Here is a 1096754-nt window from a genome sequence, read left to right on the forward strand (position 1 = left end):
ATACCTGTGAAATACTAGTTGGCAAAAGCAAACACTGAATAAAATTTAGCTATTATAATAATAATAGTTAATGCTTATCTAGCACTTGTTATGCCAAGTATTATTTTAAGCGTTAGTCCTGTGTTACAAATGAGAGAACTTGAGGCCGAGCAACGTGATGTGTCCTGACCAGGATCACACACCTAGTTAGTGTAGACCTTGTGTTTAGACCCAGGTAGTCCGGTTCTAGACAGAGGCTGGACTCTTAATTACCGCACATTAATGTATCCCCACAATAAGAATATTTATTGTTATTGCTATCACTTCAAATGATTGTGTCAATCAAAAAACGTCTATTGAGCACCTTTTAGGTGTAAGGCACTAGATTAAAGAGGTATAAAAAAGAGGTGCCTGGGTGGCTCAGTTAAGCATCCGACTTTGGCTCGGGTCACGATCTCACAGTTCCTGAATTAGGTTCCTGAATTCAAGCTCCCGGCGGGCTCTCTGTTGCCAGAGCAGAGCCCCCTTCCAGAGCCTCTGTGGCCCTCTCTCTCTGCCCCTCCCCGACTCGAGCTCAGGTGTGCACGCTCTCTCTTTCTCTCTCTTTCTCAAAAACAAATAAACATTTTTTTAAAGAGGTATAAGAGGGGTGCTTGGGTGGCTTAATCCGTTTAGTTAGGTGTCCGATTTCAGCTGAGGTCATGATCTCACGGTTCGTGGGTTCGAGCCCCGCATCAGGCTCTGGGCTGACAGCTCAGAGCCTGGAGCCTGCTTCAGATTCTGTCTCTCTCTCTCTCTCTCTCTCTCTCTGCCCCTCCCATGCTCACGCCCTGTCTCTCTCTCTTTCTCAAAAATAACATTTAAAAATTAAAAAAAAAAAAAGGTATAAGAAAATGCCTAGATTTAAACACATCTATGACCTCCTCAGGATCCCTCCGCTTCGCCTGTCTCTAGGACACTCGGCTACCATGGCAACGTATTTGGTGCTCCTCCCACTGTTCCTGGGCCCTGCACAGCTTAGGACCTCACCACCCAGCATGTGCTGAGATGGCCAGGTGACCTAACCCAAGAATGCAGGACGTGTTTCCCCCATGAATGTGAGAAGGACATGGAAGAAGAGCTCAACAGATTTCCTTCTCCTTCCCTCCACCCGGTGGCATGAGTTTTCGGTAAATCTTATCTGGAGACGTCCCTGGTGACGGAACAGGAGCACCTGTTGTGTGACCAGCTGTGACCTTGCGTTTGTTTCCCGACTTTTCCTACCACGTTTCCATTTTCCCTCACTCTCACCTGGAATTGACTTAATTGCCCCAATTTCTGTTTACCAGAGAGACTCTAAACATAAGGACTTATGTTCATAAAACTTTAGAAGGATCAGACCTACCTCTACATAAAATGTAAGTAACAATACAGATAAGTATGTGATAAATACTGAGTGAGTAGGATGCACCAGGGCACAAGTTTGAGTCCTCACCTGAATCTGAGCTACGTGATCTTGTATTTTCTATGCCTCAGTTTCCTCATACGTAAAATGGGGAGAATCATCACTGTCCCCAGTGTATGCACTTTCATACACTGATGGTGAGAGTAAAAAATGGTACAGCCTCCAGGGAAGAACATTTGATGACATTTATCAAAATTTATTGTGATTTTGCCCTTGGATCCAGTGGTTCCAGTCTTAAAACTTATCCTACAGATGCTCTTGCACTCACGTAAAATGCTGCATGTAAGGCCCATTCGTCGCAACATTATCTATGACACATTGGAAATAGCCGGAGTGTCCATTACGAGGAACTATATCCACACAATGGAATAGTATGCCGCTGAGAAAAGAAAAAAAAGACACTCTAGATAGCTGCTACGGAAGATACTCCCGATTCTACCGTTTGTGACAACACGGATGGACCTTCATGCTGAGTGAAATCAACCAGACCCAGAAAAACAAATGCTATATGATCTCACTTGTATGTGGAATCTAGGTAACAGAACTCATAGAAGCAGAGAACAGGTTGGGGGTTACTGGAGATGGGGTTGGGGGTAGGGGGAATTGGGTGAAGGTGGTCAAAAGCACAACCTTGTAGTTATTAGATAGAGAGGTCCTGGGGACGTAACACACAGAGTGGCCACTATGGTGAACAATCCTGGCTTGTGTATTTGAAAATTTCCAAGATAGTAGATGTTAAGGGTTCTCATCATAAGAAGAAAAATTATAGTTATGTGAGGTGATAGATTTTAACTTATTGTGGGGATCTTTTCACAATATACCCATTTATCAAATTGTTATGTTTTGCACCTTCTACTCGTACAATGTTATATGGCAATTCTATCATAGTAAAACTGGGGAGGATAAAAGTACTCTAGGACACATCATGAAATGGAAGAGAGGGAGGGCGATGTAAATGCAGAATGGTGTATATAGTGGGGGCTCAGTTGGTTAAGCTTCCAACTTCAGCTCGGGTCATGATCTAACGGTCTGTGAGTTCAAGCCCCACATGGGGCTCTGTGCTGACAGCTCAGAGCCTGGAGCCTGCTTCAGATTCTGTGTCCCCCTCTCTCTCTGCCCCTCCCCAATTCACACTCTGTCTCTCTCTGTCTCTCAAGAATGAATAAATGTTAAAAAATTTTTTTTTAATTAGAAAAAAAGAATGGTGTATATACTGTTATGTGCTATTATGTAGAGTTAGGAAGGAAAAACTAGGAATATATATTTGTATTTACTGATCTTTTGCATAAAGAACCACGGGAGGGATGCAAAGAATAACTTAAAAATGATTAGCTCTGGTGGAAGGTGGGTAAACAGTATTGACAGAAACAGAGATAAAATTGAGGCTTTTAAAAAAAAAGGTTTTTTAATTTATTTTTGAGAGAAAGAAAGCAGAGGAGGGACAGAGAGAAAGAGAATCCCAAGCAGATTCTGCGCTGTCAGTGACGAGCCCGACAAGGGGCTCGAACTCAAGAAACTTGAGCGTGGCCTGAGCTGAAATCAAGAGTTGGATGCTTAACCTACTGAGTCACCCAGGTGCCCCAAAGCTTTTTATAATATTTTGATTTTTGAACACGTAAATAGGTTACTTATACAAAACAAAAATTTAATATGAAAATAGTATCTGTCTTTCAAGGCTTAAACGAGATAATGTGTTGAATTCCTAGCGTAGTAACTGAAGGACAGTAGGAGCTCAGTAAACGGTCACTACAAAAAAACCCCCACCAAAACCAAAAAAAACAAAAAACAAAAAACCAACATTCAGCTGAAATGGAGAAATAAAGGCTTCAAGAAGGAAAGAGAACTTAACCTCAGCTCACAGGCTGGGGAATACTCAGAAAGAGGTAGAGAAATGGGGTCCATGCCCAACGAGGAAGTGCAGGGGACAATGGAACAAAGCTATCAAATCAAGGTTGCAGGTAGAAGACTCTAGATAGGGGAGGGCCCGGGGGACTCCAGCAGAGGAGCAGTGAAGTTAGTGAAGAAGTTAGTGAGACAAATTGGGGCCACATAGGGGAGGATTTGAATTGTAGATAAGACCTTTATTCTTGGGTACTAATAACTAATTGTATTGTATCTTACGTCAGGAACTCAAATCTTAGTGTCTGGATCCAATACCAGCTCACATTAATGTTATAAGCCTCTAAAATATCCTTGGGCTGGGGGTGCCTGGGTAGCTCAGTCAGTTAAGTGTCTGACTCTTGATTTCAGCTCAGGGCATGATCTCACAGTTCATGAGTTTGAGCCCCACGTCGGGCTCCCCAGTGGACAGTGCAGAGCCTGCTTGGGATTCTCCGTCTCCCTCTCTTCCTGCCCCTCCCCCGCTCACTCTCTATTTCTCTCTATCAAAATAAAGAAATAAACACTTAAAAATAGAAAAAATATCCCTGAACTAGAAACAATCTAAAAGACATTGCAAAAGTGAAAAAGTGTCCCTTTTGGCAACAGCAAGATTGGTCAAAGTGGATCATCATCAAGCTGGCTCAGTCTGTTGAAGGTTTGCCAAGTAAAGAGTGATTTCACATGTTTTGCTTTGGGTCATGGCTTTGGATTTTATGTGATCTTATTTGCATAAGAAAAACATTAATCCATTTAAAATTGACAAAGAGAAGGGAAAATGACCGTCTAAAAGTCAATTGGTTTAAGGCCTTTCTCTTTACTCTCTGCTAAGGGTTCCAAAGTTCAAAACAGCAACTAAATCCCCACAATAAGCTGGACCCAGAGGGTTAAATAATAACAGAAGCCGCTTGTTCTATTTGGATAATTTCCAAATTTATACAACAAAGTTCCCATTAAATATGCAGGAAGTTCTAATTATTTATGATGTAATTTAATATTGACATGCTATTAAATGACCTGACCCTCCCCCAGACTTTCAGAGTTTTACATCTGAGGACTGCAAGGTAAACTCTCTTACCATGACCAGAGGTTGGTAATCAACAGTTTGGCCCTGCGAGGTATTGTTTTCTTCAAAAAGAAATTCCTACAGCTTGACTGTATTCTCACTGTCTTATACATTTCCTGAATTGTGTGCAAGAGGATTTCACGGAGAGGGAGAGTTCTATGGCCTTTTTTATGCTGAACAGGCTAAGCCCCGGAGACTCACCGCCTAAATCCATTACACACAGATCACCTAACTCTGTGACTGGGTTTGTGATGCTAGATTAACTTACCCACACACCAGGACAGAAGAAAATGACTTTACACTATCTTCTTTGCGCTAGCAAAGAATGTGGAGATCATTTTACGGAAAATGGAAAGACAGGGAGGCGCTGAACAGATATGGATGCCACCTTCCATGCCATTGAGTTACATGCGGCAAAGGAGCGCCTGTCTGAGATGTGAAAGAGAATGACCAGCCGGGGATATTTGCAGAAGCTAGCAGCTAACGAATGAGTTATTTGAGGCTGGATGGCCTCATAGAAAAAGTTATTGAACTAAGGAGTGGGAAACCTGTTCAGTACAATTTATTCCCAGATCCCTCATCCTCCTGTCCACTGTGTGAACGTGGGGCAAACATTTCATCTCTACGGTAGAATTTCCTTCCTTTCTCTCAAAGAGGAGAAAGGAGCTACAGTGCATCAAGGTCTCTGAGAGCCTGGCATTGTCAGAGCAAATTCTGGCAACTTCAAAGCTCTAGCATGAGTTGGAACAAAAAGATTTTGACATAATGTCTTAGCTGCTGCTGGAAGGATTTGGTTTTGAGTCTCTTCCAGACATCAAACACCTAGGGCAGTCTAACTGGGCTAGTCTCCGGGGGTGCTGGAGGCCTTCTTATCAGTTGTGAATATTCCTTATGGCAGCAGCAGAAAATGTTAGGAAAATTAACTTGCACTTTGGACAAATTACTTAACATGCTTTGTGCATCCGTCTTCCCATCCAAATAGGTACGATTCACAATGAGAAACGGGAAAGGTACCATTTGCTAAGACTGTGGTGGGTTTAGTGACATAATGCATACAAAGAACTTGGCCCAGAAACAAGGGCATAATCAAGAGTAAAGATGAATGTTATTTTGTAGGGGTTTTTATTTGTTTTTTTATTTTAGAAAGCGAATGAGCAGGAGGGTGAGAGAGGAGAGAGAGAATCTTATTTTTAATGTTTATTTTGAAAGAGAGAGAGACAGAGCATGAGTGCGGGAGGGACACAGAGAGAGAGGGAGACACAGAATGAAGCAGGCTCCGGGCTCTGAGTGGTCATCACAGAGCCTGACGTGGGGCTCGAACCCACAAACTGTGAGATCATGACCCGAGCCTAAGTCAGACGCTTAACCAGCTGAGCCACCCAGGCACCCCAAAGAGGAGAGAGAATCTTAAGCAGGCTCCACAGTCATGGGACTCAATTCAGGACCTGGGATCACGCCCCGAGATGAAATCAAGAGTCAAATGCTCAACCGACTGAGCCAGCCAGGCGCCCGGCCTGTTACTATTTTTATCATCATCATCGTGGTAAAAATCATTCCCTCCTACAGACCAAAGTTGTCTCTAATTGCTTTAGCTGTGAGCACCTATCATGTTAGGCAATGAAAGAGCAAAGCACACATGACCTACTGGTTTGTGTGACGGCCTTTCACAGATTAGTAATAAGGGTGATGCTTGCTGTGTATACCGTATAGGTATTTATCCACAAGGGGCATCAATTTGGAAGACTGGTAAGGATCAGAGAAGCTTGGCGCTCCGTAAATATTACATTGTGCTTGTTAACAAAATGAATGCAAACGTGTATTTTAAAAGGGAATCTCATTAATCATTACTTTTACTCTTGCTTTGCCTTATGTAACAAGGTGTTTTCTTTGGTTAATTAAAAGTACTTATAAGGGGTATCAGTGCTGATACCCTTTAAGACCAGGGTTCTGAACGGAGTCCTCTGCACTTCCGCATTGCCATCCAGCCAGATGGATTCCCTGGGGGCTAGAGAGACACCCCCCCACCCCCCACCAGGGCCCCGCAGGGAGAGGATGCCATTAGAGGGCATCTGGACTCTGGCATGTTGGAGCAGAGTTAACAGACTAAAGAAGCTAGTGGCTCACGTCTTGGGTGACTCTCCTCCCAGCGGTTTTGGGTACAGCCTGTACGTTCACATTTATGCCAGCAAAGTGGAGTAGGGGGGGAAGCAAAGAGGGAGAGAGCACCTGGGAGCTGATACCTGAGTGAGGGAGGCTTAGGAAGGGGCAGCAGGGATGGAGAAAAAATGAAATCAGGGGTCATTTCCTTTCTCCTTCCAATCCACTCCTCCCTCTCTTTGATGAGCCATTTTGCTGTTACGAAATTACATGGTGCTGTTACTCACTGCCCCTGGCTTCCTTGCGTGGGAACTGTTAATGAAGGGAAAGCAATCGAGGAGACAGGTTTTCTGCAGGTTTCTCCAGGTTGGAGATGACACTGGCTATGGGCTTCCCAGTGTTTTGAGGCTGCAAGACTTGAGTGAACTAATTCAATCCAAGGTGTCAGTGACTGATAGCTTTATAAGTAGTTCTCCCAGCATGTAAGGAAATGGCTCTCCGGGAGTAGATTTTTGGATACTGTAAGTAGATCTTAGGGAGATGTTTTGGATTTGGGGGACCATCTATCTCCTCCGCCTCTCAGGTAGCCGCTCTTTCAGGTGACAAGCAATGCTTTAAGGGCAGAGATTAGCAACCATCCCAACCTGGTCCCAGGCTGGGAGGGGGCACGGGAAAAGCTGGAGAAGAGCCCATTCACATGGCCGCTCCCATTCTAACTCACACCCCACCTGCATCAGGAATACCTCTTTCCCCTTTCCTCTGTGGTATTCATTTCAGGCTTTTTTTAAATTTTTTTTTAATGTTTATTTATTTTTGAGAAAGAGAGAGACAGAGTGCAAGTGGGGGAGGGGCAGAGAGAGAGGGAGACACAGAATCTGAAACAGGCTCCAGGCTCTGAGCTGTCAGCACAGAGCCCGACGCGGGGCTCGAACCCACGAACCGTGAGATCATGACCTGAGCCGAAGTCAGCCGCTTAACCGACTGAGCCATCCAGGCGCCCCTCATTTCAGGCTTTGTCAAAAGCTCAACACTGAGACAATTAGCCTCTGCCCACAGCCGGCAGCCAGCTCTTGGGCCCCTTCACCTTAATGGTGGCACTGTGCCTGAGGAGATACTCTGTGTAGCATTCTTCACAGATGCCTGAGGGGGAGGGCGATAGGCCTTTCTGTAGAAGAAAGGAATCGAAGTGGGGAAGTTGAGACTTAAAACTCAAAATCAACCAAACCAACACAAAATGTCAGGACTCCAACTTTTTTCCAGAGTGAGATAATTTTCTTTATTACCTAACCATAAGCCATGACTTTGGGGATTATATGTGCCCTCTTAAACTCAGCAGGCCCCGGCCCCTGCCCCCACGCATAAGGATGGCTCAGAGATGGCTTGCTCCTCTCAGCAAAAGCCTTAATTTACCCCCTCGCAAGTCAGTGCCTCACACTCCTGACCAGGAGGCGTGTAATCTCAGGGGTCCTTTCCGGACCGAGAAGGCTGGCTGCATAGTCCTCTAACATGGGAAATGTTTCAGGACCTCTTTGAGATGCTCAGGCCATCTGGATTCCTGTCTGTGAGCCATGTGATCTGTCTGCAGGGGAAAGTCACCAGTGAGACGGTCATTCCCAGGCTTCTCCTCTATCAACGTTTGCAGCCACAGTGTGGAAAGTTAGCCCTTTGTTTTCCTCCAGTGCCGGGATCTGTGCATATTTCCACCCTTAAGGTGACCTTAGAGATGGCTCAGAGGGTGCCGAACTTAATAAGCCCTTGGCAAAGTGAGCCAAAGGCAAGAAGGAGGTGGAATAGATCACTGTCCCTCTTCTCTCTCTTCCTGTAGTTCTCTCTCTACCTTTATTGTTGTTTTGAATTTTTTAAATGTTTATTTAATTTTGAGAGAGAGAGAGAGAGAGCACGCGCACACCAGTGGGGGAGGGGCAGAGAGAGAGGGAGTCACAGAACCTGAAGCAGGCTCCAGGCTCTGAGCCATCAGCAGAGAGCCCGATGCGGGGCTCGAACCCACAAACTGTGAGATCATGACCTGAGCCGAAGTCGGTTGCTTCACTGACTGAGCCACCCAGGCGTCCTCCTCTCTCTCCCTTTAAAATGCTGACATTGCCATAGCTCTCAGGGTTAAAGTTCACTGATTTTTAAATAGAATAAATGTATTTGATGACATTTACTAAGCTATTACTAAGCTATATTGTCAAGCAGAACATAATGTTTCTACGCTTGGTTGTGTCTGCCTCCTATTTTTGCTTTCCTGGGAGAGATCACCATATATTTTCCTACCTTTTTTTTTTTTTTTTTTTTTTTGAGCCACCAAAGACCCAGGCAAATCAACAAATGCTTATCAAGCTTTTTCTGTTTGTTCATCACTTGCCTGTAGAAGAATACAACAGCATTTCAGCTGTGGAGATAAAATACGATAAAATACGCACTTATGTAGTCTCTATTAAGCGCCAGGCACAGAGTGCTAAGCATTTTTTATAAGCACTCATTTAATATTCCTGTGAGATAGGCATTATTTTTTTTAAGCTTATTTATTTACTTTGAGAGAGAGAAAGAGCAAGAGAGGGGAGCAAGTGGGGGAGGGGCAGAGAAAGAGCAAGTGGGGGAGGGGCAGAGAGCGAGGAGAAGAGAGAGAGAATCCCAAGCAGGCTCCTCGCTGTCAGTGCAGAGCCTGACGCGGGGCTCGAACTCATGAACCATGAGATCATGACCTGAACCAAAACCAAGAGTCGGAGACGCTTAACCGACTGAGCCACCCCAGGCACCCCGAGATGGGCCTCAGGGTTCCTAACTTTACAGGTGAGGAAACCAAAGTTCAGAGAGATTGAGTAACTTGCTCAAGGTGACACGACTAGAGAGGATAGAGCTGGATTCGAATCCCAGTAGCTGAACTTCAGAATCCACACGCATAACTCAGGCTATGCAGCCTTTCCAACGGGTCTCCGTGACGGTGAGGAAGCCACGCAAAGCAGCGTATAAACGAACGCTCGTTTGCTATGGTGTAGACTGAGGTTATGGGTTCAAAAAGCAGGAAAGCAATGGTTCTTGGGAAAGAACCACAGAAAGAGCTGGGTTGGCTGATGGAATACATTGTTCTCAGGCAGCGTGAGGCAGACAACCCAGGGATCCAAAGAGAAGCTAAGAAAGACAGAGGGTGGGAACCTTGCCTGACTTCAGAGTCAGGAAAATAGCAAAGTTCTTTTCCACAAAGTGATGGTAAGAATAGTACCTCCCTCCTGGTTTCGTGAGGATTAGAACAATGCCGTGCACGTAGCAGGCTCAGTGTCAAGTGTTGGCTATACTATTACTATTATTGTTCTTGGATGAACTTTCACTTCGAGCCTGGCTACAGTTGGGGAGAGGGGAGCCTGGCTTATATTATGGTGTCTTAGGTTAGTGACTGGAATACACTGAAAACCTTTGTTCCTTGGCAAAGCAACGCCGTGCTCTCATTTCAAACCCACTTATAAATTCTGCAATGGAAAAAACGAGGCTGGCCCTTCGGGAACTCACTGTAAGGGCCTGAGGCTCGCGCCACAGTCTCACTAAGTCCACTGGCAGAAGACCTTTGGGCCACCCAGCCCCACCTGGAGGAGGAAGGCGACGAAACGGGTGATCTCACCACGTCCCCTTTGACCAAGGAGAGGGCCGGAGTCTGTGATCCCGTAAACAGACTCCTAGGCCTTGCAAACCATGGGCGTTTTTGTGGATTGTTCTTTGTTCAGAAAAAGCCAGAGCAGTCTCGAGAAGCCTGCAGAATGTTAGAGCTGTCGCTTCTAGAGTAACGTAACTCTGTCTGTTACCCAGCCGATCAGCAAAGCAAAGCAAAGCAAGGTATATGTCTCCATGAGTCTCCATGAGTCATTTAATATTTAATATTCACAGTGCTGGCAGTTTTTTGACTGATGCAAATGTTTTGCAAACAGAACCCGGGCCTGTTTTCTCCACGCTCCCCCACCCCTGTCGAGTGAGAGGTTGGCAGAGGCAGTGCTAAACTAGTAGGGCCGATGAGATACTATCTCTGTCTCCTTGTAACACAAAACATTTATTTTGCAGCGAGTGAACACAAAATTGAAAGGGCTCCAAGATTTCTGGGAGCAAGAGGCTTGATCTCCCCTTAGCTGGACCGCCTGGTTTGTTGACTTTCTGCCTTTTGTCTCCCCCGTGGCAGTGATCAGCTCCACCTGAGACCTATGCAATTAGGAAGGCAGTTCTAGAAGCACCAGATCGTCCCCCACCTCGGGCCCCAGAAGTTAGGAAAACTGTCTAGGCGGCTGAGAGGATGAGAAACGTACAGCAGAAGAGATGAGCTCTGATGGGCAAAACCAGGTTTGGTGATGGCCTCCCGCTTCTCCGGCTTCTTCCTAAAGCCCAGATGCACGCGTGGCCGGGCCCACACAGCAGCCTCAGCAGTCACACGGGGCACTTTGTGGAGGGCCTCACTTCCACGCAGCCGGACCACAGCGCCTCCAGATCTGTGACCACCGAGGCAACGTCACGGCGGACTTAGTTCCCTGGCTGTACCAGCCTCAGACGCTGCCTCAGTTGAAATCCCGGCTCTTACTAGGCATGTGCCCTGGGCAAGTTATTTAATTTCTGTGTCTGCAAAATGAGGATAATAATTGTACCTACCCCCGTGGGCTGTTGTGACAATTAGAACGTAGGCTCAATATAAGTGTCGGCTACGCTATTACTATTATTATCGGTGGGGAAGGGGGAGTAAAGTCCTGCTTCGCAGTCCGAGTCATGAGCACCTGCTCTCAGCGGCGTCATTGTGCCCACAGGCTGGGCCCCGGTGCTTCTCCCAGGGCTCTCATCTCGAAGGAGCACTCTTCTTACCTCCCAGCTGGCTTTGTGTTGTCTCTGAGGCTCCTGGCTTTCAGAACCAATTTCTTCGCTCCTGCTTCTTACATGGGGCTTCCAGCACCAGCCTGTATCGCTCAGTCTGTTCAGTGTTTAAAAACACTGTCTTGGGGCGCCTGGGTGGCGCAGTCGGTTAAGCGTCCGACTTCAGCCAGGTCACGATCTCGCGGTCCGGGAGTTCGAGCCCCGCGTCAGGCTCTGGGCTGATGGCTCGGAGCCTGGAGCCTGTTTCGATTCTGTGTCTCCCTCTCTCTCTGCCCCTCCCCCGTTCATGCTCTGTCTCTCTCTGTCCCAAAAATAAATAAAAAACGTTGAAAAAAAAATTTAAAAAAAAAAAAAAAACACTGTCTTTGTCCAAGGTGCCTTAACCAAGTGGGTTAAGCATCTGACTCTTGATTTCGACTCAGGTTATAACCCCTGGGTCATGGGATCAAGCCCCACTTCGGGCTCCACGCTGAGCATAGAGCCTGCTTATATGAGTCTCTCTCTCTCCCTCTGCTCTTCCCTGCTCTCACTCTCTCTCTTTAAAATAAAATAAAAATATTTTGAGGCCACCTCAGTGGATTAAGTGTCCAGCTTCAGCTCAGGTCAAGGTCTCGCGGTTCATGGGTTCGAGCCCCGCATCAGGCTCTGTGCTGACAGCTGAGAGGCTGGATCCTGCTTTGGATGTTGTGTCTCCCTCTCTCTCTGCCCCTCCCCCGCTCATGCTCTGTCTCTCAAAAGATGAATAAACATTAAAAAAAATTAAAAATAAAATAAAATAAAATATTTTAAAAAAACAAACAAAAACACAACGCCCCCCCCCCCCAAAAAAACCCCCCCCACAATCTTTGTCTAAACTCTGCTTTCCATGGGCAGGGGGAGATGGGTGGCTCAGTTGGTTGAGTGCCTGTCTCTTGATTCTGGCTAGGGTCATGATCTCAGCTAGGGTCATGATCTCGCAGTACATGAGTTCAAGCCCTGCATCGGGCTCCGCCCTCTCTCCCTCCCCCCTGCACCCCCACCTCATGCTCTCTCTCTCTCTCTCTCTCTTTCTCAAAATAAACTTAAAAAAATTATTTTTTAAACTCTGCCTTTCAAGAAAGGAGAAATATCTAAAGGGTTTGTCCCCGGAGGTGATTTATAACCACACTGCCCCAGTCTTGCTCCAGAAAATGCACCATCTCCCCGTTCAGTTTTTCATTTAACTCAGATTTATTGAGTGCTGTTAACATCAGAGTTTCTCAGCCTGAGCACTCTGTGATATTCTGGACTAGATAATTCTTTGTTGAGGGGGCTAGCCCGTAAGACATTTAGCAGCATGGCCCCGGTCGTGACAATGCAAAATATCTGTAGATTTTGCCCATGTCCCCAGACATAAGGTTATCAGAGTTAGCAAATGAATATATAAAGATTTTCTTTTTAATCTGGCAGTTTTACTCTGGGGCAGATTGCCATCGGTCGAGAACTACTGGGCTAGACAGACCCTGTGCCTGGTGCGTTCATAGCCTCGCACCCACATGAACCCTGGGTAAGGCAGTTATTAGCGACCCATTCTGAAGATGTCGAATCTGGGTCTTGGAGAGGGACGTTTCGCCAGGGTCCAGATGCATGAGTAATTTCAGTGTGCTTTCCATTGTATTCCAGCAGCTGAATGGGGCTTGACCTTTTATAGCTTCGTCCGTGTTTATGAGCCTTGAGGGGCCCCATTCCCACCTCACTCCACCCCTTCTGTGCTGATGCTCTGATAATTGGGACATTGACTGTACAAAGGGCCGAACTAGACACTGTCCTACAAACCTCTCCACCCCACACAGCTCTGAAAGCCTCTCTTGGAGAGAAGGCAGAGGAAGGAGAGGAGGGTCCCTGCCTCCCACAGCTCTGCAGCCAAAGCCCGGAGAGACAAAAGGCAGCGCGGGGCTGTGCGGCCGCCGTGATTATTTCCCTTGCTCTATCACCCAGCTCAATGGGGCATTCTGGATCCCTGCCCTCCAATACTCAGGGGCCTTATTAACAGAGCTCAGCTGTTGTCCAAAGCCCTTACCTCACCCAAGAGGGCTGTATTTGCATGATAATGCCCTCTTTGGGGGAATTATTGCTTAATTAAAGAACAGCAATCCCTTTAATTAGCATGTCTCCTTGCTCCCTGGTACTTTCAGGGATTCAAATGAGCTCCTCATTAGGTATTGGCACTTGGACAAATCTGGGGCTTCTGGCTGCGCAGGGAGGCTCCCAGGGCAGGCAGCCCCAGCCGGGACCTCAGACACGGGGAGGCCCAGCCCTGGCGGAGAGCACAGCCGGGGCTTTGTGAGAAGGACAGACCGAGGCCGGCCAGCACCCTTGGGGCCGCAACCCAGCGCGCAGAGAAGGGCCGGGCCCTGATGGTGCTATCTGCAGGCTTTCTCTCTACCTCAGTTTCTCCGCCTGAGCTATGGTCCTCTTTTCAGCTCATTTGCCCAACACATTTAGCTGCTTTACCCATTCTTCTCCCCTGGTGAATGCTTTGAGGTTCTTTCTATCACCTTAACCCATCTCTGTCTCTGTCTCTGTCGCTGTCTTTCACACACACACACACACACACACACACCACACCCGAACCTGTTGTAATCTCAATGCATTTCAGATTCTTCGCTCTCAGCTTGGGAGTGCAAGTTTCTCTCTTAACTGGTAGTGTACAGGGTTAGCACATGAAACCAGACACAAACAGGCAAGAAAAACCACCTGTCTTGATCCAGAAATGGCCTCTTTCCCTGGGCAAGATCACTACCTTTCTTTAGCTTCTCTTCTCTGACATCTGGAAAGCTCTCCAGGGAATACTTCCGTGCCCCTGAGTAGATTTCCAGAAATATGGACCGATGTGGGTTCTTACTTGCCACAGCTCACCCTTTCCTATTAACAAAACAAGTTTTTTTGTAGGTCCTACGGACAACCACTTTCTATATGCTACAAGTAATGTCAGCCTAAGAATGCTTTGTTATTTCTCTTCATCTTTTCTGGGAAATCTTTTCCAGAATAAGGACAATTATATCCCTTCCAGAAAAAAATAATCTCTTTTGCCTGGATGTCAGTGTGCCAAAAATCAATGACCTTTATCCTCCTTCCTACATCACACGCATTCTCTCTGTCTCCCCCACTCCAAGACCTGTATCTATAATATTCTGTTGATTGCAAATAAAGGCAAAAGTACACGTTTCAAAATGTAGGTAGAGGTAGATAGAACCCTAGATCTGCACTCAATAGACCTGTCTTCCTGGCTAAGCTTAGCTGCATAGCAGAAACCTCTCTTTCACCGGTTTTCTGGGACTCTCGAGAACTGAGTAAGAACACTTCCAGGGGCCAGCCTCCCATCAGTTCGGGAACATCTTCCGCCACCGCCTGGCATTCGCACACCCAGTCTCTCTGCCCCCATCCATCACACTTGCCTCTGTGCCCCCAGCGTGAGCAGCCCGGGGCTCCCCTACCTGCGGAGTCCCCAATTTTGCCTTTGTGGGAGGAGAGTACAGGGCAAGGAAAAGGTGGCTTGGAGCTCTTTTGGGGACTCAGGCTGGAGAGAGATGGGGGAGGGGTGGGGTGTCTGAGGAGAAAGGGACTCACTCGCTGGCCCTCTCCCTGGGCGTCACCCTGCGGGGAGAGTAACAACAAATCAGAGGTAAATCCACTTCCTGGCAGGAAGCTGAGCCTGAAACTCGATGAAGCCACAGCAGTTCAAAGGGAGAGTGACACCCAAACAAGAGAGCAGCTCTTAATCCCCCACAGAAAGATGGGAATGGAGAGCTCAGGCCCAGGGGGGGAGACCGCGGCTTTGTTTAACCAGGATTGAAAAACACAGCCCTATTGAGAGGCTGGGACTTGAGACACAGACCCCGAGGAGCACTTGCCAAGTTGAAGGCAGCCCAAGGCTGCCAGCTTTCACCTTTTTAGTTCTGGGCTTGGCAGTAATGAGGCGAAGAGCCAGGACTTTTAACTGGCGAGGTCAAAAGGTTTCCTTATTAGACAAACAGGGGTTGAGAGTGGCGGGGGGGGGGGGGGGGGGCGGTGCGCCTCTCAGTCTCAGCTTGGAACCATGATCGTCCAGAGAAGAGCCCGAGCTGGAGGTGTGATGGGCAGTCTCCATCCACACCCAGCCCCCACCTCCCACCCCGAGCCCCTGGGACCTTCGTCTCTGCCCAACCCCACTCCTGCCATCTCACCACACCCTTGAAGAGGTGTCAAGTGGGCCAGAAGAGGCCCCGGTCAGACAGGAAGTGACAAACAGGTGGCCGCAGAGGCCTGCCCTGAGGCTCGTTCTTGACCTGTGGGTCAGCGCCTGGGATAAGGTAAACTGAAGAGGGTGGCCCTGTATGAGAGGAGGGGTCCCTCCCTCCTGGGTGGTATCGGAATAGCTTCTTATGCAGCTGCTGTGGCCCAGCCCTGGCCCCGGGGGGTTCTGAGGCCCTTCACCCTGCTGGCTGCTCACTAAGGCTATTTGTCAACCCGTGCTCTGCAGAGACCTCAGGTTTAGGAGGTGGTGCCCACGGGCCAGTGGGAGATGGGGAAGGGGAAGGTCCAAGTTGAGCAAAGGGTGTCCCCCCCGCCCCCGCTGCCACCCTCTTATCCACACATCTCAACCAGACAGTAGCTTTTTCATTTACTTAACATATATTTCACATGGCATTTCATTTTGAAGAAGCGATCATAGAGCCCGGAGAATTTGAATAGCCCTGCCCTAAGGAATAAGAAGACGTTGCAGAGGGGAGATTCATACGTTAATATTTTCATAACAATATGTCTGCATCGTTGGCATCCAAATGTGATTCATTAAATGAATGCTTGCAAGGCACCTTATTTCTAGGACCACTAGCTCCACAGAAGATTTGAGGTTGCTTACAAAGAGATGTGTATAATAAAATAGAGCTAAATATAAATGGGAATAAATTACCAAGACCGGCAAAAACACACAAGAAGTGAAATCAAGACTAGGGGAGAGAAACACATATATGCAGGTGATAAGGTTCTATGTATTTACTGTTATTGGACTCCAAAGTGGCTTCTGAGCTTCCTGGAAGGCAGGGGAGGGGAGGGAGAGAGAGAGAGAGAGAATCTCGTATCTAATTCTCTTTACCAGAATAGAAGAAATACACCAGCTTCTGAGGCTAAGCAAAATTCTTTTAGAAAAATTTTCAGAAAAAAATTTCTCACAACGAACCCCTATAGGAAGGGCTGTGTCACAGAACTGAGTCTCTAGCTGGCTCCCTATGGAAATAGACTTCTGTGGCCGACTCTGGGGTTGGCCAATGAAAACCAAAGGCATAAACATTACAATGCAAAGGTAAAAACAGGTTGGTGAAGACACAAGATAAAGCAGTCCCAAAGAGTGGCCTGGTGCTGCTTTAGTTTGCTCCTAGTGTAACCCATCTGTTTGAATTTGGGTTCCCCCACAAATAGACCTTAAGTAAAGGATTCAAATGCAAGTCATTGAGATACCAGCCCAGTAAATAAACACTGGTAGGGGAGTGGGCGAGTGAGACAGAGAAGGAAAAAGAAAAGATGTGTTATGTTATCAGATGTGTATGTTATCTCTTACTACTAAGAGATATGAGAGCTTACCCCACGGGGGATGCTAGGATATTAACAAGCCTGAGTTATCCTACATGAGGGGTGGGAGCTGGGGCATTTATACTCCCACCAGTCAGTGGCTGAGGCTGCTGCTAGGGAGCATTAATTCTCCGACACTTCAGTCGGCATGCTGGACATTGACACCCTTTCCCTTCAGAGTGAGACAAGGATCTCAGAAGCTCTCAGAACACCACACTGTGCTCTCAACTGGAAAACAGATAATGCCCTTCTCGCCACTTAGGTTATTTTCCATCAGAGGTCCACTAAAGCAATACAGTCTTATGTCCTGATATCGACAAAGATTGCAATTAAAACAACTCTTGATTGTTGTAGGAAGCTGCTCCTTTTTCTTCTTTAGGCCCAGAAACGGCAAGGAACAAACCCCAAAAGTATTGTGCACAAGCTTATCCCTCCCCTCCAACAAGTTATATTCAGAAATACTCTCTCTTCCCCTTCAACACCAAGATTTGTTGCTGGGTCAAACCTGTCACCCTCTCTTTTCCCTTGGGATTATTTCCTGGAAGTCTCTTGGTCACTCATGCAGATATACTTGTCAAGGACTTAGTCCACCAGTTTGCCAAATTTGCTTAGACATATCCCAACTTGCAATGGTAGATATAGCTTAGAACACAACTGGAACCCTTGCTTGAAAAAGACAGAAATTTTAGGGGTGCCTAGGTGGCTCAGTCGGTTAAGTGTGTGGTTCTTGGTTTCAGCTCAGGTCATGATCTTGCTGCTCGTGAGTTCGAGTCCTGCGTGGGGCTCTGCACTGGCAGTGTGGAGCCTGCTTGGGATTTCTCCCTCTCCCCCTCACTCTCTGCCCCTCCCCCACTCATGCTCGCTCTCTCTGCAAATAAATAAACTTACAGAATTTTTAAATTTGGAGAAATGGATAAATTCTGTGTTCTTCAGAGAAACTGTCACAAATGTGATCTTTGATGACAGCTAAATAGCAGATTGTTCACTATTATATTCCATAAAGAGATATTCTTTGTTGATGACTGAGAATAGGTCCGTATGCACGGAAACCAGTTGAGTGGCGTATAATTTTGATATCGTTTCGAAGATGTGTAACCAAGACTCTGACCCGTGTGGAGGGTCTTTCCAGCTCCTCCAGAGGAAGGCTGGAAGGGTGCTTGCAAGTAAAGACAGACTTTTTCTCAGAAACCGATCTCATTTTGTGATAGTCCACGAACAAGTAGTCAGTTAATTTCCCAAAGTTCTACACGATGGAGTGCTTTTCCACCTGTCCCGCCAAGACATCTTTCATTTCAAAAGCATGTATACTGGAGTCTCTTTTATTTAAGTGTTTCTGAGCCCCTATAGTTTCTAAGGCTATGTAGGGAAGAAAAATGTCATTGAGGTGTGAAAATATTCTCTAGCACATGGACCACTTATACAATTAGCCTCCTGGTTCCACCTAGCATTCAACTCTATACCCTGTCCCCCAACCCTGCCTAGCATCCTTGTCTGGCAGGCTCTCCCTGGTGGTCTGAGTGGTAGATGGGGTGAACACTTGACAAAACGATGCAAAGACAATGGCAAAACGTGCACGCAATGCAGGATTTCATGAAGTCAATGAAGCAGTGTTCGGTAAACTACTGAAGCACCCACAGAGCCCTTTTAGAATGACAGATCACGGTTGATTGCAGAGAAAATTGACAAAATTGTTGCCTGGATAGGTGCTCTGAAAGAGAATTTTTGAATAACGAGGATTTAGCTCCCCTGAGAACATGGATGGACCTTTGGAACATTTTTGTAAACATTACCATTTTTATGATCACGCTGGGAAAGTCAAAAGGGAAAGAATGATGCGGTACCGTGCTGCAGATTTGTGTATCGTGTCCTGCCAAAAATCCTCCCAAAATGTAAATCATTCTTTGTTTTTTGTTTTTTTTTTTACTAAAAAAACTTTTTTAATGTGTCTTTATTTTTGCTTTTTTTTAATTTTTTTTAACGTTTACTTATTTTTGAGACAGAGAGAGACAGAGCATGAACGGGGGAGGGTCAGAGAGAGGGAGACACAGAATCTGAAACAGGCTCCAGGCTCCGAGCTGTCAGCACAGAGCCCGATGCGGGGCTTGAACTCATGGACCACGAGATTATGACCTGAGCCGAAGTCGGCCGCTTAACCGACTGAGCCACCCAGGCGCCCCTTAATGTGTCTTTATTTTTGAAGGAGGGGGAGACAGAGTGTGAGCAGGGGAGGGGCAGAAGAGAGGGAGACACAGAATCCAAAGTGGGCTCCAGGCTCTGATCAGCATAGAGCCCAATGCAGGGCTTGAACTCACAAGCTGTAAGATCATGACCTGAGCCAAAGTCGAACGCTTAACTGACTGAGCCACCCAGGCTCCATAAATCACCCTTGTGTTTTAAAGAAATATGGCATTCCTAACTTAAATTTTGTTAAACTTGGGGTAAAAATGAACTTAGTTGTATTTTTTGTTTATTTTCAATATAAAATTCTAATCTATACCTTTTCTCCCTACTATTTATTATGAAATGCTTGGTCCCCATTTTAAGAGGATTCCCTTTCAATGACTATTTTCCAGGATCCTATGGCTTCCAATAACGAGACTCTGCCTGAGGACTGAGACAGGCACCTGAAGCAGCTTGTCATTAGCATGAAATTCCTTTAAAGTTTCACATTTTACCTTAACATTTCATGAAAATATATTTATACTCTGTAACGTACTCCTGAAAAATTACTTAGCTGTTAAATTACACTTTTCACTAAAAGTCTTCAGTAAAAAGGATGTTCTTAGAAGAAAGAACCATATTGATCCTGTGGCTTTATCTACCCCTATGGCATGTTGCATATCTTCCTCAGGATGAATGAACTCCATTTGAAAAACCTGGCCATAAAGAATGAGCGAAATCACTTGGGCCTTGACAATGCCCAGAGGGAAATGTTGCCAGTCAACTACTATCCCCAGCCACAGAAAAATCTCAAAAATGCCCCCTTAGAGTATCTAGCTTAGAGCAATGATTTGATCACTCTATAAGGAAAATTAATTGCAAACGTAGTCTTAAACTGCTGGATTGATTAACCTGATCCATGGGATTATGTTATGTGAGCCAATTCAACTTTAGAGGATGTTGTCTGCCAAAAATAATAATTCTGTCACTCTTTCTGAGCATGGTGAGATACCAGAACCCTTGAACCCCTGAGCATAGATCATGTCAAACAGAAGGCATATTGTATCTCCATTTAGAGGACTCCTCATCCTCCTCTTTCTGAAGCAGGAATATCCATCTATAGATAATCCTAATCCAACATGCATTTTTTATTTTTATTTTATTTTTTAATGTTGATTTATTTTTGAGAGAGACAGAGACAGAACGCGAGTGGGTTAGGGCAGAGAAAGAGGGAGACACAGAATCCGAAGCAGGCTCCAGGCTCCGAGCTGAGCTGTCAGCACAGAGCCCAACGCGGGGCTCGAACTCACGAGCTGTGAGATAGTGACCTGAGCCGGAGTCAGACGTTCAACCTACGAAGCCACCCAGGAGCCCCAGGGTATACATTTTTTAAATTTAAAAGGTGGCGTGGGACAAAGGAGAATAAAAGAAAAAGGAAAGGCATCGGCATGGTGTTTCAGTTTAGAATGTTCTAGATTGTTATTTGCTCTACCAAGAAATGATTCCTGTGGACTTTGATTCTCATGGTGGTATCAGAATGCCGGTTTTATATGAACACCAAGAACTAGGGATCTGTATTGTTCTTATGTGGTCTGTTTCCTGTCCACTGAGTCAAGACAATGAAAGTCTAGTAAAAACATCACACAATCTGATAATGGCTTTGCCAGATTCCTTCACAACCATAGAGAGAAAAATCAGTGATCAACACGGAGTGGCTGTGCCTGAGAACTCCAATTCCCCCCCATCTCCCACATAAAATATTGGCCTGGGAAACACAAAACTACAATTTGCTAAGAAGACAGTGCACAATTTTTGTAAACAATTTATTTTATCATATTTCTATAACAGAAAGGATATTCTGCATTTCAAATGCTGCCGGAAAAAAAGAAAAAAAAGTTGAGTAAGATGAAAGCAAAGACGAACCCACAGGCTTCAATTACAGGAGAGAATCTGAGGGGCATCTGGTGGCTCAGTCGGGTTGAGCGTCCAACTACGGCTCAGGTCACGATCTCGCGGTTTGTGAGTTCCAGCCCCACGTCGGGCTCTGTGCTGACAGCTCAGAGCCTGGACCCTGCTTCGGATTCTGTGTCTCCTTCTCTCTCTTACCCTCCCCTGCTCTCTCTCTCTCCCTCAAAAATAAATAAACATTTACAAAATTAAGAAGAAGAAGAAAAAGAAGAGAGCACCTGAGCCATGCACACTCATGTGGGAGCTGAGCCTTGAACTGCCATCCACTCCCTCTGCACAGCCTGCCTGAGACCATGGATGTTCAAAGAAGATGGGCTAAGGGGCATGCTTGTCACTCATACTCTAAACCTAATCCAGCTTAATGTGATCTGTTTTCACAGAGAGGAAATGAGCCTTATGTGGATTCCACAACCTTCTGACTGCGCGACCTTGGCAAAATCATCTACCCTTTTTGTCTTCACACTTGTAAAAAGACAATAGTAACACCTACCTTGCACTGGCCATCAGGAAGACTAGAGATGATGCATGGTCCTATTTCTGATGAAATCGAGGTAAAAGAAACCATAGTTTTCATCACTAGCAGATGTTTCTAGACTTCATTTTCAAGACTCTCTAGTTCCCAGAGAAATGCCTTCATTACACAGTGTTTTAAGGTTTTGATGTCAATCTTTTTCGAGGAATATCATAAGAAGGTATCATAAGAATTCTGCCTCGTTTGCAAAATGCTAGTTAAAGGTATCGTTCATTATGTCGTCCGTTTAGAATCCTTGTGACACTTTGCTTGGATACTGCAAATTGCTCTGAAGTTAGTACCACAAAGAGGTTTTCTACTTTTCTTTGCTTTTTACTGAAAGAATCATTGCTTTCATTTTTGTTTAGTGGCCAGGAAGTCTATCTAGAGCTAAACTTAACTTTTCTTCTTCCTTCCTATATGGTTTTTCGTTTTTTATTTTGAGTTTAAGCTTTATTTCATACTATTAATACTTTTATTACTACTGCCACTATCCCATCTCCATTTAGAGGACTCCTCACCCTCTTTCTGAAGGAGGTACTTTTTCTAAAGTACCTGTAGTACATAGCATTTGGATAGTGACAATGTCGAATTCTACCTGAGCCCTGTGATCCTGGAAAAGAGTGAAGGTTGAGAAATCTCCCCCAACTTTCATGTTCCAGAAGATGGTTTGCTGCAAAAAACCACCCTTCCCTGTACACTCAGCAAAGGCTGGACATAGATCCTCAAAATTCTCTTTCTTTGCCTGATAAACAATTATGTGAACCGCTTATCCCTGCTGATCAATCAGAACACAATGCTTCTTCATCAAACTCTGGTTACATTTCTGCCCCTTCCTCCAGGCCCCCGAACTTTGGCCCACCCTCCACCAGCCTACAATTGTCCTGAGAATAGGCTGGCCTGGGGGGTGGGCAGGGAGGGGCGGGGAGGGGAACTTTCTCTGATCTACTGTCCCTTATGCCAGCCTTCATCCGTCCCAGTCTCCTGCACCTCCCTCTTTCTGGCCTTGTTTACTTCTCTGTATAAAAGAAGATCCCTTTTTGCTGAACTCTTGAGATGCTCGCAGATCTATAGTCAACATTGTTTTTCCTAGTGCAAAGTTCTTTCTCCGAGACAGCAGAGAGCCCAATACGGGGCTTGAACCCATGAACCTTGAGATCATGACCTGAGCCAAAGTCGGATACTTAACCAACTGAGCCACTCAGGTGCCCCAAGGACAATATTCTTTTATTATCAGCTTCGATTTACTAGTGAGGAAACAGAATCTCAAGAAATGACTTGTCAATAAGTGAAGTGAGGATCTGAAACCAGACTTTCTGTGCTTAAGTCCAGGGTTACTCTTGCTACAGATTTACTAATCTTTTTGGAAGTGGACGAGGTATAAATAGATGCCCTGCACGGAATCGTGAAGAGTGTTTCCTCTGGGCTTTCTGGTCTTTTACACTTGCCCAGATGTGATTACTCACATGCATTATGATAGCTGTTGTTTGTTTGTTTCAAAACATACAGCTGTTCTGGTCGTTAAGAACATTCTGCCTATTAAGATGAGAGGCATTGCCACGCGAAACGTCTCACACAGAGAACTGCACCGAGGAAACTATACACGTCACTGGGCACTATGTTGGATGTGTTACTGAAATCATATTTTGCCTAGTTCCAAATGAATTTGAGGCTTTACTTTGTTACTTCATTTAATTTCTCAACCGTTTAATGAGGCGGGTAATTATCTTCATTATCCAGATGAGAAAACTAGTTTTAATCCTTTGGTGGTTCCAATAATGATAGTTACTAGCTATCAGAGACAAAAAAGAACTCTGCGAATGAAGAACTATTATCCTCATTTTTTGAGGAGAAAATCAGAGAAATAAGATAATGGAAATAATTTGCCCAACACACTGCAGAGCCTACTCTTTACCAGACTCTTCTGAGGTCTCTCTTCTTTTCTCCCACCTTCTGTGTCTCCTTCTGTCTTTTATCATGTCTTTTGTCTAATCAAAATTTTTATAGCACATAGTTTAAAGATACCGAGAGTTCTGCGAAGCTTGGTAAGAAATAGGACCCTGCCACTGCCAACCCCTGCTTCTCAGAACTAAGAACCTCTTTAGCTCTTAAAGACTGATTCTTGGGGCACCTGGGTGGCTCAGTGGGTTAAGCGTCCAACTTCGGTTCAGGTTATGATCTCATGGTCTGTGAGTTCGAGCCCCGCGTCAGGCTTTTACTGACAGCCTGGTGCCTGTTTCAGATTCTGTGTCTCCCTCTCTTTCTGCCCCTCCCCTGCTCATGCTCTGTCTCTCTCTCTCTCAAAAATAAACATTAAAAAAAAATTAAAAAAAAGACTGACTCTTTACCTTCAGGATGCTAAATAGCAAGCATGTAGTGCTCCTACATTTTTCAACGTTGGGTGTTTCTTAAATTTCCTTAATTTAGACAGTTTGAGTCCGCATTATGGAAGAGAAAGATTTCTCTTTCACCCAATCTCGCTGCTCCCACCCACATCCCCACCACACACACATGGTTCCTGCCCCACTCGACCTGTCATTCCCCCAGTGTACTAAGATCATAATTTTGGTTAGATCAACATTCAACATTTACCTTATCATGAATATATAAGTACTATTCACAGCCAAGTCTTAAGCATGTGATGATTATTTTCCTGTTTCTGCAGAATTTTCCTCCTGGAATTAAAGATCATTTTGATTTGTTTTTCTTTTTGGTTCACTTGTTCCATTTTCTGTGTGTATGTCACTAAGTCTCAAACTCTCCCCAAATCAAGCCATCGCCTCTCAATCATGTCAAATGCTGAAACTCGTCAGGTATTTTATCTCTCTCATTTTCTTGGAGCATTTTCTTGGACCATTCTTGGAGCTCCTGGCTGGGCCAGGCTGGACTGACTGGGTGCTTCCCAGGCCTGACTGCAAAGCTGTTGCGTTGGGACCTCCCTTCACTAGCTAACTGGGGCTCACCTTCCCTCTTGTACAGGGTCCCCTTTTTCCTGGGTGCCGAGTATTCTTTCTTGGTTTAACTCCTCAGTTTTTGGTGGAGCATATACTTAACAGTAGCGTCCTGAGACAGAGTGCATGGCAGATAAAGTTGGGAGACTTCTCTGAAAATGTCTTCATTCTATGCTCACACCTGATTGAGAGTTTAGGTGAACAGAACATTCTAGGTTGGAAGTAGTTGACTTCTCCACTGTCCTCCAGCTTCCAGCGTTGCTGTCAGGAAGTCTACTGCTATCTGATTCCTTCGTGCCAAATTTCCTTGTCCTCTCTGGCTCATGCAAGATGCTCTCTTTGTCCCTATTATGCTGAAATGTCACGATGATGTACCTTTCTGTGTTTTGTGTGTTTGTTTTCTTCATCGGTTATTCTGGACATTTCAGTGGGCTCTTTAAGTCTGGAAACGCATATCTTTAGGAATGGAGACTTTTTTTAATGAATTCTACTTTTTATTATTTTTAACCTCCACCTTCTGTACTCTCTGCTTTTAGAATTCCTAGAGTTCAGATGTTAGTTATTTTGAATGCATCTTCCAATTTTCTTTCTTTCTTCTCTCCTAACTTTTCCCTCTACTAATTTTTCAATCATCTATTGATTTTTAAAAATTTCTCCTATTGTCTTTAATTTCTAAGTGCACATTTTTTGTTCCCTGAGAATTTTTTTTAAATATAGCATCCCATTCTTATTTTTTTAAGGTTTATTAATTTATTTTTTTATAAATTTTTTTAATGTTTATTTATTTTTGACAGAAAGAGAAAGACAGAGCATGAGTGGGGGAGGGGCAGACAGAGAGGGAGACACAGAATCCAAAGCAGGCTCCGGGCTCTGAGCCGTCAGCACAGAGCCCGACGCGGGGCTCGAACTCACAGACCGAGAGATCATGACCTGAGCCGAAGTCAGATGCTCAACCTTCTGAGCCACTCAGGAGCCCCAAGGTTTATTAATTTATTTTTGAAAGAGAGACAGCACAAGCAGGGGAGGGGCAGAGAGAGGGGCGGGGGGGAGACACAGAATCCAAAGCAGGGTCCAGGTTCTGAGCTGTTAGCACAGAGTCCAACACTGGGCTCGAACTCATGAACCATGAGATCAAGACCTGAGGAAGGCAGACAGTTAACAAACTGAGCCACTCAGGTGCCCCTATAGCATCCCATTCTTATCCTTTAGAGGCAATATCACTTTTTTCTAAGTATGTAAATTCTCCTTTTCCCTGCATATTCTCTGTTTTCTCTAAGATATTTTTGTCTTTTATGTGTTTGGGCCTTTGCTTTTCACGTTAGAAACTTTCTTCAAAGATCTAGTGCTTTGTGGCTTGCTGCTTATGACAGAACACCAAAAAGCTGTATAATGGTGCTTATCTGTGCGTGGACAGGGCTCGGCATTGCAGATTTCACTGTATGTTCACTGCGTGTTTTTTTTCTTTTTTAGTTTCTTTCAGTTTTCACTTTAATGGAGTTCCAGGAGAAGCTGGCTGGGCCATTCCCTTGGGAAACTCTTGAGGTCACTTGACAAAGTTTCCCAGAGAAGCTTTATCTGGTCTCCTGCCTGGAGAGTAGAAGTCTGGCTTTCACCATTCAGGGGAAGGAGGCCAGGGGTCTCAACATTCAGTGTGTAAACTTGTACTTAATTCCCCTGTTTTCAGGTACCTCTGTGCATGATATCCCCCAGCCTAGAAGCCATATGTTTTATCTCCCCTAGAGAAGGAGACCTTTCCTAAGAGAGGTCTAGTCTTTGCTAGAGATGGGAGCAAGGAGTAGGGGGAAGGATCTGGGGCTTACCTGCTTTCAAGCAAAGCAAACTCTCAACCAGTCTTTTTTTTTTTTTTTTTTTTTTTTTTAAGTAATCTCTACACCCAGCACATGCCTCGAACTTACAACTCTTGAGATCAAGAGTCATATGTTCTACCGACTGAGCCAGCCAGGCGCTCCTCTACCAATTTTCTTGTCACTTCTTACTTTGTCCTTTCCCCTTCCAAAGATTTTAGATCACTAATTCCTGAGTCTCTGGGGGTTCAGAGGTATAAGGTGGGGTGTTTGTGTTTGAGTTGGGATTTAGCTTTCCCAGACCTGCTTAGACTGTGACCACTTGCTACTATCCCATGTATTAAACATGTTTTCTAGCCTCCAGAACTGTGTTGCTGTTGTCTCCTTTTCCATGTTTTTGTGAGGTTACGCTTTTTTTCCTTTTTTAGTTTCCCTTTAGTTTTCATGTTAATGGAACTCCGGGAGGAGTGACGTTAAAGAGTATGTTTAATCTGTTATTTTTAACTGCAAGTTCAAGCCAGTGCTTGAATGTGAACTCCACTGTTCACCTGCCAAGAAACAGGCCCCCCCCCCTTGAACCAATTAATGATAACAATTGTTAAGCTTTTATGATGTGTCAGATACTATTTTAAGCATGTGGACATTAACCATATGCTAGCTGGGGTCGCTGTGAAAGCGTGGCGGCCCCCTAATTTTGGCTTTATCTCCAGTAGCCGTTGAACTAACTTCTCTCTGCCTCGATGCCCACATCTGTACAACGTAGCTGCTAAATAGTACTTACCTGCCCTTCGGGGTTATTGTGCAGATTATACAACACACGTACAGCTCTCAGTGCTGTGTCCAGCAAGTAGCAAACATCCAGAAAGACAAAAACACACTAGGATGGAGGGAACAGAAGAACCCTCCCCACATGAAATCACGTGTGTGTATGCGTGTGTGAGAGGTGTGACTTTGGCGACCCTGTCCCGGAGACAGACGTGGGCTGGGAGAGGAAGCTGATGTTCTGAGCCCCCAGGAATTACCCTGAGATGCCCACGTCTGCACATGTGTCCCCCTGCCCCTGTGATCTAACATTCCTCTGTATGTCTCTCTGTCTCCCTTTCTTCATAATTGTACCCCCTTCTGTGTCCCAATCCCTGGGCCAATATCTTTCTGTCTCTAGATGCATTTGCTAATTTAACTAGCATGGATGCCTTATAAAGAAAGCTAGCTCACAGGGCACCTGGGTGGCTCAGTCGGTTAAGCATCTGACTCTTGCTTTCGGCTCAGGTCAGGATCTCACGGTTCGTGAGTTTGAGCCCCACATCAGGCTCGTCACCGACGATGCCTACTTGGGATTCCCTCTCTCCTTCTTTCTCTGCCCCTCCCCACTTGCACTGTCTATCTGTCTCAAAATAAATATAAACTTGAAAATAAAAGCGAGCTTCCTTTGCAAACCAGGAAACTGAGGCACAAAGAGGCGCCATGCCCCAAATCGCAGGACTCAGAGCAGTGAACCTGACCCGGGGTCCCTCTTCATGCAGCCTGGCCGCACCCTCCGGTGTCTCACTTGTCTGTTTTTTTGGCTCATTCTCTCCTCCACCACCAGACCTACTGTTTCGTTTTCATTGACAGTAGATTTTTTTCTCCTCCATGAGCCCTTCTCAGGCACAAACCTCCTGCCTCATCACTTTGCCTTTTCTCTTGATCCCAATGGGGTTTTCAAACGAGTTGGGCTCAGAGGAGCCTAATGTGTGGATGTGGACAGGGCTGGAGGAAGAATCTTTCTCGGGGTACAGTTCGAAGACTGCTGTCCTGGAACCAGTGCCTCATTCAGCCCCTCAGAGGAGACAATCAATAAGTTACTTGTCCCAGGTCATGCATGGGTACATGGCGGAGCCCTGCTCTCCTACCATTTCCCCATCCTGTTTCCACTATGACCCGGGATCTCAAAATCCTCACATTTGTCCTAAGGTAGACTATCTGCAGAGCTCGTGACTTGGCCATGTCAGCCATAATCAGGTTCAAGGTATGCCTGTCTTCCTCTTATCTTGGGTAACTTGCACCTATTTTAAGACCAACGCATGGGGCACCTGGGTGGCTCAGTCGATTAAGCGCCCAACTCTTGATTGTGGCTCAGGACGTGATCTCATGGTTTGCGAGACTGAGCCCCTCATCGGGCTCTACACTGACAGCACAGAGCCTGCTTAGGATTCTCTCTCTCTCTCTCTCTCTCTCTCTCTCTCTCTCTCTCTCCCCCTCACTCTCTGCCCCTCCCCCACTCATGAGCTCTTTCAAAAATAAATAATTAAAAACTTAACAACAACAAAAAAAGACCAACGCATGTTCTTATGATCTTGTATTCCACTGCCTGGCAACTAAGAAAATTGATCACATCTATGGGGAGAGCTCCTGTGCTGACCATTCACCTGCCTCCTCTCTCGGGATAACTGGTCTACGGGATCATGGTAAACCAGAATTCCTGCTTTTTCTATCAGTAAATGTCTTCTCATTTAAGTTCCTAGTGGTCTCCTCTCTCCAGTTACTTCCCTGTCCGTTAGCAGATTCCATGATTTCTTTGTTGACTGTAGGAATGAGGTGCAGAGGACCAGGTTAGGGGGTGTAATGCACATCTCGACTACACACTGAGCTTTATATACATGACTTTATTTCTTCCTCGATCCAATCTCCATTTTATATTGTGAGAAACCAAAGCCCTCAAAGGTTTATTAAGAAACTTGTCATAATGCTGCCAGGTCACCCAGCTGGAAAATGCTGGAACCAGAATTACCCTCACATCTGATTTCAGAGCAAGGGAGACTGGATAAAGAGATAGGATGCTGGCAGTGATTTGGAGGGAAGCTTATGATGAGGAGGCTCAGAAGAACCTAGAAAAAGTGAAATAGTGGAGAGGTAATGGGAACAAAACCACATTACTCTGGATGGATGGATGCTGTAACCTGAGCACCTTGAATTGTAAAAACATGGCAGCGGGTGGGGTGGGGTGGGGGGGGGAGGGGGAAGCCGGAATCTCAGGCATTTGGGATTAGTGCCAGGGGTTTCTACTCCAGCAATTACCCAAGCATCTGATGCCCATCAGAGCCTCCAAATCTCTGGCCAACTCCAGGATGCCAGGCAGAGGCTCCGGGGCTAGCAGGAGTTAGCACGGGCACAATCTGGGTACTGGGGGGTTAGCGTCAGCAGAACCCAGGAGCAAGGAAGGGGACGGGTTGAACTGCTAGTGCTCCCCACACGGGGCAGAGCCCTCCTGGAGCAAACAGCTGTGGCTCCACAAGGAAGCTGCTCCAAAGGCTGAATTGTTCTCTTTCCCATCCTCTGGGACTCCAGGACCAGGACGAGGGGAAGGGGGCATTCGGTCAGGAACCTGGTTTACATTTCAGAAGGAGACTCTAATTGAGTCAGACCTGGGCCTCTTCATTTCTCATTACCACCCAGAGCCACTGAGTGCCTTTAATTTTCCAGGGGAGCCAGCTCTTTCTCTCCAGCAAGGCTCTGGGTTAACCCATTCCGGCCCCTCAGATGTACGTGTCAGTGCATGATGCGGAGTAGGTGGTGGGAGGGGGCAGTTCACAGCATCAGCCAGATGCAGAGAGAGTGACCACCCCTCCATTCCTCTGCTTCAGGCTTGTACTTCTTCCTCGCGGACGCCATCTGGCCTGGATGCCCCTTGTGTCCCCACCACTTTCCTGTCCCTGCAGCTAGACTGACAGATACTTAAAGTCCATCTACTGGACGAGTTGAAGATCAGGATTCTAAACACCACTTATTTTCCTGCGTGTGATCTGGTACCGGTCATGAAGTTTCTTTGTACGGTGTATTCCTGGACCTTTTCCTTCCCACGTATATTCATTTGTTTGAACACAAAAGCAGTATATGCCTTTGGTAAAAAATGTTTTTTCAATATGTCGGTACATAGAGGTCAACCTGTCAAATTGTTAATACGGTTTGGTGTATTAACACCAACTTTGCAACTTTCTTAGGGTGAATTTTAAATATATAAATACATAGAACGTTCTTTTGGTTTGTTTTACATAAATGAGATACTACTCTACAGACTGTTCTGGAACGTGCCTTTTTTTTTTAACTTAATATGTTATGAATATTTTCCATCTAGGGATATCTTCTAGAGAACTATTTATCGTTCTACTTCGAGCTTTTAACAGCTGCATAGGATTTCATAAGAGGCACTGTAATTTATTCACCTGTTTCCCTATTAATAAATGCATAGGTTGTTTCTAAAATTTCATCACTACAAGCAATACTCTAATGAACTTCCTTTGCAGTAGACTCAGCTTGGGGGATTGCCCAGCTCATGATTCACACAGTGGCAATGACTGTGATATTCCTTTGTCTTGGGGAACTGTTCCCTCCTCCTGCCGCCTTTTACCTAGAGGCAGAATGTGCTGGGTCTTTCTGTTTCCAGGGCCACCATGATCTGTCCTAGGGTGGTGAGCTCCCCTCAAGCTGAAGCAATGCAGAATCCCTTCCCAGAATCTCTCCTATAGTATGCAGGGCAGGGTACCCCTATTTTCTTTCTGCTTAGGAAACTGGGCTGGCAGAAACCCGGGAGCTGCCAGAGAGCCTGGGTCACCCACAGAACAGCAGCGATAAGAGAGACTTTCTTTTTTTTCTGACCAAATAACTATGTCATTTCTAAGGTCCTTCGGCTCCTACTGTTCTATGACTCCGGGACAGTGATTACGGAGGGCACGCCAAGTCTCCTCAAGGCTGATTTCCGTTTCATCAAATCTCCTTCCTGTGAAGCCTCACTGGGGGCTTCTGAACCCTTGGAAGATGAGAGATTTCTCTGGGAAAGTCGTCTCCCCTGTCCTGTTAGTGACTTTTCTCACCGTAGAGATTCCCTAGTATCTCCTCACTGAGAATGCATCTGTAACATGAGCACTACCTTCTCTGAGAAGCACCATTCTTAAGCTATTATGGTGATTTATATCTCCGTGTGGCTTTCTAGGTCTTTCCACGAGAGCAAACACAAGGCAGGGGAGATAACTCAGGAGAACACGGGACATAGGCAATTTGTTAACATTTATTGAACACCTGTCATGCTCCAGACATAGGGATAGGAAGTTCCTACGTTCCTGGTCCCCACATCATGGGGACCCGGCTCCCTGACATCCTATCCATCTCTACCCCTGCCACTGTCCACAGTGACTGTCATATCCACGTGAGCATTCCATCCAACATCCTTAAACTTCTTGCCTCCAAATGTCTCCCCCTCCTCCCTTCTTTCTTCCATTTCTGCATAAAATAGGGTAAGAGTACCTACTTCACAGGGCTCTTCTAAGGATCAAATGATTTAGCGTGTATAAATGTCCTCCCTAAATGGCACAGCACCGCTCCTATTAACACGTAGGACGAGAGAAAGTGCAGGAAGCGTAGAGGAGGCAGGAGGGGAGGGGACTGTGGATAATTGGGATACAGAGGAGGGCAGGCCCGGAGGACCCCACACTGATAGAACTGGCCAGTGGGAATAGATGAAGGGCTGGGGAGGGGAGGAGAAGAACTTTGGAATGCAGAAGGCATCCAGCCTTCAACCCAGGAGTCAGACCCCCCTCTCCAAGCCCAATATTATTCATCTCCCTGGAGGGGGTGGCCTCAAGAGGTTTCCATGACCTGTTCCGAGCAGCATCTGCCTGAGGCCTGGCATTCTCTCCCATGGGACATCTGTCTGTCTATGCATCCGTGTCTGCCGGCCCTAAGGAGCAGGCAGGAGGTTCGGCGGGGGCTGCCTTCTCTCCCCTGCCTATCTCTCAGACTTCTGCGATGGACAGAGATGCCCGAGGAGATGCTGGGAACACTGCTGGGGTTGGTGGGGGGTGGATTTGGACCCTCCACTCCCCACCCCACCTCCACCTCAGGGGCCACAGCTGGGCAGTCAGGGCCAGGGAGCTTGGGGGATTCAAGGCTCCCCCAAGGCGGGGCTGGGATATCAAAGCTGGAAGCGCAGGGGCATGTCAGCCTGGCTTTGTGAGCCGGGCTCCATCAATGCATGAAAGCCTCGCTGTACAAACTGCATTTGCTGCGCTCCCAACCTGCATTCCCGATTGGTCACGGCCTGGCCCCAGCTGCATTCCTGGGCTAGAGGAGGCAGAGGGGCCTGGCCCCTTTGTTCTTCCCAAATCAGAGCTCAGAACCATGACAGGCTGATCACATTACCCAGCTGAGGTCAGCCTGGCAGGAATGACCCCCTCCTGGACCGCCCCCACCTCACCATGCACCTCACCCCACCTTGCTCCTTACCTGTACCCTTTAAACACGCCGCCGTGGGTCTTGGTTGAGGAAGGAAAAACTCCCAAACCACAGCTCTGTTGCTCCAAGGACCACTCCAGATGCTTGGAGCAGTGCCCAGACCCTCACTCCAGGGTCTGTCCGATTTCGGGCCATCTCTGAGGGCTTGCAGCTGTTCTGGGGTGAGCCCAACTGCCCTATTTATTGTTGGACTCCTCAGAACCCACACAACGTGAAACCAGGTGGCATGTGAGACTCAGGCTTCGTATCCGAGCAAACCCAGTTTTCATAGGTAAGATGCTATTCTGTCATAAGCCCCGTTTCAACCAAAGCTCACTTCACCTGGCATTGCCATCTCGCCACCCCCCTCCTTTCCTAGGCCTCACGCGACCTTGGATGTCTCACCCAGCTGGCTTGCATCCTGACTGTGCCACTTATCTGTTGTGCAACTTTGGATGGCCCACTTAACTTCTCTGGGCCTCAGTTTCCTCATTTATAAAACGAGGGTAACTGTGAAGTTTTAAAAAGATATTGTCTGATACGTTTCCGTATCAAAAGCCAAACGTTGCTTTTCCTGCTCTATTCTCTTCCCCCTGGAATGAGTGGCCTTAAGCCGAGTTTTCACGAGACAGCGAATACCCTTTTCTCCTTACTTGGAGTCCCTAGAGCCCCAAAAGCGAGGGTCGAGCTCTCTGGAAACAGCTGTACACAAATTACCTGTGTGGTTCTGAATAGTTTTATATGCCAGTCTTTGTCTAGCCGAAGAGCTTGTTGGAGTAACGGGAAAGCCTTCTCACTCTGTTATTCGTTCAACAAACATATATTGAAGGGAGCTGGGCAGGCCACTGGGGAGCTGGCAGTAGAGAAAGCAGTCAAGGCTCCCGCTGTCCCAAAGCCCCCCCATGGGACGGACAGGCCCTAATCCATCCTGCATGGAGTCCCAGTGACTTTTCTCCACAGATGTGATGGAAAAATCTAGGCCAGCGGGAGAATGTATCCGGGGGGGGGGGGGGGTGAGGGAGGGCGGTCACTGAGAAGCCTCCTCTGACTAAATGACCTTTAAGCTGAGATCCAAAATATGACAGGGGACGAGTGGGAGGAAAAAAACAGTCCCAGCCCAGATCGGAAGTATGGCTGCGAGAGGGGTGGGTATAAGGCCCTAGATCATATTCCGAGGGAAATAAGGAGCCAGTGTGAGGTTGAGAGCAGGGGGACAGCATACCCTAGTGTGAGTGGGCAGAGAAAAGAAAGAAGGAGGTGGGGTGGCCAGGAATGGAAGTTGTAAGATCTGCCAGGCGGCTGGAACAGCAATCTGGGCTGGAGGTATGATACTTTTTTTTTTTTTTTTCCATTTTCATGGTCATCCTAGTTTTACAAATGGGGAAACTGAGGCCCAGAGAAGTTAAGTAAGTCATCCAAAGTTACCCAGCCGGTAAACAGCAGCGCCAGGGTTCAAAGCAGGCAGAGGAAATACCTAAGCCTGTGTTCCTGTAAGGAGGCCTAAGACACGAAGGGGGCGGTAAGACATCACTCCTACTCCTAGTGGGCTGTGGTTTAAGAGGTATAGACTAGTAGCTTGGGCGTCACAGGGGCAGCGGAGACAGAGAGAGGAAGACAGGCCCATAGGGAGAGTCCCACAAACACCATGTGTCATGGGGACCTGGCTGGCGGGGAGGACCACGCATTGGCCTGGTCTGAGTTATACAACAAACACGAAGACCCTTAGAGGGGTCCACCCGTCATAACCCATGAGGTATTTTCAGAGCTTCTCAGCACCAGGACTCCTTTTATTCTCTCACCCTATGGATTGTTCTTAAGGATTTTTGTCTACAAAAGAAATCGAATTCATTAAATGGCTAATTAACTTGTTGCCTCATGTTTTCCTAATCAAGGCCTAACTGGGGATCCGGGCTTCTGATTACAGGAGATCATGGCTGTTGTCACACTGAGATGATTTAATTCCAGCCAAAGCGAGGAAATGTGATGTTTTCATCGGTCCGAACCACCTTGTTATTTGTCTTCCCAACGAACTTTGTGGAACACATGTGAATAAACTGCGTCTTGTAGCAGGTGCAGACAAGGAAACAGCCAACACAATAGGGTGTGATAACAACATCCTGTGGGCAAGCACAGGTGGGATGGGAGGTCCAGGAGATATGGAATGCAGCCTTGGGAGGTATAATGGACTGAGTGTGGCCCCCAAGTGTGTACGTTGAAGCCCTAATCCCCAGTGTGATGGCATTGGAAGTGGGCCTTTGGGAGGTGATTAAGGTTAGATGAAGTCATGAGGGTGGGCCCTTCGTGATGGGATTAGTGCCCTTAAAAATGATTTTTAATGCTTATTTATTTTTGAGAGACAGACAGAGAGGCAGAACGTGAGCAGGGGAGGGGCAGAGAGAGGGAGACACAGAATCTGAAATATGTTCCAGGCTCTGAGCTGTCAGCACAGAGCCCGACGCGGGGCTCGAATTCACAGACCTGATCATGACCTGAGCCAAAGTTAGATGCTTAACTGACTGAGCCACTCAGGCGCCCCTGGATTAGTGCCCTTAGTAGAAGAGACACTACACCCACTGGCCCTCTCTCCATGCACATGCACTGAGCAAAGGCCATGTGAGGACACAGTGAGAAGGTGGCAGTCCACAAGCCAGGAGGCAAGTCCTCACCAGGAACTGAATTGGCTGGCTCCTTGATCTTGGACTTCCAGCCTCTGTGAGAAATAAATTTCTGTTGACCGAGCCACCCAGTCTATGGTATTTTATTAAAGAAGCCTGAACAGACTAATGCAGGAGGTGTGATAGATATCCTCCCTCTGCCCTTCTAGATCTGCTCTGCACCTAGATCACCCTGCTCTGTTCCCCAAGGTCAGACTCAAAGGACTGCATCAGTGGGGCTGCCCTTGTCTTGAGCTTCCAGATGGGCTTCCCACTGGGCTCACCAATGGGAGACCCTGGCCCTAGGAGGGTGAGGTCAGCTCCTTCCTGGATTGACCACCATAGGTGGGCTGAGGCTGCCATCCTCTCCTGAAGGCCACGGTGCCTCTCAGGCAGCCCTTTTTATGGCTACAGGCCTTACAGGGTTCCAGTAACTGCCTAGGGAGAATGACCCTTGGGATGCTATCTCCAGCTGTATCGCCACCCCTAGTTAGTGTCCCTTAATCGCGCCAAAGGCTTTGTCGAATAGCCTTCTTAAATTCTCCTCAATTCCTGGGTTTGAATGAACCATTTTTCCTGCCGAGTGCCTGACTCATACAAAAAGTCAAGGAGAGCTTCCTAAGGCGTGATATCTAGGTTGACATCTGAAGGATGGGTAGGAGTTAGCCTTATTGCAGAAAATCCTATGAGGTTTTTGATAAACCTCCATTAATAACTCCAGGGACACTTGGGTACTTGGTGTGTCCAGGCTGGGAGTCACCAGCCCCAAGCTCTTTAAAGACTCGCAGATTCGGGGGCACCTGGGTGGCTCAGTTGGTTAACCGTCCAACTATTGGTTTCGGCTCAGGTCATGATCTCATGGTTTGTGAGTTCAAACCCCACATTAGGCTCTGTGCTAACGGTGCAGGGCCTGCTTGGGATTCTCTCGCTCCCTCTCCCTCTGCCCCTCCCCCACTCGCTCTCTCTGTCTCTCTCTCAAGAATAAATAAATAAACTTAAAAAAAACTTTTTAAAAAAGGCGCACAGATCCAAATGCAGGGTCTAGGCATTCTCCTGTCAGTCACACCTTAAGGCTGGAAGAGAGAAAGTTGGGGGCTGCACCCACCATAGGTGGTACCCTCCCACTTTCCCTTGAGGACTCCCTGGGATATGAGTGGGGCCCCTGCCATTCCCACCCCCGTCTCTAAGTCAGCTCCCATCCTTTCAGAGGGTTGGCCCTGGTGGGAGGCTGGTGGAAATGATATCTTGGGAAGGAACAGCCCATCCGTCCCCTGTCCCCTCCCATGGTCCCTCAGGCTGAGGGGACAGCTGCCTGAAAGATCAGATTTCAGGCAAAACTGGCCAGCTCCTCCTACATGGCAATCCTGGGCATTGGGACACCTGCCAAGGACCCACCCCCATCCCAACCCCCTCTGGTCCCGTGACGGGGAAGAGCTGTGTCTGTCCAGCTCTTCCCTCCCACCCGCCCGAGGCTAGTCTCTCTCCCACTCCCAGTCACCACCAATTAGATAATTCATGTTCAGGCTTCTCTGAATCCGGCCTTCCCACCAGCCTGCTTCGGCACCTGCCCATGCCCTCCCTGCTTCCCCAGCCGCTCTGGGCTTCACTCAGTACGCCTTGGTGGAGACCGCCCTCTGCTTATTCCTGCCTGTGGACTTTTGCTGGGCCCCACCACCCTTCCTCCTCCTGATTCTTGCCACCTTTGGAGGCTAGCCGATGTCCCCTGCCTCATGGAGTTCGCGGCCTCTGATACCATCGGCCGCCATTATCCGCGCTCCTAGATGAGTAGCTGAATGCTACTGAGTACCATTCATTTGATAATCACATCAGCTACTCTCTTTTTCTGTGCCAGGCACTTAGTGATGAGCCAGTCTTCACAATAACCCCATCAGGCAGGTCTGGTCATTATCATGTTACTGCTGAGGTCACTGAGACCTCAGGAACTTTCTGGGCTGGGAAGTGGCAGAGAGCAGACTCAAACCCAGGTTCTTGTGTCTTAAAGCCCTTTCCTACCGCTGCTTCCTGTTATGTCTCCCCAGGAGAATGTACATTCTCTGTGGGTAGAGACCTTATAACGTCGCGCTCCTGTATTCCACACACTGTGGGGCAGCACAAGGCACAAAGTGTCCCCCCTCAGACCGGCGGTGGTTGCCACTGAATACTTCAGTCAGATCATGTCGGTGCTCTGCTCAGAACCTATCGTCTTCCCTGCTCCCTCAGGATACAAGCCAGCATCTCTGATGGCCTACAAGGCCCTATGTCATCTGACACACACACACACACACACACACACACACACACTCCACCAATTACCTACTCTGCTCAAATCACACTGGCTCCTTGCTGCCCCTCAATGTTCCAGACGTGGCCCAGAGTCCCTCCATGAGTAATTGGCAAAGCCGGCCCCCAGGACTCCGGGCTGGCAGGTCAACGTTCTGTCCACCGTGTGAGGCCACCTCCCAACGGCCCTGTCAGAGCCCTGCTTGCCACCAGAGACAAGGCAGCAGCATCGTTTCCATTGCAGCTCTGTTCCCAGCTGCGCACTCCAGGGCTTGAAGACCCCTGCCCACACCTGCTAATGGAGATTTCGAAGCTTCCAATCTGACTCCTGCCTCCCTCGTACACTGTGCTCCTCTCCTCTGGTCCCGCAACCCCCAGGTGCCCTGTCTTCCATCTGCGCCTCCCACTTCATCGCGCACCAGGATCCTTCCCCACCTGGCTTGCCTTGTGCTGTCCCCTCTGCCCAAAACGCCCTCCCGAGTTTTGCCTAGCCACGTCTCAAAGTCCTGTTGAAAATGCACCTCATTTGGAGCTTAGCCAATCTCCCCCGTCCCTCTCCATTCTAAGAGCAAAGTCCCTCTCCCTCTGCTGTTCGCCAAGGTATGCTGGTTATCTGTCTCCCCCACCAACGCCATGTGGTACTTTTCTCAACCAGACTTTAACCTACCAGCCACGACTCACGTGTATGTCTGTCTCCACCTTTACTCTTGAGATCTGGCCAAGGCAGAGAGAGGCTCTTGTCCACGCTGTGCCGCGTGGTGGCTGGCGCCCAATTCATGCATGTGGATTTGAAAGAATCCCGTTCTCGGAGAGGAAACTGAGGTTGAGGAGAGAGGCGAGCTGACCCTGGTCATGAGGCAAAGTCCACAGCAGGTGCGACCCCACTAGGCTGCCAGCAGCTCAAAGGACCCCCCGGGCAGGTGTGAATCTCAGAGAGACAACAAATACAATTTTAGCATAAGTGTGGTAGGCAGAATTTAAGATGCCTCCATGACTTGCATCTCTCGGTGTCACTCCTTGGACTGTGATGTCGTGTGGCACAAGAGCTATGGTCGCGATGAGCATCATCTAATCACAGTGAGCCCCTCAAAAGTAAAGTGTTTTCTCCAAGTGGTGGCAGAAGGGAAGTCAGAGACTTGAAGCGGGAGAAGGGTTTCACAATCGTGTGCTGGCTTGAAAGCGTCAGGGGACACATGACAAGGAATGTAGGCGTTCTCTAGGAGCTGAGGGCATCCTCTGGCTGACAGCCAGCAAGGCAACAGGGACTTCAGCCTTATAATCACGAGGAACTGAATTCAGTCAACAACCCACCTGAGCTCATCCCACAGCTTTAAGAGCACCTTGATTTCAGCCTGGGAGACTTTGGGCAGAGGACCCGGATAAGCCATGCTGTGCCAGCTTCTGACCCACAGAACTGTGAGCTAATGGGTTTGTGTTGGATAGCTACCTTTGTGGTAATTTGTTACATAACAATGGGAAAATAATATAAGTATGTCCCAAATATTGAATGGGACATACGTATACTAAAAACAAAAAAACAAAACTTCATTTTTTTTCTGTAAATCGAATTTAAGTGGGCCTTTTGTATTTTTATTTGCTAAATCCAACAACCCTAAATCCCAGTTAGGTCACCAGGACAGACCAGTTCAGAGCTGGGCCATGGAGCCAATAGAGATTTCCCCTGTAGGCACAGAGTCCCACGGGCTGGAAATCGTCTGCACGCTCTCTACCACCAAAGCAAAAAGAGAAGTTTTCTAGGGGGCCTGCCCAACACCCTGCACACAGGGTAACAACATGCCTCTAAAACAAGGTTTCCTTTTTTTTTTTTTTAATGTTTATTTATTTATTTGAGACAGAGAGAGTGAGAGCATGTGAGTGCAAGCAGGGGAGGGGCAGAGAGAGAGGGGGAGAGAGAGAGAATCCCAAGCAGTCTCCACACTGTCGATGCAGAGCCCAATGCAGGGCTCGATTCCACGAACTGTCAGATCATGACCTGAGCTGAAATCAAGAGTCAGACACTTAACCGACTGAGTCACCCAGGCAGCCCTAAAGGAAAGTTTCTTAATCTGGAGTCTAGACCCCTGGGGCATCCATAGATAGAATTCCAGGAGTTTGGGAACAATGATGGGGGAAAAAAATCACACCCTTATTTTCACTGTCCTCTGAAACTTATTATTTCCTTTAATTAAGAATATAGGTATTATCAGAGCTTCCGGTTTTATCACGGATAGAAATCACGTTGAACTCTTTGGTAATATCACAAAATAGTTTTTGTATTCATCACTATTTTGAAATGATAATAGTTATTCAATATTGCTATTTAATGGGTTAATACAGAAGCATATAGACTGCCATATCACCCATTTTTAATGTTTTGACAACTATGTTTTGATATAATCGGTTGCCTTTGTAAATCTAATGTATTTTTTTAAAGAAAAACATAATTCTGAGAAGGCACCCATAGGCTTTCCCAGACTGTGTCCTTAGACGAAAAGTCTAGAGCCTGGTAGAAGCAAGCAATGGGGCACAATGGACAAGGTATCAGGATATCAGTTAACTTGGGTTCAAATGCCAGCTTTCATGCATCGTTGTTGTGAAAACCTTACTTAACCTTTCCGAGCCTCCATTTCCTCCTCTTTAGAACAGAGGTTCTGAGAAAGTGAGAGAAGTAATAGACGTGAACCACCTAGCACAGGCTGGTCCTCAGTAAATGAATGCTAGTTGCTGCTATTAATGACGATTATGACCAATAACTATAATCGCATCTGTGATTATAATATAGCATAATACATTACAATGACTACAATTACGTATCATTGGTTCCTCCCTTCCCCCTGCGCCCCCTCCCTCCCCGTATCTTTGCTTAGTTGTTCTTGGACTCCTGCATGAACAGTGGTTTCCTGTGGCCTCCAAATAGCTTTGCCCCTTATGGCCTCAGCCCCCGCCCTGGGTCCCACAGACCCCGTGCCTGGCTCAGCCCACACATCCCTACTGCTATCTACCCATTGCTCTAGCAAATAGGACAAAAATGCACATCCCCTCGGTGGTGGTGGTGGTGGTGACGTCCTACACTTTGCTAATGAGAAACAAGTGGCCTGCTGTGCTCAGTGCAAAGCCAGGAGGACAGATCCCCACCACAGTCCAAACTACATTCCTGAGGCGGCACAGGGTGACATGGCCGGAAAGGTGCAAAGGCATTCTTTGCCTAGGCCTTTCTTTGCACACCAGGGCCCTTGACCGGGGGGCTGCTGGAGCAGTCCCCCCACCCCCACCAAGCACCCTCACCACAGCCCTTCCTGTTATGGGGCACTGGACCCAGCCTTGGGTGTGGGCAGGAGGGCAGCCAAAGCCTGAGTCACTGGGAGGGGACAGTTGAGTCTTGAGATGTGGTCTCCGTGGGGACGACTGAGGACAGAGAGGGGTGGAAAGCCCCTCCCTCAGGCCAGCATCCCTTCCAGCAGCACTGTGGGGTGAGCGGGAGCCCTGTGGGGCCTCAGCCCTCACTGCCCTTCTTCTGTCCTCTGCGCTCTGTCTCCCAGGCCCACCACCTGCTCTGGAAGCACCAGACTGCCCTTCTTCACAACTCACTTCTCACTTACCCAGAGTCATTGGTCCAACGGGAAAACAGGCCCACAGAGGGCTGCTGACTCCAGGTAGCAGGGCAGCATGAGGAGTTAAGTCTATTGCCTTGGGCTTTAGGCGGAGCTGGGGCTCCTGATTCTTTGGGACTCTAACTCAGTGGCCCCAGATTGTCTGTTGGTGGGGTAGTATCTTCTAAAGCTCTGGGAACTCCCTTTCTCATGTCATCCACAGAGCCCTCCATACGGAGGCTTGCACAAACTCCATACAGAAAGGGGTGGATTTGACCCTATGACTTGGTTTCCAGCACGCTGGCAGGGATCCCACCGAACTACTCTCACAGCCGCCCTCTTGTGTTCCCAGGAGGGACCAGCCATCCCACCCCTTTCCCCTGCTTTCAACTCACAATCCTAATATCTTCTCTTAGCCAATAGTACTAACATTTCCTGCTGTAGAGCCAGACAGGGTTAAGACCAGTCCTGACAAAAACAAGAAGCCTATTAGTCTTAGGAGGAGGGTATGGAATTATCCTCTTTCCAGGGGAAGGAGAACGCTATCAAGTACCTTCCATGAGATCTTAGACACTGTTCAGGGAACTTTCCAGAGAACATCTTAGTTACTCCTTACAAGAACCCGCAAAATCAGTATTTTCTCCATTTTATAGGTGAGAACACTGAGGTTCAGAGAGTTCTCTGTTCTCTAACATTCCCAAGGCCGAGGAGTGGAGCTGGACATTAAGCCATGTCTGTGTGGTTCCATAATTAATGGTTTCCCCCAACAGTAGCTGTTCTTACGTCTGCCAAACCCACTGTCTCCCCTGAGTCTCTGCCCACTTGGTCCTCCCTCAGTTTCCCATTTGGCTTTCCAATTTCCCACTGGGACTGGAGGTCATCTTGAATCCCTTCCCGCATGATTGGAGCCCCAACACGCCACCTAATTCTCGGCAGTCCCTTCTACTGGGACTTCTTTGGGACCCCAAAGCTCACAGGACCCATGCACCCAATTGGCTGACCTCTCAAGCCATGCTGCTGCCATTCTTTTGGACTGTTTTCCTGCTGCTCTGACCTATGCATAGGATTGAACCTCCTTGGAATGACACTGGCCCAAAAGAAGGTTGACGTGCCGCACCCTTATGGATACCGCCCTGGGGCAATAGAGTACTGCTCTCAGGGCCCAGCCCCACAGCTGCCTAGCCCAGCCTCTCCCTACTCTATTCCTCCCCTCTCCTCCCTCCAAGCAGTCCCACGGGGGTGCTAGCTCTGCCCCGAGATCTGGGTCCATTACAACCTCCGGGCCCACCTTGCTCAGTGAGTAGGGTTCCAGCACGATGAGAAACAGAAGGACCAATGTGCAGGTTGGGAAGGTGGTCTGGAAAAGTTGCTCCAAAAGGGTGTAGATGCAGGAAACCTGGTAGAGAGAAGCTGACAAGAGGTGTCCAGGTCTGGCTTCCTGGGCATGAAGGGAATGAGACCTGGGGTGGAGAGGGGGCCAGGAGACGCCTTCAACTCCCGTGGAGCTCCCTGTTTACATTCTGTCTGCTCACATGGCCTTTTCCAGACTGCTGGCCCAGCTGCCTCACACACTGTTGTTGTCAACACCCTCCCCGTTGCCTGATGCCCCCACGGAGGGACACGGCTGTCTGCCATGGCTCCGCCACACCCCGCAGGCCTGGGAGAAATGACTGGGAATGGCAAGGGCCCCAAGGAGCCCAGAATTCCTAGACACTTCCCAGCCCTTTAGCTGCTAAGCCTCTCCCTTCTTGGGGGCCCCTTACCTTTTGCTTGTTTCTCTCAGGTGACTTTTAGCTCCCTTTCCCGTCTCCTGCCGTTCTATACCTATCTCTTCCCCAAAACTCTAGGGAACGAAGACTTTGAAAGGTGAGGACACTGCAGGCTCCCACACAGGGAAAGTCGGATCAGAAGCCCCCAGATCCTTGTAACAAAGGTTTCCTAGACCGAAGCCCTCCCTTCCTGCAGGGCCTTCTGCAGGTAGCCTGTGTAAGCCTACTTCAAACCAATAGCCCAGGCTGGCTGAGCCCTTTCTCCACCCAAGGCCGACCTCCTGCCTTTCCCGTGTGATGTGGTTTTCCCATCCATTCTGGAACACCAAGGATTGCCAGGAGGGGCTGAGGGAGGGTCTAGGGTGGGCAGAGCAAGGATGCAGGAGCAGTATTTCTGGGAAGGAGAAAACGGAGAGGCCCAGAGACAGGCTGAGGACAGACGGAGACGAAGATGAAAAGACAGACAGGAGCTGGGGGAGACGGACAGAGAGACAGAACAGCACCAAGAGGTCCAAATTGACACCACATGGCCGTTATGCTGGACCCCAGGGCCCAGCAAACAAGGTTTCGTGCTGAGTCAGTTACCATGGTGACAAACATGCAGGAAATATCCAAGATAACTAGAATCGTGGCAATAACATGTGTTTTGTATAAAACTTCCTCCCTCCCCGCCCCCCCCCCCCCGGCCCCCAATGTATTCGTTGCATTACTTGGGATAAACTTGGCTTTTGCACAATCACCTTCCCCGAGAGGCCTGGCGTAGGGGTTTCTAAGGTCATGGGGTGAGAGGAACAACGGCCCTAGGGGACAGATGGGCCTGGGGGAGGTTTCTGCTCAGGAGAGTAGGGTAGTTTCATACCTTTCACCTCACTTCCGCCTCTCTGAGTCCAGATTTAGGTTCCCATAGCCTTGTGCTCCAGAACACAAAGGTCCAGAAGAGTCTGAATTTCTGTTCGAGGTCTCATAGTAAATCTGAGGGTTGGGGAGGGGGTGTGTGGAGGGGAGGGGACCTTCTTGGCAAGCCCCAAAAAGCATCCCAGCAGAGATGGGCATCCCAGCCAAAGCTTAAGGGAGGGCACGTGAGACAGCATAGGAGCCAAGTGCCCTGAGCATGTTGGCACTTCCATGGGGTCAGCCCTGCCCTCACTTCCAAAGCAAGGGCAAGGGTATCTGGGGGGAGAAGTAGAGAAGCAACAGAGGAACAGGGGCTCTTGCGGGCAGGGGATTCTGGGGAAGAAGAGAAGGATCAGCTTTGGTTTGGCCGACACACAGGAGGACAATCTGGGGATGGAAGAAGGTGGGAGGCATCCCAGAAGACAGAGGTGCCTCTCCGAAAGCCCCCCACTAGCTCCCTCTGCTCCCGAGGCCACCATGAAAGGCCCAGCTAGAAGCCAACCACGGCGATCCCTTGTCGCCAGCTCCCCGCGGTGAGAACCCAGGGTTTCCAGGCAGGTCCTGCCACGCCGATTGCACAATCTCAGGCCGCCCGCACGACTTCCCTGCGCCCGAGTTCTCGCTTCTGTTGGGTGGAGCTAACAAGAACTTATCTCGAAGGGCCTTAGGAGGCACAAATGTCACGGTGCACATGGGAGCACTTGGCACCTCGTAAAGCTCTGTGCTCACGTGGCTGGTGGCTGCCGTGACTCAGGCAGAGGGGAGTGGACAGGCCAAGGCAGCAAGGAGAGGTTGCAGGCAAGGTTCATGTGAGGAGACTCTCTGGTTTCTCTAATGACATTACACCCAGATTTTCCGATCTAAACAACCCACTTCGGGTGTGATTTCCCATCTCGGAAACTTTCTGGGAAATGATCTGCGATAGAAATGGTTTGGGAAGGGTCCACCTGGACACAGTGGACCTTGCGTGGTTTGCAGCATCCCCCTTGGGAATGCCAGCACCAAACTGTGGCCTGGGGGGACCCAGCGGGCTGTTATCTGCCGACCCTTTCTCCGATCCTCTGCAATGACCATAGCACCAGCCCCTCCTTCATTGGCAGCGCTGAGCCAGGCCTGGAAGCCGCCCTTAAATGACCTCCTCGGGTCAAACGAGGCGGACGGTTACCAGCTCCCTTCGGAACGCAGCGATCTCTCAAACCGAGACCAGAATTGCTTCCTCTTTGCTGTTGGGAAGAGTGCAATCCGCCCCACTCACATCCCAAATTCAAAGCCTTACTTTGGTACCATGCTGTGAGGGATGTGGATGGAGAGACGGGAAGGGGAAAGCAGGAAGAACCAGGCCCTTGATGTCTAGCTCACCCAGTGACAGCCAAGCATGGCTTAAGGAGCAGGAATCCTATTTCCTGGATCCAGGACCAGGGCGGGACTACTGAAGGAGACGGAGCCTGGTGGCTCCTCACAGGGGACATGCCAGCTGAGGGAGCAGAGAGAAAAGCAGACCAAGGCTGGGCCTCGGCGTGGGCCCCCCACCCAGCCCCTGGTTCCCCAGGAGGACAGCGGGAGGTCTGCTGGGCAGAATACCACCTCCCCAGCTGGCCGCCTTTTCTGTATCTGGTTTCACTCTCTCCCAGCTTTTTCCATATTGATTCTCTTTGGCCCTGGGGCGATTTTTCCAGCTCTTCATCTGTTTCTATGTGGCACCAGTGAAACAGGCAGCCCCAGGGACAGAAGGCTGATTCTGTGTGTGTGTGTGCGTGCGCGCGCTGGGGGCAGAGGTGGGCGGTAGAGTGATGGCATAAGAAATTGGTGGCCCTGAGCCTGGCAGTTCTGGTTGAGTCTCAGAACGTTGCCGGACAAGTCCAAGGGCTAACAGGAGCCAGAGAAGGCTGGGGCTTGGAGGGGAACAAAGTGCCCGCTTACCCTCTTTCTTCCTAATTCCTCAGGGTTTTCAAGAGGAACAGGGATGAGGTGTAGGGTACAAAAGAGCCTTACCCTGGGAAGGATGAGCCCAGGCTTCCTTTCCTCCCTCGCAGGCCCAGCTGGGATCCCAGCCCAAGCATGCTGGGGGTGTGGGCAGAGCACTGAGGCACCAGGCCTGCCTGAAAGACTCTGGGGTATGGTGTTCCGTGGCCCTGGGGCAGGAGGCAGCCACTCCTCTCTGTTAGCCAAGGAGCCTTCTCCAGGGGATTAACAAGGCCTTCCTGCCACCCCTCCTGGCTGGTGCAGGAGCCATAACACCACACCTGGCTGCCAGCCAGCCTGTGTCTGGGGAGCCAGTGCTCTCTCAGAGACTTGCAGACACACTGCTGGGGCCCAAGGGCGGGAGGAAGGAGGTGGAGGCTTCTGGGGAGTCCCTGGGGCCACCCAGCTGGGAAGTACTGACCCCAAAGGGCAGCCAGCTCTAGCTTCTGGAAAAACAGGCCTTCCTGGCCCACGGCTGAGGGGTGGACGGGGAGTCCGGAGGGTCTCTTGTTGGTCTGCCCCTGGCCTCTCCCCTGACGACAGGGAACACGGAATCAATACATAACCTGGGAGACCAAGAGCAGGGGTCTAGAAGGCTGTGAACTTCTCTCTTGCCCTGATGTATCGCCTGTTGGGAAGCTAAGCGTAAGCCAAGGGGTGGCCATGCTCTTGGGCAGGGATGAGAGTGGGCTGACGTTAGGGGGCAGGGCACGTGCTTCTGGGCTCAGTGGGACGAGAAGAAACAAATCTGTATCTGCAAGGCTTCTCGAAAGAAACCATTGGGTAGCGGCGAGGAGACTCTGAAGTCGCTCTGTAGATGAGGAACGGGAGGCCCAGGGAGGTTAAGTGACCCGCCACAGGCCATCAGTGACTGGTCAGCGGGGCCCAGGTTCGAATCCAGTGATTCTGTCATTACATCACACCCCTTCTTTTTATCCTCCACCTTCTCTCGGGGCCTGCAACCAGGAGACACCCACCCCCCCACCCACCGTCCCGCCACGCCGCCCTCCCCCGGCATAAAGGGAAGACGGGCCAGCTGCCCTGGTGGGGAAGCAGGCCTCTTTGGCCAACAGTAGCCCTACCCTGTGTGGGAGCAGGGTCAGGAGCAGAACAGCTGCTGAGGAAGGCAAGCCAGAGCCTGTGTCCCTGGGCCGGGCGGCTCTGGTTCTAGAACCAGCCGTGCCCGTAGAGTGGGACCATTCAAAGTGGTCCCCAGACCAGCTCTAATTCTACGGAGCCTGCACTTGTCTCTGCCCTTGTCCTTCCCTGCACTCTGCTAAGTAAACAAACACAGCTCTCAGGCAGCTCTCTGCTGGCAAACACCCCGACTTAGCAACCGCCCCTAGAATAAATAAACACTCCCTCACTGCACGCTTACACACACTCATTCACATACGCTCGCCCGTGCTCCCCGCCGGCCATGGAGCCCCCACTGGGCCCCAACCTCACACACACAGGCGTGTGACTGAGACTGCCACCCGCCACCGGGGTGCTGGGGACGATCGGGGACCTCAGCTGCAACGAGACCCTGACTCCAGGATCGAGGCTCGCTCTGGCAGTCCACAAGCCCGCGGGGGAGGGTCGGGGCTAAAAGCCACCCAGGGTAGGGAAATGAGAAGACCTTTAGAATGACAAAGTAACCAGTTCAACAAACGGAAGCCCTGGGAGGGAAGGAGTTTTGCCGGAGATCTTAGCAATGGGCCTTACAGAGGCAGCGGCAGCGGCAGCACTCTTGACCAGGACCCTTTCTGGTTCCCCACCAAACGCCCCTTCCCCTGCCAATCCTTTGTGGTCAGTTTAAAGGGGACAAGCACCGTCCAGATGGCAGAATGAAGAGATGACGCTTGGATGGTGAAGTCCCTGCCTCGTTCTGGACCGACGTTCTCAACAAGGCCTGGGCCACATGGGGGAGGAGCCCTCTCACCGCGTTGTCACCACGGCCTTTGCCTTGACCTTGGAGCTTCCCGGGAGCTGCCCGTCTTCTCCTTGGGAAGAGTGACTTCCTCTGGCATCCAGCTCACAGCTACGCCCCGGGTACCTCTTCCTCAGTCAGGGGGGAACGTCAGTGTCTGTCCCAACCAGGGGAATAATAAAGGCAAAATCATCCTAGGCCAAAGGCACTGGAGGCTAGCAGCAGGAAGCTGTGTTTGATATCTAAGAAAAGCAGGACAGCCGAGGCGTGAGTAGGTGGTGGTGTTTAACGCCGCGTTGAAGCCCAGATCACAGCGGGAGACAAGTGGTGACAGCCACAGACACCAGGCCTCGCGCGGGGTAGGGCGGCCCAGCAGAAGCATGTAAGCGTCAGCATTAGGCATGTCTTGTTTCAGGTCCCAGCTTTTCCATTATTAGCTGTGGGACCGTAGGCAATTTACCTAACTTCTTCTGTCTCTTCAATGCCCAAAGGCTACATACAATGTCTCTAGCACGGGCAGTGTTGCTTTCAACAATGGTGGATGCATGTGGCATGATTTTGTTTTGTTTTATTTTATTTTATTTTATTTTTTATAAAAATTTTTAAGTTTATTTATTTATTCTGAGAGAGAGAGAGAGAGAGAGACAGTGCTAGTGGGGGAGGGGCAGAGAGAAAGGGAGAGAAAGAATCCCAAGCAAGGTCTGCACTGTCAGTGCAGAGCCCAACGTGGGGCTCGATCCCATGAACCATGAGATCGCGACCTTCGCGGACACCAAGAGTTGGAGGCTTAACCGACTGGGCTACCCGGGCACCCCATGTGGCACAATTTTAAATCCCAGCTCTGCTCTCTTCATTGTATGAAAAATACGTACATATTAACCAGGTTGGGAAACAAGATAATATGTGTAAAAGTGCATTCTATTAAAAATGACGTACAGGTGGGGCGCCTGGGTGGCTCAGTCGGTTAAGTGTCCGACTTCGGCTCAGGTCATGATCTTGCGGTCTGTGGGTTCAAGCCCCGCGTCGGGCTCTGTGCTGACCGCTCAGAGCCTGGAGCCCACTTCAGATTCTGTGTCTCTCTGTCTGTCCCTCCCCTGCTCACTCTCTCTCTCTCAAAAATAAATAAAGATTTAAAAAAATTAAAAATAAAATAAGATAAAAGTGACATACAGGTGCACCTGGGTGGTTCGGTCGTTTAAGCATCTGGCTCTTGATTTTGGCTCAGGTCATGATCTCATGGTTTGTGAGTTCGAGCCCTGCATCAGGCTCTGTGCTGACAGTGGGAGGCCTGCTTGCGATTTTCTCTCTCCTTCTCTCTCTGCCCCTACCCTACTTGTTCTCTCTCTTAAAATAAGTAAGTAAACTTTAAAAAAAAATTTTTTTAGGGGCTCCTGGGTAGCTCAGTCGGTTAAGTGTCCGGCTTTGGCTCAGGTCATGATCTCATGGCTTGTGAGTTCGAGCCCCGCGTCAGACTCTGTGCTGACAGCTCAGAGCCTGGAGCCTTTTTAGATTCTGCGTTTTTTTCTCTCTCTTTGCCCCTCCCCCACTCACACTCTGTGTCTCTCAAAAATAAGTAAACATTAAAAAAAAAAAGTTAAAAAAAATTTTTTTAAATGACGTACAAAATTGAGCCATTATCATTTAAAATAGTTTCAGATCAATCTGACCCCAGTATATTTCTAAAGTTCAAGTCTTATTCCTCAATGACTGCCTATATTAATTAGAATTAGAATTAGTTACAGTCAGGCACAAATGATCATTAATATAGCAATAAAAACCGAGTACAAAACATTAGTCCTGTTAGTCGGGGCATGTTACTTGTGCATTCACTGCAGCTTTGCCATAATGAGAAACAAACAGGGATTGAGAGCAAAGCTCGGAAGTGGGCCTGCGGCTCCGGAATTCAAGTGTGAGCTCTCCAAGCCTGGATGTGGGGGGTGAGGACCCCCAGGGTAGCTCCACCTGTCCATCAGCCTCAGTATAACCCTCATCGGCACTCCTGGGCCTTCCTTTCTTTCTGCCTGTCTTTCTTCTAATTTTTTTATTTTAGAGAGAGAGAAAGAACACAAGAGCAAGGGAGAGGGGAAGAGGGAGAGAAAGAGAGAGAGAGAGAGAGAGAGAGAGAGAATCCGAAGCAGGCTCCATGCTTAGTGAAGAGCCTGACTCAGGGCTCCATCCCACAACCCTGGGATCATGACCTGAACTGAAATCAGGAGTTGGATGCTCAACCCATTAAGCCACCCAGGTGCCCCACTCCTGGGCCTTTCTAAACATTCCCTCACTTCTCAGCCTCCTCTGACTCTGGTTCCTGAGCTGCTGGCAGCGTGAGCAGATAACGAGGTCTCAACTCAGGGCAAGGAGACTCAGTGCAAGGCAAGGAGGGTGCCCCAGTTAGGGCCTGAGGTGCAAGAGGGCTGGGGGTATGCGGGAAGCATTCAGATCAGAGATAGGGGTATAGACTGGGGTGCTCACCGGGGCTGCCCAAGACAGACCTAGCAAGCCAGCCAAGTCTGAGAAACCAAGCACTGTTGAGCGTTGCTGGCTCAAAGTCTGCAGTGGTCAGGAGGCAGAACTCTTAGCCAGGAGACCAGGAAACCGGGCATCAGATCTGGAAGAGTCTGGGCAGGGCTGTGGGACTCTCAGTAGTAGGAGAGGATTTGGACACAGGAGAAGAGACCACTGACCCAGGAACACCAGAACCTTACTGGCCAAGTGAAGGCCTCAGGGCCCGAGTTAATATGCAGAGGCCCACGCGAGCACTGGCTGGATGGGGGTGTGCTGGACACTGTGTGGGGCAGAGTCCCTCCACTGAATGTTTATCAGTGCCAATGACTGCAAACAGTCGCCTGCATTAAGGGCATGGCTTGCCCCTGTTCTGTGCCACTTCCTAGCTTGGGACAGTTACCTAACCCTGTAAGTCTCAGTATTGGCCTCCTTAAAATAGGGATAACGACTCCTACCTCGTAAGGTGATTGTAATCGTATAAACTAAACAGCATAATGGACGCTGAAGTGTGGAACACTTTGCCTGGCCTTATCGAAATTGCTCCATAAAAGCTGGGCATTATTGGGACGCCCGGGTGGCTCAGTCTGTTAAGTATCTGACTGTTGACTTCAGCTCAGCTTGTGATCTCACAGTTTCTGAGATCGAGCCCCACATGGGTCTCTATATGCTGAGTGTGGAGTCTGATTGGGATTCTCTCTCCCTCTCTGTGTGTCCTTCCCCTGTTTGTGCGTGCTCTTTCTCTCAAAATAAATAAACTTTTTTTTTTTTTTTAAAAGCTAGGTATTATTGGGGCACCTGGCTGGCCCAGTTGGATAAGCATCCAACGTAAGCCCAGGTCATGATCTCATGGTTTGTGAGTTCGAGCCTCTCATCAGGCTCTGTGCTGACAGCTCAGAGCCTGGAGCCTGCTTCAGATTCTGTGTCTCCCTCTCTCTCTCTCTCTCTCTCTCTCTCTCTCTCTGTCTCTCTCTGCCCCTCTCCTGCTTGTACTCTGTCTCTCTCTCTCTCTCAAAAAATAAATAAACATTAAAAAAAATTTTTTTTAAGCTAAGCATTCATCTCATTAAACATTTATCAAGCACCCATTACGTGCCAAGCCCTATACTTTGTATTGGAGGCACAAAGATGGAAAGATATGGGCACTGCTCTCGAGAGATGTAGACGTAAAGAGGTGAGCAGGGGCTCCTACTTCAAATTAGCAACTGTGGTATAGTAAGATGGCTATCCCACCGGGGGCAGATGCCAAGTGCAGGGGGGGTGGGGCGGGGGAGAGGGAAAAGGCATTCAAGTTCGCCTTGAGAAATCTGGGAGAGCTCCCAGGAGGAGACGGCATGAGCTGCACCTGGAAGGAAGAACAGGTGTCTTCCTGGCAGACGAGACAAGAAACGGGAATGGGGGCAGAGGAGGGAGTGAGTGCAGAGACACAGAGGCATGAGAAAGCCTGCTGTGCTCTGGGAGAGAACAATGGATTTCAGTGCTGCTGTAGCATGAAGACGAGTGGGAACGAGAAATGAGTTCTGGCTGGACCAGCAGACCCAAACCAGATCATACAGGCTCTTTTTTTACACCATGCTTTAGAATTCAGATTTTATCCTGAGGGTGATGAGAAGCCACCGAAGAACTTTAAGTAAAGGACTGATGGACAAGATTTGTTTCATAAAAATATTGCTCTTGCTGCTATGTGTGGTGTGACTGAGCATGGTGAAGAGGTGAAGAGTGGCTGAAGGGGTGCCTGGCTGGCTCAGTCAGTTGGGCGTCTTCAGCTCAGGTCATGGTCTCGTGGTTCGTGGGTTCGAGTCCTGCATCAGGCTCTGCACTGACAAGTCGGAGATTGGAGCCTGCTTCAGATTCTGTGTGTCTCTCTCTGTGCCTCCCCTGCTTGTCTGCTTTCTCTCTCTCTCTCTCTCTCTCTCTCTCAAAAATAAATAAAAAAGAGTGGCTGGTTATAATCAGGAGATTATAACCACAGCCATCAAGAAGTGAGGCAGTAGAAATGGGGCTAGAACAGAGGGCACGGGTACTTCAGGGGTTAAACTGGCAGGACTCGGTGACTGATTGGACGTTGGGAATAAGGCAGAGCCCCTGGGGAAATGTTGACACCCATCTCCTAGATGGGGGCCCTCAGAAAAGTGAGCAGTTGCCAGGGCAGAGACAGTCCTGCTAATGAGCCCTGCTTTATCCCTGAGAATTTAAGGTGGAGTCCAGAAGAGAGACAGTCGCTGACAGTGCAGATGTGGGGTCACGGGGACAAGGGTGCAGCTTAGCCGGAAGAGGGAGAAGGCGTAGATAGTCATGGAGCCATGGGCAATCCCAACCAACATTTACGGATCCGGTGGGGGCGCGGGTCACAAAAGAGATTAAACAGAATCTTCCAAAGTAGCAGAAAGAGATTCAGAAAAGAGCGGTATCACACAAACCAGAGGAGCAAAGTCTATCAACATTGAGAGAAGGGTCGATGGTGTCAAACGCCACTCAGGAGCCAAGTCAGAAAAAGGCTGCAAAGTGCCTGTGGTGGTGATTTGGAAGAGTGGCCTTCCAGTGTAGACTGGATGCCTGGCCGCAGCGGGTCGAAGAATGAATCTAAGATGGAGGGAGTCATTATGGGTCACTCTTTTGAGACGCTTGACCGAAAGGGAAGACCTATGGGATGGTAGCTAGACATGGACTTCAGGTGGAAGGAAGGTTTAATTTTGTGTTGTTGTTGTTGTTGTTGTTCTGTTTTTTACTATGGGAAAGAATTAAATAAGTACCTATGCTAAGGCGAGATGGCATTTGAAGATTCAGGAAAAAAGAGGGGATAAGGGAACAAGGTCCCAGAGGCCATGGTGCCTCTACCTGAAACACTCTTGTCTCAGGTCAGGTTCTCCAGGAGACAGACTCTGAGATTTTCATGCAGGAGAAATGGCCGTGATTGAGGAGGAGCAGTGCGGAGGCAGATAGGCTTGTCAAGAGTGACAGACAAGGGAGGAAATTCCTTCCTGATGGACTCTCTTTTCTCTGGAAAACAGAAAACCGTTGAGAAAGAGGGTTTGGGGCCTCTAGAAGAGTAGTGAAAGTCTGGAATGGCCTTGGGGACTCACCTGTTGGGACCTCGGTGTATTCTTGGGGGTGCAACAGAGATCAGAGGCCATAAATCTGTGGTGATGCCATCTTTCAGGCCCGGTGACTGTCCTTAGTAGGACTCAGCATATCAGAAGTATAAGCAGAAGGGGAGCTGGGGGTTAGATGAATTAAAGTATGTTTCTGAGTTTGTGGTATGTTGCCTTCCCCGCCGTGCCTCCCTTCCCAAGGTGGGCCTAGGGGAGGAGTCTAGGGTCATGGCCTCTATTTGAAGCTTCCTTCCTTCTCTTGGGGTGGCTGTTTACTTTGTCTCGGCCAACTTGCCAATCCAAACGTTGAAAAAAGGCAGAGTACATATCAAGCCATTCCCAGAATCAAACTCTAGTATAATTTAGAGACCAATGAGTCAGATACATGTGGATTACATTTTCCTCTGACTACATACTTGGTTAGAAAATCCTAGACTGGGGTTTGGGAGTGAAGGATCCTGTTTGGGACACCCAAGTCATTATCAACGGGGAAATGTGTGTTCCTACCCAAGTTCCTGATCATCAGACATGGTCTGAACACCTCTGCTCAAGGTGGCATAAATTCCCATGACCGCAGACCACTGGAACGGACTTCTGGGAGGCAAGACTTGGCACCTTGGAACAGCCCAATGCAAATTTGATGCGGCCAGCCTGGGGTAAAACTGGCCCTGGATGGCTGGCTTCTGTTACCTTCACCCACCCTTTCTGTTTAAGTGGGGGCAGGCTTGAGACCACAAGGCAAATGCCAACATGCCTCAAGGACCTTAAACTCAAGATAAGTTCAGATCACGTTAGTGTTGAGAGGCCCAAAAAAAGAGGATCCCCAGGTTAAGTAAGGGGCTTTTCTGGAATGAATGGGTTGAAGGTGATGTGGGGAAGAGGAGGCCAACATTTTTTCAGGGACAAAATAGTCAAGAGACCCTAGTCCTCGCTCTCATTCTGTGATCTTGTGGAGGTCACTAAAGTCACTATCCCCTGGGGGTTTTGGTATCCCCGGAAAAAACAAAGCTTTGGATTAGATGATGACTAGGGCCTTTCGGATCTCACGTATCTAGTTCTGTGTCCTCTATGCCTCAATTCAAACTCATTCTTGTCTGCCTCATCCATCTTCACTTTTCTCCTTCCCAAGGGGCGTCAGGGTGTCTGGTGAACTAAACAGTCTTGGCCTTTGTCTTTCTGTTTCTTGCTTAAAATTCTGTCAGTCTTCTGTCATTCATCCATCTATCCATCCATCCGTACGTACATGCATACACTCCACAAAAATGCACTGACATCAATTTCCCCCCACCACTCCAGCTAGAGCTGGGCCACATTAGACCCATGGCCACCTCCTGGAGAAGAAACCAGGAAATCCCCTGGGGGCCTCAGGTTAGAGTTTAGGTTAGGTTAGGGGCTGGCCCACTTGGACCCCAAACTTCCTCCTACCCTGCCATGTAAGGGAGAAGCCTCTTTTTCCAGCCCTCATTTCCCTGCTCTTACCTTAGGTAAAAGGAAGGAGTGACCCACTTCTTGACCCCACAGTGAGGATGGAGAAGGGAAAGAGATGGGCCAGGGTGATGAGGCTTTGTGTCAGGTGGCTGTAGCTGGCAGCTCTCCATTCCTTGATCTCAAGGCCACATCCTCTCAAAGGAATGATGGTGGGAGGGAAGCCAGTAAGAGAGCCTTGAAATGGAATGCTAGAGCTTTCGGGATGGACGGGGTGCCACAACAGCTGTCTTGCAGATGGGGAAGAGCATTTGAACCTTGAGTTTATATTTCTAGAAAAACTTCCCCCTCCCCCTCTTCTTCTCCACTCAACTCCCTTGCTGTATTATGGGGCTTTTGTGAGGTTTAGAAAAATAAACAGAATCTAACCATAACTGTCTGAAAGTGCTAAATTACCAAGAAAGACATAACAGATTAGCAGTGCAAATTAATCCTGGGTGGGAGATGGCCAGCACACCGGGGAGCTGAGAATTACCCACAAAAGTGGTGGTTTCCCTGCTCTTGATCCGCCCCCCGCCCCCTGGGATGAGCCACTTTGCAAACTGGATCTTCTCGGGTGACTCTGAAGGCTGAGTCAAATTGTCTATGGAGATGAGGTTTAGAAATGGGAGGCTGTATCCATTTTGAAACCAGACAGCCTGAGACTTGAAAAGCCCCTGCTAATGGCCATCTAGTCCCTTCTTGCCTTCGGGTAAGACAGCCCCTAACCCATCCTGGCTGGGGGCCAAACTCTCTTGCTAATGATTCAAAATTCATAGTATGTTAAGAGTTGAAAGAGATATAAGAATACTCATCCAGTCCTTCACTTTACAAATGAATTCAGTGAGCCTCATGGACAGGAAGTGACCTGCTCAAGGTCCCTCAGCTGGTAAGGGACAGCTGGGACTAGAAGCCATGTCTCCTTGATCCCAGTGAAGATGTTCGTTCTTTCTTTCTTTCTTTCTTTCTTTCTTTCTTTCTTTCTTTCTGTTTATTTATTTTTGAGAAACAGAGAGAGACAGAGTACAAGCGAGGGAGGGGTAGAGAGAGAGGGAGACACAGAATCGGAAGTAGGCTCCAGGCTCTGAGCCGTCAGCACAGAGCCCGACACGGGGCTCGAACTCACGGACTGCGAGATCATGGCCTGAGCTGAAGTCGGACGCTTAACCGACCGAGCCCCCCAGATGCCCCGAAGATGCACTTTCTGTAAGAGCATCTCCAAGTCCCCAGCTGACTGCCCATTTCCTCCCTCCTCAACGTGCCTGTCCCTTCATTAGCTTCCCTGAGTTCTGCTTAATGAATCTGTATACTTTCAGCCAGTCTGCAAATACAGCTTCTATGGTTTTGAACCCCTAAACTTACAGTTTCCTCAGTTCAAGTCAGTTGCCTACATTTGTTGAGCTCCTACTATTTGATTAGCACCAGCAACACACAGATGAACAAGGCCCAGTCCAGGCCCTTAACAATCTGCATACCGTCAGCAAGGAGCATAGAGAGTTCTTTCTGCAAATAAGCCGAATTGCCTCCTGCTAGCTCCCGCTATCTTCCCCCTGAAATCTTCAGGATGGATGCAGACTGGGTTAGGAAGTGGAGGTTACTGAATTAGGCTGCCATCTGTAGGGTGCAATTCTGGGTCTGCAGGAGAGACCTCCCAGGATATAGGTAAAAGAGAGGTTTCTAGTTTACTGACAGAGGTAGGGTCAGATAACCTGGATTTGAATCATAGTTCTACAACTTCTCTGCTGTAAGACCATAAGCAAATTATCTCATCTTTCTGAGCCCGTGGAACCCACTTCAAAAGACTGTTATGCAAATCAAGTCAAGTACGTAAATGCCTTAGCTCTAGGCCTGGCACACAGGCCTCAATAAATGCTACTGGCCTTCCTTTCTCTCTCATTAAAAAAAAATTTTTTTTAATGTGTATTAATTTTTTGAGACAGCAGAGCAGGGGAGGGGCAGAGAGAGCGAGAGACACCGAATCCGAAGCAGGCTCCAGGCTCCGAGCTGTCAGCACAGAGCCGGATGCGGGGCTCACACCTACAGACCGTGAGATCATGGCCTGAGCCAAAAGGGGACACTTAACTGAGTCACCCAGCCGTCCCTGGCCTTCTTTTCTCTTGAGTCTTGGTCTTATATGACTGTGTGTCACCCTACTGATGCCTCCTAAAGGGTCCCAGTGCTTGTTTGTTGAGAACCTACTTCACCCTTGATTCTCTTCCAGGCACAAGAAGGGGCTGACTTCCCACCTTCTCCTTCTAAAGGTGGCTTCTCACCTCAAATGTACCTAACTCAGGTCCTCAGGCCTTGACTCAACACCGCGCCCCTTCCTGCTGGCCATGCTCCTTCCCTCGGCTTCCCTTGGGCAGCCAAAGTGTGGGCTGCCTTGATCTAAACCTGTAAGTCTGTTTTGCAGAAGTACAACTGAAGGGAGGGTGTGGGGAGACACATTCCCCCAAAAGATAAAACTCTCTCCTCCTTGATGTTTCAGGAAAGACGCAAAGGGTTTCACCAGAAGATACATGTCGGACACTCAACCCTTCATTTATGGTCTGTGTGACCTCAGCCTTGTTGAACCTCAGTTTCCTTACCGGTAAAGAGAAAATACAAAAGCTGTTTCGTTTAGTCATTGTGAAGATTAAATTTGAAAAGATATGGGAACGATCGTCACAAAGAAGAAAGTACGACGTGGCTGTTGCCACTATTGGTTCTCCTCCCACTCACCTAATGCCTCTCAAGCGAGGACAGGCCTGGGCCAAATCTGGGGCGCGGCAGTTTTATCCTTGTTCAGCTGCAGAGTCCCCCCCTCAAAGCGTCCTCCTCTCTCCACCTGAGCTGGGGGAGGCCGGAGGTGAAGGGCGGATCTAAGAGCTAGCCCAGAGCCGTCTTGTCAATCTGTCTTTGGTGGGGAGGGGACGGGGAGGGGAGGGCGGGGCACGTTGCTCTTGGCAAGGAGCAGTGCTCCAAATGCCGAAGGTGAAATCCATCACCGGGGGCCCAGTGCTAAGATAAGATAGAGGACCGTAAATCAAGTCTCCCTGAGATAAGAAGGCAGCCTGGGGCCTAAAAAATGCAACTCTCCTGCCAGCTGCCCACTCTGCAAAGTTACAAATCCAAGGGATGTGCTAGGTGGGGAAGGAGCCCAGACCCCAGGCCTTTTCCTAGAAAAGGAGGAGGAACATCAACCTCAAGCTTCTGTCTTTCTCTTACCAAAAGTCCCAGCCTGAGAGGAGAAATGGGAGTTTTTAACAGAGTCCCTCTCCACCAACAAAACAAAACAAAACAAACAAACAAAAACACAAATGCAGGACAAACAAACAAACAAAAAACCTGTGAGGTTAACCACTGGCATCAGAGATTAAGGCCAGAGTCCTGGGATCATGCAACCTGGGTTCAAATCCTGACTCTTACACCTTCTGTGTAATCTTTTGTGTAATTTTAATGTTTATTTATTTTTGAGAGAGAGAGAGAGAGAGAGAGAGAGAGAGAGTGCAAGCAGGCAAGGGGCTGAGAGAGGAAGACACGGAATCCGAAGCAGGCTCCAGGCTCTGAGCTATCAGCACAGGGCCTGATTCGGGGCTCGAGCTCACAAACGGTGAGATCATGACCCGAGCCAAAGTAGGCCACTCAACCGACTGAGCCACCCAGGTGCCCCTCTCCTGTGTAATCTTGAACAAGCTACTTCATCTCTGTGAGTTTCATTTTCCAGTAGAGATCATCTTAATTTATCCCTGTTTCGAAGACTAAACACGATCATTTTCGCAGAGCATTTGGTAAAGAGTCTGGCACATAGAAAATGTTCAGTCGGTAGTAGCTATAGTTACATATGAGACTGGTAGAGATTAGGGGAAAATCAACCCCTCTCTGACTTCCTGTTTTTCTCATTTGCATAGTCATCGCCTTAGAATTCACCGAATGATGGCCCCAAAATAGAATGCGGTCGCGTCAGTCCCATTAATGAGCGTTGTTGAGGACTGGACCCTGTCCTCGCCATCCCTTGCCTGGTCTTTGACATGAGTATTGCCACATGTGGAGAATTCCTCCACGTCCCCCCAAATGCGTGTGTTTAAGCATGCACGTCTAGCTGAGGAATTTTGACCATGCTTAGGTCACGAAGAAAAGACAAAAATCATTAACAGACCCCTAGAAGCTAAAGATAGGGAAGGAAGTGGCCCAGAGACACGCAGGGAGGTGAGTGAATAATGACAGAGGCAGGAGGCCCCTCAGCCAGAGGGATGGTTTCTGCATCTGAGAGGGGCACTCGTGCCCGTAGACCTCCCCCCAGCCTCTCCGTCTTCCCCTCTTTCATTATTAGTCAGGGCATAACTGTTTACTTTGTACCCGGGTCCAGGTGTGGGGTTTGGGGGCAGAAGGCCGTATCTCGGTGGCGGATCTAAAAGTGCCTACAATCCGTCGGGGCTGGGGGTGGGGGCGGGGAACCGGGCCTTACTGCCGCAGAAGCCCACAGCAGAGTTGACATGGGTTCATGGAGGGGAAGAAGGGCAGGTCCTGAAGGACCCTGAGAAGTAGGGAAAGGCATGTGGACAATTGACACAGTGGGCGAAAGGGAGCCTCTGTGGCCTCTTGAGCAAGGATGTGATGTGATGAACATGGTGTGGGGGTGCGGCAGACGGACAGGGACAACACAGCGGGAGTTCTGTCTTGGCTCAGCCGCTTCCTAGCTGTGCAGGTGACGCAGGGTGAGTCACCTAACCTCTCTCCTGGGTTTCTTATCTGGAATGGTAAAGCCTAACTTTCAGGTTTGTCATGAAGCAGGAGGTGACATCTGTGAGGCCACTTCATGCCCACGCTCGGATTCGGTGGCTGGAAGGGGTGGGGGGAGGTGGGCACTGCTGGAAGGGGGATTGGCCCGGGGCACCTGCGGCTCTTCGAGCAAGGCAGGCGGGCTGTGATGAGGACGGAGATTGTGGACCCTTGTTGGGATCATCTTCCTCTTTTTTGCTTTCCTCCCGCTGCCCACCTGCGCCGGGGGGTCGCGGACAAAGAGTCCCTTAGATGTAAACCCTCTCTTGGCCTAAAACCGACGGTAAGAGGCAGACAGCTAAGGAGATCAGGGAGTGACAGAACATGAGTGGATATACAAATAGACAAGATTAACTATTCCCCTTGTATACACAAGAGGCTTTGCTAACACTCAGCCAATTAGAAAACTAATCTAAACAGCCACGGCTTCCATATCTCTTCAGAGCTCTTTCAAACAGCTGTTCGGTTTGCACTTGCTGCTGTTCCTAGCAAGTGCCCGGAGACTCTGCCTTGGGTCTGGTTCCCCACTTGAGCCTCAGGCCTCCTTAAGCGCATAAAGCCAGGTCAAGTCTATTACGGGCTTCTGCAGTAGTGAGGTGAGGTCAGGTTCCCTGACTCCCTGAATCACACTGCAGGCACCTTTAGATCAGGGACCAAGCTAGGAACTTCTGCCCCCATTCTCTGAACCTGGGTACAAAGTAAATATTTATGCCCTGCTTGATAATGAAGGAGAGAAGGATGGCGACAAGGTTGGGAGGAGGTCTAAGGCTAGGAAGGACCTCTTTCAGATGCAGGGCCCCTTCTAGGGTCCAGGTGCTATGATGTTCACAGCTCCTTCTACGTCGCCACTTGTGAAAGCCTGCCCCAGGCCCCCAAACAGGGACCGTTAAAGCAGTTTCCATGTTATATTGCCACTCACCTGGGAAGTCTAGAATGAAGGGGGTAAGAACAAAGCCTTTGAAGTCTGACAAGTTGAAGTTCCAAAACGTCTGTATCTCTTGCTACTATGAGACTCGGTTCTCTCACCTCAAAAGAAGATAAGCATTGTATCTACTTAACGGAGATCAGGCACAGTTCCTGGCACACCGTGAGCCCTCAGTACGTCGCATTTGCCATTGTCGTTAGAACGACTGTTATTGTTTAGTCTGAGTTACCTGCGCTCGGGAGACAATCTGACTTTTGCAGACTCTGGGGCGGTTCCTGATGGGCCCTGTATCCTGGTTTTCATTACCTTGTGATATCTCTTCCCCTTGAGCGTGGGTGGGACCTGCCTTGCTTCTAACAAACAGAATATGGCCAAGTGATGATAAGATGTCACTTCTGTTATTAGGTTCCATAAAATCGTGACCTCCGACCTGCCAGCAGGCTCTGTTTCCTCTCAGCCTGCACACTTTGAGGAAGCAGGCTGCCATGTAGGGGAGGCCCAGGCAAGGAACTGAGAACAGTCTCTGGCTAGCAGCAAGGTAGGGACCGAGGCCCTCCGTGTGACAACCTTCGAGGGACTGAATTCTGCCAACTACCATGTGAGCTTGAAAGTAGAGCCTTCCCCAAGCAAGTCTTCAGACAAGCCCCCAGCCTAGGTCCAAACCTCGGTTTCAGCTTTGTGAGCCGCCCCGAAGCAGAGGACTCAGCTAGGCTGTGCCCAGCCCCCTGGCCCACGGACCCTGTGAGAGATGATAAACGTGTGTTGTTTTAAACCACGAACTTTATGGGAATTTGTTCCACAGAAAGAGATAACTGATACAACTTCTTTGCATTCCTAGCACAGCACTTGGCATAGAGCAGGAGTCAAGTGTGGTTTGAGTGGATGGATGCATGATTGATGGTAACAGGTAAACTCATCAGGATCTGAGAAAGACCTGGCAGGGCTGGACCCCAAACAGGACTCTTGCCAAGCCCCCGCTGCCTAAACCTTTTGTCTCTTTCTCTCCCTCACTTAAGATCCCAGGTCCCTCCTCCCTTCTCCGGCCCCCAGGACCTTGCTCTGCTCTGGTTCCTGCTTTTGGTCATTCTCTTCAAATTTTTATTTTCTTTCTTAAAAAAAAGAAAAGAAAAGAAAAGAAAACAACTCAGCTCTCTCTGAAATATCTGACCCTGGTGAATTGGACTAAGTTTTGATGGAAAGCAGTCTTGTCCAGAAAGCGTGTTACCCACCCTGCTTAGGAATGTGGTTGCTGCAGATATTAAAACAGACCTGCAGGCGTCTGCAGTGAGTGGGGAGCTCGTGCCAGGAATGACCTCAGCCTGCACAGCAGGGCTTTTACCTATGAAAAGCTGCTGCTCTGGGCTGGATCCCTCCCTTCCAACAGGACCCTCCCTTCTCCAAACCCTTCCCCTTCTAGGACCCCATGCTGCACCCTTAGTTTAATGCCTGAGCCATAACTTCCCATCCAAGGCTGGTACCAAAAGGCAGGAGGGCGACACCATCAGGCCTGCTCTAAGGATGCTGGGGGTGACTTTGTCCAAGTGGCTCCAAGTAGCTTTGGCTGAAGCGTGTGGGCCTCGTGGCTGGCAGTCCCCTTCTCCACTCCTCTCTTTCCAACTTCACCCCTCCCTCCAGACAGCTGAGAGGGATCCCGTTCAGGTCGAGAGGCCTCAGGCGTCATTCCTTCTGCAAAAGACTCATCTCCGGGAAGGCTTGGGCACTTGGGGCAGAAACCAGAGCTGCCACCATCACCTGGAAGGTTCCTCACCGTGTAGCTGAACCTCCACCCAGGCCTTGGATTTTGCCCTACCTAATTCAGCTCCTCTCGCTGAACCTGAGCATGTCTGAGAGGAAGGAGAAACTCTGGTCAGTTATTGGATTTCCCTCTTCTACTGAGAAGCTCAGAGAACTAGGAGAGCCCCAACTCTAACTATTCCAGCCTCCAAACTCAACAGCTAAGCCCCTGATAATCCCAACCACCAGAATAACGGTGAATCTTTGCCTGACCATTCCTGTATGCAAAGTACTTTTACATATGTTATTTTTCACAAGAATCCTACAGTTTTAGTTCCCATTTAACAGATGAACAAACTGTGGCTCAGAGAGACTAGGTAATGTTTTCCCAGTTACATGGTGGCTGAGTTGTAGCGTAAGGACCTAAACCAAGGTCAGTCCAGATTAGTGACGGACTGACCGCTGGCCTTCGAGTCAGGAGATCCCAGTTTTAAGTTCTGGCTCTGACACCAATGAGGGTGCACTTTGAGTGGGTTCCCTCACTTTTCTAGGCACTGGGATGTGAAACTGATACATTAAATGATCTTTGAGGTCACTTCTAGCTCAAAACTCTGTGGCTCTTGGATTCAGTTCCTGCTTAGGCTCCCTCTGGGGGAGGGACAATTTCCCAAGCGGTTTTGAAAATTGGCCTGTCGCACTGTTAATGCCACCTGCAGCTTGGGCTGGGAGTGGGGGGCACTTGGCTAGTTGGCTGCTGCAAAGATGATAGGGGGACCCTGTCCCCCAACTCCACCCGACAGGTCCCTTCATTCCCGGCTCCTTTTCCCAGTCTTCTACAACATGTCACTGCGACTCTTTTAGGTGAAACTATGAACTCCTACAGGCCTCTGTCCTTGATTCTCATTGGCCAATGGTTACTGTCCAACCCCAGTAACCATACCAGACAGACTGGCACTTCATTGATCCCACAGGATGTCTGCAAGCCTGGGCTGAGGGTTACTCACAATCCCCGTGCTCAGGGAGACCCAGGGGCCCCACAGCTGCTGCCAGCTGTCCGGCCGAACAATGCAGATTCTGTCAGGTCTCCGGGCTGAGCTTTCTTTGAGGGGGTGTTCCAGTTGCAGTATTAATTGGAGGCATCTCAGCTGCTTCCTGTTCCTTGGCTCCCAGCATGGATTCCTGAGCAAAGACAATCAGTCCAGCTTTCTGCATCCGACCGCAACCCCCAGCAGTTGGGGGTGGGGCCTGAGGCATTTCATCTATACATCTCAGAGCAAGCAGTCAAGCTTCCTGGGCTGGAAGGAACCCCACGGCCCAAGTGTACCTGGGTCTCTGCTTCCGGGCACCGAGGAGGGAGTACACGCAGTTTTCAGAAAACTTTGGGTGACGTGGTGGCCTCCTAGGTGGCATCTTTCAGTGTTAACCACTTTAACAGGGATCTTCTAACAACCGTCCTTCCTGCAGCCAAACCATTTGCACAAACTACTTGTACTACTTGTACCAGATTGAACTCTCCAGGAAGACACCCCCTGCTGTCTGTCTCCCAAACTTAGCTGTCCCCCTCTATTACCTTGCATGGTGAATGCTGTCACCTCAGCTCAAATACCATCCCCTCCCCCATTTCCACAGCGACCCGAAGCCTTCTCTTGGCTTTAGATCTCTGCCGCAAGATTTATCATCTCCCCAAAACTGCTGTGAGTGATCCCATGAGCCAGTCTATTCATTCCCGTCTCTTTCCTTCCATCTTCCTAAATACTGAGTACCGGTTCGATCATTTCTGCCCCCACACTTACCTGTGCAGATATTTTCTCCCAGTTTTGTTTTCACGGTCATGCAGTGTCTCTCCCGCCTGCTCCATAAACTAGGGGCTCCTCCAGTATTTAGACCAGGTCTCCTCCTCCTCTCCTGAACTATTGTTGGTGCTCGCATTGCTGATTGACGTCAGGAAGTTCCACCTGAGAGCTAACCTTCTGACTACAGTTGGAGCCCCCCTCCTGTTTGCTGGGGGCATGGAAATGTGATAAGGCTTTGGCTAGCTGCCAACGGACTGGCTGGTCCCCAAGGCCAATTTGGGGAGATGAAGGGGCAAGCGACTCCTGTTATGTAAAAAGTGATTCAGAATGCACCCGATTCACTCTAACCCTCTTCGTTACACCAAGCATCCTAGATCTGCCAAGGCTGCGGTACTAATAAGACATCCCCAGGAGGAACTTTATTACTTGAGGGCAGTCAGACCCAGAGACGTGTAGAAGGGAACTGGCTGGGCAGGAGACACACAGGAGATCAGCAAAGGCGAGACATGAGCCAGGCGTCCAGCTCCACCTCTGCCACCCCACAAAGAGACTGGTTTCTTTAAGGCTTTTCTTGAGTTCTAATGAGAAACAAGTTGGATCCGTGATGGGTGGGGGTGGGAGGCGTTTGCAGAGCAGAGTTTATAGGCCCTTGCATTTTCTTAACGGCTCCCTCCTCACACATTCCTCTGCATTTTTCCCTTTTATTAACGTGGCATCTTTCCCAGGCCACTTTATGGAACCGTGTGTGTTTTTACTTATGCCCTGATTGGGTCTGATCGTGCTCCTCCCTATGAAGAACCTTCAGATCTTGTTCAAGCCTCCCCTTACCGCCCCCACCCCCACCCCCTGCAAGGATGCTGGCATTTCAGTCTCTGTGGGACTCCTGGGCTCATCTCTCAACAGAACCCCACTCACTGTTTTCAGTACTTTTCTGTATTGGAGTCACAGCTCATTTGGACCCCAAATAATACGAGTAACGATACAGCCCAGTTTGGTTACTCTCACCCAAATCTGAAATGTCTGACTTCTGGCTCTTGCCCCAGAATCAAACCTGCCCCAGAAGATGTAGAGAAAGATTTCCCACAACTGGGGATTTTCAAAGGAATGTGCGGCAAGCCCTGAAGGCCGTTGTTAAAAAGGAGCTGGAAAACTGTTTTGAGCAACAGCAGCTCTGCTAGAACACAGCTTTCCAAGAGGCCTGTTGGTAAAGGCATGTCATGCGTGTTTGGATAGTCAAGCTTTGGCGTGTTTATTAAAAAAAAAAAAAAAAAACACACACAACCCAACACCCACTCATGCTACTTTCAGGAACTGTGCTCTTAGCCTTTCTTGTCTCTTTAGACTATCAGTTCCAAGAAAGCCAAGACCAAGGTTTGGAGTTGACTTCTCTTTGTGCTCAAGTTTGATCGCATCCCTGCATTGGTCTTCCGGTATCTGGAAGATGGCTCTGTTGCACTCACACATGAAGCAGCAGGCATGGTGGCAATCCTGCGATCTTCGAAAGCCTACTCACCCTCAAAGCGGGAGTTTCTTCCTCCCTAAAATGAGGCAAGTAACACATGTTCTGCAGGGTTTGAGAATTCAGTGGAGTAATGTCTGTAAGAGGCCCGGCACGCTGGAGTTACTCTGTAAATGGTAGGGACTGATGTTCCAAAAGAGGTATGGACCTCTTTTTTGGGAGAACCTGCTTTTGTTTCCCCGTCTCTCACCGCATTGGTCCTGGCCCTCTCCCACTGTGGCAATGTCTGTGGACAACATCAAGCTCCCTGTTCTCAAGGGCAAGAATCTCCCCCGAGTCTCTTGGGAGACGTAGTTCTGGGGTCACTTTCCTGTTGTCAGCAGGCTCTGGAAGAGGCATTAGCCCCACAAGGCTTCATGTGGGAAGTTTTTACAGGTACCGCTCATCTGGCTGACAGATGTAGCTTTGCAGCAAGACACAGCTCTGTCTTCCAGATGGGAGGGTGCTTGGGAATCCTGAGGTGGGACTGGTTTCTCTCCGCTTGGAGCCAGTGTGGGACATGCTTCTGGGTCTGTCACCTCCTTCCCAAACCCTGGAGTCCTCGAGCCAACTTTCGTGGAGCTGTGTCTTTATCCCCTCAAACCCACATGCTGGCAATTGGTTGGCCATCTTTCCATTGTCTTCATCACCGCCAGTCTCCTCTAACACACACACACACACACACACACACACACACAGACACACAGACACACACAGACACACACAGTGGTATTTCTAGAGGAGAGGAGGAAAACACTGGCTGCTAGCAGTGTGGATATACTGGATGTACAAGTTACAACAGTCTCAAGGAGGTGAAATAGCAGACGGAGGGATTGTCAGCCTAAGGCACCCAACTGCATATGAGCATTTTCCCTAAAGGAAGATGGAGGGAGGGAAGGACAGTGACTGGATTCTCCTTCCCTCATAGCATCACCTCGGGTAGGAGCAGCCTCTAATTCGCCACCCTGCAATCCCCATCACTCTGCCTTGACAGAGAGGGAATGTGCCTTGCCCATTAGCAGCTGTTTTCGGACCTCTTTTGAGGTGGGCTTGTTTGGGGACTTTTACGCTAAAGTGCTCCTCTGGTCAAAGTGCTTTTGCTCACGAGGGGCAGACACCCATTCACATAGAGAAAGTAAATACAGAGAGACAGAGCTGTATAGGAACAAAGAGATTTCAAATAAATCAAGGAGCAGACCCCGTGGTTCTCTCTCTTCTTGGGCCACTGTCTCAGCTTTTCTCTGTGCATAATTCTGCGTTGCCTATGGTTGTATTTGATGGCCCTATCCCAAGTCCTCATCAAACACGAAGGTGTAGTTTAGCTCCCTCTGACTACATGGCCGTTTTATGTCAAACTTTTAAGAGAGAAAAACGGAATGGCTCTTGTCCAGCCAATGCCTCGGGCAGCTCTTCTTGGTTGAATTAACTGTGGCCGAGCGGTGGGACTCATGGCACAAGAAGCGTGTAAGGTAGCAGAGGCTGAAAGAGGGGAAACAATTCTCTGAGCAGCAGACATATCCCTCCCGGGCTAGGTCTAATCCTCCCCTGTGGTTCTGGGGTTCACCTGAGAGGCAGGTAACAGGCTCCCTCCGTGAAACCATCCATCTCAGCACAGGCTGGGGGTGTGCTCAAAGCCGGGGGCGTGGTGGGGGGGGGCGGCAGGAGCTCTACTGAAGCAACTACGACCCTCGTGGCATTCTGGGGACGTGGGGAAATGTCTCAAAAGAGTGCCTAAAGGGGTGCCGGGGTGGCTCAGTCGATTGAGCTTCTGACTTCGGCTCGGGTCATGGTCTCACAGTTTGTGAGTTCAAGCCCCGCATTGGGCTCTGTGCTAACAAACAGCTCAGAGCCTGGAGCTTGCTTCGGATTCTGTATCTCTTTCTCTCTCTCCCCCTCCCCTGCTCATGCTCTGCCTCTCTCTGTCTCTCAAAAATAAATAAATGTTAAAAAAAAAAAAAAAAAAAGAGTGCCGAAAGAGATAACGTCCTGCGAAAATGGCACCAGACTGGGAATCCAGAATCCTGGCTTCTGATTCCGGCCTCGCTGCTAACCCACAGAATGGCCTAGGAAAATCACTTTCACCCTCTGGGTCTTAGATTCTCCTATAAGTTTATAAACAAACAAACAAACAAACAAATAAATGGTGTTGAATTAAATAATCTAAAGATCCTTTCCAACCCCTAAGAATTTCCTGAGTCTATCTCCTTGCCCCTTGCCCCCAAATTTCCAGAAGTGCACAGAATGGAATTCTTTGACCCATGACTTTGGTGGGGTCTCTACCAGCTGCCTCTCTCCCATGACAAGTCAACCATCCCCGGTGATTAGTTCCTGCCAGAGGTTTTCCAGCCTGGCCCTACAGCCATCCAAGAAAGTCAAGACAGGGACTTCCTAGGAATTCTGATCTCGAGCAGCATATTTATTTCTGAGCTTCCTAGAGGCCAAGGACAGGGCCTGCGTACTCGTTCTCTGGCTATACCAGAGAGGGAAGGCTGGGCACCGAGGACTTACTTCCAGCTGTTCGGTCAGGGACCCTGAGGACAGGGGAAGCTATAGGAGGGGGATCAGCGACAGCCCTAGGAAGGGCAAGGACAATAAGTCACATGTTGTTGCAGAGGAAGAACAGAAAATGTGGGCTCCAGGGGGAAGATGGCAGGGGAAATCGCTTGTGTCTTTTGTCAGGAAATGAACAACATTCAAAGAATATGCAAAATGCCACACTAATCAGCACCTGCTCACTTTGGAGCCGGTGGCTTGGGCCTGTGGCATCCGAGACTGAGCCCGGCTTTGGGTCTCCCCAGGGGAGGAAATACAGTACATTGGGATCCACTCGAGGGTTGAAAGAGGCACTGGTTCGAAGTGGGGTAGAGAGAAAGACGGTGCCCTCGGCTTCCATTGCTCCCTCCTGGCCCCAAATGGTCTGTTACACACCCCAGCTCAGCCCCAGGCAGATGGCTGCAAATTCTGTGGGGGCCTCGGCGCATTCCCTTGGCTAATAGCCACATTCCAGAGCAGCATATGTTTCATCTCAAGCCCAGAAGGTTTGCACTTCCAAGTGGAGCCAAAGAGAAAACCTTGGCTCAGGCTGCAAATTTCTTAGGAGAGGTGGGGGCGGGGCTGGGGTGGGGGGAGGCCGTCAGGGAGGCTGGGGCTGTCATGTTGAGGAACATCTGAGTTCATGCAAAGCTGGGTCCCAAATCTGTGACACCCTCATTACTAACTCAGAACGCCTCAGGGCACCTCCCGGGGAAACCGGGGACCAGGGCCCCCGCCTGTAGCTCTCATCTGAAAGCCTCTCCTGCCACCTGCCTGTTCCTCCAGTCCCCCGATGCCAGCTCCACACCTTTGCCGATCTGCCACCCCTCCTGAATCTGTGGTTCATAACCCAGAGGGAGGAGGGAAGAAAAGAGGGTGACTCCTGATCTCTCTCTGCTCTTTCAAACAAAGGTGCCCAGACCTCATCTCCCCTTGCCCCCGTCTCTGCCCGAGAGGAGGGAGCTCCTCTGACCTCGGGCCGCTGGAGGACGCCGAGTCCAGGGGATGACTCAGGAAGGACCAGAGTTGGATGGAAAGGGGAGGAGGAGAGGGGGGCAGACAATAAGAAGGAGTCAGAGATAGAGGTTAGGGTGGGGGCCGCAGGAGGGTCTGGGGCTGGAAGGGGAGGGAGGCGGGTCTCCTCTGGTGGGCGGGGAATGAGGAGGGCCATGGTGGGGGTCCTGGCCCTCTGGGGGTTCTGCTCTATGGTAAGCTAAGGGATTTCTGACAGCAAAGTAAACTGTGGGGTGCTGAGTTTACCCGGTTCCAGTAAGCACTGTTTGCAGTGTTTAATGTTTCCCTCGCACTGAACTGCAGTCAGCCCCTGCTGTCTTTGGGGAGGTAAGGGATGCGGAGGTGAGGAGAGGGCTGTCAGCACAGCCTGGTCCCTGACCCCGGCCCAGGACGTGGAGACTCAGATGGGGACTGGCAAGTCCCGCCGTCATAGGCCCGAAGTTCCCCATCAAGAGAAACTACCAGCCATCCCTCTCTGTCCCACCTCCTCCCACGTGGGTCCCAGCCCAGCCCACGAGCACACAGCCGTCCTGTTTACTTTTCTCATTGTAGTCTATTAAATGCCCGCCTGCGGGGCCGCACTCTCCGGCCGACCTGCCTATGTGGACAGACGCGGAGGACACACAGACCACAAAATAAATCAGGAAGATACCGGCACTCAGCACCCAAGAACAAAATAAACTAACCCTGGCATGATGCCTAGCACAGCGTGCCAGTGGGCTTCGGGCTAAGTGAGGATGAATGAATTGAAATATCAGGGAGAAATAGCTTTACTTCCCTTCAATCCAGGGAGGCTCCTGGGAAGAGAACGGCTTCTGAAAGTCTCTTAATATGAAATGGATGAGAAAAGTTTGGAAAGAATTGCATTTCAGGGAGAGCACAGAGCAGGGGGCAGGAGAACCAGGCAGGTGTGCATCCTGACAGTGAGCAAGCATCCAGGCAGGGAACGGCTTAGGAGACAGGGGAGGCGAGGAAGGACAGAGTGGGCTTTGGTCACAGAGCTTGTCCAGTCCTGGGCTGCTATTGCCCCCTTCCCTACCCCCCAGGCAGAGAATCAGAGGTAACTCTGGACCTTCAGAACGAGGGGAGGTGGACATGTGATAGAAAAGAGGAAGGGGCCAAGGATACCAAGAAGGACACGCAGACCACAAGAAGCAGTCCAGACTGAGGACCAAGACTTGGGACCCCCAGCAAGCTGTGTGTGTAGAGAGGAAGGGGGAGTGTGGCCATATTATCAGGGTGTGCACTGGTGTCAGAACAGCCCGGGTGAGAGAGGTGGAAAAGAAAAAAAAAAAAAAAAGGAGGCCCTTCACTGCTTGGGGGCCAGGCAACTGTAGGGTTTGAGGATGCAGGTCAGAGTAATGGTGGTTATGCAGATGTGTAAACGTGTCATCGAGCAATTAACCCAGACTCCTGGATTTCGATTCCTTTACCTCTCCAGAAGTATTTTAAAATATCCTTCTAAAAGCAGAGAGGAGTGTGGGGCGCCTCGGTGGCTCAGTCAGTTGAGCATCCAACTCTTGCTTTTGGCTCAGGTCATGATCTCACAGTGGTTCATGGGTTCGAGCCCTGAGTCGGGCTCTGCGCTGACAGCAGGGAGCCTGCTTGGGATTCTCTGTCTCTCTCCCTCTCTCTGTCTCCCTCTTTCTGTGTCCCTCCCCTGTTCACCGACTCTCTCTCTCTCTCTCAAAAATAAATAAGCATTTTTAAAAAAAGGCGGAGAGGAATATATTAGGAGCTTCACATGGGTTCCAAGGAGCCTAAGTTGTTCCTGGGAAGCAAGTACAGGGCAGGGAGGTGGGCGTGACCTGGTCAGCAGGTGGGCGGAAGGAAGCTCCCAGCAGGCAGGGCTCTTCGCCCACTCCCTGTTTCAACCAGAGCAACCCAGTGTCATCTGCCGTATTTGTTTTCACTTCCGTGGAAGAGCTTCTTGAAGGCAAGACTTAACCGTTACAAACCTGTAAAAGGGGAGTTCGCAAACCGCGAAGGTATAATTTCTCGTGGAAGCCCTCCCCCCCACTGCCACCGGCTTTCAGAACTACAGTTCTATGAAGGGACGTGCAGTGAACACATGGAACAACATCTGGGCACAGATCCCAAATTCAAGTATTCTGGCCTCTTGTCAGATCGTTTGTTCTCATTTTTTGGTTCGGAAAATATATGATCAGCAGGAATATTTGCAACTCGCTGCTCTTTTCATTTGCTTCAGGGAGAAATAGCACAGACCCCACCGTTTCCCCAGCTGTGCCTGGGGCCAGCATCACAAGTCAATAACAACACTCTTGGAATAACAATTAATAATAATAATACAAGAACATAGTCTCGGGATCTGTCTAACAGAGTGCCCCAGGCAGCTACCCCCACGTTGGGATGAGGTCGTACAAAAGCTAAACCTCGGTGCCAGTTGTCTGATTCCAGAAACGCCAAGCTAAAAGGACCACCGGCATTACAACCCACCCCAACCTCCTGTCTGGCTTCCTGGATCTGGAGGACAAGGTGCCGGCCCATATTTCCAACAGGAGACCGGGGCCGGCCTTGACTTTCGAGGAAAGTCCTTCAAGCTCGACTGTTAGCTGCCTGGGCCCTGGAGAGGGAGGCACGCAAATGTGGGGAATATGGCCACTCCTGTTACTGAAGAAAAGACCCTCAGGAAAAAATTTTAAAGGACTTTGAACCTTGTTTCAAGGGAAAGTATAGGGGCCCCGGGTGGCTCAGCCCGCCGAGCACCTGACTTTGGCTCAGGTCATGATCTTGCAGTACATGGGTTCAAGCCCCACCTCAGGCTCTCTGCTGTCAGTCTGTCAGCACAGAGCCCACTTTGGATCCCCTGTCCCTTTCTCTCTGCCCCTCCCCTGCTTGCACTCTCAAAAATAAATAAAAACATTAAAAAAAAATTTTTTTTAAAGGGAAAGTATAAAGGGGGGCAGAGACGGAACCAGAGTCCAAATCCAGAGCTGGCTTGGGAACAATCAGTCTCCCTCCACGGGAGGCATCCAGCAAGGGGGCAGGAAGCAAGTAGCCTTGGAATGACCTGGGAAGGGGGCATAGTAAATGCAGCAAGGCAAAAAAGATTAAAATGGGAGAAAGGGATTTCGATGGGTGGTTTTCAACTTTTTAAATATGCAGAGCTGTCTTTTCAAAAGAAATCAAACTCAGATTCCCCAGGATGGATATAAACCAGTAAAGGGAGCTGCTCTGCTTGAATGTGGAGGACAGATTCCCCCACCCCCACCCCATCATGGTTCACTCCGTCCCTCCCCGGACCGAGAGGGGTGCTGTTACTGCCTGGGGTCAGCAGGCTGGTGAGCGGGCTCCGCCAGGTTTAGAAATCGCACGTGTTTCTTGGAGACCTGATGCTCCTATAGTTCCCTGCCCCATCACCAGCAAAACAGACCACCGCTTTGCTCCCCATTTAGGTCCAGCGTCTAGAATCGTGTCTGGCACGTGCCAGGCCCTCGGTAAGTATTTGTGGAATGAGTGAATCTACCATGGCTATTCTTTACACTGACTCAGAGCCGCACGGTTTACAAAGCACTTTCATGGGGGGGTTTCGGTGCTGATGTCTACCTTTAGCGGAAGGCTTTTGTGAGCTGCATCAGCCCAGACCAGTCCTTGGGGAGGTGGGGGCGGTGGGGGGCAAACTGAGTCTCGGCAGGTGTGATCTCTTACCTCTCCGTGGCTGAGGGGCTCCAGATCCCGGAAACTTGAGCCTGCCTCTGAGAAGCTTCATTCCTTCCCTTACTTGGTCACTGAGCTGCGATCCAGCCTAGAGACCCTCCAATTCCTTGCCTCCGCCCGCTTTCCTCTGTGTGGACCTTTAGTACAAACACTGGAGAGATCGGGGAGAGAAGAGTCCCAGCCGGAGGCAGAGGGTGGCCTGGGGGGGCTCAGGGAGAGAAGGCCTGTGTCATTTGTGGGGGTGAAGGGCCTCCGGTCCCCCCACCCCCATATTCTCCCATGTTTTCTGGGAAAAGAGGAGTGTATTCACTGCAGTTCCTCCAGGACCCTCTGTCCCTTGCACCCCACCTCCTGTCCCCTTGTCCCCCCCCACAGGCCTGCCAAGTTTGGGACATGAGAACCGGCCAGGTTCCCCTTGGGGAGCCCGGGGGGCGGACCCAGGCCTGGCTGGGCCTCCAGGTCGACTTGCCCTGGCCCCAGGGTTTAATAAACTCCGAGAGAGGTTTTCAAAGGCCACTTGATCTTCCCCATCAGGCAGCCCCTGTCTCCCTTTCAGAGCCGCGGGACTGGAAAGAAAAAAACCCTCAGTGAACAAGGCGGCCAGAGAAAGCCGAGCCGCGGGGCACCTTCTATGAATTTCTGATGAGCACACGGCACTGACTCCTGGGTCCCAGCCCAGTGCCGTCAAGGATGTTAGTTTAAGTCATTTCGCACGGTTCACTGGCTCTCTGAGAGCGGCTTGTCTCCAGCCTGGCCTTCTCTAACAAGCTCTTTTTACTCGGGGCTTCTCTGAGCAGAGACCTCAAACAATAGCAGCTTTCAAGGGGCTTGGCCCTCCTCTGGCGGCTTCCCTGTCCCACCCCCAGCCCTGCTCTCGAGCCTTCTCTCTGGCCTCCCTCCGCCTGCCCACCTGAACGTCCCAGCCCAGAGCCTGATGCGGAAGTTGGTGTTCAGGGAAAACTTGCCCCTTCTTTCCTCCTTTCCTTCCTTCTTTCCTTCCTTCCTTCCTTCTTTCCTTCCTTCCTTCTCCACTGTCCTTGCCGGGTCTCCCTGTGAGCAGGCAGAGTGGGTAAGGAGCCATGCCCTCAAGGGCAGGGCACCATGAACACTTTGTGACTGGCAGTCCCCGGAATTGTGCACTAGAAGGGCGCTGGTCAAGAGCATCTCGCCCTGGTTCTCTTAGGCCTATTAGGCTCCCCTTGACACTTTGAGAAATGTCTTCCTCCCTTGAACCTGAGGAGGGTGCCGGCTTCCTCCACATTCGGGCGCTGTCAGCCTGCCACACAGGCTCAGGCCTGGCAGGGTTGGTGGACAATCTCAGGGAGGACACCACGTGTGGTGCACCTCACCCACAAGCCAGAGAGGGGGGCGAATAAGGAGCAGGGTCCCTCTGCTGGGGTGACTCCTGTCCAGACACAAGGCGGGGGGCATGTTTCCGGTGAGTCAAGGGCACTCTCTGTCGTCCCCATTCCTGTTGTCCCCTCTGCCATTCAGGGCCATGAAGAGCCCACTTCCAACCCACCCCTACCTCTGGTCTCCTCCCTAGGGTGACAGGTCTCCATGAAGAGACTCCTGATTCATTAATCAGAGATGAGAGCCACTTACACATTTACAACAAATCTCTAGCCAGAACAAATCAACAAACAAAGTTCATATCAAGAGAAGTCGGTATTTTGGCTTAATGAGAAAGGTCACGCTGACTCACAGTTGGCACTTGGATCTTTTGATGGTGACCTTTGACCTGGGGAGCTCCAGAAGGCTTTGAGCCACCATTCCATTGACATTCCATTCTGGGAGAGGCTCTGCCTCACTCCTAATGCACCTGCCAGCAATTAAATGTCCCCGCCCCAGTGACCTGGGCACTGCCTTTGGACCCAGGGTCTTTCACCTTTCAAGAGCCCCAAGCAGCCTGACTCTACGTGTCCCTCACAAAGCTACCTCCCTTACCTTCCTTGCATCTCACACCTGTCACACCCCTACCCCCACGTTTCATAACCCACCTTCTTCAGGAAGTGAGTCTGGCCAGAAATAGCGTGGCCGGCTGAGAGAACAGTGAACTGGCAACCCAGGACTCGGATTCCAGCTCGACCTCAGTCACTGATGTGCTGTATGGCTGTGGCGAGGATGTCCCTTCTCCACCATCACTTCCTCGTGACAGTATTGGACTGGACCAGTGTTTCTTACGGGACGAGATGCTCTTGACCAGGGCCTTTTTTCCACTGTGCAACTCCAGGGGGTGCTAGCCACAAAGCATTCGTGGCACCCTGCTCTTGAGGGCATGGCTCCTTACTCACTCTGCCTGCTCACCGGGAGACCCGGCAATCCCCAGATGTCCATGATCAAAATCCCCTGAAGGATTTGCTAAAATGCAGGCCCAAAGCCTCCAGCAGAATTTCTGGGCATTAGGCACAGCCTGCATTCTAACACATGCCCCAGGTGTGCCTTAGGCCCACTGAGGGTTGAGACCCACTGTCCTGGTCTGTTCCAAACCATGACTTTCACCGAGACTCCACCTCTGCACTCGGTGTGAACTTAGTCTCTGTTTGGGGATTGATTTTCCAGGAAGTGAGAGATCTTTACACAGGCTCCTGGTAAGGTCTTGGGAGGAGTCCTGGTAACTTTGTGATCATACTTGTGAATTCTTTTACTTAACAAGAACCCCACCACTACCGCATAATAAAAGATCAGGCCCCCCAAAATGTGGCCTGGCCCTTGTTGAGCTAGTTGACGGGTGACTTGTTATAGGGTGAAGCCTTGATCACCCCTCTCCCTCTGGTGACAGGCCCGTCCTGTCCTTGGCTTCTCTTGCCTTCCCCAATATGTTCAGCACAGTGAGAGCTAGGACTTCACCTTTGACAATCACTACGGTAATCCCAGAGGCCAAATCCCAATGACACTTTGTGGCCAGAGGTAGAAATGATTCCAGAAACAGAGGTGTGTCCCAGGCTGACTGATGCCTCCTAAGTCAAACGAGTTTCATGCTCATGTGTCGGAACAAGGTCAGAGGGAGCCAGGTGGAGAAGGCAGGCCCAGTTTTTAAGCTAATCAGCTATTTTGCACATCAGACCAGAGTTGGGCTCAAATCTTTAGTTGGCCTTTATCAGCTAAGTGCTGCTGGAGACTCTTCTGTCCCAGGACTGAGGAGAGGGTGGCTAAGACTGTGGATATAAAGGCCTTTCATAGCCCATAAGTACTAACCATTTGCAAGATATTGTTAATCAGGGAGGACTTGATACAACCCACAAAGAGTTTGGGACATTTAACGTTGTGGATTGTGCCCCAAACCCTCCAGTGCAGCTGTACTGCAGAGGAGACCAGGGCCCCGTGTTGGCTAAGCTCCCAGGGGTAAGATTCCTGTCCAGCCTCGCCCACGACCCCTCACTGTTGGCACTAAACAGATGTCCTGTCATGCACTGCTCTCCCACTCTTCCTTGGCATGGGCCAAAGAGCTGGGCAGGGAAGTGGCAGGGGGAGAGCAGGATGTGGGTGAGGAGCCTCTCTTCCCCTCCCCCCCCCACCCCCTGCAGACCTTGGAAAATCAGGGGAAGGAGGAGGAAGAGAAGGAGGAAACCACATCTGGTTTGAGTGAGGTTCCCAGCAGGGAGAGCAGGACCCTGGGATGCCAGAGGAGATGGCCGGCTGGAGCTGGGGAGGAAGGGAAGCAGGGAGGGCTGGCATGGGCCCCAGCCAATCTGGGAGAAAGGAGGGAAAGTCATTGGGGCCAGGGGAAAGCAAATAAACAGAGTGGTTGGGACAATAATAATAAAGAAAGGAGTCATTAAAGAATGGAGATGGTGTCACACCCAAGACAAACAGAAAATAAACGGCCAGTAGATCCACTCTGCAGATGTTTGGCACTGAAGGGTGACAGATTCAAGATGCATGGAAGACACAGCAGCAGACCAGAGCTCCACCAGCAGCTGGAGAGCAGGTGGACAGGAGCCCCAGCCAGAGGGGTCTTCAAGGCTGGAGGGGAGCCAACCCCAGAGACCATTTCACCCTCCTCCAGCCTCGGGCAAGCCTGCCCCTCCCCTGCTCCTGGCACAGCACCCACAGGCACAGGGTGCAAGATAGAGGGGAAAGATGTCCTCCCCGGGGCCAGGCTGGGTCTCTCTGCCAGGGCGGCCTCTTTCTTCCCAGCCACAGATCCCCCCTTCCCGAGAGAGGCATCTGGAGTCTCTGCGTTTTTAGTTGGAATAAGATCTTCAAGTGGCCCCAAGGAGATAGGCCTTTTTACTGGTTGGTCAACAGCTTGCCGCCATGTTCATTTTAATGACTCTTTGGGGACTCGGACTTTTCCTTCCTGACATCTCTGGCTTCTGAGCCGACCTTTGACCTGTACTCGTGTGAAGGGTGGGGGAGTTCCGTGGGTAGGGTATTCACTCCCTCATTTACTCAGTAGTCTATTTTGTGCCTGATACTGCAGTGGGCACCTCAGGGGTTAAAAAGATGAGTAAGACACCATTCTTCCCCTAAAGGCATTTACAGGCCAAAGATAAAGGAATGAACATTTTTTGAGGGTCCATTCCATAATAAGCACTCTGCTAGGTGCCTTCCAATGGCCTGTCTTATTTATTTTTCACAGTAACCCTGTTTGGTAGATATCATTACAGAGACGGAGGCGGAGGACCACCGTGATTCAGTGCTTTTTCGACGGTCGCAAAGCCCGGAAAGGGATCATCTGGTATTCAGACCCAGGTTCATCGGGTCCCAGAGCCCCCTGCTCTTTCGCTGACACCATAAACAACCATTGGTGGAGCAGAATTTGACAACCGCCAAATAAAACCGCGTGCTCTCAAAAGATAGAGGAAAGGGGTCTCCTGCCTCCTCTCCACCCTGCTCCCTGCCCCCTTAATTGGAACCAAATTTCATCTTTCTGTTCTGTGCTCCAGCAGGGAGGAGTCAGCACATCCCATCCCCAGCCAGGGCCAAGTGCCTGCAGGTGTCTGAGGAATGCTAATGGCCATGAATTGGGGGAGGATCCGCACCAGGCTCTTCTATGGCATTTGCTTCCCATTAAGCCCTCTCCCCTTCCTCTGCAGACCCTCCCTCCCCCTCCAGCAACGTGCAGCTTTCATGAGCCAATTACCATGGCCAGGTTTTTCTGTTCCTCTGAAGCCACTGGCACTGCTAACAAGTCACAGATGCAGGGGCAGGCCCCTGCTGTCCACTTCAGAGCAGGGGCCTTTTTTTGCCCTGAAGGACCCCAAGTAGACAGAAGGAAGGTTGCAGACTCCAATTGCAGTCCAGCCCCCAAAGGAGGGGGAGGCCTCAGTGGGCAATCTGGTTACGAGTGGCCTCAGGAAGATGAGAGGGGGTGGCATGCACCATGTGGAGTCATGGTGACCTCAGAGACAGAGCAGGGGACCCAGACAGGATGAACAAAGACTAGGTTTGAGTGAAGGCACAGAGCAGGGAGGGACCCCCACACCCTTTAGTTAACAAGTATCCAGAGTCTAGGTAATTTTGTTCAAAACACAAGGGGTTAAAACCTGCTCAGAAACTAGGCAGGCAGGCCGGAACCCCATATTTTCCTACTGCTTTCCAGCTCTCCTTGCCATATTCTCTGCCTCTTCCTCAGCCACGGGTCCTCAGTGATCCATAAACTTTGCCTGACATTCCTGCACAAAATTGAGCCCTCCTTTCCCTTAGTCTCTCGACACATTGGTTGTGCTTCTTTGAGTCCAGTTTCACTGAGATAGCATAGCTGAGTGTGAATTTATTCTTATGCGTCTTCCCCAGAACTCCGAAAATTTCTACAATCTAAGGATGAATGTCTTCCATCAATTCTGGAAAATTGAATATTGCCATTCCCCCATTCTCTCAAATCTCCTGCAAACCCCTGTAGGGGTCGTTTGGAGCCTCTTAGCTTCCTTTTAGCTTCCTTCATATTTTCTATCTTTCTGTGCAGCCTTTAGGGTAATTTCCTCCGATCTCCCTTTCAGTTCACTGATTCTCTGTTTGGCTTTGTCTAATCTGCTATTTGACATATCTCATGAGCTTTTGTTTCAATGATTATCTTTTTCCCTTCTAGAAAGCATTATTTATTTGCTTGTTTTACAAATTTGCCTGTTCTCTTTCAAAATATCCTATCTTGTATGGTTTGTATTTCTTTCTCATCTTTTTAATCATCTTAAACATAGATGTTTTAAAGTTTCTTCCAGATTGCTCTATTATTTTACGTTGTGAGAATGCTAAACCATTTTAATATGGTGTCTGACTTTCCCTAATGACATCCTCATGTGGTTTGCAATTTGTTTTCTTGTCAGTACAACTTCAAAGGTGACTATATGTTGCTGTGAGAATGCTGTTGTTCTGGAACACATTCTTCTGGAATGGTCTTGCACTTCCTTCTCTTGATGCTCCATGAGTTTTATTGGTCTGCAACCTATTTTCACTTTAATTTCTCAGCTTAGGAATTCCAATAGTGAAAATTATGACACTCTAGTTACATATGGTTTGGGCCTGGAGCTTCCATTTCTCACTGGAGATGTGTTTCTAATCAGAGCCCTTCAGTGTCCTACCTTAAACCTGTGAGTGATATTTTTCTAATCCTGATTTCTTTGAGGATTTATTTCTTCCAGGATCCCAGCTCTGGCAGAGGTTTTTTAGCTGCCTGCTAAAATGAACTAGAAGATGACAAACTAAAGATCATGTCACCTGACCCTATTTCAGCATCAGAACCCTAAGTCCCTAGCACCCAGGACTGTATCTAACCTGATATCCCCCATGGCACCATCATCATGGCTTTAGCTCATGGAACGTACCAATCAGACTTAAGTTCTGTGTTTCCCTGCTGGCAACTTTTTCATTGTGTTTTGTGTTCTTTTTTTTTTTTTTTTTCAACGTTTATTTTTATTTTTGGGACAGAGAGAGAGCATGAACGGGGGAGGGGCAGAGAGAGAGGGAGACACAGAATCAGAAACAGGCTCCAGGCTCTGAGCCATCAGCCCAGAGCCTGATGCGGGGCTCGAACTCACGGACCGCAAGATCGTGACCTGGCTGAAGTCGGACGCTTAACCGACTGCGCCACCCAGGCGCCCCGTGCTTTGTGTTCTAGTTCATGAGTTTTTGCAAACAGATCGAGCCTGTCTAATTCATCTTTGTTTCTCCTGTAGCATTTAGCACAGTGCTCTGTCAGAGGCTTCTGGCTTATGCACTGAAATATACATACCCTTTCCTCTATGCAGGATCCCATGAGCCAGGTTGGGGCAGGAGATCGGAGGAGGAGGAAGGCAGCAGTGAGTGCTGGCCCTGGAGTAGGACACTTCCCTGCTCTCGTTCAAATTCCTGTTTCTGGGGCGCCTGGGTGGCTCAGTCGGTTAAGCGGCCGACTTCGGCTCAGGTCATGATCTCACGGTCCGTGAGTTCGAGCCCCACGTCGGGCTCTGTGCTGCCAGCTCAGAGCCTGGAGCCTGTTTCAGATTCTGTGTCTCCCTCTTTCTGACCCTCCCCCGTTCATGCTCTGTCTCTCTCTGTCTCAAAAATAAATAAACGTTAAAAAAAAAATTCAAATTCCTGTTTCTTTCCTCATAGGTAGTGTAGGTCATAAATAGAGATTTCAACCAAGAGTTAGAACTGGTTCTAGTCTCATCTCAGGCACTTATGAGCCAGGTGAACTTGGGAAAGTCACTTCAGCTTTCTGGAGCATCAGATTCTGCATCTGTAAACTGGAGGCAGGGGGTGGCCTGGGTGACCTCCAAGACCCCATCCAGGTCCAACAGCCCATGAAGTTGCAAGGGTGAAATGGTCAGGTTCTCACTCAGGTGTCTCACAGTTTTTCCCCACCCCCCAATCACCCCCAAAGGACCCTTGCTCCTTTCTACCCAGCCTCCTGTCACCCAGCCCCCTGCTGCCACACCAGGGTACTCCCAGCGGAGGCCTGTGTCTGTGTCTTAGGAAAGGGGGGTGGGGGCTGTCATGGTGATGAGTATTGCCCCCTGTCCCGCGGTGGGGTAATGAGCCTTGGGGGGATCCGAGGGGAAAACAGAAGACAGAGTGACCTAGTGCCTGGGTGTGCAGAAGCCCCATCTACCCCCTGCTTTAGGGGTTTCCTGGGCCTTGGACTGGGGACCCTGCATCTTAATGAGCTTCTTGAGTTGGTTCAGAAACAATGAATCAAATCCAGCTGGAAGCTGCCCTCCGACCCAGCTAATGACTTGTTTATTGTCAGAGCAGCAGTGCGTCATATAAGGGAATTTCAAAGTGTCACTAATTGGCAGAGGGCCAGTAAATAGCACCATATAAATCTCAAGGCACGTCCACTACGGCTGAGGGTTGCAGACCAGATACAGAAGAGGCAAAAGGAAGAAGGGTACCCCCCGGGCAGGTTGTGGGTACCGTATGCTGCTGCTGTGCAACCCTGGGGAGACTGGGGGGCTTGTTCAGTGATTGAGGAAAGGAAAGAAAAAGCCCCGTGACGCATCGAGTCCTATCTTTGGTGACACAGTACTGCACACCCCCAACCTCAAGACGCTGCGCTAAGAGAAGATGCCCTCTTTCTGAGGAAAGGACCGAGGATCTCACTTCACGGAGGATCAATGGGTTCTGTAGACATAAAATTCAGCCACGACACAGGAATGTTCCACTGACAGAAGAATCTCAGCCAGACCCTTACTCCAGTGGGCCTCTTAGTGACAGATCTAGGAGGACCAGGGTGGAATGACGGAGAGTATCAAAAGGAGCCTCTCCTCACTCAGCACAACCCTTGAGCTCCTACCCGGAGCAAGGCCAGAAGTCAGGTCAGAGATGGGTGGTCAGTGAGAGAAATGGATGTTCCTTCCATGCTCACCACCTCTCCTCACGTACACATTCCTGCTGCCTGTCCCTCATCCATCGACAGATTCAAGCCCGTGGACGATTTGGAGAAGAGGAAAATAAGAGTGAAGGAGAAAGGAGAGAGAGCATCAAGCGGGCTGTGGAAGGCAGGTTGGAAGGGAGGCATGAGGTCAGCCTTTCAGAGCGACCTTACCCTGTTCACGGGGGTGCGGGGAGAAGGGGCCCAGACGGGCACACCTGTAAATACTTTGCCCCGACGCCCCTCAGCAGACAGGGCAGAATCAGGCCGCTTTGCCTCGAGGCCCTGCTGGAGAGCGGTGGGGGAGAGGGACCGAGGGCTGATGTCTTGGGGTAACTTCTGTCTGGGGTAATGGGCACTGAAGTTAGGCCCAGCCAAATGCCGGCTACATTTATGACCTATGGCATCAAGAAGCCACGTGGAGAATAGGTAGAAAGGCAAAACCTGTACGCCGTTGAGCTGACAGGAAGTCCGAGGACACCTGAGGTGTCAAAATGAGAGGTAGCACAGCCCAAATTTATTGGGCATCCATCAGGGCCAGTGGGGCCCCTGAGAATTCCTGGTACAACCTAGCTGACCTCTCACAGGTGGGTTCCATGATTACAATCCCCATTTTACAGATGGAAAACTGAGGCTCAAAGAATCAGGACATACCAGGGCCCATCTGGGAGGTCCTGAGGCCTAAAAGCTACTCCCCACCTCCCTCCCTCATACAAGTATCTCATGTTCTGGGCACTGGACTAGGAAATCTAGAACTCATGTGAGCCTTGCTCCCTGTCCTCAAGCGGCTGCAAAGCTAGTAGTGAGGACTGGCACCCAAAAGCCCAAGGATAACATAAAACAGGATGGGGGAAAGAATTAGAAAAGAGGAGCTAGCAATAGCTGTATGAGAGGAGTTGGAGTGGATTCTGACTTGGCAGGAACAAGGAGGGCTTCACCGAGGTGGGATCTTGGCTAAGCCTGGAGAAAACACAGACTGTTAGCCAGTGAGGAGAGCCAGCAGGGAGGGCTCACTGAGGCGGCCTCCAGAGGCACTGGCTGCATCTTCCTGCACAGCCTGGCCCAGTGCAGCACTCACAGCCCGCCGACGCTGAGGGCCGGTGTCCAGCTCCCGGAGGAGCCCCTGGGACAAGGCACTTGGGCAAAAGATAACCCTCTGAGGAAGTTACTCCACACAGGTCCACGGGACCTCCCCACGGCCCTGACCTTGTATCCCAGGTCCCCCAACTTTCCTCTTCTGGAAGAACCCTTCACGATTAGGCCTTTGTCTAACTTAACCAAGCACCTTGAGTTGGGGAATTTAAGAAAGCTTGGGAGGGGCGCCTGGGTGGCTGAGTTCGGTTAAGTGTCTGACTCTTGATCTCAGCTCAGGTCCTGATCTCACAGTCGTGAGGTCAAGCTCCGTGTCGGGCTCCACACTGGGTGTGGAACCTGCCTCAGATTCTCTCTCCCTCTGCGTGCATGCACACTCCCTCTCTCTCTTAAATAAACATTTCAAAAAAAAAAAAAAAGAAAGAAAGAAAGCTTGGGGAATTTCTTTCCCACTGTGTCTCCTTTTAAATATTTTTAACATTTAAATTTTGAATTTTATTAATTCTTTACCATAGGTTTTATACGAGGTAGACATAGAACAAAAGAGAAAAAAGGACATACGATGAAAAGTATCCCTCCTACCCTGCATCTCACCCTGAGTTCCCCTTCCTGTTCCTGGTGTTACCAATATTCCTAGGGTCTTGTGGATCCTTTCAGAGCCTGTCTACCTGCACATCTTCTTAAAAAAATTTTTTTAACATTTATGTATTTTTGAGAGACAGAGAGAGACAGAGCATGAGCGGGGGAGAGGCAGAGAGAGGGGGAGACACAGAATCCGAAGCAGGCTCCAGGCTCTGAGCTGTCAGCACAGAGTCCAACACGGGTCTCGAACTCACAAACCAGGAGATCACGACCTGAGCCAAAGTCGGATGCTTAACCGACTGAGCCACCCAGGTGCAACGCCCCCCTTTTTTTAAAATTATTATTATTTTTTTTTAACATCCTGCACATCCTCTTTAGAAGACAAATAACCTTTTTCTGCTGAAACAAACTTTCTGGGCTCTTTTGCGACTCCCCTGCAGGGGGGTAAGAGGGAAGAGTATGTAATTCCCAGCCCATGTAGAACAGCAGCAAAATCCTCCCTGGGACTCTATACACACAAATGCACACGGCTTGTCCTTGGGATGATAAAAGCTAACTTGTGTGTGTTCCCTGCGTTCTCTCTTGTAACGTTCACAGGAACCTTATGGTATTACCTTCATCACCTCCATTTTTCCGACGTAGAAACTGAGGCTCTGAGGGGTTCAGAAATGTCCCCCAGGTAGTGAGTGGCAGCATTAGGATTTGAACCCAGCCCTCTCTGACAGCACATCTTTGATGCTTAACCACTATACATCTACTTCTGGAAAAAAGGAAGTAGAAAAGGAAGTGGATTTTGGAGACTGAAGTCTTTGGACGGTGCAGGGTGTGAGGAAGCTACACAGAGAGATGTTCTGGGAGAAATTCACTGTTAAAGAACAAAAGTTTAGGGGCGCCTGGGTGGCTCAGTCGGTTAAGCTTCTGACTTCAGCTCAGGTCATGATCTCACGGTTCGTGGGTTCAAGTGTTGGGCTCTGTGCTGACAGCTCAGAGCCTGGAGCCTGCTTCAGATTCTGTGTCTCCCTCTCTCTCTAACCCCTCCCACGCTCTCTCTCTCGCTCTCTCTCTCTCCCTCAAAAATAAATACTTTTAAAAATTTTTTAAAAAGAACAAAAGTTTAACTGAGTAAATTTGAAGATCTGACAGGCTTTATTAAGTGATACACAAGTGGGACAGCATCCCATCTAGCAAGTAGAAGGGAGCTTTTGGAGGAGTTGTACAAAATAGAAGGTTTTGGGGGCACCTGCATGGCTCAGTCGATTAAGCGTCCAACTTTGGATTTCAGCTCAGGTCATGATCTCACAGTTCATGAATTCGAACTCTGCACTGACAGTGCGGAGCCTGCTTGGGATTCTCTCTCTCCTCCTCTCTCTGCCCCTCCTTGGCTTGTGCTCTCTCTCTCTCTCTCTCTCTCCCTCTCATAAAATAAACATTTAAAAAAATTAAAAACAAAAAACAAAACATAAGGCTTTTATAGAAAGGAGGCTGGGGCAAGAAAATTATTAGCAAAAGAAAAGTAAGGTTTGTTCCAGGCAAGGGTCACCTTCCCTTCGGGGGAAGGGCAGGGAGGTCTTAGTAGGTAAATTACCTCATCTTCCTCTGAGGGATGGAGAAGGTCCTTGTGACAGATTACCTCACTGGTGCCGATCAGAAAATTCCTAACTGGCCAGTTAAGACATACATTTCTAGGGAATGTTGTCCTTGGGAAAAGTATTAAGCCCCAATTTGGCCTAAGCGACGCCATTTTGGGCCTGCAGTTTTCTTTTTAAGGCCACCTGCAAAGAACATTCCAAGCCTCTTCCTGAGATTTTTTTCCACCCAGCTCAGGTTTTGCACTGAATTTTTGGGAGGGAAAGAGCTGCGACAAGGAAAGGAACCCGCGCACACAGAGAAATATACCTTCTGGACAAACCGAGTTTACAGGTCTCCCATGGGCAAACGTCAGGAGGAAAGGGATCCCTTTGCAAAGGTCAGCAACAGCTTTTTGGGAGGAGGTACCGAGAGACCCACCGACCTCGGATCTGACCCAACAGTAGCTGCATCCTGCATCCGTGGACCCTGAGAAGACCTAGCTAATCCTCGCCACCCCCACAGCAGGGGAGAAATGCCCTGCTCAGTATGAGGACACAAGGCAGTGTTTTCCAGTGGCCTCACAAGGGCCTCTGTGTAGACAGGCCTCCAGGAGAAGCTCAGGCCATCACGCAGGACAGAAATGATTGCACTAATAAGGAGGAAGGTGGTCTGCAAGGACCCTGCCTTGGCCCCAAGCCTCCAGTTAATGAGACTTCACAGGGAGAAAGAGACTCTAGGGTGAGCGGGGGTGGGGTCCAAGGGGCTGCAGAACAGCTGGAGGCCAGCAGTGGCTGAGGCTGTTTATTAGGGGACAAAGAGAGGCCTCTGCTCCTCACACCGAGGTCAAACTCAAGGTATCCTGGGGAAGTGGCAAGGGAATTTATGAAGTGAGGAGGCGGCTGGTTTGACAGCCGTCTGCTGGCCCCTGCCCCAACACTGTTGCCTCAACCCCTGAACTATCCCAGAGAGCCTTCACCTTGAGGAAGCAAGATTCTCACCAGCAAGTGGGGCAGATCCCCAGGATTCCAGTCCACGCGAGGGGCCTCTGGGAGATAGTGCTCACACGACGGCACAGGTTGTAGAATGGGCTGGAAAGGGAGAAGACAGTGACCACTGCTCCCTTTTGTGTTCCCAAAAAAGTCCGGAACCACCACGCACTCCCTAACCCCCTCCAGCTCAGACTCGAAGATCGCCCCCAGCTCTGGACACCCTGAGAGATGGGACCGCCTCTGGTAGGGCTGGTGGCAGTCTCTTACTCCTGAGGACAGGCAACCGGGTCCCAGGTTTGTGGCCACGCGGTAGGAATGGGCAGACTGCTCCCCATCCCCACCCCGCAACTGTCAGACATAAAAGGGGGGTGGTGAGCTTGCCTCAGAGGAGAGGGTGGACTTTCTGGGACCGAGCAGGAGAGAACTCGAGCACTGTATTCTGGAGCACTGGAAATACAGGTGGGAGGAGAGACATTATTTGACATTCAAGAATGTAAATTCACACACTTCAGTTATGTGGCGAGGTTTCCATGGAAAGCAGATTCCTTTTCTAATGAAAGGAAGGTGTGTGTGTGTGTGTGTGTGTGTGTGTGTGTGTGTGTGTTTGGGGTAGAACAGAAGATCCTGACAAGAGAAGTAGTTATCTGCTTTGTCTACAAACTACATCTAGACCCCATCCTCCTCCAGCAGACACCCTGATATCTACACAAAACACATGCACATGGGTCCTTTAGGAAGACTGAAAACACAACTCAACATGGTCCTCTCTGACCAAGTTCCCCCACCCCCAGAGTGTACCTTAATCACCTCCCTGCAAGGGACCTATTCTTCCTTGCCCCCCCACCCACCCGACTTGCTTCTCAGCTGGGAAATATCCTGACACCCACCTCCCATCACCAGTCCTTCCTAGCCGCCCCCACTTTGGGCATTTTGGCTACCAGGCGCTCCCTCCGCCCTCAGCCTGACCTTGCTGTGCAGAGGCTGGGGCCCCCGACCCCGCCGCAGGGTGGCTGGAGCTGCTGCCGCCAGGGCCCATTCATCAGGCTTGCAAGACCCGCCCTCCCCGCCAGCCCCCTGCACACCCAGCCTGTAAATGTCAGTCCTGCCGTCAGAGGGCCCACCAGGGGGGACTCCCAGGGTCTATCTGCCGCCAGTCCCCATTGGCAGCTCCTTCGGTGTGACAGCTCCTGGGCAGAGGAAAGGGATGATTCCTCCCCTCCCCTCCTCCTTTCTCTGAGGCTCACAGCCCCCTCCCACCTGGTGACCCACTGGGACCTACAGAGACCAAAGCTTCCAGTCAAAGATAAAAAATGCCTGGCTATTGACTAAAACACAATAAAGGGCCAATTTGCATGTTATTTACGTAACCAGTTAGTGCCCGAATGGCCTAACGAAGGCCCCCATTCCCACTGCAGCCTTCACTGTGGCCCTCATCCCCAGCCTCTTCTCCCCTTCTCTTCGCCCCCAGCTTCTTCAGCTACTCTGAACAGAGGGCTCAACCCGTGTCTAAATTCCCTGCTGCCCTGTTTCCTCCTGCCCCACCCCGTCCTCAGGGTAGGGGTCTGCTCCGAGTATCCCTGTGGATGGCCGGGCTCTGGAAGGTGCCTCTCCTCTGGCGTGTTGTCACAGCACCGTGCGAACAGTCGGATCGCCCCTCTGGGCCCCTACAGACCTGCTACGTTTGTGCGGGAGTTGGAGGACGCCAGGACAGGCTGATGCTCCTGCAGCTGGGCTGTGTTTGGGCTCTGACAGGGGTGAGGGGAGGGCAGCAGGGCAGGTCCGAAGGGTGGAGGAGGGCGAGGGGGCAGCAGAACAGTTGGGGCCCCACAGTCACCGCTCACACATGGTTTTTTCTCCCCACAACATTCTCTGCTCCAAGCCAGAAGCTTTCGTTTATACACAAACAGCTGCATTTTCCCACTACTGTTGACTGCAAAGGGAGCCAGCCCCACTACCCTCCCGGCTCACTTGGCCTCATGAGTGGGTTTAAGCTCGCTCCGCTGCATAGCCCATGCACGGGTCCATTACTCAGTCTCCTCCTTGTTTTCCCATCCCCCTGCCCCCCAGTTTTCTCCAACAACCCTCATCCCACTCTGAAACACACACAGAGAGGTAAAGAATGGAGACCGGTCGCTTCAAATTCAGTTCGACCATTTGTCAGGCGAAGGAACCACGGATGATGTACTGGGGGCTCCGTGCATTGTCACCTCCGTTCTAGGGCTGGTAACCCACAAGCGCTGCACACCCTCCACGCGCCCCTATCACCAAGGCCACTGCCAGCGCCCTACGCCTGGGGACTGCTACAAGATGCTACAGACTGAGCTCCATTGGGATGTGTCAAGGAAGCTCACTGCCCTGGGATCCTGGCCAGCGAGTCAACCCTGCGGCTCGCAGGCCCCGAGGGCCACCTGAGGACGATGTGCGGCTCTCTCTCCCAGGCAGGTCTAACCTTGTCTCTTCTGATCTCCAGCCTGCCAGGAGCTAAAGGGAGTGATACTACCCCCTGGGGACCAGAGAATGGTGACCTTACCCTTCTCGCTCCCTCTGACCACCGCATAGACCCCTTGGAGAGGCAGTGAGGTAGCAATGGAGCTAGCTGGAAGCATTCCCCTCAGGCTTCTCAGTGGTTGCTGCCAGGTCCCTGGACCTCTGGCTCCCTAAGTAAACATGTTTCTTCTTCCCTCTTAAAATCGGGTGAAGTTGGGGTGCCTGGGTGGCTCAGTCAGTTAAGCGTCCGACTTCAGCCAGGTCACGATCTCGTGGTCTGTGAGTTCGAGCCCCGTGTCGGGCTCTGGGCTGATGGCTCAGAGCCTGGAGCCTGTTTCCGATTCTGTGTCTCCCTCTCTCTCTGACCCTCCCCCGTTCATGCTCTGTCTCTCTCTGTCCCAAAAATAAATAAACGTTGAAAAAAATTGTTTAAAAAAAAACCGAGCGAAGAACCCCCTTCCCATGGCTGTGACAGGACTAAACACGTTACCCACATAAAGTACGTACCGTGGGCCTGGCACATAGTAGGTGCTCAGTGATGATGGCTGTGGATATCTCAAAGCAGGCCGGGCCTCAGAGGGCGGACAGGGAGGAGGGGGGTGGGAGGTTTGAAGTGGATATTGCTGCTTCCACCACTGCTGGTGACTGAGAGTCACCTCTAGGAATTCCACACCTCCCTTCACAATCTTTCTTCAGAAAAAGAAGAACCAAACTTTCTGGTCTCTGGCCCAGCCCCGACGCCTCCACCCCTCACCCCTTGATTCGACTTCTCGGTACGGCATGAGGGGAACGTAGACTTTGGAACATAGGTTGAAATCCCAGTTCTGCCTGGAGCAGGCTGTATGGCCTTAAGAAAGTGACTTATGTGACCTAATTGTCCTCGGCTATAAAATCATGGCCGGTAGTATCTGTCTCACCGGTCAAGACCCTGTACGTGAGTGCACCTGAGGGCCAGCAGACCCTTGCTCTCTGTGACCCAGGGGCAAGTCGCCCCGCCTCTCAGAGACATAGGTCTCTCTGGAATCTGCTCCGAGAACAAGCAGTAATGTTCATAAAGGCCTCAGGGTGAAGGGCGGGACCAGAGGACTCCAGGATCTGGATTCATGGTAGCTCTTGCTCTGAAAAAAGTTGGAGCCCCATCAATTCCCTGCTCCGACTCCTCCAAGGGTGAGCCAGATCAAGAAATGACAGGTCCAGCCGTGAGGACCACGGAGATGAAGAACGGCTCAGGGACAGCATTTCTCAGACCTCAGTAAAATCACACAGTCACATGGCCAGCTTAGCCACCTGGCAGGCAGGCTCTGCAGTCACTAATGAGGCATCTCTCTCCTGTGTGTGAGGCACACGCACTTGGCCAAGGGCCTTGAACCATGCCTTGCCTGACGTGACCTGCACACACACACACACACACACACACACACACACACACACACACACACACCTGTGCACTCTGTCCTACCTCTAGGCGGAGCTACGGGTCACCCCCAGCTCCCCAGACCCAGGCTGGGCCCCAGAGCCTAGAATGCCCAGTGGATGGCCCTAAGGCTAAGCCCTGCTCTGTAGGGAGAGTGGGAGAGGGAGGGGTGGCTCGGGGAGAAAACAAACTTCAGACCCATTATCCCCCAGCCCCACTCTCTGCTCTCAGCACAATTAAAGGTCTCTAATCCGGAATGAAAAGCCAACACAACTCTCCTCTTGTCTCCAGCTTCCTCTAATCAGGGCCATGGGCCCTGGCTCCTGTTTTCAATACAAATATTCAATTAAACTTTCCTGGAGGTTCCAGTAATTGGGTCCCAAAGGGGGAGGTTCTCTCACAGAGTGAGACCTGGAGACAGTGAGGCCCAGGAGGTACAGACAGAGAGCCACAGCAGAGGAAGAAAGGGCGCCCCCCTCCCAGAGGGGGTTCAGGTTTGCCCTAATGGTCAAGAAACAGTTTTCTAGAACTCTGTGCCCACAAATTTTAGTTTCCTTTGAACCAGCCTGAGAAAGGAGATGAATCTTTGGGAAGGAACAGAGCTGGGATCTGACTGGACCTGCTGTGGACGCCATGACTCTCCACACGTCCGTGTCATAGCAACATTCTGTCAGCCACTCTTGTCCCCCAGGGCCCACATCCTCTCCTTGTTAAAATCACCACACCACAGGCCAGCTCCACCTCCAAATCCTTGTAAGTCTCCTCTGTCTCTGACACAAATTGCTGCTAGTAATAATCTCTTCCTTTCCCGCAGTTGCTTTTCTGGAGTACCTTCCAAAGCAGAGGTAATTCTCTCACACCTGTGACAAAGAGGGTCCAAGGTCACCCTGCAAGTTACAGCCTGAGCCTGACCAGTCTCCTGGGCTCCTGGTGCCCTCCAGGTTATTTCCACCCCGTTGGCTCCAATCAAGGCTGCACCATGGATGCTTGGGCTCCAGCCCCAGCCCCACCGCTGACCTGCCGTAACACAAAGGAAAGAAACCTCCCTCCTCTGACAGCTTCCAGGAATCCATTTCCTCCAGCAGAAACTTTTCCCTGCAAGTCCTGAGGACACTTAAGGACCCAAGACCCCAGGATTCAAGAAGAAAGACCCAGGACAAGGCGATTTTTAGAACATAGGGGAGAGGTGAGGGTTAGTAGTTTTTATTTCTTGTTTTCTTTTTTCTTTTTGGTTCCATCTCCAGCCAGGCTGGGGGTGGGGGAAAGGGGGAGACTAGAGAAGGAGCCCAGCTGGCCCTCCTCATTACAAAACTTAAAGTCCTCTTGACAGATCTGCCTGGCAGTGTGGGATTGATTCCTCTTCTCCCAGCACTGGCTGCACCTGGAGGCCTCTGCTCATGACCTCTAGACGAAGGACAAGGTTGACTGGAAAAGGAAGAGGGGAGAGGAGGGGCTAGGAGCCCCCTCATCAGAGTGGAAAAGACAGACTCCTGGGCAGCTGACTGGAGCTGGTGCGGGATCAGCACCTTGGGATGGCACCACACGAGGAATGGAAGGCCCTGGGGGCTGAGGCCTCCATGTAAGGTAACCGTGGGTAGATTTCACCTAAACTTTTCTTGGTTTGTGGACTGTCTGAGACTTCTTCAAAGCCTAAGCTATAAGACTGTCCCCAGGATGCTGGGTCAGCATCTCTGGATCCAGCAACCCCAAACTTTGGAAGGATTTGAGGGTTATGGTTCATCCCAAAGACACTCAACCATCGTGACCAGAGCAGGGCCGAGGCCTCCAGCCAGACGGGTAGAGGCTGCCCCACCAGAGCCAGAAGTCAATGTGTGAAGTCTGTTGGGGGAGAGGGAGAGTGGGTTGGGAGATGCTCCCCGTGGCAGGGAGCCCGGGAGGCCGGGGCTGAGCCAGGAGCTTCTAAGGGAGTCTGGCTTGGGGATTTACGAGTCTCTTGTTTCCATTAAAAAAGACTGGAGGCCTCAAGTGCTCTGGAGAGGATCGTGATCCGGAGCCAAGGCACAAGGCGAGAAGAAAGCCGGCTTTCTTGAGAGGCACCATCCTGTCCCTTCTGAGGCCAGATTCAGGCCTCAGATGCCTGACACTCTGTCCCAGGCTGGGGCTTGGAGTTTCTCTATGACTCGGGACAAAGGACGTACAGAAGAGGAGGAAAGTACCTTGAGCCCAAGGTTCTTGAAAAGTGGCAGTGAGGGTCAGATGTGCTGAGATCCTCAGGCCATCGGACTCGGGATGGGAGAAGTCACCATTTGTAACCTTGCTGTCTCTCCAGGATCACTTTTCTCAGTTTGTTCCAGAAGTTTCTCCTCTGTGACCCAAACTGTGCTCCCGTTTCCCCTCTCTCTACAACTTCCTTTTTCACTTTCCATGCTAGGATTTGGGTCTCACGTCAATCCCTTGGTTCAGATTCCACACACATCCCCATTTCGGCATCGGATTGTCAGGCAGGAAGACACTGAACTCTATGGTGGCCAGCGTGACCTGTGTGCAGGTGACACTGACTGTGGCTGCTCCTGCTGATGTATCTTGTATTTGTGGAAGTCTTTTTGTTCTTGATTCTGCTTAGGGACAGTCCCAGAATGACTGGGACTCTAAAAAAAGAGATGAGAAGGGCCCCAGTGACCAGTTACATCAGGAAATGAGCTACAATGTTGGTGGAAAGAAAAGAGCCCTCCTGAAAGTCTCTAGGCTAAAAGTGAGAAGAACATTTCTGGGATCTTATGGGGGCAGGGAGAGGAGCCAGAAAGAAGCAAGCAATGACACTGGTGTGTGTAGATTAAGAGGCTCACAGCCATGGTCCCATTAGATAAGGTGCAAATCCAGCAGGAGACCAGAACTATTGATTGAGGTTCTCTTCAGTGGAATAAAAATGCACTGGAGATGGCTGAAATCCAGCCCGTAATCAACAGGCATACCGACTGTAAGATATTTACAGCAATCATCTTCTCTGTGACAGAGAAAAAGAATTGCAAGGAGAAGTATAGAGACCCCCCAGACTCCATTTGTGCATGGTGCCTCCACACCTTTGCACAGGTATTCCACCCACCTGCAAGCCCTCTCTTCCTTTACGTGCCTGCTCTTTGCTTCCCACTCTCCACTAAGTTAGCTGGTCCTTCTCTCTGCTCACAGGGTTAGCGTGAGAATTAAGTGGATTGAGTTATGTAAAATCTTTGGACAGAATCTGGAACCCAACACTCAAAGATTATTGTTTTTATTGTTATTCTAGCACAGTACCCTTCACCTACCTCTACACGGATTGGTGGGTTGGTAGTCATATGCTTGTCTATTGCACCCACTTGACAGTGAGTTCTTGGGCAGTAGGAACCATTCATTAAGTGTTCTCATATCCTAAGAACCTGGGATAGGGGAGAGTTCAGAGCCTGGTATATAGTAAGTGACCAATAAATGTTGAATGAATATATAAATGAAAAAATGAACACCTATGCACTTTGGAGATGTGTGATGAGCAAAACACGTGCCTGCTACCAGAGGTGGTCACATTCCCTTGGGCGTGTGTTCCTTCACCCCTCACCCACTGGTTCAGGCTCTCCGCCAACAGCCCGTGGTCCACGCTCTTAGGGGAGAGTTCATTTTGCTTTTCTCCAAGGCAGCCAACATCAACAGCAATGTGGAGATGAAAAACAGACCAGGACCAATGAAAGCTGCTCCTTCTCCAGCTGAGGTTCTAACTGTTTTAATTCTGCTAATGAGACCCAGCTAAGAGTAATCAGGAAACATCTAAAATTAGCTGTTTTAATTTGAGCAAGAGGGAAAGGGACAACTCCGAAGGGGGCACAGTCTCTAGTGGAGAGACTGGGATCCCAAGAAACTCCAGAAAAGCCAGAGCAACATCTGGTGCTTCCACACCCAAGAGAGTGCCCCGGATGGACTCGGGATCTCCATGACTCAGCACTCACCCACAGATTAGAACAATTCACTCATCAATTTTCCCAGAATCCATTGTGTTTCCAGTTAGCGGCCATGGCTACAACCTGGAAAAAATTAGCCGGAGTTTGGTTATGGGAGACCTTCCTCCAACTCAACTTACCACTTTCTACTGCATCATTTTGATTCTCATTTGTCACCAGTAAAAGTTAGGCACATGGTAGGTGCTTCACTGCCTTTGTCAATTTTGTTTTTTTATATCTTCTGAATCCCTATGAGAAACTTACTGTCTACCATTTATTTACTAATCCATCAAGCATTTATTGAGCACATGTTATAAGCTAGATACTGAGGGAGGGACAAGGGCTTCACACAAAGAGGAAAGAGACACAGTTCTGCCTTAAGAAGCTCAGTCCGCTGGGGAGACAAAATGGAAACAAACAACCGCGCCATCATGGGATAATCGCTACGTGGAAGTAAGGTGTAGACCGGGAATAATGGGAGCACAGGCAGAGACCAATCCCGGTCTGCCTAAGAAGGAGTTGGAGGAAGATTTTGCTTGGCACTTAGCACACATTGCCTTGTGTTACTAGTTTCCTTTTTTCTTTCCTAACTCCCCAGATACGAGCAACTTGCAGCCAAAGAATGTCTTCTAATTATTGATCTTCCCATCTTCACAGAACCTTTCACACAGTGAGTGTCCAATAAATGTTTTTCCTTGGAGATTGCTTAAGAATGTGGGCAAGTTGCATTATAGCAAATGGTGACTGTTTCCGTTCCTTTGAGAATCTAGAAAAGTAGTTGCAACTGCAGGGGAAAAGAATTAGGGCTCCTGGACCAACTAATGGATGACCCAGTGGGTTACAGGAGCTCCCTTCTTTGAGATGCTGCGGACACAGGAAAACTGTTTGTGTGTCCACGGCAGTTGAGATCCGGTACCCCCTAAGGACATGACAATGGATTAGATGAACTTCCAAGGGCTTATTGGCCCCGAGGATTCTCTTGTGTTCCGAGGCCCCCAACAAAAGGCAAAAGACAAGTCCTATGAGGAGGAGAATTTACATGTTAGGGGAATACAATCCAAGTCCTTTGTTTCCACAGCGCTTCTCAGCCCGTCCCAACCCATCCCTCCTATCTCTTCCTGATTATTCTCCCTGACATGCCCAACTTAGGGGCCATGGTGTCGCTGTCACTCTGAACTGCCCACTGTTTTCCAGGCATAACGGCTTCTTCACAACCCCGTGCCCTCTTACGTGCCTGGGACATCGTCTTTCTTCTTCACCTGACCACACTTACTGATCAACTTACACGTCACCTCCTGAGGAAAGAGTTCCCTGACTTGCCCCTGCAGAGCCAGCCGGTTGGCTCTCTTAGCTCCTCCAGCATCTTATATCTCTGTTGTGACACTTACTGGGTTATACTGGGAGCATATTAATTAGACTGGATTACAAGGACAAGAGTGATCTTGGCTTCAAAGCCTGGACAACCTCAGGGAGCTCACATACTCAGAAAGGAGCTCTGGTGTTAATAACAGTGTCAGCACGGAGTTATTTCCTAAAAATCCAAGTCCCTGGACCCTCTGCTGGGAACTCCCCAACAATATCACTTGCTGTTCCTTCTTCATTCTCAATAAAATCTCCCTCTTCCCTCGCTACCATGCAACACTCCAAATCCTATAAATTGAAGCCCAAAGTAGTTGTCAACTCTGTCCACTTTGCCTTGCCTCAGCTGCCACAGCCTTAGTTTCAGGAGTTCGTGCCCTGAATGCACGGGTGCATCACCTAGAGAGCTTTCACCACCTTCCAGCGGTTTCCCTCTGCTCTTAGCTTAGAGACCACATCCTCGCCTGGACCCCAAGACCCTCGCCAGCCACTCCAGCCTCGCGTGGGCCCCTCCCCTACGCTCACCACGCTGCCCTTTCTGCCCCTTACATGGGCCATGCCCTTTCCTCCTTGGGGTCTTCTCAGAGGTTGTATCCTCCAGCTGGAGAATTCTTTCCCTTTCTCCCCACCTGAGGAACGCCTTCCCCTCTTCTCCAAGAGGCACTAGAGGTTAAGAGGTCTGGATTCAAATCCTGGCCCCAGGACTACATCCACAGCGTCGGTGGCCTCGAGCATGTCACATGCTGTCAAAGCCACGCTTTCTTCATCATCGTGTTTAATGCACACTTTTTTGGTTTATTTTAGGTGAATCCAAATGTCTCTGTCTGGGTTCCTAAACAGACCCCTGCCTGGAGCCTCCTCCCCTCTTCCAGTGTTTGGGGCACTGGATCACCTCCAGCCTTCCCCAAACTGGGCGATTTACAGCTAGAGAATCGTGACTTCCTCTCTCTCTGCGACCCGCCCCCCCCCCCTTAAAAAAAGCAGAAAGCAAGTTGGACATCAAAAGCGTCTTTAAAACCAACATTTTGATGACTTAAGAGTAAATGAATGAGAACCATACGGCTTGAATTTCCTTTATGATACACAAGGGCTCTTTCTGGACTCACTTTCCATCGCTGCCAAGCTAATGATGAGAGTGCAAGCGGCCCAAGCCCCACATCATCGACAGATGGCTCCCCATATTTGGAAAATCTTCACGTGGCCGAGGGAGGAAACTGCCAGCCCCCCCAAATCAGCTATGCGCCCAGTGGTGCTCTTGCCTCTGCTTCTACGCTCCATCCCCGTCAGAAAGAAATTCCACGCCCAGTGGCCCCAAGGCCCCGGGGCAGGCGGGGATGCCTTCCTGGAGCCGGCAGCAGAAAGAGCACAGGACCTCAAAAAGATCGAGAGGCCTGGATGCCAGGCCGGATTTACCACTGGCAAGCCCGTATTATCTCCCGGAGCTTTTGTTTTGTCACTCGAAGACGGAGATAATGATCCTGCGCTCTGATAACGTAAGGATAAAAAAGATGACATACGACACATTGTCACCCAGCAAATAGCCAACACTAATGGATTCTAAACACAATAAGGGCACCAGAAGTCTTGATGTTCTATGGGTATGTAAGTCAGTAGCTGGCTTCTTCTGTTCCCTGCCAGCGGTGGGGGGGGGGGGGGGGGGTGGAGAGGAGACCCCAGCTTCCGAGGATGGCGGAGGAGCCCAGGAGACTTCGCCCTTGTTTTGACGCTGTGATCACAGAAGAACCATTGTGGAGACGCGGAGTTGCAGCGGTCAGTGCCCTTATCCTCAGAGCAGTGACGTCCTTCCTTCCCAAGGTCCAAGCTCACTTTCAGAGTCACAGGTGCATGGCTGTGACCTGACTGTCATCTTTAAAACCCTTCCAACCCTGACTGGCTCTGGCAGATAAAAATATATCTGAGTCACAGCTGGACAAAGCTGGCCGAGCTGGAGGCACGAAGCTCCAGACATCCCACAGCAGAAGAAAGGCCCAGCTGCATTTCCGTGAGCAGAGCCAGGCCCAGGTGGGTGCTGGCCTGAGCTCTGTGGGTCCTCCCTTCCCACTAACATCGGTCGGTGGTGAAAACCAGTTCAACATCAAGCAAAGCCAAGCAAGGGCGTAGGGGTGAAGGCTGGAGAGAGGTGGCATAAAATGGTGAGTAGCTGCAGGCAGGGTGGCTTAGGAAAGGCTTGAGAGCCGCCTCCTTCCTTCTGCCTCCGCCTACTGTTTGCAAAATCCACTCACTGATTTTCTAACCGTCCGTTCTGGGCCAGGCTAGGAGCCTGGAGACTAGGAGCAGGGTCAGAGTGGAGAACACGACAGCTGAGGCCCCTGTCTTCCTGGAACTTCTAGTCTAGCAGAAGTCTGACAAGAAAGTGAGTCACTTGGGGTGCTTGGGTGGCTCAGTCGGTTAAGCCTCCATCTCTTGATTTCGGCTCAGGTCATGACCTCACACTTCATGAGATCGAGCCCCACGTTGGGATTCTCTCTCCCTCTCTCTGCCCCTCCCTGACATGCATGCATGCCTTCTCTCTCTCTCAAAATAAATAAACTTTAAAAAAAAAGAAGAAAAATGAGTCGCTTCGAGGGTACTAAGATCAAGGAGATGGGCAGGGTGCTTCAGGAACACACGCCTACTGGGCCTAATGGGAATGGGTAATCAGGGGAGGCTTCCTAGAGGCGGTGATAGTGAAGCTGAGACTGAAGGATCAAGAGCAGTTTGCTAGGCAAAGGGGTATGGGAGGGTGAGGGTGAGAGAAGGAGCTGAGAGTGTTAAGAGCTGTCTAGGTACAGGGAACCACATGTGCAAAGGCCCTAGTCAACACACTGGCTTCAAGAGATTTCTTTTTTTGGCTCCCTTTTCCCTCCCCACATTCTCAGGTTTGCAGATGGATACAGACTTGAGTGTCAATGTCTAAGTTATTCTCCACGGGGTTCCTGGTCACCTTGCAAACTGGTCCATGCGGCAAGATACAGTTGGGATAGACGAGGTCACCTCACCTCACATGTTAGAATTTTCACTCTGACACAGGGAGATCCCTACTTCCGTATGTTTCTTCGTGTTTATTGCTTCAATCGTATTATCCCCATGTCTTTCCTTCCATAATTTTAAGGATTGATTGGGATGAAGACATAGGGATTATATACCGTCATGGTTAAAAGCATGTGCTGGAGTCAGATAGACAAGTTCAAATCCCTTTTGCACAATGTATTCATTCTTGTAACCTTGGCAAAAGGAATTAATGTCTCTAATGCTCAGTTGCTCTGTCTGTAAAATGGAATTAATAAGAGTGCCTACCTCCTAAATTGTGAGGATTAAAGAGGGAAATTTCCATGTCAAGTGATCAGATTCGTGCTGGCACATGCTGAGTACACAGCATGTGTTGGCTCTTTTGGAGAAGGTCAGAGACTCTTCGATGGGGCTGAGAACAACTGAAACTCCTTGGTCAAAAAAATCTGTGGGTGCCTGAGGGGCTCAGTCGGTTAAGTGTCTGACTTTGGCTTAGGGCGTGATCTTAGGGTTCACGAGGTCGAGCCCCACGTCGGGATCAGTGCTGACAGCTCAGAGCCTGGAGCCTGTGTTTCCCTCTCTCTCTGTCCTTCCCCTACTCGTACACTCTCTCTCTCTCTCTCTCTCCCTCAAAAATAGATAAAACATTAAAAAATTTTGTAATAAAAAAAAGAAAAAGAAAGTCCAGATCTTAGTAGGTTGGACCTAGAGGGCAAGTAAGGCAAGATAAAATTTAGTAAGAGGAAATGCAAGGTCCTGCCCTCAGATCTCTCTCTTGATCTTATGCGCGTACACATACACATCCCCCCCACACTATACCACACACACACACACACACACACACACACCCCACAGACACACCCCACAGCCCCCCGCCACACCTACCCCATATACACACCCCACCCCCCATACATACCACTACCATGGACACACTACCCCTCCCCCCACACACACACATCACAGAACTTTATAAGGGTAAGAGAAGGAAGCCAGCAGAACACATGTGGGAAGAAGAACTTCCGGATTTTAGTAGGTTGTGGGAACAATGGAAGGCTGCTGCTAAAAATCTCAGGTTGCATTCTGTGGAGAAAAGCAGCATCTAGCCCAAGGAGTGTGCTAATGCAGCTCTGCTCCGTGGGTCAAGCCGCCCTGAAGTCTTGCTGTAAGCTCTGGGGGTCACATTAAAAGAGATCTACTCCAAGTAGACACCGGGATGGTGCAAGCAGTGCAAATCATGGTTCGGGAAGAATGTTTCAAGGCTCTGGCATTGGAAGCCCAGAGAAGAAAAGGTCAAAATGCTGTCTTTCATTTACACATTCAAGTATTTATGGAATGGCCCTTAAGTGCCAGGTAATATCTATGTTACCATAAACGTTACTGTGGCAGTCAAAAAGCTTCCGTCTTCAAGGTAATACTCTGGTGCTCAGCCCAGGTCCCCTGTTCAAGGCTGACAAACCCACCACCCCCAGCTGCTGGGAATGTGGGGCACTGGTGGCCTCTCTGGGAAATGCCCCAGTCAAGGTCGTGCTTCCTCCCTGGGGCTGGCCTAATGTGGAGAACGAAGGGCCCGGCCATCTTGCTGCAGCAGGGACGGCTTCGAAGAGGCGATGATGAGGTTGGCCTTCTCCCTGCTCAATCCCACCGTGCTCATTTTCTTGCAGGGGTGTCTCGCCATTAGAATCTGGCCAGTGGGTGAATGCTGACAAGGAAGCAGGCCGCGGTAATAGTTGACGGAGCTGGGAATAGGGTGCGGCACGGAGTGCTACGGAAGTACCTAGGCAGTGCACCTAATCCAGACTTGGGGGGTCAAGAAGGCTTCCCAGAAGAGATATTCTGTGAAACGAGACCCAACATGGAGCACGGCCAGGGTGGAGAGAAAATGATTTTGAACCTCCAGCAAGTCCCGATGCAAGAGCAAAGACCTAGGCTCTTCATTGTGAGCCCGAGGCTGGGAGGAAGGTCTCAGGGGAGCGGCCCCGCTCAGCCTGTGCTCCTCCGGGGTCTCTGCCCAGAGCCGGGGCCCCTTGCTTGCAACTGCCAGCCTCACCAGCTCATCCGAGTGCCCTGGGACAGGGAGGGGGCTCACTTTTTGAGGATCCAGTTTTCCCGTCCCCAACCCCCACCCCATCCTAAGTGAGGCTGAGCTCAGAGATTAAAAACTCATTCCCTTACAGGAAATGAAGAGCTGTTGCCAGGACCGCCCAGCCGAGAAAATATGAACAAGATGCTTCATGCCGCCGATGAACTCCCAACTCTTACAGCTCCAGGGAAGGCAGGGAGATGGGCCACTGTCCCAGGCACTCCCATATTTGTTCTCAGCTGGGCTTCACCCCGAGTGTGGGAAGTCCCTGGCTGTGGTTGCTATAACGTCCTGGCTCTCATGGCTCTAAATTGCCCCGTTCAAGAGGCAGAGCGGCATGGGAGTGATTTGGAAAGGGCGCTGGGTTCTAGACCAGCCTTGCAACCAACGGGTTGTATGACCTTGGGTGAGTCAGTTCACCTCTCCAGGCCCAGGTAATAAGATTGTTGGATTCCTGGATTTCTAAGATTTCTTCCATCCAATTCTGATTTTTGAGGAAGGAAATGGAAAAGTTTACCGATATGACCGGAATCTCACAGCCCACCAGCTGAGATGTCCAACCCCCCAGTCCAATTTCTACTTCTCTTCTTCCAAGGAGAGGGGAGGACCCTGGGGAAATGAGTGAAATGTCTCTTCAAAACCACTCTGGTGTTTCCCCCGGCCCACAGGTCAAGGTGAAGACTCATGAAAGCTTTAGACAGACAAGGCAGATTTTTCCTTACAGGTTGGTATGCTTACTTGGGTAGCTTCCTGCCCGGATTCTCTTGCCCAGACTCCTGTCTACATTCTCAGTACCACGAGCCCTCTTCAAAGGTCCCACATTGCTCTCGCCCTATGTGCCAGATGAACCGTCCTAAGATTTAGGTAATAGATGTCCTTGATGGTGTCTGGCATTTCTTCATCAGGAATTGGATCAAATAAGTTGGCAAACACTTATTAACTACTAACTGTAAATCTACATGCTAGAGACTATGGGGCTAGCCAAGAATAGTCTAGTCCCTACTATGAGTGGGGCATAGACAATTGGGAAACGTGTGTTCTCTTGTCCTTTATTGTCTCCCCACTTCCAGTTGTCAATTACTAGGTGTTATCCCTTAAATTAGGGGTGTCCAGATGGCCACATTTCCCAGGATGGGTGAGAAGCTCAGCTAGCACAAGGCTCCCTCAAACATGTGCTCCCAGGCTAAGATGTAGACTTCTGTAGATGATAACAGACAGCTATTATAGCCCTCTCATGAGTGACTCCAACAGCATGATGCTGTGGTTGAAACTCACAGGTTCGGGAGCTCACAAATACCTTAGGAAGTGTTGAAGTTGGCTTCCCTCTGTCCTCTAAGTATAAGTAGGACAACTACTAATGTGCAGGTTGCGCACTGCACAAGGGCACCAGTTAAGGGGTGAATGTGGCTTAGGCTGCACTGGACTAGAAGAGTGTTGAAATTCACCCTCTGGAAATTCACAGGCAGACACCATGTGGGCTATATGCAGCCCTGCCCCCAAGTTCCATTATGACCTCGAGGTCACCATAGAGGCCAAGTTCAGCTAAGACTACAACCAATCACTTGCCCTTCATCTTTAGAAGGGTCTTAAAGTGACATCATACCTGCTTCTGAAGGATTGCAGAGACAATGCCAGCTAGAAGATAAGAGTCAGCTCTTTACTTCGAGAAAAGATCCCTTCCCAGGAGTGAGCTCTTCCCTTCCTTCCCCACTTCCTGCAAGTTCTCAGTCCAGCCCTCACCCTGTCGTCCATACTCCTAGCCTCAGTGTGGAGCTGCCTACTAGATCAGTCAGACAAGTAATATCATTGTGTTAGAGATAGATAGATGGTCACAAGAAAGCCCCCAAAGAATAATCCAGATAGATAAAGGACAGAAAACCAGAAAAGAATAATATTACCCACCATTGACGGAAACATTTACTTTATTCAAGTTATGATCCAAGTGTTTTATAGAACTGTTTCATTAATCCTCACCACTACTGTGAGGAAGTTAATCACATTATCCTCATTTCACAGATCAGGAAACTGAGGCTCAGGGAGATGAAGTGGCCTGGCCAAGGCCCATAGCTAATAGAAAGGTGGTAAGACCAGTACTTGGCCCAATGTCCATTTTCAACCTTGCATCTTTGTAGAGACCTCCTCAAATGGAAACAAGGAAGTTCCAGCTCACCCTCTTAGAAACAAGCAAGGAAACTGGGAGTCACCCTTGTATCTCCCCTTCCCAATCCACCACAAGTCCAGAGGTCCAGAGAATTTCAGCTGCCCCACTAGACCGTAAGCTGTACTTGAACAATTCATAGCAAGTGATGGAAATAATCTGACTAATTAATTGGCCGATGGAGTCGGTGAAGGGCAAGAAGAGTAAGAGAAGGTAGAGAAGGAGGAATCTTGGCCCAATGAATCCCCAAGACTCACCTCCAGACTTCATAAAGCGGATGTCTCTGCCTGAACTGTTTACTTCTCCGTGCCTTTCTGAATAAAGTGCAACCCTCTTATTTATAAAAGAGATGCTTCAGCCCACCGAAGTCCCCCTGAACCTCGAACAATCCCAACCCATTGGAGATTATTAAAAAAAAAAAAATCAAAAGACTGCCTCACCTCATGCCTGGCTGACTCAAGACAGAGCATAAAAGGATGTTCTATTGCTGAGGGAGGGTACAAAAGAGTTAAAAGTGGAAGGGGCCAAGGATGTGCATATAAAACAAAATAAAAGGAGCGGATATGACAGGGAAAGCAGAGATCTTTCTATTCGTCAAACACGACGGTTCTACACGTGATAATAAGTGCTCATGAAGTTTGTTCCACAGCTTTGTCCATCATCTGGATTACTCCTCACAGCGTGTTCTTTGAGACAGTAGTTGTGGAGATCCTCATCTCACACATTGTTAGAAAGGAGAAAACTAAGATCCTGAGACATGAGGGGCCTGGCCAGGGTCACGTGACAAATCAATGACCCCCCCCCCCCACATTCCTTGCTCAGGAGTGGGGACATGGGCAGAAAGAGAGGAAAAGGAAGACAGAGAGAGGAAGGGAGCTTTTCAACAAACAGCACCGGGAGAGCTGGATGTCTGCATGCAAAACGAAGCTAGACCTCTACCTCACATCATATACAAAAATTAACTCAAAATGGATCAAAGACCTAAATATAAGACTTAAAAATAGAAAACTCTTAGAAGAAAACACGAGCATAAATCTTTGTGATCTCGGGTTAGACAATGGTTTTTTAGGTATGGCGCCAAAAGCACATGTAACAAAAAAGGCAGAGAGATAAATTGGACGTCACCAAAATGGAAAACTTTTGTGCCTCAAGGGATGCCATCAAGAAAGGGAAAAGACAAAAAAAAAAAGAAAAAAAAAAGAAAGAAAGGGAAAAGACAACCCACAGAAGGAGGTAAATTTTTTGCAAATCATATATCTGATAAAAAACAACTTACAACTCAGTAATAAAAAGACAATCCACTTTAAAAATGAGCAAGCGATTTGAATAGACGTTTTTCCAAAGAGGATATACAGTGGTTGATAAGCACATGATAAGATTCTCAGCATCATCAGCAATCATAAAAATTCAAGTCAAAACCACAATGGGATACTACTGCACATCCACTAGGCTATCTTGAATCAAAAAAGACCAATAATTACAAGTGTTGCCAAAGATGTGGAAAAACTGAAACCCCCCTACACTTCTGGCGGCATTATAAAATGGTGCAACCTCTTTGGGAAACAACCTAGCATTCTGCATAAAAGTCAAAAAGTGGAAACAATCCAAGTGTCCATCAACTGACGAATGAATAAACAAAATTCGGTGTATCCATACAATAGGATATTATTCAGCAAGAAAGGGAAATCAAGTACTGTTACATGCTACAGCAGGTTGAGCCTTGAAAACATTACACTGAGGGGCACCTGGGTTGCTCTGTCTGTTGAGCGTTGGACTCTCGATTTCAGCTCAGGTCATGATCTGGAGGTTGTAGGATCAAGCTCCGTGTCAGGCTCTGCTCTGATGGCACGGAGCCTGCCTGTGATTCTGTCTCCCTCTCTCTCCCTGCTCATTCTCTCTTTCTCTCTCTCTCTCTCTCTCTCTCTCTTTCAAAGATAAATCAACGAACAGTTTTTAAAAATTACACTAAGTGAAAGAAGCCAGTTAAAAAGGACCACATACTACATGATTCCATTTATATGAATGGAATTCATTGGTCCACAATGGACCAATCTTTAGAGACAGACCATAGATTAGATTAGCGGTGGGCTGGGCAGAAAGGGGGCTTTGGAGGTGATGAGTTAGGGTTGAGCGAGTTCTTGTCGGAGTGTTGAAAATGTTCTAAAATTAATTGTTATGGTTGCCCAATTCTGTGACTGTACAAAAAAAAACCCATTGAATTGTACGCTTTAATTAGGTGAATTTTACGGCATTGTGAATTCTCAATAAAGTTCTGTGAGTGTGTGTATAAGAAGGGGAGAGGAAAATGAATCCCCTGGCATTGCAAAATATGATGTGGGAGAGCATTTGTGCATTTTCTAAGAATGCCTTTGGCTTTCAGCAGATTCTGCAAGGGTTCAAGCACCAAAAGACGGCCTGTTCTCAGGCTGACCTGGAGTGGGGACTCACATCTCCCCAGCTGCCCCGCACCTCCCCTGTGGGGCCCATCCGTTTTGTTCAGTCTACTTAAGCCCCGCTCAGCAGTGTAGAGTCGGGTTCGCCGCAGCTCCCAGAGCAGCCACACGGCCACGGCCTGGAGCCCAGCTTTGAGCCCTTCCAGCCCCTTCACCTCGAGGACCCCTGTCCCCCCCACACCCCACCCTGTCGCCCTTCCCTCCAGGGCCAAATCTCCACATCCTGCCGCTGCTGCTCACTCCAGCCATCAACTGGAAGTGGGAACTCACGGCTTCCAGCGTCCCCAACTCAGAAGGCAGAGTGACCCAAAAATAGGGCGACTACAGTCCCGGTTGCTTATGGACAGTCCTGGTTTAAGCCTGTTGTCCTTGGCAATTATTGAGCGCCCTCTTGCACTCTCAACAGCATCCCGGTTTGGAAGAGACGTTTAATTGTCCCTCTGAGGGGGAGATGGGCATGGCTTCCTGGGGATGAGTGCCACTTCAGGGGCCCCCAGGCCATCCCCTGCCTGCAGGGTTCCCTAAGGGCCTCGGCAGGAGAGGACAGGTCAGGGCCTCACCTCCCATGCCAGCTGTCTTCAGGGGAGGGGGCATCTCCGCACAAATCTCTTCAAGGGCAGAGACGCTGTTCCTCTGTTACCCGGGGGGGGGGGGGGGCCGCAGTCTTCTCCCTCAGTCCAGACTGAAAAATCCCAACTCCTTGATGTTTATGTCTCCTACCTGTCATCAGCGCCCAGTCTTCTCTGTTCCTTACGATCCCAAACCCTGTCCCTTCCACTTTATATTGCTAGTGCCTGGCTAATGTAAGTGCTCCATAAATGGTTACTTTCAGTAAGTCATTGTCAAGAGAATGAAATACTGGAAAAAGTACGGGCCTAGACCCGGGAACGGGCAGCTCTTGATAACACCCTTTCTGGAAGGGCGCAGGGGGTGGGGGTGGGGGGCAGATCCCACTTAACCCCTCCGGATGCAGGCAGGAGGTTGGTGGGGCAGAGGGAAAGGAGCCCTTCTCTTTCATAGCTGTCCCTCTCTCGAATTGCACGCCTGTCTTACCCTTTTTAGCTACCCCCACTTACCTGCTCCAAAGAGAAAGGAAGAAACTCTTTTGTTGTCTGAACGGGCACCCAGTGAGGAAGGGGATGCTGTGTACTTTCTACTGAGAATCCTTTTTTTTTTTTTTTTAAATAATATTTACCAACCATTTGATAAGAATTAATCAAGCATTTTTTACAAGCCAGACCTGTGCTAGGCCCCGGGGGATACAGTCATGAATAAGACAGACAGGTGTCTCTGCCCGGGAGGGGTCTTTAACCATGAAGTCCAAAGCTGGCCCCAGGACTATATTTACAATGCAATGAGACAATGATTTCTGGGTTCCTGGATACCAGACCCCTCAATGTTAATGGCGACCTTTACGTAGGTCCGTAAAGGCAATGGGCTGGCATCTGCTTAAAAACAGAACTTTTCGGGGCGCCTGGGTGGCGCAGTCGGTTAAGCGTCCGACTTCAGCCAGGTCACGATCTCGCGGTCCGTGAGTTCGAGCCCCGCGTCAGGCTCTGGGCTGATGGCTCAGAGCCTGGAGCCTGTTTCCGATTCTGTGTCTCCCTCTCTCTCTGCCCCTCCCCCGTTCATGCTGTGTCTCTCTCTGTCCCAAAAATAAATAAACGTTGAAAAAAAAAAAAAAACAGAACTTTTCGAGTCAGAACCGTTTTCAGATCTCAGCTCTGTGTCCTTTTGGGCAATCTTTTCCATCTTCAAGCCGTTATTCACACTTTGTCGTGTGGAATGTAGATAATGCCATCTACCTTGGAGGGCCCAAGGGGCCAATGGCTGTAAAACACTTAGCACCGGAGAACCTGAGAACCGGAGTTTCCTACCACCGGTGAGCTGAAGGTTCCGTAGCTCAGTGACATTCTCGTGTGTTTTGAAATGGCATTTGCTGAACTTGGCTGAGCAAAAGAACCACTGTGGGAGATTTTTTTTTTTTTTTTTTTTTAATACAGGTTTCCAAACTCCAACCCACACCTACCAAAGAAATGACCACAGAACCTCCGGGGATGGGGCCTGGGAATTTGCAGTTCTAGAAGTTTCCAGGTTTGCCATGGACGCCTCTCAGATCTAGCCTCCTGCTTCTGTTTTCCGAAGCTCCTGTTTAGGGAGAGCAGAGGTGCAGGGCTGCGATGAACCTAGCCTTCACCCCTGACTCCAGCTCTCCTTCTCTCCACCCTGGGGCTGAGCATCCCCAGTCCGGCCTTCCCCAGGCTGCATGCGGTGGGTCCCTTCTGAGTCAGGCGCCTGCTCGTAAAGCTCCCGTTGAAAGGCAGGACAGACAAGAGAGGTCAAAGTTCACACAAGCTGCTCCGCCTTCTGTTTCATTTACAAGTGGCAGTCACCTCATTAAACCCAGTCCCCCTCCACCCCCGTCCGCCCCCCCTCACCCCACGGCCCACCCCACACATGCCCACGTCTGCCCTCCTCCATTCAGCCCTGCCCGGGCGTCAACACAGACCTTGGTTGGAGAACAAGTGGTCAGACGCAGACAGGTGACTTCCTGGAGATGCCCGCTCACACCCATCTTGGCAAGTTCAGGCCCCCAAACTAGCCCAGTGGCCGGTGTAGAGATCGGACTTGACGAGTGTTTGTGAAACTCGAGAATTTGTAAGTGCATGCAACGGGCATCTTAGCAGCCACGGCTCAACCCGCACTTGGCAGTCAGTGCCGATGCCTCAGGCAGAGTCCTGAGGAGGAGGTGGGTGTGGAGAAAGAGGGTCGCACATCTGGTGCCAAATCCCAGCTTTGCTGCTGTGTGCCCTGGGCTGACTTTCCGCCTCTCTGATCCTCAGTTCCTTCCTCTATAAAGGCAGGGTTCCTGAGATGATTCAGTGAGGTAGGCCATCTGAAAATCCTGGCCTAGCAGCTGGCATGCTGTAGATTTCCAGCAAACATGGTCTCCCCGAGCCCGTGAAGGCCACAGAGTTAGCTTCAGTCATGTCAACCGCATGACGGCGTGGCGGAGGCGGCCAGACCATGGAGAAGGACCAGCAGTCGTGTAGAGGGTTGGCCGGTATTCCCTGAGACAGGGATGGTCAAGACGAGGTCTGAAGGAGAGACTGCAGCCAGGCCAAGGGGCCTTGGGGGCGCAGAGGAGCCAGACCGAGGAGAGGCAGACACGTGCGAGGCCAGATCCGAGTCAGGGAGGAGCCTGGCCCATGTGAGGACCAGGGGGAAAGAGATGAGGTGACCGTGAGTGGAAGCAACAAGGTGAGGGCCCAGAGAGGTGAGCAGGATGCAGGCAGGTCTCCTCCAGGACACAGGGAAAATTCCAGACTATCTGAGGAAGACTGGAAGCTTCTGAGGAAGTGGGTGATGACGTGGCTTGGTGTGCCCCATCCTTCTTTCTAGTCTTCAAGCTGCTGTGTGAGCCATGGAACGAACCCAGCTTGCAGGTCAGACCCCAGGATTTCCTCAAGATCCCAGCAAACAGAAGCCCCTGCTGCCCGCCCCTCCCCCATTTCTCCACGGCAGAGGGCTGGCAGAGGGCTGTCTCCCCACTGCCAGCAGGACGCTTTGGGTGTGGGGCCTCAAGTTGAAGACAGCCTTTGGGTGATGGAGGTGTCAGTCCATCCTGTGCTGGAGGGGCTCAGGGGAGGCAGCCCTCCTGGAAGGGGAGGTGAGGGGCTGGTCTGGAACCATTTATAGAGCAGCACCTTTTGTCCTTAGGTTGTTTATCTGGGTGGAGAGGGGGTGGGGACTATCAGGGGCTAAAGCCTCCCCCCCGCCAGCTCCCCAGCTTCGGGGGGCCAGGGAGAAGAGCGCCATGCACGCTGTGGTCTCTGTGAAGGGAAGGGTGTCCCAGGGCTAGGATGGACGGGGTGAGGCTCCAGGGGAAAGGGGAGGCTGGAGAGAGCAGGCAGCCGCCACCCAGAGGAGGGAAGGGCACTCACACAAAGGAAAGACAGACCTCAAGAGGCAGAGAGCCGGCAACAGAGGGGAAAGATCCAAGTCGAAACAGAAAGGAGAAGGTACTAAATAGAGGAAACAGCAGAGGGATGGACACATACAGAGGCTGAGAGAGAGAGACTGAAAGAGGAAGAGAGAAGGATAAAGAGAGACCCCGGCAGAAGGTACAACAGAGCAGAGAAACAGGTGATGGGCAGCCTGTCGTATCTCAGAGCCTGAACCTGTTAGGACAGTTCTTGACCTGGATCCTTGGGGTCAGGACAGAGGCGTGTGCCCTCCAATAGACACCTTCCTCTCCCTTTCTCCCACTGGAACCCTAGGGGCAGTTTCAAGCCTCCCCATAGTCTCTGTGAGATCCGTTGTGCGGACAAAGACTCCCCCGGGGCAGTCCGGCTGGGGCACTGGGTCTGTGAGCAGTCCACCCGAAGCCAGCCCTGGGCAGCAGGGGAGGCTGTTTGTGGGGTGTCAGGAACCCCCAGAAGGATCCTAAGTGCTGCCGATCAAAGAGACTCCTCAAGGCCCCTTCCAGGCCCACCTGGGACACAGCGGGGCTGAATGGAGACCTCGGACCCACGAAGAGCCATGTCCTTCAGTCACCAGCTGACAGCATCCAGGGGCCTCAGCCTTCCAGTCCCCCACAGCACTGGCCCACGGCAGCCCCTGCCCTACCCACCACACTAGGCTTCCCTGGCCTCTGACCCCTTGACTCCCCCATCTGCGGGTTAGAGTCCGGGCTCCTGAACCCAGCCCACCAGGCTGGAGCTTCCTCCCCAGCCCTGCCCCTTCCTGCCCCAGGCCCTGCCCTCCAGTTAGACCACACTACCTGCAGACCCAGCCGTAAACCTGCCCTCTTTCCTTCGGATGCCCTTCCCCACCCTCCACTGGGCGACCCCACTGCCCGGGCTGCACCTGCATTTGCTGGTGATCTCCTAACACCCCGGAAGCATCGCCCACAGTGTCTGGAATGGAGACCCAGGACAAGGCTGAGCATCGTGTGTGTGTCCACCCCTGCCCAGCAGAGCCCAGGCCCTGTAGGTGTCGGGGGGATGGATGTGGGGGAATGATTATAAGCCACAGCTCACCAGTCACCCCGGGAATTGGTTCCCACTTCATGTTTGGCTTTCCAGCTAGACTGCAACTCCCTTGGGTGCAGGGGCTGCGTCTCACTCTGCTTCTGCCCCTGTCCGACTTTAGACACTCGTGGACCAGAAGAGGAGTGGAAGCCACGCTGTGGCCCCGGGGGCCAGGCTGAATTCAGGGCATCACTCAGAGCTCACAGGCACCAGGAAGGTTCTAAGTTCACCTGGGGTTTCACCCCTTTCCGGGAAGTGCAAGGTCAGAGATGCTCCCTCTCCTTCCCAATACTCTGAACCCTGGCCCGGAGCCCCCCTCCAGGTTGACCTGGGGACAGGCCAGAGGAGAGGATAGAATTGGAGGCTGGTGATGAGGGCACTTGTCTATGGAAAATACTGAGGCAGTTAGAGGAGGCAGAGAGCCACTCACATGCACATTTCCTGCTGAGGTAGTGCCCACATTCCCCCAACACGCCAGCACGTCGAGAGAGAGAGACCGTCCACAGCTGCTGCCCAGGGAGGTGGCCCGTCTTGCCCTGCCCGTGGGCATAGTCACTTGGCCTGATGCCTTTGGAATGAGCTGGGCTGAGGCCCAGGGCTTACAACCTCGGTCCCCAAAACTTCCCCCACAGAAACCCAAGCCTGTTAAGGGCTCTGCTTGATGAGGGTGTCAGGCCGTAAGGCCCAGGAGGACTTGGGGACCGGCGAGGCCTGGCCTGAGGTACTTCTGCTCCTCTCTGCTTAGGGCTCAGCTCCCACAGAGGCTCAGACTCCTCCCAGGACAGGCCCGTGCGGGGCGGCTTTGGGGGTCACCCGGGTGCCCGCCCACGAGGACACCTCCCACCAGCTCACACACTTCCCAACTGGCCTCCAGCGTTTGACAGGCTGGTTGGCATCTGCACAGCAGAAAACAGAGAGGAGAGGACAGGGAGGGCAGACACCAGACCGATGCCAAGATGGTCGCTGTCACCAGCTTCACCTTGAAGCTCGTCCCTGTCCTCATCAGGACGAGCTCTCCGGTGGAGTTCAGTACCTGGCCCTGAGCAGGTGCCAGGCGGGGGTGGGGGAGAGACACAGTGTGCTGAGTCCAGGTGTGGGGACGCAGGACAGGGACAGAGCCCCCTGACAGGAAGCAGCCCGTGACCAGAGCTGGTCAGGTGCATACAAAGGTTGCTGTGTCCCCACCTGCCCTCCTCCCCCTGGCGGGCCCCGGGCCCTGCTCTTCCAGTCCTGTCTTTCCCAGGTGTCCTGAGCTGCCTGGCCTTGTCAGCAATTGCTGAGACAGGATACCAGCACTGACAGCTCTTGTCACAGGCCCCCCAGGCCTTATCCATGCCGCAGAGGCGAGGACAGCTTAATTCCCTGACCCAGACACAGGGCGCTTGCCAATAAGTATGGGGCCACTGCTGACCCCCGCCCCTCCCTCCCCAAAAGTGGGCGCAGGGACAATGCTTCTGGTGTCCCTCATGCCCCAGGCCCCCCCCCGCCCCTGCTCTCCCTCCTCCCCTGCCTCCTTTTACCCTCCCTCTGCACCAAATAGGCACTGGTGTCAGCTAAATGGCCCAGGGATGATTGATGCTGGGCGCTGGGCTCCGTTCGACGGGGAGGAAAGAAAGCTTTGACATAGCAACCTCAACCCTCCCCTCACCCTGATTTTGGGACAGGGAAAGGATGTGGGGGTTCCCGTAGCCCTGGTGTGCGGGGCTTCTGACCCTCGAGTCGGGAACCAAAGAACCCTGGCTTCACGTGAGCACTTCGAACCACCCTACAATCCTCAAGGAGCCCAGACCCTTCAGAGGCTGCGGGAACTGTGTTCTCCTGCACGCCTGCACCCTTCCAGCCTGGGGACTGCCGGGCTACCTGCCGCATCCTTCCCTCCCTGTGTTCTGGTCTCCAGCTCCGTCTTTGGTGGACAACCCCATCTGGGGGACACCATCAGTGCACCCTGTTTCAGGGTGATCTCCCGAGCTGCTCCAGAGGCTCCTCACATTGGCTCCTGGGGTTCTGACCGCTCAGTTCCCAAATCAAGGCCTCCACACGTCCAGCTTGGACGGCCAATCTCTGTCTGCAGCGGGGAGGACACGTCTCCCTTTCTCTTCCTACTTCTCCCCAAAACGTAGTAAGAATAGCATAGTTGGGGCTGTTTTCACCTCCTGGAGACTCTAGGAAAACATACTAGTGGTCCAAAGAGTCTAACATGACACCCGCCTCCTTTCTAGAAACATCGTTGAGAATCCAAGGCTGCATCTGAAGTCGGGCAGCAATGATGGGTAAGAAGGTGGGTTCAAATCCCAGCCCCTCGCTTCCGGGCCTCAGGCAAGCTGCTTCACTTGATTTCCTGGTCTGTCAATTACCTACTTTGGGGAACTATTCTGAGGCTTTAATAAGATCTCACAGATAAAGTAGACGGCAGGGTGGCCGCTGCACTCTAAGTGCTCAGCGAAAGGGAGTGGCCGTTGCTCTAACTGTAATGGCTGGTATGATCACTCACCACCCAGGACGGTGGCAGTTGCCACTGGGGCTCCGGGAGGCTCTTTTTCCAATGACAGACAAGACTCCTCAATGGCGTCCAAATATTGAGTTACTACTCTGCCCTCTCTGAGACACAGAACATTCTCAGGCAGAGACTGTGTGGGGCAAGGGGACGAGGGTGATACTTCTCCCAAATCCATAATCTCGGCATAATCAGACTCAGGGTCCTGCAACCAGAGGGGTGTCAGAGATTGTCTTAGTTAGAGACGGAGATCGTAGGCTTTGTCTCCTCCTGCCCATTTTACAGGTGAGGACACTGAGGCCCAGAGGAAATGGGACACACCCAGCTCATGTTGCAAGCCTTGCTCTCTCCTCGGGGCTGTGTCCATCCCATTGGGGACCTGGGAAGGGACTGCTCTGGTGATGTCTAGGACACCTGGTCATGGGGGGGAGATGCAGACTGAACGCAAGGGCTCCGAAGTTAGGCTTGGGTCAAAACCCAGCTCTGCTGTGGAAGCAGATGTGACCTCGGGGAGTCCACTGACCGCTCTGGGCTTCATGGTCCTTGTCTATAAAAGAGAAATGAAAATTCAGGAGAACAGTATATTCCTCACAAGGTTATCATTGGGGGCTTTAAGTAACCTCAGGTAAGTAAGAGGTTCTGGGTGGGCAATGAACATCGAATATTGCAATTACTGTTACAGTCAGGTTTCTGGAACTCCCTGTAGGAGAAAGGGAAGAAGGATAAACCTTGGGTTTGATCGTGGGCCCTCTGTCTTGCTTTCTGTCCCTCTTTGGCTTTTCTTTCCTAGGCTGGAGAAGTAAGGGGATAGGGGAAATCTGATTTATAACTCCAGGAAAAAAAAAGAAAAACAAAAACAAAACAAAACACGGGGAAACTTCTGGAAAATTCTGTAACTTTAGACAGGAAAAAGGCCAGACTCCAGGGCTGGGCCAGGATGAGCTGGCAGCTTTTCAGGCCTGCCTGGAGGAGGCCCTGGTGTGTGTGTGTGTGTGTGTGTGTGTGTGTGTGTGTGTTACTCAGAGAACTTTGGGGAGCTCAGAGGGGGCAGTGGGCCTCTCCTCCCTGTCCATCCTTCCGTCTTCCTCCTCCTCCCTCCCTCCTGCTCTTGACCTCACTCTCCCCCACCAGGGAGGTAGGAACCCTCAGGAGTTGGTGAGTTATCTGCAGTGCCAGCGTGGGGGACCAGGATAGGCAGCACCTGTTGGGAATATACTTACGGTGGAGCCAGTGACCTCTGAGGCCCCTCCCAGCACTGGACTCATGGCACCCAAGGGAAATACTCTTCCCTGACTTTCCTGCCTGAGGTAATTACCACAGGCTCCGTAGAGTCAACTACAGACCGAGTAGGTGGGTTTAGCCCCCATCCTAGGCACCCCCACAGTCCCTCCTCGCACCCCCCCCCCAAAGTGGGCATGTGAGCAGGCCCAGGACACCATGAAAGGCGGGACAAGGAGCTACATGCAGAACACGGGTTTGGGACAAGGAGCCCAGAGCAGCCCAGAGGCTTGGGCAGAGACCTGGCCCCAGACAAGGGAGAGATGAAAGGGGCGACAAGACAAGCTGGCGTCTTCCCGGGGGAAGGCTGAGATGGGAGAGGAGATTGTCTCCGGCAGGCCCTCCCCGGGGCCCTCACCTCCTGCTCCCTGCCTGACCTCGTGGCTCACATCAAAGAGGGGACCTCTTCCCCTTGCTCTGCTCCCTGAATGGGTCCAGACCATGCTGCCTGGGTCCTTGGAGCTGCTGACAGACAGGCGGTAATCGCTCCCAGAGCGCTGAAGGAAGGCTTGGTGCGCACGGGCCTCTGCAGTCAGAACTGGCCTTCATTGGCTCCCTGCAAGGGAAGGCTGCCATGTCCGCTGTCCCGCTGCCCACCGCCCCCCTTGCCACCCTCGAAGCTCTCCTAGGACAGTCTGTGCTGGGAAAAGGGGTGCACAGTCAGCCTTGACACCCAAAGATGCAGGCGGAAGGCACAGGAGGGGCAAGGGGTCTGGGGCTCCTACATCAGTGTCAGGAAGGCAGTGGAGGAAGAAGGGGTGAGGCTTGGCTCTGAAGGAGCTTATCACTCAGGAGGAATGGGGAGGGGAGACCAGCAGTAGAAGTCACTCACACTTCTGATGTGCCCAAAGTCCATTATTGTCCCAGAGGCTGCCAGACTTGTTACCCTGATTTTTCCTCCATTATTTGTTTATTGTCTTTAAGTTTATTTATTTTGAGAGAACAAGTGCAAGCAGGGGAGGGGCAGACAGAGAGTCCCAAGCAGGCTCCACGCCATCAGCATGGAGCCCCGTATGGGGCTCGAACCCACGAACCGTGAGATCGTGACCTGAGCCGAAATCCAGAGTCGGACACTTAACTGAGTCACCCCGGCACCCCTTCCCTCCATTATTTATTAAATAGTATGACATCAGCCTGTTTTTATTAGTCAGAATCATACATAACCATCAATCAATGCTTCTGATCAACAAAGAGATTGCAGCGTTTTCCTACAATTGAGCCAAAATAAAATCAACAAAGACCTAAGAACTCTTGTCGTTTTAGCTAAGCGGTGCGACCACGTGGTGGGTAACTGTATTTCCAGTAGACGTTTTGGTAGTTGAGAACAACTTGACTATGCATTCTACATTTCTGTAATGAACCTGTCGTGCTTTTCTGAGTGTTTATGAATCAAATTCTATTTCAAATTCACCAAGGGAGCCCAAACCACATCCTCCCCCACTGTCTCTCTCCACCAGAGAGCAGAAAACTCCAGATTTTCTACAAAAAAAAAAAAAAAAAAAAAAAAAAAAAAAAAAAAATTAGGGGACTGAGATTTACAAGCCTGGGGTAACCAAAGTCAGGGTTATCATAAGGTTAAAGAAAGACAGCAAAAGACTTCTGGAGGATACTTGATCCTTGATGAAAACCTGTTCCCCCTTTTTAGAGCTCAGCCGGAGAGGAATAAAATCTTGGCGACTGCTGCCATCTGGTGGCCTAACCAGAAACTGCAATTATTTTTCTCTTTTCATTTAGTACTGTACTAAAACTAAATTGTAACCTGTGAGATTATCTAGATTCCACCAAGGACGACTTTCAGAAATGGAAATTTACCACAACAGTTCTATGGGGGAAAGAATAATTTTTCTTTTTTTTTTTTAATTTGAGAGAGAGAGAGCGTGCGCATGTGGGAGAGGGGCAGAGGGGGAGAGAATCTCAAGCAGGCTCCACACTCAGCATGGAGTCCGATGCGGGGCTCGATCCCATGACCCTGGGATCATGACCTGAGCTGAAATCAAGAGTTGGATGCTCAACCAACTGAGCCACCCAGGTGCCCCAAGAATAATCTTTTCAACAAATGGTGCTGGGGACAACTGGCTGCCCCCACGCAAAGCTGGACACCTTCCTTAGATCATATACAAAAATTAACTTAAAATGGATCAGACCTAAATGCAAGAGTTAAACTAGAGAACTACTAGAAGAAAATATAGGAGGAAATTTCCCTGATTTGGGGCTAGACAATGTTTTATTATATATAAAACGCCAGCAGCACACCCAACAAAAGGAAAAATGAATTGTACTATATCAGAAAGACTTCTGTGATCTAGGTGATGTAATCAAGAAAGTGAAAGGACAACAGGAGGCAAGAAGACACTTGCAAATCATAAGTCTGATCAGGGACTGGTACCAGAATAAAGAACTCTTGCAACTTCGTAAGAAAGGACAAATAACCTAATTTATTTTTATAAGGAGGCTCCATGCACAGCAGAGAGCCCAATGTGGGACTTGACCTCACAACCCTGAGATCAAGACCTGAGCTGAGATCAAGAGTTGGATGCTTAACCAACTGAGCCACTCAGGTGCCCCAAATAACCCAATTTTAAAATGGGCAAGATGTTTGAAGATATTTCTCCCAACAAAATGTATAAATGGCTAGTAAACACACAAAAAGATGCTCAATATCATTAACCATCAGTGAAATGCAAATCAAAACCACAATGATAACGCCAACATATGGAAACAACCTAAGTGTCTATCGATGGATGAACGGATACAGAAAATGTAGTATATATACACAGTGAAATAATGCCCTGACATTAAAAAAGGGGAAAATCTTGCCATCTGCAACAATATGGAAGGACCTTCAGGGTATTATACTAAGTAAATGAGTCACACAGAGAAAGACAAACACTGTATGACCCCGCTTACATGTGGAGTCTAAAACAAAACAAAGAGCTCATAGATAGAATAGATTGGTGGTTGCCAGGGGCCAGGGCCGGGGGGGGGGGGTGTGTGGGGGGGTGAGTGAAATAGGTGAACAGGGTCAGAAGGTAGAAATCTGCAGTAATGAAATAAATCCTGGGGATGTCATGGACAGCATGGTGACCATTGTTAATAATAACTGTATTGCATAGTTGAAAGTTATGAAGAGGGGCGTCTGGGTGGCTCACTCAGTTAAGTGTCCAACTTCAGCTCAGGTCGTGATCTCACGGTCTGTGAGTTCAAGCCCCACGTTGGGCTCTGCACTGACAGCTCAGATCCTGGAGCCTGCTTTAGATTCTGTGTCTCCCTGTCTCTCTCTCTCCCCCAAATAAATAAATAAACATTTTTAAAAAAGAAGAAAGTTTCAAAGAGCGTAGATCTTAAAAGTTCTCACCACGAGAAAAACATGTATTATTATGTATGGTGATACATTTTGCCATACACAGAAAAATCGGATCGTTATGTCATACACTTGAAACTCGTATGTTATACGTCAGTTGTACTTCAATTAAAACACAACACAGGAAATCACTTCACATCTACTGGGATGGTGATAATCAGAAAGACAGGTAATAACAAACGTTGGTGAGAAGCTGGAACCCTCATCCATTGTTGCTGGGAGTGTAAAATAGTGTCAACCCCTTTGGAGTACTGTCTTGGCAATTTTGCAAGTATTAAGCAGTGTTACCACGTGACCCAACAATTCCACTCCTAGATCCCTAGGAGTACCCAAGAGAAATGAGAACATACATCCACGTAAAAACTTATAAATGAATGTTCCATAAGAGCCCAAAAGTGGAAAAAGCATCAACTGATAAACGGATAAGCAAGAATTGGCAAACTTACATCATGGAATGCTATTCAGCGATAAAAAGAAATGAAACGCTGATATATGTTACAACATGGATGAGCCTTGGGAACATTACGTTGAGTGGAAGAAGCTAGGCACAAAACGCCATACATGACATGATTTTATTTATAGGGAGTATGCAAACTAGGCAAATCTCTAGAGACAGAAAATAGATGAATCGGTGGTGTCGCTGGGTGTGCGTGGGAATGAAGAGTGCCAAATGGGTGTAAGGTTTCTTTTTTAAGAGTGAAAATATTCTAAAATTAGGTTAGATGGTGATCCAATTCTGGGAACATAAAACTATTGAGTTAAATGGGTGAATTTTATTGTATTGTGAAGTTTATCTCAAAAAAGAGGTTTTCCACATGGCAAATTTAATCCGTTTCAACCTAACCTATTACATTAATTGGGCTCTTATAATATGTCAGGAACTATTCTGGAAACGTACTATAAATTCATTTAATCCTTAAGACATCTAATAAAGGTACTATTATTTGACCCATTTTGCAGGTGAGTGAACTGAGGCTCAGAGAAGTTAAATAAATTACCTACTGTCATAGCAAATAAATAGCAGAGCCAGCATTTTAACCCAAAGACCATCTGGCTTCAGAGCCTGAGGACTAACTTCCCCCCACCCTCCAGTGCTACAGCTGCCTCTGTTCACTAGTCGCTTTTGGAGGGTTTACAAGTATAGGGCTTGGAGGCCAGAGACACAAATTTGAAGGACTTGGTGACTGCCCACAAGACGGTCGCATCTGGGAGGAGGCAGACAGAATTACAGGCAATGATTAAGATGCTCTGTAGTAAGTGTTCAATGACATGCTCATGGTGCTTTGGGAACACAGGGTAATGACCATCTTCCGGATCTCCTTCTGCACATGCGTGAAAGACATGGACTTGGGAGGGCTACCCCCAAACCTGTTCCCTCCCTATTTATTGCTAACTCACCTCATCTCCTTGGTTGCTCAAACAGACTCCCTGGGAGTCTAGACTCAACCTCTACCCCATATTCAATCATTTCTACTCATTGGTCTTCTGGGCTGCATTTTAAACCTGTCTAGTCCACCCCAGGGCCTCGCCCTGGTGCAGGCAACTGTCGCATCTCACCTGGACTGTTGCATGGGCCCTTTACCAGTCTCCCTACTCCTCTGCTTATCTTCCCCCCAAATATTCTGCACACACCAACTGACGAGTCCCATAGGGTGATCAACAGGCAAATAGCCCTGCAGGTGTGAGAGTGGGAATCAGTCTGGGGTGGGGGGTGGGGTGGATCTTAAAGAGAGCTGATATGAATAGTGCGGGGCTTCTGATGTGTCGACACGTCTAGGGTGGAGTGTTTGTGTGTGTGGACGTACCGATGGGAGCTAGAAGGCATGGGTTACTTGTGCATTTAGGACATGTTTGGGTACAAGTCGCTGTGACTGCATCTACACAGCAAGTGAAAAAGCCCATGAAAGAAGGGCTTTGCCCTGTGTGATCAGCCCCCATTAAAATCCATTTTCACCTCTGGACTGTAGCAGGTGGCAGTGTGCTAAGTGGGATGCAAGGAAGTGAACAGAAATATCTCAAGGTCACTTGCCTAAAGGACCCTAAGGGTGCAGCAGATGGAGGCATCTACATAGACAGGCCACCAAGACTGTCACTCACTAAGGGACAGAAAGGTGAAGGGATCTGGAGGGAGCTGGGGTGGAGGGGGAAACTGAATGTTGGAAGGAATTTGCCTGGCCTTTGTCCTTGGCTCCTTCCTGGGAGGGACCCTCTAAATCCACACAGAGTTCCCCAAGTGATAGGAGTGGCTTTGTTATTTGGGATGGGCCCTGATAGTATGTGCTAATAAGTGACCCCGTGGAGCTTCCAGAATGGGGCTGGCCTTGTGAAAAGCTTAACCTTGTGACTGGAGGGTTGGGGCTTTGAGACGGAGAAAAGAGCTAGATTGAGTTCAGTCATCTGGCCACTGCTCTAATCAGTCCTGCTGAAGAGCTGAGCCCCAATGAACACTCAACATGGTTCCTTAAGTGACCTTCCTGGCTGAGAACACACATCCATGTGCCAAGAGGGTGCCGTGTCCTGATTCCTCAGGGAGGGGACATGGTAGCTTTAAGTTCAGAACCTTCCCAGACCTCGCCCTTTCCTCCTTCTGGCTGTCCCGACTTGTATCCTTTTATTGCTACTAATAAAGCAGTAAGTATAGCACTTTCCTGAGTTCTGGGAGTTGTTCCAGTGAATTATTGAGCCTGAGAAGGGAACGGGAACCTCTGAATTTGTGGCTGCTAGGCAACGGGGTTCAGGACATGCTACCCCAAAACAGGTCCCCTGGCACACTGAATATTTTAAGCTGAAGAAGCTTGAGAAAATGGCAGAACCAGGAGGGTCGCTTTGACCTCTCACCCCTCATTCACATGAGGTCATGCCCTCATTTGGGAGGTGCCCTCTCTATACCCAAGGAAAGGAGAATCTCCTTTGTCCAAAGACAGAGAGACGCCAAGAATTCTAACATGCTTTGCTAGGTTTTCCCTCGGTTTACGATGACCTCACATTTCTTCACCTACCATATTCCATGACCATCCATCCACTCCTCATCACACCCAGCATAAAAATACACAAGTCTGGGGACACCTGGGTGACTCAGCTGGTTAAGCAACTGACTCTTGATTTCAGCTCAGGTCATGATCTCACAGTTGGTGAGTTCGAGCCCGGCATCTGGCTCTGTGCTGGTGGTGCGCAGCCTGCTTGGATTCTTTCTCCTCTCTCTCTCTCTGCCCCTTCCCTGATCGCTCACTCTCTCTCTCTCTCCCTCTAAATAAACAAACATACATTAAAAAAATACCACCACAAGTCTCATTTTTTGGATCTTCATTTCCTTATGAAGACCCCCATGCTGTGTAAAACTCATTATCACATAAACTTGTTATGTTTTTCTCCAGTTGTATCTGTCGGTTTAATTTTTTAGATCCAGCCAAGGACCTAGGAGGGTTTGAAAGAGGACTTCAGCTGCCTCCATTTTGATCTCAGTCTGTACTTCCTAACTGCTTAAGTTCCTTCTAGCTTCTCTCTTAACTCAGGCCAAAGATCCCAAGGGCAACGCATCCCGTGATGGGAACTGAAACTACCCCCTGAAGCAGTAACAGCTGTCCTGACACCAGCAAGACCCCACGTGATCAACTCCAAGACAATGATGGACCTGACCTCTACTGCCCACCTGCATGTACCCACCAACCTTTGCCCCACATTTTCCTTCTATCAACCTGGGAGTATTTTTGGCACCTTGGAGATGGTCTTGGAGACGCTGGTCTGTGGTCTTCCTGGCGTTGGCCTCGCTGAAATAAATTCGTCCTGTTTCACCTCCACCTTGCCTTTGGGCCGGACCTGGTCTGTTTGGGACCCTTCCAGCCGTGAGCTCGTTTCCCTTGAGCCCGTTAGAGGCTGACCAAAACTTATCCCTCCCTTACGTTGGTCAGAAGGGTGGGGGATTGTCTGGGATTCCAAGCCTGCAGCTGGTGTCTGGAGAGGAGTCTAGGGTGGGGGGGTCACTGCACTTAACTTGTGGAGACTGGCCTCCTCACCCTGGGTAGTCAGTATCAGAGTTACACTGCACCAAGCCAGCACTTTCCACCCCACTGAGGAAAAGGAGTCTGCGTCCCTAAGGCATGCTTTGCGGCAGCAGATAAAAGGTTGTGTCTTTGTATACCCTAGCAGGCACTCTGGCTAAAAAGGAGCCCCGAGAGCCCAGGGCAACAGATGGGGCAAACATAAGAACATGTTTCGTGATGTCCCTGTCCTAGTTGGAACCACCCTACCCTCTCTGACTTTAGGGAAACTTAGGGACCTGGGGATGGTCTCGACACTCCCGTCTGCATTTGGTTACTGGTGGGAACTATCCTATCACAGTCGGAGGGAGTGGAGCCAGTGCTCAGGAAGACGTGGTGGGATTAAAGAGGAAAGCACATCTCCAGAGAAGGGGTTCTAGAGCCAAACAGGGCACCACGTTTGTGACCACCTGGGTTTGGGGACAGGTGTTTGTTTACAAATCTTATTTAGTGAGCGATATACTTGGAGATTTCACATAAACACAGCTGATCTGCAAAGAACATGGGTTTGCACTGCATAGGCCACTTACACACGGATTTTCTTTGATAAATACAGTACAGTTCTGTAAATGTATTTCTTTTCCTTATGATGCTCTTAATAACATTTTTTCCCTCTTTATTGTAAAGAATACAGTATAGAATACATACAACATACAAAATATGTGTTAATCCACTGTTACCAGTGAGGCTTCTGGTCCACTGTAGGCTATCAATAAAGTTTTTGGGGAATCAAAAGTTATGCGTGAATTTTTTACTGTACAGCAGAGCAGGGGGTAGGCCGGTGCCCCCAAACCCCTCAATGCTGTTCAAGGGTCAAGTGTATCTGGGTTTCTTGGAAAAAATTAGAAAATCTGTTTCCACATTGCAACACCCAGCTGGAGCTAACACTTGCCCTCTCTGGATGGTGCGTGTGCTCCCTACCAGGGCCTCACACCTCGCCTGCCATTTACATCTGCTTTTCTTGCTTATCAAACACCCCTTCGCAGGCTCCAGTCACTCCTGCAGCAAGGCTCCTGGGCTCCAGCAGCAGAGCGCCCTGCATTCTAGGACACGGGTCTACAAAATGCAAGACTAAGCAAATGGAGCAGAAAGGTTCTGCTCCATTTGTCCATGAGGACAGTAACTCGCTGCTTCTGAATCTATCAGTTAGAGAACCATTATATGCTCTTTCCAAGCACAGGAACCTTCCCGATAGATCAAGAACTTTATTGTTGGACGTAACCAGTTTCTGAGCACAGATTCCGTGCCGTAGTTCTCCTTTTCCAATCATTGACCCAATCGGCCCGGTCCCGGGCTATCTTCTATCTTGGCAGGGAGACTTCCCGCAAGCTCTTCCAGAGAATGGCCAGAGCATTGGTAAATATTCAGTGTCCAGTAAAAGCCCAGAAGCAGCTGGGTTTCTTCCACTTATAGCACCTGACCCTTCTGGAGTCTGTCCCCGGCGAGAAGCTAGCAGAGTCCACTAAACAGTGAAGAATTCAGGGGCCAAACTGCCCAAGGGTCTTCACTGTGCTCTCAGATGTCCAGCTTCATCATCCCCACTTTGATCCTGACTTGGCATCCGTAAGTCCAGACGTCTCAGGGAGCACAGAAAGTAGCGAGGAGGCTTGCAGACCAAGTTGAGTTCCTCCTTCCTGGACCCCAGGGCTGGCAGGACCAGCTGGCGGGCATGCAGGTGAAGGGGGATGTGGTGGGCCTTCGCCTGTTTCAGCCCCAGCTTCTTCAGGGTACCAACAGACAGCTTCTGTACAAAGACAAAAGAGCTTCTTGAGAGCCAGGCTAATGGCTCATCCTTGAGCAGCACGCAGGGCCAGAGGCCTTCCACCTAAAGGAACCAACACTAACTCCCCCGGAAGACACAGTGGTGGACAGCCCGTCAGGGACATTGCCAGGAAGGTTCAGAACCCAGGTAAGAGAAAAACCACACCAGAGAAGCTCGTATCAGCCAACGCTCTGGCCTTCCTAGAGAACAGGCTGTAACATCAAGAGATAAAAAGCTCTTCAGCAATAGCGTGAAAGGCTGCTCAGAGCCTTCAGAAAGTCTGCTCCCCCTGCCCCCGACCTCCTAACAAAATCTGAGACTAAGGAATAAAGCACAAAGGTTTTGCTAACAGATGGTGCAGCTCCATAAGAACAGTGGCTGCTTCTCTATAAGCTCGGGAACTTACACAGCTTTGTGGTGACTCACTTCAGGGCTTAACAAGGGGAAAGCATTAAGTTCTCCCCCTTATCTGTTGCACCTTGGGTCAAACCAATATCACCTGGGGGGCCAGCTTATTCCAGTCTGAGTACTTGTGATCACCGAGGATTGGGCAATCCAATCCAAAAGACAGGTGAACTCGAAGCTGATGTTTTATGCCTTTAAAAAAAAAAGAGAGAGAAAACTTGAGGAGCGACAGAAACCATACCACCACTTCCAACCATGTTAAATCAAAGCACAGTAAAACTGGCAAAGCCCCACCTACAATAAAGTATAAAGAACAACAACAAACTGTAAGCTACCAGGGAGCAAACATTATACATACTGTTGAGCCTCTAAATTCCCCTCTCCACCCTCCACGGTTCCCCTTCCACCACATATAACCTGGGCTTTTTTTTTTTTTTTTTTTTTAGCTTTATTACATAATGCTAAATAGTATTGCTTTCCACATTTTCTCACTGTAGCAAAATATACAGAACAAAAAATGTATCAGTTTAGCCATTTTTAAGTGTGCGGTTCTGTGGCACGGAGTACATTCACTGTGTTGTGCAGCCATCACCGCCATCCCGCTCCAGAACTTCTTCCTCCTCCCACACGGAAACTCTGAACCAATTAAACAACAGCTCCCCATTCCTGCCCCCACTCCCCCAGCCCCTGGTAACCACTATTCTACTTGGTCTTTGAATCTGAGTATTCTAGGGATCTCATACATGGCACCATACAATATTTGTCCTCCCGTGTTTGGCATCTTTCACTTAGCACGAAGTTCGTCTATGCTGTAACACGTGTCAGAATTTCCTTCCTTGTCAAGGCTGGATAATATTGCATCGTATGTATAGACCAGATTTTGTTTATCCATTCACCTTGTCCGTGGACATCTGGGTTGACTTCACCTTGTGGCTACTGCAAATAATGCTGCTATGAACACTGGTGTGCATGTATCTTCTCGAATACCCGCTTGCAATTCTTTTGGGTTTATACCCATGAGAAATGCCGAATGGTAATTCTATGCTTAATTTTTTGAGGAACCATTTTTGCAAATTTTTAAATAAATGTAACCGAACTAATTATATCCCTCTGCTACCTAGTGTTTTTTCTTTCTTTCTTTCCTTTTTTTTTAAACAACAATCATCCCCATTGGAGCTCCCAGCCTCAGATTAGCACCAGAAGCACACTCTTAAACATGCCAGCTGCAATCCCAGCCCTCCCACAATACCAGCTGCTCAGAAGAAGGGCAGAGTCCAGCACAAGGCCCCGGACAGAGCTGAGCGGCCCTGGGGTTTCGCTGTCCCACCGATCCCACTGCACAACAGTGGCGCCTCACCGGTAATTGGCTGGAGCTCTAAGAGGGCGGAGGACAGAGTGCTGCTTAGCACCTGGTATTGAGTCACAGCTACATGCGCGTTCCGGCTCGTTCGTGCTCTCACCATCTTCCCATTGTCCATGCGGTAGCCTGGGGACAGCGTCATCTGAAACCAAAAAAATCAAGATATGTCGCAAAGGAAGAGCAGAAAACCCATCCCTCTGGGCCACAGCTCACCCACCTTGTAGTGCTGCTGCGGGCCTTGCACCTCCTTCTCAACGATGGGGATATCCACAACTCCCGCTGAGGGTACCGGGACACGCACAGCGATGGCCCTGGGAGTGACACACAGACCCTCACTTAAGCCACAAGGTGAAGGGAAACTCCTAGGATTTGGCTAGAGGCGTTAGCACTGGACCTTCCGTGCTCAGTTCTTAAGACGGGAGCATCCCAAATGACCTCTCATGATAGCACTTAGCCTGAGAGCTTGATACAAACACATCCGTTTTTCTACCAAAGTAATATTACATATATACTAATTACTAATATCTACTAATTACAGAATATTTGGGATAAAACAATAGAAAATTTATCATAGTAGCATGCTCTTTCATTCTAGCCTTTAAAAATGAATATTTATAGTTTAAAACAAAATCGGGGTAATATGGTTTTGTATCCTGGTTTTTCTTATTATCTTTTTTAAGTTTATTTATTTATTTTGAGAGACGGAAGGAAGGAAGGAAGGAAGGAAGGAAGGAAGGAAGGAAGGAAGGAAAGAAAGAGTAGGGGAGGGGCAGAGAGAGAGAATTCCAAGCAGAGTCTGCACTGTCAGCACAGTGCAAACTCACAAACTGTAAGATCACGTACGACCTGAGCTGAAATCAAGAGTTGGATGCTTAACCTACTGAGCCGCCCACGCTCCCATGTATCCCAGTTGTTTGGGTTTTTTTTTGTTGTTGTTTGTTTACCATTTACAGCTTATTTACTTGTTTTTAAAGAGAGAGAGAACGGGGGAGGGTAGAGAGAGAGGGAAAGAGAGAATCCCGAGCAGGCTCCACACTGTCAGTGCAGAGCCCGATGCGGGGCTCAAACTCACAAACCATGAGATCACGACCTGAGCCGAAATCAAGAGTCAGCCACTCAACCGAGTGAGCCACCCAGAGCCCCCATGTATCTTGGTTTTTAAAAGATGGCTAAGTTCTGGCTGCACGTGAAGTGGATGAACAAGTAAACGAATTCACAGAACCGCTCCTGCCAGGTTTGCCAGATACACAAAACCGGGGGAACTGTGCTCTGTGCTCAAGGTCACAGAAGCAACTACCACCACGAGATAACCATTCCAGATCACGTTTGTTGGAGGTCTCCTTTCATTACGGGTAGAAGACTCTCTAATCTGTCCCTTTGCTTACGCATCTTCCAGGTAAATCACAAAGGAATCCTCCTGGGCACTTGGTGGCCTATCACTGACTGCCCCTCATACATTTCACACCCTGGACTCCTCACGTTGGGTTGGTAGCAGTTTGGGCTGTTCTCTGACATAGTTTATCACACTTAGACTGAGTTTTAACTGCTAGCTCACTCTTCCTAAGGACCTAACATTACTAATGTTCGCTCACTCCACATTCAGTGAATGTAAAGAGGCACTGATTTAGGTAGGTACTGGTTCTGTACAGAAGAGCAAGACAAAAATCCCTGCTTTCAAGGAATTCGAAATTTAGTTAGAAGATTCAAACAAGTAACTGTAACAAGTCGCTATCATAGTTAAGTCAGCAAATACTAATTGGTTGCCTACTATGTTCTAACTCCTACTTCCTGCACTTGGTATTTAATATTTAAGGTCAGCATTAACTGTGTTCCAGTCAACTTTCCAGCGTTATCTGTCACCATTCCCCACTCCAGACTAGACTGCATGTTCTATCCTTTTGTGCCTACCATTCGTACAATCTATAACACGTTTCTCCATCTTGTCTTTCAAATCCTATTCATTCATCAAGACACAATTAACTGATTTCAATTCCTCCATGAAGCCCGATCCTCAGAATGGTTAGTGATTCTAAACTCTCATAAACAATTTTCACAAATAACATAACACTTTTTGATAGACTTAACATCTGGATTACTTATATGCATGAGAATAGCCTCAATTTTCTGCCTTTCAGCTTTTACTATGAGTTACATACTGGGTCAAAACGCTTTACATGCATTATCTCACTTAATTCTCTCCTCAACTCCATTATTCTCATTTTTCATATACAGACAAAGCTTAGAGAAGTTTCATAACCTGCCTAAGGACTCCCGCTGTTAAATGGCACAGCTGACAGGCGAACACAGATCTTGCTGAGCTCTGAGCTACTCTGCTAAACTTCCTCCATTATCTATAATCTCTTTGTACAGCAGTTCTTACATTTAATTCCTCATCAGAGTCACTTGTGGAGCTTCTGTGGGTGGGCCTCAGCAGAGATTTTTTGAAGGTTCCCAACACCACAAAGTAGCTGCGAAATCTGTAACACCAAAAGAACTAATATCCAAAAGATAAAAAGAATACCCATGAATCAAATAGAAAATAATAAACAATCCAACAGAAACTGGGCAAAAGAAATAAACAGTTTGCTCACAGAAAAGGAAACTCAATAAACATGAGAAGCCAATAAACATGCAGGCATAACATTGATGGTACACAAGAAACAGAAAACTTTTTTTTTTTAAACTCATCAGAGTGGCAAACCTTTGAAAAATGAGCTGGTCAGCTATAAGGGGAGGTGGGTACTCACTACCCTATTGGGAGGAAAACCTGGCCCACCTAAGGGTAGTAACATTCAAATATTAAATGTTTCAACCTAGCAATTCCATCTTTAGGAATCTGTCCTAAAAATATACTCACATATTCTTTGCAATAGGCTCAGAAAAATGGGAAGTTAACCAAACATCCATTAATGAGGAAATTATGATATAGCCATACAACAGAATACTATAGAGCTCAGAATGTACACACAGGGGTATCTGGGTGGCTCAGTCGGTTAAGCTTCAGACTCTTGATCTCGGCTCAGGTCACGATCTCATGGATCGTGGGTGTGAGCCCCCATCATGCTCCCTGCTGATAGCTCAGAGCCTGCTTCAGATCCTCCCTCTCTCTCTCTGCCCCTCCCCTGCTTGTGCACTCTCTCTCAAAATAAATTTAAAATAACTTTAAAAAAAATAAAAATTAACTAAAAGCACACACAAAATGCTCTCCAAGATATATTTCCCAAGTGAAAAAAAGCAGGATCCAAAGCAGTGCAAAATATATTGCCATATAATAATTCATTTATACATGCCCGGTATGACTCTGGAAGTTTATACAAGATAGTAGAATACTGGTTGCCTCTGGAAGAAAATTCAGCAGACGGGGGACAGGAGTAAGTTACAGTTTTGTTCATTTATCTTTCCTCTATTAAAAAAAATGGAGGTGTGGCTCCTGGGTGGCTCAGTCGGCTAAGTGTCTGAGTTCAGCTCAGGCCATGATCTTGTGGTTTGTGAGTTCAAGCCCCACGTCGGGCTCTGTGCTGACAGCTGAAAGCCTGGAGCCGGCTTCAGATTCTGTGTCCCCCTCTCTCTCTCTGCCCTTCCCCCCACTTGTGCACACATGCTCTCTCTCTCTCGTTCTCTCTCTCCCTTTCTCTCTCCAAAATAATAAGTGAATAAACTTAAAAAAAAAAAATGGAGGTAAAGTTAAATGTACTAACATGGAAAGATCTCCAAGACAGTTAAGTGAGAAAAGTAAAGTGTAGAGACGCCTGGGTGGCTCAGTTGGTTAAGCGTCCAACTTCAGCTCAGGTCATGATCTCATGATTCGTGAGAACACTGCCCGTGCTCTGTTCTTTCTCTTTCTCAAAGATAAATAAACATTAAAAAAAATAATAAAAGTACAGCGGACACTGTACAAAGTAATACACACAATCACACTGTATATACTAGACATGTACATAAACGCATCGGGTGAGGACCAGGGGAATAAAAACCAAACTATCCCAAGGGAAGGGACTAGAATGACAGAGTGGGTGGATTCTCCAGGAGTTTTTTTGCTTGATCTTCGATTATTTCACCACAGGAATGAAATCATGTGTTACTTGTGTAATTAATTACCAGTAATTTTTATGTACAACCGTAATTAGGAACCGCTATTCTATCAGACTCCAATAGGCTAAGCACTTAGTCTGTTTCCTACACTCCTCATATGCCCACAGGTCCTAGCACAGTGCCTTCTCCTAACAGGAGGTCCTTCTGTACGAATGGACAAAGAGATAAAAGGATGCCCTCATTGATACCAACTCTACCACCAGCGATGGCCTTCATACCAGTACTTCTTTACCACCTGACGGGTTCTAAACAACTCTTGAACTTGATGTGCCATTTCCTTCTCCCATGCCAACACCATTACACCTGTGGTTTCCTTGTCCAGCCGGTGGCACAGATGCAATGGCTCTGCCTTGTGGCCACGAAGCATTTTTGCCAGGATAGGCAATACATCGCTGATGCAGAGCTGGACCCCAGGACCACCTAAGAAGGGGAGAATCAGAGGTTTTAGTGGCCAGTAAAAGATCCCACCAAAGAACTCTGCTTGGGAAAAGAGTCAGCGCTTTCTAGAACCTTATTACTGAAATGTGGGCCAGGAACTAGCAACATCAGTATGCCCAGGGAGCTTGCTGGGAAGGAATCTCAGGTCTCCAACTCAGACTATTAAATCAAAATCTGCATTTTAACAAGATGTCCACGTGACTCACACTCATATTAAACTTTGAGAAGCAATGTCCCAGAGCATGTGGCTTTCTCCTCAGACATATATATACTTATTAACCTACTTGAATACTCGCAATAAAATCAGCAATCAAAATGAGGAAGTCGCATATTTCACTATATAAACAAAGGCTTGAGACTCTGCCAAGTAAACTCAAGTGATACATACAAGACTGTGAAGCTCTTCTGGGGTATTACAGGCATCACATCTTCCCGTAAAGAAGATGGGACTTTACGTGAGACATTTCTCGGAACTATTCTATGCCTAAGTAGCCGTTGAGCTTGAACAGATTATTTAGTCTTTCTAAGGTGCAGTTTTCTCATCTATAAAATGCAAATATCTGTATAATAATTATCTAATGGGGAATGAGAAGGATCAAGAGTGAAAAAGAAAACACACAAAACACATGGCAATGTCTGACTTAATTCGTTCTGTATGCTTTTATCTACACCTCCCCAAAAAGCATTCTTCTAGTTCAACTATGCTTTTTCCTCCAGCACATCCCTTTCCCAAGTGCATTTTTTTCGTATCACTCTCCACTGGTCACACTCCAACTGTCTCAGACAACTACATTCAACAGTTATTCAAAAACATTTCATTGTCCATCGAGTTCTAGGCATCTTGGGGTTTTGTTAGGCATACTCTGACACACACACACCTCATATGTTTTTTAATTCCTTTTTAATATATTATGAATGCATAATTTATTATGTATTTTTTGGCACCTGAATTTTATAACAACATGAGTATCTTCTATATTTTGTAATTTCTACATCTTTAAAGAAAGTTATCTTCTACACAGGTTTATATATGTCTTTGTGGGTGCGTGGGTCCTGAGTATGTTTTTAGTAGTGGAGGCCCGTCTACAGAGCAGTTTAATTTCTGCTTTGGCTGGAGCTCCATTTTCTTATCGGTTTTCATACTGGTTTCTGTGACTGGAGTTTCTGCATGTTTAGGTGATCCCTATTTGATCCTTGCCATGCATAGTAAAAGATCTGATTTGTCTAAGGCTATTCTGTCTCCACTCAGGGCTTGAGGTGGGTGACTGATTTATGCTGCAGTTTTGGGCTCCTGGATTGAGATTTTCTGATCTTTGTTCAATGAAGACAGAATGCTTTTCTTGATCTGGACTTAAATGATGAAATTATTGTCTGGATCATGTGAACAAAATTGTGCATTAAATCAACCTGGTTAAAAAAAGACAACTGAAACAAATTCAGAGCCACTATATTGAAATACTCCTACTTACAGAGGTAATAAACTATCAGAATACATGACCCATAAGAGATTTACAGGATGAAAATACAAACAGTATTTATGAAAATTAGTGAAAGTGGGAAAATTGTTAACAAAGACTAAAATATAGTGGTGTCACTATCGAAAGGGGAAGTGAAAGGAACCTTAATATATTGTCCTGTTTTTTTCTTATGTCATTTCTTTTCTCTCAGTTTTTATAGAAAATAACATGAAGACAAGAACCACACAGCCTTAGTATCTCTCTATAAAAATCCCTGTGGAGGTCTACACACAGCACATTCCATATATCACTGCTGACTGCCAAATGTTTGGAATGCAGAGACTGACCTATATATCCCAGTATCCTCAGTAGTGCCTCATACAGGACTATATATATATGTAGTGTCTTACAGAGTACTCCTCCAAAGCTTAATTATTTTGAATGCAAGGCTTCAAGAAGCCCCACAAGTAATGTGTCCAAATTGTCCATAGGTGTAGCGAAAACACAACCAGCAGCACCCCTCTCCTTCCCACGTGGTCCTTACCATGCACGGGGAGACCGTACGGTTTATTGATGACCACGAGATCCTTGTCTTGGTGCACAATCCCTCGGCTCAGTGCCTTAGCAAGCACGTTGGGGTGGACTCGTTGCAGCTGCTGTGTGAACCGCACGAGTTCCTGCACTCTCCGCTGAACAGGGTTTGTGGGCACCTACGGGGAGAGAAGGAGCGACAGGAAAAGCCTGGCGAAGATCTTCAATAAGCCTGGGTGAGAATCTAGGTTGGGAATGACTATCTCTGCATTGGACTCGCGCCTTCCCCGAATAATTTGAGAGCAGCGGTGCGCGTCTGTGTTAACTTGTCCCATCGCAGTGCTCAGGAGCGAGGCCGGGAGAAGCCAAAGACACAGCCCGCAGGAAGACACGGACCTCTTCCCTTTCCCTTTCTCCCCATTCTCCCACATGTCCTCCACATTTGCTTAACAGCTGTCAGAGGACCCTCCTACCTCACTCCCAGCCCAGGAATCCAATTAACGCGCGCTGCCTCTTGGGAGTTGTGGTCCTTTCGAACTCACCGGTTGCTTCCTCGTCTTTTGTTCCTGTTTCTGGGATCGGAGTTTCTCCGCCAACCTCTGGGCATTCAGAGTCCCAGACGCAGCAGCGGAGGAACAAAATGGCTGGCAGGCGAGAATGAAACGACTCCCTAAACACTGCCCGGAACCCCTCACCCAAAGGCCCAGAGCATTACAGCTGGGCGCCGCCATCTTGTCAAAAAGGGAGGGGCCAGCCAAGACCACGTGCGAAATAGGGGCTTGGGGGAGGAGGGGATGGGCGGGCTCTCGGGATCACGTGGGCGTGAGGCGGGCTCTCGGCCGAGTCACGTGGGGCGGTGCGCGCAGAGTGCGGCTGCGCCGGCCGGTAGCTGCAGCTGGAGCGGTGGCGTTTGGAGGAGACTCGGTGAGTGTGTTGGGAAGCCAGGCTAGGGCTGGGAAATGCCGGTTCATCAACGCTTTAACGTTTTCACGACTCTGGGGTTTCTGTTCTCGGAGAGCATTGCACTGGGAACCGTTTCTCCCTTTGCGAGAAGATCCCACTCACGAACACCTCCCCGCCCCCGCGCCCCGTGGAAGCGATGCCCCATAAACGCTCGCCCCAGAGCCTTCTTGGGCGCTTACCTCGTCCCTCTTGGCAACCACATCCCTCGTGCCCGGCGAGTCCCCTGAGGGACGCGTCGTGTCACCTCTCATTTCCTTGCCGTTCGACCTTCGGAGATGCCCGGATCTCTGTAGCCTCTCCACCCCTCACCTCCTCTTTGTTTCAGGTTGTAACCTGTCCTTCTCTCCCGGGGATGATGGGGAGCCCCTCCGTTACCCAGGGGCCCCAGCCCGTATTTCCTCCTTAGGGAATACCTTGAGTTTCTTATGTTACTCTTCAAGAATTCATTTTTTGTTTGTTTGTTTTGGAGTCTCCTCTCCCCCTACGCTCTCCCTGCTCCTTCCAAAGACTGAAAATACAGTACAGAGCACGCACCTTCCTTTCCCTTTGCTGCTTCCTTCATTTTTTTCTCCCCTCCCTACTTTGCAACCGCCCTAGACCCTCTCTCCCTCTCTTAACAAGGTGCGGTGTTGGGACTCTCATGCCCAAACTGTAAGCGACTCCCTGTGACTTCACCCCGGGGGTGGCCGAAAAGATGAACATCTGGTTGGGGGTGATAATGGGAAAAGTATCTCGGGACATACCTGCCATTTGTTAAGAAACCTAGTGGCGAGTTCCGAAGAGCTGTTTGTAAAACCAATGGATCTGTACCGACACTAGAGGACACAATTTTTAAGACTGCTTAGAATGAAGGTTCCCTGAGGAGTTAGTGTAGGTAGTGGAATTAGGTTTGCGATTACGCCCCTTCGAAAGGGACGGGCAGAAGGGAGCCATATTGGGCATGCAATAAAGTTGAACAAGTAAGTGGAGCTAACCTATGGAAAACTTTAAGTTGAAGAAGAGTTTGAACTAGATGTGATAAGTATTGAGTGTTTGAAGCTTCTTGAGCAGGAGAGAGACTCCTGGAAGTTGGAATTCTAGAAATGAATCTGGCAGTTGAATGCAGGACAGATTAAAGAGAGGAAGGCTTTGATAGCAGGGAAATCAGCTGGGATACTTCAATCTAGACGATCAGTAAAGAGGTTATGCTTCATCCGGTGGTCTTTTCCCCTACACGGTACTGTTCTTTGAGTTTGAATTGCTTTTGAATACAGGTCAGGATGTATCATTGGCAGCTGCTGTTGAAGCCTGAGTCCCTTGAGGATTGCTCATGTTTTCTTTGTGAAACCCACATCTGGCACAGAGTAAACTAACAAATATTCATTCTTTAGATGGCTGCATGCATCACAGACATGGGTTAGATGTGTCTGAACATTCGAATTGTCTTCTTTCTGTCAGTTTTTGACCTGAAGAATGGAAGTGTGGGAGTAAATGTATGAAGAATGGGAAGGAAGGCTTGTGTATGTTTCTGTAATAAGACAGGTGATCACGATATAAATTTGAAGAATCCTGAGGGAGGTTGGAAAACAACTTTTCTTCTTTTTTTTTTCCTTCTTCACATTTGCAGGTAAGACATAGATCTGTAAAGGGTGAGAATTACTATCTTTTACTGATATGCTCCAGATGCAGGTTCAAATTTTATTAATTTCAATTAGGGACATGAAGCCTCCTTTTCCAAGGACTCTGAAATATGGATGCCAGGATTTAAATTCAGATCCTTGTGTTAATTATGAACTTGTTTTAGGTATAGTATTTTTATAATTTTGTGTAAGGGCTGTTTCTGCCTTAACCTCTGCTTGGCATTCAAGAAATGACACCTGTTCTTGCAGAATCGGCATTCTGTAGCACGAAACAAATGAAGAACCAACTCAGATGTCAATGCTGGTGACAACAGAGCTTGTGTTCTTGGGTTTCAGGGTAACCCAAGGTACAAACTGTAATACTGAAGAATAAAAAAAAACTGGTCACTTTTTTTCTGAAGAAGGAACTTGCAGGTTTTTCTTTTTGTAACTGTAAGATATTTGAAGAGTTCAAAGGTTTTGTTTGCTTGTTTTCACAGTACAACTTTAGCCTATATGGGTACAGAAGTTAGATCTTAATGCTTCTCCTAGGAGTCTAGGCATTTGGTCATTTAAAGTAGAGCCGCTCTCTGCATATACAAGAACTTATGCAAATATATTTTCTGTCTTTTGTTTTTGTAATGCTATATTGTATCTTAATGCTATATTGCCTCCTTTCTGTACAGACAGGAAGCAGTCTGTACTGTTTTCTCAATACAAGGAAGCAAATTCTACTAGAGGGGTGTGGTGGTATCTTCATTCTTAGAGAGTACAAACATGACTTATTTGCATAGATTTTGGTATGTCATAATGTGTTCCCCCAAAATAACCATTTAAAGAAGCACTTGAGGGGCACCTGGGTGGTTCAGTCGGTTAAGTGTCTGACTTCCACTCAGGTCATATTTCACTGTTTGTAAGTTCAAGCCCCGTATCAAGCTCTGTGCTGACAGCTCAGAGCCTGGAGCCTGCTTCCGATTCTGTGTCTCCCTCTCTCTCTGCCCCTCTCCCTGCTTGCATGCTCTCACGCTCTTTCTCTCAAAGATAAATAAACATTTGAAATTTTTAAAAAAATATAAAGAAGCACTTGATAATTCATTTTTGAGGGTATTTCCTGCTGTGCAAGAACATGGTCACCTTTTTATTTCACAAATATAAACAAAGAGTGACTAACTAATAAAGGAACTTGTGTTTAAATATCACAAAGTGAAGATTGATTAGTGGCATGAAGGTAGATTCTGGCTCCTTAAACAGGGATTTGCTAGTTGCAGATTAACCAGCAATTCAGTTCCCTCAAGAGCAGGAAGTATGTGGGTATCATTTTATGGTTTTAGATTCAAGGAAGCAATTAGCAGGAGCTCCCTGGAGGTGTCCAGGAAAGTGAAGTTGTTGGCAGCTGGGAGATCTGGGTACTAGTCCCAGCTCAGATCCTGTGAACCAAGTCATTTGGGCTCTAAGCTTCGATTCGTTGAAGATTTTCCATTGACACTTAAGTACTTTCTTAACAAACGGAATTTATTTCAGACTTGTCTTGCATACATTTAGCATAAGCACAAAGAATCAGGATTCTGCTCTTGTCGCCAGAGCCACTGAGCTAACATTTATATTTGGGGATCACCCACCTCTTTGAGTGGTGCTGGAATATACCTTAAGATTTCCTAAGTGGGGCATAAGAGAGAGTACAGATAGAGAAAAAACAAACAAACAAAAAAAAATATATATATATGTATATATATATATATATATTAGAAAACAGTGGTTTTCTAAAACATTGTGTTATAACCTATACTCTGGATGTTAGTTCTTTTTTCCATATCAGCATTTTAGAGATTCCGTTATCCTCCTACCCCTCGTTGTACTTTTATTCGGCTCTTTAATGATGCTCAAGACAGGTCTGGCTTAAACTAGTCTTCCCAAACTTTTCCATATCATGGTATGTGTGGAAATAATTGTTTCATGGAGGAAAACTGGAGGTGACCCACAGAGGACAACTGGCCTGGGTCCTGAGGCTGACCCCACCTGACTCCACCATAGGCTGAGGAGATCCCTAGCCTGTAGCCTGTTTGACCATTAGGAAGGTCAGCGTTACAAAATCAAGGGCTTGGACCCAAACTCTATTGGGAGGAATTGTATTATCAGTTATGTTTGTTAAGTCCGCTTCTAATTTATTTCTCTCTTATGTGCCTTTATGCTCTTAGCTAGTTTATATCTAAGGATCATACTTATCCTTACAAAGTGGCCCTTCTAAAAGTTTGTAAAAAGTAGTTAATTGATGAAGAGATGGGGAATGCTTTTGTCACAATGTTTTGACCTAATTAGATTATGGGCAGTTTTGCTCTGCCTCTTTAGAAGATAGAGAATTTCTTTAAAAAGTGTATTTTATGTTTTCCATTATAAAAGTAATACAAAAAATGTGTAAAATAGTAACAAAAAAAGATGGGAAAAAATCATTCATAGCTCTGTTTCCCAAATATGGTTAAAATGTTTTTTCTCAGTTTTTTTTAATCTTGCATTTTTTTTTCTTAATTGTAAATTCACACATTTATAGAAGTAGAGAATATAATGAACCCCATGTTTCCATCTGCCAGTTTCTACAACCGGCCAATACAGGGCCACTCTTGTTTTCCGCCCTACCCTGATCTCCGAGATGGTTTTAAACCATTGGTAAACACGTCAGTGTGTATCTATAAAAGGTAAGCACTGGTTTTTACCAAAACCACAACACCATTATCACCCTTTCAATATATTTCTTAGTATCATCAAGCAAGCAGTTGACACATTTTCAGTTGGGTTTCTCTTTTTAATAGTTAATTTGTTTGAATTGGGATTCAAGAAAAGTCTGCATATCATGCATATTCTTTTAATTAGAAGAACGAAACTGTGGGCATTCAGAGGAGACGTGTGGCCTGTACCTTAAAGGTGCTTGGTACACTGGCTTAGAGCTTACACTTGGGAGTCAGAAAGATGGTTTCGGAATCCTGGCTCTGCTACTTGCTGGCTGTGTAACCTCGTGCAGGTTACTTCTCTTACTTTAGATTTTTTTACCCTGTGAAACGTGGATGATGCCTGCCTTAGGACTGCTGTAAGGAGTAAGTGAGTTAATGTGGGCTAAAGCACTCGTGTAGAGTTTAGCACATAGTTAAGGCTCAAAAAATATTAGGTATGTCCTGCATACAGTATAGCACCAGGTTTATAGATTTGTTTAAAAGGTCTTAAACAGGGTAAGAATCAAGGGGTATGGAATTTAGTCTAATTCTGCCACTTAGGTGATACACTTCAGTGTTTTGGCCCTTACTTAAATTGCACACCCCAAAAAGCAGGTGGGGTGAACAATGATGATTTCTAAAATCCCAGTGCTTGCTAGAAGTAAGGCAGCTTGGTATTTTTAGAAAGAGACTGAGGTTTGCATCACACTTTGCCATTTATAAGTGTTAATTCTCCTCAGCTTCAGTTTTTTCATATGCGTAACGGAATTAATACTACCTAACCTAGTATTGTTGCAGTAAGTGCTGAGATCAATATATATATATGGTGCCTAGCATGTAGAAGATATTCAAATTATTAGCATTTCATGATTATAAGTTAAAATAAGATCATTACGTTAGAGTATTTTCAGTTGTGAAGAAATATGTATTTTGTGGTGTTTATATAAATGAAGATGAACAGAGTATCTTAAGGGAAAAGGAATATACATTGGAAGGGTGAACATGGAAACCATGTTTCCAGAACATGAACAATGGAAAATTGAGGGACTGTTCAACCTTTGTGGTTGGATAAAAGCCGGAGGATGTCAGGGTCCCTAGACAAATTTAAGAAGGTATTTGCAACAACTAGTTGCTTAAGTTGAATAAACCTATCTTCTGCATTATTTGAAAATTTGAACAATAAGTTAAAGAAGTAGATTGTTGTGTGTTTTTCAGTTGTTAATAATTGGAACATGCTGTAAGTGTTTAATAATACTGTTAGGGTAATGAAAATAACCTCCACTAGCAGTTAGTAGGAGAGCTGTAGTGTAACTGAGTTAGAAAACCAAATACAGGGGTGCCTGGGTGACTCAGTCGGTTGAGCGCCTCTGACTTCGGCTAAGGTTATGATCTCGTGGTTTGTGAGTTTGAGCCCCGCATTGGGCTCTGTGCTGACAGCTCAGAGCCTGGAGCTTGCTTTGGATTCTGTGTCTCCCTCTCTCTGCCCCTCCCCTGCTCGCTGTCTGTCTCTGTCTCCCTCTCTCTCTGTCTCTCTCTCTCAAAAATAAATAAACACTAAAAAAAATTTTAAAAATTAAAAAAAAGAAAGAAAACCAAATCCACGCTGGAGTCTACCGATCCCAGTATACTAGGCAACATTTCCCCATTTTAATTGTTTTTTATCAAAGTAATTCACGTGTATGGTTTAAAGAGTCAGGTAGTGCTAAAAGACTTAATGGGAAAAAAAGCCATTCCCTCCATTCTCCCCACCTCATAATCTCATTCTTTAGAGGTAGCCCCTCAGTTATTTTTTTTCTTTCCTTAGGTATTCATATTTCTTTCTTTCTTTCTTTCTTTCTTTCTTTCTTTCTTTCTTTCTTTCTAAATGTTTGTTTATTTTGGGTGAGAGAGTGCGTGGCTGTGCACGGGAGGGAGAGAGAGAATCCCAAGCAGGCTCCGTGCTCAGCATGGAGCCCCAGCTCGGACTCAGTTTCACAACCCTGAGATCACAACCTGGGCCAAAATCAAGAGTCGGACGCTTAATGGACTAAACCACCCAGGCACCCCTCTAAATCATTTGATATGTTATTTCTTGCTTTTTTCTCCCTCCAGTGTTTGGCCTGTTGAGCTAGATGATTTGTCTCAGCTCCACTCTTGTGTGTAGGTTGACCTTTGCCTGTTTTTCCCCCACATACCTACATACCGTTAATTTTTTTCCAGATGCTCAAACATAATTGTCACATTCTTACCAGTAACCTTTTCTGTGAGCTCAGATGTGTCACTTGATGTTTCCTATGGAGAACTACTATCCAGGTATATCATTCAGGAACATGGGCTGTCACCCATGTCCCATTTCTTGGCTTACATCTTTTTTTTAAATTTTTTTTTCTTTCTACGTTTATTTATTTTTGGGACAGAGAGAGACAGAGCATGAACGGGGGAGGGGCAGAGAGAGAGGGAGACACAGAATCAGAAACAGGCTCCAGGCTCTGAGCCATTAGCCCAGAGCCTGACGCGGGGCTCGAACTCACGGACCGCGAGATCGTGACCTGGCTGAAGTCGGACGCTTAACCGACTGCGCCACCCAGGCGCCCCAACTTGGCTTACATCTTTATTTCCTAAGAAGTATTTGCCCACACACTTGTTTGATAGTTTGGAAATGTTGCAGAATTCTAGGTTGGAAGTAATTTTCCCTCAGAATTTTGAAGGCATGGCTGTACAATCTGGTATCTGTAATTGCTCTACAGACATAGCAACTCAAATCCTTTTTTTATGAGACCTCATTTTATTGGGTTTTTTTTTCCCCCTCTCTTACTGGAAGCTTTGAGAATATTCTGTCCCTGATGTTCTGGAATCTCTTAATGACATACCATGGTGTGAGTCTTTCCTCAACTGTTGTTCTGGGTATTCAGTGGACTTTTTCATTCTGGAAATTCATGTCCTTCAGTTCTGGGACATTTTCTTCTATTATTCCTCTGATTTCTGTCCCTCTCCATCTCTTCTTTTTCTTTGATTCTTTTTCATAATATCTATTCTTGCTATGTGGATAGGATAACTTCAAAGAGGACCCATTAAAGTTTTTCACTTTTGCTCTCTGCATTGGAGTAGGTTTAAGATCTATTGCCAGAATGAATATCAACCCCCAAATAATGGCAAGCCCTGCATGTGAGAAGAGCTTAGTGCTTCACCCCTCAGTTTTGTAGATTGCATGAAGCCATGTGCTCCGGGACTGGGCAGGATCTAGCCTTCCTCACACTCCCTCCCAGTTCCCATTCACCCTGATTTCCTCACTGCCCTCAGGCACTAGGAATGTACTGCTGCTTTATTCTGTAGAAACCTCTACTGCTGCTCTTTTGATGAATCCGTGAGCTATTTGAGTACTGTTCAAAGTTCATTTTACAGGGGCGCCTGGGTGGCGCAGTCGGTTAAGCGTCCGACTTCAGCCAGGTCACGATCTCGCGGTCCGTGAGTTCAAGCCCCGCATCGGGCTCTGGGCTGATGGCTCGGAGCCTGGAGCCTGTTTCCGATTCTGTGTCTCCCTCTCTCTCTGCCCCTCCCCCGTTCATGCTCTGTCTCTCTCTGTCCCAAAAAAATAAATAAACGTTGAAAAAAAAAATTAAAAAAAAAAAAAAAACAAAGTTCATTTTACTAAGATAAATGAGGAAAAGTTGAAAGAAAAATAAGATAAATGAAGAAAAGTTGAAAGAAAAATAAACGAAAAGAGGGGCTGGTGTGTAATATAGAAAATTTACAGTGTAAAAGCAACTGCAGACTCTAGCAAAGTTTTTTTTGAATTGATGAGCGTGAAACCAGGATGCTTGCACTTTCTCTGAGAGTTTCTCTTGAAAACTGCCAGAATATCAACACATAAGCCAAAATGTCAGCAGTTGTTATCTCCAGGTAGGATTATGGGGTGGTTTTCATTTGCTCTTTGTACTTTACTGTACTTAACATATTTCCTGCAGGGCCTAGGGGGGACCTTTTCCTCTCTAGTCAAGGAGGAGGGGTGCTTTCTTATGGCAGATAAAGTGTCCATGTCCCTTGGGCTCAAGCTGCTCAGCCCACTCTTGCTTCAACCTCCAGGTCCTCCCTCCATCTAGCACTGACCTCCTTTGCACTTTTAACAAAGTATGTTTTTAGGTCTTCCTAACCTTTTTTTCTCTCACCTATTTTGTTTCCTCAGTTTTTTTCACTGCTGCTTTTTAACACTGATGCTACCTGCTCAGCAAAGCAGTGCTTTTAAAGCTGTTTCTTCTCCCTTAGCCTGATCTTTCTAGTTGTTCTGGTGGCCTCTGTGGCAGATGATACCTTTTCTTTTTTCTTTTTTCTTTTTTTTTTCTTTTAGCTTTCAGATTCTTGGTTCGGGTCTAAATAATGCTTTCATCTTGGAGTTCATTTCCAGATCAAAGAGAATATTTTTGAGTTAATTTTTGTTAGAAAAAAGCAAATATCCTGAAAAGAATATCAAGCCAGATTAAGGTTAGAAGCTAAAACCACTTTCCTGAGTTGCCTGTCATTTATCATTCTCTTGTTCTTAAGGATGGTTGAAATTGCTTTCTAAGTACATTCCTAAAGTATATAATAGTTCTTTCAAAATCAAAAAATAATTGTGTTGGTGCTTGCAACAGAAAGAGGGAAATAATCACCTGTAACCCTGTGACCCAGAGATTACTTCTACGGGTCATAGACCTAACACCACATGATAAGGAACAGATTGTTGAACTGTTTTTTGACCTTTAAGTTTGAAGTATGTCTTAAAGTACCTTAAAGTATGTGAAGGACTGTGTAACCCAGGTATCTCCTGGGTCTGAAACACAGGAGAGATCTAAGCTGAAGATTGAGATGTGGGAGTTGCTAGCATTTAGTTGGTATTTTAAATCATTGGAGTAACTGGAAGGGGAGGTGAGGGAATACGTGAAGTGATTATATGGAGAACTGAAAGCAGTTTGCTGAGGACCCTCAACATTTAGGGATTAGATGGAGGAGGAAGAAGAGCTTCCTCTAGAGGGACAGGAGGAAAATCAGGAAAATCCTATGTCCAGAAGAGAATGGAATTAAGTGTCAGATGTTTCCAAGACCTAAAGGAAGATAAATACTGATTATTTCACTGAGTTTTGCCATGGAGGGATCTGTGTCCCCTTTTCTTGATCTTCCTTGAACACAACTGTTAATCTTTACTGTAACACATACAAACATATTAAACTTAGCACCAATGTGTCATAAATAGTTTACAGTTCTGTTTCCCCTAAAAGGTGGAGACTTTTGAAGGGTATGGCCCTTCAGGGTATGGTCTTAGTCACCTTTGTGGAATAGTGTTGCATTGTGTGTTCACAACATGGACTCTGGAATCAGCCTCCCAGTGTATTAATAGCTGTGTGACCTATAGCAAGTTACTTAACATCTCTGATTCAATGCCATCGTCTGTGATGTCTGTGGTGTGTGATGATAGTAGTGTCTGCTTCACAGAAGAGTGAACATTTTAAGGTGTAGACACCAGTGCCTGGCTCATTGTAAATATTATGTAGTGTTTGGTGGAGGGGAGCTGGATGTGGTGGTAATAACATTGTTAGCATAGTGCCTGGCATTTAATGGACTTTTGAATGTGAAAATTCAACAACTTGGGACTAATACAATCCCTGTCATTTTCAACTCTGTAAGCATATACAGAATGTAGCCATAACCAGCCATAGGAAAACTGTAGAATAGATAGAATAGAATAGGAGAATAGAAGTGGACAGAGTTCAGTGCATGTAGCTTTGTTTTATAAAACAAATCTATAGACTTTTTACAAAAGTACTCAGTTTCTTTTCATGTGGTGGGGAAGGAGAAAACTGAAAGACGAAGATTTCCAAAGCAGGTGAGAATTTTTATGTGTAGTGCTGAACATTTGTTGTAAACAGGTAGCCGGTGGATATCAGTCACAGAAGGTATTTGTGTGGCATAAAATAACACTTCACCCATTCATTTTGTTTTTACAGCTTATAGAATTAAAAGTATCTTTTAGACCTTAATTTGATCCCTTAAACCTTACATTAATTCATGGTAGGTGCATACTCATTCAGCCAGAAAATATTTGAGCATTTACTGCTCTGTATAGACACTTAACTGTATAACAGAGATTGTGCTAGGGGCTGGGGATAGGACTATAAATAAGACCAACTGTACTTGTCTTTAAAGAGCTTTAATTCTTAAGGGAGAGGCCAATAATTGCAGGTGTTAGAGATGCCGATAAGGAGCCAAATGGGGTGAGGGGGGGCAGATGACCAGCCCCTGTAAAGTAACAGGTAAGCTGAGGCTTCAAGGATGGGATGGAGCCAGAAATACTTGTAGAATATACCACCCTGAGCCGTGCTCGGTGTGTGGGCCAGGACAGTGTGTGTCCCATGTGGCTCTAGAGCCTGGTGAATGAGGGAGAGGGCTGGATGGGATATTGTGAAGAGGGCTGCAGATGTCAGATCAAGCCTGTCTTATAGCCTTGATGTAAGGAGTTTAATGTTATTAACCACAGTGAGAAGCCATTGAATGGTTTTAAACTATGACTTAATCCAATTTGTGTTTTGAAATCCCTTTTACTGCTACATAAGCTTTTCTTCTTCTCTAGTCATGTGTAAAGAAAGTACTTTAGATAGATTTAATCTATAAAATACAGAAACTGATATCTTAGCCAGAAATACTGATATACTGATGTCCTTGAGTCATTTGCCAGAAAGAGTTCTTGCCTTAAGAATCCACCCTTAAGAATCAGTTTACATCTTAGATATCAGAAACTTGAGTTATAAACATAAAATGATTCATGTATAAAATTGTTCAATTAGTGACAGAGGATAGTCTTGAAACCTTAAGTCTGAAATCCTATTGCCTGCTAGAATCAGATTACCGTCCCTCATTGCCATGTCTGGAAAATGATAGTCTGAATGTTGATTTACTGTGCACACAAGTGTTCACAGGAATGTGACTTTTCCCATGTTTCACTTAAAAAAGAAACGGTCTTTCATGGTTTTTGCTGTATTAAAAGCATTAATGGGAGGGACGTGCACCTGGTTATCTCAGTTGGTTAAGCATCTGACTCTTGATTTTGGCTCAGGTCATTATCTCATGGTTCACGAGTTTGAGCCCCACGTCAGCCTCCACACTGACAGTGTGGAGCCTGTTTGGGTTTCTCTCGGTCTCCCTCTGTCTGCCCCTACCACGTGCTACCTCACTCTCTTTCTTTCAAAATAAATAAACTTAAATAAAGAAAAGCATGAATGGGGTGGGTATTTCTCTTAGTAGGAAATGCTTTTTCTGTCATGGGAAATTCTTGTAGTTCTAATCATGAGCAGCATTTTGCATTTGAGTTAATTCATTCAATAAATATCTGAATGCCTACTCTGTTCCAGGTACCATTCTAGGATCTTGGGGTATATTGTGAACTAAACAAAGATTCCTACCTTTGAAAAGCTTACTTACCACTGGGAGGAGACAGATGACCAAAAATAAACATAATTAGTGTATTTATTATACTAATCATAAAAATAATTAGTACGTTAGAGGGTGGTATGTGTTTTGAAATAAAAACTAGAGCAGTTAATGCGTTGAGTGGAGAAGTTGCACGTTTGTTTGTTTGTTTGTTTATTTATTTATTTATTTATTTTTAACGTTTATTTATTTTTGAGACAGAGACAGAGCATGAACGGGGGAGGGTCAGAGAGAGAGGGAGACACAGAATCTGAAATAGGCTCCAGGCTCTGAGCTGTCAGCACAGAGCCCGATGTGGGGCTCAAACGCACCGACTGCGAGATCATGACCTGAGCCGAAGTCGGACGCCCAACCGACTGAGCCACCCAGGCGCCCCAGAAGTTGCACTTTTAAATAGGGTGGTCGGGGTAGCATGATTGAGAAGGTGTGATTGGAGCAACGACTTGGAACTTGGGAAGAGCATACCAGGCAGAGGGAACAACGAATACAAAAAAAAGCCCCAAGGCCAGAGTGTACCAGGCCTGTTTGAGGACCAGGAAAGAGGCCAGTGTGTCCAGAGGAAGGGAGGGAGTTCCTTGGCTTTCTAGGAACAAGTTTCTCCTCAATTTCAAAAAAGTTCATAAGCCAAAATAAATGAATAAGAGGGCATAGAATTTCCATCCTTCAAATGTTATGTAGATGGTAATTGATGAATACCTAGATTCATGTCTTGAATCTGGTAATTCCAAAGTAACACAAAATTTAAGTTAATTTCATAGGGCAGCTAAACAAAAAAAATCTTTTTCTATCAATAAGAAATGATGTTGGATCACATGCTTTTAAGACCTAGCATTTAGTAGAAACTGAAACTTAACATTCCAGTTTATACATTTCCAGATTAAAAGCCAGAAGGCTTTGTTTTATAGCAAAGATGGCAAGGGTGCCAAATGTTCTTGTCTTTAAGAAGGGCAGTGATAGCCTTGAGGTTTGGGCTTAGGGAGAAAGTGCCCTTTAAGAGCAGATTTGGTTTACTTCCCTGATTTCTTTCAAACTCAGTAGCTCTAAATCCTTTTAACATTTTTTTTAATGTTTATTTTGGGAGAGCGCACAAGAGACCGAGGGACAGAGAGAGGGGAAGAGGGAGAGGTGGGGGATGGGGAGGGGCAGAGAGATAATCCCAAGCAGGCTCCTTGCTGTCAGCACAGAGTTCAACAATAGGCTCAAACCCCAGAACCTTGAGATCATGTGACCTGAGCCTAAATCAAGAGTTGGATGCTTAATTGACTGAGCCACCCAGGCACCCTTCCTTTTAACTTTTTTAATTAGGTGGTCTAATTTTCTGTTTTGACTCTGTGCAGTTTTCCTTGTTTTTTCTTAAGTTTCCAGTCTAAATAAATCACTACATTCATAAGGTCCTCAGCAATAACAATCTAATAGAGTATAGCTTATGTCCCATGCATACCAAGTGTATTACATTGGTATATGTATTCAGTGTCCTTTTTAAAAAAAAAAATTAATGTTTACTTTTGACAGAGAGTGCACACACGCTCACGAGTTGGGGAGGGGCAGAGAGAGGTGGGGACAGGGGATCTGAAGAGAGCTCGGTGCTGACAGCAGAGAGCCCAGTGTGGGGCTTGAACCCATGAATGAGATCATGACCTGAGCTGAAGTCAGATGCTTCACTGAAGGGGCCACCCAGGTGCCCCCAGGGTCTTTTGTTTCCGAAGCACAGTGCTTTAAAAAGAACCAGTTCATCCAGGACAATCCCTGGAGTTATTCTACCCGTACTTGCCGTAATCTTTTCTCATGTTTCTGAATTTTGTTTTTCATAGAGTATCTTTGTGTACTTTCTTAAACTTCTTTATCATCTATTCTTTTCCCAATGTGTCATGGTTGTTTTTTATATTCGAGTCCTGTCTGTGAATTGGTGTTCGTTGTTTCTAGCCTAGTTTCCCCTGAGGTTGAAGTTGAAGTAAGATCACTGAAGAAAATGCTCAGAAGCATGGGTCTTTGACTTTCTGAAGCAAAACATTCTGCAGTTGACCCTTGAACAACACAGGTTTGAACTGCATGGGTCTCCTTATATGCAGATTTTTTTTCATCATGATAAGTGTACTCTTTAATCCCCTCCCTGCCCACCACTCCTCTGGAAACCATCAGTTAGTTTTCTATAGGTAAGAGTCTGTTTCTTGGCTTGTCTTTTTTTTCCCCCTTTGCTCCTTTGTTTTGTTTCTTAAATTCCACATATGAATGAGATCATACGGTATTTATCTTTCTCTGACTGACTTATTTCACTTAGCATTATACTCTCTGGCTCTATCCATGTTGTTGCTAACCGCAAAATTTCATTCTTTTTTTATGACTGAATAATATTCCAGTGTGTGTCTATCACTTTTTCTTTATCCATTCATCTATCGATGAACACTTGGGCTAGTTTCATAGTTTTGACTATTGTAAATAAAGCTGCAATAAACATAGGGGTGCATGTATCCCTTTGAGTTAGTGTTTTTGTATTCTTTGAGTAAATACCCAGTAGTGCAATTCTTGGGTTGTAGGGTAGTTCTGTTTTTAATTTTTTGAGGAACTTCCCAACTGTTTTCCACAAAGGTTGTACCAATTTGCATCCCCATCAACAGTACAACAGGGTTCCTTTTTCTCCACATCCTTAACAACACTTGCTGTTTCTTGTTTTGTTTATTTTAGCCATTCTTCCAGGTATAAGGTGATACCTCATTGTAGTTTTGATTTGCATTTCCCTGATGATGAGTAATGTTAAGTATTTTTAATGTGTCTGTTGGATGTCTTGGGAAAAATGTCTGTTCATGTCTTCTGCCCCCTTTTAATTGGGTTTTTTGGTTTTGGGGTATTGAGTTGTACCAGTTCTTTATATATTTTGGATACTAATTCTTTATCAGATATGTCATTTGTAAATATCTTCTCTCATTCAGTAGGTTGCCTTTTCGTTTTGTGGATTGTTTCTTTCATTGTGCAGAAACTTTTTATTCTCATGTAGTCCTAATAGTTTATTTTTGCTTTTGTTTCTCTTGCCTCAAGAGACATATCTAGAAAAATGTTGCTATGGCCAGTGTCAGAGAAATTACTGACTGTGTTCTTTTCTAGGATTTTTATGGTTTCATGTCTCACATTTAGGTCTTTTTTTTTTTTTTTTAAGTTTATTTATTGTGAGAGAGAGAAAGAGAGCGAGGGAGGGGCAAAGAGAAAGGGAGAGAGAATCCCAAGCAGGCTCCTTGCTGTTAGCAAAAAGCGCAGCTCCGGACTTGAACTCGTGAACCATGAGATGATGACCTGAGCCAAAACCAAGAGCTGAACATTTAACCAACTGAGCCACTCAGGCACCCCTCATATTTAGGTCTTTAATCCATTTTGAGTTTTATTTTTGTGTATGGTGAAAGAAAATGGTCTAGTTTTATTCTTTTACATGTGTATGTCCAGCTATTCCAACACCATTTGTTAAAGAGACTGTCTTTCTCCCATTGTGTATTCAGTCCTCCTTTGTAGAAGATTAAGTGGCTGTATAATTGAGTTTCTTTCTGGGTTTTCTGTTCTATTTCATTGATCTATGTGTCTATTTCTGTGGCAATTCCATACAGTTTTAATTACTTCTGCTTTGTAACATAACTTGAAATATGGAACTGCGATACTTCCAGTTTTGTTTTTCTTATACAAGATTGCTTTGGCTATTCATGGTCCTTTGTGGTTGCGTACAAATTTTAGGATTGATCTAGTTCTGCGAAAAATGTCATTGGTATATTGAAAGGGATTGCATTAAATCTGTAGATTGTTTTGGGTAATATGGACATTTTTTTTTTAATGTTCACTTATTTTTGAGAGAGCACAAGAAGGGAAGGAGCAGAGAAAGAGGGAGACCTAGGACCCAAAGCAGGCTCAGCACTGTCAGCATGGCCCCCAATGCAGGGCTCAAACTCATGAACCATGAGGTCATAACCTGAGCTGAAGTGAGATGCTCAGCAGATTGAGCCACCCACGTGTCCCGGGTAGTATAGACATTTTAACAATATTTGTTCTTCCAACCCATGGGCACGGAGTGTCTTTCCATTTCTTTGCGTTGTCTTGAATTCCTTTCATCAGTGTTTCAGAGTTTTTAGAATACAGGTCTTTCACCTCTTTGGTTAGGTTTATTCCTAGATATTTTATTGTTTTTGGTGCAATTGTACATGAGATTGTTTTATTATATGCAGATTTGTTTTTGATAAATATAGGACACTACTGTAAATGCATTTTCTCTGCCTTGTGATTTTCTTACCATTTTATTTTCTTTAGCTTACTTCATTATAAGAGTACAGTACATAATACATAAAACATACAAAATATATGTTAACCAACTGTTCATTTACTAGTAAGGCTTATGGTCAACAGTAGGCTATTATTGGTTTGGGGGAGTCAAAAGTTATGTGTGAATTTTCGACTGAGCAGAGGGGTTTGGGGTACCCCCCATTGTTCAAGGTTCATCTGTACTTTATGCTCACTGAAAAAAAGGAAAATGGTATGCATTCATAGAACTGCAAATTAGAAGTGCTTTTGAAAACATTGCAGGGCTTTTTTTCCTTCTTCCTCCAGATAGGACTGTATATGAATCACCCAAGAATTTAGCATTCTTACCGTCTTTTTTGTTAAAAGGAAATATCACAATCTCTTTAAGCCACCAATCCATTGCCATTCTAAGTGGGAAGTTCAAGAGCCTAGCATTTTGGTAGACATTATAGCTTTATTGTATGACAAGATTAAAAGAAATTGAATACACTCAAAGCGAGCTTATTCTTAAAATCACTCTTTCTTGGGCATTCTGATAACTGAGTTTTTAACATAATTAACCTAAGATAGGTGTCTAATCAAATTTTTCTTATGTTTATTTATTGATTTTTGAGAGAGAGAGCGAGCACAGAGGAGGGGCAGAGAGAAGGAGATAGAGAATCACAACCAGGCTCCAAATTGTCAGCACAGATCCAAACACCAGGCTCAAACTTACAGATCCTCACAAACCGCGAGATCATGACCTGAGCCAAAATCAAGAGTCTGACACTTAACCGACTGAGCCACTTAGGTGCCCCTATTCAATTATTTTTTATCTGCTATATCTGTTAAAGTTAACTGTGCACTTGAACATGAACTTGAAAGTAATGAATAAGTTGAACCTCAGTAATTTTTTTTATCTTAATGTTGAAGAACATTTTCTTTTCCTTTTAGTTAACTCTAAGAGTAATTGTAAAACAAATCTACTTTGTATCTTATTTTCTGACCTTGTTTTTGCTGTTTAATGGAATTTGGATTACAAACCCACAATGTGGGGACCTCTGAGGTGTTTCACCTAGTGTTGATGTGAATTCACTTAATCATTATTTTTTATTTTTTAAAGATTTTTTTTTAACGTTTATTTATTTTTGAGACAGAGAGAGACAGAGCATGAACGGGGGAGGGGCAGAGAGAGAGGGAGACACAGAACCGGAAGCAGGCTCCAGGCTCTGAGCCATCAGCCCAGAGCCTGATGCGGGGCTCGAACTCACGGACCGCGAGATCGCGACCTGAGCCGAAGTCGGACGCTCAACCGACTGAGCCACCCAGGCGCCCCAATCATTATTTTTTAAAAAAAATTTTTTTAATGTTTATTTTATTTATTTTTGACAGAGACAGAGACAGAATGTGAGTGGATCAGGGACAGAGAGAGAGGGAGACACGGAATCCAAAGCAGGCTCCTGGCTCCGAGCTGTCAGCACAGAGCCTGATGCAGGGCTCGAACTCACGAGCTGTGAGATCATGACCTGAGCCAAAGTCGGATGCTCAACCGACTGAGCCACCCAGGCACCCCTATCATTATTAACATTCAATAGACTTAGGGCTTTTTTTTAATGTTTGTTTGTTTATTTATTTATTTATTTATTTGGACAGAGAGCGAACCTGAGCAGGGGAGGGGCAAAGAGGGGGAATGAGAATCCCAAGCCGGCTCCCTATTGTTTATATCAGTTATTTTCAATTATAAAACCAAAGTAGCATATCACGTGTAAGGAGCAAAATTGTTTTTTATTTTTGTTTTTTTTATTTTAGAGTGAGCATGGGCAGAGACAGAGAATCTCAAGCAGGCTCTGCGCTCAGCACAGAACCCAGTGTGGGACTCCATCTCACAAACCGTGAGATCATGACCTGAGCCAAAATCAAGAGTCGGATGCTTAACCGACTGCATTTGCCAAACTTCATGTTGTCAAAATAGAACTTTTTTTTTTAATCGTCAAACTCAGTACTGTTTGAGTCAGAAATCCTCAAGAAAGTAAAAAGCAGCAGGGGGTGGAAATTAGGTGGCATAATCTTAGTAAACGTTTTTATTTTTATTATGACAGAAAAGTCTTCCCTTTAAGACTTGTCAAATTAACTCAAAAAGCAACACTCTGTAATGAGAATATCTTCTGGGGTCGCCCAAACTGGGATGAATCTACATTTGTATGCAGCAGTATCATGTGTGCTCTTTTGGCAAGAACAGTAAGCCCTTGAGGGTTTCTCCACACTGTCTTCAGAGGAGAAACTTAGTTTTCAAGGACTCCATAGAACATAAAACCTTGCCCTTAAAGATTTACTTAATCTCATTTTCTTTGAATAGCCTGTGTCATTTGTGATGAAATTGTATGATTGTACTATTTGATACGTGGAAAATATTTTATTAAAATGTCTCCTTCCAGGGCGCCTGGGTGGCTCAGTCGGTTAAGCATCTGACTTCAGCTCAGGTCATGATCTCACAGTTCAAGAGTTTGAGCCCAGCGTGGAGCTCTGTGCTGACAGCTCAGAGCCTGGAGCCTGCTTCGGATTCTGTGTCTCCCTCTCTCTCTGCCCCTCCCCTGCTTGCCCTCTGTGTGTCTCTCTCTCAAAAGTAAAATTTTTTAAAAAGTCTCCTTTCTTAGCAACACGTGTTCTTGTTTTCAGGATATACCTTCTCAGAAGCTTCACAGGAGAGAAAGCAGTGACAAAGAAGGAAGTTATTTTTTGCATGATAAAATCATCAACTTTAGTCACCAACTTCTAATTCAAATGAAATTTGAATTTGGGTGTCTTACTATTCCTTCTTAAAACAATTTTGGGGGCACCTGGGTGGCTCAGTTGAGCATTCAACTCTTGATTTTGGCTTAGGTCATTCATGATCCCAGGGTTGTGGGATTGATCCCCCACATCAGGCTCCATGCTGAGTGTGGAGGCTGCTTAAGATCCCCTCTCTTTCTCATTGCCGCTCTCACCACTCATGCTGGCTCTCTCTAAAATAAAATTTTTTCAAAAATTGAAAAAGAACAATTTTATTCCTTATATATATGTGATGTGTTACTTTGGTTTTATAATTGAAAATAACTGAAACAAATAACATCTGAGCTCTTGAGCCTGGAATACCAATGTGGTTGATTTTAGGACTTGAATAAAAAGACCATAGAATTTGGGGTAAACCTCTCAATTCCTTAAAGTTTTTCAGAAACCCTACCTCTGATGAGGTCGTTCTCATATTGCTCATATATGGGTCATTGCTTGGTAAAATACCAACAGTAAGTAGTGTCAGTCTGGCATTTTATCAGTGACTACATTACAGCATATTTTCAGGAAATAAGTGTGACAGATCTTATGTGACAGAAGATAGAGGATATCAGGCACATACAATTTAGATACAGAAGTAAGCAAACTAAGTTAACCAGAGGTAGAAGAAACACTTCAAGACTGGGGGGTACACAGAGGAATCCAGTCCTCACATATAGTTCTTATATATCAGTTTCACCTCTCTGTGTTATTAGGAAGAAATGGAAAGTTTGTTTTACACATTGATAGGAAGGGGTGCAATCTATGTTATAGAACTGAATTTATCAACTACTTTAGTAAAATTAATTTGTTAATTGGCAATAAGCTTGTTGCTTTTGTATTACTTTTGTAGTACTTTATACTGGATATCTTTTCCTTCATTCCTCCCCCATAGTTACTGAAAACCAGATGTGTTGGAATTAGTCCAAAAGCCACAACTAGAAGGATTTGGTTTCTTCCAAGTCAGAGGGTGACTATCTTTTTCTCTTAAAAACTGAAGTTAAACCCTTTTCTGTGTTTATGCTAGAGAAATAAGCCAGTCTTTATTCTAGTCAAGGTTTTATATATTTAATAGAATGGGGGAGAGCTTACTGTAATTACAGCTGGTCTTTTATTTTTTTTAAGTTTTTAAAATTTTGTTTATTTTTGAGAGCGAGTGAGTGGGTGAGGGGCAGAGAGAGAGGGAGACACAGAACCTGAAGAAGGCCCCAGGCTCTGAGCTGTCAGTACCGAGCCTGATGCAGGACTCAAACTCACGAACTGTGAGATCATGACCTAAATTGGATGCTTAACCCACTGAGCCATCCTGGCACCCCAGAGCTGGTCTTTTAAGGCAAGAGATGTACCACTTCCTCAAGCTAGTCATTTGTAGATTTTTTTATTTCCAGGCAAAAATGCCATCATTAGAATTTTTCTCTCCTTTTGATTTGTTCTGTCTGCCCATATACCAAAATGTATTATCCTGAGTTCCTTTTGGCCTGTCAGTTGTTTGAGCTGAAGATTACACACTGGAAGCCTGGGGAGAGACCACGAGGTCAGCGTGAAGAAAGCAGGCTGGGAGACCTCACTCTCATTCTTCAGGGAACTAGATTTTGCTGTCATTGTAGCACCAAGAGCAAGTGCTACTGCGATTTTTCACTGTTTTCAAATCTACAAGTCCTCTAGTTTATATGAAGTTAATTTCAGCCCCCTTTCCACTTGTCCTTTTTCTATGTTCCTTAATGGATTTTTCCAAGGATGCTCGCCTTGATTTTTCCCTTTCATTCACGAGATAGAAGCATTCTATTTCTTGCCAAGCTGATGGGTTTCAAAGTGTATGTGTTCTATATGAAGACTTAGGCCTTAAAAAATTGTTAATGAGGTTGCTGTTACTTTCCTCAGCATTTACCAAATATCTGACTTTTATTTTGCTGAACTCTCTTGGCCTTGAAGGATTTTTCAGTGGCTTTAGCAGTAATTATAGTAACAAAGACACTGCCACAGCTGATTGCCTTTGTCTTCTTGTGGCAGAAAAGCTTTTCCCCCCCCTCTGTTGTACATAGCAAGTCCCCCTAAAATGAAAACTCAGTGATCACATAAATAAGTGTGTGAACTAGTTGATGCATGTTAAGAACTCCTTGTCGGGGCTCCTGGGTGGCTCAGTCCATTAAGCTTGTGACTTCAGCTCAGGTCATGATCTCACAGTTTTGAGTTCGAGCCCCAGGTCAGGCTCTGTGCTGACAGCTCAGAGCCTGGAGCCTCCTTGGGATTCTGTGTCTCCTTCTGTCTCTGACCCTCCCCCACTTGCTCTCTCTGTTTCTCTCTCGCTCTCAAAAATAAACAAACATTAAAAAAAAAAAAGAATTCCTTGTAAGATTTTCGTAATCATTGTGAAAGCTCTTTATGGGTAACTGCATGTTGTTTAGGGTAAACATTAAAATGGGTTTGTTTGTTTTTTTTACTGAAACAGTACTCTAGAAGAAATAGGATACGGTTTATGCTCCAATGCCACTAGAGTGTATATGTGAGATTGTATGAGGCATCCTTTTGCCTGAAGGAAAGATGTTATCCTGTTAGAAAACAGGATGTGTATATGATTACATCTAATGTGGCCATATTGAATTTCTTCTCATTTAGTTCCTAAATAAGAGGACCCAAAACATTGCAGTAACAATTCTTAGGACCCGTTGGCCATATTCAGTTCTCTTAAATTATGTAGATAGAATGGACCTTAAGAATAGTTGACTCTGGGGCACCTGAGTGGCTCAGTTGGTTAACCGTTCGACTTCAGCTCAGATCATGATCTAATGGCTCGTGGGTCTGAGCCCCACACTGGGCTCTGTGCTGACAGCTCAGAGCCTGGAGCCTGCTTTGGATTCTGTGTCTCCCTCTATCTGCCCCTTCCCTGCTCATGTTCTTGTCTCTCAAAAATAATAAATAAACGTTAAAAAAATGTTTTTAAACAAACAAAAGAATAGTTGATTTTGTAAAGAAAAAAAGAAAGCTTAGTATTCAGGTGTAGACACCAAGAATTTACCATCTGTTAGAATCCAGGGAAAGTGGCCTAGCATATTTTCCAGGAGAAAATGACACGACCAGTCTATGTAGATTAGTGGTGGTAGGGGGTACATAACAAATGGCATCTGTCACCAGAAAAAGCTGTTTCATTCAGCTTCGGAATTTAGGTGAGTGCCATGATTATATCAGCAGAGTGCCTGGTCATATAGCAGCTATCAAGCATTACCCAGAATTATTTTGTGTAAATCTGTCTGGAATGTGGGCTCTCCTTTTTTGATAGTTTTGGTGTGCAAATTAAAAACAAACAGGGGCATCTGGGTGGCTCAGTCCATTAAGCATCAGACTCTTGATCTCGGCTCAGGTCTTGATCTCAGGGTCATGAGTTCAAGTTCCACATTGGGCTCTCCCCTGGGCATAAAGCCTACTTAAAAAAAAAAAAAAAAAGTGAGTTGCTAAAACTTGGAGGACACTTTTAGGTTGTAATAGAGTGGTTCAGAGAATGAACTTGGAAGGCAGACTGCCTTGGTTTGAATTATGGCACCCAGCCTTTCTGTCCTTCAGTGTTTCTCATCCCTAAAATAGGATAATGTACTTAATAACTCTAAGCACTTCTCCAGTCTAGAGCCCAGGCTAGACTTTAGAGTAGAAAATGACTTCACATAAATGAAAACTTAATGGAAATATTTCAGTATGTTAAATGGTAATTAACTTAGTAAACTGGGAAGGTGTTGACTAACAAATGATTTGTACATTTATTTATTTATTTTTACAAATGATTTGTACATTTATTTATTTTTTATTTTATTTTTTTTTTTAACGTTTATTTATTTTTGGGACAGAGAGAGACAGAGCATGAACGGGGGAGGGGCAGAGAGAGAGGGAGACACAGAATCGGAAACAGGCTCCAGGCTCTGAGCCATCAGCCCAGAGCCCGACGCGGGGCTCGAACTCACGGACCGCGAGATCGTGACCTGGCTGAAGTCGGACGCTTAACCGACTGCGCCACCCAGGCGCCCCGATTTGTACATTTAAATGAAGGGAGGATGACATCTGGTATGCTTACATTTAACAAAATAGCTGGATTGTAGAAAAATTGCATTTCATTTGGTTGTTTTCTATTTGCCTCATCATAAGAATTTCCTGAAGATTCTGGAGATTCTGGTTCAGTAATTTGGGTTTGGATCTTGAGAACATACATTTTTTTAAGTCAATTGGATAGATTTTTATCTTTTAAAAACATACATTTAACAAACCTCTCAGATGATTATTAAGAGACAGTTTACAGAGTTAAGTATTGTGTGTCTTCTCTGAACCCCAGCTTTCTGACCAACAGAATCAAAGATTTGACTAGAAAGATGGTCTGCTTCCTAACTCACTTTATGATTTTGAGATTCCTATCTATTGATTATGATATCAGAGAATTCCATTACATGTGATGCAATATGGGGTGAGGAACTGAGCCTTCTATTTACCAGAAAAATTAATTCAGCAAACTTTAAAAAAATGTTTCCATAAAGAAAAAAGCTTTCTAATAAAATAATAACCTTGAGATAATTTGTATTGATTCAGTTAATTCTAAATATCGATAATGAAGCAATAATAAAGCACCCAAAACTCTGGTAATGTGTATTGTCTTTTGTTGGGTGTGTGTACACACTATTTAAAATACTGCTGTTTTAGAATTACTGGTCCTTCGATTTAGCAAATTTACTAAAATTGTGAGCAGTTAAAACTTCTCATTACAATCTTCATTCTAATCCATGGCAATTCTCTTTTGCTAGTTATCCCATCACCTGAGCACAGTCTGTCATTTCTCATGCATCTTTGCTTGATAATCCATACCTTTCCCATTTATCACACTGTCTCAGAGTCCACACTGTTGAGCTCGGGAGACATGCCTCACTGCCTGCCAGGACACACTTGTTCAGCAACAAGGAATGTCTAACAATCAGCAAATTAGTGTTGATTGTTCTATTCTTGACCCAGTGATTTCTTTAGCTGATAGTAGTAAGTAGATAATTGGGGGCTATTAGCACACTTATCCATGTGTAGTTTTTAATCCCCTAAATCTTCCCAAGCCTATCTCATGGGAGAATAACAGGTATTTCTTAGGCTCCACAAAGTGATGGCCAGCAATTGACATGAATTGACACAGGTTTTTGTTTTGTTTTTGCAGGGTGGTGGGAAGGGTTGCAGGGGAGCCTTCAGGAACAGAAACAAGATGACAGTATGGAGCACCAGTCATAATTTCAAGATGAATTGAGTTCCTGAAGTTTGGGATGCTCATTAATTAGTGGATTTCTCTTGAGCAGGGGATATCTCTAGAGCACCTTTAGGGTATACAGCTCATTAAAACTGTTTAATGTATATGCTATTTTGAATGGTATATATTACAGATCTAATTGTGGTCTGTGGTGTTTAATCTATTTTAGAAACTGGATGGCTTCTACAGGGAGCCAGGCCTCTGATATAGACAAGATTCTTGGATTCTTCAGTGATGGCGCACCCCCCACCAAAAAGCCCAGGTAAACAAGGGAGGGGAATCTGAGGAACACAGTTAATTACCAAACAGACTTGCCCCACATCCCAGTTGTTTTCAGAAATTAATATTGGTCTTCATATAAAAATTAAATTATTTTTATTTTGGATTCAATTTTTATTTTTATCCAGGTCATAAATGTACATAATTTTAAAAGTCAATACCTGAAAGCTTATAATGCCTTGTCCCTCTATAGAGATAATCACCTGCAGCCTTTTAATTGATTTCTTTAATACTTCCATTCATAGTTTTAAATACTTTGTATGTACTGCTGGTTTTTAGTGTTTTGGTTTTATCTATTTCCAGTTAAGAAAGATGAGGATTAGGCTTGCTCTTCTGGAGCCTCTCCTCACATGTTGCCCCCCTCCCCAGTGTGTTTTATATCATAATTTTTGGCTAAGTCAGTTTTTAATAGTTACATTACATGACTGTATAAATAGTTCATAGGTGAGCCTAATCGTGTTTTGAAATTACACTTTTTTGTCCATTTTTTCCTCCAAGTTATTAAAGATTGTCTCTCTCATTTTTTTTTTTTTTGTTTGCTTTGTTTTCTACGTACCTATCAATTTGTCTTCAAACTCTGTGACAGAAGAGTAAATCTCTTAGATATGCTGGCACTCGTCAGTAATTTACTAGTTTAAATTGTTTCGTGGGGTTTTCCTTTTGGACCATATTCTGCTGAGGATAGTTCTCCAGGCCTGCTGAAAATGGCTGATATTTGCCATTTTCCTTCCCCATGACCTCAAGGATTCCTCTTACATCTCTCCTGTATTGGAGCCTCTCTTTCGTAGATACCATGTCACCTTTTTGGTGTAGTCCTTCATTTTGCTGAAAACTATTTTCATTAGCTTCCTTAGTAAGGATTCACATGAGAAGGGTTTTTGGAGACGTTTGCAAATGTCTTTATCATATTTGTACATTGATTTGATGATTTGGCTGAGTGTAGAATTTTAGGGAGGAAGTCATTTTCCTTAGAGTTCTGAAGTTACTGCTCATTCTCTGCTAGCAGCTAAGTCTTCTGCCAAAATAGGGACTCTGTGCTGATTCCCAGTCATTTGTGTCATGTGGCCTCTTCTTTTCTCATTAGAAGCTTGTAAGGATAGTTATTTTATTCTCAGCAACCTGAAATTTCATGGTGATGTACCTTCATATGAGTCTAGACATCAGGTGGCTCTTCAGAGCTGTCTACTGATAATTCATTTTTGAAAATTTTTTTTCTTATTTGATAATTTCCTTTACAGTTTTTTCTGTATTGTGTCTTTGTAGAACTCTTGGTATTCAGATATTGGACCTTCTGGAGTAGGACTCTAGTTTTTTTATATTTTTCTATTGCTTTTGTTTTTATCATTCTGCTGTCTCAAGTAATTTTGTTTTCTTCCAACCTTACAAATTTTTTATTTGTTATATTTTTAATTTCCAAGAAATCTTTTTGTTTGCTCACCCCCCTCCTTTTTTTCTTAAGTTTATTTATTTATTTTGAGAGAGAAAGAGCAGAGGAAGGGCAGGGAGAGAGAAAGAATCCCAAGCAGGCTCTGCACTGTCAGCGCAGAGCCAGATGCAGGGCTTGAACTTAAGAACTGCAAGATCATGACCTGAGCCAAAATCAGTAGTCCGATGCTTAACTGAGCCAGCTGCCCAGGTTCCCCATGCCCACCCCTTTTATAGCATTCTTTGTTTGTTTGTTTGTTTGATGTTTATTTTTGAGAGACAGAGTGAGACAGAACGCGAGCTAGTTCTGGGGGGGGGGGGGGGGGGAGAGAGGGAGACACAGAATCTGAAGCAGGCTCCAGGCTCTGAGCTGTCAGCACAGCCCAATGCGGGCCTCGAACCCACAACCGTGAGATCGTGACCTGACCAGAAGTCCGACACTTAACCGACCGAGCCACCCAGGTGCCCCATACAGCGTTCTAATGTTCATGTTTCATAGATGCCTTTTTTTTTTTTTTTTTTTTTAATTTATGGAGATAACTGTTTTCAGTTTTTCTTCTTTCTCTGGTATTGTCCCTTGTTTCCTGCAGGTTTCTTTCTAGGTACTAGTTTGTTTAGATGTAACTCTCACATTGGGGGCTTTGTTCAAATGTAAGGTGACCTTTCTTTGTCTGCTCATATTTAAGAGAAGACACTAAAGAGCCAGTTGGAGAATCTGTGTGTGTGTAAAGGACTTGGTCTCTCGTGCTTCATTGGGGGTGTCAAGCATGGTTCTGGAGCTGAGGAATCGCCGCCTGTCAGAACCTGTGGGTCTTTTCTCTCATGCTGGCTATTATCCCCAAAAGAAGATGAGTGGATGGGGAATAGCGTGCAGGTATAAGGTTCACTGCCAGTGTCTGAGAGTCTTCCTCTGGGAGAAGGGGGCAAAGGAGAGTCTTGCATTTCATATGCTGACTTTTACTTAATCTCCTTCCCCAAGCTGTGCACAGTGTTCTCAAATACTCAACCCCTCTGGAGAGCAAGCCTCCAGTCTTAGAATTCTAACTGCTTCTAAGACAGCCTTGCAGTGACTTCTCTTATCTTGGCCCCACCTGCCCCTCTACCTTCAGACTTATTTGAACATTCCCAAGGTTCTGTCGAGGGAATCAGCTCTTACCTTACAACTTCTAAAATTTTGTGGGCCTGTGTTTTCTGCTGTCATCTTTTCCTATTCTGTTTTTTATGAACTTATGCCTTCTAAAAAAATTACTTTATAATTACTTAGTGGTTTTAGGAAGAATCAGAAACGAAAAGTGAGGCAAAATTACACCTCAGACCTATAATGGATGAGGTAAAAAATTCAAGTAATACAGCACAATCAAGTGAGAAGTAAAAATCATTGTTCTCCCCAATCCCCAGAGCTAATCACTATTGACAGTTCTTGTGAACCCTTCTAGAAATTTTCTGTATGTATTTTTTTATGTTTCAATATCTTAATTCCCTTGAACTGAAACTTATTTTTCATCATCAGTTTCTGATATCTATTGTCAAGTCTTTTCCCATAGACTAAACTTTTGAGATTGGGGACTTGATTTTATTCATAGGAACATCATCAGTGCCTACCCTTATGTCCTAGTACTTTGTAAGTTTTTCATATTTGTTGAATGACTGAATGCAGGAGTTGGGGATAGGGAAGGCAGTTCTAAAGTTTGGTTTCCCAAAACAGGTTTACCAAGGCTGTTTCTTACGTTATGCCAAAATGCGAATCCTTTTTCTATTTTATTATTTTGACAAAAGATTGAGAAAGGCAATTTCTTGGAAAACACCTACCATTAGCAAAAATTAAAGTGAATAAACATATTTCAAACACATTTTAATGTAGTTTCCAGATTGAAGGGGGGGGGGGCCAAAACACAAAAACTTGTGCCCCTGCTATCTCTTCAAAACAGAACTCTGTGGTGCTTCTCATGATAAGAAAGGAATGTTTTCTCTTCTTGTCGTATCTGTTGAATAGTTTTTTCTTTGTTTATTTAGGTAATGTGAAGGTCCTGTGTTTCACAGTTCTCTTAACTACTTTTTTTCTTCCTTCCTTCCTTTCTTTTTTTTTTTTTTTTGCCTCAAGATAATCTAGAACAAAACCGAAGTGGAATTTGTTCCCATATTTGACTGTCTCATTCTCAATTTTATCTTGATAGTGTGTATGAAATCTGAGCTTAAATTTGGCTTTCTTTCATCTCTTCTTTTATATTTGCCAACAGTGGGAATTTAATTTGTATGGATTTCTTTTCTGTCTGGTGTCCATGTTTTTTGAAATTCAGTGTTGGTTTAAAATATAAATTAGTAAAACTCAGCTGGGCTGTAATGTGATCAGATCTTTTCCTACTGTTGGTGGGTTTTTTTAGGTTGAGAGAACTATGAGGGAGAAAATTGATTTTAAGAGTGCCTTTTAAGATTCCTGAAATAGGTTTTTCAGCAAGTCTTGGCACAAAATTCTGGTCTTTTTGCTTAAGATACTCAGGAGAGGATGGGGCACCTACCTGGCTCAGCTGGTTAGGTGTCTTGACTTTGACTCGGGTCAAGATCTCACGGTTCTTGAGATCGAGCCTCACGTCGAGCTCTGTGCTGACAGCATGGAGCCTGCTTGGGATTCTCTCACTCCCTCTTTCTCTGCCCCTCCCCCCCCACTCATGCACGCACATGTGCGCTCGCTCTCTCTCAAAATAAATAAACAAACATTAAAAAAAAGATACTTAGGAGAGGTATCAGAAACTGGTACTTTATCCTCTTTGCAATTATGAAAGTGATAGCTGAAAACCGTGATTTTCAACAGTCCTTCCGTGTGCCTCCTCTTATCTGTTGGATGTTCCAATCCTCTTCATTTGGTTGACTTTTTCAGGAAGCTGCTTCCAAGCTTAAAAACTAAGAAGCCCCGGGAGCTCGTGCTGGTGATCGGAACAGGCATTAGTGCTGCAGTTGCCCCACAGGTTCCAGCCCTAAAGTCCTGGAAGGGGTTAATTCAGGCCTTACTGGATGCTGCCATTGATTTTGATCTTCTAGAAGATGAGGAAAGCAGAAAATTTCAGAAATGTCTCCATGAAGACAAAAACCTTGTCCATGTTGCCCATGACCTTATCCAGAAACTCTCTCCTGTGAGTACCCTCCTGTGTACCCTGGGATTTGATATTTTTTGAAACCATGGCACATATGCCAAATGTAATAAGAATATTCATTTCTAGTTTATAGATTTGCATAACATTTTGCTCTTTTACAAAATGTCTGTTTATGGAGCCTATTCAGGGTAGTTATCTTGACCCATTTGTGTGTGCGTGCGTGCGTGTGTGTGTGTGTGTGTGTGTGGTGGTGGTGATGATGGTGATGATGATGTTGTTTCTGAGTGATGTGGAAATGTTAGAGTTCGGAGCCAATGGCCAAGAAAGAATTCTTGAGACATCTTTGGTGCAAAAAGGTGGTTTTATTAAAGCACGGGGACAGGACCTGTGGGCTAAAGAGCTGCACTGGGATTGTGAGGGGTGACTGATTATATATATACTACTTGGGAGTTGGGGGAAGTAAAGATTAGGAGAAGTTACCAAGGGGACTTTCATATGCTAAAGAAGACTCACAGGATCCTGAATGATAAGGGCCTCCTTGTCTTGTATTGTCTTCAACATGCCTTCAAAATCAGGATTCATTTAATATATTTATATATTTGCAAATAATAGAGTAGCCAAAGCATATTGTAAATCTTTTCTTTTAATTTTATTTATTTTTTAATATACGTCCAAGTTAGTTAGCATATAGTGCATTTTAACATTTTTATTTTTTAATTTGCATGTTGTAAATCTTACTAAGTCATATTTTTGAAGAAAAAGAAGAAACATTTTGAAGAAAAATGGTTCATGACTCATTTCAGAAACTTAGTATGTTTTACATCCTCTTTTCATTTCCTTATCCTTAGTTGTGATAAACTGTTACTAACCTAAAATAATGTAAATAAATAATAGGCTTTTAAAGGGCTCATGTGACCTCTGTCCGGTACCATATACAGAAATGAACTCAAAATGGATTAAAGACCTAAATATGGAGCTAAAACTATAAAACTCTAGAAGAAAACAGATTTAAAACTTAATGACTTTGAATCTGGGAGCAGTGTTTTTAAACATGACACCAAAAAAGCACAAATAACAAAAGATAGATAACACTGCACTTTACCAAACATAAAATCTGTTAGGCTCAACGACCACTGTCTATAAGAAAGTGAAAAGAGAGCCCCCCAGAATGGGAGAAAATATTAGCAACTCCTGTATCTTCTAAAGGTGTACTATCCAGAATATATAAAGAAGTATTATAACTTAACAATAAAAAGGCAAATAATTCAATTTTTAAATGGCAAAGGACTTGAATAGACATTGTTCCAAGGGAAACGGCCAATAAGCACACGAAAAGAGGCTCCACATGAGACGTCATTAGCAGAGTGCAAATCAGAACCACCTGAGGTGCTACTTCACTTGGGCCAGGACGGCCAGAGTCAGACAGTCAGACAGTCAGATAATTAAGTGTTGGCGAGGATGTGGAGAAATTGAAATCCTCATGCACTGCTGGGCTTGTGAAATGGTGCAGACAATGTGGAACACGGTCTGGCAGTTGCTCAAACAGTTAAATATAGAGCTACCATCTGACCCAACAGTTCCACTTCTGGATACACCCAAGAGAAATGAAAACATGTTCAGACAAAAACTTACAAGCAAACATTGATAGCATTATTCATAATAGCCAAAAGGTGGAAGTAATCCAGAGGTCTGTCAGCTGTCAAATGAATAATCAAAATGTGGCATATTCATACAATGGAATACTACTTGCCAATAAAAGGAAATTCAGTACTGATACATGCTGCAGCATGAATGAATGACCTTAGCATAATGTATGCTAAGTAGGAGCCATTTACAAAAGACCCCATACTAGATGATTCCATTCATACAGAATGTCCAGAATAGGGAAACCTGTTAGAAAAAGTATAGTAGTACTTGTTGAGGGCTGGAGCATGGATGGAGGGCAGCTGGGTGATATTTAAAGAGTACCTGGTTTCTTTTTGATATGATGAAATGTCCTAACATTGACTGTGGCGACAGTTGCGGTATCTGTGAATCTAAAAATTATCATTGAATTTACACTTCAAATAAGTGAATTGTATGTCATGAAAATTGTATCTCAGCACAGCTGTAGAAATAAAGGTAAAAGGATAGAAAACAGGTATGATTCAAACACTGATCAATAGAAAGTGAGAGTGGCTATATTAATATCTGATAAAGTACACTTGAGAACAGGGAGGAAATAAAACATAATTTCTTAATGTCTAAAAAATAATCCAAAATACTGTCATATAAGTAGTCAATTAAAGAGTATAAAGCCAGAAAATACAAGGGAAAATGTTACTGGAAATGTGTCAGCTAATTAATTTAAAAAATGTTATCTTTCTGGGGGAGAAAAAAAAATGAAGGAAAAAGAACTCATGAGGAAAAAGAGTACTGTGTCCGACTAGGAGGATTGGTCTGTGGATGAAGAAGTTCTGTTTCCAACTAGGATGTAGTGTTGTCATGCCCTCTATTATCTTGACCATAGCCTTCTCTAATCCATCACCATGGTCTCCTGAGAACAGAAAACATGATTTTGCTAGCTGGATGAGTTATGATTGAAAGTAATGAGATTTAAAGTCAGTGTCATTAAGTGTATACCTACCAAATGTACCAGACTGGGGTCACTAATTATCTTTGGATGAAGATTTATTATTAGCCTGAAAGTGTAGTTGTGGGTTAGTGTCAGTTGCATCAGAGGAGCAATTATCAAACCTTTTGGTCTCAAGACTTCCTTTATACGCCTAAAAATTTTTGAGAATCTCAAACAACTTTGTTCTTGTGAAGTATATCTGTCAATATTCACTGTATTAAAAATTGAGAAATGTTTAGGGGCACCTGGGTGGCTCAGTCGATTAAGCATCTGACTTCAGCTCGGGTCATGATCTCACCGTTCGTGGGTTCAGGTCCCGCATCAGGCTCTGTGCTGACAGCTCAGGGCCTAGAGCCTGTTTGGGATTCTGTATCTCCCTCTCTGTCTGCCCCACACTCACTCATGCTCTCTCTCTGTCTCTCAAAAATAAATAAACGGTAAAAAAAAATTGAGAAATGTTTAAAATACTAATTCACTTAAAAATAGCAATAAACCGGGGCGCCTGGGTGGCTCAGTTGGTTAAGCATCTAACTCTTGATTTTGGCTCAAGTTATAATGTCACAGTCCTGGGATTGAGCCCCACGTTGGGCTCTGTGCTGACAGTAAGGAGCCTAATTGGGATTCTCTCTCTCCCACTCTGTGTACCTCTCCTTTGCTCAAGCTCTCTTTCAAAATAACAAAGTTTAAAAAAAAGTGACAATAAACCTATTACATGTTAACTAACATGTTTGTGAAAAATAATTATATTTTCCAAAACAAAAATAAATTAGTGAAAAGAATAGTATTGTTTCACATGTCTACAAATCTCTTTAAGGTCTGGCTTAATCAAAAACAGTTTGAGTCACATATCTGTTCTATAGTGTGTGTTGTTTTGGTGTAAGTATGTGGAAAAAATCAGGTCTCACAGATATGTAGTTGAAAAAGAAAGTATTTTAATAGTCTTTTTAGATAATTATAGATATTGTTGATACTACACTAAAAACTAGGTAAGTAGTGGCTTCCTTCCTTAAGATTAATAGCAATAGGGAATCTGAAGTCAAATCCATATTAATAGGAATATGGAATCTGAACTTCTCCTATTTTGTTGCATTAAAATCTGTGATCCATCTTGCATTTATTTATTTTTTTAAATTGTTTATTTTTGGGAGAGAGAACGAATGTGAGCGGGGGAAGGGCAGAGAAAGAGGTCGACAGAAGATCCAAAGTGGGCTCTGTGCTGACAGCAAAGAGTCCAGATGCAGGGCTCAAACCTGTGACCGCGAGATCATGACCTGAGCCGAAGTCAGACACTCAACTGACTGAGCCACGCAGGTGCCCCGCCATCTTGCATTTAGGATGAATCTTTCCCCCATCTTTCACCCTTTTGCAATATTGTGCATTTATCATTTGGAAAATATTGGTTCGCTGAGTTATATATATCTTCTAGATACTGACACATTTCACTACAGAGTCAACAAAATTGCATCCGTTAATGACACCACCCATCCCTCACAGAGGTATCTGGAAGCAGTCGAGCTCATGGTGGCAGAATAAGGTTTTCTAAAATTCTGGTTTTTGCTTGAAAGCTCAACTTTTGTCATTGGCAGCCATGGCAGCAGTGCTCCGTTGTTTTCCTCGAAACGGCAGGCTCACTTTTTTTTTGCAACATTGCCTGAGAAAACCCAAATCTGAATAACTGTAGTGTGTCTGTCATTCATTCAAGTAAAAATAACGTTTGATGAGAACAGGTGGCCAGTTGAGTTTACAGCTCAGCCACACAAGTGTTTTGCCTGGAGACAGCCATCATACTTCAGTCTGCAGCACCTGTGCTCTGTGCAGAGCTCCTGTTTCTTCACACAGACTCTTAAGCAGACATGTGCTCAAGGAGCAAGGTTTAATACAGTTAGTAATTTTTACTGTTTCGTTAAGGGCATTCTTAAGGGAAACTGAGGTTTTTTTTCTTACTGTAAGTCTTTGGTAGTGAAGAATACAGTGATCACTGGCACAGCTTGGTTCCACTGTCTGGATTCACACTAAGGCACCAACAGTTTTACCCACCATTGCTTTTGTACCATCAGTGCAAATATCAGCACAGTTTAAAAGACAAAAATCACCTTAATATTATTATGAAAATAATTTTACTTTTCAGACTCATTAAAGGATCTTAGAGATCCATGGGGTCCATGGGCCACATTTTGAAAACCACTTTAATAGAGGATATGTAAGAAAAAAATAACAGACAACCCAGAGGCTTTAAGAAAAAGATACACTGGGGCGCCTGGGAAGCTCAATCGGTTAAGTGCCCGACTTCGGCTCAGATCATGATCTCATGGTTCCTGAGTTCGATCCCCCGCATTGGGCTCTCTGCTGTCAGCACAGAGTCTGCTTTAGAATCCTCTGTTCCCCTCTGTCTGCCCCTCCCTCACTCATGCGTGCTTTCTCTCTCAAAATAAATAAATAAACTTAAAGCCAAATTTTAAAAAGACACACACACAAACTTGGAAATTTGAACACTAGGTATTTGATATTAAGGAATTCGTATTACTGCTTTTTTTTTTTAGGTGTGATAGGTGGTATTGCAGTTTTGTTTTATATGTAAAGGGGAGTCCTTATCTTTTAGGGAACTGTTGAAGTATCTGCATGAAATGATGTTTGGGAATCGCTTCAGAAGAAATTCCACGAAGGGGAGAAGGTGGCAGGGGTGTGGTTAGAGGGGAGCTTAGATGAAATAAGATGGGCCATGTGTGGTAATTGTTGAAACTGGATGATGGGTCTACAGGGGGCATTATGTTCTTTTTACTTTTACATGTTTTGAAAATGTCCTTTTTTTTTTTCTTTCTTTTTTTAAAGACTCTAACAGCAGTAACATGGCAGAGTTAATAGACCTGTCTACTGGGCCAGTTTTTTGTAAGGCGGTGACATTGTGTATTCAATGCAGAGAACTTGGGTTTCAGAATCAGACTTGGCATTTAAATGAACTAGGACCCTGGGAAAATCACTGAACTTCTCAATCTATTTTTGCACCTGTAAAAACTGGGCTAATACTACTTAACTCATGTGAAGAACAAGTGAGATAATGTACATGAAGTGTTTGGCACATAGTAAATGTACTATAAATGGTCATAACCTTCGTTGGAAAGAGTCAGGATTTTGTTTCTTACTGTATCTGGTATCAGAAAGATGCGAGTTACAGGGTAAAAGGAAATGAAGTAGCACTGGATTCAATTCACTGTTTTAAATGAATGAGAACATGTCCTTAAAATTGTGTGGGAGTTTGGCATTTCCTTTGGACCATGGAACCTCCTTGTTTGTTTTCATTCCTTTGTCTTTGCTTAGACTGCTGGTGGGAAACTTAGTTCTAGGGTCACATGCTTTCAGGGAGAGAAGTGTTCGTTTTAAAGTCTGAGGAAATCAGTACAGCTGCAGAAGTCTCTCTCGTTCCTCTCAGTGTTGATATGCAAGATGTGATAACTTAAAGGAATAGAACTAAGAGATAGCTGAAATAAATGACCTATAACATTTATTCCCAGGCTTTAACCTTTTGTATTTCTTTCCTCAGAAGCAAGGAACTATTCCATACCCATGATTACCTACCTGATTGTATACTCAGGTGTTTTTATCTGTGTGCGTAATGATTAACTGGCTCTAGAATATACTATTATATGACTTTGTATGAATCAGAGTACAAAATGAAGATATAAAGCACAATAAGGACGTTTTTAAAATCAGTATAGTTTTTATTTCATTTGAAACTTAATTTTGCTTTTTTGAGTAGGTATTATGCACATTGCAGAAATCAAAATGATGTAAAAAGGCTTACATTATGTTGTGACATTTCACTCCCACCATGTCTTTGTCTATCTCCTCTTCCCACATTCACCCCTCCCCCATAGGTCACCACTCTTACTAGCTTTTTGAGCATCCTTCCAGTGTTCCTCTTTGTAAAACAAGCAAATATTCTTACCTCACTACCTCCTCCATCCCCCATGTCAACAGGTACATTCTTTTTTTATTTTTTTAATAGATTTGTTTTAAGATTATTTATTTTGAGAGAGAGAGAGCACACACACAGGGGGGCCAGAGAGAGAGAAAGAGAATCCTAAGCAAGCTCTGCATTGTCAGCACAGAGCCTCATGTGGGGGCTCATACTCACGAACCATGAGATCATGACCTGAGCCGAAGTTGGGTGCTTAACCAACTAAGCCACTCAGGCACCCCAGCTACGTTCTAAAGGTACTGTTCTGCACCTTGTTTGTTTTACTTAACAGTATATCCTGGAGATCTTTCCATACCGGCTTCCTTTATATGGGTTCTTGGCCATATCCGTCTCCTACATGTGGATACTTCGCTTGTTTCCAGTTTTTTACTACTACGGATAACAGAGCAGTGATAATCTTGTATATGTCATTTCATTTGTTTGAAGTATATCTGTGGGATATATTCCCCGAGATGGAACTGCAAGACTGTAGGGTAATTGGGTTGTAATTTTGGTAGGTATTACAGGGGCATCATATTTTTGGTAAGTGTGATTATAGGTTCTTCACAGTTTCTGATCAGATCGTTCATTCTGATAAAGTGTTAGAGTCCCCAATTGGTTGTCTGTGGGTTGCTAGTATGTGATGTAATTATTAATGCCATTATGTAATGAAAATGGACAAGTTGAAAAACATGACCCACATTCTTAGCCACATAAATGTGGTCTATAGCATCTAGTTAGCCCTAGAAGAGGATCTTTGAGCACGCTGATGAATGAGAAGCCTGTCTAGTGGTAGATACAGCATGGAATAGTGATTGATAGACAAGATAAACTTCAAGGTGTCTCACCATCAAATACAGAGGTACTGTTTCACCCCTGTGCTCCAGTTTTTCTACAGTTTAAATATTTACCATTTTTTGGTAGGTATAATTTTTAAAGAATGGATAGTTTTTAAAAATACCTGGAAAAATTAGGAAAAGAATTTGGCACATGGAAGTGTATTTTATGAATCTGCTTATGTGGTTCCATGGAAACGGATTTTTCTCTGAGCATTGTGCTATTAGAAAGATACACAAAGGAAACCAGGAAGGTAGGGGGACTACTTTGAGGAAAAGCAGAAGGAGCTCATTATCTACCTGTCTAGCTGCTAATGGCAATTGCTTGGAGTTTGAATGGGAAATATTGGCGCCTGTATGAACTAATTCTTGCTCTGATATTATCTACTGAAATAGTATTGCAGGAACAAGATAGGGATCAGGCATTTGTTGTAGCACATTACATAGTTAACCTTCCCATTTGAAATTCCTGTGCCCCAGGGCCACTTTGTCTTTCAAGTTATAAAGCCACCTTCCTGGGGCGCCTAGGTGGCTCAGTCGGTTAAGCATCTGGTTAAGCATCTGACTTCGGCTCAGGTCATGATCTCACAGTTTGTGGGTTCTAGCCCAGCGTTGGGCTCTGTGCTGATAGCTCAGAGCCTGGAGCCTGCTTTGGATTCCGTCTCCCTTTTTCTCTGTCCCTCCCCCACTCGTGTTTTTTGTCTCTCTCTCTCTCTCTCTCTCTCTCTCTCTCTCTCTCTCTCTCTCTCAAAAATAATAAACATTAAAAAAAAGTTTTTTTAATGAAAAAAATAATAAAAATTACAAAAAATAAAGCCACCTTCCTACCTGAGGTTTGTATTATAGTTCCTCATTAGTTCTTGACATTTACATACATTCAGAATGAACCTGGGAAAGCACTTATTCAGATAAACCATATGTAAAGAAGTAGGATGTCTTTTTTGAATTCATTAGTGTTTGGTATTTTTAATAGTTGCAAAATGCATAATTTTGATAACCTTTGTTATACCCTAAGTATTTTTCCTAGCATACCTGTAAGTGAATTCCTAAATTATACTAGGGGAAAAAAACAGGCAGAGAGAAAAGTAAGCAGTTTTTCTTAGATCTATAAGCATCTGTAAAAAGCACCCAGGATTAGAAAAAGAGACAGTAAACCACATTTTAGAGCTGTCTTTTAATCTATGAAAATGCTTATTTAGAGAACTTTTTTTTGCATATGATGTAATAGTACCGATCACTTATTATGTGCTAGGCATTGTGCTAAGCATTTGGCATGTATCATCCTATTTTTCTTATAACTCTTTGAGGTAGACAGTATTTTATCCTTATTTTAAGTACAGAGTGTTCTCTTCAAAAATTTGCTGTATAATTGTAATTAAAACAAATTAAAACAAAACACCTAGAATTAATTTTTCTCTTTCAAATCCCTCCCCAGAGAACTAGTAATGTTCGATCCACATTTTTCAAAGACTGTTTATATGAAGTATTTGATGACTTGGAGTCAAAGATGGAAGATTCTGGAAAACAACTCCTTCAGTCAGTTCTCCACCTGATGGAAAATGGAGCCCTCGTATTAACTACAAATTTTGATAATCTCCTGGAACTGTATGCAGCTGATCAGGGAAAACAACTCGAATCCCTTGACCTTACTGATGAGAAAAAGGTAAAAAGTAAAGGATTAGTCTCTTCTTTGGGCTAATGGGTTGTGTCTTCAGAAAAACTATTTTCTAGTTGGTATATTATACATTTACTGGTATTTATGTCAAGGTAGAAAGGAAGATTCTTGTCTTTGGTTGGATTTTTATTTTTTTGGTTTTTGAGATAAAATCAACATGAAGTAAAATACACAGACCTTAAAAGTGTTCAGTTCTGTGAGTTTTGACAGTGTCACCAAATTTCAAAGCAAGGTTATAAAAAGTCATTAGAACTGTAAGATCTCTTTAATGTTTACGAACATCAGGTGAGTGTAATACTGATTTAGATATCTTAGGATATATTCTTCATGACATTATTGGAAATGTATGAAAACTACTTTATGATGTCTGGAGAGCAACTTTCAAGCAAAGTGATAGCTGGGTTAAAGTTAATGTTCAGTGGAAACCTTGAGAGCCTTTTTTTATTATTATTATTAATATAGTTCATACTGTACCCAAGCCATTTACCATGATATTATGTTGATCTAGGTCAACTAATAAGATGAGGCTTTTTTCTTAGACTGGTCACTTGAATTTGTAATTTGAACTCTAGCACCAATAGGAGATTCTGTAGATACACCAACATTTACCTAATTGATGAAATACGGTGAAGCCATGAAAGGGAAAATATTTTTATCGCCATAAAAAGATGTCAGAGACATGATCAAAGAAGAAGAAGGAAAAAAAAAGAAAAAACCAGGTTGTAAAATGCCACCAGGTTTCATGTGCCCTGCTTTGTATTTTTGTAATTTTCCTTCTACACTTTGTTTTCCAAGGAACCTGTCTTTGTGTCCAACCTAGAGCCCAATAACTAGAGTTTGGATAGAAAAGTGTTTCACCCACTGGCATTCATTGTCCCAGTACACTGTCTCTGCCAGAGAAGTAGCTACAATATCATTCTTGAGATTTCTTGTGATTTTGCTGACCTTGAAGTCAGGTTTTGAAAGGAAATCAAATGTTAAGGCTAGTATCAGACTTGCTATTTTCTTTCTCATTTAAATCTTGGAACCTCAAGATTTGCTTTGTATTTTTAGTTCACACGAGGGCCATATTGAAGTCTAGTGGTTAAAGCCATTGACTGGTAGTCAGAATGGGGCCTAGTGATATTCAGATTCAGTATCTCTCCACCTGTTTACTATTTTTCCTAACCCATACCTAATTTCTCTAGAATGTTAAGAGAATAAAATTATGCTTTCTCAGGGTCTTGAGTAAATGGAACCATGGCATCCAGGTGGCTATTGTTATCATTGTCCCTAAGTGACTGTTCTTCACTGGTAACCTTTTAGGTAACTCAGGCGAGACCGAAGTGATTCTTGTGTTGCTTATCAGCTGCACAAGAAACCACCCTAAACGCTGGAGCTTCAAACATTTTATTTTCACATGATAATGTGAATGAGTGATCTGAGCTGGGCTTAGAGGCTCAGTTTGGCAGTCCTGCTGGTTTTACCGGTTCCCCACATGGTTGCAGTCATCCGGGGGCTAGACTAAGGCTGGGTGGTGTCAGGTGGCCCTTGTTTCCATGTCTGGTGGTACAGGCAGTGGCTGGGCCACACATCTCTAGCTGGCTAGCCAAGGCTGCTTCACATGGTAGCTTGGGTTCCAAAAGCAGCAAAAGAGAAAGGAGACCCACGCCAACATTTTTCAAGTTGCTGCATGCATTGTGTTTGCTAACGCCACGTTGGCTGAAGCATGTCAGTGGCCAAGCCTGGAGTAAGTGCGAAAAGGGACTACACAGGGCCTGGATACAAGGAGACTTGATATCTTAGGGATCATTACTGAAACAGTCATCCGTAGCTGTCATGTATATCACCAGTGGTAAGGGCCCTATCATTTCTGCAACTGATGACAAGTAATACCTAATTTTTGATGGCTACTTTCAAAGAGAAATCGCCAGACGTGCTTCTATCAGTCCTAACAGCCACACCTCAAATGGAAACTGAGGCCACATTGGGTTTTGCGTTCTTGCCCTGTGATATAAAGAGTTATGTCAGCAGCCTGATCCATCAAAACAGTCTCTTACCCATGGGGACCTTTAAGCAGGTGCTCAGCCCTGCCGACCTGGTTGAGCTATATTTGTGTTATATAGGTTCTAGAGTGGGCTCAGGAGAAGCGGAAGCTGAGCGTCTTACACATCCATGGAGTCTACACCAATCCTAGTGGCATTGTCCTGCACCCAGCAGGGTATCAGAATGTGCTCAGGAACACTGAAGTTATGGTGAGTAGTGCTGATCTTGCTGGTCTCAAGAAGGCCTTCCTGGGAAACCTCTAAATATACTGTTGGTCTTCATGGGATGACATTTTCCCTATGAGTTAAAACTGGAAGTTCAGACATTCTTTCTGTGCTTCTTAGCTTGTGGTTGTGCAGGCCATCTTAGGAATTTTGGAACGTCTCTTCAGGTATCAAGCCATAGGGTTTTACTTTATTCCTGATTGACAGCCAGCAGATGGCACTCTGTCATTGGCATCATCCTTGCATACAAAGAATACATTATTACCCTTCTTCATCCTTTGGTTTGTTATAGTATTAATAACCCTCTCTCTGCCAAAAACAATTTATGTACCTTTTTGCTGACCAGTCACTCCTAGGACATACATTCTAAGAGACTGTGTGTGAACAGGGATGGGCTTATATTGAATTAACACACTTATTCACACTGCTCAGTGCAAAAATTGAAAAAAATTAGGTAGCGTGATAAAAAAGCTTTGTGGAAAAGCTTATTGCTTTTTGGGGACACAAATTTTAGACTTGTTTATATGTATGTGTGAACACCAGAAACACTCTCTGGCCAGGGATATGTGGGGAAAATTCACTGGCCCCCAACTCTCCAACTCTGAGACTGGTATATACTGGCTGTTTTCAGGGCTGGATGATAGTATCTTTGCATGATGCAGCAAAAGAAAGACCAGGAAAAGCATAAGGGACTCTTTTCCACCTGTACTTTCCCTGACGTTGGTTTTAATTGCATCCATCATTGACATTGAGTGATCCATAAACAAAATCATTTCTGATGTTTTTATATGTACGTATATATACATATATGTACATATACACACATATTGATGTTCTAAGTGTCTTAGCTTTTTTTGAGCAAATCTGGTAATGGAGTGATCTTCTCTGGTGATCCATGGTTCAGTTTGTAAAGCAAAAAAAGAAAATATGATCCAGAAAATGGAAAGAGTAAGATATATTGAAAACTTCTCATTGCTTTATGGCCTCTGGGCACATAGGTCTGACAAATAAACTATATAGCCATTTGACCAGTGCCAACCCAGTGAAAGCCTGAATAGAGAGTAGTAGAATGCTAGGTAAAGATAAAATTTTGGACTAGTCATCAACTTACAGGAATATACAGGATCAGACTCCTTTGTGGAATGAATAAACCTTCTTAAATTTTCATTGAGTGATCATCACAGGCTGCTAAATGTAGTAGTTATGAGCCTGTTGACTTCTTTGTTTTTGACATGCCTTGCGTGTGTCTTCACAGTGTCATTTAATATGTCGTTTCTTTTCCTGCAAGAGAGAGATTCAGAAACTGTATGAGAACAAGTCATTTCTCTTCCTGGGCTGTGGCTGGACTGTGGATGATACCACTTTCCAAGCCCTTTTTCTGGAGGCTGTGAAGCATAAATCTGACTTAGAACATTTCATGCTGGTTCGGAGAGGAGATGTGGATGAGTTCAAGAAGCTTCGAGAAAACATGCTGGACAAAGGAATTAAGGTCATCTCCTATGGAAATGAATATGCTGATCTCCCAGAATATTTCAGGCGACTGACATGTGAGATCTCCACGAGGGGTAGATCAGGTAAGATGTATTTTGACACTGAGAATAACAGCTCCTTTTATGTATTTGTGATGAGTAAAATCATTACCAACACAAGGACTATAATCCCAACCATATTATGAAGGGAGATCATGGTTAGTCTTTGCGTTAGACTAAGCTGCCATTTGGATATTAGGAAAGTGGACCAAGACATAGTCAAGCAGTTTAATATAGAAGTGGGAAGAATAAAAAAATCAGCCTAATTGTCAGTGAAATGCAATTAAAATTTAGATTGCAGGGCGCCTAGATGGCTCAGTCAGTTAAGTGTCCGACTCTTGGTTTTGGCTCTCAGGTCGTGACCTCATGGTCTCATGAGTTCAGGCCCCACATTCTGGCTCTGTGCTGTGCTGGCAGTGCAAAGCCTGCTTAGGATTCTTACCTTCTCTCTGTCCCTCCCCCAACTCATGCTGTCTCTGTCTCTCTCAAATAAACTTTAAAAAAAAAAATAGGGGCACCTGGGTGGCTCAGTGCATTAAGCGTCTGCTTTCCTCAGGTGACATGATCTCATGGTTTATGGGTTCGAGCCCCGCATCGTAAGCCCAGAGCCTGGAGCCTGTTTGGGATTCTGTCTGTCCTTCTCTCTCTGCCCCTCCCCCATTCGTGCTTTGCCTCTGTCTCTCTCACAAGTAAACATTAAAAAAAAGTTTTTTAATAAAAAAGTAAAATAATAAAATTTAGATTTCGAAATCAAAAAGAATGATAGATAACTCAGTTTTGGCTACAGCTATGAGGAAAGAAATGTATTCACATCATGTTGGTGGGAAGGTAAAATTAGTACAGCTTTTCTGAAGGGGAAGTTTTGGAATATTGCTCAAAATTTAAAAACTTTTGACCTAGAAATCCCACTTGATGCAATTTATCTTACATACTTCTTCTAAGGAGATAATTAGACAATTGCACAGTTATACTACATAATTGCATAGAGATAACAGGTGCGCGAATGTAATCAGTTTTGAATATAATGGCCAAAAAAAATAAAAAGAAGCAACCTAAAATATTCCAGTTAATATGGAATTTGCAAATACATCAGCATTTTTTAATTGATGAAACACAAGCCATAAGAGGGAAAATTTTGTTGCCCAAAAAGACATCAGACACCTAATACTGTGCATAAAGAACAGCAGGTTGTAGAATGCCATGGTCCGTCCTATTCATACAGAATTGTAGATGTATTTCTATTTTTGTTTGTGTCTGTATTGAGAAATATCCGGAATGATGTTTATTAAATTAACTGGTTTCTTTTTGGGGTAGGATTTAAGGTGTTTCTTTTTTAGTGTTTTTCTGTTAGCATTTCCAACAGTGATTATGTATTATCTTTACAAATAGAAAAAAACACCTAAAATATTATTTGGAAACTGTTATGGTGGTATTACATATAGAGGGTTAGTGGTACCACTCGTTATTTTACCTCCAGCTTTTTTTTTTTTTTAAGTTTATTTATTTTTAGAGGGAGAGAGAGCGAGTGAGCACGCAGGCCCATAGGTGCGGGAGCGAGGCAGAGAGAGAGGGACAGAGAATCCAGGAACCCCTGCCTCCAGGTTCTGACAAAGCTAAATGGGGATAAAAGGTTTGGTTTATTAATGGCTCCAGACAAGCTCCCAGTACCCTACAAAATGCAGAACTTTTTGGTATCAGCTAAATTGGAGAATGCTTTTTAAAACTTTGCTGTTGTGGGGCGCCTGGGTGGCTCAGTCTCAGTCAAGTGTCTGACTCTTGATTTCAGCTCAGGTCATGATCTCGGGGTTATGGGATCAAGCTCTGCTTTGGGCTCCTTGCTGAGCCTGGAGCCTGCTGAAGATTCTCTCTTTCTGCCCCTCTTCCCCACTCATGTACACTCTCTCTCTCTAAAATAAAAATCCCACAAACAACCCACTTTGCTGTTGTATGTAGTATATATTCTGAAAAGTGTATGTTAATATATATTTTCATTGTCAATCTGAATGCATCTTAGGGGACCTAAGAAAGTACAGGTAATTTAACATAGAGAGGAATTTTCCTAAATCTGATATTCCCTGATTTCTTTTCTGAATCACATTGTTGCAAGTGGAATTCTCCTATAATGAGAATTCCACAAGCTCTTAGATATCAATGGCTATGCTTTGATGGAACCAGATTTGTAAAAGGCATCACCATAACTGAACACCAAAAACAATATCAACCCTTTTTCCCAAAGACTTTAGAACTGTCCCCCCTCTTTTTTTTTTTTTTTTTTTTTTTTAAGTTTACTTATTTTGAGAGAGAGAGAGCGGGGAAAGGTCAGAGAGATGGTGGGGGGGAGAATCCCAAGCAGGCTCCACACTGTCAGCACAGAGCCCAATGTGGGGCTTGAACCCACAAACTGTGAGATCATGACCTGTGCTGAAACCAAGAGTCGGATGCTTAACAGACTGAGTCAACCAAGTGCTCCCAGAAAACCTTTTTTTTAACGTTTTTATTTTAATTCCAGTTATATTAGTTTCACATGTACAATATAGCAATTCATCACTTTCGTACATCACCTGGTGCTCACCACCACACATGCATTCCTTAATCCCCATCATCTGTTTACCCATTCCCTTACCCACCTTTCCTCTGGTAACTCTAAGTTGGCTCTCTCTAGTTAAGAATCTGTTTTGTGATTTGTCTCTCTCTTTTTTTTTTCCTCCTTTGTTCATTTTTTGTTTCTTAAGTTACACAGGTGAGATCCTATGGTATTTGTCCTTTCTCTGACTTATTTTGCTTAGCATTATACTCTCCAGCTTCATGCATGTCATTGCTAATGGCAAGATTTCATTCTTTTTTATGGCTGAGTACTATTCCAGTATACACACACACACACACACACACACACACACCCTCACATCTTTATCCATTCATCAAGTGATAGACACTTGAGCTGTTTCCATTTCCTGGCTATTGTAAATACTCCTGCTACAAACAGAGGTGCATGTATCCCTTGGAATTAGTGTTTTTATATTCTTTGGGTAAATATCCAATAGTGTGATTGCTGGGTCATAGGGTAGTTCTATTTTTAACTTTTTGAGGACCCTCTATACTGTTTTCCACAGTGTGTGTACCAGTTTGCATTCCTACCACAGTGCACAAGGGTTCTTTTTCTCTACATTCTCGCCAACACCAGTTGTTTCTTATGTTGTTGATTTTAGCCAATATTACAGGTGTGAGGTGACAGCTCATTGTAGTTTTGATTTGTTTTTCCCTGATGGTAAGTGATGGTGAACATCTTTTCATGTATCTGTTGGCCATCTATAGGTCTTCTTTGGAGAAATGTCTGTTCATGTCTTCTGCCTGTTTTTTGTTTTAATTTGTTTGTTTATTTAGTTTTTGAGAGAGAGAGAAAGCGCGCGAGTGGCGGAGGGGCAGAGAGAGAGGGAGACACAGAATTGGAAGCAAGTTCCAGGCTCTGAGCTGTCAGCACAGAGCCTGATGCGGGGCTCGAACTCGCGGACTGTGAGATCATGACCTGAGCTGAAGTCGGATGCTCACCTGACTGAGCCACCCAGGCACCCCTTCTGCTGGTTTTTTAATTGGATTATTGGCGGGGGGCGGGGGGGGTTGGGGTGTGTTGAGCTTTATAAGTTCTTTATATATTTTGGATACTAACCCTTTATCAGATAGGTTATTTGCAGATATCTTCTCCTGCATTTAGTAGGTTGCCTTTTAGTTTTGTGGATTGTTTCTTTTGCTGTGCAGAAGCTTTTTATTTTGATGTAGTCCCAATATTTTATTTTTGCTTTTGTTTCCCTTGCCTCAGGAGACATATGTAGAAGAAAATTGCTACGACCAATGTCAAAGAGGTTACTGCCTGTGTTCTTTTGTAGGATTTTTTATGGTTTTTAGAAAATCCTTTCAAAAGACAAACCTTTGGGTTTGTCTCTTGTGAAAAACAATTTGCTATTCTTTCTTTAGGGATGCATTTTCTGCTGTCCTGCCATGCTTCAGATTCTTCTGTTGTTGGCCCACACTTAGGACTTTTCAGTAGGCTTTTCCACTGAGCATATTGTATTGTCATCAAACAAGAGGTACCTACCCAAGCTCTGCATATTTCTCTTGATCTGCATTTTGAGACCTTCTACCCAGGGATGATGCTAAAATTAAAAGCAATAACAAAATCCCCCTGTTCAGCTGTTCCTGTTAAACAAAATCTTTTCTTGACAAACATCATTAGAAGTGTTGTAGAGTGGCACAAATCCTGTTGGCTACATGGGCTTCCTCCCAAAGGGGCTTTCCCCAAAGTTATCACTCAGTTGGGCATTCTGAACTTCCAAAAATGAAGGATTCTCAGTATGAGAATATTTATTCGAGTGGTCAGCTTGAGTTTGTGATTTGAAATCGAGCAGAGTAGTTTTAGGTTAAAAACATTATTTCATTTTGAGACCAGTCAAGCTTATCTTCCATGCTTGCTTATGATTTGCGTTTTTGTAGATACATCCTAATAAGAGGTCTTTTGCTGTTAACACTGAAATTTGCTATGTTCCTGGCATTGTGCTGTGTACTTGATTTTGCATAGTGAAAGTTACTTGAATTCAAATGATTCTGTAGGACCTAGTACATTTATTTCAGAAAAATCAAGTAATGGGGAAGGAAAAAATAATTCTTTTATAATTCATTATTGTAATACAAGCAGTTATTTTGGTATATTTCCAATTAACAATTTTCCCTGTGGATTTTTTCATAGCTGTAAATGAAGTATACATAGTCTTGGTACATTTTTTATTCAGTGGTACATCTCATACATTTTCCCACATGGCTAGTTTTCATAACCACTATTTTTAATGACTCTGTTATACTCCAGTGTGGATGTTAGTTTGCCTAATTTTTGCCCTGTGTTAGCCATCTTCTACTTTTTTCTAGTTTTTTTTTCTATTGTAAGTACTGTTATGGTGAATTATATGTTCATCCTTGCAAGTTTTCCTTTTGCCAGTAATTTCCTTAGGATGGGTTCTCAGTATAATTACTAGTCAAAGGGAATGAGAATTTTGGTGGTCGATAACTGTTGCTAAAGTTTTTTGTTTTTTTTTTTAACATAAGTAGGGGAGACGGGTTTTGGGGCGGGGGGAGACTCTTAAGCAGGCTCCAGCTCAGCATGGAGCCCGACATGGGGCTCGAACCCACGACCCTGGGATCATGACCTGAGCTGATATCAAGAGTTGGACGCTCAACTGAGCACCCAGGCATCCCTCTAAAGTTCTTTTTAAGATGGGGGAATATCAATACTAATTTGTATGTATGAGTGTTTTTATTTATTTATACTCTAAATGGTCATAATTCTGACTAGGGTTTTCTTCCATGTGTTCAAACTTTTTTCCTGCGCTATTATCTATCTCAGGGCTGTCCAATAGAATTTTCTGCAGTGATAGAAATATTCTGTTATCTTCCCTGTCCAGTATTGTAACCACATGCCACATGTGGCTGTTGAGCATTTGAAATGTGGTTAGTGTGACTAAGGAACAGAATTTCTAACATAAAAGCGTATAGCCACGTGTGGCCAACAGCACCTTCCTGGACAGCTCAGATTTAACTCATTTTGTGTTGTCGGAGCGTCTGCTCCTTTTCACTCTTCTACTTGGTTGAGTTTGCTCACTTGCATGCTGCTCCCCATCTCCATCCCTGGATTTTTACCTAAACTTGGCCTTTTTGAGGAGTTAGGGACAACATGCACACTTTGCCCATTTAATGTTTTCTTTACAGACAGCGTTAGTGCAGACTTACTGCTGCCCTTATTTGATGTAGTCTGAAGACTAATCCAGTTCATTCTCTCCACCTCCTTTATTTTCCTCTGTGATATGGTCATTACTAAATAATGCCATTCTTGTTAGACCATATGGTTTTATTCCCCATTAGTTGCTTGGTTTTCTTTCTACTATTAAGAGTTGGGGTTCTGGGTGGCTCAGTTGCTTGAGCATCTCTTGATTTAGGCTCAGGTCATGATCCCAGGGTCATGGAATTGAGCCCCGCATTGGGCTCCACACAGCATGGAGCCTGCTTGGGATTCTCTCCCTCCCTTTGCCCCGTCTCCCATTCACATGCTCTCTAAAATAAAAAAAAAAAATTTTTTTTTTAAAGTTTTGGCTTCCCAGTCTAATGCTGATTCTGATGTGCATTCTGTTTAGCAGGGATGGTGAGAGAAGGTCAGCTCAATGGCTCATCCACAGCACACAGTGAAATAAGAGGTATACTATTTCCTGGTCTGTTTGTCAGTTTTCTTGGCAGAAAATGTTTTCCTGGGGTTTGGTTAAGACCTTGGAGAATGACTTATCTCTCCTACCTGTTAAGGAGTCTGTATTTTCCTATCGAGTCTATCACAAGATTCCTAGTATTTGTGATGTCTTGTCTTCTGACGGGTTAAGCTGGACTTAAATATTTATCTGTATCTTTAGATGTACACATCAGTTTTGTGAGACTTCATTTTATTCTCTTTTCTTTCTTTCCACAGACTGTAGAACATGAGAGGGCTAGAGAGATCATCACCATTAGACCAAACCGTCAGGCCTGACTGTGGAGAGTATTTAACAAGTAAACTTACAAGAACCCAACACAGCTCCATGAAAGTACCAAAACCCAGCGGTTGAAGGTTGGGGGAGAGAGTTGGGGGTAGGGGGTGTTCCAGCTCAATCCTTCATGCCCACTGGTTCTTGATCTTCTGCGTCCTATTCCAGTTCAAGAATCCCCAAGTGACAGTGGGACCCAATGCAGCTCCCCCACCCCTGGGTGGACATGCCTGTGTCCACACAGCAGATCAGTGCAACACCTCCACTGACCGTGGCTACAGCCCTGCATGAAGGACTGGGGATCTGGATGCCGTGGGACCGCCATGGCCCTTGTTGCAGTTTTGTACTCTATACTTGGTTTTTCAATTAAGCTCAATGGCTTTTTTAAAACATGACTCGAAGCTCTAGTTTTCTAGACCTTTTACAGTGTACAGTATTTTACATAACTGAGCTGTATTAAAAGCTTGTTCATTTACTTCCCAGGGCCCTGGCTCTACTTTTAGAGTCCCTTTAGAAAACAAACCTGCAGAGGCATTAGAGGAGCCTAGTTTTTGTCCCTTAATTTAAAAGTGCTCTCCTTTCACATTGAGGTGGGTGATCTTGATCTCTGGACAACCATTCGTTACCAATTCTTGTTTTATTTCCCTTCGTACTACAAGGCCCAGAACCATAGTTAGCATGATGTGAGATCTTAGCTTTAAATCCTATGTAAAAGAATTCCGAGACATAAAAGGCAATTTATTTATGAAATTTATTTTCTTATATAAATTATGTATTTCTCTGGGCAGACAGCCTTCACCTTATTGCACTAATAGCACATCTGTAATACCAAGCTACAGGACAAGTCTTAACAAGAGGTTTGTATTCTTCAATGTAGCACTTGTCTACCAGGCACTGTAGAGAGAAAGAAGAGGAAAAGGCAGGATCCGCTCAAGTGGAGAGTGGGGTGGGGGAGAGGGGCAACTCGTCTACCCTTCTGACAGTTGGTTTTCTCCCAGGAAAGGGAACATGCAAAGCTTACATCTGGAGTTTGGGAGCGGGTAAGAGTTGGAAGGCTGAGAAGCCCAGTGCAGCACTACAGCTCAGCTCCCTTTAATTTTGAGAAGCAGGAACTCCTTTCGTTCATTTGTAACAACTCACTCTGGCCTCTGCTGATGCTTTGAGGAAACAATGGGGATGGGGTCATCATCAGAATTAGCAGCAATTAAGAACAGGCCATACTCTGCCACAGTGTGGTGGGTATCATCTTGGTCCCCAGGGACCTGAAAGCTATGTATCCAAGGGAGAACCCAGAGTTGGCTCTGGAAGTCTCTTAACCTATTCGAGCTGGGACTTCAGACTGCTCGTTGTGCTCAGACATCCCTGTGACCGTACGAATTAGCAAAGCTCTGATGCTGGCTCTGCCGACCACTGGCCAGAGCTATAGTGAGGCTGAGTGTGTAGGCAGAGTGAAGGGAATGCCTGGGGGTGGGGGTGGGGGGCTGTCAGGGAAGGGGGTGATGGGCAGTGACTGTAACATGATTAGGCCCTCCTTGCAGGTGGAGGCTGGGCTGCCAGGGAGTGGGGCAGGGGAGCTGCAGCCCCTGGAGCTCCCCTCACCCTGCCTCTGTACTACACTGAAGAGAAGTCGCTCACATACTCTAAAGCACATTCTTGATGCAGGGGGCGCTTTGGGGGGAAGCAGTGATTTGGTTTTAGGCAAGAGCCACATTAAGCCTTCATGAGGGCAGCCACCACAGCCTTAGCGTTGAGACTGCGTAGGTCACAGTAGGTCTGGCCAGTGCCCACAAAGACGATGGGTTTGCTTGTGATGTAGGTCATAGAAATAGCAGCTCCCACCTGAAGTGGAGAAAGGGGATACCCAATCAACTCAAGGCCGCTTCTTTTTACCCCCTCAGTAACAGGAATCTTTGGAGCCAACAACATACCCTTATAGCATCAGCTCCCTTGGAAAGGCTGCCCTTCCTCCCCCATCTCACTCTATTCTGTATCATCCGTATTTACCTTGTCATCAATGGTATCAAATTTGGTAAGGACGATGCCATCAATGAGCCGAGGTGTTTGAGCCATAGAATGGTCAGCCAAGGCTCTGTTGAATTTGACCTGTAAGGGAGAAACATGATATAACTGTAAGAAGCACCCAACTGTCCAAAGATAAGGCTGGGAAAAGAACTAGGCCCTAGCCCTCACCAGCTGGTCCACGGCCTCATTGCCTACTAAGGCCTCCCCCACAAACAGCACCAAGTCGGGTGTGTTGACAGTAATGAGCTTAGCCAGGGCAGTCATCAGAGGGGCATTGTCTTGCATGCGGCCAGCTGTGTCCACCAGCACCACATCAAAGCCTTGGTTACGTGCTAAAGAGAAAAAAGTGGTCAACTCAAAACATCTGGAATATCCTGTTCATTCTCAGCTTTCTCTCAAGAAGTCATAACCTGGCTGTATTAAAAGCCTATGTGTTTACTTTCTTGGGCTCTGGACCTGGCTGTAAGGTTATATGAGCAAAAAACTATTCTGTGCTTGGCAATCAAGAACATTCAGGAAAAGATGGCAACAGGATAGAGGAGAGCAAACAGGTTTCTTTGGTGGGAATGTATTTTGCCTGCAGCTAGTACTCCTGTTACCCAAGGCAGAGCACTGCAAGTTCCCAATCCTGACTTGTTACAGAGCAGTAAGTTGGTAGGAGGGTAACCGTGACCTTCTGCCAATCCCAAGGAAACCCAAGGAGGAACGGGGCCCACACAAGCTCCCCCACGCTTTCTCTGCGCCATACCAAAGGCAATCGCTTCCATGGCGATTCCAGCAGCGTCCTTGCCGTAGCCCTTTTCAAACAACTGCACCATAGTGCGGCCACCGTGATTCTCTGGGGGGTGTAGGGCACTCAAACGCCGGGTGTGTGTACGCAGCTGCTCCACGGCCCCGGCACGAAATGTGTCACAGGCCGCAATGAGGACACTGAAGCCATTCTCTAACAGCCAGAAAGAAATCTGTGGAAAAAAAGCAAAGAAACCAGTCATCTAGAACGAGAACTGCTAAGACACGGAGAGTGAAGAAAATGGGGAGCTCTACTGACCTTGGCAAGATTAGTAGACTTCCCCACTCCATTAACACCGCAGAAGGTGACAACATAAGGGCGCTGATGACGCTGGGCATCCATGATATCCCGCAGCATGTCAACACGACGCTGTGGCTGCAGAATCTGTACCAGGGACTCCTGTAGGGCTTGCTTTACTGTGGAAGTCACCGCTAAAAAGGGAGGTGGATCCATGAAACCCAAGGAACGTACTCGAAGAACACCCAACACCTAAGGGAGCTGGGACCTTGTCCCAGGAATCCACACCATAAGTGATCGTGTTTCATGTTCCAAGCACTTAAACTCATTTAGTTGTGATAACTCTTAAAGTCTAAGTTCTGTAATAGCCGTTTAGAGGTGAAGGAGTTTGCCAGAAGCCATACATCTAGCAAGAATGGAGAACAATGCTCTTCACCTCCTAGTAAGTGTAATCCCTTGAGCACTTTCTGGTTTAGGGAGATACTTACTGCTGAATGTCCCCATCACCTTCCCTTCCAACTTGTTGGCCACAGATTCACAGAGCTGGACTGCAATGTCTGCTGCCACATTCTTAGCTGGAGAGACAGGAACAGGTGTGAGTGCCACGTCCACAGTAAACAACCTGTGGTACAGCTGAGAGTTCTAGGTGGTTCTACTCTCCACCATCTCTGTCCCGTACACACGAGTCCACCTGTTCTCAGAACTTACCAATGAGATGATCACGCATCTTGTCCAGCACAGATTCCATGTCTGCACGACTCAAGCTCTTGGACCCCACAAGGCCCTTCAGCATCCCAAACATGCCACCCAGAGTTCCCTTGGTAGCACTGCAGGCACAGGAAGTGATGGATATGTATAAAGCCAGCGGGCAGGAATGAAGTTTCATCTCTTCTGGAGCCATACCTCCCACTCACCACCTGAAATTCCCCTACCTAGGTTTGGTGGAGTTTTGAGTGGCCCCCTCATCCTCTGAGCTGCTGCAGTCCAGATCCTGAAGCTGCCCCCCAGGCCCAGTACCTCGAATCTGGAGGGTACAGGGAAAGGAATAAGAGGGGATCAGGAACTCTCGAGAGCTGAAGGGGAAGAAGCCCAGGATTTACCCTGTCCTCATTCCATCTCTGATTTGGAAAACTCCAAATGTAACCCACCCCTTCATTCAAAGCAACCAAAGGTACTACCTTCCTAGTCTCTACCTCCTCCCCAATTGCTTACTAATGGTAACTCTCACTGGCCCCTATTGCCTCTTACCAAGTTGATATCCTCAGGTGGGGCAACCTCAGGGGCTCCGTTGGTGGTGGGGGTGCTATAATCCAAGACTTCCTTGTTTGCACAGCCACCCAGAGCCCACACCCGGGGTGCTTTTTTGCCCTTCTCCTTTGGAGCATCTGATTTCATGGACTTGCTGTAAAGGGTTACAGCACAAAGGGTTACGGTGAAGTAGGAAAGGAAACATCCACTCAAGAACCAGGGATAAGCGCTCCCTTGCCCCACTGTGGCTAGATAACGACATTTGTGGTGAAAGTTAGAATGCTCACCTGGACTTCTCCATACCTCTCCCATGCTTCTGAATGAATTCCTCTCGCTTCCTACGTATCAGCTCTTCTTTGGAAAGTTCTACCCCATTCTCAGGCCCCACCAGGAGACCTGACTTTTCAGTAGGGACAGCTTTGCTGGTAACCAAAGGGCCATCAGAACCTGTTAGGAGAAAACTCACTGGAGAAAAACAACCAAATTCCTACAATGGGAAATAAAGTCTTCCAAATCCTTAAGAGGAAACTAGGGGCAAACACCTTGGGGATCACAAGGACGGGATGATTAGGTGACGGGCATCTGAGCAAGGGAGGTAAGCAACGACCAAGGGAAAGATGAAACAATTTCAGTCCATACTATCACATTAACTTTTCATGCCCTGCTATGTCCAAGGAGCCCAAACTCACTCTCCTTCTTGGCCCCCTTGTTTTTTTTGCTGTTCTTTGCTTTTTCTTTGGGTTTTTCACCCCGTGTCTCAATCATGGACCTCACAGGTTTCTTGGCCTTTTCAGAATCTTCAAATTTCTTCATGGTTGTGGGAGCACGGATCTTACTGCTCTCCTCTGCTTCACTAGAAACAAGAGAATGATCAAAGTCCAGAGAAAGGACTCTCACACCAAGAGGCCAGTTACAACTGGACAGCAAATTCCGTGTGTTCTGATAAACAATTTACTCCCCTGGAACTGCCCTCAGGAAGGAAGGGAGATTACCAGCTCATGGAAATCAATTGTGCAGAGGGGAGGCCTCTCACCGAAGGAGCCGCAGGAAGTCATTTTGGAAATCAAAAGTGCCATTCAATAGACTTAAAGCACTTTGCTGTTGGATCTCTGTACGGTACTTGTCCCGAAACAGCCGGTGCACATCATCTATCAATTTGTCTACATACGTCAGCGTTAGGATCTTCTGAAAACCAACCTGTTCAGGGAGAGAAACAGAGCCAACAGATCTGCTTACAAGCCAACTCACTCCAGGCCTCCAGAGACTGGCTCAGCAGCCTGGCACGTTTCCCCGACCTGAGGGGCAGCCAAGGTCTCTGCCTGGGCTCAGGAGCGTCTTCCCTTTCCCCCTCCACTGTCTGTCTTCTCAGTTACTTCACCGTATACACTGGGCTCAATTAATGAGGGTTCTCTTAATCAGGATTAAAGAAAAGTGTAATCATTATCGTTCTAAAATAGCCCCACTTACCACAAACACCAGCTCAAACTGGTTGTCCAATTTGTACTTGAGTGTGAGTGCCTCATGGGTGAAGGAGTTGTTACCTCCCCTTTCCTGGAAGAAAAAAAAAAAAAAGAGTTCAGACTACCCAGAAAACCCAGACTTGAGCCCCTCAAGGATTACCTATGGGAAAGAACCAGACACTTCCCTCAAAGTCAAACCTGTCGTCCCCAGGACAAGAGGATGCTGGGGCACGGCTCTCTAGCAGCATCCCATCAGGGAGAAAAGGAGGTGCCAAGTTGGGGGGAGGGGGACGGTTAAGAGGAAAAGAGGTTAGAGGGAAAGAAAGACACGTGGGAGCCAGAAAGAGAGAATCACACAATCAGATTTACTAGCAGCTGTACGCTATTTACAGCTTTTTAAAAGCGTTTTTCCATTATCTCGCCCAGCACCCAGCCTTCGACACAACAGAAAATTAAGCTGCTAGGGGGTCAATGGAGGGAACTATGGGAAATCTCAAGAGACGCCGGGATTCGGCTAGAGTCCCAGAGACGGAGGGGGAGGGGGCGTCGCAAAGTTGCTAGAGGTCCCAGGGGAGCGGGAAAGAGAAGCGGAATACTGGCAATGAGTGAGTGGCCAGTTTGGGGTAGGCGGAGAAGGTGGGAGAGGGGCGTGGGATCAGTTGAAGGGGCTATGGACCAGTTCAGGGGGTCGAGCCCGTAGTTCTGATCCCGAGGGGGCTATACCTGCAGCAGCACAGAACGAATCAACGCATTAACGGGCCCGGTGCATGAGTCGCTCACGCCCTGGAAGCACCAGAGCACAAGCCCGCCTTTGGAGAAAATGGTGAAGAAGTCGAGCATGGCGGCAGCGGGAAAGGAGCCGGGGCCGGCGCCGGGAACTCAGGCCGCGATCGCCGCCGCTTCCTGCTGCGCCAAGCTCGGGACACGTCACACCAGCGGTCCCGGAAACCGGCTCAGCCGCACTTCCGCTCCGAGCTGCTGTGTTCTTTCTCCGCCTCCGCCCGAGGGCGCGCAACACTGACGTAGGCGCCAGGCTCGCCAATGGCGGGTGGGGGCGGACCTGGGCGGGGCTCTCAGAGAGGACGGCCTACAGCGCGGAGGGGCGTGGCCCTCAGGACCCGCTGGCCAATGGGCGCGCTCGTCTGAACGACCTGCGGCGCGGAGAAGTGACGGCAGAGTGGGGCTGGCGTCGGGAGGTGAGGTGGGGTGGGGTGGGATGGGGGGGTCTCCCAGAGGGCCTAGGCTCTGAGTGGTCATGCTTCGCAGGACGTTGCTTTTGGGCTTGGGCCGGGGCCCCTTGGGCCGGGGTCTAGGCACACACAGAGGAGGCTCTATTCTGGGTAAAGTTGAGGGCCGCGGAGGGTATCGTGGTTCTTGGATGGCCCCAAGCTCCAGCTCTGTGACCTTCCGGACTCAGGACCCGGCCCACGATGTAAAGACAGTGGGTCGGCTGGGAGGAGGGGGTAAGCTTTCCTGCCGGAGCTTGTAAAGGCTGGGCTTCCCAGGAAGCCCCTCTCAGGTGACAAATTCCAGATCGTTCTATGCCTCAGCTTGCCACCAGCATAACAGAGAGCCAGGTTGATTGGTTGCAGAGCTAGCTGTGCCTTAAAGTCCTGCTCGCGTGCAGGATGCCGCACTTAGCGTGTGGCTGTTAAGGAGGGAAGAGAAAGAAGGTTCAGTGTGCGGCCTGGAGTGCAGCCGGAGAGTGAAGACTTCAATAGACCAGTTCAAGACTGGATAGAATCCAACTTGGACAAATGCCCTGCACTGCTAGTCCCCGAAGCTAGTGTAACTGGAGAAGTACAGTGAGCAGATGGGAACTGAGATCAGCCTTGATGGATATCGTTTACTGGCTCAGGGAAGGTGTGTGTTCCAGGTTGCGGAGAACCCAGCGAAAATTAGAAGTATTGGTTTTGTGCAAGAATCTAACAAAAGCCACGTAGGTAGAGAGCAGAGATAGGAAACGTAGTGTGGATGGATGAGGTAAGCCTAGATCAAAGAAAGATTCCAACATTGCCGAGAAGAGTTTGAATTTTGTATTGGAGTCGGTGAGACGACTTGGAGATTTGTGTGTTAGGTGTGAAAGATGAGAGGATTCATTGATTCAAGGCACTGATGGCGTACCAGGTTCTGTGCTAGGCTGAAGACTCATTGGTGAAGAAGGTAGGCATAGTACCATATGAAGCAATGACACTTAAACTCAAAATTGCAGATGTGTTGCATGAGGTAATGAGACCATGTGACAGGAGATTCTGACAGTCCACGGAGTCAGGAAAGACTTCCCTGAGAAAAATGAGAACTGAGCTGAAAGCGAAAAGAAGCAAGGAGTTAACCAGGCAAAGAAGCGGACACGGTTTCAAAGTTGAGAGAACACCTGTGTAGATTCCCTGCCACCATTGAGGTGTCGAAGGGGGCAGAGTGGGGGAGTGGGGAGAGAAAAAGGTAAACCAGAGCCAGAGTGTGCTGTGCCTCATCCATGTTGAAGATCTTGGACTTTTATTCTTAGAGTGATGGAAAACCACTGGAAGGTTTTAAGCAGGAGAGTATGTGATTGAACTAGTGCTTAGAAAATATTCTAGCTGTGATGCAAAAGAGTCAGGTGGTAAGGGGAGGATTAGTGGGAACAGTAAGGCTTTTGGGTTAGTCCAGGTGAGAGGTCATGGTAGTTTGGGCTAAGGTGGTGGTGGCGGAGATGGGGAGGAAAGGGGGACAGATTGGAGAGATCTTTAGGAGGCAAAGACATCAGGACTTGACAAGAAATAGGACATGAATGTAGCTTTGTCGGTGGTGACGGATATCCAGGATAAGGTGCCACTCAGAGGTATCATGCTTCAGAGGACACTGCTGCTTGGAGTGTGCCAGGACCTATTGGTCCAGGAGCCTGGAACCCTCCTCTCCGAGAGGAGAGGGAAATGCAGTTGAATATAGGAGCCTGTGATTCAAGGGAAAGAGCAGTCTGCACAGGAGATAAGCACGCGTAAGTCACCTGGCCTAGGGAGAGAGTATAGAGTGTTCTTTTTGAGAAGTTGAATCTTGCAGTGCTGGGCATGATGCGTGAGACGGGAAGAGAGCCTGATGGCACACAGACCACATGGCGAAGCTGTGGAATACTGCTGGGTGCAGGCTGACCTTATGAGAGGGGATGACCGTGGGAACAGCCAGCTCAGTGTCCGTTTCCGTTTAGCCAACCTTCTCCTGTGCCCATCCTCTAACCCCCTACCACCTGTAAAGAAAATGTATGGCCTTCTGACCATAACTGCGTCCCACAGACCGAGATGGAAAGATGTCCGAGATCAAGAAGAAGATCCGGTCAATCCTTCCCGGCGGGGACTGGAATCCACTGTACGACACCAGCTACCTGCCCCCTGAGAGCTCGGATGTGGTGATTGTGGGGGGTGGGGTGCTTGGCCTGTCTGTGGCCTATTGGCTGAAGAAGTTGGAGAAGCCACGAGGTGCCATTCGAGTGCTGGTGGTGGAACGGGACCACACGGTGAGGTGTGGGGTAGAGCAGTGTCATGACTGGGGCACGGACTCCTATTTTATTAAGGGGCAAGGGGAGGGGAAGGGAGGAAAGACTTCGATCTTTGGAGGTCTAAAGGGCAGGGACTGTACTTTGACTCTTGTTGAGAAACAGTCCCGGGTTCTTCCTTCAAATTAGAGACTTTGGCCATAGAGTTTTTGCTTGTAAAAGCACATTTCACAATGTCAGATCTTTTGGGCGCCCACAGGTCCATCTGAGAGCCTGCATTCCGGCTGGAATCAACACAAACAGCTATCCCCTCCCCCTTCCAGGTTCCTTTACTTCTGAGTTTTTGCACTTTAGTTCCGATTAGCCATTGAGAGTTAGCCACGAATCTTACTAGTTTGGTCATATTCCTCTATTTTCCAATTAGTAGATGAAGTGTTAATCTCCCGCCCTTGGACTTCAAGGCCATTACTGTTTTGTGCCACAGTGCCCAGCCCTTTTAGATGACTGGCTCTCTCTGCTCTGCACATCTGCTAAGAAGGATTTTAATAATTGTTGTCCTCTTTGGGTGCTGGTTGACTTGCATACAGGTTTATCCACCTCAACTCCTCTTAGATTATAAATGTGCAAGTAGGACCCCCCATTACCCCTAGGGGCTTCCGTTCCAGTATTCTGCTCCCAGGTGACAGGGTACTGGTCTCCCTCAGTTACTTTTGTCTTTCCACAGTATTCCCGGGCCTCCACTGTGCTTTCCGTGGGCGGGATTCGTCAGCAGTTCTCGGTGCCTGAGAACGTCCAGCTCTCCCTCTTTTCAATTGACTTTCTACGGAACATCAATGTATGTGCAAAGAGATTTGGGGACTGGGGTGGTGAGCACTCCTTTAGCCCAGAGAGAGGAGCAGCCCAGTTGGCCAGGGGGATCAGGGAGCGGAAGCAGTTCGGGCCACTAGGAGTTGGAACCACCAGTTTTCTCCCCAGTGGTGGTACCCAGAGGGGCGCTTCTCTGAGCCCTGGGAGCTGTTGGTGAGGAGGCCAGGGAAGCTCTCCCTCCCTCCCTCCTTTAAATCAGCTTCTCTAAAGAACTTTTTTTTTTTTTTTCTTTGCACACACACAGGAGTACCTGGCTGTAGCTGATGACCCTCCCCTGGACATCCAGTTCAACCCATCAGGTTATCTCTTGCTGGCTTCAGAAAAGGGTGCTGCCATCATGGAGAACAACGTGAAGGTGCAGAGGTGGGTGGGGTGCCTGGCACGACCACCCAGCTGCTGCTCAGCTGTGTGCACGTAGCAAGCTCCGACACCAAGTTAGGAACTGAGAAACCCGGTGGGGCGGGGATGGGGAGGGGGGTTGATGAGACAGGTCCCCGCTGTGTAGGAGCTCTGACAGGAGTCTGTCAGGAAGCACAGACACACGCAGACCTCCAGTACCCTGTGCTAAGTGCTCGAACATGGATACAGACAACACACTGCTGCGGTGGTTCCTAAATCGGCCAGATCACAAAAACCACCCGGGAAATCCCAGACCTAATAAGCCAGAGGCTCTAGGGAAGGGCCCAGGAATCTGCAGACTTTTCCTGCAAGGGCCAGATAGTACACATTTTAGGCTTCGGGGGCCATATGGACTCTGCTGCCATCATTCAGCTTTGTAGTTGAAACAGAAGCAGCCAGGGACAAGATATAGGCAAAAATAGAAATGAATCAGTGTGACTCAGGTACAAAAATGCAGCAGGCTGGTTGGGGCAAGCCCTCTCCTAAGTGAGTCTCGTGATCGGTCAGGAGCATGTGTCTATAACAGTCTTGCGGGTCTCACTAGGGACATCGGGTAATGTCCCAGATGCAGTACTTTTTCATTTAGTCACCAACACATCCCCATTTCACATGTGGGTAAACCGAGGCACGAGGTAGCTAGCAAGTGGTGGCACTGGGATTTGAACCAGGCAGTCGGGCTTGCGAGTGTGTTGTTTTAGGATCTGTGTTGCTGCCTTTCGAGGACAGTGTCCCATAGGAGATAATTGTGCTAGTGAGCAGGACTGTACTAGAAGGTAGACAGGAAGGTCATTCCAGGCAGAAGGGAAGGAGACAAGCAGAAGGGACACAGTGGTCTGCCCTGTTGTGAAAGGATACAGGATAGTTAGGGGATGAGAGGGAGTTTAGTGTGGTCAAAGGGATACCAGGGGGTAGGAAAGGAAAGAGGGGTCAGCTGAAGAGCCATGACTAGGACGCTTGGCCTTTACACGTTCAACAGGGAGGAAAACTTGGGGGTTTGGGGCAGAGAAGTTACGTGAATGAATCGGAATCCCCACTTGTGGAGTCGGGGTCCATACTTCGCCTTCTCTGCACAGTCCTCGCCTCTGACACACAGGCACACAGTCACGCATTTCTCTCAGGCAGGAAGGAGCCAAAGTTTGCCTGATGTCTCCTGAGCAGCTTCGGAACAAATTTCCCTGGATAAACACAGAGGGCGTGGCTTTGGCATCTTATGGTAAAACGTGCTTGCAGAGGGGATCAGGGGTTGAGGGGCACCTCAACGTTGGAAGTCTCAGCATCCTGTAACCCGCCTCTAGAAGCAGTGCTTCCCCCCGGGCCAGCAGAGCCTCCCTCGGACCCTGCTAGCTCTCTGTCCTTCCACAGGATTTCACTCTGGTACACTTGGTCAACCTGAACCTTCCCTGGCTTCCCTAAAGAGGAGTTGGGGGCACAGGAAATCCAACAGGAGAGGAGGGTCCTAATCCCACCTCCTGAGTCCTCTTTCTTATCACAGGGATGGAACACGAAGGTTGGTTTGACCCCTGGTGTCTGCTCCAGGGGCTTCGGCGAAAGGTCCAGTCCATGGGGGTCCTCTTCTGCCGCGGAGAGGTGACACGTGAGTCTGAGGCCCCGTGCCCACTGCTCCTTCCCTCTGCCAGCTGGGGCACAGGCCTAGATGGGGTCTTATCTTCACTCACGGGCTAAGCAAGGGTTGGTGGGGAATGGGGTTCTCCCTGCGGCCTGGTCCTGAGCATCCTGACTCCAGCTCCTAAGTAGGCTTTCTCAGGACTCGTGTTGCACGCGAAGGTTTCAGCTTGCTCCCATTTTGCATGCAGTCAAGGTCATCTTGGTTACCCCATATCTGTTTGCGGGAAAGCTCCGGTCTTCCAGGTTGCTTTCCTAATGAAGTCCACGGAATCCCAGTCTCGTCTTCTTCAGGCCTCGGGCACTTCTTTTCTTTTTCCTGCAGGTTTCGTGTCTTCGTCTAACCTCATGAAGACTGCAAGTGGGGAAGAAGTGAATTTGAAAAGGATCCACGAAGTTCATGTAAGTTGCCAGCCTGTGCATCTTCCTTACCAAAGTGCAAGGGTGGAAAAGGTAACGGCTGTCATTTTGGTCTTTCTCTACCCACTTCCAGTCTGAGTAAACTAAGGCTCGGGAAGAAATGTACCTCTCACAGGGCCCGGTATGTGGGCCAGGCCCTCCTTCCCCTCCCCTTCTGGTGCCTTCAGGTGAAGATAGACCAAAGCCTGGAGTACCAGCCCGTGGAATGTGCCATAGTGATCAACGCAGCAGGGGCCTGGTCTGGCCAGGTTGCAGAGCTGGCTGGCATTGGGAAGGGGCCACCTGGCACCCTCCAGGGCACCAAGCTACCTGTGGAGCTGAGAAAAAGGTAACTTCCCTCAGGGCAGCTGAGGAGGTCGGTGAGAAAGGGAAAGAAGCAATTTAAGAGTTTGGTAAATGTGCTGGGAAGGGGATTTCCTAACCTGCTGGTTGTGGCAGGTACGTGTACTTGTGGCACTGCCCCCAGGGACCAGGCCTGGAGACCCCGTTCGTTATAGACCCCAGTGGAACCTATTTCCGCCGAGAAGGATTAGGCCATAACTACCTGGGTGGCTGTAGCCCCACTGAGGTAAGCTAAGCGGGGTTGGGGTGCTGGGTAGGGGACATAGGCCACTGTCATCGAAGAGTCAGGCTCTTTGGATGGCCCAGCGCTCTCACTGACGTTGAGCCTCCTCTAGGTTTGAACTGGGATCTTTTCTCCCTGTCCCCTCCTACTGAGGGGCTCAGTGAGGTCTGGGTCAGCCCTTGTGTCCCAGGCAACATAAGCCATGTCCCCACCTCTCACTGTAGGAGGAGGAACCGGATCCAGGGAACCTGGAGGTGGACCATGATTTCTTCCAGGACAGGGTGTGGCCCCCTTTGGCCCAGAGGGTACCGGCTTTTGAAACTCTGAAGGTAACAGGAGACCCGTGAGCCTGGAGCACCCGGGTCGGCTTGGAAAGCTTGTCCACTGCCACTCGCCCTCTGCCTCACAACTGCTAAGGACTCTTGGTCTAGGGACCCATCCCACTGACCCCTCGGGGGCTGGGAGAGGGTACCGCGTCTGTCCCCAGAGCAGGAGTGAGGGTGGCACGTGTCGGCACCTTCCCAGGCACGCCTGTGTCTTGTACACCCGCAGGTTCGGAGCGCTTGGGCCGGCTATTACGACTACAACACCTTTGACCAGAATGGCGTGGTGGGTCCTCACCCACTGGTCATCAACATGTATTTTGCCACGGGCTTCAGTGGCCACGGGCTCCAGCAGGCCCCTGCCGTGGGGCGAGCTGTGGCGGAGATGGTGCTGGAGGGCCACTTCCAGACCATCAACCTGAGCTCCTTCCTCTTCAGCCGCTTTTACTCGGGAGAGAAGGTCCAGGAGCACAACATCATCTGAGCCTGTAAGCTCTTCGCTGGGCCCCGCCGCCCTGTCCGCCCCCCGTGGCCTCCCTACACTCTCCTGTCCCCACAGGGCTGGGCGGGCAGGCCGACTACAGGCTGTGAGGCCCAGGCCAACAGAGAGTGTTGGAGGGAGAGACCCCAGGACTGACGGCCCGGGCTGAGGCCACCCGCCAAGGCAGTGCAGCCGGACAGAATACCTGAGCACGTGGCCCAAGACTGCCTTCTTCCTGGTTCTGAGCCAGCAAGATCACCTATGCCCCTCTTGGCAGGCTACCCTGGAGCCTGGGCAGGGAGCCTTCCAGGGCGGCTGGTGCAGATTTAGTGACCGTTTACCTACTCATCAATCAATAAATGTTATTACTCTTTCCACTCAGTCTTCTGCCCCTTCTCCTTTGACCTCATGGCAGTTGCTTCTGAAGCACCGGTAGCCTTTGGTCCCAGGCCGCACGGCCTTCCCCTCCCGGCAGCATTCTCCCGTCCTAGGTGTAGGCAGCTTGTTGGCAAACTAGTGCCTTCCCTTCCTGAGTTGCTGCAGAGGGAAGGGATGGTTCATTCCTTTATTCAGCATTTATTCGGTTCCAACTCTCGGCCAGGCCCAGGGCTACATATCAGAGATCTACCACCGGGCGGGGCATCCTCTGCATCCTCACTGGAGCGTTCTTGTCTGTGCCCGCCCCGCAGCCCAGAGCAGACCGAGTGCAGTCCCTGCAGTGCCAGGAAGAAGCGCAGGTCACGGACACCTCATCTCAGCTGTGTCTCCACAGAGCTCCCCCGGGGAAGCCGACCTCTGAGCTGAACCTATAGGATGAGCGGTTGAACACAGTGAAGGCACAGCAGGGACCGGGGGTGGGGTGGGGACCGCAGGCTGTGGGGAAGATTGTATACAAATGCCCAGGACCAGGACTTCGCAGGATTTGAGGGAGGATAAGTGATGTCCTGGCTAGATCATGGAGTGAAGAGGGGTAGTAAGGAGTAGGGCAGGGCCAGGGGCTGAAGAGCCAGGTGTGGAGCTCAGGCTGTATTCCGTGGGCTTTCCGTAGGGAAGTGACATGCTCAGATTTTCCTTTTTTTTTTTTTTTTTTTTTTTTGAGTTTATTTTTTACTTTGAGAGAGAGGGAGAAAGTATGCACATGAGTAGGGAAGGGGCAGAGGGGCGGAGAGGGAGAGACAGAGAGAGAGAATCCCAAGCAGGCTCTGCACTGACAGCTCAGGAACCGTGAGATCATGTCCAGAGCTGAAATCGTGAGTCAGCAGTTTCACCAACTGAGCCACTCGGGCGCCACAGATTTTCCTTTCAGAAAAATCACTCTGACTGCCTTGTGGAGAACAGATTGTGGTGTCAAAGCAGGAGGCCAGATGGGAGGCTTCGCTGCAGTCCATGTGGCAGAAACAATAGTGCCCACGCTGTCACGGCAAGAAGCTTGTGTATCCAAAGAGGTGACGGTAGTAACAAGAAACGGGGTCAAGCATGACACTCAGGCATCTGGCTTGGACAACTAGATGTATATCTTGCTTTCGTAGAGGTGAGGGACGCCAGGGAGGAGCCGTGTGGGGGACAAAATGAAGCAGTTTGAGACCTGTCGAGTCAAAGGTGCCTGGTGGAGACGTCTAATGAGGAGTTGAGTTTATTGTCATGGCACTCAGGACGATCCAGGCTGTGGATACCATGGAAGAGAAGGGCATCACCCCCACGAGGGGAGAAGAGTAGGGAACCAAGGGGGACACTGGACACTGACGTTTAAGGGATGAACCAAAGGAGAGGAAGCTGAAGAGGTGGCCAGAGAGGCAGGAAAAAAGCCAGGAGCATGAGGTATCCTGGGAACCTAGAAGGAATGGGCGATGATACCCATGCACGTGCACTGGCTGGATCGGTACCAAGTAGGTCAGTGGGGACCTGAGGGAGAGCAGTTCTGGGAAGAAGGTGGGGTTTGAGGTGACAGCTGTCCAGAAGGGAGAAGCGGGTGGGAGCAGAAATATCTAGGAAAGTGTTCATTCCCCCTGAAAAGCGGCCTTTGGGGAGAAGAAGGAACACAAGAGATGGACGTGACTGATTATCGGTTGTGTAAGGGAGGGAGGCCAGGGGAGATGCCAGTGAGGTAACAGGAGGAGCCCCTGTGGGGGTGGGGGTGGGGGACAGCCAGGACTGATCAGGTGAGCAAAAGAGGAAGAGCCACCAGTGCTGAAAGACAGGAAGGAACTTGGCCAGGGGCACAAGGCAGTGACAACTCAGGCCAAACCCAACATCTGTGTTAACCTGTAAGCAGGCCTTGTCAGGTGCCTGATATTCACTCCCCCTTCCTTCGGTACAAATACCCCCATCTATGGGTCAGAAGGAAAATGGGCTTCATCTGACTCCTCACCCCGAAGCGACATCAAGATGACAAATACTGTACTTCTTTATTAAGAACACATTGATGAATCCTCCATACTTCCACAGGTCGTTTTTTTTTTTAATTTTTTTAAACGTTTATTTATTATTGAGAGACACAGAGAGACAGAGCATGAGCAGGGGAGGGGCAGAGAGAGAGGGAGACACGGAATCCGAAGCAGGCTCCGGGCTCTGAGCTGTCAGCACAGAGCCCGACGTGGGGCTTGAACTCACAAACTGCGAGATCATGACCTGAGTCGAAGTCGGAGGCTTAGCCACCTGAGCCACCCAGGCGCCCCCACAGGTCCTTTTAAAGTTTATTTTGAGAGGGAGGGAGAGAGTGTGAGCAGGGGAGGGGCAGAGAGAGAGGGAGAGAGATCCACAGGGCTTTATTCAAGCTTGTAGGAGAGCATTCATTCCATCTATCAAACTGTACGAGAGTTGGGGCCCAAGCCTTCTTCACCTGTGTCCCAACACCGAGCTGTCCGTGTCTCCTGGAGTAACTCTGCTCTGCACCCGAGCCCGAAGGGGATCCCGGGCCTCCGAGACTTTTCAGTCAAATGGGAGGGCTAACCCTCATCAGCCCAACTCCAGACAACACGAGGTTTGTAGGGAACAACACAGGGATTGTAGGGAAAGAGGCCAGAGGGGCAGGGTTAAGAAAGGATTTCCTTTGTAAGTTGCAGAATTGAGGCTTGCCACAAGAGGGGCGTTTGAGGATCGCAGCACCGAAAGGGGGGACCCCGCGGGTGGAGGGAACAGCAGAAATCAAGCACCCAGCAAGGAAAGCTGAGGTGAGTTTCATAAAGAGTAAAAGAAACCCGGAAGCCCTTCCTGTACCTCCTACCTACTTTATCTCATGGACTCCTCCCCACAGCACCAGGAACCAGATCCTAAAATTCGATGATGAGTAAAGTGAGCCTCCGCAGGCTGCACACTTCCAAGGTCGGAGGGCTAGTAAGTGATGAGCTCTGGATGCGAACTCCAGCAATCTTACTCCAGAGCCCTCCTGCCCAGCTTAATACTACACTGCCTGCCGGGATTAGCCACTAATTCTCTCTGCTGGCTGGTGAGAAAAGGAGGAAATCAGACTGAAAGGGAGATGGTGAATCTTCCACTGGCCCTGTTAAACTACCGGCATCCTCCAAGCATTTCGTGCGCACGGTTGTCGGAGTGTTTCCCAAACTGGCGTGCCATGGACCCCTGCTCAGGAAGACCCCGATATTTCTCCTACGGTGAAACAAGTTTGGGAAATGCTACATGTTGTGTTCCCTCCCCCACCCAAACCGGGTTCATCACGGTGCAAATGGGCAGGTAAAGAAATCCTGCACCCTGTTTAACCCCGGACTCGGCCAACGTCTTGCTCACCACACTTGTGCGGCAGCTCTGTCACCCTGCAGAGCAGCGCTCCTCGCGCCCTTTCGGGAATCGCAGTGGGGCGCAGCGCAGGGGCCGGCATCGGCTTCCCGCCCCGGCTTCGGTGTCCCGGGCGGCCCCCTTCGGCATCCGAGAGCCACGTTCCCTACCTACCGTGCGGCCTCTGGACAAGTTCAAGCTCCGCTTTTCTTAACTGTAGAAAAGGAAAAAAAAGGTATGGGGCCTTGCCTTGCAGGGTGTCAAGAGGACGAAATGCGTGGAACACGGGTTTCTTTTCCTTCTCCCCGACGCGGGACAGTGTCGCGGCGGGTTTCCGGGGGACGCGGGAGGACAGCCTCTTCTCCGGGTTTCCGCCCGGTTGCGGGCTCCGGAGCTCCCAGGGCCCCGCTGGCGGGCAGCAGGGAGACGCGGCTCCCGGGCCGGGTGACGCGGCGGCGGGAGCTCCTCGCAGAGTCAGGGCGCGGGACGGGGAGGAGGAGGGGCCGCGGGCCGGGCCGCCTCGCCGCTTCCGGCGGAGCCGGGGGAACCGGGCGGACGGCCGGCGGCCAGGGGCCTGCGCGCCGCACTTCCCCTCGCCGGGGGCGGCCGGCACCGCGCGGGAGCCGGAGCCAGCCTCTCCGCCAGCACCGCGGCGGGGTCGCCGCCACCCACGCGCTGGTGAGCGCTCGCGGGGACGCGGGGACGGGGGCGGCGCCGGGTGGGGGTCACTGCGGGTGGTGGGCGGGGCGGAGGAGGGTCCCCGGGGACTGCGGGGGCCCCTGCGCCGGGACCGGCCCTGTCCCTGTCCCTTGGCCGGGACGCCGCTTTCCTCTCCCCTGCCCCCTTTTCCTGGCTGCTTCCAGCACCCCGAATACGGAAACTGGGTGATCAGGCTCTCCGAGAAAGTTGTCACCTTCTCCGTCGCAAAGGAGCTCGTGCAGGGAACCTCCCCCCACCCCCACCCCCACCCCCGCGCCCTTTAGTTTGTGTTGAACAGCCCGGCTCGGTCAGGTTGTTTCCATCTTTAACTGTAGAGAGAGGGTCTCTACCACTGTCTCCTCGCATCCTTCTTTGCTCTTCTGATGGGTCTGTGTGTGGGTGTTCCAGCGAGGAGATGGCTTTAGTTAGGGTTCATGACCTACGGAGGCCTTTCATGAACATCTGTCAAGGACTGGGATACCTGTGCAGTGCTGGAGTGACAGCATTGGACAGGAAAGGTTCAGCCCTGTCGTCTCCCTGGAGACGGGTAAATTAGAAATTACAACTCCCCCTGCTAAGTGCCACCGAGAGAGAGGGGCAGCCCGGAGTACTCTGGTAGCTAGGACACCTAAGCTGGGGGGCACCTAGGGTCAGGATTCACTGGCTGTCCGAGAGAGTCGCATCTAGTTTGGTTGCTTGTGTTTTAAACATTATTATTTTTTAATGTTTGTTTATTTCTGAGAGGGGGAGGGGCAGAGACTGAGAGAGGGACAGGGGATCAGAAGCGGGCTCTGTGCTGACAGCAGAAGTCAGACACTTAACGGCTTAACCGACTGAGCCACCAGGTGCCCGGTTTGTTGTTGGTTTGTTTGTTTGTTTGTTTGTTTTTTAACTTAAAAAATATATATATTGCAGTGCGACCTTACAGCTTACCCAGTTTTCACACAGTGGATTTCCTGTGCAACCTGCATCCAGAATAAATAAAATACCACTAGCATTCCAGAAGCCCTCAATGTCCACTTCCCACGGCTACTTTCATCTAAGGGCAACTATTATCCTGGCTTCTCACATCATAAAATCGTTTTACTTGGTTTTGAACTTTTGACACGTGGACAGTATGTGAGATGCAGCCGTGTTGCATTTAGCAGTAATTCATTTACTCTCAACTGATGCATAATTTTGCACTGTACAGAGAGAGCACAATTTATTTCTACTTTCTGCTGGACACTTGGATGGACGGACATGGGTTGTTTCCCGTTCGGGTTGTTTTTTTTATTTTTTGAAATAGTGCCACGAGGCATTCTCGTACTTGTCTTCAGGTGAACATCAGCAGTTCTGATAGGAATGTTCCTAAGTGTGGAATTGCTGGGTGTGTTCAGCTTTAGCATAGTTTCGTGCCAAATGGTTTTCCAAAGCGGTTGTATGAATTTACACTCCCATCTGCAGTGTGAGTTCCTATTCCTCCACACCTTCACCAATACGCGATATGGTCCCTCTTTTTCATTGTAGCCACTCTGCTCAGTGCATGGGCCGTGGTGTTGCACTGAGGTGTTAATTTGCATTCCTCTTATGACTAATGAATCTGCATCTTTTCATGTGTCTGCTGGGCATTTGGATAGCCTTTTTGCAAAGTGTTCAGTTCTTCTACCCATTTTGTCAGTAGATTGTCTCTGTTTCTTCCTAGTTTGTAAGACTTCTTAAATATTCTGGATATTATGGCATATGTATTTTTTTAATGTTTATTTATTTTTGAGACAATGCGAGAGACAGAGTGCCGTCAGCGGAGGGGCAGACAGAGGGAGACACAGAATCTGAAGCGGGCTCCAGGCTCTGAGCTGTCAGCCCACAGCCCGACACGGGGCTCGAACTCACGAACTGTGAGATCATGACCTGAGCTGAAGTCGGATGCTTAACCGACTGAGCCACTCAGGCGCCCCTATGGCATATGTATTTTTAAAATATCTTCTCTCTCTCTCAGGAGGTTGCCTTTTCACTCTCTTAATGATATCTTTTGATGAACAGAAGTTCAGTTTAATGTTGCCCAGTGTATCTTTTTTTTTTTTTTTTCTGGATGGTTGTATTATTTATGGCCAGTTGAAAAACTCTTTACTTACCCAAGGGGTGGTGGGTGGGAAGAATGAGTGAAGGTAGTCAGAAGGTACAAACTCAGTTATAAAATAAATAAATCCTGGGGATGTAAATTTACACCATAGTTACTAGAGTCATAAAAACTATTGCATATTTGAAGGTTGCTAAGAGAGTGGATTTATTCTCGTTACAAGAAAAAAATGTGTAATTATGTAGTGATGGATGTTAGCTAGATTTATTGCGGTGACCATTTCATAATATACACATACGTTGGATCATCATGTTGTGCATCTGAAACTATTATGTTATATGTCAATTATATCTCAAATTTTTTTTTAATTTATTTTTGAGAGAGAGACAGAGAGAGCTTGTGGAGGAGGGGCAGAGAGCGGGAGAGACAGAGGATCCAAAGCGAGCTCTTCATGCCAGCAGAGAGCCCGATGCAGGGCTCGAACTCACAAACCGTGAGATCATGACTTGAGCCAAAGTCAGACGCTCAACTGACTGAGCCACCCAGCTGCCCCCATGACAATTTTAAATAAATCAGAAGATAAAGTCAGGAAGATAATTTCCTATATTCTCCTCTGAAAGTTTTATGGTTATTCTCACTTCTATCTACTTGAAATTAAGTTTTTTGTGTGGTGTGAAATAGGGTCAAATTTATTTTTTTCTACAAGGCTATCAAAATTGATGCAGCACCATCTGTTAAAAAGACAATTTTCCCCACTGCATGGCGGTGTCAGCCTTGTCATAAATCAGGAGACGGTAGAGATGTGGGTCTGTTTCTGGACACCCTGTTCTTCCATCATCTGTCTGTCCTTGTGCACATTAGCACGCTGCCTTAATGGTTGCTTTATAATCTCTATTATTCTGGTGGTGGAAGCTCTCAGCATTGCTCTTCTTTAAGATCTTAGGTATTTTTTATTTAACTACTCCTCCCAAAGCCTTTTTAAGAAATATATAAAAAGCAGTCATTTTGTAAGCTCAATAGAGTACTAATGTAAAAGGGTATGTAATTGGCATAATTTGTAAACTGTATCCATCCACCGATTTACTGCTGACACAATCTATGTTACATTCAATGCCTGCATATTTACATCAGATCTACAGCAAAGTAAATACAAAATAAATTCACCTTATTTTAGTTAAAATGGGCTTTAGTACCTATATGATATAGTTTCAAAACAAAGAGAATTTTTTAAAACTAAGAAACTGGTGTTTTCCCAAGAGCGAGTTGCTACTTTTTGCAAAAGACATTATTATGTTTCCCACTCATGTTTGATCAGTAAGATATGTTCCCACGTGGCTGAACTTCAGCTAAAGTTTTAGATTTGAATAACCAGTTAGAATACTTTTGACTTGTAATTAAATTTTTAAAAACAGGTGCTTTTAAATGCACACACACGTGCGCATATATGTACTTTTTTGGCATTTTTCAAGTCTTCCGAAGTTACTGTTTAAAAATCAGTTTCCCAAGTTTTACACCCAGAGATCTAATTCAGTAGATTTGGGGTGGGGCACAGGAACTGGCATTTTAAACCATCATTGTATTTGTTTTCTGGGCTGGGTAACAAATTATTACAAGTTCAGCATTTTAAACCAACACTTATTTATTACCTGGTAGTTTCTGTGGGTCAAGGGCCCAGGCAAGGCTTGGCTGATTCTTCTGCTGGGGTCTCACCTGGCTTACCTCCAGGTTTTAGCTGGGGCCACAGTGCCACTGGGGATTCAAATGGGGAAAGATCCACTACCAAGCTCCCTCAGGTTGTTCTTTGTTGGCAGAATTCATCTCCTTGCGGTTCTAAGACTGCGGGTCTAAGGTTTTCTTGCTGGCTGTCACCTGGAGATCACTTCTCTTCTAGAGGTTAATTGTAGAGATCACTCAGCTTCTAGAGGCTGCCTGCAATTTTCTGGTAAATTCTTCAAAGTCAGAATGGGAGTCTCTCTCTAGTCTGCTAAGTTACGATTAAACACGCACACGTATGCACATACGTAAGTATGACACAATATTCATATACATGCTACATTCACGTGTACATATTTTTAAATATCTTTTTTAAAGTAATCTCTACACCCAATGTGGGGCTCGAACTCATGACCCCAAGATTAAGAGCTGTACGCTCTACCGACTGAGCCAGCCAGGCACCTCACATGTACACATCTTATATGGTAAATATACGTAGTGTGTATATATACTTATAAATGCATATACAGACAGTACACATCATATATAAAGTAACTGCTCTATAAATCAGATAGAAACTGCTCTATAAATCAGAGAAACACAATATTGTGTCTATCAAGCTATTAACAATTTAGTTGAGCACTTTATTGTTGTTTTTGTTTCTTTTTAGAGAGAGTGCAAGCAGGGAAGGAAGAGAGGGACAGAATCTTAAGCAGGCTCCACGCTTAGTGCAGAGACTGATGTGGGCTCGATGTGGGGCTTGACATGGGGCTCGACACACATACATGTGTGTGTGTGTGTGTGTGTGTGTGTGTTTAAGTGGGATCATGACCTGAGGCGAAATCAAGAGTTGGTTGCTCAACCGACTGAGCCACCCAGGTGCCCCGTTACACTGAGCACTTTTAAGTGACAGTGTCCTTTAAGTCCTAACAAATCCTGCCCGACAAGTGTTTTAGCAAATGTTTGAGAAGCAAACTTAGCCTTTGAAACCGATATTCTTTATTTAAAGTCCAAATCAAGTGAAATGTGATGATAATTTATTCATCAAAGAAGTGAAGAACTCAAACAATTTAAACCTTTAAACAGACCAGTCTTAAGATTCGACGCTTGCTCCATTCACGGCCTGACATACAATCAAGGATAGTGCAGTAGTTTCCGACTGCTCTGTAACAAATCACCAAAAACTTAGTGGCTTAATACAACATACATTTATTAGCTTACAGTGGCGGCAATCAGAAGTCTAAAATGGATCGGCAGGGCTATGTTCTTCTGGAGGCTCTAGAGAAAAATCCATGTGCTTGCCTTTTCCACTTCTAAAGGCTGCCTGCATTCTCCGCCCATGGCCCCATGTCACACAGACCTCTGCTTCTATTGTCACTTCTCCTCTAACCCTCCCCCCACTCCTGCCTTCCTCTTATAAGGACCCTTGTGATAACATTCAGCCTTCCCCTCTAGGGTCATCCAGGATACTCTTCACATCTCAAGATCCTTTTTTTTTTTTTAATGTTTATTTATTTATTTTGAAAGAGAGAGGGGGGAGAGAGAGAGGGGGAGAGAGAGAGAGAGAAAGAGAGAGCGAGAGAGGGAGCAAGCAAGGGAGGGGCAGAGAGAGAGAATCCCAAGTAGGCTCTGCACCATTAGCACAGAGCCCAATGCAGGGCTCTGATCTCACCAACGGAGATCATGACTTGAGCTAAAATCAAGAGTCAGATGCATAACCAACTGAGCCACCCAGGCACCCCTCAAGATCCTTAATCTAATCTGCAAAATCTATTTTTGCCATGTAAGGTAGCATATTCCCTGGTTCTAAGGACTCGGATGTGGACATCTTTCGGGGACCATTATCCTGTCCACCATAGAAAGTGAGTCCAGCCTAACAGAAATGTAAGATACATATTGTAATCATATGTCTTCCTATGTTTCAGTACATTCCCTATACCAATAGATATTGGAGACCCAATAGGGTATTGGATAATACTTAATACACTTTGTATTTTGTACAGTGAAACTTCATATTTTTCCTCACATAACACATTCTACATATAACGTTGCAAAAGGATTCTAAGAAACACTAAAGGGAAGGGGGGCTGGGTGGCTCGGTCGGTTAAGCATCCAACTCTTGACCTCAGCTCCCGTCATGAGCTCATGGTTTGTTGAGTTCAGGCCCTGCATCAGGCTCTGCGTGGCCAGCGTGGAGCCTGCTCGGGATTCCCTCTCTCCCTCCCTCCCTCTCTCTCTGCTTCCCCCTTGCTCATATGCTCTCTCAAAATAAATAAATATACTTAAAAAAATAAAAATAAAAACCACTAAAGATATAATACCGTTGCTTTTTTAAAAGAAGTTTTCACTAATTTTTTTTATCAAGACTTTGTAATTATCTACAAGGTAGGTACTTAGGTGTCTATCCTTTTGTGAATTTTGTAAAAAGCACAAGGGAAAGTGACTACATGTAAGACAATACAACCAGTCCCTAAATAGACAGAGCTAGTGATTAGACCCTCCTTTTGGAGATTTGGGTTCGTTATCTGCTCATCTGTTTGACGACGATGTCTCCTCTATCTCAATATATATTACTAGTACTAAATCTTGTAAAGATTAAAGCATATTTAAGTGTGATAGCCTCACCACTTCAGCTGCACAAGAACTGAAAGGTAACAAGAAAGGTGTAGTGGGGAGTTAGATTCCAGGAAGTAGACAGTGTATAGGGTTAAGGGAACTTGTCTGCCATCTTGCTGAATTATCCTGTGTCAAAGATGCTGTTATTTCCTGTGTTTAAACTTGTCCATAACATTAGTCAAAGGGCTTGTGCCAACCCACTTACAGTGGCATATGCGGTTGGGCAATTGGATTTCTTAACCAAGCAATGAAAAAAAGGCAATTACCAAAAATCAGCATGTATGGCCAAGTCATGTCATAACATGAGAAACTGAAACTTTTAAATCTACATGTGTTAAGATTAAAGCATTATGTTAATTTCTAACCTTTAAGCTATCACTAAAAATATCAAATGGTTCTCTAGTTTACAAGTCTATCGAGGCCACATAATGAATTTTAAAATTAAAACAAAATTGACAAACTGTTGAAATGATATAAAAGCCCAGAGACATTTTGTCTACTACTGCGGGAGAGAAAGGACCTCTGGATTGGTTGAAATGAAGATGTTGCGGGACAGCAACCCCAGACCTGGAAAAGGACTTCAAAATCAGTGGCCATCAGGCACTGCCTTAACCTCAGTGCACCACTGAGGCTCTCTGAAATCCGAAGAATATGAGGTAGCAAAAGAACCACATATACATGCCAGACTTCACCTTTTTTGTGTCCCCTTGGCTAGCTTAGCAGCCAACTGCTCTTCTCTTTCGGTATGTCTCTGGTTCCTGTGCCCATTCCACTTCTTCTTTCTGCCCCTCTTGCCGCAGGCGTTTAAGTTCTCCCTCTCTTTTTTGAACTTTGATACAGTTTCATGAATCATTAGTATCTTGTCTGATAGTCACTGGCTTGGCATAAAGGTGTTCAGCATTTAGCAAGGAACAGAGCATCATCCTCAATATTGAATAACATCCGTTCAATTGGGAAACTTATCTTCTACTTTGTGTTTCATAGGACAAGTTCTCTTTGATTTCCCAGGAGTCTGTTTTGACCTCTGCAGATAGGTTGGAGTGAGAAAGCAAGCCTCTGCTTTTTTGACAATCCCAGGAAACATTGAAGAGGTTATAAATCCTTTGCATATCCCTTTAAATTTAGAAGCAGACTGACAATCCCACACCCCCCTCCCCCACTCCCTGCTGCAAATTCCAGAATTTGGATAACACTGATCTTAAGATTAGTTTGGGGAAAATTGATTACATTACTAAGTCTTCTAAACTGTGAACATCATGTATCCCTCCAATATCTGGATTGTTTTAAATACATGCTAACCCACACTATTTTCTGAACATTCTATGCCATGAACCATTAGCACTTTACAAAAATTGTCTCATGTGGTCTTCACAATAAAGCTGAGCAGTTCTAGTTTTATTTTCATTTCACAGATGGAGAAGCCGAAGCTTAGCAAGATTAAGTAGCTTGCCAAAGGCCACGGTTAATAAGAGGTAAGCATCCAGGCACTCTACCTGCAGAGTCTGTAGACTTCACCACTATGCGACACTAGCTCAGGGAGTGGGGAAGGAAGGGAGGAAGCAGGGGGGAGAGAGGGAGGCATGGGTGTTTGGATGGATAGGTGGAAGGAGGGAGTCATTCAAGGGAAGGCAGACTGGCGGAAAAATCTCCCAAGGTTTCTTGCATGTGCTCTTTCTCTGCTCTTCAGCATCTGCCTACCTGGATGCATAATTACTTGTCCAAATAGCACCTGTCCTTCTCCCATTTCAGCACTGGCACAGGAAGTTCTTGTTTGTAAAACTTACTTCTCCTTCTATTTTGAATGTTAGCCTTGCTGGATAGAGTATTCTTGGCTGCAGATTTTTCCCACTCAGCTCTTTGAATATATCATACCTTCTGGCTTGCAGAGTTTGTGCTGAAAAATCTGCTGCTAGCCTTATGGGTTTTCCCTTATAAGTAACCATCTTCTTTTGTCTTGCTGCTTTTAAGATTTTTTCCTTATTGCTATATTTTGCCAGTTTAATTACAACATGCCTTGGTTGATTTTGTTGGGGATTTTGTTGGGGATTTTCTCTGCCTCCTGGATATGGATATCTGTTTCCTGCTCCAGATGAGGGAAGTTTTCAGCTACTATTTCTTCAAATATATTTTCTGCTTCCTTTTCTCTCTCTTCTCCCTCTGGGATCCCTATTATATGAATGTTATTATGTTTGATGAAGTCACTGAGATCCCTAAGTCTGTTCTTGTTTTGCATAATCCTTTTCTCTCTTGTGTTCAGCTGATTACTTTCTACTACTTTATCTTCTAGGTCACTAGTTTGTTCTTTTGCTTCTTCCATTCTGCCGTTCATTGCATCAAGCGTGTTTTCAATCTCATTTATTGCGCTTTTTAAAATATCTGATTCTTTTTTAACTCTCTTCTCTCTGTGGTAAGGGTCTCCTTGAAGTTTTCCATTTTCTCCTCAAGTCTACCAAGCACTCTTATGAGCATTACTTTAAATTCCCCATTAAACAGGTTACTTATACCTGTTTTTCTTAGATTTCTGGCTCTGGCCTTATTTTGTTCTTTCATTGGGGATAAATTCCTCCATTTTCACATTTTGTCTAAGTCTCTGCCTTCTTCTCTGTGTTAGAAGAGCAGGTTATGTCTGCTGCTCCTGAAAGCAATGGCCTTGTGTAGAAGAGGTCATGGAGTGCCCAGGGCCTGGGGCTTCAGGGAGGGTCTCTGGTGCGTGCTGCATGCACTCTGCTGCTGTGTTTTGGCTGCTGTGTCCTTCAGGCCAGTTGTCTGCAGAAGCTCTCCTTGCCTGCAGTGGGCAGTGTTTGGTCCTGATCTGAGCTTGGTAAGTTTTAACTAGGTCTGCTTGTTAAATGAGACCTGATGCTACTTCTAATAGAGCCGAAGCCAGGCAGAACTCTCTGGTCAGGAGATGTGGTGTGGGCAAGGGTTTGTGTTGGTCTTCTGGGACAGGGGCCCTCTGCCCCCTGTGCTGGGACTGAGTCATGCTTGCTGGAGTGGGGCAGTCCCACCAGACAGCAAGGGAGGAGCAGGAGAGCGGGGCTAGGCATAAGCAGGTTAGGCAGCCAGTGTCCCTCTGAGCTGCCTCCCCCAGTGGTTCCCTGTTTACGCTGAGGTAAGGGGGAGGGGAGAGGAGGAGGGAAATGGTGCTGGCCGGCTCCTTTGTTCCAGGAAAGTTCTCTGTGAACTGCCTCTCAGGAGAAGAGCAATGATCTCTCTTGTGTGCCCCAGGCCCTCTTCAGATCACTTTTCCCTATTGCTCTCCTGCTTACTTGCCCACTGGGAGCAGGGCAGCGCCCTCCGGCTCTATCCCAGCCAAGCCCTCCAACCTTTACAACTCCAGCCTTTAAGCCCTGCTGGTTGCAAAATCTCATGAAATTCAGCTCCTCTTGCTTCAGTAGCCAATGGCTTTGGGGAAACCTTCAACTTGTCTCCTGACACTCATCTCCTAGAACTTCTCTCTCTCTCACACGGTTCTCCGTGACTGCAGCTCCCTCCCCTCTGCAGCAGCCAGGATCCCTTCCCTCCCACCCCAAACCACATCTCCATGCTTCTTACCTTCTTCTTGTGGCCTTTTCTCCCCCTTTAGTTGTGGAGTTTGCTCTGCCAGTCTTCAGGTTGATTTCTGGGGTATTTAGGATGACCTGAGAGTTATGTGTTCCTATGAGCCCAGGGTCCTCCTCCTCCCATGCCATCTTTCCCCGCTCTTCCAACACAGGAAGTCCTTACCATGGCGGCTTCGTGCCAGCCACCCTTTCCCACATCCCCAGGGTGCTCCTGGCCAGAGGCAGCACAGGACAGTCCCTCAACTGGTCATGCTGAACTCCTTACTCTGTAAGTCTCACCACATCACACAGATCTGGGATTTTTTTGGAAGCCAGCTCCAGTCACAGTGGTGGATAAGGGATAGGGATGAGGTCTAGAGAGATTGAGCCTCTGTCGGGCATTAGGAGAGAACATCTAGAGCCCACACGCTGGGACTAGGAGTAAGGTAAGACCAGTTTTTGTGATCCTCTCTCTCTGTCTCTTATAGGATGGCTGTTCCATAAGATCAAGACTGAGTCCCCTCCCTTCTCCCACTTTACCAATGCCTGGTCTCATGGGGTTAGTTTTGAGCCCAACACTATGGCATCATCAACCTCCTCAGCTCCTCGCTCCCGGTCCAGGAAGCCTCTGGGCAAGATGGCTGGTGAGTGGAAATAGACTCCTAATTGTGTTCTTGTTCACAGCTATGAGTGTTAGCGAGGTGGAAGGCTGCCTGGGCCAAATGCAGCAGGAAATGCTAGGGAGGCTGAAGATAGAGGCCTCCTGCCTTGACCTCAGAGCCCAGAAGCTTTGTGGTGAGTGAGGAGAGAGGCACGCATCATAGAACATTCAGTCCTATGGGCTCACAGCTTTTGCACGCATGCTCGGCTCATTTCCTAGCCTGGAAACCATTGTGCTGAGCACCTAGCATCATGTTTCTTGTCATCTAAGTCTTTCAGAACCTATCAGAAGAAGGAGCCAGGCAGAGTGAGAAAACAAATCTCCAGAACATTAAACTTTCTGTCCCTATGAAAAGCTGGAGGGGCGCCTGGGTGGCTCAGTCGGTTGAGCGTCTCCCTTCGGCTTAGGTCATGATCTCGCAGTTTGCAAGTTTGAGCCCCACGTCGGGCCACAGCTCAGAGCCTGGAGCTTGCTTCAGATTCTGTGTCTCCTGCTCTCTCTGTCCCTTCCCTGCTCTTGCTCTGTCTCTCAAAAATAAACAAACATTAAAAAATAATTTTTTTTAAAGAGTCTGGAGAAGCTGAGCTGAAATCATTATGGAATACTTACAATATCCCAGACACGGCATTATCTCCATTAATCTTCAACAGCAATTAAAATGAACACATTTTCCAGGTGAGGAAATGGAGACAGAGACTGACTTGTGTAGGGTCATGTAGAAAGCAAGCAGTAGGTCCACAATCAAATCTACGCCTGGCTCCGAAGTGTAGGTTGTGAATCACTAAGCCCTCTGCTCTTCAGGAGCTCTGAGTAGTAATCCTCTCCCATGCTTTTGTTTTACCACTTAGCAACAACACTCTGGGATTCCTCCGGGCCAGACAGATGCCAATCCCTCCCCTCCTTCCCTCCCATAACGGGTTGCCCACCTTAATCTAAATCCACCTCCCCTCAGTGCAGAGAGTGGGTTTGGGAACTGATTGATTCTTCCCAGCTTAACACAGCTCTACTTACAGACTAGCAGCAGACGGTTGGCTAGTCAGCGCTAGCGGGAAGTTCTGGGTAGCGTAAGCGGAGGGTACCAGAAATCGAAGGGCCTGGAATAGGGCAAAGCCATCTTTCCTAATCAGGTGGGTGAAACAGTCAGAGTTATTTCCTTTCCCTTTTTAATTTTCATATTGTTGTTATACAAAGGATTTTTTTTAATTTAGTTATTGAAGTATAATTAACATACATTATATTAGTTTCAAGTATACAACATAATGATTCAATATTTGTACATATTGCGAAACGATCACCAGAAGTCTCGTTAACATCCATTACCAGTGATAATTACAGAACTTTTCTTCTTGTGATGAGAACTTTTAAGGTTTCCTCTCTTGGCAACTTTCAAATATGGAAGACAGTATTATTCACTAGTCGGCATGCCGTTCATTACATTCTCATGACTTATAAAAGAGCCAGAGTTTTCGTGACTTCCAAAACGTTTGAAGATAATGGGACCTTAAAGCCAGTCCTGCAGGATGTACGAAATAGAGCAGTAGGTCTCTGAGGGCAATGTGGCATGGTGGCCAGAGCAGGGCGCCGGGCTGGGCTCTGTCCAGGGCAGCCTGGTGAGAATACCAAGCCTGAGTGGTGTTTCTCTCCCCACAGACTGGTTCAGGCAGGCCCTGTCGAAGAAGCCCAAGAAGATACTGGAATCCTCAGACGGCCCCTCCAGTGACGTCTCACAGCCGAGCTCCCAGGACCACCCCCCACGCCTGGGCCTCAGCTCAACCTCGTCTCCAACACACGTGGTCGCCAGCAGCAGCGGCCGCTGGAGCAAGGACTACGATGTCTGTGTGTGCCACAGCGAGGAGGACCTGGCAGCCGCCCAGGAGCTGGTCTCCTACCTGGAAGGCAGCACCGCCAGCCTGCGCTGCTTCCTGCAGCTGCGGGATGCAACCCCAGGCGGCGCCATCGTGTCCGAGCTGTGCCAGGCACTGAGCAACAGTCACTGCCGCGTGCTGCTCATCACCCCAGGCTTCCTGCAGGACCCGTGGTGCAAGTACCAGATGCTGCAGGCCCTGAGTGAGGCTCCCGGGGCGGAGGGCCGCACCATCCCCCTGATGTCAGGCCTCGCCAGAGCCGCCTACCCCGCTGAGCTCCGGTTCATGTACTTCGTGGACGGCCGGGGCCCCGACGGTGGCTTTCGCCAAGTCAAGGAAGCTGTCATGCGTTGTAAGCTATTAGGGGTAAGGGAGAATGGGAAGGTGGCTTCGGCCACAGCATCTGATCGACTTCGGCTTTTAGGGGACAGTCACTGTAGCCCAGTAGCTCAAGATGCAGGCTCTGGAAAAGGCTGGAAGTTATTCCAAGTCCTCCGTACTTGGGTTTCCCCACTGGTAAAGTGAGGACGGTATATACCTAAAGGAGTATATACACTAAACAAGTGTTCAGACTATGGCCTGGCGCATGTAAAGTACTCATAACGGGCAGGGCCTAGCACCTGTCAAGTCTTCAGAAAATAGCCATTATCATTATAGGTATTAATAGTAGTAGGTATTAATGGTTTCTCTCTCTGAAGTCACGTTGGAGATGTTCCCCCAGACCCAGAAAAATGCCAGGAGGGCCAGTGGTACAAAATAATAGGAAAGAATTGTGTATCTGGGGGTGGGGACTTGCTATTACGGTGGGTTTGGAAAGTGAAATAGATAAAAGGTAGAAGTGGCAGGACCCACTGCGGGAAACAGATGCTGGGGTCTGGGAAGGGTGACAAGCCCTGCCATTCTGTTTGGTCTCTTTCAGATCTGCAGACCATCAGCTGACACTTCTATCACCACGGGACCCAGAAAGTTGGAGCAAAGCCGGAAATCGAGTTAGAGAGCCCAGGGTCTCACAGGGTCTTGGATTCCGGCAGCTGTGACGAGGTGTAAGGCACCAGTCTGTGGCACTTTGTATGTGATCCTGGGCTCAGATTGCCCATCAGGCACCCATTACCGGGGACTCCCCCACGAAGGCCATGGGGAAGCTGGGGACTCCCCCTGAGGAAGGCATGAGGAAACTGGGGACTCCCCAGGAAGGCCATGGGGAAGCCAGAAATTGTAGGTGGTGGGAGGTGCTGATACCACGATGATCACCAGTGTTTTGCCTCCGGCCCAACTGGACACATGAAGCCCCGGCACATGCCTACATCTTCCCCTGGAAAGGTCACTAACCTGATTCATGGGCTAGAAGCCTACACCGCATGCTTCAGAGGGGATGGTGTCCCCAGTTGCCTGGCATCAGGAGAAAGCAACAGGTACCGATCCTTCACACTCACACTACTGCCCTTCTCTTTCCCAGGGACGTTGTTCACTTCAGAAATCTACACGAAAGATGCATTCAGCGCTGTCCTGAATTTTTATTGCACGTGTCATTAAGACACATCTAGAAACCATTCTGAATAGACAGGAGGTGGCAGGGAGCAGCAGGGGTGGAGGCAAGGAGAAGCTCAGACCCTGCACCTGGGTCAGAAGCCCACCCACCGATGCTCTGACTCATGGGGGCCTCATCAAAGGTCTGACTAGAAGCCAAGCTTTTACAAGCTTCTTAACATCTGCACTGAGAGAGATGAGCTGTCTTCTTCTGGCAGATGACTGTGGGCCTTGTAGGACAAGGTTTCATTCACCTGTTCTCAATAAGTCTGTTGTTGAACCGAAATGAATTTCGAATACATCCCCTGATGTGTACTTTTGTGCCACTTCTCTCACTTCTCCCTACCACGTCCCCTCCTTTTACTGGAAAAATTCATATATGTATGTACACACACATATATATACGTATATATATGTGAGATATAATTAATATATTAACATTAGTTTCAGGTATAAAACATGATTTGACATTTGTATATATTGTGAAAACATTTTCTATTTTCATTATGCATTATTTTATTACATACAAAAAGACTCAAGAATATAATGTACATTCCTGTATATTCCACTCAGCTTAAGAAGCCCAACCTTACAATCCCTATGGTACTCCCTTTGTGCCTTTAATTACATTCTCCTCCCTTTTCCCATCAGAAGCAATCACCCTTCTGAATTTTGAATTCATCATTGTTAGCTTTTCACGTATACATCCCTGAGAACATATTTACTTTTACATGGTTTTGTACTGTATCTAGTGGTATTATAATGTTCGTATTCTACAAATTCTTTTTTTTTTTTTTAACCATGTTAAGATTTATCCATGTGGATGCATGTAACGAACACCAGGAACTTCACTATGGTTCTATTATGTAAACATACCACGATTTAGTCACACATTCCTTTACAAACAGACATTTGGTTGTTTGCCATTTGTTGCTAGTAAAAACAATGAGTTTATGAACATTTTTGTGCGTGTTTCCATGAGCAAGATTTTCTAGGACTTAGCCTAGATGGGGAACAGCTGGGTAGTAAATACACATCTTCAATTTCGGTAGAAAATGCCAAATTTTCTTCCAAATTGGTTGTGTCAGTGTATGTTCCCACCATTAGTGTGTGAGATTTCCCACTTTTTCATGTTCTTACTAACACTTAGAATTATCGGATTGGAAAATGTTTGTTGACCTGGTGGGTGAAAACTGGTATCCTATTCTTTTCTTCTTTTTAAACTGTTTTGGTGTGTGTGTGTGAGAAATTCTTTGTATGTCATAAACCGAAGAGAAAAATTTGACCAATACCCATATACCCATCACCTGGCTTCAACAATTACCAACTCAGAGCTAAGCTGATATCAACAATCACCCCATTCATTCCCTCCCTACTAGGTCCCTTTGAAGCAAATCCCAGGCATTATTTTATTCCTACACATCAAACTATGTATCTTTTTAGAAGTTTTCCAAAAAAATGTATCTTTTAAAGAACAGAATGCTTTATTTTTTAATATAAAACCTTTTACCTATTACTTTGTAGGCTGTGTTTTTGTATCTTATTTAGGAAATCCTTCCCTATTCCTGTATTTTCTTCTGGAGCTATTTCACATTTAGGTCTTTAATCCACCAGGATGCTTTGTTTGGGTTTTTGTTGTTGTTCTGGGCTTATAAGTCAAAGGTCCAATTTCTTTTTCCCATTTGAATGGCCATTCTTTACTGACTACGAGTCTGTCCTTTCCTCCCACTGATTGTGATGTCACTGCTGTCATTATATTATCATGTGTGGGGGTCTCTTCTGTGTGTTTGTGAATCCCTGCATCAGTGGCACACTGGCTCACTTACTATGGTTTTTAAGGAAGTCACAGGTCACCTGGGTGGCTCAGTCGGTTAAGCGTCTGACTTCAGCTCAGGTCATGATCTCACGGTTTGTGAGTTTGAGCCCCACATCGGGCTCTGTATTGACAGTGTGGAGCCTGCTTAGGATTTTCTGTCTCCCTCTCTCTCTCTCTCTCTGACCTTCCCCCAACTCATGCTCTTTCTCTCTCTCTCTCAAAAATAAAATAAGTAAACATTTTCAAAAATTCTTGATGTCTATTAGTTTTTTTACTAGGCTTATACTGAGCTGAGAGATTCATTTGGGAAGAACTGATTTTTCTTACATTGAATTTTTCTCTCCATAAAAATGGTGTGTCTCCATTATCAATCTCTTTAAATGTATTTCAATAAAAGTTTATAATTTTTTCCATTTTGGTCAGTCACTTTTACTAGATTTATTCCTTAGTACTTCATATTTCCTGTTGCCATTGTAAATGGTATTTTTATATTTTTTATCTATTACCAATAGGAAGGATCACAATTATTTTGCATATTGATCTAATAAGCAACCTGCTGAACTACTTATAAGACCATAGACTTTGCTGGGTTTCTATAAAGACAGCCATATAGTTTGCAAAAGAGAAAAGCTTTAGTTCCTTGTCTTTCTGTGCCGCCTAGGATAACCAGCAAAGTGTTGAAAGTGACAATAGCGGCCATCTTTGTCTCACTTATGCTTTTGTTTTCATTTATTTTTAAATGTTTACTTATTTTTGAGAGAGCATGAGCGGGGAAGGTGCAGAGAGAGAGGGGGACAGAGAATCTGAGGCGGGCTCTGCCCTGACAGCAGAGAGCCTTATGCAGGGCTTGCACTCATGAACCGTGAGATCATGACCTGAGTGGAAGTTGGACGCTTAACCAACTAAGCCACCTAGGTGCCCTTGTTTGTTCTCTTTGAAGGAGGCTCCATGCCCAACATGGGGCTTGAACTCATGAGCCTGAGGTGAAGAGTTGCATGCTCTACTAACTGAGCCAGCCAGGTGCCCCTAACATTAGACTTTCAAATGTTAAGCCAGCCTTGTATTCCTGGGGTAAACTCAATTTGGCCATGATGAATACAATATCTTTGTTATAAATCACAGGTTTCAGATTGCTAACATTTTCTTTAGAGTTTTATATCTGTTCACATGTACAATAGGCCCATAATTGTCTTCTCTTATATTAACCCTCTCTGGTTGTGTTACCAAGGTTACACCAGCTTTATAAAATAGTTGGGGAATAGATGAAAGGGGTGAAGGGGATTAAGAGGTGCAATTGCCAGTTATAAAATAAAAGAGACCCAGGGATATAATGTAAGGCATAGGCAATACAGTCCATAACATTGTTAACAACTTTGCATGGTGACAGGTGGTAACTAGACTTACAGTGGTGACCATTTTATAACGTATATAAATATCAAATCACTTTGTTGTACACCTGAAGCTAATACGATATTGTATGTTAATCATTCATTTAAAAGATAGCTGGGGAGTGGTCCCTTTTTTCTATTCATTAAGAGTTTAAGCTTGGAATTTATTAGTCCTTGAATGTTCAGTAACCTCATCTGTCAATCGATTCGGGCCTAGCATTTTCTTTTTTAAAAAAATTTTAATGTTCATTTTTGAGAGAAAAAGTGTGAGTGGGGGAGGGGCGGAGTGAAAGGGAGACAGAGAATATGAAGAAGGCTCTGAGCTGTCAGCACAAAGCCTGATGCGCGGCTCAAACCCACAAACCGTGAGATCATGACCTGAGCTGAAGTCCGACACTCAACCGACTGAGCCATCCAGGTGCCCCCAGGCCTAGCATTTTCTTTATGGGAAGATTTAAAACCCCAATTTCAATGTCTTAAAGAGTTATAGATCTATTTAGATTTTCCGTTTCTTCTGGAGTCAATTTGGCATAGAGTAAAACAGTAAATGAAAAATACAAGACCAGCTTGAATAAGTTTTTAATTTCAATTTCCTGGACCAAGTAGACAGAACAAATCTGAATTCTAAACCTGCATGAAGACTGGCCTGTGGTTATGAATATTCAGGGGATTTTTTTTTTCTTCCCACCACATCCAGATGTCGAGGCAGATAAATTTAAGTATCTCGTCTCCTTTAGGGGGACAATTTTTATTTAGTTTTTAATAGTTGGCCCTTTCACTGAGGTGGTGGACCTTAGAGATTTTGGCTCTAAGGGAAATGCTCTCTTCCAAGCCCCCGGGTCTTGTCTTCTGTGCCTTAAACATCACATTGAAAGCCCAAGGCTCTAGATTTCCAGAAATGACCAATCACTCTTGGAACTTAAGCTTCAGTGTCCACTTATCATCTTATAGATTCATGTTCCCACATTTTTTGTTGCTGAAAATTTTATTAAGACAGCAGCAATGTAACCAAATGGATGTTTTAAATTTTGCACCCAGGTGTTTTTAGCTGACCTGTTTTTAGGATGTTTTGTCTATCATAATGCATGAAATGGAAATGTCTAGTCTTTTTTTTTTTTAGTTTTTTTTAATGTTTTATTTATTTTTGAGACAGAGAGAGACAAAGCATGAGCAGGGGAGGGGCAGAGAGAGAGGGAGACACAGAATCCGAAGCAGGCTCCGGGCTCTGAGCTGTCAGCACAGAGCCCGACGCGGGGCTCGAACTCACGGACCCTGAGATCATGACCTGAGCCGAAGTCGGACGCTCAACCGACTGAGCCACCCAGGCGCCCCAAAATGTCTAGTCTTTAAAATAAAAAAAAAAAAGACTTGGGAGAGGTTTTGAGCTTTCTCAACAAGACTGAAGGACTGATGCTTATAGACAGATGAGGGCTCTCCAGTAATAACCTTCTAATACAGCAGTTAAACCTTCTGTTACGGTAGAAACAATCCGTATCTGTGCTAGCCAATGTTGTAGCCAGTAGTCATAAGAGGCTATCAGGCACTTGAAATACGGCTGTATGACAGGGGAATTGAAATTTTAATTTATCTCAATCCAGTTAATTTAAATGTAACAATCTACATATGGCTAGTGGCTATTAGGTGGGACAGTGCAACGCCTTCTAATGTTTACAAACAAGAGGAACTAAAAAATCATCAACAGACAAATGCCTCTGTGCCAAGTGAAGACATGTGCTGCCACCATAAAGGTCTGCTGCACTCTGCTGTCTGGTATTCTAATCGGTCCTTTGACGGTTGAGGCTTTCTAGAAGTTCATTCTTTCCTTCAGCCAGGACTTGTAGGAGTGGAATTCTAACCTTAATGGATATTTAAATCAAAATCACATTGGTGTTGATGAATTTGCTTCTAATGAATAAACCTCTCTAAAACTTCATTTTATATTTCTCCTTTGCTTGGGGCACCTGGGTAGCTCAGTCGGTTAAGGGGCTGACTTCGACTCAGGTCATGATCTTGCTGTCTGTGAGTTTGAGCCCCGTGTTGGGCTCTGTGCTGACAGCTCAGAGCCTGGAGTTTCCTTCGAATTCTGTGTCTCCGTCTCTCTCTGCCCCTCTCCTGCTCACATTCTGTCTCTCTCAAAAATAAACATTAAAAAAAAATATATATATATATATATATATATATAAAATCTTCTTTGCTCACTACATTCCAGCCACAAGAGCCATATTTGTTCCAAAAAAATGTTAAGTTCATTACTGCTTTAGGGTCTTCAGCATCTGACATCTCTTCCTGAAATACACTTTCCCTGGTCACTTCACATGGCTGGTTCCTTCTCATCATTCCAGTCTCAGCTCAATGTCACCTCCTAAGAAGCCACCCCTGAACAACTTATCTCCTCCCTATCCCCAGGCTCTATCACATTGTCCTGTTTTATTGTATAAATAACACTCAATCACCTACAATTATCATATTTGTTTACCTCATCTCCATTTGAATATGAATTCTATGAAAGTAGAGATCTCCCTGTCTTGTTCAAGATACACAGTGTCTGGCACACAGAAAATGGAAGCCTAGAGAGGGTAAGTGACTTTCCCAAAGTCGCACAGCTGGTCAGTGCTGGAGCCAGACTTCATGGCTCCCAATTCAGGGCTCTTTTTGTTAAGACATAGCTGACCTTCTTTTGCTCTGGTCTTGCACACAGTTTATGACTTCTGATTTTATATTCCGAGAAGGTGGGGATGTTATCCAGGAAACTTGTGGACAAGCAGCATATGTTTTTGGTTGAAGATAATTATTCCAGATCCTAAGACTCCCTTACTAATGGGCTCTACTTCACAGAACAATTAGACTTTTCTCCAACTCATGATAGTATTTCTGGTAGAAATAACCCCAAACCAAACTGTCATTGACATACAGAATACTGTTATTGACTGATTGGAAATTGCAAAAATTGCCTCCCCCATTAGATTTGTCTGAAAAAAAAAAAAAAAACCTCAAAATAAAACTGACATTAGCGAAAATAGCACAATTTTTGATGGACTGTTTGATAAAATTTCTGTCAAATTATCTAATCCATCAAATGGACCAGCCAGAAATAACAGCCACAAAGGAAACTTACAAAGGGAGAAATGGATGGTTCAGTTGGTTAAGCAACCGACTTCCACTCAGGTCATGATCTCTTGGTCTGTGAGTTCGAGCCCCGCGTGGGGCTCTGTGCTGACAGCTCAGAGCCTGGAGCCTGCTTGGGATTCTGTGTCTCCCTCTCTCTCTGCCCCTCCCCAGCTTGTGCACGCGCTCTGTCTCAAAAACAAATAAACATTAAAAAAAATGTAAAAAGGGAGAAATAAATGAAAATTTTATATGGCAAAAAAAAAAGTAAAGAAAAGAAATTCTGATAGATGATTCATATTCTAGCTGCAAATCACATCTCCAGAATAGCATAGCAGACTTACGGGCAAACTAGGTAACACAGGAGGCAGAAGCCCCTAGCCTGGTAGAAAAGAAGATGGTGGACATGCATTTCTGCCCTGTTCACTTACCTTTCTTTTCAGCACTGAGTAAGATGAAAATTTCTGTGAAATGAAAATGGGTGGAAAATGGGTGAAAAATGGAAATGGTTTAATGGCTCTCCTATCGAAAATCGACCAAGAAGTACGATTGGCTCAACAGCTCTGTTTCAGAAACATTCCTTCCACGCTACGCAATGTTGGCATAATTCTTTATAAAAACGTCAGTATCCAACCCACGGTGTGTCAGGTGTCAAAGCACCCACAGAGTCCAAAGGGTGTTTTCTAGCTCTGGCACCCGGGGCGGCGAGTGCCCCCTCCTCTGCAGCATCATTAGCCGGCCTGGTTAGGGACTCGCTGCCTTCTTTCTCTTCCCTCAGCACCAGCCTCAATCCCGCCCGGTCAGCGCGAGGGGACAAAGGCCAGCAGCCTTAATTAAAAACGCTCCTTGCAGACAGATCACACGAACCAGCACTCCGAGGTTCCCTAGGGCCGGGACTATGGCCGGCTTCCTCGCGGAGCACTTCGGGAGTTGTAGTCGTCACGCCCTCGCGGAAGAGACAAGCTGCGGCGGCCTCTGCGCCGAGAAGGGCGGGGCCGCGGCTGGGGTTTGCGCAGGCGCACAGCTCCAACCAGGAAGCATGGCGGACTTAGCGACTCAACCCAGCAAGAGAAAGCGCGAACTGGACGCCGAGGAGGCGGAAGCTGCCAGCACAGAGGCAAAGGAAGCGGGCGTTGAGAATGGTACCTCCGCTCCTGTGCGCTTACCGTTCTCCGGCTTTAGAGTGAAAAAAGTGCTGCGGGAGTCCGCGCGGGACAAAATCATTTTTCTCCATGGGAAGGTACCATTAGGCAACCCTGGGTTGGAGTGAGCCAATCAATCATCGCCTTGGAGGCGGATTTTTTTTTTTTTTTTTTTTAAACCCGGGCTCAGCCGGAAAATACCAATCGCACTCCTGGAGGCGGGGGGGGAAAAGTGTACCACTAGACTGTGTGTGTGGGGGGGTGCTACGGGAGACAAGTTTACTCGTAGAATCAAGGAAATCAACAGGCGTAGGGTTTTCTTAATAACTCCTTTACCAAAAGTAACTAACACTTGTATAAAAATCACGTGTCGAGTTCTCCAAGCCAGTCATCCTGTATTCTCTGAACGAATTAGAGGTGCTAGGAACGCAGTGTTGCTGGATCATCTGTGGAACGACGTAGAGACGTAGGAGATAGGATCCCAGGTGTGCAGGATTTCAGACCTAACAGAGGAGACAGTTTATTAAATTGCGAATTCAGTTGCACATATCATGCACTGACAGCACTGAGCTAGGTGCTGGGGATGTAGAGATGTAAGTTACTATCCCTGATTTTCAGAATGCAGAATATCTGGTAGATAGCTGTCCCTAATACCATGTGCTCAGCTCTACAGAAGGGACTGAGAAGAGACTGGAGACCATCCTGGGAACTAGTGAGGAGGCGCAGCCAAGGGTAGGTTACTAGGATTCCTCAGAACCCCTAGCAGGAGCTCTCACTTGGGGAGGATCAGGGGGACCTTGGCCTGGGCTACCATGCCTCTCTGTGTCTTATTTTGTTTTGTTTTTTTACAAAGGTTCTGTCTAGTTCTCTCAACCCCACCTGTCTTCAGTCTGCAGCACTTGCTGAAGATTTTAGCCATAAGAACCTTTGAGCTAGGAGTTAACTGGGATACCCAGATTCTAGTTTCTCTCTCTCTCTCTCTTTTAATGCTTATTTATTATTTCTGAGAGAAAGTGTTTGCAAGTACGCTCAAGAGAGCTGGGAAGGGGCAGAGAGAGAGAGAGAATCCTAAGCAGGCTCTGCGCTGTCAGCTCAGAGCCCACCGCGGAGCTCGAACTCATCAACAGTGAGATCATGGCCTGAGCCAAAATCAAGAGTCGGTCGCTTAACTGACTGAGCCACCCAGGCACCCCTCTAGTTTCTTTTTTCAACACTGACTGTTCATGTGACCTTGGGCAAGTCACTTAATCTCTCTAGACATATTTCTTCATCTGTGAAATGGGGAGAATTTGACAAAGGCCCTCCAAGTCTGAAGCAGAAGAAAGAGAAGTTTTGCATCTTTGAGAAGAAAGATGTGAATGCACAAGCATTTGGGTTAATGAGATGCCTGCTCTGGGAGAAGGAACGGGAGGCCCCAGAGCTACTGTTTCTGTTTCTGGGCTCACCGATGGTGTCTCTGCCTCCAGGTAAATGAGGCCTCTGGGGACGGGGATGGAGAGGATGCCATTGTGATCCTGGAGAAGACACCATTTCAGGTGGAGCAGGTGGCCCAGCTCCTGATGGGCAGCCCTGAGCTCCAGCTGCAGTTCTCCAATGATATTTACAGCACCTATCACCTGTTCCCTCCACGGCAGCTGAGTGGTAAGCAAGTGGTGTCTAAAGTGGCTTCATGTGGGGAGAGGGGTTTGGTGGGAAATTAGGGGGTGCGGTGGCTACTCTGCAAAACTGATTTGCATATGCTCGTTCAATAGTTCTCTGTGGAAGGCGGAGGAGATTTGGTGCAAACCGCCCCCGCCTCGAGACACTTGGCAATCTCTGAAGACAGTTTTGGTTGTCAGAACTGGGAAAATGGGGGAGCCGCTGGTACCTAGAGGGTAGAGGCCAGGGCTGCTCGTGAATATCCTGCGAATTCCAGAATGGGACCTCATAACAAAGAAATGTCAGTGCTAAGGTTGGTGTAGTGTATTTTGGGGAGGTAGTGTGATTCGTGGTGTAGAATGTCTACTAATTGAATGATAGTGGTCGTCAACACTTAGTAAACTCTTAACTACTGTGCCAGCCACCATTCTAAGTGTCCTATATGTATCATTGTATTTAGTACTCAGAATAGCCCTGCTGTGATAGGACTGAGGGAACTGAGATTTTGAAAGGTTAAGTAACTTATCCAAGATCACAGCCCATGGGGGGCAGAAAAACTCAGATCTTTCAGTAGACAGCGGACTCACGCACCATGAGCAGTGTGTGGGGTGCTGCAAAGATCAGTTATTTCCCTGAAAGAACTCACTTTCTAGTCCCTGAGAAAAGGAGTGTGATCGAGGGGGATGGACTTGGGAAGGGAAGCAATTCATTGGTTAAAAGGCAGAGATTTGTTTTGGATTGCCAGGATTTTTTATTTACTAAGAAGAGGAAGAATTTATTTCAGCTTCCATGTCAAAAGCCAGGCACGATGTGGGCTTTTTGCCTTTAGCTGGTCAGGTTTAACAAGCAGCTTTGTCGGAAGCATGAAGGACACAGGTCGACCTTGAAGGTTCCTTCCAACCAGGAAATTCTGGGATCTGCTTTGTAGCATGTGGTGGTTCTGTAATATCCTTCTATCTTTTTATTTGTCCTCCAGCACTGAGGAACAATTTGCCTTTACAGATACCCTGCTGCAGGCTTTTTGGTAGGTTTGATCTTTTCTGCACCCCCAAAAAAGGGTGCCGTTATTTGTTGTCCTTTGGAGATGCATGTGAACACTCGATGAGAAACCAGCAGACCGTTCACGACTGAAGGCAAAACAGCCTGGTCCTCCGCAGAAAGCGAGCCAGATTGATTGGTGCGAGTTGATGGGAATGGACAGCTGTATTTACTTTCTCAGGAGCTGACATTTAAGCAAATGTAGTCCTCCACACGGGGTGGCAGAAGCATGACAGAAGGTTCTGTAGCCAAACACCCCTCGGGGCAGTCCCCAAACTATAGGCTCCGAGGTCATTATCCTGCTACCACCCCTTTCTCTCATCTTCCCCAGTGCCTCTCTCTCTCAGCCAAAATACAGAAGGTTCTGCTGCACAGAGAAACCCTGTGGAATGCCCAGCCTTTCCTTTTCATGTAATTTTTCCAGTACTTCTGTGATCTTGCACACAAGTGGTGGTGGCCACTGCCCTGTCTTTCTGTTTTTTGTCTTTTTTTTTTTTTTTCTTCCTGAGCTAAAGACTGAAAGAGGCAGTCAGTCATCTGCTCGCTACAGGTCTTCCTCCCCACTGACAACCCCAAATGTCTCTCTGCCTCTTCTCCAGTGCTGCCCACTCCCACCTGGCGGCCTCCTGTGTTAGCTCATCCTTCGCAGGGGTCTTGGCAGAAACATTAGCATACATGGAGTGCATTATACTTTTATTTTCTTCCCCCAAACTAGGCATGGTGATCAGAAGTTATAAAAATTTTTTCAGTGTTCAGAACTCCTCTCTCTTGTAGAGCCATACACCCTGTCCCTGGATGGTATTCTAGATCAGGGTTGACAAACTTTTACTGTAAAGGACCAGGGAGGAAATATTTTAAGCTTTATGAGCCCCATAAATGGTCTCTGTCACATATTCGTCCTTTTAAAAGTTTTTTTATTGTTATCTATTTAAAAAACATTTTGTTAATGCTTATTTTTTTTAATATGAAATTTATTGTCAAATTGGTTTCCATACAACACCCAGTGCTCATCCCAACAGGTGCCCTCCTCAATGCCCATCACCCACCCCCCATCTACCCTCAGTTTGTTCTCAGCTTTTAAGAGTCTCTTATGCTTTGGCTCTCTCCCTTTCTAACCTCTTTTTTTTTTTTTTCTTCTTCCCCTCCTCCATAGACTTCTGTTAAGTTTCTCAGGATCCACATAAGAGTGAAAACATATGGTGTCTGTCTTTCTCTGTATGACTTATTTCACTTAGCATCACACTCTCCAGTTCCATCCACGTTGCTACAAAAGACCATATTTCATTCTTTCTCATTGCCACGTAGTATTCCATTGTGTATATAAACCACAATTTCTTTATCCATTCATCAGTTGATGGACATTTAGGCTCTTTCCATAATTTGGCTATTGTTGAGAGTGCTGCTATAAACATTGGGGTACATGTGCCCCTATGCATCAGCACTCCTGTATCCCTTGGGTAAATTCCTAGCAGTGCTATTGCTGGGTCATAGTGTAGGTCTATTTTTAATTTTTTGAGGAACCTCCACACTGTTTTCCAGAGCGGCTAATGCTTATTTATTTTTGAGAGAGAGACAGAGAGCACGTGAGCGGGGAAGGGGCAGAGAGAGAGGGAGAGAGAGAATCCCAAGCAGGCTCCATGCTGTCAGAGCCCGATGCAGGGCTTGATCTCACAAACCACGGGATCATGACCTGAGCCGAAATCAAGAGTCAGATGCTTAACTGAGTAAGCCACCCAGGCACCCCTTTTCTTTTTTTTTTTAAACTACTGCTTTAAAAATGAAAATGCAATTTTCATTCAGGGTGCAGCGGCTGACGAGCCGGGGCACCTTCATAGCCACCTGACTGTGCACCTCCTACTCGCTTGCTGTACCCAGCCCATCCTCGCCGCCCCCTTGGCCCCCTGAGCTCACCCTCTCCCCACCCGCAGGCACGTCCAAGGCCAAGAATGGCCCCAAGTACACCTCCTTTTTCACGTTCACGGGCACCTTGGCTGCCATGGTCTTCAGCGCCCTGGGTGCCGCCCACGGCATGGCCAAGAGTGGCACCAGCATCGTGGCCATGTCTGTCATGCGGCCAGAACCGACCGTGAAGTCCATCATCCCCACATTGTCGCTGGTATCATCGCCATCTACAGGCTAGTGGTGGCGGTCCTTGTCGCTGATTCCCTGAATGACGGCAGCAGTCTCCAGAGGAGTTTCCTCCAGCTGGGTGCTGGCCTGAGCGGGCTGGTGGCTGTGGGGACGCCGGTGTGCATGGCATGGCCCAGCAGCCCCCGCTTTTCATGGGCATGATCCAGACCCTCATCTTCTCCGAGATACGCAGCCCCTGCGGTCTCCTTGTTGCCCTCATCCTCCCCACAAAGTAGCCTCTCTCTGAGTGCACCAGCCACAGAAGGCGATGTCAGGACCACCCCCTCATTCCGAAACGAACAGCCTGACACACACGCACGGGACAGCCACCCCCCAGTAATCAGTCTTGTAAAAGTTCAGTGTCCTGGTGCCTGTTGTCTGCTACCCTTGGCCTCGCCCCTGCTTGCCCGGTGCAATATCCCGGCCCACTCATTACCCACCCAGGCCAGACACCCCCACTCATCTGCCCTAGAGTGCTGTGTGTAGACAGGTGAATTAAATTGTCGTTTTCTCTTCACTGGATGTTTCTTACAAAGATTTGATCTGTTCATGTGTCGTGGTGCAGCCCTGTCTCCCAACTAGGTAATCTTAGGTAGAGTGTTGGGTTGTGGGGTTACCGTTCGCTCTGAGACTCGTCGGATGGAATCCCGTCCTCCAGCTCTGGCTGCCCGGAGCTGCGGCCCAGCGTGCTGGGCCTGCAAGGCTCTCGAGCTGAGCCGAGTCCAGTAAAGTTCTCCATTGTGACTGGGGGGAAGGGGAAAAAAGAAAGAAAACGCCACTTTTAGCTTGCTGTATGTGGAAAAACAGGCCATGCAGTGGAGTTGACCTTTTGGCCACAGTTCGTTAACCCGGTCCGGATTTTTCCCACTCCCAAGTGTGGTCTATGGACCAGCAGTATTACTGTCACCCAGGAGCTCGTTAGACATGTGGAATCTCAGACCCAGCTTCGGAAGTCAGCATTAGTATCTGCATTTTAGCCAAGCCCCCAGGCGAGTCGTAGGCACATCGGACTTTGAGAGGTGCTGGTCTTTAAACACCATCTGTGTGCGGTGCTGCCCGTGTTTGTTTCTCCACCCCTGCCCTCTCCACGAACCTCAGGCTCATTGCAGTAAGCGCCTACCTGACCTCTCTCTCCGGAGCTCCCACATAGGTAAGCTGTTTGAGACTCAGACACACAAATGTCTTTATTCATTTATTATTTATTTTAATACTCATTTATTTAAAAAAAAATTTTTTTTAATGTTTTTTATTTATTTTTGAGACAGAGAGAGACAGAGCATGAGCGGGGAAGGGGCAGAGAGAGAGGGAGACACAGAATCCGAAACAGGCTCCAGGCTCCGAGCTGTCAGCACAGAGCCCGATGTGGGGCTCAAACTCACGAGCTGTGAGATCATGACCTGAGCCGAAGTCGGACGCTCAACCGACTGAGCCACCCAGGTGTGCCAATGTTTTTAAAAACACTTAACCCATATTAAATAATAGCCGCTATGGTTATCCTCATGTGCTGCGTTCTATGCTGGTTTCTGTAACTTGCAGTGAATAGGATACCCTTTCTGCTCTGCAGTCTTGTTTGGGGAAGGACACCCTACAAGTTACTATGAAAGAGGGAAGTAAACTGAACAAGGTTTAGTCACCACCTGGATGTAGGGACAGAGGTCCTGGAAATTTGGAGCCATGTCAGACCCATTTCCGGTCCCCAGCAACCCGATCCATGTTAGGTGCTCAATAAATGCTGCTGGAAAATGAACCCACAAACTAACTCAGCCGGGTTTTTTTTTTTCCTATGGGCAAAGCATCCCACAGCCACAAGGTGGCGGCATTACCAAAGCATTCCCTTGGCCAGCTCCTTTGGCCTGTGTGCAGGAGCCTTCTCGGCCCCACCTCTCCAGCCTCAGAGTCACCAACTGCTAACACTGCCTGTAGAGGCCTTTAGGCAGGGTTCCTGCGGCCTCAGCCCTCTGAGCCCCCTGCACAGTTGCTGCTTTGAGTTTTTCTGCCAACTCTGGCTGTTCCTCCAGACCTCCTTCCCCACAATATTGCTTGCGTAGGGAAGCCCTTCTCCCTTCAATTTCTTTCTTTCTTTCAGTCTTTTTTCTTTTCTTTTCTTTTCTTTTCTTTTCTTTTCTTTTCTTTTCTTTTCTCTTTATTTTAGAGAGAGAGGGAGAGAGCATGCGAGAAGGGGAAAGGAGCAGATGGAGAGAGAGAGAATCTTAAGCAGGCTTCATGCTCAGTGTGGAGCCCAACATGGGGCTCAGTCCTATGACCCTGGGATCATTACCTGAGCCGAAATCCAGAGTCAGACACTCAACAGACTGAGCCACCCAGGCACCCCTCCCCTCGATTTCTGAGCTACCTGCTCTCTTGATTTCTTCTGTTATCTCTCTACTCATTTCTTCCCTACCAGCCTGATGATTTTTGCATTCTCCCCCCTTTATCCCTTCCAAATTCTCAGCTGACTGTAAGAGACTGCCCCTTTGAGCCACTCATGGCCCCCCACCCTGTTGACACAATAGAGCATGAGCGTTGGAGTTGGACGTGCTCGAGTCCTGTCCCAGTGCTAACGTTTACTTACTAGCGGTGTGGCCCAAGGCAGTGTTGTGCTGTTTCTGAGTTTTAATGTAGTGCAGAGGTTAAGAGCAAGCCTCGAGTCAGACATAATCTGTGCTGGAATCCTGGCTTTGTCCCTTTACCAGCTGTGAAGACTTGGTAAGTTTTTGTATTCATTTAACAGAGACAGAGTGCCTTCCGCATGTTTGGTGCTGTGCTAGGTATATATCGGTGAGTGCATCAGATACTCGCTCTGTCCTTGGAGTGGTAGCTGGGGGCACAGAGGCAGACAGCAAACAAGGAAACAAGTGTTACATGGCCACGGGCAGGAGAGGGGCTGGCTCTCTGCGGCCATGACACTCCAGCCGAAACCTGCAGGATGGAAAGGAACCAGCTGTGCTAAGAGCTGGTGAGGGGGGTGGGAGAATGTTCAGGGCACAGCATGTGTTCTGGACGAGGAAAGAGGAACAGAAAAGAGGCCATTTTGTCAGGAGCTTGAGGGGGCAGTTGATGTCTGTGGTGTGTGATACAGATGTAGTTGGGGAAGTAGCTCCAGTTATTGTTAAATTAGGTTAGTTCAGGACTGTTATGAAATAAATGACATAAAATGTTTTCGCCTCTGCCCACAAGGAGAGATACATTCTACGTTGTGACCCAGTACCTGTGAATAAATGTAAGTGGATTTGAGGGACACAGAAGGTTCACACAACAGTACTTAACCCTTACTTTATCGGCCAGTCACCAGTATTTCCAACTTAATTCCAGTCTTGTTTGTTTCCGTTTAAATGCTGGTCTTAACTTCCTAAATTAATTTCGTCATCACAGTCATGGGTTATGGCTCATGACACAAAGCACATATGGCCCGTGACTCGCTTATCTGTGTACTTGGTAAGTATTAGTCATTTTCTATGATTACTTTTCTACCTTTAAGATTGTATGGGCCTTAAATGGAAATAGTGTACATTAGGTGCCTGGCCCTGACCGTGGGCAGGCCTCCTTTCTTCCCCCCGTGGCCATGTGGCAAATGTGAGGGCCGGGTAGGCCAGATGGCTGGCATCTCCATGCTTCCCTGGCCATCCATGCAGGGCAGAGCCTGGATCATCTGCTTTTCCGGCTCTCACGCTCTCATACCCGTGGCCTATCAATGGAGCCCTTTCATCAGGATCTCTGTTCTCCCTTACCTGGGGGAGAACGGGGGGGAGATAGTAGAGAGAGGGGTGTGACTCAGAAATCCAGACTGTGTCTAAAAAGGCCAATTGTTTTCCCCGATGTAGAGCAGGGGTGTGGAATCTCAGGTTCAGAGGAGGAGAAGGCGTCTGTGTGGGAGTGAGGCCAGGGCAGGGTGTGGAGAGAACCTGGGAATCACATCGTCTTTCGGTTGCAGAGAACTCTGCATTTTAGTATTTTAGCTACAGGCACGGTTTTCCTCCCTGTGCTCCTTACAGAGGCAAAACCAGGACCCCTGGAGTCCAGAGTGAGGGCTTGTTTGGAGGGAGCATTTTAAAAACTAGCTATTCCCTTCGAGGGTTCGAGCCCTGCCTGGGGCTCTATGCTGACAGCTCAGAACCTGGAGCCTGCTTCAGATTCTGTGTTTCCCTGTCTCTCCCTCTCCCCTGCTCATGCTCTGTCTCTCTTTCTCGCAAAAATAAAAATAAATAGTAAAAAAAAAAAAAAAATTTTTTTTAAACTAGCCATTCCCTGGTAGCATTGTTCATGATAGAAAAATCTAGAAACAATCCAGTTATCAGCGAACAGTAGAATACATAAGTAAATCAAGGTGTTTTCCTGCACCAGACTGCTTCTTCCGGGCAGGGGAAATGAATGAACTACAGCTATACATGTCAAGAATCTCACCATGTAGAGCCAGAAAAGCAAGACACAGAATACACAGTGTGATTCCAATTAGATAAAGTTGAAAACAAGCAGAGCTGAACAATATACTGCTTAGGGATACATGCATACGTAATAGAATTTAGAAGATAAAGAAATGATTAATGCCTGATTCAGCAAAGTGATTATCGCTGGTGGAGGCAGGGCAGAAAGGATGTCAAAAGTCTGGTAAGGCTCTGTTTCTTGGACTGCACGCTCCATGCACGGGTGTTCTTTTGTTTTATTTTAGGTCTTCAAATGGTACCTATTTTTTTTTTTAATTTTTTTTTTTAATGTTTATTTACTTTTGAGAGAGACAGAGACAGAATGCGAGTGGGTTAGGGGCAGAGAGAGAGGGTGACACAGAAGCAGAAGCAGGCTCCAGGGTCTGAGCTGTCAGCACAGAGCCTGATGCGGGGCTCGAACTCACGAGCTGTGAGATCATGACCTGAGCCAAAGTCGGACGCTCAACCGACTGAGCCACCCAGGTGCCCCAAATGGTACCTATTTTTATATTTATTTTTATTTTATTTTATTTGTTTAAAAATTTTTTAATGTTTATTTATTAAGAGACAGAGCATGAACCAGGGGAGGGGCAGAGAGAGAGGGAGACACAGAATCGGAAGCAGGCTCCAGGCTCCGAGCCGTCAGCACAGAGCCTGACGCGGGGCTCGAACTCACAGACCGCAAGATCATGACCTGAGCTGAGGTTGGACGCTTCACCGACTGAGCCACCCAGGCGCCCCTTATATTTATGTACATATACACACGTGTATAAATGTGTGCATATGTGTACACCTGTTGTTTTACACGCGTGTGTAACAGCTGCTGTTAGCTGTTGTCATATAACGTATTGGCCAATAAAAGGTAAGAAAAACTAGTAGGTCCTTAGAAGAACTAAGAACACTCCCCCATTACATTTTAGGGCTCTGCTTTCATTCTCAAATTTGGTTTCTAGACATGGTTGCTGAAATTAAGTGTTTGATTAAAGCCTCCTTCCTCTGGGTTTTGGGCACTAGACTTCTGTCCTTCTCTCTGGGGCAGAGAAGTGGCGGAGCCTGGCTCTTTTGTCTCTTGTGGACAGGGGAGCCCGTGCTGTGCTGGAGCACATGCCAGGACGGTGCCGGCCCCGGCAGAAGAGGGCAATGTGGGGAGGTCCTCCAGCACCTGGAAGAGAAGGCTTGGTACCAGGCTCTGTGGGCTCTACTCCAGCACACGCTGGCACAGGCCTGTCGCTCCCTCCTCTGTGGGTGTCCTCGGCAGGCCTCCCGTTGCAGCTGAGCTGAACGACCAGAGTTCTGTGAGCAGTGACCCACAGGGAAAGTCTCACCAGACGGGTTTCCACCTGAGCGGGGGTGTTGAAGAGCCCATGCCGGGTGACACCAGCGCAAGTCATGGAATTGCCCTGGGACTCAGTTTCTCTGAAAGATAAACGAGGAATCCAATAGCTGGCTAGCCCACCTCAGTGGACTTCTGTATCATATGAGATCGTGGAACCACAGTCTCTCGGGTTTGAATGGAACTCGACGTTTATTTAGTAATGTGATTCTTAACTGGAACTTTTCATCAGGATTGCTTAAAGAGCTTTCTCGAATACAAATCTGGACCTACTGAATAAACCTCTGTGGTGGGATTAGGCCATTCATCACAATCATACAGTCCCATGGTCAGCTCATCAGATAGCCCTGAGGGGCTTATCTACATGGCCAGGAACAGGCTCTTATACTGCTCTGCCCACCCTGGTCCTGCTTTCCAGAAGCAACTACCATGAAGAGAATTTCTGGGTTTGGTGCTTCTGGTAATTTCCTCCAAACACTTAGCTGAAAAATAAGGTCATACAACTTCTTGATTTGTACAATTTTGACCCTATCAGTCCTCCACAGTGGAAATTGAGAGGTTTAGGCTTCTTTATACTCTCCTTGCCCTGTCTCCCCTCTCCTTCCAATATTTATGTTTATATTATTGCTTTTAGAGTCTTAAAAAATTGCCTCTGGAATCGTACACATACTGAAACCTGTAGCCCTGCGTCCCTCTTGTCACTCTGTCGGGTAAGAACACCCATGCCTCTGGCCTTTGCTGTCTCCCAGCTTCTCTGTCAGCCATGCTTGTACTTCACACTGTCACGGTATTTTCTGTTGCATGATTGTAATCAGGTCTTGTGTGTTTTCTCTGATTCTGAGTTGCCAGATGGTATGGTGGCCAGTTTAATGTGTGCTACACACTCACACAGAGTGTGTTAGGGCTCTGGTTCCTCTCCTACCTGCCCTGTGCAGTGGACCCTCATGCCCCCGGGATGTGTCTGATGTATAGGTCAAACAGATTCTCTGTTCTCACATCCCAACACATTCTTCCAAATCATGCTGTTTTTAGTTTATTTCCTATTTGAACCATTATTTTATGCTTTTCCTTTTTCATTTCATAAAGTTTCTAGTTGTCCTGCCCCCCCCCCCCTTTTTTTTGACTTGTGGCAGGAAGAAGCCTGAGCCTTTACTCTGTTTTTGAAATTATCCAGCTACTGGTTTGATGATTCATTACATGATAAGTCCTTCCTTCCTGGAAATGTTGCTTCCAGAATACTCTTTCCTGCTCCTCCAATCTGGACAGCTGATGCTTTCGGCATGCTGCATGGCTGTCAACTTGAGACTTCCTTTCACAGCTCTTCTGAGTTAGATACAATGTTTTCTGGATTCAATGTCTTTCTCTCTGGTTTTAGTCTCTTGTTTAGCTAAAGTGTAGTCTTTAAGTACTTCCTCAGAAAGAACACATGAAAGGTAAACCTTGAATCCTTCATTTTGCCCTCACTCTTGATTGATGCGTGGCTGAATACAGAATTTAAATTTCTTTCCCTCAAAACATTGGAGACACTGATCTGTTGACTTCAAGCATCCACTGTTGTTAACAAGACATCTGATGCCAGTTCGATTTTCACTTCCTTACAATTAACTTGGTTTTGCATTTTCATTCTTTTTTTTTTTCCCCCTGCTTTGTCAGTTTCCTTTTCTGGAGCTTATGTTAGTATGCTCTGTTTATCTTAGGTGTACTGAAATACGTAAGGCCGTGTTCAGGTTGGATTTTTTTTTTTTTTCATTCATTGTGCTCGGTACTTTTGGACCCTTTTGATTTAAAGGCTTATGTCATTCTTCCGCTCTGTACATTTTTTTTCTGTTATTTCTTTGATGATTTCCTTCCCTGCTTCCTTTATTTTCCTCTTACTGGAAACCCTCTTAGGTGTGAGACTCCTAGAGTGATCCTGTGTATTGCTCCTGTGTTCTCCCGCTTTTCCCATCTAGGTCTTTTCTTTTTACAGGGCAGTAGATTGTCTTAACTTTATCTTCCAGACCTCCTGGTGGAGGTCTTAATTTGGCAGTCATATTTTTAATTTTCTTCCTTCTGATTCTCTGTTTCATTTTCTTAGCATCTTGCTCTGGCTTTACAGGGTCCAAACTGGGTTGACTTTCTCTGACCCACTAATTAGAATAGTTTTCAGAATTATCTCTTGACCCTTCCCTGATCTCATTTCCTCTGGGATCTGGTTCTGGTTGTTTATTTTGGTCATTCTTTTTCAGGCTGCTGGTTTTCTCTTAACGTCTGGTGAACGTTAGCTCATCGATGTTTACAAATGAAGAAGCAGGCTGATAGTCTAGTGAGTTGATATGGGCTTTGTCTGCTATCCACTTGGTAGGTCTATTTCCACAACAGGCCTCTCCTGGATGAGTATCTGGCCCATTGCCGTGCGGATGGGGAGCGGGCCTTTTCGGCTGGCTGGCTGGCCATGCCTCAGGGTGCAGTTTGAGTGGCATTCCAGACGTACCAGCACCCGCTCTGGAGCCCTCAACGCTCTCTTGTCCACTCCAGCTTATGGGCCAGATCTGGCCTGCTGCTTTTCGTATGGCCTGTGAGCTAAGAATGGTTGTTGCATTTTTAAAGGGTTGTTTTAAAAAACAAAAAACTAAGAAGAAAATGAGAAAGAGACGGCATGGCCTACAACACCTAAAAAACTGCTGTCACGTTTTCCAGAAAAGCTTGCCTACCACTGCTCTGGTTTGATGCCTTTGGAGGACAGCCCTCCTGTTTTCATCTGGCATGAAGTGGCTGCCCCTGGGGCGGTGTTGTGGCACAGGGTGAAACGAGTTGGTGCAGCTGTTCTCTAGATAGCCCTTTGGTTGATTCCAGCTTCCAGCTTCATTTCCCCTCCTGTCCTCTGTACCTGGTTGCTTAGAGCCAGCTGGGTATGTAGCACGGAGGGGTGCATACTGGGAGCCGGTGGGTTGGAGTGTGCGGACGTGGTTTCTCCCATAGCTGGGGACATGGTAGCCCCTGGGATGGCTGGACTTGGTGATGGGAGCATGAGAAGTAGAAGGGGTATTCTGGGTGAGGGTAATAGTGTAGACAGAGCTGTGGAGTGGGCTCCTCACATTAGCTGGGCTTTGAAATGAGGTAGGGGCAAAGGGGTATTTGCTCCTTTGGTTTCATCCCTTGAGGCCACCTGACAATGGCTGATTTCTGCCTACTTTTCTCCCTGGGTGCTTTAGAGCTTGTGACACCAGTGAACCAAGCCCCTTCTGGGGCTTGGAGAGACGGTAGAATGACAACTTTTCATTTCAAGATGGAAAGGTTTCTTTCTTTTTTTTAATTTATTTTATTTTATTTCTTAAATTTACATCCAAGTTAGTGTATAGTGCAACAATGGTTTCGGGAGTAGATTCTTTAATGCTCCTTACCCATTTAACCCATCCCCCCCTCCCACAACCCCTCCAGGAACCCTCTGTTTGTTCTCCATATTTAAGAGTCTCTTGTGTTTTGTCTCCCTCCCTGTTTTTATATTATTTTTGCTTCCCTTCCCTTGTGTTCATCTGTTCTGTGTCTTAAAGTCCTCCTATGAGTGAAGTCATATGATACTTGTCTTTCTCTGACTGACTTATTTTGCTTAGCATAATATCCTCTAGTTCCATCCACGTAGTTGCAAATGGCAAGATTTCATTCTTTTTGATTGCCGAGTACTACTCCAGCATGTGTGTGTGTGTGTGCACACACACATACACACCACGTCTTCTTTATCCATTCATCCATCAATGGACATTTGGGCTCTTTCCATACTTTGGCTATTGTTGATAGTGCTACTATAAACATTGGGGTGCTTGTGTCCCTTTGAAACAGCATACCTGTATCCCTTCGATAAATACCCAATAATGTAATTGCTGGGTTGTAGGGTAGTTCTATCTTTAATTTTTTGAAGAACCTCCATACCATTTTCCAGAGTGGCTGCACCAGCTTGCATTCCCACCAACAATGCAAAAGATCCTCTTTCTCTGCATCCTCGCCAGCATCTGTTGTTGCCTGAGTTGTGAATGTTAGCCATTCTGACGGGTGTGAGGTGGTATCTCATTGTGGTTTTGATTTGTATTTCCCTGATGATGAGTGATGTTGAACATTTTTTCCTGTGTCAGTTGGCCATCTGGATGTCTTCCTTGGAGAAGTGTCTATTCATGTCTTTTGCCCATTTCTTCACTGGATTATTTGTTTTTCGGGTGTGGAGTTTGATAAGTTCTTTATAGATTTTGGATACTAACTCTTTATCTGATATGTCATTTGCAAATATCTTCTCCCATTCTGTCAGTTGCCTTTTAGTTTTGCTGATTGTTTCCTTCGCTGTGCAGAAGGTTTTTATTTTGATAAGGTCCCAATAGTTCATTTTTGCTTTGGTTTCCCTTGCCTCCAGGGACATGTTGAGTAAGAAGTTGCTGAGGCCAAGATCAAAGAGGTTTTTTTCCTGCTTTCTCCTCGAGGATTTTGATGGCTTCCTGTCATACATTGAGGGCTTTCATCCATTTTGAGTTTCTTTTTGCGTATGGTGTAAGAAAGTGGTCCAGGTTCATTCTTCTGCATGTCACTGTCCAATTTTCCCAGCACCACTTGCTGAAGAGACTGTCTTGATTCCATTGGATATTCTTTCCTGCTTTGTCAAAGATTAGTTGGCCATACGTTTGTGGGTCCATTTCTGGGTTCTCTATTCTGTTCCATTAATCTGAGTGTCTGTTCTTGTGCCAGTACCATACTGTCTTGATGATTACAGCTTTGCAGTATAGCTTGAAGTCTGGGATTGTGATGCCTCCTGCTTTGGTTTTGTTTTTCAAGATTGCTTTGGCTATTCGGGGTCTTTTCTGGTTCCATACAAATTTTAGGATTGTTTGTTCTAGCTCTGTGAAGAATGCTGGTGTTATTTTGATAGGGATTGCATTGAATATGTAGATTGCTTTGGGTAGTGTCGACATTTTAACAATGTTTGTTCTTCCTATCCAGGAGCATGGAATCTTTTTCCATTTTTTTGTGTCTCCTTCAGTTTCTTTCATAAGTTTTCTGTAGTTTTCAGCATATAGATTTTTCACCTCTTTGTTTAGATTTATTCCTAGGTATTTTATGGTTTTTGGTGCAACTGTAAATGGGATCGATTCCTTGATTTCTCTTTCTGCTGCTTCATTGTTGGTGTATAGGAATGCATCTGATTTCTGTGCATTGATTTTATATCCTGCAACTTTGCCGAATTCATGAATCAGTTCTAGCAGTTTTTTGGTGGAATCTTTTGGGTTTTCTATATAGAGTATCATGTCATCTGCGAAGAGTGAAAGTTTGACCTCCTCCTGGCCGATTTGGATGCCTTTTATTTCTTTGTGTTGTCTGATGGCTGAGGCTAAGACTTGCAATACTATGTTGAATAACAGTGGCGAGAGTGGACATCCCGGTCTTGTTCCTGACCTTAGGGGGAAAGCTCTCAGTTTTTCCCCATGGAAGATAATATTAGCATTGGGTCTTTCATATGTGGCTTTTGTGATCTCGAGGTATGATCCTTTTATCCCAACTTTCTTGAGGTTTTTTAGTAAGAAAGGGTGCTGTATTTTGTCAGATGCTTTCTCTGCATCTGTTGAGAAGATCATGTGGTTCCTGTCCTTTCTTTTATTGATGGGATGAATCACATTGATTGTTTTGCAGATATTGAACCAGCCCTGCATCCCAGGTATAAATCCCACTTGGTCATGGTGCATAATTTTTTTAATGTATTGCTGGATCCAGTTGGCTGATATCTTGTTGAGGATTATTTCATCCGTGGAAGTTGGTGTATAGTTCTCCTTTTTAGAGTGGTGTTTGTCTGGTTTTAGAATCAAGGTAATGCTGGCTTCATAGAAAGAGTTTGGAAGTTTTCCTTCTATTTCTATTTTTGGAACAGCTTCAAGAGTATAGGTGTTAACTCTTCCTTAAATGTCTGGTAGAATTTCCCTGGAAAACCATCTGGCCCTGGACTCTTGTTTTTTGGGAGATTTTTGATTACTAATTTGATTTCTTTACTGGTTATGGGCAAGATGGAAAGGTTTCTTACACCTGGGTAAAATTCTTTAAAAAAAATTTTTTTTAATGTTTATTTATTTTTGAGAGAGAGACAAAGCACAAACCAGGGAGGGGCAGAGAAGGAGACACAGAGTCCGAAACAGGCTTCAGGCACCCAGCTGTCAGCCCAGAGCCCGATGTGGAGCTCGAACTCATGAACCATGAGGTCATGACCTGAGCCGAAGTCGGACAGTTAACCAACTGAGCCACCCAGGCGCCCCAGCCTGGGTAAAATTCTTGACCCAGACCTTGGGTTCTCCCTTTCCCTTGGCAGTCTAATTGACTCATTCTCTCCTTCCCCTGCCACCTCAGCTCAGGGAACCCTTGCACACTGCCTCCTCTGTGCCCCCGTCTCCTCCCTTCCCTCTGTTCAATTCTCCATTTAGACACCTGGCTTCCATGAAGCCAGGAGAAGCCATGTCATTCAGAAATGAGTAGAAGTGAGTAGATCCTGAACGACTGAGATGCAGTCACCGGCACTAGTGGTGTTCTCTTTCTCTCTGTCTCCCAGATGGGGCAAGTTCCCAAGACTCTGTGGCAGTCTTGAGGCTCAAGTCAGCAGAAAAGTCAGCTTACTCAGGACCAGTGGGCGAAGGCGGATTACCCACAGGATAGCTGGTTCCACTTCATTGCTTGGCTCCAGCTGTGGCTGCCGGCCTGCGGCAGCCTGGTTCCGTTGTCCCCTTCTGATCCATACTTCTCAGTGAATGATAACCTAGAATTCTGGTAGCCTGGACCCATCTTGATGGGGGATGTATCCTGTGCCTTGGGCTTTCTCCCTTCCCACCAACACTCATACTGTGGCAGTGTCCATTGATGTTGCCCTGAGACTGGGTACCTGTGCTCCTCTCGGAGTGAATAAGGAAATGCCTTTAGACAGGAATTTGAGAGAGGGGCCATGTTTTGGAACTCCGAAGTGTTTGGTCCAGTAGCTTTTGCAGTCTGATCTGCTTATCCCCAGAATAGCTTCTTCCTGTGTGTGGGAACGTGGGGGATCTCACAGCCCTAATGGTGGGACTGTCCACCAGTGGCTCCATTATCTCATTAGATACCAGTTCTCAGTTCTTCTATTCAAATGGAACTTTGTGGAATGCAGTAAGTCCCACAGCCATCCTGTAGCAGCACTTCTCATTCCTAAAGGACCACCTCTGATACCGTGTAGCCAAAGGCCACCTCAGGCAGCCCTGGGGCGGCATTCAGAGTCCCCGGATTTGCTTGTATTTGCTTGTGGGCCACTGGCTGTCATATGTCCTTCCTGGGCCTTGGAGAACTGAGGAGAAGGAGGGAAGGAGCCTGTCACATCCAGGGCCTGGCTAAAAATCAGTATTTGCCTCTCCCCTGCTTCTAATAGCATCTCTGCTTTCATTGAGACAGGTCATTAGCTGCTCGAAGGTTTGCTGTGGGGTGGCCAGAGCTGCCTGCAGGACCCTGCCCACACCCTTCACCCCGTTTTTTTTTTTATCTGGAGGTCTCTCCAGGCCTCCCCTGGAGTACTTGCAGCATGCCTGCTTGTGCAGGACAATGACCACCGCCTCTCCGGCCTCCAGCCCGCTCTCCCTGGACACCTCAGGGGAGATCCCCAGCAGGAGGGAAAATAACACAAGTCCCCAGGAGACCCTGCAGCCTCGCTCCCTTGCCGGCCTTTCCGCCAGCGTTCTTTGATGGAGCGCCCCGCCAGTTTTGGGCATCTGCCCATCACCTGGGTGGCTCTGCCCGGGCCCTGGTGGAAGGGGACGTGGGAGTGGGTGTCACACGCAGATCCTGCTTTGCTGTTGCTTCTCTCCAGGCTCCCCCGAGCCGGCACATCTGGGTCAAATAAGTTGAAACTGGCTCATCATAATGAAAGGAGAGCAAAAGCCACAGACTGAGCCATAGGAATTACCTCATCGTGTAGAAGTCATCAGTAACGGCTGGAAAGCAGTCTTGTTTGAACATGTGTATGGGAAGGAGAGCAGACTGTCTGTGGTTTGCATTTTCATGTTTCATGTGCAGCAGCGTTTTCCTGGGGATTTGGCTAAGCCAGCTTTGGCAGAGAGCAAGAAAGGCAGCTGCTCTTTTCCTCTCCGTAGCCCTGCCTCCCCGCCTCTGAAGGCAGTTGGGCGGAGGACAGGGGGTGGGCTTCTTTATTGGAGAAGGCCTTTCAGGACACTCTTAGGGGTCTTTTCCGACAGCACAGAGCTGTCCTAGCCAGGAGCACAGCGACCTGCCCTCCTGCGCTGCAGAGAGAAGGAACATGCGTGTATAGGGCAGTGATTCATCTGGGATGCAGATGCCAAAACATCCCTGCCGTCCCAAGCCCTGCACGGGCTGCGGTGCCACCACAAGGCCCCTCTGCTCGGACCGCACGCAGGCCTCCTTCCCTGAGAGCCAGCGCCGTCATCTGGTGGGGGGCAGTGGGGCGTGACGCGACGCACATAAGCTGAAACGGCCGTTGTCCCCTAGTGCGAGCGGGGTCGTCTTCCATCCCTCCGTGCACCCCACCAGAGCCCGTTCTCGCCCAGCGTCCGGCCACAGCGTACCCTGGCTATCAGTACTTCCCGAGTACCTCCGCATCTGTGCCCCTGCCCCACTCCCTCCCCAGGAAGCACAACAGACGGACACCAGTGCTGCTGTTGGTCCCGTGCGTTGTGATGTGTTTCCAGACCTCCCAGTCTGCAGCCCCAATCTCTCTGGCACCTTATTATGCCCTTTGGTTCTGCTGACAGCTGTTTACATGTCTTTGGGAGGGACTGGAACTAATCACGTTTCTCCCATCTGATGGGGCTGCTTTTTGGAGAACACGGAGGTAGGACAGGCTTCTTAGGGAAAGGTCTGAAAGGGAATGGCCCTCTGCCACTGGGAAAGCAATGTTGCACAGAGGAGCCAGACTGCTTGGGTTCACATCTCAGCTCTGCGCCTTCTTAGCTGTGTGGCCTTGGCCAAATCACTTAACCTCTCTGGGGCTTATTTAAGGAGGGGCTTATTTTTCAGTTTTTAATGTATTTGTTACATAAGTGATCCACATTTGTTTTGGAAAATGTAATAAATCTCCCCCCCCCAAATTAATTTTAAAAATTACAGTTATGTGTAATTCCACCACCCAGTGGTAACCGTTCCACATCTTGGACCATGTCCTGAAATTCAGGCTTTTTTCTGTGTGTGTTTATGTGTATGCAGTTATGCATGCATGCACACGTTCTTTAAAAAGTAAAATGGCATAATATATATTCTGTTCTGTAACTGCATCGTAAGGACCTAATACATATGAGGTGCTGCTTTAGGCTCTGCACACACAGTATGTAAAACAACGCCTCTGCTCTCAAGGAGCTTATGTCCAGTTGGAGGAGATGAACCATAAATAAATAAATAGGTCAAGTGGTAATAAACAGCTAAGAAGAAAAAGAAAGTATTAAACAGTGTTACTACCGTATTATTGACTATGTCCTTGATGCTGTACCTTTCCTCTTCGTGACATTTTTTTTTTTTTTTATAACTGAAACAGACTTTTGGGTTTTTTGTTCATTTGTTTTAGTTTTTAGATTCTACATGAAAATAAAATTATATGGTATTTGTTTTTCTGTAAGTGACTTATTTCATTTGGCATAATATACTCTAGGTCCATCCATGTTGTTACAAATGTCAAAATTTCTTTTTTTTTTTTTTTTTAACGGCTGAGTAATGTTCCAGTGTATGTATATACCACTTTTTTATCCATTAATCTATTGATGGACACTTGGGCTGCTTCCAGATTTTGGCTCTTGTAAATAATGCTGCCATAAACATAGGGCTGCCTATGTCTTTTTGAATTAGTATTTTCGTTTTCCTTAGGTAAATACCCAGTAGTGGAATTCCTGGATCACATGGTATGGTGACAGATGGTGACTACATGTATCTTGGGGAGTGATGAGTAATATTATAGAATTGTCCAATTTGATGGGGCGCCTGGGTAGCTGAGTCGGTTAAGCGTCCGGCTTCGGTTCAGGTCATGATCTCACAGTTTGTGAGTTCGAGCCCTGCATCAGGCTGTGTGCTGACAGCTCAGAGCCTGGAGCCTGCTTCGGATTCTGTGTCTCCCTCTCTGTCTGCCCCTCCCCTGCTCATGCTCTGTCTCTCTCTGTCTCTCTCTCTCTCTCAAAAATAAATCAACATTAAAAAAAAGAATTGTCAAATTTGATATATTGTACACCTGAAACTAATAGAACATCGTACATCACATACACTTCAAAAATGCATTTTTGAAAGTAAAGCATTATGGGGGTGCCTGGGTGGCTCAGTCAGTTAAGCATAAGACTTTGGCTCAGGTCATGATCTCACAGTTATGGGCTCGAGCCCCGCATCGGGCTGTCTGCTGTCAGCACGGAGCCTCCTTCAGATTCTCTGTCTCCCTCTCTCTCTGCCTCTCTCCTGCTCCCTCTCTCTCAAAAATAAATAAGCGTTAAAAAATAATAGTAATAAAGCCTTACGGGGTACCTGAGTGGCTCAGTCTGTTGAGCTCATGGTCTGTGAGTTCAAGCTCCACATCGGGCTTGCTGCTGTCTGTGTAGAGCCCACTTCAGATGCTCTGTCCCTCTCTGTGCCCCTCTCCCGCGTGTGCTCTCTCAAAAATAAACAAACATTTAAAAAATAATAAGAAAGCACTGTGGGGCACCTGGGTGGCTCAGTTAGTTAAGTGTCTGACTCTTGATTTTGGTTCAGGTCATGGTTTCAGCACTGTGAGATCCAGCCTCACGTGGGACTCCGCAGTGCGGAGCCTGCTTAAGATTTTCTGTCTTCCTCTCTGTTCCTCCCGCCGACCCCCCCCCCCCAACACACACGAATAAAAAATAAATAAATAAAGCATTATAAGGGAGACAGAAGGACAGGGACATGGGCTTCCAGTTACAAGAGGGCATTTTGCCCACCTGTTTCCTCTAAAACCCTCACTAGAAATGACATTAAAGAAATTGCCTTACAAAAAGTTATCCTGCAGTGACTAGAGAAGGAAGAGGAGACAAACCTAGGAAGTGACGGGAGGAGTGACTGACCTCACGGATGTGGGAGAGGGAAACCTGAGCCAGCAGGTCCCATAAATTCTGTCCCACTTCACCCAACTGGTAACGGCCCCTCCCAGAGATCCAGCGTCTACAGAGGTTCAAACAAGGTCTGGAGGTTCTCAGTGCAGTTGAGGGGGGCTCAGGGTACTGAAATGTAGAGGCTTAAGTGGAAGCTTACCTATTCAGTGTTAGTGCCCACTCCCCCTGCCCGCCAACTGCTTCTCCTTCCTGTCACTCAGAATGCTGTCAGCCAGGCTTGTACTCCATGTACGAGATTGGAAGAGTCACGTGTGGAGAATCTGACCAGCGCAAGAGAGAAGACAAACCTTTGGGGATTCCGTCATGCAAGGGCATAGCCTGACCATCCTAAAATGAAGCTTCAGGTGAACACACGTATGTCCACAGAGCTTCCCATCAGCTTTGTAGTGTTCGGCCCTCCGATATGAGTGAGTGGACAGGCAAGGGTGACCAGACTTGAGGAAAGTGTCAGTTGAAAAAGAGAGGAAGGAAAAGAAAAGAACTCGGAAGAAACAGAAACTATGTGGGGAGAAGAAATTTGCAAAAACTGTCGTTAACGTCCAAGACAAATGATATATCAAAGGCATAAGAATAAGATACCATCAACAAGGAGTTTTTTTAAGAAGCTCTTGGAAATTAAATGCACAGTAGAACTGAAAATTTCAATACAAGAAGTTAAAACTTCCTTAAAATTAGAGCGGTAAGACACAGAGGGCATTCACTTTCTAACATCCCCTCTGTAAAGAGAGCTTTCCTACTGTTCTTACTTTCTGATCTTATGCTCTAATAAACTTTTGCCTGCTGCTCAAAAAAACACAAAAACTAAAAAAAAAAAAAAAAGACACAGATTGGAAAATGGGAGAGAAAAGCAAAGTGGAAGATGGATCTAAAAAGCTAAATATTAAATATTCAGATAGGCATTCTAGAAAGACAGGGTGGGGAAAATGGGGGAGAAAATAATCAGAGAAATAACAGGTTTTCCCGGACTGAAGAACGGGATTTTCGAGATTGAAAGTCCATTTACCCAGATCAGGGGATGAATAGAAACCGCTCAGAGACCCATCAACATGGTTGGGACATTGAGGACAACAAGAAAACGGGTCAGTACAAAGGTATGGGGATCAGAAAGACCTCAAACTTCTCAACAGCATCATCGCAATCTAGAAAATCGTGGAGCTTTCGTATTTTGAGGGTCACTGCTTTGCATCATAGAATTCTTTTGCCAAACTTTTTTTTTTAATTTTTTTTTTTTTTACGTTTATTTATTTTTGAGACAGAGACAGAGCATGAACGGGGGTCAGAGAGAGAGGGAGACACAGAATCTGAAACAGGCTCCAGGCTCTAGGCTCTGAGCTGTCAGCACACAGCCTGATGCAGGGCTCAAACTCACAGACTGTGAGATCATGACCCGAGCCGAAGTCGGACGCTCAACCGACTGAGCCACCCAGGCGCCCCTTTCACCAAACTCTTAATTGTGACAGTAGAACACAGACATTTTCAGATGTTCCAAGTCTCTAAATGTATCTCGCTTGTTCCACAGCTCTGGAAGCAACTTGACTTTGTGCCTTAGTGTTGTGGTCCTTAATGTGTGGTCCCGGAACCAGGACCAGTGGCAGTGGCTGCACCTGGCAACTTCTTAAAAAAGGCATCTTGGCCCGCCCCAGATGTCCTCAGTCAGATGGTTCTGGTGCACAGTGCAGTTTGGGAACCACTGCTTTAGCAAAATAAAGATGCAAACAGGAAAGAGGAAGATAGTGGGGATCCAGGAAGCAAAACGTCCAGCAGCAGAGAGAAGGGGAGACGGCTGCCAAATGGTGGTGCATTAAGCTCCTGGGCATAGCTCCTCACAGACACCTGCTGGAGTGGGTCAGAGGCCCCGGGAGGACACACTGCTTGTGTTCTTCTGGGTTTGAACATTAAGAGATTTATATAGGGGCACCTGGGTGGCTTAGTCAGTTAAGTGTCCGACTCTTGATTTCGGCTCGGGTCAAGATCTCACAGTTTGTGAGACGGAGCCCCACGTCAGGCTCTACACGCTGATGGTTCAGAGCCTGCTTGGGAGTCTCTCTCGCCCCACCCCTCTCAAATAAACTTAAAAGAGATTTGTATGAACGGAAATGGATGTAGGGATGAATTAGTGACAAGTTAATAGAAAAGTGAGCAGATAAAAGAGTAATGACTAACTACACATAGCCAAAGTTGTGCTGAAAAGGAAAACTAGTCGTAGTATTCAGCAGTGAAAGCATTTATAGCATCATGGTAGTGTTACCATTTTATTCTGACTTCTCCAAAATTGTACAATAGTTGTATTGTGAGATTAGGGGGTAAGAGAGAAAAGAGTGTGCAGCGAGGGTCCCCACATGCACACATGCTTTTGATAGCTGGTAAAAAAGCTAAATCCTTACCTCTGTAATGGGAAGTTAATAAGTAATAGTAAAAGTGAGAAGTCAAGGGGGAACAAGATAGAAAAATATCTGTAATTAAAACTGTGGAAGTACACGAGCAAAGAAACGGCATGAAGAATTGAAAGTGGTGTGTGGGGAAAAGCAGGAAACTTCTGGCTTCATGTGACTAACCTATGTGCCAGCATGCCTTGAATTAAAAATAAAAGCAAAGTTTGAAAAAGCACAATAGGTGGAGTGGTTTCATAAGGAGTATCAGGGAAGTCCTCTTAACGTACAATTATCCCTTGAACGGTGCGGGGGTTAGGGGTGTCAGTCCCCCGTGCAGCTGAAAATCCACTCCCCTCTAAATTAACTCCCGGCGAAAACTCCCTGAAAACTTAACTCCTCCCCCCAAACTTAACCGTTCATGCAGCTGAAAATCCACATACAACTTTGAGCTGTCCCCAAAGTTAATAACCTGCTGTTGACTGGAAGCTTTGCCGATGGTAGAAGCAGTTGATGAACACATATTTTGTGTGTTGTATGTATTCTGTACTGTGTTCTTACAGTGAAGTAAGCTAGAGAAAAGAAAATGGTGTTAAAACCATAAGGAAGAGAAAATACATTTCCAATACTCTGTTGTATTTATTGGGGGAAAAAATCGCTAAGTGAACCCATGCAGTTCAAACCTGTGTTGTTCAGGGGTCAGCTGTACTGTGAACATTATCGAGAGATGGGTTTTGAGGGGGTTCGAAATTGTTCCAAGCTGTTATTTTAAGAATGCCAGTAAGTGAGTTCGAGCCCCGCGTCAGGCTCTGGGCTGATGGCTCAGAGCCTGGAGCCTGTTTCTGATTCTGTGTCTCCCTCTCTCTCTGCCCCTCCCCCATTCATGCTCTGTCTCTCTCTGTCCCAAAAATAAATAAACGTTGAAAAAAAAAAAAAAATTTAAAAAAAAAAAAAAAAAAAAAAAAGAATGCCAGTAGGAGGGCAGGATTGGGTGGGGGGCTCCTTGTTGTTTCTCTAGCCACAGGGAAATGCTGGGTGGGGACGTGCCAGGTATGCTTACCCTGGACAGTCAGTTTGCTAAGCGGAGGTTGGCAGAAGGCACCAGGAAGGTGCTCAGGCCTCATGTGTTGACCTACGGGGTTGGCACCATGATGCCACAGCTGAAGCCCAGTCCCGAGCCAGATGGAGCTGTGGGATCGAGGGCACCCGTTTCTTTCTGTGTCAAGTGGGGATCCTAATAACACCCACCTCACACTGGTTGTGAGGAGTGAATGAGTTAATGCACGTATAGGGCTTAGAACAGCGCCTGGTATGTCTTTTCGCAATTAGCGCTGAGGGTCCAGAGGATATTGACACTTTTTTGTTTTTTACTTTTTATTTTGAAAAAACAAAAACAAAAAAAATCAACCTTACAGAAAAGTTGTAAGAATACTGCAAAGAACTCCCTTGTAAAAGCCTTACTGCTAACATCTTACCACTTTTGCCTTTTCTCTCTCCGTATGTACCTATATGATATTTTGCTCACTCTTGTTATTACTGAAAAGTAAGTTGCAGACATTGTAACCTTCCTTGCTAAGCACTTCAGTGTATGTTTCCTAGGAACCAGAGTAAAGTGGTCAATTTTGGGAAATCTCCCATGTATACCAAGCTAGTTTGCAACGTAGACACCATTATGAAATTTTACCGCTTGTTCCAATACTATCTTTCCAGCAGGACACCTCTCCCCCATCCAGGATCCAGTCCAGTCTCTAGTGTCCTTTAATCCGGAACAGCCTTTCTGCCTTCCTTTATTTTCTCTTTGACCCTTTTGAAGAGTTATCAAGCCACTTGTTTTGTAGAATGTCCCTGGATTAGAGTGGGCTAATTTTTCCTCGTGATCCGATTCGGAGCATGCATTTTGGGCCAGAATACTACGGCACATCCCTCAGGAGGCTCCTGATGGCAGTGTGTCCTGTTAGGAGTGATGTTAACTCTGAGCACCTGGGCCCTTTGTCATTAATAAGTAATCTACAGGAAGATACTTTGAGACTGTGTGTGGACATCCTGTTCCCCAACATATTTTCACCTGGTGGTTTGAGCATTTATTGGGCATTGACACTTGACCAAAATCCTCATGAAGTTCACTTGCAGGTCAACGTCTCGATTTGGCATTTAGATAGACGCCAAAGTTTACTTTTGCTTGCCAATAAAAAAACTTAGCATTGGGAAGCATACTGATTTTTATCAGAGAAGTTTTAATCTATTTGGCTCAAAAATGCCCTTCCTGGGGCTTAAGCCTAAAAGGCTAGATTCATTTATCCACTTGTTCAGTCTTCGTTGAGTGCCTCCTGCAGGCCAATTGCTATTCCTGGTGCTGGGGATAAAATGATTAAAACAATTTTTAAAGGTAGACAAAAACCCCTGTCCTCCTGGAAGCTGCATTCTAATGGGAGAATCAGACAATAAATCTGTACTGTACTGTCAGGTGGTAAGGAGTGAGGAAAAAGCAAGCCATCGGTGAGATAGACAGGGATGAGGTAAGGGGAGCTCCTTCAGCAGGGCTGGTGGAGAACTCCAACCTTGACTTAGGTGAGAGCAGCTGGTCAGAGGCCTAGAGATGGGATGTGAGTTAGCGGAACTGTAAAGAGGTCTGTGTGGCCGGGGTGGAGACATCGAGGGGGTGATGGTGGTGAATGAGGTTGGAGAAAGGGCTAGAGCAGGGTGGCTGAGGGCTGTGTAGACAATGCTGGGAACCCAGGGGAACGGTCCACGTTTGAAGGGGGGCAGCCCCCACCCCTGTCAACAGCATGTGAAGCCAGCCCACTCCTGCCCGGGGCTGCTGGTGGTGGCCTGACAGAGGCCTGGCCCCAAGAGTGACTAGCTCTGAGGGGGTCCAGGGTCCAGCAGTGGGGCTTCTGCATCTACATCCAAGCAGGAGTTTCTCAGAAAAGGAAGAAAGATGGCAGGAAGTAAGGAGCTAGAAAATGCCTTTTTCTGTTTTCCCTGCCGCAGAAGGGGAAGGCGGGAGGAAGGGGAAGGCGGGAGGGGGCTGGCCTGGGGAGGCGCCCGCTTCCCAGCACCCTGGGTGGCTGGGGCGGTCTCTGACAAGCCTTGGCAGACAGGGGCGTGCTCCTGGGCCCAGCGGCTTTCTGATCTGAAACAGCCAGGGAGCCCCAGGCTGTGAGCCCGGGGCTCGGTGGTCATTGCCAGCAGGGCGGGCTGTTCTCCAACGTGAGTGTGGCCTTTGTCTCCGTCCGGCTCTCCCATACGGAGGGAGCTCCTCCACTCACGGCTTTTCTCCCCGCTGCCCAGCCCAGGCTACCAAAGTAACAGCAAACACAGCAACAGTGAGAGCTAGCCTGGGAGAGAACTTCTCTGTGCAGGGGGCATGGGGGTGGGGGTGGGCACCTGCTGAATGCTTCCCACCTACTGCTCACTGAGTTCTCATAACCACCCTATACAGTAGGTCACCCGCGCCCGGTTACACAGCTGAGTGCAGAGCCAGTATTTGAACCCAGGCCGACTGGTGCTAGAATCTCCGTTCTTCTCTGCAAAGCTACTCTTGGATAAGGGATTTTCCTGGAGCACACTGCAAGGGTCAAGGCAATGCCATTGGGTCTATTTCTGGCAGTTTCTTACCTCTTGGGACCTGGTGTACTTGACCTCTGGCCTTTCGCCCAGGGCCATTAGAGGGTTTTGGGAGTGAGGAAGTACTTTTGCTGCCACCTCGAGAGTTGTGAGGAGGCCTTTGTGCCTCCATTTCAGGGTCAGATCCAGAGATTCCCAGGAAGTGGAGGGGACATGGTGCCCCACACTGGTCCAGGTGACATGTTTCGTTTAATGTTGACAGCAACTCTAAGGGCAGATTTTGTGACCAGTCTTTAACAGATGAGGAAACTGGGGCCCCGAGAGGTTAAATAACACACCCAAGGTCGGACTGTCTGTAAGCGGTGGTGGGGGGGAGTGTGGTGTCAACTCAGGTCCAGAGCCTGTGTCTTTGCGCTGAGCTGCTGTGCCTCCCAGAGGTGAAGGACTGGTGTTTGATGCTCACTGGAACTTGTGTGCTGGGTTAGCACCTCGGTCTGTCCCCACTGGACTGTTGGAATAATATGCGGCCAGCAGGCAGGTGTTTGAAGAGCACCAGCTTTTAGGGTAAGGAAACCTCACGTTTGGCGTTGCCTCTGCCACATCTCGAGGCAGAAGTCCTGAGTCCTGTGAACCCACTCACCTGTGAAACAGGGATTCAAATTGCCTACGTCCTCAGACCACGTATGAAAGTGTAGGTGCGTGCGGGAATTTCTGGAGTTTTAAAGTGTGCCTGCTGGGCTTCCCTCAGGTTACCCTGGGTGAGCACTCTGAATCGAGAGTAAGAGAGTCGGGCAGGACATGGGTCTGTTGAGAAACATCCTGAATTTGTTTTTTTTTTAATTTTATTTTTTATTTTTTTAAATTTACATCCAAATTTGTTAGCATATAGTACAACGATGATTTCAGGAGAAGATTCCTTAGTGCCCCTTACCCATTTAGCCCGTCCCCCCTCCCACAACCCCTCCAGTAACCCTCAGTTTGTTCTCCATATTTATGAGTCTCTTCTGTTTTGTCCCCCTCCCTGTTTTTATATTATTTTTGTTTCCCTTCCCTTGTGTTCATCTGTTTTGTCTCTTAAAGTCCTCATATGAGTGGAGTCATATGATTTTTGTCTTTCTCTGACTTAGCATCACACCCTCCAGTTCCATGCACGTAGTTGCAAATGGCAGGATTTCATTCTTTTTGATTGTCAAGTAATACTCCATTGTGTACATATATATGTATACATGTATACATGTATATGTATGTGTATATGTACACATGCATATATGAATATATGTATGTATATATATGTGTATACATATATATACATATACGTATATATACATATGTATGTATTTACGTATATACATATATATGTACATATATATACACATGTACATATATATACATATGTACATATATATGTATACATATATACACCACATCTTCTTTATCCATTCATCTGTCGATGGATATTTGGGCTCTTTCCATACTTGGCTATTGTTGATAGTGCTACTATAAACATGGGGGTGCATGTGTCCCTTCAAACCAGCACACCTGTATCCCATGGATAAATGCCTAGTACTGCAGTTACTGGGTCATAAGGTAGTTCTATTTTTCATTTTTTGAGGAACCTCCATACTGTTTTCCAGAGTGGCTGCACCAGCTTTCATTCCCACCAACAATGCAAAAGATCCTCTTTCTCTGCATCCTCGCCAACATCTGTTGTTGCCTGAGTTGTTAATATTAGCCATTCTGACAGGTGTAAGGTGGTATCTCATTGTGGTTTTGATTTGTATTTCCCTGATGATGAGTGATGTTGAGCATTTTTTCCTGTGTCAGTTGGCCATCTGGATGTCTTCCTTGGAGAAGTGTCTATTCATGTCTTTTGCCCATTTCTTCACTGGATTGTTTTTTTTGGGTGTTGAGTTTGATAGGTTTTTTTTATAGATTTTAGATACTAACCCTTTATCTGATATGTCATTTGCAAATATCTTCTCCCATTCTGTCGGTTGCCTTTTAGTTTTGCTGATTGTTTCCTTCGCTGTGCAGAAGGTTTTTATTTTGATAAGGTCCCAATAGTTCATTTTTGCTTTGGTTTCCCTTGCCTCCAGGGACATGTTGAGTAAGAAGTTGCTGAGGCCAAGATCAAAGAGGTTTTTTTCCTGCTTTCTCCTCGAGGATTTTGATGGCTTCCTGTCATACATTGAGGGCTTTCATCCATTTTGAGTTTCTTTTTGCGTATGGTGTAAGAAAGTGGTCCAGGTTCATTCTTCTGCATGTCACTGTCCAATTTTCCCAGCACCACTTGCTGAAGAGACTGTCTTGATTCCATTGGATATTCTTTCCTGCTTTGTCAAAGATTAGTTGGCCATATGTTTGTGGGTCCATTTCTGGGTTCTCTATTCTGTTCCATTAATCTGAGTGTCTGTTCTTGTGCCAGTACCATACTGTCTTGATGATTGCAGCTTTGCAGTATAGCTTGAAGTCTGGGATTGTGATGCCTCCTGCTTTGGTTTTGTTTTTCAAGATTGCTTTGGCTATTCGGGGTCTTTTCTGGTTCCATACAAATTTTAGGATTGTTTGTTCTAGCTCTGTGAAGAATGCTGGTGTTATTTTGATAGGGATTGCATTGAATATGTAGATTGCTTTGGGTAGTGTCGACATTTTAACAATGTTTGTTCTTCCTATCCAGGAGCATGGAATCTTTTTCCATTTTTTTGTGTCTCCTTCAGTTTCTTTCATACGCTTTCTATAGTTTTCAGTGTATAGATTTTTCACCTCTTTGTTTAGGTTTATTCCTAGGTATTTTATGGTTTTTGGTGCAACTGTAAATGGGATCGATTCCTTGATTTCTCTTTCTGCTGCTTCATTGTTGGTGTATAGGAATGCAACCAATTTCTGTGCGTTGATTTTATATCCTGCAACTTTGCCGAATTCATGAATCAGTTCTAGCAGTTTTTTGGTGGAATCTTTTGGGTTTTCTATATAGAGTATCATGTCATCTGCGAAGAGTGAAAGTTTGACCTCCTCCTGGCCGATTTGGATGCCTTTTATTTCTTTGTGTTGTCTGACTACAGAAGCTAAGACTTGCAATACCATGTTGAATAACAGTGGCAAGAGTGGACATCCCGGTCTTGTTCCTGACCTTAGGGGGAAAGCTCTCAGTTTTTCCCCATTGAGGATATTAACATTGGGTCGTTCATATTAGAAATGTCTCCTGATTTTAGAACACCATTTTCCTCTCCTGCCCTTAAGATCTATGTGGAAGCACTATGTATAAATGATAACAGTTGTAGCAGATGTTATTAGAAGTAGGGAAAAGGATTTAACCAAAGCCAGGTGGTGTCGGACTAGAACCCTAGCCTAGTGTCTGTTTAGGAAAACTATAAGACTTCCTGCTGATGAAAACAGCAGTTCTCAACTGGGGGCAATTTCATCCCCCAGGGGGCATTTGGCAATGTCTGGAGACGTTTTTGGCTGTCCTAGCTGGAGACAGGATTTTACTAACATCCTGGTAGAAATCTGCTGTTCTGGTAACCGTCCTGTAGCATACAGGACAGTCCCCATATGACAAGAATTATCTGTCCAAAATATGGACCGTGCCAGGGTTGAGAAAGGCTGATTAAAAATAGCCAGCACTTACATAGTATTTGCTTTGTGTCAGACAGTGTTCTAAGTGCTTCACAGGTATTAACTTGTTTAATCCTCCCAACTCTGTGACATAGGAGCTATTATTATCCTCCGTTGACAGATGGGGGAGTAGGGGCTTGGGAAGGTTAAATAACTGGACCAGGGTCAGGGTCCCGAGGAAGGAACAGGCAGAGCCAGGACTTGAACTCAGTCCAGCTCCGGAGTCCACGCCTTTAACCATGGTGCTCTGCTGCTCTGCTTTGCATGAGGGAAGGCTACTTAGCTTTAAGTCAGATCTTCAGCTTTGGGTCTAGAAAGCCACATACCAAGAAATTTGCTATGTGACAAGAGTCAGAAACCTTTCATTCCTGTGCCTAGAAAACAGAGTGGGGAAGGGTGGTGAGGGGCCCAGCGACCCATCATCAGTGAAAAAAAACCCTGTGACTCCCAGATGCTGAGTGTGATTCAACTTATGAATTTATTGGCGTGAGGCACCTCATGGGTCCCGGGTGACTATAACCTCTTAGCCTTCCGCTCCTTTCGTTGGGGAATCAGAGATGGGGGTGGGGGTCACCTCTCTGTGCTGGGGACCAGAGTGTGACAGGACTGTGCAGAGCGTGCACCTAACTTTGGAGTCCCGGGCTGTGTTTGTCATTACAGACGTAAAGACAACCGTGGTTTACCCTGCCACAGAGAAGCACCTAGAAAAGTACCTGCGCCAGGACCTCCACCTGGTCCGAGAGACGGGGGCCGATTACAAGAACGTCACCTTGCCCCACCTGGAGTCCCAGAGCCTCAGCATCCAGGTGACTGGCCGCCGCGCCTCAGACTGGCCCCAGGGGGTGCGGACACAGAGTGCTCCCTGTGGCCGGAGTCTCTGTCTCGAGGATCTGGCAGGGCCAGCACAGTTCCACAGGTTTGGGGTAGCACAAGCAGCACTGTGGAACCCCTGCCCCCTCCTTGTGCAGGAGTGAATGCACGGATGTGTAAGTAACTGCACAGGACAGGAGAGGGTGGGTGTGCTGTGGGGAAAAGCAACCAGGGTGAGTAGCACGGGAAATGCTGGACTGGGGTGGCCGCTATTTTATCCAGGATGGCCAGAGGCTCGACCCTGGTCCTGGGCGTGCCACTGAGGCTCTGTGGGACTCTCAGAGCAGCCCAGGCCTTTGGAGAATTTGTATCTGCCTCAGCGCTGATACTGTCTCAGAATGACTGTGCCCTCACCTGGGTCTATGAATGGGTCAAGACTGACGCCAGGGTAGCCACCCCACCCCGTTCCAGACTTTTTATTCCTGGTTCTGCCTGTGCAAACCCGCCTCTGGGAGTGGAGTCCCAGAGTTAAAAACTTCATTCACTCGTTCCCCTTGCATTCGTTCCCCAGAGAGCAGGGTCCTGATGTGCCTGGTGGCTTAGCACAGGGCCTCCTCTCCCAAAGGCTAATGTGAGGTTTGGCGGTGTCTTCAGCCACTAGACCAGATGCAAGGCCATTTAGCGAAGAGATCCCGAGTTCGTGATGGGCCGAGGCCCAGTGCCAACCAGCGTCTGTGCCTGCAGTCGGCCCCGAGTGAATGCTCAGCCTTAAATATGATGGATGAGGCGTTTCCTTGCTCACTTGCTGGCTCTCACCATCTCTGTCTCTTCATCATTCACCCTTGTTCTCTTTGAGCGTTTCTCACCCACTCTGCCCAAGATCCAGGTTGTGGCTTTTGGGGGTGGTCAGACACAGGGCACTCATTGCCATGTCTCCCGGGCCAGAAGAAGGGAGGGGGCCCTTGGCTGTGGGGGCCAAGGGCTCCGCCAAGTCAGTTATACATGGGAGAAGTAAGGAAAGGGTGGTTGGCAGGTGTGCAGGAGGCCGTGTGGGGCGACAGCCCGCTTTCCTACTTGGGAAGACCTGGCTGACTGGGAGTCTTCGTCCCCCTGTGCCACATTTGCACTAGGTTCCTCTGGCTCAAGCTGGCGTGATTTTTTTTTTTTTTTTTAAGTCCCTATACTTGCTCTGTCTTCTACATGGAAAGGAGATATGTCTGCATCTTGCTAGATGGCTGCTGCCATTCAGGGTCCCAGAGGGATCTCCTGGAATATATGTTCTGTGGCACCAGTTGCACAAATATGGGATCCAAAGGAGGATGCTCTTAAAGTCGGTGTGACTTGTATGTGTACTGTCTTATCCACTGCCGTGTACTTCCTCTTGGAAAATAATACAGCCAGATTCTCCTACTACTCCGCCAAGTTCTGTTTGACGCAAGTATTCGTGTATTCTTTCTTGACCGTTTCTAGTCGGTTTACAAAGCACTCAGCTCAACTGGCAACACTCATTGTATTAATTGTGCACCTACTGTGTACCAGGCCATGTACTAGGCTCAGGCTCTGGAGGGTCACCAGGGTGAACACTTGTAATGCCCCCAGAGTCTTGTGGGGAAGGCAGACATGGAGTCTGACCGGCACAGTACAATGGGATAAGTACTCCCCCGCGGGTGGTTTGTATCCAAGGTTCAGTGGTGACACAAAGGGAGGTGATCAGCCTGGACAGTGGGGGGCTTTACAGAGGAAGGGATCCTCCAGTTGGGTCTTAAGGGACAGATGGAAGTTTGCCAGGTGGACAAGGCAGAGAAGGGCATTCCAGGCAGAGGGAAGAACAAAGATAGGCCCCGAGAGCTGGAGGGTCAGCAGGACAAACCAGGAGCAGACAGGCAGGGGCCAGAAGCAGGTGTGTGCACCTGTCAGGACACCAGGAGCTCCCAAACCTGGCTGATCATCAGGATGGCCTGGGGAGATTTTTTAAAATACAGAGCATGGGGCCCTACTCCATGTCTACTGAATCAGGATGTTCAGGGAGTGGAGCTGGGAAATCTGTATTTATTTCTTTTATTTTGCAGAGAGAGAATGAGCAGGGAAGGGGCAGAGAGAGAGGGGGACAGAGGATCTGAAGTGGACTCCGTGTTGACATCACGGATGTGATGCAGGGCTCCAACTCACAAACCGTGAGATCATGACCTGAGCCGAAGTCGATGTTTAACCGACTAAGCCATCCAGGCGTCCCATGGAAAATCTGTATTTTTTTTTAAGGTTTATTTATTTATTTTGAGAGAGAGAGAGAGAGAGAGAGAGAGAGAGCATGTGGACAAACAGGGGAGGGGCAGAGAGAGAGGGAGAGAGAGAGAATCTCAAGCAGCCTTCACGCTGTCAGAGCAGAGCCCGACACGGGGCTCCAGCCCACGAACCATGGGATCATGACCGGAGCCGAAATCAGGAGTGGGACAGTCAACCCACTGAGCCACCCGGGCACCCCGGGAAATCTGTATTTTTAAAAAATATGTTTCTAATGATCATCAGATTTGAGAACAGTTGCCACAGGCAATGAGGGTCCCTCTAGACGGGTTTGAGTATATGGGTTCCACGAGATTTAAAGAATTGCTCGAGTTTGGTGAGTGTGGAGGGCTCTAAAGACCAGCGTGGGCCCCGGCCGAGGCCGAGACAGTGGGGAAGGCTTCGGTAGTGATTTGAGAAGTAGGGCTCGAAGCTGGTGGATTCGAGAGGCGAGCAGAGTCTGGGGGTGGCTCCAGGTCCAGCTTGGATGGAGCATGGATAGGTAGTGGGGTCACTAACCAGGACAGGGGTTGTGGGCAGCGGAGAGGGTTTATGTCAGAAACAGTTGAGTTTGGGACTTGGGTGTGCTCACCAGGTGCCCGGGACTGTTTCAGCTTTCTCTGTGCATTCCCTCATTGACTCTACTCAGCAGCAATTTGGAGACGAGATTCACAGCCCGTCAGTGTCACCCGGGTGCCCATGCTGTCAGCCGACCACCCTATTTGGCTCCTCAAATTTGAGGTTCTTGTAACTCCTCAGTATATAATGCCATCAGGGGCGTCTGGGTGACTCAGTCAGTTAAGCATCCAACTTCGCCTCAGGTCATGATCTCACAGTTCGTGGGTTCCACTCAGAGACTGGAGCCTGCTTCGAATTCTGTGTCTCCCTCTCTCTGCCCCTCTCCCCCTCCCCCCTCAAAAAGAAATAAACATTAATAAGTGAATGAAAGGAAAGAAAGAAAGGAAAAGAGAAAAGAGAAAAGTACTGCCATCTGACATCTGGATCCCGAGCGTTAGAGACCATCAGGCTAAAAGTGTTGGTCTGTGAGTCGTCAGGTTGAGGTCAGTGTCCGTCCAGGGTTTGGATTCCCATTCTGCCATCTCCGAGCAGTGTGAGTGTCCTGCCATTCTGAGCCCATTTCTTCGCCTGGAAAATGCAACTGGGGTCCCAGTGGGGATTGAGAGGGGCACCACAGATCACGTCCCCGCTGTTGGTTCCAGCACAGGCTGGGCACCAGGACGGTAGCTGCCGTTGTGCACACGCAGGTCCCATTCCGAGGACAGGGGAGGTCAGGGGAGGGCAGTGCCGATACAGCGGAGGTGTGGACAGGCGAGGGGTGGCCGGAGGAGAGCGGCTAGCAGGGGGGCGAGCAGAAAAGCAGGAGGAGAGCGAACAGGGAGTGAGGTATCCCACGGGAGACTTGCCGGTGTCACCTGCCGCAAGGAAGCTATGCCAGGTGCCTGCCAGAAGCCGGGGGTGGCTGAGTCCCCCGGGCTTGCATCCTGATGGGCTCGCTCCCCGTTACAGGCCCTGCCCCGCCCCTCCCCCCCCCCCCCCCCCCCCCCCCCCGCCATGATTTGTGTGAATTCTGTTCCCTGGCCCCCTCCCTTTCTCAGCTGGGCTGCTGGCCTGGGACTTCACGTGGATTCACACCCCCCGCCCCTGCTCTCCCAGAGGCCTGCTCCCGTGACCTGAAGCCGGAGCTGTGGGGCCGGACTCGGTTGGAATTGGTTGGACTTCCTCATGCTTGCTTTTTCCTTACAACGTGAGGACGACAGCGACACCAGCTTGACCGGGTTGCTGCGCTCGGTAGTCCCTGGGAGGCCCTGAGAACAGGGCCCGCACGTGGGAGAGCTGCTCACCACCACGAGGCCTCTGCTCTCGGTGCAGCGGCCTCCGGCAGAGCGCCTGTTGTCATCGCCACGAGGCTGCGGCTCGACGCCCCGTCTTGCTGGAGCTTTCTGAGCACTTCCCTCTGCCTTTATGGGGCCTCCTCTGTGCCAGGCGCTGTCAGTCACTTTACACTCCTCGCCACTCTGTGCCGTGCAGGTATCGTCTCAGAGGGGGAGACTCCAGTCCCCTCTCAAAGGGGGAAACTGAGGCTCAGAGAGTACACCACTTTGCCCAAGGTGTCAGCTAGTTAGTGAGGAGGCGGGAGAGGACACCAGGACCAGTTTGTTCTCTCTACGACTACACAACTTTCCAGTCTGCGGGGGCTGCTTATCTGGGGGCAAAAGACAGCCCAGGCCCCAGGGAGGCTGCTCCAGGGCTCTCCACAGAGCGTCATCTTTCACCTCCCTCACCTTTACCGTTGGGGCACTTTGGGTCACGTTCCGGCTGGCTTTTTTTTCTGCCGCAGCACGTTCCCAGCGAGACTTCCAGCAGGAGAGGAAATGCGTCCGTGGGAGACCCCGGGGCTGCGTGGGGCAGCCACTGCTGGCTGTGCTCCAGTCCGCTCCCAGGAAGTGGCGGGAAGGCCCCTCTTTTGTAGTGGGCGGGCCACATGGTGACCGACCCGTTGGCCTTACCAGGGGTCTGGGAACCCCAGATACTCCCAGGCAGGTACCCTCTGCTCTCTCCGTCTCAGACGGTCGCGTTTGACCTTGGCCGCACCGGCCGAGAGTGAGGATGTGGACTCAGCAGATCAGCTCCCACGGCCCCCTGGCCTTCGCGGACACGCTTGTTCTAGAACTCCCGGGAGCGGGCAGAGGAGCCCTCCGCCGGCCTGGCCGTGTCTGTGCCCGGGCCTCTCGATCCGCCCCCTCGGTGAGCCGGAAGGCCCTTCCCAGGCGCAGGCCCAGCCGCTGCCCTCTGTCTGGCTCTGCAGCGGCCTTCTGTCTCGGATTTCAAGCTGGGAGTTGACTCAGAGCTCTGGGGAAGTGAAGAGAGGAGGTCTCTGTGAGCCCCGTGAGAACAGGGGCTTTCTTCTCTTAACCCCCCTGCAGGCTGGCTTCTTCACAGAGGCCACCAGGACCCTAAAGGTAAAACGACATCTTCGGGATCCACACAGTACTCAAGGAAGGGTCCTCTGAAGACTGCCAGCAGCCGGTAAAAGGGTCTGAGAGGGGCTGGAGGCCCTGGCTTGACAGGAAAGGTCCGTGTAATTGCTGTCTCCCAGCTGTGCCTATTCTGTGTTGTCACACAAGGGCCGTGTCAGCGGAAGCCGCTGTGGCTGCAGGTGGGCAGAGGCGCCAATCCCACCACAAATGAGAGTCCCACCCAGCAGGGCGGGAAACCCATACACATCCACGTCTAGGCCCTGAGCCTTTCCTGCCCTGGTGTGCAGCTGGCTCCCTCCGCAGAAGGAAGTCCCACCCTGTCTTTGCCTGTGGTCCCGAAGAAAGTGGGAAGGGGCCCACGGAGACCACTGTTCGCGAGTCCCGCGGGCAGGAGCGGGGATGGATGCGCACAGGCTGGTGAGGCCACGGCAGAGCATGTACATGGCCTAAATGCAGGAAGGACACAAAGAAACGGCCCCATCCGAGCTGCAGTGGCCCCCGAGGGGACGGCTGTGGTGGGAGAGGGGAAGTCTCTTCTGGACCCCCAAGAGCAGATCGGCGGGGACAAGGCAGCCTGAGTGTAGACCCCCCCCCCCCTGAGCTCAGTGACCCTATATGGCTTGGCTGTCCTTCCTGGAGGGGCCGGAGAGCTTAGCTAGCCTGGTCTGTGGTGTTTCCCCAGAGGTTGTGAGTAGCTATGTGACCCCCCCCTCCCCCTCCTTCCAGTGGGTGTACAACATTCTCGATAAGAAGGCTGAAGCTGACCGGATTGTTTTTGAGAACCCAGATCCCTCTGATGGCTTTGTCCTCATCCCCGATCTCAAGTGGAACCAACAGCAGGTAAAAGCTTTCTTGCTGGGGCTCTCTGGTCTCCCAGTACTTGCTCTAGGTTGTTGGGCCTCCTTAGTCCTGCCCTTCTTTCTCACCTTGGTTCCTCTCTCTAAGCCGATTTTAATTAACCAACAACAGAAACCTGAGCTGTGCGCAAACATTCACACCTTAACGTGTCCACTTGAAGTTCTCTCTGGCTGTCCTCCCACGCAGGGGGGAAAGAATGGCATGATGTTTGCGCCCATAAGCATACGGCCATTCTTTAACCAGCCAAGTGGCTCAGCTGCCACCCTCCCTTCCAGGAGCACCTGGAGCCCTAAAGAGGACTGTTTACATTCTTTCCATGCCCCTGCATACCAGCAGATCCAGGCGGGCCTAAGACCTGAAGCACTGATAGGAAGGAGCCATGGCAACCAACACAAAGGGTCCCCTCCACTGCCTGAGACCAAGAGGGGGCTTCCAGTGGCCCAGGCTTCCACTCGGGCCTCTCAGCTGTTTCCTGCTCTCCGTGCCCCTCGCTTCCACTGTGCCAAGGAGCAGGTTTCCAGGGTGAGCTGACCTCACTCACCCTCTCTGTCCGGTTCTCCGTAGCCTCTGTCTCTCTCTTTTTCGCCTCCCTTCCTCACTGCCACCCCAGCCCACCACCAAAGCTGCAATGGACCACCACCTCTTTGGGTAGACTGGATACCCCTGGCATCAGCAGCAGGCAGAGAACCGTGTTGCAGGAAGGGCTGTTCACGTCACGGACTGGAACGTGGACCTGGGCCGGGCTCAGCCTATGGCGGGCCAGGGGCCACAGTGAGGCCAAGGAAGCCAGACGTGGGATTGCTGGGTAGGAAGTGGAGAGGAGGTAAACTCTCTCTTCTGGTTTAGATCTTTGAGTCACCCGAGCGTGGGTTTGCCGCGCTGCCCTCCGGTGGACCCTTCTGGTTCCTGGGCTCCTCACACAGGTGGCGTTCTAGAGTCCGGTCAGTCACCTCCCCACGCACACCTTCCCTCCCGCTTTCTCAGTCATGGCCTGCCTTTGGGTCCTAAACTGGGCTCACCCGCAGTTTACTTGGTTTTGATTTGGTGATTTCTAGATCTACAATGCCACTCCTTCACTACCCAGGAAAGGGGGGCGAGGGCCTGCGGTTGGGGTAAAGGGACAGGACTTCAGCTCAGAGGTACACGGGCAAGTGAGTGCCAGCTGCCTCTCAAGAGCAGCTCCTGGGAGTTACTGAACTTGGCCTGAGGGGTGGTAGAGAATCTGAAGGGATTTTCAGAAGTTGTAGCACTGAGTGATGATTTGTGTGAGGCAAGTGAGACGGAAGGAGATAACTGTCCACTAGTGGGGTGTTATGGCAGAGAGAGGCTGCAGGGGTTCCTGTGTCCACGCCCCTACCCCCTGCCCTTCAGCTTATCTCCGTCTCAGGCCTTGAGGGAAGAAGCCAGGTCTGGCCCTGGAGTCGTCTGGGAGCGGGGACAAGGCCACAGAGCGGGAGTGCAGCTCTGCAAACCCCGTCTGTCCCCTTGGGCAGCCCCGTGCCTGGAGGCCCCGGGTCACAGACTGGGTCACGGGAGATGGGATGTGAGGTGGAAGGAACTTCTGCTTCACGAGGTCTTTGAAGACTAAGGAGCTTGTGACTCGTAGGAGGTGGTGGTCTGAGGGCCAGGCGGGGACAGCAAAAGATTGACTCCTGCATCTCCATTCAAGAAGCCCTTGAACACACTTGAGCCCAGGGCCCTGAGAATGAAAATCCATTGTCCTTTTGACCTTGTGCTGGCAGGCATCCCGCTGGGCCTGCCGGTGGAACTGCCCTGTCTCTCCGTTCCCTTTAAGACAGAAAAGTCTTCAGGAGCTGCACTGGGCTCCCAGCCACAGGGCTGGGGCGACTTGCCCTTGGGGGTTGTGAATAGGCCAGCTTAAATGTCACGTTTCCCTTAATGGTCATACAGGTGCAATTGTTCTTAACCTTTCCTTAATTAGCACTTGTCTCTTAGTGGTGCCATATTTCGTTGTCTTAAATCCTTGGCTTGTGACAGAACACTGAAATTGACTGCTCCCTTAGAATTTGGCAGCGTGGCCAGCAGGCGAGACAGACCGGGCCTGGACTTCTTTGTCCTTGTACTAGAGGAGGGTTGAGGAGAGAGGAACCCGCCATATTTGCCCTAAGGAGCCTTCCTAGCCACCCAGGAATCTCCTCGCCTCCCAGCTGCTGGCCCAGGATTAAAGAGACTTTGTCCGTATGTCCATCCATCCACCCATCTATCCATTCCACAAGATTTATCAAATGCCTAATGTCTGTTAGAGAATCTTGCCTCCCTGGAGTTTATAATATCCCTTCCTCAGTTCTTTTAAGAGATCACTTATATATTCTCTTTTATTTGCTTTTTTTTTTTTTTTTAAGGTCTAGTTAAGACATGCACGAGGTAAAAGTGCAGAATAGAATAAATAGTGCGGTGAAAGCAAGTTCCCTCACCCCACATTCTTCCACTTCCGTTCCCCAGAAGGGACTGTTTCTCAAAAGAGATTATGTCTTTGTCTCTCCTTCCAGGTATCGTCTCTGCATGTTGTGTATATAAGTATATAGGGTGTGTTTCTATGGACACAACATGCACTTTCCGCTCATATAATGTAGGTTCTTTGATCTAAAGGGCTCAGACCAAGAAACTCTTCCTCTGGGTCGCTCCAGAGGTGGAAAGATGGCCCTCCGGCCATTCTCCACCGTGCCCCTTGCCAGGAAGCTGTTCCTTTGACTCTGCTGTCCTGCCTTGTAAAAAGAGATCAGTGGTGACTGCCTGCCCGAAGTGACCGATGGGCCAGCTTGAGGGATACCAGCCTGAGACCCTTGCCAGGTCCTTGTCTGGCTTTCTTCATGCCATTTCTCTGGGCCGGGGGCCCTTGGGCTGCCTGCAGAAAATCTGGGCTCACGTCTGCCTATCACAGAATGGGTTTCTTTCCCTGCCAGTGGAGCAGAGAGGTGTGATTTAATGCCACGTTTGTGATTTGTCAGCAGACATCATCTAAAACAAATGCCACTGTTATTTGAGAGTCTGTGACAGTGACATATAAGAACGGCTGGAGACACTGACAGGCACATGTACACCCCGAGTTCAAGCAGTTCTGTTTCCTGCTTCTCTTGGGCTCCTCACGAGGGACAGAGCAAATGTCCTGGGCACAGGCCATGAGAAGGGAGAGTCTGGGAGAGCCCGATGGGCAAAACTGAAGCCTAGGTAGGCACAGCTCAGCCAGCTGCTGGGCGGTTCCCACGGGGCTGGTCTGTAGCCGGCCTGAGGCAGAGAGCCCGGATTGTTGGAACTGTGCAGAGAAGAATGTGGTAGGAAGAGACTCTGTTGGCCTGAAGGGGCACAGTTGGACACCAGGCACCATATGGAAAACCGTCTTCTCAGTTTTCAAACTGGGGCCCTTGGGGATTTGGTTGGTGACTCATGGTCCCCAGATTATGTCCTTGAGGGATCTAGCAGCTCACGCTGCCTGGCTGAGTGCTGCCGGCTTCCTCCTGCGTCTTGCTCCTTGGAGCCCTGGTGTCTGGGGCCTGCCTCGCACATGGATGTGATAGTCGGCCAGGGCCAGTGTGGGTGAGCAGGGAGGGCGGGAAGGTTTTCTGGGCAGAAGAAGAGTTTATTTGCTCTCTGGCACAAGATCTTGTTGACTTTGGTTCTTTACACTGTTGTGACCTCCAGGTTTTCGGCCAGGCGCTGTTTTCAGGAAGGACAGCCGGAAGGGTTGGCCTATGAGCCCTGTGCATTAGGGGAAGAGAGGAAAAGGTTAAGCGCTCTGGTGGTGCTCATTGCTGAGCTGGCCCCGGGGCCCCTTTCCACCTTTCAAATCCTTCTACATCCTTCCCCTACCCTGGACTCCAGACAAATCGAATTACTTACTCTGCCCCTCACATGCTGTATACTTTCTTGTCTCTGAGCCTTTGCTGTCACTGTTCCTTCTAACCTGAATGCTCTTCCTCTAAATGCTACCCCTTCTTTAGGACCTGGGTCCCCTACCTCCTCTTCCAGGAAGCATGTCTGGATCACCCTAGCTAGATAGTCTTTCCTTCTTCCTCCTGTACTTTTATCACTTTGTGTCTTGTAGTAGTTACTCACCTATATGCTATTAGATTTTAAAGTCTTGGAGGGAAAGTTGTCCTTGGCACTTCTTTGAACCTTCTCCTCCCACCCCCTCGTCAGCTCTGTGAGTATATAAATATTCCTATATGGTACTCTTTAGCAGGAAGAATAAACAGAAGTTCTATCCTTAGACTGTCCCACTCATCCCAGGCATGTGGAGGCCCCCACTGCCCAGGGATTGGTCCTCCCGTGGGCTCCCCGGGATCGCCTGTGGCTGGTGCTACAGCAGGCCTGGGGGTGGGTACTTCCTGGCTTCCCTGCAGAATTCCAGGACTGGCAGCCTCCCCTGGCTCTGTCCCCTGCTGAGCCTGGTTTACCCGTGCCGATCTCTGCGCAGCTAGATGACCTGTACCTGATTGCCATCTGCCATCGCCGGGGCATCAGATCACTGCGGGACCTTACTCCAGAGCACCTGCCGCTGCTCAGGAACATCCTCCGGGAGGGGCAGGTGAGTTGCCTTGGCCACATCCGTACTGAAGCCCAGAGGAATCATATTCCAATTCCAGTGTGTTCGTGGCCGCTTTCCTCACCCTTTCCAGAAGTCCATCTGTGAAAGGGGCCTGTCTCTGGATGCCAGTCCCAGGACCTCACGAAGGTCCTTTAGATGGACTCACAAGGCCCTTGTCTCCTGGTCCTGCCCTACCCTTCAGCTCTACTTTCAGCCACCTTTCCTCCGCCAAGGTTCCCCTCCCATCCCAGGATCACCTGTGTCTGCTGATGACAGCCACATTGCACCAGACATGTTTCTTGGGGAGATGGGTCCCCTATGGCCAGAGACTGAATTTTGTAGCACCTGGCATTCTGGGGTGCTTTATACTGGGATATTTGTTGAATCACATGAAAGTAAAGAGGAGCCCTGGGGCGCCTGGGTGGCTCAGTCGGTTAAGCATCTGACTTCAGCTCAGGTCATGATCTCATGGTTCATGAGTTCGAGTCCCACATTGGGTGAGCTCAAGCCCCATTCTCTCTCTCTCTCTCTCTGCCCCTCACTGACTTGCACCCTCCCCCTTTCAAAAAAATAAATAGTAAAGAGGCAAAGGAAGGTGGGAGAAGTGAGTCTAGAATCCTGAGTTGTGGTCTTGATTCTGACATTTTGATCCTAACCACCGGAGAGACTCTGGGCAGGACTCTTCACCTCACCTCTCTGGGCCTCAGTATCTGGATGCAATGCTGCTAAATCCCATTCTGTGATGTCGTTCTCAGAAACATTCAGAGATGTTTCAGAAACAATCAAAGATGCAGCCCCCGTGCCAGGGCCCAGCAGTCACCAGGGTGCCCGGCCAGGAGAGAAGCTCGCCACCTTGCTGCTCAGAGGCTTTGCCGCAGGCCTGGGGGAGGGGCTCTCGTGGGTCCACTCTCTGCTGACCTCTAGACCCCAGCTGCCCGGCCTTCTTCTTCCCGCCTGCCCACATCACTGTCTCTCTGGCCACCTGTCTCTTTTTGGAGTCATTTGCTTCTCTGCTAAAACGCCTGCGGATATCAGAGAGTGGTGTCTTTCTCTCCGGGAGATGCGGGGCCTACACTTGGACTTGCCCTGCAGCTCAGGCAGCCTCGCCCAGACAGGCCAGCCATACGTATCCCCGGAAGGCCTTTGGGTGCCCCGGCCTTGACCTCACACTGCTGCAGAGATCCCCAGGCGGAGTTCCAAGTCCAGGATGTAATTGTGGCGTGTATTCTGAGCCCACTGAGGCCCTAGTCTTTTTCTCTTCACCTCTGACCTCCTCAGGGATTCACCCAGAATGGAAATCAGAGTCTCCTGTCAATGCCAAGCCTAGGAGGCTCCTGAAAGGGAGTTCGGTAGAAAAAGCCCTAACCCCTGAGCAAGGTGGAGGGTGGTCAGAGGGAGCCAGGGCCAAGGTCCGTGTTCCCTGCTTCCTCCAGGAGTCCAGTGAGACCTTCCCCGGATCTTCTAGGGGCAGCCCTTCCCATGCACCCTCCCCCACCCTCTCTCTTCCACCAGGCCTCGGCTCAGCCCCGTCCCTGTCACCCTTGTTCCCGGCTGTGCACTCTTCCATGCTAAGAGGGGGTACAAGCCTCCCTCCCACTTACCCGGTGACTTAAGCACACATCGGTCACCTGGGGGGAGGATGGTCCCCATAGTCTTGGGCATCTGGGGCCTGTCTCTTGGCACTGGGACTTCCTAGATTCCCAGTAGCGACTGTCTGAGGAGCCTGAGTGTTGTGTGCAGGTTGGAGTGTGGAACCCCAATGGAGGCCACCGTTCCCTTCATTTGGGAGAAGGAGCCTCCCCCTTGCGGCTGTCACCTGCTTTTGTTGACTCCCTGGAATGGAACACAGAGACCCGCAGCAAACCGTGGGCAGGGAGCTGTTTGCAGGGTTTTATCAGACGTCCGGAGGCTAGTCGGGGATTGGGCCTAGAGGAGGGTTCTGGCGCTGGCCCGTGGGCAGCACGGTAACCCGTCCCGCCGCTACCCTTTCTCAGGAAGCCATCCTGCAGCGCTACGGGGTGAAGGGGGATCGCCTCCGAGTGTACCTGCACTACCTGCCTTCCTACTACCACCTGCACGTGCACTTCACCGCCCTGGGCTTCGAGGCCCCTGGCTCGGCGGTGGAGCGGGCTCACCTGTTAGCAGAGGTGATCGAGAACCTGGAGTGTGACCCGGAGCACTACCAGCGGCGCACCCTCACCTTTGCCCTCCGGGCCGACGACCCCCTGCTCCAGCTCTTGCAGGAGGCCCAGAGGAGCTGAGTGTGGCCCAGGGGCCGTCCCCTGGGACAGGAACACAGATGTGCGGGCTGGGGGGCGGGGCGGGGAGGGACGGAGGGAGTTTTTGCACCGAGTGGATTTTTCAAAAGTGTATTTTGTACCGGCTTATTTCTAGTATGTGAATAAAGTATTGGTCTCCTTCGGTGTGGACTGACGCCAGGGCCTGGGGAGGCAGGTGGTGCGAGAGAGCGGGGTGGGCAGATCCTGAGAAAAGAGCAGCCAAGTCGGGGGGCGGTGGCTTCAGCTGACCTGGGAGCGTGCCGAGGGCTTTCTGCAAATCCCTGGGAGCGCCATCCCTGGCGATTGCCGAGTCCCGAATCCGACAGCACCTCTCCCCGTCTGCAAGCCTTACTCCGCCATCACGCCCCTGTCCCTCCTTCCCATTTTCGACATCTTCCTAATGGTTTTCTGGGCCCACATGTCTGGGAGTTCCCCAAAAAAACCAAATACAAAAACTCTCTGGAAATAATCTATAGAGGTTTTTTTGACAGCGCTTCCTCTTTCCCTGCCCAGAATTGAGATTGCACCTCCCGTGTGTGAGTCAACCCTGCTGATAAACTTCTTGTTGACAAGGATGAAGGATGACCGCCTGGAAGTGGGAGGGCTTTAATAAGAATCAGATGAGGCAAAAGCCCAAAAAGCCTGCCTTTGCCTCTGTTACTCGGTCGGCGAGTCCCTGGCCTTGAGTTTATTATCTAGGCAGGAAGACAAAACAGACTTACATAGAGCAGCCAGGAGATCACATGCAAAACCATATCAACAAGGGCAAAACGAGGCTTTTGCAGTGGAGGACAAAGCTCTGAGGGGCTCCGGTTCGAGGTGGGACCGGAGCGTCACAGGTCCCCTGTCCATAGAATCTGGAGGCCAGGAAGGGACTTCAAGGTGTCTGGGGCTGGTGGCCTGTAGGGAGCCTTCGGGTGCTTATCTGGGAAGGGTGACATCTACCATGGCTCCAGCAGCACAGGGACACAGGCACGCATGCGAGGGCACGCGGTTGAAGACAGAAGGCGCTTGTATCGGCACAGAGGACAGCTCTGTCACGCCGCTACAGAGGGGCTGGCATTGCTGGTTAGTCAAGCTGGGGCTGAAGGACACCAGGTTGCACCTCCTCAGGGGGCTTTCTCGGGGGAAACGGGATGTCGGGTTCCACCAGGTGGTAAGAGGGAAGCATAAGGCAGAGAGGGGCGGCTCCTATTCTGCAATCCCTGGACTGAGAAACAGAATCAGATGTTTATTGAACGCGTGCTGCTGGCCAGGCACTGCCCCAGAGACTGGTAAGTGGTGAACAGACAGAAGTCTCTCCTCCGGGAGCCGACCTTCACCCCCTAACGTTACACCAGCCCTAACGAGTCCCGAGCCTGTTGCTTTGTGAAGGAGAGCGGGGATGAGGGTCCATGAAGCGTCCTGCCGTGTAAACGTACCGTGTGCTAATGTTGCTTTATGCTAAACTTTGACTTACCGATCAACTCTTGAGCCAGACGGTATTTTAAGTGCTGGGAAAACAAAGCTCCTACCTACCCTCCAGGCTACTGGGGCAGACAGCCAAGGAACGTAGGAGTAAAAAGGCAACGCCCGGGTAGTTATCTTGAAAACAGGTATGTGAGACAGGCTCGAGTAAAAGCTTCCCCTAGGAAGACACGCGGGGGATGCTTTCAGAATCCCGACAGTGCTCGGCAGGGCCGCCGAACTGGAGCAAGGTGATGAGGGTGGTGAGGCCGGAGGGGGCTGGTTACAGGGAGAGAGGTGTGGCCCGCACCTTCTGCAGGTGGAAATGAAGGCAGCTGGTCTTTCTCCCATGCGTCAGAGCTGTCGTAGGGGGCGCCTGGGTGGCTCAGTCGGCTCAGCATCAGACACTTGATTTCAGCGCGGGTCATGATCTCAGGATTCAGGAGTTCAAGCCCCACGTCGGGCTCGGCACTGACAGCACAGAGCCTGCTTGGGATCCTCTCTCTGCCCCTTCCCTGCTTGTGCTCTCCCTCGCTCTCTCAAAATAAATAAACTTAAAAAAAACAAAAACTGTTGCAAAGACAAACGAGGCGAGCAGAGGAGTGGAGGGAACACGAACCCAGAGGCCCCTCCTCGCAGACAGAGTGGAGGGACCCAATCCTGGGAGCGTCCTCTTCTCCTGGGCGATCAGTTGCTGCCGGTGGGGCACAGAGGGTGCGTGCTTAGAGAAGACCAGCAGGTGGCCAGTGCTGAACCAAAAAGGAGAGCACTCAAGAGCCTCCCAGGGGACAAGATCTCTAGCTCCCTGGGACTAAGCCCTGTGAAGGCATTCCCAGCCTTGGCTCCCTCGCCTGATCTGTCCCATCCCTCCTCCTCCCTCTCGGGTTTACTCACCCTTCAAGTTTCTACCAAACATCCTGCATGGGCCAGGACTGCAAGGCGCTGACAGGAACAAGAAGGTCTTGCGGGTCTGTACCCTCGGGGAGCATGACTCAGTGGGGCAGGGGAGCATAGGACGAGACAGTAGGTAAAGGCTGTTCTAGAGGGAGGTTCTAAAGGCTGTGCTCCTTTGTAGTGCCGGGAGGTGCTCCTCTGTCGGGACCGATTCTGCTTTCCGAGGGGAGGAGGGGGTCAGTTCTCCCCTGGTGCCTGGAGTAGGAGTCATGAAGGCCCAGAGGGCAGCCCTGCGAGCTGGGAGAAGACCTCAGGAGTTTGGCCTCATGCCCCCAAAGGCCCCAGCAGGGGCCGGTGTCACTGCGCACAAGAGTGTTTGCTGCTTCTCTCCAGGAAACAGCTGGTCAGATGTGTGGTGAGCCATGAAATGGATCCTGCTGAGTCTCTTGTCGTATACCTATTTGCCCCTGTAACCACACGAGACTCCATCTCACCTGAATCCTGGGGCCTCAAGCTGCAGGGAAGAACTGACTGAGTCAAGGGGCCCATCTCTCTGTTACACCTCACTGAAATCCCAGAGGGCCTGGCAGGACTCTTCTCTAAGACCCACGGTTTCTGACCACACATGAATGCCACTTCCTGTCGTTTCTAGGGAGTCTGTTCCCAGGGGCAGCTCACTCCACGTTGGGGCCCGTGGGCCTGAGGCAGGTGCAGCAATTTGCCACCCCCACCCGCACCCCCACCGCAAGGGCTGTCCCCTCCTGTAAAGGAGCTCAGTCCAGGTCTCTTGGTTTTCCGGGGGATGCAGAATTAGAGCTACCCCTCTCTGCCCCAGTTTTCCCCTTGATGACACGTTGCAGTGCCCAACATCCTGCCTCCCCTGAGAGAACTTCCTGAGCATGACCAGGGTTTCTCGGCCCCACCTTAACTAACTAGCAAATGCCACCTCCCCCCCACCCCCCTCCGGCAGCATAATCTGTCCTGCGTGCTGCAAAGAGTGCCTTCTGTGTTTGATCGCGTGTCCTCGGCATACATGCCTGTGTCCCTGCTCTGTTGGAGCAGTGGTGGATGTCACCCTTCCCAGAAAAATCCTGGACACGTCCACAATTGGCTGTCAGCCCCGGTGCTTGGCCCACTATCCCCTTGGCGTGTGGCTGGAGAAGGAAGGAAGCAGTTGGAGGCATGACTGCTATTGTTTCTTGGCTCCTTTCAGTTTGCCTAAAAGTTTCCTCCGAGAGCAAAATTGCTGAGTGTTCTGGATTTGTCAACATTCCTTCATGAATTTGAGAAAAATAACAAGCTGGACACTGAGGGTCTACTCTGCATGTCCCTGTTGAACACCCATCCCCGTCCTGAGAAACAAATCAAGAGATACTTACATACAAAGTAATACTTGAAATTGTTTCTCTTGTAATACTTCCATATCCAAAACAGGTTAGCATATCTATTTTATTTCTAGCCAGACTGATGTAGGCCGGCCAACCCTTGCTTCTCAGGAAGGACAAAATCGTTATTCTAAACATGTATGTATAAAGTGAAAGTGTCTTTTTTCTAAGAGGAAGGTGGTGATAATGAAAGGTAGTCATTTTTAAAATACCCTCATTTAGCAACACACGTGTCGGCAACCCTGTGTTTATTGTATTGTTATTATTAGGAAAATTATATTGGATTCTGAAATCTACATAAACTTGAAGTTCCCATGTTTTAACCACTTAAAAAATAAACATGGACGGAATCTGTTTAGAGTGTTTCAATTCAATTACATTGCACTTCATTAATTGCAAAGTAATTACAAGAGTGGTGAATGCCTTCAAAAAGGCAGAGGGGGCTGTGAGACCTTACGCAAGAAGACGCCACATTTCTAGGCTAAGCTTGATAGCAAAGGCCCGCACAATCGTAGGCCCAGCAGTTGGAAAGAGCATGGCTCAGCACGCTGGGGGGCCTCGACCTAAGCCAGCTTGAGGCACGCGTGCACAATTAGAACGCCAGCCAGTTTTTCCTTCAGGACTGTGCGAGTGCCTAAGAGGCAGTGGGGTCTGATGGTTCCGTCACAGAATCTGCCCCGCACCCAGGTATGACCTTGGGCAAGTTACATAACTGCTCCTAAATTAGGAATGATAATAGTGCCCACCATGAGGGGTTTTGTCGGGATTCACTAAGAGGATTTTGTGGACGTAGTGGTCACTCGGTAAACGTTAACTATTGTCCTACTGTGAGAAGGCCCAAAGAGGAGGTAACCGGAGATATTTGGGCTAGATATTAAAAAGAACTAACTGATCCGAAGGGCTGTAAAATCCTAGATGATTCAGCGGAGGCATAGCAACCAAGTGACTTTAAGGCAAAAAGCAAGCCATGAACGATCTGTGGTTAATTGATTGTGGCCTTAAACAGTCAAGCACTGCACGCAGTGACTTCTTGGGATCTCTTCCAGACTAAAGGTTCCTGGAATGCCTTGGCCTACTGGCAGGTTTCTAAGACTACAACAGTGATGTCCCCTGCTATTGAGAACCCTGGGAACAGCTCAGCTTCATGGTCCAGTCATATAAATCTGATAAAAATAGGAGCTGAAATACCATCCCAGAGTTGCTATTTTTAAAAGCATCTGAGATGCTGGATTGGGTTTATTTCTTCCTCACACGGCATCTTGCTGTTCCCTCCTCCTGGTGGGCAGGATGCTAACGTGGCACATGTGAGGGACAGGAGCCAGAAGCCTGTGAGGCACATTTGTCAAGCGGCAATGTGCCTCCTACCCACACCCGCGGCCTGCCAAGGAGGGGTCTCCGGGGCCAGGGCTCCCCAGCCCTACGTGCACCTGCCCCTTCAGGGCCCCTCACTCCTCTGCCTCTTCCCTCTGCTACAGAGGCCCCTCTGGTTGCCCCAGCAGAGGTGTCCTCCAGTTCCTCCACCGTGGAGACAGAGCCACAGAGCTAAAGGGAGGCAGAGGAAACAGGAACGGAAGCAGCGTGGCTCAGAGAGGGACTGGGACCCAGGTTGCCGTCCGTCAGGTTGTCTTGACCTGAGCTTGGCAGAGCAGAGCCAGCTTCCGGGAAGAACCTTCCCCCAGGAGCCAAAGCCCTGCTTGCTCCATCACATAGCCTCTTGCCGAGCAGTGTCTTGCAAGGGTGCGAGGAGCTGGGAGGTGCTCAGATGGCTCCAGAACCCCTCACCTGGGGTCGAAAGGCACCCGAATTGCTTCCCTCCTGCCCCACTGGTGATAAGGCTTCTAGGCAGCTAGCAAAGCATCTGGTTGTGCCATTAAGAAACTGAAGGGGAAAGAAAGATCATGAGTAAGCACATTGTGGCCGAAGGGGAGGAGTCAGAATTACAGTTGGCTTCTGGGCACCCAGTAACCAGGCCCAGGACAAGCTGGGGGAGGGGGAGGGGAGGGGACCCGAATACTCTTACAGGTTAGAGAAGGGAAGCCGCCTGCATAATAGAACGACACACACTTGCAAAGCACAAGAGCTTGAGAGCAAGTTCCTATCCATTGCCTAATTTAATACCTTTAACTAAACACAGTTATTTCCTTTTTTTAATGTTTATTTCGTTTAGAGAGAGAGGGAGAGAGAGAGACAGTGCATAGGCAGGGGAGAGGCAGAGAGAGAGGGAGACACAGAATCTGAAATAGGTTCCAGGCTCTGAGCTGTCAGCACAGAGCCCGACGCGGGACTCGAACTCACCAACCACGAGATCATGACCTGAGCCGAAGTCAGACACTTGACCGACTGAGCCACCCAGGCACCCCCTCCATTTTTTTTAGTAAGGTTTTTTTTTTGGGGGGGGGGTGTTTGTTTGTTTAGTAAGAAAACTAAAGCCATGTGATGACAGAGGCAGATTTGGGAATCAGGTCTCCAGGAGTGAGAGCAGGCCCTTCAGTTCTAGTCTCTGGCAGAGCAAAGTTTACATGGTTCACAGCAAGAACAGCAAACTGTGTTTAGATCTCATTCGTCAAAGAGTTAGCAAAGTTTAGAACTGGGCAGATTCTCAGGTCAGCTTGGCCAGACTTACCCAGGTGCTTCTGGTAGTTGCTCACTCTCTTTGGACCAGTTTTCCTATGTGTAAAAGGAGAGCCCCCTGTCCCCTGGACTTGCTCAGGGCAAGGACTTTAGTCACTGGCTTCTTTCCACCTAGGTTAGCTCCAGGCCTGGAGCTGACGTGCAGTAAGTAGCTGTTGAATGAATGCTTGCCTGACCAAGCCAAAGGCACCATTCAAACGTAATGATGTTAGACAATGGGGAAACGCAGGAAAAAAACACCTTTGTGCAAGGTGTGACTTAGGACAGAACGGTCACTTGTGGAAGAACTTGGAGGCCCGCCTCTGTTAACCCAAGCCTTCTCCACTTTGCTCCTGCAGAGCCGAGCTTCCCGAGGCACCTGTTCTCAACAGATAAGCCCTTCAGTTTCATCTGCAGTGAACCTGGAGTTGGCACTTCTCCGAATCCCCTTTGCATTTACCCTCAGTGACTCATGCCCTGACACTTAGTCACATCCTCTCTTGCCTTCTTCTTGAACAGAAGTCCTTTGTAAGCTTTCTCTCCGTGGCTGGATGGTAAGCTTCTTGGAGGCAGGGACTGGGTCTTAGACTTTCCCTGGAGCTCCTGGAGCCTCAGGCACCAGGCTGTTCACACTGGGGGCTCGGTAAATACCACTCACCTAGGAAAAGGAGTGCCTCGGGGGCTGGGGGCTGGGGGTTGTCCTGGCCGTGACTTCTGGACTGCTGTTTCCAGGTTTGATTGGGGATGTCTGAGCCCAACCAAGTAGGGTCAGGAGCCTGATGGCGACAGGATGCCTGACGCCTTCAGTAAGGAACAGAAACTGAGAGGCTTTCTCAAGGCCAAAATAGGTGTGCAGAAGAGGGGTGCAGAGAGCAGTGTGGGAGCTGCAGGTGCAGACTAGGGCAGAGAAAGGCCCAGGTCTCGGTCCAGGGCACCTCACCGCTGTGCCCTGGGGGAAGGGGGGGAGGCTCCCGGAGCAAGGCCCTCCCTCTTCCGTGCCTCACTTTCCCCAATGAGGGAAGGACGCTGTTCACCACGTGGGAGAGCCGAGAACCCTTTGTTGGGTCTCATTGTTCCCAGGAGGGTGTGCGGAGGCTGCGCTGGGCACATCCAGCCTGGCGCCACTCACACGGAGGCAGCGCCCGCCGGGCTCTACCCTCACCCCATCCGGCCTCCCCTTCCGCCCCTCCGCGCCCCGGCCCCCTCCCCCGCCCCCGGTCCCGCCGCCTCCCCCCGCCTCCCCTCCCCTCCCCTCCCCTCCCCTCCGTGGCCTCCGCTGCTCCCACACAGTCCCCGGCCGGCGGGCGTCGGCCCCGCCCGCGCGCGGCAGCGCCCCAGCTCTTCCTCCTCCTCCCCGCCCTTCCTCCTCCAGCCCGCCCGCTCCCCGGAGTCGGCTCCCCGGCCGTGTGCGCAAGCGTGTCCGGCCCCTTCCCCGCCCCCCGCCCGGGCCCGGGCCCGGGCCCCCGCCTCCCCGCAGGCGGACTTGCCCGCTCCCAGGCCGGCCCCGCGCCCGGGACAGGGACCCGGCGGAGCGGAGCCGCAGCGCCAGCGCCGCGCCGCCAGCCCGTGCGCCTAGCGGATCGGAGCTGTGCGCGAAAGTGTCGTGCCCCGCCCCGCTCCACCCGCGAGGGTGAGTACGCGGCGGCCGGTCCCCGTGGGGCCCGGGCGGGGGAAGGGAGGGCGGGAGCGCCTCGAGGGCCCGGCTGCCGGGCCCCCGGCCCCGCGCCGCGGCGGCCGGGGAGGTGGTCGGCCCGGCACGTGGGCGCAGCGCGGGGCCGGCCCGGGTGGGGCGGCCGCAGCCCCGGGATCCCTTTCTCTGGACCAGATTTTCGCGGGAAGCCGGTGCTGCTCTCTCCCTCGGAGTGAGCGAACGGGATGGTTCTCTTCTCCGGAAACTTTCTAGCCCCCACCCCTGAGCCCGGGCTGAAGAGGCGTCCCCACCTTCAGCATCCTCTGAGCCAGGGTTTCTCGCACCACTGCCCCCATCGAGTCCAGAAGATCGGGTGGGCTGGCTTTGCTAGAGGTGACAGGCTTTGCTGGGTCCATCTGTGGGCAGGACTCGCAAGGTCGCCCAGCAGAGCCCGAAGGCGGGGGTTGCTGGCTGCAGGCTGGCAGTGCCCGGGATACCAGGTCCACCTTGTGGGGGGCCTCTGGGCCTAAGCCACGGTGCCTCAGAGCTGCTGGGTGGTGGGCAGTGGGAAGGGGTGGGTTTGCGGTGAGGGTGGGGCCCCAGGGTGCGACAGGACCCCTGGGCTCAGCTGTCTGCCCCGGGTGCCTCCCTGGGGCCCGTGCTGGCAGGGACCTCCTGGCCGGCCCAGGGTTGCCAACATGTCCGCCCGTGCTGCCCCCTCCATTTCCAGTCTTGGGGGGAAGCTCCGTCTGGGCCATCTAAGGCCTCATGTACTTCTGCTGCTTCACACGTCCTGAGGGCCTGGCTTGGGGGGCTGCTGCTGGAAGACAGGGGGGAGGGGGCGTGTAGGCAGCGTTCAGGTGCTCAACTGTGCTTGTCTGACCTCATGACCACCCACAGGCTGGCACCCCCACTGGCTTCTCAGGGAAGCCTTGCTTTCCACCACTGGAGGGAGGCACAGCGTTGAAGCCAAGTTCAGGCTGACTTATTCTTTGTAGAACCTTGGGAACGGGCCTGGTAGGGGCTAGGGTGTCACTAGAGGCACAGACCAATACTGCTCTCTCCTGAGCTGCGTCCTCCGCCGGGCCCTGGCCCTGGCATTTGCCAGGGCGATTTTAAATGTGTTGATATGTGCTAAGTGCTTTGAAAGCTGCCTGCACAGAGGAAGAGGTATGTAAGTGCTGTTAGTGATGTTTCTGCCACACTTACTCTGCAAAGCTGCCCCATAATTCCAGAGAGGTTGTCTGGGAGGCGCCAGCTATTGGGGCCTGGAAATTACCTCGTGGGGGCTTTTTCTCTTTGCTGGAAGCTGGTCTGGGCATACCCTCTGACCTTGCTCTGCTCCTGTCTCCACTCTAAACCCTCTCTGTGCCCTGTCCCTCAGCATCGTTAGGCTGAGTGGGAGATCTTAGGCTGTCCCGTGGGTCCTGGGTTTCATCAAGCAGTTGTAGGAGAGGCAGGAGTTGGGGCCAGTCCTCCACCGACCAGTCCAAGTTGAGGGGTTAGGAGGGGAGCATAGCTGAAAGAATGTAGGAAGGGAAAGTAGGAATCGTCTGCTTGGACTGTGGGCTAAGAGGGCTTCTGTAGTTCAGGTGTGGGTTACTGCTCAAGACAACAGGGACCCCCTTTTCTGAGAGCAGAGACCCCGGCCATGGAGCCCGGCCGTGTCTTCTGGGCTGTCTTCTCTTTCCTCCCTCACCTCCTTCTCTACCCAAAGCACTTCCCACTCCTCAGAAACCGAGTTTTTTGTCCCCTCCACCCTCTCAGCCCTTTTAGGATCCAGTTTTCCGGGTAGAACCAAGAATCTGATCCTTTCTGGAATTGTAACAGATCTTGGAAGGCCCCCCCCCCCCACACACACCACTACCACCCTCACCAGCAGGAGCAGAGAAGTTGGACCCCCTTTCTCTGTTCTAGCTTAACCTGTGGTCATCCCGTAGTGACCCTACCCTGGCCTGGCCTCTGCCCTGCATTGGGTCCCCCCTCGGACCCTATCTGGGCACATTCTATGGGTCTCGCCTCAGAGAGGCTGTCCCGGTGGAGCTATGAATTCCTCCTCTCAAAATGGCTCAAAAGTTTACACCCTCTGTCTTGGCGAAGGGGTCACTGTATCTTAGAATAATACAAAATGGTTCCAGCTCACAGGAGAGGGAGAGGCTCAGCCTCCTGAATAGGACCCTCCAGATCAGTGTCACAGAACATTCCAGAGTCTGAGGGTCAGGTCTACAGATTGAGATCGAGGCAGGCACCAGAGCCCAGTTGAGCTCCCGAGCCCCTGGAGATGGGCCCTGGGCTCTGGAGGGTGGGGGTGGTCAGGTAGTGAGGGGAGGGCCCTCAGGAAAAGGAGAGCACTTGCTCCCTCCCTGCGGACTCCTTAGCTGCCCTCTGGTCAGACATTTCCCCTGTGGCAGGCAGCTGCTGTTTCCCTGACCCCCAGGGCCCTCCTTCCTTCTCAAGACCTGGGACCTTGATCTGAAACTTTTGGTTGCCTTGACAAAACAACTAGGCTAGGCAGGTTTTGGAGCTGTAGTCACTTGTTCCCCCATCTCTCCTTGGTTGCCCCCTTCCCAGAATGCTCAGCACTTCTGCATATGTGTGTTCTGAGGGACCCTGGGTACGCTGCTGGCCACCCCTGGCCTCAGAAGCACCCCTGACCTCTACCACATTCCGTGTGTGTGTGTGTGTGTGTGTGTGTGTGTGTGTGTGTGACACTATTTGTGCTACAGATGGAGGAAGTGGTTGAATGTAGCTGTATGTGATGCCTGGACCCCAGCCAGTTCCCCTGGGGCCCCTGATGGGTACCCCTTGCACCCAGCAGGGGCTGAACTCTGCCAAGGGGTTGTGTGGGGTCGCTTGCTTTTCAGGGTGTGAGGGCCATCGGTGTCCAGAACTGCAGGTTTTCGTCTGATCTTGGCCCCTTGCCTGGGACCAGCAGACAGGCGGCTCCTGGCACTATCTCACTATCTCTGCCCACCCTGCCCCCTGCAAAGCTGCCTGTAGAAAGATGATGTGACTGCTCTAGAATCCGAGGCCCTGGCTTCTGCCCAGCAGGGAAGAGATGCTGCTGCTGGGGCTGAGGGGAGGTGCGGGCCTAGGTGAAGCCCTCCGTGTCTACCTGGGCCTTGAGCGGGAGAAGGCCTGGCTCTGCAAGCCCAGAGGAGCTGTTATAGGATAGTCCCTTCCTCCTGCCTGGAGCTTCCCTCCAAAGCCCAGCGCAGTGGCTCAGCGGCTCCAGGCTCTTGCTTTCCTGTGTGGGGTGGGGAGGGTGGTGATGGCTGGAGAGGACAGGGACCGCTTTGCAGAGTGCTGGGCCCGCACACTGTTGTTCCTGCCTTGGATCCCACCCCTCCTCCAGGGCGTGGGATCCAGGGGGCTGCCGCAATGCCCCCCAACCCATGCCCCCCACCTGCCCTGTGTCCTCTGCCCATGCAGCCTCTGTAAAGACCTCCTTAGAATAAAAAAGACTTAGCAGATAACAAAAGTAGTTACCATTTGTCAATCAAGCACTTTTTAAAAGCCTGGCCCAGTAAACTTACAAGAAAAAAAAAAAAGGTGCGCTATACACTTATTTAAATCACGTAAGCCTCACACAACCCTTTCTCTCAGCCCATTTACAAACGAAGAAACGGAGCCTGGAGAAGCGTAAACGGCATGGCCACGGTCACACTGCTCGGGGAGCAGCTGAGCGGAGACTTTGTATCTAGTCCTGTTTGGGAAACCTGCACTTGCCAGTTGAGTCCAGCACTGCTGCCCCAAGCTCCTCCTCCCCTTTCCTGTGATGGCTGAAGAGTCTCAGAGGTGTGAAGGGCTTTGCTCAGGGCCGCAGTGTATCGGTGATTAAGGCCGACCACAGCCTCCGCCTCCTGATTCCCAGCCCAGAGCCCTTGCGAACCCCACATCTCGCCCTGCCCATTTGCCCATGTGGCCCCCTTCCTGTGAGTGCAGGCACTTTGCTTGTCAGCCCCCTGTGGTCCGGCAGGGCGGGGCTGTCCTCTCTCCCTCTCGTCCTCCCTCCCCACCGCTGGCCCTCCCAGCCCCTCCTAGCCCCCACCTCTCCTGCTTTCCCCCGTAATTGCTTCCATCTGGCCCGCCTGCAGGCTCCTATTCCTTTGGAAATGCAGCGGCTCCCCCAGCTGCCGCCCACAGGGCTGCAAGGCCTCATCCGGCAACGGTGGCCACACGTGGAGATGGGGAGGGGCCCTACAGGTCCGAGCAGGGGGATCTGGGCCAAGGCGGCTGCTCCGGGGCCTGGCATCCCCACATTCCTGCCAGACGGGAGCACCTTTGCGCCAGGGTCCTTGCTTGACACCCGCCCTGGCCTGGCCCCGGCCTGGAGAGGTCCTAGTGGCGGGCTTCTCCTTCTGCCTCGCAGCTTCCACAGCCCCCTCCGCCCTTTGCAGGTGCACAGGTCAGGAGGAGGGAGGCCTGGCTGGAAGCGACGGCAGGAGAGAAGTGGGCACCAGCGCGGGCACGCTCTGGGGACGACTGCTGGGGGGTCCTGGGAGGGAAGCTAACAGGGCAGTCACGGTGGCAGAGGCTGAGGGGCCCGGGAGCTCTGGGCAGGTGAGAACGGGGCTGACTCATTTCCCTTGGTCCCAGGCCATTGACTCAGAATCAGCAGAACTAGCAAGGAATCCTTATGTTTTGTGTTGATATAGAATAAAACCTGCACATTCTAACAGTGCATTTGACGCTCTGTTGACTCCCTTGCCCCAGGCTCTGCCTAGGCTGGGTGGGGAGGGACACCAGCGGGGGTCTTCTGGTGTGGCCATCTGGAGGCTCTGGAGCATGCTCCTGCCTGTGGAGGGGACACGGTCCCTATAGTGAAAGATGCGTACGCATCGACTGGTGACCTTGACGGGGACAGGCCAAAGGAGATGTGGGCATAGCAGGAGCACGTTTGTGGTGTGGAGCAGATCTGAAAACTTTTAAGGCATTTTCTCGCTGAGATTTTAGGATTTTAGTGTAAAGCTCCCGGAACTTGTCTGTCTTGTTTACTGCTACATTCTTCATGCCTGGAATGATGTCTAGCAAATAACAAGTGCTCAGTAAATATTTGTTTGATAAATGAATGGAAGACATAGCTTGGGTTTTCTGACTTTGTCTTCACTGCGTTCCTGTTTTTCCTTCCTCCTTTTCTTGGGGCAAAGGCAGTGAGCAGACAGGTGAGCTGTTGGTCAGAGAAGGGCCTGGCCTGGCTGCCTGGGGTCTCCCCCTCCCCCGGGGGTCTCTCTGGGCACCCGGGAGGCAGGCAGGAGCCCCAGGTAAGGATGGGCAGGCTTCTGCCCCCCTGAGGAGAGCAGGCCCCTCCTTCTACCTGCCCTGGGCTCAGTGGGTCCCCTCCCTGTTCCTGTTTCACCTCCTCAGCCCAAACTTTAAGACCTTGCACAGACTGGCCCTAAGGAGCCTCTCTCAGGTGTCCTCTCGGGAGGCACGGTTCACCCCTGTTCTTGCTTCTACCCAAACAACTACACTTCTCTTCTTTCTCCATATTGGGTTTCCACATAAAATTCCCTTTGAAAGTAGGACGGAGGGTTTCTTGGCTCTAAAGAGTTTTATTTGAAAGCCCCCATCCAGCCACATTAAGACTTTTTTATTTTCCCAGGAGCACGCCATGTGTGTTCTCACCTCCTGGCCTTTGCTCTGGCCGGCCCCCCGGGTATGGCCCGGGTGCCCTCGGTAGCCATCTTCCTAAATTGCAAGTGTCCATGGGCATCCAGCCCGAGGCTGTGCACTCGGAAGCCTCCCCGGCCACCCAGCACACTGCCACCTCCCCCTGTGCCACCCCGCTCCCCTCAGCTCCCACGCTGGCCACGTTGTGCAGGGACGGTGGTGTGGTACAGGGAGCCACGGCTTGACTCCTTTCCCGGCTGCCCAGCTGTGGGCCCGACACAGAGCCTCGGTCTCCCCCGAGGAGCTCGCACTTCTGAACGAGAGAGCGTTTCTAGTGACATCCCAGTGCGCGGAATCCAGCACTCTGTAAATGCTGGCTGCTGTGTTTTCTGTGGTTCCAGGTGGGGCCCAGACACTGACAGGTGTCTCCCTGCCGGCCCAGCAGCCAGGGGCAGGCGGCCGGGCAGGAGCCGGATGGCATCCTTGGTCTCCTCTCTGTCTACTCCCCAGGTCTGTGACCTCAGGCAGAGCCGTGGCCATTATTCGTTCTCCATCAGCACGTCTGTTAATTGGGCTAATAGTATCTGCCCCACCTCCCAGGTCTGTGAAACGCAAATGAGGTAAACAAGCTGGCAGAGGCCTCAGAGGTCACCATAGGGCAGGATTGTGACTGCCTTACCCTGGTGTCCCCAGCACCTGGCACCGTGCTGGCACACGGTGGCCTCTCAGTAACTGTTTCCTTTTGCAAATGAGGGAGCTGAGACTCAGAAAAGTAACTCGCTGGGGTGTTGTTGTTTTTTTATTGTTGTTGTTTTAGTAACTTGCCCTTGGAGGTCACAGAGTGTCTCTCCCCACAGGTAGGAAGGAGACTGTCTCAGGAGTGACCCCCGCTCTCTCTGCCCCTCCGTCCACCACTGCCTCTGTCTCATCCCTGTCTCTGAGGTCCTGACGTTATTCGGGCTTTCTGTTCTCCAGGCCCCAAAGACCCAGGACTGGGGAGGCTGAAATCCCCCGGGGCATGGCTGGCGGAGGAGCTGGTGGACTAGGACACCCCTGGAAATGTCCACTTCTGTCCTGCTTCTCCCAGGCTGGCTCTGCCCTCCCAGGGGCTTAGCCAAGGCCTGGCTGGGGAGAGTGCGTTCAGGGAGAGGGGGAGCCCGTCCTCCTGGGCTGTTGGGCCCTTCTCGCCATACTCACTGTCCCCCCACTCTCCTCTGGTCCGCTCCTGGGTCCTGTCCCTCTTTTTCTGTCTTTTGTTGACCGTTTTCTGCCTTCCTTTCTTCCCTTTTCCTCCCTCTCCCTTCGTGTCTGACATCTGTTCTTGCCCCCGGGGTCCTCACCCCCCTTGCCTCAACATCCAACTTGTCCTGACACTGGCAGCCGGACTTCCGGTGGCCGGGGAGGTGCCCTGCTGGGCTGTGGAGGCTCAGGAGAGCCTGCTGTTCTTGGCAGCTCCAGCATTTTCTAGTGAGATGGTTCTTCCAGCCCCTGAGCTTGGTGAAGGGACGGTGCCAGCCCAAAGTAAACTCAAAGTAAACTTCAACTCAGCTCCCTGGCCCCCCCCCCCCGTCCCCCCCTTCTTGGACACTGCCCTGGTAAGGAAAGTGGGACCTTGTCCTGGAGCCTGAGGGTCGGCAAAGAAGAGCCTGGTGGTGGAGCTTCTCTGGCTTCTGACCTCTGCCCCCCGCCCTCCTCTCTCCAGAGCTCCAGCTCTTTCTCCAGAGGTACCTGCTGGGATGGAGGAGGCTGGCCAGAGCAGGGAGGAGATTTCCATTCAGACACCTTCCAGGTGAGCACACACGGCGTGTTGTGCTTGGGCCGATGTGTGTGTTCATGCGCGCGTGCGCTGTGTGTGCATGAGCGTGTCCGTGGGTTGTGTGGGAGAGAGAGAGCATAGGCATGCATCCGTTTGTGGACAAGAACACGGGTGGGCCTGTGGGAGGTTGTGTCCTGTCCACCACCCCCCCCCCCCCCCCCCCCCCCCGCCTTCTAGGCCTGCCACTATCCAGGCCTGCTTCTAGCCTGGCGCTCTCCTCTCTGTGGTCTGTGTGACCTTGGCTTTGCACTGGGACTCCCTTGTCTTGGGAGCCGGCTGGTCCCCTGCTGTGGTCCCACGCAATGGTGACTGATCTCTGGCCACCCGTTTAGCTGCCCGGGGGCCCTAGGGCCAGCGTTTGCCCCCCACCTCCCAAAATGGAGGCGTGTGGGGGCTTCCTGCCCAGCATCTCAACTCTGCCAAGGCGGAGGGAATGGGGAACAGCTGCGTTGGCCGATTCCGGCTCCGTATGGATTTGGTTTGACAACAAAGCTCCCTCTGTGTTGTTCTCAGGCCCCTTACATAACCCGAGGGTGGGGGGCGGGGGGGGGGGAGGGAGGCGATGGGGGGAGGTGGAGATGGGGACAGGGAGACACCAGGACATGATGGTTGGAAAGGGGACAGGGACCGGGAGGAGGGGCAGGGGAGTGAGAGAGAGACCGTCGGGAAGCAGAGAGAGGAGGAAAAGTGTGCGTCTTGGCCCTACTGTTCTACTTCCGGCCTCCTGATCGGGAAGGAGCTGGATTTCTGGGTCTTCTGACTTTTGTCCTGTAGCTGCCTTGTCTTCCCCTCCTTGCACCCCACCCACCAGCCCTGGATCTGCTGGGGATCTGCCTGGGAGGAAGGGTTCGGGGCTGGGCCGGAGGGCCATCCTTAGCCCCACCCTGTAGCTGAGTGCTTTCGTAAAGAAGGGAGTCATTCTCCTCCCTTGCTCTCGGGCGTCCATTCATGACTCCAGGTCCCAGGCCTGGCTCTAGAAGCCCCTCTTGCTACCCTCTGGATGGCAGCCGTTCCCTGTACCCTGTTGGGCTGCTCAAGGCCCCACCTAGGTCCCTGGCCCAGTCTCCTGTCTGGGACCTCCCCCTAGCTCCAGACCCTCTGGCCACCCCGTCGGAGGCCCTGTGGCCCTGTCCCTGCACTGTCCCCTCCCTCAGTAATCAGACCTTCTCTTTTTGCCATCACTGTCCCTGCAGCTGTCCAAATAGAGGGGGAAGAAAATGTTCTCTTTCCGGAACAGCTGGACTGACAGCCGGGAAGGCCAGGTGAGCTGGCCAGGCTTTGGGGGTGCTTTCGGGGGTGGGAGGTACCTTGTCCCAGGGCCCTGATCCTGCCAGCTCCTAGGCAGGAGCAAACAGACACTGGGAAGAGGGCAGGAGGACCAGTAGGGCCAGGGCCCCAGTGACGGCGTGGTCTCCTGAGTTTTCTCAGGTTTTCTTCCCTGTGCCTCAGTTTTCCCCAGTCCTTTTCTGGCACAGGCTTCCTTGAAAAGAGCCTCTGGATTCCATTTGGCCCTAAAGGGTAGTGCTTGTCCCCAGGCTGCAGTGGATTAACAGGGCTGTATTCTTCTAACCTGAAAACAACAGAGGGGGGAGGAGCTGCTGGCAAGGCCCCAGATTCTCCCGGTTCTGGCACTTGGCTTGACCCCTAGCACCTCCCTCGATTCGATTTTAAGGTGTCTGCCCAGGAGGTATCCTATAGAAACCAAGCCATAACTCTGCGGAGAGATGGTGTGGGCGAGGCCCAAACCTGCTGAACGAGCCCTAGACTCTGGAATCCTCAGTCCCCAGGCCCTGACCAGCTTGTAGCTTGCCTCCCACCACCTGCCCCAGGTCTGGGTGCTGGGATGCTCCTGCAATTGCTAATGCCTCAGGGCTTGAGACAGAAAGGTCTGCTTGGGGAAGGGGGATGGCTAGGAGAGGGCTTAGGAGTTTCCCGATTTGTGGGTGGGTGGGCCAGGAGGATGGCCCCTCTCACACGAATCAGGGTTAGGTGCCTGGGCAAAGAGACCAGGCCAGGAGGATGGTGAGTGAGCGCTATGAGGGTGCCGGGTGGGGGTGTCCTCTGTCCCGTGTGTCACTGAGGTCCCCGGCTGCCTTGGGACACTCCCTAGCCCCACTGGGGACATCCCTTTGAGGCTATGTATCTTCCTGTCGTTCACTTTCCTGTAGCCCTCCCCCTCCCCCAGTGCCCACCTCCCCAAGAACCTCTGAGCATAACCGGAGTGTGACTCTGTCGCTGGCAGCCGGGCTTGGCCAGGCCGGGGGCCAGAAGTCCAGAGTTTCTCTTTACCCAACTTTCAGAGGTGAAGAGATCCCCAGAGGGCTGGCTTAGCCACTCCCTGCTCTTGAAGTGCTCCCTGGCTGATAGCTCCAGGGACCTGCAGCCTGACAAACAAACCGGGCTGGAGCGGGAGCTGAAGGTGAAGCCCTGTGGCCCGTGCCCTGGGCCGCAGGATGGGGGAAGAGAGCGCCCTGGCGGAGGGGGCTCAGCAGACCTCAGAAGCTGTACGTTGGGGGTGGGTGGGGTGGGGTGGGGTGGGCAGGGAAGAAGGAATGAGGGGTGTGTGCACGTGTGTGTAGGGGTCACTACATTCCTGCGTGTTTCCAGGGTTGGTTTGGGGGTGTGCCTGTGGGTGAGCAGAGACGGGTGTGTTTTTGCACAGCGATGCCTTTGGAGGTTTTTGACGCGGGAGGGTCGGAACGGACCGGAGCAGGGTGGGCTTGAGAAGGGTTTCAGAGTGTCTCCCTGGTGCCTCCTGGCTCTGGGTTATGGATGGGGCTGTGAGCACTTGGACGGATTTGCTGGACATGTCCCCCGTGGAGGAGCCCCAGGGGCAGAGGTGGTCCTGGGGCATCTTTGATAACCTGAGCATCAGCTGGCCCTCCAGCCTGCATTCCCACCTGCTCTGCTCTGGCCTCTGCCCCCAGGGACCACTGCTTGCCCTGGAAGGTCTGCACCTTCCCCAGCAGCACCTAGAATGCTAGCCGCCCCACCCCCTTAGCTCCTCATCAACCTTTTACTTGGAGGAGAGTCGGTTCATTGAAAGCCTTAACTGATGTGAAACCTTAAAAGGGCCTTGCTGGCTTCGCTCTTCCTTGGGGACAGCTACTGCAGGAAATGGGGTCTTGCTTTTCCTTCTTCCTGGTTTCATTTCTCAGTTAGAGCCCCCACCGCAGGTGCTACGTTGCCACAGAGCACTTCCCTCTTTTCCCTACCCCCACCCTCAGCTCCCCTAACTCGGTTGGGCTCCTAATAGGAATTCAGGAGCCGGTCCTCCCCCTGTTGACCTCCTGAAACCTCCATGTTCCAGAACCACCATGGCAGGACAGCTTGGATAGACAGGGGAGAGCTGTTTCCCTGCTATTCCCAGATGTTCCCAAACAGCCGTGCTGATAGCCACCGTTCTTGGGTCAGAGCTAGAATGTTTTTCATTGCCCTGCACTGTCCCTGCCTGCGGACTTTGGGAGTACCTGCCCGAGACAGGGGAGAACCAGCAGAGGGAATATCACTTTGGAAATAAGTGAGGAGGGTACTGCTTCTGGAACTGCTATGGAGAGGGGGCGCTGCTCAGGGGAGGGGGCCCATCTCTATGCCTGTGGGATGGGACTGATCGGGGGTCTGGGCACCTTCTCTAGAACATGCTATGCCCAGAGACAGTGGCTTCTGCAGTGAGGCCTGCTCCCTCCCTCCTATCCCGAGCTTCTCACGTGACAGCAGTGCAACTCCAGTCTGACCAGTACACAGGACCTGGGTTTCGTGCAGGGCAGAGCCTGGGTGGCACTGCTCCTCCCCCTCTGCCCGAGCAGCTGCGTGTGCCCTCGTAGTTTGTGCCATGGAGACAGCAGCTGGGAGGAGAGGGGAGTATGGTTGTGGTTGTGGACCCCTCCCATGGTGTCCGCCTGGCCTATACTAAGGCTTTTCGATCTCAGGATGGCTTTCAAGGATCACACACCTCCCAAAACTTGCTCTTGTGACCTGAATTTCACAGATGAGGAATCTGAGGTCCTGAGAGATACAGGAGCTTGTTCAGGACTGCCTGGCCTGTGACTGCAGAGGTGGGATTGAACCTCAGGTTTGTGTCCAGACCCCTCTCCTCTGCCTCCAGGATGCCAAAGGTCCTTTGAGGCGCAGGGAGGGGTGGCTGAGGTTTTAGCCTAGGCCGGCCCTCTTGGGGAACAAATAAAGGGGATGTGAGGTAATAGGGCATCTTTGAGGCTCTCCTGGGATCTCGATAGGTCTGTTGGTTGACATCAGCTCATCGTGTGGTCCAATAGCCCTGGAGCTGGTGGTGATTAAGGTGAGTCAAAGGTGGTGCAGAAGCCACGCCTTCTTGGTGATAAGGGTATGTTTGTGAGCGCAGCCACGTGTGTTTGGCAAAAGTTGTGACACTTGGTGCGTCCGCCAGCCCGTGAGCCCAGCCTCTAGCAGGCTCCTAGCGCCTTGTGTGCTCAGGTCTTTGCAAAATAAGGGTCTGGGATGCTCTAATCTGACGAAACTTTTCTGTCCATGCTTGTCCTGCTCATTTGCTCGTTCATTTAGACATGTGTTCATTTCAGTGTTTGTCAGTTACCTACCACGTGACATGTATTAAATTTGGTGCGAGAGATACTGTCGGCCACAAGGAGTCCCTGCTTTCTTGGGGTACGGGAAATAGCGTGGTGTCACTGCTACAAAGGAAGCAAAACGGAGTGAGGAGGCAAGACTGGGGGCCGGGAGGAGACTCCTAGATTGGGTAGTCTGGGACCCTGGCTTGAGGGGCAGCATGAAAGGGAGAGTGGCCAGGACAAGGGAAGCCAGGGACGGAGGTCTGGGCTTGTGATTCCAGATCCCACACCATTTATCCTGCCGTCAGCCCCTGCCAAGACAAGGACTCAGATGGGAATCTTTAGCCCTGTCTCCATTCTCAAGTGGGGGTCAGGTGTGGAGGGGGCGTGCAAGCTAAACTTCTTCTCTTTGGGGAGGGGAGGGTGTGTTTAGGAAGTGCTGGGGGAAGCGGGAAGCCCAGGGGTCATCGGGGACTTTCTCTGTTTGGTGGACAGTCCCATGGGCATCACGTAAGGTTCGGTGTTTATTTCTTTGCCTTTGGTCGCACAACAGACTGAGGGAAAAATCGTGTTTTTTTTCATTTATTTTTTATTATTTTTTTAAAGATTTTTATTTTTAAGTACAACCCAGAGATCAAGGGCGGCACACTCCACCGACTGCACCATCCAGGCGCCCCACCAAAAAATAGTGTTTTTAAAATGATGTTTTAATCCACCCTGCATTCCACACAGCCACAGCTTTTGGATTTCACTTAGCACATGAAGAAGAAGTATGGCTAATAGTTGCTATTCGCTGAGCGTTTCCCATGTGTCTTTCCTATGTTATCATGTTAACCAGCACAGTGGGACTTGTGGCAGGGGCTCTTGGCCTCCATTCTACAGATGGGGAGACCAAGGCTTAGGGATGCTAAGTGGCAGAGGCAGGGTTCAGGCCCAGTGGCCAGTGCCCCAGGCACAGCTCTTGGCCTGAGGAGGAGCGAAGGTTCTGGCAAGACAGTTCCATGTGACCCGCTTGCCAACCTAAACATGGCTGCCCACGTGGACCCCGGGAGGGTGTGGCATGCGAGGCGTAGCCGTGAGGCCAGTTCTGCTCAGGCACTGGGGCGAGTTGCCAGGGTCAGGAAGACGTTGGATGTGGGCAGAGCGGAGATTGGGCTGGTGTGCCAGGTGCCAATGTCACCTTGAACTGTGGCTGTGCATCCAGAACCCTGACAGCCCAGGAAGAGGGGAATGGATGCTGGGGAAGAGTGGAGTCTTCTCAACTCTGACACTCCGGAGACCTTGAGACAGTGCTCACTGTGACTGTCAGAGTGACCAGGGCCCTCTGGAGGCATCTCGGACACTCTGATTTAGCCTTCCTGAGCTGGGGTCCAGGAAGTGTGTGCAGCTTAATGTGCTCTACAGGTACTTCCAGTAGGATCTCAGAGATTGCCTGGTCCAGCGCTGTCCAGTGGAAATGCACTGGGGGGCAGGCGCCTGGGTGTCTCAGCCAGTTGAGCATTTGACTCTTGATTTTGGCTCAGGTCATGAGCCCAAGGTTGTGAGATTGAGCCCGTATCCAGGTCTGCTTGATATTCTCTCTCTCTCTCTCTCTCTCTCTCTCTCTCTCTGCCCCTCCCCCATGTTCTCTCACTCTCAAACAAAACAAAACAAAACAAAACAAAACAAAACAAAAAAACAGTGGGAACCACAAACTCAAGCCACATAGGTAATTTTAAATTTTAAAAGAGGTTAAGTTAGGGTTCCTGGCTGGCTCAGTTGGAAGAGCATGTGACTCTTGATCTCGGGGCTGTGAGTTTGGGCCCAACATTGAATATAGAGATTACTGAAAATAAACATATTTTAAAAAATGTTAACTTAGGGGCGCCTGGGTGGCTCAGTCGGTTAAGCGTCCGACTTCGGCTCAGGTCATGATCTCGCGGTGTGTGAGTTCAAGCCCCACGCCGGGCTCTGGGCTGACAGCTCAGAGCCTGGAGCCTGCTTCGGATTCTGTGTCTCCCTCTCTCTCTGCCCCTCCCCTGCTAACAGTCTGTCTCTCTCTGTCTCTCAATAATAAATAAATGTTCAAAAAAAAATTTTTTTTTTTAATTTTTTTTTTTCAACGTTTATTTATTTTTGGGACAGAGAGAGACAGAGCATGAACGGGGGAGGGGCAGAGAGAGAGGGAGACACAGAATCGGAAACAGGCTCCAGGCTCTGAGCCATCAGCCCAGAGCCCGACGCGGGGCTCAAACTCACGGACCGCGAGATCGTGACCTGGCTGAAGTCGGACGCTTAACCGACTGTGCCACCCAGGCGCCCCGAGCTACATTTTTAAAAAGCAAAAATAAGGAGGTGAAATAAATTTTGAATATTTTAACCCAGTATAGCCAAAATATTAGTTCAGTGTGTGATCAATCAAATAGATTTTTAAGGTGATAGTTCACTTTTTTTGGTACTAAGTCTCTGAAATCCAGCATGTTTTTTTTTTTTTTTTTTATTGTTAGTGTGACTTTATTTATTGATGCATTCACGTATTTATTTATAATTTACATCCAAGTTAGTTAGCATGTAGTGCAATTAGGATTTCAGGAGTGGATTCCAGTGATTCATCCCCTATGTCTAACACCCAGCGCTCATCCCAACAAGTGTCTTCCTCACTGCATATGTTTTTCACTTGCAATACACTCAGTGTGAACCAGCCACACTGCAAGTACTCCATAGCCACATGTGGGATGGGGCAGGGCTGGTGCCATCCACCGTTTTCAGAAGAGGAATCTGGAGGCCAGAGGAGGAAGGAGACTGGCCAGATTGGTGGGGAGCTGATTTCAGGCCCCAACTCCGGTAGTGCCTTTAGCCTTGGCATCTTGGGGCCAAATTCGTCGACTCCTGGGTGAAAAGTCTGGGGAAGGAAACATACCCTAAGCCCCTGCCTGGGACCTGGGGCAGGTCCACAGCCACACCATACTGTTCCTTTTTTAAACCCTGGCTATGAGTCTGTACCGTTGATTCTCTACCCTGCCACAGCTTCAGCTTTCTGGAATTCAAAGCTTCTGCCCCACCCAGAAAGACACCAGAAGTATGATTTTCAAGTGGTTCCCCGTGGTGTCTTGTGACTGGCAGCTGATAAAGTGGATGATACAGTGTTTCTGTGCAGGAGGCTGCAAGTGCTGGGCTGGTTGGGGTGTCTGATGGGGGCGCGGCAGCCTGTGGACCCCACGAGTGGGGAACAGAGAGCCTTCTGTGCTTCAGTGGGAAGCCTGTCAGGCCCCTTTCCCTCCAACCTTGGATGGCCAGACAGATGCCCCCATCTGCCCACTCACGGGCCTTGAGGCAGTTGGTCAATTACGCAGCCCTGGGCTGTCTCACATGAGCTGGGGCCAAGGCAGGCCTCACTCCCCATTGGGCGTGCCGTGGTCATGCTGTGCTGTTCAGTGATGGAGAGAGGACACAGTCTGCAGGCTGTGTCTAGCCAGGGGGTGAGCCGGAGGGGATGAAGCGAGTATGGGACCCACTGTTGCTGCTTCCTCTTCTCTTGGTCCAGTGATGTCCCCGACCAATAGATCCATTTATGAATTCAGTGAATTTGTATTGAGAGCCTACTGTGTACATACAGGTCACTATTCTAGACATTGGTGATACACCAGCAAACAAAACAACAACAGAATCTTTACAAGCAGGGAAGGGGGATCGGAAATGTTGGGTGTGCATGGAACTCTCGATGGCAGGTAGAGAAGGTGAATAAAGAGATCAGTGAAGAGATATCAAACCCATGTCTCTCTGGGTAGACAAGGAGCCCATGGAGCGTTTTTGAGCTGAGAAGTGTTGTAGGTGACTGATCTGTTCGGGAGAATTGCACACACTTAGCCATCTGCACCCAAGAATGACTGATTAAAGTAGGGTATAGTCCCACAGAACCCCAATGGCGTGTGTCATCTCGCCTTAGCGAGCAACAGCGTCGAGTCACGTGGACTTCATAGTCCAGCTTGAGTCCCCTCTGGAATATTAGCAGAGGACTCCGAGCTGGGAGGAATCATGGTGGGCTGGCTGGCACCACTGAGATTCACTCACTTTGACAGGTGGAAATGCGACCCCAGATTCCTAAGATGAAATGTGCATGAGCAGGTGTAGAACAGATCTGCTCTTAGGTTCAAAAGGGTAGCCACACAAGTTCAGGAGGCCTGGCTGAGGGATTTTAGTCCCATGCCACGGGCGTGTTGTGGTGGCAGGAAAGTGAGCGCGGTCTTAGCCAGCATTCATGGAAGTCTGGTGTCCAGATGGAAGGCAGTACTAATCCTGTGGATACAGTTGTATGCATTGGAAGCCTGCTGGAGAGCTTCCAGAGGAGCCTCGGGCTACGGGGAGGGGGGTGGGTGGCAAATAGAGACTGTGTCTCATAAGAAAGCTGCCTGAGAAGGAGCAAGGAAGGCTGCTGGTAGCTGCTGTAAGCGTTTGAAAGACTTTGATCTGGTAGAGGGCTGACTTCCTTTACTTGCTCGAGGAAGTAAAAGAATCGAGGGAGCCATTCCTTCACAGGAGAGTTTTTGAGGCAGTAGAGGGTCGGGCATGTGGGCTCCAGAGCCAAGCAGCCTGAGTCCCAGTCCTTCTCACTAGCCCTTCGCCCTTGGGCAAGTTGCTGACCCTTCCTGCACATTGGGTCCCTGTCTCTGTGATGCAGGTCGTCATGGTGTTTAACTCCTAGGGTTGAGATCATACTTGGACAGCCCCTAAAAGTGTCTACCAGACTAGTTCTCAACATCTGGTCATGTCTGGAGACAATGTGGTTGTCACACTGGGGAGTGGGGTTCCTACTGGGGAGTGGCATCTGGTGGGTAGAGGTCAAAGATGTTGCTAAACACAGCCCCTCACAACAGTGACTTCTCTGGTCCCCAAAGCAATGGCGATGGGGTAGGAACCCTCCTGATATCCCACATGGTAAATGCACCATACATTTTAGCAATTAACAAGGGATATAACACATGTTTAATCTCATCTTATTACTTGTGTGTCGGATGTTTACAAAACATCTGCTACATTTTGAACTCTATAATAGAGTCTGAAAATATAATGAAGTCCCAGACCACAGAGGTCATAGTCTCATGGGCAAGATACAAAACACATAATATAATATAAAATTATATTATGTGATACAGCATCTTCTGTAATCCAGGCACTCTGATAGACTCTTGGTATAAACAAGCCTCCAATTTCAGAGGTCAGGAGATAGTGGGCAAAACAGGAAGAGCAGTAATTACATAATATGAAATTATATTACCTGTGAAGTGCCAGAAGCAAGTTACAAACGATATTTTGTGGGAAGAGAAACATCAATTGCTTAGAAATGTCCGAATAGATTTCATAGAGGTGGAGCCCTTTGAGATGACACTGGAGTGAGGTGGTTCCAATGAATGGGGCGGGGAGGGGCTTAGGGTGTCCCACCGGAGGGAAGTCTGCAGAGGAGGTGATGTGCTTGGGAAGAGGATAGCAGGTGCACCTGCAGGGCATGTGACCCGAGGGTGAAGGGTCCTGGTGGCCACTAAGGAGCTTTGGCTTTTCATTTAAGGAATGGGAGCAACTGAGGCAGGAGGGTGCTTTGATCCAAGTTATTTCTTAGAAGCATCCCATGTTGGCAGTTCCAAAAGAGGGGGTTGAGTGTAGAAAGACTAATTGGGCAGAGACCAATTAGGAAGCAGGGAAGGTGGGGTGGGATCTAGACTCTATGTGTCTCAAGAAGACATGGAAGGACTGTATTCTAAAGTGTTTCTGAGGCTCTAGACCATGTGACCTTTGTGCCGCAGCCAGGTTTTTTAAAGCTTCACATGCCCAGTGCCTCCCACGATGCCGAACATTCAGTTCATTAGGAGCCCAGAGAGCACTGGTTGGGATGAGGAATTGGAGTAGAATCAATCATATTTAGTAACTGTTCAGTAGGGATGGCGTGAGGGGAGGCAGATGTTGGCAGGCTGAGTTTAGGATGATGTGGGGCCTGGGTGGGGGGGCAGCGGAGAGTGGGGAGAAACGGGTCCAGTTTGGGCATGTGGAGTTTGAAGCGTTTATGATCATCTGGGTAGGATGTGCAGCAGACAACCAGAAATAGTAGGATGGGATCTGGGGAGGAATCAAAGGGTTTGGATCATCAGGGTAGGAGTAGTGGTCAGTCGTCTGATAGTGAATGCACTTGTCCTGTGAAAACAGGCAGGGGAGAGCAGAGGGTCAAGGATAGATCCCTGGGGAACGCCAGCACCTGACTGAAGTGGGGTCAGAACAGACTGGCACAGAGCTAGGAGGGAAACCTGGAGAAGGTCTTGACCCAGAAGCCAAGAAGGCGGTATCAGCGGACTGTATCAAAGGCTTCAGAGTATGAGGGAGAGTGAAGACAGTCCTTCCTCAGGTTGGACAGTTACGAGGCCGCTGATGGCTTTCGCAGGAGCTATTTCCGCATAAAACGTGGGTGGTGGTGTAGGGCTGAAGGAGTGAGTGGAAATAGCACAGATACAGAAGTGTGACCACTGGAGGTAAGGGGGCAGATGCAGGGGTAGCTGGAGGAGGAGGTAGAGGCAAAGAGGGAGGAGGGAGATTTAAATATGTTTATTAGAGAGGAGTGAAGGAGAGAAGGGCAAAGGGGACCACTGATGGGGAACAGTACTGGCAAGGTGAGCGGGGATCGGTGTCCAGGTGGAGGGATTAGGAGGGAACAAGAGGGGTGGGTGAGTCTAGAGGTGGCAGACAGGTAGCTCCAGTTTTTCCCTCTAGAACTGAGGGACGTGTATTACGTGACTCGCTCAAGGTCTGCGAACCAGTAAGAACAGAGCCGGTGCCTCTGCCCCCACGGGTCTTCCTGGACCCCTTCTCAGGGACATTACACCATATCCGTTTGATAGGCCCCAGGGCTCGAGGGGCCTGGCATCATGCTGTGCCCTTAGGGGGATACTGTCCCTCCTGGGTCAGCAGGTACAGTACCTGCTGGGTACCTGCTGTGTGTCAGGCTGTGAGTGTCTGTGCTGCATGAGACACGGTTGCTGCTTCCATGGGGCCTTAATTCTTCACCCTGTGCCCCTGGTTCTGCCCTTTCTTGATGTCTGGGGCTGTGCTCATAGCCTCACCTCTGCAAGGGACACTGCTACTTGGCCAAGCATCTTAAGAGCACACGGCCTTCCTGCCCTGGGGTCACTTTGCCTAGTGGGTTGGGCGAGCTGGTTTCCTCGGCAGTTGGTGGTAGGGGCTGGTGCACGTTGGACGTGAGCGGATCAGATTGCCGCTGTTCTACCCAGGTACTCTACTGTGACTTTTTCTCATGCCTGATCAGTAATGTGGGACAGCTGCTGGGAGAAGGCTATCGGTTGACCTGAGGCAGGCCCAAGAAGCCTGTGCTCCGGGATTGTCCGGGGCTGCTGGTCCTCGGCTTGGCCCAGCAAGGGGAAGGGGTGGGCTGATGAAATCCCTGATTGGGGATCTTGGAGCAAGCTCAAAGACCGGGCAGTCTGCTTCACACGGACCAGCACAGTTTGGGAACAAAGACATACCAGTGCAGACTTTCCGGGGAAGAGGTCCAAGATGGCTAGTTGTCTTGTTGCTGGGGACCTGGCCTAGGCAGCTGTGCTCACCTCCCGGTGCCAAAGGTCTCCTCCATCCAGGTGGGGCCTGGAGGGTGGCTAGGTATGCGTCTTTCAGTTACCGTGGAGCTCGGTATGTGGGATTTTTCATCCCGGCTTCCTGTTGGAATCACCAGGGAGGTGGGGGTTTGTTTTGTTTTGTTTAGGAATGCCTGTGCCCTGCCCTTAACCAATTAAACAACAATCTCGGAGAAGGGGACGTGGACATCTATATATTTTCGTATTTCTCAGGTGCTGGCCTTGTGCCAGTCAGGTCACCGATGTCGTGACCTACTGATACAATAGGAGATGAAGTGAAATGGAGTGAATCCTGGTCATGGAAGATTGAGAGGGAGTAGAGGGTAGGAGAGGGTGTGGTTCCTCAAGTCCTGAGCTCTCAGGATCCTGGCGTGGAGCTCTCGAACACAGAGTGTGGTCCTAGCCCAGCAGCAGGGCACCACCTGGGAGTTAGTTAGAATTCATACCCAGCCACACCCACTGAGTCAGGATGTACACATCAAGGTTGAGCAGCCTGCTTTGGTCATTCATTCGGACATCCTCATTATCCTCCCCTTCCTCCTCCTCCTCCGCTTCCCCCTCCTCTCCCCTACCTCCTCCGCCTTCCCCCCTCCCTCCTTCCTCCTCCTCCCACCCCCTTATTCTTCCCACCCTCTTCCTCCTCCTCCTCCTCCTCCTCCTCCTCAGTAGTTCCTTTTATTTTAATATAATTTATTGTCAAATTGGCTTCCATACAATACCTAGTGCTCATCCCAACCAGTGCCCTCCTCCCTTCCCATCACCCACTTTCCCCTCTCCCCCACACCCCATCAACCCTCAGTTTGTTTTCTGTATTTAAGGCTGTCTTATGGTTTGCCTCCCTCTCTCTCTGTTTGTAACTGTTTTTTTTTCCTCCCCTTCCCTTCCCCCATGGTCTTCTGTTAAGTTTCTCAAGATCCACATATGAGTGAAAACATATGATATCTGTCTTTCTCTGACTGACTTAGCCTAATACCCTCCAGTTCCATCCACGTTGCTGCAGATGGCATGATTTCATTTTTTTCTCATTGCCAAGTAGTATTCCATTGTATACATAAACCACATCTTCTTTATCCATTCGTCAGTTGTTGGACATTTAGGCACTTTCCATAATTTGCCTATTGTTGAAAGCGCCGCTGTAAACACTGGGGTACACGTGCCCCTATGCGTCAGCACTCCTGTATCCCTTGGGTAAATTCCTAGCAGTGCTATTGCTGGGTCATAGGGTAGATCTATTTTTAATTTTTTGAGGAACCTTCACACTGTTTTCCAGAGCGGCTGCACCAGTTTGCATTCCCACCAACAGTGCATGAGGGTTCCCGTTTCTCCACATCCTCTCCAGCGTTATAGTCTCCTGATTTGTTCATTTTAGCCACTCTGACCAGTGTGAGGTGGTATCTCAGTGTGGCTTTGATTTGTATTTCCCTGATGATGAGGGACGTTGAGCATCGTTTCATGCGTCGGTTGGCCATCTGGATGTCTTCTTTGGAAAAGTGTCTATTCATGTCTTCTGCCCATTTCTTCACTGGATTATTTGTTTTTCGGGTGTGGAGTTTGGTGAGTTCTTTAACAGATTTTAGATACTAGCCCTTTACCAGATATGTCATTTGCAAATATCTTTTCCCATTCCGTCAGTTGCCTTTTAGTTTTGTTGATTGTTTCCTTTGTAGTGCAGAAGCTTTTTATCTTGATGAAGTCCCAGTAGTTCATTTTTGCTTTTAATTCCCTTGCCTTTGGAGATGTGTCAAGTAAGAAATTGCTGCAGCTGAGGTCAAAGAGGTTGTTGCCTGCTTTCTCCTCTCGGGTTTTGATGGTTTCCTGTCTCACATTCAGGTCTTTCATCCATTTTGAGTTTATTTTTGTGTATGGTGTAAGAAAGTGGTCTAGTTTCATTTTTCTGCATGTTACTGTCCAGTTCTCCCAGCACCATTTGCTAAAAAGACTGTCTTTTTTCCATTGGATACTCTTTCCTGCTTTGTCAAAGATTAGTTGGCCATACATTTGTGGGTCCAGTTCTGGGTTCTGTATTCTATTCCGTTGGTCTATTTGTCTGTTTTGTGCCAATACCATACTGTCTTGATGATTACAGCTTTGTAGTAGAGGCTAAAGTCTGGGATTGTGATGCCTCCTGCTTTGGTTTCTTTTTCAGTATCACTTTGGCTCTTCGTGGTCTTTTGTGGTTCCATACAAATTTTAGGATTGTTTGTTCTATCTTTGAGAAGAATGCAGGTGCAATTTTGCTTGGCTGCGTGTTAGAATCACCTGAAATGCTTGCACAAATTCCAGTGCTGGGCCAGTCACATTAAGTGAGAATTCCTAGGTGTGGGACCCAGATACTCTTAATTATACTTTACTTTAAAAATTATTTAGCACCCCAGGTGATTTTCCTGTTCAGCCAAGATCAAAAACACCCAGTTTAACTAGTGTTTCTTAAACTTGAATGTACCTCTCATTGATCAGGAGATCTTATTCAAATGCAGATCCTGATTTTGTAGGTGTGGAGGGGCCTGAGATTATGCATTAAAATTTTTTTTTAATGTTTATTTATTTTATACTTTTTAAATGTTTGTTTACTTTTGAGAGAGAGAGCGTCAGCAGGTGAGGGGCAGAGAGAGAGAGGGAGACACAGAATCTGAAGCAGGCTCCAGGCTCTGAGCTGTTAGCACAGAGCCCGACACGGGGCTTGAACCCACCAACTGTGAGATCATGACCTGAGCCGAAGTTGGATGCTCAACCGACCCAGATTAATATATTTCTGATATGGTCCCTAGTGATGCCCATGATGCTGACCTGATAAGTATATTTTGAGCTGCAAGCATCTACTAAGCTAACTTCCCAGTTTTATAACCAAAGAAACCGAGGGTCAGAGAGGGAGATGTGACTCCTCCAAGGTAACCCAAGGTGTTACTTACTCATTCAGTACTTCCTGAGCACTGGTTCTGTGCCAGGCAGTGTGCTGGATGCTGGGAATAAGACTGACCTCATTGCTACCCTCACAGAGCTCATATTCCAGTGGGGGAGACAGACAGAAAGTAAGTATCTAAGCTCATTACAGATCAGGAGAAGTGCTCTGGAAGGTGCTAGGGAAGGTATGACTTGGCTGTGGCTGTAGGTAGGTATGGAAGAAGGCATGTCACTTTCGGGATAGTGGTCAGGGAAGTTACTAGAACCATGGCTTTCACTGGTGTCTTTTTTTTTTTTTTTTAAAGTTTATTCATTTTGAGAGAGAGAGAGAGAGAGAGCAGGTGCACAAGTGCATGAGCAGAGGAGGGGCAGAGAGAGAGGGAGGAGAGAATCCCAAGCAGGCTCCACACTGTCAGTGCAGACCCCTACACGGGACTCAATCTCATGAACTGTGAGATCATGACCTGAGCCAAAACCAAGAGTCAGGTGCTTAGCCAACTGAGCTACCCAGGAGCCCCCTTACTGGGTCTTCTAACTACAAATCCAGAACTTTTCTTTTTTTAAAAATTTTTTAATGTGTATTTATTTTTGAGAGAGAGACAGAGACAGAGTGCAAGCAAGAGAGGGGCAGAGAGAGACAGAGACACAGAATCCAAAGAAGGCTTCAGGCTCTGAGCTGTCAGCACAGACCCCGACGTGGGGCTCGAACTCATGAGCTGTAAGATCATGACCTGAGCTGAAGTCAGGCGTTTAACCGACTGAGCCACCAAGGTGCCCCAGAACTTTTCCTTACTGGGCAGGGTCATCTTCCATCTGGGGTTTGGGGATGGGTGCTCATGACTCTATGGAGGATGTCTGTCTCTGGTCCCCATCCCTCACCCGCCCCCTACCCTGCTGTCTCCTCCCCCCTCCAAGACTAAAATTCTTCCTTGGTGTTTGTGGACTCAGAGCGGAGCCTGGGGGCAAAACATCAACTTCATAATAGGACAGTGTTCGGGATAATTGATTTATGATTTGTAACAAAACCCAGCTGTCGTCCTGAAGACATAATTTGAGGTTTTCCAGGTCTCTGTGAGAGAGCGCAAACACTAGAGATTCCCTCCCTTTCCAGGTGGATCACAAGAATCACCTGGGCTGCTTGTGAAAATGCCTGTCCCCGGGTCCCACCCTGGCTGACTCAGCAATCCCCGGGAGGGGCCCTGGAATCTATGTTTTCAGTAAGTGGCCCAGGGCAATTCTTCTGATCCAGGGCACTGAGGAACACCGTGTGGACGACAAAAAAAAAAAAAAAAAAAAAAAAAAAAAATGCTTGGTGTCCTGCTCCCCTTCGTGTGGCTGGGCAAGACGCCGAAATTTCTTCCCCAGTGACTCTGCAGCATAGCCCTGGCTGAGTCTGTGTGTGGGGACCTCTCTGCTTATGTGCATGTAGCAGCTGGCCCCTTTCCAGAGCCCTGTCCTTGCCACGCCCTTTGTCCTTTGCCCTTACCCAGAGGGGTCTCCTGTCTCTTCGTCTACCAACCAGACCCTCCTCCCTTCCTGCACTCCCCTTCAAACACTTGCCTTCATGGACTTCCCGCCCTCCTCCTCCCCCTCCAGCACTGGGATGCTAAGGGTTTGGGCACTGCGTTTTAGTCAGAGTGCAGAAGATCTGGAGGAGGCTGTACGGACCGTCCCATGGTGCATCGTCGCCCCAGTGTCTGGCCTGAGAGGACCTGTTTGGCTTAGTAGTGGGAGACTGAGGATGGAGAGGTGGGCGGCCGCCAGAACTGAGGGAATGCTTTGGATGGCGGAGGATAGGTAAAGCTCAGCAAAGTGGGTCGAGGTGTCCGTCTGTCTCCTGGAGCTGGCCCTTCCCAGATCCAAGTGAGGAAGAGGACACGGAGCCCCGAGAAACCACGCCAGGGAAGCTGGAAGAGGCCAGTCTGGCTTGAGACCTAATCTTCGAGGGGTGGGGCTTGGTTTCCCTTTCTGTGGCATATGCCCCACCTGGACCCCTGATGCCGCCCTTGAGGGATTAGGAGGATGTCCGCTCTCTGGATGGCCTCCCCGGAAGCAGCTCTGTGCTTTCTGGAGAAGGGAAGGCAGGCGCGTGTGTCCTACTCTAGTGTCTAGGCAGGAAGTTTGCGGAGCTGACCACACATGACTCCTACCTCCTAGGTGGCCCGAGGCAGCCGGGATGACAGCTCTCCCCAGGAACCCTGCTACCCGCTGAGAAACATGATCAGCAAATCCCGTGAGTGTTGTCCCAGGGCTCCCCCGCCCTGAAGGTTGGGCCCCCCAGAAGCTGTCTTCAGCGTCATCCTGGGTCCCCCTGGGGGTTGTGGAGGGACAGGCAGGGAGCCCAGGGGGCCCTCTCTTCATCTTCAAAGACCGTGGAAACACTCAGGTCCAAGCCCTCTGCTGGAAAACTAGGGCCAGGCCAGGGCCAAGGACTGGGTCTGCTTGAGCTGGAGGTTGTAAGGGCCCAAAACAGGGCAGGTGGACTGGCGCTCTACCCGCCTGTCTCAGCCTCTAGCTCCTCTGTGCATGTGCCCTGCAGGCTTGAAGCTCCTGGCCATGTTGACGCTGGTCCTAATCGTCATGGTGTGGTATTCCATCTCCCGAGAAGACAGGTACATTGAGCTGTGAGTCCAGTTTCCATGTCCTTCCATTGGTTCTATTCAGGCGTGGGCTCAGGGATGGGGCGTCATGAGGCGGCAGACCTAGCGGGGCCAGGAGGGTGTTGAGGGCCGGGGCGTGACCCCTCCCTTGAGCTACTAGCATGAAATGCCTCCAGGAGGGCAGGTGGTGGGTTTGGCGGGTAGGGTCTGGGATGGCTCCCCAGGGCCCCCACCTGGGGAGTTCAGGAGAAAGGAAGAGCTGGATCCAGAACGAGTTGGTTTCAGGGCGAAGGGCGAACTTGGGTTGACAGGATTGTATGCTGCTATGCCCCTGGGTCCTTGAGGTGTGACCGGAGCTCCTGCCTCCTCTGCTTTTCTGTCTCCAGTTTTTATTTTCCCAGCCCAGAGAAGAAGGAGCCGTGCTTCCAGGGTGAGGCAGAGAGGAAGGCCTCTAAGCTCTTTGGCAAGTAAGTACTTGAGGCTGAGGAGGGACAGGGCATGGCCAGGGTGAGGTGGATTGAGGGTTGCACAGGGTGGGGGCCTCAGTGCCGGCGAGGTGGAGGGGACCGCGTTAGCGGACATGGGTTAGGTCACGGGGTTAACCCGTGAGGGGAGGAGAGGCCCTTGAACATGTCAGCACAGAGCTGTTTCCGGGGAGGCCGTCCAGAGAGCGGACATCCTCCTGATCCCTCATGTCAGTCCGGGGCCTGACCTGACCCTGATTCGGGCTTCAAGATTAATCCCTTTCTCATCCCCACCCTGCTTTCACCTCCGTGCAGCTACTCCCGAGATCAGCCCATCTTCCTGCAGCTGAAGGATTATTTCTGGGTCAAGACGCCGTCTGCCTACGAGCTGCCCTACGGGACCAAGGGAAGCGGTAAGACGTGCGGGGTTGATGGGAATGGTGCGCTCAACTTGGCCACACGGCTTCTTGTTCTTCGCTGCCCGTGGTCCCAGCGCCCACGTTGTGAGCCAGGCTCTGATGCTGAGGTCAGGGGAGGAAGAGGCAGCCAAGCCTCTGGGGAGCAGTGGAGGGACAGTCTTTAGCCTTTGCAAAGCTACTGCTGTCATCACCCCTCCCTATCCTCATCTTTTTGTAGAGGACCTGCTTCTCCGGGTTCTAGCTATCACCAGCTACTCCATTCCAGAGAGCATCCAGAGGTAAGGAGCCGCTCCTTGCACTGGGTCTGAACGCCTTTCCCTTCCTGCCCCCAGGTCCCAGGTGCCAGTCGTGGGCCAGCTTCTCCCAGTGAGCCTTCCTGTCTCTGGTCCCCTGTGGCCAATTTGACCCTTCTTCCTGGCCTGCCTGTCTCCAGAGGAGGCGGGGACGCCAGTGTCCACGGCAACTGAGCCCGAGCATCCAGGGGGCTGTAGCGGGCAGGGTGTCGTCGTGGCAACGGGCAGGCCTGGGCAGCAGGCGAGGGGGCTTTGAAATGGGGCTTCTTATTAGTCCCCCCAGCCAGGGGTTTCCCTCCGTTCCTCCTGTGTCTTCCGTGCTCTGCTCAGTCTCCTCTCCTGTCAAAGCCCAGGGCTGTGGAGTCAGCAGGAGCGCGAAAGCAGGACCCACGGGAGACGCCTGGTCCGTGGGGATCAAGGGCCGAGGTGGCCTGGAAAGGAATCCTAAGCCAGGCCCCAGGCAGACCCAGGGCAGGGGTTGAGTGGAGCAGGAGCAGGGGTCACTCCTGGGGCTGATCACCCTCTCCCGTTGGCAGTCTCAAATGTCGCCGCTGCGTGGTGGTGGGGAACGGGCACCGGCTTCGCAATAGCTCGCTGGGAGACGCCATCAACAAGTACGACGTGGTCATCAGGTCTGTGGGACTGGCCCTCGCCCCTTCTGCTTGGGAGTGACTGTAGATGGGCCAGCGGGGCTCTGGGTGACGGGCGCCCTCCACCCCGCCTCCCAGATTGAACAACGCCCCAGTGGCTGGCTATGAGGGCGACGTGGGCTCCAAGACCACCATGCGGCTCTTCTACCCTGAGTCTGCCCACTTCAACCCCAAAGTGGAGAACAATCCAGACACACTCCTTGTCCTGGTAGCTTTCAAGGCAATGGACTTCCACTGGATTGAGACCATCCTGAGTGATAAGAAGAGGGTGAGTGGGGAGACTGGGAGGGGAGGGGTCGAGGCCCAGGGATGGGACACTGCCTGTCTCAGGATGTCATGCTCCACCGTGTCTGCCCTGTGGTCCTGAAGAGGCCAGGAGGGGAAGGCGTGAACCCCATGTTCTGTGGGGCTTCTGAGAAGCCACCCCAGCAGCCGGGGCCTGACGGACTGCAGGAGCCAGGTGGCGGTAGCCAGGGGCACCCCAGGCTTGAGGCTGCCTGGGACACGGAAGCTGCCAGAATATGTGTGAGAAATCTGGGGCAGAGGAGATGGTCGGTAGTGACCTCCAGGCAGGGTATAGGTTAGAACAGGACATCTGCCCTTCCGGGTTGGGTCCACTGTGTCTTTTTTTCCATCCAGTCAAATGCTGAATGGTCTCATCTCGCATTTTTGCCAGATGTTTCGACAACCTCAAACTCAAGCCCCTTCCACCTGTTTGGATATCCTTGGAAGTGGGCAGTGGTTGGACCCCATATTCTAAACACTGTGTCACCTGGCCTCCCCTTGGGAGTGCCCTCCTTTCTCTCTCCCCCTGATTCTCTCCTCCGGTCTCCCTTCCCCTCTCCGGCGCTGGCCTCCACCTTCCTCCCCTTCTCACCCCTCATTCCCGAGGGCCTCTGCCACCTCATGGACCCCACCTCTGATGACCACCGGGCTGGACTTGATAAAGGTTCTCACATCCTCATATCTCCCTTCCAACCCTGTGCCCTCTAGGTGCGAAAGGGCTTCTGGAAGCAGCCTCCCCTCATCTGGGACGTCAACCCCAGACAGGTGCGGATTCTCAACCCCTTCTTCATGGAGATCGCAGCTGACAAACTGCTGAACCTGCCCATGCAGCAGCCTCGCAAGATTAAGCAGGTGATGGTGGGGCTGTGGGCAGGGAAGCCAGAGCGTCGGGCTGGGACATTTCTAGAGGCCTGGGAATATCCTCGGAGGACCCTGTGAGAGGGGAAAGTAACAACAGAGACGACAGTTGGCATTTGAGCAGCACCTGTGACGGCCTCTGGACCACGCCTCCAGGTGCACCTCTGTATTCAGTCTGGTTTGTTTGAAGTCTGCAGGAAGGGAGAGTGAGCTCTTTTTAGAACCATGGGGCATCTGCAGAGCGGGGAGTGAGGGAAGGGTCTGTATACGGCGTGGGGCCGGAGTTCGAGGTTTTGGTAGGCACTGGTCAGAACTTATAAACTAGGGAGTTGCTGGGACCGTCCATGGCCTTGACTTTGGAGCAACCTGAATCTGTGCAGTTGCTGTTAGGTCACTTTATCTGTGATCTTAACATTGGAACGTATTAGTCAGAATGAATTAAAGGAGCTTCAGTTTGTCTTGGCTTGGTGCGACGTGTCAATTTTGGGAGTCATGGTATAGTTTTGCAAGTTACAGTTTAGCCACCAGCTCGTACCTTCCCAAGGACTTCCGCACATGTCCTCTGAGCCCGCAGAGAGGCTGTGTGGGATAGTTTCAGAGGCAACCAGCAAACACAGATGGGACTCGGCTGTCCTGCTTACTCTATGGCCTTGGGCAGATCAGCCACTTTGAGCCTCGCTCTCCTTATCTGTGTGGTGGGGACAGTATTAGGACTGACTTCTTAAGGCCCTTGTAGAATTAAAAAAATATGATTCTGTAACATGCCTGTTATGGAGCTTGGTACACAGTGGTTGCTCACTCTATGTGCCAAATTTTGAATAGATAATTTTATTCTTCACTGAACATCTACTATGATTTAGCTCCATATGTTGAATGCCTCCTTTTGTAGCCGGTCAGTTCCAGCCCCAGTTTTGCATGCTTGGGAGGGGTAAGGCCTGTACCTTGCCCTAAGGACACTCAGGCCAGCAGAATAAACACACGGGTTGCAACATGGAGTGGCAGAATGCGCTAATAGAGAGTCGTTTCAAATGTTGTAGGATCTGGGGGGAGGGGCAGACCTCTGCCTGGGGCTGCCTGGGAACGCCCCCCCCCGGCCCCACCCAGAGGAGGTTGGAGTTGGGCCTTGAGGGGTCATGGGGCCCATCGGGCAGAGACTTGGGGAAAAGGTATTTCTTTTGGCAAGACCAGCCAGCTTCTCCAGCATTGAGTTCTAGTGCAAGTGAGGTTGGAGGGGAGCAGCAAGGTGACGTTTTAGGGCCCTGATGGGGTGTGGGGCAGAAGGGGAAGGCCGGAGCCAGGCATGGGAAGGGAATGGGAAGAGATGTCCCTGATGTAGTCATTTCCCATTGCTGCCCACCTCACAAACCACCACAGTTGAGTGGCCTAAAGCAATACCTGTTGATGGCCTTCACAGTTCTGGAGGCCAGAAGTTCAGCACGACGGCTGGCTTCTCTGCGCAGGGTGTCCAAGGCTGAAATCCACTTGGCAGCTGGACTGAGTTCTTACCTGGAGGCTGAGGGGGGAGAATGCGCTTCCAAGATCCTTTTTGTTTACAAATATTTTTAAATGTTTACTTATGCATTTTGAAAGTGAGAGAGAGTGAGTGGAGGAGGGGCAGGGAGAGAGGGAGACAGAATTCAAAGCGGGCTCCGAGCTGTCAGCGCAGAGCAGACGCGGGGCTCGAATTCGCGAACCGTGGGATCATGACCTGAGCTGGAATCAAGAGTTGGAGGCTTAACCGACTGAGCCACCCAGGCACCCCCGAGATTCTTCTTGTCAGAGGAATTCAGTTCCTTGTGGTTTCAGGACTGAGGTCTCGTTTCCTTTGCCGGTTCTCAGCCTTGACACCCTCGGGTCTTAGAGATTATGCGTGTTTCTTACGATACAGCCCCCATCCGCCTTCCAGCCAACAATGACATGATAAATCCTTCTTGTGCTTCACACCCCTGACTTCCTCCATGGCCCCCCTCTAGACCCAGAGGCAAAAAGCTCAGGTGATTAGGTCAAACCCACCAGGATTCTCTCTCTATCTTACAGCCGATGGCACCTCTGGAGTAGTATAATGTAATATATCTCAGATTTGTAGGCACTCAGGGGTCATTGGGGGTTATCTTAGGGATCTCCTGCGACACCATTTATTTCTCAGTGAAGTGGAGAGATTTATAACAATTCTAGGTTTCCGGCTTAGACAGCTGGCTGGACGGCAACGTGCTGAACCAATAGAGGGGGTTCGGCGGGGAGGGGAGAGTCTGGCAAGTTTCAGGAGCCCGTGTCTAGGCAGAGCTGGCTCGAAGGCCATGGAGATGGGGTTCGGCAAAGGTGCGAAGTGGATAAGATAACGCAGTGGTGGTGGAAGCAGCAGGGGTGGAACAGAAGGCCCAGGCAGGAAGGGACAGCTGAATCAACAGGAGAGCTCGGCAGGGACACCAGGAAAAACCTGGCAGTGGGAGGCCTGACAAGGTCTAGGGAGTGGTTCCTAAATGGGAGCGGGCAGCTCAAGTGGTCGGCAAGGCAGGTTGCCGGAGCTGAGGAAGGCAGGATTTGCGAGCCTAGGGTATCAGGTTGCCCCTCCCCATCGATGAATTAGGGATGGAGAAGGTAGGTCCCCATAGCAGCCCAGAGGGTGCTGTCCCCACTTCACGGAAGGGGAGAGCCCACCCCACCCTCATCACGAGGCCCACGGCCCGTGAGTGAGAGAGTCCGGGTTTTCTGAAAGAGATGAGGTTTTCCGAGGCAGAGAGCAGAGCCTTTCCACTCCTTGAGCAAGTTTTTTTTAACAGTTGTAAGCCTCAGTTTCCCCATTGGTAAAACGGGGCCCATCATAAGGTCTACCTCAAAGTGTTTTTGTGAGAATTGGAGGCAATAATATATTATACTGGGTAAGATGCTTAACATAGTGTCTGGCACACAGTAAGTGCTTAAAAGGTAATAGATGTTATTATTATTATTATTATTATTATTATTATTGTCATCATCATTATCATCCTGAGTGCCATCATCATGCCTGAAAGGCCCAAACCTCCCTGCGACTCGTTGGGTTATACTGTCCAGTCTGGTAGCCATGAGCCACTTGTGGCTATTTAAATTTAAAAAGTTAAATTAATTAAGTGTAAAATTAAATAAAGGAAGAGATCCAGCTCTACTGCCGCTGCACGAGCCCCGCCCCTATGCCCAGTAGCCGCACGAGGCTGGTGACTGCTGTATAGACGGGACATGAAGAAAACCGCCGAGATGACAGAGTCTGTTGCAGAGCGCTGGCCTAGAAGGCGGGGAAGGCAGAAGGGCTCCCTCTAATATTTCCCCACCCCCTTGTCCCTCAGAAGCCCACCACAGGCCTGCTGGCCATCACCCTGGCACTCCACCTCTGCGACCTGGTGCACATCGCTGGCTTTGGCTACCCAGACGCCCACAACAGGAAGCAGACCATTCACTACTACGAACAGATCACGCTCAAATCCATGGCGGTAAGCGGCCCCTGCTTCCGAGCTGGGTGGGGCGGGGCTGGGGACACTGGGTGAGTGAGAGTGGTGCCAGGGGCCCAGAGGTGGCTCGTGGTGAGGAACTCAGAGGGTCAGAACTGGAACCGAGACCCCTGGACTCCTGGCCGGAGTCCTCTGTGTCTGGCCACACGGGTCCTTTCTTCCCTGTGGGAGCCAGCACGGGGAAGGGAGGTCCTGGAAGTGCAGAGCCGTGGGGAGCACCAGAGGCACCTTCTTGGGCCAGGGAGGTCCCTGGGAGTCCTTCAGTTTGCTTCCTTGGCTGTCTCCACAGGGGTCAGGCCACAACGTCTCCCAAGAGGCCCTGGCCATCAAGCGGATGCTGGAGATTGGAGCAGTCAAGAACCTCACCTTCTTCTGACTTGGGCAGGAGTTCTACCCAACAGTCTGCCTGCTCTGCCACCTGAGCGGCCCCATCCCTGGCTGTGGGGGTGCCTGGCACCAGCAGGACCTGCCTGGACTCACCGTCCCCTGTGTGGAGAGGGGTCCTGGTACTGGCCAGATCTGAGATGAGGCCGTGCCCCGGGCTGCTCTTGTGGAGGCCCGATCCCGTCAGGGTGGAGGCCCTGGGGTGGTGGGAGGCCGTTCGAGGCATGGGGTCTGTTGGCTGTGGCATCCCTTCTCCACCAGCACCGGGAGGTTATTTAATGGGCTATTTAATTAAAAGGTAGGAATGTGCCATGGGCTGGTCCCATGGCATCTGGAAGAGAGGGCATAGTACAGTGTTCTGCCCGCTTTTTATAAAAAACACGAAAGTGCTGGGCCCACCAAAGCCTAGACCCAGAGCAGGCCTCCCAGGAGGGCAGGGATGTCTGGAGTGGGTGGGTGCCCTCCAGAGAGGGGCTGCTACCTCCCAGCAGGCATGGGAAGAGCACTGGTATGGGGGTTCCACGGAGAATGGGACCTCGTCTAGAAAAGAGGTTTGAAACCTATCATTAAACTATTTTTCCTAAAACGGAAGGAGTTGTGATACCCTGTGTCCTTCAAGTTGGGGAGAGCATGGATGGGGCAGTGGATCACGGCAGGGGGCCCCCTGTCCCAGCAGTAGACAGGGTTGCTAAAGACCGGCAGTGGCTCTGGGACCCCGTGGGACCCAGCGTAGGCCATGGTCCTTCCGGAAATGGTTACTGGGTTTGGCGCTCGGTGCCAAGTCATACGTTGTCATCCTGGTGCAGCCAGGCGAGCAGGTGGGGCCCAGAGCAGCCCGTCTCTGGACAGCCAACCTGGCGTCTTGCATCCTGGTTTAACGTTCCAGAGGTAGGAGGGGGTGGGAGGATGCCAGATGGGAGTGGCAGAACCCTCCCCCCACTCCCTGTCTTTCCCTCTCCAGCCTTAAGCTTCTAGAACCTCATGCTGGGAGGTGTGCGTCTGAGGGCAGGGGTGGAGCCAGACAAAGGAAGCCAAGTTTCCTTTCTCAGATTAAGTGGGAATCATAAAATGGAGTTTAGAGAAGGTCTTGCCAGTGGCCCAGGCTGCCAGGATGGGGATGGGCAGGACTCAGGCAACGTCTGAGGGATTTGGCAAGGCCCATCCAGCCAGTTGCCGGGCCAGGGGACAAAATGCTGTTTTCCCCGAGTCTCTAGAATTACGAGAGCCCTGCCATTTGCCTGTATCTCCCTGCTTTGTTCTCCATCTTCCCAGGCCCCACTTAGCTGCCAGCTAGGCATCTTGCCACCCCCACAGCTGTTCCTTTACATCTGGAGCCAGGAGGGAGAGCTGGAACTCCCCCACAGGGAATGGGACTCACAGCTGTGTTCCTGGCTTTCTCGGAAAGAGTTGCAGCTTTGAGGTTTTGAGACAGCGAGGCTGGGTCAGGACAGATAAAGAGGGGCAGAGATTTGGGAGAAGCAGAGGCAGATGACATACTCCTGGACCGAGTGTCGGAGTAGCCTTGAAAACACCCAACCTCGTGCCACGGAACGGTCCTGAGGACTGTCACTGGCAATGGAATCGCCTGGTGTAATTGCTTGGCTAGCTGCTCTCCCTCCAGGGGAGAGGGGAATTCTGAAAGCAAATAGGTCCCAGCATCTGCAGCCGCAAGCCCCCTCCCCTCTCTACAGGGGCAGGCTTTGTCTCCCAGGCTTTGACCTGGGAGGAGATGGGGGACAACCGGCTGACTCTAGCAGGGGTGCGAACCTGTGCAGGAATCTTATCTCTGCTTATCCCTGATGCTTCCCCAGCGGCTTCTCAGCTTCTCGTGAGGGTATGCAAGGGAGTGTCCATTTCCCCATCCAGGGCCATTGAAAGTGGCTGTCAGCACATATGATCCAGCTGTCCTGGACTGGGGCCACTGCCTGTTACTGAACACGCCTAAACTTGAGCCAGAATCCAGCACACTTGGATGGGTCAGACCCTGCCCCCGCCTCCCCCGCAACTCCACACACATGCATAAAGACACGGGAGCATTTTACATTCTTGTTGGGTTATGCCTCTAATGCCATATGCAGAGTCTTTCACACTGACATACTGACAAGGGGTGTGTACGGGGAGGGAGCGTATACACCCAAATTGGTCACCGTTCCCTCTGGTGGGCTTAGCTCTCTCCAGGATGCCCCAACCCCAACGCAGGGTGAGTCAGTACTGGCCCAAGGTCAGAGCCAGGAGTGGAGCTTTGATGTGGAGTCGCTGGACGGGATTCTTTGGTGTTCTGAGAAAGGGACTGTCATTCTTCACTTAGCTCAACCAATGGAAATGAACTGCCTTCCAGCCTGCCTGGTACTTATTAAACATGCCCTGAACATGAGGCAGGAGGGGAAGGACGGAACCGGAGGGGAAAGCACTTGAGTGCGAGTCCACAAATTTGGGACACCAGGCTCTGCCACTTCATTCTGTACGATCTTGGGCCAATCGTTTCTTTTTTTCATTTTTTAAACGTGTATTTATATTTGCACGTGAGAGAGACAGAGCGGGAGCGGGAGAGGGGCAGATAGAGGGAGACACAGAATCCGAAGCAGGCTCCAGGCTCTGAGCTGTCCCCACAGAGCCCGATGCAGGGCTTGAACCCACGAGCCGGGAGATCATGCCCTGAACTAAGTTGGACTCTTAACCGAGCCACCCAGACGCCCCTGGGCCAATCATTTCTATGTCTATGATCCGACTCGTATACTCATTGAAATGAGAGGGTGGGCCAAGCCAATGACCACTTATGCCAGAATTATCTGGAGGGTGATGTAAAGAATGGATTCTTGGGTCGCATCCAGGCCGCTGGGGATGAGGCCCAGGAATCTGGAATTTTAACAAGCACCCAGAACCACTGCTCCAGCAGTCTAGACTTCAGGATGATCTCATGGCCTCTTTCAACTCTAAGGTCTGCGCGCACAGCCCATCCTAATCCCTGGTGTCCTTGAGCTGTGTTAATTAGACACGCGCGCCTTTCTCCCGCGGGCGGGTGTTCGGGCGCCACGGCAACTGCAATCGGCCTGCCCCGCCCCCAGCGCCGGTGGCCGAGGCTGGGGCGCGCATGCGTCGTGGGCGCGGGCTCGGGGCTGGCCTTGGCGGCCGTGGGAACCGGGTGGGGGTGGCCGAGGCGGAGAGGGGACCTCCCGCAGTCCGCCCCGAGGCCTCTCGGGGCGCCCGCCGACCCCAGCGCCCCGCCTCGTCCTTGGCCGGCGCCTCCCTGGCAACCCGCTCAGGCCCCTGGCTACGGCTGCCGGGCTGCAGAGGGATGACGGGGCGGGCTACGGGGTCCGCGCCCTTCTGTCCCAGTTTGCTCAGGAAAGGCAGACCAGGGCTCCTCTGCCTCCCGCTGGGCCTCCTTTGCGTGACCTACGTTGAGTTCACCGCAGAGGCCGGGGTGAAACAGGCTTGGACAGCAAGGGAGCGGAAGAGATCTTCATCCAGTGTAGACTCTAGGACCAGCCCTCCTCCACAGAGAGGGAAACTGAGGCCTGGAGAAGCGAAGGGACGCCCAGCTCGACCACCTAAGTGGGCAAGACAGAGTTTAGGCCTTTTACGTAGCTCAGGAACCCATTTAAATGATACTCTATATTCACATCACATGGCGTTGCCTTCATTTTGGACAGTTCGGGTTTTTATTTACACTTTCCGAAGACATAAGTACATCCAGTTGTTTTACCCCAGAGGCTGTCTAGCTTATGAAAAAAATTGAGCTTGGAAACAGTTCTGGCTTCGAGGCAGCAAGGTGTAGCACACACAAAATACGGGGCGGTGGTTGGATCGTGGGTTCTCCCTGCTGGGTCATGTAATGAGCCAAGCACCCCTCTGTCCCTCCATCTGTAAAAATGCATGCCTATCTCACAATGAGGTTCTAAGGACCTAATGGGAATATGGTTGGGAAAACATTGTGTAGACTGTAAAGTATGATATAAATATTAGGTTGGAAAGCTGCCTTGCATGGTGAAAAATACCAGAAAGCCTATGAAACAGGTGAGGTACACACATCTGGAAGGCCAAATATTTGCCCAGGTACTGAGTAACATGGCCGGTTAACAGAAAAGCCTTTGTCTTCAAATCACCCACAAGCTAAGTAGGAGAAAGTAAGACATTGGTGAAAATGACTCAACTGCAGGCTTGGCCTAATCACACAATGAACAGTGAGTTCAAAGGGTTCTCTGGTAGTGGTTTTCAAGCTGAAGTCAGTTGCCTTCCGGGTTTTTGGAGAGTGTGGTTTCTTGGGCGACAGGATCCATTTTGATGGCATGCGGCATACGACAGGAGGTTCCTAAACTCAGGTTGAGAAGGACAGTGTCAGAGTTGGGACGCTCTCCTCTAGACCCTCTGACCTTTTTGATGTCTTAATTATAGCTTCAGAAAACGATTTGTTAGTTTTGAGTATCCCCATGGTTCTGTACCAGATGCGGAGTCAGGAAACCTTTCCAACTTAAAAGTTTAAGGAGGGACGGACGTGTGAGTGTCTGTAGTGATAGCCCGTTTTCCCGTCCAGTTCCTTCTCGGTGAGTTTACCTCTCCTGTGAGAGATTTTGGGGATCCTGTGCCCGAGCAGTGACCCTCGAGTCTCATTAGGTGTCAGAGCTGGGAGCAGGTGGGAGAGACCACCGTCCTGTCTAGGAGGGTTAGCACAGAGGATCTGACAGAAGTCTTAGGGGGAAAATGAACTTTTGGGGGTTGATTTCAGGGTCCCAAGGAAGACCAACAATTAAAGCCCACCCACCCCTCAAGAGAGGCATGGCTTTCTCTCAAGACTGGGAGGGTGGAGCTGGGTGGACGCAATGATAGAAGGCTCAGATGTTGAAATCACCCCAGGGGATAGAAGTTGGAATTACTGAACTAAGCTATTCCAGAACCATCTATTATTCTGAGGCTTCCTAAAACACTGTTTACATACATCACCAACTTTAACACTTAAGGAGTATCTTCTCTTGCTTAAAAATGTGTTTCTCTCCTGGGGAAAAAAAACTCACAAGAGTAGAAATTAGAGTCTGGTAGGGAGATTCTCTCCAGTTCAGTTCTCTTTTCTCTGTGGATTTATGTCCCACTGATGGAGACCCTGCTTGGCAGGAGAGCTAGAGAAACTTTTAAATTAAAAGTCAGAGAGGAGGTTTTCATCCAAAAAATCCCTTCTCCAATTCAGTATTTCTCTCAAGTGCAAGTCCATTAGTGTCATCAATACGCTGCCATTGGGCAGCAGGGCCTTTTAATTTCCTTACCAAAGGGGTGAAAGTCGTTTCTTTTAATTTAATCCCCCTGACAATGTCTTTGCCTAATCGAGGGTGACCTTCAAGGGGATGAATCCCCATATTTAGCTCCTATCCCGAGTAGCACTTTTCCCCTTGCATAATTGGGAACAGATTTCAGAGAAGCCCCAGTTAATTAAGACCCAAATTCTCCCAAAGAAGACCTGTTTCCTGAGACTTCATTTCCCTTGTCTTTGAACATTAATACTTTAGAGTCACTGCACGGAGGACAGTTATAAGTTATAAGTTATAAGGGAGCATTAACTGAATGGTCTCATAGCGTTCCAAGATACTTACAAGGGTTAAGAAGCAGTGGAAACATCCACTCTCACCACTGTTATTCAACATAGTGATGGAAGTCCTAGCCTCAGCAGTCAGACAACACAAAGGAATAAAAGGCATCCAAATTGGCAAGGAGGAAGTCGAACTTCCACTCTTCGCAGATGACATGATACTCTATATGGAAAACCCAAAAGATTCCACCAAACAACTGCTAGAACTGATCCATGAATTCAGCTAAGTCACAGCATATAAAATCAATGTATTGAGGGGCGCCTGGGTGGCGCAGTCGGTTAAGCGTCCGACTTCAGCCAGGTCACGATCTCGCGGTCTGTGAGTTCGAGCCCCGCGTCAGGCTCTGGGCTGATGGCTCGGAGCCTGGAGCCTGTTTCCGATTCTGTGTCTCCTTCTCTCTCTGCCCCTCCCCCGTTCATGCTCTGTCTCTCTCTGTCCCAAAAATGAATAAACGTTGAAAAAAAAAATTAAAAAAAAAAAATCAATGTATTGAAATTGGTTGCATTTCTACACACCAATAATGAAGCAGCAGAAAGAGAAATCAAGGAACTGATCTCATTTACAATTGCACCAAAACCCATAAAATACCTAGAATAAACCTAACCAAAGAGGAAAAATCTATACACTGAAAACTGTAGAAAAATTCTGAAAGAAGTTGAAGAAGACACACATACACACAAAATGAAAAACATTCCATGCTCATGGGGTGAAAGAACAAATATTGTTAAAATGTCGATACAACCCAAAGCAATCTACATATTCAATGCAATCCCTATCAAAATAACACCAGCGTTCTTCACAGAGCTAGAACAAACAATCCTAAAATTTGTGTGGAACCAGAAAAGACCCTGAATAGCCAAAGCAATCTTGAAAAAGAAAACCAAAGCAGGAGGCATCACAATCCTGGACTTCAAGATGTATTACAAAGCTGTAATCATCAAGACGGTATGGTACTGGCACAAGAACAGACACTCAGATCAATGGAACAGGATAGAGAACCCAGAAATGGACCCACAAACATATGGCCAACTAATTTTTGATAAAACAGGAAAGAGTATCCAATGGAAAAAAAACGACAGTCTCTTCAGCAAATGGTGCTGGGAAAACTGGACACGACATGCAGAAGAATGAACCTGGACCACTTTCTTACACCAGACACAAAAATAAACTCAAAATGGATGAAAGACCTAAATGTAAGGCAGGAAGCCATCAAAATCCTAGACAGGAAAACAGTCAACAACCTGTTTGACCTCGGTTACAGAAAGTTCTTACTTGACATGTCTCTGGAGGCAAGGGAAACAAAAGCAAAAATGAACTATTGGGACCTCATTAAGATAAAATCTGTTGCACAGTGAAGGAAACAATCAGCAAAACTAAAAGGCAACCAATGGAATGGGAGAAGATATTTGCAAATGACATATCAAAAAAGGGTTAGTATCCAAAATTTATAAAGAATGTATCAAAATCAACACCCAAAAACCAAATAATCCAGTGAAGAAATGGGCAAAAGATATAAATAGACACTTCTCCAAAGAGGACATCCAGATAGCTAACCGACACATGAAAAGACGCTCAACATCGCTTATCATCAGAGAAGTACAAATCAGAACCACCTCACACCTGTCAGAATGGCTAAAATTAACAACTCAGACAAGAACGGATATTGGCAAGGATGCAGAGAAAGAGGATCCCTTTTGCACTGCTGGTGGGAATGCAAGCTGGTGCAGCCACTCTGGAAAACAGTATGGAGGTTCCTCCAAAAATTAAAAATAGAACTGCCTTATGACCCAGCAATTGCACTACTGGGTATATATCCAAAGGATACAGGAATGCTATATCAAAGGGGCACATACACCTCAATGTTTTTAGCAGCACTATCAACAATAGCCAAAGTATGGAAAGAGCCCAAATGCCCATCGATGGATGAATGGATAAAGAAGATGTGGTGTACACACACACACACACACACACACACACACACACACACTGGAATATTACTCGGCGATCAAAAAGAATGAAATCTTGCCATTTGCAACAACGTGGATGGAACTAAAGTGTATTATGCTAAGCGAAATAAGTCAGTCAGAGAAAGACAAATATCATATGACTTCAGTCATATGTGGAATTTAAGATACAAAACAGATGCACATAAGGGAAGGGAAGCAAAACTAATATAAAAACAGAGAGGGAGACAAGCCATAAGAGATTCTTAAATACAGAGAACAAAATGAGGGTTGCTGGAGGGGAGGTGGGTAGGGGCATAGGCTAGATGGGCAAGGGGCATTAAGGAGGACACTTGCTGGGATGAGCACTGGGTGTTATATGTAAGTGAGGAATCACTAAATTCTATTCCTGAAATCATTATTACAGCATACGTTAACTAACTTGGATTTAAATTAAAAAAAAAAAAAAAAAAAGCAGCGGAAGGAGATTCCTTTGCATAGCTCGGGCTCCCTGATCGGGAAGCTCCGGGGTTGAGGATGTCCCAGACCTGGGGGTGGGCTGAGTAGATTGTTCCAGAGAGGAGCTCTAGGAACATGGAGTGGCACAGGGATGTAGACCACAATTCAACCATGTAGCTTGTGAATGGCGTATATTCACAAAAGGCCATTTAAAGACGAGGGCCGGGTAGGAGCTAAAAAAAAAAAAAAACCAAAAAAACACAAAAAACCCCAAGACCCTAACAACCTACAGGGCCTGTAATAATGAAAGCTTTTAGTGTATGTCAAAGACTTCGCCATTAGAGAGGAGCGGGGAGATGGACCCAGGAGGAATAGCAGTTAGAGAGAGAAGGGATGATCCTCCTCTCCTTATGACAAAAATGTATGCATCCAGGGAAACAAATCTTTATTTTTAGAAAGAAGACTCGCTTGAAATTTTCTCATTTCCCCCAGTTTATGACCTAGTTAGGAAGAATGAGACATAGGGGGTTGGGGAAAAGACGATTGGAGCCTTACTGTTAAGGAGAAGTAACCATCGGAGTGAGAGCTCTTTCTCAGTGATTCTCGAAGACTGCTGCTAAGTTTGAGGCTAAAGCTCCAAATGGCTGGTGTACAGTTACATCTCCTAAAAACAACTTCGATAAGAGGCTTTTCACAGACTTTTGTAAAAGGGAAGTAAGATGTAAGATTTAGCTGAGATGCCATTGGGCTACGTCTAAAATGTTTCTTTAAATAGGCACACCAAGTGGTCTTTTAAATAAAAATCTATGCGGAAATACAGTTTCTATTTCAATACGTATACTTCAGTTTTAATAACGTTTATCGTGTGGAGAAGCTTCCTAAAGCATAAACTAATGGCGGGACTCCCCTGGGTCTTTTTGTCTGGTGCCCTCCTAAACCGCACACACGATACCTGGGCAGAGCTAACGGAACTTGGGGTGTGTACCTTGTGATTTCTACTCTGATTCCATAATAGCAAACGCCCTGCGTCGCCTGTACGCCTCCAGTGCAGGCAGTGAGAGACGAATGAATTCCTGTTGGCTCCTTTTCTCCAGGTCTGAGAAGCTTCCCAAGCACTGCATCATGTTTGTTTTCTTTTCCCTGGGTCCTCTCCACTCCGGAAGCGCAAAGGCAGCTTCGAGGCCTATTACTTAAGAGCACTTGCTACAATCAGCGTCATCAGAAACGGATTTGCTGTGGTATTCTAGCTCACCACGTGAGGGTGCTTCCTGTTCCATGAAAGTTGAAGAAGTACTGGAAATGACCCCGGGCTTTCCAGACTGATAGCGAGCCTGAGAATTAGAAACCGGGCTCCCATCCAGGGACTCGGAGCCAATAATGAATTTTAAAGCTATCAGAAAACTGGATACTGGCCTTGGTAGGGGTGGGGTGGGGTGGGGGGTGACTGGATACACAGCATAGCTTTGTTTCCCAGGAGTTGAGGTCTTTCCAGGTCGCCTGGGGACTTGAGGTGGAGGATGCCGGTCCCCCCCCCCCCCACCTTCCTAACGGAGCTGTGGTCCGTCCTTGCTTAGCCTTCCCACAGCAGGAATGAGCAGGTGGCCTTTAGCGTCGGCCATTTTCATCATATTCTGGGATGACAGTGGCCTTGAGTTTGCGCTTCGGATGGAAACATTTTGTCGCGGAAATCACGTGTGTCTAAATGTCACCTTTGCCGCTTGTTAGCCCTGTGACCTTGGGCAAATCTTTTGGCTTCTTGAAGCCTCATTCCCCCGTCTGTAAAATGATGATCCTGTGTAGAATTCTCAGGGTCAAGTATGATTACAAATGTAAAGTACTCATTTCGGTTAATTTGAAATCCCCTACAGGAGAGTTCAGGGCTTCCCTCTGCCTGAAAACTTTTTTTTAAGCCCTCCCTTTACCAGTTTCTTACAGCCTCCCTCTTCAGCAGGAAGTAAAGGCGGCTGGGGACAACCGAGGGGTGTACGGAGTGCAGCCTCGGCTCCTTCTCAAGGCCCCAACTTTCCAGAAGCTCCAGGCTTCTGTGTTCTTCTCTTTCACCAAGGCCTGACTTGTGACCTCCTGGCCCTTCAGCAATTCTTTGCTGTACTTGTGCACTGGAGAGAGCTTGTGGGGTTGGGCCCTGCATGGCTGAGTCTTGACCACGCAGCCCCTGTGCTCCCTGTTTGCCAATGATCGTCCATGTTCTTACCCTGGAGTACCTGATGATCAAGAGGGAGAGAGCTCTTCCTGTTCTATGGGAGAATAGGTTTCTCACTTATTCTTCCGGTTATTGTCTTAACCTGGGGTTCCAGGACAGAATGGGTATCTCCACCTTATTCTGAGAACTGTGGATTGGGTGTGTGACAGGGGCAAGGGGTCAGGGGCCGGGTGGGTGTGGTGCGGTTTAGCAGGTAGATTTGCCACCCAGGTTGAGGAAGGCTGGGAGGATTAACAAACTAATCTTGAGTCATCTTTTTATATACCATGACATTTTGCATCTGGTTTTAGATCTTTGTTTCTTGTTGGCGGGGGCAAAACATGTCCGGGAAAGGAGAAGGCTTGTCAAGGTTAACCTCGAACACGCGGGGGCCAACATCCTGGCCTCTGTGTGCGGCCAGAATGGTACTAGGAGCAGGATGGGGACTGGGATGTACACCGACATTTCTCCTCAGTTTCCACCCTCTTGGGCTTGGGGGCTGCAAAAGAACTTATCTAGGGAACTGGAGAATTTTGAAGCAATAGGAAATATGGAAGAAGCAGAACACTCCTCTGGATGGAGGTGCTATGAGAGTCATATAGAGAACCTGTGGTTGGGGCCATCCAAGGAATCAGTGCATGGAAGGAGGCACAGACTTTTGAGATGAAGGTTCTCATGATGGGTAAGGATTACCGGGGAAGGTTGGAGAAAGAGGGTCTAACCTAAGAGGAACCTCCCCCCGTAGGGACACTGGGTTTTCCAAAGTTCCATTTGGATCCTGCTTCTGAACCAGCACCCTAACTTGCCCGTACCTCTCCATCTGACCTGGTCGGCCATCGCTACCTCCAGCCTTCCATTCAAACAAGGCCATTCTTACAGTATTGGAATCTCAGAGTGTTTGGTGACATAGACTCTTTGAAGAGGGCCTCCTGCCCCGAACCCCTAATGGAAGCAGCTTCCCTTGCAGAATATTGCTGAGAGACAGGCCTAGAATGACCCCTTCAGAGCCCAGTATGGCCACGTTGCCTCTGAGCTGAACATGGCAGGGGTCCTGTGTCTGCACGCCCTCTGGCTTGAACCCGACCACAAGGAGAGGAGCCTGCTGTAGGTGTTATTGCCAGTGCAACCAGAGCCATCACCTGCTTTCATTATCTGGGAAAACCGAATCAAAGAAGGGCAAAGAAGCGTGCGATCCCAGAGCATACCCTGAGCTCTTGGCTTCTTCCTGTGGCTCTGCAGGAACAAAAGGACAGAATGGATTTGTTGGAGTAACGGCCCTAACATTTCTTTTCAGGTGGTGAGTAGGTGGGGTGATGTGTAGATACACTCTCTCTTGCCCGTGGAGTCTTACTAAAGACAGGACCATTGTTCCTTGTGTGGATCGAGGCCCCTGGAGATTCATCAGATGAGAAGGGGAGTCTCACCATTTTAAAGACTTGACCTCTGGTCCCCTCAAGGCCCAGGAAACACTCTCTCCAATGACTATTTGAAGAACCCTGGCCAGAGAAGCTCTCACACTGCTTATATTAACTCTGATTGTGCTGTAGGGCAGTACACGAAGCAGGGGTGGGTGGGGAGGCTCTGAATCGCACAGCCTGGCAAGGGGCATGTCCCGAGAGTTTCCCCAAGTGTTCCCATGTTCCCTCTTGCCCCTCCCTCGCCCTCCCAGGACACCAGTCTCTGACTGGCCCAGTCCCACCTCAGAGTTCAGAGGCCTCAAGTCCAAGGACAGAACTGCAAGAGTATGGACACGAAACACCGAACAAATTGGGGGTGGGCCCGCGGCCAGTGCGGTGGGAGAGATGCTCCAGGGCCATTTTCTGACTTCTCAGCATCCAGGGTCTGGGCTCTGAGCAGCTGGGGGCACTGGGGTCTCTGGGGCAGCTGAGTGCTGGGAAGCGCTTCACCCCCCTTTCTCCCCAGGGTTGTGGAGGAACACAGGCACAGGGGTAGGGCTGTGGGGCAGCAATATAGAGCTCAAGGGGAGGCCGGAGAGCAGACGGCAGTTTCATTAAAGCAAAGTTATAGCTGCCTCTAGAGCCTGTGGGAGGGGCCTCCGGGAAAGGGGTGGGGACCAGAGTGTCCGGTAAGGAGCACAGCGCACTCGTAATGTACTCCTCTGACCATGTAACCCCCCCTCCCCCCCCCCCCCCGCCCCTGGCACGCTGCAGCTGGGGACCCGAGTTTGTGCTTGATCAGGGCTTCGGAGGAGGGTGGCGGCAGAGGCGCTGGGGGCGGGGGGCTGTCCTGGAGGCCGCCGCCTCTGGGGTCCTCTGCGCAGCCCCCGCCCCGCAGTCTCTGCGGAGCCAGCAGGTGGCGCGGCCCCTTCCCCCGCCCTTCCCGGCCCCCGGGTCTGGGATCCTCAGACGTGAGTCTGCATCCTCCGCTGCAGGGGTCGGCTGGGGTCAGAGTTTTGGGAGGAGGACTGGGAGTGGTGGGAGGAGGAGGCGGAGGCCTTGCTGGCCTTGTCGAACTGCACGTAGCCGTCCTGCTTGCCGCTGCTGCTGACGCTGCTGTCACACTGCGTGTCCAGGAAGGAGCTGCTGTCGCTGAGAGAGCCTCTCTGGAACTCCCGCTCGCAGAGCTCGATGGACGAGCTGCCCATGCCCAGCACGAACCTCTGCCCGTAGTCGTACAGGCGGCCCTGGCCGCTCAGGGTGCTGTAGATGTTGGTGAAGGACATGCCTGTGGGCACTCGCTGCTTGCCTGCGGGACGCAGGTCCGGCTGGCAGCTGCTTAGCGAGATGGTGGGCGTCGAGTGGTGCTCTTTGAAGGTGTTGACGCTGTAGTAGCCGTTGGTGGGGTCCTGGGAGGGGGCCAGAGCGAGAGCGGCGTCACTGGGTGGGCAGTGACCGTGAGCGGGGCTTTCTGGGCTGAGCCAGTCCTCTTTCACACAGGAAGGGCTGAAGGAGACACAGGAGGAAGGGGACAGCTGGGGACATGGGGGGGGGGTGTTGCTGGAAGGAGCAGCCTGGTGCCCGAGGGGAGGGGGCTGGAAGGTGTTCAGGGGCCAACAGGGAGGCTAGACCCCAAAGGGATGCAACCCGTGGCTCTCTCCCCTGGCTATGTGTCACTATGTCAGGGCAGTGCAAAGCCATTTGAGAACCAGACTCTGTTTCTTGTTTTTGTCCAGAGCATGGATACTTAGTTTAAAATTTTTTGTTTGTGAGGAAGCTGTAGGAGAGAACAGTGGGACCCCAGCGTTAACTCTCTTGCCTCCTTCGGCAGATGAGTGTCTTGGCTTAGGCACCTGTCCCCACGGTAACCTCTGGCCTCTCTCGGTTTCCTGTCATTGTTTGGATCTGAGGCTTGGGCATCGGAGGAGCTCCGAAGACCGGCTTCCACAGCTGGGACTTCTAACCTGCCACTATTCTTACCTTCAGGTTCTGAAACTCCTTCTCCTCCTCTTTGAGGACCTCCAGCTGCTTCAGTACTGAGTCTTGTTGGAATTCACCCCGGTCCATCTACAACCCAGAAACGGCCGCTCAGTGGATTGGAGGTGGGCTAAACGTTTGCTTCCCCCAAGGAAAAGATAGAGAAATGAACGCAAAAGACGCTGGTCATCTCTGCCTCCCCTCCCCACCTCCTCTGGCTGCCTGGCCCACGGAAGGCAGGTAAAGGAGGCAAGAGGAGACCCCAGATGTTGTCATTGTTCCCGAAGCCCTGTCTTGAGAGACAGAGAGAGACAGACAGGAGGGGTAGGGGTAGGGGTGGGGGCCGAGTGGGGGAGGGGAGGTTTGCTAAGACCACACTTTCTTCCCTTGGGCTAGATAGAGCATCTCACTTGGATGATTCCATTCAATCCATGGAGCATGTACTGAATTGTGGGCCAGGCGTACGCAGATTGAGGTGCATGAAGATATAGGTGTACACATCAGGGAGCTGGATCTGTAGATAATTATAGGACCTCGACTGCTGGGCACTGAAGGCTTAATGAAGGTTTTTGGAAAGAATCACAATGCATAACTACCTGTGAGATGCTGGCAACAGGGGCCACACCTGTTATTCATAGCAATGACTTGAATGTCCTAAGGGTTATCTTCTTAGCAGAGGCCAAAGAACCTAGGGGCAAGGATCACTTCCTGCTTCTCTTTGGGTCCCCAGCACACCCGGTACAGCGCCTTGTATATCGTGGTCATTGACCAGAATGCTTTTGGAACGGAATCATAGGCAATCATCTTGATTTGTCATGCCTAGCGCAGTGCCCAGTATATGGTAGGGCCGTCACAAATGTCCTGTTTCTGTTGGATGGATGAATGAAATGGCATAGCTCTAAATGACTGAAAATTAAAATAACAGACTGAAGGTGGAGAATGAAGCATGCTTGGCACACAGTGGGTACATGAATCTGAATAACCACAGTGATGCTTATTTTGTGGCACACAGATGCCTCCCCGGCGTCCCTTCTGCACGTGACATGATCTAGGACAGGCTCCCACCCACTCTCTGAGCTGGGACGTTTCTTGTTCCTTGTGACTCACTTTCTTGGTCTCTTTCTGGAGCCTCATGAATCAACCAGAGGGCTTCCATACTGTTTCATTCCAGCCAATGCTCTGGTTCTGCCTGGATTAGAGTTCTTTCCTCCCAGATTCAACTTCTAAGCCTGCCCCCCCATCAGGCTTAGAAGATCCATACAGGGGCCTGGGGGTAGAGGGAGTCGGGGAACTAAGGTCTCCCCAACGGGAGGCTTAGGGACAAAGCCCTCAGCAGGTCCCTCCCCCTCCACCCCACCCAACCACACACACCCTCTTAAGTGACTGCTGAGCAACCCGCACTCTTTTAGAGACAGTCTGAGGCGACCAGAAGTGAAGGGAATTTAAGGCCCTGTTTGGGATGGAGGACAGGCCAGGGTCCTTCCACACCAGCCTTGATGAAACCCATCTACGGAGACCCCCGTCCCTTCCCGGATCTAGGCTCTGGTTTCCACTCTTGTGACGTCAGGCGTCAGGCACTGTGTTAGGCCTGGAGGAAAGAGACATGCAAAGACTTGGGAACGTGCCCTTGGTGGAACTCCGAGAAAACTGGGGGGCTGACACGTAAGCAGAACGATGCACTATAAAAGAGGAGCAGGCAAAGTGTTGGGGGGAGAGCAGGAAGTGCGTGGCTCTTCCCGCAGGGGGAGGACAAGGACAGACAATTATGGAGGAGGTGACATTTGAGCTGATTCTCATGGGAGAGTGTGAAATCCAACAGACAAAACCAACAGGCAGAGGGAAGAGCCTGTGGAAAGCCTCCAAGGTAAAAAAGACTCAAAGGCCAGGAACTGCAACGTTTTGGAATGTCTGGAGGGCTGGGTGCGTTTCGTAGGAAGACGGGGCTGGAAAGGCCAGCAGCCACCTCTTGATGAAGGAAGGGCCTGCTGACACGCTTGGTGGTCGGACTTTAGTCGACACGGGGAGCCACCGAAGGATTTTAAGCAGGCTAGTAACAGGATGCGATTTGCATTCTAGAAGGACCCTTTTTGGGGGACTCTGGAGGGTGGGCTGAATCAGGTGGTAAAAAAAATAAATAAATAAGGTGGTGAGACCACTAAGCCGTTGTAATAGTCCAGGGGGCCACGATGAGGCCCTAGTAGGGAAGTGATGGTGGGATAGAGGCAAGGGCACATATCTGAGACAGTTTTTTGAGGTGCAGTTGAAAGGACCTGAGAATGAGAATTAGAAAGAAAAAGACCAGTGAGGAAAATGTCTGTTCGATTCAATAACGGTGAGCATCTACCAGGAACTGTGAGGCTCTGAGACACAGGGACGAACAGGCAGCTCGCTCACCGTCTAGTGGAGACAGATAAGGGAAGGGGTGATTTCAGAGCCACACGGTGGCTCCCGTTTCTTGAGCACTTAACTGTGTTCCTTGGGCTCCAAGCCCTTTTTGCGTTTACCCATTCAGCTGTCACCACCTCCCTGTGCTCTATGACTTTCATCCCCACTTCACAGATGAGGAGACTGAGGCACAGAGAAGCCCATGCTCTCCACGCCCTTGCCTGCTGCTGCAACTCCAAGGTATTTTAACCATGACATAGTATGCACTAGAGTTTTCTAGCACGGCTTTCCAGATTCCTGCTCGTATAACTGGGTGGATTACCGTCTATCAACGGGAATCAGGAAGAGGAGGGGCAGGCTTAGGTTTGCTGGAAAAGTTATGAGTTTGCTTCTGGTAAGCAGTCTAGTTTCCGAAGAGGAACCTATGTTTCTTGCAGACTTTTTGGGGGGAAGGGGTGGGGGAGGGGCAGGGCATGTACCAAATATCTATAATATTCATGTGTGTATAGAATTATGTATAGAATACATATGTATTCTATACTGCGCCTGGGTGGCTCAGTTGGTTGAATGTCTGACTTCGGCTCAGGTCATGATCTCACGGTCCGTGAGTTTGAGCCCCGCGTCGGACTCTGTACTAACAGCTCAGAGCCTGGAGTCGGCTTCGGATTCTGTGTCTCCCACTCTCTCTGCCCCTCCCCTGCTCATGCTCTGTCTCTCTCCGTCTCAAAAATAAATAAAAACATTTAAAAGATTTAAAAAAAGAATTATGTATTACGCAACAACAACGTTATGGCAATTTATGCATATGTCTTGTCTCTCTACCGAATAGTCAGGTTCTTTGAAAGCTGGGACTACATCTTCGAGTCTCCCAGAACACCAAGTGCAATGTAGTAGACGGATGATAACTCATTGTTGGCTGAGGAGTAGGTGTCTGACCTATTATGGGGGGGGGAGGGCACATCTTGACCGATGCTCTACTTCCGGAGAGCATCCAGGTGACCAAGAAGCCTCTGGAACCAGGACCTTCAGGGTATCGAGATCGGGGTGGGGTGGGGATAAGATGGCGTTCTCACCATCAGCTGCTTGATGGTAGGGTGTTCCTCAGCCTCCCGACCAGACGCAGGCTCCTTGTGGACAATCTCCACTCGGATGTCATTCTTGGCCGACACAACCCCTTTGAGATCTGGACGTAAAATAGGCAAGGACAGATGACAGGTTCAGTCCTCATCCTCAGGTGTTAGGGCCTGAGATGTCGAGCCCCTGCCGCCCCCGCCACCCCCAGGGCTTACCCTTCAGTCCCTGAACTCAGTGGCTTCAGGCTCCCCGCACCCCCCCCCCCAGTAGAACACCCGTGTGGACGTGCTGTGGGCTGTTGGGGCCTCAGCTCTCTTCCTCTGTTGGCCCTACTGCATGCATTTTGGCCTCTCGCTGCTGTTGTCCTGGCTTCAGACGCCATCCACATCCATTTGCTTTACAGAGCTAGGTGCTTTTTATCCCTCTCAATTCTCACCTTCTTCTAGAAGTCTTCTCTGGCCTACTCTACCAGGCTCTGATCTCTCCACGTAGAGAGTCACAAATCTTACTGGTAGAAAGGACCTCAAGGTCCTGGGGCCAACCCCCCTTGCCCAAAGCGGAAACATCACATGGACCACATGGGGTGGTCGAGTTCCTGTGTCAGTGTTTTCACAGTGGAGGTGTTAACGCCTTCTAGAGGGGGCGGCCCATTAATCGTCTGGAGAGCTCTGTCAGAAAATTCTTGCTAAAACATTCTCCCCTGTAATTTCCACTGAGAAGGGGGTGAGGGAGCTTCTAGGACCACCTCACTGGGGGAAGTCAAGAGGGCCAAGGCTGCGGAATTTGCAACGGAGGAAACCTCGTGGAGGACATCCAGCTTTCTTCTAGTACATGAGAGCTGCCCAGCGGTGGAGGGAGTAGGCTTACTCTGATTATTCATTGTGTGCCTTAGAATCATAGAACATTAGAGCCAGGGGGGCCACAAATGTCACACCATGTCATCCCTTGCTGTTAGACATGAGGAAACTGAGGCCTAGAGTAATGGTGGCTTGCCCAAGCTCACATGGTGGAAAAAGGTAGGGCTAGAAGACCATGTCTCCACTGTTTTCCTCCACTCAGCCATCCCGTCGGATGCTTCCACGCGTGTGTCCGTCGCACGAAACGTCAGAGCTACGGCCGGGGTGAAACTCCAGGCACACGTGATTGTTCAAGAGTGCACCCGTGCCAGAATTTTATTGCTAGTGACTACAGACCTTTAAAAGTCTTCACAAAGGGATTCCTCGAATGCTTCTCAGCACCCCGCCCCCCCAACCCCATGTGTAGGTGACCTGCCTTTCTGGTTAGACTAGCAGAAGTCGGAGGGGGCAAAGATCAAACGACCTCTCCCCCTCCCCGCCCTCCCAGATTTCTCTGCCTCCTATGTAGCCGCACATATTCCATCCAAAGTGCTGGCTGACTGCCTTGTCAGAGTTCCAGTTCGGTCCAGTTCCGCATCAGCTGAGAGCCCACTATGTGCCAGACAATACACACAGCACTGCACGTACAGAGGTGCAAACAAAGACCCCATCCCTGCCCCAGCAGCTCACAGCACCGTTAGGGCCCCCTGCTCGTTGCACTCCTGCTTACTTGCTCTCCGGGGCAGTCTAAGCCTGGCCTTTTTCTCTGTCCCCCTCCCTGAGATCCCGGGGGTCCCTCCCGTACTTCTCTGGGAGCGCGCACAGCAGAAGGCCACGATGGTTGCCATAAGGACGAGGAAGGCCACGCCGGCTCCTACGGCCACCCCGATGATGACGGCCATCGGCACAGACTCTGTGGGAGAGAAGCGGGCGGGGCTGATGAGAAATCCAGGGAAGCCGACTCTCCCCGCGGGGGCCTTACCCAGGGTCCTGGACCACTGCGCTCAGGCCCTCCTGGGCAGTGCCTCGCGGGCCTGGGCGGGCATAGGCCGAGTCCAACAGGGGTCAGCTCCAGCGGGACCCAGGGTGGAGGAGGGGTGGGAGGATAGAGGGAGGGCAGGAGCAGGGGCAGGTGGGGAGAGAGGCAAGCAGACACGGGGCGGGGCGGGGAGGGCTACCCGGAGATGAGAAGCAAGGCTGGGTACTCTTTAGCTCCCCTCTGTACTAAACCAGGAATACTCTGTCGGGCAGTGGCTGCAGGGGCCTGCTGGGCATCGGGGTAGTAGCCGCCAAAGGCCCAAGTCTGAGGTGCTGGGGTGGAGGGGCTTGGGGGGTGCACGGGATCGCATCTCCCCCCTCCCACCTCTCTAAGGAGAAACTATCCTTTTCCTCGAACCTCCCCACCCCCCAGTCCTCTTGGGCCAGTGCTCTGGGCATCTAGGCAGCCCTCCGGGAGAGAAGCCTCCAGCTAGGCAAGCCCTCACTCCCTGCTGAGTTTCTTTCGCAGTCTAGCGCCCTAGCCCAGTAGAGATGCAGAAGGGGAGGGGCAGGTATGGGGGGAGGGGTGTTCCAGATAGCCCTGGTCCTTCTGTGGCTGCATATGGGCCAGAGCACGGGATTTGGAGCCCTGAAGAGTCCACTGGGAATAGAATCAGAAAATGCGGGGACAGGAAGACCTTACAGCCTGCTGAGTCCAAGCCTCCCATTTGTAGATGGAAACACCGAGGTCCAGAGAAGTCACTTGACTTGGTCAAGGACACACAGCTACAGTAGAGCCAGGGCAAATCCAGGCTTCCTCTTGCTCCCTACCTAGCTCTGTCTGCTGTATCACACAGCATCCTCTGAAGTTCACGTGCTTGGTACAGCCCAGACTCCATCACTTCTTCTGAGAAACTTACTTCACCTCTCTTTTCTCTAAAATGGGATAATTATAGTACCCACCTCAGGGGGGTTGTTATGGGGTTTAGATGAGTGAATGCAGGGGCACCTGGGTGGCTCAGTCAGTTAAATGGCCAACTTCAGCTCAGGTCACGATCCTGTGGTCCGCGAGTTCGAGCCCTGCATCGGGCTCTGAGCTGACAGCTGAGCCTGGAGCCTGCTTTGGATTCTGTGTTTCCCTCTCTCTTTGCCCCTCCCTTAGTCTCGCTCTGTCTCTGTCTCTCTCTCAAGAAATAAACATTAGATGAGTGAATGCAGGTAAAGGCCTTGGAACTGAGCCTGGCTCCAGGTCTATTCAAGTATTTTCTCCCGTTTCTGTATGGGAAGAAATGTAACAGGTCAGAACCTTAGATGAGAAGAAAAGTCCTTTTAGAGCCTCCCTGTCCCCTAACCTGTCCCACATCGTCAGTGTGGATGACTGCAGGACGTCTAGGGATTTGTCTTGGGCTGGCGGTTAGCCTCTCATTGCTGTTGTCTGCTTTAAAGCAAGGAAGAGAGGAAGAAGCCCTCAAGCTCCGGCCTCTGGATGCAGCTGGGGGGCGGTGGCGGGTGTCTTCCCCCCAGGGGGAGCAGGTGCCGGGGGATGACAGTACTGGTGATGATGCTGGTACTCTCCTTCCACCCCAGGGTTATGCACAGTAGTGCACTCATCACCTGCCTCTTGGTGGCCAAGATCACTGGTAGAGTGACAGGGGAGGGGACAGGAGAAGGTGGATGTGGAGAACACTCAGGGATGAAAAAAGGGAAGTGTTTGGGTTGGGCTCAACACTCAGAAGTGGAAGAGGGGACCAGAGCTCAGTAGAACTCAGACCCATGAGCTTGCTTTGGGCAAATAAGATGATTCTATCTCCAGGTCTTAATTCTTTTAGGAAAGGAAAGCTCATTGGTTCTGTACTTTTGACTTTTATTAATTTGCGTTTGATTTAGTTCCTCCTCGATTCCTAGTGAGTCTCCTTGGAAAAACTGGAGTCTTGTCTCAGACGAGCTCAGAGCCAAAGGATGACCATGAAAAGTTCCTTAAGCTCTCCATACCTCAATATTCTCCCATAAAACTAGAGAACCAGGCAATGAATGGTATCTAAGGTGACTTTTGACTCTGGCATCCTGTGAGGCCACCTTTCCTCGACTTGTTAACAGCTGGGAAGGCACCGACTTATCTGGAGAACTGTTCCTGAGTGGGCAGGCAGGGGCAGAGAGAGAGAGAGAGAGGGGGGGGGTCTGCTGGGAACAGGGGGACCACCGGGGTGGCATTCCCTGTGCAACCCGCTTGTGTATTTTCTCCTTGCCTGGCTCCCTGAGGTCTGCTCTAGGCCACCTGTGCAGGTTTTACTTCTCGGATGTCCCCTGGAGAGGGCCTGGAAGGAGGGGTGGCCTGCTCAGCCTCTCCTCCTTCCAAGGAGGGGGACTGGACTCTGCCATGAAGGAAGGTGTCAGGGACTGCAGATGAGTGTGAACAGACACAGGTGAGATGGAGACAGGAAGGCGACACCACCTCCAGCGCTGGGAGTGGCTCTGAGGGGTGACAGGGAGAATACAGCAGGAGCTCTACTGTGCTGCCTGGGAGTTGGCCTGTGCCAGGGCTGATGCTCTTAAAGGGGCATGTCCGCCTAAAGGGGAGGTTGTGTGGGCCCCACAAGGAGTCTGATGAAGGAACTGGCAGGGCCTAGCTCCTTCAGGGTCCAAGTGGCAGAGGACTCCCCACATCTTCCTTATGGTCTTTGTCGGGCCCCGTGGAGTCTGGCTTGCAATGCCCTGATTCTCCTTTTGGGTTCCCGCTTGGACAGTCGGGGCAATGGTCCTCCTGTGGGGTCCCAAGACAGAGCCACTGAATCCTGGGAGCCCGATGACCGCTTTGCCGCTGGGAGCCTAGAGAGGGAGGCACTGCCCAGCAGCCTCAGCAGGGTGGGTGCGATGACAATTCCATGGGGAGCTGTGTTGGGGAAGGGGGGCAGAGGCAGCTGAGCAGAAAGCATGGATTAGCATGGATTATGCAGCCAAGGTGCTGGGAGGCCCTGGCATCCTGGGAAGCACGGCCAAGCTGGTGATGATGTTGAAAAGCAGGAAGAGTCAGGGAGAGCCTGGACACAGAGGAAGCCAGGCCTGGGGCGAGCTGACCCGAGAGGGGAGGAGTGGGGCTTCCAAGAAGAGAAGGGATGGGAGGGACAGAGGGGGAGGAGCAAGAACCAGTGTCCTGGGCTGCGAGGAGCCTTTGGGCTCTGGTGGCAGTGACAGAGGGGACAGGTCTCTGGAGTCCGTGGACCCAAGCTGGCTGGGAACCCCTCTCCCTGCTCTGGCTGCACTAAAGCCTGGAAGCGGGGGGAGGGCAGAGAAGTTAGTGGCCTGCGCAGGCCTCCCTCCCCCTTTTAGGGTCCCTCCCCCACTAGCCCAGAGGTCCCTTCCTCCCCGCCCAGGGAGCTCTCATGTCTCCTTCCGTACCTGCTTCCAGCCCGGCTCCCGACTTCATTTCCGAACCTGTTTGGAAATAAAGCAAGCGTCCACAGCCAGGGCCTGGCTGGCCAGGGTGGGGTGGGACTGGGGCCGGCCATCTGGTGGGGATTGGGATGAGGGGCTCCCTCCTCTCTCACGGTTCCGGGACCATCCCACAGACCCAAGCTAACTGAACTGAACTTGGAGTTCTTTCAGACTGACTTAGAAGAGACTCCAGAGCGGGGGAGGGACCAGAGAGAGAAGTTAAGCTTGGGAGGGTGGGAGTGTCTGGAGAGGTTGGGGTTTGAACACTAAGGGGAGGGCATGGAGGTGGGGGCACTGAGGGGAAGACATGGAGGGCAAGCAACGGGGAGGGGGCGCTGGGAGGGTTTAGGATGATGTGTAGATGATAGTATGCAAATTATGTGCAAAGCATTATGCAAAGCAGCACCTATTAGTGAGGAGGTGTAGGGAGACATTGATCCACAGGGTAGCGCTGAGGTCCAAAGGGTCCAGCTGAGACCACCTGCTGGGCCCAGAAACTCTTGCCGGGGCCTGACAGCCTGTGGGTGAGCCTTCATCTTGGAGGAGTCAGACACCGCCAGGGCCGAGGACCCTGGACCGTCCTGTCTGCCACAGACCGAGTCCCCTGGCAAAGGGGCAAGACGTGCCGCCCGTCCCAGGACCAGTGTGCCGCTGGCCGTCCGCTGAGCTTCTGGGAACCGCGCTGCCGCGCCCCTCTGAGGCTCCCACCCTCTGGTCCACATGAGACCTTAGAGCAGACACTGGAGTTCTCAGCATCTCCCTGACCAGGAGCTGGGCAGTCTGTACATGGGGCCACAGTGGGGTGAGCCTTGTTCCTCCCCCTTCTCCTCCTCCCTCTCACGCACCCAGCAGGTCTGAGCCCTCCTGCCCAGCGCTGCTCTCTGACGGGGGGGAGGGGGGGCCCTTCAGAGCACAGTGGTGTATATGTCTCCTATGTTCCTGGAGGAAGTGCAGGTGATCTGAACCTGACCCCCCAAGTTCCGGGGACTGGGGCAGCTCCAGTGCTGCCGCTCAGCCTAGCATGTGCACTTTGGGGGACTTTCAGGTAACCGGACTGGCTTGTCATCTTAACAGGCTAGGCCAGGCTCCCCAACACATCGCTTCTGGTGTATCCCCGCAGGGACAGTCCTCAGTGGATCACACACCCCTAAGGGCACTAGGGAAATGCCAAGTGCACAGAAGCCAGGGCCCTTAGAAGCTGCTGGAAGGCTGATCATGGCAGTCAATTTGGCTTGCTCTGTGGTCGGTCACCTATCCCTGAAACGTTGCCCTGAAGAACCATCATCCTCAGCAGCTTTCTCCCCATCTCCTTTCCTGGTGTGGGATAATGGCTTTGCCTTGGGGGAACTGGACCAAAGAGGGCCCCTTCTGTGACCTGACCAAGGCCGCGTAGCACGTTAGGAAGAGCGCTGTGACTTGTCCTTGGGCTCAATCTGCCTGTAGCCTTAGCTGGGCTCTGTCCCCTCAGGACCCCGGAAGACCTCGCCTGGGGCCCTGCCCTAGGTGGGGAGGGGGCCTGCTGTTCCCATCACCCCCTGGTGGCCCTGGAGGCTCCTACCTTGCTCCTTGAGCCGGATGATCTCCGTGTCAGAGCCGAAGCTGTTCCAGGCGGTGCAGTTGTAGATGGTCTGGAAGTCAGCCCGAACGATGTTGCTGATGGTCAGGGTGGAGATGACCCCCTCCTCGGTGCTGACCGTCTCCACCGTGTAGCGCCCCGACGTCCCGGACTCCAGCACGTTCTCCTTCCAGGACCAGGCCTGTCCGAGTTGCTCAGTTAGGAGAAGATGCCTACCAGAGCCACCATGCCGCCTCCCAGACGGTATTTCCATCGACGGGAAGCCTTAAGTGGGTCTGCACTGGGACATTTTCCAGGCAAACAAGGAACGCTGTGACAGCGATTGGAGCCCTCCCTCGGCTGGCCTGTGCGGGTACCCCTGACCCTGTGCTGCCCTGGCAGATAGAGGCAGAAGACCAGCCCCAGAGTGACTGAGCCTCATCTTGTGAGAAGGTGGTCAGTGCAGGCAAATGCTTGGAGGGCACTGGGGAGCCAACAGTGCTTTCTCATGCTTAGGGTGGGTGACATTTTGGACTGGTTGTGGGGGCTGTCCCACGCACTGAGGGAAGTTTGGCACTATCCCTGGCTTCCACCCACTCGATGCTGGTGGCCCCCTTCCAATTGTGACAAACAAAAATGTCTTCAGACAATGGTAAATGTCCCCGGGGTGGAAGGGGGGGGGGCAAGATTGTCCCAGTTGAGAACCACTGGCCAAGAGTCAGAGCTCTATGAAGAGAGAGATCAAGAGTGAGTCGACTATTCTGCAATGGGCATGTGTTACAGTTATCATTTAAAAATTTTAAACACGTTTACTGATTTATTTTGAAAGAGAGAGAGCGTGTGGGAGAATGGGGGGAAGGGCAGAGAGGGAGAGAGAGAGAATCCCAAGCAGGCTTCACCCTGCCAGCACAGAGCCCGATGCGGGGCTCGATCTCACAGAGAGTCGAAACCAAGAGTCGCACGCTTAATTGACTGAGCCACCCGGGTGCCCCTCATTTTAAAATATTAAAGAGTGAAGCGAAAGGGGAGGTGTAGGTATGAGTTCTATGGGTGAATTCTTGCAATTTTTGTGTGAATTTTTGGATGGTGAGTGAATTGGATGCCCGAGAAAGTATGTAACAGCAATAATACTCTGATAATAATCGGAGTTTACAGAACGACATCTTTAGCTTTAAAGCCTCAGCAGCCCAGCCTCTGGCAGTCACAGGCACCTGTTGTTCAGTGCGCGTCCCCTACGCCCTCCCTGGCACCACCGCACTGTGGGAGGGTCGAACAGCCCTGTGGAGCTGACCCTGGGGCAGTCTTCTGTGTCCTGATAGAATAGATATCTGTCCTAGGCAATGGGGGTTTACTAAAAATAGTATCTGACTCCCAGGAATGCTGGAAAATGCTCATCTTTGTTTTCGTGCCTGGGCTTGCACCAGTTTCCGATGGACTTGGGTGAAGACCCTTGCTTTTGCAAACGCAAACACCCAGCAGGGCCAAAGTGTGAACTCTTCAGGCTGCCTTAGCTGCACTGCGGGCGTGAGTTTTGAGGAAGGGAGGGGAAATGGAATGATACTTTTAGAGGCGAAACCTTGATAAGTGGGGTAGGGCTCTCCGTGGGCATTAGGGCAGTGGAGGCCAACATAGAAGGACTCTAGGGCATGCAGAAAGGGAGTCTGCGGACTATAAACCATACTCTTTAAGATTTTGCCAAAGTTTGCCTTGAACCCAGGAAAGGGAAGAAATCACCTGGCTTTTTTTTTTAAGTTTTTTTTTTTTTTAATGTTTATTTTTGACAGAGAGAGACAGAGCATGTGCAGGGGAGGGGCAGAGAGAGAGGGAGACACAGAATCAGAAGGAGGCTCCAGGCTCTGAGCTGTCAGCACAGAGCCCGATGCGGGGCTCGAACTCACAGACCTCAAGATCATGACCTGAGCCAAAGTCGGACGCTCAACTGACTGAGCCACCCAGGCGCCCCTCACCTGGCATTTCTTCCAGCCAACCTCGCTTGCCCCTCTGCTCCCAGCATGCAGATTTTGCTTGGAAGCTTTACTATTAGGGCACAGCTGGACAGCAGAGTTAAATGCACTTGCAGATGAACCCTGGGATCACCTTGTCTTCGTGATGCCTTTCCAAGAGAGACAAGGCAGGTATACTTTCCCCCACAGAAGACAGGAAGCTTGGAGGTTGTGCACTGACTGGCCCAGTGGTTACAAGCTGCGGGCTGAGGTGACCCGCCAGGCTGCTGGCTGTGCTAGCAGAACCCCAAACCCTCCCCTCCCGGCCCCAGGGCACTTACAATTCGGTCGGGGGGCGGCGTGCTCCGGATAAAGCACTTGATCTGACCCTTCTCCCCGTGGAGGGCATGCTGGGTCTGGGTGCTGGAGATGATGGGGGGTCCTGTGGAGGAGACAGCATCACATCAGGGATTCAGGAAAGGCAGATTCCCTGGCTGGACCCTTCTTGGGCTTGTTCAGAAGTTGATCCATTAATTTAAGTATTCAGCAAACATTTACCGAAAGCCTGTATGTATAAGGTAAAGTGCAAGGCAGGAGACTCGAAGATAAATTAAGCGTTCAGTCATAAACCTCTCAAGGGATGACGAGTGAACGCTTCTAAGTCAGAATGCCCAGAAGACATAAATAACTGTAATAAAAGGTGGTGAGTGTTCGTACCATGGAGCAGTATGGATGAAGTGCTGACTGACTTCAGAGGAGAGAGAATAGTTCTGCCTGGCGGATGGTGGGGAAAGCTTTATGAAGGAGGTGGGAAACTGAGAAGGGAGTAGGGGAAGTGTCCGGGAGGAAAGCCACTAAGTAATGCTGGCTCTAATGTCACCTCCGCCTTACCCAGGGGTTTCCATTTTCAAGCCATTTTCCCCCACGGCCAGGAGAGGGTGCTCTTGCCTAACAAACCAGGAGTCCTCGCAAGGTTGGGCAAGCCCGGGAGGAAGAGAAATAAATGGTGGGATGTTGTTCCTCTACCAAGGGGAGATCACATTGGGGATCACCAATGGCCGGACACGTTCACAGCTCTCATCTCTTAGGTGTCTTAGGAGAGCCCGTGGTTCATTGCTTTGCCTGCTTCCACTTACACACCAGGTGAGACCACGCTCCAAAGCTGATCCTGACATCCCATCTAGTGTGGCGGGGGGAGGAAGGGAGAGAGAGACAGAGAGAGGGAAATGTTTGTCGATGTCTCCAGGAGTACCTGCCTTATCCACCTCATCCCACAGCCTAGACAGTCCACCTGGAACCTGAAATCTAAGAGTGCTTCCCGTCCAGTTCTGCCTTTTATCTAACCTAAGTCTTTCCTACAGGACGCCCACCCGGCAGGGAGAGGGGGAGGGAGGAGAGGCTAATTCAGCCATTTGTTCAGCTAACTTCCTGGCTGGATTGGGCGGTTGAACAAGGGGCGTAGGGATGGAGACCTTCATGCTCCCTTCCCAATCCCCGGGGCAAAGGTTGGAGCTCTGGTGGCGGAAAAGCGAGGAAAAAGAGCTGGAACAAGGGATCTGGAGGACAGGCAAATTTATGCTGGGAACAAAACAAAAATCGCGCAAACATAATTGCTGTTTATTAGCCACGTTAATTAAAACAGATTTGCATTTCTATGAGTACCTCTCAGCCAACGGGTTTTGGGGGGGGGTACTGGGAGACACTCAGGTGACTGCTACTGAGTTCAGGACGGCTAACAGCTGGGACCCTCCAGAATAAGGGCTTCCACCCCGGGGTGCCTCTGAATGTGGGTAGGGCTAGTTTCTCTCTTGGATATTTATGTTCCAAGAAGTCCTTGGCCAAAAAGGCAGGAGGGCTGGATGTTTTAGGAACTTGGAGGGCACTTTGTTTCGCTGTTAGCTGAAAGTAATGATACCACAAAACTGTTTCCCTTCACCTCCCAGGAGCTAGGAGTTCTCCGGGGGTGGTCCTCAGGCATTCTAAAAGCCATCAGGCAAATGCGTGTGTTTAAGGGCTTTTTAGAGGAAAAAAGAAATCAGAACAAAGGTAGATGGGGTTGGGCAATCAAAGCACAGCGGGAGTGTGGTTTATCTCCCCTTGCCCATAGATCCCGGGTTGGAGCCAAACCAGTTGAGACATGTGCCAGTTTGCTCCCCAAAGGGCAACCAACGGGACGCAGTCGCCCACCAGCCGGGATCTGCCGTGAGGAGAACCCCAACTCGTTTTGGATCCTTTCATACTGTCCCGTCTCTTGAGCCCTGTGCAGGCCCCTTTCCAAAAGGCTCCGCCATCCCTGCACCTGTTCTCTAGACAGTTCCTCTCCTGTGCCCGGCTGGCAGGCTCTTCCCCCTGGGCCACTTAATCCATCCCCGGGCATCAGGGCAAGATGACCTTAGTTTGGCAGAAACAAACGAACGGCTTCCTTGCTTCACTCTGATCCCTTGGGCGTTTCTCTTCCTGGAGACCTGGGGGAGCTGGTGCCACGACTGGAGGCAGAGGAGGGGGTGTAAACATGATCCCTGGCAGGTGCAGATTAAACCCTGGGTAGGTGCCAGGGCACAGGCTGGGACGCCCCTTCCAAGAGAAATGTCCCTCCAATGTGTGCGTCCCCCTCACCTCCCCCACCAAGAAACCACTTTGAATCCCTATTGGGAAATGCCTGAATGTGTAAAGTGGCAATGGGATGTCAGTCCCTCCTTTAGCCACCGTTTTCCCCGGAAACGAGGATGTTCCTTGAACAGCTTCAGGCCTGGGGACCCTGGAGGCCACGTGGGAGTCTGAAGGCCCCCAGCCCGGTGGCCGCAGTCATGGGCAGGGCAGCGGGGGAAGCTGCTGATTTCACCAGGGCCTGGTGCCGGAGCTGAGTGTCAGACTCCAGAGCAACAGGAAAAGGCTGCAGCCTGTGTTGCCATGGATATACGGAGGCGCGCGATCAGATGCTGTTATTTTTAGCCCTGCAGCGCCAATTTATTGGTGGCGTCCTGGGGACACAGAGGAAGGCAGGAAGACTCCTGAGTCAGGGTTCTGCCCAGGACAGGCGGCCTGTGAGTGCCCCCGGGGTCTGAGCAGATTCACCCTCCCTCTGGGGCTGCCCTGGCTCTTGGGGAGGAGGAGAGGAAAAGAAATCGACGGAGCGGGTCTGGCTAATGAAGAAGTCAGAAGGGGATGGCTGTGGAGGCACCAGGCCGGTTTCAGTTTGCCAGCGAAGGGGGAGAGTAGATGAGGCTGCCTGCGGGCAGCTTCCTGGATCGAGATGAAGCCGACAGGGCAGATTTCTAGAACATGACTCAGCCCCTCCTCAGGACCCCCATCTGGGGACAGGACCCAGAGGCCCTGTACGTGTGGGTCTGGGGCTCGGAGCCCCAGGACTTTGACCTGAGGCATGAGGCAGACTACGTGGGGCGAGGGGGCTTGAAAAGGGAAACCAAAAGCCCGGTGGAGAGAGGAAGTTTGGAAACACCAGAGGGACTTGGCCTCAGCTTTTCTCGCTCTCTCAAACCGGCAGCTTTGGTTCCCCACCACGGCCCAAGCACGTATCGTGACAGGGACGTCGGATTTCCATCTTGGTGCTACAGGCTTCTCGGGTCTGACCCAGCTTCTCTGTGACCTTCTGCATCCCACCATCCGAGCCTGGTTCGACGCGCCGTCCCCTAAATGTGTCATTTATCTCGTAACCCGAACTGTGTTCTTGGAGAGATATGAAAACGCTCTCCTGCTGTAATGGTTTTATCATGTGTAATAAGACACGTTCTGTGCCTTCAGGAGGACCCCCTGAATGCTTGGTCTTGTGGAAATTGTGGCAGGTCTCTCTGCTTGAGCAGCTCTAATGCAATGGGAAGGCGCCAACCAGGAGTCACGGAGATGCTCCCTTAAATGCCCTGCAGGGCCAAGGTCAAGGTCAAGGGTAGACACGGGACCTAAATTGACTGTCTAGTGACCCTCTGACCCTCTCTGCCTGGCCAGGATAAAATTCATTAGCTACCACTGTTAGGGCTGGGACCCCTTAGGAGTAACAAAGAAGGAGGAAGGTGACCCATCTAGCCAGGTCCTTCCTCCTCTCGGGGCTGGGCTTAGACACAGGCTCGAAGAGGTGGACAGAATTGCTATGGATCCAGGGTTGGAGGTGGGAGCAAGGTCCAGAACCAGAGACAGCCCCTCTGAGGCAATGCCCGGGACCAAGATGACTTGGGCCCCTCTCTGCTCCCTCCCACCCCCCCCCCCCCAGCATGAGTGAGGGTCTTACCATTGACTGTCAGGGTCACCTCTCGCTCTCCAGCTCCCACCCGGGGCACCACGGCTCTGCACACATATTTCCCAGCATCCTCTTGACGGACGGTTTTGAGGGTCAGTGTCTTTTCATTGCTCAGGACCTAGGAGAATCGGGGGAGGATCAGATACAGAAAACGGAGCCCGGCTCTCTCTGTGTCCACAGAGAACCCGAAGAGCTGAGAGGCAGGCCTGCTGGATGTGACAATAGTCTCCAGCACCTCAGTAAGAACCAGGGGCGGGGTAGGAGGCAGGGGGGCCACTGAGCTGTCCAGAGGAGGTCCACAGCACAGACGCCTCGGTGTCGGTGTCGCCGAAGATGTTACGCACCAGCCCGCAGCCCCTGAGGGCCGGGCACATGGGGGAAGGGGTGAGTGTGGAAGGGGGAGGGGCACCTCCTGGCTGGGGTCCTGAGGCTTTCTCACACAGGCAGGGCTCCCCACCAGCCGGTACCGGGCTGGTCCCGCTGAACTTGTTTGGGGGTGCCTGCACCTGTCTTTTCTGAGGCATTTTCAGTATCCTTTTGAGATAGAGTTGGGGTGACCCAAAGACTTTGGCATTAGCTAGCTCTGAGTTCGAATCTTGACCTTGGCAGTGACCACCTGGGTGGCTTTCGGCAGTTACATATCTGCTCTGCTGAGCTTTCCTTATTTCTGCAGTGGGGGGCAGTCGTGCTCATGGGGTGGTGCAGTGCCGGCACGCACTAGGCTGCACAGAGGTCGGTTTCTATCTGCCTCTCCCTTTACTTCCCTCCCCAAGGCTTTCGCCGGTCCTCCTGAGGGGAGGGACGTCTGATAAACATACACACACTAAAGAACACATATATTTTAAGAGGAACACAAGAAGAAAGCAGCATTTAACTCAAAAGCTGAAGGATTACTTAACTATTTGGGGGAAGTTGAAAAGCCTTTCTAGAGACTTTTACTCCCAGCATTATTGGTGGCCGCCAGCTTTTTTTTTTTAAGTTTATTTATTTATTTGTGGGGAGAGGGGCAGAGAGAGGGGGACAGAGAGAGAGAATCCCAGGCAGGCTGGACACCATCAGTGCGGAGCCTGATTCAGGGCTTGAACTCATGAACCGTGAGATCACGACCTGAGCCAAAATCAACAGTCGGACGCTCAATTGACTAAGCCACCCAGGCGCCCCCACTTGCTTTTTCTTTTTCTTTTCTTTTTTTTTTTTAGTAGAGTTTGTGATAGGGCAAAACTGTAATGGTTCAATGTGTTTAGGGTTATAGGGGTTCATGTGGGTACTGGGGTCCCTCTCCTCTTTTTTTTTAATTATTTTTCTTTATATTTGAGAGGCAGAGAGAGACACAGCGCAAGTGGGGGAGGGACAGAGAGAGAGGGAGACACAGAATCCGAAGCAGGCTCCAGGCTTTGAGCTGTCCGCACAAAGCCGGATGCAGGGCCCCGAACTCACAAGCCGTGGGATCATGACCTGAGCCGAAGTCAGATACTCAACCAACTGAGCCACCCAGGTGCCCCATCGCTCTCCTCTTTCTGGGGCTCTTCTCCCTTCAGCTCACCCTGGAGGCTGATGTCCCCAATCTAAGAGTGTGAGGGGCCCCAGAAGGCAGTTCCCATGGTCAAAGGCCCTGTGGGGTCTGAGTTGAGGACTTACCACACCAGAGCCCCGCTTCATCCAGACGATGGTCAGGGATGGGTTGCCTGTCCAGGCACAGCTGAAGACAGCATCAGAGCCCAGATCCACGAGCAGCGATTGGGGCTCCGTGGTCATCCTGGGTCCAACTGTGAAGGGAGGAAGGGGAGACAGGGCTCTTGATGGGTTGGGAGCTTGAGGAGAGGGGTCCCAGAGAGGGACAGCGGAAGTAAGAAAGAGACCCCTGTCCTCCAGCCTGGCCTCCCTTGGGCCCACCCACTGGCAGCAACAGCCCTATTTCTGCCACGATTTGCCTCCAGGGCTCTCCCATCTCCTGCCCTTTGTCCTGGTTCTGGGAAGTCCTCTCCACCCCTCCCCCCACCCCAGCCCCAGTGCACAGGCAGAGGGGACTTCCTCCTGCCCCAGAAATCCTGGGCATTAGGATCTTTATGTGTCTGCCTTCAGGGCAATTGCCCACCTCCTCCATGCTCCAGTTCTGTGCCCTGGAGTTGAGTTACCCTGTGCACCGGGCCCAGGTCCCAGAGTCCTCCCAGGGTCCTCCAAGGGGCTCTGAGATAAGGAGTACAAGGTAGCCTTCCCAGCCAGGCCTCTCCCTGTATTCTCCGCTCCCCCGGGCCCTCAGGTTATCCTCTGTTCCAGCCCTGCCCAGCTTTTTTCTAACCCCTGGGAAGTAGCTGGGCCTGGTCCAGTTTCCCATGCCCCTGCTAAGGGTTGGTGAGCGTTAATGGAAGCTCCTCTCCGGTTCCCTAGCACAGAACACCTGTAACCAGAGCCTTCTGCAGACCAAGACTTGGTCCCCAGAGTGGGTGCGATGGTGGAATTGTAGGCGCAGTGAAGGGAGGGTGTGCAGGGAGCCGCTTAGCTGCTTTGGAGGAGCAGGAGAGTGTGAAATCCAGGGTCAGGAGACCGGAATTAGTCCCTTGACGTAAAAAGGGAGTAATAGCACTTTCTGTTAGGGCCACTGGGGCAAGGGGAGGGGTCAGATATAAGAAAGTTTGTCAAAGTGCCTTTAAAATCAGAAAGTGTAGTAGATGAGCTAACGCCTATTGCCGTGAACACATCCGGCCTGCCGGTCAGCGATGGGCTGGTTCACCGGGGTCCCTCCCAGGCCGTTGGAAGGGATGTGTCCTCGGGTCTCCAAAGGGAGGGAGCAGATTCCCAAGGAGCCTGGCCTGAGTTCTCCTTTTGCCACTTGCTCACTGAGTGACTTTGGGCCTCTATCCCCTCATCTGAGTGACGGGAATAATAATCCTTCCTCCCTGGGTTACTACGAGGGTCAAGGTAAACCCAAAACAGCACACGAGGAAGCTTTTCTTAAAGCGGGGAGCGCTGTGAGCTTGTGAGGCGTTGTTATGTTGTGTGCGTTGGGTCCAGCAACGGTCCCTCTGGCCCAGAGCAGAGATACCCCAGGGCCGGCTGGCCTGGGGAAACCCCCAGCAGCTGCACTCACAGTAGACGTCCACCGTGCGGCTGATGTTGGTGCTGCCCAGGGCGTTGGTCACCTCACAGGAGACAGGCTCTGAGAAGTACGTGTAGTCCACAGCTGTCCGGTACACTTCTCCGGATGCTTCCTTGATGATCTGGCCCCTCTTGGCCCACCTGCAATACGGGCCCCGCATGCGGCTGTGGACCTCCAGTGGCCAGGGTGTTCCTCCCACCCAGGGGCATCTCTCTGGGAGCTGGAAACCCCGATCCCTCAGGAAAGTGAGTCACGCATGGGGCAGGCCCCCCTAGGGGTCCCGTGGTGGGGGCAGGAATCTCCACAGAGGGATACGTGACAAACAGGTTGTTCTGGAGGGAGGGGGGTGGACTACTCAGTGGGTCAGCCCGGCTGGCTGGCTAGGAAATGGATAACCCCCCTTGGTCCCCCAACAGCTTGGCCATCCCGCCCTGAGCTCTACTGAGGGTGCTGTCTTATTGGGATCCATGCTGGAAAGGCCGAGGTCTAATGTCATGTGCCCATACATGCATGCACACCTGCACCCACACACACACCTGCACCCCCCCATGCACATGCATGCACACACACACACACACACACACACACACGCACATGCATGCACACACACATACAGAGAAATTTGATTTCCAGACAAGGTGAGGAGTTGTGGGAGGGGTATCAGCCAGGGGTCCCGATGGCCCTTCCTTGCACTCAGCCAGCTCGCTACCTCTCCTGCCTCGACCCCTGTCCCTAGGGTAGGTCCCCTCATTGTGCCCTCTCTCCCCTCCCATGGAGGGCACTTGCTCTTTTTCCTGCCCAGTCTCTACACTCCCACCCTGGCTTCGCTCCCCAGGGCCTTGGCTCCTTCAAGTTTGGTCAGACAGGTGGGAAGAGGGCTGTGCGGACATCTGTCATCTGTCATCGGCCAATTGGTCCCACCGAGGGGAGAGACTGAAAAGCCCTGGGCTTGACTTGGTCCAGGCCCTGGGGCGGTGATCTCTGCATTGGACCAGTGACTGGGCAGCTAAGGCAGTGCTAGGAGCCCCCAGGTGTGTGTGTGTGTGTGTGTATGTGTGTGTGAGGGTGGGCCTTTCTTTACAGATCTCCAGGGAGAGAGTTCAATAGCTTCCTCTGGTTTAACCTCATTGTGGACAACACTTACTTTAAAAAAATTTTTTTTAACGTTTATTCATTTTTGAGAGACAGAGAGTGAGCTGGGGAGGAGCAGAGAGACGGGGTGACAGGATCCGAAGCAGGGTCCAGGCTCCAAGCTGTCAGCACAGAGCCAGACGCGGGGCTTGAACTCACTGACTGCGAGATCATGACCTGAGCCGAAGTTGGATTCTTAACCGACCGAGCCACCCAGGCGCCCCGACAACAATTACTTTTTAAATCACAGAACCTCCAACCAGGCTCCTCCTATTCCAAGCCTATTTTGGGGGGTGTTTTTCTTTGTTACCCCATGATCGTGACTCCCGGTACCCACAGCCTCCCTGCCTTCTTCCCCTTCCCCTTCTCGTGTTCCTGGAGCCTTTCCCAGCACCACAGAGAACCATCTCTTGCCTTCTCTCCCCCGGCTTCATGCTCAGTCCGGCCCGGCCAGCCCCGAGAGACGGCCACGTCTTGGCATCGCATGAGGCGCCCAGGCTGGCACCATGTGGTTATTATCGTGAGTTAATATCACATAATTATTAAGAACATGATTAATAATAACAATTATAGTTTAACAACAGAGCGAACCATAGCTCCCCGAGAGCTTAAGGAGCTTCCCAACAAACTATTATGAGTTATTCATGAATCATTTCAATTTCTAACTTTAATTTAATGACCAGACTTCACAGTCAGGCACAGCCCCTGCCTGAGGCAGATGAATTCAGTCCCAGGCACGCGGTTGGGGATCTACATCCAACCTCTGGCTCCTTCGGCCTTGCTGAATGAAGGAAGCGTGGGGTCAGGTGGTGGGAGGCTGAGGGGGGCTGCAGCTGGCCGGACCTGGAGGAGGGGAGTGTGAGCCTCTCCTGCTCTCCCAGGCCTGCCTCTGGCAGGGGGCAGGGAAGCTAGGGCCCAGGCCAGCTGGTTTCGCAGGGCCATTCTCTTCTGTCATTGGAGTTCCTGGAGAAGATGGGGCTTTCTCCTCTTCTCTGGGGCCTTTCGTGGTGTAAGTCACAGAGGGAGAAAGCTCCACCTGCTTAGCCCTGAGAAGCTTAGAACTGCTGGGACTCCCATAGGCCTGGAGCCCAGCAGGATGGCTGGGGGACCGAGCTTTCTTGTTCCCAGCTGTGCTGTGCTGTGCGAGCCTGCCCCCCTATGCAGCGGTTACCCTTAGCCCCCTAAGGCCTAGGCCTGGCCCTACCTCAGTGGCAGAGTGGGGCGCAGGGGATTTCCTAGACTCTCCTGTCCCAGGGTTGCGGGCAGGAGCTGGCTGTGGAGGCTGGGCCCTTCGCAGCCCCGCACCAAGGCCTTTTGGGGACACCCCAGGGGTCTCCTCCTAATCCTGCTCTGTCTTTTTCCTCCCTTCCTCTATATTCCCCTCCCACACCAATAAAACCCTCTGTAGGGATTTCTTCCAGAAGCTCAAACCACTCCTTCAAGCAGTTGGCCACAGGGTCAGGGGTGATCCAGGAGCAAACCCGCAGCTCTCCGCCCTCCCCTTTCCTCTCTCTCCTTTGGCTTTGCTTTCTCCTCCTCCTCCTTCCAGTTGGATCCTGTGCACTCCCCCTCCACCCCACCTCTGCCTCCACTGTTGTCTCCACCGCCTCCCTGAGCCCCTCTGAGAAGGAGTCAGATTAAGCCTTTCCCAATCAATGTCTAATTTGGCCGGAGTAAATGTAAGAGGATTAATTATTTATATCACAGAATCAGGAGGCCTGGCTGTCACAGCCGACAGGCTGTCCTTAAATAGCCCTGCGTTTTACGCTGGGTGGTGGTCCCCCCTCCCTGGTACCTGCGGGGGGCGTGGGGGGCATGGGAGAGCCTGGAGGACAATACCGAGAAGCAGGTGGGGAGCCACACTTCATGGTGAACTCGGGCCTGTTCTGCCCGCCTCGGGCTCCTGGTCCTGGGGGGCAGCTGCACCTGTTCCCATGCCCACCCGTGTCCCCTTTCTGGGTGCAGGGGTGGAGGGAAGCCTAGCTCTACTTTCTGAGATCACAGCCTCTTCGTGGAACAGGAGGAAGCAATCAAGATGAATGGAAGTAAAGAAACACAGATCCCTGCAGTCTTGTCAAAGTCAGTTGGGGAAAATCGATGTACTTATGTGAGGAGATTTGTTTAAGGCTTTGCCTCTTGGATCCCAACACCACATCTAGAAGGACCATCTGCCCGCTGGGCGAGCCCTCTCTCAGGGGGCGGAGCCAGCGTGGGTGGGTGCAGGGCGGGGCTGCCCCCGCCTTTCTCCTCCTCTCCCTTCTCTCCTGAATTTTCCTAGTGGCCAGAGGGGTTCCCTAAAAGTCTCTGGAGTCCCGAAGGGAGCGTGGTCCACACTGAAGTGTTTTCAGGGCCTTTGGCTAATCAGAGGGCCGTGAGGGGGAGTGAACATTTGCAGGGAGGTCTGTCCCTCCCTGCACCACACAACTGCCCCTCTGTAACCAGGGGCTGACCAGTGACCAGGGAGCTGGAGGCCAAGAGAACCTACATGCTCTGTGTTTGTTTGTTTATCTGTTGACTTTTTAGTTAAAAAAAAAAAAAAAACCAAAACATTGTGGGGCACCTGGGCGGCTCAGTCAGCAAAGCCTCTGACTCTTGGTTTTGGCTCAGCTCATGATCTTGCGGTTCGTGAGTTCAAGCCTCCGGTTGGGCTCTAAGCTGCCTGCTGCTGGGAAGCCTGCTTGGGATTCTCTCTCTCCCTTCTCTCTCTCTGCCCTTCCCCTGCTCATGCTTTCTCTCTCAATAAACAAAAATGACAACAAAACTACAACACACACACACACACACACACACAACCACTTTGAAATTGTAGAAAAGTTGCAAAAGTAGACCAATTAAGTGCCATATTCCCTTCACTTAGATTCACTAGTTGTTAATATCTTGTCATATTTCTTTATGATGGATCATCTCTCCATACGGAGATTTGAACCTTATCATCCACATCACTGGTGTTCTGCCTTTGGAGAGTGGTGCCCCTGACAATCAGGCCCAGCAGCCTGATTTCTTGGGTGTTTGCTCACCCTGTCCTGGTCAGAGGGCAGGGGTGGAGTGGGGGACATCGCTGGGTCCTAGGGCACAGCCCTGCCCTCTGCCCAGCCCTTCATAACCTGGCAGATGACCCAGAGCCTGGCCGCGAAGAGAAATGGAAGTTGTATGCTCTGGTCTCCTGGGTCCAATAGGCATTCTTGGGATGGCTATGAGGGTGAATGTGGGATGTGTCTGCTTGGGTGCCTGTGGGGGTCAAGGGCTGCCCAGGGGAATGGGCATTTGCGGGCCCTAGTGTTGAGGGATTGCAGGAAGATAGCTGGAGCAGACAGCAGAGAGAAGCTGACCCTGCAGAGAGGAGCCCAGGCATCGCAGGTGCAGGGTAGAAGCCCAGAGAAAGGGCATCTCTTTGGGTCTTTGTTTTGCATCTGAAGACAGATGCCGGATCTCAGCCAAACCAGACCTGCCCTCCAGACCTCCAGGGCCGCACAGTCTCGGGGATCCTTCTCCTGCCTCTAGCCCAGTGAATGGTTAAATTGGACAGGACAGATGGGCTCCAGCCTCTCTTAAAATATCCTCAAGGATAAAGTCTCCATGCCTTTCCTGGTTTTTGGTTCCAGTGTCGTTTAATTATCTGCACTGCAGGGAGCTCCTCTTGCTTCCAACCTGAATCTCTAGCTGCCTCTTTGGCCCATTTCCTCTTATTGTGCCCTCTGGGCTGCACCGCCTCTCGTCTCCCCTGTCCTCCACTCCCACTGGCCGGCTGATTATCTAGTCTGGGACCATTAGCATCCCTGGCACCGGCTGATGCTGCAGCTTAATAACCCATCTCCATGGCAGAGGCGACACTCTGGGCTCGACCATCAAGGCTGGGCTGGTGGGGAAGGACCGGACAGAGTTAGGGCCGCTGGGCTGGTGGGGAAGGACCGGACAGAGTCAGGGCCGTGGCGAGTTCCACACGGCATCTCAAGGAGGTGAGTGTCTGCCCTTGAGCGTCTCCGAGGGCACGCCATCCCCTGAAATCTTGTGCGGTGGCGGTGCACAGGCAGGAAGGTGCCCCGATGAGTCAGCCCGCATTATGAAGTGCCTGCTATGTGCCCCGCGCTGTGCTCCACGCTGAGCGCCCTAAGTGGCTAAATTACAGTTCTTGCCTTCGAGACGCTCCATCAACAGGGAAAGATAAGCGTGTAAAAAGCAGTGGTGCTTTTATCAGTGTTGCGAGCAAGGGGCGCGCAGGGGATAAGGGTATAGACGATCCTAGGTGCCTGCTGGATAGGGCCAGCGGCCCCGGAAATCTTACCCCACGCAGGTGAACGGTTTGGCAAGCACGCGGCTAGAATCTGGGTTCTGATCTTACTGCTCTTTCTGGTTGTTTTGACTTTTTTTTTTTTTCCCTGAGCTTCTCTGCCTCTTTTCAGAGAGAAGGGATAAACAAGCGATCCAGACAGAAGGGGGAATACCTTCTGTTTCCAGTGGAAGGTACGTGCGTGAAATTTCATGGGCGTGAGAGAAAGGAAAAGTCTACCTGGCCAGGGGTTGGATGGGTGTGCGGGGAAGGGAGAAGGATCCTGGACACCGGTAGCGAAGCAAGCACTGTGCTGCGTGCCCAGGGCCATAATCGACACCTTCTGTGATAGGCAGCAGGGGTGGGGAGGGGTCCAGTGGCCAGGCGGTGCCTCCTTAGCAGGACTCTTACCTGTACTGGGTGACAGCTGGGTTGGCCTTTGCGGAGCAGTGGAACGTGACGACGTTGTCCTCCAGCACCGGCTGTGGTTCCACCGACAGGTTGACGAGCGGGGGGTCTGAAGAGAGAAAAGATTCCCTTGCAGGCTGGGCAACTGTGGCCATGGTTTGGGGGAAAAATGGGGCAGGAAGTTTCCCAGGGTGACATGGGGGACAAAGGCCAGAGATTCTGGCGAGTGGCCACCCGCTGGTGGGCCCCCTAGAAAGTTGGGGCCCTGAGCAGAGGGCTCCCTTGCTCCCTGGGGGTGCCTGCTTCGGCACTGCTGGTGGTGGTGGGGTCTGGGCTCCCACTGTGGATTCAAGGCCTGGTGCTTAAAGGAACAGCCAGCCAGGAAGCACAGTTGTCTGGGCCCCCAGAAGTCTGCTGCCTGCCCATCTTCCATTTGTGAGAGGGAGCAAAACACTTCAGACGGGAGAGGTGGGCAAAGGGGGTGCAGGGGGCACACAGAGTGGGGGGTGGTGGGCACTAAGCCCCATTTAAATACACTTTTTTTTTGTCTTTGAAATGTCTGTTTCATATCTGTCTGTGAAAGGTTCTGGTGTATCTGTTAACTTCAAAGTGGCATTTACACCCTTTCATCAGCCTAATCATCTCTGCTGGGCCCTGACTGGTGTCACCCAGCCCTCAGCTCCCCAGGCTGGGCTAGTCTTTCTCATTCAATGTGAGGGGAAGCCAGGCTCTGAGGTGCTAAATGGTAGGAGGTGGAGTAGGCTGGAAGAGAGGGAGGGAGAGAGAAAGGGGGAGGTGGAAGAGGGAGGGAGCGTGGGAGGGGGGGAGGGAAAGGGAGAGGGAGGGTGGGGGGAAAGGGAGGTAGAGAGGGGGGAGGAAGAGAAGGGGAGGGAGAGAGGGGGGAGGGAAAAAGAGAGGGAGGGAGGGAAGGGAGAAGTAGAGAGGGGGGAGGGACAGGAAACAGAGACAGAGAGACCAAAGAGATGGGAGGCAGGCAGGGTACTAACATAGAAGAGAGACATGGAGATGAGAGAGCAACACAGAGAGACAGACAGACAGAGACTGAGAAATGCAGAGGAAGAAGAAGAAAAAGAGACAGAGAGAAGCAGAGAGCAGAGAAATGGAGAGAGATGTATACACAGGAGCACATAATCAGACAAAGACTTCAGACTAAAAGCGAAAAGACCAGAGGAGACAAGCAGACAGAAGGCGACAGGGTGTTGGGGACAAAGACCACACAGTAATGAGAACTAGAGAAAAGGGACGGGGAGAAAGACGCAGAGAGATGGAAAGGTGGAAACAGAGACCAGAACCCATTCTTCCTTGTCACGGTCTACGGGATTCAAGTCGGGGGTGAGTGAGGAGGGCAGCTTGGTGCCCGCCACCCAGCCAGGGTCCTGGGCTGCATCTTTGGGCTGGTCCTCACCCATGAGCACAGCAAACTGCCAGAAGGGCATGTGAGCTTCCTAGGGGTTCAGTCCAGCCTATTTTCAGGAAAAGAAGAAGGCGATTTCTCAGAGACCATCGAGAAAAATGCTGACCCCTCTAGGGCGCGTGTGAAGGGCACCGCGAGGGGAGCAGGGCTCCAACCGGCCCGGCCTGAGCCTCTGTTTGGGACCACAGTTGGGGTTCTGAGACCCTCAGAGAGTCACCTGCTGGAACTGAGCCTAGCCCACCGCAGAGCTGGGAATCATTTGAGCCTGTGGCCCCGCTTTGTCCTGCCGGTGCCCAAGCTGGGTCTTGCCTCCCTGCACAGAGCTGGGGCCAGGGAGGTGGCCCGCAGGGCTGTGCTGGTATCTGCAGATGGCTTGAGAGATGCAGGGGCGGGGGTGGTGGGGAGAGAACTCTGGTCCCTGCGCAGCAGGTGGCTGACTGTTCTGGGGACCCTGATCTCCCCACATGAGCCCCCAGTTCCGGAGGCTGAGCACGATCCTGGGAGCATCTGCTACTGCAGCAGTGGAGGAATTTCATGGAGAATTACAAGCGAAGTGACAGGTATTTCAATGATCTCAGTCTTCGTCTCTAAAGCGTAATTCAAGTAGTGACGAGTGCGGCAGGGACTTAGCCATGAGAGCTCTCCTCCCACCCCCTAGGAGAGCTGAGACCCCCCAGAACCCTGTAGCGTCTACCAGCTGCTGCCCATCCGCTCCGTGCCACTTGCCCCAACCCAAGCTGAGGGCCGCCAGCTTCCCACGTCATGGCAGTCAGGGGCCCTCTTTCTGTGCAGGGCTAGCCAGCTAACCTGGGCACCCCAGGGCTCTGATGGCACCACCCTAGAGATGTGGAGACCTAGGGAGGAGCTTGCATCTTGCTGTGTGTTCGAGAAGCATGTTCTGAGGCAGAGGAATCTGGTGCTCACCATCTGGAACCAAATGCATGGCTGGCCTGTGTCCACCCAATCCTGGGAGGCAGAGTGGAGTCCCTCAATCCGACTCTTATTTGAGGAGGCGATGGTGCCAGTTGGGTAGAATCTAGAATCTATCTGCCACAGAACTTGAGGGGGTAGTTCCAGGAGGCCCCTCCCCCCCTGGATGTCCTTTATAGGGTTTTGAGTCCTGGGGAGCAGGGCAATGGAGCATATGCCTGTTGTGGGACCCATCCTGCTGCCCGTTCCCCTTCTCCATTGCACACCTGCCATGCTGAGCTCATCCTGTGCGCGCCTCTCTCCCGAAGCTTCCTTACCTCTGCAAAATCCTCGGCACCCTCCCCCCTTTCTTGAAGGGCCCCAAGAGAACGGGTCCCTAGGCGGCTTATACACTTGCTAGTCTCACCTGCACCTCCACCCCAGACCCCGAGGTGCCTGTGTCCCTCTGTCCACCTGTGCAGGGTATGAATTTTCAGGAGTCTAGCAGGCTCCCGAGGTATAAATAGTGTATGTCATATCCAACTATTAAACACGATTTTAATCCCACTTGTGATGTCGGTTGCATTAACTTGCAGGAGGGCAGCTTTGATGTAGCTGGTGGAACTGAGATCATATTGAACAGATGTTACAGCTGAGAGTCTGTTAGTGTTTCCATCAGCAACCTGTGTGCGCGAGTGTGTGCGTGCGTGTGTGTGTGCGCGCGCGCGTGTGTGTGTGTGTGTGTGTGTGTGTGTGTTCAGGGGAAGCATTACATCGAGGAGGGGGTGGAAAAGAGAGAAACTCCATGACTCAGTGATTTTATAGCACATTCATTTGAAACTTGGCAGCTGGATGGCAGCGTCCAGATGTAGCGAGACTTTGGGGGTGTTAAGCTTTCTCTCCCATTACTCAATCTGGGGGTTTTGTCTTCCGTTGGGTAACATATAAAGACCAAGGGAAACAAACAACAAATGCGCTTTTGCTGAGTTTGGATGCTTCTTGGTTGACTGAGAAAATGAGCAGGTTTGCAAAGGCGGCTCTGATCCGGCCCATGGTGTCCACGGTAAACAGCTGGACGCTTACTAAACGAACAAATGGAAAAATGGAGGAGGAAGGAGTCTGGGGGAGGTGGCGGAGGGAGCGCGTGCTTTTGCTGGCAGGCCCACGCAAGCACCTTAGGAGAGGGCGCAAATGGACGGAGGCCTGTCCCCTGTCAGGGCTGGGAGGGGCACCGCACACGGGGACACTCGCGGGTGTGGAGTGCTCCCCCTGTGCCTGGCCCTGTGCTCCAAATGCCACCTGAAGGACTTAATTTGATCCTCACGGCCACCAGATGAAGTCAGCATTGCCACTTCCACATACAGATGAGGAAACTGAGGCACAAAGAGGTTAACTAACCAGGCCAACATCCTTCAGTAGGGGGCAGAAGCCAGAATTCAAACCAGGAAGAATGCTGTGGCCTTAACCACTTCCCTGTCCTGCCTCAGACGGGGCCCACCTAGGAACCGGGCACCTGGGTCCTCGGCCACTCTCCGATCTCATTCCTGATGCTTCCCACCTCCTGGGGCTGAGGTGTCCTTGGAAAGACAGCCAGCCAGGGCGCAGAGACCCGGCAAGGCTGGCGTCCTCACAGACCGTCATCTGTGTGCCCTGGTGAATTGATCGTCTCATTAGAGGGCATTAGTAATAGTTGGTGGGCTATTAGGATGATGCCTTTCTTGTTGACAGGAGAGCTTCTCCTGGTGTGATGGAGAATGGCCTGGAGGGGAGTGTGGCTGCCGCCAGGTGTCCCCCTGCCGGGGCCAGGCTGCTGCCGTGGGGGGCTGCCGGCTGGCTCCTTTTGTGCGGATTCCGTAGCTGGCGTGGGCCTCCTGACCAGGTTGGGGCTTGGCGGGGGGCACACCGGCAGCCCAGCAGTGGGAGGCTTGGATGTCTCTTGTCCCCCACCCACATGCCTCCCAGATCTGGCTTGTGTTTGAAGACAGCTCTGATCACGGTCAATCCAAGGGCAAGAAGAAACTCTGGACATCATTCGGTCACAGGACAAGGAACGGGTATCCCCAGAATAAAGTGACAAGCTTAGGCCCGCACAGCCCATGGTGGTGTGGCCTTTTTTGCATGCTGGACCACCTGATCCCCGGAGTATTTTGCTTTTTCTCAAGAGCTGGGCCCACAGCTGCTGCTCAGAAGAAGCTGGTGGGTGTGGACAGCCAGGGCTGGGGCAGGACAGGCAGCCCCCTCAGGGCAGCCCCGTATTCACGGGATCCTCCGAGTGAGCGGCTCCCTCCCCTCAGCCTGGTCCTGGGTCTGGCAAGAGCCCCACTGTTCTTGGCTCTCATTAAATGAGGAATAGAATAGTTGGTGGTGATGAGGGAGTAGGGGTTACTAGCCAGTGAGGACAGAGAAGATGAAGCCTTCTCCAAGAACTCCGCTGTGTCTGAGTCTCTAGAGCGAGACTGAGGGTTATAACTGTTTCTTCTGCCCTCTGGGATCTAAGTGGCAGCTGCCAGGATTCTAGACAGAGTAAGGACTTCGGCTCGCTGGGCCCCGCCCCTCTGGACTCCAGATCCCCGCCTGCGGAGCCAGGTGGAGCTCAGAATCCAGAAGGCTGAGATGAGCCAGGCTGTTGGGAAAGGTTTGTAAATGAATTTGATTTAAAATGAATGAAATAATAAGAAGGAGATGAATGCTAGCCTGTAGCGCTTAGCGTAGCACCAAAACAGCCCCCGGCACATGGTGGCCTCACGCTCCCTGGCAGGGAGGGGGATTTAAGAGAAGAAAAGTCAACTTTTGAGTGCTGAGACCTCAGACCTAAACTAGTCCGGTACCGGGAGGGAGGCCGCTGGACCACCTTGTTGAACATTTTTGTTGTTGTTGTTGTTGTTGTTGTTCTCTGGGGCTGACAGAAAATTCAGGGAGGTTTTAGGAGACTGTTAAGGAGTCTTTTTAGGTGACTTTTGGAATAGGATTCTGGGGGAGTTTTAACGCATCAATCCTGTTAACGTTAATCGTGAGGACAGACGCTCGCTGAGGGCCCGCTGTGGGGAAGTGTAGAGGAGGGGTTACCAGTGCCGGCTCTGGAAAGCAAGGCTGTCTACGTTTGACAATTATGTGGCTTTGGACAAGCTGATCAACCTCTGGGTGCCTCGGTGTCCCCACGTAGGGACCACTGTCACACCTACCCAAATGGTTGTTGTAAAGATGAAATAATACGTGGAAAGTGTGGGCTGACTGAATGAGCACTCTTCTTCTCTCCCTGACTGCCCCTTCCACGAGAGGGGCCCCTGGGTCCCCAGCTTCTGTAGGGTATGTGCTGCTCACCCACTCCAGGGCCCTGAACACCCTGTGGCCCCCAGTATCTCTGCTCTGGCTTCCTCTTCAAGAAGGGGCCCCCTGGTGAAAGCAGACCCGGGGACTGACTCGGATATTTACTGATGTGGAAGTTCTACCTCATACAGGTTTGGACATGTGGCTTGACCATGTCATTTGCCAAAGGTCCTCATCTGATGTTGTTACTTCATGTGACAATAAGAAGGACAAGACCTTTGGGTGCCCACAAATACAATCCCGGCCAGTCCGGGGAGCTGTCTGACCCATTTCCTGTCTCCGGACACCCCCCAGAGAGGGGGCAAGAAGAAGCTGGCGAGTGGCTCTAGGGAGCTGGTTATCCAGGCCTGGCGTTTTCCCCCAATCCATGCTCCGGGCAGGGACTGCCGGGTGGTTCCTGCCCCAGGCCTGGCCCGGCTGGGAGGGCCGCGTCAGTACTCACGCTGGATGTCGATGGTGACTGAAGTCTCCTTCCCTCCGGGGATGGCTTTGTTGGTGGCTCGGCACACGATACTCTGTCCGTTCTCCACATCGCCGGGGGAGACAAAGAGCGTGCTCACGATGCTCTCACGCTTGCCGTCTCGAAGCAGAGTCTGGGGCGGGGCGGGGGGGGGTGGGGTGGGGGAAGGAGGGCAGGGAAAGAAGGCCACATGTCACTCAGAGGGGATGTCCTGGGCAGGAAGACATGCTCCAGCCTCGCTGAAAGGAGAAGGAGCCCTCAGGTCGGGACACCCAGGGGTGCAAGTCTCTGTGGAGAGCTGGGGGTTTACTCGAGCACTGGGCTGCAGAAGGAAACAGAAACTAGAAGGTCTTCTATCATGGGGGACAATCAGCCTGGACTTGTATACCCCAAAGCGTAAAAGAAACCAGGCTGGGCCCAAAGGAAATCAGGTTGCAGGTGTCCTCTGGTGTTGGGGGGAGCCTCTGGGTCTGCAGGCAGCACAGAGAATGTGCCCAGCGGCAGACGGTGCAGTTGGGGCATGGGGTAAGGGCAGGGCTGGAGCGGGGATGCAGGTATTGCTTTATCTATGTGAACCCTTCCAACGTTTCAAGTCATTTCACTTCCTGACCTCATTCGAGCCCCAACCCATCACAGGCAGGACAGATGCCATTATCTTCCACGTGACAGATGAGAAAACAGGTAAGCTCAGGAGAGCCCACGCAGCTCCACCGAACTTACCTTCAAGTTGGGGTTGAGAAAAGTAAGAGGGTCTGACAGGGTGCTGAAGAGCGTCCCCACCCCCCCCAATCCATGTCTTCATGGAACCTCAGAATGGCAACTTATTTGGAATTAGGGTCTTCAGAGATAAGCTAAGTAATCGGGAACTTGTTAAGATCTTGAGATCACCCTGGATTTGGGGGAGAGGGTAAAGTCAATGACTAATGTCCTCAGACGAAGAGGAGAGGACACAGAAAGAAACAAGGAAGGTCACCTGAAGACGGGCAGAGCCCGGAGCGATGTGGCCACAAGCCAAGGAACGCTGGGAGCCTCTGGGAGTGGAAGAGGCAAGGAAGGACTCTCCCTGGAGGGATCACAGCCTGCTGACACCTTGCTTTCAGATTTTTTGGCCTCCACAACCCAGAGACAATACATTTTGGTTGTCTTAAGCACCAGCTGAGGTGCTTCGTTAGGGCAGTCCTTGGGAACAAATGCAAAGCCTGAAAGCCTTTTGGTCTCCTGCCTTCCATCCCTTTGTTTTCAGGGGCTCATGCTGCAGCTAGTTCCGCCATCACTGCTGCGCCCCCTTCCGGCTACCTCCCCATCAGTTTGGTGCCCCGCACCGCACCCTGAGCTCACGGTGATCCACTAAGGTAAGGTGCTGGGGAGCTGTGTCAGGCAGGGGAGCCACTTCCAAGGTGGGACTGGACTTGTTCGGTACTCAGAGACTTCTGATCCTGGGAAGCTCCTTAACCCCCTCCAGAGAAGGGTGCCGGACGCCATCTTATTTTGGCTTGCTTAGGGCCACGGGATAGACGAATAGACGTTACTTCTCAAAACCTCCCTCAAGATAACGGCGACACTGTTCTCACCGGACCCCACAAGGAAGGGAGCATTATCTCCACTTAGTAGAAAACTTAGTTCAAAGTGAGTCGGGGACTTGCTAGGCAGGGCTGGGATTTGCACTTGAGAATGGTGACCCCCAGAGCCCAGGACCCTCACACCACGGCTCCCTGAAAGCTAGATGGTGGTTAATATGATCTTCACTTGAAGGTGGGAACAATTCGAGGGATTAAGCACTTTACGTTCATTGAGCTACTCAGCAGTGTTGAAAAGGAGAAAGCAGGCCCAAAATGGAGTTATGTTAAGGGCCCCACATCAGCAAGGACTTAACACCTAACCTAATGCAGTTTCAAACCCCAGCCCTGCCGGAATGTGACATTTCACCAGCCAACCTAGAAGTTCTTGGTTAGCAGGAGGAGGTCATCCCTCTGTTACCCCCTAAGAGTGAACTTGCCTGAAATAATTCATTCTTTGATTATAATTTCCTTTTATTCTGCCCCTTCTCTGCCTTTAAAAACCTTCCATTTTGTAGACCTCCTTGGAACTTTCCAGTTCCTAGATGAGATGCCTCCTGATTTATGAATCATTTACTAAAGCCAATTAGATCTTCACATTTACTTAGTTGAATTTTTGTTGTTTAACAGAACATAGGCAGCTGGAACCTGCTCTCTGGGTCCTCAGTTCTGGGGGGTCCTTCTCAGCATGGGGCAGAGCCTGTAGCCTCCAACACCAGGAGAACATGACATGAGCCTCTGTCTAGAACAGCATATCCAGCTTTAGACAAAGCCAGGTCCTGATGCCAGAGAGATCCACAGAGCAGGGCAGTGGTCCAGACCATTTCTCTAGCATGTTCTAGAACTACCTGGGCCTGGGCAGGCTCCCGTGGCTTGAGGCCTCACCGCACCATCTTTCCTGGGCCTCAGCCCTGGGCAGAGGGGTTCTGGAGCTGGGCCAGGGCTGGGGGGAGCGATGTGGTCAGCCCCAGCAAGCCAAGGGGTGGGTGTGGGATAAGTCAGTGGGATAAGGATCTGCAGATCAGTCTCAGGGCCAGGGCGCTAAACTGGAGGCCAGCCAAACAGGGGTGAGGGGAGAGCAGTTTAGCCCCAAGCCAAGTCAGAGCAGAGGGAGCTGTGGCCGCACCACAGTAACGGTTCCGGACTCTTCGGCAGACTTCATGTGTCTATAAATAGCAAAGCGGTAATAAGAACAATTTCCTGGATGGAAATAAGACCTGGGGTAGGGTGGAGGGAGGGGGGGAGGGGGGAAAGAGGTGGGTATTGTTCTTCCTCATCCCCTTTCCTTTACTTTTACCCTTGTGCTAACAAGAACATTTACATTAAGTTTGACTCTGCCGGGAACCTCTCCAATTGATCTGCTCTCTGCCTGGTGGAAAGGAACAGGGCTGCCGGGTGCTGGCGGGAGGGGAGCGGGGAGGCCTGAGCTCCTAATTAGGCCCTCTGACTGCTTCCCTTCCTCCCAGTACCCAGGGTGCTCCTGTGCCTCAGAATGATGATTAATGACATATTTACTGTGTCCGGGCATGTGCTTTTCGGGGAACTAAAAATTCTGGTTCAAGTTGTTTGTTCCAGCTAATTAGAGAAAAGGGAGACGTGTTCATTAACCAAGGGGAGAGCGAGAGGAAGGCAGGGCCCGGAAGCTGGCTCCCCCTTGGGAGAGGCTCTGAGCATCTCACCCTGGGCTCCAGCTCCTTGGGATCCAGACCCTGGGCAGAGGAGCGCCAGGGTGCAGGCAATGGAGTAGGGTGGTCCTGGGGAGGGCCAGGCTGGTGGGCCGACCTGCAGGTGTAAAGCCGAGCCCCGTCTGGCCCGGTGGCCTGTCTGCTCCGCAGGCAGTGCTTGGCCTCAGTCCCAATTCTCAACCTAGTTTTCCTTCCTTCCTCCTGTCTTCCTTATCTTCTCTCCTCTTCTTTCTCTTTTCTCTCTTCTTTTCCCACATTTCCCTCTCACAGATCTCCCCACTCTCCCCCTTTCTCACATGCAAATGAAGCCTTTGGATTTTGTGGCCTTGAAGGTACAGGCCAGGTGGAACATTCTATCATTTGCTGGTTCTTGTCACAGCCTGCTTCCCCTCCCCTCCCGGCTCCTTCTCCCTGTCTTCCCTTCACTGAACTTGACTCTGGGGACACACGTTGGGCCCCAGCCTCCCAGCTCCTGCTCCAGAAACCTTCATTAAGATGCAGATCAGCTCAGGGAGTGTAAGTGGATGATTAATGGCAAGTCACTTTGTTTCTGGGGCCACCACCTCTAAGACCTGGGGCAGCCCTCCCTCCAGCTTGGTGGGCAGAAGTGTGCTGCTAACCCCCAACCTCAGAGTCACCCAGCCTGGCTCGTGGGACCCTGATGGCAGCTCCCGAGGCTCTACCGGGACCCAGCCCACCCATGTATGTAGATATGGAGCAGAGGCAGGTGCACAGGAGTGTCAGAGCAGAAGCCTTCATGGGTGGGCTTCCACTCCTCTGTGTCCATTGGCCTCCATCCACTAGGGACTTCCAAGGAACCTTCGAGACTGTCCCAGTGGTTGTGTGAGGCGCCGCTTACCCTGCCTGCCCCTTGCAGCTTCCTGTGTACCCAGACCCATTGCGCCATCCCTGAGGGCAGGCACTTGGCATTCGACTGGCAGTGACCTGGAGGTGGGGCTGGGGGGAGAGAGCGCTTCCTGCGTGCGGTTGTCCAGCAGTGGCCGCTCTGCTCTTTCCAAAGCCCCCAGGGCCTCAGCTGGGCAGTGGAGAGCCGGGCTGCACCCCAAGAGATGGGAGGCCTGGTGATGTCTGGGTGGGAACCACAGGTGGGGAGGGGTGGATGTGAGAGATTTGGAGGGAATGCAGGGGGTGGGTGCCCCATCCCTGGTGCTAAATCTGGGAAGCTCATTGATATGCAAACAGACTGGAAAGCCCTTGAGTGAGGCCTGATTGCCTGGCAACAAGGCCTCCTCTCTTCTCCCTTCCTCACTCACCTCCCCCACCTGCCATGTCCTTTTTTTTTTTTTTTTTTTTAAATCTACTCTCTGCTTTCCCCTTTTTATAGTTGCCTGGGGGATCCATTATGGCCTGTGGTCACATGGCTTGAATGAGGGCTGTAAGGAAAGGTGGAGAACCACAGTGCCATTTGCCCCAGACCCTGCATCCTCAGGGACCCCAGTCTTGTGCCCTGGTTGAAAATGGATGCCCTTCACAAAGGAGGCCCAGATGACAGGCAACTGCCACCCTGGGTAGAGACTCTAGGCCCTTAAGATAAACAGAGGGGGTGAGGGCAGAGCCCGGGGTGACTAGCGGGGAGAGAAAGCACAGTGGAGGGGGCTCATGGAGGGAGTTGGGTCCCAGTGAGGGCCTTAAGGAGTGTTCTTCCAGGGTCCCTCTTAGCAGGGGCCCTAAGGAGGCTCCTGGTTCTGATGGTGGGTGGGTGGCCCCTGGGCAGGCAGCAGCCCAAAGCTGGAGGGAGCAGAGAGGTAGGGCTGGAGAATAAGGGGCTTCGAGGTAGATACATACATGACTCGAGGGTCCTAAGACCAAACAACCTTCCTTCCGGCTCCTCCTCCCCCATCAGGGTCAAGGCTGCATCCTGCCACCTGGCAGTTGTTGGGGAGGTAACAGATGGAGCAAGAAGCTGGCTCTCCGGGAAGATTTGTCTCTGGGCTCAGCCCCGCTCGTCTTCCCCCCTTTTCCCTAACCTGTCGTGCCTCCCCTGGTTTGTGAATCTGCTGGCTTTCCAGATGAATGCCGTGTGGCCTCCACTCTGGTGCCAGGCCCAGAGAAGGCAGCCTGAGGCTGGACGTCCAGTCGGAGAGGACTTGGAGTGAAGCCTTGCCACCAGCTCCCATGCTGCCCCAGCCAGACACCTGCCAGAGTCCCAGGCATGCACCCAAGCGACCGGGCCAGGAGGGCTCTGGTGACAGCATGTTTAGGGAGAGGCACCACAGCCTATGCTGGGGGGGGGTGGGCGGTGGGCCAGAGGGTGCTTCTTTTTCCTGACTGACCTCCCAGGTCAAGGGGCCTGGCCATCCTCAATAGTGCCACCTTCCATCCTACCAGCTCATCCTTCCCCTGCTTCCCTGCTGGACAGCAGAAAGAATGTTCCATGAAACCAGGACTGCTGTGTGACCTCTGAAGAGGGAGAAGTGGGGTGAGTGAGGCAGAGCTCTGAGGGGAGGGACTAACACGACCAACGCTCTGACTCTATGCCAGGTGCCTTCAATGCATAATTCCTTTTCCGTGTTTCAGCCATCCTCACGGGCATCCATGGTTAATGTCATCCTGTTTTGCAGCTGGGGAAACCGAGGCAGAAAGATGAAATTACCATAATATGTGACGGAGCCCGACCGTGACGTGGGCATTCTCATCTAGGAAAGCGGACAGCAGGGCGAACCCCGGGGCCTGTGAGGATCAAGGGAGGGCCCAGGCAGGGTTCTCATTCAAGCCTCACCGGTATCCCTCGAGGCAGGTGCCGTTCTGGGTCCCACTGTATAGATGGGGACGCCGAGGAACGGCAAGGTTAGGCAGCCGGAAGGTGGTGGAGGCTGGATTCAAAGTGAGGCTGCCCAGCTCCCGGGCCCAGGGGCTGACCCACCACTATGTGACACATACCGAGGGCTTGAGAACTCAGGGCCGTCAGGGCTGTCCCCGGGGGATCTTTTCTGTGGACTCTGGACACAGCTTGGCTGTGTGTGCACCTGTGCGCTCTCTCAATCTCTCTCTCTGTCCCTGTCTGTTTCAGCTGCTCATGGCCCTGGCCCCTCATGCATAGCTTGTCTGGGGCTGCTCTGCCTTCCAGACGTCGGCAGTGCCTGTGTTAATGGTCCTTGCAATCCCGGGAGGAGCGGGGAGGCAGAGGGGTGGGGCCTGATAGCCCATAGGGCTGGTTCCATGTGAACACTGCTGGATCATCCCCCCTCTCCGTGAGCTCCAAGTTGTAGGTTTATACCTTGTCAGAGCCGGCAGGCACCTGTTATGGACGGGTCTGTCCCCCTGCCCAGAATTCATATGGAGAAGCCCTGACCCCCAATGTGACTACATGAGGCTACGGGGACTTTAAGGAGGTCACGGAGGTTAAATGAGGTCATAAGGGTGGGGCCCTGATCCAAGAGGACTGGTGTCCTTATAAGGAGAGGAAGAGACACCAGAGATCTGCCTCTCTCTGCACACACAGAGGAAAGGCCATGTGAAGACACAGAGAGAACGTGCAGTCTTCCAGGAAGAGAGAAGTCACCAGAGCTGGCACCTTGATCTTGGACTTCCAGCCTCCAGACCTGTGAGAAACAAATGCCTATTGTTTAAGCCACTGGTCTGTGGTATTTTGCTATGCGGCCCAAGCTTACTAACACAGAGGGTCTGATCCAACCCCTTTGTTTTATGGGAGAGGAAACTGATGCCCAAGGAATGACTCTCCTGAGGTTCACAGAGCAAGGTCTGGAATGCTGGCCCCTCACTGCCTGGTGTTGTCACACGGGCCATAGGCCTGCGGGAGTGTGAACAGGGTTGGGTGGGACAGAGGGTGAGCGAGCCTCCCTGCTCTGGTCAGCTGTAGCATGGTTCCAGACTCTCAGCGGGGCCGAATCCACATCATGAGGGCAACATGCTGGGGGCAAGGGCAGCCCCTAGACAGGTTCAGCACGGTGACTCTGACCTTTCTGTTTACCATGGGGGCGTGTCCTCTGCAGGAAGTAAACCTTGGCAGGGGTCAGGCTGGCCCAACTTCAGAGAGGGAATGGACAGATGCCCAGATAGGAAGGAACACCCCTTACCTTCCTTTTCATCCTTATGTGGGTGATGTACTCCCTGTGCTGTATTTTTGTATTTCATAACACAACAGAGGGGCTCCAGCCCAGGACATGGGTGAGGGATTTATTTCTCAATGGGCAGCTTCCCCCTGGGTGGACTTATGCCCGAGGGAAGGCATTTGTCCTGGGTTCTGGCACCAGGCTCCGCGTGAGGCCTTGATGGGGTGGTCAGCTTTGGATAGGAAGGACACACCCTCAGAGAAGCATCAGTCCTGCCTCATACCCTCCACTGATGGTGAAAGCCTTGCTTCTATTTTCTTTTTAAAAGAAAATTTTTTTAATGTTTATTTATGTTTGAGAGAGAGAGACGGAGCTTGAGCGGGGCAGGGGCAGAGAGAGAGGGAGACACAGAATCCGAAGCAGGCTCCAGGCTCCGAGCTGTCAGCACAGAGCCCCATGTGGGGCTCGAACTCACAAACCTCGAGATCATGACCTGAGCCGAAGTCGGACGCTTAACTGACTGGGCCACCCAGGCACCCCCTTGCTTATCTTTTCAAGACCCAGGGAGAGGAGCTGGTGGTTGGGTGGGAGTGGGGAACAGGTCGTATGCATCTCCCCACTTTCTGAGGCCAGGGAGAGCCACAGGGAGAGGAGAGACCTCTAGTTACAGAGCCAGGGCGTGTTGGCTGGCCCTGGGGCCTGACACAACCTCTCAGCAGCCGCCCATCTGTCTGAGGCGGTATTGAGAGGAACACAGGAAGGAGTGAAGCCCCGGGCACCATGAGACTGTCCTTCCAGCCACTCACCAACTGAGAAGGGCAGTCACTTCTCTTGTCAGGCCTCGGTTTTCTACCTGCGGATCAAGGGAACTGGACCGGCCCTCCTCTACAGTCCTGTTCATCTTTAAAGGCTCTGTGGTATATAAATGCAGTCTAGGACGCTATTTACAATTTTCCTTGACTGGAGTTTGGTGGAAGCTGCTTTAACATGTCCCTGGGATTTTATTTTTATTCAGGTAGGGGTGAGGCCGGCAGCTCAGGAGATGACTGCCATGAAGAAGGTAGTTTGTTCCTCACAGTTTCGCTTGCGGCTCCACGGAGGGCGGAAGGGTTGGTCAGGAGACAGAGGGAGCGAGGGGAAAATACGGTGCAAGTCTTTATTGTAGTTTTGTGGGAAAGAACGGACAAGGCAGCGTGGGCAGCTGAAAGAGTTTAGGATTGGGTGGTCTGAACAATTTCCACAGGCTCTAGGCCCTAGGAGTGATCTTTAGTTACCCAGGATCCAGCCCTGAGGATTTAGGGTAGGAGGATTCGCACCTGGGACTGCCAGTCTGATAAAGGACGAGGTGTGGGTACGGATGCGGGATTAGGTTGGCCCAGCAAAGGCCTGTTCTCAGCACCTTGGTTTGCTGTCTCCAGGAATTAGCTAACCCTGGGAGTGAAAGTCCCTCCTCATCTGCAAGGCTTTGAGATGTCAAAGCATCAAAAAATATAGCAAATAAAAAAACCTAACTAATACAGGGGTGAGTTCAGGGCATTTCCAATTCATGGTACTTCATGTGAATGACAGAAAGGCACCCCTGCGGGTAGGTAGAGCAGGGTGCAGGGCAAGGTAAGGGAGTGTGGGCTGGATTCCAGCCTTCCCTGGCCCCTGAGTCAGGTGCATCTGGGGCCGGGGAGAACTTAACAGCCTTACCCAGTAGCCCTGGAAAGGTGGCCAGATTTAGCAAATAAAAATACAGGACACTCTGAATTGCATTAAATCTGAATTGCAGACACACAATGAATAATTGTTTTAGATTAGTATGGTGCATAATGATGCCCCATGTGATATTTGGGACATACTTATACTGAAATTCAAATGTAACTGGGTGTCCTGTATTTTATCTGGCAACCCTAGGCCCTGGCCACTTCTGCCCCTGAGTCTCCTCCTCCGACCATACTCTATTCGTAGGGTCTTGGCCGAGCCCAGTAATTACCCCAGGAAAGAAGAGAAGGCAGAGTTACACAGTCGGGGAAACAGAAAAGGTCAGATAAATAGAAACACAGCACGAGAGGGAAAAAGTGACACAGAGCGCGAGAGAAAAAGAAAGACACAGAGAGGTAGCAAAGAATGAGAGACAAAAAGCACACAGAGGGAGCAAGAGGGATTGAGTTGGGGAGTGGTGGCTCTCCCCATGCAGCCCCGCCCCACGCTCACGAGGCCCCGCCCCATTCCCCCGAAGCCCCGCCCTTTCTCCTGCCCCCAGGCCTCACCTTGGAGTAGGTGGCCCCATTGATGACCTCTCCCTTCCGCAACCAGATGATGGAGGCCGCAGGCTTGGCGTTGTCTGCGTGGCAGGTGAGGTTGAGTGGGTCCCCCGCTCTCAGGCTGATCACAGGGCCCCCCAGGATGACCGGGTCATCGGGCGGCACTGCGGGGAGAGGAGCAGAGAGGTCAGGCTGAGGGCACCCTTGGCCTCCGGCAGGGCTGGCAGGCTCTGGGCTGGGCGGATTTTATGGAGCCGCCGACAAACAATAATTATCATACTTTAATAAAATGTATAATCCCCTTGTATTCTAACTATAATAGCAACAACAGCAGTAATCTCTGACATATGCACTGCATGTTTATTTGCAGACAATGTTCATGCCATCATCTCATCCGAAGCTCACGACGCGCCTGTGAGGGGACAGGGCAGGCATCATTAGCCTCGTTTCACAAATCGGGAAGCAAAGCGCTGCTGCCTAGATACTATCTGTACTTTCTTTCTTTTTAACTTCTCTCTCTCTCTCTCTTAAACAAAGCACTGGCACATCTGTTGTCTGATTTAATCCTTACAACAATCTTGCAAAGTAAACATTATTATTATCCCAATTACACGGATCCGGAAATCGAGGCCCAGCAGGATTAAATGACTTGCTCAAGGTCGCTCGGGGAAGGAGCAGCATCAGCACCAGAGCCAGGGATGCCACCCGGGTCCTCTGACACCTGCAGCTCCCAGCCAGCCCCTTCCCTTGCAGGGGGGCAGGTGACAGGTGAGGGGACTCCTCGGAAGGCTGAGTCAGTGTTTCAGACGGCTGTGTGACCCCTGGCATCTCCTGAGTGCCGGATTCTTCCAGAGTGGCTCCAACTGCCTCATCCCAGAGTCGGGGATCTCTGCTGCCCACTTCTCTCGCTGCAGTTCATCACAGGGTGGCCGGAGACTTGTGGCTCTCGAGATGGGAGTGCCACAGGGGAAGGACATCCACGGCAGGGGCTGAGGCTCCCACCCTGCCCCGCTCAGGGCCCAGTGCCTGGTGGCATAAACTCCATAAACATTTGCCCAAGTCCCTTGGAGTCACCCCTGTGATCCCCACGGTGATCATGGGATGTAGGATGGGCAGTTATGATGATAGATGACCATCACTTGGAGAGGAGGCCCAGAGAAGTTAAGTGACTGGCTTCAGGTTACAGAGCCTCTTCTTATGTTCGTGCTTATGGACACAGGGAGGGTCTCAGGCCTCTGCAGCTTCCTGACTCTCCTCCCTGGACAAACCACGGAAGGGGAAGGTCTCCCTGGAGACCACCTGATGAATCTCTGGTCTTCCTCCCCCAGGAAATGGCTGGGTGGGTCAGTGCCGGAGGCCTGGGGAGGGCTGAGCCACATGTTTGCTCGGTGAACGAATGAAGAGGAGACTGGGTGATGAGATGGGGTCCCAGCACAAAAGACCTTCTTTGCCCAGTTGCCAGGGAAAGTCTATCCTTCCACCCAGGTCCTGTGTAAGTTTCTGCACTACGGGCTCAGAGAAGACAGACGCAGCAGAGCCAGAGAGCAGGGCTGGGCCAGTTCTGACCTAGCAGGCTGTGCTGTCCAGCCTCTGCCCCTCAGGGCACGTTCCCACAACCGGCCTGGCTTCCCTCCCCTGCCCGGGGCCTCCCCCCATCTGCCACTCTCCTGGTGCATCCAGGCTCCTCAGGAAAACTCCAGGTAAACACCCAAAGCTGCACACCTTCCACTAGTGGCCCTGCCCTGTTCCTTCCTGGCCTTGGAGAAGGCGCGGTTCATTACTATAGCCCAGTGTGTGCCAACCCCCAAGTTTCCATTTTCTGAGGAAAAACAAACCATCAGGGCTTACAAGACGCTATCATCAGCCCCAGAACTCCACCCGAGATCCTGGCCCAGGGAGGAAGTTGGCCTCATCCAACCCGGCCTGGCCTCCCCAGGGGGCTCGGGGCTTAGGCAGATGTTGGCTGTGGGCTGGATGATAAGGACAACCCCCCACCCCCTGCCCACCCCAAACTCCCTCATCAGTGCCAGAGGCCTCCTTGGTGCTGGTGTGGCCAGAGAGCAAAAGGGAGGCTGATGTGGGCTTTCCGCAAATGGGGGGTGGGTGTGACAGTTGCCGATGAGGGGAATTTTGTCTCTATGCAACGGGCTGGGCGAGAGGGCTGGGCTGGGGCTTTCTTCTGTGGTGGCAGCTTTCTCTCCATTAGGTGCCCAGGATGGAGTGCTCTGGCTGAGCTTGGGGAGAGCCAGGGGAGATGGAAAGAACCATTGGCAGCTCTGGGAATAGAAGAAACACCTGGCCGTCCTCGTCTCCGTGGGTTCCCCGGTGAAGAGCCAACTGGTGTGGTCTTGTGGCGAGTGCCCTAAATCAGAGGGTAAATTGGGGAAGCTTGTCCCTCCTGGTGGCTTTATTTCACCAGATACAACATATGAAAGGACAACAGGAGATCTGGAAAGTTCTCTGTGGCGCTGACATTTCTTGGGTCCGAGGCAGTGGTTCTCAACCTTGGTTGCATATCATAATCTTCCGGGGGCGGTTTTAAAAAATCCTGTTGGCAGTCCCAATCTCTGGAGGTGGACCCTAAGCACCAGGAGTTTTTACAACTCCCCGGATGATTCTGGTGCGTGACCAAGTTTGAGAACCCACGGTCTCTGGGCCTTTGCTCAGGTGCACAGCACACTGTGATCACAGCATGGAGCCTGAGGAGGGCTTTCTCGAAACCAAATACAGTGAGGGGCCAGGCTTCCTTCTTGCTGCCTACTGCTGTGTTCTGGAATATTGGATTAGAGGGCGTGCAGAGGAGGGGAGGGGGGAGGAGGACCCTGTTTTGTGAGTACCCAGGCGCGCGCACACACACGCACACTCACACACACGCACACACACACACCCCCAGCCGCAGAATGGGTCCTGATTATATCTTCCCAAATAAGTGGTTATCATGCGGTTATTCATGTAGCTATGCATTATTGATTGGCCTTCGCCTCGCTGCACACCAGATGGGGTAGGAGGGGGTGCGGATGGGGCTGGGGTGTGGGGGTGGCAGTGGGTGAGGAGGGAGGATGTTTGGGGGCCACAAGGCTGAATAGAAATCAACAGTCGTTCTTGGCAGCTGTTGCTTCGATGGAAGGGGGCGACTCATTACGTCTCCATTCAGGCCCGGGTCCTGGAGCTGGGACTGGGGCCCAGGCGGAGGGGTGGAGGGGGGGGGGAAGGCGCCAGCCGCCCAAGCCTGGAGATGCATTATTCATACCTCGCCCTCACAGGATTGGTTATTATCCTGAACCACTATAGAGTTTGGTCTCCTAATTTTTAATCACAGGGAAGGTGGAAGCGTTAGCCTTTTGTGATTAATCCGGAGATAAAAATAGTTGACTGTTTTGGTGTTATGCTGGTTGTCAGTCAAGAAGAAACGCGTTAACTGTTGGGTGACTGAGGCCTGAGGAAGGCCCGAGTGCACCCCAGGCAGAGCCGGTCCCTAGAGCTGGATGTTGGCCCGAGGAGGGGCACAAGCCTGCCTCAGGGGCTGGCTCCTGGGCGCTGCTTGTGGAAGGAACGGATCATGCCAATTCCAGCCTTACCACTGTAGGGCTGCTTGGCCCACGCACTTTGCTCTCCTAGAGTCCAGGGTTGGGGCAGGCGGCTGGGGGGGGGTGGTCTCCCCTCTTGCTCTGCCCTGCAAACTGTGCCACACGTGGGTGGGCAACATGGGGCACCCGTGTCTCTCGCTGCGCCGAGGGGGCCCTTGAGGACTTTTCTCGGAGCTCTGCGGCAAAGGGCAAGGGGGCTTGTGTGGCAAGGTGTTGCAAGGAGACATGGCTGAGTTCCGCGATGACAGAGGAGGAAACTGAGGTCAGAGAGCGCAAGTGCTGCCCAAAGTTATTGGTGAATGAGGGCAAAGAAGCATGGACTTGGGCTTGGCGAGTGCCTCTTGGCTCCACCAGCGAGGTGAAGCTTTGATCCATTTTATATACCTGAGGCTCTTTATACCGTCTTAGGGAACAAGAGATTCTGTGCCTAAAAGCCACAGCTAAAAGCTGAGGAAACACCAGCCAGCCCCACAACTAACTCCAAGAAGGGATCCTGCGATCAGAAGGCCTTGAGCTCCGGGACTAGAGCATAGGCTCCGGGTGACCATCTGGCTGTTCTTCCCACAGGCCACCAGCTGGACAGAGGGCAAAGTGGAGCTGGGGTCAGAGGGTTTCTGCCCTGTTCTGAAAGTGCTCGCTGCCCCTGCCCAGTGACTATACAGCATGAAGCTCATTTGACTCATCGGTCTTGGTTTGCTCAGTTGGCCAGCTTTACCAGAACTGGCTAGGAAGATGCCCTTGGTGCCAGGCCAAGGGCAGCACCGTGGGCATTTCCTCCCAAATCCAGTTGGTCACCTAAGTAGGCCCCTGACCACGCTTCTGGGATTCCTCAGAGGCTCCGTCAGCCCAGATGGGGCCTGTCAGCTGACAGAGGCCAGCAGCAGGGACACAGAGGGTTATTCTGCCCAGTGGTTGCTGGAGAAGGAAGAGTGGGAGGTCAGCCAGGCCACCTTCCTGCCCCCAACGGCATGGCAGAGCACCTCGCAGACGCTAAGCTAAGGAGGGCAGCTCTGGGTCTCGTTCAACTCACACACAGTGCATTCTCCACAAGCGTTCTATTAAAAACATGAATCCGGTTGTGTCCCTGCTCAGTTTCAAACCTGCCAGTGGCTCATACTTTACCTAGAACATAGTTTGAACTCCTCTCTGTTGCCTACAAGCACCTGCACCTTCAGCCCTGGGCTGCATCTGCGACTGACTTCCACCACCCCCTCACCCACTCTACCCTGCCCACGGCCCTCCTGTTTGCCGAACAAGCCAAGCTCACCCCTGGCCCAGGCCTTGCCCTTGCTCTTCTCTGGAATCTCTTTTCTGTATCCTTGTCTTGCTGGCTTCTTCCTGTCAGTGAGGACACAGTTTAAATGTCATCTCCTCAGGGGGGCCCGGCCACCCTGTACAATAGCCCCTCCATTATTCTCTGTTAAATCCCCCCACTTTATTTTCCTTATCGCCAGGTTCATTTATTATCTGTCTTCCCATATTACAAAGGAGGCTTCCTGACACCAAAGAAAGACCTTATCTGTCCTGGTCATTGCAGTAATTCTGTGTCTGGATCAGTGCCTGGCATATAGTAGGAGCTCAAGAATTTGTTGAGTTAATAAACTGAAGATTGCTGGGTGGGAGGTCTGTCATGGGCATTGACTTTTGGGATCAGCACTTTTTACACTCTGTGTGTGTGTGCGCGCGCGTGTGTGTGTGTGTGTGTGTGTGTGTGTGTGTGGTGGGGTAGAGTTGGGGATGGTGGACGAGTGAGTGTTGGGGGGGGTGGGTAGCAAAAAGGGGGAGCCTGCTAGCCCTCCCTGGGACAGCAGTGCAGAAACTCTATGCTGCGACGCTGGGGGACTAGCTGCTTCCTGTCATTTCTGGAGAGGGCAGCGTGGGCTGGAATGGCTTGGGGGTGGGAGCGGGGGTGGTTCTCAGCCTGTTTCGAGGTAGCACCATGCCTTCTGGTGGAGGAGGGACACCAGCCCAATTTGGATCATAGGCTGGGGAGAAGGCTGTGGGCTAAGCATGGTGACAGATTAGAGACACTTGGCCGAGAGCAGGATGAGGTCTGCTGCTGACACTGCTCTTCTTTGTTTTTAGGCATTGGTGTTCAGCCCCAAGGGACCTGGATGGGGTACGGCGTGGGCTTAGTTCATGCTGGGAGTGCCAGAGCTGACCCCACGGAGGGAGAATCCCCGGGCCCATCTCTTGTCTCTAGCTTCAGGCCTGTAGGCCAACCAGCGTTCAGCATTATTCCCTTCTACCTTCTGCCCTTTACCCTTCCTTTCGTTCATTCAGCGTCTTCCATGTCACAATCTGAGTATAAGATGGTTGAGTAATACCAGACACAGCCTGCCCTCTTGATGCTGACGGGGAGACCTTTGTTACTCAAAGCGTGCGCCCAGGATGGTCCCGTAGCCGCTGCTTCACCCGGGAGCTTGTTTAGAAATGCAGATGTTTGGGCTGTACCAGGAGCTCTGGAATCACAACCAGCATTGAAAAAAGACCCCAGGGGTGCCTGGGCGGCTCAGTCGGTTGAGCGTCCGACTTCAGCTCAGGTCATGATCTCACGGTCCGTGGGTTCGAGCCCCATGTCGGGCTCTGTGCTGACGGCTCGGAGCCTGAAGCCTGCTTAGGATTCTGTGTCTTCCTCTCCTTCTGTGCCCCTCCCCTGCTCATGCTCTGTCTGTCTCTGTCTCTCAAAATGAGTAAACATTAAAAAAAATTAAAAAAAAAAAAACCACCCCAGATAGTTTGTATGTACTTCAGTGTTTGAGGAGCACTGCCCTAGAGGGCCCCTAGAATAATTACAAACTGATGAGAGTGCTTTGAAGCAAGAGCTCATTGGACAATGAGAGCACATAGGGGGCCGTTCTCCCTTTGTTAGCGCCCTACTCCCTCCAAGACTTCCTGGCACTTAAGTCAGAGAGAGGGCATACGCTGCTTGCCGGATCCTGGGTTTGAAGTCATAGCCCAGCATGAGCGTGTTTCAAAACAATTCCCTCTGCCCAGGGCATCTCTTGAACTTGGAATGCTAGAGTTCTCATTCCCTGTCTTCTCCTGGGTCACTGTGACCCAGCCTTCAAGGCGTAGCTAAGGGATTTCCCAGTCCCTGAGGTCTTTCTGGAATCTTTGGCCAGGGCTGGCCCAAATGGCTTTTGTCTGTGATCCCAAAGGATCCTGGGCATATTCTTCTATCTCGGTAGCTAACCTGGTCTATGGACGTGATCTGCAGGTGTTAGTCTCTCCCCTAGACTGCAACCTCGTTCATCCTGGATCCCCTCCACCTGGCATAGCGTCCGCCTCTCGGGATACCCCATATATGTTTGCTGAGCTGGACCTGGCTTGAGTCCATTACGTTACAAGCTGTATGATTGTGGGCAAGTTACATAATCTGACAACCCTCACCCTCTTATCGGAAAAGTGGGGTAATAAAGATACCTGCAGGATTATTATGAGGATTACTTTTATGATAGGAAGACTTCAGAGAGAGCTGTGTAAAGGCTTATGCAAATACTGGTTATTATGTCCAATATTTTAAGAATAATATCTAGTTTGGGTGCTATGTGAAAGACACTGTGCCAAGGGCCCTCTTGTTTTATCCTCATTATCCTTGCAAATAGGTACTAACTGGGATCTCCATACTGTCGAGGAGGATACACGCTCAGAGAGGGCAAATCACCTGGCGAAGATAACACAGCAGATCAGCGGTACGGTTGGAATTTAGATCCAGGTTTGTTTGACCCTGTAATATTTTCTGCTAGAGTCAGAGCCACCCACAGACCTGCCCGTAAAGCTGTGGAAGCCCTTCCCAGGCCTTCCCACCAACCCTCCTGCCCTCATCACCATCACTCATGATCGCATATCCCCACGCAGATGCCCGACAGGCTCTGCCTATGCCTGTGAGCTCCCCTCCACAACCCGACTTCAGAGGGCTCTAGGAAGCATAGGCCTGGCTTGCAGCTGGTGCTTGAGAGATGTTGACTAAGGGAGTGGATGAGTGATTTTTGCTGTTCGGATCCGCCCACTGCTCGCTTTTGTCATTCTGCCCTGTTGTCAGGTTCTGGGCCATGGGTAACCCCAGCCTCCGGTTTCCTCCCTCCCGTGGATGCGCCACCTAATGGCCAAAGTACAGAACCACAGGCCGTCAAGACAGGACAGGGAATGTGCCTGTGTTGGCAGAACTGCTTCTCAGGGCGGGTTCAACATTCACTCGGAAAATTTGGATTGAGCACCCACTATGTGCCAGGCCTGCTTTGAAGCTCTGGGGATGCAGAGCTCCTGCCCTAGTGGGGTTTACATTCTACTGGGAGAGACAGACAGCAAACGAATAAACACACAGTGCAATGTTGGGTTGATATAATACAATGCTATTAAGTACTAAGAAGAAAATAAGATCAGGTAGGGAATAACTAGATTCTGAGTTGGCTCCAGGATTCTCTCCTGGTCTCCTGTCCTTCCTGGATGTGACTTTCTGTCTTCTTCCCACCCTTAACTGTTGGTCTTGCCCACGGTTTGCCCTTGCCTGGCCCGTGTCATTCTATACACGGTCTATGGAGAAGCACATTGCTTTCCTGCAGACTCGGCCAACATCTGTGTGCAGATAAATCCCAAACACGCATGTTCCCTGTTTTGGGGAATGGCACCATCATTGAATTAGCAAAGCTACAAATCTGCGAATCTTTCTGGATTGTACTCTCCTTCATCCTGTATTGCTAACCGTCCTGGATAATTCTTTGAAATACCTTTCAAATTTGTTTCTCCCTGTCCATTCTGGACAGTCTTCCTGGCTAGGCCCTCAGCATTTCTTGCTTAGATGATAATACCTAACCCCCTCTCCCCCAGCTGCACACTGTCCCAGAGTGATCTTTACAAATGTCTGGTTATCCATCCATTCCCTTACCATTTGCCGAATATCTAGCATTCCTTTGTTTAAAATCATTCAAAGTCCCCCCCCCCCCCGCCATCTGGATAAAGTCTGAACTTTTAGGCTCCTTCCAACCTCTCCAGCCTCATTTTCACCTCTTTTAAACTCAAATTCCTTTTTTGGATAAGAATGATCTGCAATTCTTGGAATAAGTCACTCTTCCCCAATTGTCCTTCTCCCTTTGTTGGGCTAACTTGAAGGTCAAGCAGTGTGGGTTCAAATCCTGGGTCCTTTATTTATTAAACAATTTTTAATGTTTATTTATTTTTGAGAGACAGAGAGAGACAAAGAATGAGCAGGGGAGGGACAGAGAGAGAGAGGGAGACACAGAATCCGAAGCAGGCTCTGGGCTCTGAGCTGTCAGCACAGAGCCCGATGCAGAGCTCAAACTCACAACTGTGAGATTATGACCTGAGCTGAAGTTGGACGCTCAACCGACTGAGCCACCCAGGTGCCCCCTGAGTCCTTTACTTACTAGCTTGTGGTCATGGGCAAGTTGCTTGGCCTCTCTGTGCCTCAGTGTCCTTTTCTGTAGAGTTGGGAATATGACAAAACCAGGATTGCTGTGTAGTTGCCAGGATCAAGTGACCTCCAGTGTGGGAGAGCCCTTTGCCAGTGGTCCGACCTTGTACAGATGTGGCAATGTAATTGGTTCTCCAAGCAGAAGGCGCTCATTCCCTTGAAAGATGATGGGCAAGGTGCCTGGGGCTTAGAAGTCTGATGCTCTGTCTCTTTGGGAAAGTAGAGGTCACTCTCCTTTTCTGCTGCCCTGTCCTCAGCAGGCATTGGGTGAAGACCCAGATGCCCACCCCCACGGGGTAACCCCATGCTGCTCTGCCTGACTTGGCTTCTCCTTCCTAAAGCACCCCCACATTCCGTGCCCATAAAGGTGAAGCCATTACTGCTAGTTGGCTACAAAGGTGTGTATGAGCCCAGCTGACTCCATGTGGAGGAGAGATGGGCCATCTCAGCTGAGCTCAGCTACATTGCAGACTCACTAAATCCTGGAGTTGGGGGGGAGGTTGTTACACAGCAGAAGCTGACTGATATACTTAATAGTAACGTAGCATCCGGTTTGCTCCTGCAAGACTGTCCGAATCTCTGCGCTCCTGTAGTAATCTCAGAACTGGGCCCTCATCACTGACTCTCTCCACTCCACTCCTTTTCACCTCCGTTTACAGCCAGGTAACTCTTCTGGAAGCCCAGTCTCTACTACTCACAATGTCCACTGGCTCCCCAACGCTCCAGGATCAAAACCAATTCCTCAGCATGGAAGGTTCTCTACAGTTAGGCCTTGTCTTTCCAGCTCTTTCTCTCATGCTTTCGCTGGACTCATTGTTTACCCCTCTGCAGGGACAGCCTGCCCTTTTAGAATGACATGCTTTTGTTTGTGAAGCTGTCTCTTCCGGAAATGTCCTTACTCTGAGTCTCAACTGGCTGGAATCCCAGGCTCTCTCCAGTCAGCTCAAAGCCTACCTTTGCCTTGTTAACTCTTGGTCATTCTTTAAGTCTCAGGTTATTGTCACATCCTCTAAGAAATCCCCTCTTGATCTTAGTCCCTGCCTCTCACTGTCCTAAGGCCAGATGCCACCTCCGTGAACCAGGGCTGTCGGCTGCCCCGATAGCTGTGAGGTTCTTGAGGCCCAGTCCTTGCCAGGTTCTTTTTTTTTTTTTTTTTTTTTTAAATTTTTTTTTTTCAACGTTTATTTATTTTTGGGACAGAGAGAGACAGAGCATGAACGGGGGAGGGGCAGAGAGAGAGGGAGACACAGAACCGGAAACAGGCTCCAGGCTCTGAGCCATCAGCCCAGAGCCCGACGCGGGGCTCGAACTCACGGACCGCGAGATCGTGACCTGGCTGAAGTCGGACGCTTAACCGACTGCGCCACCCAGGCGCCCCATTTGCCAGGTTCTTTTTCCCACCCCAGTGTTGAGTATCCAGCCCACAGTGAGAGCTTAGTCAATATTTGTTGACTGGTGCCTTGCCTGCCCCAGGGGTGTTGAAGCAAACTTTTCCTTCTTCCCTAACCCGGTGCTCGTACCTTTTACACCGGCGCTCACCACAACCTGCATTTATTTGTGGACCAGTTTCAGGTTCCCTACTGCTCCAGGGTAGGAGTCTTGATGCCTTTTGCATTTTCCCCACCACCTAGCACATTACCTTGGACACCGTCATAAGAAAACAATAAAAATAATGAGTAATCGTTATGTGGATTGATCTAGTTACCATACCTGCAGAACTTACCGGACTTCGAGAACTGTTCTCGTACTTTGAAGGTAATCATTCAATCCTTGCAACAGCCCCGTATAAGGCAGATACAGTCATGCATATTTGAGAAATGTGGAAACCGAGGCACTAGCTCATCTCGGAGGTCCCCTGACTCCAGTGACCTGCAAAGGTTCAGGATGTTGGGAGGCCCACCTCTCCCTTGGAGCTCCGGATGGGCAGGGGCTAAGACGGCAGGCAGAGCGCCTGGCTCGGCTCCTGGCTCCCAGCTCGTGGCTGCATGACTGGGGGCGAATCACTGAATTCTCTGTGCAAGATAATCTCTATGTCATAGATACGATAGTATCTGTTTCATTGGGCTGTTGTGCAGATTGAATGAGTTACTGCGAGTGCCTTGTTTCAGAGCTTGGCACCGTAGTTAAGAACTCTGTACATGCTAGCTCTTGATATCACTGTGTGTTCAATAAGGAACTCACATGGAAACAGAGAGCAGAGTATTGTACGTGAAATAGCTTGTTTCAGTCCCTCGTTCTGCACTTGTTCCGTGCCCCCAGCCTCAGCCTTCCTAGATGTCATGGTCAGCACCTTGCCTCTTAGCAAAACGAGGAGGAGGTTAGAGGCCAAAAGGCAGCACAGAGACAGAGATGGGATGGGCAGGGGACCCTCCAGGGAGGAGGGGGCCACGGTGGTGGGGTGGGGGCAGGGGAGGCAGAGGTTGGCAGATGCCACGTCAGACAGACAAAGTCACGTGTTTCCCCCCCCCAAATTAGGAAGGGTGAGCCTTCTGTTTATTTCGAATTAAACCCTGAAAGAAGGTCTGAGCCATCTCATCAGTGAGGCGCTGTTTGCAAGGAGACGGATGATTCATTAATACTGAGCAGAAAAAGAAGCCACAGGATGTATGCAGAGCAGAGGGAGGGAAGACTGTGGTGGGGAGGGGGAGGGCAGCAGACGGCAGGCTCCACGCAAACAGAAGGGCATATGCGTGCATGTGTGTGTGTGTGTGTGTGCGTGTGTGCGCCCGTGTGCGTGCGTGTCCACGGGAGCACCTCACACTGGTGGGTGATGTGTGACCAGTGAGTGGAAGCTGGGGAGCGTGGGAAGCTTGAAGTAGCCCCTGTGGCAGCCAGAGGGAGAAGTCACCAGGGAAAGGGCGTCCCGTGAGAGCAGCCGCAGAAGGAACAGTGTGCCGTGGGGGAGCATATTGGGACCGCGGGCACAGGCAGGGGCAGGAGGGGAAGGCAAGCCGAGGGCGTGGGTGTCCTCCTTGGGCCACCTGGGATGGGGGCTGTCCTGCCAAGGAAGGGACCTGCTCCTTCCCCAGCTCGGCTCCTGTGCAGATGGCCACAGGGCAACGCGAGCGCGCTTCTCGACGTTGTTCGCAGGAAACACGGGCACGAGGCTGCCTCGTGGTGTCCATCAAAGCTCTCCAGCGAGTTCTGACCTTGACTTGATTTTGGAGCTCACCTGGTCAACACGGATGGGTCTGGGGGAGAAACCTATCATGGTGGCACGGGCTGCTGTTTACAGATTTAAATCTCACGGTGGCCTCTTGCTGTGGGCCCTCGAGTCCTTATTGTACAGATGGGGAAACTGAGGCATCGAGGCCCATGCACTTGCGGCAAGTTACACAACTCACAAGTGGGGGAACCAGGAATCCGGCTCGGGCCCCTGTGAGGCCGGCGGCCCACTCCTAACCTCAGTGCTGTGTGGCTGCTTACGTATGAGAAATCATCTCTGTGCCCTCGGTTGCTTTCACAGCTTCAAGGCAGTCATCCTGCCCCAGCAAAAGGCTGGTGGGACTCAGGTCCCATAAATAGAAAGCAGAACCGATATGGCTGGTTGTGCTACGGGTTCCCATCTGGCAAGTCAGCCTCCTCAAGTTGCTGTGTGGCTTTCGCTAGGGAGGGAAATGCAGCCAGGAGGAAACCTTCTCTACCCGTACCAGGAGCCTCAGAAGGAATTACAGACATAGAGGGGCGCAGGAGAAAGGGTCACCTCATTAAGGGATTTACAAAACCAACATAAGAAATTCCAATAATTGGCTTTTAAAACGAGGGCTTCGGAAGGCTGCTTTTGCATTATGAAAATGTGCCTATGTTCCCTGTCACCGTTGGCTGGAGCGGCGAGGGGGAGGCGGCGGGGGGAGGGAGGGGGTGGGAAGAGGAGAGGTGAAGTGACAGGGACAGAGAAGTCCAGGGAGGGGGACAAATAGGGAAAGACAGGCAAAGAGCAAAAGAGACAGAGCGGAGACGTGCAAGCCACCTGCTCAGGAAGGAGATAAATGTGAGGAGAGAAAATACACCGTCCCTTGCAACAGAGAACCGTGAAACCAGACGGCCGCGTGCCAAGTCAGGAGAAAAGCAAAGTGCTTTCTCCAGGCCTCTTGCCACAGAAATTCATTTCAGGGAATCCCAGAAAACCACTAAGTGTACCTTTCAACTTTATGCAAATTTACCAAATCCACGATGTGCCAGAATCCTCAAGGAAAAAGTCAAAGTCTTTTTCTGATCTGAGCCTGTTTTTGAAAAGGTACGTGCCTCTAAATCTGCAAAAGGGCAACGCTTCTGGAATTCATTATATATAAAAAAAAAGTGTCTTAATGCTCATCTGTAGTTTAGCATCATAGATATTTTTGAAATCTCCTCTCTTTCTCATTTTTCACGGAGAAGAGACCACACTTCTCCTCAGGAGCTGGAGAGTGCTGGCATTTCATATTCTGTACAGAGGGTACATTTTACGGGTGACTGAGCCCGCATCACACTTGATGCCAGTGGGAGGCATCTAGAGTCTGTTGCCTCTTCGCAATTTCGGGGCATCCCTGGGAGAAATCCGGTTACGTCCAGCCTGTGGAGGGCTCGGGTGGGATTGTTGCGGGTTGGGCTCCTGCAAGCCGACTCTGAGATCGAGAGCTGCCGAAGCCTAGTGTGGAGGCCTCTCCGGACCACCCCGACAGGAGCAAAGAAAGCAAGATTGGACAGGGCGCCCACCTGAACTCTGATGGCAGCACCATGACGGTCTGAGCAGATCCTACAGGAGCCGTGAATCTGGGACGGACCTTAGGGTCATCCCATTCCAGGGCACGGGGCTGGTCTTCTACTCTGTGGGGGCCTGTCATTGGGAGGGGGCTTCCTCCCTTTAGCCACAGGTAGTCCCCAGAGAGGGACTCAGCAGATGTGGCCATCTCTGACACACTGGCCGCTAGGGAATGAGTCTGTCTGTCCTCCTGTCCTGAAGAGGGAAGAGGAATCTTGCTGGTACGTCATGGCATCCAGTGCAGGGGTGGGACCCATAAGAGGTGGGGGGTAAGTCCTCTTCTCTGAGTGTCCCCTTTTTCTCATCACTGTCGAGGTGGGGGTGGGGTGGTGTTGGCACCAGAGTGCTCTGTATCAGAAGATGTCCCCTCAGGGGCAGAGCTTGGGTAGTTGGCAAGGAGGAGATGATGATCCCTACTGTGGGGTGTGGTCCTGCCACTAGGGCGGGGAAGGACTTCCCATCTGACTCTGGTTATCCCCACAGCTAGTGTTTGGGGCCACCCGACCCTTGCATCTAAAGCCCCAGGGGAGCAATGTAGGTGGGGTAAGGAAAGAGCAGTCATCGCTCTCAGACAGAGCTGGGAACTGTGTTACACAGTGACCTTGGACAAGTTTCTAAACCTTCCCGAGCTTCAGTTTCCTCATCTGTAAAGTGGAGCTAAACGGGCCTCGCACGGCGCAGGACCAAATGAGGGAATGTAGGAACCGTGTGGGGATGTAGCAGGTGTTCGGCGGTGGTGGTGGGGGGTGGGTAGCCGTGAGCCAGGTCTGCGCTAAGGTGACCCGTGCCTTCCCATGGGTCAAGGCAGGGTGTCAAGAAAGCTCAATCAAATGTATGGTTTGCAAATGCGTTCTCCCATCCTACAGGTGGCCTTTTCATGGTGTTGATGGTTTCCTTTGCTGTGAAGGAGTGTTTTAGTTTGATGTGGCCCCCACTTGTGGAATTTTGCTCTTGTTCCTTGTGCTTTTGGTATTATATCCAGGAAATCGCTGCCAAGGCCATGCTGAGGATGGCTCCGTGTGTTTTCTTTCAGGAGTTTTAGGCAAAGTTTCAAGTCTTGTGTTTCAGTATTTGGTCCATTTTGAGTTCATTTTTGTGAGTGGTGTAAATGCGGGTCCAATTTCATTTTCCTGCCCGTGTGTATCCATTCTTCCCAGCACCACTTACAGAAGAGAATTTCCTTTCCCCATTGAGGTTCCTTGGCTCCCCATAAAGTGTTAGTTGACCATATAGACGTGGGTTTATTTCTGGGCTCTCTATTCTGTTTCACTGATCTGGGTGTCTGTTTTGATAGCAGAACTATACTGTTTTGATTACTATAGCTCTGGAGGATAGTTTGAAATCAAGAAGTGTGATGTCTCCGGCTTTCTTCTTTCTCAGGATTGCTTTGGCTATCTGGGGTCTTTTATGGTTCCATGTAAATATTAGGATTTCCTTCCTTCTTATGGCTGAGCAATATTCCATTGTATGTACAGACCACCTTTTCTTTATCCATTCATCCTTTGGCAGATAGGTTGTTTCCATATCTTGGTTATGGTGAATAATGCTGCAATGAACAGGAGAGTGAAGATATCTCTACGAGATCCCGATTTCAATTGCTTTGGATATATACCCAGAAGTGGAATGACAGGATCATACGGTAGTTCTGTTTTTAATTTTTTGAGGGACCTCCATACGGTTTTCCACAGTGACTGCACCAATTTACATTCCCCAAAATAGTGCCGGAGGGTTCCTTTCTCCACATCCTCCCCAGTACTTGTCATCTCTTGTCTTTGGGATGGCAGCCATTCTAATTGGTAGGAGATGATAGCTCATGATGGTCTTGATTTGCATTTCTCTTGATGATTAGTGATGTTGAGCACCTTTTCATATGCCCATTGGCCACTCGTATGTCTGTCTTCTTTAGAAAGCTGTCTATTCAGGTCTTCTGCCCATTTAAAAATTGTGGGTTTTTTTTCCTATTGAGTTGTATGAATTCCTCATATGTTTTGGATGTGGAGAAAGAAGGTATATATAATGGAATACTATTCAGCCACGAGAAGGAAGGAGATCCTGCCATTTTTGACAGGATGAAACTGGAGGGTATAATGCTATAGTGAAATAAGTCAGACAAAGAAAGACAAATACCATATGATCTCACTTATATGTGAAATCGACAACAACGTAACTCAGAGAAACAGACAGTAGAGTGACTGTTACCAGGAATTAGCGGTGGGGGAAATGGGAGCGATATGGGAGCGATATTGGTCAAAGGGTATGAACTTCCACTTATTTTTTTATTAAAAATTTTTTAAGTTTATTTATTTTTGAGAGACCGAGAGAGCAAGTGGGGGAGGGGCAGAGAGAGAGGGAGACACAGAATCCCAGCAGGCTTTGCACCGCCAGCATGGAACGTGACATGGGGCTCGAACTCACAAACCGCAAGATCATGACCCAAACCGAAACCAAGGGCCCGATGCTTAACCGAGTCATCCATGTGCCCCTGAACTTCCAGTTATTAACAAGTTCTGGGGATCTCATGTACAGCATGGGGATTATGACTAATACTACTATATTATATATTTGAATGTTGCTGAGAGAAAAGATCTTATATATTCTCACCACAAAAAGGAAAAGGTAATTATGTGATTGGACGGAGGTGTTAGCTAATGTAATGGTAGTATCATTTCATAATAATGCTTAATGCGTCAAACTAACATTGTATACCTTAAACTTACACAGTATTATGTCAATTATAGCTCAATAAAGCTGGGGGAAAAAAGCTCAAGTCAGACGCTAATGTGCAATGTAGGAGAAACAACACAGAAAGAGCGCCAGTGTCTCATGCTGACAGCAGCCATGAATGATCTTATCAGATCTGCCCAAGAGTGCCATACAGGACAGGTTAAGTTGTGACAGGTGCAGAATTGGGGGGGGGGGGGAGTGGCCCGGACTGGAGAAGGATGCTCCTCGGATTTTTCTCGTCTTTTTACTAACTTCCCACTTAACAATACAGATGGTGACGACGCTCCTGGGGGCGAGCCACTGTGCCAGGTTCTCCCCCCCACAATTAATCCACTGTGTAGTCACCCTCCCATCTCCAGAGGCCGCTCTGTCTGCCTGGAATGCCTGTCCCTTCCTTTCTGACTGTGGACGCCTATGTGACCTTCAGGTTCTGCTGAAACGCCACCTCCGGACTCCGCTGGACTATGACTGAACATCTGTAGGGCAGGGGCCAGTTTTGTCTCTGTGGGTCCCGCTGTCCAGCACAGCACCTCTGCCAGAGCTGTGGGGCTGGGCTCAGGGCAAGACTCCGCTTCAGTCCTGCAGAGTTTGTGGGTGGCTGGGTGGAGGTGCCTAGCTGGGGGTCACTTCTTGAGGGAAGCAGCCCTGTCGTGTTCCTCCTTGTCTCTCCTGTCCCGGCTGAGAGCTTGCCTAGAGCTGGTGCTCAACAGATGAGCACTGAATAAATGAGAGAAGAGTAAAAAGAAATGCCTGTGTGAAGGGGGCTACGGACAGGAAAAACTAGGCTTCCAGATGGGGATACTTTGAGAGGGGGTAGATCTAGAAAACACTAATAAACACCGAGACGTATTGAGTACATACTATGTTCCAGAAGGGCCCATATGGTCCTACTGGCATTCCATGTTGGGGAGATACTGGGATTTGGGGCTTTATAAGGACATTGTTTGGAGATAGTTATAGGCTTTTGTTTTTTAATTTTTTTTAATGTTTATTTTTGAAGGAGAGAGAGGCAGAGCATGAGAGGGGGAGGGGCAAAGAGAGAGGGAGACACAGAATCCGAAGCAGGCTCCAGGCTCTGAACCATCAGCACAGAGCCCGATGCGGGGCTAGAACCCACGAACTGTGAGATCATGACCTGGGCTGAAGTCGGATGCTCAACCAACTGAGCCACCCAGGCGCCCCTAGAGGCATTTGAATCACTGACTTTGGGACCCAGGACAGCTGGTGTCTCTTGGCTTTCCTGAGCCTTCGGACCAGTCTTTTACCCTCTGTGTTCCCCACTGTCCATCTGCCACCACCCCTTTCTCCGGGACCCATTGGCTAGGCTGGTGACACTTGGATTCTTAATCACCTCCCTTCCCTTCTCTCCTCCAAGGCTTCCCTTTCCCTTTGATTAGCACTTGACTCGCTGTAGAAAGTTGTCTCTGCACAGTGGATGCTCTATATAGAGAGACAGGGCAGCGCTGAGTTGCTGTGAGTGTCCTGGGATCAGCCCAAGTCAGAAAATATGGGTCTCAGCTCACATCTGTATCACTGTCATGGTGATACATGGTAGTCTGGGGGTGTCAGAGCTGTATGTATTGGTCCAAATGCAAATGGGTCATTCAGGAGGAGTCCATTAGCTGCTCTGAGGAGTGGATGGGGTGAGCTCTTCATTGCTCGTTTGAGGTGAAATGTATTGGATGTGTCTTCAAGCCAGTCAGCTCCCCGTGATGGGCACTAATGTTGGTGGCCAGAGGCACGGATTATCCAAATCTGGTCTGTAATTGAAAATATCATTTGCATTTGACTTTGGAACGCACTGTGTGAGAGCATGTGTGCGCTGGGGCGGGGGGAGGGGAGGAAAGGCAGCTGTACTTTCTGGTATGTTTATTTCAGACTCCCGTTAGGGTTAATTTGCATTTACTGGACACGATCACTGGGAGAGGGCGGCAGAGTTTACTCTGCATGAAGCATTCCTCAGCCTGCACTCGTTCACACGGCAGGCCACCGGGTCCCACAGGTACTCAGAATTCCTGAGGACTAACATGCTGTCTCCGTGAGCATGCCATCAGGCCAGGGACGCAGTGCTGTGTTTTGAGGCAGATCTGGGGCTGCTTTGTGGCCTCCCCTGTTACTAGCTGTGTGGCCTTGGGGCACTTAATTAGTTCTCCGAGCCTGTGTCTCCATCATAAAACAGAAGAGGTAATACTACCTACTCTGAATGGTCGGTGGGCTGGTTCTATGAAGTGGAATTCTATGAGCCCTTTCTTCTCTCTTCTCCAACCTCATCTCCCAAAGAATGGTTCTGCCTCCTCCATCCCCTGCTGGATGGTAGTCTGGGGGTCCGAGAGGCCAAGCAAAGTCCGGAACAGTCCTCGTGGCCAGGCAGGGAGACCTCTGGAGTCAGAGGGTGGGGAGAGATGGTCATTTGCTCTTAGGGAAGCAGGGGGTCATTCACAGCCCCCCTTCCCAGGGAGGGGTTTTAGAGAGAAGGAGGGGATGGTCTTTCCTTGCAGAATGGGGATGGGGCCCTGTCTGGATTTTGTGTCCACTCTGTGGTGAAAAGGAGGCCGAAGTGCAGAGAAAGGAGGGCTTCAGATCATCGTGAAGCTGGAGTCCCAAAGATGAGACTTGAGTCTCAGGAACACTGCCTTCTAGCTGCATTTACCTGGGCAAGTCTCATCTCTCCAGTCCTCAGTGTTCACAACTGTAAAGTGGGCATAACGGCAAATATTGTCAGAGGGTCCTGAAGGCCAAGAGAAGATGAGCGAACTCGTGAACACAGAACTCGGTGCAGACTTCCAGAACTATGGCCAGGGCTGAGGAAGGGGTGCTGCTGTGGAACTGCTTACATGTGGGTGAGGGGGGCACTTTTTCACTTCTCCCATTGCTCTCTGGGGGAAAAGAAAGCCCTCTCTTCCTGAGAGGCTGGCTGAGAACGAACCCAAGGCCACAGGAGTCTGGCTCAAGGCTGCCACATGGTTTCCTGCTCTGCTCGGGGCTCAGCTGTTTGGCTCCTGTGTTTGTCTCTCCAGTCAAGGTCTGCGGCAGGTAAGGAGGCCGTATCAGGAGCACCTGCTTACATCCATCCCCAGAGCAAAGACCCAGGTGTGTGAGCATGGGCCGCACGGAGACGGTCAGGGCGGAAGGCCCTCAGAGCCGTTCTGATCCCATACACTTCCCTTATTTGACAGAGGAGAGAGCTGGCCCAGAGACGGTGGGTGACGTGCCCCAGGCGAAACAGCAAGTTATCACCTCTCTGGTGATAGAGAGGTGCAGCACAGATTTGTTTTTTCACAAAGGATGATTTCAGAATCCAGACTTTAGTTTCTTGTCTTCAATGAGCCAGCCTGCCTTGCTTGCCTGTTTCCTCAGGACTTATACAGTACAAGGATAATTTACAGATGGAGATCCAGCAGCAGAGGGCACTGATACGTGGAGAAGGGTCAGTAGACAGTCTCCTTCTGCGCTGAAAGGGGAAGATGGGCTCAAGTTGCAGCACGAGGGATGGAGGTTAGACGTCAGGAAGAACTGTCGTTAGAGACGCAGCTAGGGGAGAGATGTCCTGTCTCTTTTTTCCAAAGTCCCCTGGCCCCCAGGTCAGAGATGAGTTGAGTGCGATGTGCAGACATGACCCTGGGGCAGGAGGTGACCCTGAGGCAGGGGGATGGACCTGATGGCTTCTCAAAGCCCATCTCAACTCATGTCCACTTACACACTTGCTCATTAGCTTTCCTGCAGTTTCTTCCATGCTCCCAATTAGCCTCTGTCTATCCAATTCTCTGAGAGGTGTTTCTACTTGCAGGGGAGGGGAGAAGAGTGCAGGGGCCGGGGCGCAGGGGAGGGCGAGCCTACCGACTTCCCGTCAGACAACATGCCTCTGCTCCTAGCCGGCTCCTGCTGTTGGAGGGAAACAATCACTGTGCAATTTTTACAGCTTCCGACCAAACTTTGATCATTTAACTCTGAAAGGGCCTTTTCTTGCGAATGGTTCATGCCTCGACGGTCATTAATGGTGAAATACCAAGATGCTGAAGGGGGCTCAGCGGTAGGCTATGCAGGGGAAGATTTTGTCTTCTTAGCTGCTCCGAACCCCCAGCTCCTCCCTGCCTTTCTGATGCTCGGGAGAGAGATGTCAAGGTGCAGCCCCAGAGCCCTGGCTGGGAGCCAGCGGCCATAGGACTAAATAGAGACCTCCTGGCAGGACAAAGAGGCTGGTCTTCCAGAAAGGATGGACCACGGAGTGAGGGTGGAGGAATTAAGTTCGACAAGAAGCGGAATTTTCTGAAGCTGCACTCAGTGACCAAGAAGGCCGTAGAATAGCCTCGGGTACTCGGGTCACCAGCAATGGGCGGTCATTCACATTCAAGGTTGTAGAGCCTCCTTGTGGGTTGTTTACCTATGACCCAGTGAGGCGGGGGAGGGGGTGTGAGTAGCCCTCCTCGACTCAGGAGGAAAACGCCCATCGGTGATCAGATTGCCGCCCAACATCACGCAGCGAGATTTGAGCTGGAACCTGAACTTCAGGTCAGTGGTTTCCCCGCAGCACCTGACTCTACCACCTGTATCTTGCGCTCACCATCCCCAGCTGGCCCGCCATGTGGCGCTCAGTCGCTGACCCAGAGCTGGCTTATTCCTCCTGCTCCTCCCTCCAGCCCTGGGTCCCGGGACCCTTTCCCGGTGCAGGCTGGGGGCAGGCGGTCCAGCACTCTGCTCCAACTCAGGGCCGGGTACAAAATGTAAGGACGTGCCCCTCCAAACCTCAGTCATGGAGAGAAATAATACTTGAATAAAAATTTAAGGGGCGCGCCTGGGTGGCTCAGTCGGTTAAGCGTCCGACTTCAGCTCAGGTCATGATCTCTCGGTGTGTGAGTTCGAGCCCCGCGGCAGGCTCTGTGCTGACAGCTCAGAGCCTGGAGCCTGCTTCGGATTCTATGTCTCCCTCTCTCTCTGCCCTTCCCCTGCTTACACTCTGTCTCTCTCAAAAAATAAACATTAAAAAAAAAAGGTAAATCACAACTAATGCAAAAACATCCGTGGTGAACAACATATCACAATTTTAAATAAGGACATGATTAATTAAGCTGAAATCCACTTAAAATGATTTAAGGTGATCACTCGGTTGAGAGAAATGATCAAATGTGGCAATTCTCTCAACGAAAATGAGGTAAGCAAAGAGAAGGAGATGATAGTATTACTTGTTTGCTCCCATCAAAGCGAGGAAAGCAGAATGACCGTAAACTGTCTTTGTTGTAAATAAAGTATTTAAGGCTGAAAATAATACTGTGTGTTTTAGGAAGCCTACTCCTAAATGTTTCGATAGTTTTTCAAGTTCTTTAACCTTCTAAAAAGAAAATTAACCGCTAAAAAATTATGTAAAATCATGGGTACAGGGGTACACGTTTTCCCTCTTGCCTCAGGCTCCAGGATGGTTTGGCTTGGTGTTGTTACTAATCCTGTCTCTAGCTAATATTTTGACATTTTATTCAGAAATTAATGATTTTTTGCACTAATTCGGATTTTGAAAAATTCTGCATTAAAATATCACGTGGCTTCCCTGAGCTTCTTGATGTCTCTCAAATTTTGTGCCTCACCCCAACCTTGGTCCCGCTTCAACTACTTCCCCAGGGAGGGGAGCGGCCTGCTTCCCTGACCCTGGCAGGGACAAAATGCAGGCCGACGCCTCAGGCTCTTGGGACCCACCGGGGGCATGTTCAGGCCCAGAAACGTCCTAGGGGACGTGAGCACTGGGGTGGGAGCAGGCTGCCAAGGGAAGATGGATGGGCTCTCGAGGCTCTACGGATAGAGAGGGGCAGCCATTCCTGAGGCCATCCATCAAGTTCTCAGTGCGCTGACACACCTTAATCGGGCCAGGAGGAACCTGGGCCTCAGAGACGGGGAGGCAGGGAGAGGTCAGAGGCACCTGCAGGCTTTGAGCTAGGGCCTGATGGGGTAAGGCTCAGCCAGGGTGGCCAGGCTGTGCACTGACCGATTCCGGGGAGTGCCATACACTTTGCCGGTCCGCCTTAGCTCCTGTCCTCCAGGTAGGACCCAGCTCTGCTGCTCAAACCCTGGGCTGGGCCGGGCTGGGAGCTGTGGGCTGTGGGCTGGGAGGGGACTACAGGAAGGCAGTGGGGGAACGGAAGCAGATAGAGGGGGACGGCTCAGTGGTGGGCCTACAAACTTGTTCTTTTTTGTCTTCTCAGTGGCTTCCCCCTGTCTGCAGAATGGAGTCTGAACCCTCAGCTTGACTTCAAGGCCCTCTGTGACCTGGTGCCAGCCTCCCTTGCCCTCTGACCTATCAAAGTTTCTCCATATGAACCGCCCACGTCTCCCCACCTCCAGGGCCCTCCACCTTTCCTGGATGACCCAAGTGGTTCATGCTCCAGATCCAAATTCTGCTTTCCCCCCAAAGCCTTCCCTGACTGTCCACATCTGTCCCTGTCCCACTTACTCTTTCTGGCCAAGTTTCCATATGGAACCGTCTCGTATGTTTTTAAGTCAGCTCCCCAGGCAGACCAGATTCTCTGAGAGCCTGCATGACTGCTTATACCTGGGTTTCCTCCTCGGAGCCTGGTGCCATGCTGGCCGCAGTGCCTTAGGGATGAGGTGACCCTGTGTGTGCCCTCAGACCTATGGCTCTCCAAGTTGAGTGGAGGGTGGGAGGCGGGGTGGCTGCCTGAGGAAGGGGCCCCGTTAGTGTCACAGTCAGGACCATGGACAGGAGGGAAGCTCAGGGATCACATCTGGTCCCTCTTGGGTGCCCTCTGCTCAGGACACAGGGGTTCCGGTCCTGATATCTCAAAAGCTCGGGCCAGATGCTTCGATGTGCCCTTGACTTTGTTCTGCCTCTCACACCCCTATTGTTGTGGTTCGACCATGTGAAGATGGGGAGATCTCATCTCTTTCCACACCTGTGCTGCTGCTACCCCAGGCAGGTCACCATGACCTAACTTGGCAGTGGCTTCCTAACTGGTTTCTGCAATCATACTTGTCCTGCCTCTCCCACACCCCCCGGGGAAATCATTTTCACAATATGTCTCTCCTCTGCTCAAAGCTTCTGGGGCTTCTCTATCTCAGAGTAAAATCTGAGTTAGTGTGGGCTACAAGATCCTATAAGATCTGGCCTGTTGTTCCCTCTAACCTAATTTCCATCAGTCTCTCCTTTATGTACTCTGTGTCAGCCACACAGATCTCTTTGCTGTTTCTGGAAAATGACAAGAACACTCCTGCCCCAGGGCCTTTGCATGTGCTGTGCTCCCTGTCTGGACTGTTCTTTCTCTAAACGTTTGCTTGGTGCGTTCTCTTCCTCTCCTCTTTAGTTATATGTTACTTACTCAAAGACGACTTCCTTGGTTATCTAGATAAAACAGTACCTCTGCACCACCCCTCTCCCTCTCCCCCTCCTCACCCTACTTTGTGTCGCTTTATGGCACTCACAACATGATACAGCTGTTTATCGTCTGTCTCCCTCCAATGGTAGAAGCTCTGTGAGAGCAGTAACTTTTCCTGTTTTGTTCACTGTTGTGTCCCTGGTGCCTAGAATAGCGAGAGCACACAGTAAGTGCTTAATATGAGATGCTTAATATGAATGGCTACTGACTGCAAAATGGGGGCCAGAGTTCTCCCATCTGCATGTGGGTGGATGGACTACATTCTATCTCTCATGCTCCGGTTGAAGGCCCCCTCTGCACCCCCTGGTCCCGACTTGGTGTGAGCTGAGCACTTTTTACTTTTCCAATAGCTTTCACATACAGGGTCTTATTTCACCTCCTCGGCGACCCCTGGAGGCTCACAGTGGTGAAGTGAGAAGCTCAAGGTCACCTGTGAGTTAAGGGTAGCGCCCCGGGCAGAGCTCAGGCCCCTGGAGCCCAGCCTTATCATCCCCCTTTTTCCAGGGTGGCCCTGTGGCCTGATCCATGGGTGCCCTTATGGCGCCCGCGCCCAGGCCAGCTCCTCGGGACGCTGCTGAGCAAATCCCTCGTCTCTCCCTTCTGGGCCCAGCTCCAGTTATGAGTCACTGCTTACTCACTGCTCTGGCTTGTTTTACGATGAAGGGTGATTATAATAAAGGCCATTAATCACAGGGAATGATGGCTCACACTTGGGAGTTCTCCAGCCTGGTTTTGCTAAAGAGCTCGGGATGCTCGCACTCATTTCCAACAGCCTTTCTGAAGAGCGGGGACAGCCAGGGATGCGCGTTCCTATTTTACAGTTAGGGAAACGGGCACTCAGAAAGGTGCAATCACCTGCCGTGGGGCTCAGGTTAGGTCCAGGGAGGGGCTGGAGCCATAGTGTGTCAGTCAACCAGCATTCCAAACATCCCACCCCACCGACAAAACCCTGACTGTAGTGTTTGGCGATTTCTACGGCGCGACCACTCCCCTGATGGCCCCCAGTAGCTACCAATATGCCACCTACTGGGAAGAGAATACACCATTGGCTCTCACACACAGTACCAGCCGCCTCCAGCCCACCCCTGGGCCTGTGTGATGGCTTCTAACGTCCCTTCAGAACCTCACAGTCTGTAAACACTTGGACATACAGCACTCACCTGATTTTTGTAACAGCCTACTTATTTATCTATTTATTTATTTATGTATTTATTTACTTATTTATTTATATATTTTTTAAAGTTTATTTATTTTGAGAGAGAGAGAGAGAGAGAGAGAGAATCAGAAGGGGAGGGAGACACGGAGAGAGACAGAATCCCAAGCAGACCCCACGCTGCCAATGCAGAGCCTGACGCGGGGCTTGAACCTACGAATTGTTAGGATTATGACCTGAGCTGAAACCAAGAGTCGGATGTTAACTGGCTGAGCCATCCAGGCACCCCAACAGCCCTTTTAGATGGGCAGTTATTATGTCCTTTTATCAGACGAGGCTGAAAGATGAACTGCTTTGTTGGAGGTGGGAGGGGAGGGCTCTGCTCTCTTGCTGCGGATGCAGCCAGGACAGGGGAGGAGCAAGGGGCACCAAGCCTGGGTGGTCCTCCAGGCGTTCCTCCATCAATCAGAGCAGGCCTCGGGCCCCCCAACGCACTGGACGGCTGCTGCTGAAGGTAAAGCTGCCTGACCTTGCAAGTGACCTTGGCGTTCATGCATTTATTCCATGGACCTTACTGAGGGCTGCTATCTGTTGGGCCTGTGCTAGGCGCTGGGTGCAGACAGCAAGGACACCCAGGTCCTGACCACAGGGGACATATAGACCAGTCCGGGGAGAGACCTACCCAAGGTAGGACTGTGTGTTAAGTGCTGATACGGGGAGATGCAGGTACTTGGGAACCTAGAAGGGATCTTAACCCGACTGGGGAGCTCAGGGAAGGCTCGGGCCTGAAGGGCCTCTGTAGCATGCAGGGTGGGGGCGTCGAGGGAGAGGAGTCTAATGCAGAGGGAGGTGAGAGACAGTCACGTGAGCAAAGCCTTGGGGGAAAATGACGGAGGGGGCGCACAGTGGGGAGAAGCTGAGGCCAGAGGGAGTTAGGCCTTAAGTCAGACGCTTCCCACCCTGGGCCTCTGATTCTGCATCGGTGGGTCCCCAGTGCCTTTCCAGCTCTACCCTCCACGGCCCGATATTCTGAGAGTGCTCGGTCTCTAGGAGTTTGCTGGACTCTGCGAATGTGGAGTGCCACGAGGCAGATGCCAGCCTGGCCAGAGGCTGTCAAAGCCACATTTGGATTCAGGATTCTGGCAAACCGACCTCCCGTTTGCTGGTCTTAAATCCCCGGCTCTCCAGAGCTCAGTGGAGGCAGGAAAGACAGCCGTTGCCCTTGCCCCGCCTTCCCGTCCCCGGACACAGAGCAAGTCCACACAGGGTGGGGGTGGGCTGGGGTCAGCAAGTGCCACACGTGGATTCTGGCCATGAGACACCAGGGCTGGCGGGAGCCAGCAGGGGAGGCCGTGTGTCAGGGAGAGAGGAAGACCGGGGCTCCCACATGCAGATGGCTAACAAAGGGGCAGATGGGCGGAGGCCTCACTCAGCTGGGGTGCCCCAGGGGGCAACAGAGCACTTCTGGTGCATTTGCCAGTGGGGGCTAGACACGCAGTTTGGAGTCCTAAGCGGCCATGTGAGAAGTTCACTGCCCTGCAGCCACCATGCTGAGACACCGTGAGAAGAGACCGTGCACAGATGGAGAGAGATGCCCGGGGAGCTCCACACTCCAGTCCAGGCTTCAGGTGCACGAGGAAAGGAGACTTTGACATGACCCTAGCCCCTCCTACGTCTGATTACAACGAGACACCCTGAGCCGGAACCATCCTGCTGGGCTGGTTTTAACTCCTTGACCTGCACAGACTGTGAGAGCTAATAAACGATCACTGTTGTTTGAAGCCCTTGGGTGTGGGGTGATTTGTCACACGGCAATAGACAACCGGAACCGATTTTTGCAGAAATGGACAGCCGATCTCAAAGGTACCTGTGCTCGGAACATTGCGAGGCACTGTGCTGTTTGTAACAGGCTTTCCTATACATATTCATCTTTCTTTTCATAATAGCCATGAACACTGGCAAGGCAGGTATTCTTGATTCTTGTAGAAGAAGAAATGGAGGGTCAGAGAGGCTGAGTGATTTGGACAAGGTCACACAGTACTAGGGCTTAGGAATGTGGTTATGAGTCCGGTGCCTTCTCTACCACACCATGGCTCCTTGCCAACGCACTTCTCAACTACATAAGAATCCAGGTCTTGGATTCTCCAGTGCAGAGTGAAGGGTGGGTATGATGGGCGCAACAGGAAAGAAGGCCTCGAGGGAGGTAGGGTGGCGTGGAGATTCCCAGAAAAGGAGGTTAAGCCCAGGGTAGATTGCCAAGCACTGAGGGCTAGCCCTGGCTTGCTTTCTCACGAGATCAGAACTCTGAACAGAAGCCCCCAGAAAGGCTGGGTGGGGGGCAGACATGAAGACTGGGTGCCGGGTGTGCTGGGCAGGGAGCCAGGCCTTGGGAAGCAGGGCTTGGCCCACTGGGACAGACACAGATCCTACGTCCCAGAAATTCTCTCTGGACCCCCAGGAGCTGGGGCCACTGCCCCCCAACCCCTCCTAGTTCACCCAGAACTGCTTCTTGGAGGCCCAGGAGGATGGGAGGGACTTGCTGGGGAGAAACCAAGTGGTGCAGGGAGGGGGGACCTACTCTTGAAGCAGGGGTAAAGGCAGAGGAAAATGTACTCCTGGATCCCTCTGAGAGTCCCTTCAGATAGCAGGTCAAGTACTTTGCCAGAGCCGGTGCATAAATTAGCATGCTTTATACAGGGGAGTATACTCTGCATGTGCCCGGGGCCTAAGGGCCTATTTGGTGGTTGTGGTTTGCATGCATGTGTGTGTGTGTGTGCGTGCGTGTCCTGTCTTCACCAAAACAACGGAGAAGGGCCATTGCCTGTGTGCCCGGCATCTCTGCTGTCTCTCGCCAGTACGTAGCACGTCAAGGGTGTTTCAAACAAATCATTCGGGTCTCCCCAGTGCCCGAGCCCGCAGGCACCAGACCGATCACGTAATGGCGCACTGCATGTGTCCCAAGCTTGCCTCTGCTCGTCAGAATCAGCTCGGGTTGCCTAGGGCACTCTTTATGGATAAAGATGCTCCAGGCCAGAGAAGGAAGGTGTCTTGCCCCACGTTGCACAACTGGCTCTCAGGTCTCCTCTCTCCGAGGTGATCCATTCGGATGGAGAAGTTATCCACTTGTTTGCCCGGTAAGGAAACCATGCTGAGGGCACCCGCGTGAGTGCCCAGGGAAGGGTGGCCGCATCTCGGCTGGCATCTCTTCCCCACGTGGGGGCTGCTGCTCTTGGGGGCGGGGAAGCTCCTGTACTGGTGCTGGATGGGGTTTAGTGCAGTTCCTCCTTCAGTTACCAGTGCTTTCTCTGAGTCAAGCCTGGGGCTGAGCCCAGAGATTCCCAGATGACTAAGCCATGGTCTCCGGCTTCCAGAACCCCTGTTGTGCGCATAGCCCTTCCCAGTCCCCTGCGGGTAACTGGGGCAGGTGTCTGGCTCAGAGGCAAGTGTCTTCCCCATTCTACAGACGAGGAAGCTGAGGCTCAGAGAGTTCAAGCGACTTTCCCAGAGTCTGTTAATCAGATCCACTGCCTCACTCCGGGCTGGATTGGGCTGGTGAGCGGCAGGGGGCAAGAGGTGGGGTGGGCCATCAAAACCCCCAAAAGCCCAAGGGGCACAAAGGGGGGGTTCAGCTTCTTCCCCCAAATGATGTCATCAGCTGAGACACAAAGGAGATAGTTGAGGGAAAAAACGCACATTTCCACACTCTGAGTTTCCCCCTCATTAATTTTAATCTAATTTGATCACAACATTCCTCGGTAAACAGCAGCCTCCTTTAATAAGCCGGGCTCTTCCCCCCCGACCCTGCAATTGTGTTCCTAATCAGCCAGTGTATCAGGAAAGACTCACTGCTAATTGTCGCCAGGCCTTGTGCTATCCTGTGTGTCAGGTAAGGGATGGCAGCGAGAGATAATTATAATCAGATCTAATTAGTAATTATAACAGATCCCAACTAGAAATTGTTTTCAGTTAAATATTCCCAGAGAGGTGCTAATAGTCTCCGGGGCATGCTGACTGCCACAGACACAGGGGGAAGGGGCTCGTGGGGGCGCAGGCGACCTCACACCCGTGATTTTCATCCTCTAACATTCTAGCGACTCTGAGAGATTGCATGGCTCATAGGTGAGTCTATGGGGGCGGAGCTGGGCCAGCACTCGGGTCCCCTGGCTCATGTGACCAGCACTTTCCCCCGTGCTCTGGGGTTGAGGTACTCCGCAGAGCCGCCCACAGTGGGCCTTCAGCAAATACCAATCATTAAATGGCTCGGGATCCCGAGGTATGGAAACTTCTGATTATCAGAGAAACTGTGCATTGCTTAGGCATCATGGGATATTTGCTGCTAGAATCATTGTTGAACTGAATGGGATTCAAGGCATTACATAGGAGTCCCCTGGCTAATAAACCCTCCAACCCCACTCCAGTACCCCCGCCCCAGCACTTCCCCTCTCTAGTCTCTAGCAAGTGCTTCAGCAAACTCTTGGTTGTCCTACCTTGTGTTAACCAGTATCTAACTAACCAGCACTTTCCTGCCTTCAGATCCAGGCCCCATACACCACATGGCTCTCTTCCAGGCACCACCAGACCAGATGAACTTTCTCAAACACCTACAGTGGTCCCCACTGCTTATAACCCAAGGTTCAAACTCTTTGGCATGGCTCAAGGCCTTTTCCTATGGAGCCCCATTTCCTATTACACTTCCTCATCTAATCTAGCACTTCCTCATCTATACCACTTCTCATCTATTCTATCGCTTCCTCTTCTACTTCACCATTTCCTCTTCCACTCCATCGCTTCTACTCATCTACTCCATCACTTCATCTACTCCCTCACTTCCACTATCCACTCCATCACTTCCCTATTCCACTTTTACTCATCTATCCCATCACTTCCTCTTCCACTCCATCACTCACTTCCACTCATCCAGTCCATTCCTTTCTCATCTGCTCCAGTCATCTCTGAACACTGGCTCTTCCTTCAGAGTATGCTACTTCTTCGATGTCTCTGTGCTTTTGCTTGTGTTCTTATGATTACTTTTTCATCCTCTTTCTACTAAAATCCCACGATTCTTTAAGAGAGAGTTCAAGAGCCACTTCCTTTGGGAAGTCTTCCCAGATTTTCTCGGTTGAAATGAACACTGTCTCTGTATTTTGCTTATGTATTCAAACACCTCTCTCACTCTGCCTCATATGACAGTAAGTGCTTTATATGTTTTTTTCTCTCCTGTGGCTATAAATTCCTCGAGGGTACAGATGATGTTTTACTATTTCTGCCTCTCCCCTTGGTATCTGACACTTTCACACACAGCAGGAATTTAATAAAGATTTGCTAAATAAAGGAGCGAATGAATTAACGGGAAGCTTCTACTCAGTGACCGCATCATGGTATTCATGCTAACTCCTGGGAAGCCGACCTCTACATCTCCAGGTCTAAGCCTTTGAGACGGTCCCTACTATTGGATGCCGTTGGGCTGTTGGGAGTATGATGAGATGGAATTTGGTGAGAGGACCCAGGAATGCCTGAGTCTCATTTAGACCGGCTTTCTCGAAGCCACATGTGGCTACTGAGCCCTCGAAGTGAGGCTAGTGTGACTGAGGAGCTCTATTTTTAGTTTTATTTGCTCTTAATTCCCTCGAAATTAGAATCAAATAGCCACTTGTGGCGAGTGGCTGCTGGGTCAGCACAGCTCTAGAGGCTCCACCGTGAGTGCTCTGAGACCCTATTATACAGTCCGGCACAAAGGGCGTAGAACCAAGGGCTACTTTGTGTCAAATGAGGCTAGCCACAAGTAATTCTGGAGACTCCAATTAGTTTCAGTTGGAAAAAGGGACACAGTTTTAGCGCATTCTTATATTTTTCAGCGCTGATGGGGGTCTGATGTTGATCTGATAACTCTCTATTAACCAGGATACAAGATTAACTAGGGAAATGCCTCTCCCGACCATGCTGGGGAAGGCGAGAGTAATTTTACTTAATTCGCTGCCTGCCGGGCAGATCCTCCTACTCCAGCTTGTCATGGGTCCTGTTTATGGGGCAGGCTCTGTCCGGAGCATTTTCATACTAGGCAGTGACTGGCAGGAAGAGAGCTCAGTCACAAGTTCTGGGCTCCTTACAATAGAGCAGCTGTTCGTGGGGAAGGAACACGCTGTCCACTCATCTGTGACAAATTGATTAATTTGTCTAAATTCCACTTATGCCTCAAACCTCACCTCAAACCCTCCTTCGAGCCCCCCCTCAGTGACTTCGCTAGTGCGGCTGGGTGCCGCTGGCCTTCTGTACCCCTTCCCCTCCTCGTCCTGCTTCTGTTTCTATCACCAGGCCAGGTGCATGCTGTGCGTTCCAGGAAGGCCGGCCCACACAGGGCGTTGGTGAGATCAGGGACAGAGGGTTTCAGTGTAGTGTGAATGCACCAAGTGGCTGAAGACAGTGACAATGAGTGGGGACCAGCGGGCCACCACGCACTGAAGGGGGCGGCCACCACACCCTTGTTGCCAAGCAGGCAAATGGTCCTGATTTGCCAGATCTTTGCAAGAGACGCCAGAAATCTGACTTTTTATTAAAAAATTTTTTTTAATGTTTATTTTTGAGAGAGAGAGAGAGCGAGCACACACTCATGACTTGGGGAGGGGCAGGCCCCAGGTTCGGAGCTGTCAGCACAGGGCCCGACTCGGAGCTCGAACCCATGAATGGCAAGATCATGATCTGAGCGGAGGTCACACTCTTAACCCACTGAGCCACCCATGCGCCCCCAGAAATCTGAATTTTTAATGCAAGACCCTTCAGAATCTTAAATGTTGGCAATGATTTAAAAAAACTCTAAAGCTATTCTGGGAGCAGCACGTCTACAGGGAAGGCAGAGTCCCAGCCTGGCTGCATGTGTAGGGCCCAGAGGCCTGTCCTGGGAGTGCCCCACCCCCCTCATCTGGCCAGGACAAGAAGGGACAGCTCCTCTGTCCAGGAGCAGTCTCAGAAGAAGCCATCCCTCCAGGTGGACACACCCCGGAGTAAAGCGATTCAATTAGGAACTGGTTCACAGTGAGTGCTGGAATCCTGCCTCTGGAGAACCATTTCCCGCGATGGATTTTTAAGACCAGCGGTTGGAGAATCACTCTTTCTCTCTCGTTTTCTCCCTTTTGGTGCTGTGTCTCTAGTCAATAAATAAGTGGGAAATAAAGGATTTGAGAGAAAATAGGATGCAGTCGAAAGGTAAATTGTGGGCTTAAAAGCCCCTGAGAGACTGCCACAGACTTGGAAATGTTTCCTGTTTTGGCTCCTGCCTCCTCTAAGCCCTGTTTCGGCTCTCTGATTTGCATCTCGGAAAGGTAATCTTGAAAACTGATTTCCCTCGGTTGCATTTCATTGGTGTAGAAACTAAACAGGCTGTTGCATTACAGTAATAACATCAACATTTCACCCACCTTCGCTTTAATTATTTTTCTGTCTTGCCAATGGAAGCCATTGGATAAGATTTATAGGTGGCGGGGAGGTGGGGTGAGCGGGTGTGTGTGGCTCAGATAATGGGCCAAGCTGATTTCCCCTCACTGGGTGTCACTGGTATAAAAACAAGAACTAAAAGCTTTCTGGCACTTAAGTAATAATAATGTCAACGTTTTACCTGCCTTTCCCTTAATTATTTTTCTCTCTCACTCTTGCTACCTGAACCTGTTTAGATAAGATTCCCGCACAGATAAAAGCCAAGGACTCTCATTCTCTTAAACAGATAAGCTGCTGTTTTTCTGTCATTCTGTGTGGAAAGGGAGCTGTGGATGGCAAAAAGGCTTTCTCCCAGATCTGCCTGCGGAGGCTTCAGAGTCTGGTGACCCCAGATGGACCAAGGGCAATGTTTGGAGAGGAGGGCAGATTACTGTGAAGGCAGATGTGAGCCCTGGGAGGGCCACCCTGGTCTGGAAGGCAGGTGGGCACTAGAAGCCGGAAGTAGAGGTCAGGCTATCCCAGGATACCTACCCTCTCCCCTAGGTGCTCCTAGGCAGGGGTGAGTGGGTCTCATTACACTTGGGGGGGAAGGGTCCAATCACACATACCCTCACGCAAGCCCTCAAGGCAGTGGGCGAAGCTCCTGGGATAGTCCAAGCTTTTTTTTTTTTTAAACGTTTATTTACTGTCGATAGACCGAGCATGAGCAGGGGAGGGGCAAAAAGAGGGGGAGACACAGAACCCAAAACAGGCTCCAAGATCGGAGCTGTCAGCACAGAGCCCAATGCGGGGCTTTTATTTTTAGGAAACTAAAGAAGTTGGTCTATATTAGTTATTAAGTTTTTGGGAGCTTACTGACTAAGCTCCTATGAGAATGTGAAACATTCCCCCAGAAATGCACCTTTACATTCAGAATTTTGCATCCAACTTTACAACTGGCTCTGTGCTTGACTCCTCTATTTCTCTCACACCTGTTGTCTCCTACCTCCACTGCCACCATCCTGGTCTGAGTACGCACACCTTTCACCTATATTAGTACAGGAGCCTCTTAACGGGTCTCCTTACTCTGTCCTTTCATAGTTTGTACTCAATTCGGCAGCCAGGGTGATCCTTTCAAAACGGGACTTGGATCATCCACTCCTCGATTAAGAACACTTCAATGATTGTTTTTTCACTTAGCATACGATCCCACTCCAAGATTCACAGCTAACTTCTTCACCTCTTCAAGTCTTTGTTCGAACGCCACCTTCTACGTGGAAAAGCTGAATACAGCTATGTCAATTAAAGAAATGATAAATTCTATCAAATGTTTAAAGAAGATATAATACCAATCCTTCGTAAAACACTCCAGAATGTAGAGGAAGAAACACTTTCCAATTCATTCTACAAGACCAGTATTGCCCTGACACTAAAGCCAGACAAAGATATCACAAGAAAAGAGAACCATAGACTATGGTCCGTCATGAATATAAAGGAAAAGCCCCAACCAAAAATTAGCAAACCAAATGCAGAAACATATAAAAAAGATTGTACACCATGACTAAATAAAATTTATCCCAGGAATGCATGCTTGGTTTGATATTTGAAAATCAATAAATGTAATATGCCACAATAACAGAATAAAGAACAAAAACCACATGATCGTTGCAATAGATGTAGTAAGAGTATTTCATAAAACCCAGTATCATTCATGGTAAAAGCTCCCAACAAACCAGGAACAGATGGAAACTTCCTCAACTGGATATAGGGTATCTATGTGAAACTTACAGCTAGCATACTTTATGGTGAAAGAGACTGGAAATAAAGCCAGGATGTCTGCTCTCACCACTTGTATTCAACTTTGTTCTGGAAGTTCTAGTGATTTCAACAAGGGAAAAAAGGCATCAGATTGGAAAAGAAGTAAAACTGTCTTTACTCTCAAACAAAATAATATATATAGAAAATATATAGAGAGAAAATCTTAAGGAATTCACAAAAAACTATTAAAATATAAAAAATGTGGTTTTAGCAAGGTTACAGGATCCAAGATCCATATACAAATATTGCTTGTGCTTTTATATATTAGCAATGAACAATCTGAAAAAGAAATTAAGAAAGCCATTTTATTCATGGTAGCATCACAAAGAATAGGATACTCAGGAATAAAACAAAAGAAGTACAGGGCATGCACTGACAACTAAAAATATTTCTGGGAAAAATTAGAGATCTAAATAAATGGAGTGACATCCCATGATCATGGATTAGAGGACTCAGTATTGTTAAGATGGCAGTCCTCGAATTGGTCTATAGCTTCAACACAGTTTCTGTCAAACTTCAGCAACCATATTTGCAGAAATCGCTAAGTTGATCCTAGAATTTATATGGAAATGCAAAGGAGCCAAACTAGTTAAAACCACTTTGAAAAAGAATTGAAGGAGTTACCATTCCTGACTTCAAAACTTGCTATAAAGTCATAGTAATTAGGCCAGCGTAGTACTGGCATAAAGAAGAGACTTATAGATCAATGCATCAGAATTGAAAGTCTGGAAAGAAACCCTTACATTTTTGGTCAGTTGATGTTTGACAAAGACGTGAAGGCAATTCAGTAAAGGATAGGCTTTTTCAACAAGTGATATGGGGTCAACTGGATAGCTGTATGCAAACATGATGAATTTAGGTCCTGACCTCACAAATTACACAGAAATTAACTTAAAATGAGCCGTACACTAAATGTAAGAGCTAAAACTTACAGAACTTGTAGAAGAAAATATAGGAGTCAATCTTTGTGATCTTGGGTGAGACAAAGTTCTTAGATATAATATCAAAAGCACAATTCATAGCAGAACAAAAAAACTCTATAAAATTAGACTTGATTAAAATGAGAAGTTTTTGTACTTTAAAAGGCACGCTTAAGAAAATGAAGAGAGAAGCCACAAACTGGAAGAAAATATGTGCAAATCATATATCTGATAAAAGACTTGTACCCAGAAAGTATAAGGAATTCTTCTAACACGATAATAATAAGGCAAATGGTCCAATTTAAAAATGGGCAAAAAGTATGAATAGACATTTCACCAAAGAACATAAACATTGATAATTATCACATCAAAAGATGCTCAACATCATTAATCATTAGAAGAATGCAATCAAAACCATAATGGGATACCACTTTAAACTTGCTAGAATAACCATACTAGAAAAGCCAAACAACAATGAGTGTTGGGGAGGATGTAGAGAAACTGGAACTCTCACAAACTGTCAGTGAGAACAGAATAAAATGACACCACCATTTTGGGAAAGAGTTGGCACTTTCTTAAAAAGTTAAGCGTAAGCTTTACGCATGAGCTACTTGCTTCACTCCTAGGAATGTACCCATGAAAAAGGAAAACATATACCCACACAGCCTTGTATGTGGATGTTCATAGCAGCATTAAACTGGAACAGCCCAAATGTCCATCAAGGGGTGAATGGATAAACAATATGTGGTCTGTCCAAACAATCCTATTCAGCAATAACAAGAAATGAACTATGGATACATGCTACCCCATAGGCAAACTCAAAAATACTATGCTGAGTGAAAGGAGCCAGATGGCAAGGACGCATATTGTTCGATTCCATTTAGATGAAATGTCCAGAAAAGGCAAATCCATAGACACAGAAGGAGGATCGGTGACAAGGAAGCTTTTTAGGGTGATGGGAATGGCCTAACAGAAGATTGTGGCAATGGTCTCTCAACCCTAAAAATCATTGAGCTATAAACTTACAATGGTTGAATTTAATGGTGTGTAAATCATACCTCAATAAAGCTGTTAAAAAATAAAGGGAAAGATGAAAAAAACCTCACCTCTTCTGGGAGGTCTACCCTGATTGTTCTACCTATCCTTTCCCTAAGAAACTCAACTCCATAGACTCTGTTCTACTTTATTTGATAGCACTTACCACCTTCTAAGAGACGATAACATTTTAAAAAATGTTTATTGCTTATTGTCTAACTCCCTCCGCTAGAATACATGCTCCATGAAGGCAGGAGATTTGACTCTGTTTATAGCCTATCAGCTCTATACACTGATGTATATTCCCAGTGCCTAGAACAGTACCTGGCACATGGAAGGTGCATAGATACATGTTGGAAAATGGAACAAAAGAACCCTTGATTGGTGGATTCCTTCCAGCTCTGATTCTCTAATCAAGGTTAGGTTTGGTCTCAGTACAACTGATACCCAACTTGGTATTTGGGGCCGGGGCTGGAGGAGAGGCAGGGCCGTCCCAGGTGACCCTGCTTCAGAGCCCAACTTTCTCTGTCTTGTAGAGCCAGAGGTAACTCGCTTTCCCTTCCATGCATTGCGCAGCCTCTGGCATATTTCCTTTCCTTTTCGACCTCAGTTGACCCACCTGCAAAATGAGGTCTTCCCACCATCCTAGAGAATGTGTGTGTGTCCATCTCTGTGCGTAGATAGAGAGAAGTGAGCAGAGGGTGGGAGGCAGAGCAGGACCGGCTCTTCCAGCGGGATGGCTGTGTGGCCACCATCCACCACTGCGGCTGCACTGGTGTTCCCGGCAGGCACCAGGTGATTTTCCAGCCGCTAACACAGTTCCTGACATATTTACATATGGAAAGTTCCTCCTTTCTATAAACATTTACAAACACCTTGATCGACTTGTGAAATGTGACACTCTCTTGGAAGCCAGCCTTCTTGGGCTGTGGGTCTCAGCTACTTATTTTTGTGAAATGGAGGCACCTGTGTGGGCTTCTGGGTGCCTTAGGAAGCTCCCACTTGGGTAAATCTCCTCCGCAGGGACAGAATAATGTAGAGGCCCAGAGTGATGGGCAAAGGGGCAGTGGGCAGTCCTCTGATAATGAGACTTAATGGGAGGAAAATAGATGCTGTGGGTCTAGAGGCCCTGGCTCCCAAGACGCATCGGGGGAATGGGGGCTGGCAGGAAGCCTTCAGCTCATTGTGCAGGCCCCTCTCTGACTGTGGGGGTCCTGGGACAGTGTCGGGGCTCGGACAGGGCTCCTGGAATTCCTTGGGGCCAGAAAGAGACCTATATCATGGTGGTCTAGGATCCTAAGGGGAGGAGTCCCCAGGAAGTCTGAGCAGAATTTGGAAAAGGGGAGAGGCAGGACTTAGCAGAAAGAGCAAGAATTTTAGAGCCTGAAAGACCTGCGTCCAGATTCTAGCTCTTTTTCTTTCTTCTTGTATGACCTTGGGAAAGTTACCGGGTCTCTTTGTGCCCCAGCTTTCTCAACTATAAAAGGAGATGTGGGGCCTGCTGGCAGACATGGTGGGAGACGGTGAAAGGATAAATACAGGCACCCGGGTGGATGACCCAAGGTTCCTGAAATGCCCCTCTCTGGCTGGACCTACCCTGTAGGTGTCATCCCAACACAGCACCAAAATAACAAAGCTCTGGCTGTTCCCACCGCTAAGATAGCTGTGCCTGTTTCCTTTGCAGGAACGTGCCTGCAGCCAGGCATCCCCCGCTACTGTGGCACCCTATGCTGATCTGGGACAGCAGGGATCTCCCCTGGGCTCTGGCCCCTGCCCACTCTCCCAGGGCCCTCTTTCTGGGACCACTCCTGTGAGTCTGCTGTGGGCGTGTGACTGCAGCTCTAACCCCCTCCTAAAACTACACCCCTCCCTTGCCCCATTGGCTGCCGGGGGAAGGCTTCCATTTAGTGGCATTTTCCTTTCTCATTTCATGCTGTAATGGAGATTCATTGCTAGTTTTAAATCCATAATTTGCCATGAAACCCTCGTCTCAGGCCTGGGCTGAGGTCGGAGCAGAGAAGCAGTGAGCTATTTTTACCCTTGGAGGTCTCCCTGCCAAGCTCAGCCGGTTTTGGGCTTTCCCGGGGCTGGCCTTGGCCACGGCCCTAGGTGTGATATCCACGGTGCCCGGGAGGCCAGAGTCCGGAGAGAGGCAATCCATTCCTGGGTGAGACTGGCTTGTCCTGGCCCTCCCTCTCAGTTGGCTGCGACTCTCTTCCCCCTTCACTCCGTTTTTCATTAGGGGGGGATCAATAGAGAAGTGGGGCTTCCTGCTGGGGATATCATGCTCCACCTACTCCATTCATTTCTGGGCCCGACAGGGAGGGAGGGTCAATACTTCTGTTGAGCTACCAAGATCTGTCCATGTCCCAACAGTGACAGATTCCCAACGGCAACAGTGTCTCCTTGTCTTTCCATCATGAGCCGGCCATGCTTTGAATTTTGTGTGTGTGTGTGTGTGTGTGTGTGTGTGTGTGTATGCATGTGCGTGTTTGTGCACGCGCACACACCAGTGCATTTGTCCTTGAGGTAAGGGGTCTGTGTGTGTGTAATAAGATTGATGCATGAACAGGGAGCCTTGTACACGGCCAGCTGGGCTTCCTGACGGAGGACTCTGGTAAGGCTCCTGGACAGAAGTGGGCTCTTGCCTGTGTTTTCCCAAGCATGCAGGGATGTTGGAAGCCATGCCCAAGCCAGAGAAAGTAGCTCCGTGATGGCAGAGTGGCTGAGAGCCCCCTCAAGGCAGCTACGTCCTCAAAGTCACAGGAAAGTGGCTCTCATTTCACAGGCAGCCCCAAGCTGCTGGTTCCATGCAGGATGGGAAATGGCGGACTTCAGAGGATCAAGGTTCTAACTTTCGCAAATCTCCATGCTCTGAGCTCACACTGCCCTTTGCTGAAGACTGGAGCCTGCTCAGCCTCTCTCAGGGTCACACTTGGTTAAGGCAATGGAAGAACATATTATCTTTGCTCCTGAGAGCCAGGGAACAATGGGAACAATGTCCCCCAGGTCCGACCCCCAAACCAGGATCAATGAAGGCGGATCACAGTCAAACTGTGGCGTGGATTTGCATTCCATCCTTTCGGCTCCTGATTTTATCAGAGAGAGAGAGTGTGCGTGTCCAAAGCATCATTATCCCAGGTCTCATGACTAAGACCTGGGGCTGCCATGCCTTCCGACCTCCAGGTGAGGGCCCTTGTCCTGGCTCAGACCCGCAGAAATGCCGGTGCCTCGGGTATGATCACCTTCAGGGGTGCGGGGCTACCTGGGGAGCCACTTAGTGATGGGGACACTGGGGGATCAGCAGAATGACGAACGGCGTGCTGTTGGGGGCCAGGAGCAGGAGGCTGAGCACCTTGTGTGTGCAGCAGGCCTGTTGGGCCCCTACGGCACCTCCCTGCCCGCCCTTGTGCTGGTGTTGAACGCACGAGATGCTGGAAGGAGGAGGAGAGGGGCCGGCCCTGGGTTGGCCATTTGGGATGCCGCCTCCAGCCCGAGGCGGTGTTGGGCCACTTCACAAGGTGGGTTAGCTCTCTTCTCACTGGCTGAGTCTGGGTAGGTAAGGCAGGGCGTCCCTTGCATCTGGTCTCTTCACTTCCTGCTTTGCCATCTGCCTGCTACATGCGGGCCGAGAGGGAAAGCCCTGAGTTTGCCTCCATCCCTGACGGGCCCCCCAAGCCCTCTGGAGCTTGCTGGCCGTTCTGACACTGGGGTTGAAATGAAGAGCAGGGACGTGGGAGGCAGGCAGGGGCTCCATTCCTTCCATGGCAGATTAGAGAACCAGGGAGACTGCTGGGGAGGGGGAGGAGCAGCAGGAAGGAGGGCCCAGAGTGACCCCCCTCTGAAGTCAATGCACCCTGGCCTGGTGGCTACAGGGATCTCCAGAGAGGCCCTCCATCACTGCGCCCCCAGCCTCCACTTGCCACCAACAACTGTTACGGGCAGTTACTCAGGGGGGTATAGGGCTCTCTACCCTCAAGGAGCTGATAAGATAATGTAGGAGACAGAGACTCTTAGTCAGTTTGAGGTAACTCAGGGACCTCACTCACCTTGTGACCTGCCTACGCAGGTTAGCGCGGAGTTAAATCAGGAGGGCCAAGAGGGGCGGGCAGTGTGGAGGGGAATCTGCTTCTGGCCCAGGGAAATGCTGGGGGTGGCCTGGGCCCCCCAGAAGGGCGGAGGAGCAGGAAGAGAGTGGGAAGGAGCTGGCGGCCGGGGTGGTGCGCTGGAGGGGTGGGGGTGAGGTGCATTAATAGCTCCGACACCAGCTCCCGTCTGGAACTTCAGGAGATAAGGATGCTTTCTTTGCTCCTCTCTCCCATCCCTGGCTTGTTTGCTGCCCCCATTTGGGGGGTGATTGCAGGGTAATGAATGTGGCAGGAAGCAGGCACGCAGCACAAATGAGATACGGCACCTAAGACCAGGCCGGGGCCCAGGCAAAACACGCTTAATAAGGAGATAAGGAAATCAATTCTGCTTGTCTTCCCAGGCGTGCGAGCCGGGAGGGGCCTGCAGGAATCGCGTCTTGCTGCCTTGCGCGCTGGATGGCAAAGCTTCTCTAGGACACAGAGCCTGGTCCCCCAGGAAGCAAGGGTCGCTTGCTGGTGTTGCTCAGCATTGCAAGAATAATAGTAATAACAGCCACAACAGGTACGATAAGAAAGCCAGTACTTATATGCCTTTCTGCTGCTTCCCAGGCATGGTTTTGAGAAATTATCCCATCGAATCTTCTGTATAACCGTAGGAAGGCATTATTCCTTCTTCAATATGATTGTCTGTGATTATTCGTCTATTTTGCACACGAGGCAACTGAGGCACAGAGCGGTTAGGTGATTCGTCCAAGGTCGCAGCACTGGTAAAGTGACAGAGCTAGGTTTCCAGTGTAGGCAATCTGGCGTTCAGAGTCGGGGCTCTTACCGCGAAGCCGTGTTGCCCCCTAACACAGCATAACACAGCGCGGCAAGACAGGACGCAAGTGTTACTTGTGTGTAGGACTTAGTATCTGCCAGGTACTGTCCTCCAGGATGAGGTTCAGTGCCAACTCCCTCTAGCTTAGCCCAAACCCCGTTGCTACAGTTATGTGATGGCCGTTGCTGAGCACCTGCATAGGACGAGCCTGCAGGCTCTACTAGGCGGGACAGATGCAGGGTGCCGAGAGACCCAGACATGGAGACAGGGGGAGGCAGACATGGAAATAGTTACTTTCAATATAATGTGTCGAGTGTTGTGACTGAGGTGTGGATGGAAGGCTAAGAGAGCACCGAGTGGGACAGCCAGGCCCTGGGGGTTCAGGGAAGGCTTCCTGGAGGAGGTGATGTCTAGGATGAATCCTGACTGGGGAGCAAGAGTTGGCCAAGGGAAGAAAGGTGGGAAGGACAGTCCAGGTGGAAGCACACAGGAGGGAAGGCACAGAAGTGTGGGCAGTGGAGGGAGCTGCAAACTGGCAGCTGTCCCTGGCACAAAGGAGGTGCTGGAGCAGGGGCTGGGGGAAAGCAGAGGGCAGGCCTCAGAGGCGCCCCCCCCCCCCCGCCATGTGTCATGCAGGGGCTTCTGTGGAGGTGCTTTCTCACCTCCTAAAGAAGGGCTGTAGGGGACAGACTGTCCCCTACTGACAGGGTGACTGTGGCCGGGTTTCTTGCCATGGTTTTGGAAGAACAGTTTGAGAAGCCGGTGCTCTCGGGCTGTGTTTCAGCTCTGCCTTCCCTTGTATGACCTGAGTTACTCACAGTCTTTCTCTGGACCCACCCACCCAGGAGATTAGGGGATTGGGAATTGGGGGGGGGGTTGTGCTGCCAATACCCAAGATTTAGGAGACCTCTGCCCTGCAGCTCCCCTGGTGGAGAGGTGTAGGAGAGTTCGCGGTTCTGCAAACTCAGGGACCCATTTGGGCCTTCTCTGTTTGCCCCGTCAGTGTCTGGAGCTTGACATCGTTTTAAAGACGCCCTCTTTATTTGGATTGACTTAGTCTCCATCATTAAATAATTCATGTTGATTTAGAAAGCTTTGTTTCTAATGGGAGCCACGAGACAGCAGAGTTAATATTAGAACGGGCCAGGAAGATGAGGGAAATGGGGAGGAAGACTAGGAAAACACCCTTTTTAATAATTAACCTGCCATCCACCATCCTCCCCCTCCTATTTCCAGTCCCCTTCACCCTGCTGTTTCTCTGTTTCGAAGCATTCGTTACCATCTGACATCCTACATACCTACGTAATTACTGTGTTTGTTGTTTATTGACTCTGTCTCTCTCTGCTAGAACACAAGCTCCACCAGGGCAAGGCGGGCCTTTTTTTTCATTGACCGATGAATCTTTCGTGTCTAGATTAATTCTTGGCACATAATAGCTGCTCAGTAAATACTCGTTGATCAAAACCTTGGCTTCCATTTCCTCCCTGCCCTGGGTCCTCGCTTCTCAAATTTTCAGGCAGTTAGAAAGACCAAACGTAGGGTCATCCTTACAGCTCTGGCCATGGAACAGTTTAGATATTTGTGAACCGGGGGGCTCCTGCAGGAGCAGCCTGCACGTACGCATACTCGCGTGCACGTGCACGTAACTTCCAAGCACATGGCACTTTAGCGTTGGGGTGTATGTGTTAGTCTGGTGCTCACAACGATTCCGGGAGATTGGTGTTTTTCTTATCCTCATTTTACAGATAAGAATGAGAAACCGCATTCATTCCCGCACTTGCTCATTCATTTATTTTAAAACCGCCCGGTATTATTGAGGGCCTACCCTATACTCAGAGCTGGTCATAGAGAGTTGAACCAGAGGCCCAGTGGGAGCGCTGAGGGCCTCACCAAGGTCACACACACGGTGAGCCGCGTGCAGGAATTCTGCTTCCGGCCCACGGCTCTTCCTCCTACACCGCAGCTTTGCACATGTGCAAGGGGGGGTCCTGTGATGTCCACCTAAGTGGGGTCCCTGTAGACATGGCTGGGTATGCGGGAAGCTGGCTACAGAGGGAGGACTGTGGGGTTAAGGTGTGCAGTCAAGTCCAGAACCCCAGGGCTGGGCAGGACTTTGAGAGGTCCCCTCTCCCGACTCAAAGTGGGATGCTGTCCACGGTGTTGCACTCATCACCTGAATTCTGGTTGCAGCGGTGGGGACGGACCATTTTCCTAAACTAGTTGGTGCAGCGAGGTTGACTCCTTATTGTAGGCTTTTTGGGAGCTGGACACTTCTTTATTTCTTTATTATTATTATTTTTAATGCTTATTTTTTTGAGAGAGAGAGAAAGAGTGCAAGTGGGGCGGGGGCAGGGGCAGAGAAAGGAGGACAGAGGATCCAAAGCGGGCTCAGCGCTGACGGCAGCGAGCCTGACGTGGGGCTTGAACTCACGAACCACAAGATCGTGATCTGAGCCGAGGTCGGACGCTCAGCTGACTGAGCCCCCCAGGCACCCTGGGGGCTGGACGGTTCTTAGAGGCTGTCTTATTTATCACCACTTTCATGTTACAGATGAGGGAACTGAGACCCAGAGAGGCTGGGCAACAGGGCAAGATCACACACCTGCTTAGTGGCAAGACCACGATTGCTGTCTCCAAGTCCGCTGCTCTGTGATACCGTGAGTCTTGAGATGTTCTGCGTATGGAAAGATGCCTGTCTCCAGAGTCAAGGCATGGTCCTCTGTGCCACAGAGGGAGTGCAGCCTGGCCATTAACCTCAACCTGCCCCGGAGTCTTTGCCTTGTTCAGCCTCACAAGCTCTGCCCCTTCCCTCTCCTCCCCTCCTGGTCCCCTAGCTCCCTCCCTCTGCCTCCCAGGGTAGCAGACGCTCAGCTCGAAGTTGCTCCTTGCCTGATTGCATCTGAGAGCTGGAAACACAAGGCTAATTAATGTGTCTGTGACTCTAGGCTTGGCTGCCGGGGCTGGGTCCCCACACCCTCCCTGGAGCAGGCTCTGAGAGCTGGCCTCTGGCTTCTCCAAGCAGGCTGCCGGCAGATGCATATTTTAACAATGCACATCTGTTGGCTATACAATCTCTCGTATTTGCCCTCCTCACTTGGTGCTTTGATGGAAGACCCCCAGGGGTCTCCCTCTGTTCCAGCCAAAGTGTTTGCTTTGCAATTTTGCTGGAATACCATCTGATTCTGTTCTCACATCTTCCGCAGGTTCTAATCAGGCTCTTACTTTATTTAATTAAAAATCTATCTCAGGCAAATACAGACTAAATTAGGAAGCTCTCTCATTCCTGGAACACAGGGAAGGCAGCCCCCCGCCGGGGAACTGGCTGGGACATTTTCCCGGGCTGAGATGTCACAGCAAAGCAGATGGGGTCTTGGTTGGGAAGCTGGCTGGCCAGGGTAGAAAACACCCCTTCCCGCTGTAGCTGCTCTGTCTATTCACCACTGGGAGCAGACCAGAGCTCCCCTTCCAGGAGGCTGGGTCAGCTTCTGCAAGAAGGGCTTCTCTTCAGGGCAGCAGGTGGGGCTGTATATTATAGAGAAACTCAGCCAGGGGCGCCTGGGTGGCTCAGTCAGTTAAGCGGCCGACTTCGGCTCAGGTCATGATCTCGCAGTCCGTGAGTTCGAGCCCCGCGTCGGGCTCTGTGCTGACAGCTCAGAGCCTGGAGCCTGCTTCAGATTCTGTGTCTCCCTCTCTCTCTGACCCTCCCCCGTTCATGCTCTGTCTCTCTCTGTCTCAAAAATAAATAAACGTTAAAAAAAAAATTAAAAAAAAAAAAAAGAAACTCAGCCAGGCTGGGTGCCTCAGGCACAGACCTGCTGGGCCATTAGAGGGGTAGGGACCTACAGAGCCGGTTTAGGGGTGCGGACCTGAAGGACCAGCTCAGGGGTGGGGACCCAGGGTGGTCAGGAAGGGCTGGAGGCGGAGCCTGGGGCAGCTCTTTTTTGCCTCAGGTTAGTTTGTTAGGAGTGGTGTCAGTAGAGTCTGAAGGAAAGGTCCCTTTCCGGCTCTCCAGAATCCACCAGGCTCATCGTCTGGGGTCACCTGGAAACTCCTCCTTCTTCCTCTTCCACTGCCTTCCAGACTTGTAAACATTTTCCCCCGAACAAGCCAGCTCTGTGCCCAGAAGGCACTGCCAACCAGAGCAAGACGGGGGAATGAGTGCCTTTTAGGAGTGACCTAAGACAAAACTGATGTTCAGATCAGATTCCAAGGCCCCGCTCTCAGGAGCCCGGCTCTTAAGCAACCAGACAAAGGAAATTCTGTTGGCACTTGGGCACGCAGACAGCACTGGTTTGGAGTTGGAAAATCTGGAGTCTATTTTGGGTGGTAATGAAGCCGTGAGTGGCTTTGCTCTCTGAGTCTCAATCTCCTCATCTGTAAAACACAGGGAATAATTTGGACTCGAGATAGCAGAGAGGAGGGAGGCTGTGAATGGTGGAGTGGGAGCGGGCAAAGCTCTGAGGCCAGGACAAGAACTTGAGGACGAGGTCCGTCTCTATTTAGTGTAGGTCCTGAATACATGTGAAGTCAGCGGTGGGCAGTGCTTAGAATCTTCTCGATTTAGCATCCTTTGGTACCTTCTAGAAGGGGTACAAGGCAGCAAAAGGCGGATCCTTCTAAGGATGGGGAGCTGAGTAACCCTTGGAGAGGATGATCCTATAACTGCGCTAACAAATCTGTTCCGGCATTGTTCAGTACCCAAAAAAACCAGAAAATCACTTAGGCGCTAAATCCCCCTGCTCTCCTCCCTCAGCCTCCACACCAAACTGTAGACCCGTTCTGTTTTTAGCCCCATCTCGGGAATGAAGAAGATGTCTGCCTCTCCTTTACAATGCCCGGTTACTTTTCTGGACCCATTCAGGACCCCATTCGGGACCAAGCTATCCCAGCTTATTTACCCTGCCAGACCTGGTGTATGTTTTCTTTCCTTCATCCCAGGCCAAGAAGAGACTCGGAGGTGGAGGGAGGTTTCTGAGGTTGGCCCTGAGCTCTGCCTCCTGTCTCAAGAAGCCAAGCCCGGTAAGTGGTCCTCCGGGACTTGTTGCCGTGCTTGGGATAATCTGCCCTGTGTGCTGTCGTGTAGATCTGAAGATAACCTGACACGCTGTTAAATATTTCATCCCTGAGCAGCCATGCGCCTTATCTATCAGGTGAGGAGGCAGAACCCCAGCTGCCGACCCTGTTGTCAAACCTCGACAGCAGCAGCTAAGAGGCGGGCAGGGTGGAGCCCAGGCTCCCCTGTTTCGCTGCGTGTGCCTGTCCCACACCTGGCCTGGAGGAGACTCACCGAGGAGGCAGTGCGGTGGTGTGGGAGCCCTAGCTGGGAGACCCCGGGCGGGGCCCTTGGCTTCTCTGAGCCTCAGTTTCTCATCTGGGGCAACAATCCCTGTGCCATAGCCTTGCGCAGAACAGCTGAGGTGATAACATAAGGGGAAGTGCTTTGAGAGGTGCTGTAAAACGTATGCATATGTTTGCTATTATGCCTTATGTGCACGGCTCGGTTCCCAGGGGCCTTGGTCCTCAGTAACATCTGGCCGGAGGAGGGAGCTGACGGGGGCTGCACTTGAAATCGGAATGAGGCAGTTTAAGAGGCAGGTGAGCTCGCTCACTTGTGTTCAGGCAGGTCTGCCTGAGTGAAGGAGTGGGGACCTCTCAGGCAGTGCCCAGTCCCAGGGGGTACTGGGATCCTGGGAAACCAAGATGGAGAAAGACCAAGGAGCGGAGGTCTGATGTGGGATAAGGGCCTGAAATGAATTCTCCCAGGGATGATTTAGGAAAGGAGCTGGGGTTCGCAGGGAGCAGTGAAGGGTGGGGAAGGAACAGGAGAGGCGGAGGCGATGCTGAAATCACGCTTCGTTAGCACCTACTGGGAAGTCAACCCAGAAAGAACGGGACTCAGGCTCGAGGATGTGGAGGCTGTGTCATAGGTCTTCTCTGTATCTCCACCGCCTAGCACAGGGTCTGACACCCATCGTGCATGCAGAATGCGCTTCCTGATTGAACAAATAAGCATTCAGGAGCCCCTTCAGCTGGAGTCAAACACACTGGGGTCGGACAGGGTCACAGGTCAGTTAGTGTTGGCCTGATTTCCAGAGCAGGAACTTTCCCTTTCCCTTTCTTGGGGGAGAAGGGGGGTTACTGCCACCATGGGGCGGCAGTGGACGGAGCCACGTGGGATAACGCCTTGGGGCTTGTCCCGTGGGGATGCCCTTCTGGAGCTGAGCCCGTGTGCTTCCCGTAGCATCTTTGCCCCCGAGTGTCAACGGTTCTTACCCAGGACGGTGAGGCGTGCGGGGCGAGACCGTATGGCTGCCTGGATGGCCTGGCACTCGTACACGGCATCATCTTGCAGCTCCGCCCTCAGGATCTTCAGGTGATGTTCCCCTGACAGGTGGTTCCCTACCACCAGGTACTGTGGGTAACCTGTGGAGACAGCAGGCAGGTCAAGGGGGGCGGGGCCGGGGTGGAGGAGGCATTCAGGACAAATAGGGGAGGGGGTGGGACATCTGAGGAGGGGCCGGTCTTGGTGTAAGGAGAAAAAACGAGAGCTTTCCCTGGCTTTTGGACAGTGTGTGTGTGTGTGTGTGTGTGTGTGTGTGTGTAGGTTCAGGAATGTTGGAGGAACTATTATCAGAGAGGAAGGAGAGAGCAGAGATGGAAATACCAAGTGTGGGCAGACACAGCGGGGACAATACCCTGCAAAGTGGTGTGCTCAGCCCTGTGGTTTACCAAGCAGACATGCATTTTGATAAGGAGACACACAGAGAGACAGAGAGACCCAGGCTGAGAGCCACAGAGAGCAGACAGAGTAAGAATGAGAGAGAGAAGAAACCAGAAATCTCTGGAACAGAATCAAGAATGAATTTAGGGGGAAAGTTTTGTTCAGGATGGACAGCAAGTAGAAATCCCAGCGCATCCTACCAATGCCTGGGATCCTCGGGCCCTTTTGAACCATAAAGGGTACTTTTCTGGTCACTCCTCCTACCTACCCCAGACCCCAGGACCTGATTAAGCACTTACGAGGTACTCAGGACACTTAGGAATTTGGGGTCCCCTACACTACTGGCGATGCATAATGGATAAATAAAAATTTGAGAATGAGAACATTAATCAGCTTTCCTGCTGCTGTGTAGGGTGAATGCAAATGCCTACACAAGTCGTGGCTGGCAGGTCGTCTGGCCCAGGCCTTGGGCCCTAGACCTCTGTAGTCTCTCCCAGAAGGGTCTCTTTTCCATCGTCCCCATACCTGAGCTCTGCCTTTCCCCCGCCAGCCTCTTACAGATACTTCCTCCTGCTCTCTTCCTTCCACCCACCCTCCAGCAGCCCAAACCACTCCTCTTTCTGAAAGACCTTCACCAGAACAGTGTGAATTCTCAGAAATGTGCCATAGGAGGAGGGGGTTCGCCATATCTGGCCTTTTAAAGAGAAGATGAGGGCTTAAGCAAGTTGAGAGAGAGAGAGAGACAGAGAGAGAGAGAGACAGAAACAGAGAGACTGGGCTATGCAACAGCTCTCCAGTATTTCAGTCTCTAAGTGTGGATTAGATGTGTTCAAGTAGCTCCCAGGGATTGCATTAGCACCACATGGGGAAATACTTTGGAATATTCTTAATACAATTTGAAATGTCCCACAAGGATCTGGGCTGCCACAGGTGGTAGTGAGGTCCCCATCAGTGGCTGTATCCAAGCAGAGGCTGGTGATCACCTGTCAGGAGCACTGCAGAGGAGATTTCTATTCTAGATGGCATATTGGAGCTCTAACCCCTCCCATCATAAGCTAAGGGTCTTGCAGAGACAGGGCAGGGCTCCCCAAAGGTGAGCTGTACAGGGGTCACAGGCACTCATTCCTCGGCAGGGAGATAGTGGTGATCTTTCCCAGTAAGTATTCTGGGGGCTTCCTGTGTGGCTGAGCCCTTCATCTCATGTCTTCATGGCTCCATCGTCCCCATCGTGCAACCAAACGGCCCGCCCTGCACAGCTGTTCTGGCCTGGCCAGAGATGCTCACAGGGCAATCAGCTCTACCCCCAAGAGCATCACCTCCCCTCCTGCCCGCCCTTCCTGCCCTCTGCTGGGCTTTGGGAAGAAGCCCAGGTAAGTTAAGCTGGCTCTCCCCAGGGCCAGGAGGAGGGGCTGGGAATGGGTTCCAGTCCAGCCCTCTCCCTGCTGCTGCCCTCAATGTAGCTGGCTCACCGCCCCCAACCCTTCCGGCCCAGCCTCTGGATCCCGCTGTCCTTGATTAGTCCCTGGTCTCCTGCAGGCATCTTGGCTGGAGCTTGTGTTTTTGTTGTCTTGCAGGCTATCAGCAGCAGGATTTCGCTCTCACGAGCTGCTGAAAACATCAGTGATGGGTTTGTTTGTATTTGCCTAATTAGGCAACGAGCTGAGACGCTCTCGCAAGGACTGGCAGCATCTTTGGAAAACACAGGCCCAGAAGCATAGATTCTGAGCAAGTTCTAGCTCCTTCCACAGTATCATTACTCTCTCTTGCTGCCCTCAGGGGAAGCAAGATGTTGGGGAATCTGGGTTCTCCAGTCAAAGTGCCTGGGCTCAAATGCCAACTCTGTTACTTCCTAGCTCTGTTGTCTTGGGTAAGTTACTTTAACTTCTTTGTGCTTCGTCACCACTATCTCATGGTGAAGATTAACTGGGATAATCCATGTTAAGTGTGTGGCACACAGTAAGTCTATTAATGCTGGTTTATTTATTTATTAAAAAAACTTTTTTAGAGAGAGAGAGCATGAGTGGGGGAGAGGGGCAGAGGGAGACAGAGAGAGAGAGAATCTCAAGCAGACTCCGCACCGAGCGTGGGATGACCCTGGGATCATGACCCGAGTCGAAACCAAGAGTCAGATGCTCAACCGACTCAGCCACCTAGGTGTCCCCATAGATGCTGGTTTAAAGGAAAACGACAGTGAGACAGGGTAACCAGAAAGGTCTCCATCTTTAAAAGTGAGAACAGACAGGGTGTTAGGGTTTTGGGGCATTAGGAGCCAGGATCCCACACATTGAGGTTCGGTATATGTTTGAATCAGTTTCTTTCTAGACTTGTGACTTTGTTTACCTGTCAAATAAAGGGGAGAAATCCTGCTTTTTCTCCCTGTAGATCACTGTAGATTTGTGACATAATGTCTGAGAATTATTTGAGCTTCTTTGATGAAGAATGTTCTATCAATATGAGGGCATATATTTATAAATCATTTCCTTTGAATGTTTTTTCCAGCCTCTGTGACCAGAAAGACAGAGCTTCAGTTAGGGTGTGAATGCTGGTGGATGGAGCCAGGCCACATAGTCAAAACAGAAGAGGACAGACCTGCGGCAGGTTAAAGTCTTGCCACTGTGGGCCTCAGTTTCCCCACAGGAAAAGCTGTGCAGTATTAAGTCCTCTGCGAATCCTTGCTGGATTGAATTTTGATCTGTTAGTCTCACTTTCTTGTCTGGGAAGCAAACGGTATTTATTGAGCATGTGAGTCTCTGTCATTATTGTCGTGATGCTTTTTCGGGGGACAGGTGATCAAACACAGAAACTACTTTCCCGGGAATTTGAATTTATTGGCTCTGCAAGGACAGGGACAGCCTTATTTGTATCAATGGAGTCAAATCAGAGAGGAAGTCGACCCCAGTTCCTTAAAACCCCATTGACGCAATCCTGATCCCAAAAGTCGTTCACGGAATGGATTCCAGAAGGTCAATTTTCCATGAGGTGATGAACATCTGTGGTGACCTGGGGCTTCCTCTTGGCCACCTCTTGGCCAAAAGACCCCAGTCCTTGACCGAAGGCTGCAAACCACTGACTAGGAACCCAGAGTACCTCCTTAACTAGCAAAGATGCTGGACCAAGTTCAGAGCCACGTGAAGCATAAGTGGTTCTAGTTTGGGAAGGTGATATCATTCCCCCAGATTTCTCTAGGGTAAGGAAGTTCAGAACCCCTGAAATTGACTGGTTCCCATAATGCTTAAATTTTACGGCAGCACAGTATATTTTGGAGATATTATTGTGTATTTTACCCATGCTCAGCTGGGCTGCAGCACTCCAACCCAGCGATGCTATTGACCACGGCTATGACGTTTCAATATACATTTTTGGCAAGACATAACTCACATTTTAAAATATTAATTTCCCAACCATCATGCTCCCGAGTGCACTTCGATTTTTACTTTCCTGCAGCTGTACGCCACGAGAGAAGCAAAGCTACTTCTCAGTCGAATACGTATGTTTTTCTACACCTCCACCCTCAGCGGTTCCCCAATGGCAGGGACGCCCAGATCTCTTGTTCTGAATTTTATAGGTTATGCTAAGCCCAGCAGTCCCATGTTTACTTTCCCCAGGGGAGAATGATAATTGCTGGGGGCTGAGTGACCGGGAGGATGATGCTATATTCTTTTTTCTCCCCAGGGAGAGAGGATGGACCGCAAAGACATCTGTATGAGCTTAAGGACTGACATCCACAATCGTTAACAGATGACAGGGCCTGTGGCATTGAGCAGGGAGGTCAGATGCCAGCCACAGGAGCCTACTAGGACATCTCTGCTCGACACCAGCCTGGGCAGGGGGCTCAACAGGGTTTGTACTTTAAATGCTCCTTTTCTTTTCTTCCCATCACATGCTAACCCCTAAAACCAAGCAGTTTGGTTGTGAGTTTTCAGTTTATTTGGCTCCCTCTGATCGATGGGAGCTAGGAAAAGCCAGGCTGTGATGTAAGTGGGGAATACATTTTGGACCCAGATACGGGGACACTTTACCTTTGGAAATGTGACTCTACAGGAGTCGTGTCTGACTTTAGAATAGACCCTCTGGAGCAAAAGTCTATTAGGTTCAGGACCGACCACCAGAATTGAGGGCTTACTTGTAATTCCTTACCAGGAGTCAGAGGGCCCTTGAAGTCCCATGGATCCCGGGCCCAGGGCTTGCTTAATCTGACTCTGCCCGGGGGATATTCCACGAGAGCTGGAGATTTGATCTCCAAGTACCAACGAAGATGGGGTTCTCCCCAGGGGGGTGGGTGGGTCATGCGAGAAGGGGTTCCAGGCCTTCCCAGGGAGCTCTTGGGGGTACTCACTTGAGAGGTCCCTGCCCACACCCAGAGCCAAGCCGTCTTTGATCCACAGAACGAAGCCATCATACTCGGGGATGGCGCACAGCAGTGTCACTGGCTGGCCCGACACCACGGCCTGGTCCTGGGGCTGCTGGCTGAAGGAGTATACTTGGCCTGGGAAGGAGACAAGCACAGGGGTCAGTTAGTGCAGGGAGCAGTGCCTGGACGGCTTCTCCTCAAGTTAAGCAGAGCAGTTGGCCCAGGGGATAAGCAGCTCTCTCTCCCTCGCCAGCATCTGACTTCCTGCCTGCAGCCCAGCGGCACTTCCTGTCTGCTCCCTGCTTAATTCCCTGCTCTCAGCAGCTGGCTCTCGGCTCAGCCTCCCTGCTCATCCATCCTTAACACACATTCACACTGTGAGGCGGCCTCCCCCAGCCCCCAAAGAGGCCGTGCCCGCCGTGCTTGGGACGATCTCTGCCACTTTCCATTTGGCTCCTACCTACCGCCACATGCTTGTGCCACAACAGGGCAGAGGAGGAGAGAGCCTTCCAGCTGCGAGCATCCTTGGGAGGTGCCTCAAGAAGGCAAGGTCGGGGGGGAGTGGTGTGGTTTGCTTAAAAACCCGAGAACCTGGGAAAGATATTACTGTTTAATTCGGGCCTACGGCCAAATTCCACAGGACACGTGGTGGTATAGTGTGGTCCAGAGTGTGCTGGCAGGAGCTGGAAGTCACCTCGACTCACCCTCTTTGTCCCTCTCTTTGCGATGGCACACCCAATTCTGGCCTCACTGTCACCTGGGGGAACATCGCCAGGGTGACCCCCAGCTCTCCCCTAGACACCTCAGAGCAAGAAGGCACTGAGCCATCACAGCAGGTCAGTTCATGTATTCATTTTATTTATTTTGATTTTCTTTAAAATTTTTAAAAAATGTTTTTATTTATTTTTGCGACAGAGAGAGACAGAGCATGAGCAGGGGAGGGGCAGAGAGAGAGGGAGACACAGAATCCGAAGCAGGCTCCGGGCTCTGAGCTGTTAGTACAGAGCCCGACGCGGGGCTCGAACTCATAGACCGTGAGATCGTGACCTGGGCCAAAGTTGGATGCCCAACAAATTGAGCCACCCAGGTGCCCCTATTTTTTTTTTTTTTTTTTAGTGTTTATTTATTTTGAGAGATAGAGAGCGAGTGGGGGAGGGGCAGAGAGAAGGAGACAGAATCCCAAGCAGGCTTCATGCAGTCGGCACAGAGCCTGATGCGGGGCTCAAACCCACGAACAGTGAGATCATGACGCGAGCCAAAATCAAGAGTTGGACGCTTAACCCACTGAGCCACCCAGGCGCCCCAGTTCATGTTTTATTACACAAACACACCCACAGTGCATGCAATATGCCAGGCGTTGCTGTGAGATTTTCAAATGCTAGCTCTTTACTATTTTCATCTTCGTAACAAACTATGAGGTAGCTACTATTTTGATCCCTGTTTTCCGGACGTGGAAATGAGGACTGAGGAGGTAAAAAATATGAACAGGAGCTGTGCTTGGTGATGACTTAGCAAGTACTGAGCATGTATCCCCTTTAGTTGTTACAGTAACCATCACACCGGGATCTCACCAGCCCCAGTTCGCAGGGGCTTGGAGGTTAACTAAATCATCTGGGAATTGTCTCCCGGCAGGACTAGGGCTGTAGACGAAGACTTTCTGGCTCTGAAGACCGTGTTTTCACCTGCTGAGCTGTGCTGTGCCCAGATCCCTAAGCTGGTCCTGCGGGGAATGCTGAGGAAGCAGGGTGACGTGATCCCTCTTCCCCGGGAGGCCACAGCCGAACGGACAACAGGACACCGACGTTTCCTGAGCCCCCGACCCACAGCGGCCTCCATTCCGTTACCTGCATAGTTACATTGCAGGGCAGAAATATCCCAATTTTACGGCAAAGTAAACAGGATCAGAGAGGCAAAGTAAGCTGCCCAAGATCACACAGCTAATGAGCGGTGGAGCTGGGGTTCGATGGGGGTCCATGTGGCTTCCAAGCCCGCATTCTTTCCCACGCCCTGCCTGGCAGATACAGATACACGCTGAGGGAAGGTGGACCTGGTGGGCAGGTTGTTGCCACGGCCTCTTCTCGCCGACGTGGGAGAGTCAGGGACAGACACGGAGGTCCTGGATGCTAGGTGTTGCCCATCCTGGGGACACAATACCCCAGGCTTGGACCACAGGTAAGGCCATGCTCTTAGCAGCAGAAGACCCCAATAAGGGGGTGACTGACGTATACAGAACCCGAGGGAAGCTGGGCATGGTGGCCAAGTGGGTGCGGGGGCTCCCCGAGAGGAGCCGCGGAATCCACATCAGAGAACTCATGGCAGGGGGGAAGGTAGCTGCGTTTACAACCTGATGAGATCTTGGCTGGGTCTCTGAGGAGTCTCATTAAAAATCAAATTGGCCCTGAATTGTGGGAGTAACACTTTTTATTCTGATTTGAGCTTTACAAATTAGATTTCATAGGACATTTTAATCAGCTATGTGTGGTGGGTTTATTTATTTCTTTCCTCTCAGTCTCTTCAAGTTCTCTGTTGTAACTAGACCGTTTCTGGCACCAAAGCAAGAGAGAAAGAAGGAGAAAGAGAAGGGAGGAGAGAAAGGAGAAGTGGGGGAGGGGGGCAGGTAGCTGGAGAAAGCGGAAGAGGACTGGGTGAGGGGAGAGAAAGGGGAGGGTTGGAGAGGCCAGAAGAAGGGAGACAGGGAGGGAGGAGGTGGGGGAGGAGGGGGGGGGGAGGGGAGGAGAAGGGAGGGCTGGGAGGGGCACTCCTTTCTGAGGCTCTTTTTTCCCTGGCTCGATGATGATTTCACAGCTCCTTCTCTTATATCAAAATCTTTCTTGCGAGAAAGACAGTGTCAAGACAGCCGCAATGGCTGCCAGAGATCGTGTTCTCAGAATTAGCAGGTTGTCATCTGGGGGTGGAGGGGTTAGATGGAGAAGGGCCCCAGACAAATGGTGTGGAGCCTGCAGTGGGAAGTGTCACCTTCTCCCACCTCCAGTCCCGCTTCCTCTGGGTGTGGGGGAGGACAACAGAGAATGGGGGTACAGGGAGCATCCCGAGGGGGTGCGGGTGGGGTGGGGGTGAGCCCTGGGTGGTGCGGGGAAAGCGGAGGGTGGGAGCAGGGCCGTGCCCTGAGGGAGGAGAGGGGCTGCCATCAGGAGACTGGTCCTGGAGGAGGACGCTGAGTGGTCACAACCCACTTTGGATAGTGTCTCAGAGCCAGGAGTTGGGGCAGCTACAAGATCCCCCAGGATAAGCCCTGAGCCCACAGAGAGCAGCCAGGAGGGGCAGGGAAGAACATACCCCCAGGCTTCAGAGAGCTTTGGGCACCCACGTGGGGTCTGTTTGGATCCCTTCGACTTTTCTATGGAAAGAATGTGTCTCGGGCACCTGGGTGGCTCCGTGGGTTAAGCATCCGACCTCGGCTCAGGTCAGGATCTCGCGGTCTGTGAGTTCAGGCCCCGCGTCGGGCTCTGTGCTAATGGCTCAGAGCCCGGAGCCTGCTTCAGATTCCGTGTCTCCCTCTCTCTCTGCCCCTCCCTGGCTCATGCTCTGTCTCTCAAAAATAAATAAATGTAAAAATAAAATAAAATAAAATGAAAAGAATGTCTCTGGGTGGGGCAGGGTGGGGAGACAGATACACAGGAGAGCAGCCTCAGAAACACCACTCAAACGACATTATTCACCCATTCATTTTTTGGGAGGGAAGGATTGGTGCTCTGACAATTTCCTTTTTCAATCTAATTTTATTTTCTGTGCATTAAATACAAGCCACTAGGAATATTTTTTCTTTCAAATCAATGAGATGCTTTTTCAAACAGAATCATGAGTGGAGTGTCACTATCTACAGCAGATAAAAGTCACGGTGCTGTGGGTGGAGGGGACATGGAGGGACGGGGCATGCTGTCTTTTCACCCATAGGGCACACCTTGAGGCTTCTCTTTCAGGGTTAAGCGCCTCTAGGAACACAGTGGACAAGCCCCCGTTGTCGTTTCTTGCCCAAAAGGTAGTCTTCACCCATTCCCTCATATCCCGTTTTCTGCTCCCTGTCTTTCCTACTCTGAGGATGTGAACTGCAAATGAGCCTGGGATCTTTTCTAGAACCTCCTGGGTGGTATGGTAAGCAGCCAGGAAGCTCCTTGAGAACATCTGTTGATTCACACATTTATTGAGACCTGGTATCAGGCAGGCATCGCACGGTCTCGTGAGAAGCAGACAGATACGGCGTGGTCCTTCCCTCCAGGAGCTAACGTCTGTTCGCCCACCACACCCAGACGGCTCTGATCTGGGCACAGAGCATGTGCTGCACCGACTCGACACCCCTTGCACCATCCATCCCAGGATTTCTGCCTCAGTTTCTCATTGTGCCCCCTGGCCTTCTTCTGCAGTGAAGCCTGGCAGTCAGGGTAACCTCCTTTTCCTGCTTTGTTTTCAATCTGTCACCATCACCAAGTGTGGCCCAGCCCTCCCCCACAGCACCTCTCAGATGCACCCTTTCCTCTCCATTCCTATCGCTATAATCCGAAGTCCGGGCCCTCACCACCTCAACCTGGCTTCTTTCAACAGTCTGTGAATGCCTTCAGGTCCTGCCCTGGAGGGTTCTTCCTAAGGCACCGTTTTCCTCATGTGCTCTCCCTTTTCTAAGGGTGGAAACTCTAACGGCTTCCCACTGCCCATAGGCACCTGACAGGCTTCTCCAAAATCTGACTCCCTTCTCTCTCGGTGCTCAATAATCACCTGTGCCCGCCGTTCACTCATGTTGTCCCATGTCACCGGTGTTCCGTCATTCTGGAATCACCCCTCACCCCTCTCCCAGGGTCTCCCTGACCAGCCCTGCCCGCACCGAAGGCCAAGTTCTTCTCCATGAGCTTTGCCTGTATCTCTAGGCACTGCCTGTCACCGAAGGGGGATCTTCTCTCTTCTCCCCTCTTCCCTACTTCCCCATTTTTCTTCCTTCTTATCTCCCTTAATTTCTTCAAACCTTCATTGAGCACTTACTGTATATCAGACACAGAAAGGAACCGAAGTAAATGAGAAACGGAGGGTAAACTCTTGGAGGGTAGGGGCCACGGCTGTCTTTTTCATCTTGTATTCTCAGCACCTGGTCCGGTGTGTAAGCAGCAAATAAACTCAAGCTTGTGACCTTGTGGCCTACCTATGCTAGTTTGGCTCCTGAGATCTGCGGTCATGAAGGAAAACTGTTTTTATGATATAAAGTACTGATTAGGCAGGTATTGTGCTGAGCACACTACACGGAAGGAGGGAAGTGAGAAATCAGGGGGAAGGGACAGCGTCTCAAGGAGTCAGGCTTTACAGGATAAAAATAACTGAATTATTCATGGAAGACCTACTTTAACCAATTCTTGCTAGTTAGGTGTTACTATCCACATTTCACAGATGAACGGAGGCTCCTAGTGGGTCCAGATGCAATTCAAGGTCACCCAGTGGGCCTAGGTGTCATTCAAGGTCATGTAGTGGGCCCAGGTGCACTTCAAGGTCACACAATGGGCCCAGGTATAATTCAGACCCCAGTGTCTTTTTTTAAATAAGAAAACCCTGTTTTCTTGCCACTGTCCCATGTTGGTTATTAAATGAAGGGTTTGGAACTTGGATTTTTATTTATAAACTTGTATTCACCCCAATCAACCCCACAACCATTCCCCTCAGACCCTCTAAAGAGAGGATGAGGATCTTTGGAGTGGAAAGCAATTTCTTGGTTCTCCCCTAAGTTTACATAGCCTCCTGCCAGCTGGTGGTCAACAACACTAAGTCAGGGTTCAGGGTGGAGTCCAGCACTGGCCACTGTGGGGGAATGACAGGAGGTGTAATAATTATTGGCACTCATTATTATATAAATAGTCATTATCTATATAACTATGTTATTATATAAATACATACAACTAGCTATGTATTATAAATAATATTTTTATTGTTGTAGAATTACTAATAGCTAACTTTCGTTTTAAAATTTTTTTTAATGTTTATCTTTTTAAAATGTTTATTTATTTTGAGAGAGAGAGAGAGTGCGAGTGGGGGAGGGGCAGAGAGAGAGGGAGACACAGAATCCGAAGCAGGCTCCAGGCTCCGAGCTGTCAGCACAGAGACCCTGGGAAGTGACAGAACCCACCGGAGACTGCACTCTCTCTTGCCCTTGGCCAGGACCGAAAAGTCTAAGGGAAACTCTAAGGGAGGGCCTGATGGAAACACACTTGGTGGGTCAGACGGAGTGAGATGTGGTCCCAGTGGTGGCTGCGGGCACACTTTCCTGTCGGCTGTCCCAGGAAGGGAGGGGCCCTGCAGAGCCCCCGAGGTGACTGTGGGCAGCCTGCACGCTCCCTGTATGCCCAGGCTGCTGCGGACTTTTCAGGCCAAGAGGGCACCTTCCCAACACTCCAGCTGGGCCTTTAGGACACTGAACTTGGGAGGGACGTGCTTCTCCCTACTGGGCTCAAGAGGAGAAGCGCCAGCCTCAAGGTCCTGCAGTGGCTCAGTGGGGATTAGAGCCTGGCTCTGAAGGCTCCCAGCACGGAGACCTCCCTCCACCTGCTCAGCAGGTGGGAAGCAAGAGTCTGGAGGCCAGTCGGGGCCTTCTCTTCAAACTGCAGGAAGCAGGAGGGGTAGCTGGCTGGGAAGGTTTCAGAGGAGGGTGGGCTCTGACGCCCCATCCTGATGAGCCATGTGTGCCCCCCATGTGGCAGGTTCTGAGTCAGGACGGCTGCAGCGAGGCAGGCGCTGGTGACTGGCAGGCGGGAGGAGGTATGGGGGCGGCACAGCGGCGGCAGGTGGCAGGAGGGCTTTCAGCTCTTCTGTGCTGAAAAGGACAGGTGCAGGTGCAGCCGGCCCGGGGAGGTGGCATCAGAAAGCCCCTGGAGGGCTCTGGTCCTGGGGCAGAGCGCCCCCGCCCCCACTGCAGCACAGCTCAGAGACCTCCCCTCCTGCCTCCCTGCCTGCCCCGTCCTCCCGCCAGCTGTTTCCTTCTGCTCTCTGCTCAGGAGCCTCACAGGTCAGCTTCTCCCTCCTCACGACTTGCCCACACTGCTTTCTTCAAAGCCCCCCACCACCACCCAGATTCCCATCTCTCCTCCCACCTTCATCTCCATCAGCCCACGAGGCTCCCTGAAGGGGCCACCCCCTCCCAGCCCTGACCGCACGGCCCCTCACCTTAGACTCTTTTGGGGGACTTGCGGCACACATTAGCATGGAATGAACCATCACCATCTGGCTCTGGGAGGTCCCCAGTGTCTTCCAGTAAAATATTTAAAGTGCTGAAGACCCCATGATTCTCTATGAGCTCATACACCTCTGGCCCTTGACCTGAAATCACCTCTCAATTCCTAATTATTTCTTGGGGAGGGAAGAGGCGTTTTGAATGGAAGACTGAGGCTGTGAGGGCCAAATTACTCAGAGTGAGAGTTTTTTATAGCAGTGCCTCTGGGGGCCTGGGTGCTGTGGTGTGTGCAGGCACACGTGTGTGCACGCACATGTGCGTGTGCGTGTGTGTGTGTGTGTGTGTGTAACAAGTAGGAAGAGGGCCCAGTGGACCCATGTACATGGTGGTCAGGGTCCTTAATGTCAGGATCAGGTCACCCACCCTTGCCACCCATAACTGTCAACCCCAGATCCTTGGGGGATACCTTCTGGTACTCTAAGTGTCCTGTGTTTGGTGAATACCTCTATGGGCGTATGTGTTAGTGCCTCTCCCCTAGTCACTGATCTGGTATTCGGTGGTTCCATGGTGGTGGTGAGAGGGAATACGCACAGGGTCAGCGTGGGCTGGTGCAAACAACATGAGGTTTGGGGTTACTGTAACCAAAGAGAGAAAGCCTCAGTGCACACTGCACTGGAGCCTGATATGGGAAGCAGGGTTGCTGATGTCCCCATGTCCCTGACATCCCTTTTTTTTCAGTCTGTGCTCAGCGGTCAGACCAGAGGCAGTCCAGAGATGGCATGAGGGGCTCACTCTCCCCGTCTCCTCTCTTGACTGGGCACTTTGGCCAAGACTTTGCTCCAGCAGCAGACGGAAGGGAGGTGACCACTGTCCTTAGGGTCAATCCCAGCTTGACCTGGGCAGGAGCTAGGCCACCTGGAACGATTGCCCAGCTTCTAAGGAGCCCAGTGCTCTGCAAACATGTGCACACAGCCACCCTCCCCTGCTCCTTCAGAGTGGGAGAAAACTGGCAAAGGAGCAGGGTTCTGAGAGGCTGAGTGGTGCCCTGGAGATGCCCAGTGGCCCAGGAACAGGTGGAGTAAGGTCTCCAGTGCCCTGGGGAAGCAGCCACCACCACCCCTGTGCCTGAGCATGGGGCAGCCCAGTGAAATCCCGCCTGCTTCAAATCTCAGGACATTCTGCAAAAACTTACTGCGAGTGTGTGGATGGCCACATTTGCCACAAGTCACGAGGCTGCAAGGCAGAAAGTGCTCAGTCTCCTCGTGAGGTCACATAAAGTTCTTTGGGGTTGAGAAAGGCCTACTGCAAGCACGAGGGCTGGAGGAAGGAAACCTAGAGACTTCCTGGAGGAGGAATCACGATAATAGGGAATGCAGTGGAGGACAGGCGTCATTCTGGGTTAGGAGAAACGTGCAAGGAAAAGCATGAGTGATGAATAACTTCAGGGACCTGCTTTGAGTACCTGCCAGGGCCTGGGTCTCGGATAGTGGAAAGAACACAGGGACAGGCAAGCCAGGGAAGGAACTCTGACCCCGTCACTAGCAATATGATCTGGGCCCCATTCCTCACCCACTCCCAGCCTCAGTTTCCTCATCTGGAAAATGGAAGTGACATGCCTACTTTGCAAAGCTGCCATGAGGAGAGGATCATGTGTAAATGATCCTGGCACACTCAGGTGTTTCATAAAGGGTTGTTCTTCTTTGCCTCACCACCACGAGCCCAGGACTGTCAAAAATGGAGCCACACAGCACCTGGAGTGAAGGATCCCAGAGCTGGGAAGGGAGGCTCTGCAAATCTGAAGTTGGACTGATTAGAATCTGCTTCTTCCCATGAGTCATGCAGGTGAGAGAGAGCATTTGGGGCCTCCTGTAGCTCTGTCATTGCCATGGTCCCAGCCAACGTCAGTCTCATGGAGCCGCCTGGTCAGCCATGCAGAAAAGGCTCAAATGTTGCCGTCTGCTCTGCTATTAGTGACCAATTGGGGAAGGCTTTAAGCATACTTGTACTGGGGATATTTATTGCCAGCTTTCTCCTAGCCTGGAGGATGCAAATTGCCTCATAGGAGATGAAAGGAATCCGCCCTCATCCCCAGAAGCCAGCAGAAATCTTCTTCCCTGAAGAGGAGGAAGGAGCCAGCTCAGAGGCCCCTAGCTGGTACCGAAATAATGCCAGGCAGAGTGGGAAGGGGCCAGGGCAAGATAGACCACATCTGGAAGCCCAAGTCTTGGACTTCTGCTGTTTTCCTGCTGCTCAGCACAGGACGAGCTCCTGATGCAGGAGAATGAATTCTGGGAAGTTTCCAGAATGCCTTGTCATGTCCTACTCCGGGGAGAGGACTGGGGGTGATGGGGTTATGTCTGAGCCCACTGACTAATTAAGCTGGTTGTTAGGGAGAGTGGAACGGTACCTTTGATGGTGCCGGCCACAGGCAGGGGCAGGTCCCCGTGTCTCCAAGGCCTCTGGCTGGGTGCGGGGATGCAGAGTGGGGACTGACGTATTTTCTGTGACAAGGAGCTTAGAGCCCGGGGGAGACAAACAGGTGCACAAGGGACCGGAATAACCGACGCTACCCAGTCAGTGCCGAAAGTGAGGTGTAAAGAAAGTCCCGAGGTAGGACATTGTTCCTTCTGAGGGAAGGAGGGAACGAGTCACAGAAGGCTTGGCTTCTGAAGTGGCCTCGAAGGGTAAACGAGATGAGGGCAAGAAGGAAATGTTTCCTGGGATCGGAAACAGCATGAATAGAGCATGGAGGTCAGAACGGGCTCAGGGATGGGGTGCCTGGGTGGCTCAGTCAGTTAAGCCTCTGACTCTTGGTTTTGGCTCAGGTCATGATCTCTCGGTTCATGAGTTCAAGCCCCGCGTTGGGCTCTGTGCTAAGAGCGTGGAGCCTGATTGGGATTCTCTCTCTTTCTCTCTCCCTCTGCCCCCCTCCCACTCATGCTCACGCTCTCTCTCTCAAAAGAAAGAGAGAAAGAAAGAAAGAAAGAAAGAAAGAAAGAAAGAAGAAAGAAAACGTGCTCAGAGAATAAGAGCTGAGGCTGCATGGTTTTGTCTTGATCTCTGGCTCCGCCATTGCAGTGTCCCTGGGCACGTTCCTCAGGCCCTCTGAACCCGAGTTTCCCCATTGGGATAGTAACCAGTGCTTGCTGGGTTGTTTGTGAGAATTAAACAGGACGATATGTGTGAAGAGCCCAGAGCCCTGCACGCCTTCCACAACAGAGCCGCTTCCATCACTACGAACCTGTAGGATGGGTGCATGGCACGTGGGCATGTCAGGTGTTCAGCAGGACGCATGTCTAGGGAATCATGGTAGGTCTGACTGTGTAGGCCCTCCAATGCATGCTAAGAAGTTGGCACTTGATGCGAAATCATCAAAGGGTTCTGACCCACATGCTCAGATCTGAGTTTTAGGAAGATCACAGCGGTGACAGTGAGTAGGGTGGATGAAGGAGGATAATCTGAAGATGGGAAGCCTGATCAGAAAGATGTTGCTTTCAACAGAGCTCAGGCTAAAGCTGCGTCCGTGGAAAGAAGCAAGTGGATTTAGGAGTCACTTGGATGACAGCGGATGAGAGACGTGGGGGCATAAAGCCGCCCCTCCCCCTGGCCTGTAGGACAGGTGGGAAGGGGGAACAGATGACTTACCTGTGGAACCATTTCTGTATCAGGAGGGGAAGCGTGTTGGGGGGCAGTGAGTTCAGCTGTAAATATGTTGATGGAGAAGGGCCCCGAATTATCAGGAGAAGGTGTCCTGGGTATAATTGGGTCCGTGGGTCCGGGGGAAGCTGGTGTGAGTAACTCATGCTTACTGAGCACTTACATGGCTCAGGCAGTAGAGACGCGGTTCTACAATGGGTCCTCACCTTTTGGTGTTGACCTGGGAGTTCATCTCCAGATACGGAGAGTTATGAATGTTGACGTGGCTGTCTAAGAGGGACATGGTGACTCCAGGCTGGGTGTCTTGGGCACAGATGGCTTGGGTGGTACAGTTAACTCCTATCAGCTTTGCATAGGCTTAGAGCCCTGTCGGGATGGCAAGAGGTCACCCAACCCTATCTTCCCTTGGATTGGGACTGGAAATACAAACAGGGAAGCCGGAAGAACAAGGCAGGGGTGGAAGGGGCGGGGGGACATCTCTCCATTGTGTCTTCTAGACCTCTCTGCTGGGAGAGGGACTTGAAAACACTTTCACCCTCAACATTATCATTTGCAGCCACTAGTAGCTTGATTTGGACACATGGGTGAGGAGAAGCTTGCCAATATCACACACGTTCCAGAAACTGCCTGGATTTTTATTTGGGCTTGCACAGGACAGCCAGACCACTCTTCCCAGGGCTGGATGTGGGGCAGAAATTCGGAGGCCACGCTTTCCTGCCCTCGCTCCTTGTCTGAGCTGGGGCAGCCCGGTTTGCCTGTGATTCTCCCGGTCTCACACACCTCTCGTCAGGATGCACAATCCGCCAAGGTTGTCCTGGACAGCATGGGTCTTTAATGAAGAGCAATGGGGCTGGCCGAGGCAGGGTGACTCCAAAGTCACTATAAATCCTTCGCCTACTGATTATCAGCCCGTGGCCCGGGCCAGAGCCTGCACTGTCCTCATTAGTGGCAGGGAGAGATAATCCTCAATCCATTCAGCCAAGTTCTGGATGCCAAGAAGACGCTGATAAGTGCTGCTGGAAATACTGGTGCATCGGTACCTGTGAAGGAGCCCATCCATCCCTGCCTTCGGTCAGCCCAGAGTCTGACCGAGATGGGAAGGGCAGAGTTGTGTGGGCTGTGGTGGTGACGGTGGAGGGAGGGTATACACTATAGAGGGGAGACGCTCCAGGCAGCCCATGAAAGCTGGAGGCCTGGATGCTGTCTCAGGCTTGCTGTAGGCTGACCATGGGGCCCAGTCTAAGCCCCTTTCTTTCTCTGAGCCTCAGGCACTTATATGTTCAGGAGTATGTGCTCTCTACATCACTGTTAGGGGAGGGGAGGAGCAGCATGAGAGAAAGGAGGTGATGCCGAAGAGCAGGACAGAGCTAGGTCGTTAGCTTGAAAGCAAGTGTAGGCCTTGGGCCTTGGGCAGACTGAGCTTGTATGGTTACCCTCTTAGGGCATAACAGTGTGGGAACCACTGGGAGGCAGGGCTGTGGACTGACTGACCCCAAGGTATCCAGCATCTCTGTTCCCTTTTATTTTTTAATTTTTTCAAAAATTTAAAAGAATGTTTATTTTTGAGAGGCAGAGAGAGACACAGAGTGTGAGTAGGGAGGAGCAGAGGGAGACACACACACACACACACACACACACACACACACACACACAGAATCCAAAGCAGGCTCCGAGCTCCGAGCTGTCAGCACAGAACCCGACGCGGGGCTCGAACTCACGAACTGCGAGATCATGACCTGAGCTGAAGTCGGGTGCTCAACTGACTGAGCCACCCAGGCGCCCTATGTTTTTAAAATATTTTTAAAGTTTATTTATTATTGAGAGACAGAGAGTGAGCAGGGGAGGGGCAGAGAGCGAGGGAGAGAGTCCCAAGCAGGCTCTGGGCTTTGAGTGCAGAGGCCGATGTGGGGTTCGAACTCACCAACCGTGAGGTCATGACCTGAGCTGAAATTAAGAGTCTACGCTTAACCAACTGAGCCACCCAGGCACCCCTCTCTGTTCCCTTTTAGAAGAGATACTGTAAAGACACAGGAAGCTGTCCTCTTGGTGAGCACCCAGGCTCCGAAGGTACCATCGGGTGCTGCCTGTGCCGCTTCTTAGCTGTGTGCCCTCGGGCCTGATACTTCCCGTCTCTAAGACTCTCCACGTGTAAAATGTAGGATTTAGACTCAGTGTATTAGGTCCCTCCCTTTCAGCCGGAAGGAAGGCTCTTTGTTCTGGTTTATCCAAAGTCTTATTTTTGAGTGGGGAGGACCCACGGCTGAAGAAGAATAAAACCGAGGCACGTGGAAGTAAAAGCAAATCTCCCAAGGACACTTGGTCTGTTTGAGGAAGATCCGTGTCCTTAAACCTCATGTTTCCCCCTTGTTTTTTTTTTAACAAACATCTTAAAACAACCATTTTATCCTGGTATAGACCTTGCCAGTGGGAAATTGTTCTAAAAGTCTCCTATGCCTAAGAATCACCTGGGGAATTTGCTGAAAATGCAGTTTCCTGGGTTCCAAGCCAGAAATGCAGGGAGAGCAGATCTGAGCTAGGCCAAGGAGTCTGCATTTTCCCCCCTTCCTGGGTAATCCTTCCCCCCTTCCTGGGTAATCCTGGGTTTTGATGAATATTTGGGAGGCTCTGTTCAATGCAAACAGCGCAGGGTCAGGGGAACGGGGTTCTTTCTGTTTTTGGCTGTCATTGTATTGCCTTGATCTGGCTGCTGTTTCTCTCTGGGCGCACCGGGGTTTCCTTCACGGCTCGGTGAGGGCATTGGATGAAGCCAGTGGTTTTCACACTGTCTTTTTTTTTTCAGTGCATGGTATCCTTTGCCAGTGGGATCTCATATGGAGCGCCAGTGTGTGAAGTGGGCGGAGACAGGCTGGGTGAAGCGGGGCGGGGGGGGGGGGACTGAGTCCAGCCCCTTGGCCCCCTTGCAGTGGACCCCAAGGTCCCTCTGTGACGTGCTCAAGGAATCAGAAGGTCCTGTGCGGTTCTGATGGTCTCCAGGTGTCTCATGTAGTGCAGCATGGCTGTTTGCCACCGACAGGTACAAAAGCCAGGGTGCACTGTGTGGATAATGCAGTCTGGTCTTGAAGTATGAGCTACGTTTTACATTTTTTTTTTAAAGCGGGCGTCACACCCAGTACCGGAGTCCAATGTGGGGCTCGAACTCAGGATCCCGAGATCAAGAGTCGGATGCTTACCTGACTAAGGATGAGCTACTTTTATGCCACTTTGCATCGGCAACCACAACTCGGACCCGGTGTTTACAGACAAATCTTCTCATGGCTTCCGGTGTCGTTCCCAACAGGGAGTAAATCGCAATGTCCTGAATTTCTCCCGTCTTGGAGCCCAAATACAATCAACTCTTAATTATCTTCGTTAATGGAGAGGAGCAAGGGTGTGAATACTCCAAAAATGATGGACATTCCAAAATAATGAATAATCCTAAGTAACATTCATTTTCAACTTTGGGATGCGTTTTGGTATTCACGTTTGAATATGGATGTGTTTGATGTTCTGGGAAGTTTTAATACTCAACAAAACAAAACAAAACCCAGGGACGGAGCTCCCTCCCATCACCTGCTCAGCTGGGTGCAGAACATCACCTCTGGTTCTGGCTCTCAGCTAGAGTCCGGCCATACTCCATCCTCCCCCGGGTCGCTGTGTTCATGGCTCAACACCTTCCCTAGAAGGGGGCGGGGATATTAACCGATTTTGCCTTTAAAGGACGTTCATTCCCTTTGGGACTCATGCAAATAAGAGCAAAATAAGAAGCTGTGAAATGTTAACAGAGGACTTCGTTGAGCAATCTTGGTGATAGCATTTGCCAGGAATGAGGACAATTTGCCAACAGATAATTGAGAGCTGACTCTATATGTGTCCTAATTAAAAAAGTGATTCTTGTTCTCGCTGCTCTGGGATTCTGGGTGTCCTCTTCTGGTTGGTTTGGGATATTAACCACGGCTAACTCTTGTGTATACTTTCTACTTCACAAAGAGCTTCACATATGTGATTTTACTCAATCTGCCCTCATGACCTCCTGTGGAGAAAGTTCCAATGTCCGTCCCTCCGTCCTGATGGAGAGACTTGAATGCCAAGGCTCACAGCACGGCTGGCCCCATGTTCCACAGCAAGTGTATGCCTCCCAACCCAGCCCGTGTCCACCTCACTCGGCCTCTTCCGTCACCACCTAACTGTGACCCTGGCAAGGGCTCGGATCATTTGTTTCAACCCTGAAAATGTGTCCGCAAACAACACGCGAAACAAAACAAATTTGCAACGATTGCGCCAGTCTTTGATTGCTTCAGTGGAAACGTTGGTCAAGGAGAGATTTTGTCTGTGATCACCTTGAGAGGAGGGACAGAGTCTGTGCACGCTGCTGGGGGCACCCAGGCTGGGCTGAGGGCTCTGCTTAGTGCCTAGCAGGCTTAGTCTGGGTCTCTGAGCCCATCTCAGAAGATGAGCTGGTGGCCAGAAGGATGGAACCGGCTCCTTGGAGGGGTAACCCCAGCTCCAGCCTGGCCGTTTTCACATCCACAGTCCTCAGAGATAGGGAGAATCTCTTCTATTGTATGGGCTAGGAAACAGAAGCTCGGAGAGGTTAAGTAACCTGTCCAAGGTCACAGCTTGTGCTGGAGCTGGCAGACTCCGGCTCTGGGCCTTTGTTTACTCGATAGTTCCCCTTAAGCACAGAGAGCGCTTGAGCTGTGTAGTTAGTTTCCTCTTCAGAAAGCAGAGACTGGCTGTACTCTGTCCTCCAGCTGCCCCCAGCTGTGCTCCAAAAACAGACAGGAACCTGACAGGACATCTGCTTCTTGCCTCGGGCACAGGCTTTGCCCCACCTGCAGACCACAATCAGCCAGAGAAACCTCTGATACTCCCGGGCACCCCTGGGGCTGAGATCAGGTCCACGAGCAATAATTCAGGGCAAGAGTCGTCCACAGCTAGGCAGAGGCACCGGGCATTTTTGATCCTACCCTGCTGCATCCCCATTCAGAAGCTTTTTTGCAAAGGCCCACCCCCTACACTAGCTTTCTTGCTGAGTCCTGGGCTGGGTGAATAATGACTTCCATTCCCTGCACGGCTGGGGGCTCTGGCCTTTGCGACACCGTAGTGCTGAGCCTCTTATCTGTTCTGAGACCGCCCAAGGAGGACTAGCTGCTGCCCGGAGAGGCCCTTCTGCTGGGGCATGGGATCAGGGGCAGCGAATGGGAGTTTTTTCCCAGGCCCCATTCCCGCCTGCCCCCAGGACATCCCTATTTTCCAGCCAGGAGTGCAGCAGCTCCTCTAATAGAAGAGTTACTCCCGGCTGCGCTAGAGGGAACAGAGGCGCTCTCAAGCCTCTTCCCCTAAATGCAACAATATTTGGTAACACTTGGCGTCTTGGGGAGAGAATTCATGTCCGTAATTAGTTACTGTATATCACCGTTAGTACTCTGCTCGGGATTTACTGGGCAAATACCATTTAACTACACAATAACTACAGGTCCTTGCTGCTTATTGGGTAATTTACTAAGGCTGGGGGAATGGGGCAGGAGGGACTCTGAATAGGAGGCATTGTAACCCCTTGAATCAAACTTTATGAGTTTGGGTTTGGCAGGGAGGTGGCTGCCGGTAGCCAGCTCTCATTGCTTTGTTTTGCAGAGTTGGCTGGCAGACTGCTTCCTTCCCTTTATTTATTGCAGGAGAGGTCTGGGACTGGGGTCTGAGGCTGCCCAGAGCTACGGAGGGCCTTTTGGTAGAGGGGGTCTTTGGCTGAGCACAAAGGAACCCAGCAGGAACCTAGGCTTGGTGTCCTGGGGGCTCCATCCATCCTTCCATTTACTCCCTCGTGGGGCCTCTTTTTGTATCTGGGCCAGTGGGTGGGGAGTACACACGGGGAACTGCCCTTGGCTGGCACTATCACGATAATCCTAAACCCTCTCTTCTCTCTCAAGTGCCACATTGGTTGGGAAGCAGCCATACCCGGACACTTGGCTAGAATTCCCAGCCTTAATCTGCTTGAGCAAAGTCTGTCTTTGTTTGGCCACGCACTGTCTAAACTCCCCTAACCTATTTAGACCACGGAGAGGGGAAGAGACGCAATAATGAAAAACTCAACGTGCAACATTGCCTTACGCAATCTAATAAATTACTCGGTACCCGGCTGCCAGCTCAGACTAAGCCCGATATTGCCTGCAGTAATTATTTGGATCAAATGCAGTTTATCTGCTTCATATTTGTGCTTCTGTGCTCAGTGGTAACTTATAAATGTCATTGTGGTGTTTATTTGTTATAATGAAACTTAATGGCGTTGGAAGCCAGGAGCAGAGCGGGTGGGGCGGCAGGTTTAAAACAATCTCTTCATCTCTGGAGAAAGAATGAGGCAAGATAACATGGAACTGCCCCGGAGGGAGGAGATTTGCAGAGATGGTCGTGTCCTCGTGCTGTGCGGTGGGCAGAGAGGGCCAGGGAAGATCTGGCTAGGTTTAATCCCGGCACTGCCCCATCTGATGTCTTTCCTCCATCTTCTAAGGGTGTTTCACGGGTAGGATGTGTTTCATGTTCACACCACCCAATGGGTCGCCCAGATAAGACATACAGGCTGTCCAGGGGCTTGAGAGGCTAAAGTCCTATTGGATGGGGATGGAAATGAACACCCCAGGGTGACTGTATTATGGAGGACAGACCATCAGACAGAGGCTGGGAGAAGAGAGTGGGGACAGAAAACAAAGGGAGGGTATCCTGGGGAGCCAAAAGAGGGCACCGCGAGGCTTTCCCCTTTGGGTGAGGAAGCAGCACTGGCGATAAGAAGCACAAAGCATGGACAGAACAGGGAAGAGCTGGCCCCAGGTGGAGGCAGGGCGCCCCACTGACTCTGCAGAAGCAGTATGGACAAGGACGGGCCATTTAATGTCGAATAAAGGGCTTTGGCTTCATACAGCTCTGGACTCTGCCACTGACTAGCTATCCAGCTTTGGGCAAGTTATTTATCCTTCCAGAGTTTCGTTTCCTCATGTGGAAAATGGGAGTAGTAACAGATACCTCTCAGATGGCCGTGACGATAAGTGAGGTGATGTGTATAAAATGATGAACACGGTGTATGGCACACAGCGAATGATAAATAAGCGGCCGTGGCAGTGACTGGTGCATAGTAGGTGTTCAATAAATGTCTGTTGAGTGAATAAATGAATAATAACACTTCCCACCTGTGTGCATTATAAAGCCCTCTTCCAAACAGCTGGGCTTGGATTGAGACCTCACAGACACACAAGGCTGATCTTATCATCCCCATTTTATAGTGTGAACCTGGAGAATGGTTATGGTAACTTGTTCAAGGCTACTCAGCTGGTACATGTGTGGGCATTGGCTCTTCTGCGTCCCAGACCAGGATTATCTCCACCAGTCACGGGGGACAGCTCCCCATCTATGCTGAGAGACTGAGCTCTTTCCTCCTGACCAACTGCCCTGCTCCCTGGAGCCCAGTCACACGGCCTGCAGTGACCTCCCCAGTTGAACCTGGTTGCAGAGGTTAAGTTGGGGCCTTTCCATCCATTTTATCTTACTACTACCTTTAGTGTTTACTCATGAAATATTCATTTTCTCCCCTCAGCGACATGCTCATACAAGGCTCCTAACATCATAAATATGGATGAAAATTATTGCCATTGTTATTTCTCCCACCAGCCAGCTCCCTCCCCCCGCACACTCCCTGTTTTGATCTCAGCAAAATGGGACTGAATTGAGGGTTTTAGCCTGGAACACTCGTAGTAATGCCTTGCATCTTGTGGTGCTTTGTGCTTTCTCAAAGAACCTGTATGAGCATCACGCGTATGCCCATTTTGCAGATGAGAAAGCCTAGGTCAAGAGAGATCAAGGTCAAGGCCACACACCTAGTCAGGAACCAAACTTACTTTTAAAAACATTTATTTGTTGACTGTTTGACTTGTGATGAAATGTTCTCTGGGAAACTGAATGTGTTTGTTTCATGTAAAGAAATAGGAGCACAACCTTATTTGTATTGTACTTTACGATGTGCTATTTTTCTGGTCCTCACAAGGCAGGCTTGAGTTTTGCCTATCTGACAAAACTCACACAAGTTGGCGGCAGATCTGGGCCTTAAACCATCATTTCCCAAAATGGATTCCAAGGAACATTAGTCCTAAAACACGCTCTAAGGAAAACCGTTTTGTAGTCAAACAAGTTTGGGAAACTCTGCGAACCATATACCCTTTTCAGTGGTTCCCTGTGCCCTTTGGCATATTAAAATCTCTGATGCGTTCTGTAGGATGGACCTGTTTAGTCGGGGCTGACCCAGCTTCTCCCCGCCCCGCCCCGCCCCCGCTTATTTAACCATGGAGCCTGGTTTTCATGGAAAACCTATTACCATGCTACGGAAACGCTGCTCCAGGGAAATGTGTATGTCTGGTCCCTCTTCCTCTTTCTGAAGGCATGGGCTTAGAGCAGGGCTGGGAGAGGAGAGGCTGAGGACAGGGTGGAAAGCACGCCTGTGGGGCCACCATAACTGAGGTACCCCCATCCCATGCTTTCTCTCCTCCTTCCTACACCCCTAAGGCCGTGAATTCCAGATAATTCACTCAGTGTTAGGTGTAGTCAGTCCAGTCTATATCTGAGGCAGGGTTAGAGGGGCGCCCTGATGGCTGATGGGGGGTCTCCATGGGCAGCGTAATGCAGGGAGATATGGGAGACAGTGGTCAGTGGCCATGAGGGAGAAGTCTACACGGGTCCACGACAGGCGCTCGGTCATGGTGATGGAGGGAGTCACCCCACCCTCATCTCCCAAATACACAAAGCTACCTGAGGCAGAGCGGAGATAAGAAGACCAGGGTCTGAGTCTTAGCTTCACCAGGTAATAGCTGGATGCCTTTGGGTAGATGACTTAATCTTTCTGAGCCTCTGTTTATGCTCAAAATGGAGATAACATACCTACTTTGTGATGTGATGAGGATTACACGATGTAAGTGTGTGTAAGTGCCTCCCTGTGTCTTTGTAGATTAGCTCCCCACCCTTCTCTTGATTTCTCAGGGTCCCCCAGTATTACTCAAGTCAGAACCAATGGCTTGCCCCACCTCTCTGCTCTAAGAACATATCGCCCATAAACTTCCATAGCTCTCCCATCACCCTGCCTTCTGCTATTTTATTATATGCCTGTCTCCCCACTGGACTCAAAATTCTTCGAGAGCTGCAGCCGTGTCAGATGGCCCCCCTCCCTTGCCGTATTCCTGACTCTTGACCACTTTAGTGTCCGAAGGCTAACTGCTAATCCCCAGTCTCGGCAACCTGAGGTCTCTCTTAAGCCAAAGGACACTCGGCCTCACGGAGGGCAGGCCAGAAGTGCCAGGGAATTTATAAACCCACCCCAACAGGTCACAACCAGTTACTGACAGGAGCTGGCAGACCCATTCCTCACTCTTCGGGTGGTCCAAATTTGAGGTGTAAATGCCACCTCCCTTCTCTGGCATTCCCACTGGGGGTGGACTCCAGCCACCCAGTCTAGTAGCCGGCTTGATGAGACCGCCTGTGTTGGATGCCCTCCCTTTCCCGTGTCAATTCCCTGTCATCCTTCTGGCACTCTCTGGACCTCCCAGATGGACCATTATAGGCAAGACCTTGCTCAGGGCCTTTTGCTGGCTGAACCTGAGCTAAGATGAGGCATCCTCTCTCTGTCATTCATCTCCATGTCTCCCACAGCACTCGGCACACAGCAGGTGCCTGACAAATCTTCTCTGAATCAGACAGAAACGAGCCAGAGGAATAGATGGGGGAGGAATGTAGTCCAGGGGGCAGGCCAGGGGGCGGGGCCCAAGGATCCCATTGCAGAATGGCTCCTCCCTTCCTCTCTTCCTTGAGGTCAGACTCCCTCCTCTGTACCTGCTCAGGTCAAAGCTCTGGGTGCAGAGTCCCCCAGCGTCCAGCCACCGACCTTCCTCAGGGAGAGGAGAACAGCTTGGTATAGTGTTTGAGATTCGTTCATGAATAATGGTTGAGAAGTGCTGTTCTTTAGTATGAAGAATAGTGGTTATTCCTGGCACATTTGACTTGGAGGTGGGGAGTATTACATTGCTCTATTTATCCCACACTCTGTACGCAGTTACTGAAACTGTCGCCGTGTCCTATATTCCATAGGCCATTATGTGTATTTCAAACCATTATATAAATGGACTTGATTTGGTACTTCTGAATGTCATTAAACTCCTCCTATACCAGTAACAACACAGTTTCCATAGAAACTAATACATTTGAGAAGGAAAGGCACAGGGAAGAAAGCAGATGGAACAGGGGGGAAAAAATGCGTCCGTCCGATTATTATTTCCAGAACGCAGGACCCAGTGACGTGACATGGCCACTCCACGGAGATGGGGCAAGCTCCTTCAGGTTTTTATTGACTCTCCTTTGATAAGAGCCATGGATAATTCATCTCAGCCTGAACCTGCTCATTCCAGCACACAGCTCTAAAAACTTTATGGCACCGCAGGCCATTAAGCACGCTCATTTATTCAGACTCTTTCACCCTAGGGAGAGGGGTGGAGGGAGGGTCTTGGCATTCAGGGATGAAGCTTTTGGAGCTCACTGAGGATGGAGGGAAGGGAGGCAGAGAGAAGAAAGGAAGCCCCCTCAGGACACAGTGGGCAGAGGGTGAGACCCCAAGATTTTGCCAGTGGCTGTCACCTAAGTCACTTGTTTCCATGGCCATCAGTGCAGTTAGATGATAAACTGTAGATGTTCGGGGGTTGAAGGGGTTGAAGCCCTTTGTGAGAGCCTGGCCGAGGAGGTGCCCATGGCCTTGGTAGACAGCAAGTTTTCCCTCTCTGGAGGGATGCAAACATAGGTTGCAATGGCCTCACAAAAAAAGTATGAGGGCGCTCCTGGGCAGTACTCACTTGGCCTAGAGTTTGACTGGATTCCCTTTATCTCCTCCTGTGCATAGCTGGTTACAGCAATTGTGCCATTGTATGTTAATTGCCGTGATATCCTTGGAGGCAGGAACTGTGTCATTACACACCGAGGGCCTACCTAGCACAGGGCCAGGCACTGGTGACTAAGGGAGGACACAACACCACCGCATTCACAAGTGTTCCTGTGCATTGGTACTTGGCGGGGATACCGACCATCAGAAGGGGGTGTGGACTGGGTGATCTTTGGTCCCTTCTGGCCTTGAGCACCTCGGATGATACGGTTCTAAACCTGTTCTGACGATGCCTGGGATTGGAATCTAGATTCTTCTCACTCCCCAGCTACAGTGCTTAGCCAGCAAGCATACTAACCACAACGCTGAAAGGAAAAACGAAAACAAAACAACTGCAGTAGCAGCTTGGTATGAAATATATGCAGTCTCCCCCAAGGGGCGGGCAAAGTTCCTGAGGACCGGGCTGTGTCCAGCCTCTCTGAGGTTCCTATGCCAGGCACAGTGCTGGGCTCACAGGGGGCGATGGCTCTACTCTCTCTGCGTCATGTCCACATCAAAGAACCTACTCCCCTTCCTTTTCTCTTTGCTTCTCGTCTCTTTCAAAACACAGCCTCAACCCATATTTTGTGGGCAGACTTCCCTGATTGGTCCACCTAACCCTGTGACTCCCCGACTTCCAAGACTCAGCATGGTAAAGAGACAGGAGGACCCCACCTAGGGTCAGAAGCCTGGGTTCAAGTCTTGGCTCTATCGCTTGCAGGCTGAGATACTCAGGGCAAGTCACATGACTTTCCTGAGTCTCAGTTTCCTCCTCCTCACGTGATCTGTAGTGTTTCTTCTAGAGGTCCCTGATTCTCAGATCACCCAGTCCCAGCATCTTGGGAGCCACCGACTAGGGGCAGAGAAGGTTACTTCCCTCACTCTTCTTTCAATGTCTATGCTGTACAAACGTTATGCTAGGGTCCTGGGATGTAATGGAGACCCAACGGAGCTTACAGATTAAGGGAAGGGTAGGGAAGACAAGTATTAGTTAAATAATGGCAATAAGAACTTATATGTACAGACTGAGCTAAGAAGGACCAGTAGAGACAAAGGCCCTGTGGCAGACAGGCCATTCCTGTTTGAGGAGCTGAAAGAGGCTGATGTGTCTGGGGTACAGTGTTAAGGGGACAAAGATGAGGACTGGATCATTTATAGCCTTGTAAAATATGCCGAAGATTTTGATATTTTTTCTAAAAGCAATACAAAGCCATTCACATGTTTTCAAGAGGACTGTGACATCAGATTTGCATTTTGAAATATTGCTCTGGCTGAAGTGTGGAAAATGAATTGAGGGGGAAGGCGGGGGCATGATGGGTGCAAGGAATCTGCTAGGAGAGCGCTTCAGTAGTCCAGCGAGGAACAGTGGTGATGGGGACAAGGGCAGTGGCCGGGAGGTGAACACAGGTGGTTGGACTCAAGAGACATTTGGGAGGTGACATTTCTAGGTCTTGCTGGGAACTGGATGTGGATGAGGGAAAAGGAAGTTAAGAACATTTTTTTTTTTTAATTTTTTTTTAACGTTTATTTATTTTTGGGACAGAGAGAGACAGAGCATGAACGGGGGAGGGGCAGAGAGAGAGGGAGACACAGAATCGGAAGCAGGCTCCAGGCTCTGAGCCATCAGCCCAGAGCCCGACGCGGGGCTCGAACTCACGGACCGCGAGATCGTGACCTGGCTGAAGTCGGACGCTTAACCGACTGCGCCACCCAGGCGCCCCAAGAACATTTTTTTTAACGTTTATTTATTTTTGAGAGAGAGAGAGGAGCAGAGAGAGAGAGGGAGACACAGAACCTGAAGCAGGCTCCAGGCTCCAAGCTGTCAGCACAGAGCCTGACGTAGGGCTCCAACCCACAAACCACAAGATCATGACCTGAGCTGAAGTCGGAGGCTTAACCGACTAAGCCACCCAGGTGCCCCAAAAAAAGGAAGTTTAGAAAGGAGCTGGGCAGGGTCTGTGGCCAAGGACCACCTTAGATAAGCAGGTTTCCCAGTAGGAATGGTGGCTGGAGGCATGGGACCCAGAAAAGTCTCTGGAATTCTCCATCAGGTCACGGAAGGAGAATGGCAATGGCGGCTCTCTTGTTCCAAAATGCCAAGTGAATTAAATAACAATCATAAAGTGCCCTGGAAATCTGCGTCTTGCCATAAATAATAAACAGGAACGTTATACAAATAACCAGCTTTGCAGCCCCAGTGGAAGAAAACACATCAGTAAGAAAAATGAAATAAGAAAAAATGCACCCAAAAGCCCCAACGAACAAAATGACAGTATTAGCCAACATCCTGGGGGCTCTTGCAGGCAGTGAAGGAATAGTCTCTGGAAGCTGTGGGGCCTCAGCATAAGCTAGCCTGCCGTGGCTGCCCCAGTCAGAGCGGCAGGGGTTCAGAAGTCATCAGACCCGGTCTCCACTGGATCACGTCCCTGAGCCAGGGTCCTGCTGCCCCTCTGCTCTGAAAAAAAAGTGCAGACTATCCTGTAGGCCTGCTTGACTGCCTCATTGCCACCCAGGGGACAGCTGACATGGGCCTGAATTCACTCTCAGAGAACAGACAGGAAAAAGAAACACAGGTCTGCCTTCTGAGGCAGCTGAGCAAAGCCAGCCCATCAATACCCTGGTCCTGGTTCCTTTGGTGACCAGAGCATTTAAAATTAGGGGGTGAGTGGTGAGAATAGGGTGTGCGCAGCGTGCTGGGAGCCAAGATAGATTTTTTTTTTTTTGAATCATCGCATTTCAAAGGCTTAGAGATGATCATATCCAACATTATTCACTTTCATACAGGAGAAGGTTGACATCTGGATGTTCAGGGACTTGCCCAAGGTCACACAGCTGGCTCCGGATGTTTAGGTGCTCCTTCTACTACACTGATGGGGGCACCTCTTTTTCTTACCAACTCTGTTAAGGGCGAGACAGGAAACAGGGGGCATTTTAGGCAAATTTCTGTGGACTGGGGAACAGGGGTGCGGAAAGAAAGGATAGACTCCATGCCGGCACAGATAGTTCAGAGAGCTGCTAAAGACGCCTAGGCTCCTATCCTCCCAGAGTTCCCACCCCGGCGCATGGGTGAGAGGTGAGGACGGGCAGAGGGCATCGTAGTGGAGGTGTGTTTACGTTGAGTCTGGACTAGGAGGACGGCGCAGCCCAGGAGCTGCAGGGCACGCATGAGCCTGTAGGGGGCCTCCATCTGTGGGACCGGCTTTCTCCTTCCCGGGGGTTCGAGCCCCTCCCCAGGGGCCCAGAGGTCTCCAGTGAACAGAAGCTGCCTTTGCTAATCACTTGCATTTGTTTCTTCCTAGGAAGATGAAAACGACAGCGCTAGGAGGCATTTCTGCTTTCCCTTCACTGAGCTGGGAGAAGCAATCGGTCACTGCGGAAAGTCCTGGAAAACCCCCGCCCCGCCAGCTGTGCGCCGCAGAGGATGCGCCTGTGGGGAGGAGGCAGGGCCTCCCGCGCAGGCGCACCTTGGCCTCAGAAAACTGGCAGGAAGGAAGGCCAGGACTTTGCTGTCTCCTTTCTTCTCCATTAAACATCCTCTTCCTCATTTCCCCTTCTCAAGAGTCCTAGGGGCTAATAGAATTTTCTGGTTCCTTAGAAATGATCTTCCCTGGTCTACGTCTCTCAGTCCAGGCCTTTCCTGATTTCCTCCCCACACCACCTGGAGACTTCTGTGTTCTGCCCCCCTTCCCCCAACCCTCCCACTTTCTCTGTATCTTCAGCTGCCCTGAAAACCAAACCAAGTTAAAGCGTTAGGGGCTTCCCTTCTGTTCATGGCCTCCTCTTTTGGAATTCCAAGAGCACTGGGCTGGATGTCAGGAGACCTGGAATGTGGTCCTGGCTCTTCCGGCAACTTCCCATTGAGCCTAGGCAAGCCACTCAACGATCCTGGGTCTCCCTGAGCTGGTGGTCGCCCTATAACTCTAGGGTTGTTGAAGTTCTAACACAGAGGAATACCAAGCTTTTCAAGAGGCAGGCAGCGCCCCTCAGCAGATGCCATGTGAAAGCTTTCTATCCTGCCTACGAATAGTGTCAACCCTGGGTAGGCAATGTGCATTGACAAGGTGAGTGGTTCTGGCTGGGATCTCCAGGAAAACTGGAGAGAGCCAGTTTTGAGAAGAGCCAGGAAAAGGGAAGGGAATACAGGTGTGTGTGTGTGTGTGTGTGTGTGTGTGTGTGTGTCAGGGGTGTGGGATAAGGAAACAGTGGGAACAGTTCCCTTTGCAGATTTGCTGGGCATATCTGTCTAGAGATGCCCCGAGGATGTGGCCCAGCAGTAGAGGATGGAGAGCTGGTGCAGAGAGGAGGAAGACCACCTGTGGGGGCCTCCCCTCGGCTGACCTGCCCGGACCCTGGCCTCCAGTAAGGGGCTATTGTACCAGAATAGGAGGAGGGCTGAGAGGTAAGACTTAGGACACTCATTTTGTGGAAAGCTCCATGTCAATTTGCTCTGCCTGGTGGCTCTTTCTCAAGACCCACCTTACACCTGTGGATGACTTCGTGTATCCCTCTGTTGTCAGTCAGGGCACTGATTCATTAGTTACATTACAATTGATGGACTACTCCTTATGTGTGAGACACTGGGCAAAGGCCCACGGGTAGGTGAGGAACATCTTTGCCTAACTCTTAGATGGGACAGACAGCCTAATCAATAATCCCCAATTAGAGTAAGTGCCACAAAATAAATAAGCCGGTTGCCACGATGGCGCATAATGGTGGGGGAAGAGGGGCATCTAATTTAGGTAAGGCAGTCCGGAAGGATTTCTTTATGAAGGTGACAGTAACATGGGGAGGTACCTGTGTATTTGAACTGTGGGCTCCTTGAGGGCAGGGATGATGTCTTATTTCCTGTGAAAGCTCCAGTGCTTAGAACAGTGTCTGGCATTTATTATGCCAATTGGTATTATTTTTATGGTAGGTGTTCAATGAACTTTTGATGAATAAATAAATGATCTCTTTCCAGCAGTTCCTATTTAAAGCACCATGTACTTAATCACATGAAGACAATTATGTCGAACACACCTGATATTCTTACGCCTAATCTGTCTTTATTTCCTCCTCTCTCGTCTGCCCTTCACTGAATTTTGTTTGTGTCTCCATGTGATGCCTCAGATGTGTTGAGTCCAAACAGGAAAGAACACACACACCCCTCCCCCCCCCAACATTACCCACCAAATGCTGCAGATTCTACCCGAGAAGCTATTAAGCGCTCCCAAATAGAGCAAACCTCTCATTGACTATCACATGCCTCCTTAAACGATCTTTGAATAGTGTTTTCTTTTTATTGCTTTGTGTAGTTTAACAGCACCAATTGCGATTACTCTAGCTGATGATAAACCCCAGATCTATAAAACTCCTGTTCATTCATTATTTTTTCTCTTGCTCCTTCTCAAGCTATTATTATTATTATTATTATTTTTTAGACTGTAGCAAGGAGTAGGGGGAGGGAAGAGGAAGAAGGAGATAAAAAGATACCAAATTAACAAGGAGACAGATGAAATAGGAGACCACTTCTCTTCCAGTGACAGACACCCTATTAGATACTGCTAAAACAGAACAAATATGCTTTAATACGGAACAAGTAGGTCTTTTATATTTATTCTAAATTGGAAATATTATGATCACCACCTTATCTTTAATGGGAGAAGCAGCTAATTGTTCCAATATCTCACTAATTCCAGCATCTGGGAGAAAATTATTTTTTACCATTTTACCAATTGTTCAATTTATACCTAGGTGTGGACAGCGATTTCTGTTTCTTGATCTATGTCATGGCTGCGATTCCAGTTCAATTATTAATATGTGGAAGTTATAATTATTTTGAGTATTGGTACAAGATAATTATAAACCATAAAACAGCTCCCCATGCTTGCTGATGCCTTCTCTTATCCGCAGACGTGCTGGAGTTTGGGCATGCGCGTTTTAGAGACAGAGAACATACATAATGTGGCACTTGGGGTAGCAAGACTGGCTGCAGTGGGGAGCAGAGGAGCCTCTGCCTCCCCCGCAGTTCCTTTCTCTTCTCCTTCCGTGCCTCCCACCCTCCAGAGCCAAAGCCAGTCCATAGCCTGCATCTCCCCACTGTCTCACCCTCCTCCCATCTGGTCTATTTGTTGTTGAGATGTGGAACTCATCATATGCGGTGGCTTAGCTTGCTTGCCACCCCTTTGTCTCCTTGTTTACCCAGCAGCAGCAGCAGCAGCAGCAGCAGCAGCAGCAGCTACTGTGTGTGTGGCTGTGTGTATGTGCACGAATGTCTGTGTTGGGGAAGTTGGGAGGGGTGAGAACGACAGGCAAAGGGGGAGGCAGGGTAGGGAGTTAGCTGCTCTGTTACCCATTGGCTAATGCCTCTATTCCCTCCCTCTTTCTGAATAACTTGCTTTATTCCCAATTAATCTTCATTAGGGGGAGGGTTTTGGCAGGGGTAAGGTACCTGGGGTTGCTCATTCTTAACCAAGTCCACCACAGCCAGGGGAAAAAGAATAACACATTTGGGTGGATTGCATGTGTTTGGAGAAGGGGCTCAGAGAGAAGAGGCACTGTTTTGGTATCTTCCCATTTTGAAAGAAAAAAACTCTTTAAAATGCCATCTGTAGGGCACCTGGGTGGCTCAGCTGGTTAAGCGTCCAACTCTTGATTTTGACTCAGGTCACGATCTCACAGTTTGTGGGTTCGAGCCCCGCATCAGGCTCTGCTCTGACAGTGCGGAGCCTGCTTGGGATTCTCTCTCTCCCTTTCTGTCTGCCCCTCCCCTGCTCGTGCCCTGTCTTTTTCTCTCAAAATAAACAAACATAAAAAATTTTTAAAAATGCCATCTTAGTTTGGTTTTTGCAGACAGCAAAGCTAGCTGTCCTCAGAAATAATCAGATCCTAGTCTTGGTTCCAAGTCCTCCTGTGTCCCCCCCTCTGACTCCCTTCCTTCCCTTTTTAATTAAACAGTATCTAATGTCTACTTAATATTAAATTTTTTTCTACCATTTTTTATTTTTATTTTTTAAATATGAAATTTATTGTCAAATTGGTTTCCATACAACACCCAGTGCTCATCCCAACAGGTGCCCTCCTCAATGCCCACCCCCCACCCTCCCCTCCCTCCCACCCCCCATCAACCCTCAGTTTATTCTCAGGTTTTTTTTTAAAGTTTATTTATTTTTGAGACAGAGAGAGACAGAGCATGAATGGGGGAGGGTCAGAGAGAGAGGGAGACACAGAATTGGAAGCAGGCTCCAGGCTCTAAGCCATCAGCCCAGAGCCCGACGCGGGGCTCGAACTCACGGACCGCGAGATCGTGACCTGGCCGAAGTCGGACGCTTAACCGACTGCGCCTCCCAGGCGCCCCTTTATTCTCAGGTTTTAAGAGTCTCTTATGGCTTGGCTCTCTCCCTCTCTAACTTTTTTTTCCCTTCCCCTCCCCCATGGTGTTCTTTTAAGTTTCTCAGGATCCACATAAGAGTGAAAACATATGGTATCTGTCTTTCTCTGTATGACTTATTTCACTTAGCATAACAGTCTCCAGTTCCATCCTACCACTTTTTAAATCCCTGGTTCAGAGTATTATCATTCTACCTTTCTGGTATGGCAGATGCATTCAGAACCCTTGCTACATAATGAATTGTGTGTTCCCCCTGCCATTTCTGTGTTAAAGCCCCTAACCTCCAAGGTGACTATATATTTGGAGACAGGGCCTTTACAAAAATAATTAAGGTTTAGCAAGTCATAAGGGTGGAGCCCTGATCAGACAGGATTAGTGTTCTTATAAGAAGAGACACCAGAGATCCAGTTCTCTCTCTCTGTGCCCCAGTGAGGGTACAGTGAGAAGTGGCCATCTGCAAGCCAGCCAGAGAGCTCTCACCAGAACCTCCCCCTGCTGCCACCTTGCTCTTGGACTTTCAGCCTCCAGAACTGTGAAGAAATAAGTTTCTGTGGTTAAAGCCATCTAGTCTGCAGTATATTGTTAGGGCAGCCTGGGCTGACGAATATACCCCTCCCTTAGCCACTGATGAAAGGTTGTAGGGGGTGTTCATCAGCCTTGTGGCACGATTCTTTTTAGGCCCCAGGATCTGGAGTCACTATCCTTCTGCTGGGGTCAGACACTTGGAACTTGAGGTTTCTAATCCAGCCTAGCTCCTGACTTTCTGGCTTCCCCAATCCCTGCGAACCTCATTTTCAGCTTCTCTAATGAGCGTTGCCAGCAAGAGAATGTGTCTATTCAGCACTACGGACAGAGGCACCCTGTCAATTCCCACAAATTAGAAGTTACTGGCTAGCACTCTCACAAAGGTGGTATTGGGGAGGGAGGAGGTGGGCTGAGCAAGAGACAAATCAGGGAGGAAGACCACCTGGCAGGATGTGGACAATGCAGCCCCTAACCCCGGCTATGCCCAGCCATGGGGCTCCTACAAACGACAAGTGCCTTCTTGATGCTGCTGCCTTCTTACACAGGCTGCACAACGCAGGAGGGGATTCTCCTTGTACTCAGTTGTGCTGGCCTAACTCTTGTCAAACTGTCACCGTGATGGGTGCTGGTAACAAACCTACAGCTGGCAAGGTATCAGGACTGGGGAGACCATGGTGGTGTGGGTGTCACGGACCGTGGGCTGGGAGAAGAGCCAGCAAAGGAGCACGGGAAGAGGGCCTCAGAAGTTTGGTATAACTTTGGGGGTAGAGATGGTACAGGTGAGCTACCTCCTCCATGCCTGGGATGGGAATGAGGCTCCAGGGGCTCTGGGCCTTGGGAGGGGAGGGGCCCAGCTCATGGCAAGCTGGCTGGTGGGGAGCCAAGGCTTCATTTGTCTGACTTTAATGAATAAATGGCATCCCCAGCCATTGTTTATCTACTTTTGAATCCTGACAAACAGTCTGTGGCATCTGATGGAGAGGGTTATTAGCTGCACGGAGACAGATGGCTGGGGATGAGGGGATTGGCTCTTTATTATAGCAGGCCCACAAGTGACAGCCCCCCTTTTACTTCCCAGCCTCCACATCAATGTCAATACCTTCCTAGAGCCTTCTGTGACCCAGTGAAGCCTCAGAGGAAAGACCCAGAGCAAAAGGAAGGCAGAACAGCCCATGAGTAAGAGGGAGAGATAGGGCCAGTGGAGTTGGAAAAGACAGCAGATTTCCAATTGTAAGTTCTATGAAAATAAAAGCTCTGCCTTATTCTTTACTGTTTTCCCAAGTGCCCTGTAAGGTGCTGTTTATTCAATAGGCATTCAAAAAATGTGAATGATTGAAGAGAAAGGTAGAGAGGTCTGGATGAAAAAAGATAATAGAAGCAGATTTAATTGTGCTGGGTGAGTGGTTGGGGAACAAAGGTAGGAAGGAGAGAGGAAGACAAGTAGAGGGCACAAAGGGAGTAGGGAAGATAGCAGAAGGAAACGTGCTTACCAATCAGCATGCTGTGTTTTAGGCATTAGCTACTCTTCCCCACATTACTATATAAATAGCTTCATGGAAATCCAACCGCTCTGCCCACTGTCCCAGGTTCTTCTTCCTGCTACCATAGCAGCAGGGCAGCTGCAGGGAGGATTTCACCCTCCACCTTACCCCCAAGAGTGTGGGCAGGTTCTCACTGACCTTCATTCATTCTCCGAAACTTGTCCTTGGCCATGTAGCCCAGCACCAGACAGCATCCTCTCTTCTGGAGGCCCAGCTCTGGAAGAAAAGCACAGGTGAGTGAGCTTAGAATGGATCAGGTGTCATTGAAGGCCCCTCTGCAGGGGCTATGAAGCTGCTGCCTTTATAAACAGGGCTACTTATTTAACATTTATGTAGCACTTGCTATGGTCCAGGCATCATTTTAAGCCAATAACTCCTCATTTGATCTGCACGATAACTCTGTGAGGTGCGTACCATTATCTCCATTTTATAACATTCCCGTTTACAGATGTATTGAGTAGGCAGTCTTAAATGGAAGAACCAGCTGGTGGCAAAACCAGGAGTTTGAATCTAGGCAGTATGGCTCCAGAGTCCACGCTCGTAACCACTACTCACAGGTTAATGAGGCTCTCTATACAGGCTGGGGGCCTATACCCAGATCGTGCTGTGGTTGTGATCAGGCCTGCCAAAAAAAAAGAGGCAGAGTCCAGCCAGTGGTGTCCGGGATGGAGCAAGGCAACCAGACACAGGGGGTCATTCAGAAGAATGACGAAGCGGTTGGGTGAATTTGGGGGAAGACGTGGGGGTGGAGGTAGGGGTAGAGGAGTCTACCTTTCGGGAGAGAGTGAGTTTCTGGGTCTGGGGATTCCCATACATTCCTATATTCCGGCACAAGGCAGTGCCATCCTCAAGCACTTATGAGGTGTGGACTCAAGTGTGGAGCACAGGGATTGGAATGGCTAAGAGACACAAGACACAGATTCTGGTCCCACGAGACTTTGACACAACAGAAAAAATAAGGCAGAACAACGATTCTAGGTAGCAAATGCAAGAGGTTTTTTTTTTTTTTTTTTTTTTTCCACGGCATTTGGTAAATGGGTGCCCACCGTGTGTGGGCGTTGGACTAGAGTACATCTGCCTCACAAGAGAACGAGATTTCCCCTCTGGTTTTTATCCTCTAATTCTGATCTGTCTTAAGCGCTTTATGGGCTTTGAAGCAATTCTACACCAAATTCCTCTTCTGATCCCCCACAGCGCCCCATGAGGTGAGCAGATAGGTTACTGCTATTCATACTATGCAGATGGGAAACCCAAAGTTCAAAGATGTCAAATGACTTCCCAGGATTATTTTAGACCCCCTGCCCCGCTTCTTTGCTTGGAACTCATACAAATGTGACAGCTGCCATAAACTTGGCGAATGGACAAGGGGTATGATTTCTGGAAGAGGGAATGTGACTGCACCCCCTCCCAGGGCTTGCCAGGCTTTCTGGGCACCCAGGGGTTCCCTCCATTCGTGTCTCAGGGAAGGTGGGTCCCAGTGAGTGCTGCATTAGAGCAACTTCTCTTGGGACACTGGGTGTTTCTCTGAGCCCTGGAGGTTAACATCTAGGCTGTTAGAGCTTAGACAGGATGGGCTCATTTCTCCTCCCTACCTCTCCATCCACCTCTTGTCACCCAGGTCTACCCTCCATGGGTTGCAGGATGAAAGGGTCCATGAGAGACAGATAAGTCAAGCTTAGGGGCTCTTGCCCTAGAGAAAAACAAAGCATGGCGTTCGGTGGCAGAATGCCACGGCCCAGGGAGGTTACTAGCTTTGATCTCTTGATTCTCTAAAGGGGTTTATTAACTATCAGTAAAGAGCAGAGAAGCAGATCTGAGCGTGCCTTTTCCAAAGGCGCTCACTTCTCTTCCGTCCCCTCCACGAGCACGCTCTTCTGAAGGCACGGCCAAGCCAACCTCACTTCAAACAGCTTTACATCTCAGGCGCCCAAATTGACGATGTTAAGTTCCCTCATCCAAGGCCTTGGCTCTTTCTTCAAGGGCTCCTGCTCTGTCGAGGGCCCTGTGGATCAAAGCCCCTTTGATGTTTACTTACTATATTTGTGGATTCTTTCTAACAACCACCTTCAAGAGGCAGGAATGCAGCCTGCCAGGAGGGGGCCAGCGGAAGTACAAGCTATGAGGAGGCTCTCAGCCCCTGCGAACAATAGCCCCTTGCCTGAAACTCTGGGACTGTATAGAAGCCTCAACATGCTGACGACAGGCAGAGTTAACCAGCCCATTATAATTGCACGACCATTGTTCATCACCACAATGATAAAACTGCTGACGGTTCTTATTATATTTTCCATTGACTTCTTATGCCCATCTAAAGCACATCAGCAGTGATTCCTAATGAGAAAAGGAGCTGGGGTTCCTGCAATGAACCCAGGGAAGCACGGAGGAGTGGGGGCAGAAGGTGCTGGATGGATTTAGGCCAACATTCCTGCTGGTCTTGCTGGACCATCACCTAAGCTCTCAAGAAAATGGAGCAGGCATAATTCTCCTAAAGATTGAGACAGTGTGGGCGACCTGTTGAGTCCAGATCGCCTACGTTGGCTGTCTCTGCCACCCCAACTCAACCCATCGTGTGTCACATAATAGGTTGCCCCCAGGGTGACTGCCTGAGGAAAGAGGCCACATGGATGGTTATTGTAAGTAAGAGTCTCACGGACCATGTTTGATTTTTGCAAATGAGCAGGAAAAGAATTTTTTAAAAACCTGATTAATAAAAGAAATGGAGGGTGAGGCAATTTCTCAATGTATTTGGCTCATTTAATTTGACACGTGTGGGTTAGTCTTAATTATTTAGGCAGCTATATTACAAGGCGCTAATAAGCACACTGAAGAAATGTATTAAGTGAGAGGGCTCTCCAACTGAGTCCTCACTGAGAAGTGGGGAGAAGCCACTGGGATCCTTGCAAGAACGAGCAGGTTGGAGAATTAGTGAAGTGAGAATTAGATAGCTATCCACATATGAAAATTTGGGATGTTCTTTGGAGAGATTTGCAGAGCTAAATTAGAGGTCACTGGGTCCACAGGAGGAAGCAGGGCTGAGGTGGGGGAGGGGAGGAGAATGTGGAAATCCAAGAGGGGAGGAGGTGTGTTGTCAAAGGCACTGAGCAGAGAGAGGGCTGGGTGGGGCGTGGCGGGGGTGGCATCGGGAAGTAATCGCTTTGTCTTGGAGAAACTACCCCCGCCAAACGAAGCAGGCTCCTCTTAGGGGAAAGATGATGGACTGTGACACAAAGAATCTTTCACTTTGTGAGCTAGACCAGCCACCAGACTGCCACCTTCCTTGTCACACAAGGCTGGGACCGACAGTGGAATCAGATCACAGATGCCCATTTTAACAGCAAGATGTCGGGGTCTTCTCCATGTGGACCTTAGGGCTGCAGCCTTTGGTTGAGCACTTATCAGTACAGAACCATCAGATGTACCAAAGGCAGCCGTGGAAAATGATGAATAGGAATTGAGTCATCCTCGCTTAAAAGGAAAGTTCACAGCAAAGAAGTCCAGGGTCACCGGCAGATGGGGTGGGGAGGGCACTGTCTGAGGAGAGCAAAGGCTTAAGAAATACTATTCTGCAAGGAAACATTTATGAGGAAAGGGCATTGTTTCTTGGGAAGAAGTGAATGAACCCCAGGAATTCCTGGACTGTGAGCCACAGAAGGGCCAGGATTGTGCCATTTTCAGCTCTGAGCCCTTAGTCCCCAACACAGTGCCTGGCACATGGCAGGAGCTCAGGACAAATCTGATGATTCGATGTAAGCACCAACTAAAGACTATTGGGCAGTAGCCTGCTCTCCCCTACCCAGGTCAGAATCAAACCAGGTGGGCTGAAACGTGGCACAATGGAGTCAGCTAGGTGAGGATCGTGGCCGAGTGAATGAAAGTTGTAAATTCATTGGAAAAGAAGTCTAGGAAATGGAGCTTTCCTCTGGGAGGAATAAAAAGGGCTGACTTTGTAAATGGAACCGTTTTCCTTCAGTTTCACAGGGTGACGAAGGGACTTTTTCTAGCCTTAGGATTTCTTTATTCTTAGAGGTAATAACAATGATACAGTGCTATTACTTCACATTTGCAGGACCCTTATTTTTACACGATGCTGTCATATTCACTACCTTATTAGATGCCCACAGTAGCTCTGTGAACTAGGTGAGGAAGAATGGTCTATTTCCTCCAGTTTGGTTTCAGAGACTGAGGTTCAGAGAAGTAAAAGGGCAGTTCAAGGGCAAAGTACGAGCTGATAATAGTACTCAGGTTAGAAGCCAGGTCTAATTTCTAGCTTTCTCAGGGGAAGGTCTCGGATCCCAGGGCTGCCGAGGCTGTGAATCAAGACAGACCAGACAATAGAGAACAGATGTTGGTGGCCCTGGCTAGGACAGTGTTGTGGGTTGAACTATGTCTCTTCCCTGCCCTTCCCCTCTCCCCCTCATTCACATGTGGAATGTGGATTCACCAGAGAACGTGACTTTATTTGAAGATAAGGCCTTGACAGAGATAATCAAGTTAAAATGCTCATTAGAGGGGCCCTAAGCCAATGCCCCTGATGTCCTCATAAAAAGGGGACATTTGGAGACAGACACACATACAGGGAAAACACCATATGAACATGAAGACAGCCATTTACAAGCCAAGAGAGAGGCCTGGAGCAGATTCTTCTCTCAGAGAGCTCTGAAGGAACCGACAGGCCAGGTTTGCATCTTATAAAGACCATTTTGGCACTGGTGCAGAGGATGGATGGGGAGGGGTAAGCCCAGACAAGAGAGCGCCATTGTTTGACTATTGCAGTACTCCTGGTGAGAGATGATGGGCTGACATCTGCTCTCAATCTCCCCACTCTCTGAAGACAGCCTGAGATCAGAAAGCAAGTGAAAGGACCCTGAGCTTTCTCAGGGGGACATTCAGAGCCTCTCCATCCCTGCCACCTTGACACAGGAGAGCAGTGGAGAGGCTGAAAATAGCTCACCAGATGGTTCCTGAGACCATACAGAGAAGGCGTCAGCTGGACCTGGCTAGAGTCACAGGGAGGCCATGTGTGCTTCGAAACTCTCAGTGTTGGCTGGAGCCTTGCTCTAGCACTCCAGAGTGAGCCATGCTCTGGGTGTCTCTGCACTTTATAAAATGTGAATACTAATAGTAAGACGCTCTGCACATGGTTAGTATGAAAATCAGATGCACTTGGTGAAGAATGCCTACAATGAAGTAGCTGGTAAGGGCGAGCTCAACAAATAGAAATGAAATGTCAGATTGGGGAGTAGGGACCGTTAAATTCCTCCCCCTTCTTTACAGGTATGAAAGGGGAGACTCATCCAAAGTGATATAATGAATAATGAACTTTGGGGCGGTGTTCTTTGGAGGCTATTGTGGTAGCTACAAGTTGAGGGACTGGAAGAGGAAGTGAGTCAGGAAGACCAGCCAGGTGGGTACAGCAGGTGAGGCTGAGGCCCCAGAGGGGCCGAAGATGGAGAGAACATGGTGAATCTCAAAGACATTCTGGGAAGAGACTATGGGCTGAGTGCCAGAGTGGCCAAGCAGAAGGGGGCAGATGACCACAGTGGCTTTAGTTGGGGAGGTTGGGGGAAGAGAGGTGTCTGTGTCAGAAGCAGCTGACAAAGGAAGCCAATTAGGCCATGGGGGGGGGGGCGGATAATGGTGCATTTCTGGACTTCTTGTGTTTGAGGTGATGGGGTTCCCAAGTGAAGCAGTCTTGGATGATTACATGAGCTATGAAGAAATACATTTTTAGAAAGTTTATTTACTTATTTTAAAAGAGAGAGAGCAAGCTGGGAATGCAAGCTGGTGCAGCCACTCTGGAAAACAATATAGAGGTTCCTCAAAAAACTAAAAATTGCACTACTAGGCATTTATCCATGGGATACAAGTGTGCTGTTTCGAAGGGACACATGCACCCCCATGTTTATAGCAGCACTATCAACAATAGCCCAAGTATGGAAAGAGCCCAAATGTCCATCGATGGATGAATGGATAAAGAATACACAATGGAGTATTACTCGGCAATCAAAAAGAATGAAATCTTGCCATTTGCAACTACGTGGATGGAACTGGAGGGTATTATGCTAAGTGAAATTAGTCAGAGAAAGACAAAAATCATACTACTTCACTCATAGGAGGACTTTAAGAGACAGAACAGATGAACATAAGGGAAAGGAAACAAAAATAATATAAAAACAGGGAGGGGGACAAAACAGAAGAGACTCATAAATATGGAGTACAAACTGAGGGTTACTGGAGGGGTTGTGGGAGGGGGATGGGCTAAATGGGTAAGGGGCACTAAGGAATCTACTCCTGAAGTCGTTGCACTATATGCTAATTTGGATGTAAATTTTAAAAAATAAAAAATAAAATGAAAAAATAAAAAGGGGAAAAAAGAATAAGAAAAAAAATAATAGAATTCACACATGTATGTTGTATAGAACTTTATGAAAAAGTATGCTGTTAGAACATGGCTTTATATCTACTTTTATTAAAATATTTTCCTTACTACATTACACAGGTAATAGTCTTTACCTGTGCATTTATTTTAATTTATTTAAAATAAATATGTAATTATTATCATCTGACAAGAATTAAAAACTAGTAGGTGGTGAAAAAAATTTAAAAAAAATGAGAGAGAGAGAGAGAGAGAGAGAGAGAAAGTGGGGAGGGGCAGGGGCAGAGAGAGAGAGAGAGAGAGAGAGAGAGAGAGAATGCACCCTGTCAATGAGGAACCTGATGTGTTGCTCGAACTCATGAACCATGAGATCGTGATCTAGGCTGAAGTCAGATGCCTAACCTACTGAGCCACCCACCCAGGCGCCCCTGAAGAAATATCTTTTCAATCAGCTTTACTGACCTCAGAGAGCAGATGTCTTCTGTAGATCAAGTCATTATGTAATGAATAACATAGAAAGCAATGGAATAATATATGGGTAGACTCTGCCACAAGTGTTAGTACCAGCCCTGCACAACCAGCATGTATTTATAAAGTGTGACAGGTATGGTATCCGGTCCACAGACGCTCATGGAGAGGCTCCTAAGTGCACCATGTACAAGACAAAAACATGTAAGGCAAGCTTCCTCCCACAATGAGATGATAATCCAGTTGACTATGTAAGGCATATACTTGTGAAAAGGTGAACGAAAATCAAACACTGTAGTTCAGTAAAACAAAGTGTCATTAGCAGCATGTGAATTATTTCCACACTAAAGGCAATAATTGTTACAGGTCATGGGGTGGCTCTCGCCAAGGGCCCCGAAGGCTGGAGATTTGTCTGGGGGGTTGCCCTTGGTGGGCGTCCATACCGATGGCCTGACTCATCAAAAGCCAGTCTTGCCAGGATGCCTGGGTGATCACAGGATGCCAGAGCCTCGTGTTTGAGAAGTCCTCACCTTGATTCTGCTAAGCTCCTGCTTTCTGCTTCAGTTCTGCCTCACCCTGGTTTCAGCATTATTACTCACATCCCAGGCAATAATGGTGCCCATAAATCGCGCAGAGATCACAGTTTTCTGATCAACCTCTATAGTAAAGAGGCCTGAAGAGGGGAATAGCAAAGGTTTATTAATCCTGACTAGTGTCTGCCTCTGGCCCTCCAGGACAAGTAATAAATGTTTAATAGCCCAATAATACCTGTTTCATAATTTTTGACTCTCATTGCTTGCTAACTCTAAGTTTATTAAAGAACTATAAACTTTACATTGTTGTAAAGACATAATTGCTATTTCATTACGTATTTAATATGAGTTAATTATATTAGAACTAAGTTTTTCCCCATTCATATTAAGTATCAATTAGTTGTTTTAAACTATTGATTTCTATTTAATTGCCTGTGCTATTACATACCAATTAAATTCTTGTAGGAGAAACCTGAACCGGCTACAGTCTTAAATTTTTAAGATAATAAATTAGATGGCAAAGCTCAAGTGGCGTTATCTTCTTTCGGGAAGGGTCAGCAATCATTGTGATAATTCCCAAAGGTCTTTGTGACCCACCAGCTCATCCTTGCTAGTTCCTGCAGGGGCAGACCTCCCTCCGATAGCTGATGGTAAGAAGCTTCAGCTTCATATGCAGCAATGGCAAGAAGTAACTCTGGGGAAGCCCTTTACCAGCCCCTGGCCTCCTCAGCTGCCTCAGCCTGCCCTTACTGGCTGGCACGGCCCTATCCACAGGGCAGCTAAGGCAGGCAGTCTTTCAGTGATTCCTCACCACCAGCTGTGGGGTCCATGACTGCCCATGTTGCCGCTGGGCCCAGACCCCACGTGCCTACAGGAAGTCTGGTGCCCATGTGGTCACCACTCCTCTGGCTTCCCCAAACTCCTGGTCCACTGGCCCGACTCTACGTTGTGCTCAAGACAAATCAGACATTTACCGGGTGGCAATGGGCGTTTGACTTTTCTCATCCTGTTTCCCCTTCACACCGACCTTGTAAAGACAGGTGTTACTATTCTTATCTTTATTTATAAAGAAATGGACATTTTAGATGGGTGAGGAGTCACCTAGGGTCCCTCAGCTATTGAGTGGCAAAGCTTGAGTCCACCTGTCTGCCTGACTTCATGCCTGGTGCACCTTGCCATGCTCTGTTCTCAGTCCTCCATGAGAACTGAGTCTCTGCCCACCGGGCTGGCTCTTGGAGACCTTGCTTGGCTCCTGCCATCTTTCTTTTCACAGAAGGTTGGGCTCATCTTCTACCCTCAGATACTGCCTGGGGTCTTTCTCCCAACTAATTAATTGCTTGGAATTCCAACATGGCCACCAACTGACTGAGAATGTGGCCTTCCTCTGGGCTACTTGGGCATCAATGCAGACCCCAGGGGTTGCACTCCTCCCACACTCCTCTACACCCTGGAACTGGGACACAGGTTACCTTACCTCCTGGGGGCTGGATGCAGCCCAGCCTTGCCCCTCTCCACTGGTTGGTATCACCAAGGGCTCCCCCATCTGGGGCCAAGCTCACTTCATTCATCATCACAATCAAAGTTGCCATTTATAGGGGCACCTGGGTGACTCGGTTGGTTGAGCATCTGACTTTGGCTCAGGTCATGATCTCATGGTTCATGAGTTCAAGCCCCACATCAGGCTTGCTTTGCTGCTGTCAGTGAGGAGCCCGCTTCAGGTCCTCTGTTCCCCTCTCTCTGCCTCTCCCCTACTCACTCTCTCTCTTTTCCTCAAAAATCAAGAAACATTAAAAAAAACAGTTGCAATTTGCTGATTGCTTATGATTTATTAGTCTCTGTGTTAGATACTTTGTACGCATTATCTTCTTCAATCATAAAAATTCTGTAAGTACTATTATTATTCCTATCTGCTAGAATGGGAAACTGATAATCTAAAAGATTCAATAACTCACTCAGGGTCATACAGCTAGTAAGTGTGGAAGCCAGTAAACCTGATTATGAGTGAGGTTCTTTGGATAACTGGTATAATATCTTTGTAAGAGGTGCAGGGAATAGGGGGAGAGTTTAGTAATATTGGTTGAAGAATTTTATGGAAACAGTTTTATCACATGTACAAGATTACCTCAGCCATCTCTGGTTTAAGATGTCTGATCCCATGGGGTTAATTGCTCTGTGAGGGAATATGACAGAGAAACAGGATCATGAAGGCCATCCCTCCCCCCTGGCCTGTCATCATTCTGCTTATCCTGTGAGGGACAGGGACTGCTGAAGGCCATATGCCTGCAAGGCTTTTAGACTTTTCCTGAGAGAAAGTTGGAAGTTGGTGAGTAATGTCTGAATGGGACCAGATGCTTGACAGCTGTGTGCCCTGTCCCTGGGGAGGCTCAGCCTGGTACAGCCAGTCAATCACAGCTAGGAGGCCAGGCAGAAAGAGGGCATCTCTTTTCTCCTTTTTCTTTTAGGACCAAAAGTGTCCCCAAAGGACTAAGACCGAGTGCCACGAGGAAGCCTCCAAAGTCCCCCCTACCTCCCCATACTCACACCCCATTCCATGGACTTGAGGTCCAGATCTTTGGGAAGGCAGAGGCCCAACAAAAGGCTATGAATATAAACTTGATGCATGGATTTAATCTTCACACAGATTCCTGGAGATATGGATTATCAGCCCCATTGTACAGGTGGGGTTCAGGGAAGTTGAGTAATTTACCTGAAGTCACACAGCTGGGAAGTGGAGGAGCCAGGACCAAAATCTAGGCCCATTTGATCCCAGAGCCCGGGCTGTGTCATTCTCCTGGGATACGGTCTGGATGCTGAGCCCAGGTGACCAGCAGAGACCCCAGTGGGAAGAAGGGGACCATATGTGCTCAGAGGGTGCGGGCCAATGGAGTCATGGGCATTGCTGCCAGGGGGTTAGGGGGCACTGAGAAATCCTTGTGGGAGTCAGGCCCTGGGAAGTCCATGCCTGGAGAAGGATGGATCGCCTCCCCGGGAGACAGGGAGGTGGAGGCAGGACACGGAAGCATGGAGAACGGCTGCTGTTTAGTTATGTGCTTGCAAACCTCTGTGTCACCCATTTATGGCCCCAATAAAATCATAAAAGCTGAGGATTAACCAAGAGAGTCCCATAAGGGCCAGGAGCTGGCCTTAAGGAATTTATCAGTGGAGTCAGATATGGCCAGCCTCTGCCCTCAAGCCCTCTGCTGAATAGGGTGGGGGTAGACAGAGACGGTTGCTCTCACCTGGTATAAGGAAAGGGGCGGCAGAAGGAAACAGTGTTCTGGGAGTTGGGGGGGGGGCGGTGTACAGAGCGTAGGGCCATCCAATCTGGCAGTCCCACCCGAGGAGACAATGAGGGCAGCTGGGATGGTATGAGAAAGAGAGAGAGAGAGAGACAGAGAGACAGAGAGAGACAGAGAGGAGAGGAGGCACATGGTCGCCTATTACAGGGTCCTAGGATGGAAGGGCATTGGCTAAGCCTCAGTAGGCTGGAGGATGCCCCTCCACTTTCTGGGTAGAAAGCTGTACAAGAGGCAGGCCAGGCAATAGTTTGCTTTTGTCCTCAGGCAAACAGATCAGAGCTGCCTGTTCACCTGGCCTTGCAGCAGGGGCCGGTACCTCGCTGGGCACCTTCTCTGGAGCAGAAGAAGAAGGCAGGGGCTGTGAGCATGGAGCCCCTTGCTGCCCCCACCTCCCCGTCTTCCTGAGCGAGGACCAGCCTGGGCCTGGTAACTTGGGTGACCCCAGGAGCTGAGGCTAGAGAGGAGCAGAGGCCCTGAGGGTGGGCCAGACATTGTCCTCCAGAGCAGTGTCGAGCTCCCCGCCGCTGCCCCAGCTCACACGGCAAGAGAGGAAAAGAGGCGGTGGGGTTAGGAGAAGAGCCAGCAGAGAAGGCAGAGAACCCCCGCAGTCCTCCCATTACTGAAATCCTCCTTGAGCCTCACACACCCCATTACAACTCTGTATCTTATAATTAAATTGAATCTGCCAGTTACCTCTCAGCACGGCAGCAATTCAAGCTCATTGGAGGCTTTCTTTGTTTATTTTTATTTATTTATTTATTTAGTGATTATTTATCTAGCTACCCATGTAGCTACATGGAGGCCCTAGCGCAGGGTTTCTTGTGCCTTCGAGAAAATGAGGGTGTGCAAATGCAGTCTCTCCCCACTGGTGTATGTGGGCAGGAGCTGTAGGACCCGCAGGGTGAGCTGTTGCTGGAGGGTCCCTCTGGGAGAGGGCCAGGGTGACCGCCACAGGCTGGTTCCACCCCCTTGTTCTTGCCCAACATGCCTATGGAAGGTCCACTGATTCCAGAAAGCTCCATGGAAGCGCCTTAGTCCTGAGGGATAGAACATGGGTCGGAGAATGTGGTTGTGACCGGGTATCAGCAGTTAACACACCCCCCGGGGTTTGTTGTCTTCCGTGCACCTGCTGGATTCAAGCTCTCCTTGAACCCTCACGACACCCGAGATATTCTTGGAGGCGGGCACAAGGACCAGAGAGGTTCTGAGAGTTGCCAGAAGTCACCCAGCTGGTAACGGCAGAGTTGGGATCTGAACACAAGGCTTGGGACAAAATCAAGCCCTCTCATCTTCCCCAGAGCCCCAGATCCAAGCTGGCAGAGCCCAGCAACAAAAACCAGAGCACCTTTCTTCTCTGTAATGCTAACCTTTTGGCAGTGAGGGGGGGCAAAGGAGAGCCTGAGAGCTTTGATTAGGAATCAACCCCAAACAGATCCACGGGAGTGATTCTGAAACACCAGCCATCACTTAATAAGAACATGAGAGTTTACTCCCCACAAGGCTATCCCAGTGAGAGGCTGATTGCCATCAGGCATGCAGGGGACTGCACAGGCCTTGCACATCGATAGCTGAGTCCCAGAGACGGGACCCCATTTGAAGAGAGGACGAGGATGCCTGGGATAGTATGAAAAAGAGAGAATGCATCTGCTCCCATATTATGGTGAGAGAATGGGAAGGAATTCCAGACTCCAGCTCACACCTTAGACAAATCTCCCCTGTAGAGAAAATGGTACGTATTCACCACCATTCACCATCTTCTCCCTTGCCCACCTGCGCCTACCAACCTGCTAGTTGGATCATTTGTGGGCCATTAAATATTTCTCAGAGCAGGGATGGGCGGTATCACCGAAGACCTGTATCCACACCGACCACTCCTGGTCTGTTCTGGAGCAAGGAACTCACAAGGTTTTAGTGCATGTGGCCAGTGGCAGCCCACGTGTGTCTGTGACCAGTCTGTCCATAAGAAACCATGAGGGACCTTGACTCAGGCTCTGTCCTGACCACAGAGGATGGCACAGCCACATGAAGGAAGTTGGTGGCCCAGGCCCAAACTATGGAAGGATGTGTACCTCTTGTTAGTTTGGAGAAGGTTCTCTGGTTGGAGGACACAGTGAGGTAACCTGGTCTAAGACAAGGAGAGCCTTTAAACCGAGGGATTTGGGGAGCAGATTGTCCACAGCTGTTCTGACTTACGGATCTTGGATGGGACAGCCAGGTCCTCCCCTGGCTCCTGAGGCTAAGAGAAGCCAGTCAAGGAAGCTTGGACCACTGGGTCCATCCCTCTTGGGACTTCTCACACAGTAGTGTAGCCTTTGATCGGAGGTATCCGCTTCATTTCCTCAGTCTGTGAAGTGGAGATCTCTTGGGCTGTGGTGAGGACTGGGGGATAATTTATGCAAAGAGCTGGAAGGTAAAGGTGAGGACAGGTGTGTTCCTATGACCTGTTCAAACATATGGAACGAAGGCTGGACATATTGTAAACAACTCCACAAAGAGGCGTTAGAAAAATAACAACGTAATATATTATTATAAAAAGCACGGGTGTGCTGCAAGTCAGAACAAGAATAAAATAAGCCTGCAGTTTAGCCTGAGGGCTCTGGTTCTGAATAGAGGCTCTTATACCGTTGTAAAGACGATGTCCACAGCCGCTTGGGGGACAGCTACGCTCAGCTCTCTGGAAAGGGGCTGGCTCATGATGATCCTCCAGGGCCCTATCACCCATGGCTTGCATGGTAATGTAGGGCTACAGCTGGTGCTTTGTAGGATCAGAGAAGCCAAGGGGCCTGAAAATGGTCATCGTCAACCTTGCCAGCAGCTATTGAGTAACTGCAGAGTGAGCACAGGGCACGTGCTGGGCACTGGGGTAGAAAGAAGGTTAAGGTCCACCCTTGGGGTCTTATAAACCAGCCAAGGAATTAGAACAAACCTGGAGGAAGACCCAGATAAAGGTCCTCTCGTGACCGGTTCAGTTCAAGCAGGTGATGGAAGGTTCTAACCTGGCACAGCTCAGACCCACATGGAATGTGGCACCCAGCTCTGTAAGCCATTCTTCGAGGGGCGCAGGGCAGACCCAGCAGCACCCAGAGGCTGGTGCCAGGCCAGCAAGTGTCTGTAAGTCTTGCCACAAGGGGCACAGGTGAAGAGTTGGGGTGTGCAAGTAGGAAAGAGAAAAGACTGACTGTGGGGCTTTAGGGCAATGAGTTTGGACCAGGCGGTGGGGACTATAAGGAGGCAGGTTTCATTTCAGTAAAAAAAAAGAAGTTATCTTCAGTGCAAGGTGCTAGGATCTCTTCGCAAGGACTAAGGTCAGACTGGAGCCCAGGGAATGTATACCATTGTCCCATCCTGGGGTGTCGGCTGCAGCCAGTGGAGTAGTGATCTCGTGCCAGCTGGAATCTGGTTCCCATCTGCATTCGGTGAGGTCACACTGGCAGCCTCAAACTGGCCATGGTGAGTATTTCCACCAAGGAGTAGGACAAGGCTGCTGTGAAGGCTTGTCCCCTGCACGCTCTCCTTCCCGAGGGCTGGGTTACCAGCGCACCCCTGGCTGAGCTTTAACATCTGAAGAGGGGTCTGTTTACCCTGGTTCCGGCTTCCAGGTCTTTCAGACGTGACTGAGGGCCTCCACCTGTGATTTCTGCTTCCTGTCCTGTGAGTCACCATCCCTCCATGTCTCATCCTGTTTTTGCTGATGACTTGCTGAGCTGAAGCTGCTGACTGGATGGCCACGATGGCTCATGTGGTTCCCTCCCTCACCTCCTGGCAGGACTGCCACTCCACCATTCCGGAAAGGTCACGACTGACGTGCCTTTAGGATCTTCAGAGGGGGCAAACTCACAACCTCTGCATGGGTAGCATCTGCTAATGGCAGCAAGTTCTTCCAGATGCTTCTGCAGAGACCCCCTGCTGCACTCTTCAGCAAATGCTTGGAACAGTGGGAAGAGGGATTTCTTCCTACATCCATCGCTACCAGGGAGGGTATCGGTAAGAAGCTGGGTGTGAGATCCTGAAGGGAAGGATTTACCACCGTAAGGTCCCCTGCCCCGGGCGGTGTGACAAAACAGCCATCATGTATTGCCAGGCATGGTACTTCATATAAATTATCTCAGTTAATTCTTACACCAGTCCTGGGAAGAGGCACCATGATGGTCTTGGTTGTGCAGTTGAGGAAACTGGGGCTCGGGAAGGTTAAATACTTCACCAATGGCAGCTCAGCTATAGAGCAGCAGAGCCGAGACCTGAATCTGGTCTGAGTCCTATCAGATCCTGGTGCCCCGCCCACTCCCCCCAGGTATAGGACTTCACCACTCACAAATCCAAATCTCCTGTCTACACCGTGGGGGTGAGGATGTGGGCAGCTCTGAGTGTCTGTCCAGTGTTCCCTGAGGAACCTTCTGTGTGGTGCGTGGAATGACGTGTCAGAGGGTGCCGAGTCAGCGTGCTATCACCCAAGTCCCTCTCTGCTATGGACAGAGAGGCAGCAGAAGCCGGAAGCTTTGGGGGCCGGCCACCGGGCCCTGGTTGCCCCTCTTCTCTGTGCTCCCTGCCAGAGTTGAGCCATGGCATCTGCAGGGACCGAGCTCCACGTCAGACATCAGCGATCCTGTGCCCTGCTGGGAGCGTCCCTGCTTGGGGCAGATGCTGGCCTGATTTTCCTGGGAACTCGCCTCTGCTCTAATTAACTGGGTGAACTTGGGTGAGTCACCTGCGCTTTCTGGGACTCAATTTCCTCACTTAGGAAATAGAGAGTCTGAACTAGGGCAGGAGACTTAACCTGGTGTCTGGGGACCTCTAGGGGACCTCAATCAGGGCATCTCATACCCTCCTGAATTTGCATACAAAACTGAGTGTGTATACATTTTTCTAGGAGAGAACCATGACTTTTGTGTATTCTCAGAGGGGATGATGCTTTCCCACCAAGAACTAATAGCCTCTCACCAAAAAGATCGCTAAGGTCCCCTTAGCTTTTGGATTTGTTGGGCCTGAGAGGCCCCCTTCCTTGATGACTGCGGCTTAGAAATAATGCTGCCTGTAGGGGACTGAGGGCCACGGGAGGACTCCTACTACTTTTTACCAAAGCATTTTTCCCCTGTGTGTCGGGAGCTCTGTGGGACGAGGTGTAACTTCTGTTTCAGCCCCTGGCACCACACAAAGGCTGTACTGTCACCTGGGGACACTTAGTTCACGCAGGCCCAGACTTCCCTGGGGCTCAGCTGGGAATGTTCCCCTTTCCTGAGGGCTGGGGAGGAACCACGGTTCTGCAAGCCAGCATCTGAGGCCCGGAAGGGTGAGTCCATAGGTATTTCAAGCACTGCCCGTGTAGCCAGCCTATTCAGTTCTTACACTGTTTGCACTAGATTAACCCACGTTTCTTTGTGTATTTTCTTACGCCTCTGGTCTTGTGTACATATCTGATCTGGTGCATTAGTCAGAAATGTCATAGAATGTTAGAACTGGAAGGGAACTTAGAAATCACCCCATTCAACCAGGGACCAAGGAAGAAACTAACCGTCAGAGGAGTGAGGTCATCTCCCAGAGCCACCAGTGGCAGAGCCACGTCCTTCCCCTTTCCCATCCTGGGGGCGCCCTGACCGGCAGGGATGACTGCCCAGCACCTTCCCCAGTCTTGTGGCCTGACCGGCCCTCTGCCCGACCGCAGGGCCGGTCACGGTGCGCAGGCCTGAGAATGTGCCCTGCTGATTCCAGTTCTGGGCCTGGGACCTGGCCATTCTTCTGCCAGAGACTCAAACACCTCATTCCACTCCTAGCTCAAGACCCCCCGTAGGGAAACACCCTCTCCACGTGGCCTTCTCCCACTCAGCCCTGCAGGTGGGCACCCCCTCCCTTGGACACCGCATGCCTCACACATCCCTTTGCTATGGGACTTCCTATGGAGGAGACAATGGCTCCAGCCTTGTGGCTGTGAGGTGGGGATGAGCTCAACGGATCCTTGCATCACTGTCACCTCGCACAGAGCCTGGCGCACAGCAGGCACTCAATAAATGCTTGCATGGGGTGAGTGATTTAACAGACGGGAAAATCTGCCCCTACGTCCTGACAGATCGCCAACTGATTTGGCACCCGAGTTCCCTTCCAAACCTTGGGGGCCAAGGTGAGGGCACAGACCTGAGAGTTCTTCTGGTGGTTTGAGAACCGGACTCGGTACGTCTTCTGTTTTTCGCCGGCCTTTTTCACTTTTGCAGAAATGTGCTGTAAGTCAGCCTCATGTGGTTAGTCATTCAGGTTCATATCGTTGATGGTTTTTTTTTTTTTTTTTCCTGTTCATCATTCACTGACTCAGTCACTCGTTCAGTATTTGTTGAGAGCTCACTAGGCATCGGTTCTGGTCGCTATGGATACCGTGCGACCAAGACAGACAATTTTTGCTTCCCCGAGCTTCTGTTTTAGACAGCATCTATTTAGTCCCTTTCCCTTGCACATCACTTAGTGCTAGGAAGTGTCACATCACTTGGACAAGTCACCGGGCCTCAGCATCTCCATCTACAACCTGCTGTCACTGGAGCCCAACGCGAGCCGGCAGCGGGCGTCAGGCGCCACAGCTCGGCGCGCACGTGGCTGGGGCTGGCGCTCCTGGCTGTTCTGACTGTGGCTGCACGGGCTCCTGGGAGCCAGCTGATGTGCTTCCTGTCTTCCCTCGTGCTTTGTTTCTGGAGGCACATCGAGAGGGCCCTTTCTAATCAGCTCAGGAGCAGGACACTTCGGAGCTACCCTGTGCTAGGCCGCTGTTACACACGGCGATGCCATTCACCGTGTGACTGGAGAGGGGGCGGTCAGGCTCCTATTTCTCAGACGGGAAAACTAAGGCACAGGGCGGCTAACGGGCTGGCTCACAGTCCCTGAGCACATCGTTGGCCGTGGCACAGGCTGAGAACCCAAACCCACAGCTTTCCTGCCGATCCCACTGAATCTCCCAGTGGGCATTTCCCCACATGGCGAGACAGCTCTGCTGGAGTGGAAGGAAGAGAGAACTAGAAAGTCACAAAGTCCTCTTTCAACAAAGGCCTCAGCAACGTGTTTGTCTTGGCGGTGTTTCATATCGACCCGGTGTGTGGCACATGGATTAAGTATGCAGTTGGGTGGTCTTTAAAGGATGAACATTTTCTCTGGGATCAATAAGCCAAGTGACTTTGGGTCTAAATTCATCAAAATGTCACCCGAGAGAAATTCAGTCTCTGGACTTCTGCACTCAGTCGGGTCGATGGCAGAGGGCAGAGGCAGAATGCAGGCAACACGGGTCTTTGGAAGGAGAAGTTCTGAGCATCTGTTGCACAGCGTGAGTCCAATAACCTGGAGGGGGAGTCCGACGTGGGGACCAGCATCCTGGAGACGGGTCATCCCTCCTCTGTTGTAGATTCCATCCTTGCCTTCAGCAAAAGTAGCTGAGGGAGAAGCTGAGTGGCGACACCCCAGTTCTGGATTCTTCACACAGAAAGGGCCTTTGAGGTCATTCAGACTCACCCTCAAGTCTGGTGCAGGATCCCCCTTTACGGCATCTCGGAGAGGTAGTCACATGGTTTCCCCCTGGATCCTTCTAGAGACGGGAGCCCATTACTTTACAAGGCTGGGCTTTTCATTTTTGGAGAGCTATGATAATTTAAAAGTTCTTTTATATTGAGCTTAAATATCCCCTCCTGCCCTGCGACTTTGACTCATTTGTCCTGACCTGCCCCACGGGGCTGCACCGAACCAGACCAATCCCTCTGCTACCCAACTACCCTACAGTTAAACAGTATTTTTTTTCTCCAAGAAAAACAACCCTTGGGAGTTTTTGGACCTGAGATGCTTGCAGCAGGAAAACACCCCCTTCACCCCTGCTTATCTGTACATTTAAGGACTTGTCTTCATTCACTGTTTTTTAAAAAAATTTTTTATGTTTATTTTTGGGGGGGGCAGGGGAGAGAGACAGAGCTCGAGCAGGGGAAGGGCAGAGAGAGAGAGGGAGACATAGAATCTGAGGCAGGCTCCAAGCTCTGAGCTGTCAGCAGAGCCCAACATGGGGCTCGAACCCCAAAACCACGAGATCATGACCTGAACCAAAGTCGGCCACTAAACTGACTGAGCCACCCAGGCACCCCCGTCTTCATTCACTCTTTAGCATCTCTCGAAGAAGGAGGAGGGCAAAATGGGAATCCCCCGGAGGAATCCTGGCCTCACATGTCCCAGGAAAGGGAAGATAGAGATCTGAATCTTGGATATGGAATTCCACATGGGCATGACTCCCACGTGTCTAATACAAGTGGGGGTGTGTATGCGCACATCGGAACAGGTGGGTGCGTGTGTCGCTGTGGGTGGATGTGTGGTGAGCAGGGAGTGTCTCACCTGTGTGAGAGTGTATGGGGTGCGTGGGTGAGCTTGTGTGCACACACACTGCTTGTGTGGGCCCTGGGGAGGGGCTGTAACGATGCTTCTGTGGCTTGGAATCTGCCTCTCCCCATGGAGAACTCTCTGAATGTGCTAGCAAACTGCTCCTGGCCAGTCAGTAGGCTTCTGCCCCTCTGACTCAGCACAAGTACTGTCTCTTCTGTCTCGAAGACCTATCCACAACCCTTGGAAATGTAAACGTTCCAGCCTCTCCTGTCACGGCAGGTCTGGGCTTACCAACCCCGAGGAGTCCACGAGCAAGTTTCGACCCCGTGAGACGTTTTTCCATACATTCTCTCATTTTATCTTCCCCACGCCTAGAGACAGGAATCACCACTTGACTTATGAAGACGCCGGGGATCAGCAAAGTGGCATGATGGTCTGAGGCTACACAGCTAGGGAGCAGTAGAACCAGATCAGGATCTAACCCGAAGCCGGCGCTCGGTCCCCCAAGACATGTCACTTTTATGAAGCTGGAGCCGGGGAAGGTCTAGGCCAGAGCTCACCAATGCCTCTGAAGGGCTCCCTCCCCACCGGCCGTCCATGGTCCTGGAAGACGAACAGGTAGAGACTAAACAAATGATGGTGGTGTGGCTTCTGGTGATTTCCCCCCAGAGCCCTTGGAATTTATCACTTGGGAGGGTAGTTAGTTCCCAAACACAGGTGAGTGTAAAATCCAATTTCTTAAATTCCACGTGGGGCCTGGGGAGCTCAGTCTCTGCTCTGTCAATTACGACGTCCTCAGGTACTCAGGACTGAATATCCTCATTTCCTTAAATCCTCCTGCTTGTTGCCTGAGCTTTTATCCCTCTGATCTGCTTATTAGATTTCTACTGGGCCTTTGCTCAGCAGAACACTCAGGGTCCCCAGGACCCACTCTCTCGCTTAACCAGTAACTTCTCTCATGAACCAGACAGGGCACAGGATGAAGCCGGAAGCTGGCAAGGGTCGGCGGGGAGAGCTGGAGAGAGGGACACGAGGGGCAGGGGCAGAAAACAGGGGAATGCGCATAGGAACCCATGCGACGTTGGCCCCACGGGGATGAGCGGGATGGCATTTGCGTCCTTCTCAACATCTGGACTTGTACCTGGATCTAGATGATGTTTGCAAGTTTCTGTCGCTGGTAACCTGGGGGCCCAAACACCCTCTCTGCTCCCATGCCCCCCACTGCTTTCTACCTCTGTTGTTAAGGTTATTTGTCTGCCTCGTCTGTCTGCCTGTCTCCTTGGATGACAAAGTCTTTAAAAACAGGTCACATCGTTTTTTTAATTCTGGTACATGTCACTGTGACTGTCCATAGGAATTTATATGCTGACCGGGCCAGACATTGTATGAAAGCATACGGATGCACTGGGCACATTTCAGCCCTCCAGGGCCCCCCACAGCTGGGGACATGGGATGCACACACAAAGGGCAACCAATAACCAACCGCTGTGCTCGTCTGGCCACGGAGCGTTTCATGGAGGAGGTGGGACTAGAGCTGGGCCGCACAGGATGCCAAGAACGGGCCGGGAGATGGGGGCGAGAGCATTCGAAGGGGGAGGAATGGCTTGGGCGAAGGTTCAGGCTGGGAACGGACAAGGGGGAGCACTGAGTGTGGCAGCAGGGCAAGGATCCGTATAGGGAAATCAAGAAAGGGAGGTTGAGGCAAACTGTGGAGGGCTGTGAATGGGGAAGGAGCCCAGAAGTCCCTCTCCTCCTGCGACAGAGAGTCTTTAGCTTGCCCAGACCAACCCCCCTGTGGTCCCAGGAATTTATGCACTGCCTTCCTGGTGAGTCGGGCCAGGCGGTTGGCATGGTGTCTGTGCACCCTGGACAAGCAGGGCCGCATGTAGCCCGAGACTGCTCTGCTGTCTTCCTCTCCGAGCCCAGCAAGCAAGAACCAGCCCTGGACTTTTCTGGTTTGAGGGACCCTCTGTCCGCCCTGACCACGGCCTGATCCATGAGTCTCCTCTTAAGCCAGGATTAAGTCTCAGAACGAGAGTAAGATACTGGTTCTTGCACAGGGGCGGCCTCTGGTGTGTTCTGATAAGGAAGGGAAAGATTCACCCGGGGAGAGAAGAGGGAAGGTGCTAGCAAGGCGACTCTTAACTGAGCACCTGTAACAGACCAGGCCTGGCCTCATGGCTCCCTGGTTATGTGAGGTACGGAGTCAGTCTCACTGCACAGATGGGGAAACAGAGACTCTTGGGAGTTAAGCACCCTACCCAAGGTCACACATCTAAGTGGCTGCCGATTCCAGAGCCAGGGTCCTTCCCTTTTCTTGGCCCTGGTCTGCCTGTGTGGTTTCTCTGGCTTTACTGGGTGATCTTGAGCAAATCAATGACCCTCTCTGGGCTTCAAGTTTCTCATCTCTCCAATGAGAGGGTGAACTCTCCACTGGCCGCCTGTTCCGATTAGAGACCAGGGGCCGCCTCCAGGATGGGCTGTTTGCTAGGTGGCTTGCACTTCTCCAGCAGTGCCCGTGACTGCCTTTCCCAGCCTTGCTAAGCCCTGGTGTGTGTTTCTGCTCTCAATGTTTTGTGAGAGTTGGTATCAGAACGCACTCCCCTGATGCTGCCGGAAGCAATAATCCAGACACGGTTGGAGGGTTTAGTAGAAATCCTCTGCTACAGCGGAAGCAAGCGAACCCGGCAAAGCAAGGATTTCGGCTAGATGCAAAATCTGCCCATTTACCTTCCAATTCTAGGCGGCTCAGCAGGGAAGGCTGAGACGCGGGCTGGCCCCCTCAGCTCCTGGTCTCCCCAAGGGAGGGAGTGAGAGCCGAACGCAGAGGTATCTGGATCTCCGCAGGCCTATAGTCCATGAGGACGGAAAGGGCAGGTCACCAAGTACTCCCCGTCTGCACTCAGATTCTATTGAGCGCTGGCTACACTGCTCCCTGCAGTCGCTCATTTTCCTATTAAGTCCTCACAGCACTGACCCAGAAGCGGGATTATCCTTAGTTTTGGTATGAGGCTCAGATGGCTTAAGTGGCTTGCCCAAAGTCACACAACCAGTAAATGACAGAGCAGAGAAGCGCTGCTCCTTACGGATGGGGATACCACTATCTGTTCTTGGGGGCCAGACCCTTCCATGTCTCCCCTAGTCTGATACCAGCCACACGTCATCATGGAAAATTAGCCAGACACATCTCTAGCCTGCTCCCCTGGCCCTACACCTCCTGTGTGCAATCGAAGCTTCCTCTGTCTGACTCACCAATCTATGGTCACAGACCCTCCTGCTGCCCTCAGCTGGTTATGGACTCCTTCAGAACGGAGGGGATGGCGTGGTTACTAGGGAAAATAACTCCTGCTCTAGGCTTGCCAGCAGCTCTAGGGCAATAAGTTATCTTTCCAAACTGAGGTCTTCCATTTTTGAGCCTCTGAAACCTCCAGAGTTGCTGAATGGCAGGTGCATCCCAGCACAGGACAGCCTGGATCATGGCTATTGTTGAGCTTCTTAATGGTGACCCCTGCACCAACCCCAATTGGTAATAACAGTCTTGTCCAGCGCCCCAGCCCCTAATGCCTAGCCTACTACTGGGAGTGGCTCTCTCACTCCCCATCTACGTATGTACATATATAGACGCGGAACGGATACACAGAGGAGCCTAGCATAATGAATAGAGCATGTGCTCTGGAGTTAGACTGACCTGGCTTCACATCCTGGCTCCCCCTGCTTGTCGGTTGTACAACCATAGGCAAGACATTGAACTCTTCTCTGTGTCCGCTTCCTTCTTTGTAAAATGGGAATAATGGTACCACCCACCTCAAAGAGCTGCTATGGGGGTAAAACGAGATCAAGCACTTAGCACAGTGCCTGGCACACAGCGGGGGCTCCATAAAAGGTGGTCCCTGCTGGGGCGCCTGGGTGGCGCAGTCGGTTAAGCGTCCGACTTCAGCCAGGTCACGATCTCGCGGTCCGGGAGTTCGAGCCCCGCGTCAGGCTCTGGGCTGATGGCTCAGAGCCTGGAGCCTGTTTCCGATTCTGTGTCTCCCTCTCTCTCTGCCCCTCCCCCGTTCATGCTCTGTCTCTCTCTGTCCCAAAAATAAATAAACATTGAAAAAAAAAATTAAAAAAAAAAAAAAAAGGTGGTCCCTGCTTACTAGCCTTGGCCCATGGAAAGGCCTGTCTTCTCAGTTTGGAGAATGACGGCTGAGGCTGCCCGGTGCAGGGTGCGGGGCGGCGGGGGGGCGGGGGGGGGGTTAGGGCTGCCTGTGTATGTGGTGGGGGGACCTCTGAGGAACCTACTGGTGACTGCAGCCTTTGAGAAGGCATTACAGGCCATTGTTTTAATCAATACTGTATTATTTCCTCTGTGGTATCTATCCCCATGTTTATCATGTGTAAATAGGGTTTTTCAATGATGCGATGTGTTAGCTTAATGTAGCTGACATTCAGCATGTAGAGTCTGGTGGCTGCCCCCTCAGGACCTCCTGGAAAATGAGATGCTGTATCCGCCACAAAGCCGTCCTCATGAGCGAAATCTGAGAAATACAAGTCAGTGGCCATCAGGGCACCCGGTGCATGATTGCAGGTGTGGACCAGGTGCTCAAGGGAGGAGAATAAATACTATCCATGCACCCTCGGAGCACGGTCCAGCTCCTGGACAGAGGGTGGTCATGGCTGGTGGCCCAGAAGTGGGGTGTTGGGGTTCCCATCTCTTTGCTATCCAGATGTAGATTCTGTAAAATACCCTACATGGTCTGGCCAACTCCTGTCCATGTTCTCCGTCACTGCCTGTCCTTGGAACTTGTCAGAGTTGCTCCTCATGCTGCTGGATTCTCAGATGATCCCCTCCTTCCTTCCCATCGCTTGGCCCACAGTGGGATGGCCTCAGTGGATGCAGTGGAAATGCATCTTGCGCACGTTTCTCTGGCTCGGCCCCAATCCCGTGAGCTTGGCCCAGCCTTGTTGTCCAGGCGGGCTGAGCAGAGCAAAGGTGGCTTTTCCAAGTTTTCTACGTGGGCCTAATTGTCCTCTCGCACCAGTACGCTCAGAGGAATGGCTGTTGGCCCTACCAGCCCCTCTCTTTCTGTCTCACTGGAGCGGGGTGGAGGAGGGGAGAGGGGTGCGTTAAGACTCGGGAAGAGCTTCCTCACCTTGACATCATCAAAGTTGCAGGTTAGATGCCGCCACCACACATGTGCCACAGCCAACAGGCCAGATCCCCAACAACGGCCATTTAACTCAACGAAGTCAGCTATCAGACGTCTCGGGATTCATTTGCATAGCTCTATGGAATGCACGGTAAAGGAGTTAACCTTTATCAAGACAGTCTGTGGAACGTTACCAACAGGAGGTACCTTTATCCCCTGTTTTCTTAACAGTGTTTGGAAGCAGAGGACCGGATAGGACAGCGCTTGATTTTCTACCTTCATGCCAAGTGGCAAAGAGGGCCCGAGGGAGGCTGCCTTTAAGAAATGCGAGTACAAAGGGATCTGTGTAGCACTTCACGCCTGTCTGTTCATCTGTCCTTGATGCTTGTCAAACTCTGGGGGTCCATCTAGCTAAAAGGTACTACATAAATGTAAATGGCCACCGTTATCATTAAGCTCCGTCTGTGTGCCTTAAACCTTCCGCACAAAACGTGTTTGGGGTTGGGCTTTGGCTTCCCTTCACTGCCTGAGAGATACAAAGGAGGTGTTTTTCTTGGCAAATAAATATGATATCATAAGCCCTGGCAGGATTCCAACTGAGTAATGGCCGTCTGCCTTCCTAATTCCCTCAGCAGCTTGGAACGGGAACATTATTCTTTACTTCCTCTCTTTAAAAACAAACTCTCTATTGGAGAGCATTACTCAGCCGCAGGATCCCTCCCCTGACGTGGCCGCGTTTCCAAGACGGGATGTGAAGGATGAGCTCAGATTACAGTGCACGTTTGGGAAAACACAGCAAGATGTTTGGCTCCGAAAAGGCACCTGAGGATCTTGAATCACAGAGGCCACTCTTCACGTGTCCTTGTTCATGAGGGACACAGAGCCAAAATCAATAAGAATCACATTGCTTAGTGCCGCCATGTTGCAGGTCTAAATCATTATGGAGTAACTGGGTAACTAGGTAATCCAACTGGAGCTGGATGCTCACGGCCAAGTACGAAGTTGTCTTGCTGAGCGCCCCCCGCCCCCGTTGTAACATGTGGCTGGGTGGGGGTCTGACGGCTTCTCTGCTCAAGGGGGTACGGCCACTTTAAAGCGTGTAACTCCCCTCATCCTTTGCTTGTCATTCAGTCTTTATAACAACACTCTGACACCGGTAGCCTTCATTTTATAAACCTGAAATTCAGGCTCAGAGAGATTAATCAGACACCCTGCTCAGAGTCACACACACTGTATTCAGCGGACTTGAGGCTGAACGAGGGTCTTTTGGCTTCAAATCCAGTTTTTATGATGGACATCAAGCCTCATCACCTTTTTTGGGCCGTGAGGACTTCAGTACTGCCACTTGCCCAGGCTGAAGTGGCTATTACAAGGTGGTGCAGGGGGGAGCCACTGGACCAGCACCTAGGTCTTGGGTTCACACCACCTGGCCACTGATCTGCTGGGGGCTCAGTGAGGTCACTTGGTTGGGCAAGGAGAACACCCGGCTGAGCTCACAATGTGGTCTTGAAGCAGCTGTACTGCAAAGGCCCCGGAAGTGTGTAAATGCTAGGGATTATCAATTCAGCCAATCAACATTTAGGGGCACCCGGGTGGCTCAGTCGGCTAAGCGTCCCAACTCTCAATTTCCGCCCAGATCGTGATCTCTCGGTTGTGAGGTCGAGCCCCACGCTGAGCCCCACGTTGGGCTCTGCGCTGACGGCATGGAGCCTGATTGAGATTCCGTCTCCCCCTCTCTCTCTGCCCCTCTCACACTTGTGTTCATTCTCTCTCTCTCTCTTTCAAAAATAAATAAATAAGCATTTTTTAAAAAGCCCATTTATTGAGCACCTGCTATGGCTAAGTGGAGGGACACACTTATGAACAAGACAGAGTCCCTGCCCTCAAGGAGTGGGTAGTTTAGCGGGAGAGATGGGTGGGCAGACAATTATAATACAGTGTGACGAACGCCCCAATGACAGAAGACGACGTGCAGGGAGAGTCGCTAACCAGACTTGGCACTTCTTAGGGAATGCTCACGGGGGACACGCCATCTAAGCTGAAACCCGAGGGACAAATAGGAGGCCAGCTGATCAAGACGGGGCTGCAGAGGGTTCCAGGCTGAGGAGACAGCACGTGCAAATGCAGAGGTCAGAAAGAGCGCGTTGTGTTCCAGGGATGGCACACCCAGTCCGGGCTGGAACAGATCTAGAGGGGGAGTGTTGGGGCGGTGGGCCAAGGGGTCAGCCGGGAGCAGGTAGCAGACCCTAGCCACCGGTCTTCTCCATCAGGCATGTGAGTTCTCGGGGCGACCATGTCTCCCAAACCACAGCGACTCCCTCACACCAACCCCCTAGCCTTCAGGGTCTTCATTTTGCTTTGGACTCATCAGCTTTTAATTGTAATGCGAAGGGGGAGCCAGAAGTGCACCCCAACCGCAGTAGACAACACCAATCCCTGAATCAACCCCCCCCAACAGAAAAACCCCCCAAACAAAAAAACCACCCGACACCTCCCCGCTGTGCTTTATCTAACCGAAGTAACCCGGGAGTTGTTCATTTAACTTATTTCTGCCTTCTGAATGGCTTTTACTTTTCTCTAAATTGAAAGTGCAGTACAATATATGTGAACGATTAGACTATGTAATACATTCCTGCAAATTTAGATTAGGAATAATTATGACTTAAGTAAAATAGTTGAACACAATCCTTACAGCCATCTATCTTTTCTCTTCTTTTTAGTGCTCATAGGGGCGACTGATGGCAAAGAATGAATGACTTCAAGAAAAGCCAGGGTCTGAGTGCAGAGAGGGGCTGAGGTCCATCTTGCGAGGGCTTCGAGAAGGAGGGAGAGGCTGACCTGAGAAGATGTGGGATCTGGGGCGCAGGGAGAGAGCACTGACCCAGGAGGCACATCTGGGATAAGTCCGGGCTCTGCCAATTGCTAGCTGTGTGACTTTAGGTAAGTTACTTAAACTCTCTGAGTCTTAGTTTTCCAGGAACAAAATGGGCTTTACCATTCCTGGGTCATGGAATGGTTTTGGCCAGAATGAGATCAGGAATGTGAGAGCAACACTGTGTCGTGGCTGAGAGCACAGATGGGGAGCCTAAGTCCTGGCCAAGTTCTGGCTCTGCCACTTACTAGAACTGCGTGTCCTTGGCCTTCATTACTCAGCTTCCCAGAGCCGCCGTTTCCAGAATGGGAATGAGTGCACTTAGCCATGTGTATCCTTGGGGATATAACTAACTTCTTTGTTATGTTTTTGTTTAGAGTCTGTCCCCCTGGTTCGGGGACCTTCTTATTTCCTGATAGACCCCAAGGACCTAGAACACAGCTTGGCAGTCGGGAGGCACTCAGGAAATATTTGTCCAATGAATGGATTTATGAGGGAGGCTAGAATTCTGTCTTCTGAGAATAACTGAGGTGAGTTTGGGGAGATGGCGGGGGAACCGGGGAAAACCGAGAGCATTAGTCACTCCAGCAGGGAGCTTGCTGCAGGGAGAAAGAAATAACAGCAATTTGGCGCGTGGAACCGGGCGCCCATTCTTCAAGGGAGCCACAAGCCCCCAGGAGCTTCCCGGAATCCCTGGGCACCTGCAACTTGCTGCATTTCCCAGGTCCCTCCCAGCAACCTGACAAAATGCCTTCCAATCGGAGCAATTACTGCAGCCCTGAGTCGCTGTCTCTCGAGGTGTCTGCCTCCTGCGGCTCTGGCTGGAGACGATATTTCTCTTCTGTCCCTCATGACAACAGGGACAACAAATAACATGACGGCAGATGAAGGGCCCTTCGAGCCCTCCAGAGCTGGAAAGGTCTGGGCTATCGCCGCATCTGCGTGGAAGGGAAGAAAAGGGACTCCCTGAAATGGGACGTAGCCACCCTCTGAATCTTCTAGGACTTGGGCTGTGGCCACGCGTGTCCGTGACCAGTGTCGTTGTCAGCCAAGGAAGCAGGGCCACTGGGGCCAGCTGTCCGCCCACCCTCCTGCATGCAGGGCAGGCACCAGCTCAGGGTCCTGTGCACTTGGGAGACTGAGAGGCAGCTGGCATTCATTCCTTCAGGGTCGAGGGTGTTGGTCTTGCTAAGTGCTTCCCCCTTCTTTCCTGCCCCGTGAAATCAGCTACTGCTGTTTTCAAATGAGGAAACAAATTCAGGAAGTGGACTACTTTGCGCTTTGGTCACAGGGCTCCGTTAAGTGGCAGGGCTGGCACGTCTCAGGCACCCTGGGACCTGTGGGGTGAGGACACTCACTACAGGGTGCGAGGGCAGCCCCTGACCTCCCAGCCTCAGGTTCCGCTCGCGCACCTGTTACTGATGCTCGGGAGAAGTGCCCTGTCCCTCAACCTGCTGCGTCCTGCCACCTGGCCTAACCTTGCCAGCGTCTTGCCCCTGCCAGGCTTGGGCTGCTGGTCCCATCGTGGTGCCCTCACTGCTGGCCGAGGTGCCGTTTCAGTCACCACCTGAGATCCCCTCCTTCTACTGTGTCTCATCCTGAGGAATAAGAGCTCACCCTCTGAATACCAACCAGGACCAACTGCAGCAGACCGTATCCTCTGGGCGCCCATATTAACATGAATACGAATATGAATACAAATGCTGGCTTATCTGAGTCTCAGATGTGAACCCAGGAAGCTGACTCTTGAGGTCTGTGTTCTTAACCATTATATGTCTGCCTCTTCCTCCTATGACATAATTCTTTTCCTAAACCACCCTGGTATTCTCTGTCTTGTTAACATCCCTTTTTAAACAGACTTCTAGAACTGAATGCAAAACTCTAGATGTGGCCTGACTAAGCGCAGCTCAGGGGGACGTCCCCTCCCTGTTTTGGACATCATTTTGCAAATAATGCAGTCTAAGATCACACTCACTTTTCGTGGGCCTCAATTCCCAGAGTTGGTAACTATTAGGCTTTTCAGCCAGCCCTAAGTCTCCAGGTCTTCCAGAAACTAACCACTGTGGGCAAACCTGTTTTTGTTGCCCTCTTGCACAGCCAAGGGCTGAAGGACGCCCCCCCCACCCCCCGACCACCCAGGTTGTGTCTCCAATGGCTGCACTTGGCTTTGCTGTGGCATTCAGTGAAGGCTCCAGATGAAAGAGAACATGGTCTCCAGCAAGGAGGGGCCTGGATGGAGGTGAAACAGCCTGTGAAGGTCACTGCCACTGCTTGGCGAGCGATCTGTCCCCATTTCAGCCTCAGTGGGAAAGTGATGGAGGGTGTAATTAGGGCCTGAGCGGTGCCTGTGGGGGCTGCTGTCCCTGGCTCAAGGAGGCTGGGGACACAGACAGTAGTCTCTGTCCTCCCCAAGGTGGGGGAAGGAGTGTGCCAGCCTGTCCGGGGCGAGGAGGAGTAGCATAGGAGGCTTTCTGACCTGGTAACTGCTAATCCCTGATCATTCCTGGGAGTGTGTGGGTGGGAGTGCGGATGGGGAATAAGAATAGGAATGAAGTGAGGTAGGAAACAGTCCTAGAAAAGCTTGGGAGGGAGCAAAGCTGTCTCTGTTACCCTCTCATTTTCCCCGGCTTTGTCTCCGCCTCTTTCCCTCACCCCACCTTGGCATCCAGGAGCTCAGACTTCTAGGGCCCTCCCCTGCTGGGCACCCCACCCAGGTCTCCCTTCCCTATTCTCTCCGCTCCTTCTCTCACTACCATTTACTTGTCCTGCGGGTCTCATCTCACCCCATTCCCTTGAGAACTCGCCTTGTTAGAAAGTGATCTATTGCACTAATGTGGTATTAAGGTGTTAAAGTCTAACAATTGGCTTGATGCTTGCAACCAGCCATAACCCGAGGGTATAAATACTTTAACAAAAGAATCCCTTAACCTGAAGGCATAAATCCCAGGGAACTGGCAGGGAGGTAGTTTGGGCAGGGCAAACCCCAAGTGGTTATGCCCTCTGGGCCACTGCTTCTCCCATAACCAGCATTTCCCGGCTGAAGGTGCTTCCAGGCTCATCACAATCATGCTGGAGTTGACAAGGTGGGTGGAGACTTTCCTTAGGATGAGGAAAGTCAGAGAGGTCTTGGCCAAGGTCACATAGCCCATCCTTCCTGGAGTCCAAGGCTTCTTGCTGAGCCCCTCAGGGCACTGACATTCTGGGGGCCAGCAGTGACAGGCTGGGGGCTCCCAGCCATGGGATCCTTCAGAGACGTCCCTGAGGTAGCTAAGGGCTTGTTCACAGCCCTGGCTGGGCCATGAAATAAAATTCCAGAACCTTCTGTTGGGCCCCTCACAGGGGGACTTAAGCATATTGGTGCCTATGATGTTTCAGGCTTTGTCATGAGTATTTTTCAAATGGTTATTGTAAACCTCATTTCCTTAAACTGAGGCTTTTACTGAGTTTAACTGAGGAAAACTGAGGCTGAACAAAGTCAAATGTCACACAGCGAGGAGGTGGGGGCACCAAAATTTGACAGTTTTGACTGATTCCAAAGTTCAAGCTCTTTCTCCTACACCATGTAGCTTCCCAAGAAACAGAGGGGTCTAGAGGAGGCAGATTCCTTGAGGAGTCGGGTCCAGTGGGGAGGACAGACCGCACCAGGATAAAAAGGATCACGGCCAAGAAGACACGGTGCCCTGCGTAAGCCTCTCCTGCACAAGTGAGCAATGTGCCAGTGCCTTGAAATAACCCTTTGGTTCAGGTCAGGGCCGAGAAAGCCGGAAGAATGGGCCCAGCAGGGCTCCTTGGGGAGGCCAAGGGGAGGAAGTGAGTTTGGAACCAGTCCCAGGTTAGGCAGTGTGTGCTCTGGGAAATGAAAGCTGGCGTACCAAGCAGGGTATGGCCACAGGGGGAAGGGGCCTGAAGGAAAGAGTCTCCACTCGGTTGGGAGAGGCCCGCTTCAGGGAAGCAGAGGACACGGAGGCCTGGGGACAGGCTGGGGCTGGGAGGGGATTCGGGGAGGAGGCATTGGAGTGAGCCACATTAGGAGGCCGGCACCAAGAGCCTCTCAGGCAGAAGCCCACAGAGCCCACCCTTTCTGCAGACTCGTGGCTTATCTGAACAGTCCTTCAACAGGAAAAAAAATGCCACGGCTTTGGAGAAGCAAATGTCGCGGGCTGGGTTCCCCGCGGCACCAAGATGCTGTTTTCTGCAGGTCATTTTTGTGTGGACGCAGACCATGGGCCAGGTGGCTCTTAGAGCAGTTCCCTGACAGCTCGCCCAGTAATTGACTGACTCTTCGGTCACTGCTTGCGCGCTCAGCCATTGTTCACCGGTGACTTGAAAATTACCTTTATTTAGCCCTGTTATCAGGAGGCTGCAGGGGCGCCACGTTTCCAAGCCACTAGCTCTCTCTGGCTGACAGCAGCAAGCAGGCCTGTCCTACTGTCCCCCAGCCTCGCTCCTCCCTGCTCCCTGTGGGCACCGGGCAGCTTGCTCAGGGCGCGCAGCAGGCCGGCCGGCACTTGCCAGCGTGCTGCACGCCCTCTGGGTTCGGGGCGGGTGACGGAACCCCCTGGTGGCCCGACTCCCTGCTGACTGATCTGCCGACTTGGCTGGCCTGCTGTTGATTTCCCCGGGACCACCCTGCCCCGTCTGCGTGAGACCCTCTGGAACAGCGGCCTCAACTGGGGTCGTTGGCACGCAGTGAGGTGTTTGCAGGACTTGCCCGGTTCCCTAATTCTGAGTGAATGTGCACATACGCTTTTAAGGAAGGAGAATGTTCAGAGCTTTCAGCAGGTGCTCATGAGGCTGTGTGACCCCTGCCCCCAGCAAAAGCTGGGAGGGAAGTCGTCGTTCTCACACCCCCTCTCCAGAAAGCTCTCTGCAGGTAAACCCACTGATTGTTGCCGTTACTGGTGTGGTACTCAGGGCATCGGGCAGTGCGTTCTGACTGTCCTCCAGGAGGGCAAAGCCAGGCCTGTGCTTTGCTCGGCTGTGCTCTCTGGACGCATGGATGTTTGCTGACTGACCGACAAACCACAAGAAGAGGTCAAGTACACCTCGCACTGGCAGAGCCGCCTGCCTCTCCTTCTGCCTTCATGGGGAAAAGAAACCAGACGTCCTGGCCCCCTGCCTTCCGTCACCTGTTGGCACAGCGTACCTCCCTTCTATTCTCAGGACCTCATCCCCCACACTGGTCACAGGGCCTGTGCAGTGCAGATCTGCAGGAGGACGTGGGACTCAATTTACCTGGAGAAGGGAGGAAAGCAGAGGAGTGGGCCGGGAAGGATGCAGGGCCTGGGGGAAACTGAGGCTCTGGGGTGGGAGGCAACTCCTTTCTTCCCCAGCAGTGTGGCGAGTCACTGCTGGAACCTCCAGGCCATTTAACCCTGGGCTTCAGAGGCCCGATGAGTGGGACCTTCAAGGGTACAAAGAGGCCGCAGCTCTAAAATTCTCTGAGGTCTAAGGCACACTCCTGTCCAGTTCTCTTCTCTGTCCAGCTGTGGGTCCCATTCAAGAACATAGAAAAAGTCATTGTCCTACAGGTACACAAAATTCTGAGGGCACAGAGAAGGAACTTGTGTTTAGGAGTTGCTGAGTGCTTGCTGCAAAAGCCTCCTGTCGTGCACCTCTCAGTCCTCTGTGCCAGTGGCACTTCCTGGCAAAAGCCACGCTGCAGCTGCCCAGGATGCCCGGCCCAGCAGGGTCTTCCTGGTTGTCGTGAACACGGCACTGTTCTCAAGCAGGCACTGCCTATGGACACAGAGTTCCCCTTGGCTACTGTGGCATTATTTCCCCAGAGCTGGGGTGGAGGTGGGGGGACGGTGACAAGGTCCTTGGCTGACAGCTGGCTGGAGAGCACTCGAGATCTACTTCATCGACCTCCTCTTCTCTTTCCAGAGCTCTTAAGCCACTTGAGCAGAGAGGAGGGGCCTGAGTGGACTCCGCCCACTTTGGGCAGAGCTGGAGTCAGCCTCTTCTCCAGACTGGCTCCAGAGAGCTGAGGTGGAGAGCATGAAATTCTTCAAGGCTAACTTACGTACCTTGAGCCCTGCTTTCCTCTTTCGAGAAGGGGCAATAAAAGCCACTACAAATAAAGAGCAGAAACAACCCTCTAATCTGGTCTTCCAGATGAGTTTGATGGCCTCTGGTGATGGGGGCTGGGAAGAGAGAGCCCAGGCTGCGGTTCCTAGGGACCACTGGACATGTGCCAGCACATCCATTTGCCAATGACTAGGACTTGTAAAGCAGGAGGTGGGAGCAGGGTGGGGGTGGGGGTCATCACGTGGGTCCTGGTCCCTCCACTGAGTCACTCAGAGGGAAGCTAGGTCATAGGAGAAATTCCCTTGCTCCAGACTCGCCATCGCCAGGAGCCCGTGTGGCCCCCGTTCTCTTTCTTTGGCGGCTTTCCCTGCACAGACGCCTCAGTCCCCCCCAGCGGGCTCCTCCACTCTCTGCAGAGCCCTTGGGCTTTCGGTGGCTGCCAAGAGCGGCACTGGGTGGTCCCAGGGCCTGGGCCAGTGTCTGCCTGTCGCTCTGTGGCTCCTCAGTGCTGGGACACCAAAGGGCAGTGCCAGGAGCCTGCTGCAAGCTGACAAGGCTGAGTTCACTTCAGTGCCGAGGACTCGACAGAATCGTCTGAATTAAGTGGCCAAGTTTAGTTTTTAATTAAGCCCCCGTGGTCTTTTAAAAAGGTCACTGATGACACCATCTTCTTTAAGGCCAATATGAAAAGACATTCAAAGTCAAAGTTCTGAGATGGGAGCCTTGTAACTTGAAATGTCACAGGAAGAAATTCGGAAGTGGGGCAACAGGAAGCTGGTGGAAAGGATGGCCCTGTCACATTGTTGTGCCATCAGCTTTGCAGTCGCCATCTGGGGCTCCAAACTATTTTGGTCTCAAAGGGCAAGTGGCCTCACTCTGCTGTCTCCAGTACCTTCCCCCCTAACTGGTCTCGGGGCTCTTTGCTGCACCAGTGAAAGATGGGACCCTTGTGTTCCCTGACACGGAATAAAAGTTGGTATCCGTGGGGCGGAATGTAGCGACTTGTTTCTGACCTCTGGGGAATTACAAAAAAATATGTAACTGACCGCCATTCTGCTGCTCTGATTCTTACATGCACTTTTTTTTTAATGTTTATTTATTTTTGAAAGAGAGAGAGAGAGAGAGAGAGAGAGAGAGAGAGCATGAGCGGGGAAGGGGCAGAGGGAGAGGGAGACACAGAATCCGAAGCAGGCTCCAGACTCTGAGTGGTCAGCACAGAGCCCGATGTGGGGCTCGAACTCACAAACCGTGAGATCCTGACCTGAGCCGAAGTCGGATGCTTAACCGACTCAGCCACCCAGGTGCCCCTGCATGCACTTTTTAACCTAACTTGGCCAACACTGCATTTTTGGTAAATACCGTTATGTCCAGAGTCACTGATTTCCCCCCTTCCACAACCCGTCATGGTCCTACAATAAAAGCAAAGACCTATGACTGGTTCTACGAAGCCCAAAGAGGCGTAGAGACCCGTGTGCATTCAAGCAGAGCGGACAGCACCTCCTGGAGAGGAGATGTGGGCCAGCCAGGAGCTAATGGGACTCGAGTCTGAGCAGGCACAATAATGTTTCCCTTGGCTCAGCACCGATGCCTGGGCATCAGGACCCTCTGGATGCTGGATAATGCAGTATAATAGCCAGTGACTTTGTGCTAGGGCCAGGGCACATGGTAGTGGACAGTCGTCTGGGCCATTCTGTCCATGCTTTGCCACAAGCAGTCTAGGTAGTGGAAAGACTTTGGGTGTAGATTCAGGGAATGGGGGTCTTGTGGCAAAACGTACTGCCTGCTCATAGAATATAGATTCTTCTACTTATTTACCATCAGGATCCTTATATTGTTGAGCAGGAAAGGAAACTAAACTAACAAAATATGAATTCCTAGCCTCCCTCGAAAAGCGAAAGGTGGCCACTGAGATACAACCAGGAACCACTGATTGGGTGGGCTTCTTTAAAGACGGCAGGTTCCGGGGCGCCTGAGTGGCTCAGTCGGTGAAGCGTCCAACTTCGGCTCAGGTCATGATCTCACGGTTTGTGAGTTCGAGCCCCGCTTCAGGCTTTGGCTGACAGCTCAGAGCCTGGAGCCCGCTTCGGATTCTGTGTCTCCCTCTGTCTGCCCCTCCGCTGACGGCACTCTGTCTCTCGCATTGTCTCAAAAATAAATAAACGTTAAAAAAAAAATTAAAGACGGCAGGTTCCCCCCCGGGAGGGTACACTTCACTTCCTTTGCTCCTTCCTCTTCTTCTTGCCTGAAATGTGCAGCTGATGGCTTAGGGCTTTGGCAGCCATTTTATGGCCATGAGGTATAACCTCATGGAAGCCAGTGTTCAGGATGGGCTGCCTACCCTCCTCTAGACTTTATGTTATGTGAGATAGGATTAACCACCCCCCCTCTTGTTTATACCACTGGTAGTCTGGATCTCGGCTGCTAACAACTGAATGCCAAACTAAAACAAAAATGACCACCCACGCCTACCATTTATTCCTGAAAGACTCTGGGTAAGTCATTAAATGTCTTTGAGCTTCAGTTTCCTTACCTCTACAATGGGAATAATAATTCTGGTTTTGCCTTGTAAACCTTATCTCTGACTTCTAGGGCCTCCTCACAGGGCTTCCGTCTGAAGATCAGGTGGTTTTTGTATCTGAGCCGTGGCTGCCTCCCTACCATTGTTGGGCCGGGTAATTGTTCCCGGACGAAGGCATGTGCCTGCCTTCCAACTTCAATGGCTTGCTCAGGGCTGTTATAAAGTCCCCTTGTGGGCTTCCATTTTCTAGAGACACAATAGCTTTTCCTGGCTCGCCCGGCCTCGCCCCTCCTTGCTGGGTGCAGAGACGGCTGCTGTTTCAAGCTGCTGAAAAGGAGGCTTCAAAGAGCCCCATGTTGGCCCCTCTTAGGCTCTGACTCATAGAAACATTTCTGGAAATCCTCAAAAGCCTTATTAATCTGTTAAGACGTCCCAGAGCGGGAGTCTGAGCACCCTATTTCCAGGGCTTTTCAGCAGCTTCCGCTGCCTCAGCTGCATTGTTCCTGGCGGTGTCTTGGCCCCTAATGGACTCTCTCTGAGGCAGGCCTGCTTTGGGCTTTGCCTGTGATTTCATCCCCTCTTTTCTTCTTCTTCTCTGTTGCCTTTAACTCTCAAAGTAAAGAAAGAGGTGACCTCTCTTCTTGGGCTGTTTATTCCTCTAACCTCGGGGGGTGGCTCTCTGCTTCACCCCTCCTCTCCTGGCATTTGGCTCTAGCTGGGTCAGGCACACAGGTGCCCGTATAGAATCTGGGGCCCATTTGGCTTTTCCTTCAAACAAAAACCTCTAGGGGCCTGTCATGCCTGGAGAAGAGTCCTGGGATCATCAGTAGCCTTTGCAAGGGACTTGCTGACAGCTATTGGGTAGATAAGCGTTGGGTCTGCTTCTCCAGCATCCTTCCCCACCCCCTACCCGCCCGGCTCCAATGCATCCCGCTGACCACCCTTCTGATATGCAACCTTCCCTGTGGTTGAAGGGGCTCTGGGGAGAGAGAGCCTGGGCTCTGTTCTTGGCTTCGACTCTCAGCTGGGTTTCCACTGTCTTAGTCTACATTCAGGGGATTTGACTTGATGACCAAGGTCTGGTGGCAGGCAGCTTCCAATGATCTCTCTCCTGGTTTTCAAACCTGTGTGTGCGTGTGCGTACTCCCCTCCCTCGAGTGTGGGCTGGACCTAGTGACTTGTTTCTAGGGAATAGAATATAGCCAGCCGGAGTGACGAGAGGTCAATCTGTAATTAAACTATAAAAGACTGTGACTTCTGAGTTCTGTCTTGCTGTCACCCACACTCTCTCTCTTGTCTTCTTGGCTGCTTACTTTGAAGAAGAAAGGTGCCATGTTGGAGAGACCCAAGTGGCAAGAACTGGGTGGCTGTGGGCCAACATCCAGTGAGGAACTGAGGCCCTCAATTCAACAGCCTGCAAAGAACTGGATCCAGCCGAACTGGAGCTCTGAAAGCAGATCCTTCCGCAGGTAAGGTTTGAGCTGACTACAGCCCCGGCCAACGCCTTGACTGCAGCCTTCAGAGAAACTGATCTTGAAGCTGAGAACCCAGCTGAGCCATGCTTAGATTCCTGACCCATAGCGATTTTGAGGTAATAAATGTGTATTGTCTTAAGCTGCTAATTTGGGGGTAATTTGTTACTCAGCAGTAGGTAACCAATACAGGTCTCTCTTAGCTTTAACAAAGCCTGTCTTTGATTTGCTCCTTTATATTTAGACTCAAGCACTTAAACTTTCACATCTGTGAGCGACCTCGGTGGTTGCATTTGTGTGCACATGCACACACACATGCAAATCTATGACTGCCGGGTCTCTTCACCCTTATTCCAAAAATATATTATCAGAATAAATGGAAGAAAGACATGGTTGAGATAAAGCTCTACTGAAGTGATTCTCGGTGTCTATTAGTAACCTAAGTAAAAATTTGAATTTCTGCCAGAACCCAAAATGCCAGAAGGGGCTAGACCAAGGAGGCCGTGGGGGTCTCTGGGCATCTCTGATAATTCAGTTCCATACCTTACCATTTCAACGCTTGACTTAAACTTTCCTCCTCTGAAAAAAATTACCTGACTTCTCCAGCGAGAGTTACTGTTCCCTATCTGAGTCCCACATCCGTTCATATTTCTATCACAGCACATATCACGTTATATTTTAATTATTTGTGTGCTCCCTCTTCACTCTCTCTCCCCCCAAGCCCCCCCATTCCAGGAAGCTCAGAATGCAGTGCTGTCTCGAGGAAATCATCCAGGATTTCACAACCTTAATCAGAAGCAAAATCTAAAACCCTCTGCGCCCCCGCCCCCACCCCCATGTTCTGGGAAGTCAAAGCAGAGCAATTTCTCCAATCTAGGAAGCAATAAAGAAATGTATTTATGAACCAGCCTCTATCTAAGGGAGGGAATTTATATCTCTTCATGCTCTTGTTGACAATAATAACTGATTGCTGCATCAATGCGATGCAATATAATTTAAAAACTCTCTAAAACAAGGATCAGGAAAACGACCGGCAGGGACTGAGCCGTGCCCACCTTCGGTGTGGTGGCTGAGCCCTGGGCCTGCTAATGCCCCGACGCGATGGGAACACAGCTCTGGGAGCACCTGCAATCTCATCTCGTTTCTTCCCCAGCACCGGGGAAGAAAAGCAATTTGTTTGCTCTCATACTCTAAAGATGAACTTCCTGTGCTCAATCAAACATTATTATCCCAATGTAAGTCAATTTACCTTTGAATTTGAAGGCTATTTTCTTCCTAAATGGCTAATTATGGGAGATAGATGGCCGTAAACAGAAGCCTCCTACTTCACCACTCAGCCAGTCCTTCTCCCGGCTCTGGCACCTGAGAGAATCTGGGATGTTCCGGCTTTCCCACCTGGTCTGGGCTGCCCGCGCCCAGTCTCCTCTGTCACCCTACAAGGCCACGTATCCTCTCACCTTGACACCTGTTCCGAGGTTCATCTGCCTCCTGCTGATCCCCAAATTACAATTTCCCCTGCTGCGCTCCCTTTGTGGAATTTGTTCCCTGGTGCCCACCTCCCCTCCAAACGCAACCCATCTTCCGGGGCAGACAAGAGATGGCAGAATTCGGAGGAAAGAATGGGGGGTGAGGCATACCCTGCGTGTGGGCCACACCTTCTCCCTCAGCTCACAGCAGTCTCCTTTCAGTCTGCTCTCTCTTTACCCCAGGTCAACATGGCACACAGTAGGTGCCCAATAAAAGCCGGCGCCTTCCCTCCCAGGTCCGTCCTTCGTTCCTTGGCATCTGCCCCCACCCCCCTTAAGGACTGCATTAAAAGTGGCCACCTTGGCCAGAGAACTGTGCACAGGGACGGCAGGAGTCTTAGGAGACAAGGGATCCTGTGTGCCTCTGAGAGGAAACAAGGTCACCGGAGGTTGCCTCTTTGATTCTCCAGGCAAAGTCTCGGAAGCAGACCAGCTCAGCACAGCAGGGCGGCGGCCTTTTCCTGTTGCATGATCAACACCACACAGGAGCTAATTGAATGGCTGGGTTTGTTTACCGAGATGAGGAATGGCTCCCCTCCCTCTTCACAAAACAAAGTCTTTCCCCAGGAGCTGTGGCAAAGAGGTCAGCCCCGGCAGCATTTCTGTTTGCCTTTTGATGAATGCGGGAATTGGCTGCTCTGAGTAAGAGCTCATTGTGCGTGCACTGTCAGAGGTGGCTCCAGCCGGGAGACCTTAGCCCTGGGAGCTTTTTAGGGTTATGGAGCTTGTGGTGTGTGGGGTTATTCGGGAGGCAGTGCTCCTTCCAACTCCGCTCTCCGAGCCTGGCCCTTGGCCCTCTGTACTTTCGGCCGCAGATACCAAAATACTAGCAAACTTGCCTTTGCCAAGTGCCTTGTGGATTATACAGCACCTCTACAAACATTATCTCATTTGATCCTCACAGCCATACTATGAAAACGTCCTCATCAGACAGATGAGGGATAGGCTCAGAGAGGTCAAGCTCTTCGCCTGAAGTCACACAGCTTGTAAGTGACAGAACTGAGACCTGCATCCGGGTCTCTTGACTTCAATGCCTCTGATGTCTTCATTCTCTGGAAGTTGCCTTGCAGAAAGGAGGGGACGAGGCTGCATGATCAAGGTGCAAATGTCACCCTAGCTTTGGGCCTGAATCACTTGGGCTGGGTTCCAACTTGCGACCCTCACTTGTACCTTGGAACCATAACCTTGATATACTCATTTACCCTGGGCTTTCCGTTCAGTCTGGGGCAGTTCACCGGGGCTGGACGGACAGGCAAGAGTGCTCTAGGAAAGTTTGAGGCCGTGGTGAGGGTCAACCCAAGTGTGGGGCAGGCCTCTCTCACACAGCCATGTCTGCAGGGCCCTCAATAAATGATTATTGAGGGTCTGACTGGGTGAGGCATAGGGACCAGTAAGAGATACTTTCTCTACTGGGTTAGACTCTGAGAAACCTACTTTGTGCTTCTCTCCACTTACTCCTGGTCACCCAGCAGGAGAGGGCGTCTGGCGACATTCTGAGGGGGGAATTCATTCTGCATTGGAGAGATTGTCATCTTGAGACCCCTCTACATATTTCCAGAGCTGCTAAGCCCTATGCCAGGGTGAGGATACGGGGGCTCCCCATTTAGCTTAGCGCTTTGATTAAAACAATAATTTCAACTGAATACCGATGGGCAGGCAGGTGGGGGCTTATGCCGGCTCCTGCTCCTTCCTGGCATCATCTCATAGCGGAGAAATATCTTCCTCCCCTGTGGTGAGAGTCCTAATTCCTGATAAATCAGGGAGCAGGAGACACCCTGGAGCCTAGGGCAGGAGAGGTCATGGGAAGGGGTAGCGCTGGGGCCAGGTGTTGACATGCACCAAGGGCAGGGGGCCTTGACAAAGTAGAGAGGGACACAGAAGGGGAGAAGAAGGCCCAGAAATATCAGCAAATGGCCCCATCCAAGCCCCACCTCTGTTTCCTTTTCTCCACAGACATGATGGAGAAGAAGGAACATGGGGTCTCGGCTGGGTGAGACACTGGCCTGGAGCCATACATCAGAGCACACGAGGCCAGGGAGTAGGGACAGGTCCTGCAGTGCCCCCAACGCAGAGCTCTTACCCAAGCCCCCCGAATAGACACCCCTCCTCCCGCTGGCCCCAAGACCAGCTGTACAGCCCTGTCTTCAAGTTGAGTTTGAATTTGTGGAGATGGCCAATTGGCCGGAGACGGTCATGATTTGTATCACCCATCTGATTTTTTTGTTTATTTGGCCTTTTCCCTTCCTCCTTCCCTTCTATCCATCTATTAACATTTATTGATAATCCATCACATCAGGCAAGATGCGAGGCAGTGGAAATAAAAGGTGAATAAGCTACAGCCCCTGTCCTTGTTCTGTCTCCTCTGGGTGTCCAGCATTATAACGACTGTATTTCTGGACCACAAATGAGGACACGGAGATGACAAGGGTGAGTGCACATAGGGGAACAGGCATGAAGACCATCCGTGAAAGTATGAGACATGCTGCTCCTCACCGAGGATAAGAGCAGTTCAATAAATACCGGCCCCACTGCACTCTTGTCTAGTAGTTCTGCTATTCTTTAAGAACTTTAAGATCCATTTTTGTGAAACACCTACTGTGTGCCAGGCCTGCACCAGACAATCTGTGCAGAGCGCCTCATCTAGCCTCCCCTGCGGGCCTGCAGAGAACTCACCACACACATGAGGGGACGTCCAGTGACCAGTCAGGGGTAGCACCGTCCTTGCTGGCCAGTCCTGACATCTGCGCTCCTCGGTGCCACTTCGGTGGCCAGACGCTTCCATCCCGTGGCCACAAGGGGCAGGTGGCAGGGCGTGCACAGCATACTGCTTGGACCCCTAGTGCACCTGGGCACGGGTGTGCCCAGGCGTCCGTGCTTGGAACTGAATAAAAGACCTTCAAGATGAGGTGAAGTCGGGAAACAGCACTAGACGCAGGGTCAGGGGCCCAGGCACTCAGCCTGGAGCTGTCACTTGCCAACTTTGCAAGCTCACTAGTGTTACGTGACCTCTCTGCGCCTCCTCCCATCACGGGGGCAAAAAGGAAAGCAGACTGATGTGATCTCCCTCGCAGCAGGACTTAGGAGAAGCAAAGGAGACGGCTATGTAAAAGCGCTTTGAAAATTGCAAAGTGGTGGATGTGATTACTATTACTGCTTCTCCAACATCAGCTAAGACCTGTGGTCACAGACACAGGGCCGGGGCGGTCCTGCCGTGTCAACCCTGTTTTTGTTTTTTAAAATGTTTATTTATTTATTTTTGAGATACATATAGGGAGGGAGCAGGGGAGGGGCAGAGAGCGAGGGAGACAGAGAATCCCAAGCAGGCTCTGGGCTGTCAGAGCGGCTCGAACTCACCAACTGTGAGATCGTGACCTGAGCCGAAATCAAGAGTTGGATGCTTGACCGATCGAGCCCCCCCAGGTGCCCCCCTGTTTCTCACCCTTCCTTCTCTTACCGCTTCTACTCAGTTCCTCCCACCCTCTTGCCTCTTCGCAACCCTGGTCTCCCACCTACCCTGACTGGGGCCCCTGTGGATAACTCTAGTCACTGACTGCAGTGGCCCCGAAAGCTGGGACCCCACCCAGCCATGTGTCCAGTGGTGCCTTTAATATCGTCAATCAGGGGCCCAGCAGGCAGCTTCATCTCTAGGGGCAGACAGTGTGAATGATGGAGTGCCCCTGGTCTCCAGGCCTCCGGCCACCTGGGCCTCGGATTCCTGAATCAGAGGGATGCCAGAGGGAGAAGTCATGTGTTGAGTTCTGTCAGGGGGGTAGCGTGGGGGCTCAGGCTGGGACCCGCTTCATGGGAAATGATGGATGACATACAGGATGCCAGAGGGAGGCCTAGCCCACACTCAGCAGCTTGGAGCATGCAAGTAGGGGCTCCGCTCACAGCCTGAGCCCGACACTTTATTTCCCGGAGACAACCAGCGCGTTTTAATAATGTCTACTTGGGTTAATGAAAGTTGTCGGTTTCACTTAATGGATACATCACCATTCTTGGCCATACATATCTGTCACGCTGGGCCTGGAGTTGTGCATCCCTGCCCAGGAGAGCAGGCATGTTGGGAGCGGGGTGGCGGGGTGCAAACACGGGGCGCCTTAGTGGAGAGCTGAGGTCTGGGCCCTCAGGAGGACAGAGTCCCTCTTCGGAGTTAGGCAGAGCCCTTCCTCTCACAGCACCTTTCCTCCAGGGCCAAATCAGAGGCACACAGGCAGAAGGGAGCCCCCAGAGAAGCTTGCATTCATCTTCTGGCTAGGGGAAAGCAGGAATTTAGACTGTCCCTTTGGAAGGGAGCATCTGGGGCTAAAATCACCAAGCGGGCTCAGGCTCTGAACTCAGGCCGACTTGGGAAGGCATCCCAGTTGGCTGCTCGCCATCTCTGTGACTTTGGGCTGGTTGTTTAACCTCTCTGAACCTCCACTGCTTTAGCTGTTGGGAGGGAGGCAGTGACAGCACTTGACCGACAGGACCGCGGTAAGCATCCCATGACCTGGTGCAGGCAAAGCTCTTAGCACACTGCCTAGCATATGAAGCACTTGAGTCAGGGCCAACAATAATAAATTTTAGAATGGTATTTTAGGAAGAAACAGCTCAGCCTAATATTTACAAGCATGGACTCTGGAGCTAGACCCCCTGGGTTCAGATTTCGGGTCTAGCACTTATTAGCTGTGTGATGTTAGACAAGTGACTTCACCCTTCTGTGCCCCAGTTTCATCATCTGTGAAACACAGGAAAGAAATAAGACCCATCTCCTAGGGTTACTGTGGGGGCTGAATCATTGAGATGTGTAAAAATCCTCTAGAACAGGGCTGGGATATCGTAATGAAACTTTCAGAATTATCCTTATCATCATTGCTGATTTCACAGGGCCACAGGGAGGAGAGTCCGGGCTCCTTGGGGACCACCTCTGCCATTTCACCACCTAAGAGTAGTCACATGGCGGAGCGGATCAAGTCTGAGATCCCAGACACTGCAGTGTGTGTGGGGGGAGGGGAGGGGGAGCAGGGACCCGACAACTCCAGACTGAGTTCCCAAGCCCAGTGACTTGGTCCAAGGTTGGCAGTGAGGGGAGGGAACCCAGGAGGCCCGTTTAACATTCCGGGGACATTCTTCTCTGGCTAGAGGCCTTAAAGCTTCCCTGAACTGCCACGCATCAACAGGCTTGCTTTCCTCTGAACTGTTATTTTTTTTCCCCCCTCTAAATGCTTAGACCTCGAGGAAGGGAAGGATTTGGGGGGGTGGGGTAGGGAGACCTTGTGCGGTGGGAAGAGGGAGCTCAGACCAACACAGCAGGCAGGTAATTTCTGGCGGAAGCAAGCAGTTTAAGAACCTGCCTGCCACAGCCTGCCATTCTAGGGCTTTGTAAATTGCAACGCCGAGGGTTTACTCAGTGAGCAGTTAGGCCCTTCCAAGGGGCTCTCCTGGGTGCCCGTGAGCCAGCCACAGGGCTCGTCTGGGGCTTGGGGGTAGCCGGTGCCTCCCAGGAGGCCATCGGAGTGGGTGGGGGGGCCGTGGCAAGGGAGCAGGTGGGGTCTCTGGCTCCACAGCCCAGGGGAGCGATGTAGTCACTCGGCTGTGATTTTCCTTTTACAGGAAAGGAAACCAAGGCTGGGCTGGCAAGGTGGTCGCCTCCCTTTATCACATTGAGGTGTCAGACCGAGTGGGTTTGTGATCGTCCGCACTATTTTCTGATGCAACTGTGAACACTGCTTGCTGGCTGGGAAAGGAGCTGAAGGCCAGATCTGGAGGGAGAGGCGAGGAGGCTGGAGTTTGCTGACCAAAACCCTCGTCCTCCACTGGAGGGAGCAGCCTGTCCACAGGTGGGGCTGTCCCTGGGGAGCAGGAACTCCTCTCCTGCACGCACGCCTGCAGAGTAGCGGCCCTCTGTGTTCAAATAACTGTTATTGCCATTATTAATTGCTCACTGTTATTATCCTGTAGGCATTAAGTGGCTTCCCCTGTCCTTAGAGTAGGAATGATGAGAGAGCGTGGGGCAAGCTGAGGGCAAGGTACAGCTAATACCCCTCCACGCCCACCACCCAAGTGGAATAGGTGTGATATTCCCTGGACACCCCTGGCTCCCCAAGAACAAAGGAAAGGGGTTCAAGTGGGTAATGTGGGAAACTAAGGCAAATGAAAAATTAAATTCCCTTACTGCCTACAGCCCATTGACAAGTCCTTGAAACAGGCAGAGTGACCTCCCTCCAGGAGCTCAGCTGCCTCGAGGATGACGCTTTGTTAGGGGCAATAGGGAAACTTGGCTTAACATTATCCTGACCCCCCCCAGGATCCTGCGTGTCTACTTTAACATATAAAAATTTCTTTGGAAACTTCCTTTATCTCAACTTCCCCAAGACATATGCTGGCAATCATACTCCAAGCTTATGGCCTCCTGCTATACATCTGAAGGGTCTCGTGACTGAGGTTTTACTAAACGGTAATAAATGGGGTTTTCCTAGCAACAGGTAGCCCCTCGAGGTCCTGGAAACCTTGCTTCCAAAATTCCTTAGAGATTTACCCTGTCCCTAAGCTCCTCCCAACCTGAGGGTATATAATCAGTTACCTGTCACAACCCAAGTGTAGCTTTCTCTGCCCATGGGCTCTGTCCCTATGCTTTAATAAAATCACCTTTTTGCACCAAAGACATCTTCAAGAAGCCTTTCTTGGCCGTTGGCTCCGGACCACCCCACCATCACCCCCAAGCCCCATCAGTAACACTCGAGCAGCGAGGTCAAAACAAGGCTTTACTCCTGCAAGACTCTGATCATCTGTCCCTCCCTGAGGGTCCTCGGCAGTTAGCCATTTTACAGACTGAGAAACTGAGTCTTCCATTCCTTGCTTAATTGAGGGCCGAATCCACCTGGATGGGCCACCCCTCCTTTCCCTTCAGGAAAGTTCTAGCCCTGCTGGGGGCACAGGTGAAGGGAGAGGGGTGCTGCCCTCCGGAGCGTGCAACCAATAAGGGCCCAAAGACAGGACTGTCAAGATCATCACCCACTGCAGGACAAAAGCCACCGCGTCGGAAAGGAACCCAGCCCCAGTTCAGCAAACACCGGGGCCAGGAGGTGCCACTGAGGTCTCTCCTAAGCCATTCTTGCCAGCCCATTTGCCTGCCAGGCCAGTGTCTGGCAGGGAGGCCAGGAGAGAGAGAAGGGTAGGTGTCTCTGCTCCATCCACACCACCGCACGGGACAGGGAAGGCCCCGTGGAGTCTGAGCTGGGTGCCAACTTCCAGGAACATGGATGGGGGTGGGGATGGGCGGTGCTGCTCCGGGTAGGTGGGAGAGAAAGGCTGGAGGCTTCTGAATTGGGGTGGGGGGTGGGAAATGGCTTAGAAGCCCCCACGGGAGCCTCCCCTCCACTGGGCAGGCTGAATAACAAAGGCATTTGTGAAATCTAATTAGCATAGCCTTAATTCCTGACTTCCGGTGAATGTGTGTATGTGGGGGGAGGGGGGCCCTCCTCTAGCCCCAGGCTATCGAACTGAATTAAGCTGCCTAAGATCACCTCATTAAATTCACTAACCTTGCTCTTCGACTGGTTTTAGCCCCTGGTGCCCTTCCTGTGTCTGTGGGCGGTGCACGTCTGGCTTTACTAGAGTTTGTTCTCAGGCAGGTGTTTTAGGAACACACCACACCCCTCCCCTCCCCCAAATGGCCTTAATCACAGCTGCTTTTTTCTGAGCTAGTAATCACCCTGAACTGGTCCATCCACACAGCCTCTTGGCTCCTACTTTTTCCTCCTGCCTAAGGGGATGGTGGTCCTGGGTGGTACAGGGAACTCTATCAGGAGGGGGAGACCCTGGGCACACTTGCAAGCTGGTAACTCGCGCATTTGCAGTTTCCGGGGCCCTAACTGCAGTGGTGCATGGAGTGTGCTTCTGGTGCAGGGATGGGTGGTGGGTATGCTCAGTGGAGAGACTGATGCCCGAAGCAGGAAGGAGCACAGGGCTAGTGGCTCCTGAGCCAGGCGAAGGATGCTCTGAGCCCCTGATAAACAAATGATCACTGTCGGGTACGCAGCAGCAGAAACCCTCGGGCCAGGGGGTCAGTTATGGACGAGAAATGCAATTGGTATTATAGGAGAAAATCTCCTACATGGAAAAATCTCCCATGGAGACAGGGCTAAAGTTACTGCCAACTCTAACTCCACATTTAATTGGGCTAAATTGAGGACTGGCCACCCCCCTTCATGCGCTGCTGAGGCTGGGACCCAGGAGGGGGGGCTGGGAGGAAGCTGGCAGCTTCTGAGAGACCCTGGGTAGCTTCCTTAATGTCTCCCTTTTAGCCTCTTGCTAGGGGGGCTGATGGGGGTCTTCCCTCCCTCCCTCCCCCTCCCCCCCCCCAGCCCCCTACCCCACTCCGGGGCTGGAGGCTGGGTTAACTGCATATTGTTTATGTAGCATTCATTACTTATGATTTCCTTTTGTCTATCCTAAGTGTGATAGCATGGCTAGCTGACGGGAGTTCTCCTGCCTTGCCTTGGGAGGAAAGTTCCTTGTCACCCTACCTGGAGTGACCTTGAGGCCAAGAGTGGCTCCCTGTCAAGGCAAACGCTGGGGCACAGGCTTGGAGAGAGGGGTGGGTGACTGTGTCTGAATGTGCCTGAAATTGAGGGGACAGTTTCACCTTTAGCTCAGCTCCTTGGGGAACCTCGATGTAGGCTTTCTTGTGTTAAGTTCAGCTGGGTGGAGCTGGGAAGGAACTGGGATCTAGGTTAGCGTGTTCCAGTGGTTCTCAACTTTGGCTGCGTGTTGGGAATCATCTGAGAGCTTTGACAAATACTGACAACTGGTTCTCTCACCGAGATTCGATTTGACTGGTATGGGGTTAACTCCAGATGAGAATTTTAGAAGCTCTGCAGGTGATTCTAAAATATAGCAAAGGTTGAGAACCACTGTTCCAACTCATTGTGACCATTTTTTCTGTTAACCAATACTAATAATAGCTAATATTAACTATTACTATGTGACAGGCATAAAGATAAGATTTTTATGGAGGTAGTTGCAGCAAATCCTCAGAACCCAATGTCGGTGGAAGATGCTATTATCATTTCTGTTTTACAGATGAAGAGGCTGACACTCAGGGAAGGAGGTAACCTGGCCCAAGGTCACACATTTATTCAGTTGCAGAGCTAGGCTGGACTCCAAAACCTGTGGTCTTAGACATTTATACAACACGGCATCCCACTTGAGAAGAACATTCAAATGGTGGCAAGAGAGTGAAAGGCATTTTGATGGCCCATCTGTAAGAGGATTTTGTTACGGAGTTTCCTAAGCAACGCTTCATATTCACAAATGAACCTTTGGGCTCTGAGACAAAAGGGATATACTTTGGGCAACAGGGTATGCCAGTGATGTGAGAAACTGATGTAGGTAGGGGTCAAGGGCAGCCTCCGCAGATGAACCACTTGGACATATTATTTTAAATAAAAGCTACTTAAGAAATGCTGGTGCAAGAACGCTCAGTCTCCCCGGAAAGCAGAAAACAAATCTCCTATATGAAAATATCCTCCCTATACGAAGAAGTAAAAAGACATCTTTATCGCCGGAAAGAATGACTTTAAAGTAAAAAAAAAAAAAAAAAAAAAAACCAGAAACCAAAACAAAACTGCAGAAATAAACCTTGTTACTTTTTTACTCATCTATTACCTCGGTCCAAACACCTGTTTTCCTTATCCTGTAAGTTCCTCACAAACGTACTGCCTCGGTCTAAAAGGTATAAAACCTGCCTGTCTCGATCATTTCCTTAAGTCTCGATTTCACGACTGGCCTCCACGTGCACGTAATACAGTTTTTTTTTGTTGTTTTTTGTTTTTTTTTTCCCTCCTGTTCATCTGTCTCATGTAAATGTAATTCTCAGTCCAGCTGGAAGACTTTGAGGGTAGAGAAGAATGTTTCCTTCCCTTCACTGACCACCATGTACTCACTGAGAGAGAATATTTTCGATGCGACTCTGTGGGCTGCAAAGCACCTGACAAATACAAGGCTCCGGTGCTATCATCAGACGGGGGATGAAGGAGCCAACAAGAGCCTGGAGGGGCCCCGACTATGGACGGAGCCAAGGGAAAGAGGAAGCCGCTGTCCCTGTGGTCACCTGGAGGGTCTTGATCTCTCTTGGAGCCATTTCCTTTACGGCCATGTGAGGCCACCTCAGTGGGCTCTCTGGCTCATGCAGGCATGGGCAGGAGCTTCACCCTCAGGGAGCAGAGAGTATCAGTTCCTCGCACAGCCTAAGATGCCCTTGGACCTCACAGCCAAACGGGGCAGGGGTTTGAAGGCTGGGGCTATTGGCCAGAGAGCTCCAAGATCCAGGAGGAGCCCAGACACGTCTTACAGCTTCAGACGAGCTGTGATGGAGGTGCTAGAGGGAGAAAGCCGGCTGCCCTAGGGCTGAGGGCAGGTGCGGGGCGGGCAGGGATGCTCACTGCCCGTGGTAAGGTCTGGGTCCGCTTCTTCCTAGCCATGGGAACTTGGGAAAGTGTCTTAACCGACGTCCAAATGGCCTTGTCTGAAATGTGGCAGTAACAACGGGAGCTCTCTCCCAGGGTCAGGGGAAAATTAAATGGAGTAACACATGGAACATACTTAGCCCTGTTCTTGGCCCACAGTGCTCAATGATACAATACTGGCTATTGTTATTGTCGTTAGCATCACGGAAACCTTCTCCATTCCTTTCCTTCCATAGCCTGTTAACACGTTCTGCGTCTGACACCTTTAGGGATAATGGCTTGTGTAGGTTTAGGCTCCTTGCGGACTTCAAGGGTGGTTCTCTATCTCATTGATTCCGCAGCCTGTGTTCTCTTTGTGTGTACCCTTGCTGAGCACATACACTGAAGCCACATTCCCTTTCAGCCACGCGTCTTCAAACTGGACCCTGGGGACACCAGGCCGTCTTCGTGTGCCTCCCCTCACTGTCCTCATTCTCACTTTACCATTTTCTGCCTCCCCTATCTCCCTTGAAGCTGTGGCAGACAGAAGGACGTGCCCGAGTCCAGATGCTTTAACAGAATCAGCCCGGATTTGCCTTCCTGTGTCCTTCCCCTAAGTATCCCACAGTTGGTTGCTCTTTGGGATGTATGCATTTGGGTGCTTTTTGTCCATGGACTGCTTTTCTTTTCTTTTCTTTTTGTGAGTTTTATATATTTTGAGAGAGAAAGAGAGAGAGACACACACACACACACACACACACACACGAGTGAGGGAGGGGCAGAGAGAGAGGTGGGGGGACAGAGGCCCTGAAGCAGGCTCTGTGCTGAGAGCACACAAACCGGTCAGACACTTAACCAACTGAGGCACTCAGGCGTCCCCTGACGACAAGACGAGAAGACCACGGTGGCCTCCCATGCTCTCTGCACGAAGGTCAGGACTACATCTCCTCCCCCCACCCCCACCATTCTCCATAGATCAGCCAGTGGGATGCTTTGGGGACAGATCACACCCCAGCTTGACATCAGCCAAGGCTAAAGACCCAAGTCCTTAGAGACAGGCCCCTGTTGTCTCTCTAGAACCTGTCACGTCCCTCTGTCCTTCTCTGGTGCCTGCGGCCACATGGATCTTTGATTCCTTAACATGCCTGCTCTACCCCACTCAGATCCCCCCCTCCTCCAGGAAGGCTCCCCACCCCAGGCCCCGTCACACACTCTTATTTCACCCGGGATTCGTTTTTACCTCTCTCGTTGCTCTCTCGTTCTCATTCACCTCTCTCATTTGTAGTTGAGCAATTATTGTGTATTTGGTAAACTCTCTCCCCTCCACTGGAATGTGACTCCAAGAGAGCGAGAGTGTCTCTGTGTGTTCACTACGGTGTCACTGGGGCCTGGGCGCTCCAGGCATCTAATAAATGCTCCATCAATTTTTGAATAAATAAATACATGTTTGGATTAATTTGGATTAATTTTCTCCATCTTATCCCTGTTCTCACTATGCTCCTCTATTATCTGGCTCTGCTACAGTCTGGTGCATGTGGGAGTACGTTATTGGAGATAGTTTGTTTTTGTTTGTGTTTGTGTTTTTTTAGTACGCTCGTTTAAAAAACAAGAGATAGTTCACGTAACTGAAATTCGCCCTTTAAAATTGTATGGCTCTGCGGGTTTTAAGTATATTTGCAACATTCTGCAACCAGCACCATTAACTAATTGCAGAATATCTGCATTGCCCTAAAAATAAGCCTGTGCCCATTAGCAGCCACTCCCAACTCCTACCCCGCTGTTGGCGACCGCTAACCTACTTTCTGTCTTTATGGGTTTGATTATTCTGGACATTTCATAGGAATGGGATCATACAACACGTAGCCCTTTTGAGACTGCCTTCTGTCACTTAACATAATGCTTTCAAGATTCATCCATATTGTAGTATGTATCAATGCTCCACTCCTTTTTTTAAAGTTTATTTATTTTTGAGAGAGGGAGAGAGAGACCGAGCATGAGCAGGGGAGGGGCAGAGAGAGAGGGAGACAGAGAATCCCAAGCAGGCTCCGTGCTGACAGCGTGGAGTGCAATGTAGGGCTCAAACTCACGAACCCATGAGATCATGACTTGAGCCGAAATCAAGAGTCAGACACTTAACCGACTGAGCCACCCAGTTGCCCCGATACTCCACTCCTTTTTATGGTTGGATAATATTCCATTATGCACACAGCACATCTTGCTTATCTACTCATCAAGAAACGGACATGTGAGGGGGGCCCGGGTGGCTCAGTCGGTTAAATACCTGACTTTGGCTCAGGTCATGATCTCAAAGCCCGTGAGTTCAAGTCCCATGTCGGGCTCTGTGCTGACAGCTCTGAGCCTTCAGCCTGCCTCAGATTCTGTGTCTCATTCTTTCTCTGCCTCTCCCCTACTCGTGCTCTGTCGCTCTCTGTCTCTAAAAAATAAATACATGCAAAAAAAATTTTTTTTAATAAAAAAAAAGATGGCCATTTGAGTTTCTACTTTTCGGCTCTTAAAAATAAAGCTGCTGTGAATGTTTGTGTAAAGTTTTTGTGTGAACAAACGTTTTCATTTCTTTTGGGTGTATACTCAGGAGTGGGATTGCTGGGTCACATGGCACCTCTACGTTGAACTTTTTTGCAGAAACGTCAATTTGTTTTCTGGGAATAGTTTCATTTGTTTGTTTGTTTATTTATTAAATGAAGGGGATGGCCCAGTTTAGTAGTTCTTAATTTTTTATTTTTTACAAATTTTTAAAATGTTTATTTATTTATTTTTGAGGAGGTGGGGAGCAAAGAGAGAGGGAGACAGAGAATTCCAACCAGGCTCTGTGCTGTCAGCAAAGAGCCTGATGCAAGGCTCAGACTCACGCACTGTGAGATCATGACCTGAACCCAAATCAAGAGTCGGATGCTTAACCGACTGAGTCACCCAGGCACCCCATATTTTTGATAAAGAGCTCTTTTAGAATTATATTGAAAACCATGGAATCTCTTCATGTGTATGCGTGAGTACACAGAATTCTGGGGGTTCAAGAAAGGTCAGAAATTGTCTATGGATCCCAATGTTCTGTGATTACAGGCTCACACACGGCAGCATTTTAAGGTTAGATTATTTTCTCAAACACAGAACTCCATCTACATTTTTGGCTTTTCCACATGGATACAGGAAATGGATAATTTGACTAATGAGTTCCGATCCATGTTCTGATTTCCATCTGGGATCGGAACATTCAGCAGCCAATCAGTCCCCTTAATTTTTTTCCACCCACTCTCTAATCATCTGATTGATGTGCAATTATCTCCCCTTGTTTCGACTTGCTTCCCTTTCTCATGTTTGCAATCTCATGCCAGATAACCTTCATTTTTTCCCATTTATTTTGTGTGTGTTGGCCACTGTTTGATATAATTATTTTTGCAATCATCTTCTATTAGGTGAAAGAATATTGCAGTAGAGAAAGAAGGAGGAAGAAAATAAATGCCTTCCTGACAAGTTCTAATATTTTATGTTCACAAATAATCTCCCAATATCAGAGCAATAATATTATTTTCTCAATGTGCATTTATTAAAATGTAAAGTAGCTCCATCACATTGGGAACTAAAACCCTTGCATTACCTTGGCCAGAAAATATCGCGTACTTATTTCAGATTATATTTCCGGAATTTTAATACTGTTCTTCTCCCCCTCCCCTCGTCCCCAGTAGCCTTTATCTCGCAGGGAAGTGAACCTGAAGGGTTGGTTTCCAAAAAGGCACTGCTGAATGCCCAGGACCTTAATTCGGTTTTAAGAATTGCTTTCGGTTCTTGATTTACAATGCGGTTCTTTCCTGTGTAATTCTTTCGGCTGAAAACTGAAGAGAGCTCTCCCTTTGAGGATGGCATTTTGACACCACATTTTAAGACCGGGGTACAGAGGTGAGGGAGGAATAGAGCAGACCTAGAAAGAGGACAGGGAATAACATGGGGGCGCTTAGGGGTCAGAAGAGCTAGGTCCATGATCTGCGTCTAATGGAACACATGGGGGATTCTGGTTTGAAGCTGAGATGTTAACCTCCAGGTAGCCTAGTGAAAAAGATACCAGATTGTAAGGCAGAAGCCAGAACTCCTAGTCCTGCTTTCCCCTCTGACTAGCTTTGTGACCTCGGACAGATCATTTCTGCTCTTTTGGTTATTTTTTCAAGGGCAAAAGAACAGGTGAGCTAGATGAATGGGTTTTTTTTAATCCCGGCTGTGTATGAGAATGCCCTGAGGGAATCTGAAAACTATTTTGATAGTCAGGCCCTGAGATCAATTAAATCGCAATTTCTCCCGGGTGGGTGAATGGGCCTTTAATAGAGACAATGTTGTCTCTATTAAACACGTCTCAGGTGATTGTCTCATGAAGCCCTGTCTGGCTGTCTCTTCTCAGCCCTGGTTCGGGCGATCTCAAAGTTTCCCCCTGGATTTCCGGTTGCCCGATGCTATGAGCACCAGTCAGAGTTGGTGAGATGCACTCACAGACAACTGGGCCACAATCTCTGGATCGCGATTCGGGGCTGGGGGGGGGGGCCCAGGATGGAGCTGGAATGGAACTGAATTTCTCTCGGTATCAGGCCTGCCTTGGGGTGGGCGAATCTTCCTTTCTTTGTGGGCCTGTGGTGCTGGGCACATGGATGAGGCAGGGCTGCTAAAACACCTCTTGTTCCTTGGAGAAAGGCAGGTAGAAAGATAAGGCGGGCTTATTATTTTTGGAGTGGAATAGGGGGTTGTTTAGCCCGGAAAAGAGCGGACTTACAAGGACACGATTTGCGGTCTGCAAGTGGCTGAAAGGCTGTCATGTGAAAGAGGGATTGGAGTGATTTCAGATGCTCCAGGGGGCCGAACTTGGGGCAGTGGGTAGAGGGCTGGGAAATGGATTCTGTTGCATTATAAGGAAGAGTTGTTGTAATACAGAGCTGGGCTCCCATAGTCCCCATCACCTGCTTTTATGACTGCTGGCTCTACCTTGAGACGGTATCTTTTTCGTCTCTGTGGCCCTTGTACCTAATCCAGTTCCTGACGTAGTCCTCAACAAATGTTTATGGTCATTTCTACGATTGTTATTAATGCCCATTATGCAAAGCACTTTCCTTGCTTATTTCCTTTGACCCTTCCAATGCTTTAAGAGGTGGGTATATTTACTGCCGCATTCTACAGTTAAGGAAACCAGAGATTTCCAACCAGGGAGGTTACGTGCAAAATGTACAAAATCGCAGCTAGTACGTAGCAGAGGTGGGCTGTGAACTCAAGCCTGTCTGACTTAAAACCTGCGCTCCTTCTTTTTTTGAGAGAGAGAGAGAGAGAGAGAGAATGAGAATGAACAGGGGAGGGACAGAAAGAGACAGGGAGAGAGAGAGAATCTTAGGCAGGCTCCATGCTCTGCATGGAGCCCCATGTGGGGCTCAATCTTACAATCTTGAGATCATGACCTGAGCCAAAATCAAGAGTCAGACACTCTACCGATTGAGCCACCCAGGCGCCCCTACCTACAACCTGTGCTCCTGTTGTGCTGCCCTGTCTGCCAGGGCCCGGAGTGGGCTGCCTATGGAGGTAGAGGGCTCCCCAACCCCAGAGGTATTCAGGTTGAAGTGACCTGGTTCTGCCATGGCTGAGTATGGACCCAGTTAGAATGGACCCCGATGATGACAGCTCCAAGAGCTGGGCAGATTTCTGAAGTCTTGGGTCACCTGGTAACTGCTCCCATCAGCCCCTACCAGCAGGCAAGGTTTTGGCTTGGTCCAGAGGCAGAGCCTCACTCCCTTTGGCCACACGGGCCCCGCATGGAGCTGTTCCCTCGGTGGCTGCAAGTCATTGTGGTCTCCTCTGCCACCTGCCTGCTCTCCTCAACAAACCCCATCGTCACGTGTCAGGGGAGCAGACTCCTCTGCGTGCCCCTGGCAACAGGGCAGAATGGGGAGTGGCGTCTGGGTGTGTGGGGGGAAGACGCACGGCTGCTTTGGCCATGAGACACTGTGTTAGCCTCTCCGTGATTGCGTAGCCGCATGGCTCAGGGTGGAAGGCAGAGGGTGGAAGCGGCTGATGAAGGAAGGAGGGCTCCAAGGAAGTCTTCCATCAGAGTGATGGTGTAGCTAAAGGCACAGAAACAATATTCCTGAGGTGGCATTGCCAATTAGTGGAAGGCTACAGGAGATGGAGGTGTGGGGGAGGAGCTAGCATGGGGGAGGGGAGGAGATGGGGGAGGGGAAGGAAGAGATGGTGAGGCTGGGGATTTATTTAATGCCTTTTTTTTTTTTCCAAAAGTTTATTTATTTATTTATTTTGGGAAAGACAGAGAGGGAGGGGAAGAGAAAGCGGGAGAGCGAGAATCCCAAGCAGGCTCTGTGCTGTCGGCATGGAGCCCCAAGTGGGGCTTGAACTCAGAAACCATGAGATCGTGACCTGAGCTGAAACCAAGAGTCGGAGGCTTAACCCACTGAGCCACCCAGGTGCCCCAAGACTGGGGACTTCTTAACACAATGTGTGCTGCATTAAAGCTTGTGGCCTTCTTTCACGTGGCCAACATCAAGCCGCACGCAGAAAGAGGGAGTTTGGTAAGATGCAGTGGTGACCTTCCTGGTAGACCGGCTGGGCACAGAGGTGTCCCAGAAACTCCTTCTCTGGAGGGGCCAGGAGTTGGCGGTGATGAGATGGTAAGGACAGGGAAGGGAGTGAACGTTTGAGAATCTGGAGCCAAAGACACGCTATCCCACTAGTGGCCAATCATAAACGGTTGGGATAGGTGATAGGATTGCCATTATATGGATGACAAAACTGAGGCTCAGAGGGGTTTGAAGATTAAATTACAAATAAGAGTGAGAGAGTCTCATCTTCACGTGACTTAAACCCTTGTGTTCATTCCACTATATCATACTCTCTTCCAGACGAGATCCACTCAAGGCAGCCCGGACTAAAGCTGGAGATTTGGGAGGGTGCTGTCTGAGGAGGCTCTCACAGGCTAATAGCCCCATGGATTTTCCAAGTGAGCTCTGGGAGGAGGTCCTCCTAGCCCAGCCAGGCAGAGGCCACAGTCCCGGGGCACCTGCAGGATAGAAAGCTGCTCTCATCACCAAACAGAGACTGATGTGGTCGGTGGGCATGCCGAGAAATTAGATGGCAGGTCACTGAAGGAACATGGTTCCCTTCTCTCATTTAACTCTGAGGGAGGAGGAGGAGGAGCCCCAGATTTACTACAGAGGAGTCCAGAGCTTTGTCTAGGGCATGGGTAAGCTGATATTTAGAACAGAAATACAAGGCTGGGCCTTCATTTTGATTTCTGTTTTTCAGAATTTACACTTAGCTGCTTTTAAAACTTATTTGCAGAGGCATATTATTTTCTCAGGAAACGAAAACACCCTCTAAAAATTCTTCTAGCTTGAATATTGCCCACAAATCAGCCTTCTTACCAAATGTTTATGGGTTGTCGAGCAAATGACGATGTGTAAGTAGCACTGCCATTGTGGAATCCCTACTAGATGTGTGGCACTGTGTTAGGTACATTACACATGGTATCCTTTTGAATATGCCTCACCACCCAGCGAGACAGGTATTTTTATTCCCAGTTTTTGGATGAGGAGTTCTGAAACCCAGAGAGATGAACTGACGTACCCAGAGCCGTCCACCACGAATAAGCAGCAAAACTGAGATTTAAACCCAGGCCTGTCTGACTTAAGACCTCGTGCTCTTCCCAGTCTGCGGCATGAGGCTGTGAAATATGCAAATGTCAGAACTAAAATCTAGAATTCGGCTCAATTTACCTACCCAGTGGAAGGATCCTTCCCAGATCATCCCTGAGAAGGGCTGTGACTTGATCTGCCCGCCTCTCCTGGTGGAAGTCTCGTTAATTACCCCGTGGGGGTAGAAGTTTCAGTTTCATTAGATATTCAGGAATACCTAATAAATGTCTAAGATGTATCAGGCACTATTCTGGAAGCTAGCAAGCCAGATAAGGGCCCGCTTCTCATGAATCTTGATTTCTACTTGGCGGAGCTAGGATCAGAAATTTAAAAAGTAAATAAACATGAGTTTCAGGTGGCGATAAATGTATCGGAAGTGATGGAACAGAGCAGCAGAGAGGGCCGGGGCATGGGGACCACTTTAGGTTGGACAGTCAGGGAAGACCTTGCTAAAGAGGCGACGGCTGAGCGGAGACTGCAGTGAGAAGAAGCATTCACCCTCCAAATTTCTAGGGGAGAGCATTTGGAGCAGAGCAACCAGGAGACGGCAAGACTTTGAGGTGAGCCCGAGTTTGTCACATTAAAGAAGGCCAACGGCCTGGAGAAAAATCAAGTAGGAGGGGGATGGAAGGAGTGGAGGTTGGAGAGGAAGGCCGAGGCCAGATGGTCTAGGGCCCACCCACCATAGTGGGGGACTTGGGCTTTTGTCCTAAGTGGTGGGAAGCCATTGAGTGGGTCTAAATGGGGAAGTGACATGATCTGATTCATAATTTAGAAAGATGCTCTGTGAAGATCAGTTTGCAAAGAGGTGCTTCTAATTGTTGGGAAGATGATTCCTTCTCCTACTGACCAAACGTGGTTTTTCTAGTAATGACTCTTATAGTGAGAACTAGAACAAAACCCCCAGTTGAGGCTCCCTCCCTCTTCAAATTTTTATCAGCTATCACATTTGCGTTCAGTGCTACACTTCCCCTGTTATTTCAATTGTTGCTTCGATTCTAGACTCGCCACCATCTCGATCATTCCTCATTCACTAGTCTCTTCTTTGTCCAGATCCTCTTAAAAATGTGGTACCCAGGATTAAACATCCATTAGACCAGCCCGGGATTCAGAGGGACTATTAATTCCATGGGCATCCACTAACGAAGAGTAGTAGACCAAATGTGTGAGGGGCAGTAGCTCTTTACGTGAGGCTTCTGGGTCCATGGATGGGGTCCACCCATCTCATTCACGATGGTGTATGTATGTGCACGCACATATGCATTTCTGGGAAGAAACGCTTTCAAGTCTCAAGTGTTGGTCACCCTCAAAAATAGAGAACCCTTGTTTTAAAAAGTTAAATCGAAGGATTTTGACACTAAGGAGAAACTACAATTAGCCTCTCCTCTAGTCCTACATTCATTCTCTTCCTGCCTGCTTCAAATGCCTTTTACAGGTCTCTTGATCTCTTCTTCCTGCCTCACACCCCACTTTAAATTCCTTCTCTAGCTTCTTATAAATCATCCAAACCCAGAGAAGACAAGCTCTAGTTTTTTCTTAGAGAAGAGACTAGCGAGGAAGCCTGTGTCCAATGGACAGATTGAGAACATATAAAGAAATGGGCATGGGGCCGAGGGTTCTTTTTTTTTTTTCCCCTGGACTCATAGATCTTTGGAACTGACCCGTGTGCCTGGCTTGCAGATTTCTTAAGAGCAGAGCACAGAGTCTGGTAAAGGGCTTGAATGTGAGCTCATGCAAAGGGCAAAGTCATCTTGAAAGAATTATTATTCATTTCCCATTGCAGTTAATTTTGGCCCCATCATCAGGGTTTAAATTCTAGTACCATATCATATCAAAGGGAAAAAAAAAGTATTTGATGTACATGTTAATTACTGCCAAGATGTAGCTACTTAAATCAAGAGTTCAATCTTCATTTGACTATTTGGAACAGCTCTGAGTCGGGGATGGGGAGAGCCCCTTTTGATTTGGGTTATTTAAATAGGTGATGTGAACTTCAAGTAAAATGGCTTCCTAGTTTCTAAACCAACATTTGGAATTAGTACCCAGCTAAAGGAAAAACAGGAAAATCAAGGTCCTCTAGGAATTCCCAAGCCTGCCTGTTCTATGAAGTGGGAGAAGGTAATGAATAATATAATTTTGTATGCTCAAAGGCTTGAATCTGCAGAATGATGGTGTAATGGCAAGTGAAATCTTAAAAGCATGTGAGAGGCTTAAAACACAGATCTACGTAGAAAATAATATACTATTATTTAAAAGCATAAATTGCCAAAATGATACTACTCTTGGATACACTCTTTATAAGAACCATGTTGGATGAATCCCTAATGTGCATTTCTTTTTTTACACCACAAAACTATAAAACCCATCGAAATACCGAGTTATTTGCCAAGTGATTAAATCATACTCATTTATTACAGTTTTACTAGAACATTGTTTTCTTGCATTTCCAAGGCTTTATCGCTTCAGATGCAACACTTTGCTCCTAATAATCCCTATTGATTTTACTATGTTACCTTATATTTTTAGATTTGTTTTACTGCCTTGCACTAAATTCTAACCTTAATGTGCTGTATAAAATGAGATACATCATCACGTTTCTTAAACCTTACGAAGATAATTATCTTGTCCACCATGGGTGAAAAATGCTCATTTTTGGCTGTTGACAGAGTTGGGGACCCAGGGGCGAGGGAAGTAGTTGGCAGTCCCTGGGGCTGTCCGTTTTGTTATTTCTGGAGTGGACAGCTCTGAGGTACTGTGCCTGGGATGGCTGGGCACTGGTAGGTGTGGGGACGGGGCCCAGGCGCAGGTTAGAGAAGGTATCTGGGTTTGCATTTATGTCACTATTTTGCTATAGTTGCCAATCTCTCTTGGGGTTTGTGGCTCTTACGGTATCTTCAAAGTACTTTGCAGACAGTAATTGTTCACATGCTAGACTCTCCAGTGGAGAACTTCGTGTTCTTCAAGAAAGTCATTGCCCCTGTGGGTACTGTTTTAATTACTCTTCTTAAAGGTGCCTTCTGATGCTGTTGAAAATGGTGACACATTTTTATCACAGGCTGAACTTTGAGTATCTACTCTCTGGACAAAGGTTTTGCTGCGGGCGGGAAGGCAGTAGCTTGTTCTGGCTCTGAAGCGATGAAGCTACCGTTCCCTCTGGAGGGAGGGCAGCTACTGATAACCCCTCCATTAGGGCAGCAATCAGATGCCCCTGTGATCACAGCAAGATGTCACGTGCTCTCATCAGGTACCAAGGCAATTAAGTTGGCAACTTCATTGCGCTTGAGGGGAGGCTACCTCCTTGATGCCCAGGACCTCAAATTCTGGAAGTAAGAAATAATCACCACAGCCACATTTTTTATTTTTAATTTTTTTATTTTATTTTATTTTTTTAATTTTTTTAAACGTTTATTTATTTTTGAGACAGAGCATGAACAGGGGAGGGTCAGAGAGAGGGAGACACAGAATCTGAAACAGGCTCCAGGCTCTGAGCTGTCAGCACAGAGCCTGACGCGGGGCTCGAACTCACAGACCGCGAGATCATGACCTGAGCCGAAGTCGGCCGCTTAACCGACTGAGCCACCCAGGCGCCCCTATTTTTAAATTTTTTTTAAACGTTTATTTATTTTTGAGACAGAACATGAATGGGGGAGGGTCAGAGAGAGAGGGAGACAGAGAATCTGAAACAGGCTCCAGGCTGTGAGCAGTCAGCACAGAGCCCGACGCAGGGCTTGAACTCACGGACCACGAGATCGTGACCTGAGCTGAAGTCGGACGCTTAACCGACTGAGCCACCCAGGCGCCCCAACAGCCACATTTTTTGTATGCTAACTGCATGCCAGACACGGTTCTAAATACTTTATCTGTATTCATTCTTTTAATCCTTACAACAGATCTCACAAGGCAGATGGTATTTGGGTCCCCATTTTACAATGAAGAAACGGAGGCACTGAAAGGGTATTTTGCACAAGTTCATACAACTAGGGAGTGGTGGATCCAGAATTCTAACCCGGGCAATCTGACTTCCAGAGTCCAGGCTCTTAATTAATTACATTCATACAACATTTATAGTTTCCAAAGTATTACCCACTAATTATGTCATTTGATCTTCCTGACAACCTTTGGTTCCATTTTAGAATTAGAGGTAAGGTAACAGAAAAAGGCAGTCATTTGTCCACGGTGACATGGCCAAAACCCGCTAGCAGGACAGCTTTCCTGCTCTTTCCCTCTCCTAAACACACCTACAAGGCGGGGGGAAGACACATCAACATGTCCTTTAAAAGGGAAGCCAAGGGCCCCTGCACATGCGCAGTCTCTGCCTCACCGGAAATCACGTCCCTCCTTAACGGTGCAGGAGGGAAGCCCCCTGGGGAGTGGCACTGGAGCAGCAAATGGTCTCAGGATGGATTATGCACAAATGGATCAAGGAGGGGGGCGGATTCTTAGTTCCCGTGCATCTCATGGGCATCGGCTCCAATGTGGCTTTTCTCGGCTTGTTGCTACTTCACTACGATTCCAAGGTCTTTGAAGGAAGAGACTATGTTGGAATTTTTTGATGTTGACTGCCTGATGTACTGAAGAGATTTTATAGCCATTGGAACAATCAGAAAAGCATCTATGTGAATCTTGAATGATGAAGAAGGAAGAGAAATTAACCAAGAGTGATGAGGAAGGTAAAAGGGGCTTCAGAAGATGGGCCAGCAAGGGAAGAGAGGATCCCTGGCGTCAGATCTAGGGGTGTGCAGGGCATCCTCTTTTGTTTTCTTAAAATAACAGACCGGCCAAAGGAGGTAAGGAGAAATTCACCGACTAAATGTCAAGCTGGAAAACAAAGACATACAGTGAAATTCTAGGTCCTCAAGAAAATGAACAAACCAACCAGAAAAGTCCTTTTCCATGTATTTGGTCCTGTGTTGGACCCAGCAATAAGTTATGGCTCCCCCCAACCCCCACCCCCCACTAGTTCTCAAGGGGCTGACAGGTAGATATTTGAGTCCATTGAGAAAGTAATAGGGAGAAGCTGTCTGAATTCAGTAAATAATGCTTGAACTGGTCAGAATCAGAGAGACGGAAGCTCACATGAGGAGGCCAGAAGGCCTAGTTTCTTCTTTATCTGCAATGGCTGCTTTCTCACCTGTGGCCTGGTTAAAGAAAGGGCCATCCTTGCTGGCGATGGATGTTGATTTAGTGCTTTGAGATCCCCGGAGGACAGGTCAGGCTACTAACAAGGAAAATGGCATTTTGGGTCAAATCAATAGGAATGAAGGACAAGGACACGTAAAGGGAAAAAGCCAGAATGAAAGATAGGAGGGTCACAGAATGGTGATAAGTTTGTGCAGCTGGGATCATCTGTTATTCTCACTAAACAGATTATTCTTTTCTTCTCCTCTGATTTCCACTAGGAAAAACACCAAAACCCCAGATCTGTCTCAGACCATGAAGCATGAATCATTTACACCAGAAAGATGAAGAAAGCAACATCAGGTGCTTAAAAAGCAATTATAATTGGAAAAGCCCAAGAAGTTTTGGTTCATTTCTAGCAGGTAAACAAATGCACATTTATTTTGGTGTAAAAATCCGTGTCTCCCCTTTCCAGTCCGGGTACCTTCACTGTGGGCTTGGAACACTCTCCCATGTTATTCACCTGACAGATTATACTCCGCAGAGGCAGGCTGCCTGGGCCTGTCGTGTAATTCAGCATTAAGTATCCTATTGATTCACTGAAGTGCTGCCATGGATGTTAATGGAGACAAATATTGTGGCTGTGATTTTTCAAAGGGCTGAGTAATTCCCAAGCATCAATAACATCTGTCATGATGTAATGCAGGGCGACCTCAAGATGCTTGACTTGAGGCCAACTGTGAGGATGGGGCTGCTGGCAGGGGCCCTTGGATACTGACCCTGGGCTTAGCGAGGTAGCCTGTAGTTTTTCAAGACCTACCAAGCTAAGGATGGTGGGCGCCGGGGTGGGGCAGGGTGGGGGCGGTCGAAGCAGAGGTGAATGTTGACAGCATTTCCTAGGGACTCATCACAAAGGTGCCTGATTATCAGAAAGTAGGAGCAACCTACACTCTTATCACAAGAGCTTGCCAGGCCCTGGGAAGTCAGACCCTGCCCTGTTGCAGAGGAGAGAGCGAATTTCCCCTCCCTCCTTCAAATAAAAATCACTCCTCTGTTCCTACGCTCGTGGGCCCTGGAAAACATCTCCTCCCCTGTACCCTGCTTGAGCTGAGCGTAGGACTACTTTAGTGCATGATTCCAGTGACTTCTTCCAGAGAGATTAATTTTCTTCCTCAAGGTCACCGAGCGAGGTAAGTCATGGGCTAGGCTAGAATCCAGGTCTATTCCCAGTCACCTTTAGACAGGATCTCTGAAAACTATTTGAATATATGACCTGACCTGAAACAAGTGACATTTCCTTCCCCCAAAGCTCTGTAAAACCTCAGGGTTAGTAATTGTAAGAAATCAATTACAATACAAACCCATTTTCAGTCAAATTCTGCAGGCTGCCCGGTCTTTCCTCTATTCCAATTCAGTCTCCGTACTGCCACTCAGGTTATCTTGCTACAAGACAATCTGATCTTGTCACTTCTGGCATAAAGACCTCCATCAGCCCCTCTCTGCTGACAGGGTAAACTCCTTGGCATGATCTTCAGAGGACAGTCCCTTCCCATCTTTCAGTTTGATGTCCTGCCCCACCTGTTCCCCAGCCAGTCCGGACATTGCTGACCATCCTATGCCCTCTTAACCACTGCACATTTTATATGTGTAATTCTAACTTCAACAGCTTTCCCCCACTTAACTACCCGGGAAACTTCTATCCATCCTTAAAAACAGCCAGTACCATCCTGCCCCTGAGAACCACCCCGTCTCTTCTGTGTACTGAGGACCAGATCCTCCTCTGAGATCTCACAGAACAGGGCTCATCCTTTCTTGTATCTGCATTATAACAGCCTTTTTGCTGTGCTGTCTTCACGTGTTTACTTATCTATGTCCATCGCAATGTGAATTTCTGTGGTGACGGGTTGTGCCTTTTTCGTTTCTGTATTCTACTTCTTGGCACACAGTAGGTGTACTCAATGTGCTCATTCAATGAGTAGGGTAATGTATATTGGAATAGAAAATTGGGGCAGGAAATGTCAGTAAGGGTTAGGGAGCATACACTGGCCCTGTGAAACCACATTTCTATAGTCCTGGGTCCAGGATGGACCCTCAGAGGATGGAGGACTTAGAAGGCAGACAAGCAGTGCCTTAACTCAGCATCATATGGGGGTCTCGGTGGGGTGTGCCCTTTTACTACAAAGTTCTTTAAAAATTTTTTTTTAACGTTTATTTATTATTGAGACACAGAGAGAGACAGAGCATGAGCATGGGAGGGACAAATAGAGAGGGAGACACAGAATCCGAAGCAGGCTCCAGGCTCTGAGCTGTCAGCACAGAGCCGACGTGGGGCTCGAACTCACAAACCTGATCATGACCTGAGCTGAAGTCAGACGCTCACTGACTGAGCCACCCAGGCGCCCCTACTACCAAGTTATTTGAAATCAACGGGCCTGAGCTTAAGGTACAACCACAGGCTCCTTGGGGGAAACAGAGGCTGACATTCTAACAGAGGAAACAGCACACTCTACTTGATAGATACTAGACTGATGAGCAAGGTTGATATTCAAATATTCAGTCACTGCCATGGCATGTGCATTGGCCAATCAAGAGGGTCTTTTACGGCCAGCATAACTCTTTAGGTGCTGGACAGTAGAGGGTATCTTCAAGCAAGGTCTGGAATAGTCGAAGCATGTTGGGGTTCGGGGGGCTTGGAATAGTCACTCTTTACCAGTCAAGTATAAAAATGTCTCAGTACTCACCCTGGACCTGCTGTACTGGTGTGTGCTAGCATGGTAAATATAACTAAAGAATAGCAAAATATTGAACCCACCCTCAAAGGAAGGTGTGTGTGTGTGTGTGTGTGTGTGTGTGTGTGTGTGTAGATGCGTGTATGGAGGAATGAGGGAAAGCTTTCATAAGAGGCAGCATTTGAGCTGAACTTTTAACTTGTATATGTATTTCAATATAAGGAGAAGGAGGTAGAGCGAAAGGAATTCAGGGCCTGTGAATGAGTTCACAGAAGTGTGAACGGGCCTGTTGGGAAAGGTGATGGGGCACGATGCCTTGGAATCGCCGGGGGCTATGGGAAGGAGGAAGTAGGTTGAGGCCGGGGTGGCGAAGGACCTGAAAGCCATGCAGAAGCACTGTTAGCTCACCTCTGTTCCCACAGGCAGCCCTCTAGCCAAACCTTATCATTGCGGGGCAGGCTTCAGGGTGGCCCTTACTGGGACAACCAGTGCTACTGTCTTCACCCAGTCTGGGGCTGTCACCTGGTGAGGAGGACAAGCTTCTCCTTAATTAAGAATTGTCATGGCAGCCTCCCTGGCTCCTGGTGACTGACGCTGCCCGTCCGGCTGCCATGTGGCCGACGTGTCCTACTACGGTACATCATCTTCTAATTAAACACGTCTTGTCAGGTCCAGCGGTTGGGCTTCAGTAAACATGCTCCTAGCAGCTGTCACTGGGACCCTGTGTGGGGCCTGCTGCCTCATTAGCTCGAGAGAAGGGAGATGGTGCAGGCAGCAGGGCGGAGGGGGGAGGGATGCTCTTTGTGAGAGGGGTGTTGGCAGGCTGAGAGGGATGTCAGATGTTCAGAGAGAACTCACAAGGGCCCAGTGGGCTTCTTTCCCTTGGTGTGTGACAGGATGGGGGGTGGCGCTGTAGTCGAATACTGGGCCGGGAACTGGGAGGCCTGTTTCCCCAGTCTGTCTCTCCCACCACCCAGCAGGGCTAGGTGTCCCCCTCCGTCCATATGTCAAAGCCCTAACTCTCAATGTGGTGGTATCAGAGGTGGGAGTTGGGGAGAAGAGTAGGTTCAGATAAGCTCGCGAAGTGGAGCTCCACGCTGGGATTAAGAAAACAAGATCCCTCTTTCTGCACACACGAAGGATAAGGCCACGTGAAGAGGGAGGGTCCTCACTGCGAATCCAACCATGCAGGCACCCTCATCTCAGACTTCCAGACCATCTCCGTTGCTAAATCCACATGGTCTATGGTAAGTCGTTGTAACAGACCTGGATGGGACAAGCCAAAGCTCTATCCCCAGCCAACCTAACTCGTGGGCCTTGCCGAGTGGCTCTAGTGAGGAACAGACAGCCATTCTGAAGGGTAAAGCCTAAATACTATGAAATCACAAGTTTAAAGCATGGTTCTAATTTGGGGCTCTGGGGGAGCATCCTTTGCTCAGGCAAGATCAGGCCTATGGTATTTCTCTGGACGTACCTCACGTATCTCTCCAGGCCTCCTGCCTGATCATCTCATTGCTCAATATATCAAGCCCTGCTCTCCCACTCTTGAAGCCTACCAAACCCCCCTCCCTCCTTGGAGGCCCACCCACCTCACCTTCTCCATAAGAAGAAACATGAGAAAGTCCCAGAAGGAAATGCTCTCTTTCCTTTGGCTACCCTGGGCTCTGGTGGAAAGTCCCCTTCCCAGTGACTTTGTGGACATACTTAGCCCACCCCCTACCCCTTGATTTTGAGGTCTAGACTCTGTACCCTGAGAGCACATAGTTGGGCAGTTGGTCAAAGTCTGGTTGAACAGGAAAAGCAGTATATCTCCTTCTTGCAGCTCTCACCGCATGGTGGGTGTCTCATGATTTTTTCAACAATTTGTTCTATTTTTGGCTTTCCTATAGTCCTTCTGAGGTCTAATCTACTATGTCCCTTGGGGCAGTGCATATTTGTTTTCCGCTTTGTCTGTCCCTATCAGAAAATGGAAATTGGATTGCCATCCTCTCCCCATATAGTGGGACAGTAACACTGAGCACTCTGTCTTCTTCCAGACTTTAGATTCCCTGAGTCCAGCCTGTAATCTGGTGCCAGTTGCCTGCCCCAGCCCTGGCTCCCTGATAGGGTCTGTCCTGGATAAAGTCAGAGCAACTGCGGAGGTCACGAAAGTGACTGGTTGTGGCACGGAGGCCGGCTTTCCCAACCCGCAGAGGCATCCAACACTGTGAATCTTTCATAATGAGCGTTTACGGGGCATATCCTGATGAATGGAGCCAGGAATGACTGGCCATGGAATGCGAGCTGAAGATTTAATTAGAACGCCTTTTCGGTTTCCCCTTTCCTCTCCTTGTCTCCAACCCCCCCGCGGTGCATATTTCTTATTTCTGGACCAGGCCCGTACAAAAGGAGAGCGTCTCCTATTGCCTTTGACTAGGTTGCTCTCTGAGGATTAGAGCTCCTCTTAGCATTGGGTCCACTGTGTTTTGACAGTGGTGGTTTGACAAAGGCTGTGACACATGGTTGGGGGAAACCAGGAGTTCCTATGCGGGCCTGGAGCCAAGCAGATGTCTGTACCCCAGGAAGCACAGCGGGGATCCAAAGAGCTCATGAATAAGTGCAGCTGCCAGCCTCGTGAGCTTTCTGGGGTGAAGCTCTGGGTGGAGGGCTGGGGGGGGGGACCAGCTGAGGGACCTTCCGGGCCAAAGGGGTGTTTCTGGGCCTCTCGTGACACTTTTCTTTCCAAATGGCTAAAGTGATGTGGGAAGCAAAAACAGCTGCGAGAAAAAGGCTTTGTTGCACTGCTTCCTCTAGGAGTGGAAAGGGTGCTGTGCTGGAAAATACCTCCTGTTTGCTTCTCCAGATCCATCCACCCTGCCCTGTGCCCTGGGAATCTGAACTGTGTGGACTTCATCAGTACGATTCCTTACCATAGGCTTTGGGTGGGATCTGGCCAATGAGGAGGCCTTGGCGGGACACTGGAGGGAAGCAAGACAATGAGGCTAGACTATCTATTCCAGTGAATCTTTCTTGGGGGATCATGGGGGGATGGTCTGTCTCTCGACTGAAGTTCACAATTTCTTGTTAAGGAGATTACTCATGAGATGCTCTCCTTCCTGGTTCTATTAACCACTCCCTTCCCTCCCCCTGCAAGCATAGGGTAGTAAGGTCTGCCTCTCTTTCTAGCCCCAGAGTACTCTATCGTTCCTTGTGTAGTCCCTGAGCACGACTTCGGAACAGTTCCTTTATTAATAAAGGACTTTATTAATAAGCTTTATTATTCTTTATTATTAAAGAACTTTTAAAATAAACTTTAATAACTTTATTAATAAGGAACAGATGACGTGTGTCATCTGTTTTCCTCCCAGGATCCTGATAGAATCACTTCCCTTCCAGGCCACTCCCTTTCGTTGGACACATGGTTAGAATTATCGTGTTTGCTTCAGCTTATTCCTGGGATGCCAGCTTTGATGTGGAACAGAATTCAAAGTCTTATTGGTGATAAAGGCCCCATTTCCAGGTAGACGAATTGGTTTGGAAAGGACCCAGTAATAGGCCTCAAACTGATCCACAGGTCTTTGTAGGGTGAAGCAGAAGCCTTGTGTGTGTGTATGTTGGGGGGTGAGGTGGGAATGGGGCTCATTCCTCCCCAGAATGCTTTATGCAGGCTATGGTGCTATTCTTGTTTATGGGTACGGCTACAGCATTTATGTCACTTGACAGGAATTTGAGGGGCATGCTCTGGCTTACTAACACTTGGGAAAGAACTGAAGCAGGTGTTCTAGAAATTGGTGAGAACCTCTCCCTCTTTCCTCCTTTTCTCTTTAGTTGCTCCCTGTTGACTTGTGAAGACTGATCTCAAGGATTCTGCGAGGAAGTGAGTAAGAGCATTGACCTCCGGGTAGAAAAGACTCTATTGAGATGGAGCCTCTTATAAGGCCAGGCTTCTAGGACTCTTCTCATGAAGTGATTGGTTTACTTCCCTACCTCTCTCTGGAGCCAGTCCCTGAGTAGGGTTTCTGATCTTGGTTTAGCTGATTGATGGCCTCCTACAGGTGTCCCATTCCAGGACCTTGAACTTTTAAAAGCATGCCCCACCCTCAGCAAAGGGGCTCATCTTTGACTCCTGACTGACCCTTTCGTTCGGTGATTTGGGTTGGTGTTCTCAATGCCACAAGGCCTGGACTCAGGTTACTCCAGCATCCACAGTAGCCTGACAAGGTGAACCTGTCCCTGCCCTGATGCTGTGACTGGCCGCACTGTGGGTCTGCTCATCCCTCAACATCCGTCTCTTTCTGTTCCATTTCTCCTAGTGGAGTTCCCTGACCGACTGGCAGAGAGAGAGGCACTTTCTCCTTGATGTGTCCTGCCTAAAATGTTAGCTTCCACCCTGCCCAGTACTCCCCACACCAAAATGTGGAATTGAACCTCTCTTCTTGTCCACAATGCCACAGCAGCTACTTCATCCATACTCTTCATTCAGGTGTCTGTACATTCAATCAATATTCATTCATCTGCTTATTCATTTATTCTTTTGCTATCGAGCAACCTCCAGATGCCTGAATTTGCGAACATTATCTTATTCAATCCTCACATACCTCTATTAGGTATGTTCTTTTCTCACTGCCATTCTACACAGGAGGAAACAGGTGTCAGGGGTGGCTTGCTGAGGGCCACACAGCTGGTGAGTGTTGGAGCCAGGGTTTGAAGCAGGTAGTAAGACACTGGAACTTGTCCTCTCAAATCCCAGCATGATGTTTCTATTTGCAGACAATCTGAAATTGTTCCTATATAGAAGTAAAAGGTCCTGGGCAGATTCTCTCTCCTTCTTCCCCAAACCACACTTCCATCGGCTGTGCTCGGAGCAGGTATCACTGTGTGTGTACAAAGAGAGATGAGAAGTCTTGAGAGAGAAGGGGAGGAGGGGGCAGGTGCAGGTGGAGCCAATTTACCCTGAGATGATTTGCATCTGTAGCTGAAGGGAGTGCATATCAGGCTGTCACAGTCTTTTCCTGTATTGACATAATAACAATCCCTTACTTTAGTGTAGCACTTTGTAGCTTTCACAGCACTTGCAAATCCATTAGCTCATTTTATCCCCACAACAATCTTGCAAAGTGGCAAGAATTGTTATTCTTACTTGCAGATGAGCAGGCTCAGGTGAGGTTACATAATTTTTCCCAAAGGGGGGGATCCTGGATGAAAACCTGGATGACGGACTTCCGGTCTCATGGTCTGGGCGGTATGCCTCTATTTCTTCTTCATCTCGTTCTGATTTTGAGCCATTTGGGGGTAAGGCTGGCTTTCCAGACTCCCAGAAACCCTTTCCTCCTGGGCTCCATGCCACTTAGACTATATAAAGTGGTAGTTCTCAAATCTCACTAGGCATCAGAATTACCTGGAAGGCTATCAGAGATTTCTGGGCCCCACCCCAGAGTTTTTGATTCAGAAGGTCTGGGAGGCCCAAGAGTCTGCATTTCCAGCAGGTTCCCAGGTGCTGCTGCTGCTGGTCTGGGGACCACACATTTTGGGAACCACTGATATCAGGCAATGTCTCATGGCTATTTAACCTGGGCTCATATTGTGGGCTAAAGAAATCCCAGACAAAGAAAGAATTGCCCCTGTGGGTCTGGGGTGAGAAATTCGTGTGCGTCTTGCTTCAGTAACTGACTGCTGTGTGGCCCAGAGAATGGGAAAGAAAACCTCAGGCTTTTTGGTTCATACACACAAAAGGAGAATGTCCACACATGAGATTATTAATTCATTGTTCAATTAAGTTGTGATCTCTAAAATTATCACAATATTTGGCTGGGAGGAAGGCAGCATTGAATAGCTTGTTCCACGTAATGTGTGAATAATGTAACTTTATTACTTTTCTCGCTAGTGAGTAATTGTGACTGACACATTGGCAATAACACAGATTACCTTCTTACCCTCCCCTCTCCCTACTCCCAGCACTGAGCGTTTATTTTCTTATCTGCATCCTTGCTTGCTCACCCCCCTCCCTGCTGCCAGCCCCCTTTCCCTGTGCTGCTTCTTTTCTGTTCTGCCTACAAAGTGGGCCTGTGAAGGAAGCAATGTTAGTGAGTGGGAGCACCATGTGCAGGCCCCTTGGCCAAACTGGAGGGAGACCTTGTAAAGCTTTCTTACATGTCCTTCTTCTTCACGTTCCATTTCTCCCAAGCCTTTTGTATGTCCACTCAGGGGCAGTGCACTACAGCTCAGCTGTCCACCTCACGACAGGTGTGAGCTGACCTTGGCATACACGCTATGCAGGGAGGCAACTGTTAGAGTGCTGTGGCAGAGTCTATGCATCCTGCCAAAGGCAGAATTATCTGTTTTCTTATTTTGCATACCTTTTTAAATATCTCTGAATCTAGATTCTGTCTCTAGCTGGACAATTCTGGAAAAACATGTTATTCATCTGAGCCCCTCATTTCTGGCTCCCGGTGCTCTGGGCACTCAGGGGATGCAGAGATGTTGTCAGAACCCTGGACAGCTCCCAGCCCCCTCAACTGCATACCAGCTATAGGTGTGAGGAATATACTTATATAACTCCTCATTGGTCCTTCTTTCCCTATGATACTGAGATCTAAACGTTTCTAAAACATCACTACTTAGCTCTTAGGAGCAGCAGTTGGTTCAGCGTCTGACTCTTGATTTCGGCTCAGGTCATGATCTCACAGTTTGTGAGTTCGAGCCCCATGCTGTCAGCACAGAGCCTGCTTGGGATTCTCTCTCTCCCTTGCTCTCTGCCCCTCTCCTGCTCTCTCTCTCTCTTTCTCTCTGACCCTTCCCCCGCTTGTGCTCTCTCTCTCTCAAAAATAAAAATAAATATTAAAATACCACTCCTTAGCTGTTAAACACCATCTTGTCTTCCTTTTAAATCATCCATCAGTACATATTTTTGTACCAGCAAATATATTTATTTAGGCAGAACTTGAGTGCTGACAACTTATCTATAGTGTAGACCTGTAAAGGATTGAAGGGATGGATGTGTCCAATAGACATTTGTTTCACATGGTTCAGGCATGTTCCTGCTGCAAGGTCCATGTTCAGACACCATTTCTAGTCTCCTTCCACCTTGTCAGCAAGTACAGTCTACTCCACGTGAATGAGACCTGGCCACAAGAGAATCCTTCTGTCTTACTCCGAAGGTCTGGTTTAGTGAACTGGCTTAGCTTCCTCCAAAGCTCCCGTTCAAAGGGAAAACAGTCTCTCTTTCTGGACTGATCCCATGTAGAAGGCCAATTTGCATGCAGACTCTATGTGTTGCCTATACTGCTCCATCAACAGGTAGGGTGGGAATAGACTTGACTTAACTTTCCCTTACTGAGTGGTGAGATCTACCAGTTGAGCATGTACTTTGTGCCAGACTCTGTAATAAGCAGTTGACATGAATTATTACATTTAGTCTTCACAGTAATTGACTGGGGAAGGTGGCTTTTCTTCCTCCCCATTTTACAGCTGGCCAGAGAAAAAGCCAGGAGTCTCCACTCCAAAGCCTGTGCTCATCACAATACTACAGTCGGTGGCCTCTATGGATGAATATCTGGCCCCACTCCTGATGCTTGGAACAACTCTGGGCCTAATCAAGGTGAAGCAGGTGATCGGCTCAGAGGGTGGGTGAAATGGGGAGGGTAGAACAACTCTGTGGAGTTGAGAGGAAGAACCACTTGAATGAGAGAGGCTGGGTGGGGGGGGCTTTGTGTAGTAAATGAGGCTTTTCTCTTGGATCCCAAGAATTTAAGGGTTGCCTTCTTCTAACAATAGTACTACAGGAACCAGGCATCTTTGGTTAGACTTGCCCTGAGTAAACCCAGCAGGAATCAAAGCTGCCGCCAATCAAACTTAGTGGATAAAAATTCTCCCTCATCCAGCCCTCCTCATACCACATTTATAGCCTGCTCCTTGTTCAGGGAAGAATCAGATTTCCCAAAAAAGCCACCCTCAGCCCTGAGCTACAGGTCTGGCTCCTCTTGGTTATGGTGGCCCTCAATGTTGTTCTTTCCATTATGCCTCTTGCCTCTCTAGTCTTCAAGAAGGGCTAATTTTAATATGGGGAGCAAAGAGGAGAGGGTCTATGCACTCAGGGAAGAAAGACAGCACAGCCCTTCATGCAGCCTCTAGTTATAGATGCTGCACTTAGTTAGGAAGTGGGGACCATTCCAGCTTTTGGACGATTTGCTCCTAAACTCATCAGGAGTAATGCTGGGTTTGAGAATGAGCCCAAAGAACAAATCTCCTCACCATAAAAGATGCTCTAAACCTCAAAGACAGAGGCATAGCCCCTCCTAGTCCATAGCAAATCACTATCTCCAGTTTTTTTCCCTCACTTCTCCCATAGAGGTTGGACTTGAGGATTACATTAGGGTTATAAGGAACAGAGAAGCTTCATCATTAAAATGGGTTGGGGGGTTGGGTGTATTCAAGGGCCACAGGAGAGGGAGCTGAACAGTGACCAAAGGTCTGGTGTAGGAGACAGTTGGAGGAGAAGAGACTGGTGGCTGAGATGTCCTCTCAGCTGGCCATTGTGTATCCACAGGGATTGGTACCCCTGCCAGATTGTGCAGAGAGAGCAGAGATTCTGGGTCAAAAGTCAGACAGACCTAGGTTTAAGACATGGCTTTGACACCAACTAGAGATTTGGTCAGGCTGTGAAACCTCTTGGGCTTCAGCTTCCTCAGCTGTAAAACGTGGATAGAAATACCTGCTCTCCCTACCACGAGGTTGGTGTAAGAGTCTAAGGAGCCAATTAGTGTAAAAAATACTTTGTAAAGAGCAGAGTGTGGCCCAGGCATGAGGTGTGAAAGAGAAATCCTGCCCTTCTCCTCTGAGACATCCTCCTTTGTTTCTCATTTCCAAGGTGAAAATAATGGAGAATTCTGGGGAATAAACTTGGATATTTTTAAGTCACAGGGGGGGGCCAGCAGGCCTATAGGTAGTGAGAGGGGTTACTGTAGGAAGTGATGTGTCTCCTATAAGACTTGAATATCTCTGAGTCAAACTCTGCTCTCAAAAGCCAGTCCCCCTCCTGTGGCAGACATGGGAATACATCTCAGTTCTGCTACTTATTATTTTTATGACCTTGGGAAAAATCAAATAAAATTCTAAATTTCAGTTTCCATTTGTAAAAAAATAGCACTATCTTCAGACATCCGTAGAATTATGACACAGGGTTAAATATGTAGACACAACGCATGGCATGTACTGACTACTCCATAAATGTGGACCATTATTGTTATTGTCATTCTTGAGCTAATTGTCTTTGCTTAATATGGAGAAAATACCCATTTCTAAGAGTTGGAAGGTTAAATGAGGAGGCATGTAAACAGCACCTGTGTGTCCTATAAATGGGTTGTCTTCTTCTTTCTCCCTTACTGTACTTGTTTTCTTGAGGGCCCAGTAATGCCCAGACCTTGGAATTAGCCCTGACAGGAAAGGTAGATGGAGCCATGAATTATGTGGAAGCTCTGTATTAATACTGGGTTCACACTGCAGAATGTTGAGTATCTGCACCTCATCCTGCCTCCCAGGTCTTACTGCCCTCTTGTTCTTATATTGGTTTCTTGTCTTCTGTGTTGCTCTCTGGACCCAACATTTCTCCCTGCTGTGCTTCTACACCCCTTATCAGTGCTCCCTTACTAGTGCTCCCTCACCAGGACTCTCTTACTAGTGTTCTCTTGGTCTAGGTACCTGACTGGGATCCCTTCTTTGCTGCTGGTTATGGTCTTGGCCTGATGGGATGGGCTCTTTGTGTCTCCCCAGAGTATGGGGATAACACCACAGTGGGAGTCCAGATAGCCCAGGCTTGGATTTAAATCCTGGCTTAACTGCTTACTGTGTGACCTTAGGCAAGTTGATTGATGTCATTGAGTCTGTGTCCTTGTCAGTACATTGAGAGTGATGCACACCACAAGTACACCTTTTTCATTGCATTACTAAGGGATAAAAGGAGAGGTGATGTGAAGGTTCACATCTCTTTCTACCTACCTCCTACCTATTTCCCCTAGGAGGGTAGGTACTTAGTGAATACTAGGTTACCTCCCTCCTTCCTCTTCTTGTTCCTCCTGTGCAGAAGCCTGCTCAAGGGAGGGGTAGAGGGTAGGGTGGGGAGCTTGCTTTTTCTCTCAGATGACTCAGACCCCACTCTTCATCCCTCAGAGGATCACTCTCATCTCCTCATTGTACTCTGGAAAACCTAGATCCAGCCTCAAGTAGGATGTTTAGCTGGACCTATTTTTAGGAGTGGAAAACAGAGCTTCCTCATGGGTGTGCTGTGTTGATTTCCATATGGGCTGATTTCAGAGTAACTGAGAAATTTCAGTAATTAGCAGTAGCAGCATTAGTGAATCATGTTGAACCACCCTCTGCTCACTTCTCTCTTTTGCATGCTTTGGATGTCTTTGCTAAGACTGTCTTACCCTCCTCTGGCCCTTGGCCTCATGTTCTCATTGCAGATGCCATGTTTCCTGCTTAGCATGATGGGTCAGTCTCTGTCAGCCTCGTCCCTTCTCTTTTCTAACCTCTTGCCCAAGTCTCTGCCTACTTGTTTGCTCGGAACCCAGCAGGCACACTTAGCTAGCTTGTCCTCTTGCAAATCCCACCTATGGGTTTATTTCAATTCTCAGTGCTGGAAGAAAAGAACAAAAATGAATCATGTCTAAATCCTGAGGAAAATATGGCTTAGTGGTGTCTGGGCTGATCAAATCCTACTTGGAGAATGGGGACCTATTTCTCTCCCTAAGGCTGGCTACCCCTGAATGTTGGTCACTTAAAAAAGGATAAAAATGCAGAGAAGGGTTTTCCTTCCCAAAAACATAATCAGTGGCTCCAACATCTATCTGTTCATCCATCCATCCATCCATCCATCCACCCATCTCTGTATTCAATAAATATTTACAGAGTGTCTACAATGTGCCAAGCCTAGCCCTGGGCTTTGGGGACACACAGATGGTAGCTGGGAAGACTGACAAGTAAATCAATGATCACTGCATAGTGTGACACATGTTATGAGTGCATTGGGAGCATGAGGAGAGACATCTGAATCAGTGGGCAGAGAGGATGGCTTCTCTGAGGAATGGGACACTTGAATTAAATTGAGGAATGAAGAGAATTTAGCTTGACAGAGTTTCCTTTCACTGGCACATGTGTGGTACCAGGATCCATAAGGTCCAGAATCTTTATAAAGTCTATACCTGCTCCAGTGTGGGGAGAACTGTAATATACTGGGAATGTGGAGATCAGAACAGGAGTGATAGCTGACTTTGCTTTGGCATTCAGCATTAACTTCTCAGAATCATGGAACTCAGAACACTGAGGGAATATCACTTCCTCTTGACAGGATTTTCCTAAAACATGCCAGAGAGATTGAGCTAGAAACACCTGGCTTGTTCTTGAAGAATCCAAAGTTCCACTAATTTCCTTTTTCATTCCATCACCTCCTGTTGTTGGAAAACCTTGTTTGTCCTCTGGTTGCAGTGAAAGCCAATCTTCGTAGGAGCCAGAAACTCTTCATGTCTCACCAACCCTCCTTTTCAACTAAGCTTAAGACTACAAGAGTTGTTCTATATTCTATAGGGGGTCCGGCCTGGGCTCAAAGAGTCTAGGCAAGACAAATAACTACTGTCTGGATACAGAGCAATGTTAGCAAAAAGTGGAGACACTCAGATGAAGGGAAGCCATTTTGCCTTAGATGGACTGGAGAGAACAGCCCCACAGTCTGTGGAGAATTCCATCCTCTTTATTTTGCCCTCACTTATCCTGCACTTTCTCATCATTGCAGTCATTTGGTGGCCAGTTGTGGTGGTCAGTCATGGTGAGTGGAAGCCCAGGCTGAGGGCTTGAAATTCACTCAGTGTAGGAATCTTGGTGAGAAGGCTGCCAATGTCGAGGACCATGGTACAAGAGAAGAGCCAAGTGGTGACCGAGGCATCATCCAGTCTCCCACAACTCCAGTGACAGAAGGCACAGGGTTTGGATATTGATTTATTACACATCTCCTTTTCTAGAATATATAAGCTCTGTTTTGCGTACTACTGTATCCCCAGGGTCTGGGACAATGCAATTTAATGATTTTTTTTGATGTTGTTGTTGGATCAATTAAGAGTCTCAAGTAATATGAGAGGAATCTCCATGTGTCCTGCTGGTGTCCCTCAGTGTTGGGCTGTGTTGTTAAAGTCTGCAGTTTCTTTGTGACTTGGCCAGCCCCCAATCATCCCAAAGCCCAGTCAAATGCAACACTTCAGTGCTAATGGATCTGGAGACTAAAGCTCTGGAGGGCCACCTCTGTCAGATGAGATTTGCCTTCAAAGGCCACTGGCTCTGACCTTTTGATAACATTTAAGAAAAAGAAACCTTATGTATTGACTGAATCAGTTCTATCTCCAATGAAAGTCTAGACAGCTATTTGTATTTCTGTTTGAATTTTTTGGTCCTTTTCTTTTTCCACTTCTGGGTACGCATAAAGGAAAAAGAATTCCTTTGCTTGACCAAACCTAATTTAAAAGTTGTTTGTATTTTTTTTTTTTAATGGAGCCCAATCCCTTAAGCCTTGAAAAGTAACCTCCACTGAGCTCAATAAACCATTTCCAGTGTGGCAGCTTCTAATCCAAGAGAGTTCAGAAGGCAGATGCTAAACAACCACCAATTGTATCCCAGGACAGTTGCCGACAAGTCTCAGGGTTCTGCAAGCTGGAGATGTGATCAGCTAATCCTGACTCTATTCTCATGTCCGCTGTGCTAGCTGGCCTGATTTGTGCAATTAGTATTCTCCACAGTGTTGATTTTGTTCAAATATATTGGGCCCATCAATCCCCACTTTCCAACTCATCTGTCTGGATCAGTCAATTACAAAGTTATTTTTGAGCCACTAGGATTCTTGTGAAATAGACACAAGAAGGAAAACTCATTTCAGGTTTGACCTCTGAGGCTGGGATCTGAGAAGGCTTAGTTTGCTTACACTTCATGGCCATCCAATCCAATCTGGCCTGTAGAATAGAAAGGCCGCTTGCTTAATTGGGAACACTTTAATATAGATATCCATTAACTCTAAATTACAGTAAAACATCTATGGAGGAACTTGATGTGACATCTGCATGAATACTAAATAACTTCATTACGATCAGTACTGGGACAATGAATATGAAATGAACGTGCCCAGAGAAGACAATTAATCTCCCACCTTCCCAAGCCATTACTGTTTTATTTTCCCCTGCACTGCACTAAAAAAATAAGGCATAGAAGCTCTATGATTTTCTGAGACTATCACTTCCTTTCAGCTGCTGAGTGGTACCTGTGAGCTCCTATCATTTGTTGAGTGGAGATGGGCTTGGGACACCCTGAGGGATAGCCATGGACAACAGAGAAGTGGGGGTCCTAGGGTCCCACTTTGGTATGGGAAAGTCTTTTGAGACTAACTGAACACTACACACACACACACACACACACACACACACACACACACTGAGAGTCGTCCTCATCTGGAACTAGCAAAACAGACTGTCAGTTCAGATTAGCAACATCAAAAGCATCCCAATCTGCTCCCTGCATACATTACATGCATAGATCTGAGGGAAGAATTTGGCCTCTGAATTAAGTCAGCTTTTCCTCCTGGGCTGCCTGCACCTGAAAAGTATGGCTAAGAAGGTCCAGCAGTCAGATAATACACCCCAGAGCACTTGGTCTGAACTACACAACTTGGTCTTAAAGATACCCCTCTCATATTACGTGATACTATTTCACAAAGGCTCTTTCTGAATCTCAGGGTGAACCACAGTGACCTTTTTTATTTATGACTATGCCTAAGTATGTGAGGAGTAGCCCGGGAGAGAGGCAAGTATGAAACAATATTTCTGAGTTCCCTACTCTGGTCATTTTTCCCAGGTCACAGAACTCTCTTCCTTGCTGGCTTCCCCTCCTTCATTTGACCTTTACAGCACCGTCCCTGGGCTCTGTCCTTGGATCTCTTCCCTTGGCCTAGACTCAAGTCTTATGGCTTTAAACACCAACTCTGCTCTGATCTGATGTCCTTCCCATTTATATCCATAGCCTGGACCACTCACCTTAACTCCAGACTCCTATATCAAACTACCTACCTATTCCTCTTCTCTCCACTTGGATGTCTGGTGGGCATCTCCAGTGTAACATGTCACAAAAACTGATCTTCTCCCACAGACCTGCCCCCTCACTGTCTTCCTCATCTTTTAGATGGTGGTTTTATCCTTCCAGTTATTCAGGTCAGAAAGCTTGGAGTGGTCTTTGACTCTTCTCTTTCTTTCATGCCCACATCCAATCTGTCAACATAGACCGTTGTATTGAAATATATTCACAGACCAACCACCTCTCACCACTTCCTCCACCACCACCGGGTCCAAGCCACCACAGTTCTTGCCCAGATGACTGCTACACTCTCTTCATGTTTCTAAGCTTAGCAGGACATCTACTCCAGGCCTTGCCTCAGAGGAGCCTCTAAGTGGCTGCAAAGTTTTTCTCTGCCACTCTCATCAGATCAGGGTTCAGGGTCTCATGTGGAGTTTTACAAGTTTTGGCCACAAAGATCTGAGGTAAAGGGATACCTTTGATGTTAGTAACAGTAGGAGAGTACGAAATTGCTATTCCCACCTAGACTGCAAGCTAAGAAAGTTCCAGCCAGTGGGATATATCTCACCAAGACTCTACTCAACAAGAGGTTCCTGGTTTCTTTTTTCTGGTTTTTTTTTTTTTTTTTTTTTTTTTGAGAGGAGAGGAAAGAGAGAGTGCACGTGAGAGGTGAGAGTGAGCCTGGGGAGAGAAGGGGCAGAGAGAGAGAGAGAAGAGAGAGCGAGCCCGGGGAGAGGGCGGGGCGGGGAGAGAGAGAGAGATCCCAAGCAGGCTCCATGCTCAGCATGGGGTTTGATCCCTGATCATGACTCGAGCTGAAATCAAGAGTTGGACACTCAACTGACTGAGACATCTAGGCGCCCTGGGCCTCATGGCTTCTTATGGGGAGCTTGGGAGTGATAAAGCTGCACTCCATCCTTGCAGCTAGCTCCATTTCCCTATTACATAACAGAAGCCTCTTTGTTTCTCGTTCTCTCCTTTCTTCTCCCCCCTCCCCCAATATCCAGAATATCTACTATATTTAAATGATGGACACCATTTAAATATTAATTTACAGGATATTTGAGAATTCAGAGTAAGTCCAATTCTATATAGAACCATTTGATGCCCACTGAACTTCTCCCCACAAGTTTCCCTGCTTGGTTGTGCATATCCCCAGCTTCCACTCTTTGTTTGGGCTACAGTGTCAATTCTGCAGTTCTAAGTGGTGGCCCTGAAAAGGCCCTCTCTCCATTACACAAAAGGCAGGTGTCCAGTGGGAAGGAGTCTCCCTGTGAAATGTGCAGATGTCCTTGGATGCTTCAGATGGATCCCAGGTCTCAGTGGGCAGCTGTAGGGACATTCATGGACAACCAAAGGCTGCTCTGCAAGGGGAAGGTCTCCATACACCACAGGAACAGAAGGAATGGCAGCAATCTTGTTAGCACGTCAAGGAACAGATTTTGACAGATACTTCCCTGCTTTCTAGTACCAATGTCAAAATCCTCCCTGTGCTGGTCTCCCTGGGGTTGGTGATTAGTTCTCACTGTTCCCTCATCTGAGACCAGCAAGAGGCTCTGTTTGTGCCAAGCCTCCCTGTAGATACTATGGCTATGCCCATCCAGGCAAAGCATTCCTGGGAGACAACACTGAGTTTGCTTTAGGACTCCAACAGGGAACAGGGGGAGGATGAAATTGCCTCTCTGTGAGAGCAGATCACCCACCATGTGGCCCAGCCTGAGCTAAACTCACAGAATGTGAACTCTGCCCTCCTCTTTCTATTCCCTCCCTCTCCTCTGCCTTTTCCAAATGAACTCTCAGTCTATGAAGAAGAGGTCTGACTTCCTTGGGTGACCACAATCTCCAAGCTAACAGGGAATAGGAATCTCCAAGCTAACAAGCAAACAAGAAGTCTCAGAAAAGTCCAGAGAAACTGACAGGAAAAGTGGTTATGGACATATTAGGGTTTTAGGGGGTAATGACACAGATGGCGGTAGAATGGGACCAGAAAGCAGCATAGTCATAGCCTTTCAGAGGCAGGGGGATGACTGACATAGTGTTTTTATGTCCCTTCCAGGTTTATGACTTTGTATGTTAAAAATTCTAAATAGTCTACCTATTATTTATTAAGTATCAAGCATCGCCTCTGTGTCAGGCTCTAAGTGAAGAATTCAAAGGTGAACTAAGTATGGTTCTGATTTCAAAGACCCTACAATCTAGAAGAGTAAAGAAAAAAGGGCATTTTGGCATTCCTCCTCTCCTGCCTCCCTCTTTGTCTGTCCTCCTTCCCTCTCTCCCTCCCTCCCTCCATCTCTCCCTCCCTTCCTTTTTACTCTCCACCCAATGAAAGGCAGACTGTACTAAAGGAAAGGGTAGCTCAGGGCTGATGTGAAAAGCAGAGGAATTAAGCTTGAAAACTGGCTCCACCACTTACTAACTCTGTGATACTGGGCAGGAAATTTAAACTCACTTAACTTCAGTTTTCTTCATATAACAAGAACATCAATGATGCCTATCTCATAGGGTTCGTGTGAGGTAAATAAAATAATATATTAAATTTCTTCACACATGGTAGATAATTGGTGGATATTCATTGAACAAATGAATTATAAACAGAGAAATGTTAGGGAAACACAGCAGAGAGATCAACAGTTGGGAGGGACAGTATCTGTGGATTTTGAAGGGTGAGACAATTTTGACAGGTGTAGATGAAAAGCCATTTCAGGCAGAGGGAACAGCATAAGCATTGGAATGACTGGCCACACTTCCAGGAGAGGCAAGTAGCGGGAAGTAAGACTGAAAATATGGGTTGAGGTTATATCGGGGCAAGCCTTGATTGCTAGGCTAAAGAGTACGGGCTTGATCCTTGGGCAACAGTGAATCATTAGTGAAAGGAGTGGCCATGAGTCAGGAAGCTCAGTGTGGCAATTAAAGAGTAGGATTGTGCGGGAAATTAATTGGAGACAGGGAGATGAGTTTGGAGGTAATAATAATCTCAGTGAGCTTAAATGAGAATCTTGACAAAATTGGTGACAGGAAAAATGAAGGAAAGGGAAACAGAGTTAACAGGAGCTGGTGACCAACGGGATGTAGAGAGTGAAGGAGAGGGAGGATCAAAGGTGATCCTGAGGGGGCGCTTGGGTGGCGCAGTCGGTTAAGCGTCCGACTTCAGCCAGGTCACGATTTCGCGGTCCGTGAGTTCGAGCCCCGCGTCAGGCTCTGGGCTGATGGCTCAGAGCCTGGAGCCTGTTTCCGATTCTGTGTCTCCCTCTCTCTCTGCCCCTCCCCTGTTCATGCTCTGTCTCTCTCTGTCCCAAAAAAAAAAAAAAAAACGTTGAAAAAAAAGGTGATCCTGAGTATTTAGGGAGAGGTAAAGGAGAAGATCATGATGCCAACTATAGTTCATGGAACACAGAAAAAGCAAGAGTTTTTGGAAGAAGGTAATAAGCTATGCTCTAGATGTTGAGTTAGGAATCTTGCAGGAAGTCTTGCAGGGGTGATGACTGGCAGTGTGGGGGAAGGGTATGATTGAGAAGTGGCTAAAAGAACTCTTATGGGACTAGCATGTTAGGCTTGAAGTGGCTCCAGAGAACCCTGGCTCCTGAGAATAGGGGACTGGAAAACCAAGTAGGTAGAAGAGCAAAAAGGTGAAGAATTCTAGAGTGTTTGCAGCAGTTCAGGCAAAACCTGTGGTCGTTGGGTTTAGACTGAGGAAAGCCAGGGAGGGAAGTGAGAAAACGGGAAAGGGTGCAATGACTGAAGGCTGAGGGAACACCAGATAGCAGGTCAAGAGGGAGTGAGAAAATGGGTGAGGACAGAGAGGGATTTTGACAACTGAAAATCTGAGTGTTTAGTAGCTCTGAGTTGTATGTTTCAAGATGCAGAAAGGGTAAAGACAGAAGTCACTGGAGTGGAGAAGCCTTGAAACTGAAGGAGTCGGGTTTGAGAGGACTGGAAGTCACTGAAGGTGAAGGAGGTGATGCCCAAGAGAGGGGAGGGCTAAGAGCTTGCTGCTCACATCCTTGAGGAAGATGCGGCCATGCCCAGAACATCTGTAGATGAGGTGAGAAGGACAGAGAGGTGGTACAATGGATGCAATTACTAGGGCAGAGAGCTTAAACCGAAGAGGGTCTGGAGAAAACAATACCCAGGATGAATTTAACGCTTTCCTACTAAATGCTTCAAAGAATTAAAGCCTTTGGTTGAAGGGTCAAAGGATACCTACGAAACAAGTAATAATCAGTAGGTTATAAAGACACCAAATAGGTTGAGTGCTACAATGTGTGGTGCTGGCCACATATAGCTCGAGTCTGGTGCCTTTGACCAGCCCACTTGATAAATGGCAAACATTCCAAGTCCCATGAGGCACCTTGCAGCCAAGAAGAGTCCAGTTACCCACCATGGAAGAGGTGGACCTGGGGTGCACCTTGAAGGAGGGGTAGGAACTGAAGGGAGAAGAGCACTCCAAATAGTGGGAGAGAGAATAAGTGAGCGGAAGTGGAATGAACAAGGCATATTCTGAAGCTAGCGTAGGAGGGATGCAGGCTGGGAGTTATGGAGGAGAAAACATTGGAACCAGAAGACGGAGGCACACACTGATGTCATGAGAATTCAAAAGCAACGAAATATCCCCAAGTTGGTTTTCCTGTGGTCACAGGCTTGGGACAATTGAAGCATTTAGTTTTTACATGGGCCCCAAACATTCTCATCTATGATCCCCAGATACTGAAGACACATCTATCTCCTAGTATTTGCCATGTGGCCCTGCTGGTTGACAAGCCAGTCTTTCTCATTCTACTGTGAGCCACTGCAGAACAGAGAGCACCATCTATCTGGGCAGTCCCCTCAGTCTATAGGGCTCCATGCATCCTGCCAAGTGAGAACTCCACAAATATTTGTGGTGTGGATGAACCAATCGATGAGTAACAGTTGGGCATAAATCAGAGGCTAGGTACTTAAACTGGGTGATGGTGCTTAGCCAGGGGCCTCCCACATCTGAATGGAATGCATCATGGCACAAGGTGAAATTCTGGGTTTCTAAAGAAAAGAATCTAGGAAGGACTCTCAGAGCCTTTGTTAATTAAAAACACGAATAGCTCTTCAGGGAACATTCCCTGCCTTCCATTCTCTCTCCTTGCACTGAATGGCAGATAAGGTGGTATCTTTGCTTATGCTTTGGACCACATTTAATTAAATGCCTACATTGACTGCTTCCTCACATACCTTGTTTTATTTCCTTCCCTTCCTTCCATGCTAAAGAGGGCCAGGACTAATACTAATGCATATGCTGTTAAACCTTTTTAATTAACTTCAACTTCTTCCAGAGATTTATGTTTAAACAGTAAATTTTTTGTTGATACTCAAATACATAGGCGGCACTCAGAATGATGTACGAGTACTCTTGTCCTCAAAATGATTCCTCATGAGTTACCACCAGAGACGTTTTCATGAGCCTCTTTTATTAAAATAATAATACTCAGCAAAGCAATAATGCTTTACAACCGGCAGCTAATTAACCCACTCCCCCCCACCCCCACCTCCCCAGGTCAGCATTAGCATCTACAGGTTAGCGATATGATCGCCCAGTGGGTCTCTCTCGTACCTTAGGGTCAGCACTGAATCCGTCTGGGTTTGTATCCCAGCATCTGTGAGTAATGATTTTCATTTAAAACACATCTTTGTTCTCGGACTGTAGCCCCATCTATTATTTTCATTATTTATTTTGTTCTTACTTAGTCCCTTCCCTGTGCTGAGTATCGGTATGTTTGATCTGCAGTTGACCTCCCCAAACAGAATTTAGCCATGCCTCGAAAAATCCAATGGACTTAAAAACTCTTGCTTAATTGCAAAATCCATTTATTTTCCTGTAACTCTAAATCTGTGCTCCAAGTATTTTTAATCATGACGTGCGCTGTCAATTGTGATCGCACCACAGCAACACTCTGCCAACAAAACCAATCTACCTACCCAAGTTCCCGTTCCATTCTTCATGTTGAAACAACACTTTTCCCCACCAGCCGATGCAGTTACATTCCATGTTGTACCATCGACGAGCCAATTATTTCAATTTTGGCATCAGATTTAGAAGAGGGTTTAATGATCCTCAGTAGTATAAACTGAATTTTTATTCCTACAGCAATTTAGTAATGATGATGACATTTAAGCACTTACAAAATGTTTCTCATCTTCCCACCACTGACAAACAGGAGGCCAGATGATCATTTAAGACACTTCCCTGCGCAAGTCCAAAGGAGACCTCAGCCTCGGCACCATTTTGCAATAATTATGCAACCCAGACTTACCCCTGCCATGCTGCCAGGGGCTACGGGGAGACAATGCCCCAGACCCAGGGCCTACTGCTGGGGGTTCAGTTGGAAGTCAGAACAAAGTCCCGGGTCTTGCACACCTATTTTAATTAACTCATTTATTCACGTATTCAACAAATATTTAATGAGTTTCTACGAGGTAAGGAAACTCAGCCCCAGGAGAGAGACTGAGTTGTATGAGGTATGCCCTTTTTCCTCTAATCAAATTCAACCCCAACCCTCTAAGTGAGACCCAACTTATTTGAATATTTCATTTATGCACATGTTTACTCCTTTCATTCAGCAAACATTTACTAGGCCCCTCTAGGTTTAAGGTGCTCTTCTGGGAGCCTAAAAGTTTACCAAAAAAAAAAAAAAAAAATCTAATCTGTCAGCAAATCCTGTTGACTCTTTTCAAAGTAAACTCAGAATCTGACCTTTCTCACTCCCTACTGCTAACACTGGGCCAAGTTATGATGATCTTGCACCTAGAGTATTTCCAGAGGCTCCTCACTGGTCTCTCTGGTTCTACCCTTGCCTCTTGACACTCTCTTCTCAAAACAGTAGTCCAGGAAATCCTTTAAAACTGAAGTCCGATGGTGCCATTTCTCTGTTCAAAACCACCCAGAGGCTTCTCATCTCAGCCTAAAAACCAAACCTTTCTCATGATGTACATCACCCTACATGGTCTTGCTTCCTTGTTCCCTCTTTACCTTCATCCTCTACTCTTCCTTTTGCTGCCTCTGCTCCAGTCACTCTGGCCTATTTGATATTCCTCAAACATGCCAGGCATGCTCCTGCCTCAGGGCCTTTGCACTTAATGTTCCCTCTGCCTGAGACATTCTGCCCTTAGTCATGCACACGGTCCAGTTCCTCACTTCCTTCAGGACGATGCTCAGTCATCGACTTGTCAGGGACAGACCACCTTATTTAAAATCTGCACCCCACTCTTACACTGTACCCCCATCTCCATAGCGTTTTACCTGCTCCTTTTTCCTCTATAGTGCTAATTCCCATTTGATACATATTTATCTTGCCTACTTGTTATCTTTTTGTCTCCTCCTCCAGAACATTAACTCTCTGAAGACTTAAGACACTTGTCTGTTTTACTGACTGATGTATTAATGCCTAACACACAGATATTTAATAAGTATTTGTCATTTTTATAGTCAGTATGTGTAATAAATAGCACTGGCCTAGTCTTTAAGAAACATAGGATCAAACAGGAGCTATATCTGAAAATAGTGAGTTCTATTTTAAGAAAGCTAGACGTAAAAAGCTATGGTAGTTTAACCGGTAGAGAAACACCTAGGTGGCTTATTTGGTTGAGTGTCCGACTTTGGCTCAGGTCATGATCTTACGGTTCGTGAGTTCGAGCCCCGTATTGGGCTCTGTGCTGACAGCTTGAAGCCTGGAGCCTGCTTCAGATTCTCTCTCACTCTGTCTCTCTCTCTCTCTCTCTCTCTGCCTCCAACCTGCTCATATTCTGTCTCTCTCTCTCTCTCAAAAATAAAAAAAAACTTAAAAAAAAAAACATTGTAAAGGGTAGAAAATTTTCCTGGTTGGATGGGCCAGAGAAAACCATGGCCCTGATTTTACAATCATGGTCCTGTTTAGTATTGGAGAACAGCTGGAATCTACATTGAAATTTCAGGACAAAATAGTTCCCTCGACTGGATCAAGGATGGCTTTTGGGAACTGGTGACCGTGTACGATGTGCAGGGTTTTTACTGGGCCTTGCTGGCTATTCCAGCTGGGGATCCCTCTCTACCCTCCCCAGATCTCACACACAAACCCTAGGGAAACTCAACTCCATGTTTCAAGCACCGAATGTTTCTCAGGTTTGTGTTGCTTTTTACAGATGTCAGGGGAGGAGTCAAGGGATGCAAAGGCAGTGTGATTTCTAATGGCTGATTGTGACAGGACATGTCAGGTGAGTGCTAGGTACCCTGGAGTCTAACTGGATCTTGAGGATAAATCTCTTATTTTGGTAGCACTTTAAAATAAGTGGCAGCGGTTCATGCATAATTACTTCTGAATTATCTAGGGGATTCATCAGGTTTGATTATAGATGCATAATGAATTTACCAAATTTGTGGGTATTAGGGAGATATTAATTCCATAGGAAACCTCACAATTCATTCATGTGCCATTTGTTTTCATTCCTTTTTTGATAATAAGCTAATTAGTTTAAATTATTTGTACTTGTACAAGGTCTTGAAATACATATAAGGAAGGATTATACCAGAGAACCCAATAAGTGGGAAGCTTTGGAGGCAGCATTAATCGTGATAAAGGGTTCATAAAGCAGTAGATGTTCAATTTTCCCATTTGGGGTGGTAATAATAGGTCTAATCATGACACCTCCATAGAGTCGTGGGAAGTCCCTAATTAATGTTTTTGAACTCAGATGTTTCAAAGAAGGTGGAGGGAGTCACTATGCCATGGGGAGAATGAAGCGGAAAGGGAAAGTCGACCCTGTTGTAACAGCAAGGTCTTATCAACTCTGGCCAGGAGGAAGACAGGTGTATGTGGTATCTGATCCGTCTGGAGGATTCCTGTAAGACGGACCCAAGGTTCTGGGAGTCGCTGGCAAACTGGGATTTTGGTTCCTCAGAACTGCGGGATTGACTTCTTCAGGCTGGGAGGTTTCCATTTTCAAATGGAAAAGGACATCTTTGTTGCACTAGAGCCATAATCATCAAAAATACTGAGGCCTTTTAGTTCTTCATGTGGAATTAACACCCTCTGGCCAATGAACCTGGGCTGGAGTCTCTGTGGGTTGGTGGGCAGTAAGCTTCGTCCCTTAGGTCATGAGGAGAAGCCTAGGCAGGAGAGGGGGGCCTGGATCAAACTTACTCGGGGGGGGGGGGTCTATGGCAGTAGTCACCATCACTACCATACCTTGGGCACACTGCAAACGTCAGACACAGTGCTAGGCACTTTACACACACCATATCATTTCATCCTCCTAACAGCCCCATGGTGCGTGTGGATGCTCTCATCGCCTCTGACTTTGCAAGTCAGGGGACTGTGGACAAGAGGTCATGTAACTTGCCTGAAGTTACCCATTCAATCAGTACACAGGGGAGCTGGAACTCAACAGGATGTCTGATTCTGAAGCCCAGCCTCCTGTATGTCTCCCAAACATCAAGGCTGTTAATATAGCCCCATCATTATGACCCCTATTGTCATTACTCCAAATGGAGAACTCTGAAGAGTTACTCTTTTTTGGAAATCTTCATCTCAGATCTTCACTCTACAGGCAATCCACCAGGCCAGAGGCCTTTAGACTTTCGTCCCCATTGTCCTCTTCCGTGGAACAGCAACAGAAGGACCAGCTACCTCACTGATCTCCTCCTGCTATCAGAGAAAGCTCCACAGGGGTTAATGCAAAAAGAAGTTCTGCTTTGGATGAGACACCAGTTTAATTTACATTTGATTAAAAAAGTCATTCATTCATGCATCCGGCAGCCGGTATTTGTTAAATGTCTCTTACACTCTTAATTGGGTTTTGTTGGGGGAGGGGAGAAAGGGATCAGGTATAATAAAGCTTATGCCAGACACCTTGTTTATAATTTTCTTGGAAAGAATATATGTGCACACCTGAAAAGTTAAGTAAACAAGGGAGTGATTGAATAACCAGGCAACTGAGAGATGCCATGAGCTTTCTATGATGGTCAGATGGAGGAGATAGCACCGGGGCCTGGTCCAGGGAAGCTTCTTAGAGGAAGCAGGGTGTAAAGTGCTCATGGAAGGGTGGTCTGGGACAGGGCAGCAGAGGGCCCTAGCTGGACCCAGCCAGGAAGCTAAGCACCGGCCTCAATCGGTGACTAGGTGTTTCCCTGTGGAGGTGGCTGGGGGGTTACTCTCTAGTGCCTCACTTCCTTCCTGTAAGATGGACATAATGACACATCACAGGGGTGCCATGAAATTCAAGTAGGGAAATGGATATAAACCCGCTCTCACAGATGTAAAGTATAAGGCAAATGCCAGATATCGCATGACAGAAAGCAACTCCAGAGGCAGGCATTTTACACACACGAATCTCCAAGTGCCACAGTTGAGCTGGAGAACTCTGGACACTGAGGCCCAGCTCTGTCCTGGCAGCGTGGAGGCGCCATGTTGCCGGCTGGGGCAATGAAGGAGCCAAGCTGGAGAAGCTGGGAGAGATGTGATAAGGCCAAGGCCTGATCCTGAAGGTTCATTGACTCGACAGGGGGTGTGTAATGAGAACAGGAAATGAAAAGTAGTAAGAGGAAGGGAGGCCCTTGACGCTTCTCTCATCTCTTGTGCTATCAAATGGAAAAGGACACCTTTGTTGCACTAGAGCCATATTTAGTTATACCAAAAAGGGTAGTTGAAAAAATATCTTGTAAATGCCTATATCGGGATCCAGGAAGGAGTTATAATGTCTCCCCACAGGGGAACTGCTTTCAGGGTAAGGGGCCCTGCGTCTTTATTATCTCCTGCCACACCAGACCCACAGCCCAGCACTATCTAAACCTCAGTCATAGGCCACAACCTTCTGTTCTAGTGTTTAAGGTCCTTGCATCTTCCTATCATGGACCTCTGGTTCCCAAGGGAGCCTGGACATATTAATTTCTCCTCTGAGAATCTCTTGCACTGTCCTTGGATCTCTGTACTCAGTTTCAACCGGCTGAGTGAGGCCCATGGTTAGGACACTTGGCCTGGCGTGGGGGCTGGGGGCACCTTCTCTATTGGTGATACTGGTTGCTTTGCTAAAAGCTGCTGAAGGATGTTTTCTCCTTAGCATCCAGGACTTTTGTTTTTTTTAATGTTTATTTATTTTTGAGAAAGAGAGAGAGAGCGAGAGCACGTGCAAGTGGGGGAGGGGCAGAGAGAGAGGCGAACAGAGAACCCCAAGCAAGCTCCACAATGTCATGACAGAGCCTGATGTGGGGCTCGAACTCACGAACTGTGAGATCATGAACGGAGCTGAAGTCGGACGCTTAACTGACTGAGCCACCCAGGCGCCCCCAGGAATTTTACTTCAGAAATAGGGTGAAAGATCAGTCTCGGGTAGATGAGTCTAGAGGGTGTAAGCTGAAAGGAATTTTAAGTGAGTGACAGGTCCTTTTTTCCCACCTCTGCTTATCATGCCTCTAAACTGTTGAAGGATGGTTAGAGGATTGGTCTTTGTGGGAAGACCTCCGAGAAGAAAGTTTCCACTGAGGAGAGACGACCTGTGGTCACTTTTAAAGGCTAAGAGGAGTTCGAGACGAAGCTCCACTGCTTCCGAGAGATGTCCTTCTCTCGGGCCACCTAAGCACACGATGGCCCCCAAACCCCCTTAGGCGTCTGTCTGGAGGGGGCGTTTAAGCTTGTGTCTCCCACCGGACAGTCACACAGCCTGACGCTGCAGGAGGCCTGAGCCCCTCAGAAGCACAGCCTCTCGACGCTTGAACTTCAGGGGCATCTCTACTCTCTTTGCCTTCCACGCTGCGTCATTGCGTTCGATTTTAAGTCTGGAGCGTTTGAAGGATTTGCTTCTTTAAAGCGCTCGCCTCCTCTCCTTACATATTATTACTGACCTTTTATGTGATAGGACGGGGTCTGCAGAGGGCCATTCATTTGCCCCAGGTTATGGTAACCCCCTGCTCTCTCCTGGCCTTTTGAAACAGGCGGCTAACACGGACGGATTTTAATTGGGATGGAAGAAGGCACCGAGGGACGTTCCCAGCTCAGCCGCTGGCAGAGACCGTGCTACAAGGGGGTCTCACCCACAGCGGACAGGTGGTGATGAAGCACATCTGTCCGTCTCCTTGTGTTGATGGGCTGGGATTTAGCATCTCTGCCAAAGATTTGCGACGGGAAAGGGAGAAGGCAGGGTGCAAGGTTGGGGTACAGGGAGAGAGGGTGAAGGGGGGAAATAGTCACCTAAGTCAGGATAATTTTCCTGACCGTCAAAGCCTCATCCAGGAGAGCTTTCGCTGTTGCTTGCTTTTATCCAGAAAACAATACGAACGGCACCTCTCCAAATCAGGTCACAGCTTGCGAAGGCAGGGGCTCACCAAGGCGCGAACTGCCTGAATTCTCGGTGGATTGACACAGCTCTCTGCTCTGACAAATGCCTTCTTTGTTCCCCTGAGAAGTCTGACTTGCTGAAGCCTTCACGCCTGCCTCTTTTCTCCCTCACCCTTGCACTCCTCCCCCCCGCCAAACAACCTGCATTTGGAAGGTTCAAACATCACTTCACTTGTCAACTCGCAACCGCTTTCCCTCCTCCTATCAAGTTGTTTCATTTCCTGCTCAGGAACGAAGCGACTGTGTTATCACTCTGGAGACTGGAGGCCACTTTGAGAAGAGGGGGCTCTGCGATGTTCATGGCACGGTCGGTTGTGGGCTGGGGAGCAGGACGTGCTAGTCTGCCCCGGAGAGTGTCAATGGGCTATAGAATGAGGTGGGGGGGAGTCCGGGTGGCCTGGTCTCCTTGGGCTTGTCTGGGCTCACGTCTCTATTTGGCAATACTGCGATAGGAATCCCACCAACTCTAGTAGAATCAGGAGAACGACAGCAGCAGCAACAACAAACGTTAGCCCTTGTTGGGATTTGAGGACAAAATGAACTTGCTCTTATTCTTTTTTGTTCCTGAGGCTGCTGGTGGCTAGGGTGTCTTCATAGTAAGACATGTGACCCCTGAGGATGGGGGAGAGTGGGGAAGCGGGGAGAGGAGATGTTGGAAGCTAATTAGAGCTCTCTAGAAGTGGGTAGAAATGAGAATCTGACCGGGGAAGGTCCTGTGAGTTCACTGGACAAGGGGATTGTCTGTTACCTACGTTCTGCCAAGGAGTAAGAACCTGGAGATGTCTCTGGAAGCCAAAACACAGCAGGGGCTCACGGGAGCAGTGTTTGAAAGTGAGTGGGGTCAGGAAGGACTATGCAGTTTTGGATTCCAAGGTCAGGAAGATGCTCTTGCTCTAACCCCTTCCTACCTATGAGATCTTGGGCTGGTTCTTAACCATTTTCTATGCTTCTTCATTTGCAGAAAAGTGTCTTCATTTGAAAAAAAAAAAAAAAAAAAAAAAGGGCTTTAATACGACAATATATTCCAAACTCTTGGCACACAATAAGCCTTCAACAATTGTTTACTATTGTTACTATTTTACGGTTTGGAAAAGAAATAGAATAACAGATACTATCACTGAAGTCTCTAGAAAAACTTGGTTAATGACTTTGAGCCTTTTAATAGTAGTAGTAGATTATTTTTCAGATGAGATTTTATGTGGAATCTCAACACATACACTTGGTCCATGTGAGCTACAAGGCAGTGGGTGGCAGGCAGTGGTTAGGTCCTGGGCTCTGCCTGCCCAGCCTCCCCACTGATTGCCTGTAGAGGCAGTTTGAACTTTTTGGAAACCCCAAGGCTCTGAGGGGCCCAGTCAGAAAACTGATGGTTGGAATATTATTAAAGCCGCTGGTGGATTATTTCCAAAAAAAGTACAGCCCAGCCTAACACCCTGTTAGTTAGCATGTTTTAGTGAACCAAACAAACCAACACAGAAAGAAATGGATCAGAAGCCTCCAGGTGGGGCAGGACACATGTTTTCCAGGTAACTGCTGGTGGAACTGATGCCCAGAGATGTGCTTTTTGGAAGAGAGAGAACAGAGCTTTTTTTTCCTTTTCTCACCCAGAGCGGGGCCAAGAAGTATGGAAACCCAGGCCTGCAGATGGGTTGCAGGTGAGGTGGAACAAGGGAATGGGGACAATAATACAGAGATGGTCTGTCCCCACCCCAGAGAGGACTCTGAGTGGGCTCTGGAAAGGAGTGAGGGTCAGTTGGGGTGTCTGCAGGTGGGGACAGGTAGAGCTGTGCAACTCTGTGTTGATGCAACAACCTGGGATATTTTATCCTGGTGACACTTTTGTAAGTTTATTGCTTTCTTCCCTTTTGCTTCCTCTTAGTTTTCAGCAAAATCCCAATCTGGATTTACTTCTGTCTACTGGAAAAGACAAGGAAATGGTTTGACTAGATCCAGGCCAGCAAAGTTGGCAGAGCATAATTAATGATCAATCCACAAAGATCTCCCCCAGGATACCCACTAGTTTAACAGAGAAGATGAGCATTGCCAAAGCCCAAGGTCATGGGTCCCTTCGTGACTCAGTCACAGCTCTCCCAGTTTAGGAAGAGTCTAGTAGGCTCTTTTTCCCATGGGATCCCTCTGAGGGGATTATTTTTAAGACTTGCAGCTTTAATACCCCATGCAACCATGTCTGTTACGAAATACACAAATAGAAAGGTTCTGTCTTACAAGAATGAGGGAACTTCCCACGGTCCCTGAATAATGTGGCTCCTTACTTCACTTTTGCACATCGGTAGGTATATTCAGCTTCAAGGAGATCATTCAATATTTCTATACATTTCAGGACTTGGTACCTTAATTCTCTGAGGGAAACTCATAACCCCAACTTCCATAGATGCCACTTTAGTCCTGTGTGGGCTTTCTGGCCCTATTCCTCATCTTGGGGCTGGAGGTGACTCAGGGATGTACCTTGCTATTTTCATGATTCATTGGCATCTCCGTAATGAATGCTCTCCACCACAGTGCCCTCATTTAGCCTAATAACCTCAATAAGGTAATATTTGATCTGTGCTAAGTATCTGATTAAACAACATAAAGTATTTAACCTATTGATCTCTTATACTTTGTCAGACCTACATTCCTGGATGTACTTTAATTACTGACTTGGAGAGCTTTCCTGAATGGGATTTGCATCTTGTTAAGATCTTTTCTTTGTCTTTAGGGCTTCACTGTCAACAGCTTTCTCTTCTTATTGCCTCTAGGCCTTATTCTACTTGCTGCTTCTCCACCAGACCCTGCTTGATTCTGCCTGAAGCCTGATAACATTTGGTTAATCTACCAGAATTAGGGTCCTCCATGTGACCATGAATCCTACTGCTTATTTTTGAGAGTCAATGATCACATAAACAATTGGACTTAATCCTTTGTCCGCTCTGCTCTTTGGGGCATGGGAAATGGTCTAAAGTGACAACCTCATCTTAGGCAGCTGGTCACAGTGCTGGATTGACCTATGCTTCTATCTCACAAGGAGAACAGGCCAGTGGGCAAAAATCAAGAGAATCACAAAAAACCATTTCAACTGGTCAATTAGTTAACTAATTGCTCTAGTCTGAAACACCTCTTTGAAAACTACAGAAAATCCTACTTTTTTCCTTTTGCCTGCAAGGATATAGTCATGAATATTAATAATAATTAGTTGATTTACATGCTGTCTTTTCTTCAAGAATCTCAAACATGCTGGGTTTGTTTATTTTCTTCTCTTATTTTAAAATTGACTCTACAAAGACTGAGATAGCTTCTCCACAGGGCCTCCCCAAATGAGAACAACACCTCATAGGATTAAGAGAATTCAATCAGAAAATTCATGTGGAACACTTACAATAATGTTGGCCACCTAGTAAGTGCTCAATAAACAGTAGCTATGATTATTATTGTATCATCTAAGAAAGCTCTGTGACTTATGGGTTGGCCATGAATTTCTGGACATGGTCAGGCTGGGAAGAATGTACCCTGGCTCGAGTGTCTGTATACTTTGCCAAGCCTACCTAGTGAAGATTGTCCCACTCCCACATCTACATTCCCTCCTGGCTCTTCATAAATTAGACTTGAACCAAAACACAGTAGTTTATGGCGAAAAAAGCCGTGAAAAGGCCAATGTTCATCTCCACTCAAGCCACTCCTCACTGTCAGATCAGAAACAGTCAGAATGGTTCTCTACACAGAGGGTCTCAAAGGGTGTCTCTCAAAGGGTTGTGTGCTTGACAATAATGTGAATTAAAGGACCTCCCCCAGACATCTGAACTAGAATTTCTATGAGTAGGGCCCAGGTATCTGCAACTGAAACAAGATCCTTGCGTGAATTCTATGTTCAATAAAGTTTGAGGACCAAGGGTTTCCTTTCAAGGCCACCCTCAAGAGCTTGCAGTCAACTTCAAAGAAAGCCTGGAGGTTATGAGGTACTTAGGCTGCAGGAGCACCTGACAGACTCCACGTCTCAGGTGGCACTCTGGTGTTAAAGAGGGGCAATACAAATATAGTTTGGCCAACAAGCAGGGGCAACCCTGCAGCCTGTGGAGAGAGTGGCTTGGTGGTCCTCCTGACCTCCCTGCCAGAATCTGGGGCAGAGAGTGGGTACTAGCCACCTCTCAGAGGGCATGCAAGGCAAAGTGGGGCCCCTGGTGGGAAGGGACAAGCCTTGCAGTGCCCACAAAACTACTGAAATAGAGGTCCATGGCCATCTTCACTGCCTCCGTAAACACTTTAGGGACCAATTTAAACTCCATGTTGCCTCCCCTCTGTTACTCATGATGCAGTTGGGATGTTGACTCCTGCTTTCCAATGATGTTATCTCATAGAATGCAAACTCTGGTACATATAAAACAGAGAATCCACAGAAAACATGACACTGCTGGAACACACACTCATGCATACACACTTACATGCACGGCGTCACTACATTTATTCCAAAGCCAATAAAAATGATTTCCAGATAATCTGCTATTTTGGATTATCTGCACCACTGCTCATCTCCATTAGCATGGCTAATTGAGAACCGACTGGGTGTCTTGGACTGTTTCCAAGGAGGGAACCCATTGCCTGGATGATAAGAGTTCCTCGAAAGTGTCAAGTAAACGGCTGGATCTGTCAGGGTGATGCCCACTGGAGGAGGAGCAAACTTTTAAAGACGACCTGACCATTACCCAGTCAGAGAAAGCAATCTTGTTCGGCAGGCTACATTGATTGCCAAGGTAGTAAACCATAAAACCGTCCCACAGCTAGAACATGCACTGACTCTGAGAAAGATGAGACTTGGTTAGTAAAGGATGAAGCCATTCCAAGACCCAATAAAAGATGCAATATGGTTTTCCCTGGGCTGTGTATTAACACCATCCAAGAAGCTACAGGGGATGGAAGTTTGGCACACAACTCTGCTTTTGCTTTGACTTTGCATAGCAAGGATGAGATAGAGGCCAGTGGGGAGATCATCTGAGACCAGAAAAAAGGCTTGTAAGGATTAAGCCTCTATAGAAACTCAGACTCTAAAGAAACCACCAATGTTTATATGCCATAGACATACTCTTCTGTCATTTAACATCTTGGTGAAATACCCAAATAGGTCTCAAAACCAAAACATACTAAGAAAAAAAAAAAAAAGAAAGAAAGAAAGGCAGCACAAAGTCGTAACTGTCTTCTGGGTAACGTGTTTTGGATGGTGTCATTTTTCTTATGACATAAACTCCCAAATGGCACAGACGCTGTCTCTTAGAATAAATAGTAGCTAGCGGTGGGTCATGCCTCCTGTGGGTTTCTGATAAGTATTGTTTGGTTGTATGCTGTTTATCACAAAGAGAACAGATACTATTGTCAGGCTCACGAGCTGCTTTTGCAAGAAGAATGAGAGAAGTCCCCTACAACTTTTACAGTTCTGTGTTCTGTCCCAAATAATAATGAGAAATGAATCACCAGGACTGACAGGTAATTGAAGGAGGTGATACATTACTCAGGAGGGTCAGAAAGCCTGTGTCTGGGGTTAATCTGGACCCATGGGGTCTTTTTAGTAGGTCCTCTGTTAGCCAGAGGCTCTGCTAACTCTACTTCTTCCAGATCACCCCCTGGCCCCGCCGTATCAGAACCAGAGGATGTGAGTTGGGAAGATTACCGAGGAGGGTTCTGAGGGGAGCCGTCTATAGCTTTGGGTATGGGGCTAGACATAGTGGTTTTCACCACTGGATGCATGGATCACCTGGGGGGAGAATAAAAAAAATAGAGATACCTAAACTCTACCTCCAAAGATTCTGATTTAATTGGTTTGAGGTGGGCCCCCAATGTGGGTAATTTTAAGAAGTACCCAGAAGATTCTGCGTGCGACCAGGGTGAGAAAGCCCGAGCAAGAGGCTCTACTGTGACATGAGTGAACCAGAAGGCCCTGGCTCACTTCACAAAGCTGAGGATCAAACTCAGCCTTTTGAAAGAGCACTCTTCATCTTTATAGGATGCCAGGAAATAAATGGCAGCGGGGGGACACGGGTGCATATGGGAAGGGAAGAGGGAAAGAGAAACAGAGAGAGAGCTAAAAGCCTACTGAGAGGAGAGAAATGAGATTGACTTTCCCTGAGGAGTGTTTTGCAACCAGGGTCTGAAAGGTGAAAGCTATGCTCACTCTTACCCCCTGGCAAGTGTTATCACCTAGTAGTGAGTTAGTGCTTCCATCCCCATCACAGAGGAGTCAGGTAACTGGTGGGACAGTAGCATCAGGGACTACTAAAATGAAAAATGCACATCTCTGACCAAGAGTCCATTAACCATACCAAGTGTAAGTGGCTTTGGGGAATCTACCTACTGACCGTCAAAGAAACCAGAAAATGGGGCAGGTCCTTTGGAGAACGGTGATGTTAGAAACTAAGGCAAAGCACAGAATGTGACATAACCGGAAGCAACATAAGGGCAGTGAAGGAAGAAACCCGGTTTCATGTGGGTTCTCAGTTCTAGGGTCTTTAGACCTCTAGAGGGTAGCCATTTACTTTTTCTGGTCGTTTCTGTATTCTTTCTTTGTCTCATCTCTCTTCTTGCTCATTTATTTCTACTCAGAACAAGAGCCAGGGATCTGCTGTCTCTTCACTGACTTCTGCTCGGCAGAGATGCGTGGAAGGACAGGTGTCAGGGCACTGCTCAGGCTTGGTCCGGGAAGAAGCAGTGGGGAGAGTGCCAGCGAGTTCACCTGCGAGATGGATGAGGACCTGGAGACGGGAGGGTGCCTTGGAGGAGGTTTCCACATCTCTGCTGGCTTTAACAAGACCAAGCCATTGACGGATTCTCTCCTGCAACTCCTGATTCTCCCCAGGGAGGTGCTGGTTTCTACTACACAGGGATAGATGGAGTTGTTTGTCATAATTAAAACATCTCAGGGGAGTGTATGCCTCTGTGGTTTTGGGGAAGCTGCACAATTAGCTGGATCCCCAGGGAGTGGGGAGAACCAGGCTGCCCAGCAGGGGAGGGGCCCAGCACCTAGACTCTTGGATTTCCACCTCTGAACCTACCACTCCCTGCAGCCAGTTGCAGATTCCGTCTGAGTGGCTAGAGAAGGCTGAGAACTTGAATCCTCCCTCTGGAACTCTCTGGCAATTCTCAACCCCTGAGCCTGCTCAGATAATAAGCATGGGAGAGCCCCCAAGGCCCTGTGTTAAACTCAAGGAGTAGGCTGGTGGAAGAAAACATGAGGGTCACTGGCCTGGAGATTGGAGGGAATCTGCTGAGAGACGTGTGTGTGTGTGTGTGTGTGTGTGTGTGTATTTCAGCCTATGCCCCTGGCACAAGGGAAATTAACCAGACTCTGCCTGTGTGGGAATTCTGCATGGCAACCTAATCAAGGCTTAGTTTTTCATTAAAATTTCCATTAATACTGGAGCTGTTTAGAGCAAGTTGAGTGGGAATATCCGTAATGCACCTTCCACCCTCTATTACCAATCTGAGGATCAGTGGGGGAGGTTGTGTGCTTTTGCTGGGGCTATTTGTATTTTCGCCAACATTATTAGCATCGTCCGTCCCAAGCACCTAATGTACACAGCGGGCAAAGTCCAGAGAGGATCACACAGAGCCCACCCTTGTCCGATGTGACAGAGAGGAAATGAATAAAAGAGGTGGCTGGTAGAAGCATGGAGCGCAGCATATTGAGACCTCATGGATGGACTTCACTTTTCGGCATTGAGATGTGCTGCTCCCCTCTTCCCTGCCCTGAATGCCTTCCTTGCCTGAATGAGATTGGAGTGCAGCCATTTTGAAGGGAGAGAAGCCAGTAGGTCTTCTGCTGGGGCCGGGGATGCTGAGAAGGATGAAGGAGTTTAGGCCTCACCCTCTTGGGGTCATTTCTGTATCAGAGCTATGCAGAGTATCTCCACCACTAGGAGCTCTGCTGTGCTCTGTCTACACCCCCAACGCCACTTATCCCTTGGAGACGCCCACTGTTGTTCTCTGGGTTGTGGGACATCTTGGAAGTTGGTACACTCGTTTCAGGTGTTTCAAAGTTTGGTTCAATGACACCTGTTGAACTGCACCCCTTTCGACCCTTAGCTGTAGCCGCACAAAACTGCTTCCTAGTACATGAACACTCTCTGCTCTTTGACAGGAATGCCCTCCCGGCTTCACCCACAGGTACTGGAGCTCATCCTTTCAGTGGCCAGCTTGAAAGCTGGCCTCCAGGCAGAATCAACTGTGATCTTAGTCGAGGCTTCCGTAGTGTCTCTGTTCCCCTTCATGCTGTGAGTAGAGGCTGTACTTCATTCAGCTCGTATCCTCCATGATCATTGGAAGGGCAGGTCACACAGTGCTAGCTTATGAAATTTTGTTGAAGTGTTGCAAGCTTCCCTGCCCTTATCCGAGGTGAGCCTCGTCACTGTTACTGACAAACCAATCAACGTGCATTAACAAGAACATCCACGCACAGCGAATCCAGTCTGTTATTGGCACTTGTGGGAGGATGCAGTGGACACATTCTATTTGTGTCACACATCTACCTCGCCATGCGAGGCTACCAGCTCTAATGGAAAAATTCTGCTATGAGAATATTTAAAGTAAATTTTAGTATGGTGGCTCTTAGCCACATATGCGTTTCGGGAGATATTTTAATGATCGAGCCCTAGTGGTAAAGAGCCCAGAGTTTGGAACCATACAGGGGTTTGAGGCCTGCCTCCAACACCACCCAGCTGGTGACCCTGGGAAGATTTCTTAAATTCTACGTGTATCCATTTCTTTATTTGTAAAATGGGATCACAACAGAACCTATCACCTAGGGTTGTTAACGAAGATTATATGAGGTAATTTATATGAATTTAGAATAGCTTCCACTTATGCTATGTAAGTATAAACTCCTATGGTCTCTACTATTGTTATTAGTGAATCAGAATCCCTGGAAGGATGATCTGGACATTTTTGTTTTGCAAGAGCTGCTCAGGAGATTCTGATTTGCACCTTTGGTTCAAACCAATTGTCTATTGGGGTGCCAGGGTGACTCAGTTGGTTGAGCGTCTGACTCCTGGTTTCGGCTTGGGCCATGAGCTCACAGTTTGTGGGTTTGAGCCCCCCATCTGGCTCTGCGTTGACAGAGTGGAGCCTTCTTGGAATTCTCTCTCTCTCTCTCTCTCTCTCTCTCTCTCTCTGCCCCTCCCCTGCTCTCTCTCTCCCTCTCTCAGAAATAAATAAATTAAAAAAAAAAAACCAATTGTCTATTGGCTTGTCTCTGTAACAGAAGTTGAGAAAATACTAAGTGCGGTAAGATCTTGGTTAACCAGGAAGAGCACAGATTCCTGGAATCCAATTCTCACAGGCAAATTATTTCAGGTTAGCCTGCCTTCTTCCTCCTCCCCATATCACTAAGAGTCTTTGATCTCACCTCCTGTCTGGGCAACTCTTCCTGCAGGGATGAGGCTGAGCAAGGAAGTGCTTGAGAGGCAGGGGAAGGAAGGAAGGGAAGTGTGTGTGCAATCCACCCACTCCGTAATGAGCTGCTGAGAAATAGTGAGCTGATGGTTGTGAGAGCTCTGGGGGCTGCTGAGCCTTCCAAGGGTTTACCAAGACGGGACAAATCTAATGAGAAGAAAGTTACAGCAAAGCTTATTGAACAATAACCCATTTCCTTCGCTTAGAAACAATGAAGAAACATTTTTCTCACTTCCGTGGCACCAAGAAAACAATATCAGTGATTTGTGCTGCCTGGTTATCCAGTCTCTTTACCAACTTGGCTTATCTTCTTGCTGCGAGATATGAACACTTAGGGCTGAATGTGGCTCTCTTCTCTCTGGTGAGCTTCCCCCCCCCATTTTTATTTGTATTGACTGCAGGGTCTTTCATCAGAAGAATGAAAAAAAAACACAACAACATGTTCTTGAGGAACCAGTCACTGAGCTTATGTGTTGATCAATGGGCAGTGCTGATGTGAGTATGTGCATTTCGGGTCTGGAACAGGAAAATATCTGTTGAAAGATTCTTGGGGAGGGAAAGGTCCTGACCGAAAGCCTCAGAGTCAGGGTCCCCCCCCCCCGAATTGCCCTACACAATTCAGATACCCAACATTTATTCTAGAAAATGTTGCTGCAGTCAGTAAGAAGCTTGTTGCACAAGGCACTTTTCATTTGTCAATAAGCTCTGCATCTTTTTGTCCAATTTATTTCATGGAAAGATATCACTTTGGATTAAAAAAAACAAAGCAGGGTGGGGGGGGGAGGAAAACTCCAGCCACTCCATGATGGAGCATCTGAAGGAAATAGCTTTGAAAGTTGAGATTTATAGGAAATTAAAAAAAAATCAGAGAACGCGCCTCTGATGAATTAAATCGCAGCAAAAGTCCATTTCCATTCCCTTGAATTCTAGACAAACAATTTCCAGTTGCAAATATCTTCCAGAAGAACTGCATGCACAAGGTTGGATATTAAAGTTGCTTGACAAACATTTCGGATGAAAACTGCCTGCCTAGAAGTGGCTCCTGGAAGAGCAATAATGTGGCTTCAGAGAGAGCTGGGTTGTTTGCACATAGTTGTAGCTTACGTGTTTAACGGAGTTTTGCAGGAGGGAATTGCCTGGAAAGCAGCAGGTTTTTAAGGATGAATTTCCAACTCTTGAAGCGAGGTAGAGGGAAGATTAAGGGAGAATAGAGAGAGAAAGGCAGCCTCTCCAGAACCTGCCTTCCCGGGAGGGCCATGACTATAATGACTTCTCCTTTGCTGTGACAGATTCAAAAACATTTTAGTCCATGCTCACGCTCTCAGACAGAATCTCAGCTCAAGATGGCCCAGGTCATCCTACTTGGATCCTGGGACCCCTCCTGGGGCCTCATTTAGGATATTCACAACTAGCACTTCGGAGAACTCCAGGAGTGTGCATGTGAGGGGAGCCATTATTTTAGAGAACAAACCAAGCTGATGATAGTTAGGGAAACCTCACTTTGGCAGGTGCCATGACCTTTTGTGTGAATGGCGCACAAAAGTCCTAGATCTGTCTGGTCCAGGGATGTTGGTATGTCCTGATCTCGGGACAAAGATCCTGGAACCCCCACATCCTGGAAAGGAACCCTGTGGCTTCTGTTCTCCGGGACTGTTTGGTCACACTCTTTAGTGATCACGGATATCAGGAATCTTGTCTCTGAGCAACCTCAGCACCTCATGAGGGGCGGATAGCAGAACCCCTGGCTACAGAAAGAGGCTGAGTTTTCCTCTTCCCAGACTGCTTTTCCCTCCCTCACAGTCTGAGTGCCTGTCCAAGCTTGGGGAGCTTCCCCAGCGGGAGAAGGGCCCTGTCAACTGGACCCTGGATAGTGTGGAGGCCTTTCCTCCTGCTCCTCCTCATTAGTTTCCTCCTGACTCCCCAGGATGACAGAGGGACCCCTTCTTGGTTTTCATTATGGCTGAGAGTCTGCCAGCAACGTGCCATTTGCAGTTTCAAATCTATAAGGAGCCGTTGGCAGGACACTCTTTTTTTTTTTTTTTTTTTTTTTTTTTAAATTTAATTCCCCCAGGTGGCTCACCGGGGTTTTTAATAACTTTCAGCTCCATTTTAAACCCCTAGCCCTGAGAGAGCCGCTAAATGTCTATTCCTGTGGGTGTCTGGTTATTTCGTTAGAGTTAACGAAAATGTCCCCTTCCCTTCTTCTTGCCCGTGGTTGAGGTTGTGTGCACCGAGAGTGGGTGTGTGGGGGTGGTTTCCAGGGACGCCCTGAGATTTTATTCACCTGTTAAGATTTTCCATCCCTACTCCCGGCAGAAAGTTGTCTGGTATGGAGCTAACTAGAGAACTTGGTGTCACCCCAACTTGCCTGTTCTTTTGCTTTTCCTGCATGAGCACTGCGCTGGAGCACGTGGATCCTTCTCTTGTTTGTTTTGGCAGGATTTTTCCTTCTGTGACGACTATAGGAAGTCGATAGACCCGCTGGACAGATGGAAGTAAAAGTGGCCTCTAGAGCTGGTATTCCAACCCCGAGGTAAGCTCCCCATCGCCACCCCGATGATTTCAAACACTTACAAGGTCTTTCCCTTCCTCAAGGCCTTGCCTCTCCTTTAGATTTCAGACCATGAGCCACCTCCTTCAGGAAGCTTTCCCCTATTTAACCCCATCTATTTTTAACCCACTAGCATATTCCCCCATCTTTCCAGATCTTTAGTTAATTCTTGTACCAGCTATGTGTATTTAAGGATTTCTTTCTTTTTGCTTTTTTTTTAATGTTTATTTTTGAGAGAGAGAGAGAGAGAAAGAGAGAGAGAGAGACACAGAGCATGAGCAGGGGAGGGGCAGAGAGAGAGGGAGACAGAGAATCCGAAGCAGGCTCCAGGCTCTGAGCTGTCAACACAGAGCCCGATGCGGGGCTCGAACTCATGGATTGCAAGATCATGACCCGAGTCTAAGTTGGACGCTTAACCGACTGAGCCACCCAGGCTCCCCTAAGGACTTCCTTGTTAATTATGGATGGTTAGATGTTTAACTCCCCATTTGGAATGAATCCGTCTTTTCTAGCACATGACTATAGGTCTCAGTGGCATGCACCAAATACTTGCTAGCTCTGGGGTTGACTCATTCAAGCCCTCCTGTGACCCAGATTACCCAGCCAACCAGCAAGCTTTGAAAGACTTCAGGGCTCAGCTGTGGGCTCTCCTCTTTTCTCCACTTATTTATTTTTTTTCCCTCCCAAAGTAACTGCATGAAATCCCAAGGTTTTATACACCATTGATATACAAATGATTTTAACAATTATAAATACAGCACTCGCCTATCCTCTGAGTTCCAGATTTCTATATTCAACTACTATTTTGAATCTTTTTTTGGGGGGGGAGATCTAATAATGACTGAAAACTGTAGCATGTCCAGAAAAGATCTGTAACTTCTACCCAGCTCCCAGTCTGTTTCTCTCCCAGTCTTTGGCATGTTGGTACATTGAGATACTAAGCATCAAACTGCTCAAGGCTCACATTTAAACACGTGTCTCGATTCCTTCCTTTCCTTCTTCTACTACATTCAACACCCCGGCAAGTCCTATTGACTCATGATCCAGAATACATCTAGAATCTGTTCACTTCTGTCCACTACCAACATTCCAGTTCAAGCCACCACCAGCTCTTGCATGGGCCCTTGCATTGGTCTTCCCAACTGGTCCCTCTGCTTCTTTTCTTCCTTCCTAAAAATTCATGTCCTGTACAGCAGGCACAGTGATCTTTTAAAAACAAATCGATATTTGACCAAATTCAATGTCCGTTCATAATAAAAGCTATCAAAAAGCAAGGGATAGAAGACAATATCACAAGTTTAACAAAAGGAGTGTGAGAAAAACCTGGAGCTCATGTTACACTTAATAGTGAAAGACTGAATACTTTTCCCTGCTCACCACTTCCATTTATAGAAGTCTTCACTAGTACAATAAGACACGTGAAAGAAAAAGTATACAGCTTGAGAAGGAAAAAACTTGTCTTTATTTACATATGACATGATTGTTTATGTTTAAGACCCCAACGAATCTACCAAAAAAAAAATCCTGGAATTAATAAGCAAGTACAGCAAGGTTGCAGAATACAAGGTGAATATACGACAGTTAACTGCTTTCAATAGAAAGTCAGAATCATGGCATGGTGCCTACTTTGGGGCACTCTTAAAGACTACAGTTTAGTTTTTATGGAATGTAATCAACAATTTAATGGAAGGAAATAAAAATTTATACCTTTAATGAAAACAAAAAGAAGAGTCAACTGCCTTCCTATATAGTAGTCACAAACAGTAAGGATTGGAAATAAAAAAAAAAAACCCAACAAGCATCCATAATAGCAAAGAGAGAAACAAGAAGGAAAAAGAAAGACAAACAGACAGACAGACAGACTTAGGTATAAACCTAACAAAATAGGTGTAAGATCTATATGTGGAAAACTATAAAACTCTGATGAAAGAAATCAAAGAAGATCTAAACAACAGAGAAACATTTCATGTTTGTGGACTGGCAGATTTAGTTTTGTTAAGATGTCAGTTCTTCCCAACTCAATCTGCACAATCCCAATAAAAATGCCATTAAGCTATTTTGTAAATAGAGGAAAACCGAACATAAAATTTATATGGAAAGGCAAATAACCTGTAATAGTCACCAGAACACTAAAAAGGAAGAACAAAGTTGAAAACTCACACTACCCAATTTCTAGACTTACTATAAACCTACAGCAATCAAGCCAGGATGGTGTTGGTGAAGGAACAGGCAAAGTGATCAGTGGAAAGAGGAGACAAAATAGACCAGAACCGTACCCACAGAAATATATTCAAGTGATTTTTTTCACAAAGGCACAAAGACAATTCAATGAAGAAAGGACAGTTTTGTCAACAAATAGTAGCAGAACAATTGGCCGTCTTTATACAAAAAAAAAGAATCTAGACACAGAGGTCTTATATCCTACATAAAACTTAACTCAAAATGGGACGTAGACCTAACTGTAAAATATGAAACTATAAAACTTTTAGAAGAAAACATAGCGTGACCTTGGGCTTGTTGATGAGCTTTTAGATACAACACCAAAAAAAGATCCATTAGGCAAACAAACATAAAAGGTAATTTAGACTTTATTAAAGTTAAAAACTTTTGCTCTGCTAAAAATACTCTTAAGAGATTGAAAAAAAAACATGTCACTAATGGGGAGAACATATTGGCAAATCAGATTTCAGATAAAGAACTCGTATCCAAAAACAACAACAACAGCAACAACAACAAAACCCTCTTAAAGCTCACCAGTAAGAAAACAAACAGCCCAATTAAAAAAATGGGCAAAAGATCTGAACAGACTTCAGTACAGAATGTATGCAGATGGCAAGTCAGCTTATGAAAAGAGAAAAGATAGTCAAGATCATGTCATTATGGAAATGCAAGTTAAAAATACAATGAGATACTCTACACTCTTACTGGAATGGCTAAAATTGAAAAAGCTGACAAGACAATGCAAAGATGTAGAGCAACAGGAACTCCCATTCATCCCTGGCGGAAATGCAAAATGGCACAACCACTTTGGAAGATGGTCTGGGAATTTCTTACAACGCTAAATACGCTCAGATCATAGGATCGAGTCATTACACTTCTACATATTTACCCAATTGATTTGAAAACGTTATGTGCACCCAGGTGGATGCCTATAGTAACTTTGTTCATAGCTATCAAAAACTGGAAGCAATCAGTAAACAAACTTGAGTAAGTTCATATAATGGAAGACTATTTGGCAAAAAAGAAATGAGCTATGAGGCCACAATACGGAAGAATCTGAGATACATACTGATGAGTGGAAGAAGCCGGTCTAACAAATCTATATACGGTATGATTTCACTTATGTGACACTGGAAAAGACAAACAGATAAGAGGTACCAGGGGCTTGGGTAGGGGAGAGGGTGGAATAGATGGACCATAGGGAATTATTTTTTTAACATTTATTTTTGAGAGACAGAGAGAGACAGAGCATGAGTGGGGGAGGGGCGGAGAGAGAGGGAGACACGGAATCCGAAGCAGGCTCCAGGCTCTGAGCTGTCAGCACGGAGCCCGACGCGGGGCTCGAACTCACAAACCATGAGACCATGACCTGAGCAGAAATTGGACGCTTAACCGACTGAGCCACCCAGGCACCCCCCGGAATTTTTTTTTTTTTTAAAGGCTATTCTGCACGATACTGTAATGGTGATGTAGTATCATAACAAATATATTTGATCCTCATTCTTGGTTCCAGGCAAAGAGCTAGGAGGATTCAAAGATAATAGAAACAGCTCTATGAATACTTAGGGAATTTGCTATCTAGCTAGATAACTGGTAGAGTATTTCTTTTCTTGTATCTATAGCGTCGAATTTCCCCCCCTTACTTGTCACCTAATCACACCAACAAACCAGCTGACTGACTAGTTAGGCAACTAACTCATTCCCTGTCTCGTGTCCTAATTGTTTTGTGTTAACTTTTTCTTAAGTCTCAAACTTTTTTTTTTTCCAGCCAATTTTTAGGAATCTTCCCTTCATCAAATTATAGAAAAGTAGGGTATACAATAAAGAGGATTGAGTTTCCTCCTCTCCTGGCCCTTGTCACTCTCTGGAGACAGCATTAAAAACAGAAATGGTCCCCCCCTAGTGCGCAGCTGAGCCAGGAAGGGGGAATATAGTTGAGAGCTTAAAGGCGAAGCCGATCCAGACAATGGGCATTTGGTTGTATTCTGCTAACTTGGACAGCCACACCTGTAAAAGACATGCAGGGAAGGATTTCACCCAGACAAATGAAGTTCAAGGAAACAAGGCCGTTTTCGGCGTGGAAGGGCAGAGAGAGAAGTTGGTCGGCGAGAGAGCTGTGCTGCGTGTGCAGAATCTGAGCCAGTCCCATCTGTTACCTGCTCAGGACAGGCGGATGGGAGGCAGAGTTTGGGCTCAGGCAGGCAGCACCGGGAGGGAAATTTATGAATAGACCTTTAACTCTGGTCACTCTGTAGCCCAGAAGCTCTGGAAATTAGATCCAGATGGATAGTATTTTGATAGCTTCTCCTGACCAAGGAATTTATGTTAATTCTTGGGGCCCAAGGGGAAAAAGGAAGCATCTAATGGCAAGGAATTCATAATTGCTTCTTAGTATGTTTCCAAAATTCATCTGTGTTTTCACTCGTTGCCACAGTTGGGGCTGGCACGGGGACTGGAGAAGGAAGCACAATCAGAGCCCAGGGCCCCTCTCAACACACATGTGCCTTATGTGAGATTCCTGGAGCAGAGCAATGGGGAGCTTCTGGAATATTCTCCTAAAACCTCTTAACTCTTCCTGGGCCTCCACGTCCTTACCAGTTCATGGAAATGCTTGCACGAGAGGACTTTTAACTTCCAATTTTCAATGCTTGCTAGGTCTGCATTGGAAATAGTCTGGCTCTGGTGGAATGCTATAGAAAAAAAGTAATTATTATCTGAACAATATTTTGGGAATTCTGTAGCTTGGAAAGAATTGCAAAGACTATGTCTTCTATCCTTATGTGAGATTTATCCCCAGTTTACATCTCAAGAGGATGGGACCTCTCAGGCATACTAATGATCTTGTGCCCAGGTTGACACAGCCTTTAAAAGTACTCACTGAGTATCTACGATGTGCCAGGCCCGGTGCTAGAAAGTCCTGATTCTCTATTGAGGTGTCTGAGCAAAGCAGTGTCACCAAGGACAGGCTTGGACAAGTTCAGGCTGTCAACAGTAAGAGGAGGGCCGGTGATCAGTGTACTTAGTAAGGCAAAGCTTCCAACAGTCTGTCCTGTTGCTCTCAGAATCCAGACACTGTGGTTCAATATCCATTCTCTTTCCTCATCCCACATAAGAAACCATCCCCTAATACTGATATTATCCAAGCCCTGGTACTGCTTGGGCTCCCACAAAAGCAAAAATTCTTTTCATTTATCTTTCAATTCTGTAGCAAGGACTATTCCAAGGGGCTAGTGGAGAAGGATGGCAGGGTCTTTGCTTGGGGGCTAAGAATTTTAACTTCTGCATAAGAGACGGTCACCGTCAATGGATTCTAAGAAGCCAATCTGCCTTCTCTGGACCCTCCCTTGGGTCCCATAGCCTGGGCAATCATGAAATCATATTATTCTTGTCTACACCATTAGGTGGCTCGAGGAGATGGCATAGTGCGTTCTATCTCTACCAGAAAAGAAGTAAGGGACCAGGTGAAGTGGTATGTTAACCAGAGAACCCACGAAGGGGTCTACCTCAGGTCAAGAGGCTCTGTTGGGTCACTTCCAAGTTCAGTGTTTGTGGAGGGTCCTCACCTCCAGGCTTGCTGTCTGCCCATGCCAGCTGGCCCCTTAGATCCTCTGAGGGAATGACACCAGCACCACCCCTCTCCCGCTGATTTCATTTATCTCTTGAACACACCATCCTAGTTTGGGGCCCTTTATCTACATGCTAGTCTCATATAATCAAGTCCAACTGAGCCAATGATCTGACCTTTTATGTTTCCAGCTACTGTTCATGTCTTTAGAAATGGATTTCTTCTCTTCCACAGCACTCAGCATGTTTGACCTAATGGGCTGGGCCCTCCTCGCTTTGCTCTGTGATTATGCACTCGGCATATTACTAATTATGGCTCGATTCTATATTTTAAAAGCCCGCAATTTTGGACTGACGCTACAATGTAAAACATTTAGCAATGGCTTACGTCTGCTTTCACGTGGGGGCCAAGGATGGAGTCGGATAGTGGGGAGAGAAGTTGCTATCATAGGACTGAAGCCTGCAGGCAACACTATTAGACAATTTTTCTCTAGTTGGGGGTGGTGGGGACAAAGGGGTCAATCACCAGCATGTAGTGGGGAGCATCCCAACGCGTACTGTCTGTCTTTGTCACTCCCAGGAACAAAGAGCTGCTTCCTGGCTGACTGGGAGCTGGTCATGGTGGAGGCAGGGAGTAAAAAGAGATGAGCACACGGGGTCAGTTCATGAAAGGTTTAGTAAGCCATGCATAGGAGTTTGAACTTTATTCTGTAGGCAACGGGAAGCCATTTGAAGCGGGGAAATGATCACTTCAGCAGCCGTATGGGTAACGGATTAGAGAGGAAAGATTTGCAGCCTGGAGGCCACAGCAGTAATCCAAGCAGAGAAGAGGAAGAGATTTTTTGGAGGCAGAAGAGAACACACTTGTTGACTGAGAAACGGGAGAGGGAGGCGTTGCTTTTGGTTTGAGACACCGAATGCCTGATGAGGTCAACACCCAGAATGAGGAGTCCAGTAGGACAAGGAAGTCTGAGAGAGCGAGAGCATGATGGGTTCGGTTTTGGGGGTACTGGGTTTGACGTGGTTTGGGGGCATGCAGGTAGAACTGTGTGGCTCATTTGGCCCTAGGGGTCTTAGAGCCCCAGAGAGAGACGTCACTGGAGATACAAACGGGGGTTTTATCAGTGTCGGTGGTAGTGGGCACCATGGCAAAGGTACAATCACTTAGGAAAAGAAGCACAGAACTGTCAGGAGCACAGCATCTAAGGGTCAGGCGGAGCTAGAGAAGCTCTAGAAGGGAGGAGGCTAAGGAAGTGCTGTTAATGTCTTGGAGGGAATTCTGTCACATCCATCCTTATCTCAGTCATGAAAATTCCCTCCCAAGGGGGGCTTCTCACACTGCCCCCCCCCGCCCAGGGCTGCAGGGCTGGCTTGGGAGAATGGCCTCACCAACGCTGCTCTTAGACCAGTGTTTCTCAAACTAACAGCCGTAGACGCCGTATTTTGTGGTTGTTGTTGTTTGCTGGTGGGGGATGGAGGAGGTGCTGAGCGTTTGTCTAAAGATCTGCCCCTGAGATACATACTGTTCGGAGGGGCCTGTGTGTTCTCACGTTTCAAGCTACCCTGATGTGGTCCATGACTCTGCATCTGGACTTGAGGTGTGTGCCTTGGCCTGCCTAGACCAGAGATACATCTCTGGCTCACATGCATCCCAGCATGGGCCATGCCACCATGGGGTGCCATGTTTGTTACTGTAACATTTTATTTTTATTAGAGCTGATGGTTCACCTTTTTTAATAGTTGTATTAAGATACAGTTCTCATACCATACAACTCACCCATTTAAAATGTACAATTCAGTGGGTTTCAGCATGTTCACAGATTTGTAGGACCATCACCACAGTCAATTTTAGAATATTTTCATCACCCCAAAAAGAAATCCTACTCCCTTTAGCTATTACCTTCCTATCCCTTTAGATTTAGCCTCCACCCCCATCTCCCCAGGCAGCCACTAATCTACTTTCTGTCTCTGTAGACTTCCCTGTTCTGGACACTTCCTATGAACGGAACCATACAATATGTGGTTGACTGTAGCTTTTAAGGATTTCATCGTCCCATCTGATAACTTAATCTTCACTCCGGAGGAAGGACATAGGCATTAAGCACAAGGCTGGGTGCTTTTCTATGATCTCATCTAGTTCTTTCCACCTCTCCAGAAAGGTAGCCTTATCAACCCCATTTTACAGAGGAGAGAGCCAAGGTCATAGAGATTAAATGCCTGCTGAAGGCCCCCGAGACACTGAGCAGCAGTACCCGATGGGCATTCAGCTCTGTCTGGCTGCACACATTCACTGGGTTACTAAGTGCTACAGGAGGGGCGGGAGGGGTGAGGGAAGACAAACCACCCCCAGCAGCTTGCACGAGTGGGCTCTGCCACACCGAGCCCTGTGGATGCTGCTGGACCAGAGCAGTGTGAGGCTGATTCCACCACCAAATGGATGCTTACCCGGGGGTTGGAGCCAACTTCCCTCTTTTACTGCTTCTCCCTGTCGGGGAGGGAGTAGCAGGAGTCTGAGCCCATAGGAACCTTGGTGCCCTGGGAATGTTCCGGACCAGATGACTCAGGCTGTTGTTACCACCAAGCCTTTGCCCTGTTCTTGGCCTCAGTGCCAGGCCCCGGGACACAGCTGGACACCCCATCTGCATGCTCTGGCTTCATAGAGCTTCAGAATCAGAGCCCTGCTACATTCACCACGGGGCACTCATCATCTCATTATAAAGGATAAAGCATATTTTTTTCAGTATGGTTATACGTGGTAATGAAGCATGCAGAAAACCACACAAGATAGATGGCAGCTTTCACTAGTGAAGCCGAAAACTTGGTTAACTTAATAGTCTATTTATTACATTCGCTCTCTGAGCTTACAGCACCTGATTAATATCTCCCATCTTCCCCCTTGCTATACAATTAAAACTAGTAATATGTGATTGCACAGGCTGGCTTCAGCACCAATGACCATGGGTTTTGAGCTGACAGAATAAGTGGAGAAGGACTTTTCTTCCTGGGTCAGGGTGGCGGTGTCAGATCCCTGCAGCTTAAATGAGAACTGCTTCTAAGGAAGTAAATGAACTTGAGCAGAAAAGGACACTGATGCCCTTCACCTGGTCTTCCCCATTCCTGTGCTTCTGGCAAGACAGTGACAGATTCTGCATGGAGAGTGGATATCAAAGGAGGTGGCAATACACCCTTGAATCGGCAGAAAGATGGCTGGGCCTAGCCCCACCTACTAAGACAAAGTGTGGGGCAGAATTAGATGACAGAACTGCTCGAAAGCCACCCCCAACTTCCTGCTCCCTACCTACCTACTAAGAAAGAGCTGGGTGGATGGCCAAGTTCTGACCAATGAGATAGAAGGAGAAGTCTGCTAAAGGATTTCTAGGAAAAATATTTTGCTTTCTAAGAAAACGGAAAGGCTTGCTTTGAGAGTTTGCTGGTGCTTTTTCCTCGTCTTTCTTCCTGCATAGAATGTGGATGTGATGCTTAAAATTTTGGCAGCCATCTTGCAAGTATGAGGATGGAAAGGTAACAACATGTGGATGTTGATAATGGAGCAGGCAGTGCGTGTTTGGGGGCCGGGAGTATAGGAGAAATCTCTGTGCCTTCCACTCAATTTTTCTGTGAGCCTAGAACTGTTCTAAAAAAATAAGGTCTATTAAAAAAATAGAATGTCTTAAAAAAAAACCAAGAAGTAACAGGCAATGGATAGTACAATAGTAAAATAGAGGGAGCCTGGGCTCTTAATGACGTTACTCAGCTAGCAGACCAACTCTGAGACCATCTACCTCTGGACTTTTTGTTAAGCAAACAATGTGTGTCCTTATGGTTTAAACCACAGTCAGAAGGGCATTGTGTTCCTTGTAGCTGAAAAACATCCCCAAATAATATAAGTGACTCCCGCTTATTGAGTCCCACGTGGATGCCTTTGGGAAGTGCTTTATGTGCATTTTGAAGCTTCACGAAATCCCTTTAAAGCAGGTGCTACGATTACCTCCATTTCGCACATGAGCACTTGGGTTTAAGTGTATTAAAGGTCACACAGCCAGGAAATAGCAGAGTCTGGATTTGAACCCGGGAGTTAATACTTTTAGCCATTAGACAGTAGACCCTCGAACAACACGGGTTTGAACTGTGGGGGTCCACTTATACGCGGGTTGCTCACAGTATGGTACTGTAAATGTATTTTCTCTTCCTCATGATTTTCTTTTCCTCGACTTTCTTTATTGTAAGAATACAGTATATAATACACATGCCATACAAAATATGTGTTAATTGACTCTATGCTATCAGTAAGGTTTCTGATCAATAGTAGGCTATTAATAGTTAAGTTTGGGGGGAGTCAAAGTTATACACAGATTTTCAAGCATGGGGGCTTGGAGTCCCTAACCCTTGCATCATTGTTCAGTGGTCAACTGTACTGTGTAACCTTACAGATCGTTCATTTACTTGAGCACTGAGGCACGGGAATGAGTTACTTAGAGACTGGATGACTTAATGGTACTGAACATAAATCAAGAGGTTTGTCCACATGACCCTCTGGAATAAGGTGAACTTCAGCCTAACTGGTGATCTGATCTGCCCCAAACTACCACAAAGAATCCAAAGAAGCCACATTTATTTACAGGTTGAAATCAGTCAAATGAACCTAACCTGCCCCAGCCAATGAGATGGTCAAAGAGTGACTGGGGTGCAAGGAGAAAAGTGCCCAGAGAAGCTCTCGAGAACCCCCATGGAGCCCCTGGAGCTCATTAGAGCCCACCTCACAGCTTGTGAGTGCAGAGCAGGGAGGAGCCTCTTCCATGGTTGTTGAAAACCAACGAAGATTGAGATGGCTTTGCAAACTGTGTCTGGTTCTTCCAGAAACACTTCTGTTGCCTCTCCTACTTTGGAAGAAACAATGCAAGTTTGCAATTGTTCTTTGACAAGAATTTCCCCGTGTGAATTACTTGAGACTGTTTCCAATTCCCTGAGGTGCCTACTCCGTGCCGGCTGCATAGCAGATGCTCAGTGAATATCTGTTGCCCTCATGACCAATCAGGGGGATAGAAAAAATGTTCTTTTAATGGAGAGGATTCATCCTTTTATTCCCCAATGAAAAGACAAAGCACAGGCTGCTCTCTTGGTAACATGTGTTGAACAATGGTACTTAGCATGCTAGGGACCACTTACTAGTCCTTTCCTGTTAGTCTATCATGCATCAACTCTTCTATCAGCCAATGGAGGGAGTTGGCCATACAGCTGTTGTCTCCCCATCCCAGCCATCAGACCATTACCCAACAGGCAGTAAAGTTTTCCCCTCCCTCCTACCACCTCTAGGGCAGAAACTGTCTAGAGAGGGGAAAAAAATCCAAATAATCGTATGCAAGAACTGGGGTTTAAACATCCCGTGCAGATTAACTTATCTGCAGTAATTGCCTTAACTAGGGGATTTTTAATGCTTTTCAAAGTTTCTTAGAGGAGGAAAAATATGCAGAATGAGTCTTATAGCAGCCAACAGAGGAGATACTCAGAGTAAAAAAAAAAAGGTATCAACTGTAAGAAGCCCATAGCTAGGAAATTTTAAGGCACTGATTCTAGGGGATTTAATAAGAATGTAATTTGTATAATTAACCATTCATCAATGTCAATTTCATTAAATGAATGCCAGAAATATTACCTTCAGCAGCACGACCTAACAGGATTGGAATATATTATACGAAAAATGAACACTTAGTGGTTCCCCCCTCACTCTGTCTGTCACAGCAAGATTTGCAAAGGCTGAGAAATAATTTAAAGAGTAGTAAATGAAACCGGCTAAGGCAAATGTGTACATTTTGGTAACTAACCTCTGTCATGATGTAGGAGAGTTCATGTCAAAACGTTTTCCTGTAGCAATGACTAAAGGGACTTGTAGCTTCCTCCTAGGTGGTAAAATGCGAGAAACAGTGTCCAGAGCTTGCCAAAGGCACCCCTGTCCCCAGCTGGATACAGTTTACTCTTTCTCTAGACTGGCTATCTAGGGTCTAAGCCCAAAAGTCATGGATTTTTGTATCCAGAATTTGCAGACATTCCCTAACACCTCCAAGAGTAGCTTTGCACTGAATCACTTATCTATCTGCCCAGGAAGGTTATGACTGATGCCCAGTAGAAGGAACTCATTCTGAGTTTTATTCATGTTATTGTCTACAGTCATCAGGGGGAATGTAGGGCTTGAGGTAGGTGGGCTGATGAAATATTTGTAAATAGGACTTGTTTCCAAGGTTTCTCATAAGGGAGGTAGTTTATGGGGGTTTATTCATTTCAGTTCACCATGGGAAAAGTGGAAAACTGAGGGGGCCAATAACTTGCTCACGTGTGCGCCCGTGGAAATGTATCCAGAGACACACGCACCAGATCAACCGTATAACCTGGAGGTCAAAGCTTGAGCTTTGCAAATTATTGTCACCAGAGTTAGCATGGTGCCTCACACACAGTAGGTGCTCAATCAGTGCCTGTTTATTGAATGTTTTTCAGTGTTAATCCCTCTCACGTTCTCTTCTGTTTCAAGACCCTGCAAAGCTAATAATATTGGATCAGTATTCCTGAGGAATCTGCCTTTCAGAATCCCAGGTCCTGAGAGACAAGAAATACATTGCAAGCAAATCCAATGTACCTTAAAAAAAATGAAATCATGTAACAGAGAGATTTTTCAGAATGTTTTTTTCTTATACACTAGATTTCAAACATCACACAACCTAGCAGGAAGAAAGAAAATATTAGTTTGGGAATCAGGAGACTCGATTCGAGATTGGACTAAATCTTCACAGTCATTTCTGGATTTAAAACTCTGTGTTATCTATTATTTGAAGCAAAGCAATAAAATATTCCTCCCTCCCCTAACTACTGTAATAATCATCTGCAGAACCTATGTTAAGGAAGTGTGGGTGTCACAACACTAGTGTTGAGTGTGTGTGCCCAATTACGTGTACCTGGTCCATGAGTCCTCAGGACCCAAGACCATGTACATCGAGTCCTGAAACCTTTCTTGAATATGTTACCTCCTATCCAGTCTTACGATCCCTTTCTCTTCCTTCTAGCCTGGAATGGGTGACATTGAGGAGGTGTTGTATCCTCTCTGAATCTCACTGTCCTCATCTGTAAAATGGGATCATAATATTCCTTCCCAGGGCTGCCACGAGGGTGAAATGAGATGGGCATAATGTCCCGTCTCCATAAATGAGCAATGATCTCTGAGGGGTGAGCTCCTTTGTCAGCCTTCTCAGGGAGGATAAGAAATCTGGTAAATTGGTTCACCTTAAGATGTTAGGAAGTAACTATGTTACCCGTTAGGGGTATTAGTATTTTAAGAAAATACAGCAGGAGGGAGTAATGTTTACCATTAAAAAAAGAGAACTCACGGTGGAATTTCAGAGATCTTTCTATGAGGTATTTTTATTTTTTTAATTTATTGAATTTTTTTTAAGTTTATTTAAACTTAAAAGGGAGGGAGAGAGAGAGAGGGAGAGAGAGAGAATCACAAGCAGGCTCTATGCCGTCAGCATGGAACCCAAAGCGGGACTCGAACTCATGAACCATGTGATCATGACCTTTGAAATGAAGAGTGGGAGGCTGAACCCAACCGAGCCACCCAGGCATCCCTCTACGGGGTATTTTTAGGGATAAGAATCAATGTCAAGCCCTTTGGTCTATATCACATGGGTACTGTGATACAAATTTTCTGACCCCCTGACTGGGACAGATGATGTGACAAGAGTTCTTGGAGCTACTTCCAAGGGCATCAACTGAATTTGGGATTTAGTAGCAATAGGATTCTGAAGTATGGGAACGTCTGTATAGTGTGACGGCTTGTGAACAAGTGGAACACACTATGTGACATCAGGAGTGTTTCCTCCCGACAGCTGTGGTCCACGGGGGGGGGGGGGGAACACTTCTGGATCCCACCTGGAGCAGCCAGTGTTTTCTACTTCGAGGATCTCTGACTTTGGGCGGGTCACTGGCCCTCTCAAGCCTCCACTTCTTCTCTGCCAAACAGTAAGCACCATCGTAAAGAGGCGTTGGGAAGAGAACATATAACGTTCTTAGCACCTTGCCTGACACACGGTGTTCAGATGTGAGTGACTAGCTAGGGCGTCGGCTGCAGCACACAGGGGCCACGGAGACCTCAGGAATGCGGATCTGACGCACAGGAGCTGAAAATAAGTATGCTGATATCAGCCCCTTTTCCGTTTTGTCTGCGAGCAGTGAAAGTAGCCAATTAGGCTCCATTCAGCGCGACGGGCAACCTCCTTTCTCTCAGGAGGTAAACTTGCTTACGGAGTGAAAACAAGATGCATTCTTGAAACACAGGCCAGGCCCCAGACCAGCGGGTCTATCAGCAGTCTACCGGGGGCACGGGAAGATTCCTGCCTGGCCCCTCGCGGGGGCACTGGGAGGGCTGTGGCCTCAGAGGTCCTTCCAGGGTTCTGGGAGCTGGAGCCCGGGGTTCAGCGCTGGGCCCCTGGGTGTTCTTTCTGAAGGCAGTGCAGTGTGGAGCATCTTGCCTGCTGGCAGCCGAGGGCTGAGCTGCACTTCACGGTGGGTCAGTGTGCCCACATCTCGGGCTGCTCGGAGCCCCGGAAGAGGAAGCTCACTGTGCAGGGAGGAGGGGTGGGGAGGGAAGGGAAGAGTGTGTGATGTGGTGGAAAGAGCCAGGGCTGGAGTCGCTGACATGGCCTCTGTGCCCCCCTCTGCCACCGACCAGCTGTGGGACCCCCGAACTTGAGGACCTATTTCTTCTGCTCTAGAGGAGGGCAGGGGACTAGACCAGGGGTTTCAAAGTGGCTGCTGTTTTACACAGCAGAACTCGTTTCACAGATTGGATTCAAACAAAGAACTGTTACATAAAACAGTGGAAGTAGAACTTACTGGTTAAACCAGCTCCACCCCCCTCCTCCCCACAGTGGTTCTAAGGCACTTCCTTGAAACCTCAGGGCTCTGAGGAATACTGGGGAAACCATCAGTGTAAATTGTATCCATTATTCTATGACTTCATCTGACCAGTTGCGTCCCTTCGTTATTTTGATGAATATCTCGGCGAGATAATAGAAAAAAATATGTTGGTCTCTGCCCCCCAGTTCCTGGCACAGGAACTCCCCAGAGCTCCTGAATCTCTGGTAATTTCATAAATGATAAGAGTGTCCTTTGTTCTAATGAGGTGACTCTGGATGGGCTTCTGGATAGGGGCTAGTCACTGGAAAGATCAAGCCATGATCGGAGGCTTGGGATTTTCTGCCCTGACCCCCATTCTCTAAAGAAGGAAGAAGGGAGGGAAATGGAGTCAATGATCCATCACGTCTACGCAAAATCCCGGTGGTATGGGGTTCAGAGAGCTTCCACCTCCACACCAGGAGGGTGATGCACCCCAGCTCCACAGGGACAGAAGCTCCCGTGCTTTGGACCCACCCAGACCTTGCCCTGTGTACCCATTCATCCAGCTTTCACCTATATCCTTCATCATGTCCATTAATAAACTGGCAAACATCAGTAAGCATTTCCCTGAGTTCTGTGAGCCACACTAGCAAATTAATATAACCTGAGGAGGGGGGCACGGGAACCTTCAATTTGTAGTCAGGCCAGACAGAGGTTGTGTGTAACCTGGGGACCTGCTACTTGTGATTGGCCTCAGAAGTGGGGGCAGTGTAATGGGGTCCAGCCCTTAACCTGTGGAATCTGAAGCTATCGCCAGTCATAGTATCAGAATTGAGTTGGATTGTAGGATGCCCAGCTAGCGTGGCAGAGGATTGGTGGTGGTATGGGGACCCCCCACCCTCAACCAACCATGCTGCCACGTTGGAACTGGGTGTAGAACCCTATAATCTGGGCAAGTCTCACTTTACTCACAAGAAGATCCAATACAAAGGAAACATTTTAGAATGAAATTCATTTCTCTGGGTGGGTCTCCCCTTTTGTTTACATTTTCCAAGAAGGCATTTATGATGTCACAGTGACTTATAGTTATCCTGGAAGGTACTGAAGCTTGTAAAGGCCACCTAATCACTTTGCTTTGATATTCATTAGTCATTTACACCTATGAAGAATGGAAGATATAGCGGTGTGTGTGTGTGTGTGTGTGTGTGTGCACGTGCACGCACGCGTATGTACGTGTACAGTGTGGGGGCTGGGCCCCAGGTGAATGGGCCCTCGGGAAGATGGGAGAAGCTGCTGGTCTGGGTACTAATGATCCTCGGCTGGACTGGTTTCTTTGCCTTTTATCTCATGACCACCCCAACACCCTTCTTCTTTCCTCTTTCTCTCCTTTCCTCCTTCCTCCTTTCTCCCAATGTCGAAGCAATACTAGACAGTTTCCCCTTCAGATATTGGGATGGAAAGAGATACCAGAGGAGATGCCAAGATGAGGGGCACAAAACAAATCTCTTCAGGGAGCTCCAGGCCCGCTTCGGAGTGGGACCAACAAGGAAGCCCAGTGCAATAAAGAGTGCGAGGTGGCTGCAGGGGGGCCTGAGATCAGAGCTCCCAGCTCCACACAGGGGAGTGAAAGGCAGAGTGGCGGGCACACGACGAAACACAGAAACCTCTCTCTCCCACCCAGCACAGCGCAGATTCTGTGCAGGAGGATTTCTCAAAGGAGGGCTGGGGAGAGAAACTCAATGGGGGAAAGGAGACGGGGTGGCTGTCTTGTCAGAGGAAGGATCTCCCGGGCCCCGCTCCACCTCCATACAAGCTGATGAGACAGGTTCACTGAAGGGGTGTGCCCCCAGTGCACAAAAATAGCAACAATCATTAATCATCTATACTTCATGAGGTTAAATTAATAATTATTTTAATTATGATGTGTTTTCTTCCTCTTTTCCCCTTGCCAGGGCGGACTTGGCGCTTCTCAGGATTACAGTCATAATGGTAACAGATAAACCTTAATTAAAACATTCCAAAATACAATGGCGGAATTAAAATGCTGTGACATGTCGTTTCCATCTCATTTTGATCTCCTGCTTGTGACGGCGAATGTTTCCCCACTGTTAGCAACATCTTGGCTGTTCAGAGCCGTTGCCTGCACATTACCTAGTTTCCAGAACAATGCTACACCCCTCAGAATGGGATGGTGAACTCCTCGGAGCCTTTTCCTCCACGCTAGCTCGTCACACTGCATCTAGTACCTGATTAGCGCTAAATCCAGTTCCCAGGTGAAAGCCTCACTCATATGACACCACCCTACCCCTACCTTCTCATGCCTTCTAGACTCGAAGAGAGGTTCTCTGCTCTGGCTTTGTGGGCACTATCCCCACGGTTTGCGTAAAGCCTGACCCAGGCAGCCCCCAACTCCATAAACTTCTCCTTTCCTTCTCGTCCTGCTTATTGGCAGGGATCTCTCTCTGCTTTCTGGCTCACCTTGAGTTTCTTCCCCACAACCCATCTATCTGCTCATGTCTTCTGACTCACGGCTCATGTCTAGCGGCAGCTTTCTGTATACTGCGTAGCTTCTCCAAGGTCATTTCTGGACTTTTTGTCGGTGTTCAGCATACTTTCATTCATTTATCCATGTGTTTGTTCATTAGTAATGGGCAAATTCGTGGATCATCCCAGGCATTGTGCTTGATGCTGGTCCTGGTTTTCAAAAGACATCGGTTTGCTCTCATGAACCTTATCAAACAACAGAACGGAAGGTACACAGACAAAGGGAGTCCTGTGTGCTGAGTGTTTTCAGGAGACCGCGCTGGCTGCTATGGCAACGTTGGGGTGGTGGGTCACTGAAGAAGGGGGAGGGCGGGGGAGGGACAGTTTCCTCGGCTTGGGACCCTAAGCTAAATTTTGAAAGATAAGTACGAGCTATCAAGGAGATGGTAATAGGGGAATTGTCAAAGGACAAGAGGAAGCACTGAATTCAAAAGGATGAAAACCCAAAATAGAGCATAGCATTCCTGGAACCGCAAGTCATTAGTGCGGCTGGCTATGGGATTCAAGGGGGTGAGAGGCACGGGGCAAGGCTGCAGAGGTAGGGCACGCCTGACTTTGGGACGTGCCTAAAAGGGCTCAAGTTCACGGATGGGCGCGTGAAAGAAGCATGCCACAGACAGGAGCTAATTCAATTATACAATATTATCTCAAACATTTGCTGAGCCCTGCTTCGTGCCAGGCAACGTGCTAGTCATTATTTTCTCTTCTGGCTTTCTTGCCAAAGCTAATTCACAGAGTTGCCCTGATTCAGGCACCATATTTAATTAAAAAATCCCTTTCTGACTGGCACAGACAAGAAAGAATTCTCCCTGCCCACCCTCCCCCAGACATAACAGCCCTTAACTTACCTAGTCCAAAGTTATTTTTTAAATGTTTATTTTTATTTTTGAGAGAGAGAGAGACAGAGAGAGAGATAGCAAGCAGGGGAGGGGCAGAGAGAGAGGAGGACAGAGGATCCAAAGCGGGTTCTGCACTGACAGCAGTGAGCCCAATGTGGGGCTCGAACTCATGGTTCGTGAGATCGTAAACTGAGCCAAAGTCAGGTGCTCAACCAACTGGGCCACCCAGGTGCCCCAGTCCAAAGCTGTTTCTAAAATATTTTAATTGTTGAACATTAAAGCTTAGAAGCAAGGCCGTCTCACCCAGCTGGAAGTTTTCTTGTGGAAAAACCATAAAACACAGACGAAGGCTTCTAGGAATTCCTTCAGCCTTTTGGAGTTGCAAGTTTTGGAAACAATATGGTGGTGGTAGCGGTGGTGGGTGGATTACTGAATTTCCTATTAGCTCCAAGCAGATTTTACCGTTTACCAGAACATTCTCCTGCTACCATCTTATATGTTTAGTTAACTGATTGATTGATTGATTAACTGATTCATTAATACATTTTTTTTCATTTTTTAATTCAACAAATTTACATTGTTCCTACATGCAAGACAGTGTTTGGGATATTGGAAATACCAAGACGAATGCTACAAGGCCTCTATACCCAGAATGCTCATAGTCTAGTGAGAGAGCTGGAAAAGTCCATGGATAATGGTAGGCAGAGGGAGAAACAGTGTAATGACAGGGTGAGCAGGACTTTAGAGAGACCCAGCCCTGAATCACAGATACCACTGCTGGCAGAGGAGAAGCCCTCCCACCTATCCAAAAAGAAAAAAAAAAGTCTAGAAAAATAAAATAAAGGGTTCAATGCCTATAAAAGGTATCCTGGGCGCTAGTTAGATTTGAGAGATAAATAATTATATTTATGAAAATGTCAAGGGGAAGGAGATGCATCACTTCTTTAAAAACCACTCCTGCCTCTGCCAGTATGTCAATACCAAGAAATCTAAAATAATTTGGGCTTTAAGATGGACGTAGCTGGGGAGCTCAGCAGGGTGGCCAACACCGTATATTAATAACACAGAGAGCATTCTTCTCTCCGCTGTCTGGCTACCTCCTCACCCAGCACTGGCCACAGTCAGATGATCTCAACAAGTGCATTCAATAACTTTCCTTTTCCATTTAGAACATGATCGCGTGCATGCTGTACATAAGGGATATTGATCGCAAATTCGTTGTTGACTAGAAGACGTGCCTCCGTGGAAATGTTGGGAGGGAGTGGGAAGGGAAATACAATTAAAAAAGCAGAGTGAGAAAAACCCATGGCCTCCGGTTGGAAACTGCTCAAATATTTGAAGCTAGCAATGTTTTGGTTGCCTTTTTCTTCCTTTCTTTCTCTCTGTCTCTTTTTTTTCTAGGGGTTCTAAAATGTCAATATTGCATTTACCGCTGAACAAACTAAAATCATAACAAATATAATAAAAGGAAAGAGTAAACCTCAGCTTTCTTCAGAGAATGATTGACATTTTTGAGCCCTAGATTGGTTGGGCCTTTATCTTGGCTGCGTCAGCTCATAATTAAACAATACAGGAAGGGATTGTTGTTACTTGCTTTCAATATACAGTGTCAGTTTCCTGTAAGGAAGGAAATGTGTGTATTTTATAAGCTCTGTTCTTGTCTCTGTCAATGCCAAAAGACTACAAGATGACATGGTGGCTGTCACAAGAAATTTTGCTTAATAGCACCCAACACTAACTACCCAGAGCTCTCTCGGCCCCAAAGAGCGGTAGGAAGATGATGAAGAAGGAAATAAAAGCCAAAAAATATAATGGTTGGACAGGGGAATTTTTTTTTTTTTCTGGTTCTCAATCTTGCTTTTGTTTGGCTGGCTATAAAGAAAAGCTATGTAGAAGTACTGTGTGTTGTGTGTGTGTGTGTGTGTGTGTGTGTGAGAGAGAGAGAGAGAGAGAGAGAGAGAGAGGAGAGAGAGAGAGAGAGAGAGAGAGAGAGAATATGAACAAGTTGGAATGATGTATTGGGTGTGAACAGCCGCATTTTCACCAGGTGATAAAATGACCTGTGATCCTGTCAGAAATGCCAACTATCTGTGATTTGCTGTTTTAGTGACTGGAAAGAATTCTGGAATAGTTAAGAAAGATGATTTTCAAATGAGCTAGTATGTTCTGCCCAGCAGCCTCTGAGATTAATATGTGGTATAGGAATTTGTTTCATCTAGTTGTGGGGGAGAACGGGTCACCCGGAGGATGGACCGAGTCAACCAGAGTTGCACATTCCAGCCGGGAATTCAGGGACCCCAGGTCTTCTGACAGATCATTCAACACACTTCTCCAATGTGTGTGCAGGATATCACAAGCTCGGCCACTCTGGCTCCTTCAAGCTCCAAAGGGGATGTTTCCTATGTTCTGAAGGAGAAGCCTTCAGACTTTCTAGCTGCCTGTCTTGTCACCCAGCTCTGTCTTACCTTGACACTTCCCAGTGTAGACATGTCTAATTATTCCATCCAAACCTAGCTTGGAGATTGGAAAAGATGTCTTGTTAGCCAGTTCCTCTGGTAGCTTCCATTGCAAGGGTCCAGGTTTTAGTTAGTTTTGCTTCAAGTCAGTGCAACTAGCTACCTGTCTGCCTGTCACTTTTCTGTGGCTGCCTGGGTCTCAGCAGAGGATATCCTGGGACTGACAGGTTAGCACTGAAGGCATAATCTGCGATTCAGATTTCACACTGCTGCACAGGGAATAGGTACCCCTGACAGGTAAGTGAATAAATACGGGAAGACACTTGTTATTAACCACAAATGGCAAGCAACACCTTCGAAAGCTGGTTAGTGAAACAGAAGCAGGAGCATGAGAGCCGACTCACTTCAGTCCCTATTTATCTCTCTGCCTCAATGTTTTTCTAAAGCTTGGACATTTCCTTCTCTAGGTCCCTACTTAGCCACGGGAGGAAGCCTGGGAAAGAAGCCTCAGCTACATTCCAGAATGGGCCTCCTCCTCCTCCTCCTCCCCCTCCTCCTCCTCCCCCTCCCCCTCCTCCTCCTCCTTCTTCTTCTTCCTTTTCGCTAACTTTGATAGTCCTTCTCTTTACTCTTCACCAGAAACTCCATCCCAGCAGGAAGTCCTTTGAAGCCTAACCATTTCTTTGGCTCCAAAGAATGTTGGAGAGACATTAGTTCTATATAGACTATTATTTTTGTTTTCATTAGCCTGAGAGCAGTTTTAGAGCAGTTTAGACCAAAAGAAATGGTCTTCCTTTCCTTAGTGTGTGAATAGTGATGGGAAGATTCCCTGCCTTCCTTGGGAATTCTCTGGAAGGTCTCTGATGGTGGAAGTGTTAAGGAGTTCTCTTTGGGAAGGATGGTTATTCCATGCCTTAAGTTTTAGGGTTTCCTAAGGCCTGAGTGTTCCTGGACAACCATGTGTGAGAGTATCTTGGCTTTGAGCTTTTGTCCCTGTGAACACCTTTTCTGGACTCAGATGAATTCTCTAGCTGGCAAGAGAGAAAATAGCACACTTTTCTGACTACTCTCTGAGCTAGCTAAGGACAAGGCCTTGGAAAGTTGTGTCTACACTAAAGGAAGTTTCCATTTGATGTTAGAATACTCCACTCTATGACCAGCTGCTCATAGGGATCCAAACACATCTTTATAGTTAACAGTAGAAACTAGGAGGATTTCCTGAAAAATGCCTGCCATTTCTTTTGCCCACTTTCTTTTGAGTGAGTTGTCCTCTTCTTGTTCTTCACACTGAAGAATATAGACAAGGGTGTGCATGGCAAATAACTCGCTTTGGTTTGTGACTTGTTTTTCACTTTCTTTGCGGTGTCTTGATGAACAGAAGTTCTCAATTTGATTAAAGAAACACATATGGCCAATAAACATACGAAGAGATGTTCAGCCTCATTAATGATCAGGGAAATGCATATCAAGGGCAAATGAGATTCAATCTTCACCCATTTGACTGTCAAAAATTAAGAAGTTCAACAGTGTCAAGTGTTGCATAGAGTGTGGATCTACAGAACCTTTTGCACATTGCTGGTGGGAGTGTGAAACTGTGCAGCCACTTTGGGAACAGTCTGGCATCATCTTGTGAAGCTGAACATTCAAATACCTTATGACCCAGAAATCTCGCTCTTAGGAAAATACGGAAGGGCAACCCATGCACGCGTCCACCAGCAGACATGTATGAAAATGCGCATAACAGCACTATTCATAAACAGAAAAACCCTAGAAACCATTCAAATGTATTCTGAAAGGAGAATGGATAAATGTATTCTGGTGTGGGTATATAATACAATAATAAACCTCAGTCAAAATGAATGAGCAACAGCTCTGTGCAACAATATGGATTAATCTTAGTAATAGAATTTGCGTAAAAAAAGCAAGCTCCCCCCAAACCAAATATTGCACGTTACCTTTGTATAAAGTTAAAATCAATCTAAGCCAAAATGTTATTTTTAAAGAAAATATGGAGTTATAATAAAACCTTATTTGGAAAAAAAAAAAAAAAAAAAAAAGGAAAGCCAGGCAATAAGAAACATAAGATTCAATAATGTTTAGTTACTTTGGGCAGAGGAAGAGGGGAATACAATACAGACTGATGTCAATGCTCTAGTTCCCCTGTTTGTTGGTGACTTAATGGACACTTATTAATGTATTTAAAAATATACAAATGCAACAACAACAACAAAAAAAAATCAAAGACTCACTTAAACATCAATATTTCTCCAATATACGAATGGTCAACAAACATATGAAGAGTTGACCGACATCACTACTTATCAGACAAATGCAAATCAAAACTGTCATGAGATATCACCTCACACTCATTAAGATGGCTACTATACAAAACATCAGAAAACACAAGTGCTGGCAAGGATGCGGTGAAATTGGAAACTATTCGTGGGAATGCAAAATGGTACAGCTGCTATGGAAAACAGTGTGGAGTTTCCTTAAAAAATTAAAAAATAGAACTACCATATGATTCAACAATTCCACTTCTGGGTACGTATCCAAAACATTTGAAAGTAAGGGCTGGCAGAGATATTTGCACATTCACATTCATAGTATCCGTATTCACAATAGCCAAGAGGTGGGGGCAACCTAACTGTCCATCTACAGTTGAATGGATAAACAAACGTGGGAGAGACACACAATGGAATACTATTCAGCCCTAAAAAGGGAGGAAATTCTGACATATGCTACACCGTGAATGAACCTGGAAGACATTACGCCACGTGAAAAAATCCAACCACAAAAAGACAGACACTGCATGATTCCGCTTATGTGAAATATCTAAAGTAGTCAAACTCATAGAAACAGAAAGTAGAATGGTGGTTAGCAGGGGCTGGAGGAGGGAGAAAGGAAGACTTGTTATTTAATGGGTAAACTTTCAGACTGCCAGATGAAAAAGTTCTGGAGCTCTGTTTCACAACAATGTGAATAGATTTAACACTACTGAACTGTGCACTTAAAAACAGTTAAGATGGTAAAATTTATGTTATATTTTTTACCACAATGAAAAGAAAAGGCAGGAGCTACACTATAAGCACTCACTAAATTATTACCAAATGTTCACAGGAAGAATCTCTGGTTCAGTTAGAACCAGATTAAAAAAAAAAAAAGATTACACAAAACTCTAACATAACAACTTTGTCCCTCCACCAAAAGCAAAAGCAAAAGCAAAACCAAAACCGAAAGTGAACAAGCACATAAATAAGAACAAACACATAGATTAAGAAATAAATAAAATTTTAAAAAGCCCTCATGGACTAAAGATGAGAGTATGTGATTAGTGGGTGTGTTTAGTTCGATTGTGTCTCAACTTGGGTCACTGGTATTGATGAAATGGAGTGAGGCCACAAACGGAAACGTCCCTGATGACCCTGATGTGGAGAGAGGAAAAGCTTGGAGCACATGATTATTGAGTCTGAGCATGGAGGAGAGAGACTGGCCAGAGGCCATAAATTACAGCTTCTTCTACATTCTTTTTCCTTGATCTTTGTGCTGTTCTCTGGGCAAGATTAAGCTAGCGTCTTTGACTGAAGAAGATTTGAATGCTTATTTATTGCTTATTAAAAGAGATAATGAAACTTATTGGATTCATACTTTATTTGCTATCATCCTATGAATTCACAGGTTGGCTCATTGAATAATAGACGATCCTATCCAATTGGATTATCTATTTAGCAGTAACAAAGACCTTCCCCCTGCGAGCTGCAGCTGGGTCCTGAGATGACCACACCATGGCCAAACTTGGAAGAGATCAGAGCTAGGTACAAAGGATGATGAGAACACATAAATGGGTACAGTTGCAACGGAATCAATTTTTGGATTTGGCCTGGTTTATGTTATGTATACATCCATTAGTGAGGATGGCAGACAATTCTCCCCTCTTCTTGTATCCACACTTTGCGATGTGACTGCTGCTTTTCCCATCAAGGAATAGAGTCTCTTTCCTCATTCCTTGGATTGGAACTAGCCTTGTGACTTGCTTTTGGCCAACAGAATGTAGTGGAAGTGAGAGTGTTCTGGTTCGGAGCTGAGGTCCACGCACTCTCTTAGAGCCCTGATGCCATTGTGCAAACAGGCTTGTGATAAACTGCTGGATGGTGCCAGATATATGGCTCAGCCACCTCTGTCACCTCTGCCAACAGCCACACAACCACCAGACATGTGAGTGTGGCCACCCAAGACGTCCCTGTAGGTAACGACAGACAGGTGACTGAGTCCAGTTAAGTTTAGCTGATCCTGGCTCATATTAGCAAAACCGTCCAGCTGACACATAGCTAGAAGAGCAGTAGAAAATGTTTATTATTTTTCAGCTCTTAAGTTTGGCATTATTTCTTACACAGCAATAGCTAACTGATACTGTGAGGATGGCTGAGAAATGTCTGTGTGAATGTGTATAGTTTTCACATCCAGACAGCTTAATAGACTTAACACACATAAACCAACATGAGAACAACAAATGATAATATCAAATCAAATGTTAAGTTATATCATCTGTGCAATCAACTGTAACGTGGGTCTGCAGCAGTGGCTAACGATGAGAGCTTCACTGAGCAGTCACTCTGCTGGGATTCCACACTCACTAAATAGTCCTAAGAAGGTTAGTAACTTCACTAAAGGTTAGTACTCACTAAATAGTCCTAAGAAGGAATGGAAAGAATGGTTTGATTCTAGTAGGAAAATCTGATCTTGGTTAGAGCTGATTTGTTGTTGTTGTTGTTTTGTTTGTTTTGCTTTGTTTTAGGTTTACTTATTTATTTTGAGAGAGACAGAGACGGTGTGAACTGGGGAGGGGAAAAGGGAGAGGGAGAGAGAGAATCTCAAGCAGGCTCTGTGCTACCAGCTGCAGAGCCTGATGCAAGGCTTGAACCCATGAACCGTGAGCTCATGACCTGAGATGAAACCAAGAGTCGGATGCTTAACTGACCGAACCCCCCAGGTGCCCCTGATTTTTTGGTTTTAAGTGTGGCTGGGGCTCAAGGTAAAGAGCAGGGTCAAAGGAGGTTGCCAGCAGGCTATGCCTGAAATACAGGGTAAGACTGGTTGCATTGTGGGAAGTCATAACATGGAAACTTCCCACTGGGAGGTGAAGAACCCTTTAAAAGTCAACAAGGAAAGAGAGACGATGCGAGAATGCTACAGAAGCATACAGCTCATGGTATGAGACATGGTTCCAAACAGACTGAACATGTGAGCGTGTGTCATGTCCCACACAGACACATGTACATGCACATGGGCACATGCGTGTGCGTGCGTGTGCACATGCATGTCCATAGCTAGACTACAGCATTTTAAGTCAGGTGAGCTTCCAAAAAGAAACACTGTCCACCAGTGACGGACTCTGTAGCTTTCTCATTAGTGTAAACTGAGGCAGGGTTACCTCTTAGCCAAGCAATCACATCTCACGTCAGAGAAAAAGAGGAAGGAAACAAAGACATTTCTGATGATGCCCTGGCCTGGGCTCCACCCCCTCCTCTTACCTTTTAGAGACACTTTTATGAAACTCAGATTCTCTGGTCTCAGTCTCCTAGTCCTTGCCCCTCCCCTGGACCCCACCCCTGTCTGCCCACCTCATCTCCCAGAACATGCAAAACCTGAGGTCAGAAGCCTAGGTCAGGTCGGTGGAGGGAGGCAGGCTGAGGCAGCCACAGGCCAAAGACGTACAAGGACAGAAGCATAGTTCACAAAGTAGCACTTAGACAATCGGGAAGTTGAACTTGGCAGGTTGCAGCAGGAGATGGGAGCACTGGCTCCATCCCTAAGGGAGCCACACTCGTTTTTTCCCTTTCAAAGTCATCAGGCACTAAAAGAAAATTGCAGGGTTGGGGAAATAATGAAAAAGGCTCTTTGTTTCCACCCCCCCCCGTCCGAACTCCTAGCTCATCACACCTTGGAAATGCTCACTGCAAATGGCTGTTCCTGTTTTATTGCTTATTTATGGGAATCTATTTAAAGTGAATTGCACTTTTCCAGTGTATCCCAGCGTGCGTGTGCGGGAGTTGTGTCTCCCCTGGCTGCGGGGCTGTCTGGACTGGGGATTCTGCCTGATTGTGTCAGCACCATGCTCCATGACATTTTAGAAGTGGGGAAGGAAAATACTGCCGAGGAAGCAAGGAAAAGTGTGGAGAGTGATTGCTCAGGCCTCTGTTGGCTCTGGGTGGGTGCAGGGAAAAATTGGTCTGGGGACAGGTTTGGGGGTGGTGACCCAGCCTTCAAACAAACAAGAATCTGCTTCTTTGGATAATGAATGGTACTGTGCCTTTCCAACTCTCTGAAATTTCCTCTTGGTTCTACCCTAAGCAATAAGATCTTAGAACAGTTACTTAATCTCTACGAGCCACCCTTTTTTTTTTAAGCCTGTATAAGACGTCATGAATGCAGAGATGTTGTTAATACCGATGATGATGGAGATTTTTTTTTGTATATATGGAAGGACTTACCTAGTAAAGGTAGGGGCTCGCTAAATGTAAAACCGCCTTCTAAGGGCCAGCTGGAAAAGACAGATTAACGTCCAACATAACCTCTTCTTTTGGACTTGTGCAGTGTGTCTGGGGACTCTCCAAGAGATGAAGTCTCCCTCACTCCGTTGCTTTGATTGGAAGATTGCAAGGATCCCTGTGCCCAGAATGTTCTATGTCAAGGGTCAGCAAACAATGGCCAAATCTGGCTGTTCTCTGTTTTTGTAAATAAAGCTGTATTGGAACACAGCCAAGCCCATTTGTTTGTGTTCTCTCTGTGGTGGCTTTAAAAAAAATTTTTTAACGTTTATTTGTTATTGAGAGACAGGGAGACACAGAGTGTGAGCAGGGGAGTGGTAGAGAGAAGGGCAGACACGGAATCTGAAGTAGGCTCCAGGCTCTGAGCTGTCAGCACAGAGCCCAACATGGGGCTCAAACTCACAAACCACGACGAGATCATGACCCAAGTTGAAGTCGGTCGCCTAACCAACTGAGCCACCCAGGCGCCCCTGTGGTGGATTTTACACTCTGAAGGCAGAGATGACTAGCTATGAATGAGTTCGTAGAGCCCACAGAACCAGAAATCCTTCCTAAAAAGTGTGCCGACCCTTACTCGGCATGGATATTTCTGGGGTTGCTCCTATCTGTGTGATCAGAGCAACCACAGAGCTATAAAATGGCAGAGGGAGCTGAGAGAATAAGTGACCTGTCCAAGATCACTAAGCTAATGTCTGAGTTAGAAGGGCAATCAGTTTTCCTGATTCCTGGCTCAGTGCTTGCTCTTCTCTCGGTCCCATGGCACAGAGACCTCACCGCCACTGGGATTAGCTTTGCTTCCTTCTGCCTCCCAAGTCTCTCAGTCACATGGCAGCCTGAATTCCATTTGGCTGATAAACTTGGCATTAGTCCCTCCCACATTTCCCAAGGCTTCACCTTCTACACCCCTCGCCAGTGCACCCCCATCTTTCCAGGCTCAGCAAACCCTTCCAGAGCCATTGGGGTCCCCTTGCCCCAGAATTCTTTACTAGCCAGCAATGCTGGCCACCACTCATCATCCAGAACTCTGATGAGGACCGGGCCAATTCCTTGGCGTGGGGTCTGTCTGTTTGTGTGTTTACACGTGTCTGCCTGTCTGTGGACTTCCATGTTGCTGGGGCTCTGAAGCACTACAAAGGGGGAGCTGGGGTCTGCAAGAAGGGAAGGAAGCAGGGAGAGGGAGCTCTGGGTTTGAGAGAATCCTCTTTCTCCCATGGAGACTTTCGAGCAGGTGGACAGATGTACAGTCACCTGGAAAACTTTGTTTTTTAATTTATTTTTAGTGGGAAGGCATGAGATTATCTACAATTCACGGGAACATTCCCACTTCTTTGACATTGCTGCCTCCTCTGATGCCTTGGCTGAGAAAGACTTGATGGCTTAAAGCTCCCTTCTCGATTAATTCATCCTTCTCCCTTTTCTTCCTGAACCTTCTTCTCTTCCTCCTTGAGTTCCCAGCTTGGTTAGCAGCAACATCGTCCACCCAGTTTCTTAGGCTTAACTTCTGAGTTGTCCTCAACTGAGACACAATCTTCGTTCCTAACCTCCAATCAGGTACCAAGTCCTGCTGCTGCTTCCGCAGCCTTACATCAGGCATATCACCTCTTGTTTTTTAATGCTTATTTAATTTTGAGAGACGGGGGGGAGAGAGAGAGAGAGAGAGAGAGAGCAGGGGATGGAACGAGAGAGAGGAAGACACAGAATTCGAAGCAGACTCCAGGTTCTGAGCCATCAGCACAGAGTCCAATGTGGGGCTTGAACTCACAGACTGTGAGATCATGACCTGAGCCGAAGTTGGACTCCCAACCGACTGAGCCACCCAGGCGCCCAGACACATCACCTCTTACCTTGACCTCTGGACCCACCTTCCAAGTGATTTCCAAACGTCCAGGCTTATTCTCCATCATGGCTATCCTCCCAATATCTGTCGTTTACCGCCAACCTACATACCACGCTATTAACACACCACACCCCATAATGGTGCCACATCACCACAGATGGGTCAAACCCACTGCATCATTCATACGGCCCTTGGTGAGTTGGCATCCGGCTCCCTTCCTGCCTCAGAAGTTCCTCCTGCATGTACTGTCTGCACCGTGTGCTAGCCACACCAAATAGAGCCCATTGTCCAAACTTCAGCTGTCCACACTTCAGCTCTCTCGAGGCAAAGGTCAGGAGGTAGACTAGAGTCAGACTGTCCAGGGCTAAGACTGTGCATCTGTTGTTCGCCTTCCTCTCTAAGCAAGTCACTCACCCTTCCCGAGCTTCCATTTCTTCACCTGCATTAGTGGAGATACTGAGGACTACCTGCGGGTTGCCCTGAGTATTAAATGGTATAACGAATGCAAAAGGGCTGGACAGAAAATGCACTGAAGAGAAGCGTTGGCTCCTTCCTTTCAACCGCCTGCCTTACATGCCTGCTGTCCAGAATGCCCCTTCCTGCTTCTCTCCCTGGCAAACTTTACTTATCGTTCATGCTGCTGTTCTAGCACGTTCCCCTCTGGCTCCTGGTAAATGCTTGGTCGCTCCTTCCTCCCGGCTCCTGCAGACCTTTGTTCCCCTGGCTCGTGCCCTCCTTAGTTACTATTGCAATCGTTTATGTGCTTGTTTGTCCAGTGGATGACAGGGTTACTAGAAGGAAGGGACGTCCTCCATTTTCCTGGGACCAAAGGTATACGGTAGAGAGCACTCGCTCTGAAGCTAGAGATCCAGGACGTGATACTCTGTCTCTGACCTGGGCAAGTAACCTAACGTCTTAGAACCTCTTTTCCTGGGTGGAATGTGAAGATAATTCCTACTTGCCAAAGTACCTTTCACAGGCCCTGATTCAAAGCAGCCATGGAATAAGCATTGCTTCTTTCCCACTCTCTGGGGATTAAGTTCAAAGATCTGGACACCATAGGCAGATATTCAATGCCTTTGTGTTGAATGAAGGAATGAATGAATGAATAGGGAGTACGAATGAGGTGCTGGAGTCTAGGGCCCATAAGAGGTCGGAAGATTCAGACCCATCCCGTGGCCTGAACTCAGGTGAAACTGGACGAAAGAGAACACTGGTTCTTTACTCCCCCTCCAAACCACAGATGCTAAATGCTTATTCCTGGGGACTCAGCCTCTTCCACAGCTTCAGAGCGGGTCCCAGGGGCAGAAAGCGGTGCTACAGACTGCCTTGATCATCTTTTCTTATTTCACAGCAGATCACATCCTACTCAGCCTCCCAGCGAGCAGCCATACTTTTGGTAGACATTTCAAGTTTCAAGTTGGGGGGCAAGAGATGTAGGAAGAGGGGGAGGGCGAAGGGAAAAAGAGCCTGGAAGGCCGAGAAGGAGAGTGGGAGCAGGCTCAGAGAGCGGCCAAGTGCCAAGAAGAGAAGACGGGATGCCGGGGAAGTCTGAACCAATGCAAAGTCAAGCACAATAATAATTTGGGCAAAATGGCAAATGGCACAGCTGAGGAGGAAATAGCATTGTGAATGTAAAAACTCCTAAATGGAGCGCAGATGGGAGGGAAAAGTGTAATCTTCTGGAAAAGCCTCTAATTGTCTGCCCACACTAATAATTTCAGCAAACGCGCTCTCTCTCCCTCCTGCGTATAATTACACCATTCCATCTGTCTATCAGCAGGGTTTTTTACTGTGCCTTACTGCTACCACGTTCTCATCTCACGGAGAGATGAAGGTTTTTTGAAGATTTAAGAATCCTTCTGACACATATCCTGAAGAAAAGACACTTAGGAGAGACAAATCCCTCTCCCAGGCCTGCTAAGACTCTATTTTAAAAAGTCATATAATCTCTTCAAATGCTATTACGGAGTCAAAAAGAGGCAGGGCCACAGGGTCCCCCCACTTTGGGTATTGTCACCTGCAGGCTTGTCTTGGTGGGTCAGCCGCGGGGAGATGACAGGTCACTACTGGCAGCCGCTAGCAGGGCCTGGTGGTGACGTTCCTTCACGGAGACACTGGCCTGTGTGTCCTGAAGGTGGCAGGCCGTCAAAGCACCTGCTCAGGGCTATCCCTTTACTGCATCACGGTGGCAAAGCCAAGGTTCTGCTGCCTGAGGAGGATGAGGAATCCAAATGGAAGGGGAAAAGTGAGTCGGAGAGGCGGGAAAAGATTGGGAATGTCTGTGGCCTGTGGCCTGTGGCGGGCCTGGGGAGTGCTGCCCGGTGTCACCGTCCAGTGTCTCAGGGACTCCAACTGCCTCTGGCTTCTCATCCTGCTCTGGCAGTGACTCCCAGAGAAGACAGGTGGCCTCATCATGTTCCCTAGCAGGAAAGGCTCCAGGTTTCCCGCCCAAGTCACCGCCTCTTTGTATGCAGGAGGGAAAGTGCTTCCCGTGTCCTGCTGCATAGACAGGGAAGCCAGGGGACCTTGATCTCAAGATGTTACTCTGGGGAAGAGAGGTGCCTGCAGGTGACTCAATAGGGAGTTTCGCTTTCACGTGAAAAATCCCACCCTAATTCACCTCCCCTCCCCTTCCAATATGTGGGACCCCTTAACCATGGGAATGGCAGTTGGCAGGGGAGCAGGCCAGGAAAAAGGGGAAGTGAGGCCACTGCCCGGTGCCTTCTGAGGGCCAGGAGGTGTAGTGGTGATGGTCGGCACCATCGGAGCGTAACCTGTTGCCACATACAGACAGGAGACTGCAGAGGAGGCGATGGCAGAGTCAGAGTCCCTGCACCCAACCCGTCCTCACACAGTCTAATATCACCTCCAAGCCTCCTGAGTGGATGAAGAAAAGAGTGTACTCACACCATAATCCATCCAACAAGGACAGATGGTATTCCCACAAGGTACTCTAGGACGTAATACAACACACTTCCAATTCTCTAGGGCAGCGATGTCCAAAAGAAAGCTAACGAGTTACATATGTCATTGGAAATTTCCTAGTGTCCACATGGCGTGCAAAAGAAAACCGTGAAGTTTATTTCAATAGTATGGTTCATTTAAATGAAGGTACCCAAAATATTATTAGTTCAACATGCAATCCTCAGGAAGGTTATTAATTAGATTGCTAATTGGATATTTTACTTGTTTTTTGGTAGGAAGTCTTTATTTTCTATTGTTATTTTTTTAAGTGTGTATTTATTTTGGAAAGAGGGAGAGAGAGTGTGTGAGTAGGGGAGGGGCAGAGAGAAAGGGAGACAGAGAATCCAAAGCAGTCTCCATGCTGTCAGTGGAGAGCCTGATGTGGGCTCAAACCTGGCGAACCATGAGATCATGGCCTGAGTTGAAGTCAGATGCTTAGCCAACTGAGCCATCCAGGCACCCCTTGGTGGTAAGTCTTTAAAATCTGGTAGGTAAATTCATACTTACAGCACATCTCAGTTTGGACTAGCCACATTTCAAGTGCTCATTGGCCACATGTGGCTAGTGGTTAGTGCAGATCTTGGGCTAATCAGAAAGAGAAAAATGTATGTATACCAATAATTATAATAAGTGAATAGTAACTATTAATGCTTGACTCCAGATAATCATTTGCTAAATACCTTCCCATACATGATCTCATTGGATCTTCCTGGCAATTTTGTGAGATAAGGGACAGTCAATACCACTATTTTTGAACAGATGAATACAAATGAGATTCAGAGAACCGAAACGATTTGTGACCTGAGAAGTAACGTAATGTGCTTCTCTCCTTGTTTCTTAAACACACAGGGGGATGCACACATCTTTTAGGAATGGCCTTCTATGGCCTGTGGAGGAACATCCCACAAGGGTCTTGACAGATGGGAGGCACTTTGCCACAGAGAGATGGGCGAGGGTAGAGTGAGGAGGGGATTTCTTGTTCAGGACCGGCCACCATCAAAGTAGAATGGAAAAGTACAAGCTCCTCTCGGGGAAAAGCAATGTCCCAATTATCTGTGGAACAGGCCAAGTGTGAGTGAGTAGTTGAAGATAAGGCTGAAAAAGTAGCTTGAGACCCGGTTGTTGGAGTGTGTGCATGCAGATGGAGGGATCTGCATTTAATGCATAGGTGGTGTAGACACTCATTCGTCTATTTCATTCACCCATTTACTGAGCGCTTATGTTGTGCTACGGTGGTTTTGAATGGCGAAGTGAAGTGGCCAAAATTCTGCATTAGGTCACGATCATGGGCTCTTCTGGTGTTACACAGGATGGACTGCACTAGGAGAAAGGGACAGAAGTGGACTCAGAGAAGCCTGTTGATGAGTTAAAGGTCTCAAGCAGCATGGGAGTCATGGAAATGGAAGGGAATGGATGGATGTCAGCGCTATTGAAAATTCATTGTTGTGCAGGAGGAAGGGAGCGGTTACATTTGACTTCCAAGGTTTTGAGCTTGGATAACAGGAAGGATAGTGATATGATGAACACCAGCAGAATGGCCCCACCAGGGACAGCTGCTGCACTGATAGGAATCACTTCTCTGCAAGGCTCTCAGGACTCTCCAGTATGCTTTGAGGTGGTAGGATGGCTGCAGAGACAGCTTTCTTGTATTTATTTATTTATTTATTTATTTATAATTTATTTAGTTAGTTTTTAATATAATTTATTGTCAAATTGGTTTCCATACAACACCCAGTGCTCATCCCAACAGGTGCCCTCCTCAATGCCCATCACCCACCTTCCCCTCCTCCCGTTCCCATCAACACTCAGTTTGTTCTCAGTGGGACACCTTTCTTTTAAATGTTTACTTATTTATTTTGAGAGAGAGGGAGACAGAGAGAATGTACGAGCGGGGAAGAGCAGAGAGAAGGAGAGAACCCCAAGCAGGCTCCATGTTGTCAGCGCAAAGCCTGATGCAGGCTTGATGTCATGAACCATGAGATCATGACCTGAGCCAAAATCAAGAGCCGGATGCTTAGCCAACTGAGTTACCCCGGCGTCCCTGGATGCAGAGACATCTTAATATTCCCTATCCACCTCACAGTTTCTAAGGTTTACAAATTATGTTTGATAATTTGGAGCCATTGATCCCAGATGAGGCGGAGTTCATTTCCTTTTAGGACCAATGGAAAGAATAGCATGGCCAATTCGCTCCTCAACCCCTCCTTCCTCTTGGCCTCATGCTCCACACCAACTCTGGCAGGAGAAGACTGAATGTTGGTGGCTCCCTCCCCTCCAACAAGTTGTGTCGAATCCCAACCTCATCACTCATCTGTAGAATGGGGCTAATACCCACCAGGCTGTTTGGAGAAGCAAATGAAATCCTGGATATGAAAGGCTTTCAACATCACTCAAAGGCTGCTTGTTGGCTGCTGCCTTCCCTTCTTGGTGGATGAACGGTGCCAGGAAAGAATGTCACAGCCTCCGCGCACCTCTGACTTCTTGCTACTGCCTTGTTCTTTCTTGCCTTAGATATTCTGTACGTGCTCCCTTGTGTCAGGATTACCTACGTTTCCTCTCTTCCTTACTAGCTCCTACTTATCCTCAAACACCAGCTCAAAAGTCTCTTCTTCTGTTAAAACTTCCTAGATCATCCCCCATCTAATAGTCAGTTACTGTCACCGTATCTTGTTCTGCCCTTTTAAAAAATAATTTGTTACTGTATGCTATGGAATTGTAATAAGTTATGTATCTGCATCTGTCCCCAGGCTGGGAACTCCTCAAGGGCAGGGAAAATGTCTGATTTGTTTATCACTGCATCCTACAGCCCCGACACAGTGCCCAACACACGCCAGCTACTCAGGAGGTGTCTGCAGAATGAATGAATGTTGTATAAAGAACCACATGCCAAAGGCATCGCTCCTGGAGGACTGAACTCAAAGTTGACATCTTAAATCCAAGGTCCTACACTTGCGCACCGAGCGTCCCAAACCCACACCCTTTTGTGGTTATAATTAAAGGATACAGGTTACAACCATGATCACTTCAAATCTTCCTCTTCCAGCTCCCGGGGTCACATGAGCTTGGGAATGCTTACACTCCCGAGAGGGAAACCCATCCTGCCATTTGTGTAGAGCTGTTGGGAGGCCGCCTACCAGAGCAGCCTTGTCTCCTTAGCCCCTTTTACTCTTCCCTTTGGCTTGTTCTTCCTTCCATATGGCCCCTTTCTTCCTAAGAACCCAGCACAGGCAGGGGGCTGGAAAGCTAATCACGGTTACCACAGTACGTTACATGTACCATAATCTCCTTCTACCAACTTCTCTCTCTGTTCCTGGACGACACTGAGCTGTGCTGTCCTTCTTGCCAGGGCAAATCCCTCCCTGGCTAGACCCTGTCCCAGAGGGGAGCCAGTGGGCACCATTCTCAGAGGGCTGGGGAGCTGGTCCCAAGAAGCAGGTGGGAACCCCGGTGGGGGGGGGCAGGTATTGTCTCTCTGGGAGGTTCATCCCACCATTCAGCACTTTCAATCTTTTCTCCTGCGACCCCTATCCCTGCCCCACGATGTCCAACAGGCCTTAATTTGTGGTGGGCTAATATCACCCTGAGATCTTCTTTACAGGCAGGACATTTATCCCCACACCCTCCTCGGCAGCGTTGGGCTAATGAGCTCCATCCTTTTAAACCCAGCTCCTGTCTCAACCCTGCCAGCAACTCCTTGCTTTGTGTCCGGTCATGTAGACAAAGCCCAGAATTAAGGCCTCCAGATTCATTTCATTTAACGAGAACCCACAAAAGCCAGCCCAGCAGTCCATTCATCCCAAAATAGCTTCTGAAAGCCTGGGCATATGTCAGTGTCTCTTTGCAAAAACCACACTGTATTGTCATGAAAGGTCCATTTGAACACAGTAGCTACAGAGAAATTATCTCAATGTATTTCAATCACTTCCCAACACCAAGGTTCATTTCTGAGTAACACAGTCTCTTTGACAATAAATGAACTGCACGATCAGATTGGCGTGTATGTGTGTTTGCACGCATGAGGACCCCCTCCTCCAATGACGAATCCCCAGATGAGCTGATGTCACAAATGATTGGTCTATGCACCCATTGCAATGTAACATGCCGTGCTGAAACACTGAGCCCCCTAGGTTCTGTGTCATGGTGGGAGAGGCAGTGGGGATTGTGTTCCCACTGCTACAGAAGGACATCCAAGAGAAGCAACAGGGAGGCAGCAGGGCATAAACGCTCTGAATCAATGGCCCTTTCTCCTCGGTGGCTTTGAGCTTGCAACCTACCATCCTACAGCTTGCCATGTTGAAACGGAGACTCCTCGGAAAGTCATTAGGTTGGCTATCTTTAAGAGCAGCTTTTCTCCTGTTGTGCTCAGGAACCCCTGCAGCGTGCTAACGAGCAAAGGGGAGCAGAAGACTGCAGAACTCCCTTTTTGAGAGAAGAGGGAGATGGAAAGGCAGAAGGCAGAGGAGATGAGCTGGTACCCCACCCACCTCAGGGAAGCTCCCACAAGGAGTCCTGGAGTCCGCTCCCAGCCTGGGAACAGCCAATCCCCATCCTTACTGGGAGAGTTTGAACAAGACTTTGCTGGCCTGCACTATAAGGAGGGAAGGCAAACGTTCTATGAAGGTGTCACAAAAGATTCTTAGGTGTTTTTTTTCTTTTTTAATTTATTTTGTTAAGACCCTTAGATTTGTCAGTGTGGGCCAGGTCCTGGGTTCTACAGCCATCATCAATTTGCTTTGTGGTCTTGGGCAAGTTCTTTAACATGTGTTAGGCCTCCATTTCTTTGTTTATAACAAGGTCATAACATACCTCCCTATTTAACTTATTAGTAAAGCATGATGTTTGCTGGTGTGGGCGTGGAGTCAAAGGTATCTGACTTTGAGAGGCGCCTGGGTGGTTCAGTTGGTTGAGCATCCAACTTTGGCCCAGGTCATGATCTCGCGGGTTGTGAGTTCAAGCCCCACCCCGGGCTCGCTGCTGTCAGTGCAGAGCCGGCTTCAGTCTTCTGTCCCCATCTCGCTGCCCCTCCCTGCTTGTGATCTCCCAGAAATAAATATTTAAAAAAAGATACCTGATTTTGAACCTGGGCTCTGCCACTAACCAGCTATATGATCTTGGGTAAGCCTCCACGGGTTCCCCAACCAAGTTTCCCATTGAGATCCTCATCTGTGAAATGGGAGAGAAGAGTACGTACATCCTAGGTCTGTTGTGAGAATGAGGTGATGATGCATGAAAAATGCCTAGCATGGGGCTCGCCATACGGAGTGTAGCCTACTGATGGTAGTGACAGGTATTTGTACAAGCTTGTACTTGCAGTGAAAACAAATGAAGGCAAGCAAGATCTCCTTGAAAAGTGCACAGGAATTCACAGCTGTATGACATTGTGATTACTATGATCATTATTGGGCATGTCGCACCTTCATGTGAAGTCCAAGGGCGGTGGGCATCGGTGCCCAGACAGACAGCTTCCTCTGATAGGCTGGCTCCAGGGAGCTGGAGGGAATGGGAGCCTCAGCCCTGCACTCTCACTGGCTCCTCTCTCAGCAGCGTCCTACGGCCTCCGTGGACACTTTCCAGAGCAAAGCAGAGCAAAACAAAACACCCATGGCTGCCAGATGAAAAACACTTGTGTTCTAGAAGGCTGTCGGGTTCCCCGCCTCATCCTGCCCCCAGGAACTGATGCGGCCCTCTCTGCCAGGCCCCTTGGGTGTGTCCCATTCTGTCTCCACATGCGCCAAAGATGCTCGTCCTAGAAGGCGGGCACTCGGCGATGTGTGTGTGCTGCCTCACAGGGAGCATGTCGTCCCCCGAAGGGGGCTGATGGAACTGGGGGCCATCTGGGCCCAATCTATCCCCAGGAGGGGACAGCTTGCAGGAGGAAACAAGGCCCAGTTCTGCCTTGCTCGTGAAGGGTCATGCCAGCTGCAATCTTTTATTCTGGCTGGAACGCCTGATGGACGATTGCTGCTTTTCCTCTTGACGAGCCTGTTTATTTTCGGGGTGGTGTGAAGGATGGTGCAGGGTGAGTGTGAACCAAAGTGAGGAGGGATATGGATGGCATATTCTCTGAACTATGACTACTGGTCAGGCCCCTGGCAGCTGGGGCAGAGTGGGAACTGCTCTAAAAGGCCGGGAGGCCTGGATTCATTCCAGCTGTGCCACTTCCTGCCTATTTACCTTGTCTGGCCTACCTCCCAGGCCAGGCCACCATGGGTGGTTGTGCAGGCCGCGTACTGCACAAGGCCAGAGGTTGCCAGTTGCACAGACTACGGATGACTGGAGCTCCAGAGAGCTGTGCTGTGCAGCAGCTTTGCTCACAGGGCTCTTGAGAGGAGCAAACAAAATCATTGTGAGCAGCAGCGTCCTTACCTGTTTTGTGTCAGGCTCCATAGTAAGCATTTTTTTTAAATATTTTTTTAATGTTTTATTTATTTTTGAGACAGAGAGAGACAGGATGAGCAGGGGAGGGGCAGAGAGAGAGCGAGACACAGGATCTGAAGCAGGATCCAGGCTCCGAGCTGTCAGCACAGAGCCCGACGCAGGGCTCGAACTCACGAACCGCGAGATCGTGACCTGAGCCAGAATCAAGAGTCGGACACAACCAGTGGAGCCACCCAGGTGCCCCCTCCCGCAAGACCATCTACTCAGCAAAAGAGAGTATCGGGTAGCGTGGAGCCAGGAGTCCGGGGTCTGGTCCAGTGGCCTGCCCCCAAGCCCTGTCTCTCCATGGGAAGGAAGGGGTCAGGAAGCTCTTGCTGAACGTGGCAGCATCCTTCTCCCTTGGCCCTGTCATCCTTGTCTTGGGATTCCTCCCATAACAGGGATCATGACTCTCACTCAGGAACCAGTGTCGGCAATGGCTGTGCTGGGGGCATCCGTGTTCTTTGCCTCATTCCCCTTTCTCAAAAAAGAAGAAGAAATGGAGCGGTCAGATCGTTTGGACCAATTTTCTAGAACTGCCAGGCCTGTTTTTCCAGAGAGATGGCCACCAGACTCATTCCTCCCTCCCCCCATCGACCCCACGCAGGTGAAATTAGATATGACTCGATAGTCACATATTTGCGCACTTTACAGGGTCTCTTAGCACCTGCTCCTTCATATGCAGGCCCAGAAAACTGTCACACAGTCCTGCACACACCCACAAATCTGTACACACCCATACAGCTGTGAGCCATGTACTCACATAGCACACACACGTGTGCGCATGTCTACGATGGTCTCGTTTAACTGCAGAACCAAATGAGCCCAGCAGCACAGAATGACAGCTAGGAAGAGGTGGAGGGTGGAGGAAGGGCGGGGGGCGCCAGGAAGAAATAGCACTGTCAGGACACAGGCTTGGAAAGGACCGCAGGGGCCAGTCCCCAGTGGACTGGGGCTCAGGGTCTGCTTACTTAGACGACCTGGCTGAGAGATCTCAGCAGAGTACAACTTCAGCCGCGGGGCCGTGGCTCTACAGCGTCTTTCTCTAGGAGGCCGTCCCATCCACGTGTGTGTGCACACGTGTGTACTGGGCTTACTCTCTATAGACAGATAGCACTTTATTGTAAGATGTCTTCATTTCCACAAGCTGGCGCTAAGAAGGGAAGTCTGAGTCGTTCCTGACACCTGGGCTTCCGTGACTGGACGTCTGCATTTTGGCCCCATCACCTATACCAGTCCCAAAGTTTACCTCAGAAAACATTAAAATTCAGGACGAAACAAGCCAAGGGTCCCCCAAAAGAAAGCATTCAGGGAAATACTATTCTGTTCCTCAAACCATGCCCCCGGGACAAAAGTCTCCGTCCTCTATGACAGCTCAGTCTTCTGCCTCCATAAATGATCACCCAACCCCTTGGAAGATAGGAAGAATACAACGGTACAAAGAGGTCAGTCCTTTTTCACCGAGGCCAAAATTATAACCAGTTTCTTGTGCATCATTCTATAAATTTACATACAGCAATGTACCTACATGCGTATACACACACACACACATACACACACACACATCTACATACCTATATGTAGATGTAGATGTGGGTGTACATGTAGATGTGTGTGTATGTGTATACATGGAAAACACACCGGAGAGGATTACAGATTTCCACAAAGATTTTGCCACTTCTTCCACAGAACATGGAGAAAGAGACGTACTGCTTCAGAGACATAACCTTCACAGTATCACTGCTGTTTCTGCTTTCAGGTGTGTGTAGTGCTTCCTCTTGGAACCGGGCCACCATGCTGTGAGAGCTACATCACATAGAGAGACCCAAGGAGGAGAACTGAGGCAACTGGCCAACAGCACAAGCTGAGCTCAAGTTGCAGCACCGATTGCCTGCCATGAGCGTGATCCATTTGGGCCTTCCAGCCCAGTCGAGCCTTCAGATGACTGCCGCACCCCAGGTGATACTGGACAGAGGCAGTGAACCACTACTGGACAGACTGAACCCAGTCATGCCACAGAACCATTAAAGCCAGTGAACAGTAGCTTTTGTCTTAAGCTACTATGTTTGGGGGTGGCAGGTTACACAGAAATAGAAAACTGAAACGTTGATGAATTCTACTCATTTTAATACCTATCTACTAATTCGTCGATTAGCTATATTATAACTTTATAAAACTAGTATCATAAGAAGGGGCATATTCATTATATCTAGTCCCTTGCAGGGACAGAACAATGGACATCCTATACATGTGTATTTGTGCATATGTGTAAATAGATATCTCTAGGTTAAATTCCTAAACATAAAATTCTCATTGAACAACGTGTGAATTTAAAATTTTGATGGCTATTGCCAAATTATCCTCCAAAGGTGTCCTACCACATTTTGTATTTCCACCAAAAATGTATGAACGAGCCAGATTCTCTATACCCTTGCCCATAAGGGTTATGAAGATATAATCAAACTTTTAATCTTTTCTTGTCTGTCAGATTTTTAAAAACTCAGCTGTGTTTTAGTTTGCATTTCTTCAATGCCGGTTGAAGTGCTTCGTCTTTTGATATGTTTATTAGCTATTTTTTTTTTTTCTTTCTCGGCGAACGTCCTTTGTCCATTTTTTCTACTGGCTCCTAAGAACTTTTTACTTTATTGAATTTTAAGAACTCTTTCTCCTTATTGAATAGTAAGAACTCTCGGATGACAAAATGAAAGAAATTAGCCCTTCGTCATTTGTGTTACAGATATATTTTCACAGATGATTTTTTTAGCCTTTGACTTTGTGCATACACACACACACACACACACACACACGATACATTTACTTTTTCTCCTGTTTTATGGTTTTTTTTAATTTTTTTAACGTTTTTTATTTATTTTTGAGACAGAGAGAGACAGAGCATGAAAGGGGGAGGGTCAGAGAGAGGGAGACACAGAATCTGAAACAGGCTCCAGGCTCTGAGCTGTCAGCACAGAGCCCGACGCGGGGCTTGAACTCACGGACCGTGAGATCATGACCTGAGCCGAAGTCGGCCGCTCAACCGACTGAGCCACCCAGGCGCCCCTCCTGTTTTATGGTTTTGTCTATCCTTCATCCAGGTGGGATTTGTTTTGGTATAAGGAGTGAGGAAGAGATCCTATTTAATCTTTTTCTTCCAATTATCTGCTACTTGCCCAAGAGCATTTATTAATTGATCTCCCCGCCCCCCTGCTTTGCAACACCCCTTTATCATAGGCTATCTCCCCACATGAACATGTGAGTCTATTTCTGTGCTGTTTTGTTCCCTTGATCTCTCTCTACTGGCAGCCAGTACCTAAAGCCTGCTTCTCAGCTATTTCAGCCTGCATTTCCTCTGGGATTCAGTTTGCTCTCGGAGCCAGTGTCTAGGGTTCTCAGCCTTTGTTGCCAGCCCCAGATATAATGCCTCCATTTCATTCTATTCTAACCCACTCTTTTCTTCCATAGACTCTTTGCAGCACTTCTTTAGAAAGTTTCCCTTTCCCTGGATCATTTCTCCCTGAGTAGAGAAATGCCTTTCAATAGTTGCTCTTAAGCTCTTCCTCTTGGTCACTGCGATTAGCTTTTCTCGCTTCCCTGGAACCCTTCCACCCCGAGCCAAAACCTCCCTCTCCTGGCCTCCTCTGGGAAAATAGTTCTCTTTTCATGGGCCATCCATACTCATTCATTCTCCTGCCTGTTCACTCACCTGCAATATTAGATGGGGTAGCTTGGTCTGGTAAGTGGAAAGTAAACCAGGAGATTGATGGACCTCTAGTAGGTGTTCCTGAATAAGGTGATGATTGCCACAGGTCTTAAAGTACCCGTGTGTCATTGACGATCAAGAAATAAACTGTCTCTCTCTTCCACCGACTTTTCACATGCGAAAGAAATCCCTGGCCAGGGAGTCAGAAAATATTCATGCCGCCTGAAAACTCATCTGCCTGTACCGCTTCCCTTTTATTCCTGGCAGTTTACAATGTTAAATTGCCACTAAAGCAGGCAAAATGAGTGTGTGAAGTCAAGCATCTGAGAAGGCCTGGAAAGTCTGAAATAAACAATATTGGAATAACAATGTCCTACTCACCAAGGGCATTTAGCTAGAAAAGCACTCCTGCTTAGGAATTCTATTTGTTTTCCTCCTGGAAAATGGGGAAAACAGATCTGTAATTCAGCTGTGAATACCCTATTTTCTTTTTAAAGAGAACCACTGGAGGGGAGGGCTGGAAATGGGGTCCTTTATCTCAGGTCTCCAACCCTGGCCCAGGGCACACAAGACCAGAGTCATCACCATCAGTAACAACAGCTTAATTAACAAGCTGCAGCTCCCAGGTGGGCCTCCTATGGTCGGGAAGGCATGTGGTTCAAGGGTCCAGGAGAGGCACCCGGAACAGAAGAGCCAAAAGCGACAATCTCAGCAGATGGCTGCAGACGGCCTCCCTCATTTCTCTAGTGCCTCCAGGGTGTCCCCTCACATTCAGCACGACCTCTGTGGACTTCATCAACACCCTTCCCCCCGCCCCCCCTCCAGCTTTCTGTCAAATGCACCACTCTCCACTAAGCCAGGTCTAAGACCGTGGGATCAACTCTGAGCTCTCCCTTTCTTTTTCATTCTCCCCTCCTTATCTCCAAACTGCCCCTATATTCAGTGTTTCTCCTTCAGGTGTCTCTTGAATGTTTCTTCTTCTTTATCCCACAGTGACTGCCCTGATCCATGTTAATCCAATAGTTTCTGTCCCCACCCGGGTACAGCCCTGTGTCATCATGGCCAGATGGATCTTCCTTTAACACTATATTCAGCATATCCCTTCTGGTCAAGAGAGAAGGATAGCAATATTTGAATGCCTACATTGCATTGGGCACTGGGTTACACTCTTTACTTATTTCATTTAATACTGTCAGCCACTTTAGGAAGTGTGTTTTATTATCCTTAAGCAAAAGGGCCATGAGATTATTAGAGTAGTTCCACGTCCTTTTCCTGGTATCCAAAAATCTCCCCATAATATGCCTCTGATTTGACTATTTGGCTGGATCAATACTCCATCCCAAGTGGAACTTGATTCCAGTCAGGCCCATCTCTTGTCTAGGGGGAGTAGGGAGTGGAAGGAAAGGTCCTATGGCAGAAGGACGGTCAAGCAGAAAAGGCAGAGTTCACAGCTAACTGGATAAAGTCCAGACAATGAGTGGTTGTGTGGTGATAGGATCTGTTATGGGCTGAATTGTGTCACCCAAAATCGATGTGCTGAAGTCCAAACCTCCAGGGCTTCAGAACGTGACTGTATTTGGAGAGAGTCTTTGAAGAGGTGATTATGTTAAAATGAAGCCATTAGGGAGCGTTCTAATCCAATCCTACTGATGTCCTTATAAGAAGAGGACACAGGAGCATCTGGGTGGCTCAGTTGGCTAAGCATCCCATTCTTGATTTTGGCTCAGTTTATGATCTCACCGCTTGTGAGACTGAGTCCTGCGTCGGGCTCTGTGCTGACAGCGTGGAGCCTGCTTGGGATTCTCTCTCTCCCTCTCCCTCAGCCCCACCCTTGTTTGTGCTCTCCCTCTCTCTCTCTTAAAAAAAAAAAAAAAAAAAAAAAAAGAGGACACAGACACCCACAGAGGGAAGACCATGTGAAGGCACAGGGAAAAGATGGCCAACTTTAAGACAAGGAGGGAGGCCTCAGAAGAAACCAACTTCAGACTTCTAGCCTCCAGAACTCTGAGAGAAGAAATTTCTCTTGTGTAAGCCACCCAGTCTGTGATGCTTTCTTACGGAAGCCCCAGAAAACTAATACAAAAGCCCACACAGGTCCTGGCTGAAGAAGGGGGGCAGTGGGACAATGGGCATGAGCATAGGTGATGATAGGTAGGTACCTTCATTGAGCACCTTCTGTATGCCAAGCACCATGCTACTATGCAAGCATTTCACATTCATTACCTTTAATCCTCACAAATATCCTGCAAGGTAGTTACTGTCACAGCCATTTCAGAGATATGGGGTCCAAAGCTTCAAGGGATAGTAAATATCTCCAGGAGACACAGATAACGAGCATCAGCTCTGGGATTTGAACCCCCATCTTCCTGTGAAGCCTGTGCTAATTCTACTGTGCTGTGCTGTGTGAGTCAGCAGGTGGGCTGGCATTGGTGGACCTCAGACCTGTCCACAGGCAGCAGAGCCCTGACTAGCAGGTGGCTTTGGGAACAGTACCTTGTCTAGGAGGGCATGCTCATCAAGTTCATGGGGCAGAAACACAGGACTTCACAGAGTTGAGGAAAGGAGGAACAGCTCAGTGTTCTTTCCATCAAAACACTGAACCACCTCCCCTTCCTCTTTATATCCGGCATGGTCCCGGAAGTAGCCAAATGGGGAGCCAACGTTAGCTTCCTGAGATAGCTTAGTATCATTCACGCATACCCCACCACGGCATGCTGACATTCTAATGAGATGAGAACACAGTCCTTAAAGCGCCAGTTAACGTGTATGCAGATGGGAGCTTGGGGGACTATTTCCCTAAATGGCACTCCCCATGAATAACCATCACCCTTCCTATCTACCGGGGAAGGCACCCTCCTCTGTCCTCAGAGTGGGATTCCCTCATCCCAATGTGGACTTAGAATCCCTGGTGCCCTGAGGGGAAGCAAATTAGTGTCCCTGATAATTAAGTGTCTCAAATAAAGGTTTGGTTTAGGTTTAATAAGAAATGCGATTCCAAGTCAAACAGATCACAATCGATTATTAAGAACAGAATTACCAGCGTTCCACAACGGCCACAAACATGAAATCTTATTTCAGAGCTGCTAAACCCCAATAAATACCATTTTAATAATTAATGAGGCTTTAATGAATGCATGACAACAGTCTCGACTTGCGGATCTCTTCACAAGGAGCAGGGGGAGATGGGGAGAGAGTTCTGTGGGAAGGATTCACGTAGGAGAACGGGCATGGGGAGCCCTGGGCTCTAGGTGCCCCTTCCTTGGGACAGGGCCTCTGTTCAGCTGATGATGGCAAGAAACTGGCCAAGTTCACCCTCTCTCAAGAAAAATCAGGGGTCTACATGAATCAAATTAGCCACTTAATTGTCAAACACTCTGAGCGTTCAGGTTTCAAACACTAACCCCAAGAGACAGTAAAGTGCTTTTGCGTCCTTAGAGAAAGGACTCTGCTCCATTTTTTCACGGACCAAACTGGTGGCAGATGGAGGGAGTTACTGCAAAATGATCTCCATCCTGCCTGACTCACAAGCAAGTAGCCACCTGAGTTTAAAGGGACTTCTTGAACTAATTTATCAAATCAATGGTTCCCACATAGGTAGCAAAACTAGTATCGTGTTAGCTACAAGGAAGAAAAAAGGAAGACTGTAGTCCTGTCCCTTGTCCCATAGAAATTCAGATTTCGTGGGGATAGGCTAAGAGGTCTGATTTAAGGGTCTGTAAGGTGGGGATTTCTAGTACAGTCCCCGTTGCCTGACAACGTTTTGCTGGCAAAGGCCAGAGATTTGTTCTTTAAACCAAAGAGCTACCCTCCCACCTGGCCCACCTCTCCAGGTGATTCTGACACATGGCCAGCAATGGAGCATTTCATCGTAGAAAGCAATAACATTTCTAAGAATATGGTATTCCAGGAACATGGAAGAGCTAATGTTCCACTGGAAATGCCTCCCTTGGGGTCCAGAGAGGCTACTCCCTAGTGACAATGACCTACTGTTCCTCCGTGAGTGCTCCCCTGGCTTGCACTATTGCTGGCCAAGCCCCTATCCCAACGGTCCTCTTCGGATATGAAAGATGTCCGGAAAGGGGAGAGCAAACAGTGAGCTGAGGCGTTCCTACTTCACGAGCATTTTCTTTCTGTGTCTCTGGTGAGTCAGAGTTTGTTTGAATGTGAATTATCTGCAATCATAAAAGTGACAGTACAGCTGGCTGCCGGGAGCCTGGAGGAGGAAATGTATGCTGCAGATAAGGTGGGGGAGAGTGTGAGTGTGAGTGTGTGTGTGTGTGTGTGCACGCCTGGACCCACTGGGGGGCCGGGGCTGTCCACACCAAAGCAACTCCAGAGGGGGCCTTTCTGAGTGAGGAAAGGGCTGACAGGGACGAGTCCTTCAGAGTCCCTTCGGTCTGTCTGCTCTTATGATAGCAGAAGGCCAGGACCTCATCAAGCCAGGGAGCGCCTCCTGTCCCTCCTCTCCAGCCCCTGGATTTTAGTCCAATCCCAGCCTGTCCCCTCTGTTGCCCAGGGATGTGGGAGAAGATAAAATGGAGGCCCATGGTGGCTACCCGTATTCTTCTGGTGCTGGCACCTTCGCCTCAGGAGCCAGGGCACAGGTGAGGGCCTGGGCATGATGTCCTGTACCCCTGACATCAGAAGCCATTGCTTCTGTGCACTCATTGTGTGGGGCTTGTGGGAAGGAGAGGAAGGCCGCGGGAGGTCTTCAAGTTCAGGACCATGGCTTTCTGAGGTTGGTGACAACCGAAAAGCTGCCAAAAAACCCCACACAAAACAGTAGAGAAAAGAAGCAGGTGGAGACAGCACTGCTTTTCAGCCCAGGCCCCCTCTGTCCATCCTTGCTCCTCCCACAAACTAATAGGTGGTCCAGAGGTCACCCAAGTGCCCCTGCCAGTCATCTGGAGAGAAACCACAGTTTAGCTGTTCCAAGGGTTTTTGGTCATTCACCAGACACTGAGTGCCTCCTAAGCTCTGGCATGGTGTTACCTGCTGGGTGTTGGGTGCTGGGGGCTAGGTTCTTGGCTCCTGGCCTCAGGGAGTTCAGAGTCCAATAAGGAGGACAGTCAGATAAACAGTCATTTGCAATGCGGTGTAAGAACCATGAGATCGGGTCAGCGCAGAGGGCCGTGGAGGTGCGGGCAGCTAACCGAGGCTCTGGGAGAGGACAAAGGAAGGGTCTCTCAGGGAAGCCCAGCGCCTGCACTGATGTTGGGGAGCGCAGAAAGGGGGGCATTCTCATGGAGGAAGTCAGGGACAACTGTAGACCAGCATGGTGGAAGCCAGGGGAGTTGGCTGAGGTTGGCAGAGGCATGAGGGCTGCTTATAAGTTTGGATGCTCTCACAAGGCCCAGGGGAGCACCGGGTGCTTTTGAGCAGAGGAGTGGCACGTCCAGGAGTCAGCCAAGAACTGTTGCCGAGGCCTGGGTGAGAGATGCTCCAGATGGGTGAGGAAGTAGACTTAACTGGCCTTGGGAACTGACGGGGCTTACGCTCTGGGGAGGGAGACAGACATTAGACAACCAATCACACAATTAATCATGCGATTACCAGCGTGAGAAGTGTTCTGAAGGACAGTACGGGGTGTGTGGGCCCACTGGGGGGCAGATCGGAGGATCCCTCTGGCCAAGGGCGTGGGGGAGGCTTCCTGGAGCTGAGGTGGTGGGCGGGGCAGGGAGCAGCACGTGGACAGGGCAGGCAGGAGGACGTATGGCATCTCTGAGGACCTTAGAGGCCAGTCCGGCTAGAGCAGGGGAGGGCCAACCATGGCCTGGGAGCCGAATACAGCCGCCTGCCTCTTTTGTCAGCGAAGTTTCACTGGAACACAGCCGTACCGGCTTCTGTACACAGTGGGTGTGGCTGACACACTTTTTCACACTGTCAGGCAGGGATGACAGTGAGGGTAGGGAGGGGTCCAGGGTGCACCATTTAGGGAGGCCTTCCCCCGCACAGCCCCAGCCCTGCCAAACAGCCAGCCAGCATTTCCCCACAGTCCTGCAGTCTTCCCTTACCTGCCTCTTACTCCCTTCCTACAAGGGCAGAATTGAGTACCGTTGACCTCAGAACAAACGGTAGGTTCCGGGGTGTCGCCCCCTACCGTGTAGTCAAAACGCCACGTCTACCTTTTGACCCTCCCCAAACTTAACTGCTAATAACCTACTGTGGACCAGACGCCTTGCCGACAACATAAACTGGATTCACACAGATTTTGTACGTCGTATCTACTGCATACCGTGTTCTTACGATAAGGGAAGCTAGAAAAGAGAAAACGTCACGAAGAAAGTCACAAGGAAGAGAAAATACGTCCACCGCGCTGTGCTCCTTTACAGAAAAAAATCTGGGCACAAGTAGACCTGCATGGTTTGAACCTGTGTGGTTCAAAGGTGTTGTAGCTGCAACGGAGACCTCTGGTTGCAAAGCCGAAAATACTGGCTCTCTGGCCCTTTATAATAAGAAAAACCTTGCTGCCCCTCTGGCCTAGAGCACAAGCATGAGGGGGCGTGGGGTACTGGCCAAGCACCGATGCTACTGGAGTGCAGCCCACCTCCCCTTAGCGCTCAGCTCTACAGGCAGAAGCCACCTGTATGAACACCTGGGCCCCTGCAGGGGGCTGGCAGAGGGGAGCACAATTCCTAGCTGCGGAAACATGCACAGTCCATGTAGAAGGCAAGCAGGAGGTGCTGGCCAGTTATTGCCCTGGAAGCAGCCCTCAACAAATGATGGATCGATAGGGGGGTTGTGGGGATAAATAGTCCAATTTGCTTGCTTCTCAGTGGGGGAGAAGGTTGGGCCCCAGAGCCGCCTGGAGGGACTAAACACAACTGCACACCGCGGTGTCTGACTTGACAATGAGCCCTCCACTGGCTCCTTTCCTTCCCTTTCTTGCTCACCAGCCCCATCCGTGCTTCCTGCGATCACTCCCCAAATTACGTGCATTTTTCTTAATGTTTATTCATTTATTTTTGAGAGAGAGAGAATGACTGTGAGTGGGGGAGGGATACAGAGAGAGAGAGAGACCCAGAATCCAAGGCAGGCTCCAGGCTCCGAGCTGTCAGCACAGAGCCCAACACGGGGCTCCAACCCACGAACCGTGAGATCATGACCTGAGAGCCGAAGTCAGACGCTTAACTGACTGAGCCACCCAGGCGCCCCTGCGTGCATCTGAATCCTTGTTCTAGAATCTGCTTTGAGGGGACCCAAACTAGATGGTGAGATGTCCCTGAGCTGCCCAAGGTGTCGGAAGGTACCTGTACCACGTCCTGTTGTAGAGGAAAGAGGCCTTCTGGATAATTAACAGGGTTTCATTTGCATGAAACCCCTCCCCTCCCCTAAGCCTCAAGCCACAAGATGAGGAGGTGGCCTTAAATTTTTTTTTGTTTTTAAACTTTTTTTTTTTAACGTTTATTCATTTTTGAGAGACAGAGACAGAGCAGGAGCGGGGAAGGGGCAGAGAGAGGGAGACACAGAACCTGAAACAGGCTCCAGGCTCTGAGCTGTCAGCACAGAGCCTGACGTAGGGCTCGAACTCACAAACCGCGAGATCCCGACCTGAGCCGAAGTCGGATGCTCAACCGACTGAGCCACCCAGGCGCCCCCAACATTGTTGTTTTTAATTCTAAATTCAAATACTACCTTTCTGTGGGACTGCGTTGCTGAGATCCCTACATTCCTAACAGTTGGCTCCTTGTGCATTCCTACTGCTCTTCTGCCCTAGGAAAAATGTCCAGACAACTGATGGAGTTCCTGTTTTGTCATCTGATAACTCTGCTTCCTTCCTCCTTAAAGAAAACTGTGCCAAGAAAGGATCACTTGAGAAAACCTATCTTTGCTTACCCTACTCCAGCCATCCATCTTGGACAGAAACTCAACTATTCTGTGTTTTTCAGTTTCCTTCCCAAAGGTCTCGGTGCGCATTAGGCCAGTTTGGGCAAGTTGATAGGCTTGCCTCCTGCACTGGCCAGCCCCTGATGGGGCCCCAAGTTAAAATACAAGTTTTAAGTAAGTGCTCTCCTTTCCTGGGAATTGTTGACAGCTAAAGACCACATGGGCTCATCAGTATGATCCCGAAGAGAGAAATGATCGGGGCAAATGGCTCCAAATGGAGATGAAAAAGCTTTTACAGTGACAGGGAAGAGATATCGCAAGCTGCTTGAGGAAATGCAGTTTGGGAATATAGGGGAACATGGGCCATTCTGTCAATAAAAAGCAAGAGGAAAGGGACAGGGAGCACGCGAAATGGTGTAAAAGAGAGAAACAAGATGAGGTGAGAAAAAGGGGTAGAGTCATCAGGCATGGGGAGGGGAGACGGAGTAAGCCAGAGCAGTGGCCATCAGAGAGCCTTTCAAAGAGTGGCAGGGAATACAGAGCGTGTTCGGACCTCATCGAAGCTGAACACTGTGGCAGAGGGACTAGTGTTGCAGCGTGAAGTGTGTAGGAAAGCTCTTGGTGCCCATTTGAAGAACACCAGAGCAATCTGCGGTGCTATTGACTAACAGAAAAATGGCTCCTCCCTGACTTAGCACAGGATGCATTTATCTTCAGACAGAACCTCAATAGGGCCCGGTGTTAGTTCTTAGGTGTTTTGGCAAGACGTGAGAAGTGTGGAAGATACGGTGTGGGGTGTGGGGTGGGGTAAAAAGAGGTGGGTAGGGAAGTGAGGGCAGGGATGGGAGGTGATGGGAAAAAAGCAGAGGAAAGGAGATGGAGAGAGGGAAGGAGACAGGAGGGAGAGAAGGAAGAACACAGGGGAGGGGGCTAGGAAGGAGAAAAGAAACGACAGGATGAGAATTTAGGAATAAGAGGTAGGGAGAGAAGAGGGGAAGGGAAGGAGCTGAAAGAGATTTGGAAAATCTTCAGCTGGGAAGAACAAAGCAGCTGACATCCTTGGAGGACCTGCTAGGTGCCACACATGGACCGAGGCGTCATTTCATTATCTTATTTAATCCTTATATCAACATCTCATTGGTGCTATCACCCTCCTTTTTATAGGTGAGGAACTGGGGGCTCTGAAAATTTAAGTCACTTTGTCCGCAAATCGCGATATTGAGGATGGGATTCAAATTCAGGAATAAAGGAAGTTTAAGGTGGTTCAAGATTGGCTCCACCCCAGGGGAACAGGCTAGCTCCTGCTTTTCCAGATCTCTGGGCTGTGGACCAAAGCACAGGACATTCATTCCTATACTGCACTGTAGCATGGAACAACTTAGGCCTCCAACCACCAGGGGGAGCTGTCTTCCCAGCAGACATAGGAAGCCAATTGATCTAAGAAATAGCCAAGTCAGGCAAAGTTATTTGCTAGCTTGCCTTTGTGGGGGATTAGTTCGGTGATCAGGGAGGGCACCAGCTGAGAAAGCTGATTCATATCAGCTGATTTTTACTTTATCCTGGACTCCATCTAAATGGGATTTACCTGTTAATTTCTCCATCAGTATCTGTTTTGCTTCCTTTGCTCAACTTTTGGGCTCACGACTTATTTGTCTACTCTGGTTCTGTCTGTCTCCCTTGGAAGGCAAGGCTGTGTCTGTTTCACTCCCTTCTGTTGGCCCAGGGCTGGCATTGTACATTTCTGATAAATGAATGAACAAGTGAGAGGATAGACACATGCTTGAGCAGGAAGGGATCTTGAAGAAGAAGCATTTAATCCTACCAAAGTCCAGTCAGATGGGAGTCTCAAATGTTGCTTTTAAACAAACAGCTTTCTTTGCTTACCGTGGATCTTCATGTCGGACATCACCTTCAAGACCACCTTCTTGGTGTTTTAGTTGTTTAACCAACTCGTGTCTTTTGTGGGGTGGAGTGGGGTTGGGAGTTAGGAGGAGGACCACATGTCTTGTTTTGTCCTGGTAATGATAATAATAAAGGTTCCCTGCCAAGACTGTCATGATGTCCAGAGAAACAGTGGATGTGCGAATGCAGTTTGTAATCTGCACTTTGAAAGTGGCCATTGTTTTCTGGAGTACCACCGTTCTTCACCCTGCTGTAAATTCTCTTATAGGGGCTCAAGAAGCTATGGGAACCGGGAGTGACAGAATGTTCTAACAGTTGGTCACACCTCCTCCTCGACCTACTGAACTGGAATCTCTGGGAGCTCTCTCTGGAACCTGGGCCTCAGGTAGGTCTGCGGTGGGTATGGTCAGGCTTGGGAATCACGGTTCAAGCACACCTTGTCCTCCGTCCCCACTCATCTCTGTCCTTGGGTTGCCCACCCACCCCAGCCTAGGGTGTCTGCCTCTCTTGGTGACTTCAGGGTCACTGTGCAACTTGAAAATCAGTTTCCATCAATGGTGTTCTTCATTTTGAGCCACAGTATAAAACACTTTATTGTGATTACAAATAGCAAAGTTATTTTCTGCCAGAGCTTCAGCATCTGTTAATAGCATGCTGTAATGCCACCCTGTGCTGATGTGTGGCATATTTAATATCCATCTTTCTTAGAAATAACAGTGTTCAGAAATTAGAAGGGACTTCAGCAGCGAAATAATTAATGTGGGTAACCGTCATAACGCCACAAACGGAACAAGTACAATGGTAGTGAGCCGTGATTGCCAATATGCTAACCTGTTTTGACAGAACTTTAAATTTCTTCCTTGGGAAGTTCGTGGATGGGAGTTAAAATGACCCTTTCCTCATGACAAGAGCCCAGTCTTCCTGGGCTAAGGATTCATTGGATCCCCTGCCTGGGCAAGGGAGCAGTGCAGAGCTTAGGCTAAGAGAAGGGGGGCATGCTGGGTCTGGGACTCTCTTCCATCATGGCTGCCTGGTGTCAGGAGGGAGACTTCCACCTCCCGCCTCTGTGTTTCTGGCCTCTGTCCCAGGCTCGGGCAGGCTGGGCTGCCCTGGAAGTGCAGCCAGACATCTAGCTGTCCTGCACGGTGGCCCTGGGGGAGGGCAGGGGGCCCTGGCTGGGCTCCACGCAGTGGGCAGTAGCTCTTTGAAGATCCTAGCAGCAAGCAGGGGGCGGGTTACAGAACCCAGCTCCAAGATGCTGCATGGCAGTGAAAAATAGCCATAGAAAAATAACTCCTCAAACTCACAGCTAAGTATCTGAGGGAAATGTGGTGAAGAGGTGTTTGGGAAGAGCTACCGCTCACGGCTGCTCCTGCTTCAGCTCCACTGGCCTCTAAGCCGGAAGGACCAACCAGGATTCTCAAGATGACTCAGAGGTCCCCAGAGAAACCCTGGAAGGCAAATCATGGGAGGAAGGGTAGCTTTTACTGGGCCCCTACAACGGGAGAAGCACTGTGCTCTCCACATATTTTATTTACTGTGCCCAAGGATCATCTCAGGTGGGCATGGTGAGCTAATACTTAAGACACGGAATCTGATAATTGGACAATAAGTGATTTGCCAAGTTCACCAGGGGCTCTGGGAACACCACCTTGGCCAGGCACCCCCCACTGGTGTGATACTAGAAGGGCATCGCTCAGTCTTTCCACCCCTGAGGTCAAACCCTCCTCTTTGGTGCTGAAACACAGCCAAGGAGACTGATCCAAATATTTGTCCCCTTTCCCTCCAGCACCATCATTTCCCCATTCTCTATTTAATCATCTTCTTACAAAAATGCTGTTATATCTCTAAGTTTTAAAAGTGAAGACACCTCCCTTGACCCTGGTTTCCCTCCTGCTACAGCTCGTTTTCTGTGTTCTCTTTTATAGAATTCAAAAGAGCTGTCTCTCCCTGCCTCCAATTCCCCTTCATCCATTTTCTCTTGAACCCACTCACTCAGATTTTGCTCCCAGCACTCCACGGAGACAGTTCCTTTCAAGGTTACTGCCAAATCCAATGGTCAACTCTTGGTTGACGTGGTTGATCAGCTCTTCCCATTTGAATGCTCTCTTTTTTCAGCCTCTGGGAGAGCAATCTCTTTTTCTGGACAGAAATTTCTTTTGGGTCCACTCCTATCTCATGGTGGGAGCGTTGGTTCTTCTCCACCTCTATTATTCCCCAATTTTGGAGGACCTCAGAGCTTCTCTGGGCTGTCCACATTCACTCGATTATTATCTCATTCAGTTCTATGGCTTTCAGCAGCATCCACGTGCCGAAGACTCTCTCCTTGCTTGACATGTCCATCTGGATGTCTTATGGGCATCTAAAATGTAAGCCAGCCAAAACTGACTCCTGCATCCCAGACTACCCTCTTGCCCCCTGCCTGATCCCTATCTCATTAGATGGCAACTCTGTTCTTCCTCTTGCTCAGCTACAACCTTAGAGGTCACCCTTGCTGTCTCCCTTTCCTTAACACTTTGCGTTCAATCTTTTATCCAGAAAATGACTATTTCCCACCATCCCTGCTGTTGCCACCCCGATCCCAGGCAGCAGCGTCTTGCACCTGGAAGAGAGCGTGAACTCCTAAGAGGTGACCCGCTTCTATTCTTGTCCTATAGTCTTCTGGGCCCAGGGTCCAGAGCCAGCCTTGCACGGGGTAAACAGAACCCTGTGGCTCCTCTGTTTAAACGCTTCAGGGGTCCAGGGTCAGGATCGGGCCCCTTTCCTCTCTGATCTCAGCTCGTACATCTTCCCTTTACTTACTCTGCTTTGGTTAAACTAACCTCCTTGTTTTTTCTCAAATACACCAAGCAGGCTCTTGCCTCAGGATCTTGGTCCTTGCTATTTTTTTTTTTTTCATGCCTGCCATCTCTTTTAGTTTGCCTTATTTTTCTCCCTTGAACTCACCATTACCTGACATCATATACTGATTTGTGGAGTGTCTCTCCCCTCCTGCTAGAATGTCAGCTCTTTGAGGCCAGGGCTCTATCTGTTTTGGCCACGACTGTGTCCCCAGTGCTCAGAATAGGAGGTGCCCGATACCAGGCACATACTAGGTGTCCAGGGAATATTTGCTGAGGGGATGAATCTAAACTCCGCATGACTCTGGGGTCTTTGCCTCTTCCGCCAACCGGCACAGTGCTGCTTGCGTGCAGAAGGGGGCATGCCAGCAAGATGGGGCAAGATGCCTGGCTCTCTGGCGAGACAGAGTTCTACGTGCCAGTGAGGGCCCAAATGCTCCCCAAGAAGGGTGTTGCCACAGTAGCTAAAAATCAGGGCCCAGGGAAATATGCTAGATTACAGGATGCATAAAAGGAAATAAGAACGTTAGATGGGTAAAATGTGGGGACAAACTGAAAAGTATTTTCAATTTAGATCCAAGGGGCTTAAATTCACGTTCCCTCTCCTGTCCAGCCTGGGTGAAGACATTGATCATGCAAGCAGAGACACTTTGGGGGGTGAACGGGGGCTATTAATAAGCGTGCCAGGACACGCCCCGGCCACCAGCCAACCCAGGCACGCTTCCTCTCCTGAATCGGAGAGGAAGGGGCTGGCTGGTGGCTGGGGTTGATGATGCTGCTGGAGGGCTGGGGCTGAGGGAGATGCTTGGGCAAATGCAGGGAGACAGAGAGGGGACCAAGCAAGAGGGAGCAGCTGGGAGAGGGCAGAGAAGTGTTGGGGCATTTGGTCTGACACATGAGAAGGGCAGAGGCTGGAAGCAGTCCTGGGAGAGGGGCCACTTCCCATGCCTCATAGAGGAGAGGAAGATGGGATTCCTAAGGAAGAAGCTAACGGGACACAAAATGAGCTGGTAAGAGAGGGGCGGTGAAAGGAGAACAACTTTGGCAGGAAGCCCAAGTGCTTTCTGGGGCTGACGGAATGAGGAGCAACATGGTACTTTGGAAAGAAACATGGAGTCCAGACAGACTTTGTCTCACATTCTGGAACTTGGACCGTGAGGGTGTCACTGACTATGCTCTGCCTCACCTTCCTCGTCTGCAAAATGAGGGGTGATAGCACCTTCCTTGAGGAATTCTGGGGAATAAATAATGCACGCCAGGCATCCAGCACGATGCATGCGTCATGGCACATGATAGGTGCCCCTCTGGCAACAGAGAGGGAGCGTGCTGTGCTCCTTAAGAAGATGACGACAGGATTGGAGACTGAAGTTTACGTTGGGAGAAGCTGGGGACATGAACCCAAGGGTCTGATGGGGAAGTCTGAGCACTGAAGGAGGGGTGATGGTGGGGGTACTCTTATAGCTTGCTATGGCTGCAAATGGAATACGGTATTGCAGTATTTGGCACATGGAGGACTCCTCCATTTGACTGATGTCCTCATGGGCAGGGACTGTGGTTTTGTCATCTCTGTCCCAGGCATCTGGCTCAGAGCCTGTGACGCTGGTCGTGGCACGGTGGTGCCGCCGAACATGGCTGGACTTCCCCACTGAAACCTCTTGTAGCCTTCCCATTTAGAGGGCTCGGCTGTATCTGTGGAATGGAATGGAAGGCAAAGGAAACTGGGCTGAACCAGAGAGCACCGGTCCAGTGGGGGCTACAGAGAAGGAGCTAGAAATCATTAAGCAAAGAAGGGTATCCCCTATTTTGTCCCACTCTGGTATAAAGAAGTAACAATTTTCTAAAACCGATTCTCCCCGGCCCCCTGACTCACATGCTCGGGGACTGGCATGTACCTGCGTCTCACGGCGAAGCATTTCCTGGATGCTTCTTTTCCGTGGTTTTAAAATAAAGGTCCTCGGAGAGCAACCAAAGCAGACAGAATATTATCTAGGGTCTGTTGAGAGTAGTGAGTGTGTCTTATTTGTTTGCACCCTCACTTCCTAGACCAGCACCTGATCACATAGTAGGTGCTCAGTTAGTTTGTGCTCGATTACATAACGAAATGACACGATACGAGAAAGGGAGGGGCGGGGGAAGGGAAGCAGGAAGAAAGGCATCAATCAGCACAAATGCTTGCTGGGACTGGGAACTTGGGAAGCAAACCAAACGACCAACAAGACACTCAGAATACTTTAAGAGATGGTAAAACCATCATTGTTGTCTCTCCCTCTAGGGTCCCTGGGAATCTTCTTCTATTCTAGAACACAGTTGCAAAAAATACGACAGGTCTGATTGCTGAAGCTCCATGATGAGTGCAGGAGGTGGAGGCAGACTCGTGGCCACGCGTGCTGGATAGAAATGCTGACGCGCCCTTTTAAGCCTTTGTGTCCTGCCTGGCTCTTTGTCAAAGCCAAGACCCTTGCTGAGGATTGAGACAGACACCATGCCCTACCCCGACTGGCCCTGGAGATGACCTAGGAGGGAGCGAGGGGAAGAAGGTCACCCCCACTGCACCCCCTGGAGGGTTTTGTTTGGCCATGGCAAGGGGAAGACTGGTTTCTATGTGAGATTCTCTGTTTCTGTCTCCTTGAGATCGGTTCGTTCCCTCCGTACCTTAGACACTTGTGCTGCGATACACTAAAATCATCGCAAGACAGGCCCCTCGCCCGGTTCACACACATGCACATGCACAGGCAGACGTCCTGTCATAGCTGATTCCTCTTATGGACAAGATGCGGAGTGAATGAGCTGGCAGATGGACACCCTGGAGGTTCTGAGCCATGTCACTCCCTATCAGCCCTCTCCAAAGACCCAGGCAGGATCTGGGAGGGGCTGTCGATGAGGTGGGTGGGCTCTCTGAATCTCCAGCTGGAGCAAAACCTTTCTCTCCCCGAGGGATGGAGAGGTCTCTTCAGCTGTTCACTAGAAATGTCAGGCCAAGATTGAATCCAGGTGTATGTTTTAGCCACCTTCCTTCTTGAGGCCTTTCGCCTCTTCAATTCCAGTGGAATCGGGAGACAGCTTCTGAATGCTGAGCTTGGAAAGCAGGACCAGCACCTGCTTATGTGCCCGGGGTTCTTACTAGATTCTGAATAACCACAATAACAACCTTCCTGCATTCTTCCTCACAGCTCAACCTGTCAATTAGTCATGCATTTGATAACGATTCCCCGTGCCTTTGTTTTGTGTCAGGCCGCGTGCTAAGTGGTGGTCGTAGGTGTTTTCATTCCTGTCTTACAGATGAGAAGACTGAGGTTCAGAGAGGTGAGGGTTTGAGGGTAATCTCTCAAAAGTGGACAGTAGCTGATTCAGGAATCAAAGGCCTGTCTTATGATGTCTGCCTACCAGAGGGGGTCCCTAAGGCCCTTCTTGGAACCCTTGGGCTCCACTGAACCCCGTCTGACAACCACAGATGGAGACTGTCTCTTAAATTCTTAAAGCTCTGACATTCAGTGATTCCAGGGGATCCATTTATCTATGAAAGATCTCTGATACGTTTTCTAGAATTTTCCTTAGAAGTTTCCTTGTGCTTCCTTTACGAGTTCTCTGAGGACAAATCTGGCCTCATGGAGCAGTCCAAACTTCTCGGATGCCTCTATACGAGTGGCTCCAGTCCACCTCTCCGGCCTCTTCCCCTACCCCTATCCTATCATTTCCCTTCTTCCAACAAAACTTGGTATCCGACTACCCGCCATTTCTGGACTTGCCATGCGTTCTGTGTCTCCATGCCTTTGTTTATGCTATTCCTGTGCTAGGGATGGATACCCTTTCCACTCCCCTCCTGGAAAAACCCTACTCATCCTTCAAAGCCTGGCTCAGACGCCCCTGCTCTTGAAAAGTCTTATTTCACACTCACTCACACGGGGCAGTCAACTGCTTCCTTCTCCAAGATGCCTTACCCTCTGGGACACCCCCCTAACAGAGACCTCAGCATAGTCTATGGTGGCTCATTTGGACAAGCCCATCTTCCCCCAGAATGAGAGCTTCTCGAACACAGACACTTAGTTCTGAGCTCCCAGTGCCCAGCACAGAGCTTGATGGGTAGAAACGACTCAAGACGCGGACGTGAAATGACTGTGCATTTGGAAGGGGAGGCTGCTGGGGCAGCTCCCACGTAAGAGCTGGCTGGATGTCAGGTCTGCTCGCAGCTGCCCCCCACGCTGCCTCAAGGCCAAGTCTCAGAAGGTCAGCCTACCTCTTCTTCTTTTACCTCCTCCCCCCCCCCCCCCCAAGAAAGTGTTCTGCAATTCTAAGTGCAAACACGGCATTTTGCCTCTTTAGTGGCCTCAGCCTGGGAAGAAAGGCCACAGAATTGACAGATCTTAAACAAGTAAGTGGACAGTAGTCCCTTGGCTTGGTGCCGAGTCTAAATCTGGAGGACCTGGCTTCCGTGTTAAGACAGGAGGCCTGAAGGCTGAGAACTGCCCAGGTGTCTGCGAGCACCCGGCCCTGCCCGGCTGGTGTTGCCCCTCTGCACTGCCCTTCCCTCTGCCCCTCAGGGTGTCTGGCCACTCCACCTAGGGTGAGCTGTATTTTTCTGGTCCTCCCCTTTCCCATCTCTCTGTCTGCCTCACAAAGTGGAGAATTCGATTTTCCTCCCAAAGGAAATCAGATTTAACTTAGCTCGATCCATTTCCACAATTGCTACGGAAACACTAACCGTCTGCATGAGGACAAAGGGCCAAACTTGTGACTTTCGAAGGCAGGTGGGGGCGGGTGGGAGCGGGGGGGGCACGACGGTGTCTGAGGGCCTAATCTGATACAGACCCAGGGGAAGACATCTGCAGGCAGCACAAGGCTGGTCTGAGGCCTTGGGTCCCCAAAGTCCAGTGATGAAGAGACCCAGAAGGAAGAGATTAGCTTGGAGCAGGCCCACCCCATGTGTGAGCACTCCCCCTGCAGACCTCAAGGCAGAAGCTCTGGAAGAAGCAGAACAGTGCTGTCTGGGAGCCTCCCAGCACCTCCTGCATGACAGCAGGACAGAGGCAGTCCAACCAACACTGGACATGCCGGACTCACAAAGATGGGCAGAATCACAGGGGCTGGGTGTGGTGGGGGTAATGACGCTGCAGGGCAGGGCCACCTGTAGATAATCTGTGGTCATCGTAGCAGGGAAGCCAGCCCCGGTGAAACAAACACAGACGTGCAGGGTCAGAGGACCTCTGAAAAGCTATGTACCCTAGGGTGAGTCACTGGAAGCTCCTAAGCCTCAGTTTTTCCCTCTACAGAACGGGTATGGGGGTGTTACATGGACCAACATACTCCGTGCGTGTCGACACTGTAAGTCACACTTTCCCCCGTACTAAAATGAGGCGCCCATGGAGGTGTTTTCCCCATGAGAATGTAGGCCCCTAGAGGGGCAGCATGTGTCTTATTGACTGTTTCATTCCCAGGGCTAAGCATCCTTCCTGGTCCATACGGAGCTCAGCGGTGTTTGCTCACCTGAGCTGAAATGATAGATGTTAAATTGCTTGCCACCTGCCGTACACAGTTATTAGTTTCCAGGCTGAGCGATGCCAGTGTGGGATCCCCAAAGCCCTGGACCACGTTGACTTTATATAGAGCAGGGAACAGAGGCAAAGAAACCCTGAGTACTTGCTAATGGAGTGAGGATGAGGAAGGGTTTAGGGGGGCAGATCTGTCGAGCACGTAACCCAACCCCCGGGAAAAAAGATTCTGTGCCCCCAGTCCCTCCTTCCCCCTGTGCTGATTCCAGGGCCCCTTTCCCGTCCTGTGGTAATCCGCCACAGGGCAGGGCTCATCTCACAGCATTCCCGGGGTGCCGTCTGTCTTCAAGGCAGAGCCCGGACTCAGAGTCTGAGGGGGTGGGAGGAGAGGTGCGTGGGCTGGGCAGTGGGTTCTCTGATTGCTGAAAAGACAAGGAGCAAGGCGGCTTTGGAACAGGCATGCATCCTTGCAGGCTTGCATTGGGCCAAGGCGATGGCTGCGCCCCCTGGGCTGGGAAACACAAATTGGCCGCCTCCCTGCTTCTCACCGGAGCCCTGCCTGAATTGTAGGTGGGGCGGAAGATGATGGGGGGTCAGGGCGGTGTTGGCAAAGGAACGGCCGGACAGAGTATGGACAGAGTATGGACGGAGAAACACGAGAGTTCCTTCCTTCGGGCTTAACAACAACAAATCTAACTTTCAGGGAAGGGAGGTCGTACGTGGATAAGGAACGGAAAGAGAGAAGGAGGAAGTGAGGTCTGGTGAGCATCACTTTAGGGACATACTGCAAGAGAGACAGAAAGTCAAAATGTGGGCCATTCTGCCGGATCTCCACGGTCAGAGTGCTCACGGAGCCACAGGAGGGAATCGGTGGGGAGACACACACTTCTTGCTGCGTCAGGGAGTGACTCACCTCAATCTGTCTGGGGACTCTCCTTGTAAACACTGGAGCTGAGAGGCAGACAGGAGCCAGCATCCTGGCGTTTTGCTGCACAGACAGTGGGGAGCACCCAAGACAGGCTGGCGAGGGAGCTCACAGGTGAGCGTGGGCCTGGGTCCTGCTGTGGGCACTGGGCGGGGGCAGAGCCAGAAGTACAGCCCCCCCCCCCCCCGCCCCACCCCGGTCACACACCTGCTATTTTATAGGCGATCATTGAGGCCAGAAGCACAGAGAGCTCCTGGTTATGGAGGGAAACCTCATAATCACTAATAGAATGTCAGGTTTGTCTCGTGCTTTTAACCTTTCCAAGTCTTTCGCATTCAAAAGCTCATCTGCTCCAAAAACAATCCTCTGAGGTAGCCAACGGACACTTTTCGGCCCTTCCCTCCCTTGACATTTCTGTGACATTTGGCTCTGTGACGCCTTTCCTCGGAAAACAGTCTGCTGTTGTCTTCTTTCCGATTTGCCATCAGCTTCTCTGACCATTTCCTCTCAGTGGCCTGTCCTGACTGTCCTTCCTTTGCCTGGCCACTTAAATGTTGACGTCCCCGGGTGCTGTCCTCAGCCCCCTTCTTGCTTGGGATGCCCTTCCGGGGGGGGGGGGGCATAGTCTCATCACCCACAGAGACTTTCAGATTTGCGTCTCATCCACACCCTGGCTCTTATGCTCAACCCTGTGGAACCAGCTGCCTGCCGGATCCCTCCACCCAGGGGACCCACAGTCCCTCAAGAGTGAGGAGTCTAAACTACCTAATTACCTCCTCCACCAGGTCGGCTCAACCTCTGCTTCCCACCATCCCAGTGCACCATCTACACCCCCCTAGATGTCCGCTCAGAACCTGGGAGCCATCCTGGTCTCAGCCCTTCCCCCACCCCACATCTGATCATTCACCCTCCCAGCCTGATAGGAAATACGCCTTCAGTCCGTGCCCGTCTTCACGTGTCTACGCTCACACCCTAGTTCAGGATCTCGCCATCTTTGCTTAAGCGAGCGCTTCTCATCGCTCATCCTTGGGGATATTTGGCAACGCCTGGAGCCATTTTCTTAAATTTGTAACTAGTCTACTTTTTATTCATATTAAGAATAGACTGACGAGCCAAATGGACATGTGTAATCACTGTCCACACGACAGACTATATGCTATCATTTCCAAGACAAGATTGATTATTTTGTGCAGACATGACCCAACTGTATTTGGCTTACAACTTGATTACCTCAACTATTTATCACAAGCGATATCCATTTATCCTGAAACCTGTCTATGTGTATCTAGTCCCCTATAATTGATACACTGGCATCTATTTTGTCTTGAGAGGGCGTCTGACTCAAACAGATTATAACTGCTTTAATATTCACATACGATTTTGTGGAAGTTATGCCTTCCATTCATTTCCAGCGCTTCAAAACCAATGACCTTCAAATATCAGATCAGGAGTTTGTTTAGATGCAGATTTCTAGTCTTGGCACAAAACAAATTAGGAGAGAACATTTTTGATTGCCATGACTGAGTGGTTGCTGCTGGCATCGAGTGGGGGGGAGGTCAGGGGTGCTGCTGGACATCTTACAGTGCACAGGACAGCGCCCACAACCAGGAGCTGGCCGTCCAAGATGTCGATGGTGCAGAGCTAAAAAAAAAAAACCAAAAAACCCTGGCTGGGACCACCCCAGGCTTTCCTAACTGGTTTCTCTGTCATCAGATTCCCTCCCTTTAAGCCACCCTTGTCACTGCCTTCATGAGAGGATTCTTTTTTTTTCTTTTTTCAACGTTTATTTTTATTTTTGGGACAGAGAGAGACAGAGCATGAACGGGGGAGGGGCAGAGAGAGAGGGAGACACAGAATCGGAAACAGGCTCCAGGCTCCGAGCCATCAGCCCAGAGCCTGACGCGGGGCTCAAACTCACGGACCGCGAGATCGTGACCTGGCTGAAGTCGGACGCTTAACCGACTGCGCCACCCAGGCGCCCCGATGAGAGGATTCTTGACTGACAAACAAATCTGTCCCCATGGCTCCTATTTCCCAACTTCTCTGCATGGTCTGCAACGTCTGTGGGGTCTGGCCCCTGCCTGCTACCTTTTGGGCCCCATCTTCCGCTTCTCTCCTAACCCTGCTCCGGCGAAACCGGATAATCTGCAGTTCTCTGAGTAAATCATGGTCTCGCTTGCCTCTCGGCCTTTGCTCATGTCTCACATGACCCTGTCTCCGTGCCCACCCCACCTTGCCCATTGTCGGCATCTGGCCAGTGCCGACTTCTCCTTCCAGACTCAGCCGGATGTCACCTCTACCACAGCTGGTATGAATTCTGAGGTCTACTTCTCACATTTCTGCAGTCTTCTTGGGGTCAAAGACATGGCTTAATTACCACTGCAGACCCAGTGCCCTGCACTGTGCCTGGTGAGTGAATGGGCACAGGAAGCAGGCTTGGCTGAACTTCACAAACCTTGTTGCTGGAAGGACCACGACTGGCACTCAGGTCTTCTGACTCCCAGGCTATGCTTTGCTAATCAGACCTGATGGCTTCAAGGAGGCCACTGGGAGGTCCTGAGTTCCCTGACCTCCCCAGCTCCCAGGCAGAGAAGAACAAGAAATGCATCATGCCTGGCTGCCGCTGCATCCCTAAGTGCTTCCATTTATTCACAAGCTGAAAGACAAAAGCCTGGCCCCCCAGCATATGCCGGATCAAAAGCAAGGAACAAAAAGGCCTATGAAAGAAAGATGCTGGGAGCAGTAACTACTTTGATGCAGGCAAGTCTTTGAGGGAAGCAACTGAGGACTGAGCCCCCAGCAGGGAGGAGAGAAAGAAGTGGCTGCCAGAAGGTGAAAGAAATCACAAAGAGAGGGGCCTCACTAGTGGCTCGGTGGTGGGTTTCCGGGGAGCCCCAGGAGTGGGGGGATCTCATTAATCTCACCTCCTTGCCGCCCTGCCTTGAAGCCTCAACAGTCTGCTCCATTAGGAGACTGAGGATCTCCTACAGGACTGCAGGAATGGAGATCAGAGCTGGAAATCTAGGAAGGAGCCTTACAAGTAATGGCTGGAGTAATACAGTAATCGATGTGAAACTGTTATTAACAAGAAAATGATTTTATAGTTTCTAACAATACAATGATTTAATAAGTTGTTCTCTTGAGCCCAGGGATGCGCGAACGCCCAAATCCTCAAGGAACGACGCCTCTTCATGAGATCACACTGAGAAAATACAAGCACACAAAGGAAAGCAAGGTGATGCTTTAGAGTTAGCTGGGCTTGGGCTCAGAACTCTGGAGCTGTCTGGTCAGTCGAATGAGACTGTGTTTTCTACTACGCGAGTTGGGCCTAAGCAGCCTCACGACAATGGCCAATCTGACGCACCACCAAGCCCCCAGAAGGCCAGAGCCAGAGACAGAACGAAAACGAAGAATGAGCACGTCCCTCTGATTCCTGGGCTGGAGTTGGCCTGGGAAGCTTGGCCCAGAACCAGGATGTCGCTTCTGGTTTGGCTGACATTTGGGAGAACACAGGAAAGGGGACAGGAGACACTTTGAGGAATGTGGCCTTTCAAATGCTGGGGCACTACCCACCAGGAGGTTTTGCCTAAAGAGAATCTTAGGATGAATCTTGGGATGTGACCCGAGGAGGCTCCAGGGCAGAAAAGGCAGCAGGGGGAGTCCCTCATCTCATCAGAAAGCCAAGCACACCAGAAGTTAGCATGAGGCTGAACCCTAAAGTCAACAGCAGCGCTTAAGTGTTTCGTTTTGGATCCCAACCATTGTGCCCTGTATTCCCAGATACTGTTGGTGAAATCCGATGTCAAAGGAGGAGGGTTGGACCCCACTGTGAGCAGTGAGGAAATGAGCCCGGGGCTCTGGGAGCATCTGGAGACACATGGGGCGAGCACAACCTTAACCATTCAGACCTGTGACTCCCAGCACCTTTGTGCAAAAGTCAGTTACCATACTCTACAGTGGCACTTTTGGCTTTTGGCTGCTGAACTTTCCCAAAACTTTAAATCAAGCTGGGAAAGCACTTTTAGAGATTGTAATGGCCAGGGGGACACGCACAGAGTAGGAGCTCAGCCTGTATCTTGGATGAGAAAAAGGAGGACCACAGTCATGGCCAAAGCACCCTGTCCGAATGGCCTCCCGTCCCTCAAACCTACAGGGAAGCGGCATCACAAGCTCAGGACACCTTAATCATCCTCCCTCTGTCCCCTGGAGGGACGCAATATGCTGGGAAGATCAAACCAGCATGCATCCTCGGAAGGATCTGGATTCTTTTCTTCTCCCTCTGAGCTGTCACTTGCTGTAAAAATGATCATTGATATTCAGCCATTATACTTCCATAATCATTAATATTCTTAAAAGGCTCTTGGAACACATTTATACAAGGCTACATGATCAGTTCCTACATTTACTTTCAATTTAAATAACGGCTTTAGCCAGAGTTTTGATGTGCTGTTTACTTTAATTACTGTTCTGCCCCTATCTGTGTCTTGACACAGTGTCATTTAATATTTTATGAATTTCCTTTAGCCCATTTTTTCCCTGATATGTGTGATTCTAAGGGGCTGCTGATGCAATTTTTTTTTTTAACTTGCACTTTTAACTTTTCTGAGGCTCGCTGTAAACAAGATGTGGCATGTCTACAGATGCTCTTCCCCTGGTGATAATCGGAGGGAATAAATAAACCAGCAGACAGCTGCTTTACCAAGCTGGCACAGGGATGCCAGGGTGTTCTGGCCCTGCTCGGGGCTCATAATGACAGGCCAGTAACTTCAGACGAGGTAGGACACGGCCCAGAAGAAATCAGAGTCTGTTCCCCAAAGTGCAGTCTGGCAACTCAGGCTCACGGGGGGGGGGGGGGGGGGAGGGGGGCGCACCCTAGAACCACGGACTCAGAATCTGCATTTTAACAAGATCCCTGGGTGATTGGTGTGCACATTAAAGTTTGAGAAGCACTGCACTAAAGGAAATCAGCTGGTAGGTGGGAAGAAAATAGGTCCCTCTCGGCCTCTCTCTCAAAATTCCCAGGTCTTCATGGAATAAAAGCTATACTTCCAGGATCTATGGCAGATTTTCAGGCCCATTTCTTCTTTTTTTAAATGTTTATTTATATTTGAAAGAGAGACAGAGTGTGAGCGGGGGAGAGGAAGAGAGAGAGGGAGATACAGAACCTGAAGCAGGCTCCAAGCTGTCAGCACAGAACCCGACGTGGGGCTCGAACCCACGAACTGTGAGCTCACGACCTGAGCCGAAGTTGGCCGCTTAACCAACTGAGACACCCAGGCGCCCCAGTCCCAGGCCCATTTCTACATAAATACTTCAATTACTGTGTTCCTTATTTGCTTCAAGACTTCCCCTATTTTTCTGTTCATCCATTCATTTATCTAAGAAATCTTTGTTTAGTAAGGCCACGTGCTAGGAATTACTGAAAGTGACAAGTAAGATGTGGAGGGGTTACCTGTTGTAATAGCGTGCCAGGTGCTAAGGCCACACAGAAGCGGAGACTAATGGAGATGTCAGAGAAGCTGTCATTGGAGAGGTGACTTTTTTGGAACTGATTCTTGAAGACAACTAGGAGTTCACCAGGCGGAAGAGAAGGGGTGGTTGGGGAGGATAATTCATGTTGAGGTCAAGAGGCAAGGACTAAAAGACACAGAGGTGTAAATGTTCTTCAGGTAGAGTTTATGGCCGGGATGGTATTATCCTCGGGGCCAGCCCTGCTTCTGGCTCCGGTCAAGGGCAGCCCCAGGCACTGCCTGCAGGAATCACAGTATCTGTAGCATGGAGGCTCAAAAGGTGGTGTTTCCCCATCCCCGGGAAGGAAAGGCTTTTCCCATTGGGACTGTGGTCGGCTGCTGCTATACACAGGAACTGGCTCTAGAATGGAGTTGGGAAGGATGCACCAACTCATTTCTAGCGATTACTAGTGGTAGCCTTTGATGGGTACCCTCTTCTTCTCTGTAAGATCTGTAAAATGGGTTCCTGGGAAGGCTAGATGAGAGAATATGGGAAAGAAATGGGCACTTGGTAGGCGTGTCATAACATGACTGGATCTGGGCTTGAACCTGAGGTTGATGTGCAGGGCGGGGAAGTGGATAACAGCAAAGACAAGGAAGAGAACAGGCCAGGCAAACAGTGCCGGGACCCTAGAGCAATGGAGACCTGAGGGATGACCGACCAGGAAGAAAGAAAGGGGGAGCTTCCACTGGCCCCATTTCCAGCCTCCTCTGCCCACTCTTTCTGGCACCCAGCGACAGATCGACACCTCTGTTGAAGAGCAGAACCTCTCTGTGGGGCAGGCCAGACCAGAGACGTGCTCTCAGCCATCCGGGCTTGCTGGAGACAGTAGCTTTGGAGGCAACAGACAGCTGTCAGGCTCCGGAGAACAGGAAATGAGAGGAGAGGTGATCAAAACCTTAAGGACAGATATTATGGCCTTGTCTCTTTCTGTATGAATGGAAGTAAATTGCCCTTTGGGCAGAACCGAACCAAAGAGAAGCTATGAACTCGTGACGAGCAAATAAATGCAGCTAAACATCACGTTTCCACTTCTTCCTTTCTCATATATGGCATTTATCATGGATAACAGATGATTGGATAACGTTTTTATTTTTATTTATTTTTTATTTTTATATATAGAGAGAGTGAGCTGGGGAGAGGGGCAGAGAGGGAGAGAGAGAGACAGAGAGACAAAGAGGGAGAGTGAGAGAGAGAGAGAATCTGAAGCAGGCTCTCTGCTCAGCGAGGAGCCCGATGGGGGGGCTCAATCCATGACCCTGGGATCATGACCTAAGCCGGAATCAAGAGCCAGACGCTCAACTGACTGAGCCACCCAGGGGCCCCTCGATAATCTTAATTTAATGGCAAAAGGCAATCACTCCTGCTAATGAAAGTACAAACTAAATACCCTAATAGTTCCAGATCCTGGCACTGGGCATCGGCAGTCTGACAGCAGCGTGGGTATGTCCATCAGTTCTCAGGGCTATCTCAACTCCTGATTTAGCAGGGTAATTTGTATGAAACTGCCTAGCATGGTGCCCTATCACACAGTAGATGTTCCAGACGTATGTTAGTTTCTCTCATTGCACAGTTACTGCCGCTGGCTGGCTACCTTGCATTTGTGTGAATTTGGTCACAAGACGGGACTGTCTAGAGAAAGCAGATGGTCTGCTTTACTTTCAATCATAATCATAGCAATCACAGCACCATTTATTGGGCACTAGACTATGTGCCAGAAGTTTTTACACACACTTGCTCACTGAACCATCCAAACAACCCCATGAAACCGGAACTGTGTCGTCCCCCTTTTGCAGAAAAGCAAACTGAGGCTCAGAGACGTGAAGTAACTTGACCAGTTAGAAGAAGCTCAAAGGTAAATGCTAGAGCTGGGATTTGAATGGAGGTCTACTTCTCAACAACCGACCCAAATTGAGCTCTGCTTAGTGTTTATGTCACCTTCTAGACAGAGAACTTGAGAGCTGGAGGGACCCTCGGAAATCGTCTTGGGTAGTGGTTCCCAACTGGGAGATGATTTTTTCCCCAGGCGACATCTGACAGTGTCTGAAGGTATTTTTGGTTGTCACAACGAGGTGGAGGGGAGGGGGGCATGTGCTCCTGGCATCTTAGAGGTAGAGGCCAGGGATGCTGCCCAACACCTTACCAGGCTGACGACAGCCCCACAACAATGGATTATCCTACCTGAAATGTCAATAGTGCTGAAGCTGAGAAAGCCTGACCCAGACCCATCTCCTGATTTACAGATAAGAAAATTGAGGCAGGGGTTGGGGTGAGGGTAGGGTTCCAGGTTATGTGTATTTCACCGGGACAGAGGTCCATGGGAATCACCACACTTCTCCTACAGTCCTTCCTGCACCCTGTGCTCTCCAGGAGAAAGAACTCAAAGGGTTCAGACAGCGTGGTATGGAGAGGCATTATCTAGTTTCCTACGGGAGCCAGCGATTTGTTACATCAGAAAACATTATCCTCAGGAGCAGCGCCCTTATTTAGATTTCAGGCAAAAAAAAAGAAAGAAAAGAAAAGAAAAAAGAGAAAAGAAAGAAAAAAAAGAGTAAAGTTTTCTCAAGTAGTAAGATTCCTACTTTGCTCCGTTTAGCAATTTTCTAATGCAGCTGCGGTGGAATCTGGGAACGTGCTGAGAAGGGATGTGCTTGCCAAGGGGAGAACGAGTGTGTCCTCCTAACCGGGGGCTGCTTTAGAGACAGCGGTGGCTGTCAGCACATTGGGCTGGGGCCCAGGAACGTGCGGGGGAAGCAGGACACCTTCAGGGCAGAGCTCTCTTATGACACTTCAGCTCTCTCGTGACCCTGTCACTCGTGTGTTGCCACCCAAGGAGCCCCCACGGTTCTAGGGGTCTAGGGGAGGGGCAGCCTGTGGACAGGAAGGAACAGGGGCTTCTGGGTTACACGTGGATCCCAGCGAAGGTTCTTGGCAAATTCTCGGCATCTCTAAGTCTCGGGTTCCCTGCTGGTACAATGATGGCAATCACACCAGTGGTGGGCAGAGTGGGCTCACCTACGTGAATACTTAACACGGCAACGACACATAGGACAAATCGATGCTTCTTCCCTCTGAGTCCTCCAGCATATGTGGACACGGTGAGCTATAGGAGGCGTCAGTGCACAGAACGCTGGCCACGGCAGGAGATTTAAAATATACTAGTATGGGGGCGCCTGGGTGGCTCGGTCGGTTAAGCGTCCGACTGCAGCTCAGGTCATGGTCTCGCGATTTGTGAGTTCGAGCCCCGCATCGGGCTCTGTGCCGACAGCTCGGAGCCGGAGCCTGCTTGGGATTCTGTGTCTCCCTCTCTCTCTGCCCCTCCCCTGCTCATGCTCCGTCTGTCTCTCTCTCTCTCTCTCTCTCTCTCTCTCTCCCTCCCTCTCAAAAACATTTACAAAAATAAAATACACTAGTATACCCGAGGCTTCCTGTGTGTTAGTTACAAAGTGTGCAAGGCCAATAGCTAAGCCCAGGAAGAAAACCTGGAGTCTTTCATCCAAAGGCAAGAAGCCTCCAGTAGCCCCCATTAGCCCAGCCTACTCACCGCACCTTATCTGGTCCTTTGCCTGTCCTTGGGGCAGGGAGCTCTCTCTTGTCCTCCTCACCCAGAGCTCCAGACACAGACAACAGATGGATGCAGGCTTCCCAGAGGGCTGGGCCAGAACCTTCCTGGTCCCGCGCCTGCCTCGGTACCCTCAGTGCCATGTGGGTGTGAGGCAGGGTTTGCACAGAGCACTAATGGAGCTCTTTAGTTAATATTCAGGTTGAGTGTCCTGTTTTTTTTTTCCTAGGCGTGCAACATTGTGGTTCAATATTTGCTGGGTGGTAATTAATAGCACTTAATCTGTACATCTTGAACCTGTTTCCCATTTGTTAAGGAATGAAGTCATTGTAGCCACCCCACTTTTGGCTCCTTCTGTCCTTTTCCCTTCCCAGAAATGCCCTTTCTTACTTCAGCCTTAGCAGTTCTCAGGAACAGAAGGCCAAGGCAACACAACACAACACAACACAACACAACACAACACATAAAAACAACAAGGACAACAACCACCCTAGAAAGAAGTTCATGGCTGCCTTCGTGAAGCAGTGACCTGAAAAAAGTTTATGAAAAAAAAGGGAAAGAAAGAAACTCCCTGACCCGCCCCCTCCATCCCCAGGCCTCTAGGCGTCAGACAAGAAACTCCTTAAAGGGAGAGCACAGTCCCTCATTTCTTCTTTCCTCCAGACAGTGTCTAGTAAACAAAATACTCTCAGTGAAAGAGCTATCATTTATTGAGTGCCTACTGTGTTCCAGGTGCTTAAATGGATGTTTCACTTAATTCTCGTGATACCTCAGCCGTCTCAAAAGGCAAGCGTGTATTTTCTCCCTTATACGGTTCAAAGGACCGAGTAACCTGCCCAAGGCCACACAGCCGGCAAGTGGCAGGACGGAAACACAAATCCAGACAGGTACGGCTCCAAAGCGGGGTTCTTCCCAGGGCTCCCCGCTACCGTCTGCAGGCGGATCCCACCAAGGCGACTGGCCCAACTTCTGCACGAGACCTGCGCACAGCGCATCAGATGATCCTCCTTATAATGTTAAATCGATTCCCTATTGGCAAGGGGGCAGGCTTCTCCAGAAATCACTTAATTTTCCTCCGCTTCCACAGCCTGTGGGATGGGCTGAGCGGCATCACTGGGTTACCCTCATTTTGCGGATACGGCAGCCGAGACCCTGAGCAGCTCCTGAGTAGTGTTCTGGCTGTCGGTCAGGGTGCCAGGCAGCCCCTGGGTCTGGCCAGCCTATGCTCTCTCCCCAGTGCTCTCACCCGGCCCAGCTGCTTTGTATGATAGCATCCTACTGACATCTGCGTTTCAGCCGGGGCTGAGAAGGAGGAGCAAACACTATTAAGAGGCGTGAGGGGAGCTTGGGGGGCGAGGCATCCCTCCCCCCCAAAAAATATGTTCCTGCCACTGGTTTGGATGCTGGCGAACACCTACAGCAGAAACACAGCAGAAACTGCAAATCAGGCAGCGTGTGTCAGATTTTAAACACCTCAGGGAGTTTAGGGCCAGCAAATAAAATGTGCCCCATTTTGCCAGAGCTGAGAGGATTGGGCAAGAAGGAGCCCTTAGAATTTTGACACTGTGCTTTGATCAGTGTGACGGGTTTAATATTATAGAAATATTTCATTGTTTCAGCAGAGACGAGGAAATCTTATCATCCATCCAGCCGAACTGTACGTCTGTCATGACTCACAGGAGGGGTGGGGGCAGAGAAGGAAGGGGAGAAAGAAAACGCTGATTTAAAATCCAACTTAACCTGAGGTAAATTTGGCCCATTAGGTCAAACTGTGCGTGTGTGTATGTGTGTGTGTGTGCGTGTGTGTGTGTGTGTGTGTGTGTGTGTGTGTGTTTTCCTCCCTCCCTCCTTTTTTATTTAAGTCACTGCCTTGTTTTCAAGGTATTATTTTTAAAAAGTGGCATCTAATTATGTTTTCTCTCCACATTCCTTTTGAGCAGGTAATGAAAGCTATGGTGGGGAGTTCTGTGTGATTAACGGGAGAAAATGCAGATGGCCCTGAATGGAAGCCACAATGTAAAATACGGTTTTATAAATAGGACTGAAAGAAACCAAAGTGATCCACTGCGAGATTCAACCGAGATAGTATTTGTTCTACGTTGGGTGCACTCATCTGGAAGTTGTCTGGAGAACGGTCCGTCTGGAGATTTCTGACCAGCCTTCAGTGGTCACTATGCGCTCTGACGTGGGGGCTACACAAAACCCCCTCACTTACAAATCTCTCTCGTACCTGGGAAGCCCCTTGCTTATTTTTGTGATTTATTTGCGGGGGCAAAGCATTGCTCTCTGCTACCATGCTTGGAAGAAAAGACAAATGAGCCCCTACTCTGTAGCTTGACTGAGACTCCAAGACAGAGGAGCCCATAGAGGGGCGCTAGGTGCTTGATGGAGTGGGGAGGCCAGGAAGGGGTTCGGGGTAGGGCAGAGAAACAAACCGAAAGACAAATTTAGACAAATCCCTAATTCCGCCTCACCAGGCTCAGATATATCCTTTTCTTGTTGGGAGCAGAGAAGGTAACTCTTGGTAGATTTTACATTAAAATGAAATTAATTACATGAAATGAAAAATTACATGCTCCTTGGAAAAAGCCAGACTCATTGAGCAGAAGATGTACATTGTTCCATGAGAGTCCCCACATGGTATAACAAGTGACAGGCTCTTGGAAATATTACCAGACAGTGCTTATTACTCTGGGACTATGAGAAGAGGGGAAGGGCAGACCAGGGGGAAGGTTTCACCACGAGGAACTCAATTCTGCGGGCACTGAATGGAAAACCACCCCCAAGCATTATGTAACATGGGCCAACCTCCTTCTCAACAGCAGGAAGAGGCAATTCAGGTCAGAGACAAGGAGTTCTTTGCTATGCACAGACCTTTTCTTTCTGACCTTGAGCTGTGCCTTCTCCTCCCCATCTCCACTTTTGCCAGCCATTTGGAGCACAGATCCAAACTCTAATCCAGATCCCCCCAAATGCTACTCACCCAGCATCTACATATGCATATGGGTGTTAATACGTATGTATGTCTTTTCACTGATGGAGTATTGCATGTTCACCAGTTGGCCTGCTAGCTGCCATAGGGCAAGTTCAAGGACACTTCCTGGGGCCTATGATGTAGCCACATACTAGGCTCTAACCTTCAGGTTCCCCGCTGGAGTGTGTTGAGGGGGACGAGTGGCGGTTTCTTACATCGAACCGGAATTCAACAAGGGCAGCAAGATTCTTCTAAGAAAACACTTTGGAGTCCAAATGGGCCATAAGAATGGGCTGAACGGGACATGTTAGCACATGGGAGAGTTTAGGAAGCAGGTAGGGAAAAAAGGGATATTTCAGCAACCAGTTGTAGAATCTTGTAGGTAGAGAGGAGAAGTCAGATTATCAAGTGCACATCACCCGGTCTGGTGGTTCTCATACGTGGGCACACATCAGAATTACTTGGGGAGCATGTGACAAATCCAGATTCTGAGGCCTCGTCCTTGGAGACTAATGTGGTAGGTCGGGGTGAGAGCTCCAGCATCTGTACCTCAGGCAATTCCAATGCTGCTTTCCACTAGGGAGCCATGGAGGTCTTGTGTGGGTCCCAAATGAAGAGACAGAAACTGAGGACAGCTCGGTGACTTCAGCAAGGCCATTTGGCCGGTCAAGAGGGAGAATCAGACTGCCATTCCCTTGTTCCTTCCATTACCCCTAACTGCCCTCAATTAGCACTGCTCTCCCAGAGACTCTCCCGTCGGAGGATACCAGGGGTTGAATGGAGGACACGTGGGCTAAGAGGGGGAATTATTTAGAACACATGTGAAACTCTATTTACACCAAGCCTGAAAATGAACTTCCCATTCTCCAGTTTCAGCTTCCAGAATGCAACCTTAATCTAGCTCATTTGCATAAGCTTTAAAATAAGCCTTTAGAACAAATGTAAATGGATCTTCAAAGAACAATATTATGATGGGTTCAGTGTAAATGACTTAAAAACATATGGACGACATTTCTTGAGGATTTCCCAGGGAGTTGTGCGGTCTGTCTGTACGCAATGGAGTTTTATTATCACGGCAAAACTTGGGGTTGGGAGGAGGGTGGTATTCACGGAAGGATAAAAAGTCCTAGACTTTCAGGAGTTCTGATTTACTTTCATGCCTCAGTGGGCTGGACTGATGACCCGGAATGGCCAACACGAAACAGAACCGAATCTCTTCATCAGGCTCATGCTGGATCACAGGAGCAGGTCACACCCCAGATCCTGACAGAATACAGATGTCAGGACTGGAAAGAACCAGAGATTTTCCATTACGTTCCCCTCACAACAGGAATAAGGAAACTGAGGATCAGAGAGGGCAAATGATTCGTCAAGATCACACAGCCAGTATGTGGTTGAACTGGGACATCAACCCAGGGATGTCTAATTCCAAGCTTGTTTTCCTTTGAATACACCACCCAGCTGCTACAAAATTACCACATAGTGGTTTTCAGAACCAGCGAGGCCACACGCAGCTTCAGGCAGAGGTGACCCAGCCAGAACTTTATTGATCAATAGCTCTGCCGCGTCACTGACACACTGGTTGCTGGGCAACATGACTCCTCTCTGAAGAGGCAAGAAGTAGATCCCGAAGATGATGGATCTGCATGAAGCAAAACCCAATAACAAGGCACTTTCAGGTCAAAGACTTGATTTTCTGTGGTTTGGAATTTCTAGGTCAGCTGCTCAGAGGCTGTCCCCTGCTCAGCTTATCTAAGATGAGGCCCCTCAGTAAGGACCTCCTCAGAGGGAAGAGTCAGGAAAACCAATTTAAGATCCCCTTTAAGAGACAGGACAGATGGAGATACGGGCTTGTTTTCTGCCCGATGTTAGCATCTTATCTTACAGCTAGGCTGACAATAAGAGGGGCTGGCTATAAAAGGCCTGGCCAGAGAGATGGCTTGGGGATGGGAGGCGGGCTGCTAACCTGGGGCAAGTCAATTAACTACTGTGGGCCTCAGTTTCCCTTTTCATAAAATGGGGCAGCCAGACTCTTTTTTTTTTAAATCAAATACATTTCAATCTTTATTTTTTTTAATTTATTTATTTATTTTGAGAAAGAGAGAGCACGCGCGCAGGAGGGAGAGAGAGAATCCCAAGCAGGCTCCATGCTGTCAGCACAGAGCCCAGCTCGGGGCTTGAACTCACGAAGCATGAGATCGGGACCTGAGCCAGGACCAAGAGGTGGATGCTTAACCAACTGAACCACCCAGGTGCCCCCTGGGACTTGTTTTTTTAACACCATTCTGTGGCCAGGCGCTGGCTGTCTGCACACGAATCGCCTGGCTTGTTTGCTAACCTAGAGCCTCTCAGGTCCCAGTTTCAGGTAGTCTGATTCAGAAGGTTCATTGTGAGGCCCAGCGACCATTTCATTCACTCATTCACAGGTGTTTACTGCACACGCAGGAGGTGTTCTGGACCCTGTGTTAGGTACTGGGAATATAACTGTGAATACACACTGCATGCAAAACACTATACAAGGCAACCGGGGTACATAACTGTTTAAGAAAGAATTCTTGCCTGGTGAATGGCAGTTGGTATCACATACAGGGGAGTTGGTCAAAATTGGGTTTGAATCTCTGCTTTGCCACATCCTCGCTGTGTGACCTTATTTATGCAATTCCGCTAGCCTCTTTGATCTCATCTGCAATATGGGGATGCAATTATGGCACCTTCATCATAAGAGGGCTGTGATGATTACAAGAGCTCATCTGGCCGAGCTGCTGCCCAATTCCTGAGCAGAGCCAAGGTTCACCGATGACAGGTCCACACATGGATGCCTAGGGTTCTCAGGAGCGTGTGTGGCACGTACGAGAGTGGGGGACACACGCAGGCACGCATGCACAGCTTCCTCGGGGAGGTGACGTTTGACTGGGGCCTTCATGATGGGTAGAGTTCCCATATGGAGAGGGGCAGAAGTCGTGCTGGGGGAAACCGCGAACAGGCCATTTGTGAAGACCAACCTGGGAAGCTGGCCTGGGGCGAAGGGCCTCGAGTGCAGGCTAAGGAGGCTGGCTTAGTTTTAGTTAAGGGACACAGCTGGCATCAGTTCCTCTTTTGAAACACACACACCTTGCCTTGGGGAAGGCAAGCCTTTTGACAAATATTTGCTGAATAAGTGATGTGGAGCAGGGAGCGGCCCTTCTCGAAAGTTCATCCGGAGATATGCAGGACAGAGAGGATAGAAAGGAGGCGTCCGGCAGCCTGGCCGGGGCTGTTGTAGTATTCCTGGGGTAGGTGACAGGCTGCTGGGCTAGAGAGAGGGGGAGAAGGTAACCACAGGGGCACCAAGCCTTGGTAACTCTTTGGAACAGAAGTGGGGAGAAGAAGCCAACCTCAGTGTCCAAAATGCGTATCTGGAAGAATACTGGGGCCGATAGGGCCACTAAATAGGGTTCAGGAAAAGGGCTCAGAGCCTTTCCCGAGCCTCTAGACTAAGCCAGGGGTCAATGTCCTATGTCCTATGGTACTGACCATAGTGTTTGGTAGACAGCAAGGACCCAATAAACCTTACTCTTACTACTATTATCTGTCACACTCATGACCATGTCAACAACACTTCAAACCTGCTTTCCTGCTAGAATGTGATCTTTAGGAGGCAGATACTGTGGCCATTTTGTCGCTCCTTGTGACCCCAACACCTAAAATCATGTGTGCCACAGAGTGGACACTAAATAAGGGTTGAAAACAGTAACCAGGAACTGGTTCACTGAGGAAAGCAATTGTGTCTGTTCAAGACATAGTAGGTGGAGGTGATGGAATCCATGCTGGAGGCAATGTCCAGTGGGCAGGTGAATATTCGGGCCAGGGGTCCGGCGTAGAGAGGGAGGCCCCTGGTGACTAGTGGGCACCTCCTCCTTCCCTGACATTCACCCTGCCTCTGGCCATCCCCCAACACCACCCTCCCACTCTCCAAGCCCCGTATCCTGGTTCCTCCACTAGAGACTCTTTGATTTCTAGCTGTGGCGATATCTCTGTGATACAGGATGGCCTCTTTTGCCTAAAGAAAGTACTCTGAAATTGCAGGCTTCCAACTGAAGCTTTGAGGTACACCCTATAGCAATTCTAAAGAAAAAAAGAGAAAGAGAGAGAGAGAGAAGCCTGAACAATTTCCTAGCTCATTAAAAACAGCATTTGGTTTGCTTTTCAACATCTGAAAAAAAAAAAGACAAAGTGGAATTTTATAGTATGGTCCCCTGAGCGGACAAGAGCAACACGAGACAAGAGAAAAGAAAAGAAAAAGAAACAGAACGAAACAAAACAAAAACCCAGATAACGGGCTGCTTACAGTAAATACTTGGTACACTTGCTAAGGCCATTTCCAGTGGTTCTCCCACCGAACCCCCCATACCTGTATGAAAACAGGTTCACGAGGCCCAAACAGGAGATCAAGGAGTTAAGAAAAAAGTATCCATGTGGGCTCCGGTGGTCTAAGTGCTAAGCTCTGCTCCCAGGGGAGGCTAGAGTGAAAGCTGAGCCTGCGGTGGCCTTCTGGATTCTTCTGGCCCCTCGCTGCTCGACACAATGTGGATTTTCCTGGCTTCCCAACCCTATGATGCCAGGGCTGCTTGGATTTGCAAGCCAAGAACCATCCAAAAGCCCCTGAGGTCAGGCCTGAGGTTGGGCGCTCATCCTGAAAGGGACAGCCCTAGTGGTCACCGCCACCAGCCAGAGCTCTGCTTGGCCTCTCTGCAGCCACCGATGCTGTCATCCACCCTACCATTCCTGTAGGGTTTCCCTCTCTCCTCCTTGTCATCATTTTCTTTTGCTCCTCCTCATCCCACAGCAACCACTCTTTGTCAGGCTTCTTTGCAGTCTTGTCTTCTTCTCCTCACCCCATAAAGGTCGCCGGTTCCCGAGATTAGGTTCTCAGAACTTTCCTCAAGTTTGCCTACCTTCTCTATTCTCCTGCACTTGTTCCGCAGTATCTGAAAGACCCTCGTACGTGCCAGATACTGTGCTGGGATGTGGGGGTGTGAACACGAATGACGGGTCCTTGCCTTGAGGTTTAGTACCGGAGCAGGTTCATAGAACAGATACCACATGGCGTGATAGGCCATACGAGGTGTCACGGATGTGCCAAAGAGTAAGTGATCGGCACTGCCTGGTGCATCAGGACCGACTTCACGCAGGAGGTGACGCTACATCAAGACTCCCAAATTCGTGTCTCTAGCCACGACCCACCTCCTGTCTTGGGAGCTCCACACTTGAGTTTCAAATGACTTGACAGATACCTCCACTGGTATATCCTGCAGCTATATCAAAGTCAAGATTTTTCAAAACTTAACTCCAATCTCCGTGCATCACCATTACCGGCCACCTACCACCCAAGAGGGAAACCTCAGAGTGATCTTGGACTCCTTTCTGTCTCCCTCACCCAACGGCATCCTGATGGCTGTGTCTCTCTGAAGTTCTGACTTGCCTCCTCCTACACTGGCACGATCGGGCCCTTGTTGTTTCTAACCTGGAGTATTTCAAGTGTTGCAATCGCTTCCCAATTCATTGGCCTCAATGCCCACTGTGTTTATGAGCTCCACCCGGGGAGCTCATTACAAGCATATTTCCCGGTCCCTAGCCTGAGAGGCTGGTTCGCCAGGTCTGGGGAAGGGCCTCCGGTGGCTCTAAGGCGGCTGGTTTGCACCACACCGTGTAGTGGTGGTGTCCCTCTGCCTTCAGTCCCCTGTCCTGTCTTCATTTGTCCACACTGCCTCCAGGGTATATTCTGAAACACAGCCTGGCTCATGCCCTGCCTTGGTTTAAAAACCTCCAGTGGTTCTGAACTTCTTAATGTGCCATTGACCGCCCTTCATAAAATGACTAGGGTCCTTTGAGGAACGTAACTAACTTGTTTTCATTCTCCATCAATGGACAGTTTGGCCTCCATGGCCTCTGCAGCTTTGGTGCGCTGGATTCTAAAATCTGCGCCCACCCCCACCCCCTGCCCCACTGCACCAAGCCCTTCGGTCAGACTTAGAGCAGAGAGCTAGGTGTGTGACTACATCCCAGGCCAGCGGACCTCACATCCCCACTCTGTCTTGACAATCTGTGACTCTTGGTAAGTTACACAATCATTCTACACTTCAGAGTTGTGAGCATTAAGTCAAACAATGGCAGCAGAGCTCCCGGCTTGGTATCCAGCATGCAGTTAAGACCTCAATCCTAAAAGCTACTATGATCTCACAACCCAGTTATCCTGGACCACTTGCTATTCCTGGGTTACGTCATGCAATCTCTTTGCCAGCTATCTGGATTGCCCTCCTCCAACTGGAAAACTCTTATTCATCCTTCAAAACCCCTATTCATCCCTCAAACTCCTTTACCTTTTTGCAAAGCAGTGCTTTCTGCAGTTGCCACTGTGCTCATCAAGAAGGTGTCAGATATCCTCTATTGTAGTCTTAGCACCTAGACGACTGGGAATGCACCTCCTTCAAGCTCCTTGAAGCGAGAGGCTGTGTTATTTATTTTGGAATTTGCAAACCTAGCAAAGTGCCTGGCATAGGACAGGTGCCCGCTAACAATCAAAGGAATGAACGAATGGGGTGAGAATACGATGTGCAGAGAGTAGAGAAAGGACCCCACAGCCCTTTATATGTGTTGCAGAGTTGTTCTTTGTAGAAGATTCCCTCAGTGGCCCTTGCCTACACCTGTGGTCAGCTGGAAGGCTCCACTAGAGAGGGGCACTGTCCTCTTTCCCTGTCCCTCTTGTCCTAGATGCCCCCTTCCCAGACGACTTTCTTCTCCGCTCTTTTTCAGTCCCCAGCCGAACCATGCCTAGCACTGCGGCCCCTGGGAAGGGCTGCTCTGTTACTAATTGCCTCCCTTGTGATTGATTGATCTGCTCCTCGAATCTGGTGAGGTTGAGCTTCTAAGGCAAAAACAGCAAGGCACTGCAAGGCTGAACTGTCTTAGGCCACTCTAGGTCCGGTGACTCCAAGGAGGCCCGGGGCCCTCTCCCCCTGAGGCCAGATGCTGCCTCTCGGTACGCTCTGGCCTTCGGGCGTGCAGACAACCTCACAATCCCACTGCCCACATCCCCTCACTTCCTTTTCCAATAAGCTGCCTGGGCATTCGCGGCAGAAGACAGCGTTAGCCCCAGGAAGCTGTGAAAGCAATAAAAGAACTAAGTGTTTTCTAGGTCACCGCCTGATCAAGTCCCCACTTAAACAATAATCTTGCCATTGCATCTGCAAAACCCCAGACTCAGGCCCCAAAAGGTTATTTCATCAATAATTCTTGAGTTTGCCTACAGGCAGAATTATTCCCGGCAGGCATTTCAGGCCATCTCTAAACAGGCTCTGTGGAGGAGAGGCCCCCAGGTATTTAGGCAGGAGCCATTTATATTGCTGAAGGGAGAGGGTGGGGCAGAAAGTATGTGCTGTCCAGAGGCAAGTTCCAGAACTGGGAAGAGATGGGGAGGCTGAGGCGGTGTGGCCCTTGGTTGGGCACCCGCCATCCGACAAGGGAAGCTACTTTTCATGTTAATAATTGTGGATTAAACCGGGGTGGTTGTGCCATCCAACGTTACGATAAAAAGTCCCCGGACAAACCCAACTCTGCCTGGGATCTCTTGGGCATCTGCAGCCTCCCGTCCGCTCTTCCCCTGCTACTCTGCTGTTGAAACGGGCTCCCTTGATTTACTCAGCGTATTTACCAAGCAATTTGCAAGAGCAAGTAATTACTCCTCAGTTCATTGAATCATAGGTGGGAGAGCCACTGAGGTCATCTTATTTGACCTCCATCTAGCCTTCCTGGGCCTCCTTGGACTTGTGTTCGTATTAGCATTTAATCTCCTCTGCCTTTGGTCCCCAGGCCTCGTGGAACGTGGCCACCTCCCCTGGAGAGCCTGGGGTTTGTGCCCAATTGCTTGTCTAAGCTCTGAACTTTCTACTATTGTGCTTTCCATCTCCCGTGCCACGCTGAGGGCCACTGCACCTCGTCCTCCCGGCTTTGGAGACGGTGATTAATTCCCTTACTTCATTTATACTGTTTTCATGGAGGTATTTATAGACCATGATTGTGTTCCCTCGGAGCCAGATCCTTTCTCAACTATATAAATTTGGCTCTCCCGCTCTCTCCTGATACGACTTATCTGCTAATCCCTAGAACGTTTGTTGGTATTTATGCTTGGCTGGGATTTTCTACACCTCTGCTAAACGGCACTGACTAGCCTCACTCAGGTAGCCCGTTTCTGGACACGCAATGGGGAAGGCCCATCCCCCCATCCTCACCGGTTTTCTCTGGGGGACCTCAAGGGGCTAAAAACCAGGATGATGGTACAAGGAGGGAGGAGATGAGCAGATGGTTCATAATTATATTACAAGAGCATCCCCAAAGGAAATAGGATCTTTTTTCAAGTGACTTCTTTACCAAAGTACTGTTTCAATTCTCCCCGCGCCCCCCCCACCAAAAAGTCCCTTTAAAAAAAAAAAAAAAGTCAACAATTATTTCCCCAAGAAGGAAATCGAAGAGAACTCCTAAATAGTCTTTACGGGGGAAAGGAGACAAATTAAGGGGTGGGGGCTGTGGGGTGGGGAGAGAGAGAGAGAGACTGAGATTGTGATCATTTCCATAGCTCCACCCTTAACGTGCTCAGGCTGGCTGCTGAGGTTGGGAAGAAGTCCACAAGGATATTCATCAAATCTCTGGGCCATACAAGACCCTAGATATCTCAGTCTTCCTTCATGTCCTATATGAGGAAACTGAGTCAGGGCCGTGTATGAGTGTAAGTGCATTTTGATGTCACACGTCTCGGGTTCTAACGTCTACTCATCTGTTTACGTGCTATCAGAGGTCCTTGATGAAGTTTCCAACTTTGCTGCGCCTCAGTTTCTCATTTGTAAAAGGAAGGTTGTACTCTCCACCTTGGGGCTTACTATGGATTTTGAAAATAATGAACATAATAAACAGGTCCTTGGCACATAGTGGGCACAGAAGAAATGCTAATTAGTACTAAGGCGGAGAGCATTAGAATGCCCTGCCCAAAGTCACCTTGGTTAACCCTGGGGCCAGAGCTTGGGTCTTTTGCGACCCAGTTCAGTACTTCAACTATATGGTGCTACCTCCTCTATATCCTCCCATTGAACACACACTCCTGTTCCATGAAGGGCCATGACAATGTTCTCCATTATGACACAGTGCTTGATGCTCAAATGGATAGGAGCTCAAAGGCCACACTGAAGCTTCAAGTGAGGTTAGCCAGGGAGAAACACTCCTATCCTATCCTCTTGGGAAGAAAGGGCCCAGACTGGAGAGGTTCGGCTGAAAGAAAGAGGCTTAGGAATACGGTGTGAACTTGCCCGTGAATATAACCGCTAGGCCTTTGAGAGGGCTACTGGGCTGGCCTGGGATCACCAGCCCAAGCCAGAATGGATGAAGCTCCATGGAACATTTCGCTGGGAAAGAACCAACGTGTATTGCCAAACACTCTGCTGGGTGATTTACAAACACTCTCTAATTTAGCCTCTCTCTCCCCCCATACCACGAAGTAGGTGATTTACAAACACTCTCTAATTTAGCCTCCTCTCCCCCCATACCAGGAAGTAGGTGTAATGCTTCCCCCATACCAGGAAGTAGTAGATAAGGAAGAGGACGCTCAGATACATCATATGACTTGTACAAGCAAGTAAATGGCAGGGCAAGAATTTGAACCCAGGTCCACAGCGAACGAGGCTTATCTCTTCTCTTTCCATTTTCCTGCGTGTGCTGATAAAATATTCAGTGGCTATCGCTCTGGAGACGGCCTTCATTTACATGGCACCTATCTCTAAGGAGCTAGAAACATTTATGGATTTTTATAAATCCAATTAAGCTTGTTATCTTAATATGATCTTGTCTAGTTTCTCCACATGGAGGTGTACACATGTGATTTGGACAGGGAAATCGATTCGGATCATTTAGACTAAATATATTTGATCTCATGTCTGTGCTGTGGACCTTACCAAAATAGTGATGGACTCCCACGTTATGCTGACAGTGTAGACAAACTGCCTGAATGCATTCTGTAGAACCACAGGACTCAGACTGGATGACCCTTCTACTCAGCTCATTCAATCCACTCCCCGGAACTGAATGCCCCCAGGAAGCAAACCATCTTATTCTAAAAGGTCTTCAAGGACAACCTGCCTCAGTAAACCACCTCCTCGTCTAACAATTCTTCACAGCCAGAAAGTTCTTATACATAATCAGAGTGTCTATTGCTTTGAGCGAACCACTTTTCCTTCTGTTCTATTCTTGCTGGCAATGGAGAACAGCTGGGAAGTTTTCAATATCTCTGTTATGAACTTGAAAGCTGTTTTAAAAACACTCTTCAAGTCTCTCTTCCGCTGGCTAAATAAACTTGATTCGTTTAGTATTTGTCACAGGCAGAGACCATTTTCAACACATCCAGCGCTTTGATAAGAGAATTACAATAATTTTGGAAGGTGAAATCGTAGGGTGCAAGAGTGACCACTGGTTAAAAAGCTATGCACACTAATTATGACAATGCTTGCTCCAAGTGGATCCTCACCAAACGTTTTCATTGAGTGAAAAAGAGAAAAGAAAGAGTGAGAACTTAGTGCTAAATCCCAGTGTTTGTGTGCATATAATAATAAGAAAGCCAGAGAGGAAATAACCTGAAAGGGTAAAGTGAAAGAGAATGAAGAGAGTGAGACAAAATGCATTCTTGTCAATTAGCATTTATCTGTAAGCCAGCGTAGGCAAGGGCTATAGTCAGTTAAGAATAGGAGCTTGAGAGCAAGAAAGAACTAGTTTCAAATCTCAGCTCTGCCTAGACTTTGATGTGACCTTGACCAAGGTCCTTCATTTCCTTGTGGTTCGGTTTCTTCTTTTGCAAATAAGAAAAAAAGAAAAGAAAAGACCGAACTCTATCACTGAGTTGTCAAGATGGAAAAGGATATTGTATTTAAACATTTTCCAGGCTCATGGTAGTTATTCAAAAACACTGTAGCTCTTATAATTCTCTGACACCAAGTAGCTGGCTAGGGTCATAGGCATGTAACTAGTTATAATTTCATATCTACAGATTACAGATATATAGATAGATAGATATTTATATAACTATCTTTAGGAGCCTCTTCACTTTGGGATTCTGCAGATTCCTCTCCTAAGAGCTGAAACGATTAAAAATTGTCAGGATTAGTTAGGCATTTATGAGTTCAAGAGATCCTAGGTGCTGACTGGTTGGTGAGTTAATTATGTAGCTGTAGAATTAACATGATCATTACTGTACCACTAATAATGATAGCATAATAGCATTATCCTTACGGCGGAATAAGCCCGCTGGGTGTTGTACCTGAAAATGGACATAGAACTATAGGAACACCGAACCCTTTCACGTTCAGGTACCAATTACAAGCCTCTATTGTGTAAAGTACCATCACTGTTCTAATGATTACCATTCCCCACTCCCCCCACCCCCACAAAGTTTCACATGTCAAAGGCATGAAAATTCCATTTCTTTGGACAAAGGAATCTAAGGCCGTGGATTCTCCTAGCTCTACCTGAAGGAGGACTGTCTCAAAGGGGAGAGTATGAAAAAGAGTAATTGATTCTGCATGTTTCCTCGTGGGTTTTGGGAGAACATGAGGCTGGAATGGGTGGGGTTGGAGGTGGTGGGGAGATGCTGGTCTAGATAAAGCCCCTTTTTTTCTCTAAAACATGCACCCTTTGTTGAAGAAAGTAGCAAAGAAATGCAGTAAATCTAGCCTTCTGTACTCTTTCAGAGTCTCTTGTGACAATATTAACTTCTGGGTTAGCAGAAAACCCTTGAAGCTTCCATGTGGCCAGTGGGTAGGAAGGCCATAAGCAGAGACGTAAGACCTCCACGAAAGGTTCTGCCTTCCTCCCGTCGATACGGACGTGAGGGTTTAGGGACAGGACATTAGTGGATCCAAGGAACAACATACATCCAATAAACCTGCCCTATAAAGGAAAGAAGAAAAACAGGCAAAAAAAGTTCCCCACGATATAACATGTCGGTAAATGTTTGCTTGCCTACTGTCTACACCTCTCAAATTAAAGTGACCTAGCATCAGGGCACCAAAGCATCACTCACTGCCTTGGAGGGTTTGTGCCTTCTCCGGCTCTCCGCTAGGCAGACTTTCTGGAACCAGACAGGGAGGTCCTTCAGTTATCCTGGTGAGCCATAACCTCCATCCTGCATCACGGGGACACAGGGCTCCCTTCCTGGCTATCCACACTTGCCAAAGAATGTTGGTAGCCTAGATTATTTGGGAGGGGGGTGGGGAAGACAACTAAAAAAAAAGGGCAGTTTTATTGTACGATCATCTTAAAAATAAAATTAAAGACAACTGTGGGGCACGAGTCTTCTCCTCAACTCCCCAGGTGGAAATGTCTATATTGATTCATTTCCTCAGTAATGACTCAATTTTCTAATTTCTTGAACAGCGTAGACCCATTTCAGATGGTAATAAGACCCACTGAGGAGGTACGAACTGGGAACATAGCCTGACATAGCAGAGGGTTGAGAACCTGGCCACCGGATCAGAGCTCCTGCCTCTCATCTCGGTTCCCCATGGGAGGTTGGGTGAATCCCACCACCACCCGTCTCCTGGTCTATAAAATGGGAATCTTCACATCTGTTCCCCTCATGAGGCTCTATACAATTTCATTACATGCTTGGAAATGATTAGATAGAAGGGTCCACAGATAGTATTCGTCTGAACTATAACGATCTTACTAAATATTTATGCTACCCAAGAAGGGAGTACATGGCGTTGGAGGACTTGCTCGTGTTCTGTTTAAGGCTGGGACTGAGAAATGAGGGTGAGAGCCTACCTTGTCACTATTTATCTTTCTTAGTTAACAATGTAAGATATATGATGGCTGCTCCACAATTTGGTGGCAGAACATCATAAATGAAGTCTGTTTTCCCTGGAAACTGCATAACCATTTGAATTAATTTAATTTGATATTTCAAATTAAATTAAACTGTAGAATAATCCCCAAGGGAGAGCATATTTCATTTGCAATGTCTTTTGATAGAGCATTCCCTGCCAAAAGTTTTGCTTTGCATCTGGCTACAGATCTAAATTTATTGCATTAGCTTTGAGAAGACTTTTAATAGAAAGCAAGATTAAAAGAAAACTTGATGGAAAATAAAGATGCTCAGGGCCGAAAACAACAACCCGGGACGAACCTCTCCAACTTTATGCTCTCTAAATGTCTGTCTCTGGTCTTTGACTCAGACCGTGTAGCTGGGCTGGGTGTTCAGTTGGAGAGCTTTCTTTTGATAGTGCTAATTAACACGTGCGGAAAATTTCAGAAGGGGCGGGGCAATGTCTACTTGGCTTATGGGCTGTAAACTAGGTCACCAGATCCCGATGAAGGGGCTCAACATCCCCTGAGAAGCAGAGCATGGGGATCAGAAATAAATACAAGGATCACCTTAAAGTCAGGGTGAGTCTGGGCATCTAAGTGGCATCAGATGACCGTGCCGTGTTCTTTCTGAATTATCTCCTCCTTGTCAATAATCTTCGCTCTCAGTGCAGTTCTCTAGGAAGGCGTTGCGTCTACAGGTTGGCAGGAGGAGACCTGATGGTGAATCCAACAGTTTCCTAAAATATAGGTCACCTCGAATCACCACTTAGGAAATGACTGGTCTCTTCTCCCATGGCAAGACATTGAAGAAAATCACACTCAGCAGCTGCCTAAAAGTTGATGCGGTGGGAATAATCTGTATCTTCTTCCTAGTGAGCAAATACACAGCAGGAGAGGCAGATGTGAAGGAAGAGTGTTTGCTTGGAACAAACAAGTCTGGCCCTTTAAGGAAGGTTTGGGCCAAGTTTAAATTGGGCCCAAAGAACTCAGATAAGAGTATCTTAATCAAATAAAAAAAAAAAAAACGCATTAGGTTTTAATCTCCAGCACTTTAGTACCCTCCTAGTTTGTTTTAAATCTTGATTGGAAGAATTATCCTGACAAGAAAATTAGTAGTAAGTCAATAAGCCTGTGGCCCAAAGATAGGGTCTTAAGTAACCAGAGGGGGGAAAAATGTCTTCCAGCAAGAGGCCCCGGCTGGCCCTCCCACAGCCAACAGCCACAGGCCTGCAGGCAGTTCCCTCTTGGTCCCCAGCACGGCGGTAGGTGGGTGGGTGGGGAAGTTCATTATGATTTTAGCCATGAAGCCCTGAAGTGCAGGTAATCATATTTAAAAAGATAAGGGACACGACAAGAAAAGAACCCAGCTTCATGAAGAAATTCTAATTTTCAGCAGTCATGGGTGGAAAAATCAATACCGTTCTCTGATGCAAAATGAGAACTCGGCTTGATAAAGCCACCTCCTCTCCCTGCTCTCTTTAAAAGAGAAACACACCAGAAAGTTAAAAAAAAGAAAAAAAGGAGAGAGAGAGAGAAAGAGAGAGAGAGAGAGAGAGAGAGAAGACAAGACAAAAAACAGATCAGGAGAAGAAAATGGCCTGTGTAGGAAAAGGTCCGCATACTGACACCGGCTCCCCTTCCCTGCCCCGCCCCCAACTCACAACCCAGGTCCTGTAGCTCCAGAGGTTCCCCCAGACAGCTGCTAATCCCACCTCTCCCTGTCAAAATGTCTCTCCCTACGCTTGTCCATGCCACTTCTTTGCTCCCTCGCTCCTACCCTGCACGTGTGCTTGCCATCTGCCATTTGGGGAGAGACAGACAGATGGACACACGAAAGAGAGAGAGAGAGAGAGAGCGCCTTACTCACCAGCGTTAAACACCCAGCCACCCAATCTGGGAGAGCCTTACTGCGGAATATTAAATCACATTCAGTTGTTATCTTGACATAAAAAAAAATTCATTAACTGACTAGCAATGGGACTGGGGCTCCTTTATACTCTATCATTAATTTAGGATAGCAGTTTTAGACATATCGGGAGATTTCTGTTTTAATCACCGATTATGTCTTTGGCCAATAAAGCTCATATTGTGAACATTAATATATACGTATTTATAGCTTGATGGAGCTAGACATAATTAAGTAGAGATGTTCATAATAACAATGATGGTAATCATTCAAAATAAGATTCCTTTGATGTTCTCCAGCAGCCTACGCCACCCCCAACACCGCCATGCAAATTGTGTGTGCTACTGAGATGCTATTCTGCCCACCCTATAGTTAAATGTGAGCCCTTTGAAATGGTCTGCCAAATGCGATCAGTGGTCAACAGAACGATAGGGAATGCCTTAACCATATTGTATTGAATGCCAACCGTGTTCTAAAAACTCCCGTTTTGGAGGAGTTCATAAAGAGGAAGGGGCTTCCAGGAAAGTATGGCAATTCCCTCGGAAGGGGTGTCCCGTGGATACTCAGGTCAACAGCTGCCCAAGACCAGGACAGATGTAACATGGGTCCAAACAAGCCCATGGAATGCCACCGGCATTATCTACACCCCCGGAAGAGAGTGGAACTACCTGTCATCTGGGCTTCAGCACTGAAATGCAACAGTTCCCCCAAAGGAGGAGGGGGCAGGGGCTCTGTAGGTGGCAGGGGAGATGAAGCAAAGATGAAACCTTTCCTTTGGGTCAGTCCGACGTCTGCCCTCCATTCCACCTCCATTCCCAACGCGCCTGCGTAGCTTTCCTATTCCTGTGCTTTGAGCAGCGTATACTGCTCCGTTTGGAGTATATCCACATGTGCCTGCCAAATTTGCTGGTGGCATCCTGTGATTTCTCTCCCCAATTAGATTATAAGCTTCTCAAGGTGCATGCTACCCCCCTATTTAGTCCTACCGTGCTTAAGCAGTTCTGGGCAGGTGCTCAGGAAACGCGCACTGAAAGAAGGGATCAAAGAATAAATCTTCCAGAGCCTTCTGGCAGGGAAAGTTGGTGGTACTGTGGGTGAGCTGACTCGGGCCTGAAGTCTGTTTCTTGAAGGTGTCACCTGGACTCAAGACATCAGTTTCTTTGAGTGCCTGGCCAGACGCAGCTACGGAGACACAGGGGACCATCTCCCAAAAAACGCGGCTCCAATTCTCACATTTTTATATGCCATGTTACACACATCATTTCTGAACCTCTCAGAAGCCCATGCATTTCTGAGCATTGGCAATCAAGCATAAAGTTCTGGGGCAAGCTGTGAAATCTCTGAAATGAAAATCAATTCCATCTCTAGTTCATGGAGACTAATGTGGCATTTACAACATAAACAATCACTTCTGTTAGGGAGGAAAATTAAAAGCTGTGCTACATAAAGGCACAATGTTTAAAGTTCTGGTGGAAATGAGCACTTGGCTTTGAGATGATTAGAAAGGAACTGGAAAAAGAAAATAAAAAGAAAGGAAAAAAGGAAAAGAAAGGAAAGGAAAGGACAGCTGCCACAATTCAGAAGTGTTGAGACTTCATACACAAATTTGCTATGGCTGAAGCCATTGGCCTCAGCCCAGACCTCTGGGGGAAGAAAGAAAAACCTTGGGAAAAAGAAAAACCTAAGTAACATGGGGAAGGTGTTTCAAGGGCTCATGAAAGTCACGTTCATGTCCTTTCCCGATGGCGCATTAGAAGACACAGGAATTTTCCCACAGGATCAAGATTCACATGATGGGCGGTGAGTCCAGTGGTCCTAGGGTTCCCTCGAACCTTGATCTGCTGACACTTCATTATATCAACCTCAGTTTCCCTGTTATTTATAATCAAGTCTCACGGGTTTCTGTGTGCAAAATCTCAAAGTTTACAAGATGAAATAAAAATTAAAGGGGGGGGGGAAGAGTCTCCTGGAAATTAAAAAAAAAAAAAGCCTAGAATTAAGTACAGCTTTATCAGTAGCTAACTAAGGAACTCTAAGCAAGGATCTTCATCTCTGAAGACTCGGTTTCCTCATCTAATAAATTGGGAAGTTAGACCATGCGATCTGTAAAGGAGATTGGCTCTAAAATTTTATCCCTCGTATTCTGCATTCGATGACAAACAGGCATTCTGTTGGCCTCATTTGCATGGGTGGTGGAGAAAGATATAAGCTGTTGCCAATCAGGAGGTACTCATTTGCATGATGGCTATGATTCACTAATTAGCCAGAAAGACTTCCAGTACAGCCGTGCAGGAAGGCACTGGGGTTCCCACTGCGACATTATTTAACTGGGCTCCTGGTTTTGGCTATTACGACTCTCAAAGTAGTAGCCAACAACTACTGACTTCTCTATAAAGCTGCCCAGGCAATTAAGAGAATTAGCATAAAGAAATCTTTCTCAATTAGCTATTTTTAGAGTGGGCTGGAAAGGCTGTTTTGCAGTCTTTTAAAGATTTTTGTAACAGTACTATGCTTGCGGTATCACCAATGTCACATGGGTATTTTCATTCTATTTTTGTTCCGCATCAAATAATTTGTAGTAGTGCTATTTTGAGGGGGTAGTTATTTTCACACCGTTTCAAGAGAAGTCAGATACATTTCTGATGAAGGCAGCCTTTGTTGATTCTAATGTGAACATGGAGGCAATGCAGGGTATGGCTTGTATACATATGTCAGCCACTCATCCCATCAGACAGCTTGATTTGCCTTGATCAGAGAAGCAATTTGTTAGACATGCCCTCCCCCCACAACCCCCAAAGTGCTAATCACCTTTTCAAGGTAGAAGATAAATGGGAAACACCGCATCAATTGCTTGCCATCACCCCCAAATGCTAATCACTTATGAACATCTAAATTATGACTTGAGACCTTGCGTGATAAGGTAAGAAAACAGCGTCTCTGAATACAGAACTATTATTTACGAGTGTCAAAAATAACTATCACATTTGCATAACTGTGGGGCTAGATGACAATTTCTCCCTCAAAACTGCTTCTGTGGCAAAAAGCTTTGACTGGTATGGAGTCTGGCATGTTGTTGTTTTTTTAACCCTTACAAGATGGAGGGGAACTTTTTAGAGTGAAATGTTTGAGCACTGATTTGGAAAACAGGAGCTTCCCAAGAAACCAATTAAAAGTGCTTCTTTGGTTATATTTAATTTGGGTGTATTGGGTGCCATTTTGTGTGAGCCCGTGGCCTCCAAAGTGGGTTGTGGGCACCCCAGGAAGTCATTTGACCCTTGGCAGTGCAGGAAAAAGTATTTTATCTCTTAATTCTTTACCGTCTTTTTTGCAGAAAAATTTTAAGTGTGTATATTACATTAGAACTAGAATATATGGTTATAATTTCCATAAAAATGCATACATTCTGGGTGAATGCTGAAACTTCTTGTTCATGGAGGTTAGTAATAAAAGTAAATAAATCTTCGGCAATCATTAGCAAACAACACATATGGTGCTGGCCAGGAGGATGACCCTAGAATTTACAAAATTACATAGAATTTTCTAGAAGGAAAAGCTCATTAGCCCTACCTACAAAAATAGTGCTAGAAATGATGCTTGTATACCCTAGAGAAGCCAGACTAAACATTGGACATAAATATATCTAGCACTTCATATATCCTTCTATTCAGACCATAAAGAAATACGCTTTTCTGAAAAACTACAGTTATCCCACACAGTCTCTCAAAGTGAAGAATGATAGATTCAGTTATCTTTGGGGGTAGGACAATACATCCAGAATAAGATAGGATGAGATGTTTTCAGAGAAGAACAGCCAAGATGGAAAATTAGTAAGAAATAATACCAGCTAAGCAAGCCCAAACATAGGCCTAGAGTCGACAGGCACCCCACGCCAACCCCCAGACTCCCTATGTAGACAGAAAGACCTCTGAGATTTTCCATGCAACTGATTTTTATCTAGTATAGTTCTCCTTCTCCCCATTATTAGCCTTTTGCTCTTGTTCCCTAGTCACTGAATCCCAAATATGTACTGGGTGTTCAAGATGGGCCAGACATGGTCCCGACAATCTTGAGATTCTCTTTTCCTCCCTACTCTCTGTCTGGGGGTCACCCGTAGGTCTCCACGCTGGAAATTTGAGAGGTTGCCAGCTCATGGCTCCTATTTATTGTTCACTGCTCCCCTAGTGAGAAGTCTTCCGGATCATCAAACTGTCCTCAGACAGAGCTCTAATGGCGGGAGGAGAGGTAAGACCTCTCATAGAGAGTGGGAGCCTTCCTTGCCCAGTCTACCTGCACTGTCCTCACTTCTTCCTGGTAGCCTTCAGAGTGTTGTTATGTTCTAGTGTGTTCTTACAGGTTGGATTTCTATGGCCATCAAAACTATCCCATTCATTTTTGAAGACCTTCTTTGTTCAATCTTGCCCTTGATGCTGGAATGATCCAAAGAAGCACCTAAGAGTCAGTGTCTGTTCTTATTGAGTTTATGCCATTATTGGAAAAATTTGTGCTACACAGGAGCACTATCACATGGCAGGACATGGGTACGTGCTAGTGCTCCACTCAGGGTCTGCTAGGAATTGGGAGGCCGTTGGGAAATACTAGAAAATGTCTAGGACTTAAAGCCAGATGGCCATGATTCTGGTCTCAGCTCCATCATTTATTGGTGATATGGCCTTGGGCAAATTCTATCTTTGGGTCTCAGTTTCCTTATCAATAGGAATGATAATACCTACCGAAGGACTGTCTTCAGGATTCAGTGAAACAGTGGGTGTGGAAACGGCTTATAGACTATTCTGTTAAAGGAGGGTGACCAGTCTGGTTCGGTGGGTAAGGAAGACTTTATTCTATTGCCCATTTGTACCCTGTAGGGCAATACTATTACATATAATTGGAAGTGAGAAGCTGAAAGTCACTTCTTCTACACACCCCTTGATGCTGGACCACGGGAGACACAAGGGTGGGTACAGAGGTGGCCACTCCCTCCAATCCATCCTTTCTTCTCCAGAGTTGGCTAGGGTTTGGAATCCCTGTCCTGACCAGTTGGAAAAGAATGGAAGCTGTGCAGTAATGGGGTTGACAGGAACTTGGGGCCATGCAGGGCCCAAAGGAAGAGGGATGGTAATCAGACTGTCAGGCCCCCCGCGCTCTTCCCAGGCAAAGGTTACTGACAGACCTTCCCGGAGGATCACTGGAGGGGACTGTGGAGGCTCAACCTCTAGGAGCTTTTTACCCATTTTTACCCATTGAGGTCAGCTGTGGAAGGTGACTTGCCTATAGGTCACCAGCAGAGGGCAGCATCTGGAGTCCGTTTCTCCTGCCACCTCCTGGGAGCAAGACCACGCCAGTCCCATCCCGGATCCTTTGTCCTTCAGTGGGAGGTGAGCAGTTGCCAGTTCAGTGTAAATGCCCTGAGGTGTCAAGATGAGTAAACAGGAATATATTTAGAAAGTAGATGCAAGCCTAACTCACAGAGCAGATTATTTGGTGATACTGTTATTACTTTGGGGCACAGTTGCTCTTAATGTGGACTAATCCTGTAGAAATGTAATTACCGCATCGTTTCTGTACATCACTAGATCTTATGAGCTAGACCAGTGGGCACCCCAGTCAGCCGCTGGGGGCTTGAGCAGAGTTATCGTCTGTACTATTTCTTTTTGGTTTTATCTTCATTACTAGAAAATCTCTTGGGGAGCCTCCCCAGGAGGTAGCTCCCTGCTATCAATCTCAGTCTCTGATATGAGGTTCTGAATTCCCCATAATTGAATTTCGGCTGGGTCTCCTGGTGGCTCATCTTGGCTTGCTCACCTTTCATTTTGTGGCTCCCCTGGGGAGTGCTATGTCCTGCAGTGGGACCCCTTGACTGCAGGATGGGGCCGCAGTGGGTTGCCAGAGCGGACGAGCAACGTCCATTAGAAGGTAGACAAAAGTTACCAGCTGTCATTTATTAAATGACATCCTTCCACTCTTCCTCAGCTACTACTAAAGGACACTCTAAATATTAGAAAATATGGCTGCCCAGAAGAAGCCTGTGTTCCCTACCCTCCCCGGCAGCCATGCGATCAAGGCTTGACCAACGGGGTGTGAGCAGAAGGGAAGTGCACAAGTCATGCCCATGAAAGAAAGAGACGAATGTTCCCCTTCTGTGCGTCCTCTTTCCATCGACTGAAATCTGGCCATGACAGTGGGGTGTGCAGCAATCACTGGGGACCAGAGGTGGGAGTCATGCTCTCTTGCCCACTTCCTAACTGTGTGACAGAGAAATGAACACTTATTGTGGTTTGTCATATTGTCAAGTTGGGCCTTTGTTACATGACCCTGACTGGAGACCTCTGCGATGGCAATCCTCTGTGGGGGCCCTGGAGTGGAGACTCCTGTCATCAGCCTGCTCAGTGGGCTCTCCGTGGCCACTGAGTTTGGGGTCATCTTGAAACTGGCCCTTCCAACCCATGCTTGGCCTTGAATTTCTCCTTCGTTTCCTTTGGTTGTGGCTGACAGCTCTGGAGATACATTCTCAGAGGCCACTCATACTCAGGGCTCTTGGGATTCAAGCTTGAAATTGTGACAGAGTAGGAGGACGGAGGCAGGAGCCCAGGAGCTCCAACTTCCACACATTCCTTTCAACGCATGGCAGAGAGCAAAGAGGGCTGGGTGGGTCAGGAGCCGATTCTAACTCTGCCACACACCAGCTGTGTGATCACGTACTACTCCCCTCCTCTTGGTGCTAAGTGAGCGACTGCAGCCGGATGATTTCTGGAATTCCTTCCAACTTCAGCATGTCACAAAGTGACAATTCCACGACCAGCCTTGTGGCTGCAGTGTCATTTTCAATACATGAAGCAAAGGACCTCAGGAACGTCCACATCTATGCTAAGGTCTCGGCAGTTCCATTCACTTCTCATTATTTGCTCAGCATTGAACAGAGCCTGGCGTAGGGGAGAGAGGAGGGGGAATGTGGGTGGAGAGGGATAGAGGCATCATCGGAGTGACAGACGACTGGGCCCTTTTCTTGAGGAGTCTGGTCTCTCTAGAGCCACACGGCGCACACAAGGCATCTGCGGGAATAGCCTAGTAAGCTACTCAGGAAACACGTCTCTGTTGAGGGACCAAAGGACAGGTGGGGTTTGGCAGGAGGTGAGTGGTGTCACAAAGCCTGCTCTCCCTCGTTCTTGCCGTCTGACCTTGAATGAGTCTCTAAGCTTTTGAGCCTCAGTCTCCTCACTTGTAGAACCAGGATAATAGAAACACCTGTACAAATGTGGGGAGGCAATATGGTAACACACAGGGCACACAGTAGGCGTGGGGGATTCTCGTCGCTGCCCTCCCCTCCCCTGCCTCTACTGCCTGATTAAGTTTCCAGTAGATGCTCCCACTGCCTTGACTTCTGCCTCCTGAATCTTTCCCTCTTTTCCTGTATCTTCCTTCCTGCAACCCTGCTCCCCCACTCCCCTCCCCAGTAAAGTTCTCCTGTCATCCTGCCTTGCAGAGGCCAAGGCAAGGTGGGGTTATCCAGATGCCCAGTGATATTTCAGAAGCTTTAATTAAGGGGAAGATTATGCATGCCATTTGAGTTTTAAAAGGGATTCAGATCAGAATGAATAAAATGCTAACTCTTCCCCTGTCTAACCCACTCACCCACATACCCCGGGGCAAAAGGAAACATAACTCAGTTTCTCCACGAAAGGCATCAGACAGCAGGTCATTCCGGTCAATGGGCCGACAGGAGCAAGGCTACCAGCCTTGGCAAATACCGGTTCCATCACACGTCCCACCGCTCACCATCTCTTCCTAAGCTGGAGGCAGCTGTGCTGTGTTCTGCCTTAAATGAAAGCTGTAGAGTCTGTCTGTCCAACAGGGGGCAGTGCCCCAGGAGGTTCCTGAGCCCCCGGGGAGCCAATGACAGCTCGATCTCAAGCCTTAAACAATTCCCCACTTGTTCTTAGGAGCCTTAGTTTATGTGATTCTTTGTTACTGCTCTTCCTCTCTCTCTCAGAAGGTAGACCCTAGGGGCGCCTGGGTGGGCTCAGCCAGTTGAGCGTCCGACTTCAGCTCAGGTCATGATCTCACGGTTCGACAAGCCCCGCGTTGGGCTCTGTGCTGACAGCTCAGACCCTGGAGCCTGCTTTGGATTCTGTGTCCCTCTGTCTCCCTGCCCCTCCCCAGCTCACACTTTGTCTCTCTTTCTCAAAATAAGTAAACATTAAAAAAAATTAAAAAAAAAACAAGTAGACCTGAATGAGAGTTTTATTCCATACACGAGTAGAACATTTGACACAGCTGCTTAGAGCTTGTGCTGTCAGCCTCTGGGGCCCCATAAACATAGCTATTTCCGTGGTCCCACCTCAGACTGGCCATGGGTCCAAAGCCCCACACTGCCGGCCTGGGTCATCTTCAGTGAACCATCTAAATGGCATCTTCATCCATACCCCAGCACTTTTTGTCAAGCACAGAGGTTCTTGGCTACAGTTGGAAGAATTCTGGGGGTACCAATAGTACACAAAGGAAAGTGAAAGGTATACACTTGGAGACAGCACAAGGGAGACAACCATGGCGTTTCTAGAGATACAAGAAGGAAGCCATTCATTTAAGGTCAGAAAATGCTAAAAGTATCTGGAATGTTCAAGCCTTCTGTGGCCACACACTGGTAACTGAGAAGCCCCGGGTGGTCCCCAAACACCCCTGGCCCAGCTATATTCCATGGGTTTGCAAACTCTTTTTACTGACCAGGTGTCAGTTTCCCCATCTGTAAAATGGCCATCGTGATGAGGGACAGCCTTGTGGGACTGTCATAAGGAGAATCTTGACCTAATTGTTCATCTACGGATTTGTCTACTTACTGCAGCCCCACCAAGTGAAGCCCCTGTGCCCTTGCCTCTTCTCGTCCTGGCATTCCTCCTTTCCAGGGAAGCTCCCGACCGTAGGAGGCGCAGTGCAGAGCAAAGGCCCGTGCCAACGTGCCCAACGGTGCCCGAGTCCTCCTGAGCACCAGGAGTGGCGTCCAAAAATGAGCAAGCCCCCTGCCACAGCTGCTCAACCAGCCCTCGCACAGCCCGTGGCCTGTGAACTTCCTGATCATAGGTGTTCATAACGCTGTGTCTCAGTGGGGTTGTGGCTCCGCATTTAGCCACAGAATAAACAATGTGCTGGTAATTGCCGGGTCACCACTATTTACTTCTGCAGTTATTTTTATTTAAGAAAGCCCTTTTCCTTTGGGCTCCAGGAAGAGGCCACTGCTATAATTTTCTTTACTGTCTCCCTTTAATGAGGTCCAAGTTCAGGCAAAGGGAGCCAGGGAGACTTCGAAGGAGTGGCACAGCAACAAAGTTGACCTCAGCTGGGACAGTTAAACATAACTCTCTCCTCAGGGTGATGAATTATCTCTGGATCCTGTAGCCTTGCTGAAATGTGAGACAGTGATCATAGCTGGATATTCCAGCTAGGTGTAAGTTAACCATTTCTTTCCCGAGTTAAACCTTTTATTTATTTATTTATTTATTTATTTATTTATTTATTTATTTGCTTGTTTTTAGTTTTTATTCGTTACCTGAATAGGGAAGCATTCCCTCTGCCAAGCCTTGTCATCCAGTGCTCTATAGCTTCCGTTCTAACTTTATGTTACAGAATCCATCGCCAGCCACCCGAGCTCTCGGCCACACCAGAAGGATGCTCTCAGGCGAGTAAATTCACCTCCCTGTTTTGCCGTTTCCTTCCGATTCCCATAACCCAGCCCTCCAGGGGTGGAATCTGGTATCGTTTCATCTCTAATGTTGTGAGTGGGTTAAAACGATCATGTCTTGGGATGCCTAAACTAACTGGAGCCTCTCCCCCCGCACCCCCCCTCCCGCCCCTCCTCCCCTCTCGTCCTCCCCTGTCTTCCTGGCCCTCGGTTGGCTGAGAACAGTAGGAACCCATAACAGACACTGTGTCATCCATCCATTCCTGACAGCTTCGGTGCTATAATATGGGCCTGCCAACCCCATTACGATAATGACACATTGCAGAATTAGAACACTCACTCCTACATAGAGAAGGGAAAAAATGGGGGAGAGAGGGGACAGGCTTAGAATCTTGTGTTCCTTTGAGTTCTTTCTCTTTTTCCCTCCTAAGATGTGGCATTATTCCTCTTCCATTTTCTTTTATTCCGTTAAAAAGGTAAGTAGGCAGGCAACCACATATCCCTGAACCAGCAGACGTGTTTCCAGGGAAGGGGATGGCATCACTTGGGGCTTGGGGAACCGTCCAAGAGATGATTGTGCCTCACGGTGGAGCTAAATAGCAGTGCTATTCCATTATCATTTCCCCAAATGGGGCATGTTCACGGACGTGCTTTGCTGGGGCTTTCGTAATCTCAACAGGCACTTATGGAATTAACTTTCTGCCTTGGGCAGGGGGAGGGGAGCGCTGTAGAATTTAATGATCATCTTTCTGACTGGGGATCATAAAGTGCGGTTGATAATTATGATAATTAAAGTGATTTGCTTACAGTAATTAGTCCCTAGGACTCCCTTGTGGAGGTAGGAGGAAGGGACTGTTCCATCTGGCATATGGGCAAACTGAGGCACAGAGAGCTGGGGTCGGAGACAAAGCACTGGTCCTGACCGCCACAAGAGACTGGTCCAGGTGCATAGACTGGGGGCTCTGCACAGAGGAGGCGGTGCGGAAGCTGCTTTGTGGGTGAGGTGGACATTCAGCCTGAGCTACAGGGGGCTGGTTTAATGCAACAAAGAGATGTGCCCTGCCCCGAGGCCCCCCGAGCTCCTCCTGCATGGGGATGTTTAGAAATGATGCCATAAGTATATTGGTGGGAGTGCTGGGTTTTCCAGCGGGTTTCAGGATCAAACGAGGAGACAGAGGGCCCAGTGGCATGCTCGAGGACACAGGAAGAGACAACAAGCCCAGGAATCAGCCTTACTATCTATGCTTTTTCTACTAGGCAGCCAGCCCAAGGGTCAAAGGACTTCTTGGAAAGGCCAAGGGCATTTTCTACCAAATCTGACAGGAAGGGGCTGGTGGCACTCTCAGGGCAAGAGGCAGCTCAGGACATTAGTGATCAGGCTCCAGAGACCAGAGAAAGCCCCGCTGAGCTCTTGGTTCAGTTGTGGCCACTGAGTCGGCCGCTGGAATAGACGTTTCCAGGGACTGCAGAAGCCAGGAACGTGGGCAGACATGGAATGTCTGCAAGGCATGACGGAAAGAGTCCTGAGCCCTAGCTTTGAATCCTGGCCCCACTGCTGGTCTAGGCTGCTGGTTTACCTATGAATGGGGAGAGTAACACACACTGCTCAGGGCAGCTGTGGGGACTGAGTACATGAAGCGCCCAGCCCAGTGCCCAGGCATCGTAGTATCGCGGTGCTAGGTACACATTAGTTTTTTCTTTTTTTAAAACCAATCAACCTAATTATATTTATATACCTATATACATATGTATATATGTATGTATATATATATATGTACATATATACATGTATATATATATATGTACATATATACATGTATATATATATTGAATCATTATGTTGTACACTGAAACTGACATAGAGTTTTATGCCGATTTTATGTATATATATATATGTATATATATACACGTGTATACATATGTATACACGTATATGTACACACATGTATGTATATATATACATATGTATATATGTATACACGTGTGTGTGTGTGTGTATATATATATATATATATATACATAAAACCAACATAAAACTCTATGTTAGTTTCAGGTGTACAACATAATGACTGAATATTTGTACACACAGGGAAATGCTCACCACAATAAATCCAGTTCACATTAATCATTGTATTTAGTTATCATTTTTTTCTTGTAATGAGAACTTCTAAGATCTACTCCCTTAGCATATACAAATATACAATATAGTATTACTCATTATGGTGACCGCGTTGTACATGACATCTCCAGGATTCATTTATTTTATAACTGGAACTTTGTACCTTTGGATCTCCCTCACCCATTTTGTGTCTCCCACCCCACCTCTAAAAAGCAATCGCCAATCTGTTCTCTGTATCTATGAGTTTGGTGTTTAGCTTTGTATTTGTAAAGATTCTACATATACAAGTGAGATCATATGCTATTTGTCTTTCTTTGTCAGGCTTATTTCACTTAGCATTGTGCCCTCAAGTTCCATTCATGTTGTCCCAAATGGCAATGTTTCCTTTTCTTATGGCTAAGTAATATTCCATTGCGTAGATATGCCACATTTTCTTTATCTATTCATCCATCTGTGGACACTTCATGTCTTGACTATTGGAAATATTGTTGTCATGAACATGGGAGGATATATATTTTTCAAGTTACTTTTCATTTCCCCCAGGAGAGGACTTGCTCGATCATGTGCTCATTATGGCTTTCACTTTTTAAGGAGTGTCCATTCTGTTTTCCACAGTGGCTGCACCAATTTACATTCCCGCCAACAGGGCACGAAGGTGCCCTTTTCTCCACATCCTTCCCAATACTTGTCATTGACTTTCAGTTTCTTTCTTTTTATTGTTCTGAAGGATCACCTTGGACATTCAGTCCATCAACAGATGCTTAGTGAGCACTTACTAAATGTTCAACCCAGTGCCAGAGAGGTTTAAGAAAGGAAACTTGCCCACAAGAACCCAGTAAAGTAACAGATGTTGAAAGACTAAGTAGAATTCTCTGCAAAAATTGGCTAATGCTATGTGGCTGGCAATTCAATTGGTGAGATAAGGTTTGGGCATAAGAAACTGTCAGAAGCCAATGCAAGGCAAGAGGTAATTAACTACTAAATTATCTGATAATGATAATTTCCTAATATCCCCCGTAAGCTACAGGATGAAGTCCAAATAATCTTCATGACATCCACAGTTCCCTGGACATCTCTCCATCTTTAAAACTTTATGCTCCTCAGGGTGCCTGGGTGGCTCAGTTGGTTAGCTTAGGTCATGATCTCGTCATGGTTTGTGAGTTCAAGCCCCGTGTCGGGCTCTGTACTGACAGCTCAGAGCCTGGAGCCTGCTTTGGATTGCGTGTCTCCCTTTCTCTCTGCCCTCCCCCCACTCACACTCTGTGTCTCTCTCAAAAACAAATGAACAATAAAAAATGTTATGGCTTCTCATATCAGCCTTGTCCACTAACTATCCACCCACCCATCCATCCACTTATTCCCCAAATACTGAGTGCTTATTACGTGCAGGCGTTGTATATTCCAGGTCCCTGGGAATGCACGTGAATCAGTCAGGCAAGCTGCGGATCTCATAAATGTATGGTGGTTTAGTGTGTTGAGAAGAGACAAAGAAATAAGTAAGATGATTAAGACAATGAAAAGTGCAAAGGAGAAAGTAACACAGGGTAAGGAGTAACCAGAGGTAGATCAGAAGACTATTTTGGAGGGGGTGGTCAGAGTGGGACCCTTGGGAGATAGGACATTTGCGCTGAGACCTGAATGTGAGATCGGTCTCCCCAAAATGGGGGGAGGGGAGAGTGGAGTTGAGAAAAGAGAGTTCCAGGTGGATGGAACAGCCGGTGTGAAGGTCTGGGGGTGGGAATGAGCTGGGTGTCTTTCCGGGAGGCTGTTGTGGCTGGAGCTTGATGAGTCTGGGGAAGAGGTGGCATGGCATGACGTCTGAGCAGAAGGCACGGGCTAGAATGTAGCAGGCCACGCCAACTGTGGCAAGGCATCGAGATTGCTTCCTATGTGGGCGGGAACCAGAGAAGTGTTTTAAGCAGAGAAGTAATGCGGTCTGCTCTGTGTTTCAAAATCTTTTCAAACAAGCAGTACTTACAGTTTCCAAAATACACACTTCCATGTCTCTGTAGAGGCTGTCTCCTGGGACCTCCCTTTTGCATCCTATTTACCTGTCAGTCTCCTATGCAGACTTTGAGATCTGGCATCTCTTCATCTGCAAAGCTGTACCGCAGGCCTCATCTCTGGCCAATCCCTCCTTTTTCTTCCTCCTATGCTTCACACACACCTCTCATATTGCACAAAGTCTAACACATTGCCATTACCAGCTTACATGTGTCTCCTCTGGCGAAGGGCCTGAAACATGGTAGGGGCTTAATAGATTTGATAAGGGCCAGTAGTCAGGGTAGACTCCATGGAAGTAAATCTTGAAGGTAGGATAGAATTTTGATAGATGACAAAGAGAGGCCAGAGTCATACAAATCTTGCAATATCTACTCAAGTCAACACGAGACATGATTGGAAAGATACTGTCATCAGGAAGGGGAGCCCACCCCAGTGAAAGCTAGGCAATCTTTTCCTCTTTCCAGTATGACACCAACACAGGCAGTTAATGAGTACGATAGATGTTTATTTGCATATGATATTCACGTATTTTGCATATTTCCATTTAATACTGAAATGCATGGAGAGACTTCTCAATCCTTTTGTTCTTTCCTTCATTTAGCAACTTTTAATTGTCTCTTGAATATCCTGCACAATGCTAGGCCCTTTGAAAGACGAAGAAGTAGAAACGTGTCCTTGGTGAGCTCATATGTTATAGATCCTAGGGAAGGGACAGGAAAGTATGATGGTTTTCAGCCTGGGTTCTGGAATAAAAAGAGGCGGGTCTCAGTACTAACTCTGATGAGTTGTAGGACCTTGGGCAACTGATTTTGCCTCCCTGAGCCTGGATTCCTCATTTATAAAATGAGGGTAATAATGCATACCTAGTAAGGTTGACTCGGCAGAGTGTTGGGCACTCAGCTACAGCTCTATGAATAACAGTTCTTGATTGTTCTTGTTCTCTCCAGATCCCTCTAAGGAGGGCTTGCAAATCCCACTAAAAACTACCTAGACTCTGTGCAGGTGGGTCCAGCTCCCTTCCTACCTTCCTTCCCAAATTCTTTAATATTTATTTATTTTTTTTTTAAATTTTTTTTTTCAACGTTTATTTATTTTTGGGACAGCGAGAGACAGAGCATGAACGGGGGAGGGGCAGAGAGAGAGGGAGACACAGAATCGGAAACAGGCTCCAGGCTCTGAGCCATCAGCCCAGAGCCCGACGCGGGGCTCGAACTCACGGACCGCGAGATCGTGACCTGGCTGAAGTCGGACGCTTAACCGACTGCGCCACCCAGGCGCCCCAATTTAATATTTATTTTTGAGAGGGGGAGAGGGACACAGAGACAGGGACGTAGAATCTGAAGCAGGGCTCCAGGCTCTGAGCTGTCAGCACAGAGCCCGACGTGGGGCTTGAACCCATGAACCATGAGATCGTGACCTGAGCTGAAGTCGGACGCTTAACCGACTGAGCCACCCAGATGCCCCCCCCCCCCTTCCCAAATTCTAAGCCTTCAGAGTCTAAATAGCTGGCTCACCCTGGAACAGCGACAGGGAAAGCAACCAGGGAGCCTGAGTTGGGTGAGGGCAGTCCGAGCCTCCCTGCTGCATGCTCACCACGGACCCACCTCCATCTGCTTCTCCAGTTGTGAACAGAACCCACCCATTTACTTCCTTTCTCTCCTCTTGCCTTAAATGTGCCCCAGAGAGGCCATAAATTTTCCCCTTGACCTACAGACACCAGGAAGAGTCTCCTGGTTGCTCCCAAGACTTCTGCCTCTTCCCCGCCAGTCAGTCACCTCCTCTTCTCGTTACTACAGCGGCACGTGGGGTCAGTGAGTGGGTTGAAAGAGCTCAGACACACGTATGGTGTGATTCATTTGCGCCAGGGGATTCTGAATAGATAATAATCGTCTGCAAGTGGCAATTAACAGAATCTTTTTCAAAATGCTTTGATGGTTATAAAACGGAAGGAGAAGTACATCATGCCTCTCGTTGCAAGTAATTACGGAGGCGGCTGTTATGTGCAGGTTTTGAATGACCTGATATTTCCACCCGGTGATGCCAAACAGGACAGATTCCCTCAACTCTCCTCTGGCATCCTTGGACCTCCTCCTCAAAGATGACATTTGAGGGAGGACCCCCCCCTCCCCACCCGCCACCTCATCTTCTTCCCAAAGCCCGTGCCTTGGCTCCACCTGTCATCCCAGGCAGGAAAGAGAAGTGTCAGTCAGCACCTTGTGCAGATAGAAGGAGCTGAGAGGGGAACTGACATTTACTACAAAGGGTTATAGACCAAGTCTTGCGCAAGCTGTTTTTACTCTCATTATCTCCGTCCTCCCCTAACCGAATCGGCAAGCAAAGTTTTACCCTCTCACTTGATGATTTTTTGTAAAAACAGATGTGGAAACAGAGGTTTAGAGAGGTTAAATGATTGGCTTGAGGCCATTTAGCTGAAGTGAGATTTAAACTTTGAAGCACCTGGATCAGGGAGTCCACACCCTTCTCCGCTATACAGTGCTGCCTGCACTTCTCCCTCACAGTCTTTAAAGCTGCTATTCATTATCCGCTTGTCTACTATTTGTTTGCTTCTTTTCTCAGCTCTGTTGTAGGCTTTACCAGGGCAGGGCGCCACAGTCTTTCATTTTCAGCGCTGTATTGCGCATGTCTACCTTGATGCCTGTGGGCAGGTTTGCTGAATCAGTGGCTGGCTTCCTCTGAGGCCATGAAACATTGCAAGTGACCAATGTAAGATCATCTGGTGGTCAATCAACATCTTTATTTAAAAAAAAAAAAAAAAAAAAAAAAAAAAAAACAACTGTCATGGGAAGCAAGAGATTTTGTCCAGACTAATCTAGCTAGACATAGCTTTTGTCCTGCAGGAACCCACCCCTGAAACAAAGATCTGAGACCCATCTTTATAATTCTTTTGTTGACAGGCTGGGCGTCCATCAAGAGAAAACAGCATCCTCTGGCCTTGGCTATAGCATAATATCCTCCAATGCAGTCTTGCCTCCCTAAAACCCTCTTCTCCACCCACTTCCTGTCTAAGGAGGCGGGAAGGGGCACTCTCTGGGAACCACGATCTCTCCACCTGCCTGGAGAGCAGGGAGGCTCCAGTGAATTCCTTGGGCAGACAAGAGTGAGGGCGAGCTCTCGTTTATGCCTCGGCTCTCATCTATTTTAGACTACTAAACCTGCCAGAGCAGGTTTGATGAAATCTCCAAGTGTTAGTTGGGAGGAAAGATGTACTCCAGTTTTTTTAAATGTTTATTTATTTTGAGAGAGAGAGACAGAGAGAGACAGAGGGAGAGAGAAAGAATCCCATGCAGGCTCCACGCTCAGCACAGATCCCGATGTGGGGCTCGATCGCTCGGCCCTGGGATCATGACCCGAGCCAAACTCAAGAGTTGTATGCTTAACCGACGGAGCCACCCAGGTGCCCCAAGACATACTACAAATTAAAAGCAAAAACTGACGGTAAGATTTTCAGCGGGAGGGGGGTGTTTAGAGAGAATGTCAATTCTTTCTTGGTCTATTTCTTTTTTTTTTTTTTTTTTTTTTTTGCAGGAGTAGACCCTCAAACTCGAGTCTGCTAAGACCGCTTCTGGGATCGAGAACAAGTATTCAGGGGAAGCACAACGCACCATCCCTTGCAGGGATGACATGTAATCTGAAGAACAGGTTTGGGAGGAGGTAGCTTCAGCCATAGGGTGGAATGGGTGGGTGAGCATCCAGGTAGGTGGGAAAGAGCAAAGGGGAAGGGCAAGTTGCTAACTGATTTCAATTGTTTTTCACAAGGCACGTGTCCCGTTTGTACTCACCAGACCCCCTCACTGCTTCTGCCTGGGATGCTTTGGAGAGGCCAGCCAGCATTCTCAAAGTGTACCCTCAGACCACCCGGGATGAAGTCACCTGGGGGTTCCTTCACTGAGCAGCATCCTGGGGTGCTGGCCTGGTGCTTCCTGCCACCCTCTGCCCTGGGGGTGTTTCTTCCCAGGTCCCAAGTAGCTACTTCCTCGCCGGTCAGGATTTAGGGCCCGGGCCCCCAGTGCCACATGCCACAGCTAATGAATCCGGACCAGGGCTGGGAATCTGTTGAGTGGAAGGCTCCCCAGGTGATTCTCATCAACATTAGAAATGGGCCACTGGGCTGAGGTTTCGTCATGTGGAGTGAGCTAGGGAATCATTTTGGTGGCATCAGTGATCTTGGGCAAATGGCTAAGGATATCTTGGTTCTCTGGAACGTTCCAACAGGGAAAGGACTGTCTGCGTCTCATCTACCGGAGCTGTTAGACTCCTAAAATACTGGAAGTGAGGGAATCTTCGAAATCACTGCAATTCAGTTTCCTGATGTTAAGGGGTTGTGACGGTTAATTTCATGTGTCGACTTGGCTGGGCCATGGTGCCCAGATTTTTAGTCAAATATATTCTGGACGTTTCCGTGAAGGTGTTTGTGGAGGAGATTAGCATTTAGGTCGGTGGACGTGGAGTAAAGCAGGTTGGCCTCCAATGTGAGCTACCTGTGATGGGCTTCGCCCAATCTGTTGAAGGCCTGAGTTGAACAAAGACCGACCTCCCTTGAGCAAGAGGAAATGCTGCCAGCAGACCACCTTGCAGTTGACCTGCAACTCTTCTGGTGCCTCCAGCCCGCTGGCCCACCGTGCAGACTTTGGGCTTTCCAGGCTCCACAATCAGATGAGCCAATTCCTTAAAATAAATCTATCTCACTATATACAAACACATCCTGTCGATTCTCTTTCTCTGGAGAACACTGACTAATTCAAGGCCCATCGAGATACGCAGACTAAAGCTGGGTCTAGAACCTAGGTCAGGGCAGAGATGCAGAAGCCGTGGGCACAACTCCCAGTTCTTACAGGGAGAGGGCTAGCTTCTGCTGTAGGAAGGGCGTCGAGCTGTGCATGCGTGTGTTTTCCTAGGAGTTTCTGGAACTGGAACATGCATGCCTCCTTCATCTCTACTGTCTCAGTCCCTAACCTGGCAGAGGGGAAGCATTTCGTATTTAGTGAGTGAGTGATGAAAAGCGAGAACTTTTGTGACTCTAAATTCGTTGGAGGTTTCCGGGGACCTTCCGGAACTACAGGCAGCAGGACAAAGTCTAGTCCACTCCCTACACCCCCTGTCCCCAAAATATCTTGACAGATAGGAATGAGGCCAGGAGAGAGGGATGCAGGGCCTCTGACCAGAAGCAGAGGTGATGGGGGTCCTGGAGGTAACAGAGGGAACCGTGAAGCCCCTTATACCAGATGCTTTCTCTGTAGCTGACACTGTACAGGCTCTTGCATGCAATCTTTATGTCAAAATGAAGAATGATTTTGAAAAATCATTAGATAGTAATGATTTTTTAAAAAATAAATGAAGAAGGGGTAGGAAGAAGAGGTGGGGGTTAGGGACAGAGGCTCTAAAACCTAACCCTATCCTAGCAGGAAATACCCCCTAGGAAGGAATACCGTGTGCACGTGAGGAGGGAGAAGGACCTTGGAGTCCATGCTTACGGTCACCTCAGTCGCCTCTAGCTGGTGCCCAGAGCCTGTGCACCGGGTCCCTTAGGCATCAGAGAGGGGCCTCTGCGGCCTTTGGGACGGGCTTTGCCCTCAGATACACAGGCAGAGGAGGCCTTGGAAGTGGTTAGGATTGATTTCAATTGCGGAATTTTGCTTTGGTCTTCAGAGCTCTGGGCTACCCATACCCAGGACACCCATGTGTGCCTTCGCTCAAGCCAAATACAGTGTGTGTGCCTGCAGTGTGCACACGGGGGTCTGTGGGTAGATCTGGGCTGCACGCTCCTGTACCCCAATACCGTATTTGTATGGCCTGTGTCTCCCCCACAGGCAGAATGGGGTTCCCGTCAAGTTCTTTCAGCTCCAGTTGGAAAAATTCTCCTTTGGACAGCTGAGCCCTTGAGCTGGGTGGATTTCTGCAGGGCAGGGCTCTCTCGGAGACGCTGACCTATCTTCTGAGCCAATTGGATTCTCATCTTCAATGGGAAGCAAGCTGACAGCCGGCTCCTGCTGCCTCATGGCCTCACACCCTGCAAAGCTTCTATTTTTAAAGGTGCTGCTCTGTAACGAGTCCTGGACACGGTCTGTAAGCTTCTCCCGGGATGGACCCCCTGCTGGGCCCCAGAACTCCTCAATGAGGCTTATCTTAATAAACTAGTGACAGAGTTTCTTACTATGCTATTGATAACCAGTTGTCCAGTACACTTGAGTATTTCTAAGCAGCTGGGACATGCCACAAACCCCCAACTCCCAGGTCCCAGAACAGCTCGTCATTCTTAGAAATCACTGCATTCGCCTGCAGTCCTTCTGCAAGAGAATATGCAAAGCCATGGGAGGCGAGCAAAAGGAGCTGTTTGCCAGATGCCCTCACTTAAGGAGTCGATCGATTTAAAAATTCAGATGGATGCATCGGACGCTGGTGCCCGAGCGCCAAATGGAATTCTCCCCAGTCCCACTGAGTTAAGCACGAAGTCACATATCTTTCCCAGCAGCATGGACACTTCTAATAAAGTAAACTTTGTATGGGGCGGGGGTGGGGGGAAGGGAGTGGGAACTCCTTGATCGAGGTCCCCATCTTAACTCCCTCAGAGACAAATAAGAGTCTCGGGACAGTGCCCCTTCCCTTTTATTCCTGTGACAGCCATGTCCCTCCTCTAAGCTTCCCCAATCCATCCTTCTGAGCAAGTCTGAGCAGCCCAGTCAGGCCCCGCCTGGTCTCCACGCCACGGAGGCAGCACTGAGCCTGTCTCATTCACCCCACCTCGACGGACGTGCTCAAGAAATATTTCCTGATAAAGAACTGCCTTTCGTGTCACAGGCAATCTAGGAACACAAATTACGCGGGTGTGTTTTTTAAATTTTTATCTTAAGCCTATCGCAGACCTCGGAGGGGCAAATGCTATTATTTGTGTCTTACGGATGAGGGAACCCAGGTGGGAAAAGCAGGCCGGGATCTGAATCCTCTCCACAAGCAAAGTTGGGGGCTCTCACGCACCACACTGGCAATGCCCTTGTTCTTTTTACCTGCAGAACCTGGAGAAAGAGGCCGCCTCAGGACTCCCGACTTCTGTGGCTTGACGAACATCTGCCCTTTCTGCGGGTCAGGGGCCAGGCTCCTGGGGCAGCATGGTGGGGGCCCGAGGAATCCCCCCCAGAGAGCAATCAGACTGGCTTGGGGGCTCTCTGTGCCTCTATCCTTGGCCCAGCCTTGTGTCCAAGGGATTTCCCTCCCATGCCCACTGCAGCAGCGGCTCTGGTCTCTCCGAGGCTCTGTTCATACTCCACACGGGGAAGGATTAAGAGCCTGAGGGAGGGAATGTGGGTTTCAGATGGAATTTTCTGAGCTGCCAGGCAGCGTGTGGAATCAGAAGACCCAGGTTTCTCGGGTGCTGGCTTCTGTGCCTTCTTCAGCAAGTGATAAAACCTCACGGAACCACTGGCTGAATAAAGACACCGGCACTGACTTCTCGGGGTACTTCTGAGAATCAAATGGGAGGATGTATCATCAAACCTATGGGATTGCAGGACACTGGCTCCAAAACCGGGTCTACCTCGGGTTTCAATACCAGGTGAGCAAACACTAGGGTTAATCCAGGTCCCTCGAGAGGGACTGAGTCCTTTTCTAGCAATAGGCCCTCGAGTGACCGACTCAATGCAGGGCATCCTTCTGAAGTTTGGGGAGACTACTCAGCTTCCGCTGAAGTCTGGGACAAGATAAGGATTGGGGAGTCACAGAGGTAAACTATTAAGACTTTGCAGTAATCCAAAGAGAGAACAGAGGGATTACTTGGTGGGAGGCCTCTGGGAGGTCTTGGAAATTCGGATTTGCGACCATAGATGCCCCGTGTGGCTTCTCGAGAGATGTCTCTCAGCACTGCCATCTGTGAGTGTTACCACACCTCACAGGTCAAGAGAGAGACTGTCTCTTTTCCACAGGACCCGGGAACAGCATCACCAGCGGACCTATAGCGTGGGACTGCTCCTCGCCTCAGAGCTGGACTCCACTCACACCCTGCAGTCTGCGGCTGGTTAATTATTTGATAAATAAAGGTTTTGTCCCCCCAGTCCCTTGAGGGAGCAGGCACAAGATTTCTTCCAGTGTCCCCCCCGCCCCAAGCATGTGGGAGAAGCCCAGGAAGCACTGACCGAGCCGTGGACCATCAGATCTGCGGGGACACAGCTTGCGTCTATTTTCGCAGGCCAACTTTCCGGATGAGGGCTCAGGCTCAGAGATGGTAACTGACCTTTCTGTGGTGACATGGTCAATGACTGCAGTGCTTCCTCAACCTGGGGCAATTTTGCATCCCAGGGGGACATGTGACACTGTCTGGAGGCATTTTTATTTGTTTTCTAAAATTTATTTTTATATTTTGAGAGACAGAGAGAGGGGGCCGCATGCAAGCGGGAAGGGGCAGAGGGAGACGGAGGGAGAGAATCTGAAGCAGGCTCTATGCTCGGCATGGAGCCCGACGTGGAGCTCGGTCCCACAACCCTGGGATCGTGGCCTGAGCTGAAATCAAGAATCAGATGCTCAACTGAGTCCCATATGGAGGCAGTTTTGATTGTCATGTGTGGAGAGATGGTCCCGCATCTAGTGAGTGGAGGCCAAGGATGCTAGAAACGTCTTCCAATGCACAGGCACAGTAAACACCCCCCACGTGCAAGAATTATCTGGCCCCAAATATCAACAGTGTCGATACGTGGAAAAACCCGTGGCTAGAGATAAAGAGAACAATATACCTAAAGTCATCAAGTTGTTCAAGGGTCTGGAAGGTCTAGAGGACAGTGACAGTTCAGGTGTGATTCAGGAATGTGGAGTTAATGAAGGCAACCGTGCAGGTAAGGCTGGAAACGTGGGTGGGGCCAGAGAAAGGTCTTGTACACCTGTCACAAAGTTTTGCCCCATAGACAAAAAGGTTTTCTGGAGGAGATGAAGGGATAGGCTAGATCTGACTCCCAGTACAGTGCTCTCTGCCCCACAAACTTTCCCCTGCCTCTTTCCCAGCCACTTTGCTAGGACCAGACCAGAATAGAGGCACGAAGAGCAGAACTACAGCAACCCAATGGAAGTTACTTTTTAATACGTACAAGATAAAATCAGACTCACTTGTGAGCCCATAAAACCATGTAAATATTTCTTTTTTTTTTAAAGTTTATTTATTTATTTTGAGAGGGGTGGGGAGGGGCAGAGAGAGGGAGAAAGAATCCTAAGCAGGTTCGGTGTTGTCAGCACGGAGCCAAGCTCAGGGCTTGATCTCACAAACCGTGAGATCGTGACCTGAGCCAAAATCAAGAGTCGGAAGCTTAACTGACTGAGCCACCCAGGCGCCCCCTCCCCCCATGTAAATTATTTCTATCACTGTTTTACCTAGCCATTATAACATGTATAATATTAGAACATGTTATAGCATTATAACTATTTATCTATTAATCAATTTCCTTGTTAGCTTGTGAGTTCCCTAAGGACAAGAACCATGCTTCATTATCCTTGTATCTCTGGTAAGTTCCACGGGGCCTAGAAATAATGGGTACATCAAGCATGATGGTTGAATAAATGAAGCAATGGGGGAGGCTAGACTCACCCATTGCATGGCTATGCAAACTGTGATGGGTTTCCTTCCTCCACTCTCCTTTTATTTTTTTATATAAGAAATACATGCTCATTGTATAAAAAGGTGGAAAAAAAAACCTATAGGCAACCCAAAAGATTAAAGTTACCCAACCTCTATGATTCTCTGCCCAGTGGTAAACACATATAACATTTCAGTAGATATCCTGCCACCCTCTCTAGGGCATATTCATGAGATTCACGTGTGCACATTTTTCTTTTTAATTAAAATGGGATCATACTATATATGTTGTTCTGTATCCTGCTCCTTCACTTAAAAATATATTGGAAACTAGCGCAAGGAGTTTGTCTTGAAGCTGTGTTTGCATAGCGATCCCCATTTTTATTTAGACTGCATCTGTGAAGAGGGGCTAAATTGATGTGAACATCTTTCCATGTCTATGCATATACTTCCACGTCCTGGCATTTAATGGCTGAAAACTATGCCACTGTATACTTGTGCTAGAGTGCATTAAGCCATGCCTCGATTGTTGCAATCTGTATTTTACTACAACAATGCCGCCATAAATATCCTTTTAGCTAAATCTTTGCACACGTCCCTAATTTTTCGTCAGTTTGAATTTCTAGAATAGAACTTGCTGGAACAAAAACTGCAGATTTTACAGCTTTTGAAAAGTATGACCAGAATGCTCTCCAGAAAGGTTGTGCCAACGTCGATTCCCACAAGCGATGCATGAAGACTGCCATGTTAGCTCTTTCTGAACAAAAGCTATCGCGTAGTCTGTATAAACACCAAGGCAAGCTATTTCAATTCCATTAAAGGATCCATCTATCCCATTTCAGGGTAGAACTGTCATTCTTATTATGTGATAGTGTCCCAGATGTGTGTGCTCAGTATTGCTAGGACAAGCTATGTACTTGTTGACATGCTTCTGAACACACACATGAGGTTATATGTATGTATAAAAGCACCTAGCCCAGTGCCTGGCACTCAACAAACGCCCTTGCTACCTGTGCCCAGCACCGTCCTTCTCATTCCTTATCTGGACAGCTGTCTCCAACCACCTACAAGCCAATCTATACAGCTGCAAGAGTGACTTCGCAAAAAATGCAACAGGGACCATGTCATTCCCTTGCTTCCGTCTTCGGTGGCTTCCCACTGACCACACACCAAAGTCTGGACTCCTCGCTAAGGCTTATAAAACTCAACGACCTGCTGTTGAGACTCTGTGGCTTCACCCCCCACTCACCTGTGCCCCTGCCCTTTTCTCCTAGTGGCCTCGTAACAGAATTCAGCCCTTTATTCCTCTGTGACTTGGAACAGGGCTATTCTCTGTTCCCGAAGCACATTTGCTTTGCTTCCTTTCCTCCCTTGTTTGGCTGCAGGAGGGTCTCTTGGGAAACCCATCTTCATGCTCTTTTCTACCCACCCCACCCGAGCAATGTCACCCTCTCCTTCTGTAGACCCCGAATCTCGCACGATCACCCTAACAAGTCTCCCGTTTTGTCGTAATGACTGTCGTCTTGTGTATCCCCCCAACTACTGTTCAGAAGCAGAACCTTGTTTTATGTCCATATCCTCAACACCCGGCATCGGGGTTAGTACCCGACGGGTGCTTAGTAAGTGCTTTTTGAATGAATGTATGAATGGACTGATGATACCCTTCCTCCCTTTCTTCTTTCTTCCTTCCATCTGTCTATCTACAGGGCTTCATCTACAGCAGTCATTATGGTAGCAGGCTACATGATCATACCATTCTCTTATTCACGTGGTGTTCCGGGTTCCACAAACGAGTATTGCTTTTTCCACTAATACCACTAGAACTAGTAGTACTCGCTTCTTAGGATCAAATAGAACCAAGTGAACCAAGAGCTCTGCCAACCTGTGTACCTTGAGGAGGAGACTGAACTGGCAGGGATGGAGAGAACCAATTCTAGGTCAATCACCAGAGGCAGAGCCGGAGGGGGAAGCTGGGCTGAGCCTGGCGTCACGGCACCAACAGGAGACGCCACGTTATGTGCGGAAGGGAGGACTGCGCTTCAGGGACCAGACACAGGAGTCGCGGTGAAGGGAAGAGAGAGAATGGGATCAGGAGAGGGAAGATGGGCAGGAAGCACAGACCAGAGACAGGCAGGGAGAGAGTCAGATTTAAAGGCAAACAGGGACAGGCTGCAGACAAGAAGGAAGAAAATGAGGAAGAAGCAGGAATCCAAGTTAGCGTGGGCGTGTGTTCGATTGCATAAGAACAGCATCTTCTGCTGAAAACACGAGAAGTGTTGTGCAGGAGAGGGCCTTAGCTTTTTACGCAGTGTAATTAATTACTTGGTGGCTTTAAATTAAACGGAGCTATTCGGGGTGGGGGGGGGGAGGCCTGACAGGGTTTCTTTTAACTTAATGTTTGCTGAACCATCCCTCTATCTCACTTACCTGATGTGGAACATATGCTGGGGATCAGAATGACAGAGAATAAATCACCAGATCTGCTTGGCTTCTTTGAAAAATGAATTTGGGGGCTGAGGTTTCTCATCAGTATATATCTTCCCCGAGCAGCCTTATGACAGGGCATCAGGTCTGGGGGATGTCCTGTGTAAAGGTAAATGGGTACCCAGAAGTGGCCAGATGTCCACATCTGGCATCATATCTATCACCTCGGGACGCAGGCCAGGCCATCTGTGCTAAGCTGACAGGTGTTTCCAGGGTGAGGTTTGAGAGCCTCCTGAAACCCCAGGCACGGGATACAATCTGTGGTTTTCCCATGCGTTCCACAAATATACACGGAGCTTTTAATATGCACCTGAAACACGGTACGTAGTGAAGTTTAGCAGCAGTCGTGCTTCACGTGGGGTCCTTGGGCCAGAACGCTTGGGATGAGCCTGCATCCTGGCTCTGCCACTGGTGGCCTTGAGCGTGCCTCAGTTTTTTCATCTATAAGCTGGGATGAAGCAGCCTTATGGCCTAGTCTGTCATGAGATCAAATGTTCGTTATTGTCTCCCCACCCTCCACGTCCCATTCTTATTATGGTGTCTTGGTGAGGTATAAACTTCCAGCACAGTGCCTGCCTATCTCAGATGCTAGATAAAAGCTCCTTTCCCCATATTGGAGACTGCAAGAGCTCCCAGGCCTCTGGGCTGAAACAGAGAGGGTCGAGGGACCTTCTGTAACTGGAAGTTTTGGATCAGAGAGCAAAGGGGTGTGTGTGTGTGTGTGTGTGTGTGTGTGTGTGTGTGTGTGTATTTGTGTGTGGTGTGGGTGCAAGGAGGGTGAAGTTCCCTCCAGGGTTTAGCCTATATCTACTGTGCTATCGGGAGCCACGGAAAAGAACGAGTTCTATGCTACCACTTTGGTTCCAGACCTTTCAATTTAATATCTGTGTGATGTGGGACAAATCAATTAATCTCTCTGTGCATTGGTTTCCCCATGCCTATGATAGGGAGGTGAGCTGGATTTGGTATCTTTTAAAGTTTTTTTTAAGCATTCCTTCTTATACTATAAAAGTCATGCACATTCAGTACAGAAAGCTTGGAAAATACCTACAAGTCTAAATGAGATCATTAAAAACACCCATCACTCCACCGCCCAGTGAAAACCATTGTTAGTATTTTGGAGTATTCTGCTTTCTCTGTACATAGTACACTGCAGAGTGAAAGCACACTGTGTGTTACAGGCTTGTTTCAGACTTTTTCTCCCCCTTAATGTCCACGCATCATAAGCATCCTACGTCCGAAAAAATTATTTAAGCCTCATTTTTAAGGTTTCTTCGACACTAGAATCTTATGAAGAATGGGGTTCACCTCCTTCCATGTTCAAAACTTTTGTTCTCCTACAGTACACCGGGAATCATGTGAAGGGGCCCCTCAATTCCCTTTGGCCCATGTCTCCTGCAAGGACATCAAAGGGCTACATGACTCACCTGGCCCACCCACTTTTATTTGCCACCTTAGCCCTGGAGAATAAAAGCAAATTGTAGGACTGTTTTTGATGAGTCATCAACAAGTCATGGAGTTCTAAAAAAAAATCAGCTACCAAGAAGTTTGAGGGGCACCTGGGTGGCTCAGTCGGCTGAGCGTCCAACTTCAGCTCAGGTCGTGATCTCACAGTTCGTGGGTTCGAGTCCCACGCCGGGCTCTGTGCTGATGGCTCAGAGCCTGGCGCCTGCTTCAGATTCTGTGTCTCCCTCTCTCTCTGCCCTTCCCCCGCTCACGCTCTCTCTCAAAAATAAATAGTAAACATTAAAAAATTAAAAAAAAGAAGTTTGATGAGGGTTGATGGGGGGTGGGAGGGTGGGGAGGGTGGGTGATGGGTATTGAGGAGGGCACCTTTTGGGATGAGCACTGGGTGTTGTATGGAAACCAATTTGACAATAAATTTCATATATGGAAAAATTAAAAAATAAATAAATAAATAAAAATAAAAATAAAAAAAGAAGTTTGACCTTATGCATTGGAAGAAAAAAAATCTGCCTATATAATAGATTTTTTTTTAGGGGAAGGAGCCCTAAAAATTTTTCCTAACCTGTCCTTTCTCTTCTCCTGTGTTTAAAATCCCTTTATCATACAACAAGCCCTTTTGTTACAAAGTTAAAATAAGATTTAAAACAAAACTGGTTTGGGGGCCGTGAACACACTGACCAAAATTCACACAGAGATTCAGGCAGAGATGATGTAATGGATTCAGTATATGGTTCCTCTTCCCCAGGCTTGCAGGCAGACTCAGCCTTCCCAAATTAGCTTCAGACCATGAGACAGTTCTGGTCATGGGCATGTGGGCTGAAGGCAGGTAGGTGACTTCCAGGCCTACGTCTTTAGAACATTCTGCCCGATCTCTCAACTCTCTCTTCTTTCTCCTGTCCCCATGTTGGAGGCCACAAGTTCAAAAGGATAAAGCTAAAGGTGAAGCAAAGTGCCCAAGCTGCATCAGAATCTGATGTAAGACACAGCTTTGTTGTGCTAGGCAAAGCTGAGATTTCAACATTCATTTCTTCCCGGAGCTTAGCCTTGCTTATCCTGACTAATGTGAAAGTAGAAATAACCAGCAACCGATCCTCTTGAGAGACTAGGTTTGATATTAGAGAAGACAAGGCAGGGCAAGTACAGAGGTTGCAGGGAGCAGACTCAGTTTGGAGGCGATGTGGAGATGCCACCAACCCACAGAGTATCTTCTGTGAGCGCTGAAAAAGGAATCCCCGGGTTAGCAATTCTGATAAAGTATATTTGCACACTGGAGTTGATGAGTTAAGCAAAGGGCTGATGGACGGTAGAAACCAGGTTTCTTCCTGTTGGAGTGGAGGTTACAGATAAGCAAAAGGAGGTGGGTAGAAAGTGGCAACAGCTTAGAGCTGGACACATCAGTATGAATATATATTGAGCTTAACATTGGTGGAAACGTTACATATAAAATAGTACAGATACGTGTATATGGGAGGGTTAGCTCACATACGTATTTCCTCTCTCTCTGTCTTTTGGGGAAGGCCTCGAAGCAACAACACTCCAGTGGCGAAAAGCACATCTCGCATCCAGATTTTGGTTTCTAATACCATTATCTAATAGAAGGAGTCAGGGATCCTAGAAGGAGTGGCTGATTCTAGGACTGGGGGAAGTCACATACAGGATGAGTCTAGAGCATCATGTAGTGCTAGAAAATAAGGGAGTTCTCTGTGTTCGTTTCCTAGAGCCACCATAATAAAGGACTAAACATTCGGTGGCTTAAGACAACAGGAATATTGTCCCATGATCTAGAGAGTACAAGTCTAAAATCAAGGTGTTAGCAGGGCCATGCTTCCTCCAAAACCGGTAAGGGAGAATTCTTGCCTGCCTCTTCCTAGTTTCTGATGTTTGGGGCCAATCTTTGGTGTTCCTTGGCTTGAAGATACATCAGTCCAATCTCTGCCTCTGTCACCTCATGTGCATCTTCTCCCTGTGTCTCCCTTCTTATAAGTACACTAGTCACATTGGATTAATTGGCTACCATGCTCCAGTATAGCTTCATCTTAAATGGCTACATCTATAACAACCTTACTTCAAACAAAGGTACTCTGATGGGTGCCTGGGTGGCTCAGTCGGTTGAGTGTCCGACTCTTGATTTCGGCTCGGGGCATGATCTCACACAGTTCTCATGAGATTGAACCCCACCTCGGGCTCTGAGCTGACAGTGTGGAGCCTGCATGGGATTCTCTCTCTCTGCCTCTCTCTCTGCCCCTCCCCCACTCACACTCTCTTGTGCTCTTTCTCGCGCTCTCTCCCCCAAAATAAGTAAACATCTTGTAACAAAGAAAATGGTACTCTTAGAAGAAGATTAAAAGGTGGACATAGCCTGTTATAGGGTATATGAATTGAGTAGTGGTTAGTAGGCTGAGCCTCAGTCTCAACTTACTCCACTTCCCTTCCCCCATTAGCCAGGTGCTCTCTGCAGTGAACAACCTGCACAACCTCATGTGGCAGTCCTAAAGGCAAACTTACCCTCTATCATTTTGCCTTTGATTGTATCCTTCACCTGCACATAGTGTTAAAAAGAACAGTCAGTTGCATCATAAATGGGTACACTACGGGGATCACCTATGAGTTTCCAGAATAAACATCATGAGCCACCAATGGTCAATGGCTTCATCTTCAAGAAAGCATGGCTTTCCAAACCTGGAGAATTATAGCACTGGTTTTCTACCTGTTTGGAGGTAAGAAACTTCCTTTGTCAAGGAAGTTGGTGTTCTTATGGAGAAGGCATTCTCAAACTTACATTTTGCCCACAAAGATAAAGTAGGGGCGAGACTCTTATTCCAAACTCCACTGAACTCTCATGGGGGCAAAGAAGTGTGGAAGGTGATGGGCCGGGGGGGCAGGGGTGGTGACAAGTACAAGAACCCATTCAGAGCTTTGTCCTCAGAGAGTTGTTTTTCATTATTTACACGTGGCCCTGTGACAGCTAGCCAGGTGTCTCTTTGCAAGGAAATCTCTTAATACAGCCAAAACAAGCATTTTGAGTTACGCATGACAAGTCTAACATTAATTTTCTGCTTTTCACCCTAACAAAGAAATGCACAGATATGTTTCTTCCCAAGGCTTAGGCCACCTCCAGCATGGTTAGGGACTCATTTGTTCCTTCCTAGTCCATCAAGTGCCCTATGGTGCAAAGCATTCCAGGGGAGTAGGAAGGGGGTTTCTCAATGGGCCTTTTCTGTAAGGGGGAAGCTAGCTCAGACTTTCACCATAGGAATGCAACGCAGGGGTCATATGTCCTCCCCCCAAAACATAAAAACAATAAGACTGACCAAAAAAAAGCCTATGGAATATGGTTAGACTAGAACATGAGTTAGAAAGCAGTTTGACAGGGGTGTCTGGGTGGCTCAGTTCATTGGGCGTCTGACTCTTGATTTCAGTTCAGGTCATGATCTCACAGTTCGTGAGTTTGAGCCCCGTGCTGGGCGCTCTGCTTGGTATCCCTCTCTCTCTCTGCCCCTCTCTCTTCCTTGTGCAAGCGCATGCTTTCTCTCTCAAAATAAATAAATAAACGTTAAAAGTAAGCTGTTTGGCAGGGTGTATCAGTAGTCAAAAGTACGTTCAGACCCTCTGACTCCATAATCCCCTCCTTTGTTAACCTGTTCTAAGAAAATTATTCTACGCACCAAAAAAGTCTATAAGGGTCATAGCAAAAATAGCCTAACTATTCTATGGTTGAGAAATGGTTAAACAAAACATGGTTCATACAACTTGATGGACTATTATGGAAGCCTTAAAATGATTGTTTATGAGAATTATATAATATGAAAATCGTGTATGATAGCTACACTAAGTGAAAAAGAGGGGAAGAAAGAAAGTATAAGTAAAGATAATTACCACTATGTTAAAATATGCATAAGAAAAAGACTCAAAGGAAATTCACCAAAATGCTAACAGCGTTCGTATAAGACTGGTGGGATTTGAGTTGATTCTTTTTCCTTTCCTCTATTTTCCGAATTTTCTATGATGTGGTAATATTACAACTTAATGGAAGAAATTATTTTAAAAATATGCCAAGTCCTGTCCCCCAATGCATATGAAGAGTAGAAAGGGGTTCCTTTGTATGTGTAGAAAAACATAATAATGGCCACCGATAATAAAAGAACCTTAATAAAAATTAATAACACAGCCTGTGCAAGAATGGTATAACGCCTTCCCGACACAGACATCCTGACTTCCTCCAGGATCCGTTTTGGGGGGCTTTTTTTCTCACCAAAGCGATGGGAGTTTTGTCAAGCTAGGCTGAACGGGGGGAAGCTGGCCAACTCCAAGCCTGCGTGCTGCTCACAGCTGGGCAGCCGAGGAGCAAATGTGCCCCCGGCCCCTCTGTCGGTTCTCCCCGCCTCAGGGCTCCTCGGGCGGAAGCCACGGAGCACGCTGGCTGGGCTGGTCCAGCTTGCGGGGCACCTTGGATGAGGCCCTCGCTTGATTTCCTAATTGGGCTGCCGTTGCCGGACAGGCGGCCAATAGTGATGGAAGGCCAGTAGGAAAGGAGGGCAGGAAATGCAGCCGGATCGTTTTGAATGAGCAATCAGTAGCAGGTGTTTGTTGCAAGTGGGGGTCTGAAGGGAGAGGCAGTGGCTCTCTCTGTATCCCCTAATCTGTAGTTAGAGGAAATTTTGGCTGATGGAGCATGGTGGGCTCCCAGCACGGGAGTGGGGGGGTGGGGTGGGGGGCTGGGGGCGGGCAGTTACGTTATCTGTAGGAGGACGGGCCAGATGTAATTTTAGCTGAGCCAGGGGGCCACTCACAGGAGAGAGCAGCTGATAGAACGAATGGCAGAATGATGGGATAATGGAGCCAATCACCCTAGGTTTTATCGTCCCCCCGTTGTTCACGTTCTCAGGATCCTCTTTGATTTGCAATGTGTGGACCACAAGCAAACAGCCTGCTTAATGCCCGGGGAGTTGGCACAATTAGTAATATCACAAGGGCCAGTGGCCTTATGGTGTCTGCTCCTCACACAATTTCAATCTCTGCCAAACGCTCAGAACAATAAACCCAAAGCAACCCCACCCAAATAAACATAAACACGCCCCAAAGGCACAACGGAACTTTTCATCCCGGTTTTCCTTCCAGAGCTAAAGAAGGGAGACCCGTCATTTTGTGCCCACTTCTGGAATCTTTTCATGTTTTTCTTAAGAAGAAAAGAAGCAGGGGTCCTTTTTTTTTTTTTTTTTTCCCCTTCCTGGAAAGATACATTTTTAATGAATGTAAATGTTCTCCTAGCTCCTTAGTTTGGTGAAGGGATGCTACAGCTTGGACAGCCGTCTCAGGAATACAATCAACTTGCTTCTTGTTACTTCTTTTCCCTTTCACCGCCCAGTGAAGCACAAATGCTCTCTGCCCGGGCCTTTGTTTCTGAGTCTGACACACGCTCAGCCAGTAGAGACAGTCTCCCTTAGGAGGGAAAGCTCCTGAGGAATTGGCCTCCCTGGATTGTCTTCTAACAATGGCAGCCGGTCTACTCTGACAAATTCTTCTCTCCGCACTTACCCAGTTTTTATTCCTTAAATGTCTCCTATGTGCCAGGAACTGTTCAATTTCCTCCTTTTAACAACCCTACGATATAGCTGCTGTCATCATCATCATCATCCCCATTTTACAGACGGGGAAACCAAAGCACTAAAGAGGTCAAGAGCCACCATAGTTGATATGTGACAGGCTTGGCAGTCAGGCTCCAGAGCCCATAGTCTCTGCCACGACGATACTCTGCCTCCCCTAGCACCTAACATCTGCTAGGCACTGTGGGTGTGTGGCAGTGGGGGACGGAGTTGGAGCTGGGGAAAGGTGAGACATTTCCTTTCCGTTCCTATGGACGTAACTACCTCCCAGGGATACTCTACAGATCTCAGTTCTTTAGCGTCCACGGGGCCTCATTGGGCTTCCCTTCCCACGGGCTGAGATATGATTGATTCCGCTCAGTGCACTGACCCAGAGAGGGTGTGCAAATTGTGATCTGCATTTCTTCCAGGTCTGTGGCCCTTGGCTTTGAGAATGAGATGGGGCTGGGCTCCCTTTCTTGCCTCCCCTGACCTTTCCCGAGCAGTAGCTCTGCAGAGTGCCAATACTGGAAGAGTTGGGGGGTATTGGGCTGGAGGGAAACGTGGAGTTGAGCTCACATGGAGAGGTCTGCTGTACGGACGGAGGGAGGGTCTTTGTTCTGCCATGCCGTGCTGTAGTTTCTACGATGCTTGGGTTAAAAGCCAGCTTTAGCCTTACTGGCCTCATCATCACCACTTCTCCACATTATTGACCCCAAAGATTTACAATCACTATCAAAGGAACTGATTGTTTTGATCTGGAGACAGAGTTCCATCTGAAGTCATCCAGGCAGCTGCACGTTATACTGTCAGTGTCGTGGGAGAAGGAGGGAGAAATAACGAACTGTTTTGTGGATTTCAGTTCCCAAAGCCTGATCTCCCGTTTGTAGAAAGTCAAAATTCTAAACAATCATTATCAACAAAGAATGATACCTATTAAGCACCTATTAGTGAGTGAGGCTGGGCACCCCGTCAGGAGACGAAAAAGCTTTCTTTGACCTTGTGGTAGTCCGGGGTGTGCCTCTCTCCTGCATTCCACATCCCGTGAAACACTCCATCACGTAATGAGGTTGTAAGGTAGGTGTCTATCTCCCCCGTGTGACCATGAGCTCTTCAGGGGAAAGGACTACTTTTCATCCCCTTTGCATGCTAGGGATAAGTAAGCCCTGCATATAGGTTAAATGTTGATGACTCTCAGCCTTTTTTTTTTTTTTTTAATGCTTACTTATTTATTTTGAGAGAAAGAGAAAGAGAGAAGAGCATGAGCAGGGAAGGGGCAGAGACAGACAGGGAGAGAGAGAGATTCCCAAGCAGGCTCTGCACTGTTAGCACAGAGCCTGATGCAAGTCTCGAACTCATGAACCGTGAGATCATGACCTGGGCTGAAATCAAGAGTCTGATACTTAACCGAGTGAGCCACCCAGGTGCCCCAAATGTTGATGACTCTCGTAGTCTATGGAGAACCAGATATTTCTGCCACCAGATCTACAAGCCTGCCACACACATCTGCATTCATCGTTTTCTTCCTCTGTCCTTTTATGTCTGGTGTCTCATGACAAGAGCCAATTCTTCACCATGTGCTCTGTGTTCTGTCTTCCTCCTTCTCAAGGATTCCTTGAGTTACCTGAACCTCTTTCTCTCTTCCCTGTGGCATCCCCAGGAGTCAAAGAGCAAGCCAGCCCATATTCTACTACCTTCCACTCTCGAAATCTCCCCGACACCCCACACCTTGCTCTGGCCATCATCCTATCTCTCTGCATCCTACTCAAGCAAACTTCTGGAAGAAGCTGTTTATACACACTAGCTCCTCTTTGCCTCCTCTCATTCACACATGAACCTCCCTTTTCTGGTTTATACCCTTTGGTTACAAAAACGTGTTCTTGTCAAGACCACTGTCATGGTCTTTGAGTTGCCAAATCGTGGGGTCTGTCTACCTCTGTCTCCATCTTGTTTGGCTCTAGGAAACAGTCCACACGGTGGCCTCCTCCCAACTTCTCCAAATACAGTTCTTTTTGGGGCCAGGGCGCACTCTGCTTTCAACTCATACCTCTCTCTTGGCTTCTTAGTCTTTCTGGTAAGGTCTTCCTCTTCACACTCCTTAAATATAGGACCCTGGCCTTGACCTTTCTCTTTTTTAAAAAAAAAATTTTTTTTTAATGTTTACTTAGTTTTGAGAGAGAGAGACAGAACCCGAGTGGGGAAGGGGCAGAGAGAGAGGGAGACACAGAATCCGAAGCAGGGTCCAGGCTCTGAGCTGTCAGCACAGAGCCTGACGTGGGGCTCGAACCCACCGACCGTGAGATCAGGACCCGAGCCGAAGTCGGATGCTTAACCGACTGAGCCACCCAGGCGCCCCTTGACCTTTCTCCTTCTGTGCTGTGCCTTCTTCAATCACCTCATCAATTCCATCAGATAGGATTGACAGTTCCCATATTTGTATCTCCAGCCCCAACCTTTCCATGACTTCCAACTGCCTACTTGATGCCCTCCTTGAATGTGCCACAGGCACCTGACACTGACCTCATTCCAACCCAACCTCTTTATTCTCATTGCTTTCCCCACACCACACCCTTTTTTAGTCTTCTTAATCCTAGTAGCTAAAATCTGTGTCCCACCTAGCTGCTCAAGCCACGATGTCTGACTCCCCACTTTTCCCCACTCTGAGGGACCTTCTCATCGACCCCCCCGGACTTGTCCATTTGTCTCTCTTCCCCCAGTCTGAACTGCCAGGCATTGCACCCGGTCGTAGGCAGATGCTGGCTAATTGAACAGACTCGGTTCACATACTGAGTAAATGTATGTTGGATGATGAATGGATAAAAGAATGGGTGAATAACAGAAGGCAAGGCCCAGAGTCTTACATTCCCAGTTGGAACTTGTAGCCTCACAATCATGGCAAGAGGCTTGCCCTTGATTTGTCTGGCGCCACTGATCACGGGACTTGAATCTTGTAAAGACCCAGTGTCGCCCTTTGTAAAATGAATCTAGTAACATCCAACTCATAGGATTATTGTAAGGATTCAGTAGCATGACACCTAGCATGTAGTTAGTGCTCGACTCGTGCTCAACTGAAAAAAGAAAAACCTATAATGCAAACAACCTAACCATTTGATCAATGATTTTTTCCTGTTGTTTTGCCATGTGTTACACTCTGCCCGACGTAAACCTAAAGAGCATATGAGCAAATGAATAAATAATGAGCACACATCATCACCAATGAATCAGAGGAAAGAGTCATTTCAACCCTGACTCCAGATGCAGTGGGAGCCCTGGGCGCTCGGGTGCGGGTAGGGGGCGCTCTTCCGCCGTCCCTGTCAGTCTGTACCATCAGCTGGGCTTTGCCACTGTCTCCCTTTCCTGCTCCTGCTCCCAGAGGGGCAAGTGATGGATGGAAACATCATAAACAAGAACAATGCCTATTGTACTCTGCCTAGAAACAGCCTGTGTTCTTTTTAAAAATTATGCAGAAAATAGCATACTGACTAAATCGGGTGGTGTAGAGAATTTGCAAATGAGAACGCAAATAAAAATGCGCTAACTTGTCATGTTTGGGAGGAAAAAAAGAGGGGTCCCTGGAATGGACTCGGTCTATCGCCAGGATGGTGAAGGGAAAGCCATCTCCGTGAACAAAAGATCAGAAATTGCCTCCTGAGTGCCGATCTGTCTGCTTCAGAAGAAAGGTCTGTGCTGAGGAAAGCTCTTATCGAGAAAAGAGCACACTTTGTTGGGGGCCTGTACCGACAATTTTGTTGTTATTTGTTGACCTGAGGAGACGGGAAATAGTGCAGGTATTAAATCCTAGAGGGAGAGTAGAAAGTGTTATAATAAAAATTCCAATTCCTCGCCCCTGGTCCGGGTCGAATGCAGCCAGAGACCCACTCTCTGGGCTCCTGCTTACAGGAGTTTCATCTGGGCCTTAGCTCAAGGGCAGTGAAAGCCCAGCCACTCCTGACGTTTACAGGATTTGCAGAAAACTGTACACATCATGCCCATCTATTTCCTTTACTCAGCCTTCTTTCAAAAGAAATGAATTCTTAGGGATTCTTAGCAAAATGAACGAGTGGGGACAGGAGGCTGTGTAGGCAGAGGGGTCTGAGAGCAGTGTCCCCTGCTTCTCCCAGGCACTGCCACCAGACCCCAGGTCGGGCTGGGGGAGGGTTGCCTTTGCCTTTCAAGCCTGCCTGAATTCCCTTGGACATGGCCACTGAATCAGGGGACGGATGAGTTAGCCAGAGGGTGAGGGAGAAAGACAGAAGGGTAGACAGACAACACGGAGAGGTAGGCCGGCCCCGGACATCACCAAAGGGCTCAGCAGAAGGCTCGCGTGGCAGCAGGTGGATGCCACTGTTCACCAACAGTGACCCCCGTTGAAAAATCACTGCAGGGCCAGTGTGAGAGTTTCCTAAGAGGGTGTGACAGGGAGGAGGTGCAATTTGCAAGACGGTGCAATTTGCAAGACTAAACAATTTCACCCAAAGAGACTGAGAATTAACTAAGGGAAATGTGTAAATCATTACACTGGACTGAGCGCTGGAGTGGACCGAATGCCTGCTCATGAGAAGTTCAGATAAGGAGGAGGCGGATATGAATAACTCCACTTCCTCTGCATATCTGAGCTCTACTGTGAATACATTTGCAACCTGCAAGCACATGTTGCTTCTCTTCACTGTCAACCAGTACCTGTATTTTAATAGGTGCTTGCTGAAAAATCTGGAAAGTTATATAAAGGCCTCAATGAATGCGTTTCTGATAATTGAGTTTCCAATGCGGCTGAGATGCCGAGAGCCATCGCCAACGTTATTGTAAAATACAAACAATTCTGAAGACCTAAAACAATGGTAAGGAAGCCCGACAATGTTCTGATGTTGGTCATGACAGCTAGAGTTATAGCCAAGAGATGATTCAAGTGCCCGTAGGACACATTCAGTCTGCGGCCTGGGTAACCTAGCTCTGTTGGCCTGGGTCCAAGTTCCCTCCTAGGTACCATCTCCTTGGCTGGTTCAATGGGATAGAACCAAGAGAATGTGGACTTTGTACTCAGATGACTGGATTCCAGCCCCCGCTCTTGTCATTTAGCATGTGACCTTGGGCTCTTCATACAATCTTTCTGAGCCTAGTTTTCTCATCTGTAAAATGGGGATAACAAAAAAGCTTCCTCGCACAGTGGGAACAAAGATCAAAATGTGTCCTACGGGCACCTGAAACATCTCTTGGCTATAATTCTAGCTGTCATGACAAATATCAGAACGTTGTCAGACTTCCTTACCATGTGAAATGCGTGTGAAAATGTCATATAATGTCGGTCTGCACGAATACAAAAGTATTATAACCTGGGTGTTTGTAAAAATAAATTGTAACCAGATGCTGAGGACAACAGGAACCAAAAGGACGTCTCATTGCTGGTGGGAATGCAAAATGGTACACCCACTTTGGAAGACCGTGTGGCAGGTTCTTACAAAGCTAGACATACTCTTACCATCTGATCCAACAATTGCGCTCCTTGGGTATTCACTGAAATGAGTTGAAAAGTTATGTCCACACAAAAACCTGTCCATGAATGTTTATGGCAGCTTCTCCCTCCCCCCCCCCCCCAAAACTGTCAAACACTGGAATTAACCAAGATGTCCTTCAACAGGTAAATGGATAAACAAATGGTGGTATATCTAGACAATGGAATATTATTCACCACTGAAAAGAAAATGAGCTCTCAAGTCAGGAAAAGCCATGGGGGAGGCTTAAATGTATACTGCTAACTGAAAGAAGCCAATCTGAAAAGGTTGTATATTGTATGATTCCAACGACAGGATATTCTGGAAAAAGTAAAACTACAGAGATCGTGCAAAGGTAAGTGGTTGCCAGCCTTTGGGGGTTTGGAGGAGCACAGGTGGATTTTTAGGGCAGTGAAACTATTCTGTATCATACAGTAATGGTGAATACATGACGTTACACATTTGGCAAGGCCCATAGTATTATAGGACACAAAGAGTAAACCCTAATCTAAACCAGGGACTCTAACTGATAATAATGTATCAATACTGCATTATCAGTAGTAACAAATAAACCAAACTATGGTAAGATGCTAATCACAGGGGAAATAGGGTAGAGGGAGAGTATATGGGAATATCTGTACTTTCTGTCAATTTTCCTGTAAGCATAAAACTGCTCCAAGAAACAAAGCCTGTTAATTAAAAAAAAATTAATTACAGAGCCGCTTGAATCACTGACTCTTCTCCCCCACCCCGTATCCCAAGAGAAACAACTCTTAGGAGGGAACGTCGGCTCTCCCACGCCAGCCCAGCCTCAGTAAAGCCAGGCTCATTCCCACCCTGGGTAAAAGCTCACACAGGCATCGGGGAAAAACATGAATCAAAAATGACAGCACATTTTTCATGCTGAACTATTACCTTGTCTGGTTATTTTGCTATTCATACAGCCAATAATAAGCTATTCTGCTATCACATCTTCATTTAATTTGTTATTTAGACTAACCTTTCACTGGGACACTTTTGTTTCCATGGGGGGACATAAGTTTTATTTTAGTTCTGCTAACACAATAAAGTTGGAATCTGGAACACATGCTTCAGTCTCTAGAGGTGACCAGGGGAGCGGCTCGGGGAAGGGAAAATAAAAGGCAAGACATAAAGTAAGACCTGCCTGATTATATGTTAAAATGGTGAACAAAACCCCAAAGACCTGGTTAATAGGGTAAAAAGGGAGGGGCCCCATCCCTGTTGGCTTCCCGGCTTCCTGGTCCCACACTGAAGATTCTCTTGTATGGAGAGATTTCATTCTGCGGGTCCTGTCCTGCTGTACTGGGCGTGCACTGCTAAATCTAGAGGAAAGCAGGAAGCACATGCACAGCCAGTCTAAACAGCGGAAGCAGGGATTTCACAACTGCGGTAGCAGGTTGCATAAGCGGTATGATCTGAAAAGGCCCAATGTTTCTGCCATGGAACCTAAATTCTCCTTCCTGTGCAAAGTGTGAGCAGGCACCCGGAGGGTAACAGGGCACTAAAGACATTGGCGTGGGTTCTTACCTGTGTTAAGTATTGTCCTCTCTCCTGCTCATGTTAAATGCTGCTGCTCTCAAGCAGATTTACAGCTTAGAACCCTGGGGTGTCTGACAGGGCCCTGGGACTCAGAAAAAGGCCCACCTGATAGTGGGGGAGACTAACACAGAGCTGGGAGGGCGAAAGATACCAAAGACGATGTTTCGTGTCAGGGCTGGGGTCAGAAAGGCTGATACTGTGCAGACTTTCTGCACCTTCTCTGGGGTAGGACTTGTGCCGGTGGGCAAAGGGAGAGGGAAAGAGTCAGTCACACTCCCTGAAGCCCACATTCAGGACCACGTGGAATTAGCAAACTGGAGCTCTGGGGGTGTTACTGTAGATATCTGAACTTTATGTCACCAGATCTGGGGGACGTGGCCTTGTGCAGGAATCTCGAGCCTGGGCTCCAAGCATCTTGCTGATTCAGGTTTAACCCCTGCCTCTGCCACTCACTGAACCTCTCTGAGACTCAACTTCTCATCCATAAAATGCACTTATAATAATCTTATTTCTTATAAAGCCGCTGTGAGTATAAACATCCCAAGTTCTTAGCACAATACCCAGCGCAATATCGATCTAATAGTTTCGATGGCGTGGCTGCTGCTGGCTGGAAGTCAGAATCTGCTGGTCAGTGTCCAGGGCCCTCCAACCTAGGTGCAGAGTGGCCCCGCCTCCCCGCAGACCCCCCAGAGGCAAGCCCTGATGGCTACTCCAGTTTTATTAGGGGTTGACGGCAGAGCTCAGTCTCAATCCACCCACTGGCCTGTGGCAGCTGGGCTGTGTGATGGGGCTGCTGATGGGCCCGTCGCAGCGACAGCTTCCGCCCCTGAGTGCGGGCAGCTCTGGGCTGATGTATATGAGGGGAGCACAGAATCATATGGTTGAAAAGAACTGTAATTGTAATGGAAATTCAAATCACTCCACTGAACCTGTTTTCTGCATTCGCATTTTGTCCTTGTAAATCAGAAGCACCGGGAGCAATTTATTTCTAAACATCAACAATTTGGAATAGGAAGGAAAATGAAATAATTGCATTCTGACTCACTTGAAACAATTCATCTGCATGTACATGCAAATCCTGAGGGCATGCGGACACGGCAAAGTGATGCATCGGCTTGATTTTGAGTTTGCCAAGCACCCATGTGTGCCTGGAAGGGAGGAGGAAGGTGGCCATGTTGGAGCCAGGTGAATTTCTGCTCCCCACTGTGCCAGTCTGATTCCCCCGCCCTGGGTGCCCTGGGAAGGCGTTTGCAGAGCCCCCGTGGCTTACCTAATTCATTCCCCTCCAACGATGGCCCAGAGAGACTGACGGAGGCCCCGCTCTGAGGTCCCAGGCATGCAGCCCCTTTCTCTCCTTCCTTCCTTCCCTGTCCCAGCCTTCTCCTTTTCCTGAGCATCTTGCCCACTGGGACCCCTAACCTGCTGACTGGCATCCAAGGGAGCCTCTTATGAGGTGTGCCCAGGGCTGCATGTCTAGTGAGCCATAGGAACAGATGTTCTGGTTCCCAGAAAAGCAGGGGTAACTAAAGAATTAGGAAAACATCTTTTAGGGGAAAGAATTTGCCATTGGATATTTCATGAAAAGAACTGAAGAGATCACCATCAGGAAGAAACAGAGCATTGTGGGTCTTCCTTTTACTGACTTTATGGATTAGTGTTATTTAGAAGTCTGAGCCCCCTGGGGCTCAGGGGGCATCATAGAGCCTTTCTAACACATAGAGCCTCTGAATATCTCACTCTGGCACTGCTCTTTCAGGATCCTAATAGGTCCTTTTGGTTACTATGGTTCTAATTGGCTGTGTGGCCACGTCTTCAGGGTTAGCACACAGGATCTCTTAAGAGAAATGATGTGGTATAGCATTACCATAAGAAATACTTTTTGATTGTGGAGGCGAATGCTGTAAGAGGAGAGAGCATGGGCTTGGGGTCTAAAGCTGGATTCAAAGTCTCAATGGCTCTGTGATTTTATCATCCTGTGCCTCAGTTTCTCTATCTGTAACATGAAGATTACAGTAGGGCTTGCCACAGAGGCGTCCCTGGAAGGACATACATGAAAGTGTCCTGTGAACTGCAGAAGGGTGTCTGTGTGTGCATGTGTGTGTGTGTGTGTGTGTGTGTGCATGTGCAATAAAGAGAAGGAAACATTATTATATTAAATTTTTTTAATGTATGTTTATTTTTGAGAGAGAGACAGAGACAGAGTGTAAGTGTGGGAGGGGCAGAGTGAGAGGGAGACAAAGAATCTGAAGCAGGCTCCAGGCTCTGAGCTGTCAGCACAAAGCCCGATGTGGGGCTTGAACCCACGATCAGTGAGATCATGACCTGAGCCGAAGTCAGATGCTCAACCAATTGAGCCACCCAGGCACCCCGGGAAACATTATTATATTAACAGCTGCCCTCAGGATTTCTCTTGGGTATGCATGGCTTTTATTGCAAGAAACAGATGATAAGGGCTCGGGGAACCATGAGGGTCCCAGGAACATGAACCCGGGTGGGACTACCAGTCAGCAGAAAGCTAGGGGAGAAGCTGGTGCTGTTCCAGAGCAAGAAGGGAGCCAGGAGGAGGTGAAGGGGTTGGGTAGGAGGCAGAAACTCTCCCTTGTTCCTGGAAAACCCTCTGCCCCTAATTTTGATGAACTTCCAGTAGAATGACGGAAGGCTTGCTATGCGAGATTTCTTATGGGAACACTCCAAAGAGCTGAGCCTGCCCTGGGTGAGGAGGCGAGGGGGTGTTAATGGGGCGGTGTCCAGGAGCACAGGAGCCAAGGCTGGGTGTGGGGAAGGCTTCAGAGGAGTGACCCCACTCTGCGTTCTTTAGAATCACATGAGAAATTCAAACAGTTAACAATCCTGAGACGAGACTGGACTGAGGACCATTCTTTGCACTGTCCCGGCTTACCTGCAACCAGGGGAGCAGAAATTCCCGGCCTATAGGCAGGGCATATCTGTTGTGCCCACGGGCTTGATATCATTAAGAATTTCCCGGGAGATGCCAGGGAAATGGCCTAGGCTAACAGAAAGCCAGTCTGGGCCACTTGGAATCTGACCCGAGTGGGACCGAGAGCCTCTCTCTCTCTCCCAGAACCTTGGCCCTAGCTCCTGCTCTACCTTCTAGACTGGGGAAAGCCAGATTTTCACAATAAAGCAGAAGCCCGCACTATGATAACCTGGGTGGGAGGGGCTCAGGGGCCGAGAGAAATACAGTCTCACTAGGGTATTAGTGTAAATGACACCAATGGCAGGTACAGAGGTCTCCAGGGAGCGATTTCTCCCTTGATTAAGATTCAACTGCAGTGGAATATCAGAAACGTTATCCCTCTTGTATGTGCCAAAAAAAAAAAAAAAAAGTGCTAGGATTCTCAAATTTCTTATATATGCTTCTCTCCTGCCTTTTCCGCCTGCAAACAGCATTTGTGGGACTGTGACCTTCAGGCTTACCTCAAGAATAATGAGCCCCAGGCACCTTTTCGGTTCCATTAGTGACTGAGATGCAACACTCTGTCCCCAGCACACAAACAGGCCAGTGTGAGGGCCAGGCGTGAACCCCAGGCTTTCTCGCTGAACAGAACTATCCAACCCCTGGACAATGAGGAAGCAAACAGGAAGCCAGGTGTCATTATACAGGGATGCGGCTGTGACAGGGGATAATGGGATGGCAGAGCTGAGAGGCTGAGTTCTGAGCTGTATCTTTAGGAAGCTCCAGTTAATAGGATGTCTGCTGGCTGCTGGGGGTTGGTGAGGGACAGGGACATTTAGGAGTGAGGACAGTGGGCACACTGCTTTAGCACCTAATATCTCTGGCTCATGCGTGCCATAGGCCTGACATTTACAAAACTTGAATCTCGCTGGGCTTTCTGATTTGTAGTAAAACTCTGATCAACTCGAAGGCTTGAGAAAGATAGGTATTTTGCATAATTGAGGGTTAGCTCAGAACTCTACCCTTTTTCAGTTTCAATTTTTGTAGAAACTATTTAAAAATTTTTTTAAATGCTTATTTTTGAGAGAGAAAGAGAGCGAGAGAGAGAGAGAGAGAGAGAGGGAGAGAGAGAGAGAGAGCATGAGTGGGAGACAGGCAGAGAGAGGGAGACACAGAATCGAAACCAGGCTCCAGGCTCTGAGCTGTCAGCACAGAGCCCCACGTGGGGCCTGAACTCATGAACCGAAGTCAGAGGCTTAACAGACTGAGCCACCCAGGCACCCCACTATTTGTTTTTAATGTACTTGCTCTCTTTTTTCTATCCTAAGTATTAGAGGACAGTTAATTAATGATTGCAGAGTCTTTGGGGACTTCAGACAATATCCCATTTCTCATCTAACTCGTTTCTTGAGTTTCCACTCTAGTCACACATCATGCAAAGAGCTGGGCTATCACTGCCACAGTCACCAGCAGGGATGTGGATGACCAAGCCCCTGAGCACACAGCCCAAGACAAACTCTATGATCCATGGGGTGTTCTGCGTGGGCTATCTATCCCTAGATCTGTCGTACGGGAAATCAGATGAGAGAACAATTCTCTTTCAACACGAGCCATGTTAGCACCGGGATTCAACGCAAAGAGGATAAGGCTCTGAGTCAGAGGTCCTGGGTTCAAATCCTCGCTCTGCCACTCACCAGCTGCAGGACCTTGGCCAGGGACTTTATCTCCATTACCTGTTTACCACCTATAAGATGGGATCAAAACACATGGCCCACAACGTGGGCCATGGGAATAAGAGACCCACGTGCCTGCATCGTGCCTGTCATGGGATACATTCTCACTTAACATTAGTTTAAAATAAAAAGTTAAGTTATTCTAAAACCTAAGCGAAGCAAAACTAAAACGAGAGTCAACTCCACTGGCTCCCCAACACCCCACTTGATTACAACCTGATGAACCGCTATTCCGTAGGCAAAGGATCCACCAACCAGTGGTTTGTGACCATGGTGGAAAAGAATAGCAAAGCCAGTAGGCGCTCAGAAATTGTGTCAATGCCACGGTGCCTATTCCCCTCTACCTCCTGCCTGAGTCATGTGCTGTGGTTTCTCTTGCTTTCTTTGTTGGCCCTGCCTCACCTGGAGAAGGGAGCCATGGAGGGGTTAAATACCCGACACGTGGAGTGGGCACGGGTTCCGGCAGCTGAAGGCAGAAACAAAGGCATCAGTATGAGAGCTCATCATTCACACGGCACAGGGAAACGGTTTCTATATATGAGGGAGCTGTATTCCCTGGGAGCCTCCTAAAGAGGTAATACAGAGTTCCCTAATTGACTCCTTCATTCATCAATTCTAAAACACGGAGTGTGTGAAAATAGGTGCCAGCCCAGACAGGAGGCCAGGTGCTATCCTGTGAAGAGGAGCAGAGAGGAGTCTGAAGGAGTGAAACACCCAGTCTGAAACACCTGGCCCTCCGAAACACCCAGTCCGAGGAGTCCAGGATTAACTGATTAAATATAACGTATGTTCCCCCGGAGGCATGTTCGTAGTGCGGTGGGGCTGCCTAAGAAAGTGTGATGATTCCATTCTGTTTAGAGCGATGCGTAAACAGAGATGAAGCAACGGAGATGAAGCAACGGGGCCGAGAAACAGAGATCACCAAGGGCGGAACTGAAGGAACAGCATTATTAGCAGAGGGAACAGTTTATACAAAGGTACAGAAGTATTAAAGTCCCTGATTCTCTCTAGGAGTGGCACCTAGTCCCATGAGTGTGAACAGAGGATTAAAGTGAGGAGATTTTACCTTCTTCCAAAGGACTAGAAGAGTACATATTATAGACCCACCATTAGCTAAATCTATGATCCATAAAATCATAATATTTGGCTACTACAAAATTCTTCTGTAAATTACTAAGTCCTCAGGATAAGATGACCTCCAAATCAAAGGGGGCCTTCCTTCTCAGTATGATGGGAGATTTCCACACACACTCTTTGGCCAATTGCTAACTGTGTTAGCCTTCGGACAGTACATGGGGCTTTTACCTCTTTTCTAATGTGTTTTATGTTTTTCTAGCTTGTTCTATGTGAATCTTGTCTCAGCTATCCACTAGATACACTCAAGGGTAAGAGCTCCATAGCGACCTGGGATTGTGTCACCACGCATATGACATCTATGTTGCCAAGGCAATGGCTAGCAACAGCAAATTGAAACAGGTGCCTTTGGGGCGCCTGGGTGGTGCAGTCGGTTAAGCGTCCGACTTCAGCCAGGTCACGATCTCGCGGTCCATGAGTTCGAGCCCCGCGTCAGGCTCTGGGCTGATGGCTCAGAGCCTGGAGCCTGTTTCCGATTCTGTGTCTCCCTCTCTCTCTGCCCCTCCCCCGTTCATGCTCTGTCTCTCTCTGTCCCAAAAATAAATAAACGTTGAAAAAAAATTAAAAAAAAAAAAGAAACAGGTGCCTTTGCAGTAGGACATAGCAGCATGGTACATGGAAAAGTAATCTGAACTGAAAAGAACAAGGACAAGTTGCGTGTGAACTTGTGTGTACGTCTATGTTGATGTGCAGGCGTGTATGTGTGTGTCTGTGTTCATACGTATGTATTATGTATGTGTGTTTGCTTGGGAGTATACCTATATGTGTGTGTGTGTGTGTGTGTGTGTGTGTGTGTGTGTGTGTGTATACTCGTGTGGGGATGGGTGTGCATGCTTCAGACACTCTGGCTGTATTTCATTAAGGGCACATGAGGTACAATTTACATCCCCCTCAATAGCTAGCCACACTCCAGGAAGTAAACTTGCTGATACCAAAGACCTGTGACCACTGAGGTCTTAATCCATGAAGGAAATTACAGTTTAGGAGTGTGTGATTTCTCTACCTGCTGTCAAGAATCTCTCTCTGAGTTCTTTGGAGTGCAAAAGTCTGAGGATGACCTTTTCCTGGCAGAGGCAAAGTGGAGAAGCCTATTATGGAGCATAAGCCAATTTACTTTGTACAAATAAGTGGCAATTTTCTTCCTTAAATACATAAGGGTGGAAGGGAAATGTCTATAAACTGAAAGATGCTTCTCCTATGGCAAATCCCTTCTTGTTTGCAGAAAGCAGAGGATTCATTTAGGAGCTTATGGGAAGAATGTCAGAGGCAGTGAATCTGAGTCCTCTGATAAACTTCACCTTGAGAAATAGGTCTGAAACTGGTTTCTGGATTGGAGAGGAGGGGGAGGGGTGATATATGGGTAAATATCTTTTGACCAAAAAAAAAAACATTTTAGTGAAGGAGGAAGAAACTGTAATGTACCTTCCTGCTGAAATTAGTCACTTCTTTCTGTTAAAAAAAAAAAAATGCATCGGCATTGTAGGCTGAACAAAACTGCAAGTCATAGACAGATCACATTCACAACATTTACTAACAGAAATTAGGAAGCCACTGGTATATAACAATCTCTTCTCCACCTGGGAACGCTCAGTCCCTTAGAACAGATGAACCACCTGAAATCATCTGTAAATATGGGGTACATTTTTCTAGGGAGGGGGTTTCCAGGATTTGATTAGGTTTTCAAAGGGATTGCTGATACCAAAAAGGTCAAGGATCACATTTTAGTGACTGACTGGACATTTCTTGGCTAAGAGTTGACGTCAGAGGATGGGTGAGTTTGGATGGATGTGTGGTGGTGGGAGGCGTTACCCGGGGATTGAGATTTTTAAAAGGTGGGCTTATTTAAAGAACACAGTTTATAAGGTCTGACAAGTTTTAGTAGATGAGTCTTAACTTTAAATGAAAAAGTTATATATGTGTATATGTATACATTTATATATCAACGTACTAAAACGGCATCTTTGTATTCATATTCTCTCATAAATGAATACATAAAACAATGCAACGATGACAAGTGTTCTAAAAACCATCAAAAGACTTGTTTCTAAATTTAGGTCTCATACTGCAGCTCTGATGAAGGGCTACTTCTCATTAATGAACAGATCTGGAGCGGGGAAAGAGATTAACCCATTAGAAGCCATACTGGATGGAGGGGCTTTAATTACCCAAATGTTCTGCTCAACTACCTCAAAGGTCCTAGGGCATTATTTGGACAACTTACTACACCAGCCACAACCCACCCCACCTGGCTTTGCTCTAAACTCCAATGTTTGTTGTGGTGTGGTGTGGAGTCCCCTCCTGGAATGCAGACTGTCATCTCCAAGCTGACATTCATTGATTAATGAATATATGAAATGATACTTCCCCATTCTGTCATCTTGACATCTGGAGAACATTTATTTTGGGGGTGGATGCTAAGCTCCATGCTAAAAGTATCTAGTAGCCATTAAATATTTATTTAGCATGTAAATGAGAGAAAGACAGAAGGAAGAGAGAGGGAGGAAGGAGGGAGGGAATAAGAAAAACCTAGGAAGGGAGGAAGGAAAGGGAGGAAGGAAGAAGGAAGGAGGAAGGAAGGAAGGAAGGAAGAAAGGAAGGAAGGAAGGGAGGAAGGAAGGGAGGAAGGAAGGAAGAAAAGGAGAAGGGAGGAAGAAAAGAAGGGAGGAAGGAAGAAGGAAGGAGGAAGGAAGGAAGGAAGGAAGGTAGGAAGAAAAGGAGAAGGGAGGAAGGAAAGAAGGGAGGAAGGAAGGAAGGGAGGGAGGGAGGAAGGAAGGAAGGAAGGAAGGAAGGAAGGAAGGAAGGAAGGAAGGAAGAAAGAGGGAAGAAACAAAGGAAGGGAGGAAGGAAAAAAGAAGGAAGGAAGGGAGGAGTTATTGGTCTCCTTGCCCTGTTTCATAGTTTCTCAGCTCAGCTTCTCCTTCTAAGCCCCCACCCCACCTCCCAGAGGCCGGAACCCAACCCCCTGGGCAGTGGTGAGTTGAGTGGTCTGCAGGCCTTAGCACACCTGCTCCTCGGCTGTCCCCTTCATGTGCCTGAGTCCCAAACTCCTCCTTTCAACTATTTCAACAAATTTGAAAATTCTACACCCAACACATCACATGCCAAATTAAATGCCTGAACAGCCACCAGCCTAGCAGTTATATAAACATCCAGACCTTGAATCTCCCAATTTGAGTTCAAACTTCCAAAAGACACAAAGAGAGGCTTGGGGAATGAGTAAGAGGAAAACCGAGCTAAGATCTTCAGGGAAAGCTATTGTCTTGATTCTTCAGCCTTGATGAGCCTCATGGAGGCGATAAAAACATGAATAATATTCTCCCCCATGTACTCACAACAACAATACGAGTACTAACAGTGATGGTAATAAAAAAGAATATATTGCCTTCAAATACCATCCCTTGACTAGCATTGCCCCTGAGTAGCCTTGGGGCCCTGGGTAAGCAATCACTTATTCCTGCAGACCTCCGTGTATACACAAGGGGGCTGGGAAGAGAATGAGTCTTTTACAGTCGTGAGATTCTCTAATTCCATGACAGGGAGCTCTAATAGTTTTAGTAATTAGAGGAGTCTTTGTTCAGCCAGAGATAGAGCTCTGTGTTGTGGACACTTTTCACGGGCTTTGGGGTGCCATTCTCAGAGCTGAACTTGGGAGTGCTGTGGGGTACCTGCTGTGTGTCACTTCGGGCAAGTTATATGATCTCCCTCATGCCTCAGACTCCTAACCTGTAAGTCAGGGACAATGATAGCATTAGTAGGTAAGGACCAGACATTACCTGCATTTCCTGCAGAGGGGGTATCCCTGAAATGACAGAGGAATGGCCTTTTCCCATACACGGCATGCTTGTGAGTAGGATGTAGGGGAGGGGAAAGGAATGACCGCCCACACCCCATCCCCTGCCAGACTTTTAGTTCTTCTGACCACACTGACTCCCACTGATAAAACCTTACGCTTCTCATCTAATGAAGGAACTTCTCATGCTGAGAGATCAGAAAAAGCACAGGAAACCGTGAGACTGCTAAGAGGAACGCCGGTTGTATGTCCATGCAGCGGGAAAGATGCCGGGAGAAAGGACAGTCCTGGTCACTGAGGCTGCCCAGCCCTGTCCCCACGCTCTCTGCGGCACAGAGACGTTCTAACCGTTCAGGCTGACCCTCAGCCTCCAGTTGTTGAGACTTTCTCATTGGCTATATGCCTAACCATTAAGTACATACAGAACTATGGAAAGTTTCTAAATGGGTTTTCATTATAAAGTTTAAATGGTCACCTTGACCCCCGCCCCACTGATATGTCCACAGCATGAGAGGCAACGAAGGCTCATCCCGATGCATTGTCACTGGAAACCGTTTACAGGCACCCGGTGATCTTGTGCTGTTTCCCATTGTCATGTCTTGGAACTTGTTGCTTCTTCCGCCTGAAACGTTTTCTCCCCTCACCTGTCACCTGGATTTCGCAAACTGGTCTTCCAAGGTTTTTCCAGAAGGTGTTTGGGATTGTTCCACGTTCCTCCTCTGAGATGTGGGTCAGGGCCCCTTTTACGAGGTCCCACAGTCTTTTGTGGGACAGATGTGGCTACCATTTATGTAGTGCCTACTGAGGGTCAGACACCCTGGTCACCGGGGTATATTGCCTCCAGGAAGTTCTCAGCACAGCTCTCCCAGGAAGACGATGGAAGGAAACTCAAGTTAGGGATGTAACTTGCCCAAAGTTCACAGAACCACTTAGTGTTCTAAGTGGCCAGTCTCCCAAGTTAGAGCTCGAGGGCATGGAGTGTGTGTGTGTGTGTGTGTGTGTGTGTGCCCGCGCGCACGGGTGCATCAGTGACTGGCTTGGGGTGTACCTGCCAGTCAGCACCCACTACACATGGTGATGAATGGAGGTCCTGACCTGTGGATCAGGAAGAAGATGAGTAGAGAGGAGTCAGTGCAACCTGTAGGTGCCTTCATCCCATGCAAGCGGAGGGGAGGCAGGGACTGCCCTGGGGGTGAGGAATAAGAAAGCAGTTGGGAGAAGGAGGCTCTGCCCTGAGGCTGGGAGGGTAAAAGAAGTAAGCCGACCCTACTGAGGAGTCATGAGCAAGGGGGTCTACACATTTAAAAATTTAATGTCCTAAATTCTCTTTCACAATCTGCTTTGGCAAGCTGTGATCAGGGCGGCTTCCATGGGGTTACTCCAACATCTTATCCTTGCCTCAGGCTGACTGGCCACCCTCTCCTGCTGTGGGGAATTCTCTGTCAAGCTGTAACCGAGTTATTAAGGCCTTAAAATGAAGGCTGCCTTTCATGGTTTTGTTTTTTTTTTTTTTTTTTCCGGTGACCTCCCGAGGCAGCTGACTCCCCAGGTTCACAGCAATGCAACTCAAGGAGGTATTTTGCGTCCTTAGCGTTATAAATCAATTTTAATTGTAACAACAGAAACATCAGCAGCAAACCTGAGCCAAACTGGCTGGGGGCCTTTTCTGCACTCTCTAACTAGCTCAAATTAAATGCTGAATTGTATTTTGGGGTCTGAGTTTTGTCATGCAAACGAAGAAAAACAACTTGCTTTCCAATTTCCACATGCAAATATAGAGTGAATTGTTGAGACAGAGAATATATTTTGCCATCTCAGTGGTTCTAGAAAAGATAAGGGGCTCTTGCAAAAAGTTCCGCAATTTGTCAGCTGGCAGCTTATTAAATACCGAAAACAAATGTTTATATAGCATTAGAGGGACACTGTCAAGGTCGGGAGGTTCCAAAATGGACCAATTCTGCTTTTTTCATAACTGTTTGCAAAGTCTAGTTCTTTTTTCCTCTCAAAACAAATGGAACTATTCTGTTTTCAGCTGCTTTGGGGAAAAAAAAAAAAAACAGGCAAGGAGCCAGCCCTTGTGTACAGGCCTCTAATAATAAACCCAAATGCATGGCTAGCTGCTCAGCAGTCCCGAGTAACACCACAATAACAGTTTCACAACACGGAGGCCTTGGCTTCAACAGAACCTTCATTAAGGGGCAGTGGAGAAGAAGAGTATCACCCGATCTTGAAAACGAGCCCTGACTCGCAGGCCCTCGGAGCAAATGGAATTGAGCGAGAAGCTGAGGGGAAAAGGCAATATTCTCCATGCTCAAGAAGGGGCACTAGGAAACCATCAGCCTCATCATCAGGTGGGACCCTAATTCCGTCCAACAGCCCTTCGTCTGGGTGTGTACTCAGTGCATTGTATGTTGGGTGATACAGAAGACAGCAGACAAGGCCCTGACCGTGCCCCCATTTTATAATCCAGGGGGCGGCTGGGGGTAGACGGGGGAGAGACAGGTAAGCACCTACTCTGCCGGGTGGAATGAGAAGGGTTGTCAGTGCTATGCAGTTGCAAAAAAAGGGAGAGGCAGGAGTAAAAAATTCAGCTGTCCCATTCCTCATCTTTAGAATGACGATCTAGGGGCGCCTGGGTGGCTCAGTCGGTCAAGCATCCGACTCTTGATCTCGGCTCAGGTCATGACACCATGGCTCATGAGTTTGAGCCCCACATCAGGCTCTGAGCTGACAGCGCGGAGTCTGCTTGGGATTTTGTCTCTCATTCTCTCTGCCCCTCTCCCCACTTGCACTTTCTCTCTCTCAAAATAAAAAAAAAAAACAAACTTAAAAAAAAAAGAGAATGACCATCTGTTGGCAACTCCGTTTGAGAGATGTGTTCGCTAATTAATCAATTAATTCTATTGATCTACTGGTAACCCCACTTGAGAGATCTGTTCACTAATTAATTAATTAACTCAATCGCACTATGATAACTGGAGAGGTTAGAGGCTTCGCAGAGTCGTCTGCTGCTTGGAGGTCAAGAGCAAAGTGTCTTGGGCCCTGCCCCACACAAGGCTTTGCTCTCATGCTGGCTTGCTTCTAGGGAATAGCTGTGTTCTCCCCAAGATTTAAGTGACCAGCCAAAGCAGAACAGAGACAAAACATCCATGAGACTACCTCCCATCTCATTGCATATCCCCCCACACATCCCCACCCAACCTCAGAAGCCTTTCTCACAACCACTTAACTTGAGATGGTCTCAATTTTGGCAAAGAAGTTTCTCCTGGGGCTCTGGGGGCCTACGTGTCAAAAGTTCTCTTTCTGTGATGACATGTGAGTCGCCTCACCTTGCTTCATGGCTAGAAATAGATTTGTGTCATTCTTAATAATGGCCCCATTGGGTTTGGGAAGGGCAGCATGTTGAGTTTCTGACCATATAGGGCACTGAGTGGCAAAGTGAAGGACGACGGGGAGAGGGAGAGCTGTCAGCCCCTGGCTCACACTGGACTAAAAGCATGTAATTCACAACTTCTGTAGGCTTGGAAAGTTATCATTTGAAAGTTGTTGCTCTAGAATGCCTTGACAGTCTAACAATACAAAATAAATCTTCTATTCACGCCTCTCCAGCGAGCAAGGATTCTAGGAATATGCAGCAACAGCGGAAACCAGCGATAAGTTCCTTGTTATGTTGTTGGAACTCACAGGCGCTCCCCCACTGCCCTGATTACCATGTATTAGCTTTCTGTACACATGTGAGGACCTTCTGGGAGGCTTTCTCTCTGGACAACACTTAAAAAATATGTTGTGTCAATCCCCCTCCCCCCCACCCAGTCCCGTAGGGTCCCTCCAGAATCTCTGGTTCCTACATGTTTCCAAGCTGTGACGTGCCTTCTGTCGTTAGGTCAAGTAAGCTTGCAAACATCCCATAAAGGGAAGCGTGGAACCACAAGCAAAAACGATAAGCCCGGAGATCTTCTCGGTGCCCAGCCGCACACCTGGGCATTGCCAGCATTCTGGAGGCTGGTTGAAACCCGAGGTATTAATGTCGAGGAGGGGAAATTGGCTCCCAAGGAAAGGCTTAGGAATGGCTCATAAAATGGACATCTGTTCGGAGGAGTAACTGCAAGGGAAGACCTCACGGACTACTGAGTCTGAAACACAAAATTAATCAGGGAGGCTGAGCAAGAGACAGCAGTTTCCACCTTTTGTTGACGTCCTGGCTGCACACCCGAGAGTGCGATCGCTGGTCTGGAGATCGCCTTAAGCCCCCCAAGCTCCGTGCTCTTTCCCCAAGAGCTGCGGGTGTCCGCGTGCACGTCGGAGCCTGCGCAGAAAGGAGGGTGTACGATAACGAGCCATGCAGCTCTTTCGACAAACCCCATCCGCGCCATCCTATTGGCCGCCTAGGCTCTCTGCCTGCTCAGGCCGCACCCCTGGGCATGGCGCCGGTCCCTGCCGAGGGTCGGTCGAACAGGAGGGTTTAAGTCACTGATTCTAGGCTCCTGCTGTGGTCAGGCTCTGAGAGGCCAGCAAGGAACCCTGTGCCTGGCGTATCACCAGGGCTCACTGGCGCAGTCGCCTCTTTTGTCTTGCTCGGAGACACCTGCTCTTCTCAAGGAGGTGCTCCCTAACACCCTCCTCCTCTCCCTTCCATCATCCCTCATCTTCCGGGAGAACCTTAATTCAGAAAACAAATGACTTAGTTACGGAGTCATGTGGTCCTTGTCTGAACCTCCTCGAGGGGTTGCTGGCTTCTAAGCTCCAAAAGGTAGGGGATCGTGTCTGGTTTGCTTATTGTCATGTCCCTGGAGCCCTGCAAAGTACCCGATACGTAGAGACTTCTTAATAAATAGTTGTTGACTGAATGCATGGATGGATGGAAAAATGAATGAGTAAATGAATAGGAACCAGTGTGCGTTGGTCGGGAATGGTGCCAGCTACAGCTAAGCCTTCTTTTAGAACACTCAACATTAGCAATGAACTTCTTTAGGCCTAAAAGAAATCAGACCAAGCCGTCAAAACATTAATTAACAGTCAAGAGACTATTTCTGAATCCAGCCCTCCCGCTGCTCCAGCATTGATATTGACACACTACAGACCTTCTACTGTCACTGGTAAATAGGAGGTTAAGGCACGTGCAGGATTGGAGAATTTTCAACCTCAATCTACACGTGAACCATTTATCCTGATGACCAGATATAATAGATTTGACCTATAAAGCACATGGTTTGTCATTTTCTACCAGTTAACCAATTTTTTTCTATTGTGATCTTAATAGAAGACCAAAGACATTGGCTCTCCCAACTTTGGACCTTTTAAAGCTGTGTCTCTAGTAGGCTCCCATTAATATTGTTTTGAAGATGCAGCTGATATTAATAGTGACAAGTTGGGGGGGTGAGGCACACACCCACCCTATTTTGCGTTTAGTGAGCAGGACTCCTTCCAGAATTTCTTCACACTTTATTTATTTTTTTGTTTTTCAAAAAAGTTTATTTATTTTGAGAGAGAGAGAGCACACGCATGTGCATGCATGCGTGAGTGCAAGTGGGGCAGGGGCAGAGAGAGAGTGAGAGCGAGAATTCTAAGCAGGCTCCATGCTCAGTGCAGAGTCTGATGCAGGGATTGATCCTGTGACCCTGAGATCATGACCTGAGCCAAAATCAAGAGTTGGATGCCTAACCAACTGAGCCACCCCGGCCTCTCTTCACGCTTTATGACAGCATTTCTTTTTTATCGTTTATTATTATTATTTAAAATTTTCACCCGTTAGTTAATGTACAGTGTAATAATGATTTCAGGAATAGAATTTAGTGATTCATCGCATATCATACCCAGTGTTCATCCCCGCAAGTGGGGATGCCCACTTACTGCCCCTTGCCCCTTTAGCCCATCCCCCCAACCAACACCCTGCCGGCAACCCTCAGTTTGTTCTCTGTATTTAAGAGTCTTTTATGGCTTGTCTCCTTCTCTGTTTTTATTTCATTTTTGCTTCCCTTCCCTTACGTTCATCTGTTTTTATATCTTAAATTCCACATATGAGTAAAGTCATATGATATTTGTCTTTCTCTGACTGATTTATTTTGCTTAGCATAATACACTCTCGTTCCACACTGCTGCAAATGGCAAGATGTCATTCTTCTTGATCGCTGAGTAATACTCCATTATATATGTATACCACATTGTCTTTATCCATTCATCGTTCAATGGACATTTGGGCTCTTTCCATAACTTGGCTATTGTATGACAGCATTTCTTGATGGACTTTGACAGCACTCCATGATGAACATTGCCCAGCAAACAGAATGATACATTTCTAGGGGTAAGTGTCTTACCCACTAGAAAGGTAAGGCAGTGCATCCACATGAACCCATTCTGCACCTCCAGTACTCAGCAGTGTCGGGCACATGGTAGACATTGCACAAAGGCCAGCAACTACTAGATGACTAGATTCTAACCTATCAGATCTCAGATTGAAATGTAACGCTTAGTAATTAGGCTTTCTTGGGCTGCTCTCACTTTGGCCTCTGTGCTGGATATTCAGGTCCTTTCTGTTGAGACGAGCAGCTATGTCACTATTTCCCTGAGACTTAGGCTCAAGCAGTCAGCCAATGTATTTCAGTCAACCTGTACTCCAATCCAGGTTGAGGATGGAGCGCTGTCTCTCTGGTCCTGTGTGAACAATCGCCATCCACCTGCCTGAGAACGTGGAGCGTCCTATAGGAAGAGGGCTATGCGAGCCTGCTCACCTCTGCTCCGACAGGAGGCTGGGCTCCCACTGGAGCTCATGGCCAGGTGGGACCACCCTGAGCACATACTGAGCAGGTCAATGCTGTTCTCCATTTCATTAGCCACAGCTCACTATGTGTCAGGTCCTGTTTTCCCCAGCTCAGATGCATAAACTGACTTCCATCATGGAAGCAGGACCTGCCTCTCCTTTGTAATAACTGCAAGACTTTGGAAAAGTGGTAGAAATTTCGACGTAATGATTCAGCAATGCATTTGAGCTGAAAATAACCTGATTCAGGGACCATGTCTTCAGATACCCAGGACGCACAGAGATGAAGGCATTTATAAGCTTATTTCCCTTAGTGACTGGAGCATTAACGAGGCTATGGGATTCACTTCAAAATCATTAAAAATATGTTCATTAGTCCAAAGCTCCTCTCGCCTCCTGCATGTGAAACAAATAAATTGGTGGGACCTCAGATCCCTGTTGCTTACAGCTCCTTGGGTTGCTCCTCATTTATCTCCTTATCACACATCCATACTGTCAAGATGATATTTCTGGTTAAAAAGTTACAAATATTCCAGACCAAAATATTACCTTGAGATTTTTCTCACCTGACTTCCACCACAGTCAGTGGGAATTCTGCCCAAAAGAAAGAGTGAAGAATGAATTCCCTAACTCATTTAGAGCTTAGTAGCTTCATTATCATCTTGACTACTAGGAACCCTTTTGCCATTAGGACCCATAAGTAAAGATACTCGATACTGAGGTTTCGACAATGAACTTCCAAGTAAAGAGTAAGTGAAAAGGGTCCTTAACTCAGAGCTTACTACTATTCAGAATCTATAAAGTGCTAAGACAAAGCCAAAGCCCCAAGAAAACAAAACAGTGGATTCTTTTAGGTCACTTTCCTGCCCTGGAGCCCCAAATCCAGAGGACTAATCAGTGACACGGAGGCACCTAAACCTGTTGACCCATTCTTTCGGCTCCAAAGCCTTATGAAAAAAGAAGTCTACTCTCATGGCATTGGCTTACTTGAAACAGACAACGAAAGTCTCTGGACGCTTCCATCATTCTTGAGGATCAAGTATCCCTTATGAGTTCATTTCCATAAGAACCCTTAGCACGCTATATCCCCCGTCTGAGTCAAGACGCATCAAGCTTCCAGTGCAGCTACGGAGATGACTTGGGTGTCCTCTAGATTCCCGTGGAAGGGACAAGGCTACAGAACCAGACAGACCCTGCTTCTCTTGTCGGCTCTCACTTGTCTCACTGTGTGACCGCCGGCACAGTACTAACTTCTCTGAACCCACAGCCTACTTCTCTGTAACATGGGGGAAGGATAGTGCCTTTTCAAGGAAATGAAGAGCACAATTTCTGATCACACGATACCGGACACATAATAAGTATTCAATAAGTGTGAGCTATTATTTTTATTATAAGATACGTTTCTTGTTCTATTTTCCCTTTGATGCAGGTCTTATCTACTCTCAATAAACAAAAGCCACACGATAACGGAGTTTTTAACTGGCCTATGTAAAGTTCTTACAAAACCCAAAGCTGAGCTCATCCGCCACAGAAAAGGGAGAATTAGTGTGTGTTGTGAATATTAATGAATAAATGACCTCCTTCCTTATTATGTGTCTGTATTCAAAACGCTACAACGAGTTCTAGTGATAATTATTGAATTTTCAACATTTATAGAAAAACAGCACATACAGTATGGAGATAATTGCCCCATTGGATTCCTAAGAAAGAGTCAGTTTTCTATAAATATAGACTTTGGTAATTATCACTAGTGCTATGTGTTAAAATGAGAAAGTAGGTAAATAACAAATAAGAATAGTGTTTATTCATTATCATTCAAATGCATGTCAGCTCAATTATACTAAAATTGCACAGACAATAGGCCAATTGTTTTTCTCCTCTGGGGCAAGACTTCTTTTTGAGTTTATGTTTCCTGAGCTTGAGTGAGGAATCCATTGTTTGGCAAGCCAGTGGTATTATAATGGCCACTGCCTTTAGGAGCGGGCTGATGACAGGTTTTCTCTCTGTGCCCTGGGTTCTGTGCCTCAGTTCTGAATTAAGTGTGTTAGAACTGCTTAGAATTGTAACGTTAGAGACCCACTGTGGAAAAAGAAAGTCTTGGCTACAGTTTTATTTATAATCCCTAATGCTGAATGTTAAGGTCAGACCCAGGTACAAATCTCCAAGCCAGGGATCTGCTAAGGGCTCACAAAGTTTCAAGGATGCTCCTAAATCTCCTTTCCACCTCCCTACCCCCCAAGCTGCGAAGTCGGCGGCTACATGAATGCAAAATCTAAGGTTCTTCTTTGCTCCAAGTCCTGCTCTCCATGTTGCTAGAGACTAAGGCCACTCTAGGAGCTGCGAAGGCTCACCACAATCAGTAATTGTCCAGGAAAGATACTCAGAGAAGAGAAATAACTGATTTATTAAAAAAGTACCCAGAAATGGCATACGCATGACACTGCTTCTAATCATAGGCTTAGCACCTAAGAGGAGCAGCTGAGCAGAGCCTCGTTAAACAAATGCAGATGTACTGGGCACAATCAAAAGAGGTTACAGGGAACATGTTATTTGATGGAAGGGAGAGCCTGCTGCACTAAAAATAGGGCTAAGGTAAGGAGCAGGTAGTTGTAGGAGCGCAGCCAAAAAAGACCAAAAGGAAAAAGCCAACTCTATTCAAATTAACAGGAAAGAGGGGGAAAAAATAAATGGCTGAACCATTGATACATAGCAAAAGAGCCAAGTGTATAATATAAAACAGCCCCTTTAAGTGGCACCTGGGTCGCTCAGTCGGTTAAGCATCTGGCTCCTGATTTCGGCTCAGGTCATGATCTCACAGTTTGTGAGTTTGAGCCCCACATCAGGCTCTGTGGTGACAGCAGGGAGCCTGCTTGGGATTCTGTGTCTCCCTCTCTCTCTGTCCCTACCCGCTCGTGCTCTCTCCTTCTCTCAAAAATAAACAAACATTAAAAAAATACCAGCCCGTCTAAGACCAGAGGAGGCAGAGGAAATAAACAATTCACACTGTGTTTAAGATGTTTACTTTTGTATCCGTCAACTGAAAAGGTAGGAAATGAGGATTTGCCTGAGTCAGAATGCGTTTCCAAGGAGGGAGGACACAGCGGGCTGAGGGTGTGGTGGCAATGGCAGAGCCAGTTAGCAAAAGCTGATGTTGACTCACATGACATTGCTGGCCAAGGGTTGCAGGTGACCAAGGGCTTCTGCCTCCTGGTCTCCAGAGTCAGGAGGGGATGGGGTAGCAATGTTGCTTCATGGTTCACTCAATGCAAGGGCCACAGGGAGGGATGGGCCAACTCTGCCCCCTCCTCTGACCAATCGGGCGTCCACATCACCAAGCCTCTGATATCCTATTGGTGGAACCCTTGCATTAGTTACCCACCCCACCCCCCCAGCCAAACCAGAGATGATGGCTCGCCTTCTCGTCCCTTCTAGTCCAGAGACAACAAAATGACACTCATGAAATGGCACGCAGAAGGGTAATCCAATGTCAAATGTCAGATCCCAAAGGGACTGTAATGCTACATGGAGCTCTGTGATCAGAGCTCCCCAAACTTGTTCATGCCCTGAACCCACAGTAAACATAAGAGTAGCAGGTGGTGGGCTCATATCTGGATTTGACTCTCTGGGGATCTGGCTGCCCAGCTCCACTCTGATCTGAGGGCTTGAGGGAGTCATTCTGCGGAACCTCTGGTAACCCATGGTGGGGGAGGGGGAGGAAGAGTCTGACTTGTTAGCGGATAACAGTCTGGGGTGCAGACTCTGGACCTCGGGGTCCCTTCTGCTGGACTCTGGGATGGTCCTCTTCACAAATGCCTCTGGTGAGCCAGTCAGCTCTCTAATCACTGGCTTCAGCAGCGGGGAGGGCCTCGAAAGAGCCGAGGCTGATTAAGTCACCGTGCTCTACAGAAGTGTGGCTCAATCTCAGTGAGCGTATCGGGAACCTTTCCAGGATGTGGAGACTCTGCAGACAACTGGCACAGCGACTCTCTCAGGTGGGCGAGAGCATCTGTCAGAGGTCAGCTTGTAAGACGAGTCTAAATGTCTAGGGCCAGGCACACTGCACAGCTACGCGCCAGAGGAAGTGTGTTCATAGTTGGGGAGGTCGGGGGTGGCTCCAGTAGGAAGGAAAGGCACAGATTACGGGCCAGCTCTTTGCAGTTGCTTCTGACTCCTCAAAAAGGCAAAAAAATGACTTAGAAAGTCAACTGGCTTTGGAGTTAAGACGGAAGACGCTTGAATTCTGCCTCTGCCATTAACTGGCTGCGTGACTTTGAGCAAGTACGCTAACCTCTCTGAGTCTTAGTTTCCTTATTTGATTATGATGACATCTCTCTCACTGAGTTGTTGCATATATTAAATAAAAGCATGTATACAGAGCATCTAGAATGCTATAGGGGACGATAAAATATTAACCACTCCATTTTACTACGTGTGTTGTCTAAAGTAGAAATTGGTTTGAAGTGTGTGTGTGTGTGTATGTGTGTGTGTGCTTCTTTAGAATTAACTGGAGGCTTAGGAAATACTACAGAGAAACAAGTCCTTGTTGATTGGCAGGCTTCCCATCCTTGTACAGACTTTACAAAGTTACTGCATTTGTTGATTCCAGGTCTGCCTCAACCTGGAGTCCATCCCTTGGTCTCTGGTTCCCAAATGCTGCAGGGATTTCACAGCCATTCAACTTCCTTAGATAGGCATTTACGAGACTGTGAGTCCCGCAACGGCAGGAAACGTATCCCTATGCGGCTACCCTGGCTCAGAGCCTGCTCCGTGGCGAACCCTCAATACATTTTGTCAAACTGAACTGAACCTACTTGGAGGGCCCCAGGAAACGAGCAGGAAGATGGCATAGTTCCTGGTGAAGACATGTGAGCACCTTTAGGTGTCTGAACTCCCACCAGCCCGGTGGAAGAAGAGGAAGGATGGGGGAGAGGCAGGGCCTCCAAGAGATGACATCAACAGAAGCGTGGCGAGGAAATCTGGGATCCTTAGCATGCCAGGAGCTCTCTGAATCCAGGTCGAGCCCCGTGTGCCACTCAAGCAACCCGGAGAAAGAGGACAAAGAAACAGGAAGGAACTACCTGACATTACTCCGCCCTGCTTGTCAAGGCAAAGCAACATGAATATTAATTTCTCAGGCATAATGAGGTGTGGACAAGCAGGAGTGGGCAGACCCCTTGTGTGGGAGGTTGCTCCTTCCTGCCATTTGTCATCGGCAGAATTGATAGATGGTTCTTCCACGCGGCCTCCCAATTAGACATGTGCAGCCGCCCCAATCAAGAGCACTTCAGGGCAGCTCCTCCCGCAGCTACAAAGGCACCAGGTCCTTTGGGCGGGGCTCAGGTCTGACTTTGGAAGACTGCAGGCAGGATGTGGTCCTCCACGGGCTTCTCTAAGCACAAGGGTGAAACGGTCAAGGAGTCCGTTTGGCCAACCCTATCAAAAGGATTGTGCCTGCAGACAATTTATCAATATGACTTACAGCTTTTTGCCAGGTTCAGAACCAACAACTAACAATTCTCTAATAAAGCTGTGATTCTTAAGCTTTAGAGACTATTGGAATTATTGAGGAAGGATATGAAGAATATCACTCATTATCTAGACCCCACTCCAAACACTCAGAGTTGGACTCTCTGCCCTTGCCTGGAGTCCAGAGCACTTGGATTCCTTTTGATCCAGGATAATGAAGTTAATTGTCTAATTAATAGCTAATTAAGGTACTCATCTGAAATTCGTATTCAAAGTATTTTCAACAATTTTCATTCACTGATGCAATAGTTTTAGAGCGCCTATCATGCACGGGACAGACACTGTTCTGGGTACACCAAGGAACAAAGCATACAACAATCCCTGCCCCATCTTTGAGATGCCACCTGGCCCATGGGGTACAGAAGGTGCTGCGGTGGGGGGTTGGGACATAGGGCATGTGAGTTCCAGGTTTCGCCCAACAATAAAGTTGGCCATGGATGCAACATCTGCTCCTTAACTTTCTGAACGAAACTTTATAGCAAGCCTCTCCAAAATGATAATGAAGAAGTTCTGAAGAGAAAGTCAGCCCATTTACAGGTCAGGGTATACTTATCAAACAACTGCAGCTTATCCTATGGTGGGTTCCATGATGATCTCAAGCGAAATCCTCTGTAAGATATGGATTCTGTCCCAGAAGAGTTCACAGTCTGCGCTGGGAAAATGAATAAAACCCAGGGATACAGATGAATAAAGAACCATAGTTACGGGCTACCGCCCTGTAAGAGGTGTAGGATTTTGGTTAAAGCAGGGAGCAGAGTTGGAGCATCCAGGGTAGATATCATGGCGAGTGGGGTAGGGGTGGAAGGGCCAGGAGGTCGCTAAGTGATGAGGGGAGAGCCGTCTGGAAGGACAAGTGATGAGCACACAGGTTGGAGGCAGAATGGAAAGTGGCCCAGGCCAAGCAGACCTGTTTTCAAACCCTATCTTTGTCACTTATTGGCTGTTGGCAGCTACTTATCCCCATTTTCTCAGATGTGGGAACTAAGGTAAGACAGGTTAACACGCACCTCGAGGGGTTTTTGTGAAGATTTGAGGTCATACATCTCAAGTGCCTGGCTTGCTGCTAGCCCTCAGTGAATGGCCGCCATTTTGTGCTGTGATCTGGAGAACGAGCAGAGCAGCCTGGCTAGAGTGAGGCCTTGCGTTTGGGGCAGGGCTAGCATGTTTTGAACTTTTCAGGTCTGTGGTACGATGGGCACGTAAAATGTTTTTACGGAACTCCAAAACGCTGCCTCTTTATCTCTCTTGGGACTGAAAGGGCTGATGCACTGGCACGATTTGTGGCTTCACTATGAATGGAGGCCCCTTATCACGGAGTTCATTATCAGAAAGCTTTACTGGATATAAGAAATGTTGTTTCTTCAATTCTCAGGGACAGATAAGCAAGCAATCTCAGAGGGGTTTTCCCAGACAAGACTTCTCTCTCCTTTGTTAGGGCTGGACAAGCTGGCAGGGGAAAAGCCCCAATCACACTTCTCCCTGCCGTGAAGCTGACAGAAAACTATATTTCCATGACCTGGTGGAAAGGCATAGTGATCTTTAGTTTACTTCCAAACAGCATCCCTACCTCAGGGAAGGGCTTATCGGACCATTTTCCAGAATACTTTTTAGCCTGAGACACTACAGTTTTCAGGAGAAGTGGCATTTTGTGTGTGTGACTCTGGAAAAATTCTTCAACTACCATGATCTTCAGCTCCATGATTTATAAAAGGGGAGATATAATCATTCCCTTCTTATAGGGGATGGTAGGCAGAAAAGGGCCCTCCCTGACAAAACGGATGTTTGTATCTTAATTCTTAGAATACGTGACTAGGTTATGTTATGTTACATGGCAAGGAGGGGACTGAGGTCCCAGATGGAATTAAGGTTGCTATTCAGCTGGATGGGGGAATTGTCCTGTGTTACCCAGGTGGCCCAGTGGAATCTCCATGGTCCTTACAAGTGAAAGGGGAAGGCAGGAGTGTTCTTTCCAGAATGGTGCAGCATTTGGGAACCCCTGGGTGGCTCAGTTGGTTGAGCATCCGACTTTGGCTCAGGTCATGATCTCACAGTTTGTGAATTTGAGCCCGCGTCGGGCTCTGTGCTGACAGCTCAGAGCCTGGAGCCTGCTTCCAATTCTGTGTCTCTCTCCCTCTCTCTCTGCCCCTCTCCTGCTCATGCTCTTTCTCTCTCTGCCTCTTAAAAATAAATAAAGGTTAAAAAAAAAAAGAATGGTGCGACATGAGAAAAGCTTGACTGATCATTGTTGGCTTTGAAGGTGGAGTTGCGGGGGAGCCATGAGCCAAGTAACGTAGGCAGCCCCTAGAAGCTGGAAAAGGCAAGAAACTGAATTCTACCCCAAGGGCCTCTAGAAGGATCGCTGCTCTCCTGACACCTTCAGTGTAGCCCAGTGAGATCCATTTTAGACTTCTGACCTCCAGCACTATAAGATAATAAATTTGTGTTGTTTCAAGCCACTAAGTTTCTGGTAATTTCCTACAGCAACAACTGGAATGTAACATAGATGGAGTTAATGGAAGAATCAAATGTTATAACGTACCTCTAGATCTGTAACCTTGGATAGGACTCTGGACTTCTCTGTTCCTCTGTTGTCTCAAGTGTAAAATGGGGATGATGATATAGCCACCTTGTGGGATTGTTACCAGGAATTAATAACTAATACGTGTGAAGTATTAGAATGTTGCCTGACACATGGTGAGGGTCACATACGTGCTGGTGAATAGTATTACTATTACACAAAGCACGTAGCTGTAGCCTGGCCGCCCGGCCATGGAGCATGTTCTCAAACATAACAACTGTTACTATTTTTGTTACACGCGAAGGAGAAGGGAGAAGGGATGTGGCTGCCGCTCTAGGACCTTTTCTTCCTCTAACTGCAGTAGCCCCAGTTATAATCCAGGCACAGATCACACATTCCAAGGGTGCCTGCATTTACTTAGTTTCCCTTGTTCCTGGTTTTTTTTTTTAATGTTTATTTTTATTTTGGAGAGAGAGAGAGGGAGAGAGCGAGCGAGAGAGAGAGAGAGAGAGAAACGGAGCACAAGTAGGGGAGAGGCAGAGAGAGAGACACAGAATCCGCAGCAGGCTCCAGGCTCTGAGCTGTCAGCACAGAGCCCGATGCAGGGCTTGAACCCATGGAATGCGAGATCATGACCTGAGCCGAAGTCGGACGCCCAGTTGACTGAGACACCCAGGCATCCCCTTGTTCCTGTTTTAATCTAATTTTAATATATATCTCCTTAAGGAAAGTGGTCTGACCCTGGGTAATTTTGTCACTCATGTAACACTGACATGAGTGTTGTTTTACTGTCGTAAAACAAACTGCACTTAGTGACTTAAAGTAGCCATAACTTTGTTATAGGTCATGATTCATGGGTCAGGAATTCAGACAGGGAGGGCTTTGAGTTTGGTCTAGTGATTCTTCTGCTTCACCGACTTATTCACGTGGTCCGAGTGGAGGGTCCCAGCCAGCTTCACTCGTGTGTCTGGTGCCGGGGTTGGGCTGGCTGAAAGAGCTGGGGGCTGGGCGGTATGGCTCTTTCTCTATGGCCTCTGTGGGTGCTTAACTTGGACTTCTTCAGGACAGGGCTTCCAGAGACCATTTCTTAAGGGTTGGGCCAGGAAATACACAGCATTACAGGCACCATTTCTTATAGGTCAGAGAGTCAATGGTCCCACCCAGGTTCAATGGGATCCAGTGACGGGACCTCTCAAAGGGAAGGATGTCATGGGCTTTGTGGCCCTCTCCAACCCACCACACGTCTCTTGTGTTCACTAGAGACAAACTAGAGAAAGAGAAATGGGGGACGGATGCAAGTGACGGTGCTATCTGTCCTCCACAACACAACATGAACTCTAAACGTCCTGGATTCAACTAACATTTATTGACTATCTGCTATTGGCAACTCATTGTGCTATGTGCTTTCATATTCATGATTTATTTTGATCCTCTGAAAAGAAAGCATGATGCTTCAGTTAAGGCCCAAACCAAAGCCTGGAGGCCATGGGGTGCCAATTGATATCGCTCGTCTAACCTCCAGGGCACTTGCTTTTCATTACAGGCTCATCCATCTTGGGCTTTATGCCTCCATTTTTCTGACTCCAGGCACACAGAACGGCCTCAGCAGGAATGCAGGCTGTCTTAGATATCCGTGTCCTGGGACGATCCCGGGGCACTTTGAATCCAGGTCAGAATGGACTCCAAATGAGCTCATGTTTCTAAAGTGCTTTGAGCTCCTCAGAAAACAGAAGCCATTTAACTCCAGAGCCTGGCTGGTCTCGTTGGTGGGTCCCTACAATGGGGAACATGCTTTGTCATTGCTAGCACCAGGCTAGTGCCTCGGATAAATAGGGGGAAATCAGTCTCCAGGGTTCTCCGTCTGCTGTCTTTTCAGCCACAATAAATTATTTTTCAGAAAAATGGAACTCAACAAAAGAAGAGAGAGGAGGGGGGGAAAAAAAACCCAACCAACCTGACAAGCCTGAAAGGGAAAACAGAATTTCTGCTGCCACGCTGTCCCCAGCTGAAACCATGGAAGTGGATGCTGACAACTGGGTATAGAAGGAGCTGTCCAGACAACTCAGTGCCAAGTGGCCATCAGGAGGGTGGCGAGGAAGGGGAAGGGACCAGGTGGAGAGCCAGGGTGTCTGGCCAGAGCTACCTGTAGATATTCTGGACTCGTTAGCATCCCTCAAAATAAGATCAAGTTGATGCTGATTAGAGCTGAGAACCCCCACAAGCCTGGCATGCTGAGTGTCTGACTCTAGGGTCCCTGAACAAATTGTTTTTCCTTTTCATGCTGATCTTTGTGAACTCCTTGCTGCAGCGTGGTTCGCCCATGGGGACAGGGCTGGAAATGGAAGCACAGGTTTCCTCTTGGCACCTAGCTGTCAGAGCCATCCCAGAGCCTCCCAGGGGGCCCCCAGTCCCAGCAGGAGGGAGACAGAAAAGCATTCTCATCTTACAAGCTGATGTCTGCATATGCAAATGACCCAAAGAGCTCACAGCCTTGAATCGGATTCAAAAAACGTTTAGGAGGGCCTACCTAATGCCAAGTGCTTTCACAGAAATACCCTCGTTTCCTCCTCATGACAACCCCGCGAGGCAGGCATTACACCACCTAAGCTTTGTTATGAGGACACTTAGATTCAGAGAGGGTCAACGACTTGCTCAAAGTCACACATGGAGTCCAGGTATAAACATGGGCCTTCTGGTCCTGAGTCCAGTCTGCTTTCCGCCATCCAGGAGCTACATACGCTGGGTATGTATGTAGGACATGGCTCCAGGGAGGACAGTAAAGATGGGATGCTTGGGTTTAAAATACCCTCCAAATTATGCTTAGAGGGGCGCATGGATGGCTCAGTGGGTTAAGTGTCTGACTCGTAACTTCAACTCAGGTGGTGATCTCAAGGTTGGTGAGACTAAGCACCACACCGGTGCAGAGTCTGCTCCGGACTCTCTTTCTCCCTCTCTCTGCTCCTCCCCCACTTATGCTTGCTTTCTGTCTCTCTCTCTCTCTCTCTCTTAAAATGAATACATAAACTAAAAAAAAAATATGCTTAGACTCTGAATACTTGACTCAGAACAGGAATTCTCAAACTTTTGGCAGGCTGATGATGGGCTTCTTCTCAGATAATGTTTCCGAATATAAAACAAAATATACCGGATTACAAAAGAAAGCAACTACACTGAAATACGCGTCTAAAAGATATTAAAAAACATATTTGTGGCATAGTGAAGTATGTGCTTTTTTTTTCAAAGTTTATTTATTTTTGAGAAAGAGAGAGTGCAGAAAGGGCAAAGAGAGAGAGGGGGAGAGAGAGAGAGAGAGAGAGAGAGAAAGACAGAATCCCGAGCAGGCTCTGCCCTGTCAGCACAGAGCCCTATGCTGGGCTTGAACTCATGAACCAAGTCAGACGCTTAACTGACTGAGCCACCCAGGCGTCGCAAAGTATGTGATTCTTTATTAATACAATGCACAATGAGATCTAGTAAAGGTCTACTAATGACTTCTTTCTTTTTTTTTAATAAAAAAATTTTTTAATGTTTATTTATTTGTGTGAGAGAGACAGAGACAAACAGAGTGTGAGCGGGGGAGGGGCAGAGAGAGAGGGAGACACAGAATCTGAAGCAGGAACCAGGCTCTGAGCTGTCAGCACAGAGCCTGACGTGGGGCTCAAACTCAAAAACCATGAGATCATGACCTGAGCCGAAGTCAGATGCTTAACGAACTGAGCCACCCAGGTGCCCCAATGACTTATTTCAAGTAGGGAAGAGCATAAACAATATTTTGAGACTTTTGCAAAAACAGCAATGTGCAATGGAAATACCTGAGATTGTAATCGGTGACAAAATCACAGGTAACTGCTGTTACCACTGTCACTTTTGTCTATGTTTATAATTAAAGGGTGTAGTAAATTTCTGTTAAAAGTTGGTGAAAAAAGAATATGGCTCTTTCCCCCCCATCCAAGTTCATTGGCTCCCTTGAATTCCCCTGGCTAAGCACACCACATATATTTACACATTTAATCCCCATGATAACTCAGTGAGATAGGTACTCCTACTATCCCCATTTTACAGATGAAGAAAAACTGGGCCACAGAGAGATTAAGTAACTTGCCCAAGGTCATTGAGTTGACGTGAGTCATCAATTTCTTTTTCTCTAAGTGGGGACTCTGCAGCTTGGAAATAACATCTGAAAAAGAATCTTCCTTCTGGGTTCTCCCTAATTGGGTTCAGCCTGACAGGTGCATTTTGGGGTTTGAACCTGCCTGTCTTCCTCTGCCCAGTTCACCAGGGTCAGGAACCACAAGGAGAATGGCCCCTCCCCATTTTAGGTGGACCTGTCTCCTGCTCTTCCTCCCTCCCCAGGTCTTTTCTGTTCTTCACCTTCTTTACTAGCCACTCCCCCTCCTGCAGATTTTCTTTTTCCTTCCTTCCTTCCTTCCTTCCTTCCTTCCTTCCTTCCTCCCTCTCTCCATCTTTCTTTCTTTCTTTCTTTCTTTCTTTCTTTCTTTCTTTCTTTCTCTTTTCTTTCCATGCTGTTCCCTCCCTAGGCCTGGTTTACTCCTAGTCATCCTTCAGATTCCCCCCCAACCCCCCACCTCACAGAAGTATTCCTTCCCTGAATAGACACGCACCCATTACATTTGTCCACAGCTCTGAATGTCTCTTCCCCCGCTACTTAACCAGCATGGTGAGTGAGCATCCATTAGTGTGACTGTTACATTAACATCTGTTTCTCTTGCTAGATAGTGAGTGCCCTGAGTTGGGGACTCTACCTGGTTTTGATCACCCTTATATCCCCAACCCCTCATCTGTATGCCTGGAACAATGCAGATGCTCAGTAACCGTGTGCAGAGGGAATGAATGGAGACCGAAGGAACCACTAGTCCTGGAGACATCACGATTTCTTCGCTATGATTACTGACTTAACTTGACCCCCGCCCCCACATTACCACGTAACCAATCATAAGATTCTTTGATGGCTATTTTGAAATGGGTCCTTTTGTCTCTCAGGCCTCTGGATCATGATTCTTTCTCTCCCCTGAATCTCCTCCAATTTTTTCAAACGTTATTTCTGCTTTGAACTTCTAGGATTCAGATGTTCTGGGAAATAGCTGTTTGAGGCATCGGGAGACATCACTCAACACTGATGCTGGCTCTCTTCCAAAGGTATGTGTTCTGCTCTGCCAAAAGGCGGGTGCCTGTCGGGTCTCAACCTGGTGTTACCATTTCTACTTGCCTCTAGGAATGACTTTCTAAGATGGGAAGGCAACCAACAGGTATCTGTCATCATGCCTGAAGTGCTTCCCCATAAAACATAATGTTTCCATGAGGACATTTCATTCTGACCCAGAAAGAGAGTTTCTGCCACAGTTTCTACGTCGCCGTGCTGAAATGCAACAGCAGAAGCAGAGACCCCCCCCACCCTTTCCCAGTCTGTTCGAATTATGGTGGGATCAGGTGCTTTCCCTTGTCTGTTTTTGGGGAGCTTGCCACCCAAGCTGCCTTCGGTTTACTTTGACGTTTCCCGTTTTACTGCTTGGTAAGGTATTTAGATAAATAATAGGAATCAACTGTCATCCGCTCCTCTGTGCCCCCCGATATTAAGAACTGACTTGAGGAAGCAGGACTCTCCATTGAAAGTCTTCCCAGGCTCAGTTGCTTCATTGAATTTCATGCTTTGGACAATCTGGACTGTTCTAAAGGTAATAAATAGCGTCGTCTCTTCTGAGGATGAGGAACATAGTAATGGACATTAGAAGATACTCATTTGAACCAGCTTTTCAAATATTCCTCAACTACTCCAAAATAGGACATGGCATCACCTTATTGTACGGTGTCCAATTCCAACAAGTCACCTAACGTTAAGAGCACTGGGCTTTAGAATCGGAGCGATCTGGGGCACCTGGGTGGCTCAGTGGGTGAAGTGACGGACTCCTGATGTCAGCTCAGGTCAGGATCTCACGGTTTGTGGGTTCAACCCCCGCGTTGGGGTTTGAGATTCTCTCCCTCTCTCTCTCTGCTCCTCCCCAGCTCTCTCTCTCTCTCTCAAAATAAATAAATAAATAAACTTAAAAATAAATAAATAAATAGAATCAGACTGATTTGGGTCCAATCTCAGCTGACATGTCACCTTGGTGGGGGGGTGTTACTTATCTTCTCTGATTTAGTCTCTCATCTGTACAAAGAGGATACTGTTACTTACCTTAGAGGATAATTATGGGCATCAAATAGAAAAAAGTACGCCAAGTATTTAGCACAGTGCATGACACTTAGGAAACTTTCATTAAATGACAGCATTTTTAAGAACTAGTGGTTCGCCCAGTGACTCACCGTGTATCCTGGTTTACGACTTCTACTTTATGAGTGCTTTACACCTTATAGGCTCCCAGTTAATCCATATACCCACTCTATAGACTGGACATTGTTTTCCCGTCTGGAGGTGGGAATGGCGAGGTGGCATGAGTTTTGAGGCTGCATAGTTAGTGACTGGAGAAACTCCTAGAAGGTAGCTCTCCTGGCCTCTGTCACCTGGGGCTACTGTCCCCACATGTGCCTTTGCTGTCTCCTAGGAAGACATCTTGGAAGTCATTGCATATGGGCTCTGGATTTCTTGGAATGCAACATTTTAAAATGAAATGAGATTCTAAGAACAGGAGTGGTTGTCTAATGTGCTTTCTAAACAGCAAGGATGAGGGGAGGCATGAGAACACCTAAAGAGAGCCCCCTACCCCCAAGGGCCAACCAGCACTTACATCTGGCATTCTAGGTGCCTCACCCCTGCACCCCTACCCAGCCCTGTGCAGAGTCTCTGCAGGTACTCTCAGGAATGGCCAGGCCAATGGCAGCTTGTGAAATGAGTGTGCAACCTTTAAAGATGGTGACTTTGAAAAGCATCCTCATGTCTAAGTTCTGGCGCTTTTAATTAGTTAATTAAATTTAATTTCTTTCTTTCTTTTTTTTTTTTTTTTTAAAGTCAGAGCTGACCCAGATTGAGTAGTTTGGTTCCTCCGGAAGTAGTGTCTGTGATCAGGGTTTGACTGTAGGGAATTTCCTGGGGGGTGATGATGCCCGGGGCAGGTACAAAGGAGTGGGAAAACAAGATGCGGAAGAGGAAAGTCAATAGGAGAGCATGTTACTGAGCCTACCTCTAAGAGTGCTGATTTGGGACCTCCTGCTAAGTACACAGAGTGCCTCCCAGATGTGTCCCCAGGAGAAAGGAGACTGCGGAGTCTATCCCCTGTTCCCGTCTCCAATGCGGAGTGGTGACTTCCATGAACCCTTGTACACAGGTCAAGAAGACTCCTGTGGTATCGGTGAAGGCTCTGGGGCCTCCTCTATCTAAACAGCCATCTAGCAGGATGGAAGCACGAGGGGACTCTGAGCGACCGCAACCATGCACTTGTCCAGACCACTTTGGGCTAACATCTTAGGCAGACCTACGGGACTGTGTCACAGGGCAGTAAGGGCAAGCTAAGGGAAGCTAAGGGTGTCTTTCCCCCACCCCAGGAAAGACAAAGAGTGAAAGTCACAAGGTGTAGAAATGGATGTGAAAAGAAGTCAATATGTGTGTAAAGTAATTCATGAATTAATAGCTTTTGTTAATCACTCCTGGGCGATTAAAAAGATCTTGGTCAATCTTTTTGACGAAGAGTCACCCCCTAGATTCTACAGGCATTAAAATGCAGTCAGAGGTAAGCCATTTGCCTTCAAGGTACGATTTCAAGGGCCTCAAGGTTCAAACCACTTAAAAAATGATCATGAACGTACAGCTGACACACGATGTTATGTTAGCTTCAGGTATACAACATAGTGATTCAACAGTTCTATACCTTACGCTCACCACCATAAGAGCAGTCGCCACCTGTGGCCAACAATGTTGTTACAGTATTATGGACTGTATTCCCGTATGCTGTGAAGCCACTTTCTTGCCTATTCTGGAATTACTTAAAATCCTCGTCTTGCGGGTCAGCTTGGCTTGGGAAGACTACTTGTTCAGTGTTTATTCACATAGCTGTTCCTTTAAGCAATAGTTAATGAGAGCTGCTGAGGGCCAGGGACCAAGCATGGGGGTATGGTGGGTTAAGACAATAGCTGGAAAGAGGTAAAAATGGATGCCTCGTAAGAACCTGCAGTATACAAAGAACGATTAAGAAACGCAAGGGGAAAGATTCTGCCATAAAAAGGCAAACTATGATTAAATGCTCACTGAATGGAACAGAGTCAGATGAGAGCAGTGGGAACTTGCAGGGAGGGTTCCAGAAGGCCGAAGTCGCCAAAAAGGCTGTTGGGAAGAAACGAGTTTTGACCTGAGCCTTAGCCGTATGTGCATGGTCTTGCCACAGTTCATTTCTTAAACATGCGGACACTTCCGTTTCTTTTATTTTCTTCTTCCAGGCGAAACCTCTCAAGGTGCGGAAAGAACACCATGAGGGTGGCAATGGTGGCCATGTTATGATCGTAAGCCCCTGGTTGCCTCGCAAAAGAAAAAACAATACATCCCGTTAACCAGTGGCAATCAAATTGCTGGTGTGCTTGCCAGCCATTCGTGAATGAACAACCTTTGCTAATCACTCCGCGTTGATATTTATCATAGGTACATTTTACAAGATGAATTCTGTCATCGATGCGGGCAGCTACTCACCAAGTCCCACCAGCAGCTGCAAATATTCATTAATAATATTTTGTTTGGGTTCCCACTTGCCACCTTCCACCCTCGTGCTTCATAAGTATGAACAGCATCATTACCAAGTGGCGCCTGCAGAACGGAACACAAAGGCAACTCGGAAATTTTAAATGAAAACAGATGTTGAGAAATGCCATTATCCCATGCATGCTACAATAAATAGCATTAACATTTCTAAGTGACGGCCTTCTGAATTGGACTGCAAGGAGCTCACATTTACAATTAAATGAGGAACTTATCCTTTTGCATCCCTGGATTCTACAGGTGGCTTGGTGACAGTCATTGCTTAGTGTTTCGATTTTAGTGTGGCTGTTAAGACCCAGCGAGGCAGGGATTGGACAGGCAGGCATTTAGAAAGGTGTTGGTGCCAGATGCATTCATCGCCTAACTGCCTGGATGCAAAACTAACTTAGCATAGCAGCTGAAGTGTGAGAGCTCTTGAAATGATTTCTTCCCAAACAGTACACTTCCCTGTGCCAAGAAGTGGTATTATTGTTTATGTCACCGAGGACTGGATCCTGAAGCCTCCATCCATTTTGTCATTAGATGGCCCTTCCTTAGAACAATCAGAAGATAGATCACACTACAACTACTGGAATGTTGTTTTACGGCCAAGGAGTACATCCACATGTGTCTTTATGTATGGTGTTCAAATATTAATTTAAATCTGAGTGTATTAAAATCATGCAGACTTTATAGATACTAAATCTTGGCACAGTAATTAAGGGCATGGACTGTGGATGGTGCAAAATTGAGGTGGAGTCCTGGCACTGTCACTTTCTAGCTCTCTGGTCTTAAGCAACTTGTTTATTCTGTATGGGTCACACCGTCTGCATCTGTAAAACATGGACAGTGATATTTACTTTAGGGTTGCTGGATAAGTATCAAAAACCTGACACGATACCTACTGAATAGCTTCTGGCTTAAGCTCAATTTTGAGATCACTATCCTATCTATTCACTGATACAAGATCACCTTCACCAAGGTAACGTTCTAGAGGGGACTGAGGGCTAGAGAAACACTGGACTCAATAAATTAAGTCAGGGCACAGCTTTCTCAAGGGGTGTACTCACTATTTGGTAAATTTCTCTGTCTCATTCGCTCTGTCTCCACGCATCCACCCATCCATCCATCCATCCATCCATCCATCTTTCCATCCTCTTCTATTCTCAATAACCATCTAAGCCATCAGGTGACCTCTACATAGCCTGAAAGCATTCCCTAGAACCATTGTGTTTTCAAATCGGTATGCATAATTTTGAGGGTCTCAAGGCACTCTAGAAGCAACAAATGCAACCTTCCTTAATTGGCTCAGGAACTGTTGAATGTGTCCCTGAATAATTTGTGCTCCAAACTTACATGGTGGGGTTACACATAACAGAAAATATGTATTTTGTTTTGTTTTGGTTTTGTGTTTGAAATGTACTGGACCTGGGATACTTCCTGAGGGGATCCTAATACCTTCTTACTAAAGCAAGAATGTCAAGTTGTAAGTTTGCAAACACTAGTCAAGGTGATGGGTAGACAGAGTAGGCCAAAGGCCTAACGGCATACCATTGGCCAAGCAGTTGGAAAGTCTTATTATCTGTAAAAATTATTTAGAAACTGCCTCCATGGCATATAAATGGTTGACATGCAGATACTCATTCATCCAGCTATCTATCTAAACTGCATAAATAATATAGTCGTGTCTTTATATTTTATCGGTTTTCTACTATTTAAACCTTGGAACTCTGAAAAATTAAATAGTATTTCCCCATCAAATACTTCTGCATTTTCTTTTAAAACAAGGCAAATGAGCCGCGGGTCCCAGATTCCACAGCAAGTGAAGGTCCAAGAGGAAAACAGGGTCAAGTTATTCACGTGCTTGATGGTATGTTTGGAATGAATGTAGGCATGTACATTGTGTGAATAAATGTTTCTTCCTTGGCTCAGTATTACATTAAGTGAGAATTAACAGCATCTACTAATGTTAGGCCTTGGGGTCAATGTATGTTTGTTTTGAAAGCGAAGCTCACCCAATGATTATACAGTGGGGAGATAAATGTGGTGGAGAAAATAACTAAATGGACATGAGAAAATTCGAATTGCTTTCAAATAAACCTGCTCCTATAAGGAGATCCCTGGAAGAGAGTGTACATAAAGGCAACCCTTCCCCCACCTCCCGGTAGCTGAAATTATCCTAAGGAAAGCTGGAGGCTGGAGTGTATTTCAAGACAGCAGGTTCAAAATGACTCAGAGCTAGAGCTGGTATCTCATTAGGGTAGAACCAGATCGAGAGATAAACTCGTGGTACCACAGTATTACCCTTGCAAATTTACGCTCCTAAAGGGTTTTCTTTGGAAGGGCCCTGCTTTCTGAGCTGGCGCATTGGGCTTGCATACTGGGATTTTTTTTTTTAACAGTAAAATAGTTGTTTATTAGCATCATGCAATAAATGACAAAAGTACTGAGTAAGATTCAAGCTAATCTCTCTCTTGGGTTTGGCAAACTACTACCTATTGGGGGCCAAATCCAGCTCATGACCTGTTTGTAGAAATACAGTTTTATTGGCACACAGACTTTTTCATTAATGAGCGTTGTCTATGGTTGAAACAGGCACCATATGATCCACAAGGCCTAAAATATTTACTATCTGGCCCTTTAAAGAAAATATCTGCCAACCTTTGCTCTATCTGTAATGCAGCAAGGCTGGTCAGCCTTTATTTCCTGTACATATTTTACATACACCTAACCTGGGGTTTCTCAACACTGGGACTATTTATACTTGGGGCTAGATACTTTGTTGGGAAAGAGGGGGCTATTCTGTGCACTGGGAGATGTTTAGCAGCACCCTTGATCTCCACTCTCTAGGTGCCTCCCATTTGCGACAACCAAAATTATCTGTAAGACATTGCCAAATATCCTCTGGTGGGCAAAATCACCCAATTTTGATCCCTGACCTAAACTATATGTTCCCTCTGATCCCACCAATTAGGACCTGACAGTTTCGTGCATCTTGCAGGCTGTGGCTTGATACGTAACTGCAACAGACTGGTACTTCACGCGGCCAGCCAGGGCAAAGCAGTGTCAAATACTTTTCCCACTGCTTCCCAAGGCCAGTGGGCGTGCGTTGTTTCTCATCACTGACGAAGCACGCTTCATCAAATCATTAAGTGTCCTTATTCAGTCTTTGGAAAGAGTTTATTACTTTGTGTCTGGAAGGGGTCAGGAAATGAGCACGGGGTTATTGCTAACCATTTTCTACTACATGTGGTTTTAACTACATGGTTTTTTTTTTTTTTAATTTTTAAAAATTTACATCCAAGTCAGTTAGCATATTGTGCAATAATGATTTCAGGAGTGGAGTCCACATACTGGGAATTTCTTAATGAGCAGATGTGCATTCTGGAAGGGTCAGCGTGGCCCAGGATTCAGCAACTGGGAAAACAGAAAACCTCTTCCTTCTTAGTCTGGACTCTTTCTCTGAACCTTTCCTCGTCAAGGACCTAACAGGGCTTGTTTCTGTGTTACCGTTTGGGGGCACAGACGGCATATTCCTTTTAACATGGACTTGTTCGAGGAGACTTTGCCGTGGCACACAGATCAAGCTATGTTAAAATAATGTGAAAGGTCTGCACTGAAGCAATCCAAAGCAGAGAATTCCAAGTTTCAGGCTGCCATCCCACCTTTAAATCAACTGAATGTGCCCATGTACGGCTGTCCATAGGCTCTTCTCACCGCTGTTATCCTTATAATAGGATCATTCAAGTTCTCTTATCTAGTCTCCTAGATGCTCGGCTCTGACTATTTCAAACAGAAGTGATTTGTCACACACCTTCTTCCTGAAAACAGCACAAGCATAAAGCAAGCTTGCTTTAATGTGGGGCCCCTGGTCTTCCCTTTTCTGCCACATATTTTACTTACAGAGGTAATGAGCCCTTGAAAGCATGAAATAGGCACACGTAACGCATCACACAAAGGCACACACAAGTGCCAGCTAAAATAATTGATGGCAAATGGGACTCACTGGTGGTCCGGAGGCCAGTTTGTTCACTGCAGGCCCATGTGGCCACTTCCTGGTCAACAGACAAATGCATTTGGTGACCTCTACCTGCGCATTTGCCATAGGAGCTAAATTTTGCCTTGTTAACCACTCATCTGCGGCTCCCACTTATTAAGCAACCTTTCGGGTATCAGCAGCATTCCGCTAGGAGAACCATGGAATGAGTTGCCAAGTGTTCCCTTCCATCAAAACATGCAAATTGGAATCCCTTTGTGAAGACAGGCGATGACACACTACCGTGTCTGAAGAATGTACACCCTCACACCTTTAGCCCCCTGAGCACGGCGTATCTCCAGGTAGATGAACAGGCTGCTGACACATGGAGCTCTCTGCCATGTTCAACAAACCCTGATTGGAAATCATGACTCCGACCACTCCATCTTCCTGAGCTCCATATTTCTCTCTGATCCTTGTTTTTACAGGTCCGAATAAGTCTTACGCTCTTGGAAATGATGTTCAGCCTCCATGTGACTCCAGACTCGTGAGGAGGAACAAAGACCGTGTCGCTTCCTATGGTTTTATTCCCTTGGAAGTCTACATTTTGTATCAGTCTTCAGGGCTTGCCACATCTCTTCTTTCAACTTCTATGCCTTCAGCACCTGCTCCCCTGAAAGCACCCACCCAAATTTACCAGTACTGGGGACAAAGCTTGTCTTCTCTCCTAATTAAGATTTTTTTTTCTATGTTATAATTTTGTACAAGGGGGGTAGCCAAAATACAACCATTAAATCTATGGCAATCCACATAGAATTTCAAATTGCGGTTTGAGGTTAGATCACCCATAATTCCCAGAGCCACTCTGTAGGGGTCTTATGATCCCATCACATGACCTTCTATTGGGGCAGGGTGCTGACGCTGCCGTAGCTGCCATGGCCTGGAATTTGGCTGCAGAATGATTTCTTTCAAGAGCTGACTTTCCACATGACTGTAACAACCATCGGAGCAGGTCAAAACCTGGGCGGAACAACTCATTGGTATGGCAATTAACACCTTATCCAATTCGAGGCAAAGAGAAAAGCATGAGTCATAGACACAACGCAGTAGTTACTTTCCTTTTAGAAGCCCTGAGAATCCTGTCTATCAGACTCTGGCTCTTGGCAGGAGCAAGAACAAACCAATGACGCTGTAGATCATTCCAGCAACTCACTCTTGAGGAACGATTAGATCACTCAGGGGCGCTCTGAATGCCATCACCGAATATTATTTTGAGACACCGTTGGTCTGAAATTCTGCCACATAAGAGTCTTGCCCTATCCCAATTTGTAAAGAAAATCATTCTCGTGGCTGGAGTCTCAGCAACCACTGACTCGCAGTCCTTGCTCGCTGACGAGCACCGTGTGACAGGCGGTGTGCACTCCAGTGCCAGCAGTATTCTCCTATGCACAGCTGGCAGAGTGGCGGCTAGTCCATGCACCCTTCCAGACACGTGAGGAACACTCCACAGCTGGCACATAATTAGAAGCTCAGTGCGAGCAAATCATTGCTTTTTTCGTGAGCGTTCCTCCTATCGATCATGCTCAGGACATAGCAGCTCCACCCACATGACAACAAACATATGACAAGAAACAAGATATCGGGGTGGGGGGGACACAGGTGCATCCAGTTGTGCATTTCTCAGTGGCTTCCCTGCCACTTCTCTACTTTTTACATTTTGTTTGCAATTTTCTATTTCTCCTATTGTGGAATTTTCTAACCGACGTCCTGTGATTGATTCTCAGTGGGCTGAATTCTTCCGCAGACTTATCTTTAATAATGTCACCACATGAAGAAATAACACAAAGCAAGGAATAGCTGCTTTGGTCTCTGTATCTCCCAGGGTTTGGAAATAATTTTCTCCCAGAGACATCCTTGACATGCCCAGGAAGCTATATGGCACTTTCTCAGGCTTAAGAAGGTTCTGTGACCATTAGTGGCAGCTAAGATGTAGCCACAGGTTTTACAGGCTGGTGGAAACTTAAAACAAATGTGTGATGTCCTGCCCTTGGATGTAAGGGAACAATCACATCTGAAAACGTACACGTCAGCCAGAGAGCAAAAGAAAAGCAGCCAGTAAGATCCAAACTCCTTACAAATCTGGGTTTGCTCATAAAATAGGAAAATTCAACCCAATTAACATTTATTAAACACCTAGTCTGTGCTTGACCTTGTAAGTGCTGAGTGTGGAGGCAGAGTGTTCAGACTTGATCTCTAGCCCTAAGGAGTTTACAGTATACCCAATGCAAACAGAGGCATGGGCAAAGCCCTGGGGCTGCTCAGAAGAGAAAAGCTGATTTTACATGCAGGGGTGCACCTGTGAACTGGGTACTGAGGAGGGTGTTGTAAAGAATTTAGCCTTGCCCCCAAAGAGTCTGGCCTTTGCCAGTGTCTTTGGCAGTATTTCTAGCGTCTTCATTTGCCTGGGAGCTTTGGTTCACACTGTATGGTCTACCAATTAGGTCAGGGGCTTTGGGTTGCAAGGTATGGGTGACTGAGATCAACCATGAGAATGATCAATCAATCAATCAATCATGCCTGTATAACCGAGCCGCAATAAAAACACTGAACCCTGAGGTTCTGGTGAGTTCCTCTGGTTGGCAACACTCCCCATGTGCTGTTAGACATCAATACCAGGACGGTAATGCACCCTGACTCCCTAGAAAGAGGACAATCGAAGCTCTGCATTCAGTACTTCCCCAGATTCTGCCCTGAGCTCTTCTTCCACTGGGTGACTTGAAACCTTCCCCTGAAGAAAACCTTAATTATGAGAATAATAGTTTCCAGTGAGTTCTGTAAGTTGCCCTAAGAAATGACCAAACCTAAGGGTGGTTTTGGGAACACTCTTGAACTTGTAGTTGATGTCAGAAGTAAGGTAATCTCTTGGGGGGACTATTTCGTTTAATTTTTCAGTTGGTCTAACTCACACAAGGGCGAGGGCGAGTTTGGTAGGCAGAGAACAAAGGTGCCACAGAATAACCATTAAACCTGATATCTTCAAGGGTCCTTCCTGGTATAAGTCCTGACTCCAACAAAGCCTTGATAAATAGCCTTTGTTCTCCTTACCAGGATTCTAAGGTAAATGATAAGGACCAGAGCCAAGCAGATATAAGGAAGATGAACAGACTGCCTGAATTTAAGTTAAACCAAATAGTTCAAAAAGTCTTTACTGTACTGACAATCCCGTTAAAGATGCCTCTCAGACTCCCAGAGAATGGAGCTGTTTTTCTTCCCTCCCTCCTTCCCTCCCTCCCTCTTCCTTCCTTCCTTCCTTCCTTCCTTCCTTCCTTCCTTCCTTCTCTCTGTCCTTTCTTCTTTCTTTCTTTCTTTCTTTCTTTCTTTCTTTCTTTCTTTCCATTTTTTGCCTCATGAAAGTACATGGTAGCAAGAAAGCCAACTTCCTTTTTGCAGATATGACTTGTGTAGAGAAGAGAAAACATGCAGAGATTTTTCCTTGACTCCTCATGGCAGAATGGGTCAATAGACCCCCAGTTATAAATTATAACCTCCAAGTGCACAAGACGGCCATTGTTCCAGGGCATGAAGCATCAAGTGTTTCATGATAAGATTTCAGATAGGGCCCCCTCCTTCAGGAAGCTCTCCCTGAAGCTAGTGGTCATGAAGATATGCTCTCATGATATGTGCATGCCTCAGCTATAGCTCTTCTAACAGCACAGCAAACTTAGCTGTGTACTACCCCCTGGCAAAACCTGAGATCCCTAATAACAGGGTCAGCGGGACCTTGCTTTGATCTTAGGTACCTGGGACACTGATGTGCCTGACGTACAGAAGGAATCGGGTAAGTATTTTCCGGTTAAATAGATGAAATGAACGAAACAAGCACTTCAGACTAGTGCAGTACAAAGGCAAGAAGAGAGGTTCTGGAACACAAAAACACTTGGTTCAAATATAATTTCAGTGCTTAACAAGTGTGTGACTTTGGGAAGACGGCAATGGTCTACAACTCAGTGTCTTCAACCGTGAAATGGGTTTAATCTACCCAGCCTTGTCAGACTGAGGGAGACAACAATGTGAAAACACTTGCTCAGTGTGCAAAAAAGAAAACTTCCAAATACAGCTCAGAAAACATTTCAAAACCCCGACTGAAAGACTGTGACCCTCATCCACAATGATGTTCTGAGGCTCAGGGTAGGAGTAGAAACCTAGTGAATTAGTGGGTTGGATTCTCTATCATCGGATTACTTCCGTAATAATGACAAGGGACCCAGATGTCATCTAAGACATGGGTCTAGAATAGGAAGCCTCCTTCCACCTTTTCCTATCCTATGATCATCACAGAGTCACTCTGGGATAAAAATATCAAAGCAACAGGGGGAATAATGGCTCCGTTTCCTTGGAATTGAAGTACAGGTAGTCCAGCTACAAGTAATTTTACAAAAGATGTCAGCAGTCTGGCAATTGAGATTAAAGGTGATTTTGTCAAAACACAACCCAACCTCTCACACTGGAAGCTTTGTTTATTTCACACGGGACAGCAACTTGCTATCCATTTCCAACAACTTAACAGTGTATGGCCAGAATCCCGTCCTATCTCTCTATACTACTAAAGCCTGACACATCTAGGAAATAATCTATAGTTAAATGCAAGGTTGATTTATCATTACCTCGGGTTATTTGGAATTCACATTCTTTATGGTACTAATCCTGTCCCCAGACCTCTAAGTCATTGCCCATCATTCCTCTAACAAATAATAATAATAAAAAAAAATCGTACTCAACATTATATTTGGACATCATCTGTCTGGAAGGTAATAAGATACAGCAACGGCAATGATTGAAATGAAGGGAAAAGATTGTTAATATAATAGAGGTTTCTACTGGGCATGCTTTAAATCAATGTACAGAAGCAATTTAAACAACCCATCCTGTCATCATGTTTAAAGCACATTGATTTCTCTCTTTTTCCCCCTTGTGGTTTTTATCTCTCAGGCTGTTTTTCCCCTTCCCGTGGATCTGGATCGCAAGTCAAAGGAAAAGAAACTTCAAGGGGACTGGCTGAAATAACCTGAGTGACAGGCTGCCCCTCTTAGAACATTTCTAATAAATCAAGGGGAAAAACAAATCTCCGCCATAGTGCCATGTTTGACAAATTGAAATTAAATTGCACCAACTCCGGGAAGCCAAGATGGCCTGTTCTGATATTTCTTCCCCAAGCTTAACAGTTAACAGGTAAGAGAGGATGTTTGAGCATTATGTTTTTAAAAGAATCCCCCTGAACTCTGATCATCATGTGACTCTCAATCTCAAATCCATATTCAGTGTGGACCACGGGTTCAGGGGCTAAAAATAAACATGGATATTTTTACAGATAGATGTATATGTATCTTTTTCCTTTAATTTAAAAATTATTATCTTGGGGAGAGTGGTAAATGGAATTTTTTGCTAGCAGTGAATTTTTGGCGTTATCAGCTGTCAGGCTGGAAAAATGTATGGCAGTAATAAAGGGCGGGATATATGATCCATAAATAAAGAAAAACGGGACTTGTTTGGCATTATAAAGTTTTAATGCCTTTAGGTAGCAAAGACTCCAATCAAATCCCCTTCCTTTAAATCTTCTTACACTCTTTTCAGATTGTGTCTCTTCAGCTCCTCCTTCAAAGCCTATAATTGGTGTGCTCGAGCTGGAGAGACCCTGAATACCGAGAAAGAAAGGCCACACCCTTGGCTGGCTCTGTGTGAGAACTGGACCTTTCTTCTTCTGTAAGGTAAGGATGAAGAACATGTCAGGCTCATAGCCAATGATGAGCCAGGAGAAGGTTTTTCACGGAGAAAATGTTTGTGGACAGTTACCTTTTCTCCCCTCTGTTCCTAAGAGTTTCCATATGTTGCTGAAAATAATGACCAAGATCACCGACAACATCTATCCATCACTAACAATATGCCAAGGTCAGGGTGGGCCGCTGTAATGACCGCAATGAATGAGACACAGTGCCTGCTTTCAGAGAGTTCATTGTCTTGTGGGGGAGACAGACGAGGTACCCGACAAGGCTACCGAAATAGTCTAGAATAGTCTTGGCACGCAACAAATGATCAACAGATACTAGTAGTGAAGGAACAAGTGAATGTAAAGTTGGCATCGATCGACTGGAAACGCGGAGGGCACTGCGATCTATCGTTTTATTTTGTTTGGGGGCCGGTGGGGGAGAAGGTGTCAACAATGGAGGAAGTGACTCCTGCCCAGGGAGAAGAGAAGAAAGCGCGACACTGGTTCCCGGAAGCTGTTCTTCAACATCGCTTTACATTATATACATTTTCGTTTTTAATGAGAAGTTTGCCTTGTGTGAAAAGATAATGATGAGTCAGCACATTCCAGGCAAACAATCCCAGGCCATTGTGTTGAGGTCTTTGCTCTGGTGCAAACGTGTTATCTCCCTAAAACATCCAGGCGGGTTCGGCTGCTGTCACTGTGCTGTTTGCATCCTTCGGTAATGTTTTATGTATTATGCTACTTACACGCTAAAATGTACACGCACGCTCCTGCAAATTTAGGTAAATTATGAATAAATTAAATCTTATCTAAATAAACAAGTGTCTTTTTGGACCAAAATGCGAGCTGTCAGGAATGTTTAAGTGGACAAGGATGAATCCTCTTTCTGCTGTGCGTCTTACAGAATGCTTTCTATGTTCTTGATTTTAGACAGGAAAGTGCCCACAGCCAGAGCAACAAAATCAACTTCTCACTGGGGACATGGACATTGGGAAATCTGGCCTGGAAGCTGCTCTTACAGGAACCCACGTTTGAGGAGTTACTATTTTATTTTTCCTATTATCACAAAAAGGCAGCTCATGCAAATCTCCAGGCCCAGGACTTACTAAAAGCCAGAAGGGTTGCTTCTCAGTTTATATATGATTGCTGCAGGAATCTTATGGACACGAGGACCGGCTCACGACTGTCAAAATTCATCAGAATGTTCCAGTGCCAGGGTCAGGCCCAAGGATGTGAGTGAACGTTTTCAGGCTGCACCTCAGCTGCACGGTCCTACTTCCCATGACTCACAGAATCCGAGGGCCGAGCTGGAAGGGCAGGTGGGGCTGAGGTTACAAAATGATAGACAGGGCCATGCTTCTGCATCTCTATAATCTTGTACTTTCTGTTCCTCTATCTAGACAGCCCTCACCCCTTTTTCTGTCTGTGGAACAACTAGAGTTCTCTTTGTCAAGGCTCAGGCCCTTTCTCCTGGAGCCTTGTCTGAGCTCCTGAGGCAGAGTGAGGGCAGGTGCTCACCTGACCGTAAGCCCCCATGAGGGCAAGGCCTGTATCTGTTTCTTTACCATGAATCCCCAGCATCCAGCACAATGCCAGGCATGTAGGTGGCATTACAGTACGAATCCTGCCTCCGGTGCCCACAGCTTAGTCCATAAACCTATTTATGGCACTTGTAAGGTCACTATAGTTCATGATTTGCTTACATGTTAGTCTGGCTCACTAGGTGGCTGGGCTCTCAAAGGCACACATCCTATTCTACTTATCTAGGACCAAGCACCGTAAGTACTTGATAAATGTTAAGAAAGTTATATCCATTACATTTCAATTAATCGCAGCAATAAACTTGAAACTTATTAGCTCCTGGGTATCCCGCAATATCATCTGCGTCCCTAAGAGCCTTCCAGCTCCACCCTCGGATTCTGTGAGTCATGGGAAGTAGGACCGTGTGGCTGAGGTGCAGCCCGAAAACGTTCATTCACAGGGTCCAGGCGCCCTTTTAAAATTATTGTTGACGGTGGTCTTCCTGATTCTCCCTAAACTGGCCAGAAAGGTCTTACTCTTATGTGCTCCTACCCAACAACTGTCTTTTCTCTACATAGGTTCTGCAGGAAAAGACAAAGGCCAGGGTCAAGGCAGACCTTTGGGTTGAAACAAGAGGGAATAAGCCACAGTCCTAGGGAGTAAAACTGCTCTCTTTTCTCCCCCCCGCCCCCAGCTCTGTACTGCCCCAGGGTTTGGGGCCAGGCAGGGATAGGGCAGGGGGAGGAGTGGTTGCACATGCCAGCTCCACCGAGCTCTGCCTCGGTGAAAAGGCAGCACAGGAGAGAGGAGGGCAGTCTCAGGATGAGGTGGGGGGAAGGGAGAGGAGCTGTTGAGCCTGCCCTGATGGGGCTGCTATGGAGGCTCAGCTATGTCAGGCACTGTGCCGGGCTCTGCGTCCAGGACAATGGACTAAGACAGTACATCCAATGTCAGACTAGACATTGAGTCTAGTCTGACCCTTGCCGTATGCAGTGGACCCACGTGCTTGACTGTCTATGTGTGAACTTCTAAAAAGCTTCCATGAACTTGTGTTAGGACCTAGCTCTCTCAGTTATGAGAAACCTATCCCTTGTATCACATCTAAATCTCTTAAGATTCTATCATGCAATTCTTTTCTATCTACTCTTTTCCAAGTGGAGAGAGCCAATATCTGGCTTCCTCCTTTCTTGTAATAAGGACTTATTCACTGGACATGAATGATGACATTAGGTCTCACCGTCTTCTTTTTTCAGACTAAGTCCCCTAACATCCCCCAGGGTCACCTTCCCTGGGGATCTAATCCTGAGAACAGTGCTGGAACGGTGGTCCCCCCTCCTCACGCAGAAGAATCTGCAGGAGCTTCACGGTCAGACCCGGCTCTGGCTGCACATGATGGTTTACACAACGAGGCTAGGGAACTCATTCCCACGGGAGGTGGCACAGAGATGATGGAGTCACAACTGAGGGGGCTGTGGAGGGCAAGTTACTGGTGAGGAGCACACAGATTTATCCTCAGAAAGCTGACTGCCACCTGCCACACGGCCAACACCCTTTCAGTCCCTGCAACAGGCAGACACTGGGCTGACCGTGACTTTGACTCAGTATGACATCCTCTCAGCCAGACTGAGAGATGGCCTTTTAGTCAGGAGAGAATATGGGTCAAGTTCAGAAGGACCAAGCATCACAGATACATATGTGTGTGTGTGTATATATATTTTTCTTTCTTTAAAGGCAAGGCCTTTACTTAGTGCTCTGAAGCACTTGAGAGTTCTGAGTTCATCTGATCCCCGGGCTCCCTGCCTAACTGCACATATCCAAAGCCAAACTGAGGGGCCGGTCCCTATTTCTATACAACAGCATCCTTGTTCTCTCCTGCCCTTTAGGACAATATCCTGCATGATCAGACCAGCAAGAGATGATACAGAACAGCTCTCCAGGAGGCATACACAGTCTCTGAGCAAGACAAAAACAAGAAAAAAAAGAAACACTAATGGAAAACCCAGTGATGCGGCATAAACTGTGTCCCCACCATATGAGAGGCAAGTGTGCAGGCCTAGAGATAGGATTTGATCTTGCCTCGAAGTCACAGGGGATTTGGAAGATCTCCAAGTGTAAACGTCCTTGTGAAGCCCTGACAGAGAGAGATTTCACGGTAGGTGCTGGAGTGGGTGAGCTCATTTACTTTATGATTTATTATAACAGGGAGCAATTCCAACCCCCCAGTTCCTGCATTTAGTTTGGACCTGCCCAGTCTCGCCCCTCAGGGACTCTTCACAGCCTAACCAGTTGTACTATGAACCCCAAATGAGCCAAATTGACAACCAGAGTACTGACTGTTAACGAGTGAGGCCAGAAAGTCTGGCAACGAAATGGGGTCTCAAGGGGAGCCTGGTCACGTAGGGTGTTCCTAGTCACCCTGTCCCTCGTGACAGATAAGCAACCAGGTGAGAAAGAGACAGGCCTGGAAACCCCAGAGATGTTTGTAGTCACAAACCCTTGGCCAAAGGTGGGTGTCTGAGGGACAGCTGGTATATGGTGGGGGGGGGGTGCGGCGCTGAAGAGAAGGGGAGAGACCACACGGTGAGACTGTCTTCATGTGTGTGCTGCCTTTTCAATGGCCGCCTCTCTCGAAGACCACGGGGCTGGGACGCTTACCCGTCTCGGCGCAGTCAGCTGTGAGGCCCATCCATTATCAGGAGACTGACGGCACACCAGCAGCCTGTCTCAGAATTTTGCTTAATAAATCAAAGCTGACAACTCCTCCCAAATTGATATGAAAAGGCTCTTTAGTGTCCATGACCTGCATAAGTCTTACTCATTTCACTTTCTAAAATAAGAGGTGAACAGTAATCACCAACAACCTGTTTTTGTCAGGTAGCAATGGTCCATCTTGCCTTGGCCACCAGGAAAAGGTGAGGCCCCTGCAGTCTGGCCAGGCCTCGGGCCTCGGTTCTAGGAATCAGAGGGAAACAGCTAACGGCACAGCTATAACAGGACACTGGGGGGTTCTGAAGAGATTTCTTCCACGTGGTCTCCTCTGAGCTGCACGATCACCCTGTCAGGTGGATTTTATCATCTCCACTTTTCGGAAGAGGAAGGGGAGGAAGAGAGAGGGCATGGCTGGGCTTCTGCCCCTGTGGCAGTCGTCACCCGGGATGGCGCTCCACAACAGGAGAGCTTGGCCTTTACCAACCTGCCCTCCTGCTCGGACTGAACCGCCAGAGGGATGCTCCCTTGGGTGGGGAGGCAAGGCTAGCCCAGGCCTGTCCCCTCCTCTGCCCAAACCACTGCCTCTTCTCGGACCTCGTTGTTTTGGGGTCATGTTCTCTGCACCTTCCACGGTGACCATGGGCAAACCGTATGAACTAACAAGGGCTAAGGGGTAGGGGTGAGTGGACTGACCCTGGTTCGCAACTCCTCTGGCAACAGAGGCTGTTTCTGCCAGGAACTTCAGAGGACAGTAGTTCAGCCGATATTTATCACCAAGATCAAAGGGAGGAAACAACTGGGTGAAATGCCAGACCTGGGAATCTAGGCTATGGGGGGCCCCGCTGCTTAGGGAAGCTGAGGTTGATAGACTAGGGCCCTGTAGGAGAAACGCCCAGTTGGCTCGCTAGGAGAAGCCACAGACACAGCCAGGCCAAAGGGGCAGTAAGACTGGAAGACGAGGGGATAAGATAGGTGTTGAGCCACATAACGCTAACTGAGTCAAATGCAGAGCAGTACTAGCTCCTCGAAGTTCAGGTAACTAACATGGCTGGCCCACCTGGGTCCCTCCATGCTCCTCTCTGAAGGTGACAGGGCCTTTGGCTGTCTGGGTAGGTGTTCCAAGGGTTGGGAAGGTGAAGGATTCTGAACAGAGAAGACTTTGATCTCAAACCATTTGCCTGTGTGCACCTACAGCCAGGACCAGATTGCTTGTGTGCGTGCGTGTGTGCGTGTGTGCGTGTGTGTTGTGCTTTTAGGTGACCTATCGAATGGAAGGGCTGTGTTTTGGTTACGTGAATGTGTGGGGTCACAGCGCTGTGGTGCCGTAGATAATACGTACACTGGAAGAAGTCCTGGGCCAGGGGTCAGGACATCACTTATATACTTGGGGGAGGCCCTGCTCTACAACGGCACAATCACACATTGCTACTTATGGCTACGTTAGAGAAAGTGAGCAATTGATGAAACTACTTTGGAGCCCTCTCTGGGAGTCACTCTGGGTGGTATCTACGTATCCCAGTTTGTCTCAGTTAGAGAAAGCATACTCAACACCAACACCCTCTATCTCTGGCCTGGGAACCACATATTTGGCCCTGCGAGCCCTAAGCGCCTTTATTCGGGTCACCCACCCTATCTCCTCGTGTGTTTCTCTCTCTCTTTTGGCCTGCGGGACGTAAGTTGGGGACTCAGGGCCCCAGTGAGAGAGCGTGAGACATCCGGCACGGAGGCAAGCTCTTTATTTGCTCATTTTTTTTTTTAAATTTTTTTTTTTCAACGTTTATTTATTTTTTGGGACAGAGAGAGACAGAGCATGAATGGGGGAGGGGCAGAGAGAGAGGGAGACACAGAACCGGAAACAGGCTCCAGGCTCTGAGCCATCAGCCCAGAGCCCGACGCGGGGCTCGAACTCACGGACCGCGAGATCGTGACCTGGCTGAAGTCAGACGCTTAACCGACTGCGCCACCCAGGCGCCCCATTATTTGCTCATTTTTGATGGAACAGCATAAAGCTGGATCATTCCTCTGAGCTCCCTCAGGGCCATCAAAGTCCACGTAGGCAGGTGGCTCCAATAAACAAGCTGGGAGACTCACGAGCAGCTATAAAGCAGGCCACGGCCTCTCTGCCGTGGCGAAGGCGGCTGGCGGAGACCTTGGCAGCTACCATCTCCCTGCCTGACCGCACTGGCTTTCCACTTGCCATGCTTTTATGAAGCATGACTTTTCAGGAATTTTAGAGAAAAAGGCAGGGACAGAATGAGTGGAACAACCACTGGGCTTGGTTGGATTGAGAAGACTGTGGTTCTCGTCTCAGCCCTGCTGTTTATTAGCACTCTGGCCTGAGACCAATCATGTAATCCCTCTTAAGCCCATCTGTAAAATCAAAGGATGTTCAACTTGCATGGTTTGGAAAGGAGCTCACTGATACTCCTGAGCACCTACTACGTGCCAGACATCATATATATATTTTCTCACTTCTCACCACAACCAGGAAACTCATTCTTGAGCTAGTAGGTCATCTGCATATGGCCACCCAGTTCTGTGGCTCCAAAGCCCGAGCTCTGTCTACTTTAATACGCCCAGTTTGGGGGGCACCCGTGACGCGATGACATGGTAACAACAGAGAAAACCCCCATAGATTCTAAATCCCTATACAAATTTAAGACATTATTATCTGAGGTCAAAATATCGGTTGTGCTTCTATTCTGTTAATTGTCAAAGAAGAAACAGAAGCATGGGGGTCAAGGCCCTGGGCTAGAATTCCCACAGCAGAGCAACGGCAGACTTGGAACCTGGTCTCCATGCTCTTAGTTCCTTGCCCAGTTCTGGGAGGCAGGCAAGGCAGCCAGTCCTCAGGCTAGACTGGAACAAAGATGCCCCCAGACAGTGTCCAGGGAGCAGGAGCTACTTCTATGTCCTTTGTCAAGTGCACCTGTGGACTGAGGAAGTAACTTCCGCTGGGGGAGAGGGGGTGTTACTCCTCCTGGCAATGTGCTGTCTCCATTCTGGAGTCCATAAAAGCTCACTGAAAACGAAGACTTCGTGTATGTCTGGCAAGGCTTTTGTGTTGTGGGTGGTAATTCTTTTTATGAAAAATAGTTCCTTGTCCTAAATGCTATCAACTTCAATCAAATTATGTCTATTGCAGAACCATAAAAGGATGCCTAGCTTGCTCTGCGTGTTTTTTTGTTTTTTGTTTTGTTTGTTGTTTTTTCAGTTCCTTCACTTTCTCTCCATCCCTCCTCCACTCAGCTTCTTGAAGAATTAAGGTTTGGTCCTTTCAAATGTAAATTAAGCAATTTGCAAAATATGTATTTTGGCAGAAGGGCAACTTAGCTTTCCAAACAAACTGGAGTTTTATGGACTCTGTGAACTGCCGTCTCATGAAGTCATCTCGTGGCCGTAATTTGAGTCTTTAATATGAGGAGACCTTTTCGTTGGGAATAAGGGGTCTCTCTCCTCTCATCTTACCCCACTCCCATCTCTGGGTTCGTAAGTAAGTAAGTGAAGTGATGTCAGCCTTAATGTGCTCTTCGTGTGTTTGGTTTCTCAAATGTTATTTTTACTGTTTTGTCAATTTTATTTATTATTAAAACAATATTTGATGCCACAAAAGGAATTAAAACACGGGAAGCATCCACCCACAGTTTCCGCCAGCCTCAGACTGCGCTTTGTATTTACCCGGCTTCCTCCAAGTTTCTGTCACCACGCATATGCTTCTTAGGGAGTTGTAACAATACTGTAACAATAATTCCCAAGATCATTTTTACAAAAATTTAAAAAAAAAAAACCCACACACACTTTCTGGGCCTCCTTTCCATAACTCTGGGCCAATTTTGCAGAATCCGCAATTGTTTCATTCTGTATACATGACAGCGACTTTGCATGTCAGAGGCTAGCAATATGTTTCTCAGTCTTAATGACACTCGTAGTGGGGCAGAAAATAAAAGCATGGCGACTGATCTCCAAGGTCAATTAGTTCACTCCTCCGCATCAGCAAATAATGCACGGAAGCCGTGTCATACCGGCCTGTTCTGAAAGCACGTGCGCAGAGATTTTTCTAGGAGGAAACCCTTCTCCCCACACATTTGGCCTCAACTCCTCGCACGGTTGGGTGGGTTTTTTTTGTTTTTTGTTTTTTTTTTAGATTCTACTTTGTTCTTTGATGTTGATATTTCTCTTTTCTTTATTGTGATAAACATTCATAACCCAGTATTTACTAGTCTAACTACTTTTAAGTGTGCAGTTCAGGGGCATTGAGTACATTCACTTGTTATGCAGCCATCATTACCACTCTTATCCATTTTTTTTTTCATTTTCTCAAACTGAAACTCTGTACCCATTAAATAATAAGTCCCTATTATCCATTCCCCCCATCCCCAGAACTAGAAAACCATTATTCTACTTTCTGTCCTTACGAGTATGCTTTATTGTGGGTACTGCACATAGGCAAAATCACATATAACATTTATCCCTTGTTGTCTGCCTTATTTCACTTAGGAGAATGTTTTCAAGGTTCATCCATGTCATAGCATGTGTCAGAATTTCCTCTTCTTTTTTTTAAGGTTTTATTTATTTTTGAGAGAGAGAGAACAGGCAGGGGAGGGGCAGAGGGAGAAGGAGAGACAGAGAGAATCCCAAGCAGGCCCTGCACCGTCAGTGCAGAGCCCCACGTGGGACTTGAACTCGCAGACCATGAGATCACGGCCTGAGCCGAAGTTGGTCGCTTAACCGACTGAGCGACCCAAAACATTTTGTTTATCCATTCATCCACTGATGGACACTTGGGCCGCTTCCCCTTTGGGCTGTTGGAAATAACGCTGCTACGAACATGGGTGTGCGAGTATCTGTTTGAGTTCCTGTTTTCCATTCTTTGGGGTATATACCCAGGATGGTATATATATATCCATCCTCCACAGATGTAGATTCCTCCTTGTCTTTAACACCCGTGATACAGATGAGGAGTCCAAGGTAGAGAGGTCTGGCCTCCGCCCGGGAGCTTGGTGCAGACAGGACTCATCTCGAGGCAACGTGGCTTCAGAGCTTGGGCACATCATCTTCGTGTTGCATTGGCTCCCAGAGAAACTGACTGTAGGCCAGCCTCTCTGCAAACTTATTTCACAAATTTGCTATTTTACCACTTAGAACTGCTTTGTAGAAAAGCAGCATCATGTCCAGTTTGTGGCCAGCCTCAGTGAAAGCCGAGATTCTGCCTCTCTGCCTGGTCCTGTCCCCAGCCTTTCTGGTCCTTCAGGCTCTGCCCTCCTGTTCCTCTGGCCCCCTCTGGATGAGGTCTAGCCCAGGACACGATGAGTCCCTCTTCGGGATCACGGGCTACGTTTTCTTCCCTTCTTCCACCTGTGCTTGTGCACCACCTCTGTGTGCTCGTGGCTCACCTGTGAGAGCTTCTCAGGGTCTGGGCTCCCCTGGACCTGGTCTAGGCTGTGGGCTGACGCAGTGCCTGCAGACCCACCAGGCACCAGCATGAGGTCTGACGGCACCAAAAGATGCCCCTGGCCCCAAACATTTCCTGGAAAGGCAACTGACAGCCCCACCGTCCTTTTGTCTGGAACTTCCCAAGTTGGTCCTTGGGATAAAACTCCCAGGGCTCCTGGTGGCTCAGTCGGTTAAGCGTCCGACTTCAGCTCAGGTCTCTTCATTCGTGGGTTCGAGCCCTGCATCGGGCTCTGGACTGACAGCTCAGAGCCTGGAGCCTGCTTCAGATAGAAATCAAAGATAAAATATCTCCGCCTCACGACTCTGCCTCTGCCTCTAAACATAGGAGTTGGGCCCAAGTGAAGACAAGATGGCCTTTAAGGTTTTTCTCACAGTATTTAATTAAACTATTTGGTCTTTCTAAGCCTCAGTGTTTTAAAGTATCTTTTTACAATAAAAAACAACACTGGCTGATGAGAGGAAAGTCGGGAAAGTATAAAGATGAGATAAATAACTCGTAAGTCCAACACCCAGAGATAGTCACTATAGTATTTTCTAGGTATGTATGTGCCGTGTATCATTTATAAAATGGTGAGCATGTCAGGGGCACTGTTCTCCAGCCTGAAACTATTTCCCACTCAACACTGTGCCATGAGTATTCATTCAGCTTTTTAACTGAGTAGAAGTGTCGAAGGGAGGCGGGAAACTGGACAGGTGTACGGAAGAGAGGGGAGCTGGCATTTATGTGCACTTACAGGTGTGGGATCGTTTACATAAGTGACCGCCTTTTATTCACGCATCAACTTTAGGGTGTACCTACCGGTATTTTCCACTTACACGGAGGTGCCGTGAAGCTCAGTGGGCTTGGGGGTGGAGGGGACATGTCTGGTGCCCCACACAGACCCCTGTGTCCTCCTACCGGTCCTGTGTGCCCATCTCTACTCACTTGTGCGCTTTGCTGACCCTGGCCCACGCCTGCAACTCTCCGTGCACTACAGAGTGCTTGTGTGGTTGTGCCCTTGGGCCGGTTCGGAGATACCTTGCCCTGCTGTTTGCCCCAATTTGCAGAGCCTCAGAAGTGCCTGAGAGTATTTGTATCCCTCGGGGCCCTTAGCCCATGACTGGTGTGGGGGATGAGTATTTGCTCAGTTAGATACGCTCTAACGTGAATTACATTCCAGAACATCTCTGTCTGCAGGATCAGCCGAGACTGAGGCTCTGCCTAAAATCTCACTTTGCTTGGCTTCTTCCCGTCTCTATTCTGCTCCCCTCTGTCCTTCCTGTCTCTCCTGGGAGCCCTTACTCAGGAATCCTTGCTCAGGGACGGCATCTAAGCCTCTGACACGAGACAGGTACTTTCCCCAAGGTTAGATGTCTTATAAGCGAGATATCTGGGATGTGAATGGAGATTTCCCGGATGCCTGAGTGGACGTTTCTTCTCTCATGACCCCTTGCCTGATTCCAAAGGAGGCAGCGGACAGGTGTGGAGGACAGCCTCTGAGTGGCCCTGGTCATCGGCTACAGGGATGAGAGTGGGTCTTCCAGCTCGGCCTGGGCTGTGGTGGGAGCCCTCCTCTCCTGCTTCCCCTCCCCACCTCGGAGAAATTACTCTAAGTGGGTGCCCAGCCCTGCCTGCTCCAGGCAGTTGAAGGGCACAGAGCTCGTGTTGAAGATGATGTAAGCACTAGACATGCAACTCTGTCACGCAGGCACCCGGCCAAAGCCCCACTTACCGCACTGACCGCCCCAGCCGAACAGGCCAGGAGGCTCATGTACCGAAGGCTCATGTACTCCTGTGGGCTCGTGCGGGGAGGCGACTCGGGCCATTTCAGCTATCATGTCATGGCAGCAAAACACACAAATAGAGACCAGGCTTGTCCAATGGCGCTTTTCTCTCCTTAACCTTGAAGGACGACGCGCATCCCGTTGAAGGCTGCTGTAGAGTTAAGCCGTCGCGAGAGGCAGCCAGGCCAGACTCGACGAGGCAAAAGGACTTAAACAGCAGACGTTAGCGCTGCCAAATGCACTTTCCCTCTCAATACACCAGAGAGCCATCTCACGTGCTGAGAAGGGATGCGTGGGAGGAAGGCAAAGGCTGAGATGCTGTGGCGAGCCGCATACTGTTGGCCGCTGAGCGCTGTTCGTCATCGGCCAAGGAGTTTCATCTCTCAGTTCTGACTTCCTAAGAGGTTAGCATGTTCCCCTCCCCCCCTCTCTCTTCCACACGCACACGCACGCACACAGCGCCGGAGTGACTCCTCACCTGCCATCCACAAGGTAGGCCCATCTCTTGGCTCTCATCTCCTACGAGGTCGAGTCACTAGCAGCGTGTGTGTGTGTGTGTGCGCGCGCATGTGCGCGTCCATGGTGTTCTGTTGGGTTCTGAGAAGGAAGAGGGGCAGGACTGCTCATGTTGGAGGACACATAACAGGCCTGCACAGCAGCCGATAGGCAGAGTCTTCTGCAAAGTGAGGCTGAGGGAGAGACCCTCTTCCGAACCATCTCGGTCGTAGTTCTATTTACGGCTGGAGAGGCGGGCCATTCTTCAGCTAGATGTCAGGCTGCTCGAAGCGGCTGTGGGTTTTGCTGGGGAAAGGAATTTGGAAGGGAAGCAAGGCTCGTTTAAACAAGGCTGCTGTACTGCCCCTGGCTGGGGTTCCTGGAATGGGCTGGAGGGCCAGGCTCTTAGGACAGAGGTCTCAGCCACTGAGGGGTTCTGGGTTCCTTCAAATTTGTTTGATGAACTGCTGCGGGCATAAACCCTTTTTGAAAAAAGTTAGACAAGGGCAATGGTTGATGTTTGCTGAGCTACCCCTAGAGGCCGAGCCTTGTAAAGGAGACTTTATACGGTATCAAAGCCCTTGTCCCTAGCCCTCGAGTGGGAACAGGAGAGGAGCACAGGCTGTCTGCAGGTGACAAATAATAATCATACTGGTAGCAAATATTCACACAAAGCTGTTCACATTAGGCACTATTCTCGGCACTGTACGTATATTCGCTTATTAGCCTCACAAGGGGCCCGTGAAAAAACTTCCGCCATCATGCCCGCTTTTACTCGTGAGGAAACCGAGACATGGAGGAAATTCACTCAAGGCCTTGGAGCTCCATTTAGCAGAGCTGAGATTGGAACCAGGCAATCTGGTTCAGAAGTCTGTGCTTCTAAGCATGGTGCCCAACAGCCTCTGTGTAAACAAAGGCAACTGGATGGGACCTTAGAGAGTAGTCTCTAACGATAGGGAGGGAGCCACATCCAGAGGGACAAGGAAGGGACTGTCTTCAAGGGCCTCTCAAGGCCTCCACCTCTCAGGGGTGGAGCTTATTAATAATCTCACAGGAGAAACCACACACATAAATACACACGGAGAAGACTTAAAACAATGCCTAAAACGCATATACATCTAGTTGCCAATAGAGGCAAAACTACAACCCAATCCTGAGGAGAAACACACACTGCCCAGTTTCCTGAAAGGGGAAGCAACTTCCAAATGAGCCAGGGTGGAAGAGAGGGAGGCAGCTGTCCCGAGAGGCCATGAGGTATACAGACTGCTTGTCACTGCACCGACCTCAGCCCGAGTCTCACACAGCATATCACGTCTCGCCAGTTTACCTGTCTTACCCCTCCTCTGTTTTTTTTTAACTTTCTAAAAATGTTTATTCCGTTTTGAGAGGGGGGAGGGGCAGAGAGAGAGGGGGGACAGAGGACCTGAAACGTGCTCAGCACTGACAGCAGTGAGCCTCAGGCGGGGCTCGAACTCACGAACCGGGAGATTGCGACCTGAGCCAAAGTTGGACGCTCAACTGACTGAGCCACCCAGGCGCCCCTACCTCCCTCTCTTTTATCTGGACTTATTTTAATGGAAAACAAATTTCTTTCTGGAATTTTCTTCTGAATTTTGTTCTTCCCGGCTATGATTTGACTTTATAGCTGTGTTTCACTCTCACAATGTACCTACCACTGTGTGAAAAGCACAACCTCCAAAAGTTGTGCCTGGGCCACTGGTGGCTCAGCGTTCTCATCCCCCAGGCCCCCAGATTCTGAGAGCCTATCACAGGCTGGAAGGGAAGAGACACTTTTGACCTGTGGCTGACGTAGGGGGAATTCAGGAAAGGAGTAAAGAGATAAGGAGGAGGAGGGATGACATTAGAATTAATTTCAGTGCAACAAACATCTGACAAGCATTTATTATGTGCCAGTTGCTTGGTGCTCAGTGCGGGGAATGAAGAAGACAACCTCTCCCTCCCCAGGCTGTGAGCTCGAAGGTGTGGCACGAACTGACACGTAAATACACAACGATATGACAATTTGATAAAAAATTAATGAAAGCGTGGGCAATGGGTTCTGGGAGCACAGAGAAAGGTGCCTTTATTTATGTTTCAGGTAGAAGTGCCGGGGAGAGTTACCCAAGTGATATCATTTAATTTTTTTTTTTAACATTTGTTTATTTTTGAGAGACAGAGAGAGACAGAGCATCAGCAGGGGAGGGGCAGAGAGAGAGAGGGAGGGAAACACAGAATCTGAAGCAGGCTCCAGGCTCTGAGCTGTCAGCATACAGCCTGATGCGGGGCTCAAACCCACAAACTGTGAGATCATGACCTGAGCCAAAGTCGGATGTTCAGCCAATGGAGCCACCCAGGCGCCCCTCAAGTGATACCATTTAAGAGCATTAAACAAGGAGAAGGAAATTTTCTGGATGAATGAAGGGCGTTCCAGGCAGAGGCAAGAGCTTGGGCAAAGAAAGAGAAATGCATGACCTACTCGAAACTTGGCGACTGCTCCCAGTGTGGCCAGACAGCAGACTGTTTAGAGACAGAAGGGCCAGACTGTCAAGAGCCTTGGATCCAGGGCTCGGGAGGTGGGGGCCAAATCTTATAAGCAACAGGGAATCAACCATGGTTTCTCGATAGGAGACTGGTCTGGCGGGATGTGTGTCTTAGATTCCTCTTAAAAGTGGGTGAAGAATGGACAGGCAGACCAGTGAGGAGACCACAGCCTTGGGCCGAGGGAGGAAGGATGAGAATCTTGGAAGCCTCAGGGTGTGAAGCACAGGGACGAATGCAGGTTAGCCGTCGTGGACACTTTGCAAGTGGGACGAGCCTACACTTGTCCCTTGTCTGCAGTTCAGGACGTAGCACCTCCTCCACACCAATTTCAGAACGTTCAAATCCTGCCAAGCTCAAAAGCCACCTCTCCCACAGAGTCTTCACGAAGACTCCCGCTGCAAACAAATTCTCCATCCTTTCTGCTCTTCTGCTCTGTGTTTGCTTTTCCCTCTGGGTTCCAGAGATTTGTATTAATTACTCCTCTTCTTTGCCCTCACGTGGGTTGGGAAAGGGCCAGGTCCTGGAAGTGTGAAACTTGTTTTGCTCTAGGGATATGACACTTCATACCTATGTTGCCCTGGGCTTGGTTTCATCATCTGTGGGGATGTATCAGTCAGGCTGTAGTAGCCAGGTCAACAGAGTCCAGGCCAGGTTGTCCAAAAGGGGAGAGGGAGGACACTCTCCCTAAACTCAGGAGTCAGGGCTCCCCGGGGGGAACTGGGACCACCCAAGAGACACAGCTGCCATCTTGGAGACCACCAAAAGCTGTAATAGGAGGGTGAAATAGTCTGGCTTCCCCTCTCCACCACCCTCTAACCCCTTCTAGAACCTTCACTGGCTGAACCTGTATGGAAGCCAGTTGGAAGGAACTCTGGAAGGTACAGTTTGCAGGGGAGGGGTGGGGAATGGATCTGAGCATACAAACAGGCGAACGATGAGCACAGGGTTTCCCTCGCTCTCCGAAAGTAGAGCATGCCTATGAAAACTTAGGAAGTCAAAATGGCCTGAACCCAAGAAGCAATTACCATTAATTTATGCAGAAGAAAGTCTGAGCGTTCATACCCCCCACCCCAAATCCTCTCCCAGGCTTTTCTGATACCTTAGGATACATCTTTCTGATGGATGCACAAAATCAATCGAGATGAAGCACAGATGGTCACAGACAGTTCAAAACTATGGCGGCTTGATGCTGAGTGTGGTTCCTGGGGAAGGAGCTTGGCGGGGCCACTCTCACTGCTTGGGGTACGGGTGCTCCACCTCTTGTAACAGGTAGCAAACAGGTACTAATGGAAGGTCTTTGGTAAAGTGAAATGGCGTACCATGAACTTTCAAAGGCAGGGGATGCTTGTATAGAGAAGTCACCAAAAACCTTGAGCCCTACTTACCTCACAGGACATTGGTGAGAATCAAATGGAATGATCTAGGTCAAAGCCCTTTGTAAATCACAGAAAGATTCCCCCGTGTAGCTCCGAACCTGTTAGCGCTTGTGTGTTGGAATGTGGCCTGGCATTCGAAGAAAACCCACATTTCACTGCTCAGGCATCAATTAATTCTCTCCCCACCTGGATCTGGAGTCGGGAAGGATGGACTGTTTCCCTGGTGGTCGTCCAGGGGACACGTCCACCCGACAGGCTGTCACCGATGTGTGGGAGCACTCAGCTCATACCCAGGTGATAAGAAATCTTTTTGCACAAGGTGAGACTCTAGGCATGTGTTTCTCTACCTGTAGTATCAGAACCGGTTTAAGCTGCATGGCGGGTAGGCATCAGGCTTGGAGAGGGGCCCCTCCTTGGCCATGGGCAGCTCTCAGGAACAAAGCCACAGCCCAGTGAAGAGGTTCAATGCCATCCAGGTGGGCAGAGAGGGGGAAAAACACCAGAGAATTTCCAGGCATCTCTCGGGGCACTATCCCGTGTCATTTGCTCCTCATGATGAAGGAGATGCCCAGGTAATAGGGCCAGCGCAAGTGAAACCTCTGGTCTCTTCAGCCCCATTAACCCACATCCACCCAAATGGATTCTCAGCCAGTCCCACGGAGACATACTGTCAGAACCATCCCACGTCATTTGCAGAGTGAAGTGAATATCAATAAAATTGTAATGAGTAATTTTCCCAGCTTCGCCGACTCTTACTGGAAACCAGGCCTGCTCTCTGCTGTGGGTATTGACAAACCTCCGTTCCTCCTGGGAGCTGCTTTCTTCCACTGGATGAATCTGAACCCATCTGAGCAGATACCAGGTGTTCCAGTTTGATGGGCACGGGCACACGGACGCCAGGATTGGTAAGGGGCCCGCTGCCCCTTGATGGCAGTGAGAAGCCCTGATGAATGAACCCGTCTGACGCTCCCCATGCTGAGGCAACAGAAAGAACACTGCGCCAGGAGGCAGGCATCGGACCTCTGGTCTCCAATTTCTATTAACCACCCCTACCATCCACTCTAACCACACTGGACTTCATTATTTCATCGATGACCCCAAGGGGCCCCTCCAGTTCTGCATTCTATGGTTCTGAGAGAGAGACAAGGCACAGAGAAATCAACCTGCCAGAGAGTGACACATTTGATAGTGTAGACCCTGGAGGCTGAGTCTACACTGCCAGGCATTCAAGAAACAGACAGAGTGGGAGTTTTGCTGGCAGTTTCTCGCTGTGGCTCTCTGACCATAGAGAACTTGGGCATCACACCTGCTCCGTGGCCATGACAGCCAGCACTGGGAGACCGAGCCGTGAGTGACAAGGCGTTAATTCAAGGCGTAGGAAGTGTGATGGTTAGGGACTGGCCTCACCCTCTCCTGTTCGCTCCCTTCTGTCTGAAAGGCTGTCAGCAACTCCTGCTGATGCCTGGCTGCTGTGGCCTCACTGCCTTCTTCCTCTGCACCGAGGTGTGGAAGAAAGTACGGAGGTGTTTCTGCAGCACCTGGGCTGCTGGTTAGGGACGCGCTACCTGGGGAAAAGACAGGAGGACTGCTCAGCTGCCGTTCTGCGCTGGGGGCCGGCTGCCGAGCAAGACAACGCAGCCCAAAGTCTGGGTCCCAGAAATGTGAACGGAGGCTGGGGGGTGGTGTGCATATGCATGCACGCGTGTATGTGAGCGTGTACGTGCGTGCACATGCAGTGCCTGGGACAGAAAGGCCTAGAGTCAGGGAAGCTCAGATAGTTGAAGTCACCTCAAGCTGGGTGTTCAGGGGAGATTTTGCTGGCTTTTCCAAAACCCCATGTAGCTGCTATTCCCCTACCTTGCCTTCCTCCTTTGCCAAAGATCATGCGACGAAAGGAGGCTGCGGAGGTCTGGACTGGTTGCCAAGGCTCAGCCAGAGCCAGAGGGCCACGAGCAAGTTCTGTGAGGACTATTATCACCCCATGTGTCAACCCACGGACAGCGGGCTTTGTTCAGATGACATAGGTCGTGAAGTGGGTATTCTCTTTTCCCTCTTCTCTCCCTGTGCGTCCTGGCTGAAGCTCACCCCTTGGCTGAAGAGAAGGTCTGACCAGATAAAGTATGTTCTAAAGCATCGAGTACAGTGCAGTTTGGAAAAGCCCTTTCCTTACCGGTATCTCTCGCAAAATCAAGAAGATAGGGTTATTATTCCCATTTCATGGATGAGGAAACTGAGTCCCAGGAAGGAACCAGCCACAGGCACCTAGTTCAAACTCAAATCTCCCACTCCATCCTAGAATCTCTGTCTCCTTCGTGAGAGGGGACTGGCTTCCAGAATGGTCCTACGGATGCTGATAATGGAGGGTCACCCCTTCCCTTTTCCCTATGAAGTCTGGAGAAAGGTGGAAGTGGTCCCGGGACAGCCAGGTGCCTCTTTACGACATCTGCCTTGCCACCGAGACACGTGCGGCCACATGGTAGAATGAGAGTTGTAGAATTCTTATGACTTGGGAAAGTACATGGCCCTGCTCCTTTTATTTTTTGAAGTTTATTTATTTATTTTGAGAGAGAGCGAGCGAGCAGGGGTGGGGCAGAGAGAGAGAGAAGCAGAGAGAGATCGGAAGCAGGCTCCCCGCTGTCAGCGCAGAGCCTGATGCATGGCTGGAACTCATGAACTGTGAGATCATGACCTGAGCCGAAACCAAGAGTTGAGATGCTTAACTGCCTGAGCCACCCAGGCACCCTGGCCCTGCTCCTTTTAGATGCAAATATGGGACTCCAGCTATGTGTGAACTGGTCTCAGGTAGACTCCCCTCCCACTCGGGATCAGGTGGCCCCTGCTTCCTCTTCTCTCCCTCAGAGGTGGTGACCTTCGTTTCACTGAACCACATGCTTTACGTGTATTTGTCCCTTACAACCAACCTGTGAGTTTGGCATGGATGAACCCCCGTTTTATGGATCAGGAAACCGAGGGAGGGAGGGGAAATGTCGCCTAAGTGCCTGGCCCCAAAGCTCATGCACCCAGGATTCAAATCCAGGCGACGCGGCTGCTTGGGTGAGCGCTCCGAGAACTCTGGACCCCTCCTCCCTGTCACGGCACACAGGTTCACTCACAGTTTTCTACTCACCTGCCTGTCTCCCTCCCGGCCTGTAAGCATGGACAGAGTGCACACCGTATTCATGATTGCACACCCAGTACCTAGCACAGAGTTCCTTCCCTCCACTCTGTGCACACACTCGTGCACGAACCCACTGCACACGCCCAGGGGCAGTTGAGGGAAAGCAGAGGCAATTACGTGACTCACCTCGAGGCTCACAGCAGGTCTAGCTTCCACAAGTTCTCCTGGATCCCAAGGCCTCTTTCTCTCCTGCCCCCAGGCCACATTGCTAAATATATCCTGGGATGAACCCTTTTACCATCTATCGCTAAAATGCCTCTTGACTGTTCTACGCCAAGATTAGAAGTCCGTCTAAACATCAATGATTATTTCATCGGCTAAAAGCAAATTGATCAAGCCTGCTCTCCCTGCAGACTGAGCAGGCTCTCAGTCTATTTGTAGCTCTGTCTGAGAGGCAAGAGGCTGCCTGTTGGCTTTCTGTGCTGATGGGGTTCACAGAGTGGGCCACGGATGCGTTTAGCCTGGGATCGGCAGATCCTGGGGTATTGGTCAGGTGGGCAATTCCCTCCCTGGCTTTTTTTTTTTTTTTTAATTTTTTTTTAACGTTTATTTGTTTTTGAGACAGAGAGAGAGACAGAGCATGAACGGGGGAGGGGCAGAGAGAGAGGGAGACACAGAATCGGAAGCAGGCTCCAGGCTCTGAGCCATCAGCCCAGAACCTGACGCAGGGCTCGAACTCACGGACCGCTAGATCGTGACCTGAGCTGAAGTCGGAGGCTTAACCGACTGAGCCACCCAGGCGCCCCCCTCCCTGGCTTCTTGAGGCAGACTCAGGTTGCTGTAGGGCCGCAGAGCAGGATTCCTTGGGGGAGGGGAGCCAATCTGCACAAATCCATTGGGCATCCCTCCCACCTTGACCATCAGGAACTGCTCACAGGAGTTGAGAAAGGTCATTGAGAAACGAACAGAAATACTCTCGTTGGACAGGGCTCTGATGCAGTTAATAAAAGTCTTAGTTTCTGTCTTTCAGGGAAGTTTAGGAATGAGAGTAGGGGTTTGGGTAGGAGAAACACGCCCAAGAAATAGAGAAAAAGTTTTCCCATCTAAAAAGCTTCAGCAGAAATTGTTTTAAAAAGGTGAGAGAGCCAGGGAGAAAAGACTTGGTATATGTTTCAGCAGATCTTTTTCTTTCCTTTTTTTTTTTTTTTTTTTAATTTTAACTTTGTTTTTCTTTGTGATCCCAAGCTTCTCACCTCCGCTGAGTTTCTGGCCGTCTCTGAGCTGAATAATACAGTAGCCAGCCCAGCAGAGGCAACCCAGTGCTAGGCAGGAGGCTCCCAATACACAGGGAAGGGATTTTTCATTTCATACATCATTTAGAGCCTGCTGCAGTGATTTACCAATGTCAGGCCGTCTTTGGAGCACAAAAAGAGAAGAAAGGGAAATATGCATGCTTCTGTTGTATGTCCGGACTGGGATCTTGGGAGACTGATTGGGGTCTGGAGGCGCCCTGGGCTTTCTCCCTGGTCTGAACACCCCGGTGAAGCCAGGCTACCCAGCAGTTAGGATTTAAAAAAAAAAAAAAATGAGAGGAAAGTGGTTTGCGTCTTGCAGGGCGATTCTGCTTCCCTTTCCACCGCCCTGGCCAAGCAGGGCGGGCTCCTTCGCCATAGCCTGTGTGGTCTCCTTGCTAGTAGGTTCCTGAACTTGAACCATTCTACAGCCCCAGGAGAATTTACCTTCTTGAAACCCACCATAATCATGCTATTCGCCTGCATGAGGACCTAAAACCGTTTTCCAGGAAAGTCGAGTCACTCCGGGCCAGGAGTGCCAGGCTTTAGGACCTGCATCCTGCCTCTCCTCCTGCTCACCCTGCAGCCCCCGTGGGTGCAGGTGCCTGGAGACGCCCGCACACCCCACGCCTTTGCCACCTGGCTTCTCCTGCAGCTGCTCTCTCCCCGCCCGCACTGCTCTCTCTTTCCGCTCCCGCTTCTAAAACCCTTTCCAGGGCCAACCTCACACCCACTTTCTCTACTACTCTTCCCGTGACTAAGCCAGCTCTTTCTGCTTATTCACTTCCCCGAACTCCCAAAGACTCCGAGTCAGCAGTGACTTGAATTAGATAACAGATAATACTAACGTCAAGTAACACCACTAATAAATGTCACTGAGCCCCAGCCAGCTGCCACGTACTTTCCATGCGATACCTCTATCCGCTCTCACAACAGCCCCATCAAGACGTGCTGTTAATATTTCCAGGTGAAAGAATGGAGGCTTAGCCTGTGTGAGGTCATTGCTTCAGGCTACATTCAGCCGGGAGCTAAGGAAGTTGACCAGAATCTGGACCTGGACTTTGCCTTTTTTTTTTTTTTTTTTTTTTTACGAGCCTTTAAACACTACGTTTACTGCCTCTCAGTCCAGTATCAGTTCCAAGGTAACTGATTCTTAGGGTTTAGTTTAGATCCACAATCAAACTGCGGGTTCCCAAAGCAGGCCACACGTGTTTTCTATCTCTGAATCCCCACAGCACCTAACCTCAGAGCTACGCACCCAGTAGACATTCAATAGAAACTCGATCATTCATCGATTGGCCAGACAGCTTCCAGACTGGGGCCCCCCTCTCTCTCCCCTCATTATGGAAAAGCCTAAGTAAAGCAGAGCTGGAAGACTGGTGGGGTGTGGGTGGGAGGGCATAGCCAGTTTCTCTTTAGGGAAGTCTAATACTGGGCTGCTTCAAAGCAATGAACCAGATGCCGCGGAGGCACATAGCATGACATGCCAGACATGTGGAGGTCAGGGCAGAGTGACAAACCTTCCTGTCACAAAGGAGGCAAAGCTGACACTAGAGGAAGACACAACCAGAGAGCAAAGCAAGGCCACCTTTGGTGAGGGCTTGCTTATGTGGTACAGAGCGCAGGAAGCACAGATCAACGTGGGTCACTGGTGTGGCAGGAGAGAGCTTCAGGAGAAGGGGGGGGGGCCGGCGGGGCTCTGAGGACGGACAACATTGCTGCAGGTGAGGAGACAGACAAGAGCATGGAGATGAGAGACAGACTGACCCTGAGTCATTGCCTTCCCTCTTTGGCGAAGCATAATGGTAGGGTCGGGATTTATTTGGACTACTGGGCCACTATTCAGGATGGCTACTAAGCTATGGTGCCTGCTCAGGCTTTCTTACAGGTTGGTCGTGAGGGTAAAGCATGATAAAATACAGCAGTATAGCGTGTAGGTGAAGGTGGTGTATACATGCGGGGTTGCTAGTGCCCTGCTCTGTCCTCTCCGGAGCATTCGACTCTATGTGCTGAAGGCTGCTGATGGTGGGACCTTGGGCCTAAAGGGTCTTTTCCTACCAGGACAAGGCGGAAGCAGTCCTCAACCAAAGACAAATGGGTGCAGGTGGATAAATACCCCGCTGCCCTGCCCCTTGGCTGGGATGATTCTGAGGTCTGTTCTCTACACACTTGAGCTCTGGCTGGCTCTTGTTGGATGATGAACTCTACTGGCTACCTTTCCTTCCCCTTCTCCTTCCCGCCCTCCCTCAGTGGGATCACTTTCCAAATCAACTCGCTTGCTCTTAGAGGGTGGGATCTATTTCTGGGAAAACGCAAAGTAGGACACTGTAGTCTTTATTAATTGCAGAGATATGCACATTTGCCAGTAGATAAATTCCCCCAATTGTCCAAGTAGAGTAAACCAGGTGGACCCATTCATAATGTCTAGATTCTTAGCTCTGAATGTTTTGCATGCTCCTAGGACGGGGACAGTACCCCTTTCATAGTATACTCATCCCAGTGTCTGATTTTTCAGCCCCCTACCTCCTCTCACTCCCAACTAGAGTTGTCAAATCTTTGAAAGCAGGGGCTGAGCCACATCGTGTCTTTAGTGTAAGTCCCTCTCACAGACTGGATGCTCGATGAATAGTCTTTAAATTGGATCGTGTTAAGCAGAAAAAATACCCCTCTGCCCAAAAGCAAGCTAATCCCTATGCCTTTCTCCGGCTTCCGACGTGATAAAAGTTCAGTTACCAAAGCCACAGTGGCTTGCAAGTGCCTTGTTATGGGTTCGTTATTTTATTTATCCTGTTGTACCAACCCTGAGTGGCCTTTCAAACGGTCTCACCAGCACCCTTTCCTCAATCCGTTTCAAATGGCCCTAAACAGCCTCTCATCTTGATAAAGCTCATCCAACACTTGTGCAGACTGGCACCTCCTTTGAAGCTGGAGCCCTCGAGCACCGTGATTAATGAGCAGGACTCAGCACTGGTGGCTCTGGTGCTCACTGTCGTCGGCAGGGCTCCTGGCCACGGCCCAAGGCCAAGGCTGTGTCCTCTCTGCCCCAGCCCCATACCCTTCCCCGGGCACAGAGTGCATCCTCCTCCTTCCCCAGCAGCATGGCCCATGCTGCACACCCTCCCTGAGAGGCCGGGATCGTCTGTGCCTCTCGCTCGACAGCCGATCCATTAGATGGCTGGCTACTGCCGAGGACATAATTATCAAAGGTGGCAACCGAGCCAGGCTGGCTTCCGGTGCCGAAGCCGGGCTGGAGGCCCCAAGCAGTCAAGTGGATCGCCACTCAGAGACGGTTTGCCATTCCTGGCTCAGAGCCAAAGGGTCACATCTGAGCTGGAGCGCCCTCCCCAAGGCTTCCGTCCCTGGTCCCTAGCGATGCAAGTTTCCCAGAAGGGGAGTCGGTCACGAAAAACCAGACACCATGTGGTGAAGCCCTCCTGGCTTTGCCATGCCCCCATCGTGCCAGGCTTGGCAGGCCCCAAATTGGACAGACAGATGCTCCCTTAACCTCGCTTCCAATTCCACTCCTCACAAAGGCAGCAGCAATAATGTGAGCGTGAACTCTAGGAGGCCCGGGGCGTAGCCCCCTCCTGCTATCACCGAGGAAGAGAGCCACACGGAGCAGGGCGAGCGGGTGCCCTGGCCACAGCCGATGCTCGCTTCAGGCCTTGGAGCTCTGCCTGCCGAACGCGAAGCTCTGGGCAGAGAACAAAGGAGGGCCCGGAGGCAGGGCTCTGTGCGGGCCACAGGGTGCAGACGGTGCCAGCTGGGACGTGTGCTTTCCACACAGGGCAAGGGGGTGTTTTTCCTGCCTCAGAGAGAGACTGGATCCAAATTCTTCCACTTGCCCTTAAGAGGCATGGGAGCACATATCTCTAGGCGAGCAGTTCTGCCCATGATCTGGAAGCCAGCCTGGGGTGGGTCTGGAGCCACATCAGGGGCAGACATCAAGAGCCTTCTTTGGTAAAAATGATGCCGAAAACAGTCCAAATAGGCTCTTCAGAAGCGATCTCCAGCCCTCAAACAGCTGTGGTCTGCTGGCCAGGGTATGCTGGGTATACCCCGGTCTGCTCTGATGCCCAGGTTTGGGTGGTGTGTGGGAAGAATAAGCGAGAGCAGGTGATCCCTCCCCCCACGTCCGCCATTTATAATTTTTTTTAACGTTTATTTACTTTTGAGAGAGAGAGGGAGAGACAGAGCGCAAGTTGGGGAGGGGCAGAGAGAGAGGGAGACACAGAATCCCAAGCAGGCTCCAGGCTCTGAGCTGTCAGCACGGAGCCTGACACGGGGCTCGAACTCATGAGCTGTGAGATCATGACTTGAGCTGGAGCTGGACGCTCAACCAAACTGAGCCACGCAGGAATAAAGTTTTATCCAAGGGAAGTAATGAGCCTCCTGAATAAAGCTTAACATCATCATTCTCCTGGCCTTTCATCAGAAAAGCTGAGCCACCTTGCAGACGTACCTCGCAGACCTGCTATGGGAGAATGTAGATGATCCGAGGGGAAAAGAGCCTTTTTGTCATTTGCACCAGCCTCTCCCTGGAAGGAGAAATCCCCTCTGTGGCGTTTGCTTGAGCACGTCCGTGATAACCAGCTTGTGTCTCTCAGATCAAGGGTGTGTGTGTGTGTGTGTGTGTGTGTGTGTGTGTGTGGTGGGGGGAGGGGACACCCATCAGAGGAGTGCTGTCCTCAGTGAGGAAAGAGAAAGCAGGCAGAGCTGAGCCCAGAAGAGACAGAGAGCCCCGTGCGTCTGGAACGGAAACCAGCTCTAACTTCATTCTACACATCTCACCAAGGGCCTGCTGCACCCCCGTGCCTGCCTTCATGGAGCCTGCTAGGACACCCCAACATCAGAGAGTGAAGGAGGAGGCATGACCTGAGTGACTCAGGCTATCCCTCAATTGGATCGGGCCGCCCCGACAGACCACCCCCCCGTGCCCTGCATGCAGAGAGAACTTCTCCACAGAGACCCAAGCAGCCACTCAGGGAGACCTCAGCCCCTCGTACCTTTGGAAAAGTTTTCTGGGGTGTGTAGCTTTTCTTTCTCTGTCTCCACCCCACCCCACCCCACCCCAGCCTCGTTTCCATCCTCTCTGGGAGTGTGGCCACCTTCCTGCTCAGTGCTGCCGGAAAGGTGCTGAATGGAAGTAAGAAAGCAAATTAGCTACTGATCAGCCCTCTATTTTCTTGGCATCCCGAACAGTGCCCCGGTGACAACTGTGATGATCTGAAAGGCAGCCCGGCTCCTGGAACAGACCCTGAGGGCATCCGGAGGATGGCCAATGTGCACCAGCTGAAGCTGAGTCATCCAGCAGCTGGAGATCAGCTACTCCTCCGGCCACCGCTCCTGAAGGCCAAGGGTGACGCACCACCTTTCATAATCACCTGGATGGAAAACTGAAGCAGCCTACTCCATCACCGGTTACACATTCCAGCGTGTAAATTAACAAATTCCTCCAAAATCCATAACAGATACATCTTTGTTCAGCCAAAGTACTTTGATATAAATTGTAGCTTTTTAGGACGGTTCTGTCAAAAGTGTAATATATCACGGAATAGCGGATACAAGTTCAAAAGTACATATAATAATATAATTAAGATAGCTTGACAAGAATGTATTTTAAAAGTATGAAATACCTGCAGGTATAATAGCTTCATAAAGTCTGTCAGATTTACTTCTGCTGTGAAGAAATTTAAAATGTTTTACTTTAATGTGATGCAAATGAAGGCTGAGGTATGCATATAACACAGCCCTTAAAAAATAGGTAGAGGGAAAAGAATAAAAGTCAGTTTCAGGCCAAACAAGACATTCAACTTTGCAGGTGACTGGATAATAGATCAAGCAAACAGATTGGGGGAACGGCGCTGGGCTGTGTGTAGAAAACAACAATTCCACGTTTCCCTCCCTTGTTGGCTACAGGAAAGTAAGTGTTTTTATTCAAAATTAATGATTCCCTCTGCACATTCTTCTTCTTGCTCAAAAGGTTCAAGCATAATTCTTATTTAAAGCCAGAGCAATTTCTATATAATTACCAGCCCATAAGAAATTATTTTTCAATGCACTAAAAGCTAAGGAGAGGAGTAACTCACACCCAGAACAAAGGCTTTCGGACACCTCTGTGTGGGACCAGCTGCCCCGGGCGAGTGCACCTGTCCAGCCTAACTCCGCTACCTGGATCCAAGCAGAGAAGCACTAACTGTTTACCTAGTATAAAACGATGTCGAGACACGAATTGCAAGGTTAATCCAATCAGCAAGGCACGTGGGACACAGAGACCACCTCTCACCCTTCCTCCTGCCAGAAACTACCCCTAAGGAATCCCATCTCTCCAGCAGGGGGGCCTGGCACAGCCGAGATTAACCCAACAACGTCCACGGCTCTGTGTCTGTCTCTCTTCACTGTGTGTTTTTGATGTATCAAGGTGACACAAGGGCACTCACTCCAGCTATTATTTAAATTTCAGGGGCGCCTGGGTGGCTCAGTCGGTTGAGCGTCCGACTTCGGCTCAGGTCACCATCTCGCGGACCGGTCCGTGAGTTCGAGCCCCGCATCGGGCTCTGTGCTGACGGCTCGGAGCCTGGAGCCTGCTTCGGATTCTGTGTCTCCCTCTCTCTCTCTGCTCCTCCCCCGTTCATGCTCTGTCTCTCTCTGTCTCAAAAATAAATAAACGTTTAACAAAAAATAAATGAAAACCTCTGGCCTGGTCGCATTTGTCAAACCTTGTTTCATCCCCGTTCTCTTATTCCGCACCGGCATCTGGTAGGTAGGCAGGACTCTCAGAGGAAGCAGGTAGATGGCTTTTAGGAGCTCCCCCACCCTTTCTGGGCCCCAGGTCATAGTGGAGAGCTGGGGCAAAGAAAAGCCTGTCTTGCAGAGCTCTGATCATGTTTATGAGCAGGGCTAAGTGCTGCCCCAAGCAAAGCACGATGATAATAACGAAACGAAAAAATAAGAATAGTTACAAGAAAACAGAACGGGGGAAGGCATTCAATAAAAGACACCTTTTCTCCAAGGTAAACACGAACATGCTCAAATCGCGAAGCAGCATAGTTTGAAAATCAACACTCCCAGCGCCTCTGCCGCTGCTGACTGCACCCGAAAGAATTCTCAAAGTAAATGTACTTTTCACCGTTATCGTCCTCATTTGCATTCTGTTCCATTTGGACTCTGAAACTTGAGCAGACACTTTATTTTCAGGGTAGGTCTGCATGATGGCAAACAAACAGTTTGGGAAGGAATTAGCCATATGGGCCTGGGCATTATTTCCTTAATGTGGGAATTGGGTCAACCCGACAAAATGTTTCCTCAAATACTTAAACGGGCACATTTTCTCTTTGAGAGGGGAGGTTTTCCGAATGAAGCCTCTGGTTGGCTGTGCTTGGGAGTCAGAGCTGCAGCGTCCCGGCCCTCAGAGGCTCGTGAAATGTTAAAAGCAAAGCAATCTCAGAGACACCCATCCAGCCACTAAGACACAGAGGTCCAGAGAGGTGAAGTGACCTGAACAAGGTCACACAGCTACCAGCCCGGTCTACACTACGCTCTCTTGTGAGGCCATTGCCCCTCAACGGGCAGAGGTCTGTAGCTGCTCTTGTTTCTTCCATGTGTCTTACAAGCCTCCACTGTCCTCTAGGGAATCCCAATCCCAATTTCTGGCTCCTTTTCGTATTCCCCCGACCCTGTGTGCATTTACAGATGTTGTGAACTTACGCCAGCCAATATATACTTCGGTCCAGCTCCACGTGTGACCCTATGCTCAGGGCACAGGACCACTGGCTCACTCTTCCTTTATCCTCTCTCTCTTCTTCAGAGTCAGAAGCAAAGTGCACCAGCACAGATGAGACCCCCAGAAATCACTGTTCTCTGACTGAAGGGAGACGTAACATCGGGAATGGTGCTGTCAGGGGAGTCACGAGTGAAGGATAACAATACATGAAACAGACCTTTTAAGGGCAACCCATTATTTTTGTAATTTGCTTAAACAAAACCAAGTGACTCTTTAAACTCTAATTCACATCTCAGAAATCCAGGGCCGCTGTCCCTCGTTTCTCTCTCTGGAGTCGTGGCAATAATTTTAATGCCAGCAGAAGGCATTAGACATTAGAGGTGAGCAAGGCAGAGGGTTCTGGCTTTTATCAGATAATTAAGATGCTACCAAAGTCAAACCTTTATCAACGTTAGACTAAAAATAAGCCACTTCCATCCACAGGCCCTTCTGCAGAGCATTCGAAGTTGACAGGGCTCTGGATAGCTTTTAAAAACGGTTCATTGTTTTTCAACTTCTATTGGCAATCCATTCTCATTATGCCCAATGCATTTGTCTTCATAATACGTACTTCACAATTACAATATCAAAGAGTTTGTATCTACATAATAAAAATGATCTATAGAAAGGTACAGGGAAAACATAATAACATAGTGTGATCACTAATGAAATGAATACTTTGAGAGAAAACATGGCGTCTCGCGGGAAAACTTGTCCCTATATCATAAGATGTTAGAAGCAGGCAAAAAGCTTGGAGGTGAAACTGAAATTAAATCTCTGATTCCTGAGAGATTAAAAGCACAGCATGGGGCTGCTGCTTGACTTTGGTGATGGGAAGGGCACACAGGGGGGCCTGCTAGGCCACCTCCTGTTGGAAATAGTCACTTCAAAGTGTATTTGTTCTATCCAACCTTCAGAAGGGTCTGGCCTAAATACTACTGGCTCAACAGACAACTGAGATAAGGCTTGGGTCTTTTTTTTCCCCCAAGAATAAGCACTAGCAAGTTCTCTCCACTGACCAGGCCTTGTGTAGCTGGTCTGCAGAGATCACTGAATCAGTTTCCCAGGCTAAAGGCATTGACCAGAGAAAAGAAAAATGTGGAAAAGGGACACCAATGCAGTAAAAAAGAAGACTGGTGGCCATCTGGATGGTTTAATCTCATATCACACTCAGGGAAAGACAGGCATGAAGCTGGCTGGTTTGCACAGACTATGTCTGCTGTGGTATAGCATCTATCACAGTGCTCGGTTCACAGTATCTGCTCAGTAAATTAAAAAAAAAATTTAATGTTTATTGATTTTTGAGAGAGAGAGAGACAGAGACAGAGACAGCATGAGTTGGGGAGGAGCAGACAGAGAGGGACACACAGAATCTGAAGCAGGCTCCAGGCTCGGAGCTGTCGGCACAGAGCCCGATGCGGGGCTAGAACTCACGGACCACAAGATCGAACGCCTAACTGATGGAGCCACCCAGGCACCCCAGTGAATATTTTTTAACAAATGAAGAAAAATAGTGACTTTGCCGTTAAGCAAAAATTGATACTGTAATTGATAACCCATGCAGTAAATGACAAAAGCCTTTAAGACGGACTGACACCAAAATGATGCAAAAAGTGGGATTGCTGAGGACAAAGGAAAAGGAACAACAATAAATGGGCAGTGGGGGGGCTGTTTGAGTTTACATCAATGTAGAAGTTGGTTGTGGCGCTTGGCCAAGCAGGGCTGGGGACCCCTTGCTGGGCAGATAGGAGGCTTGGCAGATGTTCTGAACGGGAAGGGGGGGAGCCAAACAGATGTCCAGCTCTATTAAGAGAGAAGGAACACTGTCATGCCTCTTAGCTCATAGCAAGCAGCCTGGATCCATTGGAGGGAAGAGTTCTCTTCCTGGGACTGACAGCCAGCCGAGAGGTGAATTACACGTGCCCCTGGGTTCAGATCCGAACATCAGATTTCATATATGCATGTATTTTCCAAATCTTCCTGTGGCTTCTGTACGTTCAGGTCAAATGCATGTGTGAAGAGACAGGGCTTGGTTGGTAAAGGGCCAGAGAAAGATCATCTGATCTACGAAACTCAAGCCCCGCCAGGTTAAGGTCTTCAGTCCCGCAGTGGAAAGAATCTCTCTCCTTCGCTCACCTCCCTCTTCAGCGTCCCGAGCACACCTACATGCACACAAGGTCTATCCCAGAAAAAGGGAGTAAATTATGTTGAAAGCTAAAATGATTTCAGCATCAACTGATTTAGATGAAAGCATTTTTGACTTGGGTATTTGGAAAATTATCCCTGTTTATCAACTTTATTTGGCTAGCATAACCTGTGTATGTGCAAGTATAACTTTGAGCAGGGAGAGAGCTTGGGTGAATTATTGCTAAAATATCTCTGAGCACAGAATGCCTGACAAAAATTGCAGGGGTGGTGCAAACAATATAACATAGAGAAAGTGACATACAGCAGTATGTAGTAACAGAGAGATCCTGAATTCACCATTCACATTTTTCCTTATGCACGAGATAGCAAAAAATTAACATAGTGGGTGCTAAACCATTACAGTGTCAAGGCTGGATTCCTCCTTAGGGATCTAGCTCAAGCTTTTCATTTCACAGATGACGGGTCCTAGGCTAAAAGTGAAAGTGACTTGTCCAAGGTCTTAGAGCTGTGATTCAAACCTGGATGCCCTTTACTCCTAACCCAGTGCTTTTCTACTCGACACACAGACGTTCGGTCATAGACGGGTAGGTATGTGGATGGGAGATGATGGATAAATACACATTCTCTAGGTGGTGTAGTTTTTAGACACAATTATTCTGTCTTCAGATTGAATGTCCCACAGGTATATCAAAAACTCCCTGTAGGACATTTAAACTTTACTGCGGAGTTAAAAACTGTGGCAAGTTAGAAGTCCCCTGTAGCTATTAAAATAGTACTCAGTGAGAAGAACAGTGTTATGTACAGATGACTAATGGGGTTTCACCCCCTCCCACGCCCTTATAGAGAGAGACTGATAGAGAGATATACACTGTTGGCATTTCTAAGCAAGGTGTCCAGTATTTTTAGTCCTGGGGGAGGCAGCAACTGCTGACTACTTTTCTTTTCCCAAAACTGCATTAAAACTTTCTTTTGTAAGAAAAATGAGAGGAAAAAAATCAATAGAGCATGAAAGGACATGAAAAATGCATTTGAACCCATATATTTTTTTTTCTCTAACAGTGCAATTTTTTAAAGTTCTCTTAAAAAAAAAGTCAATGTGATTCTCAAGGAAAAAAAAATGCAACAAAACCCTGAATTTAGAAGCAAAGGCAAACACCAAAACAAGCCAAAACAAAAACCCAAGTATAATGAAGATCTAAAGATCTAACCTAGTAATTTGAGGCAAGGATGAAAAACGGTGGAAGCCTTGGCCACCTCTGGGATTGGCAGGTCAAAGACTACATTAAATGTGATGGGGAACAAACTCACCCCCTGGGGTAGTTCAGCATATACCATGTATGCTGGGGTAGTTCAGCATATACCAATACTAAGCTTCTGGCCCTCCTGTCTCAGTGAAATTACTCCCAAGGTACCAAGTGTTCCCTTGTGGACCTCACTGCACTTCCCTCAAGGAGAAGTGGCACAGCAAAGAGTGTGAGACATCCTTTCGAGGGCTCAGGTGAAAAGCAAAGGGGAGAAAAGAGTGCAGGTTAAATGCAATATTAAAAACGATCTCTCCTAATCAGTGTATCTTTCTTCCTTGCAGCTAAGCCATCTTTGTCAATTACAGGGCATTACTCCGCAGGCCAACTGGCAATTACAATGGCATCTTTCTTCCCATCACCGACAGCAGAAGGAGGAAATATTCCGAGTCCGGCTAAATGTAAAGAGGGAAAGGGGAGCTCATTTTAGAGGTAATGCAGAGGGAACCTATAACCAGGATGCAGATGCTATATGCAGCTGTTATGCAAAGAATCTCCTGCTCTAAGAGCTGATGTGTTTATTTAGACTAGTGCTAAAGCCGAGTTAATGCCAATTTCCAGAGAGGATTAATATACACTAACGTGGAATTATTGAACTGTTACACACATCTGGAAATGGGTATTTTGACTGTTTCTTTTTTGTGGCTGCCAGCTGCATGGGAGAGGCAGCTGATAAAGTTGCCATCGCTCTTTAGGCCCAGCTGAACAGATGTCATACTGTTGGGACAAGTACAGGCCCTTCTGATCGACACCACGGTCCTCAGCCCCTTCTGGTTCTTTTGTCACTCCTCTTTACCTTTGTCTAAAGGTGAGTTTCCCACCTTCGCTTTCAAGGTCAGGCTGCGATCTCTTCCATGTCTCCCCATTCTCTCACTGCCAAACTACTTTCCATGCAACGACAAGTTCTCCCAAAAGAATAGAGAAATAGCCAGAAAATCAAAAGGCTTCGGATTTCTTCCAGATTTTCGTGGTTCAGTCATTTCACCTTGGCACCCTGATCCTTGAGTGCCTATCCTTTCAGAGACCAATCCTTTGGCAGGGAGACCACTTAGATTAGTGGTGAGGGCCATCTCAAGGACTCAGGTGATCTCATGACCCAGAAGCTTCTACTTCCAGAGACCTACAACACTGTGTCCCTTCCTGAGTGCTTGGCCCACTGTGGGCCTTCCATCTGAGAACAGGCCATTGTCCCCCACACCGCAACGCAGTCATTCAAGAAGGAAGCCGTAGTATTTACCGGGAAGCATCACGCTGGAGAAAAACTCTCGAGGTAGAAAAGCTAAAGGTATGAGCTATTGTGAGAGTCATCTGGCCCACTCCACGAACACTCTCTAGCACTTCCCTGTGCCTCTCCTTTCTTGGATGGAGGCTAACCCAGATGTGCAAATGATCATCAAGCATCCTAGAAAGGTTTTGCCTATTTGACCTTGGCTGCAGCTGCGAGGATTTACTCATCAATAATTACAAAGCACAGGACAACTCGAAGTGCCCTGCCGATATCAGCCATAAAAGCAATTTATATTTTGAGATTCTGTTGGGGGCTTTCAACAACTGTTTGCTTCGATCCACTCACCCCCACCTTTGGCTCACTAGACATCCAACCGCTCAGACAGATCCCACTGAGCGAACATCACTCAAACCATCCCTTCGTCTCGGTTTCCCAAGTACCCTGCAATCATTTGTGCTTTCCTCCAGAATACCTTTCAGTGCCACATCAGAAGAACTCTTTAAACACTAACAAGAACCAATATTTTAGATTCTACTGCTAGGCGCTTGAGCTCAAGTCACTTTATTGTAAAATTAGATGTCATTGTGAAAAGCACGGACATAAATATAAGGGCAAAAGGCCCTTTTCTTAATGCGGAAACCAAGGTAACAATATTCTATTTTTCCTTGTCGTCAAAAAGTTCTTCTTTTTTTTTTTTTTTGATAGCTCAGCCAATATAATGCGCTGCGTATTTACACTTAGCATTAAATAACTATTATGCAAAAGTACTTCACAGTAATATCTAAGTATATTTATGGAAAGCTAAATTATATTGCCAAGTTTATTTTAGACCACGGAAGCCCCCGGGAAGGGATATTGTGTATTTTAAAGAGTGAATGTAAACTATTAAATAGAGAGAGCCTTTGTGGAATGTAACACATTCTACCTAGGTAAATCACAGAGCAATTACACAGTAAACTTTTCTTTGATGAAGCGCTGAAGTGATGACATATAATTACTTTTCCAATGCTGCACCATGTGTTTATCAAAATGTTAATGCAAGCATAATAACAGGCTGTATGTTTGCGCTGAGAATGTCAGAGCCATCCAGCTGTCAATCACATCTGAAAATAAAATCGCAAATAAGCAGGCAGCTTGATAACAGGAGTGACAGCCAATACTCACTCAGCTGATAAGTACTTTGCTCCCTCCACCAATCAGAGTGACAGTGTAATGTACCTAATAGGGGAGTGTATCTTTTATTAGCCAGAATGGAACCGAGAGGCATAAATGGGCCGAACCTTGTGTGTGGGCTCCCTCTCCCCCCCCCCCCCCCCACCGATGTTCTGCTAATGGGGCCTCTCTCAGGTGCCAGACAACCCCACTTCCTTTCTCCGGGCTCCTCCAGAGCGGTGCCCTTGTTAAAGGCTGCAGAGCCCACAGACGGGCTGGCATTATGAAAACTCCACTCAGGCCAGACTTCCCAGCCAAGGGGCCTGGTTCAATCCATTAAGAAGGAGCCCTGCTGTACTTTCCTTGGTCATGGTCACTGAGACATGAAGTCCTAGGCTAGGGCCTGCTTAGCAACTGGCTGGTTTTTCCTAAAGCTCTTGATGCAACTTAAAGGAAACAAAAAAAGGTGGCCTGTTTTGAAAAACTGCTACGGAATCAGGATGAACTAAGCTAAGCAGTGCTTAGAAATTAGAAGCCCCACTCAGGAGCTTTCCTGGGGTGCGAGGATGGGGTCAAACTCTAAACGAGCCCCTGAGAAGGTCATTTTCTGTATCATTTTCTTGCGCTATGGAACATGTGGGAAATAAGCACTTTAGTTCTGGAAATCTTGCGCTCACCTTGACTCATGCCCTCTTGACATTCTCTAAGAACACTTTTTACTGAAGGATCCTTTCAGATGTATCTAAAAATTGCCAACCACTTGTTAAAGTATGAGCAGGTGCACACATCACCTTCTCACTTGGATTGGTAATTGCAGACCTTGTTTTCAGCAGGGGACCCATTTTAGCATTGTCATCTTGCTTCTTCTGTACAGTAGGACAGCCTGGTGTGAATAAATCGAACCTTCCAGTTAGGACAGTCACTCCACCACTTAACTGAACTCTCAATGCAAATCGCACCTCCTTATTTGCATTTTGCTATTACAAAATGCTGGGATGGCTCATCCGCTCTGTCCTTTATGTGAGCGTGTGGCTCTAACCAGAGGAAATGCTCTGGTTCTCAGTACAAAGAGAGATTGGAGAGACAGCCCACGGAAAGCAGAACGAAAGGAGACACTCGATCCCTAAACCCTCTGCTCTTTAGCAATTTTCCTTCCCCGATCTTCATGCTTTCTGGTGACGCTGACAAAGGCTGCAATGGCAGCACACCATCTCTGACGTCCCCACCTGCCTGATGTACAGCAGAGAGCTGACTTTACCTTCCTTCCGTGACCACGATGGCTGCTGGAAAACTTTCTATCCCATGCTGGGACGATCAGGTCCCACTGTCCCGAGTGGCAGGTTTCCAAATCTGCGGAAACTTTAAAAGTCACCCAAACAAAGAACCCTTTGGAGTTTCTAGGGACCATGGATTCAGAGAAGCTCTCCTCCCTTGATAGGACCTGTTGGACACCCAGTGACTGTGCAGTGGAGACAAGAGGTAAGAGTTTAGACAGACCTCAGAGGCCTGCTGGCTGAGCCTGTCTGCTAGCAGCCTAATTTCGGTGGCCGTGCATGCTTCTCCCGCTAGAGCAAACAGCATGTCAGTTACAAGGGATACATCTCCTGAGATTCAAGTGAAAGTAGGTAGATTTGTTGCTTCAATGTGCTTTGCTCTTCTCTTCCATAAAAGGGACTGGGTCAGATAGTGACTCTGGGGCCTAACTCCATGGCAGCTGAGCAGGAGACAGGAGGGTCATCACATGCTGTAGAGAGTCCTCGAGAAGCCAGCAGCAGTGAAGACGAAAGTGAGGCAACCGGAAAGGCCAGGTCATCAGAGGTGGCAGGAGAGGGATCTTCCGACAGCACAGCGTTGAAAGCCCTTCACGGCCCGTTCACGCCAAACATGCCTCGCCTCACTTCCTGTCAGCTCCTTTTCCTCCATCTCTGTCTTCCTGGTCCTGTGCACACAGAACTCCCAAGTACGTGGTCACTAACACAATTTTCATGACTCCTCTCATGCTGGCATCTCGGCTTGGGGTTTCCTGTACTCTGTCTCCTTACCTGGAGAAAAATCCACCGCTCTCTTCAAGTTTTGGGGAAGGCGCTCATTCTGTGGTGAAGAAATCATAGCTCTCACCTGAGCACCTCCCACAACACTTCTATGTTGGCGCTTTCTTCCCTGTGCATTTAATTTCCTCTTCCCCGCATCACACTATGAAGACCTCACAGACAAACGTTAGGCCTAAAACTTAGGTTTGGAATTGCAGGGCCTACCACAGGTTGGTTTATGGCTGGATTCATAGAAGGTTCTCGAAAAGGCTTGATGATTTAAACTTATGATCCGATATTAGAAAGTATGTTGTGTAAAAGAAGGATTGTTACGTATTTATTCAGGGTCAAAAACTGGAACGGAGGGGCAGAGATCATGGGTTCTGAGTCAGTACTAAGAAGTTTCTGATCAGTAGAGCAGCTCAACAACAGAAGTCTCTGGACATCATGAGCTTCCTATCTCTGCAGGTATTAAAGTGGAGGGTGTCTGGCCACCTCAGGAGACCACACAAATGCAACGATCCCTATGATGCTTTTCAACTTTCAGATTCTGTGAAGCATTAGGCCTGTATAAATGAATAAATAATTGTTTGGGTCTACTAGTTAGGGAAAAATCTCTCTCGTACCATGGTGCTTAGCGCGTGTAAGATTCACTTGTGAAGCACGTTAGAAATCCTGAGCTCCATTCTGGACAAAACCTTGCACAGTAATGTGGAGGCTATCACTGGAAATCTGCATTTTAAACAATCGCTTTAGACGTTTTGTTGGAAGCGGCTCCAGGTCTATCATTGGAGAGATATTGTTCTAGATTCTGCCAATCAGTGGACTTAAAAGCCTTGTCATTTGATGGATTTTTCTTTATGTTGACATCACCTCACCTCAACCTGCAGGTATCTCCTGATACGTGTGGGTACAACCATTTATAATTTGGGCTCAAGGTCCAAGTTGAGAGAGGAGTGCAGGTCTACAAAGCCAAATTGCCAGGCTGAGGGGTTATCTCAGCAAAAGCGTGCTTGGGGAGCTCTGAGGAAGCCTGTGTGGGTTGATAATGACACAGGCACAGAAGTGATACGGAAGTCCATAGGGTAAGATGACAAATGAGTGAGCAAGCAAAGATCACAACCCAGAAAACTAATTAACGGATCAACTGGATGGCAGATTTTGAGGCATAGTCCCAGAGAAATGAGATGAAGAGATTTGCCAAGCTCGTGGACAGCTCAAAAGCCATAATGTTACCTCTCAGGAGAGCCTAATGAGTTGGAAAAGCTCATCCAGAAAAGCACAACAACCCTATTTTAGCACAGACGTGGAGTGGTCAGTGAATATCTGAGAAATACAAGGGGTGAAGTGGCCGCTTAGCAATGGGATATCTTCAAATTAGGCAATCAATATATGACAATGTCTGCAAAGTGTAATGTCATTTGGAGTAGATTCAACCACACCCTTGTGGATAAATGTTGGGTGAAAGGGCAGCAGGTTAAGAGGCCAGTAGATTATTTTTTAATGTATAAACCTTTTCGTGGACTCAAAATTAATACAGAAGCTCCACATTCAGATTGGACGGTAGTAGGATATAGGGTTATTTCAAAGGCTGCTAAGGCCTTGAACGTGTGAGAAAAATGTGCTGTCGATAGGTACTGTACTCTTCAGTCTTGGACAATGACCATTTCTTCATTTTTATATTTCAGCAGCGAGCAAGGTCTGAAATGCAGAAGGGTGTTTAGTCTAGAAAGATCCACTTGCACAGCGCACTTGGATCCGCAGCAGGAATGTGGTAGGAAACAAAAGACACCTCGGTATAGCGACATCTTCTGCAGTGTTCATGTGGTCCTCATTATTTTTTTGTTAAGTTTTTATTTTAATTCCAGTATAGTTAACACACAGCGCTGCATTAGTCTCAGGTGTAGAATACAGTGATTCAACCATTCTGGACATCATTACTTGGTGCTCCTCATGATCAGGCTACTCTTGTCCCCTTCACCTAGTTCCCCCATCTCCCCACCCACCTCCCCTCTGATATGCTTTATTTTAAACGAGTACTATTATTTTTAAAAATAATAATTATTTTTTCAACAAGCACATTTTCAGGTTGTCTTCATTCATGTAGCCTTCCTAGAGAAATGATGGCGACATGAAAACGTAGTGTGTGTTTCTGAAATGGAATCCTGCAAATTTTTCAGGCATATGTTTTATCCAGGGTATTGAATTTCTTAGGAAAGACTGCATAAGTACAGGTAATCCTAGAATTCCAGCATACCTTACGCCTATTTAAGTTGTGTTTGCATTCTTGGCGAATGCCCACGATCATATTAATTACCACTATCATTGCCATCACATCACCAACATCATCACCATCATCAAGCATTCTTTTTCCAACTGAGAAAAAGCCAGCACTACTGGATCTGCACATTTATTTATTATTTATTTTTTAATTCTTTCATGGTAACAAGTTCTGAGTAAGACCATTTCGGTTAGCGGGAGTGCAGGGCAGAGGGCAACCAGCTGGCTCCACGTGAACTCAAGTGTTGTAGGTCTTGGGCATGCCCCATGGTCTTGTATAATTCTAGGACATTTGCGGCTTTGAAAAGAGGTCCCATTTTTCTACGTGGCAACAAATGTTCCATCTAAAAATCGTGAGGCTCACAGGATAAGCTTGATGTCACCACTGTCTGAGTTCGCTGGTTATGGGTTATTGAAGCAAATCAGTAAAAATGAGGAATGGGACTACGGGAGAGCTCCTTTTCTCCTTACGTTCCATCCACTTCTCATTCTGATTCTGCACCCTCTCTTCTCTCTCAGCCCTTGTTTTTCTGCTCTTCTCCATTTCGAGATCATATTTTACACCCCTTCCTCCTCTCCCTCGGTATCTTGACATCCTTGTCCCCACCTCACTCCCTCTGGTCTTAATGAAGGTGCTAAGTGGTGCTGGCTCATCAATAGCATTTAGATGATGGGGTAAACCAGTTCTGAGGGGAGCGGGGGGAGTCAGATGCAGAGAAAGCAGAAATGTGGCAACATTCAGGAACAGCCCTGAAATGCACCAACCCTGAGCATTGCTTCCTTCCTGATTATCAATGTAGGTAGCCATTTATATCCATCGTAAGCAGCCGCTTTCTTCCCCTTCGGAATCCCTCCTGAGGTCTAGGTGCATGGACATTTCATTTACCGCCTTCATCTGTACTCCCTTAGCCCTCACTCGATCAGCTACCAGTGCCAACATAAGGGTATGGTTCATCAGACAGTAGTGGGCCTCACTTTCTTCACCAAAGACAAACTTTTCACTTAAACTAAAGGTCTCTTGCCTGAAAACACAGCCATGTTGCAGTGCTACATTCCAAAACAGGTGTTGGATAATTCGGTGATTAGTATGCATGTCTGACTGCATGCCGCCTCTGTTGATCTCTCAATTATAGTTAGCTGGGCCCTCTGAAGTTTGCAGTAGTTAATTAGAGCATTATTGAACAGTTGGGCTGGAGAGCCAAGCTCTGCATTCGGTGGACACCTTGGTCCCAATGCACTAAGCATTGGGCTGGTCCTTGCCTGGAGAATGCCAGTCTGCAGGGTGACCCAGTGCCAGGAGGGCTTAGATTATCTTTTGAATAACAGCTGGAGGGAGGCATCTTTTATGAGCACAGAATAATGGTCACATTCTTTATTCTGTCCCACCCTTGACAGGGAAATTCACATTCCAGTGGTGATCAGTTTTATAAATGTCCCCTCGGGGGGGGAAAAAAAAAAGAAACCTTCAACATTCAGAAAAGAGGAGAATGGCTCTGAGCGGGCTCAGGAAAAGTCAAAATCTGAGGTTAGCACAGGAGCTAGAGATCAGTCTCCCTGTCTCACAGTGCTTCACCTTGACTACCCTCCCAGAAGAATCTGGGAAAGGGAGGGAACAATGGTGGTGGGCAGCATGCAGGGATCCATGCAAGGGGCACCGGGCACAAAATCATGGAAGGTGCTTTGCAAATGGTTGCTTCGGAATAATTGAGGTATCTTGTCATCTGCAACATCTGAGTCTGACTTTCCAAAACTCCTGATAATTGCTCAGGTTCAGTTTTGAATGTAGCCTATGAATATTAGAGCAAGCGTGCCTTCATCACTCTAAGACTAAAAGACAAGCGTGTCTTGTGAGTGGAACGGTGGGGAGACGCTTTGGGGATTGGAGGCCAAGGAGTAAGGAGCGTTACTGATGATGGTCACAGTCAGTGTGGTTTCCAAGGAGGATTCTCTTACCCGCCCAAGTTTAGCTTCCATGCTGTTCTTTTTCCAAATTCACGGAGTCAAAAGGGTCACTGCTCTTTTCCTCATCACCTTGTGAGAGATGTTATTCTACAGCCCATCCATCTTTGCAGGGAGGAAATGGGAGAGGCAGGGATCTGGGCTGACCTACTGAGTAGGTTTACATTTCTTAGCCTCTCCTCCCCACCAGCCCCGACCACCCCCAGGTTTCCCCAGCCTTGGGGAAAGGCAACAGAATGACACACGGTGGAAATCATGTTGGAAATTAACCAGACATGGCAGACAAAATTCGTATGGGGGAAGAGGGCGTTTGGCGGGACCTAAATCTCTACTCAGCCGCTGTGTGATCCTACGTAAGTCACATTACTTTTCCCCATCACATCTGAGAAATGGGAACATTGCCTTCAGAATCAGCGAGCCAGAGGTGAGATCATTCATCTCCTTGGGGACGGCATGAGGAGAAAGAGTATAGGAAGAGATGTTAGAAGGAAGAGACCTGATTCTCCTCTGGCCTCTGTTCAGTGAGGCATCTTGGGCACATGGGCACCGATTCCTTTAAGCGTAAACAGGAGTCCTGGAGGACCTGTTCTATACACCCTGCAGAACGAAGATGAAGACCAAACGTGATCGGATTGTGAAAGTTATTTTGGAATGTGCAAAGGGCAACATAAACAAACACGCGCTGCCGGCTGGAATGAGGCAGGTGTGTGATCAAGTGGGCTGAAATGATTGCCGGGAAGCTGGGGAGAAAATTTTGAGAGTTGAGGCTGCTAATCCGGACAGCAGCCACAAAGGCTGGCATCAGACAATTTACAATTCAGAGCTCTCTGGGGCCTGGAAGAGTCTTTGAAGCAAGGGAGCACAGTTCGACCCCCACCTCAATTCCACTTTGCTGTGCTGTGAATTTAAAGGGCTCTTCGCAGATCCTTACCAGGCTCTCTACAGATCAATTCCTACAGTAGAGAAGAGCGCAGGAGAGCACAGCAAACATTCTAGGACTTTCGTTCCCATCACCCTATTCGCCACTCTCTCCTTCATCAAGCATCCTTTGTAAAGGTAGAGCCAGGGGCTCCGAATTGGGTGCTAGACATCATTCTGTCTCATCTACCCGAAGCCAGGATGTGGTGCCCGGGCCCTCCTTGTCTCCCACAAATTCTGAGACATACGATTCCAGGATTCTATGATTCCCTATCAGAAGTTCAATGAATAGGTAATATTTAGACTCTGTGGTGCCACTCGACGTTTACTAAGTGTTATGCATCAGGTATCTTCCTTCGGTTCAGTTAAATAAAGACAGAGTACCTGCTCTCTGCAAGGTAACAGGCTAGGCCCTAGAGCAATCGCTTTGAATCCTTTCCCTTACACAGTGATTCAAGCTGATGAAGGCCATTCGTGAATTTATTGGTGCGTGCATATATATACCTGGATTGTTTTCTCGTGCTGATGGTCCCAACACCCCTGTGGGGTACGCCTCAGCGTTCCGATTTTACAGGCAAATGAACTACCATCCAGAGAAGTTAAGGTCACACACCTAGTCAATGGTGGAGCCAAGACTTAACTGAGGGCGTGTTTATTTCAACAGGTTTATTGAGGTATAGTCAGCATACAGTCAACTGCAGATGTTTAAAGTGCGTAATTTTAGAAGTTCTGATGAGTGTTCACCGGGAAGCCATTCCTGCCATCAGGATAAGGAAGTTTTCTCATACATCTTTGTTTCTTTTAAAAATTTTTTAATGCTTATTTTTTACAGAGAGACAGCGCGCAAGAGGGAGAGACAGAGCACGAGCAAGGGAGGGGCAGGGAGAAAGGGAGATGCAGAATCCGAAGCAGGCTCCAGGTCCCAAGCTGTCAATACAGAGCCCAAGGCGGGGCTCGAACTCGCGGACTGCAAGATCACGACCTGAACCGAAGTGGGACTGCTAACCGATTGAGCCACCCGGATGCTCCTCTCAAGTGTCTTTGTAATCTCTCCCTTTTGCCCTCCTCCAGACGAGCAATTTTCTGCTGTTTTTAAAAATAAGTTTGCTTCTTCCAGTACTTTATGTAAATGGAATCACGTAGTAGAAACTCCTTCTTGGCTGGTGTCTTTCGCTCAACCTATTTTGAGATTCGTCTACAGTGTTGTGCCTGCGTCTGGACTTTATTCCTTTCTGCTGCTGCTCAGGACCATGCCATCGTGTGGATGCACCACAATGTGCTCTGATTTGGTGTCCACTTGTTTTTTTGAAAGGTTTCCTCTTAGAAAAAAGAAAAAGGAAATTAAAAAAAAAAAAAAGGACAACTCCTTCTATTCCTCCTACAACAGGAGATGATGATGACTCAGGTCTTACGTCTTCTTTCTTCTAATGTGTATTTATTTTTGAGTAAGAGAAAAAGCACAAGTAGGGAGAGGCAGAGAGAGAGAGAGAGAGAGAGATTGGGAAAGAGAGAGAATCCCCAGCAGGCTCCACACTGTCAGCGCAGAGCCCAATGAGAGATCGAACACATGAATGGTGAGATCATGACCTCAGCCAAAGTTGGACGCTTCACCGACAGCCACCCAGGTGCCCCGGCTCAGGTCTTAGCTCTTCGCTATTTCCTGATTTAATGAACCAACACATTAGAACCTACAGCAGGACTTCTGAGCACAGCATCAGGAAGAGTCATCTCGAGCAGGCTGTGTTGGGACCTGGGCACGGAGACAGCAGCCTCTTTGCTTGTAGACAAGGAGAACTCACAGAGGCATAAACAATAGAGAACTTTGGAGAAATTATGAGAGCAATTTAAGAGTGGATAATTAGATATCTTTTGCAGGGTGTTCGGGAAATTAAATTAGCTTTTTTTTTTTTCCAATGAAGGTTTGGGGGGGGAATCACTGTATAAAAACATATCGCTGTGACTATTTTTCTAATATCCTTTGCCTTTCTTTCTTGCATATCCAAGGCAGTGGCACTTGTAGCCTTTAGCTGCGGCAGCCAATCATAGCCTGTAATTGCATTCACTGCATAAATTGTCAGTGTCATGAATAATACAATTAGTTTACATAAACCCCCAGCCACAATCACAAATAACTATGTGGTGGAGGATCCCGTGTCCTTTTGTTCTGGGCGGGAGGGTCAGTAGAATCTCTATAGTTAAATTCTTGAATTACAACAGAGATATAATTATTAGAGGGGGTTGGGCTGGAAACAGGAGAATGGCGTGGAGCTCAGCAGGTCAGGGAAGAGAACTGGCGTCCTCACTGAGAAGCCTTCAGAGAGTGCCTTGTACCCAGGGTGGGCGCCCTGATAGCAATGATGGCCAGAAAAAGGGTCTGCAGTGCCTATCCCCGGGTGGGGGGCAGCCCTTGCTTGGCCAAGGCCCTCAGCTCATCCGCAGGGGGAGTCTAGAGGGAAAAGCATGTGCCTGAATGCCGAGTGTTCCTTCCTGCCCCTGCTGTGTCCTAATGCAGGCTCCTCTTGTATTATCCAGTGGCCCCCAATCTACTTCTGGAAACCCACACACCGCTCTGGCCCTGTGACTGGCCAACGTGCGGGCAGCTGTCAACGGAATCTCACAAAGACCCTTCCCGTCTAGTAGTGATTGAGTTCCCAAGTTTCCTACTCCCTGGCTGTGTGCAGAGGCACCTTGAGGGTCAGAGAAGTCCCTGCTCCGCTTCTGTGTGACAGAGTGACTGCACGTGCGGGCCAAGGGCTTCAGGGAATTCATGTGGATGGCCAAGCAGTTTCTGTCAGCTTCTCTCTGCCTCTGTAGGCTCTGCTCAAATGCTCTGCCTTCTTTCCACGTCACTGAAGTGGCTGAGGTGAGTAAAAGAGGAGCCAGCGACCCCACGTTTCGAGTCTGCTTATCGGCCCACGGCTCCCCCTCCTGCCGGGGGGGCCGGCCGCGATGGTCCGTCACCGCAGTGGCCTGCCTGTGTCCCGTGCTCTCCTGGCCTCCTCCCGACGGCTGCCCTCAGCACTGCTTCTGGGTGGGTCACGTGATTTTTCCAAACCACAACCCCTTCTTCCAGCCCCCAACCCCAGCTCCCCGACAGAGTCAATTGTCAAGCTGACTGTCACCCCTTCTGTCCCCCACTCGCCTGATTACAGCTCCGAGCCCACTCTGCTGACTTCATTTAATGAGGTTTATTGTTTGTGCTTAGTAATTTTCAAAGCCCCATCACCCTCTTTGAGTTTGCTCTTAGATCTTCAGCCTGCCAAAGAGGTGGGCTTTTGAAGCTGCCTTCATTAATTCAGCACCTCGCTTCTGCATTTAACGGCACATGGGTTTGAAGTGTACATAAGCCACAGTGGAAACATCTGAGGAGCTTCCCAAGATACTGCAAATTATAAAGGGTGATCAGGAAGTAGCACGGTGCTCTATCTCCTGGTGCCTTAGAACTTTATTCCTTGTATCAAAAAGATCCTGGGATATCAAAATATCACTGTCTGACTCTGATAATGACTTCCTAGAGTTGCATACATTGGTGGAACACAGATCTAATTTTAATTATCGGCAGCTTCGTTTTTTTAATCTCCAACTGTTATAAAGGACGGGGGAGGGGTGCTGGGAGGAAGGACAGAGAGGAGGAGGAAGAGGAGGGTGAAGGGGCAGGGCTATTGAGGTCTTGGGTCATGGCTGCCCGTGAGAACATCCTGCCATCCCTGTATCGAGGGTCCTGGGCTGCAGGTGGTAGGGGCTGCTTCAGCTGCTAGGGTGTGTTGCTGGTAACAGCACTGGCAGGCAGCAAATGACAGGAGCCTATCCCAGAGAAGCCAGGTGGCCTCATAATAAAGGCAAACGCACAGACTCCGGAAATCCCACTGAGCCAATTTAACTTCTGAAATCCAGCCCCGACCAGCTGGGTCAAAGAAGAAAGGCTACCAGGATCTGCTATCTCTAGGGCTGGGGCAGTGTGAGAGGCGATGCTGGGGCAGCAGAGGCAGGCAGAATACGACTCCTCCTCTCACCAAAGGAGGTTCCCGTTATCCTTGGGAAAGGAAGCCCAGTGAAAGGGATCTCACTGAAGAATGCCTAAGAGTATCTGCAAAGGTTAAGGTTGGAGTTTGATGTCCTTTCCGAAGTCAGTAATCATGGATTCTAAGACATCGCCAGCTTTGGGAACAAGGGAGGTGCTCCTCCCTTGCCTTGAACCTCAACCTCGAGACAGAGACCTGGATCCAGGAGACCCGAATTCCGGTTCCGGCCATGCCAGTGGCCAGGTGCACCCGAGGGAAGCCACACTGCCTCCCTGGTCTTCAATGGCCTCATGGTGATTTTTCTAGCTATTTTTAGCCGGGGAGATTTGCTTTTCCAAATGAAACTGTACATGCAAACTCGACATTTAAAGTAGCTAAGAGGGCCTGCCTTGGTGGAAGGGGGCCACATCTGCTCTGTGCCTGGCCTCCCTCCTCCCCTCGTGCCCCAGCAGACGTGGACAGACCTCAGAGGACCCCCGGCCCTTCTCAGATCCTAACATAAAAACAAAGCTCTAAACTAGCTTTACGACTACTGCGGGCTGTAAAACTTTACGACTTGATTTTAATCTGTACCATTTAGGATATACTCAGGAGGGCCCCCGAGAGAGAGGCACCGGTGACAGGCTTGTTTCTGGCAAAGTCAGCGCTTGCTTATTCTTAAGGAAGAAAAAAACCCTGACAAGCCTGAGAAAATAATTTCCCTTTCACAACTTTATTATGATTGTTGAGCACAGCTGGAAGCAAGGCATGGCTTGTGTGTGTGTGTGTGTGTGTGTGAGCACGTTTCTAGTGGGTGGGTGTGGTCGGAGGTTCAACCCCTTGATGATTTTTGGTTTTGGGGCAGTAGCAGGGTAAAGAGACACTATGACCTGACTCGAGTTTTGTGCATCTTATGGCCACGGGGGCTCTGAGCTGGTAAGGGGCTTGGAGTTTCATTACATTCCCACGTGAGTGCGCATAGCTCACTGAGCCTCCCAAGGGTGAATGAGGGACTCAAGCAGAGCTCATCTAGTGGACAAAGCCACTCCTAGACACACAGTGCTGCTGCCTGACGTCCTGGCTGCAGGTTTGTGCCGGGGCAGTGTGGAATCTTCTAATTGCCTGACAGATACAATTTCCCTGTATCCCTGCACACCTGTTTTCATGCTGGGGACGGGTTTTTGGTGTTACAGTAATTTTCCCCTATTGTTTGGCATCCCCGCATTCACATTCGAGAAGTATAGAAGATGAACAGTGTTCTCAGGAGAAAATTTCAGCAGTTAGGATTCATACAAACAAATGTACTGACTGCACATGCTTCCCCCATTTCCCTCAAACCACTGACAACAATTCAGATAAACATCTTTTCAGACGGCTCTTCTCCCAGAATTTCACTTCCTTTAAAAACGGTGATGGGGTTATATCTGAAGTCCCTGAACGTCCATCATGCATTTATTTTATCCAGCTTAGTGCTAGGCGGCAATTAGCAAAGGTAACACTAATTAGGTTTTACAATGTAATATGTGTCCCTCTAAACTTAAGTCATAGCATTTTAAGCTTCTAATGATTGCAAGGTCATTTTGATATTCTTCGTAATAGCAGGGATGCTAATGAGTATATTTGGTATGCATGGGAATGCCCCTGTTTCCTCTTGGGGCTTATTAGCATTTATTGGGGACACTTTACTTAATTTGTTGCTGAGCTCATGCCTTAAACGGAGCCAGTGAACCAGCCACCTGAAGGGCTAGAAGTGGGATCGACCCTCTCTAAGGCCAAGCTACCTGGGTTATTGCTAGAAAATCATTTGCTTTTCCTTGGACTTGAGCTTTACATCCTCTCTGTCCAACTGCCTTAGCTGGCCAACCTTCATCTCCCACCTCCAGATGCACTTCAACTTGCCTCTTCCCGATCAGAAAAAGATTATATTATTCAAGCAGGTATGTTATAAGTACCTTCACGTTCACGGTTCCATATTTCCATTATGCTGTCAGCATGTGCAGGATATATTTGCTGGAATCAGTTTCTGTTTCTTAAACTGTAAGCTCCTGGGAGGCAGAACACAAGCCCATGAAACAGTCTCTACAAGCGGCTCTCCCCAACCCACATGTGGCTCAGAGTCTGGGCGGGCTTCTGGGACACTGCTGTAGATAATGGGACACTGGCAATGATAATGATGAGGTTCAAGCAGCCTGAGCATCAATCTCCCCAGCTTCAGTTGGAAGACGTGACAAAACATGTTTCCATGGGTGAAATGCCCGAACCGTCGTGTCAGGAGCAGGGGTGGGGGGGACGGGGGGTAATCTCAGGATGCCGTGGTTTTGAGACACACTGGAGAGAACCAGCCTTCCTGTCTTCCTTCGATAGCAGTGAAGTAAGTCATCAATCAAGAGATATATGTGCAAACCGGACAAAGCTAGGTTGTCTTCATTCTTTTAGACCCTCAGTAAGTGCCTATCCCGGGACACGATGATCCGGGTCTCCTGAGATTATGTGCCACGGTGGGGACACCATGGCAAGCAGCTGGTGCCCCAACTGATTCTTTACTTTTAATCATATGAAGGCGTTATGCAAGACTGGATGCTATGGCCTGACCTCCTCAGTGGGGGTCCAGGGGACTCCTTGAGGTAAGGATGCTTCAGCTGAGCTGTAAGGGACCAGCCGGGATTCTAAGACAAACATGAACAGTAGCATGTGTGACAGTCCTGGGGCAGAAAAGAGCAAAGAGCTAAAAGAACAAGAAGAGGGTGGCACTGGGTGAGGCTGGCTGGCCAGGCTGCGGTCCGAGCATGCAGAGCTCTGCCGGCCACGCCACAGACCTCTACGTGTGTCCTTGGCCCTGCAGCATTTAAACAGGACAGTGACATGATAGCTTATCCCCTCCCTATGATATCTTCCTGACCAGTGATCGCATGAGCTCTTGGGCATCCCGGGTACTAACGCAGGAGTCATTTTACCCACCAGGAGTGTGAGATACAAAGATCATCCGTAACGTGTTCCGTCTTTTCTGGGAATCTGCACGGTGTAGAACTCTAACCTGTGAGAATCAACAGATCAGCACCGGGAAAAAGCAAGCTTCCGAAAAGTTACTCCCAGGAACAGAGATTCTCCCATGGGGCGGCTTGTTCCTGGCAGAGAGGCCAGGAAAGAGATGGGGGTGGGGGGAAGAAAGGGACCTCCAAAGCAATGTTGTCTCACAAGCCCCTGGAATCTTCCTGCTGTCCCTTTAAGGGAACCGAATGGCAGATCGTGAAGCAAGGAGATTAGTCCCAGGTCTCAGACGCAGCAAGGGACTGAGTTATGACTCTTTAGTTATTGGAAGCCTGGGTGAATAGAGCGCTGGGTTCTTCAGCCTCGGGAGCAGGTGGGGGTCAGACATTTGTGCCTCCAAGGCCCTCAGCCTCCCTTTTACTGCTGTCCTGAGCCCGATACAGAACTCATTCTGTCAGGAGCCTCAGTGGCCGCATGGCCCAGCTGCGCCCATTGGCCAGGCAGCCTCAGGCCCCAGGCAATAAACACCACTTGCAGAGCACACTTAATGTGACATAAAGGGAAGAAAGTGCAGTGGCTTTGTCACTAGAGCGAATGGCACACTCTCATAGCCAGATAATGTAGAAATAAAGTGCATTCATAATAGACAACAAAGGGATTATCCCCCATTCATTTCAAAGCACCCTTCATTCCACTCAGGGATTACATTTCTCTTTACTTATCTTGCAAATAGTTTTTTCTATTCTTGTTTTCTCTGACGAAGACATGCGTGGCTTATGGCAAATAGAAAATGTAGCCGTTTTAAAGGCAAGGCCTCCATTAATCACAGAGAAGTCATTCTCCGGGACATGATGAGCCCTCTAATCCACTGCGAGGGAGTCGGGTATCTAAGAAACTAACCCTGTACCATCCAAGGCAGAACTGCCCCTTTGTTGCGTCTGCGAGGAGGAAAGCGATCCCCAAGTTAGAGCCGCATCTCAGAGCAACCTGAGCTGGTCAGGAGGCTTCTCTCTGTCTTCTCCACATTAGGTTCGGGGCTCTGAGGCAGGCTTCACAGCCCTCCTTTACCTCCACGCCACGTACCTGTGTCCTTCACGCAAGCACAACGGGCACACTTTTTACGTTCGCTTGGGATGGAGAAACCATCAAAATCCAGGAGGGAGCACTAAGGGGGTTCCCCGTGGATGGAATAATGGCACAGATGCCCCGGGAAACCACTGAGAAGGTGGGGCCTTCAGCGCCCCCATCCAAGGGGTGGGAGATGGCGTGAGCGGGCTGAGGCTCCGGTGTCTTCGCGGACCCCAGGGCAGCGTGACCACATCATCCACCCTGGCGATCTTTGACACCGTAGGTCTCGTCTGTACAACTGTTTGCCTCCTTAGGTCTTATCCAAGCACATTTTCTCCATCGTTTTCTTTACTGTTTGCACCCCTACTGAGCCCAATCACATGTAATCCCGCACCACACACGCAGCGGATACTATCATAAACATTGCCATGGCTTCTGCCTGATGTCGCGGACTCCTTTTCTTTGTCCTCCGAGCCCGTGCACTCACAGGACACTAGGAAGCAGGAAGTCACCGAAGCAGCAGTAGCGGACGAGGGGCCCCAGTTGCCTTTCCTGTGCTCAACTCCCCCCACACTTGCTGCCCTGCTCTTGCAACTGCCCAAGTTACCGCCAGAAGAAACACATCTCAGGAATACCGACCGCAAGCAATGCCATGACAAAAACAAACCCTCTGGCCACAGTGGATTTGCTGGGCACGGGCCCCACTGGGAAGAGCAGGGATTTGGCACAGGCCGGCCAGGTGGGGTACGGAGGCTGCTGAACGTTCTTCCCGGGCTGGTGGGAAATCCCACGGGAGAAGGCCGGTCACGGGATGTGAGGGGCGACCACACCGTTCAGGATGGACCTCCCTTTAAGGTACTGAAACCCTCACAGAAGCTGAAAAGCCTCCCCCGTGTGTGGTCTTCTTCTGGAAAAAGACACAAAACAAACGTCCAACTCAACGGGCCCTCGGTCCATCCTGAGCTTTAGACCTTTGTCCTTCACCCAGCAAACTCCCCACCACCCGCACCTGCCAACAGGATGGAGAGGGAAGCCCTGCTTGCACAGAGGGGTTAAGTTCACAGCCTCCTCCCGCCTGCGTATAACGGGACCATTAGGGTGTTTTTATTTCTCCTCTCTGTGTCGCACAACGCCACATCAAAAATACATTTGCAGTGGAGCTTATTTTCTGAAGATGGATAATTTGGTTAAATCTCTTCCACTTTGATTTCCTCTCTAGTTTCAGACGAGCAGCGGTACATGCGGCAGCGGAAGCCCATTTTGTTCTCATCAAAAAGAATTTAATGACCCTGTGCTATAAAACTGATCCTCTGATAAGATGGCACTCGTGGGCTACTCGGACAGAAACGTTGAACCAAGTGAGTCCGCACGCACGTAGCCACTGATGTATGACACCTTGAGTCGCAGCTGGGGCTGGGAGGACATGTAACTGTCTCTGCTCAGGCAGGGGGAGGAGAGGCTCGGGTTGTCCAAGCCGCTCAGACACGGTGGAGTCGCCAAAGTCCTACAGGATCCGCGCTGTCGTCATGAGGCCTGAGGTTGAGAAGCCCGAAGAGTTGCCTTACGAGGCCGAGCATTTTATGTCGGGCATTCCCAGGTTATAGTTGAGTCGTAACGAGGAAAAAGAAAGTAACAGCCAGATGCTGCTTCGAACCAATGAGGTAAGCAAGAATAAGAGAAGTTGGGGATACCGAGGGCCAGGGAGCCTTCGGGGAAACCGGGACCCCCGCGAACTAATGGGGAGGATGCAAATTATTTAAAAATATTATTATTTAAAATAGTATTTATTTAAAATAATAATATAACAATATATTATTTATTAATAATATGTTAATATAATACTATTAATAATAATAATATTTAAAATAATATTTAATAAAATATTTCAATTATTTAAAAATACACCAGGCACTACTTAATGAAATCTGGTATCCGAAGAAATCTCATCCGGTGGTACGAATGCCAGAATTCTCAAAGAGGTTCACGGGATGGGGAACGGAACTAGAAGCAACCCAGAGATCCATCAAAGGGGAACAGATAAGGGAAACTTTGGGAATACGTCAATTAGAAACAATAACCGGGTAAATATCTAAACATACAAGTAATTCTTAAAAGCACAGTCGGGTGGAAGAAGAAACAGAATTATACACGTAGTGCAGTGTCATTTAGATAAGTTAGAATCATTCACGGGGCGCCTGGGTGACTCAGTTGGTTAAGCGTCTGACTTGATTTCAGCCCAGATCATGATGCCACAGTTCATGAGATCAGCCCCACGTTGGGCTCTGTGCTGATTGCGGAGACTGCTTTGGACTCTCTTTCTTCCTCCCTCTCTGACCCTCCAGTGCTCGTTCTCTCTCTCTCTCTCTCTCTCTCTCTCTCTCTCTCCCCCTCTCTTTCTCTCAAAATAAATAAACATTAAAAATCATTCACACAGAAAATGCTACATATTTCGCAGTCATATATTTACATGTATTCATACACATATGTCAAACACAGAAAAGTTACCTATGGGAAGAGGAACGGATATAGGAAAGAGGACCACAGATAAAGGTAGAAAAGTCTAGACCAGAGAGTTCTTCTTAGGTGGGTGAGAATACACCATAAGCTGAGAACTATGATTAACCCCAGGTCTTTGCAGCTTACATTCAATTTTTAAAATAGCACATAACTTAGAACACAAAGTAAATACCAACATAAATGGTGATTCTGATGGTTACAATCCAGGCTCCCTCTTTCAACTGTTCTCTGCATCTACTTATCTTATATATATCAGTAACGATGCCATAAAATGAGGGGATTCAAAAGCAGGTGGAAAATCTCTCCCATTCTTGAGCTCCCTGTGACTATCAGGTAGTAAAGGCTAACAGAAAGTAGAAGGTCAATTAGAGACCATTACAAACTAACTGACCTCCCAGAATGGAAACAAATCCAAGAGATGCACTACACTCTTGTAAAAAGGAGATTTCCTATATATATGGCTCTAATTTGGGAAGGGCACTGACTTTGTGACTTGGGTATAATGATCACCTGGAAATGCTGATCAAAACAGGACCCTGTCTGAATTCTTTATAGCCTGTCACTCTTTACAGACATGAAGACAGCCAAGTAGATGGAGGTCATCAGTTATTTGCACTTGTGAAAATGTGACCCAGTAACCACTAAACAAAAAAATCTCTGATAATAGCAGTAGAAAAAAAAAAGTGGCACTAAATCATGAGAAAGGAAAGGAAGAAGCTAAAAAGTCAGTTGTGGAACACTGATAAACTTCCTGTTCCTGGAAATATCACGGTGTCTACTTTTCTCTCTCCCATCTAACCGATTTGCAAAAATGCAGTGCAAGACAGAACTTCCTCAAAGATGGATCACCCCAACCTTGGGAAAGCCATGCCATTCTTACCAACTGGCATGCCCAATGAGAAGATTCCCAGGGCTGAGGTTCTAGAAGCAGCTGTAGGGAAAGGGGCCACAAGCAAAGGGCTGAGTTGGGACACTGATTAAGCCTAGGGCTAGTGAAGTATCAGTTCCTGTTCTACAACATTTGGATACATCCTTTAGCTCACAGGTGATCCTCAAACCTGGCCCAAGATGTGCCATGGAGACCCAGGGGCTTCGTTCTACATGTTACACCAGAAAAAGTGAGCAAGTAGAGGCCCTGGAAGAAGCTGTAGATACATGACAGCTTCTCAGAGACTCTTCCAGAACACAAACCTCCTTCCACAAAGCTATCACCACTCTTCAGTTATGCAGATTTGCTGGTGGAGGGAAGCTACGAAGAGTCATATTGATTGATTGGTGGTTGGTGCTCTGTGAAAGGAACAGCCAGTTGATCGATCATTTTCTCTGCTCCTCAAACCAGCTGTTTTGCACGGTGGAGACACACTGCCAGAGTCAAGGCGCTAAACGCAAGCGTGTCTGTTCCCATGTGTGCAAACACACAGTTCTCATGTGCCTAATGCGTAGCAAGTAGCTTAACACCAGGACATTACTCCTTTGGTTACCCATCCCTGCATTCTTAAACCAAAGATCCCTCCACCACCAATGATGAAGGAGGAGGTGGATTCAGTTGGGGTTCAGAACTACCCAAACGTCTTGCCTGTAGGGTTCTCAGATGTGCGAAATGCAGAGATGCATGGGAACAGAAATGACAAAAAAAGACATTACAAGTCTACCGATGACAACCCAGGACTACACATTCGTCTTCTAATAACGTGCTCACATTCCCTTCTTTCTGCAAAGAGTTAAACAGAAAAGTAATTAAACAATGATTTCTTTATAAGTGCTGGACTTCTGAGGCCTGTTTTCTCTGTTGGAAAAAAAAAATAGATTTAAGATAATGGCCCTATTCTCCTTAGAATAAATTAAGCTCAGAGATAAAGAATTCCATTACTAATGCCTTTCAGCAAAGCCCAGGCATCCTTTAAAGTCAAACTTTAAAGTATAATGTGCCGTGATCTTGTTGAAATCTTTCCTGTAATGATATTTAAGTGATGGGCAAGGGTATCAATGGTTCAGGCAAAGTATTGATTGTATATCTTCAGGGCTGTTGAGCTCTCTCAGAGTATTCTGTTGGAGGGAATGCACTGCACTTATTTAAAGACGCTTTCAAAACAGTTACAAGTTAAGTCGAGTAATTGCTTTTTCTTGGAAGCTATAGGGAAAGAGGGCAGGTTGGGAGAGGAAGAGGATGAGAGAGGAAGCTGGAGGAGACTCAACGTGGAACTCAATGGCAAAGACCAAAATATGGAACCAGGAACCAGGGCCAGGACACGGGACCTGCTTCAGGTTACAGATTCTTATTAGTGTTCCGCTTTCATCATTTTTCTGTTCTGTGGGAAGAGCTGACAAAGGACCTGTTGTCACCCTTGCAGCAAGAAGTTATCCCCTTTCCCTTGCGGGAGGAGGGGCTTCTTGAAGAGGAGAGAGTTGCTAGGCTGGAAAATCTGCCCTGTCTCAGCAAATGCAGCCCCATTCTCTTGGGAAGCCAATGTGAAGAGTCAGAAGGAGCTCCGGGGCAATTCAATTAGCGACGAAACACGATAGTGACCAGACAAAGAATGGAGGATGGCTTGGGACAATCACCACCCTGCAGGGAACCTCTTAATGGGGCTAAAAGCCCTGGATATCCCATCCAATCATCTGAACCATAGCCCTCCCTATGTAAGTCCCAACTTGAGTGTCTGAAGCCACCATATATGATGCTGAAAACAGGAAAACTAGTCCCCAAACGTGGATCTGTAATTTCAATTCATTGTCCCTACATAACTGTAGTCTTCTGGAGGGTAGAGATTGAAAAGGTCCTTTTGTCACTTGACAGTCTCAGTCAAATACACGCATCTGGAGGGTGCCCAGTATAAACTCGTTCAATAACGTGTTGTCCTTCTTGAAACAAAGAAACGACCAATGAGTCTGCCTGGCACTGAGGCCATCCTAGAGTTCACAGCTAAAGTGACCCCAGCTGGGACACCCCCACCGCAGCATGAAATGTCTCATGAGCAGTGGAGCGGAGGCTCTGTGGCCCCATTCTTTTCTTCCACAGCACAAGGAATAACACCCCCCCAGTGCCCAGCACGCTGGGGCCTACAAAGCACATCCTGGATCCTGGGTGTCACTCTTCCGTCAAGGACACCCACAGAGCCTTGCTCTGGTGGTGTGACCATCATGGAACATGCAGAGGGCTTTGGGTTCTGTTGGCCAACCAACTGGTCCACCTAAAGGTGTTGTGGGTGACACTAGCAAGGAAACACCCACTGTGTAGAGGGGTCTAGATAAGTGACAAGAAGACTCAGTTCCTGGGTGGATAGAACATACTTTTGTGTCTTCATTGGGGTTCCTTCCCCTTGTTAAAAACTTATGGCTTACTCTTAGTTTGATTCTTTGCATTGAATATTCTATTTGAAATATGTACACACACACACACAGCATTTACATCATGCAGATTTGCTCATCACTTTCAAGTGTGTATTTCCCGTGAAATGAGTTTATAAAAGGGAATTCAGAAGAATGTAACTCATAACTCTACCACCCTGATGTGGCAAATTCTTTAAACAAACATTTGTTTGGTACCAGCTGTGTGGTCAGGCTAAGTGCCGATTCCTGTGGCTACAGAAGATTCCTGTGATTCCTTACGAATCCACAATCTGTTGGGGCAGATGAATGGGAAAACTGGAGATAATATAGCATGTGAGAAAGTGGACAGAAAGTTGGGCAAGCGCTAGGACGCAGTTTCCTTCCAATAGTCTGTATGGAAAAATCTAGTTCCAATCACGGAAAAGATGCAGTCTGGCATTCTGTTTTCCTCCAACCTGTGTTTTAATCACATTTCTTTTGGAGGATATGTGGATGTGACTTCCCTCTCTCTTTTCTTTAAATAAACAGAAATCTGGTTACCAGAATGCTACCATCCAACGTCTTTGCTATATTTACTCGATTCCTTCACTTGAATAATAATAATCTTGTAAAGAAGCTTACAGGATTCTTTGACCTTGTGAAATAAGCAAAAAATAGTACCATCATTCACCCAGCACCATATTGTACTCCTGCCTGTTGGCTTCTTGCTTGTCTAATTATTTGAAAAAGAATAGCTGTGGTAAAGCACTTTCTTATCTGCAAATATGCTTTTGATTTAAGAAATTATTATAGAAAAATGCTGGAAGCCTTGTAGTCATTTTTGCTATATTTAGAAGGAAAATAGGGGCGCCTAGGTGGCTCAGTGGGTTGAGCGTCTGGCTTCGGCTCAGGTCATGATCTCACGGTTTGTGGGTTCGAGCCCCGCATCGGGGTCTGTGCTGATGGCTCGGAGCCTGGAGCCTGCTTCGAATTTTGTGCTTCCCTCTATCTCTGCTCCTCCCCCGCTCATGCTCTGTCTCTCTTTCCCCTTCAAAAAAAATAAATAAAAACATTAAAAAAATTTTTTTAAAAAAGAAGGAAAATAACATCCCTCTACAATTACCATTTGGTATGAGGTTTACACACTCATGTTTTTCCTTCCTTCCTGTCTTTTTTTAATAGACTTGTTTTTCTTTCTTTTGGGGGGTTAACAATACAAGGATCATAGTTGCACAATTATTAAGAAGAGGCCACTTAAATTCCACCCTCCGCAGATACAGTCTGTGGCAGTGTTTAATTAGAGATTAAGATTGAAGAACTGAATAGTCGAGGTTGCTAATGAATTTGAAAACTCAGCAAAGCAAGGAGAGTTGAGCATCTTTCTGGCCTTGCTTTCTTTTCTGTCGCTCTTCTCATTTCCCCCTATTATCACATTTCTGACCTTGACTGCTGAGTTTATTACTACTCACAACCCCGGTCTCAGTGGAAACAAAAAAACTGTAGCCTTTTTTGCTGAGCTCCTGGAGTCATTCAGTCTACTGGATTTATGACATGTTCAGAAGGTTGTACCTGCAGGAGGCTGGCAATTAAGAAAATGAGATACATTGGACCACCAACACTTTCCGGAGTCACCTTAATAGGTCAACAAAACAGTAGCTGCCACTGGCTGGAAATAGAAGATGGTCCTAAAAGAAAGAAAATTCAGGGTATCACAAGCCGTATTGCCACCTCCCCTGGGGAGACTGGGTTATTTGGGCACCTTGCTGGGTAGGCTTGCGTTAGCTTTAGGTACCAACCACGAGCACAATCCCTTGGTTCGCCTTGGACCAGAACCAATCCTGCCCAAGGTGACCCCAAGACAGACCTGCTCTGGGTAGGCAGCATATTTCAAGCCTGCCCTAGAGGTAATGCTCAAGCAGGGGTTTTCAACATTCTAAGGAGGCTGGATTATAAGACCCTGAAAGTCTTTTGCTATGATTTTATGAAGATAGCATAAAGCAAATTGCCTGGCTTTAAGAGGGCCATCCCTTTTGAAACCCCTTTGTAATACAAAGGCAAAGCTTCCAGGACTATTTTTTATCAGTTGGACATTGTACTTCACATGATACATTTCAAGCTTCATTTGGCACAAAATCTAGGTAGTTTAAATGAACATTCAAGGTAAACGTCTGCATTTTTATGGCCAAAGGCCCCCACACTTGTGATTATTTGATATTTTGCTGTTGTGGGTTAAATTGTGCCTTGATATTTACTGCATTTCCAACTCTGATCAGACTGATTACTTGTAGGGATATTACAGCTGATAAAAGAGATGAGGTTTGAAGCAACACCAACATAGCAGACTTCCGGTCACAAAATTTTTTATGAATAAGAGGTCATTCTTAATAACATTTCCTTAGGATTTCACAGCCACACTTCTCAGCTCAGCTGCTGATCGTTTTCTACTGATGATTTTAAATATATATTTTTGACAGCAGGGAAAGAAATATCTTTTTTTTTTTTTTTTTTTTTAAGAAATATCTTTTTTAAGACTATTTCTATTGGGGCACCGGGGTGGCTCAGTTGGTTGAGCGTCTAACTCTTGATTTCAGCTCAGGTCATGATCTCTTGGCCATGAGATCAAGTCCCTGCACTGAGCCTATGCTGGGTGTGGAGCCTGCTTAAGATTCTCTCTCTCTCCTTCTACCCCCCCCCCCCCCCCGCCCTCACACACACACACACACACACACACACACACACACACTCTCTCTCTCTCTCTCTCTTTTTCTCTCTCTCTCAAAAAAAAGACTATTCCTACTTGGACCAAGAAAATCTGTCTCCTGCCACTACTTAATACATCTATAGCTTGGGGGGAAAAGGGGTAAAGGGAGGAGGTATGCATAATGTACATATTTAATCTTGTCTTATCTATTTTTATTCCATGTTCACTCAGTATTTGTAACATTCTCTCTGCATCTGTAAGCATCAATGCTATTCTTCTGAGACATTAAGACCCCAGAGAACAGAAACTGTGGAATGTTCTTTGAAGGCATCCAGGGCAGTTCCAAGTATAGCTATAATATATAATAAATGATTGGCTATAGATGATGAGGATGATGTTATGATAAAGAAACAGTAGGTAACGTATTAACCTGCCTTCAATGGGTATTTGTGGCAATGCTTCAGGGGAAAAACAATCTGTGGGAGTCTGGATCATTCCCTGCTTTGGCCAAAAGGGCAACATTAGCTAAGCTTACGGTATTAGGCTATGAGGGCTGCTGGCTGAGCATTTGAACCAGGTGTATGGGATTCCCGTGAGGCAAATGCAAAACCTCTTTCAACTGCCTTGTTTTCTCATTTTCAAAATAGTACCACGGGGTAAAAAGCCCTTAAACAGCCTCCATTCATCAACTCGGGTGAGGGCCACACATTAGCTAGCTGCTTCCATTAATTCTCTTTTTCACTGGGATTCTAAGCCTAGGAGACAATGTGTGGCGTTTATTGTTCACTGCTCAGGGGTCAGACGGTAGGGAGAGAGGGTCTTTCTTTTGAGGCCTTATCGGACCTGTCCCACTTGTGATCTGCAAGCACATCTAAAGTCTCATTGCACATGCTGGATTGGCATGCGATTCAGCGTGCTGAAAGGCGTGTCCCCACCGTCTAACCTGTCTGGCTGTGAACCCACAACAAAACCTCAGAGACGTACATAAAGTGGAGCTATCACCCATCTCCTCCGCCTGACAACACAGAGCCTTGTCTGCAGGCCTGTCAGTCCAGGATGGGTGGCTAAGGAGCGAGTGGTTACAGCGGGAACGTGAGTCCCCAGAGGGTTCCAGGGAGTCCCTTGGGCACACCCGCCAGCGCAAGATTCCGGGTGCAGCGGAGTTAAGTGTGGAGGAGAAACAGGCTAACAGGCAGAGGGACTCTGTTTGGGGCTCGTACACAGTTGTCAGTTCTGGTCTCTAGGTCAAAAATCATCTTATCTGCTAAACTGGATGCTTTGCAGAACCAAATGCCAGGCCGACTTCAAGGCTGGGAGGTGTGCCGAGCCCCAGGATTCGCTTACACGGCTGTGGGCTCCAGCCCTGCCCTGCTCCTCCCCTATTCTCATATTGCAGACCCCACTCCCTCTTTCTCCGCATAGTCTCCTTTGAAGACTGTTTGACTGGCCCTCTTTCTGCCTGCTGACCATTCAAGAGGCAGGAGGTTCAAAGATGTGACGCTCGGTCCCCGAAATCAAAGTTACCCTGCCACGCATGGCTGTTGGTGGTGTTAATTTCATCAAAGAGCAGCGTGAAAAGATAAGGAGCCACTGGGAAAGAACTGGGATCCTTAGTGTTTTATCAGTAGAGGGAAACTGAGGCCCAGGCAAAGGAAGTATTAACAGCAAGATTACTCCCAAAGAGACAAGTTGCAGACCATATGTGATGGCAAGGACCTGAATAATGATTTCCTCGTAGGCTTGACTTAGATCTCCTTCCAGCAGATAAGTGGATGGGGATTCTCCTGCCCCAGGAGTCAGGGTATTTGCTTCAGATCTCATTTCCTTTCACAGTTTTTAGCACTGGGGGGAATATTATCACTAATAATCAGGCAGAGTATTTAAAAAAAAGACGCGCGTTGCACATATTATAAAACAAAGCAGACCCCAAAGCTCTCCGGTGTAGCCCCACATATGAGGCTGCATTTGGCTTCCCTCTGTCATGTCTGCCTCACTGTGGATGGCTCTGCCTTTCTGAGTTCCATGGAAGGGAGTCAGTGGTTTGGCTGAAGCCCAGATTTTCTGCTTCTGAGTTATTCTATTTGACAGGGGAAAAGCATAAAGAAAGGCTTATCATTTGGGCACCCAAAGAGAAGAGGCAGCAAATCTACGAAGGTATCCTCAGTTCCCTTGTTTTGTTCAAACGTGGGCACCTGTCTCATGCTTATCAGTCCGCATGGTGCCTGGCACACAATCGATCACTGAATCAATCAGGAAATGGCATCACTATTACTATTGCTACGTTTCAATTTCGACTTGGTCAAAATGTAAAACCACCTCTCTTCCAGCTACAAGTGTCCCTTGAACTCTTTCCCAGACCCTGCATTGACCAGACACGGGAAATAAGCCTGAGCTCCCCATGCCTCCCACGTCTGCCGAGGATGCCCTGAACACCGTGTTATCCCCTGGGGTGGGGGGGGGGGAGGTCGGCATTCTATCAAATCATCATCTGTGTCAAATATGGTTATGAGTCTTTTCACCAAAGAACACCACAGTTCTCCCAGCACTTTGTGTTGGCTGCAACAGAGAGGAAATTGAAATGGAAGGTCATTTCCAATGGCACGTAACATCGTGAAATATAAGAAAAAGACATCTGACAGTCACCAGGCTAGGTATTTTGCTGGAAGGACAGGTTGAAAAGCAAGAGAGAACTTCAGCCAGCAAAACATTTTTTTTTTGTTTAAGTGTGAGATTGGAGCTCTTGTAGCACATGTAACATTTGTCCAAAAAGTGTTCTGGGGACCAGCTGTGGGACGGGACAGTTCAGAGCTGAACTCTGGAGCTGCAAGGTGAATGGGTCTTTCTCTTCACGTAACAGAATGATGATCCCAACGTATAAACGGAAAATGAGAATGAAGTGATAGAGACAAACACAAAGCCAGCAGGATCTGGTTTCTGCTACTCTTCTCTCTCATCTCTTCCCACCTTCCCTCTTGCTCATTTTCTGCAGTTTCTTTGCCACACCCAGTCCCATCCCTCCTGAGGGCCTTTGCACTGCTCACCTCTCTGCCTGGGATGCTTTGCCCCCAAGCGTCTGCATGCCCTGCTTGCTTCGCTCATTACCTTCAGACCTTTACTTACATGTCACCTTCCCAACGGAAAGGTGACCGCCTCACGTGAAATTACACCACCACCCCCAAGACCCTCCAAGCCTCTTCCCTGACTCCAGAGCACTTATGGTGCAACCTTTCACATCTGTTACTTACTTTGTTTAGTCTCCTGCTTCCCCCCCCTCAGAATGTAAGTTTCACCAAGGCAAGGATCTTTGTTTTGTTTAGGATGGTATCTCCTGCTCCCAGACAGAGAAGGGACATTTGAGAAACAGTGATTAAATAACTGAATCTAGGTGAACATTCCAACTGGTGCCTTCTAAGTTCCTAAACACCAAAAACTAAAGAGATCTTTGCGATCATTTCGTCGAGCCAAAGCAGGGGCTCTGGAGTCAGACTGCCTTGACTCAAACCTGGGCCCCCTCCCTTATGAGCTGTATGACCTTGGGTAGGTCACTTACCCAAGTCACTTACCCACTCTGCCTCAGCTTTCTCATGTCTAATATGGGGGCAATAATAGGGACCCTCCCACATAATTCTTATGAAGATTAATTATAATTATTATATAGGATACTCAGAACAGGCATGGTATAAGATAAGCATTATAGAAACATATTATGACTATTATTAACAAAACCAAGGCTACAAGAGCTAATTTGTTCCAAATCGCTCATTTATTCAACAAATATTTATTTATTTATTTATTTATTTATTCATTTGTTTATGTATTTATTTTGAGAGAGAGAAAGAGAGAGAGAGAGAGACAGAGAGAGAGAGATCATGTGCATGTGAGTAGGGGAGGGGCAGAAAGAGAGAGGGAGAGAGAAAAATCTCAAGCAGGCTCAGCACTGTCAGTGCAGAGCCTGACACGGAGCTCGATCTCACCAGTTGTGAGATCATGACCTGAGCTGAAATCAAGAGTTAGACACTCAGTCCACTGTGCCACCCAGGCAACCTCATTCAATAAATATTTAAGTGCCTCCTACCTACCAGACACTGGGGATTTTGCAACAGATTAAATAGAATAGTATCTGCTTTTAGGGAGCCTGTAATCTGTGTGGGGAAATGAATGTTGAACAAAGAGTCATATAAATACATATAATCAACATCTAGAGGAGAGCTATGAAGACATAGGCCTCTGTGACCTTGAAGGATGGAAGACTTAATCTGTATTCTCAAGAGGCTGAGGAGTAATGCAGAGGCATCCTTCCAGAAACAGCACACCCACTGAGACTTGAAGGCTGAGAATAAATTAGCCTCTACAGTAGGGTAGAGTAGGGTAAGACAGGGCAGGGGTGAATTTGGAGAGGAAGGAGTTAATGGAAGTCATGGAACCACCTAGGTTCCAGTCTAGGACTCCTTCCATCACCGGATGATGGCCATGGGATTGACCGTGGACTTCACTAACCTGACACTTCCTCAAGGCAAGAGAGCAAGGACTCTTTCTTTGTATTGTAGAAATGCCTGGCGAGTGCACCCAAGAGGTACCCACAGAATGAAGCCAAAGCCTGGTTCTTCAGCACTTGCTAAGCACCAACTCACCGGTGTGGCTCTGACCATGAGAGGAATGCTCTAAATTCAGGTACACACACCCCCCCCCCACAACACCGCTATGGGTAATTTACAACTGGAAACGGGCTGTGCTGACCGGGGTCACAACAGCAGCCAACTCTGTGGTGCTTTCCACTCTTTCAGTAGGCGAGGAGTCTCCTGGGAAGCCGCCAGGGGAAGGGGAAATGATCTTTGTTCTCCATAAACCCAGAAAAGGCAGTATCCGGACCTCAGAGATGACCTTTGGCTATTACTGTCTCAGCATTCGTGGAAATAGTTGTGCATGGGGCCGAAGCACCACCATTATAAAACACTTGGTTAAAATATGGATTAATCCCTGGGAGGGTGTTATGCAAGATTCAGATATATGGTCTGTGATATGGATAGGATATATTTTTTTATTGCAATAATAAGTTTCTCAACTCCTAATGGACCCTGTATTAACTGAAGATGACAGGGAGCGAGGAACGGAAAGCCAGCAATTTGTTAAGGTTGCAGAGCAGCAGTTCCAGGGGTTGTAAAAGATAAAACATTTCGGAGTCATTAAAATCACCCTAAATTGTCTATCTGAACTCAGAGCAACAAACCTAACTCAGTCCTGAGTCTATCACCAGACATCTTTTTCTTTATAGTGTTTTGACTCCCCTGGACGTGGCATACAGTTCCATATTCCACTCCCAGGAGCATCCGGGCTTTGAAAAGGCCCATCTCAGGGCTTCCTGGAGGAGGTGGACTATGTGTGCTCGAGAAGAGGAAAGGAGGTAGCTATTTGGTGCGTACACAGCCCTTGGTACAAAGGCTCTCGTTTAAAAGAAGAGGAAAGGGTTAACCAAGGAGTACTCTGTCTGGCTTGGAAGAAGGGATCTTCTGGGGAATCTTCTGTTCTTTCTGGAATTGGGGGCTAGCAAGCAGAAAAGGCCATTAAACCCTTGAATGGGACTCTAGTTGTCTATATGGGTGACAAGAGGCATAACAAGGGTTTGAGAAGAAGTATGTCAGACTCCTGAGTCAGTGGGTGGTTTGAATGATAAATCCTGCTATTTACAAAGAGCTTACTAAGGCCCAGATCCCATGTTGAAGTATTTTCATAAACGAATCCATTCAATTCTTAGACAATCCCATGAGGTAAAATCCAAGATTCCCCATTTTATGGAGGAGAAACTTGGGCAAGTTTCTCAGCGTCTCCAAGGCTCAACACCAGATGGCTAATAGGGCAGCTCAGTTGGAGCTCAAACCCCAATAAACTAATCTACATTAATGCATTAGACAGAACACGCCTTGCTTCCCAAGAAATAGTATATTTACTCTGATGGAATACAGTAAATTCTTAACCCTTCAGGACCCATTCAGTTGGTAGAGGCCAACATGTCTGATGGAGGAGACCACTGGGTATCCTCGCTCTCAGGTGACGTCCATGGCAGGAGAGGCCCAGCAGCGACTCTGGACTGGACCCTCGGGCTTAGCAGTAAGCAAGACTGAAAGATTCATGTTCCAATGGCCAGAAGGAAGGAAGGGTGGGCTTTTGAACCCTGCTCTGCAACTGCCCCTGGACCACAGTGACTCTCCCTGTATTTTATCCTCTTTGGGGGAGAAAGTCATTGTGATCAGAAGGAAGAGGGGTGGAAGGAGATGGGAGGGAGGGGAAGCAGCAAAAAGCATGAAGCTCCAAAGGATGACTGAGAGAGAGGGTGGTGGTGCTGATGACAATGACAAAGACGTATTTCCAGAAACACCCTTCCTCTCTTACGTAGGAGTCACAAAAGGATAGGAGGCTACCAAATAAAAGACAGTCCTCATGCTGAGATTCTTCCTTAAAAATGGCATTGTTGTCAAACTTGGAAAACAGTTTCTCACCCCAAATAAAAAACTGACACTGTCTAATTAGGAAAAACTTAACGGAGAATTTGCAGACAGAAGGAAGCGACCAATGCATCTGCTGAAGGAGGGTCCCTATGGCTCAATCCAACATGGATCTTGTTGCAAAGACAGAGAAGGGCAGGCACTCTGGTATTAAAGCTGCCCGGCCATTAAATTACCTTCATGGTCTTGCTGGCCACTGGTAGCCAGAGAAGGGAAGGCTCAGCCCAGATTTCTCCTTGCCTCACCCCTCTCCCCACAAGAGGAATGATCTGACATGCGGACAAGGAAGTGGTAAGGGTAAGAGGTCGGGGGAGAGGACAGAGGGACTGTTACGGAGCAATTTCCTCTTCTGGGCCCCAGTGGATACGGGGATGTTTTAATTAAGACAGCACGTGGGATGACCCAGTTGCGACTGGGGAAGAAGCCCTTCTTCCAGCGACAAGCACCTATGGAGAGAGGCCCAAATCGTCATTCAGACCACCGGCAAGAGCGAGACTAAGTCTGGAGGGCCCACGAAGTGAATCCAGCCTCTAAAAGGCGAGTCTGGAGACCCAACTCTCTTTTCAAGAAGACAAGGCAGGGCGAAAGCGCGAGTAGGAAGAAGCACGGACACATTCCCTGGAGGTGTGCCCACAGTCTGTACCCCCCGGCCCCCGGCAAGCTCAGGTGGCCCTGAGTGGCTCTGAGGGCCTAGACCGTGCTGTCCGCGTGTGCCTTGAGCTCGTCGTCTCTCCTCAGCCCCTGCTGTCCCTTCAGCTCTGTGGACCATGTATGCTATCTTCCAAGGTATCTCTTCACCTCCTTCTACACCGATCACCCCTTTGCATGTGCCACTTCTTCAGCGAACTTGCTTAAAGACTTTCGGTGACTCCAGCCCTGGCACTTTCACACTAAGCCCCAACCAAGAAGATCTCACATCCACACACAAAACAGGCAACCCACCATGAGCTGTGAGATGGAAATAACTCATCCTGTCCATTAGTTTGGAATAAGATCCTGATGCACAGAGGAAGGGAGAAGAACCGTGCCTTCATCCACGAGAGCATGCTGTGTAGCTATGGGGCTCCTGCCCCTGCCACTCATTATATAATGTTTCCAGGGTTTCTTGTTTCGAATTGGAGGCACCACAAAGCATCCTGCGGTATCAACCTAATTACCAGCCTCTCTCTTCATTCCCACTGGTTTGGCAGGTGAAGCGTAGCCAAGAGGGACTCGAAGTGATAATGGAACCTAGTGATGAACTTCATCCATTATTATAATTATCAGTGCCGATGTGTCATGATGACCCACAAGAGGGTGCTGAGTCGTGACATCTGGGGTGCACCAATCAGTCAGCACAGGAAAGAGAGGCAATGCCTTTGGGAACCACCGGCTCTCTCGAAGAGGCTCTCAGCCAAGCAAATGTAGTTCACTGAAGTGGCTGATAGGCAGGTGAAATTTAAAACGCACCTCTGGCCTTAATTACCCGATGAGGTAAGAATGTTGTAGTCCTCCAACACCTGTAGGGTCTGGGCTCATCTCTCCCATCTTTGTATAATATCCCTTCTCCATGAGATGACCTGGGAGCAGTGGTGTCTACAGGTGACACCAGATTTTTGAGATGTGGTTGGCGGATGTGGTTTACCCCCCGAATCCATTCCATTTCTCCTCTGTTGGATAGCAGCAATACCACTTAAGGAAATGACCAGCTCCTTGGATGAGCCTGATGGGTTTAAGGGCTCTCCAATCCCCCTTCTCAGTAACCACTTCAGAACTGGGTGGCCTAGTGGCCCTAGGAACGAGTGACCTAACTAAGATCTAATGACTCTCGTTAGACCCGAGAGATGCAAGAAAGGATGGCTGAAAGGTGTTCGCAGAGTGATGGATGTAAACCTAGCACACTGCCTACGTCGCTGTCGCTAGCTATTGTGTGGCCAAGAAGGAGGCCAGCAAGGGGGGAAAAGGCAATCCCAATCCATGGAGGAGGAAGGGCTAAGACAAAGACAGAGAGATGGACCCAGTGCCTCCATTCAACGGTGCCTCACTCTGGATTTCTGGCCATGATGGGCGGCAAAACTTCTCATAGGTTTAGCCAACGGGAGTTAGTTTCTGGGCATCTGAAGCCCAAAGAATACTTTCTTTAAGGAAAAGTACCTCCTCTCAAGCCTGCTGGGGAAGAGACCATCACCTATGAGCGTTCGGAGCACCTGGCAGAACCGAGTGCACGTGGATTGTGAGCGTTGCAAAGCAGAGGAGGGGCGTCTCTCTGATTGATACTTTTATGCAGGCTTCAGAGGGAGTTCATTACCAGGCAGAACACAAATCCATGCTCATGGAGAACAGATCATCGCTCTCCACCTCCAGTACAGTGAATCAGCAGGATTAGGGGAGACGCTAGTTTGTTCCCAGCTATCTGACTCCCCCTCCGCTGCCACTGTCATATGACTTGTAGTGCTCCCTCGAGGCAAAGCTTTCTTCCTCACTCCTTTGTTAGGTTTGCATTGGACTTGGCTCTGCCACTTGTTTTGGCTAATGGACTATGAGTGAACCTGATGGACGCCACAGGTGATCAGACAACTTTAAAGGCAGGTGTCCCTTTTGGCTTGGCCAACTTCTTCCCTCCATAATAAGAAAGGAATGTCTCAGAAAGGGGCTACTCCCTCCACTGTGGCTCTAAAATGAAAAGGCATGTGGATTAGAGCCAGAGCTGACCCACGGCCCGCTTGAGCCATGAACGCGCAGTAAATATTTCTTGTGGTAGGCCGCTGAGATTGATTGGTATGGTAGCCAAGCAAATAGAAGGCTACATCGAGCGCCGCTATATTCTTAGGACTCCGAAAAGTGATTTGGAAGACACAGGATTATGAAGCATGGTGTCTGTTCTCAGGGAGGTTACAAACACAGGAAAACACCAGAAAGGATTACGAGTACAGAATTCAGGGATACCCCGTGCACACAGACCGAGGGAAGCCACCGGACGTCAGAGAGAAGAAGGAGACTAGAGTATTGAGTACACTACCCGGGACCACCTTCAAGAACGGATGAGACTCACAAAGTAGTGGGGCCAACGACAGGTAGGTGCCAAGGCCTGACCAGCTGAAGGTTCCCCGCCCACCTTGTCAGCGGGCCTCCATGAGAGGAAGGACGCCGCAAATGCCCGGGGACCACACTCCGCTGCACTTTTTCTTCTGCCTGCTGGAGGCAAAGATGCTGAGACGTTCACTTTCGTGTTTGAATGGAAATATCTTAGTGTACAAATTATCACTTTACAATTAATTATGCAGAGCAAGCAATACACAGGAGGCTTCAATATTATGACAGCTTGGAAATGTACTGTTTTCGAACTCAACATGCAACAAGTCTTGCCAGACGTATGTTGAAAAGCAGCACAAGATTAGACAATTAACGTTTTAATTTTGTACATTCACGGCACATCTGTGGGTCAGTGTAAACATCACAAGCAACTCGGCATATGATAACTTGATATCCCCCGAAGACTCTGACCTTAAAAACCAACGTTCCTTAATTAGGCCTTTCCTTCCCCTTCTGTCTTTGGGGAGAAAGGATTGTTATGAAAAAGATAAGATTACATCATATTGGAGTTCACCAGGCATCTCGAATGGTTTGGGTTTGATAAAAAAACCAGCAGATTTCATTGCTGGAATCTTCCCTCCAGAATCTGTAAGCACCATGTGGATATCAAGGGGGATTTCATCAGTGTGTTTCTGATTCCTTTACAGTTAAATCATTAAAAGATTTTTGACGGTTTTTGAAGTCCAAAAACTCTCTTGAGCCACTCTTTTCCCTCAAGCATATTTTTCATTTCTTTTCATAAAATTTAGGACATTGAATTTTAGCTCTTGTTTTAAAAAGAAAAAAAAAAGCCACTTGTCAATGATAGTGGCCAAGGATGAAAACCCCAATTCTAAAAGTTTGTTTGGGGGCCCATCCATCTGAGGAACATTTGTCTATTCTCGTTGGGCCCACATCTCAGATGGTAGACATCTGGTCAATTATGATTCTGGAAAAGAGCTCAGGAAGCATATATATGCTTTGCTTTACTCTTTTTAATGTACAGGTTTGTGCAAGACAAGCCAGAACAGTTGACTCACATGAAGAGGGTAGAACTGTAGTATCATAAACTGGATGAAACTTGGGAGTATCATTCTCTCAAGTCTCCTGTCTCATCGAGGCAAGACCCAGCATGACAAGTGTTAAATGTCGCCCTGTGCTGTTTCCTGGAGGCCGACATCGCTTTAAGTCAACGGGTTCCTTGTTATGCCTGACATAACCCGATCTTACTCTTCTTAGGTATGAGCATTTCACAGTTTCTCATTCCCCTGAGAGCCCTGAACCTAATCTTGAAATGGATCATATAACTGCTTGCAACTATCAAAACGTTTCACAAAGGATCCATTCTAGGATGCGGGCTCCATGACAGCAAGGGCCTCGTCCGTCTTCTTCGTGTAGCATCCTTCGCACCTAGAACGCTCTCTGGCACAGATAGATGATGAATGATATTTGTTCCATGAACGAACAAATGAAAGTCGAATCTTATGTAAGATACATTCAACCTTTTACAGCACTTCCACGCCTACCAACAAGTTGCATTCTGCTGATACTCTGAGTGGGTAACAAAGGCAAAGTCATCCTTAGTTTACTGTGAATAGCTTAAGACCTTATGGCCGGTCAGTGGGAAAACTGGTCCCCCGATTCTCAGCATGTACTATTTTTTTTCCCTGTAGGTCAGTGTTTCTGAAGGTTTGGCATGTCTTAAAATCACCTGGAAGATTTATTAAAATACAAATCTCTGAGCTCTAGCCAGTGTGTCAATACACATCTCGAGGAAGGAACCAGAATCTGCATGTCTATTAAGTTCCCAGGCGATATTGACACTGCTGGTCCTGGGACCACTCTTTGAGAACCACTCATGAAGGTCATATCTTCTCAGGAGCAAAACAAAAGCCCACAAGAGAGACAGACAGTACCGAACATTCTCTGAGACTATGACAAAGTTCGTCACAGTCAGCTAATCAGTGTGGGAAGCCAGGCTGTGCAACTTAACTGTAGAAAGCTTTTTCCTTCTTCATTAAAAAGTAAAACAAACACACTTAATAATATAGATCATGGGATGGGTGATTCCAACTTTGAATGAACGTTAGCTAAAATTTTATTGAATATGAATTTAAGTCTTAATTAAACTGACATATTGGAGCTAGAAAGGACATTAGTGGCCAACTCGTCAACCTGCTCATTTTTACACCTGTAAAAAGAACATGAAGGTTTAGACAGATAACCATGCCCGACCAAGCGTCCCAGGTCCTCCCTAAGTCTGACGCTTCCCCTGCAGGCCATGATCGAAGGCAGGCAGGGGTTCTCCAGGAGTTGCTCCTGCAGGGACCATCCATCACCACACAGGTGTAAGTTTTTTGGTGATGAATAATGCTGAATTCAAAAAATCTAGTCCTCAGTATAAATTTTTTGGTGGCCGCCATGATTTCTGGTTGCAACACATATTCACTTTGTGCCCTCCCCTCATTTCCTAAGCTTAGCGATGGACTTCAAGAATCAGGGTGAAGTTTCTGGAGAATGGGATGACAGAGGCAGCGGGATGCCTATTCCTCCCTCCAACCGGGCTGTGCCTCTGGTCATCACTGAGCCCTCTATTTCATTTGGGGTGTGATTACGCAGCTTATGGGGATGGGGCAGAGTTTAGATTTTGCGACCCATCTCCTCGAGCCAGGCTCCCATAAGAGTCTGCACCGATATCTGGCACGTTTATTGCTGCCTGGGAAACTGGTTTTGTGCATTCTCAGAAATACGAGGTTAGGACACAATGATATACATGCCTCTCAGAGGAGAGACAGAGACCCATGATACAGCCGTTGAAAGACATGCAATTCGAGTGAGGCAGATAGTACCGAGGCAAAAGGAATGTTTGTCCTTCATTTGCTCAGAATGCTGCTCCCTCTCCTGTCCAGCTGAGCCTCAAAAACATCACTGGATGCTGGGGACATCCAGCAAATTGCAAGTAAGCAAATAAACATGATTTAATAGCAGAAGAGAAGTTTTGCCACACCACAAAACTCCCCCCTTCATTTATGTTGACATTTTGTTGTCTGATATTTATGACAGTGCTTAGACTATCGAAGTAGTTTTAATGTAAGGAATGAAGTCTTTTGTAAACGGAGTTGCTTATTCTCTGACAAGGCGATGAGCAAGCTTATGGGCTGGAGGGCAATCACCAGATTTTAGCTAACCAGTTAAATTACTGTATTTCTGCATAAATAGTCTTTGCCATCATCATCAGTAACTCATGACATATGTTAGGTACATTTACACACAGAACTAAGATAACCCATTCTCTGCCACCTAGAAGTTTAGAATCTAAGATAGGGATCGCAAGTACACACAGAGGATACTTCATTCCTCACGCCTGTGCCTGTGGCAGACATTACTAATCGAGTACAGTGTTCTTTATCAGCATCTTTCCCTACATTAATGAAAGGCAGCCAGTACCAATGGATCGCAGCAAGCATGTGCCAGGCCTTCCTGGTCCATTTTCATTAGAGAGAGTAAGAATTAGAACTGAAAGTCATTCCTAGCAGGGGCAAAGAGGTATATTGTTACAGACCAAAGGAAATACAATTTTATCGCATCCACTTAAGTTTTCACCACCCTCCAAGTAGTAAATACATGTGCAACTTGTAGAATCAAGGTACAGGACCTCTGTGAATTTCAGTAAGTGTGACGCCTCCGTGTGGATGCTTGCGCGTTGCGGGTGGGAGAGAACCCTGCGGTAGGTAGAGCCATCGTTAATGTCTTTGCTCCCAAGACAGGAGAATTCCGGGCCCTTTGGTTAAACACTGATCACAGCCACATAGTCTCCTCACTTCCTCCCTTCTGTAGCTCCAGTTAAGTAATTAAAATCACTTCTGTTAAACTAGTGTGGTTGGCTCAATAAGCCAAGGGCAAGTTTATGGATCTGGAGGATGGAAGCTACTTTAAACCTTGGCAGCTCTGGCCATGGTGAGGAATACCAATTAGAATCATCGATAACGAGGTCCTTGATGTCGAGCCACCACCACCCAAGGCCTCAACACAGCGGCAGGCCCGCTTCTCTGGCTAGCGGAGATAACAGAGCTGAGATCAGGCTATTTGGTTGTTCAAGCTGTCGTGCCAGGGACACGCTTCAGTTTAGCGAAGCCAGTTGTGCAGAAGCTCTTTGAACTCGCACAGTCAGCTGTGGTCTGGAAGAGAAATACTTTGCCTGAAACGGGTGAAATAGGAGTACGGGACTTTCAGATTAGATGTGGAGGCGTTTAAGGCTTCCAGAAAGGGCAGGCAGGAGCCGCTGGAGCAGACAGGGGTCGAACCGTAGAGGCTGTGTGGGATTGGCTGAGCTGGCCGAGGAAAACGCAGGCGTGACGGGGACACCTAGACACGTACCTAGACTCTAGCTTACCCTTCCACTGTCAGCAGTGACAACATTACTACCATCACTGTTATTTATTGAGCAATTACTACGTGCCTGATATGAAACTAAATGTGTTTCTATTATTTAATTTCATGTTTTAATTCTATCCATTAACCTTCACATCACTCCCGTGAAGTACTTTTTCTCCCTACCGCATAAGCGGGAAGCTCTTGAAAGATGAAATAACTTTCCTAAAGCCAAAATGACGATAAGTGGCTAGGTTAGGAATCTGACCCCCGAATTCCTGCTTTGAACTACCATGCTTTATTGCCTTCCCACAATCTGGTACGCCCTCCCGCTGCTGCCTCTATCCATGAAATGTCCTTTCTTTATCACCATAACATGTATCTATAGATCCCAAGAGACCTATTGATTAGACAAAGATAAAGGCACAGCATTATAATAATTACCGTCAAATCACTGCACTGATAAACAAAAGGTACAGTTAAGTCTCTGTGAAGTCAAGGATCCTCCCTTCACTGCGGAATTAATCCATTTGCTATCTGGATTTGCGATTCCAGTTAAAGAAGTCATCATGGGAGGAGATGCTCTTGGCATTCATTTTTTTTTTTTTTTTCCTTGTGGGGCAGTGTCATGGCCCTTTTCTTCTGGAAGGATAAATGTAGACACTTTATTTCCTGTTCACAGCTTCCCGATTTTCCTGGTCTCACTTGGCTATTTCCCAGAGTAAGTTTTAAGACCGTGATGTTCTTGGTCATCACTCCCTCTATGGCCTCCTTACTCTCTCCCTAACCTACAGACCCCACCCCGTACATTCACTTTCTTCCCTATGCAGCTCAGACTCCATGGTCCATAGCTTCATCCACCGCATTTACCGCTCGTCCCTAATGCTTACCTTCCTAGAAATCCCCAACCCCAGATCACTTCACGATCTCCCTCCCCTGCGCCTAATCCTGGGAAGCTGCAAGGAGCCAGAGATAATCATCCCAGCACGCGGACTGGCCACATTTGTGTGTCTGATCTGCGACCTTAGATGCCCCCTCCGACACCGTCTCCCCAATACCTCTGTGCTTCTATGGTTAGATCTCCCTGCCACTCCCCACAAAGGCTAAATCAAACATTCTCCACTCTTCTTAAACTTTACTGCTTCTTGCCTGGCTCCCACTCTCAGCAGACGACCTCTCTCTGCTTCCCAGAGAAAGCAGATGTCACCAGGTAAGTATTTTCTCAATGTCTTATATCCAAACTCCTCATCTTGACTTCACCCGTACTCACATGTCCCACCTTCCCTCCTGTTATATGAGACAAGTGAAAGGCTAATCCTTCCGTCTGTGGTGCGGATTCTCCGTCCTCCAACTTCTAGGACCGAGCCCTGTCCATTTCACCCTCTCTCCTTCTTCCCCACAGGATTCACATATGTGACAACATCTCCCATCTTAAAAACAGGGCGGCACTGACAACTGTCCCTTCACCTGGTATTCCTCTGCAGCCACTTCCCCATTTTCTCCTCTCAGTGTCTGTGTCTATGCTTCCTCCTACACGTCTTTCTCTGAGGTTTAACTGACCTTGTGGCTCTGAATTCCAATGGCCACGGGTTGTCTCAATGTCACTAGAGTCATTTCTCTCTCACTGAACCAATCCTGCCTTGACATCTATGACAGCATGCTCTCCCGGTTTTCCTGTTACTTTTCTGGATGTTTCTTCCCAGTCCACTCATGGACTCTTATTTTTTCTTTTAACCCTTTTCTTAAATGTTGGCATTCGCTGAGGATTCTGCCGAGGTTCTTTCCATAACCCCAAAGCTCATTCTTTTCTGAAGCCCCAGCCCCCTACAGCCTCACTTTTTCCTGGACATCTCTAATTGGAGATCCCGTAAGCAACTCTGGCTCAACACGTCAAAAATGGAACTCAGGGCTTTGCCCCCAAACCTTCTCCTCCTCATGATCTCCATCACCGTGAATGGCTCTTCTGTCCACCCAGAAACTAGAGTGCCAGTCGTCTATGGCATCTTCTTTTCCTTACGGGCGATCCCTGCATTCTTTGTATCTTACTCATAAATATTTGTATCACTGCATTCCCAACACTTGTGCCTTACGGAGAGTAAATAATAAACAAGGATTTTGTGGCTGGTGGATCAGAAATGTCCTGACTCTACCCCTCTGCTCCTTCCCCACTTTCTTAGCTCAGGCCAGCACCATCTCTCACCTGGATGAATCCGCCCAACTGATTTCCTGCCTTCATTTCCTCTTCTGGCTCATCTATCCTCATCACTGTAGAGAGACTGACCTTTCAAAACACACATCAGGCCTTCTAACTCTCCTGATTACATCCTTCAGAGAGCTCCCTCCCAGCACCTAACGTGGTGCCAGATGCTTACCAAGTGCTCCAAAAATATTTGTTCAATGAACAAAATGATTGGGATCTAACATAAGAGGATTTCCAGACACACAGGAAGTCTAATGCCCACTAATGTTATGTCATTATTGTATTTGCTCATTTGCTCATTGGCCTCACATACTCAACCCACAGGCTACTTTTCAGCTTCTGTTTACTTCCTCCCTGAAACTGGCCCAGAGGAGCATTTACTGAAAGGCAGGGTCATCTGGGGGATCTGGAAGAAGGGTTAAAGGAAAAAACAGACTCGGGGCATCTGGGTGGCTCAGTCGGTGAAGGTCCGACTTTGGCTTAGGTCAGATCTCAAGGTTCGTGGGTTCGAGCCCTGTGTCCGGCTCTGTGCTGACAGCTCAGAGCCTGGAGCCTGCTTGGGATTCTGTGTCTCCCTCCGTCTCTGCTCCTCACCCACTCACGCTCTCTCTCTCTCCTTCAAAAAGAAATAAACGTTAAAAAAAAAAGAGAAAAACACAGACTCTTTGCTCCATTAAAGTCCCTGTCTCTCTAAGCAAATGTGGCCGCCCTGATGCCCCCCCTCACCCCTGCCATGGCTTGATGGCGGTGACTGGAAGCCGGCTGTGTGCTCACCCCTGTCTCACTAACACACTCCCCTCATTTCTCCACCCCTCCTGGTTTGTTTCTCTGGATCTTGAGAATGGAGGCTGTTGTTAACACATTTCACTTTGCAACAGCACGGACATTCATTGTGGCCGTGTGTGTGTGTGTGTGTGTGTGTGTGTGTGTGTTTAGTGTGGTAAGAGAGGCAGGAAAAGAATAAAAGGAAATCCCTCGGGGCTGTGCTTCAGGGAAAAGCAAAAGGGGGTGCACAGGGTCTTGAGAGGGGCTCTCCTGGAGACTGCTGTGTGCTTTTCCACGCTCCCTCCTTCCACAAGGAAAAGGGAGAAGGTTGACAGGATCATGCCAGCCCTTTCAGAGATGCACCCCTGCCACCCCTCCCCCTGCCACACACCATTACAATCTACTGGTAACTGGAAGGTTCCCCTGCCCTTTCCTCAGGCTGTCAATGCTGTGGGATCTACTGCACGTGCGCCTGTGTCCTGACAGGTGCGTGGGGGCCACACGGTCACAATGAGGCTTCCAGGCAGCAGCAAGCATCGGCTTTTCTCCAGCACGCAAGTCAGTGATGGGAGCCTGGGAGTGTAAAAGGGATGGAGAGGACAGCAGAAAAGTTCCGTGGCTACCCCACGACAGAGGCATGGAGTCATAGAGGCCACGTGAGGCAACAGGGGGATTTATGGATTAAATGGAAGAGGCCATCGGACTGGAGTGAGCTCAGCACAAGGGTTGATCTGGAGAGCAGATGTCAGTGACTGGGAGCTTGCCCAGTCTGCCCTCTCCTCCCTGGTATTAAGTCTCCCTGCTGTCAATGACCACCGGTCCCCTGGCTTCGTTCTCCACAGGGCTCAGGACGGCCAATATCCCAGAGTCGCCACTGGGGACTTGGCCAAGTTAAGAGCCTTCAAAGCATCTCCTTCCCTCACGTCTCTTCCACTGCCCCCTGGCCAAGGCCCTGTGAGTGCAAGTACCTGTCTTCTCCTTCCCCCTTCTGCCACTGTGTGCTCCCAGCACCTGCCTTCCTCATTGGGTCTGCAGCGATCAGAGAACAGGGCTGTCGGCCAGGTTGAGGCCAACAGAAAACAGACACACCCGGACTTGGCACCTCCACGTCCAGAATCCAAACTGTCTTATGCAGGACGGTCATCACACCGAGATGCTCTGGCCGTCTTCCCCTGGCGACCAGCCCTGCGTGACCCTCCCCTTCTTCCATGTCCCCAGGCCTCAGACTCCTCGTCCACATGTCACATCAGGCCCCGGCCCACCTCCCCAGGAGCGGAGATGCTGATTAATAGGACAGTGGAGGCCCACGATGCCCTGCTGGTAACGAAGGGCAGGAGCAGGTACAGCTGGGTTTGAAACCTGGATTGGCCACCTGCTGGTTGGGCCACTTTAGCCAAACAGTTCAGTTTCCTCTTCTGGAAGATGGGGAGAAGACTGTCTGGCTCATGGGTTGTGAGAATGAATGTTAACACTAAGCATTCCTAGCACGTACCCGATATCATAGAGTCTCCTTTGTTAACCTGAGATTTTTCCTGTCACAGGTGACCCATGCAGCTCTCTGTGGAGTCACCATAAAACCTCAAGGTCTCACCTCCCAGGCTCTTCCCCGGGGAAGAGCCATGGCTCTGAGGGGCTGCTGAAAGACCCAGTGAGTAGAGTCAGGGACTGCTCCCTGCTGCACTGCTATCCCTACGTGTCCTCTTTGCCTCCGCAGAAGGCCCCGGACCATTGCCATCCCTATCCCAGGGACCTGCTGCTAGAATCGCGCCTGGGAGTGTGCTGGAAGCCACCTGGAACTGGCCCAAAAGGCACCTCAAAATGTCCAGTGGGAATGTCTTCTCCCACTCTGTTTGGGATGCCATGCACAGCCGAGCATCGTGGAAACCTCTGATGTTTGGGTGGCTTCTGAATACTAAAGAGGGTGAGAAAAAAATGAAAGAGAAAGGAGAAAGATGTCTCGGTCAGAAGTTTTTCTAATCGCTATGGATTTTCCCCCGTTTTAGTGGATTTGAGAGAGGGTGTAGGCAAAGGAAGGGAAAAAAATCAAAAGCAGATTATTACCCTGAGCCGCTCTTGCTTTTCATCCTGAGCTACGACAGCCGCTTTTTTCCCCACTCCATCTGCATGTTAAAGGCTGAGGGATGATGCCGGCAAAATATTGACAATTGAGTGGAGATTATAGGTTACTTGGATCTTGAAAGAGAGAATCAATTAAAATGGAGCTTTGCCCTCACAAGGTAAATTAGCTTCTGAAAAAAAAAAAAAAAAAGTCCATTCCCCCCTCCCCACTGTCCAGAATGTGCTAGACAGCTGAGATGGGGTCACACAAATGACTGAAAGGAAAAGCATGTGGCACGTATGCACACACCCGCACGCACACACATGCACGCACACACACGCACACGCCCGCACGCACACACACGCACGCTGCACACCTGGTTATTCAACAAATACCGGCTGGATTTCTGATCGTGTGTGTGTACACACGAATATATTTATACGTGCTATCCAATCCCACACACCATTCCATACGTGTTCCTACTCAGCGGCGCTGGGCATGGGATCCGTCGGGACTCCTGTGAGATTCTCCCAGGCTTACATGTTTTTCTCTCTCCCTTTCTGATAAAAATAATGCATCATTTTAGTAAATGAAAGATGCAAGGTCTCCTTTGCCCTCTCTGCCTTCGGACTACTTTACAGAATGATGTGGACATGGCTTTTACTACAGCCATTTAATAACAGAGGAGAAAAGAAACCAGAATTTCAAGGATTTCCTCCCCCTCCCCTACCCATCCCCGGAGCCCCTGAACTTGCAGCAAGAGTCACATAAAAGCTAGGCACGAGAACTGGTTTTGTCAACCATCTGGAGCTCTCAAGGGTTCTCAGGCTCTCAGAATATCCATTCTTAGAACATGTGACCTTAGAGAAAGACGGTCACCCAGAGGACACCATCTGAGCCATATTTCCAGTCCTTCTGTCTCACACTTCATTCTGTCTTGCCATCTTTGGGATCAACGGTCTTAAGTAGGCTATGAGGAACCCGCCCAACTTTTCCATTATAAGTGGAGAATTTAGTCGAGGAAAAGAGTAAGATACAAACAAAGGATAACAAAGGACGAAGTTTTCCTGTTTGGGGTGAGGGTTCAAAGACAGCGCTTCTCAAGGGGTCCACAATCTAACGAGGGTGAGCCAGAAGTGTGCACGCACACAGCGTGTTGTGATACGCGCTACAGTACAGGTATTTTGCAAGAGTCCAGAGAATGGAGACTCGGTCTTCGCCGTGGCTTCAGTGGCATTGAGGATGAGTGGGAACTTGCTGGGTAGAGAGGACACGGGATGGATTCCAACAGATGGAAATGGGGAGCAAGGATTCAGACATACGCGCATGCACAGGGCATTTAGAGAAGAGCAGACGTGTGACTAGATCATGGGGTGGGGAAGAGTAGCGAGAAATGAAGAGTGTGGAAGTTGACCGGTGGAGGCCAGATTTCACTGGGCCTGGAAATGCTTCCTCCTTCATCTTGAGACAAAGGAAGCTCTTCCGTCTACGGGCAGGGAATGTCCCAGTCAGGGCCAGGTTCTGGAAAAACTCTGAAATCCATGCAGAGAATGGCCCAGAGATGGGGGGCCCTGCAGACTGATCCTGTGTTCTAGAGAGCTGTACATGGGCTGGAGAGGGCGAGGGCTGGAGCCCAGGACTGATAGCAGCAGGAGGAGAGGGACAATCAACGGCTTCTTCAGAAGCGTTCGTCATGCTCAGAGAGAAGGGGTGAAACTCAGCTAACTCAAGGCCCCTCACCCGAGCAACAGGCAGGGAGATACATGTTGTTTTTCAGTGATGGTAAGAAATAAAAAAGAAGTCAGGTTGTTTTATTTGTTTGCTTGGGGAGGATAAAATTAGGAGAAGAGTTTAGTTTTTAAAACAAATGGTTTCGTAGTGCTTACGATCTCTGTGGATGTTGGCACCTCACTGGTTCCTCTGAGCTTAGGTTAAAGGTTAAGGCCATACTATGGGCGTGGGAGTCACGAGAAAATCTCTGACTGGTAGACAGAAGGAAGGAGGGAAGGAAGGAAGGAAGGGGGGAGGGAGGAAGGAAGGGAAGGGGGGAGGGAAGGAGGAAGGAAGGGAAGGAGGGAGGAAGGAAGGAAGGAAGGAAGGAAGGAAGGAAAGAAGGAAGGAAGTCTGGAGAAAACAGAGAACAGGGTGAGGTGGTGTTGGAGTCCAGACAAGAGATTCCTTTCAGGGCTTTTAAGAATGTGGGCAAAGGGGCACCTGGGTGGCTCAGTAGGTTAAGCATCCGACTTCGGCTCAGGTCACGATCTTATGGGTCATAGGTTCGAGCCCTGCATCAAGCTTTCTGCTGTCGGCACAGAGCCCACTTCAGAGCCTCTCTCTCCTTCTCTCTCTGCCTCTCCTCCACTCATTGTCTCGCTCTCTCTTTCTCTCAAAATAAATAAATACACTTAAAAAAATAAAGCATTTAAAAAAAAAGAATGTGGGCAAGGATGAGGCGCCTGGGTGGCTCAGTCGGTTAAGCGTTAGAGTCTTGGTTTTGGCCCAGGTCGTGAACTCATGGTTCGTGGCTTTGACTGCCTCGTGGGACTCTGAACTGACATGCTGAACTTGCTCGGGATTCTCTCTCTCTCCCTCTCTCTCTGCCCCTCTTCTCATAGTCTCTCTCTCTCTCTCTCTCAAAATAAATAATAAAAAAACATTTTTTTAAAAGAATGTGGGCAGGGAGTGGGATCAGAGAGTAGGGACGACGCACAGTGTGGTCAGAGAGAGGAGAAAAGGCACATGAGACGGGATTTTCTTGCAAGGAAAGGAGAGAAGTGTCTCAAGGAGCAAGCCGCAGCCTAGAGCTGAGCCCTCCATTCTCCGCCCCAGCCTAAAACGCACCTAAACCCGAATGTCACCCTGACGGGGAGTGATGTCACCCTGATGGGGAGTGACGGGGGGAAAGGCGTGGGCACGTGGGTGACGCAGGTGTGTTCAGGAAGAGGGACGCAGGGTCAGCGGGGGAGGGAGACCTTTCGTGTCTAGGATAAAGGAGATCAATTTCACACGCGACACCATCTGGAAGGAGGAATTTCTGACTGCCCTCCGAAACTGCAAAGCAAAACCAATCGGACAGAAAACAGCCAAATGAAACAACAACAGCAGCAGCAGCAACAGGAAGTCAAAGGAGACAGGACAAAACCACCCAAAGCCGCCTCTTCACGCTGGAGCAGCACATGACCCAGTTTTGCAGCTTTCTGCAGCCGGGAGGTAGGCTGCCAGGGCGAGTCAAACAGGCCCAGAAACCAAAAACCCTGGCCTGCCTGGAGTCCCCGTGGGTACGAAAGTTCCTGGAGAATCTATTCACAGCTTCCAATTTCCCCTCCTCAGACTGCACATTCGCCTACGAGCGATTCCACGCTAAACATAACCCAGCCCAGAAAAATGCCCCTCTGTGCTTTCTTTCCGAAGCGGGATTTCATCCGGGCTTCAGTAACACCTCGCGACATAACACAAAGAAGTGAAATGAGAGCTCATAATTGCATCAGAAGGCCGTGGGAGAGTCACCCACCACCCCCCGCACCGACTCCTAACCACACTTGAGGGAGAAGGGAGGAGGGGTGTGTAATTTCTTCATTTCTTACATTTTATGGAACACTTCACTTCGCTTTCAGCGTAATTATTGTTGTACTTTTCGCTGCTTCCCATTTGCTGTGTTTAAAAAAAAAAAACACTTCACTCCCCCCTGCACACTTTTCTTAATACATTAAAATTAATAACTCGTAACAGTGACCTAATTTGCTTTGAGTACTGTAACGCAGGGATTTTTTTATTCTCCCAGATCCGCAAAAACCCTTGACATGTTACTGTGGTAACAGAAGCAACCTGGTAAGTTCATGAATGAACCCCATTGTGCTCTCCAAAGCCTTCTTTTCCTCCATTCTTTGTAATCTTTGGATCCCACCCTTGTCTGTCGAGCCCCGTGTTCGGTGCATTGGACCTGGGTCACTCCCAACTGTCTCCAAGTCCATGCTGGGTGCCCGTGACCTTCCTGTTCTCCTCCAGAGTTGAGGGCAAGCCTCTCCTTAGCTTCCTGAGCTCCCCAGAGCCCTGTGGTAGGGGCTCTCCTTTCCTCCCTCGAAGTTTCTCCAAGGGTAGCCCGCATGGGTTACCCCCACGGCCTTCCCTGCTCTCAGGGATGTGTCCCAAATCCTTCACATGGCCTCTCACCGGGCTCTTCATGATCTGTAGACTGGTTAACACACCAGCCATGTGGCCTGCCACTCTCCTCTCCATGCTCTTTCCCAGTCACACAGCGCACCTGGAAATTGCCAGGCTAGGCCAGTCATTTTTCTCTAAGCTTTCTTAGGCATGGACTTCCCTTGGCCCAATTTCCCTACCCATCTCCCACTCTCACACATGACAAGTGTAGATGTCACCTCTCAGAAACCTTGGGGAAACTGGGCACCCTCCCTTTGAGCTCCCACAGCCCTCTGTGCCTATCCGAGCACAGGACTTAGGCGCACCATCTATGTCTGTCTGCTTACATTTACTGCCCGCCTCCCCAGCTTGTCGAGAAGCTTCTTGAGAGAAGGGTCTGTGCCTTGGGTGCTGCTGTATGTCCAGCGCCCATTAGGGATGCCTGGCACATGATGTGTCCCGAAATCAAGACTGAGGGAATGAGTGGACAGACTGGAATCTCTTACCCATCTTTTCTCACCCTCCTCTTTCCTTTTTCCCCTCCTTTCGTGTCGATTACTATGCAGCATTCACTGTTACTACGAGAACAAGAGGGGGGGTTAGAAATAAGAACCCCCCCATGCTCCAGGAGACCAAGGTGCTGTGGGCTCTACACTTGGGGCACCCTCATAATATGTATGTTTCAAGCACTCCCCTATATAAACACCCTACGATGGTATCCTAGAGAATGAACCCCTGTTATGTCCAAATCTGTTCTCTAGCAGCAACGGGAAGAGTAAAGATCTTGAGTAGTCCTCATCTTGTTGTTTTTTTTTTTTTTTTTTTTTTCGAGAGAGAGAGAGAGAGAGGAGAGAGAGCAAAAGTGATCAAGGGGCAGAGAGAGAGAGAATCCCAGGAGGGGCAGAAACAGAGAGAGAGAGAGAGATGGGGAAAGAGAGAAGCGGGATCACCCAAAGCAGGGCTCATGATCATCTGAAGTGGGGCTCGAGCTCAGAGATGCGAGGCTGGAGCTCACCCGAAGCAGGACTCGAACTCACGAACCGTGAGATCATGACCTGGGCGGAAGTCAGACGCTTAACGACTGAGCCTCCCAGGCGCTCAGTACTCATCGTGTGAATAACTCGAGTAAGGAATGGCAACAGCCATGTACCAATATTCATTCTTCCTCATGACATCATAGGAAAGACTGTCACTGGTTTGCAGATGTTAGCAACAAGGGAGGCAAGGCGGACTCCACCCCTCACAGCCAGGAGGAGAGGAGCAGAAGTGGTTTGCAGAACCGTGGCGACCTGCCGCCCAGATTGCTGTGGAGGCTGTGCTCCAAACCTGCATGGGTGTGGACACGGCACTCTTGTCCCCAGGAGGGTAGGAGGATTTCATTTCCACAGCTACCCGGAGAAGGAAATCTGTCATCACCCTCAGCAGACAGCCAGAGAAGAAGAAAAAGAATAAAAATGTATCAAGGAGGCTGGGTATTGATTTTCAAATCCTGGCTGACAAGAAAATGATTTGGGTCCATTTCCATTTTGCGGCTGAAGCCCGGTGCTTTCTCTGCCTCTGTCTGACCCCTCGGAGCAGAGTTCATCAAGAATCTCCCGGGCTGACACTCTAATCCTGACTTTCAAAGAGCCTCTCCCCGGTTTGTCTAGAAGAAGCAAGGACATGTGTGCAAGTGGTACAGTGTGGCTTCCTGAGTCTCATCTGGGAAGCAGTCAACTGGGCCAGTTCGGGGGCCGGTATTTCAAGGCTGATTTAGAATAGTGCATTTTAAAAGCCTTCCTTAGTCTCACCCAGATATGACCGCGACCATCAACATTCATGTCCTGATGGAGGTTTTCGGCCCACACACAAGGACAAGGTTCAAGGCAGGCAACCTAACAAGCCCTGGGTCTTGCCTTGGGCAGTCCCTGCGACAGCCTACTCCCCGCAGGTACTTCCCACCAGGAGCCGTGCATCTGCTGTGAGTTTCTTCTCTCTGCACGACGAGAATTCTAAGTAAGGGCAACGGGCCTATGTATTTAATTTACTTGTAAGTGAACAGCTTCTGTGTGTTAGAAAAAAAAAATTAACTCAACCTATGAATTTGTAATTGCTTGAGATTTCACCTCCTGGCCACGCTTCTCTTCCTATGGAGTTATTAAAACCCACACAATATGGTCTAATAATTTATTAATAGTCAACATAAATAGATAACAGCTCACATAGCCATAATAGCCATTGCATGTGAAATAATGAGGGATTATTTAAAAGGCACTTCACTGGAGAGGAGGAAGCGTGGCCGTTCGAGTCTGGAACCACTGTCGTGGCAGTCGATACGCTCACGTACACAAGGCCTTCTTGACTGTTCACTGGCCTCCACTGTGTCATTAGTTCCCCATGTCCATTTGGAAGGGGTGGGGTACCGGCCAGTCGTTGCTTAGCAGAAGAGGACATCCACATTAATGGGAGAGGAACAAACCATGTCTTCATGGAACAAAGTACAAAAAAAACAAAAAAACCCATACTGGAGTAGAGTAATTGTCACGGAAAGGGCCTCAACAATAATACATCTTCTGTCTCTCCATCGAACTTTCTACCATCAAACCCTGGCATGCCTTTCTCTGGCGGTTCCTTCATGCTAGCACCTTGGGAAATGAAGAAGGGAGCCTAAAGTCACCACAGCTTAATGAGAAACTCCCCATCCCCTCTGCCGCAGAGCTCCAACGGTCAGGCCCCGCCTCCCACCCTGCTCATCACATGATCTTCCCTGGAGACCTCCTCTGTACTCTTCTTGAGTGTTTTATGAAACTTCAAATCGAGGAACAGATACTTGGCAATCAGATCGGAAGGAAGACGGAAGAAAAACTACTTTTATTTGTAGGTGACCCTATATGTAAAGAAATCCTAAGGGATCTACGAAAAAATTACTAGAACTAATAAATGATTTCAATGAGGTCGCAGAATAGGAGATCAATATACAGAAATTAATTTTCTTTTTATATACTGGCAATAATCCAAATTAAAAAAAATTAAGAGAACAATCCCATTTTCAATAGTATCAAAAACAATAAATCACTTAGGAATAAATCTAACCAAAGAAGTGAAAAATTCATATGCTGCCAACTAAAAAACATCATTGAGAGAAATTAAAGAAGTTGTAGATAAATGAAGAGCCATTCCACGGTCGCGGACAGGAGATTTGAAAATATTAAATGGCGGGGCACCTGGGTGGCTCAATGGTTAAGCATCTGACTCTTGACTTCGGCTCAGGTCATGATCTCACAGTTCCCGAGATCAAGTCCCAAGTCTGGCTCGGTGCTGACAGTGTGGAGACTGCTTGGAATTCTCTCTCCCTCTCTCTCTGCCTCTTCCTCTCCCTCTCTCTCTCTCTCTCTCTGTCTGTCTCAAAATAAATAATAAGCGTTTAATATATTAAATGGTAATTCTTCCCAAATTATTCTAATTAGAAACACAATCCCTATAAAAATCTCAGCAGGTTTTTTTTTCAGAAACTTGACACCCCAATCTCAAGATTTATAGAGAAATGCAAGAAATGAAGAAGAGCGAAAACAATTTTGAAAAAGAAGAAAGTTGGAGTACTATGGATTTTACATTTCCTGATTTTGAAACATGCTACAGTAACCCACACAGTGTGGCTTTGACATAAGGATAGACATTTAAATCAATGGAACAGAATTGAGAGTCCAGAAGTAAACCCTTACATTTATGGTCAATTGCTATTTTTTAAAAGATGTCAAGGCAATTCTGTGGCAGAAGAATAGTTTTTTCAACAAATGGTACTGAAACAGTTGGATAGTCACATGCAAAAGTGTGAATTTAGACCTTTGCCTCACACCACAATAATTTACCCCAAATTGATATGGACCTAACTGTTACAGTTAAAACTATAAAACTTTTACAAGAAGACACAGTAGAAAACCATTGTGACCTTGGGTTAGGCAGAGTTTCCTGATAAACAACAAAAGCATGATCCATAAAGGAATGCATTAAGAATTTGGATTTCATCAAAATTAAAAACGTTTGCACTTCAAAAGACACCATTACGCAAATGAAAAGATAAGCCACACAGTGGGAGAACGCTTTGAAAATCATATACTTTTGATAAAATAACTTGTATCCAGAACACAGAAACAACTCTTTTCAAAAAATCAATGATAAGAAAGCAAACAACCCAACTGAAAAATGGGCAGAAAGAGAATGAGAAGACAAGTCACAGACGAAGGGAAGATATTTGCAAAAGACATAGTTGACAGAGAGGACTGTTATCCAAAACATACAAAGAACTTTTGAAACTCAGCAATAAGAAAACGAACAGCCTGGTTAAAACATGGGCAAAAGACCTGAACAGGCACGTCACCTAAGAAGATATACACGTGGTGAATAAGCATTTGAGATGATGGTCCACCTCATGTGCCACTGCAGAACTGCAAATAAAAAGAACCAAAAGACAACACTACACACCTATTCGAATAGTCAAAATCCAAAACACACACAGCAGCAAGAGCTGGTGAGGACGTGGAGCAAGAGAACTCTCACTCATTGCTGCTGGGAATGCAAAATGGCCCAACCATTTTGGAAGACTGGTTGGCAGTGTCTTATAAAACTAAACGTACACTTATGATCCAATAAGCATACTGATATTTACCTAAATGGGTTGAAAACTTATGTCCACACCACAACTTGCACATATGGCAACTAATTATTTATAACTGGCAATACGTGGAAGCAACCAAGATGTCCTTCAGTAGGAACGGGTAAATGGATACATACATGTACATCCATACAATGGAATAGTATTCGGGGCTAAAAAGAAATAAGCTGGTGAAGGCCACAAAAAGATCTGGAGGACACTTAAAATGCATATTACGAAGTGAAAACACAACAACAACCTGAAAAGGCTACAGACTTTGTGAATGACCACATGACATTTTGGAAAAGGCAAAACTATGGAGATGGTAAAAAGATCAGTGGTTGCCAGGGACTGAGGGGAAGGGCAGATCAACAGGTAGAGCATAGAGGGTTTTTAGAGCAGTGAAACTACTCTACAATACTGTCATGGTGGATCCATGCCATCATACATCTGTCAAGACCCGCAGAGTGTATAACACCAGGAGCGAACCCTGTAACGTAGACTATGGACTTTGGGTGATGAGGTGTCCGTGTAGGTTCATCGACAGTAACAAATGTAACAATCTGGTAAAAGGTGGACAATAGTTGGACAGGTTCTTAAAATGTTAAACATAAAGTTATATGACACAGCAACTCATTTCCTAGATCTCTAGCCACGAGAAAGGAAAATATGTGTCCACAAAAGACATACATATGAATGTTCACAGCAGCATCTTCATAAGGAGCAAAAAGTCATAAGGAGCAAAAAGTGGAAGGAACTAAAATGTTCATCATCGACTGTTCATCCGTACAAAAATGGACCAACGACTGATAGCTACGATGTGGGTGAACTTCAACAACATGCTAAGTGAAAGAAGCCAGACACAGAAGGCTACATATTGTACAATCCTGTTGGTGCGAAATGTCCAGAAAAGGCAATCTAGAGACAGAAAGTAGCTTAGTAATTGCCTGGAGCACTGGTGAGAGCGGGTGGGGTTGTAGAGATTGCCTGGAAACGGGCAGGAAGGATTGTTCAGGGGAGACTGAACTGTTCTAAAACTGGATCGTAGTAACGGTTGCACAACTGTGTCAATTTACTAAAAATCATTCGATTGTATACTTAGCGAATTTTATGGTATGTAAATTATGCCTCAATAAAGCTGTTAAAGATAGCAGATGCTTATTAAGGATGTCATGAGGGTACAAGAATGGGAGGGCACACATTAAGAAGACTACCTATGATTAATGTAACATCACCCCATTACTGGTGAATGAGCCTTTCAGGAATACCTCCTGCTGGGCACTAGAAATTCACCATATTTACCTAGAAACATAGCCTTCCACTTACATCAAGCAGAGACAATTGAAGTCACCAAACCCAATTCAAGCCTCATCCCACTAGCAAAATGAAACGGGTAACCCGCAGCTCGGTCAGAAAGAGGCTATGACCTAGGAGCCTGTACTAAAACAACCATGGCCTCCAGAATGTCTTCCATTCATCTCGGTGGGGGTAAAAGGCCTGAACGATAGAGTTATCACTTACCCAGTTGACCGGCCTCTCCTTTGTACAAGAGCTAGAGTAAGGATAGTAACTTACTTTTGTGACGCTCTTACAAAATGCTTTAACATACACTCGCCTGTCTGTTCTCACAGCAGCCCCATCGGTGGATGTGGGACGAACCCCACTGGCTGACTGGCCTGACCCTCATCCAGTCGCAGTCAAGGAGATGTGAGTGTACTTTTACCGGGTGGGCTCTGGGAAAGCTTTTCCTCTTTCTGACACAGAGAGGCTGATCTTCTGTCCCTTCCTCTTCCCCCTTCTCTGTGCCTAGAGCAAGGCATTTCTAAGAATTAGAAAAGCTAAGGACCATGAAGGGAAAAGCTGGTACAAAAGGGCCCAGAGAGCCCCAAAGATGCTCGTCCTGACACGGTCAAGCTGCCAAACCAACTGCGACAGCATATCCTGGAAGGCTCGGTAAGTGAGGGGGTGTTACTTCCTGCTTGTTTAAATCACTGTGCTAGGCTTTTGCTTTCCTGGTTGTTGCGAAACCTCTTGCTACCTGGTTAAGGCAGAAGTCATTAGCTGCACTTCACAGACACCCGAGCTAAAGCTTTGAAAAACTATGCAGCTCAACCGAGGCCAAGCTGCCAGCAACGAGAAAAACAGGAACGTGTACCCAGCTTTCTGAATCTAGGAATATAATAGCCACAACAGAGACAGCAAAAAAAAAAAAAACCAAAAAAACAAAAAACACCCGTTGAGCACTGAGTAGGTACCAGGCCTCTGACTTCACTAGGTCCTTGACTTTTCTCTAATTCTTAGGACTCCGCAGGCCCACTAGTATTATACCCATTTTATGGATGAGCATATAGAGATTAAGAAAGATGAAGTCAAAGTCCACATAGCTCTTAAGTGGTGGTGCCAGGAGTCTAAACTGGCATGTATCTTATCTGCTCTGAGGAGAGTCCAGAGGAGTAAAGCATACTCCCCGGGATTCAGTGACCGGCTGATGGAAAGCATCATATACTTAGGAAATGGGTCTGCATGATCCCCAGTGAGATTCAGGTTGGCTAGCCAAACTCATCACCCTTGCGGGGAGGGGGGGTTCTTACTTTAATGCGTTACTAAAGCAACTTTCTGGACACAACTGTCCTTTGACTGTTCACGACCACTCTTGTACTGTCAAGTTCACCTCTTCCAGGAACCCCTCCCTGATTGCAGGCATCAGAGGGCATGAAAGGGAGTTCTCCACGGGAGATGTGAGATTCTGCTTCTTTCTGGAGAGAGGGGTTCAAATTCGGGGCCACTTTTTGGCAGCACCGGCCTGACAACAGCAATCTGGAGCCCAGAGTAAGTACCAGGAGAAGGGAACCCCTACGTCGGGGGTGAAGACGTGGCTGCCGGAGCAGGGGCTGCAGGGAGAGAAGCGGCTCTCAGCCAGCGCCAGGCACAGGTTGCACGCGCCACCAGAGGCGGTTGCCATTCGAAGCACAGAATGTATAGCGTGTCCCACACTTGAGGTGCCACGGGGGCGTGTGCGTGGGGTCGGAATTGGGGCCAGAGTGGCAAAAAGTAACGCAGAGGGATTTAGAGATGTTCACTGCGAACCGCCGTCGCCTCTCAGGATAATGTCCCCCTCTTCTGAGACGGGGCTGCAACCCCATCCATGTCCATCAGGCCCATATGGGCTACCGAGCCTTTAAGAGCTTAATTAGTTTTTCTCTCTGGGTTCCCTGCCTCCCCAGCAATGACTGAGTACCTGATTCGCTTAAACAAGGGGCATCCATGGGGCGCCTGGGTGGCGCAGTCGGTTAAGCGTCGCGTCCGACTTCAGCCAGGTCACGATCTCGCGGTACGGGAGTTCGAGCCCCGCGTCGGGCTCTGGGCTGATGGCTCAGAGCCTGGAGCCTGTTTCCGATTCTGTGTCTCCCTCTCTCTGCCCCTCCCCCGTTCATGCTCTGTCTCTCTCTGTCCCAAAAATAAATAAACGTTGGGAAAAAAAAAAAAAAAAAAAAAAAAAAAAAAAAAAAAAAAAACAAGGGGCATCCAGCATTGATGCCTTTTCAAGGGATCGTGGAATTCTGGGTCAGGGAGAAGCCAGGTCTTCAGGACGGTTCGGCGAGGGCTCGGCTGGTGCCGCCCAGGGGCTCCCCGCCTCCCCCAGGCTCCAGCGCTAACAGGCCCTCTGCTGCCCACCTGGAAGCAGGTGCCTCCGACCCTCTCTGACTTGTGGGGTGACAGTGGGGAGCTGAATATGGAGAACTGCCCGTGTTTTCGTGAGCCTGCTCTCCTTGCCTCAGACACAGTTACGTCGGCCCGAACCTGCTCATGCCTCCGGAATGGTGCTGCTCCCTTACACGTGATTGGTCCAGCATTTCTACTCTACAAGGAACGAAGGGTACGGCCAATCTCATCTCCATGAAAGCAACGCATCTTCCTGGCCAGGTTATCATCCCGTGTCCTTCAGAAGTGCATCTTTCTCCCCAGGGTCATTCTGAGCGAGCCACAGAGTCACAGGAGAGTCTCGGGAAGATCAGGAGGAGAAACCCAGTGGAAAGAATAATCCGAGTATGATCCTGGGAGCTTCAGCTCCTCAGACTTCTCACCTCTTCCCAGAATGCAACCCCTTCCCCCCCTAACCTGCTGCACCTTCAAGCTTGAAGCTCTTCCCAGACTCCACCTCTAGGGATAAAAAAAGGACTCTCTCAGATTATTGAACAGACCAGCAAATGCTCACTCCCTTAGGACAGGAGACAGTTTGGACCACAGGCAGGTCAGAATGTCCGGGCACTTCTACAAACAGCCTTCCCCCCACGCCCCCACCAAAAGAATATCAAACGTGAAACAAACCAGTGTTCTCCCATCAAAAACATCGTAACTCATTTAACATTGAGGTTTTTTTTTTTTTAATCCTTTTTACTAGATTAAAAAAAAAACACAATAGTTGTTTCTTTCCTTTTATTTCAGCAGGGTTCCAGATAATAAAAAGATTTATAATTAAGCCAGTAGATTTACTTTTGCTATGCTGCCCTAGATTATGAAAAAGTATAATTATATGCAATTAAAAAATGAACAGTATTTCTTACCCGAGCGAAGCTTGAAAAGTCATTATGAATCCATTAGCTCAGCAGACCTTACAAATGGCCTTCACTACTCCGGACTTCATTTAAATTTACAACATTGAGAAGTAACTTCTCCCCGTTTTGATGGACTGTGTGTGTGCGTGTGTGTGTGTGTGTGCTCACACATGTGCGTGTTCATTCTCTACCAAGAGGAGCCACACACTGATCTTACATGCTAAGGCCATGTTCTTCATATTGAGTTTGCCATGTTCTTCCGGTCACATGGCTCATAAGTGCTGCACTTCGGGAATCTGCCAGTTGGAAAACTGAGGGATGGTCTAGAATTCTTCTAACTTACCCTTGTGCCTACCTCCTATAGGCAGTAATTTAGTGTTTTATTGCTGACAGCACAAATGAGGCCATGATTGTCACAATGCTATCTGGACTTTGCTCTGGTCCCCTCCTCTCCTCCAGCTACATCAGCCTGAATTGTTCCCACTGAATTCACTTATGGCTGGGTTACTGTGGAATTGCCACACTTATCCACATAATTACCTAGCATGATGGGTGCTTTATCTCTCGAGAGACTACCAGGGATAACACATACAGGAGAATTGATCTAGATAATCCTGGCACCATTCACAACTTTATTTCAATTGAGCCTGCATGTTTGACAAGAAGTTGTAATTATTGAAAATTTCATCTGCATTAAGATAATGGATCTTACCCAGAAGTCCATTTTCTCTTGTCCCTCAACATTGGAATCACCCTCAGCATCATCGTTGGCAGGAGCCCAGGGGTTATAGCAAAAGACAAAACAAAAAACCACCCAAAAGCCCTCTATCACCGTTTTTTGCATTTAACTGGCTCTCCTCGTTCGCTGATCTTTCCACCTGCTTCTGTGTTTGCCCGATGACATCAGAGCCTTCAGTAGTGGCTCCAACTCTGGCTGATAATCAGAATCACTTGGAGGCAATGTAAAAAATATAGGTGAATAGTAACCTAGACTTTCTGAATCAGAAGTTCTGGGAGTAGGGCTTGGGAATCTGTCTATAAATTACTCTCCAGGTGATTCTTAGGCAGCCAGCCCCACATGGTACATTAGTTGGCATTTACATCCCTCCAGCCCAGATGAGGGGCTGGGCACACTCAGGTGGATGGGAGAGAAGGCCCATCTCTGGTCATTTCCCTGTTCTCTGGAATTCATCCTCTTTGAGTATTCAGGTACAAGCCTGGATGAACAAGGAACCAGACCCAGACACCTCCCACCCTCGCAGCCTTCCCTGAGGGGGCTGCTCCCATCTCAGGTGATGCGTCCCTAGAGCAAGATGGCGGGTGTCCCAGGTCTCTTTCTCAGTGCAACTATAGCTGCTCAATGGACACCAGCTTTCCCCTCGGCTCTTTCCCAATTCTTAGATGTTTTAGTTCCCACGTGCGCTTAATTCACCACCAGCCATCAGCACATTACCTAAAAATTAAAATCCTGCAACACTCCAAACTGAAAGACAATGAGGGTGCCAGAGAGGAACAAAGCACTGGAATTCAGAAGATCTGGACTTTAACCCCAGCTTTGCCATTTTCTGGTGGCCTAGCCTTGCAGAGGTCACTTCTGTTTTCCAGGCTGCTGGTTTTTCCACCTGGATAGTGAGAAAGGTTGGGCCAGATCATGTCCAGATTCCTTCTAGTTCAAGTATTCTGTAATGCAACATCCTTCAAGGAGGCTCCATACATGTTCTTCCAATGATTGATACTTCTGCATGCGACATCACTAAGGAGATTTGTAACTGTGATCAAGATACTGAACTCTTCGAACCTTACTTTACTCATCATAAAAATGGAATAACGGTATTATCAAGCACTTAGTTGAGTAAGGATTAAATGATACATGCATCTAAAACCCCTACTGCCGGGTCTGGCACCTGGTAAGCACGGAGTACATGTTATGTGACATTGTCACCATCATCATCATAACCGTCGCCATCATCGACATCATTATGACAAGATCTCTAGTGTTCCAAAGGGCTCACTCACACTGGCCACTGTTTCACCCTGTCGAGATAACAAAGTGACCTCACGAGCCTGGTGATAAGGAATCTGGACATTACCCTAACGCTGGATTCAGAAAACAGTGACCCATTCTGTGAAAGCCTAGGTCCCATTCTCTCCCCTGCTCTTCCAGCTGGAGAGGGTCACTCAAGCACCACAGAGTGGCAGCCAGATGGGGACAGTGACCTGCATTCACCCTGGGAATCTTGTAGCACGTGCTGGAGAGTGTTTTTTTTTTTTTTAACATTTATTTATTTTTGACAAAGAGAGAGAACATGAGTGGGGAAGGGGCAGAGAGAGGGAGACACAGAATCTGAGGCAGGCTCCAGGCTCCGAGCTGTCGGCACAGAGCCCGATACGGGGCTCGAACCCACAGACCGCCAGATCATGACCTGAGCCAAATTTGGACGCTCAACCCACTAAGCCACCTGGGCGCCCCCTGGAGAGTGTTTTGTACATCATTTTGATGAATCGGGTCCTTCAGTGAAATGCAATCTCAGAGTCTTAGAGGTCTCCCCTGGCTCTCTTTGCGTGGCCACTCCAAGAGCAAAGACTCTTCCAGGGGGCTCTCCTTGAGTCCCAAGGCTTGTAGGAAGGCAGCCTCCTCCTTCAGACCTACGGCTCTCAATGCAACCTCATCTTCCTTCTCTCCCTCTCTCTCTGAGTATCTCAAAACCAAGTTGTTTGTAAACTCCCTCCACCAAATGGCTCTGTTACACGGGCTCGGCTCATTAACATGCAGGCAGTAAAGTACGGCAGGAGCTCCGATTTGTCATATTAAGGAGACTATATTGCTGTGGAGAGAAACATTAAAGGATTTTATTCTAAGATATCTCCCCTCCACCCCCCCCCCCATCCGGTGCAGACAACGTCTCTTGGGACAAGCTCTGCTTCCCTGCTCTCATTTGCACAGATTTCTGATAAATGTTCCCATCAGGGCCATAGGCCCCAGTACTGCACCACTGGCCCTTTCCCTTGGGGGTCTCGGGGGTTGGCTTTTGAGATGGCTTCGGGCCTTGGGCAGCCACTGCGGTAAAACATTCATCTTCATTCCTTCTCTCCTCTTACCCGCTAGCTGACAGCGAGACCCCGTCCCAGGGAGGGCTGGAGGAGATTCCGTCTCTGCCACTCAACGCCTCCCTCTTGGAACTAATCGCGGCTTTTCTCTGCCCTTCTCCATACAATCTGATATCATTATCGCCAACATCATCAAAAGAAGGCCCCTCTGTAGATTGCATTGTGCAAAGCGAAGAATTACCTAGACACGGCCGACTTTGCCTATTAGGAACGTAAGAGCATATTTACACAATACCATGGCACACGGGTGAAGGATAAGCCCAGGACGAGATTAAATCAACAGACCGAAAGATAAATGAACAATAATGCATTAATATCGAATACATATCTGAGGGTAAGGGCCATGTGGGTTGGAAGGCAGGGCAAAGGGCACGACTACAGGGTCAGTGGGACCAGAATGACAGATGTGAGGGGTCAAGGGCAGGCATTTCCTCCAAGGGAAGCATTAAAGATCAATCTCCATAAGTGGAAGGAAGGCCATCCATGGCCCCCTATGTGCTCTTAGTTTCATTAAAATTCTGTTCTGTTGAAAACAAAGAGGGGAAATGGTTGCTCTGAAGGTTTGGCAGGGGAGAGTGATACACTATCACTGGATTCAGGCTAGGTGGGGACTCCTTATGTTTTGTTGTTGTGATGGAGTACAGCTGACATGCGATGCTACATTCGTTTCAGGTGGGCGACATAGTGACTGGACAATCCTCTATGTCAGACTGGGCTCACAACAAGCGTAGCTACCATCTGGGGGACTTCTGGATTTAGAAATATCAAGGGCCAGCCGGGGAACTCTGTCCAGGGGTCACTGTGAAGAAAAGAGTCATGCTCAAGGCTGGCAGGAGGAAGGCAAGGCGAAATTTCCTCAGAGGGGATGAGGCTCCCTTGCAGCTGAAACCTTCTGGAAGACGTAGGGCTCACCCTGGGCCTTCCCCGAGCTGGCTGAGCAGACCTAAGACATGACTGAGGCCCACACTCTGAGACTTGAGTGGGGAAGCGCACCTTGTGCCCCACCACCCCCCAGTCAACACCTGCATGCCTGGAGGGGGCGACGCCAGCCTCCCGTGGTTCCTCTTTCAGTCTAGACTGGAGCAGAGTTGGAGAGAATTGAATTCCCTCCTCCATTGCTCCTGGGGCTGCTAATTCATAGTTGCATTAGCTTTCATTTGGATAACAGCATGGGGGATTGTCAGATATTGGCTCTGACCAAATTTAATCTACAGGCTGCGCTCTGCCCTCTTTCCACTTGCCTTTTACTCAAGACCCTAATGAAGAGATTTATCTGATTGGTTTACCGGAGTCCTATCTGGAATGAGTAGCTCCAGCCCTGTGCGCTCCCACCTCTCCGCTGTCCACTCCAATCAAGAACGGGGGCTCTCGCAACTCTCTCAGTTCTGAAACAAATTAAATCTCACTGACAGACTCTATCTGCCTCGAGTTCTCCATTACGCTTCACTTTGGGTTTGCCTTCACGGTGACAAAACTGCTTTGACACGTTCGAAGATTCTCAGGGCCCTGTTCTCTGCCGTCCCCACCCCTACCTCGCTGCTGTCCGGTGTGATTTCTGTAACGACAAGACCCACCACTCAGACTTCCCCGGCGTCAGCAGCTACTCTGCTACCTATCAGCGACATTCAGCCCCCAAGTGCGACAAGACGGGCTGTGTCGGGGGCGGCGGGAGAATACCTCCGCTCGCTCCCTGGAGGGCCCGCAGAACCATTTCTGCTCCTTTCTTCACCCTCCTTCCAGCCAGCCCATCCAGGCCTTTTGAAAGAAGTCATTCTCTGCGCCCCCCACCCCAAACCACCCCCACCACGTCTCCACAAGGTCCCTAGAAGAATGTGGCCTGGGGCTGTTCAGTATCTTTTCACTCTGCACCTGCAATTTAGCCAGTCTTTAGATATGTTCCCCCAGGCGGTGGGGAGACAGATCTCAGGTCTCCCCTGGTGCCTTCAGGGGAAGCTGCTAACCTACCTCCACTCTAATAGCCTCATTAGACTCACCACAGATGTCCCCCCTGCTGCACTGGGCTCCTACACCGAAGCCTTCTCATCTCCCGGAGGCAGCTGCAGAAGAGGGGGACAGGTCCCAAGCAGGCCACCATCATGACTTTGACAGCAAGCATGTTGGTGATTATAAATTCTCCATTTTCAAGCTTCTGTTAGTGCTTTGAGAGTTACTTTATTGGAATTAATAATTGAATGGTGTTGGTTATAGCCATCACTTGAGGCCCATTACAGTCCCTTTTAGCTCTAAAATTCTTTTCATTCATAGATTTATTCATTCATTCATCAAATACCTATTGAGTATTTGTCATGTGTCAGGTCTTTCCCTAAGAGTTCCCTGGATTCAAGCCCCAAGGGAAAGGGGTTATAGCAAATCAGGATGGAAGGGGCCATGAGACTGGAAGCTTCTTGGATGCAGGCCCTCACACGCCCTTCCCACTTCTTGCTCTGCTGTCCCTCAGGGTCCCCAAATCTTCTCTTCCCTGGTCCCTGCATCTATGCAAATCCCCTCGGATTAACCAGCACACCAGCCGTAAACAGTAAGGATGGCCTGTCTAAGGAGCAGAACTTCCACTCCCCGCCCCCAACAAATGCCCTGATTCTGATGGTGTTCAGGAAAGCCCCCCAACCCAGAAAGTGCCACGTTAGCATGTGGATTATTTTGAGCTGAAGGCAATTGAGCCCCTGCGGGCTGAAGAGAAACTTTTCTCCCACCCTTAACCACACAGAAGAATCTAAATTGGGGGTCTTTCCCAGAATAAGGGTTATTAACAGATCAGTTTTTTCTCGGAGTGGCCCATCTGTATGGCAGGGCAAACATCTAATTACCAAACGTCTGTTCCTCTTATGGTCCCGTGAAGTACACGCCTTTCCTCTGGAGTCCCAGACTCTTACCCCTTCCCCTTAGTTTCAGGATGACGTATATACTCCATGCTGCCTGATGGTCTTTGGAATTTCCATGTCTATGTGGATGTCCATTATACACACCTGTAAAATTTGGTTTTCTCCTGTTATTCTGTCTCGTGTCAATCTGATTCCTAATCCAGCTACAAGGACCTTCAAGGGGACGGGAATTCTTGCTCCTCGACACCTCCTTCATCTCATTCCCATCACTTTTCACGTGCCTTTCCCACAACCTATCGTGACTGCTGATACATCAGGGCCTCTCCAGCTCTCAAATCCCGGGCTGGTGTTTGAGAAATTCAGGTGGAGTCCGGAATCCTACTTGGAACTGTCAAGAATCCTACCTCGGAACCCACAGCCCTAGAATTTGGGCTCAACCCCCTTGTGACGACCCCGACCTCAGATTCCAGGCCTCAGGTTGTAGCTCTTCCTCCGAAAAGACACTGAAGCCCCTGGAGACTGCAAAATGAGAAAGTCACATCTTACACGGCGGCCCCCAGGCTCTACAACTGGCTAGCCACCCTTGTCCCTGGAAGGGAAGGCTTGGTTGCTACCACCCTGGGAACTGCGTGACATGGGCTATACTTCTGGTTTAGTCATCACACACTGGGTTGCCCAGCCCAAACCACCTAGCCTCCCTGGGCCACAGCATCCTCGTTAACAAAATGCCATGCTGCTACAGCGATTTCTACTTGGTCCCCAAAGGATTTACAGGCTGTGCCTATAAAATCTACAGGCTAGACTAGATGTTCAGTAAGGTGAGCTCCCACTTTAAGATTCCGCAAGCGACTCACTTATTTAACCTATCTCGGGAGCATGTTTAATGCCAGCCACTATGATGGGAGCTCACAAAATATGCCCCAGCATTCACAGCAGTTCCCAGCGTGGTAGCAACAGGAGGGACATCGTTTATGTAGTAAGATCAAATGGCTACAGAAAATCAAATGCTTGCATATTTTAAAAATAAGTGCAGTAATAAGTATGCTCATAATTATATTTTATGTACCAGGCAATACATGAAATGTCCTACCTGGCTTTTTGCAATCTGTCTGTACAAAAATGCCCATATAGGGTAGATACGATTACACACATTGTCCAATATTTATTGCGTGACAAGGATACGACAGATCTTATACTAGGTACTTGGGTGTAAGCACGTAGATTTTGCATCACTGGGCCCAGAGGGGTTAAATAAATTCCCAACCACATAGCTAGCAAGTGGCAGAAAGGACCAGAAATCTAGTCTGCCAGGCTCTAGAGCCTAAGCTCCCAAATGCTAACTATCCTACTTACCTCAGGTTGGTTTTATGATCTTCACAATGTCAGCCAAAGCCAGTGTTTTCTGAGCCAATAGCTTACTCCCTCCTATTGTCCTTTCCTCACTCAGCTTCTCCTACTCATGAGTGAACCTTCCCCATCGCGATCTTCTACCCATGAAATAGCCGCTTTGTATTCTCTCCGCTTCACTGGTTCTCATTTCCAATTGCCACCTGAACGCTGCTATTTTCTTCTTGTCTTCCACTCTTTGCTTTCCCCTTCACCTCTCCTGGAACTCTGCAAAATATCTGTGAATTGGCTAAACTGAAGGACTCTACCATGGTCTGATTCTGGAGGCACAAACTGTGAACTCCTTTGAAAATACTAGCTTCATATTATAGAACCCGGAGCAGAAGGAGACACAGGGAATTACAGAACAACCTTCAGTGAAGCCAGAAATGTGGGTGGCTTGGCAGGTTTTGCGACTGGATGGCCCCTTCCTAGCTTGAAATCACATTTGATTGGGCGGTGTGGTGAAAAAGGAAAAGCATGAATAGCAACTGAATTGAGTTATTCATGAACACACTACATGCAAATACCATTTAAATATAAAGAGTTCTGAGACAGGCTTTCATGTATCACGTGGGAGACAATATGGCAGACGGTGAAGAGATGGGTCTCTATAGACTGGGATAGGATGAGAAAAGGACCCTCTGGCTGTCCACATTACCTAAGGAAATCTGGAAATGTTAATTTCATGATGCACAGCATCATCTTAGTGACTTAACGACTTGCTCTTTCATACCAATCTGACGTCAGTGCAGTCTTGGGTCTCGGTCTAGACTGGGGACTCTTAGAAGCTGTGTGGTCATGTCAGCTGTCAGGAGGCATGATACCGGAATGGGAAGTGAACCAGCCCTCACATAACCATGATGCTGTGAGATGCTACTTGATAAAACATGGTGTCAGCCTCCTCAAGATTTTACTCTCATATCCCAACTGCTGCTTGGCTACCCCAAAACTCCAACACAGCTCATTATTTCATAAGATGTGTTAAATATGAATTGTTCATTACAACACATATTATTGGATGTTTAACTACCGTGTAATTGATTTTCTATCCATTGCCTAGTGGTTAACCCTCAATAAAGCTTTTTGTAATCAACTTAAAGTACAATACCTACCACGCTTGATAATCTTTCTCCTTTGATTTAATAAGAAACCAACTCTACATTATTGAAATTATTCTTTATCATTAAAAAAATGGTCAAGTTTCAAACACAGCATGAGAAAAACTCTGGATGCATCTGGGGCCCCCTACAGAAGGATCTCAGTGAGAGCGAGAGCCCAGGGGGAGGGACCCAGAGACTCTTGTAACCATTGTGATATTCACTAAGGTCCAAGACTGTCACATCCTATGCTCATAGCTAGGAAGACAGTGGAATCGTTCTAGAACTGCCATGCGGGAGGTCAAGTTCCTGGTCCAGTGTGACAGATAGTACAGCTCTTCCTCAGGGTTGAGAGATCAAGAAAATTAGGAGAGGCTCAGGCTCTCCAAAGAACATCAGAAACAATTAAGCATTAATATGCATTTAGAAGATCCCTCATTCAGTACCTTTCTTCAGGGCTTTACCTAATGATAGTCCCTCACCCCCTTTAAGTCTTCCTAAAAAGCCTACCTCCTCAGGGAGCCTGCCTTGTCTTGATGGAAGTGAAAAAGCGACTGACCCCAACCAACCATAGGATAGGCAAAGTGGGGAAATGTTTCGTGGAGCCTCAGGAAAGCAGACGGCTGGGGCGGGGATAGCAATTCAGAAGCCAGTGTAGGAGACAGGAGATGGAAGACACCATTAGCTCATCCTCAAAAAACTCTAAAGTGTTCACAGAATCCCTGACCCTCCCAGCCTTCAAAACACACACACACACACACACACACACACACACACACACATCATGACACATGATGAATGAATAATAAATAAAATAGTACATGGAAAGCTCCAGGAAAGACGTAGAACAAGTGCTTAAAATGATGGCTACTACTGCCTCTTCATATTAACACTTATTATTCTACAACATGGTTTTTAATTCACTTTATCTCCTTACTACTGGCCATGGAAAGGAATATTACATTTTGATTCATTCATTCATTTAGTTCCTTAGCCACATTCCTCGATATGAATTTGCAGGCTCTGCAGGTATGATTTTTGGTGAGCTTTTAAAACATCTAACTCAATCTCTCTAGAAAGGCTGACATAAACAGGGTATTGTATGAGGCTACTGGCTACCCTGGATTAGAAATCTTTTCAAGGTAGTGAGTCTCCTGGCACAAGAAGCTAGCAAGACGCAGCAGAATGACCCCTAATTGGAACTACTGTAAAGGACATTCAGGTGATCTGTAGGCAGCTGGACTCTGGGGTCCCCTCCAGTTCTTAAACTTTATGATTCCGATTCTTCTAGAACACCGAGATAGTGATCCACATGCAACGTCGTGTGAAGCAACATAAAGATGTGTTTCAGACTCAAACCATAGCGGGCTGCTCAGTTTCCTCCCTGGACGCTCTCAGCCTTGGAGATCAAAGGCTGAGCATTTCCCCATTCAGCCTGTGACAAAAGAGAGAGATCACCCCAGCAGCAAGCTGTTGTTAGACAAATAGGAATCCTCTTCTCAAAGGGCATTCTCTTCGGCATAGTGAGTGGGCAGCCTGCAGTATTTAGGACACATTCCGAAAATAAAATTCAGCGGCCACCAAATGACTCAGTGTAGGAGCCTTCATTCTCCAAGAGAGAAGGAGGGCTGCTAAGAATGGCAGGAACCACCCACAGATGGCCTGCACCAGTTGCAACAACAGATGCATACACAACACAGCCCTTTTCTCTGAAGCATCCAGCCAAGCTCACATCGAGTTCTCCACTGTGTACGTTAAAACCAAAATAAATAATCCAAGAAAATCTGCACATGTCTGTGTGTTTGGGGTCCAAGATAAATCAGGCAATAGGCCCAAGAGGAATTTAAGACATTTGGCCACTCTTCCCTTCTTCCTTTTGGTTATTTATTTATGGAAACCTAAGCATTAGATCACTTTCCAGCTTTAAAATATACAAGGATACCCAGTGCCCCTAACATCAAGGCTAATCTCCATTGGCTGGTGTTTAAGATCCTTTGGAATCTGAAGCCATTTACTGAGATAATGTCATGTCCCTTAAATGCTCCAGCTCAACCAGGGTGGTCTCCCCACTGCGGCCGCCTTTCTCCTGTCACTCATTATTTCTACCTGTTGAGTCTCTACTCTTGCTTGATGCATTACAAAGGAAGCTTACACTTTCCTCCTCCATGTAGGAAGACCTATCCTTCTCTGAGGTCCTGCTGGGGATGCCTCTACCAGTTGGTGTCGAGATGGGCTGATTTCTCTCTTTCCACATCTCACATTACACGGAAGAGGGTGGAGGTGGGGAGCCACCATCTGTAGATTTATCATTGGAATTCTAGGGTGCTAGGGCTGGATATTAGGAGTTTCATCTGCACAGAGCACTTAGACTCCTTGGTAGAAAAAGTGATAAAGCAGAACTTGAGCTGAGAGGCCTCTTAGGGAAGAAAAATTCATCCTTCCAAATAAAGGGAATTTCCAAGACCAGCCTAGTTTAGAGAGAGGGTTCCTGCCCCATGAGGGCAGAGAACTTACTCAGAGGTAGGAGAACAGGTATGTGACCTGTTCAGAAAAACCAGTTTCCGGATGGCAGAGCAAAATATTCCCAATAGTGTCTCATCATTCAAGTCTTCTTTGGCAAAGCCCTAGAAGCAGGTTGCCAGATACACAGGGCTAGGAGGGGTGTGGACAGAAATGTTTACTATATAGTCACTATCCTGAAAACCCCTAGTTCAAAGAAAAGGCAATTTCTTCTGTGTGAGGTGGGTCTAGGAGACCTCATGTGCACAGAGGCATTTCAGTTGAGCACTGAAGGAAGGGTAAGTTTTAAACAAGTGGAAAAATAAGGAATGCCTCACCCTGAGAAAAGTTGGTGTCTTCTCTTGAACAGCTCACGCTTGAAATGTACACACTTAAATATATTCCCTCTATGCCTTGAGAAGAAACGGAAGCATGGTAATGGACCTGGGCCCGCAGAACCCCCCAAGGAAGCTCCCTATGTAAATAGATTTTGAAAACTTGCCAAAAGAAGAATTGAGGATTCTGTTGAATATTGAGGGTACATTTTGAATCTGGTTCACAGGGACGTATGACTCCTGGCTGGATGCATAACCTCTGCGAGCCTAAGATTCCTCATCTGTGAATACAGGACTAAGATCTTGGGGGACTGTCGTGAAGACTAAAAACATCTAACAAATGGTAGCTATTACAGAGAATGGTCTAGCAGCCAGTTGGGAAAGCGATACTGGGGCTGGAAGAGAGGTGAGAGAAGAAGCTACAAGTTTAGAAGTTGTCCACACAAGGGAGGAAATGATGCTCAGGATAGCTGAGCTCCACGGAAGAGAGACAGGAATTCATGATGGAAACACTAAAACCAGACACATAGATACAAAGATCCATACATAGATAACATAGATACACAGATCTGAGGACTCATCTTTAAGGTTAGGAAGGAAAACAAATGGGCAATTAGTGATAAATTAGGAGGACCTGGAAGCCAAGAAAGAATCTCCAGAAATAAGGTGATCAGCACATTAGATGTAGCAGAGTTTCAGAGTTTACAGACTGAATGTGGTGCCATATTTGGGGATTATGAAGATGGGGGGTGGGGAAGAGTAACTTCATTAACTATCTCACGAATTGTTTTACTGGTGTGGTAGGTGCTACAGTTCAGTGAGTGGATGTGGGGTGGGGGTCCCAATCCAGCAGATCCGTGGAACAGCCTGAGCGGACGCATTCTTTGAAAAACTTTTCAGGTGATGCTGGGCATAGACAGATCTGAGAATCAATGCCTCAGACTGTTTGCAAAATAACTTGGCTACAAAAGGTTGAAAAGGACAGAAGGTAGAGGAACAATGAAAGTTTAAAAACAAACAGTTTTGTTCACTTATAACCTAGATTTGTTGGCCGCTCATAGCCTGCGGAAAAGAAGATAAAGACCAAAGACGCAAATGTGGGTCAGGTGACCAGGGATGGCTCAATCAGTGTATGTTTCCTACTGCTGCTGTATTAAAATGATCACAAATTCAGTAGGTGTGAGAACAGCACCAATCTATTACGTTACAGTTCTGGAAGTCGGAACTCAAAGCATTATCAGCAGGGCTGGGTTCCTTCTGGAAGCTCAAGGGAAAGTCTATTTCCTTGTTTTTTCCAAGCTGTACAGGCTGCCTGCATTCCTTGGCTCACGGCCCCACATCATCCAAGCTCCGTTTCTGTTGCCACCTCCCCTTCTCAGACTCTGCCCCTGTCTTGTGATTACGTGGAGTCCACCCACATAATCTAGGAAAATCTCCCCATTTTAAATCGCGTCTCCACCAAATCTCGTCTGCAAAGTCACTTTTGACATGTAAGGTAACAAATTCACAGGCACGGGGGATTAGGATGTGAACACGTCTGGGGCCATCATCTGTCCACCCCAAGAGGTATAAAGGACATGTGCTAAGGATAGCCTTGGAATGCAGAAGCCACATACGCTTTTTAACATGTAGGATAAAATAAAAGAAACAGAAAAGACCTAACAGTCTAGACACTGGAGGTGGGTGCATCAGTAGACACACTTCAGGCATTTGATCAGGACCTTCATATGTTTGGAGGTTTCTCTAATTAAGACATAAGCTTCAAAGGGGCAGAAGCCATGTCTTAAAGTTGGAGCGTGACACCCGGAGCATCTGACTTTCTGCAGAACCCACAACAGACTCTCAATAATGCCTTACTGACCAATGTGAGGGTTGGCATAACGAGGAAGGCACGGGGGTATCTGCTACTGGAAGATGGGTGTCTTTTGCTTAGGAATGGCTCGAAGTGGTAGACAGTCCTAAAAAAGAAGACTGTTTTGTGTCAGGAGGAATGCTTGCCTCCCTCCTCCTCCTCCTCACGGAAGGACTAATTGCACTTGAAGTGTTCAAGACAGTTGTGCCAATCATCATGCTGGCATATGAGACACTGGAGACAAAGCAACCAGAAGGAAAACTAAGCCTCTGAGTGATGGAAGGAAAGGCAGGAGTCACAAATCGCCTGGTCCAATCAATCCTGCAGAGAGGCAGAGGAATTGGCCAAATGTTCCCTGGACAGCCTTTCCACTTTATTGAAGTCTGTAGCAATGAACTCCTCTCGAGGGAAGAAGCAATCGGCCAAAGGAAAAGGGAAAGAAGAACCGAAATCATGCTACAAAAAAAAAAAAAAAAAAAAAAAAAGCCAGCTAGGACAACTATCTATATATTTATCCTACAAATTTGTCTTGTAAAAGGTTGAAATGAAGACAGGAGAGAGAGGAACAGTAAGGGTTTAAGCACCGATGCAGTTTTGTTTACCTGTTTCTGACTTAAACATGTTGATAATGCAAAAGAAGACCAAAGACATCAATGTGAGTTAAATACACGCACACACACATGCATGCACGTACACACACATTGGAGAGGGAGAAGGAGAGACCCGTCAATCCACCAAGTATGACGACAAACAAAAGGGCTGACTGTTGACAGAAAATAATCAAATCGGTCACCGATTTTTCACGAAAGAGTAATTCTTACACATTTAAGCCACAGGCTGGCAGGAAAGAATTTTCGTGATTTCTGCCTCTCCGAGGCCTCTGGAACAGCTTTTCTGATACGCTTTTTTTTTTTTTATATAAATTCTGCAGTGACTTTTCTCTGGTGCTATTAGTTGTTTGGGTTTTTCTCTGCCTGCCACAGACTTATTTATGTTATCCTGACTTAGGTCTTTTCTTCCCCCCTTTCTTTCTTTGCTGAGGCTGGGTCTCACACCACAATCGGCTGAGTGGCATACAGGGGAGATGCAAGTCTGCCAGACGTGTGGGCGCGTGTGCACGGGCGTGTGTGTGCATGCGTGTGCGGGTGTGTGTGCATGTGCGGTATGCATGCATGCGTGTGTGAGTAGGTGTGTGTGTTCGCCCAGAATCTCAATTCTCACCAGGGGCTGTGAGCATCTCTCATAACACATAATTTCCCAGGGTTTCCAAAGCAGAGGGACTGAGTAACTGAAGTCATTGCCGTAGGGCCCAGAGGGCAGAGAGTCAGCCACTGCTCGCACCCAAGGGAGGAATAGAAGGAGCTTGGGAAGTTCCTATCAGTCAGTCCTCTCTCTCAAAAAAAAAAAAAACAAAAAAACAAAAAAAAAAAACTGCCTGAGATTTGACACTTTATTTTACAGTCACATTAGAGTTGAGTTCAGACATATTTTGTGCTATGATAGCTGATTGTTTATTACTTCAATGGAGAATTTGATTTACTTAACATTCATTGCTGATAATATGAATTGTGCAGGTTACAAATTGTCTGGGGGCTCAGAAATACTTCCTTCCACCCTGGCTTTCTGGTGCCATCCTGTCCATCACCCGCTCCCCTTGCCCCGTTCCCTCTCTGCCCTTAAGACTGGCCGGGCAGAGCAGATGGCCCAGAAAGTGCAAAACCTTGCCTGTCCATGGAGGAAGGGAGATGGTCTTTTCCACTCACTCAGTGAAAACCCCATAAGACAGCCTGGTTCACAACATTATATTTCAACCCAGGAAGGGCCATTAAAGGTCATCTGGTTGCATCTCATGGGCAGTTCATTTTAACAGTCGTTACTGAGTGCCTACCATGGTAGGTTTCATCTCGTGATGAGCCTGATGAGCCTGGCTCTGTCAGAATGTTCTTCCTCGCGTGAGGCAGAAAGGTCTCTCCTGATGTGCTCAGTACCATAGACGGGTGCAAAAAAGAAGGGTTAACTGAGATAGATACATCGTGTAGGAGACAGCCATGTCCCTGGCTTTTCCTTCCCCTTATCGGCGCCCTAAGCATGGTTGATACAAACATGTCACAGGTGCCCTAAGTCAGCCGAAGCTGAGAGGTCAGTAGGAAGAAGGGGAACTGACCCGCTCACCGATTACACTGGTGACGCCTTGCTCTGATTGCATTAGTGCCCAGACGGCCATGTCTGTCCCAGGGGGTGCTGTCGTAGGCATGTGGCATATCACTGCGGTCTTCCTGCCGCAATGGGCTTGAAGCATGAATTAGGGGAAGGGGCCAGCGGGCTAATGAGGTAATGCAGGAGACGGAAAAGTGGAAACAGGTTGCTTTAACCCCTGAAGAAAGCGTTTCTCTAGCAAATAGCAATCACTTTGAAAGCAATTGACAGAAAGCTGGCTTAATCCTTCTTCTGGAGATACTTACAGCTGCCTGCAGTTTTTAATTAATACACTGGGCTCGCTAACAAAGGGGAGGAAGTAGGAGAGCATTAACAGATTTACTTACACAAGTCAAGGAAAGTGCTTTGCAGGAAATACCCTGGCTGCCCAGAGAACTGGATCCGCCTCTGCCCTCCCATATCCTGCATGCCAATGCGCTAGGGTGGTCCCAGGGAGCCCAGAGGGAGGGCAGGTTGCTGTGTAGTTTGAGCAGGCCGGGGGGATTTCCAAGGCTACACTGCATTCCATCCCCACCCCACCCCTCAGAGCATCTCTTCCTCGCGTAATGCATTCATTCATTCCACAAATATTTATTGGGTGGCTACTAAATGCAAGGCAGGCTAAACTGAGGAACTGTATTTATATCAAAGGCTCGATCTAGGTGCTGAGGTGTGATATGAAGTATAAAAGCAAACGCGAGGGGTGCCTGGGTGGCTCAGTTGGTTAAGCGTCGACTCTTGATTTTGGCTCAGGTCATGATCTCACAATTCCCGAGATCGAGCCCCGCATCAGGTTCTGTGCTGACAGGCTGACTGCCTGCTTGGCATTCTCTCTCTCTCACTGCTCCACCCCTGCTCATACTCTCTCTCATTCTTTCTCTCAAAATAAACAGATAAACTTAAAAAAAAAAAAAAGGCAAAAGGGGCGCCTGGGTAGCTCAGTCAGTTAAGCATCTGACTTCAGCTCAGGTCATGATCTCACAGTTCCTGAGTTCGAGCCCCATGTCGGGCTCTGTGCCTTCAGCTGGGATCCTGGAGCCTGCTTCAGAGTCTCTGTCTCCCTCTCTCTCTGCCCCTCCCCTGCTTGAGCTCTGTCTCTCTCTCTCTCAAGAATACATAAACATTAAAAAAATTATACATGAAAAAGCCAACATGATACTCATCCCCAGAAAACTTAGGTCCAGTGAGAGAGAAACATTCAGGACTTATATTCTGGATGGCGGTCTGGGCCTGTACTGCCTGTGTCCACTGGTTGCATCTGCTCTGGATGGTTGGTGCCATCAATATACCAGTTTTTTTTAAATATTTTTAATTTATTTTATTTTTTTAAATTTATAGCCAAATTAGTCAGTATATAGTGCAACAATGATTTTAGGAGTAGATTCCTTAATGCCCTTTACCCATTCCCCAAGCCCAAGCCCATTCCCCCTCCCAGAACCCCTCCAGTAACTCTCAGTTTGTTCTCCATATTTAAGAGTCTCTTATGTTTTGTCCCCCTGCACGCTTTTTTTTAAATACGAAATTTATTGTCAAATTGGTTTCCATACAACACCCAGTGCTCATCCCAACAGGTGCCCTCCTCAGTGCCCATCACTCACCCACCCCTCCCTCCCACCCCCCATCAACCCTCAGTTTATTGTTTTTTTTTTTTTTTTAATTTTTTTTTCAACGCTTTATTTTTATTTTTGGGACAGAGAGAGACAGAGCATGAACGGGGGAGGGGCAGAGAGAGGGAGACACAGAATCGGAAACAGGCTCCAGGCTCTGAGCCATCAGCCCAGAGCCCGACGCGGGGCTCGAACTCACGGACCACGAGATCGTGACCTGGCTGAAGTCGGACGCTTAACCGACTGCGCCACCCAGGCGCCCCTATTCTGTTTTTAAGAGTCTCTTATGGTCTGGCTCTCTCCCTCTCTTTTTTTTTTTCCTTCCCCTCCCCCATGGTCTTCTGTTAAGTTTCTCAGGATCCACACAAGAGTGAAAACATATGGTGTCTGTCTTTCTCTGTATGACTTATTTCACTTAGCATCACACTCTCCGGTTCCATCCACGTTGCTACAAAGGGCCATATTTCGTTCTTTCCCATTGCCACATAGTATTCCATTGTGTATAAAAACCACAATTTCTTTATCCACTCATCAGTTGATGGACATTTAGGCTCTTTCCGTAATTTGGCTATTGTTGAAAGTGCTGCCGTAAACATTGGGGTACAAGTGCCCCTATGCATCAGCACTCCTGTATCCCTTGGGTAAATTCCTAGCAGTGCTATTGCTGGGTCCTAAGGTAGATCTATTTCTAACTTTTTGAGGAACCTCCACACTGTTTTCCAGAGTGGCTGCACCAGTTTGCATTCCCACCAAAAGGGCAAGAGGGTTCCCGTTTCTTAAATAGTTTGAACACTACCTTGGAAACACAAACCTGAATGATTACTCAAACATACGCGAAATAAAAAAAAGTTCTATGGAAAAAGGGACATGGAACTAGGGGTCCGTATTGTATCAGGGGTATTCGCCAGAACCTCCGTGCTGTGTTCTGCGGTGCCCTGTGTCGTCTGAGTCCCACGTATGCCAACCTGCTCGCAAGTCCTGCCTCTCATTGTGACCAGCCTCCCAGGCTCCGGTCTGCCTCTCTGCTTCAGAGATGCTCATCTGTCCTATTCACTCATTCATTCATTCACTCACTCATTCGTTCATTCATTTTCATTCATTCTCTCAGCCGATGGTCACTTGCTAGAGGCCGGACCCTGAGCTGTGCCCTGGGAACACCATGCCTTCTGGACCCTTCCAGAGACCAGGGAAAGGCTCTCTTCCTCGCCCTTCCATGGCAGGATCTTTCTCTTTTGGTTAGCGAATCCGATGTCAGAGTCATTCCATCTGACAAAGTCTCTCCTCGTCTGAAACTCCCTGTCTCCTCATATCTCCATCAGTCCATTTCCACGTGTCTAAGCTTTTTAATGGCATATGGTTCCAGGGGGGAATCTCCAAATGAGAGAAAATTAGCAACTGTGCTTACTGGGCTAAAGAAAACGACGAGAGGGGAAGTTTTCTTTAAAAATACCCACAAGAAGCAGCAGCCCAAGGAGATGTGACTGCAATAAAAACGATGATTTTTGTCAGGGGTGGTAGTGGGGGTGGACTGTCAACTGCATTTTCCTTCCCCCGGAATGCGTCACAGTCATTAATTTGTTTAATTTATTTTTTTTGCCTCTTCCCTAGTGAAGCAGCCCAATTCACTGTCGGCCTACCCATCAGAACAAATTACACTTTGGAAATATCCGAGCGCTTCAATTTTCCATTAAATATAATAAGAAAACACAATGCACTGTTCTGGCCTGATGACTTCTCACCACGGATCTACAAGCACTTGTTACAACAGCTGCTCGGCGATTCTAGTTGTCATCCTTGGTGATACAGAAGCAGGAAAACAGGTCCATGACCACCAGGCCCAGTATCAATTCATACTCGCCAGCGTGTGCCTCTTTGAGTGGTGTTTTTAATCCACTCCGCGTGCGTATGATCTGATTCCGCAACACAATTTCTAAGTCTTCGTAGCAGGGGCCACATGTTCTGCTTCTTTGATATCCCTCAGTTAAGCCCACTGTGGCCCAGCCGATGGTTGCTGTGACTGACGCATTCCTAAGCCCTAGGAGGACAGAGCTAGCCAGGGGCTCGTGGAAGCTGGCTTTCCACCGCCCAGCCTCTGTGACTTATCACTAGGCTCAAATACTCATCTGTCTTTTCTTCCTCTGACTCCTCTGACTCTCCTTCTTGCTTAAAACCAGCCATCGCTCAGATCCTGAAAACTGCTCACTACTGCAGATCAGTCTGTCCTAAGGAACATTGCTAATTGATGATTACATTCCGTTTTCAGGATGTTATCTCACTGTGCAGATTGAAAATTGAAATGTCCAGAGGTTACACATATGGTGTATACGGCTCTTCCGAGTCAGAGATTAATTGTCAAGTATTAATATGTAATTTTATTTTATTGCAAAAGCTTTCCAAAGGTTTCCAGGGGAAGGTGAGAGCTCAGACCTACCTTACCCGATGTTCAGCCCATGTGGGGATAGAGCCTCTAGGACAGCCAGATCTGCAGTTTTGGAGTCTGAGAAAGAGCACAGGCTGCAGAGGAAGGTGGGACCACGGCAGTCTAGTGAGTTCTCCGATGGGAGAAGTTTCTAAGAAGCGAGAGGCGAGGTTGGCTCTGTTGCAAGTCTCAGGCTGCCTGCTGAGTCAGTGCTGACTTCTGCCTGGGCAGAAAAGAGAGATACGAGGCCACGCCCTGGCCTCTTCCTACGTAGGCAATCTGAAGGACCACAGGGTCACCTGAAGGGCCAGGCTGTGTCAACAGACCTAGATGTCATCAGACCTGGATCTGGTGGCAGCTTCATCACTCGCTAGCAAAGCGGTCTCAAGGAACTTTTGTTTCCTCTTCTCTAAAGCGGGCAGGGTGCCTTCTGTGTCAAAGGCTGCTGTGTCACTCAGTGATAATATGGTTCAACTGTGTGCTACTTTGCAGCTTACAAAGCACAATGAAGCGAGGTCTCTGTTGTCTCTAAAGCCTTGGGGCTTCTTATGATCTGAAGCGGACTGAGTGTCAGGTTTGCTGGACTATTTCAATGTAGCCTTTTTTGTTGTTAAAGTTTATTTATTTGGGAGAGAGAAGGAGAGAGAGAGAGAGAGAGAGAGAGAGAGAATGCACGGGAGGGAGAGAGAGAGAGACAGAGAGAATCTCAAGCAGGCTCCACACCGTCAGCGTGGAGCCCAACGCCGGGCTGGAAGTCATGAACCGTGAGATCACGCCCTCAGCTGAAATCAAGAGTCGGATGCTTAACCAACTGAGCCACCCAGGCGCCCGGGACTATTTCAAAGAATGTCTGGAAGAGGTGAAGGAGATGATGTATGTCGGACACGGTGCCTGGTACTTCACAAGTGTTCCCTTACCCTAGTTTCTACCAGTTGTGTTTTCGAGTTTTAAGAAACAACACAAAAGGACTTTTGCGAGTGTGAGTATGAACGTGTGATCGTGACCGGTGATCAAGCACAAAGGCAGAACGTGGAAAACACGGGGATGTCTTCAGAGGTGGCCACATCCCAAGTGAAGTTTACATGGACTGCTGCTCCACGGAAATATCCTCCTTTAAACGCCGGTTAAAAGTCTGCAAGAATCTCCTTCACGTGAGCACAGCTCCCACCATCTGGTTCAGGGGACCCCTCCCCCACCACCAAGTGATGAGGCAGAAGAGGGACCCACCTGCAGGAGCCTGAGACCTGCCAGCCCCAAACCTCCCTAGAAAAAGGCAATTAAGGTGGTTGTGGGATTACTCATAAAAAGAGAGCATTTCCGGGGCGCCTGGGTGGCGCAGTCGGTTAAGCGTCCGACTTCAGCCAGGTCACGATCTCGCGGTCCGGGAGTTCGAGCCCCGCGTCGGGCTCTGGGCTGATGGCTCAGAGCCTGGAGCCTGCTTCCGATTCTGTGTCTCCCTCTCTCTCTGCCCCTCCCCCGTTCATGCTCTGTCTCTCTCTGTCCCAAAAATAAATAAACGTTGAAAAAAAAAAATTTAAAAAAAAGAGAGCATTTCCTCCATTTCTTTTACCTTCTCTGTCTCTTCCCCTTCCTTCTCCTCTGCATGCCCCTCGTGATGGTTAATTTTATGTGTCAATTTCACTGGCTCACATGGTGCCCAGTATTTAGTCAAACCCAATTCTCTGGGTATGTCTGTGAGAGTACTGCTGAATGAGATTAATATTTAAATCAGTAGACCGGGTAAAACTAATTGCCCTCCCTAATGTTGGTGGGCCTTATCCAATCAGTTGAATGCCTGGTTACCACAAAAAGTTCTGAACCTCCCAAGAGGAAGAGGGAACTCTTCCTGCTTGACCGTTTGCATAGAATGTCAACTTTCTCCTGCCTTTGGACTTTAGCCAAAACATTGGCTCTTCCCACGTTTTATCCTGCTAGCTTTTGGACAGACATTTATACAACTGCCTCTTCTGGTTCTCCATCTTAGAGATGGCAGATTGTTGGACTTTTCAGTCTCCATAATCAAGTGAGCTAATTCCATACATATATATATATATGTATGTATGTACACACATATATGTATACACGTATATGTATACACATATGTATATACATACATATGTGTATACATATATACATATATATATACGTGTGTGTATATATATATACACATATATATACGTGTGTGTATATATATATACGCATATATATACACATATATATGTATATATAAATGCGATCGATTCTGTTTATTTGGAGAACCCTAATAGACCCCTAAATGTTGGTTTTTACTGGGGCTTTGTCTTACCATTTTTTCTCTTTATTCCACATGCTGTACTTAGATAATCTCACCCACTCCCAAGGCTCCAACCACCCACCACCCATATGTTAAAAAATTGCAAACTTCTCTCTTTGGTCCACATCCTTCCTGAGCTCCAGCTCCAATATCATATATTCAGTCGTCAACCTAGTCTCTTGCCTTGGATGTCTCCTTGCCCCCCCCCCCCCCCCCCCAGTCAGCTTGTCCAAAGACAGATGGAAGCATTTTCTATACAAACCTACCTTCCCTGCACTGGTCCCCATTTCAGAGACTGTCCCACCTTCCACTCTGTTACCCAACCTTGGGGCCATCCATCTGACACTCCCAAAATCCAGCTAATGCTCAGGACAGTACACTTAACTTCTTGACTCCTTTCATATCTCAACTCTACTCTCTGCGTCCATTAGTCCTGCTTAGGTCATTGTTTATCATCTCTTCTATGTGTCTACTACATATATTTGTATACACCTGTCCTTCTATGCTAGATTCTGTCTTCTTTCTGGGCAGGAGTCCTGATTGATTTTTTTTAAGTTTTTTTTTTAATGTTTATTTATTTTTGACAGAGACAAAGAGAGAGAGACAGACAGAGCATGAACGGGGGAGGGGCAGAGAGAGAGGGAGACCCAGACTATGAAGCAGGCTCCAGGGGAGGGGCAGAGAGAGAGGGAGACCCAGACTATGAAGCAGGCTCCAGTCTCTGAGCTGTCAGCACGGAGCCCGACGCAGGGCTCGAACTCACAAGCCGTGAGATCATGACCTGAACCGAAGTCGGATGCTTAACCGACAGAGCCACCCAGGCGCCCCCTGATTGATGTTTTTAATCCCAGAAAAGTGCTTGACAAATATCAGATACTTAATAAATGGCTCTTGTCTGAATGAATGATTGAATGAATGAATGAATGAATGACCTCCTTTGGAAGTTCATGGGAAGTAGGGAGAAAGGCAGAGCTTCTGATAAGACCTTGGCATGACCCCAGAAAACAAGAAACAGAAAAAGAAGTTAATTTATCTTTCAGAAATAAATAAAAGGCAAATTCTCCTTGATTAAATCTGAAACTAGGAAAACAGAAACAAGCAGTTCTCTTAAGAGCAAGGTAGCTAACATCCTAAGTATCCCCTGTGGGCTAAGACAAGCTCCGCTATAAGAGGTTATGTTTGTTTGTTTGTTTGTTTGTTTGTTTGTTTGTTTTTGTTTTGCCATTTTCAGAAATGGAGTCTAGGACAAAATCCAATCTTTCTAAAGAGACCCTAGGGTATATTTAAAGTTCTCCCAACAGACACTGCCTGGGATCTTAAGACTTCGATTCAAAGAAATAGCCCAGAGCAAAACTCCTGAAGCTCAATTAATCAAACTCATCAAGATGAATTTGATTTGAATTGTGGTTCCAGGCAGCTGCTAACAGTCCAGAGACCAGACTGCTGAGCTGGCTCCTGGATGGAGACAGTGCACCCAGGACCCAGCAAAGTGCAGGATGGAAAGCTGCAAATTAAGGGGAAAAAAAAAAAATCCAGACTAGAGGCTACTTGTGAACAACTCCAGAGTTCCCTTTCCTTTTAATCTATTTTCCTCAACTATTTGGAAATATCTAGGGAAATAAAAAAATTGGCTTTTATAGCTTGAGTTACTGATAGCACCGGCAAAATCATGGAAAAGAAAGAACAGGTCTGGAAGGGACCTAGCCTTCCAACGTGCAGCTTTTTGATAGGAATGACCCGCTAGCCGTCTTCCTTACCATCCATTGCCAAACAGAAACACACACACACACACACACACACACACACACACACACACAAACACACACACACATCCAATCCTTGAAAGTTTGGAAGCACTCCTGCTTTCCAATGGGCCCATTAAAAGCAGATAAATCAATGGGAAGTGCATAAAAAAGTCTCATTCATCATAGGACATGTTGGACAGAGTTTTCAGTTTTACATACATTTATTTTAGAAATCTGTTTATCTGTGCAACATTTCTGAACAAAATACTTTGTGATGAACCATTCTCTCTACTTGAATCTATATGGAAAGCAATTAAATTCAAACCTCAAAGACAAAACGTGATGAACGTAGCAGCCGCACTATTGATTTGGCATTTCACGACTGCCCTTCTCCCTCTTGTACATCACCCTCTCCACAGGCCCTACAAGGCAGACAGATGCCCCCTCCTCTTTGAAATCGTGTTCCTCACGCTTCTGCCATGGCCAATTCCCTGATTATTCCCTGAAGATGTGATGCTGGCAAAATGTCTGAAGGTGGTTAGAAGGGCTGCTCCTGGAGTGCATGGCCTTCCTGGGTCCTGTCAGCACATGACTCCAAAGCTAAAGATTTACACATGCACCATCTCTCCCGTCTACACTTGTTCACAGTGGGAGGGGTGTGGGTATAAGTGTTTGCATGAGGTGAGCTGTAGGAAAAATGAAGAAGCCATTCAACTGACCCCGTCCACATCATGGAGAAAGTTCCCTCAGCGCCAGGGCCTGGTCTCACACAGTTTTGTATTCTCAGCCCCCAGTAGATGGTGGGTGAGGGTGGAAACTGAGAGGGAGCCAACACTTTCTCTGTGCAAAGGGCCTGGCAAAAAGAGTCAACGAATTCAACTACTGAATGACACGGCCTGCACCTATCGCATGTAAGTAGGCCCTCCTAGGACATCCCTCCCTGCAAGAAGAAGAATGTGAGCTCAAGATCAGGAATTCTCTTAGAAGGCACTCTGACAAGTTCACCTCAACATTTCTACACAAGTGCCCAGGTATACACCCAACAGCTTTACCCCTGAGGGCAGGCCAACAGCTGGTCCTATAAACTCCTGTAAATAAGGATTTATTGGAATAGAATCAAGCGACAGACTTGGAACTAAGGCATCACAGACGAAGAAGACCCCGAGGTTCTGCAGAAATGTTGACTTTTATCAAGGTCAACATTGAGATTTATTGACCCAAGAGGTAAATATTAATGGAGGCTCAGGAGGTCAATATTTGCCCCAAGGAAAGATAAATCTTCCCAGTGACCCCCAAACTGAAATCTGCATTCAGCAGATTCAGTTCCAAAATGAATTAGCTGTGACACAGATTAAGACACCATTTCATCAGACTGTCTAGGGCACTGGAAAGCAATATTAAGACTAAGCACTCGTGTTCAAAGAACTTTCCAAACATTCATTACAGTGCACCATCCTCTGCCAGATGCAAGAGAACCTTGTTCTCCCAACTCAACAGATGGCTCACTGAAGCCAAGAAAAGGTTAAAAAATTTCACCCCAGCTACAGGAAAAAAAAAAAAAAAAAAAAACACAGCAGAAGAATGGGAACACTGGGGATAAGGGTGGGTCGGGAGTTATGGGGGGGGGGTGGTTAGCAAAGATACTGCCTTCATTAAAATTCCTGGTAAAACTCTACGTAAAATCTTGCTAAAATCCACTGTGCTGCTTATTTACAGGGATGATTTTAGGCTCTAAAATCATAAGCTCTATCCTTTGAACATGGGTACTCAACTCTGAAGAAGAGTTGACCACACTGGTGGTCACTGGGAGGGAACAGATTCATGGACTACTCTTCTGTTTGTGCAATAGTTATCATCCGATTCCAATTCTCAGGACTTTCTTGACTTTCACAGTAGAGTCCTAGGATGCTGGTACTGAGAAACACTAACATGTAAGTAACTGACATTTGAACACATGGATCCAATTATCTTTTCTTTTGTATTGCCTCAAAATGGAATTTTAAATATTACGAAGTTTTGATTACCTTTGGAGAGGGCAGAGACTTGGATAATCCAAAACATAAGCCAACCCAACAATCTTCTTTCCTTTTGACTCTGGAATGTAGTATTTCCCCATGCATCACGTCGGCCTCATTATGTTTTTCTCTGGATATTTAACACAGGGAAATAATGAGTAATTCCAGAGCCAAGGAAGGGAAATGAAATGAAATGAAGTGACAGAGAAGTGACAGCATGTGACACGCTCTGGGTATCAAGACGGCAGCCTTGATGAGGTGCTCTGTGTAATCCACAGACAGCTACTTGAGTTGATGGGGCTCAACTTCCAGAATGTTGAATTTTCAAAGTTATTTCAATCATCTTTAAATCTGTTGGAGGGAAAGAGTGGGGTCTGAATAGCATGCCCCTTCCACTCACTTGGAAAGGAACCGATTTGACTTGAAGAGGTATAAATGGTTATACCCTGACGCCAGGGTCTGAAAAAAAACAAAAAGAATTTAGGAGTCCTGACCCCCAGCAGTTAAGGCACATCATTGTTTTATCCTGCGACAGGATTTGGGAATTACTCGGGGAAGTAAGTGATACCAATATGATTTGATACTGTTACAAAAGGGTAATTTGACTGACAGTATAGTGCAGGCAAACGAAACTGTTTACAGGGTTTAATATTTAATAATGTAAAAATGAAAAAGCCGGCAAGAGCAGGCAGGAGATGAAAAGATCTGCAGCCAGTCAGAATTTCTGCCGATTGTCAGAGAAGCATGCGTCTCCTGGGGGTCTGGATAAGCAAGGCACCGTTCTGCAGAAATTGTTATCTTGGGTGTATTGATTGTGTGTGCTCCAGTCAAGCTGTCAGCTTCTCCCTCCTGTCTTTATTTTATTTTTTATTTTTAACATCACAGCATCCTGCTAAACTCACACATACCGCCTGGCCTTCAAACTTGAGGCCGAGGGGCTGGGGAGCGTTCAGCAGAGGAGACCCAGGGGCCCCCCGGGGAATGCTGGTTCCGTCCGCAGCTCAGTGAGCCTCCTCTGGGGCCTGCTACCGGGCTCCTTCCCCTGGTGCTCGTGGGCGTGGGGTCCAGAGTTACGCCACAGGCCCTTCTCGCCATGAGCTCCGACGAGATACTCACAAACTTGCTCTGGCAAACAGCACTTAACCCCCCTGAGACCGGGGACCTCCCGTGTAAACACCTTAGCTTTCCCATTTGTGAAATGGGAATAATACCTCCTCTACAGAATTGTCTGGAAGATTAAATGAGACAATAAACCGAAAACGTGAGGCACCCTGGTGGCTCGGTCTTGATTTCTGCTCGCGTCATGATCTCAGGGTTTGTGAGGTCGAGCCCTACATCGGGCTCTGTGCTGATGGCGTGGAGTCTGCTTGGGATTCTCTCTCCCTCTCTCTCTCTCTGCCCCTCCCCCGCTCATGCTGTCTCTAGATAGATAGATAGATAGATAGACAAATAAACTTAAAAATAAGCCAGAAACACTTGGCACGCTTCCTGGCATAGAGCAATCCTCAGTGAGTGGCAGCTACTGTTATTATTGCTTTCACAGGAATCTGCCGATGAAATAAGGGAGTGTCCAGATTCCAGAACACCTGACCCTAAACCCAGAATCCTGGAATTCTTGAGCTGGAAGGGCCCACCGAGAGGCCACTTCACCCATCCACCTGCCCTCCATCAGCCCAGACAGCGGACAGTTTACTTTTAAAAGACCATTCGAAAAGATTCTGAAGCTCTCTCCGACCCGAAACCTAGTGTTTACACAAGCCCAGAGCGGCCTGAATAACTCAAACACCTCTTGACCTGTTCTGGGGAGAAGAGCCAGTATAGGAAGGAGACTGGGGCCCCTCATTCAGCACCCCCTCCTGTGTACGTAAAATGAGTCCATTGGTATGAGTTGTTCCTCGGCAATTTTATTTCCCTCAGTGCTCCTTCGCCATGCCCACAGAGGTCTGCAAAGAACATGGAAAGTTCTACCTGCCCCTCAAGCCCTGAGTGTGGAGGGCTCTGTACTAACGAAGTCTGTCTGTGTCCTAACAGGATGTGGCTTCCCTCGGAGCCAATCCCTCCAAACTTTCACGTCAGGAGCCACCCTGCAATGATAGTGATGACGAAACTTAACCTTCGTGACGACGTTTTTTACATTTGAACATCTTCCACATCTCATTTGATCTTCGCCACGGCCTGCCTCGGAGATGAGGAAGCGGGTGGACAGAAAAGCCAGGGGATTCGGTCGGTCAGGGTCATGTCATTAGAACGAGGAAGCGGCCACTTAAACCCAGGTCTTCCAGGGCCGAGGCCTGGGATCCTTCCTTCATTCCATAGCAAATGAAACTGGCAGTGGTTCTCAACTGGGGGTGATACCCCCTCTTTCCCCAGGGACCTGTTAAAGCCTGGAGACATTTTTGTTTGTCACAAGTGGGGAGGAGGGCATCCACTGGCCGCTGGCGTCATGTGAGTAGAGGCCAAAGGTGTCGCTAAGCATTTCCCAACGCACAAGACAGTCCGTCACAACCAAAAATCACCCAGCCTCGATGTCAACCGTGCCGGGGGTGAGAAGCCCCACCCTAGACTTACCATAAGGGGGCAAATGGCAGAATCCAGTGACCCAACCTTCGGCCCAGCCCTGCTCTCCTGCCTGCCCTGTCAGGCCCACCTGCTTTCCCCAGAGAAACTTCGCAGACGTTTGCAAAGGACTTTGGGATACTCGGAAGAAAGTTAATAGCTAAATGCAGAGTTGCTGGATTTTATAAAGCCGCTGGTAAAGTTATTTTCATTTTGCTTTTTAAATTAGTTTGGGAGTTGGTGTTCTTCTTTACATAATTACAAGCTGACAAACATGGTTCTGTATTTTTTTTTAATTAACAGATATTTGTATTCAAGTTCTCCAAATTACATACCGCAGCTTGCACATTACAGGACAGCTGCCGTGCTCCAGATGTGGGCAATAACCAGAACATGGTAATGGCCAAATGCAAAAGGAAGAAAGGAAACAAGAAGAAGAAGTTAATGTATCTGGATGGAGGAGAGCGATTTCAGTGGATGTGTTTGGATTTTTTAGGGAGATGAATACCTTCGATTCTCCCAAATTTTCAGCTCGGTGTGAACATTTGGGAAGAAGCCGTCTGGGTCATTCATTGCTGCCATCAAAGGCTCACCAGTGCCTTGTAAAAGCAGATTACAGATGAAATGGGGCACGTATAAATGTTAACAGTGTGCCGCAGAAAGTATTCAAATCGCTCCTGTTTACAAGCACCCTATTAAACGCGCTAAGCTTCTCCCGAAGAAAGCTGCTCGAAGGTGGTGAGCTGCCATATTTATTTATTTAGCCCATTTATAAAACGGCACCCTTTTGCTTACTTTATCCTAGGAGAAGGCTCTCGGGAGCCCACGAATCAGGGATTGGGCACACTAGGACTTTGCGACAGAAATGGGGCGGGGCGGAAAATGAAACTGCCAGCCACAGGCCTGCCAGCAAGCTTGCTGTGTGACTCCAGGAAAGGAGATGCACTTCTCTGGGACTCGGTTCCTCATTCTGTAAAAAGAGGGGTGTGACTGGATGATCTCTGAGATCGCTTCAGCTCTAAAAGGCGACAATTAGTTGTGTTCTTGGCAGTCTTATCAGATACAGAAAAACTGCCTCATCCTCGAACAGACTTCTTTTTTTTTTAATGTTTATTTTTGAGGAGGGGAGGGGCAGAGAGGGAGGGAGGCAGAGGATCCAAAGCAGGCTCCACGCTGACAGCAGAGAGCCTGACGTAGGGCTCGAAGTCACAAACCGGGAGATCAGGACCCAAGCCCAAGTCTGACACTTAACCAACGGACCCCCCGGGTGCCCCTCGAATAGATTTCTGAAAGGGGGAAACATCTTCAGGCTGCATCTGAGAACCAGCGCTCTGTGACCCAGGTGTCAGAGAACCAGGCAGACTTCTGCTTGGACAGAAGAGGGCACGCAGGGGCCAAGCAGGCCGCTTCAAAACGGTGGAAAACAGGTTGGGGGCAAAAGGGTCAGGAGACCTCAGTGTGGTCAAGGGAGATGCATTGCATTCACTTATTCAGTCAACACTTGCTCAACACCTCCCACAGGCACTGGGAATGGCGAGGGCAGACAGATTTCCATCTTTATAAACGCTAGTCTTCCAGGGAGAGGGGGGCTGTCCGCCGGGGCAAGCGTACTGGCAGTTCAGTGCGGCATCGTGAGTACTAGGACGGAGAGAAGCATGGTTCCTCTGGGGACTCACAGAAAGAGGAAAAGAAATCTGCTGAGGAGGTGACCCCCCCACAGAGTCTGGGAGAATGAGCACTTCTGTCCAAGTGGCCTCTCGGAGGGCCCTTCCAGCTCAAGAATTCCAGGATTCTGGGTTTAGGGTTAGGTGTTCTGGAATCAGGGCAGAAGGAGTAAGAACACCCTGTCAGGATTATGGGGCTGTGGGTAGGGGGACGATGCAACAGGGTGTTCGGGGCACCGCAAGCCATCCCCCAGTAGAACACAGAAATGCCCACGTAGGCAAATCCCACCCGAGGGAATAAAGAGAAGAATGATCTTGCAGTAGAGAAAGAGCCTCCAGTGAAGGGTGACGGTGGGTGGCTCTGATGTTCTCTCACACCATTGATGGTACAAGGCTAATCTGAGTTAACTGAGGAAGAGAGAGGACATCCTTGAATATGGCTCATTTTGGTGGGTCTACTCAAAGTTGGACAGGAGCTCCTTCCAGGATTCTCGTGTTGGATGGAGGGAAGAGGCAACAGAGAGAGCCTTCCTGAATTTTCTCCTCCTCTACATTCTCCCTCCTATAGACTGCCCGGGAACTGCAAAGTGCTGGCGTCCAAACACATACACAAAGTAATTCTGGAGGGTTGCCCTTTAATTCCGGCAAAGCCAATGAGGGGAAACAGAGAGAGCTTTGTGTCAATGAGATTAACGGAAGACTCTACCTGAGTTAAGGCAACACGATACAAAAGAAAAGCTGGCTGAAATGAGCCTCCTTTTACCCAAACCGCAGACAGCCAAGGTGCCCCAGATGGACATTGCCACCTGCGAATTTGACACGGAAACCCCTTCTCTGCCGTCATCCTCCTGCCCTCAGGGATTCCGTGCATTTGAAAAGTCCTCTCTTCTTCCCGGATTTTCACTGGTCGCATTTCAATGAATTCCACTTTGGTCGCTGTGTTTTCTGTATTTACACACATTTCTCTATAGCTCCCTTTTTGCTTTTTAAAATTTAATTCCCTGGGAACTTCTCGCCTTTTGATTCTGCCTTCTCCTTTCTTCTGTTCTCCCACATTCTTTCTACTAAACAGCATTCTAATTATTACAGATAGATAAATATGAGGCTAAGTGATAGGGCTCTATCAATTAAACACAACACCATGGATTTGGGGCAAAATTAGAAAGAGACCAGTATCTAAAACCATTAACAGTGTGCCCAGTCAACCTCTCAGAGGGTCCACAAAAGTCACGTATGTATCGCACCAATATATTGTCACCTAACAAAACCCGATTCTTATTAAAGGGCAAATTACACACGACTTTGGAGTTTATCTTTGTTTATTCAATTATTCAACTGCTAATGAGTTTACTGATGATGTGACAGGAGATTTTTCTATTTAATTTATTTAGTTTTTTTTTTTTTAATTTTTTAAGGGTTTAGTTTATTTTTGAGGGGGGAGGGCAGAAAGAGAGGGAGACAGAGAATCCCAAGCAGGCTCCATGCTGTCAGGGCAGAGCCCTCCATGGGGCTCGAACTCCTGAACCATGAGATCGTGACCTGAGCCGAAATCAAGAGTCGGACGCTTAACCGACCGAGCCACCCAGGCATCCCCCCTATTTTATCTGAAATGACAAGCATACAGCCTTTCAACCACACTCCTAGTTAGATAAAATTCTGTGGATTGGCTAAGGAATCCAGTTTAATTTCGAATGCTGCTTCACCGAAAACAATGTTTGCTGAATTCCAAATAAGTGATATCTAAGGAGCTATAGAAATGCTTGTGTGTTAGAATCCGATGAGTTTCTAGTACGTGTCTACACGGGAACAGAAGGCCAGACAGACCCTGTGGTGCTGCTGTGGCCTCTACTTAGGCCTCCAGGTTCCCTGACCCCCCTCACTTACAGTGGCTGTGAAAGGCTCAGGCAGTTTTAGGATTTGAAATATTAAACAGATACTGCATTTCAATTTTTCTTTAATTTATGGTTTATCCCCAAACACAACAGCTTTTGCCTTCCTTTGTATCTCTTCATTGTCATCTCCCTCTAAGAAGCAGATTCTTATTTACGTGGTATTTGACTATTTATGAGCTGAATGTATAACCTCTATTTCTGGTGACATAAATCCCAGAAACAAAACTGAATAAACATCACGAAGAGTACACCGTTCGGCGAGGTTAAACCATTAGTGAAAAGCATCAAGGTATGTTCCTGATTCTTGAATGAAAGGGGTTGCAGAAGTAACCCATTCGGCGTCCCACTTTTCCCAGCTACACCTCGAGAATAACGATCTTTATCTAAAAGATTGTAATCATTACAAATTGCTCGGAAACTCTCAAGAGATAACAGCTGGATGTGAAAATGAGCATCAGAAGCCCCCGGGAGCTGGACAGGCTTTTTCTCTGCGCTGGGTGCCGTCTTCCCACACCGCCATCTGACCTTTGACGTATCACTGAGAATCCTTCTTTTTTGCACCCAGAAAAATAGGATCACGTTACCTCAACTCAGCAATCCTCTGAGGGGGAGTTACTATAGTAAAAGCTCTCAGAGGAACCATGGAAGTGAAAAAATATCATCCTGGGGCTCTGCTTCGAACTCCTTCGGAGGTGCTCTAAAGGAAGGCACTCATCAATAAATTAACATCTCGAACCCAAATTAGCAAAGGGCACGGAGAGACTCCCTCTGCATCTTTCCTACAGTCCATCCTGTAAGGCTTGTGGGTAAAAGGCAGGGAAAGCGTGTGATTTATGTTAAAAAGCTCTAATGATACCCAGATATGCCTGTTCTGGGTGACTTGGGCCCAGTACCTTAGGTAGACAGGATGGCCAGAAAGGGAACTCAATGGGTAAGAGGTACGTATGAAAATTCAATCAGTCTAGGATAGACAGGCTCATGGTAGAGGATGTATACAGCCTCTCCTCCAATTTATGATTACAAACCCACCGCATGGAAGTGACGGAAGCTAATCTGGTCTCTTTTGTTTGGAAAGTTCAGAACTCCAGATGAGCTAGAGTGTGTAACACCTCATCTTCTTCTCCGGTGAAAAATGTCAGAGGGTATAATTAATTCGTATGCATTTCCTAGACCTGGTTGATTGGGCAGAAAAAGTCTGGCAGAGAGGACTGTGCAAACATATTCCTTCCCACGCTGTGTTTCCCCCCGAGGCGAAGAGTAAAAGCCCCATCAGGTGTGCCTGTGGTGGGTATCTTTCTCGATGGCTGCTCTTCCTTAGACTGGGGGCAAATTCATCATTTGATGAGTCTTGGTGGGAAACACAGGCTCCTTCCAGCTCCAGGTAGAAGTTGCAAAATTCCAGATCCTGATTTTCTCGTCCTCCCTTACAACTGGAGCGCTGACCCAGGACCTAGTCGCTGCTAATCTGACCCACTTCCCAGACTCCGTCTCCCTGGACAATTAGTGATGCTAAGAAAGGGTCAAACAGAGAAGCCCTCCCAGCAGGACTGGCGGCTGTGGCGAGACCCAGGCAGGGTCAGCCATGTCACTAAAGCCCCTGATGGATGCAGCGCACACATACCCATGCGTGTACGCACACGGGCACACACTACACAACACGCACAGCTTCCCTTCCCTGACTACACGGTCTTCTTTTCTTAAGTTGAAAAAATGTTATGCTACAGCTGGCTGAAAACCACTGCAGAGCAGTGGGGGTGGGGGGGGAGCCTTTCTTCATTTCCCCCCCATCATCTACATAAAAAGTGACAAAGAAGGAACAATATGCTACTCTGATTGAGTTGATAGCCTGAAATCTGCCCTTCCTTCCACTCAAGCGGGGCAATGGCCAAAGTCAATGGGAAATACATTTATATAAGTAAGGGCAGAGCTGAACCCATAGCAACTGGAGAACAATCTAGCATGCAACATTTTTTTAAAATTTTTTTTCATGTTTTTCTTTTTAATTTATTTTTGAGAGAGAGAGAGAGAACACGAGCAGGGTAGGGCAGAGAGAAAGGGAGACACAGAATCCGAGGCAGGCTCCAGGCGCTGAGCTGTCAGCACAGAGCCCGACGTGGGGCTTGAACCCACAAACTGTGTGATCATGCTAAGCCAAAGTCCCTCCCTTAACTGAGCCACCCAGGTACTCCAGCATACAACTTATTCCATGGTCAGCTCCCAAGTTTCAAGAAAAAGATGCAGAAATTGAGTCCTGAGGCCAATCTGCAGGAGCATGTTAGTCACAGCCTGAATGTCCCTTTGCATAAAAATCTGCTCATTTTTAGGGTGGGGGCGTCTTCCTAGAAATTCTGTATCACCATGATTAGTAGCCCCCCGCCTTCCCAAGTTCAAACTGACCCAACCAATGCTGAGATAGCCTCCAATCAGTTTGAAAGAGAGAGCTGTGTGAAGGGCGAGGGTCTGTCAGGGTCAGTGGAAACAAGGCAGTGGGTAGAGCAGGGTCGGCTGCTGCCGTGTGGGGAGCTCCGGCTGCTACTGAAACCAGTCTTCAGGGCTTTGGTTCAGACCCAGTTCTAGTACAAACTATCTGGACGACCCTGAGGAAGTCATTTCACCTCTCTGAGTCTCAATTCTCTTGTCCGGAATGGAGCTGTCTAGACTAGGATGGTGTGGAAGAATCGCCCAAGTTTAGGAGGTTATCGCTTGAGGAATCACTCAAGTTCAGGAACCTCGCACAAGTTTAGAAGGTTAGACCGCCCAAGTTCAGGAACCTCTGCTGGCATTTATAAGCTTTATGACCTTGGGCGCGTAACTCAACAGTGCTTCCATTCTGACACCTGTAAAACAAGGATAATAGTACTTTCTACAGAGTTTGGGAGACTTAAGAGCAATAATATACACAAAGTATACAATACACTGTCTGACAAGCTGGGATTTATTAAAAGCTAGTGTCATTCACTCATCGATTCATTCGCTGGTTCATTGATTCATTCAACAAATAATTATCGATGCCCCCAATGTGCCAGGGCCATTCTCAGTGTTGAAGATCCAGCTGTTTACAGGGCAGACAATGATCTTCCCTTGTGGTGCTCACATTTTCTTTCCCTACTAGAGGAGTTAGGTTTGTGTTCTGTGATCCTGGGAGCAAAACTAGAGCTCATGATCTCTTCAGTTACCCTGTGAGGTCCTGGAGAGCAGAGACCAATCCACTCTGCTTCCTATCTGTGCATAATAGGTGCTCAGTGAATGCTTGGGGTTCAATGAAGTTATGTACGATGCAAAACACTGCAGGTGCCATACCGACAACTGAAACATTCAGTGCTTTATGTTCAGTTCTTCAGATTGTATCATCTCTTCGTATTTCAAATGTTTGCTTCTCACTCTTCTATAGTGCTTGTCACCATGCTTCCTTTCTTATCTATACCTGACTCCATTATTTCTGTACTGCCATCAGAGGGTTGTTCCAATACGTTTTATTTCTTCAACTGAGTTTTAAGAACGTGGAAAGTGCTGGCGGTCACCTTTGTGAATCCCTCCTCCAATACAGCAATCTCCTTTATGCTACCTCTGGCCCGTTATTATCCAGGCTCCCCATAAAGATGGTTGTTGATGGCAGGCTGGCTGCCTAACAAGGCCACCTGCTTCATTTTCAATAAGCTTTCATTCTCGCAAGCTTCTTTCTCTGACCTTCTTGTAACTTCATTGACAAGTATTTGCTGACCACCTACTGTGTGCCTGACACCATACTGGGAACCAGAGATACAGATACGAGCACGCCAGGCTTCCCACCCTCCAATGGCTGACGGTAGAGTTGAGGACTTGTTAGTTAGGGTTCTGTCCTCTAGACCACATGGGAAACTCTAACTTTTATATCTGAAAATGGTTATTTTGTTCCTTCTAAGTCATGTTTCTTAAAAGATGGTCCTTAGACCGCTGGAATGAGAATCACCTGGAATGTTTGTTTGATTGTAATTTCCTGGGCTCCTCCTGGGATTAATGAATCGGAATCTCTACAAATCTAGGGACCGGAATCACTGGAATCTGCAATTTAAACAAACACCCCAGGTGATTCTCATGCACAATAAAGCTGGAGAACCCCCAAGTCTTGCCTTTTCTGCCTAAATAATGCTGACTTCCTCTACCTTCCCTCAGATTACATAACTCCCAGACTTTTCACCATCCTGGCTCTCCAAGCCTTCTTCGTATTCCAGATGTGGTTACATCAGCAGACAGTACCATGGGATTGCTTGCGTCCTCAGTATGAACACAGCTCTGTCTACTGACAAAGCCAAAGCATCTATTATTTGTAACCATGTCATGCTACTGGCTCATATTGTGATTTCGATAAATAAACCTCCTTTAATTAAGACTCTATGGTACACCTGACACAGAAAGATTTGTTTATCAAATTTGCGAATAATACAACATACAAAGGAGAGGCAGATTATGAAATTATCACGAAATGCCTATTCTTCTTTCTTAAATGAGATGTTAGCACGATTTGCTCTCAGCAAGCCCAAGGAGGTTTCAAGTGACCATCGGTGACTTTCAAGGTGTTTATGAACCATGATATTAATCTCTTGGCAGATCTTTTTTCCTGGAGGTCTATATGAAGTCCACCTGTCCACTGTTCTAGAATCTACTGCCATCTTACCCTCACTTTAAAGAAAATCATGGTATTTTTCTGGACTCTCCTATTTCCCAATATTTCCTGACTACTGCTCGCCCAGAATGATTCCTGGATCATACCTTCAAATTGTTTCAATATCCTGGGAGGCTAATTATATTGGGCCTGGTAATCAGATTTGTTTTAAGCATCATCACCATCATCATCATCATCATCATGATAGATAGCATTCAATGAATTTTTTAACGTATCAGACACCGAGTGCCTTATTTGCATCATACCTCTTAATCTACCCAACAAACATTTGACTTACATATACTTATTTCTCTTTTACAGAAGGGGAAACTGAGCCAGGAGAGGTTCCCACTGGCACAGATTTATTACATGGTGGAGCTGACACCCAGCCCTTGATCCAGGTGACCCTCCACTGTAACCTGCCATAGTCTCTTACCATCCCACACCCATCCCAGGTTTCAGTCCTTTCTCGGCCAAGTTTGTTCTCCCTCAGATGTGAAAAGCATTCCAGAAGAGTAAGTAATACCAAGAGAGAAGTTGAGAAGTTCTCTGCAACTGATTAGTATTATGCTTATTTCTCAACGTGTATTTTATTTTTGGGACAGAGAGAGACAGAGCATGAACGGGGGAGGGGCAGAGAGAGAGGGAGACACAGAATCAGAAACAGGCTCCAGGCTCCGAGCCATCAGCCCAGAGCCTGACGCGGGGCTCGAACTCACGGACCGCGAGATCGTGACCTGGCTGAAGTCGGACGCTTAACCGACTGCGCCACCCAGGTGCCCCGTATTATGCTTATTTCTCAAGACGAGCCGCCCTTTTCATTCCTTCTCGTAGAGCCTGAAGATCTCCATTTTGTTGTTTCTCACGGTCATCTTTCACTTTTTTCTTTTTTTGTAAGCTTGGCTCATTCTGTGTCTTCAGGTCACCTGCTAACTTGGTTACAGAGCCCTCCTCCTCTTCTGTCCCCACTGCGTGCTCTATGCCCCACCTTCCATCCTTTGCACATGTCTATTTACAACCTGAGCTCCTTTGACAGTTGTGTGTGAGGCTATGTTGGTTTCTTTAGATGCTGCCCCCTTCCCTTCATCAGGATAATTTGCACGGTACTATCAAAGTAACTTTTGTTTTTTGAAGTTCCCATCTTTCTGGAGCCACCTTTTTTGATCATGCATCTTTTTATATCTTCCCTTTCTACGGATTTCAGTGATAGATCTACAGCCTAGGATAGGTATCTGACCATGCTCAGTGTCCTGTTTTTACATAATTCTTAAGGTTAGTATTCATTTTCCTTCACGTTTCCTTGGCTGGGAAGCTTCTTGACTTCTGGTTCTGTGCACAGTGCATTAAGTCACTGGTGCTACCAATGGCCTCAATGCCCCTGGTTGGGGCCACACTGAGATCCTTGCAACTCCTTGAATGGGGGGATGCATTCTCACGCTTCCAGGATTTAGCACATGGCATTTCCTCTGCCTGGAATGCCCTTTCTTTCCCCTAAGCTCTCTCCCTCTCCCCCACCACCCCCCTTCCTTCTGTCCATTTTCTCAGCTACCTTCAACTCATCTTTGGAACTTTTGCTTCACAAAAGATATTTCCTCCCCACCAGGCGGGTTAGCACCCCTCCTGTCTGCTCCCGCAGAAATAACTGTGCACAGACCTCCCCCCACCCTCAGTCCCCTTCTTCCTGTACTCTAATTGTTTGTGTTCTTATCTGTCTTCCCTTCTGTGCCCTGCACTCCTGGATACATTGGGATGCACTTGCCTTTCTGGAAGTTTGGCACACTTTCCAGTGGGCATGAGAAAACAACAGGGACCTTAGCAAGAGGTGGGAGATAGGACTTAAGGGAGAGAATGGCAAATGCACAACTCTCAAACAAAACTGCACTCCCCAACACTGTCAAAAGCACACCGTCTGAGACAAGCGCCGATTAAGGACATAGAGTCCAAATTCACCTGGAACAAAAGACCCATCTATAACCATTATTTATCATCCAGAAAACACTCCCTTTTTGTTCCATTGTCGATGCTCCACAGACCACATCTGCTCTTGGACAGAGCGGGAAGAGAAGGACAGAGAAATGAATAGCAATGAGAGTATGAGTTTCCTTTATTTATTTATTTTACATATAAATCAGCTAATCTGTTTAACATTCATATTAAAGTTGTAATCACCTTTGCACACATTAAAATACAAACTAGCACAAGTAATAGGCCTTAAGGACAACATTACAATAGCTATTAACATGTAACAGCTACCTTATCAACTTACAACATCCCTATAAAAATAATAACTGCATCCAGGATTGATTTGAGGGAAACTCATTCTCCCAGAGCACTGAAGCCTGACACAGAGTCTGGGGAGAGCGGAGAGTCTGGCTGCTCTCTGGTTGACTGCAGGCAGCTCGGGGTATGGGCAAGAACCTGAGACGGGGAGTCAGAAGGCTTGAGCTTTCTTTCACTTTGGCTCCATCGTCCACCGGGGATACGACCTGGGACAAATTTCTTAACCTCAGTGAGACTCCATTTTCTCACCTCCAAAATGGAAATGAGGATCTCTGCACAGTGTTTTTAGTGGAGAATTAAGTGATCATGAGCACACGGAGCAGGTGCTTCATAAATATCAGTGTCTTTTCAAGATGTCTGGGTGCTAAAGGGGCCAGGACTGAACAGGATGATGCGGAGACCTGGACATGCCCTAAACAATACTGAAGCTTTCCCACGGGTTCATTTCATTTACTCATTAAGCGTCTGTTGAGCACTGTCATAGATGATCAGATGGTACAAAAAATGTTAAAGCATTAGGGTTTCTCTCCTTATGGTACTTGCAATTGAGTTGGTAAGATACCAAGTAAACAGCAAGCTGAACAGCACTGAACACAGGAGACAACAGAATACGTATGTCATGTCACAGGAGGACAAAGAAATGAGCGACTCTGAGCTGGCCACAGGAAATAACTTCATGGAAGAGGTGATGTTTGAGTTGAGCCTTGAAATATGAAGAGTGTTTCAATAAATGGTGAGCAATGAACATTCTAAGGCAAAGGAACAGCATAAACAAAGACATGCGGTAGAGAATATCCCGAGAATATCTTTCTTTCTTTCTTTCTTTCTTTCTTTCTTTCTTTCTTTCTTTCTTTCTTTTTCTGAAGCTTGGAGAATAAAGAGAAATGCAGACAAGATGATGCTAGATAAGCAGCTGGTGCCAGATATTAGAGTACTTTAAGTGTGAGGTGATGGTTAGACCTCAGAGAGCAAGTGGGGGTGTTTGGGCCTCAGTTTATCAGCCAAGGATAGCCCACGGACCTGGGTGCGATGGGGAAGAAGTGAATCTGACAGGTGACCTAGGAAGATACACGTAGTGAAGAGTGACAGTGGTGATGGATGACTTTGGAAAAAAGTGATGGACTTGATAGGATGCTGTAATATTCTGGAAGAAAATGATGAGAACGAGTAGGGGAAGAGAAGGGACACTGTGGATACGATTTGTCATGACAGAGAACTGGTCGGATGTAGGAGAGAGGCTGGTAATGACTCAGATTTCAGAAGAAGGTGGGAATACGGGGCTACCCTTGACTGAGATTAGGACCACAATGGGGGATAAAACGAGGAGTTTAATTTTCAGATTGTTGAATTCGACGTGACAATGGTACACACGAGAGCCTCTTGGAGCAGGAAACTGAGTGACTCACAAGTATATTTTCATTGCTACTTGCTCTCATAATTGGCCACTGGCATGTGTGCGAGGAACATAAACTTGGAACTACCCAAGATTCGGTTAGGACAAGATAAAACACTTTGGGATCGCTTTGGAATGTCGATCCCCAGTACGTAAGCAAGAAAGGATGGTGTATTTAGAGCTCTACGCAGGGGACAACTGGTAACCCAACTGAAATTCCCACAAAGTGCTATTCTTACACAACGGGCCTATAGATTTTAAGGCTGAGTAACCGAAGCCACACCACAGGCCCACCTGAGACGTCCTAAGAGAAGGAACCCATGACTTTTGATAAAAAGAAGAAAATATGGCCAGTAGAACCCCAGTGGGCCTTTCTTATGTTTACAAGCTATTCTATCTTATATATTCTTCGAGTTTAGCCCAGGGCCTAGGCAGGCTACAGTAGATGTCAACACTGAGGGGCTGCAGTGACCTACATCAAACGATTCCCTCACTAGAGCCTGGAGAAGGACTGACGGCCTTCAGGCCCACTGAAAGCATGTTGACTCACTGCCATTATCTGTAGAAAAACAACCAGGAGGTATTAGATATCCCATAGCTAGAGGGCTCCAAGCAGAAGATAGTTCAGCCCCTTCCACACCTGTACCTGTCTGAAACAGGACTCTGCCCCTGACTATCCAATTCTATGCGGGAAAGGCAATTAGGCTTTTCTTAAGACGGAAGAACATCTTGCCTTTTATGGCGTTATTAACACCGTGTGTCTGAAAAGACCTCAAGCCGCATACATCTGGGGGGCTGTTTTCAACACACCCCTTCAGTGAAGTAGGCTCTGAGCTTGGTGCCTGGAAGCTGTAGGGGAGGCGGCCATCTTCACCCCACCCTAAAAGGTCCCTCCCCTGCCCCAGCCCGGGGCCCAGCTGGGCCTCTGGTGGTCGTGCCTGGTGGTGGTGGTGCCTTAGGAGATTTCTGAGCTCCTGCACCACACACTCCCTCGCCGGGGCTCTGCCAGGGATGGCAGCCTTTAAACGCCTCATTAATATTCAAATCTATTCAAGTCATTTCAATTTGAATTCTATGCATATTATCAGATAGAACAAAATGCAAATATATACAAATTCATCCATAGGAAGAAATAAATAGGGGGAGCTCTGCATAATGGGATTATAATCATTCTCAGGGCTTGTCTTTAATTCCCCAGAGCCCTGAGAACCAGGGCCAGTTGTGATGCTCTCCCTGGGACTGTTCACCCACCACGTAACCTTTCCTGGGCCCAGGCTCTTGGAGGGTTGCACATTTTATAGATCTAAAGATGCTATCATTGTCCGCTGATTGTGTCTCTTCCTGCCCTTCCAAGACTCTCGGGGAACTGGGAGGGTGAGCACGGGATGGGGGCAGACTCAGATGCCCGGCCGGGGGACTCACATTTTGCTACTTCCGGAGGCCCAGGAACTGGCCTCGGACAGGATTGGTCAGTCTGGCCCTCCCCATACACCAAGGGAAGGGGTCTCTCTGCCCCAAGCTTCCTACAGCATCTTGGTGTATCTCATGCTGGGGTAGACAGGGAGGGGCTAAGCTTCCAAATTTCTTAAACCTCTAACCCGAGGAAGACTTCATAAAGCCTTTAAGGTGTATCAACTGCCAGGTTTCAGTGGACAGGTTTGCTACTAACCTTATGTGTCTACCCTTGTACTGAATCTCATGACCTGAATGGTCCAAAGCGGTGTCTAATACCGAGATAATATACGCTCTCCCTTGCTTTGTCACATGGTAAGACACAGGAGCTCATCCCTGAGCCTGCAACCCTACATTCACTTCCACACAGTTTATATCTGCTCCCTCGTGTCTCCTTCCCAGCCAGATCCTCAGTCAAAAGCCAGAAACTCAACCAGGCATGGAGGCAAAGAGAGAAAAATCAAAGTTCAGGCAATAAACCTCCTACCCTACAGCAAATCACATGTAGACAAACACAGTGCCTATTTCTCCTTTGTCTTACACTGTTGTTGTTGTTGTTGTTGTTGTTGTTTATCTCTGTTTCATTTCAATTACTCCAAAGACAGGAGGAGGCTGTGCTATATGGTATTTTAAAGGAGAGTTCCCATACTCCACGCTAATGAAGCCAAAGTAAATTGCTATTAAGAATCATTTAGTGAGGTTTAACTACAGAATCTAATAGATGTTCCCCTTAATCTCTTCCCCATGAGACCCAATGATAGTGGCATTATCATTTATAAATATAAATGAGCAGAAAGATCATTTGAGTTTACAGACAGGGAGACTGAGGCACAGAGTTCTCACACAGAGAGAATGGCTACGTTTTCCTGAAAGGAGGGGGCCACCCAACTCCATCTTGTCTCTGGTTCCTGTGATAGGCAGAATAATGAGCCCAGAAAGACATCCGTGTCCTACTCCTTGAAGGTAATCCTTGAACATCTTGAAGATGTTACCTTACGAGGCAAAAAGCACCGCAGCTGTGATTCAGCTAAAAGATCCTGAGATGGGGAGATTATCCTGGATTATGTGGGTGGGCCCGGGGAATCACAAGATCCATACAGGAGAGAGGCAAAGAGGGCCAGCTTCAGTAGGAGGTGTGATGATGGAAGCCAGAGGTTGCCATGATGCAGGGAAGAAGCCACGAACCAAGGAATGTACTGGAAGCCTGAAGAGGCCAGGACACCAGTTTTCCCCTGTAGCCTCCAGAAAGAACCAACGTAAGCTTCAGCCCACAGAGACCCGCCCACGGTAGACTTCAGACACCCAGAATTATAATACAATTGTGTTGTCTTAAGCCATTTAAGTTTGTCCTGTGGCCACAGGAGACGCAAGAAACGAAAATAGACCCTACACCGCCTTTCTCAACTGGGGTTTCTCGTCTGAACCCAGAAGATAATACAAATAATAATAAGTAAAATACTTTTTCTTCTCATAACTAGCACTGATTCAGATGCTTAGCAAATAGTTTATTTCATTAATACAATGGATGCCTTTAGGGCATCAGAGCTTAATTCTTCCGATGAACTCTGCTGAGTAGGGCTGCATGGCCTTACCTGCTCCCCCAGAAAGCCACCCAGTATCGGGCCTTGAAAACAGACCGGGGACCCTTGAGCTGTCTTGTTCTGTCCTTGGGACCAGCACAACACATCTGGAAACACCAAACCGCACCTCTGCGCAGTGTCTCATAATAATGTTGCCTTCACAATGTTTCAAGGCACACCTCAGTAAGTAACTACTTTGTGAGGGCAGGTAGGAGAGAAAGCCTGGTTCCCTTTTGCCTTTGAGGGCCAGGCCCAGAGTCAGGCCACCGGTATGGGACAGGGCAGTGGCCTCTTGGCCTCTTGTCCAGAGCCCGTGTCACAGGCTCAGGATGAAGAGCTGCACAGGGTGCAATGGACACTCAACAGTACTGACAGGCTGACGGACTGGCTCTTCATGGCAGATGCACCATGGGAAGAGTCATGGCCAATGTGCCCCATGATTTAAGGCTGCCCTGGGGGAGCGCCCAGGCTACTTCCAGGCACTGGTACCGTCCTTACTGTAATGGAGCTGCTATCTTTTCTTTATGATGCCTCAGTTACAAGAGAGCCTCAGTCAAGGGCAGTGTGTGTGTGTGTGTGTGTGTGTGTGTGTGTGTTTCACCAGCCTCTGCACAGAGAACTCTGTGCCTTAGCTGGAACCAGCTGTTACTATTTCACCAGCACCTCTGTCCGAGCTCCTCAGACATTGCTATCCTGCCTCACGGTGGAGGTACTCAGCCCATCACGCTCCATGGGATGACGCAGGAAATACCCCCAGGGGCCCACAGCACCCGGCACCCTCTAAGAGTAAGTTCCTCAGAGGGAGGAACCCAGGGGGAGACACAGGAGGGGCGGTGGGAGAACCACAGGGCCTGGATTAGGAAGTCCTGGGTTTTCCTCTTACCTTCCACACCTACCACCCGTATGACCTAAAAGAGGCCACTTAACATCACTCGGTCTCGTTTTTCTTATTTTTCAAGGTGAGGGTAAGAGTCGACTCTAATAAATGTGAAAGGGTTTTGGAAAGCATAAAGTGCTATATAAACGCAAGGAAGGATTAAATTATTATCACCTCTTCCCCAAGGATTACTTTTGTGCTCACAGGTATTCTAGTTGCAGAATGCAGTAATAATGATCGGTAGAGTGTATTCTCTGATAAAGCACTTTCACAGCTTGGCAAGTGACATCCCAGGCACAGAAGGTAGAATGATCCAGAACCACTGGTCAAGTGCCGACCACGTGCCCAAGTTAGACAGAGACCCTGCACAGACTGAGGTCAACAGGACCCAGTCCCCGCCTTCCAGAAACTCACAGTCTAGAAGGGAAGGCAGATAAGAAAAAGCCACTTCAATATATTATTACAAGCACTACAAGGGGTTGGCACAGAAGGCTGTGGAAGGAAGAAGAGCGAGCACGTAAGTTGGCTTGTGAGGGGAGAGGTAAGGAAACTTCCTCCAGGAAGGAAAGTGAGAAGATCCTCAGGGTAGAAGGTAGCTGGACCAACACGGCGGAGAGCTGACATCCTTCCAGAGGAAAAAAAGGGCGGATGAGCAAGCCAGGACGTGTGAGGGAGCAGAGCATACTCTTGACAGCAGCAGCTCGGTTCGGGTGGAGGGAAGGGTGTGTGTGAGAGAGGAGGAGGAGAGAGGCCAGACATCTGGCCTGAAGATCCTTCTCCTGAAGGTGCTGGGATGGCTGTTCAAGCAAGAGACAACCATCCAAGACAGAGCCCTCTGTGTCCCTGACATCTGGCACATTGGCTCTCTTCATGGCTACGCTGATGAATGGAAACTTCCAAACCTTCTTGTGTACAGGAGTGTGCCTTCATGGTCCCCATCTGGCTGAGGGAGAGTTAAAGCAGTTGTTCTGAATCCTAGAGTCTTATGGTCTCCACAAGACTAAAATGCATGTCTTCTACACACATTTCAGCTTGCTCAATCTTTCCACCTGTCTGTCCCTCCTCGCTAGACTGACAGCCACAGCCAGCAAGCTGTGCTCCCCTCGCCTTCTTCTCTTCTATCACTACGCGCTCCGTCCGGGAATATGCACAACAAGCACACAGCAGCCAGCAGCGAAGTTGAGGGTGTTTTTAAATCTGGCCCTGGTTCCACCTCTCTCTCTCCTCTCCATTGCTGCATTCATCGGCTCCTGCATTTGGTTTCCCATTGGTGATCTGGGCTGAATAAAGAGGCCCAGAGGCCTGGTGATGAGAACATCTTTTTTTATGAATTGAAAAATAAAATGACAGTACACAGCTCGTAGATCCCAGTTCACAATGAAGAGAATAGCAATGTCTGTGGTTGTATTGACCTTGAAGATTTTTAAAAAACAGAACGAGAATTCTCGGGGTGCATTATTATATACATTGCGAATCTCTTCACCGTGCAAAGCAGAAAATCCATCCTTTATGGACATGAGCATCTCTGGTGCACAGCGTCGACCTAAAATAAACATTCTAGTGTGCAGGTGGAAGAAAATCTATGGTGGCTCTTAACCACATTCTTGCCTGTCAGCACAGATGATCACGTTGCCCTCCTGGGCTCTCCCCAGGTGGGACAAGGCAGCAAGTCACGTGGAGAGGACTGACCCACATTCTTCGTCGTGAGGAAAGCAGTGACGTCAGTGACAGACTGGCAAAGCCATCATGCTCCAAACTGTATGTGCTGGCCTTACCTCTTGTTTGATGTGGACCCGTGGTCATTCCCGAGTCCATTCTCACTGTATATGTCATCCTATGATAACGTGACATCAAAATTCTTCGAGGCAGCTCCCATGAGTCACCTTACCTCCTCTGGTTAAATAGGAGCACTTGTACAGCCCAAGTGAATATAAACAATATTCACAGGGAGGGGAGGCCCAGGTGGGGTGGGGCGGGCAGGGTGGAGTCGGGATGCAGGTGATTTCTGTACCGGAAACGCCCCTTCCAGATACTGGTTTTCTTTCTCTGGACAAGTCTCTACTAAGCAGCTGTTCACAAGCATCTCAATGATTACTGAGAGGGAGGTTGTGACCTCCATGCTCCATGCACTTGGTGCCACGTGAACGTTGAAATACTCTGAATAATGATTCCATAAAAAGGGACAAACTGGCCTGGTACAAAGGGCATTCCTACTTTCACAGGAAAATTTTCTTTTTTTCAGTCCATATGGTTGCAACCGTCCTTGGGAATGATACAAGCATCCCTCCTGCCCTGACTGTGCGAACATTTAAGGCAGACGACGTAACATAAAAAGAAGATAATTTTACTGAAAACATGCAGCAGTACATATATTTTCACTTTCCTTGGCAAGAATTCGGTGGTATGGATCTTAGAAAATAAATAACTGCTGATGATGAGAGGGAAACGCAGATTTCCTTTTTTTTTTTTAATTTTTTAATGTTTATTTATTTATTTTTGAAAGAGAGAAAGGAAGAGCGAGAGAGCAGGAGGAGGGGCAGAGAGAGAGGGAGATGGAGAATCCCAAGCAGGCTCCGCTCTGTCAGTGAGAAGCCCAGTGCGGGGCTCGAACTCACCAACAGTGAGATCATGACCTGAGCCGAAATTAAGAGTTGGACGCTCAACCAGCTGAGCCACCCAGGCCGTCCCAAGATTACCTCATATTATTAGCAGGAGAACAGGGGAGGGAAATAAGTAAGGTTTTCCGGATGGTATTTGAGTCTGGTCAGCTCAGCATTTAGTTGTTTTTACTACAAAGTACGGACTTGTATCTGTGAATAACTCTGCCCTGGTTCGATGAAGAGAAAACCCAAAGCAAAGCTCATGGCCGGAGCAAGGGGCATCCACGTGGAACTGGAGTCCCGGTAACAGCTGACAATGCACTGCCGATGTGATCCGTGTGTCCCACTGAAACGCTCAGACTGTGGCATGAAAAGAAGAAATGTTTTGTCTTGCACGCAGCTATCTGCCTCACATTCCTCCTCTGTACTCCTCTGACTCAGTCTTAAAGGGGCTTTGAAAACGTCAAGGAACTTTTGTGTTTTGCTAGTTTATCTTAAGCGTCTATCTTAAACTAATACTATGATCTCGAGCATGGCCTAGGTGGATGCGTGCCATCTCGGAAATGATTGCTGACATCAGGTAAGATGTACCTGCCGGAACCAAAGTGCGGAGAACTGAGCCTGAACGGCATTCAGACCCTCTGACGTTCCAGGAGTCTTTTCTATTTCTCCCTAACGACCATTATTAATCATTTCAGAACCATGTGGTCTCCTGACATTTTTACGATCCTGGACTTGACAGAAAGGAGGGTTTTGATGTCCTGGAATGCCTTTTCATGCAGAGTAGCTCCGCTCTGACGGCACAGAACTACCACCAGGCGAACCTCTCCCTAAGCAGAATGGGATTTAATCTTTCTTTCTTTCTTTCTTTCTTTCTTTCTTTCTTTCTTTCTTTTAAAGCCACTGGAAGAAAGTTAGGTGATGATGGGCTCTTGTTAAGAAATCAGCATTTGGCTTTCCAAATGTTCAGCTAAACTGGAGTCGGGTTGTGAAAGTAAGAACAGCTGCCAGCCACGGAGCAGAGCTTCTCAAATTCTTACTCAGCTTCTGTCCTGGGGGAGAGCTCTCCTTCCACTTGGACCAACTCTTCTTTCCAAGCCCTGCAAGTTAGGAAGGCGGGGGACCTTTGGCCGGGCCAGGGGTTCTGCAGCATACCGCCAAGTCACATGGCTGTGCAGGTACCGGTGCGAAGGGGATTCCTCCCGAAGAGGTGGGCGGGGCGGGGGGGGGATTTGGGGTGCACATACCAGTGTCTGAATGGCCGTCCTATCACTCGCCAGTAGGGAGAGGCAAGGTTACGGAACATGTGGGCAAGTCAAGGCATCTAAGCCTCATAATCTAATCTAATCGAAGCCTCGGGAATCTAATCCCTGCTTTACCGGGGTGCTAGGAGGATGATACAGGGAAATGCATGCAAAGCTTAGCAAACTTAGCTCTAGGTCTCAATGACGCCTCCCCATGGCTCGCTCCAAGGCAGCAACCACGAGGTATTAGTAATGGAGAGAAGAGACACGCTCCGAGGCCGGCATCTGGAGCCCGTGACACATTTTGATTCTTTCCTATTCTCACCATTTCCCCTCTCCCCCATTCAGCTTTCCATCGAGGGATCCCATAGTCCTAATGAAGGTCATGTTTATGAAAGTAGAAAGGGGAGCAGGTGGCCAGACATAAGCACAGCCAACAGCACGTACCCCATTGGTATAACATCTTTTTCTACGGGGAGGGGAACCATCTCCATGACTTTCAGCAAATTCTCAGAGTATACGGTTCTAGTTTTCCTCACTGACCCGTGCAGTTTGAAATGAGGTTTTGCCAACTCTGGGCAAAAAGTCTTCTTCTCTGACGTGAGATGCTCGAGTCGTCACCTGCCATGACTACACCGATAACATGGACAGAGCGATCCTACCTTCTCACCAACCCCACTGCACACACCCTCCCCACCCCACCCCGGCTCCCAGGAAGACAGACAGTGTGATAGCATGGACAGACTGGGCCTGTGGCAAGTCTCCTTGCTAGTGAGAAAGCTGAATCAGGTGTAGAAGGCTGCTTGGGTTTAAGCAAACCTCATCTAAAATCCCACCAGCAACCAAACTTGATAGCTACCAAATAAGCAGCATAAACAGCCAGTCTACCAGCCACTTGAGCCACACAGAGACCAGGAGTGAGCTGCTCCAGGGATGGCCTCACCCTTCCCTCACCCCGTGCCCCACATACACAGACTCCAGGGTCTGACACACATCCTCCTTGGCAATCCTCAAAAGGTTGAAAAAGGCAAGCTGCTACCCCCCCCGCAGGGGAGGCCCCGCTTCCAGTGCCTGCCATCAGGACCTGGCTACCGAGCCTGGTAAGTTGCACTCTGAAACAAACAGCCACTGCCCAGGGAGGTGCGTTTTAATGGTGTCTGTTTCTGTCCGGGGATGGAAACAGAGTAGCACCTCTTCAGCCTGCCGGGAGATCAGGAACAATAAGGACGAATTTTCGCAACTGTTTGTTTTGCCTTTTTCAGCAGGAGAGGGGAGCTGTGGGCAGAAATATTGGCTCCGGGGTCATTCAAGGGGCAGGCACCTGGAGAGAGGGGGCAGTGGGCCCAGGCTGGGGGCTGCGGGCAGGGGGGAAACGGAGCTCCTGGCTGCCAGCCGCCCCAGGAGGGGAATGATGCATTCATCACCCACAGGAGGGACACCAGCGTAGGGAAACACGTGCCACGGGGAAATGGACAGCTAGCTGAGGTCCTCTGCTCCTTCTCGTCCCTGGGCATTTTTAATTGTACCCACCTACCTTTTTTTTTTTCAGACATTCCCCTTAGCACTCTGCCCTCACATCCATCAGAAACAGGCAGGAAGGACCCGAGCTTCCCAGGAGAGCTGCTGCCATCCAGAAGGCTTGCTCTTTCCCTCCGTGCCTTTTCCATGCCCCAGCCCCGCCCGTGGTGGGCAAAGGAGGGCCAGGCACCCTGACTAGAGAGCCTGGCTCTTCCTGCTACTAAGGGCCTCCCTGGGCCTCAGCTCAGCTCACTCCTGGGCTTTGTAAGCGCTGCTGCTGCCACCATCAGGCGGATGTAGGAACTGCAGCTCTTTTTATGTCCCCAAACCTTCCCGGGATTTTAGGTCCCCAAACCTCCCGCCAGCTCCTGCCTGATGCGGACCCAAGGGAAGAACAGGCCCAGACCGTGGCCCCTCACACAGGTGCAGAAGGGACCGTGGCCCCTCACACAGCCTTTTCTCTGTAAGAAAAAGGCTTCAGAGGCCAGCTCCCTGCTGAAATGGGACTCCCTGTGAATGTGGGGTAGCATCCTTCAGCCAGGTGTGGAAGAGTCCTAGAGCATGGAGGGTAAAGCCACTGGGAGGTTAACTGGCAACCTCTCTGTCACAAGGGGCAGGCAGGGAGGGCGGCAGTCGCTTCTCCTGTGGTACCTGGGATGGGTCTCCAGGAAAAAGCTCTACGTTTCTGTCCCCTGGTTGCCTGCATGATGAGCCAACCTGGCCCCAGTGTCACTCTGAAGCTGTCATAGCTCCCAGCATCGCCAAGGGTGACAGGTGGACTGTCACACTGCACCAGAGCCGAGTCACCTGTGACACTTGCAGGTGACTGACAGAAATGGGAACTGACATGCATTAAAGAACAGAAGGACAGGGCTGGGTTTTTCGCTGAAACTGAGGAGTGGGTGGCTTGCCAGAGGATGTTTCTCTTGGCAGCGTCCCTGGTGACCCAGTGGGCATTCAAGGCCTTACTCGGAGAGGAACAACTTCCCACTCCGAATAGTGGGGATCCTTCCTCTGCCCTCCTGTGGGGGCCTGTCAGCCCCTGCACGTGTGATGTCAGAAACACGGCTTTCTCTTCCTTTTACTGTTTCTCACCATTCAGTCCAATATTTCAACATGTATTCAGAGTCTCCTATGTGCCGAATAGCATGCCTAGCATCCACATGGGTGGATGGATAAAAGAAATGGATATTTTAATCACCCAATTCAGAGAATAAAAGTTCCTCACTGCCATTGGCTTTTGTGTGTGTGTGTGTGTGTGTGTGTGTGTGTCTGTGTTAAAACAGCTCCAAAAGGGGGCGCCTGGGTGGCTCAGTCAGTTAAGCGTCCGACTTCGGCTCAGGTCATGATCTCACGGTCCGTGAGTTCGAGCCCCATGTCGGGCTCTGTGCTGACCGCTCAGAGCCTGGAGCCTGTTTCGGATTCTGTGTCTCCCTCTCTCTCTGACCCTCCCCCGTTCATGCTCTGTCTCTCTCTGTCTCAAAAATAAATAAACATTAAAAAAAAATAAAAAAAAAAAAAACAGCTCCAAAAGGAACTACCCAAGCAACATCTCCTTGACTGCTATTCAACCCAAGAGGCTGGCCTCTTATTCCCCTGGGGAAACCTTGTGCCCTCAAGGTAAAAGCTGAATTCCAGAAGATGAAGGAACCCACTCAGAAAGAGTCGGGAATCAAAAGACAGAGCTGCAGGGCTAGGTCGTGGTTCGAAGGTCAGCTCCCTGATTGTCACCGGAAATCCTTGGAATCCTTCTCTATGCCTCAACATGGAGGATCCCCACAAGTTAGGAGGACCTGTTCCGTCTTGTGCCACAGCCTAGAACCTTCTATGCAATTTTCAGCGTGGGTGACGTGGAGCAGCTTAAGCCTCCCCGCGTCTTGAGAAGGGCCAGGGCAGGCGAAAAAGGGAACCAGAGGAGAGTGACTCTGGTCAAGGGACACGACCTTTCGGAGGGCAAAACAGCTGCCTCTCGTGCTATAAGCAGTGCTTGTGAATAGCACTCACAGCTTGGCAAGCTCGGTATCAACGCTCCTCATCATCCTCATGCAAACATTCTTATTACCACCACCACCACCACCATCCAAAAGGATGTGCCTGGCACGGGCAAGAAAATGTGCCGGACAGAGCCATCTGTAACACGTCGTCTATCTTCTAGGAATTCATTAGCCCAAATTGATAGGCTGTGGCTAATAGATAAGATTCAGGGAATCTTTGGGTGGGTGGGTGGGTGGGGGATCTGGATGACATCTATTCTAACTCTTTGATCCACTGCTTGGGAAGGGACTCTTCAAGTCTTGGTGGCCCAAATTCTACTCTTAGAATGCTTTCAGCAATGGGAGACTATTCAATAGGCTGGCCTTAGACACTAGAGTTAAATAGCAACCGTCTGAGAAACGTCACTGCCTATTTTCTTGCAAAACAATGCAGGTTTTGCTTCGCCATCGAGCTTGTTCTTAGTCCCCGCTCACTCCTGATGAGAGCAGGCTCAAACATGGAACACATGAGAGGATCTGATGACGTTCTTTACTCTTGAAAGAAAGGTTACTTGGTGGTAGAGACCTGTAAACATCCCTAACGTCTTCTGGGTAGAATCACTTAGCCTGTAACCTTGTTTTCCCCAAAGACAGCACAGCTTCTCCTCAGAAGAGCAAAGAAATCATCAGCAAAAGGTCTCTAGGCATTTCCCCCTACCTGGTTTACTATTATCTCCCTACCTGGTTTACTATTCGTCCTCAATGCGGGGCTGGCATGGGGAAATCCCATTCCTCGGTGCATACACCATCTAACAATCCAGTGTGTCCCCAGCCATCCCAGCTTCCATGTCTCTTTCTTTCTTTCCACATTCTGTATCTAACGCACTGTTCCTAAGTGTGTGTTTACCCAACCTTCTTCTCTGCCTTCCTCCGGAATGGAGACCAACAGTTAAGGTCGGTTCGTCCATACTTACCCTCTTGCTCACTTTTTTCCACCCCTTTGGAGGCTGGCTATGGAGGAAGAGGAACTGGAAAGAGTGAGTATTTTTCCACTCAAGTCCCATATAAGAAACAGGGGATACCAAGAAAAATAAATCACATGTGGATTCTTCCCCCTTTTTTGTCCATAGGACCCAAGAAGTAGAGAGGAGTACAGACCCAGAGATACTAACAACGTTTCTAAAGACAGATTTAATCCTGATGGTCCATCATCAAACATTTAGCATGGTATTTTTGACAAGCTGACCCTCTCCTTCCCAAGCTTCTTACTACCCTCAGTGCACTCACATTCCAGCCACCCACACTACCCATTGCTTCCGAATATATGACATTCTATCCTGCTTTCTTTCTTTTGCATACACTCTAAGCCACAGCCTGAAATACTCTTCTCTCTCCCCCCAAACCCCCCCGCCGGGAGGGCTCCCAGACATCCTCTGAAATCAATACAGCCTTTCCTGATGCCCTCGGCCATTTCGGCTGCTCTCAGAATACTCCTGGCAACTCTGAGCCCATCACGTTGTGACCGTGGGTCAAAGTGTCTGCTCCCTGACCCGACTGACCCCACTGGGGCAGAAATACTGTCTGAGGGGTCTTGGAATCAAAAGTCCCTGGCACAGTGCCCACCGCACAGTAGGCCCACGATGCGCGCTGGCCGAGTGGTCAAGGGCTGAGCTTCGGTGTCATAGCGTGCTATCTGATCACAAAGGACGGACTGAGAGAATGTGGCTCTCTGAGACACCAGGTGACATGGAGCCCCTGGGGATAAAGTGTGGAAGGACGAATGCGAGGCTTGGTGGTCACTGTTCCAAGTCGGTGTCAGATTTCAAACTCCTGTCTTCTAGGCATCGGTTAGAAAGACACTGAACTTGCAATAACTGTCCAGGGAACACAGGCCAAGTAAGAAGACCATCTTGATAATTCAGCCTGATAATCACGCATCTTTTTCATACTGACAACCCAGCCATGGCAGTTTTGGTTTCGGGTTTTCGAAAAAAACAGCCTCAGGTAAAATCTCTCTCACTCTGCCCAGGAGGAAACCAACCCCAGGTGGAAGATTACAGGGGGGATCTCACCTCCCCTTTCAGGAAAAGGAAGAGGAAAAGGGCGGATCTGTCCCAAGTTCTGGACATCGCTACACTTTAGCAATGAGTGGTGTCCGTCTAGGGTGGGGTCACAGATGGGAGGAATCTGGAGAGGGCATGAGAAGACTTCTAGACTGTGGGGCGGGATGGGGGAGGGGAACCTCCCCGGGGCATGCCCGAGGAACCCCATCTGGCTACTCCCTTGCCTTTATTTCCAGGAAGGAGATGGGGGAGTGTGAACTCTCCCCTCCAAGCCCCAGCAAGGGCTGCAACAGTGATTCCGCAGGGAGCACGATTCATCCATGCTGGCCGCTATTTCCATGGGTTTGCCTTGTTACGAGCATACCCAAGAAAAGCTGACATTTGTTTAATCCTCGTAGTGGTGTTGACTGTGTACTCACCGAAACATTGTATGCTTGCGGAAGACATTTGTTTCCAAGCAGCTTATGCTAAATTGCAGTGATATAAAGGAAACACTTATCCAATATTGACATTTACTGACTTCTAGAAATGTACAGCCAGAGTACTCATTTTTAAAGTCAGAAGAGAAAAGAGGAAAAGCACAATGTTTGATCCCTAGCTCCTTCAGTGGCTCAGGAGCAAGAAGTTAATTCACGCTCACGTTAAATATGGTGGTGGAGATCCTTACTCTATGGCAACAGCGTGGGTTCTGAGAGCGTGTGGAATGTTGAAGCCCTTCTATGCTGAATTCCCAAGCTCTGGCAGAAAGCAGGACACGACATTCTTTGCGTGAATGTGGGAGAAGTATTCCAATGATCTATAAGGTATCTATATTCTTTTTTTTTTTTTTAAGTTTATTTATTTTTGAGAGGGAGAGAGAGAGAAAGTAGGGGAGGGGCAGAGAGGGAGACACAGAATCTGAAGCAGACTCCAGGCTCTGAGCTGTGAGCACAGAACCCAATGCAAGGCTCAAACTCACAAACCAGGAGATCATGACCTGAGCTGATATCAGAGGCGTAACTGACTGAGCCACCCAGACGCCCCTAGGTATCTGTACTACTGGACGTGCACACCTAACTGTAGTTTCTGGTTTTCCCTAGGGAAAAGAAAGTGATATGCAGTGACATCAGGGACAGCAGTGTGCCTCAATGTAGGGGGCTGTCTGGATCACTCCCCTCGCTGGGAATGAAAACCCTCTCTATTTGGAAAACAGGGTGAAGCTCGTACATTCCAGCACGGGATACTGCCTCACTCCCTGTGGACAGCAGTGACGCGGACGTGAAACCCCAGGGGAACAGACAACGCCCGGAGCTGGAGCCCCTACCAGCCCCGGCACCATGAACACTGGGGGGTCCACTGACCTACAGAAAGGCTGGAGCCCCAATCGCTGTGCTGCAAGAACCACCATGAGATCAGGATTATTGGAGTGGTTAAGAGTCCAGCCTGCTCATGATCTTTAGAAGCTTCCCCACTGCTGAATTAGAGCGTCCCTGCTCCCAGGCACAGGTGGGGTACAGGGCCTCACTCTTTCTAGGTTGACCCCTATTAAAAATGCCTGCCCTGGTGTTTCACCTACAAGTTCAGGGTTTTAGAAGGATAAGGCCTGTGGCCTGCGATGATGCCCGCACCCATGTGCCTCCCTCCCCACCCCTGGTTTACAGGAGACCCTAAAGTGAAATGCTGTTGCGCCCCACCCCAGCCCACTCCTCTAGGCAGGCAATTTTCTTCTCCTTGTTCATGTTTCCAAAACAGTTTATCTTTTTATCTCCTTGGAAGAAAAGTACTCTGCAAATCAAAGGTATCATTAGTATTGTTATTATTTTGCTATTGAAATCTCTTGAATTCACTCGGGATTATTCATGTGCTTTTCTGGGTCTGCAATATAATGCCGCCTAAGTCACCCCCACTGGGCTGAACAAAAAAGAAAAATTGCATCTTCAGGCCTAATCCCCTGCTCCACCCCGTCTCCTGCTGGCCCTGGCTCCCACCCACACAGGCACACCAGGGAGAGCGGCTCCTTGGTCCCATGCCTAGCTGGCTGCTGCCATGTTCCAAGGAAGATCCTTCTTTGTAACCCAAGAGGGAGGCCCCACTCCATACCCTGTAAGTGCAGGGTGAAGGCTCTGAGCCCACCCGCACCCCTCTTCCCCTGGGGAGTTTCTCTTCCTTCCTCAATAGGTCCGGCTGGCAACAGAAAGCTCCCTGCTGGGCTTTCACAGAGACCACCCCCATGCCCAAGAGAGGCGTCCCAGCTGCCCTCACCCAGAAGCTCTGTTAAAGAAGTGGTCCCGCACCCTTGGCAGTTGGGCATTGACCTTCTAGGACAAAAGAAGCTATTCTTCCTCCTCTAGACAAGACGTCACATCACTTGGGGTGCCAGTGGGGGGAGGAGCATCGTGCTCGCTACTTGCCTCATCTTTTGTTATATGACGGTTCTGGGCGAGGGGAAATGTCTGCTAAGTTGTTCACTCCCAGTTTCTTGTTCCAGTGCCTTCTCAGCCTGTACCCCCTATGATCCCTCCATTCTTTCGGCTGCCTCTGATGTGCTCAGGCTATCTTCTGGTGCCCCTCCCCGTTCCCAAGGGCGTCTCTTGCAAGTTAAGGCCTCCTTCTTCTCCATGCTTCCCGCCATCCCCTGTGGCTTCCCTCGTCTTAGCCGGCTGTCTCCACTCACAAGCTATGCGCCCCGCGTCTGGTTCAGGCTCTCCTATTCCCTTCGAGAGTCATGTCACCACGAACCTCCCTGCTCCTCTGGTAGACATCTGACAGCTCTTTTGGTGATTCCTGCCAGCAAGTCAGGAGGGCAAGTCACTTAGAGTCTTCCCAATGGGGAGGTGACTCCCCAGATTAATCCTCAACTCAGGGACGTCATGGACAGGTAAAGGCGAGTTTTCATTTCCACCCCAACACGTTCAGAGCAGCACAGCACACATGTCAACCCAACAAGAGGTCTGGGCTCTCCAGAGTTAGAACCCTCAGACCCACAAAGTGGCCGGACCAGACTCCGTGGGAGTGCTAGGCGAAAAGGTCAGCGAGCAGGGAGGAGAACAAGTTTCCAAACAGCGTCTGGGTTCAAGCCACCACCTTTGTGTCCCTGCCCATTCCCCAGACTGGGGAGATGGGCTGGAAGGCAGGGATCTTGAGTCCTGCTAGAACACTAGTCCTCCGTAGCTACTTAAGAGGTGGATGTGCGGGCTGGATGGGGTGGCTCTTGAAGATGAAGGAGGGCACAGAGGGAAATCGTTGTGGGCCAACTTAAATGATAAAGGGAAAAAAATACAGCAAGTTCTAACTTTATGGATGACAAGAGAATCGATTCTTTTTCACCCAGGGGCAGAACATGCCTCGTCTCTGCAGGAGGCAAATTGTGCTGTGACATTATCCCTCTCTGTACAAAGCACGCGGCCCTGACAGCTGATGGAAGAGGCAACCCCAGCAAGAGAGAAACCCACACGCAGCACAGACTGGCAGCTCTCCATTTCTCCGTGGGGGGAGCCAGGCCCACGGACGTTGGCTGGGGCGGAAATGGAGGGATGCCATTTGGCCTTTTACTGCCACCTTAGGAAAGGGAAATGAATATTTAATCTCCATCTACACGAAAAGCCCAAACTTTAAAAGAAGAGGGGATACAGCGCGACACGGACATCAGTTATACTTGAATTTCACTCTCTAAAGGGTTACGGAGAAAAGTAAAGGTGAACCAGGAATGGACGACTTAGAAGAGAGGGACTCTAGGAGTCTTTCCTTATATGTTTTGGCATCAAAGTCTTCAGAGCACTGTTGGGCGCTCTCCCTCACTGTGCAAACGAAGGCGACGGGAACAGGAAGCACCAGAATTGTGTTTCCAGAAACTCTGACATGACACATAGGCTCCCGGGGTGAGAGGTGCTGGGAAGCAGATGGAGGTGTCACCAGAGCGCCAGAGAAAGACCTAAAAAGAACCCTGGACGTTTGTTTTCTCTGAGGGGGGGGGGGCATTCCCGAGTCTCTGCACTTTTGCTCCGAAAGTAGCCCAGGAGGAGGAGGGGTGGGTCAGATGGGTGGCTCAGCGGGGGGCACGCCAGGCAGGGTGCAACTTCCATCAGGGGGATGTCCGCGGGTGTCACCTACGGCCTGCGGGCTAGTCCCCTCACGACCTCTTGGAAGTGGACACGCTCTGGCTAATAACTTTGTAAATACATGGCACTCTGGAGGTGGGCACAGGATGTGAACTAATCGTGTATGTGCAGAGGGTCAAACAGAATCCCCTGGGGGGGGGGTTCACGATACTCGCAACAGCATCCACATTAAAATACATGTCCACCGATCAAGTCAGAAGGTATATCACAAAAGTCCACAAAAATTGTCCCACTTGGCCCTTAATTCCTGTCATTAGAGGCTGTCTATTCACAAAATGTACAGGGTCCGGGGAGGGGGTATTCTGACCGGCTACGTTCACTTTGTCTCATTGTCTTTCTTTCGGCCCGTTCTGGAGCCCCATGGGCTAGGTAGGACATCTATCATTTGGGAGGATGGCCAGTGCTGACCAAGCTCAGAACGCTCAGGAATAAGAAACCAGGCACTGCACGATGCTGTGGTTTCTTCCTAGTGCTCTCAGGGCTAAGGGTAGATGAAACACAGCATTTAACCTCCATAGGTAAATATTTAAAGATTCATATGAGACAGAGAAGAAATAGCTCGGTGCTGAGAAAAGGATAAGAAAAGCAGAAGATGCACACACTGCGATGCTTCGGACAGCCAAAGAGGCACTTAGATACCAAAGGCTTCTTATGCCAATCTAGAGGGGAATCAGAGCTCAAGCTTTCTAACAAAGCGTGGACTGATTAAGACGTGCACTAGTCCCGTGAACATGGGTGGAGGGGTCTGGTGGGCTCCTCCTTTTAGGGATTCTCCATGCAACTTCCTGAGTAAACTGGTAAGAGGCAAAGGAGAACAGGAGTGTGTGTGTGTGTGTGTGTGTGTGTGTGTGTGTGCGTGCGCGCCCATAAGCAAGCACAGGGGCATCCAAGAAAGAGGGTAATCTCACAAAATGGTAATAGAACCCAAACTGTTTCTGTACCAGTGTTCTGAGATAGTTCGTATTCATTCAGCCTGAAAACTCTCGGGAAGGCAATTTATCTTCCTGCTGCTGTAGGGAGCCCTGGTGAGATGCACACAACCACATGAATACATGAGTGTGTGCGCCTGTGTGTGTGTATACACATTATAATTACATAACAGGGGTGGGCGTATACACACTGTTACGCGGAAAGGCCCCTCAGGGGTAATGAGGATGGCCATAAGCAAAGTTTGACAGGGGGCGAATCTGCAGTGACCACAAGAAGCAGAGGAAGGAGGCGTGGGTCTTTGCTTACATGTGGCTTCTCCCTGACAGGGAGAGAGAAGGAGACATACTGTTTGCTCGCAAAGCCAGCCACCCATGGCGGAGCTCTGCTTTCTTGAAAACTTTTACCCTTCATTTAATCAACAGATGGACGTGCTCTGTTGTGGATTTCTCTGAGAGTCCTGTCCCTCTCAGAGCCGTGCTGGCTGGCACAAATGTTGCCTCAGATGGCAGAGGCAGCGTTGGCATTCCAAAAGAGTGGGAAGGAGCCGGTTTACTTATCCCCTTCACACTCAATTCCACAGGTGACTTTTGATGCCTTTGGCTAAGTAGGCACTGGCAATCCCTCCCCAGAGTGCCCTCCCCTCCCTTCAGGAACACCGCCTGGCCCCGAGGCTCCCAGAGGCAGGGAGCCAGCCCGGAGGTAGCAAAGTTCTTTGCAGAAAAGTCCACCAGCTTCTCTGCCCCTGCTAGGCTGCAGAAAGGAAACAATCAGCACCAGGGGCGAAATTTCACTTGAGACCCTGAATCCAGGGCTGTGTAGGATTCAGAATTCAGCCTTACTCAGAGGACCCGATGAGATTCAACGAAAACGCTTTACAAGCTTTTCCCAACCGCTGCAAATTACCCCCACGGTGCATTCGGTAATCTGCAGCCGCACACAGTGGCTTTGGAATACACTCAGGCAAGTCAGACCGTATTGGAAGCTGAAATATCCACCTTGCACAAAGCCCTCCTTCCCTACCCTCTCCTTCTCCAACCTGAGTCTGGCGGAGACGCGGTGCCCAGAAGTTCAGAGCGGCATCGCCACACAGCCACCGCCTAATTAACATACCGGGAGCATAAAGAACTCATTTGCATCGGAGAGTTTGGGCTGGATGTTGACAAGTGAGACGAGAGAGTCACCCCTCCCACCCCCTGCCTTCCAAAGGAAAATAAACAGTACCATTTTGTTGCATTTGCGAAGGCAAAGGAGCAAGGCCAGCGCATCTCGGACGCGTCCCTCAGTTCGAGTTTCCGAAGCCTGCCCCCCATTCCTGCCCTCAGCCTCCCGCGCCCTGACAACAACCCAGCCGACTTTCTTTGCAACTCCGGCCGCGCGGGGGGTCCTACCTTGACTGAACAGGATGAAGCACACGAAGAGCAGATCGAGCTGGAAAGGTTTCATTCCTTAGCGCAGCGAGGGGAAGCCGGCGGGGCAACTTGGGTTTGCAGTTAGTTTCTCTTCCCGGGCGGCTCGCCGTGCTCAGCCTCCGCCGCGGTCCTCCCGGGTTCGCGCCAACCATCTGTCTGTCCGCGCGTCCGTGCGTCCGTGCCTCCGCGCGCGCGGCCCCCGGCTCTCCCTGGGCCTCCGGGTCTCCGCAGCCTGCCGAGGCCAGTGGCCGGCTCCTAGCCGCCGCGGGAAGCCGGGATCGTCAGCGACGTCGCCGCTCGGAGCAGATCCATTCTGTGGCTCTCGGCAGCCCGGGCTCACGGCTTCCTCCGGCGGGCTCCTCCCACCGCGAGCTCGCGGGCGGGCGGGCGAGGGAGCCAGTGACGAGTGACAGAAGGGCTCCTTTCACTGAAGCTGGGGCGGGGGGAGAGGGAGGGGAAACAGGTCATAATTAAAGAGGAAACACTTGGAGAAAGGAGATCTATGCGAAGCGGAGGGCGGAGGGGGGGAGGCTCTGTTCTTTCTCGCCTTCTCTCCCCACCCCCCTACCCCCCCACCCCCGCATTTAGGGGGAAATTCAGCTTTTGTCACCGTTATTGACCAAAAGGCATCTTGAACAGGGAGCAGGCTGTGACTTTTTGTCCACACCACATAATGTTGTTCAACGGGAGTGAAGTTAAGCATGACTATATGCATGCACACGTATTAAAATATGCATGCCCTGCCTTTTGCACAGGGGACTGGGAACCGGCTGAAAGGGAAAAGGGAAGCCGCGAGGGTTGGAGGGAGCGGGGCGGGGGGGGGGGAATGCATCTTTCCCCAGGAAGGACTTGGCCAGTGTGTGCAGCGGGAGTCTCCGGAGTTGGGGAAGAGATAAGCACGTTTTGCATTTTTTGGAGACTTTCCTAGGAGGGGGAGGTAGGTAATAAAACCTGAACGTGCAAACCTTAGTTTGCTTTGCACTACTCCTGCAAAACAAAAGGAAGGAACGAGAGGGAAATCAAGCAGGTATGTGACACATGCCCATTTATTATTATTATCATCACCGTGGTTTGTGCATTTCCTAAAAAGGAGACGGGAGCCCGTCTTGGCATTTGCAGCCTCTCCTCTAATAAGCACTCCATCACTCCGAGAGTGTCTTTTCTCCAAGAGGTGCTGTGAATCCTGTTGCGAAGGAGAGGCCAAGGTCATAGGCAACTGCCTCCCAAGAACCTTCAGGTCTTTTTTACCTGCGGTGAAACCTACACTCAAATCAAATTCTATGTCTTGGGTGATAACAAAGTGAATTTACCTAGGCCTATTTTCTTGGTGGACATTTAGATATACCTGGGGTACACGGGCACCGAGGGAAATAAAACCTAGGGCACAGACCATGTCTTCAAGAGCTCACGGTATAGTGTGGAAGCAGAGGATGTACAGAAGATACAAACTATAAGGATGGTTACAACCAAGTCTAATATGCAGCATTGCATGGAAGAAGGTGGGGAGGGGGGAGTAAAGAGTAAGGAGAGAAAAATGAAAGCTGTTCTCTTGATGTGTGCCTTTCAGTATAAAACCAAGCATTACTTTCTTCAGTCTCTGGACCTTGGGGAGGCCTTCTGGGAAACTCTTAGCCTTCCTTCCATCAGTGTTACATACTTGGGGGATTTTGCTGACTTCAAGGCACATTCCAACTCCAAGTTTCCATATGGATGTTAACTTTAAAAATGTATCCCTTGGTATTGGTGAACAAGAGGAATAGGGCCCCAAGAGAAAGTGTGTGCTGGTAAGAGCTTACATCTGGTAGTTGACATCAAAGATCTACAAATTAGTAGGTGTCTGCTTTGTTGACTTTTCTATTCTTAACTTAATAGTTTATTTAACTGCATCCCTTAGAGGCTGTTAAACATATCAAAGGGAAATTTGTAAGCAAGCTTTGGGGGGAAAAAAAAAAGAAATGCTGAGCAACAGAAACTCAGAGGTCCCCAAAGAGGCACCCTAACAGCTAAATTAGCAAACAAGGTACGGAAACAAAGTGTCAGCACAGCCTTAGCGCCAACCTGATGACAGACCACGCAGTGAAACAGAACAGGCAAACCTAGCACATAATAAGATGAATGATAATTCTAAACAACCTATGCCAGACAACATATTAAGAGGGAGCACAGGGCATGAGCTTTCCATGAAATCTACTGGGTGCGGGGAGAAATATTAAGGTGTGGGCACCATTCCTAAGGCAAGCCTTGCAGTGAGTAAGACGGATAACGTTAGAATGTAGATTGTACCTCACAAAGCAACGTTGGGTGTTTTAACTAACATTTATCCCTTAAGCTGCTGCTTCATGTTGACTGTTAATTCCTAAGTGGCCTGGGGCCCAGATTTGCTTAATTCGGCCCCCAGGGAAATATTGCAAAGCCGGGGTCAGGAAGCTAGCGAACTGTGCAATACAAGAAAATCAGGCTCACACACACACACACACACACACACACACACACTCACGCTCAGCCTTGGACAAGAGACGGATGGTAGGAATCTGAGGTTGGAAGGACCTTGTTTCGCTCTCCCACTGGTCCCTGAGACTGGCCTCGTGACCCTCAAACTGGCTCTGATCTCCCTGGCCAGCTGGGCCTGTTCCCTTCTCCGCCTACCCCACCCCCCCACCCCCTTCTCCCCGCAGCCTCCGGTCTCCGGCAGAAAGGGGGCGGGGGGGAAAAAAGCTTGGATTAAGTGGTGAGCTGCCTGCCTCTAAAACGACCGGGAGGCGTTTCAAGCCTGAGTGCCGGAAAAACCACGGCAATCTTCGGCAGCCACCACGTGGGGCAGCGAGAACGACAGCGGTACCTGCAGGACCCACAGCCGGCCGGGCTCTGGCGCCAGCCTCGACGGCGGCCCGGCCATCTCCGCCCGGCGGGTCCTTGGCCTCACCTCCTCCGGGGGTTCGGTTAACCTCCTGGCGCTGCAAGGTGCCTGCGCGCAGTTCGCGGGCGAGGCGGGTGGCGGGAGGCGGGAGGCGCGGACGGCTCCACCTGATGGAGAAGAGTGGAGAGTCTTAGACCTCGGCGTGCACGGCGCGGCGCGGCGAGGCGAGGCGAGGGGAGGGGAGGAGAGGAGAGGGGAGGGACATGGAGGGGAGGGAAAGAGGAAGACCGCCTCCCCACCCCCATCCCACCGTGGGAGCCTGCGCGTCCAGAGCCCGGGACGAGAGGCGCTGGGGCTCTGGGCACGGCCCGTGGACGTGACAGCCCTAAAGAGACAGCAGAAAACCAACACTTGGAAAACTGCCCGAATTCTTGTTCTGTGCACATGCCGGCTCCAGGTCTCTGATGCGCCCACAGCGCAAGCCGTGGTCCCTCACCAGCAGGTGGCATCCTCTCCAGCATTTCTTGTCCTGGACCATAGCCCAGGAGGCCGAGTTCATCAATCCCCAGCCCCCTTCTCCAGGGCCTTCAGTGCCCAGTCCTGTGTCCTTTGAACCACCCGGCTCTGGCGTGCATTACATACGCGGAGGCCGGAGCCCACAGAGAATAGGGCTGGCTCCCAATTCTGCTGCTCGCCGGCCAAGAAGCTTCAGAAGGGCCAAGTCTCCGCAGGACTGCTTCCAAGCCCTGCTCTCCTGGCAGCAAGCATGCCCCTAGAGTTTTCTGAGGTCTGGGACAAAGAGACCAGGTGGGAGGGGTCCAGGTGCAGCGCTGTGGGGATACTGCCTCTCAATACCCTGAGCGGCCGAGTTCCCACAGACCATGCAGACCCTAGCTCATCGTTACTTTCCAGTGACTGTTCCTTGATGTTAGTGCGATGTCTGGAATATTTATTATTTCCTCCATTTGTGCAAAGGCCTGTTTGGGTACTTAATAACGACGTGTGGAATGAATACATGAATTCCTGTTCTTGGAAAGTTTGTCCTCCAATTGGGGAAAAGTAAACACATGGGGAAAAAATAGGAAACATCTCATTGGCTCTTCAATAAGATAGAAATTGCCCTGGAGGTTGTCTGTCAGGCTGGATCCTTTCTGGATGAGTCTGTCTAGGCCCACTTGCCTGAGGCAGTACAGGAAACTGCCCAGCTGAGATGTAGCCCAGAGCCCCAACCTTTGGTCCCGTGTTTGCACTGCCCTGCCCTCGGGGCTCCCCTGCACCACTCCTGATGGCCGGACACCCTCTCCCTGTCTTCTTGTGTTCCCAAGGGGTCACCACCCTGGATAAAGAGAGGAAGAGGGAGAGGCTGTTTTATGAGACAGGCAGTCATCACGAGTGGAGCATTTCCTGTTTAATGCCTCTTCACAATATTTGTTGCACAGATACATTATAAACCACATTTCCTTTTGTTTTTCATATATCCTGCCAGTGCTGGCTAATACCCTCTTGTCCAGGGATTTAAACACATCTTGAACAGGCCCCTCCGGGGAGTTTAGGGTAATCTGACTCTCTGTCCCAGGTAAGTCAATAAGGCTCAAAGCCACATATACCTCCAGAGACCAAATGGTCTTCAGGGGTCCTCCCTGGGTGGCAGCCTGTCTGGCCTGGACAGTCACAACCTTCTAGCTGATTTCTTTTTCATTATCTGAGCCAAATTTCTTGATTATATCTACGGAGGTGAATTATAAGACAGTGAGCTGTGCTTCCGTGCTGAGTCCATAGTGCAGAAGGGCCCCAGAGACCAGGTTTCCAGCTGCCAGGAGCATCTCTCAAAGGGCAGGATGAGTCTGTCCCCCTGATTCAGCTAAGACCAAGCTTAAGTGAGGGGATCAGGGTGAGTCTATTGACCTGGGCTCTGGCCGGGACACCCCAAACTTTTGTAGCTCCTTAATGACCTGGGACATGTCTTTCTTCATCTGTGAAAATGACTGGTTTGGGACAATGACTCTCCAGGATCCCTCCCAGTCCTGAAACTCTGGTGCCTATCCTCCAGAGGTTACACCGCTCAGCCTGGAGAGATTCGGAGCCCCTTCCACAGGGCTCCGCGTGTCAGGGCAGGTGATTGTGAGTGACTGATGGGAAAACAAGTTGGGCAGCCCTGGAATCTGCATAGCCCCCTCCACTCTCACTGGTCACAGTTTTTCCCCAAGCTGTTCCACGCTCCTACTCTGAATGCTCTCCATCTTTCCCCAACCTGCTCAACTTGTGGCTTCCCTCCTCCGCTTATTTTCCCCGGAACCACGCCTGGATCCTGAGATCCAGAACAGCTTTCTTGAGCATACATTCTATAACTGCATTGAGGCAGACCTTTTATTAAAGCAAGGGAATGCGCATACTGGGGTGGCTAGCTCCAGAGACTCCCTTGGAAGGCAACAAGGACCACGGCCCCTTGTATGTTCACTCCATCTTAATACGAATCATCCTTGCCAGGAAAATGTGCCTGCTTGTGAATCTTCCTCGCGATCAGAGGCAGGGCTTCCTCGGTTCACAAGGGTGCACCAGCTCTCGCCCTGGTGGGTGGTAGGCACTCAGTACATAATGTTGAATGAAGGGTAAAGTTTTACCCAGTGCCCCACATCCCATTTCCTGTTTTCGGAATCCAATTTAACTTCTTCTTCGCTGTGTTATTAAACCATTGTCAAACATCTGGCATGTGCCTGCCACTGCTCTGGCTGTATTTTATGGGGATGGGTAATGAATTGAGCCTATATATAGTTTGCAAAATGTGGAACACACTTTAAGATGCATAGCACTATAGAAATGAAAGATATTTTTATCTCTCCAGCATCATTCTGCACAAGGAGACAATTCTCTGGCAGCCCTGTTTAAGAACAATAGACCTGGTTAGCCTTGACACACTCATGCATGCAGGGCACTGGGTATTCAATTCACATGGGAGCAGCATTCTCTCTCTCAGCAAAGGCCTGGAGAGGATAATTTACAGGGAAGAAAAGATATGAGAAACGTTATGAAAGGAGGTGACAGTTCCCTCATGCCTTGTCTCAGCGTTGGCCGAGTGCATAGGCCAGGACCTCTGTCCAGACTCTGGGGAAGGTACCGAAGACAAGTCTCAGCATCCCTCTTCAGGGCTTGCAACAAGCCTTGTGTCATTTCAGAATACGCCATGTGCTTTTTGTGTACAGGAATAGGCTAATTGTGGAAATATGGGAAGACAAAGTGAAATTCCAGTTTATGACTCATTGGTGATATTCAAAGTCTTTGAAATTATACTGTGTTTATTCTTTTTCTCCATTATTCTTTTTGATAACCACCCCCCCGACACAAACACTGATGTGATATATTAGTGAACCTTCACAGCATCCAAGGGAACAGCTGTACCTCCCTCGAAACCTCTTGGAGCTTCCTTCCTGGGTGACAAGTTTAACTTTTGCTTATTGTGTGTGGTATTTTTCCTTCCTTCTGTGTTTTCTCCCTTTATCTCTGCCTCCCTCCCTTCTTTTCTTCCTTCCTTCTATCTATATAAAAAATCTATCGATAGATAGATATAAGAATTATACATCCATCTTTATAAAGTTATATAAGTTCATGTATGTTCAAATTTTACACACACACACACACACACACACACACACACACACACACCTTTTCTATTTAAATGCTAGCAATGGACCTCCTACCCAATATTCTGAGCTCGGGAGCCCTAGACCCAGTTTTCTTCATCTCTGTCTGAAACCCCAGCCTCCTCAATTCATTGCCCAGTCTCACCCACTGTTGTACCACATGAGTCCGTTTGAAACTCAGTTCTGCAATATCTTCCCCTGCTTAAAAATGTGGGTGTTCCCTATGATAGAATATAAACTTTCTGTCATGTTATATACATGGGTTTGTCAAGCAAACATGCCTTTTCTGCCTCATCACCAGCCCCCTCTTTCACAACCCACGCTTAAAGCCAAATTACTCTTCATGGGTTAGAGACACTTTTCTTCTTCCACACCTTTCTCATACTGTTTCCTCTCCTGGCACGATTTTCTGCCTTCACTCGCTCTTTTGCCTATGAACAGGTGCCCATTGCTCAAGAACCAGCCGGGCTATCATCCCATGAGAACCTTGCTTCCCTCTTCTTCCCTTCAGTCAAAAAAAATGAACAGCTTATTCATCTAAGTTACCACAGCATTTATGAGCTTTTATTATGTGACTATTAATTGTTATAATTACTTATTTACATGTTTACCTTCTATCCTGTACGTGAGATCTTCAAGGTCAAGGACCACTTTATGGAATTTATTTTTGCAGAGCGTATTGGTCGATGCCTGGCATATAGTAATTATTTGCTAAATGGTGCCTAAACAAAATACACTTAGGCTGAAAAAGTCTTGGTGTCCTTCCTGTGACTCTCCAATCTCAGGCTTGCGATTGTCCTTCTTCATCATCTGATGCTTTTAGATGCAAGGAGATCCAGGAAATTCCATATCAATCATCTGGAACTAGGCACATCTGAAAAACTGGAAAGGGAGATTTCTGAGTACACATTTTGAACCCAAGTGTCAGACAAATAGGGGAAGTGGTGCCATTATTCTATATAAGACACAGCCCAACTCTAGCTCTTTTTTTTTTTTAAGTTTATTTATTTATTTTGAGAGAGAGAGCGCGCGAGTGAGCAGGGTAGGGGCAGAGAGGGATGGAGAGAGAGAGAATCCCAAGCTGGAGACTGACATGGGGCTCCATCTCATGAACCATCACGACCTGAGCTGAAATCAAGAGTTGGAGGCTTAACCAACTGAGCCACCCAGGCGCCCCCCCCCACCCCCACCCCAACTTTAGCTCTTGTATTAAAGGAATAGTTAGAAACCCTGGTTATTCAGATTGCTTAACAGCACGGGCCCAAACCGGCAGAGAAGCTAGCCCACTCTGCAACAATTAATTATATGGATACAGATTCAACGTCAGTGAGGAAAGCCAACATCACTTTCCCCAAACTCCATCCGGTTTGGATTGAGTTGATTGTTCAGTGTTGTTTTTCTTCCTGTTGTCTGTATCTCTTTCCTGTTTTTCTTTTGTTTTGTGTTTTGCTGCTATCTCAGAGTGTGAGCGGGCTAAGGTAAAAACTCCTTCTCCACCTTCCTTTGTTGTGCCAGCCCAGTTCGGTCCCCCTTGATTTTCTTTAATCGTATGGAAACGGAGACAATAGTATAATGCAGTGGTTCTCAGAGTGGGGTTCCTCGGCCAGGAACATCAGCCTCCCACAAGGACTTGTAAGAAATGCAAGTCCTTATGTCCCGCCCCAGACGTCCAGAATTACAATGCCTGGGGTGGGGCCCAGCCACCCGTGTTTTAACAAGACTTCTGATAATTCTGAGGCCTGCTAATGTTTGAGAAGCACTATTAGAACTTCCAAGGACCATCACCCAGCCTCAACAATGATCAAGCCATGGCCAATTCTGTTTCATCTATCCCTCCCTGCTTCCTCCCATCTCACTGGATTATTTTGAAGCAAATTCAGACGTCGCATCCTTTCATCCGTAAGTATTTCACGATGTGATAAGGGACTTTAATGTGGATGAAAATAATACTTTATAGTATACATTTGTTAGATATCTGAGCCAGACCATTCATCTTGAGGCAATTCATCCTTAAAATACATTCCACAGCCTTTGTATGGTGGTTTTTGGCCCAAAAAGACAGCTCAACTAGATAAGACAGAGAAATGTCTTTTTTTTTTCCTTTTTGGATTAAGAATTATTATTCAGAAAACGATGAGTCTGATCATTATGATGGCGATGAAAAATTAACGTCAAAGAAGCAAACCCCATTTGAGGATCCTAATGAAATGATGCACGCCTTCACCTTGAAAGAGGCTGACCCCTTACAGTTTATAAAAGTTTCAGGCTACGTCTTACTCATGGGGTAGAGGGTCTGATTGTTTTCCCAGAATCGTGATAGAGTCCCAATTTTTCTCCATATTCTTTTGCCTGACCTATGGTTCTTTCTCCTGCATTTGGTTCTCTATGGTTCCTTCATTTGCATTTGCATGAAAATGGGCCAGAGTTAAGATACAACCAGTGACCAGGACCTGATATTCCCTGAAAAGTACAAGGGTACACCCATGACCTTGATCTTATCAGCAGAGTGTGCTACCTTTCCATGTTAACCAGCCCGTCTCATCATAGGGGTATCTCATTGTCCGGTCCCCTCCAGTTCTATTATACTCTACGAGTACTTATTAGGCTCTGAGAAATTCCAGAGAATATTTGCTCCCCTCTACAGATGTCTGTGGCAAAAACTGACACTTGCATGGAGCATGATTTGATAGCAATATCTGCAAAGTGTCAGAAAGGGGAGGGAATCGATACACTTAATTTACTTGGAATAATTCATTGCCTAACTGGAGTTTTCAGTGAGGGCAGACAAATTCCACACTAAACTAACTCACCCACCTGGATCGAGACGAGTACAGTGAATCCATCTTTCGAATGAGATGTAAAACTGAGTTTCTTGCTTTCATTGATGACTCCCCTGGCCCTTCCTTTCTTGAGACGGGGTGTTCATTCAGAGAGCCATTTTTCAAAGCAAGTGACGTAGGCTATTGACTGAAAGTTCCCTTTCTATTCCCACCTGAGCTGATTGTTTTCACTCTCTGTCCTTATATTTGGGTGTGTTGCTGGCTCAGAGGTTGGCGGTTTGGAGCTATATTCCGCCTCAGGAAGGAAAAATGCAGATATGTTTCTTTGGGGGAGAGCGGTGGTGATTTTTTTCTCTCCTTTCAAAGCTAACCCGATAGGCAGTCTGGTTGTCATGGGATTGGAAATTACAAATAAGGAAGAATTACATAGGGCAGTAAGGAGGGGGCGTGGTGTTCCAGCATGGTGTACTGAGGTCACAGAGTCCTTTTGAGATAATATATAAGAAGGATCTAGATGTAATGGCGTCACCATGATCTCTCAACCTCCCATCTCATTTATCTAGCTATACGTGCAAATGATTTGGAATAGAGTTTTCCACATAGGAGCGGTGATAGCCCGTGAGTTCTGAGTTTTTGAGAGAATCCATTGGATGTTTCCTTCTTTGTTAAGATACAACCATCCCTGGTAAACACTTAATATTGGCCCAGTGGCATTGCATTGACACAGGGCAGGAAGGGGTCAGGAACCATGGATCCCAGTTGAAGCAGCTCAAGGAGCTTGGGGAGGAGGGATGTAAGGCACCTTCAGATAATTATGCCATTACTATATAATTAGGAAGTGCCACTTTCTACTTTAACTACCTGAAATTCAGAGATCACTCAGCAATGGACTCTCTACCTTCAGGCATGCTCTCTGAAGAGGAGGGGAAAGGACACAGCACGAAAACAAGGGGCTCTTGAGGGAAACAGAAAAGTTCTGAGACCGTAGCCTGAAAAAGTCAAGAGATGAATTTCCATTTTCTTCAGTTGTCAGAATTTCCCACTTGTCTATACCTCGCTTGAATTATCTACAGTGGGGGGAAGAATACATCTCTTTTTCTCTCGCTTGTCATCAGGTTGGCAAAAAAAATCAAGACATAAATCTCTGTGAATATTTTTTATCATCTTTTAAAATAGAAATTGATCCACAGATATTTGTTGAATGCTTACCTTTCTTAGGACACTATAGAAAATGTAGAAGACTTAAGAGACAGGTCCCTGTCCTCAAGTACCTTCCAACGCAGTTGAAGACACAAATCAGACACATTGTTTGATTCAGCCAACCGTTAATTCCTACATTCAAATACTCATGTGGTACATTTATTGAGCACCTACTTTGTGTCAGGCATTCGATGCAGGTGCTGACAGCATCGAGATGAAGGAGATTTGCATTCTGTCCTCTAGGAGGCTGATCCAGTCTAGTAAGACATAAAGGACAATAACATGAGCTTTTGAGATAAGCTGACAGTGATCTAGTGACATAGATGCTCTGGGAAGGGGGCGAGGTGGGCAGAAAAGTTTTGCAAAAGACCTCAGCTAGAGTAGGAAGGGACAGGGTTCGAGTCTGACAGGAGTCCCAGTTAAGTTAGAGACGCTGACACCCCACGGCCCCCTTAGTTTCCACTTCATGTTCCATCTCCCAGAACACAAGCAATAAAACCCGATAGGAGAAGCATAATTGTAACAGAGAATGAGATTAATTCCTAATTTTGATCTCCTTTGAATCATTTTTACTTGACTGAGTCAAACTTGCTGTGGGAGATGATTCATTACTATCTATTTTAAATCATCATCAGGAAGCACAATGACACCCCAACATGATAGAGAATGTATTTCAAGTGAAGAAATCTCTATTTTTTCAACTTAAAAAAATTGATTTGGTTCTTCCTTGTAGAACATAAGGGAAAGAAAGGAAAGACCTAAATTGCTTTTTTAAAGAATTCACCACTACTGGTGATTGAATTTATATATTACTTAATGTAAGCAAAAGCTAAAAAAGACAATCTCATTTAAAAAAATTAAATATTACATCATAGAGAGTAAAATGTGAACACTTTCTTTCACCAGTCCTCACCCCAGATCTACTCTCAGAGGTAACCACTATTCACGGTTTTGTGTGGACCCTTCTAGTCTTTTGTTATGTGTTTACAGACACGTTTAGGAACAGGCACTCTGTATAAATATGCATGGGAACTACAGATGATATATATTATTCTGCAATTATGTCCCCTTTGAATTTAACAATATATCTCTTAGATTCCAAAGATAGTCTGCTTTAATATATCTGAAGGAAACAGAAATGGGAGCATTCATTTCCTTTTGTTCCTTGCTTTCCAAGGGAAGACTCCTTTCTTTCATTCATATCTGATCCAAGCTCCCAGTGAGGCAATCGTTGTTGTCCTGATCAGGAAAAGGGGGCACAAGGGAAGAGGTGAGGGCACAGGTGAAAATATGAGCCGCACTGAGTCTGCAGGTTTTTTTTAATCTGGCCCAACTATAGGAAATGAAAACAGGACCAGAAATTTAACTCTTGAAACACACAGGCAAACAACGATCAGCAGGCCTCAGGGGGCAAGACAGCCTTGCCCTCCAAATAACCATATCAAGCTCACACTTGCTCATCACTTCCTTTATTATTATTATTAAATATAATATATTGTCAAATTGGTTTCCATACAACACCCAGTGCTCATCCCAACAGGTGCCCTCCTCGATACCCATCCCCCACTTTCCCCTCCCTTCCACCCCCATCAACCCACAGTTTGTAATTAGCAAGTGGCTTGGGTGGTATTCTTTCCACCAGTGTCCCTCTTCTGTGAAAAGAAAGGGGAGGCAGGAAGGGAGGGAGAGAGAGAGAGAGAGAGAGAGAGAGAAAGTCAAGAGAAAAAGCCTGTCTCTGTCCTTTACATTCTTGAGGCTGAGTTCCTCTGGCCCCCTTCTTGGGGATAGTTTGGGGACTTCCATTCTCTCAGCCCATCCAGGGGCACACAAGCAAAGCAGGAAAGGGTTTCTCCCGAGTTCAGAGTGACCGTCTAATGTTTCTTAGATCAGCTCTCCCCATTCAAGCCTTTTGACTCCGGAGAGGGATGGAGTCTTTGAGGAAGCATTCTTTTTTTTTTTTTTTTAACCTTTATTTATTTTTGAGACAGAGAGAGACAGAGCATGAACAGGGGAGGGTCAGAGAGAGGGAGACACAGAATCCGAAACAGGCTCCAGGCTCTGAGCTGTCAGCCCAGAGCCCGACGCGGGGCTCGAACTCACGGACCTCGAGATCATGACCTGAGCCGAAGTCGGCCGCTTAACCGACTGAGCCACCCAGGCACCCCAGAGGAAGCATTCTTTAACTTATTGGCTTTTGGATCCAGTTGACTAGACACTCTACTATCCATTGGGCACATATCCCCTGTCCCCCTCCCCAGGACAGGTGTCAGGTTCTTTGTATCAGAGAAGAGGATTGATTCTTGAATGGGAAGGTTGTAGTGCAGTTGTAGAAACAGACACAGGATCTGAGTCTTTGGTGCAGACCCACTCAGTCCTTGGAGAATGCAAGGAAAATACTACCCCGGGCTTCCCTGGAGACTGTCACTGAAAGCAGGTGTGTGGAGCCAGTTCAAAATTCTGAATAGTCGTTATGTTGAAAAGTTTGCTGTAGATCGTGGAGCAAGGCCCCAGGTGGTCACGCCAGTCTGCATCCTGGCATAAAATAACTTAGTTGGGATTCTGAGGGAAATTTCATAGACTATATACAGAGGTGTGGACAGGACAAAGGGACCCGATAGGAGCTGGTATTGAGGCGTTCAGGGACGAGGAGCGGTGGTTAAGCCATCGCTGCCTTAGCCCTGAAGTAGTGAGAGGAAGGACCAGTAACTGGAGCCTCTGAGGACCGAAGCCTGGAGGGGAGCCACCTGGCAGGGGCTCAAGTCCTAGAGGGACAGGCCGCCGCTGACGCCAGGATGTAGCCCTGAAGTAGAAGGGAACCAGTGGAAGAAATACTGTTCCCTCTCTCTCTCCCCCAGCACTGCCGTCTCTTTCTGGTGACTCCATCTAGAAACTGGAAGGAAAAGGAATCTGGAGATGAATGCCACAGAGGCAGTGCCTCAGGGCACAGGGCAGAGTGAGGAAGGTCAGAGAAGGAATCCCCGTGGTGTGATAGCCGTGAGGGGGATACAGAGAATAGCCATCGCTTCAGCTTCATAAAGGTTCAGACTGGAAACTAAAACAGGTCAGGGCAGAAAAACTTGGCAGAGGTGCAAGAGGTTCAGCTCAAATCAAAAGGGAAAACCAAACCAAAAGAACCACGTGTGGTCCATACCCCCTAGTGAGCTTAGAGCTTGAAGAATGCAGAGTCAAAACACCAGTCATTGAATTGTAGAGCCCTGATCCTTTGGGTACGGACACTATCACAGACTCCACAGGCTGGAAGAGAATTCCAGAATTCACACTTCTGCCTCCAAGGGGGTAGTACTAGGCTTTTACTCACACGATCTTGTGAGTTGTTCATTTTCACCTATCATTAGCCATGCAAGCAAAATGAAAAAAAAAAAAAATACCCACCATTTCAGTTATAAACACTGAGGCATTTGCAATGGGACACAGAGCATTTTAAACTTTGTGCTTGGGACGAACAAGATATGATCCTGGCTCTTCTGAAGCTTACATTCTGCTCAGTGAGGCAGATATGTGCATGGCAAATGATAATCCCAAGTAGGATGTGATTAGTGCTTTAATAGAGATAAATACAATACATTACAAGAGAATAGAAAAGTTGGAGATTGATTTTGACTGCATTTGTGAGCGTTGGGATGAGCGGAGTGGTTTTCTCAGCTGGGTTTTGAAGAAGAGGTGAACTTTAAAGAAGACGTGGGCAACGTGCTGGGCGAAGCTGAAAGGTGGGCAAACACAGCACCAGCCTGGGAGGGCAGGGGGGCTCTGGGGTGGCTGGAACATGGAGCAGGTGGCAAGAGGCAGGAAGAAGTGGGACCAGAAACATCGGTCGGGGTGGAGCCCTGGAATGTCTGAATGGCAGCACGAAGGCATTTGGGGCCGAGATGGCCAGTTACCTGTTGAGTATTCCTTATCCTCGTTATCCTTTCTAACAGGACCTCAATGTTTCTCAGAGTGGCATTGCCTCCATTTAAAGCCATGAACCTCCTCAGCTCCCTCACAGCTAGGGGAGCATCACGTGACCTAGTTCTCACCACCCACAGGTCAATAGAAACCCACTAGTGGCCGCTCCTCGGAAAGCCAGTGTATGACGGGTCAAATGGGACTCATCTGGCCCATGCCTTTTGCCCGTTGCTTGTCTCTCCTTCTTCCTGTTTAGAATGTGAACTTGAGGGCTGGGAGTGGAACAGACATCGTGTAACCCTGAAGCAAAGGCTCACACTTGGGAGAAGAAAAGGAACAAGGTAGAACCTGAGTTCTCTGACTTCCTGGAACGGCCGCAGCAGTGGTGAAATACCCACATCCTGACTTCCTGTTATGTGAAAAAAGCAGACCCCAATTCTTAAGCCTCTCTAGTCAGATTTCTGTTATATGAAGCTGCAAATACTCGTTCAGTGTTTGAGTGCTTGAGTTTATTCTGTAGGATATGTGGAACCCCTGTAGGCCAATAAGACATCGTATGCACTTGGTATTAGGGGACTTTGCTTTTGGCCCATCTCTATCCCTGGACATGAAAAATAATAGTATAGAGATGGTATTCCATGATCTGGCTGCCTTTTAGTCCAGTTCTGGCCCCTGGTTAGCGAGGTGACTCAGGGTGGTTCACTTAGCCTTTCTGGGAATGATGTCCTCTCTTATAAAATACAGCTTTTCTTGGAAGATCTCTGAAAGACCATTGAGACCCATTGTTTCCTTACTAGAGCAACATATTGGGAAGATGGCAGGAGGTAACGTGGAGACCGCCCGAAGAAGTAAGAGCTCAAACCAGGAAAGGCAATTACGTGATTTGTACACTTGAAGAGAAAGAAGGCAGTGAGGACTTGAACCAGGGGCCGGGAGATACAGGACAAAGTGTTGTGCCATCAGTAGTTCTCCCAGATTGATTGGACAGAGGCTGTGTGTTGTAGAGGGAAGATGCTGTAGCCGACTGATCCAAAGGGTGAAGAGAACGCAAAGGACGTGTTATCAACGACCAAGTATTCTTCAATATTACAAAGATTTCAAAATAGAGCTTTGGAGATGTTGCAATAGTGTGACCTCATCTAACACTCTTAGAAAGTCATAGATGCAGAAGCCAACAGTAATAAAAATAACTTCAATTCATGCCACATGTCCCCCCTCAAGAGCCTGAAGAATGCTTGGATAGTTGTTACAAGTTTATAATTGTGATGCCCTTGCACGATGAAGCGGGAAGACCCTGTCACCTCTCCCCGGTAGAGAGGAGAGGGATCCATCTCAAGTGTCAAGGTGGGTCAGGGACAGAGCTGGCCCTCAAAACTGCCCACTGACCTGACTCCTTAGGGCCTTCGAGACGAGAGAAAAGCTAGGATTTGGGTGCTTCCTCCTCCAGCTCAGTACTAGATCCGGAATACACGGGCTAATCAACGATCTCTCTACCTCTTTTTATTTCTCGTGACACACTGTCGTTCTCTCTGGAGCCAGACCTCGAGGCACTAGAGCCCTCGATGTCGTCGTACCCGGGGCTTGAAAATTCGAACTGGAAAATGAGAGCGAGGTGCTCTGGCCTCAGTTTTGCCTGCCGGTGGGGTGCCGAGAAAGCCTTCGGATCCCTGGAGGCGTGTTTCCTCTCGGCTTGCTCTTCTAGTTTGTTTACCTGCGGCTCTGCCCGTGTTGAGAAGTCGGGTCTCCATTCGCACTTTGCTGCACCTACCTTTCCATATGGTCCAATCCCAGACACAATTCCTTTCCCAGATCCCTCCTACAAACAATGGGGGCATAACTGGTATATTTCAATCCAAAAATGGCATCCGAAAGCTTTCTGCAATGCCGCCAAGCCAGCACTTTTAGAAGCATCTGACGATATTAATTTCAGGCTATTTCCTGAGGTTTGCAGGAAACTAAAATGCAGAAAGTGCTGTGGCAAAAAATTAAAGCTTCATGGGGGAAAAAAAAAGGAAGATTGACAGGAAACGAGGCTTCAATAGGACAGCTTGCACCGAGTAGCTCTGTCCCCCTTTCTGCATATCAACATATGCGTCGGGAAAAATAGCTCTCTCTCCTGCTTGCTGATCTGTGGTTGGGAATGGGCTTTGCCTACGCGCTGTAGGTACGTAACGATTGGGGGAAATACACACAGCACACTGGGCACCGGGTCCCTTGGACTGGCTTGTACATCAGTACTGGTGGCCAGACTTTTCCAAAAAAACCAAGTTGCACCTGATTTTTATCCAATAAAAAAAAAAAAATCTAAAGAGACAGTACGATCAGCTTCTCTAAAACCCATAATTATTTTGTGATCCTTGATTTCTCCACACGGCACCCCCTTGCGGCCCCGCCCCCCTTTATTTTTAACATTTGAATCCCATGTTTTAAATTCAGGTCTTTCTGGAAAGGAATTCCTTCTAAATCTCCCATGTGCAATGATAATTCGAAGCAAATTCTACCCCCAAACATACCATCTTTCCTTTTAAAAGCATTTTTCTTTGTCTGGTGTTCTCTCTCTTCCGATGATCGAGTGCTGGTTTTCTTGGCTGTTTCCTGCACAGACTTGGCCTTGCTTCCCGGGCTCCTTCAGAGGGTCTCTTCCTGTTTCTCACCAGTAGGCGGACACAGACCTGCTCGGCACAGACAGGATTTCCAGCACATTCGGCAGCACAGTCTTAGGGATCCCCAGGAGGAATTGCCAAGTGGGCCACTGGTTGGCGACCCCCCAAGGCCGAGGGCACACGTGCCAAACCTCTAACGAAGAAACAGTTCCGCTGCTCCCTGCTGCCTCTGCTTGTTGCTATGGGATCAGTAAGGGCAGAGGCACGAAGTCTCTAGGAGTTCACGGGAAGGGGGATTTGTGGAGGAGACAGGGACACCTTGGCTCTTAGGCACCGGCCAAGGAGTCCTTGCGAGCCGCGAGGAAGCCTTGGGGCCCCCAGGGCTGGGCCTTCCGAGGCCCACAGGGTTGTGCAGTTTGTAAAGGTGAGTTTGTAAAGAAAGTTAGTAAGGGGATCCGGGGAGGGAGAAGTACGGAAGGCACCCAGGCGAGAGACTGCACACCCCTGAGCTCTGCTGTGCTCGTTTCATGGCACGACTCGAGTGAGGCTGCTGCTTTTCTTTCCTTTTTTTTTTTTTTTCAAATTTATAGGTGCAAGACGTGGCCAAATGCCACCATGGATAGTGTTAAACCTATCATGATTTGTTGTTATTGAGTCTAGGTGAGAGAAGAGGTGGTGAGAAACAGCGCTATCTCACCTTGTGTAAGTTTTAATATAGGCAGCGCATGCGCCGTGCCCGTGGAGGCCCCTTGAAGGAGAATTCTCTCTCGAAAGTCCCAATAACCACACGAGATCTGTTACTATTATGATCCCCACGGTACGAGGCTGAGAGAGGTTAAGTAGTGTTTCCCAAGGCCAAGCGGGGACTGGCTAGAGTGGCCACTAGAACTTTCCCTCTCCAGAAAGTGTGTTGTTGGGGTGCCTGGGTGGCTGAGTTGGTTAAACATCTGACTCTTGATATCAGCTCAGATCATGATCTCATGGTTCATGAGATTGGGCCCCACGTCGGGCTCTGGGCTGACAGTGCAGAGCCTGCTCGGGATTCTCTCTCTCTACCTCTCCCCCACTCGTGCTTATGTGCTCTCTCTCTCTCTCTCTCTTTCTCAAAATGGGTAAATAAACTTAAAAAAAAAGTGTGTTGTTAATTGTAGATCACTCTCCAAACTTGGCTGGTTATTCTTCTTGTTGTCCACCGAGTCAATAATAGGGTTAGAATAAGACTTTGGGAAAGTCATTGAGATTCTTCCGGGCTTTGTTCCTCCCAGAGATGGCCAGATCATGTCACTGTGGTAACCTGGGTCCTGACATCGCCTCGGAGAGCCACCGCAATGAGCGAGGGCATGCGGGCAGGGGGCACACAGTGGCCCTTGGAAGCATCTGTACAATGCAGCATGGAGTGGTGGGTGACTTCATTAGGGGGTGGACACTTTGGAGCGTGAGATTTCCTCAGGGACGTCAGAACCTCTAAGATTCTGGCAGATCGTATGAAGGGGTAACCCGTGGCTTCTGTCCCACCTCCCTTCTCAAGCTCTGGGACAGTTCGTCCTGGCTTGATGGTTATAGGCCCAGATGTTCAAGGCTTTGAGGGGAGCAAACGGAAAGCTTTTTCTGAGCGAAAACATAAGTGTGGGTTTGGCTTATTGATCTGAACACAATAGATAGTTCTCATAACTCGAACGCCTATATTGTCAGACACACAAAGGCATTTGCCAAATCACAAACCCGGTAAACACAATTCGGGAGTTTGTGTCAGGGGTGAGCCAAAGAGAAGAGACAGCGAGGGGGAACTCAGACACAGCGTTTGCAGAGGTAGCTTTCAAGATTCTAAACGCGGTGTCAAAAAGCCTGCTTTTCTGGAACAGATGTGGACCCGTCTGTCTTCGGTTTTGACAAATGATTCGGGATCTTGGCTTCCATAAATATCTACAATATTGTACTTTCTTATCAACGAGCCCAGGGGACCTTGCTCATTTGAATCTAATTGTTTTTGGTTTCAGACGCTCTGGGAACTTACGTTTGGTAACTTTCCATGGGGGGTCCTGACCAGAGCTGGGGGCAGAATATGGAGCCCAAAGGGACGGGGTGGTGACAGGTCCTGCAGTCTGACCGGTGATTGAATTGTCTCTGCTCTGCGATCCCCTTACCTTTGGGACCCTGGGAAAACCATTTCGAAAGCTGCAACCTTTTGAAGTAACGAGTGGCTGCTTCTTTTCGATTCTCATTTCAGGCGTGTCGAGTTTTAGTCCAGAGTGGTTGCAAGGGGACCTCTCCATCATAAATCTGGAAATCCTCTATCGTTGGGGATTATGTCACAGACTCCCTGAAAGTAAAAGAAAAGTTGGGAAAGCTAAAAACGTGATGTTTTCCAAATGCTTGGCCTTCGAAGCACATGCCAGTGCTGCATTTTCTGCAGGAGTGTTTGCATCCAGGATTTGTTTGTTCTGTACTTTGGACCACTCCTGCCTTCCTAAGCCTCGGTCTATGCACACCCATACTTTAGTCTGGAATTCTGTGAGCTTCCGACTTCTCTTCTTGCTCCTTTTCGTCATCAGATATTCCTGTTCCATATCCAAGCACCATTGTGCACAGAGTCTGGGGTCTAGGAGCACGCAATAAGACAGGACTTCTCCTGGAGTAGTCGCTTCACGTGTGGGGAGCTCCTATGAGGTAGGCCTGCGTCGCCTAATGCAGTAGCCACTGCCTATGTGTGGCCTTTACCTTTAATTAATTAACTCTTTTTTTTAATTTGAGTGTAGTTGACACACAGTGTCACATTAACTTCAGGTGCACGACGTAGCGACCCAACACCTCTCTACGTTGTGCCGTGCTCAGCGCAAGTACATCTGCCATCTGTCACCATACAAGGCCATTACGACACCACTGACTCTATTCCCAGTGCTGTGCCTTTTATTCCTGTCACTTATTCGTTCCGGAACGGGAAGCTGGGACCTCCCACTCCCTGTCACCCTTTTCGCCCATCCCTTTTACCCCGCTTCCCCCCGGCGGCTATTAGTTTGTTCTCCACATTTATAGGCCTAATCTTGCTTTTAATTAAAATTAAGTAAAATGAAAAATGCGCCTCGCCAGTGATTCAAGTCACATGTGAAGCGCTCAGTAGCTACACGCGGCTAGTGGCTTCTGTTGCTATGGATTTTATAGACCATTTCTAATGTCACAGGACGTTCTGTTTGACAGCACGGATGCATTCTCTTTACCCAATCGCTTGTTCTAAAGTTTTTAAGTCCAGTTAGTTAATGTACGGTGTTATGTTAGTTTCCGGAGTACAATATAGTGATTCAACACTTGCATACAATACCCGGTGCTCATCACGACAGGTGCCCTCCTCAATCCCCATCACCTATTTCACCCATATCGTCTACCCAGTCCCTCTGGTAATCACCAGTTTTTTCTCTATAAGAGTTTGCTTCTTGCTCTTAAAACTAAATTTTTTAATATTTATTTATTTTTGAGAGAGAGAGAGAGAAAGCGAGCAGGGGAGGGGCAGAGAGAGAGGGAGACCCCGAATCCGAAACAGGCTCCAGGCTCTGAGCTGTCAGCACAGAGCCCGACGCAGGGCTTGAACCCATGAACCGCGAGATCATGACCTGAGCCAAAGTCGGTCGCTTAACTGACTGAGCCACCCAGGCTTCCCATCTTTTTCTTGCTTTTACTCTTTCTCTGTCTCTGTCTCACTCTCTCTCGCTCTCACTGTTTCCTTTGCTTGTTTGTTTTGTTTCTTAAATTCCACATATGAGTGAAATCATATGGTATTTGTCTTTCTTTGTCTGACTTACTTTGCTTTGCATAATACTCTCTCTAGCTCCATCCATGTTGTTGCAAATGGCCAGATTTCATTATTTTTAATTGCTGAATAATATTCCATTTTGTATGTGTATATATGTGTGTGGGTATGTATACACACACACACACACACACACACACACACACACGGCATCTTCTTTATCCATTCATCAATCGACAGCCACTTGGGCTGTTTCCATATCTTAGCTCTTGTAAATAATGCTGCTTACCCAATCACTCTTAAGCTGACAGGCATGGGAACAGGACTGATAGAGTTTGTCCCTTATGAATGACAGTCACAGAAATGCTCAAACTTCGGTTTGATAACATAACACTTTTGAGCAGAGCAAGCCATACATAACGTCTTCACAAAACTAATGGTGCTCCCATCTAGTCCTGGTGAAAAATTAAAAAGTGTAGGTCCATTTGGAAATAAATGAGTGGATATCAATGTACCCTTACTGCTGTAGACTGAGTGCTGTCCTTAAATTTCTATGTTGAGGCCCTAAACCCAGTGTGACTATATTTGGAGGAGACAAGGGTTTATGAAGAGGTGATAAAGATTCAGTGAGGACTTAAGGAGGCGGGTGGGGGGGGGGGCCCTAATCCGATAGGGCTGGTGCTCTTGTAAGAAGGAGGTGAAACAGAAAAGCTTACTTTCTTTGCTGTGTGAGGACACGTCAAGAAGGCAGTCATCTGCAAGCCGTGAAGAGAGTTCTCACCTGAACCAGATCATGCTGGCACCTTGATCTTGGACTTCCTGCCTCCAGAACTCTAGGGAAATCAATTTCTATTATTTAAGTCTTCCTGTCTATAGTATTCCGTTATGGCAGCCCGCATAAAATAATACAGTGACCTTCAAGTAGAGTTGGTGTTACTAATTACACCTAGCATTTGTAGAGCATTTACAAAGGTGATTTTACATATTACCTATTTACTTGCTTTTCACAAAAGCTCTTGAGGCTGGTATTAATCTGATTTCAAAGGCGAAAAAAAAAAAGTGGCCTGAAAATTCTCAGATTATCAAGGGTCAGACTGAGTCTAGGAAGCCAGGGCTTCAGAAACCCGGTGTTCCAGCCACTCTGCCATATTGCTTTAGAGATCTATTGTGATTATGCAATACAAAATGCACTTGGGTAACTGAACACGAGGGTTTATCTGTGGCTGCACTCACGTTGGAGTCTTTGGGTCTAGTAGAAGTAACAGAGAGTCCAGGAACATGCAAGTCATTACTGCATGGCCAGCAAAGGATTATTTCCCAGAATATTGAAAATATCTTTCTACAAATGTGTCAAAAAAAAAAGAGTTGGAAAAAAAAAGACACGAATGAAAAGATCTACAGAACAGAAGATTCAAATAGCTGATATACATTTTAAAATGTGTAAACTTGTTAGTAAAAGAGACAATACCTGTTTGAACAAAGAAAGGTCATTTTTACATTCATTTGATTAGGAAAAAAGTTAAAGTTCTCCTCATATCAAGCACTGCAAAGAAAACAGAACTGTCATAAACTGGAAATAGGAGTATAAATTAGTGTGACCTATTTGTCAATATCTGGTAAAGTTAAGATATAAATGCCCTATGACCCAGGAATTGACTTCTAGCTGTATATCCTAGAGAAAATCTTACACATGTACACAAGCAGATATGATCAAAAATAATTCATTATAGTCTTGTTAGTAATTGTGAAAAATTCCAAACAAGCTAAATATCCATAAATAACATGATGGGTAAAGTGTAGTCCATTCATACAGAGAAATATTTTCGAGTAGCTGCAACAAAATGAACTAGATTCAAATGCGTCAATGTATACAAATCTCAAACACATGTGCTGCAGTGAGAAGGGCAAGTTACAAAAATACATATGCAGAAGATATCATTTATATACAATGGAAGAACAAATTGATACTATATATTGTTCGTGAATATACAAACAGTAAAAAATATCAACAATATAGATATGACTTTCAACTGCGTGACTGCTGGTTACCCCTGAGGAGGTTGCAAAATGGTATGGGGGTGGGGGTTCAATTATCTGTAAATTTTTGCTTTAAACTTGTTTTTCTAAAGTATATAGAAAAAAAAAACCACTTACCATGTCAAATCTGAGTGGTACATGAGTATCTGCTAAATGATTCTGTGTATTTCCCTGCACATACACATTTTTCATAATTAAAAAACTCAGGATATTTTGCAAGATCAGAATTATCCTGATCATTCAATATGATCACTCAGGAGCCAATTCTAAGCCTTCAAGTCTCTAGAGAGACTGGGTGTGACATCCCAGCCTTGGGACCAGGCACAACACTCACCCTGTGCTGAATAGAGACCCGGTAAGGGGACAACATCTTCGATTCAGACGGCGTGACAGAGCAGGGAATTAAGTCCCCTCAGTTTTGCCCCTCGTTCTTCTGGATTAGGAGTCACCACCTAACCCATGGCTTGGTTCTAACGTCTTGAAAAACAAAGTCACAACTAAAACTTAAAGCTAATTTTTGGAGCAATTAATGTGAAACTCAGGCAATGATTTTCTTGGGTCTTCAGAAAGCTCGGCATTGCTAAAAGTGGTTTGTTTGTTTTATGGGGATAAAAAGAAGCAAAAATTTAATTAGTGTTTCATGAGTCACCCAGCTGACACACACCTTTTTCTTTAAAAAACAAACAAACGAGACACCTTCACCATTTAACAGTCCCCCTTCACTGCTGCCTCCCTTTCTCTCCACCCTGATCTTAAAGCTCTCTCGGCTTCTCAGAAACATTGTGTGCTTAGGTCTCCAATCCTTCAGTTATCTTCTTAAAATATGTCGTTTCCAGAATCTTCCTTCATGTCAGCTGACTTAACCACTTGAGTGAATAAATGAACATCTATTGAACAACTATTATGTGTTAAACACTTGCTCACTACTTATTTCATTTGACTTTGATTCTTTTAACAATCCTTCAAAATAGATGTAATCATCCCTATTATCCTCGTTGCGGAGTTAAGAACACAGAATCCCAGAGACACTCTGTGGCGAATCCATGTTTAAAAGCCTATAACCCCATTAAGTAGAATCAGGATTTAAAAAAGACTTAGCTGGGGTTCAAAGTCCCATGTTCCAATCCCAGAACTGCTGCTAATTGTGTGACCCTGCGTGGGTCACTTTACCTACCAGAGCCTCAGTTTTGTCTTCTCTGAAATAGACGGGTGAGACTAGATGATGGGTTCCCTTCCGATTCCGATTCCAGTGAGGGCTTTTGTTTTTGTTTTGTGTTCTTTTTGGGGGGTTTTGGTGGCCTTCTATTATGCAAAAAGAACAGAAGAGACAGCTTATCTTCACCATCTTTACTTCTTTTCCTGCTCTCCTGGAGAAAGGACAACTCAAGGAAGAAGTTGGCAGATTGAAGAAACTGAGAGAGCAAAAAAAAAAAAAAAAAAAATCCTGGTGGACCAAATGCTCAGTGAGCCCATGATTTCTCTGGGCAGGACACACGTCTGACTCTCTTTCTCTGAAGCAGTAACACATGTGGAAATTAGCTTGTGTTATTGTAATTACTGAGTGCCCATTGAACGCAAAGAATAGGGAGCTGAAACGGGTCCTGGGCACAATAAAATGTTGAAAAACAACGCCTTGAACTGTGTCCCCTTGCATTACTTCGAAACATTCCCGATTCAGAGATGGAGGGACCCATCCCTATTCATAGGGTGGGTGGCGTGTTGGCTTTTCCCTTATGGCCATCTGCCCACAGTGCCAGGTTAACATCAGGACTGGAGCTGGATACTTCAGAGTCCAGGCAAATAAGTTTTAGACTGGGGAGGACAGCCATCTGTTTCTTTCAGTGGTGATTCTAGCTTTAGTGACACACAAGGGGTCGAATTTGAGCTGGGCCTTAAGTAAAGGGAAGGCACTTTTGGGTGTTGTATCAGAAGATGGTGTGCACTATGAGAGGGGAAGAATATCAAGGCCCAGGTGGGTCTTGAAAAAGCCCTGGTATATGCAGGGATAAGACTCACCTAAATGAGGGGGGAAAGGGAAACAGAACAAAGGCCACACGTGGTCTATATAGATGGTCTATAATGAGAAATAATGTTCAATTTGTCAATAGGCCGCAGCGTGGTTGTTTGAAGATAATGGGAGCAGGCTCTTTGGGATGGAATTCTTGCTCTGCCACTGACTAGCTCTTAGCAAGTCGTTTAACCTCTAAACTTGACTTTCCCATCCGTAGGACCTACCTTATGGAGTTGTCAGGATTAAATAAGAAAATTCCTGGAAGGCCTTTAGCACAGAAAACTGAGCAAATGTTAGTTACTGTTAGCATGGGGTTAGGGATCTTGGGCATTGCCTCTGGGGGAAGCTACTGGAGGTAGTGAACATGGGAGTGATGGTTTTAGGGCACTGACAGAATGCAGTTGGATTTAGATGGAGACAAGAGACTAGTGTGGAGGTCATTGCAATGATTTGGGTATGCATTTGGGTACATGGGTCATGGCTTGGAATGATGTTAAAGAGAAGAAAAAGGAAAGGGTGAACCTGACAATCATTTCAGGATCTTAAAACGTAGTGAGTAAAGGCAACAAAAGATAGAGATGAATAAAAGTTGATGTCCACTTAGTGGGCATGGCCTTCCAGAAGAGTGGTATCATTGAATAAGTGGAGGCACAGATTTTAAGGGAAGAATCCATCTGAGGTTTATTTACTAATGTTGAGGGCATCGTCCACACGGAGCTCTCCGGGTGGCCATCAGGAGTATTCGTCCACGGAGCAGAACTAACTGCATTTGTTATTTGAGGATCCATACTGTGTTCTCTCAACTTCATTTGCGTACTTACGTTTCTTCCCTATCTCATACTTCCTATAATATTGTTTATTTAGTATTTTACTGTAGTTTGACTTAAGCTGATTTATTTGGCTTCCCGTGAACAGTAACGTCTGTGAAACCTCAGGCTTTATGTGCTAGTTGTACTTTGTCTAATACACATTAAAATAAACTAACTGTTAAAATAGAAATATTCAGCCGTATACCTCCTAAAATTGTTCCTGGTACCATTATCCCATGTGGTTTATGCATCTTGTGAAACGTGGATAAAAATGAAAATTAAAGCCATAAGAAGCACTGATTTTCTCATAGAAATAGAGCGACAGGAGGATTAGGAGAGCTCAAGTGAGGGACAGACTGTGGGTAGAGAACTACAAGGAAAGAAGGAAGTATAGGAGAGCTGCACAGTACGATGTTATGGCAAATAGGTCGGGGCTAGGGTAAGAGGGCGTGTTGTGAGAAGTTTCAAAGAAAGGGGGGTTACAAATGCTAATATAGAGAAGAATGCATTTTTGAAAAAGCCACGGTAGCTAGAATCAGATAACCAAGGGAGGGCCACATTCTGGATATATTTTGAAAATGAAGTCAGTACATATGACTTGTTGATGGATTCAGTGTGGGGTATAAGAGAAAGGAGGGACAAGAACATTCTCAAGGTTTTTGTCCTGAGTCATGGGAATATGGTAGCTGCTATTCACTGAGATGTGGAAGATTGTGAGTGGAGGATGGGGGGGTGGTGAGTGGCGATCAGGAATTCCATTTTGGACATGTCCAATTTGAGACATATATTGCTTTTGCAAGAGATAATTTAGAAAAGATAGTAGGATAAATGAGTTTGGAATTAAGGGCTCAAGATCAGCTGAGGGAATTTAGGAACCGCCAAAATATGTTGTAACTAAATTCGCGAAACTAAACGTTCTCATTGTATCGGTTAGAACGGGTTTGGTTATGCTAGGTAACAAATACTCCCCCTGCCACCTTCCCAAATCTTAGTGGCTTGTAACTTCAACATTCTTCTTTCTTGTTTATGCCATATGTCCACTGTGAGTTGATGGTGAGCCCTCTCTGTATTTCTTCACTCCGGGACTCAGGCTGACAGAGGGGGCAGAGGGCAAGGAGAGTTCTGGAGAGGTTTGCATCGGCAATGAAATGTTCTAGCTCAGGAGAGACACGCGTCACTTCTGCTCAGTCACTGGCCAGACTACACACAGCCAAGTGCAAGAGGCGTCAGGAAGTACCACAAGAGTGGTCCCGGTGTGTGCCTGAAAGCCAGAGAGGCAGAAACATCTGGAGTCTGGGCAGTCATGGTCTCTGCAATCTTTCAAGAGAGAAGAAGAGGAGGCCAAATGATGAGTCCTGGGATCATGTGACACTGAGGTTGAGGGGGCGAGAAGGAACCAGCAAAGAGATCGAGAAGGAGCATGAGAATGACACGGATCCCTGGAAGGCAAGTGATGCTTTTGCCACTTCGGTGTAGAGTCTTCCACAGCGTGAAATGACCGGTAGAGGTGAGTCAAGTCAACAAGCCCCACAGTACGAGACAAAGGAGAAGGGAGCCTGGGAATTCCCTTAAGAACAAGGTGTAGTTGGTAACTTTCACCACACCAAATAAGAACCCCTGGGAGGCTGTGAGCTTAGAGAATAAGAGCCCCAGTTTTCAGGTGATAAGGACCTGAGTTGGCGCCCTCGATGTTACTTAGCATTATCTCGGCAAGTCTCTTGCTCTCTGTTTCATCTGAAAACAGGCTGTGACACACTGGCTAGTCCGCACCACAAGGGGGGCATTCGAGTGGCAGCTAGCGTCCCCGGGCTGGAGGGAGTGTGAACTGGTACAACTGTTTTTGGAAAATCGTGGCGATATCAATGAAAGCTAACCATACGCATAATCTATGATCGGCAATTACAATCCCGCATACATACCCAATCGTCCCGGACAACATATTTCACCAAAAGGCATGTACTGGAATGGTAGCAATACAATTGACCCTTGGGCAACACAGGAGTTAGGCGTGCCAATCTCCTCTGCAGTTGAAAATTTGCATATGACTTCCGACTCCCCCCAAACTCAACTAATAGCCTGTTGCTGACCAGAAGCTTAATGGATAACATAAACAGTTGATTAACATGTATTTTGTACAATGTATGTATTCTATACTGTCTTCTTACAACAAAGTCAGCTACAGAAAAGAAAATATTACTAAGAAAATCACAAGGAAAAGAAAGTACACTTACAGTACTATACTGTACTTATTAATACCCGTAAGTTTACGTCATTTGTTTATGAGATGAGTCATCAGTCAGTAGCTACATTCATACTGTCTCCTGGGATATAAAGCCCTGTAAGATGCTACATGTATTACTTACACTAGACATCACAAATTAAAAGATAATATATGATCTGTGCTTCTGGGTGGAAATTTGGATAAATTTTAACTTTTTATTATTTATTTGTGTATATTTTATGGTAGTAAGTGATATAATAGACAATCTCTGTATATAGCTTATGCATTCATGACATCCCTACATTTTTCTTTATTTTTCCAATAGTTCGAGGCTACGAGGTTCACCCGGGAGTTTTTTCAAATCGTCTCAAATCTCCAAAAGATGGTCCAATCTATTCACTGAAAAATATCCACATGGAAGTAGACCCGTGCCATTCAAACCTGTGTCGTTCAAGGGTCAGCTGTACATATGATAGCTCCAAACAGGACACAACTCAAATACCCAGAGCAGAATGGATCAGTGAACTGTGGTACAGTCCCAGGATCATACTATCCTGCGGTAGGAATGAACAACGTAAACACAGCACGGTGGGTGGATCTCACAACATCACGCCGAGGAGCAGAGACAGGCACTTAGAAGAGGACATTCTTTACGGGTCCACGTGTACAAAGGACAAAAACAGGCGCAACTAAGCTCTGTGACAGAAGTGAGGATGGTGGCTATCCTGGGGGTGGGAGAGGGGTGAGTTACCAGAAGGGGAAAGTGGTGGACTTTGGGGGTGCTGGACATGTTCTGTGATTGGTGCTAGGAAATGGATGCATTCAATCTGGGGACATTGACCCAACTACACACATGATGTGCATTTCCCATAAGAAGATACGATTTTTTTAAGGGAAAGGAGAAGAATCTGAAGTATTTGAGCCTCCAAGGCTAAGTTACTTTTCCTCATTGGTGGAGACGCCTGATCTCTCTTCTCTTCGAATCACTCACTGGTTGCTGCTTCCTCTGTCAACAGGACTGGTTGAAACCAGGGGTAAACATTAGTATAAATAGGATGCGTATCATTTCGGCTTGATTGGCAGTTTAATTAGGGAAACGTCCTTTCACAGCCATTGTAATTAAATTGGCTGGGAATCCAGAAATTCCACGTTGTTACATTTGTCTCTTGAGTGCTGATTTTTATTTTTTAAGGATTGAATGTACTTACGAACCTGATTGTGTCCTTGGCAGGGAGGGGGCCACCTGCGCTGTAGGGAAAGGCTAATGTTGTGTTATGAGAAAGTTGTGATACAAGCAAAGAGGTAAAACAGGGGGAAAATGCCCCCTGGTTCCCTACCTTTTCAGCTGAGTGTCGGTCAGTAACAAAACAGGGCCCCCGGAACATGAAAACCAGCGCTGAACTTAAGAGCCCCAGCAAAAAGCAAGTGAAAGTCTTCCGCAATTTTACAAGACAATTTCTGGCTCCCTCTCGCTCGCCGTTTTCCCTTTTTCTCTTTTACTGCAGCTGGTGTGATGTGAGGCTGTAACTCTAATGGTTACTAGGAGGAAACACAACCCAGATACAGCCGGGGGAATGTGGGCTCAGAAAAACAAATTGAGGGGCCATCTGGTTCGTGCCCCTGGCTCTGGGCTAGGTTGTTTGGAAATCATTGCTCAGGGACCCCGTCGTCCCCTGAGTCGGGGCGGCAGGCTGGTGATGAGGATTTGTTCTCTCCCTTTGCCTTCTCTGAACCTCTGGGATTCAGCCTAGATTGTCCCAACTAGTTAATTTAATTTGGCATAATTAGGAATTAGGGAATGTCTTTTTATTTATTTATTTAAAGAATTCCTTTTTCTCTTAGACATTTGTACTTAATTTAGAGTAGGTAATTAGAATCCCATTTTCCCCCAGAGTGAAGTAGAAGGAGTTTGTGTTTGAGATTTCTATGGAGATTCCGACTCAAACCTACACACTCCATACATATACGTTCTTTCGATATTCGTCGCAATATATTACTTCTAATGCAAAAGCCAAATATGGTAAGTTTTACATGTTAAATTAGATAATTCTTTTTTAAAATTTTTTTTTTAACGTTTATTTATTTTTGAGACAGAGAGAGACAGAGCATGAACAGGGGAGGGGCAGAGAGAGAGGGAGACACAGAATCGGAAACAGGCTCCAGGCTCTGAGCTGTCAGCACAGAGCCCGACGCGGGGCTCGAACTCACAGACCGCAAGATCATGACCTGAGCCGAAGTCGGCCGCTTAACCGACTGAGCCACCCAGGTGCCCCTAAATTAGATAATTCTTAACAGAAGACATCAACATGTGGGTAAAGTTTGTTATTGTTTCTTAGCTATTACCCATCACGTTTCAACTTAATTTGGATCCTATCCCAGATTATCAGGATGTTTCTTTCACTCTCAACACTGACTTGAGCATAAAGGCAATCGGTTTAATTCGCTGAACATTTACTGAGTGCTTACCATATGGCAGGGAAATGAATAAGAAACTGGTCCTATGTTAAAAGGGCTCAAATTTAGGCAGAAGGACAAACATATAATAGAATGCCAGGGGGAAATGTAAGTAGAAATTAGTACAGAAGATGGAGAAATTGGCTTTAAAGGTGGGAGGATTCTAGAAAAGGCTTCCTGAAGAAGGAATTGGTTTTGAAGGTTGAAGAGGAGTTTTCTTAGTTTAGGATGGTGATGATGAGAATTTGGACAAAATATTGGTATGTTTGGAATCAAGCCTGTAAGTTATAGAGACATCTAGAAGGAGCAATAGTACTTGGTGAAGAGATACACTTTGCTTAGTAATATGTCATCCGGCTCACCTCAAACCTTTGCAACCTTCCGGGTGATCGTTGTGCACCTTGGAGCTCAGGACATCCTACCCCTCTAGGAGCTGAGCGCGCCCTTCTTCCGGGACTCCCAGATGGCTGTAGCATCTCTGTAATTCCCAGCTCTTTTTCCTCTGTGGTCCCAATCCCACAACCATGCTATCCAGGAAGTGAAAACCCCCAACTCAGTCTCTTTGAAACCTCGGTTTCTCAGGTACCGGTTAGAAGATGAATAGAACAATCTGAAATTTTTCTCACCATCTGCTCTTTGAGCTTTTAGCTGGCAGCCACTAACTAGGTATAGCATCATTTAAACACTTCTCGGAAAAACATCTTGAGCTCATGATCTGACTTACTTTACAGAGTTCCATTTATATGCCTAAATACATATTAGAATAGAATCTGTAAAAAACACATTTTCACAAAACAGGAAACTGAGCAATTCACGAACAGATAGTAATGGGTTTGTTTATTTTTTTAGTCACAAATGGAAATGTTTCTGAAAAAAATTCCATTCTAGCTACAGCAGCTAGGACACTTCAGGTTGCAAATAACAGAAACACTAACTCAAACTGGATTAAGCCCCAAAGGAAATTTATGAGCATATGTAGTAGGGATAAAGGCATGGCTCCATCCAGGCAAACAGTGTGGTTGGATGCAGCCTCTACTTCCTGGCTCTCTTCTCCAAGCTGCCTTCATCCTCCTCCTCTATCCATTGGTTGCAAGATGGCGGCCAGCAGCTCCGTGTCTACATACATACCTGGTTTAAGTCCGAGGATAAAATCAGAGCCAGGCAGATCTGATGCTCCACGGAAAGGAGAGGAGCTCTCCCAGATAACAGGGACTGAGGAGGGTAGATCAATTGTTCCTCAAAGGAAATTCTGAGTGCTAGTAGCAGAAGGGAGAATGGATGGCAAGCAGGTAAAGGCGAGAAAGGTCTCCTCTACCAGGAAGTCCAGAGATTCTGAGAAGGGCATGAGATTTTGTGCTTATTGGATCGGCTGCTTCGTTTACAACCTACTCAGCAGCTCACTCAATGATAGGTACGTGAGGTGCTCACTAAATATGTATTGAATGAGTGAAAACAGCATGCTCGTCCCATCAAAAGTGTTACCTGGTTTCTTGAATCTGACAAGGTAATTGCACAAGAGACATGGCTCTGTATCATAGGTGCCCATCCCTTAGATATTCCAGGGCACCGACCTAGAACCCTTTCACGGTACCCTTCTTGTTTGTTTACTCATCTACCTCTCCCACCTTGACTCTAAACCCTAAGAAGGTAGGGGCTACGTGTTTCCTCTTTGAACCTTAAGGACCCAGCGTAGCACTGGTACAAAATCTGTTCTAATTATTTGTTGCATATGGGTCTGCATGTGTGTATGAATAAGCGCATGAATGAATAAAAAATTGAGTGGCAGGTCTCTTCAGAAAACTATAGCTCCTCTCTCCCCCCAATCCTTGCACTCAATCCGTATACTCTTATAGCAGTGATTCTGAAACTTGTTTGCACATTTGAATCATGTTGGTGTGGGGGTCTTTAAGAAAATTCTAAAGCCCAGGGCACACCCCAGACCAATTTAATCACAGTGTTTTGGGATTACACCAGCAATAGCAAGTTTTGAAGCTCCCCAGGTGACCCTAATATACGGACAACTTTGGAACACTGCTCAATGGGTTTACTCAGAAAATTGGGTGAGATATAAAGGACATCTATGATTGCCGTTTCTTTCTTTCTTTCTTTCTTTCTTTCTTTCTTTCTTTCTTTCTTTCTTTCTTTCAACATTTATTTATTGTTGAGAGACAGAGACAGACAGAGCACGAGCAGGGGAGGGGCAGAGAGAGAGGGAGGCACAGAATCCGAAGCAGGCTGCAGGCTCTAAGCTGTCAGCACAGAGACCGACGCGGGGCTCGAACCCACGAACCGTGAGATCATGACCTGAGCTGAAGTTGGACGCTCAGCCGACTGAACCACCCAGGTGCCCCTCTCGCATGATTCTTAATTTCCAGAGCTTTCTTTGTTATTCCTGGTTTTATATTTCATCTGAATTTAATTGGCTTTTTTTTGAGTTTTGTTTTTAAAAAAACTGTTGACTTTTTTTAAATGTAAATTTCTTAGATTTACTTTCTTTTAAAAAAAAACACTTTAATGTGTATTTACTTGAGAGAGAGATAGAGACAGAGTGTAAGCAGGGGAGGGGCAGAAAGAGAGGGAGACACAGAATAGGAAGCAGGCTCCAGGCTCTGAGCTGTCAGCACAGAGCCCGATGTGGGGCTCGAACTCACAGAACAGCGAGATCATGACCTGAGCCGAAGTTGGACGCTCAACCGACTGAGCCACCCAGGTGCCCCAAGGCTATTTTTCATAAGCAAAGGAAATACGTACCTCGAGCATTTTTCAGTAGAGACACAGAATAGTCAAAGTCCCACAGAGGCAAAACTGTTTAGACTTTTTCTGAGCGATGAGAAAAGTGTCAAAACTTTTTTTTTTTTCTTGTTTTTGCATGCAGGTAGTCTAGAGCTGTGCTTCTCAAATGTGAACGTACATGCATGCATGCTGCCTGAGGGTCCTGTTCAGTAGATCTGGGGTTCCAAGAATCGCCAAGTGGAAGCCCTCTCTGCTAGTCTGTTGGTTATACTTTGAACAGCAAGGAGATTGGATCCATGTGTTCAAGCCCCGTGTCGGGCTCTGTGCTGACAGCTCGGAGCCTGGAGCCTGCTTCAGATTCTGTGTCTCCCTCTCTCTCTGCCCCTCACCTACTCGTGCTCTGTCTCTCTCTCTCTCTCTCAAAAATAAATAAGCATTAAAAAATTAAAAAAAAAAAAAAGAAAAATAGCCTTACCTTAGAGCTCTCAAAACAATGGTGATTCTTCTCTTAATGTTTTGATGCCTGGTCTTTGCATTTGACTAGAATAATTCTAAAATCCCTATTTTTTCTTCTTTCTTTCTTCTTTCTTTCTTTCGAGTGGGGAGGGGAAGAAGGCAGAGGGAGAGAGAGAAAGAGACTTTTAATCAGGCTTCATGCCCAGAGCAGAGCCTGACACAGGGCTTGATCCCACAACCCTGAGATCATGACCGTGTCAAAATCAGGAGTCCACTGCTTAATTGACTGAGGCACCCAGGTGACCCTAGAAACCCTGTTTGAAACTGTATTACTCTAGGAGCTACAGTGAAGAGGGAAAATAATCTGAATGCACCTACACTGGAGGGTTTACATCCTCAACATGTTTCTCATTTATATTTGCACTGTAAGAGTACCTTGGTTTAGCAGGAAAAAAAAAATGACCTGAATGAAGAAGCAATCAATGTAAATCTGTTCTTGGGCAAAAGGATTATGAAACAGCCAGGATCAGGGCATAGAAGTGTCATTTGCTTGATTTGTGAAAAGAGGGGGTTACGGAGATCAGAGGTCAGAGATCAAAATGTAAAGCTGACCCCAGGTAGGGTGGGAAGGGCTGGTGGGAGCTGGTGTCGTAGTGACAAGGAGATCAGGGAAAGTGGATGAGGGCTCGGTCATAAATGGGATTCCATGGTTCTTGGATAAGGAATCCAGGAAAAGGAATTGCCACCAGTGTGCGTATTGCCTCGAACACTTGATGAATTGCATATGGGAGGGCCCTGGCATTCTTGGAGAACCTGCTTATGGGAGCTAATCCGTCTGCTGGGGGAGATGAGCTGTAATAAGAAGCTGGACTTCAGTGTTTAAAATTTTTTAAATTAATGTTTATTTATGTTTGAAAGAGAGAGAGAGACAGAGTGTGAGTGGAGGAAGGGGAGTGAGAGAGGGAGACACAGAATCCGAAGCAGGCTCAAGGCTCTGAGCTGTCAGCACAGGGCCCAACGTGGGGCTCGAACTCACAAATGGTGAGATCATGACCTGAGCTGAAGTCACTTAACTGACTGAGCCACCCAGGTGCCCCAGAAGCTGGACTTCAGTGTTTAGAATCTAAACGGGATTTAGTTACAAAGCTCAATATGTGTGTCTTAATCTGTTAGGGCTGCTGGAACAAAGGACCACAGACGAGGTGGCTTAAACAACAGACATTTATTTCCTCACAATTTTGGAGGCTAGAAGTCCAAGATCAAGGTATCAGCTAGGGCTTGTTTCTCCTGAGGCCTCTCTTCTTGGTTTGTATGCGGTCATCTTCTGACTGTGTCCTCACATGGTCTGCCTTCTGTAAATGTGTGTCCCAATCGCCTCTTCTTGTAAGGACACCTGTCATACTGGATTAGAGCCCTGGCTAAGGACCTCCCCTTGACCTTAATTACCTCTTTAAAGACCCCATCTCCACATATGGTCACACGCTGAGGTATTAGGGGTTAGGGCTTCGACCTCTGTATTTTGGGGGTAGAAAATTCAGCCCATAAAAACAGGTAAATTGCTACATGAGAATCATAGGAAAAATGGAAAGGAATCTAAAAGACTACTTAGCCCAGTCTGTCCATTTTATTTACAAGGAATAGGAAACCACTAGAAATGAAATGATTTGTTTTTTTAGTGAAGTCATTTGTTATCAGTAGTAGCACTGGGATTATCAGTAGTAGCACTGGGATTGGAACCCAGGTCTGTCCTGCAACTTTTCAGGTTTCTACTCCCTCAGGCCTTCTCTCCTTTGGACAGTATCCAAAGCAAGAGAAATAAAACGTACAGGGGAACACTTCCCAAAGTTTGATAAACACACAGATCCCTGGGGGATCTTGTTAGATGCAGATTCAGGTTCTTTAGGTCTGATCAGGGGCTTATGATTCTGAATGTCCAGCAAGCTCCCAGGTGTTGCTGCTGTGGGATGGTCCTCAAGCTGTCGCTCTGGACCAGCGTCACCTGGAAGCTTGCTAGAAATGCGAATTCTCAGGCCGACTGCAAATTTACCGCATCAGAGGTGATTGTCGTGGGGCCTAGCAATCTGTGCTTTATTCTTATTTTTCAGCACATAATCGATGTTTATTGAATGAATACGTTGTAATTGCATCTTGTGGAGCTGGAAGAATCTTGGGGAAACTTCAGGTCCTGGCCCTTGCTTACTAAAGTGTGAGTTTGCTTCAAGGCCAGTATGAGAAACATCTTCTAAACTTATCTCAGGAGGGACTCAGTAATCATAAACCAACCATTTCCCGTAAACTGGACAGCAAGGGATACTGTGCTGGAGATTTGTTACCAAAGCTGAGGTGGTCCCAGGATTTTGGTCTCGTATTAACAACGGCTTTTCGATGACCACATCCATAAAAAATTCGCATACACTTGCCAAAATTGAGCAACACATTAGCGACCATGGTTTGCCCCTGTCTTTGTGTAGCCGCTGAGAACTCGCTGCCTAGTGGAATATTTCTGCTGCCATTCTTGGGAAATGAATATCTTATAGTTTACATTTATCTGTCTTTCTTGGAAGATCTTAAGTGAAGGAGATTCCACAAAACCACTTGGAAAATATCTAAAGAAATACTAGCATGTCTTGATTTTTCCCATCATCATCCTCATTATTATGACTGCTCTCTTGACCTTTACTTATTTTTCTTCTCCCAGATATGTTACCGGGGACCCTTTGTCATAGGGTAAGTTAGTTAATTGCTAGTTTTGCTTCAAAGAAGACTAATGAGTCAAGTTTCATTGATAGGAATAATAACCCATTACAGTCATACAGAACTGATAGTACAGCCCCACTTTTCTGCAAAATAACAAGCAATCTGTGTTTTAATACCCACCCTCCCCGGCCCCTGAGGGATTCTGTTGAGTGTTCAAATTTAAGAAGCTCTGATCCACGAAACTTGTCCTTAACTTTGTCTCAGATTTATCTCATGCACTGGTCAAAAGGGCAAGCCAAATGAATCCGAATCCATGATGACTGTCTATGTGTTTGAAGGTGACAGTGAGGAAGATGAAATATGCCTATTTTTCTAAAAAACACTCCAGGTAACATTGCTAGGCAGCTAGGTTTGAGAACCACTCTTCTTGACTGTACTATGGACTTGCTCACGTTGAAATCGATCATTATAAAATGTTCCATTTATAGTCAGCTGTCCGGCGAGCACTCCGATGAACGAGAGAACCTCCTTTTTTCCTCTCTCCTCATTTCATAAGCCCCCAACCTTCTTCCATCTGGGTCATTCTGGATCTCGGATAACACCTGCCATTAGCAGAATGTCATTGAGCTGAACTTCATTATATTCTGACACATTTGCTCTGCAAGTCTGTGATGTTCTGTGGCTCACCTCTATGTTAAATTAGTTCTCTGCCCCCTAAGTTATTAATAGCTTGCCCTTCTGTATCACCTTTGTCCTTAACCATCCTGAATGCTCCCTCCCCGCTTCCACGAGCACCTAAACCCCATGGATTTGCAGGTTTGGACCAGACACGTTTGGGATAGCTTGCTTACAGCTAGGGCACATCATAACAAAGGCAGAGATGGCGTCAGAATGGTAAGGATGCAGAAGTTGGACAGCACTCAGTGTTGGTGAAGCTATAGGGAAACAGGTACTCTTACGCACCATCGGGAAAAGTCTCAATTGGCAGGGCCTATTTGGAAAGCAATTTGGCAGTATCTACTAAAAAAAAAAAATTTTTTTTAAATCACATACTCTTTGGTTCAACAACGCTATTTCTAGGAGTTTCTCCTGCAGAAACACCCTTACAATGCACAAAGATCTACGGATAAGAGTGTTCATTGCTGGATTTTTTTTTTTTTTTGTACTGCTAACAACCCTGGAAGTTACTACCACATAGCTGTGACTAAAAGGTGGTTAAATGAGGGGTGGTGTACTCGTGGGATGGCACACGTTAACTAAGAGGCGTGGCTACGTAAGGCCTGGAGACAGCTGAGAGACTGAGCCAACCCAGCTGAGTGTCCAAATGTAGCTTCTCCTGCGGGGCTATCTCAGGGAAGCTGACTTTCTTAAACGGCAGCTCATGGCCCACAAGGTAGACGCTGCGTGGCCATTTACGCCTTAGCCTTGGGGGACACACACCATCACTTCTGTGCTTCTCTCTGGGCGGAAGCAGTTGTAAGCCTACTCCGGGGGAGGGATATAAGGTCTTCCTTTCAGAGGGAGGGGTATCAAGAATTCGTGGCCACGTGTCATAACCACCACACCATTGTCACCTCCAGGAAGCAGGGGGGTGGAAAAAACAGATTTAGCTTTTCATGTTGTGGCCTTCTCTATCATTTGGTTTATTTAAAAATTCCTTGTGGCACTTTTGAGATTAAAAGAGAGATAAAGCAAAATCAACTGAAGAATGGATAAAGAAGATGTGGTTTATATATACAACGGAATACTACTTGGCGATGAGAAAGAATGAAACCCTGCCATTTGCAACGACGTGGATGGAACTGGAGGGTATTATGCTAAGTGAAATAAATCAGTCAGGGAAAGACAGATATCATATGTTTTCCCTCATCTGTGGAATTTGAGACACTTAACAGAAGACCATGGGGAAAAGGAAGGGGAAAAAATAGTTTCAGACTCACGGAGGCAAACCGTAAGAGACTCTGAAATACAGAAAACAAACTGAGGACTGATGGGGGTGGTGGAGGAGAGGGGAAGATGGGTTATGGGCATTGAGGAGGGTGCTTAGGATGAGCACTGGGTGTTGTATGTAAGCGATGAATCATGGGAATCTACTCCTGAGGCTGCAAGCCCACTGTATACACTGTATGTTAGCTAACTTGACAATAAATTATATGGAAAAAAAGAAAAAAAAGAAACAAAACAGATGAACGTGGTGGAGGGAGGAAGGAGAGGCAAACCAGAAAACAGACTCCTAACTATAGAGAACAAACCGAGGGTCTCTGGAGGAAGGTGGGTGGGGAATGGGCTAATTGGATGATGGGTCTTAAGGAGGGTACTGGTGACGAGCACTGGGTGTTGTATGTAAGTGATGAACCCCTAAATTCTGTGCCTGAAACTAATATTACACTGTATGTTAATTAACTGGAATTGTAATACAAACTTGAAAGAAAAAAAAAAGACAGTATTTGGAGAAAAAGGTGTGGCCGGTGGAGGCCACGTGCAGGTGGAGGGAAGGATGGAATAAAAGGAAGAAAGAAAGGTGGACGTAGGAAGCGAGACATATAGGGAAGACAAATACGGCATTGGGGAACATGGAGGGTAGAAGTTTGGCCTTGTGCTGGTGCCGGGTGCACGTGGGGTCGCCTTCTGTCAATTGCTCCACACTGAGTGCCTGTGGAAATACTACTCATCCTTCAAGGAGCAATTCGAATACCATTTCTTGTTGTGTAATCTTCTTGGTCCCCTCCCAGGTACAGTGGTCCCTCCCTCCTTTGTATGTCCATCATCACCTTTGTGTGATAGACCCACAAACAGAGTGTACCAGCCCCACTCTCTTGGTTATTTCCGTCTACGTCTATGCCCATCCCACAATTGTCCTTTAAGGCTGACATGTTTGGTTCATTTTCTACATCCCCGCATGCTTGACATCATGCCATACGGGTGGACGGCGGGTAGTCCATAAATATTTCTTAAATTAAAAAGCCACTTATTTAGCAAACACTTATCTGGCATCTACTATGTGCTAGGTAACGCCTTCAAATATTAGTTCATTTACTATCTGAGATAGATACCAGCATTACTTTCATTTTACGGAAGACAAAATTGTTGCAAAGAGAGGGTAGAGAACAAGGTCACAGACCTAAGAAATGGTAGAGCTTGGAGACGAGTCAAACAACTTGGCTCTAGCTTCTGTCCTCTTCCCATTGCACGCTCCTCCATCCATGCATAATATAGCAAGCTTTCTCCATTCGAGAGTCAAGAAGAGTATCTCATTATATTTTGTAAAATGTACCAGCAACCTGGCAGAATTGAAATTCCAGATACAAACTCTTCGGACGACCGTGCAGTAAAAGAAGTAGAATGGCACTCAGGGTAGTGATTAGAGCCTTAGTCATTTAACCTTCTCTGTCTCATCATTGACTTCAGCCTAGACTAGACAAGGCCTCCCAGGAAGTGTGCAAAGCTCCCAGAACCCTGATCAATGGCCCAGGAGGGTCTACAGGGAGAACATTATAGAAATACCCGAAGAAGTCACGTAAAAGAAGGGAAAAGCGTCTCAGAAATGTGCTGGGATATGGGCAGGAAATAATTTGGAAGAAATCATTAAGGATAGAGTGTAAAACAGCGCTGTGGGTTAAAACTCCTAAATATTGAGGTCACAAATTTCTTTTTACCAACCTATCCTCTCAATGATTTTGGAGCTACTATTATATGAAGAAAGAGCAAAAGTAATTAACTTCAGTATTTCTCACGGCCCATAAGAAAATACAGCAGGGAACTTGGGCAAGCATCCCATCGTCAAGTGCTACGAACTCAGAAGGAAATAGGGCAGTTGGTTTCATGGAGACCAACACAGTTTCATTGGAAGGAGGTTTAATTTAGAGGTAGGAACTGACCGGTACAAAGCTTCATCCCACACGGAAGTGCTTTGTATGAAGTTTTAGTTGCTGCACTTGGCTATCAGTTTCCACAGACAGACAATAAAAACACCAGAGTGTTGAATATTAGCCCTCTTGCTTTGTTATTGCTTTCTATCATCTAAAACACTCGGTGCTAATTTCTAACATTCAACATTTATGGACTTCCAGGAACTCATAAATGTCACATCAGGCTGCCTCTTGGTGAATTTTTAATCAAGGGGGAGAATTTCAGCTACAAATAGACCAAGAATCAGGAGGCCCAATATTGATCGGTCAAAGTGGCACTTATGAACTTGAGGTTGAAGTAGTTTGGATAAAAGGATGCTGGGCTTTCGATGGCCTCAGAGCCATCTTCGTCTATCAAGTCCAGGTGAATATCAGATCCCCCAAGGCTAACTGAATAGCCGCAAATAATCTGAAGTCTACTGAATGCCTGTGCCAGTAGCTATAATCGTGAGAAAGAAAAGCTGAAACTCTGGCCCAGGCCAAGATATCATCTCAGCCAGAATCCTATAGATGTCACGCTCCAGCACCAACGCAGATTGTACCATTCTTCCCCACTTAGGGCAGAATTTCTCCATAGGTGGAATGGGCCAAGGCCAAGATACTCTGGTTATTCTGCTCTGTGAAGGGTCTGGCCCTTTCGTCTGAGGCCTTGAATCGTCCTCGAAGAGACACAGAGCAACGCTTGTTATGTCAGAGATCACTCAGCCCGGTGAATGATGTCTCTCACCAATGCCAAGCCATGAATCATTGGTCTGTGGTATTGTAAAATTAACATGCGCCACTATAAATAACTCATCTGTAATGGGCTGTCATTGATGGCTTTTTGGAAAGGTTTGACTCAGGAATAAGGGTTTTAATGACTGTAATTGAAATTAGATGAAAAGCATCAGTATTGGGCTTTTTTCTGACCCATGTGAGGACAAATTCCATCATATGTCAAAACAATTATGCTGTGTCAAACCTGAGGGACACAAGGCCCTGGCGCCTCTCCTCCAGCGTCTTCTGCCAGCGGTCCCTTGGTGAGTGACGAGGCACACGCGGAGCTCCTCAGTGCTGTTCCTTTACAAAGAGACTTAACAGAGCCAGGCAGCGTGGGAGGACCAACCCCCACCCCAACTCCCAGAGTAGAGCTATTACTAGCTGGAAGAGTCACTATTCTTAATAACAAGGCCCTTCCTTTGTGTAGCGGAATATGGTTTACAAAGCTCTTTCATGGCCATTATCTCATTTCCTTCTTACCAAGGCCCTGGGAGGGAGGTCAGATGTTATTACTATTACCATCCTCGGGTGTCTGCGAAGACGGCGGCCCAGAGAGCTCATGACTTGCCCAAGGTCACACAGCTAGTAGGTGATGAAGCAGAAACCGGGAACCTCTGATCCAAGGCACGTCCACACTCTGGGGCCCCCTAACCACGGCCTTAGTGGTTGGTAGCAATTACCTCCCTCCTCCCGTCTGACCAGCGTGCTTCTGGCTTCTGAGAAGTACTTGACCACAAGTCACCCCAACAGGTCTTGCTTTTCCATCATTAACAGGAAAATCAGGACAGCTGAGGACCAGCGCAGAAATGTAGTGTGTTTTTTACCGACAGACTTGGATTCCGAACGGCTTTTTCCAGTACGGTTTGAGTTAGGAGTGGAGGTTCCAAGCAAGTTAGCGAAGAAGTTTTGAAGCAGGCTGGATGGTGCTTCAGTACTCTTTTTTCATTTTGCTTCTGCTATAATACAGAGCTTCAAGAGTTGCATTTCAGGTGATGCTGGGAGTTAGGGGTTTCAGGCTTTCACAAGGAAAAGCCCTCAGATCAGAGCTCAAGACCCAGACGGATGCTCATTGTCTAAAGTCTGGTCACCTCTTGGTTCCCTGAAACCAGATGCAGCTCCACATAAAGATTCCATGGTCCCCAACACGTGTCCAACGAAGGAGGGGCTCCGAAGCCGCTGCCAGACCCTTCGGCCTCGCGCTGGCTGTCGCCAGTCGTGCTCTCAGGAGGCAGAAAACCTCAGAAGCGGTAGAGACCATATGCTTCAGCCCTTCTCTTCTGGCCCTGTAGGCCCCAGACAATTAGGCAGAGTTGCTGAGCCCACGTGCGCCTCCAGCCCTAACATCTCCCCACTCGAGCCTGCGCCCAGCCAGACGAGGTTTGCAAATGAACATGCAGCATACCTCTGTTCGTACAGCATGTCACTGTTCCGCACCTGGAGACAGCTCTGTAATCCTCCTGTGCAAAAGTAACAAGTCCCACGTAGGATTGCGTACATGGTCTAATTACACGTAACAAAACATCTCCTCTCAGGAGGGAAGGAGTGTTTGGTAGTAAATTAAGAGATGCGAAAACCACTGTGCCTGTGCTGATTAATCCGGTTCTCCAGCAATGGGAAAGGATTCTTGAGAAATGGGCTTGCAGTCTGATGATAATTATATGCCCACGGTGGGGGCTTTTCTTGTGCACTGGCATTTGTGTTAGGGGAGGGAGTATGCCTGGGAGGGCCGAGCTGGTTCATTCTGGGTTTTGTTGACGGAATGGCGCTTGTGTTAAAACACACACACACACACACACACACACACACACACACACACTAATGCTTATTAAATGGGTAGAGCACCGAGGAGCTCACCTGCATGGGCTTTCAATACCTCTAGCTGCAATTTCAGATGGGATAGCATCTGTGCAAGTCAAAACCTTTACCCAGCTTTGCTCTTAGAAGCTGTGGATTTATTTGACTTTTCCTTACCCCTTTCAGCACCATGCTCAGAGAGCCACTCTGGGCTCCAGTCTATGGGGACCTTATTGATTAAAGGGAAGACAGAACAAACACATTAGAGAAACAGAAAAAAAAACATGCTTAAACCAAATTGCAGCTCTAAAGATAGATTCTGCATGTGTTGGTGTGTGTGGGCTTCGGGGAGGGGGTTCGTGGATGGTCACATGCTTAAGGCTTTGTGGTTAATACAAAGAGCCTACGCTCCCAACAAGATTTGTGTTTGAAAATTTGGATTTGTCACTTCATAGCACCCACCTGACCTCTCTGGGCCTGAGCTTTCGAATCTGTAATGTGGGATTAGTAATTAAATCTACTCTTCCTACTTTGGGGGTTACTGCGGAGATCGTAGAGGAAAAAAGATGTGAGACTGCCTTGCGAACTGTAAGGCATTACACAAATGTCCTTTTTCCTCATATTAGCAGTGTCTACCACATAGCAAGTGTCCAATAAATGCGCTCATTGAGGGAGGGGTAGATGGATGCTAAAGGGTAAGAATGGAGTTCCTTGAAACATTTGTAAAATTCCAAGGAGGTTTGCTATAAATCATGGATTTTTAATAGAATTTTTAAATGGGAAGGGGCGTGGAGACTTGCTAGGAATAGCAGAGGAGTATTCCTGACTGTAGAGATGAGTGGGGATAGCATATTTCCTCGGCTAGAATCTGAGTAGAATAGAAGTTGAAAGGAATTAAGTAAAGGACGGAGAAAGGGAGGAGAATTAATGTAAGGCTGGGAGGTCAGAGGTTAAGTGCTGGAAGGAAACTTGTCCTCGAGCAAATAGCTCATTGCATGAGCATCTATCCAAAGATGGACATCCGTGCAAGAATGGGCATCTGTGCAAAGATGGGCATCTGTGCAAGGCCTACAGTATCTTTGCAAGAGAAGTGCGGGTACAGAATATACACACCTGTAGCTCAACTATAGAATCCAGAATTCTAGTGCCTCAAAATTGTGGTAGTGACAACTGGGGGTAGTGGAAAGGGGACAGAGTGGGCCTAGGTAGGATTGATCATGAGCTAGAACTCTGCCACGTGCTAATGAAGTGCCTATTGGAGAGTCCATCCCAATCAGATACTCCAGTATCTCAAGGCATGGAGCAGTTCAAGCGCCTGAGTCTAGAAGAAGTAAAACCCCCAGGGAAATGGAAAACAGCTTGTGAACTTTCCAGGAGAGCTGTTCCCCCACTCTCCCATCCCCTTCTAGCATGTGCACTTCTACAGAGTTGTAATCCATAAAGATGAGAAAAAAATGCATTTCTGCTACAATAGAGGGAACTTCTGTGAGAATAGAGCTGTGTTTTGAATGTTTTAATATACAGAAATTGACACCCATCTACTTCGGTATTCAAAAGCCCTCTCTCTAGAATAGAATAACAATGCTTTCTCCTCTATATTTTCCTTGCATGCTGCCATGGAACTGCTGTTGTGAAGCAAATCCTTCTGTTACAGTCTTTTATTTTTACCTCCCCCCCCCCCACATTGTAAATCACTTTCTTTTTCTAAAAGATTAAAGTGTGGTAAAAGCTGCTAAGTGACTAAGAAATGGACCCTCTGAGTCAACAGATCTGCCCCCCCCCATGTATTCCTGAGTCATAGCTGCTAACGTTTCTTGACACAATCCAGTTTTCTTTTGATTTTTTTTTCTTTCTTGGTTGCAGAGCCTACAGAAAAAATTCAGTGTTTGGGGGTGGGAGGTTTTGCCCTGATGCATGCGCCGCCCTTACGATCATGGGGAGCTCCACATCAAGGAGCACGTGAGTATGACATGACATGTTCATTTCTTGGTGCAATCTGAATATCCTGTTCCTCCTACCGCCAAGTCATTTTTTGAGGGCTGTGACTGCTCCTTAGTGTCCCTTCATGAGCTCTGAGCAACCATTTCCCTGTGGTGACCACCCACACCCTGCGGGTGCTTAAGGATCTTTCAGTAGATAAGAGCTCACTTTCCTCCTCTTTCATTAAAAGTATCTCTTGGGGCCCCCGGGTGGCACAGTTGGTTAAGAGCCTGATTCTTGGCTTCGGCTCAGATCGTGATCGCGTGATCCGTGGGTTTGAGCAGCGTATCGGGCACTGCGCTGACAGCAGGAGCCTGCTTGGGATTCTCCCTCCCTCTCTCTCTGCCCCTCCCCCCCCTTGTGCTGTCTGTCTCTCAAAATAAATAGATGAACTAAAAGAAAAATAAAAGCCTCTCACTCTCTCTCCCCCTCTCTTTCATTTGCTTTGCCTGCACAGTCATATATTATGTGAATGGACACAGAAGAATCTGGAAGCAGTAGTGGCCTCTAGAGCGATCTGATATGAGAGGGTGATTTTTCTTTTCACGATACAACTTTTCGTTCTATTTGAAATTTTTGTCACTAACATAGGCTTCTGAGACATGTTAAGCAAAATATGGGGAGCCTGGGTGGCTCAGTCGATTAAGCCCATGACTTCAGCTCAGGTCATGATCTCATGGTTTCCTGAGTTCAAGCCCCGCGTCAGGCTCTGTGCTTTCAGCCTGGAGCCTGGAGCCCGCTTCCAATTCTGTCTCCCTCTCTCTATCTCTCTGCCCCTTCCCCACTCATGCTCTCTCTCTCTCTCTCTCAAAAATTAATAAACATTAAAAAATATTAAACAGGGGCGCCTGGGTGGCTCAGTCGGTTAAGCGTCCGACTTCAGCCAGGTCACGATCTCGCGGTCCGTGAGTTCGAGCCCCGCGTCCGGCTCTGGGCTGATCGCTCAGAGGCTGGAGCCTGCTTCCGATTCTGTGTCTCCCTCTCTCTCTGCCCCTCCCCCGTTCATGCTCTGTCTTTCTCTGTCTCAAAAATAAACATTAAAAAAAATTTTTTTAAAAATTAAACAAAATATATAAGCTAGAAATTCTGAGTTCCCAACCCCCAGCCCTTTTAGGGTTTGGCAGTTTCACATGGAACAGGCACAGAAAGAAAATGCTCTAAGTGTCGAATTCTGTTTTGGCATGCCTAATATATTGATGGTGGGACTTCTTGTGTGTGCAGAAAGCCACCGAATTGAAGCAACTCCGGAAAATAGATGAAGTTCCTAATAAAGGATGGGACAATCGGATGGCCATTTGGGAAAAGATAAAAATGCATCCATATCTCACACCATCTCCTAAATTAAACTCCAAATGGATCAGAGATTTAAATGTGAAAAAAAAAAAAAAAGAAACCACACAAGTGAGTGAATTTCTTTATAATCCGGGTATAGAAAAAGTATTTCTAACCGTGATTGAAAAATCCAGATTTAATAAAAAAAGATTGATAAAAGTACCTATTTTTAAAAATGTTTAAATACTAAAAAACCCCAAATTTTGCATAGCTAAAAGAAAACCACGCACATACAAACGCACAAAGTCAGAAGAACAAGCAACAAACTTGGAGAAAGTCTATGCCATGAATATCATAAAGGACTAATACCTCCCTAATACTAAAGAATACTTGAAAATCAAGAAATGGAAGACCAAACACTGGAAAGAAACATGAGCCAGAGATGCAGACACTTCAGAGAAAAGTATACACAAACGGTCTTTAAACATATTAAAAAAAACTGTTTAAACTTACTCTTAATAGGAGAAATGCAAAATCAAACTACACTCGGATGCTATTTTTTATCTGTCAGGTTGGCAGAATTCAAAAGTTTGACAATACACACTTTGACAAGGCTGTAGGGAAATGGACACTCTCGTAAATTGCGGTGGGAAAGCAAAATGATCCGTCTCCATGGAGGAAAATCTGGCATATTGAACAAAACCGTGCATTTACTTTTTGAGCTAGCAATTATTCTTGTTGGGATTTATCCTGAGATGTATTTCCACAAATACGAACCACTTGTGATAAGGTTATTCATTGTGATGCTGTTTATTGTGAGGAGACATCAGAGTCAACTTAAATGTTCTTTTATAGAAGATATGGTGGGTAATGTATGGTATTCCCACACAAGAGAATACACACAATGTAACACAGAATGAGGAAGCTCTCTGTGAAATGATAGAGCGTGATTTCCAGGATATGTTAAGAGCAAACGGTAAGATGTGAAAGAGTAAATACAGTACGTTATTTTTCATGTAAGAGGGAAACAAGAAAACATGTACTTATTTCCTTGCTTTTTTTTTCTCTCAAAGCATCTTTATTTTGAATGAGACAGAGACAGTGTGAGTGGGGGAGGGGCAGAGAGAGAGAGGGAGAGAGAAAGAGAGAGAATTCTAAGCAGGATCTGTGCTGCTAGCTGTGGAGCCTGAGGCGGGGCTCAAACTCACAAACCGCGAGACCGTGACCTGAGCGGAAATCAAGGGTCCGGTCACTCAATTGACTGAGCCACCCAGGCGCTCTTTGCTTTTTTCTTTTTAAGTAATGCAGGGGCGCCTGGACGGTTCAGTCGGTTAAGCGGCTGAGCTTTTGGTTTCAACTCAGGTCATAATCTCACAGTTCATGAGTTTTAGCCCCACATCGGGCTCTGCGCTGACAGTGTGGAGACTGCTTGGGATTCTCCCTCTCCTTTTCTCTCTCCTTCTCCCTCTGCCCTTTCCCCGCTCATGCTGTCTCTCTCTCTCTCAAAATAAATAAATAAACTTCAAAAAAAGTAATGCAGGAAGGATGAACCAGAAACCAAAGAAAATGTGGGATACACAGAAACAAGGGAACAGGGATTATTCAGGGTGATCGTGAGACTTCTCGGAATACATCTTTCCATATGGTTTTGACTTATAAATCATACCAATGTTTCCTATATTTTAAAATAAAATTAGATCAGTAAGGATAAATACAAAATACGTCTTAAAGCTGAATACCAAATGAAACAAAGGAAGCCAACCACATATCAAATTGATAGCATAAGCTTACAGAATATAAAGCATTAATTCAAAACACTCAAGCACAGTGTTTCAACTGTATATTTTGACTGGGTTATTAAAAAAAAGGCACTGTAAGGACACCTTGAACTTACTTAGTAGGTCTGCTGTTGGTAATGGTATTGGTATAATAATGCCAAGAGTTTTGAGTATATTGTAGGAATGCACAAATGAGTTAAATACATTGGTGCTATTTCTAATTCAGAGGAACTCCGGTGTCTGTCCACTGAAAAGGCTTTGAAGCAAAACTTCAATAGCAACGACCTCACCTGGTACCCAGATCTTATATCTAAATATCATTCCTGGGTAAAAGAAACCCAGACTTGGAATCAGGATCGAGTTTCTGAGGGAAAAAAAAAAAAAAATGAAAGAAAAAACCTGGGGTCCTTGGAGAAATGGCTAATTACAGGTGTGGAGCTTGAGACACCTTGTTGTACCAGAAACCAAAGAATATAGTTCAAAGACTGGGGTGGCTTACAGCAAGGTACATGAGCTGGCTTGTAGGGGTTCTCACAGGCCAAACTTGAGACCATTCAAGCATCAAACACAATAACGATGGTAATGGATTATAATCCAATGAAAAAAATGAGTCTAAAGTGATGATGCAAAATTAAGATAAAACTTAAAAATGAAAAATAAAGTAGCACAATCCACGTGACATGTGTAGTCTAATCGTATCGTGCCAAGGTCAACTTCCTGGTTTTGATAATGTACTATGTAGGATGTTATCATGGGTGGGGGGGAAGCTAGGTATGGGGTGCACTGAACATCTGTAATATTTTTACAACTTTGTGTGGATCTATAATGATTTCAAGATAAAAAGCTAACAAATGAGCGTGTACGTGTGTGGATGATGGGATGGTGTTCTTTATGGAAAAACGCTAGCCTATTTGTGTAGAAGAAGTGATAGAATCGGATAGATCGCCTCCTCAATCACTAGTGCCATAATCCACGCGAACAAAGACCATCGATGAACGGATGATAAATCCATTGGGCGAATGCTGCTAGAGAACAGCTTTTTCACATGGTCTCACCCCATAGATGACTTATTGCCTACAAAGAGTAGAAGATCCTTTGTGGTGGAAAAATCTGGCAGACATCACCTTAACCAAGTGACAGAGAAAGAATAACCTGCCCGACTGCCTCATTCAGTCTTGCTCCCCAGGCTTCCACGCCTGGTGGGATCACTATTAACGCTGAAACAAAACGACATTATGAGCTCCCTGAGGAGCTGGGATGAGAAAGCTACGATATCATCTAGGCAGTCCTTACAGCAAAAATGTCTACTCTAGATCTGATAGTGAAGAAAGAGACTCCCAAATTTAGACTACAGGGTATTCTATAAGACACTCATCTGGATGCCAAAACTGTCCATCTTAAAAGACCCAAAACAAAACAAAACAAACAAAAAACAAAAACACAAACAAAAACAAAAGACAAAGTGGGAGACTGTTCTAGATCAAAAGATGAACCAGACCAAAGAGAACGCCAATGGAGCAGGTGATTCTTGACTGGATGCTGGGTCAGAAAAAAATGTTATAAAGACTCTTACTAAGACTATTGGGAAAATTTTCACATGGGCGAACTATTAGATACTATTACTGTATCAATGTCTTGGGAGATAACAGTCTTGGGAGTGAAAAAAACCCAGTTGTGTTTATGTAAGATAATGCTTAGTTTTTAGGAGGTGCATGCTATCATATTTCAGGGGTCAAATTTCAAAGCATCTATAACTAATTTTCATGAGGTTTAGCAAGAACATTCAGAGGCATCTCAAGCAAATGGAGCAAAAATGTTAGCAATTAGGGAATGGAATGGAAAGAAAGGTATACGCGTTTTCACTCCTACTATACTTTCGACCTTCTGTAGGTTTGAGTTTTATCTATTTACTTATTTTTAAATTTTTTTAATGTTTATTTATTTTTGAGAGAGATGGGGACAGTGCGAGTGGGGAAGGGCCAGAGAGAGAGGAGGACACAGAATCCAAAGCAGGCTCCAGGTTCTCATCTGCCGGCACCAAGCCCGGTGTGGGGCTCAAACCCACGAACTGTGAGATCGTGACCGGAGCCGAAGTAGGACGCTTGCCCGACTGAGCCACCCAGGCGCCCCAGTTTGAAGGTTTTAGAAATAAAAACCGGGCAGAATACAGTTAGCTGACATTGGTTCATCCCTATGTTCTTTTTCCTGTATCCAGATTGGAATTTCTCCCCTTTCAGCTCATCTCTTCCCCCAAATCTCAGCATGATATAGCAAGAGTTGCTTGGAGCCTAATGGCCCACTGGGGCCAAGGCTTCCGACAAGTCTGCAGAGAGGGCTGGCCACCGGCTGCCACCTCTGGGCTCTGCTGCCGCACCAGCAGGGACCATTATGAAAGCTGTTTGGCTCATCATTGAACCTAAGAGAGCGTCTGGGGAGTTAGGAGCCTCAGTGGCCTAAGGCTTGCTTACCCTTCAGCCTCACAGAACTGGTACCTAAGACTATAAGTTGGTGTCACACGATGTATTTCTACTCAACAGCAAAAGCTGCCTCCATCTTCCTTTGAAAATGGAGGACTGCGAGTAGAGTTGATTATTCCCAGGAGGGTCTACACTAGTCACTGTCAGATTGATCCACTAGTTTCTGTGGAATATTCAAGTAACGAGTCACAATCACCTAGCCGGCCAGGAAACCAACCAATGAATGCATCCACTCCCTCAACAAATATGCACGGGGTGGTTGGCAGTGCTCTCTCTGTTGAGGCTGCAAGAATAAATAAGGCACAGTCCGTGGCAGCAAAGGGTTTATTGTGGGTTGGGGGAATGTAGACGGATCACTGCCACATGTTAATTGGTGAACACACGACAGCAATTTTCATATGGTAGCATTGAGGTGGGGCACCTCAATCAGGAGGGGAAGCCATGAGAGAACGTTTCTTGGAGACGGTAAATCATTTTCCTTCAGTTGTAAAACCACTTCCTGTTGTCTGTAGAGGAGAAAATACATCAGGAGCCAGGATCCACGGGAGGGGGAGAGGGGCGAAGTGGTTCTAGAAGCTTCATTTGGTTATTTTCAGTGGCTCCGTAGCTTCCTGGGGGCTAGGGTGACCACCTCATTCCTATTGGTCTGGGGTTTTACAGTTTCAGTGCTGGAAGTCCTGAGTCCCGAAAACCCACGAAGCCCAGGCAAATTGGGACAGGCGGTCACGCTACGACCCTCCCGCCCCCACCCCAGAAACTTTAATTATGAAAGATCAGATGTGAAGAGCACATCAGGTAACACAATAGCTCTGACAGTGCTGACGTGCATGCCGTTTCTCCCTTTTCCATATGATCAGACACAGAAAACAAATCTGGTGGTTGTCAGGATTGTTGTTTCTCAACTCTGCACCCTTGCTGCTGCTCTTCCTTCCTCCTGGAAGGTTCTCCCTCTACCCGCACCCCCCCATCCACACCCCCAGATCCTACCCATCCTTCAGTCCTGGCTGAACTCACATTTTCTCTTTGAAATCTTCCCCAATCATCCCAGCTGAACGTGATCTTCCCCTCCCGAGGGATATAATAGTGCTTATTGTCTGTGCACTCATGTGGTACACATCAACTCTTATTTTAGAATTAGAAAGAGCCTCAGAGAAATCATAGGGAATCCGGAGGTTTATTCATTCATGTGTAATTCATTCATTCTTTCATTTGTTTGTAACTGGGCACCAAGCATTGTGTTCGACGCTGGGGATTCCAAGATGAATCAGGTGTTGTCCTGATGGAGCCCACAGTTGGCTGGGTGAGGTGGCCGGCTACATAAGTCATTGTAGCACAGTAACACATGCTATGTACGACAGAGGCTAAGCACTGGATCGTCAACTGAGTGGAGGCACCGTGTTATACACTAAAGGTTTACAGAGCCCTTTAAGAAGTTGCAACCAGGTTAGCGTCAGAGACAGACCCAAAAGCTATTTTAATGGCACTATTTTAATACCATGTGGTAAGCGCTGCAAGAAATGTAAACTCAAGGTCTCAGGACAACGATGGAGAACATTGAACAAAGCCAGGGATTGGGATTGGGTTGGGGGAGTCTTCTTGGAGGACCTGGAAACTGGGCTAACCAGTTGGAGGTCTGGGAATAAGATGATGAGGGCAGTGGGGAGAGGGAGGAATTGGCAGATCAGAGATAAATTTCAGCGGAGTGAATCAGTAGAGCTTTGTGATTGATTGTAGCTGCGGAGAAAATAATCTCAGACCTTCCTGTGTCTTCTGGAAGTTCTTGTACAGGACACTGCCCTTGGTGGGCATTTAACACCTGCCTGTTGATTGATTTAGGGGAGACAGCAGAACCTGGAAAGGTGTGTGGTTTGATTATCTGGGAGGGTCTTATAACCAAAATTTCTTAACGTATATTTCTATGTCAAGTTCTAAGACAAAGGGTTAAGCAACGTGTCCCCAAGCTGAGAAATGTTACTTAAATCCTGCATGTGTGCATGGGTGTGTATGAATTATAAAATGGGACAATATGAGGAAATGTTGTTGTAGGTTCTCCTTGGGAGGTATCTATGGCCTGAGGGAAAACAGGAGGGTCCAACAGGAAAAATCCTTCTTTTTTAACCTTTGTCCTATTTCCTTATTTTCTCCAAGTCCCATCCTCATCCTTTTTTGTTTGTTTGTTTTTAATGTTTGTTTATTTTTGAGAGAGAGATAGAGCCGCGGGGGATGGGCAGAGAGAGAGAGGGAGAGGGAGACACGGAATCCAAAGTAGGCTCCAGGCTCCAAGCTGTCTGCACAGAGCCCGACGCGGGGCTCGAACCCACGAACCATGAGATCACGACCTGAGCCAAAGTCAGGCGCTTAACCGACTGAGCCACCCAGGCGCCCCATCCTCATTCTTTTAATAATGATTAAGAATTAAGTCAAATTAAAATCTAGCCCCCCTATCCCAGTACATGCTCTCTCTTTCTCTCTCTCTCTCTCTCTCTCTCTCTCACACACACACACACACACACACACACACACATTATGTGTTTGTTACCTGTGCAGAACTCATCTGTGCTTTCTGCAGCCAGATTATAAATCCTCGTGGTCAGGAGGAGTGGTGCAGAACGCCACACAGGGGCTTTAATACATATGCCTTGACGTTGGCCTCCAGGGTCACAGTCACAGCCTTGACTGCCCAGATTTGAAGAGAAGGCACTAGACATTGCTGGATTCAAATGAACAGCTCCAATCTCAAATTCCTTGCCTCTGTCCCTGAATTGCTGGGAGGGGTAGGAGGATGGAGCGCGGGAAGAGTTTCCCTTCTGCCTTGGCATCTGTGCTGGAGACTTCCCGAAGCCCTTCTCAATCTGTTCCCTCCTGTGAGCGCCTCCCGCCCGCACACCTGCCTGCTGGGTGCTGTTGCAACGTCAGCAACCCTGGAAGCTGGTCTTCCGAAGCCAGCCGGGCCAAATAGCTTTGGGCCTCTCTGAGGCCCAGCTGGGTGGGGATAGAAGACCGGGTCTGCATGCTCCAGCAGAAGCTGGGTCAGGGTGGTCACCTGCTTTGGTCTGATCCTGTTGCCTTGTACTTGAGAACTATAGAAATCTTTGGTTGTTACCGAAACATCTGTATCTTGGGCTACCGCGGCTAGGACCCAGGTGTACCTAAGTGATGTTTGGGACTTTGATGAAGAGAATGGTTCTGATCCAGTAATCAGAGGAGGCCCAGTACTCCCTTCTGTGCGACCCCTGCCTCGCTGCATGGCTCCCCACTACACCTGTAGAGTAGTAACCACCCCCAACGCACACGGAATATTAACGGAGGGGGACACTGGGTACGCACCCCCCGTGCCCAATTTATTCGATCCCACCGACCCTGCAGGACAAGGCGTTGCTTTCCCTGCTTCACAGTGGAAGAAATCAAGGCTCAGGGAGACTAAGGCACCTTATCCAGGGCCTCAAGGCCAGTAAGCAGCGGTCAGGACGTAATTACAGTCTGCCTGTCTTCAGTGCCTCTATTCTCCACTGCGTGTTAGCACCGGGCCACGGAGGCTGGGTATTTGCATCAGACACCTATCGTGTGGACCCGATTAGATTGTCAGCTGGTTGAGAGTAGAGACCATCTCTTGTAATTGTCTTAGGACACAGGCTCATTACTTGTGAAACAGGGATAATCTTTCCATTTCTGCTCAAATACGGCAATTCAACTAAAGTCCACGTGAGCCTTTGGAATTTGGGGGAGAAAGTGGATCTGAGACCCGAGGTGGGTAGATGAGCCCATGCGGTTCCCCTCAAAGCACACCCTCTGTCTTCTGAATGCCCTATTAGAGCTTACCCAGTTCTCCTGCAGATTCCTCCTGGAGCTCAGTGCCAGATAAACAGTCTCTCAAATTTCTTACATGTTATGAGGCATTGCAGATGACTCTGTATAATCAAATATGCCATTGCACATCTCATTTGTAATTTCACAATTTAGCTCTCTGCGCCATTTAAGCACATATAGAGCCTCTAGAGAAATCCTTATTTTTTTCCTAAAGCTTTTCTATGTGAGCTTTGTGCTGATTTTGGTCTTTGCTATGTCTAATAAGATTCGCGTGAAGTTTTCTCATTACGAAAGGCTTTATAAAATTTCAAGAACGTTGGAAATAAGCCCTGGCCTAATACAAGTCAAGGTGGGCCAGGGAAGCATCAGGCAGAAGGCCCAGATGAGGAGCTGAATGTTCTTTTCCTCTTCTGTCTATTCCATTTGTGTTTGGTGGCTGCTTTATAACGTAGGCAGTTCTTAGCCATTTATAAAGCAGACCTCCTGTGTCACATCTGACTTGAGACAACTACCCAGTAAGCGAGGCAGGGCAATTATTATTATCCCCATTTTACAGATGACAAAACTGAGGCTTGTTAGCAGATTTCCCAAATGCCTGAAGCTAATGCCAGTTAATGGCCTGCCGGTCTAGGGATCGAACACAACGCAGATCTTTTGATTAGAAGTCTAGTGCCTTCCTTCTTAGAGACGGTCCTTTGTAGTTGCTGAGCTGAGATTTCAGAGATGAGATTGTGACATGTGGACGGTACTGGCCATTAGTTCTTGAATCCGTCTACCACTTCCCATCCCCACCGCGCTCTCCAAGCCGTGCCAATGCCATTTCTCACTTGGGTGACTGCCAGAGTCCTCAGTTGTTTTCCCTACTTCCAGTCTTGACCCACCCACGTCTAATATCCACAGTGCAGCATAAATGACTTAATTAGATAAAACCTTCCTCATGAAGCTCTGCTGCTTAGCGCACTTTATGGCTCCCAGGGTCTCCAGAAAAACATCTAAACTCCTTAATGGGGCCTCCACGGGTCTACATGAACGGATGCTGCTTGTATTCCCATAGCTACCTCCTGTCACCTTTCTTCCAGAATCGAAGCACCCATCATCAACCTCTCTTCTTTTTATGATTCACTGTCGTCTTCTCCCTGCTTGATCTTCTCCTCTTCATACTGTTTAATGCTTTTGGAGCAGTTTGTAACCACCCCCACAAATAAAACCTGTTTATAACTTATTGCTGCTATCAGCCCTAGTGGTAGCATTTATTTTGGTTGCATACTTTAGAGTTTGTAAAATGCTGATAATACTTTTAATAATTAGCATGAGAACTGAGGTGGGCAGGGATCCGTTTTATAAACGAACACACTGAGCCTTGGCGATGTTACGTAACCTGCCCACCTGCACGTCGCGGGCAAGTGGCAGACCCAGCATTTGAAAATCAAGTCTTGAGATTCTAGTTCACACGAAATTATGTAACTTGTCTGCATCGTTTATCAGCTCCTGCAAAGCATTGGGGGATATGCAGGAAAGGAGGCACTGCAGAAAACTGACAGCCTAGAAGGACCCTTGCGTGTGAAGTGTTCTAGGCAGAGGCAAAAGAGGCATAAAGAAGGGGAGGAAGACGATGCTTCTGGAACAGCGGGCACATGGGCTCATTAACCTCTGCCAAACAGTCTCTAATCTCTCCTGCCTCCCTGTTGACAAGAAATAAGTCAGAGGGGAATTTGTGTGGCAAACTTTCACCTGCAGGGACAAGCTCTCTAGAGATGAAAAAAAAAAAAATCATGAGTGGACAGAGTTTACCGTTCTATGCTGAGTCATGGGGGTGATTCTTTTTTTCTTGGAATAATTGGGAATTATTCTCCTGGGGAAAATATCAGTGTTCCCGACAGCATTGGCTAAATGTCAGGAATGCCAAGGACCATACAGCTCCAGGTACAACTTCTAACATACAAAGAGCCTTTTCTGGCTGAGTCGCTCGTCCCTCGTGTTCCCATGCTGCTCTTTCTGTAACAGACAGTAAAACCCTGCAGGAGAGTTAAGGAAGATGGGCTCAGAGTCCTCCAGGTGGCTAACAATAAGCCATTTAAGAGAAGGAACATGACCCAAGCGGAGAGGAAAGGTGGTGTGAAGACACGGAAATAGTTAAAACATGGCAGGTTCCACAGCAAAATGCGGAGAGTGGGAGTTCCAGAACCTAACTGTCGATTGAGCTGTAGGAGGCTGAGAAGGAGGAAGAGTGGGGGAGGGCTCCCAGAAGTCCAGAGCAGGTGGGAAGGTGACAGAGTCACTTCATGAGACGGGAGATTAACGAGCAAGTTCTTTCCCTACCTCCTGTCCTTTATTCTCTCAGATCTAATGACCAGCACCGTTGAAAGCACCTTGAACCTGACGCGCCTGTGCGTGTTTGTGTCTGGGATGCTGAAGATAGCTCTGGTCTGGAGATGGGAGTTTGGGATACAGCGGCACACGGAAAGGAACTGAAACCACGGGTGGTTGGGATCACCTGGGAGAAAGTCTGGAGGGGGAAGAGGCCTACCTGAGGTGGGTGAAGGACAGAGTTCTCATCCCAAAGTCAGAAATGGGAGACGAGAGAAACTGAAGCAACGCGGTTGTAATTGCGAAGGCGGTAGGGTATGTCCTATCCAAAGAGTGAAGAAAAGACAACATAAAGCACGACTGGCGGCATCTAGGAGAGGAAGAGAACGAGAAGAGAGACAAGAGAAGGAAGGTCAGATGAGGGGCGAAGTGCTGGGCGGAAAAAGTGGCTCAGTGTATTGTTGTGGATTCTCTAGCCTTGAGATGCCCTTTTGCATGGTGCCTGGTATGTGCTTGGAAGATGGTCGTGGACGCCGAGCTGGGCACTGTGATTCCTAACACTGTCAGGTGATCACTAGGAAGCTAGTTTAAAAGGAAAGGGCCTTGGGGCGCCTGGGTGGCTCAGTCGTTGAGCGTCCGACTTCAGCCCAGGTCATGATCTCGTGGTTTGTGGGTTCGAGCCCCACATCGGGCTCTGTGCTGACAGCTCGGAGCCCGGAGCCTGTTTCAGATTCTGTGTCTCCCTCTCTCTCTGACCCTCCCCTGTTCATGCTCTGTCTCTCTCTGTCTCAAAAATAAATAAACATTAAAAAAAAATAAACAAAAAAAGGAAAGGGCCTTCAGATTTGTGCTCTGGGGAACACCGTTATGTCTTTTGACGCCTCTGTTTTGGGAGGCCACTCGTAAACAAAATTCTCCACGGGTCCGCCATACAATGAAGAGTCAGCTGCTCACAGCCTGTGTGAAGTCAGCGGCGCCCCTCGGAAACAACGCATGCACATCCTACACGCCTTGGTGTAGTGAGCGGCTCTTTGTCAGAGTACTCCGACTTCAAACATGTCTCCAAGTCTTAGACTCGTGACCTTTTGAGGTTGTAGGGACCAGCAATTCGAAAAGTCATGGGGTGCGCCTGGGTGGCTCCGTCGGTTAAGCGTCCGACTTCGGCTCAGGTCATGATCTCGCGGTCCGTGAGTTCCAGCCCCGCGTCGGGCTCTGGGCTGACAGCTTGGAGCCTGGAGCCCGTTTCAGATTCTGTGTCTCCCTCTCTCTCTGCTCCTCCCCTGTTCATGCTCTGTCTCTTTCTGTTACAAAAATAAATAAACGTTAAAAAAATAAAAAAATAAAAGTCATAGGGGTCTTCAGAAACTGATGGTTACCAGAAGGGAGGTGGGGGGGAGGAATGTGTTACATAGGGGATTAAGGAGGGCACTATTTGTGAGGGGCACCGGGCGATAGGTGGACGTGTTGAATGCCTGTCTTGTCCACTCGAAACTAACATCAAACTGTGTGTTCAAACTGGAATTTAAATCAAAGCTTAAAAAAAAAAGGTCATAAGTTCTCGCATCCAAGGTCCTGACAGTGCTCTAGACCGTGCTCTAACAAACATACCTTCAAGTCTCAGTTGCTTAATTCAATCCAAGTTCGTTTGTTCAGGATGTCAAGGTCAAGGTCTGGTCCGTGGACCAGCAGTGTTGGCATTCTCGGGGAGCCCGTGAGAATTCAGGACCCCCTCGGAGCTCCCCTCAGCTCTACAACTTAACAAGATCTCCGAAGTGACGTGCCTGTATGTTTGCATTTGGGAAGCCCTGTTCTAGATTCCCCAAGCCTCCTTGATGGGGGAAGGCGACTCATCTTTCTCATTAAGAGGGAGAGAAAGAGGGGCGCCTGGGTGGCTCAGTCGGTTAGGCGTCCGACTTCAGCTCAGGTCACGATCTCGCGGTCCATGAATTCGAGCCCCACGTCGGGCTCTGGGCTGACAGCTCAGAGCCTGGAGCCTGCTTCGGATTCTGTGTCTCCCTCTCTCTCTGCCCCTCCCCCGTTCATGCTCTGTCTCTCTCTGTCTCAAAAATAAATAAACATTAAAAAAATTTTTTTTTAAAAAAGAGGGAGAGAAGAAATGAGACTCAATGAAACAGAAGGGGGCAAAACCCAAAGGGGCGTTCTGATCTTTGGGGAAATCATTGCATTCTACCAAACTATGGGAAGTCTATTTCTAAAATCCTGGCACACTGTTACCAGAGCCTAGGCTATAGGAGCCTGCCTTCTTCATCCGTGACCCGTGGCACCGTGGAGTCAGATGGCCCCTCTCCTATACCTGCTTCATGGGGGGTCACAGGCCAGGCCGGGCTGACTTCCATTTCCCCCACTTGCCTTTTTGCTATTGCAGCTTGGGCACACAGGTGGGAAGAAGAGGGACTAATTGACTGCAGTAAGTCCTATTATACAACTGGAAAATCTAGCACACATTCTTTTCCCTCGTGGCACCCCAAAGCGCTGGCGTTAAAGGGGTGATTACCGGCCCTTTATTATCCTCATTTTGGTAAAGCTGTAGTTTCTCCCCCACACCTATGTTCAAGGTTAATTCTGTGTTATTTTCTCCCTGCAGGCCTGTGCCGAGTGCCACAGGGAACAGCGTTTAGCAACACCAAGCAGGGAGAGGCAGAGAGCAGCGTTAACTTCACGCAGGACTTGGAAATTGGCTTCGTCTGATGGCAGGAGATTGTGTGTTTTTATGGTGTTAACTGTGGAGGGGTGAAAAGCACCCGGCGCTCAGGAGCGCAAACGCAGCTCCTTCCCAGGAGCCCTGGTGCTCTGTGCTGTGGGAGTATGTGCTGGAAGGGGTACCGGGGGAGAGGAGGGATGCTTTGCGGTGCGGGGACGGGCTCGCAGGAGATGAGGTGATAGCGAGCGTGCACAAGGTTTGGCCTGAGTGGAGGGGACGAGTGGGGGAAGCGTCCTGTCTCAGGCAGAGCCGTTTTAGCCACCCACACGTTTACCCCACAGGCCACTGAAACCAGAGACAGTCCAGCGCAGAGAGGGGAAGCCAGCAGTCACAGAACCTGCAGTCTGGGCAGAATCCTCTTTTAATTTATTTTTTTAAATTTTTTAATGCTTTTATTATTTATTTTTGAGAGAGAGAAAGAGACAGAGCGCCTGCAGGGTAGGGGCAGAGAGAGAGGGAGACACAGACTCCGAAGCAGGCTCCAGGCTCTGAGCTGTCGGCACAGAGCCCGACGCGGGGCTCGAACCCACAAACCGCGAGATCATGACCTGAGCCGAAGTGGGACGCTTAACTGACTGAGCCACCCAGGCGCCCCGGGACAGAATCTTCTGATTCAAAACCCCTGTTCTCGCCCTTCTTTTAATGAAGACTCCTAGTTTCCCACACAACATCCACTCCTCCTCTTCCCCGTGCGACTCTGATTTTATCCTGGGTGGCAAGATACCAGGAAAGAGATGATGTTTTCCCGTCTCCTTTGCAAGGGCGCATGGCTCATCAGACGTGAGCAGAGGTCATTAGGAGAGGCTTTTAGGCAAGTCTTTCAACGGGGCTGACTTCAGCTGGGGGGGGGGGTGCAATTCCTATGTACCCTTCCTCCTTCTTTCTGCCCGAAATGTGGGCATCTGTTTGTATCTGGAGGTCGATACGAAGACAGAATCACGTAACTAGAGATAGTGAAGTAGACATTTAGGAGGACACTGATTCCTGGATGACTGCTATCACTGCCCAGAGTTGCCTTTGGGACTTCCGCCTAAGAAGCCACGTGTTTGAATTTTCTGTACAAGTGGGAAACTCAGTTCTATGTTACTTACCTCTCCCCCGTGCTCCCTGTCTTAGGTGGGGCAAGTAAATCCAACTACAGCGACAACTTGCAAATCCTATTGGCTTCACCCAATGCTAGTGCCATTCACATTAAGCCTAATGCAGTGATAATGGGCTAGCGGGCAGGCTTTCTGGGACTCAGGCGGCTCTGCCCCTTCCATCTCTGCTGAACTATATGCCCTCCGTGTCCTCTTTATGCAGGCAGTGGGTGGGGAAAGCTGGCAGGAATAGCATGTGGGAGATTCTTGTGGGCTACACCCAGATACTGCACCAGCCACCTCCACCGAGTTCTCATTGGCCAGAAATCAGTCACATGGCCGCAAAGGCAGCTGGGGGATGTCGTTTGGTTGTGTGCCCAGGAGGAAACAGAAATGAGTTTTGGTGAATGTTCATAGTTTGCCAAGCACATCTTTTCACGAAAAAGGAAGGAAGGGAGGAAGGAAGGAAGGAAGGAAGGAAGGAAGGAAGGAAGGAAGGGAGGAAGGGAGGAAGGGAGGAAGGGAGGAAGGAAGGGAAAGAAAGAAGAGGGAAAGATCAGCAAATGCTCAACTGTTCTCCAGAAATAATTAAAGCATGTTTCCTGGGACACAGAATATGTCGTGTCACCTGATTCCCAAAGAAATCTATGGGTTACCTAGTGTTCTTTTCCTTCAGAAGGTTTTTATTCAGTGCCTGCCATGTTCAGAGCACTGTGGTCATAACCCATGAGTGGGAGTAGCTCTCCACGGGAGCCAGTGTGGATTCACAGTGCCCCCCAAGATCAGACCGCAAGAGGCTGTTTGGCCCAATGTTGCTGACTCCAGAACTGGACGGATCTCACCTGGATCTGGATCTTTTGTTGTCACTACCCCTGAGCCAACAGCGCCCCTTTTCTGAGCCTTGGTTTCCCTATTTCCTCATCGGTGAAGTAGAAATAATAATAAATGCCCTCTAGGTTTCTCTGTCTCTGTCTCTCTTTTGGAAAATTAGAGGTAATGCCGTAAAGCACCTAGCCCAGAGCAGAGGTTCAGTAATTGGCAGCTGTAATTTTTATCTATTTCTGACTTCTCTTTAATTGGCTCTTTATTGTCTGTAGAGTAAAACTTCAGAGTCTGGCATGAGACGTTTCTCTGGCTCAACCTCCGCTTCCAGGACCACGTCCTGCCACTGTCTTCATTCGCTCTTTATTTCTCCTGGTGCTTTGCTTCTAGTGTGGGGTCTGTCAGCCTCGGTGTTAGTGACATCTGGGGCAGGGTAGTTTTTGCTGGAGGGACTGTTCTGTACCTAAGGAGAAGCCAGGAGCACCTCCCTCCCTGCAGCCGTGACAACCAAAGATGTCCCCAGATTTCAGCAAATGTCCCATGAAGTTGTAATCACCCCCGTTTGAGAACCCCTATTCTAACATTTCTCATTCTTTTGTCTCTGTTACATACTGACTCATCTTCAATGCCTACCTCTACTGTCCTCCCACCGTAAAGCTTTCCTTGTCTTCTCCAGGAAGAGTTAAGAGCTAATTGCTTGGTCCTCTGTCCTTTACTTGTTTTTTTTTTTTTTTTTCTTTTGTGAGCATTTACTTTTATGATAACTTGCCTGCCCACTAGACTTGCTGCTTATTGAGCGAACCCGTCTTGCTCATCTTTTCATCCCCGGAATTTGGCACAATGTCTAGCAGATAGAGTACTATGTGCTCCACAAGGAGTACTCGGATGGGTGCCTGGAAACATGCTCCTGATGGAATGTGGTTCTTTCTCAACACCTGGTGTCAAGGGGGCAATGGAGAGATGGTCAGGATGTTCGAAAAGGAAGAATGGATAGGATTACCACGGGGCTCAGGAAAGACACAGCAATCCGGGAGGAAATCTGGGGAGCCTTCATCTGCTTTTCTATGTATACAGAAAACATAAGGGCATAAAATGGCAATACCACAAAATAGGTGTTAGGCAGGTCCAAATGAACCACTGAAGGCAGGGCCAGTATAGAATTTCAAAAAAGGGTGAGCCCGGGGGGCCGGACCGGTGGGAGAAGAAAGGGCATCTGATGAGAGAAAGGTTACATCTCTCGCCATGTCTATGACACGAAACACATGCCTTGCCCTGGCTCCAATCCAACCAAATCGGCCTCCTTGCTATTTCTCAACACTGTGTGCCCACCTCAGAGCCTTTGCACCTGCTGGCTACTTTGCCTACAGTGGTTTTCCCCAGAAGCCTAACTTACTCCCTCATTTAATTCAGATATCTGCTCGGATGTCAGGCCATTGGATCACTAGATCTATAATAATATCCTTCTCAATTACTCTCTACCCCTCAGCTGGGGTAACTCACTGAATGTAAGTTACACGGGGACAGGATTATTGTGTTTGTTGCTTTCGTTCACGGCTGTATCTTCAGGGCCTACGCTGTTTTGCACCCAGTAGGTGCTCAGGTATCTGTGGAATGAGTAAGAGGGTGAATGAGTGCGTGGAGTTTGTCTTGAGTTGGACTTGGAATGAGGACTGAGGAGTGGAAGCATGAGTGTGGAGCCAGCAAGTGGGTGTGGATGGAAGCGGGTGCCAACTCAGAGATCTGGTGAGACCTACTAATCTCCTCTCAAGGTGTCTGAGCGAGCCGGGACCTCTTCCTCCAAGGCTGGCGGGCAGCAGGGGCGGGGGGCAAAAGGATTTACATTTGGCCGATTATTTCTGCTAAGGCAGACATGTTAGCAAAGATAATCGTAAAATATCAAGTGCCATGGAAACACTTATTAATACCAGGGGTTGGTGGTCCGATGGAGCCGGAGGCCCGCTCTGGCTCCGATGAACGGCCAGCAGTCCACAAGCGTGTCCAAAGCACTTGGTTTCTTGGACCGAAAATCACAATCCTCAGTACACAATGATTTAGTGCCTTCTGTCAGAGCGTCTCAAAGCATGTCACCAGCAGTCACCCTGCCCACGTCCTTGGGAGGAGGTGCACTGAGCAGCAGGTGCTTCGTCCAGTTTGTTTTTGACTAATATGTGTTGGAAGCTTGTGCCCTGTTTTCCACGATTACACATCCCCGTTTCCTCTCGCTGCAGCCTGTGTCTGGGCTGTTCCTTTGCTCTTCTTCCCCCGCAGCATCAAAACCTGCTCCTACCTGGCCGTTCTGGATTTGCAGAGCCAATTAGGAGAAGGAAGGAAGCGCCAGGATGCAGCTGGTCAGGACACTTTGCCCCTTTTAGTGCCAACAGGAGGGGTCAGAGCGGTACCCTCCCTGCCATGACTCAGGGAGGGGCGGAAGAAGGAGGAGGGGCGGGGGAGACGCGCTGGGGGGCAGTTTGCTTCTGTGTGGTGCTCACTGTTTCCCAGGCAGGCTGCATTTCTCTTCATGGAGTGACAGGAGCTGGTGGGTGGGAGACAAGGGTGATGCCATGAGATGCCAGAAATAAGGAGCCACTGAGGACAGCTGTGTGTCATATTGGCCTCTCACATTTGTCCCTGCGCATGGAAGGAAGGAAGGAAGGAGGAAGGGAGGAGGGAAGGGAGGGAGGGAGGGAGGGAACGAAGGAAGGAAAAAAGGAAGGAAGGAAGGGAGGAGGAAGGGAGGAGGGAAGGGAGGAAAGGAGGAAGGAAGAAAGGGAGGGAGGAGGGAAGGGAGGGAGGGAGGGAAGGAAGGAAGGAAAGGAGGAAGGAAGAAAGGGAGGGAGGGAGGAAATTCACATAGGTTCTGCATTCAGAAATCGGAAATCTTGAGGCTTTGAAGCCTTTCCCTGTAGAAGCTGGTTTCTCTTAAGGATATTCCTGTGTTCTCTTGCTTTGATGGTTCAAGAGTAAACAAATCTGTTGTCGTTCACCAAAATGCTTTAGAGACCCAGAACAGGTAAACCCCTCCTCCCTCGTATCCATTCTAAGCAAATAATGGACCATTTCTTCAGTCCTCACAGGGCTGGGTAACTGTGTGTCCACAGGGCTTGGCAGAGGTGATGGGAAACTACTCCCTGATTTCGGTGGTCCCAGAATAGGTGATATGACTCTCGGGGCGCTGGCCTCGACCCCTCCCTGGGACTGGTCTGCACCCACCTCAGATCGGGACGTGGGCTCAGCAGACAGTGGAATCAGTGCAGGGACCCCAGACTTCTTGGTGGCCAGGACTGACTCAGGTGTGGGGCGCTCACTGGACGTGCTCACCAGCCGGTGCTGGCTCCGAGGCAGACACCTTGCACTCCCTGTCATCTTCTCGCTTTCCGTTTTAGATGCCAAAGGCGGGAGGTGGAGGGAAGAGAGACTGAGGACTCTAGGCGAGCACGCTGGAAAATCCTGGGACAGAGGATGGGGTGGGGTGGCTTATCTGACTTGTCCAGTGCACCCCGATTCTGCGCCTGCCCTCTGCCGCCTCCTTTATCCCCAGGCCGGTCCCTTTCAGCCTGGAACCGGCTCCCTGCCTGTCTGCCTCACCCTCTCTACCTGCTCAGAAACCCGGCTCCTGCTATTCCTTTTGATGACTTCTCCTTAGTTGCCACGAAGAAGTGCTCGTATCAGCAAACAGATGGCGGCTGAGGCATGTAGCATAAAATATATTTATCAAGGCAAACAGCTGTAGCCCATTTCATTCGGCAGATTTCTATTAAAAGTTCTCCAGAGCTACAAGCCGCTCTGAGGCGGCAATCTGAAGGCAGCCCAGGGTGCACGGCTTTGTGCCGCTCTCCTCCCCCGGCCTTTCTTCGCAGGGCAAAGAGAAGGCGGCCAGGCTCCAGAATTCTCGTTTGCCGGCTTCAATTAAAGTGCGGCCTCGCCTCTCCTGCCTCACTGGGCAGAGGGGCCCTTCCAAGTGCTCCCACCTTCCCAGCGGGGTGCTTTGATGAACAAAGGGACTGGGGGGCCACGCAATTACCGGGTGCTGTGAGGGCAGAGTGGCCACTCTGGGCACCTGTCCTGTCCTCCAACCCTGCCGAGGACAAGTCCACTCGGAGGGGTGCTGGGAACCGTTAAGTGGCCTCTGTTCCCTGCCTCCAACCACCCTCACACTCTCTCTGTCTGTGCTTCATGCTCGCTTTGCTTTATTTTGTTTTGTTTTCTCATCGCCAGGACATTGCTATGGTCTCTCCTTTATTGTGGTTTGGAATTGGGAGAGCTGGGATCTATTCCAGGCTCTGCTGTTAATTTGCTTTGAACTTGGGCAATCCATTTCATTTGTCTGGGCTCTTTGTTTCCTCTTAGAAGGATGAGATTGGATTAAAGGAGCTAACTCAAGTGCCTCTAGAGGCTAGGCAGGTAATGCAGGTGTGAATGGCCAGGTGTAGACAATACCCAAGTGCATAGTGTGTGCCTTTCTGAAAGGCATCCTTTTTTTTTTTTTTTTAATGTTTTAATGTTTTATTTATTTGTGTATGTAACAGAGAGAGAGGGAGACACAGAATCGGAAGCAGGCTCCAGGCTCTGAGCTGCCAGCCCAGAGCCCGACGCGGGGCTCGAACTCACGATGTGAGATGACCTGAGCTGAAGTCGGACGCTTAACCGACGGAGCCACCCAGGCGCCCCTAAAAGGCATTCTTAAACTGAAGAGCACCCGGAGGTTGTGGGGACCCATTTGGTAGGTGGGCCTCTATTCTGTGACCCCCTCCTAGATTCATCGTTTGCCAGCACACCATCAAGTGCTAATACTCTGTAATAACTATTGACCAATAGGGTGGTCTATAGGAAAAGTACTACTTTTTGAAGTTTTATTTTAATACGCTTTTTTTAGAGCAGTTTTAGACTCCCAGCAAAACTGAGAGGTAGGAACAGGGTGGCCCTACACCCTCTGCTCCCGCACATGCGTGCTCCTCCACGAGCCACATCTCCCACCAGGTGAGACTTAGTTACAATCTATGAGCCGACATCGACACATCATTGGCACCTACAGTCTACGGTTGACATTAGCGTTCACTCTTCATTTGTCCATCCTGTGTGTTTGGACAAATGTATAATGACATGGACCCATTGCTGTAGTGTCATACAGGGTGCCTCTCTGCCCTCAACTCTTCTGTGTCCTGTCTACTTACCTCTTTTATTGATCCCTTTTGCATTTTTTTTAAAAGAGGGATGATGAAGTAAATAATAGGAGACCCTGAGTGTTCTGCCTATCAATATGGGGACCACCCACCATCTTGAGAAGTCATGTGGTTTCGTGGGTCAGAAATAGGGACTCTGGAGTCACACTGTCTGGATCCAAAGCCCAGCTCTGCTTCTTAATAACTGTGCGGCCTCTCACAGGTTATTTGACGATACGCCGGTGATACCTCGCGGTAGATGATTTAAATATACCTCGGTACCTCTCGGTTTCTTCTCAACTCAAAACACAAAATGGCAATAAAAATAGTACCTATTTCATGGAGCTGTTGTGAGGATTACATTGATCAGTCTGAATAATTCATCTAGAAGAACTATGCCTGATGGAGAGCAAGTGCTCAATAAATGCTAATTGTTATTTATCGAGATGACCTTCCGGCGTCGGTGTGTTGGCATAAAAGAGGTGAAACATGCAGTGAGTGGTTTTGTAGGGCTGATAGTTACAAATAACCAGTGGCAAAAGGCTTGTCTCCTCCATCAGACAGATGATCCTTGGGCTCTTGCTTCCAATCAAGACACCAAACTAAAAACTCTTCCCATATATGATACACTTTTACATGCACCACCTAATTAGATTCATTGGAGGGGAAGAGACAAGCGCCCCTTCCTTTTTTACAAAGGCAGAAGCACACATTCAAAGAGGTTACATAATTTGTTCAAAGCCTCCCAGCCGGCAAGTGTCAGCGTTAGGCCCTGAGTCCAAGATAGTGGATTCCCTTGACCGTGGTCTCTCCCACTCCGCAGGACTGCTTTTCCACGAGTTAACCAGTTGCTTGTGATTATGGCGAGCTAACATGTTACAGCAGGACAGCTCTGTTAATTTGTAGGGTTTCTCAAACTTGCCCAAAAGCGTCACTTCAGGTGCTCGTCCAGAACCCTGATCTCTGGACCCTAATCCAAGCCTATGAATCAGAATTCCCAGAGGAGAGACCCAATAACCTGTGTATTGAGTACACACATAGCTGATTCTCATGATCAGCTTATGCTGGGAAATAAACCTTGGGCCAGAGAATTCTGCCCGTAACACTCACTGGTCAGCTTTGCACCAGACATTGGAATAGCTGTTTTAGGAAGACGTGAAAAGGTCATGAGGGGAGAGGCAAAGAGTGTGGCTAGCTGGAGGGACCAGAAGAACAAACAAAGTCCAGGGCTTATCAATTCAATTTACCAAATAGTTATTGAGTTCTTATTTCTGAGCAAGGCGCCTTGTTAGGTCCTGCATGTCAGGTCAGGAATGTCCTGGAAAGCAAAAGAGCCAGGTATCAGAGCTACTGGCCATTTGGTGGTTAAGGCGATGAATGTACTCACTTACCTGACCTACTTCTAAGGAGAGGTACTGACACCAGGTGGAGGATGTTATCTCTCAATTTCTGATAGATCATGTTCAACTGAACGTTGCAATCAGCTTTATGCTATTTTTTTGGTCAATGCGTCTTCTGGGAATATGCGTAGTACAACAGGGCAATGTACCAAGAGCTTGGTGTACAAAGGAAAGGCTGTGCCCGGCCTCAAGTAGCCTTCCAGTTCGGTAGGTGAAAAAAGCAATTGGAATATGTCATTGCAATATGTAATCCAGGGCAATTATCAATCCGTAATTATAGCACTCCAGGTAATGGTTGGCTCCCTCTTCAGTTAATGGTGTGTGGACACGTCTCCTCACTCGCCATCAGCCTACCACGAGCACTTTCCTGCCTAGGTCCTTTTTCTCATGCAGTTTTAATTTGTCCTGTTATCCCTTCATTCCCAAGCTCCGCCCATGAAAATCCTATCAGTGTTTCCAGGCTCAAGTTAAATCCCACCGAAACCAAACTATTTCTATCCCTTTTAGTAAGGCATGACCTACACATCCTTTGGAATGCCCAGTTTCAAACGCCCTCATGATCCTATGTCCTGCCCTACAGTTTGTTGTAAGCCTGGAGCTGGGGTTTTGCCAGTGAATATTGGCATACAACTCCACCCACAGCAGGTGTCGGATAATCGTGTGGTTTACCAGTTGGCTTATTTGCAGAGGACATAGACGCGATGAAACCCAAGTCTCTAAGTTTGATTCCTGAAGGTGGCCTATGTTAGCTGGGCATTTTAGGTTGTACCTGATGGAAACCCAATTCAAATCGTTTTAAGTAATAAAGGGATTTGACGACTCGCATAACTGAAACATCTGTGGAGGTAACTTCATTAGCTTCAAGCACAGGTAGAGCAGAATTTGTAAATGTCGTCAGGAATCTACTCATCTCCCTCTCTTACCTCTTCTTTTTTCCATGCCAACCTGATACTTGGATGGACTATTTCCATGTCAGAGCAAAGATGAGTCTTAGCATCTCTGGGCTTATATTTTACCCACTCAGCAAACTCAGAGGAAAGATTGAGTCCTAATGAAAGTCCAAAATCTGCCCCTCATTGTGAGTCTGATTGGCCACTGCTGAATCCAAAGGTCCTTAGCTCCACTGGAGCCACAAGAATGGAGATTGGATATAACCGTAAATACATTTCTTATATAGAAAAAGGCGAGAAGGGGGTGGATGCTGAACAGGCAAAAACAACAGATGTCCAATCCAGAGTTATTTAGCTTTCCATAGGAAAACACTCGAAACAAATTACTTTCTTAAACACTGATTTCATTTCTGATGCTAAACAGGCATTGTAAAAAGTGCATGCATTAATCATAAGATGAACCAGTCCCAAAGCACGTGAAAAGCTCTGTGCAACTTGTCTTCACGATGGAATAGACACCTCAAATCACAACCCATGCAAATTTATCCTAAGGAAGTAATCGGAGGTGCATACAAAGTCAAGGCTGTTAATTGCAGCAGTGTTTGTGGGAAGATAGCTAAAAATTTAGAAATGACATAAATCTCCAAAATAGAGAAATAGTTAACTGCATGATAGTATATCCATGAAAAGTGATGTTCTGGAAATGTACTTGAGATAGAAAAATGCTCAGGAAATTATGATACAGCGGTAAACACAAATGCAGAGACACAAAAGTATTTGTGTCTTCGGATCCCAAATTTGTATGAATGTACACAGTTCCAGCAAAGGCTTACAGGAAATACGCGGTGATGTTAACAGAGTTTCATCTTTGCAAAGTAAAATCACGGGTGAGTTTTCTTCTCCTTTATACTTTTTGTTTCCCAATTTTTGCCCAAGAATACTATTCTTGCATGAGTGAAAAAAAAAAAAAAACAAAACACGTTGTAGATTTCTAAATTCATGCCTCAGTGTCAGTGCAATTGAAAATGCATCCCAATGAATTTATGGTGGCTGCAAAGTGGGGCAGCCCATTCTCTCTGGGACACAGCCCAGATTACATGCAGAGAGGAGATTTGCAGACTGCCTTGCCCCAGGCTAGGCAAGAGGGCACCATTTGCTTCTTTTTCTCATGGGCCTGGTTCCCTGTTATTTCCATATGGGTTGCACCTTCGTTTGCTGCTCACTTAGCCTTTGGGGAAGATAACCACTCCCTCCTTATTTATTAATTGATGGAGGAAGAAAGGGAGAAAGGAAAAGGAGAGAGAGAGAACCAAACTCTCCCCCCCACCATAGGACTGCAATAAAGGAGCATATGTATCCACTAAAAAAATCTCTTGGCGACAAAAGCTTTTTAATTGAACACTGTCTCTTCAGCCAACTTATGTAAATTCTATCCCAATTTTGGGCATCTATTTTGAGCACAGAGAGAAGCGGTATGAATCTTGCCCTAAAATTGTGCTCAACAGAAGGGGTGACACCATATGGATGCCATGTTATCGGAGCCTGTCACCTGCTAACCGAGATGAGAAATTACAGGTTCTAATCGCCTCCCCGCTGCCTGAGCAGCCCTGGCGGGTGGGGGGCACGTTGGGCATCAAGGTTTGGTGTGACAACCTAACACTTGCCCGGGGCTTTGTAGCCACAGGTGTCTGGGAGGTCGCAAGGTGAAGGATAAGGTGAGCAGCGGCTCTGCAAGCGGGCGGAGGGTGGGGGGCGGGGGAGGGCTTGCTTCTACCTCAAAGAAGCTGGATTTCCTTCCCCTCAGCTTAATTGGAATCTGGCTCATCCTGTAAACGACTACCACCTGAGAGTCAGTGGTGACAGGCTAGACTGACCTTGAGTGACTCTCCCATAGAAGTCAGAAGGTGGGAGGGGAGCAGCGCACTTATTAGTGGAGAAGATGGGGAAAGTCATCAAGGAGGTTGGTGCACCATTCGGAGCATCCACACCCATGGGCGTCTCAGCACAAACGACGACACCCCCACCCCCACCCCCACCCCCAGTGTCTCAGGAGAAGGATGAGTTTTGTCCCATGACCATGAGATGTGCAGGAGGTTGCCTGTAAGTCAAATGATAGAATGTGGGAGGGAGGGGAGGCAGGTTGCCTATCTTTAGTCCACAGGCAGCCTCTGACAAATCTGGAGATTTTCTCTGGAGAGGCATTTATCACAGATGATTGTTCTTCTGTTGTTGTTTTTTTTTTTTTTTAATTTTTATTTTAATTAATTAATTTTTATTTATTTGTAATGTTTATTTTTGAGAGAGAGACAGAGCGTGAGCAGGGAAGTGGCAGAGAGAGAGAAAGAGAGAGAGAGAGAGACAGAATCCGAAGCAGGTTCCAGGCTCTAAGCTGTCAGCACAGAGCCCGACGTGGGGCTCGAACTCACGATGTGAGATCATGACCTGAGCTTAAGTCGGATGCTTAACTGACTGAGCCACCCAGGAGCCTCTGATTTTTTATTTTTATATATATTTTTTCTTCCAAATAACTGTTAAATATGTTGCAGGGAAAAATAAAGTGGGCACACTCTACATTTATTTTCTATGCCTAACTTTTCTTCCCATAGTCACTCCAATATGTAAGCTAAACTCAGATGCCAATTCAATTTCAGAATGTTTACTATTTTTCTCTCCTTGTCCCTTAAGTACTGAAACTTTGTATCGGCTAGCTGAGTACGTGGATGTTATCATATTGATGTGCTCACCTTGGATGATTTGAGTAGAAGGATGCATAAGATAGCAGTGTGGATGACAGTTCTAAAAATAGGAGCTCTCAGAGGACAGGGCTCCGTGTCCCCAGTGCCTAGTAGAGAACCTGGCACAGAATGAGTGGCAAAAAAGTGTTCCTAAATAAGTGGACACACGATTTCCATTTCTTACCCATTTTTGCTTGAGGAGTTAGAGGGTACAAGAAGCCAATGGGGTTGCCTTTGAAGACTGTTGGGTTCCACAGTGAAAGCGACAGGCTAGAAGTTAAAGACCTCAAAGTCAATTGAGAATTTGAAGGCCATTTATTTCACCAACATTCCTTAGTTTTCGCTTTACAAAATGGGGGTTCTATAAAAAACACCATGTATCAGTAATTTCAGGCTCTAGTATGCTCACTGATCTTCTTTCTCCTTTGCCTGGCTGAAGAGTGTTTGGGTTTTATGAGAAATAGTATTTTCTATCCAAGTAACTCACCTCGTCTGTGGAAGATGTCCTCCCTTCCTTCCTCCCTTCCTCCCTCCCTCCCATCCTTCCTTCCTTCCTTCCTCCCTTCCTTCCTTTTACCATAAATACTCATTGAACACTTACTGTGTACTAGACAGCATGATGTTTATTTGGGGTAAAAGAAATGAATGAGACATGCCTGACTTCAAAGAATTTACAGTTTAAGGAAGCAAACTGCTAAATCTGTAGTTATAGCAGCTTCCTATGTGTTTATATGGACATATGAAGGGTACTATGGGAATACAGAAACGAGGTATCTAAGTCAGATATCAACTCCAAAATAGTAAAAGAGGTTCAAGCATGGCTTATAAGATTGTGTGTGTGTATGTGTCTGTGTGAGAGAGAGAGGAGAGAGAGAGAGAGAGAGAGAGAGAGAGGTGAAGAAGGAAAGAAAAGTAACAATTCATACAATACACTCTGTGTTAGGTATCACTTCTTACTGGAGAAACCATCTACGATACCTCCCACTTTCAATGTTGTTTTGAGGAAAAATTGAGGAAATATATGTGAAGTACTTATGATAATTCCTGATTCATAAAAATACAAAAAAAATAGTAGTTATGATGGCGGTCATAGTAGTAATATCATTATATTGTTATACACAGTTCAGTTCAATGAGCATTTAAGAATATCTAGTATAGGCAGGTACTTTATTAAAGTCCTAAAGAAACATATGTTCTAGCAAAGAATAAGGATATGCAAATGATTAATCAGAATATAAGATAATGTGTGCAAAAAGAGAAACATGAAAAGAATGTAGAGAAGTAGTTTAGGGAAAGGAATGCTTAAAATGATTGGGATAGTCTGAAAAAAGTTTTAAAGGATGAAAAGGAGTTTGCCGTACAGACCCAGAGTGGGAAAGAAGGGCATGGCAGGTGAAGGAACCAATCAACATGGTCTGTTCAAGGAATTTCCAGAAAACAGATGAGAATAGTTGCGTATGGAAAGCATGTTAGCAGTGGGATAACATTTTGTTTTAAATTTTTTTTTCAACGTTTATTTATTTTTGGGACAGAGAGAGACAGAGCATGAACAGGGGAGGGGCAGAGAGAGAGGGAGACACAGAATTGGAAACAGGCTCCAGGCTCTGAGCCATCAGCCCAGAGCCTGACGCGGGGCTCGAACCCACGGACCACGAGATCGTGACCTGGCTAAAGTCGGACGCTTAACCGACTGTGCCACCCAGGCGCCCCGACAGTGGGATAACATTTTTAACAAATGACTTGGCAGTAAGGAGTCACTGGATGCATATTACTATTATCAGACTCATCTATCTGTATTGTGACTTCTCCACATTTGTCGTCTCCTAGAGGATTGCAAACTCTTTGAAGGAAGAGATGTTTCTTATTATCTTCCTTACCTCCAGTGCCTAGTATATGCTATGGAGTCAATATTTGTTGAATGGTGGATCAATTAAAATTAATTCCTAAGAAGAATCCCAGATGTTCCTTGAGATGGGCTTGGCATTTCAGAGTGTTGGATACCTTCCATCCCCCAGGGTTATCCACCGAGGACATGGAGTGGGTACTTTCCACGCCTGCAGAGAAGGAGGCCAGCCTGAGATGTTTTAGCTGCAGTAGGGAGATCAGCCATTTAACATCAGAGCATCACCTAACAATAAGGTTTTACGCGGTACCAGAAATGAGATATTAGAAGGTGGCTACGGGATAATTCTCTCAGTGTTTTTGTTTGTTTGTTTGTTTGTTTATTTATTTATTTATTTAGCTTGTTTCTTATAGACAAAGGACAACTGACAGGGTTGGGTTGGGGATTAATTTTAACTAGAATGGATTGCTTAGGAAATGAAATCTGAAAGCCTTGACGAAAGGCAGTTTTTCAGTAGATAAGTACGGGGTTGGGACAAAAATGGCATAGGATTTCAGTCCACGGGAACAGCTTTGACCACTGGTGCTTTGGAGAGCCCAAGGGGAGGCTCAGAGGGTAGGAACCGTCCCCTGCCTTGCAGGCTGACGTCAGTGTGAGCGACTTTTCTCACCTACTACCTTGGAAGGTGGGGATTTGAGTGACTGTTCTTACCTCCCCCCTAGGGTGGGTTTCTGTGCTCTGGAGGAGGCCCCCAAGAATGCCTGTGGGCGCCACCCATAGAGCTGAAGCATCACGAGGGCAGGAAGGAACTGGGTCTTCATTTCCCGCTTTCTATCTCCCGTGCCTGGCTCAGTACCTGGTACCTAATAGGTGTCCCCTAAATATTCAGGGGACTGAGGAAGAAAAATAACAGCTACTGCTTGCAAAGAGCATATTTTGTGCCAGACGCTGTTTTAAGGGCTTTGAATGTCTTAATTCCTTTCACCTCTGCAACAAACCTGTGAGGTAGGTATTGTTATGGATAAATGCCAATGAGACGATGGTAGATGGAGCCCGCCGAGCGCCATCTTTGCACAGCTCCAGTGATGGTACGTACAACCCGGGGCTTTCTCTTGGGGTCAGCAAAGGGCAGCCTGTTGGAGACGACGCCTTTATGGTTGCCCCTGACGCTAACCACTTGCTAAGTAGGGAGGGTTATCTAACAGCTCTAGGTGATCCGGGCCAGAAGGAGAAAAGTTAATGACAGCCATTTGCACGGCTGCGGGCAAAGCCAGGCAGGTCTCAGGCTCCCTGTTGCATGATCACATCGATGGTAAACACACGCCTTTCCTTGAAAGCAAAGCCTTCTCGGAGCTGAGCCTCAGTGCGAAGTGTGCGGGGGAGCCTCTGGGGAAGGCAGGTCACCCTAGACGGTTAGCGTAAACACAGCTGTGATCCCCAGTGGAGAATGGTCTCTTAGTAGCAACTGCTTGGCCAGCAGCTGATCAATCTCCTGCAGTATAGCTGATGGGAGAGTGTCCGTTTCCTTAAGTGTCTCCTCCTCCAAGATAAGCACCTCCCTAGATCCGTGGGGCAGGGACGGACTGGTCTCTGAGCACCGTGTGGGGAGACGGTGCAGGCCCTGGGTCTTGACCTGCTTCCCTCTCCCCAGGAGACTGGTGGAGCTCAGGGAGGCTTGAACCATCTTCGCTTGGCACGAATGTTTTCTCCCTGTGGCTCACCTAACCACCGTGACCTCACCTTGGTGGTCGTGGGAAGCGTACCGCCAGCTTTTGATTATCCAAGCCCAAGGACAGAAGCAGTGTGTTATCCAAGAGCGGACAATCCCAGGGCTGATTTTGACTCTGGGATGCCTTAGCTCTTTTAGTTCACTTATGTAGCACCGGAAATCAGAGATAGATGGGACCACAGAGGTAATTGATTCCAAAATCTTTATATCACAGTGGAGAAAGGAAGGGTTAGAAAGGAACTGATATGGTAACATTGTCTCATCGGTTAGCAGCTGACCTCAGTCCCCTTCTCTTTCCATTAAACTATTATGCTTTCCGGATATAAACAAATATGTCTATACCAAACTTAACTCAGAATCGCTGCCCTGGATGATTAGCGTGAAGAAGGTTCCCTGATTTCTTCAGCCAGAAGAACCCAGAAGTCTGCATTTCCCCTGTCGAGGAAATGGGTTTGCCATTTGGGCAGAGACCAGCCGGGGGTTGGTGTCTCTGGTTTGAAGACCCTGGGGGTGGGGAGCTCAGACATTTGGGCAGGGCCTTTGCAGTTGGCTAAGCACAGGTGCATATTCCAATTCTGCCACCTCCTTACCTTTCTTGTGACTTTAGGCAAGGAAGTTCACTTTTCTGAGCCTTAGTCTCTTACTTTGAGTCTGATCATAAAGTACTACCCATACCACGTTAGGGTGGGATCTGGACCCCAATGCATCGGGGACCTACGGAGATCCTGATGGACATCATCGCATCCGAGTTTTAGAAACATTGCTACCTACCCTACAAGATTTCTGCAGAAAGAGTCGCAGCCTCACCACAGACCTGTTTCGGATTACAGCTGAGCATGAGGCTAAAAGACTACACAGGCAGCTGCCAAGCAATGTTTTCCAAATCCCCTTCCCAGATGTTTCTACCTCAGCTCCCCGAGACGGCCCATCCCTTCCCGGCCTTATCACAGACACGACGCCCAGGCTGAGAAGCACTGTAGGAGCCCCGGGTTGGAGTGAAAAAGAGGAGAGAGAGGAGAAATCACCTGCATGGTTCTTCCGCTCCTGGGTGGGGGAGCCTGAACGTACTGAGGACACCTGTCATCTGGGCTGTCATCCACCTGACAGGGGCTAGCCTCATTGGCCTACTTGCTGGAGGTTCATTTGCATGTCTGCTTAATTGAATTCCCACCCTGTAAAAATGTATTTTTGTACCATCGCCTGGAGGCATTCAGGTAATGGGTGCATTTTTAATAAACCCAGGAAGTAAATAACTACTTTCTCCCAGCAAATCCGGAGGGACTAGGGTTCTACTGCAGCTTTGAAAACGATGATACCCAGAATGGGGCTTCAGGGACGTGCACCCGCTGACTCGCCGGGTGATTCTCATCCTTGTTCTCAGGTGGATGAGACACCCTCAGCCCCCCACCCCCCCACGCTTGTCCCTGCGGAGCCTGGGAGTGAGCCGAGCTGGAAACGCCCTTCCCAGACACCTGCAGGTCCTCACGCTGCCAGCTAACCCCCTCTAGTGTCCATGAAAACAGACTATTTGCCGCTGTGAAAACACAGCCTGCACCCTGGGGTGGTAGGACTTTTCGGTGGGTTCCCCACCAGCCCCCTCAGCGCTCCTGCGTCTCAGGCACACAGGAGCGAGAGCCCCAGTTCTGAATTTTGGGTTCCCTTCTGACTCCACTACAGGCCTGCTCACCTGCCCCTCCTTGCTTCCCTCTACTGCACGGCCTTCACCTCCCCCAGCGCTCGGTAGCTCCGCCCCTGCTGCTTCCTCAGGCCCCGCCTCCCGCCCCCCGTGGCCGTGCCCTGTGATGCTCGCATATCGCCACACTTTTGGTCCTGACACTCTTTCTGCCCAGAATGTTCTCTGCTACTTCCGTGCCAGTTCCGTATGCTCCAGATTGAGTTTCATCTCCTCTTTGCCCACACTATGATAAGTTCTTCTTCCCTCGAAATCCTACAGCATTTAAGGATCTTACATTTGGGATATGCCACCTTGTGCTTTCATTTAGCTTTTTATGGCTATGTAAACTCTTTGAGGGCGGGTGGTTGCCTGGCGTCCTGCAAGGAGCAGATGCCCCAGGATTGTTTATCCCACAGAGCTGACATCCTGCAGTAACTTACAAATTCATCCTTGGGTTAGGAGCATCGCAGATAGAAAGCGGTCCCTCTCACCCACTGCCACCCCCGGCTTATTATCCCCTGGCCCCCCAAGCCCAAACCTTCCCTGCAACTTTCTAGAAAATTCTCAGTCGCCAGTACTGAGAAACCCAGTGTGAACTCTATGGCTTGGTCTGAAGAATTCCAGCCTAGTCCTAAGCCTATTTTCAAAGATGATGAGCATGTAGCTTGAGTGACAATAAAAAGGTGGTAGTTGTCTGTAGAACTACGGCCAATGGTCGGGACTGTTTTCTGCTGTACCTGCCCACATTCTTTCTGAAACAATAGAGGAGGTGAGCTCAGGCCTCATAATCTGCATGGCTCTCATTAGAGAGAAACTCTCCAGGCTGGCACCTCAGTAGATGGTTTGAACCCATTTCACAGATGTGCTAACTGAGGCAGCCATGCCCGGACTGCATTTCAGGGATGCTCTTGGGACTACGGACGTCAAGACGCTCAGCTGTGGAAGGAGCCAGGCTATCAGCGCCACTTACTGGACGTGAACTTTCACTCTCCTGTTTGGCTAATGGAAGTAGGTTAATTCAGTCACAAGAGCAACTCTCTGAAGTGGAAGGTGTCTAAGGTGGGGATTATAGACTTTAGTTTCTAATGAACCTTAATGGAGCCCTTTCTTTGTGGTAAGCGGCCCTTCCAGAATGCTCTATTCAAACCGCTGCAAAAGCTACCGGCCACAGCCATAGAAGCAGATCTAAGCACATGCCTGGTGCCTTTTGCCTAATAAACTCCTTCTTCCTTGCTCCCTCCTTCTGCCGAAGGTTCCTCCTCCACTGTGACCTCCTCTAATCCCTTCTTGCCAGATATAACAATGTCCCTCTGGATCCTTCTCTCAGAGAACATAAGTCAGGAAAGGGGCTGTCACAGGGTCCCACTGCCCACAGCGCCTCCTCCGCTGAATCCCAGAGAAAGCTCGGCAGCTGATGGGGAAGTGATTTATAATCCCAAACACAGTTTCTTTTGCTGTTGGTTCCGGTTTCCTGCACCACAAATCGTTTTGCATATTAGCATTGCATTGACGACATTCAAAACAGGTGCACTGCCTATAGAACAGCTGCTGAGGCCCACTGAAAGCTTCCAGCCGAGACCCCGGGTGCGTGAACCCTCCTTCTGATAAGCTTCGGAGCAGGTAAAATCATCATTAAAGGAAAATTGACTTGTAAGTACGTGCAAGATTCTAGTCATTGCATCCTAACCACAAAGAAAAGCGAGGCGGCGGCGGCCAAGGGAATCTTTTTTAAAAAAAATGTATTCAACAGAACAACAGAAAAGAAATTGCCATCTCAGGAGAGTGGCACGACACAGCTTTAAGGTGCCAAGAAACCAGACTGTTTGCATTCTTCTGGAATTGGGGGGTCGCTGCTTGGAGCTGGTGCCTCTGAGACCGGATAGCTCAGAAAGCTGAGAAGAGGCAGAGCTTCTACTGTAGAAGAAACGGGGTAAGCACGTGTATTAGGGGGAAAAATCACAAAGGAGCCGTGGGATGTCAGCTCAGGGCCAGTCTAGTTAGCACTGGACCCCAATATGTCACGTCTCATAATGTTGGATCCTGAAGAGTGATTTTGAAGATCCCTTCCATTTAAAACAAAATGACCTAAAACATTTCACAGAAATGGGCTGGAGCTCAGAAGCCAGGTGAAACTTAACATGGTCCTGGGTGTGACTTACACATCCAAACCCCTGCTTTAATGCCTGAACTAATTATGGAGCACCGACAATGTGCCAGGCACCCAAGGCGTCACATCATCTTGGCACAAATAGCCTTTGACAGATACACCTGTCATCCATTTTTCAAATGGATAAACTGAGGATCAGGGCAATGATCACCTGGCCCGAATCCTAAAGTTCGTAAGAGACAAAGTCAGGATCTGAACACAAGCTACCAACTCTAAAATCAAAGGGCTTGGGGTGCCAGGGTGGCTCACTCGGTTGGGCATCCGCCTTTGGCTCAGCTCGTGATCTCATAGTTCGTAGGTTCAAGCTCCGTGTCGGGCTCTGTGCTGACGGCTCAGAGCCTGGAGCCTGCTTCGGATTCTGTGTCTCCCTCTCTGTCTCTCTGCCCCTCCCTGACTCTCACTGTCTCTCTCTCAAAAATAAATAAACATTAAACATTTTTTTTAAATAAAATAAAATGAAATAAAATGAAAGGGTTTAACTCTATCCCTCCGCTCTCACAGGATAACATGCAATTTATTCCCGAGCCACAACAAAGCAAGAAAACAGGACATAGACATCATGCCTCCTGAATAATCCCTTACTTTTCCTTTCCTGTATAGAAACAGCAAAATGATATTGCCAAAGTGGTGGTAGAAAAGTAGATGTTCTCTGGTAAGCCATTATTTCCCCCCCCCAGTTTTAGCAGTTTTACTGAGGTAAAATTGACACAATATAGGGCATGGGTTGGAATGGTCTTTCTACATAAAAACACATTTATCTATAAGCTTAGGTCCAACCACCTGTGCGCCTCTTGCCCGTGGTTAGGAAAGGGGGTAGGATGGAGAACCCTCCAGAACTGAAGCCCCCACGTGTGGGAACAGACTGAGCTTCAGCCTCTTTTCTGTAATTCCTGGCTGCCCTCCTGTCCTCTAGGTGGACTCTAGAGTCTTAGACGTGGGAGGGACTTCAGGGTCACCTGGTCCAAGGCCTTTATTTGACAGATGTGGAAGCCAAGGCCCAGGGAGATAAAGAGAATAACAGCTAGTGATAGAGAATGCTAATCTCGTTTGGCTGACTTGAAGGCGGGGCTTGTTATGACAGGCTCTTCACGTGTCTGCCCTGCAACGCTTTGTCCTGGTTCTCTCTCTGGTGGGTGTGGGCAGCTGGGGAAAGGTGTTCACTTCTCTCCAGGAGAGGAGGGTGTGTGGGGGGGCCCTCGGGCTCTCCAGCCTGGTCCTGTAGTGAGGCGGCACAGGCATCCTGACCTCAGCAAGGCTCCTGCAGGTGTAACAAAACCAAGAAGTCAGGGGTTCCTCGCAAAGCCAGGCATTCAGAGAACCGGGGGAGCACTCAGTTCGGTCAGTCAATATCTGCTTTTGAGCCCCTGTATGCACCAGGCCACGGGCACCCTGCCATGAGGGCGCTCGGAATGTACTGCAGACAGAGCCCCAAAGCTCTTACTGTGCGGTGAGGAGGCAAGACGTCTACACGTGCAAAAATAAAGCACATGGGTGGAGAGTGAGTTCAGTGACCACAGGAGCTCCCTGTTCACCCGGGGGGCTCTTAGGGCGGCCCTCAGAGTGGCGGGGCTTGGGAAGATGTCTACAAGCAGCCTCAGAGAAAGGAGGAGTCGAGGAGCCTGGGCTGGAGATCTTTCTAACATGGAGCTGTTGCCAGAGGAGGTCACGGTGAACCGGGCTGCCAGGCTAGCCATGGACTCACTCCCTTGTCCCTGCAGGACCGAGACTTGCGCTGCCCATGATGGTGTTACCGAATGAATGGATTTTTCCGCCCCTCCTGGGTCTCTGTGCACCCTCCTGATTGTCACATTGTGCAAGGCTTTGGGATTCAGAAGGCTCGTTAATATCTATTACCATAGTGCTTGCCCCAACACAGGCTTGTGAGGCGGGTGGACAGTACTAGCCTGATAGCCGTCGAGGACACTGAGGTTAGGTAGCCTGATCAGGGAAAGACAAAGCTGGTTGTAAACTTGGGTCTTCTGGGTCCTTGCCTATGATAACACAGGCTCTTTGCGCCCCTCCTCCGTGCTGATCACAGGCTCTTTGCGCCCCTCCTCCGTGCTGATCACACGCCCCCGCTCATGAGACTGGGCGAAACGTGAGTCAGCCTCTCAGGCGACATACTAGCCCCGCTGGCAGAGCTGGGAAGGAGACCGGGGATCATGCAATGTACCTCTTTCCCAGAGCGGCCCCAGCATAATGCCTGCCAAAGCCCATTGGACAGACAGGGGTCGCCGGGGAACACAGAGGGTTTTAATCAAGAAGGAGAAGTTGATTTGCTTTCCCAATAATCCCATATTAATTAGTGTCATTTGAAAAATGGCCCGTTGCACACTCGTGTCTGCCGGAGCCCCCGCTGGCAATCCTGGAGACGGCCGCAGCCTCATTCCTGCAGGCTGGAGTCTGCCCTGCAGTAGGAAAAAATGTAATTTTGTTTCAAAACCTTGGGGAGGTCTCAAGGTCTCTCTGATGGAGAGGAAAACAACAAGAGAAGATGGTCGACAAGGTTCCTCCTCTCCTGTGCCTTGGCCCGGCGGAGGTAATTACACAGATTAGAAGTAATTACACAGATTAGAAATCGTGTTTAAAAAAAATCATCTTTCTCATGGGCCCCTGCCTCACTTGCCAGTCCTCCATGAGGCTCCGGGTCACCCTCCTGACCAGTAAATACAGCTGGGGACCCGTCCCAGGCTCAGCCGGTTCATCCCTCACGAAGGCACCTACTCCAGACTCGACTAATCCAATTTCCACACCTCCTGTGGGATGGTTTCCTTGACCCCCTTTTCCAGGGGCTGACTGCGGAATCTGGGGGACTTCTAAATGAGAAGAGCAAGATAATAGCAATTTGGGGCAGCTGAGGGGAGCAGTTCTAACAAGAGCTACCTGGAAATAATCCTATGAATGGAATCGCTTGGGCTCATCAAAGGCAAGCCATGTGCCACACACTTGTGAAGCACATTTTTGCACTAACAGATCTAGCTCTCAGTTCATTAGGTTCTGTCATTGTTCCCACTTTAGAAATGGGGAAACTGGGTCTCAGAGAAGTTAAGTGATCTGCCCAGAGCACAGGTCATCTTGTTGGAACTAGGGTTAGATCCTAGGTCTGACTCCAAAGAGTATATCCACTCGTTGTATCGGTCCCTTAGCGTGACTTGTCATTTCCCAGGATGCACTAATTTATCGCCCCTCCCATTTCTGCTCCTTTTCTGGCCCAACACCATTTTCCCCTGGGTCCAGTACCCTCATTATCCCGGCCTGGGCCAAAGCCTTCCCTTTTGACCCCTCACCTGGGCAGAATCGGCATTTGCGACCTTTTGCCTTCCCTGATTCTGGATATCACCCCCTCAGAACCCTGCTAGAAGTTTAGGGAGAGCAATGGCTATCAAGGTGGGTCCCCCTCACCATTCCTCATCGGAGGCACTTGGGGGTGGTGGGGGGAGGGCTGAGGAGACAGAAGTCTGTCCAAAGCTCCATACATAAAGCCAGCCACTGCTTTCTACTATAGGGTTCAGGTAAGAGAATGTTGATCTCCCTACTAAAAACAAATGTAAAACCAAAAACTGCAATAGAGTATCCAAGAATTAACCTAGCCGGTCCTATTAATGTTAATAACAGGGCCCCACCCAAATAACATTTCCCTTCTAGCAGAGACCTTTTGTTTAATGAGTTAGGCCAAAGGGAAATTGCATTGTGAATTTCAGATAGCTTGGTGGTACCCCCTCCCCCCCCATCGGCTGTGCTTTTCAGGTTACTGGGAGTTTGGGGGATTCCTGTAAATTGTGAGGCTCTTCTTGAGGCTGGTGCTGTGGCTCTGCTATTTCCATCCAGATGGGCAGAAGGCATGTGGCAGGGGGTGGGGGTGAACAGCTCTCTCCCCGAGCACATCTTATAAGCTGAAGCTTCTGTTCCTTGTCCTCATGCCTCCTGGGGGGCTCTTGGTACACATGTGTTTATCCCTCGTCTCCCTTCCACCCCAAGCAACTTCCCACAGGCCACCTGAGCTCCGCCTCTCCACCTTGTCAAAGAAGAAAGCTACAACCATATAATTATGATATCCTGGGGGTAATTTTAACTATAAGTCGTTATTCTAAAACAACTGAAGCAATCCCCATTTGCCAGCACAAAGAGATGATTCTCACTAGCCTGAACTCACTGTCAAACATGCCAGGAGAAATAAAAAGGTGCTAATGCAATATAGCCCAGAAATAGAAAATAAGATTAGAGGCGATGCTTGAGATTTCAAGCAACGGGGTGGGGGCGGAGGGGGGAATAGCACAGGGTTTAGTTACCGGCCGAACTGTCAGACAAAAAGCCTCCGAGGTCATTAATACCGGAACCTTCATTAAGCCAAGTGGATAAAATTAAAGGGTGTTTGGTGAGGATTTAATTTTTCCTGGAGGTTTGCTGTCTCTGAAGGGCATCTGGGGCTGGCGACGAGGCCAAGGCGGCAGGCCCTAGAGTGGGGAATCAAGATATTGGAGTTCTCTTTCTTTGTCATCTTCTCAGCGAGCCCGCTGAGGACAGGCAGGGCAAAGAGTGTCTGCTCAGCTCTGAGCTGCTGCAAAATCGGTGAACCCGGTGTCCCTGACCCTAAGCCACGTCCTCTGAAACAGCACGAAGGCCCCCCGGCCCCCCGGCCTGAACTAGTTATAGCGCAGCCGGAGTGTGGGCAGGGGGCTGGGGAAGGACCGTATCTGGCCGGGGAGATGTGCAGGCCATGTGACTTCTGAGGTCAGTCCAGGCACCCCGAGCAGGCCCCAGAGCTTCCTGGGCGGTGGGTGGGGAGGGGAGGCAGGTGAGGACACAGGTCTGGCTTTCTGCAGAACTAGGAGACAGGCAATGGTGGCCTTCGGTGGCTTCTTACCGCCGCTTTTAGTGGCCCACCCTTACCCCAGATGCCTCTCCGTTACCTCCTTCTAGGACTGCCTTTGTGTTGTTGCTTGTCCCAAGCAATCTAACGAATGAATTCTCCAAACGTTGTCAATGGACTAGAGTTTGAAGGCATTAAACATTCCTCCCAGAACGGTTTATGGTTTTAGAAAAACACTTCTCTCCCACCCCCACCCCCTGCCCCCATTTCTTTATTGTGAAAAAATAACCATTTTGAAGTACACAATTCAGGCGCATGAGGGCATTCGTGGGGTAACCATCCCCCTCCCCCCTTCGGCCCACAGAACTCTCTTCAACTTGTAAAACTGAAACTCTGTATCCATTAACACTAACTCCCCATTCCCTCCCTGCCTCAGCCCCTGACCCCCACCATCCTACTTTCTGCCTCTACGAATTTGATTTTTCTCCATACCTCAAGGGGATGGAATCACACGGTGCGTGTCTTTTTGGTGTCCGGCTTATTTCACTCAGCATGGTGTCCTCAAGGTTCATCCGTGTGGCAGCACGTGGCAGAATCTCCTTCCTTTTTAAGTCTGAATATTATTGTGTGTCTGTACCACATGTTGAAGCTCTAAAAACCCCCTTAGAGTCCCAAAGGAATATGTTTTAAATGAGGGATGCAAGCATTGTGCTTGGTCAGTGAGGGAGGATGAGGGAACTGGCCTTTCCTTTGCACTCTGAACTCAAAGCAGAGGGTCAGACATCAGGGCACCAGAATGCCAACCTGGCCTCGCTCCGGGAGGCTGTGTCCTTGGGCTCTCCTTCCTTCTCCCTCAAGGTGAGGTGATACCCGCCTGCTCTTACCCTACGAGGAGCATGAAGACGGCGACGACGTGTGTCGAGGTTCTTGAAGGAAAACAAGGAGTCAAATTTGCTTATGTCATGGTACCAACGAGCATCCTTTGGAGTCTCAGCGTTCTGGGACATTTTGAGGGCTTTGCAAGAGGCAAATCAACCAAAACAGGGGGTCTCCTCTGGGCTCCTTCAGCTCAGCGATAGCTGAGGATACGGGACAGGATGTGCTTCGATTTTGCTCACGTGGACAGAGATCTAGAGAGGGCCTGTGATCTTGGCACAGTCACTGAGTCAGGAAGGGGAAGGCATCTCCTCTAGCTGATCATGGGTGTCGGAGCTCAAGGCGCTCAGTCCTCACCAGGAGCTGTTTGTGACATCTGCTCTAGGCTCTCAGTAGTGTAAATTCAACACTATCCTGACAGATGAAGAGCCGATAGTCTGGCCTTTACTGAGACAAGTCTTGCAAGTCGCCCTGATGGGACATCCAAAGCCATGGCATTCAAAGTGTGGTCCTGAACGGGGCAGCGTGGGTCTCGCCCGGGCGTGTGATAAAATGCAGCATCTCAGGCCTCACCTCGGGCTTCCGGAGTTAGAATCTGAATTTCAATCCGTTCTCCAGGTGATGTTTACATTAAAGCCTTAGCAGTAGCAGCCAAAGCTCCGGATTAGGCCCGAAGGAGATGGATGCCAGTCTGGGGGTCTCTTGGGCCTCGGTTCACCTCTTCCATAGGGTGGGTGGGGGGAGAACAGTGCCCCCTGTTCTCCCTGTGGTGCTTGGGAGATCAAGTGAGACAATAAACGGGAGAGTGCTCTGAAGAGTACAAAGTGCTGGGGAAACGTATGGCATTTTTATGCTCATTGGCAGCTGGCCGGTCCCCACCCCTTAGCTAGGGAGTCGTCTTCATTTATCCAGCCAAATTAATCTATTCCTCTGCTCTTGCTTCTATACCCTCTTTGAAACAACATCAATTTGGGTTGCTTTCATCCGGACTGCGAAGAGTATTTGAATTCACATTATTGCCTTTAGTGAGATGCTCTTTTTTGCCTCCATTTTTTTCTTTCTTTTTCTTTTAAAAAAAAAAAAAAAAAATTTTTTTTTTTTTTGACACACATTTGCCGTGGTGCCTGGGACCTGGTGCAAAGGAGATTAGTGTGGTGTTCAGCCACTGGCCATGCCTCTGAGGAGCAGAGCTTTCTGTTTATCTCTTAGAAGCAGACGTTTGGATTTTATCCCAGGGGGAATTTATCAGGGCGCCCTGAATTCATTCATTCATTCATTCCCCTATCCCTCCCCACCCCATGCACACACCCACGCGCAGCTACATATCAGCCATGTCAATGCTGTTTGCTGTATATTTGGGAGGCTGTTTTTCACCTCGAGCCATTTTGGGATTGTCTGCAGTTCAGCGATCTCCCCCTTAGCACATTCTTGTGTTGGGGTTCTTCTCCACGTCAGCGGCAGCTTGGGTTGGCCCAGTCCTTGCTCTCACATCTGTCCAATGTGTGGGCTGATTTCTTCCCTTCCCAGGCTCTCTCTCACCTGGTCTGGCATTTTCAGAGCAACACCGGTGGTTTCTTTTTCTTTTACACGGGTGCTCATGCTAGCGTGGCTTTCAGTACTCAGAGAAAGAGTCCTTGCCCACGGGTTCAAAGAGTTAGTTTTTCTGTCTTTTTAAGCACGAGAGCATGTAGGCATTCCATTATATACACACGGCAGGAACGCTGTAAATTTGTGGTTAAGTGATTGGTTTATATAAGTGATTGATTCGTATTTTTGTCGCCATGAATGGCTGCACGTGTAGTGAGCAGGTATGAGAATTTATACACCTGTATTTGTTCATACACGTACTCGTTAATGTAGTGCCTCTTACGCACTCACTGTGTAGAAGGCACAGGTAAGTGTTGTGTGGCAAACAGGTGTTGGAGATCAGATGAATATAACATGCTCTCAGCTGGAGACCAGGAACGACTTCTAGGAGGAGATGGTCCTTGACTAAAGGATTCGTATCTGTGGAAATGGACGCTGCATCCCAGGCCGAGTGAGCCCCAGCAAGGAAGGCACAGAGCTTAGAAATGGGGGTATGTAGTGAATAACAAGTGGTTCAGTCAGGCTGAAATGCTCGGGGTGGGTGAAGGGATCTGTGGGAGGTGTGGTCAGTCTGTGTTAGATCATCGGGACGCTGAACATGCAGATCAAATCGTCTGTTTTCGGATTGAGTGAAACAAGAGACATGGAACTTTTTTAGGCAGGTGAGTAAGATGATCAGAGCAGTGCTTTAGGAAGATCACTGTGGCAGGGATTTGGAAAATGAATTAAAGATTTGGAAGACTAGAGGCAACAAAAGCAGTTACGAGGTTATTACAGTAACCGGAAGGCAGGTTACGCGAATCTGAATAGGGTGGTGGCAGAGGCAGATAAAGGAAATATCATGGAGGCCCACAGACGATCCTCAAAGTTGGATCAGCTGCAGAGTGGAGGAGGAAGGAGGACGATGAGGGTCTGGGACCTGAGATGGCAGAGGCATCATAACAGACACAGGCGAGACCCTGAGAAGTTCGTTTCCTTCTTGATGCGGTACCAGCAGAAGAGTGAATTTAGGTCGGGAAGGATTGCGTGTAAAGTCTGGGTGGGAACATCCAGATGGAGAAGTTCAGCAAGCCATTGACTTGCTGATGTGGTTCTCAGGGCTGATTTCACGACTGAGGTTAAATTTGATAATCATATTTATAGAGGTGATAGTTGAAGCCTCCTAAGTGAATGCAGTTGTTACGAGCGATCATACAGAGAGACAATTAAAGGGCTGGTGGAGGTAAATGTTTATATACAAGCAGAAGGAAGAGAGAAGGGAAAAGAGGAGTAACCCTAGCTAACATGACCACACAGAGATTAAAATGCACGCACCTCCGGATTCCTGGTACATTCAATTCCACATAGTCGAAAGAAAATAGGAGAGGTAGTGTATCAGTAATCAAGGGAATAGGGCTGATCAATAATGTGAAATACAGGAAAGGAGCAATGCATGAGGATGGATAAACAGCTGGTTTCGTAGGTGAAGGCGGTAAGCTCACAGCGGTACAAGCACACGCACGCATCGCATGTGGATCCAAGTGTCCAGAGTGGGGGGAGAATTATATAAGCAAGGGGCAGGAAAGAAATGAGGCGAAATTGGGAGTGGGGAGAGAGCACTAAGTGAATCATCATATATCCACAAAAGTGTACTATGTGCAACTGGATATTTTCTTGTTATGTCGATTCCTCAAACCCTTACCTTGGTTCCAAATCCTGATTAGATGCTGTCTGGTTTACTCAGCTCATTTTGCTTCATTTTAGGCTCCTAGTCTTTTATTAGGCACGAAATTGTCAGGTCACTTGCTTTGCCCCAGTTCTCATCTCATGTCAATGAGAGACTTTCAGTCATTAGGCTTTTGATTATGAAATTCACTTTAAATAGAAAGCTGGTCAGAATATTTAGCTTGTCCCAGCCTATGGACTGAATGGTGGGGACTGTGCTCCATTGCCAATTTGAATTATTCCCTTTAAAGAGGGGTGGCTGTGTTCCCCTTACTTTTTTGGGCTAGGAATCTCCTTCCCTACATTTAGTGAAACACACAACTCACATTGAATGTGGGGAGGTTCTATTTTTTGGGAGAATAAACCAAGGCAAAAGGTCATGATGAGCCGCAAACACGATAATGGACATCATCCTCAGTGATGTCCTATCATTCTTCTTCCATTACACTCCATCTGATATCTTTTCTCTTTAATACTCTCATTTCCTTAAAGTTTAGTTAACGTTAAACTCTCAGAGCCAAACCCCAGTGAGTAATGGCTCAGAGAGGTGCAACTCCAGTCAATACTTAAATGCCACTTCTCCAGTGATGAGGAGGGAAGGAAAGAGGGTGAGAGAATCTGGTCTCTCTTGGTAAGATGTGCTTTATTCCCATAATTACAATTTCAACTTAGTAGCTTTTCACCAAGCACACACTCCCCTGTGTCTGTGAGAGTGTCCTTCCCCCCTCCGTCTCTCCCTCCTCTCTCTCTCCTTCCCTCTTGCCCTCCTGCCCTCACTCCTTCCTTTCCTTCCTTCCTTCCTTCCTTCCTTCCTTCCTTCCTTCCTTCCTTCCTTCCTTCCTTCCTTCCCTCCCTCATTATAAAACAGCATGTTAAAGATTCTCATCCTGAAATCTCATTCCAGTTAATAGAAAAACTAAATTCAAAGAACCTTGACTTTTTTTCCCCTTCTTTCATGGACTTTTTCATGAATTCTTGGCTGATTTCCCCTGTGGCATGTCAGGGTCACGTGGTGTGTGTGTGTGTGTGTGTGTGTGTGTGTGTGTGTTTGTGTGTGTGTGTGTGTGTGTGCGTGCGTGCGTGCGTGCGTATAGGAGATGAAAACAGGCCTTTCTTTATAAGGTATGGAACAGGTACAGTATTTCACAGCCGGCTGACTAGTAATGGGTTTTTCTATCGGCAGCTACTTTTCTTCTGGATCCTGAACTGATTAGCAGATGCAAATCCTACACTGCATGTTGGTGAAACTAAACCCCATACGTCTGTGTATTTCTAGATGGTATGCACACATGCACACACACACACACACACACACACACACAGTTTTCATTCAAATCCACATACATCTACATTGCTGAGCTATTCACTTCTACATAGTTGGAAATCCCCTTTGCAGTTTCAAAACAATAGGCAGGAGTTATTTAATAGGATGAAAGGAGTTTCTAAGAGCTCAGGCATTAATAGGGAGAATTGGAGGTCTGGGGTTCTCTTCTACCGGCGCAGATGCTCCATCAAGCATGGAAGGGAATAATGGTCATTCCTGCCATTTTCCTTTGTGGTTCAGGTGTTCTTTATCAGGAACATGCATGTGTTTCTCCAGGCCAGGAATGGGGCTTTCTTCCAGGACTACCCCCCAACTCCTTCTCTAATGTAATTCTTTTAGCATTTCAAATCCCAAATATAATTCTGTAATAATTTGGTTGGGTGGCTATTTCCATCACCTCTTGCCCTCCTTGAAAAGGTGGATTGCCAGAAGTCAGGTCCTGGGGGCAGCTGCCACAGACCCTCCTTACTCAGGGCTGAGGGCTGATTCAGCACTCTCACTTCTGGACAGCTCCAGGCTGAGCCCTCTGACCCAGTGTTTCCCTGGGTTTCCGCTCCCTTCCTCTGGCTCCAGCCAGCCAGAGGTACAGGGGCCCAGTGCCTCCACAGGCCAGTGAAGGAGCAATGAGCCAGTTGTGCAGCCTCAGCGTCTCATTTTGTCTTTGTCCAGACCAATTAGTGAAAAAAATGACACATCCAATCATGGTCTTATGGGGCGGCCCCTGAGTGTGGGAATTAAGTGTGTTTGGGGTTTCACCTTTTATCAGGGTCATGTACTTGTCATAGAAATTCAACGCAGGGCTTCCCAAAAGATAGACCCACCCCCAACTCTCTTGTCCCTTCCTACTTCAGTTACTGCTGCCCTAACTCATCCTCCTTCCCTTCCGGGATGGAAGGGAGGTTTGAGGTGCTGAATGATGACTCCAAGGGCCAAGATGATGCATTATGAGTAAAGGCCTGCTTGCCATCCTCAACCTACATGCTTTGTCTCCCTTGTTGACCCTTCACCTATTTTGCTCTTGGCCAGTCTGAGGTAAAACGTGGCGTGTATAAAAAGGGAGGCACAATGAAGCAAATGTCTCCTCTATCAGATGCCAGGGCTGGGATTTCCAAACCTTTTCTGTGACTGAGAGTCTCTTTCATACTTTGACCTTGCCGGTATTCCCAACAGTTCTCAGAAACACTCAGCATACTCCTCGTTGCTCTCAGCAGGGCCAATATCTCAAATGGGCTATTATTGTTATGTGGCCAACCCAAGCTAAGGCACTCATTAATAGAAGTACAGAATCTTGACTGAGAGAGGTCATTTCCATTTTTCATTGTAATGGTCGGACCATAGCCATTCACATATTTCAGGGGAGATGAAAAGAGGCTAGACTTCCTTTAGCCAACAGGATGCTAAAGGGATACAAATGCATTCTACTTGAGAATGGTTAAACGAATCAGAGTATCCAGTGCTGCCATGTTAATTGTTGAGCATCAGATGGCTAACCTCTGAAAGAGAAAGAGATTGAAAGAGACTGAATTTACTCTCTATGGCCTACGGATAGGGTAGTTGGGGGTCAGGGAAGAATCAGGGAGGAAGATACTTACCAAGTATCAGATTTAGGCTCAGTGTGAGGAAGAATTTCTGACAGTTGGAGCTGCCCAGAGATGGAATATTGGAAAGAGTGTCCCATCAGGAGAACTGTGTATACACAGGCGGCACGGCCAGCTGATAGAAACATGTGAGCATCAGCTGAGCGGCTGATGGGACAGGGGCTGTTTGCTACTCTAGCTAACAGCCACTCAATCCAAAGAACAGACTCATGCCTGCCGTACCTCTCTAGGGCCATCGTACTCATGCCAATGTGAGGCCCAGAAATGAGATTTTCATTCCCTGGCATCTCAGTTCTACAGAGAACATTTCCACAGAGAACATTTCCACAGTCATTTTGATCTTTCCTAAAGAGAACTCACAGGAAGTGTTGCCGGACTGCTGGACCCAAAATTAAGGCAGCGGAGCTGAGGCTTCATCCAGTAGAGGTAGGCAGCATACCTCACTTTCCATTAGCTCCACATTCCAGAGTACAAAATCAACGTGGTTAGCTGCAATTCAAAGCAATTAGTCCTTGTTCCCACGTGTTCTCAAAGAATGACTTAAAGAAGCCCGAATAAATATTTTCAGAAAAGAGAGCAAATTTGTATTACTTAACCCAAGGAATGCAAACAAATGTAATTAAAGTGAATACCCATAAATAAAGTAAATACATTAGTTGGGAAATGAATTAATTAGGGTTTAATTACTATCAATTACTAAAATCACTACAGAATTACTTGTAGAATGGATTGAATCTCTTGCTCCTATTAATAATTTCCATTGCTAATTGTATGCAATTGTATTTTCTTTTCTTTGGGTGCATCTCAGCAGAGCTAATAGGAGGAAGGAACAGCACAGTGAACAATGACAGGGACATTTCTTTTTTCTTTGTTCAGTAAAAAACAAAAGTGGTTTGAAAAATATCTGCCTGGTTGTCAAAAGGCAACCCGGGTGAGGAAGGTGCACAGGAAGGAGGCCGTTCCTGTGACACGGGGCAATGGCGTCACTCCCTGCGAAGGAGAGCAGCGGACACCCGCCGTGAAGCTTAGGGTAGAAGTGAATGCGTGCGTGTGTGTGTGCATGTGTGTGTGTGTGCGTGCGTGTGTGTGGAAGAGAGAAAAGTGGGTGTTGGGAAGCTCAATGTCTCAGCTCACTGACATCATCTGTGCAGAACCCATGGAGCGATTGGTAGAGGGGTGTCTCTATGTTCTGGGTCTGCCAGGTGAGGGAACTGGCTTGACATTTACCTGGAGGACAGACTACACCACCAGCCACCTTCCAGGTGAAGAGCACATTTCTGATGTCATGTTCCCCAACAACCATAACACCCAGTCGTGAGTGGGAGACACAGTTGCACGTCAATGAAAGGTTGAGGGTAAACAGAGTAACTTCAAAGGGGACCCGTGCTGTCCCCCCGCGGATAATTTCATTCTATTGTTTACACATAATCCCCCCTCTCCTTGCCCGCCCTCTCTTCCTCTGTCTCCCAGGAGCATAGACTCTCAAGCCAGACTATTTGGGCTTGATTTCAGGCTTCTCCACCTGTGTGACCTTGGGCAAGCTACCTAATTAATCTGTCTGTGCCTCAGTTTTCTGTTCATCTGTAAGAGGGGGAGAATAATAGTACCTGCCTCAGAGGGTTATTGTGAGTGCTCAGATTAGGACGGGCATATTATGATCTCTCTATTAGCTTTTATTGTTATTGCTACCCCATAGTGCTTTGTGGGGCAAAGAGCCCGAGGGGAAGCATGTGACATGAAAGGGAAGTAGCTGGGAGCCGGAGGAAAAATTTGGGAGAGAAAGGAAGGAGGAGAGGAGGGATCCGTCCTCATGAGGCAGTGTGCTCTGCCCCGACCCTCTCTCCTATCCAGCTGCCCCCCCCCCCACCTTCCTGGAATGCTATTTGTAGGTTCTTCCTTTTCAGATGCAGAAAGCGTCAAGGCCTTAGCTGCATAGCTGCGTGCATCAGACCCGTCCCACAAACTTGCCTGTATCCACTTTCACAGAGATCACACTTGACTCCCTGGGCTGCACTTATTCCTTCACACACAAGCTGTGGCCTCTCGACTCTACACCATATAGACCCCACATTGTGGCCTCAGAATGGGCTCAGAATGAGGCGAGCATCCTCGTGAACACACACAACAAGAGAGGGATGCCGCCTTCAGTCAACTCAATATTCACGGAACGATTGGTCAAGGGCAAGGTTGAAAAAAACACTGGTGCCTCCAAGAAACTCAACTCCCTGAGCACCACATCACCACTCTGCTGGACACTTTAACCCCAGACCGAGAACCAGAATGACGAATGCTGGGAAATGTTAAAAAATAAAAGTCTCTTCGTCCTGATGGCTGTCACCTTGCAGCAGTGTTCCTGAGCCTTAGCATGGAAACGGACCCAGGCAAAATTGCCAAGGGGCAAGTGGGGTGAATCTCTTGAATGTCTTTTGTGTCCCAGGTTCTCTTATTCCCCATTGCTAGTTCATTCATTCATTCATTCATTCATTCATGTTTAGGAGGTTCCTAGGATATAACAGTGAACAGAATACATTCCCTGTCTTTAAAGACTATGTTTGAGGAAGTGCTAAAACACAGGTGTGATGTGCGCCCTGCATATATCATATATTCAGAAGAGGTTAAATAAGTGTGGGGTGAAAGGTCAAGGAAGCTTCCAAGAGAAAGAGACCGCCTGAGCAGAGACCTGAGAGTAGGTGGGTGGAAGGCAGCCTCATTATCCTTATCTACCAGATAGGGAAACTGACCTTGAGAGACAAGCTCACACAAGGCTGGAGAGAGTATATCAGAACTGAGATTTGAATCAGGGTCTGTCTCACTCTAAGTGCATTAACTATGCAATCACATCATGCTCTCTTCTGTTCATTTCCTTGTCTCCTTGAAGCGAGATTTCCCCCACCTCTGCGTTCCCTTTCCCCCAACTTTTTTTCTGCAACCCTAAGCACCTGTAGCAGAGGGCAAGAGAGTCAAACGAACTGACTCTTGACTTATTTGATGTGTAACCCTGGATGCACTGTTGAACCTTTCTGAGTATTAAATGCAATACCTGCCTCAGAACTGTGGTGAGGATGAAGAAGAAGAAGAAGAAGAAGAAGAAGAAGAAGAAGAAAGAAAAGAAAAGAAAATATAAGGAAGGAAAGAAAAGAAAAGAAGGAAGAAAGATACTGTTGCAGAAAGCTTAGCATAGTGCCTGGCACATAGTAATTATTCAATAGATAATATCATTATTGTAGATGCTAAGTCTCATTTTTACTATCAGTTGATTGTTATTAGCCAAGCTAATGTGTTGCCTGATGAGGCATTGGGCTAAGGAAGCATTTGCATTTGAGATGGAGATACTAGAAGACAGAAAATTGATACTGCCCCTAAATGAGGGCAGCCGTCTTCCGCCCTTCCCTGAGAGGGAGAAGACAGAGACTGGACACGCCCTTGCCCTTGCCCTTGCGGTGGCTTCGACTGAAGTGGGGGTAGACATGTTTCCACACTTTCCACAAAGCAAACTCAAAGAGGCGACTCCAACGCCCTGAGCCCAAGTTAACTGATTTGCCACTTGTGCCAAAGCCTGCAAGACACCCTTTGGGTGACCGTTCCAGAAACCGGGGCTCACGTCTTCACCCTCTTGTCTCCTTTCTGTGCCAACTCAGAAAGTAAAGAAGCCCCGGCAAGAATCCTGTCCTTTGAAATGTCAGAGTCCACGAGGTAAGGCCAAGTTGCCCTAAAGCATCGCCACCCCCAGGAGTTCATCCAAACCCTCATCCTGCTCAACCCGTCCCCCCCCCACCCCACCGGGGAGGCTGAATTATCTCTGCAGGCGCCCCCTGCAAATGAGAGACCGTCAGTGGTCATTAGTTTTCATTTGCTGAAATCAGCAATTTAATCCTCACTTAACAAGAGCCTGATTCTCCCCCTTCCCGGGCAAAGGCCCTCCCCCGGAATGATTGAATTTCAGCGGGTACAATAAAACAAAGAGCTTCTGCTGAATCAGGTTCTAGACTCGCAGGCCTGTAAATCATCCACTTTGCTCCTCAGGGTGGAGATGTTATCTCCACCACCGCCAGCCCTTCCGCGTTCCCCGCTATTTCCACAACCTCTCTTACTGAGGACACGACCCCAGGTGATACATCTTCTCCAAACTCAAAATCCAGCATGACCCTGGGTCCTCATTCATAAAACCTGTGGCAGCAGGAGTTAATTTCACACACACACACACACACACCCCTTAGGTTGCCAGATTTGGTCAGTCTCAAAACATCCCCAAGTTGCCCATCGCTGCACATTCGTTGATGGGGTTGAGAAGAGGGAACATGGACACAAGACCCTGGAGAGAAATTCCAGGCCAGGTGTTCCCAAAGACTCAGTCCCTTGAATTAGGAGAGCAAGGATCATACAATCAATTCTCCAGGGACCTTTAGCTTAGCAGGGTATGTTCAATAAAGGCTGTTGGTTAGGATAAAGCTCAGCGTTAATCAGCCGAGAGAGAGACAGAGAGAGAAACAGAGAGAGACAGAAAGAGAGAGATTTCCTTTAAATGGGAGTTTTCAGAATCTGATGTTCAGCGAGTGTCAGGCTTGGGAAAGAGGTGAGATTGACAAAAGCTAAGACTCCCAAATCAGTGCTTCTCCATTTCTCCCCAGTTTGACCTACTAGAGAGCACATGCTAAAGCCAGTCACTCCCCTTAAGAAGTCTGACTTTGTATCTCCCTGCTTAGCTCCAGTGGGGAAATAGCAGAGATTTGGAACTCAGAGGGCCGGGGGCTGAGGTCCTCGCTTTGCCTCTGGCTGTGACTGTGATAAGGTGAGTTGAACTTCAGTTTCCTTCCTTGTACACTGGCAGACGGCGGTGGTCTAGTTGACTAGGTATCTCTAAGGCCCCTCCCACTTTAAATATTTATCTTACTTCCAAGAGGCAGAGAACCCGGGGAGCTCCTCCCTGAGAGGAGATGAGGGAGGTCCTCTTCACCCAGAAGACCAGGGAGTGAGGAATATTTCCTGTTCTTGGACACGGGCCAACCCCTGTCTGGGAGCTGGCCTAGGGAAGGAAGCTGCCAGATTGTTCTGGTGGAGGGGAAGCGGCTCTCAAAAGCCACTCTAGCAGACACCGTGGCAGTGGAAGAGATGGCCCCCACCTCTGAAACACCACAGCACTCTCTTGATACTCCGACCCTCCTCACGACCTGGTTGCCTGGGTTCAGTGTCATGGCTGAGAGCACAGGCTCTACTGGCAGAGAGCCAGCTTTGAGTCACAGCCCTGGCACCTCGTGTGACCTCATGGGCTTGCTCTGAGCTACGACAGGACGTCCGTGAAACACAAAGGACAGTGACGGGAGCTTGATCTGTAAAGATTAGCTCGAGGAGGGAGAGGGGGGTGATGCCTGGACCCCTATCGGGTAGTAAGTTCCTGGCCCGGCTGGGTCTGGTCCTCTTTATCTCAGTGTCCCCTACCAGGCCCCCCCCCCCCCCCCCCCCCCCCCGTCGCCCAGTTGCGCTCAAAGCCAGTGTGCTCAAAAATGAATGCATGGATGAATAACACAGTTGGTTTGGCGGCCATGAGTTTCTGGCAACTGTCTCAAGACAGAGATCATTTGTAGGAGGAGAAACAACTGTGAAAAATGCCTTTTTTGGTTCCCAAGAGAAGCTGCTGCAGAAGATCCATCATGACTCTTCAGTGGGGACGACTATCTCCCCACAGAGCCTTGACCGGCCACTGCCCAGTGAGGGTGAGTAGGAAGCTGGGGGTCCAGGAGGCTTCCTCTGCCCCAGAAACTGAGCACGTCTTCTCAGTGGTACTGGCTTCCTTATCCTGAGCCCCCATCATCTTCTAAGCCCCAAATAGAGAGGACGAGGGCTTAGGAGAATCCCTGCATGAGCGGGAGGAAGACCAGGGTTCTAATCCCCTCATCCATCCTCGACGGGCCCTGAGAAAATAGCCTTACTGTTTGGGATGTTTCTTACCTCAGCTGTGGAAGAAAAAATAGTCGTATTAAGGATCTTTTCTGCCTGAATGTTATCTGGCCGTGAGGAGCGCTTCTCTCTAAGTGTTGATCCACGTGACCATCAATCCGCACACCCTGGAAATTCTACTGATCTACCTGGCAAATCCTGAATCCTTGCAGTGGCCTACCAGGTGGTGAGGGGCAAGGGTGGCAACCTTCTTGGGACATTCCAAATGGGCCTCTGTCTTCAACACTCCACCCCCCCACCCCCGGCAACGAGCCTTTCCCCATGGATGACCCAGTAACACCTCTCTAAAGGTTTCCAAGGCCTGTGTAGGAAAGCCAGAACGCAGAATTCATTCCTCAGAGGGAAGAATGGAATAAAGATCTTTTCGGGGGGGAGGGGGGGTGAATGCAATGATCTGAGCAGCCTGTCCTGTTGAGGTGGCTTCTCTGGTGAATATTCCAGGCTGTGAGAGGTGTGCCACCATCTCTACCCCTCCTCCCCAGTGAGCCCTGGTTTATCTCTTCTGAAAGCCAAGGATGAGGTGCTTACGTGGGTTCTTTCACACGCTCCTCATAGTGTGTGCCCATCCACACACCCCTTCACCCATCTCTCCCTCCCTTGTCTCCAAAAGCCACTGACACGGGTTTATGGGACCTCCCTGGCCCACAGGCAATGCAGGTGTGTGAGGAGCCAGCTCCAAAAGTAATTACCAAGACCGATGGTGGCAGGGGACATCAGTCAGCCCTGGACTGAGGCGTCTGTCCCCATGACCCACCCGGGGGCCTGTCAGAAATAGACATAATCTTCATGAAAAGGCACATTCCATGGTCCTTCACATGCTGACCAAGCAAACTGGAGTGGAGATTTTAAATAAGAGGATGGGACTCTCATTTGGGCAGCGAAGTGGCCCCAGGGGTGGGGGTGGACGAGACTTAGAAATAAAATGCCAGTGTATGGGAACAGCTCCTGTCCCTTGCTTGCCTTTTTGGGGATAGCACGATAAGGACAGGTGCCTTATATCCCCAGAAGTCAAGCAGGGAGCCATTTATCAGAGACAGGACTAGCCCGTGACAGAAATGGAAAATCATAAAAATGTCACAGACGCGTTTCTTCACTGCTCCCCAGATCCTTTTCCTGTTGCGCCCTCCCTTCCATAGAGCTGAAGCTCCCCTTCTCCATTTTGTGCCTTCTTTACTTCCTCCCCTCCCTCCCCCCCGGAAGCAGAGCCCTCCACCAGGCAGCCAGGCCATGGGCCTGCCTCGTTCACTGTGGCATTCTCAGAAGCTAGCTCAATGCCTACCTGGCCGAGCTCCTTCTCACATACTTGTCAAAGGAACGAAAACCTTTTCTGGAAGCCCCTCCTCCCATCATACCTAGCCAGAAGTGACTGATACCAGGTTAGCGCTTTACCTCTTGTGGGACATCTGCAGTTTAAAACGAGATCAAAGCAACATGGGAGGAAGTTCAATTAAATTAAATGGTGGGATTCCAGACAGCATTCGATTTTTTTTTTTCCTTTGAGCAAAGGACCTTTTTCATCCCCCAAACCAAATCACAGCAGCCTGTGGTCGGTCCGGGGGCCCCTGGAAATGGGTAGGTTTCTGCCCTGTGCATTTGCAAAGAGCAGTTGTCAATTTTGATGCAGCTAAGGCCTCCTCCCGAAGGGCGGGTGAAAAGCCTACACTCTATTCTGTGCTTCCTGAAATCATTCCATTTAAATGCAGATTGGGAGCCTTCTTTCCTCTAAATGGTCACAGAGAAGACAGAGCAAAGTTGAAATGATAATTTCCTTAAGAAGAAAGGGAACGATTTGGTTCGTTTTCCTGTGGCACGACCCGTCATCAGTCTTTACTGTGGCACTCCCCACTCGATTGCCTCCCACCCCTTAGGTAGCCTTCTTTATCCCTGCTCACCCCAGGTTTTTCCATCCAGAGGCTCCTTTAATTATGCAAATCCCTCAAGCGGCCAGGATCCTCTGAGTTTAAATGGAAAGAATCCAGCCCTGAGGTCCTGCAGTTATCTTCTTCCCATCTCTTTCTCCTTGGATCCAAGCCCTTTTACGTGGAACCTGAGGTAGATGAAAGGCCACGTTGCTGCGAAATTAACAGGAGGGGGCTGAGATCCTTAAAAAGACCTTCCCCAACTTCTGATTTTCAAGAGACATTTGAAAAACATCTCTCCATTCTGAACATTCTGACCAAGCCAAAGCAAACCTCTCCCCGGACCAAGCCAAACTTGATCTGGTTGCCCGGGAATCCGGACCTTTGTCGTATTCCTGCCTCTCCCAGGATCCTGTGCTAGAGAAGGAACTGGCTGGTTTCCACTGGCTAGTTTTCATAGTATTTCGAGGCTACTTGGGTGGTTTGGTGCCATGTCTGTCTGTTAGGGGCTGATGAAGATTTGGATGCCCGTCGGGCCCCCGGCTGAGGCATCCACTGACCAGCCATCCTGACTCTGAGCTCACTGAGGGTTATATTGTAAGAAACGGACAGGTGGCCAGGAGCAGAGTCAGACCAGATGACTTCTTACATCTCTGCTGCCAGCCTCTACCTGCGGGAAGAACGGTAACTCATTTCCTGGGAAATTCTTCTAGCTTGCCATGAGGCCCCTCCAAAACAGAGGGCTCCCCTCTAGATCTCTCTCCTAAGTTGCGAGGCCTCTGACTTTCTCGGAAGGAATGAGGTCATGGATCTGAGAGAGCACAAAAATAAAACCGTTCGTATTCCCTTCTTCCTCTGTCCCAGTGGCTCCAGACTCTTGCTTGGGAGCATGACACTGAAAACAGAAATAGCTTCAAGAAGACTTCAGACAAGTTCATGGATAATAGAGCCAAAAATGATTCCTAAAGGGAAAGTCAGAAAGATTCAGAGCCCCATCTCTAGATGGGTCAATGGAAAAAACGCTGAAAAGTGGGAGGCAAGGTGCTCGGATTCCAGTCCTCATGTGAACACGAGCCGGTTGTGAGATCTTCCTCAAGACCCTTTGCTTCTCTGGGTCTCAGTTTCTGTAGCTCCAAAGTGAAAGGGCTGGTCTATGTGATTTTGTACATTTTTAACTCAGACATTCCTGGAGTCTGTGGGGCGTGTGCACGCCCTGGCATGCGTGCGTGCACGTGTGTGTGTGTGTGTGTGTGTGTGCTCACAGCTGCTGTAGGGGAGGAAAAGAATTTTCCTCCACCCTCTTCATTCTGTGGCGGGGGGGCCTACGAACAAAAGACAAAAGACAAAAGACAAAAGACAGAATAATGGCAGAAAAGCACACACATCTTATTAAATACTTTCACATACACCTGGAGTCCTTCATAGGAAAAATGAAGGCCTACAAGAGTGGTTAGGACTGAGAGTCTATATATCATTTTTTTAATGTTTAGTTATTTATTTTGAGAGAGAGAGAGAGAGAGAGAAAGAGAGAGCGAGAGAGAGCGCACGCATGAGCAGGGGAGGGGCAGAGAGAATTCCAAGGAGGCTCCAAGCTCAGCACAGAGCCCAGTGGAAGGGGGGTAGACTCGAACCCACAACCACAAGATCATTACCCGAGCCAAAATCAAGAGTTGGACACTCCACCCACTGAGCCACCCAGGTGCCAGATGTATACCTTTTTAACAAAGAAAGATAAATTCGTGGAGAAGTGCCAAGACAAAGGAATGGGGGCTTAAGCTCGTCAGGGTGGCAAATTGGGGCACAGTCACTGGGAAATGTGTGGAGGAAACTAACAGAAGATCAGGGTTATTTTGGTAGGTCTGTTGGGGCAGATCCAGTCTGTTGCTGACTCCCGGTCTCTGGTGATAAGAATGTTCTTCTCTTCCTGGAACAGGGAGGGCGTCTGTCTCGTGGGAAATTTTATGACCTGATTTTAGGTTAAGAAGGGGAGGGTAGAGAGCCTTTCCTGTACCTGCAGTTTCTCAAGTGTCTTCAGCTCAGAGTAATCAATACGCCAAAGAGGCATATTTTGGGGTGGCATATCCTGACCTTCTTTCCGGCCCCTCCCCCTCCCCCTCCCCCCAGGAATACAAAGGCCTAAACAGACCAGGGAGTAGGAGGGCCTGCTTTCTGAGTGGCTGGCTTTTCTGCAAATCTTTTCTCTCTTCCCTTTCTTCTCTTCTCTGTAGCTGGAAGCCCAACCATCGGACTTGTGAAAGAGAAAGGGGCATGAAGACGCTCCAAAATGCTTACTGAGACAGTGCCAACATATCAAAAGAGCATTTGACACAAATGGGGTATCTGGTTACCATAGATCTTATGAAGCTCATTCAAAGAATGTAATGAAAACAACTCAAATAATGAATCATTCAGGGCGATGGAAAGGATCTCTGCCATGCTCGTTCTTTTGTTCTTTTGCTATCTCAGGAGAGGAAAAAAAGGATGGGAAATGAGAGCAAGGAGTAAGGGAGTATTACAGAAAGGAGAAGGGGCAAGAGTGAGAAGGGGGACAGCAAGACCCAAGGTTGGAAGAGCATAAACAAAGGACGCGCGCCTCCAAGAAATTCAATGTGGGGGGAAGGAACATAGGGGGAAGATTTTTAAATGCATGTTGGGAAGGGAGAACTATTGGGGGGGGGGCGAGGTGGGTGGCTGGGCACACCAACACCGCAGTCTCCTGCTTCGCTGTTTTGCGGAAGGTAGAAGGGATTGCGTCTTTGGCCAGGTGGGCGTCCGTGGGGCCCAGCAGGGCACTGCGTGGTTCCCGGGATGCCGCGGGGGCCAGCCTCGCCACTCTGCACCACGCTTGCAGCTTGGCAATGGGTTCAGCTCCCACAACATGGATGGGCCTCTGCTCCTCAGACCCGCACTTTCTGGACATCCCTTTTGCGAGGGGTTTTCCAAACAGCAGGTGCCTGTTTACGCTGTCCGTGTTCTTGTCTTCGCAGCACGTCGTGGTGGGAATTCCGGGGTTTGGGTCAGACTGATGTGCCCTTGAACCAGCCCCCGCTGGGCTGTTCGATTTTAGGAACTGTCGTTTCCTCCCCGATAAAGTGATGGTGATAATACCGCGTCCCCGGAAGGCTTGTTGTGAGGAGCCAGTGAATGTGGGAGGGCTTAATGCAGAGAGGTGCTCAGGAAACCTGGGTGGCATTCTCTCCCCAGGCCAGATCGAACCGCCGAGATGAGAAAGCAGCAAGAAGCAATGTGGCTAGAGATAACGACTTTCTGAATATCCTGGTATCCAGAACTCCCCATGCTGGTCGCCAGTGTCCCAGGATTTGGAGCCATAATCTCTAAGTGCTTCTGTATGTATGTATGATGTGAGACGATTAAAGTCTACTTCCCCAAAGTGGTGGGAAGCTTCTTGATGAATGTTTTAAAGCGTGGGAGCCCTCAGGTGTATTGGCTGATCACACAACCACACTAATCGTAAGATCAAGTTGTTCTCAGGAAGAGTGAAAAAAGCTATCTCACACTTGCAGAGGTTGGTTGGGGTGCCTGGGTGGCTCAGTGGGCTAGGAATCTGACTCTTGATTTCCACTCAGGTCAAGATCTCATGGTTCTTGGGATCGAGCCCTGTGTCGGGCTCCGTGCTGGGTGTGGAGGCTGCTTGAGATTCTCTCTGTCTCCCTCTCTTTCTGCCCCTCCCTCACTCGTGAGTGCACGTGTGTGCGCTCTCTCTCTCTCTCTTTCTCAAAATAAAGAGATAAACTTAAAAAAAAGTTGCCGAGACTCCCGTCCTTTCCCGGGAGCCCAGGCATCAGGGGCACACCCTGCTGTCTCAGAATGTAGAGACCAACCAGCACCCCTCCCTGCAAAAGCCTTCTTGAGACCTGTTTTCACTCCCTTCTTGAGAGGTGACAGGTTTGAGCAAGAGAGAGACAGAGGCACGTGCAGACATTATGCCGTCTCTTACGTTCATCTTTATTCTTTTCTAAGTGGGAGCAAACACATGTACAACTTCCAAAGCAACGTTGGCTTAGAAACTGTGTGCCCTGCATGTATCTCCCGCTGGCCTTTCTTGGGATGCCCTGGGCTCAAGAGAAGCTGGGACAGGAAGCCAGGGAAGGGTAAAAGCCCAGCCTTAGTTCTGGGGCCTTTTGCCTCCTTTCCCCCTACCCGGCACCCCTCACCCCCACCCCCGAGTAGTCCTTCCCCTGGGAGGTGGTCAGAAAGAAGGTCATGGAGAGAACAAAACTCAGTGGCATTTTATAAGATGCTTTATATTGTTTCCTGTACTTTTCCCTTTATTAATGTGGTTTGATTTATTTGTCCTCAGCTAAATTGTAAACATATCAAAACTCATGCTCTCTATTCTCCCTGAATTGCTACTTGATTACTTTTAATCGTGGCACTGTTCATTTTATCTTCTCTCCCTTCCATTCAAAATCTGTTTATAACTCATTTCCTAAGTAAAACCTCTTTAAATAACTTCATGTGGCTACCCATCCTTTATCAGCCGCATACTCTTAGTAATGTAATTCTGTGCGTTTTTATGCTATCATAATTGGTACTATAGCATATGCGTGTTTATATACGCTTATATATTGTTTATATATTTATATTTGTTTATATGTCTGTGTTTATGCTGTGCTGATATCTCCTATGTCCTGATAGGTGCTTGTATGTGCTGATATCTCATATTTTATGTGTGTGTGTGTGTTTTATGTGTTCACCTGTCCACCAAACGACCCAGAACCATCCCTGGCAGATTATAAGGAGCCTGGGAAATTGCCCCGTGATTTTCTGAGGATGAAAACTGACAAAACGACAGTGGCTGTCTTAATCGAGGGAGGCTGGCGAGTAAATGGCAGGAAAGCAGCCATCTGGAACTCATGTTGGAGGAAGAGGATATTACACAAGGGTAAGAAGCTTGCAAGGATGCCAGTGGGGACGAAGGTTGCTGCTATGTCTTGTAGCCTACTTGCTAACTCACCCTCTTTCTCTCTTCTATATGGGGAGTGCTGGGGGCGCGAGAATGTGTGAAGCCTGCCCATTGCTCCTGTGTGCTTAATTCGGGATATATGTATATAAATACATTTTTTTTGGAAAGTGGTTCTTTGCAATAAGGGATGACAGCCTCTGGGGCTGTAGAGAGATGGCTGGGGGCCATGAAGGTGAGCGTAGATCAAGTATTGCCTGCAGACCACGTGCATGAAAGTACAGCTGCTTTTCTGTAAAACTTGAGAATTGTTTCTGGAGGTGGTTAGAGAAAGAGGTGTTCATATTTTAAAAGAGTTGGGGGGGTGGCGCTTGGGTGGCTCAGTCGGTTAAGCGTCCGACTTCGGCTCGGGTCATGATCTCGCGGTCCGTGAGTTCGAGCCCCGCGTCGGGCTCTGTGCTGATGGCTCAGAGCCTGGAGCCTGCTTCTGATTCTGTGTCTCCCTCTCTCTCTGACCCTCCCCCGTTCATGCTCTGTCTCTGTCTCAAAAATAAATAAACGTAAAAAAAAAAAAAAGTTAAAAGAGTTGGGGATTACTCAGTAAGGAAAAGAGCAAAGCCTTTGTAATGACACAGATTCTGCGGTGGGTTCCACGTCTTGTTTTTTTTCGAGCTATGACATAGAGCATTGAAGTGACTTAAACTTTTTGACTCTGGGCAAGATGAGGTTAAAGGATGCCTACTTGGAGCAGTTGTTGACAGAATGAGATGTGATGTACAAAAGTACTTGGGTCGTGCTTGGCACATGGTAAATGTCCAATGGTAGCTGTTGGCATAAATAGTTCCCCCACTGGTACACTTCAATTTGTACTGATGGCCTTCGATCACGCTGACATATTAATAATCGTAACAAATGCATACATCACTGCATTAAAATCCTGGCCTACCCTAAATCCTTGACCTTGCCCCCATGGTTTGTTTCCACCCCTGTTTTCTCTATAAGCTTTCTTTGTGGTTCTGTATCCCGCTGTCCATACGGGGCCCTCTGTGAGTCTGACCGGGGGGCCTTCTGTGAGGCTGACCTTGACTTGGTCATAAAGGTGAAGACCTGAATCCTCGAGCCTCCCCAGGGGCCAGCAGGAGGGGCCCCCACATCCTCTTGAGACCTCGTTTATTTTTTCCATGGCACCTGCTCCTTTATATCTTGTGGAATGTCTCTATTACCTCTCCCTCTTTTAAAAATCATTTATAAAACGAATCAAAACAAGACAAAAGGGACAGTCAATAGCAAACCAGGCGGAGAACATCCCCCTTTTCCAGGCTGTCTAACTGGCCATGCTATTTAAGTCCTATCTTGTCCCCACTATAGTGAGTAAATTGGATTGCTGAGTGAGAGGGAAAAAATGACATATTTCCCTTGTCGTGGAAGAAACTAAAAAGCTCTTTTCTGATTTTTAGATTCTGGTCATGCAGCCAAAACCTCTTCTTATCTGCTTTTGTATATTTTTTTAACATCTCATGATTAGGTTTGATCTTCTTAAAGGCTTTGATTAAATACTCTTTGCACTTCCCGATGTGCAAGTTCATCATTTTCTGTGGGAAGATGTCTCGATGCCTCATATAGACTTTAGAAGGAAAATGTTATTTTCACCCTCGAGCCATAATGGGCTTTTCATCATCAACATTATTATTATTATTATTATTTTATTTTTGACAGAGAGACAGGGGGGGAACGCCTCTCCCCGCCCAGCTGGGCCCTCGAGACTCCCCTCCGCAACCCTAAGGCGGGAGGCCAGGGCGGTGCAGAATCGTGCTCCACCTTTAGCTCCGGGTTTGACCCGCCGGCTCGTTAATGGAAGAACCACGGCGTGCAAGTTCACGGGAAGACGTGCGCCCTCCCAACCGGAGGCCGTCAGCTGCCCCCCCGGAACATCTAGGGGCTCCAACTGCGTCTCTGAGGGGCCATCAGCAGTTTCCAGGACGTGCGTTTGTCCTTGTGGTAGCTGGGCTGGAGGACTCCAAGGGAGACCGAGTCTTGAAAGCAGTTCCAGAGTCTCAAAAACAAAACCGCTGAAGTCTTAACACTAGTGGAAGTCATGACAGCAGTTCTATGCGGGAGCCCACATGTCCCAAATGGTTTATTTGTAACATTAAAAAGAGAACTACAACAGTCTCCTACCAAGGCTGCTCTTGAAGCCCAAAGCATGAGGATTTCAGCAGTAATTATAGTCCGTACCCCGGTTCTCCCACATGGGGCCATGTTGCCTTCTTTTCATCTCTAGTTGTTTGGCACACATACATTGCTTGCTTTCCTGACCTCAAAGTGTTAGGTTATCAAGAAGAAGGCTGGTATCTCCCATTTTCCCAGTGTGTCTATTTCACTCCAAACAATTTGAGGCACAGAGCAGAGCCTGAACCCATATTTGTTAGATCTTGGTGTTGCTGAGGGAAACAAGTCTCTTGGCACTGGTGACTTTCTCCGAGGCTTTCCTCTTTTATTGTTGATGCTCAACACGTGTGATATAGGCATCAGGGCTTTTCACCTGCTGCACTAGGGAACCATGAGTCTGCACGAGCTAATATCTAAGCAGCAGTTAGCATATTTGGCACGCACACGGGTGAGTGCGCGTGCGTGTGCACGCACGCACGGGCGCACACACACAGAGCAGGGAGCTATTCTTATCCCCACCTCTTGGGCTTGCTAAAACGGAAGCTTCACAAGCTCTCTCTGGCACTTCCTCCTAGAAATAGTATGAGGATATGTCCCCCTGCCTTTAAACCGGCTTTCAGCTTCAAATTCCATTGTCTGAAGTCAGAAAGCTGGGGTCGGAGGAAATGGAAGGAGGATTAACCAGATCTCATTGAGTCTCGGAGAATTAAGAGTCCCGGGTATGAGGAATTATTCCTCCCTGTGGTCTCCATCAAATGCTATGTACTTTTTCTATACACCTTCTACTGTATTATCTAAATAAGGTGTATCGTTCTCTTCTTGACCTGTCACAACCACCCCCAAATAGAGGCCAATTCTGTTGTGGTGATGGGAGAAAGTTCATGACCAAAGTCGATTCCTCTAAGTCCGTGAGCTCCCTGGGCATCTGAACCTTAGCTCACAGTGGGGTGAGACTCCAGACTTGCAGCTAGACTTTCCAAACCACCTGCAAGTGCAATCACTGACCGGGCTGCTAAGGGGCATGCACCTGAGTGAACAGTCTACTTGTTCTCCTAGGTTTTTCCTGACTTGGGGTTCCGGTCCGACTTGGAATTCAGAGAAGGCCAAGGGCCTAGGTCTGCCAACTGACATGCTTTGGTCTGCATAATGACAGGCTTTGGGATAGTTCAATTCCTAATCCCTGTACACACTCTGTGTCTGAGAGAGGCCGAGACAGAGAGACAGAGAGATTGATTGCTAGTTTTGAAGGCCTGCTCGCAATGCCATGGTCTTTTTCCTAGCCCATGTCTCATAGCACATTCTGGCTGTTCAGAGCCAGGATTTGAAACGTCAGGTTGATTGAAATGCTGACTATACGCTAGAAAGGCAGTCAGCCCCATACAATTAACAAAGAAAAGGGCCCCTCCCTGCCTTTCCTACTGTTCTTATTTTCCCCAAACTATTTCTTTCCTTCCAGAGAAAGAGGAAATGAGCAGAGAAGCAATTAATTATAATTATATATGTGCCGGAGTATGGGAGAACTAGTCACAAAGAAATTTCAAGTCCCAAAATTGTCTAATAAAAACTACCCAACAACGTCATAATTTTTGGAGGAAGTTAAATTTTTATAGAGTTTGGTGATAAGAAAAATTTGCTAAAAGTGAGTCTTCTTAATCACTACACTGTCACTTTGCAAAGTAACTGTGGAATTAGGAATAATTACACTCTAAAGAAGGAAAATGAAACAATCTGCCTTATGATATTTTAAAATAGAATGATGATTCGGGTTTGTCCCATAAATAAAAAGAAGCAAAGTATGAACTTGTAGATGAGGTAATAACCTGGGGTCTTGGAAACGTAGGTTTTATGCTTAAAGTGCCTGATAATGGGGCCTGGCCTAGTGGGCTGTGTCACAGGAGACAGTAGAGGGGATTTGGAATGTAGAAATGTTGAAGACATGGAGTCTTCAGGATGGGATGCCAGCTTTCCAGGAGGTTCTGTGGCAGCCACCAGGAGCAACCTGGTGAATCACCCTCTGTTTGCACACTCCACTGGCAAAATGCCCATGTCTCTGCCACGTAAATCACACTATCGCCAATCCTAGCCAATCCAAGATGCTGAGTGCATTAGTCATGATTCTTCAGAGAAACAGAACCAATAGCATGCATGTAGATACATACAAGAGGAGATGTATTGCAGGAATTGCCTCATGTGGTTCCTGAGGCCAAGAAGTCCCATAGTCTGCCTTCTGCAAGCTGGAGACTCAGGAGCACTGGTCATGTGATTCAGCCTGAGGCCAAAGGCCTGAGAGCTGAGGGGCCCCTTGTGTCAAGTCCCCAAGTCCAAAGACTTGAGAACCTAGAGATCTGATGTCTGAGGGCGGGAGAAGATTGTTGTCTCAGCTGAAGAGGAAGGAAAATTGGCCCCTCTTCTGCTTTTTTGTTCTATTTGAGCCCTCAATGGATTGGATGATGTCTACCCCCATCCGTGAAGGAGATCTTTACTCAGTCTGCGGATTCAAATGCTAATCTCTTCCAGAAACACCCTCACAGACATAGCCAGAAATAATGTTCACCAGTTATCTGGGCATCCTTTAGCCCAGTCAAATTGACACATAAAACGAACCATCACAATGAGTTATAGTGAGAACAGAGCTGGAAGTCATTCTGAGGATCCCTGTGTACACACATAAAAAGTTCAATTTGTTCTATCCTGTGAAAATGACATAACAAATACTACAGAGATTATGTCTGGAAAAAAAAAAACAACAAAAAAACCAACACCCATCTCTATTAGTTCCCACCATCAGAGAGTGAAAATCAGGGCAAGTTTGAAGTCTGGGTCTGCTCCACCCCGACTAGGCTAGTGGTTCTAGAAATCTCCCTAAATTTAGTATTGACTCTTGGTAGTAAAAGTGGAGAGGCTTAGAACTACAATCTGGCCAGGAGAAGACTAAGGGTTAAAAGTGGACAGTTGGCTTATTGAATGAAGACTTATCAGGAAATTTAAAAAAAAAACACACACAAACAAAAATATAGGCATTAAGGGAATAATAGCTGAATAGTAATAATAATACATTATGCCAACAGCAGTGACAAAAGAAACACTCCATGTATTTATAGAGCTAAATAAAAGACAGATCCAGGTCCCACGTTTTGACTCTGAACAACCTTCTCAGTTGGATTTTGCTTCTGCCTAAGGATTATTTTGGAAAGAGCTATTATTATCCGAGATTTATCATGCTGCACTAGGGGGAACTCATACTTTCCACAGAGACAATTATTAAATTCTCACTGGAGGCTCTTAAAGGAGCCGAGACCTGTTCCAAGGGTTCAAGCCAACAGATGGCTGGGATCTAGCCCCATCTCAGATCCAGTGTCGTGGGCACTATGGGTCCTTTCCTCTGTTATGATGCCACAGGTTCCTTCTCGTTAAATGTACTCTTCAAGCCCCTCATCACAATAAGAGGACAGAAGAGGAATTCGCATTCATGGGAAGTCCCGTCAAGAGGTGCGTATCACCAGAATGAGTCACAGGTTGCAGTAAGTCCTGAAGCATCATTGAAATGGAAACCAAGTCAAAACCATGACCTAGAAAGACAAGAGTCTGGAAGAATTCTGGAAGCAGATTCTTCACTTGAGTAGGTAGGTACTTGAACAAGCCCAGCGGTACAGCTGTGTTTGGGTGGAGGTCATCAGAGGTTTAGAAAAAGAGGGAAGTCGTTGTTAATATGAGAAAAGAATTCTGAAAATCTGGAGGAATAAAAATGCAGTATTAGGTGTAAGCAATAACTGTGAAAGTAAACAATGATAAATGCCTTATTAAATCTAAAGTGCTATGCTAGCAGATAATAACAAATAACAGAGCTATTAGCCAGCCATTAATACGGGCCAATTTATTATTTAAAACATTTATTAAGATTTAACAATAGCCAAATAATTTTTTGTTAAACTGTTATTAAACCAAAGCCCTGTATACATTAATCAACTGATATTTATCATTCAGATTGTATCTCATTAGATCCAAAGGGGTGTATATATTTTCAAATCAAACTTGGAGATTCAAAATGAACTGTAGCTCATTTTTGCCAAGTGTGGATGCATAAAGATTATTGTGTCTGCCAGCTGGATAGCCAGACAGTGGAGTGGACTTGTCTAATTAGGAACAATTGCTGATAAATCAATTCTTTCCTTTTATAGGACAATTAGAATTTGTGTATATGTGTGTGTGTGTGTTACATTCTAATTTGATTTCATACATTGTTCTGCAACCAAGTTAACTCTTGGAAGCACTTTTAGATCATGCACATTTCCCATAAAATATAAAAAGGGTTATTGCTGCTGTGTCAGTCATGCAAATAATACAAGATTTATCTATTCATCTTTTCACATAATTCAGGCATAAACTGCATATAATTGCTCATGTGATGCTCCCAATCTGGCTTACCATACTAGACCCCAAACATGACTTGTAATTATTCACCTAACATTTTTTTTTTTTTTACAGAGACCATTTCTCTCCCAAAGAATGCCCTCTTTTTCATCTTTGCCTGTTAAAATCCTTCCTAGCCTTAAAGAGCAGCTCAAAGCTGACTTCCCTGATTTCTCTCATTTGGAGTGAACTAGTACTTGAATCTCCACGTTTATCCCTCATTGTGTCTAACGCAGTGCTTCGAAAGGATAGGTTTGTGGATTTTTTTTTTTGACAAAATGAGTGGGTGAAACACACACGTTCCCTGAGGACCAAGTGCCCAGCCTCCCTGGCTCTCGTGGACGAGACCACGGGATAACAAGGGTTGCTGAGGGAAGCACAAAGCCACGGGGTGGCCAGATGAACTCAGGAGGGGGTGATTCACCCACAGGAAGAGCACAGGATATATCCATCATCTTTCTTCCCAAAGCCTGTGATTTGATTGGCCATAATTGCCTGGGGGAGGTGTTTTTATTTTTGGGTTTGCAAACCTTAATCTGCAACAATTAAAGAGGAAAACATCTGCCTCCCACAGTATGGGGCAGCAAGGTCTCCATCTGACGGATGGAGTACAGGGCCTCTCCGTGCAGAGACGGTGGTGGGTGAACAGTCTCCGTGTGCCGGATCTAGGTCAGGAGGCCTAAAGAGCCTGCTGCCCCTGAGCAATTAGACTCACAACGCCACATGCTGCACGTTGGCCAATTAGTCTGCGAGAGAGCAGACGCCCAGGACTTTAATTGCTCTAAGGGCCTGTTTGTGTACTGTGTGCGGAGCGATTTTACATGTGGTTTCAGGTTTGCAGAACCTTGAATTCCAAGTGAGTGGTGTTTCAGGGACCCCCACACATGCTGGCAGCCATTAGTGTCAAGGAAGAGAAATGTACGTTGGATTTCTCACCTCTACCTCCTGGTCCGTTTCACCTGGTAATCACCTTTTGGGGAATCAGAAGAGTCTGTCATTATCTGGTCACCTGCTGGGTCACTGGCTCCTGCCAGCGTAATCTTCTTTTGGTGAGAATTTACATACCTGCCCACGAGCAACCCGCTCCTGTTCTCTGAGTTCGCAACCAGGCGGAGAATAATGTAGGCCGAGCTCAATCTTGTAAACTCCATACACCCATCTTGACCACTTAGGACTGTACAAAGATGTGACTCAATATGATCAAACATACGGAAACTCTCAGAACACCTAGGTTTTATGTCTAGGGACAAAGTTCTTGCCCCCTTAGTTCAGGACATGCTACTTTCTGCTAAGATCAACACGAACCTTGCCTGGTCTCCCCATCTCCTAACTGTCCCAATCCAGTCTTCACATTTGGTCCACATTTTCTTCTTGGAGTGCTGATCTCCTGTTCGACCACCTCCGTAACATGGCACCACCCAATCTCTCTGGCTTTGTTTCCCTTACATCGCCTGCAAACATTTTATGGGCTGTTCCAGTGGAGCTAAGCCACTGTTCCATACTTTTGGCCGCATTCCTTTCTTGCTCTGTCCTAGTCTTGGCACTCGGAACGCTCTTGCTTGTGTATCACTCGCACAACACTTGATCTATCCCTACAGCCCCATTTCAAACCACACCTCCCTCTGGAAGCCTTTCCAGAACCTGTGGCTGTTGCCAGTGATGCCCATGTTCCAAGCAAGATGCCTATCACGGGATACTTCGACTCTCATTTCAAGAACTAAGCTTCCAGGGGCATTTCTGCCAGAGATGTCTCCACAGCAGACTCTCTCCCCATATGAGTTTTGTCCAGCCCTATTCTAAATCTCCATGACCTTTCTAAAAGTCACAGAAATACTACAGAAGACGGATAAGAGGCAGCTAGAGGGTAACAACAACTGTTTCTACTCAGGGGATTCATTGCATTTTGGCCCTACCTCTTTCATTTCATGCCTACCCCCACAGTCTTCTTAAAGAATGAGACCAACAGGCTTGCCGTGGATGCTGTGGACCTTTATTCGTATTTGTAGGATTTGCTTTAATATTAAAAGAGGAGAAATAGAAAGATTGACATCAAGATTGTAGGCTCATAAAACATTCAAGGGAACTTAGAGATTGCCTGGTTCACCCTTCATTTTACTTTATTTTTAAAATTTTTATTTGATTGCTTTTATGCTAAAAAATGTAAGTTCAATCTGGCCGTGTTACCGAACTTCAGGAAATGGGGAAAATAAAAAGAAAATCATTCATCATCCTAATGTCCCATTATTGCCAACTCTATCAATTGCTATATCCATATTTTACCAGCTGATAATAGTAGTATACAGAAAAAGTTGTTTCCATTTTTTTTTTAATTTTTAAACTTAACAAGACAGATGAGGTCACTAAGGCCCTAGAGCCCACAGCTAGATGACATCCACCATTTACAGTATTTGTTTTTGTACTAGCCAGGAATAAAACATTTCAGTTTCTTTTATTTCTCCCCAAAGGCTTCCTCTACTATAGTTGTTGAGTGGCTGGGCCCTAGAATAAGAGTTTCAATACTCAGCCACTTCCAAATAGTGTGATATTGGGTAAATTACTTCCAGTAGTTTGACTCCATTACCTCATCTGTGGAATGGGCAGAAAAGAGGGCTGGCAGAATGATCAAATGATACCACACATGTCAACACATTTCTGCTGGATTCATCCCGGTTTCTATGCCCTCTGGCCTGCCGTTGGGTTTGGTGGCTTTTGGATTGAAAAGACTCCAAATCTGCCCTTAGTTGGGAGCTCTGGCAGGTGATAGAGGGAGGAAGGAGAGTGAGTGTTAATTCCTTGGGCTGTCTTCCTGCTGGGCAGTCTATACTGGTTGTATTCCTTCACCAAAGATCACAGCTTTCAAGGTGGTCAACTCTCAATTCTTTCACACCATGGCTCCAATAACTGCGTCTTCCCTCTTTATTCCTTCTGGTCTTGAGTGAGATCAGCTTACCTACTATTAAGCTCCAGGTTACTGTACTATCCCTTGTGGTTCCCCAACACCCACACATTAGAAACAATCCCTTTGTAAATAAACCCTCCTGGAACTTTCCTATTTTGAGCGGACCATCTGTTTCCTGTTGAGACCCCGACTGATACAACATGTTAGTATTACTTCCTCCCCCTTTCAATGAAAGATGAAATTACGGATTTTAAAAGACATAAAGTTACAGTAGTCTATTTAACTCTTTCAGGGTTTGATGGTAAATTTTCCTAAAGGATACAGAGCTGGGTCTGCAGAAGACAGGATGCCCACCCCGCACAACAGCTACCATGGTGCTTCTTGTACTCCAGATCTGACTCTAACGGTGTTGAGCTGTTTCTAGCCTCCATTGAAAGTCTACAGGGTAGATATTAGTATTATTTATGTTTTGCAGATGAGAAGATTGAGACTCACAGCACTGAAGTCAGCCAGCGGCAAAACAGACATCTGGTTCCAAGACCCATGTTTGAAACCACTATACCAGTAAGCGCTCAAAGTGTGGTTCTGGCTAGTAACATCAGCTCCATCCAGAAACCTGGGAGAAGTGTAAAGTTTTGGGCCCCACGGCAGACTTTGTTTTTTAAAGTTTATTTATTTATTTTGAGAGAGAGAGAGAGAGCAGGGGAGGGGCAGAGAACAAGGGAGAGAGAGAGAGAATCTGAAGCAGGCTCTGCACCAGCAACGCAAAGCTCGATGCGGGGCTCGAACACACGAACCGTGAGATCACGACCTGAGCCGAAACCAAGAGCTGGACGCTTAACCAACTGAGCCACCCAGGTGCCCCTCCACTGCAGACGTATTGAAGCAGAAACTTTGGGCTTGGGGCTCAGTCATTCATATTTTAGGAACCCCTCCATGGGACTCTCCGGAAGTATATGCTAAACTTTGAGAAGCACAGCATTACACAAAATCATTTGCCAGGGCCTCGTGGTTCCTTCTGTTCTGCTGGGTTTAGTTTGAGGTGACTTGGGGAGTCTGGAATTATACTCAGGGTGTCATATATTGATAAAGACAATACAGAGAAAGGCTTCGGGCAGCCCTTTAGAATTTACAAGATGCTCTCATACTCATTACCTCAGGAGGCAGTGTGCTCCATGGCTAAGTGAGTGGGGTCTGAACTGCACTAGCCTGGAAAAGATCTCTGCTCTCCTGGGCTAACAGTTATCTCATCCTCCGTCAACTTCAGCTTCCTCAACTGGAAAATGAGGATAATGACAGGTGTGTGCCTCCTAGGATTGCTGGGGGCAGGGGTGGGGGTTAAATAAGAAAAGGGGGAAACAGAACCAAGAGACTGTGCGCACTGTGTTAGCCAATTTGATAATAAATTATATTTAAAAAAAAGAAAAGGGGGAAAAACCACAGCGCTTGGCACATAGTGAGCACTCAATAAACACCAGATAATATTATTTTCATAAAAATATTATGATCTCCATTTTAAAGCCAAAGAAATACCAGCTCAGGGATGTCGATTTGTCTTAAACTGGATCTGAGTTTCAAAACCGGGCGTTCTGATTTAAAGTCCCTGTTCTTGGAGCGCCTGGGTGGCTCAGTCGGTTGAGCGTCTGACTTCGGCTCAGGTCATGATCTCACAGTTCGTGGGTTCGAGCCCCGCGTCGGGCTCTGTGCTGACAGCTCGGAGCCTGGAGCCTGCTTCCGATTCTGTGTCTCCCTCTCTCTCTGCCCCTCCCCTGCTCGTACTCTGTCTCTCTCTCTCAAAAATAAATAAGCATTAAAGAAAAAAGTCCCCATTCTTTTCCATACACCTTTCAGAGCAGCCTTGGAAAATCTGGGTTAGTAATATCCTTATGAATGGATGGGTAATGAAGAGGAAAGGTAATATGTCCAAAGATATTCGAGGCCTAAATTACACTCCTTGGCCTCCATGAGTAGAAGTCTCATGTGAGTCGCTTCTTGGATCCTGAGACCCACCTGCCATGCTCCCCAGTCTAGGTGGCCTCCATCCAAGAAGGCTGGCTAGCTCCTGAGTGTCCTTCCCTTTTCCGGCCCTGCCCTGTGCCCTGTGGTGACTTCTCCTGCCAGGGTGCCTTTTCTCCTAACAGAGAAGGTAGAAAGCTAAGAGCAGGCAGTCACAGAGGAAAAGGTTTTTGTAGCTGCCTCACTGTGGGCGCTTCTGGGATATTTAGCCCCAAGAGACTTCTAGAACCATCGAGAAGGCGTCAAACAGGAATGTAAAAGTTAATAACTTCCTTATTTGAAAGCCAAACCTTTCTAAACCTATCACACACTCTTTTCCTCATGGAGGATTAACGGCCTGACAAGGTTGAACTTTGAAAAGAAAAGCTATTTGTGACTTATGGGGAGCTGGGGAAAAAAAGGTCTTGACTTTCTAAAAACAAAACAGAACAAGCAAACCCAAACACGTTAATTTTTTCTCAGGCCTATAACTCACAAAGGGCACCTCTCTTCGGCTGAAACTCTCCAAAGGACTCTCCTCTGAGTCAAAGTGAGGTGGAACCGAGTGGCATCCCCACAGAATTGATCTGGTAATATTTATAAGAATTGGAAATAAAAGTTCACAGAGGAATTGTTTGCAAAGCCTGAAATGATGGACCTGTTTTCAGCAATTCATTCCTTCACTTCCTATATCCCAAGGTAGTTACTGTAACATTTCACCATTTCTGACCGCTCTCCTTCCAAATTCTTAATGATTCAGATAAAGCTTTGGAATTCAGTTTCTCTGTACAGGGGTTTCAAAGCAAGTTAATAGAATAAATAAAGTTTTAGGAAGTGAGGTTAAGAGTAAGGGCTCCGAAATTAGACTTTGGGTCCCAGGATGTGTCAGCTGTGACCTCTGGGCAAATTACATCTTGACCTCTCAGTCTCAAATCTGTAAATGGGCATAATTATAGTGCACTGTAGATAGTCTCAGATAAAGCAGTCCACAGTGAGCATCTGAAAAAAGTTATCTATTTCCATTGCTGTTTATGGAAACTGGCATTTAACATTGGGTTAAGATCAGATGTGAAATGCCAAGTATATAGCATTTACTTATGTTAAAGTGGGTCCCTTAGGATCTATATTCAACAATTATTGTTTAATTTGTTATTGTTTCAAACTCAAATTAGTTAACATACAGCGTAGTATTGGTTTCAGGAATAGAACCCAGTATGGGCACCTGGGTGGCTCAGTGGGTTAAGCGTCCATTTTCAGCTCAGGTCATGATCTCATGGTTTATGAGTTCGAGCCCCACGTCAGGCTCTGTGCTGACGGCTCAGAGCCTGGAGCCAGCTTCAGATTCTGTATCTGTCCCTCCTCTGCTCGTGCTCTGTCTCTCCCTCAAAAATAAATAAAACTTTAAAAAAATGAGTGGAATTCAGTGGTTCATCACTTCCATACAACACCCAGTGCTCATCCCGACAAGTGCCCTCCTTAATGCCCATCACCCATTTAGCCTATCCCCCCACCCACCTCCCCTCCACAACCCTCAGTTTATTCTATTTAAGAGTCTCTTATGGTTTGCCTCCCTCTCTGTTCTTATCTTATTTTTCCTTACCTTCTCCTATGTTCTTCTGTTGTGTTTCTCAAACTCCACATATGAGTGAAATCATATGACATTTGTCTTTTCTCTGATGGACTCATTTCGCTTAGCATAATACCCTCTAGTTCCATCCACGTAGTTGCAAATGGCAAGATTTCATTCTTTTTGATCACTGAGTAGTATTCCATTGTGTATTCCATCATCTTCTTTCTCCATCCATCAGTCAATGGCCATGTGGTCTCTTTCCATACTTTGGCTATTGTCGATAGCACTGCCATAAACATTGGGGTGCATGTGCCCCTTCGAATCAGCAGTCTTGTGTCCTTTGGATAAATACCTAGTAGTGGAATTGCTGGGTCATAGGATAGGTCTATTTTTAATTTTTTGAGGAACCTCCATACTGTTTTCCAGAGTGGCTGCACCAGTGTGCATAATTTTTAAACCTGGTTTTTATTATTAATTACATTTTAAAAATGAAGCCAAACTTCTTTATTCTATGTATTTAATTCAGGTTTTAAAGAATGCCTCCTTCTTTCCCCATTTCCCCTAGTCTAAAATAGTGAGTTTCTGTATATAGTATTTTTGTAAGCTTGGGTGTCCCAAGGTGCTGGAGGAGGGATTGAAATAGATTTACTGTATCATCATTATTATCAGCACTTCTGATGTTATTATTCAACACGATGAAGTTATTACCCTGATCCCATGAACTTTGCAACAAGAAGGGCAGAGAGAAGAATCAAGTGTGAACAAGCAGATGAGCACAGTTAATAGCATTCAAGAGCACAAGATAGTATTTAAAAATTTTTTTTTAACATTTATTCATTTTTGAGAGACAGAGAGAGAGAGAGAGAGTGTGTGAGTAGAGGAGGGTCAGACACAGAATCTGAAACAGGCTCCAGGCTCTGAGCTGTCAGCACAGAACCCAACCTAGGGCTTGAACTCACGGACCGTGAGATCACGACCCGAGCCGAAATCAGGCGCTTAATGGACTGAGCCACCCAGGCCCCCTGAGCACAAGATAGTATTTAAAACACAAGATAGGAAATAAAAAACAGAAGATTTGTGGCCAGGATAGTTGGTTTGGACAGAGTTTGGTTAAAACTTTGCAGAGTAGGTAGGAATTCGGTAGCGTTGTGGAGCAAACAGAGACATCAAAAGGGATATTGTGGTCTGTTTTATGGAAATGAGTCATCAAGGAGAAAAGACAAGGTTCAAGGGACTTGAACAGCAGTTCACCAACAGTTTAATATAAGGTCCCTCTACAATGTGTGGTTGGACTCACCACTCCTCTGGTCTCTAGGGAATAAACGATACCTGAAAACCCTGAGTCCAAACTGAGAGAGGAAATGTAGTAAGTAGCAGAAAAAAAAGCAGGGTAAGAAAAGGGAGAATCGTTAAGTGAGTTTTTAGAGTTAAGAAGTTAATAACGTTCTGAACAAGCAAACCTTGTAACTGGTGTTGCAGCTGTAACTTAACAAAAGTGCCTGAAGTAGTTTCATAAATCCAAGAGCACCTTGGAATTTGAGCTCGTTTTCCCAATTTTGAAAAACAAATTTAATGCAGTTTTGATGTTTTCAAATACTTGTAATGCCTGGAATAACGCACAGGGGTATCGAGGTTGGGCTAGTTCAGTGGTTTTTAAACCACAGACTGAATCTCATTACTGGGTTACAAAATCAATATTTATAGATTTTTTTTTTACTAGAATATTCTTGGATTGTTTATTTGGGATGATTCTGCATTTTATTTGATCTTTGAGATTTTATCATATCAAACATCATAATTTATATGAGTTGCATTCTTACTTTATATTATTTTGTGCATTTTCTATTGGTTTATATACATGCCCACACATACATGTATGTGTATGTATACTGGAACACAATGTGAAATGGGGTTCTTCCTGTAGGTCCTGGCAAAAAACAACTTAGGCTTCCTTTTTTTTTTTTTTTTTTAAATTTTTTTTTTTTTCCAACGTTTATTTATTTTTGGGACAGAGAGAGACAGAGCATGAACGGGGGAGGGGCAGAGAGAGAGGGAGACACAGAATCGGAAACAGGCTCCAGGCTCTGAGCCATCAGCCCAGAGCCCGACGCAGGGCTCGAACTCACGGACCGTGAGATCGTGACCTGGCTGAAGTCGGACGCTTAACCGACTACACCACCCTGGCGCCCCAAGGCTTCCTTTATTTAATGATACTATTTAAAAATTAATTAATTAGAGGTTTGAATACACAGAATTCTAATCCTTTTTAAAAATTATTTATTTATTTTGACAGAGAGAGAGGAAGAGAGAGGAAGAGAGAAAGAGAGAGCACAAGCAGGAAAGGGGAAGAGAGAGAGAGAGGAGAGGGAGAATCCCCAGCAGATTCTATACTGTCAGCCCAGAGCCCAACTCAGGGCTCGAACCCACAAACTATGAGATCATGGCCTGAGCCAGAACCAAGAGCCAGCTGCCCAACTGACTTAGACACCCAGGCACCCCAGCAGAACTCTAATTCTTGAGAATAAGTTGTGTTATTTAATTTAAGCAGTACCATTACAAAATCATTATTACATGTACTGGGCCCAGCCCAAGGCTGGGCTGCTTGGGAGTGGGTTTAAAGCCTCTCTTCTAAGGCTGAGGCTCTGCAGAGTGGGGCTCTGGTTGGGCTGGAGTGATGCCCAGGAATCCGCATTTTAGTATCTCAGGCGACCCTGATGCGTGGCCAGGTTATACGCCTCCAGTGAGGGAAACAGTTCCTTCAAATAGTGGTAAAGTAAACATTATCCTGGTATGTTTCCAAAATTCCTTAAAGTTGATTTAAAAGTGTCCCAGTGTGTAAGCTTCAATTCTCAAAGTGAGGCCATCTACAGATCAGTGAAGTCAGAAAGAAGGACTTGGGAGTAGAACCAAGGACCGAAGTCATCAACAGGGGAAACCGGCAAGTCTGACGTCATCTCCAGCCTGGGCAAACCCTTGCCTTGTTTCACATCAGCCAACAAATCTCCAGTTCGTTTGGGTTTTGAGTGATTTATATTTTTTCATAAGTTTCGTAAGTTTTGTGGGAGGGGAAGATGGATGAGGAAGGGGAAATGGGAAAAAGCATAAGCCAGCAGTATGCGCACACAATGCTGCACAAATAAATATGAAGAGCGTTATAGAAAAATGCCAGAAAACCCCAACCCGGCTGTAAATGACTCGAACTGTGACCTCTAAAACCTGCATCTGTAAAAACTTCTTTTCTTATTGACGCTTAATGTTGGCTTTCATTTATTTTTTCCTTCTTTTTTCTTTTTTAAATTTATTATTATTATTTTTAGAGAGAAAGAGAGAATAAGAGTAGGGGAGAGGGGCATCGGGAGAGAGAGAGAGAGAGGAACTTAACCAGGCCCCAAGATCAGCACGGACCCCGATGCAGGGTTCAGTCCCATGACCTTGGGATCATGATCTGAGACGGAATCAAGAGTGAGGCGCTCAACTAACTGAGTCACCCAGGCACCCCATCTTTCCCCTTTGTTTAGGTCTTTTTTTGTTTGTATGATATACGCCTGTATGATGAGGTCACCAAAACAAATTCCAAAAATAACAACACTAATCACGCATCTGGTTAATATAGGCATTGATATAAATTAGGAAAACCAATAATCTTTTAAAAAAATTTTTTTTAAATTTGAGAGAGAGAGAGAGAGCAGGGGAGGGACAGAGAGAGAGGGTGAGAGAGAGAATCCCAAGACAGCTCTGCACTGACAGTGGAGAACCCGACATGGGTCTCAAACTCATGAATTGCGAGATCATGACCTGAGCCGAGATCAAGAGTTGGACACTTAACTGACTGAGCTACCCAGGACCCCTCAAAACACCAATAATCTTAGTAACATTCCTATTACTGCTAATTATGCAGTTTTTTCATTATTCAGTAATTTTAAAAATCAAGAATCTGCCTTGGATCATTTACTGTTCTGGGATACAAGGTCTCTGCTCAAGTGGAGTTCACTGGCTAGTGGAGGGGAGACAGGAAACAATCAAGATAACGGCCGCTAATTGCTCTGAAGATGAGAAAACAGGGTCACGTGATCGAATGCTGGGGTGTGGTCAGGAATCCTTCCCTCTGTACAATGGGACAATAGCACAAATGAGAACTGCCTGGAAGGATCTGTATGAGGGCAGCTATCACCTTGAGCTTCTTACTCCTCTCTTTCATTCATTTAGTAAATCCTTGCACAGTGTGCAACAGAGAGCAAGTCACCATGGTCCTGCCATCGAGGTGACTCCACATGGCAGGGGAGGCAGACGTCACGCGAGTAGTTTGTGTGCCAGGTATTGTAAGATATGAATGGCGTGCGGAGAGATTATACGTAGGAACCCGACTGAGACTGAAGGATTAGAGAGACTTAAAATGAGGTTAAAAGTTGGACAGATAAGTAAACGGATTTTAGATAATAGGAATAATTGTCAGAGAAAGACGTTTCCAATAAGTAAGGGTGGAAGGCTAGAATGAATCCCATGGTGCTGGGCTCCTGCCAGAGGCGTCAGTATTAACTCATGTTTGTCTCTATACACACATGTATACAGATACATGTATGTATGCATACATGCAATAGTATGCATCCATATATTTCCTAGATCAGTTTGCTGAGGCCTAGAGGCAGTGACACCCCAGTAGCAAGGAGCACACTCAGGACTAGGATTTGGTTTCTATACACCATTCTTCAATGAATGGAGCTAGAGTTCCTTGGACCAATGCTTGCAGAGAAGGCTGGGGCAGGGAACATGCAAGGTGAGTTTAGAGAATATTGTAGTGCCAGCAAGGAAGTGCTTAAAATTTTAAGTAGAGAGAGAGAGAGGGAGAGAGGAAGGAAGGAAGGAAGGAAAGAAGGAAGGAAGGAAGGAAGGAAGGAAGGGAGGATGGAAGGAAGGGAGGGAGGGAGGAAGGAAGGGAGAGAGGAAGGGAGGGAGGGAGGAAGAAAGGAAAGAAGGAAGGGAGGGAAGAAGGGAGGGAGGGAGGAAGGGAGGGGGGAAGGGAGGGAGGGGAGGGGAAGGGAAGGGAATGGAAGGGAAGGGAAGGGAAAGCAAGGGAAGAAGGGGGGAGGGAGGAAATGAGGAAAGAAGGGAGGGAGGGAGGAAGGAAAGGAGGGAGGGAGGAAGGAAGGAAGGAAGGAAAGAGGGAGGGAGGGAGGGAAGAAGGACGGGAGGGAGGGAGGGAGGAGGGAAGGAAGGGAGGTGGAGGCATATCAGGAGAACACAGGAATCAGCCTGAAAGCACTCCCAGTGGCCAATTCTGGAATATTTGGAGTGAGCAAACAAATAACATAGTGTTGAATTATAACCCAAGGTCTAAAACAAATATACATAAATTCATACTAACATAAATGAATGAAGGGTGGTGAAGGGACAGACCTTTCTCACAAAAAAATTCTAAATAGCATATGTAAATTAGGATGTGGAGGTGTAGCTGAATTCCCCTCTTCTTGCGTGTGGACCGAACCTCCAAAGAATAGAGCAGAACAACTGTATGGAAACGAAACCACTGTAACTTTGTGGTGGAGGAATTGCACGGTGCCACCTCAACCCTGTGATCAACGGTCACGTAAGCAGTGGTAGGTTGTGTCCATACTGTGTACCCCCCCCACCCCGATACATGATGCCAGGACACTTCACCCGTTGTCATAGTCACCATAAAAACCTGTCATCCCAATCTAATCAGGAGGGAAACATTCGATAAATCCAAATCGAGGGACATTCTCTAGAAGGCTCGATGAGCACTCTTTTAAAGCTGCCACCGTTGTGAAACACAGGAAAGACAGAGTTATATGGGGCGCCTGGGTGGCTCAGTCGGTTGAGCATCCAACTTCAGCTCAGGTCATGATCTCGCAGCTCGTGAGTTCGAACCCCGCGTCGGGCTCTGTGCTGACACTTCAGAGCCTGGAGCCTGCTTCGGATTCTGTGTCTCCCCCTCTCTCTGCCCCTAACCCACTCGCATTCTGTCTCTGTCTCTCTCAAAAATAAACATTAAAAAAAAAATTAAAAAAAAAAAAGAAGTTATCACAGGTCGGAGGGGACTGAGGAGACGTGACGACTAAATATGATGTGGTATCCGCGTTTGTCTCTCTGGGCTCATTAAAATACAGGAAGGATTTGAGCGCATGCAGATTTTCTTTACTTGTAATAGTCAGTTGGAGAAAACAGAACCCCCCGAAAGGTAAGAGCCTTGTTTAGGTCACAGAGGTTAGTCTAGAAGTGAGTAGGAAATGAATTTCCTGAATGCCTGGTCCATTCCTTCCTCACATCCTTACTCTGCCTCTCTTTGTATTTATAAGTGAGGAATATCCATCTTTCTTGGGGTTTCTGTGACTTGCTTCTCCCAGTGGCTTTTTAAAGATGCGCATAATAAATAAATAAGTAAATAAATAAATAAATAAATAAAGATGTGCATTCCCGGGGCGCCCAGGTGGCTCAGTCAGTTGAGACTCTGAGTCTCGATTTCAGTTCAGGTCATGATCCCAGGGTCGTGAGATCGAGCCCCGAGTCGGGCTCTGGGCTGAGCATGGAGCCTGCCTGGGATTTTTTTTTTCTCTCTCTCTCTCTCTTTCCCCCTGCCTCTCTCTCTCACTCATGTGCATGCTCTCGCTTTCAAATAAAATTAAAAAAAAAGATGCATCTTGGGGCTCCTGGGCGGCTCAGTCGTTTGAGCGGCCAACTTCGGCTCAGGTCACGATCTCACGGTTCATGAGTTCGAGACCCGCGTCGGGCTCTGTGCTGACGGCTCAGAGCCTGGAGCCTGCTTCGGATTCTGTGTCTCCTTCTCTCTCTGCCCCTCCCCCACTTGTGCTCTGTCTCTCAAAAAGAAATAAACGTAAAAAAAAAAAATTTGTTTCAAAAAGATGCATTTTCGGTAGGAAGCGATTATATGTTTCCATTCCCTAGCCCAGTGGGTGTGCTCCCTGAATGTTAACTGTTATTAGAGGTGACATCAATAGTAATGATGATGATGGGAGCGGTGATGATGATGATGATAATGGATCGCACGGAACTTTGTGACAAAACCATTGCTGTTATTATTATCGTATTTGCCACAGCACAAAAATGATTCCACATGCTGTGGCCTGGGAAGCATCCCTATTCTTTCCTGCTTTGAGGAGCTAGAGAGAAACCTGACAAAAAGACCCTGAAAGGAGAGCCTGCATGGGGCCTCGTCACAGCACAAAGCCGCGGGGCTCTAAGAGGCCCTCGTCTCAGCTCCACGTTGTCCTCAGCGCAGACCAGGGCTGGTGGAGCTTCTGCCGTCCGGAACATCTTTAGATGCAGGGGTAGGGGGATGAGGAGGAACTAGGAACGCGCCCTGGCCCAGCAATGCTTTCATCTGGAATGGACACATGTCCTGTCGACATGCATGTTACTGGTCAGAGCAAGTTACCCGGCTGCACCTGTCTCCCATGTGGCTGGAAAGGGAGAGGAAGCGGGAATGTTTATGAGCAGTACCCCATACGTCTGAGACAGGCAAAGCGATAGGCAAGTTGAGGTGGGGGGCCACATTTCCAGCCTTAAAGCCTGTGGCAGATACTACAGGTCGATTAGCACCCATCTCAGCACCCTTCTGTTTTGCCTCCTTTTCTACGGAGACCGGAAAGGGAATCCTTCCCAGCTTGTCTTGTACCGATGGGTGGCCAAGTAAGTGTTCTGGGGAGTCCAGATACAGGCAGAAATCTGTTGGGAGAGCTTCTCTTTCCTCAAAAAGACAGAGCCTCTGGACAAGGAGGTTCCTTGCCTGTCTCCTTGTTCTTGTGTGGACCATGGACGTCACAGCTGAAAGGCAGGAGCCCCCCGGGTGACCATCAGGTGGCAAAACGAGAAAGGGCCCCAAGGAATTGCACAGGTGCTGATCTTGGTCAACTACAAGCTGCTGAGCTAATGTCAAGAGCCACTTGTCTCTAGCCTTCTTGTGATGTGACACAAAGAAGCCCATTTGTTCTGTGACTTGTGACAGAAAGCCTTCCTGACTGTTACAGAATCAGCAGGAACGTCTGAGATCACAAGCACTTCATTTAACAGATAAGACACCAGGTAAGAGAGACCTGAGCAGTTCCATGACATACTCAAGGCTCGCGGCAAAATTGGCAGAAACGTTGGCCCAGGGATCTGAAATCTCACGATACTTGGATGGCACTTGCTTCTCGTTTTCCTTTGGTCTCCAGGTCCACACCGACTCTGCCACAACCCAGCAGACATCCCTCGTCATACCTCATGTAACGTTTGCATTTCTTTTCCCCTCCCCAGTCTCCAGCGTGTCATAGCCCTCTCCCCAACCCCTGAACCTTCGCAATCTGGTGGACAATTCGTCTGCAGCGGAAACGCCATCTTCCCAGTCAGAAACGGAGCCCTACATGGTGACATTCCCACCAGGCAAATGTAGCCAGTCTGAGACAGGATGTGTTGTAATGGTCTGAGAAGTTTTCCACTTTCAAATTACTACTCTCCTGTCAAGGGCAAGAAGAAAAGGCAGCTGAAGTCAGTATGCTGAGGTGTAGCTCATGCCACAACAGCATATGCAATATAGCAGGGAATCATAATTGATTTCTAATGGCAGAGAACATTTAACCTGGCCGGGTGCAGACAGAGGAACGGAGCAAGGAGGAGAATAGAAGCTGAGCTCCAGCTCCCACTTAAAAACTTCTTGAAGCCTAAATTAATTTGGTACTATCTCACTTACGAGGAAAGTATCTATTTCACTTGCAGCCAAAGTGAGCGTTTGTTTAACCTCTTGGGGGATAGGCTATAGCTGCATGTAGACCTTTGTAAGAAGTGGCACGGTTATCCAATTTCCCTCTAATTGCTCTAACAAGGATGAATTAGGACTTTCATCAGCAGGCCTGAGTGATCAGTTTGGAGTCAGCCATGGGCGGTGAAGCCAGTTATTAAACAAAACTACAGTGTTAACTCCTAATAATACACAGTGAGGGCAAATTAAGCAGGAGACAAATACGCCATGGTGGTGACGCTGGAGAATATGTTCTCGTGACTTTATGTTTTAACGTGATGCTATTATTAGTGACGTTTAAGTTCATTTCTGAGGGCTGATAGGAGAGTAAATGTTCACTTGGGCTTTCGAAGCAGTTAAAAAAGAAACCATCTGACAAGGGACCACGGTATACTGTTTAAATATCCACTTGGTCCAGGCTCCACTTTGATATACATTAATGATTCCAATAACATCACATCGAGAGATCTCTACAGAAAGCCCAAGCAACACCATGCTCCCCAGGTAATTGTTCCCGGCTGAGGAGGACTATGTCTGCCGCTGACATTGTTGTCTGTGCTCCACATGTCACTGTGCTTATCCAAGGTAGCATAGAAGAAAACACTCTTATTTCTACCCGGCTTATCTCCAGCCACACCACCCTGTCGCTCCCTTTCGCGAGCGTAAGTTACAGCAGACATGCTGACTCTGGGAAGAGAAGGCTATTGAAATTGCAATTTGAGTTAAATAAATTGATCATATATCATGGGAGTGGAGGAGGGCAGAGAGAACCATTCTCATGTCTCATCAAAACCTCAGAAGCCCATTCTGGTAGAAGCTCATTAATTTACACTAAGGGCCGGGACCGCCTTGACTAATTGCCGAGCAGTGAGCAGCGTGGATTACAGTGTATAGGAGCAAACACAATTTAGAAAGCTGGGATCGCGGATCAAATAAATGGACTTTATTAGACAATTAACAACCCACTCGAACATTGACTGGAATGAAATACGAGAGCAAAGTAAGCGCCTTAATAATAACACTTGCCTTCCGGACTGTGGTCTGGCTACAAGCACAGCGCCTTTGGGAACCACCCTCTAGACATGCGAGACCTTGCCCAACCGCTGAACCCCTGTTGACCTTCCGAAAATGACCGGCCTCTCCTGGGCCCCTGTTTTTTATCCTTTGAGGAAGAGCAGGTGTGTGAACTGTCTTTCCAAACTACTTACTCTTCAGTATTCATGAAGTAATGTAGGGACAACATTTTGAACTTGGCTAAGTCAAGTACATGCAAGAGGCTCTTCCCTAGAGAATCTGTCTTCCTTTCCCTCTTTTTATTTTTTTGCAGTCCCAGAGAAATTGGGATTATAGTTGTTTGTCTGTTTCAAACACACCTGCCGGCCATTCACCACCTGAACCCACAATTGAGTGTTTGGACACTGCGGTGAGTCTTGCCACAGAGGTGGTTATGACGAGGCCAGCAGAGGATTAGCGCTTCAGGTGGGGAAAAGCGGCAGGAGTGGATGAAAATCTTAAATAGCAGGGATTTTGTTTCCATCTCCAGAATCAGGCAATAAAGGCCAGTGGCGATACTCTTGCTAGTACTTGTGTCTTAAAATAGATTACTTTCCCCCAAAACTTTTCCCTTTTTTTATGATTTTTTAAGTTTATTTATTTATGTGAGAGAGGCAGAGACGGTGCGAGTGGGGGAAGGGCAGAGAGAGAGAGAATCCCAAGCAAGCTCCAGGCTGCCATCACAGAGCCCGACTTGTGGCTCAAAATCACGAAACTGTGAGATCATGACCTGAGCCGAAACCAAGAGTCAGACGCTTAACTGACTGAGCCCCCCAGGCACCCCGGTTTCCTCCAAAACTTTTCAGCTATCAGTTAGCAAGGACTGTCTGCTTTCTCCTGACACCCCTTTACCCATTTGTATATATACATTGGGCTGGGAAGTCACCAAGAGCTAGACTGGGTTGCATACAAAGTTGCTTTACAGGCTCTACTCCCTTGCTTGTTTGTTGAACTCTCAGAAACTTCGGGACAGGTGCAGAGCCAAGTACAGGCAATAGGCGGCATGCCCATGCTTCCTAGGAATAGGCGTGACATCCACTGGACTTCCTAAATCCTCAGGCAAGCATCACGAGAAGCCGGCAGGCTGTGGGGGTGAGGAAAATGTGGAAGAATTACATCTATCCACGTGACTTTGCAGGGCAGAGGATGCATTCCTTCGCTACTGACTTTGGGTTTGGCCACATGCCATGTTTTGACCAATGATGTGGGAGTAGATATGACATGAGTGGAAGCTTTCAATAGACTTTCGTGGCTTAGCCTGAGCCCTTGCTCCCCTCCTAGTCACCAAAGGAAAAGCGTGCCCCAGGAACCTGCTGCTGCTTCTGCCTAGGTCGCAGATTGAAAGACCTGAACTCAGCTTCGGGAAGAGTGGTCCCAGCTGATTGCTAGACTCACAAGTGGGGGAAAGCCAATGTCTGTTGTAATCCAGGGAACCTTTGGGTATCTTTATTAGACATCATTAGAACAGCAAACTAATAATGGGAAAACCTAATACAGGAGGGTACAAAGTAAATCAAATCTATAAACCCTGCCCTCAAGGGCCTGCCGATGAACTAGATGAACTAGATGAACTAGATGAACCCTGCTGATAAACTAGAAAAATAAAATGAACACATTTAATAGCAAAAGTAGGAGATCCAGCATGATTAAGTGCCCAAGAGACAATGCTTATGGGAGGTATCTTCCGGCGTGGGAGTGGGCAGGGAAGGGGATAAAAGGAAGTTTGTGGCGGGCGTGGCATTTGATTGTGAAACATGGAGGGACAAGAACATATGGGAAGGCAAGGAATGGCATCCCAGACAGAGGGAATAGCATGCATTCAGGGAAAGGTACAAGACTGAGAAATACCTGAAAAAAAAAACCCAAAAAACAAAAAACAAACAAAAAAAAACCCCAGTGACTACAAGTTCCATTTTGGCAAACTCAAAGGACAATGGTCAGTCTGAAACTTTCTCTATATAAATTCATGCTTCCTGTGCCATTCAGATTTTCTAAATAATCTCCCAAGTTTAACCAGAATCTTGATGAAATGGAGAAATGGGACCAATCGGAACACTTTAGAAATTTAAGTTGTTACATCTTTAAAGAGAAGTGCGTTTTTCCCTTCCATTTTGTTCAGTGTATGGAATATGAAATTCATCTTAGAAAGCCCCAGAGATGACTCTATCGACTGTCCTTTAAATAGAATTAAAATTGACTCAAGACGTATCTGCGAATCTATTGAATTACATGGTCCACAATTGAGCTGCAGCTGGTCTTCCAGGAGGAAATGAAACAGACGAGGAGAGACACAGAGTGGACAGGGGGTCACTGGATGCTGAGGTTTCTTGTAGCAGGATGGAGGGAACAGTCAGATCAAAGGTGCAAGTCATGTTACATTGGGAGACTTCAGTTGATTTGCTGAGCTGATGGACCAAGTAATTTTCCTTGAAGAAACAAAGCATTCATCACTTTGGATCCTCCTCTTCAGATTTCAGGAAGCTGTACGTGAGTTTAGGATGGAAATCTCCAAAAATCTCCCTTTGTATCATTGCGCACTTACCGTGTTCTGTCTCCTCTGATAGAACTGGAGACACAAAGTGAGTGAGGCATCGTTGCCATCATCACTTGTTTTCTTCCTCAATTATCATCTTTCCTTACCCCCTCCCGCTCTCCCCAACAAACATTCTTGAGCTCCTACTCAGTGCTGGGTGCCCTTCTAATGCCCTGTCTGAGAAGACCCCAGCCTGGCTTTGCCCACCCTACTTTTTAGAGCCGGCTAGTGATAGATTTAACCTTCCTGAAATGGGTCCAGCCCATCCTTTCCAATGCCTGATGGCACCGTGGAGAGTGACAAGCCTTCCCCAAATATCCTTTGCTATGAGAATGGTGGTTCTGCCCTGAGATAGCATGAAACTTGTACCTTATACTTTACCGACATGTAGAAAGCACTAGACTTTCTTGCTATAGCTATTATTGTTATTATTAGATGTAATAGTGCTATTCAAAGTAATCAAAGATTGAGATCAGGGTTGCACGATCGGGTGAGGCAGTTTGTGCCTGTGGGAGAGCAACTGCATATTCTCTGGGTTTATTGGTAAAGAAAAGCAATGCTTTGTTGGGGTTGCTCCATGACCCCTGACCCCTGATTTTTCTTAATTTGTCCTTTTAATGCAACAAATATTTGTAGAATGCCTATCATGTGTCAGGGACTATTCCAGGCACTGGGCATAAGATAGTAGACAAACCTGTGACCACACTTTGTCCTCATGCACTTATAGCAGCAAGTGGCAGATATTAGACAAGCAGTTGTGCAGTAGATTGTTAATTACAATTGTGGTAAGTGCCATGGGGCTCCGACTTATGTGACAATAGGTAGAAACCTGGATAGTGTCTGTATTTTGTGCTTTTGGAAACCCAACCTGGGTAACTGGTTGAAGAGAATTTTGTTGGCATGATACCCCTTTGGAAGAGTCTGTAATAGTACTCAGCTTTTTAAGCTTTTTTATTTTTATTTTATTTTTTTATTTTTTTTTATTAAAAAAAATTTTTTTTTCAACGTTTTTTATTTATTTTTGGGACAGAGAGAGACAGAGCATGAACGGGGGAGGGGCAGAGAGAGAGGGAGACACAGAATCGGAAACAGGCTCCAGGCTCCGAGCCATCAGCCCAGAGCCTGACGCGGGGCTCAAACTCACGGACCGCGAGATCGTGACCTGGCTGAAGTCGGACGCTTAACCGACTGCGCCACCCGGGCGCCCCAAGCTTTTTTAGATTAGATGGGGTTCATTAAAGAGGTGTATCGTGGTGAACAAATACCCCAGTTTGCCCAGGTCTGAGAGGTTCTGCAGGACATGAGACTTTGAGTGCAAAACCTGGGACAGTCCTGGGACAAAGTGAGACGGTCGGTCACCCTTACATGTGTGTGAGTGTGAATGTGTACATGTCCACATGTATGCGTGTCTGTGTGTTCACGTATAAATTTGGAAGTCTCATTGTCTCCCTTCTTCATAAAATAAAGGGTAGGCAAACTAGGTTTGGTTTCGGCAAGACACGTCTATGCTACTTTATGAATACCTGAAGATCGTGTTTATGAGTCTATATTCCACAGGAGAGCATCTCTGTAGCTTTTGGTGTGTTCACGTTGGGGTTGGATATGGTCTGTTTCCACACGGGTGAGTGTGGTCCTCAATGTTTGCGACATAAAACCCACCCCCTCCCCAGTATTTTCTATTATTGCAATTGAATGCAATTTGCATGGTCCATGGGAGCTTTGCGCTCGGTGCTAAACAGTTCAGTTCTCTTAGTGCCATACTAATCTACTGTACTCAATTGCAAATGGGCTGCCATTAGCCTCGTTGTTAGAGCTGGAAAATCTGTGTAATTGCTTAGTAATTTTTTTTAACTTTTGAATGGTGGGTATACATATGCGGTTGTACAGAACTCATCTATCTGTGGGCCGTCTAATGGGTTCCAATGGGAGCGTGAGCAGCATACCTCGAGCCTGGCAACTCGCAAACTCATCAGTGCTTCGGGCATGAGTGGCATTTTAAAGGACCTTTACCATGAGTGGAATTAGCATGCACTGTCCCTCTGGAGCCTGTTAGCTTTTCGATTCTGACCCCCATGGTGAAAAATAAATGCATGTAATTTAGTTGGAAAAATGTCTTTAGGGCATTTGTGCTACTCTTGGTTCTGCTCTATAGGACAGATAATTTTTTTTTCTTATCAAGTCTCCAAATGGCAGTAGCCAAAACTAATATAGGTCACCATCCAAGAGGATAGCAATTTACGGCAGCGTTGACCTGCTACCCTCTGTTGGGGCACTTACAATGGCCCTTGGGCTTCGGTCACCCAGCTTGCACAGATCTGGGCCTCTGCTGGTGTCTTCATTTGTGTGGTCAGGAATCTACAGCTGGTTCCAACTGCTGGGCCGTGGATACAATTTGTCAGGATCCAACAGTACGGAAGGACACTTAGTTTTAAAAACAATAAGTTCCAAGAATGCTCCATCCTGGTGTAGAGGCTAGGTCTCATGGAACTGGCAGATTCTGGTACCATATAGACACAGCTCAAGACTCCCCTCTCTGAGTTTTTACAGTGATAATGCTACTTACTTGGCACATTTGCAGAGATTGCTTCGTGGCAACTCTTTTAAGTTTTTGTTTGTTTGTTTGTTTGTTTAGCACTAATACGCAGCTGTTGGAAAACATTTCAGAGCCACTGATTCTGGAACTCTTTACCACCTGCCTCAGCCCCAGCCAACTTGAGACTGAGGGCCAGCCCATCAATTACAGATGCGGCTCAGGGTATGCTGGTTCCGTTCCTCACGTTTCATTGTCTTGTTAATAATTTTTTGAATGATGAAATAAATGATCCAGGAGAGAGGAATTATCAGCTGACAGATGCTAAACAGTTTTGGAATCTCTTCCCTACCCTGGGATGAATCCTTTACTGAATATACTTTTCTTACAACTTTTGGTGACATTAAGGGAAAAAGAAATTGTTGCCCACCAAGCTGTGGTTGTATAGAATCCTTGTTATTCCACAATTCATTAGCATAGTCACAAAGATGGTGCTGACGCATGGTATCTCTGAGAATTTTGCACAGATTATACTGAAATGGCCTTCTCTGGCTCAGTATTTTATTCTTAAGCATTTTACCAATAATTTTATGACTTTTCCCCTCCAAACTCCTTTGCCCCATCTGGCCTTTAATGGAGGGAAGCAGAGCTAAGATTACAATGCATCCAGATTTATATCCAAATACAATCTAGTTGCATTTGGAGCCCCAGAGAGTCAGTCAAGGCTATTATTGGCTGCCAGGATTTTTAGAAAATACATAAATCTCCCTTTGTGCCATAAATACATTTCTGCATTCAGAGCTCAGAGAGAGACCTCATTATACCACATCCTGAGAGAGGGAGAGGCACATCTCATTCCGAGTGACAGGTGACATGTTCTCTAGAAACATGTGAAAAGATTGCAAGCTAATTTAATTCCTTCTCATTTTTAACCCAGTTGAAATAATTGTAGCTGTGCAAAGGATGCTCGGTAGCCTGGAATACAGGAATTTTGAGCAAGGTACGGCCAAAGCCTGGGTTGACTTTGTGATCATACCTCGATGGCATAGGTCTTTTATAATATGCCCCTGTTGGTAAATGGCCTGCTGATTCTTGGATGAAAGTTTTCATAGAAGTACACGCGAGTTAGGTCTACCCAACTAAAATTATCCAGCACAGGGATTCTCAGCCCTTGGCTGGATGTTAGAACCACCTGGGGAGCTGAAAAAATACAATCCCCAATGGATCCTGTCTTAATTGGTCTAAGGTGGGCCCTGCGTTGGTATTTGTGAAGTGCTCCTCAGGTAATTCCAATGAGCGTCCAAGACTGCCAGCCAGTGATCCAGTGCAGTGAAATTCATTGTGCGCCAGAATCATGCTGTAAAAACACAGATTACTGGGCTCTGTAGCCAGAGACTTTGATCCTGCTTGGGGCGGGGTCTGAGAATTTGTGTTTTTGAGAATTTTCCAGCATTATCAATGCTGCCGGTCTGGGGTCCATACTTTGAGAACCACTGATGTAGTAGACCGGGATTTTAAGGCAGACATTCTGTTGCACATTTGAACTGAATTATAAATTATCTTGATAAGTCCCTGCATTCCACTTCGAGTTATGTCAACCTGTTCTATTAGTAATGACTCTAATTAATTAGTCATTTTCCTAAAAATGGACTTTCTGGAACATGTCTTCCCACTTTAAATATCAGAACGAAAACTCCACCGTCCAAATATTTCCATTTGGTTATAAGTGGGAAAATGCGAATGACAAAGCCTGAACTTTGGGAAACATGCATAAATCAAGTCCTTATAAAAATTAAAATGTGGAAGTGTCAAAAACAGCCTGTCTGCCTTACTGGATCAGAAGAGGTATCCCTAAAATCTTCTAACACCTGTGGTCAAATGCTTTTGATCCTTCTGAAAACCTTAGCCTCAAGTATTCAACAGGTTGGAGGAACCTATCTGAGACATGGGATCTCCTAAGTCGGTGCCCTGATTTTCTTCAACAGTGTTTGCACCTCTCTCCACCTTTCCTCACTCTGGGATCTGTCTATTGGAGTCATGACAGTCAGGGGAACTCTTTCCTGTCTTAGGGCCTCTTAATGTCCTTCTAAAGTCCCTCTAGCGCTCTTGATGTTGTCTAGCAGCTGGATCTTCCAATAATAGACACCCGTTAGCTCAGAATCATAGCTCTGATCGATGTTGTAATGTTTGCAGTAACTGGATTCCGGGGGCTATGACTTAAGGATATTTTGGAATAAAGTAGGCCTCTCTCTACCTGCACCTACTACAAGGAATTAAACAGGAAAAAGATAAGCCTGCATTTGCAAACCATTATGGGGTATCCGGGAGCTGATTTCCAATTTAAAACGCTTTGATTATCTTTGAGTTTCTTGACCTACTTTGCATTGGGGTCACGAAGGAAAGCACTTTCTTTGGTATCAAAGTTGTGTTTCTTGTGATAATCTCTGAGCCTCTCCCACATGCATTCGAGGACCAGGAAAGCACACTTGAAATAACTGGGAAGCCTCCTTTGTGACTGAATGCCTCACAGCTGAAATCACGATTTACCATTAGGTGCTATCCAATATCAGGAGGTGGTCAAGCAACGGGGGAAGAATCCCTGGCCATTGATTTGGTACTCTGTGCGTATCTTTGGGGTGGGAGAGGGACCGAGGGATACACACTGCTTATGGTCAGCCCTGACCTTGGACCCAGGCAAGACTGGCTGCTTTGGGGCTCCACACTTTAGGGGATCACTGCATTCAACTCATCTGAGGGTCTCGAGAAAATGCAACCAGAATCTCCTAGGTGATGTGGATGGTGCTAATCCATAGACGACTTTTGGAGGTAGCACAGAGTCCAACTTTTCCTTGTGGGGTAAGGAATCCATAGGTAAGGGGACTGTGCATAGTCTGAACCTTTATCCCTTTCCAAGATCCCTCTCTGGCTACCCAGGATCCCCAAATTCTCCACCCAAAAGGCTCTTAGCTCATTTACTGCATCTGAATGGTCCTCATTCCTGGTCTGTCCTTCTGAGGTGCCCACTGATGGGCACATACTAGGCCTGTGGGGAACTGAGGGAGGCTTGGAGTTGGGTCAGGATGAAGCTTGGGTATGCAGACTAGGGTCCACAGATCTGTGTATCAGGCTTTTCATGTTGTGGATCAGAGCCAGAGGTGTGAACAGACTAAGCACCAGGTCTCTCCTTGCACGGTTGTAACATAGAACTCAGAGGAGTGCCACAATTTGAAATTCGAATCTGATCTTTTAGGTCATTATACTTATGGTAGGAGAATGGCACAGATTGTACTTAGTTTATTATTTAAAGTTTTCCAATATTTAGACAGAGATGTGGGTCTTCTCTTGCATAAGCCCCAATATGCATACAAGGCAAGATTACTTTTGGCTGATAGAATTTGTATCTTGTGTGTGTGAGTATATGTGAGTGTATGTGTGTATATGCTTGTGTGCACACGCACGTGAAGTTGACATTTATCTAACTAGTATTTTCCAATTCAGGATAATAAAGTAAATCTGACTAGTATTGTCTGACCTGCACACCCATTTTACACTCGTTGGTAGAAAATAAGCTGTCATTTTTTCCCCCTCTTCAAAATCATCCTCTTAATTGGTCCTAAGCTTCTTCTCCAACTCACTTCGCCTGTCTGACAGGCTTTCTTTGTTCTACCGAACCTCATTCTTTATGAGCTTTATTTATTTAGGAACTTGATTCATGTGTAGATACCACACAAACCGGAGTTAAAACAACTGCAAAGGAAAGAACAAATCTAGATCTTTCTGCCCTTTCCAAGAGAAACAAAAAAGAGAGAGGTTGGCCAATGAGAAAATCAGCGCAGTGTTCAGGGACTACTGTGCTATGGTTATGTGAGCTTGTGATGCTTACAAAGGAAAGCTGACAAACTATCATGAACAGAGTAGAGGGAAGATATCGGTAGAGAACAGCTGGGAAGTATCAGTAGCCCACATTGAGATACACCCCAAACGCTTACAGGGATGTGCCAACACAGACAAAATCTCGGAAAACAAGGTAGGCGAGGGTAAGGAGTTGGTCTTGTGGATCAATGGGAGTGGAAAACTTATTTTGGGGGCTATGTAGGTCCACTCTGTAGGACACGGGCTCAAGGAGGCCTAAGGGATCAGCTTCCCTCCCCCCACCATAAGATGGCAAACTCCTTGAGGTCAAGGACTGTCTTCCACCTTTACATGCTGAAGACTGTGTTAGGCTCAATAAATACTTGCTGAATTGAATTGAATTGAAAGTAGAATTTGTCTCTACTTTTTCCCTCTGGGCTCACTGAGAGAGCTAATGCTTCTTCTAAATTCCTCTGAGATCATTCTTTCTAAAGGCAATTCCCAGGAGGGAATCAATGACTCCAGTCCCTGTGGGGAATTGATGATTTCCTAAGGATTTCTAGGACTGAGAGCTATCCATGCTTCATTGGCATTCTGCTGTATATTAGGCAAGACTATGCTAAGAGAGAGGTCTTGTCAAAGGCAAGTAAAGCCTAAATGGAAGATAAGCAGATTAAAAAACACATCTCTCCTACAATGACTATACAATAGGTTATAATTGCCCCTTGTATGAAATACCTACTGTCACTCCCCTCCATCTAAATATAGCCAGCCTCTGCTTTTCCTAGTGTGTGTCCCTACAGCCTGTGTGAGTTACAGAACGTCACCACCAACGATTCTGCAATTTATTTAAGATGTCCCCCTCCCCCCAAAAAAAGAAGAGCAAAAAACAAAATCAGGCTGATGCTTATCACAGAGTGGTGCTGAGCTAGGGTTCTACGAGCTACAATTTCAAAAAATGCCTAGCTTAGAGTTGGGCTTATAGAAAGCATTTAAGATCTAATTGCAGGTACGCAGTAATCAGGAAGGATGCTGGTAATTGACAACTAACCTGGTTGTACCAGTGTGTACTCATACTTACCAGCTCTGGATGTTAACTGAGTCTCAGGTCTTTGCTAGTTTATCCACATTGCATGGTTTTAGTGGTTAGGAAGACAGCACTAGTTGGCAATTTGATTTAAGTCTTTTATTGATGTAGTTCAGCTTAGCATCAAGGGATGTAAAAAGGTCACCATTAATCCAGAGTATTTGTTTTTTTTTTAATTTTTTTTGAAATTTATTCATTTTTGAGAGAGAGAGACAGAGAGCGATCAGGGGTGGGGGGCAGAGAGAGAGAGACGGAATCCAAAGCAGGCTCCAGGCTCTGTCAGCACAGAGCCCGACACGGGGCTCAAACTCACGAACCGTGGGATCATGACCCGAGCTGAAGTCGGACGCTTAACTGACTGAGCCACCCAGGCACCCCTAATCTAGAATATTTGTAATGCGTATACAGCCATTCTGGATCATTTAGATTCCTTTCCCCATCACCATTTCTCTCCCTATACTGTTTGATATAAAACCATCTGAAAATTTCAGGCCCTAACAGCTTAGGATAGATTCCAATATATTAAAATAAAATCTGGCTTCAAGATCTTATGTTTGAGCTGTGCAATTCTCGTCGAGCTCAGTCTTTAGTCTGATCATAAAATGAGATGAATAACAAGATCACACTCATGGAATTGTTTAAAGGGGGCATGCGTAAAATTTTGGGTGACAAAGCATTTTGGAAACTTCGGTAAGGTGCTAAGAAAATGTCAGGTCCTTATTGTAAATGACATTTGTCAGAAAGTAGTATGTCTTTAAAAGACCTTGATATTGCTGGAGAAGAGGTTTCGCGTCCACACCAACTCCTGCTACCATTTTTTTTGAGTTCGGGTCAGAAAAATCATCTGACCCAAAGCTCATTGGGGCGATTTGAACACCCACCCAATTTCTGTCACTAATTGGTTGACATCACTGTGGTAGGAAGTGTCATACTTTCCTAGCCCTCCTGGCAGGATAAATACCCTGAATCTGATCAGAATCATTTAGTGAATGTGCACACAAAAATGTAAATTGCTTGCAGTGTTAAAAAAAAAAAAACAACCACATTTACTCAAACCTTTGAAGTGACTATTTCTAATAAAAGATGATTCCCTTGGGAAAGCATGAAGTTTGAAAGTTTAGTTTTGTTTGAATTATTTGTATGCAGAGATCCCTATGGGCGAAACAGAAAATAGCTATTTCCCTGCTTGTTATGAGAAGGGAAGAGAGAGTATTTTCCACAAGTCCAAAATAACGGATTAGACCAGAGAATTTTTTCTTCAGGTTTGGTTAGCTCCATGGCTTTTTAACAACTGTCTGCCATTAATTAGCTAATCTGTTTAACATCTACTGCTTTAAGTTTGTAGACAGCAGGGACAGCGCATTCTCTGGGTTGTAAAATCCTTAAGGGTCTTGGTTTAGTACAAGCTACCCAGTGGCTGCTCCGTAAATACTTATTGATGACAATGACAATGGCAATGATGACACCAATTAAGTGAGCATTATTAAAGATGAGAAACCTGAAATTAGGCTGAATGTGTGCGATTAATTGCAAGTAGGGCTGGCCCTAGGATTCTGCATTTATCTAAAAATGAAGGCAAAAGTGTTCAAGAAAAGACAGAGTACAGGGTTTGCTTAGCTGACATTGTCAGTCATTGAGGGTTGATTTCATTAGATAATTGCCTTCTGCTGAACTCTGTGTGGAAGCAAGTTCCTTGAGGAACAAGGCAGTACAAATGAATATTTTAAGTTTACAAACTCAAGAAATTTTCCTTGAATGAATTCACGAGTGAGCCAGTCAGTGTTGTTTATCGTTTGTGCTTCTTTTTATTCTCCTGCCACCTTCAAGTTCTAATCTTCGAAAAACACCAATGTTGAGTGTGTGGTGTGTGTGTGTGTGTGTGTGTGTGTGCGCGCGCGTATGTCTCCCAACAGAACCAAGCAGGTGACTTCATGGATTTCTAGTGACAGGTCTCTTGGCAACCTCCAGGGACCTATGAGCATAAAGGTTACATCCTCCTATATAGGTTACTTTTGGAGACACCGATAGAATCTAATTGGCTGAGACAAGGTCACGAGACTACAGTTGAAAAGAAACTTTCCAGCCCAGGGTAACAAGGTGAAGGGCAGCCTAGGTGAAAATGGGTGTTTAAGGAGTGCAGGGAAATCTGGCCAAATAAATATGAGCTAGATGGGGGAAATAATTACCCCAGAACTTAAAAAATGATGATGACCTTTCTCAAGAGGTCAGTGTTACCCAGACAGCTTCTTCTCTGACTTCTGAGCCATTGTTGAGCGTGGAACTACCTAGTACTACAGATGGGAAGATGTGAAAACAGCAAGTGACTTAGCTGGTTGTTTTCTTGTCCCTGGGGATGGAGGGCCAGTGTGTCCTTGAGTTTAGGTTAAACCACACCAATGATGGAGAATGCTTTGGGGAACCACATGCCACGTACAGGACATCCAAGGTCATGTGTGTATATCCAGCTGGATTTGTGAGTTTCCAACAGTGGTTTGCATCCTTCTGACTTTGAGTGTCACTAATCAATCCCTCTCTTCCTGGCGTTGGCATCCTTGGCATGTCTCAGATATTCACATGAGCAGGCCGCCACACACGCATCCTTCTTTTACTCTCCTTCAGAAGCTAGCTCCTCCACTGTTGATGAGTGTAGACAACAGGGCATTCTCTGAGGACTGGCAGAACGACCTGGGGCCAAGCCACAGTGTGCATCCCAGTTTACTCCAACTGGGTGGAAGCCTTATTGATTTTTCTTCCTTATAAAGCACCCTGCAATCACTGAGTAAAACGAAACAAAACAAAACGAAACAAAATAAAACAAAACAAAACAAAACAAAACAAAACCCTGCAACAACAATAACCAAACCTCGAAACAGCTTCATTGCTGCAAAAGCTATTATGGAAGCACTGTTAAGAAGAAGGTACCTGAACCCTGATGACTATTTACCCTTTGAAGTTTCTATGCTTAGAAGAAACGTTTTCCTTCAATGTTAATAATTAAAGTAAATTCCAAGTGCATAATCCAGGCTCTTCAAATAAGCATATGCAGAGAAGGTTTTTAGAAACTTTTCTTGATGACTTAGTTTTTTTTTTTTTTCTTTTCCTTTTTAGTATTCTATGGAGCGCTCTAATCTTTGTACTACAAAACAGTTCTCTTTAAGATTCAGAACTTGCCAACAGTTGGATAAGATGTAATAAAGTCTCTTGTAATAGTACCCTGCTGACACAGGCACTGATCTAAAGGAATGGGAGAGAATTAAAGTCTTCTGGCTGACAGTTGATATTCTTTACCCGGAAGTTGAATCCAGTCCGAGGGACCCATTGCAGCTTGTTAGTGCCCCTAAAGGAAGGAGAAAGTTCTAAGGCTCATCGGTTGGGGGGTGGGGGGGGCGGGGAGTCAGATAAAATCGCATCGAACTTCATTTCAGATATGCAGACGAAACATACTATCTGTTGATCAAATGTATCTGGAGAGAGAAGACAGAGGCGATGAAAGAAACCTATGAAAGCCCAAACCCCAGCTCTTCCTCCTCAGAAGGTGACTAAGTGGAAACACTCGCAGCCAGCCCTCTTGGAGCTGGGACGTCTGTGAACTCCCCCTTGTTGATTGGACTTTGGATGCAGAATCACCTCGCTTCGCCGGGGTCTGCTTTCTCGTCCTGTGAGCCTCAGGCTGGGCAACGGAAGACACAACCCTTAGGTCACTAAGGTCTGTAAGGAAGCACAGCACACACATGGGCTTTGCTCCACGTTCTCACTCACAACAGATCTTCCTTGTCGTACCTACTTCCCTAGGCAGAATCCTTTTCCTCCAGCGACCCACGTTTGAAATCTTGGCGTCAGCCTTGAGACTTCCATCCTCTTCTGTGTGGGAACTTACTCGGCCCGTCAGTCCTCCTGCACGGTGTCCCTCGGGCCCTCCCCTTCCTGTCGGTCATCGCCCCTCGTGTCCTGTCCCCAGAGCCTCTGGCTGCGATGATTAAAATGGGTTCCTGACTTTTTTCTAATTCTTGTCTTGAGTTTCTGTTCCTCTAGTTGGTCCTGAACACCACGACCGGCCTCTGCTGCTTTCTGCCTTCTTGCCCACTCCCCCAGCGGCAGGCCCGCAATGGTTTCCTGTAGCCACATCACTGGCTTTCTTTTCTTCTTTACACAGGTTTTTCTTTTTGTGGCAGAATCCTCGAAACATGATATAGTAGCGCACAGCCCGAATATTTACGAATGCTGAGTGGTTCCATTCAGGGGATGTTGAGGGAGAAATCTGGAGTATTTCCTGCTTGGTAACCTCCACTAGCTTCCTTGTCGGTGGTCACTGAAATCCTCGCAGAACCCGAAAACTCGAGATGAGAACCATTGTCCGGCCGGGGCTCAGCAAACTTCTCATAAAGGACAGGTAGTAAATATTTTGGGCTTTGCAGGCCACATCCGTCTGTCACTCTGTCATATACTATTGTTACTGTGACTTGAGTTGCTTTTCACAACCCCTTAAACAATGTAGAGATCCGTTCTTAGTTCACGGCCTATACAAAAACAGCCCATTGTTTGCCACCACTCGCAGAGTTATCGATAACTCCAAACATCTTACGCACAAGTGGCCCTCCACAGTCCGCCTCTGAATTCCCACTGCCATATCTAGGAGAGGCAAATGAGTGAGGTTCTTCCAAGTGTGGGTTCTGAAACCAGCCTGCCTGTTCTCCACCTGCTCCCTGTGTGAATTTGGGCAAGTTAGGTAGATGCTCTGTGCCTCAGTGTTCTCGTCTGCCCAGTGGAGCGAGTGGGAGAGCCCTCCTAGGAGTGTGTGAAGAGTTAAACCAGTCAGTGCATATATAGAGCACCCAGAACAATGTCTGGCAAACAGATATTTGATGACAGTCATTTTAGGCTACTGTTCCCCTATCGAACTTGTCTGCTAGTCATTTTGACCTTCCTAGCCACGATACTTGTTCATAGTGTTTTCCTGCCCTCTCAGTTCCCTGCCCCTGCTAGATCCCCGAGCCTTAACATGGGCAACCCTTACCTTGCCCACCCGGCTGGCAGTCAGAAGCATGGGCTATGCCAGTGCCCAAAAGCAGACAACGAGCATCTTCTGGAGAGTCCTTCAGAGGGGGTTCTTAGCATGATATTCTTAGGGTCCAGGGTCCAGAATCAGGGTGCTGAAATGACCTTTGCAACCTGTGGAAAATTGGGTTGAGAGCAAATATTAAGACTTTGGACCATGATAGTGAAAGGGTACCTATATGCAAGAGTGAGATAGTGTTGCTACCAATGGTTAAGTAAGTGTGCTTGGGGGTGGGGGTGGGGGTCTTACAAACAAATAAATGATAAGACGGTAAAGTGACTCCTTCCGGCTCAATTTCCCCTGATGCCTGACAGGCTGAGAACCATACCATAAGGGCCAAGCAGTTTCGCTTCCAGAAGGGAGTGGCAGATCACCTATGCAGGACCTTCTAGGAGGTTCTGAAGCTGCTCCTTCATAGTTAGTTAGAGGCCACCTCATCCAGCGCACAGGAGTTGGAGAGGCTGGGAGGGAGTTTTTGGAATAACGAGGCATTTTTATTTCTTCTTATTTTAAGGCAGATGAGGAAAAAAACAAAACAAAACAAAACTTCAAGAGAGCTACTCAGATAGCCTTCCAGGAGCCCTCTGGAGCTTGGGAAACCCAAGGACTGGTCTTCAGTTTCTGCCTGAGGAGGACCAAGTCTGAGGCTGGAGCTGGTCACCTGGTGCCAGCACAGAGAGAGACTCTTGGGAGTGACTTCTCTTCTAATAAAGGGGAGATGTGTCCCAGCACCGGCATGCGGACTCCAGAGGAGTGGGAGTAAGGGGCTGGCCTGGGAATGTTTCCATGGGATTTTGCTTGAAGGTGGCAAAAATGGTGGGCTGGGTTTCTGGAAGGGAGGTCCTCTGTGATCCTCAGAGGGGAGACTGTGCTCATATATAGGAGATGCAGTGAGAAGTCCCAGCAGGAGGCTTTTAAAAACAAAAGACAACAAACAAAATATAGTAAAAAGCCTAGCAATCCTGCATCTGCTACCCAGAGGGTGCCCGTCTCCAGATTACAGCTCCACCTTCCATGAAAACTGTTGTTTCCTGCTAATTCCCCTCTCATCCTGCAGGGGCAGGGACTGGTATAGGACGAGGAGAGCAGGGCGGGGAGTAGAGAAACACACGCTCACTGCCTCCTTTCCGGCTGCCAACTGAAAAGAACTCAGACTCAGGCTTAAGGAGAACCTGAAAGTTGAATGAAGTTGGGCATTTTGATGAGTACCCTGTACTGGACGTTTGGGGACTCAATTACTGAATTGAGACTCCTTTTGTGATTAAAAGGAGCTTGGCCAGCTTTAAGACTCTCCTGAAATTTTATCCGAGGGATTGAGAAGACTAATCCAGAGTGATTTTGTAGGGCCTACGGAAGGAAGAATAAATTTACTCTTTTGGTTGTATTTCATCAAGTCCAGTTCATTTAATTCAACAGTTCCACACATGAGACTGGTTTTCAAGTAATAGGGAAGTTATGGCCACTACAATACGAGCGCAGCCCCAAATGTGGTGTGTGTGTGTGTGTGTGTGTGTGTGCGTGTGTGTTTGTGTGTGTTTGTGGTGTTTGTGGTGTGTGTGGTATGTGTATGTGGTGGCGTGTGTGTTTGTGTATGTGTGTGTAAGAGAGGAGAGAGAGAGAGAGAGAGAGAGAGAGTGAGAGAAATGGGTTCTAGAATCAGAAAGGTCTTCTGGCTCTTTTGCTTTGCTCATTACTTAACCATTCTGAGCCCGTTCGTTTCCTTATCTGTAAAATGGGCATAAGCATTATGCCTATGCCATGAGGGTCTTGTAAGGATTGAGATAATGCTTATAAAGCATCTAGTAAGGTACCTGTTAGACCTAAGCACCCAATAACCATGAGCTATTATCCACTTCTACCCACTCACCCCACCGTTCAACTCAGGCATACATCCTCTCTCCCTCCCACCTCCAACCGACATCCATGCTGGAGAAAACAATACCGACTTAATTTATCTCTTTATTCTGTAGAACTATTAGAACAGTTAGTATTCAATAAACATGTGTCAAATGCATGATATAAGATGAAGCAAGCACAGATTCTGCTCTAAAGAGCTCATTACCAAGTTAAAAATAACTACCTATAATAAATCAGGTAGCAACTACAATACAAAGGATAGAAGAAGTGAGGGTTCAGAAAGGTGATATTCCTTCTAGCACTCGTGAGATAGTGAGCTGTTCAATTCAAGATTTCTGGTCTGGTTTACAGTTGAATGTCACATTTTCATTCATTCATTCATTCATTCATTCACGATATTTCTGAGTACCTGGCCTGTGTTTGCCATCTTCTAGCCACTGGTATAACTGAACAAGTCGGATACAGACTGCTTCTTGGGATCTCGAGAGTTCCTAGCTCAGAGAGGTGAATTACGGGCCATAGGCGGGAGGAACATAGCTCAGTAATGCAGGCCATAAGTTCATGGTGAAGTTCATGCTTCTGGGGCCTGCCTGGGTCAGCTAGGAGAAGGCAGGAAGCAGTCAAGACTCCAGCCACCCACAGGATGACTGGATGGATGTTGAAGCAGCCCATGCTCGTCTGCTGACTGTAAAACAGCCCTTGGTCAAGGTCATCCTAGCAGGACAGCCCAAATCTAACTCACATTAAGAGAAAGGATGGGCAGGTCTCAAACCAGAGCAAATTCTGTGAGAGTTTTTATTTTTAAGGAGATGTGTCCCTCCCTCTTTTCTTCCTTTGTTTCCTCCAAGAGACATTCTGTGTCCTTTCTCAAAGTGCTGACGGATGACCAGTGAGGCAGCAGGGCTGGGTGTCTGTGCTGTCCCATCTGTCTGTCAAGCTGTCAGTCCTTATGAAGGTGCTGTGGAGTCCACCCAGGCCGGATCGAAGGCCTCTGAATGCACAGTGGCCTTTTTGGAGTCGGTGGGCAGCGAATTGGATCTGCCCATAACGATCAGTGGACCCGATGACCTCAACAATTTTACCTTTCCTTTCTGATCTGTCAAATGGCCAATCACCTTTCCCTGCCTCGCTCTATCCCTCAGTGTCAGAAACACTTGTGGCTCAAGTCACATCAGTTTCCTCTGCACCTTGCCATCGGTCCTCTGATTGAAACAATATTTTTTTCCTCGAGGAACACAGTTCTTAGGTCAAAGTTTCAGAGGTTTGAATGACTTCAGGCTATTGACCATTAGGCATAATGCAAACCTTTCTTCTTGATGTCAAGCTCGTTTGATAGATAATCATTTTTTGCCATTTATATGTGTTTTAGAGAAATGTTATTTATTGACTGTTCTCTGAGAATATAGTGTCAGGCAAAATTTGTGTTTAAAAGGTGCATTATCCCTCATAGATTGGCATCCACATTGGGAAACAAAAAGAAATGAGTACTTCAAAAAACAAAAAAAGAGCTGTAAGGTAGTTTCTGGAACGCCTCCACTGCTACATTCAAAAATTCCCCGACACCTGTCCAGCTAAGGAGAGCCCTGGGGTGGTAGACAGTGCACGGGATCCGGGAGTCCAATACCTGGGTGCTTTCCCCGTCTTTTCCCTTGTCTGGGTGACTTTGATTTAGAACGCAAGAAAATAGCAAGTGATATTGTGGTACAAAGAAGATAACGAATTTAATTCTAAGTTTTCTTGCTGCGATAAAATTCTTGGACTATCCCAAGGAATGCTTAGCACCTTTCTTCTCTAAACTGTAGAAGTATGGAATTGAAAATCTGAACAACTCAACTGGTTATAGTCTATTCCACTTTGTTTGTTGTTTTCTTCTGTTGATTCATCCATGCATTCGTTTATGTGCTCATTCATCCCCTCAGTCTATTATTATACATTCATTTGTGCAACAAGGATGTCATTTGACAGCATTTGTTTTTTGATCAGATAATGGAGGCAATCATAAAAGAGATCTGTAAGATCAGAAATTCAGGCAAATTTCCTGCCTTTCTCTGAAAGCTGCCTTGATTAAGAGTGTAGCCCTTAGGTTTGAGGGACACATGTCTGAAGGCCTTCAAGGAAGCCACATTCCTAAAACATTTGGTCCAAGTACCCTTTAATTTTGAGTGGTAAAGAGTGCCAAGGCAACAACCGTCTAACAAAAAAAGTGAACTCTTGACAAATCGCCAGTAACTTAGTTGCCAGGAGGGGTATTTAGCAAGTGTTATTAGAGACTAAGCCAGTTAAATCTCAGGCCAAAGCTTAAATAAGAGTACTTGCTTCAACTTAGATTTCACAATAGGAAAACAATTCTTCATGATCCTTTCAAAGGTAATGGACTTGAATTGAGAATCAGGTGATGAATTGTGAGAGCAGAAGAGAGAAAAGGTGCTATTACCTTTCTTACAACCTGGAGGAACTGGATGAATGCAGGAAAGGTCAGAAGGACCCAGATGGAAAAGTTCATTCAGGTCTGGAACGTTCACCAGGGGATTCATCTACAGAACAATGTCATCCCAAAGCCAATGCAAAAAATGGGAATGGTGCTGTCCGAATTTCTATGGCAGAAAATGACCCAATTCTTTGTACAGAACTAAAAACCTTGGAGGACCAGAAGAAATAATTCCTATATTTACTTATCATAGAGGAAGAAGCATGTCGTAACGAAAGGCAGCCTAAAGAAAAAGCATCTCTGCCCCTAACTCACTGGGTCTCAGTGTCCTTAACAATCAAATAAAAGGAATTGGAATAAGATCGCAACCAGTAACAGGCTCAAAAACTTACAATGCCCAGCAGGTAAGTAATATAGATTACAATAGGGATTGGTGGGGCCATCTTGAATAGGAAGATTGGAAAATGCATGCCATATATATTATATAAGGTGTATTATTTAAGTACAAATATATTATATACTTAAGTGTCTGTGTGTGTGGATATATATATATATATATAGTGTTTCTAGAGCCAATTCCAGTTTTAGGCCTTAGGCATTCATTTACAACCCTTGGACTAAATTTATTTGTTAAACAAACACTCATGTTTCCCTATTGTCTCTTATTTTCCATCATCAGAAATCTACCTAATTCCTCTGATTTAATAAGGTGTGGTTTGTTGCCACATTGCTAAAAATAATCTACTGATCGGGGCGCCTGGGTGGCGCAGTCGGTTAAGCGTCCGACTTCAGCCAGGTCACGATCTCGCGGTCCGTGAGTTCGAGCCCCGCGTCAGGCTCTGGGCTGATGGCTCAGAGCCTGGAGCCTCCTTCAGATTCTGTGTCTCCCTGTCTCTTTGTTCCTCCCCCGTTCATGCTCTGTCTCTCTCTGTCCCAAAAATAAATAAACGTTGAAAAAAAAAAATTTAAAAAAAATAATCTACTGATAAGAGGCAGATGTTATGGGCTTCAAGAGACTTCCCTATAGTATCCTTCCCCGGGAAAGTCATTCTACAACTCCAACACCTTCCATTCTTTGTCAGTTTGATCCGGGGGAGGGTTTCAGGTGGAGAGATAGTCACTGAACTCATTCTACCTGGGGTCTGGTCGCCAAAAATTAGCCAAGAGGCTGGTCCGAGGTCTCACCCAGGAGCCCCAGCCTGTGGCTCCCCTTTTTACCACAGCAGCCTTACTGCCAACTATTGCTTGAATGGAGACCCTTCCCTCCCTTATTCTCCGGGGCAGTGGCTTAGTTTCGACTACTGAGGCCACCCCCCTTCCAGATTAATGTGTGTCTTTCTAGCTCAGCCCTGTGTATCTTTCTGGGAACTCAGTAGCCCCATGGCCCGACTGGAATCCCCTTCAGTGTGAGCTCACCTTTGCTCTCATCGACATGGTTTTGCCATTCATCCAAGGACGTCAGCAAGATTTGCCTGTCTTTTATGATCCCTGGCTTTTCTCTTTGTTGAGGGGCTGCTCACAGACTCCATGATAGGGGCCCAGAGCTCCATGCCCCTAGCACTCAGGACCCAGGAGCCATTTCTTACTGCCATTTCTAGAAGGCACAGACAGAGAGGGGTTGTTTCCTACTTGCAGCACTTCCGTGTTTGAATTCTCTACATTCCCCAGAACAGTCAATGGGAGGTCAATGAGCTAGTTTCTTCCACGTAAGAACCCCAGAAGCCTGGGCAGCTTCTAAGTAAATAAATATTTCCCTTAGAGTCTATTGGCAAGCAGAAATGCCTCATTATTCACCTCTGGATGTAAGAGATCTTTTTCTTTACTCTGCTGAGCAGGGCCTCAGATCTTTCTTTTCCTGGCTTGGAGATCAGCCTAAACATCTCACCTTTCCCCTTTCTTTCCATTTGAAAAGGTAAAGGAACAGAGAGAAAGAAGTTGACACTTTGGCCTTCTCCCTACCCCCACCTCCTTTCTTTAAGTCTGGAGGTAAGGAGGCTGCAAAATTGAAAATACCCACTGGGCATCTTTATCTTCCCAGAAGTTAGAACAAAGAAGGGGGGCGCAGCCTGGAGCAGTGCTGTTGGTCCACACCAGCCGGAATGAGGCAAGCAGAAGTTTGGATACCACCAGTGAAGCCAGGCGCAATGTTATGTATACGAGGTCGCATTTGCACCTTTAGATGTAACACCAAGGTGTTGTTGTTGTTGTTGTTGTTGTTGTTGCAATCTTTACTATTTGGAGGATTTCTGGCCTTTATTGTTGAACTGCTCTTTGGAGAGTATGCAATATTTTATAGTTCAGGATGAGTTTTCTCTGGAGATGGGATTGATGGCGATATAGGATCTGATTAGTTTTATGTTGATCTTAGAATTTCTACTCCTTGAAAATATGTACTTCATTCTCAAGATGTTACTGAGTGTTTCTTGTAAGAAGCCTACTCACAAGAGCATAAGGACCCATTCACAGGGGTGTTCTAGTATCTTCAGGATTGGGCCTTGGGGCGACTTTTAGGTAGGACTCTGTAGAGAATTGTCTGCACCTGTAAAATGGGCATAATACGTTGTATCTTCCTAAATCTGATGTTTGGGAGAATATTTTTGGGTAGCATTGTCCTACCTGTGTTCATGTATGCATTTATGTGCACACACATACAATCAGTGCAGGAACAAAGTCATTTTGTATTGAAGTGTTTGCCTACATATAATGCCAACGTACAGGGATCTAAGAAAGAACATTTGGGCAGAAGATTGTAGGTGACTGACTATCGTAGTAGTCATGAATTCTTGGTGTGGGACTCTTTTTGGACTCTCAACTGGGAACAAACAGTTCTGTCCTTCATTGTGAGCCGTTACTGCAAAGGAGGCTCTCAGGTTTTCTTCTCAACCCATTTGACAGATAGAAAAATGGAAGTCCAGATAATCAGAAAGCCAGCTTCCGAAGTAAAACCAAGAGAGCTGGATTCTACCCCAACAACTGGCAAGTCTGAGTGTAGATGAAATTTTAAATTCAACCAAGTTAGCTTATTAAATGCACTTATGGCTTATTAGAAATGAAAGCTCATTAAAAATCCTGTAGGCCAGGCACTTGCTTTTATAAGTGAAAAATTGAACCCCAGAGAAGTTTGTCTTTCTTCTTTTGGTTTCTATCTTTGGGCTAGCCCCCGACCTCTTCCAAGATTCTCAATGCTGCCGTTCTGCCTGGGGAAAAATCATATTAAAAACTCAAACTTTGAGAGTTAAGGTGTTTCTCTATCCAGAGGTTTTATGTTCAAAAAAGATCAGTATGTAAAGGGGAACATTTTTTTATTATATATATATATAATCTTTATGTATGGAATCTTTGTATCTGCACCTTTATATGTACAATTTTTATTTCAGTGAGGAAAACATCTTAAAATAGAAGGTCTTTTTAGGTGTTCTCAAAAGTCACAAGTTTTTAAAAAATAAAAGGTCATTTTCAGTGGTCCAATTTAATGTTAACAATAACAACTATTATAATAATGAATAACACTTAGTGGCTATTTATTGTGGCTTACCATTGATTTACTGTTTTAAATGTTGAAACTCATTTAATGCGTTATAACAAAGAGATCCTGGGAGGTAGCTATTTTAATTGTCCCTATTTAAAGATGAGGAAACCAATCAAGACACAAACCTAGTGAGGCACACATTGTGTGCCATGTGCCAAGCTCGATCTTGCCGAACATGGTGGTTGCAAGAATAACTTAGATGGCATCTCTGTCATCATGGAGTTCATCATCCAGGAACAGAGACTAGGGAGCAAATGATGTCCCCGTGTTGAACTGACCCCATCCCAAGGTCGTGGAAGCTGCAGGATTAGTTAAGGTATGAGGGATCTGGATGCACCTGTTCTACCTGCAGGGGCTATTTAATAAAGAATGGATAAAGGGCTCACTAGTCAAATTCCAGAAAAAACTGAAGGGAACATTCTTCTGCATCACCAGCTGTAAATCCAGGAGAGGTGTGTGGAGCAGGACTGCGGTGGTTTTGGAAGGGTGGTAGGCAGTGACTAACCTGACCCTCTTCTATGTCTGCTCTGGTCTGACCTTTGTCTCTGCTTGGGCTCCTAAATCTCATCCTCTGTCATAAAAGTTTCTAAACAAGGCTTTGCTTTCAATCAGGCCAATCTTGCCATCATAAAGATAACGTGAGTAAGTTTGGAGGGTTCTCTATATCTCCAGACTTGCCTCTTTCCATTAATTGAAGGAGGGGTGAAGTGTGTGTGTGTGTGTGTGTGTGTGTGTGCAGTGTTAAAACAGGATCCATCAAATTGTCAGCTAGCCATGCGCTTCTCTCATAGGAGATGCCAGCTGCTCTCTTCATTGGCCTTGCTAAGGGCTCTTCAGGGCTTAGTGACCCAAGGCACCTTGGCTCTTCTCTCTGTTACTATTGCTTTGGGGTTTTGTGCTGTTTCAATTTTCTGCCTTCTGGGAAGTTTCTAGAAGTACAGAGCCTCTATTTATTCTAATTTTGCATTTTGTTATTTATACTAAGAAGCCTTTGGGTGTGAGCAGATGCATATTAACATTTATTATGCCTACAATGTAGCGCATCAACATTTTTAAGAGTTGGATTTTCTTTGTGCTCCCATCAACAGGTAGAGGCCAAAGGGAGTGCCCTATGGTTACAGACAATGTTTTTCCTTCTTTGGTTCCTCCTCTTTCTGATCAAAGACAGTCACAGCATTGCTAGAGCCACTCTACCGGGACATATTTACCAGCCCACTTTATTTCCTCAAGTATTTAGCTACTCAAAAAGAATAGTTCCCTCTTCTCAGTACGGTATTTCCTCTGTCCCTTTAAAATGGGCATGATACTATAAAGTGATGAGCCAAGTTGATAGCAAGAGTAGCAATTCCTTCCGAGAGGAGATTTGGCAAGTATTAAGAAGGCGTGGTAAGGATTAAAGATGCTTAGGAGCTACTTCTCTACTATCAGAGACAGTGTGAGACAAGATTAGCCGGAGAATCAATTAATCAAAAGGTATTCATGGAACACCTACTCTGTGATAGGCCATGTGACTGTACAGTGATGCATAAAGCATGCTTTTAATTTCAGAGAGCTTGAAATCACCTTGGGTAGTGCGAGGGATATACTCCACACAATCCCACACAACCTAAGGCTGTGCCTACTTGATGTTTTATGGAAATGAGAGATGGTGGACTGGGCAGGGCAGCTTGAGCTGTGCCTGGAAGGATGAATTGACTTCCGGTGTGTGCAGAAGGAGAGGACGGACGGCTTTCCAGACAAGAGAAACCGTGTGTGTATCTTTGATTTCTACTGTACTCCTTTATCCCTAATCGGGTGATAGGTTTGTCGATTTAATTTCTGCAGTGCTATCAACTTATCCTCAAATGACTGATTTTACATTTGTTTGTTTGTTTTTCCTGAGCACAGACCCTAGTGGTCCCGCTTGGGTTTTACTTAACCCAGACCAGCAAAGCTGCAATGTATAGAGATGACCAGGAACCAGGAAGAAGAGAAGGGCTACCAGTAACAACCGCACTGTGGGAACAATCGCAGTTGGCAATGACCTGCTCAGCAGACAAACCAAGCATATTTCACCACCAAAGAAGTCAGCGGTCTTCCCAGCTGCTGTTGACTCTGCAGATTTCACCTGATTTTATGCCATAGGTATTCGTATTTGCTAACGTCATACATCTGAGTCTCTGCTCCCCTCTGCCTCAGTCCAAGAACTGCTTTAGCAGTGAGCCCAGATCTCTGCAGCTGTGCCGACGTGAGATGCCACCCTCGATCATCACAGTTGACCCCCACTGCCGGGTGTGCGCTTGGGGCTGGCCTCTTAAACGCTGTTGCATGCTGCTGGCCTGGATGCCTGCTACTGGCCTCTACTGTAGGATGCACATGGGGTGTTTGTGGGGGGGGTGGTTATACAGCCATGGGAGAGCACATCAACAGCCAGGGCCCCGACAGATGCTTGTAAGCTCTGATTCAGGCCCTGTCTTCTGCCAGTGGCCTGCACCACTTTGTTCATCTGTAGCCAGCACTGAACACAAAACCGTGCATCAGCACACTCCAGGCTTGACTTCTGTTACAGACCTCCATTACCATGTGCCCATGGTGAGACCTAGAAGCCATGATGGTACCCAATGACAGCAGAGGCCCCCACAGCTACCAGTGAGCCTGTAGTTGGCCCCAACTCTCGCTGCCCACCCTGCCCCTTGCCATTGCAAAACCTGGAACCACACAGCCACCCGCAGCTGGGCCCTGCAGCCGAGTGAGTGTATGCACACCAATAACTCTGGCCACCACCATCGCCTGCCCTTGTACCTGCCGCAGGACCTGGAGTTGCCACTGATGATTCCAACAGCCCTTGCAGACACTGCAGAACCCTGTAGTGCTTGCTAACTACCACACAGTTGGTGCTGTGGATCACAGCGACCTGAGCCAAAGAGAAATCACATCCACTGGCCCTCACATCCAGTGCTGGCACACATCCCTGCATTTGGTGCCTTGTACCACTAGACCTGGGATCACAACCTGCTCCAGAAGGCTATAACCCATGGGTTATAGGGTCTTACCTTAGTGAAGTCAGTCCATAAAGTCTGGAAGAGGTGACCGCTTCTTCAAATATACATACAACCACACAAGGCTATAGGGGTCATGAAAAATCAGGGAAACTTAACTCTGCCAAAGGAATACAGTGACATCAAGTAACTGGTCCCAAAGAAATGGATGTCCAGGAATCGACTGACAAAGAATTCAAAGTAATTTTTTTAAAGATGCACGGAAAGCTGTAAGAGAACACAGATAAATAATTTACCAACGTCAGGAAAACCATTCAAGAACAGAATGAGAAGTTCAACAAAGAAAAAAGAATCAAACACAAATCTGGGAGCTGAAAAATATAATACCTGCATTGGAGAATTTAATGGACAGCTTCAACAACAGACTTGACTAGGCAGAAGAAGGAATATGTGAGCTAGCAGACAGATCAATTGAAATTATCCAGGGGAGCAAAAAGGAAAAAAAAAAAAAGAATGAAAAAGAATGAAGAACGTCTATGGGACTTAAGGACACTATTAAAAGAAACAATGGACATATCACTGGCATCCTAGAAGGAAAGAAAGGAGAAAAGAGTAGAAAGCTTATTTCAAGAAATAATGGTTGAGAACCTACCAGACCTGGGGAGAGATTTGAACATCCAAACTTATAAAGCTAATCATTCTCCCCAAAAGTTTAATCTCAAACTGTCTTCTCTAAGAAGACACATCATAATAAAATAGTGTAAAATGAAAGAAAAAGATTTTTAAAAGCAGCAAGAGGAAACAAAACAAAACAAAACAAAACAAAACCAACCGACAAACAACTTCTGCAAGGGAGCCCTTCTTGGACTATTGGCAAATTTCTCAGCAGAGACCTGACAGGCCAGCAGAGAATGGGATGGTATATTCCAAGTGATAAAATAAAGAAACTGCCAGACCAGAATACTCTACCCAGTAAGTTGCCATTCATCAATGAAAGAGACATAAAGTTTTTCCCCTAACAAACAAAAGCTGGGAGAATTAATCACCAGTAGACCTGCCTTACAAGAAATGCTGAAATAAATTCTTCAAGCTGAAATGAAAGGACACTGCTTAGTAACATGAAAAGATATGAACATATACAATATGCAGGTAAAGGTAAGGATATAGTCAGATTCAGAATACTCATATAATGTAACATGTGTAATAATGTAATATGGTATTACATTATATGCGTTAACCAATTATATCTAGTATAAATGGTAAAGGACAAAAGCACTAAAAATAGCTAGAGTTATAATAATTTGTTAATGTGTGTACTATATAAAAAGGTGTAAGCTGTGGCATCAGCACCATAAAAGAGAGAGAAGAAAGAGAGTAGAGTGTTTGTACGTGATCACAATTATGTTGTTATTGGTGTAAAATAAACTATTATGTTGGCGAGATATTTTGTACAAACCTCATAGAAACCACAAAGCAAAAATCTATAGTACACACTCTAAAGATCAAGGGAGGAAGATCAAAGCATAGAACTATGGAAAAGTCATCAATTCACAAAGGAAGGCAGGAAGAGAAAGAAAGGAACGGGGGAACTACAAAACAGCCAGAAAAGAATTAATAAGATGGTGTTAATTAAGTTCTTACCTTTCAATAATTACTCCAAATGGAAATGGATCGAATTCTTCAATCGAAAGACAGAGTGACTGGATGGATACAACAAAACCAAAAACAAGACCCAACTAAATGCTGCCTACCAGAGGCTCACTGCAGCATTAAGGACACACATAGGCTCAAAGTGAAGAGATAAAAAAATGTACTTCATGCCAGTGGGAACCAAAAAAGAGCAGGGGTAGGGGCGCCTGGGTGGCTCAGTCAATTGGGCAGCCTACTTTGGCTCAGGTCACGATCTTGGCATTCGTGAGTTTGAGCCCTGCGTCGGGCTCTGTGATGACAGCTCAGAGCCTGGAGCCTGCTTCAGATTCTGTGTCTCCTGCTGTCTTTGCCCCCCCCACCCCCCAGCTCATGCTCTGTCTCTCTGTCTCTCGATACTGAACAAAACTTAAAAAAAATATTTAAAAAAGAGCAGAGGTAGCTATATTTATGTTTATATCACCCAAAGTAGACTTTATGTTAAAAATGCTTAAAAAAGACAAAGAAATCATTATACAGTAATAAAGGGGTCAATTCATCAAGATGATACAACAGTTGCTCTGTACTGACAGCCCAGAGCCTGCTTGGGATTTTCTCTCTACCTCTCTCTGCCCCTCCTAGTTTGTGCTGTCTCTCTCTCTCTCTCTCAAAATGGGTAAATAGACATTTTTGAAAAAGAAAGAGGGTGCCTAGGTGGTTCAGTCAGTTCAGCGTCTGACTCTTGATTTTGGCTCTGGTCATGATCTCACAGTTCATGGGTTCAAGCCCTGCATCGGGCTCTGTGCTGACAGCGTGGAACCTGCTTGGGATTCTCTTTCTCCCTCTCTCTGCCTCTCCCCATCTGTTTTATCCCTCCCCCCCACAAAGGTTAAATAAACATTAAAAAAAGGAAGGTACAACAACTATAAGTATAAATGCACCCAACATCAGAGAACTTAAATATATTAAGTGAAGGGAGAACAGATAACAGTACAATAATAGTAAAAACCTTTAGTACCCCACTTTCAACAATGGATAGATTATCTAGACAGAAAATTAAAAAGGAAATGTTGGACTTGAACCATATTTTAGTCCAAATAAACCTATAGGAATATATAGAATATTCCATCCAACAGCAGCAGACTATGCATTCTTTTCTTTTTTTTTTTTAATTTTTTTTTCAATGTTTATTTATTTTTGGGACAGAGAGAGACAGAGCATGAACGGGCGAGGGGCAGAGAGAGAGGGAGACACAGAATCGGAAACAGGCTCCAGGCTCCGAGCCATCAGCCCAGAGCCCGACGCGGGGCTCGAACTCACGGACCGCGAGATCGTGACCTGGCTGAAGTTGGACGCTTAACCGACTGCGCCACCCAGGCGCCCCTATGCATTCTTTTCAAGTGTACATGGGACATTCTCCAGGACAGACCATAAGAGAGGCTGAAAAACAACTCAGCAAATTTAAGGTCATACCAAGTACCTTTTTTGACCACATGGTATAAAACTAGAAATCATAACAGGAGGAAAGGTGGAAATTTCTCAAATATGTGTATATTAAACAACACACTCCTAAAAAATCAATGGCCAAAGAAGAAATCAAAAGGGACATAAAAAATATCTTGAAACAAATGAAAAGGGGAAGACAACATATCAAAACCTATAGGATGCTGCAAAAGCAGTTCTAAGAGGGAAGTTTATAGTGATAGATGCTATGTTAAAAAAAAAAGAAAAGATGGCAAATAAAAAACCTAACTTTACACCACAAGGAACTAGAAGAAAAATAAACTAAGCCCAAAGTTAGTAAAAGGAAAGAAATAACAAAGATCAGAGCAGAAATAAATGAAATACAGACCAGAAAACAGTAAAAATGATTAACAAAAATAAGAGCTATTTTTTGACAAGATAAACAACATTGGCAAAACTTTTGCTAGACTAAAAAATAGGGAAGATTAAAAAACTTTTATGTTTATTTATTTTTGAGAGAGAGAGAGAGGATGAGTAGGGGAGGGGCAGAGAGAGAGGGAGACACAGAATCTGAAGCAGGCACCAGGCTCTGAGCTGTCAGCTCATTAAAATGAAAAATGAAAGCAGAGACATTACAAGTGATACTACAGAAACACAAAGGATTGTAAGAGACCACTATGAATAATTATGTCACCAAATTAGATGATCTAGAAGGAATGGATAAATTCCTAGAAACATACGACCTACCAACACCGAATCATGGAAAAATAGAACATGTAAACACACTGATAATTAGTAAGAAGATTGAATCTGTAATCAAACACCTCCCAACACAGAAAAGCCCAGGACCAGATGGTTTCACTGGTGAATTTTACCAAACATTTAAAGAATTAATGCCAAGTCTCCTCAACTTCCAAAAAATTGAATAGAAGGTAACATTTCCAAGCTCATTTTATAGAGCCAATATTACCCACATACCAAAGCCAGATAAAGATACAAGAGAATAAAACTATAGAGCAATATCCCTGATGAATATAGTTGTAAAAATTCTCAACAAAGTATTAGCAAACCAAATTTAACAGTACATTAAAAAGATCATATACGATGATCAAGAGGAACTTATCTTTGGGATGCAAAGATTGTTCAACCTATGCAAATCAATAAAGGTAATATACCACATTAATAGGACAAAATAGAAAAATCATATGATTTTTATCTCAATAGATGAAAAAGCGTTTGAAAAAATACACTGTGAAAACAGTATTGTGGTTTCTCAAAAAATTAAAAAATAGAAGTATCATAAGATCCAGTGATTGTACTTCTGGGTATATATCCAAAGGAAATGAGAAGAGAATCTAGAAGAGAATCTGTACCCCCATGTCCGTTGCAGCATCATTCACAATGGCTATGATATATAAACAACCTACATGTTCATCAACAGATGAATGAATAAAGTAAATGTATAAGTGTAAAATGAGATATTCAGCTGTGAGAAAGAAGGAAATTCTGCTATTTGCAACAACATAGATAAGCCTCGAGGGCATTATGCTAGGTAAAACAAGTCAGAACAAGAACAAATATTGTACGATACGACTTAAACATGAAATCCACAAAAACTGAACTCAGAAACAGTAGAGTGGTAGCTATAACAAGGAGATAGTGGCTAGGAGAAATGGGAAGATGTTGGTAAACGGGTATAAATTTCCAGTTCTAAGATGAACTGGGGATCTAATGTGCAGCATGATGATTATAGTTAATAATACTGTATTATATACTGAAAAGTAAATCTTACATGTGCTCAACACAAAAAGGAAATGGCAATTATGTGACATGATGGAGGTGTTAGCTAATACTATGGTGGTGATTATTTTACAAGATGTAAATATATCAGTTCCATATGTTGTACCCCTTAAATTTACACAATATTATTTATTTTAATGTTTATTTTTGAGAGACAGAGCACAAGTGGGGGAGGGACAGAGAGATAGAAAGGGAGACACAGAATCTGAAGCAGGCTCCAGGCTCTAGGCTGTCAGCACAGAGCCTGATGTGGGGCTCAAACTCACGAACGATGATATCATGATCTGAGGTGAAGGTGGATGCTCAATTAACTGAGCCACCCAAGTGCCCCAAAATGTACACAATAACATATGTCAGTTATAACTCAGTAATCCTGGAAGAAAATACAAATAAAAAACAAATTTGTTAGACATAGAACAAAACAGAAAACTGTAGCAACTTATATTCAAGAGATAAGGCAATCAAAAGAGACTGATTCAGATATTTCATTTAGCAGATACATAATTCAAGAATGTAAAAAAAAATATATGATAGTAATGAATAAGTAAATAGGAAATTTCATTAGAGGAACTGTAAGTATAAAAAAAGAATAAAATGAAAATTCTCGAATTAAAAAATACAGTAAGATAAAATTCACTTAATAAGCCTAAGCATTTACTGTCAATGACAAAAGGAAAACAGAATAAAGAGTTAGGATAGCTAAAAATACATCAGTAGAAATTATCCAATTTGAAGAACAAAATATTTTTTAAAGGAAAAAAAAAACCTCAGAAATGTCAGAGACCATGGCAAAATTCTAACATACATGTAATTGGAGTCTCAGAAGGAGAGGAGAGAGTGCAGCAAAACTATTTGAATAACAAAGACTGAAACATTTTCAAGGCTGGCAAAAACATAAATTACAGATTCAAGAAGTGCTCAAAACTCTGATGATAAAGAAAAAGAAACACACATCTATACACATGAAAGACAAACTATTAAAAACCAAAAGTTCAAAGAAAATCTTGAAAGCAACCAGAGAAAAAGTCATAGTATTCAGAGAACAATGAACGATAAGATGTCTATAAAATTATCATTAGAGGGGTGCCTGGGTAGCTTAGTTAGTTAAGCCTCTGACTTCAGCTCAGGTCATGATCTCACAGTTCGTGAGCTCAAGCCCCACATCAGGGTCACTGTTGCCAGTGTGGAGCCTGCTTCAGATCTTCTGTCTCCCTCTCTCTCTGCCCCACCCCTGCTCTCTCTCTCTCTCTCTCTCTCAAAAATAAATAAATATTCAACAAAATTAAAAAAAATTGTCATTGGAAACAATGGAGGCCAGGAGGTAGAAAAAATGACTAACATCTTCAAAGTGCAGAAGGCAAAACCTATCAAGCTAGCATTTTACATTCAGTAAAAATGTACTTCTAAAATGAAAATACGATAAAGATTATCTTCAGATAAACAAAAACGAAGAGAATTTATCACCCGCAGATCTGCATGACAACAAGTATGAAATGAAGTTTCTCAGGCTGAGAGAAAATTACATATTATGGAAAGGTGGACTTTCAGGAAGAATTGAAAGGCACAGGGATGTTAAATGTTTGAGTAAATATAAAATTTTAAAAAGTTTTGATTTATAAGTTTTAAAAAGTTCACGCTACCATCTAAGCAAAAAGTACATTGTGGTACATTGTAGGGTTAATAACATATGTAGATATAATATATATGACAATCAAAGCCAAAAGGACAAACAGGTTATAAATACATCCATATAGTTGCAAGATTATTATATTTTATATGATGTGGTCCAATACTAACTCTAAGTATATGGTGAAAAGTTAAAGATATATATTGTAATCCTCAGCAACTACTAGAAAACGAAAAGAGGTATAGCTTAAAGAGCCCAGTAGACAAATTAAAATTGAATCTAAACCAAAAATAATAAAGAGTCTCGAAAAAAGTAAGTGGAAAACATGTAACAGAGGCACAAACAGAAAGAGATACAGTGATACTATAGATTTAAATCCAGCATCATATATACATTAAGTGTAAGTGGACTATAAACACTCCAGTTTGAAGGCAGAGAGTATCAGCATGGGTTAAAAAATGCAAGGTATAATTATATGCTATTTACAAGATATGCACTTTAAATGTAAAGATACAGATGGGTTGAAAGAAAATGGATGGGTAAAGATACAACATACAAAGAGTAGGCGTAAGACAGCTGGAGCAGCTACATTAATATCAGGTAAAGTAGATTCCAAAGCAAGGAGGATAACCAGAGATAAAACAACACATTTCATAATGATAAGAGAATCAATTCATACATACCACAACGTTTAACAATTATAAATTACAAAGGGTTATGCACCTTAACAGTAGAGCTTTAAAATGCATGAATGCGATATTGACAGAATTTAAAGGAGATACAGAAAAATCCACAATATCACATGATGACCGTAACATCCTTCTCTCTTATTGGTAAAACTATTTGACTCCTCCCAAATTACTGAAGATATAGACTCTCTGAACAACACAGATCTAATTAATATTTATAAGCTATTATATCCAGATAATATTCTTTACAAGTGCACATGATGTGTTCCCTAAGATAGACTATATATTGGGCTGTAAATCAAACCTCAATAGTTTAAAAAGATTGAAATCATACACAGCATGTTCTTTACAATGGAATTAAATTATGAACCAAAAATAAGCTAGCTAGAAAACTTGGACGTTTGTGACTTAAACAACTAATTTCTAAATAATTCATGAGTCAAAGAAGAAATCACATAGAGCATCAGAAAATGTAACTAAATGATCATGAAAATGCAATATATTAGAATTTGTTGGGCGCCTGGGTGGTGCAGTCGGTTAAGCGTCCGACTTCAGCCAGGTCACGATCTCGCGGTCCATGAGTTCCAGCCCTGCGTCAGGCTCTGGGCTGATGGCTCAGAGCCTGGAGCCTGTTTCCGATTCTGTGTCTCCCTCTCTCTCTGCCCCTCCCCCGTTCATGCTCTGTCTCTCTCTGTCCCAAAAATAAAATAAAAGCGTTGAAAAAAAAATTAAAAAAAAAAGAATTTGTTCCTAAAGCAGTGCCTAGAAAGCAATTTATAACATTAAAAGTTTCTACTATAGAAAAAAGAGGTATAATATCAATGGTCTAAGATTGTATCTTTTTTTTTTTTTTTAAATTTTTTTTTTTTTTTCAAAGTTTATTTATTTTTGGGACAGAGAGAGACAGAGCATGAACGGGCGAGGGGCAGAGAGAGAGGGAGACACAGAATCGGAAACAGGCTCCAGGCTCTGAGCCATCAGCCCAGAGCCCGACGCGGGGCTCGAACTCACGGACCGCGAGATCGTGACCTGGCTGAAGTCGGACGCTTAACCGACTGCGCCACCCAGGCGCCCCTAAGATTGTATCTTAAGAAGGTAGAAAAAGGAGATCAAAGTAAACCCAAAATATGTGTAAGAAAAGAAATAACAGATAAGAGCAGAAATCAATGAAAGAGCAAATCACAGATAGAGAAAACAAAGCCAAAATTTCGTTCTAAGAAGAAAAGCAACAAAATTGAGAAACTTCTAGCTAGACTCATCAAGAAGAAAAGAAAAAAAAAAAGTATATATATATATATATACACACACACACATATATACACACAAATATGTAATAAATGGTATATAATATATAATACATTATTATAATATATTATATATGTATCATATATAAAATGTCACATATAAAAATAATAAGTAAATATTATAAACAACTAATGTCATTAAACTCAACAAGTTAGTTGAGGGAAACAAGTATTTTAAAAAACACAGTCACCAGTTGATACAACTATTACACTATTTCTAGTAAAATAGAAAATTTTAATAGTCTTATATCTATTAAAGCAATTGAATTTACTATCACACAAAGAACACTCCAGACCCAGATTGGTTCACTGGCAACTTCTCTGAACATTGAAAGAAAAAAAATAATACCATTTTTCATAAACGCTCTCAGGAAATAAAAGGCAAATTTTATTGAGTACCTATTTACACACTGTGCTAAGACTTTCATATATATTCTCTTGTCTTACTCTGTAAATATTCCTATGAGGTAGGTCATACATCATCCCCATTTTATAGATGAGGAAATAGGCTTAAAGAGGTTAAGTAAAGTACCTCAGTTCTCATAGTTAATAAAGGGAATAGCCCAGACTTGACCTCGAGTTTTACTTTGAAATTTATACTCAACCAACACGCCACCCTGCTTTCCCTGTGGTTCACCATTATGCTTTCTGTAATATATTGTCTGACACAGAGTAGGCTCACGGTGCATATTTGCGATCGCTCTAAAATTTATCTTTGTTATTTAAGGTAAAAAGGCAGTAAGAAAAATAGAGCTCTTTACCAATTTGGTAAGTGTAAGATTAGAAAAGTGCCATTTATAAGAGTGAGATATTTTTACATGTCGTTGCTTAAAATCTCAGTTTCTGGGACTCTTTCTCTTCCTGTGGGCCTTATAAATTGCAACTACAACTCATTACTTTGTGTTTATGTTACAGCAATACAGGTGCCAAGTGTCATTGAAACGAAAGAGCTGAAAAAAGTTGATGAGCTAAGCATGATGCCACTGTAAATAGGAAAAACTGTAGATTTCTGACTGGAAAAAAAAATCAATTTAGTTAGCTAGTTAAAAATAGGAAGGAATCTATATCCCCAAACAGGCAATGCTTGGGAATGGTTTATAAGTGCATTCACTGGGGTTTGGAAAACAGTCCTTTTTAATTTTTTTTTAAAATTGTATTGACAGGGGCGCCTGGGTGGCGCAGTCGGTTAAGCGTCCGACTTCAGCCAGGTCACGATCTCGCGGTCCGGGAGTTCGAGCCCCGCGTCGGGCTCTGGGCTGATGGCTCAGAGCCTGGAGCCTGTTTCTGATTCTGTGTCTCCCTCTCTCTCTGCCCCTCCCCCGTTCATGCTCTGTCTCTCTCTGTCCCAAAAATAAATAAACGTTGAAAAAAAAAAATTTAAAATTGTATTGAGGAGTAATTTATATATCACAAAATTCATTCATTTTAATTGCACAGTTAAAAGATATTTTTTTTGTAAGTTTACCAAGATGTACAACCATCAGTGTAATCCAGTTTTAGAACAGTTTTATTATCCTGATAAGAACCTTCACGTTCCTTGATGGTTAGTTCCCAATTTTATCCTAGCCTCAGGCAGCCACTAATCTCTGTTTCTGTGGATTTACCAATTCAGGACATTTAGTATGAATGGGATTTTACAATATGTGGTCCCTTGTATCTAGTTTCATGTTTCAAATTTAGTTTCATGTTTCAACTTTAATATCATGTGTTTGAGATTCATCCATGTTGTAGCATGTGTTAGCATTTCGTCCCTTTTTATCTTGGAATTGTTTTCCACTCCATGGATACACCACCTTTTGTTTATCCATTCACCGGCTAGTAGGTTCTTAGGTTGCTTCCACGTTTCCTTATTATGGATAATATCTTACACTGGAATTTAACATTGTTGCTTTGTTCCCAGGCTAGAAGGTCAATGAAGCTCAAATAAACTTTTAAACGCAAGTAAATGTGTACTCCATTTGGACAAGTGGTTTACCAGAAATGAAAATGCCTTATACAATCAACATTCAACACACATATATTGAGTGCTTACTGTGTTATGTACTAAATATGACTTGATATTGTGGGGAACATAATGGTCACTGGGGCCCCTGGGTGGCTCAGTTGGTTAAGCGTCCGACTTCAGCTTGGGTCATGGTCTCACGGTTAGTGGGTTGGAGCCCTGCTTTGTGCTCTGGCTGACAGGGCAGAGCCTGGAGCCTGCTTCATATCCTGTGTCTCCCTCTCTCTCTGACCCTCTCCCACTTGTGCTCTGTCTGTCTCTCTCCCTAAAGTAAATAAACATTAAAAAATTAAAAAAAAATAAAAGAATGGTCATTATTGGGGCACCTGGGTGGCTCAATTGGTTAGGCATTTGACTCTTGGATTTAGCTCATGATCTCATGGTTCATGAGTTCAAGCCATGCACTGGGCTCCACACTGACGGTGCAAAGCCTGCTTGGGATCTTCTCTCTCTCTCTCTCTCTCTCTCTCTCTCTGCCCCTACATTGCTCAAGCTCTTTCTTTCTCTCTCTCAAAATAAATGAATAAACATTAAAAAAAAAAAGAAATGGTCTTTATTCATTACAAATGTTCATTCTATTTGGGGAGATAGGTAACAAGAAAAGAGAAAAAGAAAGACATAGAAGAAACGGAAGGAAGGAAGGAAGGATGGGATGGAGGGACGGAGGGAAGGAAAGGAGGGAGAAAGGGAGGGGAAAGGAAGGGAAATGTTAAGGAGACTATGAAATTAATTAAGACTAATGAGTCAGTGTCTACTTTAGATTGAGTGGTCAAGGAAGGCCTCCTTGAGGAAGTAATTTTGAGCTAAAGTCTGAGTCACTTAAAGGAGAAAGCATGGAATAATCACAGGGAAGGGTAGTATGAGTACAGGAAACAGCAAGTAAAGGAAACAGCTTAGTGTAAAGGCTATCAAAGAAGAATGAGCTCATCCTCTTTGAAGAATAATAAGAAGGCAGCTAGGCTTCCGTGTAACGGGCAAGAATAAAAACAATAAGAGGTGAAGTGTGAGAGGTAGGTGGGGGCCCAAGTTACATGGAGTTTTGTAAGGCAGCCTTAGGAATTTGGATTATATTCTAAGTTCAAATGGAGACATTGGAAGAATTCAGGCAAGAGACTGCCACGATATTCTTCAGGTTGTTTAAAATTACATTTCCGGCGGCTCTGCGTGGATAACGAACTGCAGGAGGTAAGAGTGGAGGCGAGACCAGGTAGGAGTGACCGAAGTAGGGTGGGGGAGCAATGGGGGTGGACTGGGTAAAGGTGATGATAGTAAAGTTTCGGATATGTTTTGGAGGTAGAGTAGAGAGAACTTGCAAATCGCAATAGGGGGGCGAGTGGATTCAGTGAATAAAAGAGTTGAGAGTGACTTCTAGCTTTAGTGCTTGAGCAATTGTTTGGAGAATGGTGGCATTTGTTTAAATGGAAAGGATTGGGGTGAGAAGCAGACTTCCACCCCACTGGCCGGTAGAGGGTATTTAACACTCTGGAAGAGAAGGTAAATAACAAGAGAAGAGGAAGGAAGATGGGGCCCAGATCATCATGGAGAGCTGGTGGTCTTTCCCTTTTCCTAGGGGAGCCTGCTCACAAAAGGTCGCAACGTTCTGTTCTCATTCACCATGGTCCTACTTGTGACACAATTTTCTTAGAAAAATCCGATGTAATTGGATTAGTTCTTTCACAGTCTAAGACAATCAACCATTTTCTTAATTGGTTAGGGGTAAGTGATTGGGGTTCTCCCTCAGGCTAGGTGGTACCAGCTATGGTTTATTTCTAGGGCCCCCACGTGAGAAACTTCAGGGCTTATATGCTAAAACCTAAACTCACGGCCACGGAAGCAAAGCTGATCTGGATTGTGTGATAAAACTGGATGCAGAGAGATGGCCTTGCCTCACCTTCTCAGGCTCGCGGCCATCTACTCCACAAGCTACCTCACCATTAATTAATTGGTAGGTCTTTTATTTTTTTAAGGTTTTTTTTTTTTTTTTTTTTTTTTTTTTTTTTGAGAGAGAGAGAAAGCGAGTGCAAGCAGGGGAGGGGCAGAGAACGAGGAGGAGACAGAGGCTCTGAAGTAGGCTCTGCATGGACAGCAGAGAGCCCAACGCGGGTCTCCGTCTCACAAATTGTGAGATCGTGACCTGAGCTGAAGGCAGACGCTTAACTGACTGAGCCGCCCAGGCGCCCCAGTCAGCCTGTTAATTGGTTCATGTATTCCTCCCACTCACTTTTTAAAATTCATTCACATATTAATGAATTGATAATCATGGTAAAATGTACATCAGCATAGCATTCACCATTTTTGCCATTTTTAAGAGTACAGTTCGGTGGCATTAAGTATATTCCCACTATGGCGCAACCACCATCCTTCTCCAGAAAGTTTTCCCCTTCCCAAACTGAAAGTCCATACCCGTTGAGTCATGACTCCATTCTCCTCTCTTCCCAGCCCCTGGACACCACCTTCCCACTTTCTTTCTCTGTGACTTTTTTTTTTTTTTTTGATCTCATGTAAGTGGAATCGTATTTGCCATTTTGTGACTACTCTATTTCAGTAGCATTGCGTCCTCAAGGTTTGTCTATGTCGTAATGTGCGTCACAATGTCCTTTCTTTTTGTTTCTGCTCATTTTAATGAAGACTGTATTCCTGTGGTTGAAAGTATGTGCTTTGGAGCCAGAAGGCTAGGCTTGAAGCCTATTCTTCTATTTACTAGCTGTATGACCTTGAGCACGTTATCTGAGCCTCAACTCCTTCTCTGTAAAATGGACATTATTACAGTAATAACTTCTAAAGTTTGCTAGAGGATCAAATCAGTTAATGGGGGCATAGAACGGTACCTGCGACACAGAAATAATTAAATTAAAGGTTGTTATTTATCAGCACCTTGACAAGGCCAATGAAGGATAAAAACAAAAATTAAACATAATACTGCCTGCAGGAAGCTTATTGATGGAGAAAGGAAATACGTCATGTTTAGAAATAGCAACAGCGCAGGGACGAAATTGCTAAGAAACATCAAAGAGGTATGTAGGAAGAAAAATATGGTTTCAGGGAGGAATAAATCAGTACCACTTTCGGGAATAAGAAAACATCATTTCCAAACTGATTTTTAAGTTGGGCTTTGAAGGATGAGTAGGCAGAAATTCTGAGCAGGGGGAATGGCATGAATAAAAAGCACCAAGGCAAGAAAGCATGAAACCAGGAAGTGTATCAGTCAAGGTCCTGGCAGGAATCAGCCCACTGGATGGGGCAATTAAAGAAAGTTCAACACCGTGGGCAGAATTAAGTGAAGTCAAGGAGGGTTGTAATGCAGTTCCTTGGGGCTAGCTAGCAACAATGGGGAACCATGACTACCTCTGAATCTGAAGGGTAAAGGGAAGGAAGCGATTACTGAAACCCAGAAAAGGGAGCAGTGGGCAGAGGCTGCGAGACAGGAGCTATAACTTGCTATAGATGGATAGCATTAGCAATGGCAGCTTTGACCTAACATCCTTCAAATCTGCTGTCTTCCATTTTTATACAGTGTGCACCCCAAAGGGGGTAAAGTCCTCAACTCTTTCTATGCACAGGACACACCTTCCTGGACTGGGCCTTAAGCTTCCCTTTCTGGGATCTGATTCTTAGCACGGTCCTGGAGGCAATTCAGGTGGTGGTGGTGGGAGAGTCAGTATTGCCTTATAAAGTAATGACCTCACGTAAGTCACTACAATTTTTTATGCAGGGCAAGGTGGATTCTATTAGAAGAGGTGGGAATGAGGAGGAGCTGCCTTTTCTGATGAGGGCGGTGCAGGGGGATTTACCAGGTTCAGAGTTCTCAGACTCTTCTGGTTCACCTGCCTCCAAGTCCTCACCTTGTGTCATGGGACTCCACTCCTGTCCCACCAGTGCCCTTAATTTTTTTTTTAACAGGAGTTATCTGGCAAATTCTGGGGTTTAATTGTCTCTGTGACCCAGCTCAGCCGTATCTGCCCTGCGACTCCAGGGACCAGGGCCTCCTTCAAAGCTGTTATGGAGCCTTTCTAATTTTCCTTCCATGGACTAAGCTGAATATTGAAGGACTTCAATATGTTTTTTTCCCCAGTAAACTCTCTCTCTCTCTCTCTCTCTCTCTCTGACTGGCTGGAGTGGTTTGATCTGCCCTCACAACTTTAGAATTGTTATTGTCATTACAGTGCCATACCTTCCAGATGGCTATGTGTCCTATGCTACTGAATTTGAGAAATTAATTTGTAAAATCTTAATGCCATTGAAATCTGGACAACCAGTGATCCCTCTCCTAGTTCCAGGTTATCCGTGTGATCCTCAAATCCATCCCCTGGATCACACTTGAGAGTTCATTTCTTGGAGCCAGTCTTGGTCCTCTTACTATATCAGCAGGGTGCCAGCAGGAAGAGTTGGATGCAAATAGTGAAATGTAGAGATGAAGAGAGTTTAATAAAGGGATTGTCCGCAAAGGTGTGATCCGGCTTTAGAGAAACCAACAAAGGCGGGTCTAGTATCTGGAGTCTTGCCTAGAGAGGAGAGGAAAGTCACTAGATCAACAATAGAGAAAGCTGTATGGAGAAGGCTTCCTGACGGCACCTCTGGCTTTTAGTTAGAGGGACCCTATACTAACTTTTCTCCAGCTCTCTGATCTCTTGTTCGTGTTTCCAATGTCAAACCCAGTTAGAAACCAGACAGAAAGAAAGCCCGCATTATTCAGCTTCCTGGTGCACAGACCAAGGTGGAGAAGGTGGAGAGTGCATTTAGAAATATTGTACAGATATGCAAAATGAAAATATCCAGCACATCTTACAAATCCAGTTGGGCTATCAAAGAAAGTAAAGAGAGTAGATAAGGTTGGAAAAGAAATTTAGGACCAGAATGTGGAGTACCTGAAATGCTAAGAACGTATCCTCCTACTGCTGCCTTTGGTAGGTAATGGGGTATCACAGAAGACTTTTTGAACAGGGAAATGACATAATCAGGGATATGTGTTTGATAATTTATATGGCAGCAATGTGGAAGATGAATTTGAGTGTTAAAAGACCGGGCAAGCAGGGGCCATTGGTGGAGGCTCTGATAGTCACCTAGACAAGACTTAATGGGAACCTTTGCAGGTGTATCGAGAAAGAGAATGAGAAGCTGGTAAAAAGGCAGAATTGACAAGCATTGGAAACTGACCAGCTGTAAATGGCAACGAAGGGGAAAGATCCCAAGATGTCTGTGACACAGTCTCCAAAAAGGAAGTGTTGGGAGCTTGTCCGATCCATGCAATGTGCAGACTAAGCAGGCTGTTAGCATTTTCATTAGGAAGAAAACTGAAGTCTTTAGTAGACAGTTAATATAGTTTGATGGGAAATTTCTACCAGCCTAATTTGATTTTCCTATCACATTATTAAGATATTAAAGAAAATGATTAATAATAGAGAATCCTATAATGTGCAAGAAATCTCAGCTTAGAGGAAACATTCACACAATGATTTTAATCCCTTGATATGGAGATGACATCTTTCTAGAACTGAATGAACATATTCAAACACGGGCTATTAATATTTGACATGCCAATTGAAATATTTGCAACCTATGCTCTGAATATGCTATGAATATGATAGGTTCTAGACATTTTTCTATTTAGGAGGACCATATGTTCACTGACATTTACTGGGTCCTTAGCTAGGTCTTTCAGTTTTAAAAGCTAATGGGGCTTTGAGAGCAAAATTTCCTTCTTCTTTTACACATTGTTGATGTTGAAAAATAACAATAACAACAACAACAAAATGAGTAAAAATGACCTAATGCTTATCAATTATTTGCTATATGTCAAGCACTATGTTGAAGGCTTCCTTATTTATTTATTTATTTATTTTTTTTTTTTTTTAATTTTTTTTTTCAACGTTTATTTATTTTTGGGACAGAGAGAGACAGAGCATGAACGGGCGAGGGGCAGAGAGAGAGGGAGACACAGAATCGGAAACAGGCTCCAGGCTCTGAGCCATCAGCCCAGAGCCTGACGCGGGGCTCGAACTCACGGACCGCGAGATCGTGACCTGGCTGAAGTCGGACGCTTAACCGACTGTGCCACCCAGGCGCCCCTGAAGGCTTCCTTATTTAAAGCTCATACATCCTTCCAAGGTATTTTTAGCCCAAGTTTATACATAAAGAGGTCAGGCACAGAGAAGTTAATTAGTTAACCAAAGTCACACAGGTAGCAAGCGGTGACGCTTAATTAAGAACCCAAGAGATGGTGGGATGCCTGGGTGGCTCAGTGGCTTAAGCATCCGACTTCCGCTCAGGTCATGATCTCATGGTTTGTGACTTTGAGCCCTGCATGGGGCTATGTGCTGATAGCTCAGAGCATGAAACCTGCTTTGGATTCTGTGTCTCCCTCTCTCTTCGCCCCTTCCCGCCTCTCTCTTTCTCTCTCTCTCCAAAATAAATAAACATTAAAATAATAAGGAACCCAAGAGATGCACTTGACTCTACCATGGTGGCAACTGGGCTTTCTTTGAGATCAAGATATGAAGCTAGAGAGAGTAGGTCTCTGAAAAGAAAGACTTGACAAGAACTGTGAGGTTAGGTAGAAGGAGATAGTCAACTGTGGAAGGAGCTGGGGAAATTAATGCTTTGGAGGCGGTTTCCTCCTGCCCTCTGGATCTTCAGTTGCTCCCTCCCATTGGCTGAACTCAACTAGAAGCTGGAAAGGATGGAGGTCAATTGACACAGGCCATACAAGTTGACTTTTTGTAACACAACACATCTCTGGAAACATTCTGAGCCTTCTTAAGACTTTGGTAAGCTTCTGGAGAGATGCGATCTTTCGATTCCCTTGCCTTCAGAACCCTTGCTTTGATGCTGTCTCTAAACCATGGAGACCCAGATATGAAATGCAGCACTTCTGTCAATTCTTCCCAAAGACACAACTCCTACAAAGGCATTAAGGTGAAACATGAAATTGAACTTCTTATTAGCTAAATCTGTTTCCTTAAGTAACTGCCGTTATTCCCTTTACCCTTAAGGCTCTGCAGGTATTCTCCTTTCCTTCTTGGTCCTCCTCTTCCCACTTCAAGTTCTGCTTACTCTTCAATTCAATGCAATCTACTTCTCTCTGGCTCCACATCTTTGACTTACACTCTTGACAAGTAGCTCAAAGGATCAAAATTCCCTCTGTTTCTATCTTTATTCTCTTCAAAGTGACAACACATTTTCCTGCTACGTCTAAGGGGTAGAGTATATGTATGGGAAGTTGATGTTTGGTATTTCCACTACACCAGGACTGAAGAAGAGTTCTTCTTCAGTCCTTTTGGTTGGCCAAAAGGTATGGCTTAATGGATATAGAGATACTCCTTGTCCCCAAATATTGCCTCAGCCTGGAACATGGAGCAGAGAATAATAGAATATGGAATCCAAAGTAAAAAGGCATTAGTTTACATCCTATGTCACTCAACCACTTACCAGTTTTTTTTCACTTGGAATAGGTTGCTTAAATTGGAACCAGCTGTAATTCCTGCACGACTTAGTATCATGAGACAATTCTGCTCAGTCTCCTATATTCCTGCACATTTTACAAACAGAGGCACTGAATGCTTTTGTTGTAGACTCTTTTGTAAAAAATGTGTGTATAACAAACATCCCTCTGAAGAGAAGGGGAAATTTTCTTACTGTCTGGTATCATAGAGTATTTCCTTCCAGAGCAAAGGGCAAGCATGCCTAATGCACATTATAAAAGGCTTGGGTTCCCAATCGTTCCAGTTACTCTACCACAATGGGATTTACTGCAGGCTCAGCAGTCATCTGGTCCAGTTCGCTGAGGGAACTGGGTTATGGCAGCTGAGAATAAAATGCTGTTATTCTGACTGTGACGATTACCGTGAGTAGTAGTCCTTTGTTTCTGAACCAGGAGTTTCATATTTTCTGCCATCATCCGTGAAACTGTGGTGATCTAATCGGTCAACTCGCAAATAATGTAAAATCTGTCTTACTTAATTTCTCAGTTCTAAGAATGTCACAAAAGATTGCAGCAGAGAGAGCTCTTGTCCAGGCGTCAGGATAGCTGGTTATGACACTTCCTAGAAGTGTGACCTTGGACAAGTCACATAAGCACGCTGAACCTCAGTTTTTTTTGCCAGGAGTATGAGGATGAGAAATCTACCTTAGAGTATTTTTGTGAGAATCGACAATGAGAATGTGTGTACGAGTAATTTGAATAGTCATGAAGGTACTTTGCTGTATTGAAAAATAGCAGTATTCCTGAAAGATTCTTCAAATAAATTTTCTAGCATAGATTTTGGGAAGGACCACACTAGCTGCATATTGGACACTAATGAACATGGACATTTCTCAAGATTGTGTTTGATTTGCTTCCTATTAGGCTTACCAGTAATGTCCAATAAACTCCATGGCCATTTAAAATTCCAAAGTAGTAATTTTAAAGAATAAACACAAGTGAACTGCAAAGGACACTTCAAAAGAGCAGAAGAGGTTTTTATGAGTTAATTTCTTATAGTTTCTAGTGAGAAAGGTACATGAGTGCATACGACACTGTGAAAGTAAAGTGCCACCATGCTAAGGGTTAAGGGGCGTTCACATCGCTGGAAGCTCAAAACACATTCGTTTTTGAGTGAAGAGGAGTTGCACGAAGTATCACGGTGATCAAACCGCTTGCTAACGAACGATTCTAGGAAAGTACGATTTAAAAAACCCCCCGTTTGGGGATGGAGAAAACATCCAGGTCTAAACGCTGAGAAATGAACTGAGATAGTGTCGATGATCAGACCGCATCCATACCATTCCAATTAATTTCCCAGTGTCTAGATATGACCATTAACAAATTGACTAAATTCAAGATCAGTTTTTGTGTTCCCTGTAGCCGAGAAGAGAGTGTACGGTTTCAGTTTCCCACCTAAGAATAACAATAACATTAGCTTGTGGCCCCTTGTTGTTGCACTCGCATATGTTTTCTACTGCTCTCTGATTATTTCTTTGGTTTAGATTTTGTGCCCACAAATAGACTCAATTTCTCGATCACATACATTGGGCCTTACGCTTTGCTTATGACTGACTTAACAACGCTGGGAACATCACAGGCTCTGTGTTGTTCAGTGGAAGTGATTGTGTAAAAGAAAAGCTGCTGGGGAAGCACAGAGGTTCTTAAGGTCTGATGGGAGAACTGCAATGAGCTGTGCTAGAGAAGGTGCTAGAGAAATACAAAGAAATCTGAGTGATCACAGGAGTCTCGGCTCTGGCTGCAGTCCAAGTTGAGTAATTGCATCCTGTCTACCGAAAGCCCCCTGCAGTTCCAATCAGATATGGTACTCAGCTTCATTTCTTTTCTGACGTCTGTGCTCTGATAAAGAGGGCTGCATTCAAGGGGTGAGTGAAAGGCCCAGGAAGCTGAGTAAGTGCGAGAGAGAGCCTCAGTGTACCCTTTGCATTCCCGCACTTGAATGGCATGGCTTAACTTCCTCAATGTTATCTTCGGTGGGGGGAGGTGGTTTGCGTCATCCCAATGACGATCGAGAACAGGTCCCAATTCTCGAAGAAACCCAATTTTGGTTAAACAGTCTCCCTCCCTGCAGGAGAGGCTAGTACAGTTATCTGACGAACTGCGAGCCACGCAGATAGATGTTTTGGAAACTCAGGGCCTCCCACCACTTGACTTTTGCCTAAATTATTTAGACACTTCACGTAGTTCTGGTTACAATGCTGCTCTCAAAGAGATGGACTAGAAGAGGTGGGAGAGGGACTCTCCCACCCCCACGATACCCCCCATTATTCTTAGGTCCATTAAGAACAAGCTCCTAATGATTTCCTCTTCTTGGCCCATAATGAAGTCAAATTGACTCTGATTGTCATCAATAATTAATGAGTCCAATGGTTCTCCGCATCTCCAGGCCATTTGGCAGATGGCACTGTCGATTTACTATTGCACTTGCCATTCTGGAAGCTTCTCAAAGTGGTTTCTATTGTGAAATCTAGTTATGAAAGGCTTTGCACTTCAGGCGTTCTCCAGGTTTTGACATTCTCTGTGTTGCTCTTTCGTGCTGTGACTGTGGCAGAAGAGGACCACGTTATATTGTCAGGGTTCATTTTTTTCCCCCTCTCTGCTGCAAGGTGAATGAAACAAGAAAACGTATATGTATTCATACAGCCAATGAGCAAATACATGGATTAGGATAAATGGCTTTGTAGGAAGGTATGAAGTACCCAGTGACCCAATATCAAAAATAAAGATTTATTGTGAAGGTTGAGAAGTGTCCCAGGAGTGGCATTCAACCAAAATTTGAAAACTTATAAGCTTAAAAATTGGGTGGGGTGGGGGGGGGGAGTCCATGCTAAGATAAATGACTCAGGTATTAATGAGAACTTTCACTCAAGTAAAAGTTTGAAGTAAAAATAACACACACTGGGAGTAGGGGATATATATATGGTATCAGATAACCTAAGGAAAAAATGATCACCATACCTTTCTTTCATCACGGGGGCTGGGATTCTGGCGTAAGATATTTGTTTGACTTCCCATACATGAATTTCATGTTAGAAAAGGGTAGGTGAGGTGGAGTGCCCAATGGAATGTGCCACACTTGCAGTCATAGCAGACAAAAATGAAACGTGCCCTGTAAATATAAAAAACACCTAGACTAAATCGCAGGTCCACATTATAAGCCCGGCTTCTCTTTACACAGTTCTTCCAGTAAACCAAAATTCGTGAAGTGCTTGCATACACCAGAGAATGTTACCGGAGATTCTCTCATTTGGAGGTTTTTTCCAGTTAAAAGACGCAAGTCAAGGGCTGATACAGTTGACAGGCACATTTTTGTTTAGATGCTTAAAAAAAAATGTCTTCCAGGGATAGAGTTCCAGAAAAGGCTGATCCAAGAATGGAATTTTCTCCACACAGATTCTGCCTCTGGGGAACAGTTTCACTCCTGGAGTCCAAGAAATTTCTCTCTTTTCTTCTGAGCCCTTGCTTACCTTGGCCAATCGTTAGCTTCCCATTAGGTAGTTGAATTAAATTTCAAGTCACAGTTTCATAGAAGACCTGTCTTTTGCCATGATTTTACATTGTAGTTCCTTCTGATTCAGACTATATCTGGAATGTTTAAAACATTTCATTTTCCTTTCTTTAAAATGATAACCTTTGTTTAGTGTTCTTGACGTGGAAGCCTTTGGTATGCCTCACTTAACCCAAGAAATGTTCCAGACAAGCAGATGTAAGCCCTCTCCAACAACTAATAGGACTGAGATGGTTGGAGTAAGATGATTGAAGCCTTTAGTATGTAAAATATCAATAAGTGTGAGGAAACATTCCCCACTGTCTACGGGAAGATTGGGAGCTTGGTATGGAATGAGTCAGTGTTTGGATAGATGTGGTATCCTTTAGAAAATCAGTGAACACCTCAAAACACAGGTTTTTCACAGAAAGGTGGTGTTTTTCATAAACCTTACTCCTCTTTTTCCCATTATCGAGTGTCATATGGTATCAAGAGTGTCCTTATTTTGCTCAATCCAGCAGGGTCTTGATATACTAACCGTGTTGATTCCACACTGGTTTAAAACAACTGACTAACTCTCCCTCAGTGATCGTTGAGCACATCTCCTTCAGTAGAAATAAATTACTCACAGACCTTTGCTGTCAGATGATTGAGAGGAGACCTCAGAAAGTTTACGTGCATTCTGACTCTGGACACCTCCTTCTGCCTTTGCCTCCTACCGTATGGTAACTCATCTTTGGACTCCCAACAGTTCACATTTTCTGCCCGAGATGAGATTTTTGGTATTGGAGAGAATGAAGGCATTGCGATTTTAGGTGTGATGCCCCAGAAATAAAGTAACTCATATGCTCTTATGGATTTTCTGACTCTACATTCTCTCCTCGTCTTAGAAGAATCCAGTACTGTTGGTGAGGTGGATGTGGGAAGGGTTCGTATAGTTGTTCCTGGCCATTGTAATTTTTGTTTAAAATAGCATTTTATGGGGGCACCTGGGTAGCTCAGTCGGTTAAGCTTTCTTTGACTCTTGATTTCAGGTCATGATCTCATGGTTCATGAGTTCAAGAACCGTATCGGGCTCCACACTGACAGTGTGGAGCCTGCTTAGGATTCTCTCTCTCTCTCCTGCTCTCTCTGCCCCTCCCCTGCTCTCTCTGTCTCTGTCTCGTTCTATCTCAAACAAACAAACAAACTTCAAAAAATTGTTAAAAAATAATAAATAACATTTCATGTTTTTTATCTGAAACTATAACATATCATTGTGGAAAACTACCAAAAGGCAAAAAATTATTTCAATCAACTGTAACCTCACAATCCAGAATCCCTGCTATCGGTATTTTTAGAAGAATGCTACTTTGGTGTATTAGTACTTTGGATATTCACGGTAATATTTGGAGTATGTGCATATGCAACACAAATAATTTGGACTCATTATATAGGCAGCTTTGTATCTTGTTTTCAAAACTGAACAGTAAAGCAAGAGCATTTTGTCAGGCTATTCAAACTCATTAAGCAGGTAATTTTTAATGGTTGCATAGGTGGTATTTCATGATAGGGCAGTAACGTGTTTTAGTTAGTCCTGGTAATTTTGAGAAGTAGAAAAAAATGGCTCTTGTTGAAATAAAACATTTAGGGGTTTTCTAGAGTATGTGAGAAGAATGGGAATTCAAGTCAATTCAGGTCCACAATAATTCATTGTACTCCACGATATTCTACCTACCATGTACGAAGTCATCTGTTCATTCTGGGGCCGCGAGGATGAGTAAACATATATTTTGTCCTTCAAAGAGATTCCACAGGAGTAATCAGAACCGCCCTTGTTTTGTTTTGTTTTGGTTTTTAATATGAAATTTATTGTCAAATTAGTTTCCATACAACACCTAGTGCTCATTCCAACAGGTGCCCTCCTCAATACCCATCACCCACCCTCCCCTCCCTCCCACCCCCCATCAACCCTCAGTTTATTCTGTTTTTAAGAGTCTCTTATGGTTTGGCTCTCTCCCTCTCTTTTTTTTTTTTTTTTTCCTTCCCCTCCCCATAGTCTTCTGTTAAGTTTCTCAGGAGCCACATAAGAGTGAAAATATATGGTATCTGTCTTTCTCTGTATGACTTATTTCACTTAGCATAACACTCTCCAGTTCCATCCACGTTGCTAGAAAAGGCCATATTTCATTCTTTCTCATTGCTACGTAGTATTCCATTGTGTATATAAACCACAATTTCTGTATCCATTCATCAGTGGATGGACATTTAGGCTCTTTCCATAATTTGGCTATTGTTGGAAGTGCTGCTATAAACATTGGGGTACAAGTGCCCGTATGCATCAGTACTCCTGTATCCCTTGGGTAAATTCCTAGCAGTGCTATTGCTGGGTCATAGGGTAGATCTAGTTTTAATTTTTTGAGGAACCTCCACACTGTTTTCCAGAGCGAATGCACCAGTTTGCATTCCCACCAACGGTGCAAGAGGGGTCCCCGTTTCTTCTCCCATCCTCGCCAGCATCTATACTCTCCTGATTTGTTCATTTTAGCTACTCTGACTGGCGTGAGGAGAACCACCTTATTTTGTATAGCACTTTGTAGTTGTACTAATTTCTCCTGCCTACCATTCACTTGACCTTCCCAGGCTCAGAGGGAGGTAGAGTTCATGGTGCCCATTTTACAGGTGAGACTAACAAAGCTTAATGACCTGTGCCTGGTTTCCAAGCAACTCCGCCACGGAACCTGTCTTCTCTCCTCGTCCAGTTTCTTTCTTTCTTTCTTTTTTTTTTTTTTTTTTTTTTTTACCTGACTCGCTGTTTCAGAGCCCTGTGCTCTTTGCTCTCCCCAGCGGGGGCCCCCATTCCTGTTTTTTACCAGTCTCTCATCATCTGCTACTAATGGATTGTTATGAGGTGGAAACAGCTTGGCTTCTACATGCTTTGGTTGTCATTCACCACCATCCTCAAGGCATCCTCGTCCTGGGGATGTTGTCATTGTGAGAATTAATAGCACACAGACCCTGTCACAATAGCCCTACCAAATGGCCCAAAAGGAAAAGAGGCTGAAGCTGTAAAGGGAAATCTTTCAGGGAAGGAGGGAAGGAAAGAAGAAGGGGATGGGACAGTGGAAGGGAAGAAAAGAGAATGTGGACACATAGGAAGCCAAATGGGGAAAATGAAAATATCACGGGAGAGGGAGGGGCCTTGATGTGGGGGGAAGGTGGCTGAAGGAGAGAGATAATGAGAAGGGAAAGAGGACTCCTTTACGCCACCTCAGCATTCTGAGCCTTGGGTTATTTTGTTGTTATATTTTAATGGGCTTTGGCTTTTTTTCTTTTTCTCTCTCACTGCATTAGTGGTGCCATTCAGATAGGAAAGAGAAAAAAAATAGGAACATGGTAATAGTCAATTTAGGGGGAAAAAAAGAAACCACACACCCAGAGAAAAAATCACCAACGCCAGCACAAAGATACACGCACCTTTTCATACGGGTCTCTGCCAGCTGGTGCGGAGCTGACACAGCTGTCCTCAAAAAGCAAGAGAGGGGCCCCATGAGAGGACTTGGGGAAGGGGCAGAAATGGGGATGTCGGAGCTCAGGGGAGGAGGTAAGGTGGCACGAGGGACTTGAAGGGTCCACTTGCAGATTGTTGTGGATGTCTGGACGCCTTCTACTCGTGAGACAGGGCTGCAGAGTTTTGAGTTGGCAGAAGAAAAGCCAGGAAAATTGAATGCCCATGGACGGATGTGCCCAGGGTGGATCTCCTGTCTGAATTCTTGGTGGTTGTCACTAACTTTCCTTACTTCACTGACTTTGTTATTATTGTCACCTCTTTGTCTCCACTAGAAACTTTCATTGCCAACCGAGCAATCTTATTTGTTTCCATGCCTAAGAGTGCTTATCATGTGCCTGATGTTAAGTCTGGCTCTTTAGAACACATGGACAGAAAGTAGAACAGAATTCCTAGTTTTATCTTTAAATATTATGTTTGGTAGACATATAGTATTATTGATCCTACTGATTAAATATATTGTCAATGTATGCATGGTGATGATGATGGTGGTAGTGTATAATTTGGGGCTTTTAGAACATTCCAGAAATTGTCCTAAGCAAGCTATAAACATTATTGTGTTTACTTTTCATGATTATCCTATGAGGTAGGCAGTATTGTTGTCATCATTTCACAAATGCATAAATGGAGTCCTAAGCACGATAACTTGGCTCAACCATTGAGCACGATTTGAAGCCATTAGAAGGTGAGTGGAAGAGTGACATGATTTAATATATTTTAAAAGGATCAATTCTGATGCTATGTGAACTGAGGAAAATGAGAACAGAAACCCAGAGGCTGTTTAGGAGGTGAGAAATAATGGTGGCTTGAACCAAGGTGGGAACAGGTAGTTGATGAGAAGTAGTCATGTTCTCAATGATTTCATGGTAAATAAAACAGAGTGTTGATGGATTGGCTGTGGGGTATGAGAGAAGGAAAGAAGTCATAGGTGAAGTTATGGTTTGGCCTGAATAAATAAAAGATGAGTTACCATTAACTGAAATGAGAACAGTTGAGGGAGGAGTAGCTTGAGGAGAAAGATAAGGATGGAAGTTTGGGACAGGCTGAGTTTGAGACATTTGTTAGATATCCAATTTTGGAGTTACAGGTAGATGTCAGTGTTGGCTATCTACATTTGGGAGTGACCCATATGAATATGACATTAAAAGCCTTCATGCAGATGGGATCACCAAGGGAATGAATGTAGACAGAAAAAAGAGAGGACTAAGGCTCAAGTCCATGGACACTCAGATGTTTAAGAATCAAGGAAGTGAGGAGGATCCAGAGAAGGAGACCAAGAAGGACCTACTAAGAAGGTAAAAAGAAAATAAAAAATGTTCTTTTGAGTCTTGGAAGCCGAGCGAAAAGAGTGTACCAAGAAAGGAGTGATTAATCCTATCAAATGCTGCTAATAGACCAAATGAAATAAGGACTGAAAATTCAAAGTTGATTTAACCTCATGTTGTTCCTGTTGACCTTGACAAGAGCAGTTTTATTGGAGGTGGGCAGAAGGTGTGAAAGCCAGGCTGGAAAGCATTCAAGAAGGAATAGAAGAAAAAAAAAATCAAAGACAGTGAATGTAGACAACAGTTTCAGGGAAATTTGTTTCTTGGAGTAGTAAATAAAGCGGGGTGGGGGGCAGTCAGCAAGTTGAAAAAGCTGTAGGTGTAATCTAAAAAGAGTCTTTTTTTAATGTGAAAAAATGCAGTATGCTTGGATGTTTATGGGGATGGTCCAGAAGATGAGAGGAAATAAGGGATGATGCATGAGAGAGAAGAGAATTTCTGTAGTGATATTCTTTAAAAAAAAATTTTTTTTAATGTTTATTTATTTTTGAGAGAGACAGAGACAGAGTGTGAACAGGGGAGGGGCAGAGAGAGGGAGACACAGAATCCGAAACAGGCTCCAGGCTCTGAGCTATCAGCCCAGAGACCTACGCGGGGCTCAAACTCACAAACCATGAGATCGTGACCTGAGCCAAAGTCGGATGCTTAACCGACTGAGCCACCCAGGCGCCCCCTGTAGTGATATTTTTGAGTGGAAAGAGGTGATGCGATCTGGTGCCCGTGGTTCGGGGCTGGTTTGGACTAGTAGTAAGCTCTGTTCATCAATGATTAACACAAGGAAGATCAGAATAAGAGCTAAGATGCGATAGATACAGGTTTAGGAAAGGTCTTCTTCACCAGCTCTCAGAAATAGGAAGGAAGGTCATTAGCTAAGGGTAAGGAAGAAGAAGGAGCTGTTGGAAGTTTGAGAAGAGAATAGAAGGTAGGAAGAGTTAAAAACAATCCGTAGATTATTTTTTTAACTTCCCGTATTGACACTAATTATTTTATGGCACGAAAGTTACCCTACAAAATAAGCACGAAGATCCTTCTCTTTTAAGTCAGATGCATTTGAATTTGTTCCCCAATCGTAAACATATGTAGTTGACATATTGTGTTTCCTTTCATTGCATGCCACTAGCTTCTTATAGGACCCAAGCGTGAAGCCTGTGGATTTGACTGCATCGCAAGAAGACCCAATAAACTACGGCTACAAAATGCTCTTAGGGAAAAGGAAAGGGCCTTCAGGGTCCAGGTATGAGAATTATGTAGCGTCCTCTTGAGCCATTAGCTCTTTCTTGGTTTTGGATTGAGTTGGACATCTCATATTTGAGATTCCTGTGGATTTCACAATGGTAAGTATGAAGCACAGCTTAAACAAAGATGTAAAAGGCTGTAGGGAAAAGTGAAAACTGAGAACCCAAATGCTTTGCAAGGAGACACTGCTGGGAGCAGCTGTTACTGCATTTTAAGTGCTACTTATTTTAATTGCAGGGCAATAGGATATAATACTGTTCAATAATGATGCATCTTTGTGTGGGACCCTCGGAGACCTCCCCGTGCATGATGTAATGTGGCCTCACATCTCCCGAGCGAAGAGCCAGGTATAGCTGCCTTAGTTTTTGCAAAACAAATGAAACTGGTCATGGACTGAGCATGCCTCTCTCAAGAATTCTGAGGAAACTGTTCCTCGGGACCCCAAAAGTAGCAGTTCAAATAAGAGTGACCATGGACAGACAATTATTACTGGGTGACTCTCCAGATAACATAGGTCAGAAGCAGTCAGGAGAATAGTCACTATGCAAGTAAACCTATTTCCAGGTAAATAGATTAAAGGGCAGGGAAATGTCACCTATCAGGACAAGCAAAAGTTCTGACACCTACATAGAACAAGGAACTCAAACCAAGAATGCAATACAGAAACACTGGACCATGGGATTTTAGGAATGCAGGAGACCTTTAAATGCTCTAGGTTAGGTCAAGTTCATTCCCTTTCAGCTCTATGAAGTCTGTTTCTGAAGCAAAGATATTCCCCAACTATGGTCTCTTTGGGTATGTTCTATCGAGGGAAGAGCCAATTGGGATTGAGGTAGACAAATTGATATAGGCAATTTGGATGGGTGTGCTCAGGGAGGGAGTGAGGACAGGTAATTAGGTAGGTAAATCCTAAAAGTCATATTGGTCAGCAGTGCAAAATAGAGCTCTCACGTGGCAGGGTGAATTCAGAACTTTATCAATGGCAAAATGATTTCCTGTCTGCATTATTCTAGATTAGTTCTTCTCAAACGTTAATCTGTATGAATCACCTGGAAATCTTATTAACATGCAGATTCTGATTCGGGTGTCTGGAGGGGATCCCTAGATTCCACATTTTAAAAACTTCTCTCTTTTTTAAAAAAAAATTCTTTTAATGTTTACCATTATTTTTGAGACAGAGAGAGACAGAGCATGAGCGGGGGAGGAGCAGAGAGAGAGGGAGACACAGAATCCGAAGCAGGCTCCATCCAGGCTCCGAGCTGTCAGCACGGAGCCTGACGCGGGGCTCGAACTCGTCCGCTGAGAGATCATGACCTGAGCCGAAGGAGGACGCTCAACCAACTGAGCCACCCAGGCGCCCTATCTTTTTTCCTTTTAATCGAGGTATAATTGACAAATAATTGTGCATTTCTTACAAGCACACAAGTAACCTCAGTGCTTCTGGTTTGAGGACCTGGCACGTTGAGTGGGGAAAGGAGAGCCAATTTCCTGGTCTCCATTTTTCGTGTTTAACCTGCATTTACTCCCTCACTGATTGTTTGTTCTGTATTCTCTTCCCTGGAGGAGAATTCATTTGCATGAGGTGTTTTTAGCTAGAGGGTCCTCTTGATGCAGCATAAGTAACAATGTTTCTCTTTTCAGAAGAATGGGGCTGCATCATTGTCGCTCTGGAGCCATTAACTTAGCTGCCACCTACCCGTTGCACGACCTTGCATGACCTTGGGTGGGTCCCAGTGTTTGTGTGGGCCTCAGGCTCCTCCTGTGTGAGAGCTGATGGGTAGCCCCTGCCCCAATGACTTTACCGAATGGAAGTGATCACGTTAGATAATGGATGTGAACCTACTTCACCAAGTCAAAATGTGTTTATAAAGAGAGTAAGGAGCCTTACCATCCTGCCATTTGTGCTCAGTAGCCAAAGTTTAAGTCCCTTCTTGAGTGGAAAGCACTTGATAACTCAGCAACGTGTGACACAGATATTACGCATACTGGTTATCACTACGTTCTGGATGCTTTGTAGTTCCTTACTTTGACTCATTCCTGCTTTCAGAGACGAGACGCTGGAGTTTCCCAATCTCATCTCGGCCATTTCTGGTCTTTGCTGTGGTGGCCAGGTTCCAGTCTATCTGGACCCAGATCCCACAGGCAGGTAAGGATTATGACTGTGATGAATTATACCGATTCCGCAAGCTACTGTCTTTGAGTCCCAAGAGAAGCTAGATGTGTTATGTAAAAATAGCTTGTCTCAAACTATCCCTGAATGTTAAGTGTTATTCCGATACCCCAGGTGAGGCAGCAGGGGCCTTAGAGACTTTAACTCCCTAGTCAGTGTGACACAGCTGATCTCACTGCTGTAAATTTCAAGTCTTAGTTGTCTGATTCCAAAGCCTGTCTCGACTTCTTCATGACAAGTGATCTCGTCCAAGGATTTTCCCAGTAGAATCTCATGATGAACCTTAACCCGAAACCCTGAACATCGACAGCCCTGTGGGAAGGTAGCGAGAGAGCTTTTGGGAAAAGATGAACACGCTGTGTGATGACAAAAGACATCTCCGGAGTTGTTCACCTCCACGTGACAAGGCCTGGATCTGGGAATAAGAGAGCAGTGTTGTGGCTCTTGCCCGAGGGAGAGGTTGTCGTGGTCCAGGAGCCCAGTGTCTCTCCTGAGACACAGAGTCCAGCCAAGACTGAGTCCAGCTGTCACTCACAAAGTAAATGGGAGCTACCATCAGGCAAGAGAGAGGTGACCGCCACTCACGTACTGAGAAAGATAGAGACTGAGAAACAACGCGAGGGGAAGAGTTTAGGGAAAGTCTTACAAATGGGATTCCTATGGAAGGCCAGGGCGGTCAGTTTTACTCTGGGCATTTATCTTCCCAACAGTGGTTTCCATCCTTGTCATGATATCTGTATTCTGTGAGTCACGCTGCATTTGTCTTACTCTCGTGGACTTACTTTGTGGGCTGCGTTTTCTTCGGAATAATTCTCCGAAGTGCTATTTCTATGATTTATTGCCCTTTGGTGTTTATCTTACTCTCCCAGTTTTACCTTTTCTTCTCTCATTGTTTAACATGTTAGAGTTTCACTTTCTATAGGGCCCAGATTTGTCTCCTTTTCATATTTATTTCAACATTTGTCTTGTTCTCCCGACATGTTTCATTCTTGAAATTTATCTTTCTTATTTTAAAAATATGTCTCAGAATATGATCAATCTCTTTTCCCTACTTGGTCTTTATTTGTTTATATTTTACATCTTTCTGTGTTTTCCTCAGCTTGACGCTTGGGCTCTCTGCAGGGGTGTCCTCTCGGGTAGGAAAGGTCTGGATGTCTCCACCAGACATGGATTTGGAGCGAGCTGCCATGTAGTTCCATGTGCTTCCCTTTTTCAATCCATACAAATGGGGGCTATTAAACCCCAAGAGAAAAACTGGGATCTCTGTGTTGTCTCAGAATAGCTTGGAGAGTTGGCACGAATGAATATGTAGTTTGAAGATGGTGAAAGAGACATTCTTGCTAAGGATACGGTCCAGTTTTCATTTTCCTTATCAGTGTTGGGGGGGGGGCGGTGGTTGGTCTACTTCAATCACGTTCCTATAATTTTCTTTTTGATACATCTAGAAGGCTACAGCGTCCTCAGCAGTGGCTGTAGTTTTAACATCAGCATTTCCGTAGCTTTTATGAATATGCAAATTTACGTGCCAGAATCAGCATTTTATCAAACATGGTGATAATATCAATTATGAACACTGACATTTGAATGGCTGGCATTTATAGCTTCCTGGGCACATCCCTAGACCTTCTTTCCATGATGCTCCCCAAATCCTGTGAGTTAGGGTTACTATCCCTTTCACTAGGGAGAAAACTGAGGTTCACGAAGATGAAGTGACAACCAGGAAGTCGTGGACACAGACGTTAAACCCGCTTCATCACATTTCTAGTTTTGTGTTCTTTCCCAGATCGTCTTGAATTCACATTAATTCTGATCTGTGGTATTGGATACCATTTTTAAAAATTCCTTTTCATTCCTTGGACTTCCTTTTACGGATTGTTTAGCAGAATATTCTTTCTTCCACCTGGGCCCAGTCAGACCCTTTCCCTCTATTCCCAGCCACTTCCCCTGATGGAAGTGACCAGGGAGGATCCTGGAATGGGTGGATTGCGGCCCTTCCTGCCTTCTCCTATCATTTATTCTGATCTCTTTTTATACTCCCTGCTGGAGAAAGTACTCCAACGTTTCCTGATCATGTAGGGTTTTCTCTGATGGCTGACTGTAGAAAAGTTTCCAAGAGGGAGAAGATTAATAAAACATCTCATGCTAAAAGCACTCGTTCCCTGCTCACAGTGGCTACATATAAAAGTTCAGCCTGATTCTATGGTGATGGTAACTGCCCAGACCCATCCTCCCATTTGCTTTACGCCTTTAAAATTGCTCTGAGCTGGGACCTGAGCTTCCATAGGGATTGGTACTCTGCTTGAGCCCCCCGCTGATATTAATAAATATCAAACTGCTGCCCTGATATCCCTGAGCAGTTGAAAAGGTCCGCATGCTGTGATCAGACCGTTCAATCCTGGGTATGTTTTTAACACTTGACCTTACTCCAGGGACGCTGTGAGGGGAGTTCTGTGATGGTGCCCACCGGGACAATGATGTTCATACTCTTAGCACATCTGCCTAAATCTCTTGTCGTTTCAGAGCGAGCCTGGCTGTGAATGTCTCCGGGCTGCTTTAGTTTTCCCAGTCCTTGCCACAGCAACACGCGCGTGCATTGTAGCTCGGATATTGGGTATCACCTGCATGGCTCACGGCACCCGCCCACATCGGCCTCCAGACTTCCAGAAGCGCCTCTGGAGTAATTGCAGGAGAGTCTCTACAGGCCTTTCCCTGCTCTTTCCTCTCCTGCATTCTTTCCCGGGGCCCCTTTCTTTCTCCTGCCCCTGCTCCCTTTTTCTAAGAAAGGGAAGTGTGCAAACAAATGTGTTTCAAACAAATAAAAACATATCCACATTTAATACACTTTTGTTTACACCTAGGAAGACTTTCTTCTCTAAATTCATCTTCCAAGATATGTTTTGCTCTTTTGCTCCAGGAGTTGGTGCCATATATCCCTCCTAATATCATCTGTCATCTCGGTCGACTCACTATCCATCTCCAAATCGAATTCAGGATTTCCCTTAGGTTCACAGGAGTCTCCCCAGAAGTACTCTGCATAGCATTTGTCTTGAGGTGGAAATGCCTTGAAGCCCCAACCCCCTTCTTCTTCATTCCTCACACTCCCTTTTGTTTATTATTATTTTTTTTAAATTCCATGTATACCTTAGCACTTCCTGGATCTTATGTATCCAAACTGATACTGAATAAACAATGTTTTGTGAGGTATTAAGTGCTGTGTATCCAGAAACATGAAATCTATAGATTATTATATACAAGATACTTTCATCTGACAGCACTTATTCCTTTTAACAGCCTGGCTGCTTGGGCAAATGTTAAGAAAAACTCAGAGGACGGCCACATTCCCGCCCTCAACTAGAGGGGGTGGGGTAGTCATCAAACTGGGTTACAGATCATAAACGCATTATCATTAAGTCTTTGCAGACTCGTTTTCTAAGAAAGTTATGTTGACTGCATTAATGGCGCCAACTAATGGCCTCCCTGGATCCACACCCATTGCAATTGACTTTGCCACTCTTCCCACCAAAGGGTGGGGTCTACTGTCTCACCCCTTGAGTTCAAACTGGCTTTGTGACCTGCCGCGGACAACAGAATGCGGTGGAAGTGGGGTCTAGGCCTTAGGAAGCCCTCCGTCCTCTCTTTTGCTTCTTTACCCTTCACTGTTACGCCATGCCTGTACTGCCCTGAGAACAAGCCTGGGCTTGCCTGTGAGAACATGGGAGGCCAGCTTACAGATATTGGATACCCACATATGTGAGAGAGCCCTGTGGAGCTGAGACCCAAGGAATTGTCCACCTATCCAATTATGTGTATTCGTGAGGATTCTACAGAGAAATAGAGTGTCTGCCATCTATCTATCCATCCATCCATCCATCCATCCATCCATCATCTATCCATCTATTGAGAGAAGGAGACAGATTTTAAAGAACTGGCTCATGCCATTCATTGGCTTTCATTCACATGCCACATTCATTCGTTGTGGCAGTTGGCAAGGCTGAATCTGTGGGGAAGGCACGCAGGCTGGAAATTCAAATAAGATGATAGTGTGGTCTTAAGTCTAAAGATGTGTGGCCTGGGGCAGAAGATGAGAAACTCAAGCAGAGTTTTTACATTGCAGTCCTGCAGCAAAATTTCTTCTTCCTCGGGGGGAGGGGTGGGGGGCTCAGTTTTTTCTCGTAAGGCCTTCAACTGCTCAGATGAGGCCCACCAATATTATGGAATATAATCTGCTTTACTTAAAGCCTACGATTATAAATGTTAATTGCATCTACAAATCCCTTCACAGAAATATCTAGACTGGTGTTTGATCAACCAATGGGAACCACAGCCTAGCCAAGTGGCCCATAAAATTATTCATCATACCATGTACCTGTGACATTGATACAAGTTTATTTTTAAGTCCCTAAATTTGTCATATAGAACAGTGCAACAAAAGATACCTGCTATACTAAACAAGAACTCTTCCCTGCTTTTTATGGGGCTAATTTGATTCTTATTAGAATACTGATCTCCACTGACATGGTGGAGCATAGAGTCCAGTGGTAAGCCAAGCCCCTACCTAAGTTTTATCTACTAAAATTCAGACATGTTGGGGCACCTGGGTGGCTCAGTCAGTTAAGCGTTCGACTCTTGATTTCAGCTCAGGTCGTGATGTCAAGGTTTGTGAGTGTGAGCCCTGCGTTGGGCTCCACGATGCTGGTGTAGAGTCTCCTTGGGATTGTCTCTCCATCCCTTTCTCTCTGCCCCTCCCCAGCTCTTGTTCTCCTATGCTCTCTCTCTCAAAATAAATAAATCAACTTTACAATAAAATTAAAAAAAATAAAATTTCGACACGCTGAAACAAAGCCAATGGTTGCTTGTCTTACTTCCTAGCAGAGGGTCAAGCATCAGAAGGAATGCCACTGTGCATTTCCAGCCCAACATACAATTCAGGAATTGCCCACCTGGGACCGGATCTATCTCCTTTTCTGTTTCCTTTCACTTGACACTATCATTCTGATCTGCATTTTATACTTCTAGCACAGTTAGCTTCTAAGAAAGCCTGAACTATCAGTCATTTACTCCTTACCATAAACCACCCTGTTTCTGTTTTAAGGAATATTTGCATTTTAAAGCCTTATCCCTAATTATGGAGTGGAAGGCTTTGTTCCTTACGAGCCATTCTCGGGAAATATGAATAGGTAAAAGATATTTTTATGGAGAAAAGGGGCAAAAGGTCTTCCTTAAGCCCTGAAATCCTCCTATTTGTGTATAAAGCAGGAAAGACAGCTGTCTTTTAAGGCTGCATGCATGCAGTGTCTCTGTCTGTTGTTACTGATCTGAATACCATCTCCTTTTTTGGAGTCACTGAATGAGTTTTCCTGGGAGTACTCAAAAGTTAACTTCCTAATGAATTTTTATCTGATTTCCTCGGTAGATGAAATCATTTCTTCTGAACTCCTGAGGGATGCTTTTAAAATTCTACTCAGTATTAATTATTCTGTCTTGGTTTGTAGTGGCTTGCATCATGTCTCATCTTTCACCAGATGGTGTGGCAACTTGAGTAAAAGGTCTCTTCTCTCTCTCTTCTCCTTTTCTATTCCATGCTCATGTGTTTGCAGAAAACCCTCTACCATATTCTGGTGCTGGGTTTGGCCTTAGGGGTAAAGATATAATAGGGTCTTGAATTTAAGGAGCTCAGATGTCATTGGGAAAACAGTCTGTACAGGAAATTATAATGAAATGTGATGGGGGCTATGGCAGATATTGATTTCAGCCTTTTCACCGATTATAGCAAAATACTGTGTCTGTGTATTGGGGCTCACTAGAGGAAAGGATAGAATTCATCACTGTAAAGCCTTCTCTTCTTTTTTCTTCATTCTAACCATCAACTCTTGTGGATTAAAAAAAAAAAATTTCCCTCCTTTAAGTACGCAATAGAGGTCAATTGTTTTTTCTGAGAAGTTCACTTCTCTTCCTTCTGAAACATATTTGAAATTCCATCCGTGGGCAATTATTTTGTTGAGTCCTACTGGCCATCGGGCTGGTCATGTGATCCACATCAGGCCGATCAGAATCTTTCTCTGGGAACTTCTTTTGAAATGAATCCAAAGAAAGAGACTACTTTACACCCTGTCATAAAGGTGAGAAGACAAAAGTTCTAGAACTGCCCGTGGCCATGGGTCCAGCCTCATGGAGATACCTAGCATGAAAAATTGAAGGTGATATTCACAAGAATAGGTGAGAGAAAGAGGCTAATCAGCATCTTGCTTTGTATGAGTTGCCAAACATACTCTATCTATAGTCTTAAGATGGGCCAATGACTTCCCCATTCTGCATAAACTTGTTTGCACTGAGTTTATTGGAAGACAAAGAATTTGACTCATACAAGTTGTGAACCATCAGTTTTTTCTCCCAATCTGCCAATACCTCACTTTCCAGTGCCCTCTTCATACCGTGAGTGTCAGAGGACATGCACTCTTTTTTTTACTTATTGAGTAATTGATAGAGATGAATATTTATATCTTCTTTTTTTTTTTTTGGAAAACTTTGTGTTAGGGCCTAGATTAAATAATATATTACAGGTCTATGATAGAGCATCATTGGCTTCTTAAGCTGGTTGTGGAACAATGGGATGTGAGCAGGAGAATCCTTGGATTTGATTTGTGAATCTTGAAAAAATTAGGCCTCTCAACTTAGAAGACAAGTTCCTCCTGGGAGCAGAGAAGCAGACACATCAATATGTTTGATTGCCCAGCCACAGGGATGAGACAGCACAGAACATCGTCAGCTGATGCTGAGGAGAAAACCTAAGGGAAGTGTGGAACTTGAAAAAAAAAAAAAACTAAACTAACAAAAAGGTATATTTAAACAATGAACAGCACTACAAGTAAATTTCTCTAGTCTAACTGCTATCCCTTTTTCAGAACCATGGGGTAATTTCCAGTCACTTAGGTGTCCTTATTTGAACATTAGACGCAATACATTCTGAATTTATGATCGCATAAATGCAGTTTTATTATTATCATTTCCAACCCCACAACATCATCGAAGTCTTACTGTTTGCCTAGTTCTATTATTCAGGTATGTTTATGTATAAAGAAAATAGAAGCATTGGTGTTTGCCGCCATATTTCTTCCCCTTAGCATTGAGAAGACCAGAGCGCTATAAAAGCTAAAGGAATTTGCAAGGCAGGTTTAAGTTAAGTGGCAAGAGATCTTAGCTGCAAAGGTGTTGAAAAGAACGGTCCAGGGACGCTATGGAAAATAGAAGTCAAAGAACAGGGCTTTGCTGGGTAGAATATAAGGGAATCTTACAAAGCCCCTTGAGCTTGAGATATAATGCTTGTGAATACAGGGTATACTTGGGGGCTAAGAAACATTAATTTGGATGGAGCAAAGTATAGTATTTGGGTAATGGATTAGTGATAAATTATGTTAGTGAGGCTGGATTGGTCAGATTGTTGATATCATGAATGCCAGGCTCAGTCACTGGTGGTTGATCACGTAAGACAAATATTTTTTCTGTTAGGTAGGAACTCTAGTTGATCTGGAGAGGTAAACACAACAGGACGTGGGCTCTCACTTCATGGCGCTTACAGGCTGGTGGTCTATAAAGAGAAAGATAATTAAACAAAACGACATGATTAGCAAATATATAGTTTAAAGCACGATGCGTTTTGTTAATCACACACTCACTGGGTAATTCGTGTGTGCCAGGCATGGTGTGGTGTTGTAAGCACACTAGATCAAAGCTGTCTCTCAGTCCCACGGGCACCGTAGGCACTGAGGGGGCACCCACGTATTTCAGAACAGGAGACTAACGATGTAAATCAAAATCTTCAGTTTACCTGCTTGAAACTAATACTTTAAAAAAAGACACTTGAATAATTATGACACTGACTGCACAATATTTGGAAACTTCTTTCTCACTGAAATAGTTCAGAAGTTGCTCCTGATTTCCCTGCTTTTTTCAATCGCCCCATCTATGACATGCTGGGACCCCAATTTGGGCTTCTTTCTTTCTGTCGTCTACTCTGGCCGTTTCCAGATTGCCCTCCACCAGTAAAATAGGCTGAGTCCTCCACAGGCCCTCCTTCCTCTTCCCTTTGTTCTGTTTATATCATTCATTTGCTTAACATGGGCTTTTCTTCATACACATCGTTAAGGAAATTTTCAGGCCTGCCAACATTGGAATAATGATACATTCTTTCTTATGTTTATTTTGAGAGAGACAAAGAGAGAGAGAGAGAGAGAGAATCCGAAGCAGACTCCAGGCTCTGAGCTGCCAGCACACAGCCCAATGCGGGGCTCGAACCCACGAACCGTGAGATCATGACCTGAGCTGAAGTCGAATACTTAACTAACTGAGCCACCCAGGTGCCCCCACATTCCTTTCTTTCTGTTGGAATTTCCCCCTTAATTGTACTGAGAAATAATTGATCTACATCACTGTAGAAGTTTAAGGCATACACCATGATTGTTTGATTTCCATGTATAGTGAAATGATTACCACAACAGATTTAGTTAACATCCATCATCTCATATATTATATCTATATCCAATAAAAAAAAAAGAGAAAACACTTTCTCATTGTGATGAGAACACTTAGGATCTACTGTTTGAACACCTTTGCTATCTATCCTACGCAGCATTGGCTACAGTCATCATGTTGTACATGACATCCCCAGGACTCATTAAAGTTTGTACCTTTTGACCATCTTTCTCTCCATTTTTCCTCCTCCCTGCCTATGGTAAGTACAGATCTGATCTCTTTTTCTATGAGTTTGGTGCTTTTGTGTGTGTGTGTTTGTGTTGTTTGTGTCTTAGGGTCCACATGTAAGTGGGATCACAGTCTTTCTCTTGTCTGATTTACTTCACTTAGCCTCGTGCCTTCAAGGTCCATCTATGCTGCCACCGATAGTAAGAATTCCTCATTTTTTGTGGCTGAATGATACTGTGTCGTGTATCCACAGCACAGCTCCTTTATCCATTCATCTCTCGAAGGGCACTTAGGTGGTTTCCATGTCTTGGCTATTGGAAATAATGCTGCCTTGTTCATGTGGAGTAGAGATACCTTTTGAGTTAATGTTTTCATTTCTGTTGGATCTATTCCCAGAAGGGGAATTGCCGATTCACATAGTAGTTCTATTTTTAATTTTTTTGAGGAAAACTCCATACTCTTTTCCATTGTGGCTGCGCTATTTGCATTCCCAGTGACAGGCGCCAGGGTTCCCTTTCCTCTACATCCACGCCAGCATTTGTTATCTTTTGTCTTGTTCTTTTTATTTTGAATTTTACTTATTTCGAGAAAGAGAGAGAGAGAGTGAGAGTGAGAGCACGAGCAGGGCAGGGGCAGAGACAGAGGGAGAGAGAGAGGATCCCAATAGGCTCTGCACTGTCAGCAGAGAGCCTAATGGGGGGCTTGAACTCATGAACCACGAAATCATGACCTGAGCCAAAACCAAGAGCTGGACGCTTAACCTTCTGAGCCACACCAGGTGCCCTATATCCTTGTCTTCCTGGTGATGGCCATTCTAAGAGAGAAAGCAGGGAAAGGGCAGAGAGAGAGGGAGACAGAATCCCAAGCAGGCTCCTGCCGTCAACTACAGAGCCTGATGTGGGGGCTCAAACCCACGAACCGTGAGATCATGACCTTAGCCGAAACCAAGAGTCAGGCCACCCAGGCGCCCCTGTAAGTCACATTCTTAATCAATTGGAATCCAAATTTCATTAGAATCTATATCCTATGTGATTTACTTATTATGGAGCCTCCTGTTCTATGTCCTGGAAACAAAGTCCCTCCTGCCAAGAACTTCGTGGATGAGCCTGGGCTTGGAGTTAGACATCTGGATTTCAATCCGAGTTCTCCTAGAGCCCAGGGATGTGGTTCTGTGGGCTTGGCACCCTGGGAGCCAGGGCAGGCAAAGTTGCTGGGTGCATGGGCTCTGGGCTGCTACAGTGGAAACCAAAAGGAAATTGAAGGCACATCACGAGAGACGGTGGCCTTTGGATCAAAGGTGGAGACTGAAATGATGAATCTATTGGGGACCAGCAGACGCAAACGGTCCCAAGTGGAGATCAGAGCAAGCGTCTGTCTGCAAACCAGCAGGGCCAGGCGGTTCAGAGGGTGAGTAGGAAAAGGCATCAGAGAGGTATCTTGATAAACAGAGACGGCTTTTAAAAGGGTTTTTGTAGCCCCACTCGTGCTGGGAGATGGGAACCTTTCCGAAGACTGTGATCTTGGGGAGGCTGCCAGTTGTCTCTTGGTGCCTCGGTATCTACAAAATGGGGGTTAGGCTGCCTTCTTACAGACTCAAATGAGTTATCTAGCACGCCGTAGATATTAAAATAAATAAACTCCCTCAAGCAATTCTACTGGCTCTTCTTTGCACATTTGAGAAGCTTCTGCACATGCAGCAGGCTGATGAGAGTTTCACTGCAAATCCCCGAGAAGGCTCAGAACTTCATCAGGGCCTGAATCTGCTCAGTGCCATTGCTGAGACGTTTCAGCGAGTTGGGCTCAGGCTCCTGCTCCAATGTCTTCTGTGCTTTCAAGACTTCCCTTTTATATTTCTTCCTTAAACTTTTCACCCTCATTAAATTAAGCTCCAGTTTTTGGCGAAACCCTGTTCCCGGGGGAATTCTTAGAAAGTTCCATGTTGAGTTAAAATAAAATATTTCTTCTGCAAGTACTGTGGAGCAGATCTTGGCTGTATTGAAAGACCTAGAGTCCACACAGCCTTCCGTACCCTAGGATGCTTCGGTTTGATATTCGAAATTATCCTTTTGCTGAAAGCACCAGGGAGGCTGGATTGTAACTAGTAGGTCCTGTTAAATTTGCTTCACTTCTTGGATAGAAGCAGCTCATTATAAATCCATCCTTTATCATGTATTGAAGACAAGGGGGAGGGGGCGTCATGCTTCCCAAGCCAAAGCCTCTCCTTTCCTTCCAGTCATTTGCGTTTTCTGATGTTCTGTCCTGTATCTCTGTTTGCACCTGCCAGAGCTGGGAGAAAGGGCTGGCTCTTAAAGGCGCAGATCCATTAGGATAACAATGTCACATGCTTTCAAACAAGCCCGTCCTAATATGTGTCTCCCTGCCTGTCTTCTTTTTTTCCCCCTAGCAACCATGATTAAGTCGTGGCGTGGGCTAAGCTTATCTTTTGCTATTTATTGTATTTTTGGAACACCCACACATCTTGTGGCAAGTGGACATTACCAATGAATTGTTACTATAACAATGTGTTACCAGGGTCATAAAGCCAGTGGCAATTATATAACTGCTGGAATGGGGAGGAAACTTGAAACTAGTTATCTGCTGAGTACGTTGGAACAATGTCGGATTAGAGGTTGGATATCTACACCCGGAACTTCTCTGCCTACCAACCCCTTGGTTCCCCGCTGGTGAGATACCCGATGTCTGCTCAAATCCAATGTACCTGCGGTCCTTTCTGAGACTCCAGCAGTAGATTCCTGGAGCTTTGACTAAAAGCATAGGAGTTGACAACATAGAACTGAGTTTATTTCTTAGTATTTCTTCATTCATAGACTCCAAAGTTCCCTAGTACTAGCATTTGCCTGTGCTGCGGATACACAAAACATGAGTATTTACTCTAATAGGAAATTATCCTATTACTGAAAACGGTAAAATAGGAAATGGCACTGAATTCCAATATAACATGAAAATGGGGAGACAATTAAAAAATGTCCTTAGAAGGCACTGAATAAAAGCATGATATCTTAGAGAGAGCTGCAGGCAGAGGGAAAAAAAAAACATTTCATGCAGAAGTTGGTGTCTGAACTGTGTTTTGAGGGATGAATAGGAGTTTGGGGCACAGCTTGGAGGTGATGTGTGATTGAGATGTCTCACAGCCAGGACCAGGTAGGTGGCCAGCCCGCAATGTAATAGGGTGGAGATTCCCCACCTTGTATGTGGATATAAATCACATGGGAATTTTGTTAATATGTAGATTCTTATTCTGTGGGTCCTGTTTGGGGGCCTGAGAGTCTGTCATTCTAGTAATTACTGGTTGAAGGCCTATTCTTGCTTCTTATATATCTCAAGACTTTTTTCTTTGTTTTTTGGAACTTAGAAAAAATTGACATTCATTTTAAATTTACAGAGAAGTTTGCACGGGTGGTACAAGAAACACTATATACTTTCGCCCAGATTCAAATAATTCCAATTCAACGATTTCACCCTACTTTCCTTTCTCGTCACATATTTATATCCTCACACATTTCTGAACTATATGGAAGTAAGTTGGTGACACTGTGCCCCTCTACGTCTAGATTCTTCAGCCTATGTGTGTTTTGTAAGAAAAAAGTAAATTTTCTTATATTTATCAAAATCAGGAAATTTAATATTGGTCAACATCATTACCTAATACAGACAGTATTAAAAAAAATGTTTCATTGTTTCAACAATGCCTTTGCAGAGATTTCTCCCCCTGGGTCCAGCATACAAATTCAAGAGCATACGTTGCATAGGTTGTGTTTTCCCGAGTCTCCTGTAATCTGGAACAATTGGCTCGGGCTGTTTTTGTCTTCCTTGACCTTGACAATTTCAAAGAGTACAGGCCAGTTATTTTGTAGAATGCCCCTCAATTTGAGATTGGCTGATGTTCATAATGAGATTCAGGTTATGGATTTTTGGCAAGAATCCCACAGAGGTGATATTGTGTCCCAGACCATGTTTTGAATAGTAAAAAATCTAGTGAATGCGGGCCCGGCTCCCGATATGTCAACCAAGGATTGCCGTCCCTGCCAGAGCCTGTGCTACCTAACACTTGCTTGGCTGGTCCTGGCGGGGATGGGATGGATGTGTGCCATGTTTTGCATTCTCTTGACCCTTTGGGCGCTAGATCTCGTTGTAAGCCGCTCTAGACTTTGGGATTTGCCCTACAACTCCGTGTACCCTTCTCAGGTAACTCACATCTGGTTTCCTTGAATGTCACCGGCAGTCCAGGAGGTCAGGCCTTGTCTCTGTCTCTTGCCTCATCTGGACAGTCTGGTCCTGGCAATCTAGCGTGTTATTAGGATGGGAACTGCCAGGGAGACTGACTCATCGCCGATGGGCTGGGCTGCTTGCCGGTCCCCTGGTTGCTCTTGTCTGTAATTCCTTACCCCTGCTGTTCTCTCTGCCTGGAATGCCCTTCCCCCTTCCTGCTCTGGCAAGCCCTGCCCTGCCCCAGGTCACTCACAAGTAATGCACATGCACATAAAAGTCTGAGAAGTTCTGTGTAGAGGTCGAGATCGAGAAGTCCTGTCCTGAAGGAGACTGCGGTATTGGGGAGATCAGGCTGCAGGACAAGACAGGCAGAGCTGGGAGACAGGGAATGTGGAAGGGGGTTAAAAACAAAGCCCCTTCACCCCCCTCTACCCCCCCCCCCCCCCGTGTCTGACTGAGTAGCTCCAACACTTCCTGGCTATGGGACTTGGATAAGAGATTTAACCTCTTTGGTATTGCTACTGCCCTACAGAGCTGTTGAGAAGAATAAATGGGACATTGCAGGCTGTCTGATTTCATAATTTTTGTTAGCACGGGGATTGCAGAAGCTTCTGAGTTAGAGCCCTGCATCATCCCTGTATGGGGTTAGGCTCAGTCTTCCAGCTGGGCGTGGGCTGAACCGGTAGATGGTGGCAAAGTGACCCAGCTTCCCAGATCAGGGATATCAGGTCCCCATGAGTAACCGGTTCTTATGAAACTGTCAAAGCCTCAGTGGCAAGGTGGTGAGGGCTGGACCGCACGCATACCAGGACACCAACACTTGCATGGCTTGCCAGTCCTCCGGAAAGAGTGTTTGCATCAGAAATGCAGGGAGAACGGAAGCAATATTTCACCTTGATTTTCACAACGAAAACCACGGATAACTGTGTCAATCTGCTGCGAGAGGAAACTTTCTGCGGTGCCCTAAAAAGAAGTGCAAAGGAAAACAATTCTGATCAAAGCCCAGATGCCTTTGTCACAGGCGGTTTTCTCTGCAAGGCACCCAAAGGCATTTTGTAAAATAGCAGCCGCTTCTGAAACGAAGATGTGTTAATAGGCTACGGTTTGGGTGTCATCAGCTCATTCCCAGGATAGGTTTCGCATCAAGACAGACATCAAAATGAGAGAGTCGAGATGAATTCACTCACACGCTGGCACTTGATGGAGAGAAGAAAATCAAATGTCTCAGTGGCCTGGATACTACAACTCTTGACGTGAACATTTTTAGCTCCATTTCGTTCTCTCAAACTAATGGGGTTATAAAATCATTCTGCAAGAATAACACCATCAGTGGATACGGTTCTGTTCTGCCTCGAAGCTTGAAAGCATACCAATTAGCGGATATTTACCGAGGATCTACTCCATGCCGACACTGTACTGGGCAAGAAAGGGGATCGAACGTTTACGTAAAACACGTTCCTTGCTGGTAGTTAGTTACCACTAACTACCTGAGGGACTACCCATGTTAGGCTGTTTCAAATCTTTATCTCATTTCATCCAGGGCAGACAGGGTTAATCCTCAATGTACGAATGAGCAAAACTGAGGCACAAAGAGGTAAAACAATTTACCCCAGGCCGGACAACAAAGACCTCAGCTGATATCGTCGTGTATTGCAACCTATTTGTTTTTTCCCTCCTCCATGCTGCCTTGGAAAAGAAGACATTGCACATGTTAAAAGAGGCCAAAGGGCTTAAAATCGTGTATGAGAGGGCTGCCTGGGTGGCTCAGTCAGTTAAGCCTCCGAGTCTTGATTTCGGCTCAGGTCACGATCTTGCACTTCATGAATTCCAGCCCCACGGGGATCCGGCGTGGGATTCTGTCTCCTTCTCTCTCTGCCCCTCCCCCACTCGCTCTCCATCTTTCTCTCAAAATAGATAAAAATAAACATAACAAGATAAAATAGTGTATGAGAAATGTGAAAAAAAAAAAAAGAAAAAGAACATCATTCTTTCAGTTAGGAATCATCCCATTGAACGGATGGGGAAACCAAGGCTGATAAATGTGTTCCACGAATTCAGAGAGTTTGTTCTTGAAAGAGGAGGGCTCAGGTGGTTTCATGAGCAGCACTGCCTTATTCAGATTAACCCTTGGCACGGCCGTGGCTGCTTTGCAGGGCGAACTGTCTGCTTTCTGGATGTCCGTGTTCTGCACAGATGGTGTCTGGAACAGTTAGGGTCACTAACTTGGGGGAGGCCAACACTGTCACTCATTCTAGGTGACCCACCTCCCGCCAGGGTTCCTCGAGGCGCTGGAAGCAAGGCAGCTAAACACTGCCGGAGAAAGGCCGTCTGCATCACGGCACAGTGGACGGAAACCCTCTGACGATGGGAAACAGGCTGAGGGGAGATTGATGGGTGCCCTCCGCCCCTGCACAGGGGAATAGCCACCCTGCAGCTCTCGACACTCCCTTCTCCCTGACGAGCACGGCCTGGCTGTTTGGGCCGGCAGTGACGAAATGCATCTGGTTTGATTCAGTGGGAGCCCGGCTCTGAGATGCAGCAGCCCCCCTGCAGAAGACACGAGACACCTGTCGAGAGGGTGTGATGGAGACATACTTCTGCCCCGTGAATGTATCGCTGAGCGTCGTGTCCCCGCCCCCTAAAGGAAGAACGAGAAGGAGAAACAAGCCAAACTCTAGGCAACGAGAGTGAAGCTGTGTCCAGAGCGTTTCGAAATTATAAAATCAGAGAGCAGGCTCCCTGGATACCATCCATTTCCATTTCACACTCTCAGAGCCTGAAGACAGACCGATGAGTTTGGCTGGCAGAACTCTGTCTTTCTTTGGCTAGCCTTCTAACGCAGTTCTTCCTCCCGGCTGGTGGCAAGAAGTCTAAGGGGCCTGGAAGCCTGTCTCAGGAAAACAGCACGCCGGGAGTCCACGTCCTTCCTCCGGCGTTGGGGAAAGACATTCAGGAAGTTTCCGCCTCCCTCTCTGCTCAGTTTTGATGGTCCCCTTCCCGGTGGGCTAGAAGGACACCACCTCCAAGGGCACTGCCGTGTAGAGTTCTTTGTGATCATTCCTGTGAGTCATGACGGACAGTCAGGGGGAAGCGTGACTTATGTGCAAGTGGCTCAGGCCCATCTGGGGCACAGCTTCCCCTGGGGCTAGACCTGCCTGAAGTCCCGGGGTCCACCCCCTCTTCCGCGCACTCGGCTTCTCTGATCTTCTGGGACCGAGGGAAAAGGCAGGTCAGTGATCAGCTTGTTGCTTGACAGGAGCCAGCCAACTTTGGTTGCACAGCCCAAGGAGAAATGGAATAAAAAAAAAAAAAAAAAGACATCCAAATCCTCCTTCATCAAAGCATTTGAAAGGAACTGACATGCAGTCATTGTGCTCTAAATTTATTACTACAACAGAACTTGGGTAATACTAATGAAATAGCAATCCGCGGGAACACACTGCGCTCCTTATAGAAAGCTGCGCTGTGCTGCAGGGTGGAGAGTACGCGGGGGCCTGAGGGTAGTGGGGACTGTTATAGTAGCTGTAGGGTTTGCTCCTGTCTTGCATCATCAGCATCATCAGCAGTCCCAGAGTCCTGGGGTGGGGGGGCAGAAGGACCCTCCTTCCAGACTTTGAGGAACGCCAGGCCTTCAAGCACACTTTGTCTCTGGCTTCTGAAGGTATCTGAGCATTTAAGAGAGGGATGGAGAGAGACACTTTTGTAATTACCAGTAATCGAGGGACTCGCATGGGCCAAGATTGACACTTTTGTTTTAGTTGGTCCTCACCATATTTCCACCACCTCGATTTTGCCCATGACACCATTCAAGCTCATAGATATTAAATAATTTTTACCCCCAGTCACAGAACGTGCAGCTAGACATAAATGTGAATGCTGGCCTGCCTGTTTTCAAAGCTTACACATCTATCTTTTCCCCACAGATCATACAACTTTCATTCAAGAGTTTTGGGGACCTTTTAAAAAAATTTTTTTAGTGTTTATTAATTTTTCAGAGAGAGAGAGAGAGAGACAGAGCATGAGCAGGGGAGGGGTAGAGAAAGACAGAGAGAGACACAGAATCCAAAGCAGGCTCCAGGCTCTGAACTGTCAGCACAGAGCCCGACACGGGGCTTGAACTCACAAATGGTGAGATCATGACCTGAGCCAAAGTCAGATGCTTAACCGACGGAGCCACCCAGGTGCCCCTTGGGAGCTTTTTAAGAAGTGACTCTAAGAGTTCCTGGGAAAAACCTCCTGTCTCCTACTTGACTGTAGGCTGGGATCAGAAATCCTGTTTTTCAAATCCCCATACACTGGGGATCCTTTCTACATGAACGACATTAACCAAATGTTTATTGAGTACCTACTATTTGCCAAGCTCTGTGCTGTGTGCTAGCACTATCATGTAACAGGAGAGAAATGAAGACTATTCCAGTAAAAAAAAAAAAGGCAGTAAAAATGTAGAATCAAAATAAATAATGATTTCTAAATCATTATTATTAAATAGAGCTACTTGAAAAACAATAAGACAGGGTCCTGCGATAAGTGATGAAACTGAATGCTTGGGGAGCTAAGTGAAGGCAGCTGATCAGTCTCTCTACATGGGGAAAGAGATAGTAGGCAGCAGGCACAGAGTGTGCAAAGGGCCTGAGGCAGGAAAGGGTTTGTCAAGTTCCAGCTCTGAAAGAAGGCCTGTGAAAAAGAAGGCCTGAGAGAAAGCCAGGAGAACTGCACCGTTTACAAGGAGAAGGCGTAGATCAGGTGGGACCTTGTTATCTGTGGGAGTCTGGAGCTGGTTGTTCTAAGTGCCATAGGAAGTGGTGAAAAGGGTGTCCAGCAAGAATGTGATGATATGAGCTGACTTAGTGTTTATAGTTATGGTTTTCATAGAAAAACATGTCTATGGTCCAAACTTCAAAAAGTAAGTTTTTATGGTCAAATTATTTCCTTCTCATCCCTGTCCTTCAGCTTTCCTACCAAGTTGAATATCCTCTTGAATATATTGTATATTTATACATATCCAAGATACATATAATATATAATATAATGTAGAAATAATATAATATAATATAATATAATATAATATATATAATATATAATAATATAACAGGTAGTGTTATATTTTATTATATATAAAATACACATACATGCATAGTATTCTGTAGCTTTCTCTCTCTTTTTTTTTTTTTTTTTTACTTGATAACATACCTTGGAGATCATTATATATTGGTGCATATAGAATCATGTCATTCTGTTTTTATTTATTATTTTTTTTTTATTTATTTTTGGGACAGAGAGAGACACAGCATGAACGGGGAGGGGCAGAGAGAGAGGGAGACACAGAATCGGAAACAGGCTCCAGGCTCCGAGCCATCAGCCCAGAGCCTGACGCGGGGCTCTAACTCACGGACCGCGAGATCGTGACCTGGCTGAAGTCGGACGTTTAACCGACTGCGCCACCCAGGCGCCCCTGTCATTCTGTTTTTAAATGTTTATTTATTTATTTTGAGAGAGAGAGAGCATGCAGAGGAGAGGCAGAGAGAGAGAATCCCAAGCAGACTCCTCACTGTGAGTGAAGAGCCCGACATGGGATTTGAACTCACGAACTGTGAGATCATGACCTGAAAGAAAATCAGGAGTCCGGCTCTTAACTAACTGAGCCTCCCGAGCACCCCCCGCCCCGCCCCCGGTGCCCCCCGCCGCCGTGCCATTCATTATTTTAAAAGCTGTTGGGTTTAGCATAAGTGGTTAAAAACAAATGGAGGAGTGTCTGTGTGGTTCAGTCGGTTGAGTGTCCGACTCTTGATTTCTTCTCAGGCAATGTTCTCACAGCTTTGTGAGTTTGAGCCCCGCATGGGCTCTGTGCTGACAGTGCGGAGCCTGCTTGAGATTCTCCCTCTTTCTCTGCCCCTCCCCTGCTCGCACTCTCTCTGTCTCCCTCAAAATAAAAATAAACTTAAAAAAAAAAAAAAAGAAGGACAGACTGGAGTCAGACCGCCTGAGTCTAAAGCCTCTGTATGACCTTGGGCAGCTTACTTAACCTCTAACTTGACTGACTCATCTAGGAAACATATGGTGAAAGTACCCACCTCAAAGGACTGTTATCAAGATTAAATGAGTTAATACATGTAAAGCATCCAGAATAGTGAGGGCACATGCGGTATAAATATGTTCCTGCTGGTATGGATATACCCGTCCTCTGTGGATGGTCATTTAGGTCATTTCCAGCGTTTGCCCTGATAAATGTGACAATGAGTATCCCTGTATGTATGTCATTTCGCTCACAGGTTAACACCTGTATAATAAATATGCAGGAATAAAACTGCTTGGTCAAGGAGAAGTATCTTTGTAATTTTGATAGATATTGTCAAATTCCCCTTCACAGATTTTTCAATTTACAATTTCGCCGACAATGTATATCATCAACCTTTTTGGTATTTGCCAACCAGATAGGTAAATACTAAGGTTTTCTGATTACAATTTAGTTTCTATTTCCCTTAATTTGATTGAATCTGCGCATCCTTTTTTATATTAAGGGTTATTGCATTTCTTTTTTGTAAACTCTCTGCTCAGGTTCTTTGCCCATTTCTTTTTGTGTTATTGATCTTTTCCTTTTCAACTGTATTGGCATAGTGGGTGAGGGTGCAGGTTCTGGAGGAAACTAGTTAGAATCGTGTTCTGCCTCTTACTAGCTATGTGATTCTGGGCGGGTTAATTAATCTCTCTGTGCCTCAGTTTCCTCTGGCCAACACAATGTCTCTGTCCCATGATTTTTGTGAGCTTGAGGAGAATTATAAAAGGCTGGGTAGACAGACAATGACCAGATGATGTCTAAAAATAGAACACCCCACAATCTTCAGTGACTGGTTCAGGAAATCAAACCACAGCCTCTGTAGCAAACTGCCCCTGATGGTCAAGGGTTAATCAATAATTGCCAGCTTCCCTGATTTTTGCCCACACTTCCAACTTAGGACCAACTACTGGAAAGAACCAAATATGCTCTCCTCACCGGTCACCTAGGATGTACTACCTCTAATTAGCCAACTTCCAGCTTGTCCACATCAACAACCTGCACTTTGGGAACACTTGCAACCTTCCCGCCCATCTTCTAGAAAGCTGTCCCACTTCTCTGCCTGCAGTTGGGTGTTTCCCAAATGCTAGTGTTGGTGACTGACTCCCTTGCCATAGTGATCTCTGAATAAATTGCCTTTCCTCATTTAGATGGTCTTCATTTATTTCCGCAACCAGGATAGGGAAGATGCTCAGAAGAGAGTTTGGAACATAGTGCACAGAGTAAATATGATTAATACCACCAGTGGTTGTCATCTGTCTGTGATGTTTGCTATTATGCATCATTTTGCCTGGTTTGTCCCTCTTTCCAGAATGCAAGCTCCATGAAGGAAGATACTGTCACTAATGCATTTGGAACCATTCCACAGGGCCCAAAATAGCGCCTTATGCAGAGTGGGAGCGTGCGGATTGAGGGCTGAGTGAGTCGCGCCTGACTCTGGTAGTTCAGAGGGTAGTAACTATACTGCACTTGAAAGCTTTCAGCTGGACGTGAGCCACAGGGGAAATTAGACTCAGGGTCAGTGGCACCGCTTACATTGGAGTAGGGACGGACGGTAGATGAAGAGTTGGAAGATTGAAAGGGATTGTGAATCCGGGTGTGTGAACTCAGTGACTTCTGGCCAACATAAAAACTATCTTTAGTTTCTTCCCACGTAAATTGAGGACAGTATAACTACACAGGAGTATTGTTAAAAGTGGATGAGATTATTGAGCAAAAAAAGTCCCTACTGGGGCGGTAGGCCATGGCTCTTGCTTGGTAAATATTTGTTAATTCATCTGCATTTATGTGATGCTTTTTACATAACATGTACCTATTATACATGAACTCACTTGATGACTTCAATATGTTATCGAGGTGGGTAGGGCTAGAATTGTCGTTCCTGTTTAGCAGGTTAGAAAACTAAGGCTCCAAGCCATGCGAGGAGTTGCTTGAGGGCAGGAGGAGGCAAATGGAGTCAAGTGTTAAATTCAGTCTTTTGATTGTAAATTCCGGTGTTTAGTCCGCTAAACTTTGCTGCTTCATGGCTTCTCTCTGCCTGTTTCTATGAGAACGAAAAAGATGAAAGTCTATTGGGCCCCCAGGACTCTCCTGGAGAAATCGAAAAGCCAGTATGCCAAGAGCTAGGTGTCTCTGCATCTCTGACGTCACTTCCACTGGGTCAAGATCAGTGGAGTAGGAGGAGGTCTTCACAGCCCATCTGTGCCCACTCTTCCCTCCCTGCCCCTTTGATTGATTTTGCACTCATTGCTGTGATTCCCCCCAGGCCTTTGGCCATTGTAAGAAACAGCAGCTGTGGGCGTCTAGTTCATGTCACTAATTAAATGGAATTTATGCTTCAAATTTGGAGATGGATACCTTCTTGCCAAGGTACAGCAGCTATCCGAAATCAGGCAATTGAGTTCACTGAGCTCCAAAAGACCCTTCCTTGGCCGCACATTCCTCATCCCATTCCATTCAGCATTTATTGATCATGTGCTAAGTGCCAAAGATAAAAAGACTAGACTATCTTTGTAAAATCATGCCCCCATAAGTGTTTTTTTTTTTTAAATTTAATGTTTATTTTTGAGACACACACACACACACACACACACACAGAGCACAAGAGGGGGAGGGGCAGTGAGAGAGAGAGAAACAGAATCTGAAGCAGACTCCAGGCTCTGAACTGTCAGCACAGAGCCCGACATGGGGCTCGAACTCATGGACAGCAGGATCATGACCTGAGCCGAAGCTGGAAGTTGGACGCTTAACCAACTGAGCCATGCAGGTGCCCCTAATGTTTCTTGAGTGTCCACAAAGCATAAGGCCACGTGCTATGTTTGTACATGGCAAGTGGAAGCAGAAAGAGCTGAACAAATTCATAATACAGAGAAAATGGTGCCCCAGACTAGAAAGAGCTCAATGCAAAGCAAGACAATGGGCTATGGTAATGCGACAGAGGAGAGGGCAAGTCAGGGAATGACCAAGATCCTTATTCTCCATCCACGTGTTAAGAACTTTCATAGAATCGCAGCCCACGCCATTTTAATGAACCCCCAAATTATACCGCTTCTGTTTACCTTCGAACCCCCGAGGACCAGTCCAGAGGGGAAGATGAGTTGCAGAGAGCTCAGAGATTCTGGAATCCCATCACCCTCTTCTCTGGCCATCACACCCTACCCTTGTGCTAGACCCAAGGCTATTTTTTTTTTTATTATTTCTCTCCCCTTCCCCAGTTATTCTGCCTGCACCCATTTTAGCCCTTGACCATATGTAACCACGTGTCTCCTCATTAGAATGCTAACTGGTAAAGATAGACCCACTTCTTTAGGGTGTCCACATGCTGCAACGAGATTTACCAACTTAACTTGACCTGTGGGATGAAGGAGGAAATTGGGGATCCCCTCTCTCTCACCATCCTCAGTGGATGTAGTGCTGTCCCATGCTGTCTGCTTTTGTTAATATCTACAGGGCTCTAAATAGATTCCTGTAGGAATGACTCCTTTGAAAGGAAGTTGAAAGCGCTTGACTCAGCCGGGACTCAGTGTGCATCAAAGGTTTGTCTTTGCTCGGTGGGGGGGTGTCCTTTTAGTTCTGGTCCGCTCAGAATTAACCACAGATGTCCTTTCACTAAGTGGTTGTTAGAAGCCTCATTTTTGAAAGACAGGGGGAGAAAAGAATATAAAGAAGAAATGAGTCTGAAAGTTTTCTTCAGAAGCTACATAGTTCTAAAATTACAGGGGTGCTTTCCTAAAATTATGGGAACATAAGAGCAAGAGAGAAGGTGAGCTAGGTAATTATATTTGTCAGGGTTCTCCAGAGAAACAGAACCAAAACCAATAGGGCATCTCTCTCTCTCTCTCTGTCTCTCTCTCTGTCTGTCTCCTTCTACCTCTTCATCTATCTCTATATACCTCTATCTCTATCTTTTCATATCTATCTATCTATCTATCTATCTATCTTCTATATCATCTATCTATCTATCTATTTATTTCTATCACCTAGTTTATTATGATGAATTGACACCTGCAATTGTGAGGCTAAGAAGTCCTACAATTTCCCATTTAAAAGCTGGAAGTCCAGGAAAGCTATGATTCCAGTCCAAGTCTGAGGGCCTGAGAACCAGGGGAGCCAATGATCTGAATCTTAGTCCACACGCAGCAGCAACTGAGACTAGATGCCTCAGCTCAAGCAGTGAGGCAGGAAAAAAACAGCATGAACTCCTTCCTTACCTTTCTGTCCTCTTCAGGCCCTTCAGGGATTGGAAGATGCCCACCCACACTGGGGAAGCCAACCCATTTCACTCAGTGCACAGATTCATATGCTAACTCATCCAGAAACATTCTCACAGACATACCCAGAAACAGTATTAACTCTGGACAGCTGTGGTCCAGTTGACACATAAAGTTAACCATCGCAGTAATTACTATTATTCGTATTACTATGTCTGAAGAAGAATCACTTGGTTAAAACCCTATTTCTTGTTGCTTCTAAATTTGGACTTTAGGTAAGTGACTCAGCGTCTCTGAGCCTCAGTTCTGTTATCTACTAGATGAAGATCATAACTACAGCTATCACAGAAGTTTAACTGAGTGGATTCATTGAAATAAGCCATATAAAGAACCCAAGAAGAAGGCATGACACCCAGTTACCTTCTTATTTTATTATTTATTTACTTAATTATTTATATTTTTTGAGAGAGAGGAAGAGAGAGAGAGAGAGAGAGAGAGAGAGAGAAAGAGAGAATCCCAAGCAGGCTCTATGCTCACTGTGGAGCCCAACATGGGGCTTGATCCCACGACCCTAGGATTAATGACCTGAGCCAAAACCAAGAGTTGGATACTCAACCAACTGAGTTACCCAGGCACCCCCACAGTTACCATTAATTAATGATAGAGGCTTATCACCACCACCACCATCATCATCATCATCATCATCATCAATCACTGCTGCCATTATTTTCATTTGTTTTCATCTCATGGATATTTGTATAGTTTTCATTATATATCAATCACTCTGTTTGGTTCCATCAGGATATAAAAAGGAATCCAATGTGGTTCCCTCCTCAGGGAAGTTCAGACCTAAAAGGGAAGATAAGATACATACAGAAATAACATTACAAGACAGAAAGCCAGTATACAGCAAGAAATAGATACAAAGTGCAATGCGAGATCAGAGCAGAGAGAGTTTGAATTCTCGGTGGCAGTGGGACGGGAGGTGGGTATTTCGGGGAAAGCTTGATGGAAAAGGAGTGTTTGGCCTCAGTCTTGTGGGATAGATAAGATTTGAAGTAGCAGAGTCATTCCATGGGGAGAAGCAGCATGATCCAAGTCACAAAAACTCAGAACAAACTGAAGGAAAATCAAATATTTCAGTTTGGATTGAGTACATGATGTTTAAGGAGGAGTGAATAGTGGAACAGAATAGAGAGACAGATTGGGGAAAAAAATCATGGAAGCACCATCATAATTTTTAATAGTCAGATTTTCATCAAAGATGCTCAGCATTTTATAGTTGCAGAATGCTTGGAGCCAGAGACCTTGGTGATTGTCCACTCCACTTTTTGGTTTCTGGGGAGAGCCATCCCTAAGGCTCATGCAATCATGGCTGCCCGCTTGCTTAAACTCTGCAGGCAGATAAGTCACATGGTCAGTGGCTCTGAGCCACCTATTTGGATGTTTCAGGGGCTGCAGGGAAGATATCATCCAGTCTCCTTTGCTGAAATGTGGAGCCCAATTCGGCCATTGATATGTATTCCAATTGGGTATCCAATCACTCTGCTTTTTCTTTCTATTCCTCTTTTGTTTGCTTTTCATAAGACTTTATGTCTGTGAAGAATAACAGGGAGCTTGCCATTGGCTTTTAGGCTAGGAAATTAAAAAGAGGGGGAGGACAATAAAGTTTTTTGAGCTTCTGTTAACATGATAGACCCTACATTCCAGGCTTTCTCGCATTAAAGTTCGTTTAATTCTCATGACTTCTCAAGATGTGCATTATTTCCCAGTTTTTGCAGGTGATGAAACTGGTGTTCAGAAAGGTGCACCTCAGGGGTGTCTGGGTGGCTCAGTTGGCTAAGCGCTCGACTCTTGATTTCAGCTCAGGTCATGTTCTCGCCTTTTGTGAGTTCAAGTCCTGCACTGGGCTCCGAGCTCCGCAATGACAGTGCATTGCAGAGCCTGCTTGGGATTCTGTCTCTCCCTGTCTCTCTGCCCTCCATCCCCCCTTCTCTCAAAATAAATAAACAAAATTCAAGAAAAAAAAAGAACCTCCTTTGTTGGTGTTTCAGTCAACAAGGCATAGAAGACAGATTTACATGGAAATCGGCCTGGTTACAAAGCCTTTCTATTTGAAAGTCTATCACTAGGTCATTTGAGAGGTTATATGTTGTTTCAAAATATTTTTAAGATGGGTTATCTAATTGCCAAAGGGTAGTCCTTGTGGGAAGCGGGCAATATATCTTTGTCCTTTTCCAGCCTGACAAGTTTACCTGAGGCAGCAATCATGCTTGATTTGTTTATTATTGTATACTTCTTTAGGATCTAGCATGTACCCAATGAATATTAATTGAATGAATGAATCCTAGTCCCAATTCAGCTTCTGCAGCTACAGAAAGGCAGTGTGGCATTCTGGGAGTGCACTGACTTTGGGGCGGTGGTCAGTGGTTCAAGACCTCACTTTACTACTGTTTACCAAATATACTTAAATAATTTTTCACCTCTCAAGGCCTTGGTGCCTTGTTCCATAAAATAAAAAATACCTAAACCTGTTGTTCCTAGCACCCAGAATTGTAGTTGTGAGGGTTAATTCCATTCAAGAAATATTTTCTGAGCTCTTGCTCTGATGGGATCAGGTTCCAAGCATGGACAATGATTACAAATGATTGAATCTGTGAAGAAAACTATCTTTATACAAATAAAAGTCAAGGGGGCTGATCTTATACCCAGGGCATCATCAGCTTAATATTGAGAAAATCTCACCCCCAAGACCTGACAGAGTTCCCTACTGGATTTTTTCCCCCTGTTGAAAAATTGTGCACATTCTTTTTCTCATGACATTTCATCTAAATCAAGTTGTCAGGAAGGTGTAATTTCTTCTAGGTGTGCGTATGAAAATAGATAGGCTGCTTTTTCCTTGGGGTCATTAGCACTTACCTATTTTCTGGATCCCTGGTTTGCTGAAAGCAACAATGGATGACATTCACAACCAGAATGACTGGCTGAATGTGTTCCCTGGGATATCACAGTTTTGTCCCTTGGCTTCTTCCGGTGTGGTTGGTAACTTTATCCTTGGCCTTAGCACAATTTTTCTCCTGAAATTGCCCATATTCTTGCTTTTAAGATTGGGACTCATCTGGAAATCAGTGCTAAACAGAAACCCAGGGATTATGTCTGATACAGCTCAAATATTCAAAATTAAAAGAGAATTTGGTAATTATTTAGTGAAATTTTCTCATTTTACGGATTAGGAAACCTAGACCCATTTATCCATCCATCCATCCATCCATCCATCCACCATTTATTTCAGCATTAATTCAACCCATATTTCACGAACCCCTTCCATATGCCAGGTACTGGAGATAAAACATTGAATGAATTCAGGGGTGGGGGCGTCAATCTTTGGAGATCTTGATAAGAATTAATGTTAGAACAACAACAGTAGCAACAACGACTTGTTGGGTACTCCATATGGTCCAGATGGTGCTTTCTCATGCCTTATATTGTTTGATTCTCATAAGTACATATGAGATAGGTACCATTATTATTTCTATTTTACAAATGGTAAATCTGAAACTGAGGGACATTAAGCAATATGCCAACCATCACATAATTAGTAATGGAGTGAGCATTGCAAGCCGACTCTCAGTCCCAACCCACACTTCCTACATTACACAGTGAAGTCTGGTGGTCCAAAGAAGTGACGTGGTTGCCCAGGGGATCATAGAGCAGCTTATTCAAAGAGTCAGTGGCTTCAGAATCAAATTACCACCGTGTAAATGTAAGCATGTGTGTTTATGCTTATATTTTCCTTAAACATTGCACTTTCCAGTCAGTTAAGAATGTGGCACTTGGTGCCCACGCTAAGAAAGTCAATAATCTTATTTTTCCTCTATAGAAACTGTTGAACTATTCAGTGTTCCTTTGCGTGCGAGGGGAGTGAGAAGGAGCAAAGTTTGAAGTACGTTGAGGTGGCAACACAATTTCTAAATATTTCTGCAAAGAAATTATGTGGGAGTAGAAAGTTCTTTTGTGGACTGCTGGAGGGCACACGTGGAGCCACCCTTGAGGAATGATTACCCTGAAAATTGCAGCCCCTTCCATATCTGGGCAATCACAAGGCAAATCATTAACCTATCAATTTATAGTCACCTAGGAAAACATGGGGTACTTTATCAAAGGCATAAATCATCTAGAGCGCTGGTTCTCAAACTTGAATATGCATATACGTCGGCAAAGCTTTGTTAAATTCAGATTTTTATTCAGGAGGTCTCAAGTAGGGTTTGCAATTCTGCATTTCGAAGAAGCTACCAGAAGCTGCTCCTGGTGTTGCTGCTTGTTGATGGACCACACTTTGACAAGTGAGGCTTGTAAATTGATATGGTTTCCTATTTGAAAGCAGATGATGATCTTTCTTAATCTCAATAAGGTTTTTTATTGTGTAAATAATATTTTCAACTATAAGCTTAAACATTATGATCTTGCTCGTTGGATGAATGATTCTTTTGAACACCATTCCCAAAAGGTAGTTGTCAATTTGTAAGCAAACCAGAGGTGCATTCAAGTGGCATTTCAGAGAGCGGGCCTTAGACGGGAGTCAAACCATTGTAGGCTCCAAGCACGGAAGTGAGACAATGTAAACATAACATGTACTTGTGGCAAAGAAAAAGAAAATTTCCGAATGACCTTGGCAAGTCATTGACATGACCTTGACAAGCTAGGTAAAACTCAAAATGAAGACATACAAAATAGGACGCTTAAAGCCAGAAAATCAAAATACCTAAGATGTGGTAAAAGGGGGAAGTATCAAAGGAAAGATCTAAAGCACACACTGCATCACAAGCTGTAGATGAATCAGCAAGAAGACGCTATAGTGGGATAGAAATGAAAGTACTAGGATACTGTAAAATTTTAAAGTACTCTATTCACAAGAGCTTGCTCTATATTATTAGGATTTTACGCATTGCCTTTTAAAGGAGATACAGACAAATTGGAGAAGATTTAAAAAGTCGCAACCTCACATAGTTCTGGGCCAGAAGAATTTCCTCCATTCCAGAGAGTCGTCAACTCAACCCTCTTTGCTCAGGTGGTTTATTCCCTTCCTCTGGTCATTTACAAGGGTACATGCAACTGAGTTACAGAAAGTACCTATCCAACAGGAGCCACTGTTGAACTCATTGGCTCACCTGTAGAGTATGCACCTCTGAAATCAAGTTATATAAACTAGTAAGTTTTCTACTGCAACAGTGCAAAGATGTAATAATACGTTGAGCCTAATAAAAAATAACATTGGCATTTGTAGAATGGCCTCATTACACAGGGACTCACAAGATGGGCTCAACGTCTCCAACAGAACGAGCCTGGGAGCAAATCCCTTTCTGTCAACCGACAGACACTCGACATTCATTTTGAACTTGGAGGAAGAAACACACGAGTCAATAGAGGTCCCTTTCGACATCTGGGAATTTATGGGTAAAACCAAAACTCATGAAAGATGTTAGAGCCTTCGATAATACTTCTTGTTTTCAATTTGTTTCAGTCTGATTTAGGGTTGTTGGGGTACTATCTTCTGGCAGTGATGACCTTATAGGTAAGATCTTAATGACTGAGTTGATTTAACTTGATTTTAGGCAGTGGGTGTTGATTTCATGCTTCTCCTTCCCATATAGTTGGGGGTTTCTGTGGGTTCTGCATGGGTTTAAAATTTCTATCCTTGGGTAAAATTAGCTGTGTTTCAGGGAAACCAGTCATGCAAGTAACATATTCACTTACCGAAGAAAATCCATCCATCCATCCAGTCAGTCAGTCATCTGAAGGAAAATTATATATATATATATATATATATATATATATATATATATATTGTTTTTGTTCTTCAACAGAAAGAACACGTGTTTCCATCCATATCTCTTTAACAGTGTACTTTCTTCCTTCCTGCTCAGCCAAGCATCATTTTTTTCCTGTCTAGAGGGAAATAAAAGCACCCATGGACAGATCTATCCATGGGGCACACACTTGCTCTGTTAGGCTCAGGAGTAGATCTAGAAAACTGGCTGGATCAGAGCTTCAAATGTTTTCATTTCCCTGAAAGACTAAAGACTGTGGATGAATAGATAAATAAACATTCCTTCTTGTCTTCAGTAAGTCAGTTACTGTGCTGGGAGCTTGCATTTGTCTTTCCTTATTTAGTACTTTCAAGATCCATGAGGACCTTGATATTATTCTCTTCATTTTATTGAAGAATGTTGAGATCTATAGAGAAGCTATACATTGCTCAAGACCATATAATGACAAAACTTAGATGCTCATGTGGTCTTATTTAATGTTTCCTATCCTTCCCCTTCCTCCCTCCCTTCCTTCCTTCCTTCTTCTTTCCTTCCTTCCTTCCTTCCTTCCTTCCTTCCTTCCTTCCTTCCTTCCTTCCTTCCTCCCCCTTCCTTCCTTCCTCTTCCTTCCTTCCTTCCTTCCTTCCCTCCCTCCTTCCTTTCCCCCTTCCTTCCCTCCTTTCCTCCCAGCAGTTATTGAGTTCTGTTACACGATAGACTCTTTTAAATTGGTGAAATACAGAGCTGTACTTTCCCCTTTAGGAATATAACTCTAGTGCTAAGGACAACCATTATCATACTATCTTAAGTGCTCTTGTACCAGTGTGCTGATATTGCACTAGGAATCCAGAGGAGGAATAGTTTATTGTTTCATCTGTGCAAAAGAGAATCAGGAAGGTTTTGTCGAAGGATTGATATTTTTGTTGAATCTTGCAAGTTGAGTTACTGTTTGTAGACTGAAGGTAAAGAAGCAGGTGGGATTAGGATTTGGCAGGGAATTTAATGTTGGAGAAAGGAGAGAGGCTTGAACCATGACTGAAATTGGTTGAAGTTGCTGGTAGTTTCACATGGCTAGAAATTAGGGTGGAGAGGTGGGCCGACTCCAGGCAAAGGGGTCTCTTGGGGGCAACATTATGGATATCAGCTTTCAGGACAGTGTTTCTCAAACTTGAATAATGTACGTTCCACTTCTAAAGGGAAAAATAAAAATCCCTATTATTGTGGTTATTCTTTGCCGATGCTCCCACACCCGTGTCTACCCTTCTTTGCCTTGCTCTGTGGGCCAGAAGGTTGTTCTCAATGGATTGCACTATCCGGGTTTGCTTTGCCGCTGTTTCTAGATGGTTGGGAGAGCGGGGAGGCACTGGAGAGTGGTGGGAAGAGGAAACAGGTATTATTCCCCTACTTCCTCCCTGCTTCAGGCCATATTCTGGAAGCAGTTTGGTTTCTGTAGGCTATTTCTCCAGTCAAGCACCCGCCTTCCAGATGCTTTACCTTTTTCTGCTCTCCGGTGGGCCTCTCTTTGACCCTCAGCCAGTCTTGCTGGTTCTTGGATTCCTTACCAACCTTCATTGGGTCCCTCAGCCCTGCTCATACCCCTTCATTCAATTCTTATCAGTGAAATCCTTCCACAAGTGCCAGCTCTTTCCTGTTGGGACCCTGACTGATTCACCCATCTACCCTCAATATTGACTAAAATATTGTTTATTATAACATAGCTTTTTATGTGCAAGCATATTAAGGAATACAGTCTTTGTAGCTCTAATCAAACTGAAAAAAATCGGAAGAAATGTCCAAACGCACACAAAACTCCGAAAGCCAACAAAATAAAAATTAACAACAGAGTTCAACATGGTGCACGAGGTCGTTTGTCTAAATGCAGTCATATGAGGTACTGACCACCACTGCGCAGGCTTTTTTGTGTGGGTCATACTTCTATTACCATATGCCGTGCGGTGACTCACTTTCTACTATCCTCTCTGTGCCAGCTACTGGGAAATCTTCATTCACACAGTGAACATTGAGGTCATTTGACTTTCACTTTGAAAGAAAGCAAAACATATGTATTTGGCTGGCCTATGCCCTTTTCTCATTAACTTTCAGTATTAAACAAGTATAAGTTGTCACCATCGCTGTCGTAAACACAAACACAAACACTCGATTGCTTGGCTGTGTTCCATTAGGAGGCCAGCATCCTGGTGACCCAGAAAATGCCTGTGTTAATTTTTATATTATCAGAAATGAAAAGATACATTAGAAACATCCCTAATGTTATTGAATTATGTCTGAAGACCCCCAGGTGTCAGATACCTGGGTTCAAATGGGGCACCACTAAAGGTCAAGAGACAGGGCACCAACAGGATCAGATTTGCATAATGGTGTGGACAGGGGGATCCTGGAGGTAGGGGGACAGGCAGGAAGTCATCCAGTCCATGGTTCCTTCTAGTGAATCTCAGCTATAATTTTTATTTTTTTGAATATTTTATTTATTGTATGCTTACATATTTATTTTGAGAGAGACAGACACAGCATGAGTGAGGAGGGACAGAGAGAGAGAGACAGAGAGACAGAGAGAGACAGAGAGAATCCCAAGCGCTTTCCGCACTGTCTGTACAGAGCCCGACATAGGGCTCGAATTCAGGAAACTGGAAGATCGTGACCTGAGCTGAAACCAAGGGTCAGACACTTAATGGACCGAGCCACCCAGGCGCCCCCTCAGCTATAATTTTTAATGTGATTGAGTGAAAACTGTAATATTTTATCCTCTCTCCCCACAACCTCACCCCAATTTCCAAGTGAGGAGGATTACTGCCAATGAGGGGGCAGGAACTTGAGGACTGATGATTGGGATACACTCTGAACTAAGCAAGACTTAATCTCTCAAAAATGGGGGTTGCCTGAGTGGCTCAGCCAGTTTAGTCTCTGACTCTTGATTTCGGCACAGGTCATGATCTCACGGTTCATGGGATCGAGCCCTGTGCTGGGCTCTGTGCTGACGGTGCGGAGCCTACTTGGATATTCTCTCTCTCTCTCTCTCTCTCTCTCTCTCTTCCTCCCTCTGCCCCCCCACCTCCTCTCTCTGTCTCAAAATTAACTAAATAGACATTTTAAAAAATCTCTCAAAAGTGGGAAGCTATAGACCAAAAGGTAATGATCAGAGAGAACGACGGGTAAAGGCAGAGATTGAGTCATCGACAAGGCAGTAGGGAAAACACTCCACAGCATTCAGACAGCCTGAGCCTTGGAAGATTCATTCATTTCTCTTATATATAAAATGGAGAAGGAGGATTGAACCAGAGGATCTTTGAAATGTGGCTGCAGCCCTGTCACCCAAGTTTCAGTTAAAAAATAAAAGATGATGCAGGCTTTTGTGTGTGAGCAGGTGTGCTTACCAGGAGGTTCTCTCTAAATTAACCTTTGAATTGGTTCCCAAACAAACCAGGCCTACTTAGAAATTTCAGTCTTCTCTGCACTGGGAGTGTTGCGACTCCTCTCTCCACACTTGCCTTTTCTTGGCTGCACAGTGAAAGCACTTCAGAAGGAAGTGAGGAGTTCAAGCCTGTAGAGGAGGTCAGAATGCATGGAATGCCGAAATAGCTCTCTGAGCAGCAAAGCCGTCCTCGGCATCTCCTTCCTGGGGTGGCCCAAGAGGGAAGGAAGGTCTAGTGAACCCCCACTTGTTGGGGTGACCATGTTGAAAAGGGAGAACGCACTTTCCTGATTTCCAGTTCTAGAAAGGAGAGAACAGTTTGCTGCCTCTCCCCACACCAGAGAAATGTTAAGAAGTCACTTCCAATCCCTCTGTCCATTCCCTCTGTCCTCACGGCAGGAGGAGTTGTAGCCGAAACCAAATGTTTAAGTTTGGAGGTCCACTGGGTCATCTATTCTAGCGCGTGGAATTCTGTATCTTGAAGGTAGAAATCAGTCCAACAGAATCGTTTCCCCCCGGTAATGGTCTTCTGGGCTTAGGTCCCGTGCGTACTCTCATTTTCCATGTCTTCAAGGTAGGCCCACCTGGACAAGGGGTAGGTATAAGGGGAGAAATAGAATGTTGCATTTTGACCTCAACAAAAAAGAAAAAAGCTGTATTGGACAGCGGGGTTTACCCCAAACCTTACATTGTGGGGGCTCTGAGGTACTTTGGCAGATTAATGAGGAGGATACTCAGTTCTCAGTTTGCTGGTGATCACTATGTGTGTTCAGGTCTCCAGAGCGAACAAGGTGAAGGGTAGAATTAAGAGACTTCACAGCCCTAACACATGTCACTTTCCATTTCCCTGGATGGATCCCCGCCCTTACTCCCCATCTGTCAAGCGCTACCATTTGGGGACTGAGTATATCCCCAAGCCCTCCATGCAATGCCTTGGGTGTACTGAGTGCCATAGAATCATCTAGGCCCCCCATGCATGGGCAATCGATGCTACTCTGGGCTCACAGGTGCCGCAGAGGCCCTTACCAAGCAGAGTTTGTATCGGCTGAGCATAGCTAGCTGTCTGCCGCTACCTCTTCTAGGAGAAAAAAGAAATCTATTATTGCTCTGCCTGATCTGCTCCCGGATGGAGAGCTAGCAATTACTATTCGCCAGGTGGCCCTAAGCTTTTTCTTTGCTTTTAGGGGTAGAAGCAACCGACTGAAGTGTTAAGCTCATTAAATCTACCCCATGTGGCATGGGCATGTTACCGGTCTTTTTCTACCTGCTTTCAGGGGGCAGACTTCTCCCCCACCCCTCTGCAGTGCTCAGATAGGATTAACTAGCTCCTTGGCCCTGCGCACAGTTGTTTTCCTGGACCCTGGCTCATTCTGACTGCTGCCGACGTGAGCCACGCAGTCAGTCTCCCGGCCACACTCCTGGTGCCCTGTGCCCGTCAGTAGGAGGGGATTAACTTGTGCTTTTCCAAATTATCAAACCCTCCTGAGGGGCAGGTGAGGCAGGTGAGGCAGGTGGTGAGTTCCGTTTCCCACGTTTCAGAACTATTTTATTTTAACTTAACCCGGTTGGCATATATGCAAATACATCCAGGGCATTCTATAATAGCTCCTTGTGTTGGCTGTCAGGAACAGAGAACCCCCCCGCCCCCCGTTGTTACATTCATCCATGTGTTCGACCCCTAACTCTTCAGACAGTAGTCTCGAGAGTCTTCATATAGCCCCTTACTTGGGGTATTTTTTGGTTTCTTTTTCTAAACTTCCTCCCTCCTCTGTTTCTCCGATCCCGCTATCAGAGGAAATCGTTATTAAAATGATAAATATGGTCTCCTATTTTTCCTGTGTTCTCTGTGCCTGCCATCTCTCTGTCTCTCTCTTTTATCTCTCTACCTATGAATGTCTGCACTCGCACACATCCACACACACATACTAAAAACAGCTGTTCAGGCGTTAAGCCTTCTGGTTTGTCATTGGAAGACTCTAGTCCGCTGAAGAGTGAGGGCTAGATCTATTTCCAACTACCTATCTATTCAATGTCAAGAATCCCCCCCCACCTCCAGGTTGGGAAAACGGAGAACCCATGATGAAGCTACCCTGTGTCTTGTGCCTTCCCTGTGTGCCAGGCACTGTGTTGACTGCCTTGTGTGATTTCTCTCCTTACTCCTCATGACTCTATGACAGCATTGCTGGTATTATTTCCATTATGCAGAGACAACAAGATTCAGGGCAACCTGCCCTGAAGTCACAGGGTTGGCAAGTGGTTGGGCAAAGACTCAGCTCTAGAGATCAGCCTGCATGGCCCATGCTCTGCAGTATGGTTGTTGACTGCATCTTGACTTGATTATAATCCCTGGGATAAACCTAGATTTTATTTTATTTATTTTATTTATTTTATTTTATTTTATTTATTTTATTTCATTTCATTTCATTTCATTTCATTTCATTTTATCTTATCTTATCTTATTTTATTTCACTTTATTTTTTATTCTTAGAGCAGGGAGCTACAGTCTCTCATTTCTGGTCACTCTAAGCTCAGTGGGTGAGCCTAGAACTAAACTTATCTGTGGCAAACAGTTTCTCAAGTGTAGGGGAAGGAACGAAAATAAAGAAAGGCCTTGCTCAAATGCATGCTTGCTTGCACCAGGAGCATTTACTTGAAGCTAAATCACAAAAATCCCATTTTCCTTTTACAGATGTAATTGTCACATATGTTCAGCATGAAGTCGTAATGAAGGCCCAGAACAGATGGTGCAGACTTAAATGACATGCACGATGTTTGCCCATAATGGGGCTGTTGCTGCCCTTGAAGGCACGGTGCGGTGGGGCTCTGCAGAGGGGCCCCGAGGCTGGCCTGCTTGCCTGGGGGCCGGGAGGGCGGAGGTTGCTGGGCACGGGGCCATATTTAGCTGAACCATAGAGTGGGGTTTGGTGTTAGAGGGTCCCTGTACCTTCTTGGCATCCTAGGAAATAACCTAGTGGCCAGGGGGTCGCAATTCATTTATCTGGTTAGAATTAGTTCAGGCAGCATCTCGGAGGAGACAGGCAGGGACTGGACTTAACTATCAGAGATCTCTGACTGGGGTTCTCTCCTGTCTGTCCTACCTAGGGCCCCTCCATCAGGTCCTGTGGGCTTGGCCCTTCTGCTCTTTACTTTATTCTTATTTATTTAAGTTTTTGAGAGAGAGAGAGAGAGAGAGAGAGAGAGAGAGAGAATCTTAAGCACGCTTCGTGCTCAGCTTGGAGCCCGAGATGGGGCTCGATCCCACGACCCTGGGATCAAAAACTGAGCCGAAATCGAGAATCTGATGCTTGACCACCCAGGCGTCCCTGCTCTTTCTTTCTACCCAGGGCTGTGGGAGGAGGGGCAGTGACATTGGTGATCTAATGTATTCATTCATGCTAATATCGTGGAGGAGGGTCACACGTTGCCACATGTTGCCTCTCAATCCATACATGTCTCCAATTATGTGTAGCTGCGTTCAGTGGGTTTCACTCCAAGTGGGAGGCACCAGATTTGACTTGAGGTCCATTTGATTCATCTAATACAGTCCTGTGAGGTCCTGTGAATCATCTAATACAGACTATCGTTGGTGTTAAGTCCTGTTCAACATTAAATCTGTAATCCTTTTCTCTCAGAATGGCAGTGATTCTTTTTGGAGCTTCGAAAAAGTGACCATCTGAGACGAGACAGTGACCGTGCAGTGCGGGGGCGGGTGTGGGGGGAGCTTGAGTCTTGAAGAACTAGAACTTTCTCTGGCTGGAGACTGCTCTGAGGGCGGATCCTCAAAGCACAGGGCACACGTCGCCTAGCACAGCCACTTCCGGATGAGCTCTCTGAGTTCCTGCATGGTCCCCTTCTCCCCTTCCAGCTGCCTCTGCGTGGCTGTCTCCTGGGTTTCGAGAAAGGCATGTTACAATTCTCTCCACGTTGTCACCTCCCTATTCAGGTAGGATGTGTGCAGGCTGGTGAGAGAAAAGCAGAATCCGGAGAGTGGGCTCTAACAACAGAGGTCACTTCCTTGGGCTTCTTTTAAAACCAAAAGTCCTTTTGCAGGGAGGGATTTTACAAAATAGAATGAGCAGATGACTCTCTTTTCTCCCGCCTGCCAGTCCTGAGCACCTGAAAGAAGAAAGGAGATAGTAAATTGGTGTGCTTGTTGCTAAGGTTGTAGTCATTGATAAATTGTAGGCCTTTTATTTATGTAAGATGTGCCTCACAGACTTCAAATTATTAGGCTGTCGTATCAACGAGAAGGAAAGAGACCTTGGTCCTCGTTATTTTCGGAGGTTATTAGAAGAGTTTGTAACAACGTAAACTTTCTGGAAAGAGGCAGCCGTCTCACCTTTAATATGTATAAGAGCCTGACTCTACGCTTGATGCAGCAGGCTGGATGTTAGGGTCCGTGGGTTCTACCGTTGGCCATACACCTGCACCATCTCAGAAAAGTCACCACCGCTTGAGAGCTGATCTCGACGTGGTTGAGAAAACCTGGTCAAAAGCCTTTTGTAACATTTTTTTTTAAGTTTATTCATTTTTGAGACAGAGAGAGACAGAGCGTGAGCAGGGGAGGGGCAGAGAGAGAGGGAGACACAGAATCTGAAGCAGGCTCCAGGCTCTGAGCTGTCAGCACAGAGCCCGACACGGGGCTTGAACTCACAGACTGAGGGATCATGACCTGAGCCGAAGTCGGACGCTTAACCGACTGAGCCACCCAGGTGCCCCTATATATTTTTGAATATAAAGATGAACCTGATGAACGAGTAGGTGCCCCGGGTGCTTAGTGAGGAAATGGTGATGGATTCTCTCCAAAGCATCCACAGGCACGTGATCAGGAATGAGCATTGGTGTGTGGCTTGCCTGGATCAAGCCATCTCTTTTGAGTACTCCGTACTCCCCTCCCTTGTCTCTGTCCCTTTGCTCAGTAGCCTTATCGATTCCAGTCCCCCCAGTATCTTCTCCAATACCCCCCACTATCCTTTGTTGCTTTCTCCTCATCCTCCAGACCTGCTTCCAAGGTGGCATCTAATCAGCTCATTCGTGTCAAGGATGTCTACACAGCTTAATATGCACTCTTCCCAGGTGCGTTTGACGATTTTTAAAGGGCTTTAAGTCAAAGAATTCACTTTAAGCATTAACAGGCCGGTGAACTATATTCAGCTAGCAAAGTTGCCTGGGAGACCTTTCCGTGTGTTCTGCTCCTCGTGTCGGTCTTGAGAGCATCCCATGGGTAGGAAAAGAAGCCATTGTGAATAGTGCACCTGCGAAGTGAGCTCAGTACTGTAGTAGCGATTTACTGGGTGTAAGCTGGGGCGGGGGGGGGGGAGCGCTTCCGTTGCTAGTTAAATTTAGGGTGTCAATACGGTACCTTTCTATTCTCCCAAGTTCAGGACCATTTGAACAATAGATACAACAGAGATCAGAGATGAAGTTCCAGAATGTCTCCAGAATGTGTGGAGGTGAAACCATTTGGAGACTGTAACGTTAGATTTATTACCAAAGGTACTTGCTAAAACTTTACCCTTAACCTCCAGTCTTTGCCCCAGCTGCCCAGGATGGGCATGATCCAGTGAGGAGAGAGAGTAGGTGGCCAGATGCATTTCTCTAGTGTAAGAACTTCCGCGTTGGAACATGAGCCAGGGGATGGATATTGCTTGTCCACACTGCAGCCTGTCCGGGTGACCTCGGCCTCTAATCTGTTATATTCTATACAGAGTGCACGCGGCCTTTAGCGCCAGAATTGCCCACATGGGCTCCTACGGAAAATTGTCATGTTAGAAAAATAATTAAGATCAGCATGGGGAATATTAAATAGTGTGGGGAAATGAGTTTTGGGAAAATCCGTGGGCTTTTTGCAGGATTTCTCAGAACCTCAGTGTATAAATACAGAGGTTGCCCCACACTAATGTGCCTTTTTTTCCTGGAACATCAAACACCCCTCAATAAATGCTATCTTAAGCTAAATGTGGAGGAGGGTTTTTTGTTATTCTTTAAATCAGCAAACCATCCAAAGAGGCTAAGAACTCTACTAACAGAATGAAAGTCAAGGTAAATTAGCTAAATTGTCCCCTATTTCACGTGGGGGGAAAGCCCGAGACCCACACCTTTTGCTATAGTCCTGCTGTATCAAAAGATATTTACATAGGCATATGCAATGTAAAACCTTGCTTATAGCTTTGAACTGTGTATACAACGTGTGAATGTACATACTCACGTACACACACGCACACACACACACCACATACACGCTCACACGTGGTTTTCTGATGACGAATGGGTGATTTTTATTTTCTGCTAGTTTTTTTTTTTTTTTTTTTTAACCTGATGTCCTGTGTGAATTTCAATTGTTTCCTTTTGTGACTTGGGGCATTTTTACTAATTTGATGACGTTCTAGATGATCTCGGTACATGGAGGCAGATCAATGGAGTGGTTTATGCGACTGTTGGAGAAAGAACCTCCTTCTGTGTTCACATTGGCTACAGCTCCTTAGCAAAGAGTTGCAGTTTGATTCTAAACTCGAATGGAATGTTAAGGTAACTGGCTCCGGCATGATACTTGGGAATTTCTGCAAGAGGCTCCGGCTGGGGCCAGGAGGGAATTGAACCCTGGTGAACTCTCCAAGAGCCCTGAGGTTATGACAGCTTCCCTGTGACAGTTGCCTCAAGTCAGAGACCAGCATCCTTCATAATTGATTTTTTCTCTTGTTACCAAACTTCCTGTTCTTGCGCTAAGTTGTTGTTGTCGCGCCCCCCCCCCCTTAACTTGTGTGTCTTTTTTGCTAGAAATGTAAGAGATTGGGAGACGTGGTGATCTAGAAAAGGAGGAGCGCGTATCCTGGCCGTCCTTCTGAGCACCATTCAAATGCTGCTTCTTATTATAGTTCCTGTACTTAAGGACAGTGTCACACTTCTGCGGCCCACGTAGTCACAGTTGCGATGCCACTTCCATTATAAACCCCTGTTTTCAGGTGCTCATGACAGCCTTGAGGGAAAAATCACTCGTTGGGCTGAAATTTCTCATATCCGTTCTCACCTCCGAGGTGAAATTCTTGTTCTGAAGTCTGGCAGAAAGCTCTGTACCTGTGACAGTGTGGGGCCTCTCAGAAGACCCATGGGCGTGGGGGTTGGAGATTTTACAGAAGTGACATCTGGGGAACTCAGGGCCCTCATCTGTCTGATACCTGGGAGTGGGGCTCCAAGATCACTTTTGTGGACCCTGCCTTCCTGTGATAAGGTGATTTTGCAAGTCACGTGATTTCTCCGATTCCTGGGTGTTGAAGAGAATTCCTTACTCCTAGAAGCAAGCAGGTGAGCTAATTCTGAAGGAAAACTTGGCTTTGACCTTACCACATCGGTCTGGGCACCCTGTCTAACCAGAGGCTAGTTTGCCTGTATAGTTGGACCTGGCTGTCACTTTCCTCTGAGTTTGGACTCATCCACATTTGTCAGCTTAGAAGTCCTTTCCCACCCTCTTCTACCAAAAGCCTAATTTTCTATAAAATCTAATTCCTCTGTCATCTTCTTTGTGAGGCTCACCTTGTCATCTCAGGCAAATCTTTTTTTGCTAAATTTTTTTTTTAATTTTTAAATTTTTTTTGAGAGAGAGAGGGAAGTGGGGGAGGTGCAGGGAGGGAGGGGGACAGAGCACTTGAAGCAGGTCAGAGCTGACAGCAGAGAACCCCATGTGGGGCTTGAACTCACGAACCATGAGATCACCACCTGAACCGAAGATTCAGGTTCACCTGAACGCCACCTACTGACCCACCCAGGCGCCCAGGGCAAATTCCTTCTTACTCTGTATTCTTACAGCATGTTATGTGTACCACTCATGTTTTGCCCGTTTATTCTTCCTCAGTTATGTGTATTCATATGTCTTCTGCTTATGGCCCTCCCTCCCATTAGCTTACAAACTTCCTGAGGGTAAGGACTCTTAAATTTTTGCAAACATTGCAATGCCTCATGCATAATCGCTACTCAATAAATGTTCTTAGATCAATTCGGTTCATTTATCACCATTGACGGAACATCAGCCATATTGCAGCTCTCTGCAAAATGGTGGTATTTGAGATTTTGAACAACAAAAACTGAAATTGATGTAATTCTTGCCCTATGCAAATATGTGATTTGAGATGTTTAGCAAGGAGACGGCCAAATGGAAAACAAACCAAACCATATTTAAAATATAAGCTAACCAACTAGCATGGGGTCTGATGGTAGAGTTTCAACACCAGACCTTCCATGGGCGATGCTTTGTGAGTGGAGGGGGTAGGATAGATTTGTGGTTGAGAAAGAACGTGTGGGAAGGTATTTTCTGGACCACCTGCTTCACTGAGTTCATGGAAAGATTTTTTTCAAAAGCTATCGGTGGAGGCTCATCCAAACCATTTTCTGTGAGAGTTTCCAGATTGTTCCCGAAATAAATCAACTTGAAGTTAGGCTGATGGCAAAAAACTAGTCTTTTTAGTGACAATTTACCTCAAGAGGGCTCGTGTTCTTTATTTTTTGTAATGTTTATTTTTGAGACAGAGAGAGACAGAGCATGAATGGGGGCGGGACAGAGAGGAGAGAGGGAGACACAGAATGGGAAGCAGGCTCCAGGCTCTGAGCTGTCAGCACAGAGCCCGACGCGGGGCTCGAACTCACGGACCGCGAGATCATGACCCGAGCCGCCGACTGAGCCACGCAGGTGCCCCAGGGCTTGTGTTCTTTAAAACGGACCCACATTGTCCCCTCATTCCTGCAAGATTACTGAAAAGTGAAGATAACTCAAAATACAACGCGTATCTAAAAGCGAGGCTTAATAAAATATCTTCCCTCCCGCAACCTCAGCATCTCCATTATTAATGTCTCCCCACCAATTGATCGCAGATGTTCCTTGTCTTTTTCTGTGTGTCTCTGTTGTATGAATTTGAGGTTTGTTCTGCTGAGGAGACCCAGCCTGACAGGGAGGATGTGAAAAATGATCAGAGCCAGCACTCACTCCTTAATTCTGTCTGCTGTGCTGCTCCTTTGAATGGACACCGGGAAGCCAGCACAGAGACGAGCCATTGTATGCTCCTGTCTCTGGCAATTGTTACGTCTGTTACCCTATTACGGAACAAGCTATCTCTTTGGATAGAGTGCCCCTCTGGTCAATTTTCAAATGCATTTGGATGTTGGGAGATCTTCTCAGCTTCTGTGATGAAATCCGACTCAGGATTTAAAAGCAGGCATTCTGCAACATCGGGGTAATTAGCTAAGGCTTTATCCACTTATCCCCAATTCCCCGTTGACCTATTTAGGTGTAATTGTTTCAAGAGTTGCGATACAAAGGTGGAACAGAGTCAGTCAGCACGTTTTGCCACCTTCTCATCCCCGCTTCCCCTCCCCGTGTTTCCACATTCAATGCCTAACCATCCCACTTGAAAGTTTAACTGAGTTCCCGCTCCTTTTTTAAGAGGTAAGCTTGGCCCTAGAACTCCAGTATAGGGAGCGGGGAGACCCAGGGAATCAGAGAGGTTCGGGCTCACCTTGAGGGCATCGAAGGCGCCCATTGCGTGACCTTGAAAATGTTAGGTGTCTCCACTCAAAGGAGTCTTAAGAAAAATCTGATCTCCACTGGTGCTGTGACTACGCTGAAAGCCTGCTCTCACCTTCTTTTCTCTGCCCTCTCTCTCTCTCTCTCTCTCACCCACGCACCCACGCACACGCACGCATTCACACACTGCACACGCATGTGCAGAGGAAAAACCAGGGGAAGGAAAAGAAGTAAAAAATAAATGCAACGCGATGTCTGAACACCCAGATAAAACACAGCCCCTTCCATTTTGCCTTTAACTCCAGAAGGGGAAGAAAGAAACAAGTGACCCCACCAATTATACAATTATGAAACAGGGCAAAAGGGCCTGTAAATGGCCCCAGCGAGTTGTTCTTTACATAAGAAAGTTTTACCATTGTGTGGCAAGCACACCTTCTTTTCCTTCCTTCCACTTTTTTGACCTCTGCCGTTATCTCTAGATTTATCAGCAATACTAGATGGCTTTTTCACATCAGTAAGCACCATCCAAAATATAACAATCAGAAAGAATCAGAGAAAATAAATCAATGTCCACAAACAACCGACCAATTTTGGCAAGTACAATTTATTCATAAAAGCTACAGTTCACTGGGGATTCTCTCGTCTTGCATCCACAATGCCCTTGATTCAGATGCCAGCTTGGTGAGCGCCAGGTGGCAGCCAAGATGGGAAGTCACGCATTGTTCCATCCGGTTTGCTTTGTTCCCCTAATGCCTCTGGTCTCCCTCTTTTTAATCTCAGAGGCACACTTTATTCTAGAAATTCTATAGGATTGTTATCCTAACTAATTGAAGATAGAAATTAAAGTTGAGCCGGCCTTGTGTTTTGTTTTTGTTTTGTTTTTGTTTTGCAGGGGTTGGAGTGCGGAGGGAGGGTGTTGTAAAAAGGGGGCCTCCTGGTCCTGTCGATAGGCTCACTGCTCTGAGAATTTCTGACGCCTTCTCCTCATCTTGGGTATCATTGCCCCTCGGAGGTCATAATCATGCACCGGCAGAAACCATCTTGGCAAAGAGACTTCCATATTTCAGCTCTATATTCTGTTTAGGATTAATTGCATACTCCCCCCCCCCCCACCACTGGGGGGGTCTGTGTTGCCCAGCCAACGCTAACACGTATTTTGTCTTAGATCCCTTCTTTCGTGTGTTTCAGTTTACATTTACATTCCTAAGCATTTCTCTTCCTCTATGAAAGCTGCTTATGTCTGAGGTGCAAGGGGGAAGCTAAATGCTTTGCTTTCCAGCCAGGGCCAAGAGAAAGGGGAAGGGGACGAAAGGGGACATTAGACGTGGGTGGAGAGGAGAATGGAAAATATATCAAACAAAAGCACTCTTAGAGCTGTAAACAAGGGCTCCTAGACCTGAAAACACAGAGTAATAATTCCGCTGACAATAATTAATTAACAATAATAGTTTGCACTCAGAGCTCAGCTTCCATCCGGTAACCTCAGAGCACTTCACAAACCACCACTTAATTAAGGCTCTCGGCCCCCTGTGGAGGGGAAGGCGGGTATAATAGCACCCTTTCTCCTGCGTGGAAACTAAGGCACGGTGGATGGAGTTCATGGCTCGCCCAGCGGCCTGCTCCTCTGGAAACGCTGGTCAGTGGGGAAGAGAGGAGCCTTCAGTCAGGTTTAACAGGGTCCAGGTCCGTGTCACCCAAAGTGGCAGGGGGTGACCTGCCTCGGTGACCGGTGTGTACCGTTGGTAATAGTTGCCAACCCGACACACACCTGCTGTCCGTGTGGTTCACGCATCTGTCCTCACCTAGGCTGGCTACCTGGCTTGCAGCCTCTATCTGGTCCAAGCACAGGAACATCTCAGCTTCCTGCTCCCAGAGCAAGCTGGAGGTGAACTCTCCTGCACAGACAGTATTTAATTTGTGATGGCTTGATGAGGTTAGTCACCTTGCTCCTTACCTCTGTGTTCTCCTGGCCACGTGGCCGCCAGACTTACTTTCTGCCGCTACTTTGTCATTGGGGGCTGACGGAGAGAGACCGGGAGGAAAGAGGAGAGACCCTCGCGTCTGTCTGGGTGGTGCCTGTGCTGCCCTTTCCCCCCCCACTCATTCCTCCTGGTAGCCCTCGGCTGGCAGCTGCTGCTGTGCTCCCCCAACCCCAGCCCGGGCCCCCCCCAGATGGAAGGAGGAAAGATTAGCTCTCCCTGCATCTCGTGCCAGGGCTGCGTGGTGGATTAGGTTGGCAGAGAGACCCGAATAGCTCCATCTTCGGGAGCAGAAAGATCCTTCTCAAGGTCACTCTGCAACATACATATGTTTCTGAGTTGCTCGGAAAGCTGCCTTCCTGGTCCACTCAGATGCTGGATCCTGACTTAGAAGAATCCTAACGCTGCTGGTATTGGCATTGCTTTTCAAACCAAGCATTTTGCAAAACACGCCCCTTGTCAATTTCCCCACAATGAAATTGTAAGTTATATTAATCCTTTGAATACTTATTTTGTAGGGAAATGTATAATTACAAAGAGCTATTACAAATTCAGTAATGATCTTATACAGGTATACATTTACTTATAACAATATCAAATACACTTGAAATTAAAAAAAAGGTAGGTGTATTACAAAACACTCATTTTTTTTTTTTTTAGGTGAGAGATGACACTCATGTATGGTCAAATTTGAAACTGCCCGCCTTAATCCAATCCTTCAAGGACCTTTGGCACATGGGTTGGAGATTTTTGTTTTATCTTGTGAGATATATAAAAGTTGGGGTGACTAAGCCTTTGGGAATTCCCAGAAATAGACATAACCATGTTCCTGGATGCTTAGACCGTTTGGCTGGATTTTGAATACCAGAAGTGGACTGGCCCTTCTTTCAGAGGAGCATGAAACTGTGGAGGGCACCTGGGTGACTCATTCGGTTGAGCGTCCGACTTCGGCTCAGGTCATGATCTCGCAGTCCGTGGGTTGAGCCCCGTGTCGGGCTCTGTGCTGACAGCTCAGAGCCTGGAGCCTGCTTTGGCTTCTGTGTCTCCCTCTCTTTCTGCCTTTCCCCCACTCATGTTCTGTCTCTCTCTCAAAAATAAACACTTAAAACATTAAAAAAAAAACATGCAGTGCACATGGGCCCATTTGGGAAAATGCCTTGAGCCTTCAGGGGAATACCTCTTCTATAGGTTTCTACCATTACTTAGGATTCCTCTGCAGCCTTTTTTCCCCTGGAGTATATCAAAGCATCTTGTAAAACATTGATCACAATAAGGATCACAGAAGCTATGCAAAACACAACTATGGGGGATCTACAAACATATCAGAGGACGGTGTAATTCTTTCTTTTTTGAATGAGAATTCTTCTGGGGCAGGGTGGCTTGGTTAAGTGTCCGACTTCGGCTCAGGTCATGATCTCATGGTTCGTGAGTTTGAGCCCCACATCGGGCTCTGTGCTGACAGCTCAGAGCCTGGAGCTGCTTTGGATTCTGTGTCCCCTCTCTCTTTGCCCCTACCCCCCTCCCCATCTCTCTCAAAAAAAAACGTTAAAATTTTTTTTGAATTAGAATTCTTCTTCCCATGCGCTCTCAAGGTCTAGGAGGTCAACACAGAGGGCTAAGGAGGATTCAGGGCTCAGAAAAATTATGGAAAGAGAACAGATTGTTGTACAGACCAAGCATAGCTTGATGCCACTCATGGTGAGCATTTATTGGGCTCCTGCTATGTCGATATATTTACAGAGATTCAATAACAAGGTACATGAAAAATGTATACAGCACTGATACTGTTACCTATTTTCTGCACAATTGTGAAGGGTCGTTATATTCATCCCTATCTTGGAGAAAATTCGAGTGTAAGGTGTGACCTACTCAAAGTCACGTTCTGGCGAATGGCAGAGCTGGAGTCGAACGCAGCTACGACTCAATATTAGGAGCTCAGGCTGTGGCTCCATGTATCTGTTGGGAGGCTCACTGTTTCCCAAGAAACTTGGAAAACTTAACTTGCCGCACAACTGTGAGGGCTCTCAGTACTTGGTGGTCCCCACTGCGGACGGCTGGCTGCCCTACGTGCAGTGGGATGTGAACTCACGGAAGGTTCTGCCACCCGCGAAAAAGAGTGATGCCTTGTGGAGAGTCTCTCCGCAGAGCTGGAGCTGTGTGGTGGGATCAGAGATGCTAGTTTTGTCTTTAAAGGAAAAATCCGTGAACCCAGAGCCAAGAGTTTGAGTCGCAGATGTACCAATGTTCTCCCCCAAACCCCAGTTTTCCTCCATGTGACCTGATGGTTCATTCAGTCATCACATAATGTTTGAGTCTCAACCTTGAACCAGGCACAGTGTTGGGGTGGGGGTGCTATTCTCTACCCTTCAGGAACTCTGGTGGTAGATGAATTAAAAAAGGGGATAATAATGCAGTGTAACAAGTGGAATAATAGAGACCTGGAAAACATCTGTGGATGCCTGGTGGAATTAAGGAAGTGTTCACAGAAGAGGTGACATTTGAATAAGGTCTCAAATACCTGCGAGTTGGCGAGAGGAAGGAGTCAATGCAAATTAACCGCCGTGTGTGCGCGTGCGCATGCGTATTCCTTCCCTGTATCAGTTAATAGTGCCAGGCTTCGGGGATACGACTGTGAATGGGACAAATATCCCACCCCTAAGATGCTTAGTCTGATTAGGGAGACAGGTCACTGCCATATGGAATGTTAAACGTTGTAATGAGCACATATAGAAGGAGCTCCAACTCAACCTGGGGCAGGGGAAGAATTTCAAGCCGAGAAGACAGGTTGGGAGTTTGGAAGGGCACCACACGCCCCAGTGCAGTGTCTATGGGCAAAATGGTAAGGCTGGAGAATGGTATAAAGGGTCATACGTGCCTAGCTAAAAATTTGGATTTTATCCTGAGACAATGGAGAATTTTTTTGGCGGGGGGGGGGGGGGGGGGAGGGATTTCCTGTGAAATTGGAAATAAGAGCCTGGGGGAGAGAGTACCGGTGGTAGACCTCCGTGCAAGAAGTTCTTATGATGGGGGCAGCTGGTGGGTGGGCAAGAGTGAGAGGAGCTGATCTAGAAGATGGCCCTGAATGAGAAAAGACAGTTTATAGATGAGGTGTGGGGGCAGAAGAAGGATTCGGGGGGTAAGGCAGAGTGAGAATGAGATCTAGTTTTCCCGACACCAACACTGCAGCTGGAAAAGATCTGGTGGAAAGATGGCGAGTTCACCTCTGGACATATTTGATGAGGTGCTTGCTACATATTCAGTAGACGTGTCTGCTTGGTCAGGTAGGGGTCGATGACCACGCCTCCGGGGAAAGGCAGGAGCTGCCTGGGTTTGTGGGTGCACCTGTAGTGATGGCAATGCGCATGGAGGTCCGAGGGTACCTCCCCAGGGAAGGGAACACTTGGGGCTGATGCTGACGCCGATCGGCTATTGCGGAGATTGAAAGGGAAAGCCAGAGAGCTATGGGGAAGACAGGAATGAACGAGATCCTGGAGGCCGAGAGACGATGGGGGCGGGGAAAGCAGCCCGTGCTGCGGAGCAGGAGGGAGAGGAAAGGTGAACCACTGGGCTGGTAATGAGGGGACCACTGGTAGATCCAAGAGGGCCTGGCATCTCCCGGGTGCACTTCACGAGGCTGCTCCGTGCCCGTGAAGCAAGAGACTGTGAGCTGCTAGACGAATGTCAAGTATGCGTCCCCTGCCTGCACCTCCTCCCGTTCCCTTTCTCCACCCCCAAACACTCGTCAACACTACTTCCAGCTGCCAACCCCCTTGTTTCTTATTAGCTTCTCTTCCTCCAGGGAGCCTTCCCAGATTCTCAGCAATGGAAACCGCTCCTTGGCCCCCTCCTACCACAAACCCAAGGCTGGGTAAAATGTTCCTCCTCTGGTCTTTCATCACACCTTGTGCATCTCTGTATCCTCACGGATCCACCTGTACCATCCATTATCTGTTTATAACATGTCCATTTAGTGTCCCTCAGGTGTGTCTGTTTATGAGGACGAGTCATGTCTGACGCTCCTAGAATCCCCTCATTGCAGCTGAGTGCCTGACACTTAATAGAGCCTCGATAAAACGTGGTTGAACATGAATGAACAAATAGGAGGCAGACACTCAGGTGTCTGTTTTCTTTTTCTAGAAACCAGAGCACTCAACCTCTCAGCACAACAGCTTTCGGCCACTCACCTAAGAAGCAAAGCAGTTGGTGGGGAGCTGTGACCAGACCAGCTGACAGTGCTAATTAAAACATCCAACCCATGCGTATGCAATCCAGAAACAGCGTGTCAGGGAAGATAACTCCTGATCCGAACTCATCCCCAGAGCTTTTCCTGAGCCCAGCTGTTGAGAGGCAATCTGCAGCACGGCCACTTGATAAAATTATTTCTGTTTGGTGAGTGTGGGTGGGCATGCCGGTGTGTGAAAACCAGGACGGTCGGGGCAGGAGCTGATGGGAAATCAAATCATGGAAGCTTCAGGAATGAAAGCACGGTGGAAAAAAAAAAAAAAAATCCTTAGGGACCTCATCAAGTTCGGGGTTAGAGAGCAGGACCAGGGAAATAAATCTGATTGTTATACTTCCCTTACACTACCTGACTTTCATGTTCAATGCAGCATCGAGCCACAAACACAAATTCATAGGCACAAACCTTAGGCAAATTATCTCGGCAGCCCTCGAAGCTTTAGAGCTGGTGCTTAACGCCTTCCAGTTACCAGATTCAACACAGAGCGACACTATACGTTTATTGGGGGCAGAGAGTTGTCTTCTATGAATCTGCAATGCTGTTCACAGGAAACGTGTTACTTGCGGGTGAAAGGAGATATGGGTCCTTGTCCCAGCTCTGTCACACACTGGCTGTGTGATCCTGTGCAAATCACTTGGCTTCTCTGAGCCTTTGTTGCCTGTTCTTGAAATTAGGGTCTCCGGACTATCAGATCTCTGGAGTTTTCTTACACTATGATGATGCAACTGTACTCTCCTGATTTTGTAGACCAGGATCGGGCTAAATTCAGGTTCACTCAGAGGGGGTGAGTCAGTCCCTGGCTTATCAGCAGGGATGCTATCTCCCAGGCTATTGGTTTAAGGTTTTTATTTTTGAGAGAGAGAGAGAAGGCACAAGTGGGGGAGGGGCAGAGAGAGAGGTAGAGACAGAATCTGAAGCAGCCTCCAGGCTCCGAGCTGTCAACACAGAGCCTGACACGGGGCTCGAACCCACGAACCGTGAGATCGTGACCTGAGCCGAAGTCAGACGCTTAAACGATTGAGCCCCTCGGGCGTCCCCCAGACTACCAGTTTAGATCGCTCCTCCGTTTTAAACTCAAGCCCCCGGTTTTTGTCATGTGCATACATCCCCGATGTGTTGTTTATTGAGCTCTCCTCCATCTTCCTTCTCCTGGCCTGTTAAGAATTCCCCCCTCTTTCTTGGTCTGGCTTTGGGCAATGCAGCTGGGCAGTTGTGAGCATCTAGTCAGGTGACTGCCTGGCCCCGTCCTGGAAAACGTACAAAGAAGAAAAAGAAAAATGGAAGTTGGGTGCGTTTATGCCAATGCCTTCTCCTGGAACTCACACAGCTCTCTGCAGCTGCATGCAAACTGGGCCAGGACTACCATCCAAAGTGCCTCCTGGAAGTGCCCGCAATACTATTCGATCACAGTGTCAGGCCTGGAAGAGTTCACCTTTCTGCTCTCAGGCTCTGTGCTGCTGTCTTCAGGCTGAGTTGGCCAGTGGGGATGCCACAGACTTCTCTGTTATTGGCTGGGGTGGCACTCCATTCTTTTCCGCTACAGAGGGGTGGCCAGAGTTTCCAGGGAGCTGGAAAGAATGGAAATGCCTCCTGCTCGGACACTGCTCTGGGCTGGTAAGTCTCTAGGCAGGGCCTT

The 1096754-nt window shown here is 47.8% G+C and overlaps 8 protein-coding genes and 1 non-coding gene across 26 annotated transcripts; 5 read left to right on the top strand and 4 right to left on the bottom strand.

The window, feature by feature from the left end:
* Window positions 1-121880: 121880 nt before the first annotated feature.
* RPUSD4 (RNA pseudouridine synthase D4) lies at window positions 121881-131485 on the bottom strand. Its single transcript, XM_030332714.2, has 7 exons — window positions 131278-131485; window positions 130749-130914; window positions 128528-128729; window positions 124435-124528; window positions 124215-124359; window positions 122952-123049; window positions 121881-122434 (listed from the first exon to the last, which is right to left on the bottom strand). Exons 1-7 carry the CDS (start codon window positions 131464-131466, stop codon window positions 122195-122197), a joined length of 1134 nt encoding a protein of 377 aa, XP_030188574.1. The 5' UTR covers window positions 131467-131485; the 3' UTR covers window positions 121881-122194.
* A 114-nt stretch (window positions 131486-131599) lies between these two features.
* Window positions 131600-180438, top strand: FAM118B (family with sequence similarity 118 member B). 2 transcript variants are annotated; one of them, XM_030331662.1, is made up of 8 exons: window positions 131600-131659; window positions 155924-156016; window positions 160334-160586; window positions 169388-169615; window positions 171733-171861; window positions 173165-173450; window positions 179579-179638; window positions 179902-180438. In XM_030331662.1, the coding sequence occupies exons 2-8, from the start codon at window positions 155931-155933 to the stop codon at window positions 179913-179915; spliced, it is 1056 nt and encodes a 351-aa protein (XP_030187522.1). In that variant the 5' UTR covers window positions 131600-131659; window positions 155924-155930; the 3' UTR covers window positions 179916-180438. The 2 variants fall into 2 exon arrangements, with proteins under 2 accessions (XP_030187522.1, XP_030187523.1); XM_030331663.1 differs by having other exon boundaries at window positions 179582-179638.
* Window positions 180439-180693: 255 nt separating this feature from the next.
* On the bottom strand, window positions 180694-186663 carry SRPRA (SRP receptor subunit alpha). Its single transcript, XM_030331661.2, has 14 exons — window positions 186437-186663; window positions 185721-185804; window positions 185287-185450; window positions 184943-185106; window positions 184541-184700; window positions 184254-184407; window positions 183938-184029; window positions 183714-183832; window positions 183494-183580; window positions 183027-183199; window positions 182727-182940; window positions 182147-182310; window positions 181961-182059; window positions 180694-181795 (listed from the first exon to the last, which is right to left on the bottom strand). The coding sequence occupies exons 1-14, from the start codon at window positions 186551-186553 to the stop codon at window positions 181667-181669; spliced, it is 1920 nt and encodes a 639-aa protein (XP_030187521.1). The 5' UTR covers window positions 186554-186663; the 3' UTR covers window positions 180694-181666.
* A 225-nt stretch (window positions 186664-186888) lies between these two features.
* FOXRED1 (FAD dependent oxidoreductase domain containing 1) lies at window positions 186889-194931 on the top strand. 8 transcript variants are annotated; one of them, XM_030333454.1, is made up of 13 exons: window positions 186926-187053; window positions 188983-189203; window positions 189907-190017; window positions 190294-190412; window positions 191567-191661; window positions 191941-192042; window positions 192397-192473; window positions 192659-192819; window positions 192930-193059; window positions 193281-193385; window positions 193609-193665; window positions 193818-193867; window positions 194550-194931. In XM_030333454.1, the coding sequence occupies exons 1-13, from the start codon at window positions 186969-186971 to the stop codon at window positions 194662-194664; spliced, it is 1428 nt and encodes a 475-aa protein (XP_030189314.1). In that variant the 5' UTR covers window positions 186926-186968; the 3' UTR covers window positions 194665-194931. The 8 variants fall into 8 exon arrangements, 7 of the variants coding, with proteins under 7 accessions (XP_030189314.1, XP_030189316.1, XP_030189312.1 ...); XM_030333456.1 differs by lacking the exon at window positions 194550-194931 and adding an exon at window positions 193939-194241; XM_030333452.1 differs by having other exon boundaries at window positions 193609-193867; window positions 194550-194619.
* A 3233-nt stretch (window positions 194932-198164) lies between these two features.
* Window positions 198165-212613, top strand: LOC115526004 (TIR domain containing adaptor protein). Of its 2 annotated transcripts, none has more exons than XM_030333459.1 (5): window positions 198165-198270; window positions 206092-206151; window positions 208710-208865; window positions 210533-211113; window positions 211667-212613. In XM_030333459.1, the coding sequence occupies exons 3-5, from the start codon at window positions 208802-208804 to the stop codon at window positions 211739-211741; spliced, it is 720 nt and encodes a 239-aa protein (XP_030189319.1). In that variant the 5' UTR covers window positions 198165-198270; window positions 206092-206151; window positions 208710-208801; the 3' UTR covers window positions 211742-212613. The 2 variants fall into 2 exon arrangements, with proteins under 2 accessions (XP_030189319.1, XP_030189320.1); XM_030333460.1 differs by having other exon boundaries at window positions 210533-211099.
* Window positions 212614-219394: 6781 nt separating this feature from the next.
* On the top strand, window positions 219395-264843 carry DCPS (decapping enzyme, scavenger). Its single transcript, XM_030333458.1, has 6 exons — window positions 219395-219823; window positions 221192-221366; window positions 251590-251735; window positions 257745-257858; window positions 262312-262422; window positions 264417-264843. The coding sequence occupies exons 1-6, from the start codon at window positions 219482-219484 to the stop codon at window positions 264681-264683; spliced, it is 1155 nt and encodes a 384-aa protein (XP_030189318.1). The 5' UTR covers window positions 219395-219481; the 3' UTR covers window positions 264684-264843.
* Window positions 264844-271571: 6728 nt separating this feature from the next.
* On the top strand, window positions 271572-305176 carry ST3GAL4 (ST3 beta-galactoside alpha-2,3-sialyltransferase 4). Of its 7 annotated transcripts, none has more exons than XM_030331646.1 (12): window positions 271572-271590; window positions 279982-280068; window positions 297308-297383; window positions 297690-297774; window positions 298137-298217; window positions 298530-298627; window positions 298851-298911; window positions 299463-299558; window positions 299655-299844; window positions 300570-300713; window positions 304040-304183; window positions 304491-305176. In XM_030331646.1, the coding sequence occupies exons 1-12, from the start codon at window positions 271588-271590 to the stop codon at window positions 304575-304577; spliced, it is 1152 nt and encodes a 383-aa protein (XP_030187506.1). In that variant the 5' UTR covers window positions 271572-271587; the 3' UTR covers window positions 304578-305176. The 7 variants fall into 7 exon arrangements, with proteins under 7 accessions (XP_030187506.1, XP_030187510.1, XP_030187511.1 ...); XM_030331648.1 differs by lacking the exon at window positions 271572-271590 and adding an exon at window positions 281289-281357; XM_030331650.1 differs by lacking the exon at window positions 279982-280068.
* Window positions 305177-316932: 11756 nt separating this feature from the next.
* KIRREL3 (kirre like nephrin family adhesion molecule 3) lies at window positions 316933-865811 on the bottom strand. 3 transcript variants are annotated; one of them, XM_032595026.1, is made up of 18 exons: window positions 462135-462139; window positions 449893-449899; window positions 442657-442734; window positions 411314-411463; window positions 406530-406679; window positions 359160-359317; window positions 349612-349762; window positions 343502-343607; window positions 337684-337832; window positions 336234-336361; window positions 334587-334713; window positions 330685-330785; window positions 328404-328602; window positions 326810-326845; window positions 323241-323348; window positions 321599-321708; window positions 318144-318230; window positions 316933-317572 (listed from the first exon to the last, which is right to left on the bottom strand). In XM_032595026.1, the coding sequence occupies exons 3-18, from the start codon at window positions 442688-442690 to the stop codon at window positions 317129-317131; spliced, it is 2238 nt and encodes a 745-aa protein (XP_032450917.1). In that variant the 5' UTR covers window positions 442691-442734; window positions 449893-449899; window positions 462135-462139; the 3' UTR covers window positions 316933-317128. The 3 variants fall into 3 exon arrangements, with proteins under 3 accessions (XP_032450917.1, XP_032450915.1, XP_032450916.1); XM_032595024.1 differs by lacking the exons at window positions 449893-449899; window positions 462135-462139 and adding an exon at window positions 865405-865811; XM_032595025.1 differs by lacking the exons at window positions 326810-326845; window positions 449893-449899; window positions 462135-462139 and adding an exon at window positions 865405-865811.
* Window positions 865812-917833: 52022 nt separating this feature from the next.
* TRNAQ-UUG lies at window positions 917834-917918 on the bottom strand. Its single transcript has one exon. It is a non-coding gene; the product is annotated as a tRNA-Gln (tRNA).
* Window positions 917919-1096754: the final 178836 nt, after the last annotated feature.

Source organism: Lynx canadensis, chromosome D1, assembly GCF_007474595.2.
Source record: "Lynx canadensis isolate LIC74 chromosome D1, mLynCan4.pri.v2, whole genome shotgun sequence".
NCBI lineage: Eukaryota > Metazoa > Chordata > Mammalia > Carnivora > Felidae > Lynx > Lynx canadensis.

Excerpts from the sequence above, each read along its gene's own strand:
- LOC115526004 (XM_030333459.1), top strand. The coding sequence starts at position 208,802 with ATGGCATCATCAACCTCCTCAGCTCCTCGCTCCCGGTCCAGGAAGCCT. Across the intron at positions 208,866-210,532 it reads GCCTCTGGGCAAGATGGCTG|ACTGGTTCAGGCAGGCCCTG; the intron begins GTGAGTGGAAAT and ends CTCTCCCCACAG. Across the intron at positions 211,114-211,666 it reads TGCGTTGTAAGCTATTAGGG|ATCTGCAGACCATCAGCTGA; the intron begins GTAAGGGAGAAT and ends GGTCTCTTTCAG.
- SRPRA (XM_030331661.2), bottom strand. The coding sequence starts at position 186,553 with ATGCTCGACTTCTTCACCATTTTCTCCAAAGGCGGGCTTGTGCTCTGG. Across the intron at positions 184,408-184,540 it reads AGAGGTATGGAGAAGTCCAG|CAAGTCCATGAAATCAGATG; the intron begins GTGAGCATTCTA and ends AACCCTTTACAG. Across the intron at positions 181,796-181,960 it reads TTGATACCATTGATGACAAG|GTGGGAGCTGCTATTTCTAT; the intron begins GTAAATACGGAT and ends TCTCCACTTCAG.
- KIRREL3 (XM_032595024.1), bottom strand. The coding sequence starts at position 865,459 with ATGAAACCTTTCCAGCTCGATCTGCTCTTCGTGTGCTTCATCCTGTTC. Across the intron at positions 337,833-343,501 it reads CCAGCTGTCACCCAGTACAG|GTGGGCCAAGAGGGGCCAGA; the intron begins GTAAGAGTCCTG and ends CCCGTATTGCAG. Across the intron at positions 323,349-326,809 it reads GGGAGCCGGGCTGGAAGCAG|AGTCTGTGCCGATGGCCGTC; the intron begins GTACGGAAGGAG and ends TCTCTCCCACAG.
- ST3GAL4 (XM_030331646.1), top strand. Across the intron at positions 297,384-297,689 it reads AAACATGATCAGCAAATCCC|GCTTGAAGCTCCTGGCCATG; the intron begins GTGAGTGTTGTC and ends TGTGCCCTGCAG. Across the intron at positions 304,184-304,490 it reads TCACGCTCAAATCCATGGCG|GGGTCAGGCCACAACGTCTC; the intron begins GTAAGCGGCCCC and ends CTGTCTCCACAG.
- FAM118B (XM_030331662.1), top strand. The coding sequence starts at position 155,931 with ATGGCTTCTACAGGGAGCCAGGCCTCTGATATAGACAAGATTCTTGGA. Across the intron at positions 156,017-160,333 it reads CCCCCCACCAAAAAGCCCAG|GAAGCTGCTTCCAAGCTTAA; the intron begins GTAAACAAGGGA and ends TGACTTTTTCAG. Across the intron at positions 169,616-171,732 it reads ACCTTACTGATGAGAAAAAG|GTTCTAGAGTGGGCTCAGGA; the intron begins GTAAAAAGTAAA and ends TGTGTTATATAG.
- DCPS (XM_030333458.1), top strand. The coding sequence starts at position 219,482 with ATGGCCGGCTTCCTCGCGGAGCACTTCGGGAGTTGTAGTCGTCACGCC. Across the intron at positions 221,367-251,589 it reads CCCTCCACGGCAGCTGAGTG|ACGTAAAGACAACCGTGGTT; the intron begins GTAAGCAAGTGG and ends TTGTCATTACAG. Across the intron at positions 262,423-264,416 it reads ACATCCTCCGGGAGGGGCAG|GAAGCCATCCTGCAGCGCTA; the intron begins GTGAGTTGCCTT and ends ACCCTTTCTCAG.
- RPUSD4 (XM_030332714.2), bottom strand. The coding sequence starts at position 131,466 with ATGGCGGCGCCCAGCTGTAATGCTCTGGGCCTTTGGGTGAGGGGTTCC. Across the intron at positions 130,915-131,277 it reads AAAAGACGAGGAAGCAACCG|GTGCCCACAAACCCTGTTCA; the intron begins GTGAGTTCGAAA and ends CTCTCCCCGTAG. Across the intron at positions 128,730-130,748 it reads GTACGGTCTCCCCGTGCATG|GTGGTCCTGGGGTCCAGCTC; the intron begins GTAAGGACCACG and ends TCCCCTTCTTAG.
- FOXRED1 (XM_030333452.1), top strand. The coding sequence starts at position 186,969 with ATGCTTCGCAGGACGTTGCTTTTGGGCTTGGGCCGGGGCCCCTTGGGC. Across the intron at positions 190,018-190,293 it reads ACTTTCTACGGAACATCAAT|GAGTACCTGGCTGTAGCTGA; the intron begins GTATGTGCAAAG and ends GCACACACACAG. Across the intron at positions 191,662-191,940 it reads CGTGGCTTTGGCATCTTATG|GGATGGAACACGAAGGTTGG; the intron begins GTAAAACGTGCT and ends TTCTTATCACAG.